The 834,395-nt window shown below is 37.2% G+C and overlaps 6 protein-coding genes, 4 long non-coding RNA genes and 2 pseudogenes across 33 annotated transcripts in view; 6 read left to right on the top strand and 6 right to left on the bottom strand.

Moving 5' to 3' along the window:
* The window catches only part of SNRPD1 (small nuclear ribonucleoprotein D1 polypeptide), a 12,389-nt gene extending 2,771 nt beyond the window's left edge, over positions 1 to 9,618 (bottom strand). The window contains exons 1-3 of one of the 3 annotated variants that reach the window (XM_027068623.2): positions 9,463 to 9,618; positions 2,758 to 2,834; positions 327 to 395 (exon numbers count right to left, since the gene is read on the bottom strand). In XM_027068623.2, coding sequence (XP_026924424.1) covers positions 327 to 395; positions 2,758 to 2,834; positions 9,463 to 9,476 — 160 coding nt within the window. In that variant the 5' untranslated portion in view covers positions 9,477 to 9,618. Of the gene's footprint in view, positions 1 to 326; positions 519 to 2,757; positions 2,835 to 9,155; positions 9,432 to 9,462 lie in introns of those variants that run through there. The other 2 variants (XM_015066578.3, XM_015066579.3) reach the window with 2 other exon arrangements.
* A 5,807-nt stretch (positions 9,619 to 15,425) lies between these two features.
* On the top strand, positions 15,426 to 88,940 carry ESCO1 (establishment of sister chromatid cohesion N-acetyltransferase 1). Of its 4 annotated transcripts, XM_015066576.3 has the most exons (13): positions 15,426 to 15,566; positions 37,076 to 37,193; positions 40,264 to 40,533; positions 49,846 to 49,948; positions 50,188 to 52,324; positions 56,803 to 56,917; positions 59,443 to 59,503; positions 60,793 to 60,907; positions 64,024 to 64,155; positions 77,127 to 77,216; positions 80,291 to 80,434; positions 82,222 to 82,409; positions 87,729 to 88,940. In XM_015066576.3, the coding sequence occupies exons 5-13, from the start codon at positions 50,774 to 50,776 to the stop codon at positions 87,874 to 87,876; spliced, it is 2,544 nt and encodes an 847-aa protein (XP_014922062.1). In that variant the 5' UTR covers positions 15,426 to 15,566; positions 37,076 to 37,193; positions 40,264 to 40,533; positions 49,846 to 49,948; positions 50,188 to 50,773; the 3' UTR covers positions 87,877 to 88,940. The 4 variants fall into 4 exon arrangements, 3 of the variants coding, with proteins under 3 accessions (XP_014922062.1, XP_014922063.1, XP_053062227.1); XR_001429447.3 differs by lacking the exons at positions 82,222 to 82,409; positions 87,729 to 88,940 and adding an exon at positions 76,461 to 76,584 and having other exon boundaries at positions 80,291 to 80,431; XM_015066577.3 differs by lacking the exon at positions 40,264 to 40,533.
* Positions 88,941 to 92,291: 3,351 nt separating this feature from the next.
* Positions 92,292 to 371,962, bottom strand: GREB1L (GREB1 like retinoic acid receptor coactivator). 15 transcript variants are annotated; one of them, XM_053206245.1, is made up of 37 exons: positions 371,817 to 371,962; positions 322,399 to 322,471; positions 267,405 to 267,509; positions 250,091 to 250,371; positions 247,747 to 247,854; positions 233,706 to 233,865; positions 233,298 to 233,495; positions 224,218 to 224,394; positions 218,398 to 218,574; positions 215,722 to 215,844; positions 183,748 to 183,876; positions 180,274 to 180,390; positions 179,555 to 179,674; positions 178,398 to 178,535; positions 176,578 to 176,763; positions 172,357 to 172,683; positions 171,185 to 171,313; positions 170,467 to 170,601; positions 168,092 to 168,289; positions 145,467 to 145,647; positions 142,840 to 143,032; positions 127,876 to 128,009; positions 124,636 to 124,975; positions 119,104 to 119,219; positions 118,267 to 118,511; positions 114,463 to 115,046; positions 114,169 to 114,271; positions 111,188 to 111,343; positions 110,777 to 110,916; positions 108,475 to 108,636; positions 108,083 to 108,290; positions 101,840 to 102,005; positions 100,698 to 100,925; positions 99,427 to 99,568; positions 98,398 to 98,598; positions 96,608 to 96,746; positions 92,292 to 95,036 (listed from the first exon to the last, which is right to left on the bottom strand). In XM_053206245.1, the coding sequence occupies exons 6-37, from the start codon at positions 233,860 to 233,862 to the stop codon at positions 94,873 to 94,875; spliced, it is 5,913 nt and encodes a 1,970-aa protein (XP_053062220.1). In that variant the 5' UTR covers positions 233,863 to 233,865; positions 247,747 to 247,854; positions 250,091 to 250,371; positions 267,405 to 267,509; positions 322,399 to 322,471; positions 371,817 to 371,962; the 3' UTR covers positions 92,292 to 94,872. The 15 variants fall into 15 exon arrangements, with proteins under 15 accessions (XP_053062220.1, XP_053062213.1, XP_053062216.1 ...); XM_053206238.1 differs by lacking the exon at positions 250,091 to 250,371; XM_053206241.1 differs by lacking the exon at positions 322,399 to 322,471 and having other exon boundaries at positions 371,817 to 371,953.
* Positions 108,229 to 110,090, top strand: LOC128312438 (uncharacterized). The gene is made up of 2 exons (XR_008291766.1): positions 108,229 to 108,345; positions 108,377 to 110,090. It is a non-coding gene; the product is annotated as an uncharacterized LOC128312438 (long non-coding RNA).
* LOC113602331 (tigger transposable element-derived protein 1-like) lies at positions 281,828 to 306,156 on the bottom strand (annotated as a pseudogene).
* Positions 371,963 to 382,557: 10,595 nt separating the features above from the next.
* LOC113602209 (uncharacterized) lies at positions 382,558 to 447,519 on the bottom strand. Its single transcript, XR_003423584.2, has 6 exons — positions 446,555 to 447,519; positions 439,659 to 439,836; positions 430,099 to 430,223; positions 428,586 to 428,666; positions 414,321 to 414,529; positions 382,558 to 385,789 (listed from the first exon to the last, which is right to left on the bottom strand). It is a non-coding gene; the product is annotated as an uncharacterized LOC113602209 (long non-coding RNA).
* LOC113602208 (60S ribosomal protein L21-like) lies at positions 425,728 to 426,231 on the top strand (annotated as a pseudogene).
* Positions 447,520 to 448,563: 1,044 nt separating the features above from the next.
* On the top strand, positions 448,564 to 473,536 carry LOC113602343 (uncharacterized). Of its 2 annotated transcripts, none has more exons than XR_008291764.1 (5): positions 448,564 to 448,880; positions 471,015 to 471,179; positions 471,769 to 472,371; positions 472,448 to 472,657; positions 473,149 to 473,535. It is a non-coding gene; the product is annotated as an uncharacterized LOC113602343 (long non-coding RNA). The 2 variants fall into 2 exon arrangements; XR_008291765.1 differs by lacking the exon at positions 448,564 to 448,880 and adding an exon at positions 460,258 to 460,376 and having other exon boundaries at positions 473,149 to 473,536.
* Positions 473,537 to 478,367: 4,831 nt separating this feature from the next.
* ROCK1 (Rho associated coiled-coil containing protein kinase 1) lies at positions 478,368 to 635,886 on the top strand. 3 transcript variants are annotated; one of them, XM_027068615.2, is made up of 33 exons: positions 478,368 to 478,501; positions 516,035 to 516,116; positions 534,653 to 534,753; positions 535,466 to 535,603; positions 538,233 to 538,408; positions 539,263 to 539,347; positions 540,613 to 540,757; positions 541,092 to 541,230; positions 544,589 to 544,680; positions 555,683 to 555,842; positions 559,391 to 559,451; positions 564,244 to 564,329; positions 566,337 to 566,385; positions 571,239 to 571,374; positions 572,735 to 572,826; positions 572,940 to 573,186; positions 591,514 to 591,620; positions 593,218 to 593,368; positions 597,806 to 597,966; positions 599,554 to 599,738; positions 601,296 to 601,365; positions 604,663 to 604,757; positions 613,077 to 613,242; positions 614,459 to 614,552; positions 614,996 to 615,084; positions 618,005 to 618,193; positions 619,046 to 619,205; positions 625,978 to 626,048; positions 626,251 to 626,339; positions 631,545 to 631,623; positions 631,778 to 632,039; positions 632,956 to 633,163; positions 634,356 to 635,886. In XM_027068615.2, the coding sequence occupies exons 1-33, from the start codon at positions 478,409 to 478,411 to the stop codon at positions 634,360 to 634,362; spliced, it is 4,065 nt and encodes a 1,354-aa protein (XP_026924416.1). In that variant the 5' UTR covers positions 478,368 to 478,408; the 3' UTR covers positions 634,363 to 635,886. The 3 variants fall into 3 exon arrangements, with proteins under 3 accessions (XP_026924416.1, XP_026924415.1, XP_014922061.1); XM_027068614.2 differs by having other exon boundaries at positions 564,241 to 564,329; positions 634,359 to 635,886; XM_015066575.3 differs by having other exon boundaries at positions 564,241 to 564,329.
* LOC106970032 (uncharacterized) lies at positions 547,331 to 611,047 on the bottom strand. Of its 2 annotated transcripts, XR_008291763.1 has the most exons (4): positions 610,690 to 611,047; positions 567,595 to 567,622; positions 561,729 to 561,862; positions 547,331 to 556,272 (listed from the first exon to the last, which is right to left on the bottom strand). It is a non-coding gene; the product is annotated as an uncharacterized LOC106970032 (long non-coding RNA). The 2 variants fall into 2 exon arrangements; XR_001429446.3 differs by having other exon boundaries at positions 547,331 to 561,862; positions 610,690 to 611,042.
* Positions 635,887 to 670,270: 34,384 nt separating the features above from the next.
* On the top strand, positions 670,271 to 718,023 carry USP14 (ubiquitin specific peptidase 14). The gene is made up of 16 exons (XM_015066574.3): positions 670,271 to 670,457; positions 675,697 to 675,842; positions 678,960 to 678,992; positions 691,098 to 691,202; positions 691,922 to 692,025; positions 700,316 to 700,374; positions 703,720 to 703,850; positions 704,780 to 704,860; positions 705,236 to 705,321; positions 706,903 to 707,017; positions 710,192 to 710,257; positions 710,406 to 710,498; positions 712,084 to 712,212; positions 715,910 to 715,970; positions 716,351 to 716,458; positions 717,103 to 718,023. Exons 1-16 carry the CDS (start codon positions 670,442 to 670,444, stop codon positions 717,252 to 717,254), a joined length of 1,485 nt encoding a protein of 494 aa, XP_014922060.1. The 5' UTR covers positions 670,271 to 670,441; the 3' UTR covers positions 717,255 to 718,023.
* Positions 718,024 to 720,099: 2,076 nt separating this feature from the next.
* THOC1 (THO complex subunit 1) lies at positions 720,100 to 772,257 on the bottom strand. Its single transcript, XM_015066573.3, has 21 exons — positions 772,111 to 772,257; positions 769,623 to 769,696; positions 769,467 to 769,527; positions 768,188 to 768,254; positions 763,961 to 764,079; positions 762,801 to 762,849; positions 762,302 to 762,397; positions 754,488 to 754,570; positions 751,854 to 751,927; positions 743,227 to 743,335; positions 740,944 to 741,075; positions 732,450 to 732,550; positions 730,943 to 731,009; positions 730,694 to 730,744; positions 730,532 to 730,602; positions 729,586 to 729,681; positions 728,945 to 729,010; positions 724,907 to 724,990; positions 722,056 to 722,203; positions 721,249 to 721,324; positions 720,100 to 720,508 (listed from the first exon to the last, which is right to left on the bottom strand). Exons 1-21 carry the CDS (start codon positions 772,162 to 772,164, stop codon positions 720,213 to 720,215), a joined length of 1,974 nt encoding a protein of 657 aa, XP_014922059.1. The 5' UTR covers positions 772,165 to 772,257; the 3' UTR covers positions 720,100 to 720,212.
* Between the last annotated feature and the right edge of the window lie 62,138 nt (positions 772,258 to 834,395).

Here is an 834,395-nt window from a genome sequence, read left to right as displayed (position 1 = left end):
TCCACCAAACAGCCAAAACAACAAAATGGAGGAAACAATACAGAGAGCAAGCAAAGACCCTATGCCAAGTCATTAAGAAAGTTCAGAACAAAAGGAATAGAGAGTTAAATCTCCAAATCTTCCAAAGTGTGTAAAGGGTCGGGGACTAGGATATGCAAAGGGACAAGAAGAATAGCATCAGTCTTTGGTATCAACACCAGAAACCATAATAAATACTATATGCATGCACAGCAAGTACAGGGAATCAAAACAAAATAAAAAAATCTGTGGTGTTTGCAAATGTTAAATACACATTCACAAAAACATTTATAATCTTTCAAACTTACCAGCTTCCCTTTTCTTAGATTTCACCTTCGGTTCAACATCCACAAGTAGTGTATCCAGAGGTAAGCTGTCTGGCAGAATAAAATATCGAATGTTATTTCCTCGAATACTCAGTGTTTCCAGTTGTACTGGTTCTCTATTCTTCAAAGTCATTTTCACTGCTTTAAGATGTGTATTCATGCTGACATCTACACCTAGAGGGGGAAAAAGAGGGCAATTATTAGCACGATAAAGAAGGCAACCAGTTTACCTATCAGGCCACAGTAAATACCAGAGAGTGCTATCTGTTCTGCTACAGTGCACATTTCTAAGATATAATTTAATACAATTAGTAAATGGGTGAACGTCAGTATAAACCAGAAATCCTTTCTTCAGAGATTATCCCCAGGACATTAATGTTTTGCACGGTTAGATATGCTTACAGATGTGAATGCAACAAGCTCTGGAGGAATGCGAGTAGTATCCAGGACTCATTCTCACTGTGCCCAGGTATTCTTATCTCAGGGTGAGCAATGTTTATTGCATGTTCTCTGTCTCCATAACTTCCTTATACCCCATTCCACATTAGATTCATCCTTCTCTTAAATATAAAGTTCTATTTGTACTGCAGTATTTTTTGTTACTATGAATTTAACACGTCTTTTTTTTTTTTAAAGGAACGTTACTGTTTTTGTTAGTATTTTAATTACCAAGTTGCCCAGGTTTTAAATGGTCTGCTTCAAACTATTTTTCCTATGTTTCCAGTTTGAGGTTTTACAAAATAAAAACAATTTTCTAGAATGAATATATGGCAGTATAGTAGAAATGCCCAATTACTGGAGCCTTTACCAATATAGCTGAACAAATGGGATAACTAAAGATCTAGTTAATTTTTATTAAATTGAGTTTATTTTTTTGAGACAGATAGCAAGCAAGGGAGGGGGAGAGACAAAGAGGGAGACAGAGAATCCTAAGCAGGCTCCACGCTGTCAGTGAAGAGCTTGATGCAGGGCTCGAACCCACAAACTGTGAGATCATGACCTGGGCTGAAATCAAGAGTCGATGTCTAACTGACTCAGCCACCCAGGTACCCCAAGATCTAGTTAATTTCTGACCCTAGGCAGTTAGGCCAGAAACATGAATTCCTTCAACTTTCCCAACATCCATCTCAAATTTATTAGTTTTACTACTAATCTTTTCCTCCTTCTTTTGAAAAAGAAGAGATCCTCTTCTTTTCCAAAATTAATATACTTTTGAGATAGTCTATCTCCTTGGGGATCTTGATCCATCAAGGGAGAGGAAAAAATGAGATGTATGAGCGCTTTCTACGTGTTAGGAACTGCGTGTTAAAATGTTTTAACTTAATCCTCAATATCCTTATTATGAGGACTAAAACACATATTCATATAGGATGCAAGAAACTTGTAACCTGTAACTTGTGTTACTGAGGGGAATAGAACAGATTTTCATAAATTTTGCTCATCCTATGAGCTGAAAATCTTCCCCCACCCGGGATATCGCTTATTAAGTACCTACTATATATGTTAGGCAAACCTTATATTATGTTTTTTTGTGTCAAGCATCACTAGATTTTGAGTTCCTAAAAAGTGGGAAGAACACTCTTCTTCCTCCACCACATCTAATACAGAGTTCAGGAGAGAGCAAACTAAATCCTTACTTATGGAGTTTCAAAAGAACAGCAATTACTCTTCCTCAGATATGGTCACGGACCATATGGTATTGAAACTTTATACTGTACCAATTTCCTTTCAAAGCAATTCGTGTTGCAAATGTGAGTATATTCAAATATTATCACCATATTAACACCAATTAACACCATATATTTCTCTTGGTGTACTCAGATTCTGGATCTACACATTAAAAATTTATAGGGGCTCCTGGGTGGCTTGCTCAGTTGAGCATCTGACTCTTGGTTCTGGCTCAGGTCACGAACCCAGGGTCATGGGATCGAGCCCCATGTTGGACTCCAGGCTGAGTGTGGAGCTTAAGATTCTCTCTCTCTCTCTGCTCCTCTCCCCTGCTTGTGTGCTCTAAAAAATAATAATAAATTAAATTATTTATAAACTTAAAGTTTAAATATTTCAGAGACTGGGATCACATGCTAAGATAGCATTTTCATTCATTTGGCTCAGAAATTGTTTTGAAGTTTTGCAATCTTGGGGAGACCACCTACCATGAGTGAATATCCACCACGAGTGAAGAATCACAGTAGCCTTAAATATAAAACTACGCATACAATATTATTAAAGCAAAGAGTTAGACACATAAGAAAAAAACTAAAAGTAAATACTCCCAAATACTCTATTTCCCATATATATTTTCACCCAAGGTAATCAAACATGAAAAACCCATCCTCTATCTTCAAGGACTTACTGGTCTAAAAGGTGGAAGAGGTAGAAAAAAGTGTTATAAAAAGCCATCCTGTATCCATACCTGTGATTGTTCCATGGACCTGTGTTCCATTCTTTAATTCAATGGTTACAGTTTCATGACTCAATTTCATCAAAAATCTGTAAAAATGTGGAAATAAAACAACAAATGTTCACCTTTAACACCTTAAAATCTTTTGAGTGAAAGAGTGAAATTTCTAGATGTTCAAAATCTGCTGTAGATGCTACCTGCACCAATTCCTATTAATAATCTGCATGACAACTTCAGTTTTCCTTGAATTATACCTTTAATATTTATGAAGGAACGTAATACCAGAAACTGTTATTTGGACATTTCTGACTGTCTAAACCATTATACAGCTTTATCTCCAAGCCATGCATACAGGTCATAAAATCATTATAATTCACAAAAACTGAAAATAAGAAATTATATGAAGGTAGTGAAAAAGGTACGAACTTCCAGGTATAAGGTAAACTAAGTATTAGGAATGTGAGGTACATGACTATAGTTAACGCTGCTACATGGTACATTTGAAAGCTGCTAAGAGTAGATCCTAAAGTTCTCATCACAAGGAAAAAACCTTTTTTCCCCTCTTTTTTGGTGTCCATAACAGATGATGTATGTTAACTAAACTTACTGTGGTAATCATTTGGCAATATATGTAAGCCAAATCATTATGCTATATACCTTAAAACTTATATAGATCCGTCAACTATCTCACTAAAATGGAAGAAAAAACAAATTATGATAGTAAAAAAAAATTACATGCTTCCTGTATGTATAAACACTAAAAGTCTCCCTTTGTAACCGCCCCCCCATGTATATGGGGAGATTCTTTAGACCATTTTACATGCATTCATAAGCATACAGATGAAATGTTTTTATGCAAACTGAGCCATAACTTTATTGACTTCTATACCTTGTAGTTCTCATTTAGCAGTTTAAAGACATTTAGAAATCACAAATCCATTTATGCAAATCCTTAGCAACACTAAATGTAACCGATCTTCTAAATTTTTGTCACTTCTACAGGGAAAAAAAGACAATGTATTTTTCCTTATTATTTGTGAGATTAAACATCTTTTCATGAAGATGGGGAATTTGCATTTCTTCTATGAATTACCTATTCACATTATTCACACATGTTCAATTAGGTCAAAAGTTTTTTTATTTTCTACCAGTTTGCCACAGCCATTCGTGTTTTGTTTGTGGTTTTCATTTTTATATTGTTAAATTTCTGAATCTTCCTCAGGTATTAATCTGTGTAAGAGTATATTCCCTCCCCAAGACTGTAAAAAGTCTTATTTCTTCTACTTTTCTATTTTGAGTTTTCATCTACCTGGAATTAATCTCTTTTCCATGCAGCATGAGGTAGAAATCTACCTTTATTCTTGGCTCAAGTCATGATCTTGCGTTTCATGAGACTGAGCCCCATGTCAGGCTCTGTGCTCACAGGATGGAGCCTGCTTGGGACTGACTCTCTCTCTCTCTGCCCCTCCCCTGCTCACACTCTCTCTCTAAATAAACATTAAAAATAAATAAAATGTTCCCATTTATGTGGGTATGTCTCCACACAACTTACACTTTCATATCGTCTTCATCATGAATTTTCTAATGCGGACATTCTCCTACGTAATCACAATACCACAATCACATGCAGGATGATGAACAATAATCCTTCACTATGATCCAATAATGTCCATATTCAAAATTTCTAATCTATAATATAGACTTTGTACACCCTATCATAGTATCACACTGAATGGTACATGTAGGATCACCTATTTTTCTCCCCCATTAGACTACTGCTTAGGGTAGGGATCAAGACCTTTACACCTAATCCTGGGTGGTCATGGGCACTAAATCAACAGTTCGCTGAAATGTTTCAATGACTAAAAAAGAAGACAATCTTAAAATACCACTTTTTTAGTGGCACTGCCAGCCATGGAAAAGGGGGGAATACTTGGATTGCGACATATTAAGTCTCAAATTTTAAAAAGTTAATCTGACTTGTATAAAAATCCATTATGTTGAATACTTCTCATATTTGCTGTCAAGGAAAAAAAGTCTCTCTCAATAAATTGTTAATGCTTTATTTCACTGGGTAAGAATTCTTTAATTTACCTCTACAATAATCACTTATAACTATATTAGCCTAGAATTTCATCTAATAGTTTCTTTCCATGATCAAACTTTGGTTTTCAAAAAATCTTTTATTTTGGGGCACCTGGCTGGCTCAGTAGGCAGAACAAGGAACTCTTGATCTCCGGGTCATGAGTTTGAGCCTCATGTTGGACACAGAGTTTACATAATTTAAAAAAAATAATTGTCCCACTCAGTAATATTTAACTTTTAAAGAAGTCCAAATCATTTTTGAAAGTAGTATTAAAGTAAAAATAAAACCTTTTAGTAATCAAACAATCTACCATATGGAAGGAAGTAAAAGGAAAACCAAAGTAAGCAAAATGGCTTCTGAAGGAACCAAAATACATTTTAACAAGTCCAAGGATGTTTTTTAAATAATATTTATCATTATATGTTATCTGGTAGTCCCTGTGCATGGCAATGAGGATTAAAAATGAGTAGGACTAGGCCTCCAAGGAGCTCAAACTCTAATAGAAAGGACAGACACATAAAAGATATTTTATTTTAAAGGTAACTAAATTTAAAATGTAATGGATGTAGGCACAGGCTTTTACCAGGAACATAATGTAGCATGGATAGGAGGGAGTCAGAACTTAGTGGACTTCTAGTAAGAAGTCTGAAAAGTTGGAAACACGCAGCAAAAAGAAACCAGAGCAAAGATTTGGGAATAAGAAATAGCACAATGCACAGAGAAATTACAGCTACACTACCAATGGAATGTTAAGTCCCAGAAAATGAGTAGGTAAGAGGTAGGTAATTTCCTTTCATGCAGAGCCCAAGCTGTTAAAGAGCTACTTGAGAATTTTCATCAATGGAGTACCACCAGGGTCATATTCACACTGGAAGACAATTTAGGTGGCTAGAGCAGTACATAGGTTAAAATTACAGTTATCAAGACACAGGAAAAACAAATAGATCAATGAAACAGAATAGAGTCCAGGAATGGACCCTCATTTATATAGTTAATTTTGAGGGACCTGGTTGGCTCAGTCGGTTAAGCATCCAACTCTTGATTTTGGCTGAGGTCATGATCCCAGGGTTGCAGGGATCACCACAGGTTCAGTGTGGAGCCTGCTTAACATTCTCTCTCTCTCTCTCTCTCTCTCTCTCTCTCTCTCTCTCTCTCTCTCTCTCTCTCTCCCCCCCCCCCCCCCCGGTCCCTCTCCCCCACTTGCTCTCTTTATATTTATATACTAAACATATACTATATATGTATACAAATATAAATAAATATATATGTATATATAAAATAATCTTCTACAAAGGTGCCAATGGGACTGTCAAAGCACTCCAATGGGCAAAGGAAAACTTTCCAACAAATGATACAATCTATGGTAACAGGGATTTACATTCCCTAAGAATATAGAATAATTGGAAATCTATACTGAAAAAAACAAACCTGGACCCTTAATTCATTCCACTTACCAAAATTAATTCATGACAGATCACAGGCCTAATAAACATAAAAGTAAAATCATAAAGCTTTAAGAGGAAAACACAGGAGAATAACTTTATGGTTTGAGGGTAGGCAAAAAAATTTGACAGTACACAGATAATCACCATAAAAGGAAAAGCTGGTAAATTAAAACTTCCTCAAAATAAACTACTACTCACAAAAGACATTAAGGAAATGAACAAGCAAGTCAAACTGGGAATAGTTATACCTGACAAAGAACTAGTATGCAGGTTCTATAAAGAAAATTCCTACAACTCAATAATAAAACAACACAATTAAAATGAAACACTTCACAAAGATACATGAATAGTCAATAAGCAGGTGAAAAAGTGTTCAACATCATTAGGCATTAGGAAAATGCAAGGGGAACCTGGGTGGCTCAGTCAGTTAAGCTTAGGCTCAGGTCATCATCTCATGGTTTGTGAGTTTGAGCCCCACATGGGGCCCTGCAACGGACAGTGCTTGGGATTCTCTCTCTCTACCCCCCCCCCCCCACTCTCGCTCTCTCTTTCTCAAAATAAATAAATTTAAAAGGCTTTTTTAAAAAAAGAAAAGAAAATGCAAATTAAAACTATAGTAAGACACTACTACACAAGCAATGAAATGGCTAAAATTAAACTGACTACAAATATTGTTAAGGGTGTGGAGCAATTGGAATTCTAATATACTGTTGGTGGGTGTGTAAAATGGTATACAACCGCTTGGGAAAATGATCTGGCATCTTCCTATAGAACTAAAGTATACACGATGCTATGATCCAGCAACTCCACTCCTAAATATCCACCGCCCAAAATGAAAAAAGACTTGCACAAGAATGTTCAAAGCAATTTTAAAGAAAATACACATGTAAGTTTTAAATTTCTAAGATTAAGCAAACACCTAACGTGGGGGCTCACGTTTACAACCTCAACATCAACTGAGCCAGCCGGGCGCCCCCAAAACATGTAACTTTTAAACATACAATGAACTTATCTACTAATAAAATTAAACAAATTACTGATACAAGCCACAATGTGGATGAATCTCAAAAATATGCTGCGTAAGACATTTTACACAAGAATACATACTGCATAATTCCAAATACGTATATGAAATTCTACTGAAACCAAAACTAAGCAATGGTAGAACAAACTGATTGCCAGGGGGGTTATGAGAACACAAGACTGACTGGGAAGGGCTTGAGGGAAATGAAGTTTTGGTAATGTTCCATATCTCCACAGGGGTTTGGGTTACAGAGGTGTGCAAATTTTTTTAAATTGGCAAATATATACTGTATTTCATAGCATGAGACAGTTACCTCAAGAGGTAAAATAAAAAATCTTGGGTGGAAAAAAAAGAGCCTTTATGGCTTAGTGGTGTGACTGGAATGGTAGTGAAGGTATTGTGGCAGGAAAAATAGTTATCCCAGCCCAGGAACCAAACAGATTTGAATTATTTTCTGATGAATCCTTCACGATCTGAATTCTTTTTACTTACTGAAACTTAAATATCCAATTGATACAGTATCCTTTGGTATCCAAATCCACTATCAAAATTTTAAAAACCAAAGAAAATTGGGTAACAAGAGCTACTTTTAGGAGGTAGGTAAAATTGTGAAAACCTGTCAACTTATCAGTTTATAAAGAGGGAAAGATATCAAAAGACAACACCCAGATTTTTGGTTAAGGTGACAGTAAGGTGCCACCAACCCCTGTACAGAAATAAGTCAACTGAAAATGCAAACCAGTTAAACAACTACTCATTTTCTTGGCACAAAATACACTCTCCAGTAAGAAGACATTTTACTTCTACAGTCTAATACACAGAATAATTTCAGTACAGCTTTTAAATTTTTCAAGAAAACTGTCACAACCCACAACTTTAAATGAGATAAACTGATTCCAAAGAGCATTACACAAAAAGTAACTATAAATAGATTCAGACTGACAGTTATCGACAAATTGTGAAAATATACTTTAAATTCTGGGGTGTTTTTCTCCAAAGCTAAATTCAAACAAAAATAGACTAAAAGTTAACCTTAAATGCCTTCTCTCTATAAACTCCACTCGAAATACATATTCAGGTTTTATATGTTATTTCAACCATACTAGAAATTATCTACTTGTCTGTCTTCACAAAACATAAAGTTCCAAAAAGCAAGCATTCTGCCTTTAAAACATTAAAAAAAAAAAAAAATCCATTACCAGTGCAGTGTAACAGGTGCCCAATAACTGATCGCAATTGACAAACCTTGATTCAGACAAGGGACTGACTAGCTGTTACACTTGTAACTGCTAACTTAATCAGAAACGTTCTCTATGTTCCAGGCCCTCTGCCTCAGGGAAAAACACCAAAACCAAATCTCTTTCCAAGCAGTTTATAATGAATTCCTCAAATCAGTAAACCAATAGGCTCAACTAACCGATCAAGTTTAAACACAAATAAAACAGAATGCGATTACCTGCATAAATCAGCCACAAATATGGAAAATGATTCTGCCTGAAGTTGGGAGATTTTTTCCCCTGAATTAAAGAACTATCTTGAAAGGAAATCTTAGTTGAGTAGCCTTAAATCGAAAAAGTTATCAAAAATAAACTAGAAAAAAGTAATGAAATCAGAAGTCCAACACTGATTTAAGACATTTCGGAAATGAGTTTCATTATTTCCAGATAGTCCTGCAGCTTCTAGGTACTTTTTTGAAGTTCATTAATTTAACTCAACGCATAAAATTTTTGTGTCTCCCACGTTCTCAGAGAGCGAACACTTAGTAATATTTGCGGTTCCTGCAGGCAGAGAGGGACCAGAAAAGTAACCTAGACTAAGAGCAGAAATTCCAATGAAATGAAAATCTTCAACTAACCGAAAATAAGAGCTTGTAAGCCTGGCGCTGCACCTTTAAGACCTCTTAGACACTAGATGGGACGAAACCGCCAGGCCTTTACGGCCACCTCTCGAAAGATACACGGGATCCGCACGCAATTCAGTCTGAAGCCCAGGCCCAGCGCCCACGGCGGCGCGGTCAAGATGGGGCGGGAGCAGCGGGCGCGGGAGGCCGTTACCAGGCCGCGCGCGCACGCGGCTTTCGCGCCTTCCGTAATTAGGCAGCCCGGCCTGCCGCTCCCGGCTCAAATGGTCACAGCCCCAACCCGGCTGGGTCACCTCCTCACCTTACGAGCTTCATCCTAGCGGTGCCGGCACTCTTTCGGTCGGATAGCGCACAAAACGCGACCACCCAAGTCCAAAAAGCCTAGGAGTATGAATGGCCGGAAACGCCTACTCCCTGGGTACCGACGTAAAGAGCGCGAGAAGCGATGTGAACGCAAAGCGGAAACGCCGGGCCGCGCTGGACCGAATTCCCTTCCGGCCGCGCGGAACGCCACTGCGACCTCTGGCGGCTGGGGGTGTGTCTTGCGACTGCCGAGGGCGTTTAGACCTGGTACAGGAGGAAATTTCCAGTAAGAGGTGGATTTGAGGATATCAAATCTAGTTAGTGCGCCTTTTGCCACGGCCGGAAGCCGTGTACTATGCAATACTAAATACACTCGTGAACAAAGGAAATTTCTGAGAAAGCTCAAGAATTACGCTAATTCTTCTTCAACACCAGGAACCTCTGCACTAAATGTACCTGAAGGAAATCATACAGATTAACTGTTTTTACTTTAAATTCTGATCACAAAGATACCCTACACTGTGGAGAGATTTTCTAATAAGCTCATAAACTGTTTCATTCCTTCTGTCTTCTTTCCCTCTGAAACCTTTTATAGGCTCTCAAATCACTTTTTGCTAATATTTCCTACTGTGAGAAAACCAGAAGCCATCCTTCAGCTCTTCTTCCAGTTAGAAGGACAGAAGTATTGTTGCTCCTTTCCAAGGCAAATTCCTCTCCATTGTAGTCTGGATCCCATGTCTCACTTTCTCAAGAATTTCACTCCTTCAGTTATCTCCAAACTTAAATTATCAATTTCTCTCTCTATGGGATTTTTTTTTATAAGCATACAAATTTATCTTAAAACAAAATTCTCCTCTGATGCAGCTCCAACTACTGTCAGATTTCTTTCACATAAAAACTTCTTGAATGAACTGTCTACACTTGTTTTATCACCTCTATTTCACTCTTCAAACTCACTGAAATTGCTTTTCTAAAAGTCATCAAAAACCTCCAAAACAAACCTCTATCTTCATCTTACTCAGTATTTCAACTGTATTTGACACGAATACTACCCCTTTGAAACACGCTGCTCTCCAGATTTTCAGGATGCTAAGCTCACCTGGTTTTACTTCTATGCCACTAGTTACACTTTCTAGGTCTCAGCTGCCTCTTTCTCTACTGAGCCATTGCATGCTGGAGTGTATCAGGGCTTACCCTCCATGTACTCTTCATATGGATACTTTGTCCTTTAGCCTAGGTGATCTCTAAAACCATGGCTGTAATTTATATCTCCAGCCTGATCTTCATCCCTGATTATCAGAACTCTTGGATGTTGTAAGGCAATGGTCATCAAACTTTTAGGTGCATAGGACACACCTGAGGAAACTTTAGAATGAAAATTCTGGAGGCACCTGGGTGGCTCAGTAGGTAAAATGTGCGACTTTGGCTCAGGTCATGATTTCACGGTTCATGAATTCAAGCCCTGCATCAGGCTCTCTGCTGTCAGTACAGAGCCTGCTTTGGATTCTCTGTCCCCTTCTCTCTCTGCTCCTCCCCACTCACATTCTCTCTGTCTCCTCTCTCAAAAATAAATATTAAAAACAGAGAAAATTCTAATTCAATTGGTTTGGGGGCTGAAATTCCATATTTCTAAAAGCCTTCAGTTCAGTTCAGCCTTCAGTTGATGAAGATGCCCCTAGTTTATGGACCATCATATGAGTAGCAAGACTGTTATTGTTCATTTGTGTGTTGCCTGCTCAATATCTATCCCTCTGTCTTCCCACCAGTTCCTAATAATCTCCTGATGATCTATGTATTCCCAAGGAAGCTGACTCTACCCTTATGTCAGTCATCACGTTATATTACTTGTCCACAGTGGCCTTGGAATGCAGACTGATCCAGTCAGACCTTTGCAGGGAATACTCTATCCTTTTGGATGTGAATGGACAGGCAGTAGAACCAAGTGAAGAATCAGTCTTAGGAGAGAGTTAAAAAAAAAAAAAATCAAAACTCATGACCCATATTAAAAAGCCCATGGATTTAAAAAAAAATGCCTAAATGTGGCTATTTAAATTAAAAGTAAATAAAATTACAAAGTCAGTTCCTCAGTTGCAATACTCACATTTCACTCAAGAGGCATTGTGGCTATGGCTACACTTTGGGACAGTGCAGATCTAGGGCATTTCCATCAGCACAGAAAGTTTGTTAGATACTGCTGCCCTGTTTATTACCATATTTATTTCCTTCTTTGCATTTAATTGTTATTTACCTATTTATTAACTAACTTGAAAATATACTATCTGAAGGCAGGAATTTGTATCTGTTCTGTTAATTTCTGCATACCCAGCATCTTGAATAGTGACTTTCACAGAACATGCCCTCAATAAATATTTGTGAAATAATTGTCTTCTCCATTAGAATGTATGCTGCATGAGGAAGGAGACCCTGCGTGTATTGCTCATTACAGTATACCTAAGTATTGAGCACAGGGTACTCCTCCCTGTGATCCTCAAGTTCCTTCCTACTTTGGCTCTGCCTACCTTTTAATCTCTTTTCCCCTCAATAGTTTTGGAATGTTTGAGTTCTTGAAACTCATCAAGCTCACTCTCCTCTCCAGACTTTTGTAATTTAGTTCTTTAATTTGGCTAATACTTACTCATTCCTTCTCAAGTATGTGGGGCCAGCATTATTACTTGTATGTGTAAGTAGTGAGTTTCCCAGAAAATGGCACATTGAAATGCCATTATCAGTTAATTTATACCGAATCAACTAGACTTTTTCTTTGTTTTTGTTTTCTAGATTGAAGTTGCTTAGAATTTTGACTCTCTCCTAGTAACTCTCTCAAAATGTCAAGAGTCTTGAAATAAAGTCAACAAGAGTGGACTAATAAAGAAAAAGGCTTTATTTGCTGCTAGCAGAAGGATCAGTCTGAAAGTGAGACTACTCTGTCTTCTGTTAGTTAGCAGAAGTTTTACAGGTTATAGGCATTTAGATTGGCCACAAGAAAAGGAACAAGGAAGTGAAAATATGATGTGTGGAACAATGCAACTGCTTCATTATTAGTTTAAAAACATTTTTTTAATGTTTATTTACCTTTGAGAGAGAGAGAGAGTGTGAGCACAAGCAGGTGAGAGGGAGAGACTGGGAGACACAGAATCCGTAGCAGGTTGCAGGCTCTGACCTGTCAGCACAGAGCCCGACACAGGGCTTGAACCCATGAACCATGAGATCATGACCTGAGCCAAAGTCGGACGCTCAACCAACTGAGCCACCCAGGTGCCCCCATTATTGGTTTTTAGAAGTAGCTATCCTCATGCAGAAAAGTACATTCTGCAATTTGGAATTAGAAAAGAAAACAATTTAAACAATTCTAGATTACATTCACAATTTTGAGTTTCTCAAGAGAATTTACAAGGAGGGGCTTGTAGTTCTTGGTGTAAGGATTGTGCAAAAGACCTTCACAATTTACAGAACCATAATGTTGAGCACCAAGATGCATTATCTAGGCCACAGCATGTGTTTTCAGCATGTGTACATGGCAAAATGTGAATTAATAAGAGTTCTCCCCCAGAACTTTCTCAGGAGCTCTCAGGAATGGAGGCCTGTCTTTTTACTGGGATCAGTTTGCTGTGAGTTTCTGTAATTTTTGAAAGCTCAGTCAAGCAAGATAATTTATTCAGTTCATTATGATTTCTTTTAGTAGATAACCAAATTAAGTAAACCAAATTCCAAAGTTCATAGACAGACTGCTCTCAATGAAAACCATTGATAGAAAGCAAGACAAATTTTGTCAAAAATGACATTACAGAATAATTAAGAATTTAACTACAAATTGAGACCTCTGGCGTTAATGAATCAGAAGTGAGATATCTTTTAAAATGGTAAAGAGGGGTGCCTGGGTGGTTTAGTTGGTTAAGTGCTGAACTTCAGCTCAGGTCATGATTTCATGGTTTGTGGGTTCAAGCCTTGCAATGGGCTCTGCGCTGACAGAACAGGGCCTGCCTGGGATTCTCTCTCTCTCTCTCTGCCCCTCCCCCACTCTCTCTCTCTCTCAAAATAAATAACTTTAAAAAATGATAATAGTGCTCAAGAAAGTTTATTTTTCCCATAAAACAATTTTTTAAACATTTTTATTGGTATATAATGGACATGAAATCATATAACCTGGGGCATCTGGGTGGGTCAGTCTATCAAGCATCTGACTTTGGCTTGGGTCATGATCTTGCAGTTTGTAGGTTCAAGCCCCGCGTTGGGCTCTGTGCTGACAGCTCAGAGCCTGCAGCCTGCTTCAGATTCTGTGTCTCCCTCTCTCTCTTCCTCTCCCCTGCTCATGCTCTCTCATTTCCTCAAAAATAAACGAACCAGAAAAAAGGTATACAGTGAGTTGATTAGATATGTTTATAGATTGCAATTATGGTTACCATCTTAGCTGACTCCTCTATCATGTCTCATAATTATTTGCTTTTAGTAGTGAGAATTAAGATCTAGTCTCTTAGCAACTTTGATGTGTATAATATGGTGTTATAAAAGAAACTATTTTATACTTTCATGGCATGTTTAAGAAGCTGACTATATTTGGTTTTAGAAGAGAAAATCTAGAAAATGGCAGACATGAATTATACATCAAATATGATTTACTTATATACTGAAATAGATACATATGAGTTCACATGGAGTGACATTTGTAAGGATTCCTATGCTTCTGATGGTGACCAGTTCAACAAATAGAGTGGAATAGATTCCTCAGAAGCAGAGGCCTGTTTTGTGGGAAAGGAAACTTGTAAATATGGCAGAATTTGAGTTACTGAAAATAAAGTGGTTTAGATGTCTCACAATCTAAAGGTGAAGGCAGATATAGGTGAGATAGCCTGGTACACAAACCACTTCAATCAGGTTGGCAGTTTACTCCTGAGTCACCCCCCTATTAAAGCCATTTGGCATATGCCATTAATGTAACATTGTGTTCCCAAGTAATAAGGTATGGTGATGTGGACAATGGCCTCACCCATCAATACATCTGGTTGTGGTTTTTAAACCACAGACTCTTTCCAGACGAAACTGACAAGTAGCTCAATAAAGTTTTATGGAAAATGTATTGTCAGAAAATCAGTCTTGACACCAGGCTTTACAAACTTAGAGCACATTTGGTTTTATTAAGTTCCAAAAAAGCAGGTCGGGGAGAACCCACGTGTGATCATGTCTTCAGTTTCTCAAAAGCATGAGTACCGATTTTACCCAACCTCACAGTTCTGCAAATAAAATCAGCACAGTTAAGTGTGTTCAAAAGGATTGTGGGAACCACGAATCCTAGTGATAGAAACCTAGGCTCTAGCTTCAGAGACTTCGAAGAGCCACAGTTTTGTCTGAACACCCGCCATGACTAAATCTAGTGGAACGTTCTACAATTTCTAGTCGACTCTTGCGCGCCCGCACATAAGAAAGAAACTGTGCAAAGACAAGATGAAGCCCTGGATTTTTTGGAAGCGCTGGAGTGCAGTGTGGGGTAAGGAAAGAGAAGGGTCAACTGCCTTCCGGTTTTTTTTTCTTTACATTGCCCCATATCAAAGATTAAAGGTATCTGAAGGTCGCAGAGAGCAGTTCCCACAACCCACCGAGGGTTTGGTGGCGACGCATTACCAAGACAAACTACCACCGCTGGGGGCGTGAGTGGCTTTATTCCAAGAGACCTCCCCGGGAAGGGCCAGAAGCTGCCGCCTGGGGGCGCCGCCCCTTCCCGGCGAGGCGCCCACCCGCGGTGCGTGCACGCGAGGCCTCCCACCGCGCCTGCGCTGAGGGTGAACGCTGCCTTGCTTTTCCCCGACGCCCAGCGGTCCCGGCCGGGGTAAAAAACTGCGTGACACGCAGCGAGCGTGGCGGCCATCTTCCTCTTCTGGGCACGTCAGCTGAGCCTGTTACGGCTGAAGAGGAGCGTTGCGCAAGCGCGCCTCAGACGGTCACAGGTAACTCCCATCTGACGGGCGAGGCGTCGCCGTCGTCGCCGGAAGTTTGGCGTATCTGCGCCGCGGGAGAGGCGGCGGTCGCGGCAGAAGCGGCTGTCTCCTGATACCCGGATGTGAGGCGATTCGCTGGCTGGCATTGGACCCTCGGCCAGGAGTGAGGAAGGTACGCTAGCTTTCCGACTGTCCCCGCCGCCTACTGTCGTGCCGCCCGCGTCCTCACGTCCCTTTTGCCAGCCTCTCCGGAGAGGCTGGACGATCCTCCCCCCCCCCCCCCCCCCCTTGTCCCACATTCTGTGTCGTTTTGCATCGTACGCTTCTTGCTACTTCTCTGTTCCGGGCTCCTGGAACCGCTGGGAGGGAGTGGGCGGCTCAGAGTCACTGTCGCCTGAGGTAGGCAATCAACCTGCGCGTCTCGGCTGCCCAGTCGACTCATCACCTGCTGCTGCTTGGTAGGCGGTCAGAGGTAATAAGGGGCCATGACCGAGGACCGGGTCAGGTCAGGGCTCCCAAGGCGGCCGCGAGGGCTTCCGGAGCCCCGAGGGCTTCCATTAAGACTACTGGGGCGGTGTCGCCGCTGGCCGGCAGGTAGCCCCCGGCCTCGTCCCCGACCCTGGCGTCTTTCCTTCCCGGCGTTTTTCCCGAGCCAGCCTCACCAGCCATCGCGGATTTGCGGTTCCTGCAGCTTGCTCCCTTGCCTTCGCCACTGCCCGCTGACCCGACCTGAACCTTAAGGCCTCTGCAGGCTGTGATGTGGGGATCTTGGAGGGGAGCAGTGGCCTGGGTCCAAGGTCACAGAGTAATTTGGGTTGGACATGAGGGTCTGGTAGGGCTGTTCTGGAGTAGAAATGGGTGCGTTGAGGGCCATAGTGAAGTTTGTAGGGATAGATGCGAGCAGAAGGGAATTGGGTCCTCTATTTTTGTCACTGTTCATAAGATTATTTACAACGGGGGTTTGTTTTACTCAGGCAGAGTAGAATAGCAACGCCAAAAATGAGAGAACTCTCCCACTCCTACACTCCCAACCTCTTCCCATCCCCCACCTCTAAATGTTGAGTTCTGAAAACCCTGCTGCAGGTACTGTATTTTCCGGGAGAGGAGGGCACAGTGGGGGGAGAGGAAGGAATTAAATCGTTGTGATTTGAGAGGTACTGTGAACTTTGTTCTTTGTAGCCTTTAGAATTGAAATGGTATTCTTATACAGCAGGAAGTAATTGCAGCACCCGGTATTTAAATAGTATTATCACATGATATTTTAATAAATAGCCTTTGCAAAAACCAATAAAAAGGTACTACTTGGTGGAATAGTAAGATGTGGGTGGGTTTTGTTTTTTCCTCTTTAATTTTTAAAAAGCTGATAAAACACGGATTTCAATTTAAAACCTTCTTGTTGCAGTGGACTGTACTATATTCAACCTTTGTATTAGGTCCTTAGTTTCTGCGTTACATAGGGCATCTACCACAATGGAACTGTTTTTAATTTGAAAAACTTAAAAATTCTTACTATGGAATTAGATATTAGAGTAGGATGAAAAGTGCTTGAAAAGCGGTTAATTTGGAAGCTGCAAATTCAGGCCTAGAAACGAGAAAACTCTAACAGACACTTCTCCCTTTCAGGCAGAATGAAGTGTATGCCCCCTTAGGTTAGATGTATGACTTCAGAAGTACCCTTCTTAGGACGAAGCTTCTTCCCACCTTACTCATTCCTGGCCAAGGAAAATTTTGCTGTCATTTCTCATTGAACAGTGTGAAAATTCTGTAGTGAACAATAATTTTTTTAACATCAGCCTCATACAAGGTTTTGTACTAGGCATTTAAATTGATAAATTATGCTTCCAGAAGAAAGGGAAAAGGGCCCTAATTAATGAATGCCTTTATCCCCCCCCCCCCCCCCATTGCTGGATAGAGTTTTTTAGCTTGGTATTTATATTATAGAACAAATTGATTGTATTTTTTAAAAATATTTTTTAAACTATTCATTTTGAGAGAGGGGTGGGGGAATAGGCAGAGAGAGGTAGAGCCCCTTGCTGGGCTCAAAACACGGAACCATGAGATCACCAAACCAAGATGTACCGAAACCCAGTCCAACTGAGCCACCCAGTCACCCCACAAGTTGATTGTATTTATTGTAATAATGAAGGTAGCTGGCATTGCACAATTCAAAAGAATGGACTATTAAATAAGTAAATACGTTTTCATGACTTCTTTTGGCAAATTTATGTTACATACAGAGTTCTTATTGAAGGTGATCAGAATTCAGATGGTAGTTTGAAATCAACTCCAGTAAAATTGTTGTTATAAGTAATTGACTTAAGAACTATATTACCCCTTCTGTAGCCCCAATTTTTCTGTGCATCCTTTTCTCGGCACAGTTGAAGTTCTTTGGCTCTATTTCTGTGTAAGTTGAGTATTACAACTGTATTATACTACTTTAGTTACTTTTGGTAAACGGATCATTCAGTTAACTTGGCCATCCTTTCTTTTTTTGAGGGGGCTGTATCTTATGCTTAATTGTGTTACAGTACATCTGAAGAAAGCAAGATTTATGTCCTCTGTTCTCTTCAGCTTACTTTAAACATTTATGGCTGCATATGGGGGATTCATAGAGATGAAGACTCAATATAAATAAAAGTGGGATATTAAGTATTACTTTAATGAAGTGGTTTTCAGAGTTTTTGGTTAGGATCCCTTTACACTCTTAAAAATTATGTAGGATTTCAAATAGCTTTTGTATATATTGATAATTATTGTATTTTAAGTTAATATATTCATTAAAATAACTGATAAATTAGAGGCTAATATAAATAACATTTTTTAATTTTGAAAAACAACCATTTTCCAAAACAATTAATTTTTTTCAACTTAAATTTTAGTTACAAAGCAAAAAACATTAGTGAAAGAATGGCAACTCTTTTACATTTTTGTAAATCTCCTCAATGTTTGGCCTAATAGAAGACAGCTAGATTCTCCTATCAGCTTTGCATTCAGTTATATGTTCTGGTTGAAGTATATGAAGAAAATTCAGTTTCACATCAATATGTTGGGAGGAGTGCTTTAGTAATCTTTTCAGATAATTGTGATATTCTTTGATTCTATAACAAAACTCAACAAATAGTAACATTTTTTTTTTAAACAAGTGGTAATTTCTTAAAGGTTAGCTGCAACGTAGAATCTGAAACCATTTCTATATACTTTTTGTACAACATTGTGTTAAAATTCATTGGTCTGTTTTGCACTTTGAGTTGATCTTTTACTCAAGAATGATTTGGAGCTAACGAATCTCCTGAAAGGATCCCTGGAATCCCCATGGTCCCACCTTGAGAACTGCTTTAGTGTAAATAATTGAATAGTTTAGAATTAACGTAGTTGTTAAAGTTGAAAGGGATAATGATACTATGGAAATGAAATTGTCCAGCAGTTAAGTGAAACCAGGAGTAACTAAGGTAAATGTTTTCTTTTTTATAGGAAATATTATTGTATCAGTAATATTCTTATAGTTATTATTGTAGCTGATATTTAACAAGTGCTTATGATGTGCCAATTATTCTAAGGACTTTATATTAGGAAATGTTGCTTTTGTATCATCTTTATTGATGGTTAAGAGAGAGGCAAATATAATTAACTTTTTTTTTCCTATAGATAGTATAGTTTTTCTGATAAATGTTATTCTTTATAATGCAGATATAATTCCATTTTATTTTATGTTTTTTTGTAAGCTCTAGGTCCCAATTCGGGGCTTGAACTAATGACCTAGAGATCAAGAATCACATGCTTTACCAACTTAGCCAAGTGCTATCTATTTTATTTTTTTAATCTTTTATTATTGATTGATTGATTGATTGAAGTAAGCTTTAGGTCCCAATGTGGGACTTGTACTCATGACCCAGTGGCTTAATCATTAAGCATCTGACTTTGGTTCAGGTCATGATCTCATGGTGTGTGAGCTTGAGCCCCGCTTCGGATGAAAAAAAGAAAAACAAACAAACCACAAACCAAACCACAAACAAAGAAACAAGCCCTGCTTCTCTCCTTCTCCGCCCCCCCCCCCCTTGTGGAATTCTCTCTCACTCTCTGCCCCTGGCTCACTTGTGCTCTCTCTTCCCCCTCCTTCCCCCCAGAAGAGTCACATATATAGTTCCAGATATGTACTGCTTAAATAATTTTCCTCCAAGGTATTTGAGGTTAGGGAATATGCCTAGCTCTAGCATCTGTCACTGTATATATTTAAAATACAAAGTTTTAGGGGCGCCTGGGTGGCTCAGTCGGTTAGGCGTCCAACTTTGGCTGGGGTCATGATCTTGCGGTTGGTAAGTTTGAACCCCACTTGGGGCTCTGTGCTGACAGCTCAGAGCCTGGAGCCTGCTTTGGATTCTGTGTCTCCCTTTCCCTGCCCCTCTCCCACTTGCACTCTGTCACTTAAAAATAAATAAACATCAAAAAAAATTTTTTTTGAATACATAAAGTTTTAGAATATTTTCACTCAGAAAATTCAGTTATTGAATAAAACAAATATTAGGAACTTTTAAGAAGATAATTTTGTTATTGTGAAAGTTTGAAGTTTATTTTGTTAAATCAGTTCAATTAATATTTGAAAGTTTGTTGTCACTAAGTGAAGTCACTAAGTGAGGCTTTTTTCAAAAACAAAAATACATAATTTTCAAGACAAATTTAGGCTTACTTTAAATATTTGATGCATATTAAAATCCATATCATTTCATATTCACTTTTTGGTACAGCTTTATGGAGATGGTATATTAACAGAGTTGTACAACCATTGCCACTGTCTAATTTTACAATATTTTTATCATCCCCCCAAAATGCCTGTACTAGTATGTCACTCCTCATTTCCTTCCTAGCCCCTTAGTACCACCAGTGTATCTGTTTTTATAGATTTGTCTGTTTTGGACATTTCATATAAATTGAATCATATAAACTACCTTCTTTTACTTAGCATAATGTTAAGGTTAATCCATGTAGCTTGTATCAGTACTTTATAGCGAAATACAGTCTATTACATGTTATCAGTACTTTATAACTAAATACCGTCTATTACATGTGTATACCACATTTTGTTTATCCATTCGTCAGTTGATGAACATTTAGATTGTGTCCACTTTTTGACTATTAAGAAAAATACTAAGAATGTGTACAAGTTATTGCATAGGTGTATTCAGATTCACTTTTGAGCTTACCCAGTATATTTTACATCAATATAAACAGTATATAGTTTTTTACTTCACAGCTAATAAAGTGTGTTCATTTCTGATATGAAAGATTCAAAGATTGGATAAATATATAAGTAAAATGTGAAAGTATTCATTCTTTGTGTGCCCTTTCATCTCCCAACTTTTACTGCTGTTGATGTTTTAATGTGTATTGTGTTTTGTCTGTTAGTACAGTGGTACATGACATTCATTTATCTCTTTCTTAGAAAATTATATGTAGCTATGCAGCTTTTATACCTGTTTTTTTTTTTTTTTTTTTTATGTTTATTTACCTTTGAGAGAGAGTGAGAGAGAGTGTGCTTATAGCAGAAAGACCGAGAGGGAGAGAATCCCAGGCAGGCTCTGCACCAGGCTCAACCCCGCAAACTGAGATCATGACCTGAGCTGAAATCAAGAGTTGGATGTTTAACTCAGTCACCCAGGTGCACTCCCCCACCCACCTTTTTTTTAAAGTAAGTTCTATGTCCAGTGTGGGGCTTGAACTCAAACTCCAAGATCAAGAGTCACATGCTGTACTGAGGAACCAGATAGGTGCCCCACCCCCAACTTTTTAAAAAGTAAACTCTGTCCCCAACATAGAGCTCAAACTTAAGATCCTGAGATCGAGTCGCATGCTCTTCTGACTGAGGTAGCCAGGCACCCCCATGTCTAACTTTTTTAGAAGTTTAATTAATGTTGAGTTTTACTGAATCACTATTACCAGTCTATTGAGAAAATTACAGGAATTTTGCAATTTGTTTTTCTATCAAGATGACTAATTCTGAGAACAGTTTTTACAGTGGTATTTCTTCTTAAGATAGAGCTTACTTGATGATAGTGGGTGTCTTGTTGCTAAAATATTATTTATTGGGGAGTACTTCCTAATTAAAAAAATTTTTTTTAAGTTTTATTTATTTTTGAGAGGGTGCAAGAGAGAGAGAGAGAGACAGACAGACAGACAGACAGACAGAGGATCCAAAGCAGGCTCTGTGCTGACAGCAGAAAGCCTGATCTGGGGCTTGAACTGATGAACTGTGAGATCATGACCTGAGCTGAAGTCCAACGCTTAACTTAACCCACTGAGCCACCTGGGTGCCCTTGTTCTTCCTAAATTTTTGATTCCCAACCATATATGCCACTTAAAATGAGTTGAAGAGCATGTTTCCCACATATTTTGGAGCCATTTGTGTAATAGATTTAGGCTTTCAATGTTTGGAAAAATTTATTAGGGACAATATGTTGTGTTATGTGTTTTCTGTTGCATTCTCTGTTAATGGTCTTTTGTGGCCTCAGTTATGACACGTTATGTGTTTCTGGTTAGCAGTAATTGGCTTAAACTTTGTTATTTAATTTTTTTTAATGTTTATTTTTGAGAAAGAGAGACAGACAGAGCTTGAGCAGTGGAGGGGCAGAGAAAGAGGAAGACACAGAATCTGAAGCAGGCTCCAGGCCCGGAGCTGTCAGCAGTGAGCACAGAACCCGACGTGGGGCTCGAAACCCACAAACTGCAAGATCATGACCTGAGCTGAAGTCAGACGCTTAACCGACTGAGCCACCCAGGGGCCCTTAAACTTTGTTACTTAAAATGTTTTTTTCATCTCTATTTTTGGGGTGTGTTTAGAATGTAAGAAATACTTGGATTACCTTAGATAGTGGGTGAGTGAATTGACACACACAGAAATAAGAAAGAGAAGACTCCATTTATAGAGCTGGATTTTGTGGAAGAAAATAGGAATCACCAAACACTAGGCCTCAAATATAGTGCAGGACTCAGAAAGTTGCTGAGAATAGTGTAGCTCCAGCCATTTGGCTTACCCAGCAGATACTGCTACTAGAGGAATTAAAATAAGGTAAGCCAGGGCCTTCTGGGTGGCTCAGTCATTTGAGCGTCTGATTCTTGATTTCAGCTCAGGTCGATCTCATGGTCGTGGGATTGAGCCCTGCATTGGGCTCTGTGCTGAGCATGAAGCCCAATTCTCTCTCTCTCCTCCACTGCCTCACCCCGGCTTGTGCGTGTGTGCGGGCATGCGTGCACATGCTCTCTCTCTCTCTCTCAAATAAATAAACATTAAAATAAAGCCAGATGCTCACACGGGTGATTTTGTCTCCCAGAGGACCTTTGTGATTGCCTGAAGAATATTTGATTTTCAGAACTGAGAGTGGAATTGAGAGGTGTACTGAGTTGGATTTTACAGTAAATCTTTTGATGGAGTTAACTGCACTTTGACCTGGCTGGAAGTTTCCAGTGATGTTTGAAATACTAAGAACAGATTAGGTAAAATAGTCCTAAGGCTGTGTAGAACAAAGCTGTTTTCATCTTATGAAGTTTTTTTTTTTTTTTGGTGAAGGAGTTACATTGATGTGATAATTATTTTATTTGGCTGGTTGATGCCCTATAATAATAGCATTCTTAAAATTCAGTCATCTCTGTATCCTTCAATCAGTTTTACTTGGTACTAATAGACTGTGGCTATGCTCATGCTCTGTTAAAAATGCTAATTTGTTTTAATTTAGGCTTGTTACGGGGCTCCTGGGTGGCTCAGTGGTTAAGCATCTGGCTTTGGCTCAGGTCATGATCTCACGGTTTGTGAGTTCGAGCCCCATGTCGGGCTCTGTGCCGACTGCTCAGAGCCTGGACCCTGCTTTGGATTCTGTGTCTCCCTCTCTATCTGCCCCTCCCCTGCTCATGCTCTGTCTCAAAAATAAATAAAACATTAAAAAAAAATTTAGGCTTGTTACATCTTTTTTTGTGTATGAATTGTGTGTGTGTGGTGCATGTGCGTGTGTGTATACTACTTTTGGTAGCAAAACAAATTTTTGTATTATTTTGGGTAAGTTGTCTTTTGCTGCATTCTGGGACAAAAAATATATATACCAATTCTTTGAAAGCAGAGCTGTTTCCTTTGCCTGGAACACTTTTTAGCCTCAGGTGGGAATATGCTTAATGCATTTAAGAAATAATAGCAAGGGAGCCAACCTAACTGGAGCAGAGTGAGTAGGGACAAAACCAGGAAGTAGTTAATAGTTAACATCAGCCTTTGCTTTTACTCTGATTGAGATGAGAAGTCACTGAAGAGTTTTGAGCAGAGAAATAACAGCCTGACTTGAGTTTTAAAAGGATCATGTGGCTGTTCTGTGGAGAAGCTGAAGTGGGGAGGGAGGAGCAAAACTGAAGGCAGAGTTAGGAATTAGGAAGTTGTTGGTAAAAATCCAGGTGACAGATAAATGATGACCTGCACCTGGGTGGAAGTGGTAGCGATTTTAAGTGGTCACGTTATGGATGTGTTTTGAAGGTAGACAGGATTTGTTAATGACAAATTGCATAAGCTTAAGAGAAGAATTGGGAATGACTGCACAAAGTTTTATGTTGGACACTCAAGGATGAACCTGCCATTTACTGAGATGAGAGTCCTTTGAAAACTTTAGATTTAGGAGGCAAGATTAGGAGTTCAGGTGTTAAAGTTTCAGATGTTTAGTAGCCAATAAAAATCTCTCTGTGGGTAGTATTCCTATTAATTTAATTTTTTTGTACTTGAATTGTATTACATTCTCTTGCATTTCTAGACTTAAAAAAAAACTTCTCATTTTCTTTGACTTGTTGAGTCGGGGTAAATAATTTTCAGGATTTCCATTTTGGTGAGATTTTAAAATAGATTGTGCACTCTAAATTTAAAAAATGGCTAAAACCTTTATACGTCAATAGAGGAGACCTGTTGGATGCCAGGATACACTGACAGAAATGAAATAAGAGTGGAGAACTTTTTCAGAACTTTCACAGTGAATCTTGTGTATTTTTAAGGTCAAATAGCACTAACAGCCTTACAGTGACAAATCTCATTCCATTCCTAACCTTTCCCTATCCCCTAATACCTTTCTCCAGAAGCTACCACTTTTATTCTTCTAGCTGTTACTCTTAGTATCTAACTCCATATTTTTGGTGGTATGCAATAACTGCTGTATTTTGATTTATCAATTTCAGATGTTACTTACTTTCTGCCTTCTTAGTTAAAAATTTAGCTCTCCTGCTTCCTTCCCCTATCCCCTTAAAAGAGTTCTATTTCAATTGCTGGTTAAGCCAGTAGTGAGTGTTGTTATAACTATGTAAATGTTTTACTGCTGAGCTGAGTATTCTGAAACTATATCCCCCCCCCCCACCCTTTTACCCCTTGGAGTTAATAATTGCCTTGCTTTTCTTTTGTCTAATATTTTAAGGTGGTAGGGCAGGAGCGCCGGGGTGGCTCAGTCGTTTGAATGTCTGACTTCAGCTCAGGTCATGATTTCATGGTTCGTGAGTTCAAGCCCCATCTTGGGCTTTGCGCTGACAACTTGGAGCCTGCTTCGGATTCTGTCTCCCTCTCTCTGCCCCTTCCCCACTTGCTTGCTCTCTCTCAAAAACAAATAAACGTTAAAAAAAGAAAGGTGCTTGCACAGTTTCCCCCCCAAATGTCACATGCCTGACAGTCAGATTTTTCATACTCAAAATCCACTCCCTTTCCTGTGTGCACTCCCACTAGCCTCAAGGTTCCTTTTGGGATTCTTCAGCCATCTGTTTCATTATAGACTGGTTGCTCTTTTGACCTATTCTCCAAGGTGTTTGTATAATAGATACTGCTACCAGCAATATTTTACCTCACATTCTTTTTTTTTTTTATTTTTTAAGTTTATTTATTTTGAGAGCATGCACACATGTGAATGGGGGAGGGGTGGAGAGAGAGATAATGAATGAATGAATCCCAAACAGGCTCCATGCTGTTCGAGCAGAGCCAGATACTGGGCTTGATCCCACAAACCAGGAGATCATGATCTGAGCTGAAATCAAGAGACAGGCGCTTAACTGATTGAGCTACCCAGGTGCCTTTTTACCTCACATTCTTACCAATACTTTGTCTTCTTAAACTTTAAAATTTTAGCCATTGTGGTTTTTGTCCATTGCCCTATTGAGTTTCTCTCCTCTTCTCCCCCCTTCCTTCCTCCTCCTCCTTTTTGTGATGAACTTGTTTAAATTTCTTGTCCTTTTTTCCTTCAGTTGTCCACTTAATTGATTGTAGGATTTTAGAAAATATCATCTTTGTGTACTAATACTTTGTAAGTTTCACCTTCACATTTTGTGTCTGTATTCAATTTGGCATTGACTTTAGTATATGGTACAAAGTAGGAAACCAGTTTTCCTCCCCCCCCCCCCCGTTTGTCTCAGCACTGTTTCTTTAAAAAATCTATTTTCCCAGCTGTAGTACTATTTGTCTTAAAGCAGTTGACCGGGGCTCCGGGGTGGCTCAGTCAGTGGAGTGTCTGACTTCAGCTCAGGTCATGATCTCATGGTTCATGGGTTCGAGCCCCATGTCGGGCTCTGTGCTGACAGCTCAGAGCCTGGAGCCTGCTTCTGATTCTATGTCTCCCTCTTTCTCTGTCTCTCTCTCAAAAATTAAATAAATAAATAAATAAATAAATAAATAAATAAATAAGCAAGCCGTTGACCATACATTCATGAGTCTGATTGTGGGCACTCTGCTTTGTGTCATTAGTCTGTTCCATTGTTCTATTTGTCCTTCAGTATAACACATTACTATGGCTTTACTGATTTTAATTAATTAATTTTTAATGTTTATTCCTTTTTTGAGAGAGATGGAGAGTGAGTGGGGGAGGGACAGAGAGAGAGAGACACACACACACACACACACACACACACACACACACAGAATCCGTAGCAGGCTCCAGACTCTGAGCCATCAGCACAGAGCCCGACGCGGGGCTCGAACCCATAATCTTTGAGATCATAACCTGAGCCAAAGTTGGACGTCCAACCAACTGAGCCACCCAGGCACCCTGATTTTATTAATTGTTGATGTCTGGTAGGGTAAGTTCACGTATCTTGTGGTTTTTTAAAAGTATGTTTTCTTATACTTTATGTAGAATAGATTTTCTTTCTTTTTTTTGTGTGATGTTTTTATTTTGAGAGAGAGAATGGAGGCAGGGCAGAGAGAGAGAGAGAGAGGGACAGAGGATCTGAAACAGGCTTGGTGCTGACAGCAGGGAACCTGACATGGGGCTCCAACTCATGAACCATGAGATCATGACCTGAGCAGAAGTTGGACACTGAACCAACTGAGCCATCCAGGTGCCTCATTTCTTTTTCTTTTCTTTTCTTTTTTTTTAAAGTTTATTTTCAGAAAGAGAGAATGCGAGAGAGAGGGAGTGAGTGCATGTGCACGTGGGGGAGGAGTATAGAGAGGGAGAGAGAGAATCCCAAGCAGGCTTTTAAATATTTATTTATTTTGAGAGAGGGATAGAACGAGTAGAATAGGGGAGAGAGGAAGAGAGAGAATCCCAAGCAGGCTCCATGCTGTCAGAGTGGAGCTCTACACAGGGCTCAAGCTCACAAACTGTAAGATCATCGTTTGAGCCAAAATCAAGAGTTGATCGCTTAACGGACTGAGTCACCCAGGCGCCCCTTGAGGCAACTATTCTTGAGGCATTTTGCAGTTTTCAAGATTTTCAAGATTCTAATGCCAGAAGATAACAGGCTCTTCAGCTCTAAGATACCGGTTTTTTTTGTGGTCAAATCCATCATCTGTAGGTTGACAAATAATTACTGTTTGATAACTGGGGTGCAGAAATGATTTGGAGCGTTCATTATAGTGGAGGACATACATTATATAAGCATACTTCCTATATAACTGATAAATCCTGTATTAGAGGTATAATAAATATTTGTGCATTGAGTAAAGTGCTTGTTGGGAACATAAAAAAGAAGGCACTGTTCCTCCCTTGAGGAACTGACTTTTGTTCCTGAGTACATGATATTTACATATCTGGTGTGAGTTTTGTTTGTTTGTTTTAAATTATTTTTTTATGGGGGTGCCGGGCTGGCTTAGTTGGTTGAGCATGCAACTCCTGATTTTAGGATTGTAAGTTCAGACCCCATGTTGGGCATAGAACTTACTTAAAAAAAAGTAAGTTATTTTTTATGTACTGTATTTAATATGAAAATGCTTCCACTTGTTAGGTATTGATTTTGCTACTTTGTGAAGAGAAAAACTTGTTATTTATCAGTAAGTTATATTTAAAAGCCAATTAGTACTATATCAGATTTAATTGTAACTTTAAAAAGAACTTTTTTTAAAAGTTTTTTTAGTGTTTTTTTATTTATGAGAGAGAGAGAGAACATGAGCAGGGGAGGGGCAGAGTAAGGGAGACAAAGAATCTGAGGCAGTCTCCAGGCTCTGAGGTGTCAGCACAGAGCCCGATGTGGGGTTTGAACCCACCAGCCGTGAGATCATGACCTGAGCTGAAGTTGGATGCTTAACCGACTGAGCTACCCAGGCGCCCCAATATTTGTAGCTTCTTAAAAAGATCTCCAACCCTGAAAGCCTCATAAATTTTTTTTTTTTTTTTTTTTGCCAAATGGGTTTTTAAATGTGCATTTAGTATAATGCATAGTTTAAGATAGTAAAGTTTGATAAGTTTGGGCATATGGACACTGTGGAGCTAACACTCCAAGATAAAGGACATTTCCATCACCCCCAAAAGGTCTCTTGGAATGTATTCAGGTATGTTCCTGACTCCCGGTAATCACTGTTGTGTTTTGTTATTATAGATGAGTTTTGCCTCTTCTAGAACCGCATATAAGTGGGATTATGCAGTGTTTGACTTCCTTCCCTTAACATAATGATTTTTAAAAATTTCGTTCATGTTGCATAAACAACATGCTTATGTTTGTTTTTTTCTCCTAAGTATTCCATTGCATGAAAATACCACAGTTTATTTTTATATACTAGTAATTGATGCAGGGAGTTGCATCCACATTTTGGCTATTATGTGTAAAACTAATAGAAACATTTTTATATAGGTCTTTTTGTGGTCATATGCTTTTATTGTTTTTTCATATGTTTTTATTTTGGGTGGTAAATATTTAGGACTGGAATTTGAGTCACAGGGTACATGAAATTTCACTTTATAAGAAAGTACCAAATTTCCTAAGTGTTTATTTTATTTCATCCCAGCAGCATGTTCTTAGAGTTCTATATTCCACAACCTCACAAATACTGGATTTTGTCAGTCTTTTAAATTTTAGCCATTTTAGTGTGTTTGTGGTGGTGTCTCATTGTGTTTTTAATTTGCATTTTTCTGATGACTGATGTAAAATACTTTGTGAGATCCTTATTGGCCATTTGTAAATTATCTTTGTGAGGTATATATTCAATTTTGCACATTTTAAAATTTGGTGGTTTGTCTAAATGTGTCTATTTCTAGACTTTTTGTTCCATTGATTTGCCTTTTTTCACATTTTACACTCTTTATTATAGCTTTCATCTCTGTCATTTTCTCCCCCCTCCCCCTTTTTAAATTTAAATTTTAGTTAACATACAGTGCAGTATTGGTTTCAGGAGTAGAACTCAGTGATTCATTACTTACATACAACACCCAGTGCTCATCACAACAAGTGCCCTTCTTAGTACCCATCACCCATCTCACCCCTCTCCCATCTCACCCCTCTCCCATCAACCTATAGTTTTTTCTCTATCATTAGGAGTCTCGTGGTTTGTTTCCCTCTCTTCTCTCCGCACCTTCCCACATGTTCATCTGTTTTGTTTCTTAAATTCCACGTAAGAGTGAAATCATTGGGTATCTGTCTTTCTCTGATTGACTATGTTCTAGCTCCATCCACGTTGTTGCAAATGGCAGGGTTTCTTTTTGACGGCTGAGTAATATTCTGTTGTATATATACACCACATCTATCCATTTATCAGTCAGTGGACATTTGGGCTCTCTCCACAGTTTGGCTATTGTTGATAATGCTGCTATAAACACTGGGGTGCATGTACCCCTTCAAATCTGTATTTTAAAATCTTTTGGGGAAATACCTAACAGTGCAGTTGTTGGATCGCAGGATAGTTCTTTTTAGTTTCTTTTTAATTTTTTTAAAAGTTTGTTTATTCATTTTGAGAGAGACAGAGAGCAAGCGAGAGAGAGGGAGAGAGAGAGAATCTGAAGCAGGCTCCCAGCCATCAGCACAGAGCCCAACTCAGGGCTTGAAACCATGAAATGCGAGGTCATGACCTGAGCCGAAACCAAGAGTCAGTCGCTCAACCGACTGAGCCACCCAGGCTCCACTATTTTTGGTTTCTTGAAGAACCTCCATAGTGTTCTCCAGAGTGGCTGTACCAGTTTGTATTCCCAACAGTGCAAGAGGGTTTCCCTTTGCATCCTGTCAACACCTGTTGTTTGTTGTGTTGTTAATTTTAGCAATTGTGACAGGTATCAGGTGGTATCTCATTGTGTTTTTGGTTTGTATTTACTTAGTGATGATTGATGTTGAGTATCTTTTCCTATGTCTGTTAGCCATCTGGATGTCTTCTTTGGAAAAGTGTGTGTTCATGTCTTCTGCCCGTTTCTTAACTGGGTTATTTGCTTTTTGGGTATTGAGTGTGATTATATTATAGTAAATTTTATTATATATTATAAGATGTAGGTTTTTTTGTTAGAAACTTTTTACAAGATTGAAGAATTTTATTGTTGGGGTCAAGATAAATCAGGTTCTAGCTTTTTTTGATTTTATTCTAGAACCCTTAAATTTGTTAGTATTTCTGTTTGTCTTTAACCTTTTGCTGATTTAGGGAACATTTTGATCTATTCATGAATGGATGGATGGATGCTATTGCCCCTATTTATTTATTTAACCTTCTGTTTTTTATGACTATAGTCATAGAAATGATCATGACTTCTTCAATACTAGGCACAAATCCAAGATGGTGACTGTAAGTCAAGGGCAATCAGATTTTTTTTTTCCTCTTGTGAAAATTCCACTTCTTCCAAGTGCATCTTACACTTTGTGTTACATAGGTATAATGTAATGCCTGCTCTGTGTTCTGCCAGTTCTAAAGGATATAGAAATTGTAATTGGATGGTTTGTTAATAACAAGCATGAAGTTCTCAAGATAGAAACACAGGTCTCTGTGATTAGCAAAGCCCCCTTTGCCCCTTTTAGTGTTCATGGAGAAACCCAGGAAAAATGAAAAACTGGAAGCCTTGGATTGATACTTAATTCCTTCCTTTAGAAGCTACTCCACAGGGAGCAGCTAGTTTACAGAGACTTTGCTACTGAAGAATGAGAGACATGGTAGTAGAAGGATGTAAATAGCTACTTCTTAAAGTTAGTGTTGTTCTTCTCTCTATGGATTTTGGACCACTATACAGGCTTGAGAAGTTTGGACGAAATGGACAAATTCCTGGAAAGAAACTGAGTCAAGAATATAACTCCGATACAAAAACTAGACAAGGACATCACAAGTAAAAGAAAGTACAGATCAATATTTCTTATTACACAAAAAATCCTCAACTACATACATACATACTGAATCAAAGAGCATATAAAAAGAATTATGCACCATGATGAAGTGGGATTTATCCCAGCAGTGCAAAGTTGGCTCAGCATATGACAAAGTAATACACTAGGTTAAAAGAATAAAGGGGGAAAAACTCACATGATCACCTTAGCAGATGTAGAGAAACCATTTAACAAAATCCAGCGCCCTTCATGATTAAAAACACTCAACAAATGAAGATTAGAACAGCATCTGTGAAAAGCCTGTCTCTAACATTATACTTGATGGTGAAAGACTGAAGGTTTTACTCTTAAGTTCAGAAATAAGACAAGAATGTTTGCTTTTGCCACCTTTATTCAACATTGTGCTGGAGGTTCTAGCCAGGGCAGTTAGGCAAGAAAAAGAAATAAAGACATCCAGATTGGGAAGGAATAAAATAATTTTTGTTTGCAGATGACATGACCTTAGATAAAGAAAATTCTAAGGAATCCACAAAAAAAGCCCAAAGCTTGTTAGTACTAATATATGAATTCAACAAGGTTATATGTTACAAGATCATTGTACAAAAATCAGTTGTATTTAATTCTAGACATGAACCATCTAAAAAGGAAATTAAGAAAAAAATTCCTTTTATAATATAATCAAAAGGAATAAAGTACTTAGGAATAGATTTAACAAACGTATAAGACTTGTGCACTGAAAATTCTAAAACATATTTTGAAAAATTAAGGATGACTTAAATAAGTGAAAAACTATTTGTGTTCAAGAATTAGAAGACTTCATATTAAGATGATAGTATTCCTCAAAATGATCTACAGATTCAGCGCAATCCCTATCAAAATCCTAGCGACATTTTTGCAGAAATTGCTAAAATTAGTATTGTATAGCCAAAACAATCTTGAAAAAGAAAAAAACAAAGCTGAGAGACTCACACTTCCTCATTTCAAAACTTAACTACAAAAGGACCCAAGAGTATACGATGAGGGAAATGACAATCTCCAATAAATGTTGATGGGAAAACTGGATAGCCACATACAAAAGAATGAAACTGGAACTCTATCTTAAATTATACACAAAAATTAACTCAAAATGGATTAAGGACTTGAGTGCAAGACCTGAAACCATGAAACTCCTGAACATAGGTGGTGAGCTTTTTGACATAAGTCTTGGTGATGATGTTGTTAATCTACACTAATAGAAAAAGCAACAAAAGCAAAAATAAACAAGTGGGACTACATCATACTAAGAACGGCTTCTGCATTGGCAAAAGAAACCATCAGCAAAATGAAAAGGCAGCCTACTGAATGGAAGAAAATATTGGCAAATTATGTGTCTGATGAGTGTTTAATATCCAAAATATATAAACAATCCAATTAAAAATGGGCAGAGGTTCTGAATAGACATTTTTTCAGAGAAGACATGGCCAATAGGTACATGGGAAGATACTCAACATTGCTAATCCCCAGGAAAGTGCAAATCAAAACCACAGTGAAATATCACCTTACACCTGTTAGAATGATTATTATCAAAAAGACAAGAAATAACAAATGTTGGCAAGGATGTGGAGAAAAGGAAACACTTGTTCAGTGAGGATGGGTACAGCCAGCATTGAAAACAGTGTGAAGGTTCTTTAAAAAATAAAAAACAGAACCCAACAATACTTTGGGTATTTATCTGGAGAAAACAAAAAATTTCAAAAAGATATATGCACCCATGTTCATTGTGGCATTACTTACAATAGCCAAGATAAGGAAACAATATGTCCATCGATGAATGGATGAAGAAAATGTATATATACAATGTCCTGTATACACAATGTATATACAGTGGTTTTTACTCAGCCATAAAAAAATGAAATCTTAACCATTTGTGACAACATGGATGGACCTTGAGGGCATTATGCTAAGTGAAATAAGTTAGAGGAAGGCAAATACTACATAATCTGACTGAAATGCAGAATCTACAAACAAAAATAAAAAACTAAGCTCATAGATACAGAATGGATTGGTGGTTGCCAGAGGTGGGGGGGGTGGGTGAAATGAGTAAAGGGGAAGAGGATTAAAAAGTACAAACTTCCAGTTATAAAATAAGTAAGTCATGGCAATGTAATATACAGCATGGTGACTATAGCTGATAATGTACATTTGGAAATTGCTAAGAGAGTAGATCTTAAAAATCTTCATAAGAAAAAAGATTTTGGTAACTATGTATGGTGACACATTAACTAGGCTTATTGTGGTGATCATGTAGTAATGTATACAAATAATGCATTGTTTTGTTATATACCTGAAACTAACACAATAGTTCGATTATATCTCAACTGGAAAAAATTTACTTCAGAGCTACAGTAACTAAGACTTTGTGGTACTGACATAACCTGATATAGATCAGTGAACAGAATACAGAGTCCAGAATTAAACCCATATGATTATGGGCAATTGATTTTTGATAGGATTACCAAGACAATTCAGTAGGTAAAGAATGGTCTTTAACAAATGGTGCTGTGACAGTTGGATATTCACCTGCAAAGAATGAAGGTTTTACTCCTACCTTGTACCATATGTAAAATTAACTCAAGATGGAATGGAGATGTAAATGTAAGGTAAAACTGTAAAACTCATAGAAGCAAACAGATCTAAATCTTACGGTTTTGGATTAGGTAGTGGTTTCTTAGATATGACACATAATCACAAACAACCAAAGAAAAATAGATTCGTTGGACATAACCTTAAAGACTTGTGCATCGAAGGACTCTATCAAGAAAATGAAAAGATAAATAACAGAATTGGAGAAAATAGCTGTAAGCCATGCATCTGCTAAGTCTCATATCCAGATAAAGAACTGTTACAACTCAATAATAAAAAGAAAAATGACCTAATTTAAAAAATGAGGAGGGGTGCCTGGGTGGCTCAGTTGGTTAAGTGTCCAACTTCGGGTCAGGTCATGTTCTCTGGGTCGTGGGTTTGAGCCCCATGTTGGCTTCAGTGCTGACAGCTTAGAGCCTGGAGCCTGCTTCAGACTCTGTGTCTTCTTCTCTCTCTGCCCCTCCCCAACTTGCGCTCCATCTCTGTCTGTCTCTCAAAAATAAATAAAAATGTTAAAAAAATTAAAATTAAAAAATATAAAAAATGAGGAAAGGATTTGAATATACATTTCTCCAGAAAAGAAATACAAATGGCCAATAAAGTCATGAAGAGATTCTCACCTGATTAGTCATTAGGAAGATGCAAATCAAAAGTACAATGCGATCACCACTTCACACCTAAAAGGATGACTAAAGTTAAAAAAGATGGTAATAAATGCTGACAAGGATGTGGAGAAATTTGAACCCTCATTCTTGGCTGCTGGAGATGTAAAATGATACAGCTGATTTGGACAACAATCTCTAAAGTTAAATACAGAGTTACCATATGGTCCATAAGTCATACTTCTTGGTATATAACCAAGAGACTTGAAACCTGTGTTCACACAAAAACTCATTAGAATTGTTCATAGCATTATTCATGATAGCCAAAAAGTAGGAACAATCTGTCAAACATTCATCAACTGATACTAAACAAAATGGTATATTTGTGCTACAGAATAGTATTCAGCCATAAAAAAACAAACAAACCAGGCATTACTGATACATGCTATAATGTTATTTGAACTTTGAAAACATGTTAAGTGAAAGAAGCCAGTCACAAGATGCCACGTTTTGTGATTCCATTTATATGAAACATTTAGAATAGTTAGATCCAGAGACACAGAAAGTAGATTTGTAGTTGCCAGGGGCTGGAAGAAGAGGAGAATGGTGAATGACTTTTAATGAGCCATGATTTTTTTGAAGTCATGAATATATTCTGGAATTCGATACTGGCAATTCTTACACATTCTGAATATACTAAAACCTACAGGGGCGCCTGGGTGGGTCACTTGGATGAGCATCTGACCCTTGATTTTGGCTCAGGTCATAATCCTTGGGTTGTGGGATTGAGCCCTGTGTATTGGGCTCTGCGCTGAATGTGGAGCTTGCTTAAGATTTTCTCTTTCTCTTTCTGCAACTGTCCCCTGCTTGTACTCAACGTGCTTTCTTTAACAAACCAACACAACTCCTCCCCCCCCGCCCCCACTAAATTGTACACTATAAAGAGGTGAATTTTATGGAAAGGAATTCTATCTCAATTCTGTTAAGTTTTTAAAAAAATGATTTTAGAGTTAAAATATATTGGATGATATACAATCCAAATATTTTTTCTTCTCTATTTAAAAATTAAATTTTTTATTAGAATGCACACATGCTCACACATGGGAGCTGGGGAGGGGCAGAGAGAGAGGAAGAGAAAGAATCTTAAGCAGGCTCCATTCCCAGCATGGAGCCTGACATGGGGCTTGATCTCTTAACCCTGAGACCATGATCTGAGCCGAAATCAAAGATGCTTAACCAACTGAGCTGTCCAGGCGCCTCTTACACATTTTAATATAATCAAATGTCTTATTTTACTTACTTATTTCAAGTTTATGTATTTATTTTGAGAGAGAGTGCACACAGCAGAGAGGGGCAGAGAGGAGAGACAGAATCCCAAGCAGGCTCTCCCCATCTGCACAGAGCCCAGTGTGGGGCTTGAACTCCCATTCCGCAAGATCATGATCTGAGTTGAGATCAAGAGTTGGACGCTTAACCAGCTGAGCCACCAGGCACCCTCATAATCAAATATTAATGATTAAAACTTGAGTACATTTTATTATGAAGTACTTGTGGGAAATTGGATGTACTCTTAAAATTCTCAGTTACTTTGTATCATGTCTTGTAAAATTGCTGTAGTAAAATATAAATGTTATTTTCGGTTTTTTGAAGTGGTCATTTTATATAAAGTTTAATTTTTGTTTTACTTCGATATTGGTTTCATTAGGATTATATTAATAAGTTAGCTCTGTGTTGCAGGAGTAGTATTATCAATTTGTTAACAGATGAGAGGATACATTTCAGTTCTTGATGCAAGATTTTATTTAGGGGTTAAAAAGAAAGGGGGATTTATTAAGTTGTATGATGCTATAGTGATGATTTAGCACGAAAGGGAAACTAAAATTGAAGTGGTCCTTAGAACACTAAATGAGTGGTTGACAGTTACTGTAGAGTTGTATATCAGTTTATCCCTTTTCTAAGGCAGGTCCCAACTGTCGAATGTATTAAGGTATTTAGAATTTGGGAGGAAGAGATGTAAAAGGAGATAATTCATCATTTTAAAAATTATAATTCTTAGTGGTAAAATAATAAAGGAATATAAATGAGCTTTATTATTTTTTTGTTATTATTATACTTCTGGGGTTTAATCTTTGGTAAGTTTGGAGCTTCTCAGAAAATAAAAATTAAGTACGATATGTGTTAGCTATTCCTGTATAAGAAATTGTTCTAGGAAACCAATTTGATGATAAATTATATTTTTAAAAAAAGGATAAGAGAAAGAAACTGCTCTAGAACTCAATGGCTTAATTATTCTTGAGTTAATTCTTGTTAATATTTAGTTAATTAATAGTTAATTATTCTTGATCACATATCTGTAGAGCAGCTATGGGTTAGGTGACTTAGGTTAGGCTTGCCTGGGCAGCTTTGGGTGTGGGTGGTCTTTATATCTCACTGTGGGTTGGGCTTAGCACCTCATGTGGAGTTAGGCTCACTTCTCCTCTTTGTGTTTATTCTGGGGTCTAGGCTGAAGGGTTGCCTTCATCTACCCGGTGAAACTCTTTTCATGGTGATGGCAGAGGTGCAAGAGGGCAAGCCCTGCTGCACAAAGAAATTTCAAACCACTGTTTGCATCATTTCTGCTAATGTTTCATCAGTCAAAGCAAGTTAGATGGCTAAGGCTATGGGTGCAGGGAAGTATACTCTGCTCACCATGAGGCCAAAGGAAGGCATGTGGCCAGGCTCAGCATCAGTTGGGAAGGAAAATATACTCCTTCTATGGAGCGAAGGTTTGGAGACAGTGATTATATTTGAAGATAAACCTAATCTATTATATCTAATCTATTAAAAATGAGGTATGTGATGCTTTGCATTGTCATTAGGCAGTTGTTTTATCTAGCTTAGTCTTAAGTTGTTTTAATAGATCAATTAGTAGATAATAGTATTTTTTTATTCTCATGTGTTTTAATAGATTGTTTTATTTTAGTTATAGGATTTTTTTAAGATTAATTCCCAAACACAAGAAGTTATTAGAAGCATCATTTATTGGAAATATCATCATTCAATTTAAAGAAACAGTGACATGTGATTTCTGTCTCAATAAGGTAAGTGGCTTATACTTTCATAAATTAGTGCCTTCCGATATGAATTAGTGTGCCAAATATACTTTCTATTTTCAAAGAAATATAACTTATATTTTAATTTTTTGACTAGGATATACGTCTACATAGAAAACATTTGAGTAGGTGTATAGTGAAAAGTAAGCTTTTTTACACTTCTGACACTTGGTTTTGTAGTTTTCTTTCCCAGAAAGCTTTACTATTATATTTATTATTATATATATTATTAATAATTATTAATAATATATAATATTATTTCCATACCTATTATATACATAAGTAAGCATATGTTTCTATACATTTCCTTTCTCCTACTCTTCTAAAAAGCAGCTATTTTTACCCTGTTCAACATCTTGCTTTTTTTGGTTTAACAGTGTTTTTTGATTGTAGGTGTAGATCCATATCAGTTACTTACAGCACTGTTTTTTGGACAACTTTATTATAGTTTATATACAGTAAATTTCACTCTCAACCTGTACAATTTGGTGGATTTTGACAGATGTACACATTGTTAGAACCACCATTACAGTCAAGACACAGAAGATTTCTGTCACTTCCAAAAGTCTGTTTCTCCCTCTATCCCTGACCCTAGGCAGTGACTCATTTACATTCTATTACTGTAGTTTACAGTTGACCCTTGAACAACATGACTGGTTCCACTTATATGCAGGTTTTTTTTAGTAAATACATTGAAAAATTTTTTTGAGATTTGTGGCGCTTCAAAAAAACCCAGATGAACTATGTAGCCTAGAAATATTGAAAACATTAACAAAAAGGAGTCTCGTGAATGCATAAAATATATGTAAGTTATTTTATTATTTACTATCATAAAATATTGATATGTTATAAAAAGTTAAAATTTATTAAAACGTGCACGCACACACACATACATTGTATCATTTGCTGTCAAAAGAAATGTAAACAAACAGAGATGCAGTATTAAATCATAACTGCATAAATACTGTATTACTGTAATAATTTTGTAGGCACCTCATGTTCCTGTTGTGGTGAGCTCAAGTGTTTGAGTCTGCTTTAAACATCGTGTGATGCTAATCATCTCTGTGTGATTAGTCTCTCCAGTTAAGTTACGTATTACAGTAAAAAATGATCTCGATGGTTCTTGCATATTTTTCATCGTGTTTAGTGCAATACTGTAAACTTTGAATAACACCATGGGACCCATACTGAGTGCTACTAGTGATGCTGAAAGTGCTCCCAAGAAGCAAGGAGAAGTCATGACATAAGAAAAAATTGAATTGTTTGATGAGTACCATTGATTTGAGGCCTGCAGCTACAGTTGCCCTCCAGTTCAAGATAAATGAATTTAGTGTAAGGACCATTGTAGGAAAAGAAAAGGAAATTCGTGAAGCTGTTGCTGTAGTTATGCCGGAAGGCATAAAACCTTGTACCTTTTGAAATAACCTTTTTATCTTGTATTGAAAATGCAGCTTTTATGTGGGTGCAGGATTGCTATAAGAAAGGCATACCTATAGACTCTATCTAATATGATCTGAGAAAACGCAAAGTCATTATATGACAACTTAAAGCAAAAGGAAGGTGAAGATTCTAAAGCTGGAGAATTTAATGGCCAGCAAAGGATGGCTTAATAATTTTTGAAAGAGGTTTGATTTTTAAAATGTCAAGACAATGGGAGAAGCTGCTTCTGCCAACCAGGAGGCAGCAGATAAGTTATCAGATGCCATTAAGAAAATCACAGAGGAGAAAGGGTATCTGCCTGAACAGGTTTTTTAATGCAGACAAAAATGTCTTATTCTGGAAAAGAAAAATACCAACAAAGGACATTTATTACTAAGGAAGAGAAATGAGCTTCAGGATTTAAGGCAGGAAGGGATAGGCTAACTCGTTTGTTTTGTGCAAATGCAGTTTGGTTTATGATCAGGACTCTCCTTACCTATAAAGCTGCTAATCTCCAGATCTTGAAGGGAAAAGAGAAACACTAGCTGCTGGACTTTTTTTTTTTTTTTTAAAGTGATCTCTACATCCAACATGAGGCTCAAACTCACAGCCCAAGATCAAGAGTCTCGTGCTCTACTGACTGAGCCAGCTAGGTGCCCCAGACTTTTGGTTTACAACAAAAAGGCCTGCCTGGATAATGAGAACCCTTTTTCTGGTTTGGTTCCATCAATACTTTGTCCCTTAAGTCAGGAAGTACCTTGATAGTAAGATACTGCTCTTTAAAGTTCTTTTGATCTTAGACAGTGTGCCTGGACACCCAGAACCTCCTGAGTTCAACACCAGAGGCATCAAAGTGGTCTGCTTGTCCCTAAACACAACATCTCTGATTCAGCCTCTAGATCAGCCTCTAGGACCTTTAAGGCTCATCACACATGATACTCTATATACAGAATATTTAATGCTGTGGAAAAGAACCCTAATAGAACATCATGAAAGTCTGGAAGGATCACATCATTGAAGATGCCATTGTTGTTTATAGAAAAAGCCATGAAAACTATCAAGCCTGAAACAGTAAATTCCTGTGGGAAAAAAATGTGTCCAGAAGTTGCGCATGACTTCATAGAATTTACAACAGAGCCAATCAAGGAAATCATGAAAGACATTGTAGATATGGCAAAAATGGTGGGGAGTGTGAAGGGTTTTAAGATATGGATCTTGGAGAAATTGAAGAGCTAATAGATGCTACACAAGAGGAGTTAACAGCTGACTTGTTAACAGAAGATAAACACATCTGAACCAATGCCAGAAAATGAAGATGTGGAAACAGTGCTGGAAAACAGATTGACATTAGACAGTTTGGTAGAAGCATTCCAGTTATTCAAGACTGCTTTTGACTTCTTATAGGATGTGGACCTTTCTATGATACAGGTACTGAAACTAAAGCAAATGGTAGAAGAAGGATTGGTATTGTATAGAAACATTTTTAAAGAGATGAGAAAACAAAAATGTCAGGCAGAAATTAGTGTATTGCTGTAAAGTTACACCAAGTGTGCATGCCTTTACTGCCTTCCCTTTCACCTTCACCTCTTCTGCTGTCCTTGAGACACCAAGACCAACCCCTCCTCTTCCTCCTCCTCAGCCTACTCATTGTGAAGAGTGAAAACAAGGATGAAGACATTTATGATGACCCACTTCCATTTAATCAATAGTAAATAATCATCATGGCATACAGTTAATAAACTTATCTGTTGTATGTTTGTCTTCCTGTGAAAATCTAATAACTTGTGGCAAGAACTGTATGAGACATTTTTCTTTCATCATCATCATCATTGCTTAAGTATTCATCGTATAGAAAATCATGTACAAGACTTGTATGGAAGTGGATAGCTTATCCTTACATAGGCATAAGGTGAGTGATATTTAATATGAAATTAATAATATGTTTTCTTACTGTTTTATAACTTTGCTTTCAAAGAATTACGTTATGTACTATATGCTTCTCTTATAATTGGAGAAACTGTATATTAGCCTATCATCACAAGTAAGTGATTTTTTAAAAAATGTGTTTGCAGTGTTCTGATATGATTGTAATACTGTATGACATAAAAATTGTATAATGATTCATTAGTGTATATGCTAGGCCAGCCTGAAGCAGCTGATCAGTTATGCTAGGCTACTGTAAAGCAATTATATTGCTGCCTCATTAGTACACGAATTGTTATACCTGTAAATAAGTAGGAATTTCTTTTTCACATTATCTTTTCATTTTTGATGTCTAGTGTTAGTGATAGCACATAACATTTACAGTGTTTTGTATCACTTAGGACAATATTGATGTAGGTTCTGACAGATGATTCATCTTGTAAAAGGATGTAAACATATCAATAAATGCAGTACTGTAAATTTATTTTCTTAACATTTTCTTTTCTCTAGTTTTATTGTAAGAGTACGGTATATAATACATACATATAACACAAAATATGTGTTAATTAACTATTATTGGTAAGGCTTCTCATCAACAGTAGGCTATATTAGTAGTTAAGTTTTGGGGTAGTCAGAAGTTATATGCAGATTCTTGACTGCACTGGGATTTGGCACTCCAACCCCTGTGGTGTTCAAGGGTCAACTATAGTCTACTTTTTCTAGAATTTCAAGTGGAATCCAACATAATGTACTCTCTGGGTCATGCTTTTTTCACTCACCATAATGGTTGTGAGGTTCATCATGTTGTTCCAGAAGTTTGTTCTTTCTTTTGTAATTTTCTATTATATATTGATATATCAGTCCATTCACATGACCTTTGGTGGTTTTTTTTTTCCCTTCAGATTTTGGTTATTGTGCATAAAGCTGCTTTGAAGATTTTAGACCATGGGTTTTTACATGGTCATATGTAGAATGAATAGGATTCTTGCCTAGAAACCATCTTTGTCTACCTCAAAGATTTTGCCTTTGTTTTCTTCTTGAACTTTATAGTTTTGTACTCATTTCTGTGATCAATCTCAAATTATTTTTGTGGGTTGTGTGAGGTAAGGTTTGATGTTTTTTTTTTTTCCCTTCTTTTCTATTTAGATATCCAGTAGTTCCAGCATCATTTTTTCAGCCTTTGTTTCCCCATGGATTTGTGTTGGCACTTCTGCCAAAATCAATTGATCATAAATGTATGGGTCTATTTTTGGATTCTCTATTCTATTGATCTCTGCTTCCTTTATCAGTATTACAGTGCCTTGATTACTGTAGATTTGTAAGTCTTGAAATTGGGTAGTTATCGGTATTCAAGAAAATCTTTCTTAAAAAAGGCTTTGATCATAGTATATAGTTTCTACATTTCCATGTAAGGTTTAAAATCAGGTTGCCAATTTCTTTATAAAAAGACTGGGAATTTTGCTTGGACTTCAGTTGACGTGATTGCATGGTATTCTGTTGGGTGTATATAATTACATCAATTATGTAAGTAGCTTATACTGATGCCTGTTGGAGTGTTCAGTCTATTGATACAGTGTTGACAATTAATTTTATATTTATTTGTGTCTTTGAGCACTGGTGCATGTGTATCTGTTCTATAAAGTGGTGGAAATGGAATTGTTTGAAATTTAACATTTATAATTTTGATAGATACTGCTTGATTGTCTTGCATAGACATTGAATTATATGCAAGAATGTGAGACTACCTGTCACAAACCTTTGCCAAGACTGTGTTCTTAAACTTCCTGATCTTTGGCCTGATAGTTGAAAATTGGTATTTTGTCTTGGTTCTAGCTTACATTATTATGTTACTATCATACCAACCATGTGTGGTTTCTTTCCTGTGAATACATTATGGTGATTACTGTTTCTTTTTCTTGCCGGAGTATTTCCCCAATTTCGTCTCTCAAACCTGTCTTCTGAATTTTGTGACAGGGTTTGAAAGTCTTTCCCACTGTGAAAATAAATATTATAATTTCCTACATTTAATCTGTTTATGTTTTAGTTCTTAATTAATTTTTAATGGTTAAATGTTTTCTGGACAATACCTCACTCTTAACCATAATTGCCCAGATGGTTTCCTAATTGTCTTGACACCAACCGTGTTATTTATTTATTAACTAAAAAAAAAAAATTTTTTTAATGTTCATTTAGTTTTGAGAGAGACAGAGACAGAGACAAAGACAAGAGTGTGAACAGGGAAGGGACAGAGAGATAGGGAAACACAGAATCTGAAGCAGACTCCGGGCTCTGAGCTGTCAGCACAGAACCTGACATGGGACTCAAACCCATGGACTGAGAGATGGTGACCTGAACTGAAGTCAGGCGTTTAACTGACTGAGCCACCCAGGAGCTTCTGTCTGTCTGTCTATCTATCTATCATCTAAATTTTAGTTAGTTAAATACAGTCCAATATTGGTTTCAGGAGTACAACTCAGTGACTCATCACTTATATAAAACACCCAGGGCCCATCGTAACAAGTGCCCTTCTTAGTACCCATCACCTATCTACTCCTCTCCCACCCACCTCCCTCCATCAACCTATAGTTCTCTATCATTAGGAGTCTCTTGTGATTTGTTTCCCTCTCTTCTCTCCCCCCTCCCCTTCCCATGTGTTCATCTGTTCATTTTTTTTAATGTTTGTTTATTTTTTGAGAAAGAGAGCGTGAGTGGGGGAGGAGCAGAGAGAGGGGGGAGACAGAATCCAAAGCACACTTTAGGCTCTGAGCTGTCAGCACAGAGCCCAACACAGGGCTCGAACTCACTAACCCCAAGATCATGACCTGAGCTGAAGTTGGATGCTTAACCAACTGAGCCACCCAGGCATCCCTCATCTGTTTTGTTTCTTAAATTCCATGTATGAGTGAAATCATATGTTATTTATCTTTCTTTGATGGACTTACTTTATTTAACATACTATGTTCTAGCTCCATCCACGTCGTTGCAAATAGCAAGGTTTCTTCTTTTTGATGGCTGAGTAATATTCCATTTAATGTATACACCACATCTTCTTCTTTTTTTTCCCCACCTTCATTTTTTTTATTCTGGGCATGTGCTTTGCTGTATCTGGACTTCTGGCATTGCAAGCAGTACTCAGTGCTCAGTACTCAGTTATGTGAAGATTGGAGCTGTTTCCTCTGGGATAATGGATTGTTTCTTAGCATTGAATAATTGGAAGGAAGTATAAGGTCATGGAATTCTAAACCATCCCCTTCCTATCCCTCCAGTCTGACGCTAGATGATGGTTTCAGCACCTTGAACTTTCCCCCTCACTGAATTATATACATAATCCAGCTCCTCACATGTTGTGGAGTTTTTAGGATTGCCAGGTGAAATGTATGACTTTTATCTTCTTCATTTCTTTTGGTAATGCTGAGACCATGGGAAGAACATTTAAAATCCATGTTCATTTTATGTAGAAGTTCAAGAAGTTCACATTTAATATACATTTTCTTTGCACAGTCTTTATATGCAGAGCTGATTCCTAGTACTTTCAGGCCTCATACCATCTATTTTTATAACATCTGTACCTGGGTAAGGAAACAGCTTAGCACTGGTATGTTACTGTAAATCACTAGGGGAAGTGGAGGTCGTTGTGAAATAGGATTCAAACTGAGTAGGTACTTGGAACATTAAAGTTCAGAATACTTAGTTTGGGGGGGGAAGACCATAGGTGCGTAATAAATTATGTACAGTCCATCTCTATTTTTCTGCTTTACATCCAATTACCAGTGATATTTTCCTCCCTTACATGCATTTACTTTAATAACCACCCTCATGTGTTTGTGCCTGTCCTTGAAAATATATTTACCCTTGTAAAATATGTAGCAAACTGAAACATAGAAATACACAGAGATATTCAACATAGTATACAAAGTATTACTGAACAACTCAATGAATTAAAAAAAAATCCAAAAAACTTAGTAACTACTGTCCAGACCAAGATAGAGAATATTAACACCACAGAAATCTGTACTGTGCTCCATCTCAATTTTTACCTCCTACAGAGATAATTACTATATGACTTCTATTAACATTGATTGGTCTTTCTTTCTTTCTTTCTTTCTTTCTTTCTTTCTTTCTAAATTTAAACAAGTTGGATCTTCCTGTGTTTAATTTTTCTTATCTGGTTTCTCTCATTCAACATTGTAGTTATGAGGTCACCTTTTGTTATATACAACAGCATTTTGTTCTTTATTCATTTCTGAATAGTATTCTAGCATATAAATTTATTTATTGAATCTAGTTTCAGTTTTTGGCTATTGCGAATAATGCTGCTAGGAACATTCTTGTACTTGGATATAGTCATTTCAGTTTAAAAGTTAGCAATGGTTGGAATTGCAGGGCCATAGCTTAGGTCTATGTTCTGCTTTAAAAACATTTTTTTTACAGAGAGAGACAGAGCATGAGCGGGGGAGGGGCAGAGAGAGACAGGGAGACACAGAATCCGAACCAGGCTCCAGGCTCTGAGCTGTCAGCACAGAGCCCGACACGGGGCTCGAACTCATAGACCATGAGATCATGACCTGAGCTGAAGTCGGACGCTTAGCTGACTGAGCCACCCAGGCGCCCCCTATGTTCTGCTTTAGTAGATACTGTCAAAGAGTTTTTCAAAATGTTTGTACCAATATAAAGACCAAAAGCAGTGCTTAAGACTTTTTGTTGCCCCAACATCTTCTTTAAAAAAAAAAAACATTTTTTTTTAATGTTTATTTATTTTCGAGAGAGACAGAGACAGAATGTGAGTGGGTTAGGTGCAGAGAGAGAGGGAGACACAGAATCCGAGCAGGCTCCAGGCTCTGAGCTGTCAGCACAGAGCCCGACACGGGGCTTGAACTCACGAGCTGACTGAGCCACCCAGATGCCCCAGCACCACATCTTTATCCATTCATGAGTCAGTGGAGATTTGGGCTCTCTCCTCAGTTTGGCTATTGTTGATAATGCCACCCTAAACCTTGGGTTGCATACACCCCTTCAAATCTGTATTTTTGTATCCTTTGGATAAATACCTAACAATGCAGGTGTTGGATCGTAGGGTAGTTCTATTTTTAGTTTCTTGAGGAACCTCAGTGCTGTTCTCCAGAGTGACTGCACCAGTTTTCATTCCCACCGGCAGCCCAAGAGGTTTCCCCTTTCTGTGCATTCTCGTCAGCACCTGTTTTTTCTTGTGTGGTTAATTTTAGCCATTGTGACAGGTATCAGGTGGTATCTCATTGTGGTTTTGATTGGTATTTACCTAGTGATGAATGATGATGAGCATCTCTTACTGTGTCTGTTAGCTGTCTGGATGTCTTCTCTGGAAACGAGTCTATCCATATCTTCTGCCCATTTCTTAACTGGATTATTTGTTTTGTGGGTGTTGAGTTTTGGTAAGTTCTTTATAGATTTTAGATACTATCCCTTCATCACATATATCAATTTGCAAATATCTTCTCCCATTCTTTAGGCTGCCTTTTAGTTTTATTGATTGTTTCCTTTGCTGTATAGAAGCCTGTTATCTTGATGAAGCCCCAGTAGTTCATGTTAGCTCTTGTTTCCCTTGCCTTTGGTGACACACCAAATGTTGAATCTTATTTTCATTAATTTGAAAGTAATTAGATTCATACTACCTTTGTATGTAATAACTTGCTTCATGCACTTGGGCCTATTTTTGGCGCAAATCTTGCATTACTCTCCTGTTTATTGATGTGTGGGAACTAAATTGTTTTTCTTTTTTAAAAACTTTTTTTTTTAATGTTTATTCATTTTTTGAGAGACAGAGCATGTGTGGGGAAGGAACAGAGAGAGAGGGAGAACACAGAATCTGAAGCAGGCTCCAGGCTCTGAACTGACAGCACAGAGCCCGATGCAGGGCTCGAACTCACAAACCATGAGATCATGACCTGAGCCGAAGTCGGATGCTCAACGGACTGAGCCACCCAGGTGTCCCGGAACTAAATTGTTAATTATTACAACTAAGTGGCACAAATCTACACCCATTACTTTTTTTTTTTTTTAAGTGTTTGGAATTCTTTTTTTTATTTTTAAGTTAATTTTTTGAGAGAGAGAGCACAAGTGGGGCAAGGGCAGAGAGAAGGAGAGACTGAATCCAAAGCAGGCTCCATGCCATCGTTGCAGAGCTGGATGCAGGGCTCAATCTCACAAACTGCGATTTCATGACCTGAGCCGAGATCAAGAGTTACTGCCCAACTGGGTCACCCAGGTGCCCCATACACCGCATTACTTTCTTTTTTTTTTTTTTTTTTGTTTATTTTTTGAGAGAGAGAGAGGGACAGAGTGTGAGTGGGGGAGGGGCAGACAGAGAGAGGGAGACAGAGAATCCAAAGCAGGCTCCAGGCTCCGAGCTGTCAAAACAGAGCCCTATGTGGGGCTCAGACTCACAAGCTGTGAGATCATGACCTGAGCTGAAGTCAGAAGCTCAACTGACTGAGCCACCCAGGCACCCCATACCCTATTACTTTCTAAGTTGATTTGTGTATGTGTGTTGTTATAAACTGGTATGTGATATTTTCTTCTATTAGGTATTTCAGCTAATTGTTATTTAAAACTTTTTATTTAAAATTTTTTTATTCACCTTAATGAATTCACATACTAATAATTTTTTTCTTTTTTTGCCCTGCAAGTAATAATTTGCATGTATAATGTATACATGGTCAAGATTTTTTCCCAGTCCCTAGAAGCTTGAGGGACATCTTTTTCTCCTCATGATATACTTTATAACATTCTTTTTAAATCCATTGTGCTAGGTGCTCTGGGCCCTTTTAATCTGGCAACTCATTTCTTTCTCTTTTTTTAATTATTAAAAAAAATTTTTTTAATGTTTATTTTTGAGAGACAGTGAGTGCAAGGGGGGGAGGGGCAGAGAGCGTGGGAGACACTGAATCTGAAGCAGGCTCTAGGCTCTGAGCTGTCAGCCCAGAGCCCAACACAGGGCTTGAGCCCACGAACTGTGAGATCATGACCTGAGCTGAAGTCGGATGCTTAACTAAACCATCCAGGCGCCCCTGTTTTTCTTTTTTCTTTTTTTTGGGGGGGGGGTGGATGGAGGGATGAGGAGATTATCCTGGTTTTTCCAGGTGGCCCAAGGGTTCTTTTTTTATTATTATTTTTTAAATTTATATCCAAGTTAGCATATAGTACAACAGTGATTTCAGTAGATTCCTTAATGCCCCTTACCCATTTAGCCCATCCCCCTCCCACAACCCCTCCAGTAACCCTTTGTTCTCCATATTTAAGAATCTCTCATGTTTTGTCCCCCTCCCTGTTTTTATATTTTTGTTTCGCTTCCCTTGTGTTCATCTGTTCTGTGTCTTAAAGTCCTCATACGAGTGAAGTCATATGATATTTGTCTTTCTCTAATTTCACTTAGCATAATACCCTCTAGTTCCATCCACATAGTTGCAAATGGCAAGATTTCATTCTTTTTGATTGCTGAGTAATATATACATATATTCATGCTTCTGCATGTCGCTGTCCAGTTTTCCCAACACCATTTGCTGAAGAGACTTTTTTCCATTGGATATTCTTTCCTGCTTTGTCAAAGATTATTTGGCCATACGTTTGTGGGTCCATTTCTGGGTTGTCTATTCTATTCCATTGATCTATATGTCTGTTCTTGTGCCAGTACCATACTGTCTTGATGATTACAGCTTTGGTAACACATCTTGAAGTCTGGGATTGTGATGCCTCCAGCTTTGGTTTTCTTTTTCAAGATTGCTTTGGCTATTCAGGCTCTTTTTTAGTTTCATACAAATTTTAGGGTGGTTTGTTTTAGCTCTGTGAAGAATGCTGGTGTTATTTTGATACAGATTGCCTTTTAATTTTCTTCTTATATTTTGTCTCCTATTTGCCATATCTGTCTTTTTTGTTTGACTTTATATGAGATCTTCTTACTGTGATCTTCTAATGCTTTTATTGACTTTTTAAATTCTTTGGTAGTTTTAATTTTCATGTGTTCCTTTTTTTTTTTTTTTTACTGTGAATGTTCTTGTATATTTGTTTCATGGATGGATTGGCTTATTTTTAGTTTTTGGCTCTGCATAGTTTGTTTTTGCCAAGCCATTTATTTCGTTTTTTCATTTTAAGGTTTTTCTTATGTATGTGGTTATTCTTGTTTATTTGGTCAGGGTTACAAGTGAGACACTAAAAACTGATTTGAAAGTTTTGTGTGTTTGGATGGTGGACGGGCTGGTAGTTTCTTGACTGTAGGGTGTGAGAGACAGAGAGAGGGTGCTTGTGCTTATGGACTATGGACTACTACAGACTGCAGGTCCTATCAGTATTTTTTTTGTATCTTTTATCTCTAGGCCTGTCAAATTCATTAGAAAACCATCTTCCCGGAAGGTACAGTCTTGGCTGCCTCCTCTAGGAGTCTCTTGAGTAGGCAAAAGAGAAGTTTAGGTGTAGGGAGTGGGTTTCAGCAATCACTGTGTGTACTCCTACTTATTCCTTCTATTGTCAGTATGATACTTCTTCCCTCAGCTGTCCTGAGTCCCCAGACCAAAGACCTTTCATTATACTCTTTCTAGACATATATACTACAGTCTTTAAGGATGCAGGGGTGGACAGTCTTCTGGGTGCTAGTAATTGGAATGGCAGTCTTGGAATCTTTCTGTGTTTTTGAGTTCTTTTTTCATCCTCATCTCTGGTGGAGCCTGATACTTCCAATTACTGAGTTTTTGGGGATTCTGTGGTTTTAAGTAGAGCTACTTCTCAGTTTCCCCATTTCTAGCTTAGGATTCAAGTTTTCTTGAGTCTGGAAGTTACTATTTATCATTCTTTGCAGCTTACATATTTTTTCACCATTTGCTCTTTTATTTATTCTTTGGATTTGTTGTTTTGTCTTGTTTTAATCTATTGCTTTTTTAAAGTAGGTTTTACATGAGAGTAGAGGTAAATGTGTGTTTAAACCTGCCTTTTCAATTGTATATCGGTGTTTTTCTGTGTACAAGTAGTTATTTATGTGCACTCTTTTTCTTCAAAATAGGATTTTACTTTACCACTTTAACCTATTATATGTACATATTATGAATTGCATTTTTATTTTTAAACTTTTTTCCTACAGCATAAAATTGATAGTTTACCTCAGGTTAGAAATACTAAAGTTATTGGTATGTATAAAGTGAATTCTGAAGACTAATGGTAAGACAGGGTAAAATTGTGGAGTGTTGTATATAATGAGTGGTGAATGAATAATTTGCATATTTCCTTTGCACCTTTTAAACATTTTAAAATACACTTTCTTTTCCCCCCTCCTTAGGTGCTGTGTAATGTGTTAAGAGGATATTTTAAGGAATGATTTTGTCAAATTTTCATGAGTTATGGTGGCTGAAAGATCAGTTCTATCTTGTGGGAAAAGAATTGTAAGTAATATCAAGGAATAAACTGATATTCGACTATTGTGTATTTATATAAGACAAGTCATTGATTACTTGTAAGAATGTAGTTGGGATACTTTTTTCTATTAACTTTAAATTTATAGATTAATTAAAAAGGAGAAGTTAGATTTTACATAAATCAGATTATTTTTTGTATAGTATTAGCATTGCCATATTTCTTGGATTGTACAAAATTTAATTTTATTTTTTTTTTAATTTTTCAGAAATGGCAGCACAAAAGGAAATCTATATTAATAGAGTATTTTATTAAACTAAAAAGGTTAGATAAGAACTTTAAACTAACAGTCTCAGCAAACAAGGAGAGAAACCTACTAGCTGTAAGACATGTTTCAAATGAATCGAAGTCCAGTAACTGTAGACTTCAGAAGAAAAAAGTTTTCAAAATCTTTGTCAAAACAGGTCAGTGATAAATAACTCCTCCAGTAATAGGGCTAGGCCTGAAAACCATAATTAACTGAAAAATTAACAAAACAGTTTGAACCTGAATTAAGTTTTTTTCATAAAAAATTTTAAAAATATCAAATTAGAATTAAATTTTCCTCAGATTTCTATTGCCTTGCCCAAAAGTAAAGCAAATATCTTTTAGCCTTCATACCAGCTTTTCTCATGTCCTAGGGATGACTGAAACCTTATTTGAAGCAAACTAGTATTTTTGTTGAAAATGTACATCAGCCTCAAAGTTGATTTTTAAGACCTTCTCAGAATAATACTAGACATTCAGCATTCACACCTACCAGGACACAAACATCCTCTCAAATACTACTGAGAAAAGGAGGACCTTACTCAGGAATGATGTCCATTCAGGAGAAATCAAAAGAAAATTCCTCCAGTGTTATTAAAAAACGTGAAGATAAGAATTTAGAAACACAAATTCAAGGTTCTCAAACGAATCTGGCAAAAAAATCAGGCCCAAAGGAAACTATCAAATCACTGGTTAAATCTTCTAGTGAGAGTAAAATAAATCAATCTGAATTAGGAACATGCATGAGTACAAGGTCAGCAAAAGCAGCATCCAATGATAAAAAAGCTAGCAAGTCCATTAATAAAAATATGGTGACTGTGAAGGGACATTCACAACAAGAATCTACAAAAAAGAAAAAATTACCTCAGAAAAAGTCAGTGCATGGAACTCCTAAATCAAATGAACAGTTTAACCGGAGGTCACAGAGACTTCAACAGTTAACAGAAGTTTCAACAAGGTCTCTGCGTAATAGAGAAATTCAGGGTCAAGTTCAAGCAGCTAAACAGAGTTTGCCACCAAGAAAAGAGCACTGTAACAATACTCAAAGTAAATCTAATAAAGTTAAAACAAGTCAAAAACATGTGAAAAGAAAAGTACCGGAAATAAAGTCTGACACTAAAGAGGATGAAAATCTAGTAATTAATGAAGTAATAAATTCCCCCAAAGGAAAAAAACGCAAAGTAGAGCATCAGACAGCTTACACTTGTAATTCTCAGTGCATAAAAGGATCTGAAAAGGGTCTTCAGAAGAATACTAGAAAAGAGGAAACAAAATCTGTGCCTGTAACTTCTGAGATAAAAAGATCAAAAATGGTTACTTCAGCAGTCTCTAAAAAGAATGAGATGAAGAAGTCAGTTCATACGCAAGTGAATACTAGTGCAAAATCCCAAAAAAGTCCACAGCCATCAGTGCCTGAACAAAGTGTAGATAATGAGCTGGAGCAAGCGGGAAAGAGCAAACGGGGTAGTATTCTCCAGCTCTGTGAAGAAATTGCTGGTGAAATTGAGTCAGATACTGTAGAGGTAAAAAAGGAATCTTTACAAATGGAAAGTGTAAAGGAGGAGAAGCCTACAGAAATAAACTTGGAAGAGACTAATAATGAAAGACAAATACTTCATCAGAAGGAAACAAATCAGGATGTTCAATGCAATCGTTTCTTTCCCAGTAGAAAAACAAAGCCTGTGAAATGTATATTAAATGGAATAAACAGCTCAACTAAAAAGAACTCCAACTGGACTAAAATTAAACTCTCAAAATTTAACTCTGTGCAGCAAAATAAGTTGGACTCTCAAGTTTCCCCTAAATTGGGCTTAATACGAACCAGTTTTTCACTACCAGCCTTAGAAATGCATCATCCAGCAACTCAGAGTACAGTTTTAGGGACAAAACCACATGATGACAAAAATATAGGTTGCCAGCAGGAAGAAACTAAAGAAATTAATTCTGAAGAAGTTAAAGTTAATGATGTTACAGTTGAAATTAATAAAACTACAAAAAGGGCTTCTGAAAATTGTCATTTGGATAATCAGATAAAACCACCTCCTGACCCACCGTTGGATAACCAGATGAAAGATTCTTTTGAATCAACACCAGATAAGGTAATTTATTTTTATTATGAACAGTAGAGTTGCAGGAGTACCTTCTTATTAAATAAGTTTTACAATGTATTTTAGCTTAAGAATCAAGTTGTAAAAGACAGGAATCATTTGTTAAGGTAGCCTATTCAATTTTAACTCAGTCTCGTAGTGAGTGAGACGACTAACTCGACTCCTTTAGAGGTCTCACATTCGTGTAAATGCTTCTCATTGCTTTCTTATTTTCACTTTTCATTTTTATTTTATGTGAAGCATAAACCTGTTGAATTCTGGCTTTTTTTTTTTTTTTTGTATTTTTTTGAGTATAATTGACACACCATGTTATATTTGTTTCTGGTGTACAACATAGTGATTCAGTATCTCTTTATGTTCTGCTTTGCTCACCACAAGTTTAGTTATCACCTGTTACCATGCAATGCTATTATAATATTGTTGATTATATTCCCTATGCTCTACTTTTTATTCCCATGACTTCTTCATTCCATAATTGGAAACCTGTATCTCCCACTGCCCTTTACTCATTTTGCCCTTTCCCATACCCCTTAGCTTTTCTTTTTCATTTAACACACCGATTTGCTTTTTCTATTAATTGCAACTACAGAAACTATGTTTCATAGTGACTAAAATATAGAAATTAAAGTTGGGCCTTATTCTGACCAAATTGTTAAAATTAATTTCAGCTGGCACAAATCAGCCCCTTTTTTCCACCTGATAAAATTTAAAAATTAAACATTTATTTCTGGTAGTAGGGAGTCTTTCAGTTTGACTTGTGTGACCATTTTGAACAGTTGGGCAAATAAAATGTCTGAAAGATGTAAATAATTCAGTCTTCAGTTTTAGAGTAAGATTGTAGTGGTGAAGAGTTTTAAAAATGGTAAGTTGAAAAACAATCTTGAAAAAAAGGAAAAACAATCTAATAGCTAGAAGAAACTTTAATGATTATCTGAGGAAGTAGTTTGAAACTATAAAAGCAGCTGAGCTGATTTTTCCCGCCAAATTAAATCATAGGTAAAATACCAATATATAAACCTATAAGAAATTTTTTATGTATAAAAAAATGGAGCTTTATGATACATATGTGAAAAACTTCACTAATTTGTTTCAATTGTTTTGTGATGAGAAAACTTAGAGCAGCGGAGGAATGTAATTTAGGTCACATGTTTGGGGACACAAATAGGAGATTCAATTTTTAGGTGTTCTTCTCAGCCCAGCATTTTTTCTACAATTGCATACTTTGAACATTAGAGCACTTGAGAAAAAAGTCATCATGAGTAGAGGGAAAAGTCAAGTCATCCTAAGTTTTAGGAATGATTTAAAGTTCCTTTTGGAGGCATTTTGTTGTAGGAGCAAAGTTGAATGAATGAGGAATCTGGGCTTCTTGCCAGAAGCCATGAAAATAGATCATTGTCTATTCTCGTGGACTACAAATCAAATTAAAAAGGGAACAGATACCATATGGTACTCTTAGATTTTATTTTCTGAACAAATGGGAATGAAAGCATCAATTAGAAGATAATTATTCAAATAGTGACAGTAATTAGAAGTAAGTAGTGACTGGTAGTGTAACAAGGGTGGTTTACATCGGAGATGGAGTGGCTTTCTTTTCAGGGTATGTTTTGTCAGCAAATTGATAGCTATAGTCCAGGTGTATCTTCTCCTGGAGTATATATCTTCAGGAGTTTATCTTCTAACTCCTTGCTGCATAAGTGCCTGTCAAAACTCAGTTTGTGGGATAAGTCATGAGAATAAAAGGTACAATATAGGGAATATATAGTTACTGGTATTGTAATAGTGTTGTATGATGATAGATGGTAGTTACACTGTGGTGAGCATAGCATAATGTATAGAGAGGTGTTGAATCACTGTGTGTATACCTGACATTAATGTTAACATTGTGTGTCAATTAAAATGAAATTAAAAAGAAACCCTCAGTTTGTGGACAGTTATATCGAAGAATAAGAAATGTAATCCTTTGGAGTACTAGAATAGAGATGCTTACTTGGACCACATTATTTTGACCTGTAATACTGTTTTTATTGGAATGTGCTTTGGATTTATACAGTTCCTCTCAAGGTGCGTTATGAGAAACTGTCCTATGAAACTTGTGTTAAAAATTTTATTTACGTTTATAAATTCTTGACTATTTCAAACATTCAGAATACTATAGAAAGTTAACATTGTACTCTTGTTTACCACCCAAATTTGAAAAAAAAAAAAAACCCAACATTTTATTGAATTCAGGTCTTTTAAAATAAGAAAAGTATGTTACAGATACAGGAAAAGACCTTCTCTCCCTCTTCTTTCCATTCACCTCTCTTCCCAGAGTTAAAATGAGTTTGTGAAGTTGGTGTGGATCTTTCCTTTTTTGTTTTTATGATTTCACTATTTATGTATATCCATAAAGAATACTTAGCACTGTTTGTGTTTTAAATGTTTACATAAATGCTAGCATAGTTTGTGTATATGTGTGTGTGGTTTTTGTTTTTGTTTTGTTTGTTTTTTGCTAACTTGATTTTGTGCAAGTTGAAAGCACTTTTAGGTTGTTTCTCTTCTTTTCACCAATACCATTGATGCAATCACTTTCACAGAGTGATCAGGAATGTAGTAATCATGTTAGTTCATGACATAGTTGAGTGCCTGCTGTGTCCAAGATTTTGTGCTAGGCTCCAGAAGACAAATGTGTTCTGCCTTTAAAGAATTTACATTGTAGCAGTCACTTAAGAGATTTCTCTTTATTCATAAGCACTAAGAATTGTGGCAGCTTTGTTCAACCATCACAGCAGCTTTTGGTTAATGACATAATAGCCTTTGGTTAACACTGCCTCTTTGTTAGTCAGAGGAGAGCTTCATAAAATTATCACTATAGTCTACGCTATGGTTTCTATTATTATCTACATATTACAGGTGAGGGGAATGAGACTTAGGAATTTAAGTAACTTTTACCTGAGTGACATTTAAGTGGTAGAGCTAGGATTTAAACTGAGATTGTCTGGTTTCAGAATCTAGCCATTTTATGCTTGGGGAGGAAGGAGAATATAAAAACAAACCCTGTATCATATGAAATCTTTTTCTATGGCTGCTTGTAATTTTGATGTCAGTTTCAGCAGTACTGAGAAATGATGATGTTTGATAGGGCTTCTCTGAATTCTTTGGGCTGAATTTAAATTATTTGAACTTTATGAATTTTAAAGCCCAATTATTTTGTGATTCTTTTTTTAAGCCAGTAACTTCCTAAATTTCTTCCTATTTAATGGAGATTAGTCATTGCTCTTGTTTTTAATTTTTCTGCTTTGTCAGTGATGAAACTTGTTCACTTTTTCAAAAATATTCAAAATAATGTTACATAGTTGAGTGTAATAATCACAATACAGATAACAGCCAATGTTGATAGAGCTTGGAATATTATTTTCTTTTGGTAGTTATTATCACCTTTGATAGTGTTCTGATTTAGGAGATTTTGGGAATACAAAAATGAATAGAATATCTTTGCTCTTAAGAGTTATAGAAGCTTGGGGTGCCTGGGTGGCTCAGTCGGTTAAGCGTCCGACTTCGGCTCAGGTCGTGATCTTGCAGTACATGAGTTCGAGCCCCGTGTCGGGCTCTGTGCTGACAGCTCAGAGCCTGGAGCCTGTTTCAGATTCTGTGTCTCCCTCTGTCTCTGACCCTCCCCTGTTCATGCTCTGTCTCTCTGTCTCAAAAATAAATAAACATTTAAAAAAAAGTTATAGAAGATGAATCAAAAACAACCAATTGAAAATAGTAATAAGGACATGAAAGAGGTAGAGGTGAAGAAGATGGAAAATTATTCCAAACTTGGGAAAAGGGCATGGAGAAACTTGGCAAAGCTTCATAGAAGAGGTTAATATTTAAGTAATGGGTTGAATTTATACAGGGGGAGAGGTTCTAGATTAGCATTATCCAGTAGAAGTGTAATGTGAACCACATGATTTAAAATTTTCTGGTAGCCACGTTAAAAAAGAATGATAAATTGGTAAGATTAAAATATTTTATTTAACCTGTCATATAGAAATACTTTCATTTCAGCATATAATTTTAAAAGGAGACCTATTTTACTTTTTTGTAATAAGTCTTAAAAATCTGTGCTTTATATTGACAGTATAATCTCAAATCAGTCATACTAACTACATTTTAGGTGCTCAATAGTCAGGTGAGGTAGTGGCTACTCTATTGGACAGTGCAGGTTTAGATGGATGAAACAGAAAAAGTATAGAACCAAAATATATCTGTGGGATTTGCAAGTTCTTCAGTGTAGCATGAAGGGGAATAATGGGAGCTGATGCGGAGAGGGTAGTTGTGGGAGAGATCATGAAGAGACTCTTAAAGCATATCAGTGTGAATTACCCCAACTATGAAGTATTATCTTAAATTTTCTTAGTATGCATTCACTGAAAGTGTCTTGGGATGAGTCCCAAACATTGATATGAAATCAAATAGTAACAATTTGAATGTTGTATGTTCAGAATTTCAGTCTGTGTTTGGAATCCAAGCTTCAAAACAATCCCGTGGGAAATACCTCTACTGTTTCAGCTTCACTCAATCAAGCAAAAGTTGATACAGGAGAGAATAAATTTCCAGGTAAAACTTTGAAACTATCATTTGGTTTTTTCAGTGTTCAGAGATATTTTTGTCAGTATGATAGGAAACAATATTGACTACCAAATAGGCCAGTTAAATCCTTCTGAACCATATTGCATATGTTTTTCAAATGTGTAATTATCACCATTCTTTTTTTGTTTTTTAAAAATCTTTGGGGCGCCTGGGTGGCGCAGTCGGTTAAGCGTCCAACTTCAGCCAGGTCACGATCTCGCGGTCTGTGAGTTCGAGCCCCGCGTCAGGCTCTGGGCTGATGGCTCAGAGTGTGGAGCCTGTTTCCGATTCTGTGTCTCCCTCTCTCTCTGCCCCTCCCACGTTCATGCTCTGTCTCTCTCTGTCCCAAAAATAAATAAACGTTGAAAAAAAAAATTAAAAAAAAAAATCTTTATCACCATTCTTCGGGGCAGAATTGCTTCTCTTTCTTACCTTGTTTAAAGTACTTAAGTATGGGGGCACCTGGGTGGCTCAGTCAGTTGAGTGTCCAACTCTTGGTTTTGGCTTAGGTCATGATCTTAGGGTCATGGGATTGAACTCTGCATTGGGCTCTGCGCTGAGTGTGAAGCCTGCTTGAGATTCTCTCTCTCCCTGCTGTATCTGCCCCTCTCCCTTGCTCATGCTCTCTCTCTAAAATAAAGAAAAAACAAAGTACTTAAATATGACTCTTTGACTTGCTACCAGAAGGTCTTTATCTTAAATCTTTTATTTTGTTTGTAACTTTCTGGAGAAGTATGTCTTAATGAATTGCCTAAGTTAGTGGTAGAAGCTTATTTCTCAAATACAGCTGATTATTTGTGCTTTTCCACTTTAGATTCTTATCTTCAATCCTGAGTTACTCAGTTTTCCATCTTAGTGATTTTGTTTTTGAAAGGATTTAACAAATGCTGCAGGGGTGCCTGACTGGCTCAGTTGGTAGAGCTTACTTAAAAAATAAAAAATTAAATAGATTCTGCAATTTGTGCAGTTATACCATACAAAGATTTTGTTCGTAACCTTGAAAACATCCTTGACAGTACATTATTTGAGCTGTTGGGTGAAGATTTGCTCACCATTATCAGATGAAGCACAAGGGCATATGGAAAGAAATTCCAAATTCCTCATTCTTGTTTCTCTCTGCTAAAGGAAATACTTAGAGTGGTATACTGAAGTCAGATAATTTCTTCTATTACGTATTATTTAAACTTTTCGTGGAGGAAGGGAAAGCACAATATAAATATGAGAAATGCAGTTATTTTTTAGAAAATAAAATGAATTACTGCGTTATTTATTAATATTAAAACTTCAGAAACTATAATTTTAAAAATTACAGTAATAATATACAGTTTTATATTAGTTTCAGGTGTATAATACAATGATTCAACAATTCTGTACATTACTCAGTGCTCATGATAAGTATACTCTTAATCTCCTTCACCTATTTCATCCATCCCTCACTCATCTCCCTTCTGGTAACCACCAGTTCTCTATATTTAAGAGTATTTGTTTCTTTTTTCCTTTGTTTTGTTTCTTAAATTCTTTCACATGAGTGAGATCATATAGTACTCTATTTGTCTTTCTCTGACTGACTTATTTCACTTAGCATTGTACTCTCTAGCTCCATCCATGTTGCAAATGGCAAGATTTCATTCTTTTTGATGGCTGAGTAATATTCCATTGTATATATGCCACATTTTTAATCCATTCATCCATCAATGGACACTTGAGTTGCTTCCATAATTAGGCTATTATAGATAATTCTGCAATAAACATCTTTTTAAATTAGCATTTTGTATTCTTTGGTAAATACCTAGTAGTGGAATGACTGGATCATATGGTAATTCTATTTTTTATTTTTTGAGGAACCTCCATACTGTTTTTTACGGTAGCTACACCAATTTGTATTCCCACCTGTCATGCACGAGGGTTTCTTTTTCTCCACATTCTTGCCAACACTTACTGTTTCTTGTGAGACTTCAGGGTTTTTTTAAACGAAGAGGTGTTCCCATTTATTTCCATGTAGAGATTATATAATTATATGGGCATTTATACAATTTCCTATGTTGTTTAGTGCTAGTAATTGGTGAAACTAGAGGCAAACTGTTAATCTACCATTGGATTTCTTTGTGACTCTGTAGAACTTTTCTACTTCTGAAGAGTAATTTCTAGGAAGGGGGCCTAATTTTATCAAATGGTTTTATTAAAAAGAAAACATTTAGAGTTGCCTGGGTGGCTCAGCTGGTTAAACGTACGACTCTTGATTTCTGCTCAGGTAACGATCTCACGGTGTGTGAGATTGAGCCCCAACATGGGCTGACAGCATGGAGCCTGCTTGGGATTCTCTCTTTCCCTCTCTCACTCTTTGCCTATCTCCTTTCACATGCTCTCTCTCTCTCTCAAAATAAGTAAATAAACTTAAAAAAATAAAACATTTCATGTATTGTTCTCTTTTTTCTTAGTAATGATTTGCAACTATTAGATGGAGAGCTAGTACAAAGCTTAAGGTTTAACTCATCTTCTTGATTAAATTACAGGTTCAACTCCCAAACAACACACTATACTCAGTAACCAAACATCTAAGACCAATGATAACAGGTAAGACATTAGTTTAATACAAGAGTGAATATAGGAAAATTGAAAGATAAACTGAGGCTTTTACAGTTTTTGTTTATTTGAAAATCAATTCAAATTGGGCAGCATTCAGTGTGGCAGATAGAAAGGAGCTGCAAGGAGCTGTAACATGAAAGACTTATAGGCAGAAAGGAGTGGGATTAAGGAAAGTTATAACTGGTGGAAAAAATGGGTTGATTATTGCAAAGTTACTTTCCTTTAGGGGGAATGGCAGATTATCATTAGGGCAAATTATCTAACTAGTGCTGATTAAATGATTCCTGATTGACTGGTTAAAGATTCCATTTCTAGAAGAGCCAAAACTAAGTCTTGATTTGGTAATGTGGGGCTTAGTATAAGCAACTACATTTTGGACCTGTTGTCTTGTTTTTAACTGAACTTTAGGATTTTATACTTCCAACTTTTGAGTTTGGGATATTTTTCCTTAAAAAGTTGTGCTAATAATCTGGTTTTTCACATAGAAAGAAAATGATTTTCATAAGTTTTCATTTCATTTTACTTTTTCTGTGCCTATACATACGTTTTATAGTTTTTTCCCCACCTTAGGGTAATATGGGCATCTTTTCTACCTTAATTACCTCATTCTTTTAAATCTGCATTAAATTTCATTGTGTGGATATTCCATTGTTTATTTAACAGTTCTCCACTTCATAGACATTTTGGCTGTTTCTTATTTCTGTCCAAAAAAGTTCTTTAATAAACATGTGCATCTTTGCCCGTTTGTATTACTATATCTAGGATAAATTAATAGCTATGGGAATTATCCTGCATTGCCATATTTTTGTCCGATGTGTGTCTTTTTATACTTCCAGCAACAGTATTTTGAGAATGCACTTTTCTGCAAACCCTTTGAAGTACTGGTATTATCAACATGTAAAAGTGTTTTCAGTGTTTTAGAAGCACTTGGTTCTGTCTTTAATGTCAAAATTAAATTACATCTGACTTACTTTGCTTTACAGGTTACTAAAAAACAGTATTTAGGACAAATTGTACTGACTCAGATGGCTAAAACTATGAAAAACTTGAAACTTACTCAAACTATAGTACAGCAGTTTTTTGTTTATTTGTTGAAAATCAGTAATTTTCTTGGGTGTTCTCCCCTTGATTTTTAAAATGTTATTTATACCCCCCTTGGAATTGAGATTTGTGAGTGTCGTATAGAGAAAGTTTTTTTTTTTTATTTTTAGTGCTTTGAAGTGATAATAGCTCTATAACATTTAATAGTGTGATTTTTTTTTTTTTTTTTTTAAAAGGGAGACACCACCAAATCATTCTTGGCCTAAGTGTAATTCCCATTTGGAGATAACAATTCCAAAGGACTTGAAACTAAAAGAAGCAGAGAAAGTTGATGAAAAACAGTTGATCATAGTAAGTATCCAACTTGACCTTTTTGGTGAAGTGTTGTTATAATCACCTTTCTTATGCACATTGTTAAAGAATAAATTCATTGCTTTTTTTTCAAAGAGTCTTGTCACCATAAATCGTCATTATGGAAATATTCCTGGTATCATTAGAAATCCCCCAACTTGAACCCCAGTAGTGAGTTCCTCCTATCACAAATAAAAACTCAAATATCCATACTCTTATTTACAACAGATTGATACTTTATATTAAATTTGTTACTTTTTTAAAAAAATTTTTATTTTTGAGAGAGAGAGAGAGAGAGAGAGAGACATAGAATCTGAAGCAGGCTCCAGGTTCTAAGCTGTCAGCACAAAGCCTGATGCAGGACTCAGACCCACAAACCGTGAGATCATGACCTAAGCCAAAGTCGGATGTTAACGGACTGAGCCACTCAGGAGCCCCAGATCTGTTAGTTTCTTTAATATGTCGTTTGATGTACTTTGTTTTAGTAGTTGGTTTAAATATTAAAATAACATGGAGCTTAATACATAAAATGATTTTAAATATTTGTATTTTAGTGTATATTATAATTTTTAAACTGTGTTTTACAGGAAGATAAACCAGTAGTTAATTTGAAATAGAATTTAAATACAGTTTGGTGACAAGTTGAAAAAGAGATATTTTGATTGATGAAAAAACCTAATTTGAGTAAGCGAGCACACTATAAAAAAAAATGAAGGAACCCAAAATAATAGGAAAATTTAATGTACTTCCAGTCAACATTATCAGTAGGATTTGGTGGAGTTGACTATTGATTCTAACTTTAATATAGGAGAATAACTTTGTAAGAATTGTCTGCAAATTTTTGAGAAAGGTTAATCGGGAAAGTTTCATTACAGTTAATAATGTTTCTGTTGTTAAATCAGTATGGTAGTGAAACAGGATTAGACTAGTAGAATATAGAGCAGCACTGTCCAATATGGTAGCCACATGTACTGTTGAGTATTTGAAATGTGGCTCATTAGAATTGAGATATGTTGTAAGTGTAAACATAGTTACTGCATTTTAAAGACTAGTATAAAAAAGGGAATGTAAAGTATTTCACTGATAAGTTTTTTTTTCTATTTAGTACATGTTGAAGTTAAAGTATTTGGGATATGTTTTGTTGAATAAAATACTAACATTAATTTCACCTGTTTTTGCATTCTTTAACATGGCTACTGGAAAATTTAAAATTTGTGGATTGCATTTCTATTCAGTTCTGGTCTAGAGTTGATGAGGATGATGATGTTAATGGTCAGGATAGCAGCTAATACATTGTTCCATGTACTCCACTCATATTAACTTAGTTAGGCCTCAGTTTTTAAAGTATGAGGTAGGTACTAGTATTATCTCCCATTTACCAATTAGGAAACCAAGGAAGAAAAGTTTGCTCAATACTATGAAAACTGCTTGGTTGCAGAGATATTTGTACACTGGTATATCATTCATAATAGCCAAAGGGTGAAAGCAACCTAAGTGTCCATCAAGGATGAATGGATGAACAAAATGTGTATACATACAATGGAATATGATTCAGCCTTAAAAAAAGAAATTCTGACATGCTACAACATGGTTGAACCTTGAGGACATTAAGCTAAGTGAAATAAGTTAGTCACAGAAAGACAAATACTGTAAGATTTCACTGCTGTGAGTGTCTAGAGTACTCACACTCAGACAGAAAGTACAATGGTGGTTTCTAGGAGCTGGGAAGGAAGGTAGATTGGGGACCAGTTGTTTAATTGGTTTAGAGTTTCAGTTTTGCAAGATGAAAAGACTTTTGAAGATTGGTTACAGAACAATGTGAATATAGTAAAACTACTGAGCTGTACACTTAAAAGTCATTAAGATAGTAGGGATGCCTAGGTGGCTCAGCTGGTTGAGTGTCTGACCCTTGATTTCAGGTGGGACAACGTGGGATTGGGCCCCTCATTGGGCTCTGTGCTGAGCGTGGAGCCTGCTTGAGATTCTTTCTGTCCCTCTCTGCTCCTGTCCCTCATTTGTGTATTCCCCTCTCTCTCAGATTAAAAAAATAAATTAAGATGGCAAATATTGTTATATATATATTTTTTGCCACAGTTATAAAAAAATTTTTTTTTAAAGATTTATTTACTTATTTATTTTTGTAGAGAGAGAGAGAGAGTGAGCAGGGGAGAGGGGCAGAGGCAGAAGAGAGAGAATCCTAAGCAGGCTCCACACTTACTACGGAGCCCCCACACAGGGCTTGATCCCATGACGCTGGGATCACAACCTGTGCTGAAATCGAGAGTCGTACAGTCATGCAGCTGAGCCACCAAGATACCCCTACTTGATCCTAGTTCTAAGACACTAGAGATGCTGTTACCTTAGATTTTTTTTTTTTTTTTTTTTTTAGTAATTCAAATTGTACCGTTTTAGAAAAGAAAGAGTAAAGGGATTATTAGTTTATTATTCTTAAATTTAGATCATATTGCTGAAAATTTCTTGTTGAATAAGGACAAGAAAGAAAACATTTTGTAAACAGTTATGGTTCTATAGCACAAGTGAATTACTGGAGAATGGATGATTGTACTTGTACTTAGTTAATATGAAAAAAAATTATAAATTACTGTTAATAATTTTTAATAATTAACTGTTTTAATAGAAAAATTAATATTACCTTTTCTCATGAGTTTTTGGTAACATCAAAATATTCTTTTTAATATTTATAAACTAGAATAAAACCATTAAAGAGAACATACTTTTAAGACATTAAAAAAGGAGTCTGAAACACAGACTAAGCTTTAACAGTGTAATTATTGCAGATATAAAAATACATCTTCATTCTCTAATTTATAGAGTATTTCCTGTTGAGGGCTTTAGGACTAAGATTGTAGTGTTAAAAGATATTTCTCAGTTCTTCTTAGTTGCTATTAAATGCTGTGGAGTGAGTGGTCAGATTACTAAAATTAAGGACTTAATAAAATTACACATTAGATTTCACAATTTAACATCTTGTTAATCAACACTGAACATTATTCATTGTAGATTAAATACTTCTCACTTGATGTTCCCGTTATAGCTTTAGAAACTGAATTACTCCTTTGGGAGGGAAAAACCTTTTGTTTGTTTTTTATAAATAGGATGCAGGACAAAAAAGATTTGGAGCAGTTTCCTGTAATGTTTGTGGCATGCTCTACACAGCTTCAAATCCAGAAGATGAAACACAGCATCTGCTCTTCCACAACCAATTTATAAGTGCTGTAAAATATGTGGTAAGTGAAATTCATGACTTCTAAAATGCAGATAATTAGGTCAGCATCTTAAAGACATGAATTGCCAAATTTAAGTCATTGACAAATTTTTTAGGAAATAATAATGTATACAAAACCCTGGTAGTATGTATACTGGCTTATTTTAAAACAAAGCCGAACATAAAACCAGCTAACTTTATTCTGGCTGGCTTGTGTTGTGGGATTTTTTTTAATTTAAGGTACATATTTAAAGTAGTTATTATACCTCATCTCTTCTAACAAATAATGCTATTCAATTTGAGTATTTAAAAATTTTTCTTTAGTGATTATTATTAACTGTTGATAAGCCTTTTTAATATTCATAATAGCTTGGCACAAGTTTTTATTTGAGGACTGATAGTGATATATATTATACCAAATAGATGGTTTTGCAATTTTTATTTACCTTCTTTTTGCTATCATGAGAATTTTTCTTTATAAAATTAAAAAAAAAATTTTAAAGGTTAAGATCTCAGAATTTGTTGTATACTTAAAAAAAAAAAAAATCCCACAAAGCAAGTACATTTTAGTATATGTATTTTAGTGTATGTGTATTTGAGACATGATGGGTATTATTTAATAGTTTCTGGAAATTGCAAAGTTTTAATCATTTTGAACCATTTCAGATATCTTGTGAAATTAGTAATTTAATGTAATTGCCGTTTACCTATATCTGAAATGGAATCTATTTTTTTCCTATACATGTTACCTTCAGTACTGTACACTCACATTAATAAGACCTCCAGGATATCTGAACTGAGATCGCCAATTCATTTCATGTAGATTTTTACATAAGCAACAGATGTTGGATTTTTTAAAAGATCTTTATTGGCTTCAGTTAAATTCTTACCCTTATCTTTGGTTGAAGGGTTCATGTTATTTCATTTATCCAATTAATTCTAGGCAAGATACGTAGAGTTTTCTTATCTTTTCTTTTTTTTTTTTTTCTTTTTGGGGTCTTTACTGTGGTGATTCTTGATATTCCTTATTTTATCTGCCATTGCCACACATACCCCCTTCTGTCACTTAATTAAATGCAGTATGAACTGTGTGGACGTGGAGTATCTATAGCTAGATACTGATTTATTGTTTGAAATTTGTACTTTTCCAATTTTACTATATTAATGCTCTTACAACTTGAGAAAAATAGTTCTATCAGTAGCTAAAGTATAGAATACTATGGGGCAAAAACATTTCATTTAATATACATAAGTCTCATAGAAGTTCTCATTTTACATCATCTGATTCTTGTAATTGCTTTTGTAAAATTATAAGAAGATTAGGTTTAAAAGACTTAATTCCTCATCTTAAGGGAACTTCTTAATTTCTGAGAGAAAAAGTAAAGAAGTTAATCAGGAAATACGCACTCTGCGCTTCCACAGTACTAAGGGAAGCTGGTTTATGGAACAAGGTGGAGTCATTACCTTCTAAACAAATTCTGGCTCTTGAAAAACTATCAAGCCATGTAGCAACTTAGGGAAGATTGATTCCTACCCCAGCCCTACCCCTCCTCCCACCCCACCACTTTGATGGGACAGAGCTATGGGTTATTTTATTATTTTTGAAATAAGCTCAAGAGAAGGAATTGAGTTTAGCAGTTGGCCGACCTTTGCTAACATCAAGATCAATATTTTTCTTTTGCTGTTTTCAAATGCAGATTATACATAATCTAAGACTATAGAAACTCCTCCAAAACATTGTAGCATTCTTATGTAGTGTATGGAGAGAGGATAAAAACATACATGTTATGTTGAAGATGTTCTGCTGTGATCACAGCTCTCGATTTTGGATTGGGACATTAAACATTTATTGGGCACCTAGTATGGTGCTTTGCATTATTGTACACTTACAGGGCAGCTAGTGTTGGCTAGTGTTGTGTTTTTGCATCAAGCACTTTTTTTTCCTTTTTAAAAATTGAGTTATAATTGAAGTTTAATCACTTTTTAAGTGTTTGAGAAAACATCTTTTTTTTTTTTTTTTTAATACTGATTTTATCTGTTTATGTTTCCTGGAGAGAAGCACATAGAAAAGAAGTCATTTGGTGTTCTGGCTTTAATTAACTTTAAATGACAATATTTGGGGACTGGAAATAAAGTTTTGTTCTACTTAAGACCTTTTGAAAATAGAATAAGTTAGACCCAATGAGAGTTTTACTTTTTAAATTTTAATCAAATGTTTTTAAGGAAATAAATAGCTTTTCCTTTGGGTAAAAATTTTCTCTTAGATATGGTAATAATCTGTGACAGTTAAGAAAGAATGGCTAAAGACCTTTACAAAAGATCAAAATGATATTTAAATTATTTAGTTATCATAGAAATTGATGCTCACAGAGCCTTATTTTTTTTATTTATTTATTTATTTATTTTTTTTTTGGTTGGCAAAAATATTTTCTTTTTCTTTATCCTTTTTGGTTTGGGGGTAGGGGAAAGAATGATGATGCTCTCTATTCCGTACCCCATCTGCCTCATGGATACCATGTGAGGAAATTCATTTTATCTAACTTATTATAAGCTGTTTAGAAAGGAACTTGTTAATGCTTCAGGGGGAGCCTGGACTCTGGTTTACACTTAGAAACACTTCAATTTCCCTTCTTGAACTGAGGTACTCTTTACTAAAGGTGTGAAGAGAAAGCAGGAAAAATTCTTCCCAGAGCAGTGAGCAATGTTGCCAGGCCTGGAGCCTATCCAAAACTAAGTTATATTTTGAACTTTAAGTAATGTATTTGGGTTCTTTGCAGAGAAGTTTCTAACTTAATCCTTTTGTCCTCTATCCTTCCTTATCTCCTTTGAATTAATTAACACCTGACTGAATGAATGCTCTGTGGAGGGTTCTACTCTCGGAGGTATATGATATGCCTTTGCCTTCAAGGTTAGGAGCAAAACCTGAAAGAAATGAAAAGTTAGCAAGAGATTTATGTAACTACTAAAGCAGGAAGTCAATACTAATTATTTAAATTCAGTTATAAATTAGCTTTGCAGTTCAGAAGTGATAATTTAGTAAAGCAGTGATCAGAAGAGGGGTTTGTTTTCATCGGTGAGGAAAAATTAAGACTTGAAATTTTTTTTAAATGGCCAAAAGGAGGTCATCTGTGATTGATGGCATAGTATAGCCAATGAGAAAGCTTAACATCTGTGTGGGGAATAATGAATAATTTTTGTTTGTTTGTTTTTACTGAATCAGATTTTTGTAGGTAGTAAGATTAGAAAAATGCATCAAATCAGATTGTGATACTTTGATTTTGATGCCCTTTGGCCTTTTTTCTTTCTGTTCTTTCAGATGTTGAAGAATTTTGAGAATTGTGAATGATACAGTTAAGTTTAAATAATGATCAAATAATATTTTGATAGAGTGTAGGGAGAGAAATAATATTTTAGTGACATACAAGGAGAGAGTAGTATGTGTTTGTGGTCTGTGTGGTGTTGGATTATTAGGGCGTTCGTAGAAAAGGGGAAAATCGATGATCAGAACAACTGAAGGAAGATTTGACAGATTTCTGATTGGCTACAGAGCCACACTCTCCAGCATTGTAATACTAAACCATCAAAGTAAAAATGTTGTTCCTCTTCATGGGAGGGGATAAAAGTTACAGCAAAGGGAATAATAACGAATGGTATTGTAATAGTGTATGGGGAAAGATAATAGCTACATTTGTGAAACTTGCATAATGTATAGAATGTATAGAATCGTTGCACCTGGGTGGCTCAGTCGCTTCATAAGGTAAGCCCTGTATCGGGCTCTGTGCTGACAGTTCAGAACCTGCTTGGGATGCTATCTCTCCTTCTCTTTCTGCCTCTCCCCTGCTCACATGCACTCTCTCTCAAATAAATACACTTAAAAAAATAGTTTTTAAAAATTACCCAGTAACTCTTGCTGAGTCTTTAATTTTTTTTATGTGAAATTTGAATACATATTTATTTCTATATACTTTTTCTGTATTCCTTTTGAAGGTGATTAGGAAAGAGGACACTGGGTGTTAAAGAGAAGTAAATAGAGCAGGAATAGAGATTTTTAAATCTTGGGAATGGAAAAGGAATCTGAAGCAAAGTAGCACTGGCCCTTAGAACTGTACTGTGGCATCACTGGAATAGGGAGCAGGTATATTTGTAGGAGGGACTGAGAGGTCAGAGAATGGTCTGAGTTTCGTTGAGTGTCTCTGCTTAAAGATAAGGCTATATATCAAGTTTGTTTCTCTCTTCTCTGATCCTGATTTTTAATTTTTCTACTTTGTTGCATCTTTTTAAAAAAACATTTTTTAAATGTTTATTTATTTTTGAGAGACAGAGAGAGAGAGACAGAGTGTGAGCAAGGGAGCGGCAGAGACAGAGAGGGAGACACAGAATCGGAAACAGGCTCTAGGCTCTGAGCTGTTAGAACAGAGCCTGATGCAGGGCTCAAACTCACGAACCATGAGATCATGGCCTGAGCCGAAGTCGGATGCTAAACTGACTGAGCCACCCAGGCGCCCCCTACTTTGTTGCATCTTAAATACTTAGAGTATTGTGGTATATAAATATAGGATGGGAGCGGGACTTCCAAATCTTAGAAAATAATTTTGCTTTGGAATGGAAGGCCACATAGTCCGATGTGGACTTGATCCCATGACCCCGGGATCATTCCTGAGCCGAAGTCAAGAGTCAGACACTCAACTGAGCCACCCAGGCGCCCCCAGTTTTTCAGTTTTTAAAAAGAATTTATAAACTCTCAGGAGGGAGAATTTATAACATCTAGTGGCAAACATTTCTTTAATCTGTTCTTCTCTACTTTTCCCTATTTCCGGAAGTGGTGCCACCCTGTAACTCATTTCCTTAAACTGAAAACTTCTGAATAATCCTTAAGTTTTCTTTTTGCACTTCTTATACTCAACCCATTAGTAAATTTCACCTTCAAAATAGATTCGAAATCCTCCCACTCTGTCATGTCCATTGCTTCCTCTCAAAACCAAGCTGTCATCATTTGACCACTTATGTAATGCTTTCCTAACTGGTTTCCCCGCTTCCAGTTTTGTTTCCCTACAGTCTTTATGGTGCCTACAGCCATCTTTTAAAACTTAAATCTTCAACTGGGGACATGAAATATATTGTGTTATATTTGATACAAGTTAGGCAAAATAAAACTAGCAGTAATGTACCTCAAAATGTAAAAAGCAGTCCAAATTTGAATTCATTGTAGCGATTAAAGATTTGTTAACTAGGATGGCATATAGAATTATATACCTAATTAAATTTAGGTGCTAAAGTGGTTCATTCCTCATTTAAAAAAATAGTGAAAATAATTTAACTCTGTTTCTTACCATTTGTAAGGCATTATTATGGATCATCATATACCAGTGAATTTTCTTCAGTTTGTATTTAAAATTCTCCATGAGATATATTCTACTTTATGCATATGAAGATAATTCTAATCCTTCTCTCACAGGATATACGTACATCTTTGGGAGTTTCATTTTCTCTGTTGAAATCTTTTTCACATAGTTTGTCCATCTTGTCCTTTAAAATCTTTAACATATTTATTACGAAAATTTTAAAGTTCTTCTATTTTTTAATTTTTCTTTTAGGTTTATTTATTTATTTTTAGAGAGAGAGCACGAGCAGGGGAGGGAACGAGAAAAAGGGGGATGGAGAGAATCCCAAGCAGTGCAGAGCCCCACGCAGGGTCTAAATGCACAAACCGCTAGATCATGACCCAAGCTGAAACCAAGAGTTGGACACTTAACTGACTGAACCACCCAGGTGTCCTAAAATTTTAAAGTTTTTCTAATTCACATATGTGGGTCATCACTGAACCTGTTTCTATTGACTTTTTTCTTCTTGATTTTGGAATATCATTTCCTAATTCTGTTTATGGTCTCTTTTTTTTTTTAATAGACTATTTTTTTTTTTTAGATCCATTTTAGGTTTATAGTGAAATTGAGCAGAAAGTACAGAGACTTCCCATATATTAACCCCCACCCCATGTGTTCAGTATCCTCACACCAGTATGTTTGTTAAAATTGATGAACCTATACTGACACACCATTATTCAAAGTCCATAGTTTTTATTAGGGTTCACTCTTGGTGGTGTACATTCCTTGAGTTCTGAAAAATGTCTAATGACATATATCCACCATTATAGTATCATAGAGAATAGTTTCACTGCCCTGAAAAATCCTCTGTTCTCTTCCTTTTTTATCCTTGCCTTCCTACTAACCCTTGGCAATTGCTGATCTTTTTTTACTGTCTTCATAGTTTTACCTCTTCCAGAATACTGTACAGTTGGAATCATACAGTATTTGTTTTTTTTCATACTGAGTTCTTTCACTTAGTAATGTGCGCTTAAAGTTACTCCATATCTTTTCATGGCTTGATATAACTCATTTCTTTTTAAAAAGTGCTGAATAGTATTCCATTGTCTGCATGTACCATAGTTAATTTATCCATTCATCTACTGAAGGATATCTTGATTGCTTCCAAGTTGTGGCAGTTATGAATAAAGTTGCTATAAACATCCATGTACAGGTGCAGGCTTTTGTGTGGAGGTAAGTTTTCAACTCCTTTTCATAAATACTGAGTGTGATTGCTGGATTGTATGGTAAGAGTAAGTTTAGTTTTGTGAGACTGCCAAACTGTTTTCCACATTGGCTCTACTATTCCCACCAGCAATGAATGAGATTCCTTATTGCTCCACGTCCTTGCCAGAGTGTGGTATTGTCATTTTTCTGGGTTTTGGTCATTCTAATAGGTGTGTAGTGGTATCTTGTTTTCATTTGCATTTCCTAAATGACTTATGATGTGGAGCATTTTTCATATGCTTATTTGCCATCTCTATATCTTCTTTGGTAAGGTGTTTGTTCAGGTCTTTGGCCCACTTTTAGTTTGGGTGTTTTTTTTCTTGTTGTTTTAAGAATTCTTTGTATCTTTTTGGATAGCAGCCCTTATCAGCTATTCATTTATATTATTTTCTCCCAGTCAGTGGCTTGTTTTCTTATGCTCTTGATGGTGTCTTTTGCAGAGCAGAAGGTTTTAATTTTAATTTTAATCAAGTGCAGCTTATCAATTCTTTCTCCCATGGATTGTGCCTTTGATGTTGTATCTAAAAAGACATTGCCATTTGGAAGGTTATCTGGATTTCTTCTTTGTTATTTTCTAGGAGTTTTACAGTTTTGCTTTTTACATTTAGGTCTGTGATCCATTTTGAGTTAATTTTTGTGAAGGGTTTGAAGTATGGTATCTAGATCCTTTTTTTTTTTTTGCATGTGGCTGTCTAATCATTCCAGCAACATTTGTTGAAAAGACTGTCTTATCCCTGTTGTTGCTATTTTATCAAACATCAGTTGATTATATTTATGTAGGTTTATTTTAGGACTCTCTGTTCTGTTTCACTCATATATTTGTTTCTTTTTTCACCGGTATCAGACTGTCTTGATTACTGTAGCTTTATAGTAAGACTTCTTTTTTTTAATGTTTTATTTATTTTTGAGAGAGAAGGAGAGAGACAGTGTGAATGGGGGAGGGGCAGAGAGAGAGGGAGATACAGAATCCAAAGCAGGCTCCATGCTCTGAGCTGGCAGCACAGAGCCCAGTGCGGGGCTTGAACCTGCAAACTGTGAGATAGATCATGACCCGAGCTGAAGTCGGATGCTTAACCGACTGAGCCACCCAGGCGCCCCTGTAGTAAGTCTTTTTTTTTAATGATTGATTTTTTTTTTCGAAAGCTTATTCTCAAATGTACAATAGAATCTAAGAAACATTTCATTCTAACTGTAGATAGCAACAGCTGGTATGAAAAGGAATCCAGATGTTTAAACAGGGATAGAAATAAGTATCGACATTGCCACAGACACAAGGAACAGCTTACTTTTTGCCAGATTTCTTAATTCCACCTGTGGCCAGGAGACCCCTCCCCACGGCCTTTGCTTTAGCTCCTTGAGTTTCTTCTACTCCTCTTTCTGTTTGAATGCCTTATCTCATCCATCTCCTTAGGGACTGACTTCATGCCACCTTCATGGCTGGACATGGTGCCTGCCGCTCCTTTCCCAGACTGCTACTGGAAGGGGTCTGGATGTCAGGTAGCATCAGTCTTCTGACTGTTCCTCTCCTTCAGTATCGTGTTGGCTGTTCTACCCTTTTTGCTTTTTCATATAAATTTTAGAATCATTTTGTCAGTATCCATAAAATAACTTGATGAGGTTTTTGATTGAGATTACACTGAATATGTAGATCAAATCAGGAAGAACTGACCTCTTGACGGTATTTAGCTTTCCTGTCTGATCTCAAAATTTTTTTATACACTGCATTGGAATTTCTGCAGTTTTCCAGCAGTTTTTTTTTTTTATACTTTATGCCTTGGGTAACTATCAAATGTAACTGAATTTTGATGGAGCTGATTTTAATTTTAATTTTAATTTACTTTCATTTCTGAAGACTTATGATTTTGAAAAGAGATGGGTTTAAAATTAATTATTTCAATACATAATAATTCTTAAACTTGGCTGTTGAAATGTTTTCTCAAATTGCTTTTGTACTTATTTTTTAAATTTTTATTGAAATACAACATGTAATCGCTTCTCGGCCTTTTGGCTAAGATCAAATGAAATACAACATGTAAAAAAAAGTACACAAATAATGAATACACAGCTTAATATGGTGTTTTGACAAAGTCAACACCCATATGACAAGAAACATTACTGGCATCTCAAGCCCCTTTGTGCCCCTGTTGCATTCACTCCTTTTCCTTACCTTAGGTCTAATTGATATGCTGACTAGATTTGTTTTGCATTATTTTTCACTTCTGTTTTTTTTTTTTAATGTTTATTTATTTTGAGAGAAAGCATATGCGCATGTGAGCAGGGGAGGTACAGAGAGAGAATCCCAAGCAGGCTCCGCGCTGTCTGCACAGAGCCTGACAGAGCTTGATCCCATGAACTGTGAGATCATAACCTGAGCTGAAAAATCAGGAGTCGGATGCTTGACTGACTGAGCTACCCACGCACCCCTATTTTTCACTTCTAAATAAATGATGCTTGAACAAGCCTTAGGCCATCGATAGTGTTTTGGCGATGGGTGGTTTGAATTTTCTAAAATAAAAAGTTTAATACAACACACACATACACTAATGAATGCCCATGTACTTATCATCCAGTGTTAATAATTAACAATTCACGGACAGTCTTCTTTCATCCAGCCTTCTAAGTTATTTTGAAACGAACCCCAGGTGTCACATTATCGTTTTGATAGATATTTTTAAATCTGTATTTCTAAAAGATGAAAAGATGACTATTTTTACCATAAAAGTTCTTTTTTTTTTTAAGTTTGTGTATTTTGAGAGAGAGCACACATGAATGGGAGAGGAGCAGAGAGAGAATCCCAAGCAGGCTCTGCACTACCAGCACAGGGCCCATCTCAGGGCTGGAACCCATGAACCGTGAGATCATGACCTGAGTTGAAGTCACGAGCTGGGTACTTAAACAACCAAGCTACCCAGGCACCTCACCATAGAAGTAATTTAAAGAATATACCTACACCTTTTTTTAATTTAAAAAAATTTAAAAAAAAAATTTAATGTTTATTTTTGAGAGAGAGAGAGAGCGAGCAGGGGGAGGGGCAGAGAGAAAGGGAGACAGAGGATCTGAAGCAGGCTCTGTGCTGACAACAGAGCCTGATGCAGGGCTTGAATCCATGAGCCGTGAAATCATGATCAGAATCAAAGTCGGATGCTTAATGGACTGAGCCACCCAGGCGCCCAAAGATAACTGCACCTTTAAAGAAAAATCAGTTAATTCCTTACTATCAGAGATTCCCTTAGAGTTCAAAGCTCTCCAAATATAATTCTCTATACTGTTTATTTGTTTGAATTAAGATCCGTATATTGGCATTCGTTGGCACGTCCCTTAAGTCTCCTTTAATCTGAAGGTTCTGTCTTTTTTTCTTGCAATATTGGTAATCTTTTCAAAAGCTGGTTGTTGTTTTTATTTCTCAAGGTATTTTTTTCATGGGTATTCTCCTTCAGCCTTTTTATGAACGTGATTAGTGTGAGGTTTAAAAATTGGGGTATAATTTACATACAGTTAAATGCACAGATCTTGGTGAATTTTGGTAATTGTATAGATAGATCAGTGTTTCCACCACTTAATGTATATTGTTTTCAGTTAATACCCTTTTTAAATGGAAAGAGAGGAGAAATCCTTTTCATTCTTTAGTTTCTAAAGTTTAGAGTAAGTACAGTGGCAAGGAACAAAAAATAATCATTGATTGCTATTAGGAATATAAAGCTTTTTGCTTTTCACAGCCAGATAGGTGAGTTAAGAAAATTTGGGGTTTGGAAAATATTACTTGCTACCAGAGGGATATATGTAACATTTTAGAGCTAAAGGTGAGAAGTGTAAATGCACTGGGTTGGAATTTGCATCTTCGTGGAAGGCTGTGGCTGTTTGGTTATTCCTGTAAATTGTATGCACCCTTCCCCCACAACCTTCACCTCTGCCTCAGTTTCAGGCAACAATCTCCTCTAAACTTTTTTTTTTTTAACGTTTTATTCATTTTTGAGACAGAGAGAGACAGAGCATGAACGGGGGAGGGGCAGAGAGAGAGGGAGACACAGAATCGAAAGCAAGCTCCAGGCTCTGAGCCATCAGCCCAGAGCCTGACGCGGGGCTCGAACTCGCGGACCGCGAGATCGTGACCTGAGCTGAAGTCGGCCGCTTAACCGACTGAGCCACCCAGGCGCCCCTCCTCTAAACTTTTTAAAGTCAGGAAGATCATGTGGTTATTAACTCCAGGAAAGAGATAACTACAGTGGAGGCATATAAATGTCTTAAGTATGTTATTTGACAGACATTAGCCTACTTGGTTCTTTCATCTGTCTGTGGTTTGAATTTATTGTTTATTTAACTTTGGGGACTTTATTAATCAACTTGGGTTTTCTTAGAGTAGGGCACTGATCTTAGTTTGATATCATTATTAAGGTAGAATAGAAGTTACTGAGTGGCTACTCTGTGTGAGGAATTATCTTAAATACAGCTCTCTTAATAAGCAACTAAGTGATGGAGGTGATGACAGCCATTTTGTACATAGCCTAGATCTGGAAACAGAGAATTTGTGATTTGTACAAGTTATATAGCTAGTAACTACCAAGAACAGGGCTTTAAACCCTGAACTTTTACTCCAAAACCTTTGAACAGTTTTCACTAAAATACACTGTCTTCATGAGTATTAGAAACCTAAGAAATAGTAACTCTGCCCTTTTGCAAATGCTTGCTGCTTATATGTATGTGAAGAAACAGTCATATATAAAACACAAAATTTTGTCAAATCCAATTGTGATAGAATTTCTGCATGAATGTGCAAGTCTCAAATTGTTTCAGGAGAAAGTTTTACACTAAAAAGTCAGTAAAACAAAATAATTTGTCTAGTGCTTATGGTGCAATATAATGACATTAGACCAATATTTTTGTTTGAAAGGTAATAGGTAAATTGATCAGATTTTCTTTAGATAATTCAGCTCAGGATATGACTTTTTTAGAAGTGGGGGTTACTTAAATTTTCTAGTTCTTCATTGAATTTATAGTTTAACTTTTAAGATGAAAAGTCTGTTTTCATTTTATGGAAAGTGGATTTATTTTAAAAAGCTTTTCCTAACTTAACATAGTAATATAAATTTGTTTTAAAAGAGGTAATGTCTTTTATACTCCTTAAAAATTGCTTACCTAAATTCAGATTTAATTTCTATTTTGAAGAAAAAAAAAATGACTTCTGTGTCTATTGTTTCTGCTCCTTTTCAAATTTTGAGAACATTTTAACCAATCATAATTACAATCAACTGAATTTTACTTTATCTTTGTGTGCTCTGTTTTTTAAACAAATTCTCATTTTAAATACTTCAAATTGTTACATTTACCAAGCTTATTACTAGACTTTTTGTCCCTAAGATCCTGCCCCTCTCCTAAAAAGCCATTCTAAATTTTGTAACAGAAAATCAGCTTCCTTTCAAACTTGCCATAGTATTAAAAAAAATGTAGTTGTCTTTTTCTTGGTTTTATTGAGCTTTCATAGTCTTAAAAGATTTCAGAAGATCATGGTTTTCTCTAATAGAAGTACATACTGCTTCTTGAAAGTTTTTTTTGTTTGTTTTTGTTTTTATTTTTGTTTTTGTTTTTTAAATGTAAAGTTGATTGGGTAAGGCAAATGGAACAACCAGTTAAGCTCATTCCTTCTGTACTTATTATTAACTTCAAAGCTCCTAGTTTTAACCTCCGGTTCAGTCCCATCTTACTAGATTTAAGTGGTTTTTGTTTTGTTTTTTTTTTCATGCAGGTTCTGCTCATTAATCACCACGAGTGTGGATCTGAAGAAGAGTTTATTACCTCTCTTTTTTTGAGTATGTTTAACTTCAGATACACACAACGTAGCTTCTCCTTCCCTATTAGATTCTTAGAAGGTAGTTATGTTTTTATAGTCTCCTTCTTGTGACTTTGATAGTTGTGATCAATAAGAATAAAAACTATTCCTTACTACATACTGGGCTACTGCATGCAAATCAGTTCATTTAAAACCTCCTGGAGGTCTTTGGCATGCCAGACATAAAACCATGAGTGTTTGTTTGTGGAGGTAACCATGTTCCAAAGGAATTTAAGAGTTCTTTTATCAAGAAACTGGGAGAGTTATCTTTCAGGCTCTGGGAATCACTTCTTTTAAGGGGCTTGCTTTTGGTGTGTGATTTTCAAAATTAATTTAAAATGGGAAATGGTAAATTAAAAATATTCTTGTGGTATTAGATTTTTGAATGATTAGTATAGAGAAGTTAGCTTGCATTTTACCTATTGTATGCTTAACAAAATAGCTGATTGTATCATGTAAACATTAATGAGAATATTTTTCCATGTTTGCAACTTTTAGACACAGCAATATATTTTTCTTCTTGTACATGAATATGATAAATGAAATATGGTAACAAAATTCATTCATGTTTTTTATATCTAGGGTTGGAAAAAAGAAAGAATTCTGGCTGAATATCCTGATGGCAGGATAATAATGGTTCTTCCTGAAGACCCAAAGTATGCTCTGAAAAAGGTAAATTTTCAGTGAAATTTCATGTAGAATGGATAATGTAATTTTGTAGCCACTTTTAACAGTGTAATGCATTATTGGCATAGCATATTTAAACACCAATTCTGAAAATAAGCAATAAGCATTTAAAGAATAAAGAATACAACCCAACTGAAAAATTATGCTTTAAACTTGTAATGAGTTTGGGATACGTGAAATAAATTTTTAGTGAATTGATTACTGTCCCATATTATCAGTAAATTGAGTGATGATATAATAGGCATGCTAGTTTATGATGCCACATAAGTGACTTTAAGAATCAGAATTATAATTAAAATGTGAATAACTTTGAAAATTAAAATGAACAATTTTAAAGTTTCATGTTGAGAATAAGTTTTTATTTTTATTATTTTTATTTTTTGAAGTTTATTTATTTTGAGGGAGAGAGAGCGAGCAGGGGAGGGGCAGAGAGAGAGAAAGGGAGGGAGAGAATCCCAAGCAGGCTCTGCGCTGTCAGCGTGGAGCCCAATGTGGGTCTCGACCTCATGAACTGTGAGATCATGATATGAGCCAAAATCAAGAGTCAGATGCTTAACCGACCAAACCACCCAGGCACCCTGAGAGTAAATTTTTAAATAAAAGCTTATTGCAGAAGAGGATATAATAGTAGTAATTCTGAGATTAAGCATGGGGTAATCATATAATGTTAAGAGAAAAAAGATATATTCTGATTTATAGTTATAATGTAGAAAACCTAAAAAGATCCTCTTATCTAGTGTGAACCAGGTTTTACTCCAACTTAGAGTTCCATACTTTGAAGGTTCGAAGAAATAAACCAGAGAGATAATGAAGTCTGGAATCATTCTATTACATCAAGTATCTTTTTTTTTTTTTCCAATTTCCACATGCTTTTTCAGAAGTACCTTGTAATGTACAGCAATGGGTCCACTTGTCTATATGTAAATCTTAATTTCACTGAGCTATGTCCAAAATGTCTAGAAAATGCAAGGAAAATGATTTATTTATGCTTATTTTTAGATTAACAATTGGACCTCTTTAAATTTAGGTAACTTAACCAATAGCTCAGTTGGTTAAGTGTCTGACTTCGGCTCAGGTCATGGTCTCGCAGTTTGTGAGTTTGAACCCCACATCAGGCTCTTCGCTGACCACAGAGAGCCTGGAGCCTGCTTTGGAGTCTGTGTCTCCCTCTCTCTGTCCCTCCCCTCCTCACACTCTGTCTCTCTCTCTCTCTCAAAAATAAATAGCTATTAAAAACAATTTTTTTTTAAATTTAGGATAACTTCACTTGAAAGGGAGGTTGAAAGAAACATTTTAACCCTATCATTTGAAAATATAGCTAACATTCTACTTTATCTTACTGTTTTTGACTTCAGATAACCCTGTATTATCTATGACGGGACAATCTCAGATAACCAAATAAGCCCCCATACTACACCACTGCCTAATAATATAGACAATAGCATTTGGAATGACACATAACTATGCCCCCTGTCTTATATTTGAAACATTGATCCTTGTCATAAAAACAAATATTTGTTAGTTAATATTGGATTAATGATTGACTAAATGAAAATTATGTAGTTTTTGGAATTCCAGCCATTACCGTTTGGAAATGAACAGTTGCTACACCACCACATGTGGCATTTGGACTTTTCGTAACTAAGAATATTAAGTAAATATGAACATCCTCGTTTTAGTTTCTCAGGGCAGAATCTTAGTAACAGTGCAGTATGTTACTAGTTAATATCCCATAATGGGTTAAAAATGAAAATCTAAGGAATTGTGAGTCATTTGCCTTTAGGAACTGAAATATGAGTTGTATTATGGGCTCCTGTTCTAGGATTAAAAGGACTTGAGTTTTCATCCCTGAATAAAGGATTTATTACATGGTATTCTACATGTCAGAGGTATGAAGACTTAATGCTCTTAGGGGTTATTTTCATTTTAAACTTAGTAACACAAATGAGTATTTGTTGGACTGATTATTTGCATTTGCTAAGTGTTTATTTATTTTTGAGAGAGCCTGAGCAGGGAAAGGGCAGAGAGAGAGGGGGAGAGAGAGAATCCGAAGCAGTCTCCATGCTGTCAGTGCAGAGCCAACCTGGGGCTCAATCCCATAAACTGTGACATCATGATCTAAGAAATCAAGAGTCAGGTGCTTAACCAAATGAGCCACGCAGGTGCCTCTTGCATTTTTTTTTTTTTTTTTTAACTGGGGAAAGAAGTAATGTTTGAGTACTTACAAAAACCTTTTAGTGCCTACAAGAGCTAGAGCTTGTATTTGACCTTGACCACAGTTCTAGGAGGTAAACTACAAGAAGCATGGTTTGATGTCATATTAGTATTTAAGGATTCAAATCTCTGCTCCTTGGTTTTCTAGATGTCCAGTATCTGACATGGGAAAGTTACCTTTGAATTTTCTTCCTTGCACATGTAAAGTGAGGAACCATAGACTTTGAAGAGATGTTGGACTTAAGTAAGATAATATCTGGCCAATGGTTGATAAGGAATAAACATGTGTTTCTTTCTTCTCACTTCCATTTTACTGATGAGAGTACTAATTAAGGCTTGGAAAGAAAAGTGGCTTGCCTGGCTAAGATTCCAGTGAAGCTCTCTCCAGTTCTCAAACCCGTGATGCTTCTAATGGGAAGCTTTAATGTTCTTATTGTCCGTTGTAGAAACTCTCACTGTTTTTGTTCTTTAGACTGCTGGTCTTGGCATTACTGTCCATTTCTTACCTCATTTTGCACATTGTTCCGCAGGCCTTGAAAAACAGGTCAGTAGGTCAGCATAATCATTCCAATTTTTTTAATTTAAAATTTTTTTTATTTTTAGAGAGAGTAGGAACTGAGAGAGAGAGAGAGAGAATATCTTAAGTAGGTTCTCTTGCTCAGTGCAGAGCCTAACATGGGGCTTGATCCCTAGAGCCAACTGAGCCACCCAGGTGCCCCCCAAAGAACTCTTTAAACAATGTCCTGCTTCGAATAATACACTCAACTTACTGAACTGTAATAGTATATTTTTACATCTATACATTGCTTTTTTTGTTACAAAAAATACTGTTCTTTATTTGGCAGGTTGACGAGATTAGAGAGATGGTTGATAATGATTTAGGTTTCCAACAGGCTCCACTAATGTGCTATTCCAGAACTAAAACACTTCTGTTTATCTCTAATGACAAAAAAGTAGTTGGTTGCCTAATTGCGGAACATATCCAGTGGGTAAGTGACTTTTAAAGAGTGTTCATATGTAGTTTGGTGGTTAAAGGGTTTACTGTGTAAACTTGAATAACATAATCCTGGTAAATTTATCAACATTTGATGTAAGGAAGCATGTGAATGTCAGATTTCCTGTAATTTTTTATTAAGTGGAATTGTATCTTGCGTGAGAATTAGTTTCTCAAGTTAGTATATAAAATAAAAATTTTATAATTCGAAAGCACTGTAAAATTTTGTGTAGGAAGTTTCCATGTTGCAGACTAATGTAATGTATGCCTCAGTCACTTTAGTACTGGAATGAAGCAAAGGTTAGCAAACTGTTGCCTGAGGACAAAACCCAGCCTGTTTTTGTAAATAAAATCTTACTGTAAAATAGTGATATCCTTTTGCTTACATATTGTCTGTGGCTGGTTTTCCACTACAAAGACTGAGTTGAGTAGTTGCAGCAGAAGTCAGGTGGGCTACAAAGCCTTTCTTTATAAAAAGTTGCCCATCTCCAGAATAGATCACCACTTCTTTGGTTGAGTGCTAGGTAAGAATTTGGTTTGTATTTAGGAGCCAAATTGTACAAAAACTAAATAAAAGAATCACAGTAAAAGGTATATGCTCACATTGGGTAAGTTATGTACTAATAGACCAACTTAGGAGAACAGAAGATTCTGTTTATGCTCAAAGAAGGCATACCTTATTTAAATTGGCTTTTTTCAGCTGAGCTCTTGTTCATGAATTCAGTGCACATTGGATTTGACTTTTGTTCAGTTGGTATCTTTGAGTATATAAATAGTTGCCTGCAAATGTATATTTTATCATAAAGTTTTCTAACGAAACAAAGTCGAAACAAGTCTGCATGAACTAATTTCTATATGTTAAATTTCAGCCTTAAATTGTATAGCTTTATGCATCTTGCTGTCTATTTTCACAAAATTGATTTAAATGAATAGCTGATAAGGTGATTTGGGGATATAAATTTGGTATGAAATGGCTTGCAGAGTTTGCCATATTGAAATTGAGTTAATTTTACATAGTGCAAACCCTTGTATTTTTTTCATTTCTGTTCTGCCTAGTTCCACAAATGATTTTTGCAGTGTTTAGAAGATAGTTATGTAATGGCTGTTTGTTGTTAATTCTTCATTGTATTGTCTGATTGTTTTAAGTGTTGTACCATGTCCCATCAGAAGGCTGGTTGTTGTCCAACTAGACTGGTAGAGGAGACATCATGCTTTTTAAAGCACTTTGGTGGTTTTTTTTTTTTAAGTGACGGGAGTGTGGGGAAAGCAGCTTTTAAAACTCTTGATTCTTCTGCCATTCCTATTCCTAGTTCTTGCATAGCTGTGAACCCTAAAACTGTGGCAGCAATCACACAGACAGTTGTTACGACTGCTGAGTTCTTCACATGTGCTTTGCTGGTCCTTGGAATGTGGGTAATAGAGGAAAAAAATAACATTCAGTTGCCATTATGGGCCAGCCATGATGGCAAGGTATTTTGTATGTATTACCTTATTTAATTTCTCAACAGTTTTCTGAAAGAGGTGATAAATATCTCTAGTTTATAGATGAGGATCTCAAATCTTAATTAGTTACCTCTCTCATGGTGACATAACTAGTAAGTGAATTAGAATAGAATGGAGATTCAGGTCTATTTCCTGCTAAAGTGGGAGTGAAAATATACGTGACTCCCATAGTTTAAGAAGCCAGACACATGTAGTGACCTCCTCACCAAGGTTAGTACTAGACAACTGATAATTAATATTCTTACTTTAAAATTTTTTCCTCTAATTTTGATATATTAGGGCTACAGAGTTATAGAAGAGAAACTTCCAGTTATCAGGTCAGAAGAAGAAAAAGTCAGATTTGAAAGGCAGAAAGCCTGGTGCTGCTCAACATTGCCAGAGCCTGCAATCTGTGGGATCAGTCGGATATGGGTATTCAGCATGATGCGTAGGAAGAAAATTGCCTCTCGCATGATTGAATGCCTAAGGTAACTTGAATGTAATTCTTCAAGTCATTTTCTGTTGTTCTAAGATTTCAGCAGATTTTTAGTATAAAGATTGGCATTTAATTAATCTTAAATGTATAATCTTTATCTTCTTAATTTAAAATTTGCATAAGATTGTCAGCATATTGGATCTGTGTTTTTATGTGAAGTTAATCTGAGGGGGGAGAAAGCACTATCAGTTAAATACTGGTAAACCATTTTTGCTTACTTGTAACTATATTAGGGCAAAATAACCCACTTATTTCAAACTGTGTTCAATATCAGAGAATTTGAAAGAAAATCAGATCAGTGTGGGAAGTTTTTTGGGAATTTAGCTTTTAGGAAAATTTGTCTTAATTTAAGAATATTATTTGTAAATTATTTAAGTCTCTTACTAGTTTTTGCTTTTATTGCCTGATTTTAAATTAAAGGTATAGAGGAAAAGACTCAAATAAATTGCATGTTTTTTTTGTTGTTGTTCTTTTAAAGTACCTTTGCTAACAGATTAATGGAGGTTCAAATTAATCATGCAGATGAGGTTTTCATGTCAGTCTCTTGTTTTTGTTTATTCCTAAAATCCCTGTGTGCGATTACTGTAGGTATAGCTTTCAAAGTAATTCATCATTGTGAGGTCATAAGGCTCTAGAAATCTTAGAGCCTTAATGTGTTTCTGGTCTCTTCCCCCTTATTTTATTGTGAATAATGATCCAGGAGGGCTCAGGTCTACCCACACTTTTCATGATGAGTGCAGGCAGGTATATTTCTAGCTCTTTAAACCTGGAAAATGCAGCTGCTGAAATACTAGTCCTAAATATGAGGGCATTGCCCTTCCTTTGTTTTTTTAAATGAAAAGCAGTTTTATTTATCTTTAATTTTTTTTTAAGTTTATTCACTTAGAGCAAGAGCGAGCACAAGTGGGGGAGGGGCAGAGAGAGACAGAGAGAGACAGAGAGAATCCCAAGCAGGCTCTTCACCATCAGTGCAAAGCCGAAGTCAGATGCTTAACCAACTGAGCCACCCGGGCGCCCTGCCCCTCCTTTAAGATTACAGTGTGAAAATTCTAATAGTCTGTATCCTGGCTAATAAAAAATTTTTTTTTTGTTAAAAACAGCCGTATTGAGCTGTAATTACGTAGCATAAAATTCATCTATACAGTCAGTGGGTTTTAGTATATTCAGAAGGCTGTGCAACCATCATCACTTTCCAATTCCAGAACATTTCCATCACTGTCCCCCCACAACCCACACCTGTTAGAAATCACTCCCCATTTCCCTCTCCCCCACCTTCTTACAATCACTAATGTACTTTTCTATCTGAATGAATTTGCCTATTCTGAACATTTCATATAAATGGATTCCTATAATATATGACCTTTTGTGACTGTTTTATTTTACTAAGCATGTTTTCAAGGTTCATCCATGTTGTAGCGTGTATCTGTGTGCTTCATCCCTTTTTTTATTGCCAAATAATACCCCATTGTATGCATATACCACCACATTTCATTTATCCAGTCATCAGTTGATGGACATTGGGTTGGTTATACTTTCTGGCTGCTATGAATAATCTATGAACATTCATGTACAAATTTTTGTGTGTTTTTATTTCTTGGTAATTGGTTTGCACGTTTTTATTTCTCTTGGTATATACCTAGGAGTAGAATTGTTGGGCCATATGGTAACTGTGTAACATTTTGAGGAGCTGCCAAACTGTTCATTTATCAAAGCAGCTACACTATTTTACAGTCCCTCCAGCCACATAACAGGCTCCATATCCTCACCAACACCTGTCATAATTTTAGCTATCCTAATGAGTGTGGAGTGGTATTTTGTTTTGGTTTTGATTTACATTTTCCTAATGACTAATGATGTTCACCATCTTTTCATGTGCTTATTGGCCATTTATATATATTTTTTAGAGAAATGCCTATTCAGATCCTGTGTCCATTGTTTTTCTTATTATAATAGTTCTTTATATATTCTGGAGACAAGTCCCTTATCAGATATATGATCTCCGAATTTTTTTTTTCAAATTTTTATTTAAATTTTAGTTAACATATAGTGTAGTATTGGTTTCAGGAGCAGAATTCAGTGATTCATCATTTACACATAATATCCAGTGCTCATCATAACAAGTGCTCTTCTTAATACCCGTCACCCACTAGCCCATCCCCCACCCTCCTCCCTCCATCAACCCTTAGTTTGTTCGCCATGTTTAAGAGTCTCTTATGATTTGTTTTCCTTTCTCTCCCTCCTCCCATCCCCCCCCATATTTTTCTGTTTTGTTTCTTAAATTCAACATATGAGTGAAATCATACGGTATTTGTCTTTCTCTGACTGACTTATTTCATTCAGCACAGTACACTCTAGCTCCATCCACATTGTTGCAAATGGCAAGATTTCGTTCATTTAATAGCTAAGTAATGTTCCATTGTGTATATATACCACATCTTCTTTATCTCTTCATCCCAGTTGATGGGCATGCAGGTATTGTCCACCATTTCATAGCTGTCTTTTCATCTTTTTTATGTGCTTTGAAGCACAAAAGTCTTTAATTTTGAACTCCAAATTATATATCTTTTTCTATTGTCATTTGTGTTTTTGGTGTCCTAAGAGGCCATTTCCTAATGCAAGGCCACAAAGATCTATACCTATATTTTCCTCTAAGAGTTCATTAGTTTAGTTCTTACATTTAGGTCTTTGATTCATTTTAAGTTAATTTTTGTGTATGATGTGAGATGAGATCCAACCTCATTCTTTTTTTTTTTTTTTTTATTTTTTATTTTTTTTAATGTTTATTTTTGAGAGCATGAGCAGGGGAGAGGCACAGAAAGAGGGAGACATAGAATCTGGAGCAGGCTCCAGGTTCTGAGCTGTCTGCACAGAGCTCGACATGGGGCTCAATCTCACAGAACCGTGAGACCATGACCTGAGCTGAAGTTGGATGCTTACCTGAGGCACCCAGGAGCCCCCAAACTCATTTTTTTTTTTATATGGATATCCAGTTGTCCCAGCACCATTTGTTAAATAGACTGGTCTTTTCCATCAAATGGTCTCTGCACCCATGTCTGAAATCATTGATTGTCAGGGTTTTATATCTGGAGTCTTCAATTCTATTCCATTGATCTGTTCTTATGCCAGTAGCACACTGTTTTCAATTCTGTAGCTTTGTAGTATGTTGTAAAATAAGGAAGTATGACTTCTTCAGTTTTGTTCTTTTTTAAGATTCTTTTGACTATTCAATGACTTTTCCATTTCCATATGAGTTTTAGGACACCAGTTTGTTAATTTCTGCAAAAGCAGCCATAGATCTGATTCATAAACACGGGTTATCTTTCTCTTTATTTAAGTTTCCAGGTTTTACACTTCTTTTGTTAAACTTACTCCTGAGATAGTTAATTTCAGGTATATAGAAATCTAATTAATTAAAAAAATTTTTTTAATGTTTATTCATTTTTTGCACAAGCAGGGGAGGGGCAGAGAGGGAGAGAGAGAATCTGAAGCAGGCTCCAGTCTCTGAGCTGTCAGCACAGAGCCCGATGAGGGGCTCAAACTCAGAAACTACAAGATCATGACCTGAGCTGAGGTCAGATATTTAACGGACTGAGCCACCCAGGCGCCCCAATTAATTTTTTTTTAATTTTATTAATGTTTACTTATTTTTGAGAGAGAGAGAGAGAGAGAGAGAGCAGGGGAGGGGCAGAGAGAGAGGGAAACACAGAATCAGAAGCAGGCTCCAGGCTCCGAGCTGTCAGCACAGAGCCTGATGTGGGGCTTGAACTCACGAGCCATGAGATCATGACCTGAACCGAAGTCAGACGCCCAACTGACTGAGCCACCCAGGCGCACCCCCAATTAATTTTTTAATCTTGATCTTGTATCCTGCAACCTTTCAGAACTCCTTTTTAATTAGATTTAATATTTTTTGTGTGTGAATTCCTTAGGATTTTTGTATATATAAGATCATCCAAAAGTGTCCAAAAAGAGTTTTTTACTTCTTCCTTCCTGATCTGGTTTTTAGTTCCTTTTCCTTGTCTACTTGCCCTGACTAGAGCCTGCAGTTAAGTACACTATTGAATGGAAGAGGTGCAAACACAGATAGCCTTAACTTGTTCCTGATCTCTGGGGGACACTTTTCAGTCTTCACATTAACTTTAATGTTCTCTGATGCTCTTTATCAGGTTGAGAAAGTTCCTTCTACTCTGATTTGTTGAGTGTTTTTATCATGAAAAGGTGTTGAGTAAATGTTTTTAAAACCGTTGTTGCTTTCCTAAAAAATTTTTAATTTAATAAAGTTTTAAAATTTACATCCAAATCAGCATATAGGGCAACAATGATTTCAGGAGTAGATTCCTTAGTGCCCCTTACCCATTTAGCCCATCCCCCCCCCCCCCACACCCCTTGCTGTAACCCTCTGTCAGTTCTCCATATTTATGAGCCTCTTCTGTTTTGTCCCCCTCCCTGTTTTTATATTATTTTTGTTTCCCTTCCCTTATGTTCATCTGTTTTGTCTCTTAAAGTCCTCATATGAGTGAAGTCATGTGATTTTTGTCTTTCTCTAATTTCACTTAGCATAATACCCTCCAGTTCCATCCATGTAGTTGCAAATGACAAGATTTCATTCTTTTTGACTGCCGAGTAACACTCCATTGTATATAGATACCACCTCTTCTTTATCCATTCATCCATCGATGGACATTTGGGCTCTTTCCATACTTTGGCTATTGTTGATAGTGCTGCTATAAACATTGGGGTGCATGTGTCCCTTCAAATCAGCATACCTGTATCCCTTGGATAAATACCTAGAGTGCAATTGCTGGGTCATAGGGTAGTTCTATTTTTAGTTTTTTGAGGAACCTCCATACTGTTTTCCACAATGGCTGCACTAGCTTGCATTCCCATCCTAAAAATTTTTTTACCTCACATTATTTTTTAAAAAATTTTTTTTTTTCAACGTTTATTTATTTTTGGGACAGAGAGAGACAGAGCTTGAACGGGGGAGGGGCAGAGAGAGAGGGAGACACGGAATCGGAAACAGGCTCCAAGCCATCAGCCCAGAGCCTGACGCGGGGCTCGAACTCCCAGACCGCGAGATCGTGACCTGGCTGAAGTCGGACGCTTAACCGACTGCGCCACCCAGGCGCCCCTTACCTCACATTATTAATAATCTATGTGAACAGTTATTTTCAATGATTTTTAGAACATAAACATTACCTGAAAAGTCTTTCTGGTCAAATTGTATTTGACAGGTTTTTCCAATTTTAATGATAAAAATATTAATTTTTTTTTTTTTACCCTTTCACACCCTCCCCTTTTTTTTTAATAGGAGTAACTTTATATATGGCTCATATTTGAGTAAAGAAGAAATTGCTTTCTCAGATCCCACTCCTGATGGAAAACTCTTTGCAACACAGTACTGTGGCACTGGTCAGTTTCTGGTATATAATTTTATTAATGGACAAAATAACACTTAAAACAAATTCTTGCCTCTTGCTTGCAGTACTAGAAGACATCTACTGAAGAGAATGGATTGGTTGCTGACTTTAACCAGGAACTAGGGCCATTTTTATTACAATGAACTCAGGACTGGCAACAACCATAAGGTTGTTCCATTTTCATAAAATTGGAAACAATGCAGTAATAGCTTATTATTGTTTTGTTTTTTAAAGAAGATATTTTATTATCTTTTACAGAAATTTATGATTGATGTATTTTATCTATAGTTATTTAGACATGTTTACATGCAGCAGATAATTGTTCATAGTGGACTGAAAACTAATGCAAGGACTATGGTCTCAGTGATAAGTATATTTTGAAGTTCTTAATATGGAAATATACCAGTGTAGCTTGGTACTGTATTTTTTTATATTGATCTGCTGATACCAGTTATAGTTTTAAAGATTGTATTTTTACAGAGCGGAAAACAATGTTTTTGAGTTACTATTCAAGGAGGGTGCAATATTGCCTATTTAGGAATTCAAAGCTAATTGTTAAAGGGTCTGAAATACATTTTGAAGGAACCCCTGCAAAAAAGCAAAGTTCCAAATAAGCAGGAAGAATTTGGAATATTGAGCATTTTCTTCCATTTCTTTCTTTCCTATTCTCGATGCAGGAGGAAGTGGAAGGTGGTATAGAATAGAGGCTTTCCTTCTTGGAGAGCTTTATTGTAGTGACTAGAATTAGAAAATACCCTCTAAAGTTTATTATTCTTTCATTCTGGTTTTATTTCTTAAAATAAATGTTAATTGGGTACACTTAGGCTAGTAACAGATCCCAAAGAGGTTTTATAAAAACCTGTGGAATAGTTGTAAGCTAACTATGGATGACTTGGTATCTGCTTTGTTATTCCTCAGAAATACTACACTGAGTATATGCCTGCGTTACTGGACTTCATTTTGATACTTGTCTATCCTTCATAGTGCCCTCTACTTTAAAGGGTTTATATGTTGAAAAACTGCTGTGGCCTTTTATGACCTTGTATATAATGTAGAATAAAATAATAAAATACTTGATAGCTTTTTCTAAGTGATAAATGTGATGACAGTGTGTTGTCATTTGTGCTTTTTCAGGGAGTTAAATTTGATACCTTAAAATAGAATTAAAATAGTGGCTTCTTAAAAGTTTCACCATTTTGCCAAAGGATCAGTATGTCAGTAACAATTCTGAACTTGGTCTTCAAAAAGCAAAATCCTAACATGGAAATATTCTGATCTTTTGAAGAAAGAGCCATAGCCCAAGAATGAAGCACCACTATGGTCTAACATAGATTATTTTTATGAGCTGAAATGATAATCATATCTTCATTAAAAACCAGCTGAAATTTAGAGCTTTAAATTATCAGGTGTGTATTTTATCCCCCTATAGATGTATGCTTTTCACATTTATAGAGTGGTATAAGGCTCTGTACTCTTCTTTGTAGGGGTGTAAATATTTCCCTTTGACTCATCATAATGGTCTGACTTTTGACACTCCCTTGCCTTTGAACTTTAAACTCTTACAGTCACCCCTGGTGTCATCATTTGCCCGACAGGGACTGTAACTTTTTAAAAAGAGCATGCAATTTTCGTGTATAGTATAGATGCTCTATTAACTGTTAATCTCATAATACAGATCCAGTTTGCATAGAAACATGGTATGCTGCTTTGGGGAGCCAGAGTTGGTATTTTCTAGGGGACCTGGGAATAGAGAATATATATCTTTTGGTTGGTTTAAATGTTACAATTACTAGGAAGACTGTTTTCATGTTTATATTGAAGAAACAGCCCCTCAAATAACTTTTACAATCTAGGTGTTTCTGTAAGAATAGTATTAGTAACATCTAACTTTTGAGTGTTTGCTATGTGTCACACCTTTAATATAGTGCTGCATTATTTTATTTAATTGTCATGACAACTCAAGTGAAGAATCTGGAATTTAGAGATTAAGAGACTGCTTTATAGGAGTCTGGGTGAAAAATGTTGAAACACTGAACTAAAGTTATGATGTGTTGATGAAGATGAGGAAACAGATAAACTTTGAGGAGACAAAATGGAAGAATCGAAAGAGTTGATAACTGGCCAGAGAAGGATCATGGCAAAGAATTTAGGGTAATTTGGAATTTTGAGTAACTGAATAGATGGATTGGCTCAGAAGGGAATACTGGAGAATTACTGGGAGAATTGGACTAGGAAGGATGAGCTCAATTTTGGTAAAGATTTTGACGTGGTTGCAGAATCTCCAAGGGGAGACACCTGTTTGGTATATAATTGGATATGTTGATCTAGAGTTTGAGAGAAGTTTGAACTAAGGAAATTTAATAATTATTCAGAGGTTTAGAGGAGATGTCCCCACCCTGAGGTTTGTAAAATGACATGGTAGGAGAGAGTTGTGAGGAATACCATCATTTAAGAGTCTTGAAGAAGAGTGCCTGGGAAGAGGTCAGAGGATCAGAAGAGAGTGGTAGAAACCAAAGGAAGAGTTTCAAGAATCAAGAATGGTCAGCACTGTCATATCACAATTGAAGGCTGAAGAGTGACACTAGAAAAAGAAGAGTGGTCTTTTCAGAGTGGTGGAGGCAGTAATGGACACTGTGAGTATCCACTAATGGCCAGTCAAACTTCAAAATAAGTTGATTCTGTAATTGTGATGATCTAAAGATGCCTATGAATTTGTTAGCTGCCCTTGAATAGTTGTTGGTTCATTATAAAAATACCTGCTGTATAGATGTTCTAGAAACTACAAGTATAGACAGGAACCACAAGGTTTTATGGGTTATGCCCTTGTTTACAAGGACGTGCAGTGTTTTTATTTTGCAAGAATTACTAAAAAATCAGTATTTTACCATTGGGTGAAATATGACTATCTTAAGGACAGTAAGTATAATGGACATGCATTGATATTTTAATTGTTCTTGCTTACATTGCGTGGCTGCCCAGCTAGGGTGTCTGGATAGGAACACAGATAGAGACCTGCCTAACCATATGTCACCAGCAGTTACGGTTGCTGATTTGATTTATGGAAGGTAGACATATGTATGTCTTTGACCTATTCTCATGGCTCTTGGGCCTTTGGGCAGATAAAGGGAAGATAACGGTCTTATAATAACCCCTCCTCCTGCCATAGCATTCTAGTAAAAATAAAATACACTGGACTACTTACAGAACAAAGAAGTGGTCAGAAAACAACTTGCTTTTTTTCTTAGAACTTATTTCATCTTTTGTCATAGTCACTGAAGTAGATGCTTTCCTTAGCTCAGCACTTGAAAGTTAAGAGCAGAAGGAATTTATTGTGTGAATGAATGGCTTTAACCCTTGGCCTCAGAGGCCCTTACTGAAATATCTTTAGTGATGGTTTCTTTCAGTGAAACCAGGGTTTCAGTGCTAGGGCAGAATTCTCCTAGACCTGGAGAAAGCTTAAGGGCCAGTTTCCATGACTAAAGAGAGGCCTGAGGGATATTTGTTCCCTGGAATAAACTGAAAGTTATTCCAGCTTTAGGTAGTTGAATCCAAAGGAATAGCAATCAGATCCACAGCTTTAAGTCTTTCCAATGGAGCAGCTGCTTTGGAGTATGTAGTGGATCTCTGGCAGTTTCTGCTTGCTCCCAAATCTGTCACCACACTCAACAAATGTTTATTATTGTCTCTCCTGAGGTAACAGCCAGGGGTCCTTGGCCTAGAAGAGTGTTTCTGTTTTGTTTTAAAGCTTGAGAGAGTGTGTTTTGTTTTGTTTTAAAGCTTGAGAGAGTGTGTGCAAGTAGGAGCAGGGGAAGAGGGGGGGGGAGAGAGAGAATCCCAAGCAGGCTCCACACTGTCAGTGCAGAGCCCGACCCAGGACTCGCTCTTACGAACTGTGAGTTCATGAGCCAAAATCAAGAGTCGGCCACTTAACTGAGCCATCCAGACACCCCTAGAAGAGAGTTTTCATGGTTCTGTAGCAAAGTCTACTATGCTAGCACTCTTTACTTAATAGAACTGAAAGCCATTTTTCTGAAATAACAAAGTTATTCTTTAGGTAGTTTGGAAATGGAGATGAACACCTCATGTCATACTACACAGTTCTAGCAACCCAAAGTTCTGTTTCTAAGGACACCAAAATGAATACAGTTGCCATCTATAAAAGATTGGGGTTATACTATGAATATTTCTAATGCCTCCTTAATAGTCATCATTTGTAAGATCTGTCATCCATAATAGGGAACTCTGCAAATGGGCATGATGTGTGGATACTTTATATGTGTGTACATCTTCTTTGTATAAGCTACAGCTTTTCACTCAACAAGTATTTATTTAACACTTTCTTGAACTGTTAGGTGAGAATAGTTGAATCTTAGAGTCATCCAGCCTGTGATCTGTGGACTTCCAGTCTTTTTTGGACATACCAGAAAATCAGGGTAAAGAAAACACTTTTCCTGTTTAAGGGGATGGGAGAGAATTTTAATACATTTACCAAATTAAATGAAAAGACAACATACGGTAGACACAACTTAAAAGACAATTTAGAATCATAAACAAAATGTGAGGTAGACCGACTAGTGTAATTCACCAAATTTTGGTTAAGAAAATTTTACAGTAATAAGGTAACACAGGTGCTTCCTTTTCTAAGAATCACAAAAAGCAGTTGCATAAATTACAGCCAAAATAATTGAATACAACAATTCTTATTCTAATTTTAGTTTACATTCAGTATTAACCTGTGTGAACTGTCATACATGGCAAGGTTCAACAGGTCTATAGATCAATTATGCAGGCCTAGCAAACACATTCATACCACAATGTTTTAAAGGATGGCAAGGCTTGAAGCTGAACACACCAAGGTATGTATTAACAAATCATGGTGTCCTGTGCTTGTGCAATTTTATCCTTAAAGGAGAAGGACCTAACGTTCTCTAAGGAATTATACTGATAAGATGATTTTAAAAGATCCAAACCTTAGTAAGATAGGCATTGAGAAGAATAGGCAGGTCAGTTTGAGTTCTCCATCTTTGGGGTGATGGTCTTTGGCTTTGTTCTGGCATTTTTCTTCCACAGGGTTTAATAGTATTTAAGAGATCACAATCATTTGATTTTTCAGAGTACAGCCCTAATACGGAGTACCTGCATCTAAGGTTACTACTTTCAAAAAACACACTTTATAAAGACTTTGAAGCCATAAAGCCAGAAGAAACCCTGAGAGGCCATCTGCCCCAGTTACAAGTGTTTTGGGATTATTTCAAGTATTTTATTTGCCCTATAAATATTGGAATATTGCACAGTGGGTTTCTTGATATCCTCTGCATTAGGCCCTTTCAACAAAACAGGAACAATTGAAATACATTCATATCTAAATCAACCTGCTTCAAAACGTACCTCTTTACCAAAAATTCTGTACTGAAATTATGAGTATTTTTAAAGTATACATAAGGCAGATCCTCGTTGAAGGAGAATTTAAAATGGGGTTTAAAGGAATTGTTCATTTCAAAATACATTTAAAGCATCGTAAGCTATATTAAAACCAAGAGATCTGCAAACCATTTTCAGATTAGTACATTCCATTTTTTTCACTACTGTAAACTCCTTGTTATCACAAGCTAATAAAGCTGGTCAGTTAACGTTATTTGTTCTAAGTAAATGCAGGCTGAGTCAGCCACCTCTCAGTAGTTTCAGGCCATAAGTAAGACTTCAAGTAAAAATGGCCATTTTAAGTGGTATGTGTGGGCTCATGAGAAAAATGTCAAATTGTTGAATGATGAGAACTAGAGTAATTTAAGCACAAACTTCAAAGGACTTCATTTGTTCTAGAACATTTTCTAAAAGTCTGGGTTTGATTAAAATACATGGTGAGAAACTTACACTGTTGGTACTGAAAAAACACCCCCTACCGATTTTAGTGAGTCAGAGACTTTTAGTGGAATCTTTCTTACTCCTCACAAAAGAATCACTGGTAAGATTAAAACAGTGGTCTTTCTATGGCTCTGTTTCCCATTTCAGCAGTTTTTGTGTTGTCTATATAAGGTAGCTGATATTTATTCAGTGTATTTTTTATTAAAGGAAGCTTTGCTTGAGGCCATGAAAAGAAACAAACTAGTTCCATTCCACACAGAACCAGAGCCTGACATTTAGCTTTGCTGGTGCCAACTGCTTAATCCCAACCAAACAGGGTGGGTATGGGGTGACTGCTGAAAGCTTCTTAATTGGCTCAACTACTGAATTAGGTTCTCCTTGTACAAGTTTAAACTCTGTTCCATATTCTCATAGACATAGTGTGCTTAGAGACTGGAAAGGTTTTTAAAGAATGAAAAAAACCAAAGGAATTTCAGCAAGGAGAAGCTGCATAAATGCATACAGTGCCTGCTCTGCATTTACTGATTTGTTTGTTCAGTTTAAATAGTAAACTTTTAACTCGTGTGGAAATTTTGCCAAAAGTTTCAATACATATAAGATTATAAATCTTAAACTAACACTGCACAGAGAAAGACAAAGCTACTTTTTTTTTAAAATACAAATATCTTCTACATTCTATCATTTCAGACCCCTGAGTAGTACTGTACCAAAGTACAGATCTGAAGAGAAACTGAGGGTTCAGGCCTCAAACGTTAATCTTCATTTAATTCCACACCAGTGGTGTGAGTCTCATGTAACACATTCAGGCTAGCTAATGCTGAGAGTCCGTTTTCCCCCTAACACAGTATAGTAGAAAAAACAATGCAAACTCCACGTTATTTCTCCAAAGTACACCCTCCTCAGGCTCCCATGGCAGACCATGTCTTAAGTAATTGCATAACTGCCTAGGGTGGAGTTAACCTGAATTGAAGGTCCCAAAAGTGGAACTGAAAGAGAGTGATACCCCAGAGACCTGCCTCAGATTGGGGTTGGAGGGGCGGATTTCTTTGGAGAACAAATATGTTGCACTTTGCTCCACAGTGATTGTACTTTAAAGGAAAAAAAATCCCAAATAAATGTTTCTGCCCCACCCCACCTAGGCATCCCTTTGCTATTTTTGGTGTCTCCGAAAGGTCATACGTGGCGGCCAGTAAGAAAGTAGAGGGGCTTGTCATCACTGCTGTTAGCAGTTTGAAACTCGTCTCGGAGGCGGAACTGCCACTCATCCTCCAGCTCTAAGCGGACAATTGTTTGGCGTAAGGAGCTTCTGTCTTGGCAGATGACACACAGGGTAGCACCTTCAGAAAAAAAGGCAGAAGTGCATCTTAGGTTCAGGGATTGAAATTACGAAGAGCCTACCATCTTTTTCTGATTATGTCCTCTAAGCTGACACATCTGAGAACCAACATATAGGTAAGTAACCTGTCACAACTGCTCATTATAATTTTCATCTTATTTGAGTTCAAAAATAAACTCAAGTTTTGAGTTATCAGATTCAAAAGTTAAGAGTGTAAAGTGAAAAATCTCCCCTTCCCCTGTGGTAACCAATGGTAAAACCAATGTTCTATGTGTCTAGAGCAGGGGTTCTCCACCTCGGCACCACTGGAAAATTCTGTTATGGGGGCTGTTCTGTTCTTATAGGATATTTTGGCAGCATCCTTGGCTTCTCTTTTACTCACTATATGCCAGCAGCACTTTCCAGTGTGATAGTCTGAAATGTCTCCAGATAATGCCAAATGTCCCCTGAGAGGCAACCTCCCTCCCTCACTGTTCCATATGTATTTTATGCATATGTAAATACACATGTTCATCTATTCTTAAATTCTACATGAGTGAAATCATACAGTATTTGTTTCTCTGACTTACTTCACTTAGCATCATATACCCAGGTCCATCCATGCTGTTGCAAAAGCAAGACCTCCTTTTTAATGGCTGAGTAATATGCCGTTATATACAAATACATCTTCCTTACTGATTCATCTATGGAGGGACACTTGGGTAGCTTACATATTTTGGCTATTGTAAATAATGCTGCAGTAAACATAGGGTTGCATATATCTTTTCAAATTAGGGCTTTTCTTTAAATACCCAGTAGTGGAATACTGGATAATATGGTTCTTTTTTTTTTTTTTAATGTTTATTTATTTTTGAGAGAGTGATTGACAGCGTGTGAGCGGGGTAGAGGCAGAGAGAGGGAAGGAGAGACAGAATCCAAAGCAGGCTCCAGGCTCTGAGCTGTCAGCACAGAGCCCGACGCGGGGCTCAAACTCAAGAGCAGTGAGATCATGACCTGAGCCAAAGGCCAGTGCTCGGCCGACTGAGCCACCCAGGTGCCCCAATTCTATTTTAAATTTTTGAGGAACCTCTATACTGTTTTTCACAGTGGCCTGTGCACAGTATGGTGAATCATACTTTGTTCACCGACTTCAGAGGTCATCTTGTCAGGATTATTCATGATACATAATCGGCAGTTTGTCCTTGGGCAGATCTTTTTGTACAGTGCATACCTGTTGAAGCAACTTTAGCTTCTATACCAGAATCACATCTCATTAAGCTGAGTTTTATTACAATGAGATTATTTGAAAAGCATTATTTCTCTTCTTGCACTGCATCATTCTTTTCTAGAATTAGTAGTAAAAACATATTTAATGTGGTCACATTTCTGGCCATCTATCTGTATTTTGTCCTGGTATGATGGACTTGATTCCACCCACACCCCAGTTAAGAAAATCATGGCCCTCGTTTAAAATAAGCAGGGTATTCAGTTCACTGGCAAAAAAGATTATTAAAGTGCTTTTTGGCTCACTTCCCTATTTTGTTCAGCAGGAACAATGGCATTCACAAACAAAAGACACTAAATTTGGTATACCTTTTAGAAACTTAAATTTCTTCAGAAGATCAGCACCTACAAAAGAGTCACAGAGGTACAAGAGAAGTCCACTGAAAAACACCCCTTCACAGTTGACATTGCTGGAGTGGGGTCTGGAGCTGATGTAGCATATGGCCACCTGGAATCATCAAGCAGACAGCACGGGCATTTCAAAAAGCAGGCAAAACATCTGCACTTCAGCTGAATAAGTCAGTACCTGCCTATTTAGTTATTCCAGGGTAAGGTAAAGGACATACATTTTTTTAATTGAAACTGAAATAGGTTGGTTATTTGAATTCTGCACCTCTTTTATTTAGTGTGCCAAGTTTTAACCTATTTACATCTTGTTTCTCTTGATAAAGGACAGTTACGAGAGAATTAGTAGTAAGAAATGAAACAGGCCTCTCCACCTAAATGTCTTTGTAAAAATGAAAAATGGTCTTCCACAAAAAGGCACACTTGGGATGAAATGTTTAATTTTTTTAAATTCTCATCAATAAGGTAATCAGCTTTTCATTTAAATACACTTAAATTTTCAGACAGAAGCTTCAAGCAGTGCATAATTTTAAGTATTTAGTTCTATATGGCTTTCATGTAAAGAAGATAGCTTTATAAAAATTACACGGAGGTAAGATAGTTGGGAGACCTTGAGAACAGGGGCATGGCTTAATGACTGCACCTGACGGCTTGGATCCAAATACTGGTTCCTCTGCTTAGTAGCTGGGTAACACTGAGCGGCTTCCTTCATTTTGCCATACCTCAGTTTCTCTGGCGAAATAATAGTAGTACCTGTTTCATAGGACTGTTTTATGAAATAAACACTGTAAACCACTTAGTAGGTATTCACTGTTAGTTGCTGTTAGTAGTAGTGTTGAGACTGTGTTGTCTAACATCTTGAACTCTGGACCCTGGGGTGGAGGAGTCTAGAGGCCGGGGTTAGACACATGACTTAGAGATACTAATGGTTTTTAAGGTACCTTCTACAACTCATGGTGTAGATTACATTTTCATTCTTATGAAATTTCAGTAAAATTGATTTAAAAATCAGTTTCCAGAATTGAATACATTTGGATTTCAGTCTGAAGATATTGTATATGTTAATACATACAAAGAAGAAAACCTAAGAGTTTTAATACATACAAAGAGGAAAACCTAACATACGGTTTACCAAAATGTTACTGTTCCCATTACAAGTGATTCTTTTTCTTTATACCTTTTAAGTTATTTACAGAGGATGTTAGTGAACAGTTAAATATTTTTAAAATATTACTAATAATTGTAGAGGAAAGCTTCGTGGCAGAAGCCCTTAAATAAAGTCCTGAAGGCCATCAGTGGTCAAAGGTGCAAGTGGCAAAAACTAACACTGATGGGGAATTTGAGACGCGAAAGAATGCAAAATAAGGAAACAATGGCAAAGAAAGAAATCCTAGAGTGGGAAGTGGTGAAGTGACAGCTGCGAAGGTCTCCTGTGATAACCCTAAATTGTCCAGCAGTCACTGAGCTTCTCTTTTGCCTAAAACAGTGGCTAAGACACTGTGTGCCTTTGAACTGTGTCTTGTGGAGAAGTATCATCACGTGATTATAATACAGTCTGATACGTTTTAGGACGGCAAGCAACTGCTTCTGTCCACAATCACTGAGGTAGGCTCAGTGGAACTGACCTCTGAGCTAAGCTTTGCATATTCACTGGCTCCTTTTTTGTCTCCATTTAAGCTTTCAAATGGGAGATAAAATGGGAAAGAAATTGATGGAAATGGGTAAAAGCACAATACCAGCCCTCTTCCCTTTACCTCTGGTCCAATGTTAAGGTAGCAGTCAATGGCCAACACAGGACTCTTGAAGTTATGGATGGCTTTGGGGAAGAGTTTGTAGGAAGCATGCTGAAGGAACTTCTCCAGGAGAAACTGCGCAGGGGCTGCCAGTAGTGTGTGTTCACTGTCGGGAGCACAGACATACTGAAGGGGCAAGATGGGTGCTAAGCTCTCTGACACCTGAAATCAGAGCCGAGATTATCATGGGAAATAGGTCTGTCACTGGATGAAACGGGCAAGGAAAAATGGCATTTTTCCCCAAATAGTAGTAGTAGCACAGTGACAGATGCTAGGCTCAGAGGTTAGTTTGTCCTTCTTGGGTTCTGGACTTTTTTCCCCCAGGGGAATAGGTTGGGTCTCACTTAATGCACAGCCAGGGCAGGAGAAAATGGAAATGTAGGCTTCTTTGACGGTTACTGCATTTAGCAACATTGTGAGGACCAACAGGAAGCCTTTCACAGTGCTGCTGGACGTGGACACGTTAAGTCCCATCCCAGCACATCCAAAAAATAAAAGCGAAGAGGCTTCTAAGCTGCACTGGGGAGTTCACATGTTATAAATTAAATTATTAAGACAGTAAATGTCTTAAACAGAAAAGGGTAGGTCCATGGAATTCACCCTCAATAAGTGTTGATTGGTCTTACTTTCTTAAAACAACAACAACAACAACAAAACTGGCAAAGGACCAGATAAGCATCTTAATTTACATTTCTCTTATGTATTAAAGAATGTAAAAATGTTAGTTTTGCCAGTTTATAAAGATAGAATGTTAAGTTTGAAACAAGATTTGATGGAGGAATTGTTAAGCCTTAAATCTAAAGAAATGTAAATCTGTTGAATTTTCAAATCTTTTGTTTTACTCTAGATGAATCCTCAGTAAGGAGACAGACTGCATATTTGGCATTAAGAACTGACTCCCTTGTGTTATCTCACTTTCCAGTCAAGTGGCAAGTACTTAATGCCAGTACCTAATAACAAAGAACAGTAGAATCAAGCTTGCAAACTTACCATAATCTTTGGTTTAATGATAAAGTCCCTTTGCCCTCCAACCTGAACATGTTTCTTCATGAGACTGAAGTTATTAAAGCGGCAGATGAGCAGGCCACTACTGTTTGTTCTCAGGTTAAAGTCAACATCTTCACAGAAATACCTAAATCATAATCACAATAATAGATCTCTGACTACCTGTTGCGTCCCAGCCATATTTGTGTTTTGTTTTGTTCTGAGACGGAGAGAGAGAATGAGAACATGGGAGTGAGCATCGAAGCAGGGCAGAGGGAGAGGGAATCTCAAGCAGGCTCCATGCTTAGTACAGAGCCTGATGCAGGGCTCGATCCCACGACCCTGGGATCATGACCTGAGCTGAAATCAAGAGTCAGACATTTAACCTACTGAGCCACCCAGGCGCCCCTACATCCCAGCCATCTTAATTACATACATAAAGTCTGTTAGGAGACAGACTCAGAATCAACTTTGCCTTCTCGTGGAGCTGACCCTCTTAACTCTGCTCAATTCAGGGGCTCACAGGCCAGAGTTAAAAGGAGGAGGAAGTGAGAGGACTTAGGACCCAGACATTCCATGAGGCCTTGGGTATTCCTGAGCTGAAACAGGACTGACTGCACATTCTGTGTATTCTTGTGGGACAGAGATGCAGAGGTGCTTCCAGTTTAACAATCCTGGCTGCAAACAGGATGAAACATCATCTGCCATGAAATAGCTACAGAATATTCTAATAGCTACAGATTGGGGGTTGACGTACGAGGACTTTATGGTTTCTGACATTCCTCACTTGGCCATCTTGGATTTTCCAGGATGTGGACATTATTTATTCAGGAGGCAAGACCAGGGCTAGTCTGCTTATTCCCACCTGTTGGCTTCTCCCTACAGGATCCATATCTCTGGATCTTACTAACATTTAGGGGAAGGATTAACTTCTGATTTCTGAGGATGGAAGAGTTCACCTTCAATGGGTTAAGGACCCACCCACACTGATCTGTACTGATGTAATAGTTTTTGTCCCTCTTGTAGTTCTTGCTGAATACTGAGATGGCTAAAATACATTTTCTAAGCATTTCATGTTGTAATTATTATTATTTAAGGGTCTGGGTCAGTTTGAAGGAGGATGAAGGGGGGCTTTGGGGTTTGTAATCCCAGTTCTCCTTGTCCATAAAAAGAGATTCTCAGGTTTTCGAAGACAGAGGAACAAACATATTATAGGGGTCATTGTTGGGCGGAAGCAAACATGCCTGGAATGCTTGCACCCAGGAGGCCCGACTTACCTGTTGAAGTCATACTGCACATTCTGAGTCAAGTCTATGTTAAGGAGAATGAAGTCATGCACATGGCACCTAGAGAATGGGGCTTTCAGGCTCTGAGAAGTCAGCTTGCTGTTCCATTTCTGTATGCCAAGGATTGCGTAGTGGATGATTTTTGGTGTTGCTTCAATATGCTGCAAGACGCTCTTCAAGGACACATTCTTACTGGAAACTCCTGCTTCCATGGGCTGGCTATGAAATGTCAAGTTAGTTTATATAAGAGCAATAAATATTACCGGAGAGAGGATCATTTTTGAAGGGATAACACTACTATACACTATTAATATCCATAAAGATATAATTAGCTGGCTTATATTTTATATTATATTAGCCTGGAATGGAAAAGGACGTCAAGCCTAGTTTTCATGATACCTGTCACTGCTAACTTAAGGAAATGGTCTTTTGGGGGTGGGGCTTACCACTTTTAAGACAGAAAAAAACAGCCCAACTCAAAATGACTAATGAACAAGAAGTTACCAAAGAAAGGGAGCCAGAGGTTAGAAGCACACAAGTATACTTCCCAGTGTTGTAATTCTGGTATAGTAAAGGAGTATTTGAGAATGTCACTGGCTTCATATTCACAGTGGAAACATAGTGTGTGAGCTGGAAGGAAGGGCCGAGAGGTCATCAGTGGGGGTGCTACTGGTATTTAGGGACCATTTACTGCATAGGACTTTTCCAGGTTTAACATTCCCTGGTCCTCGTGGAGCCCCTTCACCAGGAGAACCACTGATTTGGGCCCAGCCCTAATTTTACAGATGACAGAATTGAGACAAAGAGATGAAATAACTTTTCCTTTTCATCCAGGCAGGTTACCAAGCAGAGCTGAGATTAAAAACCAGGTGTGATTCAGAAGCTAGTGGACTTTCTAAATCATAGCGCCTTTCAACAGACTTTATAGCAAACCAAAGCCATGATGCAGAAATAGTCCAGAAATTTAACGGCACAGTGAATATCTAAAGAAAAGTGCTAGTGAGGGTTGTCTTCTGGATAATTGCTCTGTAAAGCTGTCCCTCATTTACTTCCATGCATAATAAGCCAAGGAAAGCATCTCCTTCATAGCATTAGGCCATACTCTCCTAGAACTGCTTGGCAAATACTACTACCTGGTCTGATCCTGAACACTGTGAATGTTCCATAGAACACACGAGTCGTCCATCACAACGATAAAAGGCCAGACACACTGGCGTTTAACTCCCAGTTCTTCCAGGCGGTTCCTCTCCAGTTCCAGATTGTGGTAGGACAGCTCCTTAATGAGAAACCTGGCAGCACCTGGAAGGCAACATAGCCACAGCTGTACATCCTTCACCCAGGCCTGACCCAAACCCCACAGACAGCTCACATTCTCTCTGCAGGCATGCCTATTCACATGGTGGCCATGTGGGATGGGAGGGTCAACCAATTGTTCAGAGCAGTGGTTCTCAAATGAGTAAAAGTAAGAATCACTGAAGGAGTCTCTTTAAAATGCCAATTTCTGGAGCCCATCACCAGAGATTAACTTTAGGTTTGATAAGGGCCCAGAAACCAGAGCTGTCTTTGATGATGCAGATGATTCATGAAGTACACTTTGAGGGGAAAAGAATCCAGTTTCCTTGATGGGACAGAGGATACAACATAGAGGAAACACTTATTACTGGTTAGTTCTATAAAGCCAAGATAATATGTGCTCTCAGTCTTGGAAGCAGCCACTCACATGTCCTGCACTAGGGAGTAGCCAAGTTTGCAATAACCTAAAGTATCCCCTGCTTTGGATACCTTTAGGAGATTGACAGCGATGTCTTCTTTGAAGAAGATTCTGGAAACTGGCATCCTTTCCTTAGTCTTTTCCACCGCACCCCCCCCCCCCCCCCGAGGCAATATGGTCTAGTAAAAGACTGGAGCCAAGCTGCCTACATTTAAATCCTGATACCACCACTTTCTAGCTGTGAGTGAATGCCTTGGTTTCTCTACCTGTAAGAATGCAATGGTAATGTCCATCTCACAGGATTGTTGTGTGGTGCTCAAGACAGTGCCTAACGTGGTAAATACTCAGTAATAGAGAATATTAAGATGATGTTCCTCAGATCCATCCATGTTGTTGCAAATGGTAAGATTTCATTCTTTTTTAATTTTTTTTTTCAACGTTTATTTACTTTTGGGACAGAGAGAGACAGAGCATGAACGGGGGAGGGGCAGAGAGAGAGGGAGACACAGAATCGGAAACAGGCTCCAGGCTACGAGCCATCAGCCCAGAGCCTGACGTGGGGCTCGAACTCACGGACCGTGAGATCGTGACCTGGCTGAAGTCGGACGCTTAACCGACTGCGCCACCCAGGCGCCCCAAGATTTCATTCTTTTAATAGTGAACATTCCATTGTGTATATATGCCACATCTTCATCCTTTCATCTATTGATGCACACTTAGGTTGCTTCCATAATTTGGCTATTGTAAATAATGCTAAGTGAAATAAGCCAGTCAGAGAAAGACAAATACCGTATGATTTCACTTATATGTGGAATTTAAAAAACACAACAAATGAAAAAAGATAAACCAAAAAACAGACTCTTAACTATAGAGAAGAGATGGTTGGTTACAAGGGAGGTGGGAGGGGTGAAATGGGTAAAGGGGATTAAGAGTACACGTCTCATGATGAGCACTGAGTAATGTATAGAATTGTTGATTCACTATATTGTACACCTGAAACAAATACAAGACCATATGTTTTACACTGGAATTAGAATTTTAAGAAAAGATCACATATTAGACACATTTTATTAGACAAATTTGCACATCCGAAAATGAAACAAAATGTAGGTAATGAAATGAAGAGGCTAAAAAAGCTATTGAATCTATGGAGGAAAGAGAAAAATAGTTTGGAAGGAGGAAGGAAAATCTGCCTTACCACAGGATGTATGTAATACGTGTTCTCAATGTAGTAAGAACCATATATGAAAAGCCCACAACTAACACTGTAATGGTAAGAGATGGAAAGCTTTTCCTCTAAGCTCAAGAACAAGACAAGGATGCCCACCTTTACCACTTTATTTAACATACTACTGGAAATTCTAGCCAGAGCAATTAGGCAAGAAGAAGAAATAAAAGGCACTCAGGTTGGAAAGGAAGAAGTAAAATTATCTGTAGGCAACATGACCTTCAATGCAGAGAACCCTAAAGATTACACACACACAGAGTTAGAAATAAGTGAATTCAGCAAAGTTGCAGATACAAAAACTAAAAAATCTGTTCTCTCTATACACTAATAGTGATCTAAAAGGGAAATTAAAAAAAAAACTATTCCATTTACAATGGCATCAAAGAGAATAAAATACTTAGGAATAAATGTTTATTTAACCAAGCATGTGAAAGACTTGTACATGACAAAGTACACAACATTTGCTGAAAGAAAGTAAACATGATAAGTAAATGGAAAGACATCTGTGTTCATGGATTGGAAGATGTGATATTGTTGAGATGTCAATATTACCGAAAGTGATCTACAGATTTAATGCAATCCCTATCAGAATCCTAATGATATTTTTTTGGAGCAGAAATAAAAAAAAAAAAACCCATCCTTAAATTCATATGGAATCTCAAGGGACCCTCAATAGCCAAAACAACCTTGAAAAAGAACAAAATTGGAGGTCTCACGGCTGATTTCAAAACTTACTACAAAACCACAGTAATCACAACAATGTGGTACCAATGGGATAAGAATACAGAGCCCAGCACTATGCCCTTGTGCTTCTGGTCCAGCCCTAAGGCCTATGGTCAAATGATTTTTGACAAAGGTGCCAAGACCACTGAATGGGAAAAGGACAGTCTCTTCAACAGATGGTATTGGAAAACTGGATATACACATGCAAAAAATGAAGTTGGATCTTTAACTTACACTACATAAAACTAACAGGGATCAAAGACCTAAATGAAAGAGCTAAAACTATAAAACTTTTAGAAGAAATCAGGCAATCAGCAAAACTAAAGGCAACCATTGGAATGGGAGAAGATATCTGCAAATGATATATCAGACAAAGGGTTAGTATCCAAAATCTATAAAGAACTTACCAAACTCAATACCCAAAAAACAAATAATCCAGTGAAGAAATGGGCAAAAGACACAAAGAGACACTTTTCCAAAGAAGACATCCAGGTGGCTAACAGACAAATGAAAAAAATGCTCAACATCACTCATCATCAGGGAAATATAAATCAAAACCGCAATGAGTTACCACCTTAACGCCAGTCGGAATGGCTAACATTAACAACTCAGGCAACGACAGGTGTTGGTGAGGATGCGGAGAAAGAGGAACCCTTTTCCACCACTGATGGGAATGCAAACTGGTGCAGCCGCTCTAGAAAACAGTATGGAGGTTTCTAAAAAAGTTAAAAATAGAACTACCCCATGACCCAGCAATTGCACTACTAGGTATTTATCCAAGGGATACAGGTGTGTGGTTTTGAAGGGGCACATGCACCCCAACGTTTATAGCAGCACTATCAATGATTGCCAAAGTATGGAAAGAGCCCAAATGTCCACTAATGGATGCATGGATAAAGAAGATGTGTGTGTGTGTGTGTGTGTATATATATACACATACACACACAGTGGAGTATTACTTGGCAACCAAAAAGAATGAAATCTTGCCATTTGCAACAATGTGGATTGTATTATGCTAAGCGAAATTAGTCAAAGAAAGACCAATATCATATGACTTCACTCATATATGGAATTTAAGATACAAAATAGATGAACATAAGGGAAGGGAAGCAAAAATAATATAAAAATAGGGAGGGGGACAAAACATAAGAGACTCAAGTACAGAGAACAAACTGAGGGGTTGCTGGAGGGTTGGGTGGAGGGATCGGTTAAACGGGTAGGAGGCTTTAAGGAAGACACTTGTTGGGATGAGCACTGGGTGTTATACATAGGGGATGAATCACTGGAATCTCCTGAAATCATTGTTGCACTAAATGCTAACTAACTTGGATGTAAATTTAAGAAAAAGTATAAAGAAAAAAAATAAGAAAACAGGCAAACAGCTTGCTACTGGATATAACAATTATTTCTTGGATATGACACCAAAAGCACAGCCAACAATAGGAAAAAATAAATTGGACTGCATCAAAATTTAAAAGTTCTGTGCAAAGGATATAATTAACAGTGAAAAGCAACCCATGAAATGGGAGAAAACATTTACAAATCATTAGTAGGGGGTTAGCATCCAGAATACGTAAAGGACTCCTACAAATCAACAACAAAAAAGCCTAATTTTAAAATAGGAAAAGAACTTGAATAGATTGTCCAAAACAGATATACGAATGGCCAAGAAACAGACAACAAGATGCCCAACATAATTAATCATTAGGGAAATGCAAATCAAATCACAGTAAGATAGCATCTCTTACCCATTAGGATGGCTACTATCAAAAACAAGCAAACAAAAAACTCTCCCAAAACTCAAAACAAAAAACAGAAAATAAGTATGAGTGAGGATGTGAAAAAACATTTTACACTGTTGAGAAGAATGTAAAATGGTATATGTACCATTACGGAAAACAGTTTGTCAATTCCTCAAAAAATTAAAAATAGAATTATCGTATGATTCAGCAATTCCACATGTAGGTATGTACTTAAAAGAACTGAAATCAGGGTTCTTGGAGATATATTTGTACATCTATGTTCATAGCAGCATTATTCACAATAGCCAAATGGTAGCAGCTCAAGTGTCCACAGGTGGATGAATGGATAAAGAAAATGTGTATACATACAATGGAATATTACTCAGCCTTAAAAGGGAAGGAAATTGACACATGGACAACATAGATGAACGTTGAGAACACTGTGCTAAGTGAATTCAGCTAGACACAAAAGGCAAATACTGTAAGATTAAACTTGAAGTACCTAAAGTCGTCATGCAGAGACAGAAAGTAGAATGGTGGTTGCCAGGGAAAGGAGGAGAAGATTAAGGAGTTAATCTTCAGTAGTATGGTGTTTCAGTTTTGCAAGATGAAAAGAGTTCTGGAGATTAGTTGCAAAACAATGTGAATATATTGAACACTACTGAACCGTACACTTAAATGGCTAAGACGGGAAATTTTATGTGTTTTTTAACAAATAAAAAATAATCTGCATTTCATTTGCATATATGTTAGCTTCTCCTCAAATTATTGCAGAAGTGGCAAAACTATAACTATGCAAATTCATCAGATCTGGGATGAGGAAAGTCACCTAACGATTGGTAAGGCACAGGAGGGGGTGATTTGAGGGTCATACTCCTATAGAAAAAGATTTTAGTTAGTCTGGGGATATGTGGTTTTGGAGAGGACAAAGAACCAAAAATATGTAAAAGCCTTAATTCACTTGATATAAAGTGATAAACATGGAAACTAGTATTCAAAACAAATTTTTGAAAATATTTTAATTCTATATTTAAGGACATAAAAAGGAATGGAAGGGAGAACAAGAGGAAAGCTCTAAGAAGGAAGGGAGAGGGATGGACAGATCAGCAGAGGGAGAAACAGGCTGAGGGGGAAAAGAAGGGAAAGTGAGACCCGGGAGAGGAGGAGTGCAGAGTTAGGGAAACTACTCAGGTCTCATCTGTATTCACTCTAGTTCTGGACTAGGAGGTTCCTACTTCCCTCTAATGTGTCAATTAGCAGCTTTTGGAACTTAAACCCTTCTGAGACTACACAGAGTCGGACGCCCACAGGAGCTGATTAGAGAAAGTGGTTAACAACTACCATACAAGAAATGAGCAGACACACAGCTCTGAATCCAATTGGAGGTTTCCTGCCCCCCAACGTCTCTGTTCCATGCTGAAGAACCATATGCCCCTTTGACAAATCAGCCCATTGCTCTTACGCTCCGTGGGGGAAAAGCAAGCGAGACTTTTCTAGGCACTTTTAAGATGACTGCCATAGGCAGTAATGATACTTCCAATTTCCAGTTGGACAGAACCCCTTAGAACTTGCCATGTGCCTTTAAAATGATTAGCAATGGCTTAGGGACACCTCTAGATCCCTCTTGAACACAGTGGACTAGCTCCACCACCCCATTCCCCCCAAGACCATCCTTCTCACTGTTCTGTTCCTGCTGCAGCAGGCCCAGCCATCACTGGGAAGAATCCCAAACCCTTTCCGGGGCACTCAATATACCAGTGACTTCTTTAGTCACTAGCCCTCAGAAGTTAAAAATTCTGCAAAGCAGCGGATAGAGGAAAAGGAAAACTCAAATTTAAAGAAAAATCAAAAGTCCTTTGGTCAGGGGGGCAGGACCCTTTTCAGGGGCTGGGGAACCTTTGAAAGTTTCATGTCCAGGCAATGAGCTCGCTTTATCTTTCAGCCCTTCTCCGTGTCCCAGGGGGCCCCTTACCCACGCCTGCATTATTGAACATGCCAGGAAGCACCAGCATGATGTGGTTGGGCCAGTACTTGCGGTACAGCGGCATCTCATATTCTTTGACCACCAGAAGATGCAGGTGGCTGATGCCCTCCATGGCGTGAAAAAGGTTTAGGAGTCCATGCTCATGGCGACCACTGGAAGGAGTGAAAATAGGGCTCTTGACTGCATTCAAATTCTGCTGAAAGGGGACAAAAAAAAAAAAAAAAAGAAAGAACCAGAGACCAAAAAGGGAAGTTAAAACCCTTAGATTGAAGAAGTTTAGAGACTAAAACCCTTAGATTGAAGAAGTTTAGAGACCCTGATCTAGTACCTTGGGCCTGTCAGTCTGAAAGCAGTGTTGGCATCCAGACACTGTCACCCACCTTGTCTGAAACCAGGGGCAGCCGCATGCTCTCCAGGTGTTTACCCTGCTTGCTGAAGACAAAATGACTCTCTTTGGATTTGGGAATGATGAAGTAGAGCTGCACCTCTTCTCCCAGCATAGAGGATGAGAATGTGAATGCATGAAGGGTGGAGTCAGACATCTAGGTTTGTAAAGAAGGAAGGAAGGGGATGTAAGCTCATGGTTTGCAAACTTCTCGACCACTTGTTAACATTCTTAAGAGAGGTGAACTAACCTGAACTCATACATGCCATCAGACTTGGCTGTCCCTGAAATGTCGGAAGAGTTGGAAACGCAAACATTTCATCTTTTAGTAGCTGCCATTGACCTGAGAGCCAAGCCTCCTGCCCCTACACAGCCTCTCCACGGGTAAAGTTTCTGTTGCTTGACACTGTCTTTTGCATTCCTTATGTTCTTAGAACCACTACTCCTCAGTCTTATGCAGAGGTTAAATAGTCCTGCTCGCTAAACATTTTCAAAGGTGCCCAAATATAGGGGAAAAAATCATTTCCATCTGTATGCATCAGGCTAAATGAGTATCATTTTTTTAAGTAAAATATTAGGGCCAACATCATTAAAATGCCTCCATGGTCCCATCTTTCCTGGCTACCGTGGAAGCTGAAGAAGTTTCAAAGTCATTTAGCATAGAACTCCGGCTTCCAGGAGAGACCATCTGACCCACTGAAGCCAATTATAAATCTAACTTATTTTTAAAATTGCCAGAAAGTTGGGACACCTGGCTGACTCAGTCAGTAGAGCATGTGACTCTTGATTTTATGACCAGGAGTTCAAGCTGCACGTTAGGTACAGAGCTTACTTGAAAAAAAAAAGTGTTATAAAGTTCACATGCTCGCTCAGTAACCCAGCTCAATGAGTAATTACATAATTTATGTGCTTTACAATGCAGACAGTACTTGGCTTAATGAAAGGATAGCATCAATTTTCAGCAGCAACTAGAGTCCAGGTAGATTTCCTAAGATTTTTAACCTAAATATTATATTTCCTAGGAAAATAGTATAATTCTTCCCTTGAATTCTGGTTCATTCTGCTTCACAAGCATTGGAATATACTAGTGAGTACAATGATCACAGAAACTATATAAACAGAGGATTCTTAAGTTATCTAGAAGCTTATGATTTGTAGACCAGGTACTTGAATCTTCTATATTCTGTAAAGCATCATGAGTGGTTTACAAATTAGCCCACCAAAAGCTTTCGGTTAACACCAAGAAAACAAATGGTACATAAAAGGTAATTTGTGTTACAAGAGCAGAATGACCAACCCAGTTTTTCAGTATATCACTTCTAGCCCCTGTGGGAAAAGGGTGGAGACCTGATCCTTAAGAGCAGAAGCAAGTTTGGGTGAAGTCTAATCAGCATGTCCCATAGGAAGAGTTTTAGGTGTTCGGAACTAAGTCATAAAAATCAAGAAGCTAAAGTGGGAGAAAGCAACAGAGAACTTCTCCCCTACATAGGTTCTGGACCACTGTCACCTGCTGCCTTTACCATCTTGAGTGTTTACAGATGCTCTGGCCAAAAAGAAACAAAGACAGTGGGGTATTGGCTCACCTTCTGTGTTCCTTCCTCTCACTTCTCTCTAAATAAAAGATCAAATATTGACTCCTCTGTATGCCTAATGATCAAAACCACCCCACACTGGAGTAGGAATATGACTTGGTCAGTGCAAATCAGCAGACCTGTTCACAGCTCAAAGGGCACACCCTGTGCATGTTAGAGGTAAGAGCACCATTCCTGGGGCGCCTGGGTAGCTCAGTCTATTAAGTTTCTGACTTTGGCTCAGGTCGAGAGGTCAAGATCCCATGGTTCGTGAGTTCGAACCCCATGTTGGGCTCTGCCCCTGTCTACCTGCCCCCTCTCAAAATGAAATAAACTTAAAAAAAAAAATCTTAAAAAAAAGAGCACCATTCTCATCAACAACCCAAAGCAGGGGGTGAAAAGAACCTTTCACCAAATACACTATAATACCCAGTTTTTTCAGGATTACAGAGAACATCCCAGGTAACCTAAACATGACACATGTAACCATTTCAATGAAGTGACTTCAGACACTAAAACGCAAGTTTCTTTCTCTCTTCCCCTCCCCCCAATCCTAATAAACCCAAAGTAATTTTAATTAATGGCTTCACATATTTTGCTCACAAATGAGTGGCTCCATCTCATAAATCAAGTACCCTCTATCTAGGGCCCGAAACTGGGAGCCGTATTTTTCATTCCATATATACAATACCATGCTGGGTAACAGGCAAGCACAGGGGGCCACACCTGGGAGGCAGAGGTGCAGTCCATGTACTGGTGACATTGCTCACAGTGGTGGAAGGTGTTGTAGGCCGCGTATTTGGTCAGCATCATGGACACGGTTCCTCGCTTCCTGGGCTCCTCAACTTTGGAATCCTTTATTGCTTCTGTGTATAAAGGGACAAAAACCTTGTATGATGTGCATGAAGCCCCTACTCCTGGGAAGAAAGTCCCCCACTCCCTGCAGGACTCTTCTAAGGAGTCTATAATTTATGCTCTGAAAGTCGGGCATGAAAAGTAAAAGGTGATACATACGTGTACAAGAGAAAAGCAGAATTACTTTAAACTGCGCTCAAAGATTAAACTGCCCCAGGCCTCCTGCTCTGATTTGGCCCCTTGACCTTCAGAGGAGGTTCGCCTGGCTCTGCTTGCACTGACCTTGTTTGACCCCTGCCAGCTTCTCAGTATATACCAGGCTCATCAAACTGTACTTGGGATCATGCACGCTGACGTCAAAGGGCATTTTACTGAAGCTCTCGATGTCAGGCCAGGGCTCTCCCTCTGCCTGGCTGACTCCACTGCATTCACTGTGGTCTAGGACAAGAAGAAAGAAAGTGCGCAGAGCAGGCAGGCAGGCTGACTGGCCTCCCAGCCTCCCTCCCAAGTGTCAGGAATGAGAGGTATGAAACATGAACCCCCAGATGGGAGGACAGAGACATTTCTGGAAGATGACCTGCCACGTCCCAGGGCAGAGGGGCCCAGAATTATCCCTTCATGTCCATGCTGAGAGGGACGCATGCCCTCACTGGCTCCAGCATTACCCTCTACACATCTGGTCCACAAACTCCCACACTATGAGATCAACTGATCTCCCACCCCAGCCTCCCAAATTGCCTTAAAGCTTATTTAATTTTGGGTCATCTAAATTCTCCCTTACAGTTTTAGTTGTGGGGTTATAAAACACTGAAAGCCTAAGAGATTTGAGGGATGCATTGAGCAAGATACCCAGTGTCTGCTGCGTATGAGAATCACCTGGAGAGCTTGTAAAAAAAAAAATCCTGTGCTTAGGTTACCACCCCCACAATCTGCTTTAGTACCCAGGCACCCATCATGGCATTTAAAGCTGCTTAGGTCACTCCAATATGCAGTCAAGTTTGACAGCTAGTAGTCCTAGGTTTGAATTCAGACCACCCCGTACTACTCCACACCTGCAGGCACCACCCTTAACTCTCAGGGACCCTGGGTTATTGCAAGAATTCCAGATGGTGCATTTAAAGTGCTCAGGCAGTGAGGGATGCCTGGGTGGCTTGGTTGGTTAAGCATCTGACTTTGGCTCAGGTGATGATCTCATGATTCGTGGGTCCATGGGTTGGAGCTCTGCATCGGGCTCTGTGCTGTCAGCACACAGACCACTTCAGATCCTCTGTCTCTCTCTGCCTCTCCTTTGCTCATGCTCGCTCTCTCTCAAAAATAAACATTAAAACAATTTGTTTTAAAGGGCTCAGTGGCAGGCACGTGGTGAGTGTCTAATAGAGGATTTATTGTTATTAATAAAATTTATAAGATGAAAAAATTTAAGAATTTTCAAAGGGAGAAGATTTAAAAAATTTTTTTACTGTTTATTTTTGAGAGAAAGAGCGAGCATGAGCGGGGGAGGGGCAAAGAGAGAGGGAGACAGAATCCGAAGCAGGCTCTAGGCTCTGAGCTGTCAGCACAGAGTGCAACAGGGGCTCAAACTCATGAACCGTGAAATCATCACCTGAGCCGAAGTTGGACACTCAAGTGACTGAGCCACTCAGGCACCCCCAAAAGTTTTATTTTTTTAAAAAGCCTAAAGATTACAAGTACAGCTAATATCTTTTTAACACAATCATGTTTATTTTTTATATCACTGAGCTAAAGTTTGCATTTTATTTACAACCTAAAGTTTATTCTAGATTTTTACAAAGATGTCAGTGTGCCTCTCCAGAGCACCATCACATTCACCTGCACTAAAATGAGGTGGAAGGAATAAAGCCAGCCTGATGGCACTTCTCACTACAAAGGCCAGGCTTGCCTGTTGCACCAGCTGTGGTAGATTCTCTCACAGATCATCACACAGATTAAAGTTCAGTGTGGTGGGATCCGAGGAGAAAATTACAGGCATCATCACTCTCTTGTGGAGCCCAGGGGCGTTGTGGGAAGGTTGCTGGGATGATGGGTCTCTCATTCCTGGTCTGCCTAGTTCTGCCTTTGCCCTCCTGGTCCCAGCCCCCTCCAGGCAGCTATGAATGTTTCCAGGCCAACTTGGAGCTCTGGGTCCCCTCTTTGGTGGGCCTGGGGTCAGCTCAAGTGGGGACACAAACAAGGAGATGTGGGTGGGAAGACAGGATTGTGTGTGTGTCTGGAATCATGAATATGACCTGGTAAGGAGTGGAAATAGGGCTGAAGGTGATAATAAAATGATTCAATACAGCTGATCTTGCTTAGTCTTGCTCTAGACTGAACTAGTCTTTTGGACTTGTCATAGAACAGGTCCAACTACTTAGGAAAAGCAAGTGGGGTGAGATCTGAGGGCCAGTCTGACAGAAGATGCCAAGGCCTTTCCCTTTTCTGGACTCCTCTTTGAGGGGCTTAGAAGAGCTTCTAGCTGATTACCACTACTCCCCTGCCTCCATGGGTCTCTTCCAGCACAGGTGAATGCTCCAAGATGTGAAGCCACAGTTCGGAGGCCACACTGTCCTTAGCTATAGAGCTAAAGCTGGCTGATTCCTGCTCATGTTCTCTTTCTGGCCCTGCTGATCGGACTACAGTGGAACCCTCCCACAGGTGACAGCTGGGGGGAAGGGTTGGCTACAGGAGGAGGAGGAGGGCAGAAGATGGTCTCTTTGAAAACCAGTCCCCACAACCCTGTCAAGCACTAGCTTCTGCATTTTACTGAATGTGAAGGGCTTTGGTTATGGCTCCAGGTTTCTGTTCTGCATGAGGTTTTAATTTCATTATAGTAATCCATATACCTTATCTCACAGCCTGCAGTTAAAATAGAAGATACTTTCTGGGGCTCCTGGGTGGCTCAGTAAGTTAAGCGTGGGACTGTATTTCAGCTCAGGTCATGATGTTACAGTTGGTGAGTTCAAGCCCTGCACTGGACTCTGTGCTGACAGCAAGGAGCCTGCTTGGGTTTCTCTCTCTCTCTCTCTCTCTCTCTCTCTCTCTCTCTCTCTCTCTCTCTCTCTCTGTCTCTCTCTCTGTCTCTCTCCCTCCCTCCCTCTCTCCCTCGCTCTCATCTCAAATAAAAACTTAAAAAAAAAAAAAAAAGAGTAAGATACTTTCTGACTAGCTAGCAAAGGCCTAGTATCCAGAATATCAAAACTCGGTGTCAGTGTGTCTTCTACCTGGGCCCCCACTCCTCCCCGGCAATGCCGGGGTTCGGAACTCACCCGCGTTGATCTCTCCCTCATCATACACATCCACCTCCAGGAGCCTGATGAGCATGCGGAAGAGGATCCTAAGGAACTGCAAATAGGAGCCCGTCTTTCCCACCTGGAGGAAGTATTTTTAATTGGAGAGGGGAAGAGAGGGAAGAAGAGAGACGAGATTTCACACCTGGGCTCTTGGATGTCTCCTGCCCCTGAGAGGCCTGAGTGAGGGCCTCATCGCTCTGGGTCACCCTCAGCCCACCCTGAGGCCCCCCCCCTCCCCGGCTCCCTTCCTTCTTGCCACCCGGGGCCTACCTGGGGGGGCCCAGTGAGCAGCAGCCGCCGAGGGTGGCAGGCGCGGGCGCCAGAGGCGGGGTCTGGCTGGTTGCTGAAGTCGGCGTGGTGCTGACGAGCCGAGGTCCACTGCCGGTAGTAGAGGGACTGCTCCTCGCTGCTCATGTCCTTGTGTAGCAGCGGCCGCAGGGAGCTCACCCAGGCCACGTCGGCGTGTGGCAGCAGCGAGGAGGACGCGGGCGGCTTGCCTCCCCGCTGCGAGCCCAGCAGGCTATAGGCCGCTTTCGATAAGATCACGATGGGGGGCAGGGCGGCGTGCAGGCCCCTGCAGCCTTGGGGCAGCTGCCCGGGCCATGACAGGGCCCGGGGTCCCGAGGAGGAGGAGGAGGACGACGACGACGGCTTGGAGGTGGTGCTGCTGGCCATCTGGGGGCCCAGGGAATCACACTCCTGCTTCAGGGTCTCCCCGGCTCCCCCTGTGCCTGCGGAGACCCCTTCATCCAGGCCCATGCTGTTGGCCGGGCTCTGGAAGCTGGGGGTCAGCGACAGCTTCTGGGACCTATCAGCCGCGCTGGAAGAGCTCACCCCGTTCTCCATGATGGAGCCTGAAAGAGGACAACCCACCCGTGGCCATCAGCAGGACTCGGCTATTTATTCCCTGGCCCCCTCTCTGCACGGAGCCAGGCTGGACTGCCTTGTCTCCATGAGGGCTGCTCCCTCTCCTGGTGCCCCGGGGGGTAACTATACCTCCTTGTCCTTTTCTAATTCCTACCCCCAGCTTTGTAAAGCGTGTGATGTTATGAAACTCTCCTCTGTTACTTCGTTTGGCGATGTGGTCTGATTCATTCCAGATTCTGGACCAATACAAGCTCCCCAGCCAAGTCCTTCCTACTCCAGGGCACTTCCCTCCTCCTGGGGTCCAAGGGCCTCCCACTTCTGGTTGTGGAGAAGTTCCCCAGGGGGTAGCCACTTCCATGGATGCCCAAACCAGTGTGGGGAACCGGCTCCATGTGGCGAGGATGGAAGGCATAATCTATGCTCAGTGAGGTCTTGCTTTCCCCCAGAGGTCCCTGTGGATTTGGCCAATTCAAATATGTTTTCCCCTCTGATAGGTCCCACTCTTTGGTTTGTGGACACATTCAGGACTGAAAGCCCTCTCTGACCTGGGGTTGGTGCTCCCCGGCATGTAGGTCATATCCCAACCTCAGGAGATCCTAGAGGAATAGCCAGTAACCGGAGGTCATTGCAACCAAGTCACTCCACTTGCTCATCTGACTTTCGTGTCTTTCTGTCTTGTCTGAGAGCTTACCTTTCTCCCCACGTCCCTGACCTTTACAGCCTGCACACTTGGGGCAGTGAGCCTCCCCAAGGACCCCCAGAGTCCATCTAAGGCTGAGGGATGTGTGCTCAGTGGTGGGAGCATAGCCCTTAGCTCAGGTTGTCTTCAAAGGGAGGGCTCTAAGCAGCAGAAGGCAAGCCATTACCTTTGTGGTTAATGAGAGCAAGGCCAAGAATATGTGAGCCTTCTGGGGCAGCTCTGCAAGTGCAGGGAATGGAGGCATCTGATTATTTTATTTTTATTTAATTTTTTTCAAAAATGCTTTATTTATTTTTGAGGGAGAGTGACACACAGCATGAGTGAGGAGGGGCAGAGAAAGAGAGGGAGACACAGACTCTGAAACAGGCTCCAGGCTCTGAGCTGTCAGCACAGAACCCGACGAGGGGCTCGACCTCAGGAATGGCAAGATCATGACCTGAGCCAAAGTCGGATGCTTAACCAGCTGAGCCACCCAGGTGCTCCAGGAGGAGTCTGATTAAAGAGCCATGATGGGGCGCCTGGGTGGCTCAGTCGGTTAAGCATCCAACTTCAGCTCAGGGCATGATCTCACAGTTCATGGGTTCAAGCCCTGTGTCGGGCTCTGTGCTGATAGCTCAGAGCCTGGAGCCTTCTTTGGATTCCGTGTCTTCCTCTCTCTCTGCCTCTCCCCCACTCGTACTCTGCCTCTCTCTCTCTCTCTCAAAAGTAAATAAAACATTTTTAAAAAATTTAAAAAAGAAAGAGCCATGAGAACAACATAAACACCCCCTTGCCTCCCTGTCACTGATGCTGCTATCCACAAACTTTCAAATGTGCTATTTCCCCTTCTCTTCTGTTACTCTTTACTATTCCCTAAACCTGTTGGCTTTATTCTGAACTGGTCTTAGAGGAGCCTGGAGGGGGAGCCTGGAGCGGTGAGGTGAGCGAAGGTGCAGTCCTGACCCCTGGCTGAGGTGAGCAGCTCATGCTCTTCCAGGCTGAGGGTCCCTCTCAAGACACAAAGCCCCGTAGATGACTGCCTCTTTGACTCCCACAGTCATCCTGCCAGAATGAACAGACACACTCATGCTGCTTTTGACATGAAGTCGCGCGCGTGTGTGTGTGTGTGTGTGTGTGTTTGCATGCATGTGTCACGGTGATGGAAGAGAGGAGATGTGGGAAAGAGGAATGTTCATGGTGGTCTTCTCTGGTAGAGAGGGGTTTTCATTTTCATTTTTTTTTTATTTAAAAATTTTTTTTCAACGTTTATTTATTTTTGGGACAGAGAGAGACAGAGCATGAACGGGGGAGGGGCAGAGAGAGAGGGAGACACAGAATCAGAAACAGGCTCCAGGCTCTGAGCCATCAGCCCAGAGCCTGACGCGGGGCTCGAACTCCCGGACCGCGAGATCGTGACCTGGCTGAAGTCGGACGCTTAACCGACTGCGCCACCCAGGCGCCCCTCATTTTCATTTTTTTTAATGTTTATTTATTTTTGAGAGAGAGAGAGTGACAGGGTGCAAGTGGGGAAGGGACAGAGAGAGAGGGAGACACAGAATCTGAAGCAGGCTCCAGGCTCCAAGCTGTCAGTACCGAGCCCGACATGGGGCTTGAAGTCACAGGCTATGAGATCATGACCTGAGCCGAAGTTGGATGCTTAACTGACTGAGCCACCCAGGGGCCCCAATTTATTTATTTTTTTTAAGTAATTTCTACCCCCAACATGGGGCTCAAACTCATGACCCCCAGATCAAGAGTCACATGCTGTACTGACTGAGCCAGCCAGGCACCCCAGAGTTTTCATTTTTAATGTCCTCTTTATCCTTTGTTACATTCCCCAAGTTTTTTTCTTTTTTTACATTCTGCACGTTTTCTATATGGAGTTTTATTACTCTCCCAATCTGAAGAAAATGGAAATAGTGCTGCATTTGCTGTAATACAGTTTCTCAGAAGAAAGTTCATGCCAGGCACTGCCACAGGCCATACAGTAATGCTCTGAAAGGGGATGGCGGGCTGCATGGTGGGTCTGCACAGGCAGTGGCCCCAGAGTATACAAACATTTGCCGTTAACTACTTATAAAAGTCATTCACTCATTCCTTCATTCAAACAGGTAAACACTGTGCCAGGTACTGAGCCAATTAACACAAACTTACAGCTTTCAGATCTAGAAGGAAATGAGGGCTTTTGTGCAAATACCAGATGTATATTATCCTTGAGGTGATAAAAGGTAGAAAAGACTAGGGAAAGTGGTGCAGGTTAGGGTTTATAACATTTATTATACTTTGCTTATTACCAAGCTCTTCATTAAATGTTTACCCAGAGGAGAATTCTGTGACTGCTCTCAGTAGTTATGTTTTCCAAGTATCTTTGGATTGGGAACTGAGGTCTGGACAGGTTGCCGGAGTCCCTGAAGGCTCCTCTGACAGCCTTGAGAGGTGTGAGGGAGTAAGTGCCTCTGCCTCCCCTATGTCTGTCCACCTCCTCACTCCCATCCCTCACCCCTTGAGAGAGAAAAGGAAGCACTAACCTGAGGTTCCAGTGACAGCACTACTGTTGCTCTGTGGCCTCTCCAGGTCGATCAGCAACTCATCAGAGTCGTTCTCGCTGATGGTAGCTCTCTCCTGCTCCTTCCCACTAAGGTCCAGGGCAACAGCAGGCCCTCGGATGACCTCTTTGGAGACATAGCAGCAGGCCAGACCCACCTCCTGCTCCAAGGCTGTGCGAGTTAAATAGCTTGAGTCGATGAGCCGGAGGTCACAGTACTTCAAAGACCTATACAAAAGTAATGATGTTTTGGGTGAGTCCATCTGGCCTTGGTTTCAATCTCAGCTTTGTCACCTCCTAGCTGTTATGACCTCACAGCAGCCACTTCATTTTCTCCAAGTATAAAATAGAATAACAGTATTTGGCTCATATGGTTATTGTAAGGAATGAATGGATGGCACAGGTAAGGCATTTATAGCAATGCCTGACACACAGTGAGTATTCAACACATGCTGTTATTATTGTTGTTGCTGCCTTCCTGTCTGCAGGCCCTGGATTCTTAAAGGGGTTGGGAACAGCAGATTAAGAGACACTTCATCCAAATTAAAAAAATCCTGTTTGGAGGCACATGCTTTTCCTCTCTGCCTCTCTGTTTTGATGCATAAACACTTCTCACTGTGGCTATCTTCCATTCCCAAATTGCTAGGCAATCTCTGGAAAGTCAAAATAGTCAAGGCAGGCTACATTTCTTATATCTCTGAGGAAAATTATTCTCTTCCCCCTTGCTAAATGAATGAAATGGTTAAGCGTCAGCCAAGTTTTAACCATCAGCTTAGCTGGATAACTAAGGAAAAACGAGAAATAATTATTCATAATGTACCTGGGAAAGGTTTCTCCAAGAGGATCTTTGCCAGTTAGTATCACAATACAAGGCAGACCTTCTAAATCTTGGTATGTCCGAGGGGTCCACTCTTCTGGTTCATTTCCTCTCCAGGTCTGTAGAAAGGGACCCATATGATAAAATTAAAACCTGTTATTTAAGTTTCCACCTCTTAAAAGATTTCTAGGTCCACATTCTATATGCATTTGTGGTTTCAAATGACTTCCGGTGTGTGTGTGTGTGTGTGTGTGTGTGTATCATATATGTGTGTGTATACTAAATTGCTACTACAAATTGGCATAATGAAGCACTCTAGAAGAATGTGGCCTTTAGTTTTATCTCAGTAGGATAAAACAGAAGATCTTGGTATACATCATGCATTAGCCACACAAATCAAAGAAACATACAATGAAATACCCTGCCAGTGATGCAAACCTTACAGAAACCCTGGTTAAACTACCTGCCTCAAGAGTTTTAAATATATTTTCTTCATATAATGGACAGACTCTCGGGGATGATTAACTGAAAAAGACAGTTTCAATTATGACTGACAAATAAAAGCATCTCAACTCTATGAAAACAGATATTCACCAGAAAATCATCAAGTTAGCTACCCTTGATGGTTATTCCCACCCCCCCCTCCCCCATACTGACTGTCAAAATAAGTGGCAAATAATAATTGGCTTGGGGCTCTTAGAAGTCTCTCTCAAGAAGGCTAAAAATATAACCAAATCTAGACCAATCAAAAAAACAACAACGCTGACCCTTACTTAGAAGAGGAATGCAATTAGTTTTATGGTTCCAGAAATAATCTATTAATCATCAACTTCTGATACAGATTAACATATACACATATATACACATGTATATATATATCTTTAGTAAATGGAACGTCAATCAGTGGGAAGAAAAAAATCCCACCAACTTGAAAGATGTTCAAAAGTGAAAAGATCTTATAGATTTTTATTTTAGAGCAGAAGGAAAACAGACTATCTCTTAAGTAGATAAGATGGTTTCTACTACTTTTATAAAGTATCTAGTATCTATGCTTCATAACAGCTTTCTAGCAGGAATTATAGGAAATAGATTGACATTTCTGATAATGCTTTAGGGAACAAAGAGTAAGAAGTGAGGTTATTAAGTAATGCACACAATTTATTTTAAAAATAGGCTGGTACTTCCTTTGCCAAACACAAAAAGAGATAAAAAGAAATTTAATATGCAAGACATAATGTAATAGGGTTTGATTAATGATTTGTTGATGTCTAGATAAAACAGTCTTTAGAAATAAATATACCCACAATTATTCAAATAAAGTATATATAATTTGTAAACCGGGAGGCATTCTGACCTTGTTGTCCAGTCTTTTATCATATATTTGCATACCAGGGGGAAATCAATGGACCTACACAGATTTACAAATTTGAGAGACTCTTCTTGTCTTAGAAAAACCAATCTATCAAAAATATATATATTTAAAAAATATTCATTTTTGAGAGAGCAAGCATGAGCGGGGGAGGGGCAGAGAGAGAGATTGGGACAGAAGAGCCAAAGCGAGCTCTGTGCTGATAGCAAGCAGCAAGCCTGATGACAGGCTCAAACTCACGAACCATGAGGTAGTGACTCGAGCCGAAGTCAGACGCTAAACTGACTAAGCCACCCAGGCCCCCTATCAAAAATATTTTTTTTAATATTAAAAGAAAGGTATCTACAAGAATTCAGTTTTATATACACTGTCATGTCAAAATGAATAATAACATTATCTAATTTAAAATAAACAATTTTGGGAATAGGAATCATTTTACTTATAACCCTCACATTGGACTCATGATGTTCCTGACACTGAGGTTCTCCCTGAATGGATTTTCCTCCCAGAAACCATCCAGAGGTCATGGTTCCATCAACAATGAGGTCAAGTTATAATGATGGGATAAGGGATGTTTTACTCTACAAAAGGTTTATTTTCAAAAGATTATTAAAGAAATCTCATTTTTACTCTTGACCAATCAGAGCTAGCCAAACCACTACAACATGCTTTTCTGTCCCTCTGCTACTTCTGATGAATAATGGTCACAGTTCTTGGATGGAACATTTATTTATACTTTTTTTCATTTTCTTTATTTTAGAGAGAGAGCAGGAGTGGGGGGTGGGGAAGCAGAGGGAGAGAGAATCTTAAGCATGCTCCACGAAAGTGGAACCTGACGTGGGGCTCGATTCCACGACCCTGGGATTGTGACCTGAGCCAGAATCAAGAATCGGCTGCTCAACCGACTGAGCCACCCAGGCACCTCTTCACTGCAGAGCATTTAATACAAACACAAAAGACTGGGTGGGCACTGAGTTCCAAGGAAAAAATGGGGCTCAAGGCTAAAGAAATCTGATGAAAGCTTCACAAGCCTTCTGGAGAAACTGGCTTATTTAGATTTAAGCCTTGTATCCTTTTCTAGATTTAAGCCTTGTATCCTTTCAAAATGCTTATCATACTTGTAAGTTAGTCATAATACATAACAGGATAATTAGAGGGAAGCACAGAAATAAGGCCATCCAATTGGAGAAGAAGCAGAGGATGTTACTCAAGGCTACAGATAAAAGGCACACCCAGCAACCCATGCCAACCCAACAATGGTAAGGGAGGTTGGTGACTTAGAAATAAATGTGTGAAGCAGAAATCACCCGGCAAGTGGCAGTTTTGCTAAGGATATGAACATTTCAATAGGAGTGCATATTTTCACTTCCACACAAAGAGAGAGTATAAACAGGATGCATTGATGTAGTCCAGCAGTTTTGAGAATACAAAAATCTCTTTTGTGTGGTTGGTGACTGGCAGCTACTCATACAAATTGAGATATAACTTCTCTGAGAATTACTTGGGCCCCCCCTTAATGTATGGCATGCTCTCAGAACAGCGCTTGCAAAACAGCTGCTGTCTAAAAGCCCCAAAGGTAATTCTGATTGCTAGCAGCCAGTTAGGCCTCTTGACATTGGGGTTGTGAGTTCAAGCCCTACATTGGGCATAGAGATTACTTAAGGAAATAGGGAAGGGAAGGGAAGGGAAGGGAAGGGAAGGGAAGGGAAGGGAAGGAAAAGAAAAGAAAAGAAAAGAAAAGAAAAGAAAAGAAAAGAAAAGAAAAGAAAAGAAAAGAAAAGAAAGGAAAAGAAAGGAACCTGAGGTCTTGATTGTGGTTTTCAAACTATGACCCAGAGGGGCGAATTATTTAGGACCTGCTGATGTATACTGACTTGGTAATTGGCATTTCTGAAGACTGAACAAATGACCTAGACTATAAATAGCTATACTTGATTGGTGTCATGGAGGCCCAGAGAAGATTCTGCAGTCTCACATCCTTTTCAATCGTCTCCCTGCAATAGGTTTGTGAGGCTTCACACAGTGGCACTGATTATTTGCCTTTCCAGATTTTCCAATCATTAGTATCATTCAAATTGTCTCAAGACATATGTCTCAATGAATTATACTGTAAGAAGAGTTCAGGACTCTCATTTGTTATCCATCCTAGAAATTCCATAGTTATATGGTCTATAATCATCACTTAAAATTGTGAACACTAGGGGTGCCTGGGTGGCTCAGTTGGTTAAGCATCCAACTTTGGCTCAGGTCATGATCTCACGGTTCGTGAGTTCAAGCCCCGCATCAGGCTCTGTGTTGACAGCTCAGAGCCTGGAGCCTACTTCGGATTCTGTGTCTCCCTCTCTCTCTACCTCTCCCCATCTCTCTTTCTCTCTCTCAAAAATAAATAAATATTAAAAAAATAAAAAATAAAATAAAATTGTGAACACTGGGGTGCCTGGATGGTTCAGTTGGTTAAGCGTCCAACTTTGGCTCAGGTCATGATCTCCTGGTCTGTGGGTTCGAGCCCCACATCAGGCTTAGGTCATGATCTCACAGCTCATGAGTTCAAGCCCCTGTGCTGACAGCTCAGAGACCCTGGAACCTGCTTCGGATTCTGTGTCCCTGCTTCTCGCTCTGCTCCTCCCCCACTCATGCTCTGTCTCACTCTGTCCCTCAAAAATAAATATTAAAAAAGTTGTGAACATTATATCAACATATGAAATATAAATTTTGTTATAATTTCCGTTAAATTAAGGGTTTCTATTTTTAGATTTATTTGTTCTAGTTGCTTATCAAGCTAATACAAGATATTTTGTTTGCATTTTGGATTATTCAATTTAGGTTAACTAATAGAATACAATAAAAGGTTTACATTTGCAAAATGCTTTATTTTTTTAATTTCAATTTTAATTAATTAATTTTTTTAGAGAGAGAGAGCATGCACAAGAGCAGGAGAGGGGTAGAAGGAGAGAGACAGAGAAAGAGAGAGAATCCCAAGCAGTCTCCATGCTCAGCACAGAGCCTGATGTGGGGCTCGATCCCATGACCCTGGGATCAAGACTTGAGCATAAATCAAGAGTCGGACACTCAACCAAGTGAGCCATCCAGGTGCGCCGCAAAATGCTTTATGAACACGAAATAATATCTTCAAATTAGAGCTCCTGGAGATCATACAATCCAACTCTCTCATTTTGCAGATGAGAAACTGAAGCCCAGGATGAAAATGAAAATTCCCTAAGACTATGTGCTTTCTTTTCATCAAATTTGTGCCAAACTGGATTTTTCTTAACCCGACTTAGCTCAGGTTTTAGTGTGCAGGGTACACATACCATGCCAGTCTAACTCAGACATACAGTACACTTAGCTTGGTGTCATACGTAGATAGATATGCAGTTGTTTTATTAAATGCTTCCTAATAGCTAGAGCACATTGGATTATAAAGGCCCCCAGAAAAACCTGAGCAGGGCATAAAGGAGGGAGTTAAGTTAGTTGATTTAGGAATTCTGGCCCACCTTCTCCATGCCTAACAGGAGGGTTTAGGAGAAGTAGTCAGTCCCGCTGCCATGCGAGGGGAGGGGGCCGTGCTCATGCACTAAGCCCTCTGTAGTAGGCTTAGAGAAGTCAGACCAGCAAGCCTCAGGGCTGTGTCAAAGCAAGTTCAATGAAACAACAAACTGTTGAAGAATCCACATGCAAGAGGGTGGGGAATAGCTCTATATGAGTACTAAAGATAAAACAAAATACTTTACCGACTCTAGACCTGAGATGACAGGCTAGGTAGACAGAAAAGAATTAGTGAATTGATGGTACCCACAGAGGTCTGAGAGAACAACTTACCTTTTTTTTCTGAGAAAACAGATGGCCGTGTGCTAGATGCATCTTGAACAAGGTCAATAAACATGGGGTCAAATTGGGTCATCTCATTTTTGCACCTGCAGTTGGAGAGCATGGAAGACCAACTGCATGCACATGATAAAAAGGGGGCTTGACAGAATCTTAATAAACTGGCTTCCCAATTTGGGAAGTGAACATGTCCCTTTGTTTAGTCTTAACATTGTCATGAAGATCAAACCAACACATGTGCAAAACTCTATTAAACTCAGGCCTCTGAGCCACCTATGTGGGATTTGTAGAAAACAGAAAAAAATGGTATTTCAAAGGAGAGATGTCTGACCATTGCTGACCTTTAATCGTGCCACAAAGTGGGTTGCAACACTGAGTTCAGAGGCAGGGTTCCCAAGGATGATCTCAAAGCGGTACTGCAGCCCCAGCTTGTCGCGCACCTCCTGCAGCCGCTCCTTGGCTAACATCGCCAGCTGCACAGAGGGCACCCTGATAATGAGCATGTGTCCCCGCCCACTTCTGGTTTTTCCTGGGGAGCTGATGAGGTCATCCATAATGCTGAGTGTTTCTGGTGTGCTGTGGTCTCGGAGTGACGCCATGGTGGTGAGGGCCATCAGAGCCTCTGAGTACTGCTGGATGAGAAGGTAGCAGCGGACGACCATGCTGTGTAGCCTGGGGTACCTTCAACAGAACACAGGGAGCTCGCACTCAGGCAGCAGGACCAGCTGAGACAGCAAGGTCTTTGTGGGAGAAATACAGGCTAAGCATGGTGGGAAGGGGTCACTGGTCAATGGAAGGCTTGAGCTCTAGCATGACCTTGGAACCCACATCACTAGAAGGAAAAGCTGAGCTTTCAACGCCTGTGAATCAGAACCTGTTGGGATAGGCACAGCAAGCTAAAGAGGCTTCGGGATGGTCTAGCAACCCCTAGCTTCCCTGAGTGTGGTCTATGGACCAGCAGCAGCATCCAGTGGCAGTATCACCTGGGAGTTTGTTAGAAATGCCAAATTCCCCCACCCCAGATATCTGAATCAGAACTCACATCCTGACAAGATCCCCAGGTAGTTTATATACACATTAAAATTTGAGAAGCACTGGTCTTGTCAGGTTAATTGTTGACACAGTCATAATGGATCATTCCTGGATCCTAACCTCTTGGTGGCACTGAGTTAGCATGATGGTATTGTCAGCTTATTTCTCTGATACTTGACTACAGTAAAGAAAATTGAGACATGTTTGAAAAATATCAGAAATACAAATAATAATTATTACTAATAATTACTAATTTCAGGGTAGCCACTCCACAGACAGCAATTTATCTTCCAATAAAGAAGACAACTGCATCTTCCCATAAAGTGTACCTTGGTGCTGGAGAAAACTTGGAGCTGAGTGGGGAAATAGCATCCCCTAGTGGTGAAGCCTCCTATCACCTGAGCACTGCTTAGTCAAGGGAGCCTGGCAAATAGGGGTGTCCTTGAATCATCCCAATACCCATTGGTACCCCCACCCCACCCTGCCTGGACTGCCAAGTAAGAGGGTCACTTTGTTCAAATTGGAACTTTTTACAATTACAGAGCAGGCAGAAAATAAATCTCTCATTTGTGTGTTACTCCTCAGAAAGCCAGGCCTGCTGGCAGTTAAGTTCAAATGGACAAAGAGGACCCCCTTGCAGGCATGAAGAGGTGCTGGTCAAGAAAGGAGGTGCTGGCGAAATGAGGATGAGCCTGTGAACTTGCTTTCTGGTCGCCAGCTGGCAGCACATGCAGCTGGGTAGGCCATGGGGTGGTTTGCCTTTGTTCCACGTTATAATTCTATTTAAAGTAAGACAAGTGGTCTGCCAGGCGTGCACAGAAAAACCCAGGGTCAAATACCAATTAGGGTCATCAAACGAATAGCGTGGTTTTGAAGTGCTTTAGAGCTGGAGAGGACCGTGGATGGCCTGGTTTTGACCACTCCCCTTTCTACCAGAAGGAGGATGAGTTAAAAGGATGAGAGAAACCTGGCTACTTGCCCAAGATCATGCAACTGGTCAGGGACAGAGCTGTGTCTGGATTCATTCTGGTCTCTGACAACATTTCCTTACATTGCAAGGATTTGGTAGACTGGGGAAAAGTGAAGAAATCCTTCAGTTTACTCAATGCTGGGCAAGTTCTTCAAACACTCAATAAACTATAGCTAGTATTAGTTTGAGTGACTGGGTTGGAAGAAGTGAGCACACAAGATCCATGTTTAAAGCTTAATGTTTTTTGATGGGCCAGGTAGGAAAGCCAAAGTTAGAATACATGGTAACTTTGATCCATAGGCATTTAGATCTCATACTCTGAAAGAAGTATGAATTTAGAAGTGAATAGTCTTCACAAGCTGTTATATTTGCACTGAACTGTAATTGTTGTTTTGTAAGTATTACCAAGGTTGTAAGAGAAGTTGACAGGATTGACTCTGAATGATATTACCAGAACGGAGGGTACGTTCCAAGCTGGTAGATGAAGCCAGTGGGTGGGAAACACTTAAAAGGGAGACTCATGGGATGATTCTGGAAAGTAAGATCACATGTGCTGTGGAAGGATTAATGTCACAGAGTCGGTTAAGTCTTCTTAAATCCCACAGCTGCAAAAACATAAAATCCTACTCCAAGGCTGTTCCTTTTCTTGACACAGTATAATAACTCTCTGGATAGGCTGTATCTCCCTGTCCTCATTTTTAATCTTTCTTTTTTCTTAGCAAAGTTATAGGGCAGGTTGTTAAATAGGTGGCTTATGATCAACTGGGGCCAGTTTGAAGAATGAAAGCTACTAAAAATTAGAATGTGCCTCATCAAAAAGAGTCCAACTGCCCCCATCACTGGAAGGTCAGACAGACTATTGCAGCGGAGGGCAGGGAGGGCCGTGTATTAGGTTACGTAAATTCTAATGCCTCTGTGATGCTTCAAGTCTATGATCCAAAATCAGAGAGAAAAAAATAGGAAAACTCTTTACTCTTCTGGAGTTTGACCTGGACTTGGGGAATAAAAAGAAAGCAGAAGAGACAGAAAAGTAATGATCTTTAACTCCCAAGGTCAGGGACTGAAGGAGACACCCTTGGAACTGAACTCACTTCAATGATCTAATTGCTCCTAATTTTCTCCAGTCTATACTCCCACTCTCATAGTAAAGTTCAGTTTTTACTGAGTCATCTAAGGGTACTTGCCTGTGTGAATAGAGGAGGAAAGAGGGGAAAATGAAAAAGTGTAGGGTATACGGTGGGGGAGGCCACACCTCAGAGGAACTGGTCTTTAATTAGTAAATCCCTCTGCCCATCTAATCCCCTGGTAGTCACATGCTTGGGAGATGACTCAGAGCATGAAAAGTGGAGCATGATAAGTCCCACTTTGGGTCGCTAGTTTCCTTTGTTAGTCTTGGATGATCACAGAAAACCTATGTGAGTAAAAGGTCATCTTAGGTGATGTTATTTTTATTCTGCCTTTGCATGGGATCTGCACAGCCGGTGCTCCACCAAACTTCCTGTGACAGTGACATAAGAGACTTTCGGCTATTTTAGATACACAAGTATGGCTAAAGTAAAAGTTGAAGGTCCTTACTTACCTTTCCAAGAGTGTGTTCACCATTTTTTCAAAAGTCTCATCACATCTCAAAAGTGGACTTGTGATTCCCCACTGTAGAGACTTACTGTATTCATTCAGGCCAAAGTACAACTTCTCCTCACAGCTCATGTCCTCCTGATTCAAAACAGAGCAAAATCCAGTGAGGAGAGGATGCAATGTGTCTTGTTTTCTAGGGATGGAGAAATCCCTGCAATATATTATTTCCTGGAAGGTTAAAAAAATTGTGAACAAGTGATACTATATCAAACTAAAAAGCTTCTGCACAACAAAAGAAGCCTCAACAAAATGAAAAGGCAACCTATAGTATAGTTGAAATATTTACAAATCATATATCTGATAAGGGGTTATATCCAAAATATATTTTAAAAACTCACATAACTCAATAGCAAAAACCCCAAACAATCCAATTTAAAGACAGGCAGAGGAACTGAATAGATATTTTTCTAAAGAAGACATGCCCATGGCCAGTAGGTACATGAGTAGGTGCTCAACACTGCTAATCATGAGAGCAATGCAAATCAGAATGAGGATCTAATGTATAACAACTTGGTGACCACTGTAGTGAAATATCATCTCACACCTGTTCAATTTTTTTTTTTTTAAGTAAGTTCTAGGCCCTAAGTGGGGCTTGAACTCATGACTCCAAGATCAGGAGTCTCTTGCTCTACTGACTGACTGAGCCAGCCAGGCACCCCACCTCATACCTGTTGGAATAGCTGTTTATCAAAAGGAAAAAAGATAACAAATGTTGACAAGGATGTGGAGGAAAGCAAACGCTCATGCTTTGTTGGTGGGAGTGTAAGTTGGTACAGCCACCATGGGAAACAATATGGAGGTTCCTCAAATAAATTAAAAATTGAATCATTGATCAATAAATACCCACTTCTGGGTATTTACCCAAAGAAAATGAAAATAGGATATAGAAGAGATATATGCACTTCCATGTTCATTATTCACAATAGCCAGGATATGGAAGCAACTAAGTGTCTGTCAATGGATAAATGGATAAAAAAGATATAGTATGTATATGTATATGTCCACACAATGTAATATTATTCAGTCATGAGGAAGAAGGAAATCCTGACATTTGTAACAAATAGACCTTGAGAGCATAATGCTAAGTGAAATAAGTTAGAGAAAGACAAACACTGCATGGTTTCACTCAGATAAAGGATCTTAAAAAAAAAAAGTCAAACTCATTAAAGCAGAGAGTAGAAGAGTGGTTGCCACGGGTGGGGGGGGGGCAGGGGGTAGGTGGGGGAAATAGGAAGAGGTTGGTAAAAGGGTATAAACTTTTAGCTATAAAATGAATAAGGTCTGAGGGTCTAATGTATAATATAGTGACTATAGTTGTTAACACTATAATATATAATTGACATTTGCTAAGAGAGTAGAAACTAAATGTTCTTACTAAAAAATACACATATATTTATATGTATATATAAATATGTGAGATGTTGGATGTATTAATTAACTAGAAGGGAGGAGTCCTTTCACAATGTATGTGTATATGTATATCAAATCATCACAATGTACACTTTAAATATCTTACAATTTTACAATTACAAAATGAATGAGATTTTACAAAAAAAGAGAGAGGAATAGGAAAATCAAGAAACAGATTCTTTTTTTTTTAATGTTTTTATTATTTATTTTTGAGACAGAGAGAGACAGTACATGAGCAGGGGAGGGACAGAGAGAGAGGGAGACACAGAATCTGAAGCAGGCTCCAGGCTCTGAGCTGACAGCACAGAGCCCAACGCAGGGCTCGAACTCATGGAGTGTGAGATCATGACCTGAGCTGAAGTCAGATGCTCAACCGACTGAGCCACCCAGGTGCCCCAAACAGATTCTTAAGTATAGAGAACAAACTGGTGGTTACTAGAGGGGAGGTGGGTGGGAGGATGGGTGAAATAGGTGATGGGGATTAAGGAGGGCACTTGTCGTGATGAACACCAGACGATGTATGTAAGTGTTATATTACTACATACACCTGAAATTAAAACACTGTATGTTAACTAAAAATGGAATTCAAATAAAACTTAAAGTAAAAAAATGAGATCTTGCCATTTGCAACAACATAGATGGACCCAGAAGCTATAATGCTAAGTGAAACAAATCAGAGAAAGACAAATGCCATATGATTTCACTTACATGTAGAATCTAAAAAACAAAATAAATGAACAAAGAAACAAAGAGACAAACAAAAACCCAAGACTGTTAAATATAGAGAGAATGAATGAATGAATGAATGGATGGATGAATGAATAAAGCAAACTGGTTCATTGCCACAGGGAAGGGGGATGGAAGGATGGATGAAGTAGATAAAAGGGATTAGGAAGTACAAACTTCCAGTTACAAAACAGAGAAGTCACTGAGATGAAAAGTACTGAATAGGGAATATAGCCAATAATGTTGTAATACTGCTGCTTGGTAACAGATGGTGACTACACTAATGGTAAGCAGTGAGTAATGTATAGAATTGTTGAATCGTTATGTTGAATCGAATTGTTGAATTGAAATTAACATAATACTGTATGTTAATTATAAATAAATTAAAAATAAATAAACACGATAACCAATTGTTAAAATAAAATCAATACCTTATAATTTTATTTGTCAATTATACCTCAATAAAGCTGAAAAAACTGTATTTCATTATACAACTTGATATCAACTCCACAGTTATCTTGGGGACAGAAACCAAACTTCTTTTTCCCTTCAAATGAACTTAATATGTGGTTAATGTTGACCTGCTTTCTTAAGGCAGATGGTGACTTAACAGATGGTTTGTTTTCTCTTTGCTTTGTTCAGGCATGTTCTGAAGAATAGCATTTTTTAGGTTGGTACAGTCACATGTCAGACTTTTCCCTCATGAAGCAATTCTCTATACTGATACATATGCTATATATAGAACTCTCCGGAGATTAACAAACTCAAAAATCCTATTACAAAAAACGTAACTTTTCTGATGTTATCTAATGATGGTAATTCAGAAAATCTTACTCTTTTACAAAAAAAAATATTTATTTAAAAATGGAATCTATGCTTTTCTGCCTTCATAAGCAGAATTCCCTGTATTTAATTTATCCCCCCTTCATGATGACTCAGTCATCACTGTGAAAATGAATAACTATTTTGGGATGTGACACAAAGATTCCCTCAGAGGATCCTGAGATGTATGACAAGATGTCCTTAAATGTAAATAGTCCCAAAATATTCAGCAAGCTTTTTGAGTTCATGCATCTGTGTTTTTTTAAACAATGGTTTTCTTTCCTCTTTTCTACATTAATTTTTCCCAGTCATTTCTCCTAGCTGTCGTGTGGCCCATGTGTTTTAGTCTCTATTTGTTATTTATTATGTATTGGTATTTTTCATTTTTTAAAAATGTTTATTTTGAGAGAGAGAGCACAAGCAGGGGAGGGACAGAGAGAGAGAGAGAGAGAGAGAGAGAGAATCACAAACAGGCTGCATGCTGTCAGCACAGAGCCTTACTCAGGGCTCAATCCCATGAACCATGAGATTATGACATAAACTGAAGTTAAGAGTCAGATGCTTAACTGACTGACCCACATAGGTGCCGCTGGCATTTTTCTTTAAACACCCACAAACTCATTTCATAAAGGTAATACAGCATCTTAAATATAATAAATTACAAATAAATTAAGCAGTCAGAAGAAGAAAAAGCAAGGGTAAGAGAAATAAGATTGGGCCAGGGATGAAGCTAGTGCTCTCAAAAATGCACATTTTGTTAGAAGTGGGCTACAAATTTGTTTCTGAGCTCTTTGGTAACCCAAACAGATAAGCAACTGTGTGATTCAAAAGGCCCAAAAGATAGAAAATAAAGCAATATTTAATTGACAGCTTTTAATTATTTTTTCGTTGCCCCCCAAACCAGTTATTCCTTCTTGTTGGAATAGGATCTTCAAGAGTAAAAATGCTTTATTAGAGGACCAGAGTATGTTCTTCGAAACAGCAGAGCCTTAAAACATACATTGAGCAGCCTCTGTTTTGGAGGCTTGAAAGCCATTTTGTTTATTTGTTTGCTTCCTTCCTTCTGGGTTCTTGGTTGACTTCTGGATAATTGTGTCAAATGAGTCATTTCAGGATGAAAAGTCATTCATTTGCATTCTCTCCTTATCCGGCTGTTGGCACAGAGTCCGTGGAAAAGCTTTCTCTTCTGTGTATGTGGTCTTCACTTTCCTTCTCGTCTTTGGTCCTGCTTCTTTGGGAAAATCTAAAATCCTACTTCAAGCCTGTTCTTGGAGCATTTTAATGCTCCAAGTTAAAATGCAGCATTTTAACTTGCTGGATAGGATGCATCCACCTGTCCTCAGTGTAATTTCTTTCTTAGCAAAATTATGGGGTGGGTTATTAAACAGATGGCTTGTGATCAGTTGGAGCCAGTATTTTATTAATCTACAAAGACTTTGTAGATCAAGAACTAGAGATACTAAAAATGGGAATTAGATGTGAAAACTTTCCCCAATCATTAAGTTTGCATTAAACTATAGTTCTAGTTTTGTATTATAAACCTTGTAATAGACGTCAATGGGACCACCCTTTTAAAATGTTACAAAACTCTGAATGATGTTGTTCAAAAGAAACATGCATCCCGAGAGTCACAAATCACAAATCATACTGAATCACTATGTCTTTTGGAAAAATGTCCCTTCTCCTGCAAAAATAAATAAATAAATAAATATCCCTCCCCAAGTCCTGCCCTCCTAATGACCCTCATCCAGTAGCTCTCCCTGTCTTCTCCCTGCTATCCTTGCTCTTCCTCCAGCCAAATGCTCTGCTCTACAGACACTGTTACCTGGAAGGTCACCAAAGACTCCTGAGGCCAAATCCAGTGGTGTGTACCTGTCAGTCCTTGACCTCACTGCCCTTTAGGTAGTTCTCTTCATTGTCTATTTCAATGATTTTATCCACACCAGCTGCTTCTGTGATCATTGTTCTTTTTTTTTTAAATATATTTTTTTAAAAATTTATATCCAAGTTAGTTAGCATATACTGCAACAATGATTTTAGGAGCAGATTTCTTAAGGCCCCTTACCCGTTTAGCCCATCCCCCCTCCCACAACCCCTCCAGTAACCCTCTGTTCTCTATATTTAAGAGTCTCTTACGTTTTGTCCCCTTCTCTGTTTTTATATTATTTTTGCTTCCCTTCCCTTATGTTCATCTGTTTTGTCTCTTAAAGTCCTCATACAAGTGAAGTCATATGATGTTTGTCTTTCTCTAATTTTGCTTAGCATTAATACCCTCTAGTTCCATCCATGTAGTTGCAAATGGCAAGATTTCATTCTTTTTGATTGCCGAGTAATGCTCCATCGTAGGTACATATACTACATCGTTTTTATCCATTCATCTGTTGATGGACAGTTGGGCTCTTTCCATACTTTGCCTATTGTCGATAGCGCTGCTATAAACATTGGGGTGCACGTGCCCCTTCGAAACAGTACACCTGTATCCACTGGATAAATACCTAGTAGTGCAATTGCTGGGTCATAGGGTAGTTCTATTTTTAGTTTTTTGAGGAACCTCCATACTGGTTTCCAGAGTGGCCGCACCAGTTTGCATTCCCACCAGCAGTACAAAAGAGATCCTCTTTCTCCACATCCTCGCCAACATCTGTTGTTGCTTGAGTTGTTAATGTTAGCCATTCTGACAGGTGTGAGGTGGTATCTCATCGTGGTTTTGATTTGTATTTCCCTGATGATGAGTGATGTTGAGCATTTTTTTGTGTCAGTTGGTCATCTGGATATCTTCTTTGGGGAAGTGTCTATTCATGTCTTTTGCCCACTTCTTCACTGGATTGTTTGTTTTTCGGGTATTGAGTTTGATAAGTCCTTTATAGATTTTGGATACTAACCCTTTATCTGATATGTCGCTTGCAAATATCTTCTCCCATTCTGTCAGTTGCCTTTTAGTTTTGCGGATTGTTTCCTTCGCTGTGCAGAAGATTTTTATTTTGATGAGGTCCCAGTAGTTCATTTTTGCTTTTGTTTCCCTTGCCTCCAGAGACGGGTTGAGTAAGAAGTTGCTGCAGCCAAGATCAAAGAGGTTTTTTGCCTGCTTTCTCCTCAAGGATTTTGATGGTTTCCTGTCTTATGTTTAGGTCTTTCATCCATTTTGAGTTTATGTAAGAAAGTGGTCCAAGTTCATTTTTCTGCATGTCGCTGTCCAGTTTTCCCAGCACCACTTGCTGAAGAAACTGTCTTTATTCCATTGGATATTCTTTCCTGCTTTATCAAATATTAGTTCGCCATGTGTTTGTGGGTCCATTTCTGGGTTCTCTCTTCTGTTCCATTGATCTGAGTGTCTGTTTTTGTGCCAGTACCATACATGCTGATAATTTCAGCTTTGTAATACAGTTTAAAGTCCAGGATTGTGATGCCTCCAGCTTTGGTTTTATTTTTCAAGATTGCTTTGGCTATTTGGGGTCTTTTCTGGTTCCATACAAATTTTAGGATTGTTTGTTCTAGCTCTGTGAAGAATGCTGGTGTTATTTTGATAGGGATTGCCGTGATCATTGTTCTTGACAAAATATTCCAAAACTATGTCATAAAGCGCCATAAAGTAGAAACTCCAAATGTGCATATGTGATAGTGCACTCATCGCAGCCTTAACTCATTCAAATTCCACCTCATCTGCTCTCCACAGATCATTGTTCCTCTTGAACTTTTTCTTCAACTAAAGGCATCACCTCAAAGACATCTCTGACTGCTGCCTCTTCCCCAATAAAGAAATCCTAGGGGAGGCACTTGGGTGGCTCAGTCAGGTAGGCAATTAAGCATCTGGCTCTTGGGTTTGGCTCAGGTCATGATGTTCGTGGGATTGAGCCCCAAGGGCCCCACACATTGACAGTGTGCAGCCTGCTTGGGATTCTCTCTCTCTCTGCCCCTCCACCATTAGCAAGCACACACACACTCTCTCTTTCTTAAGATAAATAAACTAAAAAAAAATCCTAAAAAATTCACCATTTCTCCCATTCTTCTTCTTTCTAGGACCACTATGTATTTGTTAATTTTAATCTGAATGATCAGAAAAGTCAAATGACTGATCTCCTTATTTTTTAAAAAGTTTATTTATTTATTTTGATAGAGAAAGTGCAAACAGGAGAGGGGCAGAAAGAGAGGGAGAGAGAGAATCCCAAGCAGGCTCTGCACTGCCAGCTCAGAGCCCAATGTGGGGCTTGAGCTCACAAACCGTGAGCTGAAGTCGGACACTTAGACTGAGCCACCCAGGCACCCCAACTGATCTCTCTATTTTTAATCACTTTGATTTGACTTCTATCATTAATGAAGTGCCTTAAAATGCAACCTCTCAGCATCTCCTAAAGCTGAACATATGTGTTCATTCCCACATATACACCTGACAAAAATACATACCTGTGTCTACTAAAAGGCATGTGCTAGAATGTTTATAGCAGCACTATTTGAAATATATGAATGGGATGGATAAATGAATTGTGGTGTTCTCCCAGTGTAATCCATATATGGCAATAAGAATGTTTTATGACTCATGCAAAATAGAGAAGAATCTCACAAACAATGCTGAGTAAAAGAAGCTATATACAAAAGAATGCAAACTGCATGATTCCATTTTTTTCAAGTTCAAAACTGGGCAAACTAAATGTAGGGTGGAAGAGGCCAGAAGAGTGTTACCCTTTGGTGGGTAGTGCCTGTCTTCTGGGGGTAGTGGTAATGCTCTATTTTTTCATCTTGGGTGCTGATTTTTCATCTTGGGTGCTGAAAGGTGCTTTCAGTTTGTGAAAATTCATCAAGTTGTGCATTTACATTGTTAGTATAAGAATAAAAGAAATACGTGCATTCTGATAATACAGTTGACTCTTGAACAACATAAGTTTGAACTGCATAGGTCCACTTACACAAGGTTTTGTTTTGTTTTCTGCAAAAAGCTTTGTTTCCATTCGGTGCAGGGCTTGGGGGAGGACTTCGGGGGGATTAAAAAGCTGCCTAGTGGCTGCAGGGAGAGGCTCAGGCAGAAGTCCTGAAATCCAGTGGGATGCACATGGGTCCCTCAAAAGCCATTGAGCTCCAAAGGCTCTCAGCTATCATGCTTGAAAGTAAGCCTTTGGAATAGATACTCATCCAGCCCAGCTTTGGGGGCCAGCCAGCCTGCAGAAGTGACTCAGGTGGTCATCCAACTTTTTGATGGGTTTCACTTCTTCATCTAGGAAGTGGTTCCCCAGGAAGTCACAGAGATGGGGATTTGTGTGGGCAGAACCCAGAACATGCAGATCCAGAAGGGCCTGCTTCGGATTCTTTTCCAAGACCATGGCATCCAGGATTTTACCCTACTCATCTTGACAGGGCTTCTGCACATCCTGAAAAAGGGCATGGCTGCCATGCTGATTTTGTATCTTCAAGAGACTCTCAGCCCTCCAGAGCCACAGGTTGAGGTTGGAATAGAAGCTCAGAGAGATGTAGGTGTTGGAGCCCTGCAGATGAATGTTGGCCAGGCAGTTGAAGGCAGCCTCCACCTTAATGGAATCATTCTGACAAATCCAGGAGCTCATGGTTGATTGGCAATAAGGAAGGAGCTAAGCTCAAAAACTGGTCCTAGCTACTCCTGGAGCCAGAAGGTGGTGAGAAGATGGTTCTGGAGGTTGTGACTGGAAAAGAGGTTGGAGGGCGGGTGGAGGGTGGAAGAAGGGGCATCCCTGGGTCTGTTATGTCTAAACACTGTTGAAGCAAGAGACAGATCTGCAGGACTGGCAGTCGCTCTGCCTATATGCAGATTCTTTACAGTATTGTGAATGTATTTTCTCTTCCTTACAACTTTCTTAATGTTTTCTTTTCTCTAGCTTACTTTATTGTAATAATACATTATATAATAATATGACATACAAAATAGGTGTTATGTTATCGGTAAGGCTTCTGGTCAACAGTAGCCCATTAGTAAAGTTTTGGGGGAGTCAAAATTATATGCAAATTTTTGACTGAGCAGGGGTGGGTCCTCCTGAACCCTGTGTTGTTCAAGGCTCAACCATATTTTTAATAATACTATGCCCTTACAAGAAAATCATTAATGCCTTTGTAATAAGTGTAAACTTTTCCAGCCTGGGACTTCAAGCTTCCGTGTATATATTCCCAAGTTTCTTTTCATCCTCCTAGTGTTCGCTGAAAAATCCCTGTTTCCTCCTCTGTGGTGCTGCCCGAGCTGTCTGCTGTCAGGAGAGCCCACACCTCAGTCTGTCTGCTCCTTCCTTCCTCTCTTGCAAGGCCGAGCCACTGTGCTCTCTCCATGTCGCGTTTTCTAATGCTCTTAAGTGGGTGGGACTTCTCCCTCATTTCAATCCCCAGAGCATTTTGATATTTTAAAATTGTCTTATTCCAGGGGTGCCTGGGTGGCTCAGTTGGTTAAGCATCTGACTTCGGCTCAGGTCATTATCTCACAGTTCATGGCTTTGAGCCCGCGTTGGGCTATGTGCTGACAGCCCAGAGCCTGGAGCCAGCTTCAGATTGTGTCTCCCTCTCTCTCTGCCCCTCCCCCACTCATGCTCTGTCTCTCTTTGTCTTTCAAAAATAAATACACATTAAAAATTGTTTTTTAATTTATAAAATTGTTTTCTTCCAGTCTATTATTTTTGCAAATAAAAGTTGTATATATTTAAGGTATACAATGTGGTATTTTTTCTTTTTTTGAAATTGAGACATAACTGACATGTAACACTGTATTAGTTTTCAGGGGTACAACAAAATGATTCTGTTTATATATAGGCATACCTTGGAGATTTGAGGGTTTGGATGCAGACCACCACAATAAACAGGCATTACAATCAAATGAGTCAAATGAATTTTTTGGTTTCCCTGTACATACAAAAGTTATGTTTACACTGTACTATAGTCTATTAAGTGTACAATAGCATTATGTTTAAAAAACAATGTACATACCTTAATTAAAAGATACTTTATTGCTTAAAAATGCTAACCATCATCTGAACTTTCAGCAAATCATAATCTTTTTGCCGGGGGAGGGTCTTGCCTTGATTTTGATGGCTATTGACTGATTTGGTTGGTGGTTGTAGAAGGCTGGGGTGCCTGTGACAATTTCTTAACACAAGACAACAATGAAGCTTGCCACATTGAATGACTCTTCCTTTCATGAGTGACTTCTCCGTAGCAAGTGATGCTGTTTGATAGCATTTTGCCCCCAGTAGAACTTCTTTCAAAATTGGAGTCAATCCTCTCAAACCCTGCCACTGCTTTATCAACTAAGTTCACGTAATATTCTAAATCCTTTGTTGTCATTTCAACAATCTCCACAGCATCTTCACCAGGAGTAGTTTCCTTCTCAAGACACCACTTTCTTTGTTCACCTGTCAGAAGCAACTCCTCATCCATTCAGTTTTTATCATGAGATTGCAACAATTCGGTCTCATCTTCAGGTTCTACTTTTAATTTTAGTTCTCTTGCTATTTCCACCACATCTGCAGTGACTTCCTCCACTGAAGTCTTGAACCCCTCAAAGTCATCCACGGGGGTTGTAATCAACTTCTTCCAAACTCCTGGTAATGCTGATATTTTGACCTCTTCCCATGAATCATGAATGTTCTTAATCACCTAGAATGGTGAATCCTTTCCAGAATGTTTTCAACTAACTTTGTCCATTTCCATCAGAGGAATCACTGTCTATGGCAGCCATAGCCTAATGAAATGTATTTTCCTAAATCATAAGAAGTTACTCCTTGACCCATGTGCTGCATAATGGATGTTGTGTTAGTAGTCATGAAAACCACATTCATCTTATTGTACATCTCCATCAGAGCTCTTAGGTTAGCATATACATTGTCAATGAGCAGTAATATATTGAAAGGAATCTTTTTTTTCTGGGCAGTAGGTCTCATCAGTGGGCTTAAAATATTCAGTCAACCATGTTGTAAACAGATGTGCTGTCAACCAGGCTTTGTTGTTACATTTAGAGAACACAGACAAGAGTAGATTTAGCATAATTCTTCAGGGCCCTAGGATTTTCAGAATGCTCAATGAGCATTGGCTTCAACTTAAAGTCACCAGCTGCAGTAGCCCCTAACAAGACAGTCAGATTGTCCTTTGGAGCTTTGAAGGCAGTCATTGACTTCTCTCTAGCTATGAAAGACCTAGAAGGCATCTTCTTCCAATAGACGGCTGTTCCATCTACATTGAAAATTTGTTTCATGTAGCCACCTTCATTAATAATCTAGGTCTTTTGGATAACTTGCTGCAGCTTCTATACCAGCACTTGCTGCACTTTAATGTTATGCAGAAGGCATAAGCTTTCTTAAGCTTTATGATCTAACCTCTGGTAGTTTCCAATCTTTCTTCTGCAGCTTCCTTACATCTCTCAGTCTTCCCAGAATTGAAGACAGTTAGGGCCTTGGTCTGGATTAGGCTTTGGCTTAAGGGAATGTGGTGGCTGATAGGATCTTCTATCTAGATCATTCAGATCTTCTCCATATCAGCAATAAGGTGTTTTACTTTCTTATTATTCATGTGTTCACTGGGTTAGCACTTTTTTTGAGAGAGAGAGAGAGAGAGAGAGAGCAAGAGCGAGTGTTGGGGAGGGGCAGAGGGAGAGGGAAAGAGAATCTTAAGCAGTCTCCATGTCCAGCACAGAGCCCAATGCAGGGCTCGATCTCACAACCCTGAGATTGTGACCTGAGCTGAAATCAAGAGTCGGATGCTTAACTGACTAAGCCTGCCAGGTGCCTTTTATATTCATAACATGGCTGTTTGGAGCAAGAGGCCTAGCTTTCAGCCTGTCTCAGCTTTTGACTTGTCTTCCTCACTAAGCTTAATCATGTCTAGCTTTTGATTTAAAGTGAGAGATGTGCAACTCTTCCCATCACTTGAACACTTAGTGGCCATTGTAGGGTTATTGATTGGCCAAATTTCAATATTGGTGTGTATCCAGAAATAGGGAGGCCTAAGGAGAGGGAGAGAGAGGGGAATGGCCAGTTGGTGGAGCAGTTGGAACACACACACACTTTTATCGATTAAGTCCATGTTCTTACATAGGTGTGGTTTGTGGCACCGCAAAACAATTACAATAGTAACATCAAAGATCAGTGATTATAGATCAGCATAACAAATACAATAATAATGAAAAAATTTTAAATATTGTGAGAATTACCAAAATGTGACATAGAGACCCAAAGTGAGTAAATGCTGTTTGAAAAAATGGCACCAATAGACTTCCTTGATACAGGATTGCCACAAATCTTCATTTGTAAAAATGAAATATCTGCAAAGTACAATAAAGCAAAGCACAACAAAACAAGATATGCCTATATATGTGTGCAATATACATATATATATTGCAAAATGATCACCACAGGAAGTCCAGTTAACATCCATCAGCACATATAGTTATAATTCTTTTTCTCTGGTGATGTGATCTTCTAAGGCCTACTCTCTTAGCAACTTTCAAATATACTATACAGTATTAACTAGAGCCATCATGCTGTACATTACATCCCCAGGACTTACTTGTTATTATTTTTATATAATTTACTGTCAAATTGGCTTACATACCACACCCAGTGCTCATCCCAACAAGCACCCTCCTCAATGCCCATCACCCATTTTTCCCCTCTCCCCCATCCTCCCAATCCCTCTCAGTCTGTTCTCTGTATTTAAGAGTCTCTTGTGGTTTGCCTCCCTCCCTCTCTGTAACTATTTTTTCCCCTTCCCTTCCCCCATGGTCTTCTGTTAAGTTTCTCAAGATCCACATATGAGTGACAACATATGATATCTGTCCTTCTCTGACTGACATATTTCACTCAGCATCATACCTTCTAGTTCCATCCATGTTGCTGCAAATGGCAGGATTTTATTCTTTCTCATTGCCAAGTAGTATTCCATTGTATATATATACTACATCTTTATCCATTCATCAGTTGATGGACATTTAGGCTCTTTCCATAATTTGGCTATTGTTGAAAGTGCTGCTATAAACATTGGGGTACAAGTGCCCCTATGCATCAGCACTCCTTTACCCCTTGGGTAAATTCCTAGTAGTGCTACTGTTGGATCACAGGGTAGTTCTATTTTTAATTTTTTGAGGATTAACTTATTTTATAACTGAACATTTGTATCTTTTGATCCCATTCACCCATTTCATCCACCCCACCCCTGCCTCTGGCAATCACTGATCTCTTTTCTCTATGCATATCTTATTCTACTTTGGATAACAGTGACTTTGATATGTACTTTGCTTTTACCTTTAAATGGTCAGTTCTCTTTGTGTTCTTGGAAAGATCTAACACAAGCCCAACAAGTGCTTAGTATTTTTTTTAATTGAATTACCCTGCTTTTTCCAATTTTTCCTTTTTGAGGACGTTGGTTTCAGGATAATGAAAGGAGGCTAATGGTTAGGAGCTTCTTCCCTAATGTGTAAGGGTGAGGGTGTAAGGGTATAAATTAGATTCAAGTTTGAAGTTTTTATCTTTTTTCTATGTTGATCTCAATTTCACAGTGATGATTAAAAAAAATTTTTTTTTTTATTTTAGAGACAGAGAATGAAAGCAGTAGAGAGGGACAAAGGGAGAGAGGGAGAGAATCCCAAGCAGACTCCACACTCAGAACAGAGCCTGACATGGGGCTCCATCTCATGACGCTGGTATCATGACATGAGCTGAAATCAAGAGTCTGATGCTCAACTGACTGAGCCACCCAGGCACCTCATAGGGATGATTTTTTTATGTGTGTATGTGTGTGTGTGTGTTTTGAGAGCAAGCATGAGCGGGGGAGGGCAGAAGGGGGGGGGTGGGGGACAGAGGATCTGAAGCTGGGTCTGTGCTGATAGCAGCAAGCCCAATGTGTGGCTCAAACCCACAAACTGCAAGATCATGACCTGAGCCAAAGTCAGATTCTCAACCGACTGAACTACTCAGGCACCCCTGAATAAATGTTATTCTTACTTAAGACATATCTGGCATCTTTTACTTAAACATGCTTATTTTAAAATATCCATTATGTTTAACATTTTTTCATTTTTAATTTTTTTTAAGTTCATTTATTTTGAGATAGAAAGAGTGCACAAGTAAGGGAGGGGTAGAGAGAGAGGGAGAGAGAAAGAATCCCTAGCAGGCTCTGCATTGTCAGCACAGAGCCCAGTGTGGGACTCAAACCTATGAACCATGAGACCATGATCCAAGCAGAAACCAAGGGTCAGACGCTCAACTGACTGAGCCACCCAGGCGTTCCCACCATGTTTAATATTTTTTAAACAAAGGATCCATTGCTTAATGGCTAATCTTCTTTGTTTTTATGAAATACTTATTTCTTTTTTTTGGTAGTATGTTTGTCATGCATTGTATAGGTCATAGAAAATATTTTCCAGGTTTTAGGGACTGAAGCCAAAAAAAATATAGAGTCTTGAATATGTACAACCTTGAGATGGTGTTCAACATATTAAGTGCTATTGAGTAATTTAAAGTAACAGTATCATAATCTTATGTTTTAACCAGAAGACTGAGAACTGATTAAAAGAAAAAAATACAGTTGCTGGGGGAACATGAGCATAATTTATAGTCATACAGATCAATAAGACTTCAAAAGGATAATAAATTTCCAAGTCTCAGATTGAAATTAATGGTTTAAAAGCACAAAGATAGTCCAGGCTATTGGTGACTGTATAAAATAACGTCACATTTTGGAGGGGGGGGTACTATATCGGATGGACAATTTTGTATCTGTATGATAACCTTAAAAAGAACAATATAATTAGATTTATTTTGGACACACTCATTAGTTTTTAGTCTTATAATAATTGTAATTACATGGAACTTTTAGGAGATAAAGCTTTATGTTAGTTAGAGTTTTGAACTCTTACGGTATTTTACAAAGCCATGACCATATTTTATTACAAGATTCTGCTCCCGGGGGAACTGAGAATAATGACTGTGTATAAGAGAGCAGAATAGAGACTCACCATGTTGTCCAGCTGTATCCAGTGAACCTCATTGCTGGAGCTGATACGAGACTGTTGGGTCTGTAGTGTGTATGGGAATGAGCTAACCTGGAGCACCAGCAGGTTGAAAGCTTCCAGAACTTCTCTGCAGTTAATGACTCTATCAGCCAATCCATGACTAGGTTCACCATGTGACAAAGAGCCCGAAATGACACTGTAGAAATGTTGAAAGTCACATTAATAATTTAACAGATTAGATTCAGAAACAGTCATCAAAATGGAGATAATGTTTTAGTTTTTATTTTTCTAGTTCTTTTTAACTGGGAGAAGGAGTAGAGGCAACCAACATTTAATTTGAAAGAGAAATAATTACACTCCTTCTTACCACTTTCAGACAGATTTCAAAGATATTTTTCCCCCCTTTTCAGTCTGCCCCTGAAATACCTCCAAGTGTAACTCAGTTCTACAGGCCAAGGATATCTAAATCTGTAGCTGAGATGGATCACTTTGGTCTGAAAGCTCATCTAAATGAGTTTCTCCATCAAAACATGATGCTTGTAAGTGTGCAATAATCGGTACCCCAGAGAGGCAAGGGATCCCCTCTGTGTTAATGCTACTATTCTTCCTCCCTTGAGGATGTTAGACTATGAGGAGGTTACAAAGGGTCCTCCTACCCCTCAGTATGAACAAAATTTTTACATCTAAATCATTTTCAATTATGTTCAATTTGAATGTACCAGGCTGTTATGCAGCCTCAAAACCACATATTTTTTTTTGTCAAAGAAATAATCTCAGTGCCCTAGGGAATTAAATATAGAGAGATCCAATACACATCCTCACAGCTATTACTCCAAACTTTCAAACATGAGGTATATCAGGTCACTGAGTTATTTCTGCTCAAAGAACACTAGGAACAACTGAAGAGAATCTGGGCAAAGTCCTTCCTTCTTTCCTTCCTTCCTTCCTTCCTTCCTTCCTTCCTTCCTTCTCTCCTCTCTCCCTCCCCCTCTCCTTCCTTCCTTCCTTCCTTCCTTCCTTCCTTCCTTCCTTCCTTCCTTTCTTCCTTCTCTCTCTCTCTCTCCCTCCTTCTTTCTTTCCTTCCTTCTCCCTTCTTTCCTTCTCTCCTTCCCTCCCTCCCTCTCTCTGCTTCTTTATTCCCTCTTTTTTCTTTCTTTCTTTCTTTCTTTCTTTCTTTCTTTCTTTCTTTCTTTCTTTCTTTCTTTCTTCTAAAACTAACATCTTATTTATACCTACATATGGCTCTAGAGTTCAGATTGTGGAGTGCCAAATACATTCTGGCTTTTGAACAAGTGCTTTTGCAATTCTGATATTTCTACAACATACTACAAATCTTTCATATTCTCAACCTCAGTGTGTTCTGAAGAAAGGAAAATCTATAAACACTTGATGATGCTTGAAATTGCCTTTTAAACCCATAGGATCAAAGACATCCCTTAACAGATAATTACTGTAATTTGGTCAGGGGGCCAAACTGGCACCATCATGCCCCATTTACTCTTCTTTCACTGTAAGCCCACCTAAGAAATAGGATATTCTCGGGGCGCCTGGGTGGCTCAGTCGGTTAAGCGTCTGACTTCGGCTCAGGTCATGATCTCGCGGTCCGTGAGTTCAAGCCCCGCATCAGGCTCTGTGCTGACGGCTCAGAGCCTGGAGCCTGTTTCAGATTCTGTGTCTCCCTCTCTCTCTGACCCTCCCCCATTCATGCTCTGTCTCTCTCTGTCTCAAAAATAAATGAACGTTAAAAAAAAATTAAAAAAAAAAAAGAAATAGGATATTCTCTGTTTAAACCGGTAAATTGGGGAATGTTTCAGATATGCTCAGATTTCTAAATTATTTTTTTAAGCTTATTTATTTATTTATTTATTTTTTTAGTAGTCTCTACACCCAACGTGGGGCTCAAACTCACAACCCTAAGATGAAGAGTCATATGCTCCTCTGACTGAGCCAGCCAGGCACCCTGTTCTGAAATCTTTAAGTGGCATCTTTACTGCTTAAAGTTATGTGGATAGAGAGAAAGGCATGGAAGAGGAGAAACAAAGAGAAGAGGAAGGAGGAAAAAAATGGTAAAGAACTGGGGAGGAGGAAGGACAGGGAAAGGAAAGCATATGGCTCTTCTTGGAGCTCATTAACTTCACTCTCCCTGCTGCTGCCCTTTCTCTGAGGCCACTGAGTTCCACAATGCCCTGAAGACAGCTTTTTAACAGGGATTTTTAAAATGTTTATTTACTTTTGAGAGAGAGAGAGAGAGAGAGAGAGAGAGAGAGAGAGAGAACAAGTGGGGGAGGGGCACAGAGAATCCAAAGTGGGCTCTGAGCTGTCAGCATAGAGCCTGATGTGGGGCTTGAACTCACAAACAGTGAGATCATGACCTGAGCTGAAGTCAGTTGCTCAATTGACTGAGCTACCCAGGTGCCCCTTAATGGGGATTTATAAATTCACTCATAGTATAGTTAAAATGAAGTCAACACTAAATTGGTAGGGAAAGTTGAAAGAGCAGGGAAAGAGTAGGAATAAGTTACCAATAAGAAGATGCCAAGTGTTAGGGTCTCTGGGCTTTTCAGGAATTTTTGACAAAACCATTGCTGTGCTAGAAGAAACACTATATTTGCTCACTCTGAAGTAATCACCTCGTTAGTTCCACATGGGAGTTGTCATGAACTAGCACAAACAGTGTGTACGGGTTCTGTTTCACCCTTCTCATAAAAACTTCAAATTTGGTTTGAATCTCATTGTCTAGACGAACAACATATTTCTCTGCTCTTTGATAAGCTGTCCCATTTTCCTCCAGACCCAAGTCTACAAGGACACCTGCCAAGAAGAAAAAAAGAGTTTACCTTTTCACATACATATATATATAAATGAGATAAACTAAAGTTCAATGTCAACTGATATACTGGGTAGTGGCTGTACATAGAAATTTACAGAGCAGATATTTTTTCATTTTGCATACTCCCCACCACAATTTTGATGAGGAAATATCAGATTCTCTCTTCTTTAGAACACCTTAGCCCACTCCTACATGTCACACAAAGGACAACATGCAATGATCTGATACATTAAGTAGAAGCAGTCGAATGTATGAGGCGTCTAATTAAATCCTATTTATAGTGAAGTGCTGCTGCTAATAGCTACTATAGGTCACTTAGAGCTACAGCTCTTAGCCAAATTAATATATTTGCATAACCTTCTTTATCCCAAACTTAGCAACAAAACATAATATTAAAAAAGGATAATAACATAAGATGTCCAAATATACCACAACTACACTGTGGGCTCTTTTAGGTAGTATTTTACTCATTTTATATAGTGACAGTTTTGCACAGTATCTGAGTATGGGCAGTCTTCCATGAATGTTGGATTACATAACAAATTTATAAAATGAACTGAATTACCCAAAATTACTATATTCTCAAAATGTTAGAAATAGAAACTTCAGTACTGTATCATTCTATCTGTCTATAATATAATTACTTCCACATTCAAACATCTAAATAGTTTGAGGCACATGAAGGTGTTATTGGGATAATCAATTAAAACAACCAATCCTCTTTGAAAATGAAAATGAAAATGAAAATTATGTGAGGTGAAGGATGTGTTAACTAACCTGATTGTGATACACATTTCACAATATATACAGGTATCAAATTATCAAGGTGTGCACTGTATACCTTAAACTTACACAATGTTATATGGCAATTATTTCTCAATAAATCTGGGAGAAAGCCCCCCAAACCAAAGGCAACCCCCACCTCCAGACACTTAGCTGCATGGTGGGAGGGCTTAAGCCCCCTGAGATGAGAGAGCCTTGTGACCCAAGCCCATGGTCGGTCCTCCAACAAGGAGAAGGAACCAGAAGACTGATTTAGGGGTTAGATAAGCCACAGGGCCCTTGAGGACCAGCCTGGGCTCCAAGAGCTAGAGAATATATATTTAGCATCCAATGTCAGCCACACCCACCAGCCACAACTATGTGAAAAAAAAAATCAAAATTAAAAAGAAGAAACAAGTTAAATTAAAAGACTTTTATAAATTATGAGGACTTACTTTTATCTAGCTTTTCTTTTCAGATAGAATCAGCTCAATTAACAATTACATACAATTAGCATCTAGATGCTGTAATAGTAATAGCTCTAAATGGTATAAAAGAAAATAGGAAAAATGTTTTACCATATGAAAAATTCATCATACAAGATGAGGTGAGCAGAAAGTTCATTTTGTTTTTAAACATTTTTCATGAAAAGTCTTTACCCAGACATTGATTTCAATTTCCACCCACATGAAGCCAAATGTTATTGTGAACTATATCCAAAAGCAATCAGTCAAATATTTAATGTGGTGAGTATTCTGATTTTTTTTGAAAGTGGATTGCTTGCAAAATTCATTCAACATTCCATAGTGATTTATTGAGAATCCACTATGTATCAGGAACTATATCAGGTATTGTGCTAGGTGTAGGGATACACAGAAGAACAAGACAAAGATCTTAACCTTATGGAGTTTATGATGGAGAGGACAGATAATTTTGACAGGTGTCATGATGGGAGACAAGTACCATGGGATGGAGGAGGTGAACAGAAAAATAGAGAGAAAACCTACTTAATTTCTGGGGGGTTTCTGTTATCTTATCTGTATAATAGGGAGAGGAGTGCCAGTTGAAAATTAGTCTGCATTTCCTAAGTTTATCCCTAGGAAATAAGCATTGCAAGTTAATAGTAACTCAATATGAAAAGGTCATAAATAATTCATAAAGAATAAAAATATTCCTTATGGATAATTAAGAATTGACTATACTTCAAAACAAATGAATAAAGTTACCTTTGACAGGTCAATTTCATACATGCCCTAATGTAAAGACAAAGTTCCATGAATCTAAGAGATTCTCTTAGATATAACACATGTATTAGTTCATAACTATACAACCATCTGGCTCTGCAGTGGTGAATCTTGGTGGGGAGCAGGCACATCAGAGGTACTTGAGTTTTTAATTTCTAACTGGGCATTTTTAGTAAGGAATCCTTACCTTTAAAGTTTGTTTTAGACTTGCTTTTACTTTTAAGTTTTGTTTCTTTCCTGGTTATGAAAGTGATAGATAGTCATCTTGGAAAAACTGGAAAGTATAGAGATATATTAAAAAGAAAAATTTATCCATAATTCTTTAACTCAAAATAAGCTGTGAACATTTCTTTGCATTCCTTCCTGTGTCTTTTCCTATGCATACTGTGCTACCTAGAATTTTGTGATTGTATATTCTGATATTTTTCACTTGTAACTATAAAATAAGAAACAAAACTATCATTATTTACTAATAATATGTCTGTGTAGAAAACACAAAATAATCCACAGATAAATAAATTAAGAATTTGATTAAAGTGATGGAGTCAGAATCACTTCATAAAAATTAGTTGCATTTCTATACACTAGCTGCAAACAGTTAAGAAATATATATATTTTTAAAAACATTTACAATAACATAAAAAATATTAAGTATCTAGAAATAGGTCTTATAAAAGGTATATAAGATCTTTATGAAGAAAGTGATGAAACTATTAATGACATTAAAGAAGACCTAAATAGAGCTATATCATAAAATATAGTTACAAATAAATTCTCAAATTTATCTAGAGATACAAAGTAATTCCAATAAAAATTCTAACAGTGTTTTTCACCTTGAAAAATTATTTTAAAAATGTATATGGCAGAATCAAGACAGTCCTAAAGTAGAAAAGGTGGGAGAGATTTCGCTTCCCAGAGACTAAGAATTATAGAGCTGTATTAATAAGACAAAGTGGTTTTGGCACAGGGATAGACCCCAGAAAGAGACCCCCATACATATGGAAACTTGCTTCATAATAAAACTTGCATTGCAGATCAGTGGTAAAAGCATGGGATCTTTAATAATTGGTGAAGAACCAAGAAATTATATTGAATCTTACCTTACCTAATATGCAAAAAAAAAAAGGTCAAGTGGATTAAAAACTTAAATGTAAAAGACAAAATTCTAAAACTTAAAAAAATTTTTTTTAATGTTTATTTTAGAGAGAGACAGAATGTGAGAGGTGGAGAGGCAGAGAGAGGAGACACAGAATCTGAAGCAGGCTCCAGGCTCTGAGCTGTCAGCACAGAGCCTGATGGGGGGGATCAAACTCACAACTGCGAGATCGTGACCTGAGCTGAAGTCAGACGCTTAACTGACTAAGCCACCCAGGCGCCCCTGAACTCTGAAACTTTTAAATGACAACATAGAGAAAACTGTATGAACTCATAGAGGACTTCTTAAGCACAAACCCCAGAGGATAGACAAATTAAACTTAAGAACTTCTCTTCATCAAAAACATTACAAATAAAATGACAAGACTCCTAAATCCATAACAAGTATTACTAATGAAGAATTTGTATTCAGAATACATACATTACTCCTACGCACCCAAGAGAAAATGAGCAAAAATATTTAATAAATACTTCCTAAAAGAAAAAATCCAGAGGCTATTCAAAATATGAAAAGATATTCAACTTCATTAGTGATAAGAAAAATACAAATTAAAACCATAATGAAATGGAATAATATCAAATTAGTTAAAAATTTTAAAACAATATAAGTGTAAGAAAGAAGTTGATGGAAGAAAATCACATGTATCTCCTCCTTTCTGCAAAAGAAATGCAGAGGATAGACCAGAAACTAAAGAGATTGATTTCTTATAGGTGAGTAAGTGGAAAAGAGGCAGAAAGGAGAATGGGAACAGCATAGGTATCAGGAGGGACAGACGCTTCTCTGAATATACCATTTTGTATAGTTTTGGCTCTTAGAACCATAGCAATAAACAAAATCAACCAAGGATAAGGGCAGGGGGTGCAGAGATAGGCAAAATGGAACCCAAACAGTTACAAATGAAACCTAACATAACTACACTGAAGGGGATGAGGATGAAAAGAACAAACATAAGTAAAGCAAATCAGTGTTTTGGCTGGATACTACAATACTAAAGACTCAAAAACTTTAGTTAGCAAATCTGTTTCTCACAGGAGTGTGGGTTAGCAATTGTATAACTGCTAGAAAAAAAATCAAAGAAGTGAATATATTGTAGATAATGAGAACTAGGTTTACCCCATCAGAGAAAGAAGTTACAAATAAAGAAAGTGGAAAGACTAAAATGAACCCTGTGGTGTCCATATTTCAGTACAAACATATTTTAAAATATAGATATATAGGTAGACACAGAAATAAAGAAGTGTGTGTGTGTGTGTGTGTGTGTGTGTGTGTCTGTGTGCGCGCGCGCGCGCGCGCGCATGCGCACATAGGCTAATAAACATACATTTCCTACCTCTGTCTGCTGAGTAAGTCCAGGGACAATGACACCCCAGTAACAATAAGCACACTTAGCCTGGATTTTGCTTTCTAAATAGCATTCTTCAATAAGAGGAATCAGAGAGTTCCTCGGAGAAGAGTTTAACTTAAGGTTTGGGGCAAGGAAATTAAAAATAACTTTGGAAGATCTGTGGTTCCAAAAAATAAGTATACAAAAAGGGATCATAACATATTAAATGAACACTAGCAATGAAGCCACATTAATTATAACAAAAAGACACTCTGATGGGGAATGTTGATAATGGGAGATGCCTTGCATATGTGGGGGCTAGGAGTATGGGAAATCTCTGTACCTTCCCTTCAGTTTGGCTGTGAACCTAAACCTGTTTAAAAACATAGTCTTTAAAAAAAGACAAAAAGACAAAAAAAAAAAAAAAAAAAAAGACACAAGCGCCTAGCCAACAGGGTTCCCAGTGACCAAAGCTAGAAAACTTGGGACCAAAATAAATAATGATAGTGTTGGAAATGACCCATAGAATAAAATAAATGTTCACAAATCCTTGCTGCTTTAAATAAAATTTGAGGAAGAGCTCCTTACAAAAGGACTCAATAAATAAATCCCACTAATAAGTGTAGGAAAAATGGTAGAAATGCAAAATCATCATTATGCAAATACCACAATAAGCTGCATGTAGAATCCACTGATGGATGCTAAAATTCATGATTGAAGGCATATTAGCAAAATGCCAGAGTATTCTCCCAATATTTTTTTATCAACTACCAAGAGCTACACGGTAATTTTATAGTGGAGAAACCTGGCAGACACCACCTTAATTAAATGACCAAGGTTAACATCACCTATTGGACATATTGACATCAAGTTCTCCCCAATATCATGCCCTGAGAAGGACATAATACTATTTTTGTGGTCTTTTTGACAAATAAACGTATCCTCAATCTAATTGTGAGAGAACATCAGACATTCCCAGATTGGAAGATTTTATACAAAACAACTGGATAGTATTTGCCAAAAGTGTTAAGGTCATGCAAAACAATGAAAGAGTAAAGAAGTGTCCATTTGCAGGAGACTAAGAGGACACAATAATTGCATGCAACGTGGGATCCTGGATTAGATCCTGAAGGAGAAAAATGACATTAAGGGAAAACTGATGAGGTCTTTAGTTAAGAGTATTGTTCCAGGATTGATTTTCTCTTCTGATAACTGTACTGTAGTTATATAAGTTGTCAACTTTAAGTGAAGGTAGTGAAGGGTATATGTGAACTCCCTACTATTTTTAAGCAAATTTACTAAGATATAGTTCATATACAATTCACTCATTTATGATGTACATTTCAATAGATTTTGTATATTCGCAGACTTGTACAACAATCACTACAATCAATTTTAGAACATTTTCATGACTGCCAAATGAAAGCTCGTACCCTTTAACTATCACCCCTCAATTCCCCCTTGAGCCCCCCAGCCCTTTGGCAATCACCAACCTATTTTCTCAATAGATTTGCTTATTCTGAACATTTAATACTAATGGAATCATAACAATATATGATCTTGTGTGACTGTCCTCTTTCATTTGGAGTAATGTTTTCAAGTTTAATCCATGTAGCATGCATCAATACTTTATTTCTTTTTATTACTGAATAATATCCCATTGTATGGATTATCACATTTTACATTTCCATTCACCATGGACATTATGGACATTTGGACTCTTTCCACTTTTGGGCTATTGTCAATAATACTGCTATAAACTTCTGTGTATAGGTTTATATGTGGACATATGTTTTCACTTCTCTCTCATTTCATATAGGAGTGGAATTGCTGTATTACATGGTTATTCTTTGTTTAACTAATTGAAGAAAGGCTAGACTGTTTTCTAAAGTGGCTATGCCAACCTATAACCAGCAAAGAAATTAAATAAGTAATCAAAAATCTTCCAACAAACAAGAGTCCTGGGCCAAATGGCTTCCCAGAGGATTCTACCAGACATTTAAAGAAGAGTTAATACCTATTCTTCTCAAACTATTCCAAAAAATAGAAACAGAAGGAAAACTTCCAAACTCATTCTATGAAGCCAGTATTACCTTGATTCCAAAACCAAAGACCCCACTAAAAAGAATTACACGCCAATATCTTTCATGAACATGGATGCAAAAATTCTCAATAAGGTATCAGCAAATCAAAATCAACAGTACATTAAAAGAATTATTCATCACGATCAAGTAGGATTTATTTTTGGTTACAAGGATGGTTCAATATTCACAAATCAATCAATGTGGTATACTGCATGAATAAAAGGAAGGATAATAACCATATGATCCTGTCAATAGATGCAGAAAAAGCATTTGACAAAATACAGCATCCATTCTTAATAAAAACCCTCAACAAAGTAGGGATAGATGGAACATACCTCAACATCATAAAGGCCATATATGAAAGACCCACAGCTAGTATCATCCTCAATGGGGAAAAACTGAGAGCATTTCTCCCCTAAGGTCAGGAAGAAGACAAGAATGTCCACTCTCACCATTACTACTTAACATAGTATTGGAAAGCTTAGCCTCAGCATTCAGACAACAAAAAGAAATAAAGGGCATACAGATCAGCAAGGAAGAAGTCAAACTTGTTTGCAGACAACGTGATACTGTATGTAGAAAACTTAAAAGAATCCACCAAAAAACTGATAGAACTAATACATGAATTCAGCAAAGTCACAGGATATAAAATCAATGCAAAAATCAGTTGCATTTCTATACACCAATAACAAAGCAGCAGAAAAATAAATCAAGGAATCTACCCCATTTGCAATTGCACCAAAAAAAATATGGCATCGAGGAATAAACCTAACCAAAGAGGTAAAAGGTCTATATGCTGAAAACTATAGAACACTTATGAAAGTAATTGAAGAAGCCACAAAGAAATGGAAAACATTCCATGCCAAGGACTGGAAGAAGAAACATTGTTAAAATGTCTTATGCAATCCCTATCAAAATACGACCAGCATTTTTCACAAAGGTAGAAAAAACAATCCTAAAATTGTATGGAATTTTCCATGGAACCACAAAAGACCCCTACTAGCCAAAGCAATCCTGAAAAAGAAAAATAAAACTGGAGGCATCACTATTCCAGCTTTCAAGCTATATTACAAAGCTGTAGTCATCAAGATAGTATGGTACTGCCACAAAAACAGACACATAGATCAATGGAACAAAATAGAAAACCCAGAAATGGACCCACAACTATAGGGTCAACTAATCTTTGACAAAGCAGGAAAAAATATCCAATGGAAAAAAGACAGTCTCTTCAGCAAATGGTGTTAGGAAAACTGTACAGTGCCATGCAGAAGAATGAAACCGGGCAACTTTCTTACACCATACACAAAAATAAATTCAAAATGGATTAAAGACCTAAATGTGAAAGAGGAAGCCACCAAAATCCTAGAACACAAGCAGAAACTTCTGTGACCTTGGCTAGAGCAACGTGTTACTAGACATGTTGCCAAAGGCAGCAGAAACAAAAGCAAATATGAACTACTAGGACTTTATCAAGATAAAATCTTCTGCACAGTGAAAGAAATAATCAATGAAACTAAATGGTAGCCTATGGAATGGAAGAAGATATGTGCACATGATATATCTGATAAAGGGTTAATATCTTAAATCTATAAAGAACTTAGCAAACTCAACACCCCCAAAAAACAAATAACCCAGTTAAGAAATGGGCAGAAGACATGAATAGACACTTTTCCAAAGAAGACATCTAGATGGCTAACAGACACATGAAAAGATGCTCAACATTATTCATCATCCGGGAAATACAAATCAAAACCATGATGAGATACCACCTCACTTCTATCAGAATGGCTAAAATTAACAACACAAGAAAACAATAGGTGGTGGTGAGGACACAGAGAAAGGGGAACCCTCTGGCACTGTTGGTTGGAATGCAAACTGCAGCCACTCTGGAGGACAGTATAGAAGTTCCTCAAAAAACTAAAAACTACCCTACAATCCAGCAATTGCACTATTCGATATTTACCCAAAGGATACAAAAATACAGAATTGATGAGGTGCATGCACCTCAGTGTTTATAGCAGCATTATCAACAATAGGCAAACTATGGAGACAGCCCAAACGTCCATCAACTGATGAATGAATAAAGAAGATGTGGTTTATATATACAATGCAATACTACTTGGTAATGAGAAAGAATGAAATCCGGCCATTTGCAGCAATGTGGATGGAACTGGAGGGTATTATGCTAAGTGAAATAAGTCAGGCACAGAAAGACAGATACCATATGTTTTCACTTAAATGTGGATCTTGAGAAACTTAACAGAAGACCATGGGGGAGGGGAAGGAGAAAAAAATGTTACAGAGAGGGAGGGAGGCAAACCATAAGAGACTCTTAAGGACTGAGAACAAACTGAGGATTGGGGAGTGGGGGAGAAGGGAAAGTGGGTGATGGGCATGGAGGAGAGCACTTGTTGGGATGAGCACTGGGTGTTGTATGGAAACCAATTTGACAATAAATTATATTTTTTACAAAATTGAACTACCGTATGACCCAGCAATTGCCCTATTAGGTATTTACCCAAAGAATACAAAAATACTAATTCAAAGGGATACATGCACCCCATTGTTTATACAGCATTACCTACAATAGAAGAAAATTATAAATGCAGCTGAAGTGCCCATTGATTGATGAATGGATAAAGCTGTGGCACATACACACAATGGAATATCACTCAGCTATAAAAAGAATGAAGTCTTGCCATTTGCAACAACATGGATAGACCTAGAGAGTATTACACTGAGTGAAATAAGTCAGTCAGAGAAAGACAAATACCATATCATTTCACTCATATGTGGAATTTAAGAAACAAAACAAATGAGCAAAGGGGAAGAAAAAGATGCAGAGAGACAACCAAGAAACAGACTCTTAACTGTAGACAACAAACTGATGGTTACCAGAGAGAGGCAGGTGGGGAGAGATGGGTTAAATAGGTGATGGGGATCTTTAGGACTGCACTTGTCATGATACGCACCGGGTGATATATGAAAGTGTTGAATCACTATGTTGTACACATGAAACTAGTATTACACTGCATTAACTAACTAGAATTTGAATAAAAACTTAAAAAAATAAAAAAATTTCTCCCATTCTGAGGGTTTCCTTTTCACTTTGTTGATGGTGTCCTTTGAAACACAAATGTTTAAATTTTGATTGTGTTCAGTTTATTTTTTTTATTGTTTGTGGTTTCAGAGTCATATATAAGAAATTATTGCTTAATTCAAAATCATGGTTTTCATCCATGTTTTCTTCTAAGAATTTTTATACTTTTAGCTCTTATATTTAAGTCTTTGATACATTTTGAGTTACTTTTTGTGAGGTAGGGGTCCAAATTTATTCTTTTGCATATGGATATCCAGTTGCCCCACACCATTTGTTGAAAAGATTCTTTATTGAATAGTCTTGGCATCCTGGCCAAAATTCAGTTGACCACAAATAGGAGGGTTTACTTCTGGATTCTCAATTCTATCGCATTGATTTATAGGTCTATCCCTATCCCAGTGCCACAGAGTGTTGATTACTTGAGCTTTGTATTGTATGAATTTTAGGGCCAGCTTGTTCATTTCTGCAAAGAAGCCATCTGGGCTTTTGATAGGGAATGCACTGAATCTGTAGATCCATTAAGGTACATTGCTATCTTAAAAATATTAATGCCTTCTAATTCATGACCATAGTATGCTGTTCTTTTTATTTAGGTCTTTATTTTCACTCAACAATGATTTCTAAGTTTTATACTTCTTTTGTCGAATATATTCCTAAGTGTTTTATTCTTTTTGATGCTGTTATAAATGGAATTGTTTTCTTAATTTCATTTTTGTATTACTTGTACAATTTTTGTGATTTTTCTGTAGATCTAAAATTATTTTAAAATTAAAAAAATTAAAAGAAGCATGACCATATCAAACATTTGCAACTGAAACACATACATTATTGGTGGGAGTGTAAATACAACCACTTAGGAAAAGAATTTAGCTTTATTTGGTAAAGTTTATATACATAACCTAGGCCACAACAATTCTACTCTCAGAGACACTCCTTTATTTGTGTACCAGCACTGTTTGAAAAAGTAAAAAAAAACTAGAAACAACTCAAATTTATATCAGTAGTAAAATGAGTTTTTAAAATGTGTGATATATTCATGTAATAGAATACTACAAAGCAGTAAAATGAATGAATTAGTTATACATAACAACAGGATCAATCTCAGGGACATAATGGTGAATGTAAAAAGTAAATTACAGACAAATGCATAGAGTTCCATTCACAAAAAGGTCTAAATGATGTGAAATTTAACAATATATTGTTTAGGAGTTATATTGTTTATGTATATTAATTTAATTAATATATTATTTAGGAGTTAGCAAAACTATAAATAAAACTAGAGAATAATGAATAGAAATTCAGAATAATAGTTACCTTTGAAAGAAGAGAAACATTAACATTAGGGAGGGAAACAAGAGTCTTCAGTGTTCCTTATTTAAAATTTTTTTTTTTTAACGTTTATTTATTTTTGAGACAGAGAGAGACAAAGCATGAACGGGGGAGGGTCAGAGAGAGAGGGAGACACAGAATCTGAAACAGGCTCCAGGCTCTGAGCGGTCAGCACAGAGCCCGACGCAGGGCTTGAACTCACGGACCGCAAGATCATGACCGAGCCGAAGTTGGCCACTTAACCGACTGAGCCACCCAGGCGCCCCTGGTGTTCTTTATTTTAATGGGTACATAAATTTTTACTATCTTGTGATTTTTAATACCTTTTATAAATTTTATAAATTTGATTTACTCAATATTTAAAATTTCTTAAAATGGAAGAATGCAAATAACTATCCGTCTTTTAGAAACCATTTGAAAACATTAATAACTATACTAAATTCTATCTGATAGATATATCATCAATGAAACACAACTATTTTCTCTTCATTTTCTATTTTGAATATTATAGAAGAGTTTAAAGACTAGTGCAATACCCTTAAATTAGATTCACCAGTTGTTAATATTTTGCTGCATTTGCTTTTTCTCTTTATTGCCTTTTACTGTTGTTGTTCGTGTTACTGCTGAATAATTTGGTAGTAACATATCATAATTTTCACCCCTAAACACTTCATTAGGCAGTTCATAAAAGCAAAGGCAGTCTCCTACCTAACTTTATTACCTCCTAGGAATTAACCTAACACTGGTATAATATTCTCTAATACCTAGCCTACATTTGAGTTTCACTAATTGTCCCAGGGCTGTGTTTTTTCTTTTTCTTTTTAGATCTCAGATCCAATCAAGAATTAAGCATTGCACTTGGTTTCTATGTTTCTTTATTCTTCATAATTAAAAAAGCCCCTGCCTTTTTTTCTCATTGGTCTTCTCATTGATATTTTTTTAATGCAGGCTAATTGTTTTGTAGAATGCCATATAATCTGAATTTGTCTGGGAGTGTCCTTGTGATTAGATTCAGTTTAAACATTCTTAACAATGATACCTCGTAGGTGACATTGCTCATAATGTCTATCTGTCCCAGAACTGGAGAGGGCAAAGTTTGATCACTTGGTTATGGTAGTACCTATTGCCAAACTTTTCCATTGTAAAGATACATTTCCTTTGTGTAATTTTTAATATGTGGGATGACACTTTGTGACTGTGGGAATATTTGTTCCCAAAGGACATTTTACTTAATGTTTTTAGTATCCATTGATATTTGTTATAATCAATAATTACATTGGTAGTGCAAAACAGAGATGTTCTAATTCTATATATTTTCCTTAACCTTCATTACCTGGTACTCTTTTGTAAAGGAGGGCTTGCCCCCAACCCCTCACATCTCCTGACCCTTTAATTTTTTTTTTTAGTATTACTATGGGTTCATGGATTTAAAAAAATTCCATAGATTACAATCCATTAGCATCATTCCTTTTGATACTCAAAATTACTAAATTTGGATAGTAAATGCCCCTTCAAGTAGGCTGTTATGTTCTTTTGAAATGTCCTCATCAATCTTTGAGGACTTTAGCACTTTCTGATATGACAAGATTCCAGACTTCTCCCACCTCAGAGTTGAGACATTAGGATGGTATTTATAAGCCAAGATCCAGAGACTACATGTACATACAGATACTGAGATGTCAAAGTTTTTAAGACCTTTCAGTGCACAGTTAGGAAATATTTTTAATTTTTTTCAAATTGTAAGTTCGTACTTATATCCAATTTAAATCTAAAAGGAACTTTTCCCCATTCCATATTTGAGACTCCCTTCTCTCATGGGAGAAGCCTGGTGTTCAACAACATTAAAATATTTACTAATTTGCTCTACCCTGTGATATACACAAAATATTTTAAAATTATCAACACCACTCTCAACAACATACTGATTAAAATTCAAAATTTATTTGTAATTCCTTTTGCCCTTAGGATATATCATATTAAGGGTAAACACTAAACTGGGGCGCCTGGGTGGCTCAGTCAATTAAGCGACCGACTTTAGCTCAGGGCATGATCTCGCAGTTCGAGCCCCACGTCTGGCTCTGTGCTGATAACTTGGAGCCTGGAACCTGCTTCAGATTCTGTGTCTCCCTCTCTCTCTGCACCTCTCCCACTCCCACTCTGTCTCTCTCTCTCTCAAAAATAAAATAAACATTAAAAAAAAAAGTATACACTAAGGAAACTGTGTTAAAAATACTTGAATTCATTCTTTTTGGTGTGTGGCTATATTATTTAAAAATATTTTTTTAATGTTTATTTATTTTTGGGAGAGAGACAGAGACAGAGCATGAGCAGGGGAGGGGCAGAGAGAGAGGGAGACACAGAATCTGAGGCAGGCTCCAGGCTCTGAGCTGTCAGCACAGAGGCTGAAGTGGGGCTTGAACTTATGAACTGCAAGATCATGACCTGAGTGGTCAGACACTTAACTGACTGAACCACCCAGGCGCCCCTAATTTGATATGCAGTTAGTTTCATTTACTTTTGTTTGCATTCAATATTAAGTTTTTTCCCATTTTAATTAAAAAAAAAAGTAAGTTTATTTATTTTGAGAGAGTGTGTGTGCATATGAATGGGGGAGGGGCAGAAAGAGAGGGAGAGAGAGAGAATCACAAGCAGGCTCCATGCTGTCAGCACAGAGCCAGATGTGGGGCTCCATCCTACGACCCTGGGATCATGACCTGAGCCGAAATCAAGAGTCAGACACTCAACTGACTGAGCCACCTAAGTACTTCAAAAGTTAAAACTCTATGAAAAGTTATACTCATCTCATCCCTATCTCTTCTACCTGATATAGATCAATGTTTTCATTAGCTTCTGGTTTAGCCTTCATGTTTTGTTTCATTTTTCAAAAATATGCACAGAAGTGTGAATCTGAAGATGGTCAGAACTGCTATGAAATGGCTGGTCTGAGAAAGGTCACTTTCTGTCTTGATAATTTCTTTATCACAGTTATATAGGATTAAATAAAAGTTTATACTCTAACAAATTATAAGCAAATCTGGCACATTTTTTCAAATCCACAATAAAAATGAACATCAGCCGGGCCCACCTGGGGTACTGAAGGTGGCCCTGAGAGATTCAGGGTCATGTCTGCTTAAATAATAAGCCTTACTCTTAGCATGAATGAAAATTTAGAAGGCATCAGTAACTCTTCTTATTTTATGAATTTTGCAACTCACTGAGTTATAGAACAGAGCCAGTGGTGATTGGAAATCACTGTGTTCCCTAAAGGTGATTAATCTGAAGTTGGGGGGCACCACAGGTGGTGCATCAGTCACAAATATCTTCCATGCAGATAACCAAGTTGAAAGGTCCCTGGAGAGGAAACTTCTTGGCTCACCAAGGACTTCAAGCAGCTTGATTGTAGCCATTTGTGCCCCCTTCTCGTTCCTGAAGGCTATAGCAGCCAAATGTGTTTAAGGAAAACCTGAGCACTGGCCTGTATTCCCTTCTCTGGGATTAAAGAGAAACAACATCATGTCTTCTGAAGCCATTACTCTAAAACCTTTAAAGAGGAAGCAGCAATTTTTCTACCATCTGAGAATAAAAGGGGGAGGGGAATAAAACCAAGAATCTATGTACCAAGTCCATAATACTTTATGAGCACCAATGTCAAAGGCCTTTCCACAAAGATGGAAAAACTAATGAGTGGCCAGCACCCATCACTAGAAGGAGCTAACCAGCCTGAATAGCACATCAGACTGATAATGGTCAGGGAAATCTAAAATGTGCAGGTATCATTAAAGATGATCCAGTACTCAAAACAATGTCCTACTACACTGCCTGTTGGTCTGGAGAGAACAGTGCATCTGGTTTGTACATTCTTATCCCTTGACGTTTTTAAATGTTTTTTTTAAATGTTTATTTATTTATTTTGAGAGACACAAAGAAAGCATGCATGCATGTGCGCAAGCAGGGGAGGGGCAGAGAGAGTGAGGGAGAAAGACAATTTTTGCGCTGACAGTGCAGAACGTGATGTGGGGCTCCATCTCACAAACCTTTAGATCATGACCTGAGCTAAAATCAAGAGTTGGATACTTAATCAACTGAGCCACCCAGCCAAATCTTGATGGTTTTTAACAAAGAAGTTTATTTCTAAATTTTTTATTTCTAATTTTTACTTCTTGCTCTTCTCATCAGGAAGATACGCCAAACAAAAATACAACTACTCTCAGTTTTAGCTGTTTATCTTTTCTGTGGATGGAATTAATTTCTCCAAAGTTTTGGTATGCAAAAGTATTCTACTGCTTAAGAGAAAATGAAAATCAAGAAAATGTTAAATCATTAGAGCATGCTGAGTTTTTAAGTGTTATGATAACAATGGGCATTCCTTCACCCTGGCAATCTCTTTCCATCAGATAAATAACATTGAATTGAAACAGCTGGTTAAAATCCCTGCTGATTGTTTCCAGGGCTCACTGCATTGGGTCCCTTTGTCTTTTGGTGGCCCAGCTGGCTCCCTTCTGTTCTCCTCTGGGACACGATTCTTTGATCTGTGTTTGGTGAAACTTGTCTGTGTGAGTCTTTACTACTGTGCAGTTTGAATGCAGCATTAGAACTGTACAAGAACAGCATTCTGAACACACAGATACAACTTCAGAGTCCTGAATGACTGGCAGACACACCTAATACACATACATTTAAGGCTTCTACTTGTAGCCAAAGTAGATTTCTGAAATATAGGTTTAATGACCAAATAAGATTTTGCCAAGAGGACTGCCAAATCTCAAATATTGTTTCTATGTCTTCCTTTTAGAACAGATTTCAACTTACAGTTCAATTCCACAAAATGTTACAAAAAATTCAGTTCAACAAATATTAAGTGTCTGCTGTGCCATCCGTAAACAGAGATGTTCCCTGAATATTTTACTTTCTAGTTGTGGAGAAAGAACACTAATAAACACACAGCCATGACACAGTATTGAGTGCCACGGCTGGAGCACCACAGGGTGCAGATGAGCACTGAATGCATGAGCTGTGGAAGAAAATCTGGGTAAGAATGTGTCCTGAAAGCCAAAGGAACTGCAGTGTTTAAAGGAAGAAATGGAGGTCAACTGTGCTGGCCTGAAGAGGTCATTGGTAACATTGGTGAGTCCTAAAAGGGTGAGGGTGGGAAGTGGAGGCAAGTTTTCAGGGCATTGAGGAGTGAGTGGGGAGATGAGGAAATGAGATGACAATGGACGACTCTTTTTTTTTTTTTTTAAATTTTTTAATGTTTATTTACTTTTGAGAGAGAGAGAGAGCATGAGTGGGAGAAGGCATAGAGAGAGGGAGAGAGAGAATCTCAAGAAGGCTCCACGCTGTCATGTAGGGTTTGAATCCACGAACTGTGAAATCATGACTTGAGCCAAACTCAAGAGTTGGAGGCTCAACCTACTGAGCCACCCAGGTGTCTCTGATTTTAAAAATTCTTTTTGTGTGTGTGTGTGTGTCATTCTTTTTTTTTTATTATATGAAATTTATTGTCAAATTAGTTTCCATACAACACCCAGTGCTCATCCCAAAAGATGCCCTCTTCAATGCCCGTCACCTACCCTCCCCTCCCTCCCACCCCCAATCAATTGTTTATTTATTTTTGAGAGAGAGAGAGAGAGACAGAGCATGGCAGGGAAGGAACAGAGAGAGAGGGAGACACAGAATCCGAAGCAGGTTCCAGGCTTTGAGCTGTCAGCACAGAGCCCAATGTGGGGCTCGAACTCACAAACTGTGAGATCATGACCTAAGCCGAAGTCAGACACTCTACCAAGTGAGCCACCCAGGCGCCCAATGGATGACTCTCTTAACAACTTGGGCAGCTAACTAGAGGAGGGTGAGCTGGAGGGTTAGGTGGGATTAACAGAGGCTCATTTTGTCTTTGAGAGAGTGGGGGCAGGTTTAAATGGATGAAATGAACCCTAGGAAATAAAGAAGTTGAAGGTGGCAATAAGTGAAGAGGTAATCAATTGTGTGAAGTCCATGAGAATGAGGAGGGATGCATCTAAAATCAGGCTTAAGTAGAGCTCTTTCACTGATAGGAGGTAAGGGGAAAAGATAGGTGTGTATGCAGTTAGGTTTCTAGATCTGGAAGCAGGAAGTTCTAATTTTTATTATTTTTTTTAACATTTATTTTTAAGAGACAGAGAAAGATAGAGCATAAGCAGGGCGTGGCAGAGAGCAAGGGAGACAGAATCCTAAGTAGGCTCCAGGCTCTGAGCTATCAGCACAGAGCCCAATGAGGGGCTCAAACTCATGAACTGTGAGATCATGACCTGAACCGAAGTTGGCCACCCAGGCACCCCTGGAAGCAGGAAGTTTTTATCCAAAGTTTTCTTCTTTTGGGGTTGGGGAAGGGAGAAGTACATGGCATGGTCATATGCTAAGAGAGAAGGATGAAGACATAAGGGTTGGTGAAACAGAATCTATAATAGTCAGCCCTGTGAAGAATGGGAGAGAGATCCAACTAGAGAACCAAAGTATATGATGATATCAGTTGGAAGTGTTGACTTTTTTCCCCCTATAGTATCTAACATTGTGAATATGTAGGAAGAAATTTTGTGGACTGACACTGGGGATATTGGAATGCTGATTCCAGGATCCAGCAGGAACTGGGATGTGACTTGGGAACAGGCAGTTGAAGAGGACTGGGAATGAAGAGCTTAAGGTACAGAGAAGCTAGGATACTGGATGTATAGACAGTACCTCCAGATGATGGTGGGTTGGGAGGTGGAGCCTGTGAGCCAGGTGCCAACATCTTTTATAAACCAGGGTTGGGCACTGGGCAGCTAACTACTTGGTTGGAAATTGGTTTTAAGAATGTTAGCTTTAGGGGTGCCTAGGTGGCTCAGTCAGTTAAGCATCTGACTTCATTTCAGGTCATGATCTCATGGCCTGTGGGTTTGAGCCCCACATGGGGCTCTGTGCTGACAGCTCAGAGCCTGGAGCCTGCTTCAGATTCTGTGTCTCCCCCTCTCTCTGCCCCTCTCCAACTTGAGCCTCTTTCTCTCTCTGTCAAAAATAAATAAAACATTTAAAAATTTTTGAAAAAAAAGAATGTTAACTTTAAGGGGGTACCTGGGTGGCTCAGTCAGTTAAGCGTCTGACCTCACCATTTGTGAGTTTGAGTCCCACATCAGGCTCTATGCTGTCAGCAGAGCTTCAGATCCTTTGTCCTTCTCTCTCTGCCCCTCCTCTCTCTGCCCTCTCTCTCCCTCTCAAAAAAACCAAACCAAAACAAACAAACAAAAAAAAACCTTAAAAAAAATAATGTTAACTTTAGGTACTTGATTCCCTGCTGCCTGTCACTGCCCAATAAATAGTTTTTTAAAATTTTAGGTGACTGACAAGGTGGTATGAAGTTGATGAGACCAAGAATATCTATTTAGAAAGCAAAAATGCCTTCCACTATCTCTTCACTCCCCTTCCTAATCTCTACCCTTTCCTTAAGATCTCCTTGCCTCCATATGGACAGAATAAGCTACTTTACATATCAGAGACAGAAAGGTTTCTCTGTTTCTTTTATAATCAGGCATGTGTTGAGGCGTCAAATTTGTGTCAATTCCCTGAGCATGATAAAACTTCCTTGCCTGGAAGCTGCCAGATCTGCTCTCATTCACTGCTCTCATTCACTGAGACCACCACAGACACCATTTTAAAAGCAGGGAGGAACAAAATATTTACGGTCAGTAATATTTCCTGTTGTCATCCTAATCACCTTGAATTGAAAGTGGCTTGCATTTTGATCACACTGATACCCTAGTATTCCAAGTTATAGAATTTGGGGTCTCCTTAGAATTAAAAGAATTATGCTCCCACATCAAAACATTTTTAAATGACATTACAACAGAAGTATTTCCTATAGTCTAAAAATTCCTTATGCTGCTTCTCCATTGATCATTCCAGCAGTTACAATCCATTTTGGTCAAACTTAAAAATGTTTAACCCCTTTAATTTCTTTTTTTACCTTCCAATTCTTTCCATGTTTTCTTTCTTTTTCTTTTTTCCTATCTGCCTCCCTTCCATAATTAGAATGTGAGTTGAGGTATCACATGCTTTGCTTTAGAGCTGAGTCTGCAACGATGTGATGGTTTCTATTTTCACCTTTTTCTTTCACCCACACAAGGACTGCCAAGGATGTGGCCTTTCTGCATGCCCTGGCTGCTTCTCCCTGCCCGATGCTTTTCCTGGCTGACTAGCTGCTGAAATGCTTCCTTTAGGGAAAGGCAAATAGAACCAGAAAACAGAGCACTTGGACACTGTTTTCCCCTCTGTCTATCCCTCCCCTCTCTCCCTCCAGCCCTTCATTCAAACATTAGTTGGGCAGCTACTTGCACCTGGCTGGAGAGAGGCACAAGTGAGGCACAGGCCTGCAGAAATGAAAAAGCAGTTCTTGTCCCCAAGGCACTGCCCTCTGTGACCTTAGGCAAATGAAGCTCTTCTTGACTCATATGGTGAAACATGAGGAAACTGAACAAGATGATTTCTTGAGAATCCTTTCTGTTTTCATAGCTCTGATGTTTGAGTTGTTTTAGTGGATAATAGTTGTTTTAGTAGTGCTTACTACTCTGCTGTGGACAATTTCTCTTTATACCTTAAATGTGCTTGCTCTCATACAATCAGTTGTTATATGTTCCAAGAATATGAAGGTATTTAAATAGTAAAGAACATAAATGCTGGTGCCATCATGATATGGAATACTACATGTTCATTAACAATGATGTTTACAAAAGCTTTTAATGATACAGAAAAATGTCATACTAAAATGTAAGGTGAAAAAACAGACAGAGGTAGAGAAGAAAGCCTGAAACACTAGGTATTAAGTCATCTGTTAACACCCAGATTGTAATACTAGTTATCCTTGAATAGTGGGATTATAAATGTTTAAAATTTCCTACTTTGATTCTTCTATTTTTAAAAAATAAAGAATGCAACTATTTTTTATAATAAAATGAACAAAGTTATTTTTAAATATATAGAAGTGATTGCTTTTGCAGCATAAAATTAAGTATGTATTCCAAAGCCAGATATGAATAATTTTAAAAATATGCTTTGCTTTGAATTTTCCACATTTGTCCATAACATTGGTTTTTCCAGATTCCAAGCTTATGTAATTGGTCAAATTCTGGTACCTTGCTGAGGTGTTATAGTCTTGAAATTCTCACTTTAAAAATCTGAGGACACTGAGAAGGGAAAAGGAAGGACCTATACAATTTCATCTCAAAAATGCAAGGTTTTATTTAGGGTCTTACATTTATTAAGAAAGGTGAAAATACAGGTCACCAAGAGGCTATTTTAGGAAAAGCCTCTGCAGAGAGCACAATTGCTGACCATGGGTGATTTCACCACTTGAAACAGGTGCTATGATGTGTTTGCTCAAGCATGATTTCAGATATCAGATCACAAACTCAGGAAGGCCACAAAGCCCAACTGGTACAAATAAAAGACATATAAGAGAAGGCATTCCCTCCATGGTAAGGAAGTGAAAAATCCATGAAAAAAAAAAAATCTGGTGACTGCTTGCTATGACTATAACCCATCCATTTCCCACAATAGGAGCAGAAAGTAGTGCAGAAACGGCGAGTAGCTGAGGGGGCCTAGAACTCACTCTGGTTTCTGGCAGAGGTGTAAGAGAAGGCGTTTGACCTTCTCTGGCTAATCACCTATAAGTCAATATTTCCAACAGGTCATTTTGTAACTTGTCATTCAGAATTTTAGAGGCTGCAAAAACTATCACACTGTTGACCAGGCACTTGGGCCTCCAGAAGGCATGGAAAGTCACATGTAGAGTGTCAGTCACATGTAAAGAGGGGAAAATCTATTGTCATTCAGCTCGTTTAGCCCATGGAACTAACACTGAAAGATTTCTTATAGAGTGTGTTACTCAAAGAGTGGTCCTCCCACCAACAGCACTGGCATCTCCTGGGAGCACATTAGAAATGTTGAATCTGAAATAAGTCTGTCAGAGAAAGACAAATACCATACAGTCATACTTACATGTGGTATCTAAAAAACAAAACAAATAAGCAAACAAAAAACAACAACAAAAAGAAGCTCATAGATACTGAGAGGAAATTGGTGGTTGCTGGATGGGGTAGTGGGGAACAGGTGAAGGTTGTCAAAAGGTACAAACTTCCAGCTGTAAAATAGATAAATCCCAGGCATGTAATGTACAGCCTGGTGACTATAGTTAATAATACTATATTGCATGTTTTAAAGTTGCTAAGAGAGTAAATTTTAAAAGTCCTCCTCCCAAGGAAAGAAAAAAGAACAAATTTCTGCAAGGATGTATGGTAACAGATGTTAACTAGACTTACTGTGGTGATCATTTCACAATATATACAATTATCGAATCATTATGTTGTACACCTGAAACTAATACAAAGTTCTATGTCAACTATACCTCAGTTGAAAAAAAAGAAATGAGCCCATCCAGAACCACTAAGAGGAATCTGCATTTTAATAAGATCCCCAGGTGATCTATATGAATACTAAAGTTTAAAGAGCACTGTATCATAGGCGTGAAACATAATAAACTACATTTTAATTTCCTGAATTTTTCTTCTTCTTACTTTTTTTCAACTATATTGAAAATCAAATTTTATTACTATGGCTAAAGATTCATCCTCCAGGTAAAATCTGCATGTGTATGTGTGTATGTATGTATGTGTTTCTCTCAGCTAAGGTACTCAGAAGCTTATAAAGATGACATTTATAATTTCCTTTTCAAACCTAGCTTACAAAGGCAAGCATTTTTTAGCTGCCCCAGTTTTCCGAATTATTTATTGCATCTTCTAATTCTAGGCAAATTTTCTATTGGGAAGGGATACTATTTACCACAGACTTCTAAAATCTTTCCTTCCTATCTTTTTTCCATTTTCTGAGAAAAATATTTTTTCTTCCCTACTCATTCTCTTAAAGTCATTAGAAGAAATTCTAACTTTGTAGTTGTTTAAGGAGGTGTTATCATTGTTGACATGGGGGAATGGTGATCTGGTTTCCAGTTTGAAAATGTGCTGGAAGTGTTTTAAATATCTAAGAAGCCACCCATCCATGCCACAGAAGGGGCTCAGGTGGCATAGACCCCAGTGCCCCATGCAGGGTTATCCTTTGAGAAAATTTCTCTTCATAAATGAACGACCAGTTTCTAGTCCACCAATTACATCATGGACTTAACAGTATCAGGCAAACATGCACATCAATTTACCCTTGACCTAGGAGGGAAAAGGGTCAGAGTACTTTTGAGGTAAAACTTGCAGATAAATTTAAAATAATGTTTAAAGTGCTCTTATCATTTGTATTACTGTAAAAAAAAAGGATGGAATTGTTCTATAAACATTTGGATTAAGCAAAAGCAAGAGGCAGAGGGAATCTAAGTGTGGATCTTCATAGGGTGTTCTTTGAAAGTTCAATCTCACCTGATTGTCGAATCCGTTGAAGAGTTTGCTGGACCAGAACCTCCGATCTTGGGACAATGATGATGAAGTCCACTTTGCTGAAGTGGCCGAGGTCCAGGCTCTGGCTGCCGCTGTCTGCTATAGCACACACCTGGGATAAGAGTTTTCTGGCAACCGTTAGCTGTGGTTGATAAATTTGGAAGGTTTCAATATCTAAATCTAAAATAAAAAAGTCATAAGAACAAGATTAATTCACTTCTGTTGATGGCCACTATGAATCCATACAGGGGACACACAACACACATACATGGTAAAGTAATGCTCTCTACCAAGCATTCTCACTGTCTAGTCTCACTCTCTGTTGAGTTTTAATAGATTTGCTTATTTTCCCTGAAAACCTGGCTGAAAGGATGTGTCCAAGAGTGAATGTGGTAACTGTACAAATGTATTCTTTTAAAATCAACTGATTGTCTCACAAATCACTACTCAACACCCCTCCCCCACCCAGAAATGTAGGGACAGACTACACTCTCTCAGCGAGAGCCGGGACTCTTCTCTGGAGCGGAGAAGCAAGAGTTTCCAGTTTTCTTGCGCACTATCAGCAAGGTCAGGTGCCCAAGCCCAGACCTCGTTCAGGGAAGGAGGTGATGCTGTAACCATAATAATGCTGAGTTCCTTTGAACTTTTCTGGATGGCACCACAGTACACATTTCCTCTCCAAGTCAGTTGCAACATGATTTGAAATTCTCCTCCCTGGGGAATGCATGACACAGGTCAAGAGATACTACCTTCACCTCTCTTCCCACTTGACTTGCCAGTGTTTGTGACCTGGCAATTGTAGGTGGTTGTGGTGAACTTCAATGCTGACGTCTGTACTATCTGAAGAGACCTGACTCATGACATGGCCAGCTGGCCACTCAAGAGGTGACGTATTAGAAAAACATTGCCCAAACACTCTAAACATGCCAGTAGCTTTTTATTACAAGTTACAACCAAGCAATCTCATACGTGCATGCATGCACAAACAATGAACTCAAGCAGGCAACATTTAATACTTCTTTACGAGGCTGCTTTTTATTGGGAACACATGTGGAAGTCTCACTGAAACACACAAGGGCCCAATTAACCTGCACTAATTAATGTTTTCTCAAACCAAACTACAGTGCGGCCAAGGCAAAGACAGTAGTCACAGTACCCTAGCCACATGGAACCCTGAGAGTGAGTGGAGATTTATACAGGTGGCTGAGAGAACCCACTAGAAAAGCCCAAAGCTGCAAACTTACAATAACAGAATGGTTTTTGACCCGCAAAGATTACCAATCAAAATAAATCTGTCTTTTGACAGGCTATTATTTCTTTCATGTCATAGGTTAAATAGATGGGGACTAGCACAGATGATAGCATAACTTTGTAGAATTTAACCTAGTAAATTTTGAAGTTTGAGGAAATCTAAAAATATCTTTAAGCAATGTTTCTTAAGCAGGGAATTGAGGATATGAACATGGAAATCTGTTAAGTACTTTAAGAGCTTTTAAATTCTAACTTTGTTAATAATTCAAAAACTATGAACATATTTTAGATCATCTGGGTGATCATTTTCTTACCAAATAACACGCAGAAGTAAGTAACTTTTATTGTGTGTGTTTGAATTTGTTTGTGTGACTGAGCCGATGCCAAGCCATGCTGCTTTTATTGCTGAGGCAATCCTGATATATAAATTATACATTCCTATCAAGTGAAGGCCAGAAGGCTGTCAGCAGCAGCTCTATGGTTCTGTTTCACGTCTACCCTTTGTCCTATCTTTTTTATCTCGGTTCTCTCCTATGTTGTCCTTGTCAAATAGGAAATTGGGAAAGGAATCTGAACATAAAGGAATGATGGAGCTCCTCTCTCCATCCTCTCTTATGTCCTGGAGGCTTGCAGGGAAGATGGTGTGTTGGTATTGCTGAGCTATCTGCCAGGAACGCCTTGCAATCACTGAAATTATGTGTGTTTTACGTGTCAGAGAGTAAATGAAGGGGGTGGAGAGCCAGGAATCCTGCACGGACTGCATTCCACACTCAAGCAGTTCTTTGTAAGCCTCAGATAATACTGAAAGCTCTCTGGGCATAGCTGGTGGAGCTAAGGAAAGTACCCCATGGACCCCAGAATTTTTCGAGGGAAAAAAAGAGAGAGTCTGCTTATAATAAAGTCTTTGATTTTAATTCTAGAAGACATTTACTAAGGACAAGGTGCTTGATCCAGGCCCCAGAGTAAGACATTTTTAATTTGGACCCTATTTATCATGTAGACAATGAGGAAAACCCTGTTATAGTCTGTGACTCTAAGACAAGACCTCAAAAATCCTCAGAATGACTTAGCTTCTATTTCCTCCTTTTGGTCTGAGGTGACGTTACCCAGGTTTTGCGTGGGAATCATAGTGGCAGCCTCCTGAGCTGACACACATTCGTGAAGGTCTCCGTTGAAGGGCGTAACCACACTCTCTCCTCTTCTTTGTTGCATTTTGTCTAGAAGCTTGTCCAGGTCATCGCCTATTACACAATAAAGCAGAGATAAGAAGATTACAAGGAATGATACATTTCTATCAGTCTCCAAATTGGGCACCTAAGCTGGGTTCTCATCAAGATTTGTCAGTCAGCCAGCTTTTCCTGTCTGGGTTTACTCAGCCAGCTTTTTATGTCTGAGTTTACACTTGGCCATGCCTGTAGAGTATCTCTATAGCCAGAGCTACTCTCATTTGTATTGTGCTTACAATTTGTATGCTTTCACATGGCATATCTCTCTTGACCTCCATAATACTCAAAGCGGGCAGGATGGGATCATTCTATCTCCATTTGACATATTAGAAAACAGATCTGGGGAGGCAGAATCTCTCCCAAGGTCACATCACTAAATAGTGGCTGAGCGGAGGCCCTCCATATTAGTGCCTGCATGCCTTCCTCTGGACCCCTTGTTGTGTCAGTAACAAAATACTGAGGATAAACCATTCCGAATGAGGGAAGGTCGGCTGGCAAGTTCAAGCTCCACACTCATCTCCTTGACAGGCTAAGATTTAAATTCAGAAAATCACATAGTTAGGGGCTGTCAGTGTTGCTGAATCCTACAACCACTCACCTAATGATGTGGTTTTGAAATGCGATGCCAGGAAACTGACCTTTCCTGTGATGAGCTCATAACTAATTTCTTTCAAAAACTCACTTGTGGTGAGCATACTCTCTGCCAGAGCTCTGGACTGATGCTGACCTGCAGAACAGAGGGAGAGGAGGTGATGCATCCATGAACAAATACTCACTAAAATATGATTTATAATAGCAAAAATTGGAAACAACTGAAGTAAGTAACTACAGAGACTTGGTTAAGGAAATTAGGGCACATAGAAAGATGGACAATTACTCAGCATTTAAAATGACAATTTTAAACAGAAAATGTTTATAATAAAATGTTAGATGATCAAGGGCAAAAATGATATACCTTATGTTTGTAACATAAGTGCAAACATACTGTACATGTGTTTAAAGACTAGGGGAGAATGTGAAAAACCTTTAAGAACTGTGTTTGCATGGCTATTATGAATATCTGTATTAAAAATGTAAGTTTAAGACGTTTAATTGTTTTCTCAAATGAAAATTAAAAAAAATAATGTATTATACTTTCTGAAAGAGATTTATGTCATATGTCATAGAGAGATGGGCAGGCAGGTTTTGCCAAAGTGAGGGCGCTTGGCTTTTTTAGTAGGAACAGGTGAGAGCCTTTCACTAGAGAGAAAAAAAGCAAATTTAATTCAGATGGCTGGCTACTCACGATGGTGCCTGACAGAAAATTGCACAAAGAACAAAAACACATTTTGTAATGTACCAACCTCCTGAACCTTTTCTTTAGAGTCAATGTTACAACATAAGTATCCTCTTTAGTGAGGAGGTGAATATATGAGCTAAGTTCCTGCCAAATTTGATTAACTGGCTTAGGCCACCTGTGGCAATGGCTTTATCACATGCTAAAGTGGTAACATTTCCAAAACCTTTTAAGAACAGAAGTTACTTGAGACAAGGGTATCTATTACTAGGGTATGCTTTGAAATAATGTTCTCACAACCAGCTGACAGGGACACCAGTCAAACTAAGGGCTACAAAAATCTGATCTGAGGAGAAAAACAAAAGTTAAAATTAGGAGGAAGAACTCAAGTTGGAGCAATTAGAGATTAATTACAAGGATGCTTGAACACCCAATAAATGGACAGATGATTGAATGAATAGATTAAAAAAAAACCCTAAAAAAACATGACTCACCTAGTACTACCACACAAAATTCATTTCCTCTGATTTTCGATGCACAAATTGCCACGACATAATCTGGTAGTCTTTGATAGTGTCTCATTTCACTGAGAGTCCTCAACGTCTCTGAAATGCCCTCTGCCAAAGAGTTCTGGGTCACAATCACATGAACCAAGTCTTGAGATACGCTGGCAATTAGTCTAGCCAGCCAGGGGAGCTGTCCTGGAGACACAGGTGCACACTGAGCACCCATCTGCAGGGTTCTCTCTCTCAGAGTAAATTCTTGCATAGCTTTCAGCATGATTTGCTCAAATTCTTCCCTGAGAGGTATCTGATCAGGACCTAAATTGAAGAGAATTACAGCTAGAATTTTAAAAATATCATGGCTAGAAAGGAGAGAAACACACACATATGTCCGTGTACGGTCCTTCCACCATACTCCAACTGGGCAAATGGGCTCTTTTTCCTGTTGGGGCCGCAAGTATGGACCCCAACTAACCATTTTCCATTGTGAAATTACCTTCTCTCTGCCTCAATATTAAAAAAAGATGCAGGCTTCTGTTTTCCTTTATGCTATTCATGATATTTTTAAAAGAGGATATACTGAGAGAGAGTATCAATTCCTTAGGGGGTTGTCCCTGAAGGTGGTATATTCGTTGACCTGTTAAACGTGGTGTTACAGACATGGTTAATGACTCAGGAGGGAAGAAGCTAAACTTTAGGTTTCACCCATTTCTCAATTTATTTATAGCTACTTTGAAAAACAGTTTAATGTATTGCATCTGTATCTATTCTAAGGCATACTGTCCTTAGGAAAATTAAGTTTAAGTGTTTTTTATTTTAGCTTATATTTAAGCAGCCACACACTTCCCCTAGATAGAGAATGTCACTGTCATATAGCTGTTCCCCCAGCATTCTGGATTGTTAAGAATGGTGTTTGGCCCTTTCCTCCAGCTGTGGTTATGATAGGCTAAATTTGTGTGGGTGACTGGCAGTCCCTGCAATGAGGGGTGTTTTGTTTCTCTGCTTCTCTTTAAAACTCAGCCAGTCTGTAGGACAAAGCAAGCAAGTCAATGTTTGGCATCCAAGTGACTCAGATGAATTCCTATGCTCACTACCTCTCTTCAGTGATTTCTTTTGCTGTGCAGACCTGAGATTTGAAAGTCAGGCTCCAGTAGACAGATACAGATCCCTCAGTGTCTGTGACCCAAGATCAAGCAATAGCCTCAGAATCCAGTATTAAAATCCCCTTGGGAAAGAATACAGGTTTAAGGGACTGCACTTCTGTATGAGAAGAGGCACCTTGAATGAGTCAGAAATCTCTCCTTCCACTAATAGGGATTTAAGTTCCCTCCCAGGCCACCACCCATGTTCTCTGGGAAAGTAAGAAAATGAAGGTTTAGTAATATTTTAAGGATATGGAAAATTAAATCCTCACAGAGTTTTTTTAATGCTGTCCATGGAAAGAGGGCAAGAACACTGCAATGCATACATTATGTTAATGTTTCTTATGCCCTCCCCAATTGCTTGCTATAGGGAGGTGGATGCCATCTTATCACCTGGGAACCACCAAAGCTTCTATCTTCATTTTGCTTTATCAAATTAGCATCATGATTAGTGGTCATTAGGTACATAGTAGGTGGTGAGCTCAAAGCGTATAGATTTGTATCAACTATACAAATGCACAGTACAAATGAGATGAAGGGAAGGTGGCTGTCTATTTAAAGCTTTCTTCCATCAGAATAAATGACAGCCCAAAAGCAAGTGGTTCTGTCTGCCATTCCCTACTGCCTCTCACAGACAGACCACCTGAAGGCTCAGAGGCCTGGTTCATAGGTGTGTCCATAAGATCCACTCCAAACCGTGATTGAGTAACATGTTCTATGAAGCAGTATAATTAATTTCAAATATAAAGGCATTCTGGGAAAATAAAATTATCAAACATGTTCATAGCATTCTCTACTGCCTTAAAATTCACTTTTACAGAGTTTCGAAGGAACTACTGTTAGGAATTGAGAAGTGGAGAAAAATGTACCAAAGTTTAAATGAGGTAAAAGAGCAAAATGCCTTGCTTCCAATCACCTCCCATCATTTCCTCATCCTCAGCCTTTATGGCCAAATTGCAGGAGCCTTTTCTCCACTTCCCACAAGCTTGATAATAGTAATTTTTTCCCATCAACTGCTGGTCTCCAGCAACTCAGCCTAAGCATCAGTTCTGATGGCTTTTTTTTTTTTTTGATGGCTTTTCAGATAGAGCTACCTTAAGAAAAGACAAGGTTCCAACAGACTCAGAGCCTTTCAATAATCACTGGATTTGCTGATTTCATTATCTACTTCAAAAGGTTTTCAGACTGTGAAATAACAGATGGATTTTTTTTTTGAAGCGACTCTAGTGGAAAGACCTGTTCATTTTGAAGAATCTTGCTTTTCTCTTCTCTGTTACACCCACGTAGCTGAGCCATCAAAGTATTAGACCTGTTCTTCTAAAAGTTTGGATTAAAAAAAAAAAGTCTATCTATAATCTACAGTATATATGAAAATGTTCTTGCTGCCTTCTTCAAAACCTTGAAGGCAAAACAAACAAACAAAAACTCAAGGGAGTTTTTGAGAAGAAGAAGGGAGTTGTTGAGAATAGGTATCCTAACATGCAAAATTTAGATTAAAAAAAAAAAAGAAATAGCCAGTCATGTTGCACATTGAGAGATATATTAATTGGCTGCCAGTAAAACTCCAGAAAGAACTGATCTTGCAAGGCAGACAAGAGGTCTGATTGAATAGAGATTTTTCTTTTCCTTTTTTTTTTAAGATAAGAGCTTTTATAGTAATTTGAGGGAAGCCATTTTGTCTTGACCATTTAGTTCATTTAATTAACTTGGACTTTGATAAATTGTTATTAAGATTGAAAAAAATGCTGTGCTGACTGGCTTGGCCTGCCAATAGAATTACTCTATGCAGGCTTGTTTTACTAATTCTGGATGCATTTGGAGGTCGCTCTTAGATCTTAGAACATAGCTAAAAGTCAGTGTATGTAGCAATTAAAATTATGACATCAAATGAGCTGCAGACAGAGGTGGTTTTTATAATTTTATTACCCACTAATCAACATGATTAGCAAGTCCTATGTTTACCATCAAAGTGATATCTGAAGCCTTCCATGTTTCAAAAGCCCATGTCAAAGCAGGCCTTCACTGTCAGGGTACCAACACTTACAGCCACAGGTGCTAGCTGATGCTCCAAAGACTGAATCCGGTTGGCTGAAGCTTTTGTTTTGTTTTTAGCATTGGTTAGCCCAGTATTTTTATTATTTAACACTTATATATTTTCAAACATTAAAATAATTCCTAAGAATGCAGATGGAAAATTTCTTCTATGTAATATTACATCTTGAACATTTTCCTAAGTAAATCAGTGGCTTGAAGTCCTGAGTGTATAATTAGGCTGCATATTAGATGACCTGCTGCAGTTTGCAAAATAAAGGACATTGCAATGTAAATGCTGCTGAGCCAGGACAGTATTGTCAGGACACCTGCACACACCCACTGTGGGCCTCTGGAGGATATACCAAAGAGAGGAAGTGAAGGGTTCATGACCTATGTATCTCCTTTACCCTACATCCTACAGAGCCTTCCAGGGAGGTCCACAGTTACTGCCTCAATGAAGGAAAACACGATGGGACTACATCAAAGGGGTGTAGCTGCAGAAGAAAAAAAAATGGATGTAGGGACAGTGGATAAACAAGATAAAAAGGCTAAGTGGAAAACTGTAAAATAATTGTCTAAGACAATGGCTATATTTTCAGTCCAGATGACAGGTGCATTTTTGGAAAGGTGGCTTGGACAGACTCTCCAAGGGAGGAGGGTAAACATGGCCATAGCCCTTTGAGGTTCTGCCTATATTAACTACTCTGGAGACCTTAGGACCATCATGAAACTGGACACTAGGTGGAGCAATTTATCTCTTCTAGGACACAAGCAAAGCCAGAGGGTAGGGAGGTTAGGCAAGAGAGAAGTGGGGAAAAAAACAGGCCAGTGGCAGAAAGGAGAAGAAAAGAAACGGGAGAAGAAAGGGAACAGTCATAGAGGGTGGGGCTGAAGGAAAAGAATGTTACAAATGAAAGGGAAAGTAAGAGATGGACAAATAGACGAATATGAGAAAGTGGGGAAAGAAAGGGAAAAAAACCATGTTGTGAAAAGAATAAAAATCGTCACCATCAAATAATTATTAAAAATTGCTTACCCAGTCGCACAAGATACTGTATCGTCAGAAGAATCATGTTTTCCACACTCAGGAGCTGGCTGCCAGTCAACCCTAAATGTTCCAAATCTTTGTTTTCCAACTGTGGAATCTTGTAGCAATTCACCAGCAGAGGACTCACAACAATGTCACCAACATTTCCATAGAAATAGGGTAAAGTGCCATAGCCTGCCCCAATAGAAGCAGGTCAATAAAGTTCAACATTTCTTTTTGAGGTCCAACCAGGTATACTTGCTCAACTAGGATTAAAGATGCTTAACAAAGTTTCCTGCCCTCTTAGGTGACTACCAAACAAATCACTCAAATATCCTAGGGAATTCACTCAGATGCTTCTCACTTATATTAAATCAGATGAACAGGAAGCAAAAGACTCAGATTATATTATCTCTGTTTCCCACAGAAAGGACATGTTAATATTATATCTGCCACAGAGAATTGATGAGAATTTGCAAAACATCTCTGTATCCTTTTGTAAAACTGCAATGATAAAATATTTTCCAATAAAATTCTTGATCAAGTTTCTTTCCACATAAGACGACAGAACACAAATTACAATAACATGTTTCATTTCCTGAGGTTTTCTTAAACATTTTAAAAAGCTAAACTCATTGATCACCAGCAATATTCTTCTAGTCACTGGTACTTGCAGGTTCCTACTCTTTGTGCTATCTTAGTTATTTTTATGTTCCCTTCTTAAATGTCCATAAACAGCCTCAAATTATCTTAGAAGTAGATAGGACAAAAATATGTTGAAATGTACCCTATTTTGGTGGTGTGGTAAAGAGCGCAGTCCCTCTGTGAGACCTTCTAAAAGGCAGACACCAAATGGTCCCATGTTCCAAATATCTTTCCAAGACTTAGCTGCATTATGCATGCCACTCAGGTGTTCAATAAGAACTTCCTGACCATATGGAATTTAAACAACTGGGGTTCTCCCAGTGCCTATAGGCCCAAGAGCAGTGGATAGGGCAGCCTGATAAAGGACAGGGCTTGAAGCAAAACCATCCATGTCAGTAGGCTCCAGTCAACCAAAAGAAGCAGATAACACCTCACATAGACATACCCTAAAGATTCAGTGGAGCTTATACACCCTATCTGTTCAGTTCCAAAGGTAAAGCAGGTAGTCTCCTTCTGATCTAGGATAGCACCCAAATGAGGTGACTCTTGATGTGAGTCTGAAAAGCACTAAGTTAGTCCTGGAATCTAGAGACCTCTAAATGTCTGCACCTCTACTTATAGACATCTTGGAAACACTCAGACTCTATAAACATACTAATTCACAGATGCTTCTCCATGGTTCAGATATGCAACTCTGGGACTTCTTTGTTCTCCTGAATGGGGCCTGTTAGCTGGTTCAGCTTGTTTTTTCATTTCTCTGTGGTTTGGCTCCCTTTTCCCCACCTTGTCCACTCTTGCCAACCCTTCAGGAACTAACTGAAACATCACCTCTGAGAAGTCTTTTCAGACTCCCTCCAGGCAAAGTTAAGCTCTCTCTCCTCTGAGTTCTTGTAGTTCTTGGTTGTGAACCTGTACTAGCTCAAGTATCACAATGTTGTACTTATTTAAATGATAGACTCCCTACCTAACAGTATTCCCTGCAGGCAAATAGACTGCCTTATTTCCAACTTCTAGTCACATGTTTAATATAGCATGAGAGAGCTGGCCAATAAAAGCTGAAAGAATTAATAAATGGATAAATGAATACATGCATGAACAAATATGGATAAATATATGAAGAATGAAATGAAGAAACAGTACTAGATGCCAGCAGACACAGGCAATTTGGAATTCTTTCCCCTTACCTATCAGAATTACTGGTCTAACTCCTGAGTTAGTCAGCAGGTTTTCAGGAACAATTACAGTTTCCCCTGCAGGAATGGGTCGAGGTTGTAAAATTCCAGTTAATGGGGTCTGTGGAACTGGGGCAGATAAAAGGGACTCTGGAAAAAAAGTTGTTTGACAAGAAGGATTAGACATGAAAGCTAAGTGAAATACAACTGAAATCAACAGTCTTAATACTTTTAATATAGAAGTTTTAGAAGTCTAATCGTCCATTTTTCTTTAATTAAAGTAATTCATGGTTTATTATATAAAATTAGAAGTGACAAAAACAAAAGGAAAAAAATCAACCATAAATCATATCATCTGGAGATAACTACTATTTAGCATTTTCATAGTTTTTCCTAGTTGTTTTTCCACATGCAATCTTTTGGATTCTGTTTCATAGTTAACTCCCCACCTCCACTCCAATTATCGTGGCTTATCTGTTCATTATAGAGAATTGGAAAATTCCAAAAACAGTGAAGAAGGTCAAACTCATCACTAATCAATACTATCTAGAGTCAAACCCAGTAACATATGGGCATAATTCTTTGTATATATAGAATCTCTATGTAGTCTTTAAAACTAAACAAATTTTTGAAGAATCCCATCCATGTCTTAGAATTGGCATGTTTACATTTGTCTGTGCTTAATACAGCAAGGTAGACTAGTGTTTGAACATTTAACAGTAGGTACCCAATGGCTATGGCTTGGTTATTATAAAGGAGAACAAGTTGGGTTTTTTTGGGGGGTGGGGGTGGTTTCTAGACCAGAAATAATAGGTGCAGGTCACATAAGGAACCAGAGCTCAGGAGAACATATCTAATAGCACAACGGCAAAACAAGTCCATTTGTGACCTGTGCTGGTGGGCTACTAGCATCATGCCACATGTAAAGAATGGCTTATTGATACTGTGGGCCAAAACAAAGCCAGATGCTAACTTAAGATCCATTGTGATGACACATGTACTTTTAGGGAAGACAGATGTGATGGGGACAAAATATCAGCTACTATTAATTTCCTTACATAATACAGGACATAATGATTAAGGAAATTTATCTCCAATGGTTCAGGGAAAGAAGACACCTCTGCTAATTAAAAAAACAAACAAACAAAAAAACTTAAAACCCATCTTACCACTTCTTGAAAGAGGGCGAATTGTAGGAACAGGTACAACTAAACCAGGTTGGGGGACAGGTGACCCAGGATACCATCCCCGGTGTCGTTTCTTTGGTGGCCCAGAAATAAACATGGTAGCTGAAGGCAAAAAGAAAGATGAGCCTTGTCCTTACTAGTGGAAGAAATAAGAGAATTCAGAGTAACATGGGGCCTTTAATTTGATTATACTCAGAAAGTCTAAGCCACTCTTCTAGAGGTAAAGATAAAATTAGAAAAAGTCACCCTAACAATACCACCTCACATTTGTATGCTGTTTTACAATTTACAGTTTTACCCAGATTATTTCATTTAATTCTGCCAACAACCCTGTGAAGTTGTAGGATAAGTATATTTTTATACCAATTTTGTAGGTGGTTAAAGGAAGGCTCAGATTTGCCCAGAGTCACACTATAGAGAAGAACCTTGAACTCTGTATCTTGGTCAGCAAGGCTCATGGTTTTTCAAGACATTTCCTTTTACATCTGTTTCAACACTATTTTCTAGTGAGGCTCATCCTTGTAAATCACCAAGATATTTAATCATCTTTGTTCACACCAATCATAAACCTTCAAAACTTTGGACGAGAAGCTAAGGAAAAACTGGGAGTGTACTGTCAGATAATTCATCACTCCAAACTCCATAGCACTTCTTCCATAATTTAGGTACATTCTTTCAAAACTCTAAGATGGGTATTGTACCTTGGTCTCCTGATGCATAGCTAGGTCTTGGTGATAATGAGTAATTTCCTGGGCGGGCTGGAGTAGAGCTGGAGGCACTGCTCTTCGCTCCATGGCTACTGTTTCCATTAGCAGCATCTGTACCACATGAGAGGAAGACTCAGAACAGAGGCTGAGCAGGACACTGCATTCTGTGACACTGAATTTTTCCACATGCAATCTTGATAAACCGCACACTGCAGGATTCAAAGACATCTCACGGACTGGACAGTACAGTTGTGTAAAACTGACTACAACCATAAGACTGGTACCTTCTTCAAAACGAAATGTCACCTAAAAATAATTTTCTGGGATCCTAAGAGATCTTTTACAATCATTTTCAGTGAAGCCTTTGGAGATGGTGGGTGGAAGAAAGAGAAAGTTGTTTTGTTTTGTTTTGTTTTTATTTTATATCTTGGGAATTTTCAAACATATACAAAAGTGGAGAAAATAGTATAATAAATTACATACCTATCACCCAGCTTCAACAGTTATCAACACATAGCCAATCTTGCTTTATCTATACTCCCTCTCCCTTCCCCCTCACCCAACATACACATATACTTGCTATAGATTATTTTGAAGCAAACTTATTTATATCATTTCATCCATAAATGTTTCTAAATGAGTTTCTAAAAGAAAAGAACTCTTAAGAACATAACTGTAATAAGGGCACCTGGGTAGTTCAGTTGGTTAAGCATCCAACTTGGGCTCAGGTCATAATCTCACAGTTCTCAAGTTCAAGCCCATGTTGGGCTCTGTGCTGACAACTCAGAGCCTGGAGCCTGCTTCAGATTCTGTGTCTCCCTCTCTCTCTGCCTCTCCCCCACTCGTACTCTGTCTCTCCCTCTCTCACAAATAAATAAACATTAAAAAAATTTAAGAACATAACTGTAATGTCATTATTATACTTAAAATTATCCATGATTAATAATTTCTTAATATCAAATATCCCATTAATATTCAAATTTCCCCCCAGTTATCTCAGAAATAGTTTTTTTTACAGTGGACTTCCTCAAAAAGGAAGGTTCAAAAAGCATCTACACATTGTTTAGTTTTTATGTCCCTTAAACCTCTTTTTTTAAGTTCACAATTATTTATTCATATAATAAAAATATAGTGTTCACATTTCATGGATTGTCTCACAAATTTTAAGAATAATTTGAAAAAAAAAAGAATAATTTGTTTGAATCAGGGTAAGGTCATACACTGCAAGTAGACTTAAGATTATGTAATTTTTGCTGAGTTTCCCAGACTCTTTAGGGTGTCAGTTATATCCTCCCCCCCCCACCTCTCCTTAAACCTCCTTTAATCTATAGGATTCCCCCTTCTTCTTTTTCTTTCTTCCAGTTAATTTGCTGAAAATCTGGCAGAATTTCTCATTTTCTGAATTTTGCTGATTGACTATCTATGGCATCATTTAATGTCCCCTCTTTCCTATATACTAATTGTTAGATACAGAGGTTGGCTCAGATTCAGGATTGAATTTTGGGACAAGCATATCTCATAAATAGTGTTATATTCTTCCATCAGCAGGCACATAATAACTGGTTTCTCTCTTCTTGTCATGTTAAGAAAGAGCAGGGCGTTCAAGAGCTGTTATCTTAATCCTCAAATTATAAAGCTGTCCATCAAGGGGTGCCTGGGTGGCTCAGTTGGTTAAACATCTGACTTTGGCTTAGTTCACAGCTCGTGGGTTCAAGTCCCGCATCAGGCTCTGTGCTGACAGCTCAGAGCCTGGAGCCTGCTTCAGGTCCTGAGTCTCCCTCTCTCTCTGCCCCTCCCCTGCTCGTGCTCTGTCTCTCTCTGTCTCTCAAAAATGAATAAACATTAAAAAAATTTTTTTAAGTTGTCCATCAGTCCATCTGATGGTTTTAGCAACTATGCTGGTTACTGCCAAGATCTATAATTTCACTAATTTTTAAAATATTGTAATAACTTGGATTCAGTTTGTTCAAGTCTATAATCTAACCAGAAGGTAGATTCTACAAGAACTGTTGGAACAGAATAAGAAACTTGTAAAGTTTCCAAGAATGATAAGCTCTCTTCTCATTCTTCCTCTGCCTCTCTGACCATTTATTTTCCTTAAACACTGGAATTTTCGAAAATATTATCCTTGTTAACAGCTTGCCTTCTCCTACCTTTCCCCTTAGCAGATACTATTTACCCTGGTGATTTTTTTTTTAGGTAGGCTCCAATATGGGGCTTGAACTCAGAACCTTAAGATCAAGACCCAAGTTGAGAACAAGAGTCAGACGCTTAACTGAATGAGCCACACAGGCAACCCCCCACCGGTGATTTTAACCTCATGTACAATAAATTAGATGACTGTTGAGCAGCTCCACTTGGATTATTCCACTTGGGCATTTCAAACTTAACATGTCCAAAGTTGAACTCACAATCTCCTCCTGGAGAACCTGCTCCTTCTTCTGTATTTTCTGTCTTAAGTAATGGCATCACCATTAGCAGAAAGATGGATGCAGACCCGAGACCCCTTCTTACACTTCATGCTTACATTAATCAGACAAATTCTGCTGATTTTACTTCCTGAGTAGTTCTTCAATATGTCTCTTCCTCTACAACCTATTATTATCCAGGTCAAGGACCTCATTCACCTAGACTACTGAAATGACCTCCAACTAGTTTTCCTATTTTTTTTTTTTTTCTGCCCAAGTGATCTAACTCAAGTTCAAATCAGACCAGATTAACTCCTGTGTTCCATAAGTTACAGAGTAAAATCCATTCTTCTCAGCTTGGCCTCTTGTGACCCTTTCCTTGCCCACTACTTGCTCCCCTCCTGCCACTCCCTGAGTTTTACGTTTTATGGTTCTAACAAGTCCAAACCAGTGGAAGTTCCTGCACACATCATGCTGCTTCTTTTCTTTCCTTTTCCTTTCAAGCTTTGATCTTGGATTTTCCCTGAATTTGGAGTATCTTTCCCCTACTCCTTTGTGCAGTGAATATCTCCTCATAGTTCAAGACCAAGCTCCTCCAAGAACTCATTCTTCATTACTCCCTAAAATGTTGGGCTAAAACTCTCCTTCCTTTGTGCTCCCCCAGCATATTGCTGTATTTACTGTAGTACACTGATAATAACTTCCTATAGGTCTATCCCCCCAACTAGGTTATTAGTTCATTAGAGGTCAGGGATTGAGCATTATTTATATTTGTATCCTCAGTTCCTCAAAATAGCAGGTACCCAAGAAATGTTTGCTGAACAAAACCAACCTGCTCTGTCTTCCCATGTGCCAAATGTCATTCCTTGACTCTTCTGGTTGGAGCACAGAGAACACAAAGCTTTGTATAATAATACAATATTAGAGACAGCCCCACTTCTGTCTTCAGCTGGAAGGAAAAGAGCTTCTGTTTTCTTGTAGCAAATTGTCAACTGGATTTCACATAAGTCTTTTATAGACTATGTATTTACCAAAGAAATATAAATGAGGAAAACATCACCTGCAGCAAAAGTCTTCCCTACAACCTGCAAAGATAAAGCCAGTGGCTTCACAACATTCTTATTCCGGGTCAGGTCCTGAGCTCCACTTAAATTGATTGCAGAATTAGCTGGACTGAGAATCGGTGAATCTTGAAAATGAAACAGGTTGTTCAAATTAGAAACTATTTTACATGCAGGAAGAAAGTTAATTCATCAAGAAAGAAATGAGAGAAAGCAGATTGTAAAATACCAGTTTTATCCTTGACCTATTTTAAGAAAGTCATTTTCTCTGTATTCAGGTTTCACTTTCTTTGTATGTATTTAACAAACACTATAAGTTACTATGTGCTGGGTACTAGTATATGTACTTTAAATATATCAATTCACTGAGTTCCTATAAAAACTCAATGAGATAGGTAGTATTACTTTAAGGAGTAGTAGTCATTTAACTTGGTCAAAGTCATATGACGTGGCATCAAGGATATCATTATGCGCCATATTAAAACTATCTCAGGGGTGCCTGGGTGGCTCAGTCGGCTTATGTCTGACTCTTGACTTCAGTTCAGGTCATGATCTCACAGTTCGTGAGAACGAGCCCCGAGGCAGGCTCAGTGCTGATAGTGTAGAACCTGGTTGGGATTCTCTCTCTCTCTCTCTCTCTCTCTCTCTCTCTTTCTCTCTCCTTCTCTCTCTCCTTCAATAAATAAATAAATAAATAAATAAATAAATAAATAAACAAACATTAAAAAAAATCTTCACAGTTCCCCTTAAAGTTGTATTTTAATTAAATATATTTAATTCTATGCAGATGAGTTTGTTATTTAAAAGTTGTTCTGCAAACTAAGTCATTGCAATGTAGGAAGAAGTACTTTCGCTGAAGGAGTTTGCTTTAACTTTTGGAATAAACTTGAATTAATTTACCTATATAATGCTAGGTACATCCAAAAGGTGGTTCCCATTTGGATTCAGAAAATAATGCAGCTCAGAAAAAACACATGCCATTTCAGAAACAGGCCATGGGGGATATAAAGACTAAAGCCAAATAGAGTTTTCCAAAATAAGTATAGACCCCCAATCAGTGACTCTACTCTACCAGAAAGCTTAATCAATTAGTACCAGCAAGGGTCAAAGGGATTGTGAAAATTAGAAAAGAAAAAAATGTTCTAAAGAACAGGATATTGATGGTACTACATTAGGAATTATCTAAAAGATAGCATTTGTATACAATGTGATTACTGATACATCTAATCAGTGTTCCTCATAAGAACTCAAAAAATTGAGTTTTGAATGGCTCAAAAAACTCAAAAACTAAAAAAAGTAAAAAAAAATTGAGTTTTCTACTGGCTTAAAAGAGTTAATGTGCCTCTCTGGGGGCCAGACTTACCACCCAGGAGCAATTTTAAGGTCTATAGGAAGAATAGAGGCCAGCAACTGTATATACATTACAACACTGCAGAAAACTGAAGACAGTTTTTTATGTCTTATAGGATAGGAATCCTAGGGGAGTTTGATGTGCTATTATATAGGTTAGTCATTATGTTTTGGGCCACAATTGTATTGTTTGGAACAAGGCTAGTAACTTACTATAGTGGTTTATACCTATAATTTTAGCATATTTCTAATAGTCCAGGTAAACATATAGGTGAAAAGTAGTTGATCAATTATGAAGGATTGTGATTTACCTTACTTTTTCAAATCACTGAATGCAAATTAGCACAGACCAATATTTTTAAAATAATGAAAAGGAAAAAATTAATGTACAAAAATCAGTCTTCATATATATAAACAACAATAAATAGATAAATGCCTAGGAATAAGCTTAATAAGAAATGTACAAAACTATATGGAGAAAACTTTACGAAACTTCTTAATATAATGTCCGGGATTTGTTTCATCTATTTGCTTATTTATTTATTTATTTATTATCAAACCTGCTTTATTGCATGTTTTAGCACAATTGTTCCAAAGCAAAAACCATCATTTTATGTTAACCACATTGCATTCATTTGCACACCTAAAGTGTCATTTCTCCAGTTATTTTACCAGAGCCACGTTTACAATTACCTGTAAGGTCAAATCTATTTTTGTAATACATTTTAATTTATTTCTTATTTTATATATATATATATATATATATATATATATATATATATATATATATATATAATTTATTGTCAAATTGGTTTCCATACAACACCCAGTGCTCATCTCAACAGGTGCCCTCCTCAATGCCCATCACCCACTTTCCTCTCTCCCCCACCCCTCATCAACCCTCAGTTTGTTTTCAGTATTCAAGAGTCTCTTATAGTTTGCCTCCTTCCCTCTCTGTAACTTTTTTTTTCCCCCTTCCCCTCCCCACTCGTCCTCTATTAAGTTTCTCAGGATCCACATAAGAGTGAAAACATATGGTATCTCTCCTTTGCCACCTGATTTATTTCACTTAGCATAATACTCTCCAGTTCCATTCCATTGCTACAAATGGCCAGATTTCATTCTTTCTCATCGCCAAGTAGTATTCCATTGTATATATAAACCATATCTTTTTTATCTGTTAGTCAGTTGATGGACATTTAGTCTCTTTCCATAATTTGGCTATTGTTGAAAGTGTTGCTATAAAAATGGGGGTACAAGTGCCCTTATGCATCAGCACTCCTGTATCCCTTGGGTAAATTCCTAGCAGTGCTATTGCTGGGTCATAGGGTAGATCTATTTTTAATTTTTTGAGGAACCTCCACACTGTTTTCCAGAGCGGCTACACCACTTTGCATTCCCACCAACAGTGCAACAAGGTTCCCGTTTCTCCACATCCTTGCCAGCATCTATAGTCTCCTGATTTGTTCATTTTAGCCACTCTGACCAGTGTGAGGTGGTATCTCGGTGTGGTTTTGATTTGTATTTCCATGATGAGGCGTGACATTGAGCATCTTTTCATGTGCCTGTTGGCCATCTGGATGTCTTCTTTAGCGAAGCGTCTATTCATGTCTTCTGCCCATTTCTTCATGGGATTATTTGTTTCTCAGGTGTGGAGTTTGGTGAGTTCTTTGTAGCTTTTGGATACTAGCCCTTTATCCAATATGTCATTTGCAAATATCTTTTCCCATTCCGTCGGTTGCCTTTTAGTTTTGTTGATTGTTTCCTTTGCAGTGCAGAAGCTTTTTATCTTGATGAGGTCCCAGTAGTTCATTTTTGCTTTTAATTCCCTTGCCTTTGGAGATGTGTCAAGTAAGAAATTGCTGCTGCTGAGGTCAGAGAGGTTTTTCCTGCTTCTCCTCTAGGGTTTTGATGGTTTCTTGTCTTACATTCAGGTCTTTCATCCATTTTGAGTTTATTTTTGTGAATGGTGTGAGAAAGTGGTCTAGTTTCATTCTTCTGCATGTTGCTGTCGAGTTCTCCCAGCACCATTTGTTAAAGAGACTGTCTTTTTTCCATTGGATATTCTTTCCTGCTTTATCAAAGATTAGTTGGCCCTACATTTGTGGGTCTAATTCTGGAGCCTCTATTCTATTCCATTGGTCTATGTGTCTGTTTTTGTGCCAATACCATACTGTCTTGATGATTACAACTTTGTAGTAGAGGCTAAAGTCTGGGATTGTGATGCCTCCTGCTTTGGTTTTCTTCTTCAATATTACTTTGGCTATTCGGGGTCTTTTGTGGTTCCATACAAATTTTAGGATTGCTTGTTCTAGCTTCAAGAAGAATGCTGGTGCAATTTTGACTGGGATTGCATTGAATGTGTAGATTACTTAGGGTAGTATTGACATTTTAACAATATTTATTCTTCCAATCCATGAGCACGGAACGTTTTTCCATTTCTTTGTATCTTCTTCAATTTCCTTCATAAGCTTTCTATAGTCAGGATTTGTTTTAAAACACTGATGGAAGAGGGGCACCTGGGTGGCTCAGTCAGGTAAGCGTCCAACTTCAGCTCAGGTCATGATCTCATGGTTCATGGGTTTAAGCCTCACATCAGGCTCTGTGCTGACAGCTTGGAGCCTGGAGCTTGCTTCAGATTCTGTCTGCCTTCAGATTCTGCCTCTCTCTCTGCCCTTCCCCCACTTGCCTTCTGTCTCTCTCTCTCAAAAATAAATAAACATTAAAAAAATTTTTTAAATAAAATATTGAGGGAAGGAAGGGGAAAGGAAATAAGACTAAATAATATTGGCCATGTGCTCATAATTTTGCAGTCAAATGCTCTGCCACTCATGTGCTCATAATTTTAAAGCTTGGTCTATGGTTTTGGTTCATAATATTAGTCTATTTTTTTTTAAGTTTTTATTTAAATTCCAGTTAGTTACAGACAGTGTAATATTAGTTTCAGGTGTACAATATAGTGATTCAACACTTCCATACAACCCCCAGTACTCATCAAAACATATGCACTCATTAATTCCCATCACCTATTTAACCCATTCCCCCACCCACCCACTTCTGGCAACCATTAGTTTGTTCTCTAGAGTTTAGAGTCTGTTTCTTGGTTTGCCTCTCTCTCTCTCTTTTTTTTCCCCTTTACTTGTTTGTTTCTTAAATTCCACATGAGTGAAATCATATGGTATTTGTCTTTCTCTGACTTACTTCATTAGGCATAATACTGGCCAGCTCCATCAATGTTATTGCAAATGGCAAAATTTCATTTTTTTAATCATTGAGTAATACTCTATGATATATATATCATAGAAAAAAGATATGAAAGATATATATGATATATATGATATATCATATATATCATATATATATATCACATCATATCTTTTTTATTCATTCATCAGTTGATGGACACTTGGGCTGTTTCCATAATTTGGCTTTGGAGATGCTGCTGCTGTAAACACTGGGGTGCATGTATCTCTTTGCATTAGTATTTTTGTATTCTTTGGGTAAATACCTAGTAGTGTAATTACTGGATTTTAGGGTTGTTCAATTTCTAACTTTTTGAGGAACCTCCATACTGTTTTCCACAGTGGCTGCACCAGTTTTCATTCCCACCAACAGTGCATGTGGGGTTCCCCTTTTTCACATCCTCCCCAACACCTGTTGTTTCTTGTGTTGTTGATTTTACCCATTCTGACAGGTGTGAGGTGATATCTCATTGTAGTTTTGATTTGCATTTCCCTCATAATACATGATGATGAGCATCTTTTCATGTGTCTGTTGGCCACCTATATATCTTCTTTGGAAAAATGTCTATTCATGTCTTCTGCCCATTTTTCAACTGGATTATTCATTTTTTAGATGTTTAATTTTATAAATTCTTTATATATTTTGGATACTGACCCTTTATCAGATATGTCCTTTGAAAATATCTTCTCCTATTCCACAGGCTGCCTTTTAGTTTTGTTGACTGCTAGTCTATTTTTATATGTATTTTAACTTTTCATATTAAAGATTCTAAAAATTAAAAAATATTTACTTCTGAATATCATGAAAATAGACTTGAACAAATGTCAAGATATACCAAGTTTCTGAGCAGGAATATTCAATGTCAAAAAGATTAAGTCATGGGGCAGCTGGGTGGCTCGGGTGGTTAAGCATCTGACTCCTGATTTTGGCTCAGGTCATGCTCTCATGGTCTATGAGATCAAGCCTTGCATTGGGCCCAGTGCTGACAGCATGGAGCTGCTTGGGATTCTCTCTCTCCCTCTCTCTCTGCCCCTCTCCCACTCATGCATGCTCTCTCTTTCTCTTTCAAAATAAATAAACTTTAAAAAAGATGAAATCAAGCTAGGTTAATTTATGAATTTAATGTGATCCTAGAAAAATACCAGTGGGTTTAGATATTATTAGAATAACTACTAGAATTCTTAGAATGTTTATAAAGTAGGTAAATTGATGTAATGTTGATAAGGAAAAAAAGAAACACACAAGGATAGCTGGAAACATTCTGAAAAATAAGAGAAATGAGGGGAGCCTAATATGATGACATAATAAGGCTTATAAAACCTCAGTCAATAAATACTGTAGTCTTGGTGCATTAGTAGACAAATAGAATAATATAACAAAAAAGGCAGTAAGAAATAGATGCAAATACACAAGAGAATTTATATAAGATAAAAGTAGCTCAAAGGCACAATGAAGATGAACCCATTCAATAAACTGTATTGAGGCCATTGGATATACAAGAAAAAAGTTAAGATGGACCCACATCTTAAGACTAAACACCAAACAAAGTCAAATGGACAATAGATATAAATTCAAAAACTGAAGATATAGAAATAATAAGACACAACGTGGAAGAGTTATCACCTTAAAATGGAAAAGGGCAAACTATTGTTGAAAACACAGAACCCATTAGAAAAAGGTTTATATAGGGGCGCCTGGGTGGCTCAGTCGGTTAAGGAGCCGACTTCGGCTCAGGTCAAGATCTCGCGGTCCATGAATTCGAGCCCCGCGTCGGGCTCTGTGCTGACCGCTCAGAGCCTGGAGCCTGTTTCAGATTCTGTGTCTCCCTCTCTCTCTGACCATCCCCCGTTCATGCTCTGTCTCTGTCTGTCTCAAAAATAAATAAACGTAAAAAAAAATTAAAAAAAAAAGGTTTATATATATAATTCAGCTACATAAAAATTAAAAAAAATATGTATGACAAAACATACTATATCCATGCAAACAATAGCTAGAGAGGACTGGAGTAGCCATACTAGTATCAGAAAAAAATAGACTTTAAGACAAGAATTGTTATTAGAGAAAAAGAAGGATATTTTATATTGATAAAAGGATTAATTAACTAGGAAGACATAAAAATTAAAAACATACATGCACCTAAAAAGAGCCCCAAATTCGTGAAGCAAAGACTGACAGAATTGAAGGGAGAAATAAGCAATTCAATAGTAATCGATTGAGACTATAATACGCCACTTTCAATAATGAATAGAAAAAGTAGGGAGGTGATCAACAAGGAAACAGAATACTTGAACAACACTATAAATCAACTAGACCTAACTGAAAGCAATAAAACATTCTCCCACCAAAAGCGGAATACATATTCTTCTCAAGTGCACAGAGAAAATTCTCGAGTATAGACAATATGTTAGATGATAAAATAAGCCTCAATAAACTTAAAGGAAATTACATCCTACAAACTACATTCTCTGACCTCAGTGGCCTCAAATGAGCAATCAATTACAGAAGGAAATTTGAAAATTCACAAATATGTGGCAATTAAACAAGGCACTCCTAAATAAGCAATGAGTCAAAGAAGAAATCACAAGGGAAACTAGATATCACTTTAACATAAATTAAAATGAGAGGTGCCTGGGTGGCTCAGGTGGTTAAGTGTCCAACTTCAGCTCAGATTATGATCTCACGGTTCATGAATTTGAGCCCCGCATGAGGCTCTGAACTGACAGCATGGAGCCTGCTTGGAATTCTCTCTCTCTTCTCTCTCTACCCCTCGCCAACTCTCTCTCTCTCTCTCAAGATAAATAAATGAACTTAAAAAAAAAAAAGATTGGCATGCTGGTGTGGTTCAGTCAGTTAAGCGTCTGACTTTGGCTCAGGTCATGATCTCGTGGTTCATGAGATGGAGCCCAGCATCAGGCTCTACACTGGCAGAGCAGAGCCTGCTTGGGATTCTCTCTCTGCCCTCCCCCACTTGTGTGCATTCTCTTTCTCTCTCTCAAAATAAATAAATAAACATTTTTTAAAAAGATAAATGAAAATGAAAAAACAACATATGGAAACTTATGAGATGCCATTAAAGAAGTGCTCACAGGGAAATTTATCGCTGTGAGTGCCTATATCAAAACAGAAGAAAACTCTCAACTAACCTCTATCTTAAAAAACTAGAAAAGGAAGAGCAAACTAAATTCAAAGTAAGCAGAAGAAAGGAAATAATAAAGACTACAGCAGAAATGAGTGAAGTAGGGAACAGAGAAACAAGAGCAAAAATTAACAAAACCAAGTTTGTTTTTTGAGTAGACAAAATTGACAAACTTTTAGCTAGATTGCCCAAGAAAAAGAAAAGATGCAAATTACTAAAATCAAAAATGAACAAGAGGGTATCACTGGCAACTTTCTATGCCATTATTACAGACTGAATTGTGTTCCCTTCCCCCCAAAAACTCATATTTTGAAACCTTAATGCCTAGTACCTTTGAATGTGACAGTATTAGGGCACTTGAGTGGCTCAGCTGGTTGAGCATCTGACTCTTGATTTTGGATCATGTCATGATCCCAGGGTCATGGGATTGAGTCTTGTGTCAGGATTCATTCTCTCTCCCTCTACCCCTCTCCCTCTGCCTCTCTTCCTCTCTCTCTCTTTCTCTCTCAAATAAAAAATAGAGAATATATATATAAAGAATGTGACAGAATTTGGAGATAGCATCTTTAAAGAGGTAATTAAGATTAAAGAAGGTCATGAGGGTTGGGTGTTCATCTGACTGGTGTTCTTATAAGAAGAGAAAGACACCAGGGATGTACACACACACAGAAGAAGGGCCATATGAAAATGTAGGAAGAAGGCAGCTATCTGCAAGCCAAGGAAAACCCAACCCTACTGTACCTTGATTTTGGACTTGCAGCCTCTAGAACTTTGAGAAAATAAATTTCTGTTGTTTAAGCCACTCAGTCTGTGATATTTTGTTATGGCAGCCCTGGCATACAGACATTTAATTATATAACTCAAATGAAGTGGATAAAAAAAAATACTAAGGAATACACTACAAAACTACTAGGGTTAATAAATGAGTTCACCAAAATTGCAGGATAGAAGATCAAGATACATTCATCAACTGTATTCCATGCACTTGTAATAAACGATACAAAAGTAAAATTAAGAAAAAGCTTCTTCCATTTAAATAGCATCAGAAAAATTAAATACTTAGGAATAAATTTAATACAAGAACTATAAAACTTATACTAAGAAAACTATAAAACATTATCAATAATTTTTTTAAAGATTTTAAAAGAATTGAAAGACATCTCATGCTCATGGGTCAGAAGACTTATTATTGTTAAGATGGCAATATTCCCCAAATTGTTCTAAAATTCCAGTGCAAGCCATATCAAAATTCCAGCTAATTTCTTTGCAGAAATTGACAAGCTCATCATAAAATCCATTTGGAAGTGCAAAGGACCCAGAATAACAAAACAGTCTTGGAAAAGAAAGACAAAACTGGAGGATTCACACTTCATCATTTCAGAACTTCATATAAAGCTACAATTAACACACAGGGTGGCATTGACAAAAGGGTAGACATACAGATCAATGGAATAGCACTTAGAGTCCAGAAATAAGTCATTGCATATTATGGGTAATTAAATTTTTTTTAGGTTTATTTATTTTTAAGAGAGAGAGTGCACAAGGGGAGGAGGGGCAGAGAGAGAGAGGGAGACACAGAAACTAAAGCAGGTTCCAGGCTCTGAGCTGTCAGTGCAGAGACTGACGTGGGTTTCAAATCCATGAACTTCAAACCCACAAACTGTGAGATCATGACCTGGGCTGAAGTCAGACACTTAACTGACTGAGCCACCCAGGTACCCCAGGCAATTAAATTTTGGCAAGGGTGCCACAAAAATTCAATAGGTAAAAAAAACAGTCTTTTCATAAATGATTATGGGACAACTGGAAATCCCCATGCAAAAGAATAAACTTGAACCTCTTCTTCACACCATATATAGAAGTTAACCAAAAAATTAACCAAAAAACAACTAGATGTAAGAGCTAAAACTGTAACTCTCAGGGGCAGCTGGCTGGCTCAGTCAGTAGACTGTGCAACTCTTGATCTTAGGGTCGTGAGTTCAAGCTCCACATTGGGTGTAGAGATTACTTAAATAAAAACTTAAAAAATAATAAAACTATAACACTCTCAGAAGGAGAATAAGAGTAAATGTTCATGGCCTTGGATTAGGCAATGGTTTCTTACATAGGACACCAAAAGCACAAGCAACGAAAGAAAAAAATAAATGAACTGAACTTCACGAAAAAAAAATTGTGCTTCAAAGGACACCACCAAGAGAGTGAAAAGACTACCCATCAAGTGGGAGAAATATTTGCAACTCATATAGTTGATAAAGGACTTGTATCGAGTATGTATAGAAAACCCTTACAACTCAAATTAGAAAGATACATAACTCAACTAAAAAATGGGCAAATGATTTGTATAGACATTTTCTCCAAAGAAGATGTACAAATGACCAACAAGTGCATGAAACAAATAACTCATGATTAGCCAATGGAGAAATACAAATCAATGAGGGGTGCCCGGGTGGCTGAATCAGTTCAGCATCCAACTCTTGATTTCAGCCTCATATCATGATCTCACAGTTGATGAGATTGAGCCCCACGTTAGTCTCTCAGCTGACAATGTGGAGCCTGCTTCGGATTTTCTCTTCCCCTCTCTTTCTAGCCCTCCCCCACTCATGCTCTCTCTCTCAAAATAAATAAATATTAAAAAAAATGCTTTATAAAAAAAAGCCACAATGAAATATTACTTCATGCCCACTAGAATGCCTAAACTAAAAAAAAGACAGACAGTAAAGACTATTGGTGAGGATATGGAGAAATTGGAACCCTCACACATTGTTAGTAGGAATGTAAAATGGTACAGACATTTTGAAAACAGTTCCTCAAATGGATATATACAGTTACCATATGACCCAGAAATTCCACTCATAGGTAGGAAATGAGAAACAAGGGAAAATATATGTCTACACAAAAATCTGTGCACAAATGTTCATAGCAGCATCATTAATAATAGCCTCAAAGCAGAAACAATCCAAATGTCCATCAACTGATAAATGGATAAATAAAATACGGTATATCCATAAAATGGGATTTTTTTTCAGCAGCAAAAAGGAATGAAGTACTGATACATACTGAACTATGGATGAACCTTGAAAACAATATGCCAAATTAAAGAAGCCAATCACAAAGGGCCATATGTTGTATGATTCCATTTATATGAAATGCCCAGAATAGACAAATTCATAAAAATAGTGGATTTGTAGTTCCCAGGGGCTGGGAGCAGAGGACTGAAATAGAGAATGACTGATAATGGATACAGGGTTTCTCTTGGATGAAAATGTTCTGAAATTTATTGTGGTGATGGCTGTAAAATTCTGCAAATATACTAAAAACCATTAATTGTATACTTTTAATGGGTAAGTTGTAAGATATATGAATTATATCTCAATAAAGCTATTATTTTAAAAACAGTATAAGCAAAATTATAAACCAGGGATAATATTTATAACTTACAATTACACTATGCTCCTATCAACAGAAGTCAATAAGAGAATAGATTACTGTTGGAGATACATTGTTGCCCCATACCACATCCCTTTGGCCCACCTTTGATTTCAGCGGGTGCTATGGTGGACAGTTCTATGTGAGCTCCAATTCCTGGGGCAGCATCTTATGTCAAGCTTATATCTAGCTTCTTTGAGCTTTTTATCTCAAGGGCTTCTCCAAGGCCATCAAGCTCTGAGCCCTATGTTGTGGTCCAGAAGTGTGAAGAACTATGGCACCTCTGGGGCAGCCCTCAACTAATGAAGGACTAAGAATAAATGTCCTAGCCTTCCATTCTTTGGAAGGATAATTCTGGGAGGCATTCTGCATGCTTCTTAGAAAACCTGGTAGATTCCAACCTTCCTGGTTTATAGCAACAACACAGAAAATACACTCTTAGGTTGGCTTACTCCTGCTTGCAGGCATCACTTCCCAAATAAACCACTGGCACCCAAATCTTTTCTTTGGGCTATTATTCCAGCAGAACCCAAACTATGACACAAGTCAAGGTAAAGGAACTTTCAGTGCATAGAAAAAAGATGTAAATAGCTTTTAAAAAAATGTAAAGATGCTCGATGTCAACAAGGAAAATGCAAATTAAAACCACACTCAGATATTATTTTTCACCCATCAGATTGACAACATCCAGAAGTTCAATAATAAACTTTGTCAGTGAGCTGCTATGGAAATACAAACTGACACACATGTACTGGTAGAATCTCCATGGAAAGTAATTTACAGCATTTATAGGAATTACAAATGAGTACATGTTTGACCCAGTAATTCCTGGGTATTTATGTGCATGTGAGAAATAACACATGTTGAGGTTATTCATTGTTGCACTGTTTGAAAACAATATAAATGACCATCAATAGGGGCTAGGTGAAATAAATTATGGCACACAGTATAACAGTTTGCAACAGTAAAAAATACCAAGGAAGCTCTTTATTGATTTGGAAAGATTTCTAAGAAACAGCAATATGAAAAAGTGAAGTGCAGAGCAGTATGCACAAAATGCTGCCTTCAGAGTAAGAAATGTGTAAAAATAAGAATCTCTGTGCTTGCTTGAATAGATATAAAGAAAATCTAGAAAGACACATGGTTACCTGTTTGGTGGAGGCATGCAGAAATGAGGGGGGATGGAAGAGAAACTTCACTGTGTATATATGGATATAGCAAATATCTATACATGTACATTTTTGAAAAGTGTAAATGTTTCAAAACAGTGTAATAATTGAATTTCTAAAATACAGAAAATAGCTACATGGAGACTGACAACTGGCATCAGAAGTATGGCTTAAATTGTACAAAGTGAGAATTTACTGCAGTATTAGATTACACACAGTGATTTAAAGGATAATCCAATTTCAATGAAACTGTTTTTGCCAAGCCACCAATGATTTAATTCCCAATCCAGAACACGTTTCAGTCCCTATCATACTGAATCCCACTGCTGTATTTATTTATGTATTTATTTATTTAACAATTATTTATTGAGCACTTACTATGTGTTAAGTAACTTGGTGGGATCTACGGGTAAAATGGTCAACAAGGCAAGCATCGTTCTTGTGCAAGTTTTCCTCTGTCTACTAAAGTATCGGTGTTCTAAACTCTTACTCATCTCAAGACAATGTGATCAGACTCCATGGTTTCATTTTTAATTTTTGAAAATTTGTTTCATATATATTCTTTACTCCATTTCATTAACATAAATTTTGGAACATACCAATTATAGAATAATCAGAAAGCATAGATGAGCATTAGATAAGGTCAGAGTAAACTCTTCAAAATGTAAATCCTATTATGTTATTTTCCTAATCTTTGCCACCTTGTATATGCTTCTATTCTTTAATTTATTGTGGATGGTGGACATTGGCATATTTAGCATTTAACACTACTGGTTTTGATTATTTGGAAGTAGCCCCAAATTTCCAAACTGTGACAGCCTGTGATGCTGCTCATGCTCAGGCAGGAATTCAAACCCTGGGCTGTTGTGTAGTACCTGGTGCTTAGCTTGATAATGAGTAAGCAGGTGATTACCTAATTCTCTCTACCAGTGATTTCACATCCATTAAAAGGAGGAACTTGTAAGCACTGGAGGAATCACAGACTGGGAAAGTTCCTTGAGCAAGTCACAGCTCTGGTCTCTATGTTGTGGTTTGTAACTTCTTGTTTCTCCCACTAGGTCATGAGCTCCTTGAGGCATTCCCAGCTCCTGGCTAAATGTCTGTCATATCGTGGCTAAAGAAATAAAATGGAAAAAAAAAAAAAAGCCAAAACAATCTCCTTATCCTCTTTATGCAATAGTTCAAAAACTCTCTGTTAGCCCAAAATCCCTAGGGGGGAAATACTTTCTTTAAAAAAAAAAGGAGCCATTTAAGTAGTAAGTAGAAAGAGTTTGAATTCTGATTTTGCCATTTACCAGCTCTTTTTGCCAAATACTAACCCTTTCTGAGATTGTTTCATAATCTGAAAAATGGCACATACCTACCTCACTGTAACAGTTATGTTTAGCACAGTGCCTAAAACACAGTAGATATTCAGTAAATATCTGTTTTGCTAAACCTTTTTATTAACTTGTTTTTTATTTTTTTTAATTTACATTCAAATTAGTTAGCATACAGTGCAACAATTTCAGGAGTAGATTCCTTAATGCCCCTTCCCCATTTAGCCCATCCCCCCTCCCCCAACCCCTCCCATAAACCTCAGTTTGTTCTCCATATTTATGAGTCTCTTCTGTTTTGTCCCCCTCCCTGTTTTTATATTTTTTTTGTTTCCCTTCCCTTATGTTCATCTGTTTTGTCACTTAAAGTCTTCATATGAGTGAAGTCATATGATTTTTGTCTTTCTCTGACTAATTTCACTTAGCATAATACCCTCCAGTTCCATCCACATAGCTGCAAATGGCAAGATTTCATTCTTTTTGACTGCTGAGTAATACTCCATTATATATATACCACATTTTCTTTATCCGTTCATCCATCAATGGACATTTGGGCTCTTTCCATACTTTGGCTATTGTTGATAGTGCTGCTATAAACATGGGGGTGCATGTGTCCCTTCGAAACAGCACACCTGTATCCCGTGGATAAATGCCTAGTAGTGCAATTGCTGGGTTGTAGGGTAGTTCTATTTTTAGTTTTTTGAGGAATCTCCATACTGTTTTCCAGAGTGGCTGCACCAGCTTGCATTCCCATAAACCTTATTTTTTTAAGTAGGCTCCACACTCAATGTGGGGCCCAAACTCACAACTCTGAAATCAAGAGTCACATGCTCTACCGAGTCAGTCAGGCGTCCCTGTTTTTGCTAAATCTTGTTAAGGATTTTCCAGATGATTGAGAACTTAAATCTTTACCATCTCTCTTTTTGCCCCTGACACCTGTATAAAATGTGGATTACATAATTTGCTTCTTTCCCAAGTAAAGTACACTGATCTATTTTCACATTCAGACTGTAATTAGAGTAACATTCTTCTAATAAGACACCATATTCCTATTTAATGCACTCTGAGACTGCATTAATTACTTTTGTCAGCTGTGTTTTACTTTTCACTCAATTGAAACACAACTCCCCCTAAAATTAATATTAAATAAGATACCTCCCTAATCTGTTCTTATGCCTTTGATTTTTTAAACAGCTTTGAGTATAATTGACAATAAATGCATATACTTAAGGTAAACAATTTGTTAAGTTTTTACAGGTATATATACACACACACACACACACACACACACACACACACACACACCTGAACCATCACCACAGTCAACATAGTGAACATATTTATCACCCCCAAATTTCCTTGCACCTCCTTGTAATCCCTCCCTCCTGTGTGTATTCCTTATTCACCAAGCCCCAAGCAATCACTCACCTGTTGTCACTATAGATTATTTGTTTCATATAAACAGACTAACACAATATTACTTTTTCTTTTGTCTGTCTTCTTTCACTCACCATAATTATTTTGAGATTCATCCATGTTGTTATGAGTATCAATAGCTCATTACTGTTCACTGAGTTGTATTACATTGCATGGACATATAACAATTTCTTTATCCAGTCACCTGTATAAACATCCACCTGGATGGACATTTGGATTGTTTCTAGTTTTGGCTATTACAAATAAAGCTGCTATCAACATTTGTGCACAACTGTTTATATGGATATATATTTCTGTTCTCTTGGATAAATATCTAGGAATGGAATGGCTAGACTATATGATAGGTATATGTTTAACTTTTTAAGAAACTACCAAAGTGTTTCCCAAAGTGGTTTTTCTATTTTATGTTCTCAGCAGTGTATTAGAGTTCCAATTCCTCCACATCCTCATCAATGCATGGTATAGTCAGTCCTTCAATTTTAACTATTCTAATAAATGTGTAGATATCTCATTGTTTTATTTGCATTTTCTGATGACTAATGGTGCTAAGCATCTTTTCATGTGCTTACTTGCCATCCATATATCTTTTGTCCATTTAAAAAATGGATTATTTTCAGGGTGCCTGGGGGCTTAGTCGGCTAAGTGTCCACCTCTTGATTTCAGCTCAGTTCATGATCTCACAGTTTGTGAATTTGAGCCCCGCGTCAGGCTCTGTGTTGACAGTGAGGAGCATTTTGAGATTCTCTTTTTCCCTGTCTCTCTGCCCCTCCCCTGCTCACATGTGCATGCTCCTTCTTTCTTTCTCTCTCTCTCTCAAACAAACAAACAAAAAACTTAAAAAATGGATGATTTTCAGGGTGCCTGGGTGGCCCAGTTGGTTAAGCATCCAACTCTTGATTTCAGCTCAGATCATGATCTCACAATTTGTGAGTTCAAACCCTATGTTGGGCTCTGCACTGACAGTGTGGAGCCTGCTTGGGATACTCTCTCTCCCCACCTCTCTCTCTGCCCCTCCCCTGCTTGCTCTCTATCTCTCTCTCTCTCTCTCAAAATAGATAAGTATTAAAAAAATGTATTATTTTCTTATTATTGAGTTATTTTTTTAAGTTTATTTATTTGTTTTGAGAGAGAGCAAGAGCATAACAGCTTTCTTGTAGATTTCATTGAATTTTCTGCAAAGATCACCTGTGGTATATAAATAAGGACAGTTTTATGTCTTCCTTTCCAATCTGAAAGCTTTTTATTTATTTTTCTTGCCTGACTCCACTGGCTAGAATCTGCAGCACAATTGGATAGAAGTGGTAAGAGCAGACATACTTGTCTTGTTCTTATCTTAAGCTAGCTGTGGGTTTTTGGTAGATGTTCATTACCAGGCTGAGGAAACACCCTTCTTTTTCTAGTTTGTTAAGAATCTTTATCAGGAATAAATATTGAGTTCTGTCAATGTTTTTTTCCTGTATCTACTGAGGTCTTACTTTTTAATTTGTTAACATGGTAAACATTGACTGATATTCAAATGTTAAACCAACCATGCATTCCTTGGTCACGCTATATTATCCTTAACATATTGTTGGATTCAATATACTAAAATTTCATTTAGAAATTTTGTATTTATTTCATGAGGGACATCGGTTTGAACTTTTATTTAATACCTTTGATCTTGGTATCAAGGTAATGCTAACTAGAATGAGTTGGGAAGTAGTCCCTTCTCTTCTATTATTTGAATGATTCTGTGTAGAGTTGGTATTATTTCTTGTTTAAAAGTTTGGTGGAATCTACCAATGGAGCTATCTGGACCTGGAGGGTTTTTTTTTTTTTTTTTAGGGAAGATATTAATCACATTAAAAAAAATTTCAATGTTTATTTTTGAGAGAGAGAGAGAGAGAGAGAGTGTGTGTGTGAGAGTCGGGTCGGTGGGGCGGAGTGGGCAGAAAGAGAGGGAGACAGAGAATCCAAAGTGGGGCCATGAGATCATGACCTGAGCTGAAGTCAGACACTCAACTGAGTCATTCAGGTGCCCCTATTAACCACATTATAATGTATTTATGAGACATAGAGGTATTCAAGTTATCTATTTCTTTTCATGTAAGCTTTTGTAATTTGTCTTTCAAGGAATCTGTTTATTTCATCTAAGTTATCAATTTTTTTTGGTGTAAAATGTCCCTAACATTCCCTTATTATTCTTTTAATATCATTCAAATGGAGGGTGATGTCACCTCTTTCAGTCCTAATATTAGTAATTTGTATCTTTTCTTCTTTTTTCCTGTTAGTGTGACTACAGGTTTATCAATTTTATTGATTTTCTCAAAGAATGAGTTTCTAGTTTTATTAAATTTTTTCTGTTTTTTTTTTTTGTTGTTGTTGTTGTTTATTTCACTGATTGCCACTTTGATCTTTATTACTTCACTTCTCCCTATTACTTTGGGGTTAATTTTCTTTTTCCTACTTTCTTAAGGTGGAAGCTGAGTTCACTGATTCAAGATCTCTCTTTTCTAATGTAGGTTTCGTGCTATAAATTTGCCTCAAAATAGTGCTTTAGTGTCATCCTCAAAATTTTGGTATGTTGTTTTTCATTTTCATCCAATTCAAAATATTGCTAATTTCCTTTTGGGTTTCTCTTTTGACCCATCAATTACTTAGAAGTGTATGATTTACTTTCCAAATATTTGGAGATTTTCCAGAGATCTTTCAGTTACTGATTTGTAATATAATTACATTTTAGGTAAAGAATATATTTCATATTATTTGAATCTTTTCAAATGTATCAAGACTTGTTTTATGAGCTTTTGTACAGCAAAGGAAACCATCAGTGAAACAAAATGACAATCTACTGAATAGGAGAAGGTATTTGCAAATATATCTGATAAGGATTTAATATCCAAAATATATAAAGTACTTATACTACACACCCCCAAAAAACAACACAACTTAAAAATGGACAGAGGACCCAACTAGACATTTTCCCAAAGAAAACATACAGATGGCCAACACATGAAATGATGTTCAACATCACTAATTATCAGGGAAAAGCAAATCAAAATCACAACTACACCTGTCAGCATGGTTAAAGTAAAAAAGACAAGAAGTAACAAGTGTCGGTGAGGATGTGGATAAAAAGGAATCCTTGTACCCTGTTGGTAGGAATGTAAATTGGTGCAGCCACTGTGGAAAACAGTATGGAGGTTCCTCAAAAAATTAAAATTATATGAGCGCCTGGGTGGCTCAGTCAGTTAAGCATCTATCTGACTCTTGATTTCAGCTCAGGTCATGATCTCATGGTTCATGAGATCAAGCCCTGTGTTGGGACCCACATTGACAGCATGGAGCCTGCTTAGGATTCTCTCTCTCCCTTTCTCTGTGCCCCTCCCATGCTTGCACACACACTCTCTCTCTCAAAATAAATAAATAAACTTAAAAAAATTAAATTAGAAATACCATAAGTAATTCTACAACTAGGTATTCTGTAATAATACCATAAGTAATACCATAAGTAATTCTACAACTAGTAATTCTACAACTAGGTATTTTCCCAAAGAAAATGAAAATATTAATTTGAAAAAATATATGCACCCTATGTGTATTGCAGCATTATTTATAATAGCCAAGACATGGAAGCAACCTAAGTGTTCATCAATAGATGAATAGCTAAGGAAGATATGGTGTGTGTGTGTGTGTGTGTGTGTGTGTGTGTGCGTGCGTGCATGCACATACACAATGGAATATTATGCAGCCCTAAAAACAATGAGATCATGCCATTTGAGACAACATGGATGGACCTAGAGGGAATTATGCTAAGTGAAATAAGTCCAACTGATAAAGGCAAATACTACGTTTCACTCATAAGTGGAATCTAAAAAACAACAACAAAAACAAATGAATAAATAAAGCAGAATCAGACTTATAAATACAGAAAACAAACTGACAGTTGCCAGAAGAGGGGGGATGAAGGGCTGGGCAAAATGGGTGAAAGGGAGGGGGAGTTACAGGCTTCCAGTTATAGGATGAATGAATTGTAGAAATAAAAGGCACAGCTTAAGGAATATAGTCAATAATATTGTAATAGCAATGTATCAGGACAGATGGTAGCTACACTTGTGGTGAACACATCATAATGTATAAACCTGTTGGATCACTATATTGTATATCTGAAACTAATGTAACATTGCATGTCAACTATACTAAAAAAAAAAAAAGACTTATTCTATGGCCCATGAGCATGATATCATGATTATTTTTATTCCTCTGTATGTAACATTTCTGTTTTCTTTGGCTTGGTAAGTGTTCTATGTGAACTTGAAGAGAATGTGTATCTTGCTGTTGTTTGGTGGAATGTTCTGTAAATAACAATTAGGTCAAGTTGGTTGATACTGTTCAAATATTTCATATCCTTTCTGTTTACCTGTTGTACCAATTACTGAGAGAAAGGTATTCAAATACCTGGCTATATTGTGGATTTGTGTATTTCTTAAAACAATTCTATTAGTTTTTTCTTCCTATATTTTGAAGCTCTCCCATTAGGTGCATAGATGTTTAAGATTGCTCTGTTCTCTTGATTACTCGACCCCTTTAATATTATGAAATTACTTCCTTGATCTCTGGTAACATTCTTTTCTCTGAAATCTATTTTTGCTGATGTTAATATAGCCACTTTCTTTTGAATGCTGTTAGCATGGTACATTTTATAATACTTTTACCTTTAACTTATTTGTGCTTATATTTTAATTGAACTTCATGGTAGCAGCATAGAGTTAGATATTACTTCCCCCCAACCCCCAATCTCATAATATTTGCCTTTGAATTGGGGTGTTTAGATCATTTACATTTAATGTGATTCTTGATGTAATTAGGTCTGGGTCTTTCATCTTTCTATTTGTTGTTTTTTGAGGTTTATTTATTCATTTTGAGGGGGTAGGGTCAGAGAGAGAGGGAGAGAAAATCCCAAGCAGGCTCCATGCTGTCAGCCCAAAGCCTGGTGCAGGGCTCAACCTTAGGAACCATGAGATCATGACCTGAGCCAAAACAACAGTCAGATGCTTAACCAACTGAGTCACCCAGGTGTCCCTTTCTATTTGTTTTCTACCTGTCCTATCTATTCTTTGTCCCCCTTTTCCTCTTTTCGGCCTTCTTTGGATTATTTTTTATTATTCTATTTCATCTCCTTTGTTGCTTATTAACTATAACTCTTGGGGTTCTTTAGTGGTTGCTTCAGGATTTATAGACTATGTCTTATCATAGTCTAATCTTAAGTGATACTACACAACTTCACATATAGTACTAGAACTTTACAATAGTATACTTCCATATCTCCCTTCCTGGCTTTCATGTAGTTTACTTTTACATATTTTACAAATCTCACAATGTATTACTATATTTGTATAAGTCATCTATCACTTAAATAGATTTAAATAATAAGAAAAAATTATATACATTTACCCATGTAGTTATCACTTCTAGTGGTTTTCTTTCCTTCTTTTTTAAAGATTCAGATTCTCTTCTGTTTGGTATCATTGTCCATCCATCTAAATACTTCCTTTTCTTGTAGTGTGAAACTGCTGGTAGTAAATTCTTTCATATTCGGTATGTCTGAAAATATCTTTATTTCATCTTCAGTTTTGAAAGATATTTTTGCTGAGTACAGAATTCTAGATGTTGCTCCCCTATCTCCTTATGTATATTGTTCCTATTAGAAATATGAAATCATGCTTACTTGTGTTCCTGTGTGTGTCTTTTTCTCTTGCTGTGTTTAAGATATTCTCTTTTTGTTGGTCTAGGCAACTTTATTATGATGTGCTTTGGTGTAGTTTTCTACATGTTTATTCTGCTTGTGGTTCATTGAACTTCTTTGATCTGTGAATTTATAATTTTCATCAAGTTTGGGAGGCTTTTGGCCATTATGTCTTCAAATATCTTTTCTCTCCCACACCCTCACCTCTTCAGGCACTCCACTAGCCAATATATTAGATTGCCTGAAGTTGTCCCACAGTTCACTGATGCTCTTTTTGTTTTCTTTTTATTTCTTTTCCATGTTTCATTGTAGACAGTTTCCATTATTATGCCTGCAGGCTACTAATCTTTTCTTCTGCAATGACTAATCCATTGTTAATCCTTATCAGTGTATTTTTCATTTCAAACACTGTACTTTTCATCTTTAGAAGTTTGATTTGGCTTTTTTTTATGGATTCTATTTTTATTACTTATTATTATTATTTTTAAAATATTTTTATTTATTTTTGAGAGAGAGTGTATGTGAAGTGGGGAGGGACAGAGAGAGAGGGAGACATAGAATCCAAAGCAGGCTCCAGGCTCTGAGCTGTCAGCACAGAGCCCGATGCAGGGCTCAAGCTCACGAACTGTGAGGTCATAACCTGAGACAAAGTCAGACGCTTAACCGACTGAGCCACCCAGGTGCCCCTATTACTTATTATTTTTTATTTTTAAGTAATCTCTGCACCCAACATGGGGCTCAAACTCATAACCCCAAGATCTACTTAACTACATATCTACTTAACTTTTTGAACATACGATATATACTTATAATAACTGTCTTGATGTCCTTCTCTGCTAATACCAACATCTATGCCAGTTATTGGTTGGTTTGGTTGATTAGTCTTCTCAGTATTAATTGTGTTTTCTTCCCTCTTTGTGTGCCTGGTAATCTCTGTTTGTATGTCAGGTATTATTAATATTCTCTTGTTGGATGCTGGGTTATTTTTTTGAATTCCTATAAATATTCTTGAACTTGGTCCTGGAATGCAGTTAAGTTACTTGAAAATCCTTTGATCCTTTGAGGTTTTGTTTTTTGGCATTTTTAGGCAGGTCTGGAGCAGTCAGTATTCAGTCTACAACCAAGTATTCTCCCTCATGGGAATAAGACCTTTCTAAGTACTCTCGTCAATGCCTGATGAACTATGAGGTTTTCCTGTCTAGCTGGTGGAAATAGTCCCTGTTCCTGGCCCTGTGTAAATGCTGAGCAATGTTTCCTCTCATTGTTTTGGAAGGTCCTTTTCACCAGCCTGGCATGGTATGCATCAATCAGTGCTGTGCTAAACATTTGAGGGAACCCTCTGCACATTCTCTCTCTCTGTTCATCTCTCTTTTCTGGTACGTGGTCCTATGAACTCTGGCTATTTTGGTCTCCCTGTGCTCTCTCAGTTCCTTCTACTTAACGTAGGGATCTACTAGGCCCCCCAAGAGTTCCCCCTCCCTGAATCATGGTCTGGAAACTCAAAGCACTAAGCTGAGGTGATGGTAAGACTCACATTATTTGTTTCTTGTCTCTCAGATACCAGTTTTTTGTTGCCTGATATAAAGTGTCTTCAAACTAATTTTTCATGTATTTTTGTCTGGGTTTTTTTTTTCAGTTATTTCAGGTGGGAGGCCAAATTCAGTCCCTATTTATTCATTTTGGCCAGAAGCAAATATTAAGTTGATCTGCTATTGATTTTTCAACCTTAGTTCTTCCCCTCTTCTTCTGCTCCTCCTGTCTCTTACTCTTAAAATCTAAGACACAGGAAAATTTTACAGAATTCTAAGTAGAAATCAATATCATCTTTACATTCCCAGATCCTAATCCTTAGTAACTGATTAATAAAATTGTCAGTAGTGAGTAAAGAACGTTCAAATTCTGGTTTTGTTGCCTTCTAGCTGTATCTTGGACTTGTCTATGCTTAAATACCGGTCCTTTTCTCTACACATGCGTAGAAAGCTGAAGAAAGATCAGGAAAAGCAGATATTTTCTACTGAGCTATACATTTGGCTTAATCCTGAGAATTTAAAATTTTTAACTATTAAAAATATAAAATAAAAAATTGAAAAATAGAAACAAACATGCTAAAAATTTCACTTCTCCCACAAACCAGTGTTCTTTTCTGTCAGTACTCTTCTACATTTTATTTGCATTATATTTAGTACACGATATAACAAAACAAACACTTTAATATTACTTTAGTTAACAGAATTACATTCTATGTGGCTGCATAGTGCCATAATTATATTTTTAAACATCTTTGTCATGTGAGCATGCTACGATGTACTCAGTTGTTTCTATATGAAGGTAACCTCTTTTTAGTTAGTTTAAAAAATAACATCAGTGACTATCTTGACCTCCATTTTAGGTTATTTTCTCAGCTAATCCCCCAAAGTGAGATTACTAGAGTAAAGGATATAAATATTTTTAATATTCTTGTTACATATTGCCAAACTGCTCTCTTGAAAGACTATACCACTGTTCACCTCTACCAGCCTAGCTAAGAGTGTCAACCTAGATAAGGATATCACTTAAAAGAAAATGTCGTGGTTAACATAATTAGTAAAAATGACTTTTCATTGTTATTACCTAGTTTCTTCATTTCCACAAAGTGGGCCATATTCCTTATACTTGCTATATAGTGGCATTTTCTTTATTAGAAAAGGAATTCTTTTGTAAATGGCTTTTTGCCCAACATGATGTTTGTAAGATTCTTCTATTGTGCTGCACGTAGGTATATTTTGTTCATTCTCATTGCCAACTGATATTTCATTGTATAAATGTGTTACAACTTATTTAACCATTCTATTGCTGATGAACATTGAGTTGTGTCCATTTTGAGCCAGTTGTGAAGAACACTGTTACAAACAGTCTTGTATATATCTCTTGGTGCACATGTGTAAGAGTTTCTTTATGGAGTAGAAGAGCTGGAAGACAGGATATGCACATTTTCTACTTGGCTATGTGTTGCAAATTACTTGCAAAGTGGTGGCACCAATTAACACTCCTACCACCAGCAGTGTTCTTGTTGCTTGAAATCTTGGCCAGCATTTACTGCTGTCATGCTTCAACTTATTGCCAATTTGGTCTGTGTATAATGGTATCTCATTGTATTTTTAAAGTAACTTCCCTAATTACCAAAGTGGTTAATGATCTTTTCATGTATTTGTTGGCCCCTTGTATTTCCACTTTTGTGAAGACTTTGCTCATTTTTTCTGTTACTGTATCTTTTTCTTATTCATTCATAGGCATTCTTTACATACTCTTCATACTCGTCAGTTTTATGTTTTACATGGGTTCTCCTAGTTCATGGCTTGATTTTTCACTCTCTTCATGGTGTCTTTTAATAATTATAAGTTGCAATTTTAGGGGCACCTGGGTGGCTCAGTTGGTTAAGCATCCGACTTCAGGTCATGATCTCATGTTTGAGCCCCGTGTCAGACTCTGCACTGACAGCACAGAGCCCATTTGGGATTCTGTCCTTCTCTCTCTGTCCATCCCCTGCTCACTCTCTCTCTCCCTCAAAATAAATAAATATTTTTTTCAAAAGTTGTAATTTTAATGTAATGAAACAACAGTCTTTTCCTCTATGTGCCGTACTTTTTGTCTCTGTTTTTAAGGTATCTATAATGCCTAAGATATTCTACAATATCTTATAAAAGCTTGACAGTTTTGCCTTTCACATTTAGATTTTCTAACTACCTGGAATTGATTTTGTGTATCGTGGGAAATAGGGGTCCAGTTTTATTTTTCTTTCCACATAGGATATCCAGTTTCCGCACACCATTTATTGAAAGAAAACGTCCCACTGATCTTCAGGTCACCTCTGTTAAGTATGAAATACGTCATGTGAATCTGCTTTTTATACTTTCTACTCTGTTCTGTGGCTCTGTGTCTATTCCTGTTACAGGTCCACTCTGTCTTTATTAGGAAAGGTTCATGAGCTTCATACAGTATAGGGCAAGTCCTTTCATTTGTTATTTAAAAAATATTTTTTTACTGTTTATTTTTGAGAGAGAGAGAGACAGAGCAGGAGTGGGGGAGGGACAAAGAAAGACGGAGACACAGAATCCAAAGCAGGCTCCAAGCTGTCAGCACAGAGCCCAACGTGGGGCTCAAACCCATGAACTGTGAAATCATGACCTGAGCCGAAGTTGGACACTTAACCAACTGAGCCACCCATATTATTTTTAGTTCTTATAATATGCAAGAGTAAGACAGTACAGGGCTTATGTTACTTTGGGCCTACCATGGTTCACAAAGAAGAAAAGCCCATTTCATGTATAATACCTCTGTCTCCAATAACAGGGCCAACTTCCCCATTAGACAAGAAGCCACCACTCTTTGGGTCCATAATACTTTTAGGGGCTCATGAAAATGTTTTAATTTATTTTAAAATCAGAAGAAAACAATGAGCTTTTGGCTGAAGGAAGTATTTTAGTATATAATACTAAATATTCCTTTTTATATTAACACAGTCATAAAACATATTTAAAAATTTTTTTTTTACTGTTTATTTATTTTTGAGAGAGAGAGACACAGAACGCAAGTGAGGGAGGGGCACAGAGGGAGACACAGAATCCTAAGCAGGCTCCAGGCTCTGAGCTGTCAGCACAGAGTCCAATGTGGGGCTTGAACACATGAACTGTGAGATCAAGACCTGAGCTGAAGTCGGACGCTTAACCAACTAAACCACCTAGGTGCCCCAAAACGTATTTTTAAATACTGTTCTAGGGAGAAAGGGCCCACATAAGCAAATGTGCCCAAAGCCCATAAAGTGGCCCTGCCTGAGGGGCACCTGGGTTGCTCAGTTGGTTAAGCCCCAACCTTGGTTCAGGTCATGATCTCGCAGTCTGTGGGTTTGAGCCTCACGTCAGGCTCTGTGCTGACAGCTCAGAGACTGGAGCCTGCTTCAAATTCTGTGTCTCCCTCTCTCTCTCTGCCCCTCCCCTGCTCACACTCTGTCTCTCAAAAATAAATAAATATTAAAAGAAAAATTTTTTAAATGGCCCTGTCTGATAGTGTTCTTAAAAATTATCCTATAGGGGTGCCTGGGTGGCGCAGTCGGTTAAGCGTCCAACTTCAGCCAGGTCACGATCTCGCGGTCCGTGAGTTCGAGCCCGGCGTCAGGCTCTGGGCTGATGGCTCAGAGCCTGGAGCCTGTTTCCGATTCTGTGTCTCCCTCTCTCTCTGCCCCTCCCCCGTTCATGCTCTGTCTCTCTCTGTCCCAAAAAAAAAACACACACACACAAAAAAAACCAAAAACGTTGAAAAAAAAATAGAATTCAGATAATATTTCTATCCAGGCATTTGCCAGGTACTAGGGGTTACAGGGATAAACAAATGAACATAGAGCTTCTAACATATAAGATGGTTAACAATTATAATTGGGAAGAATGTCATACAAATAGAAGTATGGTAGCAAGATTGAGTTAATCCTTAGTTGCAAAATAGGTGATGTTATTTTTGGTTTTTCAAACAAAGAAACCAAGGCACAGAACAACTGAATGGCTTATCCCAAGCATCAACAAATATACTCAGTTGAAGTATTTGAATACCAGGACTTTGACTCCAGGTCTTGTGCTATTTACTACCTGGTCTGAAACAGTGCTCATTCCATAGTAGATATTCAATAAATTAGACTGTATTGCATTGAGTAAGAAATAGTGCCACTCCAAAGGATTTCATCTTTCTCTCAGAGCAACTATTTAATCTTTTCCCCCACGACTTTATCAATGTATATTTTATATATCATAAAATTTACCCATTTCAAATGTGTAATTCAATTATTTTTAGCAACTTACCACATGGTGCAATCATCATCATAAATCAGTTTTAGAACATTTTCATTCCCCCAATAAGAACCTGAATGCTTGTTTTTAATTAATTTCTATTCCTATCCCTTGTCCCAGGCAACCACTAATCTATATCCTGTCACCATAAATTTGCCTTTTCTGGACATTTCACATAAACAAAATCATACAGTATATGGTCTCTCTTGTCTGGTTTCTTTCACTTAGCACAGTGTTTTTGAGGTTCATCCATAATTCAGCATGTGTCAGCAGTTTGTTCTCTATTATTGCAGAATGGTATTCCCTTGTATGGATACACTACATTTTTGTCTATCTGTTCACAAGCTGATTGACATTTGGGTTGCTTCCCGTTTTCACCTATAATGAATAATGCTGCTATGAACATTTGCATGAAATTTTTTGTGAGGATATGTCTTCATCTCTCTTGGGTAGATACTCAGAAGTAGAATTCCTGAGTTATATAATAGTTTAACTTTTTTTTGTTTAGATTTTTATTTACTTTTTTTTTTACTTTTTTATTTACTTTTTTTTTTTTTTTTACTTTTTTACTTTTTATTTACTCTTTGAGAGACAGAGACAGAGTGCAAGCAGGGGAGGAGCAGAGAGAGAGGGAGACACAGAATCCAAAGCAGGCTTCAGGCTCTCAGCTTGTGAGCACAGAGCCCATTGTGGGGCTTGAACCCACAAATGCGAGATCATGACCTGAGCTGAAGTTAGCTGCTCAACCGACGGCCACCCAGGCACCCCTATATTTAACTTTTGAGAATCTGTCAAATTGTATTCTAAAGTGGCTGCCACATTTTACATTACTACCAGCAATGTATGGAGGGTTCCAATTTCTCCATATCCATAGACTCTTACTGTCATCTTTTTTGACTATGGTCATTCGAGTGGGTGTGAAGTAGTATCTCATTGTGGTTTCGATTTGCATTTCCTTAGTGACGTTGAGCATCTGTTCATGCGCTTGTTAGCCATTTGTATATAGTCCATGAAAAGTGTCTATTCCAAATCCTTTGCTCATGTTTTGACTTATTGTCCATTTAATACTGAGTTATAAGAGTTCTTTGTAAATTCTGGATACAAATTCTTTGTCAAATATGTGTTTCACACATTCCCCCCCATTCTGCCACTTGTCTTTTCATTTTCTTTTTTTTTTTTTTATTTAAAAAAAATTTTTTTTTCAACGTTTTTTATTTATTTTTTTGGGGGGACAGAGAGAGACAGAGCATGAACGGGGGAGGGGCAGAGAGAGAGGGAGACACAGAATCGGAAACAGGCTCCAGGCTCCGAGCCATCAGCCCAGAGCCTGATGTGTGCGGGGCTCGAACTCACGGACCGCGAGATCGTGACCTGGCTGAAGTCAGACGCTTAACCGACTGCGCCACCCAGGCGCCCCAGTCTTTTCATTTTCTTAATCTTGCCTTTTTAACTGTAAAAGTCATGAATTTTGATGAAGTCCATTTCATCCATTTTCCAGAAATAAATCCTTATATTTATGGTCAATTGATTTTTGACAAGTGCAATTCACTGACAAGAAGGTAGTTTGTTCAAAGATGGTAGTTTGTTCAAAGATAGGAACAATTGTATATCCACATACAAAAAGATGAACTTAGATGCTCACTTCACGCTGTGCACAGAAATTAACTCAAAGTGGCTCATAGATTTCAATGCAAGAGATAAAACAACAAAACTTTCAGAAGAAAACATGGAAGATAAACTCAAGATCTTCAGGTAGGCAAGGGTTTTTTTTTTTTTTTTATTGATTCTTGAATTCTTGTCTTGATTAAACACAAAATATATACGTGTGTATGTATTTATATGTGGTATGTGGGTATAGTATAGGTAGGTAACTACACAGCCATCTTCAGCCACAATGAGAAACTGTTTTACTGGGATTGTTGACTAAAGTTTGAATTATCAATGACATAAATATGTTGAAAATAATATGCAAAGGAAAAGTGGCAAGCCAGCCAGAACATAAAATCCGGAGCTTGGCAGGTGGAATTCAAGACATAACTGTGTAAATGGCACATTAATCCTTTCTTCAAATACTATGTAACGTGCCTACTTACATTTCAGGCTAAGAAATGTTAATTACAGGCAGTCATTGACTACAGATTAAGAAGCCAATCTTCTAGGGGCACCCAGGTGGCTCAGTTGGTTAAGTGTCTGACTTTGGCTCAGGTCATGATCTCACGGTTTGTGGGTTCAATCCCTGCATCGGGCTCTGTGCTAATGGCTCGGAGCCTGGGACCTGCTTCATATTCTGTGTTTTCCTTCCTCTCTCTGCCCCTCCCTTGCTTGTGCTCTCTCTCTCTCTCTGTCTCTCTCTCTCTCAAAAAATAAACATTAAAAACATTTTTAAAAATAAGCCAATCTTCTATAGAAAGATGAATCTCTATTAGCTAAGGAGATGCTACATACTCTTATGATTGCAATGATTTCATAATACTAACATGAAAGTCTTAAAGCCTATTGCTTTCAACATGTGTAGGAAGAAAGAAATTATTGTTGAAGAGTCATAAACCTAATTTGTCAAGAAGAAAATTTTAGATACAAAGTCTCACTTTTATTTTTTTTTTTTCAACATTTATTTATTTTTGGGACAGAGAGAGACAGAGCATGAACGGGGGAGGGGCAGAGAGAGAGGGAGACACAGAATCGGAAACAGGCTCCAGGCTCTGAGCCATCAGCCCAGAGCCCGACGCGGGGCTCGAACCCACGGACCGTGAGATCGTGACCTGGCTGAAGTCGGACGCTTAACCAACTGCGCCACCCAGGCGCCCCACAAAGTCTCACTTTTAAAGCTACTTTCTTCTATTAAATTCTATGGATCTCACCTAAAATTGTTAACAGCTAATTTCATGGTCAAATCGCCACCAAGGGATACTCAAGGATATGGGCATGAATCTTGGCCACTTGTATTCACTGTGAGGCAGTCAGTGCCTTGTCTGTGTCTCTTCATGGCAATTGATGGAGCTTTGCTAAAGCCTAAAACTTGATTTCCTCTATTTCAGAGCAGTATTTGTTTTCAAAATATATTTCCTAATATAATTAAAACTGCATTACTGCTTATTAGCATGTTAATATATTCTCATTGTTTTCAGGTACAACTGGTTATTTATATATCTACCTGTCCCTTTTAAGAAAGGTAACATGTTTTATTGTGCTTTTATCCCCTACATGAGTGGTTTTAAATCATCAGAGCCATTGGTCAAGTGTTGGAACCCTGCCTTCCAGTATGTGACAAGGGTTTTAGGACACAGTAAATATTTCATAAGTTTTTACTGTAATTAAGTAACTATTCATTTTTAATAGTGTAGTTTTAAAATTACATTTCAGTAGTCCCAAGGTCTAATGGAAGAAAATATACCATGGAATCAAACAAGTTACTAAAATAATATTCTAGGAAAGACATAGAGGTGTATCATTATTGTAATGAAGGCTAACTAATGTTTCAATGCCTAGAGCCAAGTGCCAACTTTTTTCTTTCTTGAATACCTAGTAACACAATGTTCTCCCATTTATTCTAAAGAGATATGCTCTCTTCTCTTAGATTAGATCCTCTATCTAAATCTCTTGGACACTTTAAAAATCAGACCTTTTAAATCTGAGTACAGAAACATAGCTAGAAGAGCCCCAAATAAGGTTAGCCTTGTTACCATTGCTATTGTTGCAAATGCCTTCTAATAACTACTTACCTCTTGAAAGTAAGTAGAAAAAATTTATCAACTCATCAAAATTTCACATGAACTTGAAAGAGGAATGCTAAGTAGTGAAATAAATGAAGACAGCCTTCTTTTCAACTTGTGGGTAACGGGATGCTGGCAAAGCACATTATACTATGACATTTGCATATCAGATGAGTAAAATGATGCTTTACAAAAAACAAGTGAACTGGAAAACAATTCACAGATTCTTTTAAAATACCTTCCTTCTTGCCTAAGATATAACCTAGCCTGGTTCTGAATAATTTTCTCTTTTTTTTCTGATTTTATTTTATTTTTAATTTTATTTTTTAAATTTATATCCAAAATAGTGTATAGTGCAACAATGATTTCAGGAGTAGATTCCTTACTGCCCCTTACCCATTTAGCCCATCCCCCCTCCCACAACCCCTCCAGTAACCCTCTGTTTGTTCTCCATATTTATGAGTCTCTTATGCTTTGTCCCCCTTCCTGTTATTATATTATTTTTGTTTCCCTTCCCTTATGTTCATCTGTTTTGTCTCTTAAAGTCCTCATATGAGTGAAGTCATATGATTTTTGTCTTTCTCTGACTAATTTCACTTAGCAAAATACCCTCCAGTTCTATCCACATAGTTGCAAATGGCAAGATTTCATTCTTTTTGATTGCCGAGTAATACTCCATCATATATATATACCACATCTTCTTTATCCATTTATCCATTGATGGACATTTGGGCTGTTTCCATACTTTGACTATTGTTGATAGCGCTGCATGGGGGTGCATGTGTCCCTTTGAAACAGCACACCCATATCCCTTGGATAAATGTCTATTAGTGCAATTGCTGGGTTGTAGGGTAGTTCTATTTTTAGTTTTTTTGAGGGACCTCCATACTGTTTTCCAGAGTGGCTGCACCAGCTTGCATTCCATGAATAATTTTCTTAAATATTATCTGCAGTGATATTTTCAGTTACAGCCCTCCAGCCCTCCAGCCACCTGGAAACATTAAGTCCCACCTTATGGGACAGGAGCCTTATCCTGTCCTTGGGGCCTGGGCTAGTACAACTCTCTACACTGGAGGAATTTTTAGAAGCCTTAGACTGGCAACTTATCTGTTCAGTATCAGTGTGGCCCTTCTGCTGATCCTGCCCTGATAGTATAACCTGGTTTCAGGCACTAAAATTTTATCTGGTTATTTGTAACCCAGCCTCCATCTTGAACCACTAGAAACTAGTGGATTCTTCCACTGTGATCCTCAGTCCTACCTTGGGACCTTACTTAATATACCAGTTGGTGCAATACTCCCTGTAATGTTCTGTGGGCTTAGTTTAGAGCCCTACCCTAGAACTCCAGTCTTCATGAGTTATGTCCCCAGTATATGCCACCTGATAGCTATGAGACAGACTTTCCTCATGTCTGGATTTCTACTTATTGCCCACTGTTAGACTTTTCTAGAGATAGGTCCTATGCTTGAGCTAAATTTCTTATCCATGAACTAACCCATCTCAGTGCTGACTTCTAACTCTAATAGTAACTCAGGTAATACTTGTTTTAAAACATTTCTATTCAAACCAGCCAACAGTCATTTTTAAAGTGAACCACTAAACATACATCTGGCTGCTTGAAATTCCAAAAGAAAATATCCCATACCTGTCTGAATGAATCCTGACTTGTATCCATTAGTTGTGCCATTTTCTGGTGTCACAGTTGATGATACTGAAGAGTTTGGTTTCATAGAGTGGCAAGTGGCAGAGGATTGTCGGCTTCTACATTCTGGGAAGGAGTAAGAATTATATTATGGGAGGAGACCAATACCCTGTCAAAGCAGGTGATGAGAACACAATCCACAAAATCTCTAAAATAAACTACTGTTCCTTAAGTAGCAACCATGTTCCTTATTGGCGGTTTCCCCTCCTCTAATCCTGACTCCAACAGAATGTTCAAGATGGTGAATTCACTTTGTCTTCCTAGGGCCAGATGTCATGTTTAGAAGGAAAAAAAAAGAAAGAAAGAAAAAAGATCCGGCTTTTGTTCTTCACAGACTAGCTCCCGGGGAAAAATTACTCATAACTAATATAATCATGCTAGTTTTATGGATAAGGCAGGCTAAAATATCAGTAATTTGTTTTAAAAAAAAAAAAAAAGCTTTCAAACACCAGTTAACCTCCCGTCAAGGATCAATTTAGTGTGGAACGGGAATCTATATAGGTTGTCTTCAATATTCTCACCTCAACTTTAATTTATGTCCAAAAGCTGAAGCAAAGAAAAATTTATAGTCAGAGGAGAAAAATTAGAAATGCTCAAATTCTTTTTTTTTAAGCCTACTTATTATTTTTAAGTGAGAAAGAACAGGGGAGGGGCAGGGAGAGAGGGGGATAGAAAATCCCAAGCAGACTTGATGCTGACAGCAGTGAGCCTGATGCAAGGCTTGAACTCATGAACAGATCATGACCTGAACCAAAGTCCAATGCTCAACCAACTAAGCTACCCAGGTGTCCCAGAAATGCTCAAATTCTTATTACTCTTAGTTTGTATCAAAGGAAATAGGTACACAATATTCTAGGTGATTTCTGATCATGCAACACCAAGCTTCATTTTAGGTAAGCCAATACTAATGGAGCTCTAACATGATACTTTAATAATACTTTGAACTGAGTCAAGTAGATAGCAAATACTAAGAAACCATGTAGGGCTGTAACTTCTAACTAAATTATACTACACATTACACTATGTTAGTTTTTAAAGGTAGCATGTGAAAAAGAAATATAAATGGTTGTAAATGACAGTTAATTATAGAGGGTCCTTTAGAGAGTTTCCAAGTTTATCAGATATATGCAAGGTTGGACACAGTTTTCTATGACCACCTTGGCTAGGATTTTCCTTGAAAAGCAATTGTACTTTGGCCTACAAGGATACCTCCACATTATGTGTATCGTATGCATACATTTATATTGATGTTCTATGTGTGCATATCTGCATATCTCCATATCTGCATATATGGATACATATGCATATACAATCTTAATTCTAAAATAGTAACTTCTATAAATGTGAGGCTTCAGACACCTGGCTGGCTCAGTTGGTAGAGTGTGTGACTCTTAATCTTGGGTTTGTGAGTTTGAGTCCCACATTGTGGGTACAGATTACTTAAAAATAAAATCTTTTAAAAGATTTTTTAAAAATGTGAACCTTCAAAAGCCATTCAGGATGATTGTGCCTGTCTTGGAACATGCAGCTATTTCCTAAGGAATTATATAATGTCATTTCAAATGCACCCAAGAGTAATTACAGTGGAAAACTCAGAGGAAAATCTGAAGTCATTTATGATTTGGATGTATTATGCTATTTCTTATGGTCAGGCCAAAATCTTGCACAGACAACAAATGGAAGCATTAAAGAAAATTATTATTTCATCTTTAATAATATAATAATATTTATAATTAAGAAAAATCTCAGCATCTAAGTAACTGCTCAAAAGAATAAGGATTAGATATTCCACTGCATTAGAACAATGAATAGAAGTTGTGGTAAATCCTATCAACTACATGAAGATGTGAGATTTCAACTGGATTCAGATCCACAAATAAGTTAGTTAAGTTCTTCTACACTTAAAAAAAAAACAAACAAACAACTTTGCCAACTTAATAATGTGTTTCCCCCAGGTATTAAGGTATTATGAAGAAGCATTATTTGTTCAAAGTATGCTTAGTTCTAATGAAAACAGAAAACTAGATGCTTGAGAATTACCAAAGAACCTAAATAAAATAGAAAGAGCATCTAACCAGAAAAATGATACTTTGAGGTCCTCTCTAAGTGACAGGAAAGCTGAAAAGAGTCCTCCTGTACTCCACCCTCCCAAGAGACAAATATAAAGAGACATGCACTTTTTCTAAACCTGGATAGTCTCTATTGAAAATAGAAAGAAGTTGGGGCGCCTGGGTGGCTCGGTCGGTTAAGCATCCGACTTCGGCTCAGGTCATGATCTCGCAGTCCGTGAGTTCGAGCCTTGCGTCGGGCTCTGTGCTGACCGCTCGGAGCCTGAAGCCTGTTTCAGATTCTGTGTCTCCCTCTCTCTCTGACCCTCCCCCATTCATGCTCTGTCTCTCTCTGTCTCAAAAATAAACGTTAAAAAAAAAAATTAAAAAAAAAAGAAAGAAAGAAGCAAGTCAAATAACCTGCCAGAGAGCTTCACATCTTTGGATAGTCTTCTGAACTTGGGATATTTACATACATCATACCTGATTCTGAACCCCAGAAGGCCACTTGTCCTTACTGTAACATCCTCATTCCTTTCCCTTCCCTTTCCCTCCCAGAAGTTGACGCTACCTTTCCAGCAGATAAGAGGTCCCTTCGACAGTACACCCTGGGAGCTTCTGACTAGGTAGTACTTTAAGTGCTTCTGCTTCTTTGGCTGGGTGGTGAGCTTCAAGTTAATATGGTTGGAAAATTCTGTGAAATACCGAAATCCTCTTTCTCCACAGCCGATACAGTTTCCAGAAAACCCTGAAAGAAGACAACCAAAGTTACTGGTGGATTTGTAAATTGATACAATACTTTTACATATGAAAAGTATAGAAATATTCAGTGCTTTTGACCCAATAATTTCCTAACCTCAAGGAAAAACACCAATTTTTTTAGCAGAGTTATTTTATAATAGTGGAAGACTGAAAGTAATTTAAATTCTGCTCTAAGTTTAATGGCTAAGAAAATAGAGTGGATAGTAGCATGTGATAGAATTCATACAGTTGACATAAAAATATGAAAAAGTTTGCTTCTAGAGATGCCCATGATTTCCTCCCCACACACTCCCTTCTTAGAGAACTTGCTGGCCCTGGTTCTCTGCCCTACCCACCATGTGCACTGTCACAGATGATTAGATTGTGCTAATATCAGACCCAGTCTGGGACAGTCAGAGTCTCTTTCATGGAATTTTATTTTATTTTATTTTTCAACTTAAAAATATTTTATTATTTTTGTTTTTTTTTAAATTTTTTTTCAACATTTATTTATTTTTGGGACAGAGAGAGACAGAGCATGAACGGGGGAGGGGCAGAGAGAGAGGGAGACACAGAATCAGAAACAGGATCCAGGCTCTGAGCCATCAGCCCAGAGCCTGACGCGGGGCTTGAACTCATGGACCGCGAGATCGTGACCTGGCCGAAGTCGGACGCTTAACCGACTGCACCACCCAGGCGCCCCTATTATTTGTTTTTTATTTGAGAGGTGGTGGGCAGAGGGAGAGAGAACAAGAATCCCAAGCAGGCTCCACACCCAGCATGGAGCTCGATGCAGGGCTCAGGGCCACAATCCTGGGATCATGAAATCAAGAGTCAGATCCCCAAAGGACTGAGACACCCAAGTGCCCCTTTCCTGGAATTTTAAAATAAATACAAATAGAATCAGTCAGATGGAACTGGGCCCTAAATTTGTAAGGTTTTATAAAATTGGAACCCAAGTTGGGGGTTATGTCCAACCACCTGTCAGCTAAGGGATGGGAGAGAATAAATTGGCAACTGTGAAGGTTGTCTGCAGAGAGGAGGGCATGGACAGTGATGGGCAAGCCCAGGTGCTGCCAACTTTCCAGTTCCTATGACAGCTAGCTGTAATTTCTCACACAGGTGCCCCAAGAGTCCCATTTCCTCTTTATTCACCCCCCCCATACTCAAACTAGCTTATTATCCCTTTAGATCAAACATCCAAACATCTAATTTGTTAGATTATTCAAACAAAATAAAACTTTCAGTGACCTGCTTAGAGCAGGGGGCACAGAAAGAAGAAATGGAGGAGGCTAAGAGGATGTGAGGCTATCCTTTGCTTAATTGGAAATCAATCCCGTAATACACAGAGAAAAGTCACACAGAAATAATGTGAGTTCCTCTGGTTGTGACTGAGGAGGAAGCATCATATGTACTGCCATGTAGTGAACAAGGACAAGATAGGTGTAAATGAGAAAAGGCATTCCAAACTCCACACGTACAATCTCTCTCTATATAAATGACTAACTTAAAATCAATCCACTGATGAAGTGATACTCTTTTTAAACCCCTAAACCAACCTGTTATCTAATTAACAAAGATATAAAAGGAGAGAAGAGAAAGGCCACCAGGATTAAAGACAGAATATCTCACAACATACCAATCGCAGACAGTCAATTCTGACAATCAATAGAAATGGCAGTCCAATTTATTATTTTTTCAACAATTACTTACTGAGCATCCACCTATATACCAGGCATGATGCAAAACTGGAAAAACAGAGATAGTCATATCTTCTGATCGGTTACATAAAATTAGTAATTTATATAATTAGTTTATTACTGTTACTTTATAGAAATGTAAACATAAATTATTTAAAATATATTCAGAGATGGACTGAATTTGAGAGCATTTGGCTAGCTGTCCAATGCTTTATAGCTACAGGCCAAAACCAAAAAAAGAAAAAAAAAATGCCAATTTTTTTCACCGAGTTCCCAAGCTATCTAATCATCCATTTCTCCATGCATCCATGCATCTAGCCAACAAATCCATCCATCCATCCAACAAATACTTATATACTCTACCATATGATAGGCACTCTTTCAGGTACCAGGTTTTCAGCACGGAGCAAAGGAGACAAAACCACTGCCTCCATGTAACTTACATTGTGGTGCGATTATCAGGCCTTGACAGAAAAGTGCCTGGCTTGCCAGGCAGATGTAGAACCCAGTAAAATAATATAAGAACATTTTAGTCAAAACAATTAAAGATGGTGCCTCCCAAAAGAGGCTTATCTGGTAGATCCAAGTAGTTCATAAAAGATTAGCGTGAGAATTAACAAATTACTGAGGTGAGGTTTTATCTTTTTTCTTTTGCTTATTCTCTGAGGTGAAAAGCAAGAGAATATACAAAGGAAGAAAAGCAAAGGATCTGGACAATCTTCAAAGAACAGAGATGGCACATTAATGATGAGAATTAACAATATTTAAGACAAAGAATCCTACAGCTCATTTTTTAAACTCTGTACAGTTTCAGTATCAGTCTTTGTTCAAGAGAGATTTTATCTGCCCAAAGTTCTTGTTGTCATCATCACAAAAAATAATACCTCTTACAGCTAAATTACCTATCTAGTGTTTCTGTCAACCAAGTCTTCCAATTGCACAGTAGATTTGGGACACATGAATGAACTGCCAACTGGATCAATATATACTTTTTAATGTTTATTTATTTTGAAAGAGAGAAAGAGAGAGAGAATGAGTGGGGGAGGGGCAGAGAGAAAGGGGGAAAGAGAATCCCAAGCAGTCTCCATGCTTAGCACTCAGTGCAGAGTCCAATGCAGGACCAGATCCCACAACTGTGAGATCATGACCTGAGCCAAAATCAAAAGTCAGACACCGAGCGAACTGAGCCACCCAAATGCCCCCTCAATATATTTTTTAACCAATTCCTTCACTCACAGTCTTTTGAATCAGCATAATTTATATAAAAAGTTTATAAATTGATATTGGAGTTCACTGGGATTCTAACATATTCAAAGCTTAAAATTTTTCCCACTATACTTTAATGCATACTAAAATAATCTATCATCAGTAAGAAATGTTGGATGGATATTAACATATAAAAATCTCAACAACATGCTTATCTAAGAGAAAAGTTCTACCATCTTGCTGCACTACACTTTCACTTGGAAAGTGGTTACTAAAAAATTATGTCCATTCACAAGGCTAGAGAAAGCAAACAAACTTCCATTTCTATAAAGGTATTAATAAATATGACAGAATGGCAGAATAATAACCATTTAAAGAGCAAGTGCTCTGTGCCAGGCACTGTGCTGGATGGTTTGCCTTATAAACATCATCTCATTTGATCTTTACAACCCTGAAAGTTAGGCATCACTGGCCTCTTTTTATAGATGAGAAATCTGAGACCTCATGAGAATAAGTAGCTTGCCCCAGTTCTGAAAATACTAAGTGGCAAATCTGGGATTTTAATCCCAGTTCCAACTCCAATGACCAAGGTCTTTGATCTCATATTCATTATTATACACAATCATGAAATCTATTCTTCTTCTTCTTCCTCTTTTTAGAAACAGAGCGTGTAAGTGGGGGAGAGTAGCAGAGGGAGAGAGAGAGAGGGAGAGAAGGAGAAGGAGTGAGAGAGAGAGAGAGAGAAAGAGAGAGAGAAAGAATCTTAAGCAGGTTCCATGCTCAGTGCAGAACCCAATGCAGGGCTTGATCCCATGACCCTGGGAACATGACCTGAGCCGAAATCAAGTCAGACGTTCAGCCGACTGAGACACCCTGAAAATCTATTATTCTGATGGTGTTTCTTGTATCCTTTCATGACGTATTCTAGGAGGATTCCTCTAGTCATGAAGAATCATTAAGCAAAAAGGCATCATGAGATATTTTTCTGTGTCTGTGGTCAGAGCCACATGTAAACTATTCCATCTGATGTCATGGTGATGCTTTTATTTATTTTTTAAAAGTTTGTTTGTTTATAGCAATCTCTACAACCAATGTGGGGCTAGAACTCATGACCCTGAGATCAAGAGCTGCATGCTTTTCTGACTGAGCCAGCCAGGCACCTCAACACTATGATGCTTTTAAAATGCTAAAAAGAAGTTTCCCAAAATTGTTATACCACAGCCAACTAGATTACTAGCTCTGTGTCTTAACATTTTTGTGCTCCCACAACACAGCCTAGTATGATTTTTGTCACATAATACATTTTGAATAAAGTGTTGAATGAATGAGTGAACAGATACTTAGAAACTTCTTTGCTAATTTAGTCCAACTTATAAACTTTACCATTAGGCTTCTGTGTTAAACCATCTGCTCAATTTCACTAAAAGAAAATCATCATCTTTTTATGAAAGCCTATGGAAATTATCACTTCTTTTCCTATGAACCAAGAAAAAGCTTTGAATTATAAGTTAAGGAACTTTTATAAAGCATGGATAGGGTTACTTTCTAACTCAGGATACTGATGTATATATTTCCAGACTTTCTGATGACACTGTGTAACTAGGAAAAATGTTATCAAACTAAACAAGTACAGCTTACGAACAATACAATTCTTGAATTCTTTGCCCTCTTTCCTTTCATTTTTATTATTTTCACTAAAGACATCTCATGTGCCATCTTGTCTTCTTAATTAAAAATAAATCCAGGGGCGCCTGGGTGGCGCAGTCGGTTAAGCGTCCGACTTCAGCCAGGTCACAATCTGGCGGTCCGTGAGTTTGAGCCCCGCGTCAGGCTCTGGGCTGATGGCTCGGAGCCTGGAGCCTGTTTCCAATTCTGTGTCTCCCTCTCTCTCTGCCCCTCCCCCGTTCATGCTCTGTCTCTCTCTGTCCCAAAAATAAATAAAAAACGTTGAAAAAAAAAAAAAATCCAGTCTTTATTTCCCATGATGTAAGGAAGCTAGGTTGTGAAAGAAAAAGTCCAGACTCAAAGTAAAGCCAGAGAATAAAACAATTCTGAGATACAGTAATACATTTTACATCATATGTATATTCCTAGTTACTTTGGTTGAACTAATGCTAAATATAACATGGGAATCACATCAATCAAATATAGCTAGGAATGATGGGTAGTATGGAGAAACTACCAAAAACTGCAGCTGAATAACTGAGAGTTGACTGGACATCAGGTCTAGATCAATAACTCTGTACAGAGTGAATCCTACTTTGCTTTACACAGAATTAATTTTTGATAAATCGCATGCCATCCTTTAGCTTGGCTTGAAAAGGCCCCCCTCTTCAAGGCGGGTGTTTTGGGAATGAATAAAAAATAAAAGCTAATTTTTAAGAAGTTACTAAAAGAAAAAAAATGTTTCATACATGAGTTAATTACAGAATTCCCAATTAATTCTGAGATCTAAAAAAAAAATCTGTGATAATTTAACATGTTTTTTTAATTTTTGTTTTTTTATTTGAGAGAGAGAGCGAGCGTTGGGCAAAGGGGCAGAAATAAAGAATCTTGAGCAGGCTCCATGCTCAGTACAGAGCCCCACGTGGGGCTTGATCCCACAACCCTAGGATCTTGACCTGAGTTGAAATCAAGAGTCAGATGCCCAACCAACTGAGTCACCTAGGCACCCCTATGATAATTTAAACTTGTAGTTTAACTCCTTCATCTTGGAAGGAATTTTATAGGTGTGAAATACTCACCTAAAAGTGCATTTTTCCCATGATCATCTGGTAGAAATCGCTTGTCTACAGCACACACGAGGATGTGTTCAGGCAGATTGGGAGACTTGGCCCCTACCAGGAGGAATCCTGCTGGGATGTCGATTTGTTCCATACAAAGAGATACCAAACGCAAATCCTTTCCTGCTTGACAAAAGCCTAAAAATGGTAAAAAGGACACAGTAAAATGTTTAGAAAGGTCCTATCTCCTTATCACCCATCTGGAGAGTGGATTTGCCTATGGGAAATCCCACAAAGGCATAATCCCATAAAAAATTAAGGAGTAGATTATTTTTTTATGTTTATTTATTTTTTGAAAGAGAGAGGGAGAGAAAGAGCAAGCTGGGGGAGGGGCAGAGAGAGAGGGAGAGAGAAATCCCAAGCAGGTTCTGCACTTTCAGTGCAGAGCCCAATGCGGGACTCAAACTCAGGAACTGAGAGATCATGACCTGAACTGAAACCAAGATTTGGACGCTCAACCGACTGAGCCACCCAGGCACCCCAGGACTAAATTTAAAGTCCATATACTCCAACCTGAAGACAAATCTATCATACGTATTCCCTTCCCCCGAGTGGAGCTGAAAACACACAAAAAGGAGGTATTTCTGACAAGTTCAGCCAACATTTATGACTTTATATTTTCTGATGTACAAGTAAGCAAATGATAAATACACAGCTTTGAAAAATGTATGTAATTTTTATGTGTATGTAGTACAATATTTTTATGCTTTCAAAGCAAGTTCATATCTATAAAGGGTGACTGTCATAGAAGAGAGAGGCTTCCATTTCACATAGGAAGAGACTGCACTTCAGATGTGGCTCATAAATGAATGGGCCAGAACTAGAACTCAGAACTGTGAAGTCATTTTTGTAAGCTACAACAGAACAACACATAACAAAACCTTACATAACCACGTTGTGTACCAAAACATATTACACTAACTAGTTCATCATTTATTAAAAATCACTTGCAACAGATGCTATCCTAGGCCTGGGGATAGAATTGAACAAATATATCTTCCCCCAAGAACCTACATTATAGTCTAATTGGAAGAATGTATAAGGAACCAATAATCACAAAACAATATTACAGAGGACAGCTATTTTCTACTGCAAAGCACCTATTTCACATCTTCTGGGAGATAATCAAACCTCCTCGAACTCTAATCACATGATTCCTCTGGAGAATGGGGATATTCTAGACTGACAGGAGGTAGCACCTGATCCAAGCTGGCCACTATAATATCCCACCTTTCCAGCCATAGTTGATTAGTCAGGGACACCTGACATAAACTGGGACAATCAAAGCCTTTTCTCAAGGAATTCCAAATATGGAGCCAGAAAGAGTATGACTTAGTTTGATCTGTGGCAGCTCAGTTCCTTGTCTTGTGAGAGAAGTCTGTCAGCAGACAGGAGGCTCAAAGGGAATGTTCCAGCAGTGTGTGGACCCCTGAAACCCAGCTGCATGTGCGTTTCCCAAGGTCAGATTGTGAAACCTTTTGCTGAGGAATTCTTTGAATAATATCTTCATTCTACCTAAAGCTAATTTCAGTTGGGTTGGGTTTCACCTGCAGCCAAAAGAGGGTAAATACAAGTATGAAAAATACTATTTCAGAGAGTTGCAGAAGGTAAACGATGGACACCTAAATCTCCACACACAAACCTGAGGAGACCATCATCACCCAATACAAAGTAGAGAAAGACCCTGCTAAATTCTGCCAGTATCAATTTATAGTATGATGTTCACCAAATGCCAACAAACAATTGGATGCAATCAGTTATTATAAGAGAAAAAAAATCCAAATATTGTATGAAGTTGTGGCGCACATAAATCTACCATGAATCTACTGCATGGTTGAGCTCATCAAACCTCAAAAGCAGACATAATGGAATTGGAGGAAGTCAACAGAAGAAAGAATAAAATGATAAAATAATGGGGTTCAACCATCTCAAGCTTATAGGCTCCCTTTAACACTAAAATAATTCAAATTTAACTTTTAGTGTTTGTTAATTGAAAAAAACAAAAGCAGAATATTATTGTGAATTAACAATTTTGAATGAATCTATATTTTATTAGTCACAATATCATCTGTATTTATTTGAAAAATAGTCATTTATACATGTAGGTCATATTATTTATTCAGTTTACACACAGTTTTTGGAAGCTATGGATACATAAAAGCCCTAAAAAAAATTCTGCTGCCCCACCCCATTTAAGGGACAGAACTCAGGTTTGAAAGTGGGGAAATGATGATGATGGTATCAATGGCAGAAAAATTTATGGAGAATTTAATATAAGCCAGGCATGGTACTAACCATTGTACAGATCATTTTATTTAATCCTCTGAACAACTACCAACTCCTTTCCATAGATGGAGAAGTTGAGGCTCAGGAAGGTTAGGGAACTTGTGCAGTGTTATATAATGAGTTCAGTAATGTTCAGGATGTAAGACATGGTAAGTTTGCTATATAAAGACAGATCAAGGGGTGCCTGGGTGGAGCCTATTTAAGATTCTCTCTTTCTCTTCTGCCCCTCCCCCACTTGTGGACATGCTCGCTCGCTCTCTCTCTCTCAAAAAAAGAAAAAGAAAAGAAATAACACCTTTATCATGACTTGCTCCAAAAGGCAGAACACGTATCTTCCCAAAAGATGCAGAAAATTCAGTGATGAGAAGTTCATTATTGTCTATTGACAAAAAACAGGATGCGTGGGGAACTATCTCTGTCACTAAGAAGTAGTAACAAACCTTTCTACGACTTTGACTCACACCATATTAGAAAGAGTGGACTAGATGAAATGATAGTCTGTGCCAATTTGTATGAATTTTCAAATTATTACCAGCTTTTTAGAACATCAGAGCTATATAGAACTCAAGATTATCTGATATAGGATCTCTCAACAGGCAGTTATTAAACTCCCAGGGACTTACAGGTATTCCATGATACTTGAAGTTATAAGACAAAATCAAATAGTTACCAATTTCTAAAATCTAACAAATAATTATTCTAATATTAAAGAATGTTCTGAATGCTTTCCCTGCTACACATAGAGGGAGAGTAGAAACCTGTTGAATGAATTCAGGACTCACTTGTTTGAACCCTGTATCAGTGTATGGCTTTGATTTTCACACAACTGTTTTTATTCTTAGCCATTTGTATTGATATTGTGCTTAATTTATACTCATCATACATTGTTGGTTAATGATAGGAAGCACTGATTGTGTTAATGAACACAGTAATGTTACAAATGTGTCTAAAGATGCTCTTGCTAGATTTATGAAAGTTAGATTCAATCCCAACCCCACTCATTAAATTATAAAATTATATAAAATGCACCAATATGTTTTTGGGCACCCCACCCCCAAAAGCAATGTCAAGGTAAAATTTTGGTGATTACAATCCAACTTGGCTTTTCATGTAGGAGAGAAAAGCCTACCTCATTTTGCAGCATGTTCAGTAGCAGAAATTCTGCACACAGCGGCCTGAAATCTTTTCATCATATAGATGATGTAAAAATTATAAAAATAAACTAGCATATCCTTTTAATCCTAAAATTTCAAATTTTGGGTATTAAAAGTAGATTTTGATTTTCTTTTTATTTGATGCTGGAAAACATTTAAATATACTCAGCCCCCTGAAAAGCTATAATATTTTATTTTTGAATTTGTCAATAAAATATGCTTTTTCTTACACAACCGATTTTAAATACATTAAGTAGCAATTACTGAATGATAAAATGTAGACAACTTTTCTCATATGCATGAATAATATCAAAGAGTATATTAACATACTGGTCTAAAATAAATACTTTCTACTTAAAATCAATTCTTTATCATATGCCATGTAGTGACAGAATTAGGTTTTAAATTCCTAAAAAGTTCAAAAGGCTATATATTAGTATAAAAGAAATTTGTGAGTCAAAGATTGGGTAACACTGATCTATTTAATATGTAAATGAGGACACTGGGGCCTATAAAGCTTAAGAAAATGGTCCAATTTTTAAAATATTCAGTAACTGGAGAAAGTGGGACTAAAACCCAAGCCTCCGGACTCCAAATTAGATACTCCTTCATCCTCATTAACATCTCTGACTCATATAATGCTTCGCCTTCCCTCAGTCTGATGTAGGACACTCTCCTATTACTTCTTCCTTGCCTTTTTTTGGAGTCCTATTACCCAACTTTCTAAGTTGAATCTTTGGTCTATTGGCACTCACTTACCTCATACTTGCTGATGAGTCCTTAAAATTCATTATTTTTCTGATGAGTTTTCTTTTTTTAAAAAAGCTATTTATTTATTTTGAGAGAGACAGAGACAGTGCAAAGAAGGGCAGAGAGAGGGAGAATCCTGAGCGGGCTCTGTGTTGCCAGAGCATAGCCTGACGTGGGGCTGAAACCCATGAGGCCACAGGAACATAACTTGAGCCGAAACCAAGAGTCAGACACTTAACCAACTGAGCCACCGGGCACCCCTCTGATGAGATCTCTAAAAGCAATACATTGCAGCAAAAGGAGACCAAGGGGGAAAGTACAATTTTTGTTCTTGACTTAACAGAGATAGAGTCAAGAGGACTTAGTGTGGAGAATATCTGAAGAAAGCAGGATTTTCTGTAGAAGAGAGATGATTTCAGAGTGATTTCTGTGGCAAAAAAGGAGAACTACACAGTCCACTCAAATTAAGAAATACAAATAGTTTTTACTACAGCCTTTAGTATGAGGACACCTAGAGGTCAAAAGTAATAATTATTCAACAATGACTGGATCCTCAGAGAAGCATGTTTTCTAGTCTCCTCCCCACAAAAATTTTAAGGGATGCTCATGACAATAAAAAGAGAAAATGTCCTATTTTATGCTAAAAAAAAAAAAAAAGCTGCAATGATGAGAGTATGTAAAAGGGGTACAGGAACCAACTGAAGGTGCTCCCAATGTCCAAAACCAGAACAATCTGAGCAGTGAGGTAAAGTAGTATTGACTTATAACTCAACATAAAATAAATATCCATGAGTACATAATAATATAAATAAATGAGTGAATAAAGTAGTAAGTGGGGGGGGGGAGACAAATCCCCATACAGAATTTTAAATAATTTATGTAGATACTCTGCCCTCAAGAAGGTGGAGCATAATTCCCTGTTCCTAAAGTATAAGCTGAGCATAGTGACTTTCTCCCACAGTATGGCAAGTGGGGGAAAGAGTGGAGATCACACTACCTCGGCCAGATGATCTACATCAACATCAACCCTCACAAATCATGTTGACAGAATGTACCCTTGATACAATATGATAAAAATGGCAATGTGATCTTTCTCCCCAAAACCCATAACCCCAGTCTAATTAGGAGAAAAATATCAAATTCCAGTAGAGGGTCACTTACAATATACCTGACCAATAATTCCGAAAACTGTCAGGGTCATCAGAAACAAGGAAAGTCTGAGAAACTGTAACAGCCAAGAGAAGCCTAAAGAGACATAACAACTAACTCTATTTTAGTATCCTGAAGGGATTCTGGAAAAGAAAAGAGATATTAGGTAAAAACTAAGGAACCTAAATAAACTATGAACTTTAATTATTATTAAAATTAGTAATAATGTAAGATAATAATAGGAGAAACTGCAGGAATATATAGAAACTCTATACTATTGTCTCAATTTTTCTTTAAGTCTAAAACTGTTCTTAAAAAGTAAAGTCTATTTTTACAATGTCCAATTTTATCTTCTTGCCTTCATGTTACTCGCTAACACAAGCCACTCAGCCAATTTGATTAAGAGGAAAGAAAATAGGAGAGAAAGAGAAGGCAAGGCTAAGTCCAGCAACAGGGTAATTCAAGAAATAAATCAATTCAAGGCCAGAAATGGTGGCAACATCAAGAAAAAGTTCCTAAATTGAGTTTGTAATTATTCTGAGAATACACTCACCTGGCAAAGATTTGGCTTTTTGCTGTGACACCTTTTACCTGTCTTTTCTAAATCCTAATTTTGGGGGGGTGGGATTCAGATCAGCTAATTATATACAAAATATATTATGAGGGATCCCCAAGTAAGAAAAAACATTATGCAAAGAACAATATTTATTTTTTTAAGAATGAAAATAAGCTCTGTGTGTCTGTAAAGAAAAAAAGAGTGGGTAGCTAAAGAATCTATGAAATGTGATTATATTTGAAGGTCTGTAGGATCCAAATATCTAGTGTAACAGGTAGTTCTGGTCTCTAGAAATATGTCAGATTATTAATATAATAAAGACCAACTACTCAATCTCAATTAAAACCTCAAACAAAATGAAAAGAAACCTTATTACAACCCTGTAGTGTGATTTTGAATCACATCTGAAATAATCCTGAAAGAAAGACAGAATCTTTTTTTAGGGGCTTCTGGAAGACCTGGGGGAAGAGTGCCCTAAGGAAGGATCTATGCCTGTTTACTGTATGCAAGTAAGGAAAGATAAGTTATCGATGTTGGCACACAAATAACAAACTTGTCCCTAAATAGCTTCATTTTCTGAGAATAATACTGAAATGCTGCCTTAACCCCAAGACCTTTGCAGCAAATTATTTTAATTTAAAAAAAGGAATAATGGTAGAGGGCCCTTCTTTGTAAACTTCATCTGCATTTCCTTAAGAAAATAGCCAAGGTTTTCACTTCACAGAACCAGATTTGCATTCTCCAATTATCTCCAACTTGAAGGTTACAGAGTAATCTAAGCGGGGGGAGGGGAAAGTTTACTGAAACAGCTGTAAACACAAACTAAAGTAATCAAAGCAGTATTTGGAAGCCTCAAATTTGGTTGCCCTTCACCCCTTTAGACAATCAACTGCCTCCCAGCAGGGTGGGAACCTACACTATTCCAATAATTTACATAAGAAATTAGCAACCAAAATTTACATCTGAATGGTAACCCCCAGAAGCCCATCAGGTATTAAGTATCTGCTTATCTAAATTGCCTCTAAAAATAGCTTTACCTTCCTTTAAGTCTTAGGTAAATAGAGGATTTCCCATGAAGGGAAGGTGGTATGCTAAAACAAGTCCAGGCATTACATTATCCTAATTCACTGTCATTTCTATAAGAAAAATTTCACAACTGTTCTGTCTTTGGGTGAGAGGGTTCTTAGAACTACCCTAGAATGAGCCAAATTGAAACAGCTATGGACAAACTTTAAACTATCAAATTATGAACTATGCTTTTTGTTTTTAATGGCCACCTTGAGGTGAATTAAAGGGGAAAAAATATGGACATGCAATTAATTATAAGAAACCAAAGTAGCTGATGTAGGAATCTACGTCTATGACCTGTGTTTTCAGGTTGTCTTGGAATTTGAATTTATGCTTGGGTGCTATATTTGTTTTCCCCCCCAGAAAAACTGCATCTCCAAATCTTTTTCCTTCATATCTAAAATTAACTATTACCCTTCCCTTACACTTTACAAAATCGTCTCATGGTAAGAGTAGTGTTCTCATGTTTTAAAGTTCAAGAAATAGTTGCTCTCTGTTAGATCACTGAGTGTATCTTGGTGAACACTAAATATACCTGATTGTTAGTAATACCAGTGTCAGCACCCCAAAAGGCAAACTAAAACATATTTAGAGCACAGGAAAAACAGGAGAGCCCCTCCTCCATTTTTGGTATAAAATTTGATATTTCAGAATTATCCCCTAAAGCTTTGACTCTCGTTCTATTTAATTCTTAAATATAACAAGATTCTCAATGACAAGCCAACAATATTTTAAGCACAATTTCAATATTTGGTCATTAACTGTTAAGTATGACTTGACTGATAAATAAAAGGCACAAAAATGTATATAAAACAGCCAAATGGAAACCTAACCCAGTCACTTGCTACACAACTACCTATCATACCAAGAATAATGAGTAAATTTGATGCATAATATTAAGTCTGGGCAAAATAAATCAATCACATCTGGAAGCAAATTTATAAGAAATAGTGCAGATAGGATTAAGGATTTTGAGCTCTTTACAGCTTATCAAATTCTTGAAAGGAAGAAAAGGAAAGGAAAAGAAAAAGAAAAAAGAAAAGAGGGAGGGAAGGTAAAAGAGAAAGAGAAAAGAAAGTCAAGAAATAATAAAACTTCCAAGCAGTGCAAACTCATTTATCTGGATTTGCACATTTGAATCTTTAGTTTACCCCAAATTATTTACAATTCAAGCTGTGTAGGGAGAATGTCCTGAAATCTTACCCCTTTCCGCCTCACTCCTCACCCCTAGGATTTGCATGCATTGTAAACACCCCAGGTCCAAGTCAATCAGGATATAAAAACTGCACTCTGGCTAATATGGATAAAGTAGAATCCACATACTAATTAGGTTGGGATTACCAGAAAATAGCACTGTAAATACTAAATGTAAGGAAGAGAGTATATTTTAAAGTTGTGACATCATCAAAACCATGAAATACTGAGAATGTTTTATATTAGGATTTCCTTTTTAAAGTGTGGTTAAAGCCGTGGTGGAAGAGGAGGTTGACAAAATAAATAAAATGGGATTATCAAAATATGTACATTTTTATCTTCTACAGATAACACTATACTGCATGAGCGTTCAGAATAAATGAAAAAGGTAAATATAAAACATCTGATATCTCTATTAATGTTTTTGAGGTTGGAACAGAAAGAAGTAGGAAGACAGGACACTTAAAAAGTACCTGAGATAGTAGCATTCTTGCAGGAAAAGCCCTGACTTGGGCCTAGGCTTGCTTTTGCCACATATCATCTCAGAGAAGTCATTCAACTGCTGTGAATCTTACTTTCTTCATCTATAAGATGAAGCAATAATACCTGTCTTTCTTATAGACACCTGCTGTGAAGTCACAGAAGATAATGTCAGTGAGACCATAATCATTCCTCATTCCTTTCTGTAATTACTGGTTTCCAGCCTTCAGCACCACATGTAATGATTGAAAACTAGCCAGACAATAAAGAGGAATTGGTAAAAGAAAGAAAAGAAAAGAAAAGAAAAGAAAAGAAAAGAAAAGAAAAGAAAAGAAAAGAAAAGAAAAGAAAAGAAAAGAAAAGAAAAGAAGGAAGGAAGGAAGGAAGGAAGAAAAGAAACCCACCATCTGTAGTGCAAGACCCTTCTGGGGCAGGTTTTTGTGAATAGGGAATTGGTGGGCTATTTGAATCAGACATTTCTTCATCATCTTCATCATCTTCCATTTCATTAACTGTTAGATTGTTAGAAAAATCCAGGCTTCCATTTTGAGTGTAGCGGTGTACCAAATCTTTATCCAGATCCTCCACCTTGGGTTTTACATCTGGGTGAGCAAATAAATTACAACTAATTTAATAAAAAGATGCTTATAGAAAAAATAACCAAAAGAAAAATTCATACTTCTGAAAGATATCAGAGGACAGGAAGACTAGCAATGTCTAATATTATATCAATTTATTTCAGAGGTCCCCAGATTTGGAATTTCCACTTCTTTTAAAAGAAATCTAGAAATGTGTGGGATTGAGAAACTTACCTGCAGATGAGAAAGGATGCTGGTCAGGGTCCAGGTACAGCTGGGAAAAAATTGGCCGTGGAACCACACTACTACATCTGAGAGAGGCTTCTATGGAGTTGTGGAGAGCTTCCTCAAATTGAGCAGATTTCAGTTGCCCAGCATATGAATTCCCCATGGTCTACACCACCCCCCCCAAAGAAAAAGAGGAAGAAAGGAGAAAATTTATATAATTAGAGGACTCTATGACTGCAAAGTACACGTAGAGCTGATATAAACTATACCCATATATCTTGTTAAGATTCATATATGAACCCTACCTATATTTCCTAAGACAACCTGTTTTAAATTCTCTGTTACATAACTTTTGCTTTTTGTTTTCATAATCCAAATCCATTTCAAAAAGGCCCTTTAGAGGATCTTCTATCTGAGAATCAAACAGTAACAAATGCTTTAAGTCAAGGTTCTCTGACCAGTAAATCAAGATTGACCTGTCAATCATGAAGCCTAACATGATGACAATGGGGCCACTCCTCCTTAAAACTAGTGGGCTACCATGATCCCATTCCAACTCTATCAGTGCTTTCAGAGTAAATATCTAGTTACTGCTCTCTCTACTAAGATCTTCTTACCCTGGCAGAATAGGGGGAAATTCTTCTCTTGGGGGGGAAAAAAAGAAGAAGAAAGAAAGAAAGCTTTGTGATACTATATTTGACAAATTCCTGAAAGCAAGATTTTAGCCTTTTAAACCCAAAGAAGTCATTTATGCATAATTAGTATTTATTTAAAAAAAACACAGTTTTTTTTTCCCTTAATCTGAATCACAATCTTATTTGAGACCCTCTAGGAATGTATAGAATAAGAAATTCGAAAGCCATGGCCTTTACTTCTCATAACCGATATTTGTATAGTTCTTGCTAGTTACAAAAATCTCCATGAATATCAATAATAACTACAATTCTTTGGGTGCTAACTACTGGCTATACCAACAATTCTCAAAGTATGTTCTGAGGTCACCAAGACCCCTTCTGGGGTCTATGAGATCAAAACTCTTTTCAAACTTATTACTAAGATAGTATTTGCCTTTTTTACTCTCATACGTGTACAGTAGGATTTTACAGAGGCTGCATGATGTGTAATATTGCAACAGGTTTAATTAGAAGCAGATAGATCACTTTTCTCACTAACTTTTTTTTGGAAAATATAGTTATTTTCCCCAAAATGTTATATATGTTGACATATAATGGGTTATAATTTTAACTTTTAAAGTTAATATATATTTTAAACATTTCTTACTCTTAGTTTCTAATAAATATAGTCTACATAAACAAAACTCAATTTTGATTCTGGGATCAAAAATGTGAGAGCTGTGGAGCTAGACAGTACCCTAAATATTTTATAAAAATTATTTTATTTAGGGCACCTGGGTGGCTCAGTTGATTAAGACTCCCGACTCTTGGTTTCAGCTCAGGTCATGATCCGTGGTTCTTGGGTTTGAGCCCTGCATCGGGCTCCATGCTGGCAGTGTGGAGCATGCCTGGAATTCTCTCTCTAACCCTCTCCCTCTCTGCCCTTCCCCAGCTTGTGCTCTCACATGTACTCTCTCTCTCTCAAAATAAATAAATAAACTTCAAAAATATATTTTATTTAATCCTTAGTATTCAGAAGTAGGTAGGACTTGTCTCACTTCATCAATGAAACAATTGGGGCTTGGAGAAGCCAAGTGACTTGCCCCCTATCACCCAGCTGGTAAAGGTCAGAACCAGAACTCAATATCTAGCTGTGTGAGGATAAATCCTATACTCCTACAATATAGGCTCAATTTGGATAAATCTCATTTCAAGAAAGGCAGTTTGAAAATATCATAGCCCCACTTATCCCATCAAAGAGAGGGACAGATACTAAATTTCACCTGGAAAGCCAACTGTGATGGACTCTCTGAAGGGAGTCCCTAGAGGACTCGTTGAGAAGGACCCTAAGCATGCATCTGGGCTCAGCAGGAAAAGGAAGCCAAGATCCAGTCACTCCAAAGCAGGGAAGGGGTAATGCATACAACCTTACTATCAGGCATCCCAGAGTTATATTCATGAGCTTCAAAGGATTTTGGTGGCTATGAGCTGCTGAGCTGCCTCTATATAGCAAAGAAGGCTGTTTACATGATTCTGGGTAGCAATGAGTAGTATTCAGAGATTTCCATCAGAGTGGCTGCGTTTAGTAAAGCTTTGTTGGAGATTCTTATGATTTGGAGGAAAAGCTGGAATTATATTTTAGCAATCTTTCTCAAAATAGGTAATAAGAAACTAAATACCATGGATTTAAATTAGTAAATTCCTCTTTACAAGTAAAAGAAATTTTATAACTATATGAGGTGATGGATATCAACTAAACTTATATGTAGTAGTCACTTTGCAAGATATACCTATATCAAATCATCATATTGTACACCTAAAACTTATACAATGTTATATGTCACTTTTATCTCAGTAAAACTAGAAAAAATAAACTAGATTTCTTCAATTATTAGGTTACTTTCTTTCAAAAAGTACATACCCAAAAGTATATGTATGATACTCAATTAAAAGTTATAAGTAGAAGCAAAATCAACAAACTCTGTCAAATAAAGTTTTCCTGAAACACCAAGTTTTTGTCCAACCTTCTAAGACTCTCCATTAGGACAACTATAAACATTTAAATTTTCTAAAGCTCAAGACCACACATGATCAAAATAGGGTGAGTTTGCAGGAGAAATATGTTGTGTTACCATTTAATGCATCTAAGTCAAAATTCACTAGCCATTTCACCTTTTTTTTTTCTTTTTTGCTGGAGGGAGAAAACTACCAGCACAGTCAACCATGGGATTTCTTAGCCATAGAGAACAATGGAATAACTTCAAAGGTGGACCTTTCTCCAGAGCACCAAATGCCTGGAAATCTTGCCTCTTTTTAACTATTACCTGCTGAACAAATTACCTTCCTTTTATCATTGAAAACTATATTCTCTAAGAGATTTTTTTAGTTTAATAAAGAAATGCCCAATTGTACTTGGAGGACTACATAATCTCAATCTCTTTGATTTACAGTTTAAGGAGCAATATAACAAATATCTATATGTAGGGCAAATAAATATTGTGCTGAATAAAAATATTAAATCAGCATAAAAATGGATAATCATGTTTCACCATCATAGAGGATATACATAATGCTATAAGAACATTAGCAATACTCAAGATGACAAAGGGAAGTACCCAGGAAACAGTTGGAAGAGTAAAAGGAAGAGACTGATTATTCCAGATGAAAACATAACTGGACATTTTAAAAACAATAATGATAATATGAAGAATTATAAAACTGACCCCAGACTTTTTTAGTGCTGAGTACAGAGTTCTTCCCTTTACAGTTCAAGTTCAATGCTACCCAATTTCCAGTTCAATGCTATCAAAAGAAGGGTAGAGTTCAAGGAAGCCTTTTTAGTGTAATGTATTCTTAATATCATATGCTATAAGGGGCACCTGGGTGGCTCAGTCAGTTGAACGTCTGATTTCGGCTCAGGTCATGATCTTATAGTTCCTGAGGTGGAGCCCCACATTGGGCTTAGTGCTGTCAGCATGGAGCCTGTTTTGGATCCTCTGTTCCTCATTCTCTCTGCCCCTCCCCTGCTCACTCTTTCTCTCTCCCAAAATAAACAAACATTTAAAAATAAAAAAATATATCATATGCTATATGATATAGGGTCACTGGGGGCACTTGGGTGGCTCAGTCGGTTAAGTATCTGACTTTGGCTAAGGTCATGATCTCGCAGTTTATGAGTTCGAGCCCTGCCTCAGGCTCTGTATGGACAGTTCAGAGCCTGGAGCCTACTTCAAATCCTCTGTCCCTCTCTCTCTCTCTGCCCCTCCCCTGCTTGCTCTTTCTCTTTCTCAAAAATAAGCAATTAAAAAAATGTTTAATATCATATGCTATAATATTTAGGGTGACTGGGGGCACCTGATGGCTCAGTTGGTTGAGAGTCTGACTTCAACTTAGGTCATGAGCTCACAGCTCATGAGTTGGAGCCCCGTGTCGGGCTCTGTGCTGACAGCTTAGAGCCTGGAGCCTGCTTTGGATTCTGTGTCTCCCTCTCTTTGTGTCCCTCCCCACTCACACTGTCTCTCTCTCTCAAAAAAATAAATAAAAACATTAAAAAAAATTAAAAAGACATTTAGGGTCACTGAAACTGTTGGCATTATCTACCTAGACTACTGGCCTTCCCTTCCTCTGAATCTCAAAGAGCCCCCAGTGGTTGAGATGGCATAACATACACTAAAAGTCAGTGTATAATAATTGTGATAGGCACTTCACACATAAAGTTAACATTTGAAAAATAAGACTATGTATTCTGAAGTCTTATCTGATGCTTTAATTGTAAGAAGTGTTTGGGAAGCAACTGAAAGGAACATTTTCGTCCTGTGTCTTCTGTACTTGATAACTTCTATAAAAGTACTTACTACATTAATAATACAGTAACTATTAACCATGAAACATTTGACAAAAGGGAAATAAAAACATTGCAGATCAAGAAGCGGTTTCCCTCAAATTGTATTCCTTCTCCTTTCCATTTTCAATAGAAAAAGGAGAATTGGGGAAAGGCCATGGAGCCATTAGCAGGTACCAGTTTCCCAGGCTACTCTTTTCCTTACTTCTCCAGTCCCTATTCCTAAAACCTCCAGTGAATGAAGCTGCCTGTTCTATGCCAGCCCTTTTATCTTTCTGTAGAAAACGGAAAAGGCTAGAGCAGAAAGGCACCAAACCACAATGGTGTGGTGGTTTGTACTTGATCCCATTTGCATTTTGAGCAATTAATTAGTGGTGCAGAAAGAGCCCATATTGTATATCATCTCTTTCTTAGAGATTTCTGTAGTGTCACAAGAGTATCTATTAGCATCTCAGCATCTGTAGTCCTTAATGTCAGCCAGATATATAAAAGATACATATATATGTAGAAATTGCAATTTTGCTTTCTTCTTGTATGTTGTACAACTCATTCTGAAAAGTAGTTCTACATTATCTGACCTGAAGTTGGATTTATTAGGTAATTGTGGTAATATTAGGTAATTGTGTTTCATGGTTAATAGTTACTGTATTATTAATGTAGTAATTACTTTTATAGAAGTTATCAAGTACAGAAGACACAGGACGAAAATGTTCCTTTCAGTTGCTTCCCAAACACTTCTTACAATTAAAGCATCAGATAAGACTTCAGAATACATAGTCTTATTTTTCAAATGTTAACTTTATGTGTGAAGTGCCTACCACAATGGTAGGCATCTAACAGGCAGATGATATAATAATAGTTGTTGCTGTCATTAATATTACTGGTGGTGGTGGTCCTTGTTGTCATTGTTAAGTGAAAGGAAACATTCTACTTTGGACAATTGCAATACTGGTAACATGGAGAACTTACTAATTGCCAGATAATACTCTATTGCCTCCTTTTAAGAGAATTGAGGCCTAGGAAAGTTAAGGAATTTGCCCAAGGACAAATAAAAGGAGATGGAAAAGAGAGGAGTAGGATCTAGTCAGTTTGGGTACACAACAGCTCTCTTAAGCTATCTTAATCACTTAGACCATTAAGCTGTTTAACCACCTACTATAATGACCTAATTGGGTAAATGGGTATTCTATAAAGTATTACTAAATTGCCAAAACAAAACAAAACAAAACACCCACAAAAACACAAAACAGAACAACCCAAGGAAGAATTTTTTTGTTTGCTGATTTGTCCTTGTCTGTATATGTCACAGTGGCAAGAAGACAAGGCTGAAAAAAGAGTTTTAGCATAAGATATGGGCTAATAGGCACAAAGCCGAGCAATAATTTTAAAAAGTCAAAACAAAATAAAACCGGGGCACCTGGGTGGCTAAGTTGGTTAAGCGTCTGGCTTTGGCTCAGGGCATGATCTCACAGTTCATGGGTTCGAGCCCCACGTTGGGCTCTGTGCTGATAGCTCAGAGCCTGAAGCCTGCTTCGGATTCTGTGTCTCCCTCTCTCTCTGCCCCTTCACCACTCACACTCTGTCTCTCTGCTTCTCAAAAATGAATAAACATTAAAAAAAAATTTAAAAGCAAAATAAAACTATCCCTCCCCTGAATAAAAAGACCCAAACCTCCCTGTATTAGATGAAAGGGAAAGATAAACAAAGGGTAAATTATTTAACAAAGAATAAATACACACATATAAGGAAGGAAGCATAGGCCCGCCCTTGGACTCCAAAGTATCTGATGCATGGGTTGCGTGTCCCCTGATTTTGAGAACTCTCTTGTCCATACCCTTTTTCTTCCCATTTCTTCCAATTTTGGAAGACTCAGTCATGTTTCATTAATCCATTATGTGGCAAGTCTAGAAATCAAAAACATTCTTATCAACTCCCTAAAATATTAGGAATATTTATATAACTTATTTCCCTCCAATATTTCCCCCTGTCTAAAAAAGTTTCTTCTTCTATTAAGGACAAGAAAAAGTTTCCTAAAACTCAAATGATAAAAAGAAAGAAGGAACCTGAGAGTTTATCTTCCTTGACTTTCTTCTCAAATCAGTTTTTTAAAAAGTACTAGATTTGAGATATGGTCCAATATATTACTTTTGAAAAAGTAACACAGTTCAATTTCTATTACCCTCTTCCATCTGAAGCAGACCACTTAATCCAGGTAGGTAGAAGAAAAAAAAATCTGACCTTAATAATATGATATGAATTTACTGGAAATTTTATAAACACAACTTTTCTTGTGTTTATAAAAACACAAAAACCTGGGAAGTACACACAATAATCTATTAGTAATGTTTATCTATTGATACTGTGTGGTTTTTAAACTGTCTTTTTTGGGGGGCACCTGCCTGGTTCAATCAGTAGAGCATGTGACTCTTGATCTCAGGGTCCTGAGTTTGAGCCCCTCGTTAGGCAGAGCCTACTTAAAACAAACAAACAAAAAAACAACAACAAACAAACAAAAAAACCTATCTTTTTTGTCTTATTAATCTCTTCTAATTTTTAAAGTAATGAACAGTATTATAGCATAATATAATAAAGGAAAAGGAAAATGTCATATAGCACGTGAGCTAATCCCAACTCTATGACTATCCTTGAACACAAGCAGTTTAAAACAGGCTTATTACTTAATAGCTGGGTTTGCAAAGTGAACACTCTTCACCTTTTCCTGGTGCTTCAAGATTCCAGGGAAAATCCAGATCATTCCAGCACTTAGACTGAGAACCTCTCATCAAGATTTGGAGTTTCCACTACTACTTTCTATCATAATTACTCCAAACTATTTCCCCCCAGTTTTGATATACTGGTATTGGCCCAACCATCTCCCTCAACAAATTCCTCTTTTGACCACGAATAAATATTTTCAAGGTACTACACTTGGCTGTTTATAAAAGCTGACTTTTAATACCAATTATGTGGAGAAGATAAACATTAACTTTAAAATGTATGGGGGGAGGGGCACCTGGGTGGCTAGGTCAGGTAAGCATCGGACTCTTGATCTTGGCTCAGGTCATGATCTCACAGTTCGTGGGATTGAACCCCACATCAGAGACTGCTTGGGATTCTCTCTCTCTCTCTCTCTGTCTCTCTCTCTCTCTGCCCCTCCCCTCCTTGCTATCTCCCTCTCTCTCAAAATAAATAAATAAACATTAAAAACATAAAATGTATGGGGGAAAAGGATCATTACAGTTAATGACAAGAAAGAACAAGAAAAACACTTAATTAAAAAAAATCATGTACATGCTAAAAGAAAATCTAAGATACTACTTCAGGGTTAATCTAATTTTAACAGCAAGATAGTCTATGCAAAAGATAGATGGGTATATATATTTTTTAAACTAATAATTTATTTAAAAAATATTTTAGATTTGTATTTGCAAGAACTGTCTATTGAAGTCTGAGAAGCAATGACAATTCAGTAACAATAAGCACTTCCTAGTACCCTGATTGTGGTTTTCTACTACCATTCCCCACTGAAAAGCATCAAAGCTCCTTGAAGTTATAGCCAATTCCAGGTCTGATGCAGGAAATACACAAGAGGAGCCTTGAACAAAGAGCAAAGAAGCTATTGAGGGGTGATGGATCATGTCAAAAGACATGAGTCAATATGAAATGTCCCCATAGACCAAAGACTAGAGAAATTGAACATAAAAGAGAACTAATTCAATGGAGTGAAGCATATTTAAAATATGAAAACTCACAAATTAATTTTTGCTACTCAAGGTGAAGAAGAGAGCTCTGCTTGGGGAAAAATAACAACAATACAACCCAAATAAATCATCTAAGTGAATGCTGCAAAAAGGAAAAGGAAAGAAGGAAATATTTATTTTGCTCTTTCTGTACTTCAGAGTAACCAAATTGTCCTGGTTATGAGAGTTTTAATATTTTTAATGAAGAATTTCAGCTAATAAATGTGGAAAGAATGACAGAATTATAAAATTACCAATTCGCAAATTGATGCAAAATTCATTTACTCAATGATAATGGGGGAACTCTATAATAGAGGGGTCAGGCTGACATCTCCTGAGCTCACTGCTCAAGTTTAGTATCACTAATAGTCAAGCCATGAGACGCCATCAGCCTCCCCATAAGAGAGAAAAGGAAGCACACACACTGTAGAAAGTACTTCTGCCAATGGGTGTAGTGAATATAGTCAAACCCCTATAGCTAACTTGCATTTATGGGATGAAGGAACAAGAAACCACATGGAAACAAGCAAACTCAGAACAAGGGACAGGTGGACAGAACAATTTATTTTTTGCAACAACCTAAGCTTATCTAGTTTATAAATGATAGAACTAGGATTCAAATTTAGACTAAAAACCCCGTGTTTTTTTCCCCACTAAAACATGCTATTGGACATAGAAAAAAGGTGAGCATAAAAATGATACATTCTGTTTGTGGTGTGTGTGTATAGTTGGTTTTAGTTTGAGGTTTTTGCTTTTAAGGCCCAATTTATTGACTGCGTGCCAGACATAGTACTAAAAGGACAACTTCATGTAACTTGTCAGTTTTGTTACCTTTTTACTTTATAGATGTTGTCACCCCCTCTCCAAACTTTAACAGTTATCCATGCAGCCAGGCAACATTTATAGAAATCCTACAAGTGAAGTGGGTAAGCACATAGGCTGTAGAGTCAGATGACCTTAATTCAAATCCCACTCCCACTACCTCTATGATATTGGACAAGTTACTTGGTCATTTATTAAGAAATTTTACAGTCACATATATAAATTATTACTGTCCCTCATAGTTCTCAGATTTTTTGACTTTGTATAAGAAAACTACTGGTAGGGGCACCTCGGTGGCTCAATTGATTGAGCATTCGACTTTAGCTCAGGCCATGATCTCCAAGTTTGCAGGTTCGAGCTCCATGTAGGGGTCTGTACTGACAGCGTAGAACCTGCTTGGGATATTTTTTCTCCCTCTCTCTCTGCGCCTTCCCTGCTTGCATGTTGTGCTCGCGCGCGCTCTCTCTCTCTCTCTCTCTCTCGGAATAAATAAATAAATATTAAAAAATAAAAGAAAATTACTCGTAATGATGAATCACTAAATTCTACTCCTGAAACCGATATTACACTATATATTAACTAGAATTTAATTTTTTTGTTTATTATTTTGAGAGAGAGAGTGTGTGAGAGAAAGGGGGGAGGGGCAGAGAGAGAGAGAAGGAGACACAGAATCTGAAGCAGGCTCCAGACTCTGAGCTGTCAGCACAGAGCCCAACGCGGGGCTCCAACTCATGAACCGTGAGATCATGGCTTGAGCTGAAGTTGGCTGCTCAACCGACTGAGCCATCCAGGCACCCCTAATTAACTAGAATTTAAATAAAAACTTGAAACATGAAAATAAAAAGAACATTACTTGTTATATAGCATTACTGTTCACATACCTTTTCTCTATTAAAAATATTTGCTGATGATAGTGATAATGACAAGGAAATCAAACATGGTTCTTGCAAGCTCTCACAATCTATATATAATCCAAAACTAAAAGCAAGCATATATTCACATTTCTCTTTTGTCTGTTTTTGCATTTCATTTAGTCTTTGAAATTGACATTTGTTGCTCTTGATTATAATTAGTTGGGTCTAGTGTCTGTCTGACTCCCCCATTAGACTGTGAGTTCTTAGGGGAAATATTTTGTTTAAAATTAGAATGAGTAAACAAACAAACAAACAAAGAATACATTGAGCTTTTTGTGTGTCTAATCTAATTATACATTAAATGAGTTTAAAGAGATATTATTGCTTCCCAAACACATTTCAAAAAAGCACAAAGCTAATCATGCATTCAAAACAAAAGTGTTTTATTTCATTTTTATTCATCCTCTTTGCTGAAAACTTTGGAAAATGCAAATAGATTAAAAGATGAAATTTCCAACCATTTTAAACAGTTCTGTACATTTAAATCTAGATCAATCTCTTTTGACAGTTTCTGAAGCCAAAAGTATTTTAGGTACTGAAATAAAAACCCAGCCCTAGTAACTTTATTCTAAAATTAACCATTTTACCAATATACTTATGGATATGAAATATGTCTTAAATTGTTATGGAAATAATTACTGTAATATGCCAACTAATTTCACAATTATTAAAAAGTGTCATAATTAAAAGATAAAGTATGATGCTATTTTTTTTCTTTGTAACAAAGAGTCACATGTTACTACTAGAAATCTTTACTTTCTTCCTTGAAATACCAGAAATTCTTCTGTAAAATAAACACATCTCATGGAGACTCTCTGGAACTAGTATAATTACCAGAGGCAATCCCTGTGTAAGATCAAAGAAGCAAAACAATAATAGGCAATGTGTGACCTCTACCATGTCACCAGAGACCAATTTTTCAACAGGGAGAAGAGTCAATAATCCAGAACAGAAAACATTAAATAACGAGAAATGCTTCCAAAGTGTGGTTTACCGCATCCATCAAGGCTGCCACACTCAGAGAGTTCAGTCTCTACGGTTTCAGAGAACAAACTTGTGTGGATTTATCACACCAATTATTCACATCTACGTTAAAACACCAGAGGCAAAACCCAATTTCTCAAATGCAGAGTAGAATTTCAAAAGATACCACAATAATTTTCCAAATTTCACTGGATGTGTTAAAAAGTATAATGGGAACAGTACAGATGACTAAATCTTCATATAACATTCACCTAATTTCTCTTATTTCCAATCACCACTTATTTTTCCCAAGAAGTTGTCTACAAAGTGGGCTATAAACATTAACCAGATAAATATAATCAGTAATAATACATTGAAGACTTCTGCAGGTTTTTGTTTTGTTTTGTTTTGGTAATACTGGGTCCCTGGATCCAGAAACAGGGCTTGCTTTGGTCTCTTTTGTAATGTATTGAGATGGCCAATAAGAATTATAAGGGTGCAAAGTAGGGTAATCCCACTCATGGTAATTACAGTACAACAGAAGTACATTTAAAATTGACTTCTAAAAAGCACCACACAGAAAATTGGGCCTCTTTAGAATCAGCAAAATTTGATTGTTTTTAGATATGACCACCAAACAGCTATGTTCTTTCACAATTAGATGTGACTTAGGGACTGAACAAATATACCTGAATTTAATTTGCAAAACACCCATTCTGCTGCTAATTCATAGAGTAGTAAAAAGACTTAGCTTAGAAGAGACAGTGCTGGAAATTCAAAGCAACTGTGAACATTTTGTTCTTATATGGATTTGTTAACTCCTGCTACCTTCATCTTTCCACTCTGTCATCTGCCCATCTTTCCACCTTCTTATCTTATTAACATTGCTAATTGTATTTGTCAGTTTTGCCACAATTTCAATGCTACTTAAACAGCTGTGGGTTTTCTCTAGGCAATTATCAGTCACTACACTTAGGTTTCTAAATTAGTTGTTGAAAGGCACTTTAACCTTGAGAAAATAGACACTAAGCACAGTAAGCCTTACATTTATGTATATGTTGCTCCAAAACGAGTAATTGTTAAAAGAAATTGAAAAAAAATCACAAATATTGTAAACTCACAAATTAGTAAGAAAATGCTTAACAAAGCCTGTTACACAGTACTCATCATTTAATCTTTCTCTTACTATATATATAGTAACATATACTCTCTATGTGTTTGTACATGTATATAGCACATCAACTGGAACATCCAAATACTGCCAAATTCCTCTAACAGTCCCCTTTTACTACCTGCCAGGTGGCCAAGACCTTTCAAAGGTACCCATAATCATGGAAATGGTATCTTGAGGTCCTGGGCTCTGGTAAGGAGAGCTCTCACAACATGCAGATTCCGCCCCCCAGCCCCCACTTTCCCATTTCCCTTCTAAGAGAAAAATCCTTTACTATATTTCTTTTCCCATTCTCTATTCTTGACTCTGACATTGATTTTCTTCTTTCTACTAAAATGGACAAGAAACACATTCAGGGAGAAACACAGGTTTATGATTATTCATCAACTGATACCCACTTCTATGAAATACAACTAAATTTTTAAAACATCTTCTGTAATCTAGAAACATATTTCATGTGTCATTTATTTTCTTTATACATTAAAATAAATTCTAAGGAAACTTTTTAGAGTTCACACGTCTTGGTGTTGTTAAAGGTATATAATATCCTGTTTATAGATCAGTCAAAATCTTGTTAGAATAATTTTTAAATTAATGTAGGCTCCACCTTACCCGTCTCCCTCCCACCCCCCCACTTTCAGCTCCGAGGAAAGAAAAGGGTGGTAATTCAACAGTGCAAAATTCTTCACTGAGAGACAAACATTAAAATGATAAACATTTTGGAAAGTGAAGTACACTTCAAACCCTCACTGTTCTTTCAGACCTATATTGACTCTTATACTAGTTGCCAACATTTGGTAAGGATTATCCTACCATTAGACAAAAGCAAGCATTCCTTAGATAAATCAGGAGTTTTTGCCATGAGACTCATAAAACCTTTTCACAACACAGATTTTCAAGAGAATCCTTTAAGGTTTTAGGAGGCTGCTCCTTTTACTGAGTAACAAAATACACCCCGTGGTGTCTCACTGACCCCACTCAGCTGTCCTTTGACCTCTTCAATTGTTGAAGCCTAACTCCGGGCCCACAGAATTTGCCTCCCATATCAAACAGGGGATGTTGCTAACTCCTAGCACCTGGTGTAACAAAACGCAACCGTTCTCCACTCTTCTGTCTCCTCTGCTCCTTCTCTGATCATTTTCCAGATGTTCCAGGCCCAAATGTTAAGCCAACACTAGGTTCCAGGGTCTGCATGGTCACGAAGGCACAAACAGGGACCACGCTGAAGTGGCAATGACCCTCTTGTTCTTTTTGGCCTCAAAAGGATTCAGCACGAGGAGAAGATCTTTGCCCTTTCTTGGAAATGCCAGGCTACTCAAACACATTGTGACGTACGAAAAGAAAGACAGTCTTGGGCTATGCCCTGATAGATAAGAGTTCCTTAAACAGCATCCCTAAATCCTTAATTCCAAGCCAACTTTTAATTTTCTTTGATGTAGGGAGAAAAAAAACAGTATTGCCTTTTCCTTTTCTAAATTAAAAGCCTCCTAAAAATAGGGGAAAAAAACCTTTTAAAACATATATCTCAGGATAGTGTTATATGATAATTTTTATACGGTCACTACATACCGTTTGGGTTTTTCTGCAGATGCCAATAATCTAGATGTCTCTCTTATTAGACAACTTAAAAAAATAAAAACCACAGCAAAGAGGAATCAAAAACTGAATTCTTATACTAATTTAGGTATACAGGAAATACAACACAAAGGCTGTTGTCAGAAAAAAATAATTATCCAGCAATACTGAGTAAGCAAAAGCTTATTGCTGAATAAGGTTTTTTGCCCCCTTTTTTTGTGTGTGTGGAGAAGATGGGGGAGGGGAGAGGAAAGCAGAGGGGAGGAAATGGAAGAAGAGCTCATAGAAAATATCTCCTTAATCAGTTGAAGAACCAAATACAGTAACTTTATTTAAATTCTAAATATAACTTCCTAAAACAAATTTGATCTTGAAAAATTTGGGGGGATACTATAATTGTACAATACCTTGGTTTATTTATTAACATTTTTGAATCACGGTCATGATTAAGTTGGGCTGTCAATACTTCAGGGAGCCTGTTGTCTAGATTTTACTTGTTTAAAGCTTTTTTGCACCTGCAAAAACATAAAAAAAATAAAAATATATGTAAAGATATGAATTAATTTCCAAATTCATTACATTCCAGAAGAAAATTATTTAAATATTTACAATTCTACAAAAATTACAATTAGAAATGAATTATCAAAGTCTCATGTAACTCCATATACCTCATAACTGGCAAATACAGATATTCCTCCATCTTAAATATTCCCAAATAATCATTCTTAATTACATACACTCAAAAATAATTTCTCTTGTTCTTAATATTTCCCCCTCTTCATCCTACTAAATTGAATAAATCTGTCAAGTCTGCATTTTCGACAAGTGTTACCACATGCTAAAAGCCCCACAGACTATTTTTATTTTAGGAATGAAAATAATGAAAGGCAGTTTTCTTATTCTAGGGAGTTTGAATTTCATAATCTCTGATTCTCGGCCAAAATTTATCTCCTCAAAGAACTATCAAAAATTGAAGACATAACTCATATTGCTTAAAATAATTTTTCTACTTTTTGAAACTAATGCTTTAATAATCTCTGAGAAAGAGAGACTGCAAGAAGAAAAAGAGCTACTGTTTTCTACCCTTTTGAGTAGTGTATTTCTAGAAGTAACTAAACTAAATAATTATAATTACATATAACTGGTTGAAAATTATAGGGTACATATTATTCTCTCCTTTAAGTAGATTATGTTCAAAATAAACTATTGGGTGAAAAACAGGAAATACAGTTATAAAATATCAAGTGAAATAAAAACTATTTGTCAATGATTTTAATATGTAACTTAGAAATATTTTTATTCCTGTGTTATTGTGTCTAAAGGAAAACAAAAGGGGACTTTCCTAAGAATATACTAATTTCAATATGCATATTTATAGCACTAAAATATTAAAAGTAATATTAACTTATGCTTTCTAAAGACAGTTTTCATTTTATTGTCCTTTTATTCCAACGTGAGAGAGAGGAAAGAGAAAACCATTTTAGATTTTGAAATAAAAATCTTTATCTTACCTCTCCTACTGTCAGAAGAATGTCTTCAGGCAAAAGAACAATTTAAAAAGCAAGACGCAAAAAAAATATAAAAAATTAAAAAAAAAGGGCAAGACGCAGATTTTCAAACTTATGTATCTCCCACCCACCCACCCACAAATAGACATCTTTTTGTAAGTCAGGAGTCTTGCTACCTACAACTAAACCCAAGATTACCCCATATGGTCAACAAGGTCAAACTGCATTACTGCCAATGAAACTATATGACTCCACAAGGACCTTAATGATTTTTAAAAAAGGTCAGTAATCCAATTCCAATAGCTTCAGAGTCTAAAATTGCTAATTTTTGGCCACGTGCTACACACTTCACCTGCTAGTAATGACATTTTTGTATTTTCTTCTAATTACACTCAAAGCTAAGACCTTTGGCCCTGGGCCACAGACCCCTATTCAGGCTGCACACATTCTCTTAAACGACCTGATCCTTTGTTGTCACTCTTACTCTTTCATCTATTATTTACACCCATAGAGAAGGAAGAGACTCTACCATTTGTATAGCTTAAAGCTTCTAATCATCTTAATTTCTTTGCCTTTCAACCTATGGTCTTTTTCATAGACTAATGCCAGAAAGTTTGACAAAATCATTTTTTTCAACCACATCCTCCCAGCTCCCCTTCCCCTTTCCTACTCCCTGGCCAACCTCTCTCCTGTTCCTTCTTTTACACAGGAATGATTCTGCATCAGTCCAAATTTACAAATTTTGACTTTCACCAACAAATTGAATTTCTAAGTATAATACAAAATTTCTATGTTGTTTTGACAGATTAATAACAATTATATTTCTTTCTTTCATCAAAGGACAATTAAATTAACTGGAAGTTTACTTAAAATATGCCCCCAGTCTCACTAAGTCATGAGCATAGATTTTTCAGAATCCCCCGCAAAAATGTCAAAAAACTTAACAGTAAAGATGCTGGTTATGTGGTTATTACTTTTCCAACATTTTAATATCTACAGTTGCTCAAATGCTTACAAGAAAAAAAGGAAAGAAAGAAAAGCAAAAATATAAGGAAACTTTTTAAAGAAAACAAATTTCTTAAATAAAAAATTTTAAATCTTTACATTTTAAGGCTACTAATTCTCAAACAGCAAAATTGTCACATAAAACAATGTATATCATTGCAATTTCCCAACATTTTCCCCCAGACTTTTTTTAACTGCCCAAATACATTTTGCAAATCCAAAGCACAGAATTGTTTACCATGATGCAGTCGTGCCCCTCAGATCACAGTAGCCACCAAAAGCCTCTGATTTCCAAGATGTTTATAAAATGACATATGATCCATCTTTGCTCTCTCTTTCTCTATTGCTCAGCTTACTCTTGATTTCTAACAGTGTTTCCTTGTTGTCTGTCCTTTCTGCAGACCCCGAAACCCCTTGTCTTTTCTTATTTTCACCATTTGCTTCAACCAGCAGTTCACTGGAGACCCATCCATCTTGTAATGCCTAAAGTGACAGATGCTCTCAGGAACCACCACACTGCTGAGTGAACAAAAGATAACATCACCTCTAGGAACTCCAGAGAGAAATACAACTACAACCTTAAGACAGGGGCTGACTTGACAGACACTGGACCATAAACCTCTTCTAAGTGAAAAAAAACAAAACAAAACAAAACAAAACAATTGTCACACGCACGCACACACACACACACACACAAAATCTGACACAAATCAAAGGCAGAAAAGAGTGATTATTTGTGGATTGCCTTTTCACTCTGAGGCTCACTTTTCCCTCCCAACGCCTTTATATTGGGGCAATTCACTTGCCAAGAGGCAAGATAAGTTCTTGGGAAAAAGAGCCTTTCTCAAGTATCTTCTTTTATTCAACCATATTTGAAGTGAAATTTATTCACGTGTGTGTTTCAGTAAAGCTAAGGCTTATGACAGAGCATTCGTAAGCCTGACCTGTCCTGCTTGCATAAAGCAATATCTGGACTCAGAAATGCTGACTCAATTCTACTGCTAGGCACAGGCATGCTTTGCAAATTAAAAACACATTTAGAAATTAAAAAGCAACGTGTGACACAATGTCAACAGTATGTGTAGCTCATAAAAATGGCTCACCATTCATTCATCAGACAACTTCCAACTTGGGTTAAAAAGACAGTTAACAAGAGGATTCTGGGAAGGGCTACAGATCTCTTTTCTAACAAAGGAAGGGTTATATTAACATCTCCCAGCAACAAACTAATGACAGGGACGCTGTAGATACAGGGATGCTGCCTGATGCCATCTAGGGTTTTGTTTTTCGTTTTTTAAGCATCTAATTTAAAATCTTCATGCAGGAATAGGTAAATGCAAATTCTAACACTTAACTTTAGTTTAACTCTAAATTTACATAAATACAGCGAAGGGAAAATTTTGAAGAATAGAAAAACAAAACCTGACTTGAAGGTCACTTAAGAACATCATGTGATCAATGTCAATTACAGAGATTAACAACTGTTTTTTATAATAGGTATCAAGCAACAAGGAAGAAAAATCTCTGCTACAGCTAAATTATCATTTTCTAACCAGGTAAATGATACAAATATTTATGTTAAATCTAAAATAAAGAGTGAAATGCTTAAGAAAAGTTCTGTCAACTATACTTCTAAAAAGAAATGTAAGCATTTGCCGTGGCATTTCTTTGATACAAGTATTTTAATTTTCCTTTAAAATTTTTGCACAAAAAGCCTTTAGTTACAATTATTTTTCTTTGAAGTCACTAGTGACTGGCCTCTCAGTCCCATTTTACTAAAAAAATATAAAACTTAAAAGATATTTTATCTCCGGGGTTTGAACTATTTGTGGGGTAACAGAAAAAATGTCCAACCTGATAAATCAACATATCTGTTTTTTAAACATTTTTTTAATGTTTCTCTTATTTCCTCAAACATTTCAGTGTATCTGTACAAATAAGATACTGCAAATATTTCAGAATCTCGGAATTTTCTGGTTTTTATTTTAATGCTGGCAAAACAGAATGCATACAATATAATTAAATGAATATGCACAATTTATATAACTAAATGGGAAAAAGATTAAATAGAGACTGCTTATCAATATAAAAAGGACTTGTTCTAATATAAACTTGATCTTTAAACCAGATCATTTTGTTTTTTGTTTAACACACCATGATCCCAAGTAATTCACTCAGAATTACTGATCCAAAAGTACCATATCATTCAACACTTTCAAATTTTGGCATTAATACCAAAAAGAGAGACGTGACCTTGAAATGACAGTTCCATTGCAGAAGGCTCCCCCCCCCAAAAAAAAGCCCACTTAAATGACTTACTTTTAAACACAATAGGATCGATATGCATGCAGGAAAAGTACACCCCTGTGGAAAGTTCTTATTGCCTGATTGATCAAAAACAAAACAAAACTTTTCTTTTTTAAGGGCCCCTTCCAGATCACAGTCAGTGCCAGAAATCCACACAGGAAAAAAATCCATCAAAATGAAACCCTAAAAGGGTTTACCCTTCACCATCCTATTTGCACTTCAAAACCCTGTAAGTCCTTCAGTTAAACCCCAGGGCTGAACCATTTCAATAATAAGAGAGGTGGCCAGAGGTGATTTATCTCCCATTTGGCCTCTGGACAGAGGCTGTAACGTCTACGAAACTTCCCTTCCCTGAGTCGTACCCTCCCCCAAGTCTCAACCTTCATTTGTGCGGCTTTGGATCTGCAACCTTACAAACAACTCCTATGCCCCTTCCAATCAGATGCAAGAACGGTCTGTAACTCAAGATTTGGGTACATTTTCTTGGCAAAGCTTTCACAAAATGGAATGCTGCTGAGTAATTAGAGCTTTGAAAATACCAGGTTAAATTTCAGGTTCTCTTTGTTATAAGTGGGGGAAGAAAAGAAACTTTCTTTAGCTTCTCTCTTCTCACATATGTTAATTGTTGTCAGAACTTCTTAAACTTTTTCCAATTTATACTTTGATACTCAATGTTTCTGGCCACATCAGCCAACTTCCTGCAGTGATGTTCATCTAAATTTAAATCCTTGCATTGTAAAATATCTTATCCAACAAAGTACAGATTTCACAGGTCATACACTCCTGGGTCAAAAAGACCTCAAAAACAGATATCAGACCACTATGACTCAACTGATTTATCTTACCTACCCTTGTTATCAAATATGTACTATAAGTGTCATCATACAATTTTCCTCTAGTGAAATAAACATCAAACAATGTCAACAGTTATTTACATAGAAATATAGGTCCCAGCAGTCATCAAATGTGAAACACAGTGAAGTTATTCCTTAAAAATGAAGGATATTTTGTCAGTATGCATGAATTCTCTATTTCAAAATTACATTCACATGAGTCTTAGTGTGGAAAGAGGATGAAATATATATGCACAGTTTTCCCTGTTTTCTTTGTTGTTGTTTTTTTCATTAAATGAGAAGTTTGTTTTTCTAATTGATTCTGATAAATTCCAATTGAATGCCACATTAACAACTTGCACTAAATGATTCCACTATAGTGATTTCATTTTTACAAGTTGAAACTTTCAAGCTATGTCACTAACTTCATATATTTAAAGACTCACAGGCAAATATATATTTCACTGAAAGCTAAAATCAGTTAAGAAAAATTTTGAATAATACAATTAAATATATGCTGATAGTTAAAAATACAAGAAAGACACATTTTTGTCAACTAAAAATTTTTTATGTTTTTGGAGATATTTATCAATAAAAATTATATTTCTGCCATTAAAAAATGTACCATCAACATCCTTATACCTCATTAGCAAATATTTTTCATTTTCAGAGCTCCAACTACCATGAATTCAAGAAAAAACAATCCTTACAGCAAATGACGTTATTGCATGCTACCAAGTCAGTGAATCTCACACGTGTATTTGAGATAACATAATAATTCAAATTGCATAAATAAACCAGGAAAAATAGATGGCTAAAAAAAAAACAACTAAGAGACATGGATTATATCACTGAAACAAACTTTGGCATTAGTAACAATATTCAGGAAAACAAATTTCTTAACCTACTACAGGACATAAAATAAAAACAAAAAAAAATGCTTTCTTCAGATAATCAACAAGAGTAAATTGATCCACCACAGAGGAAATATTCAATTTTCATTAAATATTTACTCAGTGCTATAGGTTGTTAGGTCTATGTAGACCTCAAAGAAAAAATAGTTCCTGTCTGGTAGGAATCAGGTCTTGGGAGAATTGAATGGAGATGAGAGGCAGTTTCTCAAGTCCTGACACTGTATTTCAAATTGACAATGCTAAAAACTGGAGATGTGCTATAAAACGTATAGTACTACTTTGCAATCTGATACAAAAAAAGTGATACTTATTATGATGAGCACTAAGTAATGTATAGAATTGTTAAATAACTATATTATACACCTGAAACTAGTATAACACTGTATGTTAACTATATTGGAATTAAAATAAAAAAACAATAAAAAAATAGAAAACAAACAAAAAAAACCAAAGAAAGTCATACTTAAGAGACTATTAATTTTAATAAAGTTTGACCGGATAAGCAACTTCATTTCCTATTGTAGCACAATAAAATTCAGATGTTCAAAATCTGCAGTCCCCAACTCTCCCACTCTATAACCATAGCCCAGTCACCGATATTCTCTGGGCCTCTTATCTATAAAATGGGGAATAAAGTAAATACATTTCTAGATTGAAAACATTATGGTGGTAATGGGGGAGGGGAAGAGATCCCATTCACAGTAGCAACAACAAAAATAATACCCAGGGATCAACTTAATGACAGATATATGATAACATTTTTTAAATTGCCAATCTTTATTTAGGTGATTTAAGTGAAATTTTACACACATAGAGGAATGTGCTACGTGTTTTATTTTTATTTTTATTTTATTTTAAAATTACAGATTTAATCTCAGAGTGGTAGAGCAATTAATGTCATTCAACAATGTTTATTGAGTGTAAGGTAGAATTGAGGTTTTAATTTTTTTTTAATTCGTCATCTTTTTCATTATTTATTTATTTTTAAATTTACATCCAAGTTAGTTAGCATATAGTGCAATAATGATTTCAGGAGTAGAATCCAGTGATTCCCCTACATATAACACCCAGTGCTCATCCCAACAAGAGTCTTCCTTAATGCCCCTTGCGCATTTAGTCCATCCCCCAACCCACAACCCCTCCAGCAACCCTCAGTTTGTTCTCTGTATTTAAGACTCTCATATGTTATGTCCCCCTCCCTGTTTTTATATTATTTTTGCTTCCCTTCCCTCATGTTCATCTGTTTTGTATCTTAAATATGTTTCACATATTTCAAAAATATGATATTTGTCTTTCTCTGACTAATGTTGCTTAGTATAATACACTCTAGTTCTATCCACGTTGTTGCAAATGGCAAGATTTCATTCTTTTTCATTGGTGGGTAATACTTCATTATATATATGTGTACCATATCTTCCTTATCCATTCATCTGCTGATGGACATTTCGGCTCTTTCCATACCTTGGCTATTGTTGATAGCTCTGCTATAAACATCGGGATGCATGTGCCCCTTTGAAACATGAGCTAGGTGTTTTAAAGAGAAACCTAATTGTTGTAAAAATATGCTTCTCAAACAAAATCATAAAGTTAACCAATTCCACTCAAAGTATCAAAGTTTTAGGGGAACATTATGAAAACATCCATAGGGATGTTAAAAGATTACTAAAAAAAAAAAAGATGAGGAAAAAGTCTCTTCAATAAAAGTTATAAGGGGAGGTAAGTCAAAATAAATGTTAAATTATATCATGAGGAAAGAGCTTTCAGTCATTAAATCTATGTCACTAAATCCAATGAACATATTTTTGGCTCTCCTCTAACATGCCCTCTTGGTAGATTTCTTGAAATTTCCTTTTCTTCGGCTGGATTTCATCTGGTATTCTTCCTTCCCTAGCTGCTTCTCAGTTTCCTTTGCACTCCCACAATATACCACCCAGAAATGAAATGTTGGAGTTCCACAAGGTTTAGTCTTTGTAGCCATCTTCCAAGGTGGCTTAAATGATTCTTGTCTCCTGTGTATGCCCGCCCCCACACTGAATCAGGGTTGACTTGTGCGATCACTAAAATACCAAACAAATGACAGCCTGTGATTTCCAAGGTCATAAAAGATACTGCAGTTTCTGCCTTGACCTCTTGGATCACTTGCTCTAGGAGAAGGCAGTCACCATGCTATAAGGACACTCAAAACAGATCTGGGGGTGGGACCTGAAGTTTCCTGCCAAGGGACAGCACAAACTTACCTAATTGCTCTCCTTGCCTCCTGTCTGTTGCTCTCCAGTCATTTCTCTGCATTACAGTGCAAATATAACCTGTCAATCCTTGCCAGAGCCCTTCATGGTTTTATATTACTCTGAGTATAAAAATCAATAGTGTAAATATCCCTGCCCATCTCTCTAGCCTTATCCTGAACTGTTCTTTTCCTAAATGTTGTGCTCCAGCAACACTGACCAGCCTTTAAACACCTATGTTCCCTCTGCCTGTAATTTCACCCATTTTATCTTTTAATTTTGCCAGTTTAAATCCCCTCATCCTTTAGATCTCAAGCATTGCTTCCTTGATCCCCTTAGTCCTTGCTAAAAGCTCCCATAGGACCTTATTCATATCCTTACCAGGATTTAATTCACTGATGAGCTATATAACTTGTGTATTAATGTTTGTCTTCCCTATTAAATTCTAAGTTACATGAAGGTAGGGACTATGTTTTTCTGTTTTTGTCTATTATTGATATCGCAGCACCTATTGTAGTGCCCTCCTACAAAGCAGGTACTCATAAATACTTTTTGAATAATTTAATAATTTAAAATGCAGGGCTAGCACAAGAATGAGAGGCTCATTAGAGACAGTCCAAGAAAACTTTATTATCTATAAGAATTATTATATGACACCCACAGCTAACATCATACTCAGTGGGGAAAAACTGAGAGCTTTTCTCCTAAGGTCGGGAACCAGACAAGGATGTCTACTCTTACCACTTTTCTTCAACATGGTACTGGAAGTCCTAGCCATAACAATCAGACAATAAAAACAGATAAAAGGTGGGCACCTGGGTGGCTCAGTTGGTTAAGCACCCGACACTTGGTTTGGGCTCAGATCATGATCTCACAGTTGGTGAGTTCGAGCCCCATGTTAGGCTCTATGCTAACAGTGCAGAGCCTGCTTGGGATTTCTCTCTCTCCCTCTCTCTCTCTGCCCTTCCCTCGCTCACTCACTCACAAAATAAAATAAAATAAACATTTAAAAAAATTAAATTAAAAAAAACAAAAGGCATCCAAATTGGTAAGGAAGAAATAAAATTTTCACTATTTGCAGATGATATTATTATATATAGAAAACCCTAAAGACTCCACCAAAAAACTACTAACACTGATAAATCAGTAAGGTTGGAGGATACAGAATCAATGTATGGAAATCCACTGCATTTCTATAATGAAGCAGCAAAAAGAGAAATTAAGAAAACAATCCCATAGGTGTGCTATTTTGAAGGGGCACATGTACCCCGATGTTTATAGCAGAGCTATCAACAATAGCCAAGGTATGGAAAGAGCCGAAATGTCCATCAGCAGATGAATGGATAAGGAAGATATGGTACACATATATATAATGAAGTATTACCCACCAATGAAAAAGAATGAAATCTTGCCATTTGCAACAACGTGGATAGAACTAGAGTGTATTATACTAAGCAACATTAGTCAGAGAAAGACAAATATCATATTTTTGAAATATGTGAAACATATTTAAGATACAAAACAGATGAACATGAGGGAAGGGAAGCAAAAATAATATAAAAACAGGGAGGGGGACATAACATATGAGAGTCTTAAATACAGAGAACAAACTGAGGGTTGCTGGAGGGGTTGTGGGTTGGGGGATGGACTAAATGCGCAAGGGGCATTAAGGAAGACTCTTGTTGGGATGAGCACTGGGTGTTATATGTAGGGGAATCACTGGATTCTACTCCTGAAATCATTATTGCACTATATGCTAACTAACTTGGATGTAAATTTAAAAACAAATACATAAATAAAATGTAAAACAAGATCCCATTTACAATTGCACAAAGAAATAATAAAATACCCAGGAACAAACTTAATCAAAGAAGTGAAAGACCTGTACTCTAAAAGCTATATGGGGCGCCTGGGTGGCGCAGTCGCTTAAGCGTCCGACTTCAGCCAGGTCACGATGTCGCGGTCCGTGAGTTCGAGCCCCGCGTCGGGCTCTGGGCTGATGGCTCAGGGCCTGGAGCCTGTTTCTGATTCTGTGTCTCCCTCTCTCTCTGCCCCTCCCCCGTTCATGCTCTGTCTCTCTCTGTCCCAAAAATAAATAAACGTTGAAAAAAAATTTTAAAAAAATAAATAAATAAAAGCTATAAAACACTGATGAAAGAAATTGATGATGACATAAACAAATAGAAAAACATTCCATACTTATGGGTTGGAAGAACAAATATTGTTAAAATGTCTATACTACCCAAAGTAATCTATAGATTTAATGCAATCCCTATCAAAACACCAACAGCATTTTTCACAGAAGAATCCTAAAATTTATATGGAATCACAAAAGATCCCAGATAGTAAAAGCAATCTTGAAAAAAGAAAAACAAAAGCAAAGGTATCACAATTCCAGATTTCAAGTTTATTACAAAGTGATGAATTAAAACATGACATGATGCTGGCATAAAAACAGACACATAGATCAACAGAATAGAATAGAAAGCCAAGAAATAAACCCACAATTATATGGTCAGTTAATCTTTGATAAAGGAAGAATGAATATACAATGGGAAAAAAGTCTCTCCAATACATGGTGATGGGAAAACTGGACAGCTACATGCAAAAAAGTGAAACTAGACCACTTTCTTTCACTGTACACAAAAAATAAACTCAAAATGCATCAAGGATCTAAACATGAGACCTGAAACCATAAAAATCCTTGAAGAGACCACAGACAGCAATTTCTCTGACATTGGCTGTAATAACATCACTCTAGATATGTATCCTGAGGCACGGGAAACAAGAGCAAAAATAAACTATTGAGATTACATCAAAATAGCTTCTGCACAATGGAAACAATCAACAAACTAAAAGGTAACCTACTGAATGGGAGAAGATATTTGCAAATGACATATCTGATAAAGGGTTAGTATCCAAAATGTATGAAGAAGTTCTGCAACTCAACTCACCCCCCCCCCCGCAAACAAATAATCCAATTTAAAAATGGGCAGAAGACATGAGCAGACATTTCCCCAAAGAAGACATGAATGGCCAAAAAACACATGAAAAGATGTTCAACATCACTTACTATCAGAGAAATACAAATCAAAACCACAATGAGATACCACCTCACACCTGGCAGAATGGCAAAAATAAAAAACAAGAAACAAGTGTTAGCGAGGATCTGGAGAAAAAGGAACCTTCGTGCACTGTTGGTGGGAATATAAACTGGGTGCAGCTACTGTGGAAGACATTTGGAGGTTCCTCAAAAAAATTAAAAATAGAACTGTCCCATGATCCAGGAATCGCACTACAGGGTATTTGCCCCCAAAATACAAAAACATTAACTCAAAGGGATATATGCACCCTTGTGTTTATTGCAGCATTGTCTACAACAGCCAAACTATGGAAGCAGCCTAAGTGTCCACTGATAGATGAAGGGATAAAGAAGATGTGAATATCATTCAGCCATAAAAAGAATGAAATATTTCCATTTGTAACAATATGGATGGATCTAGACAGTATTATGCTAAGTTTAATAAGTCAGAGAAAGACAAACACCATATGATTTCATTCATATGTGGAATTTAAGAAACAAAACAAATCAGCAGAGGGGGAAAAAAAAAGGAGAGAGAAAGAGAGACAAACCAAGAAACAGACACTTAACTATAGACAACAAACTGATGGTTACTAGAAGGGAGGTGGGTAGAAAGATGGGGAAATAGGTGATGTGGATTAAAGAATACACTTACCATAATGAAAAAATAATAATAAAAAATATTTTGGAGATATTTCTGTATAAACATGTAAAGATATTCCTCATTCTTTTTTGTGGCTGCAGAGAATTCCCTGGCATGTATATACCATGATTATTTTAAGCTAGTCCCTTAATGATGGATACTGAGTCAAAGGATATATGCAGTTTTAATTTTGTTAAATATTGCCAAACTTCCCTGGTTTTGTTTTATCACACACAAAGCAGTCTTCATTTCTTCTACACATTAGAAACATTTTCAATTACAGTTCTGTTTCTCTAAGGTCCACATCAGATAGGAAACCACCAAAAGCACAGAAAAGCTGGGTTGGAAAGAATCCCTGATAATTAGGTACCAAGTGAGAGTTGAACTAATCGTTGAACCAATTTACACTCCCGTTAGCAATTTATGGATCACCATACCTTCAACAGTGTAGAATATTATCTACTTTTGGATCTTTGTCAATCTGACAGATGAAAAATGGTATCTCAGTGTAGTTTTAATCCGCATTTCTCTTACTATGGATGAAATTGAACATCTTTTCAAACATTTAAAAGCCCTTGAATTTTCTTCTCTGAAAAGTCCAGTCTTTATCCATTTTTATATTTGGTTGTTGGTTTCATTCTTGATTTGTAGAAGTTCTTTATACATTAAAGAATTTTGTCTTTTGTGTATGATATGGGGTGCAACATTTTCTGCCAGTTTTCCATTTTGCCTTTGCTTTTGGTGTTTGCTATTGTTTTTCCACCCCAAAAAAGGTTAATTTTTATGTAATCAAATTTATCAATTGTTAATATGTTAAAAAGTTGCATGGAAACACATAATTCACTTTACTTGTTTAATTAAATGATCTATGTAAGTGTTTACTTCCCAGAAGCATTAAGAAAGCAAAGGCGTGGAGTAGAGGGAGAGTAAGTTAAGAAAAAGAAATCTCAGGACACCTCTGTGGCTCAGTTAGTTGAATGTTTGACTCTTGATTTTGGCTCAGGTCATGATCCCAGGATTGTGGGATTGAGCCCTGTGTTGAACTGTGCACTGAGCATAGAGCTTACTTAAGTTTCTCTCTCTCTCTCTCTCTCTCTTTCTCCCCTCCTCCCCTCCTTCTCTCTCTCTCCCTCTCTCCCCCTCTCTTCCTCTCCCCCTCTCCTTCAGCTCTCTCTTTCCCACACATACACACACACTCTCTCTCTCAAAATAAAAAATAAAAGAAAAAGAATCTAAATAAATAGAACCCCAAAGATGTTATTTTTCTATTTAAAAAAGTTTTTCAGTTTTTTCAGTTTATTTATCATTTTTTAGGGGAAATAGATATTTCCACCTTACCTACTTCCTCTTGCTTTTGCAAAAGGGGCAGAAACACACACACACACACACACACACACACACACACACACACACCACAAAAACAAGAGAGGTGGAGATGATGAATGGATAAGGGTTTGAAGTTGCCAACAGGAGCTTAGGATGAAAAGCTTGAATCAGTAGCTTCTTAGAAGAAAGAGAATGAACATCTTTAGATCCATTTATTTCTTGATTCTGGACTTTAAATTGGTGGAAGGGCTGCATACTTCTGGTAGAGGGGAGGATCCCAGGAAAAGCGTTAACTATGGTTTGTTTCTTTTTTCTAACAAGAGAATCCAACAATGGATTTTCTCCCTCATACCCCAAATTCTAACTCCCAACCCTTTTCTACCTCCTATAAACTTTCTACCTTTCTTTAGTCCATAGTTGAAAAACATGAGAGCCAATTAGTGTTTGTTACCATCTTTGCTGGTAACTCCCACATCTACATCATTGGCCATAATATCTTTTCTGAGTTGCTGATCTCCACCCAAACTCATATGTCCAAAATTAGTATGTCCAAAACAAAACTCATAATTATTAGAGTAAAAGCTATTCCTTTTTCCTGATTTCATTTTTTCACCTAGAAAGTACTGTGAACTGTGCTGTTCCACTCACCACTCTATCAATGACACCCAATCCCATCTGCCACCTCCCCCATTTGGGGTCCAGAATTATGTTCTATCACTGGTCTACAGTGTGCCCTCTGTTCCAGCCTCCAGAAACTCGACTATAGGACCCCAACTTTGTTCCCATCACCTGCCTCCTGGATCTTCTTCCCCCTCACCAACTGACTGACTGTTGAATAGGAAACCTCTTTGGTGCTATTTCTTGTGCATGTGTCCTCCCAGCCCCCAGTACTGCCCTTGATTCCTGGGGGCCATGGAGCAGTTTTCTATCATTCTTTTCTTCTAGCTGCTTGTTTTAAGTCCTTTTTAAAAAAGTGTTTATTTATTTATTTTTAGAGAAAGAAGGAAGAGAACAAGGGAGGAGAGAGACAGACAGAGAGAATCCTGAGCAGGCTCCATGCTTTCAGCGCGGAGCCCGATGTGGGGCTCAATCTCACAATTGTGACATCATGACTGAGCTGAAACTAAGAGCCAGAGGCTTAACTGACAGCCGCCTAGGTGCTCCTTAAGTCCTTTTTATGTGATTCCCCCTCAGGCCCCCAATGCTGCCAGCTGCTCTGTGAGACTAACCAGGTTGTCTGACCTGGGGTCAATTCTGTATGACTCGTACAGAGTCACTCCCTGAAAGGCCACTTTCCCTACTTTCTAGATTTTGTAGTTTCTGCATCAGTCACATGAACCCCACTGCTCTGGTCTATCATCACTGTGCTTTGTGAAACTGTATCTCCTTGTAGCCTTTCTCAGTGTCTGTGGCACTTTTGTAACCTCCTAATACTAGAGTAAGGTTTTTTTGCCAAAATGGTGCCCTCTAGATTTTCTGCACCTCTCAACCTGGGAGAATTGGGAAACTTTCTGCAAGACTGCCTCCCTGGTCCTCCACATTCTTCTCCTGATGTCAGTTTTTCTGGGTTTGACACAAGCCCATGAGACACCCTTTAAAGCCTCTGACAGGCTATGCCATGTCCTTTCCAGCCCACTTTAGTTAGACTACATCATTGTGAGGCCACCAGCCCTTCTGTTTGAATTCTGTCAATCTCCACCTGACCCACTTCTGGGTGGAACTTGGACAGTATTGTCACCCTTTTCCTACCTTCTCCCCCCACATCCCTGGAACTTGCTGTTTTCTGTGAAAATGGCAGTGAGCAGGTTCAGTTTTGAACTGGCCCTGAGGAAAGGGGTTAGGAGTTGTGTGGGCAAGAGGCAGGGATGACAGCCATTGGAGAAGTGAGAATAAATTTTTTTCTTTTGAATATTTTTTGTATAAGTAATAAATGCAGTGGAAACAAACAAAAAGTAGCTTGGAGGCAGTCTGTAAGGGAACTTCTATGCCAAATTGGGAATTTGAATTTTGTCCCAGAAGCAGGAGAAAGCCAATGGAACCTTTCCAAAAAAAAAAAAAAAAAAAAAAAAAAATTAACATAATTAGATTTTTAAAAATAGAAGGTAACTCTGGCAATAATGTGAAAGTTAGAGACCAGATAAAAGGTTTCTGAAGAATCTAGGAGGAGTTGATGGGGACTGTACATTATCAGGGCTGCCCTTTAGGTAGGGAGTTAGAAATTCAAGACTCAAGTTCAGGAATGAGAACTCAACAAACAGACCCCGGAGACAGACAGTTGCCACATGGAAAACTGTTGTCTGTACTGGGGAGATTACTAGGGACTGCCACTGTAGAGAAAGTATGTGGAGTAAGGGTCAAGGGCGGGGTGGGGGGGAAGTCTGAGAAACATCGTCATTTGAGAGTCAGTCAAAGGATGAGGAAAACCACTTTGCAGAAGGAGCAGTAGGAGAAGCAGGAAGGAAACCAGGAACCTGAAGGGTTTTGAAAACCAAAGGACAAGAGACTTTGGAAGAGTGGGAAGTGGTCAACAGTTTCAACAGGTAAGGAAGGTCAAATAGGATCAAGAATGAAAATCTGCCAGGTAGCAATTAGTCTTTCAAGAAGTGTGGTGAACTAGGATGGAAATCCGTTGGTAGCTGTTGGAAAGGTAGAATGGCAGGAAAGATACTAGAATGAGGGATCTTCACAGGATGAGTTTCTTCCCTCCAAGGAAATGGAGAGGTGGTGATACCGAAGAGAGGAGATGATTAATGGAATAAGGTGCTGGAGGGTAGAGAAAGGAGAGAGGAACAGATGAAAGACACACATCAATGGCAGAACCACAGGACAGGAGCCTGGGTCCCTGATCATAGCAGAAATGTTTTACGAGCTATAGACAATTACCTCCAAACTCTGTTTATGTGGAAAAGAAATAAACTTCCAGATTGGTATTTAATGCTTCCTGTCATAAGCAGACAAACGAACTCCTAACTGATACAGGAGAGAAGGGAGTTCAAAGAACAAGCAAGTACCTCTCACAAGCATGAAGACATGAAATAGCACAGTATGTTCTGAAGACAAGACCAGTCTGCAATTGCTAGACTATCAAATGTGAGAGAGGGAACAGTAGGAAAGGAAGATGAAAATGTAGACCCAGGCTGTGAGGAGTTGAGACTGGGTCCTATGGATAAGAAGTAGCCACATGAAAGGATGTTAAACAAAGAAATGGCATGTCCCCCATTTCAGCTTTGGATAGATTCTTCTTGTGGCAGTCTGGAAGGGGCTGATGTGGAGGCAAAACAGGATGTAGGGAGAGTGCTTAGAAACTTCTACTAATAGTCCTGGTGAGAGATCATGATGCCTGCATGGGTGCAGTTATGGAAGGGTTACAGAGGGATGGAGAGACTTGAGAAATACTCAGGAATTAAATCAATAGGAATTGGTGACCAATAGCATGGGCAAATGATTCAGGGTGAAGCCCAGGTCTCTATCTTACATTGCTTTTCTCCATCCTCACTGTTAGTACCTCAATTCAGGCATGCCACTACCTCATATATTCATTCAGTAGATATGTATTGAGTGCCTTCTCTGTGCCAGGTCCTGCAGATACAATGGTGAACAAGACAGAAATGGTCTTTGCTCTCCCAGATCTTAAACAGGAATACCATTGCTGAAAGCTTCATATGTATATCTCATTTAATCCTCCAAGTACCCTTTGATGTAAGAATTACTATGTTCCCATTTTTCAGATGAGATAACCCAGTCTTAGAAAGTTTAATGATTTGTTCAAGGTCATATGGCTAGCTGGTAAATGGTGGTGCCAGGAATCACATGCAAATCCACCTTACTTTAAGGCATGGTTTTATTTTGTTTTGTTTTGTTCTGTAGGCTCTACACCTAATGTGGGGCTTGAACTCACAACCCCAAGATCAAGAGTCACATGCTCTATGGACTGAGCCAGCCATGTGCCACCTAGAGCCATGTTTTTAATCACTTGACTATGTTCTTTCTCATGCAATTACAATGAATTGAATACTGTAACAAGAAGTATGGTGGTTTAGATCACTGCAGCCTCCCAACTGGACATTCTTTCTGCATTTGTATGTTTCTAAAGTGCAAACTGGGGAGAATGGTGGTACCTCCTCTAATTGAGGGCACTTGGAGGAAGAAGATGAGGCTTTGCATGGAAGGTGATAGATACATTCAGGCCTTAGATATATATTGATTTTGAGATGGCTCTGAAACATCCAAGTGGAGATACCCAGCAGTAATGTGACAGACAAGTCTGAAGTTTGGAGGGAAGCAGGGTTGGAGACGAAGCACTTGGCATCACTTGTACTTATAGGTCAGCTAAATTAAGGCAATTACGGGGACTCTTCAGGGGCTCCTAGAAGAGGAGCAACCTGCTGAGAAAAGGGCAGGGTACAGGCTTAAAGAGAGTGGAGTAGATTTAGGATAATTGATTAGAGAAAAAAAGAATTCACCAAGGGTACTCAACTTAAGATAATTAAGTTGTATTTAGGGTTAGAGAGAATGAATTTATAGTTGATATCCATCTGCATGACTGAGGGATTTTCTCCAGCAGCAAATAACCAACTCAAGAATAGGAAGACTTGCCAAAATTTTATTATTTTACTAGTTCCTTTCTTTTGTCTCACTCTGATTCAAGACCTTGCCTGTGAGTTCCCAGAGCACCCTGATTTTACCTTTGATCTGCTAAGGAACACTTGACCTATCAGGTTCTATTTAAGTCCACCTCCCCTTTGGACTTTGAAATCCTCAAAGTTCTTTGAGACTTTAAGAACTCCAAAGTTATTTTCCATTTGAAATCTGTTTTTTATTGTTTTTATTCCCTATTATGTACTTGTTTTATCTCCATGTTAGGCTGCAAAGTCTCTAAGGGGAGGGACTGTGATTTTGCACAGTTCTATAGGAGCATCACCGTAGTTCAATGCCTCAGACACAGTATTTTGTTAAACATTTGTGGGACTGGATTGACTTTAATCTGGAAGCTGCAATGTGAAAACTAACCAACTATCTAATTCTATCAAGCAGCAATTTTTAACACTTGGCAATTTTATTCAGACTTGGAATAAACAATCCCCTCGTCTCAGCCTTCATTCTCTGTCTTTCATTAAGAAGTAGCTAGGACACCTCCACCAGGTACATAACATTTTGTCTTTGGAGTTTGGACCCTACAGGCAGCTCTCTAGGCTCTTTGACCATGGATAAGCTACTCAGCATTTCTGGGTCTACTGAATCTCAGCAGTTTAATAAAACTCAGAGGATTGGATGTGATGATTGCAGATGTCCCTTTCTGTTCTAAAATCCAAAGATTAAAAAAGAAGTGACCAGAACCAAAAAACAAGTAGATAAAAATCAAATCAAATCAAATCCAAAGATTTCATGACCCCCCCCCCCCAGAAGACCTTTAAACCACACTTAAGAATACTGCCTTATAAAGCACAATTAAAACATGGGTTCCAAGTGAAATAAGTCAGAGACACAAAAACCACTATGACTTAAAAAATATGTGGAATCTAAAAAAAAATAAATGAATGAACAAACAAAGAAACAAAAACTAGAAACAGACTCATAAATACAGAGAACAACTGATGGTTGCCAGAGGGGAGGTGGTTCGTGTGATGGGCAAAATAGGTGAAGGGGATTAAGAGATACAAACTTCCAGCTATAAAATAGATAAGTTAAAGGGATGAATAGTACAGCATAGGGAATATAGTCAATAATATTGTAAGAACTTTGTATGATGACACATGCTAACTACACTTTTCATGGTGAGCATTTCATAACGTATGTAATGGTCAAATCACTATGTTGTACACCTGAAACTAATATAATACTATATGTCAACTATACGTAAATTAAAAAACACATGGGTGCCATGTTTCACAATTAGAAAATGTCAAACAAATCCCTATCTCTATAAAGTTGGGCTACAATGAACTTCCTTTAATCCTCACAGAGCACATTGCCTCTAAAATGAAGACACTGGCATTTTATATTTAATTATTGCTTTGACCACTGGTTAAAACATTTAATAGATGCAAGATGTTTTTCAGTGGTAGATTTATCCAAAAATCAAACAAAAGGGCACTGTTATTCACTTTGCTAGTAAAAAGACAAGAAGGCTAGAATGTGAAACACCATCTCAAATCTCATGTGTACCTTGGATAACACTTTCCTTTTTTTCAGATTAGAAATCAAAGAGTGGAAGTGACTTACTCAAGGTTATAGATGTACTAAATGGCAAGGCTGGTAGTAGAATCCAAGGCTTCCAGTCATATGCTTTTTTTTTTTTTTTAAACAACCAAATTGGTCAAAAATCTCCTGAAAGACAAAAACAGATGAAAGTGAAATGCCAGTTGATTGAGTTTAAACAGAGACCCCACTTTGTTCTTTCCAGGTTCAATAATAAACAATTCCAGTGATTAGCATGAAGGGCTGGCAGATGAAACATTTAACTCCTAAACAAAAATATTTGTATTTTTGCACTGAAGTTAGTAAATCAATTGTAAAAATTAAAGTAAATGGAAAATAAAGAGACTTAACAAACCCAGAATTCAATTTTCCTTCACTCTTTTGGAAGACAGAAAAAAAAAAAAAATCCCTGCGGTTCCCTTCATTAGCAGGCAGGGTGGTGAGTCCCATTGTAAATCCCACTTATAAAGGCTCATGGCTACCTGCAGAGCCTAGGAGTACCAATCACATTAGTGAAGACACCAGATGACCAAAGGAAGCAGTGAGGGTCTGGGAAAGCTAGTAAACAAAAGGCAGCATTCCAAATGAATGCCATTGCTAGAGACTGCATTGTAAAATGCCTGGATTTGAGAACCCTAAAGCAGATTAGTTTAAGGCAACAAAAGATTCAAACAAGATACAAAGAACCCATTTTGACACATTAAGAAATTGTCTTCATTAGATCATCAGGTGCTTAAGTGTAATCATTAAAAAAATAATAATAATTCCATTTAAGTTGTGTTTCAAGAAGTTGTCCTGGAAGAACGGGGACTTAAACATGGTTCTTGAATATAACATGTCCATGACCAAAATTAATGACTACACATGCTAGCCTTTTTCCCTTTTAATCTTCCTGACATTTTAAAGCCCTGTAATGACTTTAAAATTTGTTATACACACCATTTCAATGGACCACTCTGCCATGAGTACTGCTACTTTAAGCACCAACTACAAAAACTTGAATCTTTCCAATCTTCCACGTTGTTGTAATACTTTTAAGTATGAATTGCCAAAATGAAAAGCAACAAAACATCAGGCCATGGTATAATTTCCTGGACATTTTCTATCACTTCCTGTGCTTATTTGGCTGTTGTCACAAAGTTTAGACTCAAATACAGTCTAGATGTTTAAATTTGAAAATGTGGAAGTAAAACCTTATTTGCTTCCATGTGAAGAAGGCTGATATTTGCTGCTGTTTGTTTTCTTTTGTTTTGAGGGTGGAATTAGGGAATTATGTTCAATAAACTTAATAACTGCCAATATTGTTTGCCAGTTTTATTCACTAGATATCCATGGTGCTAGGCTTAATAATGCTGATGTGAGGTAGAATTACTTATTGAAAGTCCTGTAAGAAGACATGGTCACTGACAATATGTGTAATATTAGATCAAATGGCCTTCTATTCAACGTTAGACCATCAATCAGTCTGAAATTTTACAACTGTATTTAAAGACCCTCTATCAATAGCAGATAGGCAGACAGGCAAAAGTGGTTCTGATCATTTAAACAGTCCTAAAATTCTGTAAGCCAAACTTGAGGTATAATAATGAGAACCTTTTCCTGTAATTTGTATTTGAAAATTAATTTCTCATCATACCTCAATTTGATAATCATCCCTCACCAAGAACAGAAGTAGTTCAGCTCCCACTTTCCCTTTAGAGGTACTCCCATTGTTTTGTCAAACCCTAATAGGGTCATAAGCAAGGCTTCACTGACACAGAAGGAAACAGTTCACAACTAATGAGCTGAGGTCACCTGCAGCTTTTAAGGCCAGGTGAAAACTTTGACTTCATTGATGTTCAAGTGGAAAAACATTGGAAAAGTACAGTGAGTATGAGCTAACAGTTTTCTGGCTTCACCTCTCCCCTAGGCTTAAAAATTATATGATGATAATAACATTATAATAAGATTAAAGTTTGTTATACTATTTATTTAAAAATATAATCAATCACCCTTGTTTGACAGAGGCAAAATGAAGTAGAAAAATAAAGACACTGGTGGCTGAGCCACATTTCAAGTTTGCAATAGCAGATGAGGGGCACAACTCTCATTGCCCACTCCCTCAAACCCTCATAATGCTGTGGCTTCTCCAGCCTTTTCAGTTTTGTCACATCGATGGTGGCAGACATATGCCCTATCAAGTCAGTAACAGTATTTTCTCAGATAGCTCCTTATTTGCTGACTGCATTCATGGAATGTCTCCTTTCATTGTCTCATCTATCCCTTCCCTCTCTCCTTGGCAGCTCAGAGACAGGACCAAGAACTGCCTGACTTGCGAGCCCCTAAAGCAGTGAAGACAAGTGGTGTGGGGGTGATAAATCTGAGTCAGATCATGCTCTAATACTTTGCAATCACGGGGCTTGAGGCTAGTTATTATCTATAAAATGAGAATAAGATTTCCTACCTCATCAGGTTATAGTAGATGGTGTATGCAGAGCACCTGGCATGTATTAGACATACAATAAATGTTAATACTCTTCCTTATAGAAATCCCTAACCACAGGAAGAATTATGCTTTTACAGAGTGTTCTTTCATGTATATTATCTCAGTTAATCTTTGTAAGATTACCACACTCAGAAGTAGCAAAGTACTCAAATGCATGTCCTCTGACGCCAGAACCAACTTTTTTTCTATTGGGCTACTATGTGAGGGGCTGTGGTGGTGGAGATCACATCATATTCCTATATCATCAATGCCTGTGGATAGGGATGTGGAGCATGGGCTGAACTGGGAGGGATCTTAGAAGTAAGTAAATGAAGCAAAAAAAAATACAATCAAACAAAACCATACCACTTGGTAGGGTAACTGCCAGAGAGAGAAACTGCCCTTAGTGTTTATCAATAAAGTATCCTTTATGGTAAAAAAAGAAAGAATGAAAGTGAAAAATAATTATAATGTCCTGGGTGCTAGATCTTTATAAGAATGTGATTATATTAAGTTGGTCAAAAAAAAAAACCTTATGAAAATAACAGACCTAAGAATATTATTTTAGTCTAAGGTTGAGAAAGGTTTCCTAATTGTCATTAGATGCAACCAATATCTAAATTAGCGAAAATTTCCTAAAGTACCTCAGAACTATGAGTTTTACTTTTATACACTTTTACTTCCTTTAATCCTCACAATAACATCTTGAGATATACATTGTATTCATTATGAGAATACAGACAACAAAAGATTGAGTGACTTATTTGAGAAAGTTAGCACTGCTGTTACCCAGACCTACATCCTTTAAACCCTACATGTGTATTTTTCAAGCTAAGTCACATTATGTTCTCTGCAGTAACAGAAAAGAATATGTGAAATGGTCTAAACTGTAATCAAGATTGTTAATTAAAACTCATGAGAGGAGTAACAAATGTCAGGTTGGTTAAACATGAGTTTACATACACAGACTGTAAATATCCTACTTAGAGACTTCTGAGGTCAGAATGATATCCATTGTTTAGGTTTGAAAATAAATTTTTAAAGTCATTCCTGGCCTACTACGGAAGCCAGACTGAAAGAAAATGGGATTCCTAACTCATTCCAGTCCGATTATATACAATCATATTCTGACTTTACTATTTGCATTTTTTTAACTTAAAACTTTCTAAGAGAAATTTACAGCTTAAACCAGAATGACAACTTTTCACCCAAGGATATGATCTTCACTCTCTCTTATTACTTTTCATTCTATTACCTACCTAGAAAAATCTTTGTTGAGAATCAAAATATAAGGAAATTCCTAATTAATGGAGTTGAGATATATGAACTGATGGCATGTAAATTGAAAGACAAAGTGCTCTTTATTTGGGGATAAAAAGTGAATAAACTAAGAAGAACCCTAAAAAAATCTGCATGAAGAAACAAGTCACCAGAGCTATGGATGCAGATAGTCAACATTCAGGAGAGATAGAGTGGGTCAGTCCTGCCAGTTTGGGTGCTCAGAGAGGCTCTTTTTAAAGTCACTGCTAGTTGAATTGTAACGGTGGTGGTGGTAGAAAGTGCTGAATGATAAATCAGGACATCTTGAGGAAGAATGGAATGGAAGTTCCTATTTGTTTCAGCAACTGCTATAGCATGGGTTATATTTGACCTGAATGTAACTAAACAGAAAATCTGGCTGGAATTACTACTGATTTTTCTTGATGAAACCAAGGTGCCCATTGAGACACTGTTAAAGTTTCGCATCATTTACATCAGTGTTTCTCACAAAGTCTAGTTCAAGGACTGCATCTGAATCACTTGACGAATGGTACTCACCATGGAGATTCCTTATCCTCTCTCTCAGAGATTTACGAGTCACTAATTCTAGATAAGGACTCAGGAATCTGCATTTTGAATACCCCAGAAAGTGTTGCTAGATTTAGCAAATAGACAACGCGAGCCCCAGATGATTCTATGACATTACAGTTTGAAAATCACTTATTTGGAAAAAAGAGGGGGAGGGGATCAAAACTGTGTATGATTGTTAAATGGGATGCTTATTTATAACAATTAGCCATACATATTAAAAAGAAAAGAAAGAAGCCTCACTGTCTGATCCTAGGACTGGCTCCTTGACTACTCTCTGCTTCAATCTCTTCCTTTGGAAAGTGGAAACAAACCAATGATGATTCCTACTAAGCCCCCTGCCACTGCCTCTCTGGTTATGCTCAAAGAAGGTACCTAAAAGCACAAGAGAGTTAGAAAGGCCATTTTGCCACGACAACAGCAACTTGTTACTGGGATGAGTACTGTGTACACCTCCACCACTGTTTAGATGCCTGTGGCATTTGACCTTTACCTCTTCCTCTGAGGCCGGCCCTAGCAGGGAACGAAAGCATCTAAAAAAATGGAACATTGCTTATCAACTAGGTTTTTAACTGTTAAACCTAACTTCTCTAGGTTTTACATTCCACTCCCCCCTTCCCAAAAAGCTTCTAACCAAGCTTTAATGGTAATTGGATTCTGTGTTACATGACAAATGTGTATTAGAAGAACATTTAGAATGTTCAACTCTGTAATAAGAGGCATCAAGCCTGTGAATCCTGGGGTAAAGAAGACTGCAAATCATGCTCCCATTTCACAGAAAAGTTAAACAGAAAAATTGCAATATTATTACGTACAATTATTAAAGTAGTTCACTAGGGAAGAGATGTCAGAATGGAGGGGAGTTCTGAGAAAATGACCCAGGAGCATAGAAGGGTGGAGGTAAGGATAGAAAGACATATGGGGAGTCTGCAAAGGTAAATTTTGACGATTAGTGGTATGCTGGTGGTTAGTAAATGCCAGTGTGCCTCAGAATCATGATATGGCTGTCTGTGACATCCTTCTCTGCATTTTCAAAGTCAGTGTATGCCATAAAGGACAAGTGAAAAATTAGTCACATTAAGAAGAGCTCACACACAAATAAGTATAATCTGACTTGATGTAAGGAAGACCCAGCAGACTTTGTTTGCTTATTCAAGTTTTCTGCTGTATTGCTGGCATAAGGTCCTATTGTTTCTTTACTACTAACAGATATATGGGAGGCTGGGTCAAACATCATCTGATATCATTCTCAATATGAGGGCTTTGTTTGTTTCCATATAATGATGTTCTTGGGCTGTTAAAATCGGTCAGGGTCTTTCCTTATTATAGTTAGACAAGTCACTTTACAGAAGGAAGGAAGACACCTGATTCACATGACCAAGCATAGCAAAGGGAGCATGTGAACTTTCAACAAAAGAGGAAGCTTTATACCAGATGTGAAAAAGTAAAGTTTATTTTTCCATTTAGCTTGTTTATTTAAGTAAGAAGGAAGGAGACAGCGGCTGCTTCCCATTCCAAACTACTCAGGGAATTACTTTTCTTTCTTCTTTATAAATGAACAAAATTGGCTTACTGCAGTTTCCAGAGAGATCTGGAAAGGAACCAAGTCAGTAATGATTACATTTCATCTGTAGCTAGTTTAACCTTTGAAACCTGCCAATCAGCAGACAAGACCAACAGGGAAGGTCAATGCAGCCTTGCCCATCTAGCATTCTCTTAATGTTTAGATAGAAAATAATTTATTACAGAAATTATTTTAAGAAATACAAAGCACAGTATAGACTGTAATCAAGGCCCTTATAAAATTCATTTAGCAGCTGAGAAACCCTCAAGTCTTAGGTTAGTTTACTATCCATTTTAATAATTGTGATTAGGCAGCACAATGATAGAACTTTTACATTTAAAACAAAATAACTGAAGGAAAACATCTTTTGTCCTTGATTCATCTATCTTTTCACATTATTTTGCTCTGACACATCATTTGTTTCTCAGCTGAAGATCTTCTTGGTATATATCCAAAGACAAACACTATCTTTTTCACAAATTGTTAAACATTCCTCTTAATCCTGAAGGTATTAAATGCTATAAAAATAATATAAAATATACCACAAAACAATCATTGATATTTTGATCATGTATTCATTAGCAAAAAGAAAAAAAACAGGCCACAAAATATTAAATGGCTTTTCCCTCTTCATTTACACATCCATTAAAAAAAATGCTTAACTCCTCTTCCTCCCCCATAATATCCTCTCATCCTGCTTCTTGCAGGAAAAAAGAGAACACCATCACTGAGATTAATGGAGCATTGGTAAAGTACTTTAGGTACAAATGACCCACTTTTATGTACTGCCAGAACAATTCAGCAAGGGTTTAGGAAGAAGAAAACCTCAAGTTCCTTTCCATTGAATCCATGCAGCTGGTGGTGATAAATTGATTGTTCTCCTTTAACAGCAGGGTCAGAAAGACAAAGAGAGAGACATTTTCTGTAACTGGCTATATTTTTTATTAATTAGTAAACTTTTTTCTTTAAGTGCCCTATGTCATCAAGAAGAATTACCTCCAGTTTTAATTAAAGCCCTCTCAAAGATAAACTCATCCTGCTAAAATGCAAGAGTGGCATAATGGGATGATTTTTCTTTGAGTAAGACAAAATCCAAGTGGTCCCTCTTTCTAAATGAAGGAGAAAAGGGATTGATCTACTTCTGGACTTCTATTTCCTGGGATTGTTTCTTAAATACTTTCTGTTTATCACTTTAGTTTATCATCTTTAAAAACAACCAAAAATAGAATTGGTAATATATCAAATTCTAGATACTGTGTGAAATTCAAGAATCCTAAATTTTGAACTTAAATCTGTTCTTCTAAGTATCACTATCAAGTGTGAGTTAAAGTAAGACTCACTCATTTGGTCTTTGCTATGAACTCTCCACAAAGATCTGAATCTGGCCCTTCAACTACTATAGTTACTGCAAAAATTACAATTGCTAACATCAGCTAATATTTAATGCTCAGTTTGAAGATTTTTTCATGCAATCTAATAGTTTATTTTTATTTAAAACCAGGATGTAGCTACCATTTCATAGCAGTAGTGTTAGAGACCAGGAAAGGTAGGGAAGAGGTGTCTAGAGTGGAGTGGTTACTACAAGTCTATTCTCAAGGCTTAGATGTAAAAGCATGCTGGGATGTAAAAGATTCAGTATTCACAGAATCACTAAAATAATACATTGAACAGAGTATTAACATTTGATACGATTAGTAAATGAACACATTTATACGTGCATTTGTGTGCATGTGTGTGTGTGTGTGTGTACACAGTAAAGCCACCTTCCAGACATCAGATTTGTGGGAAACCTCAACTACCTATCCTTGAACCAGTCAGGCACCTAGAAATAAGAGGAAAATAAACTTTCACAGTGAAATAAAGAAAGAAATGTGACTAATTTGTATTGTAGGTGCAGACTCACCCTCAAGTATAACATAAAACAGCAGTTTACCAGCAACATGACACACTGGTTCCAGGGAGAAGTGATAACTCACCTAAAGAGAAGAGACTCCATATCTACAAAAGTAGACAAACACACACACACACACATACTAAATACTCAGGATATTATAGAGGCAAATGACCCTATACTAAATACTTCAATAGTCACTGCAGGCAACGCTGTAATTCAGTGAACCCCAAAAGCAGATCTTTATAATTAGGACCCTGAGTCAGCAAATATGTGCTATTTAAAAGGCTGAATACATGGAAACCAATTTGACAATAAATTTCATATATTGAAAAAAAAATAAAAAATAAAAAAAAAATAAAAGGCAGAATATTAAGTAATGTATTATAGGAAAATCTTTCAATGAAATAACTGATTTTTTTTTGAGCCTTCAGTTACATGGAAAATAAAGTCATATGGAAAAACTTTACTATTGTTATGCTTTAGGCAATGTATTTTGCCTCTAACTTTCGAAGGTTTTTCTGAATACTCATTTGTTATGCTCAAAGAAGTTCCAAGGAATGTAAATATTTTAAATATTATCACTATTTACAACTAGATTAAATTATACAATTAAGAGTTGAATTTTTTAAAGGATGCCTTTTCCAATTATATTTGCCTTGTTAAAAATTGTGTTAATCAATTGTGTGTACAAGTTTTGGGTTGCACTGCAGTGTCTCTTCTTCCATATGACTGTAATAAGCTACCACTCCTGGCTAGTAATAAGTTATCACCTATACTATTATGATGTGATTTTAAAATCTGATGTACAGTCTTGGTTATTAAGACCTCTGGAGAGATTTGCATGAGGAACAGCAGGAGGAATTACTTAAAACTTGAAACAAAAATTCTTGATTCATTAATTACTTGTTGAACACCGCAATGTCATGGATGTAATCCAATGGTCCTGGAGGATGCTTAGAAAACAACAGAATAAGAAGATTTCAGATACTCTGAAATCTTTGACTCTCTTCCTTTGAAAAAAATCTTCTGTCACAAGTCAGAAGGATAATGTCTCTTTTCACCCAATGAGAAAGCTGTTCTCACACGAGCATAATTAATCTTCTGACACCATGACAAAGAAATTCCTTAAAAGGATTTCTCCGATTTCCTCTCAAGACAGAAGATTGTCTTTATCCATCATCTGTTCTTCCTGATCCCTTCTTTTTGAATATCCACATCAGCAGAATTGTCCATCAGAAGAGACAGCAGGAGGGAAATCTCTGCATGATTGATAGGGCCCTGATGCTCTGCAGGCTATTTAAGTGCAAGCATCTATTGTTGCAAACTTACTTTACAGCAGTTAAACAAATATAATAGTCACCAATTCAACCATTGTGCAGCTTAGACTTGACTAAAACTAGTAAGTGAAGTTTGCTAATGACAAGGCACTGATTTAAACTTTGCAGATAAGTTGTCTTGGTGCCTATTCAGAAAAAAAGAATATTCTCAAAGTCATGAAACAGTATATATGGTATATTAGAAAGTGTTACACACTATACTGTATGTAGATGGACATTCCCATTAAAAAACAAGAAACATCTGAAACTTTATCTTAACAGTCACTCAGTACTTCTCACCTACATCATGGCTATTTAGGAAAACAAACAAACAAACAAAATTGCATTATGTTACCATCAAGAAAAATGAGATGTGTCAAAGAAGAAAGTGGTACCAATACTCCCTTAAAATTATTTTTTCAGATTCATCATAGTAAAGTTTTTTTTTCAAAGAGAGATTCTGGTATATTCAGGTGCTCTCACCCCCATCTGTGAAAGAAAATGGAAGGCTATTTGAGACTCCTTGTGAGGACCTGCTACTTCCTTGGGTGGAACTAATGAACAAGAAGAGCACTGTAGGTCAGTTTCAAGTGGAGGAGCAAAGCACACTGAGCAAAGGCCCAATCCACAGAAAATGCAAGCCTGGCTCCATTTGCAAAGTAATCTATATGAAATGGAAACAAATCTAGAAATCTCACTAAGCTCTGGTAAAAGCACACCCAATATCAACAGTAGAGGTTACAGTATGCTCTGTGTTCTTTATAGATGCTGCCAAGAAAGGCCACTTGAGCCCAGACACTAGGACACACTGACACCATGTGTTCTGTTTGCACCACAATGACCTTGACTACTCAGTTCTGGACGCACCCTGTGAAAATATTTGTTTATGCTTCCAATCCCCAAACACTGAGGCCAGCCCCAGCTCACTGGTGCTTCCCTTTGTATCTTTAGAAGGACAGACTGTTGCCTCCTGACCTATCATGGGGCGTCTTCTCCAGCTGACCTGCCTCCTCCAGCCAAGGAGAACGACTGATGGCTGGTCCACAGCCAGGACCCACGTGTTTTGCAATGAGCAGCTTAAAATGGTTTTTCTTAAATTGCAGAGTTATATTCAGGATTGATTACCCCTTTGAAGATTTAGGGGAAAAGAATTAGATCCAGGATAAAGACCTAGGAAAATCTTTGTGGATAATGAGGGACACTAACCAGTTTGAATGCAGAATATCATAGAGTTTGAATTTAGAGAAGCTGGAAATCAATTGAGAATGAACTGGTAGTAAAAGTAACACAGGAGGAGGGCCAGATGGGGAACTCAGACATACAGCTCAGAAGGGACTTTGAAGCGTTCCCTCACCAGCTAAGGACCCAGAAATCTGACCAGGGCTCACATCACCAAGAGCTCCACATCGTTGGCTGACAGTTCTTTTGTGAATGGCTTGTCTTCCCAACAGGATTGTGTGTGTACTGGGACAGAGCAGGGTGGGTGGCAAGAACCAGTCCTTATCATTTTTGTTTGTCTATCATACATCATATAGCATCTTGTCAAGATAAATAAACACTTACTAGTTAGTTAGAATGGAAATTGATTAACAGGCTATTAGTTCTGCCCAAGGCCAGGTGTATAATACCTGAGAAGGGGACCTTGAGACTAAGTCCAAGTTCATGAGGAATTCTCTCTTGCCTATAATGATCCCCAGAGTTAAATCCTTGATGAGAAAAACCTACCAATGTATATGGGAAATCTCCGTACCTTCCTCTTAATTTTGCTATGAACCTAAAATTGCTCTAAAAAATTACATTAAAAAAAAAGCCCAAAACAAAATAAAACAAACCCTACCAGTACTCACAAAAACACAGGGGAAACCAAACATTTCATTCTTTTGCCCTTCAGAGATATCTTTGTAAGACAAGGATCAGTTGTAATGTGGTCCATCATGAATATTTAACACTAATTGTGTTCACAGAACCGACTCTGGATTAAGACAGGCATTTACTGGATTCTAGCTCCCCTGCTTCCATGGGTGCATATGGTTCAGTCTCTCTTTGCTTCAGTTACTTCATCTGTAAAGTGGAGATAATAATGGTGCCTATATATTATAAGGTGTTGTAAGGATTAAATGTAAATCCTGGCATTTGGCAAACACTCAGTACATACCAACAGATTATTATTCATTCCCTATTGCCCCCTTCCCCCCTCATTCATGCAACTCTCTTAGTAGGTACATTCAGCTCTATTTCTGGGAGTTTATCACCACACACACACACACGCACACACACACACACACACACACACACACACACACACACAACCAGATTTTGGTGCTAAGAAAGGAGTAGGCCCAGTAAATTGAGCTAAATGGTCACTTCTGAATGACTGAGAAAAAAGAATGAGTAAATTAAGCAGAACAAGCAAAGAACAGAGCAGGCCAAGGTGACACAGGGGCTGGAAACAGACAGTTTCTCTGAACTCTATTTGAACTATTGCAGGCCTGCGTGTGCCTCATTCTGCCTCATCCAGCTCAGCTTCACCACCTGGCTTCCTGGTTACCTTTACACTGTCTTCAAGTTGGGGTCTTACTGGGATACACAAAGCACATTCTGTACTTATTTTTATTTCTATTCAGTTCAATGCATACCTATTTTGTTCCTGTAGTTGCCAAGCATTGCTACATGCTGAGGATACATTTGTGAATAAGACTATAATTTAGAAATTCACAGTTCATTGAGGAGGGCACTTGTGGAGATGAGCATTGGGTGTTGTATGGAAACCAACTTGACAATAAATTATATTTAAAAAAAAAAGAGGTTAATACCTCAGAGGGCCTTATATGACAACCTACATACACTGTAATACAGAGCACACATGGTGCAATAGAGTATAGTATAATAGAGAACATGTAGTGTAATAGGGAACATGAACGGTGTAATAGAGAACATACACAATGCAACAGAGAATATACATAGTGTAACAGAGAATATACATGATGTAATAGAGAGCATTCCAGTGCAATGGAGAACATAGTGTAATAGAGAACACACATAGTACAACAGAGGACGTACACAGTGTAATAGAGAACATACATGGTATAACAGAGAACACACATAGTGCAATAGAGAGCATACATGGTATAACAGAGAACAGGGAGCATATAGTACAACAGAGAATACACATGGTGCAACAGAGAATAAACATGATGTAATAAAGAACAGACATGATATAATAGAGAGTATACGTAGTATAATACAAAACATACACGGCGTAATAGAGAACACGTGGTGCAACAGAGAACATACATGATGTAATACAGAACACACATGGTGTAACAAAGAACACACATAGTACAATAGAGAACAGACCTGATATAATATAGAGCATACATGGTGCAATAGAGAATATACATGGTATAATAGAGAATGCACATATTATAATAGCACACATAGTGCAACAGAGCACACACATGGTGAAATAGAGAACATACATGGCATAACAGAGAACATACAAGAAGCCTAGGTGGGAGTGGCACTTAGGACTTAAAACATGAGGGGGAGTTTGCATGACAGAGAAAAGGTAGTGTTGTAGACATTCCACATAAAGAAAACAGTGGGGCCAAAGAAGTAGGTGTCACTTTTGTGTGTGTCTGAGTCCTAGAAAGCATGAAGGCAGAATGGCAGGAAGTTAGATTACAGAGTGAAGTGACATTAAGAAAGGCTATTAGGCTTTAAAAATTTTTTCCCCATATAAAGAGGAGTTTTTAAAGATTTTAGGTGATAGAGTAACATGATAGAATTTGTTTTTCAAAAAGACAATTCATGGAACCAAATGGAAGACACGGGACTAGGAACAGGAAAAGGAGTCAAATGTCATAGCGCTTGGAAGGGGATGATTAAAATGGTCTGGCAAGAGGCAATGAGGAACTAAAAGGACAGTGGAGCTGCGATGTCATTTATTCAACTTTTGCAGGTTCCTGAATTGGCAGGGCTTAGTGACACACTGGACGTGGGATGTGAGAGGGGAGGAAAAGCCTTCGATAACAGGGAAATTTCTAGTTGGAGTAGTTGAGTAAATGCCATGCCATTAATTAGGATAGGGGTGGTAAAGGAAGTGTTGCCCTGTTTCTGTGTGTGTGAATTTGTAGAATCATGTGTCTGAAGACCTTTTGTTTACCCTATGTCACTAACACCCGGACACTCCAGAAGGGAATTTAAGAATAGATTGAAACCTTAGAAAAATAATATTTTCCAGTGGGTTTTTAATAAGGTATTCTTTTATTTCTACTTCCTTACCAAAGGAATCCTATGACACCTACTATAAATTCTAATTTTTAACAATTGTGCAAAATTCCATTATTTACTCCATAAGCCGAATGGCTCAATGGATTTTGTGGCTAGACCTGTCTTTAAGTATGAGACAGAGAGGTGAAAAAAGAAAAAAAGAAGAGCAGACATCTGCCAAAAGGCTACATGTGCCAAATGGGAAATGAGAGCACATTTAGAGAAAGAGGAAGAAGAAACAACAGGGGGGTTAAATACCCCTATTTTACTGCTAGGGAAAGTTTCTAAAAGGGAAGAACTTGTTTCATGATCAGTTTCATATATCCAAGGTCCACATCAAAGAGAACACAAGTCATTTTCAGAAGGTAGTAGCTGTCTTATTCTTCTATTACTGTTTTTGGGGCATCTATTATATCAGATTAAAAGATGGTTTTTATTAATGATTAACTACAGTGTTAACAAATATAAACAAAATTAATATGACATTTAATGAAAAGCAACTTGGTTTACTCACTAAACTACATGATTACCCAGCACATTCACCTTTAAAAAATATTATAGTTATTTTATTTTATTATTTTTAAAATATTAATTCCAGTATAGTTAACATACAATGTTATATTATAGTGATTCAACACTTCCATACATCACCCTGTGCTCATCACAAGGGCACTCCCTAATCCCCTTCATCTATTTCACTCATCCCCCTACTCCCCTCCTCTCTGGTAACAGTTTGTTCTCTACAGTTAAGGATCTGCTTCACTTTTATAAAAAAATAAAATAAAATTACTACTGAGAATGGGGCAGGATTGTGGACAAGGTAGTTGGAGCTCAAGCAGACAACTATCTTTTTTTTAAAATTTTTTTTAATGTTTATTTATTTTTGAGAGAGAGACAGAGCATGAGTGGGGGAGAGGCAGAGATAGAGAGATAAAGAGAGAGGAGACACAGAATCTGAAGCAGGCTCCAGGCTCCGAGCTGTCAGCACAGAGCCCGACATGGGACTCAAACCCACAAACTGCAAGATCATGACCTAAGCCAAAGTCGGATGCTCAACTGACTGAGCCACCCAGGTGCCCCCCCTTTTTTTTTTAAGGAAACATATTTTTAGGGGAACTTTTTTTTTTTTTTAGTTTTAGTTTGAGAGAGAGAGAGACAGACAGAGAGAGCACGAGCAGGGGAAAGGGGTAGAAGGAGAGAGAGAGAGAATGAGAAACTTAAGCAGGCTCCATGCTCAGTACGAATCCCGACACAATCCCGACTCAATCCCATGACCCTGGGATCATGACCTAAGCCCAAATCAAGAGTCAGACGCTCAGCCAACTGAGCCACCCAGGCACCCCACCCCCCACTTTTTAAAAGTTTGTTTATTTATTTAAGTAATCTCTACATCCAACGTGGGGTTCAAACGCATGACCCCAAGACCATGAGTTACATGCTGTTCTAACTGAGCCAGCCAGGCACCCCAAGCAGTCAGCTTTCTTGGACCAGGAGGCATCTTCAGGAATGACAGCCACACATAGAGGAGCAAAAGACAGAAGGGGCCCAGGTCCCTGATATCATGTATCACAATCTCAGGCCTAGACTAGCTTATGCCAGAAATGGTCTCCTAGAGCAGAAAAGTGGAATAATTCCCCTTAGACACACTCTCAACAACAAGGGTTAAAACAAAAATTTGTTTTTTGGTTGGTTTTTAGAGAGACAAAATTTGCCAGTCACATAAAATTTCCAGTAACCTGTTATTTTATTATATGACTAATGCCTTTCATATTTAATCAAGATTTAATTTTCCCCTAGGAGCCAAATGACACTGAAGAAAGATACATCTGCATTCAACCTCCCACAAACTAAACTCTTATACAGCTTTTATTCTAATCCAAAATGATAGGATGATACATTGCTTCTTCAGTTAGGTTCAGCAAACATGAATTGGACATCTATCTATGTGCTAGTGTTCAGTCATTTCATTAAACTGTATTAGCAAGAAGCATAAGTATGTATATGCCCAAATTTTCCAACAATTCAAGTACAGTAACAACTTCTCTCTCTAGGGGTCATTGACCCAGAATTCTCAACTACTGGAAACACAGATAAGCATACAAGCAGATAAGTATACAAACAGACACAACAGACTGCACAAAGTTCACATTTTAAATGTATTTGCACTTCACTCAAGGGGAGCGAGCCATCAGGCACTCACCCAAACTTGTTTCCTCTCATTTAAGACACAGTTTGAGGGAGTTTGGATATATGATTCTTAGCTTTGACAGATTAAAAGACGTGAGATCCAGGGGCAAGAACAATGACAATTAAAAAAAAGAAGTGAAACTTAAAATTGACACTGACAGTGAAAATAGAAAAATAACTTCAAAAAGGATACAGAGGAACTTAAAATATGCAACAATCAGGAGCCATTGAGTTTAGGAGTTCTATACATAGTTCTAGTATTTAGCTTGGTTCTAGTACATAGCAAGACATTGAAAATAACCAAAATCATCAGGATAAAGTTGGACTTATTAAACAATTAATAATCTATAGTAACTTTTTGAAAAACTTCTGTCAAATTATTCCTTTTTAAAATCTAAGCATTTCAGAGAATAAATTCTAGAGATCCCCTACAACTAAAAAATTCTCATGCACACATGAGCTGCGGATGGGCAGAGAGAGGGAGAGGAAAAGAATCCCAAGCAGGCTTCAAACTGTCAGTGAAGAGCATGATGTGGGGCTTGAACTCATGAACCATGAGATCATGACCTGAGCTGAAATCAAGGGTCAGATGCTCAACCAACTGAGTCACCCAGGCACCCCCAATGTACACATCTTAACTTAAAAATACTTTATGGCTAAAAAATACTAACCATTATGTAAGCTTTCAACAGGTCATTAACTTTTTGCTGGGAGAGGGTCTTGCCTCCAAGTTGATGGCTACTAACTGATCTGGGTGGTGGTTGCTGAAGGTTGGGGTGGCTGTGGTACTTTCTTAACACAAGACAACAATGAAGTTTGCCATGGTGAATGACCCTTTCTTTCATGAGTGATTTCTCTGTGGCATGCAATGCTATTTGATAACATATTGCCCACAGTAGAACTTCTTTCAAAATTGGAGTCAATCCTCTCATACCCTGCCACTGTTTTATCAACTAAGTTCATGTAATATTCTAAGTCCTTTGTTGTCATTTCAACAATCTCCACAGCATCTTCATCAGGAGTAGTTTCCTTCTCAAGAAACCAATTTCTTTGCTCACCCATAAGAAGCAACTGCTCATTCATTAAAATTTTATCATGAGAATACCGCAATTCAGTCACATCTTCAGGCCCCATTTCTAATTATAGTTCTCTATTTCTACCACATCTGCAGTGATTTCCTCCACTGAAGTCTTGAACCCCTCAAAATCATCCATGAGGGTTGGAATCAACTTCTTTCAAATTCCTGGTTAGGTTGATATTTTGATCTCTTTCCATGAATCATAAATGTTCTTAATCACCTAGAACCTAGAATGGTGAATCCTTTCCAGAAGGTTTTCAATTTACTTTGCCATGATTCATCAGAGGAGTCACTATCTATGGCAGCTATGGCCTTACAAAATATATTTCTTAAATCATAAGATTTGAAAGTCAAAGTTACTCTATAATCTATGGGCTACAGAATGGATGTGGTGTTAACAGTCATGGAAAGCACATTCATCTCATTGTATATCTCCATCAGAACCGTTAGGTGACCATATGCATTGTCACTAAGCAGTAATATTTTGAATGGAATCTTTTCTTCACAGCAGTAGACCTCAACAGTGGCCTTAAAATACTCAGTAAGCCATGTTGTAAACAGATGTGCTGTCATCCACGCTTCATTGTTCCATTTATAGAGCACAGGCAGAGTAGATTTAACATAATTCTTCAGGGCCCTAGGATTTTCAGAATGGTCAGTGAGCACTGGCTTCAACTTAAAGTCACCAGGTGCAGCAGCCCCTAGCAAGAGAGTCAGCCTACCCTTGAAGCTTTGAAGCCAAGCATTGACTTCTCCTCTCTAGCTGGGCAAGGCCTAGATGGCATGTTCTTCCAATAGAAGGCTGTTTCATCTACATTGAAAATGTCTTCTCCATTGTAGCCAACTTTAGGTCTTCGGGGTAACTTGCTGCAGCTTCTACATCAGCGCTTGCTGCTTCACCTTGTACGTTGATGTTATAGAGACAGCTTCTTTCCTTAAATATTATGAACCACCCTCTGCTAGCCTCAGGCTCTTCTTCTACAAGTCCTTACCTGTCTCAGCCTTCACAAAATTGAAGAGAGTTAGGGCTTTGCTCTAGATTAGGCTTTGGCTTAAGGGAATGTTATGGTTAGTTTGATCTCCTATCCGGATTACTCAAACTTTCTCCATATCAGCAATAACGCTGTTACACTTTCTTATCATTTGTGTGTTCATTTGGGTAGCACTTTTAATTTCCTTCAAGAACTTTTCCTTTGCATTCACAACTTGGCTGTTTGGCACAAGAGGCCTAGTTTTTAGCCTATCATGGCTTCTGACTGCCTTCTTCACTATTCATTTCCAGCTTCTGATTTAAAATAAGAGACATGCAGCTCCTCCTTTCACTTGAGCACTTAGAGACTACTATAGAGTAATTATTAATTGGTCTAATTTCAATATTGCTGTATCTCAAAGAATAGTGAGGCCCAAGGAGAGGGGGAGAGATGGGGAAACAGCAGGTCAGTGGAGCAGTCAGATCACACACACCATTGATCCACTAAGTTCACGGTTTTATGTAAGCATAGTTCATCATGCCTCAATTGCAAGAGTAGCATCAAAGATCACTAATCACACTAATCACACCATAACAAATCCAATAATAATGAAAAAAATTTAAAATATTGCAAGAAGTACCAAAATGGACAGAGACATGAAGTGGACAAACGTTGTTGGAAAAATGGCACCAACAGACTTGCTCGATGCAGGGTTGCCACAAACCTTCAATTTGCAAAAAATGCAATATCTGTGAAGAGCACTAGAGTAAGGCACAATAAAACAAGATATGCCTGTATGTATAGTGAAAAGTATATAATACTTCTCCCTAGGGACAACTACTATTGCTAGTTTCTTGTTTATTCTTTTGAGAGAGATGGAATGGAATTGCAATATAAATATACACGCATATACATGAATGTATGCATTACCACAAAAGGTTAGCATACAACAACACTCTTCTGTAGCTCACATTTTTCACTTCACAATAAATCTTGGAGATCTTTACATATCAGAATATAGAAAGCTTCCACATTCTTTCTTTCATGGCTATACAGCACTGTGTGGTTGATTTAACCAGTTCACTAGTGAGTATTCAAACTTTGGCTATTACCAAAAATGTCTGCCATGAGTAATTCTATACATAACCATCTCAAACATGTTATCTCAGTAGGATAAATTCCTATTCATGGAATTGCTAAGTATATGAATTTAAATTTTTGATAGATATTGTCAAGTTGCCCTTCATAGAAATTAATTTCTACCAACAATGTATAAGACAGCCTGTTTCACCATACCTTTACCCACAGAATCATAACTTTTATATTTTTGATTAATTGAAAATTGAATTGCAAAAACAGTATTATTTCACTGGAAACAGAAATTTAAAAATTTGGAAGAATAGTAGCTCATTACAGTTTTAATTTGTTTAATTATTCCTTAGTATGAATGAGGTTAAGCATCCTCTCAAGTTTAAGGATCACTTAAAGAACGTTAGAACTGATGTAACTAACTATCACAAACTAAGGAACTAGCCATTTTGTCCATGATAGGAGTTACAAATATTCTTCCAGTTTATCATTTGTCTTTGACTTTCAGCTACATTGTTATACAATTTTTAATTCTATGTGGTTGAATATATCAATCTTTTATTTTCAAACTGAAAAAGTAGTAAACATCCGGTTTACTACTATACTCTTTTATATTTAAATATTTAATTCATTTGCAATTTATTTTGTTACAAGACATGAACATGAATAACTTTGTTTTCCATTTGCATCTGATGAACTTAAGCCCATTTGCTGAATAATACATCTTTCTCCTTTTGATTTGAAAGGTCTCCTTTATTATATCTAAATTCCAGTAGGTATTTGGGTCTCTTAAATGACTTCAATGTTATATTTGTTAATATCTGACATATTAGGGGCGCCTGGGTGGCTCAGTCAGTTAAGAGTCCGACTTGGGCTCAGGTCATGATCTCATGGTTCATGGGCTCAAGCCCCAAGCTGGCCCTGTGTTGACAGCTTTGAGCCTGGAGCCTGCTTCAGATTATTTGTCTCCTCTCTCTCTGCCCCTCCCCCACTCGCACTCTGTCTCTCTCTGTCTGTCTCTCTCTCTCAAATATAAACATTTTTTTAAAAAATCTGACAGATTGTTCTCCATACCGTTACTGTCCTTACTTAGAATTTTCTTGAATTCCTTGTTTGATTTCATATATGAACTTTAGAATCAGATTTTCTGGTTCAAAAAAATCATTTTGTTATTTTTATTGAGATCTCATTAAATTTGTATATTAATTTAGGAAAAATTTATATATATTACCATTTTGGAGCTTCTTATCCAAGAAGGATTAGCCTTTCCCTATGGTCCTGAGTAGCATTTTAAAGCTTTATTTACCTAGATCAGGCCTTTACAACCTCAGCATTATTGACACTGGACAATCAAAAATGTCTCTATATATTGCCAGATGTTCCATGGGTGACAAAATCAGCCTCAGCTGAGAACCACTGATCTAGATCAAGCATACTTCTCTTCAAGTTTAATACCAAAGGTTTTTGTTTTTTACCTTTTGTTTTGCTAATCTAAATGGTATCTTTTCCTTTAGTATATCACATTGTTAGTTGTTTGTATGTACAAACGTTACTTATATTCACATATACGTATATCCATATATTACTCTCTGGATTCTCTTATTGTTTATAATAGCTTTTCAGTTGATTCTCATGCGTTTATGAGGTAATCACATCATCTGCAAAATTATAAAGTCACTTGCTTTTTTTAAATTAAAAAATTTTTAATCCCTTTCTCTTTTCTAACTGCATTGTCTAGTAGCCCACAATGATGATAAATCAAGTTGGTAATAGTGAGTATCCTTATTTTGAATGCTTCTAATATTTCCCCATTTAACATGATGCTGGTTTGGGGTTGGACACATAGTGTACCATGCAAAAAAGAAATAGTGTGTTATGCAAAAAAGAAAGAAAAAGAAAGAAAGAAAGAAAGAAAGAAAGAAAGAAAGAAAGAAAGAAAGAAAAAGAAAGGGAAATATCCATCTCTTGTTTTTTGTTTTTGTTTTTTTTTTTTTTTTGGAGTTTTAACCAAGGGCAGATGTGAATTTATGAAGAACCTTTTCAACACCAGTGAAGATAATCATATGCTTTTTCATTAACGCAGAAAATTATTTGAGCAACTCTAGAATTCTTAGAATAAACCTCACTTGGTAATAGTATATCATCATTTTGGAACGCTTTTGAATTATCTATAGTTTTCCATTTCGTGCTATTTTTGCTAGGTTTTTGATGCCATTGTCATGATAGCATCATAAAAAGAATTTTAATGTTTTCCCTCTTTCAAATAGTTTAAATAGAACTGAAACTTTTATTTCTTAGAAGGTTAGTAGAATTGTCCCATGAAAACATCTGGGATTGGTGCTTTTTTAGAGAGTTGCTCTTCAACATTTTTTTCTATTTTATTTATTGTGATTAGAGTTTGATCTTCTGAGCTCAGTTTTGATAATTATATTTGCCAATAGATATAACTATTCCAGTATAGTCTAAAATTTCTTTGTATAGTTTATCAATATTGTCTCTTAGGATTCTTTTAACCAGCTCTTTTTTGTGTATGTTTATTTCCTCATTAGCATTTATTTTGTGATTTATGCTTTCTTCCTCTTTTGTATGCTATTATCTGAAGTTTTATCGTCCTTCTAATCAAGTCCTTGCATTACTTTATTGGTGTTGCCATTTTTTGTGTTTTAATTAATTTATTTCTGTTTTTGCTTTTTTTATGCTTTGTTATGCTTTCCTTGGATTTATTTTGTTGTTCTGATTGCTCAACTCACTTATTTTTATTCTGTTTTGTTTAATAATAAACATGTTAGACAATAAATGTTTCTCTGAATGCTGCCTTAACTGTTTCTAGGGCTACACTGTACAGTGTTTAAGAACACAGGTTCTTAACTACCTGGATGCTAATCCTATTTACTTCACTTACAAGTTGTGAGATAGGAAGCAGTCACTATTCTTTGCCGTGACTCTATTTTCTCATCTATAAAATGTGGATAACAACAGGTCCTTGAATGAATAGTTATCATGAGGATTAAATGGATCAATACTGAGAGCAATGTCTGGTACATAGTAGGAGCTTAAGTGATTCCTGAATGAATTTTTTAAGTTTATTTATTTATTTTGACAGCGAGATGAGTGTATGCACACATGTGTGAGTGAGGCAGGGGCAGAGAAAGAAGGAGAGAGAGAAAATCCCAAGCAGAGTCCAGTTTGTTAGCATGGAGCCCAGAGCTGATGTGGGGCTCGAACCCACGAACCGCAAGATCATGACCTGAGCCTAAATCAAGGACTTTCAACTGAGAGTCACCCAGGTGCCCTGGTTCCTGAATGAATTAATTACATTATAGATATGTTTAATTTTAACCTTAAATTAACCTTATTTATGTTTCACATGTTTTTATTGCTTCTTTCTTTTAAAAATAATGTTTCATGGGGGCACCTGGGTGGCTCAGTTGGTTAAGTGTCTGACTTCAGCTCAGGTCATGATCTCACTATTCATGAGTTCAAGCCCTGCCTCAGGCTCTGTGCTGATAGCTTAGATTCTGTGTCTCCCTCTCTCTCTGCCCCTCTCCCTCTTGTGCCGTCTCCTTCTCTTTCTCTCTCTTAAAAATAAACATTAAAAATTTAAAAAAAAATTTTTTTAAACAAAAATAATCTTTTATGATGTGAGCTATCTTGCTTTCTGTGCACGTGTATGTTTCTTTTGGCAATTTTAAAGTGTTTTGTGTTTGTTTTGTGTTTGTATAGATTATATTTAATCTTCTATTTATATGATATCTACTGACTCCAAACTGTGAGTAATGACAAGTTTAGTACATGTGTCTTTCTTCCCATAATTTACTCTTCTACCTGATTTTAATATTTTTCTAGTTTTAATTATAGTTTTAATTATACTTCTCTATTCTTGACTTATCAGCTTTCTCTGCAAAAATGGCTCCCTACGCTCCACAGCTCTGCAGCTTTTCTTCCCCCCAATTCACCTCTCCGCACCTTGTACCTGCCAAGTTCCGTGGCTCAAGTTATGCAGATTGTTGCATTAATCCTCAGATTAATTTCCTAGGTGTTCAAAATGGTTTGATGCTGATCTAGCTGTGTTTCAGGGACAGGACAAGCTCAGGGTCCCCATACTGCTCCACCATCTTAACTCCTCAAGCAACAATCATTGATTTATCAGCTTTAAATTATACCTTTTGACCATTAGCCATAAGAAATGAGGATTTCAGTGTTCTTTATTCATACACAACATTCTTTCTCTGTTTCCCCTGAATTCTTTTAAATATCAGTTAGGTTTTTAAAAAAAAATTTTTTTAATGTTTATTTATTTTTGAGACAGAGAGAGACAGACCATGAATGGGGGAGGGTCAGAGAGAGGGAGACACAGAATCTGAAGCAGGCTCCAGGCTCTGAGCTGTCAGCACAGAGCCCGATGTGGGGCTTGAACTCACAGACCGTGAGATCATGACCTGAGCCGAAGTCAGACGCTTAACCGACTGAGCCACCCAGGCGCCCCTCATTGTTAGGTTTTTAAACTGATTTCTGTTCCCAAATATTTTAAAGTCATAGTTCCACAATTTAACAGATTTAATGTGCTCCTCTAGTTGATTCTGTGACAGTTTATTGAATATTCACAAAACACTCTCAGGAGCTATATTCCTGTGTCCCTACATGTTTAAAAATATCTGCCTATTACTTTTGAGTTAAGTGATAGTTTGCTTGAGTGTAAAATTGGGGGTAGGTAGTTATACCTTTTCCCTGCAGATCTATATATATCATCTATCTTTTAGTCTTTTAGAATTGAATACTGCTCTTCAGAAGTCTCAGACTGGCCTGATTTTCCCCTTTATAGATGACTCGTTCCTTTTGCCTTTCTTGATCTTCAAAAGCCATTCAGTTTATTAGGATATATCTTTATGTTTGTTACTGTGCTTTAATTGTTTTAAGCTAGGAAGCAGTGTTTCCAATCTGTTGATCAAATATTTCTTTAGTTTCTGATGAGGCTTCTTAAATACTACTTGTATTGTTTTCATTCTTTTTATTTTTTAAGATTTTATATATTTATTACTTCTGTGACACACAACATTGTAATTAGAATGTTAAACAACAGCTTTACAATAAAGCTTTAGGGATTTCATATAATTTCTGTAACAGTTATAGCATTTACCCATACAGTACAACCTAAGGAGGTTTATCATCATTTGTTTGACAATGCTCCCCATTTAATATTTTATTTATTTATTTATTTATTTATTTATTTATTTATTTATTTATTTATTTTCATGTACTTTTTTTTTTAATGTGAAATTTATTGTCAAATTTGTTTTCAAACAACACCTAGTGCTCATCCCAACAGGTGCCCTCCTCAAAACCCATCACCCACCCTTCCCTCCCTCCCACCCCCCATCAATCTTCAGTTTGTTCTCAGTTTTTAAGAGTCTCTTATGTTTTGGCTCCCTCCTTCTCTAACCTCTTTTTTTTTTTTTTTTTTCCTTCCCTTCCCTCATGGTCTTCTGTTAAGTTTCTCAGGATCCATATAAGAGTGAAAACATCTGGTATCTGTCTTTCTCTGTATGACTTATTTCACTTAGCATAACACTCTCCAGTTCTATCCACGTTGCTACAGAAGGCCATATTTCATTCTTTCTCATTGCCACGTAGTATTCCATTGTGTATATAAACCACAATTTCTTTATCCATTCATCAGTTGATGGTAATATTTTAAAGTAATCTCTGCACCCAACGTGGGGCTCAAACTTACAACATCAAGTTCAAGAGTAGCATGCTCTACCAACTGGGCCAGCCATTTTTATGATGTGCCCCTATTTTTATTTTTATTTTAAATCTCCTTTAGGGGCATCAGTTACACGGATATCGATTTCTTTTTCCTATGTTCCATATTTATTATTTTCCCCATAATTCTTCTAGATTATTATTATTTTATTTTGCTTTCCCTTTCAATCCTCCTTCTTGTCCCTTCTTGTACTTTTAGTATGCCTTTTTTGGGGGGGGGGGTACTGTCAAGGCCTTTTTGCTAAAATAGTTTTATTTTTCTCCTCTGCTTCTTTTCTGAGTTTTACCATATTCATTCCTTCTCCTGACTTGCTATATAGTTCCTGAGCTCCTGTATCTTTGCTGAAACACTTGTTTTTTAGCAGTGATTATAACCTTAAATAAATACATACATATATTTAATGTATGGGTTGCTTGTTAACAACTTATGTATGTTCATCTGAGGCAATATTTTTTTTCTTCTCTTTGTTCTCTATCATTTTTCTCCCTTTTACTAATTATAACTTTGTACATATTCTGTGTAGTTTCCTTTTTGATTATTTTTCATTCTTAGATGAGTTCTTCTAGGATCAACAATTCATAAAAGATTCATATGGGAAAAGAACTAGGATCATATTTTGAGCTAGCAGGAATTTACACTTTGACACAATTTATGTGTCAAACTTTATGCTTTAACTTTTCCTTAATGAGAAGAGAGCAGTAGTTAAGGCCTATTCAAATTATTGTCTCTTTTTACTCTGTCTCACTTGCAGACTGTTTTGTACAAATGTTATTTCCCTGGCATTCTTTGTTCGGCTACTTTTGTTTCTTTAGCCAAACCAGTTCCAGGGAAGCTCTTGCATCTGCTTGTATACCGGCTCTCATTGTTCCAAACAAAGAATTATTGGTTTTGCCCACAAGACTGTCCCACATACTTAACTGTTCAAACTGTTCTGTCAGCTTGGTTTCAGATCTGCAGCCATAGGGTCTTCCTAAGTATCTACCTATGCCTTAGTTTTACCTTCATTGTATTTGGCAATGCTTTCTCCTATATTGGAGTTAGGGGTTTCATGTGTCTTCTAGGTTTGTCCAAGTTGGGAAATTTTTTTTCCTCTTAGTTGCCATTGTGGGATTTCTAAGAAAAGAGGGTAAAAAATACTAACTTTCCTCTGTAACTAAAACTGGAAATCCTACCCAATAAATTAATTCTAAAACTATCTAATAATTCAAATTTTATCTGTTAACTAACACTGGAACTAAAACTCTGTAACTAAAACTGGAAATCCTACCCAATAAATTAATTCTAAAACTATCTAATAATTCAAATTTTATCTGTTAATTCTGAAGATACAAGATTATAGGGCCTAAGGCATAATTTCCTAACATCACTTATCAACTTACTTAATTGTAGATGGTAGAGCTTATAATAGCAGGATGCCTCTTAATTTGGCATGACTAGGGACCATGATTGGTTGATTGACTGAAAGAATCAGTAAGTGGGTGTGCAAGATTGGGCTTTGCCAACTGGGTTATCTTAGAAAGTATGTCTCCCAGAGTCTCCTTCTCTGTATCGAGTTGGCAGATGTGGAGGAGGTTGATGTGAGTTTGGGGAGGTGGAAGTGAGGAAACAGCCATTACCCTTGGAATGTCACTGCATTCAGAAGCAGCAACAGATGTTACAGGTACCAAAGTGGCTCTCTGCTTGTTCTTGCTCTCCTCTGCTCCTCATCTAAGCTTTTTGTCTGGACTGCTAGCCATTAGTGACTTCAAGTCTGCCACCTGATTCTGGCTGTGGCTCCACAGAACAGCACAATGAGGCAACAGACTCTCCATGAGGTGAAGTACTGCTTTAAGAGCAACTCATGGTTGGTTTCCACCAGTTTCTATTTGTTCACGCATACCAGTGTTTCAGGATGACTGGTTAGTGACTCCATGAATCTCTGCTCCTCCTTTCAGAACTTCATGTTCCCAGGCCCTCTACATTTGTGTAATTTCTAATTCCTAGGATAAATTCCTTTTTTCCTGTAACATTCATAGTGGCTCTGTTGCCCTGATTGAACCCTAACTGTAAAAAAGAAACCCTCTCACACACACACGCAAAGATCCATTTATACATTTAACTTGAAACATAAATATGAATTCATTTGCCAATCTTTGAATGAAAGGAAAGGTCTTGTACTTCGGGTATGAGTCAACAGTTTAGTGGTTCCTCTGATGAACCACATCCTTCATGAATTATCTATATTTTCTAATTTCCATGTGTTTAGAGTGAAATAAGAATTCAAATACACTTATCAAATGATGTAAGTCCAGAACACTTCTAGATTTTTATGATTCTCCCTATCAAGACCTTTCACAGTACTTTCACCACACCTGTTCAACAGGAATTGTTTTGGTAACTCACCTTTGTTGTGTCTGTCCAAATTGTTTAACCTAGTTTTCACAGACATAATAACTATTTTTTAAATTTATATTTTATTGGTTATTTACTGTGTAAATTGTGCACAATAACTAACAAATACATGCTTGGGAACAAACATACATAACAACTGGAAAGAGAAATTCCTGGACTACTAGGTAATAGCCATGATCATTCATTCAGCTACCAGTGTGCTATCTGTGGGCATCTGGCAAGCATGTTTTACATATGAGATGGAGAGCCTTGGTTACTCTTACAAGGTTAAAAGTATTATCACTATATTCTGAATCTGACACATCCCACATATTGCTTTTAGAATAAATCTCTGGCATTGGCATGCTAACTTATCATTTATTCCTTCTTCATGAAGGTAGAAAGCAGGATATGCTCAAAAAAGTATCTGAGTTTCATGTGCATTAGATTTACATTATTTTGAATTTTCTAAATTTTAGGTATTAGAACTGGAAACCAATTATAACTGGTTTTTACCCATATGTATGCATCTTCTAGTCAAGGTCACACTAGTTCTTGGAAGAATTTGGACCAGTTTAAGAGGCATATACTTACAAGAATGTAGAAAGGATAGGTAGAGTTTTTAAGGTCATTAGGTGCCTATATCTTAGGGAAAAAACAAAAACAAAAAACCCACAAGACTCCCTATAGACCATGAAGTCTTCATCTGAATTTCAGGACTAGTACACCATTAGTTGTTTTAGCCTTAACTTCCTTCTTTTCCTGTGGCCTGATAAAACAGATTTAGATTCTCTAGATATTTGTTGAATACTTAATACATACTAAATTCTGAAAATGGCCATTTTCACAAGTATCATCTCATTTAACCCTTATACCAATCCTAGGGGACATGATTTAATCTCATTTTCTACATGAAGAAACAGATCAGCCAAGTTAGAGACTTAACCAAGGGTATTCAGATATAAACAGTCGAGCCTCAACTGCCTCCAGGTCTGCTCTCAGTGCTTTTCACTTCAGAGCTGGAAGGAACAGGAGTATGAAATCATAATCGTTAGTCCCATGAAATACACTCAATAAACTGATAATTGTTTTACTATTACAAAATTATTGTATAATGAGTTTGTGATTATTTTTTAAACATTACATAACTTGGGATAGGAGAATTTTAAAAATGTATTAGGAAAGAAGGTGTTTAATTCAACAAACATATCCAATTGCTAAGAAACAGTAATAAAAATCAATTTTTGGGGCGCCTGGGTGGCGCAGTCGGTTAAGCGTCCGACTTCAGCCAGGTCACGATCTCGCGGTCCGTGAGTTCGAGCCCCGCGTCAGGCTCTGGGCTGATGGCTCGGAGCCTGGAGCCTGTTTCCGATTCTGTGTCTCCCTCTCTCTCTGCCCCTCCCCCGTTCAGGCTCTGTCTCTCTCTGTCCCAAAAATAAAAAAATAAAAAAAAAAAACGTTGAAAAAAAAATCAATTTTTAAAAAGTCATAGTAATTAGTGATGGTAACAATAATGGCAATATAACTTTGCATTTCTATAGACACTCTCTTTTCAACAACTTAAAACAACTTCTGGAAACATTACTTATTATCTTTTATAAGAGCCCAATAGCAAGGGGTGGTTATTACTGCCAGTAAACATGGGAGAAAGAAAGCTCAGGAAGTCCCAAGAACACAAAAGCCTGTGGATAAAGTGGGAATAATAATCTCTGTGCCTGGTGTTCTATCCATTAGTAGCGGCTTCATCTCTTCAGTCACCATCAAAATGAGTCACTGCTATTTGGTAGAGACAAAAAGATCTGGGAGACAAATTTCAGGTGTAATCTTAAGAGTGTTTTAAACATAATATTGCACCTTTTCCGATTTTCTATAATATGAAACAGAGCTCTCTTCCATCACTTAGACAAAGACTGGAACAAAAGGACACTGTTCATGCCCTAGTTTTGCTGATGCCTTCAATAACACAAGTACTAAAAGAGGCAGATTTGTTTTTTGCTTGTCACAAATATATGCTTCTCTGGGTTACTGCCATAAGCAGACGATAGGTAGGAACTCACTCTACAGTAAAATTAATAGCTACATCCTCCACCCAGCCTCCAAGTGAATTTTGAAGAGATGTCTCTATTGTGTGTGCCTTTCTATCCAGTTAACAAATGTATCCAAGATCATGGAACTCCAGTCATAGTCTCAGGGAGTTCTGGGTTTAAACCTCGTTTAAGTTACCCTAACATAAATGCATAAACATTTCTGTGTGTGTGTGAAACTGTCACAGGTTGCAGAAAAAATGAATTGCTGATGGGCCCCACCACCACTAGTCACAACCGTCTTTGTTTCACTCTTTGTACTTAGATTTTGTTTGAATACTGTTCTCTAGATGATCATTATAAGCTTTACGTGTTATCTTTCCTGTTAATTTGCAAATGTCCTGAGAGAGCACTTCTATTTCTGCTGTGCCCTTAGCCCACAGGTCATAGAATGGGGGAGGGGCTGGTAAGGATAGCAAAGCAGCACAAGGGGCTTCCTGCACCCCAAGTCCTCCTCATATGCTATTACCATGACTCCCCACAAACACCTTATGATATAGCTATTATTACCCCCATTTTCCAAAAATGAAACTTAAGTCTTAGAGAAGGTAGAAGATTCCCTTATGTTACACAGCTAGTAAAAACTCAGGATGAGATCTAAACCAAAGAAAGGCAATAAATGCTACTTTAAAGGTCAAAAGGAGAGTGAAAAGTAAGCTTTTCCAGCCTCCTCAGAACTATGATAATGAAAAACAATTATTGTAGTACTCTACTGCATTTATTAAGACTCTTGGTCAAAATTTTAGGAAGCGTTTTATAAGCCATTTTCTCTGGATTATCAATGCAACACATACTCTTTATATGAGATATGGTGAGTAGAGGAACATTTCAAATACTTAAAAAGTCACCCTAACCTCAGGACTCAGAGACAATTACATTTAACATTTTAGCATGTTTCTTTCTAGTTCTACTTTTCTAGTTCTTTTTGTGTACATTTTCTCTACATAATTGAGATCAGTCTGAATATTTACCATTAAACCTCTTTCACATAAAACCATAGTGAAAACATTTCTCATGTTTTCATGTTACTAAATCATGTTACTAAAACCTTTTACTAAACATATGGACAGTAGTGCCCTTAAACCGGGTTGCCTGGGACCCTGTGTTTTACAGCAGCCCTGCTCAGGCCTTCCTCCAGCTTGAGATAAGGGGTTCATAGAAAAAGGAGGATGTATACACACAGAATCTATGTCAACCTTCTAGATTATTCTCAAGGTACTTGGAATCCTGGAATTCCATGACCAAAAGGCCCTGCTGAGACCTCTTCTCTAGTCTATCCCCTGAGGGCTGATTACATAGCACTATACACTCTAGACCTAAGGAGTAACCAAGTGGTCCAAGGGTGTTGATGGACTTTGGATGAGAGTTGAGTGTCCTCACAAGCATGTGTAAGTCTCTTCTTGGTGGGACTGAAACAGAACTAGAAGGAGTAGGGGGCTGGCTCTCCCCATGCCATATATTCTGGTATGGCATTCCAAAGAATCTAAGAATTCTAAATTTAAACCTGGCCTTCTAGGCCATTTAGAAGGTGTATTTATCAAAGTAGGAGGATGAAACATTCTCTAAGAGTCTGTTAGCTTGATTTAAAACTTTTAAATATTTATTTAGACATGTTATGTGAGCCTCCATTTGTCCTCTAGCCCTGGGACCCAAAAATGTGGCAGGAGGCTGGTAATGATGTATTTTTGCATGTAGGTATATCATAATATACCTAACTATTCTTCTAATATTGAGCATTTAAATGGTTCCTATAAATTTTTAAGTGATAATATGTTAAAGATCTGTACATGTTTACCTTAATTGCTGATTATTTACAATATAGTCTGAGAAGAAAAATTAGTGGGTCAAGGAATACCGACTCTTAACAACCAACCTCTTAAACTAATGAGTAGATTAATGGGACATCTCACTAAATGAAACCCTTACCTCTCTATCCTCTACCTACATGCTAAATCCATTGACCTATATTAATGATTATAGAGGCCATGTCTACTTTTAAAGACTTTTACATATGGTCATTTTGTTTCAAGATAGGAAACTGACTCACAAAGTATCTTTTTATTTAAATAACAGATTATTTATTTATTTTTAATTTTACAGAGAGAGGGAGAGAGAGAGAATCTTAAGCCTTGCCACAGGGCTCCATCCCATGACTCTGGGATCATGACCTGAACCAAAATCAAGAGTCAGATGCTTAACTGACTATCCAGGTGTCCCAGTATCTCCTTTTTAAAATTGAGGTATAAATGACATATAACATATTAGTTTCAGGTGTACAACATAATGATTCAATATTTGTATATGTTGCAAAATGATCACCACGATAAGTCCAGTTAATAACCACTAAGTATTTTTTTGATACGTTTTTAAAAAGCCATTAACTTTCAATCCCTAAAATTAGGAGTAGGCAAACCATGGCCCTTGGCCCAAATCCAGCCTAATGCCTGTTTTTGTAAATAAAGTTTCATTGGAACACAGCCATGGTCCTTCATTTCCAAATTGTGTACATCTGCTTTCAGACTATAATAGGAGGGCTGAGTAATTGCAACAGAGACGACATATGGTTGACCCACAATGCCTGAAATATTTACTATCTGGCCCTTTAGAGAAAAAGTTTGCTGACTTTGATCTAAAATTATCACAGAATACAGGGGTGCCTGGGTGGCTCAGTCGGTTAAGCATCCGACTTTGGCTCAGGTCATGATCTCAGGGCTTGTGGGTTCAAGCCTTGTGTTGGACTCTGTGCTGACAGCTTGGAGCCTGCTCTGGATTCTGTGTGTCTCTCTCTGTGCCTCCCTTGCTCACATACTCTCTCTCTCAAAAATAAATGAATCAACATTAAAAAAATAAATAAAATTATCACAGAATACAAACCATGAAACAGGAAATTAGATACTGAGTAGTCATACATTTACAATACGTTCTCCCCCATTTCACAAATCAGATGCCCTGGCCTGACCAGGTTTGCTTTGGTATTCTTGCAGATCAAGCAGCTCATATTTCCTCTGCTTAACAAACATTTCCCAGGTGCCTACTATGTATCCAGCAGACCTTATACCAGGTGGTGAGAGCTTTTGCAAGGATAATTATTTTTGTCTTAAAGATGTTGATAAATGTGCCTGTTATATGTCAAGGAGTTCTTATGCCAGGTTAACAGAAGAATAATTCATTGTTTTTGGCCTCAAAGAGCTTACTGGTTTTCCAAGTGTGTGTGTCCAAGATTTCACAAAGCCAATGGGATCATTCCAGTCTTCCTATAACATCTCCTGTCACTTCTGAGATTCTAAAACTGGGTTGTGTAAAAAGCAAGTACTATAAAGAAACTGTGGCAGAGAGTGGAAGCACCTTTACTAAGGCAGCTTGGAGACTGAACCACAATAATTAGGCTATCTTGATGAAAAATCACTGATGGCAGGTGCAGGAAGAGTAGGTAAAACAAATAATTCCAATGTATCAAGTAATCCCTCCTACAGAAATTTCCTTGATGTTTCAGCTTTAGCCAGTCAGGGAAAAAAATTGCCCACTTTCTGACACCAGGATGAGCAAAAGATTGGTAAATGGCTATTTGCTTACTTAAAAATTAAAATTCGTATTTATGAGAAAAAGTCCACGCGTGTGTAGTGAGTAAAGAGAAATAAGTCATTGCTCTTGTTTTACTCTCCATAAAGATGGGACAATAACAGAGTAATTTGGCTTTGAGAGAAGATATAAGCCTGAGCCAACTATTTCAGAAGAAATGTGGTTTGGATCCAAGTGTGAGGAAAGTTTTTTTGTTTTTGTTTTTGTTTTTTTTTAGTTTTAGTGGAAAGATAAATGGGAGGAGAAATTATTTACAACCCAGATACTTTCTCACTTCTTCTTGGCACAATTAATGTTATAAAATTACATTAGAAAACTGCAAACCACAAGCAAATGTCTTGACTGCTCTGTCGTCTTGGATCACCCCTGGTACAACTATCCTATTGTCATTGGGGTAAAAGAGAAGATTCTTTGTCGATTTGCCCTTCTCTTCCTTCTCTTATAAGCTGAGCAACCTTGTGTAAGTTCCTCTACTTCTCAGAGCCTCATCTTCTGCAAAATGTTGACAATATCACTTACTTTGCTGGGTTCTTTCATGGACCAAAGGAGGTAACACACGTCGGCTCATAACACAGCTACTGGCATTTAGTCAATACTAAATAAAACATATTTTTGTAGCTGTTGTCATAATTTTGCAATATATGTTAAAGCCCGCACAACATATTTCTCAGAGTTAGTGGGCTAGACACTTGCCTCTGTGGCTTGGCTTGGCAATTATCTGCCTGACTCCTATTTTTCTTTCACACTCACTAACATTCAAGTAATAAAGATGTCTTCCCATGGCTATTGAAATCTTCTCTCCCACTGAGCAGCCAGCAAAAATGGATATGCCTCCAATGCTTGACATCTTAACATGTTATTAGCTGAGCTCTTTCCTGGGATTAGTGGTATCTAGCTGAGTCTAATGCCTTTAGAATAAAGTTCTTGTATTGAGGAGCACATGTGCCTGGAGGAGGGAAAGAAATATTTAGCAGACAAGTGGGTAGGTGCCACTTTAGGCATAATTTATCATTTTGCTGAGGTTTATCTCCAATGGCTCATTTGCAGAAATATGCTCTTGTGCGAAGAGGAGTAACTGCAAAAGGAGAGGCCAGTCCTGCCTGTTCATGCCAATTCAAAACCATTAGAATGACTTGTTCTGACCTACTTAAAATAAACAAAGCTCTACTCAAGTATTAACTATTTGTATTGCCTGATTCTGTTATAAAAACAGTTCTCAAAACAAAATATCTTTGTTTTGTTTATTTTGCTCTTGTAAGAGATATCAAAGATAACTAATGCTTGCATTGCTGATTGGTTTCTCTAAAGGGTCTTGATTATTCCATTCTTTTTTATTTATTTACTTATTTTGAGGGAGAGAGAGTGTGTGCAGGCGCGTGCACACACATGCACATACACATACACACACGTGAGCTGGGGGTGGGGGGGGCGCAGAGAGAGAAGAAGAGATAGAATCCCAAGCAGGCTCCATGCTGTCAGTGCAGAGCCTGATGTGGAGCTCAATCCCACGAACTGAACCATGAAACCATGATCAGAGCCGAAATCGAGAGTCAGACCCTTAACCAAGTGAGCCACTTAGGTACCCCTGACTATTCCATTCTTTTCAAGGGCTTCAAATGTCTCTCTATCTAGTCCTTGCCTGACCAAGAAAATCAATAATTTGTCCTTCTGCCCCTCACCAAGCATCAGAGCAGTTTGTCTCTACTTCTTTACCCTCCACTCCTTGTAAACATTACTTATATATTATAAGGCTATTGCTTTCTCAGAATTTGACATTACAGGCCCTCTACTTATCAAACCCAGAGGCCTTATGTTCATCTTCATCCTCCACAACAACGTGTCTCTAAAGGATGTGTGCTATGCAATACAATACTTGGAGGACTTTTATTAATGTTTTAAATTTTAACCTTAAAACTTTTAATATGTATATTGTTTTACAACATGTATAACATATTGCAAAAGTGGTTAATAACTACTCAAACTTATTAATATTATATGTAATCACTAGGGCACCTGGGTGGCACAGTTGGTTAAGCATCCGACTTTGGTTCAGGTCATGGTCTCATAGTTTGTGGGTGCAAGCCCCGCATCTGAGCTGTCAGCACAGAGCCTGGAGCCTGCTTCAGATTCTGTGTCTCCCTCTCTCTCTTTTCCCTCCTCCCCTTGTGCTCTCTCAACCTTTCTCAAAAATAAATAAGTAAACATTAAAAGAATATATGTAATCAATAAAATTTGGGAGCTCACTCCTAGAGCAGTAGTTCTCAAAGAATGATATAGGCACCTCTGGGGGTATCTGTAATCCTTTCAGGATGTCTGCAAGATTAAAACTGTTTTCATAATACTACTAAGATGGAACTTATCTTTTTTACTCATTCTCTCCCATATACAGTGGAGTCTTCCAGAGGCTATCTGACATGTGATATTGTAATAGATTGATGCAGAAGTAAATGTGAGAAGACACTTGTTCTCTGTTTGTAAAAAAATGTAAAACAATGTTCTTATCATTACATTTCTTCTTTTGGAAGAGTTTTTCATAAAATTACGTTATTTGTATTAGCATCTAATAAATTATGTTATTTTCAAATGAAATAAGTAGTTTTAAATCTTAGTTTTAGATATCATTATGGTAAATATCAGTAGATATACAGTGGTGTGTTAGAGATGACTCCTGCCAGTTTTCAGAGAGCTGTCCATAGCCTGAAATAGTCCATGCTGGGAGTTTACACCACAGAAATTGGCAAACCCACAAATCAGGGCTTTCATTTTGGAGAATTGCTTTACCAGCACACCAGTGGATATAACTCACTTAAAAATTCTTTGGGATCCTCAATAATTTTTAAGAATGTAAAGAACTCCTAAGACCACAAAAATTGGGAACCTCTGCTTTACAGCATTTAATACTATTAATTGCTACATTCTCAAGACTCCCTCCACACCCCCACCTCCCTCTTCATACTTTAACTCTGCTACCTTTGGCTTGGCTAACATGGCATAGCACAGACTCTCCTTCTACTTATCTAATTCTTTTCTTTTTTTTAATGTTTATTCATTTTTGAGAGGCAGAGCATGCATAGGGCAGGGGCAGTGAGAGAGAGAGAGAGGGACAGAGTATCCAAAGTGGGCTCTGAGCAGACAGCAGTGAGCCCGATGCAGGGCTCAAACTTAGAAACTGTGAGATCATGACCCGAGCTGAAGTCAGACACAACTGACTGAGCCACCCAGGTGCCCTTACTTACCTAATTCTTATTCTTTACTCCTCCCATATTCCCCCTAGCCTAATAGAACACCAGAGATTCCCCTAATTTGATCTCTGAAACTTCTGTGGCTCCCTCCCCTAGCACCTTGGGTCTAGGAGTGATAAGAACACACCTCTGTGGCCAGCTTGGGGTCCTGTACTACCCCTTTGCTGCTCTACATTCTGCCTACACCTTCATAACTAGCCACTTTATGAACACAAACCATTCCAGTCTGAGCATGGCATGTGTTTCCTCCTGGAACCCTAAATGATATACCTGGCTACAAGAGAAGACAGAGGAGAAGGTAGAGGAGAGGGAGGGGAGAAGGAAGAGGAGGGGGAGGAGGAGAAAAAGAAGAGGAGGAGGAAGGGGAGGAGAAAAAGAAGAAAAATTTAGTGAAGCTAAATGGAGGAAAGGAGGAGGGAGTGGAGAATTGATAACTAATTTTCTTCCACAAAGCTGCCCTTCACCTACCTGGTCCACATTTTTCTTCCAGCTCCACTCCCAACATGGGTTATCTTTTCTCCTTTCACATCTCTTTATCCTCTTTCCTCATTACTTTGGCCACTTTCTTCTCTTCTCTCTCTCTCTCTCTCTATTTTTTTATGCACTAACTTAAGTTTCTTCTTCCTTCTAGACAATTTATCCAACTCTCTGTCCATTCTGAAATAAATATGGGCTTAATCTTTCAAACACAAGGCACTACATGACTTTCTGGGCTCTGCCTCAGATAAATTTCCTGATGACAGGGCCCTTCTACACCTTCTGTCTTGTCCACCGGAGACCAAAACTGCCTTCAGAATCAGGGCTTTTTGGAAGACACTCCCCTTGCAGCTTCCCCTAAATTCCCTTATTGGCCCTCCTGCTCTCAAGTACCACCATCTTCTGCTCATCATTTGTAAGCCAACATATTCAGACAGGAAACCCCTGGTCTAGATTTGCACTGTCTATTGTAACCTCTAGGTATTGTGTCACTAAAATAAAATTAAATTAAAAATTTAGTTCCTCAGTTTTATAAGCCACAAATCAAATGTTCAATAGCCACAAAAAGTAATGAGTACTGTATAGAGCATTTCCATCATCATAGAAAGTTCTATTGAACAGATTAGAGTCTAGATTAGCATTTCTCAACCTTGGAACTATTAATGTTTGGGGCCAGAGGAGTCTTCATGGGGGGGAGGGGGCTTTTCTGTGCATTGTAGGCTGTTTAGCAGCATCCCTGGCCTCTACGCACTGATGCCAGTAGCACTCTCCCGTTTGTGACAACCAAAAATGTCTCCAGATGTTCCCAGACTCTGGTTTAGATGAAACCACACAACTACCGATCACGTTTTGTTCACCCACAAAGAAAGAGCAAGACAAGTCAAGAAAAAAAAAAGAGTTGAGAAACACTTGGAACAGGTGGTAGAGTAACAAAAGGAGACTAGAGAGTAAAAGGTTTCCACAAAACCCTTGCACAGCCTATCACAACTTTTTCATCACAAGTCAGAGGAGCATGCAACTCTTGGTCTTGGGATTGTGAGTTTGAGCCCCATGTTAGGTATAGAGAGTACTTACAAATAAAATCTTAAAAACAAAACAAAACAAGCCCTAGTCCTTCAGGAAGGTGCAGTGAGTTTCCTTCTGGTGCCCCTATGGCACTTGGAATTTACTCAAACTAGGTCATCATAGGGTACAAAGCCCCCATCCCATCCCCAGAAATATCCAGAAGAACAGTGGCTGTCATGTAAATTGCTGATGTCTCCTGTTAGGAACACGAGGTACAGGGCTGCCAGAACATCATCACATGATGATGTTAAAGATGACCACAAGGCCTTACTAACTACACAGGGTCACTCATATACATTCCTCCCCAGCACAGGATAGGAGTGCCACATCCTTCTTGACCTGCCTAATTCTGTGTCTTCTGACCCTTCCAGCTCTTCCGGGTTATTAGGCATGCAGGGAAAAAATTACTACAGCCTGAGGTTCTAGTGGAAACAACTCAATTACACAAAGCAAGTTTTCCCAAAATGCCCCAAAAGTCACCAGGTCTTCTACAGTGAAGAAAATTTTTAAAGACAATTGCCCAAATCCATTTAATCATACACTCCTTCTTCCGAAGTGCTCCCAACCAAATATGTTGTACCCAATGCTAACATAAAGAAAAGACTTATACTCTACTGAAATCTTCTGTCTCTTTCCAGAAGGGTTTCCTTGACACTCTACAAGATTCCATTCAGAGAGATGAAGGCACAAAAGAGGTCCTGTTATGGGCTCAGGAAATAGTCATGCTTGAAAATCACAGAGGTCACTGTACAGAACTAAAGAGTTGGGAAGTAAGAACAGAACAGGTCAGGACCGAGCATCAGGCACGACCAGACAGGCTGGTGATTTTATACTTTCTTATCAAGCTCTCAAGTATTTAATAGTAAATACACAGTTAAAATAGAGATACATAGTAACAAAGATCAAACAGTGTTCACCTCTATATTTGCCTCAGATTCATATACCATGTCTGGTTTATAGCAGCTATTCAATAAATGTTGATTGAATACTGAATAAGGTAAAAGAGAAGCTTGTCTATCTCACATGATAGATCCCCCAGAAGGCAGACCTTTTCTTTTATTTTGTGTCTGCTCCACTGACTACTTAGGTGATCTCTGTATAGTATGTAATTGGTCAAAAATAGTTGCTAGTATCCAAAATCTAAGAAATGATAGCATTTGCATCAGACAGGGTCCCAACAGTAAACCAATGGCACATTCAAATAAGGATAATTTCCAGAGACTTATTTAAAAGGACAATTTGCAAAGCTATGGATCCATGTAGGGGAACTACAAGGGATACAGCTGTAATTTGGGGTTGGTAGCAGCAGAACTGTTACCACTCCTAAGGGAAAAGAGAGGAAGGATTGATTACAGGAACCCAAAAGGAGAAAAGTCATATAGTGAAGAACCATGACCTTAGGTCGAGGGGCACAGGCAGCCCAAGGCAACCCCACAAGGAGGGAACCAGGAGAATAATTAGCCTGACCTCATTCTCCTCCCTCCCTTGAATCTCCTGCTGGGACTCTGCCATTGGCGGAAGTCAGAGGGCACAGGAGCCCCTGTGTAGCCCTCACAGGCAGCCTCCTGGGTAGAAAGAGGGAGGGTAGAGAAGGGTGGAGAGGAGATCAGAAGGGGCAATAGGTGATTGCTATCCCTGCACTGGTAGTGTTTGGAAATCTTTAAGATGCCAATTCATGATCAATTTATCCATGATCTCATGAGAAAGAATCACTTTTAAATTCATTATTGATGGTTAAAATCTGAATGTTAGGATTACTGCACTAATTTAAAAATAAGATTTCATCTGGGTCAAAATCAAATCCCAATTAAAAGGAAAGTTAAGCTCAAATTACAGAGATATTACACCTGAATTCTGCCAGACCTGAAGTTCAGCCACAACTTTAGACTCCCGGGAAAAGACGAAAATGGTGGTTCTTCCCACCAGGGGAATTGATCAAAGGACTATTGTACTGCTGCATATAACTAAAGCATCTCTTATTAGAGAACACAGCAGAAGTCAGTATTTGGGGTTTTGCCAGTGGAATGGAGGGAGGGAATCCAAAATTCCTAAAGGAAAAATTACTACCATGCAGAATAGACATTTGAAAGACTAGGAAATTTATAAAGAAAGTCAGTGAGAAAAGCTCATCTTTACCATATTTTAATTTTGATGAGTCTATATGGCCTGTGGCCTACTGACATTTATTATCAAAATACAGCAAAGCAAAGAAAAATATCTCTGTTTTTTCCTGTCTTAATTATAGGCATACATCCAATTAATTATACTTGATTTGCAGAGATTTACATTCACAAAATAAATATGTATTTGTTATCTATATATTTATCAATTCCTGGAAAATAACTAAATATTCAGAACATGTACAATTAAATTTATTGCTGTTTACCAGACTCAATCTAGAATTTGATGTTTTCTTTCTTGAGAGAGACATATGCATGGCTATTGCTTGTTCAGTGCAAGCTGTTCTCATCATAATGAGTACTTACCACAATTTCAGACTCTTATCTACAAGGAGTACGCTTTGTACTGTTGTTCAAGCATACAACACTCACACCAAGTTACAAACAAAAGATATGCACAGCTGATAAATGATGTCCAGTTTATATGAACAGATACTGCAAGAAGGAAAGCCAACTGACTGTGATTGCCAATCTCTTCTGCCTTGTTCCAGATTACTAGAATAATTGGAAGAGAAAGCCATTCCCTTGCCTTTGGGCCACTTAATTACCATGAAAATATGACACAAACATTCTCACTAAAATATAATACATAATGATTTAGTAGCTTATATTCTTCATGGGCCTAAATATTCTTATTCACTAATTCAACCATTAAATATTTTTTAAATTAACTCCTTTTTTTTTTTTAAAGTTTATTTATTTATTTTGAGAGAGAGAGAGAGCACACACAAGCCAGGGAAGGGGGAAAAGAGGGAGAAAGAATCCCAAGCAGGCTCCACACCGTCAGCGGAGAGTCCAATGCAAGCCAAACTCAGAAACCATGCGGTCATGACCCAAGAGGAAATCAAGAGTCAGATGCTTAACCCACTGAAACACCCAGGTACCTCACAATAATAAATATTTATTGAGCACATACTGCGCATATCAGACAATGTTACACATACTGAGGATACATCAACAAACAAGACAGATAAGGGGTTCCTTGCCCTTGTGGAGCTTACATTCTAAGGGAGAGGGTGAACTACAATAAATAGGTAAATAAATAAGAACTTCAGATAATAATTTTTGCTGGGAATAAAATAAAATAGGTAGTGGGATGAAGAGTAACAGGGGAGAGAGGTACATAATTTAAATGAGATGTTCAAGAAGGCCTCTCTGAGAAGTTGACATTTTAGGTAAAGCTTGAATAGTAGGAAGGAGTCAGTCATGTGAAGACCGGGGAAAGAGCATTCCAGTACAGAGAAGAGCTGAGGTAAAAGCCCTGAGGTGGGAATAGGCTGGGGATGCCTGAGGAATAGTAAGAAGGTCAGTATGTAAGAGGAAAGTGATAGGAGATAAGACAGCAGAGGTAGCCAGAAACCAGACCATGCTGGGCCTTGCAAACGCAAGGAATTTGGATTTTTTTTTTCAGAGTGATGGGAAGTTGCTGTAGGCTTTTGAGACAGGGAGGATCTGATCTCTGCCTTAAAAGAATCACTCTGACTCTGAATAGAGAAGAGATTGTAGGAGGGAGAAGGCCATTGCAGATCACTCAAGTAAGAGAGAAGATGGTAGCTGCAACCATGATGGGGAAAATATTATGTGGGAAGATGAGTACAGACTGGGGACCTATTCTAGAGATATTCCTGCCAGCAGATTGAAAGAGGGGATATGTTCTAAGAAAGAAAAAAAATTAAAAAAAAACTCCTAGGTTTTTGACTTGAGCAACTAGTCATTTTTATAAACTGAAGGGGTAAAAATGGGAGAAAGGAGGTATAAAGTTGGTGGGGTGGTTATGTTAAAAAAAAATCAAGAGTTGCATTTTGTATATATAATATTTGAGATACCTATTTAGATATTCAAATGGAAATATAAAGTAGACAATTGTTATCTATTTTTCTGGAGTTCTGGGGAAAGGTCAGACATACTTTTTAATTTTTTTTTCATTTTTATTATTTTTATAAATGTTTACTTATTTTTGAGGGAGAGGGAGCATGAGCCAGGGAGAGGCAGAGAGGGGGACAGAGGATCCAAAGCTGGCTCTGCGTTGACAGCAGCAAGCCCCAAGTGGGGCTTGAAATCCCAAACAGTGAGATCATGACCTGAGCCAAAGTCAGATGCCTAACCACTCAGGAGCCCCGATACTTTTTTTTTTTTTTAATCCTAAATGAAAAATGTTATTGGAAACATACAGGCAAGGGCACCTGGGTGGCTTAGTCAGTTAAGCGTCCAGGTTTTGGTTTCAGCTCAGGTCATGATCTCACAGTTCATGAATTCGAGCCCCATGTCTGGTTCTGCTGACAGTGCAGAGCCTGCTTGGAATTCTGTCTCTGCCTCTCTTTCTGCCCTTCCCCTGCTCCCTCTCTCTCTCTCTCTCACTCTGCCCTTCCCCCTCTCATGCTCTCTCTCTGTCTCTGTCTCTCTCTCAAAATGAATAAACTTTAAAAAACAAAAAAGAAGCATACACTGGAGAAGTGGGGATTGTGTGTTCAAATTTATAGGCTATTGTGCCTCACTTACTGAAGTGCTGGAAAAAAAAAAGACAAGATGATGTGAAGTAGTCATCATAAAACCAAAAACCAAAATATCACCTTTGATTTGTTTGCTTGATGCTCCTACCAACTTAGCTCAAGTATTCCTCCACCAAAACTATATGCCTGATAATTATTTGTTGCAGAGAACTACCACAGTGAGGAAAACAGTAATCCAGGCTTAGCTAATGAAGATTTGAAATACTTGACTGAGTCAGAACCAGATGCACTAGTTTGCTAGCTCAAGCCTGAACACAATAGTGGCTCACAGATGATATCTATGAAGTGGCATGCAGGAAAGGTCTATCAGTCCTGCTACATCAAAAGAAGACCAAATTCTATGAGGAGCAACTGACTCAAAGGTGTTAATAATGCTCCCCCTACCCCTTTGGCGGGGGAGTTATAGGTCAACAGAATTTCACAGAAATGTAAACATCTTCTAACTGGTCATTTCTCCACAGTCTCCTGGTTGATTGGCTCTTACTCCATAATTCACTGATCCACTATGAAAAGAAAGAAGCGAAAGGCATTTCAGCTCTCTTAAGAGGAAATCTGAAGTCTCAGTAAGTATTTCTTACAAATTGTACAATCAAACAGATTCAAATAAAAACCAAAAATGCTGAATATAATAGACATGCAAATATCAAGAATTTTTCCTTGGGCTGGTTTCTTTACAGTAAGGTCTAAATTCACAAAACCCGTTTGTAAGGACAATAGGGCAGGAAGTGGCAAAGTCATAATCAGTGACCTCAGATCTTTTTGAAGTGCAAAGAAGCAAAGTCACAGCCTACAGGGTAAAACTAACATCACACCTTCAAATCAGTAAGTGAAGAGAGAAAATCATTAACAGCTAACCTATTTTTAGTGAGAATTTCAAAACCAATTAGAAAGCCTCTGAAAAATAGTTTAGTTATTAAAATAGTTTAATAGTTTAGTCCTTTTATTTTCAATAAATTTCAGAATTTAAAAACTCCCACAGAACAGTAATTTCCATTGGAAACCTTTTTTTCTATTTTTAGTTTAATTCTGAGAGATAATTTGGTGGTTTCTGTATGAGTCCAATACATGACAATACCTGCAGGTTTTACCTTCAAGGTATCCAGGTGATGGCCTAGACTTCAAGCACACACTGCATTCAAAAAGGCTTGGCCACACAGATGAAAAGTGATCATTAAAATCCTGTGAAGAGAAAACTTCCATCTCTTTGAAAAAGCCTAACACTACAATTCATTCCAAAGACTTTCTTTGGGTGGTGAGGTATGTTTCTTCTGATCTACTCCCCTCCTTTCCCAGAAATAATTGTTCATCTTAGACCTTAGTCTGTTTTTCCTTAGTTTCAACAGACTTATACCCACATATGGAGGAGAGAAGGTTAAAAGAAGAAGAAGAAAAAGGAAGAAAGTAAAGGCCATCAATGCTCACTTTAATATGCCAGAGTTAAGAAGTGGTTAATGCTGCCAGAAGTTTCTAGTCTACCAGGGCATCTTAGCCTATCTTCTTGCAGCTTCTTTCTCTTATCTCTCCTTCTGTCTCCTCCCTTTAGCAACTTCCTCCCAGCCCCAGCCTCTGTGCCACCAGTGGCCACACCATGCAAAAGCAGACCAAAAATTAAATTGTGGATATGTTTCAACAATCTTAATAGATTAGTGAGCATATTAGAACTGGCCATTTTAAAGATTTGGTAATTGGTGTGAACCAAGCTAAATAAGTATTCTAAATTAGTGACTGCTCATTCAACAAATGTGAAAACAAGATGTGTTGTTTTTTCTAATCAGGTATCACAGCCAGCCATAAAAGACTGATAGGATTTAACTAAAACCAGGTAATCAAACTACGTCCCATGAACCATTCCTAGGCTTTCAGTAGAAAAAAGTGACCGTAGGAGACCTAATTAATATTTCAGTTCTACCACTTCTAGGCTCTCTCCTAAAATGTCACCAGTGCCTGGGATTCTAGAACATGAAAGAGTTCAGACAACTCCAATACTTTCAATTTATTAGCCTAAAGTTCTTTGTGAACAATGCATACTCTGGTAACATTTGCTAAAAGAGGTGGTTGGGCTCTCAGGGGAATCTCCTATGAACTAAAATGTCTGTGTCAAAGACAGCCTCTTGGAGGTTAGTTTTGCAGGCTTCCCTTCCAGGATACCAGCACCTCAAGTAAAGCCACCAAGGATGTGCTTGCTTCCTCCTGTTAAGTTCTACAAAGCAAACTAAATAACCTGTCGTCACCAACACTCCAACAATGCACACAGATAAGGGAGGTCAAAATTCCTTTAAGAACCAATAAAATAAATGGCAAATTTATCTCAATTACACTAAATGATTCTTAGGCAATCTGCAAGCACATTTACATTTTCTTTTCCAAACAGCAGTCTGCCAGATATCACTCTCCAAATGCCAGCAAATGGACAGCATCATGCATACTGAGTTAAACGCAGGCTCTCCATTCCAAACATAAAGACAATACAGGAAAAACTCAAGCATCCTTTAAGCATACATTAGACCTGACTAGGTCTTGGGTAACCCTTACAGTGCCAGCAGGGCCTCCCTGAAAATAAGCTAGAGAATAATTTTCTAAGAGCAAGAGCCTAATTGTAGGATAATGTGGTAACATGACCTTATTCAAATAGGTAGCCTTCTTCCTCCCTACTCATGGATGTTGTGTGTTGGGGTGAGGGGTAATATTTCAAGAAAAAAGAGAAGAGGAAAAAATAGATAACAGCAAGAACACAGTGAAAATAGCACACAAAAGAAGTTTTCCACACCAGTTTTGTATAATGTCTGGCATGTAGGTGAACATATCAGTTGGAAATATGTTCCATTCTTTCTGCTTATTTTGGACTGATTTTATAGAACAAAACAATGTAATTACATCAAAACATCTGCGAAGATAAAATCTAGGGAGTTTTCAAAACCAGAGAATGTTTGGAGAGGGGGAAGGGAAGAGGACAAGGTAACAGAAGCTAGAGCAGGATAAAACAGAGTTACAAAACTGGCTCTTGAACGAAAGAAAATAGGAGCATAAAGTATTTATAAGCATCTTCATTCATACTATTTCTTCCTAAATCAATTAAAACATTGGCTTATGGTAGATTTTATACCACAGTGAAACTCTTGACAACTTCAAAATCAACTTCATGTTTGGGTTCCATTCTTTCAGGTGATGAATAGTGAGAAACCAGTGAAGGAATGTCACTTGAAGTCAGTCATTTATCATGAACCAAAATGGCTAAGTGCCCCATAAACTGCAATGATCCATTTCCTATTAGCATCCCACAACAGAAGGCAGCCTCATCTGCATTAACAACTTTTATGACCTCCGTAGGCAGAGAGGCTAATGTTAGGAAATGGGTTATTTTTGTTCTGTTATAAATGTTCATTATTATACCATAAAAAATTCTTCAAGGATATAAACTACTGATTGATTCATTAAGGAATTCTTTAAAAAGGTTTTCCCCATCTTGGGATTTTTTTTTTTTTTTTTTTTTTAATTTCATCTTGGTATCTTGGTATAGCAGCTTCACTCTTTTTGGTCAAGCTCTAGCTGGTTTTCTATATGTAATGCACACTTCTTTTCCCATAATGTCAAGTATCATGATTGACTAGAATTAAAGTAATTTCCCCCTCCCCCCAAAATTCAGGTGACACAATTTTTCGGCGTTCCAAGTTTCAAAATATAAATATGGCTTTTGAATTTGGGCAAGAAAATTCCAAGAAAAGGCATGAAAAAGCATGTCACAATTTGAAGCTAAACAAAATTGTTAGAGCACTTCCATTCAATAGACTTTCCATAAAATACACTCTGTTTAACTATGTTAGTGGGTCATATCCAGTAGTCACATGACTACTGACACTCTTGACTATAAACATGGCCAGGAACCTACAACAAATGGTATCACTTTCAAACAGAAAGAAAAAGAAAAGGAAACCCAAATGGCAAGATGAGAAAAGCAACTAAGGAAAAATAGGCACCATATAAAAAGATTACAAAACCAGGGATATATACTAGGATACTATACTTCTATAATTTTTTAAAACCTCCTCTTTTGAAATGAATCACTAAAAATACAGAAAGATTCCAACATTTATCTAATAGTACTATTTTAGCTTAATTTTAAACTACAGAATATAGTTTAAAATGCACACTGCATGTTTACATATTTTGGAAGACTCTTTAGCCTTTTTTTTTTCTGAAGAAATATCAACAAATTTGGAAAACAAAGAAGTATATGGCAAATTATTTTTAATTGTTCATATTCAATTACGAGCACCCATGAAAACAGATGTTTCATAAAGTCACAAATTCCCAGAAAAAATAAAGTAGAATTAGACATGGTCCATGTCCTCAAGGAGCTTATATTTTGTTTAGAGGGACAGGATACATTCATAAATACACATTCATAAATGAGAAAAATAAAATCAACCCTAAGTGAGTTGCTAGAAAAGAAGTACACACTACAGTACTTTTCAAGTATCAGGACTAAAAAATACACTTGTTGACTCATTAGAGAGAATTTTAGAAAATGAGAGAGAGAGAGAGAACAAGCCATAAACTGGCGTTACAAGGAGGAATTCATGGAAGGGAACAACTTAAGCTTGGCCTTGAAGAATAAGCAATTTATTGCACCAATAATTTAAACATTTTTTCCACAAAATTATTCCTAGAATATCCAGGTTCCCCCATAAGTATTGTCCCAAATCAAATGTATGGCTCTGAGTCCCCCAAGACAGCAAGTCTTTCATACTTGGACTTTTAACCTCTCCATTTCCTGAAATCCTCCCTGGCTGCCTATTCACCAAATGATGACCATCATTGTTTTCCTTTCTCCTTTGAAATCACTAATAACCCTCAAGTCAGATGATCCCACCCACCAAGAACTAGGGGATCCTGCAGAGTGAGGGCTGAATGTTTATGACCTTATTTATGCCAAGTAGATTTTAATCATCAGAAACTTTCCTCAAGCTTTGGGAGAATGCCCCACAAGAAAAAATGGAAACAAAACAAAAAGTTACAAGGTGTCTCCAAAAAGGTACGAAAGAATCTTTGTAGTTCTTTCCAAGCTCTGAAGATTTGGGGATGGGTTTTAAAGTGTTATTCAAATTCCTAAACATAACCACACTCTACTCTTGTCCACTGTCACCTTGCATGTGAATTGTTGCAGTTGTCCTCTGTCCTCTCACCCCAGAGCACCCCTTCCCAGTCCATTCTATAGGTCTCTCTCAGGAAAATCTTCCTAGAACAAAAGGAGGTACACAAAACATCCTTTGATAAAAAATCTTCAGGGCATCTCCCACTACTGACAGAGTACAGTCCAGCACTAGCTGGTGATTCCCTGCCTTTTTTCCCTCAAGGCGCCCAGAGAAAATTCAAGAGTATTTGTGAAACACATTACAGATAACCAGAGGAGACTTCTTGCCAACAAGAAGTATAAGCTTCCCTAATGGCTTGAGGGGAAAGCAACATCACTGTCCACCTATAATTCATTCCTAGCCCAGCACAGGGGCTGGGAAAATCTGGTTAGGTAATCTGCCACCTTCAACCGTATTTCTCACATTTTCTCTACAGCAGTATTTGTCAAACTTTACTGTGCATAGGGCCACCAGGGCTCCTGTAAAAATGTGAATTCCAATTCCCTGAGATTCATTCAACATTTCTAACTAGCCTCCAGGTGGGGCAGGGTATGCTGGTTTGATGAGCACACTCAGAGTAAAGAGATTGTTGCAATGGTCTTCCATGGCAGCTGTACATTAAAATCACCTGTAAAACTTTAAAAAAATCTGGATGCCTAGGCTACCTCTCAGCTCAATCAGAATCTTTAGGGGAGTTTTTAAAGTTTTCCTTGCGATTTCTTTTCAAGTTTACTTAATTTTTTTAGTAATCTCCACAGCCAATGTGGGTCTCGAACTCACAACCCTGAGATCAAAGGTCACATACTCTTCCAACTGAGCCAGCCAGGAGCCCCTTCTCCATGTGATCTTAATCTGCCACCAGGGTTGCATTTTCTGTTTCAGCCAAACCATTCTTCCATGATTCCCTCTACTCCCTACCTTTGCCCAGGCAGTATTCCACATACAGACCACCCCTTCTCTGCTCAGGTAAGTTCTGCCCTTCTTGTAAGACCTGACACCAGTCCCTCTTCCCCTGTGAAGCTGTCTCCACCCCTGGATATTGGCTATATCCTCTCAGATCCTCTAGTACTGCCTGTTCTATTCCTTAGTCTCTGTCCTGTGTTAGCAGTGGAGGGTGTGCCCCTTGAAGCAGATGCTATTTATTACACTTCTTATTCTCCAGGCCTGGCAAGTATAAATGTTAGCTACACCTTGCTATGACGTTGAGATGGACTTTTAGGGAAATTCAGCAAGTAACATCAAGTGAGTTCTTTCGAGTCTAAAAGGAAACAAAACAAAACAAAACAAAACAAAACAAAACAAAACAAAAATGTCCTTGCAGATCACAAGTACCTCCTCAGCCAGGAAGGGGTATTTTCAGGACATGACCATGCCTGCCAAACAGGTGCGGAGATCTAGCTCCTCTTGGTTAAGAAAAGCAAAGCCTCTACCGAGTCACTAAGATTCACTTTGAGGAAAGGGCAAAAAGGAAGAAAGAAGTCGGAGCCCAGGGTCATGACCTTTAGGGTAAGATGTGGAGAGGCTCAAATAACAAGCCATTTCCAACCTTCCCCACAGAAGGAAGAATTCTCTGGGCATGATGGTCATAGGAGCTCATTCAAATTTGGGCATGAATGGACTGGGTCCTCCAATTTAACTAATTCCCTAACCACCCCATTTTACGATATAAAAGGCTCCTAGTGCCATAAATATACTGAAAAAGAAGGGAAATTGTCAAGACAGCTATTTCCAAAACCCAAGCTTGTGAAATGCTTAGATATACAAACAAAATAGGTATGTTATAACATCAGTCTCTTAGCCAGAAAAAATGTTAAATATGAAATCAGAATATTAAAGAAAAAATTTGTAGAAGACTTATAGTGTGGTCTGAATGAATCATGGAAGGCATACCCAAGGAAATGCATCACAATTTCAAACTAAGAAAAATTTAAATTGTGAAATGTAGAGTCATTGATGGAGAGGATTGATCTCTGAAATCAAATAAGCCTGATTCAAATCCTAGCTCTTTCCATTCACTCTGTGTCCTCAGGCAAATTCCTTTACCTTTGTACGGCTCAGTTTTCTGTGAAATGAGGATCATAATGGCAATTTATGTATCTATTTTAAATGATAAATGTGATAGCTTCTCTAACAATGTATACAACAAAATAAATGCCAAAAATGTTAAATTTGTTCTTAATCTGTTCAATTACACCTTTGCCATAGGGGCTATGTCATATTGTGGTAACATTACAGTAACCTACATTTAGACCCTACCAAGCCACACACCTTTTCTTGAACTTGTATACACATTTTTAATGCCTCAATGTTTTTGCAGACTATGCCTTTTGCCTAGAATGAACCCACTCAACCTCTCCTCATCCTCTGACAAAATAATAATTATTGTTATTACTATTATTTTTATTTTGTTTTTAAGTCTCATTTTTCATGCTCCCTCCCCTTCCCTGGGTGTTTTCTCTGGTGTCTCTACCACCAGAGGCTGTGTTTTGAGCCTCTAGAACACTTTATTGAGCTTCTAGAACCTGTGTTGGAGCCACATCACACCATGAATTGTGAGCACTTGTGTTTCTTTCTCTCATTTGTGAATTTCTAGAGCAGTGCTGTCTAATGTGATAGCCATTAGCCTCATATGCCACTATTAATGTTTAATCAAAAATAAATAAAAATTAAAATTTAGTTCCTCAGTCTCATGAGCCACATTTCAAGTGTTTGAGATGCACATGTGGCTACTCTTGTATTGGACTACACAAAATATTGTCATTATCACAGAATGTTCTATTGAATAGCACTGTTCAATCTCTTGGGCAGGGACCATGTCTTATTCATTCCTAGAGCCTAGCACTCACTAAAGTGTTTACAAATGAATGACAATATAGACTAATTCAGGCACGTTTATACACACTCTTTTGGCTGAATGAGAAAGATGAACTATTATTGTTTAAACCTACAAGAGAAAATACATACAAAATGCCTAGCATGAAGGTCATCACAAGGCAGGCAGTGAATAAAAAGTGCTTAATCATACAAGCAAATTGGTTGAGAAGTCCTACTCCCTACCCTCCAATAATTCCTAATTATTCTGCCAGAATATCTTTAAAGAGATTTTAATCTAAGGACTGTCATGACAATGGTTAAATGGTCAGTCCTATTTGGTCGTTTGGTTGCATCTTACTTGCCTGGTCATGCCAAGTCTATCTTTTCTATAATCTCAGAACCAGAGCATATCCCCCTAACGTGAGAGCATGAAAATCTGCGCTGCAGTATTTCTGGTAGACTCAGTCAAGGCCAGAGGCACGGCCAACAAAAAACAATATTTCTCCTAAGGCCAAACCAGAGCTGCAAAACCACTCCTACTATGGATCCTGTCTTCTTCTCAATGACTTCCCTGGCCCCTCTTTATTCTTCCCCCACCCTAAGCAAAGACTGCTGAGATACCCAATTACTAAACTGCGCCTGTGTCATGATGCCACTCAATCCAGTGTTGGTTGCCTCTTCCCCAGTCCCTTCTAGAATCACTCAGCACAAGTCTAAACCCTATAAAAAGATTTTTGTCTTCCTGGATGCCCATAGTCCTGCTGCCACGATCTCTCCCTTGCTGCATCAAGTTACTAAATCTATGATTACAGTAGCATTCGCACAGTCTTTCCCTATGACCAAGCTTTAGGTCCTATCCTGTAACAACATTCATTTCACTCCATAAAATTTTCCATAGCAGAAAGTTACAGAATGTATTTGGCTTTGATTTTTTATTTAAAAAAAACCATGTTTTCAATTCAGCCATAAAAAGGAATGAAATATTGATATATGCTCCAAATGGATGAACTTTGAAAACATTATACTCAGTGAAAGAAGCCAGATACAAAAGGTTACAGACCATATAAATCCATTTATATAAAGTGTCCAAAATAGGCAAATCCATAAAGATAGAAGATATGAGAGGCTGGTAGGAGGCAGGAATGGAGAGTGACTGTTAATGGAAATGGGGTTTCCTTGTGGGGTGGTGAAAATGTTCTGGAATTACACTGTGGTAATGGTTGTACAACTTCATGAATATATGAAAAGCCACTGAAAAGATTAATTTTATGGCACATAAATTATATCTCAATTTAAAAAAGAACTAAAGTTATTTCCTTTAACTGGGAGTACAGTTTTCTGTACAAGTTTCAGAGCCACCAAGGGAAAGCCTCTTAAAGGAAGTTCATTAAACTTATTTGGAGAGAGTTACTTTTTTAAAATTTATTTTTAATGTTTTTGTTTATTTTTGAGAGGGAGAGACAGTGTGCGAGGTGGGGAGGAGCAGAGAGAGAGGGAGACACAGAATCTGGCAGGCTCCAGACTCTGAGCTGTCAGCACAGAGCCCAATGTGGTGCTCAAACCCATGGACTGGGAGATCATAACCTGAGCTGAAGTTGGACACTCAACTGACTGAGCCATCCAGGCACCCCTGGAGAGAGTTACTTATTGACCCTAGTGGCATCTAACAAGATTTCCCAAGTAAATCATTCTACTTTGTCTCTATTCATATCACACCTAGAGTTTGTTTTCTTCTCATTCTGTTGTTTCCATTGTGCCTTTAAAAATTTTGCCTTAAAACTTCCCTAGCAGAAATGCGTATCAAAACTACAATGAGATATCACCTCACACCTGTCACAATGGCTAATATCAAAAACACGAGAAATAACAAGTGTTGTCAAGGATATGGAGAAAAAGGAACGCTTGTGCACTGTTGGTAAAAATACAAATCGGTGCAGCCACTGTGGAAAACAGTATGGTGGCTCCCCGAAGGATTAAAAATAGAACTACCCTTCAATCCAGTAATTGCACTATTAGGTATTTACCAAAAAAATACAAAACACTAATTCAAAGGGACACATGCACCCCTGTGTTTATAGCAGCATTATTTACAATAGCCAAATTATGGAAGCAGCCCTTGTCCATTGATAGATGAATGGATAAAGAGTGATATATATAATGAAATATTATTCAGTCATAAAAAGAATGAAATCCTTTTTGCAATGACATGTATGGAGCTAGAGGGTACAATGCAAAGTGAAATAAGTCAGTCAGAGAAAGACAAATACCATATGATTCATATGTGAAATTTAATAAACAAAACAAATGAGCAAAGGGGAAAAAAAAGAGAGAAAAAGAGAGGGGCACCTGAATGGCTTAGTCAGTTAAGCATCCAACTTTGGCTCAGGTCATGATCTAATGGTTCGTGGGTTCGAAGCCCACATCAGGCTCTGTGCTGACAGCTCAGAGCCGAGAGCCTGCTTTGGACTCTGTGTCTCCCTCTCTCTCTGCCCCTCCCCCACTCATGCTCTGTCTCTCTATGTCTCAAAAATAAATAAAACATTTAAAAAATTTTTTTAAGGAAAAGAGAGAGATAAACCAAGAAACAGACTCTTAACTATAGAGAACAAACTGATAGTTACCAGAGGGGAAGTGGGGGCAGGGGAGATGGGTGAAATAGGTGACAGGGATTAAAGAGTACACTAATCATAGTGAGCACTGAGTAATGTATAGAATTGTTGAATCACTATTTGTACACCTGAAACTAATATAACACTGTATGTTGACTATAGAATTGAAATTAAAAACTTAAAAAAAATCTGCCCAGCAGATAATATAACTCTTCAAATGTTGCTCCATAGTTAAAACCAACGTACAAATGTAGCTTCTCTGTTCCACTTGTCTCCACCATACCAAAAAACACATATCTCAAGATGGTATTGGGCATAGAAAATTCAAACAGGGATGCTCAGAAGCTACTGGTATTGGAGCAGAGTTAATGGTGCCAAGCAGGACATAATATGATTTTATGCATTGGAGCGGGGGGATCTGCTTTCAACTGGAATTGGAAATAGAAAATGGCACTTCTCTCAAAAAGGGCTTAAAACACCCCTCTTATTGCCACAGTGCACAAAGCACGTTCATCTCACAGAAAAAAAAAAAGGATCTAACCATGACACCACTGAAAAGAGAAAGGCATAGAATGGCACCATTAACTGATAATGTGGACAACCAGCACTGGGCAAAGCATTTTTATGGAAATGACAGCTTTCTAGAGAAATCTAGTGTAAAGAAATGGTTTTTGAGACTGCTGTGGGCAAGGAAATCAGTAAAAAACAAAGACTTTTCTACTTTTCTATGATTTGTAATTAAGACTCTCAAGCAGCAGATAACCCCACACAGAAGGCTTGAGAGTCAGTGGTGTGGAACGCAAAGACAGTTCAACCCAGATCATGACAGAGAATGTTCTCTGGCTACTCAGGGCTATCACCAGCTTCAGAGAAGAGAAACCGAAAATAACATCAAAATCTATCCTGGGTACTCTATAGTTCATATTATAGAAACATTTAGAGTAAACCACGTAGACCAGTGATTCTCACTTCACAGTATGGGTTCTGTTATTCTCAACAAATCTTTCAGACTTTTGGTGTCATTACATAGAAACATCTGCATACATGGGGGTGTGGTTGTTTCAGGGCCCCCAGAAATTCCATACCTCACCCCCAAAAGTAGTCTATACTTAATTTATTCTCTTTCTTTCCTAATTTTTTTTAACGTTTATTTATTTTTGAGACAGAGACAGACAGAACATGAACGGGGGAGGGTCAGAGAGAGAGGGAGACACAGAATCGGAAGCAGGCTCCAGGCTCCGAGCCATCAGCCCAGAGCCTGACGCAGGGCTCAAACTCAGGGACCGCGAGATCGTGACCTGAGTCGAAGTCGGACACTCAACCGACTGAGCTACCCAGGCGCCCCACTCTTTCTTTAAGGTTTTAGTCCCCAGTAAGATGCATGAATTCAGTTTTACAAGGGAAGCCTAGGGAACCAGCTTCTTCACCTGCTTCACAGTTTTGTCTCAGGTTCATTGATTCATGATTTCAGTATGTTGTTTAATACAAAGCCATCATATTCACAGCATCTTCGAGTAACATGGGTTCCACCCTTCTTTCCTTCTTTAGCAATATAAAGGAATAAACAAAGTCTAAAAATGTTATGGGTTCTCAGCCTAAATATACACTGAGTACCTGGTATTGCACCAGGTGTTGGGAACACAAAAGAGAAAAAGAACCTACTCTGTAATGGTAAAACAGACATGTGCCCACCAGGGAAATACCTCAGATGTCCCTACAATGGGGGTAAACTGTGTCAGAGAAGCCTTCACCACAGAGCAACGCTGGAGCTGTACTAAGTCAGGCTTTCCTCAGGCAAACAGACCTGTGAGAGTAGGAGCAGAGCTCTTTCCAGGCCAGCAGAGGGGAGAGTGTGTGCGAAGTCACTGAGACATGAGAATGCTTGGGTTTCAAGAACAAGGGGGGCAAGTCCTCAGTGTAGCTAGGACATAGCCTGGGGGGTGGGAGAAAAGATGAAACAGGGCCAGATTATGATGTATAATCACCTGGCTGAAGAACAGGATAGAATATTAGGCTAAAATTCATTTTTAATGACAATGGAGTGATAGAACTCATTGAGAAAATACATTGTTTGGCTGGAAAAAAAATCCTACAACAAGACAAATGTCGCTCATTATAAAGCACTTTCAAAAGGGAAAGTCTCTTTATATGAATGGCAGCTATAAATGTTGACTTATATAGGGTTGCTAAGCATTGCATGCCCTGAGCCTAGTAAAGCTTCACCATAAACTTGAGATGTTCTATTTTAACTGGATTTTTTTTTTGGCAAAAAAATAAATAAATAAAAAATCCGAATCACAATTTAGCAAGAGAAATAGAGCCATCTGCCCAGTAGATAAGGATCAGATAAGCACTTACATAAGCTACAATTTTTTAAAGGAACAACATTTACATTAGATGAATGTGATATCAAGGTAAAACAAACGGGCTCAAATATGAAAAGACAATGTATACATTTCACACAAAATAAAAGCAACTGATCTGACAAATAAAAGCTAAAACAACTTACTTTATCCTTGAAAGGAGTGTGGGACTACCATTAGCATTCATGGTAGCTTGCCTCACTTCTTTTTTGGCTATATCTGGAAGGTAATTAAAACGATCCATTTGGTAGTTGAATGAAGAAGTAGGACAGGAAACCAGGCATTCATGCTACTATGTTTTCCACGGAAATACTCCAAAGCCAAAGCCCATTTTACCTTTTGCATTTCCCGGAAGCCAGGTAGTGGCATATGCATTTGTCAGCAATCCCAGACAGGGCAATAAGTCACTAGTAAACTCTTCCAACCCATCTGTTTCAGTCACTGTAGCCAGGGAACTGTTGGTTCTGTATAAAGTAGCTCTGATACAGCCCCTTTTGTGTTTTCTATAAACACTATGCATTCTCAACAAGAAAACCTTCATACCCACATAATTCTAGAGGCAATTAGTGGCAACCAAGAATATAGCCCATTGCTATGTTAATGGCATACCGCCACAAACTATCACCAAATATATACAACTTGGACTTAATCACCAAGGTAAAGCAGAAAACAAACCATATTATCATAGTGACTGTACTTTTATTATCCAGATAAACATGGATTGTTCCCCTTCCTATCCTAAATCAAGGACAAGACTAAATGCAAAGTAAACTGGAATCAACCTGCACAAAATAATTATGTAAGCCAGTATCAGCAAAGTGGTAATTTGCATTGTATTCAAAGAGGTACATGTATTTTTTTTGAATAGGTATGTGTATTAAGGTCAAGACTAAAAAGCATATTTTGCTGAAGCTCCCTCTGGTGAATCTTTATCATTATAGTTCAGGGTAACTGAAGGAAAAAGAAATGGCAGTTTCCTTTAATCAGTGTCCCCTCAATGTATAGTTGGGTAGCTCAATCTCTGACCCAAGGGTGTGATGCACAATTTTCATCGTCTTCTCCTCAGCCCTGAGACAGTGAACAAGAAAGGGAAAGAAAGCATGGCAGCCTTACAAAATTCCACACCACTTGTTTCAATTCCTCAGTCAAGAAGTCACCATGAACTAAGTCTACACAAATCAATTATAGTGACTCCCTCTCTAACTGATAACATGAGTAATTTCTAAAGTCACAGCAAGCCTCTTTAATAGGGAGCTGTCCCCAAACTTCCCACCAGGAATGGACTTGGAAATGGGAAGTCAGAGAAGAAAGGGACCCATGTCCATTGCCCCCTGAAGAAGGAAAAATGACAAGGTGGGGATGAGTCTTTCTACTTGGGAAGCAGGACTCTTTCCTGTTTTATCTCAGACTTGCAGTCCCCCTGCTACCACATGGCCCCCACCATCCTCATTACACCAGTCTCGGGACACACGGTGTATGGGTATATGTATTTTTATCAAAGGCCAGGTTGCCATGATGACCACTGCTCCATTACAGATAAGCTGAGTTTTACTCTCAATGTCCTCATTTGAAAGTGGGATAGTAATATCTACCTCACATAGGATGCTGTGAGGAATAACTTAGCATAAATCACTTTTTATAAAACACTGCCTCAAGTGTTATTTATGAGTGTAACGATGCCTTGGAACAGACATTTCGTTGTCACCTTATTAGCATTATACTTTATCAATCTCCCAGAGTACGCACTACAAAGTTAAACAGAACATTTCTGCATCCCTCCATTATTTTTAACTGCTTTAAAAAAACTGCATGGAGCTTATTATTGTCCATTTACATAAGTGCTATAATATTTACTGGCCAAAAAGTTGGCTCTTAACCACTACCTAAAGTTCTATTTTATAATTTAATTCACTCTGCTAAAGTCAAGATAGGTTAAAAGTCACCCAGAGCAGGCCAGGGAAGTACAGTAAAGCTGCTTTTCTTAAATATAACTTCCCACATATCCTCACAATTCATCTAAAAATTGAACCTATACTATAGCTAAAAGGGCATTTTTAGCTCAGCTTTCAAAATTCTCCTAATATATGCTCAGAGACAAACCATGAAAACAATAATCATTCCAATTAATATGAAATATAGCCTTTTCATATTTATTTGTTGTTGCAAAGGAAAAAATAATCCCATTGGCATTTTTCAAAACTGAGCTTACCACCACTCATTAATATGCAGTGCTGACTAGTTAGCTCAGAGGAGTGTACTTGGTCTAAAAGCAGCAATCTGGCCACAGCCCTGCAGCAGCACAAACATGTTCACTGGAGAAATGAGGGACCTATAGAACTTCCCTCCACAGGGGTGCGTGGGTGGCTCAGTCAGTTAAGCATCTGACTTCGGCTCAGGTCATGATCTCACGGTCTGTGAGTTCAAGCCCCACATCAGGCTCTGTGCTGACAGCTCAGAACCTGGAGCCTGTTTCAGATTCTGTGTCTCCCTCTCTCTGACCCTCCCCCATTCATGCTCTGTCTCTCTCTGTCTCAAAAATAAACGTTTAAAAAAAAAAAAAGAACTTTCCTCCACAGACAGACACACATCCATTTTCCCAAATGACAGAAAAACCATAGCATAGCTCTTTCTTTTCTGGATAGTCTTGCTCACCTGGGGGGTGGGGTGGGATTCTTTTGGGCTGTTTTCAACTAACATGACCCAAAATGTCTATGGAAAAAAAAAAAAGGAAGAATATTAAACTGGCTTTGAATAAGTTGAAGTAAGTTTAACTGTCAAAGCCTATTACAGACTCTTCTTCCATTTCACTAGACTAACAATGTACCCAAAAAAAACACAGTAACTTTTTTTTTAATGTTTATTTTTGAGAAAAGAGAAAGCATAAGTAGAGTAGGGGCAGAGAGAGAAGGAGACACAGAATCCAAAGCAGGCTCCAGGCTCCAGGCTCTGAGCTGTCAGCAATGAGCTTGATGCAGGGCTCGAACCCACAAATTGTGAGATCATGACATGGGCCGAAGCCAGATGCTTAACCAACTGAGCCACCCAGGTGCCCCAAAAGACAGTAACTTTTAAATCTCATGCTTGGTGTAGAAATATATTCAAAGGTAGGATTTCTCTTGTTAAAGGTAAGAATGGGTGGCCTAGTCGGTTAAGTGCCTGTCTTCAGCTCAGGTCATGATCTCATGGTTCATGAGTTTGAGCCCCGATTCGGGCTCTGCACTGGTAGTATGAAACCTGCTTGGGATTCTCTCTCTCTCCCTCTCTCTCTCTGCCCCTGTCCCACTTGCACACACACACACACTCTCTCTCTCTCTCAAAATAAATATATAAACTTAAAGAAAAAAAAGATAAGAATGACTCAAAAGGTACTTGGCTGTTACAGAGAACAAAAAATACTGGGCCTACATTTTAAATCAAAATTCATTTTTAGTAACATGTAGGAAAGGTAATTTCAACAAAGAACATAGGATATGTATGTAGGATATGAATGTAGGATAACAGACAATTGCAAATATTTGGCTCATTTATTACGAATGTGTTTTTCAACTGGCAATGAACATTGTATTTTATTTTTTTAAGTTTATTTATTTAGTTTGAGAGAGGGAGCGTGGAGGAGAGGCAGAGAGAGAGAGGGAGAGAGAGAATCCCAAACAGGCTCTGCACTGTTAGTGCAGAGCCAAATGCAGGGCTCGAACTGATGAACTGAGAGATCATGACCTGAGCTGCGATTAAGAGTCAGACATTTAACTGACTGAGCCACCCAAGCACCCAAAACATTGTATTCTGTTTTAATGAAAGACTTCCCCTCTTCTCCAAGGAGTTACTATTTAACATTTATAGAGTGCCAATAGTGCATGGAGTATGCAGTTCTTTAGAACAATGTGTGCAAGTTCTTATTCTACAATCTGGTGTGGGAAAAAAATAGTACATAATTACTATTCTCTTTATTAAGCAGAAAATTCACACTGAAAAGTTTCATAAAATTAATCTTTTAGAGGGTCAGTTTATTTAATTTAATTTTTTTATTTTTAAGTAATCTCTACACCCAATGGGGGACTCAAACTTACAACCCCAAGATTAAGAATCTCACACTCCACTGACTAAGCCAGCCAGGTGCCCAAAGGGTCAGCTTATTTTAAAAACCATGGCACCACCAGGACTTAAAGCAGCCTACATGAAATACTTTACCATGTGCAATGAAGACAGTAGAAAACTACATGATTAGAGTCAGATTTATAAAATGCCACCTAAAAATTAGAATTGAGCAGCTCTGCCCCAGTGTTAGCATCCACCCTAGGTTTAATCCACTTCACAGGGTTATGTTGCTCCAATGATGGAGCAACCAGGTTGATCAGAATTAAGGCCAAATCTCCAAAAAAGTTCAGGCAAAGCAGTTGAAAGGCTGATAATAGTGGTTAACAGGCTATTTGGTATCAAAGGACAGTGATAACTCTCAACTCAACAGCCCAAAATGTTAAGCAAGATTTGCAAAAGCACTGTATTTAGACAATTATTTAAGAACCTAACAAATCTGGGCTCTGGGTTACACATCACAACCATCTGAAAATCCTGGGACAAGTCATTCAACTTCTTGGAGCCCGTTTCCTCATCTGAAAAATGAGGTTAATAGTACTACCACAAAGGATTGTTGTCAAGATTAAATGAGCTAGCATATATATGTAAAGTGCTTAGTGTGTACAATATTTAGGACATAAAAGAGGCTCAGTAAATACTTCTGCTACTGCTCCGTTTTTACTTCCACAGCTTCAGATCTGACCAGGGATTTACTGTTCACTTTTGCCTGAACTCTTAGGACTTATTTTTTTGGAAGTCTTACTGTTTCATCTTACCCCTACCAACTATCTTAAACCAAAAATCATTAACCATACCATTTCAATTATATTACACCCTCTTCTTTCTGCTTCAAGTCTTTTCACCCTACAGAATGAGGGATAAGCTCAATTTTTGACCTGGTCTCACCTCAAGACATAGCATTTTTTCCTATTATCCCTGAGCATTCATTTTTTATGTATGTATATATGTATTTTTTTAATTTTGTTAATATATATATATTTTAAATGTTTATTCATTTTTTTGAGGGGGGAGAAGAGAGAGAATGAGAGAGAGAGAGAGAGAGAGAGAGAGAGAAGAACAGAGAGAGGAGGGGACAGAGAGGAGGATCCAAAGTGGGGCTCGAACTCATGAACCATGAGATGATGATCTGAGCCAAAGTCGGATGCTTAACTAACTGAGCCACCCAGGAGCCCCTGTATGTATGTACATTTAGATTTTATTTTTAAGTAATCTCTACACCCAACATAGGGCTTGAACTCACAACCCTGAGATGAAGAGTTGCATGTTCCACTGACTAATCCATCTAAGCACCGCCGCCCCACCCTGCTGAGCACTCATTTGGATCAAACAGACCTCCGAATTGTGTTAATGGACAGGCAATCTAAACCCTTATGTGGGCATATCAGGACAGTCCATCCTCTAAGCCAGTGTTACTCAAAGTGTGATCCATGGACTGGAGGTGTTCCCTGATCAGGTAAGTACAGAACAGCAATTTGACAGAATAATTTTATGTCTGTTGAATATAATATTTAAAAATTGGGGGTTGTGCTTTGCATGTCTTTTTAAATTTCATTTTTTAGTTTTTATGATTATTGTATTTTACAAAATTATTAATTACCTAAATTGCAAAGAAAATAAACTAGTGCTTCACCACAGACAGTTTAAGAAGCACTGCTCTATTAAATTCTATCTTCCGGGGCGCCTGGGTGGCGCAGTCGGTTAAGAGTCCGACTTCAGCCAGGTCACGATCTCGCGGTCCGGGAGTTTGAGCCCCGCGTCAGGCTCTGGGCTGATGGCTCAGAGCCTGGAGCCTGTTTCCGATTCTGTATCTCCCTCTCTCTCTGCCCCTCCCCTGTTCATGCTCTGTCTCTCTCTGTCCCAAAAAATAAATAAATGTTGAAAAAAAAATTTTTTTTAAATAAATAAATAAATGCTATCTTCCTAGGCAACTAGGTCACAGCTAGTCCCCTACTCAATGTGGTGAATTCCAGCTAATCTGAACACTGAAGGCTACATTCAGCCATATAGAACCTACTCTATCTCAGGACAAATATAGTGATCTATTTACATACATGTGCTAGTTGTAATTTTGCTCGCTTGGATTTTGCTAAATGACTTTACTATGGCATGGAATTCAGTATAACGTTAGTCCATTTACGGCCCCTTTCAAACATTCCCTAAGTTTTCAGTTCTTCTAATGAGATGCTGTAGCTAGAAATTAACTTCAGGCAAGTGTGCTAAAAGTATCAAAAGAAAAATATTTAAATAAGTGCTCCTACTGCATGAACCCTGAGGACATTTTGAGAAGTTCTAGGTCATTTGTTCTTTTATTAGTAGCGCAGATTCATCAACATTATCTCTTTATCTGTAAAGGACTGTTACCTGTGTGTTTTACATGAATTATAAACCCCAGCACCCAGGTACAGAGCCAGTGTCCAGGTCAGGTGCTCAGGTACAGTAAGCTTCTGTTCAAGATTCTTGATGAGCTACCCCAGTCAAGTATAAAAAATGGCTGCCTGTTAAGTAGCTAGCCAAGTTCCTCCCATCTTAACCCAGAAATGTAATTTAACAAACATATTTAAACACTCACTGTATTCAATGAATTATATTAGGAGGTTAAGTTATAGCAAGATTAATAACACACACTTAAGCCTGGACTCTAGGAGCATACAACCTAGCAGGGGAATAATGTAAGTACACAAATAACTATTACACAAAGTGACATCTAGTAAGTGCTGTGAGAGATTTATAAACATCTGCTTATACAGAAGTTCAAAGAACACAATCCCATATCTAGCTGGGAGGATCTGGATAGGTTTTATGGAATAGAGTGCATTGAGAGAAGCTTAAGAGGATGATAAGACAATAAGTAGTAGGATTAAGAAGAGAATGAAAAAATGAGCATGAATTTAGTTACACACACAGACACAACTCATTAGTTTATTGCCTATGAATATCCTTCTCAAAGTCTGTAACATTAGTGCTAAAAACTATTACATCATTCATAAAAGTTGTAAACTGCTAAGGAAATCCATTCACTCACCACTGGATTATATTGTATTTTGTGATTGTTAACTCAAAAAGTGAATGTAAGAAATCAGTTTCCAATGCCAGGAAAAGGATAGTCCACTAAAAGAAAATTCCAGTTTACATTTTATAATATTAGCAAGGTCATTTAGTTATAAAATATTAACATCATCTTCTTCAGGTTGATCAGAGGTATAGAAGCCCAGATCTATATTCCAGAGTGAGAAATGACAACACAGAAGAGAATATGTCAGTATCACCTAGGATTATCATATTCTTGTGGAGGTGTCCAGACTGGACCACAGACTTACCTGGGTATTAAAGGGTGGGAACTCTCCCTCCAAGCTAGAGAACATGTGGACATTCAGGTTACAACAAAATTAACCAACAGACATAATTTCTTCTACCTGATGCTTCACCTCAGCAGACCTCCCAGGTTCCCCTGTATCTGTCAGCTCCCAACTGGTTTTAAGTCATGAGCATCCTGGTCTACTAAGAATGAATATCTACTAAATTAAAAAAAAAAATCTGCCAGCTATTTCTTTACTTGGAGCGTAGAAATTATACTTTTTCCATTAAAGTTTTCTTAATAGAAATTTTCCTTTTTCCTACATATTGCAAAATTCCTCTTATCTTTTTCTTTTTTTTAAATTTGATAGAGAGAGAAAGGGACAGAGAGAGAGAGAGACAGACAGACAGACACACAAAGAGAGAGAATCTTAAGCAGGCTCCATGCTCAGTGCAGAGCCTGATGTGGGGCTCAATCTCACGAACTGAGATCATGACCTGAGCCAAAATCAAGAGTCAGGTGCTCAACCAACTGAGCCACCCAGGTGCCCCAGCCTCTTATTTTCTGTTTTAATCTATCAAACACCTGTTAATATAATTGGAAGCACACTGGCTTTTGAGAATCAGACAGATGTGGATTTTTCTGAAGTTCAGATCATACCTGAGAGAATAGTGGGAGATGAGGTCAATGCATGAAGGATGTCAAGAATCAATCTTGATCCAAAGATGCCTAGGAGTATAATTGTTATTATTGTGGGTAACACTTATTGAGTGCTTGCTAGGTGCTTCAGATGGATTTTCCTATTTAATGTTCACAACATCCTTATGACATAAGTACACTTACTGACCTCATCTCACATCAGAATAAATGAAGGCAGAAAAAACACACTTAATTATGAATATTTATGAACAGATTCTTCCTTTTCTCTCAGGACTAAGAGCAATAATTACTCTGTCTTGTGGGAGAAGAACAAGGAAGGTACAGTCAGGAGGTACCATTTGGATGTTCAAAGCAATCGCACAAAATAGGCCTTGAGATCCCCAAATCCAATGCAGTCCCTATCAAAACCCCAGTTGGTTTTTTAGCAGAAAGTAAGATACAGATCCTAAAATTAATATAGACATTCAAAGGACCAAAAATAGCCAAAACAATCTTCAAAAAGAACAAAACTGGAGGACTTGCACTTCTAGTTTCAAAGCTTACTCCAAAGCTACAGTAATCATGACTGTGTGCTACTGACATAAAAGTAGACATATAGATCAATGGAATACAATTGAGGGTTCAGAAAAAAACATTATCTTGGGGCGCCTGGTGGCTAGGTCGGTTAAGCATCTGACTTCAGCTCAGGTCATAGACTCACAGTCTGTGAGTTCGAGCCCCATGTCGGGCTCTGTGCTGACAGCTCAGAGCCTGGAGCCTGCTTCAGGTCCTGGGTCTCCCTCTCTCTCTGCCCCTCCCCTGCTCACACTCTGTCTCTCTATCTCTCTCTGTCTCTGTCTCTCTCTCTCTCTCTCAAAAATAAATAAAAACATTAAAAAAATTTTTAAATAAAAACATTATCTTTATGGTCAATTGATTTTTTTTAATGTTTATTTATTCTTGAGAGAGAGAGAGAGAGAGAGAGACAGAGTGCAAGCAGAGGAGGAGCCAAGAGAGAGGGAGACACAGAATATGACACAGGCACCAGGCTCTGAACTGTCAGCACAGAGCCAGATGTGGGGCTCAAACCCATAAACTGTGAGATCATGATCTCAGCTGAAGTCCCAAAGTCAGATGCTTAACCAACTGAGCCACCCAGGCATCCAATGGTCAATTGATATTTGATGATATCTAGATAATTGAGAAGGAATTACAACAAATGGTGCCCAAACGACTACATGTCCACATACAAAGAATGAAGTTGGACCCCTACACTGTCCTATACATAAAAATTAACTCAAAATGGGTCATATACCTAAATGTAAAAGCAGAAACTACAAATCTCTTAGAAGAAAACATAGGTGTAAATCTCTGTGAACCTTGACTAGGCAATGCTTTCTTAGTCATGAAACCAAAAGCACAAATAACAAAATAATGAGCAGATAAACTTGAAATCATAAAAATTAAAAGCCTTTATGCTTCAAAAGATACCATCAAGAGAATGAAAAGACAGCTCACATAATGGGAGAAAACATTTGTAAATCACGTACATGATGAAGGCCTTGTATTCAGCATATATAAAGAATTCTTACAATTCAACATTAAAAAGACAACCCAATCAAAGATTTGAACAGATATTTTTCCAAAAAAGACACACAAGATGCTCAACATCATTAGCCATTAGGGTAATGTAAATCAAAACCACAATGAGATACCTCATATCCATTTGTATAGCTAAAATAAAAAAGAGAGACAATAACAAAAGTCAGAAAATCGCAACCCTCATAGATTGTTGGTGGAAACATAAAGTGATACAACTGCTTTGGAAAATAGTTTGACAATTCCTTAAAATGTTAAACATAGAGTTACCATATGACCTAGAAAATCCAGTCCTAGGTATATACCCCCAAAAAATGAAAACATACATCAAACAAAATTTTGTACAATTTTGTATAAAATTTTGTGTGTAGCAGCGTTAAGCATTATTTATAAAAGAGCAAAACAACCCAAAATTCCCATCAACTGATGAATGGATAAAGAAAATGTGGTATAACCATACAAAATAATAGCATTTGACAATAAAAAAAAAATGAAGTATCAATGCATGCTACAATGTGGATGAACCTTGAAAACACTGTTCAGTGAAAGAAGACAGTCACAAGAGGTCACATATCATATGATTCCATTTATCTGAAATGTCTAGATTAGGCAAATCTATAGTAATAGAATATAGATTAGTGATTACTTATGGGCTAGGAGATTTGGGGGGTGGAATGCAGCTAACTGATAATGAGTATGGGTTTCTTTTTTCAGGTGATGAAAGTGTTCTAAAATTGATTGTGGTAAGTGATAGTTGCACAACTCTGTGGAAATACTCAAAAGCATTTTGAATGAGTGGATTTTATGGTATGTGAATTAAGTCTCAATAAAGCTGTTAAAAAAAAACAAACTGGTCCTTGAATCAATTCGGGGGTAAAATGGGGATGAGAGGGTAAGGGCCTGATAGGTACCACACACACAAAGGGGTAGGAAATGGAACGCCCCTTGCCCTTGATGTTGGGTTTTCCTGGCCACCCAGGGAGAGGAGAGAAGGGGGAGTATGTACCAAGGAGGGGGCTAGCTTTAATGTTTGAATAGTCTTTTAAAATTATCTTTGAAAGTGTTGGTGACAAGGTCCCAGTTGTCATAACCTGGTTATAGCACAGAGGGAAATGTAGGGAAGGTTATAAAAAGCATGCATTGTTCCTTAGGAACTAACTTGACCTTGGGCTTCCTGAAATTCTACATCTAACTCATCCATTGAGCACAGTATCCTAAAGCCAGTTAATTTAGTCTGTTGTGGCTGATCATTTCAGAAGAACAAAATCCGTAGACTGCCTGTCCCCAGTGACCTGAGTATGTGTAAGGTGTGTTTCCTGGATTCTAAGAACTCCTGGAGACTTCCCTAGAATGTCTAGTCACTTTCCTACTTGGTCATGTGGTAAGCCATTAATGCTAACTTAAAATTTTTTAACTAACATTTTGAGTTAAAAGAAGGCTTCTCAGCATGTATCCAGAAAAGCACAGCTGCAAATCAGTAATGAGACATCCCAATACAGACAAGTATTTAAGGTGAATAGGCTTTAGAAATCTGAGGCCACCCAACCTAAAGTTAGATTCTGTAGTTTGTATTATAAAATCCTCCATTTGTAAAGTTTAAATAGGATGAAAACACTATGAGGTTGCTGCTACTTTTCCACAAGAGACAACAGTATTGGGTTTCTTCACAGAATTCCTGCCTGTCTTCACTTCAAATAAGTATATCTGATTTTTTTTTTTTAAAGTATGTTCAGGGCACCTGGGTTGCTCAGTCGGTTAAGACTCTGACTTCAGCTCAGGTCATGATCTCACTGTTTAGTCTGTGGGTTCGAGCCCCGCGTTGGGCTCTGTGCTGACAGCTCAGAGCCTGGAGCCTCCTTTGAATTCTGTGTCTCCCTCCCTCTCTGCCACTCCCCGCCCCCCAACTCACACTCTGTGTCTCTCTCTCTCTCTCTCTTAAAAATAAATAAAACCTTTAAAAAAAAGTATGTTCAGCAAAATATCAGAGGCCATAATATAGAACTTAAAAGGTAATAGTAACAAATGATAGGTTCTCCATATAAGGAATCTTCCAAAACACATCTAAAAGGAATTATATAAAAGCCAATTTTTTTTTAATTCTGAAGTTATTTGTGTTTATTTTAGTTCAAAAGCAGTAGAGGCTTTCTAGGACTTTATCCTAAGTAAAGAATTAAAAAAAGGAAAAAGGAAAGGAAAAGCTATATGCATAAAGTTATTATTATTATATCATTATTTTTAACAACAGAAATCCTGAAATAGCTCAAGACCCCCAAAACAGGGATATGGTAATTAGTGCATGACATATGTACCCTATGAAGGATTATGTAACTATCAACAATAATTATGTAACATATGGGGAAATGGCTAGAATAGTGTTTTATAACCACAGTGCTAAACTATGTAATAATGACAACTATGCATCAATATATAAATATATGAATAAGAATGTAAAAAGGCAAACAAAAAATGTACTATGAAAGTGGGATCTTCTATATTTGCAAGGTGAAGGGAAAAGATCTGGGAGAAACACATTTTGTTAATTATACAATTACAATTTTGTTTTATAGGTATAAATTTGTTGACATGAAAGGCGTCCATAATAAATTTTTAAGTGAACAAAGATGTATGATATGGTCTGAGTAAATCATATTTTTGGTTTTTGCTGGTTAGTGTGGAATTTTTAAAACAAATCTATTGCTATAATTTATATGCCATAAAATATGCCCATCAATAGTTCTTAGTAAATTTGTAGAGTTAAGCAACCATCACCACAATCCAGGTTTAGGACACCTCCATTACCCCTCCAAAGTTCCTTTATGTCTGTTTGCAGTCAATTCCTACTCACATCCTTTCTCCCTTCCCCACTGAACTGCTATCTCTGTAGACACAATTGTATTTTTTTATACAAGTGAAAAAATAATAAAAATAAATCAAATGTTTATGTATTCACACAGAAAAGTCATAATGGACAAGTACCAAAATTTTACGTGGTGGTCCATTTATAGATAATATTAACTAAAAATTTTTAAAATATTTTTTCTGAAAATTTTAACCAATTAACATCTATTGACTATAGAGAAGGGTTTGGGTTTTGATTTCTGGTTGGTTTTTTTTTTTTTAATATTTTTATTTATTTTTGAGAGAGAGAGAGAGAACAAGCAGGGGAGGGGCAGAGAGAGAGGGAGACACAGAATTCGAAGCAGGATCCAGGCTCTGAGCTGTCAGCACAGAACCTGATGCAGGGCTCAAACAAACATGAGATCATGACCTGAGCTGAAGTCAGAGGCTTAACCGACTGAGCCACCCAGGCACCCCTGATTTCTGTTTTAAAAGGATATATGAGAATTTCACAGAACTATGGCAGATTGTCCAAATGCATTTACTTTCACTTCCTACCAAAATCTAACTAAAAGTATTGCACAGGATTTTTTTAAAGGCATGAATTTGTAAGGACAAAGAAGAACAGAAGCAAGGGATCACCAACAAAATTTTCAAACTGGAAAGCAGATGGATAAGCAGATGACCTCACAGCATTGAGAAAGTTGAATCCCAAGTCAAGCTTAGAAACAAGCAGTTTACACGGCAAACCACGTATCTCCCCCAAAGGCACTGCCATATTAGGTTTCAGGTATGAGGATAAAGGTGACAGTAGAAACAGGAGGATTAACTGGAATTCTCTTTTAAGAATCAGATAAATCCTTAGATCCTTTCCCCAAGTCCAAGTAGGCAACTATATCTCCCTGATTCTTCAGAAAACTAGACATGCACAATTCAAAGTGGGGGTACCATTCTACAAACAGGGAAATTAGGTGAACATTTTGTTAACTGAAAGCAGAGTCCACCTACTTCCAAACCTCTTCTCCAACTCAGTTTCTAGAAAGATGGTAACCAGTCCTATACCATGAAGGGAGGAAGTCAGAAGATTTCACTCTGGGGAATCTAACCAGTCCAAGATGAAATATTTCACAGTGAGCTTTTCTTAGTGAAATGGCCCATAGGTAGCAAGTCTCACCATGGGATCACAGCTTCTTATCATCTTTATGGGGCACTGCTCTTAAATAAGAACAGGCAGCCAGAATCACCAAACAACCTCAGAACATCTCAAACACAGACTATAGTGATCAAAATAGACAAACAAAAAGCAACTTGGAGAAATAGAGACTCTGAAGGGAGAAAAAAGTGTGTTTAAACATTCATTTCATAAATATATTCAGAGATAGAATAGAATACATGCATAAAACAATAACAAGTGGCTATGAAAACATACTTTACTCAAATTAGTTCAAAATTTATATCCACACAAAAAACCTGCACACAAATGTTTATAGCAGCTTTATTCATAATTGCCAAAACTAGAAGCAACCAAGATGTTCTTCAAAAGTTGAATGGATAAGCTGTGCTACATCCATACAATGGAATATTTATTCAATGATAAAAAGAAAAAGCTATCAATACATGGAGGAAACATAACTGCATATTGCTAAATGAAAGAAGCCAGTTTGAAAAGACTTCCTAACATATGATTCCAACTATATCACATTCGGGAAAAGGCAAAATTATACAGACAGTAAAAAGATCAGTGGTTTCCAGTGGCTTGTGGGATGGAAGGATGAATAAGTGGAGCATAGGAGATTTTTAGGGCAGGCAGACTATTTTGTATAATATGGTAATGGTAGATACATGACATTAAACATTGGTTAAAATGCATAGAACTCTACGTTCTGCTGTGGGGAGCCATTGAGGACCAGCAGCCAGGGCTCTGCACTACCCTTGTTACCCTATGGCCGTGGGCCTCAACAAGGGCCACAAGGTGACTAAGAACACGAGCAAGCCGAGGCCCAAACACTGCCCGGGGCGCCTCACCATGCACACCAAGTTCATGCGGGACATGATCCAAGAGGTGTGCAGCTTTGCCCCATATGAGCAAGCAGCGAACCATGGAGCTGCTCAAGGTCTCTAAGGACAAGCACATTCTCAAGTTCATCAAGGAAAGGATGGGGACACACGTCCCTACCAAGAGGAAGAGAGAGGAGCTGAGCAATGTCCTGGCAGCAATGAGGAAAGCAGCAGCCAAGAAGGACCGAACCCCTCCCCTCTGTATGTAATAAGGCCTTTTTGGAACTTGGGTGGAACTTGGAACTTGGAACTTCAGTTAATGATAAGGTATCAATATTTATTCATCAATTGTAACAAATGTACTCCACTAAAGCAAGATGTTAATAATAGGGGAAACTACAGGGAAGGGTACAGAGGGATATCTTTGAACCCTCTGTACTTTCTGCTCCATTTTCTGTAAACCTAAAGCTGCTCTAAAAAAAATAGTCTGTTGTGTAAAACAAAATAGCCAATAAAGTATTCTTTTAAAATACTGTCAGGGGCACCTGGGTGGCCTCGGTTAAGCGTCCAACTTCAGCCAGGTCACGATCTCGTGGTCCGGGAGTTCGAGCCCCGCGTCAGGCTCTGGGCTGATGGCTCAGAGCCTGGAGCCTGTTTCCGATTCTGTGTCTCCCTCTCTCTCTGCCCCTCCCCCGTTCATGCTCTGTCTCTCTCTGTCCCAAAAATAAATAAACGTTGAAAAAAAAATTAAAAAAAAAATAAAATACTGCTAAATTAGCAATGAAATTGGTATTCTTACGTTACAGGGGGAACTATAAATTCAAAGATCTCCTTTGGGAGATCATTATGCTACTATGTCTTTAAAAGTAACTTTCAACTGAGCAATTTTACTTTTAGAAATCTACCATAAGAAAAAAGTACAAAGTATGGTGGGGAGGGTCTGTAAGCACCAAGTAAAACATTGCATCTCATCTAAATTATCCATTGGGTAAATGGTTAAGTAAATTATAGTATAGCATTAGGTGGCATCAGTCTGCTTTAAACAATTATAATCATAATTATTTAGTAGCACCACAGAAATACATTCATGAGAGAAACACTAATTTTATTTACTTCTTTTTTTTTTCTTTTTTGAGAGAGAGAGAGAGAGAGAGAGAGAGAGAGCAGGAGTAGGGGAGGTACAGAGAGAGAGGGAGACACAGAATCTGAAGCAGGCTCCAGCCTCTGAGCTGTCAGCACAGAGCCCAATGCAAGGCTAGAACCCACTAACCACAAGATCATGACCTGAGCCAAAGTCACATGCTTAACCAACTGAGCCACCCAGGCACCTCTAATTTCATTTTTTAAAATGTTTAGTTCTTTATTTTGACAGAGAGAGATAGAAAGTAAGCAGGGGGAGGGGCAGAGAGAGAGAGAGAGAAAGGGAGGGAGGGAGACAGGGAATCCCAAGCAGGTCCTGCACCGCCATTGTGGAGTCCGATGCAGGGCTCAAACTCATGAACCACAAGACTATGACCTAAGAGAAAACCAAGAATCGGACACTTAACCTACTGAACCACCCAGGCACCCCGACATACTAATTTTAAAAGCAGAACACAGGGGTGCCTGGATGGCTCAGTCAGAGGAGCATATGACTCTTGATCTCAGGGTTGTGAGTTTGAGCCCCAGGTTGGGTACAGAGATTACATAAAGGGAGGGTGGGAGGGAGGAAGGCAGGCAGGCAGGCAGGCAGGCAGGAAGGAAAGAAGGAAGGAAGGAAGGAAGGAAGGAAGGAAGGAAGGAAGGAGGGAAGGAAGGAAGGAAGGAAGGAAGGAAGGAAGGAAGGAAGGAAGGAGGGAAGGAAGGAAGGAAGAAGGATGGATAAATGCAGAATACAAAATTACATAATAATTACAATTATGAAAAAACATTTCTGCAGTGTGAAGTCAGTAGGATTATAGATTCCCTTTTTCTATACTTCCCAAATTTTCCAAAATGTTATATTTTATTTAAATAAGGAAAGGGTTTGAAGTGATGAGGCAAACTCTGTTGTATTATTTTAATTAAATATTGGATTTGGTAATATCTTAATGATACTTTTTTACCCAACGGAAGATGTAAACCTTGAATGATTTTTACAATAAAATATTTGTCAGAAAAATTTAGAAAAACATGGAGTTAGTTGTAGATAAGATTACTTTATAGGACATGTGTTCAGTTGTATAGGAAGTGACAGTTAGGCTATTTTAATGTTCATTAATTTTAAATTTCCAAAAGTCTTGACTTGACTTTTAAAAAAATAAAACATTGTTATTGGCATTAAGATAATCTGAATTTTAAACTATATAATTGAGGGGCACCTGGGTGGCTCAGTCGGTTAAGCATCCGACTTCAGCTCAGGTCATGATCTCACAGTTCATGGGTTCAAGCCCCTCATCAGGCTCTGTGCTGACAACCCAGAGCCTGGATCCTACTTCAGATTCTGTGTCTCCCTCTCTCTCTGCCCCTCCTCTACTCACACTCTGTCTCTCTCAAAAATAAATAAACATTAAAAAAAAACTAAACTATATAATTGATCAGTTTCTGGTCTGAGTGTGGCATACATTACCTTTTCCTTATGACATCTGATTGCCACTTTATTAATTCAAATCTGTACTTTGAAGACCATAATTTCTCTACTTTATAATACAGTGTGACAGGTGTTTTCTCTCTTGCATATTTTTGTAGCTGGTGTTGTGAATTGCTTGAGGATTAGTATTCTGACTTAAACACTTCAAGAACACTTGATACCAGAACATTTTACACCCAGAACATTTTGTACTAAGTGTTCTCAATGCCGCCAAGTACCAAGAATTCAGGTACTAGATGAAACTGTGCTCTGTGCTAAATGTAAAATTTCTGATGTTTATACTAAACTTCATATTTTGAGGAAAATGCTCTTGTAGTCTTAGTATCCTACAATCTACAAGCTTAAATGGTTTAAATACTGAATAAAAAGTCATCTGTCACAGCTACTTTGTCAGTTTCAACAGGACTCATGAATTTTTGTTGTGCTTTATCAACAGGCTCTAGAGTAAGGAGAATGTTTTTTGGTACTTCACCATCCAGCCAATTTCTTAGACTCAGTTCATTTCAGAAGATAATCTACTGGTGGACTATTTATTATTTCTGCTAGGAACACCTGAATCCAAAATAAGTTTCATCCTTTCTTGTTTTCATTTATCTTTATTACTTCCATTCTCTCATACACTGACTCAACAAACTCAGTGTACTGAACACTGAAGATACAGAGATGAAACATGTGGTCCCTACTCTTAAGAAGCTCCAAATTAAATTGGGAAGACAGAGAAGTCACAGTGTATTATGGGACAGTGGTTCAGGTAGTATGACAGGGTACAGTATGGCATGGCATGGCAGGGGGTTATGGGGAGCTGAATTTTGCTATGTTCTAGTTTGAGATGACATTAGAACATTTAGATAGGTGGAAACTCTAGTAGGCACTTGATGGAGAAGTCTGCAAATAGATCTAGGCTGGGGATAGATATTTGTGAGCCATTAGCATAGAGATAATGAGACTGCCTAGGAAGAATATATAATGGAAGACTGAGGATAGTCTTCTGTTGAAGAGGTGGGAAAATGGCAGCATGCAAAGCACTTGAGGAAAAAGAAAGAGAAAAACCAGAAGAGGGTAAAATCAACAAAGAAAGTAAAGCAGGTTTTAAGAATGAATTATAACAGTCAACTGTATCATAAGTTCAAATAAGTGCAACAGGATAGGAATGGAAAGAAAACACTGAGTGTAGCAACTTGGCCAGGGCACCTTCACAAGCCTCACAGGAGACTCAATCATATGACACTGTGAGGAAAGAGTGACAAGGAGAGAATGTGTTCAAAAAACTGGGCTGTGAAGGGAAAGAGAGATGTTCAGGGACAGCTGGTGAGGAGTATAAGGCCTAAAAATATATCAAAGAGCTTTCTTCCTTTTCTTTCCTTTTTTCCTCCCTCCTTCCATCTCCTCTCTTTGTCTTTATCTCATTTGTCTTTTTCTTTCTTTCTTTCTTTCTCTCTTTCTTTCCTTCTTTATTTCTTTTCATCTCTTATTTTTCTCTTCCTGCCTCCTTCCTTTTCTTCTCTCTTTCATTTTTGTGGAAAGAATAGAAATTAATTTGTAAGCTATAAGAAAGAAAAACTGTTTAGAGGCAAAATGTTGAAGATAAAGCAGTATCACAGATGCCTTCCTCACTCTGAGGAATCAGAAGAGGTTGGGACCCAGTATTTACTGCAGGAAGGCCTCCTTTTCTTCTGTTAAGTAGAAGGCAAGTTCGTTTTCAGAGAGCTAGAAAGGGAGCAGGGGTGCTGAAGTAAGAGAAGAAAGTTTAGGCAGGCCAGCTGTTAGATATAATTGGGGAGGAGCTGATTTAGGATCATGTAGGATTTTGTCCATGTAGGATCATGTCCTCACGAGGACACAGTTCCTCATAGAGATGAGAGACCATAAATGTACTGTTATCAATTGCCCTAGTTGTCTGAATTTCTCCAGCAAAAGTCAACAACAGGGATGAGAAAAGTGGAAGGTTGGGGAGTCAAGTATTGATGAAAGCCAGAGAATGTGTCTTGAAAACACGGAAGACTCTAGGGTTTGTTTACCATGAAAGAGGTGGTAGAGAAAGAAGAGAAAGATAGGAACACTGACCCAAAGGGAATAGGTACATAAGAAAAAAACAAAACAAACAAACAAAAAAAACAGATGCCTACAGGAACTCATGTGTAATAATTCAACCCAAGATGAGTTCAAAATGAAACAGAATGGAGTTAAGGGAGGGACCTCAAAAGACCAACTACTCCATTTTTTGAGCTCCAGTCAGGACATTCCAAACCTTCCAAGGAGAAGAGATTCTATATTATCTTTCAAGACCACTGAAAGTGGATGTTCCTCTACACCAAAAGTCAGATAACTTTTTCTGTAAAGGACCAGATAGCAAACACTGCAGGTTTTGATGTCACAATTATTCAATTCTGGATTGTAGCTCAAAAGTGGCCACAGACAATATGTAAACAAACGAGTGTTAAACAAATGAGCATGGCCGTACTCCAATAAAACTTTATTTTCCAAAAAGCTGGTGGGCTTTAGTCCAGGACCAGTCTTGTTGACCTCTAGACCATTTTCTTTTGGGGAATTTGTTCTTTTTTATTGATCATAAGAATGCTTTATATACGAAGACTATTAACAGTCTATAATATACACTGCGAGTATTTTTTCTTCTTATTTATATTTTTTGTTTTGGATACTTGGGGGAAATGTAAAAGTTTAAATAAATATATTCAGGAGCGCCTGGGTAGCTCAATCAGTTAAGCGTCCAACTTCGGCTCAGGTCATGATCTGCTGGTTCCTAAATTTGAGCCCCACATCGGGCTCTGTGCTGACAGCTCAGAGCCTGGAGCCTGGTTCCAATTCTGTGTCTCCCTCTCTCTCTGCCCCTCTCCTGCTCACACTCTCTTTCTCTCAAAAATAAATAAACATTAAAAACAAAACTAAATAAATATATTCAGGTAGTCAAATCTATCAATTTTTTCCTTGCTTTTGGCTTTATAATCATGTTTAGAATGAACTTCTAAATATTTGATTAATATCAAATATTTACCTTTGTTTTTTCCTAGAACTTTTTGAGAGAATGTGTGTGTGGTAAGAACACAGACACTGGAGCTAAAATGCCAAGGTTTATAGTGCCTATAGCACTACTCATTATCTCTCTAAGTGTCTATTGCCTTAAAATTGGGGGGAAAATAGCTCCCAATTTATAGGGCTGCTGTAAGGATGGAATGAGCAAAATGTGTACAATATAATAAAAAGTGCTTAAATCAGGGTTGGACATATAACACAAGCTAAACAAATGTTAGCTATTATTAGCTTAATATCTTTAAGTCATCTGGAAATTACTCTGATTTAAAAAGTGAGATGGAGCTAGAACTCCACCCCCCCACCCCCCACTTATTGAAAATCCATCGCCTACCACCTTTCTGTCAATGTTGGTTTTCATCCTTCCTTCATGAGGCATAACCAACAGTTTTAATTTTTTTTCATTATTGTTCCAAAGTGGTATTTTTTAATAGGCTTTATTTTTATCATTTTTTTTGATGTTTATGTATTTTGAGAGAGAGAGAGTGAGGAGGAATGGGGGAGGGTCAGAGAGAGGAGAGAAAGAATCCCAATCAGGCTCCACACCGTCAGCGCAGAGCCACATGTGAGGCTCCATCTTACAAACCCACCTCAGATCATGACCAGAATCAAAACCAAAAGTTGAACACTTAACGAACTGAGCCACTTAGGTTCCCCTAAGTGTTTTTTTTTTAATTTAAAAATAAAAATTATATTTATATATTTGGTATTTATGTATTTTGTTCCAAAATGTTTCTCAGCTGAAACATTTATTACCTGTTGCCATCTCAAACAGTACATTCTCTTTCTTTCCAAAGTATTAACAGGGCCTTGAGATCCAGAAGCCTGGTCCTTGCCTACCTCTGTGCCTCTCCCCAGTCCCTTCCACAAGATGGCCCTGGCCTTCCTTCTCAACTCCTCCCACAGGTCAAGTACTCTCTCTCAGTGCCTTCACACACTGTGAAGTTCTCTTCCCCCAACTCTTCTCTACCTTTGTCTCACTCTTCCTTTCCATCTCAACACAGACAGTAACTCCTCAAAAACTTCCTTACATCTCCAGCATAAATTATGCACTCTGGATACTCTTTGACTTTCTAGCCCCCATCCTGGTTATTAAGTCATACAGTTATAGGGGTGCCTGGGTGGCTCAGTTGGTTAAGCATCCAACTTGGCCTCAGGTCATGATCTTGCAGTCCGTGAGTTCGAGCCCTGCATCAGGGTTCTGTGCTGACAGCTCAGAGCCTGGAGCCTGTTTCAGATTCTGTGTCTCTCTCTCTTTGATCCTCCCCTGTTCATGCTCTGTCTCTCTCTGTCTCAAAAATAAATAAACATTAAAAAAAAATTTAAATCATACAGTTATATAATTATAGACTAGTGTGTGTATTTGTACCTTCTTTTTGAGTAGGAACTCACTGAATATTGGTTAGTGAATAAAAAATTAATAAGTATACAAATACTACAAGTGAAATAAAAATCTCACTAACCTATTCTCCACATATGTGAAATTTAGGGTCACTCGGAATGAACTATATGCTTAATCTATTTATGAAACAAATTTTTAAGTTTTAATTTTAATTCCAGTTAGTTAATATACAGTTATATTTGAAAAAATTTTAAGGTTTTTGCCTTATAATCATTTATATATAACTAGTTACTATGACTATATATGTTACTTACTTGTGAGCAGCTAGTCAAATAATCATTTATGCTGCAGATAAAAACATATACTTAAGAGTACCTGAGTGGCTCAGTCAGTTAAGCGTCTGACTTCGGCTCAGGTCATAATCTCACAGTCCCTGAGTTTGAGCCCCATGTTGGGCTCTGTGCTGACAGCTCAGAGCCTGGAGTCTGCTTCAGATTCTCTGTCTCCCTCACTCTCTGCCCCTCCCCCGCTCACTCATATCTCTCTCTCTCTCTCAAAAATAAACATTAAAAAATTTTAACATATTTTTATGAAAATTCTAAATTTTTATGAATTCAAAACCAGTTTTTTATCCTTTTAGTCTGAAGTTTTACTATTATTGATACATCATTCATGCATTTATCCATTTAATCAATCATTAATCACAAGTTTGTTGATTATCCTGTAGGCATTAAGTCCTGGTGACTGAAAGATAAATTGTACATGGTCTATGCCCTCTGAAAGCTTATAGCCAAGTGAGATACATGCCAACCAGTTATTGCAGCCAAGGAGCAGCACACAGAAGTAAATACAGAGGCTCCTTGTCATCTGAAGAGGTCAGGGAAGGTTTTTTGGAAATGATGGGTGTGAGACTTTATTATCCATAGTAAGCTGTCTATAAAGTAAACATAGTAAACTGTCTATAAAGAAGAATATTAGGTGAAATATCTTTAAGAAATAACAAAAGATAGTAAGTCTCATTTATTTATAACTTCTTGTGAAACTCACTTTTCACATTTATAAAGAATCTCTTTATCCATTTGTCAACCGTTTCAAGACAACTAAATTTCACTCAACCATAGTGTGGCAGAGGCTGACAACATGCTCACCAAACCCACTTCCTCTCCCTGGAGACACGGCCAAACAGCATGTCCTAGTTCTCACAATGGAATGTGTCTGACATGATGACCAAGACAGTTAAGTGTTGTGTCCTTCCCTAAACTCTCATCCTTCTAGAGGGATCCTGGAGGCTGGAATTTGAAGATGCCAACAGAAGATGAAAGGAGCCTAGATCCCTGAGCAACTGCAAGAAGAAGCACTTCACCATGTTGGACTGCAGTGCAAACAAGTAGCTAATTAAGCCACTGATTTTTGGAAGATTTTGTTCAAGAAGTTAGCTTATCCTAATGAATCATTCTACTGTGAGGGTAAGGTAGGCTGAGGGTAGTATGTAGTCAACCAGAATTTTACTTATTTATTTTTAATGTTTATTTATCTTGAGACAGTGAGCGCGTGAACAGGGGAAGGGCAGAGAGAGAGAATGGGAGAGAAGAATCCCAAGCAGTCTCCACGTTGTCAGCACAGGCCCAACACAGGGCTCAATCTCATGAACTGTGTGATCGTGACCCGACCCAAAATCAAGAGTTGGACACTTAGCCAACTAAGCCACCCAGGCGCCCCTATAGTCAGTCAGAATTTTTAAGAACATGAGGATGACAAATACCCTTAGTCCCTTTTCAAATACTCACACCCCCTTCTTCTTTACTGATAGGACCCAAATTTTGTTTGGGGTGCCAGTACATACAGCTCCAGGTAAAGGAGTTTGACTGATCCGATCTAAGCACACCATGAAAACCCTATTCCTTACCTTTCTAGCCTTCTCTGCAGTGAAGGATGGCCAAGCAGCCCAGTTCAAGCTCAGGAGACCTACAGGGAGTGTCCTGCAAGGATTTCTAGAAAACGTTTTCCTTTCCTAATAACAGGGGACCTGCATGGCTGGCATCATCCCTTCTTCCTCTTCTTTGACTCAAACTGGGGCTGCATTCTGAACTAATGTAACAAATTCGCCAATGCCATAAATTTGTGGGCTGATATAGAATACACATGAAAAGAACAGTACATGCCCTATCTAAAGGCATTCAAAGATAATTTTAATTTAAATATTGAAATGACAAAGGCCTCAATGGGTCCATGGATACTCAGTTCATGAAAGTTTAAATATAAAGGCCTACTAACACTATTAATTTTTTGTCATTATCTATTGAACACAGAAAAACATGTTTATCTCTCATGCTTTCTTTTTTTCTTTTTTCTCATACTTTCTAAATGTGCTTCTTTAAATCAGTACAATATATTGACTGAGAGCTTAGGCTTTGGGGTCAGACTTCCCAGATTCAGATCCCAGCTCTGGCATCTACAGTGTGAACTTAAATGATACTAAACTTCTGTCCATTTTTTTTTTCATTATTAAGTTAGAATAATAATAGCATATGCTAAGGATGGCAATAAGAACTAAATTACACAATCAGTATAAGTACTTAGTAAAGTATTTGGCACATAATCCTTAATAAATATACACTTTATGGACTTCAAGCTGTATTACAAAGCTGTAATCATCAAGACAGTATGGTACTGGCACAAAAACAGACACTCATATCAATGGAACAGAATAGAGAACACAGAAATGGACCGACAAACGTTTGGCCAACTAATCTTTGACCAAGCAGGAAAGAATATCCAATGGAATAATGACAGTCTCTTCAGCAAATGGTTCTGGGAAAACTGGACAGCGACATGCAGAAAAATGAACCTGGACCACTTTCTTACACCATACACAAAAATAAACTCAAAATGGATGAAGGACCTAAGTGTAAGACAGAAAGTCATCAAAATCATAGAGGAGAAAGCAGGCAAAAACCTCTTTGATCTTGGCCGCAGCAACTTCTTACTCAACACATCTCCAGACACAAGGGAGACAAAAGCAGAAATGAACTATTGGGACCTCATCAAAATAAAAAGCTTCTGCACAGCGAAGGAAACAATCAGCAAAACTAAAAGGCAACTGACAGAATGGGAGAAGATATTTACAAATGACATATCAGATAGAGAGTTAGGATCCAAAATCTATAAAGAACTTATCAAACTCAACACCCAAAAAACAATCCAGTGAAGAAATGGACAAAGGACATGAATAGACACTTCCCCAAAGAAGATATCCACATGGCCAACTGACACATGAAAAAATGCTCAACCTCACTCATCATTAGGGAAATACAAATCAAAACCACAATGAGATACCACCTCACACCTGTCAGAATGGCTAACATTAACAACTCAGGCAACAACAGATATTGGCGAGGATGTGGAGAAAGAGGATCTCTTTTGCACTGCTTGTGGGAATGCAGACTGGTGTGGTCACTCTGGAAAACAGTATGGAGGTTCCTCAAAGAATTAAAAATAGAACTACCCTTAGGACCCAGCAATTGCACTACTAGGTATTTATCCAATGGATACAGGTGTACTGTTTCGAAGGGGCATGTGCACCCTAATGTTTATAGCAGTGCTATCAACAATAGCCAAAGTATGGAAAGAGCCCAAATGTCCATCAACAGATGAATGGATAAAGAAGATGTAGTATACATACATACAATGGAGTATTACTCGGCAATCAAAAAGAATGAAATCTTGCCATTTGCTACTACATGGATGGAACTGGAGCGTATTATGCTAAGCAAAAATAGTAAGAGAAAGACAAATATCATATGACTTCACTCATATGAGGACTTTAAGAGATAAAACAGATGAACATAAGGGAAGGGAAACAAAAATAATATAAAAACAGGGAGGGGGACAAAACATAAGAGACTCTTAAATATGGAGAAAAAACAGGGGGTTACTGGAGGGACTGTGAGAGGGGGATGGGCTAAATGGGTAAGGGGCATTAAGGAATCTACTCCTGAAATCACTGTTGCACTATATGTTACCTTGATATAAATTAAAAAAATAAATTAAATTTAAAAATTTTTAATAAATATATACTTTTGTTGTTATTACCTCTAAATTTCAGCCATACTGCTTCAAGTACTGAAATAATACATTGTCTGTGAGAGGGTATCTTCTTCCTATGGTGTAATGTGCTTTATGTTCAGGGTCTCCTAGTAAGTAAACTAAAGAATAATTAAGATGCACAACAGCCTTTGGACTGCTTGGGTTTTAAGCAGGGTTAAAATAACATCACAGCTAAGTTGTGTTCAGTAAAGGATTACAGTCAATGACTAAGAGTCAAAGGCAGGATGTGAGGGGACACTAGAGGACACGATGGTCTGTGTGCCCTTTCCTACCCTGGGAACTCTTGGGCTTATGGACTCTGGAAGCTCCCTTCAGACAAGATGATAAAGACATGAGAGCTAGTAATGGCCAAGGTGGCCATTCCAGGAGCTGTAGTAGGCCAGGCTCCCTCTCAATACTCCATTCATCTTCCCTGTGCCTCTCCAAAATGGATTATTCACCATTACAAGGACATGGGCCATGTTTTTCTGCTTCCACATCTCTACTCATGCAATTCCCTTCCCTACAAACTCACCAGCCCATCTCTGCTCACCAAAACTCTATTCATTTCTCAGTCTAGAAATGAATACCGCCTCTTTCTACAAATACCTCCTCTTTCAAGATAGCATCTTTAGTTTACCCTCTCAAATAGTCTGTCTGACATTTAACCCTTATTGAGCTTCATTCATTCAAAAATGCATTTTCAAGTACCTACTATGACCTTGGAACCATCTCATTGTGATGAGGGGCATGGTCTTGACTCTCTGGGAATAGTTTAATGTTTATAATAAATTTTAATTTATTTGTACCTTCTCTCTTCCCCAACGGGATAGGCACTGGCTCCAAGAAGAGATACTATGTAATAGAATAGCAAAAGAGGGGCGCCTGGGTGGCACAGTCGGTTAAGCGTCCGACTTCAGCCAGGTCACGATCTTGCGGTCCGTGAGTTCAAGCCCCGCGTCAGGCTCTGGGCTGATGGCTCAGAGCCTGGAGCCTGTTTCCGATTCTGTGTCTCCCTCTCTCTCTGCCCCTCCCCCATTCATGCTCTGTCTCTCTCTGTCCCAAAAAATAAATAAACGTTGAATAGCAAAAGAAAGTTCAGGTGCAGGAGAGAGAAGGAATCAAATATACTAACCATTAAACACAGTTCAGCATCAACTGTACCACCTAGGGAACCAGGCTAAATAAAAAGGGAAACATAATGGTCTTTTATCACATTCTCTTAGCAGCACAGAAGATACATACCAGTTCCTCAAAGCAAATAAAATTTATCTCTCACCCTAAAGTATCATATACTTCCACCCTTGGATTGTTACAGAGGTTTCAAATAATTACATTTCAATGTGGATACTGTTAAAACCAAGGCATGTATAATAGGATACAAACTAGTTCACTAAATTTCAAACTCCTTAAATATAACTAATGCATTTTATTAATAACAATAGAGACAATAATGCTATCTTGAAGGGTAACTTACCAAAACACCATCCTAGATTGCTTTTTCAGAATTAAACAAGCTGAAATAGGATTTAATAAGGATGGACAGTCACTGTGTACATCCTACAGAGATGAATGTAACGTCTGAGGAAAGTGATAAAAGTACACTTATTTTTACACTTGCCTATTAGGAAGTTACATTGCTACTAGCAAACAATTTCCTCCTAAAATGGAGGCTGATGCAAGTTCAGCTGAAGGAAAATAGCTCACCTTCTTGTGTTGGAAGGTGGTACACTTAGAGGGAACAGTGTGGGCCTAATGTACAGAGTTGGGGACATTGCCATACACAGTTCTAATTTCTTTCAAGAATTTTTTTTAGTTCCATTCTTCCAGATACACACTTCAATCTGAATCTCTCCCATCATGTCACCTTAACCTAAAGTAAAATTCATCACCTGTCTCCCCAAAAACATGAATTGCTGTCTTCCCTGTTTCTGTCAATGGCACCATTTTTCTCCCTGGTAGTTGGGCTTGAAAATATGGAGTCATCAATCTTCCACTCTGTTTCCTTGACTCCAAAATTCCACCAGCAATCATAGCTCTTTTCATTTTATTTATTTATTTTGCATCTCTTTCTCTTTTATTGTCAACACTAGTATTTAGTTCCTTTTTCCCCCTAAGCCCACATTTAGACAATAGTTCAGATTCACCTTTCTAAAATACAATACTATCACATTCCTGTTCAGAAACTTTCAGTGGGCTCTTGTTACTCAATGTAGGCTGCACTTCAGAGCCTAAAATTCACCTACTCCATAACATGGCCTCAACTAACAGCTCTACTCCCTATCGACTTATTTCCTCCACTTCTGTACTGTTCTACCCACTGTCCCTGCATTCATTTCCAGTGTTCCTCAATGCCAAACTGCACTCTTTATCTCTCTTCCTTAGCAATCTAAGTTCGAATTTCAGGGCTTAGGTACAGTCATACCTCCTAAGTAAAATGTTCTTAGACTTCTCCACCCTTTGCTTAACTCATAGTACTCTTGTCATCTACTGGGTTTATTCAATAACTGTTTGTAGCTTTGTGATAAGATTAATTTTGTCTCATGGAATTTTTCACATTTACACTGATGGTTCATATGTAAGCATATATCTTATCTTCCCAGCTAAAATGTAAGTTCCTTATATTTCCCTTTTGTCCCCAGTAGACACTAAAATTATTAAAGAATCTGAGAGGGGGAGCCCTTGAGATCATGTATTGCCAACTCCCACCCAGGATGGGCATCCCTTTGACATTCCTCAGAGCTGATCCTCCAGCCTTTATTGAACACTCGAGTGATACTCCTCAGCTAAATCATGAGTTCCAGTGCTGAAGAGCACTAGTTAATAGAAAGGTTTCCATTAATCTCCAAAGTACAGCTAAGTGAGTAAAAATGCAAAGTATCAAACACCATGTTCTGTTACGTATGCATGTACTTGCCCAGAATATCTCAGGAAGGATATATAAGAAACTGGGGTTATTTCTGGACAGGGAATTTGGGTGGCTGGAGAAGATAGAGATGGAAAAAGACTTAATTTTCACTATTAGACTCTTTGGTATATTTAATGATAAATAAGTGAAATATGTTTTAAGTTCTTTCTTGTTATATACTTAAATCTTCCTGTGTTAAACTTTTATCTTGATCCTAGTTATGGCTTCTGGAGCTGTTCAACATTACTCAATTATGCAGATTAACTGACATTTTAATGAACGGTTGCTAAGAATCTTGTAAACAGGCACATTCAACTAAGGTCTATTAAAGCCCTTAAAAATAACATATTCTCTTAAATGAGTTAAAAGTTGGCTGATATATGCTTTAATATGCTTAAACTATATTTTTTACATGCACAATTTCCAAATCAGTTATCTTAATTGCCTCACATTGTTTCCATAGGTCTTCTATTCTATTTTCATCCAAAGTAGCATAAAATACTTGTTGCCTAAGACATGTTATCCTATATATTATATGAGCAGCTTTGTGACATTCTTAATACGTGCAGTGCCCTCTTATTGCCTAAAGCTCTAAGACATGTTTAGCAGCTTTAAGGATATATTAACAGTTGCAGAATTTTGTACAATCCCCAAATTTCAAAACAGCCTTGAGAAGACAGGTCATACTTAAATATTATGAAAAATTTATACAATGGATAAAGATACACTCTCATTATTATGAATAAGTATCTATCTCAGGAATCAAATAACCTATATTCTAATCCTGGCTTTTAAGTACCTCTGGACACCCAATTCCTTCTCCATCAGTAACACAGGCATGGATATTAGACTGTTTTTGAAAGCCCTTACCCATCTAGCTTTCTGTTTAAGACATCTTCACCCCAATAGGTACTCAGATAGTATAGCACACATATTTGAGATTTCCAACTACTCACCCAATGAAAGCATCCCGCTCCCTGAGGGTATAGCAAGACTTCCTTATGCTGGAATCATTACTAGCTCCAGGCATTCCCCTTGTCATTTATCAACAATGAACAACTTGGGCAGAGACCTTTCACAAGCCCATTTGCTTTCAGATGCCACCCCATTTGAACCGTAAGATATTAACATCATGAAACTTGTCCCTAAACTCAGGTCCTGAGTTTGGAGAAGTATGGTGGAGACTTCAAGTAATGATGAATACCATCACCAACAATGGTGTGCACTGAAACAGGTAATTGGCTCTGAAAGTCCCGTTAATAAAATTCAGCTCAATTAAATAAGTACTTCTTAAGTGTCCACTAGGCACAAGACAGTGCACCAGGAACTTAGAGAAACACTCCGCTTTTCCACCCACTACAAAGAGAAGAAATAGAAAAGGTCTCCTAAGCATGAAAGGGCTGTTTCGGATTACACTGTGCTCATCAAGCACCTGTCTGCCCCTATCAATTCTATCATAATTGCTGGATTTCAATTTTGTATCTGGAAATTTTTCCTATAATTCATACCCCTTTTTTTTTAATTCATACCCTTTAATTCCAGTTCTCAACAACACCAAAATCAAATGAATCATAAAGCAAAAAATCCCTGAAGTCCAGGCTAATGATGTAATCCTTTTATAACACATTTCCCTATCTGCACTTGGGATACCTGGAAATTTCACTATGCCCTTCTATTGTGTCTCAGTTTCTCAATTTGGAGAGTTACGATTTCCACATTCTAGGTTTCACCTGTTAGACCTCAGGGGGCTTGGGGGAGGAGAAGGGAGAGGTCATGTTCACTTTTCAGACACAGTAGTATTCTGGCCTTCTGGTCCAAAAAAAAAAAAAAAAAATCCAAAAAAACACCAAAGCTTATCTTAAATCTCCTTTGTCATTTCTACTATTCCCGGAGGGCAGAAAGCAATAGTGGAAAAAAAAAAATCCCTGCAAATACCTTCCCTTATCACACTTTATGATTGGAAGAGGTCATAAGGCAATCAAGCATGTGCTTCTTGCAGTTATTTCTTGTATCTACAGGTATTTACTGAGCCCCTACATCTATGCTGGGATCTGAAGAATCCAAAAGCAGTTAAGACATTTTTCCTACTCTGGAGACCTATGATTTAATGGGCAGGTAGGGTTTACCCAAAAACCCAATTGAGAACAGCTAAATATCAAATCATCTGATATTGACAATAAAAGAAGAAAGCAATTACACAATCTTAGAACTGAAGGAAACCTAAGGAAGAGAGGACCCAACCCAACCTCTCCTCATAGGCAAAAATCTTCCAAAATCCTTGTCAGGGGTCATTAAGCTTCTGATTAATGTGGAGCTCACATTTCACGTAATACTCCATTTAATTTTTTGAAGTCTCTTATAGCTAAAACATTTTATACTACATTAAATGCAAACTCTACCTTATTTATTATTCTATACAGCAATGATTTCAAAACCTTAAAGCAGTGTGATATGTCTTTAAAAGAAATATCAAGCACAAGCCCAATATATAAAGCAGTTAAAAGTAGAACTCTTCTGTTAGGGAGCTGCAAGGGGTCCTCAGTATGTCGCCTAGTACTCCCTGCTCTACCCTCCTCCAGCCCAAGGCACATCAAGAATGCCTACAGCTCTGCAGAACAAAATTTGAAAACCACTGCTTTAAAGGTAATCAGAGAAAATCTGATTCCAGCTGCACATATCAGCCCTTGAAAACAGCTATCTTGTCTCTCTCTAAATCTTCTGGGATTAAACTTGCCCCTTTCAAACTGTCTATTCCCTTTATGTAATTTTCTTCCAAATATCTCCCATCCTGGTCACTCTTCCTCTGAAAATGGAGAAACCATAATTTTTTAGATACTGTGACCAGCTAAGGATACTGTCTCTCTTGCTCTTGGGGCAGCAATGGAAGTTAAAGAGGGCTTAGTGAATGAAGAAGGACCTGAGCTGGACCTTGAGAAATGTAGATTTTAGGTAGAAAGAAGATAAAATTCCAACCTGGGAAGCCAGCATGAACAAAGATACAAAAAATTAAAATGAGAGTCTTCCTGACACACTCTGAATACTTCTCCTCCAGACTCTTAACTGGTTCTTTTCCACTCGGCCAGCTGCCCACTCTCTTATATTTCTCAGAAGAAAATTAAGCCAGATCTTATCTCCATGAATTTAGGCTTCTGTTGTGTTGATACCAAACGAGGAACATGATCTGGGCAGCACTAAAATTAGATCGTCTCAATATTGTAGTTATTGCCACAGGAGAGAAAGTACTTGGTGAAGATGTATGATTAAGTCTGAAAAGAAGTGTGTCATCTTTCAATGAGTCAACATCTCAACAAGAAGATTCATAAGGGTTATAGTACTTTGAGGAGGATCCCTAAGGATTCTCAAATCTAAAGTCAACCCAAAGAACACCTTCTCTCTAAAAAATTATCTTTTACTTGTCACTTATCAAACCATAGGTGATACATGCCCCAAATGGTCTCCTGACTGTAAAAACAACAGCATTTTCATATATATGAGTGCTAACCCACCAAGGCAAAACATCCTGTGAAAACAAATATGAAAAGGCCATTTTTTTGTTAAATGTGTTCATCAAAGTCCATCTTTTCATGTTACTTAATTTTCCCATTTACAGACAGGAACTGAAGCACATCAGTGTTTCATATAATATGGTTTGTTATTCAAGAGGGAAGATCTTAAAGATAGGGTGTTCCAGTATCTCTTTCCCATAAAATGTATTCATTGGTGATTACATGAATATTTACTATTTCATATTATAGGAATGTGATTTTCACACACGCAGCTGTTACAAACTTGGGGAAATTGAGATCTTCTCCTAAATTTTAATATGTGCTATGAATCTAAAATTTTTAAGGTGTCAAAAAAAAAAAAAAAGAAAACAAAACAAAACAGATCTTACTAGCATTCAGGGTAATTGATTCAGACATTTTATTTCCATTATTTTCTCTTTTCCTTCATCTCAAAAGGGGATAATCTGAATTGCTCTAATCTGAAAAACAACAATAAGTGTAGCAAATACTTGACAATGAAGATGGAAAGCCTCTAAAAATCTGTTACCTTAGTAACGGCAAGAATGTGGAAGAATAAGAATACACTGTCAGGACATCATTTCAGATTCCACAGATTTGAGACCTAAATACAGTCAGCTTTCATTAGCTTTTTGTTTTTCCCAGCAGGTCCTTGGACTTTGAAACAAAACCTGAATGACAGCTATGAGCAATTCCAGCCTGGCTCCTGATTAGCTATGCCAAACAAAACAACTCTCTGCAGTGTAAACTTTCCAGGCATCTGCAACCAAGCCTCTGTAGAGACTATAATTCCTCGGTGAGATTTGAAGGAGAGTCAGAGGTTGGGGGGTAAAGGGTGACCTGGAGGGGGGAGGGGGAGAAGGATAAGACCTTATCCTCTACCTCGAACTAGTTCCCTGAACTAGTCTGATTAAAGCAAGAGGGAAAATAAAGTAGAATTTGTCTTGGTGTGATTGTCATTGTCACTTTTTAACTCTGCCTATTCTAGATTTAACTAATTCTCTAAATCTGAACATGCTATTCCAATTAAAATCCATAATATCCTCATATTCCAAACCACTCATGCATTTAAGTCAAGCAAGCAATTCTGAGGTTCTACTAGTTTCAAATAGAGCAAACAGTTGATTAAAAAGATCTAAAAGAGAAGGAAAGCAATGTATATGAATAGATAGTGCTCCATATGAATGCAAACTAACATTTTGTGCCATTTGTTGTCATTCACTTTTCCTGCATGTGGACCTAAAATTACTTACATCAAATGACAGTGCACTGTGCTGTGTGCTCCCATCTGCTACATAATTAGATCCTTGTGGAACTATTAAGAAGCTTTTTTCTTACAATCAGTTCCCTTGATTTTACCTAAAGAACATTCCTTAATCTACACAAAAGAATTACAGATGAGATCTCAAAGCTGTCCATTTTGATCAGATGCTTAATTTCAAAGTTATAAGTAGTTTCAGAAAAAGTTGTCTGAAGAAAATTCTATATTAGAGTGCTAGCTGGCAATTTGGCTGTAAAGAGATGAGTTAAACTAAACATTGACTTAAACTCTGCCAATAATCCTTCTAAAATTTCAGAAGTAAAAACTACTATTTTTATACTTCTTGGCCACACAAGACAGTAGCACTGAAACGTCCTCTTGTCTTCTGGAAAAGTGACACACTTAACCACACTCTGATCTCTATTGCTTCTGAGATAACCTACAGAAACTGCAGTTGGCTTACTTAGAATGCTGGGCAACAAAGGTCCCTGCTTCTAGTCAATAACCTTTTTTTTTTTTTTTTTTAACAGTCTCTGATGATTATGTAGAGTTTAAAGTAAGGAAAATAGCTTTACCACCCTAAGATGTAATTTGCAGATATATGACAACAGATGTCATAGAAAACTTACCGTTTGCATAACCACACCATAAAAGCCTAACCCAGATTTAGGACAACATTAAATTTAAATCATCAAAGATTCAAGTGGAAAATTCAAGTTCAGACATAGAGAAGAGGCTATATAAAGATTTATCAAAAATCACAATCAGGGAGATATTAATTTTGGAAACCACGGACAAGGAAAATTTCAATGTTTGAGAAAGGCAATATCAAATCAGAAAGCTACTTTCCCAATTATTTTATTTCACTTGTCTGCAATCCCACCCCTCTATTAAACTATAGAAAACAACCTTAAGTTCATGTTTATAATACCTGAAGACAAGAACAGTGATGTCAGAACAATAGAAAACCCCTCAATATGAGTCTATACTTGAAATCCCAAACCAAACCTGCTGATTCAGCACAAAGTCATCAACAGAGTTCTTATCTGTAAAAGGAACAATCCATTGTCTGGCTGAAACAAAGGGCAGTGCACAGGAAATCAGCCAAATCTGGGCCAGATGGTCACTGATTCAAGTTTCATTCTCCCCATCCCCCACCCTCCCTGGCACTACAAAAATAGATTCAGGCATCATTTTCAGTTACCAGGTAATAACCCTACATGTAAGGTATGAACCTTTTGCAATTACCTATACCACCTCCCACCTCAACACCATCTAATTTACTAAAATAGAATGTCCTTATAAAAAGTTAAATGAGGAAATTGCTACACAGCAGTTACTGAAAGGAAAATACCTCTGAAAGCTAACATTTGTTTCTTAGTCATGGCATGGAGTTTTACCAAGTGGAATGATTAAAAATATTTACATTTGTTCTCATCTACTGTTTTTTTCTCAAACCATGAGATCAAATGAAATGAACCTAGAGAAAACTTATTACACTAATTTTCTACAGATCCACCACTGACAACCTTGAAAAAGAGCTTTGTGGTTTATAACCCAGACATGATTTTACCAATGACAAACTACCAACAAAATAATTACTGATTTTGATTATAAACCAATGTGTCTGACCTGATATCACAGAATCTATAAATTACGATACTGCTATAAATATACATTTCACACCCTTGCTATAAAACTCAGAGTTGAATTCTCAACAGCAACTATTAATTAAAGCTAAAAGTACAGAACTATGTCTTAAAATCTGCAAGCACTCTATGGAAACATAGATATTAAAGAATGGCATAAATAAAAATTCAAGATCTCTCAATAAAAATATTTAGAAAATACTCCTTTACTTTTCCTAACTGTCTAAAAGAAAGATATTTAGGTTATAAACAAAGGTCTTTTCTTTGAAGAGAACCCTGACTCTATAGCAGTTGCTTGGAAATATTTACATTTATGTGACCTAAGTAAATTTTATCAACCAACAAAGAGTGATTCCTTTAGTAAATTGTATAATCCTTTTTATAATTACTTTGAAAATACCAGTGCAGGAGTACATTATTTTATGGGCATGCTATGAAGCTACTTTTCCAAAATTTACATATAGAAAGGTTAGTTAGGGTAGATCAAAGAGTTTTTTTGTCTGTTTTTTGTTTTGTTTTTTTTACACAAGATAATCACAGGCTGGTAATGCAATGGCTAAAGACAAAAATGACTTCAAAATATGTAATCAACAGCAACTCACAGAAATGGTCTGTTTTATTGTGGGGAAGTAGAAAAAGCTGCTAAAGTCAATACAAGGTAACCCCCCTTAGGGGAGCATTCTAGCTTACACAACACCAACAAGAGAGTATAAAATTAAGCCAAATTAGAGCTTTGAATCTTGACCTTCTGTCTTAAGGGAATAGTGAAAAGTGGAAACTTTTTCAAAAACTTGCCCTCAGAAATTGTTCCTGAAAATTGATTTATAATTATGGTATCAGACTAAGTTTTAAGCAGTGGTTAAAAATATAATCTAAATATAAACATAGTATGTAGATATGTGCATGTGTGATACATGTCAGTATACTTCAGTTTTTTTTTCAACATCTCAGATTTAATGATTTAAAATGTATTTCAAAAACCTGATTTCTTTTTAAAACACTATTGTTTTCCTTGACTACAAAATAAAACTCAGCATCATACTGGAAATTGTTGAACTGTTGTGATATTGTGCTTTTACAGCATCTAAATTAATTTTCTTTTAATATAATTACATAATCTTGGCAAAATTGCTAATGTGAAAAAATTAATAATCCATTAAGAACCTTTAAAGTAAGGTAGTTGAGTTTTGGCTGCTTAACAAGCTTTCTCCTTTAGTATAAAATAAGGATTTATTTCAGTATTTGTGAAAAAAAGAAGAAAATGACTATTCAAATTAAAATTTTCTACTCTCTGAGCTCATCTTTAGAGTCTCTAAGATAAATTTGCATTTAAATGAAACACACACAAAGGCAGCTGGACTATCATAACCATCCCACACACATTAGTGTTTTCAGAGATTTAAATCTCTAATTCTTAGGAGAGAGAAAATTGTGACTACACAACTATTTTTAGTCTGTTTTATTTACACATCATTGTAATAGGATTTATATGCTAATGCTTTAACTTAATATAAGAGTTAAGGGAACAGATCTAAAGAGATCAAAATAGAACTACTAACAAAAGTCAACACAGAACAGAGTTCTCATGCACATAAGTTTCTGGAAAACCAGGTTTTAGATAAGATAAAAACAAACACTGTATCAACAACAATAAATGACTAGATAAATGTAATGAGTTAAAATTTAGCACAGTAAATTATGATCTTGTTCTTTAATAAGCCCTAATATAAAAGAATAACAGAGTTTAAAGCTAAACTACTGTAGATAGCATGGAGCTCTAGTAATCCTTTAAGTCTTTATTTTTTTTTTCTTTCCTTAATACATATCTTCCTTTCTCTGGCATCCACAACTCAGGTATAAAATTCAATTCCATTCAAGTCAAAAGTATGGTAAATATAGTGCTGATTACTCTTATTTTTTATTACTGTATATAATAATGAGACACATATATCAAGAGCCAAGTTAGAGTGTGCATACCTTTCATTGATGAAAATTGATGAGAATCCAAATTTCTAAAGAGTGACTTGTATTTATAAGGGAATGCTTTTTGATCTTTAAATGTTTATTTCTCAATATAGTCTATATGCATTAATAAAATAGTAATATATCAATTTAGTAAGTAATCTCATATAACTGTAAATGTGCTTTAAACATAGACTGAAGGTCAAAATAAGCTTTTACTCATTGTCTCTCTAAATGATAATTTCTTATACCTTAAATTTACCATATAAAGAACACCCCAAAATGAGCTCATTTACTAAAATTAGTTTCTGCTCTATAAGACTAAAGAAAAAAAGATATGAGCTAAGTAGTGACCAAATTCATACACACACAAAATATATATCACAGTTTTGGTTTTATTTATAGATACCTTAATGTCCATGAAGTGTCACTAACAAACTTAAGACTCACACCATGATTTCCTTGACATCGCCAGCACTTTTTCAAATTTTACATTCAATCCTTTATGAACAAAGTTAAAAATGTCTTCTAATTTAAAAAATTAACGGATACTAAATCTCTGTTAGATATCAGTGCAATTGAATTCTTTCATAATTTTTGTATTTGGTAACAGAACAAATGGCACACTTACATATCATGTTATATAAATCTACTACATTAGTAATGGTTTCAGGAACACGGTTAAAACAAAATTAGATCTGAATCTACAAAACCACAAGCCACATAATTATGTTTTAACTAGATTGTTGGCTACCCTAAGGTCAGAGATAGTTCTTTATTTTCCTTTCTCTTTCTCTAATATCACAATTCTAATTATAGGTACTTGATAAAGACTTATTAAGTTGACTTTCATTGTTAATTTCCTGCCCAATGGAGAAGTCTGAATATAAACATTTTGCTTAGGAAAACTATGAAGAGAAAAATTATTTTTAAGGAAATGACAAATGTATTTGATGCAGTAATTACTTTTTATCCAAATGAACTGAGAGGAAGTTTGATATTATAATTGCTATTGCCAATTACTACTTCAAAGCCTTAAAAAAAATCAGTACAGGTTAAACACAAACTTTACTCTAAGATAGAATTATGGTGCCTGTTTGCAATTCATGAACTTTAGCTTCCCAAGGGTAAACACCATACAGATGTCTGGTAATCTCCCTTGTAACAGTACCTAAAGTAAACCCATGCTACTTGATTTTAGAATTCTTATCAATTTGAAATCTAATGAGCAAAATTAATTGTAACATCTATACAGTACAAGAGATTTATCACATTTTTCAAAACATTTTTTTCCAGACTTTTAAAACCATGACTCTATTCCATTATGTATTATTATCCTGAAAATAAATGGCTTTCAATTATTTTTTATTAACTAGGCCACTTCTTGGCAAATTTAAAGCCCACATTACCTAAAATATGTAGGTAACTTGTAAATAAGTAAATTTAGTGATAAACTGATCATGTATGAAGGATTACAAAGACATCATTTTGTAAAACTCAAAAAGAGAGAAAATTAAATTCATCTCCATACATCTCTGCCACAGAATTGTTCTGGATTTATTTTTTTCTTGTTAGCATCCTTTATGCAAAAGATAATGCTACTGACCTAGTTTCCACAGGGCCTGGGCTGCATTTCAGTATTTCCAATAGAGGTGATAAGCTTATGTTATTCTGTCTACCCTCCCTTCTCCCAGCTCCCTTGGAGTCAGTGGCTTAAGTATGAAAGAAGTTTGGCTCAAGTTAAGAATGGATTCCACAGCCATGGAAAAAAGGGAACATGTCCCTACAGAAGTCATTCACTGACTCATTCATTCATTACCAAATATTCATTAAGGAACAATTATGTGCTTGTTTTAGGTGTGGAGACAGAATAGTGGGCAAAAGAGACAAACTACTTGCACTCATGGAGTGTTCATTCACATTTTGTGAGTACATCCAAGATTTGACCCCCCACTACATTCCTTACCAACCAAGCTATAGCCCTGGTACAGTCTGTTTCTCCAAAATAAGGTGCTAACTGGTGCCCTGGTGCTCTGAAAGAGTTAATATGCCCATTAGCACCTTCTACACCACCTTCAGCAGGAGCAGCAACATTTGCCAAAAGTTATCTTTCTGGATAATACAAAACATAAGGTACAACTCCTGACATCCACATCTTACAATCTAGTTGAGTAATAAGACATTTATCCAAGAGTATGACTTAGAGGAAAGAACAAAGGCTGTGGAATCAGCCAGCCCTAGGTTTGAGTTCTGATCTTTCTACTTACTACCTATGGACTCTTGTGAAATTTACTTAAACTTTTCTGAGGCTTAGTTTTCTTAGCTGTAAAAATAAGAATGACAATGTCTATTTTACAAGGCTGTTGTGAGGATTAGAAATTATATGTGCACAATACCTGAAGTAGGGCACGTTAATTTTTATTAATTAAGTTACTGGATCAAATTCTTCATTCCTGCTATAAATTAAATGATTAAATAATAGGAAAGGACTAAGCAGAGAAGCATATATGAGTCTTAAAGACTTTTATGGTTGTTTTTTTATTAAAGGCTATGTTTTATGCATACACAAATTCTCTGATGTATACATACACTCTCTGAAATTCCAGATATGCCACCACTCCATGTATTACACTGTTCAGTCACAGTTCCTGCTCTGGAGGGAGAGGTTGAGATAAGGCATACCACGGACTCATGAGTTTTTATGATGACAAAAAACCTCAAACATTTAAAATATCTGAAATACCATAACCCAGACACTCTAACTTCCAGACTCCAACACAGCTTCAGTAGATTGTGCAAATGGTCCATTTAATACATAGCAATATCAAACAACTTCTATACATCCTTCGACCAAAACACTATGAAAATACCATACCTGTTATTAGATCATTCCATTTATATGAACATGGAGGAGAAAAGTTGGTTTTTACATGGTCTAACTTTTCTAGAAAATAAAGAACTTGGTAATATTAGTGGAGAGGCAAACCAGTTAATATAAATTGCTACTCTCTGATGAAGTCAGGGGACTGCAATTCAGCAAGTCTGATGAGAAAAACAAAACAACAACAACAACAAAAAAAAAACCTAACATTTCCTGAGGGTCTATTTTGTACCAGGCATTGTGCTTAGTGTGTTGATACATTATCTTGGAAATGTGACTGTTTTGGAATCAAATTATGAATCATCTGTCTCAGAGTCAAAACTATATCAAGAGTTTCAGAGGGAAATAGTTATTTGTTCAATAGAGATTTTATTTCTTAAATAAGAAATTAGATTGACTTTGTATTATAACATGATGAGCCTATCAGAAAATGCAGTTGTTTGTTTTCACATCTACCCATGGAATAATACAACCTGTGAAATTATGCACGAGAGAATGTAAAACATTTCTATATTAGTCCTAAGTGAAATGCTGCTGTTCTATTACTATTACTAGTAGTAATATTACTAGTCTACTTTGATCTTTCACGGTGCCCCAACTTGTGAAGATATAGGTCTAGCCATTCTCTAATATGCCAAGACGTTAACCTCTGCTCCAAAAATTCTCAAGTGATTACTAAATCATCAGAGTGAACAACTACCTGGGATTCTCTAGTTGAGTAGGAGATAAACCTTTAGTTCAGTTGCAACAGCAAGTTTCTCTATCAGCTTTGGCTCCAGAGGTTTGATTAGCTTATGTTCCACTAGATAATCAAGGGATCAGAGCACTTTTTAAAACAGCCATTAAAAAAAATGCTGCAAATCTAAACCTTATAGGGAATATCTTCACATAATATGTGTCAGAAATCTATGTAGAGTTTTCAGGTGTATTCTCAGCAAGTGAAATTGAGGAAGAATATTGTGGAAATATTCTTATCATCATATATCTTCCATCTCCAATATTTCAGTGTTATGATTTTTCAAAGAATTGCCAATTAAATATAAAATGTAGACTGTCAGTTCTGTAGAGTGTAATTAATCAGTGAATACTTTGTATTCACCATGCATCCAACACTGTATTAAACATTTTGGAAAACACAGACTATATAATGCCACAGTACCTCCTCTAAAGGGACCTACCCTCTTCAGTTTAACCTGAAGTAAATGAATGCTTTTCTGACTCTATAGTCAAAACTGTGTGAGACTACAGTGGTGCCTGGGTGGCTCAGTTGGTTGAGCATCCGACTTGAGCTCAGGTCATGATCTTACAGTTTGTGGGTTCAAGCCCTGCATCAGGCTCTGTGTTGACAGCTTGCTCGGAGCCTGCAGCCTGCTTCAGATTCTGTGTCTCCTTCTCTCTCTCTGCCCCTTCCCAGCTTATGATCTGTCTCTCACTATCTCTCAAAAATAAATAAATGTTAAAAAAAATTTTTTTAAGATATGACTACAGTTTTTTGCAAAACAGAGTATTATCCCATGATGTAAAATTATTTGTGTTGGTGAATGTATATAAATATGCTTTGGGATGCATAAAAGAATTGCCACCAAAATGTTAATGGCATTTAACTTAGGAAGGTTAGATTTCAAGAAGGGAAGAAGAAACGAGGTTAAAAGAGAAGGAGAGAGAAATGAAGACATGGTAAAAAAAAAAATCAAATAAATTTAAATTTGCCCTTTTGAAAAAACAGAACAGACTGGATGAGGGGGAGACAGACTTTCAAGTAGAAAGGTTCACCCACCCTCTGTGATGGATAAGAATGATGGTAACAGTCTCCTTGAATATTCCAATATAGATACAGACATAAATCTCTATGACTGTAGACATAAGTATAAGTACTGTTGGTTTAATTGGTTTTAAAATGCAGGAAATAAATGAGACATTATACCAATTACATCTTCTTTCACATAGTGACCTCCACAGACAGTAGAGGTCACAATAGTGATAATTTTAGGCATACTTGTTCTACAGAAACTAAATGTCCAGGATGACAAATGTGAGGAGTGGTTCTAAGATTTTTATGTCCATAAAACCACCTGAGAAGACTGTTAAAATGCACATGCCAGGGTCCCACCCCAGAAACTCTTATTCACTAGGTCAAGAGACCAATAATCCGCATTTAACAAGCACCCCAGGCGAATAAGGCAGGTGTTGACAGATCGCCCTGAAAAACAGTGAATTTAGGGATGTCTGATCTCTTTACAAACTGATTAACCAAAGAATTTGAGAAGTGTGGTACACTAGAGAGAACAAAGAATTTTGAAGTCAAAAAATCTAGATTACCTCTCTAACCTAATCCCCTACTCACTCCCTCACTTGCCTCTCCCCTTCAGTGGCATTGGCCTCCTAGCTAGCCCTCCCGCAATAGGTGAGAACACTCTTCCTCTCAACTTTCCAATGATTCACACAGATTTCAGGTCTTCACTCAGGTGTCACTGAGTGACACCTTGTAGAGAATCACAATGCTTATCTCACTTTCTACTTCCCCTTTGCTGCTTCATCTCCCTCTCTAGCACTTCTTGCAATCTAAACTACAACAGAGTTTACTCATATTCTCTTGTTTATTGTTTGATCACCAAAAGAGCAGGAATATTCATTAGTTTTCTTCTCTGTGGTTTCCACAGCACCTAGAATAGTACTTAGAGTTCAAGGAGATTTCACTTGGCCAAGATAAAACAAATAAAGCTTGAGACCTTCAGCAGTAGGAGGCAAATACAACCAGAAGGTGGACAGCTTGTTAATACAGATTCCTGGGCCCTACCAGAGATTCTGATGATACAGTAGGCTTGGAGTAGGGCCTGAGATTCTGAATTTCTAACAGGAACCTGTGTGATACTGATAATGCCTGTGCCCATTTTTTAGTGAAAGGCAACCCATTCTACTGTATGAGAAGAGCTGCAGGCTGAAAGACAGAAAGCTTCATTCTACACATATGCCAGTCAGTAGGGAAAAATTGTTCTCCTACTCTCTATGTATCCAAGATATCTGTATCTAATAAATAAAATGAGTCTACAAGGATATTTTTTGCTTTACAATATATCATGAATATATACTATGACATATATATATATATATATATTTTTTTTTTTTTTTAATTTTAGAGAGAGAGAAAGCATGAGTGGGGGAGAGAAGCAGAGGGAAAGAGACAATCTCAAGCAGGCTCCATGCCCAGCATAAAGCCCCATGTAGGGCTTGATTTCACAACCCTGGGATCACAACCCAAGCAAAAATCAAGAGTCAGACACTGAATTGAGCCACCCAGGAACCCCTACAACCTAATTTTTAATAAAAACATGATGTTTCATTTGTTTCTAAGTTTTTACTCTTATAAATAATGATGCTTTTGTTATATTCCTTTGTGCATGTGTCTAATTATTTCTTTCTAACAAATTCCTAGAAGGGAAATTTCTGGGTCAAAGAGTTGAACCAAAGCTGTCCACCAGAATTTTCACCAATGATGGAAATCTTCTATCTTCACAGTCCAATATGGTAGCCACTAACTACATGCTGGTATTAAGCACTTGAAATATGACTAGCACAACTGAGAAACTAAAGCTTTAGTTTTATATGATATTAATTAATTTAAACTTAAATAACCACATGTGACAAGGAAGTACCATATTGGACAGGACAGGGATAGACATTTAAAGTCTTGATCCATGATGCCAAATTGCTTTTCAGAAAAGTTGTAAGTATTTGGCTTCACTCTTAGTATATAATAATAACCATTTCTTTACCCCATTGCCAACACTAGATGTTAATGATCTATTGAATCTTTATAATCTGAAAGTTTAAAAATGTGTGGTTTCATATGCATTTCATATGCATTTCCTTATTAATAATGTTGAACAGGGCTGTTTCTTCTGCCATCATACTCATTCAAATGCAAATTATTTTCACCCATGTTAATTAACTCAGAGGTTGGAAATTATCTGGCTTCCAAATTTGTTTTGTTGGATCCATATGCTTTCTTACAAATTTCTTGCCAACATTTAAATGCATAACAAAATATGAATTCTCAGCTCCACTTGAAAAATGAAATGATCTGGCAACAGTGACACATACTCCCACAGAGCAAAATCAGTGAAGCCTTAGAAATTCTGCCACCTTCAGACTTCTTTGTCCACCAGAACCAATCAGCCCATATTATTTTACAGGTGTTCTGCTTCACTCACTCAGATTACCTACGTGACCCCTACAGGCACCTGAGTTTACAATTCCCCTGAGTTAACTTTTGAGAGATTAAAAGGCAACAGCAACTCATAATAATTAAATTTCATTTCATACGTTTATTTCATAGAAAGCAATGTTATGATATTTCTGGGTCATTTTATAGCTAATATTTAACTAGCAGAAGAATACTTTTCTAGTGGTTGTTGACATTTCTTACTCCCTAGAGCAGTGGTTCAGCACCAGAAAGGTTCTTAAAGTGCAGATTGGTGGGTCCTGCCCCCAGAGTGTCTGATTGAATAGGTTGGGTTGGGCCCCAAGAATTTTCATCTAACTCCAACCTGTGAGTGCAGCTCTACATTGAGGTGAGGTTTTCTCAAAATTGTGGACACTCCTAGAAGTGTAGTCATTGTGTGTAATTTTAACAACCTTTTTAAAATGAATTTGTACATCCTTTTTTCCCAAAACATGTCCACACTTATTTCATTTTATCTTCACAATAATCCTATGCAGAAAGTTGACAATTAGAGCAGTCATTGCTAGTTCCATTTTACACAAGAAAAGTAAGGCATGGGGTTAAGAATTTACCCAAACACATAAGAAATTAAAAGAGCTAGAACAAACATGTTTCCCACCTCCTAACCTGGGTAATACAGGCAAACACAGCAACCCAGGACACAACTGGAACTTGCTTCTCCAGATTGGTACCATAAAAATAGAACCATGTCCAGGAAGGGAAAAGACCATACAAGGATGGTTCACAACAACAAACATTTATCAAGTGTTGATTATGTGTTAATCTATGTTAATCATGCCTATAGCCTCTACTCAGAAGACTGTTGAAGACATTCATAAAGCACAGAAAATTTGAAAAATAAAAATCTGAAACCACAACCTTGAAAAGATACTGAATTCTCTACATCATAGGACAAAATCAAATATGCTGAAGGAGTAGGTAGTAAGAGTAAATACAGAGTTGGGTAAAAGAGAGGAGTTGCTGTGGGAGCTTCACATCTGGACTTGGAGGAGTTGCTATCACCAGTCAGTCAAGAATGGGAGGGAAGGAAGAGTACACAATAGGGAGCCCTCCTGGGGCTCAGCAGCACAAAGAGCTGCTGTTATCCACATTGGGTGTGTGTTTGCCAGAAATATCAGGGCTGCTGGAACTCCAGAATTTACAAGGGCATGCTTTTGTGTAGTCTAAATTACCTTGACTATATAAGAACTCGAGTCAGAGGGAATAACTTCATTATCCATTTGTAGCTAAAAGATACCATGATTAGAGCTCGTGAAACTTTCTCTCTGATTTTTTCCCCAAGTTTTGAGAAGCATTCCTAACAAAAATCCACCAAATTGTGATCACAATACTAATTATAAATCAGCCCTTCAACGGGGAAAAAAAAAGGACTGCGTTTTCACTTAAGTAGAATTGATATATTACTAACCTTAACAGGTACTTTTCTAAGATTTAAAATAATAATAACTAATAACAATTAGTTATACTGATACATAGATGGCAAATACAAAAAAACAAAAAACAGTACTATTAATTTGAAAGAACCTATTGGGACACTTGATTAGTGTTGTAACTGACCCGTCCTATATGCCTGTCTTATAGTCTAGTTCAAAATGACTGAGGCCATAAAATGTCTACCACTCCATTTAGAAAACTGTAGCAATACTGCTGAAAAAAAACCACCTCTGACTTTGCACAAGACCAAAGAAATACAAATCAAAACAAAGGGATACAATTTTACATTGATCAAATTAGTTGCAATAACATATGTTTTACTAAAACATAAGCACACACATAGATTGTCAATGACAGTATAAATTTATAAAATCCTTTGGGAAAGTAATTTGGAAATTACCAGGAATCTGGAAATGTCCTGTTAAAAATAAGTGCTAACATTTACTTGTGTTTTCATCATGCTATTGCTTTTTATCTTAACTCTGTAGAATGCTACATAACTTAGGAAGCTAAAGTTTCAATAAAATAAGCTACTTGCCCAATTTTGCCAATAAGTGATGGGGCTATTTTTTGAATCCTGAACCTTTAATTTTAGAGCCCACTTATTTACAATACCATTACTACCTCTCTAAAAAAATAATCCTAAAGAAGTTAAAATAAGAAGAAGGAGAAGAAGGAGGGGAAGGGGAAGAAAAAGAAAGTTACCTTCATAAGGACAGTCATCATATTTTTTTAATGACTGGAAAATTCCCTAATAGAGGAAGGGCTAAGTAAATTATGGTACCTTAACTGGATAAACTATTATGAAATTACTACAAATAATAGGGAGTAAATTGTAAAAAACTGTTTATGGAAAAAATCAGGGTAGAAATGTAACTATAGTATGATACGACATCTGTAAAAATATATATTTCATATGGCAAGACTGAGAAGGGAGCTGGAAGAAACAAAAACTATTACCATTTTAGAAGAACTTCACTGCTAGTACTTAATTTTCTTTTGTTTTTGTCAGTCTTGTCAATCAAGATTACTCTAAGCACCCTTACAAACTCGTTCTTCTAACTTATATTCTTACCATCCCAAACATTCCTAAAACTTCACTAATAATGTATTCATATTACAGACTTATTCAAAATAATTACATAATACTCCTTATTGGTGACTCTGAAGCTTTAAAGTATGAAACCTCCTTCTTAACATCTACGATTTTTGCAATCACCATTTACAGTGTACTTTTGAAACCCCTTAGTTGAGATCATATATAGCGACTAAAATCAACTAATTTTTTTTACTCTCATAACCTTGCAATCACTCTTCAGCTCCCTGCACCCATCAGGGATCATTTGCCCAGAGTTTGCAGGTATTTTAGAGATTAGAAAAGTTTCCTGTTAAGAACATGACCTCTAAGTGAATACTTACAACTAAAATAGTTATAAGAATATTCACATTCTAAATGCTTTTGAGAATTACTAATTGAATTATGTCAGCTTTCTTTGAAGTAGGTAAAAGAACTTCATTTCCACTTACCAAAAAGAAAAGTTAAGAGTTTAGTGAGAGTAATTTCCCTAAAAATGGCACCATTTTTAGGGAAAAATTTCACTCTCCTTAGCCATACAAGGTGATACGCAGAGGCCCATTCAGCGCAGAGTTCGGCCTCTACCAGTAACATAAACAGACATTTTGTGGGAAAGTGAAGTAGCTGTTCCTCAATGATATCAATCTCATAAGAACAGGAATGTAGTTTAAACACCTCTAACTTCCTTTTTATGAATCTACAAATCAGGATTTTTTTTGTGTGTCACTCTATTGTCTAATACACACAGGTCCAACTGGGTTATCCTTAGCTAGTCTTAGAACACCTGCAGAACTATTATTTTCATCACAAAATTTTGGATTAGAAGGACTCTTAGAAACCAAGTAGTTCACTTCATTTATTTAACTGAGGGGGGGGGGAAGCATTTCCAAGAAAGTTATTTCATTTAGCTAGTTTATGGTAAATGCAAGCCTGGAACTAGATGTGACCAAATGTCTTAAACTTGGCCTCCGTATTTCTCCCTTACCATTAAGTTTTCATATTGTGCCAATGGGAGTGTATAGTTATGTCTTTTCAATCTAATAATACACTGCACTGGACAGAGTTAGCTACAGTGCTCATCCTTTACTTCATAAGGAGTTCCAAAATGGAGGGAAAAATTCAAAAAAGGTTATAAAAAACCAGTGTAGAGAATTTAGTGAGGGTGGGGGGGTAGGGGCAGGGATAATGGTTTAATAGTCTTGCTTTCCACAGTGTACATGTTTCAAGATTTTTAGCACTCTAACTGATCTTCGACTATAAGGGCCTTAGCCCAAATAAACGGTTCTAAAGTCATCATGAGTGGATAATCACATAGTCATCATCATTGATACGGAGGTTGGTCTTTACTTGTACTCCATTTCTTTTCAGCCTTTATTTCCATAATGTAATTCCATTTTAATAGAAGATTCACGGAAGAATATACAAAATTGGACAACTGTGGTTGCCTCTGGGAAGGAGGGCATTGGGAGTATGGAGTGGGCGAGAGAAGACTTACTTTACACTGTTTGAAATTCTTACCTTATGCATATTACTTTTCTTTTTTTTTTCAATATATGAAATTTATTGTCAAATTGGTTTCCATACTGCATATGACTTTTCAATATCAATTTAAAATTTTCCTTTACACACATGCCTATATCCATGGAATTCTATTACTAAGTATTTTCAACGAAACAATTATTTTATTTTTCTCTTTTACATAACATTTCAGCATTGCAACTTGTAACATCACATAGAAATATTCAGAAAGAAAAAGAACCAGCACAGTCACAAAACTCAAAACGAAATTCCAGGATCCAAAGCATAAGAAAATGTACAGAGGGATGAGAGGTTTCTTAAGTGGGGGGGGGGGGGGGGGCATTTAATTTTAAAGAAAAGCTCTTCCCCATATTTAAATGGCTAGGTTTTAAAATGAGATTTAAGTGAGATTTCGGGGAGGGGAGCGGTTGTACAGGTGTGAAAGGTAGAAATTGAAATTTGGTTTCTATCTTTTGGACAGGAGACAGAGGCTTAGGGTAGGGTGGATAAGGACCTTGCGACAGTCGCATTCATACAGGAAAGGAGCAGGATGGAATGAGTTTCTGCAGGACCCGGTCACCTCAGCTGGAGGCAGCAGCTGTCCCCGTACCGATGAATCGCGTTCTGGATCTTACTTGGGCTCGATTTAACTCAGAAGCCCCACGAACGAGGTCTGTACAGATAATTTACTTTAACGGAGCTCGGAAGACGGACTGAGGGAATTGATTTACTTTACCAAGCCGCCTCATCACCACCCTCGCGGGCCAGGGCACACACCTCCCCTCGCTGTCTACTCGTGTCCGGGTCAGCTGTCAACACAACCCTTTGTGTCTCACTCCGGTTAAGAGTGGTCCTCCAGCACTCTCAGAAAAATGGAAATGATGGCTGGAGCCGCGCGCGCGCTCGCGACGAAGTGACATTGGATGTGAGGAAAAGAAACCCGTGGACGCGGAGCAACCGCGCAGCCACCGCCGGACGCTCTCAACTTTCCCAAGCTGAGCTCTCCCCATCCTCCTCCCCCCGCCCCCCCCCCCGTCACCTCCACGCCTCCCCGCCCGAAGTCCACCCTCCGGGCGACCCCCTCACACGCCCCTTAGGCCCGGGGAGGCCGGTTCGCGGCGCGCCCCCGGCCGTCTCCGCCTCAGCGCTCCCCGCGGCGCCTCAGCCTCTCTCATCCCACTCTCGGGCTTCCTCGCTCCCGCCACAAAGGGAGCGAGAAGAGCCCGCGGTGACAGGCCTCTGGCCGCCGAGCGCGGACCGCACGGGCTGGGTCCCCTCAGCGGGCTGACGCGAGGCGGCGGGGAGAAGGGGTTCGGATCCCGGGCTGCCACTGGCGCCTGCCCTCGCCACACAAACACAGTGGCGCTCACACCCCCCCGCTCCGCCTTCCCGGTCCTCCACAAAAAGTCAGCGGCAGCGCTTCCCTGAGCAGGCAGGGTGTCCACAGCCCGCCAAAGGGCAGCTCCTGCCCGGCAGAGGCATGCGCTCGCGCCCGCCTCGCGACCTCTCACCACCCCCCCCACCCCCGCCCCCGCGCCCCGGAGTCCCCGCAGCCGCTCACCTGGCCCTGGCGGGGCGCTAGGGCAGAGGACCAGGGGGTGGCCCTCGCCTCGGCCGGGGCTGGTCTCCCCACCCCCAGTCCCGGTCCCAGCGCTGCGCTGCGCTCGCTCCGGCCGCCCTCCTCCGAGGTGCTAGCGCCGCCGGTGGCTGGCGTCTCTCTGGCAGGCGCGCTCGCCGCGCGCTCAGTTCCCCGGGGCGGAGCGAGGCGGCGGCCGCCGAGGCCGGAGGCGGATTCCTCAGGTGCTGCCCCTCCCGCTTCCCCAGAACCTCCGCGGCGGGGACCCCCACCCCTCCCCCGCCGCCCCGCCTCTCGGCCTCCTGCAGCCCTCGCGCCCGCGAGTGGCCTTTAGGGCTCCCTTGCCCTCCTTGAGTGTAGCGGAGCACATTTCCCTCCCCGCCCCCTCCAAGGACGCCCCCACCCCTCCTCAGTCCCCTGTGCTCCCGCCTCCATTTCCAAACTCCACGGCACAAATGATGTCTGTGGCCACTGTGGGGCGTGGAGGGTGGTGGCGTAAGGGGGTCTTCTGGGAAAGAGGATCGCCCCCTAAAGTGCAGCTGACGCACTCAGCCAGGAAGAAAAATTATTTTCTCGCCGAGTCCGCGTTCATTCACAGAGTGCTCTCGCTTCATTACGCGATTGCTTTCTCTGTCCCAGGACGGCGGCTAAAGGGCCCTAAGTGTGAACTCGGCCTGGGCAATGGTGGGTCAAAAACCCTTGGCCTTTTGCACGAAGGGGGGTAGGGCGGGGGGCAGGACGCGGACAAAACCAAACAAACCCGGGAGCTCCCGGCCAGAGCCGACTTTTGCACCTCCCGAATGAGCCCGCCCTCCGGCCCGCGGACCCTGCGAGCGCAGGGGGAGGCTGCCTGCTCTCCGGGGCTAGTCAGGAGCCTCCTCAGGGACCAAGAGGGATAGTCCGCCCCACCCGCAGCCACATCCAATGGGTCCTGGAGCATGAAGCGTGTTGCAGGAGCAAACGTTCTCAAGAGATGCTCGGCTGATAGTGACAGATTTAGCTCCACTTTTCACAGCTGGTGGTTCCTGTTACTAGAGATGTAGCTCCATTTAAAAAAACTGTCGTTGCCAGAGATAGGGCTACTAAACGCCTTTACTGAATTGCCCACACTCTGGAAGAAACAGCTCCATCCTGGAAGTGGTGGAAAAGTTTAGGTAAAAAAAGTTGATCTCTTTTTAGTGTCTTGGGGACAAGTATAGCCCTGGGTAGCTCAGCATGTTGGTGGAAATAGGGAAGCTACGGCAGCGCCTGGTCTTGGGGCAGGTTGTTTATCAGTCTATTGTTGCTATACCATTGTCAATTATAGTTTAAAGACAGCTTCAATTAAAGTAGATCTCAAAAGATCTCTAAGTCTACGTTTTGTTTGCTTCTTTTTTTTTTTTTCCTTTTTTTTTTTTTTTTTTAAGAACCCAAGTACAATTTCCCCCTTTCTCTTTTGGTCAATCCAGAGGGAATTGACTAGAAGTCTGGAATTACCAGAAAATAACTCAAGACATAGTTCAGTTATGACTAGCAAAAGCAAGCGATTTGTTTGTGGTTTAATTTGTCTTCTCTCCCTCCTGCACTGGAAAGACACACTCAACTGCCATTTCCTTTAAAATCATTGCATTCCTGGTGGTGATAAGAAGGAGAAATGGCTTTTTGTTTTGTTTTACAATTGAATCCCTATTGTCCGGCCTTTAAAATCACATAGAAACACTTTCATGTGCCAGGAAGGCAGGAGACATGGCTTTCTCAATCGCTGCTGTATACCCACAGTTCTGGATCTTGCATGCAATATAGGCTTAGTAAATGAAGTCAGCATGACTTTTAAATAACTACAACCTAGAAAGATGCAGGTGATTAACAATATAGTTCAACATATTGAAAAGGAATCCAAACTCACCATGAAAACTAGACATACATGTGGAAATGACAGTAGAAACCTGAGACTTCAAGTTGACCTTGTGAATACAAACTAAGCTCACAAAAGGTTAAAGCAGGTGACAGAGAATCTTTTGAAAAACTCAATCCCTCACAAGGTCTGTAGAGTTGGGAGGGGGGATGCCATCCTCTTTAAAGATAAGGAAACTGGGAACAATGAGCAGCCTTAAAGTAAAACCACAGTGCACTTTTCTCTCAATTTAGTTCAAGGACCATTGTTTAGTGCCAACCATGCTAGACTCTTGGAGATGTAAAGGCAAATTTGCCTTTACAATTGCTCAAGGACAAATTGCAAAGGACAATTGCTCAAGGACCTTAGATTTATATTATAGGACTCTGGTATTCATTCTTCATTCATTTAACAAATATTTATTGAGCACCTAGTGTAAGCCAGATTGTGTAGTAGAACTGATGATTCATCAATAAACCAGACAAGTCCCTAACAAGGTTAAAAGTTACTGATGCTAATCTATTTCTGGTAGATTGAAAACATTTTAATGTCTCCTTTATTAGATAATACATTCCTTTGCCTTGAATTTATTTGTTTATATATAAGCCCCTCCTGGGTTTATATATTCCTCATCATGCCCAATAGACTTTTGTGATTATAAAATGTGATAAGGTTGAGTGAGTACTCTGAATCCTGGCTCTAAGACTTACCCATTATGTAACATTGACCAAGTTCTTGACTCACCTTAGTGTCCCCATCTGTAAAATAACATCACAATAGTACATACCTCAGAGAGTAGCTAAGTGGACTGAGACAATGCACAGTGCCTGGCAAACTATAAAATGTTAACTGCTGCGAATCCCTCCACTCTTCCCCGTAACAACAATTTCCAAATGCTCCTCCATAAATATTCTGCATCAGAATTCAAATTCAGTGAAAAATATGAGATTCACAGCAGTCAGGGGCCTTATAAATAATAGAATCCTTCCAAAGTGCTTATTGTGAAGATCCTGTGCCTCAGCAATGGGAGGCTATGATTATGTCTTGGCTCTGCTCTTAAGGATGACCACCCCTTTGCCTTAATTTCTGTAGCCTCTGTTCCACACTTTGGAAGACTCTTCCCTGTTCAATATCATTCATGGTCATATCTTAAGTGGGCACTGGGAAGTATGCCTTCCTTGGAGACTTCATGATTTTCATAGCCCATTTCCTGCTAGTACAAGTTTGGGGTCCTGAGAGGTTTTTTTTACAATTAAAGGTGTTTTTTTTGTTTGTTTTTGTTTTTAATTTTTTTTCAACTTTTTAATTTATTTTTGGGACAGAGAGAGACAGAGCATGAACGGGGGAGGGGCAGAGAGAGAGGGAGACACAGAATCGGAAACAGGCTCCAGGCTCCAAGCCATCAGCCCAGAGCCCGACGCGGGGCTCGAACTCAGGGACCGCGAGATCGTGACCTGGCTGAAGTCGGACGCTTAACCGACTGCGCCACCCAGGCGCCCCACAATTAAAGGTTTTTGAGGCCAGGCTTACAGCTTATCTGATCATACGGTTCTCTCAGACACTTAGTAGACTTCATATTTATTTGCTTCCATTGAGTTCCACGTGCCAGTAGTCACACCCAAAGTTCTCTCCTGGGCATAGTTTTAAATATTTTGTTTTCTTCCGTCCTCACCCTCTACCTTTTTCTCTCAACTTAAGGTTTGAGGCTTGGTGGCTCAGCATCCTGTGCACCATCAACCATTATCTCCTAGGAGGAAAGGGAAAGCACTACTTTCCCACTCAGGGCCAACTGATTGACAGGAAACCAACTTCCAACCTAGCACCACCACCTGCAGAGGTTAAGACTCATCGTGAGGTATTGAACAGTGGTCTCTAATTTCAGATTGGGTGCCACTTACCAATGCTGAATGATCCAGATCTCCACATATTAATATGAGCAGATAAAAAATATCACTAATCATAAAGAGAAAATTTACCACTTGAAAGAAGAGGGCCAAATTAAACCAGCTATCACTCACTAAAATGGAGTTAATGCAGGAAGTAGGAGAAAACATTTTTTTGAAGAATCTTATTCATGTTCTTAATGAAATTTAAAAAGTGATAAGGGCAAGTTGTCATGAAAATAGAGCCATCTGAGAACCAGAATGTCCTGATAAATAAAAAAAAGTACATGGATATTTTAGTTGAAAAGACTATAGAAGCAGTTAATAGAAGAAAAGATACTGCTAAAAGCTTAATTAATGAACTATAATACCATCTCAAAGAACCCTTCCAGAATGCAGAGCAAAAATAAATAAATTAAATAAGTAAATAAAGTAAGTAAGTAGAAATTATGGAAGAAAAGATAAAAAATATTTTACAATATTTCCAGGACATCCAATATTTATATGTTGCAATTTTTAGAAGCAAAATGGAGTATTATTTCATTATATTATTATAAAATATTTATATTATAATATTAACTATATTTTATTATATTATTTATTATATATAGTAATATAATTGTAATATACAATGTCAGATGCTTAACTGATTGAGCCACCCACACATCCCTATTTTGTAATATACTACAAAACATCTTTATTTTAAAATTTTTTTTAACGTTTTATTTATTTTTGAGACAGCAAGAGACAGAGCATGAACAGGGGAGGGTCAGAGAGAGGGAGACACAGAATCTGAAGCAGGCTCCAGTCTCTGAGCTGTCAGCACAGAGCCCGACGCAGGGCTCAAACTCACGGATCGTGAGATCATGACCTGAGCCAAAGTCGGCCACTTAACCAACTGAGCCACCCAGGCACCCCTACAAAACATCTTTAAAAGAAACTAAACAAGACCTAAATAAATGGAAACACATTATGTGTTGTTGGAGTTGAAGACTTAATATTCTTAAGGTGGCAATACACTCCAAACTGATCTACAGATTCAATACAATCCTTATCAAAATTCCAGCTGGTTTTGTTTTGTCTTGTTTTGTTTTTATAGAAATTGACAGGCTGACCCTACAATTTGTATTGAAATGCAAGGGACACAGATTGTCAAAACAATTTTTTTTTTTTAATTAAGGTCTGAAGACTGCACTTCCCAATTTCAAATCTCATTACAAAGCTACAGTAATGAAGACAGAGTGGAACTGGCATAAACACAGAAATATAAACCAATGGAAGAGAATTAAGAGTCTAGGAGTGTGCCTGGTTGGCTCAGTCAGTTGAGCATACGACTTGATTTTCGCCATGGTCGTGATCTCAGGGCTGTGGGATAGAGCCCCGAGTTGGGGCATGGAGACTGCTTGAGATTCTCTCTCTCACCCTCAGCCCCCTCCCCTGATCATATGCTCTCTCTTTCCCTACCCCCCAAAAAATTGAGAGTCGAGAAATGAACCCATATATCTATGGTTAATTGATTTTCAACAAGGGTGTCAAAATAATCTGCCTTCCAACAGATATAAAAATTCCTTAAAATGGATCTTAGATATGCTATAAAAACTGAAACTATAAAAGTCTGTTTATAGAGTTCTTTGATATTGGATTAGGCAATGACTCCTTTTGGGGGGGGGGATTCTTCTTTTTAATTTTTAAGTGATCTCTATAGCCAATGTGGGGCTCAAACTCACAACCCTGAGATCAAGAGTTGCATGCTCTACTGACTGAGCCAGCCAGGTGCCCCCAGATTAGGAAATGGCTTCCTAACAAGATACCAAAAGCATGAGCAACAAGGAAAAACTAAATAAATTTATTCATAAAATTAAAAGCTTTTGTGCATCAAAGGCCAGTATCAAGACAGTGAAAAGACAACTCAGATGTGGGAAAAAATATTTGTAAATCATAGATCTGATAAATAAAAAATCTACTCTGCAGAATATGTAAAGAACTCTTACAACTCAACAATAAAAAAAAAAAAAACTAAATCAAAGGGAAGATGGACAAAAGATTTGAACAGACATTTCTCCAGAGAAGATTGCCAAATGGCTAATAAGCACACAAAAAGGTGCTCAACATAATTAGCCACTAGGGAAATATAAATCAAAACCACAATAAGACATTACTTTATACCCATTAAAAGGCCATTAGAAAAACAAAACAAACCAAAAATAACAGAATACAAACAATGGAATGCGAGCCATCTTTCAAAAGGAAGGAAATTCTGACACATAGAACAGCATGGATGAACCTTGAAGTCATCATGCTAGGTTAAATAAACCAGTCACAAAGGACAAATAGAATATAATTTGAGTTTTATGAGGTACCCAGAGTAGCCAAATTCATAGAGACAGAAAGTAGAATGGTGGTTGGGCTGGGGCCAAGGTTGGGGAGGTGATGGGGAGTTATTGTGTAATGGGTACAATTTGGGTTAAGGTTAGGGTAAGACATGAAAAATTGTCCTGGAGATGGATGATGGTGATAGATGCACAAAAATGTGAATGTACTTAATGCCACAAAACTATACAAAACTATATCCTTAAAACTGGTTAAGTTTTATGTTACATATAGTTCACCATAATAAAAAAGAAGCTCTAAAATTTTTTTTAAACATATAATAACAAATGTTAGCAAAGATGTGGAGAAACTGGAACCCTTATACACTGCTGGTAGGAATGTAAAATGGAATAACCACTGTGGAAAATGGTTCAGCAGTTCCTCAAAAAATTAAAGTTATAATATGACCCAGCAATTCCACTCCTAGATATACGTACAAAAGAATTTAATATATTCACACAAAAACTTGTACATAAATGTTCATAACAGCATTATCCATAGCAGTTAAAAAGTGGACACAACCCAAATGTGCATCAACCCATAAGTGGGCAAACAAGATGGGATAGCTATACAATGGAATTTTATTCAATCTTTTTTCTCTTTTTTAAAAAAGGAAGTACTGATACCTGCTCCAAAATGGATGAACCTTGAAAAGATTATGCTAAGTGAAAAAGGCCAGACATATTGTATGATTCCATTTATATGAAGTGTCTAGAGTAGGAAAATCCACAGAGATAGGAAGCAAATTAGTGGTTAACTAAGGGTAGGAGGTTTGGGGAGAAATAGAGAATTAAGTGCTAATGGGTATGTGTTTCTCTTTTGGGATAATGAAAATGTTTTTAAGCTGATTGTGGTGAGGGTTGCACAACCCTGTGAAATACTAAAAACCACTGGATTGTACTTTTTTTTTTTTTTAATATATGAAATTTATTGTCAAATTGGTTTCCATACAACACCGAGTGCTCATCCCAAAAGGTGCCCTCCTCAATACCCATCACCCACCTGGACTGTACTTTTTTAAAAGATGAATTTTATTGTAGGTGAATTATATCTCAATTTTAAAATGGAGAGACAGTATTTATACTATATATATGCTATATAATAGAACATTTTCCAGAGATAAATATAAATTTGTGTATTCAGTGTGAAAGGGCAAGATTATTTGATACACTTACACATATCCTTATGAAATTTCTGCTTTAGAGTTCAATAAAATTCTCTGGTATTTCAGATCTCCCATTAAAAATAATTATATCGTCATCTGACATGTCATCTGCAATAACACAAGAAAAAATATTTATAAGATGGGGCGCCTGGGTGGCTTAGTCGGTTGAGTGTCCAACTCTTGATTTCAGTCCAGGCCACGATCCCAGGGTAGTGAGATTGAGTCCCGCGTTGGGCTCTGAGCTGACAGTGCAGAGTCTGCTTGGCATTCTCGCTCTCCCTCTCTCTCTGTCCCTCTCCCCTGCTCTCTCTCTCTCTTTCAAATAAAAAATATACATATTTATAGGACTATGAAGGAAGGACTATGAAGGAAAACCACATCAGTTTGAATTCCAAACACAGCTGTAGTACAGTTACCTCCCAAGCAACACTTCACGCATTCGGTAATCGTTTGGTGAACAATATAATTTCCTTCCCCTTGCTCTAGTAATTGGATTAGGGATGGACCATAATATAGGTCTAAGCCAATGAGTACACATGGCATTTTCTTGCCACAAAGTTTGTTTTGATGTACTCCAATTAAAGTGAAGGGCAACTCTTTATTTAATGATTGGGGGAAAACAATTCTCCCTTTCTCATTGTGTGATGTGCTTTTGTGAAGCCTAAATTGTTGCAACCATTCTGATGCCAGGAAGGAAGCTAACACAAGGAAGAAGACAGATTTGAGAAAATCAAAACTATAGTTAAAGCCCTCATCAAACTGTGTTGGTTTTTTAAATGTTTTATTTATTTATTTATCCTGAAAGAGAGAGTAAGAGCAGGGAAGGGACAGAGAGAGAGAGAGAGACCATCCCAAGCAGCCTCTGTGCTGTTAGCTCAGAAACCAACGCAGGGCTCCATCTCATGACCCTGGGAACATGACCTGGGCTGAAAACAAGTGTTGGGTGCTCAACCGACTGAGCCACCCAGGTGCCCCTCAAACTGTGTTTTAAATTTGCCTCAGAACTCTGTTAAATGAGCCAAAATTCTACTTATTATTAAGTTTCTTTATGATGCATTTGATGTTGCTTGTAATTAAATAAAAGACCCTATAAAAAGGAAATTAGAATACATAAAAAACACTGGAGAATAAAAACCCAGTAAAATATAAATAATTATTGATAATGCTTTCATAAAATCTAATGTACATATTAACACAGGGTTCATAACATAGTTTCCTATGTTCAAATTCCAGTTTATTTCAACAAATATGGGATATATGGGTCCCTGGAAGGAGAATTATAACTCTTAAAAAGTCTCAACATGTCTGGGGGGAAGAATGGGGCATAAGGAGTAGATACAGTATATATTGGTTCAATTTTTTTTAATTTAATGATAACGACCACAATTGGTTGTAAAACATTCAAATAATTTGAAGGAAAAAACATAGAAAGAAAACTTAACCAAAATCACAAGTCAGGTAAAGAGGAAAAACAATAAAGCATAATAGAAAGAAAACAAGATGTATGAATACATTCTCAGCATTAATGACAATAAATCAAGCAGGCTAAATTTTCCTATAGAAAGACAAAAATCTCTTAGTGGAAAAAAAAAAAAGAAAATTTAACTCTATTCTCCTTATGATCAATACCTGAAACAAAACAACACAGAAAGATTGGAAATAAATGGGTGGCAAATAAAATTACAAGAAAATGCAGACAAAAAGAAGCGATACAAAGTAGCAAAATAAAATCAAGTAAAAATAAAATCAAAATGAAATAAAACCAAAGTAAAACTCATGATTAAAAAGTAAGCATCAAGTAGGACAATAAAACTAATTTACTCTGATAAAAGGTACAATAAGAATAGTGAAATTTTATTTATTTAAAAACATTCTAAAATGTTTATTTATTTTTGAGAGAGATAAGGCATGAATGGGAGAAGGACAGAGAGAGAGGGAGTCACAGAATCCAAAGCAGGCTCCAGGCTCTGAGCTGTCAGCACAGAGTCCAATGTGGGGCTTGAAATCACAAACCATGAGATCATGACCTGAGCCAAAGTCGGATGCTTAGCTGACTGAGCCACCAAGGCACCCCGTGAATATTTATTGAACACTCACTCTATGCCAGCCACTTAACTGAGAATTTTCTCAAGTAATCCTCACAAGCTATGGAGTGACTGTAATTAACACTTACACTTTGCAGATGCTGAACAAGGCTTTAGAGAGATTAGATGTCCTCAATATCATACAGTGTAGATGGTCATGGATCTCAAACCCTGATCTACGAATTCCAAAGTGCAAATACATAGTGCCAAAATATTTTTTTAAAAAACTGATGAGAATAAAAGAATTTATTTTAAACATTTAAATCCCTTTCTCTAGAAATTTCACATATCTCATAGCTCAAAAATAAATAGAGAGGAAAAGATTTGGATAACACAATGAAACACATATGTGGTATATACAGATAACTTTGAACTCTAAAACCATAGCATATGCATTCTTTTCTATAAAGTCCAAAAATACTTAACAGTATGAAAATGTTCTAAGCCAGAAAGAAAATCTTATCAAATGCTGAAGAATGGAAATCTTAGTGCTGAGCCATAGTTTCTGACCCTAACATAGAAAAACTATAAATTAATTATAAAAAGATAAGTGAATCTACTTGATGATTTAAAAATCTTTCTAAATAAAGATAAATTTGGGGTGGCTGAGTGGCTCAGTCAGTTAAGCATCGGACTCTTGATTGGGTCATGATCAGGACTCATGCTCAGGTCATGATCTCATGGTTCATGAATTCAAGCCCCACATCAGGCTCTGTGCTGACAGTGCAGAGCCTGCATGGGATTCTCTCTCCCTCTCTCTCTCTGCCCATCCCCCATTTGTGTGCATGTGTGCTCTTTCTCTCTCTCAAAATAAATAAACATTTTTTAAATAAAAAAATTAAAATCTGATCACATTCCTACCCTGTTTAAAATATATGTATGGCAATTTTTATATAGTCTCACAATATGTCAGGCACTCTTTTAAGCTCTTTTTATGTTTTACCTAATTTCATACTTTTTTTTAAACAAATCAACTTATTTTTTCATTATGAGAGAGGGAGAGAGCGAGAATCCCAAGCAGGCTCCACACTATTAGCACAGAGCCTGAGGCAGGGCTTGAACTCACAAACTGTGAGATCATGATCTCAGTTGAAATCAAGAGTAGGAGACTTAACCAACTGAGCCACACTGGTGCCCCTTAACTAATTTCATTCTTATAATCTTGTGTGGTAACTACTATTTTTATCCTCATTTTACACAAAAGGAAACTAAGACACAAGTTAAATGATTTTTTTCCTGGTGCTACTGTTAATATGTGGTGTAGCTGAGATATGTGAACTGGGACAGTCTATCTCCAGAGTCTACTCTGCCTCCAAGAACATTTCAGTGGCTTCTCTTTGTCTTTAAGAAAGAGTGCAAAATTAGCCTTACAGGATCTTAAGTCTTATATGTTAAAGGAGAGGCCATCTGTCGAACTATCTTCAGGGATAAAAAAATTGCAGAGGGAGGTTCTTATGGGTTCAATTATGTCCTCCAAAAATTCATATGTTGAAGTCCTAACCCCCAATACCTCAGAATGTGACCTTATTTTGAAATAGGATTGTTGTAGATGCAATTAGTTAAGTTAGGATGAGTTCAGACTGGAGTAGGGTAGAGTTCTAATTCAATATGACTGAATTCCTTATAAAAAAGAAAAATATGGACACAAACATGCACACAGGGAGAACACCATATGAAGATATATGATTGGTTAATACATCTACAAATCAAAAAACACCAAAAATTGCCAGCAAACCACCAGAAGCTAGCAGAGAGGCATGGAACAGGTTTTCCCTAACAACTTTTAGAAGGAACCAAACATGCTGACACTTTGACGTTGGATTTCCAGCAGAACTGTGAGACAATACATTTCTGTTGTTTATGTTACCCGATCTGTGGTTACCCAATCTGTGGCAGCCTGAGCAAGCTAATACAGGGATTTCTCCCTGCTTCATGTCTATGACCACCTCAGGTACAGAGTCATATCTAAAATTGTTAAAAACTTTAAGAATATTCTCTCTCTTTTTTTTGCCAATACAATTTTTTAAATTGAAGCATAATTGATAGACCTTAAATTTGTTTCAGATGTACAACAGAATGATTCATCATTTGTATATATTGCAAAATGATCACCACATAAATTTAGTTCATATCTGTCACCACATATCATTACAGATTATTTTTTCTTATGATGAGAACCTTTAAGATCTACTCTCTTGGCAACCTTCAAATATGCAATACATTATTATTTACTATAGTTGTCATGCTGTATATTACATCCTTGTGACTTATTTTATAGCTGGAAATGTGTATCTTTTGATTCCCTTTACCTATTTTGCCCTTACCCCCATCCCACCTCTGGCAACCACCAATTTGTTCTCTGTATCTTGAGCTTGTTTTTTGGGGGGGGGGGGGGCTGGGATTAGATTCCACATGTAAGTAAGAACATACAGTATTTCTCTTTCTATGTCTGACTTACTTCACTTAGCATGATGCTTTCAAAATCCATTCATGTTGTCACAGATGGCAAGATTTCATTCTTTTTATGGCTAAATAATATCCCATGGTTTATATATACCACATTTTCTTTATTCATCTGTCAATGGACACTTGAAATATTTCCATACCTTGGCTATTGTAAATAATGCTGCAAAGAACATGGAGGTGTATATATCTTTTTGAGTTGGTGTTTTCATTTTTTAAGATAAATACCCAAAAGTGGAATCACTGGGTAATACGGGAGTTCTATTTTTAATTTTTTGAGGAACCTCCATACTATTCTCCATAGTGGCTGCACCAATTTACAATCCCTTACACTGATAGTGTGTGAGGGCTCCCTTTTCTCTACATCTATGCCAGCATTTGTTAGTGCTTTTTCTGATAATAGCAATTCTGACATGTGTGAGGTGGTATCTCATTGTGGTTGTGATTTGCATTTCCCTGATGATTAGTGATGTTGACCACTTTTTCATGTACCTATTGGCCATCTGTATGTCTTCTTTGGGAAAATGTCTGTTCAGATTCTCTGCTCATTTTTTAATCAGATTGTGGGTGTTTTTGCTATTAAGTTGTATGAACACTTTATATTTTGGGATATTAAGAATTTCTTCACTTTGTAACATCTCTATGTGTATTCGATTCTTTAGTGATTAATGATAAACTCAAAAAAAAAAAAAAACCACCAAAACCCAAAAAACAACAAGGACCAGGTTTTTGCCTTTGGACATCTGAGGAAGAAGGAATTTATGGAAAGCAGACTTATCTCTACAGCTAGTCTTGTGAAAGAAAATTACAAAAGGATGTGGAGGCAATGGCAACATAAAAAACGGAAAGACAAGAAGGCTGCCCTTGGGGCCTGCCAAAAAAAGAGAGAGGGAGTGAGAGAGGATAGAGAGCCTAGAAACTTCTCTGGAATTCCAACACTTAACTTCTCGTCCAGAAAATTGCAGCAATCTCTTTGCAGGCTTCTTCTATCTCTTTGCTCCTGACATTTCTCTAGCCTGAATGTTCACTTACCTCTTCTTTGAGTGCCAGAGCTGGGACTAGGGTGAGGCTAACAAGGCCCTGAGGGTGCAAAAGATAAGGAAACACTCACTCAGGTGCCAGCCCTGCATCTCCACTGCCCTGAGAGTGAGGGCCTCTCTAAATTGTGCACCCTACATGCCTGTTGAATCCAAGGATATTTACCCTTCAATGCTCATCTACACTCCCTTGATAATCCCAGTCAAAAGTAATTGCTTGTTCTATGTGCTGCCATAACACTTTGCTTATTTTTCTATGAACTTAAAGCACTCATATCATTCCATGTAAAAATCCAGAGTCATCCTTGATCCTTGCATTTTTTCAATATTTTTTAATGTTTATTTCTGAGAGAGAGAGAGAGAGAGAGAGAGAGAGAGAGAGAGAGAGATCCTGGTATGGACAGAGAGAGAGAGAGAGACAGAATCCAAAGCAGGCTCCAGGCTCTGAGCTGACAGCATGGAGCCCAATGCAGGGCTTGAACTCATGAACTGAGAGATCATGACCTCAGTTGAAGGCAGACGCTTAACCAACTGAGCCACCCAGGCGTCCCTGATCCTTACATTCATTCAAACCCACATTCAATCCATCAAGAAATCTTTTTGACTCTGCCTTAATAATATCCCCAATATGACCACTTCTCACTCCCTATACTTTTACCACTTTGTGTTGAAACTGCTGGACATTTGCAATGGCCTCCTAGTTTCCACTCACTTGCCCTACCCAAGCCCCCTGCCCAGTCTGTACAGGCATACCTTAGAGATATTGCAGGTTTTGTTCCAGACCACAGCAATAAAGCAAATACTGCAATAAAGTGAGTCAAATAATTTTTTTCATTTCCCAGTATGTACAAAAGTTATCTTTACACTATATTATAGTCTATTAAGTGTGCAACAGTATTATGTCTAAAAAAAACAATGTACATACCTTAATTTAAAAATGTTTTATTGCTAAAAAAATGTGAACCATCATTGGAGCTTTCAGTGAGTCAATCTTTTTCCTAGTTGAAGCTCTCACCTCCATGTTGATGACTGCTGACTCATCAGGGCAGTGGTTGTTGAAGGTGAAGGTGGCTGTGGCAATTTCTTAAAATAAGATGAGAAGTTTACTAGATTGAGTGACTCTTTTTTTCATGACCAATTTCTCTGTAGCCTGTGATGCTGTTTGATAGCATTCTGCCCACAGTAGAACGTCTTTCAAAATTGGAGTTAATCATCGCAAACCCTGCCACTGCCTTCACAACTGTTTTTGGAATATTTAGTTTTTAATATTTTTAATGTTTATTCATTCTTGGGAGAGAGATGGAGACAGAGTGTGAGCAGGGGAGGGACACAGAGAGAGAGAGAGAGAGAGAGAGGGAAACACAGAATCTGTAGCAGGTTCCAGATCCAAGCTGTTAGCACTGAGCCTGATGCGGGGCTCAAATTCATGGACTGCGAGATCATGACCTGAGCCAAAGTCGGACGCTCAACCGACTGAGCCATCTAGGTGCCCCTTTTTTGTTTTTTTTGGTTTTTGTTTTGTTTTTTTTAATGTTTACTCTGGAATATTTAAAATCCTTTGTTGTCATTTCAATAATCTTCATGACATCTTAACCAGGAGTAGTTTCTATCTCAAGAAACAACTCTCTTTGCTCATCCATTAGAAGCAACTCCTGGGGTACCTGGGTGGCTCAGTTGGTTGAGCACCTGACTCTTGATTTCAACTCAGGTCATGATCCCACTGTCATGGGATCGAGCCCCACATCAGGCTCCATGCTGATTCTCTCTCTCTCTCTCTCTCTCTCTCTCTCTCTGCTCCTCTCCTCCACTTACACTTTCTCTCTCTAAAATAAAAAATAATAACAATAAAATAAATAAAAATTAAAAAAAAGAAGCAACTCATCATCTGTGAAAGTTTTATCATGAGATTCAGCAATTTGGTCATATCTTCAGGCTCCACTTCTAACTCTCATTCTCCTCCTATTTGCACCACGTCTGCAGTGTCTTACTCCACTGAAGTCTTGCACACCTAAAGTTATCTATGAAGGTTGGAATCAACTTCTTACAAACTCCTGGTAATTTTGATATTTTGATGTTTTCCTATGAATAATGAATGTTCTTATGGTATCTAGAACAGTAAACCCTTCCCAGAAGGTTTTCCATTGAATTTTCCCAGATCCATCAAAGAAATCACTGTCTATGGCAGCTATGGCCTTACAAAATGTATTTTCGTAAATAATAAGACTTGAAAGTCAAAATTACTGCTTGATCCCCAGGCTACAGAATGGATGTTGTGTTAGCAGGCATGAAAACCACATTCATCTTATTGTACATTTCCATAAGAGCTCTTGGGTGACTAGGTGCATTGTCAACGAGCAGTAATATTTTGAAAGGAATCTTTTCTTCTCAACAGCAGGTCCCATCAGTGGGCTTAAGATATCCAGTAAACCATGTTATAAACAGACATGCTATCATCCAGGCTTTGTTGTTCCATTTATAGAACACGGAAAGAGTAGATTTCACATAATTCTTAAGGGACTTGGGACTTTCAGAAGGGCATTGGCTTCAACTTAAAGTCACCAACTATAGTAGCCCCTAACAAGAGAGTCAATTTGTCCTTTGAAGGCTTTGAAGCCAGGCATTGACTTCTCACTAACTGTGAAAGGCCAAGATGGCATTTTCTTCTGATAGAAGGCTATTTCACCTGCACTGAAAACCTGTTGTTTAGTGTAGCCACCTTCAGTAATGATCTTAGTTAGATCTTCCAGATAACTTGCTATGGTTTCTACATCAGAATTTGTTGCTTCACCTTGCACCTTGATGTTATGGAAATGGCTTGTTTCCTTAAACCGTATGATCCAACCCTGCTCTCTTCCAACTTTTCTTCTGGGGCTTCCTCACCTCTCTCAGCCTTCTCAGAATTGATGAGAGTTATCTGTCTTGCTCTGGATTGGGCTGTGGCTTAAGGGAATGTTATGGCTGGTTTGGTCTTCTATCCAGACCACTCAAACTTTCTCCATATCAGCAATAACGCTGTTTCTCTTTCTTATCATTGATGCATTCACTGGGTTAGCACTTTTAATGTCCTTCAAGAACCTTTCTTTGCATTCATAACATGGCTTACTATTTGGCATAAGACACCTAGCCTCTTGTCAACATGCCTTCCTCACTAAGCTTAATCATTTCTAGCTCTTGATTTAAGGTAAGAGACGTGTAGCTTTTCATTTCACTTGAACACTTAGAAGCCATTGTAGGATAGTTATTAATTGGTCTACTTTCAATATTGTTGTATCTCAGGGAATAGGGAGGCCCAAGGAGAGGGAGAGAGATGGGGGAATGGCCAGTGGGTGGAAGAGTCAGAGCACAAACATTTATCAGTTAAGATCCCTGTCTTCTATGGGTGTTTTGTGACACTGCAAAACAATTACCATAGTAACATCACAGATCACTGATCACAGATCACCATAACAAATATAATAATGAAAAAGTTTGAAATATTATGAGAATTACCAAAATGTGACACAGAGGCACAAAGTAAGCAAAATGCTGTTGGAAAAATTGTACTGATAGACTTACTCCATGCAAGGTTGCCACAAACCTTCAATCTGTTAAGAATGCAGTATCTGCAAATCTCAATAAAGTGAAGTGCAATAAAATGAGGTATGCCAGTCCTCCAAAAAAGCAGTCAAAGGGATCACCTCTTAAAATTTGAGATGGATCATATTACTCACCTATCAAAACCCCCAATTGGTTCCCTGTGTTACTTAGAATAAAAGCCAATCTCCTTACCAAAGCCTAAATAGTCCCACCAGAGCCCTGCTATCTCTCCAACCTGATTTCCTACCATGTCCTCCCTCAGCTCCAAGCACATTCATCACCCTCCCTAGGGTTCCTTTAAGCCCACTCCTGCCTCAGGGTCTTGGCCAGTTCAGTTAATCCTACCCTGAAATCTGTTCACCTCTTAATCTTTTTCAGTTCTCTGCTTAAACAACACTTTCTCTGAAAGGCTATATAAAATAGCATTCTTGTTACTGCTTTACACTGCTTTATTCTTTGACATTTTTTTCAAGGTACTTAATTACTATTTATATTTTATTTTTCATTTATTTGTATATTATCTATCTTATCCCCTAGAAAGGGTGCTACATGAAGGTAAGGATTTTTGTCTGTTTTTTTCCCCCATGCTTTATCTTCAGCACCTAGAACCATGACTGGCATAGGGCAGGAGGAAAGTTAATATTCACTGGATGGATGATGGACAGATGGATTCTGCTCTGTTGCATAACTACTTTACATCATTGTTTTACCGTGACAAGTCTTTGTGGTAACTGTCAAGATCTCACTCTGCTCTAAACTCCCAAAGCATCTAGCATCTAGCTTTGCATTTCATACCTACTCACTAAATGTTTGTTAAATTGAGTTAAACCTACCTCTTTATAACTTTTCCTCCCCACTATTATCCATCACACATAATTCGGCAAGATTAAGCCACCTAAAGTACAGGGAAGATCATGTCTCTCCCGTACTGTGAACTCACCCTGAATTTTTCATGAAACTTTTGGGAAATCTTTTATTTACAAAATACAGATAGATTGCATACATGTTACTTAATCCTCACAATTACCCTATAAGATAGTAATACTCTCTTCATTTGACAGGTGAGGAAACAGAACCTCAGAAAAGTTCAGTACTTTTCCCGGGGTCCATTACCTGCAAATTATCTGATCTACCTGATTCTAAGGATGTGGCTGTTCACACTACATTTTGGTATTATTTCCCCAGGATTCAAAGCCAGATAGAGACAGTATGTCTCTATCTACTTTTTTTGGTATTGCCTCTTCATTATGGCAGAAACTATTATTAAATCTTAGAAGTATATTCTTCTTATGAAGCCTTGTGTAAAATAGTGGAAAATGAAAAGTAAGCCATCAGTCAATAATAGGAAAATAATTTTTAAATTATATTTCACTCCAAGGACTATCCATGAAATTAATATCTATAAGGTTACTTTGAAATGCATAAAGACTAAGATGGACTGATAAATGGAGAGAGATAAACAGCATCTAAGCTATGAGAATATGGTGTTCACAGTAAAATGTTTTCAACTCTTCCCATGCTTTAAAACTTTTATAATACAATCTGAGGATAATTTATTGAATACTAGGGAAAATCTTTATAACAATGTATTTTAAAACTTAGGAAATTATTTATGAAAATCATTACAAAATCATAAAAAAGAGACTGCACCCCCTAAAAAAAAGCTAAGAGAAATTTACTAAATTATTAATAGCAGCTGTGTTTGAATAGTATCATCTGGGTAATTTTCCCTTTTTCCTTTTTGTACTTCTTAACATCTTACAAATGTTTAATGAGGATGTTATCCAATCAAATGAAAAAAAAGTTTTTTTGAAAAGTCAAAATGCATAGTAAGCTGCACTTTATGATTCTATAGTAAAATTAGCAGGATTTATGGGAGAGAATGTGATAGAGGAAGGTAGATCAAATAGAGACTTGGCCGTGCAACTCCCCACCCCCCTCCCGCCTTGTTAACTATTACCTAAATTACTTATGGAACTGCAGCACTGACTCCTTTTACCAAAAGGCCTCTGCTATTAAAGTATGCCTATTTTCATTTTTCCTTAATGATCAAAAAGGCCATTTCTAGTGGAGCTCTTTCACACACTTCTAGGTCCTACTTCTTAAAGCTGATTCATATTCATGAATCCCATGATAGCCACCATCCACTATTAATCACTTTGTGTTAGTGGAGGCCTCTCAGTCTTGTGGAGCTGAAGATTTGGTAAATACATCTTGGGGCTTTTTGTAGGAATATTTCTGGAATTCTGGATCCCTACTGTTAAAATAAATAAATTCTCTACACCAGCATGTCAGAAGGGAGCTAGGCTTTAGAGCTAAGGTCAAGGGTAGGGTCAATCAGCAGGAGTTTTACAAAGCCTATGACTTCTCAATGCAGGGTAAGTTTTTTCTAATGTAAAAGTGAGTGTTTGCAGGTTCTTGAAACAAACAAGGGTAACTTGGCAACATTTTCCCCCCAATCTCTTAAAAAAAAACCTCCCCAGCAGTTATCAGATGGCAAAATCATAAATAAAGCTCTAGGTCTTATTTAATAAAAAGGTAACTTTTCTTAGACGTAACTATTGTTTTAATCAGGTAATTTTCCACCATGTATCAAACAGAGCCCATTTAATGGAAAAATTTAAGCACAAAAACTAGTCTCTAAGGCAGTATCCTTAGAGAGAACACTAGAGAATCAAGAGGCTATATAATTAATACCCAAAACAGTTATTGATCTTCAGTCATGTACGTGGCACCATTTTGGTGTTTTAGTGTAATATGGATTTACCCATAACTGCATTTTAGCTTGGGCTACTTGAAGAAAAAAATGAACATGTTCTTTAAGTTTGCAATGTATAAAAATCATATGGTTCTTAACAATTCAAAGTGAAATTACACTAGCAAAATAATTAGGTTTTATATAGATCTACAAATATACATTCAATTTACAAATATGGAATGATAGCATTTTTTAATCCAGAAAAAGCATTCTTATCTCCTGAATGTAGTTTTCAGAACATAGTCTTACATGATGTTTCATGAAAAAGTTATTCAATAGTCAGATAAGTTTGGGAAATGGCTTATGCTCTATCCTCATCTTGAAAACTCATAATTCAATCATCATATTAAAAGCTGCAAGAAATTCTATAAGAAGCCAGTATAACTTTGTTCAACCCAATGTTTCTGAAACTTACATGATCAGAGAGACTTGTTTGTTTGTTTGTTTGTTTGCATTATGTTTATTAACATTTTGCAGAACCTCTTTGGGGAAACTTGCTCTAGACTAATGTCCTCATTTTTATAGAAAGTGAGAACCCAGAGATAAAGTGATTTGCAGAAATACAAATACAAATACAGAAATAGTCCTTTATTTATTTAGAGAGGTAGATAAACTACATGGTATTTTTATTTTTGAAATAGCTTCAACGATTTCTTCCTATTGAGACTTTATTTTGAAATATCAGTGATCATAGACCAAAACAACCTAGCCTTGCCTTGGTTTCTGCAGCTAGATTCTTAGTGAAAAATACTACACACTTCAGTCTTCCCTGACTCTTAAATTGGTTTATGTAAATCAAGTAACTAGGCATCTGATGTAAATTAAATTATTTGGGAGGGTAAGTTACCTGTTAATCACCTGGCTATGACAATATCACTGTAAATAGCTCTTTCAAGGTTCCTTAGGGTCTCCGCTACCCTACAAAGTCTTCCTTGACAGCTCCCATTCACAGTGATTTTGCCCTTCCCAATCAATATGTAATCAAATTCTGTCTTCTATCATTACTTACCTATCCCTTGTGTATATCTTATCTCCCTAAACAGATTGCAAGCTCCAAGATTGCTAAAACTAATTCTTACTTGTCTTTCCAGTCCCTTTAGACACATCACAGATTCTCAAGAAATACTTTTGAATGCCTCACAAGTGACCAGTTGAATGGCCAGAGGGAAATGGTCAGCCTAAAAGATTAGGAGAGGAGCAGCTCCACCTTCCATCTTCTTTCTATCTTCAGTGCAGAATTTTCCCTCTCCCAGCTTTCATGGCTAGCACATGGCAGTCTTGTCCAGCAGTCCACAGTAAGCTAGGCTGCCCTTGCTCAAAGGACTCTGCTTGAACCTGTCAGCATTCCAGTGGATCAGTGAGAAGCTCATCAAATCAGCAGAACAAGTACCTGTCATGCTCCGAATCTGTTTGGAGATCAGACTGGTTTACTCAATAATAAAATGGAAGCCTGGTTTTATTCTACTAGTTTGGACTCAGATTAATTAGGTACATGACCCCAAATACAAAGCAGCTGCTTTCTAACACTCAAGTTAAATGATCTTTCTCAAAGAAAAGCTGACTCCTGGGGTGCCTGGGTGGCGCAGTTGGTTAAGTATCTGACTCTTGCTTTTGGTTCATGTTGTGATCTCAGTGTTCATGAGTTTGAGCCCCGCATTGGGCTCAGGGCTGACAGTGCACAGCCTGCTTGAGATTCTCTGTCTCCCTCTCCCTCTCTCTCTCTCTCTCAAAATAAATAAATAAGCATTAGGAAAAAAGAAAAAGAAAAGCTGATTCCAGAGTATGGATAGTTCTAATTATGTCTTAGCCTGTTTTATGGCAAGACCTGAGAAATGTTGAAAAGGAAGAAAGGAAACTTCTATCCTTCCCTGTCATTGATGACCCAGGCTGACTTTAGTTAGAGAACAGGCCTGTACTGAAAAGGTTTAAACAAACCCAGTACCCATAAAGTGGGATCTTCCATTGTTCCTAGGAATTACAATATATATATATATATACATATATATATGTGTGTATATATATATATACATACATATATATGTATATATATATACACACATATATATATGTATATATATTCAAAAGTATATATATAGCATATACATATATATGTATATATATATATGCCTTTGATTGATATGGACCAATATTGTCAGATTAACTCATTCTTTTGCCCACAAACCAATCAATGTGTGTTGATTGTATAGGTATCATGTTCTCAGCACTGCTGTAGGCACTGTGGGGTTATAGAAGCATAAAGATATGGTTCCTCCCCTTGAGGGATTTATAACCTAATAAGGTGAGATAAGACTAACATTGAAAATAACTGTGAACAAAAAAAAAAAAAAAGAAAGAAAATAACTGTGAACAATACAAGGCGATATATATGATCTAGTGTTGACCTGGAGACCTTGGACTTTAACTGCAGCAGAAATTCGGTGAAAGGGGAAGTGTTACTGGGAGTTTCAGACAAAAAAGAAGACTTCATAAAGACAATGGGATGGAGGTGAACACTATAGGAGGGACAGGACTGGAGGCAAAGCAGGTAGGCTGTCCATTCTAGTTTTAGGCAACATCATTTTGTTAATTCTTTGAGATGTCCCAATTCTTGATTACCATAAGGCAGAATATATATAAACAAGCACACTTTCAATCACTGAGCTATTACCTTTTCTAAAAATTACCCTTTTAAAAAATTAAAAAAATAATATACTACTATTTTAGTGGTCTATAAATAAATTTGCTCAATTTTCCATTTTCCAGTTGGCAGAGTCAGGCTAATAATTTAACTTATTAGCTCTAAAGTTATCAGTTTTATATGCAAATAGTTTATTAAAAAATAAAACAAAGTGACCACTATGTGGTAGGCCCTTTGTTGGGTGCTGGGGTTAAAATGGTGCATAAGTCATTAAAGTGCCTGTCAAGTTTAAATGTGTTGGTAGAGACAGACGTGAAAAGAAAAACATGATTACAGGGGTACCTGGGGGGCTCAGTTGGTTGAAAGTCCGACTTTGGCTCAGGTCATGACCTCATAGTTTGTGAGTTCGAGCCCCGCATACAGCTTTGTACTGACAGCTCAGAACCTGGAGCCTGCTTTGGATTCTGTGTGTCCCTCTCTCTCTGTTCCTCCCCTACTCATGCTGTTTCTTTCTCAAAAATAAATAAACATTTAAAAAAATTAAAAAAGAAAAAAACTTGATTACAATTATAGTATGTGTCATCAAAGAAAAATATAGAGAGCTATGAAAGCATGTATCAGGGAAGTCTAATCAAATTGGAGAAGCAGTGAAGCAAATTTCTTAAGAAATTGATAATTTAGGCTGAGCTCCAAAGTAGGTAGGAGTTAGGGGCGCCTAGGTGGCTCAGTCGGTTAAGCATTCAACTTTGGCTCAGGTCATGATCTCATGGTTTGTGTGTTTGAGCCCTGCATCAGGCTCTGTGCTGACAGCTTGGAGCCTGGACCCTGCTTTGGATTCTGTGTCCCTCTCTGTTCCAACCCCCACCTGCACTGTCTCTCTCTCTCTCTCTCTCTGTCTCAAAAATGAATAAACATTAAAAAAAATTGAAGTAGATAGGAGTTAGAAGTAAGATGATAGGAACAGGATATTCTAGGAATAGAGAAGGCAATTAATGTGGTTAGAGAGTAGAGAGAGATAAGGCTGGACAAATAAGTAGAGCTGGATCATGTTTATCTATTTGATAAACAATTTATAAATTATAGCAAGCTGAAATATTTTGCAGTGGTGGCATTTAATTTTACTCTTTTATCACAAACTATGAGAGTTAGGTTGCTCTTATGGTAAAAACAATTTGAAAAGATAAACATAAAGCGAGAGTGCCTTGTTATTTCATCCATGTTGCCTTCCATCCAGTAGGTATCTACAAGATACAAATGGAATTTTGGAATTACAGTTAAAATGATTACCTCTAAAATTACAAAACAGATTGAGAAAAAAACAGATCTCCAGGAGGCAATATAGTGAAGCAGTCAGGTGCATGGAATTTTGGAACCAGCCTTTTTGGGTTTGAATCCCAACTCTTCTACTTACTCATTTTATGACATTAGGCAAATTGAACCTCAGTTTTCCTGCCTTTAAAATGGGTGTGGATTACACTAAAGCACAAGCAACAAAAGAAAAAATAAATACATTGGAATTCATCAAATTTAAAACCTTTCATGCTTCAGAAGACAAAATTGAGGAAGTGAAAAGACAATTCACAGAATGGGAGAAAGTATGTATTAATCATATATCTGATAAGGGACTTGTATCTAGAATATATAAAGAATTCTTAAAACTCAATAATAAAAAGATAAGTATCCCACTGAAAAATGAGCAAATGATATGAATAAGAATTTCTCCAAAGAAGATATACAAATAGCCAATAAAGCACATGAAAAGATGTTCAACATCATTAGCCATCAGTAAAATGCAAATCAAATAAGATACTACTTCACATCCACTAACATGGATATAGTAAAAAAGACAAATAATAAATGTTGGTGAGAATGTGGATAAGTTAAAACCCTTACATACTGCTGGGAATGTAAAATGGTGCAGCCACTTTGAAAAAACAGTCTGGCGGTTCTTCAGACAATTAAACATAGGGTAATAGAGATTTCATCTCTTTTGTTCCCCAGTTCCTGGCATGTAGATGGCTCTGAAAAAATATTTGTAAATGAATAAATGATCTGGAGAAGTGTAATTTCTTTTTACAAATGCAATATAGACTCATAAACCCCACTTTCCCTCAAAAGCACATAAGGATGGGAAATGCCAGGTAAATATCTTCTCATTCCCTAATCCCACTCTGCAGCTATAACCAGTGATCCATGAGATTTTAACTAGAGCAATGAAGTCCAGACAACTAACTTCTTATTTGCAACAGCTAGAGCCACACCTGAACAGATCACTTTTTCCTCAGAAGCATCCTAGAATTTGGAGGTTAAGGAAGTCTAGAAAGATATGGTTAGGACCAGGGCCAGATATGTGTCCCCCCTCTATGTTGCAGTTTGCTCCCCAAATTTATTACTAAATCCAAACTAAAAAGCATAGTTAGATAAATAGTTAATACTATAATATAAAGTATGGTCACTGGTGGCAAATAATCCCAAATTCAACATTTAGTTTTGTACAAAAAAACAAAACAAAATAATATAGTTTTAGAAAGAATAGAATATTTCAAATAAAGTCAATTTATAGACAAAAATGACATGTTCAATTCATTCATTTATTTTGCATCCTATTGAAACCCTATTAAGAGAACACTAAAGGGATTTTTTTTTTTAGATAGAAATCCAAGGGCGCCTAGGTGGCTCAGTAGGTTGAGCATCCCACTCTTTGATTTCAGTGCACATCATGATCCCATGGCCATGGCATCAAGCCCTGGGTCAAGCTCCTCATGGAGTCTGCTTAAGATTTTCCCTCTCTCTCTCTCTCTCAATCTCTCTCTAAAAAAATAAAAATTAAATTAAAATAAATAAATAATAACAATAAAAAATAGAGATAGAAATCCATAGGAACAGAAAGGAGACAATAGGAACAAAACTTTGGAAGCTGGAAAGAGATGGCTATATAGCAACTTCTCTAGAAGATCTAAGAAAACTAATTCCTAAGCTGGCAGTGGGGAAGGCAACTCAACTTAGAAGAAATTTCCAAGACTTGGGAATTTGTGGCATCAAGTAATGTTGGAAATTGGGACTCAAAATAGGAAGCTAAGTTGAAAATCTGTGAAGCAGTTAAATTCCTAGATCTCTTCGATTCCTTATAGTAGGATGATTGTCTTCCCCCACAAGGCAAAATAAAGGAGGTATATTCTTTGAAGAGGGTGAATAGAGAGTTCCAGGCCTTGGATACACCAGGCATAACTGTAGGTGGGGGTATTATTTTGAAGACAAAGGCATTAAGTGAACACTTGTAAATTGTATGCTGAATCCTATAAGCCATCTTTTCCCATTGAGGTCACAGAACAGTAGCATCCAGATATTAGGGAGGTGACTGGGAGAGCTTCTCTAAGGAAAGCTAACCATTCCAAGGGGAAGTATCTAAAAGTATTGATGGAGAAGTTCCTCAAATAATTGACCTAGCTAGATCATCCTATATTGCAACCATACCTGTGTGCTCATGGACTCCTGTTGACTTCTTAGTGCCCGTGCCCTTCTTAAATTTTTTTTTTAACGTTTATTTATTTTTGAGACAGAGAGAGACAGAGCATGAACGGGGGAGGGTCAGAGAGAGAGGGAGACACAGAATCTGAAACAGGCTCCAGGCTCTGACCAGTCAGCACAGAGCCCGATGCAGGGCTTGAACTCACGGATCTCAAGATCATGACCTGAGCCGAAGTCGGACGCTTAACCAACTGAGCCACCCAGGTGCCCCACCCTTCTCTTAAATTTGAACTCATAACTAAGGACCAGCAGATATTGGAGAAAAGTCACTGACATGAAATATAAAAACAAAACAAATGAACTAAAAAAGAAACTTGGAGAAAACAAAGCTATGCATGGAGATGAAAATGTCAAAGAATTAATATTTCTAAAGATATTCTCTTAAATAGATAAAGAAACTGATCCCATTCATAATTGCACCAAGAAGCATAAAATACCTAGGGATAAATCTAACCAAAGATGTAAAAGATCTGTATGCTGAAAACTATAGAAAGCTTATGAAGGTAATTGAAGAAGATATAAAGAAATGGAAAAACATTCCATGATCATGGATTGGCAGAATAAATATTGTCAAAATGTCAATACTACCCAAAGCTATCTACACATTCAATGCAATCCCAATCAAAATTGAACCAGCATTCTTCTCGAAGCTAGAACAAGCAATTCTAAAATTCATATGGAACCACAAAAGGCCCCGAATAGCCAAAGTAATTTTGAAGAAGAAGACCAAAGCAGGAGGCATCACAATCCCAGACTTTAGCCTCTACTACAAAGCTGTCATCATCAAGACAGCATGGTATTGGCACAAAAACAGACACATAGACCAATGGAATAGAATAGAAACCCCAGAACTAGACCCACAAACGTATGGCCAACTCATCTTTGACAAAGCAGGAAAGAACATCCAATGGAAAAAAGACAGTCTCTTTAACAAATAGTGCTGGGAGAACTGGACAGCAACATGCAGAAGATTGAAACTAGACCACTTTCTCACACCATTCACAAAAATAAACTCAAAATGGATAAAGGACCTGAATGTGAGACAGGAAACCATCAAAACCCTAGAGGAGAAAGCAGGAAAAGACCTCTCTGACCTCAGCTGTAGCAATCTCTTACTTGACATATCCCCAAAGGCAAGGGAATTAAAAGCAAAAATGAACTACTGGGACCTTATGAAGATAAAAAGCTTCTGCACAGCAAAGGAAACAACCAACAAAACTAAAAGGCAACCAACGGAATGGGAAAAGATATTTGCAAATGACATATCGGACAAAGGGCTAGTATCCAAAATCTATAAAGAGTTAACCAAACTCCACACTAGAAAAACAAATAACCCAGTGAAGAAATGGGCAGAAAACATGAATAGACACTTCTCTAAAGAAGACATCCGGATGGCCAACAGGCACATGAAAAGATGCTCAACGTCGCTCCTCATCAGGGAAATACAAATCAAAACCACACTCAGATATCACCTCATGCCAGTCAGAGTGGCCAAAATGAACCAATCAGGAGACTATAGATGCTGGCAAGGATGTGGAGAAACGGGAACCCTCTTGCACTGTTGGTGGGAATGCAAACTGGTGCAGCCACTCTGGAAAACAGTGTGGAGGTTCCTCAAAAAATTAAAAATAGACCTACCTTATGACCCAGCAGTAGCACTGCTAGGAATTTACCCAAGGGATACAGGAGTGCTATTGCATAGGGGCACTTGTACCCCAATGTTTATAGCAGCACTCTCAACAATAGCCAAATTATGGAAAGAGCCGAAATGTCCATCAACTGATGAATGGATAAAGAAATTGTGGTTTGTATACACAATGGAGTACTACGTGGTAATGAGAAAGAATGAAATATGGTCCTTTGTAGCAACGTGGATGGAACTGGAGAGTGTTATGCTAAGTGAAATAAGCCATACAGAGAAAGATAGATACCATATGTTTTCACTCTTATGTGGATCCTGAGAAACTTAACAGAAACCCATGGGGGAGGGAAGGAAAAAAAAAAAAGAGGTTAGAGTGGGAGAGAGCCAAAGCATAAGAGGCTCTTAAAAACTGAGAACAAACTGAGGGTTGATGGGGGTGGGAGGGAGGGGAGGGTGGGTGATAGGTATTGAGGAGGGCACCTTTTGGGATGAGCACTGGGTGTTGTATGGAAACCAATTTGACAATAAATTTCATATATTGAAAAATAAATAAATAAATTAATTAATTAATTAATTAAATAAATAAAGATATTCTCTTAAGAGAAGATACTGAATATAGAAAAGAACGGGATGATGTAAAGAGAGCTCTTAGAAATTGAAAATGTGATGGTATAAGTAAAATCTAAATAGAAAAACTGGAAAATAAAGTTTAGAAACTCTTCCAGAAAGTAGAACAAAAAGACAGAGATGAAAAGTGCAAAATAAAAGTTAAAAAAAGTAGAAATCCAACAAACATCTAATAGGAGTTCCAGAAAGAGAACAAAGAAAATAGGAAGGAAATCATCAAAGAAATTCAAGAAAATTCAAGAAAATTTTCTAGAAATGAAGGACATGCATTTTTTTAATTGAAAAGGCCCAACACTGTGAATAAATATTCTCTGAGCCCAAAGCATATCATTGAAAATTAAGCATAAAGAGAGGATTCTAAAAGCTATTGGAGAGAAAAAGAAACAGGTTTATGCAAAGGATCAAGAACCAGAATAGATTTAAGCTTCTCAATAGCAATACTGAAATCTAGAAGACAATGGAGAAATGCCTTCACATTTTTGAAGGAAAATTATTTCCAAGTGATAATTCTAGATCCAGCTAAACTATCAAATGGGAAAATCAAATAAAGATATTGTCACTCATGTAAAGTCTCAAAGATTTACATGAGTATCCCAAGGTAATGCTTATCTACCAAGCATAGATAGAAATTGGTCCAATTTAGAACAAGCCAGAAAGCTCAAGAAAGGCTTTTTTTTTTCTTTCAAGAAGGCTTCTTAACATTAAACTGAGGGGTACCTGGGTGGCTCAGTTGGTTAAACATCCGACTTAGGCTCAGGTCATGATCTCACAGTTTGTGGGTTTGAGCCCTGTGTCAGGCTCTGTGCTGAAAGCTCAGAGCCTGGAGCCTGCTTCAGATCCTATGTCTCCCTCTCTCTCTTCCTCTCCCCTACTCTCTCAAAAATGAATAAACATTAAAAAAAATTTAATGATTAAATTGATTGAATATTTGGTGCATGTGAGTGTGTTTAAAAGATTTAGATAATTAGTGGTGACTTTGGCATTGAATAAGTGAAAATATATAGGAAACAAAACAAACAAAAGAAGCTATACAACGATTAATCCTAAAGAAACTAAGGAGTCATACGAAAAGAAATAGTTTCCTGGGGGCGGGGTGAAATAGAACTAAATCTTTGTCTTCCATAATGGAGTTCCATTCATAATGACTCAACCTGAAAAATCATAAAAAAAAAAGTAGTGTAGGTGTATTATTTATATAGATAGAGGGTAAATAGCAAAATTGTTAGATAAGAGGGGAAAGTAATGGAGTTAATTATTTTTCCTAATGAGCCTTATGAAACTATTTTTTGGCTCCTTCAACTATATGCATATATAATATTGACAAAAGTAAAAGTAAAGTTTATTCTGCTGCTATGGAGGATAAAAAATGAATAAGATTTGGACCCTCAAATTGCTTATTGTCAAGCTGCAGGAAGAGAGATACTCAGCTATCATGTATGAGACTGCGAAGTTTGCCCTAAGAGGTTAAAACAAAATGCTATGGGAACCCTGAGGAGTGCAAAGGTACAGACCTTAGAGATAAACAATTTTTCATGAAGGTTTTATGTTAGGTCTGAAAGAATATGGGGGAATTTTAGCAGGTAGAGATTAGTGTGGCAGGTATCAAGTAAAGGGATTGTGTGAGTAAAAGTAGACAAGAAGAAAAGCTGTTCTTTTGTTCAGGTAGGAAGACATAGGCTGATTTGACGGAGTGTGCAGTGCAAGAATTTTGGGGTGACAAATCAAGCTGGGGAGGGAAATTGAGGACAGACCTTTGGATGACCTTGAATTTTCCATTAAAGCTTTTGGAAGGCTATGGGAAATTGTTAAGTTTTTGGAGCAGGGAATTGATATGATCTAAGCTGTAATTTAGGAAGATTATCTGGCAGCAGTACATGAGTTAGATTGAAAAGAGAAAAAAAGAAGACAAGGAAATGAGAAGGAACCCAATTCAACAGCTCAGGGCAGAGGTATGAGGATCTGAACTTCAACAGAATTGGTGAAAATTGAAAGGCAGGAATGGATAGGAGATAGTTCAGAGACAACAGTTAAACCTGCTTTTAAGTTAAAAAACTGCTTTTAAAAAATTATTAATTTGCTCTTGCTTTTCTTCTGTTGGAAATTCTTCATAGGCACTGTGGCTTTAACTGGCTGATATAGGGAGACTGGAAGCCAAGTAAATCATGTTGATTTGTAGCTTATATATATTTTAAAAGCCAACTAGTTAATAAGACTTAGAACATTTTGATCTTGGTACAAATGCCTGATGTGCTCATGCTTTCTAACATTATATTTCATTTCAATTGGGTCTTTCAAATGCATAGTTACTATATACCATTGACTATGGACTTCAAAAAGAACTTAAATCGTGCTTTACTTTTCATCATCTCATCATTCTTGTGAACCGATGTTATTTTAACATAAATAAGACACAAGCTCACAGCTAGTATCAGAGTCGGTATTAAAAAGCTAAAACTCTTCCTCTAAGATCAGAAATAAGACAAAAAAAAAAAGGAGTAAGACAAGGATGCCCACTCTTGCCACTTTTATTCAACATATTATTGGAAGTGCTAGCCAGAGCAATTAGGCAAGAAAAGAAATAAAAGGCATCCAAATTGGAAAGGAAGAAGCAAAACTGTCACTATTTGCAGAGGACATGATACTCTATATAGAAGAAAGACCTCATTAAAATACTGTTAGAACTAATAAACAAATTCAGTAAAGTTGCAGGATACAAACTCAATGCACAAAGGTCTGTTGCATTTCTATACATCAATGATGAACTATCAGAAAAGCAATTAAGAAAATAGTCTCATTTATAAAAGAATAAAATACCTAGGAATACATTTAACCAAGGAGGTGAAATACCTCCTTATAAAATAAGTTAGCAAATCTCTTGTTTATTGTGGCTGCATCATTAGTAACACTGACCTCAGTCTCTCCCATATTCCTGATCTACCCATCATTCCCAATACCGTCAGATAAATGTTTCTGTTTGATATTTAATCACCATTTCAAATTTATGTGGTGGTTCTCTAATGCTTGACCTAAAAAAAACTATAAATTGTCTGCTTGACATTCAAGGCTCAGGACCTGGTCTCATTCACTTCTGCAGCTTTACTTTCAATGACTACTTTCTAGCACTCCACTCCACTCGAATCTAACTGATCTCTTTATCATACCCTACTCTCAACATACATGTTTGCATCTCAGAGTTTTGCTTTTCAGCTTTTCCTGGCTGGAATTCCCTCCCTTGACCTTTTCCCTAATTTAATTCCTTCCTGTTCTTTAAAACTGACTAAGATTCTACCTTTCCCATTATCTTCTCTCTCAGGTATGTCAGAAAAAGTTGATTTCTGCATTTGCTAAAGTTATATAGCATTTGGAGTTTGCACCATATAATTTGGCTTTTGATTATCTGCTTTATTTTTGTGTGTGCTGGCTATGACTCCTTTCCAAGCAGACTATCATTTCCTGGAGAACAGGTTAAGTCTATCATGTATGTCTCCTGATTCTCTCTACCTTTACTCTCTGCATTAGTTATGATTATTTTGGTTGCAAATGACAGAAACCCAATTCAAATGAGCTTAAACAAAAAAGGGATTATTTTACCTAATGTAAATAAAGAATCTATGGGTAGAAAAGGATTTAGAAGCACATTTGAACATGGGCATTTAAACAACATCATCACAAATTGGTCTTTCACCATCTCTTGACCCTGCTTTCCTCTGAGAGAATTAGTTTAGGCATATCTTCCCAAGTATTAGCAAAGATGGCCAGTAGAAACTTGGAACTTACATCTGAAAAGCTTGGTAAACTCAGTAGAAAGAATGCATATTATTCTCCATTGTTCTAGAAAAAGACCCAAGCCTGACTCTCATTGAAGAGGGTCACATACTCACCATGGAATCAATCACAGCAACTTTTATTAATTAGGTCTGGGTCACATGATCAAGCTTTGAACTGGAGAGATGGTCTCCTGTGGGCACAGACCATGCCCACTAAGAATGGCACTGGGATACTTTTCCCAAAGAAGAATGTAGACATCATTACTTGAAGAAGAGGAAATGATTCTGGGCAGGTAAAAATAGCCAGTGTCTGCCATACACATCCCATCTCCCATGTCATTTAGAACATTATAAAAATCTCTTTCAAATACTCAAATAAGATAAAATTTCTTGAGCTGCTAAATTGTATTTTATTTTTGACATACTATGGTAAAGATGTGGATGGGCAAAATGTGGTATCCAGAAGAGTGGAGAATCATCTTTTCATCCTCCTTATGTAAACATTGGAAATCAAGGCAAGCATAACTTGCAATAAAGTTATATCACCAAATGAATCCTCTTCAATCTTTGATTAGGCAGATTTGAAAGGGACGGTTAATGCACTATAAGGCATCTGAATTCAATGGGCATTTTGTTCTTGTTTCCTGGGCTCTGTGTGAGATGCTGATGAACTTCAAGAATACCAACATTCATATGATGGAGAATTTGAAATAGACAACAAATTTAGTGATAAGTCATAATGACCTAGTTATAAAAACTGTCAATAATTTAGCTCTAATGTTTACTCACCCTTATAGAACCAAACACTATTTTATTTCTATTCTCTTCAGATGTTGCCAGAATCCCTGTCCGCACTCTCGCCTCATGAAATTAGCAGAAAGAAGATGGATTTTAAAAGAGAATAAACAAAAAGTTTAATGGGTTTTTGCAGAACCTGAGTTTTGGAAGGGGAATGGTAAAATAAAGGTTTCAGGAAAGGGGGAGGGTTCTCCAGCCTTCCATATCAAAGAGAAACCAATACTTCAAGCTCAGAGCCTGGAATTCTCTTGGGACTCTATACAGACCAGCATCTGCCACCATAATTACAAAAGGTGTCATCTGACCGACCTCAAGCTACAATGTTAGACTAGTGGTGTGAAACAAAACAAAATTTTACTTTCTTAACATCCTTTAAATAGGTGTTACTTCCCTTAATAGCACTGCTGTGCTTGGTGGGAGAAGGAAGGGAAACCTAAATCCTCACTCAATAGCTTTAATAATGTTCCAACTATTATTTTTAAGCCTATACATTTTTTTCCTCTAAAATCATCTAATCATCTAAGCAGGTCTTTCTTAAAGGCCTATAGTTTTATATGTTTTTTTTTTTCCTTTTTCTTTGCTATTATTAGAAGTTCTTCACATCTTATCTGTGAAATTTAAATTTAAGTTGTCTTATAATCAGGACAAAATTAATTTCCCTTTAATTTGTATGGTACCTAGTTTCCAAGTATGTTTTGTTTTGTTTTGTTTTGGTTGGGACTAAATATCACAGCTAATACAGTGAGGAAGAAAAGATATATTTTATGATCAAAGCTAAGTTTATAAAAAATGAAGTTATGCATAGTGATAATTCTGGCCACAAGTTAAATGGACAATATTTCAGTCTTCAGTGAAACTTTAATAACCAACATTTCTTAAATAAATAAAGCAAACCTCCTGGAAAATAACAGAATATAAGAGGAAAGCTCTGCAAGTATAATAATGAATTAACTATTGCTAATTACATATATATGAGATTAAATATATATATATATATATATATGATAATAGCTATCGTCATAAACTGACCTGATCATCCATCAGTGTAGTACCTCTTTGGGCCTAACATATGGTCCATTTACCTCACATGTCGTCATCTGTCCTTTGGCATTTAGTCATGTTGGGATCCTGAGTTGCTGCTCCCAAAGCTTAAACTTTCATAGTTTTCTCTGGTAGTCTGAGTAGAGGATTAACAACACTTGAGTCTTGTTAGGCTCTTAGAGATCTAGAGGACTCTTCCATATCCCACTATAAAAATCAAATTCTCTACCAGATTGCAGCTCTTATATCAATTACTGTGGACACAGAATGTAAATAGTGGGTATTTTTTTTTATTACTAAAAAAAGGTACTTAGTTTCTCAGATTAATTTTGAGAGATGCTTTGTATGTGTTTCTTACTTTTGTGTAAAAAAAAATTTTAATGTTTATGCATTTTTGAGAGACAGAGAGACAGAGTGCGAGCAGGGGAGAGGCAGAGAGAGAGGGAGACACAGAATATGAAGCAGGCTCCAGTCTCTGAGCTGTCAGCACAGACCCTGACATGGGGCTCAAACCCACAAATCACAAGATCATGACCTGAGCTAAAATTGGCTGTTTAACTGACTGAGCCACCCAGGTGCCCCTTGTTTTTGTATTTTAAAAACAATCTAGTGAGTGCTTTCTAAAATTGTCCACATAAGTCCTCCATGTTTTGTTGCATGTTTCTTTTTCACCTTATTGAAAGGGACAGAAAATGCCAAAGATTTGAACTCTCTCAACACTTGAAGCTTGTGAGTTTTTCATGAGAGTACCTACTTGAAAATATTTGGGGGCGGGGCGCCTGGGTGGCCCAGTCGGTTAAGCCGCCGACTTCGGCTCAGGTCATGATCTCACAGTCCGTGAGTTCGAGCCCCGCGTCGGGCTCTGTGCTGACAGCTCAGAGCCTGGAGCCTGCTTCAGATTCTGTGTCTCCCTCTCTCTGACCCTCCCCTGTTCATGCTCTGTCTCTCTCTGTCTCAAAAAAATAAATAAACGTTAAACAAAATTAAAAAAAAATATTTGGGGGAAAAGGCATGAAATAGATTTAAAACAAACATACATACATACTTTGGGTCCAGAAAAAAAACTGGGTTAATACCTGTACAATGACATACTGGCTCTGCGCTTTTAGGTAGTTACTTAACATTACTGACCTCAAGTCTCTCAACTGTGAAACAGGATAGTAACACCTACCTCATAGGGTTGATGCAAAGACTAAATCAGTTAATGAGAAAACACAGAAAGTACCCAATTCAGCAACTGACAAATAGAATATATTCAATACATGGTAACCAATATGATGAAGAACATATTAAGATAGGGAGGAAATATCTAAGGCAGATTCCTGTTTATAATGTAGGCTACTATAGTCCAGACAGTTGTCCCGTCTCTCCTCTATCCAATGTTGGGCAAAAAAATTTGGAGTAAGAATAAAAGCTTTTTGGTTCCTTTATAGTTTTACACAAATATTAGAAAACAAATTAATTTAAATTTGGAAATAAAACCCTTACACATTAACCATGATGCTTAAATATTACTTTCAGATAGTATATATGTTTAATGTTCCTCCTCTGTGCTAAACAGAGAATGAAGGAAGATGTTAAATCAAAGAACATAGTGAGAAATAACTAGAATCAGAAGACTCTGAGAGATAAAGGAAAACTGAAGATGATAGGAATACTTCATTCCAGTCCCTTAAAATATGATTCTCAGTCTATCTGCTGGATCAGGCAGTGAAATACAAATGTTATTTAGCTGCAGGCTGAAGGTTGATCTGATAAATCAAGCTAAAAATAAATTTCCAGGAAAATTTAATAGAGTGGTCTACCCTATAATGTACTCAGTAAAGTTTATGTGAGAAATTACCCCTCTTTAAGGAAAGGAATAAAATGTGGCTGTTTCTATGTCAATCACTATAAAGGAGAGGCTTGTTAGATGTTCTCCAACAAAATGAATTACAAAGAGACTAAACTGTTTCATTAAAATAAGATAAAAGTTTCAATTATTTGCAGAAGCTACATTCACAGTATAACAAAAAGGATTATTGCCACAAGAGAAATACTTTCAAGACTCACTGTTCTTTCACTAATACAAATAACCCCATTTTGGCAGTTCTGATCATTTAGAAACCAACAAAGAGAAGAACATTGTCAGTAACGTCTGCTATAACAGAGAGATAGCAATGTTGAATTCTCTTTCCTTGAAGCACTGATTTGGATGGCTATGTGATGTTCCTGAGATCACAGTGTGTCATAGTTCTTTTTGGTATGTAAACATTTTTGTTTTGTTTTGTTTTGTTTTTGTTTTTGTTGTTTTTTGTTTTTGAGAAAGTGTGCCTGCATGCGTGCTTGAGGGAGAGAGGCAGAAGGAGAGGGAGAGACAGAACCTTAAGCAGGCTCCACGCCCAGTGTGGAGCCCAACGTGGGACTCGATGTCACAATTGTGACATCATGACCGCAGCCAGAATCAAGAGCCAGATACTTAACCCACTGAGCCACCCAGCCACCCCATATGTGAACTTCTTTAGATCAGTTCAACTTTGCAGATGTTCTACCTGAGGTTGCTCCTTAAGGGCTCTATGTAGAATACATTTAAAATGGAGTTGCGGAGGCCCCTGGGGCGTCTCAGTCAGTTGAGCTTTGGACTTCCGCTCAGGTCCTCAGGTCGTGATCTCACGGCTGGTGAGTGAGCCCTGCATCGGTCTTACTGCTATCAGTGTAGGGCCCGCTTCAGGATCCTCTGTCCCTCGATCTCTTTCTGCTCCTCCCCCACTTGCGCCTGCCCACGTGCTCGCTCTCTCTTTCAAAAAATAAATAAAACATTTTTTAAAAATCAATAAAATGGAGTTGGTCTTTTTCCCCTACAGAGTTGAGGGCTCCTAGTGGCCTAGCAGCTTGGGCAGAGAGAAGAAAAAAAGCTGCCTATTGGTGACAGCCAGTGGCGTGAAACCAGGGTGGTGGCAGAGGAGACAGAGAAGTAATAGATTAGAGATATATTTTGGAGTCAGAATCAAAAGACTTCGTCAAAGATTTGCATATAGAAGATGGGAGAAAAGGAAAAAAAAATCAAGAATGACCACCAAATTTTAGGTTAGCATAATTAGATGGGACTAGAGTCCTTTACAAAGCTGGTAAGAAAATAGAAGTTAATATAATGTGAGTCTTCCTCTGTATAAGAAATATTTTTAAAGACTTTTTAGAAAATTGAGCCACTATTAACACTTTGCTTTTTAAAGCATGTTCTAAATGTTTTCCCTGAGACAGTATCATTTTGGTATATTTCAGACCTCTTTTAAATTATTGAATATTTGAAGTTTCTGCAGATAATCACAATAAATCATAAAATATTTACTATTCTTATTGTAAAAGGTGAGAGTTTACCTTTTGTGAAGTTTAGAAAAAAAAGCCTTAAACATTTTTTCAACCCTTTTCCAGGTTCCATGCTTTCAAAGATAAAATTAATTACGTGCTTTTCAAAATTAATACATTTCTTTTGATAGTCAGCAAATACTTGCTGGGCAGGCCATGCTAAGCTAACTCATAAGAAATTGTTCAGCAGATTTTGTAAAAATTAATTAGCTTTTGTTTTGACACTTTAACATTTTGAATCTGCATAAGTCTAAAAATTTGGTTAAAAGAAAATTTCAGGTTGACAGCATTTTTTAACCCGAAGATTTAACCAGGCAAAAGATAATTTTTAAAAATTGACTTTAGGGGTACCTGGGTGACTCAGTCAGTTAAGTGTCCAACTCTTGATTTTGGCTCAGGTCATGATTTTACAGTTTGTGAGTTTGAGCCCCTCATAGGGCTCTGCATTGACAGTGCAGAGCTTGCTTGAGATTCTCTCTTTCCCCTCTCTCTCTGTCCCTACCCTGCTTGCTCTCTGTCTCGAAATAAATTAAAAAAAAAACCCTTTTTTTAAAAATTTCATTTTAGAGGTAGAAACAGCATGGTGTTATTTTTTCAAATGAAAGATCAGAGTGACATCTAGTGTTCAATGGAAGTATATGCAACTGACTATATAGGCACACTGTCACACAAATCTATCAGCGCCATTTTTCTAACAGTAGTTGCTCACTCTGTCTCTGTGCCACATTTTGATAATCTCATAATATTTCAAACGTTTTCATTATTATTATATTTATTATGGTTATCTGTGATCAATTATCTTTGATGTTACCATTGTAATTGTTTTAGGGCATCACGAACCACACCCATATAAGACATAGAACTTAATTGACAAACATTGTGTATGCTCCGAGTGCTTAACCTACCTGTAATTTCCCATGTCTATCCCTCTCCTCAGGACTTCCTATTCCCTAAGACACAACAATATTCCCTGAGACACAAGAGCCAACTAATAATCTACAATGGTCTCTAAATGTTCAAGAGAAATGAAGAGCCACATGTCTCATACTTTAAATCAAGAGCTAGAAATGATTAAGCTTAGTGAGGAAGGCATGTTGAAAGCAAAGCTAGACCAAAAGCGAGGGCTCTTTCACCAAACAGTAAGCCATGTTATCAATGGAAAGGAAAAGTTCTTGAAGGAAATTGAAAGCGCTAATCCAGTGAACACACCAGTGATAAGAAAGTGAAACACTTCTATTGCTGATATGGAGAAAGTTTGAGCGGTCTGGATAGAAGATCAAACCAGCTGCAACATTCCCTTAAGCCAAAGCCTAATCCAGAGCAAGGCCCTAACTCTCTTCAATTCTGGGAAGGCTGAGAGAGGTGAGGAAACTGCAGAAGAAAAGTGTGAAGCTAGCAGAGGTTGGTTCCTGAGGTTTAAGGAAAGAAGCCACCTCCATAACATCCAAGTGCAGGGGGAAGCAGCAGGTGCTGATGCAGAAGCTGCAGAAAGCTAGCTAGATCCTTACTGAAGGTGATTACACTAAACAACGGGTTTTCAATGTGGAAAAACGGCCTTCTATTGGAAGACACTGACTAGGGCTTTCACATCTAGAGAGGAGAAGTAATACCTGACTTCAAAGTTTCAGAGGACAAGCTGACTCTCCTGTTAGGGGCTACTGCAGCTGGTGACTTTAAGTTAAAGCCAATGCTCCTTTGCGCTTCTGAAAATCCAGGGCCCTTAAGAATTATGCAAAATCTATTCTGCCTGTGTTCTATAAATGGAACAATAAAGCCCGGATGACAGCATGTCTGTTTACAACATGGTTTACTGTATATTTTAAGGCCACTGTTGAGACAGTCGCTGAGAAGAAAAGATTCCTTTCAAAATATTGCTGCTCACTGACAATGCACCTGGTCACCCAAGAGCTTTTATGGAGATGTACAATGAGATGAATGTGGTTTTCATGCCTGCTAACACAACATCCATTCTGTAGCCTGGGGATCAAGCAGTAATTTTGACTTTCAAGTCTTATTATTTACAAAAACACATTTCAGAAGACCATAGCTGCCATAGACAGTGATTCCTCTGATGAATCTGGGCAAAGTTAGTGGAAAACCTTCTGGAATGGATTCACCATTCTAGATTCCATTAAGAACATTCATGATTCATGGGAAAAGGCCAAAATATCAACATTACTAGGAGTTTGGAAGAAGTTGATTCCAACCTTCATGGATGAGTTAGAGGGGTTCAAGATTTCAATGGAGGAAGTCACTGCAGATGTGGTGGAAATAGCAAGGTAACTAGAATTAGGAGTGGAGCCTGAAAATGTGACTGAATTGCTGCAATTTCATGATAAAATTTCAGTGGATGAGAAGTTGCTTCTTATGGATGAGCAAAGAAATTGGTTTTGGGGGAAGGAATCTACTCCTGGTGAAGATGCTATGAAGATTGTTGAAATGACAACAAAGCATTTAGAATATTCCATAAACATAGTTAATAAAGCAGTGGAAGAGTCTGAGAAGATTGACCACAATTTTTAAAGAAGTTCTACTGTGAGCAATATGCTATCAAACAGCAGCATGCTACAGAGAAATCAGTTATGAAGAATCACCCAATGTGGCAAACTTCATTGTCGTGTTAGGGTTTTGCCACAGCCACTCCAGACTTCAACAGATGCTAATCACAGTAGCCATCAACATGGAGGCAAAACCCTCCACAGCAGAAAGATTATGGCTCCCTGAAAGCTCAGATGATGGCTAGCACTTTTTAACAACAGAGTATTGTTTGATTCAGCTATATACATTTTTTAGACATGATGCTATTGCACACTTAATAGACTGTAGTATAAGCTAAATATAACTTTTATATGTATTGGGAAACCAAAAAAATTCATATGAATCACTGTACTGTGATTTTTTTTTTTGCTTTATTGTGGTAGTCTAGAACCAAACCAGCAATATCTCTAAGGTATACCTATACTTTCATCGTTTTACCCTGCCTACAAGATAGTGAATGCAGCATAAAAATGAATGAGAGGGAGACAAATGAAAAGGATCACTGTGATAATTATAATAATAATCAAAAATAGGTGCATCATTTATGAGAGTCTAGAGTCTCTAATGTGGTTTCAGAAATTCAGGAGTAGTATCCTGAAGTAGTTCTTGCCTGAACTAATATGTAAGGAAAGGGGAAAAGTTACAGGTGACAAGCATGGGAAGAGTTCAAAAGAGACAGCAGCATGAGTCAAGGTAGAAAATCAAGTTACAGAATAATATTGTGGAACAAGTTCAATGGCTCCAGTGTAAATCAGGGGACACTAAGTATCTGGAAGGGAAATAGGAGAGGGATGCAAAGCTGAGATCAAGAAGAGTTTGTCCTCACACTGGTCAGGGTGGATAAAATGAACAAATCAGGAGACTACAGATGCTGGAGAGGATGTGGAGAAACGGGAACCCTCTTGCACTGTTGGTGGGAATGCAAACTGGTGCAGCTACTCTGGAAAACAGTGTAAAGGTTCCTCAAAAAATTAAAAATAGATCTACCCTGTGACCCAGCAATAGCACTGCTAGGAATTTACCCAAGGGATACAGGAGTGCTGATGCATAGGGGCACTTGGTTTATAGCAGCACTTTCAACAATAGCCAAATTATGGAAAGAGCCTAAATGTCCATCAACTGATGAATGGATAAAGAAGATGTGGTTTATATACACAATGGAATACTACTTGGCAATGAGAAAGAATGGAATGTGGCCATTTGTAGCAACGTGGATGGAATTGGAGAGTGTTATGCTAAGTGAAATAAGCCATACAGAGAAAGACAGATACCATATGGTTTCATTCTTATGTGGATCCTGAGAAACTTAACAGAAACCCATGGGGGAGGGGAAGGAAAAAAAAAAGTTAGAGTGGGAGAGAGCCAAACCATAAGAGACTCTTAAAAACTGAGAATAAACTGAAGGCTGATGGAGGTTGGGAGGGAGAGGAGGGTGGAAGATGGGCATTGAGGAGGTCACCTGTTGGGATGATCACTGGGTGTTGTATGGAAACCAATTTGACAATAAATTTCATATTTAAAAAAAAACTTAAAAAAAAGAAGAGTTTGTAATTTCTATGTAATAGGAAGCCACCTTAGAGATAGCCTTGCAATTCGAATAGAGCTGTGGCATAAGTGGGGAGTGTCTTGGGGGAGAGGTTGAGACTAAAATTGGATGTTACTAAAGTAGATGATGGTAGTAGTAAAGAGAAGATAGATTTAATAAACAATTTGGAGACTAAATCAATAACTGGACTTGATGGCTTGGTTTTACGTAAAGGTAAAGGGCAAAAGTCAAGGATATCACCTTTTAGTGATCATGTAGATTCTATGTTCATTAATTAATATTGTTAAGTTATAAGAAAGCATGGTTAGTGAGAAAGGTGATTAAGTTCATTTTGACAAGTTAACATTGAGGTACATGGGAAATAATGATATGTTCATGCCAAAAGGCAATTGAGTATCTGGTTCTTAATGTTCTAAGGTGAGGACTAAGCAAAACATGTGACATTAGTTTTATCAGCATAGAGGGAGTTGCTGAAATAATGGCAGTGAAAAAGATTACTCAGGAAGGGTATATAACATAAAACAGGAGCATGAATAGAAAAGGCACCATTGGGGCGCCTGGGTGGCTCAGTCGGTTAAGCGTCTGACTTCAGCTCAGGTCACGATCTCGCGGTCCGTGAGTTCGAGCCCCGCGTCGGGCCCTGAGCTGATGGCTCAGAGCCTGGAGCCTGCTTCTGATTCTGTGTTTCCCTCTCTCTCTGCCCGTCCCCCGTTCATGCTCTGTCTCTCTCTGTCTCAAAAATAAATAAACGTTAAAAAAATTAAAAAAAAAAAAAAGAAAAGGCACCATTAACGCTTAGTGGAAAAAAGTAATTTGGAGTTGGATTTGTCTAAAATATATTAGAAAGAAGAGATACAATTTCTTCAAGATCAAAATGTAATTCACTGAAAGGATCAATATTCTAGACCTTTTGTGGCCTAGCTATACAAATACTATTGTAGTAACAAATGAATACATGTTATATTTATTAACTATATGAATCAGGGCTCCTTCAGCAAGAAATAGGAACTTTACCTAAACTGGCATGAATGAAAGACTTCATTACTATGTAACCTGATGTCTCAGGTCAGATCAAGAACAATACTATCTTAATTTTGTAATATATTGTGCTTGCTGGTGCTATTTTTATATGGTGAAGCAACAGCCTTGCAGGAAGATAAATAGTTTAATAATAAAACATTCAACTTCATTAAAAAAATTTTTTTTAAGTTTGTCTAGATAAGAAATTCGTCTTTTTTCATCTGTTAGGAAATTGATGAAAAGTACTGGAGTAATGACTAATAGATGGGGAATGTCAACAGACAAATGGAAACTATGAAAAAGAGCCAAACATATATTCAATAACTGGAAAGTATAATTTATGAAATGAAAACACTCATTGATTGGGCTTAACAGTTATTGGAGATAGCAGAAGAAAGGGCCAATGTGTTAACCTGGCCCTTTTCAGAAGTAGACACCAAGAAGGGATTAAACATGCAAGTGTTGTGTTACAGGAAGCACTTGGGAGAGAATATAGGGAGGTTGCTGGAAAAAGCCAGAGAGCCATCAGACTGGGATGTAAGTCTGATTCCAAGTGAAGGAGAGAGGAAAGGAAGGTTTGCTGGATGGACAGTCTGTGCAGTCTATGGAAGGTTTGGAGTGGGCAATGGAGAATCCTTGAGCCAAAGTCTGCCACCAGAAGGGTCTGTGTTTCCCAGGAGCAAGTTTGCCTTTGTTCCCTGCCACACTCATTTATGGCAAGTATACCCTTGATGCAAACGCATCAATAGTTTTCAGAACACAGTCTGGATGTATGTCTGTATTATCTTACCTTTAGCAACATTGCTTTCCACAGATATACTTTCCTAGTTCACCACCAGTAAAACCTTCAGCAGTTGAGCTGCAGCCTTCTGCCAGAGACTTTCCTCGTTCCATCCTGTTGGCCTGCCAGGTAGTAGGCAAGACAGTCTCAAATCTTCATCTTTCCATCCTGCTTTCTCAGAACACTCCTGATTTTACCTGTGTTATTCCAGGTACTCCCTAAAAGCAGACATTAAGAATGCGTTCAGGGAAATGCTTCTTACAGAAAATGGAAAAGGGACTGGGGGAGGCTGTGATAGCCATCATATCACAGTTCAAGTCTGACCTGGAGTGAAGGAGAGGAGGAAGGAACATTAGGTGTCATGTAGTCTAAGGAAAGTTCAGGAATGCCAACAAGGAGTCCTCAGGCCAACATGAGCCATCAGAGGATTCCTTAGTGTTTGACCAGGAGCAGCCCATGAGAACTTGTGGCCTAAGCACAAACAGTCATGGATCTCACAATATAACAACTTGGGCCCTCACTCAATTATGTTTCTGGTAGCTGGTGGCCTGGAAGGCAATTCTCAATATCAGTATAGTCAGCAAATATGAAGAAAGATTATTAGGAATCATATATTGTGGGCATACCTGGGTGGCTTAGTCAGTTGAGTGTCTGACTCTTGATCTCAGCTCAGGTCATGATCTCATAGTTCAAGAGACCACTAACAGCTCAGAGCCTTCTTGGATTCTCTCTCTCCTTCTCTCTGCTCCTCCCCAGCTTGTGCACGCACACACACACACACTCTCTCTCTCAAAATAAATAAAATGAATTTTTAAAAATAAAAAATAAAAAAAGAAATTATACATTCTGAAAATGGAAGGGATACAAGATTATAAATAATGAACACAACAAATGAACATTAAAAATAATGAACAAATAATGGGACATTTTAAGTGATCTAACAGATGTGCAAATTGAGTCTCAGAATGAGAAGAGAAAGAGAATGGAACCAAAAAAAGAGCGAGAGAAAAAAATAGTTGAAATTTCCACAAATTTGTGGAAATAATTTACTTACCTACCAAAGAAGCTCAACACATTCCAGGCAAGATAGATACAAGAAAAGCACAACTAAGTATATCGCAGACCAACAACCAAAAACTAAAATAAAGAGATATTGGAAGTATCCAGAGAAAAACATTTCGTACAGAGGAGCAATGATATATGATGGTATTTCATCATGGAAATGATATTTCATGAGAAACAATAGATTCCAGAAGACAATGGAAAAACATTTTTAAAGTACATCTGGAAAATTCTTGGACATGGCCAAATGATAAACCATAAAACAAGTCTCATGAACTTTCAAAAATATTAAAATTTTACAGAGTATGTTCCCTGGCCACAATGGAATTAGAATAGAAAGGAAAACATAAAACTGTGTTTATTTACAAATGATATGATGGTTTATACAGAAACATCAAAATGAATGTACAAAGAACTAGTAGGTTTAATATGTGAATTTTAAAGGTCATAAAATAGAAGTTTAATATACAAAAATCGGGGTGCCTGGATGGCTCAGTCAGTTAAGCGTCTGGCTTTGGCTCAGGTCATGATTTCACAGTTTGTGAGTTCGAGCCCCATGTCGGGCTCTGTGCTGACAGCTCAGAGCCTGGAGCCTGCTTCAGATTTTGTGTCTCCCTCTCTCTCTACCCCTCCCCTACTCATGCTCTGTTTCTTTCTCTCTGTCTCTCAAAAATGAATAAATGTTAAAAAATTTTTTTAAATATATACAAAAATCAGTCATAGTCTGTTTACCAGCAAATAATCAGAAGATGAAATTTTAAAACACCATTTACAATAGCATCAAAAATAAACTGCTAAAGGGGCGCCTGGGTGGCTCAGTCGATTGAGGGTTCAACTTCAGCTCAGGTCCTGATCTCCAGGTTTGTGAGTTCAAGCCCCACATGGGGCTCTCTGCTGTCAGTGCAGAGCCTGCTTTGGATCCTCTGTTTCCCTCTCTCTCTGCCCCTCCCCCTGCTCTCTTCCCCATGTGCACATACTTTCTCTCAAAAATAAACATTAAAAAAAAAAAAAAACTACTGGGGCACCTGGGTGTCTTAGTTGGTTGAATGTCTGACTTTGGCTCAGGTCATGAACTCGCAGTTAGTGAGTTTGAGCCCTGCATCAGGCTCTGTGCTGATAGCTCAGAGCCTGGAGCCTGCTTCGAGTTCTGTGTCTCCTTCTCTCTCTGACCCTCCCCTGCTTGTGCTCTCTCTCTCTCTCTCTCTCTCTCTCTCTCTCTCTCTCAAAAATAAATAAACATTAAAAAAAATAAAATACTTAAAATTAAATTTACAAAAATTGTGTAAGACTTCTACAGTGACAAATACAAAATATTGATAAGAAATATTAAAGAAAATCTAAATAAATGGAAAGTTATATCATGATCATGGAATAGAAGATACAGTATAATTAGATTAATAGTATTTCCAAAATGATCTTTATTTTTTTTAATGTTTATTTATTTTTGAGAGAGAGAGCTTGCACGTGCACAAGTGGGAGAGGGCAGAGAGCGAGGGAGACACAGAATCTGAAGCAGGCTCCTGCTGTCAGTGCAAAGCCCACGGTGGGGCTTGAACCCATGAACCAAACTCATGACCTGAGCCAAAGTCAGACACTCAACTGACTAAGCCACCCAGGCACCCCCCAAAGTGATCTTTAAGTTCAACACAATTCCAATAAAAATCCTAACAGGCTTTTTTTTTCTAGAAATAGACAAGCTGATTCTAAACATTTTCTGGAAGTAGAAAAGACCTAGAGTAACTGTCTTGAAGAAAGAACAAAACTGGAAGCCATAAGCCCCCTCATCGTAGGACTGTTTAAAGCTGGAGTAATTAAGATGCTTTGGTAATGATGTAATGATTGATAAATAAAGGGAACTGAAACTGAAAGCTGACTGACAACATAGCGACGAAGGTCATTTGATATGGAAAGTAAAGTCTTTTCAAGAACTGGTGCTGCACAAGTTCTCACTGCTTTGGCCTTCCCAAACTGCCATCTCTGTTCAGTTCAGTAAGACCTCTGGGATTTGTCTGCACGAAGCCTAGAAACTACTACAGGTAACCTGGGACAATCACAGGGTTCACCTGATTGTTTCCTCTCTCTCAGAGCTGACAGGACTGGGCTGCTAGTTGTCTAATGCCTGAAAGCAAGTATTAAATACATTTTGTCCAGTTTCTTGTTATGGGAGAAGGTGAATCCAGGCCCTGTTTCCACCATGACTGAAACAGAAGCTGATGTGCTTTTTTTTTTTTTTTTTTGTTAGCAGTCTTCATGCCTAGTGCTGGAGCTTGAACTCAGCACTGTGAGATCCAGACCTGCACTGAGATCAAGAGTCTGACACTTAACCAACTGAGCCACCCAGGTGCCCCTGATGTCACTTTTAAAAGAGCTTCTGTCTGCTCTGTGAAGATAAATTGTCATGGAGCAAAAATGGGAGAAAGGAAAGCAGAGTCCATTCGGGAAGTATTTGTAGGAGTCCAAGTGAGAAACGGCAGTGCTTAAATTAGTGCAGCAGCCATCAGAACGGACACCAGTCAGCTGCTCAGTGCATGTCAGAGTTAGAGCTGGCGGAACCTACTGATAGGTTGGATTTAGAGCAGCAAGAAGAGTATAGACGTGGACATTAAGAGTAATAGAAGTTTGGGGCCTGAAAATCTGCCTGGATGCCATTTACTGAGAGAAGACAGAGTAGGAGAAGATTCAGGGGTTTTTTGATGGGGGTGGGAGGTAAGGAAGCAAAGAGTCTGAAGCCTCCTTTCTTTGTCTAGAAGTGTAAAAGATAAAAATCAGAAATTGATTTTTTAAATTTTTTTTAATGTTTAGTTTTGAGAGACAGACAGAGACAGAGTGCTAGTGGGGGAGGGACAGAGAGAGGAGACACAGAATCCCAAGCAGGATCCAGGCTCTGAACTGTCAGCACAGAGCCCCACACAGGGCTCAAACCTACAAGCTGTGAGATCATGACCTGAGCCAAAGTTGGATGCTTAACCAACTGAGCCACCCAGGCACCCCAGGAATGGATTAAAAAATTTTTTTTCCTTGGGGATCCTGGCTGGCTCAATAGTGTTGCATGCAACTCTTCATCTGAGGGCCGTAGGTTCAAGCCCCATGTTGGGCATGGAGCCTACTTATAAATAAATAAATAAATAAATAAATAATAAAATTCCTCCCCCACTCATTCTCTCTCTCTCTCTCTCTCTCTCTCTCTCTCTCTCTCTCTCAAAAAAAAAAAATTTTTTTTTAAGTGGGGGGACCTGGGTGGCTCAGTCGGTTAAGGGTCAGACTTCTGTTCTCACAGGTTCATGAGTTTCAGCCCCACATCCGGCTCTGTGCTGTCAGCACAGAGCCTGGTTGGGATCCTCTGTCCCCCTCTCTCTTTGCCCCTCCCCACTATTCCCTCTCTCTGTCTCTCTTTCTCTCTCTCAAAAAATAAACAATTAAAAAAATTAAAATATTTTTTCTTACATTTTTATGGCATATTATACGTCTCTCTTCTCTAGACCATGAGTTCTCTGAAGAGTCATTGTCTTATTATTCTGATGTCACATACAATGCACACAGTAGTCCTTTAATGTGTGTGTTTCTGTATGAAACTGGGGGATTTGATCAACTTGATGTCAGGTGGAGAGCTGAGTGTTCTGGGTTACAGGAAGGCTAATACTGAATCCCCAGAAAAGATCTAGAATACTCTGTTATTCGTTCTTAGAAACCAACATAGCCCAGTAAGGATAAAAAATGTGTATGAAATCATAAATACGGTGTTTATACAACCTTAGACGGAAATAATCAGAGAAGATGCCTTGTGATTTTGATATCATTTGTTTCCACAAAGAATAAAAATCCTTCTTTGAATTGAAAATACAGAGGTGAAATGGAGAATGGGCTCAAGTATGTGTCTAATAACATGCCAAAATATCTAAATACACTGCTTAAAAGCTAGTCTTTCTCAACTGAGTGCTATAGTTTATAACGTAACTCCTGCAGAGCTTTTCATGGTCCTAAATGGCTTTATTTTTATGATCGTTAGCTGCAGTGTTAAAAATGCCAAATCAGGGGTGCCTGGGTGGCGCAGTCGGTTAAGCGTCCGACTTCAGCCAGGTCATGATCTTGCGGTCCGTGAGTTCGAGCCCCGCGTCAGGCTCTGGGCTGATGGCTCAGAGCCTGGAGCCTGTTTCCGATTCTGTGTCTCCCTCTCTCTCTGCCCCTCCCCCGTTCGTGCTCTGTCTCTCTCTGTCTCAAAAATAAATAAAAACGTTAAAAAAAAAATTTAAAAAAAAAGGCCAAATCAACGCTGCATTCTGTGGGAATGGATGGGAGGAGAGAGGTAACCTAAATGGTAATAAAAGGCCCTGCTGCCTAAAACTTCAGTTGTATTCTAAATTTTCACTATCAGACTCACTATTTAGGGTAAAGTACTGCCTTAAAAAATAGCCATTAAAATTTGTTAAATGTCTTATTATGTGAGTTAACACAGTAAATATTTTCTAGTATAGGGAGAATGTATACAGTAGTTACAAGCTGTTGTACTATAGACCTTCTCTGACTTACTAGCCTAGTAACCCTGGATAAGAGAGATTTAACCTCTCTAGGCCTCAATTTATTAATCTATGAAATGGGACTAGTAATATCTACCACACTAGGTTGTCATAAGGATTAAATCAATAATGAAGGTAAAATTCCTCTAAATCAGTTCTTGTACCTTTAGTTAGCTAAGAAAGAACAGAGCATAATGAAATAAGACCCTGGACAGGTTATATTTTAATGCGGTGGATGGGACTGGAGAAGGCCTTAAGCATAGGGAGTCACCATGGAAGAAAAGAAAGGGTCTTGGCTGAGAATGTTAGTGAACAGAGGGCATGATGGGGATTCTCAGAGGCATCGGGGACACTCCAGAAGGAGGGATAGGGCATCATCACCAATAGAAGTTTGGAAGCTGGTGCAAAAAAAACCCATGGTTACTTGACAATTTTACTTAGGACAGATCCAAGTAAATACCTAATCTTAACATAGGACAAAGGGTTCTTAAGTTTGGAAACAAGGGAAGAAATAATATACACAAATTAATTATGTTTGACCACAAAAAAATCTTAACTTTTCTACTTTAAAAACATTTAAAGAATGTTTAAGTGAATAGAAGCTTCATAACCAGAAATTATTTTCAAAGATCCCACCAAAGGCCTTCCAGGTAAAGACAGGCATCTACCTTTTCTTGCTCCTCTCACAACCCTACTAAAACAACAGTGAAGGGATTTGCATAAAGGCTTGCCCCTCTCCCCCAGATGAAGAGGAAAGAGAAAGGAGGCAACAGAAGCAAGATTTTGAAGCTACAAAACAGATGGCTTAGCAAACCCTGCAAAATAGAATCGTAAGCCAGGAAAGCTGACATTCATCTCAATTTACACTGCAGGATCTCCATGGGTTCAGGTAGTGGCAGCCTCTGGCACCTCTGGAGGTAGGGAAGTGGAATAAGAAGAGGACATAGAAGTGGAATAAAAAGGACAGTTGGTTGAGAGTCTACTAAGAAATTGGACTCCAGGTCTTCTGCCTACTCTGAAGCTGGGCCGTCAGGGTGACCTTGTGAGACCATAAGGGTTTATTCTCGGGAGAGATTAGCACAGTTGACATCAGGCATAATTGCAAGTGGGGCATATAGTACTGAACACAGATCCTGAAACACCTTGGCCTCTTCTCCCAATCAGCAACTGGCAGCCTTGTTTTTATGAAAGGAGATCAGAAAAGTTTCCTTTAAGGAATTTGGCCAGCCCAATAAACCATATCTAAATATACTGACAGTAGTGGTCCCCAACTACCCCTTTGTGAATGTCCCTTTTCCCCTCCCCTCTTGGAGCCTATAAGCAGCTTTTTTTAGTTCCCTACTCTTGAGGAAATGAAAACAACCAGACATCCGAAGGAAGTTTCCAGTATGAAAGACAGAAACCAAAGAAATAAACAGAAAAAAAGCAACTTGGAGGAAACAAACCACATGAGAGAAAAGAACACTTTTTAAAAGAAATGCTGCCATTAATATTTTGAGAGAGATAAGAAAAGGTATTGCCAATTAATCAAGAATAGGATACTATTTTGAAAGGATGCAGAGGTCCCTCAAAAGAAAAAGAAAATCTCTTGAAACTAAAAACATGATGGCAAGAATAAAAACTCCATAAAGGGGCTGAAAAAATTGGCACCTGGGTGGCTCAGTTGGTTAAGCGCCAGACTTTGGCTCAGGTCATGATCTTCAGGTTCGTGAGCGCAAGCCCATGTCAGGCTCTGTGCTGACTCAGAGCCTGGATTCTGTGTCTCCCTCTCGCTCAGTCCCTCCCCCACTCACCCCTGTCTCTCTTCCAAAAAATAAACATTAAAAAATTTTTTTTAAATGGTTGAATGAAAAAATTAAGAAAAGTTTCCAGTAAGCAAGGTAAAGGCAGATGAAAAATGGTAAAAGTAGACAGAAACATTGGGAGACCAGCTAGAAATTGTGAAATCCTAATAATAGGAATCCAGAAATAGAAGAAAATGTATAAGAATGTTCAAAATAAAAAATCAATAAAATTTCTCAGAACTGGAGCACATGAGTCTACAGATTAAAAGAGTCCATTGAGAGCACAGTACAATGGATAAAAATAGGTCCACACCAAGGCACATGTGATGGTTGATTTTATGTGTCAACTTAGCTAGGCTGCAGGATGCCCAAGAATGGAGTCCTTATTTTACACTCATGGTGTCCTAAACTTTGAAACTATTTTATTTTATTCTTATGTAGTTATATTCTGGGATAAATGTGTGTTTGTTTGTTTTTTTTCCAATTAAGATGTTAGTGTTTGTATAGGAAAAAAAAGTATATCTTTTAAAGAGGGTCATCAAATTGAAATTGAAGTATGGAAGCAATAAAATTATTATCATGCTTTCTCTTAAAAACAGCTGTTATCATATTTTTTAAAACCATGAGCCTGTTGACTGTGTCAAAATACATAGAGACCTTTGGCATTTATTGTATCAAGGAGGACTTATTCCACCATATGGTGCCTGAGCTGATGACATCGATTTATATAATCCTGAGAGCATTCCTTGTACATGTGTTAAGCATCAAGGTGAAGTGCTATGACTATCAAAGATAGCCAAATCAGGAGCCATAAGCAGCTGGAACCAGGAAAAGAATTGTGATACTTCGTTTTGCATACAAGCTTGTTTTTCTGCAATTACCTTTCTTACATATAGGTTATGCTACCACTAGATGGCAGCACAGTGGTGTTCTGGTGGTCTTTCTATTACAAGTCAATGGGGTGCCTGGGTTGCTGTCTGTTGAGCGTCGCTCTGGGTTTTGGCTCAGGTAATGATCCCAGGGTGGACGCATTGACCTCCTCATGGGGCTCCACCGGAGCGTGGAGCCTGTTTAAAATACTCTTTCTCCCTCTCTCTCTGCCCCCTCCCGTGCTTGCACTCTCTCTAAAAAAATAAAAAATTAAAAAATTTAATTTAATTTAATTTAATGTAATTTAAATCAAAACTACTAGTCAAATCAGAACCAGGAAACTGGCTTGAGGACTCCCCATAAGTCTGACTGAAACTTAGAATTGAGACTCACTCACATTGCCTACATTCATCCATCTGCACATCCATCCATTCTTCCATTCAACAAATATTAAATGCTTTGAAAAAGAACTCTTAATAATGATGTAGTTGAATTTAAAACAATATTCCCAGAACCATATTTTAAAATAACTTAAGGAGACAGAGCTTCTGGGTGGCTCAGTAGATTAAGCCTCTGACTCTTGATTTCAGCTCAGGTTGTAATCTCACGGTTCGAAAGATCGAGCCCTGTGTCGGGCTCTGCGCTGACAGTGTGAAACCTGCTTGGGATTCTCTCTCTCCCTCTCTCTCTCTGCCCCTCCCCTACTCATACTCTGCCTCTCTCTCTCTCAAAAATAAATAAACATTAAAACAATTTTAAAAATAAAATAACTGAAGGAGACTAGACAGAAAAGAAACAGATTGAAGTACATTGTTCCTGACGGTTGATATAGATGGCAAAGTCCAAAAGTAGGCACTGCATATTTTTTGTTTTTTGTTTTGTCAAAACAAACAATTTTCTTTTATGTACAGAAAATTCAACAGTGTACACTTAGCCCAGTTTGGTGGCCAGTTCTTTAGCCTTTGCTTTTCCAGCTTGGTAATGCCAGCAACCCACTTTGGACCCAGGAAGTTGCCTCCCCAGTGATGGCATATGTCATCATATCTGTCATTGTAATTGGTCCTGATAGCTTCCACCAGCTTAGCCAGAGTTCCTTTGTCTTCTGAGTTAATGTGTGTGAAGGTGACAGTAGTGCAGGTCTTCCTGGTCTTCATGTGGACCACACACTCCAGGCTGGCCTTCTGCCTGATAATTCAGTAGGTAACCACCATCTAACAACACAGGGCATGCAGGAAGACAACCAGCTCAATGTGATCCACATCATGTGCAATCACTACCAGGTGAGCCCTCTTGTTTTCTACCAAGGTGGTGACATATAAACCCCAGCTCGAAGGACAGGAGGCCTCTTAGTGGGGACACCCCTTTTGCCAGCAGCTTTCTTCTCAGCCTGAGCCAACAGTCTCTACTTCTCTTGCTTTGACCAGAGGTCTGTATTTGTGGGCCAGTATAAGCAGCTGAATAATTGTTTGGCAGTGCAAAGCTGGGTGACCTGCTTAATTGCAGGAGGAACTTACAGACGTTTATAGGGAACAGCCCTTTGCTGCTGCAGCAGGATGTAGGTGGGGGGGGCGGCATTTGACAAAGCAGGTGAGATCCCTTTTGGGCTCAATGTCCTATCTGATGCCAAAATTCTTGGCCCTTTTCGCCAACAACGGATTGACCACCTTCTCAGCCTCCTGCTTCTTCATGACAGCAGGGACTGGGGCCACCCACTTCCCCTTAGCCTCCTTTCCATTCGACATTTTGGATGGCTGGAGGGGAGAGTGGCTCTGAGTGTTTTTAAACACAAGGAATCAAGCATTAGTTTTGACTCAATGAGGGAGCCTCAGGAGTCATTTCTTGAGATCAGAAATCCCAAATAATTCAAGGTCAAAACTTTGGAACGGGAAAAACTAAATAGTCTTCAGAGTCAGGAATAAGGTTGTGTTGATGAATTATGGCTGCTACTCCTTGTGGATCCAGGAAGTTTTATAGAGCTGTCACACAAACAGCTGCTGACAGAGGCCATTTGATACTCAGCATATTGATTTTTAACTGCTATTATTTTCCTTCCACACTATTACTTTGCTTACACATTTGCCTCTTGTGTACTTTCTTCCTGCTCTGTTGTTCCTAGCCTAAATTTCATCTACATTTGCTAAGAGTTTTACCTTTGCTAAGAGATCTTGGTATGACTCCTCCGATAGTAAGGAGACAAGTGGGTTAGTCTTACAATCCAACTTCTTTAATTCAAACTGCCTTTTCAAACACATCCTAAAGGGCAAAATTTGGCATCCTCTAATGGTCGAAAGTGTAACTTTATTCTTCCTGTATATAGAGAGAATAACATAGAGAATAGCTTTGTCCCCTAAAGTAATGGTTTTAAACCTTTTGGAATTTGACCTTCGATCAGAAATGCGTTTTACTTCACAGCTATGCCAACCCTGGGACTGTTTGCTCTCAAATCCATTCCTTGCTCTTCCTCTGCCAAGTTTTAAGGATGCTGATCCCAAGAGGCTGTATTTCCACGGCTCCCAAGTTACGTTAACTGACTTCTGGGTGGGTGCCACTCATGTGCAGTCCTGCCCTGACACTGGAGGGTGGGAGGAATGGGAAAGCCAGGATGATTCTCCCCATCTTTCTCTGCCTGCAGTGCATCTTTGACAGTGACTAGCTGTTCTCTGTGGCTCCAGCTCCAGCCAAAAATGTCCCCCTGCGATTTAAGCTTCTCCAGGATGACCCCAACTCTGGGACCCAGCAATACTGCTACTTCCCTTTATCCTTCCAGTCGAAAGGTATGTGGTTTCTGCCATTGCTGATCTCTGGGTTGTCTTATCTTCCCTTATTTGGCTTCTCTACCTATTCATCATTTGTGAAACAAGTTTCCTGTGTTAAATTCCCTCTGTTAAAAATACTCTGGCCGTGGGGGTACCTGGGTGGCTCAGTGGGTTAAGTGTCCACGTCTAACTCTTAATTTTGGCTCAGGTCATGATCTCGTGTTTCATGAGTTCAAGCCCCACTAGGGCTCTGAGCTGACAGTGTGGAGCCTTTTTGGGATTCTTTCTCTCACCCTCTTTCTCTGCTGCTGCCATCCTCTCTTTCTCAAAATAAATAAACTTAAAAAGAGAACACTCTGACCATGATATCTTTTTCCTGATATTTAATTATATCACATACAGGGGAACCGCCACCTTCCAGTAATTCGCCAAAATGACCAACACAAAGGGAAAGAGGAGAGCTACTCGCTATATGTTCTCTAGGCCTTTAGAAAACACGGAGTTGTTCCTTTGGCAACATACATGTGAATCTACAAGAAAGGTGATATTGTGGACATCAAGGGAATGGGCACTGTTCAAAAAGGAATGCCCTACAAATGTTACCATGGCAAAACTAGAAGAGTCTACAATGTTACCCATCATGCTGTTGGCATTGTGGTAAACAAACAAGTTAAGGGCAAGATTCTTGCTAAGAGAATTAATGTACGTATTGAGCACATTAAGCATTCAAAGAGCTGAGACAGCTCCTGAAGCGTGTGAAGGAAAATGATCAGAAAAAGAAGGAAGCCAAGGAGAAAGGTACTTGGGTTCAACTGAAGCGCCAGCCTGCCCCACCCAGAGAAGCACACTTTGTGAGAACCAATGGAAAGGAGCCTGAGCTGTTGGAACCCATTCCCTATGAATTCATGGCATGATAAGTGTAAAAAAAATAAAAGACGTCAAGACTGTAAAAATAAAATAAATAATAATAATAATTATAGCACATACATATATGGGGAACAGAAGTAAATGCTTCATTAACAATATTCCTTTTACTGCTTACAGACTCTGATATTCCTATTTTGTTCTATTGCACCTTTTAAAATGCCAATCACAACCTGTTAAATTGGGTTCATAACTCACTGATGGGTTGTATCTCACTAATGGAGATTTGGAAAACAGTGTCTTAGAGACCATATTTATTCATTTTTACTTTTTAGAAAGCAGATTCACAGTAAACTTACCCTTTTAGGTGCACATCATAAGAATTTTGAAAATTATATATAAAATATTTTCATCACCTCCAAAAGTTCCCTTGTTCTTTTTTGTAGTTAACCCCTCTCTCCATCCCTAGGCCCTAGTAACCACCAATGTATTTTTTTGTCCTTGTATTTTTATCTTCTCCAGAATGTCATATAAGTAAAATCATATACTATAAGGTCTCCTGAATATGTTTTTTTTTCACTCAGCACAATGCTTTTTAGATTCATTTGTATTTACCCAAAGGATACAAAAATACAGATTTGGAGGGGTACATCACCCTGATGTTTATAGCAGCATTATCAACAATAGCCAAACTATGGAAAGAGCCTAGATGTCCATCAGCTGATAAATGGATAAAGAAGATGTGGTATATATATATACAATGGAATATTACTCAGCCATCACAGAGAATGAAATCTTGCCATTTGCAATGACATGAATGGAGCTAGAAGGTATTATGCTAAGCAAAATAAGTCAGTCAGAGAAAGACAAATACCATATGATTTCACTCATATGTGGAATTTTAAAAACAAAACAGATGAACATATGGAACGGGGAAAAAGGGAGAGGGAAGCAAACCAAAGAGACTCTTAACTATGGAGAACAAATGAGGGTTGGTGGAGGGAAGTGTGTGAGGGATGGACTAAATGGGTGATGGGTATTAAGGGGGGCACTTGTTGGGATGAGCACTGGGTATTATATGTAGGTGATGAATCACTAAATTCTATACCTGAAACCAATTTTACCATGTATGTTAGCTAGAATTTAAATAAAAACTTGGAAAGAAAATGAAGAGATTCATGTGTGTTTTTGCATGTATAAGTAGTTGATTCTTTTTATTGCTGAATGATATTCTATTATCACATTAAATCTTAGAGACGTCTTTTTTTAGCCTAAAATGCACATTTTACTTCTGCTATTTGTTTTGCAACGTTAGTCTGAACCCATGTAAAACCTTTGTGGATATCTTAACTGCTGGATGGAGGCATGGGGATGGGAGGTCATCACAGAACAGCCTCAACAATTTTCGTGTTCAAAGGCAAGAGACTAATAGCCTGAGATCTGGAATCTTAGTCTGTTGGTTAAATTCTTCATTTAACTTTTGCTACCTCCCGATCTCAAGCAAATTACTTAACCTCTCTTAAATTGTAGTTTCCTTGTCTGTAAAATAAGATGGTAGGAATGGTATATGTTTCACCGAATTTTTATGGAGATAAAGTAAAATGAGATAAAGTGTGTAAAACACTTAGTGCAATGATTGGGCACAGTAAGTACAAGTAAATTAGTGTATGTCATAGGAAAGATGGCTATAATTTAGCCAGTCTAAAAAGTCAAGAAGAACAATTTTTTTCAAGAACAGTTCACTTCCTTTAAAACCTTATCACTCACTTCCAAGTATCTGGGAGTAGTGTCATTGCCAACCAACGAGGAAAGGAATCCATGAAGTCAGGAGGAAATGTCTGTGAAGCCCAAATTCAGGGACTACCCATTGACTCTGCCACCTAACATCATTAAGTTAGTTGGTCACTGGACTTGAAATCAACAGACATGAAGTGGGAGTGGGGAGTCTGCATCTCTTCTATAATTTCTTCAATTCATATTACATTGGACCTCCAATGCATATCTTAAAAAGATGCAGACAGCATGGTACAATGGGAAGAATCCTAGATTTAAAGCCAGAATACTTTGGTAAGGTTGGATTTACCACTTTGTACTGATGTGATCTTGAACAAGTCACTTAGCATTTCTGTATCCTGGTTTATTCATCTGTAAATGGGTATATAATATGATTATGCCCCATAAGTCTTCCTAAATCAACTGTCACTTGTAATGATTTCAAAATTAACATTTTGTTATTATCTTATATAAAAATATATTTGATCATTCAAATGTGGCCATTCAGATTTGGATTATATGAACTCCATGATATGATGAGCATGAAGATTATTTCTGTGAAAGGATCTGTTATTGCTTCGAAATAAAGACGGATTGAGTTTATAAAACACTGTTCCACCTGACTCCTGAATGTCAGTGCTTAATACTCACCAGGCATGCACATTCTAACAGCCTTTGTGTTCATGTAATGGACCAGTGAATTCTATTTGCTGCTGAGGATTCAGTCATATCCTACAAACAAAGATAGATTGTTTTGAATTAGTGTCTGCTGGGAAAAGATGTTCAATTGTTAAATTACTTTAGCTATGTGTGAGTTTTAATCAACTGGAGTATATTACTACTTTACAAATTGTATTTCTCTGTAGAATGAAATCTTTATGAATTAGATAAACTATTAATATAGTTCTATATATTTAAATCACACTTGCATCATATATTGTCATTTTTAAAAAACACATTTTGGGACTTTCAGAAAGCCATCGAAATGTCACTATCCTAAAAGAGCAAAAAAGTACAACAACCAAGGCTTAAGGGTTTTCCACTAAATTTGTTAAGGGACATAAATCTACTATGTGTAACATCCATCCATCTTTTCTATTATAGACTGTCTATTTTATATTTGGATCGTATTGCCTGAGGAATGCAAAGATGAATGAGTGAGAAGGTCATCTTTTCTCATCTTTTTTAATCTATTGAAAAAAGGACACAAATGAGTTTTAATACAATACAAGGGGTACTGTAATTGAGATATTAATTCATCAGTAAACACTTTTTAATAAATTTAGTGTCAGCATGTGCCAGACCCTAACCTAGCTGTTAAGGATAAGGGTCACCTGAGTGGCTTCGTGGGTTAAGTGTCCAACTCTTGATTTCAGCTCAGTTCAGGATCTCGCTGTCATGAGATCAAGCCCTGCACTGGGCTCTGTGCTGAGAGCATGGAGCCTACTTGGAATTCTCTCTCTCTCCCTCTATCTCTGCCTCTTCCCCTACTCACATGCACATGTGTGCACCCATGCACACACTCTCTCTTTCTCTCTCAAAATAAGTAAACGTTTTTTAAAAATATTAAGAGTTAAGACTATGAGAGCTTATAGTGTGATAGAGGAGACCCACAAATACAGAAGAAATTATGAAAGAGTACCTAACCTGACCTTGTAGAATAGTGTAGGAAAATCTTCTCATAGGTAAAATTTAAACAGAGTACAGAAAAACTAATGGGAGGTAAGAGGAAGAAGAGGGCTAAGGACATTGTGGTCAGAAAAGCAACTTTTGCAAAGGTACAAAGATGAGGAAAACTGCAAATCATTTAGTATGTCTGGATCCTGGGATACATATTAGAGAGTGGGAAGAGATGCAGGCCGGGTGAATAGGGGCCAGGTAACGAGGGACTGTGTATGCTGTGCTATCCAAACCATTTTTTGTGGCTGTTGTTGTCCCACTTTTTGTTGGCCTCTTGGGTATCTTGATGAGATTTTTATTGTCTTTTGAACTGTTATTTCTTTATTGATAAAGTGTTGTTTCTCTTTCTGCTTGTGTTTTTTTTTTTCTTTCTTTGTCTATAGTCTTCAGATATTTGACTATGATATATCTTGGTGTAGATTTCTTTGGGTTTATCTCATATGGGTTTTACTCAGCTTCTTGAATCTGTAGGTTTATATCTTACCCAGTTTGAGAAGTTTTCAGCCATAACTTCTTTGAGTACTTTTTCAGCTCCACCCTTTCTCCTCCTCTTCAGAGGCTCTAACAGGAACTTTAGATCTTTTGTTGTCCCACAGGTCCCTGAGGCTGCTTTCAATTAAAAAAAAATTGTTTTTAATAGATTTTAATTTTTAGGGCAGCAAAACCATCGAAGGTGTTCCTGCAGAGAATATGTGTGTGTGCACGCACACACACGCACATGCCTACACACACACACACACGTATTCATACACATATATGTGTATATGTGTTTTATTGAGATATAATTCACATATCATATGATTTTTTGTATATTCACTGAGTTGTGCTCCTACCATAATAATCAGTTTTAGGAGATTTCACCACTTCAAAAAGAAACTGTACTCAGTTGTAGGCAACCACCAGTCATTCCGTGCCTATAGATTTGCCTATTCTGGACGTTTCATATAAATGGAATCACGCAAGATGTAGGCGTCTGTGACTGTATTCATTCATTTAGTTTAATGTTGTCAAAGTTTATCCATATTATAGCATGTATGAGTATTTGTTCCTTTTTATTGTGAGTAACATTCCATTTGTTTTAGTTTTCTATCACTATAACAATTTAATGCAAACTTAGTGACTTAAAATAATGCGAATTTATTATCTTACAGTTCTATAGGTCAGAAGTCTAGTATTAGTGTTGCTGGGCTAAAATCAAGGTGTTGTCAGGGAAGCACTCCTTTCTGGAAGCTCTAGTGGAGAATCTATTTCTGTACCTTTTTCAACCTCTAGTGGTTGCCCACATTTCTTGCCTGATGGTCCCTTCCTCCATCTTCAAAACCAACAACAACAGGCTAAGTCCTCTCACGTTACATAACTCCAATGTTCTGCCTTCCTCTTCCACCATTAGGAACCCTTGTGATTACATTGGGGGCCCATGAATAATCCAGAACAACCTCCCTATTCTAAGGTCAGCTGATTAGCGAACTTTACCTGCTACTTTAATTCTCCTTTGCCTTGTAATTTAACATATTCACAGATTCTGGGGTTTTAGATGTAGATATACAGTGGTTTGCCTACCACCTATAACAAGTACATAGTTTATTTATCTGTTCATCATTTGATGAATATTTGGGTTGTGTCCACTTTGGGGCTATTATGAATAATGCTGCTATGAACACTTCTGTATAAGGTTTTGAATGGATATATGTTTTCATTTCTCTTAGGTAAATACCTAAAAGTAGAACGGCAGGGTTGCAATATTTACTTTTTAGGAAGATCATTCTAGTTCAGAGTAGAGAATGGTTAGGGGTGATATATACTGAGTGTTATGTGAATATGAAGGAGGAACAAGGAACACTTGTTGGTGAAGGCCTCAGAGAGGAAACATTTGAGGTGGACCTTGTAAAGTTATATTATCATTTATTGGCTTTCTTTTAATTATGAAGGTAACAAATTCATTGTAGAGATTTTTTTCAGTGTAGAAAAGTCTCTAAAAAAGTTTAAAATTGGTGGGGGTACGTGGGTGGCTCAGTCAGTTGAGCGGCCAACTTTGGCTAAGGTCATGATCTCACAGTTTGTGAGTTCAAGCCTCACAATGGGCTCTGTGCTGACAGCTCTGAGCCTGGAGCCTGCTTTGAATTCTGTGTCTCCTCTCTCTCTGCTCCTCCCCCACTCACACTGTCTCTCTCCCTCAAAAATAAACATTTAAAAAAATTTTTTTTAATTTAAATCCCTTAATATCCCACCACCAATGAAAACTACTGTTAACATTCTGCAGTACTTTCTTTGTGTGTATGCGTATGAATTGAGTTCATATTGTATGCATAGTTTTGTTGTTCGTTCTTTTCAATCAACATTATATCATAAGCATTTCCCCATGTCATTAGCTATCAAAAATAACAAAATGGCTACATAGTATTCTATAATAAGAAATTACTATCTGTTATTTAATTAGTCCTTTACTGTAGGATATTTAGGTTGATTTCCAACTTTCTATTATAGTAGATAATACTATAAGGAACATTCCGGTACATACATCTTTTCTTTGAGTTGGATTTTGAAGAATGAGTTACCTGGGAATAACTAGCAAGATAGTGGTTCCCTCTGCTTTAAAATAACATAAGGGGTGCCTGAGTGGCTCAGTCGGTTAAGCCTCCAACTTCGGTTCAGGTCATGATCTCACAGTTCCTGGGTTCAAGCCCTGTGTCAGGCTCTGTGCTGACAGCTTAGAGCCTGGAGCCTGCTTCCAATTCTGTGTCTCCCTCTCTCTGCTTTTCCCCGGCTCACACTCTATTTTTCTGTCTCTCCCTCTCTCTCTCTCTCAAAAATAAATATAAAAGAGGGGAGGGGCCAACATGGCGGATAAGTAGGGGGTCCTTACTTCCCGTGTTTCTCAAACAAAGAAGTGCAGAAGCCAAAGGACTTGGAACACTAGAGCCTGGGAGGAAAAGAGACTGAATCTGCTAGGAAGAAAATGGGAAATCTGGAAAAAAGATAGGTGGGTAACTGCGAACTGGGAGAGATTAAAAAAAAAAAAAAGGCCGCATGGGCATGGAGGGGAGGGACCCCTTCTGCGGAGAGACAAAGAGAAGAGAAAGAGCGGCTAGGAGAGTGTAGGACCAAATCTGGACAGGAGAAAGACCTTGGACTAAGACTGAGAGGGATCCAATCTCTAATTGCAGGGCTTTCTTCGGACTGGAGCCAGCTCCCTGTTCGTGCACGTGGGGAGGAGGGGAGCCAGGGGCTTGGGTGCAGTGGTAGGTCAGGGGCTCAGTCTCAGTTGGAGAAAGTGGTTCTCTCCCTGGAGGGCTACCTGATAGTACAAAGTCTGCCTGCTTCCGCCACCCCAGGGGGCTCGCAGAGAGGGCAGTGGCTCTCAGTCTGCATAGGAGAAGGCGGTCCTCCCTGAAGTGTGGCAGCACAGACAAAGCCAGCCAGGACCACATATTGGCACACTGAGAGGCACTTCCCCAGAGCCAGAGCACACAGAGTGGGACTTTGAATCCTAAGCACAGGGTCAGGGGATTGGCAGAATGAGAAGAACAGCCCCGTCTGGCCTGCAGCACCGTGAGGACGACTCAAACAGAGTCCACCAGGTCCAGCTCTGTGGAGAAGAGACTAGGGGATCACCATTCCCTGACCCCTCCCCACACCATCACCAAGGCTGGGCCTCAGGGATCACTCCCAGGGCCCATAGTGGAGGTAGGTCCAGACTACACCAAACCATGCCCCTTCACACTGGGTAACTTTGTATCCACCTGAGCGGCACAGACCCTATGGAAAGCTCCTCCTGACAAGCGATGCAGCATTGCCTAGATTAACTCTAGGTCAATTCTGGGTATATAGATATATTCTCCTCCCCCTTGTCATTTCTCTTCCTTATCTCTTCCCTACCCTAGGCTGGTTACTCTGGTTATTGGTCTATCTAAACATACATATTTGATCCATTATCCTGATACATGTTGTACACTTCCTCTTTTACACTGCTTTCTCTCTCTCTGGAATAATCAAGTCATGTAGTTTCTCTGTCTGGGTAACTTTATCTTCATTTCATTGTCCCTACCTCCTTCTTTATTTTCCTTTCTCTCTCTCTGGATTAAGCCTTTTAGTCTCTCTGCCTAGTCAATGTTTATTTTTTCTTCTCCCCCACCCCCCACCCCACCCCCACCCCCGTTCCCTCTCCTGTAATTTCTCTCTTTGTATGTGCTGTTCCATCAGCACCGCCTCCACCCTCTTCTTTACTTGTAGTCAGTGTTTTTGGGTTTTTTGGTTTTAGTCTTTAGGTCTTTGTTTTTGTTTATTTGTTTGTTTGTGTTATTTGTGTGTTTGCATGTTTTTGTCTCCTGTTTGTCTATCTTTTCCTTTACAAGGCTACTCCAAGGAACAAATCAAAGCACACCTGGTGGAATGTCAAAAATATCACTATGAGTAGGGTAATAAAATAACCAAAGTCACAACAACAGAGAGCAAGTAACAATCTCCAAAAAAACACCTCCTGAAGGGCCAGGCACTGGACAGTGTATGACCATCCTTTACTGTAGCAGTGCTCACAGGTGCAGAGCACACAACAAGCTTTTAAAATGCATAAGGGACAGAAAACTAGCCAAAAATGACAAAATGGAAGGGTTTTCCTCAAAAGAAATTCCAGGAAGTAGCGACTGCTAATGAATTGATCAAAACCTATTTAAGCAATAGAACTGAACAAGAATTTAGAATAGTAGTCATAAAAATTAATTGCTGGGCTTGAAAAAAGCATAGAGGACAGCAGAGAATCTATTGCTACAAAGATCAAGGGACTAAAAAATAGTCATGATGAATTTAAAAATGCTATAAATGAAATGCAAAATAAAATGGAGACAGCCACAGCATGGATTGAAGAGGCAGAGGGAGAATAGCTGAATTAGAAGATAAAATTATGGAAAAAGAGGAAGCTGAGAAAAAGAGAGATAGAAAAATCCAGGAATACAAGGGGAGAATTAGAGAACTAAGTGATGCAATCAATGGAAAAATATCCATATCATAGGAATTCCGGAAGAAGAAGAAGAAGAAGAAGAAGAAGAAGAAGAAGAAGAAGAGGAGGAGGAGGAGAGAAAGGGGCTGAAGGTGTACTTGAACAAATTATAGCTGAGAGCTTCCCCAATTTGGGGAAGGAAACAAGCATTAAAATCCAAGAGGCACAGAGAACTCCCTTCAGACATAACTTGAATCAATCTTCTGCACAACATATCATAGTGAAACTGGAAAAATGTAAGGATAAAGAGAGAATTCTGAAAGCAGGTAGGGATAAATAGGCCCTAACTTGCATAGGTAGATACATAAGAGTAGTAGCAGACCTCTCTACTGAAACTTGGCAGGCCAGAAAGGAATGGCAGGAAATCTTCAATGTAATGAACAGAAAAAAATATGCAGCCAAGAATCCTTTACCCAGCAAATCTGTTATTCAGAATAGAAGGAGAGATAAAGATTTTCCCAAACAAACAAAAACTGAAGGAATTCATCACCACTAAACCATCCATGCAAGAGATCCTAAGGGGGACTCTGTGAGTGAAATGTTGCAAGGACCACAAAGTACCAGAGACACCACTACAAGCATGAAACCTACAGATATCACAATGACTGTAAACCCATATATTTTAATAATAACACTGAATGTAAGTGGACTCTACCCATCTCTACAAGAGACTCATTTTAGACCTGAGGACACCGTCAGATTGAAAGTGAGGGGATAGAGAACTGTCCATCATGCTACTGGAAGTCAAAAGAAAGCTGGAGTAGCCATACTCATATCAGACAAACTAGACTTTAAATTAAAGGCTGTAACAAGAGATGAAGAAGGGCATTATATAATAATTACAGTATCTATCCATCAGGAAGAGCTAACAATTATAAATGTCTATGCACCGAATTTGGAACACCCAAATATATAAAACAATTAATCACAAACATAAGCAATCTTATTGATGAGAATGTGGTAATTGCAGGCACTTTAATACTCCACTTACAACAATGGGTAGATCATCTAGACACAGAATCAATAAAGAAACAAGGGCCCTAAATGATACATTGGATCAGATGGACTTGACAGATATATTTAGAACTCTGCATCCCAAAGCAATGGAATATACTTTCTTCTCGAGTGCACATGGAACATTCTCCAAGATAGAGCACATACTGGGTCACAAAACAGCCCTTCATAAGTATAAAAGAATTGAGATCACACCATGTACACTTTCAGGTCACAATGCTATGAAACTTGAAATCAACCACAGGAAAAAGTCTAGAAAACCTCCAAAAGCATGGAGGTTAAAGAACACCCTACTAAAGAATGAATGGGTCAACCAGGCAATTAGAGAAGAAATTAAAAAATATATGGAAACAAATGAAAATGAACATACAACAATCTAAATGCTTTGGGGTGCAGCAAAGGCAGTCCTGAGAGGAAAATACATTGTAATCCAGGCCTATCTCAAGAAACAAGAAAAATCCCAAATACAAAATCTAACAGCACACCTAAAGGAACTAGAAGCAGAATAGCAAAGACACCCCAAGTCCAGCAGAAGAAGAGAAATAAACAATGTAGAATCTAAAAAAAAACAGTAGAGCAGATCAATGCAACCAAGAGTTGGTTTTTTGAAAAAATAAACAAAATTGATAAACCTCTAGCCAGCCTTCTCAAAAGAAAAGGGAGATGACCCAAAGAGATAAAATCACAAATGAAAATGGAATTATTACAACCAATCCCTCAGAAATACAAGCAATTTTCAGGGAATACTATGAAACATTATATGCCAACAAACTGGACAACCTGAAAGAAATGGACAAATTCCTAAACACCCACACTCTTCTAAAACTCAAACAAGAAGAAATAGAAATTTTGAACTGACCATAACTAGTGAAGAAATTGAATCAGTAATCAAAAATCTCACAACAAATAAGAGTCCAGGACCAGATGGCCTCCCTGGGAAATTCTACCAGACATTTAAAGCAAAGATAATACCTATCCTTCTCAAGCTGTTCCAAAAAACATAAATGGAAGGAAAACTTCCAGACTCATTCTTTGAAGCCAGCATTACTTTGATTCCCAAACCAGACAGAGACCCAGCAAAAAAAGAGAACTACAGACCAATATACCTGATGAATATGGATGCAAAATTTCTCAATAAGATACTAGCAAATCGAATTCAACAGCATATAAAAAGAATTATTCACCATGATCAAGTGAGATTCATTCCTGGGATGCAGGGCTATTTCAACATTCGCAAATCAATCAATGTGATACATCACATTAATAAAAGAAAAGATAAGAACCATATGATCCTGTTAATCGATACAGAAAAAGCATTTGACAAAATATAGCATCCTTTCTTAATAAAGACCGTCAAGAAAGTCAGGATAGAAGGAACATACTTAAACATCATAAAAGCCATTTATGACAAGCCCACAGCTAACATTATCCTCAATGGGGAAAAACTGAGAGCTTTCCCCCTGTGATCAGGAACATGACAAGGATGTCCAGTCACCGCTGTTGTTTAATATAGTGTTGGAAGTTCTAGCATCAGCAATCAGGCAACAAAATGAAATCAAAGGCATCAAAATTGGCAAAGATGAAGTCACTTTTTGCAGATGACATGATACTATACATTGAAAATCTGATAGACTCCATCAAAAGTCTGCTAGAACTGATACATGAATTCAGCAAAGTCGCAGGATACAAAATTAATGTACAGAAATCAGTTGCACTTTTATACACCAATAATGAAGCAACAGAAAGACAAGTAAAGAAACTGATCCCATTCACAATTGCACCAAGAAGCATAAAATACCTAGGAATAAACCTAACCAAAGATGTAAAAGATATATATGCTGAAAACTATAGAAAGCTTATGAAGGAAATTGAAGAAGATACAAAGAAATGGAAAAACATTCCATGATCATGGATTGGAAGAATAAATATTGTCAAAATGTCAATACTGCCCAAAGCTATCTACACATTCAATGCAATCCTAATCAAAATTGCACCAGCATTCTTCTCAAAGGTAGAATAAGCAATCCTAAAATTTCTACGGAACCACAAAAGACCCCGAATAGCCAAAGTAATATTGAAGAAGAAAACCAAAGCGGGAGGCATCACAATCCCAGACTGTAGCCTCTACTACAAAGCTGTAATCATCAAGACAGTATGGTATTGGCACAAAACAGACACATAGACCAATGGAATAGAATAGAGGCTCCAGAATTAGACCCACAAATGTAGGGCCAACTAATCTTTGATAAAGCAGGAAAGAATATCCAATGGAAAAAAGACAGTCTCTTTAACAAATGGTGCTGGGAGAACTGGACAGCAACATGCAGAAGAATGAAACTAGACCACTTTCTTACACCATTCACAAAAACAAACTCAAAATGGATGAAGGACCTGAATGTAAGACAAGAAACCATCCAAACCCTAGAGGAGAAAGCAGGAAAAGACCTCTCTGACCTCAGCAGCAGCAATTTCTTACTTGACACATCTCCAAAGGCAAGGGAATTAAAAGCAAAAATGAACTACTGGGACCTCATCAGATAAAAAGCTTCTGCACTGCAAAGGAAACAATCAACAAAACTAAAAGGCAACGGACGAATGGGAAAAGATATTTGCAAATGACATATTGGATAAAGGGCTAGTATCCAAAATCTACAAAGAACTCACCAAACTCCACACCCGAGAAACAAATAATCCCATGAGAAATGGATCAGAAGACATGAATAGACACTTCTCTAAAGAAGACATCCAGATGGCCAACAGGCACATGAAAAGATGCTCAATGTCACGCCTCATCATGGAAATACAAATCAAAACCACACTGAGATACCACCTCACACTGGTCAGAGTGGCTAAAATGAACAAATCGGGAGACTATGGATGCTGGCAAGGATGTGGAGAAACGGGAACCTTGTTGCACTATTGGTGGAAATGCAAACTAGTGCACCCACTCTGGAAAACAGTGTGGAGGTTCCTCAAAAAATTAAAAATAGACCTACCCTATGACCCAGCAATAGCACTGCTAGGAATTTACCCAAGGGATATAGGAATGCTGATGCATAAGGGCACTTATACCCTCATGTTTATAGCAGCACTTTCAACAATAGCCAAATTATGGAAAGAGCCTAAATATTCATCAACTCATGAATGGATAAAGAAGATGTGGTTTATATATACAATGGAATATTACTTGGCAATGAGAAAGAATGAGATCTGGCCATTTATAGCAATGTGAATGGAACTGGAGAGTATTATGCTAGGTGAAATAAGTCAGGCAGAGAAAGACAGATACCATATGTTTTCACTCATATGTGGATCCTGAGAAACTTAACAGAAGACCAGGGGGGAGGGGAAGGGTAGAAAAAGTTACAGAGAGGGAAGGAGGCAAACCATAAGAGACTCTTGAATACTGAGAACAAACTGAGGGTTGATGGGGGGGGGGGGGAAGAGGAAAGTGGGTGATGGGCATTGAGGAGGGCACCTGTTGGGATGAGCACTGGGTGTTGTATGGAAACCAATTTGACAATAAATTATATATTAAAATATAAATAAAATATATCTTACCATTAAAAAAATACATATAAAAATAAAAAATAAAATAACATAAAAAAAGATAGTGTTCCCCCAAGAGCACACCAACAGATGACTTTGTGCACAACTTCTGAAGGATATAGGAATTAAAGTGTTCAAACCAAGACTCACAAAATAAAAATTGGAATTTTCTTTCCTATATGTAAAATAAAATTCTTGATGATACAAAATTTTATTCCAGCCATGATAATAATCCATCATTGTTAGTGGTAATGTGATACTACTAATCTAATGTTGGGCTGACCAAAATTTACTTTTCTTCTCGCATGAGTTGTTTTTGGTTTGTTTTTTTTTTAAACAGATTTCACAAAGTTAAAATAACAACAACAAACTTTATCATTGATAAAGTCATGTCAATTGATAGATACTACTTTACATTTCCAAACTACAGACTTAAGTCCCTATTTAGAATGGGATCTAATTCTTCAAAAAAATTATTCCAGGGGTACCTGGGTGGCTCAGTTGGTTGAGCATCCAACTCTTGGTTTCAGCTCAGGTCATGATCGATATCAGGGTTGTGGGATCGAGTCCCATGTTGGCTCTGCACTGAGCGTGGAGTCTAAGATTCTCTCTCTTTCTCTCTCTCTCTCCTTTTGCCCCTCTTCTGCGCTCATGCTTTCTTCCTCTCTGAAAAAAAGAAAATAAAAAATAATAAAAAAGAGAAAAGCAAACTATTCTATACTTAAGTTTGGTGTTATAAAAGCAGATCTGGCACTTCAATACCAACTACCCTGGCTTTAAACAGTGCCTGTCCTAATAAGGTTGTGACTTCTGTGTCAGGGACAAGCCACAGCTTCACATGCATACCTGTTAAAGAAATAGGCCCTCAATGCAATAGGTATTTCAAAATGTCCTAACAGACGCTCAGATATTGTTTTTACTACCAATGTGATGATATGCCTGAGGATGCAGTTAAGTCAAGAAAGACCATGGAAAGAAAACATAAGATGGTGATGACTGTGACGCCATATACGGAGCACACCTCACCTTGATGAAATACAAAAGTAGAAGCTGTTTTAAGCCCAGTGTGCTGAAATGGAGGACTCTACATCTTCTATGAAATGAAGTTTCAAGGTACCACATGCTTCTTATTTCAGATTTTAAAGACAGACCTTTTTAGTTAAATTAGTGGCAGTTTTTCATCAGGAGTCAAGCATAAAAAGTGAAATAGTTTCTTTAAAAGCTGAGAAGTGGCTTGCAGCCCCTAAAGTATAGATCCTAAGTTTGATCAGTGACTATGACTTAGCAGAAGAATGTCTAAAACAACAATAAATAATATAAATATTATTTTAGTGTGAAGTAACCAGTCCCTTTTATAGTCACAAACTTCATAGCCTAAATATCTCAGTCAAGAATCTTTTGATCATAGTGGCTCTTTTTTTATTTTGAATTTACCTCAATTGCCTTTAGATCTTCTCTGACCTCCCATCTCCTCATCCCCTTTCTAAATTTTATTTGTTTAGTCTTTACTTGTTTCTCCTTACTTTCAAGTTTCTCTCTAGTCCTCCTAACTTGTAAAACCCCAAACTGAAGAAATTACATTTGGATTCCTGATAATATAGTCCAGCGTTATTTTAATGGTTTTACTACATACTCTATGCTCCTAATGTTCTGTGAGAAATGTGTTTTCTTTCCTTCTAAAACATGCCTTCATTCTTCCATTACTAGTGCTAGAGTCACCTCTTCTCAGTGATAACATAACTCAGATCATTTTTCTAGTGCGTGGATGAGGCTGTCACGTGGAATGGAATCAAAGCCTCAAAGAGCAAATTTTATTGACTTGCCCTCCCATACAAGACCCAGAGGGAAGTTAAACTGCTTTCTTGTGGCTTGCATTCAGATGCACTGTGGCATAATACACTTTTTTGCCAACATATTTTCCTCTTTCCCATTTGAATGCATCTAAACATCTTACTGGGAAAGATAAACAAGCTTTTAAAAATATAAACAGACCTAAAAATTTTTAAGCAGTCTGTAAAACTCACAGAATTCTCATAAGACCAAAATAATCTAGCTAAATCTTATTCAGGATGTGGAGGGGGCAGTCTAGGCAAGAGCTCCGTGCGTGGGCATTCACAAACAAGTGTTTTTACTTCTACTCAGCAGAAGAAAACTGTTCCTTCCCCAAACAGCTCCAGACAAATTTGTGAAGGGGATAATTTATATTTGACATCAAGAATCCCCCTTTCCCTTAGTCTTCATCCCCCACCCCCTTTTAGTTTGGTTAATTTCAACCATCTCTTCCCTTCTGTTCTCAGGAATATGTCAGATATATTCCCCCCAAAATACAAATGGCTAACATGACTTCCTATGTTCCTTCCCAGAGGTATCTACAGGGATCAAAGCCTAAACCTAAACTAATGGTAATCATATCACACATCACAGGAACTGGACAGGTGATGTCAATGAGCAAAGCATGTTGCATTTCAGGAATTGCCAGGGAAATGCAGGTAAATGATGGAGATGGAGCCAAAGGAGAGGCTTGGCCTCTCTCAGAGAAGGTGTCTAGCTCTTGTAGACTGTTGCCAAGTGGGTTTGTTGGCTTCAGTATTCCCAGATCTTCTGGCATTTGTTTCACAACTCAGGCTTTTGTGAGAAATCTCCCAAAGTATCAGAGTGTTTAAGCACTAAACTTAACATACCTGCAAGCTGCATTCATCTGTGGGCTACCTGTTTGTTTGTATCTTTGGATGACAGGAAGACATGCTGACCACTGAAAGCCTATATGGACCAGTGGAAAGAATTTTGGAGAGCCCCAGACCTGTTGATATCCCAGTTTTGTCCCTAGTAGGTTGAGTAAGCAAGTTATTTAATGTCACTGAGCTTGACTTCCTTTGTCTGTAAATTGGGAATAAATCATCCCTCTGCCTTCCAAAATTTCTAGGTTAAGTTATATAACATATATAACTTATGCAACCCTTCAAACACTTCATGAAGGGAGTCACCCATCTGTATATAAGATCATTCCTACCTGTATGGTCTGATGTGAATAGTGTGAATATGGATGTGTTAAAGAATTCTGTGATTGTAGTTTATTGGACAGGTGACATGAGACATCAAAATATATATTTCAGCAAAGAGGCAAGGTTGCTACATACACTGGAATCAATAGAGTAACATTAAAATCGTTTTTATTTTACCTGGGTTCTAGTTTTTTAAATTTTTAAAAATGTTTTTAACTTATTTTTGAGAGAGAGAGAGAGGCAGAGTGTGGTAAGGGGCGGAAAGAGAAGGAGACACAGAATCCGAAGCAGGCTCCAGGCTCTGAGCTGTCAGCACAGAGTCTGATGCAGGCTCGAACTCACAGACCGCAAGATGGTGATGCCTGACTGAGCAAAAGTCAGATGCCTGACTGAGTGAGCCACCCAGGCACCCTGGGTTTTAGTTTAAAAAACAAAAACAAAAACTGTTAGCCTTTAGCTTTTTTTTCAGTTTTGATATGTATATTATGCAAAATTTATAGTAAAACTTTATCTGCTTAATAATTCTATGGAAAGAGAGAAATAAAAAGATGGAATAAAGGCGAACTGATACAAGAATGAATTATAGCATAAAAAAGAATGAATTATAGCATATTCCATATCTCATTATTTTAAGTCAGTGCATAGCATAATTAAGCCCTTGTAAATAAATGGAAAAATTGATTAAGTCCTAATAAGTAAAATAAGGAAAATACAATTCAAAATAACTTTATTGAAATAGGCTAGAATAGCCCCTTATCCCATTTTTTCCTGAATTTCAGTCTGGATCCTGCCAAAACTTTAGCAACTTTACCATGGATCTCCCCCTTTAAAAATGTAAAGGAGGGGGGTGCCTGGGTGGCTCAGTCGGTTGAGTGTTTGACTCTTGATTTCGGTTCAGATCATGATCCCAGAGTCGTGGTATCAAACCCCTTGTCGGACTCCTCACTGAGCATGGAGCTTGCTTAAGATTTTCTCTCTCTTTCCCTCTTCCCCTCTCCTCCCTCATGCACTCTCTCTCTCTAAAAACAATAAAAGTAAAAAAAGTATTTTTTTTTTTAAAGTATAAGTCTAACGCTGGAAATGCCTAGGACAGAATAAGACAAAGCAGTTTGATGCCAGCCATGCTTATTCTGTTAGATGGTAAACAATGGTAATAAATATGAACTGGATAAGCCTGAAAACTGAGGACACTAGCACAGAGGTGTTGGGAGTACGATTTCTGACACATGTGGGTCCAATAAGTAGCACTGCTAAGTCATAATGCTTTGGGGTCAGTTTCCATGAAATGGATCTTCCAAATTTCTTTCATCAAGCTTCCTTTCAATTCTCTCTAGCTTTATTAGGTAACATCATTTCTAAAGTTCTGATAATCCCTTTAATAAGGTGAATTTGTTTATCCTTAGATGCAAGGAAGGGTATAGGGGAGAATAGAGACAGTGGCATATCAGAAGTTATTCTAAGTTAAAAAAAAAATACGACTGTCAAAGGTATCATGACCATGATATCAAGATAGGTGACTGGTATTCTGTACAAATTTTAGACAGTGTTAGCTGGCATATGTGACCAACTGTTCACTACTTTAGGACAAGATCTGTTTGTTTTTGTGGCAGAACTAATTCTATCTGTTTCAAAGGACTTTTTAAACAGTGCTTACTGTACACCAGTATAACTCGCAAGCAGATAAGTTTACCTTAAACCCACTTCAAAACATATTCTGACTGTGACAGCTCATATGATCTCCTCCACTCTTGCCTCCAATACATGTGTGGTTTTATTATCCTAATTAACTGAGGACTGATTATACCTGGGGGATATTGCACAATACAAGAAGAGATGAGGAGAATATATAATCAGACAGTGGAAATCTTAAAAAAAAAAAAAACTTCATAGAAAGGGGATGACTTTAGTATCAAGAGATGGAAAGGACATTCCAGGGAAAGAATAGAATAAAGAAAACAGGCAGGAAAATGTAGAACAATGAATAGGTCAGTGAAAGTACAGGTTAGGGTCGGGGATGAGATTGTAAAAAGGTTTTTGAGCCTCAGGCTATAGGATTCAGATTTATTCTAAATGTGCTAAGGCATAAGTCAACAAACTTTTTCTATTAAGATCCAGATAGCAAATACTTTGGGCTTTGCAGAGTAAGAGGCAAAATCAAGGGTATTATGTAAGTACTTACATGACAAGAGAGAAAACAAATTTTCACAATGAAATTCAAATATAATAATAATAATAATAGAGCACTTTTTTGAATACAGGCCTACAGTATGAAATTCTTTGGGGATCACATTTTGCTTACTTAGGGTTCAAAGTTAGTGTACCCTACAACAAATGCATTACAAATGTTCACATGTAAAAACTATTCTTAGTTCACAAGCTGTACAAAAACAGGCAGCTGTATTGGATTCACAGGATGTAGTTTGTTGACCTCAGCATTAGGGAATCACTCCATGTTTTTGAGACAGGGAGACAATCTGATCATAATGTTGGTTGCATTAGATGAGACAAACTAAAGGCAGTGTAGTATAGGCAAGAGATAACGAGAATATAACTTATATATAATGTCATGGTTTTGAGTGGTCATGCTCAGGAAAGCAACTAAAGTAGAGCAAGAAAGAATCTTGGGTCAAGTCAAAGTCAGATAAGCAGCATTAACGACTTAGATGGATAAACCTTTATCCTAAGGAGAGGTTCACTTCCTTTTCCATACCTTGACATGTGTGGGACCTCTTACTTGTACTGGGAAAAGAGTCCAGATCTCTTTAGGCAAGTCTTGCCCCTGATTGAAGCAGAGTAAAAAAAAAGCTAAGAGAACCTCCAGAATAAAACATTTGAAAGACGAACTTACTGGGCAAGAAGAAGGGAAGCACTTTGAACTCTATTTTCAGGCACTGCAGAGACCCTTTGAAATCAGGAGAATAATCATTTCTCTATGAAGTGGTTTTGTAGCTACAGTGAGTCATCATATCTTTGCAATCCATGGTGTCAGTTATATAATCTTGTCAACTGGGTCAAACTCTCAGTTATCCAGTAGATATACTAATAATAAGTTTTAATGCCATGTTACAGAGATACTGTATCAAGTGAAGATGCATTCTAAAGAGTAGAAATTATGTGCTGTTGAAGATTTATCTTGAACCCGAACCTTATTCACCTAGAATCCAAGCGAATATGTGCACATGCTTTAAGGAACAGTGTTAGGGCTGTGGAAGTCTATTTACATAGAATGACCAAGGATCCTGCTTGGATAGTCAGTGTTAGAAGAGAGGGATAGTTCTGAATAAAGCACTGTCTATTAATTAAATTGTTCTCCAGCCCAGTTCCCACAGACTTCTACTTCAGTCTTAAGGTAGTGGGACACAATAAAGGATGGCATCAAAACTGAACTGAGAGATTAAGAACCCTTGGAATTAGTGATTTCATCATTAGAAGGATAATTGCTCTTGACAAAGATCTTAGCACACTTGAATCAGGTATTTACTACCTTCGGGTAGATGTTGGCAACATAGCACTTGCATGCCCCTGAAAACAGGGGCTTCCTAAATTTTTGTGCATAGGTGCCTTAGTTCCAGCCCTGGTTAGCAAGCATAGACAGCAATTTTGGTGACAACTAGATGCAAACAGCAGGGGGAAAATGGGGAGTTCCATTGGAAGCCATCACGTGTAGTCTTTGAAAAACTCATAGAAAGACAGTCACCCAATAAGCACTTGTAGAATGAATCTTGGGGTGACTTTGAAAGAATGTGTATTATTGCCTCACATTCTCTGTGGCACATGATGAGCTATAAATATAAAAATGATTCAGGGGCACCTGGGTGTCTCAGTCAGTTAAGCGTCCAACTTCGGCTCAGGTCATGATCTCACAGTCCATAAGATCTAGCCCCATGTCAAGCTCTGCACTGACTGCTCAGAGCCTGGAGCTGCTTCAGATTCTGTGTCTCCCTCTCTCTCTGCCCCTCCCTTGCTTGTGCTCTGTCTGTCTGTCTGTCTGTCTATCTCTTTCTGGAAAATAAACATTAAAAATTTTTTTAAATGATTCAAACAATCACATAAACATTTTATCACATATGAAGACTTAGATATTGTATGGGTATGTGAATCCCCCTTCCACAAATCAAATTGAATTTGGTATATTACATTCCTCCTGGAAAGCTACAGAGAAGTTGCAGCCACACAGTTACGTTATTTCCCACTCAGTGTTTGCTTTATAATGAAGGAAAAATAAGCTATTTCTTAAGGAACAGGTGTAGTGCTAGTTAGTCAAGAGAATAGCAAACAGCAGTGGGTTGCTGCCCTGGAAACAGCCTGGTGTCCTAGCAACAAGCACGTTCGTTTGCCTGGACTGCCCTGTAGAGTTCTGTCAACATAGGTAAAGGGCTTACCTACAGCACTTAAGCGACAGCCTTTCTGTTTCAGAGTAAAGTGAGGCCCATATATGTAAACCTGGAAATGAAGGAGAAACCAGATTATTCTGCTAAGCAACCAGTGGCTTGGAAGGTAAAAGGATAGCAATGTAGGGGTTAAATTTATTCAGATTTACTTTTTATCTAGAGGGGGCTGGAAGTAAGTTTCTTCCTTTAATTGTTGGCTCTCCTAAAGGAAGAATCAAAACTTTGGTGGCAGTGGCTAAGACTGTGACCTATGACTCTGTTCTCCCTGCCTTCTTTGGGTTAAAAAGTGCAGTATTTTCCCAAAACTTCATTTGACCTCTGCCTCCATGAGTAGCCACAAAGAGTAGGCAAAAAAGGACAGGACCTATCCTGGTGGTGATTAAGTTGAAGCTCCCATTTTTCCACATATTTTAATTATAATCCTTAAATTCTATGAGAATACTTGAGATTTTTGATTTGGAAAATATTCAAAATATCTCATGAGACCCATAGGAAATCTCAATGATTGGAACTAGCTATAGTATAGCATATAGGGCAAATTTTCTGAGGCCAGGGCAAAAACTTGATAGGATTTGTATTTGGCCCCTTACACTCTTTTATTCTTTCTTTCTTCTTGAGTGAGAGAGAGCAAGCACAAGGAGGAGAGGGGCAGGAAGAATCCCAAGCAAGCTCCACACTCAGCATGGAGCCCAATGCGGGGCTTGATCCCACCACCACGAGATCATGACCTGAGCCCAAATCAAGAGTCTGATGACCAACTGTCTGAGCCACCCAGGCATCCCATCCCTTACCCTCTTTTAAAAGATCCCTTCCACTTTGTCTTTTTCCATTTTTTCACCTTTCCACATTTATTTAATTGAGCCAGAAATTATTCTAATCATAGTGAATCATCATTGCCTTCTCTACAACTCTAGAGATGTACAAAAATAGTAGGTACCATACAAGCAAGTGATGAATTTCAATTCAGGAGTGGTATGTTCAATATTAGATCAAACATGTTTTTTTTTTTTAATTTTTTTTTCAACGTTTTTTTATTTGTTTTTGGGACAGAGAGAGACAGAGCATGAACAGGGAAGGGGCAGAGAGAGAGGGAGACACAGAATCGGAAACAGGCTCCAGGCTCCGAGCCATCAGCCCAGAGCCTGATGCGGGGCTCGAACTCACGAACCGCGAGATCGTGACCTGGCTGAAGTCAGACGCTTAACCGACTGCGCCACCCAGGTGCCCCGAGATCAAACATGTTTTTAGAGAGCTAGATGAATTGGAAATTTCGGTGTTGCCAGTTGAGAACCTATTACTTTTCAATACATTCTCAGTAAAATTGAAGCTCAAAGAGATCTCTCCTAAAAGAACATCTACCTTCAAAATTTGGAATAAAGTATATTGAGAAACAGTATTTTTTTTCTCCTCATTTGTTTGTGTGTGTGTGTGTGTGTGTGTGTGTGTGTGTGTGTGTATGTATATAATTTTATTATTGCGTAGCAAGAAATAAAATACTTAAATAAAACATCTATCCCTTTTGAATGCCTTGACCTTGACCCTTTTATTGGTTGGTATAGCCTGGTAAGTCACACACACACACACACACACACACACACACACACACACACACAAAGTGTTTTTCAGTTTTGCATAACTAAATCACCAGAAGCAAAAGAAAGAAAGAAAGAAAGAAAGAAAGAAAGAAAGAAAGAAAGAAAGAAAGAAATCCTACTTTAATAATGAATCTCAGCTCTTAGTTTAGTTTCTAAAAAAATTCAGTTTTCATTTAGACTTAATATGATGATATTAGGTTCAGTTTTCATTTAGGCTTAATATGATGATATTAGGTTCCAGGAATCGGTAAAAACTAACATAGGAGAGTAATGAAACAAATCATAAAATTAGTTTAAAAATTCAAGTGGATGACTGAAAAATGTCTTTGGTAACTGTGGAGATAATTGTTCATAACAAAGAACATGTTGAGTAACTATATTGTTATCATTATGACAACAGGCTTTTAGAATGAAGTCTTAGACAGAAGGAAATGATTTCCTGCTTCCAAGTTGGTGACCAATCTAGATATTAAAGCTACAAATGACTTATATTGTATTTCAGCAGATTACATTTAATTAATTAGTAAAAGGAAAACACAAACAGATGAAAGACTTTTTCTGGAGTATGATTGACAAGGAAAAAACAAATGATACTGAGTGATGGTATGAGGGAACTTTCAGCAAAGCATACAGAAAGGAGGAAGTAATCACAGATAAAGCCAACCAATATAAAGATAGAGTCTTGAAGAAGACAAGAACGTTTTTGTTAAAAGTGAATACAGGTATGTTGTACACCTGAAACTAACATATATTGTATGTAAACTATGCTTCAATTTTAAAAAAGTGAAAATAGAGAAAGTTATATATATGTACATTGCTGACAGCTTAGATAAGTGCCCAAATATATTTTATTTTAAGCAATGCCTTTAATTAAATGTAAACAGCAAATTCAGTCATTATGTCAACTTCTATTTTAGTAACATGTTTAAAGCAGATTACAAATCTCCTAGTAACCATGTAGTCACAGTTCTTCTTGAAAAAAAATTGTTTCTCGGCAGCAGTTGGTTCTGAAAGGCAATGTATTTGGTAGAAACAAACTTTTACACCGAGATGTATTATTTTGTAGGCAAGTATGTGAATTTTGACTTGCAGTATGCTCATTGAAATTTATTTGGTTTTCTGAAGGATAGTTCCTCACAAAGTTAAACACAGGTTTAACAAAAGTTTTAAAGTCCTGTTAAGGATTTCCTAAGAGTTCTCATCTCACTTACTTCCATTTTACTTCTGCTTCTCTGTGGTCACTACTGCTGCGCAAGAAGCAATTTTGCAAGCATTTATATGGCTGTGAGCCATGTATGAGTCAATTAGATTGCCTATTTTTTAAATCTCTCTAACAGTTTATAGAACAGACTAACCCCTTCTCTCACACTGCATCAGGCCTAGATTCTGCCCTTTTGAGGAAGAATACATTAGACAAAAAAAAAAAAAAAAAAAAAAAAGAGCATCTCAACGAGATCAGAGCAGAAAGTATCAAACTCTTCTCCCTCTCCCCCTTTTAAAAATGATATACAAATGCCTCTTGAGATCTATTTGAAACACATGTGCAATGCTCAGAAAATAGTAATCCATCAGTAACAGGGTCTAACAGATTCCCCTATCCCTAGATACCCCCACCCCCAACCCCTTATTCTTCTAGATTTGTTTGTTCTAAATTCACTAAGCCATATTGCTTCTCAAAATTGCAATTAACTTCCCATGAGAAACCCACTGTCTATGAATTCGGGTCTCTGTAGGTAGAAGAGAATGTCAGCAATGTGAAACATAGTCTGTTTAATATCATCCTAGGCCAGTACTTAACTGAACTAAATATAATGGACTAATAAAAAGAGTAGCATGGATAATACATAAGAAAACAGGATAGAAAAAAAATGTTTTTAATTGTCTCTGGGAGCAACAGACTTGCTTTCCTTCCTCTTTACTTCCTTCCTTCTGCCCTTCATTTCTGTGTGCTGATGAAACTTATATTAGCATTAGTTTGTATTCCTTAAGCACAGGGCAGATGCCTAGGCCACTGGTGATGAGAAGTAGGCTAATAGTGTGCTGAAGAAAAACTCAACCTGCAATTTCTACTTCATGTGTTTGCATCATAGGAACTACTTGGTTTGTCTTGATAAGATAATTAGATGCTATTTTTTTCTACATATACATTCCATATTAGATAATACAGAAATTGATGCTGGCCATTAGCTACCAAGGGATTGTACCTCTTTTTGCTCATCAGTACAGCCCAAGAATCTAGCAGAGCATGGCACAGAATAGGCACTCAATAAATATTGAGGGATAAAGTGGCTTTAGTTTACTTTTTCTAAACATTTACAAATGCTAAAACTATTTGCACTTATCCAAGCATACCAGGTTCTCCACATCTCTCTGGATTTTGACCCATTGATAACCCAGTGTAGAATTTCTTTTAATTAGCCTTTTACCTATAGATTCCTACTTAGCCCTCAAGTTTCAGATGGAGGAATAATGCACCTGTGATGCTTAGGTGGACTCCTCTGTTTCGTGATGTTTCTTCCTACACATAGCACACAGCATCTTGTATATACTGTTCTCTTCTGGCACTGGAATTGCTTATTGGCTTAAGAGAATACCCTTTCTTTAGGCTACAAATTCTTTAATGGAACATATCTTTTCATCATTGTAGCCTCAACCCTAGCATGGGTCTGATTTGTTGGGATTCAGGCAATGTCAATTCAATGGAAGCCATTTCCTTTCATATCCCAAAAGGAAAAGTGAGATATCTACTCAAGCAGTTGGGATATAATCTGATGCATCTCAGAGTAGAAACATGATACAGTAAGGCCCATGGGAGCACAAAGGAGAGCATGGTTATTTATTCCTGAATATCAGGATTAGATTCTATAGAGAAGGTGACATTTGACCTGTCCTTGGGATAATGAGGAGCTCACCAAGTGGATAAGGTAGAAGACAGAACACTGTGAGCAAAGACATCAAAATTTAAAAGTACACAGTGCAGCACTGTAATTCTGCTTCCAGCTAAGATGGAATAACAGGAACCAGATTTATCCTCTCACCTGAAGCAACTGGAAATTTCATATTTCATAAAATATATGAAATGATGGTTTCAAGATATTATACACAGGTAACAAAGGATAATGACAGATGCAAAGTGGAAAACAAGTAACATGAGCCTCATGATTGGCTCAACTTACCTAGAGAGAATTTCCAGGCCATGATTCAAGGAGAAGGAAACTTAGGCAGGGCCTGCTTGTTTCCCTGGGTTGAGGGGAGCCAGGAGTCTCAGGACACCAGGTGCCTATTGTTTACAACCAAATATACTGGAGCTACAAAGAGAAAGAACTCCAGAGACTGAAAAGATTTTCCCCTGGAGTCTTCAGCTGAGTACTGATTAACATTTACATGTGAAGACACTATCTGAGGCTGGGGAAAGAACAACCAAAAGGTTTAAAGGGAATAATCCCTGGAGTTAATCCATTGATGGAAATACTTCCTTGTCCTGATTCCAGAGTAGAAATCCTCATAACTAACAGAATATTGGCCAGAAAGGTTTTGCCTCAGTAGTGGGACAAAATTAGCCATGGATTCAAAGCCGCTCTAGTTGGACCTACCAAAGCTCAAAAGCAAGATCTGTGTACCAGTTTTCTATTGCTGTGTAATAAACTGCCACACATTTAGCAGTTTAAAGCAAAACCAAATTTATCTCACAGTTCCGATGGATTAGGAGTCCTGGTATAGGTTAGCTGGTTCTTCTGCTCAGGACCTCACTGGGCAGAAATGAGGTGAGGGTGTTGGCTGTGGCTATGGTTCTCACTTGAGGCTTGGAGTCCTCTTCCAAGATCATTCAAGCTGTTGGCAGAATTCACTTTCTTGTAGTTGTAAGACAGAGATCACTGTTTTCTTGCTAGGTGTTGGTGTGGGACCACTTTAAGCTCCCCAAGGGCCCTCATAGGTAACAGACCAGTGGGAATGTTGTCTCTAATGTTTATCATCTGTATCTTCTTTCAAAGTCTCTTCTGATTTGGTCAGGCCTACCCTGGATGATATCTTAATGCCTGGTGTAGTTCTAAATGTATGTAGAGGAGGGGCGCCTGGGTAGGTCAGCTGGTTGTGTCCGACTTCAGCTTGGGTCATGATCTCATGGTTCATGGGTTTGAGCCCCACGTCGAGCTCTGTGCTAACAGCTCATAGCCTGGATCCTGCTTCGGACTCTGTCTTCCTGTCTCTCTGCCCTTCCCTGCTTGTGCTCTTTCTTTCTCCCTCTCTCAAAAATAAGTAAACATTAAAAAAAATTTTTTTTAATGTATGTAAAGGAAATATTTAAGACAATTGCATTAAAACTGGGAGGGTAAAAGGATATAAAAATAAGCATGGTTTCTGTACTTTTTTTGAACTGGTAAATTGTCAACACCAGTAAACTGTGAAAAGTTGTACACATATGAAATGTAATACCTAGAATAATCACTAAAAAAGCCTATACAAAGAGATATATGCAAAAAAATACCACACATACATAAAAATGGAATTATAAAAATTGTTCAAGTAACCCATTAGAAAGCAGAAAAAAAAGAACACAGAGAAGCAAAACAAAAAGACAATAAACACAAAACAAAAAATGAAATGGCACATTTAAGTCCTAAAATAACAATAATCACATTGAATGTAAATGATCTAAAACACAAGTCAAGGATGCCTGGATGGCTCAGTCTGCTAAGCATCTGACTCCTGATTTCAGCTCAGGTCACAATCCCATGGTTGTGGGATCGAGAACCAGTCAGGCTCTGTACTGGGTGTACAGCCTGCTTAAGATCCACTTTCTCTCTCTCTCCTTCTCTCTCTCTCTCTCTCTCTCTCCCTTTGCTCCTCTGCCTCTCACTCCTGTTCTTGCTCTCTCTAAAAAACAATAAAACACCAACTATAGAGCTAAAATATTCAAGATAGTTTGGTACTGGTAGAAAAATAGACAAATGGATCAATGGAACAGAATAGAAAGCCCAAAAACATAGTCAACTGATCTTTGACAAGGGAGCAAAGGCAGTAAAATAGGAGCCATGATAGTCTTGTCAACAAATGGCCCTTGAACAACTGGAAATCCACACACACAAAAATGAATCTGGACACAGACTTTACAGCTTTCATAAAAATTAACGCAAAAAGGTTCTTGTGTAGGGGCGTCTGAGTGGCTCAGTCAGTTAAGTGCCTGGATCTTGACCTAGGCTCAGGGCATGGTCTCATCACTCATGAATTCAAGCCCCACATCAGGCTCTGTGCTGGTGGTGCAGAGTCTGCTTGGGATTCTCTCTCACCCCCCTCTCTTTGCTCCTCCCCTATGTGTGCTCTCTTTCTCTCTCAAAATAAATGAATAAACTTTAAAAAAAAGGATCTCATGTAAATATAAAATGTAAAATAACTATAAAATTCCTAGAAGGGAACAGAGGAGAAAATCAATGATCTTGGTATGGTAATGACTTTTTAGATAAGACACCAAAGGCATGATCCATGAAATGAATAATTGACAAGCTGGACTCCAGTGAAATTAAAAACTTCTACTCTGAGAAAGACAATGACAACAGAATGAGCAGACATGTCACAAAATGGAAGAAAATATTTGTAAAATATCTGCTAAAGGACTCTTACCCAAAATATACAAAGAATCCTTAAAACTCAACAGTAAGAAAGTGAACAATCCAATTAGAAAGTGAGCAAAAGACCTAAACAGACGTCTCACCAAAGAAGACACACAAATGGTAAATAAGTAAATGAAAAGATGCCCAACAGTGTATGTCAGTAGGCAATTGAAAATTGAAGAAATGATGAGATACCACCACGCACCTGTTAAAATGGCCAAAATGTGGAATGCTGATGACATCAAATGCTGACGTGAATATAGATCAACAACGGCTCTCACTCACTGCTGGTGGAATGCAAATAGTACAGCCACTTTGGAAGACAGTTTGACAGTATCTTATAAAATTAAACATACTCAACATATAATCCAGTAATCACATTCCTTGGTATTTACCCAAAGGAGTTGAAAATTTATATCCACACAGATGCTTTTAGTAGTTTTATTCATGACTGTCAAAACTTGGAAGCAACCAATGTCTTTTAGTAGGTGAATAGATAAACAGTAGTACATCCAGGCAATGGAATATTATTCAGCACTAAAAACAAAGAGCTATTAACCCATGAAAAGATATGGAGGTGAATTAAATGCATAGTACTAAGTGAAAGAAGCCAATCCAAAAAGGCTACATACTATGTGATTCCAACCATATGGCATTCTGGAAAAGGCAAAAATATGGAGGGGAACAGTAAAAATGTCAGTGATGTCAGTGGTTATGAGGGAGAGAGGCTTGAATAGGCATAACACAGAATTTTGAGGGCAGTGAAACTACTCTGTATGATACTATAATAGTGAATACATGTCATTATACATTTGTCCAAACCCATACAATGTAAAACATCAAGACAGAACCCTAATGTTAACTATGGACTTTGGGCGATAATGATGTGTCACTGTTGGTTCATCAATTGTAACAAATGTACTACTAGGGGTAGATGTGTTAAGTGGAGGAACATCTGTATTTCAGAGGCAGGGATATAATTATAGGAACTTACTGTACTTTCCACTCATTTTTTCTGTGAATCTAAAACTGTTCTAAAAAATGAAATCTATCAAAATTTTTCAAAAATGAAGATATTTAAAACTGCTATTGTGAGTTATTTAGTACGTTTTACGGCATGTCTGTATGTGATTTCTTAGCCACTGAAATGGTTTGGTTTTTCAAATTTTTCATACCTTTATAATGTTAGAGGATACCATACTTCTATTAAAATATCAGATAAGAATATTCTTTCAAGGCATAAGAACTATAAAAACATACATATACTCATGAGATATGCAGTATAACTATACACACCGTATATTTTTGAAAAACCCTAAAAATTATATAAATATTTGGTCCTTCATACTAGATACTAGAGGAAGGAAAATTTTTTTAGCTTCCTCTTTTAATACAACTGAAAATAGTACAGAGTCTTTACTTGTATATTAAGATAGAGACACATACACAAATACACTTAAACACAAGCAAATTCACAGACTATGAAGTCAGAGATCTTGTTCAAATTATGCTTCTGTCATATACTAGCTTCTTGACATGTATAAGTTAAATAATATTCTGAGGCTCAATGTGTCTTTATCTTCAAATGGAGATCTGTCAGAGGGTTATGATAATTAAAATGAGATAATCAGATAAAATTCTAGAAATATACAAGGTACATAATAAGGGCTTACTAAACATTGATAAACATAATAAATATTAATTACAGTTACAAATATTAACTGTTATTACATTTTTCCAACACCTTTCTGACATTTTATTCCATATAATTTATGAAGTTTAAAATAAATAATATATCTTAGTGAAAAACTTGTATTTGTCTCTTTACAAAAAAAGTTAAAAAGTACTTATAATTAAAATTTTTAATCTTTTGGAATGCTTCTATTTAGAAATCAGATAATTACATTTTAATAGTGAGAAACTCAATAGCAAAATGAACAATTCACTTATAAATAATTATGTTTTTATTTTTCACAAATGCCAATTCTTGGTCATTATGAATGCATTCTCCCTTTCCTAATTACCTATTCAGTGAAAATGCATAAAACTCATTTATTTAGAGTGCAAGTAGTTGAGATAATCAAATAATCGAAAACATTTTACTCTTCATATTTGCAAAGAAAATCCCAATCAAAATTAATTCCAAATAGGCAAGCTGATTTGGAGAACTTTAAAATAAAAAAAAAATTTTTTTTAGATTATGCTTTCAACAGTGTTTCTTACAGATTCTATAAACAGGTGTTCATGTCAGTACATGGTGTTCAAAAATATGATGTTGAACCCACTAAAATCTTTAAGTTATTCTGAATAATGTAAGCAACTCATTATTTTTTTTGTCAAACTCATATTTCAAAAAAACACATACACTGTATGTGCAGAGACTTTAAACTATGCTTTGCAGGATAAAATAGGTGAAGAGGACTAAGAGGTACAAGCTTCTAGTAATAAAATAAGGAAGTCATGGGGATGTAATATATAGGATAGGGAATATAGTCAATAATATTTCAATAACTTTGTATGGTAACAGATAGTAACTAGATTTATCATGGGGATCATTTTGTAATGTGTAAAAAATACTGAATCACTATGTTGTACACCTGAAATTAATGGGATATTATGTGTCAATTATGCCACAATAGAAAAAAAAGTACTATGGGTGGTGCCTGCGTGGCTCAGTCAGTTGAATGTCTGACTCTTGATCTCAGCTCAGGTCTTAATCTCAGGGTCATGAGTTCAAGCCCTGCATTAGGCCCACTTTAGGAAAAATACTATGCTTTGCATAGACTAAAAAGCTGTATTATACAGTAAGACTGTATTCTAGCTGGCCTTATCTGAAACAGAAGTTTTATACACATATATGCATGTGTATATATATATATATATATATATATATATATATATATGTATATGTGTATATATATGTATATATGTATATATGTATATGTGTATATATATACATATATGTATGTATATATATATATATATATATATATGTATATATATATATATATCTTGAGCTATAGTGATGATTGAATATGAATTCTGAGAACTTGAAGACTGGTATATAGGGGTGACATATTTTAGAAATAGCTAAGGAAAGATATTTAGCTTTTCAAATTTAGTCTTTAAAAGATAAGATGTACCATGTATGTTCATGGAAATATTTTGTCTTCTTAAAATACCTTTAAGTGGACATGGATTCATTGAAAATGATATGGACAGATTGAATCATTTTGTTGAAAATAGAAAGCAGAGGAATTAATATAAAGGATAAAGGAGTTTTAAAAATAATTTGCTTATGGGGTGCCTGGGTGGCCTAGTCAGTTAAAAGTCAACTCTTGATTTCAGCTCAAGTCATGATCTCATGGTTCCTGGGATTGAGCCTTCCTTGCCTTGGCTCGAGAGATGGAGCCCTGTGTCTGGCTACATGCTGACAGCACAGAGCCTGCTTGGGATTCTCTCTCTCCCTTTCTCTCTGCCCCTTGCTCTCTCTCTTTATCTCACCAAATAAATAGATAAACTTAAAAAATAATAGTAATAATTTGCTTGCAATATGTGTAAGTCAAATCATTTTGCTATATGCTCAAACTTATACAATACTATATACCAATCATATTTCAACAAAACTGAAGGAAAAAATTTGCTGAAATGCCAACTGCTTCTTTTCATAAAGTGAAAAAGGAATTTGAAAGAAATATAAGCTAAAGGAAGACATCATCTTTCCCAGTTAAAACTAGGTTATTAAGGTAATAAATCTTATTGGTACTATAAAAAGCAATATTAATAACCAATATTAGAGTTTTATAGTTTATTAAATTATTTCTTATCAATTATCTTATTTGTTTCTCACAGCAATATCTGAGGCAGGCATTATCATAATTCCCATATTCCAGATGAAAAATTTGAGACTCAGAAAGGATACTCCCCATTTTCATCATTTAACTTTTCTGATGAATCACAAGAAAGATAATTTTCCCTTTCTCTAGGCAGTTAAGAGTTGTTTTCTGGGTTAGTGATTTTTTTAAAAGTCCCATGCTGGGGAAATAATGGTCATGTATAGGTGGCAAGGAGATACTATTTCCTACACATTGACACAGCAAACTATGATGGCCAATGCTGCCTTGTGAGGACTCAAACCAAACTTACAAAACTCTCCACTATTCTATAATCTGGAAATAGATATTAAGTCGATCCTGGCTCCCTCAGGAATTTAGCTTGGCATTTAGGGAGTGGGAATGTGTGTACTCTGGCATTAGGGGTCACTCTGATGCTCAGTCCCTCTGATGTTTACTAGAACATTAGTTAGGAGGGAATACAGGACAAGGAAACAGGCCAGAGGTCCCAAAATGTAAGATAAAACACAATAAGGTGTCCTAAATAGGATTTCAATTCATTCAATCTACTATTTCAAATAACCACCATAGAATGCTTTCTAAAATTTTTCTTTTGCTAATGTGAGATTACCTTGTATTTGGAGGGCATATGTTTCAGTCGCCACACAACTCTCAATTTGTTCTGCAAGCCAAATAGTTCTGTTTTTAGAAACATGTAAACTACTGTAGTTATCTCACAAAATCAGATTAAGATATATCACTGGGTGGAGCAGGGAAGATATGTGACTTGAGACTATGAGATGGAGTAATTCCAGTTTATGAATCTGGAGAGCTTATAATGAAGATTTGGAAAGATAAGTATTAGCAAGGATAATGAGAGACATTACATAATCAGAAATGGATTACTCTGGGCACCTGGGTGGCTTAGTCGGTTGAGCATCCGAATCTTGATTTCAGCTCAGGTCATGTTCTTGGGATTGGTTCATGGGATTGAGAGCCCCATTGGGCTCTGTGCTGACAGCACATAGCCTACTTGGGATTCTTTCTCTCCTTCTGTCTCTGCCCCTCCCCTGCTCATGCTCTCTCTTTCTCTCTCAAAGTAAATAAATAAACATTAAAAAAAAAAAAAAAGAAATAGGTAACTCATCAAAAAGATGTAACAATCCTAAATGTGTATGCACCTAACAAGAGGGCATCAAAATATATGAAGCAAAAACTAATAGAACTAAATGGAAAATTCCACATTTATATAAGGAGGTATCAATACTTCTTTCTTAGAAATCAATAGAACAATTTAATAAAAAACCAATAGAATATAAAAGAACAATACCATCAATCAACTTGATCCTATTTACATTTATAGAATATTCTACCATCAGCATAATAATTTTTTCAAATGTATATGGAACATTTACCAAAATAGACCATAGTCTGGACCATAAAGCAAATCTTAACAAATTTAAAGAATTCAAACCATACAAGAATAGGCAAATTCATAGAGACAGAAAGTAGGCTAGAGTTGCAAGAGACTGGGGGGAAGTTTTTGTTTAATAGGTTTTGTTTAATAATTTTTAAAATTCTAGAAATAGACAGTGGTGATAGTTACATAGCATTGCAAATGTGTGTAAAGTCATTGAATTGTACACTTAAAAATTATTAAAATGGTAAAATTTTTTATGTATCTTTTACCACAGTAGATACAATCAGTTGGAGAAAAATTCACATACACAGTATGTTAGCTGACCAGAACAAAATTAAGCAAGAAAACAATAGAAAGATATGAGTAAAATCCTCAAATATTTGGAAGTTAAACAACACATTTCTAAAATAAACCAAGTACCAGGGTGCCTGAGTGGCTCAGTCAGTTAAGCATCTGGCTCTTGATCTTGGCTCAGGTCATGATCTGACAGTTTGTGAGTTGGAGCCCCACATCAGGCTCTGCACTGACAGCATGGAGCTTGCTTGGGATTCTCTCTCTCTCTCAAAAATAAATATTTATTTTTTTTTTGAAAAATGTTTATTTATTTTGAGAGAGAGAGAGAGGCAGAGGGAGAGAGAGAGAGAGAGAGAGAGAGAGAAAATCCCAAGCAGACACCATGCTCAGAGTGGAACTCCACGTAGACTTTATCTCACTCTCTCTCTCTCTTAAAAATAAATAATAAACATTAAAAAATTCTTTTAAATCCTCAAAGATATATCAATTCCACACAAACTCTACCAGAAAATGGTAGAGAAAGGAACCCTTCCCAACTTATTGTATGAATCTAGCATTACCATGATAATAAAACAAGCAAAAAATATAAACAAAAGAGAAAAGGAAATAAACATAATATAAACATAGACACACACACAAAAAAACCTTTAAAATATTTGTAAATTGAATCCAGCAATATGTAGAAAGGATAATACTTCATGATAAGTTTGGGATTTACCCAAGGAATGGAAAGTTGGTTTAATATTTTACATTCTATGTAATTTACCCATATAAATACAATACAAAAGAAAAACTACACAATCATCTCAAGAGATGCAGAAAAAACATCTATTCTTGAATTTTTAGAAAGCTTATCAAATCAAAAAAAAAAAAAAAAGAAACTTCCCATCTTAGTAGAGGATACCTGTAACTCACAAAATGATGAAAAACTGAATTCTTTTCTTTATGATAAGGTACAAGGGAAGGATGTCCACCCTCATTGCCTTTATCTAACATCGTACCAGAGGGCCAACCCAGTGCAATAAGACAAGAAAAAGAAATAATACAAATACATATTGAAAGGTAAGAAAGAAATCTCTCTCTATTGACCGACAGCAAATAGAGAATGCCAAAGAATGTATAAAACAGTTATTGGATCTAATGAGTGAATTTAGGAAAGTCATAATTATACTTTACATATAATATGCAAACATTAATTCTACTTCTGTAAAGTAGCAAAAACTATTAGAAATTGAAATTTGAAAACTATATGATAGTATAAAAATATGAAATATTTAGGTATAATCTAACAACATATATACTAAAAATTATGAATTATTGATGTAAGAAGTAAAAGGGGACCCAAATAAATAGAAAGTACACTGTATTCATGGATTGGAAGGCTTTTTAGAATATCAATTCTCCCCAAATTAATCTATAGTTTTAATGCAATCTCTATCAAAATCTCAGCAGAGTATTTTGCAGAGATTAGCAAGTTGATTCTAAAACTTCAGAAACAAAAGACCTACAATAGCTGAAACAATTTTGAAATGGGAAAACACACTATTTGATTCAAACTTACTATAAACCTATGGTTGTCTAAACAGTGTAATACTAGTAAAGGAAAAACATATAGATCCATTGAACAAAACAGAGAGTTTAGTTTCATACAAATTGGTCAATTGATTTTTAACAAGGTTGCCAAAGAATTCAGTGGTGAATAGTTTTTCAGCAACTGGTGATCAAACAATTTGACACCCACATGCAAAACTAAAAGAAAATTATCTTTCTGTTGTTGATTTATAATACAATTTTATTATGGTTAATTAACATACTTTGTATTATTTTATTTAAATTTGTCACGATTAGTTTTTGCTTCATGTATTTTATGTAAAGTCTCCTTATGCAGTGTGTACCGTACCTGCTTAGGATTGTTATGTCTTCTTGGTAAGTGACCATCTTCTTAATCTCTAATGGCCTTTTTTATCCTAATAATATTCCTTGTTTTGAAGCTTACATTGTCTGATATTAAAATAGTCACTCTGGCTTCCTTTTGCTTATTGTTTGCATAATACATCCTTTTCTATCCTTTTACTTTTAACCCATCTAAGTTTTTTTTTTTTTTAATGTTTATTATTTTTGAGAGAGAGAGAGAGACAGAGAGAGAGCAAGCAGGGAAGGGGCAGAGAGAGGGAGACACAGAATCAGAAGCAGGCTCCAGGCTCTGAGCTGTCAGCACAGAGCCCGACGTGGGGCTCAAACCCACAGACTGCAAGATCATGACCTGAGCTGTTGTCAGCCACCCAACTGACTGAGCCATCAAGGCACCCCAGACCTATCTAAGTTTTTATATTTAAACCGGGTTTCTTGAGATGAACATGTAGTTGTTTTTTTTAATCCACTAGGACTACTTTGATCTTTTGATTGGTGTGTTTACTATTTACATTCAATATAATTATTGGTGTGGTTGATTTTAGGTTTACTATTTTGCTATGTATATTTTGTTCCCCTTTCCCCTCTTTTCTGCTTTCTTTTGGATAGTTTAAATAGTTTGAGTATTACACTCTACTTTATGTATTATATTTTGTTATTCTCTCTGTCTCCATTTCTATCTCTCTCTTTTTCTGTTTTTTTCTAGGGAAGAGTTTCTCAACAATAATACTATTGATATTTTGGACCAGATAATTCTTTGTTCTGTACAGCTGTTCTGTGCACTGTAGGACGTTTAGCAACATTTCTGGCCTCTATCCACCAGATGCCAGTTACACATTTCCCCCAGTGATGGCTGTCTCCAAACTGCCAATTGTCCCCTGATGGGCAAAACTATTGCAAGTTGAGAACCACTGCTCTCGATAGTAGAGTAGAAATACTTAACATTTCAGAGTCTTCTTAAGTAATGTTTTAATTTTAAGTAATATGAGAAATTTACAACCACATAAATCCCTTAATCTCTCCCCTTTATTGCATAGTTGTCACTGTTCTAAATTAACATGCATTTAGAACCCCATCAGACATGAAAACTTTTCTTTCAATAATTACACATATTTTAAGGAACTTTTTAAAAAATGGTCTTCTATGTTTACCCAGATATTACTGTTTTTATTCTTCTTTCATTCCTAAAGTTCCAGGTTTCACCTGGTATTATTTTCCTTCAGTCTGAAGAACTTCCTTTAACATTTCTTTTAGTTGGTCATGTGTTCTCTAACTTAGTTTATCTTCTTCTGAGAATATCATTATGTCTCCTTCATTTCTGAAGGATATTTTGCTGAATGTAGAATGCTGGGTTAACGATTTTTTCCTATCATTTTAAAAATGTCATTCTATTGTCTTTTGGCCTCCATGGTTTCTGATGAGAAGTCTACCATCATTGTTAACATCATTGTTCTCCTATATGTGATATGTCATTTTTCCTTAGCTGCTTTTTTTTTTAATTTTTTTCAACGTTTATTTATTTTTGGGACAGAGAGAGACAGAGCATGAACGGGGGAGGGGCAGAGAGAGAGGGAGACACAGAATCGGAAACAGGCTCCAGGCTCTGAGTCATCAGCCCAGAGCCTGACGCGGGTCTCGAACTCACGGACCGCGAGATCATGACCTGGCTGAAGTCGGACGCTTAACCGACTGCGCCACCCAGGCGCCCCTCCTTAGCTGCTTTTAAGATTTTTTCTGTATATATTTAGCTTTCAGAAGTTTGATTATAATGTGTCTGGTTGTGGTTTTCCTTGAGTTTATTCTGTTTTTGTTAACTAAACTTCTTGAATATGCAAGTTAATGTCTCTCACCAAATTTAGGAACTTTTCAGCCTTTGGTTCCTCACTTTTTTTTTCTGCACCAATTTCTTTATAGGACTCCATTGTTACAAATGTGAGACTTTTTTTTAGATATGAGATTTATTGTCAAATTGGTTTCCATACAACACCCTGTGCTCATCCTAACAGATGCCCTCCTCAATGCCCATCACCCACCCCCCCCCCTCCATCCCACCTCCCCTACCTCCCACCCCCCATCAACCCTCAGTTTATTCTCAGTTTTTAAGAATCTCTTATGGTTTGGCTGTCTCCCTCTCTAACTTTTTTTTTCCCCTTCCCCTCCCCCATGGTCTTCTGAGATGGCCAACAGGCACATGAAAAGATGCTCAATGTCTCTCCTCATCAGGGAAATACAAATCAAAACCACACTGAGATATCACCTCACACCAGTCAGAGTGGCTAAAATGAACAAATCAGGAGACTACAGATGCTGGAGAGGATGTGGAAAAATAGGTACCCTCTTGTACTGTTGGTGGGAATACAAACTGGTGCAGCCACTCTGGAAAACAGTGTGGAGGTTCCTCAAAAAATTAAAAATAGATCTACCCTATGACCCAGCAATAACACTGCTAGGAATTTACCCAAGGGATACAGGAGTGCTGATGCATAAGGGCACTTATACCCCCATGTTTATAGCAGCACTTTCAACAATAGCCAAATTATGGAAAGAGCCTACATGTCCATAAACTGATGAATGGATAAAGAAATTGTGGTTTATATACACAATAGAATACTACTTAGCAATGAGAAAGAATGATATATGGCCTTTTGTAGCAACGTGGATGGAATGGGAGAGCGTTATGCTAAGTGAAATAAGTCATACAGAGAAAGACAGATACAAATGTGAGACTTTTGATATAGTCCCATGACTCCCTGAAATTCAATTCCATTTTTTTCTCTTTGTTCTTCAGAATCTATCTTTAAGTCCACTCTTTTCTCTGTCATCTTCCTTTTACTTTTGAGCTCAACCAGTAAAATTTAAATTTCAAAGATTGTATGTTTTAAAACTGTTTTGTTCTTTTTTTGTAATTTAATTTTTTTGCTGAGAACTTTACCTTTCAAAAATTTTATTTAATGTGTGTTTACCTTTACTTCACGGAGCTTATTTTAGTATCTCTTGTTTTAAAGTCTTTGTCTTATAATTTCAGCATCTGTGTCATCTTGGGGTTTGCACCTGTTCATTGTCTTTCCCTGAAGAATTGGTCACATTTCTTAGTTCTTTGCTTATCAGGTAATTTTGGAATGTATTCTGAACTTTTTAAATATTAAATTGTGTAGATATCAATACTGTTAAAATACTCTAAGGGATATCATCATCATTCATCATCATCATCATATCATTATCATCAAAGTTTTAGCAAGTGGTCAATCCAGTTAGCTTCAGACTATAAGTTTTTAAAATCACTTTCTAGACAGCAGGCAAATGACTAGGGTGTGCAACGTCTTGCTCAGAACTCTCCATCAAGAATGCAGATCCTTCATGCCCCCAGGAACTCCAGACTTCACCATGCTGGAGTCTGAGCGTCTCTCAGCCCATGGCTGCTGGGCTGCCTGCACCAACTTCTTGTGCACTAGAAAGGGAATTCTACTGTTTGCTGAGATTATATTGCGCCAGGTGATTCTAATCTGGCTCAGCATCTCAACGCCAGGATACTCTTCTCTGTTGGTGGTTGAGATGGTCTGTGCTGAGATATTCTTTGTCATTTACATATGCGATCTACACACCAAGATACAGTTCATTCACTGGCCTTGGACTAATTTCTCCCGAGCCCTCATTGCAGCCATTCTCTACCTGATCACCTCCATTGTTGTCCTTGTCGAAAGAGGAGATCGGTCTATAAATCATTGCAGGGTCACTGGGCCTCATCCCTACGTGCCCTTGAGGTAATAAAGACATAGAGCAGCCCGAAATGACTGTGCAGATGTTCAGTGTCGGTGGACTCCCTTTATTTCTCTTTGATCTCTGGTTGGTGGTTTAATTCTTAGTTCAATTCTCAAAGCTTTTGCTATGCAGCCTTGGGTCTGTCCTATGCATATGCAGCTCAAGAATAAACTAGAATCCGGTATAGTTTTTTACACAATATTAAGGCATCCTCTTCACTTCACCTCTTTCCAGGTTTCCTCCTATGCTTTCTGCCCCCACAGAGACCCCTTTTCCCAGTTCTTTTGTGCAGAAAGGAGAGATTTCTTTTTAGAGGTTTAACTGCTTATATCATGGCTGCTGAGCATTTCTGCACATGGGGCCCACCCTTGGGACAAAGCCACTGGAAAAAGGGTGGGGGGGAGGGGCACATGGGTGGCTCAGTTGGTTAAGCCTTCGACTTTGGCTCAGGTCATGATCTCAAGGTCTATGAGTTTGAGCCCCACATTGGGCTCTGTGCTGACTGCTCAGATCCTGGAGCCTGCTTCAGATTCTGTGTCCCACTCTCTGTCCCTCCCCTGCTCTCACTCTGTCTTTCTCTCTCTCAAAAATAAATTAATAGTAAAAAAATTTTTGAAAAGACAAAAGAAAGAAAAGGTGGGGAGGGAACAGAAAACTCATTCTCAAATGTGTTGCTTCTCAAGTTTTGACTCCACTTCACAATCTGCCTGATTTCCATTTATGTTTAAGAGTCCTCATGGGGCGCCTGGGTGGCTCAGTTGGTTGAACGTCCGACTTCGGCTCAGATCATGATCTCATAGTTCGTGGGTTTGAGCCCCGCGTCTGGCTCTGTGCTGACAGCTCAGGGCCTGGAGCCTGCTTCCGATTCTGTGTCTCCCTCTCTCTGTGCCCCTCCCCCACTCACACTCTGTCTCTCTCTCCTTCAAAAATATAATAAACATTTAAAAAAAAATTTATTTTAAAAGAGTCCTCAGGTCATTGTTTTTGTGTATTTTGTCCAGAGCTTTTTAGTTGTAATCAAAGAGATAGGCCACAGTGGGTGCAGTCTCATTTGGTCAGAATTGGAAGCCACATTTTGAGAGTAGATGTAAGAAATACATTTCTTTAGGATGTTTGTAATGATATATAAAATTAATATAATGGAAGAGTAAGGTCTTGGAGATCACACAGCCCAATGGAACTCCCTCAATAGTTGCCTGGGGTAGGAAGAGGGTAAGGGTGCTAAGTATAGACAACACCAATCAAGTATATTCTTAAAATAACTGACCAAATCAGAATTCAAGCATTCTAGTTATGCTGAGACATCTTGATGCCCTTTCTCATACTCTTCTTCAGTGGGTAGTTTACACAAACATCTTTTAGTGATGTCTAGGATAGTGATTTAGAAATTGTGCTATTCAGAGCTTTAGGCATTCCATAGAGCCTGTTCAAGGCCAAAGTAGTGGGGAGAGGGTATACTCTCTGAAACCACTCCCTGCTTCAACTAGAGCAGTACACTTTTATCTGTTTTTCATATTAGACTGTGTCATAACATGTCATAACAACTAAGATTTACATTGGTAAAAAGCAAAATAGAATCATAGAAAGCCACCAGTTTGTGGTAAAGATCCTGGGACTGATTAGCAGTTGGCCATAGGTAATGGTGCTTTCCAACTCTTCTCTGATGCTCCTCTAGATAGGAAGTACTGAGGACTTGTCAGGGATTGCCTGGGGCACTAGGGAGGGCTCCACGGTAAAGTGTTTCTGCTTCCCTAATTTAAAGTTGTGGTCTGAATCCTAGAAAATACTTTAGCTGTCATTAGCTTTTGTGCTTTTCTCCCGCACTGCCATAGCAAACTAGCTTTGGTTGACAACTTAGTTATCAAACCAAGATGATACTGACCTATTTTATCCCTTTGGAGAATATTTGTGTTTCATGAGAATCTTGAGAATGGCAAATACTTAACACAAATTGTTTTAATACTTGCATTTAAGGTACCAGGCCAGTAGGGGAAGATACTCTTCCTCGGGTGTCTTATAATACCCAGGTTATATAAAGTAAGTCAAACAATCATGGACCCACACCTCAGGGTTAGGAAAATGGCTGAGTAATAACAGCATTTAATAGTTCTTCTCCCAACTTTCTATTAAATATTCACTAAGTAGTACCAAAAGATGAAAATGCACAACAAACTCCCAAAGACTAAGTCAATCATAAAAGACATTTCTGGAAATATTCCTATTATTAAATTTTCAATAGTGCCAAATTAAGAAACAGAATTGATATCTCAAGCACACAGCATCTTTTGAAGGAAAGAACAGCCAGAAAATAGGTAGAAAGAATTCTGTGTCATACTTCCCTATGATTTCCCTCACTACTGCCCATAGTTTGGGAACACAGAGCTTCACTGATGAGAAAGATAGGCAGCCATGGCCTTCACTGTGTGGAAACAGACTTCTGAACAGAGTCCCTTCCTTTCATAAGTGTCTCTCTTAATTAATTCAGTTTCTATAATCCCTAGCATATAGTAAAGCTAGGATAAAGAGAATCGATATCTTGGTATATTTAATCCTCTCAAAAGTAAAGAATTTCAGGTCAGGTAGAGGACCTGACATTCACCACTCAATGTCATTAAAGAGGAGTCAATACAGTTAAATTCTCTATGTTAAACATCCTCTTTCTAATAGAGAATCAGGAAGTGATTCTATTTCATTTCAGAGGAAACACACAAGATAAATGCCTGTTAAGCAATAAAAACTGGAATAGGCCTGTGCATATTGAATCACAGACTATTAGAGAAGGAGAGTCAATCAGTACCTAAGTTAGATGAGGGAAGAAAACAGCAAAACTCCTCACCTTATTTTTTTTCAAACTCTGGGCCTAGATGTTTTTTTCCCACCTCCAAGTTGAGAAAATTGTGAAAGGAGTGGGACCTATGGAATACATTTAAAAAAAATTTTTTTTAACATTTATTTATTTTTGAGAAGAGAGAGACAGAGCATGAGCGGGGGAGGAGAGAGAAAGAGTGAGATACAGAATCTGAAACAGGCTCCAGGCTCTGAGTTGTCAGCACAGAGCCTGATGCAGGGCTCGAACTCATGGACTGGGAGATCATGACCTGAGCCGAAGTCGGACGCTTAACCAACTGAGCCACCCTGGCACCCCCCCCCCACCATGGAATACATTTTTGCATGCAAGACAAGAGAAATAATCTAAGAGGTTTTAAAAAGTTTTCATCTTCATCTACTACTGATTTACTACAGGAACAGGAAAAAATATTAGAAAGCTTTAAAAAAAAAATGTCCATTGAGAATGAATAGATAAACAAAATGAATATATATGTATATGAGTATATATGTATAATGAAATATTATTTAGCCTTAAAAAGGAATGACATTCTTACATATGGTACAATATAGATGAAGACATTATGTGAAGTGAAATAAGTCAGACACAAAAGAACTGATGTTACATGATTCCACTTGTATGAGGTACCTAGAATAGTTAAATTCACAGAGACAAAATGTAGAATAATGGTTTCCAGGGGCTCAGAGGATGAGGGAATGGGAAGTGGTTGTTTAATGGATATAGAATTTCAATTTGAAAAGATGGAAAGTTCTGGAGATGGATGGATGGTTGCACAACAATGTGAGTATACTTAATATCATTTTACTGTACACCTAAAAATGGTTAAAATGGGGGGTGCCTGGGTGGCTCAGTCAGTTAAGTGTCTAACTCTTAATTTTGGCTCAGGTCATGATCTCTCAGTTTGTGGGATTGAGCCCCACATCTGGGCTTGGTATTTTCTCTCTTCTCCTCTCTCTCTGCCCCTCCCCTGCTCTCTCTCTCTTAAAATAAACAAACATTTAAAAAAAATTTTTAAGATTAAAATGTGAAATTTTATGTTATATATATTTTACTACAACAAAAAATGTCACAAAATGTATAAAACTAAAGAAGTCAGTCACAAAAAAGTATGTACTATATGATTCCATTCCTGTGAAATTCTAAAACATGTAACCTAATCCTTTTTTTTATAAGTTTTATCTATTTATTTTAAGAGAGAGAGCATGAGTGGGGGAGGGACAGAAAAAGAGAGAGAGAGAGAGAATCCCAAGTAGGCTCCATGCTTTCAGTGCAGAGCCTGATGTGGGGCTCAATCCCACAAATCATGAGATCATGACCTGAGCTGAAATTAAGTCAGTTGCTTAACTGATCGAGCCACCCAGGTGCCCCAACACATAACCTAACCTAATGGTAATAGAATTAGTGTATGGTGATCGAAATCAGAATATTAATTAACCTTGGTGAGGGATTTATGGATAGGGAGAATGAGGAAACAGTTGGGAGTGTTGAAAGTATTCTATAGTTGATTTGAGTATTGTTCACATGAGTGCATTTTATGTAAACTCTATTGAGTTGTACACACAATGTTTGTCCATTATACTAGATATAAGTTATGTCTTAAAAAAATCTGTGTCTATGAAATACAGGCTATTAAAAAATAGAGCAGGCCAAATTGAAATAAAAACAGATTAGGGTGAGAAGAAAACAAACTAGAAAAGGCTTCAAGGAACCCAAAATTTAGAAATGCAGTAACTCAAATAGAATTCATTCTGGAATCAGTATATAGCCGATTTCTTGGTGCAGAAAATCAAATCAGTGTTTCAGAATAAAAACTTGAGAAGCTTTCCCAGAATGTAGAAGACCAAAGAAATAGAGGTGAGGACAAAGATGAGATCCTAATTACCAAGAGTTGTTCCAAAAGAAGAAAATAAGATAAACGGAGCATGTGCAGTAAACTTAGACAAAAATTTTACTTTACTTGGGTAAAGAAAGACCTGAGTCTTTTAAGGTGTTCTCTTTTTCGGGAAAAATAAAATTATGACAAGAGATCCACCTCTAGAATTATCCCAGTGAAGGTTTTGAATTTCAGGAATCCTACAAGAGCTAAGTAAGAAAATGCTGCCAGTAGAGCAGCAAGACACAGGTTGGTCTTCTAATTTCCTCAGTAGCACTAAGTCTAAAAAAGTCTAAAAGAGTAAATCTAATTAATTTTTTAAGGCAAAAATTTGTGGACCCAAAAAACTGCCTATCCATGTTTTCACTGATGTGTGAGGAACAACAGACATTGCTAGAGATATGCTAGATCTCACCTAAGTATTCTTCATTTTAAAATTATTTAAGGTTTTACTTTAGACCACTCAAAAATTAGTAAAAATTAAAATGCAAGAAAACAGATTCTCTACAAGGACTGGAAACAAATATAGAAGTCAAACATACAGAAATAAATCAAATTGTTATAATGTAGTTACAAACCTGAAGATAATATTGTCAAACTTGAAAAAAAGGATTGTAGTATTTTCAGAAAAGAAGGCAGAAAGATAAAGTTGGGCAGAAAATGTGCCAAGTTTCCTGTGCAAATAGGAAGTTCTCAAAAGTTAGTTTTATTCTTAAAATCTGTAATCATAAAAATGCATACTCAGCATTAGGTTTAAAGATAACTATTAGTAGACTAAAAATAAGAAATCTTTATTCCAAAATCCAAATCACTGCAGAAGCTAAAGGAAAAATAAGTTCAAGATTATATAGAAAAATATAGGAAGCAAAGACCATGACTAAGTAGGAAATTTAAAAAAGAAAAAATGAATGAAAGCCATGGTACCTATGAGACTTTTAAAAAAATATTGTAGAGACCATATAACTGAAAGAAGAATCAAAATAAACAGGAGGGACTTGTGTATGAAAGTTTTAATTGCAGCATTGTTTGTAATAGCAAAAGATTGGTACCAACTTAAATTTCTATTAGTAAGGTACTAGTTAAATAAATTGTTGTGCATGTAACAAGTGAACTACTCTACAGCAGTTAAAAAGAATGAGTTTTATATTTACTGATACAGAACAAAATCTAAGGCACATTGTCAAGATGGGGCGGCGGAGGGGGGTGGGCGGGAGGGAAGCAAGGCAGAGAAAAGTCTATATAACAAATATGATTGTGTACCTATGGAAAGAATACAAGAAACTGAACAGCTGTTCCCTTTTGTGTTAAGGAACTAGTGGCTTCTGGACAGAGGTGGGAGGAAGAATTACTTTTCATTATGTACCATGTTGTATCTTTTGGATTTATATGTCATATGCAAGTATTAACTATCCAGAAAATAATTATGTGAAATTTACAGAATATGGATTGGAATAAGAACTCCTTCTTGACCCCTGTAAGTACTTAAATTCACTGTATGTGTATGATGCTGAAGTTGCTATATTTGGCTTAGGTACCGGGAGAAGTAGAAAAAAATCAGTTCATGGACAGAGGAAAAAGAATAAAATAGACCGACAAGAAGCAGAGATGAGAACCATTTTGGCTTGGAAAGACTAGAGAGTATCATTGGTTCCTCAGAGTTTCTCAATTCTTTTGTTCTATTTTATTTTTTCATATTTTCCAAAATTTTAAAAATAAGTATATACTATTTTTATAATGAAAAGTATGATTGTTGCTTTTAAAGTCCCAGCCTATGCCCTAGGGAATGAATAAAGCAGCAATGACAAGAGCACATAAACCAAAACAAATGTATAAATTCAACTAGCAGCATATTTATACTGTCTGCAAAAGAAGGGGTGGGGGTAAAGGGCATATATAGAGTGTATATGGGTAATATTTATATGTTGATGGGTGGGTATGAGGAATCAGTGCCTCTATTCCAGTTACAGAGATTTTAGGGAAAATGTTATATTTCAGGAGGGCTTGAAATGATGGAAGAGAGATAAAAATAGTGAAATGTCAGAAAGACATTTTTCTCTTTCTAGGTGTTTGGTATGGAAGTCAAAGTTGAGACTGAAGAGGAGTGATAAAAATTGTGACAAATAAAAAAGGGAAGTAAATATGGGATGATGAGCCTATTGATGCCAAAAAAGGCAATTCTCCAATTTAAGGGCACCAAAGAGGAAGATATAAGAACCTAAAAGGCAGTGGGTCAGAAAGCACACTTAAGTCTAAGGACTCAGTGGAGTGGTGCTGGGTAGGAGGGTGAAATTTGGATGGGAGGCTGTTGCAAAAAATGAGAAAGAGTACGTGACCATCTGTATGTATCTGTTATTATCTCCTTGATCTAAGCTTCCCTCTCTTACTGTGGTCATGCACCCACATCTCAGGGGTTCCACAAATGTAACAGTCCCCGTCCTTGGAAAAAATTGTACTATCAGTTATTTGCATGCTTGAGCTTGTGAGTGTGGTATCAGTAGGGTCCCCAAGATGGCAATGACAGCAGAGCAGGAAAGTAATTGTTTTACAGAAATCTGTTTCTTTCTATTTCTGCATTCTGTTTCTAGGGTCAATGCAAGTATATTTGCAGTTGAATGGAACAGAGCTTCTAGGAAATAAAAAACAGATGTTGGAGGAAGGCATTCAGGGTGAGTCAGGAGAAGCCCTTAAGGCACTCTGTGCTCACGGCTGGCCCTACACTTTTCCTTGCTTTTATCTCGATAGATGCTGGAATTCCCAACTCTGCCTAGGCTGCACCAAGGCTGTAGTGGATTTAAAAATGTCAAACTACACTGACTCCCAAGCCTGAATGTCCTGTGGAAAGAAAAGAATAGTTTGGCTGATCTCATAAAGAGTACCCTTAGGCAAAGGAACATATTCTTCCTGATTCACTTCTCAGATGTAGAGAAATATGGACATATAAACTACTTTGGGGTAAATATTAAGCATATAAAACCAAGTTCTTAAAACTGAACCTAAATTTTTACAACTTTCTGTTTATTAAAGTAGTTCAGAATCAAGTGAAATCATTTTACATTAAAGAAAATTTTAATGCTATTTTGGAAAGTTGTATTAAATATAGTAAGTATCAAACTTGTTTGGAAATTTTAGCTAAAGTTTCTATAGGAACTTAGCCACATCACATTCTTAACACATTTGTGGTATGCATTTTTGAAATTACTTGCAATTTATGGTACTGAATTATAATTGATATGCAATTTACACTATGTACCTGATTATTAGTACATTTTTTAGACAGCATAAGACATGATTACGCACTAAATTGAGAAAATATAAAAATACATGTAAAAATGTATTTATATGGGAATATAACTTCATAATACTTTTTAAAATCCTGAAGCATTCATTAATTTGTTTAAAAAGCCTTTACATTTCTTTTTTTTTTTTTTTTTTTTAATGTTTAGTTATTTTTGAGAGGCGGGTGAGAGGCAGAGAGAGAGGGAGAGAGTGGATCCAAATGGGCTCTGCACTGACAGCAGACAGCCTGATGTGGGGCTTGGACTCACGAACTGCAAGATCATGACCTGAGCCAAAGTTGGACATAACCAACTGAGCCACCCAGGTGCCCCTACATTTCTTTTGAATAAAGGTTTTGTTGAAAACAGTAAACATGCGTTAATTGTCATTCTTTTACAATACTTCATTGTGGACAGCTTCCTTGTATCGTGGGAAATACAAAAAGTATGAAAGGTACTCCAATTACATATCTATATACCTATTTATGAATGATTCTTTGCCTGAAACCCAACTGTTTGGTTATTTATTGCTGACAAACAGCCCCAAAACTTAACAGCTGAAATTAGCAATCATTTTATTATTTCTTCATGATTCTACTGTGTGGGCAGTGGTTGGAGGGATTAGCTTGTTTCTGTTACATGTGGTGTCATCTGGGCCTTTCAGATGGCTAGGGGCTGATGGAATGGCTTGACTTGGGTCATAAGTCTGGAGTCTGTTTTCAGGGTCTGCTGGATTCCTGTTGCCCTCCATGTGATTTCTTCATGTGGTTAGTTAGCATGGGTTTCCTCACACCAACATGAGCTCAGTTTAGTTGGATATCCCAGAGCACTAAACTGTTGGTTGCCAGGCAGACTCTCAAAGTTGGGCCTGATACTGGCACAATGCCATTTTTGCTGCATTCTGTTGGTTAGAACAGCTCACAAGGCCCCAGCCAAGATTCAGTGTAGGAGGTAACTCCAGGAGGCCATGCATCCTGGGAGACATGGTTCACTGGGGACCATCTTTGGAAGCTAGCTACCACATCAATGCTTATGAAAGAAATTCCATAAACATAAAACTGAGTCTCTTTCCTACAAAATAACCAAAAGCAAAAGAATGCTGAACTTAACTGCCTTTCACTATTCACAAGTCTACACTCAAACCTTTCTGATTTTTCCATGATTTCTCCCAAATATGCCACAAATTGTTTCAGCACTACAGTCTCTTCATTGGGTCCTAGCATGAGTCTCGTCTAAATTAAATGTTTCCAGATGTTTGAATTCCCAAAACAGAAAAATTAAGATATAACTAGCTTTATGTGTTTCCATAGAGATGCTAACTCTGTAAGTTTAAATTTCCAAGTAAGAATACTAAAAACTGTGCCATTTACTATTACTCTTGCTTCTTAAAGGAAAGGACATTTAATTAAAAAAAAAATAGTAAAGAATTTCAGACTGAATGACAGTCTTAAATTAGAAGTGCTTACTTTGTAAAACATATTATAATAATATGTCTTTATTTTCATTTTGTTGCATGCAGGTCAGGAAAACTCCACCAAGAAGTACCACTGGTTCTTGGACCCAGTGTTTAGAAACCTATAGTTAAGCCACTGTTATTGAGCATTGTCAGGGTCCTTTTTATTCTGAACCTTGCTGAAATCATTTCACATTTTTGCCTAGGAACTATGATCATACTGCAAATTTTATTTACATAGAATCATTTAAATCTGTGCTAATGTAAATAATACAGTTGTGAAATACTTATTATTGTACTAGGATTGGATAGTGTTAGCATACTCAGCTGTTAAGAATGGGGACTCTGGAATTTGACTGCCTCTGTTCCAATCTGGATCTGTCATGATCTTGAGCAAGTAACAGATCTTTCTACACCTCAGTTTCCCCATCTATGATGTAGGTATAATCATAGCAGAATTCTTTTGAAGTTTTAATTAGATTCTATGTAAATATGCATAGAGTAACTCCTAGCACATGGAAATGCTCAGTATGTATAATATTATATTCTTATATATACAAATCAGTATTTTGCATTTGCACTTAGGATCTTAATATATACCTTTTAAAAAAAATTTTTTTTAATGTTTATTTATTTTTGAGACAGAGAGAGACAGAGCATGAACGGGGGAGGGTCAGAGAGGGAGGGAGACACAGAATCTGAAGCAGGCTCCAGGCTCTGAGCTATCAGCACAGAGCCCGATGCGGGGCTCGAACTCACGGAGTGTGAGATCATGACATGAGCCGAAGTCGGACGCTCAACTGACTGAGCCACCCAGGTGCCCCTCTTAATATATACTTTAAGGATCACCTCAAATATCCACAATGCAGGGTACTTGGGTGGCTCAGTCAGTTAAGTGTCCAACTTTGGCTCAGGTCATGATCTGACAGCTTGTGGGTTTGAGCCCTGCTTTGGGCTCTGCACTGACAGCTCAGAGCCTGGAGCTGCTTCAGATTCTGTGTCTCCCTCTCTCTCTGCCCCTTCCCTGCTCATGCTCAGTCTCTCTCTCTTTCTCTCTCTCTCAAAAATAAACGTTAAAAAAATAAAAAAAATATATCCACAACGCTGTTGAAGATATTAGCCACAATTACACAATAGAATTTTGTTTTATTTCATTTAAATATTTATTTATTTATTCTGAGGTTGGGGAGGGGCAGAGAGAGAGAGAGAAAGAGAGAGAGAAAATCCCAAGCAGCCTCCACACTCAGCACAGAGTCTGACTCAAGGCTCGATCTCATGACCTCAAGAGTCAGAGGCTTAACTGACTGAGCCACCCAGGCGCTCCTACACAATAGAATTTTAAAGTTGGAAAGGAACTTTAATGTCATATGATTTCACCCTGTTATAGGTGAGGACTTTTATATTTTAAAAAAACATATAGAATCCATCTATCTTCTGGTAAAAGACAACTAGTCAGGGGTTACAATCAGATTAACCTTATAGGGAAGTAAAATATATAGGCCCCACATATATGTCTAATAGCTTTGCCAGATTGGTTTTAAATTCCACTTATATTTATCAGTGCCACTTATGTATTGTCTTAGCTACTCGTACTTTTTCATGTGTCCAATGGAAAGCAATATAATACTCACAGTTCTCCGAGAAACAACAAAATTCCAAAGAATACCTAAAAATGGTAATAAAAAAGGACAAGCAGAGTTTAGGAAATTTATTTTAGGGCAACTGCCAGATTTATTTTAAGCCCTCTGCTTAAAAATAAATTTAATTCACATGACCAGCTTAAAATACTGGATGAAGCCAAGAAGTCACTGCAAAAGCATTTAATAAAATACCTGAATTTTGTTTAGTTGTCCTTTGTTATGATTTTGTGAAGACTTACTTCCTATCTTGATTTGTACAATGGCTTTTATATCTAAATATTTCTTGTATGTAATAAAGTGAAAATAGACATTTTTCAAACAATGTAACATTTTCCTAACCTCTGACTCACTGCAGAAAGTTGGTGGGCCGATCCGATGCTGTACAATGTTTTTTTTATATAGGAAGACAATAGGTTCATCTGTAGTATTTACCAGCGTGTGGTAAAATACCCACATTTTCTATTTCTAGCAATCTTTAATTTGACCTATGGACAAAACTAAAGTTTAGAAATAAATTAAAGTACATTTCCCACTGACAGCAGTGCAGAACTTTACTTTGCAGATTGAGTAACAAGTACCCTCTCACACCACAGTCAATGAAGCAATTGATTTAAGAGGAAATGCCCATAATTTTCATATTCTACAGGGGTTCTGGTAAAATCACAATTTTAAATTTCACTGAACGCTTTGAAATTGAAAGGCAGGATCACACATCAAGAGAAATACAATGGGAATGATAATGGTGTGGGAGAACTAGTATGAATAACTTAAAAACATTGATTTTTTTCTATGAGATTTTTTAAAAAATAAAGTGAACTTGGCTTCTCTGAACTATATCATCCAGTTAATATTCTGGTGCTCCCCTGACACACACAGTCGGCTTATGGGACTGCTTCGTAATTTTCCCATGGAATCGCACACGGTTTAAACCTTGTGGTGTTCACGAAGGGCGGGGACGATACGGGCAACACTACTCCGCTGGTGCCAAAATGCTGCTGCCTGGTGGCGAAAAGGCATCTTGCCTTAAAAAAGAATCTATTTGCAAAATGACAATAACAAGCACACTTTCTTTCTTGTCAGAAAGCTCCGGACCGCTGTTGCAGCCCACAGGAAGCAGAAGTGAGGCAGCTGCCAGGACCCGACCAAAGGCAGCAAGAGCTCCGCTGCAACCCCGCCGGCTCAACCTCCTCCGGCCCCGACCTCCTCTACCGCTCCAAAGCTTTGCTGGGCTCCTCAGAGCCTGCCGGGGCGAAGGCGTGGCCGGCCGCCGCATCCAGTCCGCTCCTCCCAGCCCGCCTGAGAGGCCTCGGGCGCGCCCCTCCTTCCGCCCCGCCCGGCCCTGCCCGGCCCGGCGGAGACGCCGGCGTGCGCGCGCGCGCGCGCGGCGCCGAGCCGATTCTCCTTCCGAGCGTCCGCGCCCCGCATGCGCACTCCGCGCCGGCGGTCTCCGTTTGTTTGAACAGGAAGGCGGACATATTAGTCCCTCACGGCCCCCCTCGCCCCACCCCCCCCAGGCATTCGCCACCGCGACTCGCCCTCTCCGGAGCAGGGGACGCAGCCCCTCCCAGAAGCTCCCCCATCAAGCAGCGCCGGGACCCGACTCTCGTCTTCCTCACCGCGAGCTCTCTAGCCTTCCTCTCCTAAGTCTCCATCGGGCACCGACCTCGCCCTGCCCCGCCGGACACTGCGGTAGCAGCCCCAGCAGCGACGGACAAAATGGGAGAGTGAGGCTATCCCGTGGGGACCACCTCTTGGCTGAGTCGGATCGGTGCGTCGGGGCCGCGCCAAGTAAAGCCGGGGATGCGGGGCTAGACCGCCTACAGCACTTCAGAGTGGAGCGGGCCGGGCCCGTGGCCCAAGCGGCGGCGGCAGCTGGCACAGCTCCGCACCCGCCCTTCGTTTTCGCCTTTCCTCTTCTCCCTCCTCTGCTGCCCAAAGGAGTCTCCACCCTGCTTCTCTTTCTCTCTCCCCTCCGACCCATCTCGGGACGGGGAACCCTCCATGGCGAAGGCGGCTGGGGCCCGCTAAGCTGAAGCACCTCGCCGGGCGACAAGGCTGGTGGCGACGGCGCTGTCGGCTGTCGTGAGGGGCTGCCGGGTGGGATGCGACTTTGGGCGTCGGAGCGGCTGTGGGTCGCCGTTGCCCCCGGCCCGGGGTCTGGACAGCGGAGATCCCCTCAGTGAGGGGAAGGAGAGGGGACCGGGCGCACCTGGTGACCCTGAGGTTCCGGCTCCTCCGCCCCGCGGCTGCGAACCCACCGCTGGAGGAAGTTGGTTGAAATTGCTTTCCGCTGCTGGTGCTGCTGGTACGAAGGTATTGTCACAGTAGCAGCAACATGTCGACTGGGGACAGTTTTGAGACTCGGTTTGAAAAAATCGACAACCTGCTGCGGGATCCCAAATCGGAAGTGAATTCGGATTGTTTGCTGGTGAGTAGCACTGTTGTCTTTTGCTTGTCTGGGGTTCTGTATATATTTGCCTTCCTCTTGCATTCAGTCTAGTTATTTGCAAAAGAAAGTTTCAGGTGTGCATAATCTTGGAAAACATCAAAATCTGCCGTTTTTCCTGAAGAGCCTTTGGAGCACTACTAAAATCTCCTCCTGTGTCCTTATTTATCATCGGACTGGCTCTGTGCTAACTACTTTCTGAACTCTTAGGTCTGACTCAGTTCATCATTATCCAAAAGATACTTATAAACCTCTATTTCAGGCATCACATAAAAAGTTACCACGTCAGTTATTGCGTATATAGTTTGTTGAATGATGATCTTAGTAGTATTAATCTTTTTGATCGGTTTGACAGTAATGCTCGAAAGACTACTTTCCACTTAGAGCGATTTAGCTCGTCAAGGGTTTAGTTTTTAGACTTGAAAGTGACAATGGAGAATCGATATTGAGGAAGTGATTTTTGAGCCAAAATGTCATAGGTGACTTGAATCTGGAGGAACTTTTTGATGGACTATTAAGTGTAAAAACCTAAGGTAACTGATGATACGTCATCACAATATTAACTCTTTTACAATATTGTTTATTACAAAAGTATCGCACAGATATTATAACTGCCTTTTTTGATGGTGGTGTGCTTAACCACTGTCACTTTTAAAACATTCTGAATACGTTTTTATGCAATAAAAGGCAAAATTTTAAAGATTTCTCAGTAGTTGATAACATAGACAGTTATCTGTAGGTAGAATTTTTAAGTTTTGTCTATTTTCCCTGATACTAATAGTTGCAAACTCTGCAAGCAAATTTCTTCTTTTACTTTGCTGAACAACTAGAAGTTATTTATAATTCTGTTTTAGTCCAAACAAAAACACATAATCTCTAAAGTTTCAGGGAGTATATCTATATGGATAGTTATTTACAGCCTCCTCAGAGAATTAATGTTAGATATGTACAATATTTGGGATTAAGATTAGCTGAACAAAATAATGCCATTCAGAGAAATCATATTTAAAAATCTCATGAATCAGGACAATTATGTAGATCATTTAAAATTAACATGCATTTTAGTTACTCTAAATACCTGTGCAGATTTTTAAACGTGTACTGTTTTACAAGAAAGTTTCTCCCCAAAGTTTTCAGAATTACTCTAAGCATCCTTGACTGTGAAATGAAAGTGTTGTGGTTCATGTTTTTGAAATGTCTCACCCACGTTATGGATGCTCTTCATATTGAGAAACAGGATGGTGGATACTTAACACAGTTTAAAACATTTTATTGAATGAGAGAAGTGGAAGAAATTAGAACAACACATCTTTCTACTAGGAGTTTCTGTCTCTTTTAAGAAGTCCAAATTTTCTTTTAATATTTTACCCAATTTCCACGTATCTTTGATTCTGTTTTGCTTTTTGGTCTCCTTATTCCATGAAACAGTAGTATAGGGAGGGTTTAGTAGCTTTTTTTGTTGTTGTTGTCTTATAGCCTCTTGCCTCAGTTTCATTTAGGGGAACCTCACAGATTTATTGAAATGTGGGAAGATACAAAGAAGTAGAGGTCATGGATTCTTTACTTGAAAATTCAATCTATTTAGGAAAACCAAGACCTAAACTCACATACATATACAGAAACAAAACAGAACACTTTAAAAATTGAAAAAAAATGTGTGATGGATTTCAAATAATTGGTACAGGTAATACAAGCTCTTGGTTATTGAAAGGAAGAAATCACTGTGTGTTGAGAGGGCCAGAGTATGCTTTATGATGAGTGGATAGGATTTAGGTGGAGGGCATTCAGAGAGGGAGTAGAGGATAACATGAATAGAGGGTGGGGATGAATTGGCTATGAGATGTTTAGGGGAACCGAAGATAAAGTTGGAAATAACAGATTGGGGTTAGTGTGGAGGATTTTATTGCTAGGCTACAAGAGTTTAGATTTTCTTCAGTATGTTGTGTTTATTAAAATATTTGTAAATGAGACTGTTCCAGGATGAATGAAGATGAATCTGTTAGTTATATGCAGGATGCAGTGTGTGAAAAAAGACTGGAGATGGGTTGAGATTGGGGGGCTTCTTAACAATAGTACAGAAATTATTGAAGCCCCAAATTGAGGAATTAAAATGGGAAAGGAAGAATTAATGGAACTTGATTGATTAGCAGGGTTGGAGAGAAGGGGGAACCAGAGCTAGAGAAGGTAGAGGATTCTAAAAATTTTGAAGGTAGGTTATAGGGAGACTGGTGATAACAAAGTTGGGTTTGGATATCTCTTGGGAAGAATAGGCAGTAGATAAGTTCGATTTCAGACTTGTGTTTTAGAGTATAGTGGGCTAACCACAAAGAAATGATCTGAAGACTATTGGAGATAGGAAACTGAGCTCATAATTAAAGATAACAATTTGGAAATCATTTGTGCAGAGATGCAAGTTGAAATTGATATAATGATTAAGGGTAAAAGATGAAAGTTGAAAAAAGAGGAAGAGTCAAGAAAGTAGGCAATCAAGGCCTTTTCAGACTTAGGACAGCCTGGTATCTTGGAGCCCAAGACTTGTAAAATAACATTTTGAAAAAGAAAATAGTCAATGGACAGATTTTTTCCCCCTCCTGTAGTCTTACAATCTTGGCCCTTTTTTCTATTTGGTTTCATAATTGTTCATCGATAGTTATTGAAATTTTATTACCGTATTAATCTGAACTCGGTAAAGATTGAATTTTTCTTTGGAGACAAATCCTTTTTCCAGTTTTGTAGTATCTAGCCTGATTTTTTTTTTTTTTTGGCGTGGTATTTTATGTTTATCATTAAGTATTCATTCATTCATTCATTCATTCTACCATTCAGAATGACTTCTCAGGTAACTTCACCTTTTTTCAGTGAGTCTGTTCTTAACTCTTCTTCCCTGTCTGGACTTTGGACGTCTCTTGTATTTAGGGAGGAAAGCCCTTTTAAACTAATTGCTTTTCTCTATTATTTTGGCCTTTGTTGATTTATTTAAGTGGTATTTATTGAGTATGTATTGTGTGCCATTTGCGGCACTCATGTTCTAGGGTTCTTTTTTTTTTTTTTTGTAATATCAAAAAATAAAGTTACTGAATTATGTTTGTTCTGCACTTACTTGAATAGGTCCATTCTTCACAAAGTTCCCAAAACTTTTGGTTTCAAAAGAGTTTGCTGGCAGATCTCTTTTAAACCATCTTACAAAACAGCTTTTTTTGTTGAGGTCTTAATGATGAATATTAGTAGTTATAAAATAATGTAGCTGGAAAATGCCCTGTTAAGTGGCTATCCAACCTTTTCTTGAACACATATAATTTAAGAACTAGATAAGTCTGTTTTTCATACTGCAAATATGAATGCTTAAATAGTCTGCAGATCCTAAGATAATATGGTAACTATTCACTTATTTTCTAGAGCATCCAAATCACTCAACCTTGGTTTTCTGTAAGTCACATTCTTTCCAGTATCTTAATGGTTCTCTTACTGTCCATGTTAGAGTTTATAATGATTATCACGAGCTGTTTTCCTTTTTCCTGCTTTTTCTTTAAGCTTACAATTATTTTATCTAGGGCTTATTAACAATTTCTTAATGTTTTTGAGTACCTCTATTAAGTCTAAATTTCCAAAGGGGGAAAATGGATATGGTTTGTAAATTAAAAAAGAAAAACAAAGGTAGTTGGGTGGGAGCGTTAGGTTTATATTTGTCTTGAAGTGTGACATGCATTTCTTGAAAATACAGCTATCTTGCCTTTAGCATGTTTAGCTTACTGCTTCCGGATGCAATTAAGAGCATAACCGTTTTTTCTAGTTTTTGTTTGCTGGTGGAGGTACAGCAGTAGTGGGTAGAATGGAGGGAAGGGAACCAATATTAGTTGAGCAGTGCATACTGAGTTCTAACACTGCTGTTCCCTTCCTACATACTTGTTACCACCATTTTTCATTAGTCAGTTTTTCAGAATGTGGGAGGCATACGTAAACAAAGTTTCAGGTGTTCGTTTTTGAGTTTTTCTTTAAATTGTCTTTTCTTTGGCTTCCTAACCTAGTACTATTTTCCTGTCTTTTCACTGCTGACTTCTTTTTCTGTCTTAATCTTTGGTCTTGTAATGCTTATCATTTTCTTCACTGTCTTGGAATTTCATCCATTCTTACAGCTTCAGCCACTGTCATCTCTGTGCCCATGAGATCCAAGTCTTTATTTTTCAGTCTTTTTTTTCTGGTTTTAAATCCTCAGTGTCTGACTGTCCACTACGCACCTATACTTGGATGTCATGAAAATTCCTTATATTCTAAAATAAAATTTCTTCCATATACTTATTGGTCATTGACATCACTATTGTCTTTGTCACTCACCTGGAATTTTTGTTTTGAATTTAAACAATCCTATGCCACATGTTGGATTATTTCAATAGATTTTGGCTAGCATTCCACAGTCTAGATTATTGCACTCTAATCCCTCTGTGCATCCTACCAGTTGAATTGATCACATTTGGGGTTATATTAGTGAACTAAAAAGACCTGAGGTCATTAAATCTTTGAGCCTAAAACACTATGTCAATGTTCATAATTTATGAGTTAATGGGTGTTATCAGTGTCAATTGCATATCTGCTTGGTTTGGATGAGACTGTTTTTAAAGTTCATTTATTTATTTCAAGAGGAGGGGCGCAGAGAGGTGGGGGGAGAGAGAATCCCAAACAGGATCTGCATTCTCAGTGCAGAGCCTGACATGGGGCTCACATCACAAACTGAAATCATGACTTGAGCCAAGATCGAGTCGGGCCCTTAACCAACTGAGCCATGTAGGTGCCCCTTGACCGGACTGTTTTGATGTTAATATGTTGCAAGAATTAAAAAAAAAAAAAACAAAAACAAATTACACCATTCAGCGAATCTTTGGGTAGGCTCTTAAACTTGGATTCAAATGTAGGCTCTGCCATGTACTTGCCAGATGATTTTAGGTGAATTATTTTTACCTCCAGAGTTTATTTTATCTTTAGGAAAGTAGGGGGATAATACTACTAGATTGTTGTAAGGGTTAAATAATACAGACCAAACAATTATCAGAGCATATGGCATTTAGTAAGCATTTGTGAATTGGTAACTACTTCATCATATTTATAGTATTCCTGTTATATGTTACGGTGCTTAGGCTAGAAGTTGATATTTATTGTCTTCTGTAAGTACAGAGTAATGCTGGCACCTCAAGCCATACCCATAAATTCATAATCCAGCTGTACTTTACTGAAGTGTCTAAACCAGTTGTAACTGAAAATAGAGATATTCAAATGGGATTCTGTAGAATGGGGAGGGACTTTGGAGACTGTTTATTCATTTAGTCATGATTTATAACATACCTACTTTGTGCCAAGGGTTTATATTTATAAGAAAGGCAGTTTGGAGCTAGTTTATGGAGATTGAGTTGTTATCTTGTCCTCTTTCTGTGTCTGTTATACTTTCAGTATGCGCTCTGTAAATAGGCCCTCTTGCACTACAAGTAACCCTGTGGGTGTATAGAGAGGTGGCTCAGAGTAACAGCTGAGACATGAATTGGACCATTCATTAATCTCTTGAGTCAGAAATGTTTTTAATCCAGAAGAAGCAACCACATAAAAAATTTTTGTAATGAACAAAGAGTAAATTCTCAGTTTTAGTTTTTGCATAACTTTTCAGTTTAGTTTTATTTCATAATTGTAAGTTTTGTTACTGTGTGTATATGGTAAAAACTATAGAGATTCTATTTTCACATATGACAGAAAACTCCACATCAGGAAATATACACATGGAGTTCTGTCGCTGAAGATAGTCAAGTTGCTCTACTTCCCCATTCCCATCCTCACTGAAAAACAGGTACATCCATTTAGTTTAACTGTAGAGCATAGCTGATGGATACCACACTCGTGTATGTACAAGAAGATGAACAGATAGTGTTGCATTTCACAATGGAAAATGTTTTATATTGAAAAAAAACCCTCTGGACTGAAAATTCAGAGCATTGTCATAAACTTGTTTTGCTCTTAATTCTCTGTGTGACCAAGTAAATCTTTTTTCTTATCTAGGTTTCAGTTTCCCCATTTGTAGAATGAAGAGTTGGGCCATATAGTTGCTGATACCCACTGTGTCTCTAAAACTTCTATGAGTCTTTATTATACTTCTATTAAAACTTTAAAAAGTTGTGTCATTGATTACTTAAGAGATAGAATTTAAAAGTTAAATGGTGTTAGGGTAGAAATATAAGAATAGTAATTATCTTTGGTAAGTGCTATTTTTGCAACAAGTTTTATATAGCCATAGAAGATCATCCTAAACGAATTGTTAATTGTTATATTTGGCACTTTTTTATTTTTGCATTTGTGACTTGCGTTCATAACTTTATAGAGGTTTGTACTTTTTGAACAAAGAAGGTAGTAATTGAGTTACTTATTTGCATATCCATTAAATTGTATACATGTAGTTTATTTCTCTAATATACCTGCCCTCCCTGTTTGGGAATGTGAAATACAGAAGTACATTTTCACTGTAGTTTCTAAAGAGTTAGTGGGATGTTAGATGTTCAAATTAATGCTCAAAATTGATGTCTCAGAGAAGTGAGAAGTTGTTTTATACTTTTTTTAATTTGTGTCTTATTTTAGAAGGTTTGCTAACCTGTGTCCCTTCTTTATTACTATGTTTGTTTATTTTTAAATTTTGTTTATTTATTTATTGAGAGGACGAGTGAGGGAGAGTGGCAGGGAGGGAGGGAGAGAGAGAGAGAGAGAGAAAGAAGGGGAGAGAGAGAGAGAGGGAGAAAAAGAGAGAATCTTAAGCAGGTTCCATGTAAAGTGTGGAGCCCAGTGCAGGTCTTGATCCCATGACCCTGGGATCGTGACCTGAGCCAAAATCAAGAGTCAGACAGTCCACCGACTAAGCCACCCGGGCGCCCCTATTTATGTTTATTTTATTTTTATTTTACTGTTACTCTCATACTTTATAGTCTTTACTCCATGCTCCAATATCGACTTTTGGAAAGAAATTGACATTTTATCTCAGAGGAATTCATTTTGAAATAGTGCTCCTGAGTTTTAAGTCTTCCCTTTTCTCTTTGCTGTTATTCATTCATTCAGCAAATGTTTATATGGTGTACTGTGTACTAGGCACTCAGTTGGGGACACCATGGTGAGTTCAAACAGGGATCCTGCTTTCATAGAACTGGTAGTCTCAGGAAAAGGGTAAATTTTGAGCAGATAGGAGTGGGGTGAGGCTTAAAGGGGAGGTAAGAGGTATGATCACACCTTTCCTTTAAGGCTTGGGATATATTTAAAGACTTGTGGTAAAGTAGTCTACATGTATAATTCTCAGATATGTGTCTGTAGATTGTCTGTATCAGATTCGCTCGAGAACTTGTTAAAAATGGAATCTGGGCCCATGCCCAGACAAACAAAATCAGAATTTTTTGGGATGAGTCCTAGGATCCTGCATGGGTTGTGGATTCTTAGACATATTCAAGTTTGGAAACTATCATTATAGTGGAAAGAACATTTATTTTTGTTTTATTTGGTAATTTTGTAAATGACAAATTTTAACATACACAGAAGTAGGGAAAATAGTATAGTGAACTCCCATTACCCAGATTCTCAGTTTTCAAAATTTTATCACACTTGCTTCAACAATCACCCTTTTACTTGCCAAAATATTTTTTTTCTTGCCAAAATATTTTAAATTCCAGATTCTAGATACTAATCATTTCATTCACCCCTACATACTTTAGTAAGTATCTCTAAAAAAACAAAGAATGTTTTCTTCATTGCCACCATGGCCATTATCATGTCTAACAAAATTAAAAGCTTCTTGGTACAATTGATTCCCAGTTTTATTCATATTTATCTGGTCATATAAAACAATGCACTTTTTGCAGTCGCTTTATTAGAATCTGGATCCAAAGCCCACATGTTGCTTTTGTTGGTTAGGTCTTTCAAGTCTCTTTATTGTGTAGTTCAGTCTTTTCCCCCTCTGTCTTGTCTACCCCTCACCCCCACATTGTCTTGCTGAAAAAAACTGGGTCATTGGTACCGTACAGTGTTTAACATTCTGGATTTCTGTTGTTTTCTTGTAATGTGATTTAATTTGCTCCTGCATCTTCCATATTTCCTGTAAATTGGTAGTTAGATCTAAAGGCTTGATTTTAATTATAAATTTTTAGTCAAGAGTATTTCATAAATTATGTTTTCTTTTTTATTTTTAAAGTTTATTTATTTTGAGAGAGAGCGAGTATGGGACAGAGGTAGAGAGAGAGGGAGAGGGAGAATCCCAAGTGGGCTCCACGCTGTCAGTGCAGAGCCTGATGTGGGGTTCGAACTCACCGTGAGATCATGACCAGAGCCAAAGTCGGACCCTTAACTCACTGAACCACCCAGGCGCCCCATAGATTGTGTTTTCTTTTGCTTCACATCAAGAGGCATATAATACCTGGTTGGCCCACCCTTAGTGATGCTAAGGTTGATTAATGTGTTCAGGTGGTAATAGCCTATAATAATTTCCTTTGTAAAATCCTTCATTATCCTTTTACCTAATGGTTCCATCCATTTGTGGTCTTCATTGAGTCAATTATTTCATTAAGGATAGCAAAATAATGACTTTCTAATTCTATCATTTCTTTTACATTTATTAGCTATAATTCTTCTGTTAAGAGAACTTATGTATTTCTTTTTTTAATTTTATAATTTACATCCAAATTAGTTAGCATATAGTGCCACAATGATTTCAGGAGAGTAGATTCCTTAATCCCCCTTACCCATTTAGCCCATCCCCCCTCTCATAACCTCTCCAGTAACCCTCTGTTTGTTCCTGTTAAGAGAACTTACGAATTTAAGAACTTGCACTCATCATCAATCGGACTATTTGCATACCATGAAATATCTGACAGGGGCTGTGATTTCAAATAGAGAGAAGCATGTTGATCTGGCAGTGAGAGAACCAGGAGAATACATCTCCTGCCTTTATTGACCTCCTACCTTATAGTCTCCTACTGTGGTCTCCCATTGCCTGAAAAGCTAGTATGCAAAAGAACTCATTGAACCAGTCTCTAAGGGTCAGGAAACAAGATATTACCCAGTCAGCATCCCTCCCTCCATACATCCATCCATCCATTCCTCCCTCTGTTTTGTTTTTTATTTTTAGGATCATTATGGAACACATTAAAAAAATTTGGTGTGTTTCAGTCGATTTTTGTCATCCTTATTTGATGCTCAGTTTGTCCTTTGACTAATGGGAGCCTCTACATTGGCTCCCATCTGATTTGTATATGACTCTAATACTCTTTGGTAGAGCTTCCTTGTTTTTTGTATAATAAGATGCCCAGGCTCGTATTGTACATTTCTTACCCCAGACTTGGAAGTCAGCCATTACTTTTCCTTTTAGTGGGGAATGATACTTTGAGACCACAATCTGGATTATAGGAGTATTCACTGCTACCGGGTTGAAATTGCTTCTTGTTCTTGTTTAATGAATAGAACTATGAAATTTTATTTTTGAAAAGAAGAAAACATTCTTTATACTGATAATTCCAATCTCAGTTTATCATCACTTTGAGTTTGTATTTCTTTTACATGAAAAATCTTTCTAACAATACTAACAGAATTACACATTTGTTTGATTTCTAAGAATGTGGGTATGATATAGTGAAAGAAAAACTGAGCTGAATGCGGTGGGGTTGGGGGAACTGATGCCTTAAATTGTATTCATCTAATTGACTCTGTACATTATAAATTGAAAAGTTGTATTGGCCTTGGACAGATAATACCCAGTCCCTGAACTTTAGTTTTCTTTAGGAGTATAATACAAAATTTACTAATTGAAACCCTGTCCAGATTAATTTGTCTTTAGATACAAGTTTATTTAAATTTCCAATGTTATTAAGAAATTCTGTTTTAGATACACATTTCTATTTCTTCTTTCATTGATTGCTTAAATTTCACTGTTCCTTTAGCAGTGGGACAAAGAAAATGTTTTTCTAATTTTTATCATCCACTCTGAAAGTGTTTACTTATCTCAACCTAATTGCATTTCCTCTGCTTATTTCTAGTAATCTGTAATCATAGAGGCAGTATAGCCTAATGGTTAAGAGCATGCTCTGGAGTCAGACTGTCTGATTTTGAATCCTACTCAGGTCAGCCATTTATTAGCCTCGTGACTTGGGGTAAAGTTGTTTTTTTTTTTTGTTTGTTTTGTTTTGTTTTTTAATTTGAGCATAGTAGACACACAATTTTATATTAGTTTCAAGTGTACAACTTGGTGATTGTTGGGTAAAGTTCTTGACTTTTTTAAACCTCAAACACATCATCCTCAAATAAGATTAATCATAAACTCTTACAGGGCTGTTAAGAGTATTAAATCTGATAATGCATGTAACATGCTTTGCATAGTTCCCAGCATTTAGTAGATGTTAGCTATCATTATCATCATCATCATCATCATTGTAAATCTTTATAATTTGTCCTGGGAAGGAAGACTTTTGTGCTGACCAAGTGTATTATTATCCACCTCCCTATACCACAGGCCAGCTTTTTATTTAGTTTTGTGATCTTGGACAAGTATCTAACTTTCTTATATTAAATCTGCAAAATGAAAATCATGATAATATTTACTTTGTAGGTTTTACTTATGAGGATTAAATGAAATAATTTATATCCAGGTGTTAATAGTTACTTTTTTCTTTACCTTTATATTATAGATTTGATGACATTTCCACTGTAGTTAGAAATACTGCTTATAAACTTGGGAGAACAGTAGAATGGGGTTCTTCATTTGAGATATTTTTTGAGTCTTATCTTTGCTTTCTGTTATTGCTGCCCTACCCAAGTCCAGACTTTTAACCCAACATTCTTGTATTAGTGGGACATCCTAGCAGTTTGCCTATATAGTCCATACTATATCTTTCGTTTTCTTAACTTTAGTGCTTTTTGTCATGTGGTCTTAGCTTACCTATTTAGCTTACCTTACTTCCTGTTATTCTCCAAAATAGTCTGGTCCAGGTGGATTTTTTCACTTTCTACTTTCTACTGCTTTTCCCAACGTTTGTTCTCACAGTTCCAGGCCCTATCTTTCCTCTATATTCTCCTCACCAATTTCCTTTCTCATCTTTATTGCCTAACATAAGTGATAACTATGTTATAATGTAGTTTTCTTTTTTGAACTCTTACAGTATTTGTAACTGTCTCATGTAGTTTATTTATTTTTCATTTTAGAGAGAGCATGAGTGGGGCCGAGGGACTAAGGGAGAGAGAATCTTAAGCAGGTGGGGCTCAATCTCCACAACTGTGAGATCATGACCTGAGCTGTAATCAAGAGTTGGATACTTAATCAGCTGAGCCACCCAGGCACCCCTGTCTTGTAGTTGATCACAGCTATCTTATATGAGTCTGCCTTGAGTGTTGTTCTTACCTCTCTAATCAGAATTTCAGGGCTAATCAGGGCTCAGTATAATTCTGGGCATTATTATTTAATTAATACTTGTTGATTTTTGTGGATGATTATCCCCTCATCCCTGTATTCCTATTCTTTCCCTCTGAATTAGTTAGGGCTCTGACAGTTATATACGATAGAACTCAACTTGAATTTTCCTAGGCAAGAAGAATTTATAGATTCAGGGAAACCTGATCTCAAAAGATTCAGTTGAGCTTCATGAAGTAAGAACTAGAACTTGGGCCTCAAATGCAATCATGGCTCTCTCCCTTTACTTTCTTATTCTTTCTTTGTGTTGTCATTCTCTCTGATTGTGTTAGTCACTTGTGGAAAATATGCCTGCCCAGAGCACTGGAGCTTTATATCTAACAGCTTCAGCTTTAACCACTGACTTCAGATCTTTAAATCTCAAATCCAGACAGCTCTGAAGCAAGAGATTCATTAGTTTGGTTTGGGTCAGGGCCTATCCCTAGACTAACCACTTGTGATAAAGAGGGTAGGATCACTTGAGAACTATGAGAATGGGGAAGTAGTTTCCAGAAAAATGAGGGCAGTGGGACAGGGCAAACAATAAGAGATGTCCATTATACCATCCCTTCTCCCTTTCTTCTTTTCTTTGACCTTGGATCAGTCACTTAAACTCTTTACAACAGCCATTTCTTCAAACTATACAATGGAGTTAATGGAGTTAATAATAATTTACTTCAGGGGCTCCTGGGTGGCTCAGTCGGTTAAGCGTCTGACTTTGGCTCAGGTCATGATCTCACAGATCGGGGATTTGAGCCCTGCATCAGGCTCTGCGCTGACAGCTCAGACCCTGAGCCTTCTTTGGATTCTGTGTCTCCTTCTCTCTCTGCCCCTCCCCTGCTCATTCTCTGTCTCTCAAAAATAAATGTTGAAAAATAATTTACTTCATAAGGTAGTGGTGGGTATTAAATGTGATGATCTATAGAGTTTGAAATCTCATGAAAACAATACTGTAAGCTGATGATAAATGACTGCCCCTTGGTCCCTTTTACCCTTCATTCCCTGTGCTCATCTGGCCCAAAGCTTTTTTGCCTATAGGAGCTTATCTTGCCACTCCAGGTTGTTAACTGGCTTTTTGGCATTACCCTATTCAACTCTGTGCCCGTAGTTTCTACCATCTTTCTGAGTCGAAGGAAGAAGTTATTAGTGTCAGATAGGTTTTCTTGGATAGTTTTAGAGTAAGTTATTTATTATAACTAAATGAATTATAATTATAATCTAAATAAAAGCAGTGGGCTTATTTTGTAATGGTAGCTTTGAAATTCAGCCCCTGCCCCTTTCTTCCTTCTTATAATAGTTTCAGAGTACTACTGTATTTTGTGAATTGAAGGTTAAGGGCCTATAGAGATTTCTACTCCTTTTTTTTCTGTATTAACCAGGAATCTTTTGATTCAAGTCAAATTAGGTTAAGCAATGAAGGACATTTATTGCCTCTGAATACTTCATAGGTAGATTCTAGCTTGAGGAATGTCTCTTTTTCAGGACTCAAATGATGTGATTGGGTGCTGGTTTTTCAGATCTGCTTCTTTAGTATGGTTTTTCTCCTGAGGTAGATAATTTATTTTGATTGTAGGATGATTGCCAGTAGCTTCCATCTCTATTTGTTCAGATGCAGTGGGAAGCAAAAATCTTTTCTTCTACCCTTCAAGTAGAGTTTCTAACTGATTTAGCCAACTCAGATTATGTGCCCGTATATGAACCAATCACAATAGTCAGAAGAATAGTATCATCATAAGCTTAGGCTTTCATCATGTACTCCAGTCTCAGTTTGGGGGGGGTAAGACACCTTTTATCAAGATATATTGGTGTTGCATGAGGGAGGGGTAGAAATTGGAGGTCAGTTATCATGAGAAAGGGCAATGACATGCTGGGCAGTCCCAAATATTCTCTACTACATTAGGTAGAGATTCCTCATCAGAAGAATCCCAAGTAATGGTAGTTTATTCTTTAGATTTTTTGGAAATGAATTTTTTACTGAATTGTTAAGTTACCTGACACTTGGCTTAAAATAAGTATTGCCAACTAGTTGCCAAAGACTGACAGCCTAAGACTACAACTGGGATAACATCTGATCCTTTGATGGAAGGATGCCTGTAAGGTGCTTTGCCTTTAATGTTAAATCTTTTTTTAATGTTTATTTATTTTTGAAGGAGAAAGAGATAGAGCATGAGCGTGGCAGGGGCAGAGAGAGAGGGTGGTACAGAATCCAAAACACAGAGCCTGATGCGGGACTCGGACCCACGAGTTGTGAGATCATGACCTGAGCCAAAGTCAGAAGCTTAACCGACTGAGCCACCCAGGCACCCCTAATGTTAAATCTTTGGGTGACATAATGAAAATTTTCCAATTTCCTGTTCATGGATCAGCCACATCAAAACCAAATACAGATTCTTGCAGTCTTCACCACAGCCCTGCCATATGAGAATTAGAGTTGGGAGATATAAGTGTGCTGAAATTTGTGTTCCTGACAGGGCCTAGGTGATTGCATAGCCAGATTTGGGAAGAACTGAATAGTTGCCAAGTAGCCAGACATTATGCCTCCTGCATATATCTCATTTGGGTATCTACTGTGAGGAAAACAAAAATAAACCAAAGTAGGATTAGATAGAAACAGTTGCCTCCCATTTAAGAAATTATTTTCTCTTTTTTTAAAATAAGGTTTAAGAAAAAACAGGTTATATGAAGGAGAATGAGCATTTTCTGAAAAAGTTGGTTTTGTTTGATCTGTTTTGGGGGGGGGGAAGAGAATCAAATTCGATAACGAATCCAAATGAAGTGTTACCCTCAATCATCATGGTAACTCCCTAGTACCTTGTCCCTTTGCCAGAAGGAAAGGACCTGCATTTTCTTAGGAACTTACGAAGAAATTGTTAGTTGTGAATGGGCTGTAAAAGAATAGTTTACTATACTTAAAAAACAGATTTTGTAGGGGGTGCCTCAGTGGCTCAGTCAGTTAAGTGACCGACTCTTGATTTTGACTCAGGCCATCATCTCACCGTTTGTGATTTCAAGCCCCTTTGTTGGGTTCTGTGCTGTGTTTTTAAGCTGTATTCTAGGGGGATAACATAGTGGCTTGGATAAAGATATAGGTGGGTTCTTTTCCCCCCCGACACATGAATTTTGGATGAGGGACCAAAAGCCAGTAATAATCCTTTTTATAAGACTTTGCACATTCAGAGGCACCTGGATGGCTCAGTCGGTTGGGTGTCCGACTCTTGATTTTGACTCAGGTCATGACCTCGTGGTTTGTGGGTTTGAGCCCCGCGTTGGGCTCTGCACTCACAGCACAGAGCCTGCTTAGGATTCTCTCTCCCTCTCTCTGTGCCTCTCTCTCTGTCTCTGTCTCTCAAATAAACATTAAAAACGAAAATTATTCCCACTTTGTAAATGAAATTAAACCTTAGAAGAGGTAAATGCATTTGCTTAACAGCACATAGCCAGTAAATGGCAAACTCCCTGTAGTATAGTGGAAACACCAGAGTTGTAGACACCAATGCCACAAAGAGAAGTGTTTCCATAGCACTTAGGAGGATATTGATATATATATATAGGTAGAATACACTAAATGAAAAATATTTAAATTGAAATGTATGGGAATTGGTAAATAATGAAGTGGGAAAGATGAGATATGAAATAGTAGGGAAAAGATCTTAATAAGTATTTACTGACTGGTTTGGAGGGGAAAATAAGTCCTGTAAATTTTATCTTAGAAGCAGTGATCTGTAACTTGACTGGATGAGGGATGGGAGCCAGTTCTTTGACTAAACCTGCACTGTATTACAAGATTCAAATAGCTACCTGCTAAAGTATATCTTTGTTGGATTTGACATGTCTGAAAAATGAGTGTTGGTAGGCAGTCTAAGCTGTGAAACATGTTGATCTGAAGTAGAATAAAGTGCATACTTACAGTGGTGTTGATTGATAACACTATTGTGTACATGATTTAACAGTAGACAGTAGTAATGTTTTCCTTAATTGATGTGAAATAATATATGGGATGACTTTGAGAAAATGTTAAAAAAAATTGATATCCCTGTGTTTGGATTACCGTCTTATAATGGAACTGAACATTTTTCAGGGGCTGAGGATGGGATAAGGGAGGTGCAAGAGAACATTTAGGGTGATGGAAGTGTTCTATATCTTGATTGTGATGACAGTGGTGGTGTTTACACACTGTGTTTGCCAAGATTCATGGAACTATAAACCTGAAAAGGATGAATTTTACTTTACATGAATTATACTTCAATAAAACTGACTTTTAAGAAAGGGGAAAAAAAACTAGGTGAACGTATTAACCCGTGACAGAACTGCCATTTACTTGCTATATTCGGTAATATATGGCCTTTAAAATATGAAGGATGTGTGTCTGTGTTTGGCTTTACCTGTGTGTATGTGTGTGTCACTGGGGAAGGACCTGTGCTAACTGGACTTTGAAGTATAAAGGTTGGAAAACAACTGATAATATTTGTGACCAATGATAAAATTAGAGCTTTTAGGTGAAAGCTAAAAGAATTTTGGAAAGTTGTATCTGCCACCCTGACCTTGACAACTTCCCAGGGCCTAAAGACTTTTCTTGTGAGGTTGGTGATGACATTGATAAATGTGATTTTTCAATATTATATGATGAAATGTGTCAACATTTGGAAAAACTCATAATGCAGTGAGCCAATATTTTCTAAATGACCAATGCATGATGTTATAAAATCATTTATGAGTTAAAAAGATCTACTCAAAGTTCAAGATAGACCAATACATTTTAATGTTGCAAAATAAACATAAAAGATTTCAAATTGCAACTGACCTTTAGGAAATACCACTTGTCAAATTTGGTTTTGTAGCAAAGAATTTCCACAATTATCTGAAAATGCTGTAAAAATACTCTTGGGACGCCTGGCTGGCTCAGTCAGTAGAGCATGACTTTTGTTCTCAGCGTTGTGAATCTGAGCCCCACATTTGGTGTAGAGATTACTTAAAAATAAAATCTTTTAAAAAATACTCTTTACTTCTTTAACTCATAGCTATGTGAAGTCAGATTTTCATATTTCTACCAAGACAGTGTATTCCAATAGATTAAATGCAAAATTAGTTGAGAGCTGTCTTCTAGTTAGCCAAAATAAATTTGTAAAAATGTAAAGCAATGACTTTCTTCTTATCAATTAAAAAAGTTTTCATGGGCTGTCTGGGTGGCTCAGTCAGTTCAGCATCCGACTCTTGATTTTGGCTCAGGTCAGTGATCTCACAGTTCCACAATTTCGAGCCCCACATTGGGCTCTGTGCTAACAATGCAGAGCCTGCTTGGGATTCTGTCTCCCTCTCTCTCTGCCTGTACCCCCCCCCCCCCATCTCAAAAATAAATATAAATAAACTTTAAAAAAATCTTCAAGTTTTAATAAAAATGTTATTTTTATTAACATGTAATGGATTTAAGAAATCCATTCTGATGATCTTTTATGTTAAGTGTGCTAAGACTATTCACATTTAATGTAATTATTAATATGTTAGGGTTTTAAGTCTTTCATTTTATTGTTTTGTGCTTCTTTTCCTGTTCTGTGTTCCTGTTTTTTTCCTTCTTGCTTTCTTTTGGGTTATTTATATGTTTTTTTAGGATTCAATTTTACCTTTTGTGTTTTTTATTGTATCTTTTGTGTAGTTTTTTTAGTGGCTACTGTTCTAGGGATTTCAATATTTGTACTTAACTTTTCAATCTGCTTGGAGTCAGTATGCTGCCACTTCATATGTAAAGTAAAAACCTTACCACCAGTTGGGCCCATTTATCCTCCTCTTTGTTGTAGTGTCTTACGTTATTGCAGCTATAGACGTTGAAAACCCCAACGGAAAATGTTATGATTTTTGCTTTCAGCTGTTAAACCTTTTAAAGAGCTCAATAGGAGAACAGATGTCTTTCATTTCTGTTACTCTTCTTTCTTGCCTTATGTTCCAAGTTTCCTTCTATCATTTCCCCTCTGTCTAAAGAACTTCCTTTAGGAGTTTGTTTGTTTGTTTGTTTGTTTGTTTTTCCTCCAAGTGTAGCTCTTTTACAGCAGTCAGGTCAGCTGGCTGTGAGTTCTCATATTTTTCTTCCTGTTAGAATATTACTTCATTTTCATTCTTACAGGTTGTTTTCAACGGCTGTAGAATTCTGGGTTGACAGTTCTCTTAGCACTTTAAAAATGGTGTTCCACTTCGTTTCAGTTTTCACATAGTTTCAAGTGGGAAATGTAGAGTTACCCAGTTCAGTCTTCCCCTGTAAGTAAGGTGCCATTTTTCTCTGGTAGTTCTCAAAGTATTTTTTTTTGTCTTTAGTTTTCAGCATGTGTCTAGAAGTGGATTCATTTGGGTTTATTCTGTTGTGGTGTTGTTAAGTTTCCTGAATCAGTAGGTTTGTGTCTTTCTGCAAATATGATAAGTTTTCAACCTTTGTTTCTTCAAATATTTTTCCTGCACCATACTGTTTCTTCTGTTCTTTTGGGACTCTGATGACACAAATGTTCCCCCTTTTGGTGTCATTCCACAGGTTCTTAAGGCTTTGTTCATTTAAAACTTTTTTTTCTCACTGTTGTTAAGATTGCATAATTATCTCCAAGTATACAGAGTCATCTCCATGCTGCTGTCAAGCTTATCAAGTGTGTTTTTTATTATGGTTATTGTGTTTTTCCATTTTAAAATTTCCATTTAGTTCTTTCTTTATTGACTACACTGTCTCTCTTTTCATTAATTCCAAGAGTGTTTGGCCTTATTTTTTGGAGCATTTTAATAATAACTATTTTAAAAATCTTTGTGAGATCATTTTACTTTGTGTTATTTTGGCATTGTTATCTGTGTTTTTCTTTTTAACTTTTTGTTTTGAAAAAATTACAGATTCATAGGAAGTTGCAGAGAGGTCCAGCACAACCTTCACCTTTCCCCCCAGTGGTTACATTTTACATAACTGTAGTACAGTACCACAACTAGAAAATTGCAATTGATTCAATGTGTGTTTATAGTTCTGAGCCATTTTTTTCACATGTGTAGATTTCTATAACCATTAGAAGACATAGAACTATTCCATTACTGCAGAGATCTCCCTTTTGTTACCTCTGCATAGTTATTACCCATCTCTCCCCCACCGCCCCCCCAACCCTGGCAACCACTAATCTGTTAGTATAGAGATGGAGATCTCTATTTTATCATTTGACAAATGTTATTAGAATGAAATCATACAGTATGTGACCTTTGGAGATTGGTTTTTTCACTCATCATAATGAGTTAGGTGATTTTTCACTCATCACCTAACATACATTCAAGTTGTATCTTTCAGTAGTTCGTTATTTTTTATGACAGTATTATTCCGTGGTATGGATAGATTATGGTTTGTTTAGTTTTTCACCTATTGAAAATATTTTAGTTGTTTGTCTTCTTTGGCTATTAGAAATAAAGCTGTTATGAGCAGTCATGTGCAGGATTTTCCACGGACAGGGTTTTCATTTCTTTAGGATAAATGCCCATGGGTACAAATGGTAGGCCATATAATATTTGCTGTTTTTCAGAGTGGCCCTGCCATTTTATATATCCACCTGCAGTATATGAAAGTTCATCTATATCCTCATCAGCACTGGAATTGTAACTGTGTTTTCATATTAGTTGTACCAATGGATGTGTAATGATATCTCATAATGATTTTAATTTACATGTATTTAATGACTAATGAGGTATCTTTTCATGTGTTTATTTGCCATCAGTATATCCTCTTTGTGAAATGTCTGTTCATAACTTTTGCCCATTTCTGATCAGATAGTGTTTTATTGTTGAGCTTTGGGAGTTCTTTAAGTACTCTAGTATGTTTGGTTTACAAGTATTTTTTCACATTTGCTTGTCCTTTCATCCTCTTACTTGGATCTTTGCAACAAAGCAAAAGTTGTTAAATTTGATAGTCATTTTATCAAAAATTTTTTTTCTTTTATGGATCATTCTTTTTTGGTCCTATCTCAGAAGTCTTCAGTAAATTGTGGGTATCAGATATTTTACCCTGTTTTGGTTTTTTCCCCTGAAAACCTACTGTTTAACTCAAGAAGATATGTGCACCCCTATGTGTATTGAAACATTTGCAGTAGCCACGATATTCAAGCAACCCAAGTGTCCATTGATAGATGAATAGATAAAGATGTGTGTACACACACACACACACTGGAATGTGACTCAGACAAAAAAATGAAATCTTGCTATTTGCAACAACATGGATAGTTCTAGAGGGTATAATGTTAAGTGAAATAAGTCAGTCAGAGAAAGACAAATACCATATGATTTCACTCATATGTGGAATTTAAGAAACAGAACAAACCAACAACAACAAAGACAAGAGACAAACCAAAAAACAGATGCTTAACTATAGAGAACAAACTCACCATTCTCAGAGGGGAGGTGGGTGGGGGGGTGAGTGAAATAGGTGAAGGGGATTAAGAGTACATTTAACCATGATAAGCACTGCATAATATATAGAATTGTTGCACTGTATTGTACACTGGGAACTAACACTGTTAACTCTACTGGAATTAAAATAAAATGGAAAAGAAAAACAATGTTTAATGTTAAAATCTGTGATCCAATTTAGTTAAGGTTTTGTAGGAGTTATGAAGTTTAGGTTGAGGTTTATTTTTATGGATATTCAATTATTCAGCAACATTTGTTGAAGAGGCTACCTTCCTCCATTGAATTGCTTTTGTACCTTATCAAAAATCATTTGGCTATACTTGGTGTGGGTCTATTTCTGAGCTTTCTGTTCTGTTCCATTGATCTATATGTCTGTCCTTCCATGAATAGCACATTGTTTTGTTTTGTTTTTTAAATTTTTCTTAATGTTTATTTATTTTTGACAGAGAGAAAGAGAGAGACAGAACATGAGTGGGGGAGGGGCAGAGAGAGGGAAACACAGAATCTGAAGCATGCTCCAGGCTCCCAGCTGTCAGCACAGAGTCCGATGCGGGGCTTGAACCCATGGACCACGAGATCATGACCTGAGCTGAAGTTGGACGCTCAACCGACTGAGCCACCCAGGCGCCCCACACATTGTTTTTTATTAGAGCTGTATAAGTCTTGAAACTTGGATGTAGTTTTTTTCCATGTTATTCTTTTATTTTTATTTTTTTATTTTTAGAGAGAACACAATTGGATCAGGGGGCAGAGGATGGGAGAAAGAGAATCTTAAGCAGGCTCAATGCTCAGCGCAGAGCCTGATGCAGAGCTCAATCCCATGACCCTGGGATCATGACCTGAGCTGAACTCGAGCTGACACTCAACCCAATGAGCCACCCAGGTGCCTCATCACATTATTCTTTCTAAAAATTGTTTTAGCTTTTCTAATAAAATTTTAGAAAAACTTGCCTGTATCTACACAAACCTGGGGTTTGATAGGAATTATGTTAAACCTCTGTGTCATTTTGGGGACAATATACCTTACAATATTGAGTCTGCCAATCCATGAACACCATGTCTCTCCATTTATTTAGATCTTTTTTGATTTCTTTCATCAGTGTTTTGTGGTTTTCAGCATAAGTCCTATATGTTTTGTTAGTTAGATTTGTACCTAAATATTCCCTTTTTTAAATTTAAGTTAAATGATATTGTATTTTTAATTTTGTTTTCTTCATGTTCATTGTTAATGTATAGAAATACAATTGATTTTTGCATGTTGATCTTGTCTTATGACCTTGTAGAACTTATTAATTAGTTCTAGGTGTTTTTTGTTTGTATGTTTTTGTTTTGTAGCATCTTTGGGACTTTCTGCATAAGTAATCATGTCATCTGTAAATATGGACAATTTTATTTTTTCCATTCTGATCTGTATGCCTTTTATTTCCCGTATTTGCATTATTGAACTGGCTATGAGTTCCGGAGCTGTGTTTAATAAGAGTGGTGAGATAGGACATCCTTGTCCTGTTCTTAATTTTTGAGAGAAAACATAATCTTTCACTTTTAAGTCTGATATTAATTTTACAGGTTTTTTTGTAAATTTTTTTCATAACTTGAGGAATTTACTTCTAGTCCTATTTTTCTGAGAGTTCTTCTCTTAAATAAGTATTGGATTTTCTCATTTTTTCTGTATCTGTTGATACCATGATTTTTTTCTTTAGTCTGTTCATGTAGTGAATTATATTTTCTTTTCACTTTTTAACAGTTGAGGTATAATTGACACATAACATTAGTTTCACGTGTATAACATAATAGTTCAGGTGTTTTTATTTTTATTTTTTTTATTTTTTTATTATTATTTTTTTAGTGTTTGTTTATTTTTGAGACAGAGCATGAACGGGGGAGGGTCAGAGAGAGAGGGAGACACAGAATCCGAAGCAGGCTCCAGGCTCCGAGCTGTCAGCACAGAGCCCGACGTGGGGCTCGAACTCACGGACTGTGAGATCATGACCTGAGCTGAAGTCGGACGCTTAACCGACTGAGCCACCCAGGTGCCCCAGTTCAGGTGTTTTTATATACTGTATTGTGAAATGATCACATTAAGTCTAGTTAACATCCATCACCACACATAGAATTTTTTTTATGATTAGAACATTTAAGATATACTCTCTGAGCAACTTTGAATTTTTTTAAATGTTTATTATTTTTGAGAGAGAGAGAGATACCAGGGGAGGGGCAGAGAGAGAAGGAGACACAGAATGTGAAGCAGGAGCCAGGCTCTGAGCTGTCAGTGCAGAGTCTGATGTTGGGCTTGAATCCACGAACTGAGATCATGATCTGAGCCGAAGTCCGGTGCTTAACCAATTGAGCCACCCAGGCGCCCCAGTCTCTGAGCAACTTTCAAATATACAATACAGTACTATTAACTGTGGTCACTATGCTGTATATTACATCTCCATGACTTACATAACTGGAATTGGTATTTTTTTTTTTGCCACCTTCACCCATTTTGTCCACCCTCATCTCTTGTCTCTGGCAACCACTAATCTGTTCTCTGTATCTATGGGGTTTTGTTTTTTAGATTCCACATATATGTCAGATAATATATTTATCTTTCGCTGTCTGACTTATTTGACTTAGCATAATACCTTCATGGTCCATCCGTGTTGTTGCAAATGGCAAAATTCCATTCTTTTTAATGGTAGAATAATATTCCAGTGTGTGTGTGTGTGTGTGTGTGTGTGTGTGTGTGTGTGTGTACACAAATAGACTTATCACATTTTCTTTATCCACTCATTCATTGATGGACACTTAAGTTGCTTCCATGTCTTGGCTATTGTAAATAATGCTGGTTGATTTTTTAATATTGAATAGCTCTTGTATCTTTGGAATAAACCTTTGTTGGTTCTGGTGTATAATTGGTTTTATATATTGTTGAATTTTATTTGCTAATATTTTGTTAAGAACTTTTGTATCTATTCAAAAAAGATACTGGTCTGTAGTTTTTTTCTTTCATACTGACTTTGTCTGATCTGCTATCAGGGTATTATTAGCCGTGTAAATGAGTTTGAAAGTGTTCCCTCCTTTTCTGTTTTCTGGAGGAGATTGCATAGAATTGGTGTTAATTCTTCTTTAAACATTTCGTAGGGGTACTGGGTAGCTTAGTCTGTTAAGCATCTGACTTTTTTTTTTTTTTTTAATGTTTATTTTGAGAGAGACAGAAACAGCACAAGGGGGGAGGGGCAGAGAGAGGGAGAGAGGGAGAATCCCAAGCAGGCTCTGCACTGCCAGCACAGAGCCCAGTGCAGGGCTTGAACCCATGAAGCTGTGAGATCGTGACCTGAGCTGAAACCAAGAATCAGACCCTTAACGTACTGAGCCACCCAGGCACCCCAAGCATCTAACTCTTGATCTATGTTCGGGTCATAATCTCATGGTCCATGGATTCAAGCCCCACGATGGGCTCTGTGCTGACAGTGCAGAGCCTGCTTGGGATTCTCTCTCTCCCTTTATCTCTGCCCCACCCCCATTTCCTCTTGCTCTCTCTCTCTCTCTCAAAATAAATGAACATTAAAAAAAATTTTTTTTGATAGACTTCTTCAGTGAAACCATCTTGGAGATTTCCTTTTTGGTGTTACATTATTAAAATTAATAGTACTATTCAAATTATCTTATTGATATTGGGTTAGTTGTGGTAATTTGCGCTTTTTAAGGAATCGTCCATTTTATTGAAGTCAAATTTGGATGTAGAGTTCTTCATAGTATTTCCTTATTACCATTTGTATAGCTGCAGGATCTTTATGATATTACCTATTTCACTTTTGATATTAGTAATTTGTGTCTTCTTTTGTCAGTCTTGCTAGAGGGTTGTCAGTTTGATCTTGTCAAAGAACTATCTTTGTTTTATTGAATTTTTGCTTTTTTCTTTCTGTTCAATTTTGTTGATTTTTTGTTGCCTTTATTGCTTCCTTTCTTATGGTTTGCTTTAGGTTTTTTGTGTTCTTCTAGTTTTTTGAGAAAGGAATGTAGGTTTTTCAAAATCATTTTGCCTTTCTAATCTGAGTATTTAGTGCTATACATTTCTCTTCCAGCATTGCTTTAGCGTGTTCCACAAATTTTGATAGGTTGTATTTTTATTTTCATTCAGTTCAGTGTGTATTTTTATTTCCCTTTAAGCTTTCTCTTTGACCATGGATTATTTAGAAATATTTTATTTAGTTTGTAAGTGTTTTGAGATTTACCTACTATCTTTCTATTATTTGCTTTAATTTGATTACATTTTAGTCAGAGAACACACTCTGTATGATTTTAATTTTTTTTTTTAATTTTTTTTTTTTACGTTTATTTATTTTGAGACAGAGAGAGACAGAGCATGAACGGGGGAGGGTCAGAGAGAGAGGGAGACACAGAATCTGAAACAGGCTCCAGGCTCTGAGCTATCAGCACAGAGCCCGATGCGGGGCTCGAACTCACGACTGCGAGATCATGACCTGAGCCGAAGTCGGTCGCCCAACCGACTGAGCCACCCAGACGCCCCAGTATGATTTTAATTCTTATATATTTGTTGAGGATTGAGGTATGGCACAAGATTTGGTCTATCTTGGTAAGTTTTCTATGAGCACTTATAAGGAATGTGTATTTTGCTGCTGTTGGGTGGAATGTTCTAAAAATGTCAGTTAGATCCTGTTGGTTCATTGGTGTTGTTGAGTTCTTGCTGATTTTCTCAATATTTCTAACAATTGCTGAGGGAGGCATATAGAAGTGTTCAACTAAATTTATGAATTTTTATATATATTTTCATTTTTATCCACTTTTGCTTTACATATTTTGCAGCTGTCTTGTTTAGAACATACTCATTTAAGATTGCTATGCCTTCTTGACGGATTGTCTCTCTTATCATCATGTACTTTTCTGTTCTTAGTAATTCTCTTTGCTCTGAAGTCTAATTTATTTCACAATAATATATCCATCTCAGCTTTCTTTTGATTACTGTTTGCATGGTATATTTTTTCTTATCTTTTTATTTTTAACCTACCTATACTGTTACATTTGAAGTGAATTTCGTGTCTGGGATTGGTCATGTTTCGTTTATCAGTTCTGACAATCTGTCTTTTAACTTGAATTGTTGCTTCAGACCATTTATATTCAATATAATTGTTACTTTAGAGCTTAAATGTGCTGTTTTATTTTTTGTTTTCTGTTTAATCTCCCCTTTTTTTGTTTTTCTGTTTCCCTTTTTTGCCTTCCTGTGGACTAATTGAACATTTACCATTTTATTTTGATTTACCTATAGCGCTTTTGTGTGTGTTTCTTTGTATAGCTTTTTAATTGGTTATTCCAGTATTAAATTAGACATACACCGTGTCACATTTGATTGGTGTTGACATTTTACTATTTTGAGTGAAGGGTAGAAATCTTACCCACTTTATGTTCCCTTATTTTCCCTGTTTATAATCTTTAATATCACCTTATATACATTCAGAAACTAGGTAACATTATAATTGTTGCTTCAACTTTTAAGAAAATGAAAGCGTATTGTATTTTCCCATATTTTTACTCTTTTCATTTGTTCTTCCTTCCTGATAGCCCGAGATTCTTTCCTTTATCATTTTCTTTTTATTTAGAGAATTTATTTTAACTGTTATTTTAGGTCTACTCATAACAAATTGCTTAGTTTTCTGTCATCTCACAATATCTTTTTTTAAAAATACATTTCGTTAATTGAATTATAGTTGACACACAGTGTTACGTTAGTTTCAGGTGTACAGCATAAGTGATTTGACCCAACTCTACGTTATGCTCACCATAAGTGTAGTTACCATCTGTCACCATACAATGCTATTATTACATTCTATTTGACTATATTTCCTATGCTGTACGTTTTATCCCCATGACTTATTCATTCCATAACTGGAAGCCTGTATCTCCTTCCCTTCTTCTTTTTTCTTTTTGCCAGCTATAGAATTCTAGTGTGATGGTTTTTTGTTGGTTTGTTATTTCTTTGGGTATATCTTGTTAGCTTCTTCAATTATATTAGGTTTATATGTTTTTCCAAATGTAGGAAATTTTTTGCCTTCATTTTCATCATTTTTAGTTATATTCTGTGTCTTTTCTCCTTCTGGCCTTCCAGTAATACAAATTTTAAACCTTTTGATACAATTCCACAGGTTTCTGAGTCTCAGTTCATTTTTCCCCTTATGATCGAGATCTAGTCTTATGAAAATTTTTATAGGAATTAAGAAGATAATATTAGGTATTTTTTAGTGTTGTTGTACTACTGCTAACTAAAGAACATATGATATCTATGTTTTTCCCCAAGGGGAAAATGAATCGGTCACTTAAAGGGTAATTTGAAAAACAGCAAACACTGTCTCCCAAAGCAATATCAAATCATCTGAACTTTTTCATTTATTCATACCAAGACAAAGTCTAGCTTGTGTTCATCCATACCTATACACCTGCTGCCTTTACTCATTTCCTCTTTGAAATTGTCCACGAGTGTTTCCATGGCTTACTAAGATATATCATTTTCTTGTAACAGTTCTATGTAGTAGTTACTGTTATTATCCTTGTTCTACAGATGAGGGCATTTAGGCTTTGAGGGCTAATATAACATCTTAAGATCATGAGAGACTATTAAGTGTTCTGGAATGGAATATGGCTCCCCATGTCCTTCTGACAAGATACTGTTTACATAAAATATTTTTTTTTATTTTACAAGGTTAACGTCTCAACTCTGTATTTTCATTCTGTTCTCCCTAACATTTCTTGGATCATTACTTAATCATTTATCTTCTATAAAACTTTGTGTCTTCTACCTAGCAGTATTCCATCAAGTTTAGGTTCTAATCATGCAGGCTTCTAATCTTTCTCATCTCTTTTGGCCATTATTATTTTTTTTTTAATATTTATTTTTTTTAAGTAATCCCTACACCCAACATGGGACTCGAATTCAGAACCCCAGAATCAAGAGTTGTGTGCTCCATCGACTGAGCCAGCCACACACTCCTTGGCCATTATTTTATTTATTCATTTTCATTAACTTTTCTTCCTACTGTAAGCTGGTTTTTGCCATTCTATTTAAGGTTGATAATGACCTTTTCTTTTTAATTTTCTGGAGAGACTCATCCCTGTTTCTCCTCTGGGCTAGATGGTCTATTGTACCTTTCTGTTATAATCTCTTGTCTCAGGTGTCTATGGATATTATAGTTGTTTGGTATGTTTCATGACCAGTGCCCACTGCTTTTTCTGCCTGTGTTCCAAGTTATGGAAAACAGAGATGAGGGCCTTGCCTTAGTCTTTAAGGCATCCCCCAGACAGGTTACAACAGAGATATACAATAACTTCCCAATATGATCTTACTCTGCTTCCTCTGATTCAAGATGGGGGAAGTGAGAACCCATCTGCTGCCTTTACTCATTTGGAAGAAGTGGGATAAGAGTGACTGAAAATGTTGCAAAACCTTCTACCATTTGAAGATGGCTTTTACTTAACTGGACATTTGCTTGATTACTCTAAACCTTTGATTGTTTTTCTAAGCTGTTGCAAAGTTGGTTCAGAGAGCTTCTGGGATTTTTTGTTTTGTTTTGTTTTGTTTCTCTGGGGAATGAGAGCTTGGAGCTTCCTAGTCCACCATTTTGTTGGTGTCCGACAGTGACTTTTTAAAAATAACTGTGAAATATATATAAGTGAGACTTAGCATTTGAATTATTTCTGCATGTACAGTACATTAAGTACGTTTACATCATTGTGCAGCCATCATCTGTAATATTTAATTACAAATTATTTGGCTTCTTTCGCATTTTTCATTCTGTTTGACTTTCTTATGGTATTTTACTCTGCTTTTAAGTTCTAGAGTTATCTCAGCTTTCATGATGCTATTATATCTTCCTTTCACCTCTCTGACTGCTTGTCAGCCATTTTTGCTCTGCTTACCTTTCAGATGTTTGTGTTTCCCACGGTGCTATTCTTTACTCTTTTTCCATTCTTCCACTGTTTATACTCACTGGGTAATTGAATCTGTTTTCTTGGATTTAAGTGTGTTCTTATGAAATACAAATCCATATCACAGTCCAGTCACTCTGTTGAACTCAAACTCATGTTTTCAACTGCCATCTCATTTACCATAAAATGGTATTCTGCAGGGACCTCAAATTCGTATATCTAAAATACTTATCTTCTCTTTCCAAAATATATTATCTGCCTTGGTTAATGAAGTCACTACTCACTTAAAATAGAAGATATATAATCATTTTTCTAATCACATTATCATTCTTAACCTTTCCTGTCTCTTTTAGTCACTCACTAGATTCTTTTGTTTTTAATGTTCCATTCCTGTTGCTCCAGTTCAGCTCAGACTTTTATCTTCTTGTGCTGGTATTACCACAGTTTCCTCCTAATTGCTCTTTTTTTTATACCTGTCTCTTCCTGTTCAAATTTGTCATCTTTGTCATTGCCAGGCTTTAGTAAAATTAAAACCAGTTATGTCACTCTCTTTCCCCCCAAAATTCCTGTGGTTCCAAATGGATATCAGAATATAAATACTCAAATTCTTAACTTGGTATGTTATCCCTTTAATACACATTCTGTAACCCATCTTCACAACTTTGACTCCTATATGTCCTTCTTCTCACCCTTCCAGGACCAGAGCGTTCTCTTCTCATTTCTGAATTCTCCTTGCCTTTCCTCTCTCTAGATTGCCTTTCCCACCTCCATTTTATTCTTCCTAAATTCTGTTTTTAAGGACCAGCTCAAATTTCATCTCTTCCATGAGACCCAAATTGGTTAAACTGCCCTTTCTCTGATCATGTAGTACCTAGTTATAACACTTCTATTATTTACTTCCAGATACAGGAAGTGTTTATTACTGTTATTATTACTTCTGTTTTTCTATGGAGGAGGAGACAGACTTATAAATAATTATAATATAAATACAATAATTCCTATAATAGCACATAGGAAGTCTTTATTAATATTTTCTCAGACTGTTGGAGAAAGCAGCACAAAGTAAGCAACATTTGAGGCATTTGTATGTAAGTAATGTTCCCATTCCAGCTGGAGAAAAGAGCAGGTTTAAAGGCAGTGGGGTAGAGTGAGCATGACCATTTGGCATATAGCTGGAGCATACTGTGGCCCAAGCCTAGATGCTTGCATATGGAGAAAATGAGGCTGGAAAGGTATAGCTAGAGACTGATTGGAAAGAGCCACTGTATGTTTTACTAAGTATATAGAATATATATGTTTTTTATACTATAATTGTCTTAGGGAGTATGATGTATGTAGTAATGTCTCACTAGTTAACAGATTTTAATCACATTTACTATCAGAAGTTATTAAAATTTCCTAAGGAAATTCTATTTTCATTTTCATATCACTGCTTAATTTTGCGAAATTCCTTCTCTTTTTATATAGTGAGGAGGGCAAAATATACCCATATATTTTCTTTAAGTGGTATATTTTCTGTTACCAAAACATCGTTTCCATCAAACAAATGGAAAGATACACCTCATGGATTGGAAGAATTAGTATTGTTAAAACGTTCACCCTACCAAAAGCAGTCTGCAGATTTCAGTTCAGTCTCTCTCAAAATACCAAGAGCAGTTTTTGTTTTTTTTGTTTTTGTTCTTGCAGAACTAGAACAAATAATCCAAAAATTGGTATGGAACCACAAAAGACCTCACATAGCCAAAGCAATCTTAAGGAAGAAGAACAAAGCTGGAGGTATTATAATCCCAGATTGCAAGATACATACGGCAAAACTATTGTAATCCACTGTAGTACTGTGGCACAAAAATAGAAAGATCAGTGGAACAGATAGAAAGCCTAGAAATAAGGCCATGCCTGTGTGGTCAACTAATCAACAACTAAGGAAGCAAGAATATACAATGGGGAAAAGACAGTCTTTTCAATAAATGGTGCTGGGAAAACTGGACTGTTTTCTTACACTATCAAAAATATACTTAAAATGGATTAAAGACTAAAATGTGAGACTTGAAACCATAAAACTTCTGAAAGACAATACAGCCAGTAATGTCTTACACATTGGTCTTAGCATATTTATGGATGTCTCCTCAGGCAAGGGAAATAAAAGTAAAAATAAACTATTGGGGCTACACCAAAATAAAAAAGGAAAAGAAACCATCAACAAAACAAAAAGGCAAGCTAGTGAATGGAAGACGATATTTGTAAATGATATATCCAATAATGGGTTAATATCCAAAATATATAAAGAACATAAAAAAATCTGATTTAAAAAGGGGCAGAGGATGTAAATAGGTATTTTTCCAAAGAAGACATGCAGATGGCCAGCAGTCGCTAATCATCAGGGAAGTGTAATCAAAACCACAATGAAATACCACGTCACACTGGTCAGAATAGCCAGTATCAAATAAACAAGAAAAAGTAAGTGTTGACAAGGATGTGGAGAAAAGAGAACCCTTGTGCACTGTTGGTGGGCATGTAAATTGGTACAGCCACTGTGGAAAGCAGTATGGAAATTCCTCAAAAAATTAAAAATACATATACCATATGATCCAGCAATTCTACTGTTGGGTATTTACTAAAGAAAAGGAAAACACTAATTTTTTTAAAATTTTTTCTTTTATTTTTGAGAGAGACAGAGCATGAGCATGAGCAGGGGAGGGGCAGAGAGAGAGGCAGACACAGAATCTGAAGCAGGCTCCAGGCTCTGAGCTGTTAGCACAGAGCCCGACACGGGGCTCAAACCCACGAACCACCTGATCATGACCTGAGCTGAAGTCAGACTCTCAACTGACTGAGCCACCAGGTGCCCCTGAAAACACTAATTTGAAGAGATAAATGTACTCCTATGTTCACGGAATCCTTTTTTGCAGTAGCCATGATATGGTAGCATCTCAGGTTTCCATTGGTAGATAAATGGATAAAGAAGATGTCACACACACACACACACACACACACACACACACACACACACACTGGTGTATTACTCAACCATTAAAAAGAATGAGATCTTGCCATTTGTGACAACATGGATGGACTTAGAGGGTACTATGCTAAGCAAAATAAGTCAAAGACAAACACTGTAATTTCACTCATGTGGAATCTGAAAAAGTGAATGAAAAAACAGACTCAAATACAGAGAACAAGCTAGTGGATTAAGAGGTACAGATTTCTAGTTATAAAGCAAGTCAGAGAGATAAAAATTACAGCATAGGGAATTAAGAAAAAAGTTTGACATCAATTTTTTTTTTTTTTTGAGAGAGAGAGCGTGAGCAGGGGAGGGTAAGAGAGAGAGGGAGAGAGAGTGAAGGAGAGAGAATCCCAAGCAGGCTCTGTCCTGTCAGCACAGAGCCCAGCATGAGGCTAGAACCCACAAACCATGAGATCATGACTTGAGCAGAAACCAAGAGTCTGACGCTCAACCGACTGAGCCACCCAGACTCCAATCAATCTTTTAATACCAAGGGTTAGCCTGTTTTAGAAGTAGTTTGGTTTTCAGAGAACCTGGTTTTACTGCCAGCGTTTTAATGTGTTTTTGGTAGTTTCTAAAAAAATGTCTAGGTCTAGAATGGTAACCAGTTAGATTTTAAACTTTTACTTAAAAGTGAATGTTTTTTGTATATAGTATATCTTCTTTCCTACTGCCATTATATTCTCATTTTTAAAAAATATTTATTTATTTTGAGAAAGAGCAAGCATGTGAACCGGGGAGGGGCAGAGAGAGGGGAGAGAGGGAATCCCAAGCAGGTTCCTCACTCATTGTGGAGCCTGATGCAGGGCTCAGTGTCAGGCACCATGAGATCCATGACCTGAGCCAAAAATCAAGAATTGGAGGTTTAACCGACTGAGCCACCCAGGGGCCCCTATATTCTCATATCTTAAATATATTATTACTGATGGATTTAATCTTAAATGATATTATGCATAGGATTCTTATTTTTTGTAGAGAACAAAAATTTGTAAAAATGTTTAGTTGAATAATTTTCTCCTGCTTCTTTTGCTTAAGTTTTGTTATACGATCTTTTGCTCATAATAACAGTGCATCTTAGGAAATGTGAAATGTTCATTCTTTGGATATTCTTTTAAAATGTTATATTTGTAATTAATTATACTTGCCTTTATGTGTTTATGTGAAAGTACTTCCCCAATGTGACTAGCTTCTTTGAAAATACACTGTTGTATCATTGTTAAGCTATGAGTAGCAAAGAATTTAATTATTGTAATTCTTTGACATTGGTTCCTCTTTTATGTATCCTCTCTTCTTCAGATCTTAAATTGATGATTAAACTATATATGATGGGCATGTTGTGAAAGCAGAGGGTAGCTTTTCTTCATGCCTAAATAATAAAGTGAAGGAGCAGTAGGACTACATGTTTTGGCTGTTATGTCTTGTAAATTGTTTTTGTACTTGGGGGAATGTTAATTTCTGTTAAGGTCTTGAGTTCTGATACTAGAATATGGACTGTAGGAAGTGGGGAAGTCTTACTTGTTATTTACAGAACTTTAGAGTGTTGAATAAAAGTCAGAATTCCTTGCCCCGATTTATGGTTGGAGATAGACATTCATTCCTTGTGTAATTTATCTATTGCTTTAAAGTGGAAGCCTGCATACCTCTCCTCCACCACAGTGTCTTGATTCCCCTTAGCCTCTGTTTTGTATATGCTTTAGATTATGCTAGAATACCTTCTTATTCATTTTATTTTTCTGATAAAAGGCATATAAATTTTGCTTATGGACAATCCTGAAAAGCCATATACCATCTCAAATTACTATAAAATTAAAAGTGTAGGGTTTAGGTCCAAACACCTACTCACCATATAATTAGTGGAGACAGCTGATTTTCCATAAACAAAAGTATGATCAAATTCTGTGGCCAAGCAAAAGTGAGATACCCAATGTTAAAAAAAAAAAAAAAAAAAAAAAAAAAAAGGCAGGATTACGATGTTGGAGAAGGGTTTATAGCACAGCGACCTAAGATTTACTCTTAGGGTTTTATGACCACATGACTAAAATGTCTGTTTTTCTCTTTATGTCACTTCTAGCAGTAGTGAGACTAATATGTAGAACTTTCAAATGTCAGGGAAATAAAGCAAAGAGAGGGAAGTAGGACTCTTAACGGACACTTTACATACTTATTTAATTCTCACAAATCCATTATGAGTTGTAGGTAGTTACTATTCTCATTTTACAGAGGAGAAAACAGGCTCAGAAAGTTTATGTGACTTGTCCTCCCAATGGTAGCATGCAAATATACTGTTTTTTTTTCTTCAAAATGCTTTTGATTTATTTGAATTCTTTTGACCCATCTGGAATTCATTTTATTATGAAGCATGACTCAAAAATCCTTCATCTGCATAGTTCTGTTCAGTTATACAAACGTTTACCAAAGAGTGACACTTTTGTCAGCCCCATCTTTCCCCTGTCCTGACTATTAAATGGGCAGTTCTCTTGCCCTTTCAGTGCAAGAAGTCCTATAGCTCATGCATTGGTTAATTGTATTTCAGTGCAGTGACATTTATTGAACCCCTGCTGTTAAGTATTTCAGCGAGGATGCTTTAAGTTATAAGAAATAGAAAATCCGATGCACGCTGAGTCAGACAATTCATTCTCAGGTATGTGTAGACTGGCTCCAGAGTAGGTTAATTCAGTGATTCAACAAACATCATCAGGGACCCAGGTTCCTTCCATTCTTTGGCTCTATCATTATCATTGTGTTTGGCTTTGTCCTCTGCCAACTTCCCTTGAGGCTGCAAGATGGCTGCTGTTATTTGAGGTGTCACGTACAGACATGATATTTTCTCATGAAAGGAAGATATTTCTTTTAAAAAAATTTTTTTAATGTTTATTTTTGAGAGACAGTGGGACAGAGCACAAATGGGGGAGGAGGGGCAGAGAGAGAGGGAGACACAGAATCCAAAACAGGTTCCAGGCTCTGAGCTGTCAGCACATTCGAGCAGGGCTCAAACTTACGACCTGAGCTTAAGTTGGACACTTCACAGACTGAGCCACCCAGGCACCCCTAGATATTTCTTACATGTATCACTTCCAAGAGAGAAGAAATTTCCCCCAGAATCCTTCTGAAGACTTTCCCTCATGTTTCACGTGCCAGCTTATTACCATCTTCCTGTATTTAAAGTGAACATTGGCAAGAGTAATGGGCCACCATTTTGGTTTAGATTACACTAATCAGAACCATCCTCCTGATGCTGAGGAAGATCTCCCTACTTCTGGGAGCTCATAGTCTTGTGGAGGAAGTTGGGTGGCTTGAACAAAATTGAAGTTAAATTAGGAAGGTAGAAGGGGGAAATAATTGTTGAGGTAGGAGAACCAATAGTCTTACTATCTACTGTGTTATCAGTAAAATGTGATGCTCAGTTCTGGGGCTTAGCTTACTCAAAGCACTTGAAATCTAGCTTGAAGATTGACGTAAAAAATAAGACAAGGGGAACTGTCAGTTTTTATAGGTAGTTTAGTGAAGGTCATGCAGAAGAAAGAGTAGGAGAAAGAGTAGTAGAGAAAACAAGTTTGAATCCTAGCCAGACACCTTTCTAGTTATAATTAGAAGAATGATTTGTGGTTTTCTGTTAGTTTTTTAACAATACAGCTTGAGTTTAAATATACATATTCTCAATTCCTAATTTCATTTTTGAGATATTCAGGATTTTTTCAATCATATTTTTATCATGGTCATGTTATATTTATAACTAGTAAACTAGGAGTTAACATTTTGATTCTGATACAGGTTGCTAGCTAGTATTGGACAAGTCAGTATTTCTGATTGCTATTTGTCCTGGCTATAAGATGAAGTGGTTCAACAAGGCAAGTTTTGAGATTTTTTTGTGCCTAACATTTAGTAAAAAAACCAAAAAAAACCCTCAAAAACAACAACAACAACAACAACAACAAAAAACTTATATGGAGTAAGATTGGAAGCAGTTGCTTTAATATATTTACCAAAGAGAGCATATGAGTAAAATTTAATGTACATTTCCCACATTTTTTAATGTTTCATGTGGTAGTAAAAAACAATTTAAGCTATTATAATTTAGTTCTGAATCTTTTAAAATTGGCAAGTATCTTTGGAAGTAGATGTTTACTATAAACTATTAAAATAATAGTTATTATAAAATATGTTGAGATTATTGCTTTATATGTACAGGCATTTTCCAGACAACTTTAAGGTACTAAAATATTGCCTAAAATTTTTATTGTGTAGTCAGGAGTACTTGGACTACTCTATAGATTAATTTTGGGGAGTAACCCGATGCACTGACATTTAGTATCTAATCTGAGAAAAGTATTTCTTGAATAATGTAATACCTTTGCTGTTGAGCATAAAAATCACTGGCTTAAATGTACATTTTATGCCTACTTGTTCAGGTCATTCTGCAAGGTGCTGTGGGAGAAAACAAGATATTAACTGTGGTTTCTGCCTTAACGTAAAAGTCTTTTTTTTGAATTCATGTTTGTCTTTTCCTAGAAAATAGTGAATTCACATACTTATTGGTTTGGCTTTTCAGTTTAGATTAGACCAAGCATCAGCTGGTCTTTCTAAAAATCATGTTTCCATATAAAGGTTCTGTTTTTTTGTTTTTGTTTTTTTTTCTGTAAAAAGAATTACCAGAAATATTCAAATTGCTTAGAAGAGTCTAGGATATGTATTTTTTTTTTGACACCCATAGTTTTCTTTTCTTTTCTTTTTTTTTAAATTTAAACCCAAGTTAGTTAACATATAGTGTAATAATGGTTTCAGGAGTAAAATTAGTGATTCATCACTTACATATAACACCCAGTGCTCATCCCAACAAGTACCCTTCTTAATGCTCATACTCATTTAGCCCATCCCCCCACTCACCTCCCCTCCAGCAACACTCAATTTGTTATGTGTATTTAAGAGTTTCTTATGGTTTGCTTGGTTTTTTTTTTTCAATCTTCTTTTTCCTTCCCTTCCCCTGTGTTCAACTGTTTTGTTTCTTAAATACCACATATGAGTGAAATCATATTTGTCTTTCTCTGATGCTGCTTATCATAATACTTTCTAGCTCTATCCATGTTTTTGCAAATGGCAAGATTTCATTCTTTTTGATCACTGAGTAATATTCCATTACACACACACACACACACACACACACACACACACACACACACACATATCTTTTTAATTCATCAGTCAATGGACATTTGGGCTCTTTCCATAATTTGTCTATTGTTGATGGCACTGCTGTAAACAGTTTATTTGAAGATACAGGGCATATGCCCTCTCAAATCAGCATTTTTGTATTCTTGGGATAAATACATAGTAGTGCAATTGCTGGGTCATAGGGTAGGTCTGTTTTTAATTTTTTGAGGAACCTGTTCTCCAGAGTGGCTGCATCGGTTTGCATTCCCACCAGCAGTGCAAAAGTGTTCCCCTTTCACCACATTCTCACCAACATCTGTTGTTTCCTGAGTTGTTAATTTTAGCCATTCTGAGAGGTGTGAGGTGGTATCTCATTGTCATTTTGATTTGTATTTCCCTGATGCTGAGTGATGTTGAGCATCTTTTATGTGTCTGTTAGCCATTAGGAGGAAATGTATCTTGAAGATAGATTAATTTGCATTAGTGGAGGAGCTTTTTCTTCAGATCTGCACAAACCTGTATATTTTGAAAAGCCAGTATCAAATGGATTGGTCTTTTTAAGCAATCAACAGCATTGGTATTATTACCTGTTTTTTCCATGTTCAGTTTCCAACTTATGCAATGATATATTTTAAAGTGTGTGTAAATTTGACTCTGCTTTCTGGTTTCTTAAGGAAATATTTTAAGTACTTGTGTTCTAAAATAGCTGAGTGATCACACCTGTGGCTTAACACAAAGTATAAAGTCTGCATATCCTCTGGCTTTAATTTTTCCTTCAACCTTTTATGAACATGACTGTACAGGGTCTGCAGAAGGTGTGTCTTCCCTTGTTGCTTTTGTTTTTATTCTTGGGCTCTGCTAAATTTCCCCAGCTAAATAAAATGAAGATTACTTGGGATTATCTGAATATTCCTCCTGCTCCTGCCACAAGATGGATATAACCCGAATAGATGTGTTCCCACTTGAGCATTGATTGGTACACCTTCACACTGCTCTGCACTTGCTGAGATAATATTTAAAAATCCACCTAAAAGTAAAAGCCTTTGTCCTTTACTAATGGTTGTCCTATAAAGTGCTTCACAGAAAGAGAACTCTTATGAAAATGCAATATATTTTTATAATTAAAAATTTATCTAAATGCAGAATTTATTTTATACCAAACAGTCACTGTTTAGTTACTATCTTGTCAAATATTTATAGTCACAAATGTACACCATTTGTTTTTGATGAGTATCTCAAATAAAGATAAATGTAGGAAGGGGGAGTGAAAGTACAATTTCATGGGAAATGGAATGTCAATTTCAAAGGGAAAGGGCATGAGTTGAAGTTTTATGTAGTGAGTTTATAGTGATTTTGCTGCTTCTCAGACTGGGGGAGTTAGAAGGTAAAAAATCTATATGTGAAATAAATAAAAACAATTTTTTTCTTCTTCCCAGCGCCCATGTAATCTTGTAAAAGGTGTTGAATGCAAGATGTATGAGAGAGGACAAACAAAATGTTTGTGTTGTGTGTTATTCTTTACTCATAAAAAAGGAAAGTGTTCATAGTATGATCCCAAAACTAACTGTTTGTTTGTTTATTTGTTTAGGATGGATTGGATGCTTTGGTATATGATTTGGATTTTCCTGCCTTAAGAAAAAACAAAAATATTGACAACTTTTTAAGCAGATGTAAGTAATTTTTTGTGGAGGTTAATGACAGACTCTATATAATGAAATATTAGATAATTCAGGCCAATATTTTTTTTTCTTCTGTGTACTCTTTGGTTATTTCATCAGTAATTCCTACATAAAATAATAGGAAATAAGAAAGAAACTTTATTAGTTTATTAATATGAATGCCTAACAGGAGAATATAATATTTTATAAAATATTTTGCAGAAAAGGGAACGAAAAGTAAATGGCTAAAATAAGTAAGTTAAAATAATCATATACATACATGCATATTGAATTTCAATAGTGTTATATTTATTTATTTTCCTTTTTAAATTATTAGCTGTTTCAATACCTGCAGGTAAGAACAGATTGCATATGAAAAGCTCTCCTACCAATGAGATAATGAGAATTTTCTCCGTGGAAGGTGGCTTATATATTAGATTTTACAGATTTTTTTTCTAAAAACTCTTTTGGATTTTGATATTAGATTTAATCAATTAAAACTTGATTAAAGAATTTATTAAGATAATTTTAAACTTTAATCTTAAAAAATGACAATAAGATTTGGATATATAATATTCCCACTCCATTTCTTTATTTCTTTTCTGTACATAGTGATACATTTGGGGTAGGCTGGTTTTAAAATATGTTAAAATTCAATTTTAGTTATATATGTTTTGTTAGAAAATTTTATTTTTCTAAGTAGTAAAATCTTTTTACTTCGTTCTATTTCTATATCGTTTTTACACTTTGAAATCTTGCCTCAGAATTTTAACTTTTTTAAACAGTTAATTTAATTTTTTTAAGTTTCTTTTTTATAAAAATATTCAGTCTGATTTAATTTTGTAATTGGTGCCAGAGTCTGAATTGGGAACTTTTTAAGTATAAGTTTTCTTAATTTCTCACATCTTACTGAAGTTACAGGACCATTTTATTACTGTTACATTTGCTTATCAACCTAATGTACTCAAAAATAGAGCAAAAAAACTAAAAAAGTGGAGAATCTTGACCATTTCTTATTTGATGGGAGGCATAGAATAAATGCTTATTAGTACAAGGGGGTGGTGCTGTATGATTTTGTAAAATAGGCTAGCAAAGATTGGAACGCATGCTTTCTTAAGCTATTACTCATTTTACTATACAATATTATTACTTTCATAATAGTAAATATGCCTTTATATTACATATTTTTATAAATAGAAATATCATAAGCCACAGTAGAAATAAGTAAAATAAAGTGAAAGTATAAAGCCTAAAGTAAATTTTTAACTGATAAACTTAGTTTAGTTTTTAAATTGGAGAAAAGTACAGAGTAACATAACAAAATTTTAGCAAATTGGATCTAGCATTATGTAAAAATTGTGATAAAGAAGGGTGTATACCAGGATTACACTGTAAATTTTAAGGTTCAAAAATCAATTAGTGTAATTTACCATAGTAATGTATTAAAAAAGAAAATCCATAATATCATTCAGGAAATGCAGAAAATGCATTTGATAAAATTAGGTATCCATTCATGATTTAAAAATATCTCTCTGAAAACTAAGGAAACTTCCTTACCCTGATAAAAAGAATCCACAAAAAAACCTACAGTTAGATTGTATTTAGTTGTGTATGACCAAATGCTTTCCTCGTAAGATCATGAAGAGGCAAGTCTGTCTGCTCTTACCACTTTCATTCAACATTGTCCTGGAAGTTCTAGACAGTACAGTAAGGTAAAATAAAAAAAAATCATATAGATTAAAAAGGAAGAAGTAAAAATTCAGACAACATGCTTTTGTATACATAAAAATCTCAAGATTCTACCAAAAAACCTACAAGAACTAATTAAGTTCAACAAAGCTGCAAATTAGAAGATTAATATGCAAAAAGCAATTCTATTTCTTTATATTAGCAATAACCGATTTGAAATTGACATAACAAATATAGCATTGTTTATAATAGAAGCAAAAACATGGCTAATTTAAGGATAAATTTGACAAAATATGTATCAGACTTGTATACTGAAAACTACATATTACTGAGAAATTACAGAAGACCAAAAAAAAAAAAAAAAAAAAAAGAATGTATATTCAGTGTTCATGGATTGGACAATTCAATAATAATATGTTAAGAGTCCTCATATTAACTGATAAATAGAATCCTTTATTCTCAGAACCCGAGAAGCCTTTTTTTTCTCTAAAGTGACCAGCAATTCTAAAATTCATATGAAAATGTGAAGGATCTGGAATAGCCAAAGCAATTTTGGAAAGTAAGAGCCAGGTTGGAGAACTAATACTACAAGATTTCAAGATCAAGACAGTATGTATTAATGAAAGAATAAATACATAAAATAAATAGAACAAAATAGAGACTTCAGAAATACATAACCATCGATTTATTTTCGACAAGGTAATTCAAATGCAAGCCTTACTTCACACCATATATAAAAATTAACTCAAAATTTTTCATAGACCTAGATTTAAAAGCTAAAATAGCACTTCTGGAAGAAAACACAGAAAATATTTGTGACTGGTTAGGCAATAATTTTTTAGATGGGACACAAATAGCACAGACTACTTTTAAAAGAAGATAGATGAGACTTCATCAAAATTCAAACTTTTTCTCTTCAGAAGACATTGCTAGGAAAATGAAAATAAGAGCCATAGACTAGGAGAAAATAGTTGCAAAACCTGTGAAAAGGGAAAGAATGGTCTTTCAACAAATGGTGCTCAGACAACTGGTTATCTATAGTTAAAAGAATGAAGTTGGACTGTTAACTCACACCATATACAAAAGTCATTCAGAATGTAAGAACCAAACTATGAAACTCTCTATAAAGGAAAACATTGGCATAAATCTTCATGGTCTTGGATTAGTCAGTTTCTTAGATATAATACCTAAAGTTTAAGCAACTAAAGAAACAATAAAAAGACAACCCAATTTAAAAATAGGCAAGTCAATTGAATAGACATTTCTCCAGAGAAGACATACAGTTGGCCAGTATGCAACATTGTTTAGTCATTGGGCAGTTCCAAATTACGGCCACGGTGAGATACCATAACACATCTATAAGAATAACTAAAATTTTAAAGCTGACAATATCAAGAATATATGAAAATGTGGAGCAGTTGAACTCTGGCATGTTGCTGGGTGGTTTGTAAAATGGTAAGGCGCTCTGGAAAACAGTTGGCATTTTTCTTATAAAATTATGCATGCATTTACCTTATGACCCAGGAATCCCACTTCTGGGTATTTATCCAAGAGAAATGAAACCAAATGTACACACAGAGACCTCTATGAGAATGTTTAAGGTGGCTTTATTCAAAATTGCTGTAAACTGGAAGCTGCTCAAATGCCCATCAGTTGGTAAATGGGTAAACAAATTGTGGTATATCCATATAATGGAATACTCAGTAGTAAACAGGAGTAAATTAAAGTAAATTAAATTAAGTAAATTCTGATATGTGCAACAACGTCAGTAAATCTCAAGAACATTGTAGTAAGTGGAAAAGGCCAGGCACAAAAGGGTACACTGTATCATTCTGTCTGTATGACATAACATCCCCCTTTAATTCAAGTTGTATTTCACACAGAGTAATAGATCTTCAGGGGATGATCATATTTTACATTATGCAATTATATGGATATTTATAGCTTTTGTTATTGAGTACATCAAAATTTTTTACTAAAGGTGAATGTTTAAATTGGTTTTTGTTGACAGTTATCATATATAGTGATCTAAAAATATACCTGGAATATGGGATAAAATCATTCTCTTCAGTAATTCAGCTAAAGTCTTACTAGAGTGTAACAACTTTAAAGTATAGCAGTTTGAAATATTTTAAACTTCAGGCCTAATTATATTACAAGCTGTTAATTTTCATCCCTTTGTATTGAAGAATGTTTACAGACTAAAAGGGAAACAATCTGACCATTTAACTGAATAATTAGTTAAATATAAAGATTTGCTTTTCTGGACTCTGGTGTATGATACCTGAATGAAAAGGACTACAAAGAAAATGTTTATCATCCTCACATAACTAATAAATATTTTAAGGTGAATTTTAAGTTAGGGTTAGAGATCCAAATAAAATGGTGGGAGTTAGTCACATTTTAGAAGAAACATGTTTAGGGGAGTGCATTGGGAGGAGGAGAAAGAGAAAATTTGGGAACAGTGATTATGACTATATATTTGTAAACCATTATGAATGCCACTGAGACTTGGGGTATAAGATTGTTAATTATGTTAGTAGAAAAGCAAACTTATTAAACAAATCTAACAGTCTAAAAAAAGATAATAGAGGAGGGAAGAGCAGTGTGTGAGAAATTCCATGATCCTGAGAGTAAAAATATGATAGAGAGCATTTGTTTGGATAAAAACAAACAAAAAAACCCTAGAAATGATACTTAATGGTAACATACTATAGCTTTTCTATTCAGTTCATTTTAGACCAGTGTTTCTAGTCTAAAGTGGCACTGTTGACATTTTGGGTCAGATAACACTGTTGGCAGTAGGGGCTGTCCTTTGCATTGTATGATGTTTACCAGTCAGTATCCCTGGCCTCTACCTTCTAGATGCCAATTGCATGCTCTTTTCCTTCCCTCAGTTGTGACTGCAAATTGCTTAAGTCAAATCTCACTCCCAGCCTTTCATACAGTTTGCTATATAACCTTTCAAGTTACATTTTTAAAAAAAAAATTTTAATGTTTATTTTTTGAGAGAGAAAGAGGCAGAGAACAAGCAGGGGATGGGCAGAGAGAGAGGGAGACACAGAATCTGAAGCAGGCTCCAGGCTCTGAGCTGTCAGCACAGAGCCTGCACTGGGCTCAAACTCACAAACTGTGAGATCATGACCTGAGCCAAAGTTGGAGGCTTAACCAACTGAGACACCCAGGCACCCCCAAGTTACATTCTTATCTGTACTGCTACTCCTTGTTTCCTTACACCTCCACCATACAGCTTACATTTACTTTTTAGAAGATACTTTGATATCATCTCCACAGTACTTTTCAGTGTTGCCCTCCTCCTTCTAAAATTCCTTCTAACCCCATCCAACTTAAGAGTCATCCTTTAAATTTCAAATTAGGCTTCACTTTAGTTTCCTAGCCCCTTGTGCTAGGTCAGATATACTGCTGCTAGGCATGTGCTTTCATGGCATCTTGTGCACTTATCACAGTTAGGTTATATTTATTTTTGTGATTATTTGATTAGTATCCATTCCTCTTCTCCTTCCCTCATCAGTAGATTGAAAGTGTCATGAAACCCGGGGCATTTGTATTTGTATAGCAAAATCTGACTGAATGTTAGTTACTCATTAAATATTTGTTAATGTATTAGAGCTTAAATGCTGGCTTTAGAGATGATCTAGAAAGTATCCTTTTGTTAATAGAGTTTGGATATGATCATTGTCTTTTTAAATTGTTTTTTATTACCACATATTTCAAATGAATTGATGATAATACAATACATATCTACATGTCCATGATCATGAATAAGTTAGTAGTTAATTCTTTGCCCTATTTGCTTTTGATCTTTTGTTCAAAATAAGATGTTAAGTTACACCCTAAGCTTTGGGCCTCGTGTCTTCCTCTTCCAGATGTGAACACTAGCCTAGAATTGATATACGTATTTAGTCCCTGTTAAACTTTCTCAGAATAGTGATTTCTAAAAAGAAAGCCACCCACATAAAATCATCAAATCAAAAACAAGCATACAGAAAGATCAACAAACAAGCCACATATGACAAGAACAAAATAATTTTGGTTGAGATGTAGAAAATAAATTTCTTTCAGAAGTTTCTGTTATTTTAAGGTGCAAATCATTGTATGTATCATTATATTAAATCATTATATCAAAGGATAATTTACATTTATCATTGTAAAAGGGTTGTATCTTAAGTTTTTATTTTTACAAGTAATTATATTTCATAACCAATCATACAATATTTTAATGTTTCATAAAATGGAGTTTAACTTCTGTTTTCTCTTTTCCTTCCAAAAATGAGGTTAAACATCAAATTAGGTATTTGTTTATATGCAAACAAGCATAAATGATCATTAGAAAGTTTGTTCCTCCTTCCCCTGTCTTGAAGTTTTAATATGTCTTTACTCTGGCATGTTTTAAAACATAAAATGCTTTTTTTCCATGCTTTTAAGATTTGTAAAATCATGAAACCTTTCTGCTTCTTAAATGATTATTATGGTAACCGAATGTTACTGTTACCTTTAAATTAGCTATTCATTGCCTGGTGATCAAAATCAGTAAGCAGTTATCTTGTATTAAAAAACATGAAGGAGAAATAAATTATTTTCAGTTCAGCATATTATGCTGATATTGTCAGTGAATCCATTGTTCATCTAAAGAAGTAAAAACAACTTGACTCTGTTTGCCTTAGCTGCTTGTAGAATTACACAAAAGGTACATATTGCTCAATAGAAAAAGGAAAACTTTTTCTCTTATATATTTCTCTTATAATAATAATTAAAACAAAGCATCACACATTTTTATGACTTGTAGAAAACCCCTTATTTTAATGTTGGTGGTTAGTTTCTCCTAAGAGTATCTCATTATATTTGTAAAATCATGTACTATAATATTGAAGATGAGTATTACATTATCTATAGTAAAATTAAAGACCGTTTTATCTACTTTGAATACAAAGTTTGATGTAGTTAGAGATGTATACTTTTTGGGGAATTCTAAGGAGCAACAATGATAAAAACAATTTATGTACTACCTATATATGCTATTCTACATTTAAGAAGGATAAATGTGAGAAGAAAAAGATATAAATACATAATATTGATCATGTGTTGTGATTAGTATACAATTCCATTTTCAGGTTCTTCTGATAAAAATGTAAAACTACCATTTGGTAGTGGCATTTAAAAACTCCACTGCTAAGTATGAAGGTATAAAAATGAGCATGCATTAATGTGGGACATATTTCAGCCAGAAGGCATTGAAATGTACTAAGATTTTGACAAGTTTGATTGTGTGTGTGTGTGTGTGTGTGTGTGTGTGTGTCTGTGTATTAGGTCTATAAATGGCTTACATATTTTGGTAACTCTAGCACGTGAATGGTGAATGTATCTCTGTTTTGGGGAGATGGAACAGGATTGTAGTCCTAATATATTGGGATTAATTCTTCAACTGTATACTGAAATATAAGAAAAATAGTAATTTTTGAAGGAAATGAACCAAAAGAGAGTCCAGAAGCATACTTTTTAATTATATGAAAATTTGAAGTAAACTTAACATGACACTTCGTGTCATTGGGAAAAAGGTAGATTGTTCAGTAATTTATATTCGATATCCATATGAAGAGAAAATGAATTTCAGTCTCAAATGTAAAGACATAAGGTACTAGATGAATTTAAATGTATTATATTTATAGTCTTCAAGTAGGGAATGTCTTTTTTTTGGCGGGGGGGAATGTCTTTTTTTAAAAGCAAGATTTGAGGACTAGCAACTGTAAAGGAAACATTGACAGATTTTTGCCTTATCAAAACTATGTAAGGAAAGAAATATTTAAAGAACACTAATAAACTGAAAGAATTATAATGTATTTAATAGAATTATATTTCTAATATAGGAAGAGATCCTTCTCATCAATAAGAAAAAAAATTTTTTAAATGGACACAGTAACTGAATATGTAGTATAAAGGAGAAAATCTGTAAATGACAACTGAGTAGTTAACAGTTGAACAAATCCATTAATATTTCAACAAATATGGGTTAAAATAAGAAATAGGCTCCCCTACCCCCCACATCTGAATGAGAAAAATAAGAAAGAATAATACCTAGGATTGGTGACTGTTAAGTGAGAGTGAAAATTGGTGCAGTCATTTTGAAGGGCAGTTGGACAGTGTATTTTAAAACTAATAATGTTCATGAGTATAACCTAATCTTTTACTTAAATATATCCTGCAAAAACAGCTCTATAAGTGTACAGGAATGTTCATCATAGCAAATCTGTGTTGTTGTTAGGTCAAAAAGTTAGAACACAAACATAAATCAATGGGTGAAATCTTTCAGCTATCCACAGTGTGATACTTTCCATGAAAAGTAAGTTGCGAAATACTTTCTATGTCAATAAATATAGATAATACATTTTTAAAAATGAATATGTGTATTCCATTTAATGAATCTATCTTAATTAAAAAAAAACTGTTTCTGTAATGGTGGACGCTTAGGGTCCTTCCAGTTTTTCACTATTATAAATAAGGCTGTGATGAAAGTTCTTGTACATACAGTTTGATGTGTACTTGCTGCTCCTTTCTTTGGAGTGAGTCCAGGAATTGCTGAGTCAAAAGTTATATCCAGTTTGCATTTTGATACTTAGTGCCAAATGCAGTTTTATACCAGAAGGTGGTATAAAAGTTGGAATTTTAAAAATAGCCATAAAATTGAATAAACTATGCAGTGTGACCTAGTATATTACAAAAGCTTGTTTGAAGCTATTACAAATAAAATAACACTAAATTAGATTTTTTAAAAAGAAATGTTAAGTATCCTCTTTATTTTTAAAATAAATTATGTTATAATAAACTTATGGAAGAGTTGCAAAAATAGAAATTCCTGTATGTCCTTACCCTAACGTTAGTATCTCCTGTAACCATGGCTCATTGGCAAAAATAACAAATTAAAATTGATGTATTACTGTTAACTAGTTAAATACTTAAATACCAGTTTTTCCACTAAGCTCTTGGTTCCAGAATCCAATCTAGAGTATTACATTGTATTTAGTTTTCATTTCTTCTTAGTCTCCTCTAGTCTGTGATAGTTTCTCAGTCTTTGCTTATTTAAAAAAAATTTTTTTAATGTTTATTTTTGAGAGAGAGCATGAGTGGTGGAGGGGCAGAGAGAGAGGGAAACAGAATCTGAAGCAGGCTCCAGGCTCTGAGCTGTCAGCACAGACCCCGACCTGGTGCTTGAACTCATGAGCCGCAAGATCATAACCTGAGCCAAAGTTGGATGCTTAACTGACTGAGCCACCCAGGCACCCCAGTCTTTGCTTATTTTTTATGACCTTTTTTTATGACAGTTTTGAAGATTACTGATCAGGTATTTTGTAGTCAATTTGTGTTTGTCTGATGTTAGACTGGGGTTCTGGTTCTGTGATAGCATCATGATTTATCACTGGTAATGTTAACTTTTATCACTTGGTTTAAAATAGTGTCTGTCAGGCTGGAAAATTACTATTTTCCCTTTCCAAAACCTGTCGTTTGCAATCTGGTTACTTGTTCTGCCCATACTTATGGTCAGGGTGATCAGTAAGCTCCACCTCCAGACTCAAAAGGTTGTATGTAGTCTTTCACACAGAAGTTTTTTATTTTGAAAGTCTAATTTATCAATTATTTCTGTTATGGATTGTGCTTTTGGTGTTGTGCATAAAAATCATTGCCAAACCGAAGATTGATTCATTAAATAGCTTTATCGAGATGTAATTTATATTCTGTAAAATTCATTCATTTAAAGTGTACAATTCATTGTTTTGTGTGTATTTTTAGTTGTGTAGCCATTACTAGTCACTTTTAGAACATTTCATAACCTCATAAACCCCATACACATTAGCAGTCACTCCGCATTTTCCCCTAATTTCCCCAGCCCTAAGCAAGGACTAATCTATTTTATGTCTATTTAGTTTCCTATAGGTAATAATCATTACCTATAGATGGAATTATATGTGGTCTTTTGTGACATTTTTTGGACTTAGCATGATTTATTCAATGTATTATCTATGTTGTAGCATGTATTCTTTTTAATTGCCAAATAATATTCCATTGAGTAAATATACCTACCACATTTTGTGTATCCGTTTATCTGTTGATGACCATTTGTATTGTTTCTACTTTCTGGCTACCATGAATAATCCTGCTATGACTGTGAACAAGTATTTGTAGACTTGTGTTTTCATTTCTCTGGGGTAGATACCTAGAAGTGGAATTGCTGGGTCATATGGTAATTCTATGAGAAATACAAGATTGATTTTTAAAATATATACTTTTATTATTTTGGAGTAAATATGTGTGACTTTTCTTTTGTTCCTGAGTAGGTAAAAGCTGCATGTAGTTGATTGTCTCCATTTATATCATTAAATGTTTTTAATGTTTCAGTATCATTGAGTATATATGTACATCAGGGACGTATCCATGAATGAAGTGTGGTCTCTATCCTTAAGGAAATGGGAATGTACTATATGTACTATATACTAGAAAAAACATAGCTATATAAGCGATTTCAGTCCAGATTGATAGATGAGATAATCAAGTAGTAGTGGTGTCTCAGAGGAGAGGGAGTTATTCCATCTGCTTGAGAGGATCAGCAATGGCTGAAGAGGAGATACATACAGAATTAGATATTATTTGATAGTAACTTGGTCAGATAAAGTAGGACAGGTCACTTCAGGCTGATGATCAGTATCTGCAAATGTATGGAGATGTGAAGCAGTATGGTAATGTGGGAAATTGCAAGTGACTGGACATTGGTAGAGCATACTGGGGGAAGTAGAAATAAAAGACTGGAGAATCAGACAGTGACAAGGTCTAAAAGCCATTTTATACTGTGTTAAGGAGTTTGGGTTTATCTTCCTTCCCCATCTATTTCTCAAACTGGATTACTCTGTGTATGTGTGCGCTTGTGGGTGTGTACACTGGCAAAACACGGCACATCTTCCTGGAGTTTGAATTTTGTTCAAAGATTTGGGCATAAAATAATTTTTGCATTGAAATGATCAGATTTTTATAGAATTGAATATTACATTGTAGATTTTATAGATAAGTTTTATGTAATTTTAGAGCCTTTTAGAAATGCTTTGACTACTTCAAAAGTATAAAGGTATACTGGTTTCTTTAGGCAAAGAGTAGTAGTATTTTGGTCAGTGTATTATGCATAGCTTTTATTACCATATTTCATCCTGACATTTTATTTATTTTTTTATGTTTATTTATTTTTGAGAGAGAGAGACATAGAGAGAGAGAGAGAGAGAGAGAGAGAGACAGAGAGACAGAGAGACAGCATGAGGGGGAGGGGCAGAGAGAGAGGGAGACACTGAATCCAATGCAGGCTCCAGGCTCGACACTGTCAGCACAGAGCTGGATACAGGGCTTGAACTCATGATCTGCAAGATCATGACCTGGAGCCAAAGTCGGACACTTAACCAATTGAGCCACCCAGGTGCCCCTGTCCTGACATTAAAAAAAATTTATTTAGCAATTGGGATGTGTCTTACAGTCTGTAGCGGTACATAAAATTATGGTGCAGTTTATAATCTTGGATCCTAGACTAGGCAAATATGTCTTTTTCTCAGTAGAAAGCAATAGTAATTATAGAAAACTTGAAATATGTGAGTAATAAAATACTCTGAAATCACACTGCACTCAGAAGTGACTATAATTTTTGTTTTGGTGTAGTTCCTTCTGGTCTTTTCTGTTTACACATACTGATTATTTTTTGTGTTTATATATTTGCGCAGTTGTTTATTGTTTCTTTGCTCAACATTGTATGTTGACTATTGTTCTATATGATTATTCTTTTAACAACACAATTTTAAATGTCACCTGATACTCCATTATGTGTATGTAAAATTATTTAATATTTACATTTTAAAAAACATTGTAAAAATCTTGGTTCCACATTATATCTAATTTCCTTAGGGCAAATTTCTAGTAGAATTCACTGGATATGAAGCGTGGTCTTTTTTTTTTTTTTTTTTAAGATCCTTAAGAAAAATCCTCCATTTGATTGCTAGAAAGTTAGATTGAAGACTGTATAAGATTGAAATCTTTTTGAATTGTTGGAACCCTGAAACTATAAATTATAAAACTTTCTGTCTCTTTTGGCAACTTGTGATTATTTAGAGACGGATTAGCTAGTTAGTGGCCTGTCAAGATTTATGGTGTGTATTTGTGACTCAATTTGCCTATTTCATTTTTTGCTTACTGTGCTGTGGAGCAATATTTCACTTCTCTGAATCTTAGCTTTCTGCCAGCATCACTTGACTCAACACAGTAGACAATCAGATATTGGTAAAAGGGTCTAATGGTTACATAATCCTATTTATTGGTCTTAGAATTAATGTGGGCTTACCAAACTTATAATTTTATATGAAATAAATTCAGTAAAGAACAAAGAAGTTGATATTTATTATAGGAAAAAATAGAACACTGTAAGAAGGATTGGAAGTTTTGAGACTTTTGCAGTTTTAGATAAGGTAACTAGAGTGGTACTCACTAAAAAATGACATTTGAGAAAATCATTGAAGTACTTGAGAGAACTAACCAAGCAGATGTTTGAGGGAAGGGCATGATATACAGAGGAATAGCCAGTGTGAAGGCTTTAAGAGCGGAATATACCTGACATGTTTGAGAAGCAGCAAGGAAGAAGCCATTGTGGCTGGAGAGGATTGAGCAAGTAAGAGAATAGTAGGATAATGTCAGAGAAGTAAGGAAATAGGTAGGCTGGGTCATGTAGAGTCTTGTAAGATCTTTGACTTTTGCTCTGACTGAGATGGCAAGACATTAGAGAGTTTTGAGCAGAGGAGTGACATGCTCTGACTTGTGTTTTAAGAATATCACCCAGGGTTAAGAATAAACTATGGAGAGGCAAGGAAAGACACAGGGAAATCAGTTAAGAAGCAATTATAGTAATCCGAGGAAGAGATGATAGTGGCTTAGTCCAGAATGTTAGCAAGCAGTATAGAGAGTGAAAAGTTGGAGATAATGTTTCAAAGGTAGAGCTAGCATATTTTTCTGAATGATAGGATGTGGTATGTAAGGAAAAAAAGGAGTCAAGAATGTGCTATGTCTAGGCTTTAGCAAAATTGAACTATCAGTGGAAATAGGAAGATCACAAGTAGAGGTTTTGGATCATACCATCTCTTCAAGTTTCATGCACATTAAATTTGAGAGGTGTGTTACCCAAGTAGATATGTTTTGTAAGCAATTTGAATATATAAATCTGAAGCTTAAGAGAGACATCTGGACTACCAATCAATAAATCAATAAAAATTTGTTGACATGTAGATAGCTTTTAAAGCCCCCCAAAGAAATAAATATAGAGAAGAAAACACTATGAAAGACTGGGCCTTGAAATGCTCAGTGTTAAGAACTCTGGGAGAGGAGGAAGAGCCAGCAAAGGCAACTGAGATGTAGCCATTGAGTTTGAAAAAACATCCGTAGTGTTATTGGAAGAATGTGGAAGTTGAGTAAAAAAAGTAAACCAGCAGAGATGGACCAAACTGTCAAAAGCTGCTGTTACGTCAAGATGAGGACTGAGAATTTGTCATTGGATTTAACAACATGTTGGTAGTCTGTGACTTTGACGAGCAGCTTTGATAGAAAGGTAATGGCCATAGCCCACCTAGAGTGGATTTAAGAGCAAATATGAAGAAAGATTTAGAAACTGAGAGGAGAGACAACATTTGAGGGTATTTGCTGTAGTGGAGTTGAATAATGGGACAGTAGCTGGTGAGAGAAATGGGATGAAGAGATTTAAGATGAGAATGAAAGTAGCATGATCTAACCATAGGATCTGGTTAGGAAGGCGGAAACTTAATGATTCAAGAGAAAAAGGGTAGTATTGCTGAAGCAATGTCCCTGAACTAGTGAAAAAGAGTGTGACATCACTGGTGAAGAGATTGGTATAAAATAACAGTATTCTCCTGTAGTAAAGGTGCCCAAATATATGAGTGCCCATGCTGACATTTAAATATATAGGTGTGTGTGTGGTGACAAATCTGTGGCAGTTTTCTTGATGGTTTCATTTGCTTCAGGGTGGTAGCCAAAAAGGTCTTAGCTATGAATGAGGATCAATGGGAGAGCTGTGTGAGGTTTGAGAAGAGGGAAAAAAATGTAAAATATGGTCTCTAGCAGAATGGGAGAGTGAACAGACTAGTGAAGTGTGAATGCCAAGCAGAATTAGGGGCCAGCTTTATGTTTGTGATTATGAATTCAAAGTGGGATCAGTCAATATGATTTTATGTATTCATCCAGACTTACTTAACTGCATGGGTACTAACAAGAGTTAGTTGGAGAATTGGATTTAACTAGGATTATGATTTTGACAAACTAAGGACAATGAAGCAGAAGAGAGCCAAGAAGGCATTAAAGATGTATGCAAGTGAGTGATTGTAATAAATGACCATGTAATGTAATTTGGGGAGATAAGAAAGAGAAGCTATCTGTATATAGTATATGTATATGTGTATGTATGTATATATATATATATATATATATATATATATATATATATATACACACACATACATAGTAAAGGAGAGAAGTTTAAAGGTATTGAGAGGCCAGGTTATTAGAAGTGTCATCTATGGAAACATTAAAATCTTAGGAATTAAAACCGGTGAATGTTGGAGAGGTCAGTAAACCAGGAACTAAAATTGTCTAGCAATGAGATTGATGACCCAAGAGAGGTAGCTTACATCAGTAATGAGAGGTAGTGAGAGATATAACCTAACATATAACATGAAAATCAAAGCTGGCAGATTTAGGGTGGGAGATGTAGAGATAGCAGTTCTTCTGTTCCATCTTCAGGGCCAGGGGTATAAGACATGTGTGGGGGAGGATAAAGGTCACCACTTGAGAGCTGCAAGGGAAGCAGTGTTCTTAGTGGGGAGCTGGGTTTCTGTTAGAGCACTGGTTGGCAGACTAATAGCTCACAGGAAAAATCTGGCCCACCACCTGTTTTTGTATGCCCCATGAGGTAAGAATATTTTTTATATTTTTTAAATGATTGATAAAAGTTCAAAAGAAGGAAAATATGACATATACAAATTGTATGAAATTCAGATTTCAGTGCCCACAAAATAAAGTTTTATTGGGACATAGCCACATTCATTCTTTTTTGTATTATCTGTGACTGTTTTTGTGCTACAGTGTCTGAATTGAGTAGTCCAGACAGAATTCCTACAGGGCATTGTTATTGCTTCACATGGCTACTCAGCTAAATCACAGTGATACAGTTAAAGCTGAACAGAGTTTAATGTGTATCACCATACGACAGCATTTTATTTTATTTTTTTTTACCAGTGCATACCCCATTGTGTCAAAAAAGAGAAAAGTGAACTTTGAATGTTACCATTTTGAGGCACAGTCAAGTGTGGATTATTTTGTGAAGTTAAATGGCAAAGCATTGTTTATTATGCAGTGATACTGTAGCTGTGCTGAAATTATATATATTGACATTACCAGAGTCAGCCCTCATCGTCATATTCCCAAATCACAGGAAAGCAAAAATAGTCAGAAAAAAAAAGAAAATTTGAAATGGAATATCTAATTACAGAATTTTATTCACATAAATAAAAAGGAATGAGGCTGTGACCTTACATTAGTCTATGAGTGGCTTGTTAGCCAAACAGGGAAAGCTGTTCACCAATGGTGAGTGTTTGCAGCAGCAAAAAAAATAAAAAATAAAAATATTGTATAGAGAGAAAAATTTCCTTAAGACTATTAGCTTTTTGGCAAGAACACTTGCTCAAAGAATTGAGGTCATTGAGAGCAACATCAGTAGTCAATTAAAAAATAAGACGAACAATTCTGAGTGATTTTCCTTGATTCGTGTTTATTTTAGGAGTCAGTGCTGAGTTTGGAGTAACTAAAGAATTATCCTCTCTGTGTAGTCTGCATGGAACAAGTATAGGCAAGAATATTTTTAAAGAAAGATGAGAAAATAACAGGTACAGTTTGAAATGGAGTCTGCTAAGGTGTGTTACAAGTGATAGTAGTTAAAATTACGTATGGTACAGAAAAAGGCTTAGTTGGACAAATTGACAAAGCTTGTGCAAACAGCAAGGTGGTTGAAGCCTATATTTATTTATTTTATTATACATCAGCAGGTACTTTGTGGAAAATATCTGAATCTATCATATGTTATTTTACCACAGTGTAAGTGGTACATCATTCTTTCTTGTGGACTTACATCATCAATTCTGTAAATTTTTGTTAGAAATTGGAACTGAACATCCAATTTATCTTAGTATAAAACAAGTTGATTGCTTAGCAGTGGTGATGTTTAGTTGTGATTTTTTAAAAAAGATTGTTATAGACTAAATTTTGTGTAGTCCCATTCCCCCCCACTCCCCCTGCCATTTATTTTGTCAAAGCCTTAAACCCCAATGGCTGTATTTGGAGATAGGGCCAATAAGGAGGCAATTAAGGTTAAATGAGGCCATTAGGGTGGGGTTCTGATAAGATAGGTTGGTTTCCTTAACCTTGTCTCACACATGAGATCAAGTGAACACACAGAGAAATGGCAGCTGCCAACAAACGAAGAAGAGAGGCCTCACCAGAAATTACACGTTGGTCCCCTGATCTTGGACTTCCAGCCTTTAGAACTGTGAGAAAATAAATGAATGTTGTTTAAAGCACCCAGTCTATGGTATTTTGTATGGTAGTATGAGCTATCTAAGACAAAGACAAGATGAAGGTTTTTCTAAGTGAGAAGAGCCATGTTAATTGTCACTGAGTTTCCATTAAACACTGATTAATTTTGGAAGTTAGTTTTTGTCCCAGACTTGGTAATGTTTCTTAATGAATACAACCTAAAATTAACAGGCAAAACAGCGCTTATTATGCCATATGTAAATTAATAAAGTCATTCTGACAACTAATGTTGTTTGAATCATGAATCAAGCTGCTTTATATACTTCCTGTGCTGTCAGAAATTAAAACAGGAAGCAAGATCATCATTCCCATATAAATTTGCAGCAGATATATTTTCTGAGCTCCAGCAACAGACTTTGTAGCCTTTTTATCGCTCTAAACCTCATATAACCAGAGCTAGGGATCCTTCTCAACTCCACAGCCTATTATATAACACATCCTGGTTCAGAATTCTTCTAACTTTCATCTGGAGCATTACAGTACTCTTAAAATTCTATCCACTTCCAGTATTGTCCTTATCCAGTTCATCTTTTTACATATTTTCCAGAGTGGGTTAGCTGAAATGTAAATTTAACTGTGTTTATCTGCCTTATTTCCTTTCATGATGTTTCTCCGCTCCCAACAGATCCCACAGGACTCTCAGGGACTGCATTATGGAAGAATTCAAAGTAGATGAGGCTCCAGCCCCTCTCTGATATCCCCACCACCACACCACTACCCTCCTGAAGCAGGGCACTTTCTTTTATCTATTTTACATATTGAGTTGCTTTAAATTTTATTGTGAGAAGGATTTTTGATGATTAAAGTTTTATAGCTACTGGTCTACAGGTAAAGTTCAAGCTCCTTAAGCAGTTTGGGGTTCTACAGTGCCTCCTTTGAACCCTTGTCACAAACTTGATACTTAAGCAACACAGAACTTTCTTCTATGTAGTTCCTCTGTGCCTTTGCTTATATTACCCTTCTGCCTATAGTATTCTTTCTTTTCTTCTCCCCACCTGGCTAATGGCATTGCTTCATTTTAGACTTGTTTCAGGTGTTATCTCCAGAAAGTCCTTTCTAGCCACCTCCCTCCCAGGCAGGTTGGGGTTAGGCATCTTTCTTAGTGCTCTACAAACTGCTTATCCTCCTTACAGCTTTTTTGTTGTTGTTTGTACTTTTTTTCCATTGTTTATTTCTGTTTCATTTGCTAGAGGTTGGACTCCTTAAGAGGAGGAAATATGTTTTAAAGTCATCCTTCTATATCTACAGTGATTCTAAAGAGCCTGTACGGTAGACATAAATAATTGTGCAGTATATTTGATTACTGCCTGTATCTTTCTGATGCATCTTGCAGTAGATATGTAACCTAAAATTAAATGTACTTATGTTATCCCTGTGTAAAAATTTGGTTTCTGTTGCATGTGTTTATTGGTCATAATGTGCACAAACACTTGAGTTTAAATGTGCATTTAAAAAGAAAGATGAGAATATCATATAGAGTTTTTATTAAGAACTAGAACTTTACTTTAATAGCTGTTCTGTATTTGTACACGTTGAAATGTGAAGCTTTTCCATGTAATCTCATGCCAGTGTTGACCCATGTGGATTAAAATAGCCCTATTTTAATCTATGACCAAATTAGGAATTAGAATATCTATCCAGTGGGGATTTGTAAATTATTGTAGTTTGTAGCATGACAGGTTTATATAAATAATTGCAGAGATTCCCACTGTGTTTTAAGTTAAAAACTAAATTCAAATAGAGAATTCACATAGAGAAATGTATTGATATAAGTGATTTTTTTTTGCATGTTTTTCTTGGATATCTTATTTACATCTTCTTGGATCATCAAAACTTACTTGATAAAAAGAAAATTTTATTTCATTAATCTAAAGTATTTACTTGTGATCCCTCAATTCAAATTTGTTGTGTACTTAACTAATTTTCCTTAGTGTGTGTTAGTAGTATATTTATTTTCTGAAACATTTCTCAAGTTAGATTTTAATGAAAATATTTTAATAGAATGAATTCATTTCAGAATTTATTTAAAACAATCCTTAATACATTGAACATTGCTCTTTTATAAGTTTACATTTTACTATAAAATAGTTCTCAATGAATTTTTTTGTTTTTCAAGAACTTGCCTGTAATGCTTCAATGATTTAAAATTATAAACTTTTCTTTTCATACAGATAAAGACACAATAAATAAAATTAGAGATTTACGAATGAAAGCTGAAGATTATGAAGTAGTGAAGGTGATTGGTAGAGGTGCATTTGGAGAAGTTCAATTGGTAGGTTATTTTAATGAAATTAAAAACCAATAACTTTAGGGACGCCTGGGTGGCTCAGTCGGTTGAGCATCCAACTCTTGATCCCAGCTCAGGTCTCATCCCAGTTGGACTCCGTGCTGGGCTCCATGCTGGGCTCTGTGTTGGATGTGAAACCTACTTTAAAAACAAAACAAAACGATAACTTTAAAATTAAAAAATCCATTTGTGTGTTTAACATATATTATTTGGGATGGTATTTTTTTTTTTTTATAAAATTGTTGCTTTAAATTATTTTAGATAGTCTTGCCAAAGATGTGAAAAAGCCTAGAGTCAAGTACAGCAGATAATATGAAATATTTTCCCCAAGCATCCATGGGTAGAGAAGAGGTTTCAGACATCAGAAGAGAAATCTATACTTGTAATATTAGACTTCTAAAATGCTGTGGAATCATAAGTTTTATAAATAAGAAAGCAGCATGCATAACCGGGTAGAGGAGATGAAGTGTGTCATAATGTAGGGAATAAAGATTTTTTTCTAACATGGCTTGCTTCTGGTAATTGAAGCCTTGAGATTATCTAATTGGGATAATTCAGCAGAAGAGACAAAATAAAAGTAGCTAGAACAATAATATTATTTAACAAGTTGTTAAAATAATTTGGTAAATTGTTCTGGTAAATCCTGAGCTTTAATTGTTAACAAAAGGGTTATTATTTTCCATTTTCAATTTTAAAGGTAAGGCATAAATCTACCAGGAAGGTATATGCTATGAAGCTTCTTAGTAAATTTGAAATGATTAAGAGATCTGATTCTGCTTTTTTCTGGGAAGAAAGAGACATCATGGCTTTTGCTAACAGTCCTTGGGTCGTTCAGGTATGATTTTGCTTCTACTTCATTATTGCTTTATGAGCTTGTAACTAAACGTATGTGAGAAGCTTAGATTGTTTTTTAGAAGAGTAATAGAGAATTTATTATTGATTACAGAATTGTCTAATATATCATTTTTTTAATCATAAAATTTAATTTTATTGGGTTGTCTCTAGGAAGAAAAGCCAAAGCAAAATAATTATGTGCCTATAGACTTTAAATATTAGAAAACTTAACTAATCTGCTTCAATTTGGGGGAAGTCGTACATTATTATCTTATAAGAGGATACTTTTATTTAATATTGAAATTTAAGTTTGTTCCCCAAATATGAGATCCTTTTCTTTTATTTAACCATCTGTTCCTCTATTTGTCTCTCTTACTTTGTGGAGAGGAAGGAATGGGAAAATGAAGGAAAGGTGAGTTAAGGTGGGCCTTCAAATAATCTTGTATTGGCTGTAGGGTTTTCAGTAGAAAGAAAAATACAGTAGAAGTCAGTAGTTATAAGTTCTAGTCTTAACTGTCAAAGACCTGTCTATGAAACTGTGGCCAAGATATACATCTCTGGGCCTCAATTCCCTTGGTCAAAAATGTGGAAATTGCCTTAGATTGTTTTTTCCAACTATGGAGATACCTCAGGTGAAGTCATGGGGACAAGCAGGAATTTGGGCAGGTTATAATTCTGGGTTTTCTGTTTCTACCTCAACTAGAGCGACTCCATATTTTTTTTTGTCTTATGTATTGGGGGTTCTTATGTAAAGACATATGGGGTAAGTAAATCATCTTCTGGTTTTAAAAAAAGAAAAACTGCTGGTAGACTAATCATTTCTAAATTACTAATATGAATTTTGTGATTTATTAATTTACAGTATATAGTGGAGTATCCTAAAGAAGCATACTAGTAATTGGAATAAAGAGAATGTGGAAAATGTTTAAGATTTACATGTGACTTTTTATGCCTGAAATGTTTGCTCTATTTTTATCAGTTGTATGGAGCAGGGATTTTCAGGCTCAGTATTATTGACATTTTGGGCCAGATAGTCTTTCGTTGTTGGGGCTGTCCTGTACATGATCAGATTTTTAGCAGCATCCCTGGCTTCTACCCAGGTGCTGCCAGTAGCAGCCCTCCCCAGCCCACATACCATTTGCAACAACAGAAATTGTGTTTAGATACTGTTGAATGTTTACTTGGGTGGTAGTGGGGGGGGCGGGTGGTGTCAGAAGACAGTTATTTCCTCTGGTTGAGAACCACTGTTACCAAATCAACATTGTTTCTTTAATTATGGTGCCCAAATGACAAATTGTATCCTTTAATTTGGGATAGCCATGAGATGCCACTTAGTTTCTTATCCTTCCCTAAAATATGTTTTTAAATTAAAATAACTAAATTGGTAACTAAAATCATTAAACACTACTGAAAAAATGAAACAGATTTTAAGTCAAACATCTGTGTAAATAAGGTATCATTTTCTCTAGGGCTTTATTTTTAGTTTGATTCTAATCTTCTTGTGTTTACTCATTTAAAATGTTCTTTTGTAAATTTGCTCTTTTTTTAACTTCAGCGCTGGTCAAATAAGAAATTATATTTATGCTTGGTATTCTTGTGAATTTCATATCAATGGACCTCACTCTTCCTGCTTAACTCTAGCTGTTGTCCTCTTCCTGCTTGTTAGTTGTTACTGCTCCTCCTCTTATTGACTGCTCTTACTTATTGAGCATCTGTTGTACCGATTATGTTCTACATTCACTAATCTTTTTAACAACTCTGAAAGGTAGTTAATCCTTATTGATATGCCTCCAATTTATAGATTAATTTATGCTTCTCTTCATTAGACATTTTTAAGCACTTACAAACTGCCACTGCTAGGTCCAGTCTTTGACCTAGCAGCAGGTATAAAAGTCAAACAAGTTTATATAGTCCCTTAAATTTTTCTGGAAGAGATTGTAGTGACAGAGACTTAAGGAGGTTAAACAGATTGCCCCGTCACACAGCTAATGGACAGCTGAGGCTGTAATTGTTTTTTTAGACTTCTTGAGAATTGTGGTATTAGTATAAATTTAGCAGTAGACCTCACCAAAGCACATGTTAAGTCAGAATCACGATATTTCTTTGCTTAGGAGACTTGAAACTATTATAATTTTTAAAAAATTCTCTCTGTATAAAATTTAATTAGTATAGCAACATACAGACAAAAAAGTTTCCAACTCCTTAAAAATAACCACAGTTAGGGGTGCCTGGGTGGCTCAGTCGGTTGAGTGTCCGACTTCGGCTCGGGTCATGATCTCACACTCTGTGGGTTCGAGCCCTGCATCGGGCTCTGTGCTGACAGCTCAGAGCCTGGAGCCTGCTTCGGATTCTGTGTCTCCCCCTCTATCCACCCCTCCCCTGCTCATGCTCTGTCTCTGTCTCAAAAATAAATAAAAACATTTAAAAAATTAAAAAAAAAAAAAGAATCACAGTTAATAGTTCCTTTGAATATGCAAGGGTCTTTGTGGTATTTATGCTTATGTGTGTCTTTTTTTTAAAGAGCACTATAATTACTGCAATTTGATTATTTTAATTAAATCTTAGTATTTTTGCCATTTTTTTAATGAAACAGTTTTGCTTAATGATTTTTTTTTTCTGTATTTGAATAGCTTTTTTATGCATTCCAAGATGATCGTTATCTCTACATGGTGATGGAGTACATGCCTGGTGGAGATCTTGTAAACTTAATGAGCAACTATGATGTGCCTGAAAAATGGGCACGATTCTACACTGCAGAAGTAGTTCTTGCATTGGATGCAATCCATTCCATGGGTTTCATTCATAGGTAAAGATAAAAATGCTTTAAATTTTTTCATTTGTTGAAGGGGGAGGCTGAAAATTACTTAAACTTAATTTGATTAGCGTTTCCTACTTGAAATCCACCTCTTCCCCTCTCATGTGACATAAGTGGTATTTCAGAATTTAAAACTTTGAAATTCATAGTGTTATTATTTCAGCTTAATGTTGATATAAATGTATTCTTTAATGTCCCTTAATCTGATTACATAGCTTTTATCTGGTGTTCTGAAAAATAAAAATTACAAGCTGGTTTTCTGAGGTATGTGCCAGAGAGTTAAACACTTTAAATTTTGTACACAAATTAAATTGCTTTTGATTAGTTTTTTATGCAAAATTTTAAATATATAAATCAATTTGCTTTTAATTAGTGAATAAATCATATTTATTTGTTAGAAGAACAATTTCATTTCTGCAAACACTGCTTGAATCCAATGCAGTTGCTGTGCCAAGTGCTAGTGATAACAAAAATGAGCATGATTTAGACCGAGTCCTGGGGTTATTTATATATTTATGTTGAAAAATGTGTTTCAGTTACTTTTATGTCTGAGTGTAATGTTTTTTATGGTTATTCTTTCTCATGGTTTGCCTTCTGCTTTGTAAGAATCAAATTCAAATTTTAATAAAAGGGAATATTAAATGTCCTTCTCTGAGGCATTAACATGTAAAGGAGTTTCCCTCCTGAAGTTCAATTTATAGATGTGATAGAAACACCTAGGGATCAGAAATGGCCTTATCTATAATGAGTAAAGATACATGGCCTAAAATAACTGCCTCATAAAATTTTGATCAGTGTCTGACCAGTTTTAGAAACACTCTACTGTTTTTGTTTTCCCCCTTCAGAGATGTGAAGCCTGATAACATGCTGCTGGATAAATCTGGACATTTGAAGTTAGCAGATTTTGGTACTTGTATGAAGATGAATAAGGTTAAATAATTAGATTTTAATTTAGTTTTTGCCATTTCAAGATAGATGCTTTTGAGAAAAATGCTATAAGAATGTACTAACCGTAGCTGGTCTTGTACAGAATTGGTGTGACCTGTCTTAATTGTTGAAATAGATGCATGGTTTCTATTTTGTATTAGTAACTTGTAAGTGATTTATATTTTTCTCTGTATTTAAGGTAAGTGTTCATTGCCAGGTTTATTAAATCCTTTATAACAACTCTGTAATATACACTACTACTGGTAACTAGAAATGGAATTAGTCACTAAATACTAAGACCAGTGTTAAAATTAGACTTTCATAAAAATTGGATATCAGTGATATGTGTATTTTTTAGTGTTTTACTTAGCCTTCTGAGAACATGTAAAAGATCTTACTACCTGTTTTGGGAGTCAATCTTTAAAGATACCATCCTCATTACTTACATAATAAACATATTTATAGCTGAAGTAGCAAGTATGCTTACTTTGTTTCAGTTGAAACAGTTTATATTCTTTGAAACTTAACACAGAACAATATCAAAAAATCGTATTTATTATTTCAAAAGGAGAATTATTTTGGTTAGAAGAAAATACTACATAGAACTTCTGTGTGAACATTTAATTGTAATTCTGTTGTGTTGATACTAGCTAAAATAAGTAACAGATATGTATAGTTTTTGCATTTAGTTTTGGGGGGGTTTTTTTGGAGAGTTAAGATGCATATTAAGTAGATATTCAGTGTGCTCAATGCTATTGCACCCTTTTCTTTTACACATGCTTCCCCATTTTATATTTGTACAGTCAATTCTTGAATGTTTTCTTCACAGTTTCAAGCAGAATTAAATTGAACAACTATTTTAGCAAAAAATATATATAATTAAATCAACCTTTATATATTAATGTTATCAAATGATCATCCTATCAGTTCCTCAATCTGTTTGCATTGGCTTATATAGTTGTTCTCTGTTGTTAAGATGAAGTCATTATATTAGCACAACTGTTTGGCAGTGTGTCTTCCTAGTGAGTATTATTACAAAGTAAAAATCACTGATGTATCCACACATACGCATATCACAAATATATTACATATATAATATGTATATGTGATTAGAGTGTGTTCATTTTTATCAAGTTTGCATTAGGTTTTAATATATCTTATAGCCCAAAGATTTAGAATTCTACAGGTTTTATTAGGAAAGTCCTTTTAAATAATTGAGGCTTTATATTTGTATCCTAATTCAAAAGTTGAACTGCCACTCTTTTTAGGAAGGTATGGTACGATGTGATACAGCAGTTGGAACACCCGATTACATTTCTCCTGAAGTATTAAAATCTCAAGGTGGTGATGGTTATTATGGACGAGAATGTGACTGGTGGTCAGTTGGGGTATTTTTATATGAAATGCTTGTAGGTGAGTAAAGGAGAATTTTGTGTACCTCTAACATAGTTGTTCATTCCAAAACTTAGCCATTTTGCTTCTTCTAATAAAATATTTGTTACATTAAGCAATATTAATTTTGTTTGTAGAAAGCAAACTGATCCAAACTTGCTTTGTATGTTTTTAAAAGCTATTTAGAAGCTTAAAGCAACTTTGTGATATGTTTTCTTTTATGTATATATATTAAGTATGTCTTTAATGCATATGTAGTAATCCTTATACAGGTAATATTGACTCTTTTCCTTTGAAACTGATTTTTTTAATGTATCTTATTTATGTTTCTTTTGTTTCCCTATCAATTTTTCAGGTGATACACCTTTTTATGCAGATTCTCTGGTTGGAACTTATAGTAAGATTATGAACCATAAAAATTCACTTACTTTCCCTGATGATAATGATATATCAAAAGAAGCAAAAAATCTTATTTGTGCCTTCCTTACTGACAGGTAAATAGTCTTAACATTGAACTTTATTCTAAGGAAATTCTCATTTTGCTGCTCAATATTTGAGGTCTATATCTGAGCTCCTATATTTGAACTATTGAAATAAAAATATAACCATTCCCCAAATCATTCATGACAGTGAAATCTAATATTTTATGATATTCTAGATGGCTTTTCTGGATCTCAAGTCACTTGTGTTACCTCAGAATTTGAAATAATGCTCTTTTCTGATGGCTAGACTAGATGATTTTTTTAAATTTCATTGTTGAATTTTTAACTTGGTTAAGTATAAAAATTACATTTTCTTGAGTCTGAGGGTTTTTTTTTTTTTAATTTTTTTTTTTTTTAACGTTTATTTATTTTTGCGACAGAGAGAGACAGAGCATGAATGGGGCAGGGGCCGAGAGAGAGGGAGACACAGAATCGGAAGCAGGCTCCAGGCTCTGAGCCATCAGCCCAGAGCCTGACGCGGGGCTTGAACTCACGGACGGTGAGATCATGACCTGAACTGAAGTCGGACGCTTAACCGACTGAGCCACCCAGGCACCCCCTGAGGGTTTTTTAAATACATGTTAACATCTCTGAAATTAGAATACATCTTCTAGTCAATGGCATATATTAATTTAATTGGGAACATTTCTTAGTAATGGGAAAATGATGCATCTTCCATTTGATACTGTTTAAGATAATGCAGTATTGTATAGTTGAAATCTGCTAAGAGAGTAGAATTTAAATGTTCTTACCCCCCCTCCCTGCCCCCCGTCCCACCAAAGGGTAAATATGTGAAGTGGTAGATGTATTAACTCAATGGGAGAGTTCTTTCACAATGTCAAAACATCACTTTATACTCTACATATCTTAAGATTTTGCCAAATGTACCTCAGAGCTGGAAAAAAAGATTTAATTATGTATGACTGTATATTTGTTGAAATTAAGTAAATAGTGCAAAGCTATAAAGAAGTATGTATTTCCTACCTCCTTTCCTCTAGAGATGGTCATTGGTTTGATGTCTTTCTGATTCAGTAAGCCTTTTTATAAATGTATATGCATGTATGTGTTTTAGAAACAAAAATGGCATATTTTGTGTACCCTTACGGTATACTTTTTTAAGCATGAACCAAATGACTTACTAAGATTATGTTTGATATTTATGTTTATATATTGTTAATTTAAATATTTGGGAGGCCTAGTGCTTTTAGATATGTTTCAATTTTAAATTCATTATAATTAAAATAAACTTACTGTACTTCATTTTTTTCTTTAGAGCTTGAAATGTACAGTCTTTCAAATTTTTACATTTAATATATGTACTCTATAAATATAAGTACTATGCTGTACGTTAGGTGCTAGGGATAAAGAAATGAAAAAGATATACACCTCATAGTCGTTTGGAGGAAATAGACAAGCGAATGAGACATTTATTGTACAGAGAGATAAGTACTCTGAGTTTAGTACTGTTTATATGCCATAGAACCATGGACAGTTTCCCTGATCTGGCCTGGGGGAGTCATTGAAACCTTTTTTTAGAAAACAATTTTTTTTAATGTTTATTTATTTTTTTTAAAAAATTTTGGGGTTTATTTCTGAGACAGAGCATGAGTGGGGGAGGGGCAGAGAGAGAGGGAGACACACAATCCAAGGCAGGCTGCAAACTCTGAGCTGTCAGCACAGAGCCTGACGCGGGGATCTGAGTTTAATACTGTTTATGTGCCATACAACCATGGAGAAGTTTCCTGATCCAGCCTGGGAGAGTCAGTGAAAGCTTCTTTTAAAAAAAAAATTTTTTTTTTTAATTCTTAGAGAGAGAGCGAGCGGGAGCAGGGGAGTCAGAGAGAGAGAGAGAGAGAGAGAAAGAGAGAAACAGAATTTGAGGCAGGCTCCGGACTCCCAAGCCATCAGCACAGAGCCCGACGCAGGGCTCGAACCCACAAACTGCAAGATCATGACCTGAGCGAAAGTCAGACTGTCAACCGACTGAGCCACCCAGGCACCCCATGTTTATTTATTTTTGAGAGACAGAGAGACAAAGTGTGAGCAGGGGAGGGGCAGAGAGAGAGGGAGACACAGAATCCAAAGCAGATTCTAGGCTCTGAGCTATCAGCACAGAACCTGATGTGGGGCTTGAATCTACGAACTGGGAGATCATGACCTGAGCCGAAGTCAGAGTCTTACCTGACTGAGCCACCCAGGCACCCCAGTGAAAGCTTCTTAAAAAGATGTCACATTATATCAAAAGCAATTTATCTTTTAACTCATGAAAAATTTTGGAATTCGGGGTATTCTTGTTTATAAGCACTCTAGTAGAGAACAGAAGTTGTTGAGTTCTCCTTTCCAAATCAGCTAAAGGCACATTTTTAAACATTTTATCTCTGTGTACACCTAAGAGGCCAGGAGTCAGTAATTTGTCCCATTAAAACTCAGTTTTGTAGTAATGTCAAAAATTAGTTGTCATTGGTTTTTGACTGGTCACAAATATTTATAATAGGGTATTAAATGGAAATTTTAAATTTAAGATGTCTTTCTGAGCTTTTGGTGTAAAGTTCTTGGTTGCAAAAAATGTATAACTACCACTATTTTGAAAATCTATCAGGAAAATTCTGTATTATGTATACTGTATTATGGGGCACCTGGGTGAACTAGTTGGTTGGGCACCCGACTTTGGCTTAGGTCATGATCTCGCAGTTTGTGAGTTCTAGCCCATGTCGGGCTCTGTGCTGACAGCTCAGAGTTTGGAGTGTGCTTTGGATTCCCTGTCTCCCTTTCTGTCTGCCCCTCCCCTGCTCATGCTCTGTCTCTCTCTCTCTCTCTAAAAAATGAATAACATTAAAAAAAAGAAAATGCACTGTTTTATTCATGATACTAATGAAGCAAGGCAAGTGATTTATCAGTATTTTTGTTGTCAATAGAAAAGTCATCGAGTATCAACAAGTCTGTGTTTTTCATATATATGTATATATGTATGTATGAATTTTTAAGTTTATTTTGAGAGAGAGAGCACAAGCAGGGGAGGGGCAGAGAGAGAGAATCCTAAGCTGACAGCACAGAGCCCAATGCAGGGCTTGAACCCACCAACCGTGAGATCATTACCTGAGTTGAGCCAAAATCAAGAGCTGGACACTTAACCGACTGAGCCACCCAGACACCCCCTCATACATATTTTTAAAAATTCTTCAGGATTCTGTCTTCAACTAGTTTTTAAATTTCAGCTGAAAATTACACTGACAACCAATGTAATTTCAAGGTGACATAAAACTATTTTTATCATCATGCACAGATTTTAGCATTATGTCCACAAAGATATCTGGACAGGTTATAATAATATCTTAAATGATTAGTAACTTTTTTCTCTCCCTCTATTCAGAGAGGTGAGATTAGGACGAAATGGTGTGGAAGAAATCAAACGACATCTTTTCTTCAAAAATGATCAGTGGGCTTGGGAAACACTCAGAGACAGTAAGTTATTTTTTTCTTGAACAATACAGTGGATATTCAAAAGTAGTTGTAGTAAATAATCTGTTGAAACTTCCATGCTAATATATGTGTATAATAAAAATCTAAAGTACACAGATGTGGTTATGTATATTATCCTACCCTAATTAGAGAGAGACTATTTGATAATATTGGGAAAATAGTACTGCTACTTCTTTTATATCCCATTTGAGATACCAAGATGAAATATTATATAAATGAGGTGGAATTAGGCTCAGCAGTCATGCTTTGATATTTGATCTTTGTTGAATTGCCTTTTGTCTTAGTATTAAAATATCTCATTGTGAAGAAAGTTAATAAAGGGTAATTTAAATTAAAATATATTTCCTGTGAAAGGACAAGTTACCTTGTTTTTACTAAACTTAAAATATAAAATATAAAGTTCTATTATTGATAAATACCAGAATTTAATTTGTATGTAGATACAGGAAATTACAGTATACTTGATTCCATCAGATTTGCAGCTTGCAGTTCAGAAATGAAAATATGTAGTGTGCAAGAAGTTCATTTTCTGTCAGGTTAGGACATTGCCCTACTTAAAAAAAAAAAAAGTTAAAATTATAAATGATTCACAGAAAACCTTGTTTAACATAATGGACTAAAAATTATAATGGTGCCAAAGTTGACCAACATCTTTTTGTGGATTTGGAAGGCCAAGCATTCATCTTTTTCCTGTTGAAGTCTCAGGAATTTTTTCCCTGTTCACAGAAAGGATAATATATACCAGTTCCTAACTTCCTGCTGTAGCAGTAACAGTAAACAGTAATAATGGAAATAAATTCAGCTGTGTGGTTTTAGAAACAGTTACAAATTAAATAGGTAGTACATACTTGTCTTAATGACTCCCTGTGTAGTTGAGACTGTGAGGGAAAGCTTAGAAGAAATGAATCTTGTTAATTTTGAAGAAGCAGTTTGTAGTTTTGCCAACATTAGTGAAATATCCTAGTTATCAAATATTTTTAAAGTAACAGTTATATTGCCTTCAGGTACAGCACATACACTGTATACAGGCTATACAGTTGACTGAGAGGGAAAAGGGGAAATAAATTCTTGGAGGAATTAAAAAAAATTATACTACTACAAAGAATGACACTGAATGACCTGCTATGTGGAAAAGCTACAGGCGCATCTTGACCCTCAGAATTTGTTAATAGTTATATACTGGGAAATAGAGAACTTCCTCCTCCTGACAAGTAAATGTGACATGATTATTGTCTTTATGCTGCATGAGAAACTGATGTAAAGACCAGGATGAAGACAGTGGGATGATGAATCGTTGCACTGAAAAATTTTGTGGGTTTTTTTTTCAAGCTATGCTCTTAGAAGTTTAAGAAAGCTGAAAGCTTACAGATACAATTATAATCTGAAGAAAATTTAAAAGGCGATTGAAGAAAATAACAAAGTATCTTTCATATTGGTTTAAATTATTTTTCAGAGTGAAACGATGCATAAATAACCATAGAATAACCACGGAGTAAATCGCTCTAAACAGTAGGGAGGACATATTTCATTTAGCGTACTGAAAAACTGGTATTAATTAGGAGAGGGGGTAACCTAGTCAACAAATACTGAACATCTGCTATATTCTGAGTACTATTCTATTTCAGGCACTAGGAAAACATCAGTGGTCAAACCAACAAAAGTTCTTCTAGTGGAATTGGGGAGTCCAAATCAATGGCATTTTATGATATTGTTATACCTCCTTAATGTAACTGTTTATATTAATTTAAAGAACAGGTAAAATGAATTACTTTATTGATTTAAATCAAACTTTAAAGAATTTCTATAATTAGGTAATTTTATTAGTATTAGTATTATTTCTCTATCTTTTTTAAAAATTTTTTTAATGTTTATTTTTGAGAGATAGAGACAGAGCATCAGCGGGGGAGGGGCAGAGAGAGAGGGAGACACAGAATCCAAAGCAGGCTCCAGGCTCTGAGCTGTCAGCACAGAGCACGATGCAGGGCTCAAACCCACAAACCGTGAGATCATGACCTGAGCTGAAGTCAGACGCTTAACCGACTGAGCCACCCAGGCGCCCCTCTCTATCTTTTTAAAAATCTATATTATCTGTGATTTTGCTATGGTGTACTTAGATTTAACATAAACACTTTGCTATCTTTTCCTAATCCTAATGGCTCCTATTTTATAGTTATTGTTAAAAAAAAAAAGAGGAAAGAAAGAAAAATTGAAGTCTGTAGAACTTATTGTTCTCTGCTTCCCTTTCCCTCTTCCTACCCCTTCTTTACTTCCCACCCCTAAAATACCAAGAATACTTTTATTGTGAACTGACCTCTCTGACCTGCTAAGCTTTTAAAAATTATAGAATAGTTATAATTCTTTTTAACTTTTTTGACACTCCAATTTTCTTTGGCAGAGTTGCATACCTTTTCCAAATAATACTCTTTTCGTAGTTTTACCACTTACATATCTACAAGTTATAATGGCAGTTAATCTTCACCATCTCTTCCTTGATGGTGTGGTCGCAGGGTACAAAATAGCTTGAATTTTGGCAGATATTCCATGAGCTTCCTGATCTTATTCACTCTTTGTAAAAGGTTGGTAATTGTGTCCCTACTTTCATTTCTTTTTTTTCCCTTCTGCTATAAAACTTTTTTTTGTTTGTTTTTTGTTTTTATTTATTTTTTAATTTACATCCAAGTTAGCACATAGTGCAACAATATTTCAGGAGTAGATTCTTTAAAATGCCCCTTACCCATTTAGCCCATCCCTCTTCCCATACTGCCTCCAGTAACCCTCTGTCTGTTCTCCATATTTAAGAGTCTCTTATGTTTTTGTCCTCCTCCCTGTTTTTATATTATTTTTGTTTCCCTTCCCTTATGTTCGTCTGTTTTGTCTCTTAAGGTCCTCATATGAGTGAAGTCATATGATATTTGTCTTTCTCTAATTTCGCTTAGCATAATACCCTCTAGCTCCATCCACGTAGTTGCAAATGGAAGATTTCATTCTTTTGATTGCCGAGTAATACTCCATTGTATATATATACCACCTCTTCTTTATCCATTCATCCATCGATGGATATTTGGGTTCTTTCCATTCTTTGGCTATTGTTGATAGCACTGCTATAAACATTGGGATGCATGTGCCCCTTTGAAACAGCATGCCCATATCTCTTGGATAAATACCTGGTAGTGCAGTTGTTGGATCATAGGGTAGTTCTATTTTTAACTTTTTGAGGAACCTCCATACTGTTTTCCAGAGTGGCTGCACCAGTTTGCATTCCCACCAGCAGTGCAAAAAGAGATCCTCTTTCTCCGCATCCTCACCAACATCTATTGTTGCCTGAGTTATTAATGTTAGCCATTCTGACAGGTGTGAGGTGGTATCTCATTGTGGTTTTGATTTGTAGTTCCCTGATGATGAGTGACGTGGAGCATTTTTTCATGTGTTGGTTGGCCATGTGGATGTAGTCTTTGGAGAAGTGTCTATTCATGTCTTTTGCCCATTTCTTCACTGGATATTTTTTGGGGGGGTGGGTGTTGAGTTTGATAAGCTCTTTATAGATTTTGGATACTCACTCTTTATCTGATATGTCGTTTGCAAATATCTTCTCCCATTCCGTTGGTTGCCTTATAGTTTTGCTGATTGTTTCCTTCACTGTGCAGAAGCGCTTTATTTTTTGAGGTCCCAATAGTTGATTTTTGCTTGTTTCCCTTGACTCCAGAGACTTGTTGAGTAAGAAGTTGCTGTGGCCAAGGTTAAAGAGGTTTTGGCTTCGTGGATTTTGATGGCTTCCTGTCTTACATTTAGGTCTTTCATCCATCTTGAGTTTATTTTTGTGTATGGTGTGAGGAAGTAGTCCAGGTTCATTTTTCTGCATGTTGCTGTCCAGTTTTCCCAGCACCACTTCCTGAAGAGACTGTCTTTATTCCATTGAACATTCTTTCCTGCTTTGTCAAAGATTAGTTGGCCATACATTTGTGGGTCCATTTCTGGATTCTCTATTTTGTTCCATTGATCTGAGTGTCTGTTTTTGTGCCAGTACTGTACTGTCTTGATGTTTATAGCTTAGGACTACAGCTTGAAGTTTGACTACTTTCATTTCTGATTTGTGTCTTGTGTTTTTTCCCCTTAGTCTGCGAAAAGATTTGTTGTCAATTTTGTTGATTCTTTTTTAAAAAGTAGTTATTGGTTTTGTTAATTTCACTATTAATTTTCTATTCTTAATTTTGTTTATCTGCTACTCTAATCTCTGTTGTTTCTTTCCTTACGGTTGTTTCTTTCCAAACTAAGCTCTGGGCTTAGTTTGCTCTTTTTTCCTAGTTCCTTAGGGTGACAGCTGGGCTATTGATTTGAGACCTTTCTCTTTCTCTCTTTTTAAGTTTGTTTATTTATTTTGAAAGAGAGAACACAAGAGGGAAAGGGGCAGAGAGGAAGAGAGACAGAATCCCAAGTGGGCTCTGCACCATTAGCACAGAGTCCGATGTGGGACTCAAACTTGAACTACAAGATCATGACCTGAGCCAGGATCAAGAGTTGGATGCTTATGGGGTGCCTGGGTGGCTCAGTCAGTAAGCGACAGACTTTGGCTCAGGTTATGATCTTGCAGTTTACAAGCTGGAGCCCGACATTGGCTCTGTGCTGACAGTTCGGAGCCTGGAGCCTGTTTCCGATTCTGTGTCTTCCTCTCTCTGTGTGCCCCTCTCCCTGCTTGTTTTCTCTTGTTCTCTCTCTCTCTCTCTCTCAATTAAATAAAACATTGAAAAAAAAAAGTCAGATCCCCCAAGAGATGTTTCTCCTTTTTTTACATAGGCATTTACAACTAAAATTTTTCTGAGTACTGCTTTTGCAAAATCCTTTAAGTTTTGGTTGTTGTTCATTTTTATTTGTCTCAATGCATTTTTTCTAATCTCCCTTGTGATTTCTTCTTTGACTCCTTGTTTGTTTGTTTTTTTTTTAAAGAATATGTTATTTTAATCTCTTTGACATCAACTGTAGCAACTTCTTACTAGATACATCTCTGGAGGCAAGGGAAACAAAAGCAAAAATGAACTATTGAGACTTTATCAAGATAAAAAGCTTCTGCACAGCAAAGGAAGTAGTCAACAAAACTAAAAGACAGTCTTTAGAATGGGAGAAGATATTTGTGAATGACATATCCAACAAAGGATTAGTATCTAAAATCTATAGTGAACTTATCAAACTCAACACCCAAAAAACAAGTAATCCAGTTAATAAATGAGCAGAAGACGTGAATAGACATTTTTCCAATGAAGACATCCAGATGGCTAACAGACACATGAAAAGATGCTCAACATCACTCATCATCAAGGAAATACACATCAAAACTACAATGAGATACCACCTCACACCTGTCAGAATGGCTCAAACTAACAACACTGGAAACAAAAGATGTTGTCAAGGAAGTGGAGAAGGGGGAACCTTCTTACACTGTTGGTAGGAATGCAAACTGGTGCAGCCACTCTGGAACACAGTATGGAGTTTGCTCAGAAGGTTAAAGATACAACTACCCTATGACCCAGCCATTACACTACTAGGTATTTTCCCAAAGGATGCAAAAATACTGCTTCAAAGGAATATATGCAGCCTGATGTTTACAGCAGCCTTATCAACAGTAGCCAAATTGTGGAAAGAACCCCATGTACATCAACTGATGAATGGAAAAAGAAGATATCACACACACAGTGGAATATTATTCAGCCACCAAAATAAATGAAATCTTTGGGTGTTTGGCTGGCTCAGTCAGAAGAGCATGTGGACTTTTGATCTCAGGGTCATGAGTTCGAGCCGCACGTGGGGTGTAGAGATTATTTAAATAAATAAATAACTTTTTTTTTTTTAATGAAATTTGCTATTTGCAATGACGTGGATGGAGCTAGAATATATTATGCTAAGTGGATAAGTCAGAGAAAGACACATACCATATGATTTCACTCATATGTGGAATTTAAGAAACACAACAAACGAAGAAAAAAAGAGAAACAGACCAAGAAACAGACTCTTACCTATAGAGAATGAACTGAGGGTTGCTGGATGGGATGTGGGTGGGTGATGGGTTAGATGGGTGATGGGTATTAAGGAGGGCACTTGTTGTGATGAGCATTGGGTGTTATATGTAAGTGATGAATCACTAAATTCTACTCCTGAAACTAATACTATACTGTATATAAACTAACCAGAATTTAAATAAAAACTTAACAAAAAAGAAAGCATATTATTTTCAACATACTTGTGAACCTTCTGGTGTTTCTTCTATTATTGATCTTGTTTCATTCCATAGTGGCTGGTTTGTATGATTTCAGTCTCTCTAAATTGCTTAAGTTGTTTTTTTGATCTAACATATAGTTCTGGAGAATGTGTCATGTGCAGTTTGTATTCTGCTCTTGGTGGTGGAGTGAGCTTTGTACGTCTGTTACATCTAATTCATTTATGATGTTGCTCAAGTCTTGCATTTTCTTATTCATCTCCTGTTTAATTGTTTAGTTCATTTATTGAAAGTGGGTTATTGATGACCCCGTTATTTTAGAACTGTCTGTTTCTCCATTTATGTCATTTTTTACTACAAATATTTTGGAGCTGTGTTGTTAATGTGTTGTTTATAATTGTTGCACCTTCTTGATGAGTTGACCATTTTATCAATGTCATCAATATGTCCTGTTTTTCTTTGTCTCTTCTAACCATTTTACTGATTTTGTCTGATGTTAGTATAGCCACGTCAGCTCTTTTTTCCATGGAATATCTTTCATTCTTTTAACATTTTTATGTCTGTGGATCTAAAGTGAGTGTCTGTACACTGCATATAATTGGATCAATTTTATTAATCCATTTTTCAGATCTCTACGTTTTATTAGTGACTAATTCGTTTACATTTAAAGTGAATACTGTATGTAAAGACATCTGCCATTGTTCTATTTTCTGTATGTCTGATTTTTTCTGTTCCTCATCTCCTACATCATTGCCTTCTTTTGTATTTAATGGATTGTTTTATAGTGTACTGTTTTGATTCCCTCTCTTAATTCCTTTTCCATATATTGTCATTTTCTTATTGTCATCATCCTGGGGATTATATTTAACATCCTAAACTGATAACAGTCTAGGTTGAATTGATACAGTTTACTGTCAGAAGCATACAAAAATTGCTTCTATACAGATCTATTTTCTTCTATGTTGTTGTCACAAATTGTATCTGTATATATTCTGTGCTCATTAACATAAATTTATAATTATTTTACCCATTTTATTTTAAGTCATATAGGGGGAAAAGTGGATTTATTTATTTATTTTTTAAAGTAGATTATATAACAAAAATATATAAAGCTGGCTCTTACATTTATCAGTGTAGTTACTTTTGTTTTTTTATTTCTTTGTAAAGGTTTGAGTTAGTGTCTAGTGTCCTTTCATTTAAACCTTAAAAACTCTAACATTTCTTGCCAGACAGGTTTACTAGCAACAAACTCCTCTTTCTTTTATCTGGGGATATCTTAATTTCCCTGCATTTTTGAAGATAATTTTGCTGGATATAGAATTCTTGCTTGACTGTTGTTTTCTTTCAGCACTTTAAAATGTCATTCCACTGCCTTCTGACCCTCAATGTTTTTGCTTAGAAATAGGCTCTTGATCTTATTGAGGATTTCTGATGTATGATAAGTCAGTTTTCTGTTGTTTTCAAGACTCTTTGTCTTTTCAACGTTTATTATAACATGTCATGGTGTGGATCTGAATTTCTTACTTGGAGTTCTTAAATGTATAGATTCTTAAATTTCATCAGTTGGTTAGTTTGGAGCCATTATTTCTTTAAATATTCTTTCTGCCCCTTTCTTTACTTCCCTGGGACTTTCCTAATGTATATGTTGGTATGATTTATGGTGTCCCAAAAGTTGACTTTTTCATTGTTTGCTTCTTTTCCTCTACTTGATAATTTCAGTGGTCCTATCTTTAAGTTCACTGGTTCCTCTGCCTACTCAAATCTGCTGTTGAACCCTTGTACATTTTTACTTTTAGCTATTGTACTTTTCAGTACCAGAATTTCTATTTGGTTCCCTCTTTTTCCTTTTTGGTATGTTCTGTTTGTTAAGATATCATACTCCTCAGTTAGTTTTTGTCCATGGTTTCCTTGAGCACATTTAAGGCAATTTATTTAAAGTCTTTGTTTAATAAATCTAATACCTGGGTTTCCTCAGAGATTTTTCTGTCATTTTCTGTGAATAGGCCTTACTTTTTCTGTTTCTTAATATGCTTTGTAACTTTTTATTAAAAACTGGACATAATAAATATTACAGTGTTATAAACTCTGGAAATCCAATTTCTCCCCTTCCAGGTTTGCTATTATTGCTTGCTGTGGGCTTCAGTCATCCATTTGTTTAGTGACTTTTCCAGACTGTTTTTACAAAGTCTGTATTCTTTGTCATGTGTGACCCCTGAAGTTCCTTTCCCATTATTATCTCATTGGTCAGCCAGTTACAGTTCCCGGAATGCCAACATTTACTAGCTTCTCTCTTCGTTAAACATTCCCCTGCTTGTTGCAAGTCTTTTCTTAGATTTCAGAGTTATGAAAAAGTTGCTTATGATAGTTTTTGCCTGCATAATAGTTATTTCAGTGGAAAGGTAGCTTCTTAGAGTTCCTTACTCTGCCATGTTTTTATGGCGTCACCTGGATTCTTTCTTACAGAACATGGTTCCTATATTCCCAGTTATTTATTGAAAGGTAAATTTTTATAAATAGACTACTGTATATATCAATGGTAATTCTGTAAAGCTATCTTTATACTTACTCTTATTTATTAGTTCTGATGTGATTATATGGTATCTATAAAGCCTAAATGTTTTACTTTGAAAGTAGAAGAAATATTACTTTTATAATTCTCCCAGGATTTCCCCTACTTGTACCTCAAAATTTAAACAGAATTTGTCCCATTTTAAAACTGTTCTGAAATGGCATGTTATCTGTATTTCCTTATTTATTTATTAATGTTTGAGAGAGAGCACATGTGAGCAGGGGATAAGGACAGAGGGAACAAGAGAGAGAATCTTAAGCAGGCTCCACGCTCAGTGCGGAGCCTGATACAGGGCTCAGTCTCATGGGCATGAGATCACAACCTGAACTGAAATCAAGAGTAAGGCGCTTAACTGAGTCACCGAGGTGCCCCTACTGTGTTATCTATGAAAAGACTAGATACATCTAAAACAGCAAGAAAAAAATCACCAAGCATGCTCTGCTTCCTTTTAAAATCATTCTTATATGATAATTTTCAAGTAGGGTTTTTAGCCTCAACACTAGACCAGATAAGTTTTTTTGTGTGTGGCTTACCCTGAACTTTCTTGGATGTTTAGTGGTTCCCTGGTCTCTACCCACTAGATGCCAGGAGCATACCTCCCTCAGTTATAAGAGCTCAGTTATTGCCAAATTTCCCACAGGGGGGCAAAGTTGTTTTAAAAATGAGAACCACTGTTTAAAAGTACAATTTATGCCAAGACCATAATTGGCTTACATACTTTATAAGAAGAAGCAACTTTCCTCCCACTTCATTTTACAAATTAGGCAGTTAGTAGTATTAGGAAGCTAGAATTGTCTAGTCAGGACTGTAGTTCTCCTGGTCATTAAGAAGAGAGAATGGTGGAAAAGGTCTTTTCTCATTCATTTTTAGTTAATATTATAGCTTCTTTGGGTTAAATATGTTTCATTCTCAGATTCATCAGATATTTCACTGTATCTGTGATGCGCATCAATAGTTATTTCTTGCCTGGAATACCCAGATAATTCATTAGAAAAATGATTCCTTTATATAAAAGATTAAGACTGTGAAACCAGGTCAATTATTTTTTGTTGCTCATCTTCATCTTTTTTAAAGAAACATGAGATGATTATATCTAAAATAATTATTCAATGTTTAGTTGATATTTCCATAATGTTTTATTAATACTACTGTATCTTTAAAAAGCTTTTTCTCTAAAATGTATTTTTAGGTGTATTCTCTGTAGCCTATTCAAGTTCCAAAATAAAATAGTGGTAATATTAGTTTCATGTTATTTTCTCCCATATTATGACGATTTAAGCATTGCCATATATGCTTATTAGATGAGGGGCCTGGGTGGCTTTGTTGGCTGAGTGTCTGACTCTTCGTTTCAGTTCAGGTCATGATCTCACAGATCCTGGGTTTGAGCCCCATGTTGGTGTCTGTGCTGCTGGTATGCAGATTGCTTGGGATTCTCTCTCTTTGCCCCTCCCCCACTTGTGAGTGCACGAGCACACGCTCTCTCTCTGTCTCTCAAAATAAATAAACTTAAAAAAATTTTTTATGAGTCTTGCTCTCCATCACATTTATAACTCTTGAAGATTCTGTGTGCATGTTTTGTATCTCTACCCTCTTTTCCTAACAGCCATTTCATAAATACCTCATGGAGTCATCATTTAATGACTTGATTCAGGGAAGGTAGCTAGACTGAAAATAAAATTCAAAATACATTGCTCCTTGTGACTTAGTCTTATAGAGATATTGAGTTGGGGGGAGGGGTGGATACTAACCATCTAAATTCTAGATTAATAAATATATTTCAGTACCAAATGTTATATCCAGGACTACTAAGAGGTAGGTAACCTTGATTTCTAGTTTGTTTCATTTGAAATCAATCAGTTTTGAGTACAATTTATTATGCTGTGGTTTCTGCAAAGTCTTTTGTAGAGTCCTGACTGTTTTTGCATATTTATATTATGGTGTATTCTAAAACCTTTATACTTGCAATATTCAAATTAAACTTGAAGTATAGATGATGATTATAGGAGATGATTGTTTCATAGAATTGTAATGGTCAATATCAGTTGATTAATAGCCCTAATAAAATTGGGTGAAATAGGATTCAACCCATTTGGAATTTGGTTTGCAACTTATTTGTATGTAAGAAACTTAGTAGTTGGTATGGAATCTTTGCTTCACTTTATTTTTGTATTAAATTTGAAGTAAACTACTAATTTTGTTTCCATTTTTAGCTGTAGCGCCAGTTGTACCTGATTTAAGTAGTGACATTGATACAAGTAATTTTGATGACTTGGAAGAAGATAAAGGAGATGAAGAAACATTCCCTATACCTAAAGCTTTTGTTGGCAATCAGTTACCTTTTGTAGGATTTACGTATTATAGCAATCGTAGGTAAGTATGCTAAACATTGATTTTAGGGGTAAGTACTAATTTTGTAGTCTATTATTTTCTTAGGGATATCTCAAAGTCACTTTAAGAACATTTAATGGTATATGAAGAGATATCTTAATATGCCATTTTTCAGTGATGTATGATACTTGTATTATTCCATATTTCATTTCTTTTAGACTCATCCATGATCAGGATATTGTGTTTCAGAAATCATTTACTGAATGATGCACTATATATGTGTTAAAGTTACAGCAGTTGGGGCGCCTGGGTGGCTCAGTCGGTTAAGCGGCCGACTTCGGCTCAGGTCATGATCTCGCGGTCCGTGAGTTCGAGCCCCGCGTCGGGCTCTGTGCTGACAGCTCAGAGCCTGGAGCCTGTTTCAGATTCTGTGTCTCCCTCTCTCTGACCCTCCCCCGTTCATGCTCTGTCTCTCTCTGTCTCAAAAATAAATAAACGTTAAAAAAAAAAAAGTTACAGTAATTAATAAAAGATTCTATTAATACTTATATTTTAGTTAATCTTGTTATCCAAAGAATTCTGGTTTTATGATACACTTTGGAAGAACATATAGTTTTCTAGCATTATCATCACTATATTGATGTTACAAAGGCCTGTAAGCTTTAGTAATTCAAAAATTAAGTGATCCCTCCCCAGAAACCACTAAATGAATTCACCATATCTTACAGCATTTAGACCTTGTGACCTTGGGCAAATAACTTCAACCTTTTGTGCTTCCATTTTCTCAAAAATAGGGATGGTGATGATGATGACGATGATACTTGTCTCATAGGATTATTGTAAGGGTTCATTATATCAATACAGTAGAACAGAACAATGCTTTGCATGGAATAAGCACTCAGTGTTAGCTGTTATTAGTATGAGCTAATGTTAGCTTTAGTCTTCAAATCGATATGAGAAACAAATTAAACATTTAACATAATTTCAGTATGTTGAGCATTCATTCATTCATTCATTCAAACAAACATATTTGCCAACTTATTTTTTGTCAGGGAGAGAAAGATGAATAAGCATGCAGGGAGAAAGATGAATAAGATATAGTTATTAGTACCTTCTCTTAAGATGCTCGTACACTAGTGAGGAAATGGATATATTTTCAAGTGTAGCATTTTGTCATTTTAGTCAAAACTTTTTTATAAGACCCTATTCAGGCCAAGTTTAGAAAACAGGAAGGCAGATTAGTCCTGCCTTATGAGATTTCTCCAATAATACAACTGTAAGATAGTACTGAACACTTTTTGTTGTATCACCAACCAGGCAGGTAGTACTTGACTTTGATTCTAAGAAAAGTCCAGTATTTTAATCCTTTTCCCACAATATTCGTGAATATGACATTGTAGCTATTTTATATTGAAATACACAGAGGAAAAAAAAATACACAGACAAGTTTTTCAGAGTGGTTTTTGCTAAAGAGTTCTTTCTTTCTGTCTTCCTGTCTATATTTTTGTACCTTTTATTAGTTATCCTCTGGCTTGCTTTCTGAACAGTTGTAATGTTGATATAAACACCCCCCCCAGTGTTTTTGGATTTTATGTAGTTATATCAGTTAATCACTTTTTTTAGGTTTATTGATATAAAAGTAATCTTGAATTAAATAAACATTATACATACTATTTGTAGTACATTGTCACATACTTGATTATGTTCTCTAGTTTTTCCTGGCATCCATATGTTGCATATTCCAAACTAATTTCTGAGTTTCTCAAAAACAGAAATTGTACTCTGTTCTTCAGTACCACCACCTTATTGCATAATATAGTGTTGTTTAGTAATTGTTTATAACATGGTCGAAGGTGTGGTTGATCTTAAAGAATCAGCAAAATACTGATTAGCCTTAGTATAAAATGTAAGTATAATTTGAGTTATTGGCATGAAATAGAAAACTTCTGAAATTCTTACTCCTGAAATCCAAACATACTTTCAGTTACCAAGGGTAGAGATCTTTATTGCTAAAATACAGCGAAATGAACAAAGATTGTTAATAGTCTAAAGGTTAAACTTCTAGCTACATTTGTAATAATCTAAAACCTCTCATAAAGAGCTATCTAAATGACCAGATTCTATATGAAAGCAACAATGTAATATACAAAAGATCTTTGGGGGGGGGGGGGAAGAGTGAAAGAATGAATGGATGCGTACATTTGGTGTCCTTAATTTCCAGTGCTGCATTTTGAGAAAGTTATATTATTAACTTTGCAGAGGCTAAATATTAACTTCAACTTATATAGCATATTAAAATTTAGAAGATCTCTTAGAAAATGGTCTGATTTCCTATCTAATTCAGATTCTACTGGCATTGCCATATGCTTTTATTTACATCACATAGTGTGGAATCTCACACTGAATTTCTGAGACAGTAGTTAATGGAATGAAATTGTACTACATCTAGAACTTGTCATTTGTTACATGAGACCTCTTTTCTACAAACCTGCTACACAGTGCCTAAAAACTGTCTTCTGATTATTTTATTATCTAGTTGATCTGAATAATTTTCCAAGGAAAACATAAAAATGGCATATTTTCCTTTTTTTTTTTTTTTTTTAGAACACTCTTAAAGGAACTTATCTTCTGTTTTTTACTAGTAGTGAATATGTAGTGCATTATCAGTTGCCCTAAAACAGCTAGGAAGTATATGGAGCTATTTGATATCTTTTTGAGAGTGTTCTACTGATTGACCACGGTGGCAACTATAGTGGTGGTGATGGTAGAAGTATTAATAGTGGTAGTTGTAGCATGGTAGAGGAAGTAGCAGAAGCAGTAGAAAAGGCAGCACTAGTACCTTACCTTTATATAACATTTGAGAGCTTAGAAAATCTTTTTCATATGATCTATTTAGATGTGTTTAAAAATCTCATAAGATATTTAAAGACTTCTGAAGATCACTACTATCTTATATGTTACTTACCTTTATAGTGAATATAAAGCCTTGGAGTCTCAAAAGGTTAGCAAGACATCACCAGAACTTAGGTTATGTTAACTATTTAGGCAAAAGCTCTTTTTTTTGCCCAGAAAGGCAATATCATTCTTGGCTGAAGAGTAATTTGGGTCAGAGAGAAAAGCTGTGCACATTTCTGTAGAAATCAACAATTCCTTATCCCCAATCCCTATTGCAAAAAGCTCTAAAAACTTTAAATACTTTAGTGATTTGTTTGGTGGCAAAAGCTGCCATAGCCTGCTCTGATGGCCGAAAACCTAATCTGAACTAACTCGAGACAATTTATAGTTTTTATTTATCCTACTTGGTATGAATAGTCGTATGTGTGGCTGCAGGGATAGTAAGGTATATAATTACAGAGTGCTGCTCTGACCTAACTGGGGGTTTTATTTAATGTATGTATCACTTTTATACATATGTATCTTTACATAAAATCTTTATATAAAATAAGGAGTCATGAACTTGTACTCAATTTTTCAAAAGCAGAACAAGCACAATACTAAACCAAAAAATAAGTATGTAGTATATGTTACCGGTTATTGAATATTGAAGAGGTTTTTGGTTCTTTTAGTTCTAAAAATTCTTTTTCTCTCAGATACTTATCTTCAGCAAATCCTAATGATAACCGAAGTAGCCCCAATGTGGATAAAAGTTTGGTAGGTATTTTTTTCTTATTTTTTAAAAAGTTATTTTGTGGACAGTGTGTTTTGTGTGCATGATATTAAGTAAACATTAAGTAAGTAAACATATTTCTTTTGATTGTGTAGTTAGTGAACTTAAATTTTGATAGTATTTTTTAACCTACTATCTCCTTCCAATTTGATTTCTTGCCTGAATATCAAATGGGATATTTTATGTGGAGATAATTAATAAACTATAAATTGCTACACAAATTGACAGTGGCAGTCTTTCTAATCTTTAGAATTAGGAATTTATGGTAAATCAAGGTATCAGTACGGGTCTTGACAAGAAAACAGGTAACATAAACAAAAGACTTAACTAAAGAGAGTGTTGTATATATGATGAAATATACATAACATAAAATTTACCATTTTAGCCATTTTTAGGTGTATAGTTCTGTGGTAATGGGGGCGCCTGGGTGGTTCAGTCGGTTAAGCGTCTGACTTCGGCTTAGGTCATGCTCTTACGGTTTGTGGGTTCAAGCTCTGTGTCAGGCTCTGTGCTGATAGCTCAGAGCCTGGAGCCTGCTTTGGATTCTGTGTCTCCCTCTCTCTCTGCCCCTCTCCCACTTGTGCTCTGTCTCTCTCAAAAATAAATTTAAAAACATTAAAAAAAAACCACCTTCACATTGTTTTCTACCACCATCTATCTCCAGAATTTTTCTTCATCCCAAACTAAAACTTTGTGCACATTAAACTCTTTATTCCACTACCCCCAGCCCTGAGTAATCACTATCCTACTTTCTCTGTCTGTATGAATTTGACTATTCTAGACACCTCATGTAAGTGGAATCGTACAATATTTGACTTTTTGTGATTGGGTTATTTCACTTAGCCATGGTTTCTCCATGTTGTAACATGTTTCAGAATTTGATTCCTTTTTAAGGCTGAATATATCACATTCTGTGTATATACCACATTTTGTTCGTTCATTAAAAGAGAGTTTAGTGAAAGGACTATTTACAGTGCCATGAGCAGGGTCAAGAGGAGCAATAAATAAAGGCTGTGAAAATACCCATTGATCAACAATAGTGGGAAACTATTGTCCCTAGTTTGAAAGGACAGGGAGAGACAGGTATTGTTGCCATAGTTCAGAAAAACCTAGCATCATCAAAGAGGAACATAGAATGTAGAACACTGCTATCACCACAGTAAGGCAATAAAAAGGTGGGGAGAATGAACACTTTCATTATCCCACCTTTTGATTTCCTACTGGTGTTTCCCATTTATTAAAGTAGAACAGTAAACCCAGGTAATGCAGTCTATAGATTTCAAGCCAAAGGAAGGATTGATTTCAAGGAACATGGATTTCATGGCTAGAAAAGAGAGAAAGCAAATGGGAGAATAACCAGTATAGTCAGCACCATCTAATTTGTCCACTGAAAATTACTGTTATAAGTAATTATTAGAGACAGGAGTCCTTTTTATTGTCCATTTAGCTCATGTTCATGGGACAGAGGTTAAAAAATCTTACTTAGATTTGAGAAGGTCCTTTAGAGTTGACCAAGACTTTTCTTAAAAATACTAAAAACAGTTGGGGCACCTGGTTGGCTCAGTTGGTAGAGCATGAGACTCTCAATCTTGGGGTCTTGAGGTCAAGCCCCATGTTGGGCATAGAACTTACTTAAAAAAATATGTTAGAAATAATTATTTGGCCATCCTTGGAGAGTTCTTTGAACTCTGTGTATTGTGGCCTACATATTATTAACTGAGGAGGGGAGTGTAAGTAGCAATCATGTTTTAAAAGCTGATGTAATTCTCTTGCTTCTTAATATATTTACTCTTAAATGTAAGATTGAACAGGTGATGTGAAGGGAAAGTGGAAAAAGGGAGAGTGAACTGTGTGAGTACCTGTTAGCTGTTTTGACCATCTATGTCTTTAAAAAAAAATTTTTTTTTAACGTTTATTTATTTTTGAGACAGAGAGAGACAGAGCATGAAGGGGGGAGGAGCAGAGAGAGAAGGAGACACAGAATCGGAAGCAGGCTCCAGGCTCTGAGCCATCAGCCCAGAGCCTGACGCGGGGCTCGAACTCACGGACCGCAAGATCGTGACCTGAGCTGAAGTCGGACGCTTAACCGACTGCGCCACCCAGGCGCCCCATTGACCATCTGTGTCTTTTAAATTCTCATCCTATTAGAGCTATTCAAGTTACATAGTTAACAACGGCTCAGAAATCTTTACAGTTAAAGAATCTTTGACCTAGGGAATGTGACAATAAGGCGCTGCTGTAACCCAGCTCTCACTTATTACTTATCTGTGGGATTAGTGGTACATCGGGCTTCAAAGAATATTTAGTGGAATTGTGTTTTCTTTGGGCTGATCTTGTTCAATGGTGATTGCCAGAAGTTTCTGTCGGTGGCTGCTGCTACCTTTTATCTTTTGCTCTGGTAAGAAAGATCACAGGGGAAGAAAAAAAATTTGATGTGCCTACTATTTCTGTTAACAGCTAAATACAAAAGTCAGCTGATGTAATTTTCAACTCTTCCTTGAAAGCCTTCCAGCAAATGCTAATGAACAGCTTTGCAATTGACAAATATAATGAATAATTTTCATTCCTATCTTATTTTTCTTTTTTGCTGCAAATGACACTGATTAATCAGTTCCTCCTTCTTTGAACTTTTGTAACCCTTTCATGTTCCCCTTCTTTCTTTTTTTCTTCCCACCTATGTAGATTTTATTTTCCATCCCTTTGTCAGGATCTCTTCCCCCTTCTCCTCTTCTCTCCTCTTCTTCTCTCCCTCCCCTTTAATTATTAAATGTTTCTCAGGATGATTCTGATCTTGGCTCTCTGCTCATTTTTTGTAGGTAATCTCGTGTGTGCAGCTTGCTCCTCTGAACTCCAAAGCTGTATCTCTCTTGTCTGTCTCTCTCTCTCTCTTTTCTCTCTCCTCACCTCTTCTTCTCTCTCTCTCTCTCTCTCTCTCTCTCTCTGATTGGATTTCCTTTCCTGTCCTTCTGTCAGGCACAAGCACTTCATCCTATGCCAGAGCTAAACTCATCCTCTCTCTGTCCCCTCCCAAGCAGCTCTTATGTGTTCCATATCTTTTGTAATGGTACTCTGTTCTTTCTCTGTCTCTCTTTCTTTCTCTCTTTTTTCTTTCTTTCTTTCTTTCTTTCTTTCTTTCTTTCTTTCTTTCTTTCTTTCTTCTGTTGACATTTTTTTTCAGAATCCACTTTTTAATTTTTTAATTAGTTTTGAAAAACATTTATTTTTGAGACGGAGAATGAACAGAGGAGGGGCAGAGAGAGAGGGGGACAGAGCATCCGAAGGAAGCTCTGTGCTGACAGCAGAAAGCGTAATCTGGGGCTTGAACTCATGAACCATGAGATCATGACCTGAGCCGAAGTCAGATGCTTAACTGACTGAGCCACCCAGGTGCCCCATCCCACTTTGATTTTTAAAACATTTGTATTATTGAAGTACAGTTGACCTACAATGATACATTAGTTTCAGGTGTACAATATAGTGACTTGACAATTCTATACATTACTCGATGCTCACTATAATAAGTGTAGTTACCAACTGTCATCATACATGTTATTATGTTATTGACTATTCCCTATGCTGTACTTTTTTGTCTCTTATTTTTAATCACTTATTAGGTTAATTCTGCCTTCTGAATGACACAGTTATCCATTTCCTCCTCTTCATTCCTACAGCCTCTGCCTCATATCAAACCTATATGCTTTTTTGCTTGAACTGTCTCAAAAGCCTGTTAACTGGTTACTTTGAGTAGAATTTCTCTTCCCTCTATTCTTTTCACCTTATTGTTACTGAAGTGGCATTTCTAAAATGCAGAAACTAATAATAATGATAGTAATAATGTTGCCTAGGTGACTCTGTCAGTTGGGTGTCCAGCTTTTGATTTCGGCTCAGGTCATGGCCCTAAGGTTGTGGGATTGAGCCCTATGCTCAACGTAGAGCGTACTTGAGATTTTCTCTCTCTCTCTGTCTCTCTCTCTCTCTCTCTCTCTGTCTTCCCCCCCACCGTCTCTCTCTGTCCCCCTCCCCCTGCTCCTCTCCCCCACTTGCATTCTCTCTGTCTCTCTAAAGTAAAATGCAGATACTATATTGTTTCCCTTTTTAAAATGCTTGTAGGTTAAAGTCCCTAACTCCTGTTTTTGCATACAAGAATCATGGCCTCACTCACCTTTTCAGATTTTATGTGACTCATTCTCTCTGTTCTGGGCTCTGCCTATATTTGATTTCTTCCCATTTCCAAAATATATCATGTTTTCTTTTACCTCTCTACTTTTGGACTCATTCATTCTGGCTAAAATGCCTTTCTTCTACCACCTTTTCTGCTTAGTAAATATCTCTCATATTTTAAGTCTCATTTCAAACATTACATTTTCATGGCAGAATTAGACATGACCTGTTCCCTCCTTTGGAACACCTCATATATAACTTTATCATCGCTACATTATATTGTAATATTTGTGTGTATGTCTTTGGATTATTGTAGGTTCTTTTCATCCTCCTATTCTTCTGTGCCTCTCTGTTTAACTCTTAGCTTCATAAGCACAGGGACCAAATCTTTTTAATTTTTTGTATTACTAATGTCTACCACAGTGCCTGACATATTTGTAGGTGTTGAAAAAATGCTTATTAAATTAATAATAAATTCAGATTGAAAGGAAAGGGGTAAGATTGAACCAAATAATTTATTCTTGAGTAGGTATAGAATAACATAAACTTGTTATTTTTAAGTTCTCTATGAATATTCTTGTAGGATGAGTTTTGTTTTGTTTTTGATTAAAGCAGGAAAATTTGCAAAAAACAATTTATAAGCTGGAAGAACAACTGCATAATGAAATGCAATTAAAAGATGAAATGGAGCAGAAGTGCAGGTGAGAATATACTTTGTATGTTTTTAACATTAAAGGTTGTACAGCAAATACTTTTTTTAAAACTTGCCTTCTATAAAACAGTTGAAAATTAATTGGAAATAAGATGGCGATATACAGTTACTGCTTATGTACATTCAATGAAGAATGTCTTGCCTAGAATTGGGAAGTAATATTTATGTTGGCATTAGTTATAGACATATTGTCCTCAGAATATTTAAAGTGTATTTGTTCCTGGAAGTCTTTATTAAAAAACTATAGTGCCTATTCACTTAGTGCTTGATTTATTACTTTTTTCCTCCCATTTTAATTAGCTGACTGAAAAGGCAAATTAGATTACATTAAATGAGGTGCTTTTTAAAATGTAAATGTTAAATATTAAAATTCACTAAATCTAATAAGAGCCTGTATATTTATGAAATATGTAATGATGAATATTATTTAAAATAACCTGGCACAATGCTGAGTTACTTATTAACTACAAACAATAACTTTATATTTTTTGTGGAAACTATTGAATAAATAAGTAACACATTCAACTATAGGTAACATTCAACAAATGGCATTGGAAAACTGGCATTTTTGTGATTGGGCCAAAGAGGAAACAAGTAAAACTCTTATTGCATACCATTCCTGATAGACTAAATACATTAGTATATAGTGCAAACTTTTTTCAGAAAAGCACTTACATATTAGGAGATAATTAACTGATCTCAGGATTTGGAAGGAATTTCTAAGTATAAAATATGGAAATGCATAATGTTGAGAAGTTTCTGCATCCAAAATTAAACTAATGATAGTGGCAATGGAAATCAATTTGAGGAAGTAATAGGAATGGCCAAAGTGGTCCGTAATGATAGGAAAATGTTAGAGGAGAGGAATGGGGGTGGAAAGATAAACAGAATGTAGATCTTGGTGGACTTTGTTTTTAACAAGCTAAGAAATTTGGAACTTATCCTAAGATGATGGAAAAACATTGAAAGTTATTAAGCTTAAAAAATTGATCAAATTTGCTTTTTAAAAAGAACACTCTAGTTAGTTGGCAGCACTTGACATTTATTCAACTAAATGGGAATGAAGGAGGAAGATGAGTCAAGGATGGTTCCTAGGTCATGTCCTTTCTTAGGGACACTTACAGTAGGAAGAAATTAATATTATAGGTAAGAGTATGGAGCAGAGGAAGTAACATTTTGGGCGTGCTGAGTGACGTATTTGATGAAACATACATGTGAAACATTGCATATGCAGATTTGAAGCTCAGGATTCTGTTCAGAGCCAAAGAAAACAAAATGTGATGGAGATAATACACTCTTAGTTTATCTCAACTTTTCACCTTACTTGTTAAGTGGTATATTTACTGATCCATATATGCCACCTTTCTCTTCACTATGTAATCTTGTATAAAGGTTAAGTGGCTAATTTTTGTTTATTAGCAAGTATTGCGTTAGGAAGTTCAGGGATCCTTAACCTGGAATCCATAGGGTCCGTCCCACAAAGGGTCCATGGATGAATTCAAGGTCCTTAAACTTGGGTGAGAAAAAGTATTTTCCGTAACTTATAACTGATATTCAACATTTCCTTCCACTATGAACAAAAGCAGTAATCTACATCTATTAGCAGTAGCTGAATTTTTTTATTACTAATAGATACTACAAATATTTTTATTTATTATAGTTATCTCTATCATTTGTGCTCATCACTACTTTGAAATTACTGCTGCTAGATCTTGTGATTTAATATATTAATAAAGAAGCCACACATATTCCTAAAACACATTTTTTTTAAAAAGACTATATTTAATATATTTTCGGCTTTTTAAATCCTTTTTTGCTTTAAAATATATTATTCTGAGAAAAACCCACAGGCTTTACCAGAGTGCCAAAGGGGATCCACAGCACAAAAACAGTTAAGACATCTTAGTTAAACAGAAAAGTAAAGAATGTGGTGTTGCACCCCTGAGCAATAAAAAGATAAACATATTTCTAATCTATATTGCTTTTGTTTTTACAGAACTTCAAACATAAAACTAGACAAGATAATGAAAGAATTGGATGAAGAGGTACTTTTATTTTCTAATCAGAAGTTTCCCTGTTTGAGAGTTTTTCCTCTTTCAGATTGTTTTGTTTTCTAAGAAAATTGCTTTGGAACTTTATAGGTTTAAATACAGAACAAAGTCAGAGAACTATGATGAAAGCCTCACTTTGGAGCTGTAGGTTCAAGTGATACAGATTAGATTAAACTTCAGTTTCCTTTGTGTAGTTTTATGCTAGAACCATGTTGAAATCTTAGTACATAAATTTCATTTCAGTTGTTCTTAACATTTAAAAAGTGAGAAAAGAGAATCAAATGGGATCCGAACTACATCAGAAAGAGACCGACAAATAGGAAGGAGGAAAGAATACAATTTAAAAAGGACTGACATTAACATAAGTTTATGTGATCAAATGAGTAATATATTGATTTTAGAATCATTCATGTTTTGTATGGTCACCTAGCAAGAAGTTTTTGTTATCAGGGAAAAATTTCATGATTCAGATGTTTGTTTGCAAATATATAATACATTGTCATTCCTTTTGATAAGCTTATAGATATCTTTCTACTCTGTGTATAAAGAGTACCCTTCAAAGAAATATACTTTCTATGGCCTTCTTATTGATTACTTCCTTTGTTGTTGTTGTTTTGTTTTTGGGGTTTTTTTGTTTGTTTTTTTAGTTAATCTTTCTGGTGGTTTTTGTGCTATCTTAATTTTCTCTTGAGGAATAGTATCTGTCAGGTTTTTTTTTCATTTGTAGCTTTGTATATGCATATTTATGTAATACATATACATGTTATGCATATATGTATAATATTTTGCCAAGTTGCCATTGGTCAGTGTATAATTAGTACTATTTATTTAAGTCTCTTTAAGAAATCCATTTTGCAAATCCTCAGCTTTGGGTATTTCATTTCTAAAAAACAGGTAAAATTCAAGTATGCTAAGTTTAAGATCAGTCCACTAAGAAAATAATAGTATTCATAAATTTGTATCTGCCAAACAGACCTACAAAATATGTGAAGTAAAAGCCAATAAAACTGAAAAGATGAATAGACAGATCCATTATTATCGTTGGAGACTTCAATATCTATCACTCTCTAGACAGAGAATCCACAAATCTATAGGAAAGCTCAACCACACCATCAACCAACAAGATATGTTTAACATTTGTAAAATCCTCTGCCTGACAACAGCAAAATATACATTCTTTTCAAGCATTCAAGGAATACATACCAACATAGACCATATCCTGAGCAAACTTCTGCAAAAAAAAAAAAAAAATTAAAATTATACAGAATGTGTTCTCTGGCCAAAATGTAATCAAACTAGAATGACTAATATATCAAGCAATTCTGCAAACATATGGAAACTAAACAACACAGTTCTAACTAATCCATAGGTCAAAGAATACTTCTAAACGGGAATCAAAGGTTATGTTGGAATGTTAATTACATCTCATTACATTAGAGTTATGGCTCTTATTAAAAAAAAATGAAATCTTGCCATTTGCAACAACCTATATGGGCCCAGAGGGTTATATGCTAAGTGAAATAAGATGGGCAGAGAAAGACAGTTACCATATAATTTCACTTATATATGGAATCTGGAAAACAAACAAAAAAACAGACTCAAATACAGAGAACAAACTGATGGTTGCTGGTGATATGGGTAAAATTGGTGAAGAGGTGCAAACTTCTAGTTACAAAATCATGGAGATGAAATGCACAGCATAGGAAATATAGTCAGTAATATTGTAATAACATTGTATGGTGACTATACTTACATGGTGAGCATGGAGTAATGGATAGAACTGTCATATCACTGTGCTGTACACCTGAAACTAATATAACATTGTGTGTCAACTATACAATAATAAAATAAGTTATGGCTCTTCATCTTTAAAAAAAATTTGAACAATGAAAATGAAAATAGAACATCAAAATTTGTGGGATGCAGCTAACATAGTGTTCTAAGATAAATTTATGCAGTAAAGGCATACATTAGAAAAGACGAAAAATCTCAAATCAGTCATCTAAGCACCTACCTCAAGAACTTAGAAGAGTAAAATCAAAGCAAAAAGAAGGGAAGAGAAATAAAGATAAGAGTAGAGATCAGTGGAATTGAAAATAGAAAAACAATAGAGAAAATCAATGAAAACAGAAAGCCAGCTATTTGGAAAATTGACAGACCTTTAGCAAGATTGATAAAGGAAAAAGAGGACACAAATGATCAGTATCAGGAATAAAACAGGGCAAGCATATCACTATAGTCCCTCCAGATACCAAAGGATCATAAAGGAATACTATAAACAATTCTAAACATGTAAGTGTGAAATCTAAGTGGAATGTAATAAATCTGCCAAAAATACAAATTACCACAACTCACACAATGTGAAATAGATTAGTTGAATAGTCCTATATAACTATTAAAGTGAATTCATAATTTAAAAGTTTCCCAAAAAGTAATCTTCCAGGACCAGGTGGTTTTACTAGACAGTTCCACCAAATGTTTTAAAAAGAATTAATACCTATTCTACACTATCTCTTCCAGAAAATATAAGAGAAGGGAACATTCCCCAGTGAGTTTTATGAGACTAGAATTACCCAGATGACAAAATCTAACAAAGACAGTACTACGAAGAAAATCATAAATCAGTGTCTCTCATTTACAGCCAACTGATTTTTTTACAAAGGTGTAAAAGCAATTTAATGGAGGAAAGTCTTTTTTAACAAGTGGTGCTGGAGCAATTAGATATTCATAGACCAAGACATGAACCTCAACTTAAGTCTCATACTTTATGCAAAAATTAATTCAAGATGGGTCATATTTAAAGGTAAACATGAAAATATAAAACTTTTAGGAAAAAAAAAATAAGTGAAAACCCTAGGTACCTACAGCTTGGTGAAAAGTTCTTAGACATGACACCACAAACATGATCCACATGAGGAAAAATATTCAACAATTTGGACTTCATGAGAATTAACAGTATTTGTTCTGTGAAAGAACATGATAAGAGGATGAAATGACAAGAAATAGATTGGGAAAAAATATTTGCAAACTATGTATATCACAAAGGACTCTATCTAGAATAAAGAACTCTAAAGCTCAGCAGTTGAATAAACAAATAATCTCATTTGAAAATTGGCAGAAGACATGTCACTTATCAGAGTGAATGACAAACACATGAAGAGATGCTCAACATCATTAGCCATGAGGGAAATGCAAATTAAAACTACCATGAGAAATCACTTTATAATCATTAGAGCAAGTAAAATAAAAAATAGCATCAACACCAAAACTGGCAAGAATATAGAAAAACTATCACTCATGCATTGCAAATGGGAATTTAAAATTGTACAGCCAATCTGGAAAATACTGCTGCAGTTTCCTAAAATACTAAGCATGCATCTACCAGGTGACCCAGCAATTGCACTTGTGGGCATTTATCCTAGAAAAAAAAAAAACTTATGTCCTTAAAAAACCTGTATACTGTTGTTCATAATAGCCTTATTTGTAATGCCAAAAACTAGAAATAATCAAAATGTCCTACCATAGGTGAATGGTTGAACCAACTTTGATACATTTATACCATGGAGTACTACTCAGCAACAAAAAGGCATGAACTATTGATACACACAACAACTTGGATGGATCTTGTGGGCATTATATCGAGTGTAAAAAGCCATACATACATACCTTATACATACCTTATACCAGTATCAATTTCCTGATTTTGTTACTGTGCTGATGTTACATAAAATGTATCTATTAGGGGAAACTGAGTGGAAGAGTACAAGAAACCTCTCTGTGGTATCTTTGCAACTTCCTGAAATCAAAATTTAAAAATGAAAAGAATTAAAAGTTAGAATGATAAAATCTCAGAATTAGAAAGATCTTGAATGATCTCTGCAAATTTTACTAAACCTAACAGCATCGTCCTTAAAACATGAGTTTTGCCTAATGATGGGAAAGCCCAGAAAAACACTGTAACGGAGATTTTCCCAGTGTGGAGTCTTAAAAAAATGAAGCTTCAAAAGCACGATATGGAAGTGGTAACTCAGAAAAAAAAGATAAATTTTTAAGTTGTGAAGGTTTGGCTATTTTTTTTTTCTTTAACCCTCCCCTCCCCTGCAGTTTTATTTTCTAAAGTAAGTGTCTCCTTCATTACTTTTTAAATATGCGTTAGTGGGTAGATACATAGAACATTTTAGAAAAGGTAAGTTGTTGAGACAGGAAGAGGACTAAAGGAGACGCATAGGGACTACTGAACTTACTACACACACTAGCATTTGGTACCATTTGAGTTTTGCACCATTTAATTATCAAATGTGTAATTATTATCTTTCATATTTATATCTTTAATTTAGGATTATAAATAAACCAAAATATTGGTAATGGAATGCAGTGTGGTCATCTTAAACTAATAAAGCAGCTTTCTGATAAGATTCATAGTTTTTTATATTCATGGATTTAAAAATCTGAAAATTTTCCATATCTAGTTTGAATAAGGGGATTCTCTCAGTCTTCCTATACAAGCTAATTCTATTTTTAGAAAGTTGTCCTTACAGGTACTTTCTGATTTTGAAACCAAAAAAAATCCATCTTAAGTCTTCTTTTTTTTTTAAATTTATTTATTTATTTTGAGAGAAAGAGAGGGAAGGAGGGAGAGAATCCCCAGCTGACAGCACAGAGTCTGACACAGGTCTCAATCTCATGAACCGGAAGATCATGGCCTGAGCCAAAATCAAGAGTCAGATGCTTAACCAACTGAGCCACCCAGGCACCCCATTGTGTGTTTTATTTTAAAAGAATATAGTATTCTTCTAAATAAATAAAGAGTTTAATTGCAGTGGTGACTTTTATCATTATGTTTACAGGGAAATCAAAGAAGAAACCTAGAGTCTACAGTGTCTCAGATTGAGAAAGAGAAAATGTTGCTACAGCATAGAATTAATGAGTACCAAAGAAAAGTAGAACAGGAAAATGAGAAGAGGAGAAATGTAGAAAATGAAGGTAAACTGTTTCTACTTTTGAAAAACACTGAAATTTCTGGCTAACACTATACTTGAGGTCTTTGTCATGAGGTGTCTTAAGGTTAGGGCCTATGATATATTTTTGAAGTCACAGTCCTAGGACACCTCATGACTTAATTAACCATGTTCCAAGATAAATGTATAACATATTAAAGTCAGTAGTCCTGTTTTAGCTAAAAGAGTGATTTTCATCCTTGTATGCATATTGGAGTCTCTTGGGAAGCTTTAAAGAATACTAATTTCATGCCTAACCTCTGAAATTCTAATTGAATTGATCTAAACATGTGGCCTGGGCCTTGGTATTTTTTATAAGCTCTCTAGGCAATTTCTTACAAGCAGCAATTTGAGAATTATTAACTAAAATTTCATGTTTTTTTCATATTAGTGTTAAAAATACATTTAAAATATCTTTCTATACCCTTGATCCAGTGATTCATTTCTAGGAATTAATTTATGTATACACTTGTGCACATGCACACTGATATATAAACAAGGTATTCATTGTAGCATTATGGCTAAGATGTACTTTTAAGTGAAAAAAATAGTATTGTTTAAAATGAGAGTGCTTGTCTGTATATGCTTAAGTGTGTGTGTAGATGTGGAAAAATATATATTTTGTGTGTTTTTATGTATGAGGGTATGGACACATACACTGTCTTACGAAGCATATGCAAGAAATGAGTAATAGTTGTTGCTTGGGAGGAGAACCAGAAGGACTGGGAAACTATGGAGGGAGGAAAGCCTATCCTACACTAAGACCATTCGGTACTTTTGAATTTCGAACTGTTTTTTAGATCTTTAGATATTCAAAGATTTATGCTATTCAAAAATAAATAATACTAGAACTAGCTTTATTATATTTCACTAGTAGATTGAGCTTATTAACAGAATAAAGAATTTAAATATTGAGGCACCTGGGTGGCTCAGTCAGTTGAGTGTCCGACTTAGGTTCAGGTCATGATTTCACGGTTCATGAATTCGAGCCCTGTTTTGGGCTGTGTGCTAACATCTCAGAGCCTGGAGCCTGCTTCAGATTCTGTGTCTCCGTCTCTCTCTGCCCCTCCCCAGCTCATGCTCTGTTTCTCTCTCTCTCAAAAGTAAACATTAAAAAAAAAAAAAGAATTTAATTATTACAAGACTGAAAACAAATCTGTTGTGGTCTATATTGTAAAACAATGCTGTACTTTTTGTTGAATTTAAATATAAGTACTTCCATGATGAAATATGACTTTGGGAGTGGACCTATTGTAGCCGACTATGGCTACAATAGTTTTTTAAGGTACTTACATGTTTCCTCTATAATAACTTTCTAATTTCTACATTTTTTCTTCATTTTCTAGTTTCTACATTAAAGGATCAGTTAGAAGACTTAAAGAAAGTAAGTCAGAATTCACAGCTTGCTAATGAGAAGCTGACACAGTTACAAAAGCAGGTGAGTTTTTTAACTAAGCTGTTTAAAATTATAATTAATTAAAGTAAATTTGATTGTATTTTGGTCAACAACCTATTTTCTTGCTCTCACCATTTTTTTTTTTTTTTTAATAGCTAGAAGAAGCCAATGACTTACTTAGGACAGAATCAGACACAGCTGTAAGATTAAGGAAGAGTCACACAGAGATGAGTAAGTCAATTAGTCAGCTAGAGTCCTTAAACAGAGAATTGCAGGAGAGAAATAGAATTTTAGAGAATTCCAAGACACAAATGGACAAAGACTATTACCAGCTGCAAGCTGTGTTAGAAGCTGAACGAAGAGACAGAGGTCATGATTCTGAGATGATTGGAGACCTTCAAGGTAATATTTTTTCTTGTGGTAAAATTTACTGGTTTAGCCATTTTTAAGTGTACACCTCGGTAGCATAAAGTCCATTTTTATGCAACCACAGCTACTATTCATCTCTAGAACCTTTTTATCCTCCCAAACTAAAACACTATACCCATGAAACAATAATTTGCCATTCTCCAGTCCTTCCAGTTGCTGGTAACCACTATTCTACTCTATTAATTTGACTACCTCATAAAAGAGGAGCCATACAATATTTATCCTTTTGTATCTGTCTTATTTCTCTTAGAATAATGTCTTCAAGATTCATCCATGTTGTAGCATGTATTAGAATTTCCTTCTTTTTTAGATGTGAAGAAGAAGGATCCCTTGTGCACTTCCCATCTATTGGTAGGACTGAAAATCAGTGCAATTACTGTGGAAAACAGTATGGATGTTCCCCCAAAAATTAAAAATAGAATTACCATATGACCCAGTAATTCCACTACTGGGTATTTACCCAAAGAATACAAAAGCACTAATTTGAAAAAGAGGAGTGCACCCCTTTGTTTAATGTAGCATTATTTATAGTAGCCAAAATATGGAAGGAACCCAGGTGTCCCTCCATAGATGAATGGATAAAGAAGTAACATGTACAATATGTATGTGTATATATACATATACTGTATATTATATAAAGAAGTGATATATATATGTGTATACATTGTGTGTATATACACAGTGGAATATTACACAGCCATAAAAAAAGAATGAAATCTCGCCATTTGCAACAACATGACCAAACCTAGAGGGTATAATGCTAATTGAAATAAATCAGAGAAAGACAAATACCATATGATTTTACTCACATGTGGAACTTAGGAAACAAAAGAACAAACAAAAAGAGACAAAAAACAGGATCTTAAATACAGAGAACAAACTGGTGGTTGCCACGGATAGGTGGGTGAAATTAGGTAAAGAGGATTAAGAACACACCTACCAGTGAACATTGAGTAATGTATAGAATTGTAGAATCATTGTATTGTATACATGAAACTATTATAACACTGTTAATTATACTTGAATTTAAAAAATTAAAATTTGGGGGCGCCTTGGTGGCTCAGTCAGTTGAGCATCCGACTTCGGCTGAGGTCATGATCTCATGGTTCACGAGTTCGAGCTCCATGTTAGGCTGTGTGCTGGCAGCTCAGAGCCTGGAGCCTGCTTTGGAGTCTATGTCTCCCTCTGTCTGCCCCTCCCCAGCTTGTACTCTCTCTCTCTTTCTCTCTCTCTCAAAAATAAATGAAACATTGAAAAACATAATAAAAAAATAAATAAAAATAATAAAACTTAAAACTTAAATTTTTAAAAAGAAATAAGAATTTTCTTCCCTTTTAAGTGTGAATAATGTTCCATTATATGTATATACCGTATTTTGTTTATCAAAGGAAGGTAATTTTTAAAAATCTATTTTTAATTGTGGCTAAAAACATATTAATCATTTTTAAGTGTAAAGTAATATATTTTTTATCATATTGCTCTCATAAACAAAATAACTTTGGTGAAATTGGAAGTGATTAGCATTCTTTCTCTTTCAGGATAATTCCTACTTTTCTGTCACTTTGTAATTTCTTCACTCTCACAGGCACCCCTGTGTGGTCAGTAATGTATTTCTAATTTTACAGCCAGATTACTGAAAACTTAATTTTAAAACATGCCTAATTCACAAAAGCCTTACTCAAAGTGGGACTAATCAAAAGAAGATTATAACTATTAAAACCTGGGAAGTCCTTGTGCATTGTTGGCAGAAATAGAAACTGAATTACAGAAATAGAATCCCATTGCTAATAAAGAACTATGTTCTTAGGAAGGTTAGGATTACAGATATCAGCTGTCTTTATAAATCTAAAAGGAAAAAAATTGAGTGTAACAGTAAAGAAACAGTTTTGGTAATGGAAATATAATCAATTTGTTTTCAAAAAGATTCCTGTCTCTACCCACTTCTCACATATTTTTCTATTTTCTGTTCCTATTAGCAAAAGGATCCATACTACATAATCAAAACAGATACGCATAGAAGTTGCCAGATGTCTCAGGGGAAAGTTGGAGGAGGGGTAGTCCTTTTAACCTTAGTCACAGGATGGGAACATAGTTTGGGTTCTCATGGGGCTTGATGACTAGCTATAATTCTGTGGAGAGAGGTCAGGGTCAGTTTTTGTGACTATGGAAACGGAAATTAAGATCTCCTGTTGGTTTTTAGCTGAGGAGCGTTGTGAAATCTTATTTCTCAGGGACTAGACTTAAAATAGATTTGAATGTAACCAAGAAAGTAACTTCATTATATGCGTTAAAAAAACCTCCTAGTTCACTTCCTTAAATTGCTTCTCTAGGTCTTTTTATGTACAGCTTATTACCTGTGTGAAAGTCACTTCACCTGCTTTCTGTATATATAAACCAAGGAGATTAGAATAGGTGACCCTTATAATCACTCCAATTTTAAAATTATTTAAGTCTGTGATCTGCTGGATATGACTGAGCTTTGAAGTGCTTTTGCTTTCAAGGAAGAGACCATCATATGTTCATCAACAGTGGTTTTAACTGAATCTAATATTTAGATATAGGTGAAGGTAAGGAAAATATATAGCATGCTTTATTGTTGATGTTTATCCTTTTTCAATGCTTCATGAATCAAAAAGCTCATATACATTTAAAATGCACACAACTTGGTGCGCCTGGGTGGCTCAGTCAGTTGAGCATCTGACTCTTGATTTCAGCTCAGGTCATGGTCTCATGGTTTGTGCGTTTCTGCCCTACATCAGGCTCTGTGCTGACCTCGCAGAGCCTGCTTCAGATTCTCTCTCTCCATTTCTCTCTTCCCCTTCCCCACTTGCTGTCTCTCAAAAATAAATACACATTTTTTTTAATGCACACAACTTGGGGTGCCTGGGTGGCTCAGTCAGTTAAGTGTTCGACTCAGGATTTCAGCTTAGGTCATGATCTCATGGTTTGTGAGATCAAGCCCTGGGTCAGGCTCCACACTGACAGCAATTCTCTCTTTCTCTGCCCTTCCTCCTCCACACTCCTGCATGCGCTCTGTCTCTGTCTCAACATGTAAATAAACTTTTAAAAAATGTACGCAATTTATATGAGGCTCAATATACATATTAAAGATTCATCATGGTAAAAAAAACCCACAGATCTTACATTAATCTTCTGTGGTTCATAGGAATTTCAGGTCCCTCAGGTATAAATTTCTCACAGTTTGTGATGCTGGGCTTCTGACAGGGTCATGATTATTTCCTAGTTAAATGTCTTCCATGTATCCATAATGGGCAGAAGCTTCTTTGTTGTGTATGGGAAATGACTTCCCAAACATAACTGGTTAATAAATATTTTAGCCTTTGTGGGCTACATACTGTTGCTTTTACGTATTCTTTTTTACCTTTCACAACCCTTTAAAAATGAAAAAGCATTCTTAGCTTCATGTCTATAGAGAAGCAGGCTGAGGGCTTGAAGTTTGCCAACACTTGGACTAGTATTTCAAGGCTGCTGTAACAGACAAAAGCTAGCTTCTAAAAGTCTAGGAGATAGAGGCTTAAACAAAAAGAATGGATACAGATCAAAATGTCATTAAAGAATGAAAATTTTAAATGAAATGATAAGCTTGTCATCCAGTAACTTTGTGATTCTTAGATTGAAATGCAAAGAGAAATTTTTTTAATTAACCATTTGAAAAAGTTTTGTTAAAAACCATTTTTTAGTTGGTTTCTTCAACTTTGAATTTTGGAAAATTTCATACATATACCACAGTAGAATATTATAATGATCTCCTTGTGTGTACTCATCATCCAACTTCAGTAATCTTCATCTAGCAGCCAGTCATGTTTTGTTTATACCCCCACCTCCCTTTCCCAAACCTCTGACACTGAATTCTTTTGAAGCAAATCTCAGGCATTACTTTGTTTAATTTGTAAATATTTCAGTATCTCTTAAAGCTAAGGACTTTTTGTTTTTTTTGTTTTTGTTTTTAACAATACTGCATAAACTTTATTTTTTTAACTGCTGGATTTTTTTTATTTTTTAAAATTTATTTTTTAATTTACATCCATTTTAGTTAGCATATAGTGCAACAATGATTTCAGGAGTAGGTTCCTTAATGCCCCTTACCCATTTAGCCCATCCTCCTCCCACAACCCCTCCAGTAACCCTCTGTTTGTTCTTTGTATTTAAGAGTCTCTTATGTTTTGTCCCCCTCCCTGTTTTTATATTATTTTTGCTTCCCTTCCCTTGTGTTAGTTAATCTGTTCTGTGTCTTAAAGTCCTCATATGAGTGAAGTCATACAATACTTGTCTTTCTCTAATTTCACTTAGCATAATACCCTCTAGTTCCGTCCATATAGTTGCAAATGGCAAGATTGCATTCTTTTTGGTTGCCGAGTAATACTCCATTATATATATATACCACCTCTTCTTTAACCATTCATCCATCGATGGACATTTGGGCTCTTTCCATACTTTGGCTATTGTTGATAGTGCTGCTATAAACATTGGGGTGCATGTGCCCCTTCAAAACAGCATCCCTGCATCTTGGATAAATATCTAGTAGTGCAGTTGCTGGGTCATAGGGTAGTTCTATTTTTAATTTTTTGAGGAACCTCCACACTGTTTTCCAGAGTAGCACCAGTTTGCATTCCCAAGGACTTTTTTTTTTTTTTATGTTTTATTTATTTTGAGAGAGAGAACTAGCATGAGCAGGAGAGGGGCAGAGAGAGAGGGAGAGAAAAAGAATCCCAAGCAGGCTCCACACTGCCAACGCAGAGGCCAACGTGGATCTCTATCCCATGAACTGTGAGATCACGAGTCAGACGCTTAACCAACTGAGCCACCCAGGCACCCCAAAGATAAGGACTTGAAAAAGAATAATAACCGTAATATCATCAAACCTGGAAAAAAGATAACAATATTGTAAAATATCTAGTCAGCGTTCACATTCCTCAAGTAGTCCCATAATCTGTTGTTTTTGTTGTATTTATTTAGCTTCAATTAGGATCCTGTCAAGCTCTGTACATTGCATTTCATTAATGTGTCCTTTAGGTTTCTTTTATCTATAGGTTTCTTCTCCCTTTTTTGTTCTTTGAAGTTTGTTTTTACTGTTATTTGAAGAAACTAGCAAACATGTTGCTCTGTCCCTTGTAGTACTTTAAACTGGTGCATCTAGAGGCTTGATCTATTTCAGATAGGGCTTTGACAGAATTTTTCAATTACTTTGAAAGAATATTTTGTTTACAAGCTTATACTTGTAAGCGGTATTATTTAGGCACCAGGAAGCAAATAAAGTCGGGCTATCTTGTTTTGTGATGTTAGCAGCTATTGAATATCATTGCCTAGATCCTGTATCTATTTAGGAGTTTTCAACTATGATGATCTATTTGTATCATTCTTCATTCATTTGTTAATTGGAATACTACTATTCAATTAAATAGTTATAATGAGGTACAGCTTATAAAATAAAGTCTGACTAAATATTTATTCTTTTAGTGTATTTCAGAACAGTAAGTCATTTCCCCTCCATCCTCCAAAGATGACCAACGACGTTTTTAAATATATTTATGAACTTCTGGATTTTAATATATTTGATATCCGTTAGCCCATTGCAGTATTTTTACTGATGCTCATTTGAGGCCAGTGAGAATCTCTTCAAATTTACTGCTCCTTTTCTTTTTGTTATGCATAATATATTTTCTAGAATTATTTTCTCTACCAGACCTGGAGTTACCAGTTTTCTAAGGAACAGTAGTCATTTTTTGTGGCATATGGCGTTCAGAGACTGAAGCCTGGGTACTGTGGGTACTTAGTACTAATGGGTAGGTAAATGTTTGGAAGACTTATTAATGGACAAAAGTAGGAAATACTTGTTTCCCATTATAATTGTTAATTTCTTACTTTATGGTATTGTCATCAGAAACTATTAGCAGGTTTTTACTTCTTCTGAAATGTTTAATGATTTTCTTTTTGTTTTTAGTTCATAATAATTTTTGTTTTGTTTTTAACTGTTACATGGGAACTTGAAATTGTATAGGTTTTTTTACTTACTATGGTTTTAGGGTTGCTTTTTGGAAGAAAAAACAACATCCATTTTCTAATCAGTGAGTTTTCTCACCCCTTGGTGACTTAGTTCTAAGATTCCATTTATTCTTTGTGTCTTTAGTCTGCCAGTTTTGTTTTGTTTTTTTTTTCTGAAGTGTAATTAACATACAGTATTATACTAATTTCAGTATACAATATGATTCAACAATTCTGTGAATTTGTTGTTGTTCATTAAGATAACTGTACTCTTGGGGCACCTGGATGGCTCAGTCAGTTAAGCGTTCAACTTCGTCTCAGGTCATGATCTCATGGTTCGTGAGTTGTAGCCCCACGTTGAGCTCTCTGCTGTCAGTTCAGAGGCTGCTTCAGATCTTCTCTCTGCACCACCCACCCCCCACCCATCCCCCACTCTCTGTCTCAAAAATAAATAAACATTATTTTTTAAAAAAGATAAGTATACTCAATCTCCTTTGTTTTTGTGCCTGTCCCCCCACCCACCTTTTCTCTCGGAACCACCAGTTTTCTGTATTTAAAAGTCTATTTTTGTTTGTTTCTTTTCTTTGTTCGTTTGGTTTCTTAAATTCCACATATGAGTGAAATCACATGGTATTTGTCTTTCTCAGACTGACTTATTTCACTTAGCATAATACCCTCTAACTCCATCCGTATTGTTGTAAATGATAAGATTTCGTTCACATTTATGGCTGAGTAACATTCTGTTGTGTATATGTATACCACATCTTCTTCACCCTTTTATTAATAGACACTTGGGTTGCTTCCATATCCTGGCTATTGTAACTAATGCTACCATAAACACAGGGGTGCACTTAACTTCTCAAACTAGTGTTTGTGTTTTTTTTAGGTAAATACCCACTAGTGGAATTATGGATTGTATGGTAATTCTATTTTTAGTTTTGGGGGGGACACCTCCATACTATTTTCCACTGTGGCTGCACCAATTTGCATTCCTATTAACAGTGCATGAAAGTTCCTTTTTCTCCACGTCCTCATCAACACTTATTATTTCTTGTGTTTTTGATTTAGCCATTCTCCCAGATGTAAAGTGATAGCTCATTGAAGTTTGATTGGCATGTCCCTGTTGATTAGAGATGTTGAGCATCTTATCTCAACATTGGAAAAATGTCTCTTCAGGCATTCTGCCCATTTTTAAATAAGATTATTTGTGGGGTTTTTTGGTATTAAGTTGTATAAATTCTTTAGATGTTTTGGATATTAACCTCTTATCAGATAAGTCATTTGTACATATCTTCTCACATTCACTAGGTTGCCTATTTGTTTTGTTGATGCTTTCCTTCCCTGTGCAAAAGCCTATAATTTTGGTGTAGTCCCAATAGCTTCCTTTTGCTTTTATTTCCCTGGTCAGTGGAGACATATCCAGAAAAATGTTTCTGTGGCTAACATCAAAGAGATTACTACCTATGTTTTCTTCTAGGAGTTTTATGGTTTCATGTGTCACATTTAGGTTTTCAATCCATTTTGAGTTTATTTTTGTGTATGATATAAGAAAGTAGTCCACTTTCATTGTCCTGCATGTAGTTTTCCCAGCCCCATTTGTTGAAGAGACTGTCTTTTCCTCATTTTATACTCTTTCCTCCTCTGTTATAGATTAATTGACCACATAAATGTGGGGTTATTTCTGGACTCTTTATTCTGTTCCATTGATCCATCTGTGTTTTTGTGCCAATACCATACTGTTTTGATTACTACAGCTTTGTAGATCTGGAAATCTGGGATTGTGATACCTCCAGCTTTGTTCATTTTTTTTCAGGATTGCTTTGGTTATTCAGGTCTTTTAAGGTTTCGTACAAATTTTAAGATTATTCTAGTTCTGTGAAAAATGCTGTTGATATTTAGATAGAGATTATGTTAAATCTATAGATTGTTTTGAGTAGTATGGGTATTTTAATAATATTGGTTCGTCTAATCCATGAGCATGGAATATTTTTCCATTTGTCTGTGTCATCTTCAGTTTCTTTCACCAGTGTTTTAGTTTTTGGAGTACAGGTCTTTCACCTCCTTGGTTAAGTTATTTCTAAGTATTTTATTATTTTTAGTGTAATTGCACATGAGGTTTTCATAATTTCTCTTTCTGCTACTTCATTATTAGTATATAGAAATGCAACAGATTTATGTATGTTAACTTTGTATCCTGGAGCTTTACTGAATTGATATATTCATTTTAATGGTTTTTTGGTGAAGTCTTTAGGGTTTTCTGTATATAGTATCATATCATCAGCAAATAGCAAAAGTTTTACTTTTCCCTTACCAATTTGGATGCATTTTATTTCTTTTTCTTGTCTGATGGCTGTGCCTAGGACTTCTAGTACTATGTTGAATAAAAGTGGTGAGAGTGGACATCCTTTTCTGTTCCTGATCTTAGTGGAAAAGCTCTGCTTTTCCCCATGAGTATGATGTTCACTGTGGGTTTCTCATATATGGTCTTTATTATGTTGAGGTATGTTTCCTCTAAACCTACTTTGTTGAGAGTTTTTATCATGAATGGATGTTGTTTTGTCAGATGCTTTTTCTGTAAAAGCATGTGGTTTTTATTCTTTGTCTTGTTAATGTGTTTTATGACTCTGATTGATTTGCAAATATTGAATCACCCTTGCCTCCTGGGAATAAATCCCATTTGATCATGGTGAATGATTTTCCAGTGTATTGGTGGATTCAGTTTGCTATTGTTATGTTGAGAATTTTTGCATCTGTGTTCACCAGAGAAATTAGCCTATAGGTTTCCTTTTTTTGTAGTGTCTGGGTAATGTGTCCTTATAGCATTTTTCCTTCTTCCTCCATTTTGTGGAATAATTTGAGAATAGGTATTAACTCTTCTTTAAATGTTTGTCACATTCACTTGTGATGCCATCTGGTCCTGGGCTTATGTTTGTTGGGAATTTTTAAATTACTGATTTCAGTTTCATTGCTAGTAATCAGTCTGTTCAAATATTCTATTTCTTTCTGATTCAGTTTTTAAGAATGTATTTCTTCTAGGTTGTCTAACTTCTTGGCATATAATTTTTCATAATATCCTCTTATAATCCTCTGTATTTCAGTGATGTCAGTTTTTATTTCTCCTCCTTCACTGCTGATTTACTTATTTGAGTCCTTTCTTCTTTTCTTGATAAATCTGGCTATATGTTTATCAGTCTTCATCTTTTCAAAGAACCAGCTCCTTATTTCATTGATCTGTTCTATTATATTTTTAGTTTCTGTTGAATTATTTCTTTTCTCATCTTTATTATTTCCTTCTTTGTACTGCCTTTGAGCTTTGTTCTTTTTCTAGTTTCCTTAGGCATAAGGTGAGTTTACTTGAGATTTTTCTTGCTTCATCATGACATAGTCCTGAATTGCTATAATCTTCCCTTTAAAAAAAAAATGTTTATTTTTGAGGGAGGGAGAGAGGGAGGGAAGGAGAGTGCATGCGTTCGCGTGAGCAGGTAAGGCAGAGAAAGACACAGCATCCGAAGCTGGCTTCAGGCTCTGAGCTGTCAGCACAGAGCCCGATGCAGGGCTTGAGCCCATGGACCGGGAGATCATGACCTGAGCCCAAGTCTGATGCATATGACTGCCCTTAGCCCATATACCTCCGTTGAGGTCACAACTTAGCCCATAGCCCATATACCTCAGTTGAGGTCAGGGAGAGGCTTTCTTTGGCGGTTAAGACCTGCAGTCAAATCAGATGCCTGACCCCATTCTGTCTATTGGGGCTGCCAACAGTAGTGCCAGTCTGTAGGGTGTTCTCCCTGCCTTGTCCCCAAGAAGCTTATGTTGGTGGGTATGGCCAGCCGTCAGACCCATTTCCTACCCCTAGTCCATATGTTCAGGCTGGAGTTGCACTGCTGTGTGTGGTTATCTTCCCCTCTCCCCAGGTCAGGAGTTGCTTTGAAGTTGTGTGAGTCCCTGTCAGGGCTACTTGCAGTGTGTTTCTCTGGCAGAAGCTGCTTTGGAGTGAGGCAAGTTGGATGGCGTGGATCTGCAGAAGAATGTGTCAGGCAGTCTCTAGGCTGGGCCATGGGGAGACATTGTCCCCTGCCAGCTCTTAGCCTTTTGTTCTTGGCGAAGTCTCCTAAAGATCCCTGGCCCTCCAGTGTACATTCTGAGATTAATGAATCATCTTCCCATATACTCCAGGAATTTTTCAAATTGCAGCTTCTGTGCTGTATTTTAGCAGGGTTTATTATGGTGGCTCTTTAGGGGCAGTAACTCAGTTTCCTGTTGTCCTCCAACTCTCCCAGAGCTGGCCAACTCATTTTTAAAGTACCCAGAGTTAAGCCCTTCTGATTATAAAAACTCACAAAGTTAAAGCCCACTGGTTTTCAAAGCCTAATGTTATGGGGACTTGCCTTCCCAGTGCAGGTTCCCCATACCTGGCCTGCCTGGGGGAGGGTTTGCTCCTCTTCTTTCTTCATGCTTATGGTGTCCCTCCCCTTTCTGGGTAGTCACCATGGAGTTTCATTTCTGACTGCAATTCCACCTCTCATACCCTTCTCAGTGTGGCTTCCTCCTCTCTATGATTAGCTGTTGAAGTCTGTTCTGCCAGTCTTTCGGTCTTTTTCTGAATTAGTTGCACTGATGTGGCTGTTACCAAGGTGTGTCCATAGCAAACTTAGTTTCTTCCTGCTGCACCATCTTCCCTGTAAATGTGTTTAATCTCCCCAATTTTTTTAAATTTTTATTTATTTTTTATTTTTAATATGAAATTTATTGTCAAATTGGTTTCCATACAACACCCAGTGCTCATCCCAACAGGTGCCCTCCTTCAATGCCCATCACCCACTTTCCCCTCCCTCCCACCCCCCATCAACTAGTCTCCCAAATTTTGAAACATGTTTTAAAAGTTACCGCTATGATTGTGGCTTTTTTTTTTTTATAGCTCCCTTGTATTTCTAACAGCTTTGCTTTGTATATTTTGTTTATTGAGGTGAAATTCATGTTACCAAAAAAATTTAACTGTGCAATTTAGTGTCATTTAATGCATTCTTAATGTTGTGCAATCACCTCCTTTATCTAGTTCCAAAATTTTCATTATCCCAAAAGAAAACCTTGTACTTATTAAATTATCCATCCCTATATCCCCCTCCACCTAGTGCCCGGCAGCCAACTTCTGCTTTGTATCTCTGAATTTAGCTATTCTGGATATTTCAGTTAAATGACATTATACAACGTGTGACCTTTTTTATGTCAGACTTCTTAGGATATTTTTAAGATTCATCCATGTTGTAGCATGAATCAGTACTTCATTTATATCTGAGTAATATCTAGTGTGTGTATATACCATATTTATTTAACCATTCATCTGTGGATGGACATTAGAGTTTCTACCTTTTGATTATTGTGGATAACACTGCTGTGAACATTCATGTATTTATTAGAATACTTGTTTTCAGATCTTCTGGGAATATCTAGGAATGGAAATGCTGGGTTATATGATAACTCTGTGTTTAACATTTGAGGAACTATCAACTGTTTTCCACAACAGCTATACCATTTTATATTTCCACCAGTGATTTAGGAGTGTTTCAGTTTCTCCAAATCCTTGCTAATGCTTGTTATTTAAGTGAGTTTGGTTATAGTCACCCTAGTGGCTGCAAAGTGGTATCTCATTGTGGTACTGATTTTCATTCCTCTAATGACTAATGATGTTGAACATATCTTTATGTGCTTACTTGCACATAAAATATATGTACATTAGGTATATGATTTACTAATATTTATTCCCATTCTATAGTTTGTCTTGAAAATGTCCTTTGATATACAGAAGTTAATTTTGATGAAATCCTATTCATCTGTATATATGTTGCTTATGTTTTTGGTGTCATATCTTGGAATACATTGCCGACTCTAGTATCATCAAGAGTTACCCCTATATCTTCTTCTAAAAGTTTTATGGTTTTAGCACTTATATTTAGGTCTTTGACCTAAGTTGAGTTAATTTTTGTTAATTTTAATGGCATGATGTAGGGGTCCAACTTCATTCTTTTGTGTCAAAATATTAATTTGTTCCAGTACCCCTCATTGAATAATCTTGTCATCCTTGTTGAAAGTCAGTTGGCTGTGTTTATATGGGTTTGTTTCTGGATTCTTAGTTCTTTCCAGTGTTCTATAGATCTTTCCTTATGCCAGTACCACACCATCTTAATCTCTGTAGCTTTGTAGCACATTTTGAAATTGGGATGTTTGAGTCCTTGAACTTTATTATTCTCTTACAATATTGCCTTAACTCTTTTCAAGGCTCATTGCAGTGCCATATGAATCTGATGGTATGCTTTTCCATTTCTACATTAAAGATCTTTGGAATTTTGATGGAGATTATATTGAATTTATAAATCATTTTTGGTAGGATTGCCATCTTAACATGTTAAGTCTTCCAGTCCATGAACGCAGGCTGTATTTCTGTTTATCTGGGTTTTTTTTTTTAATTAATTTCAACAGTGTTTTTTAGTTTTCAGTACACAAGTCTTGTAACTCTTAGACTAAATTATTCCCAGGTATCTTTTAGATGCTATTTCAAATGAAATTGTCTTAATTTTTTTTTTTAATTCTTTTTAACGTTTATTTATTATTGAGAGACAGACAGAGCATGAGCAGGGGAGGGGCAGAGGGAGAGAGAGACACAGAATCTGAAGCAGACTCCAGGCTCTGAGCTGTCAGCACAGAGCCCGACGTGGGGCTCGAACCCACAAACCACGAGATCATGACCTGAGCTGAAGTCAGACGCCAAACCGACTGAGCCACCCAGGCTCCCCTTAATTTTTTTTCATATTATTTCTTGAGTGGTGTTAGCTGTGGGTATTTCATAAATACCATACTTTATATATTTTTAATACAGTGTTGTTTAGTGTGTTATGGTTTTATGACATATCTTCTTACTGGATTAGAATTTATTATTATAAATGATATTAAATGCATCTGAGCTTGAGGGTTGTTCACCTTAATGTGCAATTTCTAATTACCCATGTATTTATTTTTAAGATTTATATGTAGTTGATGGGCCTCAAGGTTAAGGGGTAGATTTCATACTTGGGGATTTTAAGAAATTTAGATTTCTTTTTTAAGTGCATTTTTTTGTTGAAATTTAACATGTAGCACATACCATAATACATAAAAAATACTCATCTGGAGAAATTTTCACAACACGAACACACCCTCATAACAAAAATTGAGATTGTGAAATTGCACACTGCTAGCAACACAGAAGTCCCCCTTTGTTTCCTTTTAGTCACTAACCCCTTTCTTCCCAAGTAATCATTGTTCTGACTTTTAACACTATAAATTAATGTTGCTTGTTTTTGAATTTTATGAATAGAATCATGCAGCAAACACTCCTTTGTATCTGGTTTGTTTCATTACCCTTATGTTTAAAATTTTCATCTGTATTGTTGTATATGGCAATAGTTTTTTCTTGCTATGTAGGATTCCATTTATTATGTATGGCCACAGCAGTTTATTATTCATTCTGTGGTGAATGGATACTGCAATTATTTCCATTTGGGGACTATTATGATTAGTGTTTATAGGTATTTTCTTGTACATGTTTTTTTGGTAAACATTCCTGTGCATTTTGTTAGTATACACTTAGGAATGGCAGAGCCATACAGTTTGTTTACCTTTTGTAAATACATCCCAGGTATAGTCATACCACATTTTATACACTGTGCTTTATTGCACTTCGCTGATACTGCATTTTTTTTACAAATTGAACATTTGTGGCAGCCCTGCATTGAGTGAGTCTTTAAGCACCATTTTTCCAACAGCATTTGTTTATTTCATGTTCTCTGTGTCACATTATTATATTTATTATGGTGATCTCTGATCAGTGATCTTTGGTGTTACTATTGTAATTGTTTGGGGGTGCCGTGAACCACACCTATGTAAGACCACAAACTTAATAAATGAGTGTGTTCTGACTACTCCACCTTCCAGCCATTCTCCTATATCTCTCCTCCTCCTTCTCTTTGGGCCTCTCTATTCTTTGAGACATGGCAATATTGAAATTAGGCCAATTAATAATTACCCTGTAGTGGCCTCATAAGTGTTCAGTGGGAAGGAAAAGTCACATATCTCTCACTTTAAATCAAGAGCCAGGAATGATTACAATTAGTGAGGAAGGCATTTCGAAAGCCATGATGACTGAAAGCTGTCATGTAACTGTAAGCCATGTTGTGAGTGCAAAGGAAAAGATCTTGAAGGAAATTAAAAGTGCTACTCCAGTGAATACATGACAGCCTTTTGCTCAAACAGAAAAAGTTTTAGTGGTCTGGATAGAAAATCAAACCAGCCACATTCCCTTAAGCCAAAGCCTAATCCAGAGCAAGACCCAAACTCTCTTCAATTCTGTGAAGGCTGAGAGATGTTAGGAAGCTGCAGAAGAAAAGTTGGAAGCTAGCAGAGTTCTAAGGGAAGAAGCCATCTCCATTACATTAAAGAGCCAAGGTGAAGCAGCAAGTTATCCAGATCTAGCTAGGATCATTACTTGCGATAGCTACACTAAACAACAGATTTTCAATAGAGGTGAAATGACTTTTCTCGTACAATCCATCTAGTCTTTTCATAGCTAAAGAGAAGTCACTGCCTGGCTTTAAAGCTTCACAGATTCTCTTGTTAGGGGCTAATACAGCTGCTGACTTTAAGTTGAAGCCAGTGCTCATTTGCCATCCTGAAAATCATAGAGCCCAGAAGAATTATGCTAAATCTGCTCTGCCTGTGGTCTATAAATGGAACAGCAAAGCCTGATGACAGCAATCTGTTTATACCATGGTTTACTGAATATTTTAAGCCCATTGTTGAGACCTACTGCTAAGAATAAAAGACTGGTTTCAAAATATTACTGCTCATTGACAACGCACCTGGTCACCCAGGAGCTCTGATAGAGATGTACAATGAGATGAATGTTGTTTTCAATACAACATCCATTCTGCAGTCTGGGGATCAAGGAGTAATTTTGACTTTCAAGTCTTACTATTTAAGAAATAATTTTGTGAGGCTGTTTAACTGCCATACATAGTGATTCCTATGATGGATCTGGGCAAAGTCAGTGGAAAACCTTCTGGAAAGGATTCACCATTCTAGGTGCCATTAAGAATATTCATGATTCATGGGGAAGAGGCCAAAATATCAGTATTAACAGGAGTTTGGAAAGAAGATTCCAGTGCTCATGGATGACTTTGAGGGATTTAAAACTTCAATGGAAGAAATCACTGAAGATGTGACTGAATTGCTGTGATCTCATGATAAAAATTGGATGAGGGGCTGCTTCTAATGGATGAGCAAGGAAAGTGGTTTCTTGAGATGGAATCTACTGGTGAAGATGCTGTGGAAATTGATGAAATGACAACAAAGGATTTAGAATATTATGCAAACTTAGTAGATAAAGCAGCAGCAGGGTTTGAGAGGATTGACTCCAGTTTGGAAAGAAGTCCTGTGGGTAAAATGGTTTCAAACAGCATCACTTGCTACAGAGAAATTGTTTGTGAAAGGAAGATTTGATCCATGTGGCAAGCTTTGTTATTGTCTTATTTTAAGAAATTACCAGTCACCCAACCTTCAGCAATCACTACCCTGATCAGTCATCAGCCAAAACATGGAGGCAAGACCCCTCCACCCAGCCAAGGATTATGACTCGCTGAAGCTCAAATGACGTTTATTAGTATTTTTTAACAATGACATATTTTTAGTTTTTTAAAAAAAAATTTTAATTTTATTTTTGAGAGATAGTGAGAGCAGGGAAGGGACAGGGAGAGAGGGAGACACAGAATCTGAAGCAGGCTCCAGCCTCTGAGCTGTCAGCACAGAGCCTGACATGGAGTTCGAACTCAAGAACCATGAAATCATGACTTGAGCCGAAGTCAGACGCTTAACTGACTGAGCCACCCAGGTGCCCCACATGAAGTATTTTTAAATTAAGATATGTACGTTTTTTAGGCACAATGCTATTGTGCTCTTGATAGGCTATACTATAGTATAAATATAACTTTTATATGTACCAGGAAACCAAAAAGTTCATTTGATTCACTTTATTGCTGTATTCACTTTATTAGTGTAGTCTGGACCTCAACCTGCAGTATCTCCAAGGTATGCCTGTATATCAAAGTAGCTGCCCCAGTTTATATTCACCAGGAGTGTATGAGAGTTCTGGTGGGTCCACAACCTCATTAAGGACAGTACTGCTCCCCATTTGAGATTTGTCAGCATTGATGTTTTAGCCATTCTAATCGTATATGATGGTATTTCCTTGTGGACTAATTTGCATTTCCCTGGTGTCTAAGATTGAGCAACTTTTCACATGTTTAGTGGCAGTTTGTGATGTGTTGTTCGAATCTTTTGCCTCTTTTTTTTTTTTTGATTGCCTTTTTCTTATTGGTTTGTATGAGCATTAGGTATTAGTCCTCTGTCAAATACATGTGTCATAGTTGTTTTCTCCCTGTCTCTTTTGCCTTTTCACATTTAAATGCTGTCTGCCAATGAACAAGAGGTCTCGCCTTTGTTGTTATTAATGTAGTCCAATTTATATTTTTTTCCTTTATGGTTAGTACTGTATTTATTGTGGCCTGTTGAATAGTTTGATTAGATCATGAAGGTGTTCTTGTTTTCCTCCAGAAGCTTTATTGTTTTAATCAATTTGGGTTCTGATACCTGATTTTTGGTTCTTATTCCTTTCACTATTTCTATAAATTTTTGTATATGAGGGTGTTTTGTTTTTATGTATTACACAGACGAGTTATAGTTTCTTTATATATATTTTATATATTTTCTTTACTTTTTCTTCTTAGGAGTTGGTTTATATAAGCTTATTCCACATGAAAAATACAGTTTAATCTGTATTTACTATCTTTATACAGATTTTTAAAGCCTGTTTACTTTAAATACAGAAAGAAGAATTTTTTACTAGTACTGCAACATTTAAACATATCACCATATTTCCTTTTCTGTGTCCATATAAACACACACATAATTTGTATTTTTGCTCAGCCATTTGAAAGAAACTGGCAGGTAGTTCTTTCTCCTATGTGAACATATCTCCTATGTGAATGTAATGCCAGTATTGTCTGTAAATTTGTGTGTAAATAAATTTGTTTCATTGCTCTCTGGATCCTAGAACTAACCCAGCAGACAAGCATTATCGGGTACCAAAGATTTAATATTCATTTATCCATCAAAGAACTAATTCAGGAGGTGCCTGGGTGGCTCTGTTAGTTAAGTGCCCAACTCTTGATTTCAAGTCAGGTCATGTTATCATGATTCATGAGTTCGAGCCCCGCCTCGGACTCTGCACCAGCACAACGCCTGCTTGGAATTCTGTCTCTTCTTTCTCTGCCCCTCCCCTGCTTGTACACGCTCTTATCTCCAAATAAATAAAAGAAACTTAAAAAAAAAAAAGCTAATTCAGAAACACTAAAATACAGAGGCAGCTAGAGTGCACTGAAGTCTGTGGCAGGTCCAATAAGTTAAACATTGAAGTTTGAAAAGTACAGGATTGTTCCTGGTCCTTCTGGGGCACTTTATCCATTTCCTTACCAAATCCTAGGTTACTTTGAATTACAAAATAAGAAAATAGATTCTTACTTACAATATAATTATATTCATTAATGTTAGATTCTGTGTTTATGTATTAAATTTGTGTGTTTGTTAAATATTTATGCATTAAAAATCTATAAGCCCAAAGCATGTTTTAGAGTATGGTTTCACTAAGTTTAAGAGTAATTAAACACTGGGAGGGAGGATGGGCTAAATGGGTAAGGGGCATTGAGGAATCTACTCCTGAAAATCGTTGTTGCACTATATGCTAACTTGGATGTAAATTAAAAAAATAAAGTTATATTAAAAAAAAGTAAACACTTTTCAGAATGTCTGGCCCATAAAGAAAACTTAAATACTTGCCTCAATTAACTAAAGATTCTTATTCTTAACATGGTGAAAAAGAACACTGAATAAGGACTCATATCTAATTTCAGAATAAAGCTCAAGCTTCATCTCTCTGACCATTTGTGAAGTTAGGAATATGTACTGAATGGTCTCCAATTAGCAGTAACATATTTACTACTATATATTGTAGTTATTATATATATTACAAAATATTCTTAAATTAATGAATTATAAAATTTTAGTGTTTAATAATTTATAATTTTAATATTTTATAATTTAATAAATTCTACCTAATCAGGAAATTTAAAACCTTTTTTCTTAATGGTCATGCTGAAAAAAAGACATTTCTTTTGATGGCTTTGTGACTTGAACTTTTTTCTCACTTGATAGCTCGAATTACATCTTTACAAGAAGAGATAAAGCATCTCAAGCATAATCTTGAAAGAGTGGAAGGAGAAAGAAAAGAAGCTCAAGACATGCTTAATCACTCAGAAAAGGTAAATGACTTAACGTGTACCAATTTTGAGATATATGTACTTGGCTACCAAATACTATAACATGTTTTTATAAAATAGCCTTCATTCCTGATGTTATATACTTGCTTTTTTTTTGAGAGAGAGAGCGAGAGCATGTGTACATGAACAGGGGAGAGGGGCAGAAGGATGGAGGGAGGGAGGGAGAGAGAGAGAGAGAGAGAGAGAGGGAGAGAGAGAGAAAGAAAGAAAGAAAGAAAGAAAGAAAGAAAGAAAGAAAGAAAGAAAGAGGGAGGGAAGAAAGAAAGAAAGAAGGAGAGAGAGAGAGAAAGAAAGAAAGAAAGAGAGAAAGAGAAAGAGAAAGAAAAGAAAAGAAAAGAAAAGAAAAGAAAAGAAAAGAAAAGAAAAGAAAAGAAAGAATCTTAAGCAGGCTTCACACCCAGTGAGGAGCCTGCTGTGGGGCTCGATCTCATGACCATGAGATAATGATCTGAGTGAGCCAAATCAAGAATCGGACCTTTTACTGACCGAGCCACCCAGCCACACCTATATACTTGCATTTCTAAAAATTTTTATGATCAGTAGTGGTTTTGTGGGAGTGTGTGTATGTGTCTTACTTAGGGCTTTTTATTGTGTTATTTTTGTTTGTTTTTAACTTTGGAGGGTATTAGATGTTTCCTATTATCGAATCATCACAAATTACTTTCATTTGGAAATATCTTTTCATGTAGAATTTTTTCCCCCAGTTTTTTGTACTTGGGTAAAATGAAGATGCTGAATGTTACTAGCCTTATGAAGAAGGAAAACAAAGGATAGGTATATGGTAGACCATGTGTGCTTTTTCCATTTTGTTGGTAAGAGTTAGCAAAATAGAAAATAGCATAAAGTGATTGGCCCTTGCGTATAGTTTTCTTACCAGTCAAAAACTGTCATTGGTTATCCTCTGTCCTTACCTTGCTAAGAAAAGTATTAAATAGATAATATGTAGATCTTTCACTTTTTCACTTCCTCCCTAAATGTGGGTTTACTAGATCCTCAGATAAATGATCAGAAAATGTACCACTTATCTGTCCTTTGGACATGTTTTGTAATAGAGTAGTATGTCTAAGCCTGGTATAACTGTGGATGTAGGATGAAAGAAAGAAGAGTAGAAGATGCACCCAAACAAATGGAATACATTTTGACTTGTCCTTTAGTCAAGGCAATGTAAATCTGGGTGTACATTTAATTTAACTGTAAATTAATAGTTTTAAATCTGAATTTAATTTTTTGTAAGCGGCAGCAAAAATGTTTTAATGAATTAAAGAATTGTCCTATTCATTTCTGATTCTAGCAGTAAACCCTCCTGAATACAACTACCACCAAAACCCTTCTGGGGGAAGGAGGTGGTGATATTTTGCTTTTAATTATATGTGCTTATCATGATTTTTAAAGTAAGACATGATAATGTGAAATATACAAGAAAGTATAAATGTTCTAAATAAAAATATTTAAGTAAATACAGTATCATATTTCAGGCCAGTGTGATTCATATATTGTCTCTTATGGAATATTACATAATGTAAGATTTAATAATGTGTCTTTTGCTTAGTGTATTACATAAGTCATTTTCATTTTACAGGAAAAGAATAATTTAGAGATAGATTTAAACTATAAGCTTAAATCATTACAACAAAGGTTAGAACAAGAGGTAAATGAACATAAAGTAACCAAAGCTCGTTTAACTGACAAACATCAGTCTATTGAAGAGGCAAAGTCTGTTGCAATGTGTGGTAAGTGTTGGTTTTCATATTTTCTACATGAGTAATTTTTAAATAATGCCTACCAAAAAAACTGGTTTTGTTTAAAATCTCACTTTATAGAGTATAAACACTTAAAAATTATAAATTGTCATTCAGTAAAAGGATTCTCCCTTTTTCACTTTGGATACCTTCCATTTTTTTAAATCACAATTTTACCTTCTATTTCCCTCACTCTATTATCCTCCATTCTCTATCAATATCAGTAGAATCTCTCTTTTCTCCCAGTTTTTATTAGCCCTTTCCTTTATTTTCTTCCTGATCCATTCTGAAAATCATTGTCTGTTAGTTCATCTTCTTTCTTGTTTAGTACCCTCAATTTTCCAATTCCTTTGTGTTTCCACTTTACTATGACTCTAAACACAACCCTAGATCAAACTAATGAGTTCCTTTCTTCACATCAGATAAGTTCTTCAGAGAGGGTTAGCCCAATGCATTATCTCCAACCTCAGGCGAGCTGTTAGTTTTTTAGTATATCACTCACTGTTTTCCTTCTCTCAGACTTTTACTTCTGTTCTCAAGCTTTGTATGTCATTTCTTTATCCATCTACTTTTAGGTGAACTTTTCTCCTATTTGAAAAAGAAATCATGAAAGCATAGGTGTGAATGCCTCAAAGTCTTGTTCTCTTACTTAATCAGTCTACCCTACTTCTTTACCCATCTTCATTTTCTTTCCTCTCAGAAGATATTGATCATCGGGGCACCTGGGTGGCTCAGTCGGTTAAGTATCTGACTTCTGCTCAGGTCATGGTCTCGCAGTTTATGGGTTCAAGCCCTGTGTCAGGCTCTGTGCTGACAGCTCAGAGCCTGGAACCTGCTTGGGATTCTGTGTCTCCCTTCTTCTGCCCCTCCCCTGCTCGCGCTCTGTCTCTCTCAAAAGTAAATAAACATTAAAAAAATTTTTTTTAAAGATATTAACCGTCTTCTTGTTTGACTAATATGTGCTAGCTGTACTCAGATCTAGCCTCATCTTATCTCATCTTAACTATCTTTTTTTTTCTTCATCCTTAACCTTTTCTCTTCCACTGAATCCTTTCTTGTTGTGAACATGTGCAAGTCTCTTCCATTATACATAGATAGATAGATACATACATACATACATACATACATACATACATACATACATACATACATATATAGATAAAATTTTTTGAGCATGTGGGATGCCTGGGTAGCTCAGTCAGATAAGCATCCAACTTACCTTCAGGTCATGATCTCGTGGTTTATAAGTTAGAGCCCCACGTCAGGCTCTGTGCTGACAGCTCAGAACCTGGAATCTGCTTCAGATTCTGTGTCTCCATCTCTCTCTGCCCTTCCCCCACTCAACGCTCTCTGTGTGTGTGTGTGTGTGTGTGTGTGTGTGTGTGTGTGTCTCAAAAATAAACATTAAAAAATATTTTTTTAATTTTGTGAGCATGTGCAAGTCTCTTCCTTTATAAACAAACAAATAAATAAATAGACAAACCCTTGCAGTAATCTCTGATCCTTACTAACTGCCACTGTTTTATTCCATTTCTTTATAGCCAAACTTTTAAAAAGAAGAGTTTGCCTTTTTTCACCTTGCACTTACTTTGTAACCTGCTACAATCTGGAAGTGTCACTTAACACTTTAAATTCTGCTCATTCAAGGGGAAACAGGATCCTATCTGTCAGACCTGCTTTAATCTCTTATTCTCATGATCCTAGTTAATGGCTGTATAGTTTTTAGCAGCCCAGGCTTGGAATCAAACAAATCTGTTTTGCCTCTTACCTACTCTGTGATTATTAAAAAGACATTAGATGGAAAAAATGCATATAAAGTGCCTGTACATAGAAGGCTTTTAATAAATGGGAAATACTGTTATGGCTAAGGGTGGTGGTATTTAGCATCCAGGTATCCAAGCCAGAAATCTGGGAATCATTCAGCAATTCTACTTCCAAATGATATATACAATATATTCCTCCTTTCCTTTTCTCTTTTAGTTCATGGTGACATCATCATTTGCTTGATCTGTTTAATTATTACTCTGCCAGTTGTTCTGCTCATCAATCTATTGTTCTCATTTAAGCCAGAATGATCCTTTTGAAATTTAAATCTTACTGTGCCAGTCCTTTGTGGCTTTTCATTGTTTGCAAGGCACCCGTCAAACTCCTCAGGACATAAAGAGCCTTTGAGTTGGCACTTACCCATCTTTATAGTCTTACCACTCTGCACTTTGTTATGTGTACTTCACATAACTGGTGTGCTTCAGCCATATTAAACTACTTTTGTTTCTTTCACGTACATTACTTGTTGACTGCCTACTATAGGCCAGGCACACCTGGGAATATATAGCATAGAATAAGACAAGAATCCTTCCTCTTAGAGATTATTTTCTGATGGTAGAGATAATCAAAAAAAGCAAATAAATTAAAATCAGTGCAGATTGTAATCATTAATATGAAGAAAATACATACAGTGTGATAGTTTCTAAGTATTGCTATGTTAGATGGGGTTCTGAGGAAAGGCCTCTCTGAACTAATAATATTTGAGGCAAAGTGAACCGTCCAGGAGAAAGTATGTTCCAGGCAGAAGAGATGATAAGTTCAATACTCTTACTCTAAGAATAGTGGGAAGCCATTGTAGTGTTTTGAGCTGTGCTGGCATGTGTAACATATATTTTTGAAAGACCACGCCTGCTGTATGGAGAATGCTTTTGAGAGAGAACAGTTTAAAAATGGAGATCAACTAGAAGGCTATATAGTGTGTAGGGATTAGTGGTAGTAGAGCATGAAAGAAATGTAGATACAAAGGGTAAGAGGGTAAGAGTTGGTGATGAATTGGATGGAAATTAAAAAAAGGAACCAAGAAAGGCTCTGGCTCTTTTTTTATGGGGGGGGGGGCTTTTTAATTTTAACAACTGGATGGATGTTAATATGTTTTGACATTGAGATGACTGGGATGGGATGAGTGGTTTGCGATGGGAGGGAAATAAAGGTGTCTATTTTAGAAATGTTAACTTTGAAAAGCGTGTTAGATATCTAGGTGGAGATGTCAAATATATATGAGTCTGGAGCTCAGAGGAGAGCAGGAGTTATACAGTCATGCACAGAACCTCCTAAGGGGAAATAGGGCAGAATAGAAATGGAATCATATCAGAGCCCTTGGGTAGTCTAACATTTTCCAAATGTTACAAAGGAAACCAATAACAGTCAAAGGGGGTTGCAGGAATACCAAGTAAGTATGGTGTTAGAATTTCAAAGAGTAAAATATTGAAAAAAAATGAAGTTATTCAATATATGGAATTCTATTAAGGTCAGTAAAGATGAAGACCCAGACATTTGTGTGTCTTCTGAATTTTACAGGATGGACCTCACTCACTGGTTATCATACAAAGCAGTTTCAGTGGAATGGTGGAGATGAAGGCCAAAAGGGAAAGTAGTAAATGTATAGTAGATGAGGCACTGGAGACAGTAAGTGGAGGCACTGGAGACAGGAAGTTCTTCCAGAAGTTTCTGAACAGAGATGGAATAGTAGCTAAAGAGGAATGTGAAAGCAGTAGAGGATATTTTAGGAAGGGAGATAATAAATGAGATTATTATGTTGGTGAGAATGATTCAGTTAGGAGAAGGAAATTGTTGAGGCAGGGAAGAAATGAAATAATTGAAGGAACAAAGTCCAGAACAGAAGTGGATGGATTTGTGTTTGATTAGAGATGGGAATTAAGAGGCAATGATTACTGGTATGGCTAAGTTTGTAGGTTTGGAGGGAAAGATGAGGAAGTTCCATTCTAATGGTTTCTATTTTGTTACCTAGAGGGCAGTCTCCAAGAATGGAAAAGCAGACTTACTAAGTTTGAATCATGTCTGTACAACTTAATAGTTGCAGGACCTTGGGAAATTGAATGTTTCAGAACCTTAGTTACCATATCTCAAAAAAGGAGCCTCACTATAGACTTTTATCTTTTGATAATAATTAAAGTGGGTACTATACTACTGTGGAATCTTGTTTGTCTGAATTGCAAAAATTAGAATTCCTATCAGCCTTAAGTCCCTTGAAACTTTTCTGGAACAATGTAAGGTATAGATTAATAACCACAGCCTTATTTCTCTGCTTTTATCTGAACTACCTCCATTTTTCTTTTTAGTTACTTCATTTTTTTTTTTCTAGTTATATTTTCACCTTCTGGTCTAGAAATGGCACTTAATAATTTCTCATAACATTGGGCGTGGGCTGGATTTAGAAGGTTTTATTCTACTTTATTTTATAACTCCTTTCGTTTAGAGATCCTACTATGCAAATAATTCAAATGACATTAGGACTTCTGTAATAAATTGTTCCATTAGAATCCCAGGATAAAAACAGTAGGGATTTTTGACACCAGTTTGTCTTACAGAGCCCATGCAAGTGAAAGTATGTATGTCTGTAACTTTTTTTTTTTTTCCTCACAGAAATGGAAAAGAAGCTGAAGGAAGAGAGAGAAGCTCGAGAGAAGGCTGAAAATAGAGTTGTTCAGATTGAGAAACAGTGTTCAATGCTAGATGTTGATCTGAAACAATCTCAGCAGAAGCTTGAGCATTTGACTGAAAATAAAGAAAGGATGGAGGATGAAGTAAGAAAAATAGTATTGATTTTGTTGATCTTATAAAAGAGAAGTAATCATAAATTGTAAGTGAAAAGTTATCTATAATTTAAAAAACATGGAGGAGATTTGAATAAAATAACCTGTATGTGTATGTGTTTACTGCTATAAAGCCACCACTGTATCCTTCCTTCCTAGGATTTTTATCTACAGATAGTTGCTGAACAGTCACACCATAGGATTTATACTATTTTGCACTATGACAGTACAACTCTATAGAAGTGTCATAGCTCCTCTTCTGAAGAAATTGCCATCTGCTTTTTAAAAACACACACACAAAAAAGTTTATTGTAAAGTTCTCTTGTAATCCCAAAGAGGAGAAATTGCTCTTAGATCTCAAGAAAAATGTTAACTACAGAGTCTTGACTGGCTTAGATTGATTGAAAACACAGGGTACACATTTACAAAGCAATAAATAAAAGATAAAATGCCATTATATCCTTGTGGTTATTATATGTATTTTAAAAATCACTTATAAGACTGGAAGGAATCAGTCTGCATATATGTTAGAAAAGGGAGAGAGAGAAAACCACAATAATCAGGAAAGACTTCTTACAGGAGGAATGAGATATTTCCATTATTTAAAGATTGAGTAAGACCTCAAAAGTTCACAGTTTGAGAGTCAGAAGCTAGAGTTGATAGAGAGGGAACATTATCAATAATGATGATAGTAAAAGAGTGATTAGTGAATGAAGGTAGGTAAGTGAAAGACAAGGACTTGATCTGACCAGAGAAGAAAAGACATATTGTATAGTCATGGGAAACTTGGGAACCAAAGTATTGATAATAATTTAAACTTAAAATGGGAGGCTGTAGGTGAAAATACTCTTTTAGAAAATAAAATTAGTCTGGTAGTGTTCTATAGAATGAGCAAGAAAGAAAAGAGATTTAGCAGATACCTGTTATAGCCAACATGCAGGAAGAAAGTATGTTGAAAATTTGGAAGACCATACTCAGTCATTTCAAAATGTAATTTTTGAGCACCTTTTATCTTCCCGGCTCTGCTGGGAGTTGGATTACTGCGTAAGATAGATACGTTCTTGACTTTTGTGGAACTTCGAGCCCAGAAGGAAAGACAGATATTAAGATCAAAATTACAAGCATGACATTTATTTAAAGAGGAAGTACTGAATGCTGTAAGAGTGTTATGAGTAATTACATCCAGGGGTTAAGGAAGGCCTCACTAAACTTCAGAGGGTTATAGACCAGAGCACAAACATTTATGAATCAGAAAAGGTGAATTTAAATACCCCTTACGTCCCTCCAGAAGTGGCTTTTATAGCCATTCTCTACTCTAAAATTTCTGTACATGTTGGGACCGAAAGAAACCAGATTTTTTTCCTCCAAGATCTCATATCTGAAATTTGGGGATTAATTTGACTTAATAGTAAGTTCTATAGTTATAAATAACATGTCAACAATGGAGACTCTTTAGAATACTAATATTCTCTGTATAAGGCAGTATAGCACATTTGAGATTTGATTGATATTCTTTCAAATAATGTTTACTAAATTATTAGTGAGATTTAAGACTGCAATTATTTTTCTTATTCATAGGTTAAGAATCTATCCCTGCAACTGGAGCAGGAATCAAATAAGCGAGTATTGTTACAGAATGAATTGAAGACTCAAGCATTTGAAGCGGACAATTTAAAAGGTCTAGAAAAGCAGATGAAACAGGAAATAAATACTTTATTGGAAGCAAAGAGATTATTAGAATTTGAGTTAGCTCAGCTTACAAAGTAAGTCTCAAAAATAACATTTTTTTGTTTCTTTTTTGTGTTCTGCATTTGCTTATGTTTGATATTTTATATGTGTAGAAATAATATATTTGCAATTTGTGAAAGGAAGACTTAGGAAAAAAGCATTTAGAAAAAAGAATTTACTTGCAAAGGTTTGCAAGGCAGCCTTACTGAATAAAAAGTAGAGATCTTTAAAGGGAGAAAAAAGGAGATTATCAAGGCCACTGACTTTACAGTAAGTCCATTTATGGTGGAAAAATTAGTTTTCTCATGATTTTCATACCGACAAAAGGCCTGTTTCTTCACACTAGAATTACAAAAATCAGGAATAAACTTTTTTATTAAGTATTCAGTGTCTCATGGGAAATGTTCAGTATTTCTTTATTTTAGAAACTAGAGTTAGACATGATGACCCTATGTTTTGTTTTGTTCCTTTGGTTCATCTCAGAATGCAAAGTACCTTTTTTCTTCTACTCTGAAATGTGATGTGTCCACTTATTTGAAGTGGAGATGATGCAGGGTTTCATTATTGCTTTCAGAATTTGTATAAAGACATGCTTCAAAAATTTAATGTCAAAGATTAGTATATTTTATACCAAGTCACGTGTTTTTATTTCCTCTAGATTTATGTGATAATACCTTCATTTGCCAGCTTCATTTACAACATAGTAATTCTTGGGTAAAATTGTCAGTTTTTGTTTTGTTGGATTTATATTGGCAAAATTCTTTTCTCCCTTTTAGAGCCTTCATTTTCGCATTATGTGTTCTGTAGTTTTCTTCTCCCAGAATAACTTTCACTCAGCATTCAGTGAACACTTATTATGTCCTTTTATCAACTATATGACTTGTTAGATGCTGAAAATACAAATCTATCACTATCTAAAATGAAAACCCAGCAGATGCAGATGGAATTGTTTATCCTTGAAAATATGTAACCGGGAGTTACATTGCGTTTCTGTCTTGTCTGTTTCTTTGTGAATTGTGTTCATGTGTGTATTATATATATGTAGGTGTGTCTGTGTTCCTCCTCCTTTGTCATGTATTGTTCTTGCCTTCTTTCTCGTTCCTTACCTGGTTTTTTATTTCCAGCCCCACCTCCATGCTTCATTGGCCATAATGTATGGTATTATATGTATATATAATGTATGGTATGTATAATATTATTTGTGAATATTTTCATGTGCCCTGTTTTTAATCGCTTACTATACTACATGTGACATTTAAGGTTTATTCCTAAGGATGCTTTTCTCTACTAAAACTTATAAAATATCATTTTTATTTTTGCAACTTGGATTAATCCACAATTAATATTCTCCTGAAAGTGACCTTCAGTAAAAAACAGTTCCCTCTACTTTGTATAGTAGGAGCAAAATAGAATGAGACAGTGTGGCCTGACCAAATATGAATATTAAAGTAATACTGTATAGTGAATTATGATTTTTAAAAACAAAGGTCATTTTAGTAAATGTTTTTATTTTTAGCAACTTTAATAAATAAAGAATAATACAAAGTATAGTACAAATAGCATTCATTTATTATTTTCTCTTTTACCTGAAGACAGTATAGAGGAAATGAAGGACAGATGCGGGAGCTACAAGATCAGCTTGAAGCAGAGCAATATTTTTCGGTAAGAATCATTTTTAACACTTGGCTTAAAATTAGGTATTTAGATTTTTAACGTGAACTGACTTTTTTTCAAATGACCGTGAAGTGGTTTTCTCCCCCTTTTCGTGTCCCCATCTCTACATTTCATTTCTGAATCTGAGTTCGTGCTCTATGTAAGTTGTAAAGAAACTTAACGTTTTTGTGAAACATTTCTAAAATTGCCATCATACTAAAGCTGTATGTAAGACTTTGTTAAGGGTTTTGTTTGCCTGTTAGCAAACTTGGGTATTTTCATATGTGGTTCATGTATGCATGTTCCATTTGCAGGTATAACTTCATACAGTTATAGATATAACTATGCTCAAAAGGGTTTTTGTTTTTTTTTTTTGGTTTTAGCTCTTTTTATTCACTTTATGTATCTATTTTGCTTTTTTTTCTATAGAAGTCATTCTAACTCTTATTTGCTGCAGGCCAGGTTATTTTCACTACTAGCATTGATTAACATTCATAGCTAATTCTTTGAGATTTGAAGGTAGTGAAGGTTCTGCAGTGTTATTTCTTTTGGTTGCCAAGTTTATATGCTACCATTTCAACTTGACATTTACCTAGCTTCTCCGTTACTGTTACACCTGGCAGCCACTTTTCCTACAAGTTTTAGTGCAGTTAAATTAGAGAGTTCTAGTTATGCTAGTGAACATGCCCTAGAAACCAAGTGAACAGTATTGGAACTAATGATTTATTAATGAATTAATAAAGAATCTGAATACCAGGGCACCTGGATGGCTCAGTTGGTTAAGCCTCCCACTCTTGATTTAGGCTCAGGTCGTGATCTCACAGTGCTGAGATTGAGCCATGGGTCAGGCTCGGCAAGGAATGCAGAACCTGCTTGGGATTCTCTTTCCCTCTTTGCCCCTCCCCCACTCGTGCTCACAAGCACACTTTCTCTCTCAAATAAATAAATAAACTCAAAAAGGAAATTTTTTGCATCTGAACACCTTTAGAGCTCTACAGAACTTTCCCATGTTTAGAGCTTCATGCTGTACTCTGCTCATCTCCTACTTTGACTTGTTAGACTATCACTGAAATAATGTTTTTAAATTAAAAAAATTTCAGTATTATTGAAAATCTTTCCCTGGGTAGAGATTAACCTTAATTGTTCAAAGTGTGTAGTACTGACTTCTGCAAAATGGTCTATAACATCATGCACACTTTCTTGTCCATATACTTTCACAAAGTAATCATCCAATGCCTCCACATTTTGGGATGGATGTCAGATGACTTGTGGTGTTCCTATGGATTCTTAAATTTGTCTGTATAAAGTAATATAAAACTTGACACTGTCTCTTCTTTCTGATTTAGTTCATTACTTGTGAGGATTGAGTTAAGTATCAGTAAATTTGATAAACTATTATGACCAGATATAAGATATTCTTTAATCTGGTCTTTCAAATCAGAGTATTTTTTTCTATTTATCCTTTCATTGATTATACATACAGATTTCAGTATCAGAAGTCAAAGAGATAGGAATTTTGATTCCTAAAGGCAAAATGAATTACTTCTTTTTAGAAATTGTGACCACTTACAAACTAAAGCAAGCTATCAGTCCTCTTTTATTTACATTCCCATTGAAATAAATGTTTTGGGGTACCTGCGTGACTCAGTCAGTTTAGTGTCTGACTCTTGGTTTCAGTTCAGGTCATGATCTTGTGGTTCATGAGTCCAAGCCCCACATCTAGTCCTGCACTGACAGCACAGAGCCTGCTTAGGATTCTCTGTCTCCTGTCTCTCTGCCCTTCCCCTGCTTGCTGTCTGTTTCTGGTAGGTAGGTAGGTAGGTAGGTAGGTAGGTAGGTAGGTAAATGATAGATAAGAAATGTATGTATTTTTCTCCTAGAGAAGTGCTATTTCTTAGAAAGATAGTTCTCAACAGCTGTTTTCTGGTCCTTACTATTTTTTTCCCTATCTTTTATACTAAAAGGGATAGTTTAAAAAAGGACTGCAGAACTAGAAGTTTACTCTGTAACCACAGCACCCTAACACAATATAGGTCTAACACTTACACCTGTTAAATATTTGTTGTTAGAAGGGCACCTGGATGGTTCAGTTGGTTTAAACATCTGCCTTTAGCTCAGGTCATGATCTCACAGTTCATGGGTTTGAGCCTCACGTTGGGCTCTCTGCTCTCTGAGCAGAGCCCGCTTCAGATCCTCTGTCCTTCTTTCTCTCTGCCCCTCCCCTGCTTGTGCACTCTCTCTCTCTCAAAAAAAAATTAATATTTGTTGATAGAGTTGGCAGAAGCCGAATGAATTTTGTAAGAATCATTGTTTTATAATAAATATATATTATTTGTGTGTTAACAGAACGTTTGATAAATCTTGTTTGTGGGTATTTTATGTACATCTCTCAACCATCCACTCAATCCCACCCACCCAAAAGAGAAGTGGTTTCTCTAGCATTATTCACTTCAAGAATTGATCTTTTAGGGGTGCCTGGGTGGCTCAGTCGGTTGGGCGTCCGACTTCAGCTCAGGTCACCATCTCATGGTCCGTGAGTTCGAGCCCCGCATCGGGCTCTGGGCTGATGGCTCAGAGCCTGGAGCCTGCTTCTGATTCTGTGTCTCCCTGTCTCTCTGCCCCTTCCCCGTTCATGCTCTGTCTCTCTCTGTCTCAAAAATAAATAAACGTTAAAAAAAATTTAAAAAAAAAAAAAGAATTGATGTTTTAAATGAGTAAGCTTGCTAAGTTTCTTTATAATGTTTTCCCAAACCAATATAACTTTTAATGTTTTTGAGATACAATTTCTATATACTTCATTGTAACCATTATAAGTGTATGTGTTGATGAGTTTTGACAAATCTGTATGCTGTGTTACCACCACAACAATCAACATACAAAACTTTTCCTTCACCATAAATTCCTAGTGGCCTTTTGTAGTCAATCTGCTCCACTTACCTCTATCTGCAAGTAACCGCTTAGTTGCTTTCTGTCACAATTGATTATTGTCACCTGTTCTAGGGTTGCATGTACATGGAATCATGCAATATGTACTTTTTAGCACCTGGTTTCTTTCAGCAAAATATTTTTTAGGTTTACCATGTTGTTTGTATCAGTAGTAATTCCTTTTCATTGCATTCATCTGTTTACAATTTGAAATAAAGCTGCTGTGAAAATTCATTGACAAGATTTTATATAGATACATATTTGCATTTGTCTTGGGTAAATACTTGGGAGTGGAATTGTTGGATCATATGTTGTTTAACTTTATAGGAAACTACCAAACTCCTCATAAACACTTATTTCTTCTAATCACTTGTTTTGCAGACACTTTATAAAACCCAAGTAAAGGAACTTAAGGAAGAAATTGAAGAAAAAAACAGAGAAAATTTAAAGAAAATACAGGAACTACAAAATGAAAAGTATGTCCATTTTTCTTTAGAACAAGAGTCACTACTACATCATAGCATTCTTTAAGTTGTTTTTTTTTTAATATGATATTTATTGTCAAATTGGTTTCCATACAACACCCAGTGCTCCTCCCAACAGGTGCTCTCCTCAGTGCCCATCACCCACCCTTCACTCCCTTACACTTCCCATCAATCCTCAGTTTATTCTCAGTTTTTAAGAGTCTCTTATGGTTTGGCTCTCTCCCTCTCTAACTTTTTTTTTCCCTTCCCCTCCCCTATGGTCTTCTGTTAAGTTTCTGAGGATCCACATAAGAGTGAAAACATAGCAATGAGAAAGAATGAAATATGGCCTTTTGTAGCAATGTGGATGGAACTGGAGAGTGCTATGCTAAGTGAAATAAGTCATACAGGGAAAGACAGATACCATATGTTTTCACTCTTATGTGGATCCTTGAGAAACTTAGCATTCTTTAAGTTTAAAGGTAGAGAGTAGATGTGCCTTTATTCTGATAGAAGTGGTATAGCAAATCTTATTGGGCTAATTCAGAACAAATAAAACTAAATTTAGGCTAAAATTTCCTTTCATGTTGAAAAAATAATTTAATATGTTAATACTATGGCAATTGTGTAGAGATTCACTAAACTGTGACAATAAATTGTTTTCATGGGTCTCAATCTTTAAACATCTATTTGTATATAAATCGTTCATGCTGTATTTGCACATCATTATTTTATGCTAGGTAAAGGTATTTAGGGTCTTCCTCTTAGTATTCTTAGGTTAAGTTCCGTGTGTGCATGTGTGCTTAGGGCCTAAGAAGGAGAAGACCTAAAGCTATTTAAGTGTTAACAACTTCTCATAGCTAGAGGGAACAGACATTAGAACTAGTTTTCTGACATTTTTATATTCTCTTTCCATATAGAAATTGTAAAAGTGTAACCATTTTATTATTGAACAAATACATTAAATATTAAAACATGTACAGTTTTATGAATTATAAATTATTATGATACTATAATACCACCCATGAAAGAGACAGAACCTTGCTATCCACTTTAGAAGCCCACTGTATTCCCCCTCCTCATTATGCCTTCTTCCCTCCCCACCACTAGGGTAATCGCTATCCTGACACTTACTTGTTGAAGGAACTGGATCATTTTTCCTGTGTATTTTCCTCAGTTGTGATTTTATTGATTCCATTTCCATATTAGTTGAACATTTTTGTCCTCCTTCTGTGCTTCATGGTTAAATCTAAAGCTGCACTGTGCAACATGGTAGCCCCTAGTCTTATATAGCCATTTAAATTCAAGCTTTAGTGTATTTATTTATTTTTTTTTTTAATTTTTTTTTCAACGTTTTTTATTTATTTTTGGGGCAGAGAGAGACAGAGCATGAATGGGGGAGGGGCAGAGAGAGAGGGAGACACAGAATCGGAAACAGGCTCCAGGCTCTGAGCCATCAGCCCAGAGCCTGACGCGGGGCTCAAACTCACAGACCGCGAGATCGTGACCTGGCTGAAGTCGGACACTTAACCGACTGCGCCACCCAGGCGCCCCGCTTTAGTGTATTTAAATGAAGTTTAAATTTTAGTTTCTCAGGTGTACTAGCCACATTTCAGGTGCTCAACAGTTAACATGTGGCTAGCATCTACCATATTAGCATAGGTATATAGAATTTTTCTTTTTTTTCTTTTTTTAATGTTTATTTTTGAGAGAGAGAGTGCAAGTGGGAGAGAGGCGGAGAGAGAGGGAGACACAGAATCCGAAGTAGGCTCTAGGCTCTGAGCTATACCCAGAGCCTGACGCAGGGCTCAGACTCACAAAGCATGATAAAATCATCACCTGAGCCGAAGTCTGAAGCTTAACTGACTGAGTCACCCAGAAGCCCCAAGAACATTTCTATCCTCATAGAAAGTTTTATTGGACATTCCTAATCTGGAGTATTAGTCATATTCAAATCTGATTGGTAGAATGGTGAAGACTACCTTGTCTTCATCTTACAAGATCACCTTGTACTGTCTGGTTGCCTCCTTGTGTTGTTAGCAACTATGGACACTCAGTGCTTACATACTTAATATTTTTAGTGGAATCTAAGGTAGGAGCGAAGATACTTTTTTCCTGGTTAATCTCTGGGACAGTGGTAGACCCCTATTATATAATCTATTGTCTATCATTTGTATGGTATCTACAGTGTACTGTACAATCCCAGGTTGTGTGCATTCACTATGAAGGGTGTTCAGATATATTGTTTCATGGGGTTGATATGTTTGTTCTTGTTTGATCTATTTAACAGAAACATATTGGTAACCGGTATTGTGCTAAGTACTATGATTCATGTGAGTGATATAATTATTAGTAAGTTACAGTTCTTACCCTCCAGTACTTCAGAATCTAGTCAGCAGACAGCTATAATTAAGTTAGGTGTCTATGACAAATTGCTAGGGATTGACAAGGTGGTAATTTAAAAAGTTTCACTCTTTAGAGAATGGATTAGAGTGAGGCAAAACTGGTGGATACAGGAAGTTGAATTATGTAGCCATTGGAAAATCTAGATGTAAAACTTAATTAATGTTTGTTTATTTTGAGAGAGAGTGTGTGTGTGGGCAGGGGAGGGGCAGAGAGAGAAGCACGGTGCCCAACATGGGGCTCAATCTCACGAACCTGAGCCAGAGTCAGGAATCGGACACTTAACTGACTGAGCCACCCAGGCATCCCTAGATGTAAAATTATAGTGGAAATTGACAGTAAAGGGGAGGCAAGTACATGGGAAAAATAGAAGTAGAAGCATAGGACCTGTAGATATGGGAGTATGGGGATAAAAGTTGGGGAAATTTTCAGGTGGGTTCTCAAGTTTCTGACCAAGGCATTTGGGTTGATGGTAGCACTAATCCCTGAGTTAAAGAATGCCAAGTTTATGAAATGAGGGGAGATAAGATTATTTCCATTTCAGACCAATTGAGTTTGAGGTGCCTATGGGATATCCAAAGAATGGATTCCAAGCACTTGGGTTTATTGCATCAGAGCTCAGAAGAAAGGTAAGGACTTGAAGTTGATTTGACATTCATTGTGTACTGAAACAGAGATATACTGAGACAGAGATAGATGAGATTTGTTAAGGTGATTGTATAAACTCATGAACCTATGGTACCATATATGTAACTGATTTGAAGCTAGTTGGGTACTAGCTCATTTTGTGAGTTGTGAATATTATAACAAACTGAGGAGTTCATATCAGTTCTAACCACTTGCTGCCACAAAATCTAGTTTTTCAAGAGAAGCCAGAAATCTGAATTTTTATGTAAAATGTTGGCCCAGATTTAATTGTTGTGTGTCTGGAGGGAGTTGGAGGAACACTTATGTGGACTCATTTGACCCTCTCAGGTACTAAGTTGTAACCCCTAGTGTAGGATGATGAGAAGACATAAAAGCTAAGAACAGACTTCTAGTGCCTATACTTTTAAGGAATGGGCAAAGGAAGAGAAAGTAAATCACCAGTAATACAAGAAGACAAGCAGATAAGGTATCACAAAAGCTAAGGGAAATAGAATATTTCAAAGAAGAGAAAGTGATTTAAAGTGCCAAATACTCAAAAAGGTCAAGTTAAAAATACATTGTCCATTATATTTAAGGTTGTTAGTTATCTTATTGAGAACAGTTCCTAAATAGTAATGAGAATGGATACTAAAGTAGGTTGAGACATTAATGGTAAGGGTAGAAGTAGAGACAGAATGTAGACAATAGCCACATTACCTCCTTACAATTCAACAAACTAGTCAGTTACTCTCCTGCCTCAGGGCTTCTTGACTTGCTCTCCCCTCCACCTGGAACATTTTCTCTGAATATCCACACAGCCTGCCTCTTCACCCTCTCTGGGTCTAGGTCTGACTGTCATCTCAGAGAGGCCTTCCCTAAATAATCCTTAAAATTGCAAACATCCCCCACCCCATTACCTTGCTACCTTCAGTACTTCCTTCCCTGTTTTATTTTTCTCTGCAGTACTTATCCCTTCCCAGTATATTATAGAATTTGCTTACTTATTTTATTTTACTTGCTGTTTTTATCTTTCTGCTAGAATTTAGCAGTGAAGAAAGGAATTTTCAAATGTTTTGTCCTTAACTCTGATTCACTGCTATATGTGTAGCACCTGGAATTGTACCTAGAACATTGTAGATGGTCAGTAAATATTTGTTAAATTTAAAAATTCGATGTGCTTGGGTGGCTCAGTCAGTTGAGCATCCGACTCGTGATTTTGGCTCAGGTCATGATCTCACAGTTTGTGGGTTTGAGCCCCATGTGAGGCTCTGAGCTGAGAATGTGGAGCCTGCTTTGGATTCTCTTTCTCCTCTCTCTCCCCGTCCCCTGCTCACATGCGCACACACACACACTCTCCTTCTCTCTTAAAATAAATAATTTTTTTTTTAATTTAAGAAACGTGGGTGTTAAGGCAAGGAGATAGAGATGGAGCCCTAACTGGAGGAGAAGGTGAAAGAGAGCCATCTCTTTTTAAAGATAGTAGAAATTTGAGCATAAAGACATGGAAAGGAAATCAGAATGAGAAAAGTTACACCTCTATCCATTGATTGAAACAAAATTTCTAAGCACTTTTTTATGGGCCAGAGACTTTTCTGGGCATTTGGAATACAGCAGTGAACAAGAACAAAGTCCCTGCTTATAATCTTACATCCTAGAAGAAAAAGAAGTTGTTAATTGATTTCATTAAGGAAACGGGAGAATAAAGGTGATAGATTGGCCCTAGGAGTCAGTAAAGACAGGTCTTTCATTATGGAGAGCTGTGAAGGAAGTCTGGATGGTTGTAGTTGTGGACAATTTTACCCTGAACCATCTCATTGTTTCTTGCTTTCTCTTGCACAGTTGCATAGCCAGGGATAGGACTATAATTTGGGATAAATAGGTTTTCTGGAATTTTAAATTATAACTTACTTTTATTTGAATTTAATACAAAGCAGTAAGCTCAGATAAGAGTGTTACCAGTCTGAAGCCCTGTGTATAATAGTGCAGAACCACCGCTAGGATCATAGACTTACCATTGGCAGTACTTCGCGTCTTTTCCTAACATACTAACTTCCCTATGCTTTGAGACACATATTTCATATCTTCTCCTTCCTCCTAGATCTTCAACAACCTGTCCTCATCCTCACACTCAACAAATGGTCTTGCTTCCTGGAAGTCAGAGAACTTCTACTATCTTCTACCCTCACAACCTACTAATCTGTCTGCATCTGTACCAATAAACCCTGCCTTCCTTCTGATTGATGTAAATGGACAAAATGTGCTTTTAACTAAGGCAGGCCCTTGATCCCATCCCTTTCTGCCTACTTAAGAACATGACTCCAGTAATCTTCACCTTTCCTACATCAATTTTTTCCTTTCTGTAGTCATTTTTATTGCATACAGGTAAACGTCTCTGTAAAAAATAACCATCTTTTGAGCACATATTCACTTCCACCTGCCATCATATTTTTCTGCTTCCTTTTGTGGCAAACTTATTTGAAAAGTGACATACCGGGGGCGCCTGGGTGACTCAGTCGGTTGAGCATCCGACTTTGGCTGAGGTCATGATCTCACCGTTTGTGAATTTGAGCCCTGCATGGGGCTGTCTCCTGTCAGCACAGAGCCTACTTCAGATCCTCTGTCCTCCTCTCTCTCTCTCTCTCTCTCTCAAAAATAAATATTTTTTAAGTTAAATAAATAGATAAATTTTTTTAAAAAGTTACATGCCTGGGCACCTGGGTAGCTCAGTCAGTTAAGCATTGGATTCTTGATTTCACCTCAGGTCATGATCTCACGGAAATCATAGTGCAGAGCCTGCTTGGGGTTCTCTCTACCTCTTTCTGCCCCTTCCCTGCTCATGCTTTCTCTCTCTCTCTCTCTCTCAAAATAAATAAATAAAACTTTAAAAAAGAGAAAAGAAAGAAAAGTGACATACCATTTATCTTCAGGTTCTCTTCTCCCTTTCTCTCTCCAGCTCATTCCAGTCAAACTTTTGCATTCATCACTCTATCAAAATAACCCTTCTCAAGGTTACTAATGACTTCCTAATAGTTAAAGACAATTGTCCGTTCTCAGTCTTTATCTTATTTAACAGTAGCAGTTGACATAGTCCATTACTCTCTCTATGAAATTTCTTCATTTGGCTTCTCGGACCACCACATGGTATTTTTGTTATTGAACTGGCTACTCTTAACCTCCTTTGCTCCTTTGTCCCTTCCCCTCTCTGAGACCTTTAAAGTTTGGAGGGCCCAAGAGATCACTCCCTCCTTGTTTTCATCCAGTCTCATGGCTTTAAATAGCATCAGTGTGTAAGCACATTCTCCCCTGAATTCCAGACTTGTATGTCCAGCCATCTATTTGACATCTCCACTTGAGTGTTTAATAAGCATTTCATTTGTAACATGTCCAGAAAAAATTCTTGATTCCTTTACTCTGCCAACCTGCTGCTCCCTGTTTCCCCCATTTTGGTATTAGCAATCCTATTATTTCCCATTGTTTAAATAAAAAACTTGGAAGTTATTCTAGACTCTTTTTTATTCTTATACTCTACATGCAATCCATTAATAAGTCTTCCTAGCTGTAATTTGAAATCATATTCAGAGTCTGATCATTTCTCATGACTTGTACCATTTACCAGCCTGATCCAGACCATCTCCAATCTTGATAATTTCAGTAGCCTCCTAACTAATATCCCTACTTCTGCCATTGTCCCCCTACAGTCTGATCTTAATACAGCAACCAGAATGATCTTTTTTTTTTAATTTTTTTTTAATTTTTTTTTTTAACGTTTATTTATTTTTGACACAGAGACAGAGCATGAACAGGGGAGGGTCAGAGAGAGGGAGACACAGAATCTGAAACAGGCTCCAGGCTCTGAGATGTCAGCACAGAGCCTGACACGGGTCTCGAACTCACGGACCATGAGATCATGACCTGAGCCGAAGTCAGCCGCTTAACCGACTGAGCCACCCAGGCGCCCCCAGAATGATCTTTTAAAAACAGAATATTCAGAGTAAAACCAAAGTTCCGTATACTGTTTTAGAAAGCCTTATAAGATCTTTATTTCTTCCAACTTCTTTTAATACATTTCTCACAACTTTCCTCAATCTCCCACTTCACGTACACTAACTTCTTTCAGACCAAACTTAGGGCATTTCTCATCAGATGTTTCTTCCACCTTACCACTTTTGAGATACGCGTAGCTCATTCCCTTCCTTCATATTTCTTCTCACAAGTCTTCTTAGCAGAGAGGCCTCCTTGATCACCCTATATAAAATACCACATTCACAGCTTCTACCTTTTTCATTTTATTGTGTTCTCTATGGATACTGTATATTACTTGCTCATTTTTTAAATTGACCATTTTCACCCCACTAATGTATGCTTCCTGAGGGCAGAGACTTTGTTACTACTGTATGTCTTACTTAGTACAACCATATTTAGCACATAGTAACCATTTAGGTAAATGTTTTTTGGACAAATGAATGAATATTTTTTTTTCTGTAGTTAGTATATATCTCCCTCTTGAGAGAGGCTTGAGACAGAAAATTTCATTTGTATTATTCCCTTAGTAAAAAATAGGTGGAAGTCATTTATTCACTTAGCAAACATTTTTTGAGCACCTACTGTATATAGGGGGGTACATTTATGACCAAGATAGCTTCTTCAGGAAGAGCAAGCAAACTGGAATGATTTGGTCCTGGTCTGAATGTCAATTCCAAAAAAGCTTTAAAGTGTTATTCCCAAGGAGCATTCTTGGAACAGTTTATAGTGGTTTAAATATCTGTTTATAAGTCTTCATAATCTCATTAAATTTCCGAACTGGAAGGGACCTCAAAAATCATTTAGCTTAACTCTCATTTTACAGATTTGATTAAATTGAGCTCTAGGAAATGTAAGAAATTTGCCCAGGGTCCTTGCCCAATTAGTTAGTGATAGAATAGGGATAAGGGTCTAGGTCTGGCCTCCTGGTTTACAAGACTATTATTTTTCTCCTGTGCCATGCTACCTTCCATTCTAATCCACAACAGTTTCCTTTTCAAAAGTAGACTACTTGCCATTGCTTTATTAATTAATTTTCTTTTCTTTTTTAAGCACAATAGCAGATACAAAATTAAAGAGTTATTTACGTTTATAGTTTTTCAGAGTCTGAGAGGTTAAATATATTATTTATATAGAACTTTTCAAGTGGATTCAAGTAATGGATTTTATTTAAGCAATGAATTATTATTATTTAAATATAGTTGTCTTTTTAAGCATATCATTAAGTTGAAAGAATAACTGAATTTCTTTATATCCATTTCTCTTATAAATCTGTTGCAGAGAAACTCTTACTACTCAGTTGGATCTAGCAGAAACAAAAGCCGAGTCTGAGCAGTTGGCTCGAGGGCTTCTGGAAGAACAGTATTTTGAATTGACCCAAGAAAGCAAGAAAGCTGCCTCAAGAAATAGACAGGAGATTACAGATAAAGATCACACTGTTAGTCGGGTAAGTGTGGTTTTCACGTAAGGTTTATGACTAAAATTAAATAAAAATAGGCCACATCCTAAAGTGTTAGGGTAAGGTGAATATGTATGCATGTGTATTTACTTTGACTTTACTTATACACAGTGGTCAGTCTGTACTCCTGTATAAAATAGTTCATATAATCCAAAACCATTGTTAATGACTGAAATTCTTTTTCAGTGTAATATACTTTTTCTCTTTCTGGCTATAGATCTTAATATATTTTATGTAAGGAAATGCTTAGCTTAAATTCATTTGTTGTATTATCTTAATACATTGCAGCTTGTTTTATGGCCAGAATTCTGTAAAGTTCAGAGAAACTATTTGGGGATGAGAAATTCTTTATGGATATTTACAAATTAATTATAGAAAACCAATACTATAATTAACTATTCCTGAAATTTACACTGTTCTCTACATAGATGATGGGAATGGGAGGGGGAGTTAGATTTTTCTTCTTTTGAAGTTACCATCAAGTGCTCTGGTGTAGATAGTCCTGGGTTTAAATCTTAGCTTTGCCTTTAAGAAGTTACATGGTCTTGGCAATGTGCATTAACTTCTCTAAGCCTCAGATTCTTCATCTATAAAATAGAAATAATATTTGGGGTGCCTGGCTGGCTCAATCAGTAGAGCATGCAACTCTTGATCTCAGGGTTGTGAGTTCAAGCCCCACATTGGGCATAGGGTTTACTTAAAAAAGAGAAAAAGAAATAATACCTATTCCACAAGATTCTTATGAACATTAAGTGAAATAATATACATAGAATGGTGAATAAGTAGTACATTACTGAAAGTAAAATGTTTTTAATTGTCGTTTTCATCATCATTATTCAGATGAAGGAATTGAGGCCCAAAAGCATTGTGACTTGCTAAGAATCACAGAGCTAGAAACCTAAATTTAAATTTCCCAAGTTTGTAGTCGTTCTCCTTCCATTACATTTTTTTCTTCCTTTCACAAAAAAACACACACATACACACCAGCTGAAGTAATTTTTAGAAGCTAACAATTGTTTTAAAATATTTTGAATTTAATTATATCCACATATGTTAAACCGGAAACCAGGCATTTTCATAATAAAGCAGCGTTTGATCTGTCCTCATCTATGGAGAATGTGAAGTATTTTTTTTTTTAAGTTACTGTTTTAAATAAGAGACTAGCAAAGTGAATGTAACTTAAACCTTTGTGTGTTTTGTTAAGCTTGAAGAAACAAACAGCATGCTAACCAAAGATCTTGAATTATTAAGAAAAGAAAATGAAGAGCTAACTGATAAAATGAGGAGGACAGAGGAAGGTATGTAAGGTTTTTTGTTTTGTTTTGTTTTAATTATGTTTAATCAAGTTCAGAGGTAAATCTTAGCTATTTATATTGTGTATTAGGTTTTTGAAATATTTGTTTTCATATGTTAAATAGCTTTTGTAGCCTTAAGAATTATCTTAGTAGAACTTAAATGTTCTCATCTCAGAAAATGGTAAATATGTGAGGTGATGGATATGTTAATGAACTTGATGGGAGAATCCTTTCACAATGTTTACATCTATCAAATTATCATATTGTATAACTTAAATATCTTACAAATTTATTTGTCAATTATACCTCAATAAAACAACAAAAAATTATCTTAATGAAGTTATTAAAAGTTATGATGTATAAACTAATTTGCATAATTAAGAGCATTAATTTTGAATGCAGAAATTTAGTGTCATATAATAACACTTTATATAATTTGCTAACAGAATATAAACTGAAGAAAGAGGAAGAGATCAATAATCTTAAGGCTACCTATGAAAAGAATATCAGTACAGAAAGAACCCTTAAAACACAGGTATACATTCTCTCTCAGCCTTTTCCATATGTTTGTATTTGAGTATCATATATTCAGAAGGTAACATTTGCTCTTTGTGAACTTTTTCTTAAAACTTAGGTTGTAATGTTCAGTCTTTTCACTGGAACAAATAATGTAATACTCTTTCTTCATTAAATATAGAAGTCTTTTTCAGGAAATTGGATTTTAATTGAGTTCAGAAAGTAGCTTGTCTAGTCATTTGACTAGTAAGAACATGTTTTAGATTGTACAGAAGACCTATGATTAACTGACAGTAGGAAAACTTAATGAAGAGAAAATACTTGACTAAAGCCAAGAGAGAAGAACTAGGAGTAAGTAAGAAACTATAGGGGTGACTGTATCATTTTGCTATATATTTAATGATGCAGTTCACATTTTTACTAAAACTTGGTATCTTGTCATTTTACTAACTTATACAGTAGTTTAAATTCTTCATAAGGTACTGTGTACCCCAGTTGATTTTTATGGTAAAATAAATATTTTTTACTTTTTATTAAATGATTATATTAGCTTTTTTACCACTTATCTACTCTCCCTCTCAGCAGTTTTTCATGTTGCAACTAGATTAATCCTTCAAAAATGTATTTAATACCTGTTGAAAATCCTTCAGTAGAAGGATTGTACTTACTTTTACATCAAAACATAGACCATGAAGAAAAGGATTGACATTTATTACATAAAAATTCAGGTCTGTGGAGCCCAAAACAACATAAGTTGAAAGAAAACAAACTAAGAAGAATATTTACAACAAATGTAGAGAAATACAAATAAAAGAGGGTCTACAAATAAAAAGACAATCTTCTATGAAAAAAAATAAGAGACATTTGAGAAAAAAAGAATTTTAAAAAGCTAACCCATTACCATAAACCAAGAAATAAAAATTAAACCAATAATGAGGTATCTTTTTGACAAATGGGCACATTTGAGTGAGAGAGATATAATACTCCTCTTTAGCAAGAACATAGGGAAATTTATTTGTGTAGTTTTTGAGGGAGTAAACTATGAGAACAATTAACAGAATAACATATTTTAATGTGCATATTCTTCGACCCAGTAACTGCACACTTAGGAATTTATCCTGTATGCATAACTCCATAAATGCTCAAAAGAAACACATACAAATGTAATTACAGCAACAACTTTAAAAATTTTTTTTAACGTTTATTCATTTTTGAGAGACAGAGAGAGACAGATCGTGAGTGGGGGGGAGGGCAGAGAGACGGAGACACAGAATCCAAAGCAGGCTCCAGGCTCTGAGCCACGACGGACCGGCTGAGCCACCCAGGCGCCCCTACAGCAACAACATTTTTTTTTGTAATGTTTATTTTTGAGAGAGAGAGAGAGAGAGAGAAAGTGCAAGTAGGGGAGGTCCAGAGAGAAAGGGAGATACAGATTCTGAAGCAGGCTCCAGGCTCTGAGCGGTCAGCACAGAGCCCGATACGGGCTCGAACTCACGGACCACGAGATCATGACCTGAGCTGAAGTCGGACTCTTAATGAGCCACCCAGGCACCCCACAACATTATTTTTAACGGTGAAAAATAAAAATAACCCAACCACCCATCAGCATAGTATTGATAAATCATAATATATCCATAGAATACAGAGCAAAGGAGCCATTAAAAATAAATGAAATAGACATATATGTAATGGCATGGGGAAATTGTATTTCCCATGATATATGATATAGTATTAAATTTAAAAAGCGAGTTGCAGCACAGAATGTATAGCATGATCCCATTTTCTAATTTAAATATCCATGTAATCAGCTTATATACATAAGGAAAAGTTTAGAAGGATACACACCCAGCAGATTGAAAAAAGAGACTTTAGCAGAGGTACTCTTTGATGGGTGATACTACAAGAGCTTTTCACTTTCTTCATAATATAGTTCTGTCTTTTATTTTTCTTTTAATATGTTAGATTTACTGTTAGAAAAATAACAATATGCATTATGAGTTCAATGAAATAAGCATTTACTCCATTAAAATATGTATATGGGCTCCTCATCCTAGATAGGACTAAATGTACATGGAAATGATGGTAGTTGGGCTTTTTTTCTGTTTTAATGGAAAAATCTTCAGTTTCTTTTAAACATAATTGCAGAAAATACCATGACTTATGTTTTAGTTTATGCAGCTTAATTTCACATGCTTTTAACACTTCTCAATTTGAATATGTTCTTTCCTTCTGGCAAAAGGGATTAACCTCAACTGTTCTCTCTTACATTCAAAAGGGCCTCAGTATGGCCTGGTAGATACCGTCTCCTTACTTACCTACTTGTCCCAAGGAAAAAAATTATCTTGGGCCTTTTTGCCTGTGTGTGGTTTCATCTGATTATAATGCCATCTCCTTGGCTCTTCTCTTTAATACTATTTCTTCTTTGCTTATCCAACTCTTATTTGTCTTTTTAAGAAACATATGTGGACACATGTGCAGGTACACCAGGAAGCCACCCCTGACTTCCCCAGGTCTCATTAGGTACTGCTCCCATAGCACCATTGTTAGCCTCTTTTCTTTTAACTCACCACTCTGTACTATAATGCGTGCTTGTCTGGCTCCTCCATCAGACTATGATACCTTTGAGGCATAACTCTATTTTTTGTCTTTATATCTAGTACCTATCAAAGTGCCTACGTACAGTATAATGCTGAATAATTATTGAACAGTAAATGAATTTTTACAAGACTTAATCTGGTTCTTACATTTCAACAATGAGATAAAACAGTAATAGTTACTTGTGCTACCAGTTATGTTCCAGCCTTTATTAGGTTCTTCTGATTTTCCCACACAAAATAGTCCTTCCTGATTTTGAGGAAGAAAATACATTTTTAGTGGAGATTTAAATCAAATGGTTCCAACATAGATCCTTATTTAATAATATTTTAATATTTGAATAGGCTGTTAACAAGTTGGCAGAAATAATGAATCGGAAAGATTTTAAAATTGATAGAAAGAAAGCTAATACACAGGATTTGAGAAAGAAAGAAAAGGAAAATCGAAAGCTTCAACTGGAACTCAACCAAGAAAGAGAGAAATTCAACCAGATGGTGGTGAAACATCAGAAGGAACTGAATGACATGCAAGCGGTAAGGTTTGTGTGTGTGTAGGATTATTTTCTTAATTTGTTATGTCTGTTTATACCTATTATCTATTGATCTTCTCTAGATATTTTTAGCATAAAAATGCATATTCAGGTTTATACTGTCCACAGTTTGATCATTATTACTCTAATATGAACCATGATGTTGAAAAACTAGAAAGATACTCCATTTCTTATTAACCATGATAATTTTTACCCATTAGCATTTGCTTGATTAGAGATGCTCCTTTGAGAGAATCAAAAAGAAGTTTTGCCTTTTTGGTTTTTGATTAAAATTGAGATATGACTGGTATAATACTAACTACAGTTAAGTTAGAGGATTTGAAGTATTGTATATTTTTTTGTTTTCTCTAATCAGGACTCACTTTTCTGAAATCAAAATATCAAACTTAATTTTTTTTTATACTTCCTGGCCTGTAAATAGCACAAAATTGAGAACTGGTCTCTGGTCCTAGATTGACTTGGATACAAGCACTGACTCTCTATCATTTATGGTTTTACCATCCTGAGAAGCTTTCCATATTTTTTAAACTGTTTCATTTGAAGCCATAAAAGCATTTCCTACTGTTTTAACAGGTGTTTGGTTTTTGTGTTTTGATGCTTTATATTTAAAAAATACAAACAAAATTTGTTGAAAGCAAGGAGAAAAGGAGTTTACCAAGCAATGTATTAATGAGGAAGAGAACTTGCATTTTTTACAATTGTATCAATCTGTGGTAGTAAACATTCATGAAGTTTATACTAATTTTTTAGTATTAGTTTTAGATTCTTCATAGTTCCATTAATTCTTAATTTTTAATTTGAAAATTTGATTTTGATTTCTTTATTTCAAAAATAGCAATTGGTAGAAGAATGTACACATAGGAATGAGCTTCAGATGCAATTGGCTAGCAAAGAGAGTGATATTGAGCAATTGCGTGCTAAACTTTTGGACCTTTCGGATTCTACAAGTGTTGCTAGTTTTCCTAGTGCTGATGAAACTGATGGAAACCTTCCAGGTAAGAACATTTCTTTTACTTCATTCAGGTTTGCTTCATTCATGGAAATTAATGTATGTTACTTTCATTTAGCTTTCTACCTCTTTGTCATTTTATTTTTCCCATGGATCCTTAAGAAGAAATTTATGCTTCTGTTAGCCAAAGTCTGATTATGTTTGCATTTTATAGAATAAAAGCAGTCAAAAGAAATTTTAGGCTATTAAAATAAATTTGAGAGGCTCTACCTGAATAGAAATCTGAAAAAGGTTTTGAACCAAAACAGCCTAACTGCATGGTGAAAGCTGAAGCTGCTTATACCTCTCACTATTTAAAGAAAATTATTATATGTGTTTTCATGAGTAGCAGCTCTTTAATGTACTGTGGGTTTTTTTGTTTTTATGTATTTCTGTGCAAAAACTAAGAACTGTACTTAATAATCAGAACCATAGCAGCCTATATATAGACCTTTCTAAAGTAGTAGAGATAAACTCCGGTCAGACTTTAAGTTTTGAATTTAGAGAAATAGATAAAAGGGATTGAGAGATGCAGTTAGGGGGCAGAGAGTCAAGTAAAGGCAAAAGTGAGAGTATCTAGGATTTCAGACTTTTCCGATGTCTTTTTTTTTTTTCTCCCAGTTGAGAATCAATTAAAATTCTTGGATTTAGTGTAGGGTAAGTTATAGTACATTTATGTCTTTTTAACAGAGATAAGCAATACACATAATACACGTTCAGTTTAGAAGTAAATAGGTTATAAATATTAAAACATGCATTACAAATTTTAAAGATATAAATGTTTACATACACAAACTTGACATATTGCTGCTTATCATTTTTTTTTAATGTTTATTTTTGAGAGAGGGAGGGGCAGAGTGCGAGCAGGGGTGGGGCAGGGAGAAAGAGGGAGATACAGAATCTGAAGCAGGTTCCAGGCTCTAAGCTGTCAGCACAGAACCCGATGCGGGGCTCAAACCCGTGAACCGTGAGATCATGACCTGAGTTGAAGTCAAGACACTTAACCAACTGAGCCACTCAGGTACCCCCTACATACTACTGCATATTCTTAGTTCAAGGTTTTGGAAGTTTTGTTTACATGGCCATAAACTTGAAAATTGATTTTAATTTGTGTATTTCCTGTGTAATGTGTTACTAGATATTTATGAAGTAGCACATTTTATATTATAGTGATTCTATTTTAACAGATACTGTTTTTTGAGAATTTGATATAAAAAACTTAATAGACTACTTAGCAAATGGTATTATTGTTCTTGGTCAAGAAAGTGGGACTCAAAGTGAAAAGTGAATTCAACTCTTACTTATATACCATGTAATCCCTGCCCTCCTTCTTTTGTGTGTTTTCTAGCCCAAAATCAGATCTCTTAGAAGGGCATGGAGTAAAATTTCTTATTATAGTGGTCAAGGAATTCCTTCACTTTTCCCATTTTTGGTTTTCTGAAACCTTCTGCCTCTTGAGAATCTTGTAGGTGCATGTCCTTTATCAGAGAATCACTTTGGATTTAACAAGAACCTCTTGCTTCAGCTGTTGTTTGAAAAGCTTTCAAAAGTTAGATTTAATCATCCGTATGACTTTTAGGGGTGTTTGGCTACATTCTTTCAATTGTTGAACTGAAATTGTAGCTTAGAGTCCAGGAATTCTTTCTATTTAGATAAAGTTAAATATCCTGTCCTTTTTGTCTTTATTCCACCCCTTTCCCTTTAACTTTGGTTATAATGATGTCTTATTATGTGTATCTTGGTTTTCTTTTTATTAGGTTAAACATTTCAGTCAATCCACTATTGGTAAATACTATTCAGAAAAAATTTGAATTGAATGATGAGTTTGAGGGACATCTAAAGAGGAGGAAGGTGATGAGTTTTGTCCTCCATTCTGGCTTATTCAGGAAAACTAAACTCAGAGGACGATCAGATGGTTTGATTCGCTGACTTAAGTTAGGGATCCATTTAGATTTCAGAATCCTGACCTAATAAATACACTTAAGAATCAGTCAGCAGAGGGGTGCATGGGTAGCTCAGTTGGTTAAGTGTCCAACTTTGGCTTAGGTCATCATCTCATGGCTCCTGAGTTCAAGGCCCCACGTCGGACTCTGTGCTGACAGCTCAGCCTGGAGCCTGCTTCAGATTCTGTCTCCATCTCGCTCTCTGCCCCTCCCCTATTTGCACTCTGTCCCTCTCTCAAAAATAAATAAACATTATTTTTTTTTTAATTTTAGAAAATTAAACTACAGACTGAAAAAGGAAGAACTTTGAATGGAATACATTTACTCAAAAGTTAAAATAAAGGCCTTTTGAAATATGGATCATATTTTATAGTTCAGTGAGATGGGTGTTTATAGGTAGTTGGGTGGATGAACTGATAATATAACTTAGTTTTAGATTTCATCATTCAATATAAAGATTTTCATTTAATTATCTTGTATATCTAGAGCTCAGTCTCTACTTGTCCTTAAGTAGATAAAATCTCTCCTGTTTCCCAATTCTAAAAAGCTTAGAAAAAAAATTATCTGTTGTACAACCTTCTGAAGTTCTTAAATTACTTTTATTCTAATTCTTTTATGTTTTCATCCTCCTTCTGGTTCTGTAGCAGGTTGTGGCATAGCACACTGTGTAAATATAAAGATTACACTTGAGTTAAGATTTTCCTATTGCCTCAGTGACAAAAAGACAGCGTGATAACTCCCTTATTCTTTCTCTTTCCTTCTTTTGGAACTATTGACCTAATAATCTGAAAAGAATGTAAAAGTAGATGAAGCACTAGGAAAAACACTTGGTATCAATATTCTAATACTCATTATCTCTTGTGGATTATCTGCCTCATTCTCTTTCCATCTAACTTTATGTCTCTCAGTCTTTGAAATTTAAACCTGTAAATGGTGGATTTCTTGGTGTGTTTCCAAGCATTTAAGTATATGAGAACTTCCAACTTGCCCAAATCTAATCAATGATTTGGAGATGATGCATCTGAATTCTTGAACATTAATTTCATTTTTATATCACTTCTGAATATAATTAAAATATTTGGCAATGGTTCCTTAGCTCTGTTTCTTAAGCAGTATGTGTTTATGCAAGTAAACTTTGATAGTCTTCAGCAGTTAACTTTGATATTTAAATTCGCTGTATTGGATATTGATTTATATATAGTCTCTATGTCTCTTATTTGGGTAAAGGAATCAATTGCTGATTTTCATGGTACATACATAAATTTTTTATAAGTTAAAATTGCTTTACAAATACATAAAACCTGGAGCCAAGTTGTATTTGTACTTTGTACTTTTGTAGCATATTATTGATGATAATGTAGAGTTAGGAGTCCTCAACATTTTTTAATCTGGAGAAGCTGATTTCTGTGTTTGTGATGGAAAAGATGGAATTTAAAACATTTTACTTTCAGATTGCTACATATGTCACAAGTTGTCATGGTTTTAAAGGAGGTTTATGTATACACACACACACACACACACAATATGTTAACTTGTATGTAAGACATGAGTAAGTAAACAGAGGAGAAGCTAGTATGTAGTTTTTAATTTGTCCCTGAGTTTAGTTCACCTGCTTTTGTGAAGGGAATGCACCGGAAGGAAAAATTAAAATTCTCTCCTGTAACCCTGTTGTTTTAAATTGGTGAAAACCTGGGGCTCCTGGTTGGCTCAGTTGGTTAAGTGCCCAACTTCGGCTCAGGTCATGATCTGACAGCTTGTGGGTTTGGGCCCCGCATCCGGCTCTGTGCTGATAGCTCAGAGCCTGGAACCTGCTTCAAATTCTGTGTCTCCCTCTCTCTCTGCCTCTCCCCCACTTGCACTCTGTCTGTTTTGAAAATAAATACAGGGGCACCTGGGTTGCTCAGTCAGTTAAGCGTCCGACTCTGGCTCAGGTCATGATCTCGCGGTCCGTGTGTTTGAGCCCTGCGTCGGGCTCTGTGCTGACAGCTCAGAGCCTGGAGCCTGTTTCAGATTCTGTGTCTCCCTCTCTCTCTGACCCTCTCCCGTTCCTGCTCTGTCTCTCCCTGTCTCAAAAATAAATAAACGTTAAAAAAAATTTTTTTTAATTAAAAAAAAGTAATAAAAATACACATTTAAAAAATCTAAAAAAATATATTATTATAAATTGATGAAGACCTTCACATATCCTCAGCACCTTTTTTTGAGTTCCAAATTTCATTTAATGTAAATGGGAACAAATAAAAAAGGGCTTATTTAATTCATAAAATGCCTTTGATGTACAAAATTTCTTAAGAAACACTGAAATGACAGATAAAGTCATAACCTACAACAATCCATTGAAAATACATTAAAGAAAACACTGGCAGATAATGCAAACCTAGAGTCATAAAGCATAAATATTTTTGGCATATATTCTCATAGGAGAAATAACTTGAGTGTAGGGTATTTTGGCATACACAATTTTGTATAAAGGTCAAAATTTCAGTGGCTTTCACATATTTTCTGTGAGGAATTACTGGTAGTAAATTGGAGGAGTAAACGAGCTGCAATTTGGAGCACACCGAAGGAAAATTTTCCTAACAATAACTTGATGCTTTTGTAAGAATATTTGTGAGTGATTAGCAACCTTCTGCGTGTTGTTTAATGTAAAACTGCCCTTTGGGGTTTTTTTTTAATGTTTATTTTTGAGGGAGCGGAAGCAGGGGAGGGGCAGAAAGAGGGGGACCCAAGATCCAAAGAGGGCTTTGCCCTGATAGGCTGATAGCAGTGAGCCTGACGGGCTCAAACTCAAGAAATGTGAGATCATGACCTGAGCCGAAGTTGGACACTTAACCAAGTGAGCCACCCAGGTGCCCCTAAAACTGCCCTTTGTTTTTTTTTTTTTTTTCCAACGTTTATTTATTTTTGGGACAGAGACAGAGCATGAACGGGGGAGGGGCAGAGAGAGAGGGAGACACAGAATCGGAAACAGGCTCCAGGCTCTGAGCCATCAGCCCAGAGCCTGACGCGGGGCTCGAACTCACGGACCGCGAGATGGTGACCTGGCTGAAGTCGGACACTTAACCGACTGCGCCACCCAGGCGCCCCATGCCCTTTGGTTTTTAAACCATCATTTATAAAGGGTAGCTGTAACTGGCTAATTCAGGGGGGGGAAGCAGAACTGTAAAATAATCAAAATATATACCTATTCTGTGTGTCAGATGCCTTGAAATATATAAAAATAGTGTCAGGATATGGTCCCTGATCTTACAAAACTTACTAAGGAACTACTTAAGGAGACAAAACAATTATTGATGAACTAAGAAGTTGCTGGGAGTAGTTGGGAGAAGAGGATTGTTTTGAGCTGAGTTTTCTCATTATTTTCTCCACCTTAACAACTATAATTTAGATGAAGAGGAGTAACAAAAGCAAAAGACAGGTACATGGAAGAAGTTGGTACAAGAAGAATATTCAATTCAATTAACTGCAAAGCTTTTTAGTTAAGGACAGAATAGCATGGTGTTCTAGGAACACAAGCTCAGAAGTTAGCCTGCCAGGGTAAACTCTATAGCTTTGACAGTTACTGATAGAGTATACCCTTGGACAAGTCAGTTTACCTTCTAAGCTTTGGCGTTCTTCATTTGTAAATGGAGGATGATTGTAGAATCTATCCTATCCTATATTCATAGGAATATAGTATACATTCATGGGATAATATACATAGATTAAATGTGACATTACTTGGAAAGCACATGTCAAACAAGTGTTCGGTAAATGTTACCTATTGTTGTTACGATTACTTTAAGACTTAGATGTTTTACAGCTTTTATATGTGGGGAAAGGCATTATATATTCCTGTTAGGGTCATGATTTAAGCATTGTACTTGAAAATTGCTTACTTTTTTATTTTTTTGTGTTTCAAATCATAAGACAGATATAGAAAAAAATACTCTTATCTCTAACCTGATATAATGATTTCTAATAATCATCTTTTTCCTTCAGATATTTCTCATAAACATTAATTATATTTAAACAGTAATAATATTTATTTTTAAATGCCTTGATTGTATTAGTCAAGGAATTTCTGGTATGCACAAACTGTTTAAAGTAATAGCTGACCAACTCAATGCTATGTTTTTTGGCTATTTATTAAGTTCTGGTATCACATACTTAAAAGTCTTTATTTATACCTCTTTAGTTTGAAAAGAATTACAATTGGACTTTAACACTAGAATTAAGTACCCCCTCAACCAGATTTTAGCAATTTTATTGAAATTATTATAGGTGTTTTACCAAAAAGTTTATCAGAATCTTGTGCTAAGAAAACAAATAAAATGCTTGTCTCTTATTCTTTGTATCTAGTTGATTCTGCCTGCATTCCTTATTTATTTATCTTCTATTCTTATCTTCTGTGAGTAATAGGACACCTCTCTGTACTTTTGCTTGCTCTTTCTTGTGTAAATCATCGCTCTGATTTGTTCCACTTGCTGCATTTTTTATTTTGCTAAATAGTTTTATAAGTGTTAAATGATATTTAAAGTCTTCTGTATCATATGCCATTTAAGCTGCAATCCATTCCAGTCTTGCCTGGCTCTAAAGGGTATTGTTTTACTTCATACTTTTATAATTAAGTACTAAATGTTAATTTTATGGGAAAAGTGGCTTGGAATTTTTTTCTGCAATATTTGTATGGCCATTACAGTTGATTTGTGTGATTGAAGCATGGAAGAGCAAATTGTAGCACTTATTCATTTAGCTGTGTTCAAATGCCTGTTGCTGCATGCCATCAAACAACTTGTAATAGTTTTCCTCTTACTACTACTTAAGGCTGAATACTATATATTCTTTTGCTCCTAGAGTCAAGAATTGAAGGCTGGCTTTCAATACCAAACAGAGGAAATATCAAACGATATGGCTGGAAGAAACAGGTATATATGCCTTGTTTTTTCTAATTGATAATCTGTTACATATTTTACTTTTAAAACATACAACTTGTATTAATTGCTCTGTTATTAGCATTGATCTTAGATTAATACAGTATACTTTAGACATAAATGACAAGTATTGTGCTTATTTTAAACCACATTAATGTTGCTCTTATATATATTCCTCTTTTTTTCCTCATTTCAGTATGTTGTAGTAAGCAGCAAAAAAATTTTGTTCTATAACGATGAGCAAGATAAGGAACAATCCAATCCATCCATGGTATTGGACATAGAGTAAGTTGCCTTTCGTTGAATTTTAAATCATCAGGATAATAATTTATGATAATTATTTTTAGACATACAATTTAGTTTATGTTTTGTTATTTAAATGATATTGCCTACTTTTCCTAACAAATTTTAAAACTTCATATTCGGGGCACCTGGGTGGCTCAGTTGGTTGAGCATCCGACTCTTGATTTCAGCTCAGATCATGATCTCACAGTTCGTGGGTTCAATTCCCACATCGGGCTCTGCACTGACAGTGTGGAGCCTGCTTGGGATTATCTCTCTCCCCCTCTCTCTGTCCCTCCCCCACTCTATCTTTCAAAATAAATAAACTTGAAAAAATTTTTTAAATAAAAAATAGAACTCCATATTAAATCTAACTTTAGCAAAATGTAAGGGGGAAGATTTTGCAAAGCTGATAAATGTATTCTAAAGATTTTTATTTCAAATGTGTATTAGTTTTAGGTTCAGAGAGCATCTCCAAAAGTGCTGTATATGATTATGCAGTCATTGTTAAGGATATACAAATACATCTTTTGCTTTTAGTAGTAGATCACAGAGGCCTTTAATAAGCTTAGGATTTTTCCTTGTATTCGTTCTAAAACCATTTCTTAAGCACTGCTGTCTGTATCATCGTGAGTGCTATAGTTTGTACAAAGGTAAGACAGTTCCATATTTAAGGAGCTTACATACAAGTAGTAGAAAAGGTAAAACATGCAACAAAATATAAATTCAAAGTGAGATGTGGTGGGTGCTATTCATGAAAAATATAAACTTAAAATGAAGTGTTGGCATTCGTTTGGAATTAAACATTTGTGAAATCAATTATATCTAGAATGTAAAAAGAATTGAGCAGCTACCAGAGCGTTCTGAAATTTTATTTCCCATTTTTTTCCTTTTTTCAATTATAGTTAACATACAGGGTTATATTAGTTTCAGGTGTACAATATAGTGAGCCAACAATTCCATATTTACTCAGTGCTCATCACAATAAGTGTAATCTTAATCCCCTTCACCTATTTTACCCACCCCCCCACCTACCTCCCCTCTGGTAACCATCAGTTTGTTCTCTAAGAGTCTGTTGTTTTTTTGTCTCTTTTTTTTTCTTTGTTCATTTGTTTCTTAAATTTCACTTACGAGTGAAATAGGGTATTTATCTTTCCCTGACTGACTTATTTCATGTAACATTATACCCTCTAGGTCCAAGGTCCATCTATGTTGTTGAAAATGGCAAGGTTTCATTCTTTTTTATGGCTAATACTCTATTCACCCATATCTTGGCTATTATAAATAATGCTGGAATAAACATAGGGGTTGTATATATCTCTTCAAATTAGTGTTTCCATATTCTTTGAATAAATACCTGGTAGTGGAATTACTGGATCATATGGTAATTCTATTTTTAACTTTTTGAAAAACCTTTGTACTGTTTTCCTTAGTGGCTGCACCAGCATGCATTCCCAACAGTGCACAAGGGTTCCTTTTTCTCCTATCCTTGCCAACACTTGTTGTTTCTTATATTTTTAATTCTAGCTATTCTGACAGGTATGAGGTGTTATCTCATTGTTGTTTGAATTTGCATTTCCCTGATGGTTACTGATGTTGAGCATCTTTTCATGTGTCTGTTGGCCATCTGTGTGTCTTCTTTGGAAAAATGTCTATTCGTGTCCTCTGCCCATTCTTAAATTGGATTCTTTGGGAGTTTTTTGGTGTTGAATTATATAAGTTCTTTATATATTTTTTATATTAACCCCTTATCACATACATCATTTGCAAATATCTTCTCCCACTCAGTAGGTTGATGGCTTGTTCTGTTGATGGTTTTTTTCCTGTGCAAAAAGCTTTTTATTTTGGTGTAGTCCTAATAGTTTAATTTTGATTTAGTTTCCCTTGCCAAAGGAGACATATCTAGAAAAATTCTTTGACCTTATCAAAGAGATTACCACTTATGTTTTCTTCTAGAAGTTTAATGGCTTCAGATCTCACGTTTAGGTCTTTAATCCATTTTGAGTTTATTTTTGTGTATGGTGTAAGAAAGTAGTCCAGTTTTATTTTTTTGCATGTATCTATCTAGTAATTTTCCCAGCACCATTTGTTGAAGAGACATTTTCCTGTTTTGTATTTTTGCTTTCTTTGTTGCAGATTAATTAATCATAAAAACATGAGTTTATTTCTGGGCTCTCTATGCTGTTCTATTGATCTATGTGTTTGTTTTTGTACCAGTACCATACTGTTTTGATTTCCTAATTCTTTGAAGAAGCATTGGTTGTAAAAATTTAAGTGTTCAACCTAAATGGAATAATACATAAATACTAATATTAGAGACATCATCTTTCAACTAAGTTAAATGCTTTCAGATTGATGAAAGTTTGTTGTCTTACCTTTTTATTGAAGTATAATTTTTATAAAATGCCTAAATCATAAGTGTTCTGTTCTTTTGACAGTTACAAACACCCATGTAATCATTACCCATAACAAGATAAAGAATATTTCCATCAGGGCACCTGGGTGGCTCAGTGGGTTAAGCGGACGACTTCAGCTCAGGTCATGATCTCGCGGTCAGTGAGTTCAAGCCCCGCATCGGGGTCTGTGCTGACAGCTCAGAGCCTGGAGCCTGTTTCAGATTCTGTGTCTCCCTCTCTCTGACCCTCCCCTGTTCATGCTCTGTCTCTCTCTGTCTCAAAAATAAATAAACGTTAAAAAAAAAAAAAAAAAAGTATTTCCATCATCCTAGAAAGCCCACTTATACCATTTTCTCAGGGGGAAAAAAAAGAACATCTGAATTCTGTTACTGAGTTTTGCCTATTCTAGAACTTCATATAAATGGAATCATATGATATGTATTCTTTTGTGCCTGGCATCTTTCACCCAGCATAGTGTTTTGCTATGTGTATCAATTGCTGAATATATTCAGCAATTCCTTTTATTACTGAATAATATTCCATCAAATTAATATATCTCAATTTGTTTATCCATTCTTCTTTTGAGGAACATTTGGCTTGCTTTCAATTTGGGGTTGTTATAAATAAGACTGTTATGAACATTCTTTTGGTGGATTTATGTTTTCATTTTTCATGTGTAATTACTTAGTGGAATCCTGGGTATTGAGTAAATCTGTGTTTAATCTTTTAAAAATCTACCAAATAGTCCCCAGAAATAGTTACACTGTGTTATGCTCACCAGCAGTATATGAGTTACAGTTGTTCCATGTTTTCACCACATATGGTGCTGTCAGTCTTTGATTTATGCTGTTCTTTTATTTTATTTTTATTATTTTTAAGTTTTTAATTTTAATACCAGTGTAGTTAACATTTTAGCTATTCTAATGAAGATGAAATGCTGTCTCATTATTGTCTTAACTTGTATTTTCCCCATGACTAATGATACCAAAATTTTTTTCAGATGTTTATTGGCCATTTGTATATCTTAAATATCTCCATGTCTTTTGCCCATTTTTAATTGGATTACTTACCTTTTTTAAGATAGATTTGTAAATCTTTTTTTTTTTTTTTTAATGTTTTTTAAATTTACTTTTGAGAGAAAGACAGAGTACAAGCAGGGGAGGGGCAGAGAGAGAAGGAGACACAAATCTGAAGCAGGCTCCAGGCTCTGAGCTGTCAGCCCAGAACCTGACATGGGGCTCAAACTTGTGAACTGCGAGATCATGACCTAAGCTGAAGTTGGAAGCTTAACTGACTGAGCCACCCAGGTGTCCCTGTAAAAGTTCTGTATATATATTCTGGATATGGGTTCTATATCAGAAACATGCAGTGCAAATATTTCCTAATCTGTGGCTTGCCTATTCATTTTCTTTATGGTGTCTTTTAATGGAAACAAATTTATTAATTTTTTAAAAGATAGCTTTTTGTAGTCTGTCCAAGAAATTTTGCTTCTCCAAATATTGTGAAAGTATTCTGTGTTTTCTTTTAGGAGCTTTCTATTTCTAGGCTTTACATTTAAGTTCTGATTTAAAAAAATTTTTTTAATGTTTATATTTTTTAGAGAGAACGCAGAACGTGAATGGGGCTGGGGGCAGGGGGAGGGTGCAGAGAGAGAGGGAGACATAAAATCTGAAGCGGGCTCCAGGCTCCGAGCTGTCAGCAGAGAGCACATCACGGGCTTGAACTCACAAACTACAAGATCATGACCTGAGCCAAAGTCAGACACTTAACTGACTGAGCCACCCAGCCACCCCTTAAGTTATGATTACTCTCAGAATTTATTTTTGTGTTTGGTAAGAGGTTGCAGTTAAAGTTACTTTTGTATGTGCGTGTATATTTTCCATGTGGATATCTGGTTATTCCAGTACTATTTATTTTTATATATTCATCTTGAATCCTCTAATCTTGTTTATTTACTAGTTTTATTGGGTTTTCCACAGGGGTTTTCTACAAATACAATCACATCATCTCCAAATAATGATAGTTTTATCTCTTTCCAGTCTATTATGCCTTTATCACATAAATGGATTCATATGATCACCACCAAATACAGAGCAGTTCCATCACAGGGAACCATCATGCTACCCTTTTATAGCCATAACAAGTGCCATTTCTGCCCCCATCTGTAATCCTGTTCTCCATCTCCATAATTTTGTGTTTTTAAGCATGGTCATATAGGTGGAATCAAATAGTTTATAACCTTTGAGATTGTCTCTTTTCATTCAGCATAATTCTCTTCAGATTCATTCAAGTTACCATTTGTTTCTCTTTATTGTTGAGTAGTATTCCATGGTATGAATGTACCAGTGTTTAACCATTCATTTGGGCTGTTTTCAGCTTTGGGCTATATATGAACATTCATATACAAGTTTTTTTATAAATATAAATGTTCATTTCTATGGAATAAAGGCCCAGGAATTCAGTTGCTGGGTCATATGTTAAGCATATGTTTGTTTCATTTTGTAAGAAACAGCCATGCTGTTTTTCAAAGTGGCTCTGCAGTTTTTACATTTCTACCACAATTATATGAGTGATCTAGTTTCTCTGCATCTTCGTTAGCATTTGGTATTATTACTGTTTTTACTTTTTAAAGTCTGATAGGTGTACAGTGATGCCTACGGTGATTTTAATTTGCATTTCTCTAATGACTAATGATGTTGAACATCATTTCATGTGCTTATTTGCCACCTGTTTGTCCTCTTCAATGAAATGTTCATTTGTCTTTTACTGTAAATGAGTTTAATAGTTTATGCCCTGTTTATTTTCATCTTAGTAAATTGTTTCATGTTCGACCTGTAACCCAAGGAGATGTTTACAGAGCTGAAACTGAAGAAATTCCTAAAATATTCCAGGTGAAAACCTTAAATTCTAATTTTAGAAAATCTTTTATTTAATGACTAAATGCACTTTGTGAAGTATGCAAAAACACCAATGTTTTTTATAATTTGAAACTTATGTGTACAAATTAAGACTTTAAAATCTTCCTTTTACCATTCCTGAATGTAGATACTATATGCAAATGAAGGTGAATGTAGAAAAGATGTAGAGATGGAACCAGTACAGCAAGCTGAAAAGACTAATTTTCAAAACCACAAAGGCCATGAGTTCATTCCGACCCTCTACCACTTTCCCGCCAACTGTGAGGCCTGTGCCAAACCTCTCTGGCATGTTTTTAAGCCACCTCCTGCCCTAGAATGTCGAAGATGCCATGTTAAATGCCACAGAGATCACTTAGATAAGAAAGAGGACTTAATTTCTCCATGTAAAGGTAAGGCATAAAAATTTTACAGTTTATAACAAATTAGAAAATTAAGTCCCATTAAAATAATTTCTTCAAGCATAGCATTTTCTATACCAAGTTGAAAAGAGATTATAAGAAGTGGTATTTTGACACTAGAGGAGCAACATGTAGCTGTCATTTCACAGCTACAAATCTAGCTTTGAACATAATGTTTTTAAAGAGAATTACCGCCTTATAAAAAACTTACCTTTAAGAACTTACTCTAAATTGGAGAGAAGAGCTATAGGTGAGTTCCACTATATTATTTCTCCTTGAATTTTTGCCTCCTGCTTGTTTTCTTTTTGTTCGGTTTTCACTGCCTGGACCAACATGCAGGGTCATAAACAAATGTCTTCTAGTTTAGCAAGGGTAGCTTGAGGAAAAGAATATAGACGATAGCTATTTTAAGATAAGAAACTTAAGTTCTACAAATACATTAGTTTCACTTCTGCTTTTTTTAATTTTTTTTTTTTTGCTTTATCTTTCTTAGTAGTTTGTGATTAATGTCTCCTTTTTAAATTTTCAGCCTTAATTAAGGAGAGATATTGTCCAAACTTAAGCATAGTAAATCTTTTAAAATTTTAAGAACTTACAAAATTATACATTCTATGGGACCATTTTAGGTACTTACTGTATGACTTTATTTTTTCTATTTTTTAAAATGTTTATTTCTTTCTTCTGAGACATAGAGCACATGTGCACACAAGCCAGGGAGGGGCAGAGAGAGAGGGAGAGAGAGAGAATCCCAAGCAGACTCTGCACTGTTAGCATGGAGCCCAGTGCACAGTTCAGTCTCACGAACCATGAGATCAAGACCTGAACTGAAATAAAGAGTCTGATGTTTAGGTGACTGAGCCACCCAGATGCCCCTGTAAGACTTTGTGTCTTTTTTTTTTTTAAACAGTCAGTTATGATGTAACATCAGCAAGAGATATGCTGCTGTTAGCATGTTCTCAGGATGAACAAAAAAAATGGGTAACACATTTGGTGAAGAAGATCCCTAAGAATCCACCATCTGGTTTTGTTCGTGCATCCCCTCGAACACTTTCTACAAGATCCACTGCAAATCAGTCTTTCCGAAAAGTCGTCAAAAATACATCTGCAAAAACTAGGTAAGGATTGCAGTGTTAACCTTTTTGACAAAATGTGAAAGTGATTGGTTAATATCTATTAAAATCTAAAATCTAATTGTTCTTTTCCCCATAGAGGGCATCATTTGTAGTTAAGTATTTATATATGACATGAAATGACTTTACAAATTAGTTTGATTCCTGTTTGAAATTAATATGAAATTTATAAATTTCATATTTTCTTCCAAGTCCATATCAGATTTCACTATCTTGGTTGGTGTACATGGCACATACTTAGCCCTTAAAGTTTTAAACAAATTGTGGTTGTTTTTCAATCACAATTATTTGGTATTATCAGTGAAAATGGTGTTGCAAATAAACTTCCCAGTTAAATATCCCTCTCCTCTTTTTTTTTAACTGATTTTGATAGAATTTTTTCAAAATATTTATATGATATAATAAACAACTGCAGGGCATAATTAAACCGTTTCCTGAAAAGAGGTAATAATGTCTTATTAAGTTCTCATTTTATACATTTTTATACATAAATGAGGCTCAGAGGAATCAAGCCACTTGGGCAAGATCACACAGTGAGTTAGTGGCATAGTCAGGGTTGAAACCTATTTTTATTTTTGTCCAATTCTGAAGCCTATGTTTTTTCTCCTATACCAAATACTAACTTTCCTAGAGTGTAACCCCTGTATTAAGAGGAACATTTTAATCTAGAAGCTGAGACCTAACACTGATTTGCATCTCTGCTAATGTCACTCAAGTCATCCAAGCAGACTTAAAACCATTTTTAATTCAACCATTTCTTCACTCCCTATTATTAATAACCAAGTCTAATTCTTTGAAAATGCCTAAATAGTTAAGCATTACACCTTCTATATTCTTCACCCACCATACTACTCTAGTGTATTATCACCTGACTCCTGACTTATTTCTGTAAAATCCTGTATGACTGTATAGGACAAAGCTAGATCTAAAACTATTTAAAATTGAGTTATAGTTTTGTAAAAAACAAAAGAACACCATGTGTTTGAAATAGAGTTGAAGCAAAAAGAAGACAATACAAAGTGTATTTTTCCTTTTCCTGTTTTCCAAATTGTGTGTATTAATCACATATAAAAATAATATTTACCTTTCTCTCTAAATTTGTTTCTTGAATTTTTAAACTGAATATATTTCTTAAATTACAATTTTTTCTTTTTTTGTCCCCCACCTCCCACCCCAGCAGTTAACCACGTGACCTAACGCCTTGTGGAATCATGTGGAATGCTACCTGATAAACCAGGCTTCTTTAACCATGCAGAGCAGACAGGCTGTTCCTTTGACACAAATATCACAGGCTTCAGGGTTAAGATTGCTGTTATTCTGTCCTTGCTTTGGCACAAAAGCACACTGAGGGTTTTTTTTGTTTTTTGTTTTAATTGCGGGTTTGCCTACAGGTAGATTAGATTAATTATTACTGTGTAATGCAAGTACAATTGGGGGAAAGCTTAGGTAGATATATTTTTTTAAAAAGGTGCTGCCTTTTTGAATTTCTAAGAAAACGCCTGTCAATCATGATAGAACACAGTTTTCCTCATATGAGTGAGAGGAAGGGACTTTCACTTTCAAGTGGAATGGCCAATCACTATGAAGATCAGCTCATGGAAGGAGTAAAGAAAATATCTCAAAATGAGACAACTGAAATTCTTTTAAATGACTTCAGTCTTTGTGCTCTTGCAAGACTATACAAAACTATTTTAAGAAAGCAGTGACATCACTTGACTTCAGTACCCTCACTGTAGAATTTAAAAGCCTCACTTTTGATTGCCCATGGTGGACTTACGGAGAGTAAATATTTTACATTATGCTTTACAAAATACTGTATGTGTTTCAGCACGTTTATAGATTGAGGAATGGGAGAAGGCGAAAAAAATTTTTTTTTTACATTTAATCTATGCATTTTTGCCAAGCCATATTGAGTTATTTTACTACTAGAGACATTAGGAACTAACTGTACAAAAGAACCAAGTTTTAAAAGCATTTTGTGGGGTACATCATTTCTGTAATTGTATAATGTATTTCTTTGTGGTTTTAAGTGATAAAGACATTAAGTTAACAAACATATAAGAAATGTATGCACTGTTTGAAATGTAAATTATTCTTAGAACACTTTCAATGGGAGTTGCATTGCCCTTTTAGTGCCTTAATTTGAAAGAATTATTTTACTGCCATGACTAAATATAGAAATTTCAAAAGAACATATTTTCAAAAAATTATATGTCAGTGGGTTTTTCATTGATAATTGGTTTAATTTAAAATATTTAGAGGTTTGTTGGACTTTCATAAATTGAGTACAATCTTTGCATTAAACTACCTGCTACAATAATGAATGACTTTATAAAATTCTGCAAACTATGTAGGTTATATCAATATAAAATTATGACAATACATCTGTGATGTTTTCCAGTTAACATAGGAATTACCAGATAAATACTGTTAAACTCTTGTCCTATACAAGAGTTGATTCATATGGGCAGTATGATTTATTGTTTATTTTTTTAACCAAATACCTCCTCAATAATTTATAATGGCTTTGCAGTAATGTGTATCAAATAAGAAGCACTGGAAAACTGATTCGTCTCTAGGATGATATGCATGTTTCAAGTGGTATTGAAAGCCGCACTGATGGATATGTAATAATAAACATATCTGTTATTAATATGCTAATGACTCTGTGCTCATTTAATGAGAAATAAAAGTAATTTATGGATGGATACCTTTAATAATGACTGGTGTTTTCTCATGGCTGAAATGAATAGAAACCATGTTATAAATTAGTCCCTGACTGTATACCAATGTTTGTTAAATTCCATGCCTAGATTAAAGTGAGTTTTTAAAAGAAAATATCGTTTGGGCTTTAAAACAAGTTGTTACAGTTGAAATGAAAAGTCGGCTAATGTCTGTTGGGAAGCAATTTTCTATAAGTCCCTTGCATTTCTCTACATCTTGTGACCAGTGGCTCTGACAGCCTTAGTTCTGGACTATCTTTACCAAAGATATTTGTATAGTGAACAGCCTTGGACAATATCATGTCTCTGTCAAGAGAAAAGCAGGTTGTTTACAGCCCAGTATAATAAAAGGTAATGTCTCCCTCCCGAGCAAAAGTTGGAATATTTTCTTGTACTCCTTAAAAAAGATTCAAATACCCTAAACTTCAGATTCCTCAGCTGTAATGCAAACCCACTGCGTGCTCAGCACCCCCTGGGCCACTCTGTATTTTTGGGGGGAGCATAGGAGAACTGACAGGAATGTGAAGCTATGTATTGTTAGTATACAGTTGTTTGGCTCTGTAAGGTCCTATAAAGTGCAAAGAACAGTTAATTCTAATTAGTTTAAGGAGACGTGAGCATGGAACTCTTGAGAACTGACAGAGGCATGCCACAATGTGGAATCAGGTCAGCCAAGAGAGCTCCTTCTCTTCTGAGTTCAAAAAAACCACTCAATCCCAAAGTATACCAACATGGCAAGAACCAGGAGAGTGCCATGATCAGGAAGGCACACTACTGCTAATTCTTCACAGTATTTTGTTATGTCTGCTACAGTTCACACCAAGTTAGATGTTTTACAATTCCTGTTGCCACTTAATGAACCTTGTGTCCAGACACTGGAATCTCTGTCGACACTGCCTCAGAAAATCACTTTCATCATCTCACTTCTGCCTTCTATGGATACATCTGCTTTTCCAACTAACCACATCCAGAATTCTAACTGCAAGGAAATCAGGGAAATGTACTTTCAGTTTTCTAGCCACTTTATTACAGGGAGATACACTAAGAGGTTCAGCATCAAGCCTGCCCACTCACCACTCCTGCAAGCCTGAACTGAGACCAGGGATGTTGGGCTAGAAAGAAAACAGTCACTGTCCTTATTCACAGGCTGGAAACTATGGGTCACTTGCCATTCCTTGAAGTTTCAGCTTAAAATGACTTGTGTACACTTCATTTAAAATAAAAAAAAAAAAAAAGAATCTAAACATGATAATCGAACCCTGCTTGATAAAATATGTTCTCAGGGGCACCTGGGTGGCTCAGTTGGTTAAGTGTCCAACTTCGGTTCAGGTCATGATCTCACACAGTTCATGAGTTCGAGCCCCACGTTGGGCTCTGTGCTGACAGCTGAAAGCCTGGAGCCGGCTTCAGATTCTGTATCTCCCTCTCTCTCTTTGCCTCTACCCTGCGCGTACTCTGTCTCTCTCACAAATAAACATTAGAAAATTAAATAAAATATGTTCTCATTTTCTTTTCATATCACTAGAAATTCTATAATAATCCAAATTTAGTAATCATAAATCAATGAGTTGGTTCTTACTGGGTTGCTAATTTGAGCTTCCAGTTTCTAATTTTCAATTTGTAACACTTCTACAATTCTTCCTGTTAAGAAATAAAGCGCAACTACTAGCAGCCATTTGAATAAAGACCATGTTTTTTTAAAAATTAGGTGATTGCGAATGGCATTATATACTACCTACTACACTTGCTTTATAACTCTGTGGTATCATTTAATGAACATGTAATTCTGCCATCCAACTGGAAATGAATTTTGTGTATGTGTGAAGATCAAAGGTTTTTGTTTTTTGCTTTTTCCTCTATATGGATATCGAATTGGTCTTACAGTATTTATTGATGACTGTCCTTCCCTGTGTCATAAACCAGGTGACCAATCTATTTCTCTATCCTTGTAAATATCACAGTTTTAATTACTGTAGTTCTGTAAAAAAGATAGAGTGTAAGTCTTCCAGCTTTGTAGTTCTTCCAGATTGATGTGGCTCTTCTTGGCCCCTTTACATTCCCATATAAGTTTTAAAACATGTTAATTTCCACACACACACACACACACACACACACACACACACACACACAGACTCTGCCAGGATTTTAATTGGAACTGCATTCAACCTATAGATCAATTTGGGGAAAATTAACCTCTTTAAAATTTTATCTTCTAGTCTATGAACCTGGTAAGTCACTGTACAGAAATAAAACTGAGATATTTGCAGATGTCCTAATTTCATATGTAGAAGTCTAAAAATACAGCATTCATATTCAGTGAATGTTCAAAGGCCACTGGAAACCAGATAAATGTACAAAAATAAGGTTTTTTTCTGTATACTAGCAACAATTACTGAAATGTTTTTAATATTTACAAGAAAATAAAAACCACTTGAAAGATGTATAAAGACATCCAAGAAAATTGTAAACCATTCACAGAAATTAAGGGAAGAACCTATATAAGTATAATGATTGTTGAGTATTTTCACATAAGATTATTAAAATAAATGGTCATATTCTGAGGATCTATTTAATGAGTTTTCTTTTTAATCCACAACTAGAAATCTTAACCACAATTGTTTTATGTTTACTGCACAAATCAACTTCTAGTTGTATATGTCTGTATAAAGCTGCACTCAGTGCTCTAGGTATATTTTATCTCAAATATCTTGTAGCATTAATTTTTTTTAGCAATCTTTGCAATGAGCAATCTCTGCTGATTGTAATAAATTAAAGAAATGCAAAAGTGCATATAGTAAATACTTGTCTGCCCTTCTTAAACCTCACCCCTACCCCACCAATTCCTTAGTAGGTTATCTTAAGAATATATGTAACTTGGACTTTTGTGAATTATGGAAAGACTAACAATTCTACTTAACATGAAGAAATCCCTGAAGTACACAGAAATTAAATATCTCGTCTTTTTCATCAAATGTTAATTAATTGTTGGAATAAACTTAACCAAGGAGAGGAAAGATCTATACCCAAGCTATAAAGAACTGATGAAAGAAATTGAAGAAACAAATGGAAGGATATACCAACCTCATGGATTGGAAGGATTAATATTGTTAAAATGTTCATACTACCCAAAGCTATCTAGAGATTTAAAGCAATTCCTATCAAAATACCAACAGAAGTTTTCAGAGAACTAGAACAAATAATACTAAAATTTGTATGGAACCACAAAGACTCCACCCCAACCCCCAAATAGCCAAAACAATCTTGGGAAAGAACAAAATGGGAGGTATCACAGTTCCAATACATACTACAAAGTTGTGGTAATCAAAACAGTATGGTCTTGGCACAAAAATCAATACATAGATCAGTAGAACAGAATAGAGCCCTGAAATGAAACCATGCTTATATGCTCAATTAGTCTATGACAGTGGAGGCAAGAATATAATGGAGAAAAGTCTTTTCAACAGATAGGAAAACTGGACACTTTCTTACACTATACACACAAAATTAAAAACTCAAAATGGATTAAAGACTTAAATGTGAGACCTGAAACCATAAAAATCTTAGAAGAAAATGTAGGCAGTAATCTTTTTTTTTTTTTTTTTTACATCTAACATAGCAGTGTGTGGATAAGTCTCCTCAGGCAAAGGAAACAAAAGCAAAAATTAAGTGTTGAGACTATACCAAAATAAAAAGCTTTTGCATAGCAAAGGAAATTGTTAACAAAATGAAAGGCATCCCACTGAATGGAAGAAGACATTTGCAAATCATCTATCCAATAAGGGGTTAATATCCAAAAAATATAAAGAACTTCTACAACACAACCAAAAAACAGTCTGATTAAAAAATGGACAGAGGACCTGAACAGACATTTCTCCAAAGAAAACATACATGCAGATGGCCAACAGACACATGAAAAGCTGCTCAACATCACTAATCATCAAGGAAATGCAAATCAAAACTACAATGAGACATCATCTTACCCCTGTCAGAATGGCTAGAATCAAAAAGACAACAAGTGTTGGTCAGAATGTAGAGGAAAAAAGAACTTTTGTACGTTGTTGGTGGCAGCTACTGTGAAAAACAGTATGGAAGTTGCTCAAAATAATTAAAAATAAAATTACTATATGATCCAATAATTTCACTACTGGGTATTTACTAACCAATAGTTAAAAAGAAGGAGGAGGAGGAAAAAGGAGGGGGAGGCAAAAGGAGAAGCTACCCAAAGCTATCTAGAGATTTAAAGATATCTCAAAAAGATAAAAACAGCATTATTTACTATAGCCAAGATACAGAAGAAACCCAAGTATCCATCCATAGATGAATGGATAAAAGGTGTGTGTGTGTGGTTTGTGTGTGTGTGTGTGTGTGTGTGTGTGTTGGAATATTGCTTGGCCATAAAAAAGAATGAAATCTTTACATTTGCAACAACACAGATGACCTAGAGAGTATTATGCTAAGTGAAATAAGTTAAAGACAAATACCATATTGTTTCACTTATATGTGGAATCTAAAAACAACAAAACGAAAACAAAAAACAAAACTCTTAAATAGAGAACTGGTAGTTGCCATAGGGTTAGGTGGGTGAGGGGATGGGTGAAATAAATAAAAGAAGATTAAGAGGTACAAACTTCCAGTTATAAATAAATCACAGAGATGAAATATACAGTATAGGGAATATAGTCAATGATAATGTATTAATGTTGAATGACGACAGATGTTGACTACACTTATGAGCACTAAGTAATGTATAGAATTGCTGAGTCACTACTTACACCTGAAACTAACTTTGTATGTTAATTTTACTTCATTAAAAACATTATGAATTGTCATATGAGAACATGACACTATTTCCCGAGCCATCTTCTTTCCCATAAAGTACTTTGAGACATTGAAGTTATAAGGAGAAAAAGTGAAAATGTTTAGAAATGTGTGATTTAAAGTTCTTGAATGCGGTAATATTTATATGTTGTTTAACCCTGTATCTGTATATTTCTATCTATATCTCTATATCCATATTTATATCTGTAGGTTTACACAAATTAGTGTATAGAATGATTTAGCCATTAAATTGAATACAATGGTGGGGGGGGGGGGCGTTCTGGGTAGCTCAGTCAGTTGAGCTTCCAGCTTTGGCTCAGGTCATGATCTCACAGTTGATGAGTTCAAGCCCCATGTCAGGCTCTGTGCTGACAGCTCAGAGCCTGGAGCCTGCTTCAGATTCTGTGTCTCCTTCTATCTCTGTCCCTTCCCTGCTCGTGCTCTCTCTCAAAAATAAATAAACATTAAAATAATAATAATAAAAGAGGCTCACTTTAGATTCACATATAAGACACACATAGGTTAAAAATGAAGGGATGAAAAATTATATCCCATGAAAATAATAACCAAATAAGAGCAGAGGTTTCTATATTTATATCAGACAAATAGACTGTAAGTCAAAGCTATAAGAGACAAAGATGGTCATTATCATTATATAATGATAAAAAGATCAATAGAAAGATATAACAATTATGAGTATATATGCACCCAACATCAAAGCACTTGAATATATAAAGCAAACATTAACAAATGTGAAGGGAGAAATAGCAATACAGTGATAGTAGGAGACTTCAGTACCCCCACTTTGATTTATGGGTAAAACATCCAGACAAAAAATAATAGATAGGGGCTCCTGGATGGCTCAGTTGGTTAAGTGGCCAACTCTTGATTTCAGCTCAGGTCATGATCTCACAGTTCATGTGATTATATAACATTATGGATCCAATGGGCCTAATAGATGTATACAGAACACTTCATCTAACAGCAGCAGAATACACATTCTTCTCAAGCACACATAGAACATTCTCCAGGATAGTTCATATTCTAAAAGAGAAAACAAGTCTAACAAGACTTAACAATTTAGCAAGATTAAAATCATCCCAAACATCTTTTCTAAACACAATGGAATGGAACTAGAAATTAAAATGTAAGAAGATGAAAAAATTCATAAATACATGGAAATTAAGTAACACATTCTTGTGGGGTGGCTGGGTGGCTCGGTTGACCATCTGACTCTTGATTTCACCTCAGGTCATGATCTCAGGGTCATGGAATCAAACCCATGCTCATTGTGGAGCCTGCTTAAGATTCTCCCTTTCTCTTTCTCTCTCTCTCTCTCTCTCTCTCTCCCTCCCTCTCTCTCTCTCTCTCTCCCCCTCCCTCCCTCCCTCTCCCTCTCTCCCTCTGCCTTTCTCCCCTGCTTATGTGCTCTCTCTCTTTCTAAAATAAAAAATAAAAATAAAAAATAAAACGTTTAAAAAATAAATGAATAACCCACTCTTGAATAACCATTGGGCCAAAGAAGAAATCAAAGAGAAATTAGAAAACAAAAAATAAAACACAACCTACCAAAAACAGGATACAACAAAAGTAGTAATAAGAAGGAATTTTATAGTGATAAATTCCTACATCAAAAAAGAAGAAAAATCTGAAATAACAAGCCAACTTTACACCTCAAGGAACATATAAAAAAGGAATAACTGAAGGCCAATTAGAAGTAAAGAAATAATAAAGACTAGAACAGAAATAAATGGGAAAAAAATTTTTAAATAAAATGGAAACTAGAAATTAGAAAATTTTACAAAACCAAGAGTTTTCTGAAAATGCTCATAAAGATAAGCCTTTAGTAGGGCACCTGGCTGGCTAGGTCAGTAGAGCATACAGTTCTTGATCTCTGGGTTGTGAGTTTGAGCCCCACATTCGATGTAGAGTTTACTTTAAAAGAAAAACCTTAAAAAAAAAAAAGGACAAACCCTTAGGTAGACTAAGAAAAAAGAGAATACTCAAATAAAATTGGAAATGAAAGAGGATATATTACAACTAATGCCCCAAATTAAAAAAAAAAAAAAATCAGGGACAATTATTTGTAACAAACTGGATGATCTAGAAGAAATAGATAAGTTCCTAGAGACAAACTATGTACCAAGACTGAATCAAGAAGAAATGGTAGCCTGGAAGAGACCAATAACAAATAAGAAGATTGAATCAGTAATAAAAAACCTCCCCCCAAAAAACTCCGAGTACCAGATGGCTTCACAGTTTAATTCTACCAGGCATTTAAAGAGTTAATATTAATCCATCTTAAACTGTTGGTTCCAAAACACTGAACAGGGGGAAGGCTTCCAAACTTAAAAAGCCAGCATTACCCTGATACCAAAGCCAGTCAAAGACACCACAAGAAAAGAAAATTAAAAGCCAATATCCCTGATGAATATAGATTCAAAAACCTTAACAAAATATTAGCAAATTGAATTCAATAGCACATTAAAAAGATATATATAATTTATCCTTGGGATGCAAGGATATTCAACATATGCAAATCAATCAGTGTGATACACAACATTAAGAGAATAAAGGATAAAAATCACATGACCATCTCAATAGATGCAAAGTATTTGACCAAACCCAATGCCCTTTTATGATAAAAGCTCACATTGAGTAAGTTACTTCACTGAATAAGAAATTTACTTCAACACAGAAAAGGCCATATATGAAAAGTCCACTGCTAACATCATATTCAATGGTAAAAAAACTGAAAGCATTTCCTCTAAGATCAAGATAAAACAAGGATGTCTTCTCAGTGTAGAGCCTGATGCAGGGCTCAATGCCGGGCTTGATCCCATAACCCTGGGCTCATCATCTGAGCTGAAATCAAGAGTCAAATGCTCAACCAACTGAGCCACCCACTCTTGACACGTCTCTTCAACATAGTAGCAGAAATTTTAACCAGAGAAATTAGTCAAGAAAAAGAAAAAAATCTCTAAATCAAAACAGTCCCATTTACAAAAGCATCAAAAATAAAATATTTAGAAATAAAACTTAACCAAGGAGGTGAAAGATTTGTACACTGAAAACTGTAATACATTGATAAAAGAAATTTTAAAAGACACAAATAAATGAAAACACATTCTATGGGGCATCTGGGTGGCTCAGTCGGTTAAGTGTTCGACTTCGGCTCAGGTCATGATCTCGCGGTCCGTAGGTTCGAGCCCCGTGTCAGGCTCTGTGCTGACAGCTCAGAGCCTGGAGCCTGCTTCAGATTCTGTGTCTCCCTCTTTCTCTGACCCTCCCCTGTTCATGCTCTCTCTCTGTCTCAAAAATAAATAAATGTTAAAAAAAAAATTAAAAAAAAAAGAAAACACACTCTATGTTCATGGATTGGAAGATTTGGTATTGCTAAAATGTATATCGAATCCAAAACAATCTACATATTCAATCAATGACTATCAAAATACTAAAAATATTTCCTATAGAATTAGAAAAAGCAATCCTAAAATTCACATGGAGTCACAAAAGACCTCAAATAGCCACAGCAATTTGAGCAAGAAGACAAAACTAAGGAATCACACTTCCTGATTTCAAAATATGTTACAAAGCCAAAAAATTATGTCTATATCTATCTATCTATCTATCTATCTATCTATCTATCTATCTCTCCAGTAATCAAAACTGGTGGAAGCATACTGGTACAAGTATGGTAAAAACATAAAAATAGACATATAAACCAATGGAGCAGAATAGAGCCCAGAAATAAATCCATGCATATATGGTTGGCTGATGTACGATAAGGATGCCAAAAATGTATAATGAGGAAAGATTGTCTCTTCGATAAATGGTGTTGGGAAAACTGCATATCCATATGCAAAAGAATGAAATTGAACTCAATTTACACCACATATAAAAACTCAAATTGGATTAAAGACTTACACATAAGAACTAAAACTATAAAACTCTTAGATGAAAATAGAGAAGTTTCTTAACATTGGCCTTGGCACTGATTATTTTGGATATGACAACAAAAGCACAGGCAACAAAAGCAAAAAGAGACAAATGGGATTACATCAAACTAAAGCTTCTGCATGGGAAAGGAGACAACCAACGAAGTGAAAAACAACCTATGGAATGAAAGAAAATATTTGCAAACTATCTGACGAAGGGTTAATATTCAAAAAATATATAAAGAACTCATACAATAGTGAAAAAAACAACTTGTTTTTATTTTTTTAATGTTTATTCTGAGACAGAGAGATAGAGTGCGGGGGGGGGGGGGGGGCTGCAGAGGGAGAGGAAAAGAGAGAAGCCCAAGCAGGCTTCTCACTGTCAGCACAGAGCCTGAAGTGGAGCTCAATCCTATGAACTGTGAGATCACGACCTGAGCTGAAATCAAGAGTTGGATGCTCAACAAACTGAGCAACCCAGGTACCTCACAAGTAACTTGATTTTAAAAATGGGCAAAGGGCCTGAATAGACGTTACTCTAAAGAAGATATATAAATGGCCAATAGGTGGGGCGCCTGGATGGCTCAGCTCCAGTCATGAACTCACAGTTGAGCCCTGAGTTGGGCTTTGTGCTGACAGCTCAGAGCCTGGAGCCTGCTTCAGATTCTGTGTCTCCCTCTCTCTGCCCCTTCCCTGCTCACACTCTGTCTCTGTCTCTGTCTCTCTCTCTCTCAAAAAATAAACAAACATTAAAAAAAGTAAAAATAAAAAAAAGATAAGTGTCAGTGAGGATGTGGAGAAAAGGGAAACTTTGTACACTGTTAGTAGGAGTGTAAATTAGTGAAGCCACTATAAAAACAGGTATGGAGTTTCTTCAAAAAATTAAAGATAGAACTACCAAATGATCCAGCAATCCTGCTTCTGGTATATATCCAAAGGAATTTATATCATTATCTTGAAGAGATATATTGTTCATAATAGTGAAGACATGGAAGCAACCAAAATGTCAGTCAATAGATGAATGGATAAAGAAAATGTCATATGTACATATAATGGAATATTGTTCAGCCATGAAAAAGAAAGAAATCCTGCCATTTGTGACAACATGGATGAACCTGAAGAAAATTACGGTAGGTGAAATAAGCCAGACACCAGAGAACAAATACTACATGATCCCATTTATATGAGGAATCTAAAGTAAACTCGTAGAAGCAGAGAATAGGATGATGGCTACCAGAGTCTAAGGAAGGAGGAAATGGGGAAATGTTGGCCAAAGGGTATAAAGTTGCAGTTATGCAAGATAAATATATCCTAGAAATCAGAATAGTGCTTATAGTTAACAATACTGAACTGTATACTTAAAAATTTGCCAACACGGTAAATATTATAATGTTCTTATGACACATACAATAAGTAAAGAAAGACGGTAGGAGGACTCTTCTGGAGGTGAGCAATGTGTTTATGGCATTGTAGCATTAATTGTGGTAATGGTTTCATGTATGTATACTCTCCGAATTCATCAAGTTGTATACATTAAATATATACAGCTTTTTCTATGTCAATCACACCTCAATATAGTGGCTTAAAATATATATGTACCTTTTGATAGGGAATTTCACTTCTATCAATCTCATTGAAATGTTTACACATATGCACCAACATATACATGCATAAGGAGATGCAGTGTAAAAGTACAGTACCAAGATATTAGTGTCCCTCATCATTATATTTGTGTTTCAGGGCCCCCTAGAACATTTCTCCAACCCAGGCTGTATCTTGACTGGTCTGTGTCCCTAAAAGAAAATTCAGTGTTGGATGGTATAAAGGATAAGCAAAGAGAGTTGGTCTTCTAAATTAAGGGAGGTTGAGGGTCGTCTAAACCAATATTGGGAAGGAAGGTGGGGAGGGTGAGAAGGAGCCTGCAGAGGGTCCAAGACCCCATGGGGATCTTGTATAGGGATTGTACAGGGATGGCTGTGTGAGTACCAAAGATGACTGGCCATTGAGAGCTCAGGCTCTGGGGATAGTTTGAATGGTAGCATCTAATCTAGGTAACAGAAGAATTAGCAGTATTAGGGGCAATCACTGTGGATTAAATTCCAGATTCCCTCCCATTTTTCTGGATGAAGATAAGTTCCTGGATTCCAGTGCCACCTAGTGGAGATAGGCAAAGACCCCAAATAATGACTGATATTAGAGTGACCCTAAGTATTATTTAAATGTTTATTTTTATTTATTTTTTGAGAGAGAGAGCACACACGAGAGTGGGGTTGGGAAGAGAGAGAGAGAAGGAGAGAGAGAATTCCAAGCAGGCTCCATACTCAGCGAGGAGCCCCATGGGGGGCTCAATCTCACAACCATGAGATCATAACCTGAGCCAAAATCAAGAGTCAGATGCTTAACCGACTAAGCCACCCAGGTGCCCCAGGAGTGACCCTACATTTTTATTGTACAAGCTGGGATACCTTTGAAAGAGAAGGGGAGTTATACCAAGACAATCAGTGTAAACTGATCATACTATCAGTATCATCATAGTAATAATAAATGTCTTATCTACTTTGGAAAATAGGAAAAATAGGGGAATTTATACAGGCATACCTCTTTGTATTGCACTTCACAGACACTGCATTTTCTACAAATTGAAAGTTTGTGGCAACTCTGCATCAAGCAATTCTATCCATGTCATTGTTCTAACATTTTCTCACTTCATGTCTCTGTCACATTTTGGTAATTGTCACACATTATATATTTTTTTCATTAGTATTATATTTATCATGGTGATTTGTGATAAGTGATTTTCTTTTTTTTTTTTAAGTTTATGTATTTATTTTGAGAGAGAGAGAGAGTGCATGAGCAGGCAGGGGCAGGGGTAGGGGTTGTGCAGAGAGAGAGGGAAAGAGAATTCCAAGCAGGTTCTGTGCTGACCATGCAGAGTCTGACACAGGGCTTGATCTCACAAACCATGAGATCATAACCTGAGCCGATATCAAGAGTAAGAAGCTCACCCAACTGAGCCACACAGGTGCCCCGTGATTTTCTTTCAGTGATTTTTTGATGTTACTATTAAAATTGTTTGGGGGCACCATGAATTGCCCGTATAATATGGCCAACTTAATCAATGTGTGTGTTTGGGGCACCTGGCTGGCTCAGTCAGTAGAGCATTGCGACTCTTGCTCTTGGGGTCCTGAGTTTGACCCCACGTTGTGGGTAGAGATTATTTAAAAATAATAAGTGAATAAAATAAATGTGTGTGTTCTGACTGTTTCACTAACTGGCCTTCTCCTCATTTCTCTCCCTGTTCTCAGACCTCCCTATTCCCTGAGACACAATAATATTGAAATTAGGCTAATTCATAACCTACAATGGTTTCTAAGTGATCAAGTGATGAGAACAGTTGCACATCTCTCACTTTAAATCAAAAGCTTAAAATGATTAAGTTCAGGGAGGAAGACATGTCAACAGCAGACATAGGCTGAAAGTAGGCCTCTTGCACCAAACAGCCAAGTTGTGAATGCAAAGGAAAAGTTCTTGAAGGAAATTAAAAGTGCTACTCAAGTGAACACATGAATGGTAAGAAAGCAAAATAGCCTTATTGCTGACATGGAGAACGTTTGATGGTTTGGACAGAAGATCAAACCAGCCACAACATTCCCTTACAGAGCCTAATCTAGAGCAAGGCCCTAATTCTCTTCCATTCTGGGAAAGCTGAATGAAGTGAGAAGGCTGCAGAAGAAAAGCTGGAAGCGAGCAGAGGTTGGTTCATGAGGTTTAAGGAAAGACACCGTCTCCATAACATCAACGTACAAGGGGAAGCAGCAAGTGCTGATGTAGAAGCCACCGCAAGTCATCTGGAAGATCTAGCTAGATCCTTACTGAAGGTGGTTACACTAAACAACAGGTTTTCAATGTGGACAAAACAGCTTTCTATTGGAAGAAGATGCCCTAGTCTTTTCATAGCTAGACAGGAGAATGCCTGGCTTTAATGCTTCAAAGGATAGACTGTTAAGGACTAATGCAACTGGTGACTTTAAGTTGAAGTCAATGTTTTCTTGCCATTTTGAAAATCCCAGAGCCCTTAAGAATTATGCTAAATCTGCTTTGCCTGCTCTCTACAAATGGAACAACAAAGGCCGAATGACAGCACATCTGTTTACAAATGACTGACTGGCTATTTTAAGCCCACTGCTGAAACCTACTGCTTAGAAAAAAAGACTGCTTTCAAAATAATACTACATTGACAATGCATATGGTCACCCACGAGCTCTGATAGAGATGTACAATGAGATGAATGTTGTTTTCATGGCAGCTAACACAATATTCATTCTGCAGCCCATATGTTAAAGAGTAATTTTGTCTTTCAAGGCTTATGATTTAAGAAATATATTTCATAAGGCCATAGCTTCCATAGATTGAATTTTTCTGATGGATCTGGGCAAAGTCAACTTAATAATCTTCTGGAAAGGATTCACCATTCTAGATGCCATTAAGAACATACATGATTCATGGGAAGAGATAAAAATATCAACATTACCAGAAATTTAGAAGAAGTTAATTCCAATCCTCCTAAATGATTTTGAGGGGTTCAAGACTTCAGTGAGGAAAGTCACTGCAGATTCGGTGGAAACAGCAAGAGAACTAGAATTAGAAGTGGAGCCTGAAAATGTGACGGAATTGCTGGAATCTCATGATAACACTTGAACAGATGAGTTGCTTCTTATGGATGAGCAAAAAAGTGGTTTCTTGAGATGGAATCTACTCCTGGTGAAGATGGTATGAAGATTGTTGAAATGGCAATAAAGGATTTAGAATATCTCATAAACTTGGTTGAGAATGCAGTGGCAGGGTTTCACAGGATTGACTGCAATTTAGAAAGAAGTTCTGTGGGTAAAATGCTATCAAACAGCATTCATACTACAGAGAGATTGTTCATAGAAGGAAGAGTCAATTGATGGGACAAACTTTATTTTTGTCTTATGGTAGGACATTGCCACAGCCACCCCACCCTTCAGCAACCACCACCCTGATCAATCAGCAGCCAAAAACATGTAGGCAAGACCCTCCACCATCAAAAAGATGATCTCTCACTGAAAGTTCAGATGATGGTCAGTATTTTTTAGCAATAACGAATTTTGAAATTAAGGTATGTACATTGCTTTTTCAGACATAATGCTATTGTGCACTTAATAGACTACAGTATGATGCAAATGTAAGTTTTATATGCACGAGAAACCAAAACATTCATTTGACTTACTTTATTGCAATATTGGCTTTATTACAGCATTCTGGAACTGAACCTGCAAGATCTCCGAGGTATACCTGTATGTAGATGTTATTGTATATAGAAAAACAAATGTTATATTTCTTATAGTTTGAGTGTCATGGGACAATTTATATCATTACCTTTGTCATAGAAAAAATTAAAAATAAAAATATCTCAATTTATTAACATCTGAATTATAAAATTCTGTATATGCATGATAAAAAATAGAAATATATTTTTATGTACAGATATGGAAAGATAAGTAAAATATAAGAAAAATTTTAAAGGTTTCCTGTGGTTTTCTGTTGTGTCAACCTGGTTTTTTACTGGAACTATGGTTTCCATAGTTCCATGCCCTTATGATATTAGATTAGAGTTGGCCAAAAAACAAATGTATTTCAGAGTTAGTTAGGATGTGGAAGTAGTGCATCAGACATTACTCTCTGAAGGTCCTTATTGTTAGATAGGGTGTCTAAAATTATTACTAATTTTAAGATTCTAATTTAGAAATCCTAGCCCGCCATTAATTATATTTTAATATTCATGTTATATTTTTTCAAGGAAAATATTTTCAAAATCACCAGACACCAATGCTGTAAAAAGAACAAAACAAAAACAAAAAACCCTCCTTCACTATGGGATAACCTCCATTATTGCCTTCAAAGCATTTTTCTTTGCAAGCTCCCTCAGAGTCTTGTTTTCAGTATAGTATACTCCCTACCTCAGATCATGGCACATAAAATTGCCTTCAATCAGTAACTCATCCCTTAATAATGCCCCTCAAGAAAGTAATCTCTATTTTCATTGGCCTGGTATTTGTTTTTAATTTTTTAGGTTTATTTCTTTCTTTATTTTGAGAGAGACAGAAACAGTGTGAGTGGGGGAGGGGCAGGGAGAGGGGAGAGAAAGAGAATCCCGAACAGGCTCCGCATTGCTAGAGCAGAGCTCAATGCGGGGCTCGAACTCATGAAACTGTGAGATCATGACCTGAGCTGAAACTGAGAGTCACTTAACCAACTGAGCCACCGAGGTGCCCCTTTGTTTTTTTAATTTTTTTAAAACATATTCTTTAAAAAAAATTGTTTTTTAATGTTTTTATTTATTTTTGAGACAGAGCATGAGCAGGGGAGGGGCAGAGAGAGAGGGAGACAAAGAATCTGAAGCAGGCTCCAGGCTCTGAGGTGTCAGCATAGAGCCCGACGCAGGGCTCAAACCCATGGACTGTGCGATCATGACCTGAGCTGAAGTCGGATGCTTAACCAAATGAGTCACCCAGGTGCCCCAAAATTTTTTTTAAGTTGATTTATCATTGGCCTCAAGTGTATTAATTGCATGTGTTCAATATATTCTTTTAAAATCTAAAAGAAAATTACAATTAAATTTTACACACAAGAATACAATTTATTATTGCTTCAGGTGTTACCGTACTTTTGTCTAGAGGGCATTTTTAACCTCTTTTCCAATATCTAAGGGAATTTATACAGTCATTTATGGTTTAAGTCTCTGGATTTCAGTTTCCACATAACTATCAGTCTCATTTTAAAAAATCATTATTTCTTGGAGCACCTGGGTAGTTAGTCAGTTAGGCGTCTGACTTCAGCTCAGGTCGTGATCTCAGCATTTGTGAGTTCGAGTCCCACTCTGGGCTCTGTACTGACAGCTTGAAGCCTGGAGCATGCTTCAGATTCTGTGTCTCCCTCTCTCTCTGCCCCTCCCCCACTTGTGCGTGTGCTCTCTCTCTCAAAAACAAATAAACATTAATAAAATAAAATAAAAAAATAATTATTTCTTACTCCACCATAATTTCCTTTCACATAAAATCACTTCAGGCTTCAAGTAACTTCCTGTTACTGAATTTCTATATATGTGGCTCCTTTATGATTCTGGCACTATTGCAGGCCATACATTTTTACTATTAAGTAATACAATTGACATCTAATCAACTGATTTTAGAAACACTTGGAGGGGCGCCTGGGTGGCTCAGTCGGTTAGGCGTCCGACTTCGGCTCAGGTCGTGATCTCGCGGTCCGTGGGTTTGAGCCCGTGTCGGGCTCTGTGCTGACAGCTCAGAGCCTGGAGCCTATTTCAGATTCTGTGTCTCCCTCTTTCTCTGACCCTCCCCTGTTCATGCTCTCTCTCTGTCTCAAAAATAAATAAATGTTATAAAAAATTTAAAAAAAAAGAAACACTTGGAGGAAAAAATAATTGTATGAGTTTCCCATATAATACAGTGCTAGCCTCAATCTTAGTCATGATTACATTATGATTACCTGGACTCTATGTTATATACCTAGAACAAATCAAGCTTTTATGAATGTGGTTTACAATCTTTAGAATCTGCATAACCACCTTAATACAGCTTTGCTTAGTCATCATGACACCATTAGTCAAGAGAGGCTAGATTATACTGTGGTATCAAACAATTCCCCAAATCACAGTGGCTTACAAAAACAAAGGTGTATTTTTCTCTCACACCACATGTCCATTATGGGCCAGCAGCAGCTTTGTTCCATGTCCTATTCACTCTGGAACCCTGGGTGATGGAGCACCTCCGTCTGAAACATTGCTGATCATCATGGCAAAGGAAAAGAGAACAGGTGACCCACAAGCTAACTCTTCTGTCCAGACACAACAGGTGTCTCCATTCATATCTCATGCCAAAGCAAGTGTAAGGCCAAACCTGCCATTAGGGGGTGAAGATACATAATATTTCAATAGGGAAAGGCAGGAAATAGTGGGGAACAATAATGTATCCTACCACAGTTTCTTTTTTTTTTAAGTTTTTTTAATGTTTATTTATTTTTGAGACTGAGTGGGGGAGGGGCAGAGAGAGAGGGAGACACAGAATCCAAAGCAAGCTCCAGGCTCCGAACTGCCAGCACAGAGCCCCGTGCGGGGCTCGAACCCACGAACCGTGAGATCATGACCTGAGCCGAAGTTGGACACTTAACTGACTGAGCCACCCAGGTGCCCCACACAGTTTCTTTCTTTAACCAACAAATCAAGTTTTTATACATGAACCCCTCAACTTAATCTGCAGTTTTACTGAAAGAAAAGTGTTTTTTTTTTCTTATCTATTTCCTCTTATTTAGTATAATATTTTCCATTTTTCCCCTCCCGGCTATATTTCATAGAGTGACAAAATTTTTATGTTGGAAGTGAACTTACAGACAGTCCAAATCAAGCTATTTGTTGTATCATTATCCAGGGAGGAAATTGCAACACATTCATGTCCTAAATTGCAATTAGACACAAACTAGGATAGAATTCAAGTGTCCCAGCTCATAAATGAATGCTTTTCTGATTGGGTTATATCACGGTCATGTGAGGTCAGACCCACACAAACCATACATTAAAAAAAAAAAAAAAAAAAAAACCTGAGTAAAAAACCATGAAATGGATTTGATAAATAGGTGTATGTTGGAAAACATGGGAATGATTACTACAAGAAATTAGAGCATAAACATGGTGACCTTTTCTGTGGTATCAAATAAATCTGAATGTGAGGATCAAAAATAAACTGGGAATGAAAATATATGATTAAAAGAGTCTGTTTTTCTTTGGGAAGTGTCTACATATTTTTCTCCTGTTTCCCTCCCAAACACACCGCCCACCACCAATCTTTGTTAAAATATGTGTAGGTTTTGCAGAGGAGAAAAATTTCCCCTTTCGTTGCTATGGTTCCCCGGTGAATTGCTAGTAGGAAAACAGCACCACCGTTATTTTTCAACAGCATATCCTGTCATACTAAGAAAACCCTGAGAGCACACAAGCAATTTCTAAAAATTCTTTTTAATGTTTTTTTCTTTTTCTTGACACAGAGAGAGCATGATCAGGGAAGGGGCAGAGAGAGAGGGAGACACAGAATCTGAAGCAGGTTCCAGGCTCCAAGCTGTCAGCACAGAGCCCTTCGCATAGGGCTCAAACCCACGAACTGTGAGATCATGACCTGAGCCAAAGTCGGACGCTTAAGCAACTGAACCACCCAGGCACCCTAGCACACAAGCAATTTTAAACCACTGCTTCTGTCACTACCACCCAGTTTTCCACTTTAATTTTCTGCTTCAGTGTTCCAAAAACCTTGCTCCAAATTACATGATGTGCAAATCATCATTTATTGTATTGTCTATTTGTTAAAGAGAATACAGAAAAATTTATACTTTCAGGTATACTACTCAATCAATGAAATGAACTTCAGGATGTATATTGATACTTAAAACAGAAAAAAAAGTGACCAAAGTAAAAGTACCTTACATCTTGTTTCTTGAGGATATTTCCAACTTGGAAGTTTACAAGACTCTCAGCCTTTTGTTTCTACCTAGTCTACAGAAAGCATAGACATTCCTATCCTGGGATAATGAAATGTTTCTTCCTTAGTCACCTGATTTCTTTTCCAGAACAAAATAGATGGACCTTACCGCAGTGTAAGAGCTGTGAAAACAGGGGCGCCTGGGTGGCTCAGTCAGTTAAGCGTCCGACTTCAGCTCAGGTCACGATCTTGTGGTCCGTGAGTTCGAGCCCCGCATCTGGCTCTGGTGATGGCTCGGAGCCTGGAGCCTGCTTCTGATTCTGTGTCTCCCTCTCTCTCTGCCCCTCCCCCATTCATGCTCTGTCTCTCTCTGTCTCAAAAATAAATAAACGTTTAAAAAATTTAAAAAAAAGCTGTGAAAACAAATTTCAATTTCAGAAATTCAGTGGATGCCTTCTCACATTTAAAAATCAAGCTATACTAGATAGCCTAAAACTTTAATATGTTAAACAAGTAAATATGTATGGGCAGTTTTAAGTTTAAAGGGATACCCAAATAATTATTCTTTTGTTTACTTTTTAAAAAATGTTTATGTATTTATTTTGAGAGGGGGTGAGGGGCAGAGAGAGAGAGAGAGAGAGAGAGAGAGAGAGAATCCCAAGCAGGCTCCATGCTGTCAGTGCAAAGCCTGACTCAGGGCTTGGTATCAAGAACCATGAGATCATGACCTGAACCAAAATCAAGTGTTGAACGCTTAACTGACTGAGCCACCCAGGTAGCCCTGCATAATTATTCTTGAGTAAAACCTTATCAAAAGTAGTTTGCTTATGAGTATAATACCAGGATATCATACTTAAATATTGTTTATATAATTAAAAATGAGTAACAAAGGAGAAGGAGCTGGGATTGTAGGAATAAGTGATTGAAGGATGTTTTTCTCTTTCCATAGTAATGGTACTGTTAGACTTGTCTAATATCAATATCCTTGAAGGCAACATGTTTTTGACCAATTTTACATGCTTTTGCAGAAAAAAGTGTTGGTGAAGATTTGGAGTTATTTTAGTCTCTTTTGATCAAGGCCAAAAACTCACTCTAAGGATCATGTATCATTTTTTTAATGTTTATTTATTTTTGAGAGAGAGAGAGACAGAGCTTGAGAAGGGAAGAGCCAGAGAGAGAGGGAAGCACAGAATCTGAAGTAGGATCCAGGGCTCTGAGCTATCAGCAAAGAGCCCAACGTGGGGCTTGAACTCACGAACCGTGAGATCATGACTTGAGCCAAAGTTGGACTCAACCGACTGAGCCACCTAGGCACCCCAGGATCATGTATTATTTTGCCTCCAACAGCCATTTTCCTTTCTTCTGGTTTCAGCATCCCAATTTTTTGAGGGGTGGGAGGTACTTCCTTTCTGCTACTGTGTTCTGTTTTGACTGTCAATAAAGGCAACTCCTCTAATTAAGTCATGATTTTTGGTATACTAGTTGTGATGGTTAGTTATACACACACACACGCACACACACACACACACACACACACTCTCTAGGTCCTATTTCTCTGGATAACCCTAACGCACTAGTGAGCCAGGACATCCGTGTTGAATCACTGCTTTACTTTATGTATCTTTTCTCTCTTTCATAGAAAAAAGTATTGGCTTGCTATGACCATTCATGGTATCCTTTACCCTCCACACCTCCTTTTATTTATACCTTTGCATTAGTCAGCTTTTGCTATAGTAATGAATAACCCGAATTTCTCAGGGGCTTACACTGATTTTATTTCTTATTCCCATTAACAGAGGGCTGCAAGTCAACTGCAGCTGTGGTAAATTTTGCTGGACTCTGAGGGCCTCAACAAGTTTTCCCACTTGACAACCCGGGCTGAAAGAGTAGCTACTCTTTACAAGATGCTGTTTTCATGAACGACAGCAGGAGCGAGAAAAACAATCAAACCACATAGGAAAATATAAAGCCTCTGCTCTGACATGGTATACATCGTGTACCTATTTTCATTGGCCAAATCTAGTTACATGGCCAAGCCCAAAGTTGATTAGGTGGGAAAGAACACTACCTACAGGGAAGCACTGTAAAGATGGAAATGAAACAAATGATTGGGCCAAGTAATAATTTATCACAAATATTTCTGTTAAAGTGTTTCCTCAGTATAAATTCAAATTCCTGAGAACTTCAGATTGGCTGCTCTTATCTGTTTGAGGCTAGCCAACCCATAGGTCACTAGCTAGCCCAAAGAATAGTTGCCCTTTGAGTAAGTGCTCACTCTTGTCCAATCAGCTGTACTTGGGGCAAATTCATGTGGTTTGAATAGGGCATTCTTCAGCAGGATTAGCAAGACAGAATATTCTTAGAATCTTTTTTGGGGGGGCGCCTGGGTGGCTCAGTCGGTTGAGCGTCCGACTTCAGCTCAAGTCATGATCTCACGGTCTGTGAGTTCGAGCCCCGCGTTGGGCTCTGTGCCGACAGCTCAGAGCCTGGAGCCTGCTTCAGATTCTGTGTCTCCCTCTCTCTCTGACCCTCCCCCGTTCATGCTCTGTCTCAAAAAACTAAATAAATATTAAAAAAAAAAAGAATTTTTTAATTTTTAAAAAATGTTTTATTCATTTTTGAGAGAGAGAAAGACAGAGACCAAGCAGGGGAGGGGCAGACAGAGAGGGAGACACAGAATCCAAAGCAGGCTCCAGGCTCCAAGCCGTCAGCACAGAGCCTGACGTGGGACTTGAACCCATGAACTACAAGATCAATACCTGAGCCAAAGTTGGATGCTCAACCGACTGAGCCACCCAGGCACCCCTGTTTTTCTTACAATCTTAAACTTTAATTCAAATCTCTAGTATAGGTCTTGGGCATCAGCATCATGGTTCAGTAAAGCTTCTCTTGTTTGTGTCCTTCCCCTCAACAACAATAATCTGGCATCCATTTATACACAAAAGTGGTTTTGTGGGATCTGTGGGAACCAACACCATATACCAAGGGACCTGAGAGGGGTCTTGCACACCTGTGTATTAGATAATAAGTATACAGACCTCAGTTGCAGCTATGGACCTCACAGTGGCCTGAGACTGGCTCCAACCCATTTTGGCTGTGGTTCAAGAGCCCCTGAAAAATACTTTCTTAGGCAATTACCCATGGATGAGAAAGTCTTTATTGAAGTCCATGTTTGCAGCAGAGAAGTTCCAGCACACCAATGGAAGGGGGAAAAAAAGAAGTTTGGATGCATTGGAGAAGGAAGTGAAAGTTTAACTTACATCACCCCCTTGCTACCCCAAGGCAGCACAGCTTAGAGCCATGGAAGACCTCCCTCAGCCCATGAATTCTCCTATGGGGGAAAGTGAGTGAGCACTCAGTTTCCCCAGTTGGACATCAAAAGGAATAAAATACTTATAAATTTAGCCCAAGAGGTGAAAGAGCTGCACAACAAAAACTATAAGATGCTAATGAAAGACATTGAAGAAGACATGAATAAATAGATCTCCATGTTCATGAATTGGAAGACTTAATTACTGTTAAAATGTTCATACTAACCACAACCAGCTATAGATTCAATGCGATACCTCTCAAAATTCCAATGGCATTTTTCACAGAAATAGAAAACAACCCTAAAAATGTATATGAAACCAGAGAAGACTTAAATAGCCAAAGCAATGTTGAGCAGGAAGACCAAATCTGGAGACACTATACTTTCTGGTCTCAAAATATACTGCAAAGCTATAATAATCAGAACGGTTTTGTACTGGCATAAAAATAGGCACATAGACCAATGGAATAGAATAGAGACTCAGAAATAAACCCTTACATAAATGGTCAACTAATGTTTGACAAGGGAGCCAAGAATAGTCAATGGGAAAAGAATAGTGTCTTCAATAACTGGTGCTGGAGAAACTGGATAATCACATACAGAAGAATTAAATTGGACCCCTCTCTTACACCACTCACAAAAATAAACTAAAAATGAACTAAGGACTAATACATAAGACCTGAAGCTACAAAACTTTGAGAAGAAAAAAAAGGAAAAAGTCCCTTGGGGTGCCTGGGTTGGGTAAGTTTCCGACTTTGGTTCAGGTCATGGTGTCACAGTTTGTGAGTTCTGGCCCCTCGTCAGGCTCTCTGCTGTCAACTCTGAGTCTGCTTTGGATCCTCTGTCTCCCTCTCTCTCTGCTCTTCCCCCCATTTCTGTCTCTCAAAAATAAATAAATAAATAAATAAATAAATAAATAAATAAATAAATAGTTTTTAAAAAGACAGGAGGCAAGTGTTGGCAAGTGGGGGAAAGGGAACATTTGTGCACTGTTGGTGTGAATGTAAATTGCTATAGATGCTATGGAAAACAGTATGGCAGTCCTTCAAAAAATGGAAAACAGAAATACCATATGATCCAGCATTACCATGTCTGGGTATACATCCAAGGAAATAAAACCAGGATCTCGAAAAGATATCTGCATTCATATGTTTACTGCAGCAGTAATCACAATAGCCAAGATATGGAAACAACCTAAATGTCCATCTAGATGAATGGATAAAGAAAATATGGTATATATATACAGTGGAATGTTATTCAGCCATGAGAAAGAAGGAAATACTACCATTTGTGATAACATGGATGGACCTTGAAGGCATTAGGCTAAGTGAGATAAGTTAGAGAAAGAAATATACCATATATTCATTACTTGTATGTGGGATCTAAACAAGCTGAACTCATAGAAAAAGAGATTGGAATTGTGGTTGCCAGGGCAGAGGGATGGGGGAAATGGGGAGATGTTGGTCAAAGGATATAAACTTCCAGTTATATGATGAATAAGTTTGGGGGATCAATATGGTGATTATAGTTAACAATACTGTATTCTATACTTACAAGTTGTTAACAGAGTAGATCTTAACTGTCCTCACCACAGAAAGTAATGGTTGATATGTTAAGTATTAATTAATGGTACTGTAGTAATCATTTTATAATATATAACTGAATAAAATAAACCTGCTATATGCCGTAAACCTACATAATATTATATGTCATTATATCTCAATAAGCTGGTAAAAATAGAAGCTGCTCAGTAAATGATTATTGAATGAATTTAATGAACAGAGATTACCAGAAAACTCTATAATGCCTCAGATGGAAAGTACATGTAGAAAAACATCCACGAAAGAACATGTATAACGTAGTTTTCACATACTTCTTACACTTACATACTTAATGTTTTGTTACTTTTACATTGATTTTCACTTATTTTTTTATCAGCTTTGGCATTTTTATTGAATAAAATGCATTCCTCCCCCTCAAAATAACCCCCACAAATCTTTAGAAAATTGACCTTAAAAACATGAGAAATGGGACAGGATTAAGCTTGAGTTTTGGAAATGTATAAGCAATTCTCAATAGAAATCAGTTTCAGGGAAAATTTCTTGATGAATAAACAAAGAAAAAATGATAAAAGCGATTGTATATATGAAATGATATAAGACCATTTCACTTGACCAGAATTTAATTAAGCCTCTAGAGCTAATTTCTTTTTACAAAAACTATGAGGTAAAAAGGAAAACAAATTAAGTGATACCACTAAGAAGCAAACCAACAACTCTAGAATATGGGGCATATTATAGTAGGGAACAATTTACCTGGCTTTTAAAGAAGTCAGTAGACAAAAGTAAAGGGAGGGAGGGGTAAGTGGGAGCTGCTTTATTTGAAAAGAAACTTAGGAGAAAAAAAAACCAATGTAATATTAGGATTTCAGCTGGATCCTGATTCTAGAAAGAACAAAATAGATAAAACAAAGAAACAACAATGAAAAACATTTTATCAAACAGACTCCACATTGTTAGGGCAGAGCCTGATGCAGGGCTTGATCTCATGAACTATGAGATCATGACCTGAGCCGAAATCAAGAGTTGGACACTTAACCAACTCAGCCACTCAGGTGCCCCCAAACACTTTAAAGTTAACTGTGGAAGTTTGATTATGGTCTCCCTATTAGATGATTCCAAGAAATTATTGTTATTTTGTTAAGTGACACTGTGGTTATATATGACATTGTGGTTATATAAGAAAATAACCCACATATTTTTAAAGATGCCTAACTGAGGTTCTTTAGCAAGGAAATAAGGAGGAGAAAAGGTAGACTAAGCAATTAAGCAAATTTTGAATTTTTGTTAAGTCTGGATACTGTAATACAGAGGTCCATCGTACTATGCTCTACACAACTAGCACTATGATTCTATTCTAGATGAATTTAATTTTATATAAAAGCCTTTAAAGACTTTACAATTAGGATGAGGAATTGTTTGAGATTAAAGAGCATAACACTAAATGCAATGCATGACCCTGGATTGGATTCTGGACTAGAAAAAATTGCTTATAAAGGACATTTTACACAATTTGAAAAAAGTCTATGCATTAGTTAATAGTATTATTGTATTAATGTTGAATATCTTGATTTTGGTAATTGTCCTATTGGTATTTAAGTGAGTGTCCCTGTTCTTAGGGAACATATACTGAAGTATTTAGGGCTTTAGAGGCGTCATATCTGCAACTTACTCTCAAGTGATTCAGAAAAATCATGTAAGTGTATTTAGATGATTGATAGGTGGATAAAGCAATATGACAAAATGTTAACAATTGATGAATCTGAGAAAAAGGGTGAACAGGAGTTTTCTGTGTCAGTCTTCTAAATTTACTGTAAATTTGAAATTATTTCAAAATAATAAATTGCCATTAAAATAGTAATGACAACAAAAGAATTAGTATGAGTGAAAGAATCCTATCTTCTTTCAAATGACTAACAGGAGCATCCTGGTGGCTCAGTTGCTTAAGCATCTGAGTCTTGATTTGGGCTCAGGTCATGATCTCATGGTTCTTGAGATCAAGCCCTGCGTCAGGCTCTGTGCTGACAGCTTGGAGCCTGCTTGGGATTCTCTCACTCCCTCTCTCTCTGCCCCTCCCCTCCTCATGCACTCACACTCTCTCAAAATAAATAAATAAACATTTTTAAAATAAAATAAAAATACCAATAAATTATGGAAACAAAATAGGCAGGGGCACCTGGGTGGCTCAGTCAGTTGAGTGTCTGACTCTTGGTATCAGCTCAGGTTATGATCTCACAATGTTGTGGGTTAGAGCCCCAAGCCGGCTCTGCGCTGACAGTGTGGAGCCTGCCTGGGGTCTCTCTCTCACCCTCTTTCTGCCCCTCCCCCATTCATGCTGTCTTTGCCTCTTTCAAAATAAATAAATAAATAAACTTTAAAAATTATAAAAAGTATAAAATAGAAAACAAACTAGGCAAATATTACAGAAGTCAAGATAAAAAATAATGAAAAAAACCCTCAAAAGCAATCCTGCAAATGCAAAATATAATCATTAAAGTATAAAATAATAGATGGGAGAAACTGTAGACTAGACACAATTAAAGAAAGAACAAATGATTCAGAAGGTAGTACTGAGTATTTAGATATACTTTACCACAGAGAGATAAAGAGATTAAAAATATTAAAGACCAAATAAGAGAAATGAAGGGTACAGAATTTTCAACAAAACTACTATTGTAATTCCAAAAGAGAGAATGGGTAATATCAAAAAATATAAGTCCTTAGTTCAAAAGTTCACCCCTAGTATTGAGAAGGATAAATTAAAAGAAATACACACCCAGAGGTATCATAATGAAACTTCATAATATGAAGAACAAGAGTAAATTTTAAGCATTATCAGAAAGAAAAGACAATACTTACAAAATAACAACAATTAAACTAAAAAATAAAGTCTCATTGGCAATACTAGATGATAGAAGACAATGAAAAAATATCTTCAAAATGCTGAGGGAAAATTACTGTCAATTTGCTAATTCCAAGTCAGCTAAGGTATTATCAAGAATAAAATTAAAATAAAGATATTTGGAGCCAAATATAGAACAAAAGAGTTCACCATTCTCAGAAACTCACTGAAAAAAAATATTAAAGTTGCACACTACTTAAGTAAGAGAGTTCATCACCTACATAGTGGTGGTGGAGATGATATAGTTTAGTGGACACTAAAAGAATTATTGAGTTGATATTAAAACATGATGAAAGAATTAACTCATCTGAGTAGCATCATCTTGAGCAGACTCATTGCCATCACCTCTTTCTTGTTCCCTAGCCCCCTGAGGCTACCCCCCGTTTTTGTCCATTTCTTGTTGATGCCATAATATTCGTTGTTTCTGTTGTTGGTAATCTTTTACTGTGTAAGAGTGTGGTATGGCTTTGAAATGTTAGAATGTGAAAAAGGAGATACAAAGGGAAAGTGGAAGCCAGAAGTTCTACTTTCCTTATCTTGTATAGTTGCAGTCAAGAAATGGTCTAAGGTCTCATGGAACAAGAAATGGAGGTTTAAGTAGATTACAGATTTTATTTATATTCTTTAAATGTTTATTTTTGAGAGAGTGTAAGTGGGGGAGGGACAGAGAGAGGGGGACAGAGGATCTCTGAAGTGGGATCTGTGCTGACAGTAGGGAGCCAGATGTGGGGCTTTAACTCAGGAACAGTGACATCATGACCTGAGCGGGACTCTCAACCAACGGAGCCACCCAGGTGCCCCAGTAGGTTACAGATTTTATTTTATTTTTATTTACTTATTTATTTAAAAAAAAATTTTTTTTTCAACGTTTATTTATTTTTGGGACAGAGAGAGACAGAGCATGAACGGGGGAGGGGCAGAGAGAGAGGGAGACACAGAATCGGAAACAGGCTCCAGGCTCTGAGCCGTCAGCCCAGAGCCTGACGCAGGGCTCGAACTCACGGACCGCGAGATCATGACCTGGCTGAAGTCGGACGCTTAACCGACTGCACCACCCAGGCGCCCCTGCAGGTTTTAAAGTAACCAATAAAATAACTAAAACGTTTAACTATAAACAATCGGGAGAAGGAGGGAGAAGGGGAAGAAGAGCTACAAAAAGCTACATCCTAATATTTTATAGTGGGGATTCAAGAGGCATTGCTTAAACTTGATAAATAAACAAATAGGATTATAAGCATATTATTTAGAATTACAGAGGTGACCAACAGAAGTTCTAAAATCACAAAAGGCTGAATGAAGTTAGTTGCCTGTGAGAAACCAGTATGGGGATGGAGTGGGAAAAGTTGGAGTTTTATTCTTCTTTAAATATTTTCCTGCTACTGTTGGAATTTTAAACCTTGTATATGTATTACTTTACTAATTGTAAGAGTAAAAATACTGAAGTGACTTTTCTGCCTTGACACACAGGAATCCTTGCTTTGAAAGGAGAGATAATTTGGGGAAGTCTGTCATATAAAAATTTCAATATTACTTTTCTAGTTTGTGTTGACCAGTGGCTTTAAGAAGATAGAAAATCCCACTTAACTGAAACTAAATTTTTTATCCTGGCACCAGGCTCTCTATAATTATATCCCATATTACCCACCTCACATTGTCTATTGACACAGCCCTTTGCATATGTCTTCTGTTCTATTCTAGTTTGTCTGCTTCCTATCCTCACAGTTACTACTTATTTTAATATTTTTTCTACATTTTCTGATAGACTATGAGCTCCTGCAATGCAGGGTCCATGAGTAGACAATCAACAAATAATTGTTAAATTAATGAATTTGATTGCTTTGAGGTTTTGCTTTTGCTTTTTCTCTAGAATCTTTCTGTCCCCAACTGCCTCCCACTTGCTGCAATTTCTTTCTTCTCAGAATTCCTATCATCAACACATGTAATCCATTATTGAGCAAATACATAAGATGCCTACTCTGTGCTGGGTCTGTGCCAGACCTAGGGCACACAGAGATGAATAAGATGGCTATAGTTGTTTTCCAGACACCAAGTAGATAAGACCCAGAGACTGATCTAATTATCTCAGAGTACAATATAATCCTGAATTCTCTAATTGAATTAACTATCCCATATTTCTTTATTTTAAAAAAAATGTTTATTTCTGAGGGAGGAGAGAGAGATAGAGTATGAGCGGGGAAGGGACAGAGAGAGAGGGAGACACAGAATCTGAAGCAGGCTCTGACAGCTCAGAGCCTGACACGGGGCTCAAACTCACAAATGGTGAGATCATGACCTGAGCCAAAGTCAGCTGCTTAACTGACTGAACCACCCAGGTGCCCCAGTTATAACGTATTTCTTAACGGAAGTACAAAGTAGTCACAACTTAGATGGAAGGATAAAATATATGCGTTATGTGTATACGTAAAGAAGACCGTAAATATTAAATGAATGATGCAAAAAGCAATTGCTCAAAGAGACTGAAAACTTTGCAGTTTGTGAAGTTTAGAAATGTATCATGGGGTGAGATGTAAGTGGAAAGGAAGTGGGGAGAACTTGATTCCAAGGTAGGGAAAGGGGACAAAAAACAGAAGGCAAGTAAGCACGGTATATTCAAGCATAATCAAATTTAATTGCAGTAGAATAGATAGGTGGGGAAATATTGAGCCAGAACTGTTTGTGTATCTGGTTATGGAGATTTTTGTTTTTGAAAGAAAGTTTTTGAGGGTGAAGATTACAAATCATTTGCTTCTTCTGATTTCGGTTCATTAATTGAAACTTCTGGAATTGAACTTAGCCTAGGAGGTAAATGTATAAACATATCAGTGCACCTGGTATTTGCTCTGTTCTAAATCAGCTCTATTTGGTCATTATTCCCAACACATATGCACTCAACTAGTGATTTAAATCTTACAACAATGAGAGCATTCAGAGACAGAATATAATTTTCATTTTACAGGCAAGAAAACTAAACTAATATGGGGAACAAATGCAAAAGAAAAGATTAAATTACTTTACAGCTTACACCCCATTAACAAGTCCTTGAAATAGGCAGAGTGACCTTCTTCTAGGAACTCAGCTGCCTCAATGTTAATACTTTGCCAAGGGCAAAAGGCAATCGTTAGCTTAACATTATTCTGACCTACAGGATACTGGAAGTCTACTTTAACTTGTAGAAATTCCTTTGGAAACTTCCTTTATCTCTACTCCCCAATATATATGTTAGCAATCATATTCCAAGCATACGGCCCACTGATATACATCTGAAGGGTCTCATGACTGAGGTTTTATTAGACAGTAATAAATGACCTTTTCCTAACAATAGCTAGCCCCCTCAAGGTCCTGGGAAACTTGCTTCCAAAATTCCCTAGAGACTTATGCTATCCCTACCCCCTCCCAAGTTGAAAGTATATAATCAATTGCTTCTCACAACCCCAGTGCAGCTCTTTCTGACCACTGAGTCCTGTTTTTAATAAAACCACCTTTTTGCAACAAAGACATCTCAAGAATTCTCTCTTGGCTGTCAGTTCTGAACCCCAACATTTCCACATCATAAATAACCAGGAATTTTGTCACGTGTTTTAAGAAAACTTTCCAAGCTTGGAGCTTACTTACAAAAGAATCCAACATTTGCATGGCAGAGATTGCTGGTCTCCTTCTTGCATAATAGTAGAGTGTAAGGTTGAGTAATACCCCTGTCCTGTTAGAGACTACATTTCCCAGACTTCCATGCAGCTAGGCTATACAACTGTTTTCACCAATGAAATGTGAATTGGAAGTGATTTATATACATCCCTCCCATTCTTCTGGCTTAAAAGGAATGGCTGCCCTGTGTTTTTCCCCCTTCTATTTCTTCTTCCTGGGAGCTGAAACCCAGATGTGCCTGCAATCCAACTTCAACCAAGTAGAAAAAGACAAGTCCCTTAATGCCTGGCTGCTCAAAAGGGTGATTCCCTAAAACCTGTTAGTATCTCAAGTTTCATCCAGGTCCTACTGAACCAGAATCTGCATTTTAACAAGCTCTCAGGTGATTTACATTTGCATTAAGCTTTGAGAAGCGCTATTTTTGGGGACAGCAGATGAACATTATGGATGGAATGTTGGTCTTTGAACAACCTCATAAAGTAGAGCCATTGCTCTCCCTCCCTTCGCCCCTCCCCCCAACCCTGTCGTCCCCTTCCATAACCTGTTGTCTTCTTAAAGCTATTGAATTTTGCGGCCTCTTTGTTTAAGTAGCATAAATTCACACTAATATAATTTGCCTCATCTGTTGACCCAAAAGCAGGGCATGCATTCATTTAGGAAATACCTGCTGAACACATTTTATAGGCAAAGTACTGTTCAGGATATATTTATAGGTATAAATATATAAAAATACATGAAACATTATATATGTATACATATTGGATTTATAGAAATAATTTGGATTTATGCATATGTAAATATATTTATATAAAAATAAATAATTTGGATAATATATATTTATTCCCAAATTATTTAAGGCTTAGATTTTTTCCCTTGAGTTTATAATTTAGTAGAGGAAAAAGACCCAGGAATATAAAAATTATGGATGCTATAAGAAAGTGTATTGGATATTTGCTAGTTTTAGTGGGGTTTTTTGGAAGTCTGTGGTAGAGAGAATAATGCTCCCCCAAAGATATCCATGTTCTAATCTCCTGAACCCGTGAATATGTTACCTTATATGCCAAAAGGAACTTTGCAGATGTGATTAAGTAAAGGATTTTAAGATGAGAAGATTACCCTAGATTATCCAGGTGGTACCAATGTAATCACAGGGCCCTTATAAAGAAGGAGACAGAGGCTTAGAGTTACAGGCAGAGCTATGAGGATGGAAGCAGGAGTTGGATGGATGCTGTTGCTGAAAGGGCTCAGTGAGACAAGGAATGCGGATATTCTCTAGAATCTGGAAAAGGTAAAAATTGGTTTCATCCCTAGAGCTTCCAGAAAGAATACAGTCTTAAATTTTTTTTTTTTTACGTTTGTTTACTTTTGAGAGCTAGATAGAGACAGAGCACAAGTGGGGGAGAAGCAGAGAGGGAGACACAGAATCCGAAGCAGGCTCCAGGCTCTGAGCTGTCAGCACAGAGCCTGACGCAGAGCTCGAACCCATGGACTGTGAGATCATGACCCGTGCTGAAGTCGGGCACTTGACCGACTGAGCCACCCAGGCACCCATAGTACCTTATGACTGAGACCATTCTTGGTCTCTGTCCACCAGAACTGTAGGGTGATACATTTGTTTTGTCTTAAACCACTAAATTTGTGATAATCTGTTACAGTAGCAGTAGAAAACAAATATACAACTCTTCCATTTGGGGCAGCCATATCCTATATCCCAATATATATAAGTGGGAGGCAGAACCAGGCATTCCTTTCCTCATTATTGGCCAATTATATACTTTTGCTCAGGATATAGAACCTCGAGGGATTCAGGCAGACAAGGAATTAGAAATTACTCATGGGTGGGCACCTGGGTGGCTCAGTTGGTTGAGCATTGGACTCTTGATTTTGGCTTAGGTCATGATCTCATGGTTCATGAGTTCGAGCCCTGCATTGGGCTCTGGGCTGACAGTGCAGAGCCTGTTTGGGATTCTCTCTCTCCCATTCTCTCTGCCCCTCCCCTGCTTAGGCTCACTGTCTCAAAATAAATAAATAATAAAAAAACTTAAACAAAAATTGGTGGCAGGAGTGGCCAGACTATTTCTGTAACATGACCGTGCCTGTGAAACCAGGCCAGAAGTTAGTTTTACCAAAGCAGGGGTCAGTGGGAGTTGAAAACAGACTTGTTCTAGAAAACTCTCTGGGCATGTGTAGGAATGAGTAAGTTCAAAATAGGTTGCTCTCACATCCAGTTCTCACAGCATCAGATAATTCCAGAATGACTACTGGACAGCCACAATTCCTGTTTATAATCTGGTAGTGGAATACAGACATTAAAGAAACAAATTTTTTTTTTAAAGTAACTTTCTTTTTTTAAATTTTTTTTTTAACGTTTATTTATTTTTGAGACAGAGAGAGACAGAGCATGAACGGGGGAGGGTCAGAGAGAGAGGGAGACACAGAATCTGAAACAGGCTCCAGGCTCTGAGCGGTCAGCACAGAGCCCAACACGGGGCTCGAACTCACCGACCGCGAGATCGTGACCTGAGCCGAAGTCAGACGCTTAACCGACTGAGTCACCCAGGCGCCCCTAAAGAAACAAATGTTTGATTAAAGTTACTGGAGGGAAAACAGAGTACACAATCAGAGTACAGTATAGAGGTGATTTGCAGGGACATCCTTCCATCTTTAGGCCTCCCTTACTCTGAACTTCATACAGGGCAACACAATTTTCTCATAGAGCATCTATCCAATATATATATATATATATTTTTTTTTTAATTTTATTTATTTATTTTTTGAGAGAGAGACAGAGAGCAAGCTGGGGAGGGGCAGAGAGAGAGAGGGAGACACAGAATCCAAAGCAGGCTCCAGGCTCTGAGCTGTCAGCACAGAGCCCAATGCAGGACTCGAACTCACGAACTGTAAGATCATGACCTGAGCTGAAGTCGGATGCCCAACTGACTGAGCCACCCAGGCACCCATATCCAATATATTTTTAAAGCTACATTTCAGAAAAAAGAGAGAGACAAGACAAGAAACAGACTCTTAACTATAGAGAACAAAGTAATAGTTACCAGAGGGGAGGGGGGTCAGGAGTGGGTGAAATAGGTGGTGGGGATCAAGGAGTGCACTTGTGATGAGCAGTGTGTGCTGTATGGAATTGCTGACTCACTATATGGTACATTTAAAACTAACATAACACTGTATGTTAATATACTGGAATTAAAATGAGATAAACAGGTATATTTTATAAAACTATATGACTAAACATTTGGAAAATAGAGAATAAAACTACCAAACTACTACTACTGTAACCATACCATACAAATTCCCTCTTCAGTTTTGATTGTATAATCTGTAATAGATATTTGTGGTGTACTAGGTACAATGCACTCTGCTAAGCATCTTCTGTATATGATCTTATTTAATTCTCATAACAATCCTATAATGTAGATATTATTCCCTTGATTTCATAGAGAAGGAAACTGAGGTTCAGAGAGGTCACACAGCTAGTAACAACTGGATTCAAACAAGTTTTGTTTTTAAAAAAAAATTTTTTTTTCAACGTTTATTTATTTTTGGGACAGAGAGAGACAGAGCATGAACGGGGGAGGGGCAGAGAGAGAGGGAGACACAGAATCGGAAACATGCTCCAGTCTCTGAGCCATCAGCCCAGAGCCCGAAGCGGGGCCCGGACCGCGAGACCGTGACCTGGCTGAAGTCGGATGCCCAACCGACTGCGCCACCCAGGCGCCCCTCAAACAAGTCTTTATGACCATTAATCTTATGTACTTAAAATCATAATGCTCAATAAATTTGTCATAATCTTTCCGCTTAATGTTATAGACATCATTTTTATGTTTTGCAATATGGACAGTTTAAACACTTTTTCAGAATTTGGGGTCATTATAAAGTCCCTGTTACCTCAAGAAGTACCTCAAATATAATTCGAATTTCTTTGAAATTTCTCCTTTCATTTACAGGCCTTCTTCTCATCTAGAAAGCTTGAATTTCCCTCTCCCAGGATAATTTAGAGTTTGAAGAGGCCTCAGAAACCATGTATTCAAATTCTCTCTGTTTCCTGGGGGAACAGGTCCAAGACCAATAAGTGGAGGGCTACAGGTAACTCCGGACTATCTTAGGACATTTTTTCTATCTTACTGGATCCAACCTACGGTCTGAAACGGTTGTTAAAAACAACAGTAATACGTTACAATCAAGGCTGACCTATCTCCGCAGTATGCAAAGCTTTTTGACACGCATTTGTCACAAAATCCAGAGAGGGAGAGTTGGATATTTTTATTAATAAGCAGACAGACTCAGGTGAGGGGTGGAGCGAGGCCTCTCTCAGCTCTTCTCCCGCCTATATTAACAAGAAAAAAAATGCCCGTCTCGAGCCGAACCAGTCTTTCAAAAAAAGGGAGAAAGACTTTTTAAAAAAGACAGCCGCCAGAAAACCAACTCTGCACTCGGGCGGGGACCAGGCAGGGCGAGGCCAGGCCCACTTTGAGGTGGGCGCTGGGCAGCGGCGTGCATTGCGCAGGCGTGCACCTGTACTGGTGCAGGGGCCACAGGCTCGCGTTTGCCCGCCCCCGCCTCGCGCGCCCCCGCCTCTCCTGGCTTTCCATCCAATAGGCCCCGCCTCGCCGGCTCTGCGCAGGGTCTTCTCCTGCAGTTGCCCTGTGCCTCCGTGGGCGGGTAAACTGCGTGTTGCTGCGTCATCGTCAGTGGCCGGTTTGAATGAGACTCTCGTCGCACCCGTGCTGCCGCCACTACCGCGCCTCCGCCTTGGCCACCGCCACAGCTTCATCGCGTCCCTTTCCCTTCGACGCCCTTGCCAGGCCCAGCCTTCCTGCGCCGCTGCCGCCGCCCTTTGTGCCGCCATGCCGCTTTATTCAGGTGAGCTCTCTGCTCGCCCTGCGGTTCCGTTCTGTGCTAGGCCTCTGAGTAGGCCTGGCCTTCAGGCCGGGCACCCGGCTGAGCACGGGACGGGGGAGGGGATCGGGAAGGCGTGCGTCGGGGTGACTGCGGCGTGGCGATGACCCTGGCCCCTTTCTCTCTGCCCGCTATTTCTGAGCTCTGCAGCTTGAGGGACTGCTGCCCCTCCTGGCCCTGGGTGGGTGGGGGAGTGGAGATGGGGAGCGCAAGTCAGTCACTTGGAGTGGTGACTCTGCAGAATAGTTTCTGTCGCTGTCCTAGTGAACCGGGAGAGGTGAGGGTGTGTCCTGAGGCACCCGGGAGCAGGCTAGAGGTGTAGCGGGGCTTTTCTTGTGCTCATTAGTGGTAGCTGTGGAAGGGAGGGGTAAGGGCGGGATGGAAGGTTAGCTTTCATCGTGCTTGGGGTTTCTGTCAGTAGCTTCCCATAGCTTACCCTTTGCAGCCTTTGGCTCAGGCACCCTTTTTATACCAATTTCAGTTTTATCCTGAGGCATACTGCGAACTTTTTGCTTTGCTTTCATTTCATCAGACGTTACATTGGGCTTCTGTGTCTGAAGCATAGCGTTAGCGTTGAGACTTAGATGAATACAGATATCCACGGGCGTCATTTCCTTTTAAATGGCGTTTGACAGTTTTTGTTTTATTTTATTTTGCTCCAAGGTATTGGCCAGGGATCACATTTTCACTTAGTTAATGGCTCTTGCTGTTTCTTAGTCTTATTCAAAATGGCACCTGAAATGTATGTAGTGGCTTCGGTTAGCTATGGATGTGTGATTCATTGGCCATTCCTGACTTTATCATGATTCCTTTATTGAAGATTCAGCATTTTCAAAGAATGGTATGAAACAAAGGAATAATGTTTAATCTCGAGGTTGATTCTTGATGTTCTAGAATCTTGAATGCTTTAATGATTGCTCTATGTCTTTCTAAAGCCATGATTAACAGTAGAATGGTACTTGAAATATTCTATTTATGCAATGTAGAACTGAGGGGTTATCAATTAAGTAATGGCAATAAATACCAGTGTATGCTAATATGTAAACACACTACCAATATCTCTGTTCCCCTCAAAAATACTTAATATTCACCAAACTTTCTATCTTAAACATTAAGTTCTATCTTAAATATTTAATCATATCTTTTCCTTATTTCCAAAATGAGAGAATTGGGATAGATTTCCAAGGTTTCTTCCTTTGACTTCTCCATTTTGAGATTCTGTATATCAAGTTCTGCAAAAACCTCTATATTAAAATGAGAACGTTTTAAGTACCATTTCATAAGTTTTAGTAAAAAATTAAATATCCAGATTTGTATATGGGTAAGGATAAGTGCCATAAAAATTAATATGTATACCTGGCACAAAGCTAGTGTTTTTATAACGTTGCTTTGTTTCAATCTTCAACATAATCCTGTGATACTGGTAGGATTCTCTTTGATGGGTGAGCAAAAAATTAAAGTAACTTGTTCATGGTGACACAGCTAAGTCAATTTCAGATGGGTTCTTCATTATTTCTTAAATTTTTTTTTTTTTTTTAATTATTTTTGAGAGAGAGAGAGAGAGAGACAAGGCATGAGCAGGGGAGGGGCAGAGAGTGAGGGAGACACAGAATCTGAAGAAGGCTGCAGGCTCTGAGCTGTCAGCACAGAGCCAGACATGGGGCTTGTGCTCACAAACCGTGAGATCATGACCTGAGCCAAGTTGCACGCTCAACCAACTGAGCCACCCAGGTGCCCCTCTTCTTCATTATTTCTAATACTGTTTTGGTTTTGTCTTGTTTTTTTCTTGTGCTATTGTTTTATGTTCCTTGCTTATTTCAAGATTACAGTTGTGCCCTCTTCAAACCCATTTCCCCACCTGCTGCTAGAGTGATAACAATGTTCAAAATAGACTGAAGTGGCCTTTAAAAAAACCTTTCAGGAATTTTACATTTCTATAACATAAAGCCCAATGCCTGTATGTTTTAGCATGACTTATTTATCTTTCTTGACTTGATCCTTGGCCAGTTTCCAGTTCCAGCTTCTTACCCCTCTGGGAATTACTTAAATCTCAGAACACATAATGCAGTTTTATGCTTTTGATGTTTTTCTTATCTTTTCCAGGAATGCTTATATATCCAAAGTGTCTGGATAACATCTAATTTTTTCTTTGAGACTCAACTCAAAGTTGATAGCCAAAGGCACCCCTATAACTATTAGTTAAGCATCTGACTCTTGATTTCAGCTCAGGTCATGATCTCATGGCTTATGAGATCAAGTCCCTCATTGGGCTCTGTGCAGCTGGCCTGGAGGCTGCTTGGGATTCTCGCCCTCTCTGTCTGCCCCTCCCCGGCTTGCGTGTGTGCTGTCTCTCAAAAATAAATAAATAAACATGTTAAAAAAAAAAAAAGTTGTGGGCACCTGGGTGGCTCAGTTGGTTGAGCATCCGACTTCAGCTCAGGTCATGATCTCGCACTCTGTGAGTTTCAGTCCCGCATAGGGCTCTGTGCTGACAGCTCAGAGCCTGGAGCCTGCTTTGGAGTCTGCGTCTCCCTCTCTCTCTGCCCCTCCCCTGCTCATGCTCTGTCTCTCCCTGTCTCAAAAATAAACATTAAAAAAAAAAAAATTTAAAAAAGTTGATAGTTGTAACTAAAAGTTATCACTTTTTCCAGGAAATTGTTCTTCACTCATGAAGCTTTCCTTTGTGATCTTGGAGCATTTATAATATTTATATGGTATTGTTAATTATTTTAACTTTTTTCTCCTCCAGTCTCTCTTCTTACTAGATTCAAGGTTCATAGAGTCTCCCAAATACTTGTTACTGGGCTTATTGAATGAATGCTAAACACATTAATTGAATTGGTGAAAGAATTGGGATTTATAGTAAGGATTAGTTGTTCATATTTTGGTCTTACAGGAAAACAGACAACTATTGTGAGATTTTCATTTGAATAGGTGTGAAGTTTTCAGTGGAAACCAACTATTACTTCTTATGTATTTTAATTTTTTTTAATGTTTATTAATTTTTGACAGAGACAGAGCGTGAGTGGGGGAGGGGTAGAGAGAAAGAAAGGGAGACACAGAATCCGAAGCAGGCTCCAGGCTGTGAGCTGCCAGCACAGAGCCCGATGTGGGGCTCAAACTCCAGGACCGTGAGATCATGACCCAAGCCAAAGTCAGACGCCTAACTGACTGAGCCACCCAGGCCCCCCTCTTTTTATGTATTTTAAAAGTTAGCTCTTTTTTGAGGCAGATTGAAATTTTTTTATCATATGATAAATATATGTAACATAAAATACTATTTTAAAAAATGTTTATTAAACATTTTTTTTTTTTACCATTTTAATTTATTTTTGAGAGCTAGAGACAGAATGTGAGTGGGGTAGGGGTAGAGAGAGAGGGAGACCACAGAATCCGAAGCAGGCTCCAGGCTGTGAGTTGTGAGCACAGAGCCCGATGTGGCGCCAGAACCCACAAACCATGAGATCATGACCTGAGCTAAAGTCAGACGCCCTACTGACTGAGCCACCCAGGCACCCCTAAAAAATATTTATTTTTGGGAGAGAAGAGTGTGTGCACATGCGCAACATTGGGGGGAGAGTTGGGGACAGAGGATCCAAAGCAGCAGGCTCTGCACTGACAGTATAGAGCCTGATGCAGGGCTTGAACTCACAAACCATGAGATCTTGACCTGAGCCCAAGTCGGACACTTAAGCGACTGAGCCACCCAGGTGCCCCTATTTTAACCATTTTTAAGTGTACCTTTTTTTTTTTTTTTGGGCATTAAGTACATTCACGTTGTGTGACCATCATCACTGTCTACCTTCAGAACTTTTTCATGTTCCTAGACTGAAACTCTGTACCTTTTAAAAATAACTCTGCCGTTTCCCCTCACCCACAACTCCTGGCAGCCTCCATTCTACTTTCTGTCTCTATGAATTTGACTACTGTAGGTACCTTACATAAGGGAAATCATAGTATTTGTCCTTTTGTATCTGGCTTATTTTGCTTAGTGTATCATCCATGTTGTATAGCAGGTGTAAGAATTTCATTACTTTTAATTTTTTTTATCTTAGAGTACGCGCATAGACAAGGTGGGGAGAGTGGTAGAGGGACAGAGAAAGAATCATAGGTAGGCTCCATGCTCAGCAGGGAGCCTGATCTGGGGCTCAGTCCTATGACCCTGGGATATGACTTGAGCCTAAATCAAGGGTCACATGCTCAACTGACTGAGTCACGTAGGCACCCCTGAATTTCATTACTTTTTAAAGCTGAATACTGTCCATTGTATGTCTGTACCGTATTTTGTTCATCTGTTGATGGACACTTGGATTGCTCACATCTTTTAGGTTATTCAGAATAATGCTCTGTAAACACTGGGTGTACAAATATTCATTTGAGTCCTTGCTTCACACTTTTGGGTATATATTTAGAAATGGAATTGCTGGATCACATGGTAAGTTTAATTTTTTGAAGACCCTCCATACCTTTTCCACAGTGGCTGTACTGTATTTTATATTCCCATCAGGAATATAAAGGGTTCTAGTTTATTTACATCCTCAGCAGCACTTGGTATTTTCTTTCTCTTCTTCTTTTTTAATAGCCATCCAAATGATTAAAGTAGGATTTTTTAAAAATTTAATTGTATCTTTGGATTTTTCTTAATATTTGACCACTTCTGGCTTAGGAACCACACCTTTCAATTCTCCCATGGAGCTTTTCTTATAATCCAGAATCTGTATTCCTTGACCTGTTTTAAATATGCTTTATTTTTATAAGCATTTTTTTCTTCTCTCAAATTATCTTTCTAAACTTTCTTTTTCTATTCCAGTTGTATGTACTAATTTTAATAGTTGCTTAGTTAAACATATTTTGAAGTCCTTAAACCTCATTCTGGGAAGTATTTCAGTGTGATCATATTTTGCTGAGATTATTAGGGTAGGATTCAGAAGACTTGAATATTTACTATTTTGTGATGTTAGTGAATCAGTCATGTTAAGACCCCATTTCTGTGTCAAGTAGGAAGTTGGGTTAGATTCATTTAAATTTTATTCAGGACCTACTGCATTCACATCATTCCTGATAAGGTAGGCATTGTGAGCATATTAAGAGGAATGACAGGCTAGTTCTTGAAAGCCAAACTAATAGGTTCCCTGGGGATCTTCTAAATCTAAAGTCCTGTTATTTTATAAATTAAAAAAGTAAATTATGGTTTTATTTCCAGTTACTGTGAAATGGGGAAAGGAGAAGTTTGAAGGTGTAGAATTGAACACTGATGAACCTCCAATGGTGTTCAAGGCTCAGCTTTTTGCACTGACTGGAGTCCAGCCGGCCAGACAGAAAGTTATGGTGAAAGGAGGAACGTTGAAGGTAAAGTCCACATTTTCATTATATGATATTATATAATGACTGGAAAGACCAGAAAATGCAGCAGTTGAGGTATTTTATTTGGTGAGGTATATAGTCTATGAGATTAAAGTGGTTTTATTCATGTTAGTGTAGGAAAGAACATTAAAGCATCATCAAAATTTTTATTTTAAAATGCATTGTATCAGAATACTCCTGGGGGGTCAGAGGAGTGTGGAACTTTCCATGTATCTCTGTTTGGATTTTTTTCCTGTGATGGTGTGTTAAAAGTATTTTGTTTAGACAAATACAAAAATCTGTGTATATATTGTTAGTAATTTTCTGTTATAGGAGTGGAGAAAATTTTATCTCTGTTAGAAATATGGAAGTTGCTTAAAAGGAAAAGACCACAAGGTATTTTTGTACATACATTCAAATGTTGTAAATCAAAGTATTACAACATCTTTACCAAAGCCCCAGTTCTGGAATACTGGAAAACTGTTAATTTTTTCTTTTGGCCTGTTTTGCATTCTACTCATTAAAAAGGAGCTCCTATCACTTAAGAGTAATTACTATCTAACACCTACTTGGTGACAAAAAATTTTGCTTAAAAAGAGCAGGGAACATAATTTTCCCTTGGAATGATCACATTGACTACAATTATGAGTTTAAGCTTACTGGCATCATTGGTGATGGGCCACAAAAAGATGCAAGTATTATTGTTTGTAATACTGTGTAAGTATAGTTTTAAAAAGGTACTATCCTCAAGAGTTAGGTATGAAATACTGAAGAGCTGTAGGTAACTATAGAGATAGGGCTTGGTTGCCCCTGTAAGCTGGGCAGTAAGAGACGTTGGTGAAGAAAACCTTGTTTTCCCTCCAAGTTACAGTATGAGCTTTTGGTCATTAGGGAGGTTGGTAACCTAATTTGTGATGAGCTGTATACTGGTGGTATACTGTGGAGAATTACAGAAAAATGGTAATTAAATGAAACTGACTACTAATAGTTATCACTTACTGAATACTCTGTTCCAGGCTTTTATCTTCTTTAATTCTCACCTATATGTATTTTAAAAATGAGAATAAATGTGTTTTATAATTTCATAAATGAGAAAACTTAGCATCAGAGAGATTATTATTATTTTAAGTGTTTATTTTTGAGAGGGAAGGAGGAAGGAGCAGAAAGAGAGGGAGACAGAGGATCCAGAAGTGGGCTCTGCACTCATAGTAGAGAGCCTGATGTGGGACTCGAACTCGAACCGTGAGATCATGACCTGAGCTCATGTCCATCTTTAACAAGCTGAGACTCCCAGGCGCCTCAGTGTCGGAGAGATTTAAGTAATATATAGTAAGGCACCAGAAGATTTACAAGTCAGGCAGATCTGGGTTCATTTTCCAATTTTGTGTGAGCTCAGATAACTAAGTGATCTGAGGGAGCATATATAGTTACCATTCCTTATGATTTGTAGTAATAACCCTTAAACTGAGAAGGGCATTTAGGAAGTTACTGTTGTGCTTTGAAGCAGGGTGTCCAGAGAGCTAATTAGTGGCACCATCAAAGGGAAGCATATTGAGTGCCTGGCATCTTCAGTAAAAGGGAAGGAGTAACATATGTGGAGTTTAAGAAACAAAATAGATGAACATAGGTGAAGGGAAGAAAAAATAAAATAATAAAAACAGAGGGAGGCAAACCATAAGAGATTATTCACTTTAGAGAACAAACTGAGGGTTGTAGGAGGGGAGGTTTGTGGGAGGGTTGGGCTAAATGGGTAATGGGCATTAAGGAGGTGCTTGTGGTGAGCACTGGGTGTTGTATATAAATGATGAATGAATCACTAAATTTACTCCTGAAACCAATACTACACTTTATGTTAACTAACTTGAGTTTAAATAAGTCTTGGAAGAAAAAAAAAAGGAAAAGTACTGAGGTTAGGCAAAATACCTGTGGGCCAATCATGGCATGAAAAAAAATACCTGGTTTTAATTGAATATATTGAGGTAAAAGTATTTAATTGCTTCATAGATGTGAAATTTAGGATTTGAAAAACATTTGTAGACACAGCAGATATTATTAAGGGTTAGTTTGCCTTTGGTAATCCTGGTATAATTTTTTCTTAATGTTTATTTATTTTGGGGGGAGAGAGTGTGAGTGGGGGAGGTGCTGAGAGGGAGAGGGGCAGAGGATCTGAAGTGGGCTCTGCACTGACAACAGAGAGCCTGATGCGGGGCTCAGACTCATGACTTGAGCCAGAGTTGGAAGTTAGACACTTAACCAACTGAGCTACCCAGGCACCCCCCTGGTATAATTTTTAATAGCACTTTGATTCCTAAGAATCTCCTACTTTTGGTAATAAATTATATAATTGTTCTAATTATGTAGATCTTATTTTATAAATTACTCTTCATTCCTGTCCTGTAAGCTAGTTATTAGCTTTGCTAGTTCCATACATGCAACAAACATGCAAAAAAATTAGTATCTGTCATCAATTAAATGTTTTTTAGTCTTTTTGGAACTGTTAGGTTTATTGTCTTTTAGATTGTGGCTTTTGTAGTTTAAGCAATTGTTAGACTTACTGGCTTTAAGACTGTGCATGTGTGCCCTTGTGTGTGAGAGTGGAGGAGGGGCAGAGAGAGAGGGAGACTGAGAATCCCAAGCAGGCTGCCACTGTCAGTGCAGAGCCCGAAGTGGGGCCCCCATCCCAGGAACTGTGAGATCATGACTTGAACTGAAATCAAGAGTTGGGATGCTCAACCCACTAAGCCAGCCAGGTGCCACCCCCCCCCCTCCCCCAAGTATTTTTGATTATAGTAATTTTAAGTAAAATGTACATAAAGAAAAAAACTGTTCTGGAGTACCTTTTTTTGTTTGTTTTTTAAAGTATATTTCTTTTGAGAGAGAGCGGGGGAGGGGCAGAGAGAGGAGAGAGAGAGAATCCCAAGTAGGTTCCACACTGTCAGTGCAGAGACCAACATGGGGCTTGAATCCATCAACTGTAAGATCATGACCTGAGCTGAAGTCAAGAGTCAGACACTTAACTGAGCCACCCAGGTGCCCCTGGATACCTTTAAAATTAGTTGATTATTAGAATATGTTCAATTTATACAGCTGTGGTTAAATGTTTTTTATTTGTCTTTAAAACAGGATGATGATTGGGGAAACATCAAAATAAAAAATGTAAGTATTATAACACTTACTATAATGCAATTTCTTTATTATTATACCAAAATACATTCTAAATGCCTTTTTCCATATATATGTATATGTTCCAGCACTATCTGTTGAAAATACTTTCCTTTTCCCGTTGACTCATCTTGGAGTCTTTCTTGAAAATCACTTGGAGTTTTATTTTTGGACTCCTGTGTCATTGATACATTTGATTACAACTTAGTTACTAAAATTTGTAAGTCTTGAAATGAGATTAAGTTCTCCAACCCCTGCCAGAATATTTTAGCTTCTTTGCATTTTCTTATAATTTTAGAATAAGTCTGTTAATTTTTACAAACGGACTCCTGGAATTTTGAGATTGTATTGGTTCTGTAGTTCATTTTGGGGAGAATGGGCATCTTCCTATTGAGTATTAAAATGCTTAACTATGATGTACTCTATTTAGGCCTTTATATTCTCTTAGAATTGTGTAGCTTCTCTGTGTAGATAGAGATCTTCATGGTTTTTGTTAGATTCTTGGAATGTAGTGTTTCTTGGCTGTTGAAAATGATATTTTAAAAAAATTTTGTTTTCTAGTTCATGGGTAGATCGGTTTATTTTTATCCTGACCTTACTGAATTCACTTAATACTTTGAGTAGTTACTTTCTAGATCCCCTTGGGGCTTTTTATGTACATACGCATGTTTTCTGCAAATAGAGTTATTTTTACTTCTTCCTTTCCAGTCTTTAAGATTTGTTTCTTTTTATTGCCGTACTTCCCTGGGCTAGGACTTCTAACACATTGTTGAATAGAAAGTGATGAAAATGGGCATATTTGTTCTATCCTAGCTCACTCATTTCATGAAGACCTTTTAAATTATGAATGGCTGTTGAATTTTGTTAAGTGCTTTTTGTGGTTATTAAAAAGGTCATATGATTTTCCTACTTTATTCTGATAATCTGGTTAGTCTTCTTGATTTTTAATTGTTAAACCTGGCATTCCTGGGATGTGTGGCTTTCATACTTTTTGGTGTTTGTGACCCCATTTATACTCTATTATTATTTCTAAACCCCAAAGAGTTTTATATATGTGAGTTATATCTATTGATATATTAGAAATTAAAACTGAAATTAAACTATTTAGAAATAACAATAACAGACGCATTACATGTTAATTTTTTTTTTAATGTTTTCCAAAAAATACATGCAATGACTGGCAGTGTTCTATGTTTTTGCAAATCTCTTTAAAAGCTAGCTTAATTAGAAGATAATTGAACTCTCATATTTGTTTCTGCATTCAGTATGTTGTGATATGTTGTTTTGGTTGAAGTATTTATAAGAAATCTGGCCTCACATAGTCAAATAGTGGGAAAAGGGAGTGGTCTTTTAAGATAAAATCGTGAACATTCTTCTTTCCTAGTACACCAGAACTTAACATGTGATAGTTTATAATTGGTTAGTTTGTGGTAGAAACCACATCAGTGACCTTTCCAACATAAACATCTATTTGTCTGTTTTGCACTTACAATGGATCTTAATTCTTGTGCATGATTTTGTAACATCATGTATTGGTCATTTGGAAAATACTCGTTTCCTAAGTTTTTTAGATCTTACATATGTTAATGTATTTTAATATACAATACCAAAAAATGGCATTCATTAATATCACCACCAACCTCAACAGTACATAGAGCTGCCAAGTACCTAGTGACAGATGTAACATTCTGATTTTCACTCAGAAGCTCTAATTTTGTCATCAACTATAGTCAGTTTTTCCTAAGGCATCAAGCTCACTTCATTTATTTTTGAGAAAATATTGGCTAAATAGTCAGGTATAAAAACCCATAATTTGTAGTTGTTGTAAGTAAAAATGGTATTTCATTACAAAAGCAACTACTCCAGGGGTGCCTGGGTGACTCAGTCGGTTAACCATCCAACTTTGGCTCAGGTTATGATCTCACAGTTCATGAGTTCCAGCCCTGCATCGGGCTATGTGCTGACAGCTCAGAGTCTAGAGCCTGCTTTGGAATCTGTGTCTCCCTCCCTCTCTGCCCCTCCCCCCCTCCTCTCTGTCTCTGTCTCTCTCTCTCTCTCTCTCTCTCTCTCTCTCTCAAAAATAAACATTAAAAAAAATTAAAAAGAAAGCAACGAACTAGTTGCTAGAACTAGTTTGCAACTCAGACGTTTATGAAAGCTTATCCTGAAGAAAATAATCATACTTTGGTATGCAGATGTGTTGTTTTCATTGATTTTATTTTTTAAATAGATTTTGTTTTTTAGAACAGTTTTAGGTTCATAGCAAAAACTAAGTGGAAGATACAGAGCTTTCCCACATATCCTCCTCCCTACACATGCAGAGCCTTCTCCATTACCAACATCCCCTACACATAATTTGGCACATTTGTTGTAATTGATCAGCATGCATTGACACATCATTGGTACCCAAATCCATGGTTTACATTAGGTTTCACTCTTGGTGTTCCACATCCTGTGAGTTTGGACAAATGTATAATGACATGTATTCCCTAATATGGTATCATATGGTATCATTACAGAATAGTTTTACTGTCTCCCGCCCCCCCCCCCCCCCCCCCAACTCCCAAATTCTGTATGCTGTGCCTGATCCCTTCTTCCCTTCAACCCTCTGATAACCATTGATATTTTCATTGTCTCATGGTTTGGCCTTTTTCCAGAATGTCCCATATTGGAATCCTACAGTATGTGGACTTTTCAGATTGACTTCTTTCACTTAGTAATCTACATTTAAGTTTCCTTCATGTCGTTTCATGGCTTTGATAGTTCAGTTCTTTTTAGCGATGAATAATAGTCCATTTTCTGGATATACCACAGTTTATTCACCTCCTGAAGGAGATCTTGGTTGCAAGAAGTTAAGTTTTTTTTTTTTTTATTTTTTTTTATTGGATGCTTTCCATTCCATAGCACAGAATATGAAAAAGGAATGTACTCAAAGGTTGAGATTTAATAATCATTTTTACCAGTTCATTTGATGTCATTACTTTGATATGTGTTAAACTGTTAAAATTTTTTGCACTATTAGTGCAAGTGTCTGCACAATGAACAAGGGACAGTAACTTCCTTGGTATTATGAAAACAGCTTTGATTGTGTTGACTCTGTGAAAGAATTTTAGAGCGGTTGACAAACACTTGGAGAATGGGACAAACCCATTAAATCATGTATTTATCTCATTTATATATTGCTGGATTTTATTTTCTCATTTTTAAATTATTACTATTTTTTTAATGTTTATTTTTGAGAGAGAGCGCAAGTGGGAGAGGAGCCGAGAGAGAGGGAGATACAGAACCTGAAGCAGCTCCAGCTCTGAGCTGTTAGCGCAAAGCCTGACTCAGGCCTCAAACTCACAGACCATGAGATCATGACCTGAGCTGATGTTGGATGCTCAACCAACAGAGTCATCCAGGCGTCCTTCATTTTTTTAAAAAGGATATTCATATATATGTTCATGAGGACTATTAGTATTTTTATTTGGGGATGTATTCCCTCCCCTTTCTTTTCCAAATGAGTTTGTGTAAGATTAGTATTATTTCTGTAAGTACTTGATAGAATTCATGGATAAATTATCTGGACCTGGATTTTCTATGTTGGAATTTGATTAATACTCAGTTTCTTTAATAGATACAGGGTATTTAGATTTTCTCTTTTTTATGTCCATTTTGGTGATTTTTCTCTTTGAGAAAATTTGTTTAAATATATGGAATTTATTGGCATAATAGTCATTGCCAGAATAATCATTAATTATTCTTTTGTATTTATCTTTATTTGTTGATATTCCCTCTCTTCATTCCTGATACTAATGTGTCTTTGCTTTTTTGGGGGGGAGGGTGGTTAGTGTTGCTAAGGATTTATCAGTTAATCTTTTCAATTTTTGAGTTTGTTGATATATTACCTATTTTCTATTTTATTGATACCTACTTTTTAAATTATTTCCATTTTTCCTACCTTGGATTTACATTGCTTCATTTTATTGCTTTTTAAGGTGTGTGCTTAAATCATGGACTTTTTTTATATCTTCTTTGTTCATGTAGACACTTAAAATTATTTATCTTTAATTACTTGTGGTTGTATCCACAACTTTTGGTATACTATGTTTTTATTATGCAGTTAAGTATTTTCTTATTTCTGTTTTTTTTGACTGATTGTTTAGAACTATGTTGTTTCATCTCCAGTTATTTGGGCCTTTTTCTAGTATATTTGTGTTATTTCTAATTTGATTCTGTTACAGTCCCATAACATACCAATATTATTTCGGTCCTCTGAAATTCATTGACCCTTGTTGTATGGGCTGTGTATGGCCCAGAAAGCCTACAATATTTATTGTATAGCCCTTAATAGGAAAAGTTTGCTGCCTCTTAGTATAAAGAGTCCTAAGATGATGTTTTTGAACTGCTGCTCTAGGGTTTATATTACATATCTTTAACTTATCTGCCTTAAATAACAAATGACTTCAAGTATAATGTAAGATTTTTCTGATAGTATACTTCCATTTTCTGGTCTTTGCTGCTATTGTCATACAATTTATTTCTACATGTTAGAAATCTTATACTTGATTCCTATTTTTGCTTTAAATAGTTATCATTTAAAGAGGTTAAAAATGTATAAAAGTCATATTTACCATTTTTGTCATTCTTCCCCTTGGATCCAAATATAAATTTCCAGCAGATACCATTTTCTCCTGCCTGAAGAACCTCTACATTTCTTGCAGAGCATATCTATGAATTTTTCTCTTAGCTCATTTTGTTTTTCTGAAGAGCTCTTTCTTTATGTCACCTTCATTTTGAAAGACATTTTTGATAGGTATAGAATTCTAGATTAACACTTTTTCAGTACATGAAAACTTTTCTGATTTGCATAGTTGCTGTCATTCTTTTGTTCCTTTGCATGTAATGGTTCTAGTTTTCCTGATGCTTTTGAGATTTTTCTCATTGTTGCTTTTCAGCAATTACGTGTTTTGGAGAAGTTTTCTTTATGTTCTGTTTGAGCTTATTGAATTTGTGGGTTTTTAGTTTTTATTACATTTGGAAAAGTTTCAGCTGTTTCTTTAAGTATGTTTTCTGTGTGCCCTTCCTTCACTCTTTTTTTTTTTTTTTAATGTTTATTTATTTTGAGAGAGAGAGTGAGAGAGACAGAATCTCAAGCAGGGTTCCCACTGTCACCGTGGAGGAGCCCCATGTAGGGCTCGAACCCACAAACTGAGATCATGATCCCAGCTGAAATAAGAGACGCTCAACCAACTGAGCCACCCAGGTGCCCCTCTCCTTTTTTGAGACTACAGTTAAACATATATTGGGTAGCTTTGCCCATTATACAGTTTTGGTTCCTTGAATGTGTGTGTGTGTGTGTGTGTGTGTGTGTGTATCCATCTTTTTCTCTTTTTTTTAAATGTTCATTTATTTTGAGAGAGAGAGGGTGCATGTGTATGAGGGAGGGCAGAGAGGGAGAGAGAGGATCCCAGGCAGGTTCCACACTCAGCACAGAGCCTAATGCGGGGCTCTATCTCAGGAACTGTGAGATCATGACTTGAGCTGAAACCAAGAGTTGGACCCCTAACCGACACAGCCACCCAGGTGCCCTGTATCTTTTCCTCTCTTGATGGATATTTGTGTTTATACTTTTTGACTATTATGAACAAAACTGCAGTGAACCTTCATTTTCCTTGAGTAAATACCTATGAGTTATGCATATTTTCATTTTCCTTGAGTAAATACCTAAGAGTGAAATTGCTGGATCATGTGGTTAAGCTATATATTTAACTTTGTAAGAAACTGCCAAATACTTTCCATAGTGGTGGTTGTACCATCGTACATTCCTGTGAACAATGTATGATGGATCCAGTTGTTCTGCATCATCACAGCATTTGATTGTTGTCATTTTTCTTTTCACCTTTGTGGTGGGTGTATAGTGATGCTTTCTTGTGGTTTTAGTTTACATTTATGTGATGACTAATGATATTGAACAGATTTCATGAGCTTATGGGCAACTTGTTTATGTTCTGTTTGTGAAACATCTGTTCAAATCTTGACCTATTTTTAATTGGATTATTTTCTTAATTGCATTTTGTATATTCTTTAAAAAAATTTTTTTTAATGTTTATTCATTTTTGAGAGACAGTGACAGAGCTTGAGTGGGTGAGTGGCAGAGAGAGAGGGAGACACAGAATCTGAAGCAGGCTTCAGGCTCTGAGCTGTCAGCACAGAGCCTGATGGGAGGCTTGAACTCATGATGTGGGATCATGACCTGAGCCAAAGTCAGACGTCCAACCGACTGAGCCACTCAGGCGCCCCCCCGCCCCCGTTTTTAAATCTCTTTGCATTTTGTATATTCTTTATGTATATTGGAATCAAGTCTTTTGTGAGATACATGTGCTGTGATATTTTCTCCTAGTTTGTGTTTTTTAGTCTTTTATCTTAACGTGTTTTGTTGAGTAGTTTTAAATTTTGTTGAAGTATAATTTATCAGTTTCTTCTATGGTTTTGACTATTTGTGTCCCATCTAAGAAGTCTTTGCATGTGTCAAGGTCACAAGAGACTTCTGTTTTCTAAAACTTTTACAAGTTTTAGCTTTTATATTTAGGTATATCGTCTGTTTTGAGCAGACTCTTGTGTTTGTTGTTAACTAATGGTTGGCGGTTTATTTTTTTTTCCCATATGAGTGTTCACTGGTGAGAGCACATGTAAGTCTGTTTCTGGATTCTATTCTGTTGGTGTGTGTATATGTACCTTTATACCAATATTCACTTCTCACAGTCTTGATTATTCAAGACGTGAAATCCAGTAATATTGTTCTTCTTTTTCAAAACTATTGGCTATTCTAAGATCTTTGCATGTCCTTTGCACTTTTTAGATTCAGCTTATTTTCTAAGAGTCTGCTGGGAGTTTGATTGGAATTACATTGATACTATATATCAAATTGGGACTTTTTTTTTTAAGCTTATTATTTTGAGAGAGAGAGTGGGGAGGGGTGAGAGAGAGGGTGAGGGAGAATTCCCATTAACAGTGGGACCATGACCTGAGCCAAAATCAAGAGTCAGATGCTTCACTGACTGAGCTACCCAGGCACCCCTCAAATTGGGACATCTTAATATCGAGTCTTCTAGTTTACAAGCAAGGTATATACCTCTCCATTATTTAGATCTTAAAATTTCTCAAAACAGTGTTTTATATTTTCAATATAGGGTCTTATACATGTTTTGTTAAATGTCAGTAAGTATTTCATGGTTTGATGCTATCATAAAGGTGTTTTTCAAATGTCATCTTTCGGCTTATTGCTAATATATAGAGGTAGAATTAATTATTGTATATGGATCTTGTGTCCTGTGATTTTGCTGATTTTTACATATTGGGGTTTAGGATAATGTAGGTTGGTATACAGTCATGTTGCAAATAAGAATGGTTTTATTTTTTCCTTTTCAATTTCCCCTTTTATTTCTCTTTTTTTCTTTGCTTTATTTCACTGGTTAGGATTTTCAGCAGTGTTGAGTAGAAGTGGTTGATAGCAGACATCATTGCTTTTTCCCTGAATCTTAGGAGAAAAATCTCCAGTCTTGGCTGGAGTTGTTTTACAGATGTTCACCATTAGTTTGAAGAAGTTCTTTTCTGAAAGATTTTTTACACGTTTCATAGAATTCTCCAGTGAAGCTTGGAGCTTTCTTTGTGGAAAGACTTTTAGTTAAGATTTAGTGTATTTAATAAATATGGGACTGTTCAGATGGTAAATTTTCTTTTACATGAGTTTTGGCAATTAGTATCTTTTAAGGAATTGGTCCATTTAATTTACAGTTTAAATTGTTGACTTGATTGGCATAATATACTCTTAATATCCATTAATTCTAGGGTTTGTAGTGCTATTTTCTCTCTCTCTCTCTCTTTTTTTTCTCTTGTATTGGCATATTGTGGTTTCTCTCACTTTTTTCATTATCTACCTAGAGGTTTGTGTCAATTTCATTGATACCCCCACCCCCACAGAAGAATCAACTTTGCTTGTTCACTTATTATTTTAATGTTTTCACTTCTTTGCTTCATTTCCTTCTTTTACTTTTTTTAAAATTTATTTGTTTTGAGAAAGAGACAGCATGCGCAGGGGAGGGATAAAGGGAGGGAGGGAAAGAGAGAGAAAGAGAGAGAGAGAGAGAAAACCCCAAGTTGACTCCGCGCTGTCAGCACAGAGCTCAAAGTGGGGCTCCGTCTCACAAACTGTGAGATCATGATCTGAGACAAAATCAAGAGTTGGACGCTTAACTGACTGAACCACCCAGGGGCCCCTACTTTGGTTTTAATGTATGCTTTTTCTAGCTTAATTTATTATTAATTTATTTTAAGCCTTTTGCTTGTTTAACATTTATCTCTTTTGCCCAATTTTTTTATTGTGTGTTTGCCTTACTGATTTTTTTTTTTTAGGTGCTTTTTTATAGTGTAATTTTTTTTTCTAGTTTTTCCTTTTAAATTTTGATTGGTAATTTAAACTTGGAAGTTTTCAAGATTTTTGCAGTCAGTGACATTAGTTCTTTCATCTTTTATGTCAATTTTAGAAAATCTTCCAGGAAAGCAAGATATATTTTGGATTCACTTACATGTTTGTGTAATTATCTCATTTTTTACATCTTTAATTTGTAATTCATTTCGGGTATGGCATACCATGAGGTGAGAACTGATTATTTTTTTTCTAAATTATTGTTTAGTTTTCCTCAACATTCTTCATTGCATAATCTATTTTCTTTAGTCTTTATTCTTTAGAAATTTCTTAGCTATTATTATGTGTATAAACTTGCTACATGAATGAATCCTTTTGTAAAGTTTCAGAAAGAAATAATTTGGAATCACATCTTTACAGTACTGTTTCCAGTTTAGAAATTGGATAGTGCTGTGAAAATGTTGGGGTTCAGGAGTGATAGGTCATGAAAGAATTCTTTACATGTCTTTGATACAGAGGGGTGGTTTTATTAAAGCACAGGGCAGGATCTGTGCGCAGAGAGAGCGGCACTGAGATGGTGAGGAGTGACAGATACATACTTTCAAGTTGCGAGGGGTTTAGGGATAGTATAAGTCTCTAAGGAATTTGGAAGCAAGGCTTCTAAGGGGCTGTTAGGATAAGGTTTTTCACTACTGTCTAGTAAAACTTGGTCATGAGACTCTTTAGATGTATATCAGTGGGCTACACGCTTGGAAGATGATTGCTAACATATAGCTTGGGAGGGGGGTAGAGAGAAAGGAAGATTCCAAAGGAATTTCTTTATAGGATCCTGGAGGTCAGGCTAATGTCAAGCCAAGGTTGCCTTTTGCCTATAGCAATGTATAAACACTGAGGCAGCTAATAAGCTCCTTGAGGAAGGTTCCTCTTACTGTCTCGGGTACTTGTCAGTGGGCTATAAATTGTAAGGAATTTTCATTGTTTTCTATATTTCTTTTTAACTTTGTTCTCTACATCAATCATTACCTTCAGTTTATTATTTAGGTATGGTTTTTGTTTTTGTTTTTTTTTTTTGTATCTCTAAAGCTTTATAGGTTTTTTTTTTTTAATTAAAGTAGTACATATATCTTGTTAGGTTTACTTTTTTAAATATTTTTTTCTTTTCTATTATATTTCTAAAATTATTGCAAGTATATTCTTCAAGTATTTGGTTTTCTTAGGATAGTTGTCTTTGGAAAAAGATTCTTTAGTGATGGTTTAGTATTGCTTTGCCATTATCTTACAGAAAGTTTAAGTTAAAAATAACAGGTGATGGAGTGAAGGTTATTGGAGTTCAACATAGGTACTATGAAGACTGAGTTTGTTAACTTTATTAATTTTCTTTCTTTGTATTTATTTAAGTTTATTTTTTATTTTTTTAAATTTACATCCAAATTAGTTAGCATATAGTGCAACAATGATTTCAGGAGTAGATTCCTTAGTGCCCCTTCCCCATTTAGCCCATCCCACCTCCCAAAATCCCTCCAGTAACCCTCAGTTTGTTCTCCATATTTATGAGTCTCTTATGTTTTGTCCCCCTCCCTGTTTTTATATTATTTTTGTTTCCCTTCTCTTATGTTCACCTGTTTTGTCTCTTAAAGTCCTCATCTGAGTGAAGTCATATGATTTTTGTCTTTCTCTGACTAATTGCACTTAGCATAATACCCTCTAGTTCCATCCATGTACTTGCAAATGGCAAGATTTCATTCTTTCCGATTGCTGAGTAATACTCCATTTTGTGTGTGTGTGTGTGTGTGTGTATACATACACATACACACACACACACACACACACACACACACACACACACACACCACATCTTCTTTATCCATTCATCCATTGATGGACATTTGGGCTCTTTCCATACTTTGGCTATTGTTGATAGTGCTGCTATAAACATGGGGGTGCATGTGTCCCTTCGATACAGCACACCTGTATCCCTTGGATAAATGCCTAGTAATGCAGTTGCTGGGTCATAGGGTAGTTCTGTTTTTAGTTTTTTGAGGAACCTCCATACTGTTTTCCAGAGTGGCTGCACAAGCTTGCATTCCCAACTTTATTAATTTTCTTAAAGGCTTTATTTTTAACTTATATACCCAACATGGGGCTCAAACTCACAGTCCCAAGATCAAGAGTTGCATGCTCCACTGACTGAGCCAGCTAGGTGCCCCAGCCTTATTAATTTTCTAATTTTAATCCTCATGTAGAAATATTCATCTTCTTTTTTTCTAACTTCTACTTCTAGCTTTTTTTTTTAATTTTTTTTTTTTTTTTTTACATTTATTTAGTTTTTGAGAGACCTAGAGAGACAGCACAAGTTGGGAAGGGGCAGAGAGAGAAGGAGACACAGAATCTGAAGGAGGCTCCAGACTCTGAGCTGTCAGCACAGAGCCCAACGCGGGGCTTGAACTCACAAACCGTGAGATCATGACCTGAGCTGAAGTCGGATGCCCAACCGACTGAGCCACTCAGGTGCCTTCCTTTTTTTTTTTTTCTTTTTTTTTTTTTTTTTTCTTAAAATCTCCCTACTCTTCTTATGCACTCATGTCTTCTGTAGTAAGACATTGTTCACATTTCAGGATTACAAGATTTGAGGGGATATTGTTCTTATTGTATGGAATGTTACATATTATTGAATATAAATGTTCCCTGAGGCTGACAATGTAGAATTATAAAATTGGATATTTTGAACTAACTTATGTGTTTGATGATTTTTAATAATGGAGGGTTTGATGCTCTCAAAATAATTCTATTCAAATGTAAATAATTGTTACAGTTAGAAATAGACATTTACAGAAAGAATCTTACCTGTGCTTAGTTTGTTATGGGGAGAAATGATTCCACTAAATGAGCATTTCAAGAATTCCCTCCACTCCAGTATTGTAAACATTCTCACTTGTCTTAATGTTTATTTTTGAGAGAGAGAGAGAGTGTGAGCGGGGGAGGGCCAGAGAGAGAGGGAGACACAGCCTCTGAAGCAGGCTCCAGGCTCTGAGCTTTCAGCACAGAGCTGAATGCAGGGTTTGAACTTATGGACAGTGAGATCATGACCTGAGCCGAAGTTGGGCGTTTAACCAACTGAGCCACCCAGGTGCCCCCATTCTCACCTGTCTTTATGACAGTGTTTATTTTTCCCCTAGCTTCATTGAAGCATAATTGATTGATATGGATTAAAATTCACCTGTAAAATTTTAGTGTACAGTTTGAATTTGGTTAATTTTATAGAGTCCTGTAACCACCACACAATTAAGATACAGATGTTCCACCATTCTGGTTTCTTCACTCCCCTTTGCAGATAAGCAGGTGACCTCTGGTCTGAAGCAGCCAGCTCAGAATTTTTTTTTTTTAATAACTCAGTAATTTTTAGTATATTGATGAGAGTTGTATAACTTTCACTACAGTCTAATTTTAGAACATTCCATCACCCTTGGAAAAAATGGGTGTGTGTTAAAAGTCACTCCCTCTGTCTACCTTTTAGCCCTAGCAACCACTAGTCTACTTGGTGTCTCTGTAGATTTACCTTTTCTGGCAAATACAAGCATGCAGTATGTGTTGTTTTTTTTTTTTTTTTTTTTTGTACCTGTTTTCTTTTATTGGATATACACATCATTTGAGCATCTTTATGAAATTAAATTTTTTTGTTTTAAAAATAGGGAATGACTCTACTAATGATGGGGTCAGCAGATGCTCTTCCTGAGGAGCCCTCAGCTAAGACTGTCTTTGTAGAAGACATGACTGAAGAACAGTTAGCATCTGCGGTAAGACATACCACGTTTTATATATCTGATTGCTACAGTTACTAGGATGCCTTTCAGAAAGTAGCATCTAAATGTTTTAAAGATTTAATTGTTAATATTAAGATGTATGTTTTTAGTAGTAAAAGGTTTTATTTTTGAAACTGGCTTGAGGAGTCCTTGTATAATTGGATAATTCAATGCAAAGTCAATAGTATCTTTAATAAGTGTTATGCTAACTGCTATTATTTTATGGGAAAACAGGCTTAAAGATGATAAGTAGTTTAAATGCTGGATTGTTTAAATTCTTAAAATTTTCCTTGTTGAAAATACATACAATGTATCCTAAATTGCAATATTGTTTTAAAAAAAACTGGTTAACACAAACTTGTCAAATGTTATTTTTTTATCATTGAGCATTTTTATAGTGTTATTTTTTTCTTTTTTTTGAAGTGTTTCTATGTATACTTTGTTACCCCATTCTAATGATAAGCCTGCAAAGGCGGGCAAGACAGATAGGATTGTTCTCTTATTATTTTCAAGAAGGGAGTTAAAAACACAGTATTAGTCAGCATGTTGCAAGTACACATTTCTATTGTGGGATATAAGACATTGTTACTTCCGGGTGAAGGTGGAATATAAATTGGTATGAGTTGGTAAATTGTACTTCAAAGTGTAAATTTTAGGGATTTTATACATGCTATGTCATTTTATAAAAATGAATTAATCCTTTTCTTTATCAGATGGAATTGCCATGTGGATTGACAAACCTTGGTAACACTTGTTACATGAATGCCACAGTTCAGTGTATTCGTTCCGTGCCTGAACTCAAAGATGCCCTTAAAAGGTAAGACAGAAGAGAAATGCTGTAATCCTGTTGGTAGGTAAGGGAGGTTCACATTTGGGTGAGTAGTGTTTAGTGCATCATTGTGTGTATAGTTTTTTTAGCAGCTTTATTTGAGATGCTCATTTATTGTACAATTCATCTGTTTAAAGTATTTGATTAAATGGTCTTTATTATATTCACAAGATTGTACAGCCATTATCACAGTCTAATTTTAGATTATTTTCTTCCTTCCTGAAAGAAACCTATTCCTGAGCAGTCACTCCTTTTACCTTTCCCACCTCCAGCTCTAGGCAACCATTTATCTACTTTCTGTATTATCCATTTGCCTATTCTGGACATTTGATATAAATGGAATCATACAGTAAGTAATTTTTTGTGACTGGTTTCTTTTACTTAGCATAATATATTTTCTGGGTTTATTCATGTTGTAGTATATGTCAGTACTTCATTCCTTTTTATGGCTGAATATTCAGCTCTATGGACATACCATATTATGTTAATCTGTTCATCTGTTGATAACATTTGATTAGTTTCCATTTTGAGGCTGTTATAATAATGTTACCTACCATGAACATTCAGGGAGAAGTTGTTGTGCAGACCAGTTTTCATTTCTTTTGATTGAGTGGATTACTTGGTCATGTAGTAACTCTTTGTTAAACAGCATTTTGTGGAACTGCCAAACTGCTTGGCACCATTTTCTCTTCTGACCAGCAATGTAAGAGAGTTCCAATTTCTCCACCTCCATGCCAGTCTTTTTATTCAAATGTCTTTGATTATAGTCATCCTAAATGTAAAATGGTATCTCATTGTAGTAGTTGTTTGTAATTACCTAATGACTAGTGATGATCATCTTTTCATGTATTTATTGGCTTGTATATCTTCTTTGGAGAAACGTCTGTTCAAATTCTTTGCCTGTGTTTTATTTTTTTTAACTCTAATCTTTTTTTTTAAATGTTTATTTTTGAGAGAGAGTGCATGTGTGCGTGTGGGTAGGGGAGGGGCAGAGAGAGAGGGAGACAGAAGATCTGAAGCTGGCTCTGTGCTGACAGCAGTGAGCCCCACATGAGGCTCACAAATAGCAGGATCATGACCTGAGCTGAGTTGGACACTCAACCCAGGTGCCCCCTTTGCCTGTGTTTTAAATGGTTTGTCTTTTGATTGTTCAGTTACAAGTGTGTAAGTTACATGTTCTGGATGTAAGTCCTTTTTCAGATAATTTGCAGATATTTTCTTTCATTTTGTGAGTTGTCTTCACTTTCTTGATGTTACTGTTTTGTAACACAAGAGGTTTTAATTTTGATGTAGTTTAATTTTGTGTGTGTGTGTGTGTATCTTACATATGAAACAGTTGCCTCATCCTAGGTCACAAATATTTAATCCTATATTTTAAGAGCTTCATAATTTTAACTCTTAAATTTAGGTCTCTAATCTATTTTTAGTTAATTTTTATGTATGGTGGGAAGTTGATATCTCATTCTTGTGCAAATGGATATCCTATTTTTTGAGTTTCATTTGCTGAAGACTCTTTCCTTGATGAATTGCTCTGGCACCTTTATTGAAAATCAGTTGACCATGATGTATGTAATAAGATTTATTTCAGAACTCTCAGTTCTAGTCTAGAAATAAATACCTTTATTTGTATTGATTTGTCCTTATGCTGGTGAATAATTTTTATACCACTATACAAAAGAAAAAAGAGTAAACAGTTACCTGTGTTTTGACAACCTGTGAAATAAGTCTTTAAATGAAGATCCTTTCTCCTCAGTGAATATAAATGTATAACTTAAAAAATATGTCACTTAATTCTCACTAAATTTATTACAACTGTCTTGGTATATACATTGCCGCTTGTTAATGTAGGATAGAATTCTAAATTGCAATTTGAATTCTTAGCCAGCTTTATGAATGTTGATTTTTTTTTTTTTTTTTCTTCTTCTTCTTTTTTCCTTAGTGGCTTGTGAAATGCTTTGATAGAACTGGGCAATAGAGAGGAGAGAGGATTATACAGAAACCTGAGAGTAACAGAAGGTTTTCTAAATTTCTCTGAAGTGAATACTTGTCAGGTATTTATGAAGTTGTCTAGCTTATAGCTGGTGTAGTCATTAGTGAACAAGACATAGTACCTATCTTCCAGGCACTTAGAGTCTTGATTGAGAAAGGCTGCCATGTTTGGTACTGTTTCAGAACTGCTTTGATGGGAAATGTTAAAGTCAGAGTGCTTTTTCCCCAGAGGTTTGTAGTTACTTTTCCACTATTTTTGTGTGCCCACAGATATGAGAGATCTAATATCAGTCTCATTTCTTACTCTTTTCTGTTAATAATTTTTAAGGTTTTCTTTTTGTTTTTCAGAGTTTTCTAATAGGGTAGGTGTGGGGTTTTATTTACCTTATTTAGTGCTGAGTGAGCACTTTTAGTGTAAGGACTCTTGTCCTAAACTTTGGACATTCTTGGCTGTTATTTCTTCAGATAATTTCTCCTTTGTTTTATCTGGCTTCCCTTATATTCAGAATAATAGTTTCTGCATCTGTTTTTCATGTCTCTTTTTTTTTTCTGCACTTCTGATTTTTTATTTTATGTGCTGTCTTCTGGGAGAGTGCCTCAGTTCTAGTTTACATTTCACTGATTTATGCATTAGCTTTGTTTCACAGTTGCTTATCACAACTTTCTTTTCTTTAATCTCATGTTCTTAATTTTGGATACGAATTCTGCTTTTCTTTCTTTGAGGCTCTGAAGTATTCTTATTTCAAGGTCTTTTTCCCCGCCTTGTTTGGACCTTTTTAATTTAAACTCTGTTTTCCTTAGATGTAAGGATTGATCTCTCATTTGTGTTGAGATTGTGTAGTTATCTTATGCACCCATGTTCTCTTGCTTATGTTTCATTTGCAAATGAGCTGAATGAGCAGCTTATTGGGCAGCTCTCCGCCCTAAAAACTGGCTACTGGGAGCAGACTTGTCTTACTTCCAAGACTTCTTTGTATTTTGTTCATCTCGGATATCTTCCAGGCTCTATTCCAAGGAGAAGTCCTTCATGTTTTGGGGTCATTTCTCTGAGTTTTATATAAGCAGGGGAGATTTCATTCTGTTGACTTCAGTTTTCTTGACCAGATGAAATACTTTTTGAATGCTAAGTTTTTACAGGTCAGAAGCCTTTGTACTTAACTAACTTACTACAAGAGGACATGGATGGGGTTGTATGTCTTTGGAAAAATGGCACTCAGTGATAAAATAGGAATGAAAGAAGAGAGAGAAACTTCCATGGGAGGTGTTTTAAAACTGGCAGTCTGAAGCTCATCCTTAAATTCTTAAGAATTTTTATTTGGCAGATTCTGGGGAGTGAGAAGTATATATTGCTAAAGGCTAGAAGGGAAATAGACTGGGTTAGTTGAAGAGGCAGTGAGGGCCAAGAACCAGAGCTACAGGTAGAACCTAGTTTGCTTGATGCTGCTCATTAGTGGAACCTCATGATAAGTAGGAATTCTAAATTTAGAACTTAAAGTGAAAAGTATAATATAAAAAATTACCCTTAAATTCTATGAGTTACTTACAAAAGACTGTATCTCATGGCCATATTTTTATCTTACTGGAGATTGGCAAGACATGTCTTGGTAAGTACCACATAGTTTTTTTTCATTAGCAGTTACTAGGTTGTTATTTTACTTATATTTTACTTATATTTTCAAAGTTGTATAGGAATGGCCTATTCTTTTTTTAAAATTTTTTAAATATTTTTGAGAAAGAGACAGAGTGTGAGCAGGGGAGGAGCAGAGAGAGAGGGAGACAGAGAATCTGAAGCAGGCTCCAGGTCCCGAGCCGTCAGCACAGAGCCCAATGTGGGGCTCGAACTCGTGAATCATGAGATCATGACCTGAGCCGAAGTCGGATGCTCAACCGACTGAGCCACCCAGGGGCCCCAGGAATGATCTATTCTTAATAGAACTTAACTATAAAATTGGCTGGACCAAACCTTTTTTTTTGGGGGGGGGGGGGCATTTTAAATGTACATTTTCTGTGTCTTTTGGGTAAGTTTTGGTAATTTATGTTTTCCTATGAATTTGTCCTTATGTCTTTAAGATATTTTAGCATAAGAATTATCTATTTTTGGACCTGTATTTCCCCTCATTTTCATTTTTATTTGTTATGTATTTTTTCCCTTGATTATCTTGCCAGAGGTTTGTGTATTTTATTTTTCAAAGAATCAGCTGTTAGATTTATTCAGTCACTTTTTTTGATTGTCTGATTCATCGTACTTTTCTTTGTATTAACTTATTTCTATTTTCCTTTGGCTTGTTTTATTTTCTGATTTCTTAAGTTGTACGCTTAGATCATTTATTCTTGTGTAGTAATGACAGTATGGTATTTAGTTCTGAGTTTTGGTTGCTGTTCTCCATTAGATGAGGCTGTTCACATGTTTTTGAAAAAAAAAACTATAAAATCTTCCTTTTGACTCTGAATTCATTTATAACTATTAAATTTTAACATACAGAAAAGTATATGAATTATCTCCATGAACACATCTGTGTAACCAACACAGACAAACAGAATCCCATCAGCCTCTAAATATTCCCTCGTGACTCTCCCTTCCTGATGGCTGCCTCTACTTTGTGTTCAGAATAGTTAATGATAATGTGACTTCTAACCTCATGGATTAACTTTGCCTATTTGGAACTCTTTATAAGCAGAAACATGGATTGTGTTCATTTGGGTCTGGCTCATTAGTTTGGCTTAACCTTGTGTGTGTAGTTGTAGTTTATGATGTTCATGCTGTGTACTATGCCACTGTATGGATCTACTACACAATATCTATTTTTCTGTTGATGAATGTTTGGGGTTAGCTGATGTATGATTGATTCTTGTATATCACAGATGATAGAAAAGTCAAAACGTCTTTTTTTTTTGTAGGTGATAAAGTATAACGTATAATAGACTAAAGCTTATTAATTACATTTGGATTTTCTATATCATGTAGTGTTTTTTTTAAAATTTTTTTTAACGTTTATTTATTATTGAAAGACAGAGACAGAGCTTGAGCAGGGGAGGGGCAGAGAGAGAGGGAGACACAGAATCTGAAGCAGGCTTCAGGCTCTAAACTGTCAGCACAGAGCCCGAGGCAGGGCTGGAACCCACAAACCGCGAGATCATGACCTGAGCCGAAGTCGGACACTTAACTGGCTGAGCCACCCAGGCACCCCTCATTTGTTGTTTTTTTTTTAATTTATTGACTTGGTAAAGACTTTCTTAGAAAAGGTACTCTTTTATTTTTTATCTTCTGTAAAACCTCTTAGTGTTTCTGTTACATCTCTCTGTACTCTTGTCAGATTTTCCTTTTATTTTCTAACAGTTTTTCTTTGTAAAGTTCAACTGTTAATGTTATTTGGCTTATTGGATGGTTTTACCTTAATTAGGAATTAAACGTTTTCTTGGTAGGGGCACCTGGGTGGCTCAGTCCATTAAGTGTCTGACTTCAGCTTAGGTCATGATCTCATGGTTCATGAGTTCTAGCCCCACATCGGGCTCTGTGCTGACAGCTCAGAGGCTGGAGCCTGCCTCAGATTTTGTGTCTCCCTCTCTCTGTCCCTCCTCTGCTCATGCTCATGCTTTGTCTCTCTCTCAAAAATAAATAAACATCAAAAAAAAATTTTTTTTTATTTTTATTTTTTGGTATAATGAGATGTTTGTGTGGGGAGATAGTATTAAATTATGCTTTTCCTATTCTTAGTGACTTAAAAGATAATTCATTAGTATAGCCTTTGCCATAAATGTAGGGATAGTTAGCAATGTTGTCCTGTAACTAGAAGTAAAATTCACTAACAACATGTTGTTTATAAACTTGACTGATGTTTTGGGATACACTTGCTTTATTAGTACATTATTTTAACTTCAGAAGTGTCTTTTAAGAAGTTACAAACTAAGAGGGAAGCTATTATGATTTTCACTTTTTAAAATGAATATATATAATTTAGACATTGTTATGAATTGTGTACTGAAAAACTTAAAAACTTGAGTCATAGCAATTTCCAAAATATCTAAATTAACAACTTTTCAGTTGGATATAATTTGACATTTTCTGTGACCTCTTTGATTGTTTACATAAGCACAGAAATTTTTTTACTTTATTTTTTTATTTTAGAGAAAGTACGCACACGAGCATGGGAGGGGGCAGAGGGGGTGGAGATAGAGAGAGAAAGAAAGAAAAAGAAAGAAAGAAAGGGAAAATCTTAATCAGTCTCCATGTTCAGCATGGAGCCTGACACAGGACTTGATCCCATAACCCTGGGATCAGCCAAAATCAAGTCAGATGGGTCAACTGAATGAGAGACCCAGGTGCCCCAAAGTTTTTTTTTTTTATTTTTAAATAGAAATGTAATTTACATCGAGTAAATATCTTGTGTTTGGTGTGATCAGTTTTGATAAATGCAAATATCTGTAACCCACTTTACAAATTACAGAACATTTCCCTCATCCCAGGAAGTTTTTATATTTCTACCTTTTCCTGGTCCTCATTCCCACCCACTACCCAACTCTGCAAGCAGCTACTGATCTCATATTAGTTTTGTGCATTCAGGAACTTAAATGTACAGAATGTATTTTTGGTTTGGCTTAGTTTAGTTAGCATAGTTTTTGAAATTCATCCATGTTACTGATGGTATTGATAGTTCTTATGGCTCTACATTCTTGCCAATCTTGGTTGATATCATTCTTTTTCATTTTAGTCCCTTCAGTGGGTGTGTGGTACATGAACATAGTTTTAATCATAGTGAATAGGCAGTCATTCTCTTGCCCCTCGGTGTTTGATATATGAATGATCATTTCTGATTCTGTGTCATAAGATGTATGAATAAATACTAGTTTATTTCCTTTAAATGGCCAGTCCTTTGTGCTGTTATAAATTAACTGAGAATTATAAATTGAAAGTGAATTTAGAAATTATTTAATAGAAACACCTCCTTTTATAGGTAAGCAGACAGACTTGAAAATTAAAGGGACTTATTTATTGTTACATAGAAAGATAATGCTGAATGTAGGTATATTGACTTTGATTTAATGTTTTTGATGTAATGCTTTTTTTTCTTATTTCTGAAATTGTGTTTTCTTTGTAATGGATATTACACGTGTACACTTTTTTGTTTTGCAGTGTTTTCAGGAAATGTTTTTCTTTTTAAATTTTTTAAGTTTATTTATTTTGAGATAGAGGAGAGAATTCCAAGCAGGCTCTGCACTGTCAACGCTGAGCTCAACGTGGGGCTCAAAACTCACAAAATGTGAGATCATGAGCTGAGCCAAAACTAAGAGTTGGTTGCTTAACGGACTGAGCCACTAGGTGCCCCAGGAAATGTTTTTTTTAAAAGTAATTGTTGGCAGGGAGGGGCGCCTGGGTGGCTCCGTTGGTTAAGCATTGGACTTCTGCTCAGTTCATGATCTCACAGTTTGTGAGTTCAGACCCTGCATTGGGCTCTGTGCTGGCAGCTGAGAACCTGGAGCCTGCTTTGGATTCTGGGTCTCCCTCTCTGTCTGCCCCTCCCCTGCTCATGCTTTGTCTCTCTCTCTCTGTCTCAGAAATAAACATTAAAATAAATAAATAAATAAATAAATAAATAAATAAATAAATAAAGTGTTATGAGAAAGAATTTAAAAGTAGTCTTCATTCATCTAATTCTTTTTTTCTTTAAAACAAACATTAAAAAAAGTTTTTTTATTTTTTTTATTTTTGAGATAGAGATAAGAGCATGAGCTGAGGGGAGGGGCAGAGAAAGGAGACACAGAATCTGAAGCAGGCTTCAGGCTCTGAGAGGTCAGCACAGAGCCTGACGTGGGTCTTGAACCCACAGACTATGAGAGCATGACTGGAGCTGAAGTCAGATGCTTAACTCAATGAGCCACATGGGCACCCCTTTTTTTCCCTTTTTGAAATGTTTATTTTGGGAGCAGTGCATAGGGGAGGGGCAGGGAGAGGGGGAGAGAGAGAATCCCAAGCAGGCTCTATGCTGTCAGCGCAGAACCTGGTGGAGGGCTTGATATCATGAACCGTGAGATCATGACCTGAGCCAAAACCAAGAGTCAGAGGCTCAACCGACTGAGCCACCCAGGCACCCCTAAATTCCCTTTTTTCTTAGTGTTCCTTTTTGTACATATAATTGTTAATGTAACAAGACCAAAAGAGGAGGAAATATAAAGGTGGGAACAACTCTGATAAACTTGCAGTTGAAGGTGTCATAAGCTCTTTTAACTAGTTTCTTCTCATTTGAGTTTCAGAATGAATCGAATCCTATTTAATTCTGCCTAATGTTCCTAGGTATGCAGGTGCCTTGAGAGCTTCAGGGGAAATGGCTTCAGCACAGTACATTACTGCAGGTCAGTATCTTAAAACTCCTTTTTTGAGAGGGCAGTGTAGTAGTCAATAAGTTATTTTTCACTCAGTTTATTTAGTAGCTTTCAATTTAAAAAATTGTTTTGTAAAACCTCGTCTCATTAAAATCGGAGTACTTATACTTACATTTTATTTTATTATCCAAATTATAAACCTTTGATGTCTGTCTTTTCTCACTAAGAGTCTTTCGGTTTTTTGGATTAAATTTAATTTTGGCTTTAGGTTCTATTAGTAAGACCTATCTCTGAGGATAGCAAGAGGTAGGTTTTATTATAGTTGATGCAGTCATTACAAGAGAGTCTAGTGTTAGTGTAAGGAAATGGTATATGAAATATGAGGAGAAACAAATTCTTAAAGCATGGGAATAACATTTCTTCATTACATGAGACCATGTATTCTGTCCCCATTCATTTTGGGATAGTTTTACAAGTGAATACTTTCTTAAGTCATTGGGTTAGATTGATAAGGTATTCTTACGGCTGTGCCTTTTTGTTTGTAACAGCTTTACCTAGATACGATTCCCATTCCATACAATTTATGTACTTAAAGTGCACAATTCATTGTCTTTTAGTATACTCAGGGTTGTGCAGCCATCACCACAGGTCCATTTTAGAACATTTCATCGCTTTGAAAAAGAAACTCTGTAACCTTTCGCAGTCACCCTGTTTTCTGGTCTCCACCCCCAGCCCTGTACAGCCACTCACCTAGTGTCAGTCTCCATAAATTTGCCTATTCTGGACTTTTGACAAAAATGGAATTTACAATATGTGGTCTTTTTAGAGTGGCTTCTTTCACTATTTTCAAGGTTCATCCAGATTGTAGTATGTATGAGTGCTTGATTCCTTATTGCTGAAAAAGATGCTGTTGTAGGCATATATTGTATTTCCTTTGTCCTTTTATCAATGATAGACATTTGGGTGGTTTCCACTTTTGACTATTGTAGTATTGCTATTGTAAGTATTGCTAAAAACTTGTTCAAGGATTTCTGTGGACATGTTTTTATTTCTCTTGGGTATATATCTGTGAGTGGAATTGCTGGGTCGTATGGTAACTATACTTTAACCTTTTGAGGAATGCCAAACTGTTTTCCAAAGCAGCTGCATCATTTTATATTTCTCCCAGCATGAATAAGTGTTCCCATTTCTCTGTATTGTTGATAATACTTGGTATTGTCTGTTTTTGATTATAGCTAGCCTAGGGGTGTGAAGTGGTATCTCATTGTGGTCAGCTGTTAATTTGTAATACTATAAAAACAGTATGTTTCTTTGTGTCATTTGTAGTTAGAGGTTTTTCCTTTGACCATTTTTTTCCTGAAAGATTTATTGGAAGTTTTTAATGAGAAAAATCTGATCATTTATATCTAGTTTACTTGTTTGCTTTTGTATCTAAGAGTAACTTGGAATTTCAGCAACTTCTCCAGTATCCTCTAAGAGGCTTGTAGTATTGAGGAGATGAAAGATACTGTTTTTCATTTTTAAATTTTATTTTGTGCTAATTTTTTTTAATGTTTCTTTTTAAAAGAGACCGAGTGTGTGCAGGGGAGGGGCAGAGAGAGAGGGAGACAAAGATTCTGAAGCAGGCTCCAGGCTATAACATGTTAGCGCAGAGCCTGACACAGGGCTCAGACTCAGAGCCACGAGATCATGACCTGAGCCAATATCAGGCGCTTAACCACCTGAGCCACCAGGTGCCCCTGTGCTAATTTTTTTAAATGTTTATTTATTTATTTTGAGAAAGAGTGTGTGAGAGTGGGGGAGGGCCAGAGAGAGAGGAGGGAGTGAGAAGCCCAAGCAGGCTCCTCACTGTCAGCACAGAGCCCGATATGGGGCTCGAACCCATGAAATGTGAGATCATGACCTGAGCTGAAACCAAGAGTCAGATGCTTAACTGACTGAGCCACCCAGGCACCCCTGTTTTGTGCTAAATTTCAATTTACAGAACAGTTACAAGAATTCACCAATTACTAACTTTTTGTCCTACCTAGATACCTGGCTCATCATTCTCTGTAACCGTGTTTTTTTTTTTTGTTTTGTTTTGTTGTGTTTTTTTTTTTTTTGAACCTTCAAGAGTAAGGTATAGACATCACAGTTTATTCCTGAACACTTCAGTATGTATTTCCCAAGAATAAGGACATTCATAATCACAAGACAATTACCATTTTTCAAAATCTAGGGGTTTAACATGGATGAAGTACTCTAAAATACAGATTACTTAAATTTTGGCAGTTGATCCAGTATTGCCATTATAAAGTTCTTTGCTTTGGGAGCCAGTTTGGGATCATACATTGTATTCAATTTTCATGTTTTACTAGTCTCTTTTAATGTATAGTGCATTTTTGATCTTTTTCTTTCAAACTAGTGAAATACTTTGAGATGCTCTGTTTATGGTATATATTAAATCTTAAATCATTGTTTATTTTGAGTAATGTGTACTTTATTAAAGTGTGCTATAATTTAGATTTTTTCTTTTAAAAATCATTAGCTTGGTAGTAATGATTAATTTTTGCTGTCTCCTGGAAAAACATTTTTAAACACGACGTTGTTTTATTCGGGAACATTTTATTGCACACTGGCTTTGTGCTTAGTATTTTCTGGGCTTCGGTTTGTATATACTAATGGTAGATAACATTTCACATGTTCGTTAACGAAACAAGTCAAGATAGGCTAGACTAGCATTTTGCTGTACATGAAGTAAGAAGGGCAAGGTATGATAGCCAGGGAGTCAGCAGAGCAGGAGTATTCTGAACTCCCAGAGCAGGGCTCAGTCTGCCATGACCATGAGATTTTATGAAAGTGAAAGAGGATAGCAGAGGAAAGATTTTGAAGAAGGCAAATTAGTTTTGGTTCTTAACTATTCAGTAGAGTTAGGATGTATGTTAAACATATTTTATTTAATATTTAGGAGTTGAGTAGTTGGGAACTAAGTATGGGCTTAAGGGGAGGTCGGTTGGGAGTGGTGGCCTGACAGTGGCATAGTACCAAAACAGTAACATCAGCCTGTTTGATCCCTAGACAAAGGTTATGTGTTCTCTGTGTTGAATGAATATACCGTGCTTTGTTTTGGAAGACAAAGGCTGGCAAGGAGAGAGAGACAGAGGGGCAGGGCTCAGAAGTTGTTTATAGTTAGTGCATTATAAAGTCTTCGGGTCAATTCTTTAAGATTTAAAAACAAATCTTTTTCTTATTGGGAATCTGAAAACTACAAAAAGAGTAGATATACTTAAAAGTACTCAGCAGTTTTGTGTTTGTATTAATCTAGAATTAATTTATAGTAACATGTATTAAATGTGTCACTGTTTTACTAAAGCAGTGTTTGCTTTGCTTTTTAAGCCCTTAGAGATTTGTTTGATTCCATGGATAAAACGTCTTCTAGTATTCCACCTATTATCCTACTGCAGTTTTTACACATGGCTTTCCCACAGTTTGCGGAGAAGGGTGAACAAGGACAGTATCTTCAACAGGTAAACAGGGCAAGGTTCTGGGGTTTTCATTGTGTAAATGTAAAACTTAGGTGTTATACACTTACCATATGTATTTGCATTTCCAAATACACTCCAGTTATCAGTCCTCTGTGGTTCATACTATCATTATCTTTTGCCTGGAGTGGTCTGGTAATTGATCATCTCACTTCTGCTTTTGTCTGTCTTTTTGCGGGTTTCTCCACACAGCCTTTTAGAGTCCTTAAACTGTTACTAAGGAATAATCCTTGGTCCCTTGTTGATTGCCTCTTAGTGATTTTCTATCCCAGTGCTGAATAATCTTATTCCTGGCTACCTCCCTGAGCTCATCATGTACCACTCTCACCCTTGCTTACTTTGGCTCTCCTGTACACTCACTGGCTTCCTTGCTATTTTTTAAACCCTCCACATACCCTCTTTCTGCAGGGTCTTTGCTCTTCTTTCTTTAGCTTACAGATAAGTGCATGGCTTGCTTCCTCATATCGTTTGGGTCTTCCGGCTCAAATGTCAAGGCATCAGAGAAGCTTTCTTGACTATCCTATTGAAATAGCACACTTCCTTTCACCTCATCACTTTCTGCTCCCATATTTTTTTTTCTTCTTCATAACTTCTCTTTAGGTGAATTTATGTTATATTTTATTTATATCCCCCTTGAGAACTTCTTCTGTTTTGGTCACGGCTGTGTTTATTCTTAGTGTCTAAAACAGTGTTTAGCATAAGGAAGAGATCAGTGAACCTCTCTTGAATGAATGAATGTTCTGGAATTCTTTGCTTTGAAGATCATATAATATCTCATTTGACTTAATATTTTTAAATAAAAAAAAATCGCTTTATTCCCCTTCCCTAAGGAAACAGTACTTCTTTTGGAAGACTCTTATAGGTAAAACACTGTCACAGCCAGGATTATTTACTGTGTCATTTTTAAATTACAGGATGCTAATGAATGTTGGATACAAATGATGCGAGTATTGCAACAGAAATTGGAAGCTATAGAAGACGATTCTGTTAAAGAGGTGACTGAAATCTATTTGTGCTTATAGACTTCCATTATACCTTGATTTCCCCCTACTCACCAATCCCAAAGGCTTGAAATAAATTCATCTTAATAGATATACATGTACTTGAATACTTTAACATGCTCAGTCTGTAGTTGGAATTTGAAAGCTTGCATTTGACACTTGAATTCAGTGTATTATTTATTAAACATAGAAGATATTATTGAGCATCTGTAGTTTTTTGGTGATGTTTTTTGAATAGAAGGATTTTACAGAGGGGGCTTACATTTTAAAAAGCTTAAATATGTATTTACTAAATTGGGTTATGTGGGAAGAAATACACACTAGTATCTATATAAAGTAAATTTGGAATTTTTGTTTTAATTTTTGCAGACAGATTCTTCTTCTGCATCAGCAGTGACACCTTCTAAAAAGAAAAGCTTAATTGATCAGTTCTTTGGAGTTGAGTTTGAAACTACGTATCCTTATGAGCCAAGATTTGTAGAGGCTGTACTCATAACTTACTAGAAGTAGATGGGTATCAGTAGCATTGTTGACTGATTGGAGTGGTGGGTGGGGTATGAAGAAAAATTCTTCAGAGGCTTTATGCCTGAAAAATATGGTGAAACTTAGGAATTTGGAAAAATATCCCCATTAGAGTAATCCTAATGTTTAGGTAAGTATATACTTTAATAAGGATATTCATTATTTTTTCCTAAGTATATCTTTAGCGGAGTCAACCTCATTAATTCACTTCATAGAGAATTTTTTTTTTTTTTTTACTTCATAGGGAATGAATTTTTTAATTGTATGAAACAATGTATCAGCCAAATTGTATACATGAGATTGAGCCAATAAAACATGAATTCATGAATTTAGGGAAGGCCTATTTTCTAGGTCATGGGTAGAAACTTAATGATTTCTGTTTATGTACCTTAGTGTTAAAACCATTCAATACTATGAGTACCAATGTATATTTGTTGAGAGTTTATCCTTTTATACACTCATTACTCATATTGTTGGTAAGTGAATGGAGCACTTTTAAGTATGTTGAAATGAATCTACTTGGAAACCAAAATGTTTTAAATACCAGTGTATGATGCTATTTTTTTTTAAATTCCAGTATAGTTATAACATACAATGTTATATTAGTTTTAAGTGTATAATAAAGTGATTCAGCAGTTCTACACATTACTCAGTGCTCATTTTCCTATTTCACCCACCTCCCCTCTAGTAACCATCAGTTTGTTCTCTATAGCTAAGAAGAGTCTGTTTCTTGGTTTGTCTCTTTGTACATTTGATTTTGTTTCTTAAATTCCACGAGTGAAATCATACAGTATGTGTCTTTTTCTGACTGACTTATTTCACTTAACGTAATACCCTCTAGCTCCATTCACGTTGTTGCAGATTGCAAGATATCAGTCTTTTTTTTTGTGGCTGAATAATATTCCATTGTGTATATATAACACATCTTTATCCATTCATCCATCAACGGACACTTGGGCTGTTTCCATAATTTGGCTATTGTAAATAATGCAATAAACATGGAGGTGCCTATATGTCTTTTCAAATTAGCGTTTCCATATTCTGTGGATAAATACCTAGTAGTGGAATTCCTGGATCATATGGTTGTTCTGTACTGTGTTCCACAGTGGCTGCACCTGTTTGCATTTCCACCAGCAGTTCATGAGAGTTCCTTTTTCTTCACATTCTTGCCAGCACTTGTCATTTTAGCCATTCTGACAGATGTGAGGTGATATTGTGGGTTTGATTTGCATTCTCCTGATGATTAGTGATGCTGAACATCTTTTCATGTGTTGGCTGTCTGTATATCTGCTTTGGAGAAATGTCTATGTCTTCTGCCCATTTTTAATTGAATTATTATTATTTTTTGGTGTTGTATAAGTTCTTCATATGTTTTGGATACTAACCCTTTATTGGATTTGTCATTTGCAAATAGTGATGCTATTAATTTTAATAGCATTAGGATAGTTTATTATATTCAGGATTATGTAACAAAGTGAATGCCTGTTGGTATATTCCTTATCTTATTTCTCAAGCATGAAATGTACAGAATCTGAAGAAGAAGAAGTCACTAAAGGGAAGGAAAATCAGCTTCAGCTTAGCTGTTTCATCAATCAAGAAGTCAAGTATCTTTTTACAGGACTTAAATTGGTAAGTTCAGTTACAGTTGATCTTAATTGTAAATGGATTCTCTATTTGCAGGTACACCTACTTAACTAAAATTTATTTATACCTCTAATATCAATACTTGTGGTGCTTTCATAGTCATTTGTAGACATGTTCCATAGTGGCAAAAATTTTGAGTTAATGGACACAGTCTCACCTGAGGTCCAAAAAGGTGATGCCCTGTCTTCTAGTTTCAACTCATGAAATAAGCAAGTGTCCTTTTGCAGTAATTTTAGTACCACAACATTTTTTTTTTTTTTTTTTTTTTTTTTTTTGCATTTTGTGCTTTTTGTTGGTGATGTGCTGTTTAGAGTGGCCTTGAGCCAAAGTGCTGAAGTGCTGTCTAGTGTTCTGAGGCCAAGAAGACTGTGTGTGAATGTTTGTTAGATAAGCCTTAAGGAGAAAATAATGTTTGTTAGATAAGCTTTGTTTAGGGATGAATTAGAGTGTAGTTGGCTGTGAAGACGATAATGTGTCAACATATCATTTAATGGAAACACACATAACCACAAGGTTGTGTATTATGTGCGTGATAGGTTGACAAAAATGTTGTGACCAGAGGCTTGTAGGAGGCCTCTGAGGGTATTATGATGAGGGTGTATTAGTAATGATGAGTATAAACTGGGATTTTACTGTTCAAATCAGGCCATGTGGGTCCTCTGCCACTGCACCAGTATTACAGTTGAGGCCCCAGAATGTAAGTGACTTAATTGGTTTGTGGCAGAACCGGGTCTAGAACTTGATACTGTCATTATCCAGTTAGTACTCTTTGACCATTTCCATATTATAGAATGTATGCTTTAATGAGAAGATTGATAAAATTTAACAGTTTTGCTTGCTAATTTAGTACTTTGATTTGGTTTGGGAAATATGTACATGTCTTGAAGATAGGCAATGAATTGAGGCAGGGATTGCATTGATAAACAAGATCATTTGTCATCAGGGAGTTCCCATCTATAGTTTGGGATAAGATTGGCTAGGGAAGGGGTTGGTAAATGTGGACATAAGCGGCAAATACTAATATTCTCTGCTCTGTGATACTGAAGGGGGGTTGTAATGAGGCCTAATGGCTTTTAAGAGAAGTTTATTTTAAAAGCTTATAAATAATAGCTAACTCCTAAGAGTCCTATAATAAATGATGATGTGCAAGTTTCAAGGCATCAAATGAAGTATAAATGTAATTGGAGAGTGTAGAAGGGAATGGAATGTTTTGGCAGGAACTCTCCAGGACGATATTTTCTTCATAATTTTATAAAATTCTGGAAAAGCTAAATGTGCTTGGCTCTTCTAGATGATAGTGGATTGATAATTCATATAGCTTACCTGATGAATAACATCATGCCAGATACGCTTTCTTGAAAAGCATGTATTTTTCAGATACTGTATTGTCTTGCCCCTTTTTATAATAATTTCTAAAAAATGTGTATTTATTTACTGAGAGAGAGAGAGGCAGAGAGAGGGAGACAATTCGAAGCAGGCTTCGCACTACCAGCACAGAGCCTGACATAAGGCTCAAACCCACGAACCATGAGATCATGATCTGAGCTGAAATTAAGAGACGCTTAACCAACTGAGCCACTCAGGCGCCCCATGTTGCCTGTTTTTTAGATGCTTTATTATCGTTTGTTCTGATTATTCTAGAGTAATTTGGCTCCATATTTCTTTACCATTTTTGCTGATGAACAAACTTGATTAAGTGTTAAAAAGCTACATGGTGATTCCTTTTGTAATATGATTAGTAATGTTTAAAAATTAAGAAAATATTTTACATAAGTAATTTTATAGTAAACATTAACAGTAAATTGTTTTAACTTAAATGTCTTGTATATTAAATGTTCTTATGAAGCAGAGCACATTAGTGTTTTTTTGATCTGAACAATAATAGTAACTAATGTTTATTGAACATAGAATATATGCCAAATGGTTGTGCATGTTTTCTGCACATTCTGACTCATGTAATTCTAACAGCACTATGATATATATGTGGTGGTTGTTATCATTTCCATATGATGTGCAGAGGGGTAGCTGCCTTGCTGAGCATCACATAGGCTGTAAGAAATGGAAAAGCAGACATGATAGTTAAGATATGTAAAGTGGCTTTCCACATATGTTAGATTAACAGGTTTTCTCTGTGATGACTTTTCTCATATTTAATAGTAATTGGTTCTGGAAGGTTTTTATACATAAAGCATAAATAACAAGGATTCTCTACATTTTCTTAATTGTCCTTTAATAGGAGTATTCTGATTATATGTAGACAGAAGCCATAAAAGCCTTTTTTATATTACATAAAATACAGTGTAAACTCAGAATATGAGCAACATTTGGGTCACAATTTAAAAACTTCAAACGTTATTTACATTCTGAGGAGTTCACACTAGTATGAATTATTTGATGCCTTTTCAGAACTGAACCAAATCTAAAGGCCTTCGTACATTGTCTTCATTTAGATAATTTTTCGGTGGTATAAATCCATATTCATATGTTGTCTAACAGAATTAAAAGTAGATTTCAGGGGTGCCTGGCTGGCATGTGATTCTTTTTTTTTTTTTTTTTTTTTTAGGGGCACCTGGGTGGCTCAGTCGGTTGGGCGTCCGACTTCGGCTCAGGTCATGATCTCCCGCTCTGTGAGTTCTAGCCCCGCGTCGGGCTCTGTCCTGACAGCTCAGAGCCTGGAGCCTGCTTCGGATTCTGTGTCTCCCTCTCTCTCTGGCCCTCCCCCGTTCATGCTCTGTCTCTCTCTGTCTCAAAAATAAAAGAAAAAAAAATTAAAAAAAAATTTTTTTTTAAACGTTTGTTTATTATTGAGAGACAGAGACAGAGTGTGAGCAGGGGTGGGGCAGAGAGAGAGGGAGACACAGAATCGGAAGCAGCCTCCAGGCCCTGAGCTATCAGCACAGAGCCCGACGTGGGGCTTGAACTCACAAACTGCGAGATCATGACCTGAGCCGAAGTCTTACGCTTAACCGACTGAACCACCCAGTCACCCCTGGCATGTGATTCTGGATCCCCAAGGTCACGAGTTCAATTCCCACTTTGGGCATAGAACTTACTTAAAAAAAAAAAATTGTGATTCTATATTGCAGAAAAAAAATTTTAAAACTAAAAATGTTTGGTCTTCTGTTATGTTCCTTTTTTTTTTTTTTTTTTTTTTTATAGCGACTTCAGGAAGAAATCACCAAACAGTCTCCGACATTGCAAAGAAATGCTTTATACATCAAATCTGTAAGTTGTGCATTCCTTTTGAAATTGAATCCATTTTGATGAAAGGTTTCCAGTTAATTAATGTTACCCAGTCTTTGTACCAAACCAAGGAATTAAAAACTTGTGTGTTATTTGCATGTCATAGGATTTCTTTATTTTTTCTCCTCAGTCTAAGATCAGCCGACTACCTGCTTACTTGACTATTCAGATGGTTCGATTTTTTTATAAAGAGAAGGAATCTGTGAATGCTAAAGTTCTTAAGGTTAGTAATGAGCTTCAGTATAATAAAATATTGTAATTCTTTCATAGAAATCCCTGACTTAAAGGTTTCTTTATTCCTTTAGGGATAAACTTCAAAATACTGTAAGGGAAGTTATTAACATTAGATAAGTGGTTCTTAATTAACCAAGACTGTGTATTGGAATTATCTATTGTCCTTTTTCTTAAAGAAATTTTTTTTGTGTGTTTATTTATATTTTTGAGGGAGAGAGAGACAGCGTGAGTGTGGGAGGGGCAGAAAGAGAGGGAGACACAGAATTGAAGCAGGCTCCAGGCTCCGAGTTGTCAGCACAGAGCCCGACACGGGGCTTGAACCCGTGAACCTCGAGATCATGACCTGAGCCGAAGTTGGACACTCAACCGACTGAGCCACCCAAGCGCCCCTATCCTTTTTCTTTTAAATCATTCATACACATGTCTGATTTTTACCACCAGCACCCACAGCATTTGATTAAGTAGTCCCTGAGGTCTTAAAATTTTTTGAAAGATTCCCAGTTAATTCTGATGGTTGCCCTTCACTCTCCCAGAAACACTGCTCTAGAGCAGATCCTCAACTCCATAGATAGTGACCCAGCGGTATTATAACACACGACATTCTCTAGTGCAGTAATTATAATCTCTTCAGTAAGAGCCAGCCTTAAGAACTGTTTTATGGAACTGTAGCTCTGCTACATATCCACAGTCCTTGATCCTTGGGAGACAGCTGAAATTCTTAATACAATTTTAGATATACTTAGTGTTACATGATAGGGTCAAAAGTAGTTGGAAGTATTTATTAGTGTTAACTATAAATATGTATTAATATTTAGTTATTAAACTGTACCACTTACTTCTGTGTAAAGGAATATTTCAAGTTACAAAGAGTCATTAAGTGACCCCATTTGTAAATTGATTTCCATTGTCCATTATAAGTGTCAATTATTTTCACAGCAACTGATCTAATTTTTTTTTTTTTTTAAGTTTATTTTGAGAGAGCCAAGAGCACGCACAAGCAGGGGAGGGGCAGAGAGAGAGAGAGGGAGAAACACAATCAAAGCGGGCTCCAGGCTCTGAGCTGTCAGCGTAGAACCCGATGTAGGGCTCAAATCCACAAATCGTGAGATTATAACCTGATATGAAGTTGGACGCTTAACTGACTGAGCCGTCCAGGTGACCCTGATCTAATGTTTTTGAAATGCTTCTTTTGTCATGTAAATTGGTAACTCCTCTGTGGTTAATGTTATGGGTTAGAATATTGGGGGGAAAAAGTAAAAATTTTTTTTTTACCTTAAAAAGTTAGGACCCAGGTGCCTGGCTGGCTTAGTTGGTAGAGCATGTGACTCTTGATTTTAGCATCCTGCATTCAAGCCCCAAGTTAGGCATGGAGCCTATTTAAAAAGGAAAATTAGGACCAGATTGAAAATAAGCACTGTGATGTTTTCAGCTGCATAGGTTTGCAAGTGATTTTTATAAATTTTATTTTCAACTTCTTTTGATTATGAAAGTACTACTATAAAAGTGTTATAGATATTTTTAATAACTACCTTTATAAGTGTGTTTACACATTTTTTTTCTTGGTTTGTATATAGGATGTTAAATTTCCTCTTATGTTGGACGTGTACGAACTATGTACACCAGAACTTCAGGAGAAAATGGTCTCTTTTCGATCAAAATTCAAGGATCTAGAAGATAAAAAAGTGAATCAGCAGCCAAAGACAGTAGGTTCTTATTGCTGATTTTCTCATTTTGATATTTTAATCTTTAATCTGTTCAACAATTACTTTGTTATCGTTAATCTCTTAGTAGAAATGGATGAACTTCTATATTCTCTATTCACAAAAGTTTTGGGTATATTTTAGTGTAAGAAAAAGAACTCTAGTTATGGTGTATGGGCCCTTTATGGTAGAATAAGCCCTAATATTTTTTCCTTGTAATATGTAGCTTAAGCTTAAAGTTCTTTTATCATCTCAAAGTACTTTACATAAAATCTTGCCTAGTGTTTTTAGTGTATTTTATTGTTTTCCTTGTAAGTCATGGAATTATCTCTATTTTAAGATGGAATTCATGTTGTAGAGTATTGGCTCATTTATGCCTACTGTGACAACTAAGTTGTATCTTTTAGGTGCTGCTGGTGTGCCTGCCTTTAACTGCTAAAATCACAATCTTAGGAGACTTTGTATTTAATAAGTTGTATTATTGTAGGTTCAGATAAGGTACAGCTGAACTGTGTGTTGGATTTTTTTTTTTCATTATGAAAAACATCTTTCCTGGTAACGAGATATTTCTAGTGTGATATTGTATATCAAGTTTAAAATTAAATTCTTCTACAAATTACTACTGTATGTGTATTAAATGCTTTTATTTTTAAACATTAAGCTTTATTTTGAGATAATTGTAGAATCACATGCAGTTAAAAGAAGTCATACGAAGAGATCCAAATACCTTTTACCAAGTTTCCCCTGTGGTAACATCTTTCAAAACGATAATACAGTATCATAACCTGGAAATTGATATTAATATAGTCTAGATGCAGTACATTTTCATCAGCCAAAGTTTCTGCATACTTGCCCCCTTGTGGCCAAACCCACTTTCCCTTGGCCCCTACCTCCTCAATTCCTGGCAACTGTTGACTTTTCTCCATTCCTGTAATTTTGTCATTTCAAGATCATTATATAAATGGAATCATGTAGTATGTAACCTTTGAGATTTTCTTTTCTCAGCATAATTCTTTGGAAATTAGTCCAGGTCATTTTGTAGAGTTGCTGAAGAGTATTCCATGGTATGCGTATACCACAGTTTAACTATTGATAGCTGGGTTGTTTGTTGTGAATAAAGCTACCATAAGCATTCCTGTACCAGTTTCAGTGTGAAGATAAATTTTCATTTCTCAAGGAATAATTACCCAGGAGCACAGTTGCTGGATTGCATGGTAGTTGTACATTTCGTTTTTTAAGAAACTCAAATGTTTTCCCTAGAGGCTGTACCATTTTAGATGCCTGTCAATAGCATATGACTGATCCACTTTCTGCAGTCTTGGCCAGAATTTGGTGGTGTCACTATTCTTTATTTTAGCCATTTGTATAGGTTTGCAGCAATACCTCATTGTGGCTTTTAATTTGCATTTTCCTAAGGGCTGATATTGACTGTGTCTTCATGTATTTATTTGCTATCTGTATTTCCTCTTTGGTGAAATGTCTTTTCATGTCTTGCATTTTCTAATTGTGCTATTTTTTACTCTTGAATTTTGAGAGTTCTTTATGTATGGGTGTGTGTGGTGTGTGTGTGTGTGTATAAAAAAATTTTTTTTTAACATTTATTTTTGAGAGAGGGAGAGACAGTAAGTGGGGGAGGGGCAGAGAGGGGAGGACACAAAATCCAAAGCAGGCTCCAGGCTCTGAGCTGTCAGCACAGAGACCAACGCAGGGCTCAGAAATCACAAGATCATGACCTGAAGTCAGATGCTCAACTCAGCCACCCAGGTGCCCTGTATATATGGTTTTTAATGTTTACTTATTTATTTTGAGAGAGGGAGCACAAGCAGAGGAGAGGCAGACGGAGAGAGGGGGGAGTGAGAATCCCAAGCAGGCTCTGCGCTGTCAGTCCAGAGCCTAATTTGGGGCTCGATCTCATGAACCATGAGATCATGACCTGAGACAAAATCAAGAGTCAGACGCTTAGCTGACTGAACCACCCAGATGCTCTGGGAGTTCTTTATATTATAGATATGAATCGTTTGTCAGATACATGGCTTCCAAAATTTTCTCCCTGTCTTTAGCTATGATATACATTCCATGGGTACTTGAAAAACAATTGGTAGTCTGTTGTTGTTGAATGGAATGTGTTCTTTGGATGTTCATTAGATTCAGTTGGTTGATGGTGATGTTGCTCTATCAATTGTTGAGAGTGAGGAAGCTAAAATTGGGGTTTTATGTGTTTCTCCATTCAGTTCTGTCAGCTTTTGATGTGCAGGTTTTGTAGCTCTGTTATTTGGTGCCTGCACCTTTAGGATTGCTAAGTATTCTTGGTGGAGTGACCCCTTTATATTATGCACTGTCACTTTCTGCCCCTGGTAATTTTCTTTGCTCTGAAGTCTACTTTATCTGACAGTACTATTGCTACCGTTGCTTTGTTTTTGTTAATGTTTGCATGATATCTTTTCTCTTTAAATTTGCCTATATAGTTATATTTGAGGAGTTTCTTGTAGACACCATAGAGTTAGTTGGGTCATGTTTTTTTAAGACACTCTGTTAATCTCTTCTTATTGGTATATTTAGACCATTTACATTAAAACATTTTTTTAAAGTTTATTTTTGAGAGAGAACACAAGCACAGGGGAGGGGCAGAGAGAGAGAGGGAGGCAGAGGATCTGAGCAGGCTCTGTTGTCATGCAGAGCCTAATGCAGGACTCGAACTCACTAACTGTGAGTTCATGACCTGAGCCAAAGTCTGACGCTTAACCGACTGAGCCACCCAGCTGCCTCTAGACCATTTACATTTAATTATTGATTTCTTAAATCTGTTATATTTTGCTTTCTCTTTGTTCTGTTTTTCATTTCCCTTTATTGCCTTGTGGTTACTTGAACATATGATAGATTTCTAATTTAGCTATAACTTAAAAAATGATTTTCTTTCTATAGCTTTTCCTGTGGTTACTCTCAATATTAAATTTTAATTATATTAAAAGGAATGGTTGACCTAATTGCCACTTTTTTGTTGTAGGATCCTTTGACTTCTTGTTGTTCCACCTGTCTTTAAACTGCTTGCATTGTGTTCATTAGCATTACAGTTTTCAAGAAATGTGTGTCCATATGCCTAGATAAATTTAATTTTTGTATTACACACTGAAATGGGCTGAGGCAGGGAGAGTTCCCACTACAAACCTTTGTCTAAAGTAGTAAATCGTGTGTTTCGATATTAGGTAAATATTTGCTGAATGAAAGAGCTTATTCATTTAAACTAAGATTCAGTTCATTTGAGCAGGTGATCATGTCTTAGTAGCTTTAATGTTGCAGCAATTTGACTTTCCTGTTTTATTGATATAACCGTTTTTTTTTTCTTATCCTATGTGGTTTGATAGTATTTTGATTAAAATATAGACTTGGGTTTTCCTTCTGTGTTGTAGAACAGTTTATCTGTACTGCTCTATTCACTGCTGTGCTCTAGGTTTAGTGGCTTATAGTTGGTCAGAGGGTCTGTTACTATACATACAAGATTGTATTGTTGGAGTGTAGATTCTTTGGGTTTACAGTTTTATGTTAACTATAGTTATATCGTTTTAGTAAATTGTAAGGTAGACTACATTTTGTCTTTGTTTTGTATTGTAGTCAGTAAATATTTGTGGAAATGAATACTTATTGGAGAATATAAATTTTATTTTCAATATCATGATTTAAAGTTAAATTTTTTTCTCCTCAGAGTGACAAAAAGAGTAGTCCCCAGAAAGAAGTTAAATATGAACCTTTTTCTTTTGCTGATGGTAAGTGGAAAAAATAACTTCAGTTGAGTTACTACTGTGTTTTGTGTGTGTGTGTGTGTGTGTGTGTGTGTGTTGAAGGTAAAATTATTGTATTGGCACTTAGGAATTTTTTCAGATAGCATGCTTTAAAAAAAGTCAGATTTCTTAAAATATAACGTGCCTTAGACACAGTAAAAATCAGTCTTTTGGCATTAGTTCTGTGAATACTACCATACTTCATAAAATATCTTTCATAAATCCTTAATTTTGAACAGTAGTGTCTTACTGAATTCTAATAATAGAGTAGTACTTCTCTAGACTAACCATCAGACTTCTTGCTTGCTTACCTAGCTTGAGAAAGCACCTATTCATTGTCTAATGTTGGATTTACGTTTTTTTAGATATTGGCTCCAATAATTGTGGATACTATGATTTGCAAGCAGTGTTAACACATCAGGGAAGGTCTAGCTCTTCAGGCCATTATGTATCATGGGTAAAAAGGAAACAAGGTAAGGATTGTGTTGTTTTTTTGTTTTCCCAGTTGTTAATTATGTTAACAGTTTAGTACAAATTTTGTAACCCAGTGGTTTTTAAACTTTTTGGTTTTAGAACCCTTTTACATTCTTAATTTTTGAGGTCCACAAAGAGCTTTTGCTTTTAAGGATTCTCCTAATATTTACTGAGAAATTAATTCAGTGAAAACTGACAGTAATAAAATAAAAAAACATATCACACAAATAACCTAAAAATAACTATTTTCCAAAACAAAAAATAGCAAGAGAAATAGTACTGATTTGATTTTGTAGGTCTGTTTTGTCTGGCTTGATAGGAGACAGCTGGATCCTCTTAACTGTTTCTGCATTTTGTCTGTTGATTTATCACACATCTTCTGTGACTTCTGGAAAATTCCAAAGCACACTTGAGAGAATGAGGGCAAAATGGCAACTAATGCTTTAATAGTGTTACGACAATAATTGTGACTTTTATGGTATCGCTGAAAATGAACCAGAGTAGTCCCTGGACTACACTTGGAAAACTGTTAGTATGATAGATGGAATACTACTTAGCCTAAAATTACTCAGTACTTTTTTTTGAAATGAAACTGAGAAAATCCTCTAGGATATTAATTTCATTTTCTTCTCTTGTTCCTCAGATGAGTGGATTAAGTTTGATGATGATAAGGTCAGCATCGTGACACCAGAGGATATCTTGCGGCTTTCTGGTGGTGGAGACTGGCATATAGCATATGTATTACTGTATGGGCCTCGCAGAGTTGAAATAATGGAAGAGGAAAGTGAACAGTAATTTTAGCTATTTATGTTTAGGTGTGAAATAAATGTTATTTGTTGATCATTTCAATAATCCAGAGCTTTAGCAGAAGCTATTTAGGTGGTTTTATGTGTATCCCCTCGTGTGGAACAAAAGAGGGTGGAAGCAGACCACTCTGTGGATCAACCTAAAAAAAATTACAGAATAAAGAAAATTGCCTTTGGACTGTGCTCCCCTGTATAAAGGTTGCAGGAAGATATTTTTTAAAAGCTTATTTCTTGCATTAATTTTTAAAAATTCTCATCTGAAAATGCCTTTCAACCATTACCTTCTGTGATAAATTTTTTCTCCCTTTTTCAGCCCAGGATTCAGCAATCAGATGTTTATTGCACACCTATTACTCTTTGTTGTTGTTCTTGCATGGTTCAAACCACCGGTGATTCATAGCTGCCCATCCTTTGCCTTATCTAACAAAAATTTTACCAGGAAGGTAGAAAGGAAGTAAGTGTTTTTCTCATTGTGTTACTCAGTGCTGCTGCCCACATCCCATGGAAACATGGGTACAATCAAGTATTTGTCCAGCCTGACTGTTGCTGGCTTTTCATGACTTTAAAATAAATTGTGATCAGTAATAGTACATTTGATTATACATTTATTACTGTGTCTCTCTGTACTATGGTTTGTATATTTAACTTTGCAATGGTTTTGTAGTCATCAACCTTTAAAAAAAATTGACAAGCTCTGGTTGCTTATTTTTAGAAAATGAGGATATTTAATAAAAAAAAAAAAAAAAGGAGGGACTAACAGCTTCTGACCTCAAGTCTTTTGTCTACTGAGTGTTGGAGCTTGGGTTGAGTTTAGGTAATATGTAATACTATACAGTTTCTGCAGATGGTTAGTCTTATTCTGCTGTTAAGCATCCATTTAAAAAATGTTATCTTTTTTTTGCCTCCTCACATTATATTGTTTAAAAGAAATATAAAGTTGTAAAAGTAATGGAGTTCTTTGGATGCTGACTGCAATGACGTTTATTGCTCTTTTCTTTGGCCCAATTGTTTTTACTTTCATCTGTTCCGAAAATCTCCATGTCTATCTCAGAATTTAATAGTGACTTTTAAAGTGATGGTAAAAATACCAAGAATATGTGGTGTTTCAGTATGGTAGGTTTCTTACGTTTTAACACATTCTAATTAGTTCCTCATCTTTAAGAGCCTTGATTGATTGCTAGACAAAGATGGAAAATTAGCTAATTTGTCTCTGATTTTGAGTTAGGTATGTAAAATGAAGTTTGGGGGATTATCATGAAATGTCCGATCTTAGGCTGTTTTAATGCTCTGCAGAGCACAGCACCGATAACTACTAGTTTCCTAGAGAATAATGGCCATTTTCCTCTAAACTTTGAACAATATGATAAAATCAGAGACGGGATAAAATAAGCGTTTCAGGGAAACTTACTTGTAAATAGCTTCTTCAGCTAAATGGTAATTATTGGCAGTCATTATTCCCTTTGCCTTGGAAGAGGGTACAGACTAGAATGGGGAGGAGGAGACCATATACCATAAGAATGGTAAGGATTCCTAGATATTGCCATGAGGCTTGTGACTGCAATTTTTATTCTGTCTTGGTCTGAACAATTTTGAGGACATCAATTTAGCAATTAGAATTCACATTTCTGATTTGCAGGATGCTGTAGCTACTGGATCAGGTGAGGTAGGTTTAGAACAAAGTAGGTCTTGTATGGAGTTAGAATTTTTAAATTGTAATTCCTTAATTGTTATAAAATTGATTTCATCTTACTTGATCCAAATAAGCATTATTCCAAAGATTTTTTTAAGTGTAAGAAATTGGGACTTATATCAGTGTTTTAAATAAGGCTATTTTAGAGTTCAGCCTTGCATATAAGGTTTTTGAGAAGGGAGAGTAGACCAGAAAATGTCTTGATTCTTGAGTGTGCCTTGTATGCTGTGCCATGAGCACTGAGGCCCTTTTGATAGTACAGCTGTGCTGTATCACTGTCGGGACTAGCTAGGGACGTTAAGCCCAAGCAAGAACATTTATGGTGTAATAAGCACTTAGTAGCCTTTCAGGATTCAAAACAAATGAACAGTGATGACCTAATACTTACGTGGGAAATAGATGGTAGTAACTATCTTTCTGGTTGCTGGTAACTAATAGATAGTAGTAACTCCAGCCCTTACTACATAGTGCTTTGCTGTTTATAGATTGCATTCCCATAATACATCTCAAACTTCACAATAGTCCCTGAAGTATAAATCTCTATTTTAAGGACTTAAAGAGGTTAAATAATTTTTGTAAAGCTAAAAAGACTAGGTTTTAGACTTTGCCAACCTCCAACTTTGAAAGAAATAAGGTAAACATTTTTTGTAATGGGTAGGGTGGATGGTAAATTATTTTAGGTTTTGCAGGCCATAATCTTTGTTGTGGCTACTTAACTGTGTTGTAGCATGAAAGGAGCCATAGGTCATACTTAAAGGAATCGGCATCTGTGCTGATGAAATTTTACTTGTAAAAACAGGTGGAAAATGGACCATTGTTTGCTGATCCTCTGCTTTAAAGCACAAATGAATGAGAATAGAGCAGTCATATGGTTTCACAAAGTCATTCTGGGATTTTCAGAACACATTAAATTTTGTAACTACTAATGGCATGCAGGAATCTAATCTGGCATATATCTTAGGAAACACCATGCTCCCTAATATTGCTTACTGACTTCATTATAAATATTTAACAAAGATACTTGACCTTGAGGTCACTTTATTTTGGCCATTTCCCAACCTACTCCCTTCTGAAACCCTGAGGTCAGTCATCAAGAGCCAATGTGTTCTTTTGTTCTTGGAGCACCAGCCAACTGTACAACAACTGTTATAAAAATGTTTATTGTTTACCAAAACCATTGGACCTCTTATCAAATGCTGCTTGGTAACAAAATCTTATCACAGTTTTAATAAAAAAAAAAAATGAAGGAAAAAGAAGCTAACTATTTGTCTCATTGTCATTAGTTAGACTTTCTGCAAGGTCACTTAATCCGGACTTGTTCAGTGCATTCATCAGATTCTCAGGCGTTGCATGTACTCCCTCTTGATCTTGCCAGGCGACTAGTAGCTGCTTAGCTCTCATCTTCATATCTTCGCTGTCACACTCAATCTGTCTAATTTCCGAGTCTTTCATTTCCAAGTAGGGAGCCAGGATCTTCCATTGTTCGCCCAGCTTGTTGGCAAATACTTCTATTTGTTCCCCTGTCACAGGTTTGTCTCGCCGGACATCAGGGCCTAGAAAACACACAAAATGTAAATCATGTACAAAGTATGAGGACATGTACAATTCAAAGTACAACAGAACTGGGAAGTTACGGGGCCACTGAAATATTAATCACCTTTCATAAGCTTTGTTTTAAAAGTAAAACAATTCCTTTCTATATTTTCTGTGGGTTGAATATTGTTCTTACAGTCATGATCACTAGGAAATCAGTATTTCTTTTATTTTTTTTAATTTTAGAGAGTGAAGGACAGAAAAAGCACAAGCAGGGGAGAGGGGCAGAGAGCATCTCAAGCAGGCTCCATGCTCAACGTGGAGCCTGACACAGGGCTCGATCGCACGACCCTAGGGTCATGACCTGAGCCTAATTCAAGAGTCAGATGCTGAAGCCACTGAGCCACCCAGGCGCCCCTCAATACTTCTTTTAAAGCTAAAGCTCTTGCCTCTAGTGTAATTATGAAGGCCTCCCCTGAAACCAGGTGCTCCCTTCTAACCACCCCAATCCCTGTCAAAATTAATAAGTATGGGTCGCCTTCAAATGTAAGTACCTTCCTTCCTGTCACTTCCACATTTTTATTGCATAAAATGTAGTATTTGAATTACAAGTTGTCAAACAATGTTTAAAATTCCTCACTATAAGAAACAGCTGAGATAAGTGGTAGACGTTGAGAAGTAGATCAAATAACGTACCTCTCAACAAAGAACCCCAATCTTTTCCAATTTTGTAAAATAGCCAAGAAAATTCAATTCTTACTTTCATTTTCCTTCAGTAAAGCATCATTATCTTCCTCATCTTCATCCTCACCTGTTTTTATTTCTTCAGAAGGAGGCTAAAATGAGGAAGAAGAATGTTTCAAAGAATGCTGACTTGTAAAATACCTGGGGATACTTTCAGGTTAGACAGGAATGGTTGAGTTTCCAAATAGAGGACCCAGAACTTTATCCTTGAGCATATTAAATGGGAATGGCAGGTGAGGCTCACAAATGGGATGGTGTTAACTTGGAGTGGACGGTAACATCTGAGAATGAGAAAGACTCCCCCTGCCCCCAACCTGGGAAGAAGGAAGCCAATAAAAAGTATAATGATTTGCAAATATCTTAGTACAGTAACAGTGGGCTGGGGAAAACCAGGGGAGCAACCATGTTCTTAAAAATTTTTGAGTTGTAGTAATACGAGAAACTTGTATTAGAAAAGAGAACAGAATAGAAAGATAGGCCAAGATGCCTACTGCTACCCTCAGATCCTGTTTGATAAAAGTGTATTGGCAAACAGGAAAAATTTCATGTCTGAGTTTACAGGTGGAATGATAGTTTAAGCAAAGTATTATGGACTTTAATAAATTTTTTATACAGCATGTCATTTAGGATACTTTATCAATTTATGTTCTTCCTATAAATATATACTCATATTTTTCCTTATTCTAAAAATGGGGGTTTGTTTGTAGATCATTATTTTTTTCCACATGATAAGCTGTATATTCAGCTTCTTTGCTCAAATCGTGATAATCATTTTAGATAACATCACCTAAAGAATATGAAAAAATTCATCTGTATTACTTACTGGTAATTCCTTTGCTAGCTTTATTACCATGTTTTCAAGATATTCTGGCAAACTTTTAAACTGCTGGTTGGTTGGCTGGAAGAAGTGAGGGCTTCTCCGTGCTAGTAGTCTCAGGGCTCTCCAACCATAATTTGAATTGTTCACAGCCCTATGAAAAGAGATGTCCATCTTATAATTTGTTTTTTTATTTCTATATGCCTTCTAATTAATATAACTTACCATGTGAAATTCTATACTCTAAATAGCTGAAGGCACCATTCTTTTCATTTGGATCTTATTCCTAAGGACCTTCTCAGTATGCAGTTCATTTATAATACTAGAAACCAGCAGAATCCGATGAGACAGGTTCATATGCAGCAAACACATTTGAAAAGTTTATACACATTTTACTTAAGATTAAGTCAATTTGTATAGTAATAACTAGATGTTCTATGTGCCGGACAGTAATCATCTACCTATTTAGGAAAAAAAATTCACAATAAGGTTTACTATGTTCAGTAAATTGATGTCCATACTGTCAATGCCACCTACAGGTGTGAATTTCAGAATACTTTATTAATTCAACGGCTGAGTTTTGACCACATAAACTTAATCCAATATGTTATTTTCCATTTATATAACATCTGAGTTTTAGTTTGCTTAATACCAAACCCAGTGAAGAAAAATGGCTCCAAAACTAAAAGGGAAACCTTGAACAGCCAACACAATAAGCAATGATGCAAGAAGAGAATCCATGAACTGTTACGAAGCACAGCAGTGGGTGGTACACAGTAAGGTGAGAAATGGAAACCTCAAATTCTAAAGATAATGTTCCAGAAACAGCCAAGCTGCAGAAGAATCTAGAACACAAATGTATTCTGGTTGTGAGTTTTTGCAAGTCATTTGGCAGTTCCCCCCCCAAGTTCTTAAGAGTAGCAAGCTGGTTTCTTTAGTCCTCTCTTACAAATGAGCCTCTACTTTTAACATGTGCTGGTACTTGCAAAGCTACTCCGATACCATGGTCTTGCTAAGTTAATGCCATGCTACAGGGCTCTGCCTGAACAGGGAACCAGTCTACTTCTCGGACACATTCCCATTTAAACAATTTGAATCTTTTACACATTTTCAAAATCCTGCCAGTCATAAATACAAACTTTATTCTCCAGAAATCCATACATACCATTCAGGTTCTTAAGGTTCTTGGAAAACTATCACATTCATTCATTCAACAAATACTTGAACTCAGCACTCAGGGTCACGGAGCCCTCAAGACACTAGTGCTGCAGTTAAGGGCAGGGCCCTGAGGCCAGAGTGATTTTCCTGGCTCTGTCATTTACTGGATAAGAACTTCAATACATTATTCAATGTATTCAATACACGCTTCGCCTCACTTTCTTTAACTGTAAAACGGAGAGAAGAGCAGTTTCTACTTTAGAGGTATATATGTTAAGTGCCTAGGGAGTACCTGACACACAGTAAATGTGAATGCATCATTATTATTGATAAACACAAGGTGTAAGAATCTCAGACAGTGGTAAGGATGAGAAAACCAAGAAAAGTGAGAATTTCTGATGGGGGGGTGGAGCTTCTGGGCCAGGGAAAACTGCCCTGAGGCAGTAATCTGAGAAGAGATAGGAAATAAGACCACAAGCCATGGGAATACCTGGGGGAGAAGTTTCAAGCAAACATAATAGCAAGTGCAAAGGCCCGGAGATAGAAAAACCTTTGAGGTGAAGAACAGAACCCTGGTTGGTATGGTTAGAACAGAGAGAAAATGAGGAGGAGGAGGAGGAGATGTGGTTGGAGGGGGAGGAAGGGGAAGTCTTTTAGATCCAGGTAAGGAATTTGGATTTCATCCTAATTTTAATATGCAGTCATGGGAAAATTTTAAGCAGGAGTTTAAAGATCACAATTCTTCTGGAGAACTGACCGGAGCATCACTAGTTAAGAGATTACAGTAACTAACTCATTAACTAGTCATAAGGTCACGTCAGCCACAGCACTCTATTTACTGTGTGCTAAATACATGACCTGTGTGGTTCAAAGTGAACCATTTTATTTAATCATCAGAATAACCCTGTAGAGTGGGTATTATTACTATTTAACAATGAGGACACAGGCAGAGGGGTGCTATAGTAGCTGTAGCAGCCTAGCCAGTAGGAGACACTGTCTTGGGATTGGAACCCAGACAATCTGACACGAGGGTCCTTGCCCTTAAATCATGACACCAAAGTGCCGATTTAAAACCACAGTGCTGTGTGGTATTGCCTAGATTTACATGATGGAGCCATGACTGAGTCCTGAAGTTACTCCAAAATTTGTGAGTTAGGTAGAGGATGGGGAGCCAGGTGAGATGCAGAGAGGCAGGAAGGAAAACAGGCAGGCGTGGAGTTTGCTGGATGTCCAGAGAAGAACACACTATCTAGGGAGGGAGAGACCAGTGGTGAATGCTGCTGGGAGGTCAAAACAAGACACTGTGACCTCGACGAGTGCTTTCAGTGGAGGGACAGGGAGACAGCCCAGCAGCAGTGAGCTGACAAGGGAATGGGAGATGAGGAAATGAAGCAATGGTTATCTACGCCTCGTGGGAGACTGATTTGAAGGGGAACAAAGAAAAGAGGATGGTTGAAGGGAGGTGGGGGGGTCCAAAGGGATTGTGCTTATTTTCTGAAACAGGTATGATTCTGTGTCTTGCTTGTTAGTGGGCATGGTCATTGAAATCAGGATGTGTGCTAATGTGAACTTGGCACGTAAACTCCCCTATGAGGAAAAGTACTGCCCTACCAGCCATGTCTCTTAATTAGTGTTCGGGTGTACTTACAATTCCTAAAAAAATACTGTGGAAAGTTAGCTCATGAGGAACATTACTTACTTGTATTCATTTTCAACCATGTTTTCAGGGTCTGCCTGTTCAATGGCTTCTTCAAAGAATTCCTCCAAAGTTGGCATGTATTCCCTAGGTGTTATAAAAATACCTAGTGAGGATCATGTGTGTTCTTAATAATAAATAATCATAAAATGATGGCAATGAAAGATTCTCATATTACCCACACTTGTGTTAGTTATATTACTTAGGAACTCAGATTAAAAAAAATTTTTTTTTAATATTTATTTTTGAAGGAGAGAGAGAGAGCATGAGAGAGGGAGGGGTAGGGAGAGAGGGAGACATGGAACCTGAAGCAGGCTCAGGCTCCGAGCTGTCAGCACAGAGCCCAACGCTGGGTGCAAACCCACAAACCGTGAGATCGTGACCTGAGCCGAAGTTGGACACTTAATCAACTGGGCCATATAGGCACCCCAGGAACTCATATTTTTAAGGAGGTAAAGGACTCTGGGCACCTGAGTGGCTCAGTCGTTTAAGTGTCTGCCTCTCGAGTTCAGCTAAAGTCGTGATCTTGCAGTGCATGGGAATGAGCACCGCAGTTCATGGGAATGAGCTCTGTGAGCACAGAGCCTGCTTGCGATTCTCTCTGCTCCTCCCCTGCTCACGCACATGTGTACACTCTCAAGATAAACTTAAAAAAAAGGTAAATGACTCAAAACTAAACTTCTCAAAGAGGATAATAAAGAGGGGCAGTGTGGTATTGCAATGTTACCATATACTGTATTCCATCTAACACAGTCACTGGACTCTACACTGTAATGTTACTAGTCCCAGGGGGAGCCTGGGGTTTAATAACATTTGAATTTCCCCAGCAAGGAGGAAAATTTCACATCCAAATGTCCATATCCAAGGATGTTTTTTCCTTAAACCAGAATTAATAAAACCCACACAAATAACCATACCATACTAAAATTTGAAGAGTTTAACTTTGAGCTTATTTTAGATAGTTACCATGATAGCATGGTTGGTTTTAATGGCATCTTTCTTGAATTTGTTTTTTTGATTTAAAAATTTTGTTCTAATGTTTATTTTTGAGAGAGAGAGAGAGACACACACACACACACACACAGAACCTCCAGGTTCTGAGGTGTCAGCACAGAGCCCAATGTGGGTCTTGAACTCACCAACTTGTGAGATCATGACTTGAGCCGAAATCAGATGCTCAACTGAATGAGCCACCCAGGTGCCCCACTGAATTTGTTTTTAGAAGATTTTGATAGTCAAGCAAATAAGATTCAAGGGTCTGATTAGAACACATCTTAAAAAAAAAATTTTTTTTTAATGTTTGTTTATTTCTGAGACAGAGACAGCAAATTGAGATCATGACCTAAGCCAAAGTCGGACACTTAACTGACTGAGCCACCCAGGCACCCCCATTGCTGGAGTCTTAATTTTCAGTTAACTCTGAGTTAAATTTCAGATTTTTAAAAAACTATAAACAATTAAGGTCGTAAATTTCTATTTCTCCAAAGTTTAAATCTATAATACTTTTTACCATTTAATTCTGTGTTTTCTAATTTACGTTATGATTTCTTCTTTGATTCTGGAGTTATTAAAAAGTATGTGAAAGCTTTTAAAGTACATTTTGTTATTCACATATAATTTAAATGCATTTGTGTTTTCTGTAAGACTAAGCTTGCTGACTTGTTAAATCCAAAGTTTTTCTTACCCTTCTTATTAAATACTTAAAGTATTTAGTATCAAAATTCTAGTAAAACATTTTGTAGAAGTGTCAAAATGAAGTATCAAGATTGTGAACTGGTTAATCCTTATTTAGACTTATTTCTTTAGAAACAAGGTTTAGAAGATCTATGTATTTCTGATGCATTTTTTTACCTTTATGCAGTGATTGTCGTTATTTTTAATAATGCTTTCTGCCTTTAAAACTCTATCTGATATCCATATAACTAATTGTCATTTGTCATACATCATACATATATTTTTTAGTTTCAACCCTTCCATATCCTTATGTTTAAGGTGTTTCTTATAAACAACATATAGATGGACTTTTAAAATAGAATACTAACTTCTAGGGGTGCCTGGATGGCTCTTTTGGTTAAGCATCTAACTTTGGCTTAGGTCATGATCTCGCAGTTCTGGCTCCACCTGCTTGGGATTCTCTCTCTCCCTCTTTCTCTGCCCTACCAACCGCCGCCCCCCCCCCCCCCCCCCCCGCCAACTTGCTGTTTCTCTCTCTCTCAAAATAATAAAAAATATATACTGACTAATATCTTTGAACTAGGAAGTCCATTTCCATTTATTGTTATATGTGAATTTCTTTTAACTGTATAATTTTATGCTTTCCATTACGTGTTTCTTATGTGGCTTTTCCTCGCCTATTTTTATTTGATTGCTTGAATCTTCTATATTTCCTTGTATCGTCATTTCAAAGTTACACATTCTATTTGTTTTACATACTTAACAAGCATGTTTTACTGGAAGTCTAGTTACTATCTCTACCTTCATCTGTAACATTCTTTAATTCTTCTGATCACTCCCTGTTACTTTTATCAAATGTTAGTTCTACCTTTTAAAATAATCCCCAAATAGTAATTACTACTGTTTTATACAGTGAATTCTTGATGAGATTTATTCATGTTTACCAATGTCTTTGAATAGCAATCCTTCTTGTAATTTACTCAGTGTTTCTGGGTTCCATTTCCTTGACAGCTTTTTTAGTAAGGACTGTTGATAATATATTGTTTTAATCTGAAAGTAACTTTACTTCTCAATCACTCCTTCCTGATTGATCTACTGTAACTTGTTACAGAATTCTGGGTTGACACCTTCTCTTAACACTCATTCTGGTTTCTTTTGTTCTTAAAGTCAGCTGTCAGTCTAATTTTGTTTTTTTGCAGGTAGTCTGGTTTTTCTCTTGGGTGATTTTACAACAATATGTAGAAATATGGATTTATTTTGTTTATCCTACTTAAGACTTGTACTTGAACCTAAGAATTTATGCCTATTCTCAGTTCTGAAAAATCCTCAGTCATTATCTTGATTATGGTCTCTTTCTCATTCTCTATTTCCTCATTCTGTGGTTGATTTTTACTCTTTTGTATTTTCTAACTCTTGATCCCTTTTACTGTTCTGGGTGATTTCTTAATCATTAATTCTTATTTCCACCTGTGTCTATTGCTAGATTATTTGTTTTTTCAAATTTGCTTGGTCCTTTTTCAGAGTGTCATGTTCCTTTTTAAAATTTTTAATTCCTTCTTTTATGTCTTTAGCTATCTTAAATATACTTATTTTAAGCTGTATTTACCTGATGGTTTTATTACCTGAAGTGGTTGTCTAAGTTCTGTTGTTCTATCTGCTGATTCTTTCTCATGGTAGGTTGTTTTCTCGAATGTTTTAAGTGTGGATGGTTATCTTATCAGACTTTATCTGGAGGATCCTTGTATGGCTTAGGTTGAAAGTGTGACCTCCAGAAAGATTTTTATCATCAGACTGAGACATTTTAATTCACCCTTAACTTCGGGGTTCCTTTGAACTGCAGGTAGGATAAATTTAAATTGTAGGACTGCATGACAGTAGACTTGTTATAATTTCTCGGGGAGTACTTTTTCCTTTTCACCCACACCCCAGGTAGAAATGGACAAGCTTGTTCCTGTGCCAGTGAGCAAATCCTTCTTCCTTAATCTGTTCTTTTACGTTCAGTGCAGTGCTTCAAAGGCCTGAAATTTACTCAAGGGAAACTCCATTGCAAATGTGTGCAGGCCTAAGGCCTTACCTTCTGTCGTTCTGTAGCTCTTACAACCCAAGTTCCCTGGCTCCCCAAAGTGGAAATCATTTGCAGATTTCTCAGCTAGAAGCAACCATATTAGCTCATACTTCGGTTTTCAGTTCCCTCTTCTTTTATGAATTTGTATTGCCTTGTGATTTCTAAAATTATTCTGCCAGTGCTTCTAGGTGTTTCATGATGGGAAACCATACTCTGCTGTGCCAAAGTCAACACAATAAATTCATTTCATTCACTTGACATGTGAGAAAAGCAATACTTCATGTGAAACATTTTAAACTTGCCTTGTCTCTGATTTGCAAGCTTCCATGTTATCAGGACAGAGATTCCAAAGCCTTGTTAACTCCTCACTACAAAACAGACACATAAATACATTTTTTTATGGACATTATCCTCATATGCCTTAAAATTGTAAAAAATACTTAAACAGTGAATTTTTAGGTGGTGACAGAATGAGTTTTAATTTCTTCGTTAAATTTTGCTATTTAGCAAATTTTCTATATAAGCATATATTTAATGATTACAATCGTTTGTTTTTTCTAAAAATATTCAAGTAGAGTATAAAGCAATGAATAATTAACTGGAAAGTAACAGAAACTGAAGCACTGTGGTACCTTACAGCAGCTGGAAATGAGCTGGATCATTCTAACAGTGACTGTATTGTCTATGACATGGAAAAAAATGGCACAGCCTAGAGCCATGGATTTTGGGAGCAAGAAACAAAATGGAAGCTTATCTATCTGCATGAGTCCATGTAATGGGCCATCGAGATTGACAGTGTGTGGTCTGCTTTAGTCATCTATGTATGCACCAAACGCAAAACACTTGAAAAACACAAAAACTGGAGAGTGCTTACAGTAACATCTTCAAAATATAAAAAAACTAATACCATCCCACATAGGAGATGGTATTAAGGTTAACCTACTTTCCCATTAGAATCTTTTTGTTGGGTCCTTTCCCTAGGAAGTCCTCTGGTGCCGTTCTCTTGCGAGCTACTCTTGTTGGCTTGGTGTCTGATGTTCTGTGGTGAACAAAACACACTGGACTTACAAATGGATAGCACACATAAAAGTGTTTAATGTAAAAGAAAATTCAGTTCTTGTTTTCTTCCCATAAAAACATCAAAGCTTCATATTATTATAAAACAATCATTAGAAGACAAAAATCCCACACCAGGGAACAAATTGCAAGGAGTGGATATATATAGCATTTTAAAAATAATAATAATAATTTGTTCTGGGAACTTAATGACAAGAAATCTAAGGTGAAAAATTCAACTAGAAGTAAATCAGGGTTAACTGCAAGGCTCAGTTGGTTAAGCATCTGACTCTAGATTTCAGCTCGGGTCATGATCTCATGGTTTCTGGGTTCATGTTGAGCTCTGTGCTGACACAGCTGGGATTCTCTCTCTCCCTCCCTGCCCCTCCCCTGCCTGCTCACACTCTGACTCTCTCCCTCAAAATAAAAATAAATTAAAAAAACAAATAAAATGATTATATTCTTGTTAATTCATTTATTTATTTCAATAAATATGTATTTGAGAGAGAGAGAGAGAGAGACAGAGCATGAGCAGGGGAGGGAAAGAGCGAGAGGGAGACACAGAATCCAAAGCAGGCTCCAGGCTCTGAGCTGTTAGCACAGAGCCTGATGTGGGGCCCAAATTCATGAGCCGTGAGATTATGACCTGAACCAAAGTCGGACCCTTAAGTGACTGAACTACTCAGATGCCCCCAAATGGTTGTATTCTTATACAGTTCTACTTACACTTTTTAATATGTAATACACATATACATATATCCATAATGTGAAATAATGTCAAATGATATTTTGAAATACCTTTCTCATACTGCTTGAGATGCGTATATATTTACCTTTCTTTCACAAAACTTGGGCAGCCTTCATTTTTCCACGAGTTCCAGTTTTCTTCAGTGTTTAATATATGCTGGGAAAAACAAAGAAATTATATTTATATAATGAAGACCTTTGAAATTCTATTTGGTGCTACGAAGACTATGTAAATATAAAACACATACCTCTACCATCTTTGAAAATCTTTCTCCATCGGGGGGGTTTTCAGATAGTAGCTGTGATTAGAAAGAATATACTAAGCTTTCAACAACTTTCTGCATCATAGGTGTGGTTTGTAGGCAGGGAACCAAGAAGTGTTTGTGATCTTGTACCTGAGCTTAACTTTATCCTTATTTTCCTATTTGGGGCTGAAACAAAGAAAATTCTAAATTTCCATTTTGTTCAATCATGGGTTTGTTGCATGTTGAACTTACTTGATAAACTGATTTTGTAGTATCTTCAATCCACAGTGATTGCTCATCAGTTAAAACATAGTTTGAACTAGGAAACAAAGCAATAAAAGCACACTTAAGTTACAGCAATGTGTATTCAATTTTAAGGCTTATATACTATCTTATAAAAACCCAAGGCCTATAACAGATAAGTTAACCAGACTGTAAACAGTGTCAGAAGTTACCAAGATATGAATAGGATTATAAGAGAAAATTCTTGCACTTCACTTAAGATGATCAGAATTGAAGACATGAAGGTGTATAAAGGAGAACACTCAATCTGATTAACTATGAACAGAGCAATGAAGGTTTCCTAAAATAAATTTAATGTGGAATGAAAACCTCTGAGACAATATTAACATATTCTTCTACAAGGTGCACATCCAGATAAAGCATGCTACATTTCTTTAAAAGGCAATCAAAACACAATGAATAAAAAAAAAACCCACCCCTAGAGAAGGGTGAAGGCAGACCCAGTGTTAATGGGTGCCATTAATTAGGCTCTCACTATGCACTAGGTGCTTTACTGCCAGCCCGTAAATAGTGGTAAGACTACTGTGCCAGGATCTGAGCACTTTACACACATTATTCATTTAATTCTAGAATGAGGATCTGTGTGTATTCAACAGAGGCCATAAAGGCTCAGTGATTTGCCCAAGACAACAAAGCTTGAATTCAAACCTAGGTCTGGCTCCAAAGTCCTTGATCTTTCCACCAAACTATATTAAAACTCAACAATAGCAGGATAAAAAAAATAACGTTTTTGAGTACTTGCTATTTGTTATATTAAAATCAAAAGCCTGAAAGGGCTGAACTGCACATAGTGATTGATGAAAGCGGGATTCAAAGCCAGCAGGTAGTGAAGACACAGTCTTCACACAACTAATAAATACAACACTGCTTTGCAGCTTAGAAGTGCCATTGAGTAATGATGAACTCTACTTGAGTTATGGATAGGACAAGAGGAAGTGGTCTGTGCTGCAGGTGGAGGTACTCAGGAAGTAGAGGAACTGATCAGGTTTTCTGAAACTCCAAAGAAACTGGAACTCCTCTGTGCTTCAAAGATTTACTTTATTCTTTTGAGTTCTAAAGGCTTAAGACAGCTCCACATCTTGTGAGAGAAGTATTATGGATTTACTCTGCAAATCAGGCTTGGAGAAGGTCTGAGTGAGGTGAAAGGGGAACAGTGGATGTCTGGAACAGAGAGACCTGCACCCACACAACGGGGGGACCCCTAGGAAGCCCTGGCGCTCATCAGGAGAGACTTACACTGATAGTAGATCCAGTCAATACCTTTCTCTAAAACAAATATCCTAACATCTTGTATCTCTAACAAAAGCGTCTGATTATCTAGTGTTGCCGCAAAAGGAAGGTTTCAGGGATGTGACCCTTATAAATTAAATGAGTCTGACACATAGGAAAAATACATCAGTAAGTCCTCTTTTAGAAAGGACTATTTAGAAATCATTTACTACTCATATTAACTTACCTTTTGAATTTGACTTGCCCCTTGAGATACTGGAATAAAATGAGGTATTGCAACAGGATGTGTCGGCGAAAATTACTGTCACTCAGTTGTAAATCCATCAACTAGTTGAAAAACAAAACACACAACACAAAACACATTAAATTCAAGTTTTGCCTAAAGGTACAGGTTATTCTACTACAGAAATGAAAGATTTTAATTAAAAAAATATTTACTGAGGGCTCACTGAATATGAGGCATTACTGCACAAGCCCTAGGACAGAGGAGCAAAGGCTTCAGATTTTTAAACTATTTTATGCCATGAGATATTTATTTCGGTAGATAGCACTGTTACATCTGTGGTTCTGAAGTCAAGATACAGCAAACCAGAAATATAAAAAGGTAAAAATAAGACTACCACTTTCTCACATATAAAGAAATAATGGCTAAAGAGTGATCCATGTACAGATAATAACAAGGGATGGTGCTCATTTCCGTAGCCCTACAAAATGCCTATGACAGAGCTGGTGCTCAGTAATAAACAAGGAAGTAAGAGTGAAGAATCATCTGGGAATTAAGTGGACTATTATATTTTAGAGAAAACTGTATCATACTTGTATTATCACACAATCTGCATTAGAAAGGACATGAAGGTCACTCACAAGGATGTTCTTCAACAACCCTGTCCTGAGGGTGGTCTATAAGAATGACCTCCAATGATGAAGGCAGTCATTCTGATTATGTCCCTAGAGTATTGAAGGAATGCTGAGAGCTTGTTTGGAGATTCTAGCAGAGAAGTGCAGCTACTTGTATACCCTTGACCGAAGAACGGTCCTCCTCTATTGGGTAAGGTCGTCCTCTTCGACTGAGCGCACAGCTTCGGGAGGGACACACATGGAGCGGTGAGGAAGGGGACACCCGCCTCGCCAGCTACATCAGCCGAATCAATCCTGGCAATCAATGGGGTGACAGATGTTGCAGCCAGATCACCCTCATATCCAAGGAATATGGAAACCTGTATCCACAAACTTGTGCTGCTTCAGCCTTCTAGAGCTAAAGCAACAATGGGGAGCTGCTGCCTTATTTAATTACATTAATTATTATTTAAAAAAAATTTTAATGTTTATTTATTTTTGAGAGAGAACACAAGCTGGGGAGGGGCAGAGAGAGTGAGAGACACAGAATCCGAAGCAGGCTCCAGACTCCTAGCTGTCAGCCCAGAGCCTGATGCGGGGCTCAAACCCATGAACTGTGAGATCATGACCTGAGCCGAAGTCAGACACTGAACGGACTGAGTCCCCCAGGCGCCCTGGGAGCTACCTTATTTTAAATGGATAACCAACCAAGAAGACACCTGAAAGCCCGAGGAATGGAATCCAGTTGAAGGTCCCAGGTTCCTTTGGCTATGCTTCCAACTACCTAACATTCACTAGCCACTTCCTCCTTTCTAAACATGACTGGCCTTCCAATCCTCACCTTTAGGTATTGAACCTTTTATTCTATTATTTATCATATCAAATTTCTCAACCCAAATTGAATGGCACAGTCTCTTGACTTCCTTTCCTCTCCTAGATGACCTCACCATCCCTACCCAGACTCTCAAGTTCCTTGACCTCAGCTCCAGGGACAGGCATAGCTCTGCTGTGGCCCCACTGCTATGGACAAAAGCTGGAGCCGGTTATTACTTACAGCTACCCCAGCTCTGAAACCCTCAATTCACAATCCTCTCACCATAGCCTCTGATTCTTCCAGTCTCTCAGTTGTCCCAGGACCTGAGACCTTAAGTCCTTTGAATCATCTATTTTCTGCCTGTTAGTCCCATTCTGTTCTTATAGTAATCCTATTTTGATTAAGATAAGGGGTCAACAAACCTTCTTTAGATGGTAAATATTTTAGGCTATGTGAGCCAAGAGGCATATTATATTATGTAGGTACTTATGTAAACATATTAAAATATAAAATAAAGCAAGCAGTGGGTCAGATTTAGCCTGCGGCTGTAGCTGGCTGAGTCCTGGTCCTGACTTTCTGGTTTCTTTCTTCAACCATTTTCTTGCCAACTTCCTCAACACCTTTGTGCCATACTTCTGTCACATCTACCGGGCAAAACAGCAACACCAGATCGAACCAAGTTACTCACCTTCCCTCTATCAACACGAAGGCTTCCCATGGAGGTTGCAGATGGAGCTACTTGAAAGAAAATACAAACCACATAGCTCTGCAGATGGTATCCCCCTATGCTACTGCCTCTAACTTAAAATTCTGGTCTCTAATCAGTGATCTTTCTTTATTCTCCAAGGCTGTAATTCTTTCCTCTTCTCCACAGCAATTACTGCAAACCCTTTCAACATACTACAAGCATTACTTAACTACCCTTCTACTCTCAGTACATCAACTACCTCCACCTTCAATGAAAATATTTCAATAAATTGGAAGCTTCACCCACATCCTTGTTTTCACCTTTTTTCTTCTGTCTCAACATCTTCATTGCTAAAGGTAATCCTTCCATTTGGAAGTTCCAATCTCCCTAAGTTAACTGAGTCCCATCAGTTAACCCCCCTTTCTTCAACCCTTTCTTCTTTCCAAGCTCCTTTCTATTAGCATTAAGTAACTTCTCTCAAAGAGATCCTCAGCCTCCCCTCATATTCCCTAACAGCCAAACTTCTTGAAAGAACTGTTTCCAATTCACCCCTCAACCTGCACAATCTGTGGCTTTCTGTTTACCAATTTACTGTTTTTGCCAAGATCACCAATGACTTACTTGTTGTTAAATCCAACTGTGTCCCCCCACCCGCCCACAATGAACATTTTTTTCAGAGTCCTCATCCTACTTGATATGCTTGGCTTCCACAAGGTCACACTTTTCTAGTTTTTCTCCAATTTCACTGGCTACTCTTCAAGCTTCTTCCTCTCCCGGACTCCCCCGCCCCTTAAATGTTGATTTTCTTCAGGATTCTGCATGATGCTGCATAATGTTTTCTTCTCTCTCCAGTCTGTATTTTCCTTTAATTACTACATACAGCTGGTAACTATACCATATACCAAATCTATACTCTCATCCTAGACCCTGTTGCTAAACTCCAAATCTGTATACTTACAAAGCTACTACATATCTACTTGAATGTTCAACTGACACTTGATCAGATTTCATGTCCAAAGTAAAACACACTTATTTTGCCCATGAAACCCGATTTTCTCCAGTGAGAGGTTCCACCCTCCATCTATTTGCCTAAGCAACTTGAGGAAGACTGCCTGGAAAAAGCACAACTATAAACTATAGGAGCAAATCTTGAGTTGGAGAGTATGTGACAAGAAAGAAAACGGGAGGTACCAAGACTCTAAGTCCAGTAAAAGACTCGTCTGTTTGAAGACCTTAAGTAGTTCAGCCAGTCGGGAATACAAACAAGCCTCCTGGCTTGGAGAGATGAACTGAAATGGCTAGCGTTGTGTACAAACTCTTCATCTATCTTGGGCTTTTGGTCTCCCACGTTTCTTTTTTAAATTTTATTTTTTATTTTATTTTATTTTATTTTAATTTAATTTAATTTTATTTTAATTTAGAGAGAGACAAAGACAGCGTGAGCAGGGGAAGGGCAGAGACAGAGAGGCAGACAAGAATGTGAAGCAGGCTCCAGGCTCTGAGCTGTCAGCACAGAGCCTGACACAGGGCTTGAACTCACGAAACTGTGAGGTCATGACCTGAACCGAAGTCGGACACTTAACCTACTAAGCCATCCAGGCACCCCTCCCACATTTATTTTTTATGCTAGAATATAGTTTTTGATGGAAATAGTGGACTGAAAACAGGAGTCAACAAGACATTGAATCGGAGGTGGGAAGGGACCAGTATGATCAGTCAAGCTAACTGCTTCACACTATGCTTATGGAAACTATAAGCTCTGAAAGATCATGCAGCTAGTGACAGAACTGAGACTAAAACTGACACGCTCAAGTGCATTATTTCTTCCTTAATGTATATTTTCTAGTTCTACTTTTCTTTAGTTATTTAGAAAATTACAGCATTTACATCATGCAACGGGTCAAATATTTCTTATTTCTTTGTTTTGTTTCTTGAACAAAGGGTCTTTTTATCATCCTTAGCTTTTACTGCACATCTCAGCTCAGGCCTTTCAGCCTTCCTGATTATTATTCTAAACCTAAAAAGGATCATGCTATTCTTATTTATCTTTATGTGCCTTTCTGTTAATAAACTGTACATGTAAATAATATTCCTGGTAAAATTAAACTGAAGTATGAAATATCCCATTTCTATCATTTATACAAAGTACTTTAAAAATCTGTGCTAGAAAAAAAATTAAGAGCATTCTCATTAAAATCTTAATTTGTCATTATTAACACATTAGCTGATATCAAATTATCTAATTTTTAAATTATGAAAAATTTTAAATGTCAAAAAGGTACAGTTAAGTAATATAACATTCATGTCCCTCTATCCAGTGACATGTCAAATCCTAACATTTTTACCTGTTCCACATTTGTTAAAGAAATAGATATTATCGAAACTGTTAAGCCCTCCTCTGTAACCTCCCTCTTCTGCTCCCCTCTCCCTTCCTCTTCTATTGTAAGCACTATCATGTATTTGGTGTTTATGATTCTAATGCAGATTTCACATTATTGCTACATAAGTAGTCATCTATAAATAACATATTGAGGTATTTTGCATGTTTTCAAACTCTATACATATTATTCTGCAATAAACTATTTTCACACGACATTATAACTGAAATTTATACAACTTAATACATGTAACATAATTTGGGGGTTGGCAAATTTCAGTTAAGGGCCAATTAGTAAATTATTTTAGGCTTTGTGGATGATACAATCTTCATCACAACTACGACTTTCTGCTGTGGCAGTACAAATCAGCCATAGACAACAGGTGGATGTTATAGCATGGGTGTGAGGCAATAAAACTGATTTATAAAAACAGGTGGCAAGCTAGATTTGCCAATCTCTGCTCTAGTTAACCCACTTTCAGTGCTTTGTGGAACTCTACTGCATAAATTTACCGTAATTTACCAGCCTCCTGCTTATGAACATTTAGATTGTTTCCAAACTTCCACCTACAAACACATAATTTACAAACAATGAGTCTTCTTAATTATTTCCTTGTGCATGTGTGTGATTCCCTAGGGGCCACATCTAGGAACAGAAGTTTTAATTTTGCTAGTTATAAAATTGCTCTGCAAAGTGGTTGAATCAATTTATACTTCAACCAGCATGTATGAAAGCGTCCTTTCCCACACCTTTGCAAATACCATTTGTTGTTAGGCTTTTCTGCTTTTGTCAATTTGGTGTGAAACGACTGCCTCATCATTTTAATTCCTTTGGCTATTAGAGATGGTTAGCATCTTTTATAAGCTTATCAGTGATTTAGGTTTCTGTATGTGCAATCTACCTGCACATACCATCTTTCCAGTTTTCCACTGGCTTGTCTTTTTATTGACAGAATGTTCAGAATATTAATCTTCTTCAGTTATACAGGTGATGAAGATCTTCCAGTTTGTGGCTGTTTTTTCACTTTGGTATGGTTTTTTCTATGGTATCTTTTTAAAAAAAATTTTTTTTAATGTTTATTTATTTTTGACAGAGAGAGAAAGAGCATGAACAGGGGAGGGGCAGAGAGAAAGGGAGACACAGAATCCGAAGCAGGCCCCAGGCTCTGAGCCATCAGCACAGAGCCCAACGCAAGGCTCGAACTCACAGACCGCGAGATCATGAACTGAGCTGAAGTCGGACACTCAACCGACTGAGCCACCCAGGCGCCCCTCTATGGTATCTTTTACTATTCAAACTTTTATGTTTTCATATTAACTATATTGGTATTTTCCCTCATGACTGGTGCTGTGACTTGAGAAATCTTTCCCTGCTCCGAATGTACACATTTTATACATATATTTAAATGTTTCAGTTCTGCTTTTCTCATTTAGACTTAAGAATTTTTTTAATGTTTATTTTTGAGAGAGAGACAGAGAGAGGGAGGGAGGGAGGGGAGGGGTGGGGGAGTGGCAAAGAGAGGAAGACACAGAATCTGAAGCAGGCTCCAGGCTCTGAACTGTCTGACAGAGTCTGACATGGAGCCTGAACTCCCGAATCGTGAGATCATGACCTGAGCCGAAGTCGGACACTTAACTGAGTCACCCAGGTGCCCCTCTCCTTTAGACTTTTAATTAAGTTGGAATTCAGCTTTGTGCATGTAATAAGGTATGAATTGAATTGTATTTTTTTCCATATGAGTGAGCTGTCCAAGCAACATTTATTAAGAATAATCCATCTTGGGGTGCCTGGGTGGCTCAGTTGGTTAAGCATCCAATTCTTGGTTTCAGGTCAGGCCATGATCTCACAGTTTGTGAGTTCAAGCTCCATGTGGGGCTCTGCGCTAGCAGCATGGAGCCTGCTTGGGATTCTGTCTCCCTCTCTGTCCCTTCCCCCAGCCCTCTCTCTCTCAAAAAAAATAAACATTAAAAAAAGGAATAATCCATCTTTTCCTCACTAATCTGTAATGTAACTTTTGTATCTCAAACTTCAGTTTGTGCTTTCTATTTTTCTAGTTTTTTTTTTTCCTTCTTTATACCTGTACTAATAATTGCTTTACTGTTTCAATTACTAGAGCATTACAGGTCTTAATATCTGATAGGGCAATTGTTTCCAATTTCTTCCAATTTTTCTTAGTACTCTTGGCTTTTCAGAAGAACTTTAATATCAACTTTTCCTTCTTCCTAGAGAATACCCTTTAGAAGTTTTTCAAAAAGAAGGTCTTAGAGAAGTATGTTTTCCTGGTCTTTCAATGAGAATCTCTATTTTGTCCATAGTCTTGAGTGCATTTAGCTGGATATAAAATTCTAGATTGATAGGTTTTCTTCTTTAGAACTATAGCATTTCACCACTATCTTCTGGTATCTGTTAACTGTTAGAAATTGGCTAACAAACAGCTGTTCCTTTCTAGTATATTTGTATTTTTTTTTCCCCTTTAGTGGCTTTTAAGGTTGTCTCTTTGTCTCTGCAGTTATAGCATGATGTACTGAAGTATTATTTGTAGCACACATTTAATCTTCGAACTTGGTATTACCTTTAATTCTTTTCAATATACTTTTCCCTCTATTTTGTTCTTTAATAGTTGCTGAAATTTCTCAGTCAACCACACATTGCTCTCAACTGCTCTTTCACATTAACAAGCTAAAAAACCCTGTCTCTGTGTCTTCTGGGTAAACTTAACATTACCTAACATTCATTAGTTCTCTTTTCATCTATGTTCAATCTATAGTTTAATTCTGTGTGTTCTGCTTTGGTTTTGATGATCACATTTTTCATTTCTAAGTCTCTCACTTAGTTGTCATATTGAACCATTCTGTTTCATTTCTGCCTGTTTCAGTTTCACAATTTTTTATTTAGTCTCAATGGATGCTATATAATCAATTATCTCTTTGATTATCCAAAACATGTATTTTTAAAGTCACGATCAGGCTGTGTATCTGGAATAAATACACGTGTATCCCAACAGTTGATTTGGTTGGTGGTATTTCCTAGTATTGAATTTCTTTATAAATTTTGTGAATCATATTGTAATTTAATTGTAATTTGTCAGAGATTTGCATGAGAAGCTTTTGTTTTGGAATGTTTGTTTACTTTCCCTTCTTTCTCTGTACATCCTTTCTTGTCTAGGAGTTTTCCATTTGATTCCATGAGGGTCCCTGGAACCAAGTCTGGAAAAAGTCTTAAGATGAATTCTTGGAGCAACTATTTTATTAGTATATTGAAGATATCACATATTTAGTCACAAAGCTAGCAGACATAAAGCTTGACACAAATCTGTGTCTTTGTTATCCCTAGACCCAGAGTCTCCTATGAATCCACTGCCCTTGGCAGAATACTATTAATATTTTGTCTTAGCTTCTTTTTAAAAGAAGGTAAATTTCAACCTCAGTCCCTGGCTTCAAGCAGTGAATCTGGCTCTGGCCCTTGGTCCCACATGAAACATATCTGGTGTCTACCACTTGTAGCCAAACTCCTGGCTACCACCTGTAGTCAAACTCCTTGTAGCCAAACTCCTAATACAATTATCACTGTATTTGTAGTCAAATGCTCTACCCCTGAGCTATACCCCCCTTAGCATTGCATTTAAATAAAATTTACTTATTAAGCTGTACAAATAAGATTACAGAGAATGTTTAAACACCTTATTTGTACCTAAGGGACAAACTAATTACAAAATATTATCTTCAATAGTGCAAATTAAATCCTAACTTGAGGTTCAAAATATATGCACTTGACAGTAATTAAACTGCAAAATAAGCCTACAAAACAGAAAATGCAGAACTTCTTTCACTTCTGAAATCAAATTAGCCTTACTTGTGGAAGGAAGACACAAGATTCTCAAACTAATACTTACCAGCTTTAACCAAAAATAAAGAAACATTTCTATTAAACTTAAAAACAAGATCAGCTAAATAGAAAAAAAGACGAGTACTTATTATGCTTAGTGAAAAAGAAAAATTTGTACCTTTTCACTTGTTAAAAATTTTGCAAAATACACATGTTCTCCTCCTGCTTTTAATTCTTCCATCTTTTTCCTGGAGGCCTGAGTATCATCTAATTTATAACTCTTAAAAACAGCTAGAACTTCTTCAGAATACTGCAAAGTAAAAATACCAATTAGTTTCATTTGACATTGTGGCCCAATAATTTTTTAAGTGCTTTTCTATATCAAAACACCTAGAATTTACTCACAGTTAACCATGAATGCATATTGTAAAGCATATTAAACAAGAAAAACCATGACGGGAAAATGGGAGTAAAACTACTTGTTATGAGATTTCATTGTATTGTAAAAGTTGGGATAAACCCTCTACTCCTGAAGAAATATCATTTCTTATATAGTTTGTGTAAGGGGCAAATAGAGAAAGTAATGCTTTGAGATTATACAGAAATTTACCATTGAAATTAGCTGTTTAACCAGCTGTGGAAAACATTCAAGCATTTCTTGTGCTAAAATGCTGTGACCAAATAAGACAATGATGTTGAATCCTATCTAGTAACAATTCCAGATGATTTCTCACTCACCACTTAATCTGAACACACACCATGCCACTTTTAAGAGCTACGCATTCACCTTGGATTTTGACTACAACTGAAAAGGACAACTGATTTTTAAGTAGCCAACAAAAAGAAATATAGAGAATTCTTTTTTTAATTTTTTTTTTTAATGTTTATTTATTTTTGAGACAGAGAGAGACAGGGCATGAACGATGGAGGGTCAGAGAGAGAGGGAGACACAGAATCTGAAGCAGGCTCCAGGCTCTGAGCCATCAGCACAGAGCCCGATGCGGGGCTCGAACTCACAAACTGTGAGATCATGACCTGAGCCGAAGTCAGCCGCTCAACCGACTGAACCACCCAGGTGCCCCCAGAGAATTCTTATAAAACAAAGGCTAGCTGTTTTTTTCTGATAGTTTGTAAACCTTTAAAAAATTTTTTTGTTTAAGTTTATTTTGAGAGGGAGAGAGAGAGCACCTGTGGGAGCAGGGGAGGGTCAGAGAGAGAGAGGTGGAGAGAGAATCCCAAGCAGGCTCTGTGCTGCCAGTGCAGTGACTGACACAGGGCTTTAACTTATGAACTGTGACATCATGATCTGAATCCAAATCAAGAGTCTGATGCTTAACAGAATGAGTCACCCAGGTGCTCCAACTTAAAAAAAATTTTTTTTTGTTAAGATTTTATTTTTAAGTAGTCTTTACACTCAAGGTGGGACTGGAACTTAAACCCATGAGGTCAAGAGTTGCATGCTCTACTCAACCGGCAAGGCACCCCTAAGCTTGTTTACCTTAAAAATAAAACTGCCAGTTATTTTACCAGCAAAAAAAAAAAAAAAAGAAAAAGGGTTTATTTGGGAATAGCTGAGAATTGCAATCTGGGACTAGCAAACTACCCACAAAGCCAGACACAAATTTTGGGAGAACAAAGTAGAAGAATGCTCTTTTACAGAATAAAGGAGGAGTTCTGAGGGGCTGTTATAAACTAAAAGTCCACTGGAATAAACTGGGAGTTCAAAGTATAGTGGTTTCTCATTGGCTAAACTGTCGCTATCTCTCACTGGCTGGGCTGTTGCTGGGAGAGGAAGAAATCTTCATGCTGCTGGGACAGTAAAATAGTATAGACTGAAAAGGTCTATCTCTTCCAGCTGGGTCTGAAATTAACAACTAGTGCTGAGTGTAAGAGTTCCCCCTGTTGGTTTCCTGATTCTTCCATTCTAAATGAGGTTTCCTTTTATTAATTTTCACAGGCTATGTGGCTCATGTGGTCTCAGTCACACTACTCAAGTCTGCCATCACGGCACACAAACAGCCATAAGTAATACATAAATGAATGAGTGTGGCTGTGTGCCAATATAACTACAAAAACAAAGAGAAGACTGGATCTGGCCCATGGCCATAGTTTGCAACCCTTGTTCTAACAGGACACTTGAAATAATTTTGTGCAAAGTAAAGACAACATATTTGGCAAATATTCATCAATTTGTGTTGATAATACTATGTAAAAAAAAAAATCAAACCCCAAGGCTGTAATTGCTAACTTTGAAATCCCTAACTCATTTATAAACAACTCCACAAAATTGGCAGTTTAAATACTAATTTACAATTTAGCTTCTGCATTATATTATAAAATAGGCATAAAAACCTAAGAGGTAAAATTATACAATAAAAAGTATGCTGGACAAGAGTCAAGTTTTGCCTCTGCCATAGCTGTAAAACATTGACTTTTGGGTAGTATGTAACTGGCAACTCACCTTAAGAAAAGTTTTCCATGAAATCTTCTCATAGCATTGCACAGGGTTCCTGAAGTAATCTTGAAGTGACCAGAATTTTCGATACAGGTTGTAATCAATTGGAATGGAGCTAATAAAATAAATGTTATATTAAATAAATCATTTAAATTTTTTTAGAAATATCTAAGTGCTCCTAACTTTTCTTAGGTCATAAATCCCTTTAAGAAGCTGATGACAGCTAAGCCCCTTTACCCAGAAAAGTGCACGTTCATACTTAAACTTTTATAAACAATTTCAGGGGATTCATAGACTCTAACAGATCCACTTTACAGTAGCAGAATGCCTGAATTTTGGCCCAATACATGATTATTCAGAATTAAAGACTATGTTTCCTAACCTCTCTTGCAGCTATGTGTGGCCATGTGGTTAATTTCTGGCTATTTGGGAGAAGTCATATGTGCAATTTTGGGGCCATGTTTTACCATTTTCCTATTTCTCTTTCTGCTGGCCATAATGCAGATATGATGATGAGCCACATGGACTATAGGGAAAAAAAGGAAACACCAAGATATGGTGGGATAAGAAGTTAGGAGGAACATAGGTCCCTAGACAATCTTCCTGAGAAATGATATTCTACCAGCTCTGAACTGCCTGTCTCCAGACTTTTACATAAGAAAGAAATCAACTTCCATGTTGTTTAAACTAATGTCACTTTGAACCTATGCTAAAAGACATGGCATCAGACAAGTACATATCAACTCAGTATTACAAAAGTAGGCATTTTCTTTAGGGTTTTTATTATGGCATTACTAATTCAACCTGTAATTTGTTACAAATCTGCAGTGTCAATACACATTCTATTAATTTTTAAATTTACAAAAATTACACTATGTTTTAATTTTAGAAGTTAAACATTTCAGGGGTGCCTGGGTAGCTCAGTCGGTTGAGCGTCCAGCTTCGGCTCAGGTCACAATCTCACTGTGAGTTCGAGCCCCGCGTCAGGCTCTGTGCTGACAGCTCAGAGCCTGGAACCTGTTTCAGATTCTGTGTCTCCCTCTCTCTCTGTTCCTCCCCTGCTGATGCTCTGTCTCTCTCTCTCAAAAATAAATAAACATTAAAAAATTGAAAAAAAAAAAGTTAAACATTTCAGACTTTTTTATCTAAGAGATTTTTGTTTTAACAAAATCATCTATATCATTCAAAATAGCCATTATATAATGTAAAAAAATGCTTGAGGTATGAACTATTTCATATCCTCAAATATCCACACAAATTTTCAACATCACCTCTGTAAAATTAATTTTGTGTGTACTACCTTACTCCATTCTTTCTAAATAAACCTTAATAAATTGAACCTATGGATTATAGTTAGTATTTTCTCTAAGCTTCATGGCCATACAAATATTCCAAGGAAGATTGTAATTTTATGTGCAGAACAGGAAGGGGGGCTTAGTGATCCACAAAGTCTTATGATCTTAAGAGTCTTGCATTCTCTATTCTGGGCAATAATAGAACGTTAATCTTCCACTCTTCATTTTTGACATGGATACATTAAAAATTACTTTTTTGATGACAAGGGAGTGACAGGGACAATATTATAAAGCATTTTAAAGGATTATAGTAAAATAAAATGAGTATAATTTTCATTATGTACTTTAAGAAGTTTTTTGGGAGGGGTAGCGTAATATTTAAAAGACTGAAAAGTGTCTTACTTCCTTTTTATACAAGGATAGAGTAGAAAAGTAAAAAATAATTTGCTAGTGTAAAAATCAGTTTTCTGCAGAAATGTCTGAAAAGGCATTAGTTTTCTAAGAATGACAAAGGGAAAAGTATTTTAGCAAAACATGTGGAAGCACATTTGATGAAGATTCTCACCATAGTACTTTAATTCATATGATTAAGATTACAAACTACAAGTCAGTATCATAAAATACTTGTCTAAAGAATTTCATTAAATTTATAATCAATTGGCACATCAATTAAAACAACCACATACAGTAACAGATTACTTATCTTATAGTCACACTTCTGACAACTCTAACTGTATGGAACAAAGGTGTGAACTTGGAAATAATTGAAAAAAAGTCCTTGGTCTGCAAGGAAACAGCAGTCACAAAGTGCATGCACTTCATTTTACAAAAGAGGCTGAAATTATCCTTGAATTATGCTTACCCAGATTACAACAGCTTTGAATTATGTATAAAGGTTAATAATTTAGCAAGCTAGCTAATTTTGATAAAAGAATGCTAACTTGGTAAAGCGACTACTAGTATTTGAAATATGTGGACCTTGCTTCAAATCAATAATGAAGAATACTGGCAACTTTTAATTGACCAATAGTCAGCTCCTGCCAAAAGTTTTATCAAGAACTGGCAGTGTTCAAAAGACTCTAACGGGCATGTTAACTTTTACTCTTTCTACATTCTTTCCTAGTAACTTTGAAAACAGGAAAACAATGATCTGAACATCAACTGACATCAACTGTTTTCTATAACTGAAGCAATTTCATTGATTTACAAGATTGTAAGTCTGGGTTTTCTACATATCAAGTTAAAAAAAAAAAAAGGCCACAAAAGGAACATTTTCCAAAATGTGCAATTGGAAAAAAGAAAAGCCATGTATAAAATAAATTATTTATATTCCTCAAATAATACTATAACCAGTATTTGTGTAGTTCCATACACTTAATAAATAAGTTTTTTGAAACAAAACGGCTTTTGAAGATTTTATATAGTTTTATATATAGTTATATGCACACACACACAATGTTACTCAGTTACCACATATAAGAATATAATAAATGCCTCTTGAAATGCAGTACAAGGAAAGTTTGCCCTTAAGAAATGGGAGACTACCAGATACACAACCTAACCTTACACCTTAAAGAGCTTGAAAAAGAAGAGCAAATAAAACCCAAAACAGCAGAAGACAGAAAATAATAAAGATTAGAGCAGAAATTAATGCTATCAAAACCAAAAAAACAGTAAAACAGATCAATGAAACCAGAAGCTGGTTCTTTGAAAGAATTAACAAAATTGATAAACCACTAGCCAGTCTGATCAAAAATAAAAGGAAAGGACCCAAATAAATAAAATCAAGAATGAAAGAGGAGAGATCACAACCAACACAGCAGAAATAAAAACAGTAAGAGGAATATTATGAGCAATTATACACTAATAAAATGGGTAATCTGGAAGAAATGGACAAATTCCTAAAATCATATCTACAAAAACTGAAACAGGAAGAAACAGAAAATTTGAACAGACCCATAACCAGTAAAGAAACCGAATTAGTAATCAAAAATCTCCCCAAAAAAACAAGAGTCCAGGTCCAGATGGCTTTCCAGGAGAATTCTACCAAACATTTAAGGAAGAGTTAACACCTATTCTCTTGAAGCTGTTCCAAAAATAGAAATGGAAGGAAAAATTCCAAACTCTTTCTGTGAAGCCAGCATTGCCTTGACTCTGAAACCAGACAAAGACCCCACTAAAAAGGAGAACTATAGACCAATTTCCCTGATGAACACAGATGCAAAAATCCTCAACAAGATATTAGCCAACTGGATCCAACAACAATACATTAAAAAAATTATTCACCACGACCACGTGGGATTTATACCTGGGATGCAGGGCTGGTTCAATACCTGCAAAACAATCAATGTGATCCATCATGTCAATAAAAGAAAGGACAAGAACCATATGATCCTCTCAACAGATGCAGAGAAAGCATTTGACAAAATGCAGTATCCTTTCTTGATAAAAAACTCTCAAGAAAGTAGGGATAGAAGGATCATACCTCGAGATCATAAAAGCCATATACGAAAGACCCAACGCTAATATCATCTTCAATGGGGAAAAACAGAGCTTTCCCCTTAAGGTCAGGAACAAGACAGGGATGTCCACTCTCACCACTATTATTCAACATAGTATTAGGAAGTCTTAGCCTCAGCAATCAGACAAGACAAAGAAATAAAAGACATCCAAATTGGCCAGGAGGAGGTCAAACTTTCACTCTTCGCAGATGACATGATACTCTACATGGAAAACCCAAAAGATTCCACCAAAACACTGCTAGAACTGATTCACGAATTCAGCAAAGTTGCAGGATATAAAATCAATGCACAGAAATCAGTTGCATTTCTATATACCAACAATGAAGCAACAGAAAGAGAAATCAAGGAATTGATCCCATTTACAATTGCACCAAAAACCATAAAATACCTAGGAATAAATCTAACCAAAGAGGTTAAAAATCTGTACACTGAAAACTATAGAAAGTTTATAAAATAAACTGAAGAAGACACACACACACACAAATGGAAAAATATCCCATGCTCCTGGATAGGAAGAACAAATATGGTTAAAATGTCAATACTACCCAAAGCAATCTACATATTCAATGCAATCCCTATCAAAATAACACTAGCACAGAGCTAGAACAAACAATCCTAAAATTTGTATGGAAACAGAAAATACCCCAAATAGCCACAGCAATCTTGAAAAAGAAACCAAAGCAGGAGGCAACGCCAGACTTCAAGCTGTATTACAAAGCTGTTATCATCAAGACAGTATGGTAATGGCATGAGAACAGACACTCAGATCAATGGCACGGAATACAGAACCCAGAAATGGACCCACAAACGTATGGCTAACTAATCTTTGACAAAGCAAGAAAGAATATTCAGTGGAATACAGTGTTTTCAGCAAGTGGTGCTGGGAAAACTGGACAGCAACATGCAGAAAAATGAACCTGGACCACTTTCTTATACCATACACAAAAATAAACTCAAGATGGGTGAAAGACCTAAATGTAAGACAGGAAGCCATCAAAATCCTCGAGAAAGCAGGCAAAAACCTCTCTGATTTTGGCCACAGCAACTTCTTACTCAACATGTCTCCAGAGGCGAGGGAAACAAAAGGAAAAATGAACTATTGGGACCTCATCAAAATAAAAAGCTTCTGCACAGCGAAGTTAAGAATTAGCAAAACTAAAAGGCAACTGACAGGGCGGGTGGGGGAGGTGGGGGCGCGCCTGGGTGGCTCAGTCAGTTAAGCGTCTGACATCGACTCAGGTCAGTCATCATCTCGTGGCTTGTGGGTTCGAGCCCCGTGTCAGGCTCTGTGCTGGCAGCTCAGAGCCTGGAGCCTGCTTTGGATTCTGTGTCTCCCTCCCTCTCTCTGCTTCTTTCCCAGCTCACACTCTGTCTCTCTCTCTAAAATAAATAAACATTAAAAAAAAATTTTAAAGGCAATGACAGAATGGGAGAAGATATTTGCAAACAACATATCAGACAAAGGGTTAGTATCCAAAATCTATAAAGAACTTATCAAACTCAACACCCCCCTCCCTCAAAAAAAAACAATCCAGTGAAGAAATGGGCAAAAGACGTGAATAGACACTTCTCCAAAGAAGACATCCAGATGGCCAACCAAGACATGAAAAAAAGGCTCACCATCACTCATCATCAGGGAAATACAAATCAAAACCACAATGAGATACCAGAGACCTGTCAGAATGGCTAACATTAACAACTCAGGCAACAACAGATGTTGGTGAGTATGTGGAGAAAGAGGATCTCTTTTGCACTGCTGGTGGGAATGCAAACTGGTGCAGCCACTCTGGAAAACAGTATGGGGGTTCCTCAACAAATTAAAAATAGAACTACCCTACGACCCAACAATTGCACTACTAGGTATTTATCCAAGAGATACAGGTATGCTGTTTTGAAGGGACACATGCACCCCTATGTTTATAGCAGCACTATCAATAATAGCCAAAGTATGGAAAGAGCCCAAATGTCCCTTGATGGATGAATGGATAAAGAAGAGGTGGTGTGTGTGTGGAGTATTACCCAGCAATCAAAAAGAATGAAATCTTGCCATCTGCAACTACGTGGATGGAACTAGAGGGTATTATGCTAAGCGAAATTAGAGAAAGATAAATAGCATATGATTTCACTCATATGAGGAGTTTAAGACATAGAACAGATTAACACAAGGGAAGGGAAGCAAAAATAATATAAAAACAGGGAGGGGGACAAAACATAAAAGACTCTTAAATATGGAGAACAAACAGAGGATTACTAGAGGGTTTGTGGGAGGGGGGGATGGGTTAAATGGGTAAGGAGCATTAAGGAATCTACTCCTGAAATCATTGTTGCACTGTAGGCTAACTAACTTGGATGTAAATTTAAAAAATTAAATTAAAAAAAAAAAAAAAGAAATGGGAGACTACATTTAATCAGAGAATGAGAATTATGTAACCATCGTATGTTCCTTTATTGTTTCAGTTGCCAGAAACCTCACCTCTTAATTAACGCTTGATAGCAACAACAATCTTATTCCAAGTTGCTAATTATAATCTCCTACCTGTAAAAGCTTCTGATCTTTTATTTTTAGTTGGCCTGGTATTTACTGAGGTGCCTCATAGAAGAAATTTTAAAGTAGTATTAATATATGACTACTAAAACATTTTTACAGTTGAGGCACTAAAAGTAAAAAAATTCCTCTCCTCTCAAAGTTCCATTCCATGCTGTCTCTCTCTTTTCCTTCAGGGCTAAACATAGAAAGAGTGGTCTACACTCAATGTTGCCATTTCCTTACCTTCCTTTCATGTTTTGACCCACTGCAATTTGCCTTCTAACTTCACCATTCCACAGATACTTTTGGATTCTATATCCAAACAAAGCAAATGTAACTACTTATTATGTATGCAAACCATAACAAATTAGAGGTGAGAGTTACTATCTAAAATAGAATGTTCTGTAACTATTTTAACCAAGATGTTTTGTAACTTGACATATTTTTTAAATGTTGAGCTGATGATTTTATAGAATGTTACACTTATATTTTTTTAATACAAAATTCTTTATTGGTGTATTTAGCCAAATCTGAAATGGACTTCATACTGTAGATATATGGGTAATGTGTTCTTTGTAAATTGCAGTGCCTAAGACAATCTGGTGATACAGTTGGTCACAAAGTAATTCCCCAAACGATCTCTTCCTCCATTCAAAAAATAGTGAAGGGGATTAAAAGGTATAAACTTGCAGTTTTAAAATAAGTAAGTCACTGGGATATAAAGTATGGCACAGGGAATACAGTCAACAATATTGTAACAACTTTGTATGGTTGACAGAGGATAGTTAGATTTATACTGGTGATCACTTCATAATGTATATAAATGTTGAATCACTATGTGTCCACCTGAAACTAATGTAATAATGCATGTCAACTACATTTCAATAAAAAAGAAAAAGGGTTAGAAGAGTATGATTGTGACAGACTGAGAGGCAGCTGAGTATTGAATCCTTGTACCTGTGGCTACTTCAACATAACCAAAGGGGATGACTTGTCTATACAGGCTGAGTTTAACTAGACAAAACTACACTGGACAGTTTGTCTTTGGGGGCTCTTTTTACATTTCAGGCTCCTATTATGTTGGAGACTACTATCTTGGCCTTTTAAATTCGATGTTCAGGCAAGACCCCAAAAGTATACTATCCATAATGTCCACGAACAAATAGATGTCTAAAAAAAAACCCCAAAACACAACTATAGCTAATAATAAATACTGAAAAACACTGTTCTAAGTTTTTCATATATCACTATAGATAACATCAGCAAGTATGACAACAAGGGTAGCCACTGTGTATCTTAATAGAACATGTCCAAGCAGCATCTTCTTTAATACTCTCAATGAGCAGGTAGGTGGCATTACTACATTTTAAAGATATTGAAACTGAGTTGCAGGGAAGTTAAGTAACTTGCTTAAGGTTCTACGACTAGGATTGGAATTAAGCCTGGAGCCACACTACTTTCAATGCTTCTTTGGAGATACATGTTTGAATCTGAAATCTGGGATGCCAGGAATATGTCTCCCTGTGTGGATACTGGAAACTCTTCCTGACCTTTTGGAAATTTAATTGCAATTAATGATATCTTTTGTCACTGCAGATACCTGGATGTGAAAGTTTTCCTTCCCACCTCCCTTTTCTCTTCTTCATTGCTTCTAACCACCATTAGGAAGAAATAATTTGGAAAGAAAGTAGAGTTAGCATATGAGATAAGAAACAAGAGATGGAGCAGGAAGGGGAGAAGAAGGGAAGGCTTCTTATTTCTCCTACTTCATCAAAAATTCAGCCCATTATCCATAGGCCCTATCCACAGGTCCACAAAGTTAAATGGAAGGAAAAAGAGAGGAGTGCCTAAGTTGCCCATTGTTGGCTTTCCAAATTTTAGGCATATGCATAAAGTAGGCCATGTAAATAATGAACTGTCCACATGCAATTCAGAAACCAACTAAAAGAGCCTATTAGTGATTTAAAATTTGTAACTTTAATATACATAAAAATTACAAATAAATCTATAAGCAGGATTTCCTTCCTTGTCTACATCTTGATGGTAGCTACTGAATAAACACTGTTCTAAGCACTTTCCATATATCACTATACATAACATCAATGAGTATGGTGACAATAGGATAACTACTGTGTATCTTAATAGACCATATCCAAGCAGCATCTCCTATAATACTCTCAATGAGCAGGTAGGTGGCATTACTACATTCTAAAGACAATGTAACTTGACTTACTTAGTCATTAAGGTGTTAGCTTTGTAGATCAAGAAACTTGAACTTCAAAAACTCACCAAGTTGTTGGAGCTTCATCATCTCCCATTTCACCTTCTTCTACATCCATTCCTTCTTCTCTATCCTCAGTATGCTAAATTTAAAAACATGCATAGCCTGTCATGAAGCAGTTGTCAGGCAGAAGGCAAATACTAGAATAACATCATTCATACACTGCTAGACAAACACTGTTAGAAGTCTAGCTGCACTTCTGCCTAGACCTACAGTTAATCTTTAAGGCAACAGGAATTCTATGTGACAGGGATCTGAGAACTCAGAAGCAGTATGACAATGATATAAGATAGCTATGAAGATACAGTAAAGTTTTAAGACAGTATTTTTCCACACATGGTTTCTAGATTCTCTTTGCAAAGAAAGGGCCTATGGCTAAATACATTTTAGAAATATATACAATGACCTTTTAGAGAACTGAGAAGACCATTAGTATATTAAGGACTCTAAGAATCGTAGTAAATAACTGTGTTTTTGTCCCCAGCTTTAGTTTGACCAAATAAATCCTCCCCCAATTGCACAGAGAACTCTTATTATTGGGGAATACTTTAGGGTATGCTGAGTGTCTAGCTCTATATTGAGAAATTCAAAATAACAAGTTTACAGAGAATAGTTCAAGAAGTACTGAAAGATATATGAAGGCGAGAGACAAGATTTTAAAAATCTTAAGTCAACATCACTTCCAAATTGATAATAATTACATTTAACAAATTATATAAGGTAGTCTAATTTACAGTGAGATGTTAGTTATATCTAATTGATATTTTTTAAAGATTTATAACTTGTTCCTAAATTAAGAATCGGTGCTGAATGTACAGAAATTTGCCAGAAATCTGGACTGTCTTCTGGATATATCATAAATAATCTCAAAAGGGGCGCCTGGGTGGCTCAGTCGATTAAGCAGCTGACTCTTGGTTTCAGGTCAGGTCATGATCTCATGGTTCGTGAGCTTGAGCCCCACATTGGGCTGCATTGACAGCGTGGAGGCTGCTTGAGATTCTCTCCTTCCCCCTCTCTCTGCCCCTACTCCACTCACACTCTATCTCTCTCTCTCAAAAATAAACATTAAAAAAAAAAAAAAGCTAAAAAAAAAAAAACCTTTAAAAATAAAGTTGATTACACCTGATGTCTTTTAAAAAATCAGTGGGCAAATGATGGATTATGTAACAAATGGTTCTAATTATACTTGGAAAAAATAAAATTATAACTCAGTTTATTCCATACTCCAACATTCATGCTGGATTAAAGATTTACAAGAAAAATTAAATCATAAAAGCATCAAAGAAAACAAAGGGACTTCTATAATCTGCAGAGTAGAAGCCTTTAGCATTGACACAAGGCCAGAAACAATAAAACAAAAAGACCAAAAACATTAATATTATATCCAGATTGAAAAGTTCTACACAGGGGTGCCTGGGTGGCTCAGTCGGTTAAGCATCCGACTTCAGCTCAGGTCATGATCTTGCGGTTTGTGAGTTCGAGTCCCGCATCAGGCTCTGTGCTGACAGCTCGGAGCCTGGAGCCTGCTTCAGATTCTGTGTCTCCTTCTCTCTCTGCCCCTCCCCCACTTGTCCTCTGTCCGTCTCTATCAAAAATAAATAAAATGTAAAAAAAAAACAAAAATTAAAAGTTCTACACAGCAAAGGCACCATAAGTAAAGTTATAAGAAAAACAATAAACAGGAAAAAAAAATCAACAAAATGATAGGCAATGAATTAGTAATATTCTGTCTGAGTAGAACTACACAGCAGTAAGAAAAAGACATTTCAACAGTAAAATGGGCAAATGGCAAGAATAGGTAATTCTCTTCCTCACTGCTTCTAATTGTCATGGAAGAAAAATAAATTCCAATAAACATACAGCAAATCCCTCAACTTCATTAATGACCAAGCAATGTAAGTTAAAACAAAGAAGAGTTACTTTTTAAGTATATTATCAATTAAGCAAAGTTTTTTAAAAATTGATTAATTCCCAGGGGTGGTGTGTGGCTGTGGGTACACATTCTCTATGTATCAATGGTGATAGTATAAATTTGGGTATAACCTTTCTGAGAAGTAATTGAGTGCAGCTATCAAAATGTGATATATGCATATATTCTGACACAGCAATTTCACTTATTGGAATTTATCCCTAAAAAGACACCTGGATAATTTAGCAATGATATACACAATACTATTCACTGTAATGCTGTTAACAATTATCCACCGTTAGAAATTATCTAAATGCCTACTGACAGCATTGTAATATATATCCACTTGAAAGACTCATCATGAACCATTAAAAAGACACAGATCCAAATGTACTGATGCAGAAATGCATCCATTTTATACTGTCCAAAGAAGAAAATGGATTGCAGAACAATATGTATTATATGATCTCATTTTTGGAATAAAACTACACACACAATAAGTCCTGTAAGGACAGAGAATGCTAAGAGTGGTTATCTTTGGGCCTTGGGTTATGGGGTAGCCATACTTTCTATTTTAAATATTTCTATCTGATTTGCATTTTTTGCATAGAACATACATTATGTCTATAAATTAGAAATAAAGGTTTTAAAATTTTTGGTGACTTAGAAGACCCAGTCACAGGATTTATCTTAGTAACAAACTTATGTTTGTTAAATTTTGTATCAGCCTCACCTTCTGACCCAGGGTGCTTTCCTGCTCATTGGTATTGAAAACAGTAACATTTTCCAGATTAAATTGACTCTGCAAGTTAAGACCTATTAAAAAGAAAAAAAAAAAAAAAAAAAAGATTTTCAAAGCAAATCCACCAAACACCTAAATGTGTTTAAGAATATAACTTTGTTGTCACATAACCAAAACAAAGAAAATGACAAATCCATAATTAAACAAAAGATCAAGTCAGACCCACACCTGGTTTTCAAATCCTTTCTAAAATTCATTTCTTTAAGGTGCCTTTACAGTATCCAGAATTCTACATATATAACAAATGCAGTTGTCCCTGTTATTACTGAAAAATCTAGAGCAATTTTACAGAGTGCAATATGCAGTAATTTATAGTTTTGCTAAAGCACAAATAAAAATTGTATTAAACAAAAAGTGAGCATGTATAACAACATATATAATAAATATGCTGCAGTTAATGAGAGCCAGGTTTCTCACTGTCAAAGAAAGAACTTATGAATAAGAAGGAATATTGGTACTGGATTGAACTCAGAAATATCAGTATGATCTCATGGTTTTTGTTGTTGGTCATTTAAAAATACATACATAGACACATATTGATATAGATGTGTGTGCATATAGATCTTTCCTAGGTCTGTCCACCAAGTGAACCCAGAGCAGTGATACTCTTAGATATCTAGGGCCCAGATCTTTGCTTCTAAATACCATTCTTAAATAAAAGGAATCAGGCTCTTTGGAGAAGTGGGTGATTCTAGGGTTGGGGTAGGGAAAACACAGATGAGCTCTATTTTCTCATACCAGGAAAACATGAAAGAGCTCCCTCCAATGGGCAAAACCAGAACAATCTAACTAAGAAATTAATTACACTATGGGATTATAATCCGGACAATAAAATATCCACAAATTCACACTGAAACAGATGACTGAATTAGTAAGTAAATAAGGGAGAGCAGACAACTCTTCTGCATGGAAGAATCCCAAGTAATAGATGTAGAAGGAATAAAAGAAATAGAAAACCAACAACAGGACAACCTAAAAATCATTGCTGTAGGCAAATTCACTGATGAAAACTAAAATTAGTGGGTAAAGATCTAAGGAGAAAAAGAGTATGTGCACAGCCTCAAAGTATTTCCCTTCAAATATTAACTACAAAGGCAAAGACAGTAACTTAGCAACAAAAAAATATGATGACCAAGGATACCACCACCAGTAATAGTATATATCAACATTATGTTGAAATGATGCAGTGAGAAGGCCACATCACCTCTGTGGTCTTCCCCTAAATCCGTATCCTCAATCTAATTACGAAAAAAATCAGACAAAGTTAAATTGAAGGACATTCTGCAAAATACCTGATCAGTACTCTTCAAAAGTATCAAAGTCATGAAAAAAATAAGAACTGTCACTGACTGGGGAGAGTAAAGCAACATAGCAACTAAATGGAACATGGGATGCTGGGTTGGATCCCTGGACAGAAAAAAGAAAAATAGTGATAAAATTGGTAAAATCCAAATAAAGTCTTAGCACAGTTAATAATGCTGTACCAATGTTGATTTTTTAGTTTTGGCAACTATATTGTGATCATGTAAGAGGCTAACATTAGGTGAAGGTTGTTAATTCAGGTACTCTCTAGATTTTCTTCGCAACTCTTCTTTAAGTCTAAAGTTATTTCAGTACAAAAGTGAAAGTGGAAAAAACTATGCTAGATCAAGTCATTAAGCTAGTGAATGAATCTGGTTGCCCATTTAGCACTGACTACTTAAAATACATTTGTCTATTCTCTATTTATTATTCAATATAGTACATGCCATAATTCTCATTAAATCAATAATTTCAGTCAGACTTCACTACATGCTAAACTACATGTTAAACTGGCTTTTTGAAGGTCTTGGGATATACTCCAGTGAATGTCAAGCATCTACAAATGCTTAACATAGATACTATGAGAAAATATCCCCAAATGCCAACCTCCCTTATGTTAGTGGTAAGATTAATTATACACAGCTTTTTCCTTCATTTTTCAAATTTTCTGAAAAAAGTTATTTTTATAATTTAAAAATTAAATTTAAAAACGTTACTTATTAAAAGATGCATAATGTTTAAAGCTATATATTAGCAATATATTATTAGTCTTTCAACCAGTCAATAAGGGAAAGAAAAGAATGGTTTTTCTATGTCTTGTTAATTTAGTAATGCTGTACACTGTAAGAGAGGTCTAAAATGTTCTTTAAAATATGATGAGATCTACAAATAAAGGGGATTAAGAGTACACTTATCTTGGGGCGCCTGGGTGGCTTAGTCAGTTAAGCGTCTCCTGACATTGGCACAGGTCATGATCTCACGGTTTGTGAGCCTGCTTGGGATTCTCTCTCCCTGTCTCTCTCTCCCACTAGCATGCCCTCTCTCTCTCAAAATAAACATTTTAAAAAATTAATACAAAAAAGCACGTATGCTTATCTTGATGAGCACTGAGAAACATACAGAATCACTGAATCATTATGTTGTACACTTGAAACAAACATAACACTGTATGTTAATTATACTTCAACTATAAAAAAGAAAAAATAGAAAAAAAGAAATGCAACAAATAGCATCCTATAAATACATTTGAAATTTTAATTATTTTTAAAATTTTATTTTAGAGAGAGAATGGGAGAGAGGGGCAGAGAAGAGTAGAGAAGAGTGGGGAAGAGTGGAGAAGAGTAGGGGAGACGGGGAGAAAAACTTAAGCAGGTTCCACACTGAGCACGGAACCTGATGTGGGGCTTGATCCCACAACCCTGGGATCATGACCTGAGCTGAAATCAACAGTTGGATGCTCAATCGTATGAGTTGCCCAGGTGCTCCAATACATTTGAAATTTTAGATAATACTCACAAATTCCCAGGAAAAAGGAAGTTACCAAAACTGTCTCAAGAAAAAAATGAAAAGTCTGAATAGTCCCAAATCCATTACATAAATCCAGTTTAAAACATTCCCACAAAATTCTATTGTTGCTAACTGCTTCCCTTGTAAAGCTTACCAAACATTCAAGAAAGAAAGAATACAAAATTACTCCAACTTTTCCCGAAAAGAAGAAAAATAGGAAAATTTACAATTCATTTTATGAATCTGGTACGAAAATCTAATATCATTATAGGGAAGGAAATTTACAGGCCACTCTCCTTCCTGAACTAAATTCACATTATCTCTAAAAAAATAACATTCAAAATCCAGCTATATTTTAAGAGGAGGCCCTATTACAACTAAATTTGAATTATATAATGTAAAAAAAAACTGATGAGAGTGGAGGCTGGAAATAACCAAGAAGGACAAAATTATGGCTGAGAATTGAAACCTTGTTCTTATGTCTTCTATAACTTCCAGCAAAGAAACTACAAATTAGTTCTTATGAAGGGGCATAATTCATTTCACAAAAAAGAGACTTCATTTATCACAGATTTAAATGGCAACTACGTGTCTGGTACCGTTCTAGGCACAGAGAACACAGAAGTAAACAACATACACACTGAAAATGACAGATAGTGCCAAATACTAAGAAGAGATTTTAAATTAGGTGGTGATAATGAGGGACTGTGCTGGCAGGTTTAGAATAGATGCTGAAAGAGAGGCTCCCTGAGGAAGTAAAATTGAGACTAATAGCTAAAGTCAGTAGTGTAACAATAATGAACAGGAGGGTCATAGAGGGAAGACAGTGCCAAGGCCCCAAGGTTCAACTGACCCTGGTCAGAAGGCAGAAGAAGGCAAAAGGCCAATTCAATGGGCAAAGAATAGTTTTTTCAATAAATGGTGCTGGGACAACTGGTTATTAATATACACAAAAATGAAACTGAACTCCAACCTCATACGATATACAAAAATTAACTCAAAATGGACCACAGAGCTAAATCTCTTATAAGAGAACACAAGAATAAATCTTTGTAACCTGGGATTAGACGATGATTTCTTACATATGACATCAAGAGCACAAGCAACAAAGGAAAAAATTGCTATATCAAATTTCACCAAAATATAAAACTTTTGTGTTATAAACAATACTATCAAGAAAGTGAAAGGAAATCTGCAGAATGGAAGAAAACATTTGCAAATTACATATCTGATAAGAGTCTAGCATATAGAATATAATGAGAACTCATATAACTACTTAATAAAAAGACAACTCAAAAATTGGGCAAATAAAACAAATAGCCATTTCTTTAAGGAAGACGTACAAATGACCACTAAGCAAATGAAAAGATGTGCGGCGCCTGGGTGGCTCAGTCGGTTAAGCGGCCGACTTCGGCTCAGGTCATGATTTCGTGGTCCGTGAGTTTGAGCCCCATGTCGGGCTCTGTGCTGACAGCTCACAGCCTAGAGTCTGTTTCAGATTCTGTGTCTCCCTCTCTCTGACCCTCCCCCGTTCATGCTCTGTCTCTCCCTGTCTCAAAAATAAATAAACGTTAAAAAAAAAAAAAAGATGTTTAACATATCTAGTCATTAGGAAAATACCAATCAAAACCACAATGAAATACCACTGTATACCTACTCAGGTGACTATTAAAAAAAAAGGGCAGAATTAGTAAGTACTAGCCAGGATGTAGAGAAATTGGAATCCATGTGCATGGATGACAGGACTGTAAAATGGTGCAGCTTTTTCACAAAAGAGTTTGGTAGTTCAAGAATTTTTTTTTTTTTTTAAGCACTGATTATTTGAGAGAGACAGAGAGTACATGAATGAGGGAGAGGGGCAGGAGGAGAGGGGGGAGGGAGGGAGGGGGGCTCAGCACGGAGCCCAATGTGGGGCTCAATCCATGATTCTAGGATCATGACCTGAGCCAAAATCAAGTGTTGGATACTCAACCAACTGAGCCACCCAGGCACCCCTCCTCAAGAATTTAAATTTAATTACCATATGACTTAGTAATTCCATTCTAGGTATATGCCAAAGAGAAGTGAAAATATACATCCAAACAAAAACTTGTAAACAAAAGTTCACAGCAGCACTGTTCATGATAAACAAAAAGCAGAAACAACCCAAATGTTCATCAACTGACGAATGGGTAAACAAAATGTGGTATATCTATACTGATAATATTATTTGGCTATAAAAAAATGAAATACTGATACATGCTATAAAATATATAAATCTTGAAAATGTTATGTAAGCTAAGTTAAAAAAAGCTCATCAATAAAAGACCACATATTTCATTATTCTATTTTTTTAATGTCCAGAATAGGAAAATGGACAGAGAACAAGGAGATTATTGGTTGTGTAGGGCTTGGAAGAGAGGGTAAGAATGATGATGAGTGAGGCAGGGGTGCAAGTTACTGGGTACAGGGTAGAAAAAATACTCAAAAATTAGACTGCAGTGATGGTTGCACAACCTTGTAAATATGCTAAAAAAAACCCCAGTGAATTGTATACTTTAAATGGTGAATTGCATAAGTGAATTCACATGTTGAAAGCTATTAAATAAAATAAAAAAGCTATTAAAAAAGTAATAGAAAAGGTGAGTTTCCAGTAACAGGTCAATTAATTCCATAAAAATTTACAGAGCATAAACCATGTTCACAGCAGTGTTCCAGACAATGAAGTACAAAAATGGTTCTCTTAAAACCAGTAAAGAGCTGACAAGAAAGTAAGGGATATGTGGCAAACATCCAGAAGAAAAGTAAGGTAAGCAATGCATCATCAATATTTAAAGCCACTTTTGTCTTGACATTTGCCAAACAAGACAATCAGTTGTAAAATTGAGCTACTCTTTTCATAGCTTCCCAAAGCTAGAAATGTTAAAAGTAAATCAGGGCCCAAAAATGATGGGCCCACCCAACTATCTTCAAGGCTGGAAACCTGTAGCACTATACCCTCAGGTTAAAATAAACCAAACTACAGCCCAGCACCAAGTCTTCTCAATGATCAAAGGAATTATAGGCCTTAAAGCGGGCTGGATTAAGGTAACCCTGGACTGGTGATAGCTTCCTTCTAAAGGCTCCTGGCAAAAGCAATGAAAACTCTATCTGGAGAAAACTATCTATCCTAGGCCTCAAAATCCCTCAATATTTTCTCAAATATAATACCCAATACTAACCAGATACACAGATAAGAAATCCTGAGAAACAGTAGAAACAAACCCACAAAGACTTCAGATACTAGAATGATCAGACACAGACTATAAAATAGAAATACTTATCCTGGTTAAAAAACTAAAGAAAAAGTTTGAAACTATGAGTAGGGAATAAGAGACTAGAAAGTGATATAGCAGACTTAAAAAAGACCTTCAACAAATGAAAAATAAAATACAATAGAATGAAAACAATAACTAATTAAAAATTAATTTAGGAGCTGATCTTTCATAGCTGAAGAAAGAAATAGTGAACCAGAAAACCATTCTGAAGAAATTATTCAGAATGTGATACAAAAAGACAAGTAGATAAAAATATAGAAAGAATAAGAGACAGAGGATATAGTGACAAGGTATAACAATGTTCCCTGGAGTTCAGAAAGAAAAGAAAGAGACATACACAATATTTGATGAGATAATGGCTGAAATTTTTACAAACTGGACAAAAGACATTAATCCACAGATTTAAGATTTCTACAGAATCCCAAGCATGATAAATAAAAAGAAATCCACAATAAGACACATGACAGTAAAACCGAAAAAGCCTGAAAACAAAGATAAAAAATCTTAAGAGCAAAAACAAAAAAACATTTAGATTATCTTCAAAGAAGTTAGACTGACATTTGTGTTGTCTAGAGAACATGGAAGATAGAAGACAAAGTAATGATTATCTCCCACAAGATAAAATCCTGTGTCTAGTGCCAACTTAGAATCTTTTATCTACTGAAATCATTCTTCAAGAATAATGATTTTCAGACAAAATACAGACCTTCACTAAAGAAAAATTTAACAGGGAAATTTTCCACAGATAGAAGGACAGAAATACAAGCAGTAAATACAATGGTAATCTAAATTAATCTTGATCACATTAAGTAGGAAAGAAAAAACAACACAGATCTAGCATGACAAGAAAGAAAACACACTGAAACCATTGCCAACATATACTATGGGTCTCTTTATGTGCAGACACTGTTGTAAGTGCTTCACATATTTTAATTCATTTAATCCTCACAACAACATATGAAGTAGGTGGTATAACAGCCTGATATTAAGGAAAGGAAGACTGAGGGAAAGAGGTATTAAAATCTGGCATATTTGAACAGATTGTGAAAGGCTCTGGAGAACTGGTTATATTTCATTTCTGGATTCTGCCAGTAGTTACACAAGTAATTGATTCAGAATAATTATAGCATACATTTATTTTATGCACTTTTCTATATGAGTGCTGTATTTCACAATGAAAAATGGTAAAAGAAATGAGAGGACATAATTGTGTCTAAACGGTAATGACTGAGGGAGAAAATGGAAGTGGAAAAATCAGCATGCATTATAAATGAAATACAGACATGGTAATTCATATCTACATACATGTGATTCAACTGCACATTTTTATGATTAATAAGCTTGGAACTTAAAAAGAATTACTATGTAATTCTTGATCATCATAGTAATTACAAATTACCATGTTGTACATCTGAAACTAATATGATACTATGTCAACTATACAAAAAAAAAATCAGTGACTTCAAGCATTACCTATATGATGCATTAGGAACAGTATAATTACCAGTAAAAGAAAATAAAGTGACAATTTCCTATTAAACTTGTGAGAACTATTTTTCTTATTACCATCACAACAGCTTCTGAATTAAAAACTGAGAAAGATTCCCCTTCAAAACATTTATTTAATGCATAAAAGCTTACCTGATTTCTCAGATAAAGGGAAAAGCCTGGCCAAAAAGAGTTGAATTCGTCCACAGAAGACTGTATTCTGGGATTTTGATAATCTTCTTAGGAGATCTAACAATATATGGAAATGAAGGTTATAGGAGATCATTCTATGTTTATTACAACTATACCCAAATTTGTTAACCAGCCTGTCAAGAGCATTTCCCTAAAGCAATAGTTCTCAAAACTGGGGTACAAACTATTGTCATAAAAAAAAGCACTAAAAAATTAGGAATGAAATGAGTTTAACATGGAGAAGATAAATTTTACTATTTTTTTTTTTTGTTTTAAGTTTATACCCCAAACAAGAACAGTTTAATTTAAAGTGAATGATCAGTTTTAACAAATCAGTCTGTTATAAAAATGATGGTACTAATCTATTTTTAAAAATTTTATCACTTGTGTTTAATTCAACCACCTGTTTCTCTAACCACATTTATGTTTTAACACGATCATTTACTAATTAATTACTTACCATTGCACATACGTAGTAGATAATTTTTCCCAGCAGAATAGAATGTATTCTGAAATTAAGACAGAAATTATTACTACTGTTCAGAAGTTGTTGCACACTCTTTGATGATAAGTTACAGGAAAGAAGGTATTAAAGAATACTAACATTGGAACGTAAGCTGGTGCAGCCACTCTGGAAAACAGTATGGAGGTTCCTCAAAAAAACTAAAAATAGAACTACCCTACGACTCAGCAATTGCACTACTAGGTATTTATCCAAGGGATACAGGTGTGCTGTTTTGAACGGACACATGCACCCCCATGTTTATAGCAGCACTATCTACAATAGCCAAAGTATGGAAAGAGCCCAAATGTCCATCGATGGATGAATGGATAAAGAAGTGGTATATATATACAATGGAATATTACTTGGCAATCAAAAAGAATGAAATCTTGCCATCTGCAACCACGTGGATGGAACTGGAGGGTATTATGCTAAGTGAAATTAGTCAGTCAGAGAAAGACCAATATCATATGACTTCACTCATATGAGGACTTTAAGAGACAAAACAGATGAACATAGGGAAGGGAAGCAAAAATAATATAAAAACAGGGAGGGGGACAAAACATAAGAGACTCATAAATATGGAGAACAAACAGAGGGTTACTGGAGGGGGTGTGGGAGTGGGGATGGGCTAAATGGGTAAGGGGCACTAAGGAATCTACTCCTGAAATCATTGTTAACACTATATGCTAATTCATCTGTATGTAAATTTAAAAAATAAAATTAAAAAAAAAAAAGAACACTAACATGCACTGAGTTTACAATGCCACTTTTACTTCCCCCCCCAAACATTTTAAGCGAAATAGATATTTTCACATATATAACAAAACATGTTACTGAGTAACTGTTTTAAATATGAAAAGTGTGCATTTTCCAGTTAATTGTTACTACTCAGTCAAATTTTGTTAAACTTTTTCTTCCCACATGCCTCTTAACTTGGCTCCCCAAGTAAGACAGTGTAATTCCCTCATAAGGACAAACTTTTCAGCAGTCACCAATATTAAAAATAAGCAAAAAAAAAAAACAAAAACAAAACCCCCAAAACAAAAAAAACTATCCTCTGAACTCTGAATCTGTAGAAACATAATGTAAGCATAAAAAGAAACTAAGGCACTTACTGATTTCCAAGTAGCAACATTTTTTTCCACAAAAGTGAATATCGTGTCACACTGATCCAAAGGAAGACAATCCAAAACATCTCCCAATAATACAAAAGGTGTAGATGCGGTACAAATACCTTCAAGTGGAGCACAAGCCAATTTAAAAATTTAACAAACTGTACAGTAAAATAGCCCATGCAAAATAATTCTGAAGAATATCTTAACAGTATATTCTCTCACCCCTAACAAATTTTTTAAAAGACAAGAAGTGGAAGCAACCTAAAAGTCCCCAATATGGGACATACTTAAGTAATTTTTGGTATGTGCACTCAATAATGATGATGATAATAATTCTTGATAATACTTCTAGAGCATTTACTATATGTCAGGCACGCTAAGTAAATACTTTATGTATACTAACACATTTAATCCTTATAACCCTATGAGGTAGATAATATTACCTCCAGAATGGGAAAACTGAGACACAGAGAAGTTAAATAACTTGCCCAAGGCCATAGAGCCAGTAAGTGGTAGAGCTGGGATACGAACCCAGGCAGTCTGGCTCCACAGTCTGTTTTCTTCACCACTAAGCTATTCAAAAGAATATAATGCAGCCAATTAAAAACGATGGTTACGACGACTATAACTTGGAAAATGCTTATAATGTTAAGTGAAAAAGGCAGAATTCAAAACTGTACGTATTATATGGTTACAATAATAAGTTTTAAAAAAGACTAGAGAAACTAAAAACATATACCAAAATGAATGGTAGTTTTTTAAAGTAGAGGAATTATGAATAGTATTTTCCCATTTCCTCATTTCCAAATGTTCCATAGTGTTGTTAAATATCATTCTGATTTGAAAAGATTACCTTCAAAAAAGATAATAAAAAAAAGTTTGATACTGATGTCAACTATTATTAAACATTTAAAATAAAAGCATTGTTTGAAGGGAAAAGATGGTATAGTAAAAAGCTGTTTATTTCAAAATTCAATGTTATTTAACTACAGCAATAAATTTAAAAACTTTTTAAAGAAAAGGTCACTTGCACTAGCTAAAAATACTTTAATCTTGCTGCTCATTCTTCCTTCTCTCTTAAGGAAACACTTACTAGCACTTGTTAAGTGTTTTAAAAAAGTAGCCATTTAAGCACAGTATGCAAACAACATATCTAGGGAGCACCGTAAGCCCAAAACGCTGCAATTGATACAGTATGTTCAATTCAAAAGAAAGTATTATTTCCAGCTCTACTCTGCACTGGTATGATGCCATCTGCAATGTGATGTGAGGGATACTGGCCAAGAACCAGTGGGTGGCATAAGGCAGCAGATTTCAACTCAATACAAGGGAAACCTGACAAAACTAAGAGAAATCAAATTAGTAAGCTCTATCAATGGGCGTATAGGCTGGATGACCACCTGCCAGGGATGTTACGGGGGGTGGGGGCGGAGAGGCCAGAGATGGACTAGATAACTAGAAAACTGCCACAGTGCCTTACCACTTTAGATCCTGAGAAACAATATGCTCTGTACACCCAAGAGATCTGAGAGGCATATTCCCTGCCCATAGTTGCAGTGTAGTTTGACATGAGTTAACTCACGTTTAATTACAGAACTTAAGAAAATTACCTAGATTCCACTCCTGAAGGTTCTGATTCAGTAAAACTAAGTGAGGCCTTGCAATCTCATTTAAAAACAGAGATTCAGTGGTGATTCTGACGAACTGGACTATAGCATGATCCCCCAGAAGTTTCACAACCTGTGTCTTAGCCTTTCTACACCGCATTCTTTGCTTCACCTTAACCTTGGCCACAGATTCCCTCTTCTCAATTCCCAGACACTTTGGTATATTGATACTTCCATGGTTTTGTCTTCAATGTTTTTCTCTGCCTAGTTTTCCTCCTTTCTCATGTGGCAAATTCCTGCTCCATCTTTCAAAGCACATGACAAATATCCATGAACCTAAAAAACTCCTGATACCTTTGAACAGGCCACCCCATCTATACTTCTAAAGCACAGTATAGATAAATTATAGTATTTATCATACGTTATTTTTAAGCAGACTATGAGCTTTTTAAGGGTAGGCATTTTTGTACATTTTAATCAGTAAAGTGTCTGATGATAAAGAGAAGCTCAAAAAGTATCTGCTGAGTTGAATGTAACAAAACATATTTATGGACAATTTGAAAACACGCCACGTAAAGAATAATAATTTCTGTCAAGAAGGACTTTTCCCCATCCAATTAAATTAAAAAAGCATCTAAGACTTTATTTTCAGTGTAACTAAGTTCATAAGTTCTTATCTTTCTCAAATAAAGTTCTAAATATAGACTTTGTATAACTTCAACTGTTAAACATATTACTAGTCTACCAGAGTTAACACATCAAGGTAATCAATGAATTAAGGAGACACAGCTGTTTGACAAAAACTGGGGAAGGAACACTCCATTGCAGAACTCATTTAGGTATGCTGAATGAATGAATGAATGAATGAATGAATGAATATCCTGTATAAAAGTTTAATGTGTGTCAAGGTGCCTGGGTGGCTCAGTCTGTTAAGTGACCGAGTCTTAATTTCGGCTCAAGTCATGAACCCACAGTTTGTGGGATTGAGTCCCACTTTAGGCTCTGGGCTGACAGCATGGGGATTTTCTGCTTGGGATTTTCTCTCTCTCTCAAAATAATTAAAGAAATATAAATAGGGGCGCCTGGGTGGCGCAGTTGGTTAAGCGTCCGACTTCAGCCAGGTCTCGCGGTCCGTGAGTTCGAGCCCCGCGTCGGGCTCTGGGCTGATGGCTCAGAGCCTGGAGCCTGTTTCCGATTCTGTGTCTCCCTCTCTCTCTGCCCCTCACCCGTTCATGCTCTGTCTCTCTCTGTCCCAAAAATAAATAAACGTTGAAAAAAATAAATACATAATAATAAAAAAAAAAGAAAAAAGAAATATAAATAAAAGTTTAATGTGTGAAGTCAGAATTTATGAACTATTCTTAAGTTCACAGAATAGCTTGCTGCTGCACTAGAAGATCACTTTTACCTTGAATAGTCTAGTTTTTGTAGGAATAGGTATCAAAATAATGTGAATAATGCTTTACAGATTAAAAGGCACTTTTCACATAAATTATCTGAATTAATGAGTATTTCAATTAAATTTGTTAAAAGACTACTGATGAACTAGTTTTTCACTGCTTCTTTCTGCAAACATTTAATGAGCTCCCACTTATGTGTTAGACACTGCGTACTTCCTTTTTCTAATTTAAAAATTTTTTTTAAGTTTATTCATTTTGAGAGAGACAGAGAGAGCAAGTCAGGGAGGGGCAGAGAGAGAGAGGGAGACAGAGAATCCCAAGTAGGCTCTGCACTGTCAGTACCCGGCCTGATGTGGGGCTCAAACTCATGAAATGTGAGATCATGACCTGATCTGAAACCAAGAGGCGGATGCTTAACTGACTGAGCCACGCAGGCACCTCGACATTGTGTACTTCCTAAATGCCTTTTTTAGTCTTGAAACCATCCCCCAACATCACTGTCCCATTTTAACAGTCCCCTACTTTTCCTGCCAACAGTCTCTCCCAATCCAACTCTTCCACCATAGCTCCTTGTTAGCTTAGTATACAAAACCCTTAACAAAGAACCCTAAGCTACCTCTGCTGCTTCTTTCCTCACCATTGTCATCATCCTCTCACCCCTCTGCTCAACACAATTCTTTAGCCAGGCTGAACTTGGCCTTTACGTAGCTGTGTATTCCTTTCCCTTTCTGCCTGACAAATCCATCATCCCTCACGTCCCAGCTCCTGTTACAGCTTCCCTTCTAAGACCTTCCTTATTCCTTTAGAGTTTAGAGAATCACTCCAACCACACTTCATTCCTACTTCACAGTAATTAGACCATAGTAAGAAATTTACACATTTGTTTCCCCCATTAGCCACTAGGCTCCTTATGGGCAGGGATAGGTTTTCTGTACCATTGAATCTTCTAGTCCTGGCTCAGTACCAGGCACATAGTAGATGCTCAATAAATATTTACTGAATGAACGAAACAACTGGAGAACAAAGAAAGTGCCAAAATGTGTGCTGCATACTAGAGACAAGAAGTGTGAGCTAATTTCATTGGGATAACATCTTGGCAAAGGTAGTAGGGAGAATTTGAAAAACGAACAAAATCAAATAGATGAGAGGTATGAGGAGAATAAGTTTTAAATAAAGCATGTCACGTCCATGATTACTTAAAAAAACAAAACCATACTTACCTTCAGTTACTCCCCCAATAGCAAGAGAAATAATAGCTAAAACGTTTTCACATGATGAGTGATTTATCTACCAACAGAGGAGAAAACAATTTAATTTAGGGGCCAGAGTCCAGGCTAGTTTGATAAGAATAAAAACATATTTTCTGACATCAAATTATCAGAAATACAAGATAAACACATTTCTTACATATAATAAAATTACTAAGATAAAAATACAAAAAATGAAAAATAGTAATAGAATCATTAATTGTCAAAGTAGATCAAGTAAATAATAATCAAGGTGATTCACTTAAAATACAATGGTCTCAGGAAAATGGTTATATTACCATGACTATGGCAACAAGCTAATCAAGTACAGAAGCAGAGGCCATAACTCAATCAATGGCACAGGGCAAAGACAGGGCGAGGGTAATTAGTTGTACTGGTGTATCAATATGCCTGAGGGTTTTAAGAGAAGGGAGGTAATGCTCAGGTTCAATAACATCATAGAAACTAGCATTTTTTGAGTGCTCGTTAAGTGTTTTATACAACAGCCTTGAAAGAATATTATTTCCCCTCTTACAAATGAAATTGAGCCTCAGTAAAGCAAAGTAACTTGTCCAATGCCTCACAAGGCGTATGTGACTAGGGCTGAAGAAGAGAAAAAAAAATGAGTTTTGATATAGAATTGTTCAAAAGAAAGGGACACTGTATTATGGTCATTAGAAAAGGATCCAGCTTCTTGAGACACAACCTTTACTTAACCAAGAATAAACTGCTGAAAGTTTTCCTTTCCTTTGGGTGCCCCACTAATGGTAAATAAATTCAATTTTCATGTTTAGGTTAAATTTCTCTACTGAAGTTGGATAGGCTCTAGTTATTTTTGTATGCTTACTGATGAAGTCATCATAGGAAAATGAGGTCATGGAATCCCAGTACTCATGCTGAACATCCTTGGACACTAGACCTTTCATGTTACTGAAGGATGTCACTGTTTCTAGAGCAAAGTGAAAGGGCCGATCTAAAATTCTAGTTCTTGCTCAGGAACACCTCATATCAACTTTTCTTCTATTCACTTGGAGAGCTCATTTGTTAAACCAAACCCTTAAATTTCACTTGTGCTGTCAAAATCCTGAACAATTACATAATCCCTACATTGTGATCAAGTCAGCTTTCACAAAGTAGCAAGTTCACTATAGAAAAAAATAATCATAAATATCTATTGAGATAAAAGCAATTTCAAAAATAACATTTATTAATTTATCAGCAAAATTTTAACAATAAAGAAAAACATACTTACAATTTCTTCTTCTAGAACACCTCTGAAAGCTTGGTCAAGGGTACATTTTTTTTCATTTTCACTATTAAAAACAAAAGACACCTGAATTTTTTTAAACAGCTCAAGGTAAGTATAGCGATCTCGGCAAGTGATATTTCATGGATATCAATGCCTTACCTGCCAGGTAATTGGCTGAAGGTATTCAACAACGGCTTTATATTTTTGTTGTTCAGGGCCTCTCTAGTAGACTTCTAGAAAAGTAAAAATAGCATGTAAGTGGGAATATTTTTGCTTATTATTTACTGAAAAACATTACTCATCAATAGTCTGTCTAGCTGGAAATGCTTATGCGTGGGAAAAATTACCTATCAGTCATTCCATCAGTAATTATTTTTTTAAGTTTATTTATTTTTTTTTGAGAGAGAGCGAGAGCAAGCGAGCAAGTGCGAGCCCAAGCAGAGGAGGGGCAGAGAGAGAGGGAGAGAGAAACTCCCAAGCAGGCTGCATACTGTCAGTGTACATGAGATCATGATCTGAGCCGAAATCAAGAGTTGGATGCCCAAGTGGCTGAGCCACCCAGGTGCCAATGATACACACTCTAATCACTGTGAACTTAACAAGAGCTTCCCAAGTAGACTTTCTCATTCTAGGTGTTCCCACCTACCATTTCTTAAAATATCACATACATGAGAGTATACTGTTTTGTTTTGTTTTTTAATCTCCAAATGCCTCCTTATTTATAGGCTTTCATTTTAAAATTTCACAGCCCCCTCTCAAGTCCTTGATATTATCTCCCTCAACCCATCCAACCTTATTTCCCACTACAACTTAACATATACTCTCCACTAAGGTCTAGCCATTTTTTCATTATTTTCTGTCAAGCTCATTCTAGTGTTTTCATTTATGTTGTTCTTCCCACCAGCTCATGCAAATTCTATCCATTCTTCAAGACCCATCTCAAGTCCTACCTTCTCTAGTTTGCTCAGCACAGTCCCTGACACATAGTCAACACTGAATACCTGCTAATTGTCTTAAACTAGCCATAATTTGAAAGACAAAAAAGCAGGGGGTGGGATTTGGCTCAGTTGGTAGAGCATGCAACTGTAAGTCTCAAGTTGTAAGTTTAACCCCTGCACTGGGTGTAGAGATTACTTAAAAATAAAACTTAAAAAAACAAAAAAGAAGTATCAAAGACAAAAATACTGCAAAGTCATTCACTCTGTGAAAATCCACATACACTTGGAAAGAAGTCATCTCTTTACCCCCAGGAGTTACATTTACACTGGAAATGTCCATTCCTGACTCTGCCAAAAGGAGACTGTGTTATCTTGGACATATCTCCTTGTTTCTTTGTGCTTCAATTTCTTCACCAGTTAAATAAGGGGGTTGTTGTAGATGCTTATTACTAATAGCAGCAGAGGCACCACGTGGGAACTTGTTAGAAACGCACACTTTCAGGCTCCATTCCAGACCTACTGAACCAGTCTACATTTAACAAGATCTCCAAGTGATCCCACTGCACACTGAACCTTTAGAAGTACTGGACCAGATGATCTCCAATTAAATGGTCCCCTCTGCGACTAATACGATATTGGATACTGCTAACAGTTACTCTTAGCAGAATTTCAGAGCACCTGGGATTACAGCAAAATACACAGAAAGAAAACGATTCTGAAGACATAACTAAGATATAACCTGATTAACAAATAAACCCTCATTGTATGGGAAAAAAATAACCTGCACACAAGAAAACTGACTACAAAGAATCAATTTTCTTTCACAGAATTTTTATTCTGCCGTCACTGTAACTAGGTAAGCACAGTTACATATGTCAGTAGTTGAATCATGATTTGAAATACTGGCTCAAATGCTAAAGACAAATATAGGCAAACAACTTAGGACAGGGTTCTTCATGCTGTGATGGGCAACATAAAAAGAATCCTGGGTCTGAAGTCAGAAACACCAGGGAAGTACATCACCTAATTCTGGCAGGGGGGTGGTCTCCAATCTACCAGGCTTAACAGAACTTTGCCTACTTCACAGTGCTAAGAGTTAAATAAGCTAACAAAAACGCTCTGTAAGGCGCTCCCCAAATGCTCAAAGTACTCCTCCTCATTTTGTAAGAATAAAAAGACATCTGGCAACAATTCCCAAGCTGATCTCTGTTTTCCTGCTTTGGATCTCCTCGTTAATCTCTTAGGAGAGAGATATGGTAGGTTAAAGGGTGGTGAAGAAGCGGCCAGAACCACCACCACCCGCAGCTTAGGGGGCGGGGCGGGAGCCAGTTCTCTGGGCTAAAACCACTCCCGCCTTCACCCTTAAGCAATTTTGGAGACACCTGCCCAGCTAAGCGAGCACTGCACGGGAGCTCGACCGCACTGGAGGGAGTCTGCGGATAAACCCTCCACGCAGGGCACAAAGGCGCCCAGAACGCGGAGTTCAGAGACCTGCCTGCAGAAGGACGGAGGCGGACAGCTCAGGACGCACGGAAGAGGCAAGTAATGCGTCTTTCCCACCTCCCAACCCCCGACGGGGCCGGGAGCCGACACCGCGCCTTACACACCTCCGTCCCCGCTTTACCCCAGAGCAAAATTCGAGTGTTTTCAGGAAGAGGAGGAAAAAGATAGAGCCGGGTTAGGGCCACACTCTCCCACGGTCCGCTCACCGTAAACCGCGTCCGCGCTTCGGGCAAACTGAAGAGTGGCGGCGTCGGAGACATCTTCTCGGCTGCGCGTGCCCGCCACCGCGCTGCGGCGCTCGCGGATGACGTCAAGCGGGAGTAACGAGATTGCTGCCTCTGTGTTCGGCTAGAGCGGCCTGTGAGCCTAGGGGTGGGTCGGCTGGCCGCTGGCCGCTTCCGCGGTGACTTGAATTCAGCGGGGCGTTGGAAGGCTGAGTCAGCCACACCATGTCTAGTCCGGTTTCGTAGGGAACTGTTGGGGTGACGGTATATGAGGGGCCTCGCCCTGTAAGCTCGGCGCTGCTGGTCGGGGAATAGGCCGGGACCCGCGCAATTGTGGTTTTTCTGCTTTGGGGAAACCGGGTGAATGGCGGGTAGTAAGGCTCACTGGGTCGCGCTGGAAGGTAACCGCTGCCCGGGAATCCAGAGCAGGTGGGTTATCTGGGAGTGCCCCAGGCTGGGGAAGTTGTTGGCAGTGCCTGTGATCTCCGGACCGCAGTCGTTCTCCGGAGGGAGTGGTCTCAGCTATGGCCTTGCTGAGTGGTTCGTGGGCCTTTATAGTTCATGGGCTCTGTAGCTTAGGAGCAGTTCCCTTTTATGTGAAATAGAAAAAAAGGAGGGGGGGAGGGTGGCGCCTGGGTGGCTCTGTCGGTTAAGCGTCCGACTTCGGCTCAGGTCATGATCTCACGGTACGTGGGTTCGAGCCCCGCGTCGGGCTCTGTGCTGACAGCTTGGAACCTGGAGCCTGCTTCGGATTCTGTGTCTCCCTCTCTCTCTACCCCTCCCCGCTCGCACTCTGTCTCTCTCAAAAATAAATAAAATGTTAAAAAAAAAAAAAAGCCTGTATCACAAGTCTGTCGAAAAGCTCAAATGAAACAAAGCAAATGTGGCTTGTAATGGGAATATGAGCATCATTATCAATATCTTGGTATCAGTTAACTTTGCTGCACATAGAGGTGTCTACTGAGAGACCGAAGAGGAATGCAAAACTCGAGGCTCGTTGGAAAATGGATGGCACTGCATCCAGGGTAGAGACCCCAGTTGCAAAACCCTTAGTCCTCACAGGGGAGGCTTGGCCAATGAAAGGCCAAGGGGCACTTTCTCTGTTGGACTTAAATGCTGTGGGGAAAGCAGCACTGACCCAAACGGGAGGAACTTCCCTAACGATCTTAGACCGTTCCATGTGTACCTTGTTTCCTTCTTTGGCTTCTAACAAGAATAGAGGAAGCTAACCAAAGGATAATTTTGCATAATCTTGCCCCTAAGTGGGAATTGTGAACAATGGTGGCTACCCGGAGCATTGCAGTCTTTTTTTAGCATCAACAGAATCCGGGCGCCTGGGTGGCTCAGTCGGTTAAGCGTCTGACTTCGGCTCAGGTCATGATCTCCCGGTCTCGCATCAGGCTCTATGCTGACAGCTCAGAGCCTGGAGGCTGATTCGGATTCGGATTCTCCCCCACTCTGCCCCTCCCTCACTCATGCTCTGTCTCTGTCTCTCAGTAATAAATAGGCGTTAAAGAAAACTTAGAATCAACAGAATTACTCATGTTTGAGTGTATGACTTAAATTTACAAGTTGACTAAATAAACTGGTATTAGCTGATGTAATAGGATTATTATTATATTACAGATAATTATTAACTATCTGGAGTACAACTAAGACATGAGAGGTAAATTAAAAAAAATTTTTTTTTACAAGAATTCAAACATAAGAACTAGAGTGTATTATTCACCAAAGCCCCATGACTTAGAATTCTATTTGTTTATTTGACAAACATCTGTTAGGCACTTGTATACAGTGAACAGTATTGGTTGAATAAATAACTATTTGAACAAATGATTGAACAAAATAATATAGCTTAATTCTTTTTTGAGGAACTCTATTTGACATAAAGGAAAACTATACAATTTCTATCAGTAATTTAGGTAATAGTTGCTATAAGTGATCAAAAGAGAATCAATACCACATGTGGTCAAGGAACCTTCATGCATTCCTCTTCGATCTTTCTCTTTCAGTACACACTGAATAGGAGAGATCTTCCAAATAGAATGGTATGAGCAGAAGTGTGGAAGGGAGAAGGCACAGTGAAAGATAGCTGTTTATTTTTACTTTAACATTGGCTTCTGCACAGAAATAGGGCTGAAGCGTCCAGCTGGAACCAGATTGTATTGATGTTTGTGGCCAAAGAATGTTATGGGTTTAAAAATGGCTTTTACAGCAGGTTATTACTGGCAGTTTATTTTGGAGTGAAGGAGAGAAATGAGCCATTTTGCTGCTAATGAGTGAGGCAACACCAGATGAAAGTGTAGGAAAAAACGTAATCAGGTGACAATGGGGAGTTATTGTTTAATGAGTACAGATTTTAGCTTGGGAAGATGACAAATTTCTGAAATGGATAGTCATAATTATTGTGCAATAATATGAATGTACTTATGTCACTGAATGGTACACTTAAAATGATTAAAATACTAAGTTTTATGTATGTTTTACCACAATAAAAATTTAAAAAGAAAACCTATTTTTAAAAAGGCAGCAATCTGATGCTAGATACCTTAAAGACAAACATCAAAGACATTGGTATGATCTTGAGAACTCAAGGTAAGATTATATTCATTCAATAAGGCCAAGAAGTAGAGAATGCATTTTTAAAAGGTGTCCATCAAAAATCACTACAGTAAAATATTTAAGCATTTAAATATTTAAGCATGTTAATAAATGTTTTATAATTCTGAGTGCACTTGACATGTAGTACCTCATTTGATCCTCTATGTGATATTTTGAGGTGGGTAATACAATTATCTTACAATTATTTCATCCATGAGGAAGCAAACTCAAAGAAATAGGGTTCTTGATATCGGGAATCAGCAAAATAAGACAACCCAGGAGTTTTGATTCCAAAATTTGTGCTCATTACTGTCATGATAGTATGTTATATTGTCATGGGTAATGGTCAAGTTTTAATGACCACCACCTTATGACACTTTCTTGTAGTATTTCTATACCTTACAACAACATTGTGCATAGTTCTATAACAGTGAGGAAAAGTTTCAGCTGTCCTAGCTCACATGGCTAGAGAAAGCTAGTTTGGGAATTGAGCCTACCTTTAATCCCAAAGCCTGTATTTTTCTAAAGTGTTAACTCTTGAATCATTACCAAGCCATAGGCCTAATTAATATCCCATAATTATTTCCTTACAGTTAGATATGGGTGAGGATCCCACTGTCATCAATAACATATGAATTTTCAAAAGTATGTAATAACACTCAAAGGGCAGGCATCCAATGCACATAACATCTTCACTTACAGTTACTGAGCACCTGTTTTTCCTAGTAAGGTAAGGTGGACCAGGGACTGCCTCTCTTAGGAAATACCCTCCATGGGGAATTCTAGGCTGAGTGGTTTAGATCAGTTCTAAGTATCACATCATTATTCTTTTTCTTTGGAGTACTCTCACTTGGATTCAAGTTACCATTAGAGTAATAACAGAAAAGGACCAAGGAGGAAGCTTAGTCTGCTTTTGTTCTGGTGTTTATCCTCTGGTCCAGGGCAAAGGAAACTTTTTGTTCTGTGATCACCAGCTACGTTAGGATGTTGGATTGCAGCTTTTGCTGGTTCAGGTTCTGGGCCCTTAGCCATCTTTCCCTTTCTCTCTGTCACTTGAGTGGATTGAAATAATTATATTGATATGGAGTTGATGTTTGAGAAGCAAAGCTGAGAAAAAAGAATGAGACTCCTACATTTGGAGAGAAGTGGAACTGCAAAGAATAAGAATGGAAGAGAGATGGCACTTTGTGTATATTTTGGGACTTAATTTTTGTGGAAAAAGAGGAATTATATGAAAACTGTGGGTACTATATTTTTTATAGGGTGGTGGCAATTTTCAAGCATTTTATATTGTTATTATTGTAATGTTCTTTCAGTACATATTTACTGAGTGCCTACTATCTACCAGGCACAAATACAATATTATTGGCTTATGTATCCAGTATTATGTTTTATTACATTTTAAGTACTGTAAATGTCATTGTCTAATGTACATTGTAAAATCATGAGCTTGGTTGAACCACACAGATTGAGTGTAATTCAAGGTGAGAATAGAAGTCACAGAAATGGATGACTTCTTGCCCTAGTAAGCCTAACTTCCCTCCAGGGTTAAGCAGAGATTTTTACCTGAAACTGTACCATTGCTTGGTTTATTCCTGTTCTCTATCCTGATTCTCCCTCTCCCTTACTGGCTTCTCCTGACAGCACCTAAATCATTTGCTCACAAATTCTCACCTCAGGGTTTGTTTCTGAAGGTTCTGATTGTGTTAGTTTGGGTCTACCAATAAGCAGACACCAACAAGAATTTGTTATGGAGAGAGCAGGAGCAGGCAGAAAGCTGATGGACCACAACACAGGACTGATACCTGTGGGAGGAGAGAAGAAAGGAAGGAGGGCTAGGTAGGAAGTTTCTGAGTGAAACACAGCTCCAGGAAAGGTATGACTCTGCCAATGAGGAGTCCTCAGGTGAAACTTCTTGTCAGAAGACTCTTGCAGTTTGCCAGAATGAGCCTGAACTAGGACCTCTGCCATGCTCAGTCATTGACTAGAAATAGCCCTTGGAAAGCCTGGCCTCCGTGCCAATGCAGTGGATCCAGAGGTTAACAGCTAGGGCTGTCAGTCATTTTTGCTCCCTACAAGCAAAAATATCTGGGTGGAGCATTTTCAGGGCTGCTACAATATCCTAGGTGGGGTATTCATATAATAACATTTTATTCATTCACTTTTGGAAAATATTTTCATTTGTTTATTCTCAACAAATATATATGAACCTGGCACTGTGAGCAGAAGAGTTCTTGCCCTCATGGAGTTTTTATATAACAGAATTTCATTGTGTGATAAATGCCGTGCAGGAAATAATAACATCTATTGAGTGCTGTTGTGTTCTTGAATTCTAAGTGCTTTACATGTATGAGCTCCTTAATCATCCCACCAAACTTATAAAATTGACTCTTGGGGTGCCTGGGTGGCTCAGTTGGTAAAGCATCCTACTTCGGCTCAGGTCATGATCTCGCAGCTTGTGAGTTCGAGCCATGTGTCAGGCTCTTTGCTGTCAGCTTGGAGACTGGAGTCTGCTTCTGATTCTGTCTCCCTATCTCTCTGCTCCTACCCTGTTCATGCTCTGTCTGTCTTTCTCTCTCAAAAGTAAATAAACATTAAAAAAAATTAAAAAAGTTTACTCTTTATTATTCCCAGTTTGCAGGTGTAGAACTTGAACAGTGCTGAAGTAACCTAGCCCTAAGGTCACTTGAAATCAGAGTGAGAGACTCAGGGAGACTGCTAGGGCAGTATGTAAATAGAGTTGTCAAGGAAAGACTTCTCTGAGGGAGTGATATTTAAGCTGAAACTTACAGGATGGAAAGGGATTCGTTGTGTATTTGTGAGGGTGGGATTTGGCAGGGGAAGGTAATAAAGAACATCCCAGGTAGAAGGAATAGCATGTACAATGGCTTGTGTTAGGAAGGACATCAGCATATTTGAGAACTGAAAGAAGGCTTCATGAGCAAGATAGAAAGCAGCAGACAATGAGGTTGGACAAATGGACAGAGCCAGATTGTTCAGGACCTTGTCCTTCATTGGGGTTTCATTCTCCTCTATGGTATGCTATAGCTCTCTGGAATCTCACTGAACACACAAAAGTTTGTTTTAAACGTTCTCTATTTTTTGCATAAACTGTTTCTGAGGAGAGTCATTTGCTTTTATTGGCCACCTTGCTTCCACTCTGGAGAGCTTCTGCTCTCTATGTTACTGGAGATTTTTCATTATGTATTCATGTTTATAAATGGAGGTCAAGATTGCTCAGTCCTAAGAGCTATTGCAGGGGTTATTCAGTACATTTCCCACTCCTCACTTGGCATTCCCACCCCACTTCATCCCATTCTTGTAACAGACAAAACAGTGGTGGGCATATGACTGGGCCTAGCTATCAGTAAGTTTTTGAAATTTTTCTTCTGTGTCTGGAAAATATGACTGCTATTAGAGTTCTTTTTTTATAAACAATAGAAATCTTCTCTGGTTAGTGTTTTGTAAAGCAAGCTATTTGGAGGGTATTCGGAAGCTTATACAACAAAGGCTAGAGATAAAGCTTGGGCAGGCTTCATGGGAAGCAAGACATAGCATCAGTCTTAAGATGCCCCTGATAACATCATCTCCAATGGCTTGTCTCTGCTCCTGGTTTCTGATCTCTGTGGACATTTGTCATCACATCACTGAACACTCATCACCACACCATGCTGCTGCAGCTATCCTTGCATCATCTCCAGCCCTAAAATTTTGCACCTCTTCCTCTAGGTATGAGATCATGGCTGGGAGTATCTGATTGGCTATCCTCAGGACTTGTGTTCATGCTGTAGCTTCCAGAGTACAGGAAAAGTGATAACCATTCCCTTCTTGCTTTCAGCTTCTGTAATGAGCCCCGTTTGGGATTTTCCTTCAGTTGGAAAGGGTCTTTGGATGCCGAGCAGTCAGTAAGAAAATATCCATTGGCCAAACTGGCTGCCCAGTACAATTCTCTGTTGTCTCAGGGGCTGTGATGAATTTTGACCTAACGTTGCCATCTTCCCCATCACTTGGATTAAGCCCATCTACAGAAAGAGAAAATGAGGCCAACACACAGAAACAGTGTTGAAAGATAGACAATGAAAAGAGGAGGAGAAATATATTAATTAGGTGGGGAGGAGAGATGCAGGGGGAGAGAGCAATGGGAGAGTGTTGGGAAGAGTTAACTGCAGAGAAGTTGGAGCACTAGGCTTTTTCATGTGAGGTGACTACTTCAGGGCATCTTCTAAAACAAACCATTCCCTTTTATAATAACTTAATGCTCTTTGGAGTTGGATTTCTTTTGTTTGGCATCAAAGAGTCCCAATTAATGCAGGAGCTGAGGTAGGTTTAATTTCCTTTTCATTTCTGAATCCCACAAAGTGGAGATGGGGCTACCCCATTGTGATGTTCTGAATGGGGTAGATTGACTTTTAAATGATCCAGTGCACTGGAGATTATGGTCTAGCAGGTGTGTACCTGTATTACCTCCTGTGAGCCAGGTGAAGTCTAATTGGATTTTGCTTCTCAGCAGTGCTAGATCTTTTTCTCAATGCACAGGAAAGTAGCAGGAATGCCTCCTCTTGGGTAAGGCATGACTTGAATGACTGTAGACATGAATATGAGCCTATCATTACATGACCAGTAAATGATCTGATAAATAGGATTCCTTTTCTATGGTAATAGTGACATTAAGACCTCAATTTATGTCAACAAAGCTTGGGAAGTTTTGGAGCAAAATGTAAGAAGAGTGTTTTAGTTTGGATTACCACCCTCCCCCCTCCCCCCAGTAAATTAAAGACTTAATTTATTTGAAAAGTGATCCAAGGAAGCAGTGGAAGTAGGGAGAATGAAACAGAGGAGGAAAAGCCTTTACAAAGGTACCTTATAGTACCGGTCACTGCTATGAGTGAATGGAGCTCAATGGCACTGGAATCTTTTGAGAAGCTGTATATAATGTGCCTCAAAAGTGCCTGCCCAAAGAAAGGGGAGGAAAGCATTTATGCATTGACTTTGAATCCCTATTCATCAAAAGCTGACTTATGGGAGATCATTGTTGTGCATGCAGGAGCACATAGAGAGTTCCCACGGGATTTTGCAATAGCACAATATTAGAGAAGCCTTGGGGCAAAAAAAAACCAGGTGTATGATGCAACTGAGGTGAATCTGGCTGTGTGGAGCTGGCTGTCAACAGTGGCTAGAATAAAAAGTGGGGCCAAGGGATGTGAGGCAGGGCCAAGGGATGTCTAATATAAGGGGAGGAAATGTGCTGAATTCTTAATCATACATAAGGGGAACCAAAATAAACTCTTTAGTGGCGTCTTAGGTAAGCACAAAAAGTATAGATTAAAGCATATAGATTTTAAAAATATAAGTGATAAACATCAATAGAATCTAAAATAATATGTATACCCCCAAGATCACTGTGGATAATAAGAAAAAAATAAGTTCATATAACAAGAGTTAGAAGACAGGAAAACTGCAAAATCTCTTCTCTCTCTCTCTCTCTCTCTCTCGTGTGTGCGTGTGTGTGTGTGTGTGTGTTTAGATGGAGAAAGAGGGCATATGTATATCTAGTAAATTAAAGATTATGATTGTAGAAACAAAAGCAGACACACATCAAAGGAGGGATGGATCTAGCCTGAAGTTTATACAATTTGGGAGGGGTTGTCTTTAAGAAGAATAACAAAATTGTAAATACAAAATAAGATATGAAGTGAATATTTATTTGGAATGAGAAAAGAAAGGCAATCCATTACAAATGTCACAAGCATCGTGAAATTCAAAGTAGTGTTAACTCTCTGATATCCCTCCATAATGCTTTCTCCTACATTTTTGACTGCATATTCTCTGATTACCTTGTCATAATACAGTATTTATATAATATTTTTATTAAAAAGAATAGAAAGCTAACTCAGCCTTTTACTTAGCATAGTGGATATTTGTTAATATTGGTAGTTTAGAGATTTTTCAGCCACACAACCCCTTATTGGGTATACCACATCTGTGATTTCCTCTGCGATTTCTTGCGCAGGTGATGTTTATTGCTCTAAGAACTTCAGTTCTTTAATTTCTCTTGGTATTAAGTCTATGTAATAGTTTATGTAAGAAAAAAAAGAAAAAAAGTTTATGTAAGGTAGGAAAATTAGTGGAAACTTGGTGAGAGGTATTCAGGAGCTGTCTATAGTATTTTTGCAACTTTTCTATAAATCTAAAGTTATTCCAAAATAGAATTTTTATTAAAAAATGTTAATAGACTATCAAATAAAGATCATGTCATTCTGGATCAAAAAAAGCAAGACTCAACTATATGCTGATGGTAAGAATACACTTTAAAAATCAGATAGATTTAAAGTAAAAGGATGGAAAAATACTTGTACAATCACTAATGATGAAAAATATAGCCTTACTATATTAATTTTGTAAAATTGGAGAAATGAAAAAAAGTATTACTAGAAATAAAGAAGTTTCTTTCATAATTAAATGATACTTTCATTATGAAAATAATAATCTTTTTTAAATTTTATTTTATTATTTTTTTTATTTTTTGAGAGACAGAGACAGAGCATGAGCAGGGGAGGAGCAGAGAGAGAGGGAAACACAGAATCTGAAGCAGGCTCTAAGCTCTGAGCTATTAGCACAGAGCACGATATGTGGCTCAAACTCACTAATGGGAGATCATGACCTGAACCGAAGTCGGAGGCTCAACTAACTGAGCCACCCAGGCGCCCCTGGAAAATCATAATCTTTAATGTGTGTGCATCTCAAAACAAAACCTCATAATACATGAAGCAGAAATTGGCAGAGCTAAAAGAATAAATAGAAAAATACATCATCATAGTTGGAGATCTTAATACTATCTATCTTAGTAATTGATAGAACAAGCAGGAAAAAAAATGAGTAAAGCAAAGAATATTTGAATAACACTGCTTTCCAACTTGACATAATTGATACTTGTAAAATGCTACATGCAAGAAATGCAGAATGAATTTTCTCTTCAAGTGCACCTGAGTCATTACCAAAATGGACCATATGCTTAGCCATAAAGCAAGGGCGAAAACTTTTAAAGGGTTAAAATAGAATGTGTTCTCTGACAATAATGGAATTTAAAAATCAATAACAAAAGAGTATCTAGCAAAATCACTAAATATTTGGAAATTAAGAAACAAAATTCTGAATCGTGTACCAATTATGGTATATTTTGGTATTGTGTACCAATAATAACAAAAAAACAATTCACTGATATTTATGAATATAGCTAGAGTAATACTTGGAGGAAAATCTATAGCTTGAATATGTTGTGTTATATATTTTATATAGCTTGTAATCATTAGAAAAAAGAAAGAGTTAAAAATCAATGATATAAATTTCCGTCTCAAGAAGTGAGCAAAAGAAGGGCAAATTAAACCCTAAGAAAGTAGAAAAGTAAATAATGAATATAAAGGCAACAAAATAGAAAACGAACAGTAGGCAAATGAAGAAAACCAAAGCTGGTTCTATGAAGAGAGAAGTGAAATTGGTTTACCTTTAACAAGATAATCAAGAATGAGAAGAAAACTCAGATTGTCATTATGAGAAATGAAAAAGAGAACATCATTACAGATCCTACAGGCACTAAAAAGATAATAGGACAGTATTTAAAATTTTTAAGGCAATAAATCTGACAACTTAAAAAAATTGTTTTTAAATTTTGGAGACTTTTTGTGAAACACAATTTACCAAAACTGACAAAGAAGAAATCGGACATATGAAAAATGCTATTTCTGTTAAAGAAATTGGATGTGTAATGAAAACCTTTCCAGAGAGCAAACTCCAAGTCTAGATAGCTCCACTGGTAAATTCTATTATAGAAGTAATAGTAATTTTACATAAGGTTTTTTTGAGAATAAGCCATGAATGGACATTTACCAACTTGTTTTAAGAGCCTTGCATAATTCTGATTTCACAATCTTAAAAGTACATTATAAGAAAATAAAATTACAGACTAATGTCCCTATGAACTTAGGTATAAAAGTACCAAAAGAAAAAACTTAGATCCAGCCATATATTAAAAAGTTAGTAGATCATGACCAAGTAAGGTTTATCTCAGGAATAGAAGTTTGGTTTAATATGTTATTCACCATGTTATCAGAATAAAGGAGAAAAATATAAATATAAGCATCTCAGTGGATACAGGAAAAGTGATAAAACTCAGCACCCATTCATAATTTTTAAAAAGATCAAGAAACTCGGAATAAAAAGGACTTTTTCAATCTGGTAAAAAGTATCTTAAAAAATCTTCAGCCAGGGGCGCCTGGGTGGCTCAGTCGGTTAAGCGTCCGACTTCAGCTCAGGTCACAATCTCGCGGTCTGTGAGTTGGAGCCCCGCGTCGGGCTCTGGGCTGATGGCTCAGAGCCTGGAGCCTGCTTCCGATTCTGTGTCTCCCTCTCTGCCCCTCTCCCGTTCATGCTCTGTCTCTCTCTGTCTCAAAAATAAATAAACATTAAAAAAAATTTTTTTTAAAAATAAAAAAAAAATCTTCAGCTAACATAATAACAATAAATTTTGAAATCTTTGCCCCTAAAATCTGGAAGAAGATAAGGATATTTATATTCATCACTTAAAAAAATTTTTTTTTAATGTTTATTTTTGAGAGAGAGCGGGTGAGCTGGGGAGGGGCAGAGAGAGGGAGACACAGAATCCGAAGCAGGCTCCAGGCTCCAGGCTGTTAGCACAGAGCCTGACGCAGGGCTTGAACCCATGAACCATGAAATCACGACCTGAGCCGAAGTTGAATGTTTAACCAACTGAGCCACCCAGGCACCCCCATATTCATCACTTTTATTCAACATTATAATGACGGTCCTAGGCAATGAGTTAACACAAGAAAACAAAAACAAAGAATTCAAAAGTGTCTTTATTTGCAAATGGAATGATTTTTTAATGTAGGAAATGCAAAGGTATAAAAAAAGTATCTAAAAATGAACTATTTGTACTAATAAGTGAATTTAGCAAGATTATAGGATACAAGATCAATCAATCTATAGTTTTATTTCTTTGTGGTAATTCTAGAAATTTGGAAAATAGAGTTTAAAAAATAAATACTGTTTATAATAGCATAAACCACAACAAATACCTATGAATGATTTTTTTTAAATGTAAAAGAATTTTAAAACAACCCTGAGATAAAGATGACATGAATAAGTGGAAAGGCAAATGATGTTTATGGATTTGAAGATTCAGTATTGAAAAGGTGTAAATTTTTCCCCAATTGATCTATAGATTCAATAGAATCTTAATTTAAAAAACACCAGCAAACTTTTTATAGAAATTGGCAAGCATATTTTAAAATTTACAAAGACATGCAAAGGACTTAAAATAGCTAAGATGATCTTGAAGAAGAACAAAGGAATTACACTACTAGATTTTCTATAAAGCTATTATAATAACATCATTAAAATAATAAGGGTAAAAAAGTAGACCAAAGGAACAGAAGAGAATCTAAAAATAGACTCAGACAATTGATCATATGGTTTTTGATAAAGGTGTAAATGAAATTCAGTATGGAAAAAGAAGATCTTTTTAATAAATAGTGCTGGAGCAATTGAATATTCACATGGGGGAAGAAAAAAACCTGACTCCTACTTTTCATCATGTACAAAAATGACTTTGAAATTGAGTGAAATAGGGGTGCCTGGGTGGCTTAGTTGGTTGAGTGTCTAACTCTTGATTTTGGCTCAGGTCATGATCTCAGCGTTGTGAGATCAAACCCTGTGTTGGGCTCCATGCTGAGTGTGGGGCTTGCTTGGGATTCTCTCTCCTCTCTGCCCTTCCCTTATGTATGCATGTGTTCTTTCTCTCTCTCTCTCTCCAAAAAAAAAAAAAAAAAATAGTAGAAAAACAGTGAAACTAAGAGTTGGTTTTTAAAAAAGATAAAAATTGGCAGGCTCTTAGCTAGTCAAAAAAAAAAAAGACAAAATCAAATTAATGAAAGAGAAGACGTTGCAATTGATGTCACAGAAATAAAAAGGATCATGAGACTTCTATGAAAAATAATATACCACCAAACTTGATAACTCATAAGAAATGAGTAAATTACTAGAAACATACAACTAATCAAGAATGAATCCTGAGGAAATAAAGACTGATTAGATCTAACTAGTGAGGAGATTAAATCAGTAATCAGAAACTTCCCAACAGACAAAAATCCCAGGGCCAGATAGTTTTATTGAATTCTACCAAACATGTAAAGAATGAATGCCAAATAATTGAAGAAGAGGAAGCACTTCCAAATGAGGCCAGCATTACCTTGATATCAAAGCCAGAGGAAGACCCACAAGAAGGAAAATTACGGGCTAGTATCCTTGATGAAGATAGGTGCAAAGAATCCTCCACAAGATACTAGCAAACCAAATTCAATAGCATGTTAAAAGGATTATACATTGGGGTGCCTGACTCTTGATTTCGACTTAGGTCATGATCTCCTGGTTTGTTGGTTCGAGACTCATGTTGGGCTAATGCTTGGGATTCTCCTTCTCTCCCTAGCTCTCTTCCCCTCCCTCCTCTCTCTAAATAGATAGATAGATAGATAGATAGATAGATAGATAGATAGATAAAACAAACACCACAACCAAGTGGGATTTATTCCTGGAATACAAGGATAGTTCAACATATGCAAATCAATAAATGTAATAAATTCACCACATTAATAGAATAAAGGATAACAATCACGTGATGATTTCCATAGATGCAGAAAAAAAACATTCAACAGTCAAAAATTAAGTATACTTCATGATAAAAATCTCTCAACAAATTAGGTATAGAAGGAATTTGCCTCAGCATAATAAAGGTCATATATGAAAAGCCCACAGCTAATTATACTCAGTGGCGAAAAGCTGACAGCCTTTCTTCTAAGCTCAGGAACAAAACAAGGATGCCTGCTGGTTCACAAACTCCTTAGGAGCTTCCCAGTTGTAATCTGAAACTACCTCTACCCCCCCCCCCCCCCCCCCCGCCCTTGCACACCACACATAGAGGACAGGAAAAGACTGAAGAAAGAGGCAGGCCACTCCAGATCGGTCGGTAGCAGGGTTAATAAGCAAGATAACTTACATCTGAAGCTTGTTTTGGATGGCAGCAAGAAAAGTTGATCTCTATTCCTGTCCACTGAATCTTCAAAGTTTATATAAAGGCCTTACTTAACTGGGTCCAGTCACATATACTGACCAGATAGTCTTGACTTCACATCACTATCAGGAAGCTATGTCTTTGGGACACACTCAGGGAGCAGAATCCATATTCCGTGGACAGAGCAGAGGGTGAGAAGCCTCTGATTGCCAGGTTTAGCTCATGGATCAACTGGCTGTTATGTCTTCTTGATGACCTACCCCGAAACTTCACCCCTTGTGATTGGCTTTTGCAAACCCACATGCCCTCCTTTTCTGCAGTGGGCCCTGAGAAGTTGGCAAGATGTTTCAAGACATTGGAGGTGGCTATCTGGCTGCATTAGAGACAGATGCCACAGCAACAATACAGGCACATGTAAGAGAAAATACAGAATAAGACAATGATTTTCAAAGTCAGTGACAATTTTTTTCACCAGAAACCCAGTGATCTGACTGATTTATTAAGTTCCCTAAGCTAGAGGGTCAGATCACAGAGGGCATTTATATGTGTCCTCATGGGATTTAAATAAAGATGACACGTTAGCAGACTCATCAGGTATGAGCACACAACATTTTGTTTGGATAATGGCACACGTGCCTCTCGTGAGACAGCAATAATCTCCAAGTCTGTTTTGGAGGACAGCTTTTTTCATTAGAGACATTTCAGTGTTCAGTAAGGACAGGCTTTGTTGGCTGTCATCAAGGCTTGTTGGGTGAATTTAGAAAGAGCTCCTTTCTATATGTGCCATAACATCCTTCAGGTCAATGGAAGGAACAAAGATGGTGGCCAAATGATCCTAACGGTGGGAAACAAAACGTGCCTACCTGGCAGTGAGGAGAGGGAGTTTGGCGGTTTTAGGAAATTGACCTAGTTGTTCACACCATACATGTTGGCTGGGGGAGATAGTACTGTCAGGTGTGAGGAGATGGACTGGGGGTGGGATATACCAGACCAGGACCCCCACCTTCTCTGCTCTTTCAATGGTGCATGTTCCATTCTAGGAGGAGTGTATTTCAGCAGGTCCAACTTGCAACAGGACAATAGGATCCCAAGGGAGATTGAGTAATTTCTCTTTACCCAAGTGTGTGAAGTTACCCGTTCCAGTGGGACGTCCCATTGCAAATTTTAGTAGATAACGCTTTTGACAGTTGTGATGTGGCAGCATAGCATGTTGATCCATGGTGAGAGCCAGGGAAATGACTGTTTCCCATGATTTTCATGCCTTTACGATATTGGGTACATTGGCAGGAGTCCCCAATCTAGCATATGGGACAACAGGCCCTAATGTTGATCATTCAGATGATTAAGCCTGGAACAGTACTTTAGGTCATCTGTCCAAGGTAATTACTTGTTAGTGTTTAATCCACTGCTTTAATATTCTATTTTTTTCTTTTTACCAACCCTATTTGTGGGGAGATGGAACTTCTGTTTAATGTCATATTTTTTTGCCCAGTCTGATACTTGATGACTTTTGAAATATGACTCCTGATCACTGTCTAGTTGATGAGGGTACTCAGCTTCTCTAAACCTCTAGTGATGGAAGCCTGGTTTTCATGGTGACTGGGAAAACCTTGGGTTAGGCCAGATGTGGTATCAACACAAACCAAGATGTATTTAGAATCCTCACTCAGAGGGAGGGAGCCCATATAATCCATTTACCAATCCCTCACCGGCTGGGAAATCTGGTGGATGGCCCCAGAATCTTTTAGCACTTGCCTTGGGTGTTGTTTAGAACACACAGGACATGCTGCTACCACGTTAACCAAGTCACCATACTTCAAGGACAATCATCATCCTTGGCAGTATATCATTCTACCTGAGCCCTGAGGTGGCCACTCTTTCTATGCATCCAATCTGCTGTAACTTCTGAAGGGTCATTTGCTAGGGCTTGTACCCGCACTAGGGCATCAGCTTCTTGATTGCCAGGTAGTGTCAGTGCCTTATGAGCTGGAACATGGAAGACAGTGAGGACCAGGCTCTTGCAGGTGGACCCAAATGCCACCCCACACAAGCTGTTGCTCTATGGGGATATATTAGATTTCTGTTCCTTTCCAGAGCCAGGAACAGAATTCTAGGGGCACTCTGCCTTTCTTTTGTCTCTGTCACAGCGCCTGACCCATACCTCCCAGAATCACAGACACCTGTAACTCTAATGGTAGCCCTGCTTGGGAGATGCCCAGGGCTTTAATTGACTATACTAGTATTTTTGTCTTCTCAAAGGCAGTTTGCTGCTCTGATCCCCACCCCCACATGTGCTCTTTCTTTTCCAGGTAATACAAGGGACAGATACTGTGTCAGATCATGAATAAAATTCTTCCAACCCCCAAAATCTTTACAAAAACTTACACCTTTTTCATAATTTTAGGGGTTGGATAGGCTTGCACCTTACCAATCACAGCTTCTGGGACAATCCAAATCTTACTGAACCAAATGACTCACAAAACCTTATGAGCCTTGAGTTTTCTGGGGGTTCACTGCCCATCCTATCTCTTGTAGATGCTCTAGCAAAGCCTGTAGGGTGTCCCACAGCGGAGGCAAATCTTCACATGTTAGCATTATATCATCAAAGTAATGGCCCATTTTACTGATGTGGGCTAAAGGAGAATGAGGACAGGTGTCAAGCGACCATCCCATGAGATATGGTGGGGCCATGTGAGTAGCTTTGGGGAGAAGCACTTGAAAGGTTTATTATGTGTCCCTCCTACATGAATGCAAATTGATCTTAGTTATTAAAATAAAAGTCTTTTCCATAAATCTCACAGATGAAGCACTTTTACAAGAACACTTTTTTTTTTTTTAGGTCAAAGCATCAGAGTAAAACAATAACTGTAAATCACAAAGACTTAAGAAATGACTATGGTTAAAGATCTGATGAGAATTCATTTTAATGTAATTGACAAGGGATTTTGGTTATTGCTGTGGCAGACATTTTAAAATTATGACTGAGAACATTGTACCAGGACATATCAGATTTTTAGGAATTTCATACAAATAAACTTTAGCATCACTTATTTGACAGCACTTTCCATGAGATTTAATGAATACAAAGTCACATAGTTATATAAAAAAACTTAGCTCCTTTAATAGAGACGACACCATTTTCTTAAAAATTCAAGGCTTGATAAAAGGCAAAACAGAATTTTTTTTCTTGGCAGATTACATTAAGGGTAAAAATGACTTTTACAATTTCTTATTAAGAGCAGACCAATAATCTAAGAAACCTTTGTCCTTTTAGTGGAGACAAAACCAAATTCTAATTTTGCACTAGTGTACTTTTAGTATTAATTTTTTTTTCTTTTTAACCTTGCGGGCAGTGTTTTGGTTATTTCCTGGGGTTTTACATTTCAAAGATATGATAAAATTTACAATCTCAAGGGACGGAGAAAGAATGTAAGTTTTCCTCTAAGAGTTTTTTGGTAATTTCAATTTAAAAATTTCCTTTGGGGATCAGTTGGTTTGGGCATTCATCAATTTCCTCATCAATCACCACATCTTCTTTCTTCTCATCACTTCCCTGGGGATTCTCCCTCTTAGCATCCTAATCAGGCTTTATCCAAAGCATATTGTGCCCTCCTAGCTTTGCAAAACACTTGTAAAATAAAGTCTCCACTTATTACCCTGCTCTCCCATTTTGTCTGCCATCCCCAAAGCTAGCAGACCAGTGGATACTCACATGTCCTACTCTAACCTTAGCTGTTCTGACTTTCTAACTTGAGCGTCAGCCTCGAGCTAGGCGTAGTGGCCAGCTTAACTGCCCACAGTAGAGGCCAGCCCACTGTGAAAGCCATATGTTTCCCTTTTTCACTGCAGTGTGCTATGTGCAGTTTCTCAAACAAGCTTATTAAAGCAGCCAGTATTTTTGGGGTATCCATGAACCGACATGGTGGTCTGCAAGCATCCGATATGCATGCTACTCCAACCCACAGAGTGGTCAATGGCCAACCTGGGATTTCCCCCATGATGCCTTTTTCCTAAGGTGCATTTTTTTGGTTTCCTGGCTGGCTCACCAATTGTTGGTTCATAAGCTCCTTGGGAGCTTCCCAGGTATAATCTGAAGCTGACTCTCATACATGGAGGGCAAGGAGAGACCAAAGAAAGAGGCCAGCCAGTTGAGATTGGTAAGTAGTAGGTTTAATAAACAAGGGAACTAATATGTGAGGCTTGTCTTTGGTGGCTGCAAGAAGAGTAGATCTCTGCACCTGCCTGCCAATTCTTAAGTTTATACAGAGGTCTTAACTGGGTTCAGTCATATAAATCATCCAGATGATCTCAACATCACATCACCATCATAAGGCTGTGTCCTTGGGGCAGCCTCTAAGAGTGGAGAAGGCAAGCAGAATACACATTCCATGGACAGGGGAGGGGTGAGAAGCCTCCAAGTACTGGGTCCAGCTCACGGATCAACCAGTGGTCACAGCTTCTTGATGACCACTCCCAACAATGCCTGCTCTCACCATTCCTGTGCAGTGTAGTACTGGAAGTCCTAGCCAGAGCAATAGGAAAGGAAAAGAAATAAAAGATGCCCAAATTGGAGAGGAAGAAGTAAAATTATTTCTGTTGCAAATGACACAATTTTGTATACAGAAAACTCAAAAGACTCGACCATAAAAACTGTTAGCACTAATAAATGATTTTAGTAAAGTTGCAAGATACAAAATCAATATACAGAAATCAGTTGTATTTCTATACAGTAGTACTAAACTATCTGAAAAAGAAACTAAGTAAATAATCCCATTTTCAATAAAAGAAAAAGGAATAATATTTCAGAATAAACTTAACTACAGAGGTGAAAGACTTGTACATTGAAATTATAAAACATTGGTGAGAGGAAATTAAAAAGACACATATGAAGATGCCCATGTTTATGGGTTGGAAGAATTAATATAATATGCATACTACCCAAAGTGATCTGCAGATTCAATATAATATCAATCAAAATTCCAATGTCTTTTTTCACAGAAATAGAAAAAAATCCTAAAATTCAAATGGAACCATGAAAGACCTCAAGTAGCCAAAGCAATCTTGAGCAAGAACAAAACTGAAGGCCTCACACTTATTGATTTTAAAATATATTACAAAGTTCAGCAATCAAAACAATATGGCATTGGCATAAAAAAGCCAAATAGGCCAATTGAACAGAATGGAGAGCCCCAAAATAAACTAGGCATACATGGTCAACTGATCTTTTTTTTTTTTTTTTAATTTTTAATGTTTATTTTTGAAAGAGAGAGAGAGCGAGTGCACAAGCTGGGGAGGGGCAGAGAGAGAGGGAGACACAGAATCCGAAGCAGGCTCCAGGCTCTGAGCTGTCAGCACAGAGCCTGATACAGGACTAGAATTCACGAGCCGTGAGATCATGACCTGAGCCAAAGTCAGATGCTTAACTGACTGAGCCACCTAGGTGCCCTTGGCCTTTAACAGGGATGCTCAAGGTACACAATTGGGAAAGAATGGTCTCTTCCATAAATGATGTTGGGAAAACTGTATATCCATATGCAGAAGAATGAAATTGAACCCTTATCTCACACCATATATAAAAACTAAGTCAAAATGGATTAAAGACTTAAATATAATACCTAAAACTATAGAACTGTTAGAAGGAAGCATAAGGAAAAAGCTTCTTGACATTGGTGTGGACAGTGATTTTTGGATATGAGTCCAAACCACAGGCAACAAAAGCAAAAATAGACAAGAGTGCATCAAACTAAAAAGCTTTTACACAGCAAATGAAGCAATCAAAAGAGTCAAGAAACAACTTACAGAACAGTAGAAAATATTTGCAAGTTTCTCAGTATCCACATAAAAGTGAAAACATATGGTATCTGTCTTTCTCTGTATGACTTATTTCACTTAGCATAACACTCTCCAGTTCCATCCACGTTGCTACAAAAGGCCATAGTTCATTCTTTCTCATTGCCAAGTAGTATTCCATTGTATATATAAACCAAAATTTCTATATCCATTCATCAGTTGATGGACATTTAGGCTCTTTCCATAATTTGGCTATTGTTGAAAGTGCTGCTATAAACATTGGGGTACAAGTGCCCCTATGCATCAGCACTCCTGTATCCCTTGGGTAAATTCCTAGCAGTGCTATTGCTGGGTCATAGGGTAGATCTATTTTTAATTTTTTGAGGAACCTCCATGCTGTTTTCCAGAGTGGCTGCACCAGTTTGCATTGCCACCAACAGTGCAAGAGGGTTCCCGTTTCTCCACATCCTCTCCAGCATCTATAGTCTCCCGATTTGTTCATTTTAGCCACTCTGACTGGTGTGAGGTGATACCTGAGTGTGGTTTTGATTTGTATTTCCCTGATGAGCATCTTTTCATGTGCCTGTTGGCCATCTCAGAAGACCATCTCTCAGAAGACCATCTCTCAGAGGCCATCTCTCAGAAGACCATGGGGGAGGGGAAGGGAAAAAAAAAGTTAGAGAAGGAGGTAGCCAAACCATAAGAGACTCTTAAAAACTGAGAATAAACTGAGGGTTGATGGGGGGAGGGGGGAAGGAGGGGAAAGTGGGTAATGGGCATTGAGGAGGGCACCTGTTGGGATGAGCACTGGGTGTTGTATGGAAGCCAATTTGACAATAAATTTCATATTAAAAAAAAAAGAAAATATTTGTAAGCCTTACATCTGATAAGGTGTTAATATCCAAGATATATAAGGAACTCAATTCATCATCAAAGAACCAAATAATCCAATTAACCATAAGAGGCTCTTAAACAGAGAACAAACTGAGGGTTGATGGGGACGGGGGGATGGTGAGGAGGGGAAAATGGGTGATGGGCATTAAGGAGGGCACTTGTTAGGATGAGCACTGGGTGCTGTATGTAAGCGATGAATCATGGGAATCTACTCCCGAAGCAAAGAGCACACTGTATACACTGTATGTTAGCTAACTTGGCAATAAATTATATTGAAAAAGAAATAAAATATTAACACAACACATGCACGCACACACACACACACACACACACACATACACACACACAAATGGACAAAGAACCTGAATAGACATTTCCCCAGAGATGACATAAATATGGTCAATAGGTACATGGAAAGGTGTTTAACATCATTACTTGTCAGGAAAGGGCAAATCAAATGGGATATTCCCTCACACTTGTTAGAATGGCTGTTATCAAAAAGAAGATAACAAGTCTTGGTGAGGGGGTAGAAAAACAGGAGCCTTTGTACACTGTTGGGGGGAATGCAAAATGGTGTAGCCACTACAGAAAATGGTATGGAGGTTCCTCAAAAAATGGAAAATAGAACTACCATGAGATCTAGCAATCCCACATTTGGGTATGTATCTAAAGAAAATGAACTCAGTATCTCAAAGAGATACCTGCATTCCAATTTTCATTACTGCACTGTTCACGGTAGCTACGATCTGGAAACAACCTAAGTGTCTGCCAGTGAATGAATGGATAGAGTAAATTGATATATATACACATATACATATTTAATGAAATATATTTCAACCTTAAAAAAGAAGTAAATTCAGGTATTTGTGATTGCATGGGTGAACCTGAAGGGAGGATATTATGCTAAGTGAAATAAGCCAGACATAGAAAGACAAATACTATATTATCTCTTGTATATGTGGAATCTAAAAAAGTCAGACTCATAAAAGCAGAGCATAGCATGGTGGTTGCCAGGGGCTGGAGCATGGGGGAAAGGAAAAGATGTTGGTCAAAGGGTATAAACTTTCAAGTGTAAGATGAATGAGTCCTGGGTGTCGAATGTATAGCACGGTGACTATAGTTAATGACATTGTGTTATATACAGATGGTCCCCTGACTTACAGTGGTTTGACTTAAGATGTTTTGACTTTATGAGAGTGCAAAAGTGATATGCATTCAATAGAACTTTACATTTTGTGTTTCAGTCTTTTCCCAGGCTAGTGTTATGCCCTATGATAATCTCTCATGATGCTGGACAGTAGCAGCAAGCCACCGCTGCCAGTCAGCCACGTGATTTGGAGGGGAAACAAGCCATACACTTAAAACCATTCTGTACCTATATAACCATTACATTTTTCACTTTTAGTACAATATTCAATAAATTACATGAGATATTCAAAACTTTTTTATAAATTCTTTTTTTAATGTTTATTTTTGAGACGGGGAAGAGGCAGAGAGGGAGGCATAGAAGATCCAAAGCAGGCTCTGTGCTGACAGCAGAGAACCCAATGCGGGGCTCGAACTCATGAACTGAACCATGAGGTAATGACATGAGCTGAAGTCAACGCTTAACCGACTGATCCACCCAGGAGCCCCAATGCTTTATTATAAAATAGGCTTTCTGTTAGATGATTTTGCCCAACTGTAGGTTAATGTAAGTGTTCTGAGCACGTTTAAGGTAGGCGAGGCTAAGCTATGATGCTTGGTAGTTAGGTGTATTAAATGCATTTTTGACTTAATGATATTTCAAGTTATGATGGATTTATCAGGATGTAACCTCATAAATCGAGAAAGATCTGTACTTAAAATTTGCTCAGAGAGTAGATCTTAAGTGTTCTCATCACACACAAAAAAGGTAACTATATGAGAGGTAGTAGATATGATAATGAACTTGATGGTGGTAATTATTTCAAAGTGTGTATGTATATCAAAACATCATGTATCCAAAAAACACACAACCCAATTAAAAATTGAGCAGAAGACCTAAATAGACATTTCTTTGAAGAAGACATACAGATACTTAATATTACTAATCATCAGGGAAATGCAAATAAAAACCACAATGCGATATAACCTTACACTTGTCAGAATGGCCATTATATATATATTAAAAAAAAAAGGAAGAAAAGAAAGAAATAACAAATTGACAAGGATGTGGAGAGAAGGAAACCCTTGTGGCACTGTTGGTAGAAATGCAAACTGGTACAGTCCTGATGGAAAACAATACAGAGGTTCCTCAAAAAACTAAAAATAGAACTACCATATGATCTAGCAATTCTACTTCTAGGTATTTATCTGAAGAAAATAAACTTTAATTCATTGCAACATTATTTACAATAGTCAAGATATATGTTCATCAATAGATGATAAATATAAAAGAAGATGTGTGTGTGAATATATATGTATGTACATACACATACAGACATACAATGGAATATTACTTGACCATTATAAAGAATGAAATCTTGCCATTTATGACAGCATGGATGGACCTAGAGGTTATTATGCTAAGTAAGTCAGACAGAGAAAGACAAATACCATATGATTTCACTTATATGTGGAATCTAAAATAACAATTGAGCAAACCAAAACATAAAAAACAGACTCATAGATACATAGAAGAATCTGGTGGTTGCCAAAGGGGAGGAGAATAGAGGGGATGGGCAAAATACAGGAAAGTATGAAAAGGTACAAACTTCCAGTTATAAAGACATGGGAATACAATGTACAGCATTGGGAATATAGTTAATAATATATAACAACTTTGTATGGTGACAGATGGCAACTAGATTTATCGTGGTGATCATTTCATAATGTATATAAATGTTGAATCACTATGGGTGACACCTGAAACTAATATAATATTGTATGTCAACTACACAAAAACAAAAAATCATGTTGTACACCTTGAATACATACTTTTGTCAATTATTCCTCAGTAACACTGGAAAAAATAAAAAATTATCATAATCATAAAAATTAGGTGCCATAATAATGATTTAGAGAACGATAAATAGACTAAGAAAAGAGTATGAGGAGCCTCTAAACAGACCCACATATATGTAGAAGCTTTTTACTGTTTCATCGTATCACATTATAAGACACTGTGACAGTTAGTAGGGAAATAGGAGATTGTATAAGTCATTCTGTGAAAATTGGTTATCCACATGTAAAAAAATAAAAATGGATCCATCGTATTATACCAAAAAAAAAAAAAATCCAGGTGGATTAAAGACATGAACTGCAAAATTATTTTTTTTTATTTTTTATTTTTTTAATATATGAAATTTATTGTCAAATTGGTTTCCATACAACACCCAGTGCTCATCCCAAAAGGTGCCCTCCTCAATACCCATCACCCACCCTCTCCTCCCTCCCACCCCCCATCAACCCTCAGTTTGTTCTCAGTTTTTAACAATCTCTTATGCTTTGGCTCTCTTCCACTCTAACCTCTTTTTTTTTTTTTTTTCCTTCCCCTCCCCCATGGGTTCCTGTTAAGTTTCTCAGGATCCACATAAGAGTGAAAACATATGGTATCTGTCTTTCTCTGTATGGCTTATTTCACTTAGCATCACACTCTCCAGTTCCATCCACGTTGCTACAAAAGGCCATATTTCATTTTTTCTCATTGCCACATAGTATTCCATTGTGTATATAAACCACAATTTCTTTATCCATTCATCAGTTGATGGACATTTCGGCTCTTTCCATAATTTGGCTATTGTTGAGAGTGCTGCTATAAACATTGGGGTACAAGTGCCCCTATGCATCAGTACTCCTGTATCCCTTGGATAAATTCCTAGCAGTGCTATTGCTGGGTCATAGGGTAGGTCTATTTTTAATTTTCTGAGGAACCTCCACACTGCTTTCCAGAGCGGCTGCACCAATTTGCATTCCCACCAACAGTGCAAGAGGGTTCCCGTTTCTCCACATCCTCTCCAGCATCTATAGTCTCCTGATTTGTTCATTTTGGCCACTCTGACTGGCGTGAGGTGATACCTGAGTGTGGTTTTGATTTGTATTTCCCTGATAAGGAGCGACGCTGAACATCTTTTCATGTGCCTGTTGGCCATCCGGATGTCTTCTTTAGAGAAGTGTCTATTCATGTTTTCTGCCCATTTCTTCACTGGGTTATTTGTTTTTCGGGTGTGGAGTTTGGTGAGCTCTTTATAGATTTTGGAGACTAGCCCTTTGTCTGATATGTCATTTGCAAATATCTTTTCCCATTCCGTTGGTTGCCTTTTAGTTTTGTTGGTTGTTTCCTTTGCTGTGCAGAAGCTTTTTATCTTCATAAGGTCCCAGTAATTCACTTTTGCTTTTAATTCCCTTGCCTTTGGGGATGTGTCGAGTAAGAGATTCCTACGGCTGAGGTCAGAGAGGTCTTTTCCTGCTTTCTCCTCTAAGGTTTTGATGGTTTCCTGTCTCACATTCAGGTCCTATATCCATTTTGAGTTTATTTTTGTGAATGGTGTGAGAAAGTGGTCTAGTTTCAACCTTCTGCATGTTGCTGTCCAGTTCTCCCAGCACCATTTGTTAAAGAGACTGTCTTTTTTCCATTGGATGTTCTTTCCTGCTTTGTCAAAGATGAGTTGGCCATACGTTTGTGGGTCTAGTTCTGGGGTTTCTATTGTATTCCATTGGTCTATGTGTCTGTTTTTGTGCCAATACCATGCTGTCTTGATGATGACAGCTTTGTAGTAGAGGCTAACGTCTGGGATTGTGATGCCTCCTGCTTTGGTCTTCTTCTTCAAAATTACTTTGGCTATTCGGGGCCTTTTGTGGTTCCATATGAATTTTAGGATTGCTTGTTCTAGTTTCGAGAAGAATGCTGGTGCAGTTTTGATCGGGATTGCATTGAATGTGTAGATAGCTTTGGGTAGTATTGACATTTTGACAATATTTATTCTTCCAATCCATGAGCAGGGAATGTCTTTCCATTTCTTTAAATCTTCTTCAATTACCTTCATAAGCTTTCTATAGTTTTCAGCATACAGATCCTTTACATCTTTGGTTAGATTTATTCCTAGGTATTTTATACTTCTTGGTGCAATTGTGAATGGGATCAGTTTCTTTATTTGTCTTTCTGTTGCTTCATTGTTAGTGTATAAGAATGCAACTGATTTCTGTAATTGATGTTGTATCCTGCAACTTTGCTGAATTCATGTATCAGTTCTAGCAGACTTTTGGTGGAGTCTATTGGATTTTCCATGTATAATATCATGTCATCTGCAAAAAGCGAAAGCTTGACTTCATCTTTGCCAATTTTGATGCCTTTGATTTCCTTTTGTTGTCTGATTGCTGATGCTAGAACTTCCAGCACTATGTTAAACAACAGTGGTGAGAGTGGGCATCCCTGTCGTGTTCCTGATCTCAGGGAAAAAGCTCTCAGTTTTTCCCCATTGAGGATGTTGTTAGCTGTGGGCTTTTCATAAATGGCTTTTATGATCTTTAAGTATGTTCCTTCTATCCCGACTTTCTCAAGGGTTTTTATTAAGAAAGGGTACTGGATTTTGTCAAAGGCCTTTTCTGCAAGGATTGACAGGATCATATGGTTCTTCTCTTTTTTTTTTTTGTTAATGTGATGTATCACGTTGATTGATTTGCAAATGTTGAACCAGCCCTGCATCCCAGGAATGAATCCCACTTGGTCATGGTGAATAATTCTTTTTATATGCCGTTGAATTCGATTTGTTAGTATCTTATTGAGAATTTTTGCATCCATATTCATCGGGGATATTGGCCTGTAGTTCTCTTTTTTTACTGGGTCTCTGTCTGGTTTAGGAATCAAAGTAATACTGGCTTCATAGAATGAGTCTGGAAGTTTTCCTTCCCTTTCTATTTTTTGGAATAGCTTGAGAAGGATAGGTATTATCTCTGCTTTAAACGTCTGGTAGAACTCCCCTGGGAAGCCATCTGGTCCTGGACTCTTATTTGTTGGGAGATTTTTGATAACCGATTCATTTTCTTTGCTGGTTATGGGTCTGTTCAAGCTTTCTATTTCCTCCTGATTGAGTTTTGGAAGAGTGTGGATGTTCAGGAATTTGTCCATTTCTTCCAGGTTGTCCAATTTGTTGGCATATAATTTTTCATAGTATTCCCTGATAATTGTTTGTATCTCTGAGGGATTGGTTGTCATAATTCCATTTTCATTCATGATTTTATCTATTTGTGTTATCTCCCTTTTCTTTTTGAGAAGCCTGGCTAGAGGTTTGTCAATTTTGTTTATTTTTTCAAAAAACCAACTTTTGGTTTCGTTGATCTGCTCTACAGTTTTTTTAGATTCTATATTGTTTATTTCTGCTCTGATCTTTATTATTTCTCTTCTTCTGCTGGGTTTAGGCTGCCTTTGCTGTTCTGCTTCTATTTCCTTTAGGTGTGCTGTTAGATTTTGTATTTGGGATTTTTCTTGTTTCTTGAGATAGGCCTGGATTGCAATGTATTTTCCTCTCAGGACTGCCTTCGCTGCGTCCCAAATCGTTTGGATTATTGTATTTTCATTTTCATTTGTTTCCATATATTTTTTAATTTCTTCTCTAATTGCCTGGTTGACCCACTCATTCGTTAGTAGGGTTGAACTGCAAAATTAAATTATTTAGAAAATATCCTAATTTCCTTGGAGTATGGAGGGATTTTTCAAAATACAAAAAAATAAGCCATAGAGGAAAAGATCAATAATTTTAGCTACTTTATTAAAAAATTTTTTTTAAGTTTATTTATTTATTTTGAGTGAGGGAGGGGCAGAGAGAGAGGGAGAGAGTATCCCAAGCAGGACCTGGGACTCAAACTCATGAGCCACAAGATTATGACCTGAACTGAAATCAAGAGTTGAACGCTCAACTGACTGTGCCACCCAGGCAACCCTAATTTTGGCTACTTTAAAATGAATTTTGGGGGTGCCTGCATGGCTCAGTTGTTTGTGTCTGACTCTTGATATAGGCTCAGGTCATGATCTCGCAGGTGTGAGATCGAGCCTTGCGTCGGGCTCTGCACTGAACCTGGAGCCTGCTTGGGATTCTTTCTCCCCCTCTCTCTTTCTGCCCTTCCCCTGCTTGTGCTCATTCTGTCTCTCTCTATCAAAATAAATAAACTTAAAATAATTTCGGCTCATCAAAAGACACCATAATAAAAATGGAAAGATAGAACTTGAGTGGTAGAAGATATTTACAACGCATATGACCAGTGATTAATATCTAGAATATATTGAAAACCTTAAAATCAATGAAAAAAATAGCAAATGACCAAGTTAAAAATGGCAAAAGATGTAAACAGGAAATTCGGAAACATGAAAAGCTGCTAACCTCACAAGGAATCAGGGAAAGGCATAAAACAATGCTGAGATACTGTTTTCTCATCTGTCCGATTGGCATGAGTTAAAAAGCCTGATGAATGTTGCTGAGGAGGTGGGGCTCATGTATTCAAATGATGGGAATGTAATCTGGTCCAAATATTTTGGAAGAGTTTGGCACTCTAGTATTATTGAGGATGTAATATGCTTTAACCTACTAACTCTAGGTATAAAGACAAGAGGATTTCTTACACATGTATACAAAGAGACCTGTATAGGTTTGTTTCAGTACCATTGGTAATGCTGCAGATTTAGAAACACCAGTGTCAATCAATGAATTGGTGAGTAAGTTTTTAAATATTCATTTGATGAGTGTATAAAGCAGTGAAAAATGAAGGAACTAGATGTACTTGTTTCAGTGGGAATAGATCACTGGTTTGGAGTGATCATGTTTTATACTTTTCAATAGAAATGTAATAAGAAAAATGAGAAATCCTGTGGAGGAGAGAAAGTTCTGTGGATTTCCAAGGATAAAGCATTTTGCAGACGAAGGTGTTTTTTTTTTCTCCCTTAAAATATCATTTTACTTTGCCTCTTTCTATCCATAATAAGACATGATCTTAAATTCCATTGGATGCTTTCTTTAAAGTAACTGGTTCTTACCACAAGAGGTCAGCATTTGCATGGAAATATTTCCCTCAAAGTGGTACAGTGGAAAAATTGAGACCAAAAACAAAAGTGAATTTTTTGTATTTAGATGTATTCCTATCTGAAGTGGATTCTGGTACTGACCTTCAACTGCCTTATTCAATGCAAATTTTAAGTAAGTTATTACAGAAAATGATATATATAGTATTGTATTAGAATGCTCAAGTTTTGTTAGTTCTGAGCATCTTAGTTCCCTGCTGCAGAATTGAAGAAGGCTCATCTTCACTTTGATGGTGTTTTTCTTTCTCTTAGAGGAAAATGAAGCACTTTGCCCCCAGGGCTAGAGGAGGTCTCTTGCCATTTGGTTCTGGTTAGATTTTCCACTACAATGTGTCTTCACCCAACTCCAGCTTACTTCCACCCACTTTGTAAATGGAAAATAGCGATGAATTTCCTGTTTTGAAGTCAGCACTAGACTAAATTGTCAGTGATGGCAATGAATCATAGGGACTCTAGATAGCATTTTTATTTAAACACCTTCTCTACAGTGCTTAGCACAGTGCCTTGCACTTGAATGTTTGCCCTAATGAAAACAGAAACCTGATCAATCCATTCCCAGCTAAAAATCCATCAGTGACTCCAAATAGCTTTCAAGACCTAGTTGAATTAGCTCCACATTCAAAACTACTAATGATGTGGCCCTGACTAATCTGTCAGCCTTATTCAAAGGGTATAATATTCATACCTATTACTTAGAAATATATATGAATACTAATACTTAGTTATAAAGTATGTCATCATTGTCTTTCATACTGTATATACATGATCTCACTTATTCCTTTTTGAAATGTTGGATGCCAATGAGGAAACCAAGATTCCGAGAACTCAAATTTTTATACAGCTAGGATTTGAACTTGAATGTATTTGACTCCAAAGCCATAATTCTATATTACACTCCTCTCATCTTGCCTCTCCCCATAACCACATACTCTGCAGTCAGACTGAGCTACTCTTAGCTCCTTTCATGTCTAATAACTTTTGTATATGTCTTTACTTCTTCTGGAATGCCTTTCTCCTCTGTTCTAACTGGTCAAAACCTTCTTGGGTTTAAGACTTAGTTTTATCACCTGCTGTGGTTGACCCTGTTGCACCTGCTCTGAGTTTTCAGTCCTGAGTACTTTTTCTTAGAATGTGTGTGAGGGAGATCAGCAGAGGATTGAGGATGTAATTGCTGATGCTCTACTGGAAGAACCATTGCTTTACATGGTGCAGAACTCCATTTTTAACTTGAACTCCAACAAGGAAGTGATTCTTCCTTCCAAAGGGAGCAAAATAAGTCCACCTCCTTTGACCCCAGAATATTGTTACTAGGAGAGAGAGTACTGAGGGAAGCAGTAACTAAAGTTTCAACACAGAGCTCACAAGGTAGAGGGAATAGAAGGATACAAGGCTAAGAGAATAGAAAAAACTATCACCTGGGTTAACAAATCAAAGAAGTAGCTGTATTTGAAGGCTAGACTTGAAATGAACTTTGAGCCTTTGCAAATAGAAAGACCAAAAGGACCTTGAAATTAAGGAACAACAACCCCCACCCAAACTACTACAGGGAGGATTTGCGTATTCAGAATGGGTAAATCCAGAGAAGCAACACTCCTTTCTTAAATTCTTGAGGTAGCTCATTGCTGTTTGAGCATGCTGTGTGGGAGCAGAAATTTTGGATTCATGGGTTGTATCTCCAACATTCCTTTTTATTTCTTTCTCAAAAAATTAGAAGCTAGACTTTCACTTAGATTTGTGGTATGAGCGTTGCCTTTCTTTTTTTTTAAACATTTTTATTTTATTTATTTATTTTTTTAATGTTTTATTTATTTTAGAGAGAGAGACTCAGAGTGTGAGTGGGGGAGGGGCAGAGAGAGAGGGAGACCCAGAATCTGAAGCAGGCTCTGGGCTCTGAGCTGTCAGCACAGAGTCCGACACAGGGCTCAAACTCACAAACCATGAGATCGTGACCTGAGCTGAAGTCAGACGCTTAACTGACTGAGCCACCCAGGCACCTGGAGCGTTGCCTTTCTTACTTAGCTATGGCTTCTTCCTCTTTTCTATTTTCTTTGCAGGTTGAACAGTTTCCTAGTTGATGAGACTCTGGAAATTTCCAGGCAAATTATGGTTACATTTTCTTGAGAAGAAGGAATTCTCTATATTTATTCATTTTGGGGCAAGCACAAGCAGGGGAGGGGCAGAGACAGGGGGACAGAGGATCCAAAGCAGGCTCCTCGCTGACAGACTGACAACAGTGAGCCCGATGTGGGGCTCGAACTCACGAACTGCAAGATCATGACCTGATCTGAAGTTGAATGCTCAACTGACTGAGCCACCCAGGTGCCCCAGAAGAAAGAATTCTTTAAAGAAATGGCCTTATTAGTTTCTCATTTCAAGTATTTTCTTTTTATCATTTTGAAAATGTTCCCTATTTTGAAAATGTTTCCTATTGGAAAGGGAAGTGCCAGACAATTCTTTCATATGCGTTTTTTTCATTTAATTCCCAACACAGCCCCTATGATGTGTTGGTATTATCCCTATTTCATAGAGGAGGGAATAAAGTCTGATAGAGATATCAGACTGGTAGTAAGTCGGGAGCTGAGATTTGAATAACATTAAGAGTTTCCCAAATTTGGGGCGCCTGGGTGGCTCAGTCGGTTAAGTGTCCAACTTCAGCTCAAGTTACGATTTCCCCGTTCATGTATTGAAGCCCTGCATTGGGCTCTATGCTGACATCTCAGAGCCTGGAGCCTGCTTCAGATTCTATATCCCTCTTTCTCTGCCCCTCCCCCACTTGCGCACGCGCGCGCGCGCGCGCGCTCTCTCTCTCTCTCTCTCTCTCTCAAAAATAAACATTAAAAAAACTTTTTTTTAAAATAAAAAATGAAGAGTTTCCCCAATTTGAGGAATAAAAACAAATTAAAAAAAAATTTTTTTAATGTTTATTTTTGACAGAGAGAGAGAGACAGAGCATGAGCAGGGGAGGGGCAGAGAGAGAGAGAGAGAGAGAGAGAGAGGGAGACACAGAATCTGAAGCAGGCTCCAGGCTCTGAGCTGTCAGCACAGAGCCCGACGTGGGGCTCAAACTCACAGACTGTGAGATCATGACCTGAGCTGAAGTCGGACGCTCAACCGACTGAGCCACCCAGGCGCCCATAAAAACATAACTTAAAAAAAAAATTTATAGTAGGGGTGCCTGGGTGGCTTAGTTGGTTAAGTGTCCCGCTCTTGATTTCTGCTCAGGTCTTGATCTCATGGTTTGTGAATTTGAGCTCCACATCAGGCTCTATGCTGATGGCTCGGAGCCTGCTTGGGATTTTCTCTCTCTCCTTCTCTCTCTGCCCCTCCCTTGCTTGTGCTTTCTCTCTCTCAAAATAAATAAGCTTAAAAAATTTTGTATTTTAATCGTATCTTGAGCTTCAGAAATGATTTAAGCTCATTAGACCTCTTTTTTTTCCCCTTTAATCCCTATCCTCTAGTTTCCCCCTTCCTCCCACCGTCCTCCTCTCTGGTAACCATCAGTTCTGTATAGTTAAGAATCTGTTTTGTGCTTTGTGTGTCTTTTCCTTTTTAACCCCTTTGCTCATTTGTTTTTTAAATTGCACATATGAGTGAGATTATCTGGTATTTATTTGTCTTTCTCTGACTTATTTCACTTAACATTATACTCTTTAGCTCTCTCCATGTTGCAAATGGAAAGATTTCATTATTTTTTATGGCTGAATAATATTCTATTATATATGTACACACATATACATACCGCATCCTTTTTATCCATTCATAAATTGATAGACGCTTGGGCTGTTCCATAGTTTGGCTATTGTAAATAATGCTGCAATAAACTTAGTGGTGCATCCCTTTGTATAAGTGTTTTTGTATTTTGGGGGGGTGGTAAATACTAGTGCAATTTCTGGATCATAGGGTAGTTCTATTTTTAATTTTTTGAGAAATCTTCATACTGTTTTCCACAGTGGCTCACCAGTTTGCATTCCCACCAGCAGTGCACAAGAGTTGCATGACATGGGGCTTATACCTTATTAAATATAAATGCAGGGCCTGAAATCTCATGGTAGTAATAGATTGTTAGATGGTCATCCAGATGATTCCAAGTGTGCTTATATTGCTGAGATAATATTTTGAGTTATTTTACTTATTGATTTCTCTCTGTGTTGTTTTTCTCCATCCCTTTTCTTTCTTCTTCCTTCAGCCACTCAGGCAGGTACTTGGGTTCTATGCCTGTGACCTCACTGGAGAGATCTAGTGGGTCAGAGAAACAGAGGTTGTCTACAAGCTTTCTTGGTTTTTGTTCCTTAAGCCTCCAGATGAAAGCCATTTTTGAGTATACCCTTCCTCCATGTGATGCTTATCTTCATACCTCCAGATCCACTCTCCATTTCCCTCCATCCTCATCTGTGCGTTGGAGGCTGACCCTTATGAATTGCATAGCTGGACTCTCTTGTCTTTTGGCTTCTTCAGTTTGGTCAGTTGGAGGCACTGGCCTGAGATTGGAGGGGCACACCTCAGTGGCTGTTTGGACAGATGTCCTGCCTCCCACACAGTCCCCCATACTTTGGTGTTTGGGTTCTGTGAAAGGTTGTGGGGTTGTGATAAAACCCTGGATATGTGAGGTGAGGGGAGCAAGGAGACTTAAGATTGTCTGGCTTCCTAGTGGAATGGTGGACTTAAGTGAGAAACTAAGTTTAATTATAGAGAATTAAGTAGGAGGGAGTGCAAGATGGTGGAGTAGGAGAATCCTGAGCCCACCCCGTCCCATGATTACACCTAGATATCATTCACATCTGAATCAATAAGCCAGAGAGCAATTTGAATACTGGCAGAAAAAATTCCAGAACTAAACATAGAAAAGAAGCTGCATGGGAGAGGTTAGCAAGGGCAATAATGGTGGTCAGGAGCTGCCTGCAGGAGGGAGGAAGCTGCAGTTGCAGAGAGGGGAAAGCGCCAGGAAGCCCATACAGGGAAAATGAATCCCCATAACATCTGGCTTTGAAAACCAGAGGAGCTGAATTCCAGTGGGTCTTGGAGCCTGGAACTTTAAAAGGCAGCTGAGAATGTAAGAACACTAATTCGAAGGGATACATGCACCCCCATATTTATGGCAGCATTACCTATATGGAAGCAGCTGAAGTGCCCACTGATTGATGAATGGATAAAGGTGTGGCATATATACATAATGGAATATTACTTAGACATAAAAAAGAATGAAATCTTGCCATCTTCAATGACACGGATGGAGCTAGAGAGTATAATGCTAAGCGAAATAAGTCACAGAAAGACAAATACCATGAGATTTCACTCATGTGGAATTTAAGAAACAATACAAACAAAGGGAAAAAAATAAGAGAGAGAGAGACAAAGCAAGAAACAGACTCTTAACTATAGAGAGCTGATGGTTACCAGGGGAGAGGGGGTGGGGGATGGGTTAAATAGGTGATGGGGCTTAAGGAATGCACTTGTCATGATGAGCACCAGTGTTGTATGGAAGTATTGAATCACTATATTGTACACCTGAAACTAATATAACACTGTATATTAACTAAGTGGAATTAAAATAAAAACTTTTTAGAAAGTCAGCTGACTCAGCACTGGGTGAGCCGGGAGGGGGAGTTATAGCTGGGTCCGTACATAATTTTACACACTGAGATTGATACCCACCCCCCATGACATTTTTTAAAAAAGGTTATCATTACAACAGAAACTCAAATTTTAAATTGTTATAGTGAATTCAATGGGACCCCATCTAAGAATGCACTTTGAAATACACGACGTTATGTCATGCTAAACTTTAGGTAATAAAGTTTGTTTTTTTTTTTTAATTTTTAAATGTTTATTTTTGAGAGAGAGCATGAATGGGGGAGGGGCAGAGAGAGAGGGAGACACAGAATCCAAAGCAGGCTCCAGGCTCCAAGCCATCAGCACAGAGCCTGACCATGGGCAGAGCCACCAACTGCGAGATCGCGACCTGAGCCGACGTCGGACACTCAACAGACTGAGCCACCCAGGCTCCCTAGGGTTATAAAATTCTAAAAAGCTGGTTTCTGTGTGCCTGAATGAAAGTTGTGATTAAAAGTTATACTCTGGGAGGCAAAATATAGTGGATAAGAATGAGGAATCTGGATTCAGAATCTAGCTTTGCCACTTACTGGCTATGTGACTTTTAGAAGGTTGCTTAATCTCTCTGTGTCTCAGTTTCCTCATCTGTAAAACGTACACAAAACTTTGAGGATTAAATAAGATCCTATGCGTAAGTGACTTAGGTGCACACAATAAACCTTTCAACAAATGTTTATTATTATTATTACAAGGATTTCAGTATCACTAAAACATTCTTTGTCTCACTGATGTTTCATTGCCACTAACCCTGCAGTGCCCAGCATTGCATTGCATTCCTGCAAAAATGAATAAGGCATTTATCTTGCTTCCAAGCAGATGACTAGCCATTAGCCAAAAAATCAATTCTTCTTTTTCTTGGGTGTGCACCTAGACCTCTCTTGTACCCTCGTGGGTAGGCATAGAATCCAACTAAGTTCCAGCCAATGGGTTGTGAGTAGACGTTTTGCATGTCACTTTTGAGCCAGGGTTTTTAAGAGGCAGGGGTGCCTCTTCATACTTGTTCCCTTTAGTGTCTTGATGCAGAAAATGACAAGACTGTGGAGATGACACAGCCGCAAAACAGGTGGAGCCTGGGTTCCTGAGTCGCCATATGGAAGAGAGCTGCCAAACGACTAGGAATCTCTCTCTCTTACGTTGAATTATGCGTAAGAAATAAACTGCTGTGTTCTTTAAGCTATTGTACCCTTTTTTGAGGGGCTGTTTGTTATAGCAGCTAGTGCTACACTCTTTCATAACTATAACCATGGTGGAACACATAGAAAGTGTAGATTTCTGCCATCACATATGTTGTGTAGTTGGATTCAGATTTTCAGAAGGGAGAGGGAGGGGAAGAAGGTAGAAAAATGGAAATCTTTTCACATCTTGTTTTCTTTACTGAAACCTGACCCTCCTGGTCTCCCCATTGTGTCTCACCCTGGGCAGTGGCCCCACCTCTTTTCCATCATTTTGTTTGTTCGTCTTTCTCCCAGGCAGCAGCTTCCTCAGCTCAACCATGAATGGCATCTGCTAGAAGTGCTGGCCCCTTTTTATATCTGGGTCAGGCTTTGTGTGTCTTTCTGCATTAGTGTAATAAAGCGCTCTTCCTGACCCTCTGGTTCTTTTCCCAAATTATCAATTGGCAATTTTTACAGTGAAAGGTTGGTCTTCCAACAGTCCATAAATAATGTGACTTACTAATCAAAGGAATTTCGTAATTCACAGGGCACTTAAATTGTTTCACTTAAATAAGCTGTATTGTTATTTTTTGAAAATATTTTAAAATTCCAAGTTAGCTGTATATCTACCTCTGGTGGCAAAGTACCTCATTTTCAATCAGCACTATTTGCAATGAAAGGCCTATCTATACCTTCACTAAATGGCAAAAACAGGTAGTGGTTCCCATAGTATTTTATCACCATCCTGCAACCTAAATTATGGATTTGACAGAGATACTTCTCAGGACACAAACACCCAGATTTGCTAAAGCAAATCTGGATATATGGCTAGTCCGGCCAGTACAGAGTGGGAGCCAGTGAAGATTGGTTCTGAGCGAGCTGCCCTCATTTGGGGCAGCACAGGGAGGCCTGTTTTGGGTCAATTCCAGTGGGGCCCTGCTCCAGGCTCTGTCTGGAGGCCTCCCCAGAGGGGAGGGGTGGATGGTGTCCAGTTCTCTCCCTTCTCCATGGCACTGCCAATCTGCATCCTTGGCTTGAAAGGTGTAATAACACAACTAAAAACAAACTGTAGGCACATTTTTACCTGTAGTTGCCAACTGTCCTGGTTTGACCGTTCTCGTCCAAGAAGTAAGCCTGAATCTTAGAGAAAAATAAGCACTTCAGAAACATTTGGAATTCTCTCTCTCTCTCTCTCTCTCTCTCTCTCTCTTTTAAACTCCCAAAGCCTGAAACCAAAAGAAGGCAATACTTCTTAAGTTGCTCTATGTAGATTCAAGAGCCTGCATTGATCATATTTGCTATCAGGACTTCATTTTACATTTTAAGATAATATTCCAACTCTGAAAAAATTACTCTTTTGGCAGGTTTTCAGGAAATAAATGTTTACCATGTGAGGTTTTAGAAAAAAAGGAAGGGAAATTAGTCACTCAATACTTCGAAGCATCCAGCAACTTCAAAATCCCTGGAAAAATCAACACAACGCAGACCTCTTACAGATTTCTTAACTTTTCTATTCTCTCAGGAATGCCAGCCTCTCAGCTGGCTAGAACACAATTTGAGGACCAGGATTGGCCCAAACCAAACTGTGGTTTTTCATTCTTCTGTAGCAATGGCATTCAAATGGGTAATAACAGCTGCTGCCTCAAGTGTGCCCCCCAAAACTGGACAGAGTGGGATTTGGCGCACGGTTATTTTTCTGACCTGCTCTGTAGAGGGTATCATGTTCTGGCTGGTTGCTAGAGGAGGAGTGACCACCCACTGGGCAAAACACTTTGGGGAGAAGCCGTGTGTTCCTCAGCCCAGTGCTGCTTTCTGGGTTGGCAGGGTGGGTCGCCAAGGAAAAGTACAGACTTAAGTGTCAACGAGCCTCACTCATATCACGTCTCTGCCCGGAACCTACCACAGCAGCAAAGTTAACCAGACACCTACCATCCATTTACAGACACAGTGGAAGAGAAGGATCACAGTATCTCACTGCTCACTGGGGAAGGGACTGCTGCCGTGTGAGAAGCCCTGTCATGGTGGCCTTAACAGAAAGTGGTGACAGCAATTGTTCCAGTGGGCAGAGATACAAACCGCATACTTGGAGGCTCACTTTATAAAGAGGGAGAAGTGGCTTGAGATACAGATTATTATGAACTGGAGGACAAGGGTGAATGGCTTGGCTGTTTGGTCAGGGCCATGGAGGAACCAGATTGGAAGGTCGTGATAGGGTAATCTGGGGGAGAGGGATGAGGTTGTGGGCCCAAAGTGTGTGTTTCTTATATCCTACATTAATGCCCACCAGAGAACTTCCACTGCAGAGCAAGCTGTCAACAATGAGGTCGATAAGAGGTCTTATTTTGTGGCTGTGGACAACTAGTGATGAGCCTTGAGGACACCAGACCACCCACCTGGGGCAGAGTGATTTCAATTTCAACTTGTCCTTACCAGAGTTGATACCTACATTGCCCCCGTGTCTCTGTTAGCACCACCATCCAAGGGTGCTGTTGACATCCTGATCTATTGACATGGCATCCTGCACAACACTGTTGCAATGGGTACATGACCATGAGATCTACTGGTCTTATCAGATATTTGAGTAACCAGGAGTAGCTAGGCTAATGGGACAGTGGAAAGAGTCTTGAAGGCTCAGCTTGGGTGCTGGCCTCGGGGCAATAACCTATAGGGTTGGGGTGCTGCTGTTCTTCCGTGTGTAGTATATGCACTAAATCAGTGGCTATAGTGCTATGTTCCCAATACCTAGAATTCACAGATACAGGAACCAAGGGGAAGGAGTATGTGTGGAGCCTCTCATAAACACTGCTTCTCAAGCTTGCAACTTCAGGTTCTGCCATATTAAAGGTCCTGATTCCCACAAGGGAAACACCAGGCAGTAATTGGACTTGAAGCTGTGGCTACTGCTAGGTCATTTAAGTCACCTCATGTCCGTGGAAGAACTGACAAAGAAAAGAATCGCTGCATTGGTGGGCAAAATTGACCCCAATTACTGCAGGGAATGGGTTGCTTCTACATAATAAAAGCATGGAGGAGTAGACTAGAACCCAGAGAACTTGCTTGGGTGTCTCTTGGTGCTTCTATGCCAGGGATAACAGTAAACGGGCAACTTCAAGAGCTATGGTTTGATGACAGCAAGGCAGTTCAAGACTCAAGGCTGAGGTCCTGGATCAGCCCATTGGGCAGGCAGCCTTGGCTGTCTGGAGCACTGCCAAGGGTGACTGAAATTAGAATGGGTGGTAGAGGAGGGAAATAGAGTCTTTGTCCCACGATCTACTTCCCAGGGAACTCAAGAAGAAAGATCCCTAGCACCTGGCACAGGATCTGGAACAAAGCAGGGAGGCCCCGTGTGGTTGACCATATGAACGTCTTTGGTGAATGTATGATTGTGCAACTGCCTTGTGCTCTCTGGTAAAGGTCCTCAAGTTAATTCACGTTTGAGATGTGCTTAGGGATCTTGGGGCAAAGTCTGTATTGTGGCACGTGGCACTCCCAGCCAGTTTCAGCAAGGTTCGCTAACTGCCCCTCCTGCAGAACAAGGGTCTCATGGTGAAGGCTCACACACAGCTTTGGAAATGCACCAAACCACCTCTCTGCTTGCCTCCCCAAGCCACTGTGTCACCAGCAGGAACTCATTATTCCTTCAGAGTCGGAGCGACAGAGAGAAATACAATCCTTCAGGCTTAACCATTTTCTTTCCCCCAAGTGAAAAAGCCAAGTCACACATGGCTACAATTTGGATGCTGTGTCACTTTCCCACTTTATTGCTCCACACATAAACTAGTTGAATGTTTTTGTAAGTGACTGAATGAATTTAGTTTTTCAATTACCCCATGTACCTTACCCTGATAAATTACCAAAATAAACTGCAAGCGTAGTATAATTACAGTGTTGACAGTGGTCTGAGGCTTAGCTGGATGAAAAATTGCTTTCCCTCCACCCCTTCATTTCTCTCTCCTGGGATCGGTTGGTGGGAGATGAATTCTCCAACATATGAGCCATCTTCTGAAATGTAATCATAAGCCTGGGTGGACCTGGAAGTGTTTTGCCTAATTGTGGAAGACTTTGAATGAGGTTAGAAATCTATCAGCTTTTCACCCTCTTCCCCACTTTTTTTGCTCTCTCTACGTTTTGACATTTTGGAATCTGGTTCATGACTCTCAACTCTTAATGTTTCTAAACCATTCTCCTATTTAAGAATTTTGGTGGCATACTTGAAGAGATTGAAATGCTCAGCAGTAAACAAGCAATAAATTCCCATGTGATCACTGCTAGGTATAATGCTTTCTTGTGGTGTCTACAAAGCATCCACAATTATTACTTCATTCACCTGGCAGTTTTTCAGGCCTATGTTGTTGTTTGAGGTGACCTTTTCACTGCCCTGGCCTTTTGTTCACATGTTTAAGTTATTGTAAAATTTGCTTTTAATACTGGATTGGTAAAAATCTACATTTTATTGCCTTCCTGTAAGTTTCACACTGCTGGTCATTGCTTTTCACAACCTTCTCACCTCTGTGTTTCATCTTTTGGATAGCTCTGTAACAGGAAGTACTCTAGTTGTGCCCCAAATAAAATTTATACCTTGTGAAATATTTGGCTGTGTGTTAGCAATGGGTTTGTGAGATGCCACAGTCCTATATGTGACCTACCAGTTAGAACCATGGATCTAGCTGGTAGTGGTGATTTCTGTGAAGAAAACAGTCTGTGTTACTTTTGTTAAGAGAAAATTATCCAAAACTCGGAAATAAAGTAGAAGAATGAATGTATATATACATGTAAATGTCATCTGTCAAATTGACCAACAAACCCATCTAAGGGCCATCAAGACCTCTAGGAGAATGACACTGGGACAATATGTCAAGTATGGGTCAGACCTGTAAAGCTAGATGTTAATGAAGATAATTGATAAGCTGCCAGTGATTTTTAGAACAGTTTTAGATTTACAGGAAAATTGAGAAGAGAGTACAGAGGGTTGGTTTCCTTATGCCCTGACCCATTTTCCTTATTTTTTTTAAATTTTATTTTTAATGTTTTAAAATTTACATCCAAGTTAGTTAGCATATAGTGCAACAATGATTTCAGGAGTAGATTCCTTAATGCCCCTTACCAATTTAACACATCCCCCCCTCCCACAACCCCTCCAGCAACCCTCAGTTTGTTCTCCATATTTGAGTCTCTTCTGTTTTGTCTCCCTCCCTGTTTTTATATTATTTTTGTTTCCCTTTCCTTATATTCATCTGTTTTGTCTCTTAAGGTCCTCATATGAATGAAGTCATATGATTTTTGTCTTTCTCTGACTAATTTCACTTAGCATAGTACCCTCCAGTTCTACCCACGTAGATGCAAATGGCAAGATTTCATTCTTTTTGATTGCTGAGTAATACTCCATTGTATATAGATACCACATCTTTATCCATTCATCCATCGAGGGACATTTGGGCTCTTTCCATACTTTGGCTATTGTAGATAGTGCTGCTATAAACATGGGGGTGCATGTGTCCCTTCAAAACAGCACACCTGTATCCCGTGGATAAATGCCTAGTAGTGCAATTGCTGGGTGGTAGGGTAGTTCTATTTTTAGTTTTTTGAGGAACCTCCATACTGTTTTCCAGAGTGGCTGCAAATAATCCAGTGAAGAAATGGGCGAAAGACAGGAATAGACACTTCTCCAAGGAAGACATCCAGATGGCCAACCGACACATGAAAAAATGCTCCATATCACTCATCATCAGGGAAATACAAATCAAAACCACAATGAGATACCACCTTACACCTGTCAGAATGGCTAACATTAACAACTCAGGCAACAACAGATGTTGGCGAGGATGCGGAGAAAGAGGATCTCTTTTGCACTTTTCCTTATTTTTAACATCTTATATTAATGTGGTACATGTGTTTTACGTAGTGAACCAGTATCAATACATTATTATTAGACTCCATACTTGACTCAGATTCCCTTAGTTTTGACCTGATATCCTTTTCTGTCCTAGGATCCCACCAGGATACCGCATTACGTGTAGTGGTCAGGTCTGCATGGGCTCTTCTTGGCTATGGCAGTTTCTACGTTTTTGATTGCTTTTGATGACCTTGATAGTTTTGAGGAGTACTGCTCAGATATTTTATAGGATGTTCCTCTGTGGGAATGTGTCCAGTGTTTTCTCATGATTAGACTGTTTTTATGGGCTTTTGGGAAAAAGACCATGGAGATAAAGTGCCATTTTCATTACATCATATCACAGGTATATACCATATATATAACATATATATATATGTTATATCAATGTGTGTCATATATATATATATGACACACATTGATATAACATATATCAATATGGTATATGACTACTCAGGTTGGCCCGGAGCACCTGGCAGAGGTAGTGTTTGTCACGTTTCTCTACTGTGCATGTACTCTTTTCTTCCCCTATTCCACTCTGTCCTCTCTCTGGAAGGAAGCCACTGTATGCAGTTCATTCCTACAGATTGGAGAGTTTTGCTCTACCTCCTTGAGGGTGGAAGATCTACATAAATTGCTTGGAATTCTTCTTCATGGGATATTTGTTTCTTCTCCCCCACTTATTAACTTATTGAATCATGTATTTATATCATATTTATATGTATTCCTGGCTACTGGGCACTGGGTATACTTGTTGCTGATGGGGTGTTGTTCCTCCTGGGCCCTGTCAGCTGCAGCAGGGAAATCTGTGTATGTATATTAATCTGTGTGTACATACATGTCTGTGGCTATTTCTATATGTAGCTGTCTGTAGCTATCGTAAGCTACACATGAGTTCTTACTGATGTCTCCAACTCCAACTACATGCATCATTCTAGCCTCCTTCCCTGGCTTCCCTGTAATTTTCACTTCAGGAGTAAGAAGGCTGATTTTTACCACCCACCATCCATTCACTTAATTGTTCAATTCCAGGATTCGTGTAAAGCACTGTAATAACTGTTAATCTATGCCCCCCTGGGAAACCACTTTATCTGCTGGGGGACAGTGCTTATGCCCAGCTCCTTCTGCCTTTAGTCTGTAGACTCCACTCATCTCCAGAGTTACTGAGGTCAGCACTCACCCCCTCCCTCTCCAGTAAGGTCGTTTCATACATTTGTGATACAGCCAGATTCTCATATCACAGTTAGCATTCCATCCTGGGATCCCTCAAGCTCTAAATGATTTAAAATGTTTCCCCCACACATTAGGGTGCTGGAAAGTTCTATGGGCTTTAATAAATGTATAATGTCAAGCATCATACAGTTTTACTGTCCTAAAAAAATCCTTTGTGCTCTGCCTATCCACCTCTCTCTTCTCTCTCCCCTCCCTCCTGGCAACTGCTGATCTTTTACTATTTCCATAGTTCTGCCTTCTCCAGAATGCCAAATAATTGGAATCATACAGTATGTAGCCTCTTACTTAGCAATGAGCATTTAAGTTTTCTTCATGGTTTTTTTTTTTTTTTTTTGTGGCTTGATAGCTCATCTCTTTTTGTCACTAATATTCCATTGCACAATGTACCACAGTTTGTTTATCCGTTCACTTATTGAAGGACATCTTGGTTGTTTCCGGTTTTTAGCATTATGAATAAAACTGCTATATTTCTGCTAGCAACCCCTTTTTTTTTCACTGACTATATATATTCACTTCTTGTGTATGCCTTTGAATGAGTTTTTCTGTCTTGCCAGTTCCCTCATTAACGTGTGCCCATTATTTGCATGAGAATTGTTTTTACTCTCTTGGCAATCATATGCCGACATGCTATTTTTATAAAATGCCTCTGGGATGATGTAAATATTCCTTCTGTGGCTTGGGGAACATGCTGTAGGACCTCAAGACTGGCCACCCACCTCATTTCCATAGGCATGGACCTTGATGTGGCCTTGGGATGGGTGAGCACTTCTAAGGGTGAGCCAAGGGGAGCATTTCTGATGAGTGGTGCTATGTGGTTATATACAAGAGAGTCTGTTGAAAGTACTACTTTGCTTTTAAAGCTCCTTAAGATGATTCTGTGTGCCCTTAAGACTTTCATCAGGTCATATTAAGGACATTATTAGTGTAAGGAGCATGGTGATAGAGTGGGATGGTAACTGCCCTGGGTCTGAGGACCACTCTGTTACTCAGAACCAAGTCCATTAACACCTTAAGCCTCAGCTTCCTCATTTTTGTAAGGTAGGAAACATACAGCAACACAGTGATATTATGATGGAGAAAATATCCTAATCCACTGAGATGTTTGCTTAAAATAAATGAAATTATATGTGTGAAATACTTTCTAAGCTCTATAAAAGGATAAGTTATTACTGTCTAGCATAGGCGTTGCAAACTTTTTCTGTAAAGGAACAGATAGTAACTATTTTCAACTTTGCAGGCTAAATGGTTTCTGTTGCAACTACTCAACTCTCCCTGTGCAGTTCAAAAGCAGCCATAGACAGCAAATAAACCAATAAGCATAGCTGTGTTCCAATAAAATTTTATTTATAAAAACAGACAATGATCTGTATTTGGCCCACTGTAGTATGCTGTAGTATGCTGACTCCTTGTCTAGAGTAAGTGTGGAAAGACACAAACCACTCTCTGCCTCTTTCCTTCTGAAGTCTCTTCCAAATATAGTGCTGAGGAGGACATCCACTCATTTCCTGAAAGTCTTAACTCACAGACTACAAAGTCTCTAGGTGGGTTGAGCCTAACTTGTCAGCCTAACTATTTAGAAAACACAACTGCTTCTCTGCTTTCTCCCTGGGGTCCCATCTTCTCTGTGGGTGGAGCTTAATCTGCTACGGGAGGAACTGCCACACTTGTCTATCCATAAAACTGCTCACCCACTCACTGGGCCATATTATTAAGTGTCTGGGATGACTGAAACCCTGTTATTTCTTTAGCTGCACCAGAGACTAGAAAAGTACCACAGGAAGGAAAAAGACCAAGATCTTTGCCTGTGTCATATGAACCAGACACTGTGCTAGGAGCTTTTTGTCCTTGAACTCACTTAAAGCTTGCAATAATTCTGTGAGGGTAGGTATTGGCACACTTATTTCACATTTGACAAGTTTAAATTTTATAGTTAGTTCATTCAATTTTCCATGTATAAACATTTCTTCTGAAGTCATGACATCTCAGTTTCCAGAGAGCAGGAAATTTCATGTTGTCAACTCAAGGTAACACAGTCACTTCTAGATTTAAATGTAGTTAATACGTTTTTACAGTTTAGTGTAGTTTTTACTCAATTAGTGCAGGTTCCCCCCTCCACTCCTTCACTCCTTGTCTGGGGGTGGGGTGAGCTATGTTTCTGGGGTGTTGGTTTATATAACATCCTGGTGGGGAGAGGTGGTTACCAGCCTCTGTCTCCTGTATTCTCCTAAAAAGTGTGTCTTTTCTAGTCCATGTGGTCCTCATGGCTTCTTATCATGTCTGTGAGGATCACACACTCCTCCCTATTCTTGTCCCAAACCCTGGCTCCTTTTTGACTGTGGCTTGTGCTCAGTCACTTTCCTTTTTGTGCAGCAACTCACAGGAACCTTTTGCTTATGGTTCTATGAGGCTGCCCTGAAGTTCATCTGACCTGGAAATATCCTTAGTCATTGTCAGGCTACCCCTCTGGGGCCATTTTGGATGTGAGGCTTTTCCTCAAGACCTGAATTCTTCTGAGTTACTTCCTGGGAAGCCAGACAATGGTCTCTTTGGCTCTGGAGATGCTTTAAGGTTATCTGGGATTTCTCTCTCCCCTTCTGTCCAAGGTTTTGGGTCCATAGAGGGGACCATTGTTCAGGGCACTTCTATTTTTTTTTTTTTTTATGTTTATTTATTTATTTTTGAGAGAGAGGGGAGTTGAGGGGCAGAGAGATGGAGACAGAAAATCCGAAGCAGGCTCTGTATTGACAGTGACACGGGGCTCAAACCCCTGAGCTGTGAGATCATGACCTGAACCAAAGTCCGGAGCTTAACTGACTGAGCCACCCAGGTGCCCCAGGGCGCTTCTTAGGGATCCAAACATTGGCTATAGCCCTATTTACTCTTGAAATTTTTTTTAATGTTTTTTTTTGTTTTTTTTTTATTTTAGGGAGAGAGAGAGAGTGTGAGCAGGGAGGGGCAGAGAGAGAGAGAGAGAGAGAGAGAGAGAGAGAGAGAGACAGAATCTGAAGCAGGCTCCGGGCTCTGAGCTGTGAGCTCTGAGCTGTTGGCACAGAGCCTGACATGGGGCTCAAACTCATGAACCATGAGATCATGATCTGAGCCGAAGTCAGTCGTTTAACCGACTAAGCCACCCAGGCGCCCCTGCCCTGCTTACTCTTTATTCCACAGTCACTGAATCCATCTTTGGTCTTTTCAAGTAGAGAGAAATGTTTTAATGTCACCCTACATTTTTTCTGTTCTTTAGTTCATAGTATACAATACGCAGAATCCTCAAGGATCCTAGTTCCTTAGTTCAACATTTTCTGTCACATTTTTCTCTCTCAAACCCCCTGCCTGCTGCAGCAAAAAAGCTTTGTTTTCAAGATACTATCTCTGCACTAGGCTCTAACGAGTCTAATTCAGAACTCACAGGTTAACAATTATTTCTTTGAGTTTAGCACATTTGCCTTCCCCCTAAGAATAGTATGCATAGAGAACTGCTTTCATTTTGTTTGTTTTTTCCTGGAAACAAACATTATGAAAAGCTTAAGAACCGACTGAATACAGATAAGTTTAGGATTCTGTTGCTTTGTCTAAATGAGGAAGCCAAGGGAAGGGCACAAGGAGGGAGGAGGAGGAGAAACCTAGGATAGCATCTCAAAATATCATCCATGCATCCTCACCCGTGAGGAAACGGAGGCCCCCAGAGGCTAGACCACTCGCCCAGGGCACACCAGAGAGAGTGGAAGATGTGGAGGTCCAATCCAGGTCAGCAGCCAGCCCTGCCTGATTTCAAAACAAACCCAAAGTGGGGGGAGGGGAACGTTATTAAAGGAAGGAGTTTTCAGTTTCAGCAGGTCCAAATGCTGCAGAGAGGCCCAGAGAGGTAAGAATGAAGACTGAGATTTTTCAAATGAGATAGATGTTCAGATAACCACTGAGAGGTTTGCTCTATGCCAGACTCTGTTCCCCAACACAAGACTGCAGACTCAGAAGTCTTGGTCCTGAGGCCAGGTGCTCCACTGAGGTATTGCTGACTGTGAGGAGCTCCCAAGGAGTGTGCGTCCTTAAAATGTTTTATTCTGGGTGTCCAGGAGGGGAAGGTTCTAAAGACTAGAATGTCAGCAAGGATGTAGGGTACTTGACCATTACACAAGATACGTGGGTAGAGGAAGGTGCTGATTTGAAGAACATAGAAAAAGGTGTTGAAGGGAGTAGATAAAAGGGTTTGAGTGAGGACATGAGGGTGCCCCCAAATTTTCCACAAAAGAGAAGAGGCCAAAGGGCTGCCCCTCCAAAGATAGGATAACAATTGCCATCCACAATAGAATTTTTTTTTTTTCCTGGAGCTGGCATTGTCTTTTCTTTCTTTTTTTCTTTTCTTCTTCTTTTTTTAAATTTAAATCAAATTAGTTAACATATAGTGTAGTGGGTTTCAGGAGTAGAATTTAGTGATTCATCTCTTACATATAACACCGAGTGCTCATCCCAACAAGTGTCCTCCTTAATGTCCATCACCGATTTAGCCCATCTCCTCCCCTACCTCCTGACCAGCAGCCCTCAGTTTGTTCTCTGTATTTAAAAACTTTTTGCAAACTCTTCTAAGTAAATGATGTCAGTTTGCGCACCCCCCCAACTGTCTGTGTGCTAAGCGTGTGGAGTCTTTGTCATCTTACCTCGGTAGGGTTGGCTGCTACCTGAATCTTAGAGGACAGATTTTAATTCTCTCTTTTTTCTTCTCTGAACCTGCCTTCTAAATGCCTTGTGACAGCCAAGTTTCCAAGGCAAATGGCCTCACAGAGACCTGTCCCCTCCAGGACCTCAAACGAGGTGCCTTGCTTCACTTGTGCAGTTTCAGTGGGCTTTGTGGTCTTGTGCTAGATTAGGAGTGGAGACAGGCTGGGGGAGAGGGGATGGCGTGTGCCTGGTGGGAAGAGGCAGCCTGTGGGGGAAGGCTGGCCTCTGCTGTGAGGACAAACCCTTGGCTGCTTGTTTCATTTCTTCTAGAAACAAACATTATGGAAAACTGAAGTTCAGATTAAATAGAGCTCAATTAGGATCCTGTTCATTTCATTTTTTTTTTTTAACCGTTTCTTTTTGAATCTTATTGTGGGGAAGAACTCTTAACAGGAGATCTACCATCTAAACATTTTTTTATTGAGATATAATTGACATATAGCATTGTGTTAGTTTTAGGTGGACAACATAATGATTTAATATTGTAAAATGGTTACCATAATGGTATACTTAATACCTATCACCACTTCTTAACCTTTTTTAAGTGCATAGCATAGTATTGTTGACTTTTGGCTTGATGTCGGCCAGCAGATCTCCAGAACTTACTTATCTGGCTTAAGTGAAACTTTATGCCTATTGATTAGTAACTCCCCACTTCTCCTCCTCCCATGTTCCTATCTTAATTCAGTTTGACTCCGGTGTATCCATTGCCTCCTATGTACAAGGCACTGTGGCAGGTGGCTGTAGAAAGGTGAAATGAAGTCCCAGCTCCTGCCTCAAGAGGTGTCTGTCACCTATGGGGTAGGAAGGTAGACAAATATTCAGGTAACTGGCAGAAAGTCAGTGCCTTAAGAGAGGAAGAAAGAGGCACAAGAGAGTTAAACAAATTATTTCTGGTTGGGGTCTTCATGGAGGACATAGCATCTGAGGCAGAATTTGTAAGGAGAGCCTGAGTTCATTGGGTGGATAGATGTGTGGCTAAAAAGTATTCGACCCAGGGAAGCTGGCCATGGATATAGAAACTGTGGGCTTTTGCTCCTCTGTGGACCCGAGGCCACCTGATATAAAGCAGATCCCAGTTTGTTTCTCTGCCTTTTTTCCCAGGACTGCCTGAGACTTGAGTATTGTATAAAGTTCCCAGCTACCTTGATTATGGAAATAAACCAAAAGTGCTTTCCTGGAAAGATGGGAATTAATATTGAGAAAAAGGATTAAAAAATAGGTCTTGGAAGGGATGAGAAGAGGGGGCAGAACAAACTTCACAAGAAAGAGGTGACAAGGGGAGCCTGGGTGCCTCAGTCAGTTAAGCACCCAACTCTTGGTATTGGCTCAGGTCATGATCTCACAGTTTGTGGGATCAAGCCCTGTGTTGGGCTCCACATTGATAGCATGGAGCCTGCTTGGGATTCTCTCTCTTCCCTCTGTTCCTCCCCCACCTGTGCTCTCTCTCTCTTTCAAAATAAGTAAATAAACTTTAAAAAATATTTAAAAATCGGGGAGCCTGGGTGGCTCTGTCCATCCGTTAAGTGCCCAACCTCGGCTCAGGTCATGATTTCATGGTTCATGGGTTCAAGCCCCGTGTTGGGTTCTGTGCTGACAGCTCAGAGCCTGGAGCCTGCTTCAGATTCTGTGTCTCCCTCTCTCTCTCCCCTTCCCCTGCTTGCAATTTGTCTCACTCTCTCTCAAAAATAAATAAACGTTAAATATCTCTGTAGCTATGTGCCTCTGCCTCTTGGCCTAACAACTGTCTCATCAATCGGTGGGCCCATAGGTGAAGGGCCATTTGGCACATACATTGAATCCTGAGGAGCTCAGGCCTGGACAGTTGGGTTCTTTGTACAATTAGAGGTGGCCTTGTCACTGCGAGTATCTCCACAGGTGGAGGCACAAAAATGAGGTTAGTGTGACAGGAGGGAAGCACACTGGGGCAGGTTGGTGCATGAGTAATAACAACCAGGAACACTCACATGGGCCAGATTCTGGGCTCTAAAGTCCTAACCTGTATTTTCTAACTTTATCCCACCCCCCAAACTGAGGCAGTCACTAGTGACCTTGGAGAGCATTTTTTCCAGAAGGCAGTGGGAGTGGGAGCCAGGTCTGCAAGGGGTAAAGGAGTGAGAATATGGAAGGGAAGTGGAGTCTGCAGGTCTAAGTCATTCTAAGCAATGTCTTTAACAGGAAGTGAGGGAGAAAGGGAAGCAGTTTAAGAAAGAGGAAGAAAGTCACTTTTGGTATTTTTCCTTTCATTAAAAAAAATTAGGTGTGTGTGGTGGGGGGGGGATAGGAGATAGAGAAGAGAGGAAGGGACATGTAGGCTGAAGATACAAGAGAAGGGTTTCTTGAGTGATGTATTCTTGGGGTAGGCAATGTGATGTGCCTCCCAGTGGTGTGGTGAGTTGGTTCTGGAAATAGGTGTGGATGAAGTCAAGGGGCACAGGGAGACAGGAGGGCTGTGGCCCAGGTGAGAGGGACTTCCTCCTCAACAAAGGGAATGAAAAGGTGAAGGCAGAGAGAGATATTAAAATGGGCAGGAGGGAATTAAAGACATAAACATGACACCTTAAGCCATAAAATTTCTAAAAGAAACATAGGCAATAATTTCTTTGACATTGTTTCTAGAAATATTTTTCTAGATATGTCCCCTCAGGCAAGGGAAACAAAAGCAAATATAAACTATTGGGACTACATCAAAGTAAAAAGTGTTTGCACAGCAAAGGAAACAAGCAACAAAATGAAAAGTCAACCAACTGAATGGGAGAAATTAATATTTGCAAATGATATATCTGATAAGGGGTTAATATCTAAAATATGTGAAGAATTTATACAACTCAACACCAAAAAGAAAACATCCCGCAAATAATCCAGTTAAAAATGGGCAGAGAACCTGAATAGACATTTTTCTAAAGAAGACCGACAGATGGCCAACAGATGAATGAAAAGATACTCAACATCATCAGGGAAATGCAAATCAAAACCATAAGACATCATCTTATACCAGTCAGAATGGCTAGAATCAAAGACACCAGAAATACAAATGTGTTGGTAAGAATGTGGAGAAAAAGTAACCTTCATACACTTTTGATTGGAATGTAAATTGGTACAGCCACTGTGGAAAACAGTATGGAGCTTCCTCAGAAAATTAAGCACAGAATTACCACATGATCCAGTAATTCCACTACTGGGTATTTACCCAAAGAAAATGAAAACACTAATTCAAAAAGATATATGCACCTCTATGCTTATTGTAGCATTATTTGCAATAGCCAAATTATGGAAGCAACTCAAGTGGCCACTGATAGAAAAATGGATAAAGAAGATGATATATATGCATACATGTGCACACACATACAATGGAATATTACTCAGCCACGAAAAAGAATGAGATCTTGCCATTTGCAACAACATGGATAGACATAGAGGGTATAATCCGAAATGAAATAAGACAGAGAAAGACAATATGGCTTCACTCACATGTGGAATTTAAGAAATTAAACAAAAAAAGTGACAACCCCACAGACTTTTAACTGTTTTAACAGAGAACAAACTTGTGGTTGCCAGAGAAGTAGTGGGCAGGGGGATGGGTGAAATCTGTAAAGGGAATTTAGAAAAATGGGCATGAGGAAGCTAGAAGAGTGTACTTTGGCCTCAACATTATTTAATAAAGAGGCAGAAACAGCCATTTACTAAGAGTAAAGGAGGCATGGAGAGTATTACAGGGCTGTATTGTGTCCCCCAGAATTCCTATGTTGAACTCCTAACCCCCTAATACCTCAGAAGGTGGTTATATGGGAGATAGGGTCCTTAAAGAAGTGATTAAGGTAAAATGAGGTCATTAAGGTGGACCCTACTATGACAAGTGCCGTTCTAAGAAGAGAAGAGGACCCAGGCACACAGAGGGAAGATCATGGGAGCTCACAACCATCTCCAAGCCAAGGAGAGAGGCCTCAGGTGAAACCTGTCAGTACCTCCATGTTAGACATCCAGCCTCCAGAATTGTGAGAAAATTTATTTCTGCTGTTTAAGCCACCCAGTGGTACTTTGTTATGGCTGCCGTAGCAGACTAGCACAGGGAGGAACTGGAGGCTAAAACACACAGGAGAAATTTCTAACAGTCAATGCAGGGAGTATCAGAGAGAGTGAAGACCAGATGCTGAGGGGTGATGGTGTGAAGGTGAGTTCAGATGCCACTGTAGGTAGGCATGGGAATCCTCAGCTGGGTTTCGTGTATGAGTGTGTGTGCACGTTCATAAACACACTAGTGTGTTTCAAGTGTTCGCTCATCCTCCTTTTGCAAAGATGTGATATGAACATGTCTGATTTGAGAACTTGTCTGGTGATTAATATGTAGGATATGTGATTAATCTGAAAGCTTTGGAAAGTATTACAGCAGGGCCCCAGAATCCTAGCTCAAAGGCAAAAAAAAAAAAGAGGGCGCTCTTCTCTCCCCTTAGCTCTCAACCACTCCTTCTAATCTGTTCTATTTACACCAGCTTGGTATGCAGCCTTCCCGTGGTAAAAGGCAGATCCTTAAAGAAAACCACCATGTGATGATACAAAATGTGAAAAATCTTTGCTTCCTTGTTTCATGGTGATCTTTTGCAGAGTTGTCTGATCTTGGGGGAGAAATAAAAAGTTGGTGGCTTCTTTTGCTTCTCTGCCCCCAGGGGCTTCTCTTCCCTGCCCAGCGCCCCTGAGACAGTGATATGCTAGCTGGACCCTCCAAGGGCTGGCTTTAAGTGTAGGGAGGGGCTCTCGAGCTACCACGCAGGCCTGAACTTTCCTTGAGAGTTTAGGGTTTGTGTGATGTCAGTCTCCCCAGTAAAAAGGGAATTCAAATGACCAAATGTGATTTTTAGGGAGGAGAAATGGGGGATCTTTTTAAGCTTTTTTTTTTTTCCCAATGCACATTCACTTCACAGATTTTAGCAAAACGCTTCGTCAGATACCCTATTCTGATATTTTGTTCATCAAACATGGTTCACTTATAGGGAAAGCACAGGGGATTTTTAGGGCAGTGGAACTTCTGTATGATCCAGTGATGATGGATACCTGTTGTGAGAAGTAAGTGAGATGATTCGTTTTCATAAATACCAAATCAAAGCTGTGCTGTCTGTTAACAATAGGTTTACAGACTATTGTAAATATATACACACCCCCTCAATGGAGTCCCAAACCCGTAGACACTTCATTACGCAGGCTTATTTTTCACGGGCTTTGCAATGAGCATGCGCCAAAGAACTGAAGTCTCTGCGTCACATCAGGAATGAGCATTTGTTCTAATCAGACCTTTTTTCTTCCATGGGCATAGGCAACTTCCGAATAAGGCTGTAACCTCTGTAGTACTCAGCCAATGAGGAATCAGGGGAGGGACTTGCACTCTAGGAGGTAAATTGCCTGCTGTAGCTGCCCTGAGTGTGCCTGTCCATTAGACACCCGCTTTTGCAAGAAAGTTGATTAAAAGCCTCTCTTCATTGTGCTCCGAGTCTCTGCATCCCTCCTTTAACTGGGTCAGTGGGCTTATTTCTCACACCTGTCATTGTACTTTCTATGGATTTTGACAACTATAAAACACAAAAAATGAAACTTAATGTAAACTACTTAGTTAACAATAATGCATCCATATTGGTTCATCATCTGTAACAAAGGTACCACATCAATACAAAATGCATGGTGAGAACAGGGAGCAAGGGGGGATATGTGCTTGCTGTATTTTCTGATCCATTTTTCTGTAAGTCTATAACTGCCTCATAGAAGTAATACCTGTAGAGATAAAAAAAAAATCAAGGTCCATGTATAAATGTCAGCTGCTACCCTCCACCCCCACCCACTGTTTTTATTTCCTATTCTCAGATTCCTCTACACAATAACTGAGTCCACCTTTGGAGACATGATTCTTTGGGTGAAGTGCTCCCTTCCCAGACTTTTTTTTTTCCCTAATTTTATTTTTTTAATTTACATTCAAATTAGTTAGCATATAGTGCAATAGTGATTTCAGGAGTAGATTCCTTAATGCCTCTTACCCATTTAGCCCATCCCCCCTCCCACAACCCCTCCAGTAACCCTCTGTTTGTTCTCCATATTTAAGAGTCTCTTCTGTTTTGTCCCCCTCCCTGTTTTTATATTATTCTTGCTTCCCTTCCCTTATGTTCATCTGTTCTGTGTCTTAAAGTCCTCATATAAGTGATGTCATATGATATTTATTTTTATCTGACTAATTTCACTTAGCATAATACCCTCTCGTTCCACCCACGTAGTTGCAAAAGGCAGGATTGCATTCTTTTTGATTGCCGAGTCATACTCCATCATATATATATATATATACCACATCTTCTTTATCCATTCATCCATCGATGGACATTTGGGCTCTTTCCATATTTTGGCTATTGTTGATAGTGCTGCTATAAACACTGGGGTGCATGTGCCCCTTCGAAACAGCACATCTGTATACCTTGGATAAATACCTAGTAGTGCAATTGCTGGGTCATAGGGTAGTTCTATTTTTAATTTGATGAGGAACCTCCATACTGTTTTCCAGAGTGGCTGCACCAGTTTGCATTCCCACCAGCAGTGCAAAAGAGATCCTTTTTCTCCACATCCTCGCCAACATCTGTTGTTGCCTGAGTTAATGTTAGCCATTCTGACAGATGTGAGGTGGTATCTCATTGTGGTTTTGATTTGTATTTCCCTGATGGTGAGTGATGTGGAGCATTTTTTCATGTGTCGGTTGGCCATCTGGATGTCTTCTTTGGAGAAGTATCTATTCATGTCTTTTGCCCATTTCTTCACTGGATTATTTGTTTTTTTGGGTGTTGAGTTTGATAAGTTCTTTATAGATTTTGGATCCTAACCCTTTATCTGATATGTCATTTGCAAATATCTCCTCCCATAATGTCGGTTGCCTCTTCGTTTTGCTGATTATCTCCTTTGTTGTGCAGAAGCTTTGTATCTTGATGAGGTCCCAATAGTTCATTTTTGCTTTTGTTTCCCTTGCCTCTGGAGACATGTTGACTAAGAAGTTGCTGTGGCCAAGATCAAAGAGGTTTTGCCCGCTTTCTCCTCAAGGATTTTGATGGCTTCCTGTCTTACATTTAGGTCTTTCATTCATTTTGAGTCTTATTTTTGTGTATGGTGTAAGAAAGTAGTCCAGGTTCATTCTTCTGCATGTCGCTGTCCAGTTTTCCCAGCATCACTTGCTGAAGAGACTGTTTTTATTCCATTGGATATTCTTTCCTGCTTTGTCAAAGATTGGTTGGCCATACATTTGTGGGTCCATTTCTGGGTTCTCTATTCTGTTCCATTGATCTGCGTGTCTGTTTTTGTGCCATCCTTCCTAGACTTTTTACCAAGGTTTGCCTTTCCCTCCCTACTCCTTCTTCTGTTTCTTGTACTAATGGTTTGAGTGGTTTATTGGGAGGTTGTTTATTCTGGTGCAGATGGCTATAGAGAAAGGCTGAAATCTTGCCTGAAGGCTGAGGTCTGTCTTTGTGTTAACAGTCTGAGACTAGTGGATGGATGGGTCTGTGCAAGTAGGCGAAAAGCACTTCAGGGGGGTGGATGCCTACAAGGTGCTCTTGGATGGAAGGTTTTAAAGGTGATGCCTGGAGGCAAGCTGGAGCTAAGACAGGAGGAGTCTAGATGAGACCTCTTTGCCCTGGAATCTTCTGTGGACTGTGAACTCTGGTAGTCTAACAATTGGTTGTTCTTTGTGACTATTTGCTTCTTATTGTGTGCTAGTTTTTATTGCAAAGCCTTCTGCAGATCTTCCAACCTTGGGAATTTGAAAGGAAGAGATTTGGTCCATTTTTGGGTGTGAAGGGGCAACACTCCCCTCCCCGCTATGATGACTGTAGGGATTAGTGTGGGCCTGAGGGGAATGTGAAGTTTGGGGACACGTTAGGCTGTGTGGTCTGAGACATTATCCTTCTAATCTTGGGGAATTGATTTATTTTCCTATGAGAAGTGGTATTTTCTTTCTTATATAATCTCTAGTACTAAGTATAAGATTATTACTCAGAAATAGCAAAGGGGCTGGACCAGAAAGGATGAAACTCTGGAGTTCATTTAAAGGTTTACACAGTAGAGGTGACAGCAGACGATCAACCTTGCCTGCTTTTCATTGGTGCCAGGCACCTTCCCACGAGGGTTTTAGGTTGTTGGGACCAGTCTGCCCCTGGTGCATCTCCTCCCGGGGAGGTTCATTTTCTACCTGTATTTGGATAACACACCGGGTTCCTGGCTTCTCCTGCTTTGGTCTCCCTATGTGCCTGTTGTTCCACAGTACAATTAACTGAGCTGAATTACAGAGGGAGGTAAATTGTCCTTGCAGGAGGAGGGATGTAGCAATCCCAAATGCCAGGGCCAGTTGACCAAGGCACCAATTCTTACTGCAAACTGGAGAATGCAATGCATGTAGTTTTGTTGCCTGTTATGAAAACGGGGAAAGGTAATTTCTGAGGGGTGGGGAGGTCTATAAATAACTGCCAAATATTATAGCTGTAGAGTATTGAAAAGTAAGCAAAAATGATTTGGGGCACATGATTTTTTCATGCCTTCAGCAAGGTATATGCAGTAGAGCCAGCTTTTCCTTATCTATTATAATTTATTTTTTTAAATTTTTTTTAACGGTTATTTATTTTTGAGACAGAGAGAGACAGAGCATGAACAGGGGAGGAGCAGAGAGAGAGGGAGACACAGAATCTGAAACAGGCTCCAGGCTCTGAGCTGTCAGCACAGAGCCGGACGCGGGGCTCGAACTCACGGACCGTGAGATCATGACCTGAGCCGAAGTCGGACGCTTAACCGACCAAGCCACCCAGGCACCCCTATCTATTATAATTTAAAACTCAGGCATGGAAGCAGGTGACGGACTTCAATGGACTGGAGGGCTGTGCTTTTTCCACTGAAAGAACTCTTTCAAATGGACTCTGGGTTAAAAACTAACCACTTTTTTCTAGCCAACCCTCAATCTCTCTCTCTTTCTCTCTCCCTTCCATTCTATGTATGTATGTACGTATGTATGTATGTATGTATCTTCCTATCTATCCATCCATCTATCATCTAATTCTAGGTGGTTTTTTTTTTTTTTTTGTCCTATTTGAGAAATGTCAGGATCTGTATGAAGATGCTGGTCACTATTCCTTGTGACTGTTGATTCAGGACTTTTGGTACATTTCATCCTGTGAAGCTGTAGGTATAAGGTTGAAATAAGTGAAGTTACAGTATAAAATGATTATCGCTTTGCAGAGTGTCTATTAGGTGGCATCTTATAGAACCTGAAATCCAGACTATTATATAAAATGGGCCTCAGACGATACCTTTGGAGAAAAAAAAAAAAAGCAGTTTCTTCTCACATGGTAGTGTCCTAATGGAGGCATAGCAAATAGTTATTTAGAAACAAGTAATTGTCACCATAAAAAAACAAGGTAGTATGAGTGGTACAACACATATGACCATTGTATATGCTGATTAAGCAAAAGAAAAATGATTTCTTTATTCATTTAACTACTTAAGAGCATCATGATAGAGTAGATTTGCAAGTCTACTGGGGGCACTTACTTTTAATATGTGTGAGCAGCAGTTCCCATAGCCTCAGGCTTCTATGCCATTCTTCTAGCATCACTTTCCCCCCAGGTCTCCGTCAGTGCAATCTGGAGCTGCTTAGTGCAGCTGAGTTCAGCCAGCCTTGCCCATTGCACATATCCTTTAAGCTCCTCTTTAGTTGTGACCTCTTGGAGTTTGAAGTTGCAGGAGAGATGCTTCCAGGGGGACTTGTGTAGGAGCAAAAAGCCATGTTCCTATAGATTATGAGCAATGGGTAGAGCCTGTGAAGAAACTGCTTATGTTGGGGGCCAGAGCCTTCTTTATCTATCTATCTATCTATCTATCTATCTATCTATCATCTGTCTATGTATGTATTCGTGCATCCATTCATCCATCCATGTATCCACTCATTCATCCATGCTGTTTATCTATGCATCTGTCCATCCATGCATCCATCTATGCTTCCAACCTTCTATCAGTTCATCATCCATTTCTCCATCATCCATCTGCCCCTATAGCCAAGGGGGAACACAAATTCCTTGATTTTGGAGATATTTGAATTGATTTTGTTCCTTTTGGGGAGATATAATTCAATTGAATAAAAAGTTAAAGGCTAGTGTACTGCATCAAAGTTTTCAAACTTTTTTTTAAACAGTGAATCTCGAGGCACCTGGGTGGTTCAGTGAGTTGAGCATCCAACCCTTGATTTCAGCTCAGGTCATGATCTCATGGTTCATGGGTTTGAGCCCCACATCAGGTTCTGGGCTGACAGAATGGAGCCTGCTTGGGATTCTCTGTCTCCCTCTCTCTCTTTCTGCCCCTCCCCCACTCACGTGCACACACTCTCTCAAAAATAAATAAGTAAACACTAAAAAAAACAGTGAACCTCAAAAGAAACCTCATATATGAGATAAATACATAGCCATCTGAAAAGTGATCTGGAGTTCCATTTGCTCTGCAAATACCCACCTCCCAACTACTGTGACAACTTCACAAGATCCCTTGGCTCCCCAGAGCACAGTTTACAGACTGCTGTACTTTGGTATAAAGCAAAGTATTGATGATGTGGTTTGGGTGGTGGATCTTGTGGGGGATTAAGGGAAGGGAGAGTTCACTGGGGCTGGAGACTTTGGAGGAAGTGTTTTGAAGATGGGTATGTCTTGAAAGGGAGTCATGTTTGAACCAGAAGAGTTGGGGGACACACTTCTTGGCAAGGTAAAGGACAGAGATAGGATGAGTAAAGGCCCTGGAGGGGGAGATGGGGTAGAGGCAGAAAGGGTGTCAGTCAGGGTCCAATAAGGAAAAGGTGGCATAGTCAAGCTGGGTATTGAGGAGAGTGTAATGATGGGGTGATTGAGAAAGCTGCAGCAGGTTTAAGGAAAACAATAAAAGTGTGGAATCTTGGAGCTAGTGTATCAGCAAGCCATTACTAGGGGTAAGAGGAAGTTGCTACTCCTGGACCCAGGGACAGAACTGGACCACCTAACAGGAGGTGTGGCCTTTGGTAGAGAGGTCCCACCTATTCCTGGTGACCTTCAAGGAAGAGACGAGGGAAATAAATACCCCACTTAGCTCTTTCTCTTCTCCCAGTGCGTCTCATTGTCCAAACCAATTGGAAGCCAGGGAGGCCCTCTTCAAGGTGATGACAGATGTACAAGAGGGCAGACCGTTACTTTAACACTTCTCAAGCCGTTGGTCATGTCACATCTGCCAATATTGGCCAAAGCAAGTCATGTGGCTGAGCCCAAGTCAAGGAGCAAGAAGGTCCCCTCCTCTCAGAGAGATGGGGAAATTGCCAGGTTGCGTGTGAAGAAGTGGAACCAGTAATTCAGCCTTTCAAAATTTCCCTTAAGAGGATGAGGTGGAAAATGGATTGTGCAGGAGGGGGATTAGTGTGAACAGCTTTGGGTGGTACAACTTCTATTTGTACTCCCACCCCCACCATATCCATCCTCCCTTCCTTTTATCATAATAGAATTTTTAGCTTGACATGTGACTGTATTTCACAGCTGAAGACAGTTTTTCCTAGCATTCCTTGCAAGTAAGTAAGGCTATTTGACTAAGTTCTGGGTGAAGAGATGTGAGTAGAAGTGGTATATACGGTTTCTGCCCTTAAAGGGATTAATTAACTTCTTTTCCCACCCTCTCCCCCAAGCCTGCTTCCTGGAATGTGGATGTATTGCTGAGCCCTCTTAGATCATGCTTGCTTCAGGATGGCAGAGCAAGAAGACTGCAGGAGGGCGGCTCCCCGGGTTGCTTATGTACCTATAGTCAGGTGCAAGGGAAAGAAGCCTCCAACTTTTTAAGGCTGCTGCTATTTTGGGTCTTTATTTCATCAGCCAAATCTGTAATTAATACAAATTCACAAAAACCTCTATTCCTTTGATACCCAATGGAAGGGATAACACAGAAAGAGGTACAAGTTTTGTTTTTGTTTTTATTTTTTTCAGTCTTACTGGTATAAGGGAGAAGAGATCTCATAATTTTAGTTTTTCACCATGTTATCCCTATCTAGTATTTTGAAAGGATGCATTATCAGTGAGCTAGTTGCTGATGCAGTTTCCCTAATGATATTGGGACAGGTAGTGACAGGTCTGAACCAGTTCTGGACAATGCTGGTTCTATATGTGAGTGGAGGGCATGGCAGGCAAAGAGAGAAATGAGGGGAGAGAGCTCTTTGCCACTTGAGTATGTGTCATAACCAGGAAGTAGAGAGCAAGATTCCAACTTGGGCCCATTTGGCTCCAAAGCTCATCTCTCTTCATTTGGCACTAATTATATCAGAAAACTGGGAGAGGTCCAGCTACTCTAGAATCTAGAGTGGGTTCTTCAAACTAGCCTCTTTGGACATCCATGGCATTGGGGGCCTCTTTGCTAATTGACGTTGAAGGCAATGGTCTAGCACTTTTATCTAAACTGTGCAAATCAGGATTCCTACATTCTCTCTCTGGTCCTGTTAGAGAGAGGTAATCTTGGTGGTTTGAGATTTCTTGTGGCAAAGAACAAAATACAATGGGAAAAGCCTAGGCTCTCAGGAAGGTCCTGGTTGGGAGTATAGAAGACAGTATGGAGGGGTGGAAGCTAGGCAGCCATGAGTTCAAATCCCAGTTCTTGGAAGATTATTTAATCAGTCCAATCTTTAGTTTTCTTGCATAAGGGTTGGAAATAGTATATGTCAACTTCCTAACCTATAGTAGGTGCTACTATAGAGCCAGCACTTTGTGCTTGTTAATGTCAGGCCTGGCCTGGCTCCTGTTTCATGGCACAGGAATTAATTTTAAGAAGCTTGTAACTCCCTGCAGCTTCCAGCCATGATTTGGTGGGTCTTGGCAATTAGTGACATGTAAAGAATACACAAAACTCTGGTGCCAAAGGTTAGGAGACTGGTCAAAGGGCAATTCTCCATACCTGGCCAAGAAGACTAAATTGAGACCCTTGGTTATGCCCATTTTATGACCTGTCTGAATGAGTTGTTAGCAGAAGTCTCTACACTGGCAGCTTCCTCCTGCTCAAGTTGCACAGGTGACCCTGCTTTGCAAACTGAGGGCTAATGTCCTTGGACGGAGTTTGGAGGCTGGGACACAATCCCGACTATGGCAGGCTGGAGTGGACTGAGATAGTTTATTCATAGACCATTCATTGAAAAATATGAAAACCAGGAGTCCTGTCTCTGGAGAATTAATGTTAGTTTTCTTAAGCCTGCTTTTTTCTGGACTTTTGCTCAACTGGGCATGCTATATACTTATTTGAACAAGGATATCTTGGAGGAGAGGAAAAAGGATGAACAGGTGAAGCAAAATCTTTTCAACATCTGCTATGTGACTTATCAAATAAATATGACACCATGCCATTAAGGGATTCTTCTCAGGAAAATGGAACTGTTGTACAGAGAAACACCTCAAAAAGACTGAAAAGTCTATCTGTACTTGTAAAATTGTTGAGTATAATGGTAAGAAAAGAGATGCTCCATCACACTACCATTTAGGAAAGGTTTCTAAAGTTTTTCCCTGACTCAGGGCCATACTTGGGTAATAGAATGAATCTGTTTTATCATCTGATTCTTTCCACTCTATCTTCCATTCACGTTGATGGACTGATACAAATATAATAAGCATACATCCAATATACTGGATGTATAATAACCAACTTTTAGCAACATGAATCCCTTCATTTCTCTTGCTTGGCTTCTTCTACTCTTCAGTTCTTTTAAGATTTCATAACTGACTGGCCACATTCACCTTTCTCTCTTCTCAATTCAGTAATTTTTAGGTCTCTCATCTAATCTGTAGATCATCTAACACATTGAAGGAGTTTTCTTCTGTTTCATCCAGATCACTTGTGTACAGTATTTGGCATGGAAAGAGGGGTCTGCTCTACATTTTTTGGGAAAGGATTCAGACAAGAAGTGATGCTTGGGCTGAATCTTAAAGAAGGTACTCTCCAGGTATAAAATACAGGGAAGGAATCCAGGTAGAGTATGGGGGCGAGAAAGAGCATGGGAGAAAGTACAGGTGGCTTGGCAGGCTGTTTTGGTGCATGGGTGAGGGAGGGTAGGGTTGCAGCTGAAGGGAAGGCTGGACATGTGGTTGGGAACCTGGGATCCTTTTGAAGATTTTAGGCTAGGGATATGGGGTAGGATAGAGTTGGATTTTAAATTAAGAATGAGGAACCTGATCAGATTTGCATTTTTGAAGGCAACTATGACAGCAGTGTGGGCTAGGGACAAGTCTTCCAATCATCCTGTTTCCTCAGTTTTGCATGAAGATTAGAGGAGATAATGTATGTGAAAATGCTAAACATTTAAACAATTATTCTTGTGTGACTTCTCTGAGTCATGAGTTAATATGCTTACTTTTTCAAGAAGAGACCAGCTTTGTCATCTGAGGCAAAAAACACATGCTTGGCATTGTTACCTGATTTATATAGCTCTCTACTTCCTTAAATATCTGGTTTTTAAAATGGGAGTGGCTATTACCATTTGTTGTCTACTTTAGCTTACATTTTAACTCCTACAAGTTGGAAGGGTGAAAGGAGATTCATAATAGAAGGTAATAGAAAAGAAAGGGTTTTTTCCCCTCCTGGTTGTGCATTCATTCTTTTAAGAACCATTAGAAAGAAAAATGTGGGGTGCCTGGGTGGCTCAGTTGGTTAAGTGTCCAACTCTTGATTTCAGATCAGGTCATGATCTCTTGGTTCTTGAGTTAGAGCCCCGCATCAAGCTCTGTGCTGACAGTGTGGAATCTGCTTGGGATTCTCTCTCCTGCTGTCTCGGTTCTTTCCTGCTGCATGTGCATTTTCTCTCAAAATAAATACACTTAAAAAAAGAAAGAAAATCATTCTCCTTCTCCTAGTGTGTATCAGGTTACGTGCCTGAACAGACTATATCATATCTCATTAAAATTCTCCTCCCAAAAGAGCATCAGTTGTGAGTAGAAACCTGATGTATAAAGTAGAAAACTTTATAGTAGTATAAACTATATAGTAGTATAAAGTAGAAACCTGTTGTATAAAGAGCTAAATGTACAGAGAAGTACATAAGGTATCTTATAATGTGTGATATTCATCTGATTTTATTCAGTGTGTTATTAAGAAGGACCCCTGTTCCTCAAAAACAGAATTTTCAGAGCTCAAGTCAGAATCCTATCTCCTTAGTGATGGTGGGACCTAGGAAGTGGTGTCACCTCCTTGAGACCCTCCCCTTTTCTGTCAATGGGGAGGGTAGCA

The sequence above is a fragment of the Acinonyx jubatus genome, chromosome D3 (genome assembly GCF_027475565.1).
Source record: "Acinonyx jubatus isolate Ajub_Pintada_27869175 chromosome D3, VMU_Ajub_asm_v1.0, whole genome shotgun sequence".
Taxonomy (NCBI): domain Eukaryota; kingdom Metazoa; phylum Chordata; class Mammalia; order Carnivora; family Felidae; genus Acinonyx; species Acinonyx jubatus.
Note: the sequence above shows the minus strand (reverse complement) of the source record. Positions and strands in the feature narration are given on the sequence as shown.

Excerpts from the sequence above, each read along its gene's own strand:
- THOC1 (XM_015066573.3), bottom strand. The coding sequence starts at position 772,164 with ATGTCTCCGACGCCGCCACTCTTCAGTTTGCCCGAAGCGCGGACGCGG. Across the intron at positions 751,928-754,487 it reads AAAGCACCCTGGGTCAGAAG|CATACTGAGGATAGAGAAGA; the intron begins GTGAGGCTGATA and ends TTTTAAATTTAG. Across the intron at positions 729,011-729,585 it reads AAAAAGATTCTAATGGGAAA|TGAGGAGTTAACAAGGCTTT; the intron begins GTAGGTTAACCT and ends TCTGTTTTGTAG.
- GREB1L (XM_053206245.1), bottom strand. The coding sequence starts at position 233,862 with ATGGGGAATTCATATGCTGGGCAACTGAAATCTGCTCAATTTGAGGAA. Across the intron at positions 102,006-108,082 it reads GTTCAATAATGCAGGCGTGG|GTGCTGCCAGGTTTCTCATT; the intron begins GTAAGGGGCCCC and ends GTTGCCTTCCAG. Across the intron at positions 99,569-100,697 it reads GTGCAGTATGACTTCAACAG|GTATTTCTGTGAAGATGTTG; the intron begins GTAAGTCGGGCC and ends ATTATGATTTAG.
- ESCO1 (XM_015066577.3), top strand. The coding sequence starts at position 50,774 with ATGATGTCCATTCAGGAGAAATCAAAAGAAAATTCCTCCAGTGTTATT. Across the intron at positions 77,217-80,290 it reads CAAAGTATGCTCTGAAAAAG|GTTGACGAGATTAGAGAGAT; the intron begins GTAAATTTTCAG and ends TTTATTTGGCAG. Across the intron at positions 82,410-87,728 it reads CGCATGATTGAATGCCTAAG|GAGTAACTTTATATATGGCT; the intron begins GTAACTTGAATG and ends TTTTTTTAATAG.
- USP14 (XM_015066574.3), top strand. Across the intron at positions 691,203-691,921 it reads AAGAACAGTTAGCATCTGCG|ATGGAATTGCCATGTGGATT; the intron begins GTAAGACATACC and ends TTTCTTTATCAG. Across the intron at positions 712,213-715,909 it reads TGAATCAGCAGCCAAAGACA|AGTGACAAAAAGAGTAGTCC; the intron begins GTAGGTTCTTAT and ends TTTTCTCCTCAG.
- ROCK1 (XM_015066575.3), top strand. The coding sequence starts at position 478,409 with ATGTCGACTGGGGACAGTTTTGAGACTCGGTTTGAAAAAATCGACAAC. Across the intron at positions 559,452-564,240 it reads CCAATGTGGATAAAAGTTTG|CAGGAAAATTTGCAAAAAAC; the intron begins GTAGGTATTTTT and ends TTTTGATTAAAG. Across the intron at positions 615,085-618,004 it reads AAAGAACCCTTAAAACACAG|GCTGTTAACAAGTTGGCAGA; the intron begins GTATACATTCTC and ends ATATTTGAATAG.